Raw genomic sequence first — 1,130,405 nt, 5'->3', positions numbered from 1 at the left:
TGGCCAATTCCTCTGCTTGATCAGTTAGGCTCCTCGTGCCAGGACCCCAATTGCCCCCAAAAAGGTGTAACTTCTCAGGAAGCGTAATTGATTCTGATCACCATGTAGGGCTGCTCCTACATAATGGGGTACAGAGCATATTTCTGGGACTCAGGTGATCCCCTGGGGTATCAATTATTATCCCTACATATAGTTTTAACAGTAAATGGGTAAGTACAGCAACCAAGGTCTGATAAGGGCATAGGAACCAGGAGCATGCATCCCTCAGTGATGAGAGTCCGCGTCACCCCACCAGGGAAGCCACCTAGACCAGCAGAGGTGCCAGCCACCAGGAGGGAAATCTATAATAAATCAGAGGGGGGAGAGGATGTGCATCAGTTATGACCTCTAAAACAACTGCAGCAGGACAGCCTATAGTAGCCCCCAACTCTTCTCTTGTAAAATTACCCAGAAATCAAAACCAGCTAGAATTGGAGAAGCAATCGCTGGATGGAATGAATCTGATGTGAGAAGCAAATAGATCTGAGTGGGCATAAGGTGTGGACTGCAGTAGGCACTGTGATGCCCACCCTCATCCCTGTTACCTGATCCACGTGCCCTTCTCCAGCTTCTGTCAATGTTGGCCACTAATAGGGCACGACTGCACCCTTCTCCTAAGAGCAGCCCCTGATCCAATGGAGCTCCCAGCCCGGAAATGCCTAAAAGGCTCTGCCTCTCCCTGGGGGTGGCCTATAGACAGTGACAAATGGTGCAGGGATACACAAGGTGGGCCTCTTTGCCTCCAGGTGGGGTAACTCCATTCAGGCTGCAGAGTTCCCTGTGGGATGAGAACAAAGCTAGACTGAAGCTGAGCTCCTGTCTCCGATGAGCTTTTTCCCCGTCCATGCCGTCACCCCCATGTCCTCCCAGGTTTCCCCTGAGAGCACTCCCTGATAAACCATATCACTTGCAGGGGAATCCCCACCTTAGTCTCCACTTCTAGGAAATATTACTGTGAACTTACCCCAAATAAGTTCTCCTGGTAAAATAGAAAGGGTGATGTCAGCCAATTATCAAGAGTGAGGAGAATGCAAGAATCCGATAAGAAAGGAGGATAAGCCAGGCAAGGTCGCGCGCCCTGTGGTCCCAGTTACTCGGGAGGATGAGGCCAGAGGATTGAGTCCACAGTGAGCTATGATCACACCACTGCATTCCAGTCTGGGTGACAGAGAAAGACCTCATCTACTTAAAAAAAAATTTTTAATGGAGGGGGCCAGGCATGGTGGTTCAGGTCTGTAATCCCAGCACTTTGGGAGGCTGAGGCAGGATTGCTTAAAGCCAGGAGTTTGAGACCAGCCTGGGCAACCTAGCAAGACCCATCTCTATAAAAATGAAACATTTTAAAAGAGCCAGATATAGTGTCCTGCACCTTTAGTCCTAGCTATTAGGAAGGCTGAGGCAAAAGGATCTCTTGAGCTCAGGAAGTCGAGGCTGCAATGATCTATGATGGCACCACTGCATTCTATCCTGGGAGACAGAGCAAGACCCTGTCTCAAATAAATAAATAAATAAAAATAAAAAAGGAGGATAGGCCGGGCGCAGTGGCTCATGCCTGCAATCCCAGTACTTTGGGAGGTCGAGGTGGGTAGATCACTTGAGGCCAGGAGTTCAAGACCAGCCTGGCCAACATGGTGAAACCCCGCCTCTACTCAAAATACAAAAATTAGCCAGACGTGGTGGCTCACACCTGTAATCCCAACTACTTGGGAGGCTGAGGCATGAGAATCGCTTGAACCAGGGAGATGGAAGTTTCAGCAAGCTAAGGTTGAGCCACTGCACTCCAGCCTGGGTGACAGAGGGAGACTCCAAAAAAAAAAAAAAGGAGGATAATCCTATGACATGAGGCTCAAAGATGCAAAGATGGAGGAATTTACAGAGCTGTAAGGAATAATAGGGAAATTGGGGAAATGGTCTGAACATGGCCCTGGTGATTAAAATGAATGCTGATCCTACTGCCTGGCCTGAAGGGTTTGAAGGGCTTAAAACTGGGAAGAATTAGCAACACCCAGTGGAGAGGCCACAAGAAGATGGGCATCTTGTGGGGAGGAACAGCCATTGCATTATTTTTATTTCTGCATCTTCATTGTCTGGCAGAGTACAAGGCTCAGAGATAAGCATCACTGTCTCCTCCCTGCCCTTCATCTGATGCTCCTTATCCAAAAATGACCACCCCAAAAGCATGGACCTGAATCAGCTGGACGTGTAGCCAGTTTCACGTGTTTTGGAAGGATTCCCCCACTGGCCCAAAACTGACTGTCTTGCCTTTGCATCCCCAGTGCCCAGCTGGATGCTGGCATTCAGCAAATCACATTTTGTAGAAAGACAACAATATCCACTCACACTGATCCCAACAAGCAGACACAGGAGCAGGGCCAGAGCTGCAGGGGCCAGGCCAGACAACAGGGGTCTAGTGCTCACGCCACTGCTGCTCCTTTCTACTCATGAGAGTGGTGCAGAGGGCAAATGCCCATCTGGCCTCTGGCAAGGCCCCAGGCAAGAGTTCCAGTTTACACCCTGATCTAGGCTCACCAAGCTAGGTAGGTAGGATGTGTGCTCCCAGGTGTGTGAGCACAGGTGACTCTCAAAGCCCAACAACCAAAAAAGAAGAGTGACCCAATCAGGACTCAGGGCACTGTGGGGAGCACTCTGGAAGCAGACATTTGCTAGGGAGCACTTCTGCACCTAGTGGAGCATCTACAAAGCAGTTAACCAACAACTTCCTGTTCTGTCTAAGATACACACGGCCAAGGAAAAGGAGGAAGTATCTTGTGGGAGTAGATGCTTTATTGTTCATGGGGGTCTCCAGAAGCCCCTGGGTGGGGTGGGATCACTGGCTTCCCCCGGAACAGGGCGCCACTCCATGCATTATCTTGTGGTAGTCTATGGCTATGTCCCCCAGCAAGGAAAGAAACTCAGAATAATTAACCTTCTTATCCTTATTATCATCTTTTTTCTCAAGGGCATTGGACAAGTAATCCGTGTCACTTTTTTCCTGCATGGAGAGAAACATGCAAGAAAGAAAAATGAGATTTGAATTGGAAAAAGAGGAAAGAGGCATCCTGGGACAGGAGTGGGTGGAAGAGAGAGTGCAGCAATGCTGGGTTGTTCCTGAGGAGTTCTCCGTTGAGTGACTCCACGAGGAAAACACAGAGATTGGTGTCAGGCTCCACCAGGAACCACACCGGTAAGGAGTGAGGGGCCTTCATCGGCCACAGACCCACAGACCCACCCACCTACCCACCTGTACAGGCGCTGTCTCCTTTCTCCCCAGGGGCCCAGCACAGGCAGACCGCCTTCCTTCTCTTGCATGTCGACTCTTCTCCTGTTCCATTTCTTTCCCATTCAAACTGTTAAGTGCCAGGTTCCCTTTCTTTAGGACCCAGTGCTCTATTCTCTCTAGTTATAGTTTGCTAATAAGAGTGATGCATTCTAACAGCAAAATAAAACCCAGTATATGAATGAGCTCTGCCAAATGTAAAGGGTGGTGCTCATGTTATCAATATTCTGATTTCCATTGAGTTCCATCTTGACAAGCCTCCACTTGAACCTAGAGGAGTGACTCTCACAGAGGGACAAGGTTACGTTGGGCAGAAGAAATAAATGGCCAGAGCATGTGTGTAACCTCTCCAGGTCGCGTGGCAGGGGGCCCAGTGGCAGGACAGGAGCCCAGCAGCAGGACAGGAGCCCAGCATGTCTGATTCTCAGCTCCAGTCTCCATCTCCTTAATGGTTAGTCTCTCCACAGGGCTGGTCCTGCCTAGGGCTAGGACAGATGGATCAGTGAGGCATACCAGGCTCAGAATTACCCAATAAAAATAGTGAATTCAGCTCCCAGACATGAGTCCTCAGACATGTCACAACACACGGGACCTGTCCAAGAATCACTACTCCATTGCCCTGCACAAATATAAACGCTCTCCCAGCCAAGGGCGGGCAGAGTCCCCACTCACACAGCCACTGAGGAAGTTGGGGAAGTTCTCCATCATCAAGTTCACCGGACCTGGCATGTCAATCGTACCATCATCTCCACTGTATTGGTGGAAAAACGTGACTATGTCCAACGTGACTTTCTCACCTAGAGGGATATTCATCTTTGCTTTCAAAAAGCCTTCAGGAAATAAAAACAATGATTGTTTTCCTTCTCTAGTGAATGACTGATATTAAAAAGATGAGAAGGGATTGAGGAGCAAATGAGGGCGAGGCTAAGGTGGACCAGAGAAACCTGTGTTTCTCTGTGTGGTGGGATAAATTGCTTCCAAAGAGGAGGGTAGGGCCATACCTGGGATCTGGGCTCACACAGGCTGGGGAGCAATAGGAGAAGAGGAGACAAGCAGAAGCCCAGCTGTGGGCAGTGCTTGTGAGAGGGAGAAGCAGGGAGAGATGGGGGCCAACAACACATGGAACCCTGAGCAGGGACCCCAAACCACAGTCAGCACATAGCAGACTCCACTCCTCAAACAGCACCAAATCCATCTCCTCCAGCTTGACAGCCAGGGTGAGAGTCATGGGGGCAGTACAATGGCCTTGGTGATCTGGTGTCTGACCCTCCTGGGCTGCTTCACAAACCAGACACCGTGGGCCCCACCTTGACTCAAGTGCAAGCCCAGCATGACACGGTGCATGCAGGCTCCAGGTGCACATGTGAGTGTGGACGTGAGTGTGAGCAGGAAACATAGCCCTGTCCCGAGCACAGGGGGCCCTTCCTAGACCCTCACAGGAATGTGAAATAGGCACGGGTGACCACAGCTAGCCTCTGTTAAAAAGAACAGAAATAACTCTCTGGTTCTTAAGCTGCCAGATGGGGTGGGATTGAGGTGGGGGTCCCTTCATGTCTGCTCTTGGGAATTATCTGCACCCTCTGAATCACCAAGGCTGGACATTATTTAAATAAAAAGTTCTGGCTTCCCAAAGCATATCCTCCAGCCAATACTCAGTCTGGGCTGGCCTGCACCTCAAGCCAGAAAAATAGGACAGTGCAGTTCCCACTTCCCACACTTTCCAAAGAACCAGAAAATGACATTTGCTCATGCCTGTGGGCATCTGACAATAAACCCCTATCACTTCCCGATGCAGGAGAAAGCTCTGTGCTGGCAACTCACTAAAAGGAGCCATCTAAAGCCTTTTTGAATCTGAGGCCAAAGCCAGGGGCTGAGCCCTGTGCCCAGAGGGTGACTGAGAATTTGCAGGTTGTAGTAGGGAGTGAGGGAGCTTTGGTTGCTCAATACCTTACCCAGGTAGGGGCAGATCATCTCACCAGGGCTATGCTGTGTGGAGGTCCCAGGCCTGGGGGTTCAGCGAGCCTCCAAAGTATTCTTAGGGGACTCTTAGCCGTCTGTGGGGGCAGACTTGGGGAGGGGATTCAGTACCCCAGACCCCAACAGGAGGATGAATCCAGGAAGAAGAGAGGGAGGGTCCTGTGCTCAGGTCCCACTGGGGACATTTCCACAGGAGTTGTCTCAGGAAATTCCAAAGGAGCAATGGACAGATCTGGTTCAGCCACCTGGTTGTACAGATGTGGGTTCTCGGGCTCGAGTGAAGGTCACTCAGCCCGGCTGGTGGCAGAGCCGGGCCTAGACCCAAGCTCCTGAGTCATCATCCACAGCCCTCTTTCCTCCTATAGGAGAAAGTGAATGGCAGGCCAGACACTGGGCACTGCTAGAAAAGGCAAAGAGGTAGGTGAGACTTACCGGAGCTGGGAAGCGTCACGAGGAGAAGGATGAGTGAGATGTGTGTGTTTGGACAAAGAGCAGTCCCTTTATAAGGCTCGTCCTGGCTCTTCCCAGGGGCTGGGAGGCCTAGAGCCACCTCTCCCATCTGTTTTTTGGAGCTTTGTCCCACATCAGATGGGTGGGACACACCCAGGAGGCTGTGCTCAGGATTTCTGGCCAGAATCCCAGGTCACCTGGTCCTACACCACCACCAGAGATCTCACCTGGAGCCTTCTCTGTTCCAATCTAATCCAGGTCTGGGGCAGCCAGTGGATGTGTCAGATTAGGACAGGGAATAGGGGAGAGAACACTGGGACTCTGGATCAAAAGAGGATGGAATTTCAGACTCTAGAAGGAAGCGTGGTCTCTGTTCATACATTCAGGTCTTTTATCTTTGAGTTACCTAGAACTCTCACCACCACTTACCCAGCATTTTGATCTCCCCAGCCTCGAGATCCCTGCTGTACATGAGTTTCTCTTTAGTCCTCACAACCCTCTGAGGTAGGTGCTGCTATCCCCAATTAAGGAAAGAGGGAATTGAGATGTTAAGATCAAAGAAACATCCCAAGTTTACTCAGCTAGATTCCCTCAGCCATTCTGAGCTGAGACATGGACCCATTCACAATGAAGAGTAAAGCACTCACTTTGCTTTATGTTGAAGATATAATAGTACATTTTTTAAAAAAGGGGTGGGGGACTCAGCTCACCTCAGGATGCTCACATTTAGAAGAAAAGAAGAAACAGAGGCTGAGCAGGGTGATTCATGACTGTGGTCCCAGCTACTTGTGAGGCTGAGGCAGGAGGATCACTTGAGCCAGGATTTTAAGGCTACTGTGAGCTATGATCATGCCACTGCACTCCAGCCCTAAGCAAAGAATGAAAACCTGTCTCAAAAAAAAAAAGAAAGAAAGAAAGAAAAGAAAAAAGAAAGAAAAGAAAAGGAAAGAAAGAAAGAAAGAAAGAAAACATAGAAAAAGAATAAAATAGAATCTGTAGCTGCTAAAAGATGTACAGTGAGGCTGTGTTGACCCCAAGAAGAGAGCAGCAACTTCGGGGAGGAGAGGTGGACAGAGGAAAATCCAGCTGGAGGTGGTGCCTGAGTGTAGGCTGACACCTCCTGATCATCAGCCAAAGGAAGTGAAAACCAACCCAGATCCCAGCCATGAACAAACGCTCAAGGGCAGAAAAACACATAATGTCAGGACTGAGACAACTGTAACTAAAAAAGAAAAGAAAATCATAAAAATTTAAAACCCATAGTTCATGCCTGGGTATGAGGAGAAGGATGCATGGGGCTGGCACTAATAATGTGACCAACTCAGTACCCAGACCCTTTTCAGAGCTCAATGCTCCCCAGTTTTGCTTCAGTGTTTATACTGCCCAGGGCCAGGAGGTGAGTCCCGCATGGTCGGAGCCACTCCTGACAGTCCTGTTCCTGCTCTGCCTGCCTCCCTGGCAAATAAGACTGATCGTGTGTCCCACTCAGTTCCAGCCAAGGAAACTAAGTTCTGCTGGGTAGGGCACCTGGGAACTCTGTTTTCCTGGCTGAAGGGGACTGGGGCCGTTGCAGACAGGGGCAGCTGGCCTAGCCCTGTGCTCCTCCCCTGCCCCCATGGCAGGGACCCCGGTGCTGGGCACAGAGCAGTCTATCAGATATTATTAGCTCTGATCAAGTCCCTGTGCACGCCCTGCATGTCACACGAGCCCTCCTCTGGCTCCTAGCCAAGAACAATAGCATTCATCTGGCCTTCACCCTGTCCTCTGCTCTGTCAGCTGCTCCACACAAGGGTTCTTATGGTCCCCCAGCCTGATGGCTCCTACCTCAGCTTTGGTGTGGAGCATCATTCTCCTGTCCCAGAACTGAGCAGGAGGCCAGGCACTAAGAGGTGCTAAGGCCATGAGAGAAGAGAACGAAGCCAAGGGAGAGGAACCCAATTGCGATGGAGGGCCTGATCTGCCCTCCACCCCATCAGGACACCTCCAGGGACTGCCCCATAGTAGGGAGGGGTGGTTCTCTCTTAACCTCTCACTTTCTAGGAGGACAAACAGCACAGGTGACCCTCAAATCCGGGGCACATGTCTGACACCCTCTGGGTGGCCCCACCTCGGTATAAAGAACCATCCTATGGTAGAAGAGTCCTAGATCACTTCTCCCATGGCCTATGGAGACACTTGAGTGGGTCAAGTACAGCAGGAAGCTGCTGGGTCTCTGGTCCTCACTTCTCTTCGGTAATAAGCACTTTCCTGGAGATGGGAGAAGAAAGCACCTGTAGGTTACCCTCCCTCTCCAGGGGAAGGAGGATGGTGCAGCGACCCATCCTCTGTTCAAGCCCAGGTTGGCTGCATGTGGGCTGAAGAGTAGCAGTGGATCCCAAGTGTCAGCAGGATGCCTGGGTCATAGAAGCTCAGGACCTCAAGGAAGCCTCGATAGGAGGGAACACAGACGGGCTAACCCCACGCAGAGCAAATTGGCAAGGGAGCAAACCAAGAACTGGCTCTTCTCTTAAAACTCACCTAACACCTAAAAGGAGAGAGATTCCTGCAGTGAGCAGTGCTCTGACGTCCCAGAGCCCTGTGGCTCTGTCTGTGGTTCCCCCCAGAGACATTGTCACCTGTACGTCCCCAGTCTGCAGACTCAGAGAGTCTTCAAAATTCAGAGCTAAGTGTGATGGGAGATCATCCAATCCTGACCCTCATTGTACACGTGGAGATGCTGAGGCCCAGAGAGGGGTGTGTCTCATCCAAGGTGAAACAGCTTAGGGTGGCACAGCTTGGTCTAGACCTGATTCCCAGCCCGTAACTGTTCCTCCTGCATGAGTGGGCAGCACAGCAGGCTGGAACAGTGAGTACTACCCAGGAGGAAGTGAAGGCATGGACCCCAAATCGCTAGCCTGACTCAGAGCCGTGGAGGAGGAAGAGGAAGACCTGTGTAAAGAGTAGATCTGGACAAAGGAACAGGACCTCCAGTGAGTCTCAGACCTGGCCAGGAGCCTCAGGCTGTGAAGCCTGGCCGTGTTCCACCACCCTCCCAGAGCATGGTGACCCTGCCCAGCAATTCCCACCAGATCCCCAGGGCCTGAAGGATCTGCCCCACCCAGACAACTCATCCTGAACCTTCTGTCCCATTGCCAGCCACATGGGGCTGTGCGGTAAAAGTGATAGGACCATGGGTTACAATTTCCCTTACAATTTCCACGACTTCCCCTCCCTCTCCTCAAACATTTATTCCCTCCTCTGGATTTCACCTGGACTGAAGGATTATCAGATTCCTTCTGCTCCATCTCAGGGCTGCCTCTCACCTTCCCTGAAGCCCCGGCCCTCACTCCATTCCCTTCCTATCCTGTCTCCTCTCATCCTTGTTCCCCATAGTCTCAGACGTTAGAAAGCAAGCCAGGTGACCAGCGCCCTTTCCTGCAGCTTACTGGACACAGGAGCTGAGGAGCTGCTGAAGGGCTTGCTCAACCTATGTCACAAATACACCTGAGATTCAGATGCCATGGGCAGATCTGGCTGTCCAACGTCATGCATTTCCCCCATCTTCCTATCGGCCTGTGTGAGCAGGGACCCAGCGGCTGGGTGGGAGTGGGGCAGGAGTGCACGGCACCCATGGCCCTGACTGGCCTGAGAACCAGCTCATGGAGAGGCACCGATGTGGCAGGCTGGCGAGCATCTCACACCTCCCCCCAGCCACCTGCAACTCTACTCCTGAATGGAAGGTGTGTAGTAGACAGAGTCTAGGATGGAGTGAGAAGACCCAATTTCCTGCACAGCCCCTGCTGTTTACCTATTTCTTTGTTACAAATATGTAAACACCAACTCAGGGAGCCTTAGTTACCTTAGATGTAAAAATGGGGACAATGTCACTTATTTCCTGGGGTTGTTAGGAACATTTAAATGAGGTAAAACATGTGCGATGTTTTGTAAGATGGGAAGAGGGATAGTGGTGTTAACAATTGTTATTAGACAGTCAGCAGGCTATGTGACTTGTGTGTCGGGAGAAGGTCTCCTGGCTTAAAGTGTGTCTCCTCTGTCTGCAAAAAAATTTCCCCCTTTAGATTCAACTCTTTGGGTTCGTCTGCTCCTTCTGGAAGCTTCTTTTCATGTACCCCTGGGAGCAGTAGCGACACCACAGAATCATAATGCCAAGTGAAATGAGGCAGCCCTAAAGCCCTAAAACTCTGGAGAGTTTTTGATTCCCACTCACTATAACATCTAACTTCACCATTAAACCATTAGCACCCACTGACCTCGCTGGCACAAATAATGCAACAGATTGAGTCACAGAGAGTGAGCTCCGACAAGGAGGGGATTCAGAATTGGTGTATTTTGATGGAACGATGAGGAGAGGAGTGGAGGTAGTTTTTCTTTCTTTCTTTCTTTTTTTTTTTAGATGGAGTCTCGCTCTGTCTCCCAGGCTGGAGTGCAAGGGTACAATCTCAGCTCACTGCAACCTCTGCCTCCCAGGCTCAAGCAATTCTCCTGCCTCAGCCTCCCGAGTAGCTGGGATTAGAGGCATGTGCCACCATACCTAGCTAATTTTTGTTTTTTTAGTAGAGATGGGGTTTCACCATGTTGGCCAGGCTGGTCTTGAACTCCTGACCTCAGGTGATCCACCCACCTCGGCTTCCTAAAGTGCTGGGATTATAGGCGTGAGCCACCACACCCAGCCAAGTGGAGGTAGTTTTGAGACTGGGGTCCAAAGGGTGCTGGCCCATGTAGAATGAATATTGGGCATTTCAAGGGGCACAGGCAGACCCGGCCTCAGAATTTTGAGATCTCCTATGCATGCTCTCATTTGAGCCAAGAGTCACCAGTTAAAATGCCGGGGTCAGGGCTCCCCATCCCATCCATTACGGCTGTCCCAACCCCACCCTCCTGCAACCCCCACTTCACCCCCTACATATTTCCCCTTAGCCTCTGCCATCCCCTTCTCATCTTTCTAGTCCAGCCTCAGGTTGTAACCTTCCTTTTGTTTGATATCTTCTACTCAGAGGAAAAAAAAAAAAAAAGAGCCCAGATTTCTTAGAATAGTTGTTTAAGAAGGACAGGAATCATGATGAGGAGATCAATTTTTTTTAAATAACAATAGGTGTCTTTATTACAGAGATTGTCATATTCTTTTTTCTTTTTATTATTATTATTATTATTATTATACTTTAAGTTTTAGGGTACATGTGCACAATGTGCAGGTTAGTTACATATGTATACATGTGCCATGCTGGTGTGCTGCACCCATTAACTCGTCATTTAGCATTAGGTATGTCTCCTGATACTATCCCTCCCCGCTCCCCCCACCCCACAACAGTCCCCAGAGTGTGATGTTCCCCTTTGTGTGTCCATGTGTTCTCATTGTTCAATTCCCATCTATGAGTGAGAACATGCGGTGTTTGGTTTTTTGTCCTTGTGATAGTTTACTGAGAATGATGAGATCAATTTTTTTGAGTTTCTCTCCAGTGTTGCTGCAGTTGCTAAGGAGTTACACTATTAGTTCCATGGCCAGAAGCCTTGTTCTGAGGGTTACAGATGACCAAGCTCAAGCCCAGCCCAGCCCAGCCCATGGGCTCTCCACCCAGACCCCAGCATAGCAGACACCAAAAGCCAGTAAACTGGTCCCTTGCTCTGGTTGCTGTGTTATTTTCCTCTTTCTCTTTGGTCATGCATGTTGGCACTACAGTAGATTCTTGATCAGCTACTTTGTTTTATCTTTTTTTTTTTTTTTTTAAGACAGTCTTACTCTGTCGCCCAGGCTGGAGTGCAGTGGCGTGATCTCAGCTCACTGTAACCTCTCCTTCCCGGGTTCAAGCGATTCTCCAGCCTCAGCCTCCTGAGTAGCTGAAATTACAGGTGCCTGCCACCATACCCAGCTAATTTTTGTATTTTTAGTAGAGGCAAGATTTCACCATGTTGGCCAGGCTGGTCTCGAACTTCTGACCTCAAGTGATCCACTCACCTCAGCCTCCCAAAGTGCTGGGATTACAGGGGTGAGCCATACTTATTGTTTTATGTGGTTTTTCCCCTCTTTTATAGGTTTGGACACACACGCACAAACACACACACATAAGCACTCAATTTTTGTGGTTACCTTTGAAATTTTAACTTGCTAGCAATGTAAACTAGACTAGAGTTAATCAATATCTCTTCTCTCCACCTGAACAATCTAAATAATTCACTTTAAATTTAGAGACTTCCCTTCTGGCTTATATGCTATTTTTTTTTCAGCCTTTAACGCGTCTTAAAAATTACAACCATGTGGTGTCAATTAACAGATTCCTCAGCCTCTATCTTCCATTTGTAACTCAGTAGATCTAGAGCCTTAAGCATATTCAGGGTTCAGGTTTTTTAAAGCAGATTACTTCAAATGCGGGGTTGTCTACTATCAAGAGTACATGTCTGGGTGTCTTTTTCTTATGTATCAGCTATGAATGGTCATTGTCCCTTCTTTAGGAATGATTATTATTTGAGACAGTGTCTTACTCTGTTGCTCAGGCTGGAGTGCTGTGGCAGGATCATGGCTCACTGCAGCCTTGACCTTCCTAGCTCAAGTAATCCTTCTGACTCGCCCTCTTAAGTAGCTGGGATTGCTGGTGTGTGCTAGCATGCCTTGCTAATTTTTTATTTTTTGTAGAGATGGGCATCTCACTATGTTGCCCTGGTTAGTCTGGAAGTCCTGGGTTCAAGGGATCCTTCCACCTTCGCCTCCCAAAGTGCTAGGATTAGAGATGTGAGCCACTGTGCAGGGCCAGGAATTATTATTTTTGATTTACACAAATATTTAACTATGATTACTCACTTGTTTGCTATTTCCATTATTTATCATTCTTTGTGCATTAGGGTAGTTTTCCTTTTACTTGCGGTACCGTACTTGCTTTTGAGGTTTCTTTAGTAAGAGTGTGGTGGGGGGTAAGTCATCTTAGTTTTTGTATATCTGAAAATGTCTTTATTTCATCCTTTTAAATTTTTTTAAATTATGAAGTAATTTTTCAGACACATTAAGAATAAAGAAAATAGTGTGATAACTCCATATGTATTCATTGCCCACTTTGATGATGGTCAATACATGACCATCTTGTTCCACTTACAGTACCATCCACTCCTATCCTTCGTTTTTGTTGGGCAAATTCCAAACTTCATATAATTTCATCTCTAACCATTTCAATTTGTATTTCTAAAAGATAAGGACAACCTAAGAAGCCCATAATCACAATGTTACTATCATATCTAAAAATAATTAATAATATTTCTTTAATATAATCAAATATCCAGTCAATATTCACATTTTTCCAGTTGTGATGGATTTTTTTTTAAGTTTACTTAACCAGAGATCAAATAAGTTACATACAGTATATCTGATTGATATGGCTCTAAAGGCTTTTCGTTGTTGTTTTCTTTCTTTTTTTTTTTTTTTTTTTTTTGCTTTTTGTTTTTTGTTTTTTCTGGGGCTTTTTTTGTTTGTTTGTTTTTGTTGTTTTTCTTGTTTTTGTCGTTGTTGTCGTTGCAATACAGAGTTTTGCTTTGTTGCCCAGGCTGGAATGCAGTGGTGCAATCTTGGTTCACTACAACCTCCACCTCCCAGGTTCAAGTGATTCTCTTGCCTCAGCTTCTTGAGTAGCTGAGATTACAGGCATGTACCACCACACCCGGCTAATTTTTGTATTTTTAATAGAAATGGTTTTTCATCATATTGCTCAGGCTGGTATCAAACTCCTGGCCTCAAGTGATCTGCCCGCCCCGGTCTCCAAAAGTGTTGGGATTACAGGCATGAGCCACAGCACTCGGCCAAGGCTTTTTAAATGTGCAGCTTCACTCTCCATTTCTTCTTTTTCTCCTTTCATTTTGTTGTTGTTGTAGAAAGTGGGTCATTTTTCCTGCAGAATTTCCTACAGACTGGCATTCCTGATTGCATCCATGTGGTGTCAATCAACAGATTACTCAGCCTCTCTCTTCCCTTTGTAACTCGGTAGATCTAGAGCCTTAAGTATATTCAGGGTTCAGGTTTTTTAAAGCATATTGCTTCAAATGTGGGGTTGTCTACTATCAAGAGTACATGTCTGGGTGTCTTTTTCTTATGTATCAGCTATGAATGATCATTGCCAACACTGGGTAAATCCAACTCTGCCTACACTTCTGCAGATAAACAAGTCTGAAGAAAAAATGTGCTTACCTTGTTGACTGGTCACACTTCAGATTCATGACCACTAATCCAACTGCACATTCAATACAAATAAGAGAGTATTTGCATATTTCGATGACTCCATCTACCTTCTTATCAGAATCAAGGGCCGTACACTCTGCCTTCCCCCCAACTACCATGAACTTTTTATGTTCCCAGCAGAGGTCCATCCGTCCTCTTTCACTACATCCCAATCCCCTTGCTTTTTTCACTCACTACAGAAATTCTCCTCTTTTTCTTATGCACCATCATTTTTTCTGTATTCTGGTCTTTTCATTCTGTACAAGTATACTGTTATTTTTCTGACCTTAAAGAATTATTTTGACTTCATTCTCCTCTGCGATCTTCTCAATTCTCTGCTTCCATTTACAGCAAATTGTTTTAAGAAAAGAATTTTTATGGATATATAATATTTGTACGTATTTATGAGGTACATGTGTGACATTTCTATCACCTCAAGTATTTATCATTTTTATGTGGTGGGAATATTTGAAGTCCTCTCTTCTAGCTATTTTTAAATATACAATACACTGTTGTTAACTATAGTTGCCCTACTCTGCTATCAAACATTAGATCTTATTTCTTCTATACAGCTGTATGTTTCTACCCATTTAGATAAAAGAGAAGCAACAAATGGTGAGTCAATCACTCTAATTTTCTCCTTTGAGGCATGCGTCTTTTCACAAGTTGTACAGGACAAGAGGTACAGCCCATCAGAATATTTTTGTTCAAAATCTAAATAGCTAATCAGAGCCTTTAGGAGATAAAAATCAGAGCTCAGAGTATTTCCAAGGTAGAGGTACCTTCTAAACATTCCAGGATTTCAGTTAGAACCCCTAAAGTGCTACTCCTAGGAATAAGTATATGGGTCCCTTCACTCCACCCACCTTTCCCAGCCTGTAGTAACCCTCGTTATACTCTCTACCTTCATGAGATCAAATTTTTTAGATCCCACAGATAAGTGAGAACATGTGATATTTATCTTTCTGTGCCTGGCTTATCATCTCTGGGTTTGTTATATCTTCTATTTTTCTCTTCTCTTTTTACCATTTTCTTTCTTTTTTTTTTTTTTTTTTGTGCAGTGGTGAGATCTTGGCTCACTGCAACCTCTGCCACCCGGGTTCAAGCGATTCTCCCACCTCAACCTCCCAAATAACTGAGATTACAGGCTCATGCCACCACGACCGGCTAATATTTGTATTTTTTTTTTTTTTTTTTTTTTTTTTTTTTGTAGAGACAGGGTTTCACCATGTTGGCCAGGCTGGTCTTGAACTCCTAGCCTCAAGTGATCCACCTGCCTGGGCCTCCCAAATTGCTGGGATTACAGGAGGGAGCCACTGCACCCAGCCGATTTTCTATTTTTATCTTCTCTCATGGTGTACTTGAATATTTTGAATGCTAAACATTGAAAATGAAAATTTTTCATTTCAGGGTATGAATGATTTTCTCTCCCTCCAGAGAATTTTCTTTAGCTTCTGGAAAGCAATTAGAGTAGCAGATTATTTAAATCCAATCTGGGATAGAGTTAATTCAAAACTGAATTTTAGGATTTATATTTCTGACCCATATACTTATTCCTAGGAGTAGCACTTTAGGGGTTCTAAATGAAATCCTGGAATATTTAGAAGGTACCTCTACCTTGGAAATACTCTGAGCTCTGATTTTTATCTCCTAAAGGCTCTGATTAACTATTTAGGTTTTGAACAAAAATATTCTGATGGGCTGTACCTCTTGTCCTGTACAACTGGTGAAAAGATGCATGCCTCAAAAGGAGAAAATTAGAGTGATTGACTCACCATTTGTTGCTTCTCTTTTATCTAAATTCTTGGCTTTTCAAGTTCTGGCTGTGTTGGAAGTCCTCAACACTAATTTTAATCTCACCAGCCCTGAATGACTATTAAAGTTGCAAATAATCTTCCTTGTCTCTTAGAAGTTACTTTCTGCTTGGTTTTTAACTTCTTTGTTTAAACTACTTGACAACTGATAAATTTCTCAGGAAGAGAAGCAGCTTTAATGTTCAGTGCATTGATTGAGTCTTCTTTCTCTTGGATAACCAGAGCCTTCAAGTCCTGGTTACTTTTGTAGCTTTCTGTTGCTTCGAAGCAGATAATTTTCTGATTTTTATTCATATTTTGTATGGTTTATTGAGATAATTAATTAGTCTGCTACAAAAATATTCCATAGCCAGAAGCAGACATATTGGCAGTAATGTTGAGCTATAGGAACTCTTGGTACTGTTGGTAAGAAAACAATAGTCAAGCCAAGAGCACATAGAAGCTGTGTCCCAGGTAGTCTATTTTTTGGAATATATGTATACTCCAAAAAATATTCACACAGATACATAAGGAAATATATATAATGATGTTCCTCATAGTATTGTGTGAATGTATGTTCCTCATAGTTTGTGGTGGTAAGGAGTGGGAGGCAATATGAGGGTCGGGAAGGTGTCCGTGGAGGAGTGGATAGGCAAAATATCGTGGCAGCACATTATAGAGTAAATGCAGCTCAGATGTTATAATTCTAACTGTGCATAGAGCAATGTGGATACGAGTTAGAGTTCCACTGCAAATTTCTTTAAAGTTACATTGTTGGATTGCATGAAATAAAGGCTCTCATGCTCTTCTATGTAATTCCCAAAGAAGCTGGTTGGTTCACATAAACTGCTTTAATTTAGTTTGAAACATGGTGAAGAATAATAAAAGATTAAAAAAGTACTTAAATAGAAAAATTAACCTAAGAAACCAAAGACTCTACTAGAAATTGAGTTTTAATATAAAATTGAAAATAATGGTAAAAAATTATGCTCCTAGTGAAAAAGCAGTAATTATTTAATCCAGTAATATTGAGGCCAAAGAAAGGAGAGCACTGAAGCTTATCTGGTGCTGGTCAGAACTCTTGTAAAATACAAGTTACAAAAACAATAAAATATTACCTCACACTTGGTTAAATATATACACATAAGTATTCTCCATGATGCATCAACTCCTTTCCTGGGCATGAATACCAAAGAAACTACCTCACAGATCCATAAGGGGACATATATGAGTCTGCTGTCATGATGTGGTTATAGCGACAATGTGGAAACCATCTGGTTGTTTATCAAATACATGGTCTTCTATGATTTTCTGCTGCTCTTCACATTGTTCCCTTTGCCCTCTTTTCTTCCTGGAAAGTTAAGATCACTCTTCAGGAGCCTACTGAAAAACCACCTGCATGTGGGGGAACATAAGAGATTCCTGTAGAGAAGGTTGAATAAATGTCAGTCAGAAGAAAGCAACGAGAGGCAGGAGTGACGTCACAGTGAACTCAGCACCACGGACAGCTCACAACCCTCTTGGTATATTTATGCAATATACACAAGTTACTGGACCAGCCTGGCCAACATGGTGAAACTCTGACTCTACTAAAAATACAAAAAAATTAGCCTGGGGTGGTGGCAGGCGCCTGTAGTCCCAGCTACTCAGGAGGCTAAGGCAGGAGAATGGCGTGAACCCGGGAGGTGGAGGTTGCAGTGAGCCAAGATCACGCCACTGCACTCCAGCCTGGGCGACAGAGCAAGAGTCTGTCTCCAAAAATAAATAAATAAATAACAAAAAAATTCAAAAATTAGTCGGATGTGGTGGCGCACATCTGTAATCCCAAATACTCAGGAGGCTGAGACAAGAGAATTGCTTGAACCCGGGAGGCAGAAGTTGCAGTGAGCCAAAATTGCACCACTGCACTCTAGCCTGGGTGACACAGTGAGACTTCGTCTGGAAAAAAAAAAAAAATTATTGGAATGTTTTAATATCAGAATTTCTTGGGACCAATTGGAATTCCAGAATCTCTTTCACATCAGCTGTCACGTGAGTGTGGGCATACAGCAGTCAATTATTCTTTCTCTGGTAAGGAGTGGGAGGCAATATGAGGGTCGGGAATGTGTCCGTGGTGGAGTGGATAGGCAAAATACCGTGGCAGCACATTATAGAGTAAATGCAGCTCAGATGTTATAATTCTAACTGTGCATAGAGCAATGTGGATACGAGTTGGAGTTCCACTGTAAATTTCTTTAAAGTTACGTTGTTGGATTGCATGAAATAAAGGCTCCCATGCTCTTCTATGTATTGTATATAGAATAACATAATGTACTGTAGCTACTAATCACTCTAAATCAAGTAAATTCTTGCTCTAGTATGTGTTAGAACAAAGGTTGAATTTTTTTTTTATGCTTTAAGTTTTAGGGTACATGTATAATGTACAGTAGCTACTAATCACTCTAAATCAAGTAAATTCTTGCTCTAGTATGTGTTAGAACAAAGGTTGAATTCTTTTTTTTTATGCTTTAAGTTTTAGGGTGCATGTGCACAACGTGCAGTTTTGTTACATATGTATACATGTGCCATGTTGGTGTGCTGCACCCATTAACTCGTCATTTAACATTAGGTATATCACCTAATACTATTCCTCCCACCTCCCCCCACCCCACAACAGGCCCCAGTGTGTGATGTTCCCCTTCCTGTGTCCATATGTTCTCATTGTTCAATTCCCACCTATGAGTGAGAACATAGGTGTTCAATTCCCACCTATGAGTGAGAACATGAGTGAGAACACCTTGTCCTTGCGATAGTTTGCTGAGAATGATGGTTTCCAGCTTCATCCATGTCCCTACAAAGGACATGAACTTATCCCTTTTTATGGCTGCATAGTATTCCATGGTGTATATGTGCCACATTTTCTTAATCCAGTCTATCATTGTTGGACAGTTGAGTTGGTTCCAAGTCTTTGCTATTGTGAATAGTGCTGCAATAAACATACGTGTGCATGTGTCTTTATAGTATCATGTTTTATAATCCTTTGGGTATATACCCAGTAATGGGATGGTTGGGTCAAATGGTATTTCTAGTTCTAGATCCCTGAGGAATTGCCACACTGACTTCTACAATGGTTGAACTAGTTTACAGTCCCACCAACAGTGTAAAAGTGTTGCTATTTCTCCACATCCTTTCCAGCATCTGTTGTTTCCTGACTTTTTAATGATTGCCATTCTAACTGGTGTGAGATGGTATCTCATTGTGGTTTTGATTTGCATTTCTCTGATGGCCAGTGATGATGAGCATTTTTTCATGTGTCTGTTGGCTGCATAAATGTCTTCTTTTGAGAAATGTCTGTTCATAGCCTTTGCCCACTTTTTGATGGGGTTGTTTGTTTTTTTCTTGTAAATTTGTTTGAGTTCATTGTAGATTCTGGATATTAGCCCTTTGTCAGATGAGTAGATTGCAAAAATTTTCTACCATTCTGTAGAATGCCTGTTCAGTCTGATGGTAGTTTCTTTTGCTGTGCAGAAGCTCTTTAATTTAATTAGATCCCATTTGTCAATTTTGGCTTTTGTTGCCATTGCTTTTGGTGTTTTAGACATGAAGTCCTTGCCCACGCCTATGTCCTGAATGGTAATGCCTAGGTTTTCTTCTAGGGTTTTTATGGTTTTACGTCTAACATTTAAGTCTTTAATCCACCTTGAATTAATTTTTGTATAAGGTGTAAGGAAGGGATCCAGTTTCAGCTTTCTACATATGGCTAGCCAGTTTTCCCAGCACCATTTATTAAATAGGGATTCCTTTCCCCATTTCTTGTTTTTGTCAGGTTTGTCAAAGATCAGATAGTTGTAGATACGTGGCATTATTTCTGAGGGCTCTGTTCTGTTCCATTGGTCTATATCTCTGTTTTGGTACCAGTACCATGCTGTTTTGGTTACTGTAGCCTTGTAGTATAGTTTGAGGTCAGGTAGCATGATGCCTCCAGCTTTGTTCTTTTGGCTTAGGAACAAAGGTTGAATTCTGATCAATATGACACTAATACCTGTGCCCTTAGGCCTTGCTCTAAAATGTCCTCGTTCCAATGCAGAATGACACATTGCCCCCACCCTATTCTTTGACATTCTTTTGAAAAAATATTGGATGAAATCAAACCAGTTTTCTATCTGGTGCCTGTTTCGAGCTGTGGGCTGTGGTTGTGGAGATGGTCTGGCCCCCTCTCCTCTTTATATCCATCTGCTTCTGTTCTATAAGCCACATTGGTGAGTTTGCAATAACACAGCTCTCTTGACAGCCTGCCATAGCAAATCAGCAATATCTCAGGATTTGGGATCTTAACTAGGAACTGTATGCCACACATGTGTCCCTGCCCTGTGATCACCTCTCTGGGATGACATGGGTGTGTAAACAGAATATCCGAATAGATGTGATGAGTCCTGCATTGACATAAGCATGGAGAGTGTGAAATAGTCTTAGGAACATTAGACAAGCTCCCTTGAGAAGGTGGTTTCTAATCCTAGACAAGAAGATGAAGAAGTATTTGTCCACACACTCCATCCTAATTTTTATGTGCCATTGCCAATTGGACGGAATATTATCAGATGAAATAAAAACTGGAAAAATAAAGGGAAGGCAGGCCCACATTAAAGGTGGCCAGTTGCCTTCTGGACTGTAGCGATGGATTGAAGGTCCAGCAACCCACCCCAGGGAGACCCTCTCTTCTTTTGGGAGATCAGGACTTGAGTCAAGCTCTTCAGTCATTTGCATTATTCTTTTTGGCCTAGTTCCAGATTCTGGTTTCCAGATTCTGGGGTCCTCTCCTAAGCTTCACGACCTGCCTCCCAAACTGAAGTTTTTAGATTTTACACTGCTGTTTGTATGAGGTGATATTGACCAGAATTTGCACAAGTGCATTTTATAATAAAAAATAATATAGAGTACTTATTATGAGCTGGGATCCAGTACTGCTATGTGCTGGGTAACCAGGAGATCTGAGATAACAGTGTTTTCCTTCCATGATTCCAAGTCTGGATGGAAAGACATCAAAGAAAGTTGAGGTAATGTAGCCACTATGGTAGGAGTGGGGTCAGGGTGAGGGAGGTGCAAATGAGGCAGAGATCATTTCTTTGGGCTGAAGGGAGAGTGGTTCACCATCTAAATGTCTAAGAGAAGTTAACATTAAAGCTCAGTCTTGAAATGTAAGTTAATGAGACAGATGAATTATTAAATGACATCTGGCAGAGGCAGCATTTGAAAGACTGGTATTGAGGCATGAAATACTGAGATATATTGATGGGGGGGTGTGTTGCGCATTCTTGGAATAACAGCAGCTGGGTGAACAGGAGGGATTCAGAGAGTGCTGGGGAGAGAGAAAGCCAGGCACCCACCCTTGGGACCCTGGCATGACAGTTCTGAGCAGTGACTAGCAGTCCTGGTGGAGGAGAGAGGAGGACAATGGGGGAAGATGGTTCTGGTTTGGAGATCTGCAGGGAAGTTGTGGCAAAGGAAAGTGGGCAACAGAGATAAGAGAGGAAAGAGAGCAATTCTGGGGTGGATGATGGAGACAGGCTGCATAGAGAAGGGAGCAGGGGGCTGGGAAGAGAAAATGAAAGCCTAGGGACTGCAGGTCTCTGTGAGTTCCAAGAACAGGTGGAATGAGAATAAGAAAGGGAGAGAAGAAGAGAGAAGAAAACTAATGGTCTGACATTGGGATTTGGAGGTGAAAACTGCAGATCAGTCCTGAAGGCTGACGAGGTGCAGAATATGTTCAGGAAGGAAGATTCCTGATGAGGATAGGAGATGCTGGTCTGTGAATAGAGGTGTGAGTGTGGAGTGGAACAGTCATTCACAAGAACAAATAACTCATCCTACACACTTCTGCTGGTGGAATGGAATGAGAATTTTTGAGATGGTTGCCTGATTCCTCCAAGAAGAATGTTTGCCTGATTGAGAGGTTAGCTGGAGATTGACCAGGGTGGTAAGAATGATAGGGACAGATGATGTGAGACTTAATGAGGAATACTAAGAGCAGCTGCACAGAACATGGCCTGGAAGTGACACCAGGTGAACATTGACCCTGTGTTGTGGCCTGCATGGAGAGACCCGCCAGTGTTCTGCTAGGACAGCACTGTGTCCTGCTTGTTTCTGCATCCTCAGCCCATAGCACACTGCCTGGCCTGGAGTAGACTACCAATAACAAACTACTCCATTACCTGCCAGACAGAGATGCTGCAATTTCTCATCACAGTCAGCATGAGCTCTCTGCGTCAGTCCTTAGGGCATTTCCATGGTGCTGCCTTATTCCGGCCAGACTCCTTATTTGGACTCCTGGACTACTTTGAGCTCCTCAAAATCTGGAATATTCATTCATCACCAGAAACCCAGTCCTGGCATTGAGCAAACCATCGAGAACAGCTCAGCTTCAAGGTGACTCCCTCTCACTTCCACAGGGTCACCCACATAGGCACATGCACACAAGCACACAGCACAGAGAGAGGACACAGCCCCTGGAGCCCAGGCCACAGGACAAGGGAGTTCATCCTCAGGGCACTGCTGAGCATCCCATTCATAGCCACAAGGGCCCTGAGCCTGATGCCATCCAGGAGTCCCTATGTGAGTGGTTTCTGTTTCCCCAAGCCCTGGAGAACAGCTGGGGCAGGAGCGGGAGGGCAGGAGCACACTGAGTGATGCCAGCTCCTTCTCAGTGCAGTATCTGAATGTGTCTGAATGACCGTGGTCCATGCCTTGACAAGGAGGAGCATTGCTGTGATCTGGCAGGGGCTTTCCACTGACTTCCACCTGGAACCTGCCATGGTGGCTGCATTTAGGGAGCGGGGCAGAGGCGGACACCAGGACCTGTGTGAGAGGGAGCTCAGCTCTGCAGGAGGCCACAGGGGGAACGTTGCTGGAGGGACATTACTCCTGGGTGACCCACTGGATGGGGGTGGGGGAAATTCTCCAACAAAGTTAACCTGGAATTGGTAGTTTTGACAATGTAGGTCACCAAAGAGAAGGAAATAAGGCAAGTGTCTGACGGGAAGAGACACTTTATTGTTCCTGGGGTCTCTGGAGGCCCCTTGGTGGGGCTAGGTCACTGTCTTCCCCCGGAACAGGGCGCCGCTCCATGGCTCTGCTTGTGGTAGTCTGTGGCTATGTCTCCCAGCAAGGACAGAAACTCAGAAAAATCAATCTTCTTATCCTCATTCTTGTCCTTTTTCTCAAAGACAGTGGCCAGGTAATGTATGCCCTTTTTGTCCTGTGAAGAGAAAAACGTACAAACAAGAAAAATTCAATCACAAACAAGTTTTGGACTGGGAGGGGAGAGGAGGAGGCAGAGAGACCAGTGCCTAGATCTGCACAGGTGTGGTGGTAGGGCTGAGAGTACAGGGTGAGTGGGTGAAGTTAGGGTGAGGACGTGAGTGTTATCACTGGAGTTCTCTAGAGAGACTTTTTGTCTCACACCTCAGGATGGGAGGCAGGTCCTGTCCCGAGGCGCTCTGTTAAGTGACCTTGGGGTGAGAAGTCCCCTGCCCCAGCCTCACTCTTGCCTGTTCCCAGCCTTTAAGGGCACTGCCTACCTTAGTTCTACCCCAGGGCCTCAAAATTGGCTCTCGCGCTTTGTTCTCTTCTTTCTCTGGCCTCGTCTCATTTCTTCTCCTTTTCCACCAAACTCATCTTCTGGGTTCCCTGCTGTTGGTCATCTAGACCCTTTGGTACCTAGTAGCCCACAATATTTTTCAGATTTGCTAATGAGTCTTGTTTATTGCAAAGAAGGCTATTGATTTCTACTAGCAATGGAACTTCTAGTGTTTTCCCAGTAATCTCAGGGATGTTGATGTGGGGTCTTTGGGAAGCAGGACCTGAGCATGTGAGTTTCAGTCTCACAGAGAGAGGGAGAATGAGCGCTGGGAGGGGACTGTGCACTGTCCTCAAGCTACACACTTTGCTGACCATCTAATAACCTCCTTTATATCTGTATAACTCTTTCCCATTTTCATACTTTTTCGCCTACCATCCTCAGATTCACATATGATCCAAGCAATAAAGCCCTATTTGCAAAAGAGAACAGAGGGTGAGGGTGATCTGTCCAAGGCCACATAGCAAAATGTGTCCTCCAACATTGAGAAGCTAGACTCCGACTCACACAGGCACTAAGGAAGTTGGGGAAGTTCTCCTTCATCATCGTCAGCAGGCTTGGCTTGTCAATCTTGTCATCACGTCTGGTGTATTTGTGAAACATGTCGATCATGCCTATTATGGATGTCTCAGCTTGAGTGCTGCTCATCTTTGCTTTCAAAAAGCCTTCAGGAAATAAAGACAATCATTTTTTTCCCTTCATTTAAGTTAGGGTCTCTATTTGGGAATGTTGGAAGGAGGGCTGAGGACAGAGTAAAAACACGGATAAGGTTTTTTTTTTAATGGAGGTTTGAATTGAGGTTTTTAAAAAAACTCAATTTTTTTTTAATGTGATGGAATAAGTTGCTCAAAAATGAGAGGGTAGCACCAAGTCTGAGACCTGGCTCATCCTGGCCAGGGCCAAGAGGAGATGCAGGTGAATGGCTGAAGTCCAGCTCTGGGCAGTGCTTCAGAGAACAAGAAGCAGGGAGAATCAGGGGCCAGCAACACATGGAAGAACTAAGCTGGGACCACCCAGCCTCAGCCAGCACATGGCAGACCCCACTCTTAAAACAGCACCAAATCCATCTCCTCCAGCTTCACAGTCAGGGTGAGAGTCATGAGGGCAGGACAATGGCCTTGGTGATCTGGTGTCTGACCCTCCTGGGCTGCTTCAGGAACCAGACACCGTGGGCCCCACCTTGACTCAAGTACAAGCCCTGCATGAAACGGTGCGTGCAGGCTCCAGGTGAACATGTGAGCATGGACGTGAGTGTGAGCAGGAAACACAGCCCTCTCCCGAGTACAAGGGGACCTTCCTACATTCCCTTGGGAATGAGAAACAGGAATGGCCTCTGTTACAAGGAACAGAAATAACTCCCTGGTTCTTAAGCTGCTGGATGGGGTGGGAGTGAGGTGGGAGTCGCTTCATGTCTGCTCTTGGGAATTATCTGCACCCTCTGAATCACCAAGGCTTGACTGTTTAAATAAAAATGTCTGACTTCCCAAAGCAGATCTTCCAGCCAGTAGTAAGTCTGAGCTGGCCTGCACCCCAAGCCTGAAAAATAGGACAGTGCAGCTCTCACTTCCCACACTTTCCAAAGAACCAGAAAAGGACCTTGGCTAACTCATATGGGCGTCTGACAATAAACCCCCAACACCTCTCAATGCAGGAGAAAGCTCCATGCCGGCAACTGACTAAGAGGAGCCACCCAAAGATTTTTTGATTCTGAAGCCAAGGCCAGAGGCCAAGCCCTGTGCCCAGAGGGTTACTGAAAATTTGCAGGTTGTGATAGGGAGTGAGAGAGCTTTCGTTTCTCAATACCTTACCCAGGTAAGGGCAAGCCATCTGGCCAGGGCTATGCTGTGTCAGGGTCCCAGGCCAGGGGGTTTGGAGAGCCTCCAAAGCATTCACATGGGACTGTTAGCCCTCCACCCTCTGTGGAGCCAGAGCTGGGGAGGGAATTTAGCAACCGGGACCCCAACAGGAGGATGAATCCAGGGAGGAAGAAGACAGGAAGGGTCCTGTACTCAGGTCCCATTGGGGACATTTCCACAGTTGTTGTCTCAGGAGATCCCAAAGGAGCAATGGACAGGTCTGGTTCAGCCACCTGGTTGTATAGATGTGGGCTTTTGGGGTCAAGTGAAGGTCACACAGCCCAGCTAGTGGCAGAGCTGGCCTAGACCCAGGCTCCTGAGTCTTTGTCCACAGCCCTTTCCCTTCCTACAGGCAGCATGGCAGGCCAGGCACTGGGCACTTCTAGAAAACGTAAAGAGGTAGGTGAGACTTACCAGAGCTGGGAAGCGTCACGAAGAGAAGGATGAGCAAGATGTGTGTGCTTGGACAAAGAGCAGTCCTTTATAAGGCTCAGCCTGGCTCTTTCCAGAGGCTGGGAGGCCTGGGGCCACCTCTGTCATCTGTTTCTTGGAGCCTTGCCCCACATCAGGTGGGTGGGACACACCCAGGAGGCTGTGCTCAGGATTTCTGGCCAGGGTCCCAGGTCACCAGGTCCCACCCCACCCCAGAGACCTCACCTGGAGTCTTCTCTGGTTCAACCTTGATTTGAGGGTAAGGCAGCGGTACATGTGTAGTAGCAGGTCAGGAAATGGGACAAAAGAGCACTGGGCCTCAGGACCCAAAGAGGATGGAGTTTCAGACTCCCGAAGGCAGCATGGTCTTGTTTGTTCCCTCTCCCAGTCCTTCCACACATTTGTTGTGACAGCCTGTTCTATGACCCCCACTGCTTAGTGAGCATTTTAATGTCTAGATATCAAGATACCTGCTGCTCCTGCATCCTCCTCAACCCTCCCCTCATAGTCCTAAGAGGCAGGTGCTGCAATTTCTATTTTAGGAAAGGAGAAGTTGAGACGTTCCCAAGTTTACTCAGCTAGTAAACACAACAAATCATCATACGGACACAGAAAAGCCTGAATCAAATCCTTACTCTTATTGCCTGTGCTATAGGTCTTGGGTCGCATCAGGGTCTGCCCTGTGGGAACTCAAAGTCCAGGGAGGGAAGCAGGGTTACTTCATTGCTAACCATTGGTCAGCCCCTCACAGAAGCCCTGGATTTAGATGGGGGGATTGGGGTCAGGTGCCTCACTATCTAGGTTGAGTGGTGGAGTGACCCCCCCAAGGAATGAGCCTGGAGGCAGGGAGTGGGAAAAGTTCTTTCCTGCCCCATGGCACTAACTTCCCAGAAAGTCTTCAGTGTTTTTCCTTCTCCTATGCAAAACAGCCTGTGTAGGAGTTGGGAGCTGTGCCCTTGGCTATAATGTGCCCTAACCTGCTATGGAAAGGCTGACCCAGGTAGGGGCAAGAGGGTTGGGAAGGCATGGGAATCCCCGGGGCATGGTGATGAAAGGGAGATGATGAATCCCTGAAATGGGCTTTTTCTGCTACCCCCTTACAATGTTCCTTTTAGAGTGCAAGAGAGTTCCGGGTTCATTTAGTGCCAGCCCCTTAAGCACTCTGAGGCTCCATAGAGCTGATGTGATGTCTCCCTAGGTGGGACGTATTTTCTCCACCCATCATCTTTCTTCAACTTCCTTCTCATCAGTACCTGTGTAACCAGGGGGACCTGTTTCTCCCTCTCCCAGTTCCCCATATGATGGCAATATTACTTTTAATGGCAAAAGATACACACACACACACACACACACACACACACAGAGTGGAATACTACTCAGCTATAAAAAAAGAATGAAATCATGCTTTTTGCGGCAACATGGATGGAACTGGAGGCTATTGTCTTAAGTGAAATTACTCGGAAAGTCAAATACTGTACACCCTCATGTATAAGTGGGAGGTACATCATGCATACAGATAGAGGTAGAGAGTAGAATCATAGACACTGGAGACTGTGAAGGGCGAGAGGTCAGGCGGTGGGTGAAGGGTGAGACATTTCTTAGTGGGTACAATGCATGCTATTTAGGATGGCTACATTAAAAGCCCGAACTTCACCACTGTGCAATATATTCATATACATGTGTATGCAGGTTTTTGTGTGGACATAAGTTTTCAATTATTTTGGGTAAATCCCAAAGAGTGTGATTTCTGGATCCTATGGTAAGAGTATGTTTAGTTTTTTAAGAAAGCACCAAACTGTCTTCCAAAGTGGCTGTACTATTTTGTGTTCCTGCCATAAATGAATGAGAGTTCCTGTTGCTCCACGTCCTTCTTCAGAATTTGGTGCTGTCCAGTGTTCCACATTTTGGGCATTCTCATAAGTGTGTACTGGTATCTCATTGTTGTTTTAATTTGCATTTCCCTGAGGACATATGATGTGGAGCATCTTCTGATATGCTTATTTGTCACCTGCCATATCTTTTTTGATTAGATGTCTGTTAAGGTCTTTGGCCCATTTTCTAATTGTTTGGTTTGTGTTCTTATCGTTGAGTTTTAAGAGTTCTTTGTATGTTTTGGATAACACTCCTTTGTCTGATATGTCTTTTGTAAATATTTTCTCCCAGTCTGTGGCTTATCTTTTCATTCTCTTGACAATATCTTTCACAAAGCAGAAATGTTTAATTTTAAAGAAGTCCAGCTTATGAACTCTTTCTTTCATGGATTGTGCCTTGGTGTTGCATCTAAAAAGTCATCACCAAAACCAAGATGATCAAATTTCCTCTTATGCTACCATCTAGGAGTTTTGTAACATTATGTTTTGCATTTAGGTCTATGATTCATTTTGAGTTATGTATCATCACTGTTTAGAAACAGAGGAAAAGCAATACAAAAGGAATCAGGGACAACAATATTAATACAAGACAACAAAGAATTCTAAGAAAATGGATTAAATGAAAAAGAAGAATATTTCTTATTGATTAGTGTGCAAGTCACCAAGATGGATTAGTCTTATTCATTTTTTTTCTTTTTCTTTTTTTTGAGACAGAATTTCACTCTTGTTACCCAGGTTAGAGTACAGTGGTGTCATCTTGGCTCACTGCAACCTCCTCCTCCTGGGTTCAAGCGATTCTCCTGCCTCAGCCTCCAGAGTAGCTGGGATTACAGGTGCACGCCACCACATCCAGCTAATTTTTGTATTTTTAGTAAAGATGAGGTTTCATCATGTTGGCCAGGCTGGTCTCAAACTCCTGACCTCAGGTAATCCACCCGCCTCAGCCTCCCAAATTGCTGGGATTACAGGTGTGAGCCACCAGGCCCAGCAATAATAGTCCTATCCTTATATACATAAGAACATAATTTTGAATTATATAAAGCAAATACTGAAAGAAATTAATGGAAACTGACAAACTTATATCACTTGGCAGGTTTTGGCAGAGTCTGCCCAGGAACTTAACGGAGTCATCAGATAACAAAACACCAGTAATGGCACAGAGCAGGGTGGACAGATGCTGCCACAGCCCAGAAGCAGCCCCAGACACAAGGCCCCGTGAATGATGACGGCTGTGTCCAATAAACACGAACCTCCAGAAACAGGTGGCCAGCTGGATTTGGCTTAAAGACCATAATTTGCTGATTCCTGATATAAACTATTTGAAGGACACACTTAAATTTATTTATACACACATACATTCATAAATTCATGCCCAACCATACAGAATACACATAAATTTCAAACATATTTGAGACATCCAAAAAACTGATCATTTGTTTTTGCTAAAATGAAAATCTCAGCAAATTAGCTTTAATAGGGGCCTTATCTTTTGCACTTGCTGATCAGGTTGAACCCTGTGAGCCCTTCCCTTGTGTCATGTCTGGAACAAACACTCTCCATAAACCCATCCCACTCCATCACACATCCAACCTCCCAGCCACTGCTGATCCCCCAGGAGAGCTCACAACAGGCTGGTCTTGAACAGGAATTTGGCTGGTTGATATCTTCATCTCCTCCATCTTTTTGGGGAGCTCCCCTCTCCCCAGTCTGAGGTAGACGCAACATACTCCTGGGTCTCTAGAAGATCTCAAGTTGCTGGGGGAAGAGGACAGAAAGCAATTTGTTCTTTTTGCTGTATTTTATCCATTCATTTATGCTGTGAGTGCTGACTCTGTTCTGGGTGTGTGGGTGTCAGGGTGGCAGGGAGATGGAGTGGATGTGGACCATGCTTTGAGCAATGCTCTGGCCCCAGGAGAGAACTCCAATATAAGGCACTGGGTGGTGACAGAGTGGAGTGGGACAGAGCCTGGAAGCCCCCAGGTCCCCAAGCAGTTTAGTGGTCACTTTCTCTGTGAAACCTTCTCCAGGGAGAGCCATCATTCCCATGTCCCTGCGTGTCTCAGTGACAGCCCTGGCCGCACATATGCTATGTTTGCTGCCGCCTAGCCATGTCTTATATTGTGCCCCCAGCCTCCAGTGCAGAGAACTCCATAAACATTGGCCGAACTAGTGAGTGTGGCAGGTGTCTTCAGAAAGGTTCAGGTAAAGTGTGTGGGAATTCGGAAGATGAGAAATCACTTTTCAGGTGGGGGAACCAGGGGAAGCTTTGTCAGGGCATCCTTTCAATAGGCCATAGAGCACTTCCAGGAGCCACGGTGAGAGGGACAGGGCAGAGGGAGCCACGGGAATGTTCCGACACAGCCAGCTGTTCTGTTTGGGGTCCTTCTGGGTGGTGTTGGCTGGCTGCATCTCTGGACTCGAGCAGCAGTTGGGGGAGTGGGACAGAGAGACAGAGAGTGAGTTCCGCAGCATTCACAAGAGATTATTAGGACTCAGTTCTGCTGTGAGCCATCCACACTGGAGGATGAGAACACCCAGCTGCAGCCCAGAGCCTGTGGTCCCACTGTTAGGTTTTGAAGGGAAGGCAGGCTTAAAGAAAGACACAGAGAGAGTCGGTGGCTCTATGGCAACGCAGATTTTATGTCCAGCACAACACCTGAGGAGGTGGGGGGCCAGCTTAATGCCAGAGCCCCCTGCCGCTTACAGGCTGGGGTAATTTATAGGTCTAGGTGGGGGTCTGGGCAGTATGGCTAGCTCACCGGGAGGATATTGATAAGATGTTCCTATGATCAGGTGGTTTGGACCTTTTTCCAGTGGGATGTGATAGGCTCTTTCTTGGACCTTTGCCCCGCAGGATACAACAGGGATGTTCCTTCAGTTGGGCATTTGCCTGGCAGGGTACGATAAGGATGCTCTTGTGCCTTGTGGTCAGGTGGTTAGGCAGGATGTTTCTCATGGCCTGAATCCACATGGAATGTATCACTCTGACCAGGGTCTGCAAAATGGCAGGGGGCTTACAAAATGGTGCGGCTTGGACTAACGCCCACCATCCGGTCGAATGGGTTTGCTGGGAGGATTTACTGTCAATTCTGTTAGCCTGATAGGGGAGGTTGCTTTCTCGGAGGCCACATACACAGACAGTGCTGGGAAGTGACCCATGCATACCCTGAGAAATTTATCTGTTCAACCAAATTTCAAGTTGGCAATGATCATTCTTCATCTGGCCCAATTTCAAGAGGAGGCTGGGCCCTATAGGTTAAAACTGGAAAGCTGGAGAAAGCAGTGGAGGCCACTCCAGGAAGGCTCCCTGGCCAAGGAGGACTGTAGGATTCTGACTTACAGTCAGGGCTGTTCCTGTTACAGTTGGCCCCAGTCAGAGACCCAGGATGAAACTCTGGCCCTGAGAGCGGAGAATAGGTTTTCTGTTTCCCAAGCTTCCACACGGTGGCGCCACCGAGCATCCACCTCGCCGGAGTTGCCAGGCGGTTCCACCTGGCTGCGCCGTCCTTGCCGGTTCTCGCCCTTATTTCGGTTGTGTGTCCCACTTCGGGCAGCAGTCTGAAAGCTTTTTAAAAAAGACATCTTCACCAAAAGCTCCTGAAGGGCAGAGGGCTTTTCTTATTTAATTTGCATTCTTCCCTCTCTGCAATGCCTACCAGAGGGCGCTGCACAAAATCATATATTGGGGATGCAGTTGTTAACCGAGTTGGTAGAAACAGGAACAAATTAAAATAATTAAATTTTTAGTAATGATGGGTTAAGTAAATCTTGATGCCTATACACATGGAATCCCTGTGATGATACGAAATGGACATTTGGTCTTTGTCCCTGTTCCTGACACTGAGCGTCTGAAATCCTTGGAATCTCCTGAACGACAGGGGTGAGGGAGCATCTTTCGTTATTCATAACAATCCCCTTCCAGCCATACTGAGTGTGTGCTAATGAGGTGGCTCTTGGTGGACCCCTAGATAGCTTCAGGATGGGGCTGGTTGCCAGAGGAAGCAACCATGTGATTAGAGGGCTGGAGCTTTCAGCCCGACGCTGGGCCTCCAGAGAGCTGGGGAAGGACTTCAATCACCAGTGGCCAATTATTTAATCAACCATGACTAAATAAATTGACTGCCATAGAAACTCCAAACGATGGGGCTCAGAGAGCTGTCAGGCTGCTGAGCGGGTGGGGTGCCGGAAGGGTGGGCGCCTGGGGTTGGCCTGGAAGCTCCCTGCTGCCCCTCATACATGGCCCTGTGTGTCTCTTCCACGTGGCTTTTCCTGAGTTGTATTCTTTGTAATAAACCAGTAATCATGAGTAAAGTGCCTCCCAGAGTCCCGTGAACTCTTGTAGCAGATTATCTAACCTGAGGAGAGGGTTTGTAGGAACCTCCAGTATTAGCCAGTCAGTCAGAAGTATGGGCGGTCAGGTGCTGCGACTGGCATCTGAAGTGGGGGCAGTGTTGTGGGGCTGAGCCTTCACCTTGTGGGGTCTGTGCTAACTCTGGGTAGTTAGAATCAGAACGGAATTGCACGATACCCCGATGGTGTTCAGACAGTTGGAGAATTGGTTGGTGTGAGGATTTTTAAAAAAGGAAATATAACCCCCACACATTTGGCGTCAGAAGTGTTGTGAGTCAGAATGGCTCAGGAATTCCATATAATGTAGCTATCTAGAATCAAGCACTCAGAAAATATTTAAGAACTGGGGAAATGTTTTTAAAATAGTCCTAATTGAAAAAGCAGATGATAAAGCAGCCGGGAAAGGGCAAGGCCGTGCCACAGGGTGGACATGGAGTGGGGGTGGGGAGGGGGTTAATGGGACATGATTGCTCCACATGAGACAAGGCCACGGAACTCAGGAAACAAAGCTTGTTTTGAGCAAGAGTCATGTCAGATTTTGACAGGAGGTAGAGCAGAGAGAAGATATCTTTACATAAGTGAAGCTAACAGTTCATGATAAAGCATTCTCAGCCTTCACATTCACAGTCAATTGATTTTCAACAAGCCCACCAAGCCAATTCAATGGAGAAAGAATAGTCTTTCCAACAAATGATGCTAGGACAAGTGGACAGCCGCATGCAAAATAATGAAGCTGGACCCCTTACTTCCTTCATAGACACAAATTAACTCAAAATAGGTCACAGCCCTACACATAAGAGCTAAAACAAACTCTTAGAAGAAGATATAGAAGTAAATCTTCAAGACTGAGGTCTTGAATATCTTTGCATATGGTACTGAAGCTTTATGACTTTACTTTCCACAGTTAGACCTACAATCCACTTGGAATTGTCATTTTGTCTACTTGTGAGGTCTAGTTTCATTTTCATTTTATGAGAATGAACTTCCAGTTGATCCAGTAAAAGGTACTGAAAAGCTTGTGCTCAGCAGTGCCACTTCTGTCACAGAATAAATATACCACACGTGTGTCTTTTTCTCAGGCCTCTATTTAGTTCTGTTGATCTACGTGACTGTCCTTGAACCAGCCCAACAGTATCTGTTACCAGAGTGATTGTGATAAATCTTAACGTCTAGTACTGTAGATCCTTCCATCTTTTTCATGATTGTCTTGGGTATTATTGGCCTTTCCATATATTTTTTAGAGTTAACTTGTCAATTTCTACAAAAATTCCAGCAAGGACTTTGGGATTGGGATTGCACTGAATCTATAGGTTGTGTTTGGAAGAACTGACAGCTTTACAATAGCAGAGCATTCCAGTCCATGGACATGGTATGTCCCTTACTAAAAACCTTCCAGTGGTTTCCCATCCTGCTTAAAGTTCAAATTTTGCGAAGTCCTCATTGGCTTGTCCTCTGCCTGCCCCTCAGACCTCATTTCCCGTCTCCCTGAACTCCATTTACACCACTCCAGCCCTTCTTTCTGCCCCTCCATCAGCCCAGGCTGGCTCCTACCTGAGCACCTCTGTTCCAGCTCTTTCCTCTAACCATCGAGCCTTTCTACTGCTCTCCCTAAGGTTGGATCCCCTGTTATTTATTCTGAGCCAAATATGAGTGATCATGGCCCATGACACAGGCTGAGGGGAGTGGATTACCTGAGGTCAGGAGTTCAAGACCAGCCTGGCCAACATGGCAAAATCCCGTCTCTTCTAAAATTACAAAAATTAGCCGGGTGTGGTGGCGGATGCCTGTATTCCCAGCTATTCAGGAGGCTGAAGCAGGAGAATCACTTGAACCCAGGAGGGAGAGGTTACAGTGAGCTGAGATCGCGCCTCTGCACTCCAGCCAGGGAGACAGAGAGAGACTCGGTCTCAAAAAAAAAAAAAAAAAGAAAGAAAGATTTAAAAGGTCTGTAAAGAAGAAAGTATAAATAGGCTAGTGAGAAGTGGCAAAAATCCCAAAAGGAGCGTCAATATTTAATCAGTATAACCTGATTCATTGTCTTGAGTACCATACTACATTTCTTTAATTTTTAAGATAATTGCTTGATCCTCTCCACCCCAACCCCACTGCCCTCTTAGCTAGCAATTGAATATTATCCCTCATGAGGTCTTTCCAATCCTTGAGTTGTCTAAAACCCTGGGTGGGAGTGGACTTGGGGTCAGGGGTGCTTAAGGGTCAATTGTGGGTGAACTTCTAAAGACTAAATTATGATTTTTTTTTATCTTGCCCAAATTCCTATCTAAGGAATCTAAGGAGTCAAGCCCTACAAACCATAAATTCTCGTCAGATGGGTTTTATTTAACCCTATATATCATGACTTACTTTCCATCCTGACTCCGGTGTAACATTACAAGGCAAGGAAGAAAATCAAAATATTTTACCCCAAAAACATGTTTCTTTGTCACGTGTTGAAATGGCCCTGCAAGATTTGTCCTTTGTAGGGGAAAATTCACATCTGTAAAAAATCTCTATTAACATAGCTAGACCTTTTTCTTCCAGGCCCCTCCAATTCTGAATAGATTAACTGAGAGTCTAGCACCTTTTAGAGGGTCTGAATACTAAATATTTTGTCAACTATTGTTTCTAAGAGTAACCACTATGAGACTTCAAAAGAACACTAGTCTCCACAATCTTTTATCTTAACCTGAACATTTTCTTTCTATTTATCCCAGGTCCTTCCTCTCCATTAGCCTGCCCAGCATACCTGGAGCCCCTGCAGATGGCAAGCTGTGGGAAGTAGAAGCTAGAAAGCACATCCTCTTCCCTAAAGGCAAGCACTTGCTAATCACAGGTCTTACCTGAGGGAAGGGAATGAGAAGTCTTGTCTTTGAATGAAGATTGAAGTGTCTTGAAAAGCACAAAGGATACAACTGGAATGGCTGTGAGAGGCCATTCTTGAGAGGCAAAGCAGGTGGGAGTTGGAATTGGTGAGCCAGGACTTTGGGCAATTTATCTTAGCAATCACTTGACTCCGATGACACCAGGCATGGAAAAGCCAATGCTGAATAGAATAACACTGGAAAATGAGAGTGAGTGGTTCACTGTGGCCCCAATCCAAAAGACATAGTCTAATAGGGGAATTTCAGTAACAAGCTGGAGGTGAGATACTTAGAGGTATAGGTCCTTTTTCTTGTCCCTCAAATCCCCATTTTTGACCAAATAATGGCAAATATATATATATATGCCACTTTGGATTAGTTTGGATCCTCCAAGAAGAGGCCAAGACAAGATTAGGCATGAAAAAATGTTATTAGAGGAAACACCTGTTAAGGATGACTGGGGAGGAAGAAGATAGCAAGAGAAGGCAGGGAAAGCCTTCAGACTTCAATGCAAGCCTGACACCTGAGAAGGGACCCAGGAGGAAGGAGAATTGGGTAGGAAGAGTCTCAGACTGCAGCATAGTTCCAAGAAAGGGTTGGCCACGAGTGTGGGGAGTCCCCAAGCCAGTCATCCTTGGAGGACCCCCACATCTTTCAGTAACAGGCCCGCCTTGGTATTCCTGCCATGCTCAGTCATTGCCTGAGAGAAGCCCCACAGGAAGTGTGGCCCAAGTGCAAAAGTTTTGGTGGACTTAGAGGGACAGCTGCTGGGATTGTCAATCCACTATGCTACCTCTAGCAGGAGAGCCCTGTAACAGGCATATTTTTATAACCTCTGTAGTCCACTTCTTGTCCATCACAGATCTGCTTTTCCACATTGGCTAGGGAAGAGCTCCTCCATGGTTACCATGGGCCTCTTTCCCCGAAGCATAACTCAGAAGACAGAGACTAGTGAGTGAATTACTGCCCATCATTGTAGCTGGTCTCAGGGATGCAGCTGGTACTCCTCTCCCTCCTCTTCTATGCACTCTAAATTCCCCTCACCCTTCACTATCACCTTGGCAGATCTTAATGATTTTCCTAATGGTATAACCCAAACCTTCACTTCTGAGGAGGCTGAGTCCTTGACCATCATCTCGTTCTCAGACCAGAGTTCCTGCACTTATCTGTTCACAGTTACAATGGGGCAAGGGAGTACCAGGAAGTGGCCAAGTGGGTCACTTGGGTTCTGCACATATTTCTCCCCGCCTACATTGTGTAAAAGCAGCCCTATCTCCTGTGGATCAACACCAATTATTCCTGTCCCAAGATTGACTCATCTTCTTCCCTGTTGGTCCCCTCTCCCCAGTTGGTCCCCTGTTGACCTCCTCCACCCTGTTGGTGCCCTGGTAGCAGCTGTAGCTTGTAGTTCAATGTGGCCTTGTTGTGTCCCCTGGCAAGAATGTGCCTCCTTTGGGGACAAAGACCTTCAACATTTCAGAACCAACAGTTGTGGGGATAAAAAGTACAAACTCCCCAGGTGGGTCCCTGAAGTGATTGTAAGTGGGGCCAATCATGAGTCTTCAGGAAGGAAAGGAAATAGTTAATGTATCTACTGCTTCCTGAAGGATAGAACCTCAGTCTTGCAAAGTGTTGCCTCTGAGCAGGTGCTTCAGCTGTGCCTTTTGAGGCTGTTCCAGGGCTCTGTGAGGCCAGCTGCTTCTGGGGGATGTGGTGTGTGATACCACCGTGATCTGGATCCATTCCACACCCACTTCCCTATAAAACTGAGTCCCCTGGGTGCATTCCATGCCTGTGGATAGGCATTCTGTAAGCCCCTAGATAGTGGTGCTGGCCAAGGCTATGCAGACAGGAAGGGAAAATCCACACCTGTGAGAACAAACCATTGGCCCTTTCTGTATAAAAGGTGCCCGGTGTAGTACATTTGGCTCCAAGTGGCTGGTTGGTCTCAGTGAGAAATAGTTCCATATCTGGAGCTCAGCATTGATCTCTGCTGCTGACAGGTTGGATATTCAGAGGCGACAGCTGTTGCAGGAAGTCAGGGACCCCGAATGGAGGGACCAGCTGGAGCCATGGCAGACGAACATAAATTGTGAAGATTTCATGGACATTTACCAGTTCCCAAATAATACTGTCATAATTTCTTACACCTGTCTTACTTTAATCTCTTAATCCTGTTAGCTTCATAAGCTGAGGATGTATGTCACCTCAGGGCCACTATAATAATTGTGCTAACTGTACAAATTGATTGTAAAACCTGTGTTTGAATGATATGAAATCAGTGCACCTTGAAAAAGAATAGAATAACAGCGATTTTAGGGAACAAGGGAAGATAAACATAAGGTCTGACTGCCTGTGGGGTCAGACAAAAAGAGCCATATTTTTCTTCTTGCAGAGAGCCTATAAACGGATGTGCAAGTAGGGAAGATATCACTAAATTCTGTTCCCAGCAAGGAATATTAATAATTAATACCCTGGGGAAGGAATGCATTCCTGGGGGGAGGTCTATAAACGGCCGCTCTGGGAGTGTCTGTCTTATGCGGTTGAGATAAGGACTGAAATATGCCCTGGTCTCCTGCAGTACCCTCAGGCTTACTAGGATTGGGAAACTCCACCCTGGTAAATTTGAGGTCAGACCGGTTCTCTGCTCTCGAACCCTGTTTTCTGTTGTTTGAGATGTTTATCAAGAAAATATGTGCACTGCTGAACATAGAACCTTATCAGTAATTTTGCTTTTGCCCTTTGCCTTGTGATCTTTGCTTTTGCCCTTTGCATTGTGATCTTTGTTGGACCCTTATCAGTAGTTTTCTTTTGCCTTTTGTCCTGTTTCCTCAGAAGCATGTGATCTTTGTTCTCCTTTTTGCCCTTTGAAGCATATGATCTTGTGACTTACCCCCTGTTCTCGCACCCCCTCCCCTTTTGAAATCCTTAAAAAAACTCGCTGGTTTTGCAGCTCAGGTGGGCATCACAGTCCTACCGATATATGATGTCACCCCCGGAGGCCAAGCTGTAAAATTCCTCTCTTTGTACTCTTTCTCTTTATTTCTTAGCTGGCTGACACTCATGCAAAATAGAAAGAACCTACATTGAAATATTGAGGGGGGTTCCCCTGATAAACAGCAGCTAGGTCAGCCTTGGTAAAGGGAAGTCCATGTTCTTGGGTTCACTTGTAAATTCCATGTCTGCCATTATGGCACTCCATTAGAGCACTCCAGTCATGCGCCCATTGAGCCAGTGCTGGGGTGGCCAATGACAAAGCTATCTAATATCAACTGGCCAAATTGTCTACTTGATTGTTCAGTGCCTCTCCCTTATGCTTTACAGTGGGTGATAAAGTGTAATAAAAAAGATCTTCATGCTCTGTCCCCACCCCCATATGTTCAACCACATGCCTCTACCCCAACCTCCCTGTCTCTTATCTTTGATCCTTTTCCATTCAGCCCTCTGACTACATGGCCAGGCCATTGGCTGCTGCAAAGAATCTGTATATATTCTCACCTCAGGCCAGTTCTTCTTCCAAAGTGGATGACAAGGTCCCTTGCTCGCATATGTTCCCATTCCCATGTGCCTACATGTGAGCAAGGTACCTCTGACTGTCTTCAAAGTCACATTTAAACGTGGCTATAATCCAGCTGCTGTCCACTTCTGGCTTTCACTCATGTACCAAGCTGACCATTCACAGACCAAGCTCAGGCCTTCTTCTGTTCCTTCAGCCTATCATATGAGAAATCACACATAGCTATAGGCTTGAGTTGGGGAAGAGACATGATGGAACCCTGGCAGATGACATGGTGTTCTAGGCTGCATCCCCATGCAGCTTACTCATGCCCTCCAGCTGTGCTCAGGCTCAACTCCAAAGATGCCATTTCTATTTTATGACGGCCTGCTGTTGGGCCTATTTTATAACTCAGTAGGTCCAACAGAGCCCAGCTCACAGTGGACAGTTTCAGATGCATGATCACTTGATGCCCCAGGATCAAACCAGGGTCCAATAATATGCCAGGGCCTGTTTCCTAAAAAATCATATACTTCCCTGCTGTGGATGGCATGGCCTTGCTCCAGAATCCCAGGGACGTGCATTGTAATTCTCCCACTGGGGCTTTCCATAAACTCCTTAGTATATTTTTACCACCATCGACCCCTCCAACATCATAGGGTGTACCAAATCATATGACCCAACTGGATGGCTCTGTGTGCTATGATCTGGATCTGCTGCAGAGCCCTTTCCCACTCCTGGCCCCACCAGACCTGGCATCCTTCCATGCTACCCAGTTCATGCACCGAGCAGTATTCCTAGGTGTGGAACACGTTGCCTCCAGAATGCTGTGAGACCTGTGTGCTTCCTTCTTCGTGATAGGGCATGCAAGATGCAGCAATTTGTCTTTTATTCTGGGTGGGCTATTCCAGGCCACCTCTGACCAGAAACCTCACTGATATAGTAGATTCCCTGAATTTTCAAGGTGTACATGTCTTACCAAGATCTCTAGAGTAGCAATCACCCCTTGCTCATTCTATCTGATCAACATGATATCACTCTGAGGGAGGTTAATGATAGAGGGAGGACCAAGTCCAGGATCAGCCCACTAGAGCCCTTCTGGCAGAACCTCTCATCTTACCTGGATTTTCAGCCACACCGGGGCCCAAAGATTCTTCCTTTCCTGACACCTCTCCCAGCCTCAGACCCAACAAGACCTCCACTCACAAAACCCACACGGATTTTAGGGAATTCGCCTTCATCACCTTTGACAGACCTGACTTATCTAGTGTATCATCTTCTCGGGTGTTATTGTGAAATAGATCAATCATGGCATCACAGACTTCTCGGCATGGGTATTACTCATCTTCGTTTTCAAAGGGCTGCTGGAAAAAAATAATAAGTGGTGTGTTTTGTCAGAAGGTCTGTGACAAAACAGACCTTGTGTATGGGTCTGTCTGGGAAGAAGGAGGCTGATGGATGATAAGATGTGTTGGAAAGGCTCTAAGGGAAGGAGGGTGTAATATGTGTGAGGGCTGTGCTAAAATAGAACTGGATTGTGATGATGCACAGTGAAGGGAGAGAACTGAGCTTCCTTGTGTGGTACAGGAGCCTGCCTGGCCCTGGGGGTGTGCTGGTTATCGGAAGATCCTGTGATGAACAACAAAGGATCACCACATTTGTTGCAAGACTCCCCAGCCAAACACTGCATGTCTTCTCTGCCTCAACTCCAAGACTTAGCAGCAAATTCTTCCCAACAGCCTGGAGGGTCAGGGCTGGAGTCTGGTGTCTTTGGCAGGACAACCATCCTAAAGAATATAACTGATTCACTCTGGACAGGCCCCCTCAGAGTACTGGACCTTCTCTCCTACACACATATGCATATGCACACACACACACACACACGTGCACACAAAACAGCATGATGGCTCATGCTGTCCATAGATCGCACTCTGGTGCAGCCTCCACTTTAACAAAACCAGCACTTAGTGACCACCTCTTGCTGATAAGTGTAAGTGTAAACAGGAATAAATATGCCAGCAACACTAAAAAAAAAAAAAAATGTTGTAAGCAGTAAGCAAGTAAGCAGGGGTTGTAGCCCCCAGTTACTTCCAGGCTATAAATCAGAAGAAATGCATGCCAAACTTGATCTGATGGAGGGGTCAGAAGGTCCTCAGATTAGCCACTGTTGTGAGTTGTCTACTCCTGCTCCCTCTCAATCAACCAAATCAAAGACCTTAACTTTAAAAAAAAAAAAAAGATTGGGTCTAGGATGTACAACTGACCAGAGAAGGAAGGACACTGGGGCACAGAGAATGACTCATCCCAAGGTCACATAGTCTAGTTAGTGGCAGAGCTGGTGAACTGGATCAGGCTGATAACCAGTTAAAGGCAGTTTCTCCTGCTCTTCAGGAATAGCACATGGGCTGTATACTTGTGTGCACCACCACGCTCAGCTATTTTTAAAATACTTTGTAGAGATGGGGTCTTGCTATGTTACCCAGGCTGGCCTCAAACTCCTGGCCTCAAGTGATCCTTTCGCATTGGCCTCCCAAGCCCTGGGATTACAGGTGTGAGCCACCACACCTAGAATCACAGAGGCTGACCTGAACCCTGTAATGATTCATTGAAGAGAAGGACATGTTGGTAAGGAAGAGGTGCTTCTCTGGGACCAAGAACTGGCCCAGCACCAGTGTTCCACCAACCTCCAGGCCCGGTGCTCATGCTCAGCTACTTCCAGCATGGCCCCAGAGCTCATTAGTGCACCAGAACCCTGTGCCTTCCGAGCTTTCTGATTCACCCCAATCCCCAAGGCTGAGGCAGGGTAACAGGATATATTGGGTTGGAACAATGAAGAGAAGTTTGCTGAGCCCCACAAAAACTCCACTGTGCATCCGGGGATGGAAATATGGTCTCCCCGGTTCCCTTTCCAGTAATTCAAAAATAATAGCTATTAACAACTACCAATTGTTCAACACTCTGTGCCAGGCAAATACAATGTGTGATTTACACATATCCCTTTATTTAATCTGCAGGAAAATCGTGTTAGGTAAATACATCGTTCCATTATACAGGTGAAGAAACTGAGACTTAAAATGTTTACCTTGCCGAGCGCGGTGGCTTAGGCCTGTAATCCCAGCACTTTGGGAGGCCAAGGCGGGCGGATCATGAGGTCAGGAGATGGAGACCATCCTGGCTAACACAGTGAGACCCCGTCTCTACTAAAAATATAAAAAATCAGCCAGGCGTGGTGGCGGGCGCCTGTAGTCCCAGCTACTCGGGAGGCTGAGGCAGGAAAATGGCGTGAACCTGGGAGGAAGAGGTTGCAGTGAGCCGAGATCAAGCCACTGCACTCCAGCCTGGGCAACAGAGCAAGACTCCGTCTCAAAAGAAAAAAAAAATGTTTACATAACATGGACAGGTCACCCAGTGGGTAGATGCACAACCAAAATTCAAACCCAGGCCAGCCTGACTACTAAACCTGGCTCTTAACCCCTCTGCTATCCTAAGGAGTCCCTGGTTTGTCACACCAGGGCCTGCTGGGCAGGATCCCACTGTCCAGAGAGCAGACAGGCATGTACTTTCAGAGCAGAGTCTGCTGGAGTCTGACAGGGACAAGCCCAGAGACCTCAACCCAGGCAGTTGTGTGGACTTCAGGGCCCAGGGCAGCAGTGAGTGGAATCTCGGCAGGCTGCAGATCCCTGAACTTCATATTCTTTCAGTCCACAGGCCACTCTGGAAAGAATTTGCTCTCCTAGAGTTTAACATCAAGATATAGCATCTTGGCCAGGTGTGGTGGCTCACAGGTGGAATCCCAGGGCTTTGGGAGGCCAAGGTGAAAGAATAACTTGAGGCCACGAGTTTGAGAACAGCCTGGGTAACATAGCAAGGCCCCATCTCTACAAAGTATTTTAAAATTAGCTGAGCGTGGTGGTGCACACCTGTAGTCCCAGCTGCTTGAGAGGCAGAGACAGGAGGATCAGTTGAGCCTAGGCGTTTCAAGTTGCAGTGAGCTGTGATCTCACCACTGCACTCCAGCCTGGGTGACAGAGCGACACCACGTCTCCAAATAAACTTCTAAAAGGAAAAAGAGGTAAATTTCAAACAGAAATAATAATGATTCTCTTGGATTATGGAGGAAGCCACTGCCAGAGGCCCATTCACAGTAAACCAATATAGAGCATCTTCAATTTTAAATTATTTAAGATTAAGTTTTGGCCAGGTGCAGTGGCACAAGCCTGTAATCCTAGCACTGTGGGAGGCCAAGGTGGACAGATCTCTTCAGCCCAGGAGTTTAAGACCAACCTGGGCAACATGGTGAAACCCCATGTCTACTAAAAATACAAAAAAAAATAGCCAAGTGCGGTGGCACACGCCTGAGGTCCCAGCTACTCAGGAGGCTGAGGTGAGAGGATCCCTGGAGCCCAGTGAGTCGAGGCTGCAGTGAGCCATGATCACACCCCTGCCTGGGCAACAGAGTGAGACCCTATCTCAAAAAAGCAAAGAAGATTAAGTTTTATAAAAACTTGAGATGCCCTGAAATCTTATGGCTCATATGTGGGGGGAAAAAAAAAAAAAAAAAACCTTGATAGAGGTTTTCCCAAGTTGGCCAATAATCCTAAAAATTTACATAGCATTATGTATAAAGATGTGAAGCTAAAAACAAAAACCTCTCTAAATTATCAGTAAGAATTCAATCAATAATATGAAAGACTGAATTGTCTTTCTAGTCTCATGTAGAAAATGATTTTACAAAATGGTCGTCACATGAAGCAAAATCACAGAGCCAGGAAAACATAGAAAAATAAAAACTGTAGTTGTATCACCCAATTAATAAAAATATTATCATTTTCTTAGCTTTGGCAATGTTTGTGGTATTTGTCAACTTACTGAAATTTATAATTTGCTATAACTCTTTTCTCATTCTAAATGAATATTCACTTTCATGTTTAGTGTTGCACTGCTGATTTTTAATTATTTTTCTGAAAGGAAGTCCCCCCAAAAATTGTCAGGGTCCACAAACCCTTTATCCAGTCCTCAAACTCTTGCTGATTTTGTACATGGTTTTGACTACATCACACCCTTGGTCTGGCACCCCCTTTCATATCTTCTCTGCCTAGAAAATTCCTAACCCTTCTTCAAGGCCCTACTCAAAAGTCACCTCCTCTGTGAAGCCTTCCTTGACTAGCTCAAGAAAGTAGAATCTCCCTCCACTCCAGAACACCACAGCACTTTGTTAGCTCTCTCTCCTTGGCATCTCATGGCCCTGGAATCATGCTCTGCAGAAGCCTCCCCCATCAGCTAGGCAGCAGACTCCCAGGGCAGCCACAGCAGGAGCTCATGGAGAACATGTTTGCAAGGTGCAGTAAAGGCCCTGGGCATGGAGGGGTGGGACTGGGGCTAACACAAGGCCCCCAAGCCAAGAGTGCAAGGTTCTAACTCCCTTTGTGACCCTGGGCAAAACCTGTATTTCCTTTGTCTGAGAAGTCTGTGTCTTCTCATCTGTCAGAGGAGAAAGGAATTACTACTTCACAGAGATAATAGATGTGAAAGCCCGGGGAGAGGTAGAAAGTGCTATATCAACGTAGAGGGATTTGTATTATGATTGTTGGCAGATTCAGGTTTGCTGGCAGGAGACACTGAGCTAAATCCTGCAACTTAGAAGCCCAAATCTCTCACCAGCCACACCTCAGTTTATAGAAGTGGGTGGTGGCGCTGCAGTTTCAGCTTCACAAGGTGTGACAGCCACCAGATTAAAAGATGAATGTCAACTGCACAGTGGGAAGGAGGCACCCTGGCTCCCAAATGTCCTTGAGGCGAGAGCTCAGCCTTCAGGTGAACTCGACTTTCCCGATGGTTCTCAGCAGAGGGGATACGGAGTCCCTGGCTCAAGTCTGAGCCCCTTCCTCTTCCCTAGTCTCCAGCCCACTCATCAGCATGAGCTCCAGGCATTCAGCTCAAACCTTAAAGCAGCTGGGGGCAAAAACAATAAAAATAATAAGTTATGCTTGTCTCCACACCAAACTCCACCCTGGAAATACTGCTGACATCAACATCTGCCATTGACTTCTTGCCCTCATCCAAAAAGACAAACTTTTATCAATACAAATCTTGCCTAAGATTGGCTTTTTTTGTTTTAAATGCATGTGCTCATTTCCCCCAGCACTGTGGAGAAGCAGGGCCAAAGGTCAGTGTTTGATTTGCAGCAAGAGGTGTGTGCACCTCTGTGTCTCCCTGCTATGGATCCAGGCCCCCAGAGACTCTAGAATGACCAGCTGACGGGCCCAGCAATTCCCTCTCCCTGCCCAGCCATTCTCACTTTGCTTCCACCAGTTGGTGGACAGGCCCTCTCCCTGATGCAAGCCATGGCAGGGCAGAGTCTGTGGCTGGTTTGTCTTTAGAAACTCCTCCCGTTCTCCCTTTTGGGAAGGAGAGTGAGCTTGCAAAAGCAGCATAGCATGGTGGTCAAGAGAGCCTTCGCCCTGGAGCCCAAATGTCCCAGTTCAGCTCCAGCCATGTGTTTATTAGCTGTGTGATCTTGAGAAAGTTACTTACCCGCTCTGTGACTCTGTTTCATCATCTGTAAATCAGGAAAAGTAATAGTATCTTCCCATCATGTTGTGCAGATTAAGCGAGTTAATATCATAATGTGTTTTGGAACAATGTCAAATGTGTGTATGTGCCTAGTTAATTGTCAGCTTCTTCCTTGAAAACATAACGCCACGTGGGCAGGGATTTCTACCTGTTTTGTTCATTGCTCTATCCTCAATCTCTGGAATGGTTCTTGGAACATAGTAAGTTTTAAATAAAATACTACTTAATGAATAGATCTCCTCTCTAAGCAAATCTTTATTCAGACAGAGAAGACAAGGGTATCCCAATCTAACTGGAGAGGACTTCTCTGTGAAGAAGTCCTCTCATCCACAGCATCTGTGAGGATGCAATCATTTGTTCATTTACCCAACAAATATTTACTAAGCACCTATTATGTGGCAAGCACAGTTCTAGACCCCTCCTGATACATTTATGTGAGTGATTTTTAGGTTGGCTAGTGTGATCCGAAGCTCCCCACTCCCCACTCCCTCCTCCTGCACTTCTTGTATATCCTCTAGCTCTAGCCCAGTTCCCAGCCCCAGCCCTGACTCTCCAAACCTAGTCCCACCCCACTCCTCTCCTGTCTCCTAAGTTTTTCCCAGACCCATGGGTCCCTCCAGAATTGATTTTAATCAAGTCATATATGTACATAATTTTAAAGTCAAACAGTTCTCCAAGGTTAATCAGTGCTCCCCACCTAAGTCCTCCCCACCCTCAAGTCCCCACCCCTGAGGCAACCACTTTCCTCCCCTTATGCGTTTCTTCCTGTATTTACCTCTGTATTTCTAAATAATCGGTTTCTATTGCTATTTGATGATTTTTTCTGTTTTTTATACTAGCTAATGACATCCTACAATGGAAAATAAAAATTTGGTTCTTTGGCAATACATATACACACAAATATGCACATACTTCCCCTCGCTGCAAAATTCCTCCAGTATAGTTACATGATTGTTTTTGGTTAGAACAGAATTAGGGTAGAGTATTATGATCATGTAAGTACTATTCACAGATTAACAATGCAGTCTGCTTTGAGTATATTTTCTTTCTTGTACAACTTTTAAATTTTCTAAGAAGTTAATAATTGATCTTTTTTCATTTGTTTAGTTTTCTCTTTTCCTGTCATTAACCCTCCCCAAACTCTCCACCACATAGTAAATTTCCTTCCAATTCAGTTAAACACGTTAGATGATCTATAACCTTTTTGTTACTTGGAGATGTCTCTCCTGGAGTTCCCCATGATTCTACTCCAATTTGGACTGATTTATCTCTAGATTGGCCACAGGACCATCTTCTTGGCTCTTAGCTGCTCCCTCATCCTAGGATTTCCTTTTGCCTTTCTCCCATGTGGCATCACCTATTGCCTGGACCTTATGCCTTCCTCTTTCTTGGCTTAATCCCCTGTTTTGGAAGAGCACATTCTCCAATAACTTGCTGAGAAAGAGTTCTTAGGAAGTAACGTTAAGACCTTGTGTGTCTGGAAATATTTTTGCTACTCTTATAATTGACAGTTTTTCTGGGTATAAAAACCTAGACTGTAAATGGACATAGAAATCTGGATTACAAATTACCTTCCTTCAGAAGTTTAGAGACATCACATGATTTTCTTCTAGTTTCTGGAACTGTATTCTGTTTCATCCAGCTGGAAAGAATCTGTTTTTTGTCACGGTATTCTAAAATTTCATAATTACATGCCGTGCTAAGAATCTTTTTTTAATCCATTGTGCTAGGCAATAAAGGGATTCTTTTACATGAAAACATAGTTTTCTTTTATCATGCCTTTGACAATTTCTTTGTCTCCATTGTCTTGTTTCACTCTTCACTCCTGGACTTGATTCTCTAATATTCATTTCTTTTCTGTCCTATTTTCCATATTATTTTTTTGAGGCGGAGTCTCCGTCTGTCACTGAGGCTGGAGAGCAGCGACACGATCTCGGCTCACTGCAAACTCTGCCTCCAGGTTCAAATGATTCTCCTGCCTCAGCCTCCCAAGTAGCTGGGATTACAGGTATGTGCCACCACACCCAGCTAATTTTTATATTTTTAGTAGAGATGGGGTTTCACCATGCTGGTCAGGCTGGTCTCAAACTTCTGATTTCAAGTGATTCGCCCTCCTCAGCCTCCCAAAGTGCTGGGATTACAGGCGTGAGCCACTATGCCCAGCTCCATATTTTTTAATTCTGCTTTCTGTTCAACTTTATCTTTTAACACTTATATTGAATGTTTATTTCTGCCAACAATTGGGGGAAACCCAGAAGCAAATCTATTTTATAATTTCCAAGATCTTTTTCTTTTCTGAAAATTCCTTTTAAAATTTCTTCCTGGCCAGGCGCAGTGGCTCACACCTATAATCCCAGCACATTGGGAGGCCAAGGCTGGCAGATCACCTGAGGTCAGGAGTGCGAGACCAGCCTGGCCAACATGGTGAAACCCTGTCTCAACTAAAAACACAAAAATTAGCTGGGCATGGTGGTGGGTGTCTGTAATCCCAGCTACTCAGGAGGCTGAGGCAGGAGAATCGCTTAAACCCAGGAGGCAGAGGTTGCAGTGAGCCGAGATCGCACCATTGCACTCCAGCTGGGCAACAAGAGTGAAACTCCTTCTCAAAAAAAAAAAAAAAAAAAAAAAAATTTCTTCCTGTTTCATAGATTCAATATATTCTCTTAGTTCTCTGAAGATATTGATCTTTTACATTTTTTTCTATTACCTGCATTGACTCTATTTTTTCCAAGTTCCTTTTATCTATTTATGGTGGGGGAAGTTCTTAGTCTCGCCTGTATAAGGCCTTCCTTAAATATCTGGTGATTCTTGGCTTATCTGCTCCATTTTTTAAATGTTTCTTTTTTTAATTATAGAGATGGGGTCTCACTACGTTGCCCAGGCTGGAATGCAATGGCTATTCCTCCCACCTCAGACTCCTGAGTAGCTGAGTGGCGCATGCCACTGCACACAGCCTATCTGCTCTTTTTAAGAATGAGGCATTAAAAATTATCAAGAAGCTCTGTCTAAAAGGACAAGATTTGTCTACCCGTGCTCTTCATTCCAGTGTAACCTGACTGAGTTGTTTCATGGAGGCCTTATTGAGATGGTCAGTTTTCCCAGAAAGGAATCTTCCAATCTCCTATTGGAGATGTAATAAACCTGGCTGGTAATGTTCTTGAAGGTGAGTGGAGGAAGGGCTGAGATCCTTTCACAATTGTGTGCAGACTTTTACCTAATTCCCTTGTTTAAGTGTAGCATCTCTGCCCCTGGCTCCTTTTGGGGACCCCATTTAGAGTCAGCTCGGGTCACAGAATAAGAGTCACCCGTCTGCAGAGGTGGGAAAGGAGACATGGAGTCAACCTGCTTTTTATACAGACTTTCCAACAGTCTTCTCTTCATCCACACAGACGCAACAAACTCCCATGGCAGTTCAGTGTGGAGTCCAGCACCAAAGTCAGATTTCCAGGTTCAAATCCTGCTTTACCATTCATGAGATGTTTGACCCTTAAACAAATTATGTCACCTCTCTAAGCCTTTCCCCATTTGAAAAAAATGAAAATTAAAACAGTATGTAGGCCAGGCGTGGTGGCTCATGCCTGTAATCCCAGCACTCTGGGAGGCCAAGGCGCGTGAATCACTTGAGGCCAGGAGTTCAAGACCAGCCTGGCCAACATGGTTAAACCCTATCTCTACAAAAAAAATACAAAAATTAGCCGGGTGTGGTGGCGGGTGCCTGTAATCCCAGCTACTCGGGAGGCTGAGGTGGGAGGATCACTTGAACCTGAGAGGCAGAGGCTGCAGTGAGCCAAGCTCGTGCCACTGCACTCCAGCCTGGGTGACAGAGCAAGACTCCATCTCAAAAAAAAAAAAAAAATAGTATCTAGTGTAGCATTGTTTTGGAGATTAAATAGCTTAATGAATGTGAAGTGTCTAGAATAGTGGCTGGTACATAGTAAACTTTCAATAAATATTAGATCATATTATTATTTGTACTACACCTCTTTCCCAGCCTCCTAAATGTACTCCCTTATCCTCTCTTCCCCTTTCCAATCCCAGTATACATTCTTCCCTCAGAATGACCTTTTTAAAACATTAATCTAATCAATCAAGTCCATCTTTTTGCCTGGGACTAAGGGGTTTCCCGGACACAGGACTTTCAGTGCTAAAACCTTCAGGTCGAACATTCCAAGCAAACCGGGACTAGCTGGTCATCCTGCCACTCCCCTACATAAAAAAGCACGTGAGGCTTCCCCTTTCTGTCTGAGTAAAGTACAAATCCCCTGCCACTCAAAGCCCGGGGCATTTGGCCCCCGCCTGCCAGGCTCCAGCCTCTCCTCCCTGCCCACTGCTCCATCTGCTCTAGCTGCTTCCAGCTCCGCCCTCACAGCCCCATGCTGTTCCACACGCCCATTTGCCTTCCATTCTACCCAGCTAACTTGTGCTTTAGGTATCTGGCAGGAAGACCTTTTCTGAACCCCCAGATAGGGCCATGTGCCCTGCAATAAGGACTCCTTGGGAGAACCAAATGGAAGGGGTGTCTGTAGAAGAGTCTCTCCTGTTTCTTCACAGCTGCATCCCTGGCAGCCAGCACAAGGCCTGCCCCACAGGAAGATCCAAGTGGCTTTCTGCTGAATGAATTAAGTCATTAAAATGTGAACAGCCCTTTATTATCTGGTGACACTTGGTGGTAATCAGTTGGCACCCTGCTGGGAGCAAGGCGCTAGGAAAGATACACCAGATTTGGAAAGAATTTTCAAAGGGGCTGCCTTGCCTCTTCCTCAGCTCTGCTATACCTATACGGAAGGAAGACTCCAGGGGAACCACCACCAGGCCTAGGCATTTCTTAAAACCCTCCTCACTCTGGGAATTAGGAACCTTGCCCTCCACGCCCCTGCTGTCAGCCCAGGGACTTGGCTACACCTGCCTTGCCATAGGCACAGCCCTAATTGGGATGGGTTCCAGTGAAGGGTTAGCACATGGACGCTGGCACCAACGCAAAGCAAATTTTGTGATCTTACTACTTAAATTCACCTTGGAGCAATCTGGCACTGTGCAGCTCCATCTCAGCCTGTCTCCCCTCTGCATTCCATCTCCCACTCAGGCCTTGCTCAAGCCATCTCCATCTTGTTGATCCCCCTTTCCCCATCCCAAACTCTGCCCCCTTGGGGAGCTCTTCGCCTGACTCAACTCCCACACCACTCCCATCTCAGAGAGCTGCTGCCTCGAGCAACACCCTAGATCTGCTGGCCAGGTTGTTTCCATGGGATTCCATTCAAAGAGATTCTATTCAAAGAGGTTGCATCTTGCCCTGCATGGAGTGTCTGGTGAAAGAGAGATTTAAACGGCTATATCTGAATTTCTAAAGGGCTGAATCAGAAGTGGGGAGCAGGAGGTAAGGAAAAGAAAATAAATTTTAAAAGGAATTAAACCATCTCTTAGAAAATGGGGGTACTCGGTGACAATCTCTTAACTTGTGACTCCCCAGCCGGTAACCACATCACTCTGACCTTTGCTTGTGCCATCACACTCCCGTCTCTGACTCTCCCTGCTCCCTCTTTCCCTGGCGGGGACCTCTGTAGCTATCTTAGGTCCATCCCAATAATCCAGGGTGATCTTTCCATCTCAAAATCCTTAACTTCCTTCTCAGCAGAGGCTGTGTTTTCCTCATTGAGACTAGATCCCCTCTGAGGGCCAGAGCTTTCTCCCCTCACCTGGGTGGTCTTAGAAGAAGGACTGTGTCCCTGCTCAGCTGGCAGGTTATTCAAGGCTGAGCCTCAGTCTCCTTGTGAAGGCTGGGGGCCCCATGAGGGCCTCCTCACCTCTTTCCAGCCCAGGGGGTCTTGAGCATGCAGAGGGAAGGAGACCATGGTGTACCTCCATCCTAGGCCCTCAGGGATTGAGGGTTGGAAAGCAGGGCACAGCTTTAAAATGCTGCCAAGCTGGAAATTAAAAGGGGTTCCACTTGGCTTCTGATGTGGGGTTGGACCTGAGTTCTAAATCCCAAGGCTCTGGTGGAACCAACAGCAGCCATGGCCTCAGTGAGATCTGCTGTGGGTCCAGAGCTATCATGCCTGACACAGAAAGCCTCCTCCAAAGCCATCCTTCTGGTTTCCTCTGCAGTGGCTCTCAAGGAAGCACAAGGGAGAAAATAGGAATTATTATGTGTTTAGGGCTTCCTGTGTGCTGGCCTTGCATACACTGCCTCACGTTACCCAAATATTTACAGGCTACTTCTGGATATTCTGAAATGGTCTGGAAAGGAAGAGGTAAGCCAGCTCCCCATTTTCCAAGCCGAGGTCTAACAAACCCTGTCCACTAAGTGCAGCTCCCTCCAGGACTGTCTCTGGCAACCACCCAAGAGCTAATGTGGATGTGATCATTCAATCAACAATTACTGGTGAGCTACTCAGTGCCAGGTCTAATCCCATTAACATACTGGGACTCTTCCCTCCACCACCCTGCCACCTCACCTCATCAACTTGGCTTAGATTTGTGTGTAGTCACAGTCAAAGGATTCACAAATCTGACTACAGAGATAGCTACAGGTTTTTTTAAAGGACTCAACCACAGGATTTAACCAAAGCACTGTACAGAAATATTCCCAGAAATTTTCACCAGAGACATTTCCTCTCCCTAAACCCTCCACCTCAACCCAAAAATCTCTCCAGCTCTCTCATCCAGTTCCCTTTCCAGTTCCCTCACTGCTACATCATTCTCCCTGTCCTCTTTGTCCTTCCTCACATTGCCATTCCTAGCCAAAAGTAGCCACTCAGACATCTGTTCCTCCAGCCATTGCCTTGCCACCTCAAAGAGCAGAGGCACTTAGCAGCTCCATGATCTGCCTCCCTCAAACTCGGCAGATGCAAGCGCAGTGCCTGCAATGTTTAGGTCTACACAAGTCAGTTGTATATATACTATATATATAACTATATATATAACTAGCAACAGTTAGTAAAAAAGTTAACAGTGCCATTTGTTATAGAACAAACCATTGAAATATCTAGAAATCAACCCAGCAAGATACACCAGTTTTGAAATGTATCTGGAAGAGCCTAGATAATTTTGAAGTTGAACGAGATGGTAGATGTGGCCTACCAGAGAGAAGACTTATAGTAAAGCAGCGATTGCCAAGACATGAAAGTGAAGGCATAGAGATAGAAAAGAAGAACAAAGCAGACATCCTAGAATTAGGCCCATACATAAACGGAAACGTGATCTGTGAGACAGGTGGGCTTTGTGTGAGGCACTGAGGCACGGGGTGGGGAGATTGCAAATCAGTGGGAAATGACAGCCGAGTCAGTAAGTGATACTGGGATAATTAAGTATCCATATACATAAAAAACAGATTTAGATTTCATTCTACATCACATAATATGCAAAAAAAAAAAGAGTTAAAAACTTAATTTAAAAAAAAAAACTTTAGGCCGGGCACGGTAGCTCATGCCTGTAATCCCAGCACTTTGGGAGGCCAAGGCAGGCAGACCACCTGAGGTCAGGAGTTCAAGACCAGCCTGGCCAACATGATGAAACCCCCTCTCTACTAAAAATACAAAAATTAGCCTGGCGTAGTGGCGCATCCCTGTTATCCCAGCTACTCAGGAGGCTGAGATGGGAGAACAGCTTGAAACCCGGGAGGCGGATGTTGCAGTGAACCGACAGCATGCCATTGCACACCAGCATGGGTGACAAGAGCGAAACTCCATCTCAAAAAAAAAAAAAAAAATTTAAAGTGGGCCAGGCATCCTAGCATTTTGAGACGCTGAGCCAGGAGGATCGCTTAAGCCCAGAAGTTTAAAACCAGCCTGGGCAACATAGTGAGACTCCATCTCTACAAAAAAAAATAATAAATACATTTAGCCAGGTGTGGTGGTGTGTACCTGTGGTCCCAGTTACTTGGGAAGCTGAGGTGGGAGGATCACCTGAGCCCAGGAGTTTGAAACTATGGTGAGCCATGATCCTGCCACTGCACTCCAGCCTGGGCAGCAGAGTGGGACCCCGTTTCTGTTTCTTTTTCTCTTTGTCTTTTTTTTTTTTTTTTTTTTTTTTTTTTTGCAGTGGTGGGATCTCCGCTCACTGCAACTTCTGCCTACCAGGCTCAAGCAATCCTCCCACCATTATCCAAGAACTCATCTCCAAATCTAACATTGTTAAGCTTTTCCCCTGGTTTTAAAGAGTTTTATAGTTTTCGCTCTTACATTTATGTCTTTGGTGATGGTTTCTATCTTAAGCTGGTGGGTAATCAAGCATTCCTTGTGTTATTTGTTATATTGCAGGGGATGTGGGCGAGTGTGGGTTCTCTTTTGCTGTGCCTGCTTCTCTTGCATTGCATAAAACACAAGTCCAGTCAAGTTCTCTCTGCCATGGTCACTAGCATTACTGCCTAGAAGATCATCTTGTGTATGTCTTATTGAGGCCATTGTCTTCTTGTCTGTCTCTGAAATGGAGCAAGAAGCAAGTAAACCTCATCTAAAGAATGGGGGTCTTACCAGAGGCTAGGAAAGGGAGAGGGAGAGGGGAATAAAAAGAAATTGAATGGGAATTTAATTGCTGGGAAGGGGAGAAGGAGAGGGGAATGAGAAGAAATATATAAAGGGTTATATAGAAGGAATACAGAATACAGTTATATAGAAGGAATAAGTTCTAGTATTTGATAAGTTCCAGATACTAAGTTCTAGTATTTGATAGTACTAGATAATACAATAGGGAAATTACATTAACAATAATTTATTGTAAATGTGAAAATAGCTAAAAAAGAAGAATTGCACTGTTTCTAACACAAAAGATAAGTATTTGAGGTTATGAATATTCCAATTACCCTGATTGAATCATTACACACTATATGCATGTATCAAAATATTACATGTACCCCAAAAATATGTACAACTAGGATATATCAATATTTTTTAATTCTTTGGTGAGCTGGTAGTGTTAGACAGCAATCTTTAATGACCAGTACTGCTCCTTGAGGAGCAGGACTAACTCATAGGCAGCATGCCCAGAGTCAGCCATGATATATCAATTTTTTTAATACAAAAAAAAAAAAATAACGGTCTTTGCCCTTATCCAACTGCTAACCACCCAGAACACCAAGAGCTCTGAGCTAATGACTGGGAATGAGGGACCAAGCTGACATCTGTCTGGGTAGATGGCACTCCCCTCCAGCACCCTCTTCCCTGAGTCTCCTGCACTACTGCTTGCCCTGGAGTCACTAGGAAGGAAATCCAGATAAGGCTGGCTTCCTCATACAAGGGCATGAACACAGTATGAAAAACACAAATTAGAAAGCTCTGGAAAGTGGGCACACCCTGGAAGGAAGCCCAGACACACCAGAGCCTTTATCATATTAAAATCACATGTGCCAAGTGCCAGGCTCATGAGGCAAGGCCTGTGTGTGCTGGAAAGGTGGGTGAGACACTGCCCTTGTGCTAAAAAAAACAACACAGTTGTGGAGGCTGCAGTGTATAAACCAGTAGTGAAGAGCACTAGCCTTGGGGGCCAAAAATCACAGGTTTGAACCTGGTTCCTCTACTTTCTAGCTATGTGGATATGACAAGTTACATCTCTGAACCTCAGTTTCTCTGCCTGTAAAATGGAATAAAAAATATTCAGGTCAGGCACGATGGCTCATGCCTGTAATCCCAGCACTTTGGGAGGCTGAGGTGAGCGGATCACCTGAGATCAGGAGTTCGAGACCAGCATGGCCAACATGGTGAAACCCCATCTCTACTAAAAATACAAAAATTAGCCAGGCACAGTGGCAGGCGCCTGTAATCCCAGCTACTCGGAAGCCTGAGGCAGGAGAATCGCTTGAACCTGGGAGGCGGAGGTTGCAGTGAGCCATGATCGCGCCACTGCACTCCAGCCTGGGCAATAGAGTGAGACTCCAACTCAAAAAAAAAAAAAAAAAAAAAAAAGGCTTTACATCTATTAATGTATTTAATCATTACAACACATTTAAGAGATAGGAACTATTTTTATCACCCCCACTTTACAGATGTGAAAGCTGAGGTACTATAGGATTACGTAATTTGCCCAAAATCACACAGGCAGTAAATGGTCACACCTGGATTTGAATTCAGGCAGTCTGGCTCTAGAATCCTTGCCCTTAATTGCTAGACTCTGACACCTAGTTTAAACCTGTTTATTTTTAGATCTCGTGCTACCCACCTTGTGAGCTGTGACTCTACAATAGCAGAAGTGACGGTGGTAATGGCAGTGGAGTGGCGGTGGTAGTGGCAGTGGAGTGGTGGGGACAACAGTGCGAATCACAATCAGAGAATTCAAGGGCACAAATGGGAACATTCAACCACTGCCATGAAACTGCAAAACTTGAAGGCTCTAACACTGAACCTTCAAATTTATTAAAGTTCTATCTCAATCCTAAAATTAAAGCCATATAGTGGCCTTTTCCTCCTGAGCCCCGAGGCGGGGAGGTGCAGAACACCCCTGGACAAGTGGGATTGGGCCGAGCTCACTGCAAAAGGAGGGATGAAAGCGGCTTTCCCAAATTCCTCACCCACCATCACTCCTCCCATCTCAAACAGTAGGACGAGAGAGTCAAATACTGAGCAGGGTAAATGGAATCACCACTTTGGGAACTCTGGATGCATGCCACTTCCTCTCCCCGGGAGGAAAGGCCCCTCCAGGCCTACCTGGTCCTGGAGCTGGACAGGGCCCATCCAAGAGTCCCACCCTGAGGGCAGGAGCCGCCACCTGTTGTCAAGTCTAAAAAGCCACCATCTGGGCTTCCTTCCCATGGACTGATTCATCCTTACGTCTGTCCTGGCAGCCTTCGCAGATTACAAAACCCTCTTTATCCCATTTAGTTTTTATGACAGCAGTCAGAATGGTGACTTCATCTGAGCCCCAGCCAACCTCACGGTGTAATGTGAATCCCTCCTAATGACGAAACAAGACATTGTCCCTTTTGCTTTGATTTTTCACTGTTGCTGCTGCTGCTGTTAGGCCCTGCACCTGGCAAAAGTAAGTGCAATACTCATCTGGAAGTGAGTGATTGAAAACTCTAGACAAAAACTCTGCAAGCAAACCAAAGAGGTTAATTTGTCTGAAGACACAGAGCTAACAGAGGCTAACAGAGGCTGAGCTGTGATTCACACAGCAGTCAATCTGTCCCCACAGTGCTGCTGTTTCATAGATGATGAAAACAAGACTGGGAGAGGTGAAGTGGCTTGCCCAAGCCGCAGGGCTGGTGAAGAACTGAAGGAGACTTAACTCAGAGCTCCAGATCCCTAAGACAGGCACTTATGCTTTCTTTGAAGAAATGGGGGACTCCACTGACTTCTGAGAGAGGAAACACCTATGCAATCCGCTGACAGTCTTGGTTGGCAAGCCACAGAGTGTGACACACAAGATAGAAGAGGGAGGCACTGAAGCCTCCTCAGTTTTCTTGGGGTGGGAGGTCCAGGAAGCCCCACCATCACCCCTCAGCATGTTTGAAGAACCCCATCTCCAGCCCAGGACCCCATAAGCCTTTCACTGAATCCCTTCCCAGCCCCTCCCCGCCCCCCACTCAGCACTCGTGATCCCTCCCCTCTGCTAAGTGTCCCCACCCACAAAGCCCCTCACAGTCAGCCCCTGACTTCCAGCCTAGCCTGGTCAGAGCACTGCCCCTCACAAAGACAGGAACTCCCCAAGCTGGGGCTGCTTCTTCCCCATCAGGCGGACATCTGCCATTGCCCTTCTGCACCCCTCTCCTCCCACTGCTAGGGGCAGGGAGTTCAGACCTGGAAGTTCAAGAGAAAGAAATGAGTTCTTGTCTCTACCCCTCCCCAGGTCTTCATTTCTACCCACTCCCAGGAGTGTCTGGCCTCTGGGGAGTTTTTCCTCATAGAGGAAGGAGGAATATGTTGCCCAGGAGACAATGCCAGCCTCCACTCTGTGAATTCAAGGTGAATCCTCGTGGTTGAAACTGCAGGAGGAAAAACAGAGACTGAGGTAGCTTTGGTCTCGCCGTCTAGGTAAACTCTAGCACAGGTGCCGTGGGGTGTCCCTCACACAAAGCCAAAGCACTCAATCTACAGTGCACCTTGAACCCACCACACAGGTATTCTTAAACACAAAAGCTTGCCTTCTCTTTCCCCTGCAAACCCCAAGGACTTGGTCTTCTTGCCTCCCCTCTGCAGTAATTCTGCCACTCCTCTGTTCCTTAGGTTTGCAGTAGTCGCTGCTGGTCACCAACCATCCACCAGTCCCCTCTCCTTCCTTCTTGCTGGCAGACCACACCTTCCACAACAAAGGCCAACAGTGCCAAAGACTTGGTCTCCAAGCCTCCTGTGCCTCTAGAAGTGGCCTAGATGGGACCTAGTTCTGGCTGGTGATATGAAGGAGGTGTCTTCTGGAGAGTTTATGAGAAAGATTTTCTGCCTTTCTCAAAAAAAACAAAAAAAAAGTTTCGGGAGAAAAAAAAAGTTCCCTGCACTCCCTATTTACTTTGTTTTTGTTTTGGTTTTGGTTTGGTTTGGTTTGGTTTTTTTGAGACAGAGTCTTGCTCTGTTGCCCAGGCTGGAGTGCAGTGGCACCATCTTGGCTCACTGCAACCTCCTCCTCCAGAGTTCAAGCAATTCTCCTGCCTCAGCCCCCTGAGTAGCTAGGACTACAGGCATGCACCACCATGCCCAGCTAATTTTTTGTATTTTTAGTAGAGACAGGGTCTCACCATGTTAGTCAGGCTGGTCTCGAACTCCTGATCTCAAGCAATCCACCCACCTTGGCCTCCCAAAGTACTGGGATTACAGGCATGAGCCACTGTGCCCACCCCTATTTACTTTGGACGTTGTCATGGAAGGAGCTGTGCTTATGTCTTCTCAAGAAGAGAGAAAAGAATTACAGAGAAACTGGAATGGTTGAGCTGCAGGGATCTCTTATCTCTAGATTTCACATTATATGAGATAATAAACCTATATTTATAATCCACTTTAAACCAGTTATTTTATTTGTTTACAGCTGGAAGGATCTCAAATGGTACAAATTTCCTTTTCCAAGACTATTCCTATTCCAAGAATAATATTCTTGGAATTCCTATTCCAATATTCTTGGAATTTCCTATTCCAAGAATAATGAAGGGACACTCAACCTCCAGCCACCCTCTTTGTTGCCACCCAGAAATTGGGCATAATCCATAAGTCCCAACCAGACACTCTCTGGCCAAGGGGTCCACTTGGGCTGAACTCCTGCCTCCTGCCTGTATCACTAGGAAAAGAAGGGATTGAGCAAATATATGGAAAATGGAAGATGGAATCAGATAATGAAACCCCCATGAGAAGTTCGGGGGTGAGAAGGTGGAGAAAAATGATGCTTGAGTTATTCCATTTGGCTTTTTCCACTGATGCAGCTTGGTGTGACACCTCTACTATTTTCGCTCTTTTTTTTTTTTTCTTTTGAAATGGAGTTTCGCTCTGTCGCCCAGGCTGGAGTGCAGTAGTGCAATCTCAGCTCACTGCAACTTCTGCTTCCCAGGTTCAAGCAATTCTCCTGCCTCAGCCTCCCCAGCAGCTGGGACTACAGGCTCAGGCCACCACGCCCAGCTAATTTTTGTATTTTTAGTAGAGACAGGGTTTCATCATGTTGGTCAGGCTTCTCTGGAACTCCTGACCTCAGGTGATCTGCCCATCTTGGCCTAAAGTGCCGGGATTACAGGCGGGAGGCACCACGCCCAGCCCGCTCTACTATTTTCTAAATATCCAGGTATGTGACCTCTTCCTTCTGTGACTTCGTCCTCTTTATTAAATCAGCATACCAATTCCAACCCCTGCAGCCCTTGCGTGTGAGGCCCTCCACAGCCCACCCCAGGCATGTTCCTTCCCAGGAGCTGTAGCACAGTCTGCTCCAGTCTGACAGGTCTCACGGTGGCCACCTTCCGAGCCCAGATCAAGTCCTGTCAAGTCCTGCTTGCTCTGTGAAGCCTCCCTAACCGCAACAACCCTTCTGCCCTCTTCCTTCCACAAATGCTTGAGATTGTATTTCCTCCATCACTTTATCCAGTCTTGTAATTACACAATCATCATCATTTGGCTACCATAAATGTTTGTTTCGTGTAACGAAAACCAGGACCCTACTCTTGAGGTCATGGCCCCAGAGCAAATAGCTGATAAAGGCTACCCTGGCTTGCAAATTCTCAGCCCATGGGAACAGGCTCTGCCTGCCTCAATTCTGAATCAAAGAAGGACATGTTCACAAAGACTTTATTTGTGAACAACATGTTTTCCATTACCATGCCAACACAGGCCTAATCTTCCATCATCCAAAGCAGCACATCTCATAAACCACAGCTAACATCTTTAACAAACAAAGCGCAGCTTTTTGTGACCGCTTTCACAAGTCTTAGGGTATCATCTCTGCTATCTGCACCACAAACACTATCTCTGGCCACTTCAAGCTTTTCTACATCTACCTCCAAAATATAAATCTTTATATAGTCTTCTCTACTAGAATCTATAAATTAAAAATTCTGAACTGCATTTGATACCTACATGGCAGCAGGGGCCTCTCTGTTCACAACTACCACCACCCTGCCCTGATTCCACCCTGCACCCCCCACATATGTCCAAAGCCCTCACCAAGATTCCCATAAATTACAGGAGTCTGTATATTCTGGTGCTCATTTCTGCCTATGGAACCTGTATTCATGCATGAAATATCTGGCCTATACCTTGAGCCACATGCAAAATTCAACCCTTACCTCAATTTTCACCCAACACTAAACAATACAGATAAGAAACATCAACACATTCATGAATGTAGATGATGTTGTTAAATATCAGGAAGGGAGATTCTCACTGAAGCATCATTTCCATCTAAAAAGGAAAGCCACTAGATTCTCCTGAGGTTAGAGAAAATTCAGAATGCACCAGAGAAGGAGAGTCTTCCTCAAAACCATGTGCCACTAAGGGGCATGGAGGCAAAGGAAAAGTCAACCCCCCCACCCTTAGGCGGGTAAGGTGAGGCTGAGCTTCTGGTGAGCAGAACCTTGGCATGGATGATGTCTGATTTCAGCAACGAAGAGGGGAGCTGGAGATTGAGTGTCCCTCCCTAATTAGTCTTGGAAGAGGAAATTTGCAACAGTTGGGAGCCTTTTGATTGCAAAAAAAAAAAATACATTAATTGATTTAAAGTGGATTATAAATAGAGGATTATTATTTCATATAATGAGGACTTAGACATAAGAGGTCCATGGTTTGGTAAATTCTGCAGCTCAACCATTCCAGTATCTCTGTAATTATTTTCTCTCTCCTCAGGAAGACCACGCAGACCTCCCCTGCCAAAGCCAAGGTATGAAGCAGGATGGCACCTTCCCAGCTCCCACAAAACCCCTCCCTACCTTCCTTCTGAGAGCCCTTTCCATCAAACCATCTCCTCCCTTTTCCCTCCTTCCTCTGCCTGCCCTCTCCCGCTAAGGTCTACTCCGCCCCCTGCTGGCCAATCTTGGCAATGGCCTAGGTCTACTACGAGACCCTTCCCCTGGACCCACCCACTTTCTAAATTAAGAGTACTGATGTCACCACTCACCCAACCACTGCTCCCAGGAGGCCAGGGGGCACATCGTTGACTTCTTGCCATCAGACTGGAGGCGAAAGAGGGGGGATCAGTTTTGGGGTCACTCTGACCCACGCAGGGAGAAGCTACGTGATGCCCTATCCTTACCGTGAGACCAGCAGCTCCTGTGGTCATGAGTGGTCTTCCCCCGAAATGGGAGCTCCCTAGAGGTCACTCTGTGGTTAGGGCCACAGGCTCTCTTTCTGAGTCCCTCCGGCCAGCTGAGGGAAAGCTACTGGAGCAAAGCAACAACAAGCAAGGGCGAGCATGGTAGGTGAACACCCAAGCTGGGGAGGACAGGCTGGCCCCAGGGGACATTTGCTTGGGGTCACACCTGCTCTGAACTGCCCTGAGACAAAGAGGATCCACTCCCAAAGTATGTTGGATTTTTCCTAGAGATTAATCCCATCCTTAAAATGCAGAACACATAAGGTTCTCTTTGCCTGCTGGCATGGCTTCCCCACCCACCTCCCAGAACAGCAGGCTGTGACCTCATCCCTCCCCAGGACCCATGGCAGGTATTACCCCAGTGGCCCGTGCCTCACCCCACGCCCACCCCATCACCTCATCCTACAACCTCTGGGCTCCCCAGACAACAGCAGGGGCGACAGCACAGGCCAAGGCAGATGTGAACACTAGGAATCTTCAGCAAGAACTAAGGCCCCAAACCCAGCTCAGAGGATCCAAGCCTCGGAGCACTCTGGAACGGGGAAGCTCTGAGAGACCACCAGGGAAGGGGCAACACTCCAGCCAACTTGGATGAGGTGAAGCCCACCTCTGCCTCCCTTGCCCCCAAATGCTTCTCTCCCAGGGTCTATCTTCCTGCATTCAATCCACTTAGCACCTGCTGGGGCCAGGCTGCCCTGGGCACTGGAAAAACAAAGATAAGACAGACAGGATTCTTGCCCTGTTAGAGCTGATGGTCTGAGAATTAAGAAATCATTGTTAATTTTTCTTTCTCTTATTTTCATTTATTAATGATAAAAAGTAATCCATCCTCATTACAGAAAATGTGAACTATACAAAAGCATGTAAATTAGAAAATAAGAACTATCCATTATGTTCCAAATTATTTTGTTTTTTATGTTATAATGCATCTTCCATTATTTTTATATTTTTATCTAATTAATGCATGTACATAGCTTTTTTAAAGTCAAATAGTTCAAAAAAAGTTTATAATAAAAAATTGGTATTCCCACTATGCAGCCATAAAAAATAATGAGTTCATGTCCTTTGCAGGGACGTGGATGAAGCTGGAAGCCATCAATCTCAGCAAACTAACACAGGAATGGAAAACCAAACACCGCATGTTTTCACTCATAAATGGGAGTCGAACAATGAGAACACATGGACACATGGAGGGGAACATCACACACCTGGGCCAGTCGGAGGGTAGGGGACAAGGGGAGGGAGAGCATTAGGACAAATACCTAATAGCATGTGGGGCTTAAAACCTAGATGACAGGTTGATAGGTGCAGCAAACCACCATGGCACATGTACACCTATGTAACAAACCTGCACGCTCTGCACAGGTATCCCAGAACTTAAAGTAAAATAAAAAATAAAAATAATAAATAATAATCATAACAATTAAAAAATAAAAATAGTAGAATTAGTATTCCCTGCCCTACCTGCAGTCCCTCTCCTCAAAAGGAATCAATCATTTTAACAATTTCTCCTTCACTTATTGGGTGTACTCCCATCATTCTAGTAACGTGGCTTACGTTTCTATTACTTAATGCATTGCCTTTAGACATTATCTGCGGAATGCCTACAACGAAAGAGAGGGATGTAACTCTCTTTTGTTCTACTTCCCAACTCTTCTCTATTCTCCTCCCCAGTTTTGATAGTTATATTATAATTTTACTTATTCTCTTGACTACCTTTGTAATTTTTAATAATAAGCCTAAGCCTCCCTTTGTTTTCAGACGGTGCCTCTGAACTCCCCACACTAGAAGAGGATATGTGTGTCTCCCCGCTTCCCTCCAACCTCCCTCCTCACCTTCTTCCTCCCACCTTCTGTCAGTTACAACTTTACTTGTCATGTAAACACTGTCATGTAAAACACTGACATTCTGCTCTGGAATCATAATTAAGTCTTTGGGCTTTGTTTATAGATCTGTTAAAAATAATCAAAAACCAGAAAATAGTGTTTACATTATTATGGCAATATTATTATTGTTTATTACAAAGCTAAGATGACACTTGTTTCTGTAATGATCCAGAGTTACAACCTCTTGTCTCTTACAGAATAATATTCCTAGCATGTCAATAAAATTCTTTTTTTCTTTTTGCTATAGACTGAATGTTTTTGCCCCCAATATTCATATATGGAAACCTAATCCCCAATATGATAGTATTTGTAGGTGCGGTCTCCGGGAGGTGATTAGGTCATGAAGGTGAAGCCCTCACGAATGGGATTGGTGTCCATAAAAAGACATTGCAGAGAGCCCCTTTACTCCTTCCACATTGAGGACACAGTGAAAAGACTGCCATCTATGAACCAGGAAGCTGACTCTCACCAGACACTGAATCTGCTGGCACCTTGATCTTGGAGTTGGAGCATCAGGAGCTGTGAGAAGTACATTTCTGTTGTTAAGCTACCTAGCTTATGGTATTTTGTTATAGCAGCCCGAACGGACTAAAAGTGCCTTGACTCTTTAACTGTCAATTGTTCAGTATCATGCCACTTTTTTTTGTTTGTTTGTTTGTTTGAGATGAGGTCTTGCTCTGTTGCCCAGGCTGGAGTGCAGTGGTGCAATCACAGCTCACTGCAGCCTCGACCTCCCAGGCTCAAGTGATTCTCCCACCTCAGCCTCCCGAGTAGCTGGGACTACAGGCACCTGCCACCACACCTGGCTAATATTTTTTATTTGTAGAGATGAGGTCTTGCTACATTGCCCAGGCTGCATGCCATATTTTAGAGCGCTTTCTTCCTGGACCATTTTTTCTTTTATCTGAGGTCTCTAATTGCTTTGGGGTTTTTTTTTTTCTTTTGTTAAAAAAGAAATCTATACTTTTGCATTATATTACTAATGTCTTCTAGTTTCTTATTCTATTACATGAATTATATTACAAACTCATTTTTCTGGAAACCCCCTTATTGAATCTCTTTGAAGATGCAGTTTTCCAGTCCTGCATTTCTCCTTTTCTTCCAGGGCTATTGCTTATTCTGAATGTTATTTTGTCTTTTCTCTTTTGTGCTGGAGTATTCTTCATATTCTGGTGATTCTACATCCTTAAGAATAAAAGGTTAAGTTAGTTTTTCTAAATAGCTCTTACACTGATGCAGGGTTTACTGTGCTATTATGAATGTATATCTATTTTCCCAACTGGTTTCTCCTCTGCATAAGAAGGTTGCTTAGAAGTATCATTTATGGGACAGTCACGGTGGCTCAAATCTGTAATTCCAGCATTTTGGGAGGCCAAGGCAGCAGGATTGCTTGAGGCTCGGAGTTCAAGACCAGCCTGGGCAACATAGCAAGACCCCATCTCTACAAAATATTTTTTTTAATTGGCCAGGTGTGCTAGCACATGTCTGTAGTCCCAACTACTTGGGAAACTAAGACAGGAGGATTGCTTGAACCCAGGAGCTGGAGGCTACAGTGGGCTATGATCATACCACTGCACTCTAGCCTGGGTGACAGTGAGATTCCGTCTCAAAAAAAAAAAGACACCATTTATGGCCTGGCAAGCTTCACTTGAGGGTGAATTGACAGGAACCAGCTGTTTATGCTGGAATTGAGGAGGCTTTATTCTGGGGGGCCGAGGCAAACGAGCCAGAGTATGTGTTCATTTTTTTAAAGAAGAGCAGGACCTAGGCAGCTATTGCTCTGCAAGCAGATAAGAAAGAGAGGAAAAGGGTTTGACTGCCCTAGCTGGTGCCTGGACAGACTTTCAGTTAAATCTAGCATTGCCTGTCCCTTCTCATCTCCACCCTACATGGTCAACTCATCCCTAAGTCTCTCTGGAGCTCCAAAGTGTAGGTCAGCCCCACCTCCTCCCCAGTCCTTTGCAGGCATCATATTCTGTTCTGAGGCTTCCTCCACTCTGTTTTATCCACCAGCACACCTCCTTTGCCTTTCCAGCTTGGGGAAATGTTTAAATCTCCTACCCACTGTCTGATCCACCTTATATCATCTCTGCTGTGATGGGTTTATAGTCGCCCTTTAATGGGATCTCTGAAGGGGGACACAAACACAAGTCCTCAACCCATTATTTGGAATAAAATATCCTTTATGCTTTATTTGTTGTATTTCCTCCCAGACTTTTTTATAGCCGTAAGTTTATGTTTCACACCATACTAATTTCACAGGAGATTCATAAGTTTTCAGAAAAGAAAAGGGAAAAAGTACAGACAAATAACTTTGGAAAATTTCTCCCTTTTAGAAATTCACAGTACACATTAGCATAATAATGTATCAGTCAACATTCAGAAATGCAAGCAGCAGAAACTGCCTCAAACTGATTTGAGCAGAACAAAATTTTACTTAAATAACACTAAATTCTAGTATTCTAAAAAAACTTAAATAATTCTAGATTCAAGAAGACTAGAGAACTAGGGTTTAGAAGGTGGGCAAGAACAAAGGAAAGTTACACAAAGAGAAATGCCAAAATCACACCACCGAAACAGCCTGATGAGGACCTTGGCATAGTCACTCTGAACACTGAATGGCATGGGCACTGAGGAATGTGCTGGCCCCTGCCAGGAAGGGTTCCCCACCATCCCTGCTTCCGGGGGTAACCAGCCCAGCTCCAACTCCCAGACAGGTGTATCTATCCGACTGGTGAAGCCACCAGGGAAGAAAAAAGGTAAGGAACTGGGATCGTCTGCTTCTGCTGTAGGAGGTGGACACTGCCTGATGAGACGAGAAAGCCCACACATGAAGGATGAGGGTCCAGGAGTTGGGTGGCCAAAAAGAAAAAAATCCAGTAACGCACTGAGAAGACTTGCCAAAATGAAATGGTTTTACATGGTTTTGCTTAGATTTTCCTAGCCTTGTTTTGCCAGATCCCTTTTTCTGGAACAATTATTCACAAACATCTCATAGAAAGTAGTGTTCTACAGAAAGCAATATGAGAAATGCTGTCACATAAGTTTAGAGAAATAGTTACCATTTCCAAATTGGAATTGGAAATTCCAATAGGCAGATAGGAAGGCAAACACTAACATTAAATTAAATTAAATTAAATTAAATTCCAAGTTTCCAAATTGGAATTGCACTGTACATATAATTTTACATCATTTAATGTGTACCAGCATATAACTTACCCGTATATAAGTTAACAGAGCATAGTTAATTTTCTTTTCTCTTTTTTTCCTTTTTTTTAAGAGACCAGGTCTTGCTCTATTGCCCAGGCTTGAGTGCAGTGGCTATTCACAGGAGTGATCCCAGTACTGATCAGCACAAGAGTTTTGACCTGCTGCACTTCCAACCTGGGCCAGTTCACCCTCCTTAGGCAACCTGGTTGTCACCTGCTCCCAGGAGGTCACCATATTGATGTCAAACTTAGCGTGGACACCCAATTAATTGGCATAGTGCACTGCAGCCCAGGACTCATGGGCTCAAGAGATCCTCCCGCTTCAGCCTCCTGAGTAGCTGGAACTATAGGCATGCACCAGCACACCCAGCTAATTTTTTATTTTTTGTGCAGACGGGGTCTCCCTATGTTGGCCAGGCTGGTCTTGAACTCCTGGCCTCAAGCGACCCTCCCGCCTTGGCCTCCCAAAGTGCTGGGATTACAAGTGTGAGCCACTACACCCAGCCTGTTTTTCTTTTTAATACTTCCTCACCCTTTCCTTTGCTTTCTGCTTTCATTTTATGTGTCCTGTTTTGTTTTATCAGATGCTCTGGTTATTTGGAAAACATATTTTGCTCTTCATTTTCCTTGCATGTACTTTAAAGATTTTCAAAAACATTTTTACAAATATTATTCTAATCTTGAAAATTAAGAATAAATGTATATCCTTTTATTCTCCTCATGTAAAATGAGGAAATTAATACACTTTTACTCTTTCTCAATCTACTTGCTACTTACTGGTGTCCAGCAATATGACTTGTGACTTAAACTCTGATTCTTGCTAATTTTTTTTTCTTTTTTGAGAGGAAGTCTCGGTCTGTCGCCCAGGCTAAAATGCAGTGGCACAATATCGGCTCACTGCAACCTCCACCTCCCAGGTTCAAGCGATTTTCCTGCCTCCGCCTCCCGAGTAGCTGGAATTACAGGTGCCCACCACCACACCCAGCTGATTTTTGTATTTTAGTCGAGACACGGTTTCACCATGTTGGCCAGACTGGTCTCGAACTCCTGACCTCAGGTGATCCTACCACCCCGGCCTCCCAAAATTCTGGGATTACAGGTGTGAGCCACAGGGCCCAGCCTGATTGTTGCTAATTAATTGTTGTATTTTCATTTTATTTTTTCTTGAAATAATTATTTTTTAAGCTTACAGTAAATTTTATTATTATATTTCAATTATTTAGATCTAACAGTAGGTTTAACTGGTTTTATTGGTTTACCATCAAGAATTCTAAGTCATCATTCCAGAATTCTTAAAATTTTTATTCATCTTTTAGTCAGTCTTGAAGTAATTTACTTCAAGAAAAGAACATGATTCTTTACTTCAAGAAGAGAATATTAGGGACCTTTGTATATCTAGGGATATTTTTCTGGTGTCCTCACAGATGGCTAGCTGCTTAATTATATTTATGCAATTCTGAGGCACAACCTTTTCTTTCCTCAAAAACTGAAGATTTTGCTCATTTGTAACTTCCAAGAAATATGAGATTCACTTGAATTGCTCTTTTATAGGCAATCTTTTTATTTTCCTTTGATTCAATACTTTTGCCTGAGAGTGTCTAGGCATATCTGTGTTTTTATACATTTTGCCTGGGTTGCAGAGAGCCCTTTTGGTCTACACAAAATCTACGTGGTAGATGCTATAGCTCTAGAGAAAGTTAGGATTTGTTGTGGCTGTTTACCTGTTGTCCATGCCTGTTGTGACTGACATCCAGCAATGTTGATGGACACTGTTAGGAGCTACTCTTATTGTAACAATGAGGGTGCCATGCACCACTCCCGGTATTCTCTTTCTTCTCTCTTACGTCTACTTTCTGCCCAATGATCCTTTATTCTCTTGTTAGATACAGAAATATTGGGAAGACCAAGGAAGAGCTCAGGGCTCTGGCTGCCTTATAGTGATAGGCAGATAGGAAGGCAAACACTAACATTAAATTAAATTAAATTAAATTAAATTAAATTAAATTAAATTAAATTGAAATATAAAATAAAATAAGCCCTACAAGGAGTTGTCTGTTTGGTAATAACCCTGTGTAGCCAGGACGCTCCATCTTGCCCATGTTGGGGCAGGGGATGGAAGATTACCCCTTCCATACACCACCACCTCCCTCGGTTTCCAGGCCCCACCACCCGTGTGGGCCTTTGGTGGGTGGGATGGGAGGCTCAGTGAAGTGTCCAGGCCCTATGTTCCTCCTGCTGGCACTGATTCAGTTGGGAGGGGCCATCTCAGGGCTAGAACTGTTCTGCGAGCTCAGTGCTCTCAGCTCCTGCCCCCACCGGTCGTCCCATATGGACTGGCTGGGGCCACGGTAGGAAGCTTAGGGAATGCTTACATATGCTTCCAAATCTTTATTATCTTGCATCTCTACCCTGGTTTTTTAAAATGCAAGCACCAGGACAGGCGCAGTGGCTCACATCTGTAATCCCAGCACTTTGGGAGGCCGAGGCAGGTGGATCATGATGTCAGGAGTTCGAGACCAGCCTGGCCAACATGGTGAAACCCCGTCTCTACTAAAAATACAAAAATTAGCTGGGCGTGGTGGTGCGCACCTGCAATCCCAGCTACTCGGGAGGTTGAGGCAGAAGAATTGCTTGAACCTGGGAGGCAGAGGTTGCAGTGAGCCGAGGCCATGCCACTTGAACACCAGCCTGGATGACAGAGTGAGACTCCATCTCAAAAATTAAAAAAAAAAAAAAATTTAAGCACCAAAAATGTGACACCTGTTTTTTCTGGTTCTTCACTAACCGCATTCACTAAAGCTGCCAGTGACGCTGGTCCAGCTGCCTGGATACAGGACGGGCTCCAGAAACCATTCAGTGAAGCCTGGTTGGGAGAGAAAACACAAAGGGATCCCCACACCCTGTCTCTGGGCCCTCCCAGGAGCAGACCCTGTAGGACAGCAGTTCTCAAAATGTGATCCCCAGAACGGCAGCAACAACGGCACCTGGGATCTTACTAGAAATACGGAGTCTCAGGCCACCACAGACCTGCCTGTGTTAGGACCTCTGGGATAGAGGCCCAGAGATCTGTGTTCTAACAAGCCCTCCGGTGATCCCAGTGCCCACTCAAGTGTGGAAATTACTGCTCAGTTACCAGGTGTCCTCCCACACTTTCACAGGCTGTAGAAACTAGTCTAAGAGAGAACGGAGTGCAGAGCACTGACCCAGGGTCTTTGTATTTCCTTGTGTTTGCTGTTTATTGGGCTGGGTAGTGTAGACATTTTGCCTTACTCCCTACCTTCAGGAGCCATTTCACAAGAATATGATGGTGTCACGGTCTTTGGGCCAGGTGCCTTTTAAATTGGAAGCTCTCTTTTAAGACTCAAGGCAGCTTTATAGGATAGATAATTGTATCCCATTGCTATGGCTTGAATATTTGGCCTCTCTAAAACTCATGTTGAAATTTAATCTTCAGTGTGGCAGTATTGGGAGATGAGGCCTGTAAAAGGTGATTGGGTCATGAGGTCCCTAGCCCCACGAATCCACTAATCCATTCATTCATGGATAAATGGATTAACGGATTAATGGGTGATCATGGGAGTGGGATTGGTGGCTTTATAAGAGGAGGAAGAGAGACCTGAGCCAGCGCACTCAGCCCCAGCACCACATGATGCTCTGTGCTGCCTCAGAACTCTGCAGGGAGTCCCCACCAGCAAGAAGGCCCCCATCAGATGCAGCCCCTTGACCCTGGACTTCTCAGTCTCCAAAACTGTAAGAAATAAATTCCTTTTATTTATAAATTACCCAGTTTCAGGTTTTCTGAAGCAACAAAAAACATTAAAACACTAGTTTTTCAGCTGATGAAACTAAGTCTCACAGAAGTTAGCTGCTCTTTCTAAGTCAAAGTCTAACTCCCTGCTGCCTTCTGCAATGCCATACTGCCTCACAGTGGCACTGCCATCTCAGCCTGGCACCAGATCTCCTGGGTTTGCATCTCAGCCCTGGCACCAGCCCTGAGGCATTGGCACAGCTCTTCACTTCCCTGAGCCTCTGTTTCCTTACCTGCAAAATAGGGGTAAACCCAACCTGCCCAACCCACCTACCTCCCAGAGTCATTTGCAGGGCCAAGTGGGAAAGATGACCTTAATACAGTATTAATCTTTCCATTTCCCCAGTTGTGTGTGTGATGGTGGAAAGCGGTGGTACAAGTGTGGGCAGAGGACAGTGACTCGAACAGTAAGGCAGAGGAGAGTCACCAAGGGTACATGTTGCTATGACATAGTGTCAACGTGGGGGCTTCTGAAGGGATGTCTTAGTATTTTAGATATTTTGAGGGGAAAAACTCCTCTACTAAGACTCACTTCAGAGAAAAAGAGAAGCTGACCAGGTGTGGTGGCTCACACCTATAATCCCAGCACTTTGGGAGGCCGAGGTGGGTGGACATCACCTGAGGTCACGACTTCAAGACCAGCCTGGCCAACATGGTGAAAACCCATCTCTACTAAAAATACAAAAATTAGCCAGGCATGGTGGTGTGAGCCTGTAATCCCAGCTATTCAGGAGGCTGAGACAGGAGAATCATTTGAACCCAGGAGGCAGAGGTTGCAGTGAGCCAAGATTGCACCACTACACTCCAGCCTGGGCGACAGTGAGACTCCATCAAAAAAAAAAAAAAAGAGAGAGGGAGGGAGAGACAGAGAGGGAGAGAGAGAGAGGGAAGGAAGGAAGGAGAAAGAAGGGAAGAAAGAAAGAGAGAGAAAGAAAGAGAGAGAGAGAAAGAAAGAAAGAAAGAAAGAAAGAAAGAAAGAAAGAAAGAAAGAAAGAAAGAAAGAAAGAAAGAAAGAAAGAAAGAGAGAAAGAAAGAAAGAAAGAAAGAAAGAAAGAAAGAAAGAAAGAAAGAAAGAAAGAAAGAAAGAAAGAAAGAAAGAAAGAAAGAAAAAGAAAGAAAGAAAGAAAGAAAGAGAGAAGCTTGGTGCAATGATGCACACCTATAGTCCCAGCTTCTCAGGAGGCTGAGCTGGGAGGATCACCTGAGCACAAGAGTTCAAGACTGTAGTGTGCTATGATCTCACCTATGGATAGGCACGTACTTCAGCCTAGGCAATACAGCAAGACCCTGTCCCTAAAAAAGAAAAATAAAATAAGAGAAAAGAGTTCACAGCACTGGATCATACAGGGGTAAATGCCAAGACTCATATAATATCCCCTGGCTTCTAGATGCCATTGATGCTCCATCTCTTTCTTGGGAGATCTTGCACTCTCTTGCATGCTAGGAGGGCTTCTGTGTGAGACAGACAACTTTGATCATTCACTGATAGCAATCCAAAGGAGAGAGGACATTCTTTCCCTCACATCCTTACCCCAGGAAGGGGCCCTGATTGGCCCAATTTAGTGTAGTGCCCACCTCTTCAATAATCATTGTGGCCAGAGTGATATCATCACAAGAGCTAGATTTGAGGCTTGGAAAAAAGAGCCCTCTGATGTGTCATTTGTGTAAAGTTGGTACTTGTTGCAAAAGACCCAGAGAATGCCATTTCCTCAGAACATTCCAGAGGATGTCAGCCTGAGGGATGTTCGCTGAACAGGCCCCCCAGTTTCCCCTCACGTTCTCAACTTTGTCTTATTGAAACTCCAGCGCAGCTACCTGACATGGTGTATTAGTCCGTTTTCATGCTGCTGACAAAGACATACCCAAGACTGAGAAGAAAAAGAGGTTTAATTGGACTTACAGTTCCACACGGCTGGGGAGGCCTCAGAATCATGGTAGGAGGCCTAAGGCACTTCTTACATGGCAGCAGCAAGAGAAAAATGAGGAAGAAACAAAAGCGGAAACCCCTAATAAACCTATCAGATCTAGTGAGACTTATTCACTATCATGAGAATAGCACAGGAAAGACTGGCCCCCATGATTCAATTACCTCCCCCTGGGTCCCTCCCACAACACACGGGAATTCTGGGAGATACAATTCAAGTTGAGATTTGCGTGGGTGCACAGTCAAACCATATCACATGGTCTCTAAACTGTCTTTAGGAAACTACATTACCTGGATCCAACCTGTGGGTTCCAAATTCAATTTCTTCTCAGCTACAAAACCCTTCTTGCTACATCACCCCTGTATGCACAGCCACATGGCACCCAGGTCCACATGGGCAGTGAGGCACCACCTCTCATCTGCTTCCTCTGTCACAGGACTACAAGGGGCTGAGCAGGGTAGGCACGGTCAGGGTGCCAGGCATCAGGGGACAGGGCTGGCGGATCAGCCAGGCCTGTGTTGTGACAGGTAAGAGTGAGGCAGTATGATTGGGAGCACCATCAGAACCACTAAAAATGGGGAGAGAAAGTTCCGCTAGGAATGAGGTTATCAGAAATGGGAAGAGACAGTGGTCAGACCTGTGTGGGTGAAAATGAATGCAGGAATGACACCAAAGACCAGCTAGTTTCCACAGCCCTTTGCAGGATGCTCTGAACTTGCTGAGCCCTTTCACACCCGCCACCTGGTCTCAGTTGACCCACCAGCTGTATGCAGCTGACTATCTTCACCAGCTCCTTGAACAAGAGTTTCCATTTCCAAGGCCAGGGTGGGGGAGGCTGCAACATTTTTTGCCAGAGAATCCAAACAGCACATGAGTCAGCTGCCTGGGTCAAGGCCCAGATCCCTGTGGCGTGTCAGCCAGAGAACAGGAGCTGGCCCTGAAGAGGGGAAGGGGGAAGAAAGAAACCCAGAGGGCTCAGACAGCACAGGACCCTGCCCACGAGGGCCACTCTGCAGAGGCCAGGCCCAAGGCTGAGTTGGGCCTCTCACACAGACATGGAATGAGAAGGTTGTCGGTGCAGGACAGGGTGACACAGTGGGCACGGCTTTCTCCCCTAACAGCCACTCCACCCAGGGGCCAGAAACTGACTTCACCTCTGCACTGAATTCCTCCCCCCATGTCTGCCTCCTCCCACCCATCCTCCTCCTGGTGCTTCCAGCAGAGCCAAGAAGGCTTCGCCCCACCTACTCCCCTCCTGCTGACACAGACCCCCACACACACACACCCAAGGAACAGGAATACCAAAAATGATATTACCAGAGTGAAGCGTGTCCTGCAGACATTATCTCTTTAATCCTAGCTATAATAGTCCCTATTTTAGAGATGAGGCAAATGTGAGAGAACAAGTAACTTTCCCAAGAACACACAACCAAGAAAAAAGAAAGCCAAGATTCAAGCACAAGTCTGCCCGGGGGTCTGGAGCCGGCTCCCCTGCTGCCCCCTGCCATCCCTCCCTTCCACTCCCACAGCCCCATTTCCCACCCAGAAGCCCTCCTGGAAGCAGACCTCACCCCCAGGACCCGTTATTCTAAGTCCAGTTGTTCACAATTCATTCTACAAGCCCTTATGTAATGCAATGCTAAAATAGAACTTTGTCACTGGCTCCTTTTTCATAGTGGTCTCAAAGCTGAGGACAAAGGGCGTTAAGTTTCTATATATTCTTAAGAGAGGCTTTTGACCATCTATAGAGAAATTTCTAGGTGGGAGGTGAACCAAAAACACAATTCAGTGACTTTATCTACCCCTCACCTCAAGGAAAGGAAAGGCTGGGGACTGCTCAGAGAGGGCGGGGTGAGGGTGCCACGCACTGCCCACTCCCACCTCTATGGAGGAGGGGAAGTTTCCTCCTTCCCCCTTCAACCAAGTGAGAGGAGCTGTGACAGAACCCCTCAGAGAGCGTGAGTTGTGTCCTGTAGAATTGGGGGATACAGGAAATGCTTCCTGATTCACACCTATACAAGTCCAAAGGCAAGAGGCTGCCTGCCCCAAAGCAGATGAGGAGCGGCGCCTGTAAGAGGCATGAGGCTGAAGCCGATTGATGTTGGAGCAATGCTGGGGTCCTGTGGCCAGACAAGGATCCCCACAAAGGGAGCCTGCCTACAGAACAGGGCCACCCCGCAAGGAGTCTGTGTGGAGACTTCTCCTGGAAGCCAGGGGCAGGGGCCAGGAGGCCACCTGAAGAAGGCAGCACCTACATCAGGAGATCATGAGTTGGGGAGCCCACCCCAGGGGTCAGCATTCAAGCATCCAACACCCAAGGAGGCCACCAAGGCCAGATTGCAAACACGCCAGTGAGAAGACCTTTGTGACTGCTGCCTCTCCTTCTGCTTCCTACGCTTAGAAGAGCCAGAGGACACACAGTGTGGGGAAGGAGAGCTGAAAGGACAGAGGGGAGACAGTGAAGAAGCTACCCACATGTCCTTCCCTGCTGCAGGGCAAGAGCCAGTCCAGGCAAGAGAGGGCCTTTGAGAACAAGAGATTGAACTTCAGGCTGGACTTTTCACAGCCTGAAAATTGAGGCCTGGCCTGGCGCGGTGGCTCACGCCTGTAATCCCAGCACTTTGGGAGGCAGAGGGGGTTGAATCACGAAGTCAGAAGATCAAGACCATCCTGGCTAACACAGTAAAACCCCGTCTCTACTAAAAATACAAAAAAGAAAAAATGAGCCAGGCATGGTGGCACGCGCCTGTAGTCCCAGCTACTCGGGAGGCTAAGGCACGAGAATCACTTGAACTCGGGAGGCAGAGGTTGCAGTGAGCCGAGATCGTGCCAGTGCACTCCAGCCTGGGCGACAGAGTAAAACTCTGTCTCAAAAAAAAAAAAAAAGAAAAGAAAAGAAAAGGAAAGAAAAGAAAATTGAGGCCTAAGATTGACTAGAAAGGCTGTGGGACCTGTCAAGATTGCATCCAGGAATAAAAAAAAATTAGAATGTGAGTTTATTGGCATGCACTTGAAGAGAATTGAGTTTTGTTTCCAATTGCACATCACCATGTCCTGAGCACTCAACAAGCTGGTAGTGATTAGTAAGTACCTGCTGTCCTCTAGGCATGGAGCTAGGTGTGAGGGACACAGCAGTGAACCAGCACCCTGGCTTCCTCAGCAGGACTGAGCCCTCACTGCCTTCCTGAGATCATGACTGGTGGACATCCTCTGCCCAGCACCTGCAGTCTGAGACCTGTGTGTTGGGCCTGATCTCAAGTATTCAATCCACCTCCTTGCCTCAGAGCTGAACTCATCTTCCAAGATTTGTGTGGGTCAGAATACAACGTAAAAACACCTTGCACAGGAACTCTCTCCCCTGCCCTTATTCCACAACCCTCCACAATGTGAAAGTATGTTCATCCATCCCGCAAAGATTTACTGAGTACCCACCATGTGGCAGGTCCTGTGCTAAATGAAGACGAGGATGACGTGGTCCCTCACTCTGAATAGCCTTTGGTCTGGATAACAGGAGTGGGGGGAGTAGAAGAAAGGCAAAGTGGAGGGGGACAGGCTTGTACACTGATCCTTTCACTAGGGTGTGCTAAGGGCAACTGTAGAGGACTATATTGGGTACAATAGGAGAGAAGCACAGGGACCTGAGATGTCACCAAGGAGGTCCCATTTGAGCTAGGTATGGAAGGCTGGGGGTGGAGGAGGATGCAAAGAGACAGAAGAAATTGCATGAACAGATCATGGAGGTGCAAAAGGGCATGGCAAGATCAGGAGACCAGGCAAGTGCCTGGCATGTGTGCCATGCTCCCTCTTTCTGCCAGCAGGGGGTGTCCTTAGCAAACTGCAGGGAGGCCAGTGCACTTGGCACCATAGAAATGGGGCTAGTGGATGTTTTATCCCCACTTTGGTGCTTGGCAAACACCACTCACCACAATAATCAGTATTTCTACACAAAGGAAGCACATCCCCCTATTAATACAACTTCAACATCCTCTTTGTAAAATATTAATACTGGCTTTGTTATGCTATGGTGCATTTTGTTTGTTTCCACTTTAGTCTTTCAAACGTCATAATCTGTTATTCCTCTGCCTGAGCCATCAGGCCAAATAACACCTTGCGCTCACATGTTGTTATAACCCCAAACTTCTCTACACATAACTGGAGCAAAGGTTTCTTTTTTCTCTAAAAATATCTCTGCCCAAGGCACAGATCCAGGCCTAGGGAAGGGGGTAAATTGATGAAAAAATAAACAGAAGAAAAGACTGAGGCAAAATTGAGAAGGGCCTTGGGTGCAAGCCTGAGGAGTTAGAACTTGTTCTATGGGCATTATAGGAAGTCAATATAGGATTTTAAGCTACAGACCAGTTTTATTAGCAAAAAAGGCAAATGTTTTCTTTTTGTTGTTTTTGTTGTTTGGTTGATTGGTGCTATTTGAGAGTGAGTCTCACTCTGTCGCCCAGGCTGGAGTGCAATGGTGCAATCTTGGCTCACTGCAACCTCCACCTCCCAGGTTCAAGCAATTCTCCTGCCTCAGCCTCCAGAGTAGCTGGGATTACAGGCATGCATCACTACACCCGGCTAATTTTTGTATTTTTAGAAGAGACAGGGTTTTGCCATGTTGGCCAGGCTGGTCTCGAACTCCTGACCTCAAGTGATCCACCCTCTTCGGCCTCCCAAAGTGCTGGGATTACACGTGTGAACCACCGCACTCAGCCCAAAGAGCCAAATGCAACAGCAATGTGGAAGACAAATTGGGACTGAGAAGTCTAGCTCAGTCTTTTCCTTACAGGGCAGGGCTGCCCATCACTGGGGCAATGTGACTTGAGATTTGACCCTAAAGAAGAGCAGAGGGGTCTGGCTTCTGCTCCAGCCAGCTGTTGTTCAAACATCTGGCCATCAGTTTCTCCCTTGGCAATCCCAGCACTCTGCTAGACCCCTCAGGCCTCTCCGCAGGCAAGACCACACCTATTGGAGACTGGATGGTCGGCAGGGGGAGCCAAAGGACCGGTAGTGGCAGCCCAAGGCTGGCCCGGTCTCCTGCCACGTGGAGGAAAAGGTAGATGCCAGCGTCCAGGGCCCGGGGCAGCCTGACCCTGTGGGCTCCCTCATTCCCAAGCCCAGGCCCTGACCTCAAATGGGAGAATCAAAAAAAAAGGTGGGGGGAAAGTCTCATTTTTATTCCCAAATTTGAGGCAGGAGGCTGGGGAGATTGACACACAACCACACCCACAGATTTTTTTTTTTAAGGTTCTTCTCAGTTTCTTGGAAAGTTTTTTTGTCTGTTTGTTGTTGTTTGAGGCAGAGTCTAGCTCTGTATTTTTTTAATGGTGCTTTTTGATTAACACAAATTTTTCATTTAAATGCAGTAAAGCGTTTTCTGGGCTATGTTCTTTTTCTTCTTGCTTAAGGAAACCTTCACCACCCCCAAGGTCATAACGATCTTTTTCTATATTTTTTTCTAAACATTTTAAAGTTGTTTCTTGTTTGTTTTGTTTGTTTTGCCTTGTTTTGTTTTGTTTTTTAGAAACAGAGTATCACTCTGTCACCCAGGCTGGAGTGCAGTCTCATGAACACAGCTCACCGCAACCTCGACCTCTGGGACTCAAGTGATCCTCTCACCTCAGCCCCCTGAGTTGCTGGGACCACAGGAGCAACCTCACCAGGCTAATTTTTTTTATTTTTTGTAGAGACAAAGTCTCACTATATTGCCCAAGCTGGTCTCAAACTCCTGGGCCCAAGTGATCCTCCCGCCTAAGCCTCCCAAAGTACTAGGATTCCAGGCGTGAGCCACAGTGCCTGGCCTCTGAGAGAGTTGTTACTCACCAAATTCAACAGTTTCCTGATCATTCATTGCATATGGTAGATTTGTATGTTCCTAAACTAACACTGTGGCTCTGAGCTGCACACAAAGGGCACCAGTCAAAACATAAAACATAGTCCAGCGCTGAGCTCCAGCCACAGAACCATCTGTAATAACTCACACTCTTAATAATTTCACAGCTAAAAGCAGTATTTATTAACGTATTTGCACAAGCAATCTGTAACTAGGGGGAGGAAAGGACACCCAGAATGTCAAGAAGTAAGGGACATTAGCAAAAGTTGAACATTAGCAGGAAGGATCTGTGTGTTGTCATCAAAATGGTAATTATGCCTTCATAGGAAAATTTGGTAGGAAAATAGTAATGCCTGTTTTGGGGGAAAAGGGAGGTGTGCACTAAGAGGAGTTTGGACCCATTCCTGGGAGTGGTTTCCTCAGGGCAGACTATTAGTAAGTCTCTTCCCTCACCTAAGAGACTAAGAGCAGGCACATGGGGCTTTTTGCTTGGCTGGAGATTTGAAATTTTTGTGTTTTATTTGATGTTTTGCAGTGTTTTTCTAATTTTTTTCAAAATATATTAAATACATAGTTCTAGTGTTTTTAATGCAATAAATTCTGAAAACGTTTACCTATAAATAGGTATTCACCCCAGTATTTTATTAATGCAGGAAACAAATACCAAAATACAGGTATTGACATTTTGCTCCCATAAAACAACCACTAGGAATGAGCCCTCCCAATCTCAACCAGTTTTTCTGTTGCTACGAGATTTTTTGTGTGTTTACTTTCCACTTTTATTTGAGATTCAGAGGGTACATGTGCAGGTTTGTTACAAGGGTATATTGTGTGATGCTGATATTTGGAGTATGCTAATTGTCCTATCACCCAGGTAGTGAGCAACCACTAAAGTTAACCAACTTTAACCAAAACAGCATGGTGCTTGCGCAAAAACAGACACATAACCAATGTTGCTACTAATCGAAGCTGCAGTTAGGACAGGGCTTCTGGAGTGGAGGGATGAAGGCAGCAGGGTCGGCAGGGGGTGTATCCTGGGGGAGCCAGGAAAGTACAGAAGGAAAGAGGAGTCTACAGTGGAGGACATGGGACAAGCCAGACTTGGAGAATTGCCAGAGCATGGTATTTGTTGTCAGGGGTGCTGGCAACAGGGCAAGAGCAAGAGAAGGAACCAAGGCCTTGGTGGGTTCCCAGGAGACAGGGTAGAACTAGCCCGCATGGCTGACCCCTCAGCCTTCTTACCATCAGGACCTGAGGTCCCAGCTGGTCCCTGCTCAGGGCTTCCTGTGAATAGAAACTTCCTTCTCTGCTCCAAGCACCCACCAGCTGCCAGCCCGGTGAGCAGTGCCGTCCAGTGGCAGTCAACACCCTAATACAGACAACACGTGCACACTAGGAGAAGTTTTCCATTGCATCCCTAGGATAACTATACAACCAAAGGGCTCCCCAGACACCTAGTAGGGTGATGGAGAGGAGCTGCCTCTGATGCATATGGTGGAAGGGGCAGATTCATGCCATTGGGTAAAACAAAAGCAGTAGAATGACAAACGGTACGCTCTCCATGAGTATGACAATGCAAAAGCCAGACACAAGGGAAGATAACATGAAAACCCAACTGGAAATCACTGTTAGGATCGCAGAATTTTGAATTTTTTGTGTTTTTATTTTTGTATCAGTCATGGCATCTTTTCAAATTCTCTAAGTTTACTGCCCCACGCAATAGACTTCCCTTCTCTCAAGGAAGGTCAAGCTGACTGCCCACCACAGAGGGCAAATCTGCTTGCACCCCAACCACCAGCCCCTTGTTCAGGAACACTCACGTCCTCCTCCAGGCGGCAGGCTTCACCGGGTGCCTTTCACTCCATGCCGGCCCTCCCAGACCCCACCCCAGCTCCATCACTTCTCCCTCTACCCAGATCCTCCTAGACCTGTCCCAGGCAGCCTCCCTCCCTGACTGCTCCCTCATCCCCAGGTGTTCAAGATGAACAGATGGTCCAAGGAGCAATGGATTCATTTCTCCACTATGCTTGGCTCAGCCAGCTCAACTCTATTGTTTTTCTTACTGTTTTCTTCAAAATAATAACCATACATGGTGACAAACTGAATTTTACATTCTCTTGTTCCACCCCTCCCTACCCACAGTCCTTGTGGCAAATTTTTTTCTTTTTTTTCCGTTGTTGAGGTCAGGTTTTAGGATACCACAGTGACAAGACTGAGGGGGCCCTGCCCTTGCAAAGTCCAGTCTAGATGGAATCTTTGTTGTTTTGTTGGTTTTTGGGTTTTGGGGATTTTTTTGTTTGTTTTTTTGTTTGTTTTTGTTTTTGTTTTTGTTTTTGTTTTGAGACAGGGTCTCTCTGTCACCCCGGCTGGAGTGCAGTGGTGCAATCACAACTCACTGCAGTCCCTAACTTGTGGGCCAAGCAATCTTCCCACCTCAGCCTCTGGAGTAGCTGGGACCACAGTTGCGTGCCACCACACCCAGCTAATATTTTTTATTTTTTGTAGAGGTGGGATCTTACTATGTTCCCTAGGCTGATCTTGAACTCCTGGGTTCAAGCAATCCTCCCAACTCAGCCTCCCAAAGTGCTGAGATTTACAGGTATGAGTCACCAAGCCCAGCCAGTGTATCTTCACTTAAAGATGACAAAATTAAGGATCAGAGTGGTTAAGTAGCTTGCCCATGCTCATGCCTCTAGCAATGGCACAGGGAGGATTTGAACCTGATTCAACAGATAAGTGAGATCTCCTCTACCCTTCTTTGCTCCGGGAGAGAGATGTGGGGATTGGAAAAAAGCTATTTGGAGCTTGAGTCAAATAATTCAATACTTCAGACAGAACTGCAAAGAGCTAATGGAGTGACCCTTGTAAAGAAGCTCAGAGGCAGTTAAGAGCCACAGTAATGCCAGGATTGCTGGCATTGAGACAGGGTCTCTCTCTGTCACCTCCCTCCCAGGAGGAGGGAGGAATGAGAAGTGGGCGATAATGAGTAATAGGTTTCTCTGGAGGTGATAAAAATATGCTGACAGTAGACAGTGATGATGGTTATACAATTCTGGATACACTTAAAAACACTAAACTGTACGCTTCTAAAGGGCTAATTTTATGGTATGTGAATTATATCTCAATAAAACATTTTTTAAAAAGAAAGAAAGTCTAGGCTATTTTTCCTTAAGAAGAAACACCTCAGGCCAGGCGCGGTGGCTCACACCTGTAATCCCAGCACTTTGGGAGGCCGAGGCGGGCAGATCACAAGGTCAAGAGATGGAGACCATCCTGGCTAACAAGGTGAAAGCCCGTCTCATTAAAAATACAAAAATTAGCTGGGCGTGGTAGTGCGCGCCTGTAGTCCCAGCTACTCAGGAGGCTGAGGCAGGAGAATCGCTTGAACCCGGGAGGCGGAAGTTGCAGGGAGGCAGAAGTTGCAGTGAGCCCAGATTGTGCAACTGCACCCCAGCCTGGTGACAGAGCAAGACTCCGTCTTAAAAAAAAAAGAACCACTTCCACCTCCTTCCCTCTGCACCCACCTACACTGTGAGGTGTGCCAGCCTCCAGGCAGTGTGGGCACCCATTGGGCACTGGAGGCATAGCCCTGAGGGCCCAACAAAATGATTAATTTTTGTTTCTTTTACAAGCAGAGAAATTTGAACATAATCATAATGAATCTATCATAGTGAATTCATCTTGGCTTGTATTTGTCTCTATACCAATGCAGTCATGAAATGTTATTTTTAATATTTTTCTATAAAGGAAAGCGCCCACAGAGCCAAAAGTGCTGGGGCCTGTGGAAATCATAAGGCCCCAGGTAACCCATGAGGAACTCAGTCTCAGGCTTCGCATGCTGCAGAAGGCCCTGCTAATTTTTGTATTTTTGGTAGAGACGGAGTTTCACCACGTTGGCCAGGCTGGTCTCCAACTCCTGGCCTCAGACAATCAGCCCGCCTCAGCCTTCCAAAATGCTGGGATTACAGGCGAGAGCCATCCACCTGGCCCTTTTGAAGTGTAAATCCCTAGGGAGATAGTACTCTTATCTAGTCTTCTAGGCACTGACTTAACCTAGGGACTTACAGGTCATGAGCATTTAATCTCTCTTCTGGAGATAAGAGAAGTTTTACCATCCTTTTGGATCATGCAGTTAACTACACAAATGGCTATAAATCTTAATTCTCAAGCTATGTGAAGAATTTTGGGAGGTCAGGTAGGGCTTTTACTGGAGCATTGAGAAGTTCACTGAAATGGACTGTTTTATTTCCCTACACTCAAATAACCAACATTAATAGATTATAATACATTCTTTCATAGTTTTCTTTCTGATCATGTCACTATACATAAATGTAGTTTCACATATAAGAGTTTTTTTGTTTGTTTGTTTGTTTGTTTGTTTTAGACAAGCTCTCTCTGTCGCCCAGGCTGGAGTGCAGTGGTGCGATCTCAGCTCACTGCAGCCTCCGCCTCCCGGGTTCAAATGATTTCTCCTGCCTCAGCCCCCCGAGTAGCTGGAATTACAGGCACCCACCACCACACCCGGCTAGTTTTAGTGTTTTTTGTAGAGACGGGGTTTTGCCATGTTGGCCAGGCTGGTCTTGAACTCCTGATCTCAGGTGATCTGCCCACCTCGGCCTTCCCAAAGTGCTGGGATTACAGGTGTGAGCCACAGCACCCGGCCTAAGAGGTATTTTTGTATAACGTAGTCGCATTATAAAAATGAGATCATGGTGTATACCTTCTGCATTTTATTTCTTTTTTGTTTATCATGAACATTTCTTTAACTTAACTGATAGAGATAGATCTAAATCATTCTTTTTAATGGCTATATATTATTATTCCAAAGTATGGAAGCACCACAATTGATCTGATCATTTCCTATTTCCCTAGTCATGGGCCTTTCCTACTCTAATTTTTTTTTCACTACAACTAATAATACTATTGCTGAGTAAACATCTTTATAACACATCCTTAAGGACTGATGCTTTTATTTCTTTTCTTTTCTTTCCTTTCTTTTTTTTTAGATGGAGTCTCGCTCTGTATCCCAGGCTGGAGTGCAGTGGCACGATCTCGGTTCACTGCAAACTCCACCTCCTGGTCCCGGTTCAAGCAATTCTCCTGCCTCAGCCTCCTGAGTAGCTGGGATTACAGACATGCGCCACCATGCCCAGCTATTTTTTGTCTTTTTAGTAGAGGTGGGGGTCTCACCATGTTGGCCAGGCTGGTCTTGAACTCCTGACCTCGTGATCCACCCGCCTCAGCCTCCCAAAGTGCTGGGATTACAGGCGTGAGCCACTGCGCCTGGCCTGATGCTTTTATTTCTATGGCACAGATTCCCAGGAGTGAAACTGCTGGGTTGCAGGGCATATGTATATTTAATTTAAATAGCTATTGCTACATTGTTTTCCAAAACAGCAATAGCAATTCACACTTCACATTAGTAGTAAATGAGAGCAGCCTTTCCTGGCATCCCTAACAGCCTCAGGCACTATCACTTTAGTTTTGGCCCCACTAATAATAGGATACTAATAGGAACTTCAAGAGCTCCAGTGGATCTTCAAAGGCAACTTAAGGGCTTCCTCATGAGGGGGTGGTGGCTCACGTGGGTGAGACTCCTGGTCCCTTACCCCATTTCAGCCAGAGCCCTGTATTTTTCATATATCAGGTTTCCTCATAAGGTTTTATTTTAAAGAAAGCTTCTAGGAATAAACAGATGTTTGAAAGCCTCATCTCTAAGCCGTAAAGTGGGTGAAGGTTGAACAGAGTGGTGATGTGTTGAAAACCTGGACTTCAAGGAGAACTGGAGCCTGGAGAAGGGGTCCTGGGGTGGAGGCAGAGCACCCCGCCAGGAGGCTGGTGCCCTGGGTCGGTGAGAGAATGAGGATGTGACCTGGGGTGGAGCGGGGTAGCAGGAAGAGGGCAGAAGTGTGCCCAAGGATGAACATGCAGGGTTTGTTGGCTATAGGGTAACAGGGTGGGAGGAGGTAGGATGGAGCCTAGAGAGGGGGTCTAGGATGCCTAGGTATGGCTCCTGGGTGGCCAGGATGCCAGGGATGATGACACACCTGGAGACAGCTCCAGCTGTCCTGACACCTAGGGACCTAGTCCAGGTGGTGAGCAGGGACAGACCCAGTGGAGCCTGAAGAGGAAGCTGGGAGAGGGGAGCTGTTTTGCCCCACCCTATTATAGGCAGTGCCTAGGGGGAGGGAGTCAGGGAGGGGCTCACTGCCGGAGCTTGTCTTGCTTCATACCAGGAAGGGTGTGGCAAGAGAGCAGGGAGCAGAGAAGGAGAAACCTGGCGAGCCACTGGCCATTGCTCAGTGGGCTGTCCGAGGAGATCCTTTCTCTGTCCTCTGAGCACCCAGCTTCCCTGCCTGTGTCCTCCCCAAGTCCAGGGGACAGCAGCCTAGCCCTCTGTGCAGAAGAATGAGGGAGGCTGGGGAGGGCCCCAAGGGACCCCTTTCCAGTCCTCCTCCACAGGAAGGAAGAGCCACAGCATCAGAAAGCCCCTCTCCTGCCTCCAGGCTCAGTTTAGGGTTTTCAGCTAGGAAGAATCCTACACAGATGCCCCCTCTCAATGAACCCCTCTTTCCCCACCTCCTCTCATGGTCTGTGTGCCTGCTCCTCCTCTGGGAGCTCTGCACCTGGCATAGGAAGCCCGAGCCTTTAGTCCTCTGGCACTGAAGAGTGCAGATGCAGCTTTCCTGAGCCAGGCTGCGTGGCTCTGAAGGCTTCAGGTGGCAGTGCAGTCCTACACCCAGGAGAAGGGAGGGATGGGCCCTCCAATTCTGATCATTCTCTGCAGCATGCAAAGCCTGAGACTGAGTTCCTCATGGGTTACCTAGGGCCTTATGACTTCCATAGGCCCCAGCACTTTTGGCTCTGTGGGCGCTTTCCTTCATAGAAAAATATTAAAAATAACATTTCATGACTGCATTGGTATAAAGACAAATACAAGCCAAGATGAATTCACTATGATAGATTCATTATGATTATGTTCAAATTTCTCTGCTTGTAAAAGAAACAAAAATTAATCATTTTGTTGGGCCCTCAGGGCTATGCCTCCAGTGCCCAATGGGTGCCCACCCTGCCTGGAGGCCGGCACATCTCACAGTGCAGGTGGGTGCAGAGGGAAGGAGGTGGAGGTGGTTCTTTTTTTAGACAGAGTCTCACTCTGTCACCAGGCTGGGGTGCAGTTGCACAATCTGGGCTCACTGCAACTTCCGCCTCCCTGCAACTTCCGCCTCCCGGGTTCAAGCGATTCTCCTGCCTCAGCCTCCTGAGTAGCTGGGACTACAGGCGCGCACTGCCACGCCCAGCTAATTTTTGTATTTTTAGTGAGACGGGCTTTCACCTTGTTAGCCAGGATGGTCTCCATCTCTTGACCTCGTGATCTGCCCGCCTCGGCCTCCCAAAGTGCTGGGATTACAGGTGTGAGCCACCGCGCCTGGCCTGAGGTGTTTCTTCTTAAGGAAAAATAGCCTAGATTTTCTTTCTTTTTAAAAAATGTTTTATTGAGATATAATTCACATACCATAAAACTGGCCCTTTAGAAGTGTACAGTTTAGTGTTTTTAAATGTATCCAGAATTGTATAACCATCATCACTGTCTACTGTCAGCATATTTTTATCACCCCCAAAGAAACCTATTACGCATTATCACCCACTTCTCATTCCTCCCTCCTCCTGGGAGGGAGGTGACAGAGAGAGACCCTGTCTCAATGCCAGCAATCCTGGCATTACTGTGGCTCTTAACTGCCTCTGAGCTTCTTTACAAGGGTCACTCCCATAGCTATGTGCAGTTCTGTCTGAGGTATTGAATTATTTGACTCAAGCTCCAAATAGCTTCTTTCCAATCCCCACACCTCTCTCTCCCTGAGAAAAGAAGGGTAGAGGAGATCTCACTTATCTGTTGCTGTCCTGGAAAATCCAGCTGTCCAGTCAACTGGGCCGGGATCTAGAACATAGCTCACTGTGCATGTGGCATGTTGTCATACTTCTACAACAGCACCTGATCATAACCACCTGTTTACCTGTCTGTCTGCACCTGAACCTGTCTGTCTGCTTGGGAACCTCCCCTGGCACAGTGATCCACACAGGCTCAGTATTAGGGGTGCAGTAGAGCATAATGGTTAGAGCTCAGATTTTGGAATAAGGTGGAATCAGGTTCAAATCCTTCCTGTGCCATTGCTAGAGGCATGAGCATGGGCAAGCTACTTAACCACTCTGATCCTTAATTTTGTCATCTTTAAGTGAAGATACACTGGCTGGGCTTGGTGACTCATACCTGTAAATCTCAGCACTTTGGGAGGCTGAGTTGGGAGGATTGCTTGAACCCAGGAGTTCAAGATCAGCCTAGGGAACATAGTAAGATCCCACCTCTACAAAAAATAAAAAATATTAGCTGGATGTGGTGGCACGCAACTGTGGTCCCAGCTACTCCAGAGGCTGAGGTGGGAAGATTGCTTGGCCCACAAGTTAGGGACTGCAGTGAGTCGTGATTGCACCACTGCACTCCAGCTGGGGTGACAGAGAGACCCTGTCTCAAAAAACAAAAACAAACAAAAACAAAAACAATAACAAAAAAACGAAAAAAAAAACCCACCAAAATGCAAAAAGCAACAAAACAACAAAGATTCCATCTAGACTGGACTTTGCAAGGGCAGGGCCCCCTCAGTCTTGTCACGGTGGTATCCTAAAACCTGACCTCAACAATGGAAAAAAAAAAGAAAAAAAATTTGCCACAGGGACTGTGGGTAAGGAGGGGTGGAACAAGAGAATGTAAAATTCAGTTTGTCACCATGTGTGGTTATTATTTTGAAGAAAACAATAAGAAAAATAATAGAGTTGAGCTGGCTGAGCCAAGCATAGTGGAGAAATGAATCCATTGCTCCTTGGACCATCTGTTCATCTTGAACACCTGGGGATGAGGGAGCAGTCAGGGAGGGAGGCTGCCTGGGACAGGTCTAGGAGGATCTGGGTAGAGGGAGAAGTGATGGAGCTGGGGTGAGGTTTGGGAGGGCTGGCATGGAGTGAAAGGCACCCGGTGAAGCCTGCCGCCTGGAGGAGGACGTGAGTGTTCCTGAACAAGGGGCTGGTGGTTGGGGTGCGAGCAGAAGGCTAAAGGCTCGGGGCTTCCTATGCAAGGCGCAGAGCTCCCAGAGGAGGAGCAGGCACACAGACCATGAGAGGAGGCGGGGAAAGAGGGGTTCATTGAGAGGGGGCATCTGTGTAGGATTCTTCCTAGCTGAAAACCCTAAACTGAGCCTGGAGGCAGGAGAGGGGCTTTCTGATGCTGTGGCTCTTCCTTCCTGTGGAGGAGGACTGGAAAGGGGTCCCTTGGGGCCCTCCCCAGCCTCCCTCATTCTTCTGCACAGAGGGCTAGGCTGCTGTCCCCTGGACTTGGGGAGGACACAGGCAGGGAAGCTGGGTGCTCAGAGGACAGAGAAAGGATCTCCTCGGACAGCCCACTGAGCAATGGCCAGTGGCTCGCCAGGTTTCTCCTTCTCTGCTCCCTGCTCTCTTGCCACACCCTTCCTGGTATGAAGCAAGACAAGCTCCGGCAGTGAGCCCCTCCCTGACTCCCTCCCCCTAGGCACTGCCTATAATGGGGTGGGGCAAAACAGCTCCCCTCTCCCAGCTTCCTCTTCAGGCTCCACTGGGTCTGTCCCTGCTCACCACCTGGACTAGGTCCCTAGGTGTCAGGACAGCTGGAGCTGTCTCCAGGTGTGTCATCATCCCTGGCATCCTGGCCACCCAGGAGCCATACCTAGGCATCCTAGACCCCCTCTCTAGGCTCCATCCTACCTCCTCCCACCCTGTTACCCTATAGCCAACAAACCCTGCATGTTCATCCTTGGGCACACTTCTGCCCTCTTCCTGCTACCCCGCTCCACCCCAGGTCACATCCTCATTCTCTCACCGACCCAGGGCACCAGCCTCCTGGCGGGGTGCTCTGCCTCCACCCCAGGACCCCTTCTCCAGGCTCCAGTTCTCCTTGAAGTCCAGGTTTTCAACACATCACCACTCTGTTCAACCTTCACCCACTTTACGGCTTAGAGATGAGGCTTTCAAACATCTGTTTATTCCTAGAAGCTTTCTTTAAAATAAAACCTTATGAGGAAACCTGATATATGAAAAATACAGGGCTCTGGCTGAAATGGGGTAAGGGACCAGGAGTCTCACCCACGTGAGCCACCACCCCCTCATGAAGAAGCCCTTAAGTTGCCTCTGAAGATCCACTGGAGCTCTTGAAGTTCCTATTAGTATCCTATTATTAGTGGGGCCAAAACTAAAGTGATAGTGCCTGAGGCTGTTAGGGATGCCAGGAAAGGCTGCTCTCATTTACTACTAATGTGAAGTGTGAATTGCTATTGCTGTTTTGGAAAACAATGTAGCAATAGCTATTTAAATTAAATATACATATGCCCTGCAACCCAGCAGTTTCACTCCTGGGAATCTGTGCCATAGAAATAAAAGCATCAGGCCAGGCGCAGTGGCTCACGCCTGTAATCCCAGCACTTTGGGAGGCTGAGGCGGGTGGATCACGAGGTCAGGAGTTCAAGACCAGCCTGGCCAACATGGTGAGACCCCACCTCTACTAAAAAGACAAAAAATAGCTGGGCATGGTGGCGCATGTCTGTAATCCCAGCTACTCAGGAGGCTGAGGCAGGAGAATTGCTTGAACCGGGACCAGGAGGTGGAGTTTGCAGTGAACCGAGATCGTGCCACTGCACTCCAGCCTGGGATACAGAGCGAGACTCCATCTAAAAAAAAAGAAAGGAAAGAAAAGAAAAGAAATAAAAGCATCAGTCCTTAAGGATGTGTTATAAAGATGTTTACTCAGCAACAGTATTATTAGTTGTAGTGAAAAAAAAATTAGAGTAGGAAAGGCCCATGACTAGGGAAATAGGAAATGATCAGATCAATTGTGGTGCTTCCATACTTTGGAATAATAATATATAGCCATTAGAAGAATGATTTAGATCTATCTCTATCAGTTAACTTAAAGAAATGTTCATGATAAACAAAAAAGAAATAAAATGCAGAAAGTATACACCATGATCCCATTTTTATAATGCGACTACGTTATACAAAAATACCTCTTAGGCCGGGTGCTGTGGCTCACACCTATAATCCCAGCACTTTGGGAAGGCCGAGGTGGGCAGATCACCTGAGATTAGGAGCTCTAGACCAGCCTGGCCAACATGGCAAAACCCCGTCTCTACAAAAAACACTAAAACTAGCCGGGTGTGGTGGTGGGTGCCTGTAATTCCAGCTACTCGGGGGGCTGAGGCAGGAGAAATCATTTGAACCCGGGAGGCGGAGGCTGCAGTGAGCTGAGATCGCACCACTGCACTCCAGCCTGGGCGACAGAGAGAGACCTTGTCTCAAAAAAACAAAAAACAAAAAACAAAAAAAAAAACTCTTATATGTGAAACTACATTTATGTATAGTGACATGATCATAAAAAAAGCTATGAAAGAATGTATTATAATCTATTAATGTTGGTTATTTGAGTGTAGGGAAATAAAACAGTCCATTTCAGTGAACTTCTCAATGCTCCAGTAAAAGCCTTACCTGACCTCCCAAAATTCTTCACATAGCTTGAGAATTAAGATTTATAGCCATTTGTGTAGTTAACTGCATGATCCAAAAGGATGGTAAAACTTCTCTTATCTCCAGAAGAGAGATTAAATGCTCATGACCTGTAAGTCCCTAGGTTAAGTCAGTGCCTAGAAGACTAGATAGAGTACTATCTCCCTAGGGATTTACACTTCAAAAGGGCCAGGTGGATGGCTCACGCCTGTAATCTCAGCATTTTGGAAGGCTGAGGCGGGCTGATTGTCTGAGGCCAGGAGTTGGAGACCAGCCTGGCCAACGTGGTGAAACTCCGTCTCTACCAAAAATACAAAAATTAGCCGGGCCTGGTGGCAGGCGCCTATAATCTCAGCTATTCGGAAGGCTGAGGCAGGAGAATCACTTGAACCCAGGAGGCAGAGTTTGCAGTGAGCCGAGATCATGCCACTGCACTCCAGCCTGGATGACAGAGCAAGACTCCGTCTCAAAAAAAAAAGAAAAGAAAAGATAAAAAGAAAAGATAAAAAGAAACAGTGCCTCTAAAAATATCACTGCCTTCAAAAGGAAGGAAACCCTGTCACATGCTACAATATGGATGAGCCTTGAGGAGAAAAAGACAAATACTGTATGATTCCACTTATATGCGGTATCTAATGCAGCCAAATTCATAGAGACAGGAAGTGGAATGCTGGTGGCCGGGGCTGGAGAGAGGGGGAATGAGGTGCTATTGTTTCATGGGGGTAGAGTTTCAGTTCCATAACATGAAAAGAGTTCTGGAGATTGTATTGCACAACACTGTGAATGTACTTAACATCACTGAACTGTATACACTTAGAGATGGTTAAGATGGTACATTTTATGTGACGAGTCTTTTACCACAATAAAAAATAAAAATAAAAAAATTTTAAATATCACCAATAAATCACCATGTATTATATGATCCCATACATGAAAAATCATATATCTAAAAACAGATGCATAAAAGGATATAATCAAACCAATGGTTATTTCACGGAGATAGGACTTCAGATGACTTCTTTTTCTTTACATCTTAAAATATTTTTCAAATTCTTTACCATCACTAAGTTTATTGATATAATAAGGGAGGAAAGTATTTTCACTGAGAAAAATAAATAGACAAAAATAAGCATCGGGCCGGGCACGGTGGCTCATACCTGCAATCCCAACACTTTGGGAGGCAGAAGCAGGCAGATTGTTTGAGACCAGGAGTTTGAGACCAGCCCAGGCAACATAGTGAAACTTTGTCTCAACAAAAAATTTTAAAAATTAACCGGGTGTGGCAGCATGCACTTGTAGTCCCAGGTACTTGGGGAGCTGAGGCAGGAGGATCGTTTGACCCAGGAGCTTGAAGTTGCAGTGACACATGATAGCATCACTGCACTCCAGCCTGGGCAACAGAGCAACACCCCATCTGAAAGAAAAAAAATAAACTATCGATAGGCAAGTTGGAAGGAAGCCACTGGCTTACAGGATGATGTCTGGAGCCCCCCTTTCACCTCCTCCTCCACTTTACCCTGAGCTGCATCTCCAGCCAGAATACCTATGCCTCCCCATCTCCCTGCCAGGCTGGACCGCTCTCCTCATCATCCCTGCAACCCAGAGCTAGACTCCTCTGACTGGCTGTGATCCTCACTGAATTAAGCCACCAAATTACTTTCCCTCTTTGGGATTCCAGCACTGATGCTAGATGGAGGAAGGAGAAGCCATATTATTATTGATTTTTTTTAAGCATCAAAAACCTTGTATTAGTTTTTAAAATAAATTTGTGGAAGTGTGAACCTCCAAAATTTGAGACAGGTCTCAATTAATTTAGAAAGTTTATTTTGCCAGTGCCAGGTATGGTGGCTCATGCCTGTAATCCCAGCATTTTGGGAGGCTCAGGGGCGCAGAACACGAGGTCAGCAGTTTGAGACCAGCCTGACCAACATGGTGAAACCCCGTCTCTACTAAAAATACAAAAATTAGCTGGGCGTGGTGGCACGCACCTGTAATCCCAGCTACTCGGGAAGCTGAGACAGGAGAATTGCTTGAACCCGGGAGGCAGAGGTTGCAGTGAGCCGAGATCGCGCCACAGCACTCCAGCCTGAAAAAAAAAAAAAAGAAAGAAAGTTTATTTTGCCAAGAATGAAGACACAGCCTCAGGAGGCACCCGTGACACAGCCTCATGATAGGTCCTGATGACATGTGCCCAAGGTGGTCAGGGCACAGCTTGGTTTTATACATTTTAGGGAGATATGCAACATCAATCAATATATTTAAAATGAACATTGGTTAGGTCCGGAAAGGTGGGACAGCTTGAAGCAAGAAGGGGCTTCCAGGTCACAGGTAGATGAGAGACAAAGGTTGCATTCTTTTGAGTTTCTGATTAGCCTCTCCAAAGGAGGCAATCAGATATGCATTTATCTCAGTGAGCAGAGGAGTGACTTTGAGTAGAATGGGAGGCAGGTTTGCCCTGAGCAGTTCCTAGCTTGATTTTTCCTTTTAGCTTAGTGATCTGGGTCCAAGATATATTCCTCTCACTGAAGAAACCACACATATAATAGGTAAAAGTGAGTGTCCAAGCCAAAAGAGTCTAGGAAGAGGCCCCAGAGCCCTGGCCACAGGCATCCCCCTTACTCTCTTAGCTAAATAACATCCCTGGGCTTGTTAATCTACATGTTGCCCTTGTACAAATGAGAAAAAGGTGTCTCATCCTCCAGGCAGAGGTAGCCAGGCACCGAGGTGGTGGCTTAGAAAGCTCAGCACAGGCTGAATTTCAACCCCCACTGATTCCCCTAACAGGAGCTTTTTGTGCAGGACACAGATTGGAGGGCTGTTCTCAGCAGCTTTGCCTAGAGTAACTCCAGGGAGCACAGCCTTAACACTATGAACTAGACCGTCTCTGACACCCTACCCAGCTCTGGTTTATCAGACTTCTTCAATTCCACAGCCTCACTCCTGAACAAAGCAGTTGGGCTATGTATTTTTGTGAGATACCTTATCGCAGCTATTAAATCCATTAAAACCAAGTATTTTAAGTGAACTGAAATGACTTCTGAATTGCTGTGGTCAGGCAGTTCCCTCAGGGCTGAGCATGGATCTCAACCATCACGGCAGCCCCAGCAATAAGGATAGCTCCTGCCACACAGAAGGCACTCTCTGAGTACACATGATTGAATAAAACAATAAATAATGACAGGATAGGTATCTTGGCCAACCAGAAACATCTCAAAATGCTACATAAAATATGAAAACCTTTTTAAAGTGCATCAGGGAAACAATTTGGTAAGAAATATTCAGAGGCCAAATATAAATAAAAACAGAAATCCAGGAAAATTAGAATAGCTTTGAAGCTGGGTTTTGCCTTGAGGGCATTTGCCAATCTTGGTAAATTGACTTTCTATTGTCATAGTGAGAGGTGACAGCGTGCTGGCAGTCCTCACGGCCCTGGCTCGCTCTCGGTGTCTCCTCTGCCTGGGCTCCCACTTTGGCGGCACTTGAGGAGCCCTTCAGCCCACCGCTGCACTGTGGGAGCCCCTTTCTGGGCTGGCCAAGGCCGGAGCGGGCTCCCTCAGCTTGCAGGGCGGTGTGGAGGGAGAGGCGCGAGGGGGAACTGGGGCTGCGAGCGGCGCTTGCGGGTCAGCTGGAGTTCCCGGTGGGCGTAGGCTTGGCGGGCCCTGCACTGGGAGCAGCCGGCAGGCCCTGCCGGCCCCGGGCAATGAGGGGCTTAGCACCAGGGCCAGCGGCTGCGGAAGGTGTACTGGGTCCCCCAGCAGTGCCGGCCCATCGGCGCTGCGCTCGATTTCTCGCCGGGCCTTAGCTGCCTTCCCGCGAGGCAGGGCTCAGGACCTGCAGCCCGCCATGCCTGAGCCTCCCACCCCCTCCATGGGCTCCTGTGCGGCCGGAGCCTCCCCGACGAGCGCCGCCCCCTGCTCCACGGCGCCCAGTCCCATCGACCACCCAGGGGCTGAGGAGTGCGGGCGCAAGGCGCGGGACTGGCAGGCAGCTCCACCTGCAGCCCTGGTGAAGGATCCACTGGGTGAAGCCAGCTGGGCTCCTGAGTCTGGTGGGGAGGTGGAGAACCTTTATGTCTAGCTCAGGGATTGTAAATACACCAATCAGCACCCTGTGTCTAGCTCAGGGTTTGTGAATGCACCAATCGACACTCTGTATCTAGCTACTCTGGTGGGGCCTTGGAGAACCTTTGTGTGGACACTCTGTATCTAGCTAATCTGGTGGGGAGGTGGAGAACCTTTGTGTCTAGCTCAGGGATTCTAAACGCACCAATCAGTGCCCTGTCAAAACAGACCACTCGGCTCTACCAATCAGCAGGATGTGGGTGGGGCCAGATAAGAGAATAAAAGCAGGCTGCCTGAGCCAGCAGTGGCAACCCGCTGTGGGCCCCTTCCACACTGTGGAAGCTTTGTTCTTTCGCTCTTTACAATAAATCTTGCTGCTGCTCACTCTTTGGGTCAACACTGCCTTTATGAGCTGTAACACTCATCGTGAAGGTCTGCAGCTTCACTCCTGAAGCCAACTAGACCAGGAACCCACCGGGGAGGAGGAGCGAACAACTCCAGAGGCGCCGCCTTAAGAGCTGTAGCACTCACCGTGAAGGTCTGCAGCCTCACTCCTGAGCCAGCGAGACCACGAACCCCACCAGACGGAAGAAACTCTGAACACATCCAAACATCAGAAGGAACAAACTCTGGACACACTGCCTTTAAACTGTAACACTCACCGCGAGGGTCTGCGGCTTCATTCTTGAAGTCAGTGAGACCAAGACTCCACCAATTCCAGACACAATAGCCTCCCAGGCTGGGTGCAGTGGCTCACAGTCTATAATCCCAGCACTTTGGGAGGCCAAGGCAGGTGGATCAGCTGAGGTCTGGCACTCAAGATCAGCCTGGCCAACATGATGAAACCCCATCTCTACTAAAAATACAAAAATTAGCTAGGCATGGTTGTGGGAGCCTGTACTCCCAGGTACTGGGGAGGCTGAGGCAGGAGAATCACTTGAATCTGGGAGGTGGAGGTTGCGGTGAGCTGAGATCACACCACTGCACTCCAGCTTGGGCAACAGAGTGAAACTCTGTTTCAAAAAATATATATATAATATATACAGAGCATTATTAGAGAAAAATAATCACTATGTATCACTACAAACATTTCAGAAGACATAACAATTCCAAACTTGTTTGTATCTATTAGTATAGCCTCAAAAAATATAAAGAAAATGACTGAATTACTAAAATAAATTTATAAAATCACAGTCTTAGTGGGATATTTCAACATGCTTCTTTCAGTAATTGAGAGATCAAGCAGACAAAAAAAGAACCTCAATAAGAAAAAAAAATGACTACAGAATATGCATTCTTCTGAAGCACCCACACAACTTTTATGAAAATTGACTACATGCTAGAGCAAAACAGAAGTTTGAACATATTTCGTAAAATTATACAATAAATCCCCTGCTATCAAAACACAATGTAATTAAAAATCAGTAACAAAAGGATAACTAGAAAAAAGGTACATGTATGAAAGTTTAAAAATATACTTCTAAGAAATATTCATGGGAAGATAAGAAATCATAATGAAAATTTGAAAAACTACACTTTGACCAATCAATAAAGATAAGACAAGGAAACCTTAAAAATGTGGAAAAATCAGCCAGGTGATGTGGCTCACACCTGTAATCCCAGCACTTTGGGAGGCCCAGGCGGGCCGATCACTTGAGGTCAGGAATTCAAGACCAGTCTGGCCAACATAGTGAAACCCCGTCTCTACTAAAAGTACAAAAATTAGCAGGGTGTGGTGGCAGGTACCTGTAATCCCAGCTACTGGGGAGGCTGAGGTGGGAGAATCACTTGAACCCGGAAGGCAGAGGTTGCAGTGAGCTGAGATCGCACCACTGCACTCCAGCCTGGGCAACAGAGCAAGACCCTGTCTCAAAAAAAAAAAAATAAATAAAACCAAGAACACAAAATAGATGGTAGGAATAAGAACAAATATATCAGTAACATCAATACATATGAATGAATTAATTGTTCCAGTTAAAAAAGAGAAATCAACTGGTCAGATTTTTTAAATCCATATGTGCTATTTACATAAAAACAAATCTAAAGCAAAAGAATACGAAAGATTAACAGAAGAATGAAAAAATATATAACATGTAAATATAACCAAACAAAAGCTGGTTAATATAACATGTGTAGAACTAACCAATATATATATAGTTTAGGCTGGGCGTGGTGGCTCACACCTGTAATGCCAGCACTTTGGGATGCCAAGGCAGGTGGATCACCTGAGGTCAGGAGTTCAAGACCAGCCTGACCAACGTGGCAAAACCCCGTCTCTACTAAAAATACAAAAATTATTTGGGTGTAGTGGCACATGCCTGTAGTCCCAGCTACTCAGGAGGCTGAGACCAAATAATAGCTTGAACCCAGGAGAAGGAGGTTGCAGTGAGCCAAGATCATGCCACTGCACTCTAGCCTGGGTGACAAAGCGAGACTCTGTCTCAAAAAAAGAAAAAAATATATATATATATAGAGAGAGAGAGAGAGAGAGTTTAGTAACTCCAGCTGGTTACATATTATGTACATTTATAAGACAATATAAAACTTATTGGGTAGCTAAAATAGTACTTAGATGAAGTGTATAGCCTTAAAGTTATATATTAGAAAAGACAAAAGTCTAAAAATAAATGAATCGGGCCAGGCGTGGTGGCTCACACCTGTAATTCCAGCACTTTGGGAGGCTGAGGCGGGAGGATAACTTGAGGTCAGGAGTTCTAGACCAGTGTGACCAACATAACGAAACCCGGTCTCTACTAAAAATACAAAAAGTAGCCAGGTGTGGTGGCACATGCCTGTATTCTCAGCTACTCAGGAGGCTGAAGTAGGAGAAGCTCAAACCTGGGAGGTGGAGGCTGCAGTGAGCAGAGATCGTGCCACTGCACTACAGCCTGGGGACAGAGTAAGACTGTCTCAAAAAAAAAAAAAAAGAGAGAGAGACAGAGAGAGAGGGAGATCAGCCTGGGCAACATGACAAAACCTTGTCTCTATTTAAAGAAAAAGAAAGAAGGAAAGAGAGAGAAAGAGAGAGAGAGAAAGAAAGACAAGAAAAGAAAACAAAAAAAAGAAGGAAAGGAAGGAAGGAAAGAAAGAAAGAAAGTAAGTTAGTTCTCCCTATTCTTGGTTTTCTGAGATTTTTTTTTCCCCCAGCACAACACAGCAGTTCTACAGAGAGGCCACCAGACTGCTTATTCATGTAGACCTCTAGTCACCCCCGGCAGTGTTTTCCAGTCAGCAGAGGTTTCAAACCTCCCTGGATGGAGCTCGGAGAGGAAGGGATGAGCCACCATCTATGCTGTTTGGCTGCTTTAGCCACTCTTGCCTTTGGGCTTTGAGGAGTCTGAGGCAACTGGGGGCTGGAGCAGACCCGCAGCATACCACAGCTGCTCTACAAAAACATAGCCAGACTGCTTTTTTAAGCAGGTCCCTGACCCTTTTCCTCCTTGCTGGGCAGGAGGTTAATAAGCTGGTCTGCAGCTACCTCTGCCATTGTTTTCCAGCAGGAAGCAGTTTCAAACCTCCTTCAACCTGCCCAGGTCATTGTGCACAAGGGGTCGAAGGGTGGAGCTGTCAGAGGTGTGGAGTCCTAATAGGAAAAAGGAGTCAGGCTGGTGGGACCAGGGGAAAGCAAAAAGAGAAAACAGATCAGCTATAAGTGGGCCTTTCTTCATGATCCAAGACTCTTAGCACTCATGTACAAATAACTCACAATCTTCCTGTGCCCAACTGATAGAGGATTTTGCTCCTTAACTCAGCTAAATCCAGGTTCTTGTGTTACAACCAGGAAACATTAGCCATATGGATACATTGAAGGATGAGGAGGGTGAAATTTATTGAGCAAAAGGAAAGCTCTCAGCAAATAGAGGGGTCCTGCAAACAGGTTTCCACCTCACAATTGAATAGCAGGGCTCCCACATACGCACTGAAGAGTCAGGCTCCTTCCCTTGCATAAGGTATGACTTCCTGGTGGCTCCGCCCCGACCTTTCAGTGTGCATGGGGGCCCTTAGTCTGAGCCACTCCACATTGATTTATTTCCCTTACTGTGCATGTGTTAAGGGACGGAATTTTTCACCGTGCACATGTTTAGGCAAGCCCCTGTGCACAATGACCTGGGTAGGTTGGAAGTTCTCCAAGGACACTTCCCTATCTGCCTAGGCATTTGGCTGTCTGCTGCCTCTATCACAGCTATCACCAGACCCTCAGCTGATAGAAATTGGAAGTTAGCTCACTGCAACCTTGGCATTATCGGTACTGCTGTGCCAATGTAACCATCAGTACACAGCAAAGAGCTATCCTATAAAATCCCCAGCAAGCCTTTGTTTCCTTGCAGTCAGCTCCTCTCTTGCTGACTCTGCCGGTTGCTCTTTTGCAACATATTCATACTTTCTCTAATAAATCTGCCTATCTTTACCTACAACTATCTTGGTAAATTATTTTACCGTCCACACAATACCAGCCCCAGAGAGTTGCTGCTCACCTGTGACATTTTAGTTGCCCGTAGGGAGACTCTCTCTCTCCTTATAGGGAACTCTCTCCCCTCTCTCTTTCTCTTTCCCAACTGGGGACCCTTGGTGGACAGCATCTAAGCATGAAAACAACTATAGGTCTCTGGCTGGAGCTACACTTTGGTGGAACTAAACGGTGTCCATGTGGAACTGTCTTACGGCTACCACCCATTTGGGTGAGAGGCCTAAGTTTATGTTATCTTTTCAGTCTCCCAGCAGCCGGCTTCTAGTATCCCTCTGGCAATTGACAGCAACTAGCCCAGGCCACTCTCCAGTGTTGCCTGAAGGCCAGAGGGTGAATGGGGCTGGCCATCTTGCCCAGAAAGGAAGAAGGCTCTCTCCTGTATTTTCTGGTTGGAAGTCCCTAATCCCTATGCATGCAACTGGCCATGGAAGCTCATTCAGAGCAAATTCACGCACGTTTTGGGTGACTCAGACCCTCTCTTTCTTACTCTAAATTCTCCTGTGGAGTCAGCCAGGCATCCTGTCCCAGATGTTGCTAAATCAGGTGATCTCAGACAGCCTGGCAACAATGAGTCTTCCCCACCCGCCCCCTCCCCTGGGCTAGCACAGGCAGAGCTCTCCCTTCACCTGTTTTCCTTGTACCTGGATTGGCCTTATGCGGGATGGCCAATGCAGGTACAAGGAAGCAGCCAAGTGGTCTTTTCTAATAGGTGGGACACCCCTTTAGAAAGTGCACCCCCAAGTCCCTCAGCAGACACAGTGGAACCCTTTTTCATCTCGGAGGGACACCCCGAGAGAAAGTGTGGTTCACGCTCCCCAAAGAGTCCCGCCCCCAACCACATGGTTCCCAGGCCCACCATTGGACAAACCCCATCTGTTCCTTCAGACTCACTCTAGGCTGCATCCTAAAGTACTGGGGCAAATTCAACCCCCAATCTCTCAAAAAAGAAACATCTGGGTTTTCTTGTGTAATACAGCATGGCCGCTATGCAGGAAATCCTCAAATTAACTTCCTCAGTCTTTTATAATTGAGAGCAGAATAAGGATAACAGGACTAAAAAGAGAAAGAAAAATGCAGAGACAAGAGGCAGACTCAACTGTTGGCTGCTTCACAAGCCCTCAGTTCCCTCCAGGTTTCCCTAAAAGCACTCGTCCAAGTAATTGCCATCAGTTCAGAAGGCCAGGCCGATAAAAGACAAAGTGCCCCAATAAAATAAATGGGAAAAACCCTGTATGGCTTAGTGCCTCTGTCACAAGCTCAGCCAGTGGAAACAGGACTGCCCTGGAAACCAAAGGGCCCCTGGGAAGGAATCCTAACCCCTGATGGCCGTGAGCTAAAGGAGCTCTTTTCTCCAGCTGAAAAGATCTCACCTTAACTGGTGAGTTGTGAAGGGGGGTGAATTTGTCCCAAACCGTGTAGGTCCGGGGTGCTAAGGCTCTCCCTAATGGGAAATAAACAAGGGTGGTAGGGTGCTGCCATCACTCCGTGCAGTGGCTAGAAGGCTCACGCCTGTAATCCCAACACTTTGGGAGTCCAAGGCGGTCAGATCACTTCAGGTCAGGAATTTAAGACCAGCCTGGCCAACATGGTGAAACTCTGTCTCTACTAAAAATACAAAAATTAGCCAGGCATGGTGACAGGCGCCTGTAATCCCAGCTACTTGGGAGCCTGAGGCAGGAGAATCACTTGAACCCAGGAGGTTGGAGGTTGCGGTGAGCTGAGATCAGGCCACTGTACTCCAGCCTGGGTGACGAAGTGATAATCCATCTAAAAAATATATATAGATATATAGATATTGATATAGATATATACCTCAATAAAATTCTTTTAAATTTTTTTAAAGACATACAAATGGCCAAGAAGTATATGAAAAAATGTTCAGCATCACTAATCATCAGGAAAATGCAAATCAAAACCATAATGAGATATCTCATCTCAGTTAAAATAGGGTATCAATAAAATATCTATTATCAAAAAGACAGAAAATAACAGATGCTGGCAAGGATGTGCAGAAGGGAGAACACTAGTCTATTCTTGGTGGGAATGTAAATTAGTACAGTCACAATGGAGAACAGTATGGCGGTTCCTCAATAAAGTGAAAATAGATCTGTCATATGATTCAGCAATCCCACTGCTGGTAATATATCAAAAGGAAAGAAAATCAGTATATCAAAGGGGTATCTACATCCTCAGGTTTATTACAGCACTATTTACAATAGTCAAGATATGGAATCAGCCTAAGTGTCCATTAATGGATGAATGAATAAAGGAAAGGCAGTATATATACACAATGAGATACTAGTCATTCACAAAAAAAGAATGAAATCCTTTCACTTGCAGCACGATACAGAAATATAAACATCAAATGTTCTCACTCATATATGGGAGCTAAAAAAGTAAATCTCATAAAGGCAGAGAGTAGGATGGTGATTCCCACAGGCTGGGAAGGGTAGAGGAGAGGGAGGATGAAGAGAAGTTGGTTAATAGGTACAAAAATACAGTTAAACAGAAGGAACAAGTTTCAGTGTTCCATAACACAGCAAGGGAACTTTAGCTAACAAGAATGTATAGCAAATTTCAGAACAGCTAGAAAAAAAGATATGGAATGTTCCCAACACAAAGAAATGGTAAATGTTTGAGGTGATGGATACCCAATTACCCTGATTTGATCATTACATATGGGATGCTTGTATCAAAATATCACACGTAACCCATAAATATGTACAGCTATTATGCAACAATAAAAAATCATGTTGCACATGAAAAAAATAGAAGAGATTAGCTGAGAGTCTAGCACCTTTTAAACTCTGAATAGGAAATATTTGCCATCTATTGCCTCTAAGGTCTTCATCTACATAATAAGAACTTTAGTCTCCACAATCCTTTATCTTAACCCAGACCCTCCTTTCTATTGGTTCCGGGTCTTCAGGTAATAATTTAACTCTTTCAACCAATTGCCAATCAGAAATTATTTTAATTCACCTATGACGTGTAAGTCTTCACTTTGAGATATCCCATCTTTCCAGACCAAATCAATGTATACCTTAATGTGTTGATGTTTGCCTGTAATTTCTGTCACCCTAAAATGTATAAAGTCAAGCTATAACCCAACCACCTTGGTCACATGGTCTCAGGACCTCCTGAGGCTATGTCATGGGTCATGGTCTTCACATATGGCTCAGAATAAATCTCTTTAAATATTTTATAAGCCAGCCATGGTGGCTTATGCCTGTAATCCCAGCACTTTGGGAGGCTGAGGTGGAAGGATTGCTTGAGCCCAGGAGTTCAAGACTAGCCTGGACAACACAGTGAGACCTCACCTCTTTTTAAAAATAATAATAATTAAAAATAAAATACAAAAACTATATACATATATGTTACAGAGCTTGGCTTTTTCATAAACAAAAATATGACATTTGCAACAATGTCAATAAATTGTACAATTAAGTATATACATGGTGAAAATGATAACATGTTATTCAAAGACATTTAAAAAATCCAGGTGGGGCAGGGTGGTTCACACCTGCAAGCTCAAAACTTTGGGAGGTTGAGGTGTGAGGATCATTTGAGCCCAGGATTTTGAGACCAGCCTGGGCAACATAGTGAGACCTCATCTCTACAAAAAAATCAAAAAAATTACGCAGGCATGGTGACATACACCTATAGTCCCAGCAACTTAGGAGGCTGAGGTGGGAGGATTGCTTGACCTTGGGAGGTGGAGGTTGCAGTGAGCCAAGATTGCACCACTGCACTCCAGCCTGGGCAACAGAGCAAGACCCTGTCTCAAAAAAAAAAAAGAAAAAGAAAAAAAGTAAATTAATACCTTCTTAATTTTCAATCCTTAAAAGAGTGCAAAAACAAGCCACAAACTAGATGACATTTGCAACATATATAAGGACAAGAGCAAAAATATTGACCAGAAACTTCACAGAAAGAGAAACTTATGGCCAATAAACATATGAAAAGGTGCTTGGCCGGGCACAGTGGCTCATGCCTGTAATCCCGGCACTTTGGGAGCCCAAGGAGGGCGGATCATGAGGTCAGGAGATTGGGACCATGCTAGCTAAGATGGTGAAACCCCGTCTTTACTAAAAAAAAAAAAAAAAAAAAAAAAGAAAGGAAAAGATGCTCAGAATCATCAGTAATCCTGGAAATACAAATTTTAAAAATCAGTTAACATTTCATACTGGGCACCAAAAAAACTTAGCCCAACAAAAAATAAGGATGTGGAATAAATAGAACATGCAAAGCTGGTATGAGTGCAAATTAGTACAAAAACCTTGAAAAACAAGGTGGCATTTTCTAGTAGAAATGAAAGTGAGTACTCTACACACCAGCAATTCCACTCATAGTTACAAACCTCCAGCAACTCTGGCGCGTATCCTAGGAGATATCTACAGGAATGGTCACAGAAGCACTGTTTGTAATGGGGAAAATAGAAATAACCCAAAATGATAATTAGCAATAGCCAGGATAAATAATGTTATAGTCACATGATGAACTCTTACATAGCAGTGAAAACTAGCAAACTAGAGCAACTTGGATAAATCTCAAACATAACGTTGAGTGAAAAACAGCCAATAACAGAAGAATGCACATGGTATTATTCCATTTACATAAAACTCACAATAATGTAAACCCATATATCATTTGGAGATGAAAATACTTGTAGTAAAAATTATTAAGAAAGGAAATGACCAATAATATTACCAGATAGCGGTTCCACTGAGAGGGATGAAAATGGGATGGGGAAGACAAGTTAGGGAATTAGAAGGTGATGGTAATGTTCACTTGTTATACTGGGTGGATTTTGTGTCATTGTTCTTGTATCTTAGATTTAGTCTATAAACAGTTTTATATATTCCCAATATCTAATTAAAACATTTAAGAGAAAAAGATAAGGAAGAAATGGTCAAAGAATGTCATGAGACAGGCACTAATGAGCTGGCCTGGAATCAGGAGAAAGCTCTGCTCACAGCTCCCTCTTAACTTACAGTTTGACCTGGGTAGAGGCAATGGCTTCCCTGTAGCTCACTCTTCTCACTTGTCCAGTGGGGTTAATCATATATACTACACAGGCTGAGCACAGCGGCTCATATGGCTCACACCTTAATCCCAGCACTTTGGGAGGCCAAGTGGGGAGGATCACTTGAGGTCAGGAATTCAAGCCCAGCTTGAGCAAAACAGCAAGACCTCATCTCTACAAAAAATAAATTAGCTAGACATGTTGGTGTACACCTATAGTCCTAGCTACTCGGGAGGCTGAGGTGAGAGGATGACTTGAGCCCAGGAGTTGGAGGCTGCAGTGAGCTATGATAGTGTCACTGCACTCTATCCTGGGCAACAGAGAGAGACAGTCTCTAAAAAATTTTTAAAAAAAATACATACTACACACAAATCTTCTAAGATGACAAGAGGCAATGGCTATGATAGGTGCCTCACAAAAATGAAGTTGCTATACAAATGTGGTCCTATACAAAGGTGGTGGCATTATTCTTGACAATTTCCTATTTGCTTGGCAAAAAACAGAGAGCTACTTTCTGTGACTCAGTCCTAAACCTCCTTACCTGGGGCCCGCCCCAGTTTACAGAGATGGTTTGTGGTGCTGCTGTTGCAGCTTCACCAGTGTTAGGATGATTAGATTGTAGGATTAATGTCAGTAATGGGAGGACCTCAACTGAAGGAAGTGGAGAGACTAGAGCCACTCCCACTGCTCAACCTTCAGAGAAGCAAAGTGACCTCTCATGAAGCCCTCAGCTCACATCCTAACTTTTCCCCATCCTGTAAGCCCACACCATACTCAACAGTGAGCTGAAAGGATTCAATCCCAACTTTAAATTGGTTGGAGCAATAAAATGTCCAGTCTGTGCACCTCTCCACACCCAATTCCACCATTTGACTGCTGCATCTACCATATTCCATTGTAAATGCTGCTTCCCTCCCCTACCCTGTGAGAAACACACACACACACACACACACACACACACACACCCCTTAAAAATTATACCCCTAAAGATTTGCTGTTTGTTTCATTTTTTGTTTTATTCTTGAAATTCATGTTCCCTTTCCCCTCCACCACTGTGGAGAAGCAGAAACGAAAGGACACGCCTGTTTACTTAGCAGGTGGACAGTGCACCTGTGTTGCTTCTCCTGCATCGGTGGGCTCCCCAGGAACGCCTGGCAGACGGCCTTGCCTGAGCATCCCCTCCCCGCAGCAGCGGGCTTCCTGTCACTGAAACTCCTCTTCCTTCTCCTCAGGCAGCATTGATTTGTACGAAGGTCTTCTAGCCCTGCAGGTTGGGGAGGGTAGGCGCAGGGTTCAGATTCCATTTGTCTTTACAAAGGGACCGCCTTTCCCTCATGGACTTGCTTATGGTAGGTGTGTCGATTGTGAAGCTGAGTTGCCTAATTCTAGGGCTGATTGCCGGGAGCTAAAGGATCCCCCTACCCTGACATTCCCGGGGCGCCCTATTCTGTCTTCCTCTTCCTAAGGACTCCCTGACTGCCAGGCCACAGCCCCACGGAGGGCCCCTGCCAGAGGCTCAAGAAAACCAACCCGACTCTCCCCGCAGTGCCCTGCTCTCTGCCCACAGGAGGGCGCTCGCTGCGAACCAGCCACTGGAAGGCGGGCGGCGAGGGACTGGAAGAAAGGGGGAGGAAAGGGACGTAGGGCGGGAACCTAGAGGGGCGCGGGAGGGGTTGGGGAGCGCGTACTTTTCCAGAGGGAGCTGAACAGAGCCAAGGCTTGGGCACGGCTGTGCAGAGAGGGAATTCGGCCCCTGGTCTCTTGCAACCAACAGCGCGACTTCTCCCTGCAGGGCAGGGGAGGCAATAGAGAAGGAGGGGCTCCAAGAAGGTGCGTCTCCCAGCTGTTTACCAATCCCCACCCAGTGGAGACAGAAGACAACTTAATTCCACAAAGTTGGACCCCCAAGGGAAGTGGGGAGGTGAGAGGGAAAGAAGGATGTGGTCTCCATCTAAAGTCAAGATCTCTTCCCCAGAAGCTAGAGGTGAACTTGCCCAGCTCGGACTAGGCCTAGAGAGGCTGAATGATGTGGCGTCACCCGGAAACAGCGTTTACCCTCCTTATCCTCTTCCCTCCTGCCTGAAAACACTAATCCAGATGATGGACAATAATTCAGTTAGTCATCTTCTCTGATGGGGGCTGAGATCCAGGCTGGGATCCCGTGGAAGTGCCGGGTGAGTCATTATGCTGAGGCTGCAGGGACACCCCGCCCCATTACTGAGCACCCCGTGGTTCACGTGTTGGTGCAGCTGCCAGCTCCTCAGACCACCATTCCAACAAAAAGCCCTCATCCCTGAATGCAGGGACACACTCCTAGAGTGTGCCTCCCCCACTCCACCTGGGACCTGGGCAGCCGCAGTGGACTCAGTCACACAGCGTCCTCACTGGTCTGGAAAACTCCCTGAGCCAAGCCTCAGGCATCTCAGATGTGCCCTATCTGCCCCCTGCGCTGTGGTGAGAAGGAGGACTTGCCCCACCCCAGGGCCCCTCTTGCCACACCCAGAGCAAAACACATCTGGGAGCCTCTGGGACTCTCTCTGCCCCACTTCCAGACCCCCAGACCCCATCACATCCCAGCCCCGGGACCATTTCCATCTCCAAGCTCATCCCAGGACTCTCTCTACTGGAAACCACTTGAGCCTTTCCTTAGGATGGCGTTGCCAAGAGGGGCATCTCTCCTCATTCTCATAAAGGCACCTTATGTGCTAGAGGCAGCCTTGTCAGGGTGGGTCCTCTGGCCTGGCGAGTCAATGAGTCATTTTCAGAGGTTGACCGTGAGCAAATCTTCCGATGGCTGGTGCCCCACTAAGCCAAGGAGGAACAGAAATCATTCGGAAGCCAGGACGCAAGGGTAAATTTGACCCAAAAAAATTTATTGTACAATTACCCACCACTAGATTTGACTCAGAGAGGACCCCCAGAGGGTGTCTCCATCTTCCCTATTTATTTTCAGCCCTTGAGGGCTTCATTGTAGATCAAAGCCAAGGCCCCCAGGAAGGTGACATACTCCTGGAAGTTCACCTCCTGGTCCTTGTTCCGGTCCAAGTCTTCCATCAGCCTTGCAATTTCAGCATCCTGCAGCTTCTAATGTGTTAGAATGTGAAATCCAGACTCAGTGGTGATGACAACCCTGGATTCTTCCCCTTCCCCCTCCCAGGCAACCCTCTCTGCAAGTGGCTCTGTGCTCCCTCATCACCAAGAACCCACGTCCACCTTGGGTTTCACTTTGGCATTGCTTCTCCTCAGCTACTCCTGTTACTGGTCCTCATTTGGAGAGCTAGATATCCAGCTGGGAGCATCCCCTACCCGCTGGAAGAGTGGGTCTATAGCTCAGTAAGACATGGGAACCAGGGCCTCAGAATGTGGGTAAATGTGAGTCAGATGCACCTGGCACCTCTCTCTCCCCTAATCCTGCTTCCAAAGGACAAGGGTGGGAAAAGAGGTCCTGGGGAGGAGGCCACTCACCGAGCCAATGGTGAGCTCCTTCTGGATCAGCTCCTTCAGCTCCTTCTTGCTCAGGGTGTGCTTGTCACCCTCCCTGCCAGAGTACTTGTGGAAGATGGCCACGAGGAGGCCAATGGCCTGATCCAGGGGGCATGCCATGGCTGAGGGCTGGGCTTGGAGCTGGCAGCAGAGGGCCTGGTCAGTGCCATGGGAGCAAGGACTTCTCACCCACACACCCCAATAATGCTGCCTGCACTAGCCCCGACTCCTTTGGAACCACCCAGTCTCAGGCCACACACAATGGCATCAGGAGACAGCCCAGGGCTTGAAGGGGAAGGAGAGAGCAGACTAGGGCCAAGGCAAGAGAGGTGGCTTAAGGATTCTAAGAAGCATATAGGAACAGTAGCTTTGGGCACAGCTGAGAACTGTCCTTCAGGGGATCCAGAAGTTGGGGAGTATGGCTGGGCAGGGGAGGGGAATGGAGGCTGCAAAGGCAGCTTAAACACAGCCTCACAGGGCCACACATGGTGGCAATGACACACCCAGGGCACTCCCTTCCGCACCCCAAAAGAGCACACCCCATTGGGATCCCTTAGCCCAAGGCCTGCCTGGCACAGCACTGCTGCTCCTGACTATCCCTCCAGCGGGGGAGCGCCACAGACGGCCCCAGTCTGGATCCAGCGGCTGGACTGGGCAGGGGATAGCTGGACCCGCAGCGTGAGGGCGGCTGGCCCTGGAAAGTACCAGCGCTCCTGCAGAGAACTCACCGGTAGGGAGGCGGCCAAGTGCGACGCGAGCGGTCGAGGGGATGGACTGTGTCGCAGTCCGGCTGGCCTTATAGCGGTCGGTGCCCCGGAGGCCGGCTCGGCCAGGCCCACCCCACCCGCCCAAGTCCCGCCCGCGCCCCACCCTGCGCCGTGGCTTACACAACGCACATTCGCGGTTTACCCCCTCGACTTTCCACGCCTCCTGCCCGGGGCTGTTCCGGGTTAGGACGGGATGGGGGAGTCCAGCAGAGCCCACTGCACGCCTGGTGACAACGAGTCTCCCCTCATCTGCGCAGCTCAGTTTGCTCAGTTTGCTCTTCGTGACACGTGACTCGGCAAGGGGAGCAGGAGGAGGACGGCGGCAGTCACCCCTGCTTCCTCTGCCAGACCGTGAATGTGACCTTCGAGCCAGCGCAGCGTCAATGTGGGCAAGGAGGGCGCCTCACAGGATGCCGGTGTCCCACAGAGGATACTCAGGGTCACCCCAGAGGAGATAGGGGGAGTAGCCAGTGGTCTAAAGGATATCTACAGCACCCATCCCCCACCAGCAACAAGTTCCTACCAACACCTTCACGCCTTCCCCTCAGTGCCCCAAATTCCATTCACTACAGCACCTTTCGTGTTAATGTGCATACACGTGGGAGTCCAGCCCTGTAAGCACCATTCGTTATTTACGGGGGAGTGAAGGCCTTTTCAGACCCTCCCCTGAGAAAATATTTTGTTGGAGGAGGCAGGGAGAGAAGAAAGCACTGTCCCCCATAGATGATGAGAGGGGTGCTATTGAAGGGGAAATGGAGAAGAGGGAGGGGGCTGGTGTGGAGGCCAGACATGCCCTTCCTACAGGTGCTGCCAAGGTGGCCTCTGGTGATCTGTGGACAAGTCAGGCCTGCCTGCCTATCACCACCCTCTGGAGCCACTCCCAACCCCTCCCAGCGTCCTCCTCTCAAAGCAACTTTCCCTCTTAGCTTCCTCTGCATCCTTGCAGAGTTCCCGCCTGGCCTGACTTCCCCATTTTCCAGGCAGGCAAAACTAAGCCGTGACAAAACCAATGACATCCACACCAAAGAAGGAGAGGAATGCAGTGGGAGCCCAGGACCCTAACCCGCAGAGGCAGAGGCTGTCTCAATCCACTCAAGGAGAGACCTCTCCTGTGCTCCCCTTTCCCCAGGCCAAGGTAGACAAGACAGCTTCAAAACCAGACTCCCAGCACCTGCGATGGAAACTTTATTTCCTCCCATGGAAAGGTCCATCTGGGAGGGAGAGGAGGGCAGGGGGCCAAAGAGGGTCCGTGAGAGGAGCAGCTGAAGTCAGCAGCAAGGGGTGGAGGGTGAGGGTGGAGGGCAGCCCTGGTCACTTGTTGTCCTCTAGAAAGAAGTCGTTGTAGGCCATGCACAGCGTGGTTAGGAACACCGAGTACTCCTTGAAGTCGATCTCCTGGTCGCTGTTCTTGTCCAGGCTCTTCATCAAGTCATCGATGCTGCTCTCCTTCATCTTCTTTGTGGACCCAGGTGGAGGGACAGCTCAGACCCCGCTCCCAGCCCTGCCCTCGCACCACTGCATGGTGTCATCCCCACCCCGAAACTTCAGGGTGAGCCCCAGCTGAGTCAGCGACACTGTCAGCATCTTGACCCCCAGAGTCTGCCCACTGCCCACACCTAGGGAAGGGCCTGGCAAGAGGTAGGGGGTCAGGGACCTGACTCCTGAATGGAAATAAATGACAGCAGGAATGCTAGCCTAGCCTGCCTTCCCTGAAATACTCTCCTCCAGCCAAAGAAACAATCATCTAGGTTTTATACCAACACCTGATAAAAACAGCTTGCTGTGTCAGGCGTGGTGGCTCACACCTGTAATCCTAGCACTTTGGGAGGCCGAGGCAGGTGGATCACCTGACATCAGGAGTTCGAGACCAGCCTGACCAACTTGGTGAAACCCTGTTTCTACTGAAAATACAAAATTAGCCAGGCATGGTGGTGCATCCCTGTAATCCCAGCTATTTGGAAGGCTGAGGCAGGAGAATCGCTTGAACTTGAGAGGCAGAGGTTGCAGTGAGCAAGATCATGCCATTGCACTCCAGCCTGGGCAACAAGAATGAAACCCCTTCTCAAAAAAAAAAAAAAAAAAAAAAAAAACACCTTGCTGATTATGTGGCATTGAGCATTATCCAAATCTCTGAGTGACTCTCTGCCCATTCTAAGGACTAGGTGAGAATGAGCCCGGACAAAATGTCTCTCAATGACAGCAGTGCACTGGGGCTGTGAAGCCACTGCATCTCTCCCCTGCTAGGAGAGCTGTGCAAGAGGCCTGCCTGGAGCCTGGTCGTACACTCTTGTTTGGTCCCCTGATGTCCCAGCCTGGCTCCACTAGGACGATGGAGTCAGGGTCCTTTGGGTGGAACAGGAAGAAAATACAGACAAGCAGATCCTGATGTCTCCTCATCATTGCCGTCAGCTACAGGTTTTCACAGGAGACATTGGGACTTACAAAGGCGGAAACTGCTCGTCTGTCACGTGATCCTAGTCCCCAGCCTGGGCTCCTGTTATTGCCAGGCCCTCTGTTGGGCGTCTCTCCTTCTGTAATTAATCGCTGCTGGACCTGTGGCCCCTCCCTCTGCCCTCATTAACTCCAGGATGCAGGCAGCCTGGCAGAAGGCCAGAGATCAGGCCTGGGGACGCCCATACCTGCTTCTGTCCCCTGCCCATGTGGCACACTATGGACCTTCTTTCTGGGAGGGCCTACCAGGGCTCAAGGTGTGATAGATGGAGGGGCACCCAGGCTAAATTTTAAAGGAAACAGGGAGGATGATTCACAGGCCTGGCCCAGAACTCCAGCTCAGCCTCCCATTAGCAGGATGTCCTTAGGCAAGTTATTTGATGTATTTGAGCATTGATTTTTTTTAACTGTAAAAATAATAAGACTAGGCACAGTGGCTCATGCCTATAATTTCAGCACTTTGGGAGGCCGAGGCGATAGGATCATTTGAGGCCAGGAGTTCAAGAACAGCCTGGGTAAAATAGTGAGACCCCATCTCTATAAAAAAATTTTAAAAATTATCTAAGCGTGGTGGCACTCGCTTGCAGTCCTAGCTTCTCAGGAGGCTGAGGTAAGAGGATCACTTGAGCCTGAAAGTTCAAGGCTACAGTGAGCCATGATCGCACCACTGCACTCTAACCTGGGTAACAGAGTGAGACTCTGTCTCAAAAATATTTATCCTTGGCCAGGCGCAGTAGCTCAAGCCTGTAATCCCAAAACTTTGGGAGTCTGAGGCAGATGGATCACGAGGTCAGGTGTTCGAGACCAGCCTGACCAACATGGTGAAACCCCATCTCTACTAAAAATACAAAAATTAGCTGGACGTGATGGCGCGTGCCTGTAATCCCAGCTACTCAAGAGGCTGAGGCAGGAGAATCGCTTGAACCTGAGAAGCGGAGGTTGCAGTGAGCCAAGATCATGCCACTGCACTCCAGCCTGGGTGACAGAGCGAGACTCTCTCTCAAAAAAAAAAAAAAAAAAAAAAAAAAAAATATATATATATATATATATATTTATCCTCGGGGATATTGTATTATAATAACCTCATGGGCCTTCCCCTCTGTCAGTCACCTCCCTCCCACCACCTCCATCTGGTAAGACCCAGTTCTGTCTCCTCGCTACCCTATGTTTACAAGTTAACCTTTCAGTTTGAGTGTCAGCACCATTGGAGAGCCCTGGCCATGCTGTGCACACAGAGAAGAATCAGGCAGGGTCCCTACCCTTGAGTTGTACACAGCTGGACCTGGACACCCTGCATCCCTTCACCACCCACCACCCCTAGCGCAGGTTCTGCCACTGCTGCGAGAGCCTGGCCCCACCATCGAAGGCTCCTCAATGTCCTTCTCTAAACCCTCCGGACTCAGCCCTTCCTCCTTCTCAGTGAGACCCTGACCCATCCTCCTTCACAGAGGGCTAGAGTTTTGCTGGCCCAAAATCCCCACCATCTTCCTTTGTCTCTGTCCGTAGCCCTTGGCCACCCTGCCCCTGGCTTAGGCTGGAGGATCCTGAGGGTAGGTATGTGTCCCCCAGAGGGAGTACTCAGACTTTGGGGTGGAGGATGAGGGAACAATCACCTACCTCCCCAAGACACAGCTCTTTCTTGATCAGCTCCTTGAGTTCCTTCCTACTCAAGGTCAGTTTGCTACCCTCTCTCCCCGAATATTTGTGAAACGTGGTCACCATAGTGGTCAGGGCCTTCTCCAGAGGGGTCTCCATCACAGTGTGCAGCTCTGTAGATGGAGAGGGGAAGATCCCATTCCTCAGGAAGTCACCACCAGCAGCACTAGCCTAACTCTGAGGCCCCTCCCTCAAAGAACAAGAGACCGGAACCCAGGATGAGACTGAAATCCACTAACAAGAGCACCCATCTATATCGGTACAGGTTACAATGAGACCCACAGCAAACTCTGGAGCAGCTGGTACAAAGAGAACAGCAAGCCCCCAAAGGAGACCGCAGACTCTCCTGCTTGGGAGTTGTTGAAAAGGAGGCCTGAGGCAGAAAGATGACAAGACGACCTCCTCAAGAGGCCTGGTGGCAGATGGTGGAGCAGATCAAGGGTCATGATTTTCTCTCTGCCCCTTCCAGCTTAGGAACTGGTTTTCCACAGGCAGTTCCCACCTTAGTCACCAGCCTTTCCCCCAGTGCCTGAATCACCTGATATCGAGGAGTATCCCATTATTAAAGTGGGGGACAGGGCAAAGAGAGAGTCCAGGGCTGAGAGGGGGCTGGGCTGGAACTGGGCAATGAGGTCTCAACAAGGAGCAGCAGGGAGGTGGCTGAGCTGGCCCAGCTGGTCTCCAGACTCTGGCCCAGAGCAGTGCACACACAGACAGGCCAGCGGGCAGGGAGGGCAGGGGGCCTGTTGAAATCTCCATGATCATTCCATGATCATTCCAAAACCTGGATCCAGAGGCTACGCTTGAATAAGGGCCTGGACTCCAATAGCACAGCCACCCCCAGCCAAGGGAAGAGACAGATGGAGCTCAAGTGACTCAGATTCAAAAACCACTTCCCCCTCAGGGAGGAAGAAGGCAACACCCATGGAACTTGAGGGCTGCAGGTTAAATCTGTGGAGAGTCCTCACCTCCAGCCCAAAGCCCTCCCTGCCATTCTTGAACCAGACCCATCATTCCTCTTCCACCACCCAAAACCTCAGCCTCTCCCACCTCAAGGAGACTCAGCTGGGACCACAGTTGAAGGCAAGGGTCTCTGTGCACCTGCAGGAGCATCCTGGCTAGTCCGGACCCCCACCTCCACCCCAGAGCCATTTCTCAAGAAATTCCAAAGGCTTTGCCCTCTCCTCCGTGAGTGCATTCCCACTTGTGGGGCCAGGCCTCCTTGGTGGAGGGCACCACCATTTGTCACCCTCATCATCCAGCGTGACCCACCAGATATCAGATGAACAGAGACATAGGAAGGAAGGACTTACCACCGTGGGAGTGAGCCCAGAGAATCCAAGCAGCAGACACAGCCTCCTTTTCACTGCCTTCTGCCTTTATTTCCCTGCTCTCTGTCCCTAGGAAACCAGGGGAGAGAAGGGGCCCATGGGAAGTGGTTGGGGACTTGAGGATGCCCACGTCAGAGCCTCCCAGGTTGGAGCTGGGGAGAAACCCCTTCTGCCAATCTCACTTTCCTTGTTTACAAACAAGGGCTGGGGACACACTGAGTTCCCATAGCACACACATCCCCAATCCCAGAAACTTTATTCTTCTGACCAAAAATCAGAACTCAAAATCTGAAATCTGATGGAACAATAAGCCAAAGAAGGGAAACCAGGCTTTCCTGGAAAGAAAACCTCAGAAGTGTGGGCCAAACACAGGGCACCATCTCCCTGTGTCCTAGGAAGCTTTCCACATCGGGCCCCTCCCACCCATCCTGCCACCCACTCCAGGAGCAGAGAAGACAGCCCTTGAGATGGGGATCAGTGGAGGAAGATATTTTCTGTGAAGGATATGGTCAAGGTCATGAGCTCATATGGACCCAGAGGTTTTTAAAGGGCTTTTAAATGAACGATTTCTTCTAGGCCTCACTGCTCTTCACAGGAAAGGCTCATCAGAGACTCTTGGCATGGAGGACTGAGAATCAGGAATAGGGAAGGTGTCCAGCAAAGGGCTAAGGCCCAGCACTGGGGTAGAGGTTGTGGATTGGGGAGGGGGTTCAGGCTCAGGCTGCAGTCAAGGAGGGAGTAGGGGGCAGGGAGAGTTGCCTGTATCCCAGGAGACACTCAGACATTGTTCTACCACAGTAGAAAAATGTACTTCTTCCACCAGTCCAAGAACAGACCTGGGCTCAGGGTGTAGTACCTATCACTGCTGCAGTCCCACCCCAGCCTGGGGGGCCTCCCCACTGCTCCCCACTCCACCCCACCCCCAGCTGGCAAGGTTGGAGAGGCAGCAGGGATTGGTTGCTATGCAGCAGGCATCTCTGAAGGAGAACATGGCATAGGTGGAGGCCCCAGGGAGGGCGCTCCCAGGGAGGGTGGATGGAGAGGGCAGCGGAAGGCAGCAGACTTTCTCCTGAACTGAAATTCCTCCCAAGTCTCTGTAGTCAAACCCTGCAGGAACATCTGAGTCACCTGCCCCACTCCTCTGAAACCTGAGAGAAAAGCCCCATGTGATGAGAGGAAAGAGGACCCTCAAGAGGAGGTCAGTGGGACAAAGCCCTCCAGCCTCTGCACCTGACCTCCACGCACCTCTTCCTTAAAGATCCCTGTGTCACCCAGACATGGCCTTGAAGTCTAACCTCAGCCCACCACTTCACCCTGGAGCCACTGGCCTTGAACCTACCTAAGGGGAAGCAATATCATGCCTCATATTTTCTGGGGGGAAAATAATCTCAATTTCATTTGTCAGATCATATATGTGGAATTTTGTCTCCAAAACTATGGTCACCTTCCCACCATTAGCCTCACTACCACCCCAGCCACTGACTCCCACTCATCTCTTCTGAGGTCCCCTGTCCTTCTCTGAAGGAGCTTGATTCCTGACTGATAACGGATCTCATCCAGGGACCTTTGTGGCAGAGACGGTGGATTCGAGAATGCCTATATTCTCATGCTGCTGAAAACAGCCGGGTCTCCCTCCGCATTGCCCTCCCTGATCCTACCACGGACAGGAAGGGATTAATCCATCCCTGTGGTTTGAAGCCAATGATCTGGAAGGGGGTGGCAGGACAGGGCCTGGACTGTCAATGTCAGCACTGAGTGCCAGCCCTCCTCCCCATCCCACTCTCGCCTAAACACTTCCTCCCTGCAACTCAGCCTTATTCTTTTCCCTCCGACTTACTCCCAGGACACCCAAATTCCATTCCAGACCGCAACCAGGAACAGATGTGACCTTCAATTCCAGCCTCGGTTCAAGATCCTGCCAGAGGCAAGGTTGGAGAGAGGTGGGAGGGGTAAGTGGGCTGGCTGAGATCCCACAGCTGGGACCTTCCAAACTTTGGCAGGGGGGTGGTGAGGGGTCCCCTTCTCGGCTTTGACCACGCTGAGTGAACTCTATTGCCTGTGCACACACACTCTTAGTCACCCTGCATCCTTCCCCTAACTTCACTGGTCTGCTGTCCATAAAACTTCAGCTCAACTCCCAGCTCTCCCCACCACCACCCCATAACATATCCCTCAGTCCCCAACCCACGCCCCCAGAGTCTCTCAAACCATCAGCCTCAAAACTTCCAAGAATCTTTATTGAACTTGCTCTGCATCAAGCACGTGTCTGAAGGAGCCAGGGTGGAAAAAAAATGTGCCCACTGGCAACAGGGAAGGCCCCAGCTGGCAGACCCCCCAACCACATCAGAGGAGCTTTCATTTCTTCCTGGGCTGCTTATCTGGGAAACCTTCAAAGAATTCGTTACACATCATGGCGATGCAGGACAGGAAGACACAGTACTCTTGGAAGTCCACCTCGTTATCCCTGTTGCTGTCCAAGTTGCTCATCAGCTTCTGGAAAGCAGCTTCATCCGTCCTTTTCTGGAGGGAGAAGAGGCTACAGATAGAAAACAGAAGCCCAGTGGCGGAGCCAGGACCAGACCCAGTTTCTACTCCCAGACCAGAGTTCAGGGAGGCTCCTTTAGGAGGTCCAGTTTGGAACTCCAACCCTCAAGGCTAAGCTAGGGTGGAGAAAGGTGCTCCTTGGATAAGGAAGTCTGAGTACCTGGTGCAATGGAAACATGATGGGACCACTACATTTTCACCCAAGGTTGTTCTAATAATCCCATGAGGTAGTAACAGTCATGAAAGCAGTATATAAACTGTGTTATGTTTGATACAAATATACATTGTTATTGTTTGAAGGGAACGTCTGCAGGCCTGTGATCATCTCCACATCTGTGTCTTCACATCTACGAGCCAAATAGAAACTCAAACAGTGTTTGAGTGATGTCCACTGTTGGAGTGATGGCAAGAGTCAGACAGTCCTGGTCCGGATGGCAGTTGTGTACACTGACCACCTTGGGAAGATACTTAGCACTCTGAGCTTAGTCTTCCCTTCAGTTAAGTTGTGCAAAGCACCTGGCAGTGTCTGACCCATTCATTCTCAGCCCTCTTTCAGCATGGGGCCAGGCAGTGAGTGGTGGTGTTCAATGTGTTTCCACCCCAGGCAGCCACCCCACCGATAGATGCCCTCTGTAGCTAATGCTCTAGAGAAAGACTGCTGCCCTCCTCTGTGAGAAATGCCCCATGTGGGGACACACTCAGGCACTACCCACTCACCCCCAAGAAGCTGGGCAGCTCCCGGGTCAGCAGCTCCTTTAGCTCTGACTTGTTGAGCTTGAACTTGTCACCCTCTTTGCCCGAGTACTTGTGGAAGGTGGACACCATCACATCCAGGGCCTTCTCCAGAGGGCACGCCATGACAGCAGTCAGGATCTGGGAGCAGGAGGCACAGAGACCCTCTTATTTATCCCATCCCTCAGAGATGTGTTCAGAATGCCAGGCTCCACTCCCATCTCTCCAGGAGCACTTGGCGAGACTCTGCTCCCTCCCTGGGGGAGCCCAGAGCTGTGGGCCCCCCGCAACTGGCGGGGAGGGTGTGCACAGTGGGGAACACATGCTCTGGGCAGTGAACATTTGCAGGATCCACTGCGCAGGCTCTGGAGATTCAGGCAGCAAGCTCCCAGGGACTCCCAGGCCTCGCCTCAACAACAGCATTTTTTCCACCCCTCACTCAGTCTATCCACTCCCACAGCTCAGCCACAAAGGCCCCGCCCTGACCATTCTTCTCCCTCCCAGAACTGGGTGCGGCTGCTGGAGGCCTGCCCAGGGGCCTGCAGCGGAAAAAACCAGCCGCTTAGCGCTCAGCATGGGGAGGGGCAAATTGAGGTGGCAGAGGCAAGGGTTGGAAGAGAAGGTGCGGAGGCCACACACCTTCTGCGTGCATCTGCTGCGTGCAGGGCAGAGGCTCATGGGGCACACCACCAGACGAAGGCTCACAGTTGCCTTCTGCCTTTCCTTTGCTTCCTGCTCCCGAGTGCGCAACCCAGCAAACATGAGCCAGTGCAGATACCCACGGGCACATACATACCAACACATACTATAGCAACAGCATGTTCAAGCCCACATCTCAGAAGCACCTGGAGAGCTCAAATCCAGCCACTTGCTCCTTTTTCCTCCCTCTTACGTGCACGTGTGTGTGTGCCATGCACACCCACGCACATGCACACCCACGCACACACTCTACCCAGAGTTCCACATCTCACATCTGGATCTCTTTAGCACATCTGGCCCCCACCAGCCTCTCCTTCTCCTGCCCCAGCCCTGGCCTCTGACACCCCTTGCATGCCAGTCAGGCCAACACAACTCACCAGACCGAGAAAGAAGAAGCGCTGAGGAGAGAGGGTTGTAGAGAGGGGAAGAATGGGGACGGCCCAGAGGTCTGACCTATTTATACCCCAGCCAGGCCCTGCCCATAGCAGGGGACAGGGGAGAGCGGATACTGCCTTCCTGCTGTGGGCTGATGTAAGTAAGTGCCACAGCACCCTCCACCAGCCCAGCTGTGGAACCAAGCCTCCTGTTCCCAGGTGGGCACCCGTGGGTAATGGGTAAGCCCTAGCAGTTACCAGCAGGGGACTGGATGAGATGGGCACCACCCAGTGTACATAGCTCAGCCTGAGTTTTAGAGAGGTGGAGGAAGGGGCAGCCTGTGCCTGGAGCATGGGGGACAGGGAGGGAGTAGTCCCATGGGGAGCTAGGAAAGGAGATGCAGGGGGTGGTGGGTGACAGGTGGGAGATTGCCCTGGAAATGTGGTGACACAAAAGCTAGGGGGGAGATGGGAGGTTCGCCTGAGGCCAGGAGTTCAAGACCAGCCTAGGCAACATAGAGAGACCTCTGTCTCTATAAAAAGGAAAAACAAATTTTTTTTTAATTAGCTGGACAGCATGGCTGTAGCCTGTAGTCCCAGCTAGTCAGGAAGCTGAAACAGGAGGATCATTTGAGCCCAGGAGTTCCAGACTGCAGTTGGCTATGCTCAAGCCACTGCTCTCCAGCCTGGGCAACACAGAGGACCTTGTCTCTTAAAAAAATAAAGATTCAAAAACAAAAACTGGGGCGGGGATCCCCATGCCCAGTACTGTCTGCCATGCCAAGTAAGGCTCAGGGTCGGGGCGGGGGTATCTGGAGGGGAGCAGGCTCACATCCAAAGGAGGCTCTGGGACCACCTCAGGAACGTCAGTGGGAAAGGTCCTGGGTGAGGTAGTGATAGAGTGGAGTGGCAGTGAGGCGTGGGGGCTCACAGATAGATCTCAGGTTCCGAGAGGGTATCAGGAGGGGCCATTTAAAGTTGGGAGGAGTGTCAGGAATGAAGAATCCAGGTTGGGGTGGAGAATTAGAGGTGAAATGGCATGAAATAGGGGAGTTATAATTCGGGTCAACCTCTCAGGGTGGGCTACAACCTCAGTGAGAGTTAGAAGTAGGGGATTAAGGCCCTCAGGGGGCTGCAGCTTCAGGGATAGGGGCTACCTCAAGTTATTCCCTTCCCCCTCCACACAGGGCACCCCTTCCTGGCTGGGAGTAAACACCTCAGACACCCTAATCCCATTAGTGCTGCTCTCTGGGCTCCCACAGCCCGGGGCAGGGAACAAACACCCCCACTGCACCCACAGCCCCACCCTCCTCCAACCATGAGCACTGAGTCCCAGGGGAAACTCAGGCAGTCCTCTCTCAAAGATCCCAAAGAAAGAGACAGAGGAAGGGAGGACAGGGGTCCTTGTATTGTCCCCACACCCTCCTGCTGGACCCTGGAGGCCACTGCATTTCTGCAGTGTCTGCAACTTCCCTCAGGGAGCACCCTGCCCCTGCCCTCAGCTGCCCTTCCCGCAGTGGAAAAGGCCAGAGAGGAGCAAAGAGCTCAGGAGACGCGTCCTCAGAGAAGAACCAAACAAAACCAAGCTGACGCCAGTTTTTTATTAGGAGTTAAATAGGCCCTTTCCCATTGTGGTCTCATTGGTGAACGCTCTGCTGAGCCTCGAGGGCCTCAGAGCAGATCCCCCCTCCTCCCATCCAACAAGGGAGGCCGCAGGGGTGCAGCAGGCAGGCTGGGGCCCAGAGTGGCTCTACCCCTCATTCGCTGGGCATCCTGAGGAAGGAGTCCTCACATCTCTGGGCCTCCTAAGTAAAATGGGTTAACTGATCACAGAAGACCTGGGCAAGTCCAGATTGAAAGGGGTACAGGAGAGAGGGTAGGAGGGGGTGCGGGAGACATGCCCAGCCCCCGACAGCCAGTGCACCCCCTGGAGCAGAGGCTACTGGGAGCAGGGGGGCTCTGAGGGGCAGTCCCTGAAGTACTCATGGCAGTAGAGACAGAGGCAGGCAAGTGAGCGCACATACTCCACAAAGTCCACCTCGCAGTCCTTGTTGGTGTCCAGAACACTCATGAATTTGTTGTAGTCACATTCCCGAAACTCGGTCTGTGCAAGGGAAGGGTGGGGAGAGGTAGGGGAGTAGGATGAGGAGGGCTGAACAGCCTCACACACCACCTCCCTCCCTCCTCTCCCAAGTGGACCCACCCCACCCCAAACTACACCCTTCTGAGGGCCGACTTCAACCTCCCTGCTCTGATAATGCACCCGTTGCAATCCCCTCCCAAATCTGCCCTCTCAGATTATTAATCGAGCACCTACTATTTGCTACTGAGTGCCTACCAAGTGTTAGGCATTCTTCATGGTGCTCTCGCTCAGTCCTTTCAACAGCTCTGCAAGGCAGCAGGGATGATTATCATCCCATTTTACAGATGAGGAAGCTGAGGTTTCTGCTGTGTCAGTTCTCCCCCTCCCACTCCCTCCTCACAATCCAGCCCCCTCCCCTTGCTGTCCTGTGCTCATGCTTGTCCCCAGGTCTCTCTTTGCAGAGTCTAGGCAGTGCCTCCCACTGGACGAGGAGGGGACAGACACTCCAACTGCTCACCGGGGTCCAGGTGGCCAGCTCCTTCTGCAGCAGCTCCTTGAGCTCCTCCTGGCAGAGCTTGTATTTGTCCCCACAGCGCCCTGCATATTCCTGGAAGGTGCACACGATGGCAGCTACCGCCTGCTCCAGAGGCCTGGCCATCCTTACTGTCACAGAACAAGGGTGTGACTCACAGCAAAGTTCCAGGCCAGCTCCCCCTGCTCACCTCTGCCCTCTGTGTTTCTCAGAGACTGTTCCCAGACCCATCTTAAGCTCCATCAGGCTTCAGGCCCCGCAGTCTCCCCCTCCTCTGAGCAGCCCTCCCAGACCACACCAGCCCCTCCTAATTTATCCCCCTGCTGTCCGGTTGTTATTTCCCCTTGTAGAGGTCTCATTGCCCCAACATCACTGTAAACTCCTCAGAGAGGCAGCATCCCACCCCACCACCCACACACCCCACTGTGGGACTCCTTAAGCACTCTCAGATTATCTGCCACCTCTTCTTATCCCCAACACCCAGGAGTGGCTCAGTCCCAGTCTGCCCCAGCCCATGAGATGCCCTAGAAGCCTCTCTCCCTGCAGGAACTTGCACAAGGAGAGCCTGGCCCTGTGCTTCTCTGCCCTCAGCGCTTGGAGAAGCTAGACCTTAGCAGGGAGGGGAGGTCTGAGAGGCGCCCCCACCGCCTCACCACCACTCCCCTCACCCTGCCTCCTGCCCTGAACTCAAGGAAGCTGCATCCAGAAGAAAAACTTGTGGGATCCTCTCTGCCTCTCGCCAGCTGTGCAATCCTGGTGAGATATTTGTCTCTCTGGGTCTCAGGGGCGGGGTCTGATCTGTAAGGTGGGGTTCATCCCACCTCGCTGGCCTAGTCAGGAACCTGAACCAGATGGTCTCTTGAGAGTTGACCAGTTCTGGTGTTTACCAATCTGAGACTGGCCTCCCCTGAGGTTACCCTCCTGACCCCTGGGGGTTTTGAGCAGGGAGGTTCTGTATAGGGATACCCTGTTCTATTGGAGGGGAAGACCTTCCTGGAATTGCTCACCTCCCCCAACTTCCACTGTCCCCTTCCACCGCCCTTCTGGGATGATGCCTCCAGCCTGGGAAAACCCGAAGTGGCCAGGAAGGCAAGAGTTGTTTCCATGCTAGCCCAGTGACTCACTCCTGATTCCCCCACGGGATGAGAGTCCTGCAGCACAGGGCAGCCAGGGCCAAGACTCTCCCTGAAGATTTGCCCACTGCTGGGCCCCCTGCTGGGAGCAAATGGCTGGCATGGTTGTGGCTGGCAGGAAAGTAGGGGAAGGGGAGTGGGGAGTGCCAAGCACTTGCCAGGATTTAATTCATTGTAAACACCCCAGGATTACAGCAAGGTGTCCAGGTTCCCAGGAGAGGAAAGAGCCGTGATCCTCGGAAATGAGGAGACTCAGAGGTGAAGCAAGGAGGCAAGGAGCAGGTGAGGGGCCTGACCAAGGGGAACACCAGAACCTTGAGCCCAGTGTTCCCACCCCAAGGCAGACCTTAGCTCTACACACCTCCCAGCCCAAACTTCCCCGACAGCCCCTCACTGTGCAAGGAAACCTCTGCGTCCACTATATCTGACTTCCCTCCCCCTGTCAGGCCCGCCTGTGGTCTTCTCTCTGCTTCCAATGCCAGACCCTGGGTCAGGAGTCAGGCTGGCTATTGGGGGTCCCCCAAACTGCCCTGACACTCAACCCAGGGCAGGACCCAAGCAGCTGGCACTCACCACTGGTGCTGGCTTTTCAGCTGTAGGAGCTTAGAGACAGGGCGTCACTATTTGTAGCCTCCCAAGAAAGGAAGGAAGCAATTATGGGGAACTCAAGTAGGTCAACACTGAGGATGCCCTCAGGGATCCCTCAGCAGCCCCATTACAGGCCCCACCTGCCCACCTATCCACGCACACATCAAAGGCCAGTCTGGGCTCAGACACCACTCCCCTTTCATTCCCCGTCTGCCCTCCCCCAGAGTTGGGAACTGGGGACAGTCTCCTGCCGAGTCCTTCCAGCTCAGTTGGAGGAGACAGGCTGGCTTATCCATCACATTACAGCCCCATCTCTTCACTCTGCAGAGGCCCCCAGAATACCAAGTGGGGACACACTTCTGCCTCGCTCAGGTTGCACCCCTACAAATCTCTATTCCTGGGAGAACTTGGAGAGCACGTGGCTAAGCCTCCCCTTTACAGACGAGAAGTCTGAACTTGCCTGACCAGATCCCAGGTTTTGGCTGTGAACTCCTTGCTTCCCAGGGGGAAAATCATCAGGTGGGATGTCTTTGAGGCACAGGAAGGAGGTGTGTTCCTCCCAGGGGCACTTCTAGCAGTCTAAGCTTGAGTTTTCTGGCCCTTCCACCCCAGGTGATGGGAATGAATTTGGGCTAGAGTCACATGAAGGCTGGCCCGTGGCTGGAGCTCCTTAAGGGCTGTTTTCCTTCTTCCCCTGCTCTGCTCAGCACCAAAACAACTTTCCTTGAAGTCTTGTGGGTGGCAGGATGGGATTTCCTCTGGTTTTTAGCTTGAGTGTGTAACCTTTTGGGGTCTCAGCATCATGGGAGGGTCATCCATTTGTGTCCCCTCTTGGGGTGAGCACTGGACTTCCACTTCTGTCTTCCTCACTCCGCAAACCATCAAGATCAAAGCTCAGGTTTGGCTTGGCCTGGCCAATGACCTCAGGGCACCGGGGGCCCCAGTACAGATTCTGCTTTGACTTAGATTTTGACCTACTCATTTCTTACTGCCTTGTGGGCTCTTCAATGCTTTGAAAATATTTAATTCTATGCAGAATTTTTTGTTGTTTTTAGCTGAAGTGGGGACAGACCACCATATTACCAGAAACAGACATACTTTCATGTAATTTCTCTATTCTCTCCCTCACACCAGAGCCTGAGAAACTCCTCCCTGTTTTATAGGAAAAGAACCCAAAACCTAGAAGAGTGTGAGAGGGAAAAGAGGAAGGAGATTGACTCCCAGTCTGGCAAAGAAGCCTTCCTGCCCATGCAGGCAGCCAGAGCTCCAGTGACACCTTTGACCTCGCGCTTGGCCCCCAGCACCCAAGCCTTGCCTGTGCCATCCTCTCCTTGGAGACTCAGCCCTGTTGGGGAGGGAAGTGAGCAATAGAGGAGGGAAGGAAAAGAGGAGCTGTGATTAGCCCTGTTTTATAATAGGCTATATAGCCGTGTTTTATATGGGCTTTATAATAGAAGTATGGGGAGCAGGGGGCAGAGAACAAGAGACAGTCACGCAGCAGAAGTGGGGGCCAGAGTGCACCAGCAATTAATTCAGCTCTAGGTGGAGCTTTATTATTCCCACCTATGATATCTCAGCTCTGCCCCCAGCCACCTCCCTTAAGCAGCCTACCTCTGCTCTCGGGGCTTCATTTTACTCATCTGTCAGTGATGGAAGGTGATAATAGTAACTACCTCATAGGTTTGTGCGGGGTTTAAATAAGCTAATACATATAAAGTTCATAGAATAAATAGTGCCCAGCACATGGCAAGGGCTTGATAAATGTTAATCAAGAGATGGGTGAGGCTGGGTGCGGTGGCTCATGCCTACAATACCAGCAATTTGGGAGGCCAAGGCGAGCAGATCACCTGAGGTCAGGAGTTCGAGACCAGCCTGGCCAACATGGTGAAACCCCGTCTCTACTAAAAATACAAAAATTAGCTGGGCATGTTGGCACGCACCTGTAATCCTAGCTACTCAGGAGGCTGAGGCAGGAGAATTGCTTGAACCCGGGAGACGGAGGTTGCAGTGAGCTGAGATCGTGCCACTGCACTCCAGCCTGGGCAACAGAGCAAGACACCAGCTCAAAAAAAAAAAGAGAGAGAGAGAGAGAGATGGGTAACTTGCCCAGGGTCACGTAACTAGTGAGTGGCAGGCCTAGCAGGCATTCATTTTTCGTATAAATATTTAGAGGCTTTGGGGGTATAGCCATAAACAAAACAAAAGTCCCTGCTCCGTGGAGATGACAGTCTCTTGGGGAAAACAGACAATAACAAAATAGGTGCTTAATAGATTGCTGATATAAATGCTATGAAGAAAAATAGGACGGGCATGGTGGCTCAAGCCTGTAATCCCAGCAATTTGGGAGGCCAAGGCGGGCGGATCACGAGGTCAGGCGGTCGAGACCATCTTGGCTAACACGGTGAAACCCTGTCTCTACTAAAAATACAAAAAAAAATTAGCCGGGCACGGTGGCAGGCGCCTGTAATCCCAGCTACTCGGGAGGCTGAGGCAGGAGAATGGCATGAACCCGGGAGGCGGAGCTTGCAGTGAGCCGAGAGCACCACTACAGTCCGGCCTGGGCGAAAGAGCAAGACACCATCTCTTAAAAAAAAAAAAAAAGAAAAGAAAAGAAAAATAAAGCAGAGCTGGGAGAAAGAAGATGGTAGGGAGCGATGCACTTTATTAATATATGGGTGGTCAGGGAAGAGCCCAGCAGCCTGGCTCCTTGCCCTTGTCCTCATCCACCATCCCCTGGCATTTCTCAGCTTGGCAGACCTCTCTGGGATGCAGCACCTTGGTTTGTCCACTGGGAGAGAACTGGGAGAGACTCAGACTGAGACTGCGGGGAGGGCAGGAGCTCATTCTGAGAGGTGAGGCCTGAGGGGTGGGATGGGGGGACAGAGTGGTCAAGGTACAGGACTTTGAGGTTGGCGGACTGTCATGGAAAGAACCTCTAGGCTCTACCTTCCTCTTGCCACCTGCCCTCAAGCATGTTACATTCTTTACCTTGTTAGAGCCTTAATTTCCTTACCTCCAAAATGGGTTTGGAAGATTCCTACCTTAAGAATCCGACATGAAAGCGCTTTCTATCACTCACTGTCACTGTGGACAATGTCAGGGCAGAGGCCTCTGAGTCCAATTCAACAAACATGCAGTGAGTCACCTCAAGGGGGGCTGCAGGGAGGGCGGGAGGGGAGGGAGAGAACCAGCCTCTCCCCCTAACAGGTCACTTGGTCCTGCATCCTCCATGCAGGTAGAGGGGAGAGCTGTAACTTCCCTTCCCTTGCTTTCACAAACTCTTCTTGGGGTGATTGGACTCTCTGCCCTGCTGGAAGTTCTTCCCCAGCATCTCCCCTGAATCTCCCTTTCTGCAGTGGTTCCAAAAGCATCCCATATGAATCACCCCTCCAAGGCCTGGAGAGGGACCGTCCTCCTCCCACAACCCGTCCAGTGTCCACACACTCAATTCTTCATGCTCGGGCTGAGCCCAGGACCCTTGCTGCTCATCTTCCAGAGCTCCCCCGCTGCAGATGTGGAGCTGACTGCTGAGAAATGCACCATATTTGGAGGGCAAGGAGCTCTCTCCCCGTAGGGGCAGCGTGTGTGGATGCATGAAGGGTGAGAGCCGATGCTATCCAATCTGGCAGGACTTATTACAGCACTGACTCTCTCTCCCCTGCACCCATTCTCCCTGGCTCTGTCTCCCCAATATCACCACTATCACCATATGCCCTTGGAAACTGCACCGCCTCCCTGAAGGTCAGTGTCTGGTTCTGAACCTCGGGGAAGAACAAGATATATTGTCCTGAGCATCTGGATATTCCATATCCTTGTGCCAAAAGGGCCTGGGCCCCAGGGACAGGGTGAACCCACCCCAATCCCATAGCTCCATGGGACCAATGAATCTTGTCAAAATGATTAGCTTCCTTTCTCATCATCTGAGCCAAATATAGGGAAGTGTAGGAGGGGGTATTTGATGACTGGGACTGGTGTGGAGCCAGGAAGGCCTTTGCTACAGAATTGGGGACTGGGCCTGGGGAGATGGGAAGAGGATCTGAACTGAGATCAAAGAGGCCTGTGGACCTACTACTTAGACCTACTACTTCTTTTGACGGCCAAGTCAGTGACTGATTGTGACCAATTCCTAAATGAGAGCAGTGAGTCAGTGGAGAGATCAAGTGACCTAAAGACAAGGGCATGGGGGCCCTATTTCAGCCGGTCCCTTGTCTCAGAGCCCAGCTTTGCCTTCATTCTGTCCTTTCTTGGAGGGTTAATAGGCTGCCAGGGATTAATGCGAAAAAGCAAACACCAAAGTGGCAGTAGGGCAGGACGCAGGGTGAGGTATGTGTTCCTGAGGCTCTCCTCCGGCAGCAGCTCTAGGAGGAAGTGGGAGAGAACTGGCCCAACAAACTTTTGAACAGAGCTATTTCTAGACTCTCCTCCTCTGTGCCTCTGCACAGAGATTTGGGGAGAGGAAAGGGGATAAGGGAAGATTGCCGGAACCATCTGGGAAAGTTGTGTTTGTTAGTTTGTCAAACGCCCAGAAGGAAAGGAAATCAGCCTCTTTCAGAACGTGCCCAGCTCCAAGGGCAGCCAGCTGAGGCTAGTCTCCATCAGCCAAAACAGCCCCAGAACCTGAGCCAAGAGAAGCCAGGAATTGTTGTGAGCCTAAGGCCCAAAAGAAACCAGACTGCACTAATCCACCAGGAGCAAGTGGGCCTGCTTCCCCCAGTGACTCAGGATAGGGACACTGAGAGTCTGGATGCTGCTCATCCAGGTCCCCTTCACGTTCCACAAAGCCCCAGGCTTTGGAGATGGACATGGGAAGGGGAGGAAGGCCCGGACTGCCACCCTGGTGTCCACAGGGATGAGGACCTTTCTTAAGACATGGGTCAAGTCCTGACGCTACTCCTTATTTAACCTCTCCCAGCCTCTGTTTCCTCGTCTATGATGTGCAGAAACCAATAGCATAATTCTGCTCTCGCCCAGTTGCCCCGAGGATTAAATGAGATGACGCTTGAATAGGCCTAGCAGAGTGCCTAGCCAGAGGGAGAGCTCCACGAATGACAGATGCTGCTCCCTCTCAGTTTGCTCATCTGTAAAAATGGCCTAATGATAGCTCCTCTAGGGGTTACCATGAGGCTGAAATGACAGAGTGCATGAAAGGAACTCTGAGAACTGCTACAGAAATGTTAATTACCATCATCATGATTCCCTGACCTATCGTTTACTGGCTCCCTTTCCTACAGGATATTAGGAAGGTGGGCTTCTCTCTTTTTATTGCTATGAAAAGAGACCATGTATCATTGAGGGCCTGCCCCGCCTTGCCTCGCCAGCCCCAGATGTGCAGTTAAGGCAGAATCATAAGTGAGAACAAGCAATTGTCCCAGCGCCTTCTCACTTGGCCTTTTCTGTCTCTGGGGACCCTATCTGAGCTACTCTGTAAGTGGTTCTCAAAGATCAGTTTCCCAAGTAAGTAAAAAAACAATTCAGGCCAGGCGTGGGGGCTCACGCCTGTAATCCCAGCACTTTGGGAGGCCGTGGCGGGTGGATCACGAGGTCAGGAGATCGAGACCATCCTGGCTAACACGGTGAAGCCCCGTCTCTACTAAAAATACAAAAAATTAGCCGGGCATGGTGGCGGGCGCCTGTAGTCCCAGCTACCTGGGAGGCTGAGGCAGGAGAATGGCGTGAACCCTGGAGGCGGAGCTTGCAGTGAGCTGAGATGGCGCCACTGCACTACAGCCTGGGTGACAGAATAAGACTCCATCTCAAAAAAAAAATAAATTCAGGAAAACACTGTGCATTACTCATCCACTATCCATCCCCTCTTTCTTCATTATTAAGACCCATTTTTTTTCTTCTAAGATGTCAACGTGGTCAGCTAAAAACACTTGGTTACAGCTAAGACTAGTCAAATTATACAGTTAAAGCCAAAGATGTAAGTGGAAGTTTCTGGGGGAGGGCACTTCTATCATAATAAAAAGGCAAAGGCTCCTGTGGAAAAGGTATTTTGCACCTCACCCTTATTCTGTCTTCCAGCCTGGAACATGGACAATGAGGCCTGGAGGTATAGCAGCCATAGTGTGATCACAAAACAACAAGCCATGAGGAAAATAGTAGATGTCCTATATATTAAAGGGCCAAAAAATGAAAAGACACTGGATCTCAGATGGCATCTCCGGAACCCTGAATCAAAACTGACCATCCTACTCCAGACTTCTTGTATAAGACAACTGAAGCCACTAGCATTAGTCAGGTTTTCTGTAACTTATGGTTGAAAAAAAACCCTAACTAGTAGAGAATTTGATATCTTAAAGTGGAATCCTCAAGTAAAAGAATCTAAAATGTGGAGGCCAGGCGCAGTGGCTCACACCTGTCATCCCAGCACTTTGGGAGGCCGAGGTGGGTGGATCACAAGGTCAGGAGTTTGAGACCAGCCTGACCAACATGGTGAAACCCCATCTCTACTAAAAATACAAAAATTAGCCGGGCATGGTGGCGTGTGCCTGTAATCCCAGCTACTCAGGAGGCTGAGGCAGGAGAATCGCTTGAACCCAGGAGGTAGAGGTTGCAGTGAGCCAAGATCACGCCCCTGCACTCCAGCCTGGGCGACACAGTGAGACACTGTCTCAAAAAACAAAAAAAAAAAAAAGAATCTAAAATGTGAACTTGGCTAAGTAGAGGGAGGAAGGTAATGAAATATGATGACCCAATATGTCAGTCTGGAAAGTCAGGACCTTTGTTGTGAAATGACAAAATATTTGGTCAGACCCTGGCATATCTTGGAATATGGACCAAATAGAAACCTAGGTGTAGTAATAGAGGAAGTGGTAGAAAAAGTTTAGAAAGTTAGTGTGAACTTGTTCCTTGCATCTTTCATCAAAGACCTACAAGAGTAGGATGCCGCTATTACAAAAAAACTGAAACAGGTGTCATTGTCTTTGGGAGCAGGCAATGGGTGAAAGCCCGAAGGGTCTCTAGAAGATTATTTGTAATGATTTGAAGGACAGTGAGGAAATTGTTACCGGAGTCTAGAAAAGAGAGATCCTATTAGGTAATAGCAGAATGTCTGGCAACACTGTTGTCTGTGGTTACATGGAAAACAGAAAGGTACCTAATCAGTTTATGGATATGAGTAAGGAGATTTTTATGCAGAATACGAAAGTACCAATTGGCTTCTTCTGCCTGCCTATGATAAAATATGAGACTAGAAAGTTGAACTAGGCCGGGCACAGTGGCTCATGTCTGTAATTCCAGCACTTTGGGAGGCCAAGGTGTGCAGACCACGAGGTCAGGAGAGCGAGACCATCCTGGCCAACATGGTGAAACTCCGTCTGTACTGAAAATACAAAAAATTAGCTGAGCATTGTGGTGCATGCCTGTAGTCCTAGCTACTAGGGAGCCTGAGGCAGGAGAACCACCTGAACCCCAGAGGCAGAGGTTGCAGTGAGCCAAGATCGTGCCACTGCACTCCAGCCTGGCAACAGAGCAAGACTCCATCTCAAAAAGAAAAAATGTTGAACTAAAGAAGGAACTACTCACCCGGGAGGCAGAGGTTGCAGTGGGCCAAGATTGTACCACTGCACAGCCTGGGCAACAGAGTGAGACTCCACTAAAAAAAAAAAAAAAAAAACAGAAGTAACAAACTATTCAGCTTCTTAAAGAATTATAGAGGGCCCAGCACAGTCTTTCCAACCAGCAAATGACTCTCAAACTAATAAATGGCCTTGGGGCAAACATCAAATCCAGATCCCTAACAGTAAAAAGGATCTCAGGATAAAGATGAAGTAAGTCAAAGGTAAGACCTTGTAATGAGACCTCAAAAAGATTTAAAGGCAAGCTTCCTAGATCTTCTCAAATAAATAATACAATGTCTAATAATTCTAGAAGTGTGCCTCTTAGGCTCTTTCAGACTAGAAGGCTTTTAGGAATCTCAAGGGCATTTACTCCCAGCACCCTGACTCTCAGTCCAAGCTGGAGAGAGACCAATCTTAAAAAGATTTGTAGGTATGGCTTTGTCTATTAAGTGAATTATAAAGTGATGCACAGTGAGGCCACATTTTTACAGGAATTATATCATTTTGGACTAAAAGGGACCGAGATGGCTTAAAACCAGAAGAAGTTTTGAGTCTTCAACTTCAAATGGGCAAGAACTAGGCTGAGAAAGCTACTTAGCTATCAACACAGTTACTTCTTTTGGAAAATAGAGAGTTAACTCAGAAAATGAAGTCAAGAACCTAGAGGCCAAGAGCCAAGAAGAACCACTTACAGAGAGCAGAACTGGGCCCTAGTCAAGAATCTGGTGATATATGTCTGACTCAATTTTGGAATTGCTATGGACCAATGCACCAATTTGTGCCTCCAGTACACCACTACACCCTTAAGAATAGGAGTGTTTGTGGCAGTTATTAAAAAAAAAAAAAAAAAAACAGAGTCTCACTCTGTCACCCAGGCTGGAGCACAGTGGTATGATCTCAGCTCAGTGCAATCTCCACCTCCCAGGTTCAAGCGATGTTCCTGCCTCAGCCTCCTGAGTAGCTGGGATTACAGGCGCATGCCACCATACCAAGCTAATTTTTGTATTTTTAGTAGAGACGGGGTTTTGCCACTTTGGCCAGGCTGGTCTCAAACTCCTGAGCTCAAGTGATCTACCCACCTCAGCCTCCCAAAGTGCTGAGATTACAGGTGTGAGCCAATAAGCCTGGATGGCAGTTATCTATCTTTATCTCACCTGTGAACATCGACTATGTTCTTCACAGGACTTCAGGCCAAGAGGAACCACTTTTGAGGAGCCGTCCTGGAGGAACTGCACATGAGAAGCCTTGTTCATATCTCTGAGCCTGTCTCAGATAATAAGATCAGAGACATCAAATTTATGCCTTAATGAGATGAGACTTTGTGGGTCTTGGGAAGGAGATTAGTGTATTTTGCATATGGGAGGGATGTGAATTGAAGTTGCTAGAAGACAGACTGTGGTATTTAGTCTCCAAAGATGGTCACCGTCAATTTTATGCATGCTGCTCGTTACATTGAAAGATGTCTAGCCAGGCGCGGTGGCTCACGCCTGTCATCCCAGCACTTTGGGAGGCCGAGGCAGGCAGATCACGAGGTCAGGAGTTCAAGACCAGCCTGACCAACATGGTGAAACCCCATCTCTACTGAAAATACCAAAATTACCCAGGCATGGTGGTGCACGCCTGTAATCCCAGCTACTCAGGAGGCTGAGGCAGGAGAATCACTTGAACCCAGGAAGTGGAGGTTGCAGTGAGCCAAGATCACACCTCTGCACTCCAGCCTGGGCGACAGAGCAAGACTCCATCTCAAAAAAAAAAAAAGAGAGAGATGTCTAATTCTCCTCCTCCCCTTAATCTGAGCCAGACTTAATAATTTTTTTTTATCATTAGAATATAGCAGAAATTATGTCCTGGGATTTCTGAAATAAATCTTAAGAAATGCCAGGCACAGTGTCTCATATCTGTATTCCCAGCACTTTGGGAGACCAAGGCAGGTGGGACCCTTGAGTCCAGGAATTTGTGACCAGCCTGGGCAATATGGTGAAACACTGTCTCTACAAAAAATGCAAAAATTAACCAGGTATGGTGGCGTGTACCTGTAGTCCCAGCCACTTGGGAGGCTGAGGCAGGAGGATTGCTTGACCCTGGGAGGTGGAGGCTGCAGTGAGCCATTATTGCACCGCTGCACCCGGGCCTGAGTGACAGAATGAAACCCTGTCTCAAAAATAAATTAATTAATTTAATTAAAATTAAAATTAATAAATCTTAAGCCTACCAGCTTCCACGTAGGCCTCATGCAATGCTCACTTTGGGATTTGTCCTCTCAGGACCGTACTGCCATGCTCTAAGAAGCCCAAGCCACATAGAGAGGCCATGGTAAGCACTCCAGCTGGCAGTTCTAGCTGAGGTCCCAGCTCACATTCGGTATCAATTGCCATGCATGTTAAGCAAGCTACCGTAGATGTTGAGTTTGTTCAAACATTCAGATTACTCTAGCTCCGATTTCCACCTACATGGAAGACCCCACGTGAGAACCACCAACTAAGCCCAGTCTACCCGCAGAACCATAAAAGATAATAAATTTGTGCTCTCGCCCGGGCGCGATGGCTCACATCTGTAATCCCAGCACTTTAGAAGGCCGAGGCGGGCAGATCACCTGAGGTTAGGAATTCAAGACCAGCCTGACCAACATGGAGAAACCCGTCTCTACTAAAAATACAAAATTATCTGGGCATGGTGGTGCCTGCCTGTAATCCCAGCTACTCGGGAGGCTGAGGCAGGAGAATCACTTGAACCCGGGAGGTGGAGGTTGCAGTGAGCAGAGATCATGCCACTTCACTCCAGCCTGGGCAACAGAGCAAGACCTTGTCTCAAAAAAAAAAAAGAAAAAAAAAAAGAATGTACAATATAATATAGAATGTGTTGTATAGAATACAATACACTTGTTTTCTGAAAACAGGTGTACTGCCTGTCTTGGTCCATTTTGTATTGCTACAACAGAATACCACAGACTGGTATTCAAAACAAAACAGATATTTATTGGCTCACAATTCTGGAGGCCAGGAAGTCTAAGCTGGAGGGGGTAACACCTGGAGAAGGCCTTCTTGCTGCATCATCTACTGGTGGAAGGGCAAAGAGAGGTGGAAGGGCAAATAAAAGGTGGGGGGACAAATTCATCCTTCTATAAGGAACCTGCTCCTGTGATAACAGCATGAATCCATTCATTACAGCAGAGCCCTCATGGCCTAATCACCTGTTAATTACTGTTGCTTTGGAGATAAAGTTTCCAACACATGAACTTTGGGGAACACATTCAAACCATAGCACTGCCTATGGCCTGTATTCTTTTTTTTTTTTTTTGAGACACAGTCTTGCTCTGTTGCCCAGGCTGGAGTCCAGTGGCCCAATCTCAGCTCACTGCAACCTCCATCTCCCAGGTTCAAGCGATTCTCTTGCATCAGCCTCCCAAGTAGCTGGGAATACAGGCATGCACCACCACACCCAGCTAAATTTTTTGTATTTTTTGGCAGAGACAGGGTTTCACCATGTTGACCAGGCTGGTCTCGAACTCCTGGCCTCAAGGTATCTGCCTGCCTTGGCCTCCCAAAGTGCTGGGATTACAGGCGTGAGCCACCGTGCTCTGTCTGACAAGGAATCCTTTAAATAAAGCGTTGCGGGGTCGATTAGACTACTTCATATCTCTTGAGCAGATCCTGGTACAACTCATTACTTGCAGTATTGAATGTTAAGGTCTGTCCTTTATTCTGAAATTATACCTTTCCTCCTTTATTGGAATTGAAAATTTATCTTTTTATGAAATGATAGTGATGGTAGATGGTATTTGCCTTTTTTAATATCTTTATTTGACGAAATAAAAGTCAGCAACCTATCACGGTTTCCAATTTTTTGCTGGTGTTTGAAATTCCAAAATTGAGACCTAAAGCACAGCTCTGGCCTTGGAGAGATTTCCAGGAGAGTCAGAGCCCAGAAGGGAGCAGGATCCAGGAGGCCCTCATCTCCCAGCACTCCAGCTGAGCCAGCTGGGTTATGGAACATCACTGAGCAATTAAAATATTATCAACAGACAAAAAAAGTTTATTGAATACAAAACTCAAAGGCATCGAGAGTCCTGGGCCCAAGAGATCCATGGCAGGGAGTCAAGAGTTCTGCTTCAGGGTCGGTCTGGGCAGCCCTGGAAGAAGTCATTGCACATGACCGTGATGAGGGCCAGGAAAACAGCATACTCCTGGAAGTCCACCTGCTGGTCACTGTTCTCATCCAGGTTGCCCATCAGCTTCTTCAGCCCCTCCTCATCCACTTTCTCCTAAAAGTGACAGGAAATACACTCATCACCAAGCCAGCCCAAACCCCAGCTCCACCAAACTCCCAGACCCTCACACATTCAGGTTGGTTCCCAGCTCTCCCTCCCCACTGGGCAGCTGGGTATATGGTGGGCAGGAGGCCCTGGGAGCTACCAAGAGGGCCCAGTGAGTAAGGAGAGAGACGGATACTCATTGGTGAGCATCTCCAGTGTGCCCTCCTCCTGGACACAGGGAGGACACTGGATGCTCCTCTGAGCACGCATCAGCTCGAATCCCACAGGAGCCCAGCGAGGTAGGTATCATCACCCCATTCTGCTGATAAGGAAACCAGAGGTTGCTGCTCCCCAACACCAGCCAGGTGGATTCAGAAAAGAACACTTTTTATTTTTTAAGACAAGTTCTTGCTCTGTTGCCCAGGCTGGAGTGCAGTGGCACAATCACAACTCACTGCAGCCTCAACCTCCTGGGCTCGAGCAACCCTCCCACCTCAGCCTCCCAAGTAGCTGGGACCACAGGCTCATGCCACCACACCCAGCTAATTGTTTATTTTTAGTAGAGACAAGGCCTCGCTATGTTGCCTAGGCTGGTCTTGGCAACCAGAGTGATCTCACTTTGTCACCCAGGCTGTATTATAGCTCACTGTAACCTTGAACTCCTGGGCTCAAGCAATCCACCCAAGTAGCTGGGACTACAAGCGTATGCCACCATGCCTGGCCAATTTTTATTTTTATTTTTGTAGAGGTGGAGTCTTGCTATGTTGCGCAGGCTGGTCGAACTCCTGGGCTTAAGAGATCCTCCTGCCTTAGCCTCCCACACTGTGGGGATTACAGGCATGGGCCACTGCACCCAGCTGAAAAACACTTTTTTAATACTAGCCAAAATAATTAGAAAAATTTAACCAGCCACAAAAACAAAATTAAAAAAAGGAAAGAAGGACCTGCCTCATGTGTTCAAAGCCTGACACCTAACTTTGGGAATCACCAATGAGTCAGTATAGGGAGGGTGAGGGACAAATTGAAGGTTGATGCATTTCTCCACAAAATGTCCCAGACTATATATCTTAGCTGGGCTTTTCTATCCCTACATACTTTCTTAGTTTGGCATATAAAAATGGAAAGAGGTCAAGCACAGTGCCTCACATCTGTAATTCCAATACTTTGAGAGGCCGAGGTGGGAGGATTGCTTGAACCCAGGAGTTCAAGCCCAGCCTGGACAACATAGCAAGACTCCATCTCTACAAAAATAAAAATTGGCCAGGCATGGTGGCAATACTCCTGTAGTTCCAACTACTTGGGAGGATTGCTTGAGCCCAGGAGTTTGAGATTACAGTGAGCTATGATCTAGCCTGGGTGATAGAGTGAGATCTTGTCCCCCAACCACAAAAAAAAAAAAAAAAGGAGTCCAGGCACGGTGGCTCACGCCTGTAAGCCCAGCACTTTAGGAGGCCGAGGAGGGCAGATCACCTGACGTCAGGAGTTCGAGACCAGCCTGACCAATATGATGAAACCCCGTCTCTACTAAAAATACAAAAATCGCTTTGGGAAGCCGAGACAGGTAGATCACGAGGTCAGGAGTTCGAGACCAGCCTGGCCAATATGGTGAAACCCTGTCTCTACTAAAAATACAAAAATTAGCTGGGCATAGTGGGATGCACCTGTAGTCCCAGCTACTCAGGAGGCTGAGACAGGAGAATTGCTTGACCCCTGGAGGCAGAGGTTGCAGTGAGCCGAGATCGTGCCATTGCACTCCAGCCTGGGCTACAAGAGGAAAACTCCATCTCAAAAAAAAAAGAAAAGAGAGAGAGAGAACGTGCCAGTGCTGTGTGATCTTGGGACAATCACTTTTCCCTTCTGGGCTCTGGTTTCTCAAGTCTCCAATGACAGGATTAAACAGATGGACTCTGAAGGCCCTCACAGCACATGATTCTCTGGAATGCTGCAGGAAACAGCCATTAATAAAGCACTCCCACTCAGGCCTCATTTTCACTCCAGTGGAGCCATGAAGAGAAAGTGGGGAGAGGGCTGGGCCCCACCCTGGCACCTGCATCGATAGGCACCCAGAACTGGGGGAGAGATTTAACCTGCACCCCCACACTCACACCAGGACCTCCCCCACAGGCCTGTGCCACTCACCCCCACAAAGCTGGGCAGCTCCTTGTGCAGAAGTTCCTTCATCTCCCCCTTACTCAGCTTGAACTTGTCGCCCTCTTGGCAGGAGTACTTGTGGAAGGTAGTAACCAGCACAGCCAGCGCCTGCTCCAGGGAACTGCACATCGTGGATCTGTGGCTGCAGAGGTGCCAGGTGACGGGTACACTGCTGAGGCTCTTGGGGCCTTAGGTCAGCCCGTAGGATCCACTTCTGCCCTATGCCCCCAAGCCACCTCACAAAACCCCTCTCTGAATGGGAAGGCAGGGGTTGCATCTCCCCCTCAGACTGGTACCCTGAGGCTGGAGGCCATACCTCCGCCTCACCCTGAGGGCAGACGCTAAAGCTTCCCTTATGTCTAGGAGTCACCAAGCCTCCTCTGATGGCACTTGGGACACCCCCCTGAGGGCAGGGCTCCCCACTTGAGTGTCTGCCAGAAGGGAAATGACAGGGTGACCAGAGTCCCATTTTGATGGCATCTGCCCAGTGCTAGGGAGCAGGGCCACATGCACCGGCTGGCAGATGGGGGCTCCTATGCAGTCTGGCAGGAGCCATGGCTACAGCCTAGGAGCAGGAAGCTCCCTGAAGAAGTCATTTCCCTCCTTAGACTCGGGACTCCTGAAGCCAGAGGCGTTTCTCTCTGCCATCTAACTGGAAGCTCCCTTGGGCAGGGGTGTTTCCTCTCTCAGACTAGGAGCTCCCAGAGGGTGGGGAATGTGTCTCCCCTCACCCTGAAGGCCCCTGAGCCTCTAGGCAGACAGGGGCATGGGTAGGGTGGGGGCAACTTAACATCTTCTCCACCAGGAAGGATCCTGTTGGAATTAGAATTAAAGATATGAAATGTTGCCTGGGGATCAGGATGGGACAGACCTCAGTGGCAAGGCCTCTGAGAATACTCAGACCAGCCTGGAAAGGTTAGGCAGGTTTCAGGGTGAGGCCAGAAGAGCTATGCCAGAGGCAGGGCATGCCCTGGGCCCATCCTGCCAGCCCTGCCTTCACCGAGGCAGGGGCAGAGCTTTGCTGCTTGGGGCCATGACCCAGGCAGAGTGTTGAGACCCCTGCCTCTTGCACCTTAGTCCTGCTGGAATCCAGGACTTTGCAAAACAAAAAATCTCAGGATTCTTATTGCAGCACCGCCCACATGCACACCTCCTGCTCCTAGGCCTAGACCCCCAAAGAAGGGTCCCTAGACTGAGATATCCAGGGGAGGGCCTCAGAGCAACCCCTGCACTGAGACCTCACAGAGGAACCTGGAGAAAAACCCTTCAGTCGGCCGGGCACGGTGGCTTACTCCTGTAATCCCAGCACTTTGGGAGGCCGAGACAGGTGGATCACGAGATCAGGAGATCGAGACCATCCTGGCTAACATGGTGAAACCCCGTCTCTACTAAAAATACAAAAAAATTAGCCGGGTGTGGTGGCGGGCGCCTGTAGTCCCAGCTACTCAGGAGGCTGAGGCAGGAGAATGGCGTGAACCTGGGAGGCGGAGTTTGCGGTAAGCTGAGATCGCACCACTGTATTCCAGGCTGGGCGACAGAGCGAGACTCCATCTCAAAAAAAAAAAAAAAAAAAAAAAAAACCCTTCCGTCAACACTTCAGCACTTCACAGAGAGTTCTTCCAAGGCGGAAGACCCAGAGAGGCCCAGGTTGATCCCACCAGGGAAGCCAGAATGAGAGAACTGTGGAGACAAAGACAGAGACCCACAGGGATCCTCCCCACCCTGCCCTCAGCAAGACAGAGGTAACTCACCAGACCAGGTGGCAGAGACAGACCCAGGAAGGAGAGCAAGGCAGCCAGGCTCCCAGGGTGAGGATTTATATGCAGGCCCCACTGGCCCCCAACTTGGCATTTTAAGGAAACCAAACCTGCCTCAACCTGATCCCACCAAACCCTGGCTTCTTGCCATTCCCACTCATTCCCTCCCGGCCCCCTCCCTCCCAGAGAGTGCCAGCTCCACCACCAGCTGGGGGAGGGCCCTAGGCCAGGTCAAGGGCAACCCCAGAGCCCACCCAGGCCACAGTGGGAAGTGGGAGGTGTCGTGGGGCCTGGGCATCCTGGGCCGGGGTGAGGGGAGGCAACCCCTGCTCTGGGGCCTGGAGACTGGTGCCAGGCCTCATTCTCATGACATGCCTGTGAGTCACAGCCCACTCCTGTGTGAGAGGCTGTGAGCACACGCTGAGACTTCATAGCCCAGTGCTCGTGTACATACATGCGCCTGTGTGTGTGAGAGAGAAGCAACCTGGGGCCACCCTTAGGAAGCTGGGAGCCAGAGGAGGCAGCGGGGGGACATCAGGAGGAGAAGGACAGGACTGACTTCAGGGCATGGATGAAGTGAAGTGACTTTTAATGGCCAGCACCAAATACCTCTTAATGAGGTAATGAAGTAACTAAGTGTGCTTAGAAATACCTCGGAAGGTCCCTCTGTGTAGGAAGCGGTCTGGAAGGACAGGGAAGCAGTGAGAAATGGGGTTGCTCTGCACACAGCCGCAGCTGGGCTGGGCAACAGTCTGTGGGGAGCGTAAGGAAGTCCCGAGTTGTTAAAGCGTGAACAGGAACACTTTGGCCTCCTCTTCTCCAGCTTGAGGGCTGGGTGGGTGGGTAGGGGTACATCCCTACCCAGGGCTGAAAACACCAGATGGACAGCTTCCCAAGCCAGAGTCCAGGCCTAAAGCAGAGCCCTCAGCCACAGCCCTCTCTCACTGCCCCCCACACACATGTCCTTCCCAGACCCAGAGAAAGGCAAACACTGTGGCCATTCAGAGCCCAACCCAAGGGAGGGCTGCCCTCTCCCAGGGCCCCTTCCTCCTTGGCCCTTTGTCTATCCCAGCCCGCCTGGGCATCAGGGCACCGCCCTTCCTGTGGCCCAGCTCCCCTCCCTGCTCCAGATGTCGAGCAGCTTCTTCCCCTCCCCCAGCCCCTCTACCTCAGCCCTAAGTGACTCACCCGAGGTTCCAGGCCTAGATGCCCAGGCAGTGACTCAGCGGCACACCCTCCTCCCCCAGGGCCAGGGCAGCAGCAGTCCCAGAGCAGTAGGTGGAAGCCCCAGCCCCGCAGGGAAAGCACTGGCACGGAGACCCCAAACAGGCCCTGCCAGGAGGAGCTTTGGATAATGACACGGCAGGAGGATCAGACTGAGAACAGGCTGGTCCCTTCCTGGCGGTCACCGTGTGACTTGGGGGCCAGCCTGAGCAGTGTACATGAAGTCAGGCCTTGGGGCCCCCAGTGTCCTCTTCTACACCTTGGCACAGCCACCAAGTGTCCCTTGCTCCCCTCAGTACTTGAACCCCTCATGCTACTTGTCTTCCCATCAAAGCCTACTTCAAGTAGAACTCGGAATAAAAACCCTTCACACTGAGGGTGAGGGACAAGGGAGCGCAATGCATCGCTTTTCACAGCCATTCTTTCCTTTTAACTAAGGGCCTCCGCAGGGCCCTCCCTGCTCAGAAACTGCAGTGCATCCCCATGGCTGTCCCTTAAAGCCAGGCGGTATGTTCTCACTCATAAGTGGGAGTTGAACAATGAGAACACATGGACACAGGGAAGGGAACACCACATACCAGGGCCTGTGGGCAGTTGGGGGGAGAGGGATGGGGGCAAGGGGAGGGAGAGCATTAGGACTAATACCTAATGCATGCGGGGCTTAAAACCTAGATGATGTGTTGATAGGTGCAGCAAACCACCATGGCACATGTATACCTATGTAACAAGCCACATTCTGCACATGTATTCCAGAACTTAGAGTAAAAATAAAATTAAATTAAATTAAAATTAAAAAATTTTTAAAAGCCTGGCAGTGAGGCGCTCCAGACTTGGCCTGCTGCTGCGTGTCCCTTAAACAACCGGCACATGCAACTAGTGTGGCCAAGACCCTCGGCTTGCACTGACCCCTCTGTTCAGAATGTGCCCACATATGCCCACACCCTCTATCCTGCGGAAATCCAACCCACCCTTCAAAGACCAGTGAAATGCCACCCACTGCAGGGAGCCTTCCCAGGGCCCAACCGGATTCAGTCTCTACCTGTTCTGTCCTGTACAAAGCACCCCTTTTGCCCTTTTCGTGTGTACTTAGAGCATTCTGATTTTGACTGAATCATTTGTGTACTTGTTTTCTCTCAGCCTCACCCCCACATGGTGAGCTCACCAGTCTTACTCATTTCTGCATGAGGTAAGGGTCTCGCCCACACCAGGTGCCAACCAGTGCTTACGGCTACCACATGGCAACAGGGGTCACTGGAGGAGACCTTAGGAGCAAGGGAGTCCTTCTCACCCCGTGAAATCACACCACTGACTATGCTACGAAATAATCACCTCTCCTCTGGATCCCAAGAGTGGAACCGAGACAACGGGTCGGAAAAGAGCTTCAGAGAGCTACAAATCCCTGAGGAGTGACAGCAGGAAACGCGGCTCCCAGGACCCAGTGAGGGAGTTGAGCAAACCCCGCAGCGGGCAGAGACGGAGACAGGCAGGCAGACAAAGAAGACAAAGAGTCAGTCAGATGGAAAAGCCAGGGAGAAAAACAGAGACAGCAGCAGAGCCGCGGGTCACTAGGGTCAGCTCCTGAAGGCCTGTCCTTAATCAGGTGTCTCTGTCTCAGGAACTGAGGCTGCGACTGTGCTCATCAAATGGCCATATACCTGAGACTGGTGATAATCGTATTCATTTGCCACTAACTTGCTGCGTAACCTTGGGCAACTCCCTCCCCCACGGCAGGGCAGGAGAGTTGTACGGAATGGCCCCTACAGTCCGATCCCAATCCCACTCTCACATTCTCCAGCTGTCTACAAAGGCAGAGTAGTTAAGACACAAGCAGGCCCTGCGGACATCCAAGGCAGTGACTCTGCCCCGGCCCAGCCTCAGGAAGCTGGGTCCTCACATTCCGTCCACCCCATCTCCGGGCTCCAGGTGCCAGAAATTTTCCACCAGCGGCCCCGCGGGATTTTGCCCAGCTGCTTCGTGTCCTCTGGTGGCTAAGGCGTGTCATTGCAGTGCCGGCCTCCTGTCACCCTCCCTCTTTCTTGCCCACCAGACCCTCTGGCGCCCTGCTTACGACTCAAACAGGAGACAGTGCTGATTCATTTCCAAGCGGCCTTCCTACACCCACACCTGCTTCACATAGATGAGGTTTCCTGGACAGTCCCTGCCCAGAAGCCCAGGTGGATGTCTGAGACGGCAGCCAGATACCTGGAAGCCGTTTTAAAAGCCTAGAGATATCGGTACTCGGGAGACAGGAGGCGGAAGGACCGTTTGAGCCTAGGAATTTGAGGCTGCAGTGAGCCATGATCGCGCCACTGCACTCCAGCCTGGACGACAGAGCAAGACCCTGTCTCAATCAATCAATCAATGCAAGCCTAGAGATAAGGGCAGGAGAAAACCAGGGGTCAGAAGTGAGGGACTGGCCACTGCCAAGTTCTGCCCACCCACCCCCTTTCCCCAGGCCGTTCAGGGGAAAGAGAAATGGCCTCACTGTGGGGGCCACAGGTTTAGTTTAAGTCCTGACATTGCCTCTGGCTCACTGCGTCTGGCTCACTGCCTCTGGCCTCACTCACCACTTGGTTGAGTGGTGCCACGAACCTGAGCTTAAACGTTTTCAGCAGAAGGACCCCCTTTATTATGCTCCGCCCCACAAAATAAGTTCTGAGGTATTCTGTCTTAGCAAAATGCATTAAATAATTTATTTCCCCTGTTTTACTAATTGGATCCATAAGTGTCTCCCGACAGCATGACGAGCATGCGAGGACCCACGATATCACATTGGGTTCAGGTCGTCCTGGATTTGTCACTCACAATGGGCGTGTGAATATCCTTTGCTGGAGGGGTGCAGACTGAAATTTCGAAGCACCCGCTGTGTGTCAGGTGCTCTCCGTACATTACCCCATTTAATTCACACAACAATCCCAGGAGTTGGAATAAGATGACCCCACTTCACAGAGGAGAACACTGAGACTCAAAGTCTGCCCAAATTCACACAATTAGTAAGGGGTGGGGAGGCATGATGAACACAGGTGGTCACAACGTTAAACCTTTTCTAGAAGCTCCAATTATCCCCCGATAACCCTGAGAGCCCTAACATTTCATTTCCATTCAGACCAGCCTCAGTCTCTCTGCCCATCCTCTCTCCACCCCCACACTCAGCCTATCTGTCTCATTTCTCAACCTCAGCAGGCACCAGAAGCCCATCTTCTCCCCATCTCTGATTCTGGCATCTTTTCCTCTTGCCTTCAAATGCCCTGTGGACTGGATTCTTTTTAATTTTTGTTTACTTACTTACTTATTTGAGACATAGTCTCACTGTCGCCAAGGCTGGAGTACAGTGGCACCATCACAGCTCACTGCAGCCTCATGTGATCCTCCCACATTAACCTCCTCAGTAGCTGGGGCTATAGGTGTGCGCCGCTGTGCCCAGCTATTTTTTGCATCTTTTGTGGTGATGGAGTTTTGCCATCTTGCCCAGACTGGTCTTGAACTCCTGAGCTCAAGCAATCCTCCTGCCTTAGCCTCCCAAAGTGCTGGGATACCAACATGAGCCACCATGCCCAGCCTAGCCTGGATTAAATATAAATATAAAAGAGACTGGGCATGGTGGCTCACACTTGTAATCCCAGCACTTTGGGAGGCGAGGCAGGCAGATCACCTGAAGCCAAGAGTTCCAGACCAGCCTGCCCAACATGGCAAAACCCCATCTGTACTAAAAATACAAAAATTAGCTGCGTGTGGTGGCACACACCTGTAATCCCACCTACTCAGGAGGCTGAAGCACAAGAATTGCTTGAACCCGGGAGGTAGAGGTTGCAGTGAGCTGAGATTATGTCACTGCACTCTAGCCTGGGCAACAGAGTGAGACCCTGTCTCAAAAAAATAATAATACAATCAAATAAGCTTAAAAGAACCATTTCTCATTGTCCCACCTCCTCTTGGCTTCCCCTTTGCCGCAAATAACAACACCATCTACTCAATCACCCAAACCAGAAATGTGGCTGTCCTCCTATCCTCTAGCCTCCTGCTTCCCCTGCTCTGCCCTCCAGATGTTAGTCAGTCAACCTATTGTTTCCACCTTCTAAATACCCCCCAGCTTTGTCCACACTGCCTTAGGTCCCTCAGCATCATCTTGCTCCTGGACTACTGCAAACACATCCCAACTCCCCTCCCACCTCCATCCTCGCCCCCCAACTCTAACCCCTTCTCAGCTCTCCCACCAGAGTAACCTTTCTAAAATTCAAATATGAGCATGTCGGCCCAGATTCAAATGCTTAGTGAACCCCCATAACTTTCAGAAGATATGGCATGCCTTTGCTGGCACAGCAACTACACTGATGTGCATGCCGTGCCCTTCTGTGCTTCCAAGCACCTGCCTATGCCTCACATTCTCTTGAAAATCCTTTCCTCAGGGGGTCCACCTGTCAATCCTAATCACCCTTTAGACTCAGCTCAAAAGTCATTGTCTCCACGCAGCATCCCGGAATCTAATTCCCAGCCTCGCACATGCTAGAGCAGAAGACTGTGCACACACACATGCACACACACAGCTAGTGGTGTTCCTCCTGCAGCCCCTTGCCCATCGCTCTGTCCCTTTTTTTCTTTCTTTTTTTTTTTTTTTTTTTTTTTTGAGACGGAGTCTTGCTCTGTCACCCAGGCTGGCGTACAGTGGTGTGATCTCAGCTCACTGCAACCTCTGCCTCCCGGGTTCAAGTGATTCTCCTGCCTCAGCCTCCCGAGTAGCTGGGATTACAGGCAGGCACCACCACGCCCAGCTAATTTTGTATTTTTAGTAGAGATGGGGTTTCTCCATGTTGGTCAAGCTGGTCTCAAATTCCCGAACCTCAGGTGATCCACCCGCCTCGGCCTCCCAAAGTCCTGGGATTACAGGCGTGAGCCACCACACCCAGCCCCCATTATTTCTTATGTTTAATTGTGACTATATATGTGTCTGTCCCACTAGACTGGGCTCCTAAGAAACAGGCACTGAGTATTGTCAATGCTCCATATCCCCAGTGCCTGACACAGAGGCACAAGTGCTGTCCGTCATAACCACCATCCTCTCTCCTCCCTTCAACACCACTTTTCCAGATATGCTCTAAATCCTCCACCTCCACCCTCAGAACCTCCTGAAGACTGACTTGCTACCATTCTACGGAACCAGCTTTCTCCTATGTCACCAGAAACTCTTCTTGCCAATGCCAGTGTTTTGGGGAGGGAGCAATCTAACACCCTACTCTCAAAAGAGTTCTTCAGCAGAGAGGAGACACCCACTTCTCTCTCCACCACTCTCTCCCTCTCCCAAAGGAAGAGGTGCGACTGAGGGATAGGCTCTGAGCAGGCTCAGCTCTGCCCCTTCTCACTGCAGCTTCCTCTTCCCAGTCAGTCTGCCCCCTGCCCCCGGGAAGACATGCCCTGCATCCTGTGCTCCCCACCTGCACTGATGACCCCACCACCACAAGGGTCGGCAGCTGGGCAGTTGCTGTCTAGAATGAGCTACAAGGAAGGTCCGTTCAAGAAGCAGCGGGAGAGGAATAGAAAGATCTTTCCGGCCTCAGCTCCAAATTACATTCTCTGGTCCGCAGCTGAGGCTTGGAGACCTGCTTGAGTACTTTTTCCCAGAACTCAAAAGAAAGAAGGATGTGACCGGGCATTGTGGCTCACACCTGTAATCCCAGCATTTTGGGAGGCCAAGGCGGGTGGATCACCTGAGGTTGGGAGTTCGAGACCAGCCTGACCAACATGGAGAAACCTCATCTCTATTAAAAATACAAAATTAGCCGGGTGTGGTGGCGCATGCCTGCAATCCCAGCACTAGAAAGCTGAAGCAGGAGAATTGCTTGAGGCCGAGTGTGAGACCAGCCTGGTCAACAGAATGAGCTATACAAAATAATAATGATAATAATGTCAGTGTATCATAGTTCCTGAGTTCTGACGCCTGACACCTGGCTCGAGAACACGGGATATTTCCACCCTGGCCTGCCAGCTCCTCATGGTTTCCCACAGCTAGAGGCCGCTGCTGTCCTGGCAAAGGCATAGGCCTGGGTATAAAACAGGCTTGAGTCTGAAGCCAAGCTCCACTATTTGCCAGCATAGAGGACCAAAAAGGAACAATGTCACTTGGTAAAACCGAAACTGGTGCTAACAGGGATCAACATAAATCAGGGTGATTCACAATCTTCCCAGAAACACCCAACTTGAGAGATGCATTCTGTGTTCTAATAAATCCAAGTTACTTTCTAAATCTTAGAAAGGGACTAAGGGCAGCTTCAGAAAAAGAAAAGTGACTCAGGAGAGGGGGTGGTGATTTTTAATATTATAGTGTGTTGCTCATGAGGAAGTGGTTTAAAGAAAGACATTTTTGGAGATCAATGTGTAATACTAGGAAATGGTTATTGCAAAGGAATTAAGACTTTGGATTCTGGATTTGAATCTTGACTCCACCATATTCTAATTTTGTCAATCAAGATCTTTCAGCTAAAAGAGACAGAAGTTTAATTCAAGCTCACCAAAGTAAAAAGCTGGTATATTGTGTTACATCGCATTAAGGTCACTGTGATAATTCACAGGATCAATAAACCACAGCCATGGGGACCAGAATGAGGAACTCAACACCATCCATCCATCCATTCTTCTGTCATGCTGTTTGTGTCTTTTTGCATGTGGGCATCACCCTTAGTGTAGCATAGCAGAGCCTCTCCAAATAATGAGGAATGTGGCCACAGACTGCTCCAGCTTTGTAAACCCATTATCTATATATTAATCCAGAGAAGAGCGCTGATTGGCCCTGCTTGGCTCATATACTTAGCCATGGGCCAATTTCTGTTGCCAGGGAGACGGAGTGCTATGATTAGCCAGTGTGATCAAGGGTCTCTTACTAAAAATAGGAAGCAAGTTACCACAGTTACTACACTCACCATGTAACCTTATAAACGTTACTTAACCTGTTCCTGAGCATCAGTTTCCTCTTCTGTAACATGGGAATACTATTGCCCACTTCACCTATCAAATGAGATAACACGTTTGTATGTATGTAAAGTGTACGGAGGACTCAGTGAGTGTTATTACATGTAGCAATAGAAGAAGAAACTGTGGGCAGGACGTGGTGGCTCACGCCTGTAATCCCAGCACTTTGGGAGGCCGAGGCGGGTGGATCACAAGGTCAGGAGTTTGAGACTAGTCTGGCCAACACGGTGAAATCCCAACTCTACTAAAAATACAAAAATTAGCTGGCAAGGTGGCACACGCCTGTAATCCCAGCTACTCAGGAGGCTGAGGCAGAAGAATCACTTGAACCCGGGAGACGGAGGTTGCAGTGAGCAGAGATCATGCCACTGCACTCCAGCCTGGGTGACAGAGCAAGACTCTGTCTCGGAAAAAAAGAAGAAGAAGAAGAAACTGACATATGCTTAGAGCCAGTGTCATGGCCAAGATGGGGCCGTCTGATGTATCAGCAACATAGAACCATGATCAAACCCCACATCCACTAAAATACAGGGATCATGATCTACTCCTGGTTTCCCTATCAATATTTATTTATCCTTTGAGCCCACTTTTTGTCATCTGCAAGTATCAGGTGTTAGTTTAAGAAAAATAGTAAAGAAAACCTTAAAATTGAGAATAATCTGTTAATTTGCTACATTATTTCTCCTAGTTTGGAAATGCCCATATTTTTCTCATTATATTTGGTAAAACATCTAAGTCTAGCTTCAAAAGTAATGGACTTTGATGACAGCTTGCTTGATCCCATTCAATGCTTCCCCCCATTTCAAAATAAGAAACTGGCTCCCTACAGGGGGATAGACACACACATCATCAACCAGGCTTACTCAAGCAATCCTTTAAGCTCATCCGCCTCCAGGCTCTCCATTCACCAACCAGCCTCTGGTTTGCATTCGGATTCTCAAAGGGACTTTACTTCTGGGAAGAAATTGAGCTAATTCCTGGAATGTTTGTGTTTATGTTGCGGTCATAAAGATGCACAATAATTAGTCTCTCAGAACAAAAGCATCCCTCAGTGAAGTGATAAAGAATGACCTTCTGAACTTGCCCAGCTTCTGGCTAGATAAACATCTGTTCCTAAGAAGGAAAGAAGAGGCCAGGAGCAGAGGTGCACACCTGTAATCTTAGCACTTTGGGAGGTCGAAGCAGGAGGATTGCTTGAAGCTAGGAATTCCAGACCAGCCTGGACAACATAGTGAGAGCCCATCTCTATGTATAAAAATGAAAATTAAAATTTTGTAAACTATATCTACATATAAAAATTAGCTGGGCATGGTGGCTTATGTCCATAGTCCCAGCTACTCAGGAGACTGAATCAGGAGGATCACTTGAGCCCAAGAAATCAAGGCTGCAGTGAGCCATAATTGCACCAATGCTCCCCAGCCTAGGCAACAGAAAAAGACCCTGTCAAAAAAAGAAAGAAAAGAAGAGAGGAAAGAGGGAGGGAGGGAGGGAGAAAGAGAAAGAAGGAAAGAAGGAAAGGAAGGGAGGAAGGAAGGAAGGAAAGAAAGAAGGGCAGGCGGGCAGGTACGGTGGCTCATGCCTGTAATCCAAACACTTTGGGAGGCTAATGCAGGCAGATTGCTTGAGCCCAGGAGTTCAATACCATCCTGGGCAACAAGGTGAAACCCTATCTCCATAAAAAACACAAAGATTACCCAGGCATGGTAGTATGCACCTGTGGTTCCAGCTACTCAGGAGGCTGAGGTGGAGGATCACTTGAGCCCAGGGAGCAGAGTTTGCAGTGAGCCAAGATCACACCACTGCACTCCAGCCTGGGTGACACAGGGAGACCCTACCTCAGAAAAAAAATAAAAAAGAAAAGAAGAAGGGAAAAAGAGAAGGCAAACAGGCAGGTAGGCAGGAAGAAACTAAAATTTGCTGAGTGCTTATACTGTGTAGGCATTACACTAAGTACTGTACATTTATTATCTAATTTACTCCTCTCAACCATTCTATAATGTGGGCAATGTCTGTGATTAATAGACCAGGAAACAGAAGCTCAAGGGATTAACTGTAGAGCTGGGATTTGAAGTCGGATTGGCATGGCTGCAGAGTACCACTCCGCAATCACCCTGGCTCTGCCACTCCTTCACCCAGAGTTTCTTCTCCAGCCCCTTCTGCAGGTCCTCTTCCTCCCTCTACCCCAGCTGGTGGAGCTAACGTTGGTCCTCTAAGCTTTTCTCTCTTGCTTGCTTCCCTCTGTCTCCTTTCTCTTTCTTCCTCTTTCTCACAGCATCACCACCCCTCAGTTTATTTATTTATTTTAATAGAGATGGTTCTTGCTATGTTGCGCAGGCTGGCCTTGAATTCCTGGGCTCAAGTGATCCTCCCACCCCAACTCCCCCCAGTCCTCCGCCCACCCACAATAGCTAAGACTATAGGCACTCACCACCACACCTGGCCACACCCCTCAGTTTACACAGCTCCTAAAAAGCGTTTGAATCTCCACTCTACCAGCTCCGCCCTTCCAACCCCAGGCTCTACCAGTGAGCTCACTGCTCCCCCGTACCTCCGCTCCATCCCATCATCCAAGCCCCAATGTGTATCATCTCTGCCTTGCTGTATAGAAACCCAGATCCAGCTAAGCAGCCACTGAGCACATACCAAGTGCTGCTGGGTTTTCCTTGGAAGCTCGCCTGGCTGACCCGTTCTGTCTGTCCCCAGAGCTACTGCCTCACGCCAGCCTGTCCTGGGACAGCAACCTCCTGGCAACCTCCTGGCTAGCTTCTCCTTGGACTCCAGTCTCTCTCTTCTTCATCCATTGTGATTATAGCTCTTTGTTCTGTCACTCACTTGCTCAAAAACCTTTTGGGTCTCTCCACAGACCACCACAACATTTAAACTCTTCAACACGGCTCTCAAGGATAAAACTCTCTAATTCATTCTCTATTCATGTACTTGACAAATGGTTATTAAGAACTGATATTGGACTAGATAGAGCCTGCAGAGAGATTGGTGAATAAAACAGACATATTTCCTGCTCTGGTGGAGCATAAAATCAACTGGGGGAAGAAAGGAGGAAAATATATAATTACAAGTAGTAGTAAGTGCTATGAATACAAATAGGTGTGATGATGGAGAACCATGGGGGGCCCCACGCACCCACCTGTGTACAGTCAGGAAAGTGGCTTGCTAAGGAGGAGGGCTTTTATCTGAGACTGAAGGATGAGGAGTTACTCACTCAGGGAGCGGAGCCCATGAGCATTCCAGGCAGTGGCCCCGGGATGGTAAAGAGTTTGGTACATAAAGAAAGTAAAAGAAGGCCAGTGTGGCTGGAGCATGGATGGAAAGAGATAGAGAATGGCACAGGGTGGAATTGGGGAGATAAGCAGGGGTCAAATCATGCAGAGCCTTGTAGGCTGATGTAAGGAATTTAGGTTTTTTCCTAACTCCAACAAGAGGCCAGTGGAATGTCATTCCATTCAAATGATAGAATGACATTATCTGATTTAGGACTTAAAAATGACTCTAGGGAACTCCCAACAAAGGATAGAAGATTAGATTCTTTCTTCAACCTTGGGACATCACTAAGAATAATCAAACAAAACAAATAGAGAAAGGGTAAAAAGCCATGTTTAATGAAACTGATACAACCCCAAGCTACAAATCACAAAAGGTATCTGCCAAATGTATCTCTGCAGGGAGCTAAGCAAGGACATTCAATGAGAGCAGAACATGCCACCCAAGCCCTTGGTGGAGCGCCCCGTGAAAGGAACCTAACTATTTGAGGTTGAGAAGAAGCTAAGGGAGAGGTTTCCCTGAGGAGACCGACTTTGACACCCCAAGACAGCAGGGAAGGGGAAGCTTAAGAAGAAACCATGCTGGCATGACATTCCTATTGCCTTGTCAGGGACACCACCAGAGATGAACTGGGATAAAGCAGGAGAGGAGAAAGAGAGTGTCAGACCACATTCCACCCAGCTTTGCTGTGATTCAACCTGGGGAAGCTGATTGGAAAAAAAAGAAAGAAAAGTTTTGCTGTGAAGCAACCCTGTCTGCCGAAAACCGAAAATGAAGAAAAGATGTGTTCCCCACCCTCTACCACCAAGTACCATGAAAGCCCACTACACTTCACTCCACTCTACCATACCACCCTTCAGCAGATAACTAGCCCCACTCCAAGTAAATAATAATCAGAAAGGAATTAACTTGGGAACTTTGCTTTTAAATGCTCCTTTAAAAATGAGAGAAATGGGGCAGGTGCGGTGGCTCACGCCTGTAATCCCAGCACTTTGGGAGGCCAAGGCAGGAGGATGGCTGGAGCCCAAGAGGTCGAGGATGCAGGGAGCCATGACTGTACCACCGCATTCCAGCCTGGGCCACAGAGCAAGACCCTGTCTTAAAAAAAATAAGAGACAGATAAATGGAGGAAAGAAACATAAGCAGCAAAAAATGAAGTATAATTATCAATATATCCAAATAAACTCAGGAAGAATTCTGACAAATACTTCTAAAGGAAAAAAAAACTCATATAACATGACCTCTTCTTTAAAAAATAATTTTTTAAATAAACTCCTAGCCTTGAGCAATCCTCTCTTCTCAGCCACCAAAAGTGCTGCAATTACAGGCATGAGCCACCACACCCAGCCTTAAAAATAATTTTTAAAATGAGATACAAAGTTTCAGAGAAAAGATTATATAGCAAAAGAAGGTGAAGAAGAGAAAATCAGCAGATTTTAGAAAATAAATAAAAGGGAAAAAGTAAAACATTTCAAAGTTGAAGGCCATATTTTTTTTTCTTTTTTCTATTTTCTGGCTTCTATAACTAAGAAGGCCATTTTTTTATTTTTTTGAGATGGAGTCTTGCTCTGTCACCCAGGCTGGAGTGCAGGGGCATGATCTTGGCTCACGGCAACGCCCACCTGCCCAGTTCAAGCAATTCTCCTGCCTCAGCCTCCCGCGGAGCTGGGACTACAGGCATACACCACCACACCCACCTAATTTTTGTATTTTTAGTAGAGTCGGGGTTTCACCATGTTGGCCAGGCTGGTCTCGAACTCCTGACATCAGGTGATCTACCCGCGTCAGCCTCCCAAAGTGCTAGGATTACAGGCGTGAGCCACCGCGCCTGTCCAAGAAGGCCATATTTTAAAATAGAATAAATGCAATGGAAAAAAAAATCAAGATTATAATGGATAGGTTTCTGAAAATCATAAAAATGAAATGGAAGAACACAACAATGAAAACAGCATTATAGAAAGAATGAGAAATGTGGAAAACAGAAAAATCCAAATGATTTATAATTGATATTTTTGAAGAAGAGAACAAAGCATAAGATAATGAATAAAATAATCCAAAATAAATACTTTCAAACATAAAATAAATAAAATAAAATAAATAGTTGACTCCAGATCTAATGGACACACCCACCTTTTTTTTTTTTTTTTTTTTTTTTTTTTTTTTTTTTTGAGATGGCCTCACTCTGTTGCCCAGGCTGGAGTGCAGTGGCACAATCATGGTTCACTGCAGCCTCGACCTCCCTGGGCTCAGGTGATCCTCTCACCTCAGCCTCCAAGTAGCTGGGACTACAGGCGTGCACTACCATGCCTGGCTAATTTTTATTTATTTATTTTTTTTTTTTTAAGACCGAGTCTCACTCTGTTGCCCTAGTTGGAGTGCAGTGGCGCCATCTCGGTTCACTGCAACCTCCGCCTGCTGGGTTCAAGCCATTCTCCTGCCTCAGCTTCCCGAGTAGCTGGGATTATAGACGCAAACCACCACGCCCAGCTACTTTTTTATTTTTGGTAGAGATGGGGTTTCACCATGTTGGCCAGGCTGGTCTCAAACTCCTGACCTCAGGTAATCTGCCTGCCTCGGCCTCCCAAAGTGCTGGGATTACAGGATTGAGCCACCATGCCCTGCTAATATTTTTTTGTAGAGACAGGGTTTCATCATGTTGCCCAGACTGGTCTCGAACTCCAGGCTCAAGGGCACCACTGACCTCGGCCTCTCAAGGTGCTGGGATTACAGGTGTGAGCCACTGTTCCCAGCCAGGCACATCATGTTCTAAGAAAAGAAAATGATCCAGACTTATCAAAGCCAAGACATACTCTGATAAAGTTATTGTGTTAAGGAAAAATAGCTAGACTTCCATTTCTATCGGTTATTTTTCTTTTCTTTCTTTTTTCTTTTGTTTGTTTTTGTTTTTGTTTGTTTTTTTTTTAATTTTCAACAGGGGTTTCTGCGATAGAATCTATCTGGTTAAAACATGACAGTGATACTTTTTTTATTTCATAGCTAAGTTCACATTAAAGTAAAGAAAACCCTTCTAGGCCCAAAGCGAAGGGGAAACTAAAGACCAATTAGGCTTGAGTTAATGCTACAGCTGTTCTTGGGAAGGGACGGTTTCTAATCTCAGAAAACAAGGGGCTTCAGTTTTCAAGGACCAATCGTGAAGAGATGGGTCCTTATATCTGCAAGTACCTGGGAATCTGAAAGCCACCTTACGTGAAGCAAGGTGCCCCAAGTACTACTTCCTTGGTGAAAGAATGGGCTGAAAGAAAAAACCTCTCATGAGCAAAATGAGATTTCGAGGAAGCTTGTACGTCTTCGCCTGGGCTCTGGATGGAGAAAGTTTTCTTAGAGAAATTTTAACCTTGGGCCTGTCTTCATGCAGATTTGGGATTTTAGTTTGCATGGCTGGCATGGTTCAGAAAACCCCCAAGCCAAGAAATCAACATAAAAAGTAATGCTAAACTGGTTTTGGCCTTGGGGCACTTGGGAAAAGCAAAAGCAAAAGCAAAATTACTTTGAAGATTTCTTCTCTTAAACCAGATTAACCAGGATTCCCCCAGCTAAAGCTGAGGTTGACATTTTTTAAATTAGATAAAATAGGCAGCTTTGTAGGAAAAAAAAATTATATATATGTAAATTTTATGTATATGTAAATTATTTATATGTAAAACTGACCAACATTGACTAAGAAGGAGAAAATCTGAAGACCTATAATCATTAAAGAAATTGATTAGTAGTATAAATCTACCTAACAAAGATAAAATTGATGGTTTTCATAGACAAGTTTACCAAATAAGAAAAAAAAAAATCATACAAACTTAAATTTCCAGAAAATAGAAAAAGGAAATACTGCCCAACTGACTTTATGTGGCAGGTATAAAATAACATTTATGGTAGAGACTGCTAATTGTCCTATTACCTATTCTCCCCTTGTCTTTCACAGCAAAAGAATCTTTGCTTTTAAGTTCAAATAAAGGCCACGCTTCCCAGCCTTCCTTGCAGCTGGGTGTAGCCATATGACTAAGTTCTGGCCAAGAGAAGTAGAAATGGTGTATGCAACTTTTGATTCATGCTCAAAAGTCAGAGACATGCCCTTTCTTCACCCTGCCACTTAGAAAGTAGATGAGCTATTTGGACCACACGAACTAGGGGTGGTTAAGCAGAACCACCAAACCAGCCCTGGACCACCAACCTCCAGATAATACAGGACAGAAAAAAAAAAAACTTCCCTCTCATTCACGTCACCACTATTTTTGGTATCCGTTACATACAGCCAAATCCATGTACCAAGCAGATCATCCTACATACCAACACCAGAAATGTATCGTATGAGAAAGGAAAATTGAGACCCAATCTCAGTTATGATTATAGATGCAAAATCCTAAATAAACTGCTAGCAAATGGAATCAAGTATTATACTTAAGAAAAATTATGACTAAGTTGGGTTTATGCCATGATTGCAGGGATGACTTTAACATTAGAAAATACATTAATGTAAGTCACCACATTAAGACATTAAAAATTAAAACCATATGATGATGCCAGAATAAATTCAATACCCATTTATAATAATAATGCTTAATAATCTAGGAATAGAAAGGAACATCTTGACCAACAAAAGACATCCAGCAAAAACCTACTGCAATCTTATTCTTTTTTTTTTTTTTAGTGGGGTTTCACCATGTTGCCCTCACTGGTCTCGAACTCCTGAGCTCAAAGGATCCACCTACCTCGGCCTCCCAAAGTGCTGGAATTACAGGCATGAGCCACCACACCCAGCCTGCAATCTTATTCTTAACAGTAAATGAATGAACAGTAAATGCTTTAAAAGTGTTCCTGTTAAAGTCAAACACAAGGAAAGGATTCTTGCTATTATCACTTTATTCAACATTAATTTGAAGGTTCTGACCATTACACTAAGGAAAACATTTTTTTAAGGTCTAAGGATTGGAAAAAAACAAAGATATGATACAATTGACTCCATAGAAGAAACAAGCAGGGCAAAACACAAGGCCTATCAGGATAAAAAGCTGATGCAAGTAAGTCAGGGGCTGATCTGAGGCAACAAGCTTCCTCCCACTGCAAATCCACAGAGCTGGAGGTTTAAATCCAGGGAGACTGCCTTTTCCCAGAGCTGCTTTTTATTTTTTTTTCCCGCATGTATGAGTGAATATTTTATTTTTTTATTTTATATATATAGAGATAGATTTTTATTATACTTTAAGTTCTAGGGTACATGTGCACAACACAAAGCTTAAAGGCAAATTCCCATCCAGGATGTTGCCCGGCGGAATGACTGCAAACAAAATGGTGACGCTAGTTCTCCGGTGCCTTTGGCTGTCCACACTGAGGATTTCCCCCAATACCTCCAGATGCAGTAGCTGAGAACAACCCCCACTCCAGCCCAGGAAACACAGGCTCACTAGCCAAAATCACCAGGACCTGAGATGTACAGAAATTGTAACAAAATACCCCCCAAACAGACCAACATGAACCATTTGAAGAATAGTTATTGAAATTGGTGGACCAAAAAGTTAAATTAAGTTAATAAATATCCTCAAAAAGATAAAGGAGAGACTAGTGATAGAAATAAAAACAAGAAGTCATAAAAAAAAAACTGTCCAGGTGCAGTGGCTCACGCCTGTAATCCCCGCACTTTGGGAGGCCGAGGCAGGCAGATCACAAGGTCAAGAGATCAAGACCATCCTAGCCAACATGGTGAAACCCCATCTCTACTAAAAATGCAAAAATTAGCCGGGTGTGGTGGTGTGCGCCTGTAGTCCCAGCTACTCAGGAGGCTGAGGCAGGAGAATTGCTTGAACCCGGGACGCAGAGGTTGCAATGCACCAAGATCATGCCACTGCACTCCAGCCTGGGTGACGGCGTGTCAAAAAAAATAATAATGGGGGGAGGGATAGCATTAGGAGATATACCTAATACTAAATGGCGAGTTAATGGGTGCAGCACTCCAGCATGGCACATGTATACATATGTAACTAACCTGCACATTGTGCACATGTACCCTAAAACTTAAAGTATAATAATAATAAAAAAGTAAAAGCAAAATAATAATAATAATAATAATAATAAAATAAAGAGCATAATAATTGGGAAAAATAAAAGATGGCTACAACTGGAGAATAAAGGGATGAGCTAAATGATCAGACTAAGAAACTCTCCCAGAAGGCAGAAGTAGAGAATACAGAGAATATTTTTAAAGGAGCTAAGTGCTATGGAGACTAGAAGTAGAGTGTTCATATCAGGATAACAGGATTCCCCAGAGAGGGAATTAAAAAAAGAAAAACAGAGAGGAGGAAATAATGAAGTACTAACATGGAAACACTTCTGAGAATTAGAGAAAAAGATCTCAGATAGAAAGGGCTCGTAGAATGCTAAATAGGGTAACTGAAGAAAAAACACATTTAGACTCATATTGAAGTGGAAGAAAATCAAATTCAATTAAAACTCTGAACATTTCCAAAAGCAATAGATTGCTTACAAAGGAATTGATAAGTAGGTCCGTTGTGCACTGGTTTCAACCTGTCTGAGTCAAGTTAAACAGACACACACATACACACCCAAGTTACATGAAGCAGGTTTATTACTTACAGATTGAAAGCAGGGGACAACAGAAGCCTCAGATTCATGGCAGGCTGGTACCCCAAGGCTCAGAAAAGCTGCCCAGGAACTACCAGTCATACTGGATTAGAAAAGGAAGAAAAAAAGAAAAAAGAAAAGCTGCCCAGGGCAGATGGAGTCTCAGTTACATGTGCCCCACTTGCATCTCAGCTAAGGGACTCCAAAAAGCAGCCTAAGGCTGGGCACAGTGGCTCATGCCTGTAATCCCGGCACTTTAAGAAGCTGAGGCAGGAGGATTGCTTGAGGCCAGCAGTTTGAGACCAGCCTGGGGAATATAATGAGACTCCATCTCTAGAAAATAAAAAACAGGCCAGGCGTGGTGGCTCATGCCTGTAATCCAACACTTTGGGAGGCCAAGGCAGGCAGATCACCTGAGGTCAGGAGTTTGAGACCAGCCTGGCCAACATGGTGATACTCCCATTTCTACTAAAAATACAAAAAAATTAGCTCGATGTGGTGATGGGCACCTGTAATCCCAGCTACTTGGGAGGCTGAGGCACAAGAATCACTTGAACACGGGAGACAGAGGTTTTAGTGAGCAGAGATCGGGCCACTGCACTCCAGCCTGGGCAACAGAGTGAGACTCTGTCTCAAAAAAAAAAAGAAAAGAAAAAAGAAAAAAAACCAGCTGGGCATGGTGGCACACACCTGTACCCCCAGCTACCTGGGGGGCTGAGGAGAGCAGATTTCTTGAGCCCAGGAGTTCAAGGCTGCATGAGCCATGATTATGCCACTGCACTCCAGCCTGGACCACAGAGCGAGACCTTGTCTCAAAAAACAAAACAAAAAAAGCAGCCTGCCCTGGATTTACACCCCTGGGGCAATGTGACATGCTCGGCTAATGAGTTGAAGGACATCCTGTTTCTAGGGGTTACTGGAACGGGGTCCAGGCTGTTCACCAGTCGCTCTTTATCTCAGGATGTTGTATCTCAGCACATTCTACAGTTATTCCTGAGAGCTCCAAGTGATAAAGGGGAGATAACTGGATAAGGCCAAGGCCACCGGGAGAACTGTCCTGCAGGAACATGAATCAAATTGACATCAGACTTCTCAATAGAAACACTGAATACAAGAAAGTGGCAAGGTTTGTAAGTATTGAAAGAAATTAGGCTAGGTGCAGTGGCTCACCCCATTAATCCTAGCACTTTGGGAGGCTGAGGTGGGAGGATCACCTGAGGTCCAGACCAGCCTAGCCAACATGTTGAAACCCCATCTGTACTAAAAATACAAAAACTAGCCGGGCGTGGTGACATGCCCCTGTAATCCCTAACTACTCAGGAGGCTGAGGCACAAGAATTGCTTGAGCCTAGGAGACTAAGGTTGCAGTGAGCCAAAATTGCACCATTGCGCTCCAGCCTGGGAGACAGAGCAAGACTCTATCTCAAAAAAAAAAAAAAAAAAGAGAGAGAGAGAAAGAAAGAAAAAAAATTCTGTGTAGCCAAATAGTCATTCAAATTTGAAAATATAATAAAAATATTCTCAGCCGGGCGTGGTGGCTCATGCCTGTAATCTCAGCACTTTGAGAAGCCAAGGCGGGTGGATCACCTGAGGTCAGGAGTTACAGACTAGCCAGACTAGCCTGGCCAACATGATGAAACCCTGTCTCTACTAAAAATACAAAAATTAATCGGGCATGGTGGCATGTGCCTGTAGTCCCAGCTACTCAGAAGGCTGAGGCAGGAGAATTGCTTGAACCCGGGGAGGCAGAGGCTGCAGTGAGCTGAGATCGCGCCACTGCACTCCAGCACTCCAGCCTGGGCGACAGAGCAAGACTCTGTCTCAAAAAAAAAAAAATTATCACATTACAAAAGCCTCAGAATGTTTGTCACACAAAGACCTACATTTAAAATTCTCAAAGTATCCAAATAAGCAGAGAAATAAGTTCAAGAGGATAGGATGATGCCTGCAATATAGGAAATAAACATAATTAAATGACATGATAAAATTGAATATCAACAAAAGCTAAAAGGGGGAGAGAGTCTGAGAAAGAAGAGGTGGAGGAGAGTGAGAGATAATCAGAATGGAATGATTGGTTGGAGAGTAGAGTCTCTAGTTACTGTGTCATATATTTGCAGCTGGACTCCGTCCCATAGATGAGCTGAAGCAAAAGGACCTTCACACAGAACTTTATCATCAGCCTGAGGAAAAGTACTCGAAGGACAAGGTCGTTGGTTGAGAACTTACACCAAAAAAAAAAAAAAACCTGAATTCTAGATACTATGAATATGATGAAAATAAGCAGAAGGGACCGGGTGCAGTGGCTCATGCCTGTAATCCTAGCACTTTGGGAGGCTGAGGCAGACAGATCACCCAAGGTCAGGAGTTCGAGACCAGCCTGGCCAACCATGGCCAACATGGTGAAACCCCATCTCTACTAAAAATACAAAAATTAGCCAAGCACAGTGGCGCACACCTGTAATCCCAGCTACTCGGGAAGCTGAGGCAGAATTGCTTGAACCCAGGAGGCAGAGGTTGCAATAAGCCAAGATTGCACCACTGCACTTCAGCCTGGGAGACAGTGCAAGACCCCATCTCAAAAAAAAAAAAAAAAGGAAAGAAAAGACAAGACTGACGGGATAGGAGGGTGTGAAAGGTACTTTCACACTTATATTAGGGAGAATATAAATAATTAAAAATTATTCAATGAAGTAGCATAAAGTCAAATTAAAGCAACTATATTAACAAGAAAATAGAATGTATAGTTTTCAAAACATGAGAAGAATGTTGGCTCTATCTAATGGAAAGTAACAAAGGTGGGGAAAGAAACAACAAAGAAGGCACGGTACATGAAAAATATAAAATTAAATGGCAGAATAAGTCCTAATATTATAGTAATTGTAATAAAGATGGGTAAAGTAAACACACTTCTTAAAAGACAAGCATTCCTGGGTTGAGTTTCTTTCTTAAGGTTCAGCAATATGTTGCATACAAGAGAAACACTGAAAATAAAAAACTTTATCACGGGCTGGGCACAGTGGCTCACACCTATAATCCTAGCACTTTGAGAAGCCAAGGCAGGCGATTCACCTGAGGTCAAGAGTTCGAAACCAGCCTGACCAACATGGAGAAACCCCATCTGTACTAAAAATACAAAAAAATTAGCCAGGCGTGGTAGCACATGCCTATAATCCCAGCCGCTGGGGAGGCTGAGGCAGGAGAATCGCTTGAATCCGGGAGGCAGAGGTTGCAGTGAGCCAAGATCATGCCATTGCACTCCAGCCTGGGCAACAAGAGCGAAACTCCATCTGAAAAAAAATAAAAATAAAAAAACTATTTCAAATATTTAAACAAGAGAATAGAAGGAATAAACAAAAGGAAGAAAATATATGAAGCAAATATGAACCAAAAAAAATCAGGGAAGTAATTTTAATATTTGACAAAAGAGGATACAAGAGGAAAAATATAAAAGACAAAGAATGATGTAATACAAGAAAATACAAACACCAGGAACATAAAAGCACCTACTCATATAGCCTCAAAATATATAAAACAACAACTGATAAAATTTCTGAGGCTGGGTGTGGTGGCTCATGCCTATAATCCCAGCATTTAGAAAGGCCAAGGTGGGAGGACTGCTTGAGCCCAGGAGTTCCAAGACCAGCCTGGGCAGAATAGTGGGACCTCATCTCTATTAAAAAATAATAATAATAAATTGAAAATTAAAAAGAGAAAACGTTTTTTGGAAGAAATAGATTAATTATGGTTAGAGACTTTTTACACACCTTTCTCTTAAACTGGTTGATCAAGGAGACAAAAATAAGCAGAGGTATAAAATAGCTGTATAATATCATTGGTAAATTCAAGCTATTGGGCTGGCCATGGTGGCTCATGCCTGTAATCCCAGAACTTTGGAAGGCCAAGATGGGTGGATCACCTGAGGTCAGGAGTTCGAGACCATCCTGGCCAACATGGCAAAACCCCATCTCAACTAAAAATACAAAAATTAGTTGGGCATGGTGGTGGGCACCTGTAGTCCCAGCTACTAGGGAGGCTGAGACAGGAGGATCACTTGAACCCAGGAGGCAGAGGTTGCAGTGAGCCGAGATCACGCCACTGTACTCCAGCCTGGGCGACAGAGCGAGACTCCACCTCAACAACAACAACAAAACATTTAAGCTATTGGTGTATATAGAATTTCACACTCAACAAAGAGAAAATACATAACCTTTTCTAGCATGTATGTATCAGGTAATATTGAATATGTTGGATGCTACAAAGAAAGCCTTGAAAAATTTCAGAGACTCACTATTATCGGATTAAGGCCAGATGTGTTGGCTCACACCTATAATCCCAGCACTTTGGGAAGCTGAAGCAGGAGGATCGCTTGAGCCCAGGAGTTCGAGGCTGCAGTGAGTTATGATTGTGCCATTGCACTCCAGCCTGGGCAACAGAGCAAAACGCTGTCTCCAAAAAAAAAAAAAAGGGACACGCGGTGTCTCACGCCTATAATCCCAGCACTTTGGGAGCCCGAGGCAGGCAGATCACAAGGTCAGGAGATCGAGACCATCCTGGCTAACATGGTGAAACCCCGTCTCTACTAAAAATATAAAAAATCAGCCGGGCATGGTGGCAGGCGCCTGTAGTCCCAGCTACTCAGGAGGCTGAGGCAGGAGAATGGCATGAACCTGGGAGGTGGAGCTTGCAGTGAGCTGAGATCATGCCACTGCATTCCAGCCTAGACGACAGAGCGATACTCTGTCTCAAAAAAAAAAAAAAAGTTTGCAATATTATACAGATCATGTTTTTCTGACTGCAATGCAACAAAATTTTTAAATTAATAGACAATAACGGCCAGGTGCGGTGGTTCACGCCTGTAATCTCAGCACTTTGAGAGGCCGAGGCTGGCAGATCACCTGAGGTCAGAAGTTCAAGACCAGCCTGGCCAACATGGTGAAACCCTGTCTCTACTAAATATACAAAAAATTAGCCAGGCATGGTGGTGAGCGCCAGTAATCCCAGCTACTCAGGAGGCTGAGGCAAGAGAATCGCTTGAACCTGGGAGGCAGAAGTAGCAGTGAGCCGAGACCAAGCCATTGCACTCCAGCCTGGGCAACAGGGCAAGAGTCCGTCTCAAACAAACAAAAATAGATAATAAAATAGTTTTAAAATAAATCGCCCAAAAAAACTGAAAACAGCCCAATGTCCATCAATAGGACTATAGATAAATAGGGTATTTTCATACAATGAAATATGATAGAGTAGTAAAAATGAATGAACTCCATCAATATAAATCTTAAAATAAATCTCTTATTTTAGCCAGGCACGGTGACTGACGCCTGTAATCCCAGCACTTTGGGAGGCCAAGGTGGGTGGATCACCTGAGGTCAGGAGTTCAAGACCAGCCTAACCAACATGGAGAAACCCCGTCTCTATTAAAAATACAAAATTAGCCGGGCGTGGTGGTGCATGCCTGTAATCCCAGCTACTCAGGAGGCTTAGGCAGGAGAATCACTTGAACCTAGGAGGCGGAGGTTGCAGTGAGCCAAGATCGAGCCATTGCACTCCAGCCTAGGCAACAAGAGTGAAACTCCATCTCAAATAAATAAATAAATAAATAAAATCTTATTTTAAACAAGAGAGGAAGTTGCAGAAGAATTTATACGTTATGACACCATTTATGTAAAGTGCAAAAACGTGCAATACTAAATAATATGTTGTTTAAAAATTAGCTGGGTGTGGTGGCGGGCGCCTGTAATCCCAGCTACTTGGGAGGCTAAGGCAGGAGAATCACTTCAACCTGGGAGGCAGAGGTTGCAGTGAGCCGAGATTGTGCCACTGCACTCTAGCCTGGGCAACAGAACAAGACTCCATCTCAAAAATAATAATAATAGTAATATATTGTTTAGAAATTTGTACACATGTGATCAAAAAACTTTTCAATCAAGGGGATCATAAATACACAGTTCAGGATAGTGACTACAGCTGTGGAAAGTGCAAGTACAATACAGAAGTGTACACAGAGGCCTTTAACTGGATCTGTAAGTTTTAGTTATTTATTTAAAGCAATCTAACACAAACATAGAAAAATGTCCAAATTCAACAAAGCTTATGATTAGATATTGTGTTATTTTCTGTACTTTTCTGTACCTTTGAAATACTTCATCATTAGAACAATAGGAAAAGAAAAAGAATCTTTAAAAAGGAAGAGCATCCATGAACAGAAAGCAAGCTGTGTATCAGGGAGGAGAGTCCAGTTCCCCTGAGATTTTCCCATGAAACACACAATGTCAGCAAACAATAGAGCGATGGTTACAGGGCTCAGAGAGAAAGAGTGACCCAGGAATTGTATTCCCTGCCAAGCAGCAACAGACTCGAGTTGAAAGAAACAACTCAGGGAATACATAAAACAAGGGCCCTTTGAAATTCAACCAACCAAATAATAAATCACATTAAGGATGCAGGAATTAAGAAACCAAGCTAAACGCTTTGTCTGTGCATGGCATTCAGAGAACTGAAGCTAAACTTACATGGAAATCATGGTTACAAGACAGAATGTAAATACTGTGTACATAATATAACTATCAGATAGTGCTACACTGGGGTACGGGAAATGGAAGTGTAAATGTATTATTTTCCTCATCCCCCTGGAATAATTCGTAAGTCACTGTCTAAAATGAAAACCTGTAGTAAGGGCCAGGCACAGTGGTTCATGCCTGTAATCCCAGCACTTTGGGAGGCTGAGGTGAGCAGATCACCTGAGCTCATGAGTTTGAGATCAGCCTGGCCAACATGGTGAAATCCTGTCTCTACTAAAAGTATTTTGAAAAATTAGCTGGGCATGATGGCAGACACCTGTAATCCCAGCTACTCAGGAGGCTGAGGCAAGAGGATTGCTTGAACCCGGGAGGCAGAGGTTGCAGTGAGCCGAGATCGGGCCACTGCACTCCAGCCTGAGCGACAGACTCCATCTCAAAAAAAAAAAATTACCTGAAGTTCAATATTTTGTTCATTTTCCCTTTGGCTAACTACAACTAAAATAATTTAAATTGTACTTTTTTGATAAATAACATTTATTATGATCTACTTTCGTAACTTTTTTTTTTCCAAGATGTAGTCTTGCTCTGTCACCCAGGCTGGAGTACAGTGGCACGATCTCGGCTCACTGCAACCTCCGCCTCCCAGGTTCAAGCAATTCTCCTGCCTCAGCCTCCAGAGTAGCTGGAATTACAGGCACGCCCACCACACCCAGCTAATTTTTGTTTTAGTAGAGACAGGATTTCACCATGTTGGCCAAGCTGGTCTTGAACTCCTGACCTCAAGTGATCCATCCACCTCGGCCTCCCGAAGTGCTGGGATTACAGTTGTAAGCCACTGCACCCAGCCTGAAGCACATTTTTAAAGAACGATTCTGGCTGCTATATGAGTATATAAGGTGAGTATGTTCCTGTAAAGGAACAAGGGGAGATGCTTGGAATGTGTAAGTAAGAGACAACCATGATTCTGATCAATATGGTAGCAGTAGAAGTGGAAAGAGGGATTAATTCTGGATATGTTTTGAAGATGGAACTAGCAGGATTTCAAAACAGACAAGATGTGGGATGCGAAATATAGAAAGGAACAATGAATGGCTCCATGCTGAGAACAGAGCTGCCAGTGAACCAGAGCAGGAAGAGCAGGTTGAGGACAAAAGGGGCATATGGAGTCTGCATTTGGACATGCCTTTTGGACAGACCCTCTTCTCACTCCATGCTTGCCATGGGCAAGCTCATCCATGCCCAATACTTAGGTTACCATCTAAATGTTTTTGGCTCCCAAATTGCCAATCCAGCCCTCCCCCATGAACTCTAGATGTGGATGTCCAACTATCCTTTTTTTTTTTTTTTTTTTGAGATGGAGTCTCACTCTGTCATCCAGGATAGAGTGCAGTGGCATGATCTCAGCTCACTGCAACCTCTGCCTCCTGGGTTCAAGCAATTTTCCCACCTCAACCTCCCGAGTAGCTGGGATTACTGGTGTATGCTTAGTAGAGATGTGGTTTCACCATGTTGCCAAGGCTGGTTTTGAACTCCTGGCCTCAAGTGATCCACCTGCCTCAGCCTCTCAAAGTGCTGGGATTACAGGCATGAGCCACCGCACCTGCCGTGCACCCCCCAACTACCATTTTGTCATCACCACATCGCTATCCCAAAGGGATGTTTGAAACTAAACTTGCAGTGTCCACATGTCCTCCTTTGCCACTCACTCTGAAAAAGGGTTCTGGGCCTCTTCCAGTATTGCCTGTATCAATGAATGGCACTACCATTCTGGCTGCACAAGCCAGATACATGGGAGTTGCCTGGACACCTTCCTCTCTCTGGTCCATCAGATTCAGTTCATAATCAAGGCCTGACTTTTTTACCCCTTACATTTCTCCCAAATCCATCCCATTGTTACATCTCTCCACCAGCCCCATTCCTCAGGACTCACTGTCCTCTTTCCTGCTTTGTTTTTCTCCATATGCCATATGATTTCCTTGTGTGCTTACTGATCGTATATCTCCACCTGAGTGGACTATGAGTTCTGTGACGGCAGAGACAGAACAGTGCCTGAGGCTGGGAGTGGTGGCCCGTGCCTGTAGTCCCAGCACTTTGGGAGGCCGAGATGGGCAGATCACTTGAGCCCAGGAGTTCAAGACCAGCCTGAGAAACATGGCAAAACCCTGTCTCTACAAAAAAATAAAAAATTAAAATTAGCCGGGTGTGGTGGCGGCACACCTGTAGTCCCAGCTACTCAGGAGGCTGAGGTGGGAGGATCACCTGAATCTGAGAAGTTGAGACCTCAGTGAGCTGCAATTGGGCCACTGTACTCCAGCCTGGGTTACAAAGAAAGACTCTGTCTTAAAAAAAAAAAGAAAAAGAAAAAAAAAAGCTGGGCACGGTGGCTCACAACTGTAATCCCAGCACTTTGGGAGGCCAAGGTGGGTGGATCATCTGAGGTCAGGTGTTCAAGACCAGCCTGGTCAACATGGCGAAACACCGTCTCTACTAAAAATGTAAAAATTCGCCGAGCATGGTGGCAGGTGCCTGTAATCTCAGCTACTCGGGAGGCTGAGGCAGGAGAATCGCTTGAACCCAGGAGGCAGAGGTTGCAGTGAGCCAAGATCACGCCACTGCACTCCAGCCTGGGCAACAGAGTGAGACTCTGCCTCAAAAAACAAAAAATAAAAAATAGAACAGTGCCTGGCACATAGTGACCACTGCATAAGTACGTGTTGATTGAATGCATGGTGCATGAGTCCTCACTGTCACCACCCTAGTGCTCAGGAGACAATCAGTTAAGAGCAGAAGCTCTGAAATCAGAGCGTCTGGGTTCTACCACTTATCAGTTCTATGATCTCCAGCAACTTATGTAATTTTCTGCACCTGGGTTTCCTCATCTGTAAAATGAAAATAATGGAAGTCCTTACTTCATAAGGTTGTAAGGATTAGGGAGTTAATACATGCAAAATACTCAGAATAGCACTTGGAATAAAGTAAGTACTCAACAAATATTAGGTGTTATTTTTTGCCTCCTAGCTGGTCCTCCTGCATCTATTCTGCCCCTCTTGATCTTTTCCGTATTGCAGACTGAGTGAAATTTTCCAAAAGGCAAATCTATGTCACATGCACAAGCACACACACACACACACACATTCTCACATCACTAGAAAAACCATTCCTTGGTTTTTGTGTCCCCCAAGGCCTTGCCTACTTCTCCAGCCTTGCCTGGTACCTCTCTCCTCCTTGCTCTTGAGCTTCAGCCATGCCTGCTCTCTCTCAGTTACAAACTCATCATGCTCCCTCCTGCCATAGGGCTTTTGCCCATGATGGACCTTCTATCTGGAAAGTCCTTTTGCTCCTCAACTCCACTCTCACCTGCTCCCTTTGCATGGATAACTTACGCTCATCTTTCAGATCTCAGCTCAAGTGTCCCTTCCACAAGGATCTTCCCACACCAACGCTAAGTCAAGTTTCTTTGTTAAAAATTCCTACAAACGTGATCCTTCAGAAGTTATCTCAATTTGTAATTATCCACTTGTTTATGTGACCATGTGGCTGTCTGCTGACTCTTCCTCCAAATTGCAAGCTCCATAAAATCAGAAAGCATGTCTGTTTCTACTCTTTTTGCTACAGCATCTACTGTGTCTGGCATGTACAAGGTATGTTATTCTTTTTGGTTTTTTTTTTTGTTTTTTTGAGATGTTTTTCCTCTGTTGCCCAGGCTGGAGTGCGGTGGGGCGATCTTGGCTCACTGCAGCCTCCACCTCCTGGGTTCAAATGATTCTCCCACCTCAGCCTCCCGAGTAGCTGGGATTATAGGCGTGTGCCACCACGCCCGGCTAATTTTTGGGGTTTTTTTTTGTTTTTTGTTTTTTTTTTAGTAGAGACGGCATTTCTCCATGTTGGCCAGGCTGGTCTCAAACTCCTGTCCTCGTGATTTGTCCACCTCTGCCTCCCAAAGTGCTGGCATTACAGGTGTGAGCCACCACGCCTGGCCTCAAGGTACTTTATTCTTATTGAATGAATAAATGAGTCTGCAGCAGAAACAACACAGCCACTATACAGGGCCTCTGAGGGACACTCTTAGTCCTCCATAATTATTGGGGCCAAAACCAGGCAAGAACCTCTGCCGTTTGGGCAGTCCACACAGAGTTAGTGAAAGATGGGGTCTCAGTCACAAGTCTCCTGATCACCAACGGTGAGTCCTTGGCTGAGTCACATCACCTCTCTGAACCTTGACATCTTCATGTGTAAAATGTGGGTCATGATTCTTATCTCACTGCAGTTGTCAAGAGAAACAAAAAAACCTTGAATGTGAAAGTGCTCATTAAAACTTTTCCCAGGCAGGGCGTGGTGGCTCACATCTGTAATCCCAGCACTTCGGGAGGCCGAGGCGGGTGGATCACAAGGTCAGGAGTTTGAGACCAGCCTGGCCAATAATGGTAAAACCCCATCTCTACTAAAAATACAAAAAAATCAGCCAGGCATGGTGGTGGGTGCCTGTAATCCCAGCTACTCTGGAGGCTGAGGCAGGAGAATTGCTTGAACCCGGGAGGCGCAGGTTGCAATGAGCCAAGATTGCACCACTGCACTCCAGCCTGAACCATAGAGTGAGACTCTGTCTCAAAAAAAACTTTTGCCAGGTGCAGTGGCTCACACCTGTAATCCCAGCACTTTGGGAGGCTGAAGCAGGAGGATCATTTGAGCCAGGGAGTTTGAAGCTGCGGTGAGCTAGGATCATGCCACCGCACTGCAGCCTGGGTGACAGAGTGAAACCTTGTCTCTAAAAAAAAAGAAAAGAAAGAAATCCACTTGTGTGTGTGTGTGTGTGTGTGTGTGTGTGTGTAGTCTCACTGTGTTTTTCAGGCTGGTCTGGAACTCCTGGGCTCAAACAATCCTCCCTCCTCAGCCTCCCAAAGTGCTGGGATGGGAGCTCACAAGTGTGAGCCACCATGCCGAGCCAAAAACAACACTTTTAACACTGGACAAAGAAAGTATTGTTTAGTATTTCAAAAGGGACTTTACTAGGAATCTAAATGTAAAATAAAACCAAATTTACAGAAAATACAAAAGTTGACACAGATAGTTTCATGTTTCTTACCCTATGTGACAAAATGAGCTAGGCTCTCACCCTAAAGAGTGATAGATCTGAGGCCAGGCGCGGTAGCCCACACCTATAATCCCAGCACTTCGGGAGGCCAAGGTGGGAAGATCACTTGAGCCCAGGAGTTCAAGACCAGCCTGGCCAACATAAAGAGACATCATCTCTACAGAAAACTTTTGAAAATTAGCCAGGCATGGTGACCCTGCACCTGTAGTCCTAGCCATTCAGGAGGCTGAGGTAGGAGGATTGCTTGAACTGGGGAGGTCGAGGCTGCAGTGAGCCGTAATCACACCCCTACTCCAGCCTGGGCAACAGAGCAAGACCCTGTCTCAAAAATAAAAAACAATGACAGGTCTGCTACAGATGGGTTTGACAGGCGCACCTTATGGGGCACCCACCACTTCAGTCCCAAGAGGGTTGGACACTGGGCCAGGCCAGCGCTGGACCCCAGACAGAGGAAAGGCCTTCTCAGCTCCACTGTGAGGCCCCACAGAGACCTGCTTCTGGCCCTTCTCTCTCCTGATATGCTCAGGGAGGCACCTGGTTCACAGCTCCTGGGTAAGGGAGGCATGCCCTTCTCTTGCCCCAGCAGTCCCGAGGGAGGCCACAGGCTGAGCCCACTGACCCTCCAGTGGCTGCTTTTTCTCCTTTGGGATCTCTCTGGCTCCAGGCTCTGAAGCCAAAGCTCTGCCTGCTGTTAAAGTCCTCTGACCTCCTCTGAAGTTCGGCTTCCTCCCCAGAGCCCTTAAACCCCCTAGCAACAGGCTTCTAATTAGCATCACACACATACTCATTTCCTGCCAGCGGTCCTACAGTTTTGGTAGGGTGGAAGGGCTGGTTTCATCCAAGTACTGCAGGCAGTGAGGGGAGCAAAGCCCATCTTCTCTCAAGGAAGCAGAAGTGGTCCTGGGTACAGAGATGGGGCTGGCCCAAACAGCCTGCAGCTGTTCCCTCACCCCTCCTAAGAGAGTCTCTGTCTTGTCTTTGATACAGAGATAATATTGCCCTCTCTCCCCAGTTTCCAACTCCTTTTATTTATTTATTTTTTATTTACGTATTTATTTTGAGACGGAGTCTCGCTCTGTCACCCAGGCTGGAGTGCAGTGGTGCAATCTTGGCTCGCTGCAACCTCCAACTCCCAGGTTCAAGCGATTCTCCTGTCTTGGCCTTCTGAGTAGCTAGGACTACAGGTGTGCACCACCACACCCAGCTAATTTTTTGTATTTTTAGTGGAGACGGGGTTTCAACATCTTGGCCAGACTGATCTTGAACTCCTGACAATCTGCCTGCAATCTGCCTGCCTCGTCCTCCCAAAGTGCTGGGATTATAGGCGTGAGCAACCACATCGGGCCCCTTCTCCCTTTGGAAGGAAAGATGGGAATGCTGAAGTGGGGAGAGAGGGAGCAGGCATAGTATTGAGGACTGGAAAATGAGAGAGGAGGCAGGAAGGGCAGCTCTATCCTGAATTGCCTCCAGGATTTTCCAGGAGATCCCCGATCCCCTGGGCTCTGAGGATCCACCTCCTTCGCCACCACAAGGCCTTGGCACCATCATCCTTGCTCTGTCTTCTAGAAGGCTCTTTGCCTTTTTTCCTCCTCACCCCCTCCAGGCCTGCCCCCTCCTGCCTTCTGTTCCAGCCCAGCTCTTGCCTCCTCTAGGAAGCCTTCCTAGGTAGCACCTACTCTGCATTGCTGGTGACCCTGCTGTTCCCTAAAGCAGCAGTCTGTCTTCACAAGGTTTGTTTCTGTGCTCCCTAAAGGAATTGTTCTTTTCTTGAGCCCTAAAGGAATTTCTTAAACTATGTACTGGCTTGCACATTTTTCAGGTTGACAGCTAAGATTTTTCATCATGCTTAAATCATTGTCAAGTGTGCAGTTTCAGAAGTGTTTTACATATTGCAATGTTTTAAAATAAAACTGCTAAGATTCTGTTCTAAATATGTGTTCAATTAAATCTAAATATTACAATGACTTGATACCCTCCACCATCCATTTATTTATTTAATTATTCATTTATTTTTTAAGACACAGTCTCACTCTTTTGCCCAGGCTGGAGTGCAGTGGCGCGATCTCGGCTCACCACAACCTCTGCCTTCCAGGTTCAAGTGATTCTCATGTCTCAGCCTCCTGAGTAGCTGGAATTACAGGCATGTGCCACCACACCCAGCTAATATTTGTATTTTTTAGCAGAGATGGGGTTTCAACATGCTGGCCAGTCTGGTCTCGAACTCCTGACCTCAGGTGATCTGCCCACCTCAACTTCCCAAAGTGCTGGGATTACAAGCATGAGCCACTGCACCCGGCCTCCATCATCCATTTAAAATATGTATGTATGATAGAACAACCAGACAGGAGATCAATAAGGAAACAGAGAACCTAAACAACATTATAGACCAATTGTCCCTAAGAGTATACATAGAATACTCCACCTGATGGCCGGGCGTGGTGGTTCATGCCTGTAATCCCAGCACTCTGGGAGGCCGAGGCGGGTGGATCACGAGGTCAGGAAATCAAGACCATCCTGGCTAACACGGTGAAACCCTATCTCTACTAAGAAAAATACAAAAAAATTAGCCAGGCGTGGTGGCGGGTGCTACTCAGGAGGCTGAGGCAGGAGAATGGCGTGAACTCGGGAGGCGGAGGTTGCAGTGAGCCGAGATCGCACCACTGCACTCCAAGCCTGGGCAACAGAGCGAGTCTCCATCTCAAAAAAAAGAAAAAAATAAAAAAAAAAGAATACTCCACCTGATAGCATCCGAATACACATTCTTCCTAAACACACACTGAATATGTTCCAGGAGAGAGCACAAGTTAGGTCACACAGTAAACCTTAACAAATTTAAGAAGATTGAAATCATGCCGAGCATTTTTTATGATCACAATGAAATCAAACTAGAAATCAATAGCAGTAGGAAAACTGGAAAACTCACAAATATGTGGAAATTGCACAACACACTCTTGAACAACCAGTGGGTCAAAGAAGAAACCACAAGGGAAATTATAAAGTATCTTGAGAAAGGCCAGGCGCGGTGGCTCATGCCTGTAATCCCAGCTCTTTGGGAGGCCGAGGCAGGTGGATCACGAGGTCAGGAGATCGAGACCATCCTGGCTAACATGGTAAAACCCCGTCTCTACTAAAAAAAAAATACAAAAAAAATTAGCCAGGTGTGGTGGCGGGCACCTGTAGTCCCAGCTACTCGGGAGGCTGAGGCAGGAGAATGGTGTGAACCCGGCAGGCAGAGCTCGCTGTGAGCCGAGATCGCGCCACTGCACTCCAGCCTGGGAGACAGAGCAAGACTCCATCTCAAAAAAAAAAAATTGAGAAAATAAAAACAAAAACACAACATACCAACACTTATGAGATGCAGCAAAAGTAGTATAAAGAGGGAAGTTTACAGTGGTAAATGCTAAATTTAAATAAAAGAAAGATGGCCGGGTACGGTGGCTCACACCTATAATTCCAGCACTCTGGGAGGCTGAGTGGGCGATCACCTGAGGTCAGGAGACCAGACTGGCAACATGGTAAAACCTTGTCTCTACTAAAAATACAAAAACTTAGCTGGGCCTTGTGGCATGTGCCTGTAATCCCAGCTACTCGGGAGGCTGAGGCACGAGAATTGCTTGAACCTGGGAGGCAGAGGTTGCAGTGAGCTGAGATCTTGCCACTGTTGTCCAACCTAGGCGACAGAGCAAGACTCCATCTTAAAAAACAAAACAAAAAAAAAGAAAAAGAAAAAGAAGAAAGATCTCAAATTGACAACCTAACTTTACACTTTGAGGAACTAGAAAAAGAAGAATAAACTAATCTCAAAGTTAGCAGAAGAAAGGAAATAATAAAGTTTAGAGCAGAAATAAGTAAAAGAGAATAGCCGGGCACGGTGGCTCACACCTGTAATCCCAACACTTTGGGAGGCCAAGACAGATGGATCACTTGAGATCAGGAGTTCCAGACCAGGCTGGCCAACATGGTAAAACCCTATCCCTACTAAAAATGCAAAAATTAGCTGGGCGTGGTGGCATACACCTATAGTCCCAGCCACTCGGGAGGCTGAGGCAGGAGAATCACCTGAACAAGGGAGGTCGAGATTGCAGTGAGCCAAGATTGTGCCACTGCACTCCAGCCTGGGTGACAGAGCAAGATCTGTCTCAAAAAAAAAAAAGAAAAAAGAAAGAAAAGAAAAGAAACAAAGTAAAATTGTATTCACTGTGGGGAGGGAGAAACAGTTGTTGTTCAAAGGGTACAGGGTTACAGTCGTGCAAGATGAAGAAGTTCTAGAGATCTGTTTTACAATGTATATACAGTTAACAATACTGTAATGCACACTAAAAAAAGAGAGTAAATTTATGTCTTTTTTACCAGTTGACAGATAGTGATAGATAGATAGATAGATAGATAGATAGATAGCAGATAGGTAGATAGGTAGGTAGAGAAATAGATGATAGATTGATAGATACATAGATGGATGGATGGATAGATAGATAGATAGGTAGATAGATAGATAGATAGAACCACCCCCCACCCCCCCCCAACAAGACATGCTAACTCATTCTTTATCATTCAGTCAAGGTAGCATAGTAGGCGGGGCACGGTAGCTCACGCCTGTAATCCCAGCACTTTGGGAGGCTGAGGTAGGTGGATCTCTTGAGGCCAGGAGTTCGAGACCAGCCTGGCCAACATAATGAAACCCCTTCTCTACTAAAAATACAAAAATTAGCTGAGTGTGGTGGCGCCAGCCTGTAATCCCAGCTACTGGGAGTGGGAAAGGAGGAACAGTACAACACCTTGAGGCCACCCTGTTCAAGGGCAGATCAATTTTAGAAGGCTGAGGATCTGTAAGTGGATACCAATAAAACTATTGTGCCTGTGAATCTTTTGGAAAGTCTTAAGCTGTTCCCATTTAAAAACTGCTGATGCCCAGTTCTGCAGGGTGGGTTTCCTACTGGGATCTCCCTCAGTGCAAGAGCAGGGAAGAAACCAAGGAACTGGCAATGTCCCCTCCAGCAGCTGCAAGTCATGGCTTCCATTCCACCTGGCCTCCCACACTCCTTCTTCCTTGCACCTCTACTTCTCCATCCTACAACTTCTGTCTGTATCGGGTTAGTCTACTAATGAGAATTCAGAGCCTCAGTGCCACTCATGGCTCAAGACTAAGGGTCATGGGGGTTCCCTCTCTTGGCTTTGGAGCCCCCCTCCCTCTGTCTCTGTATAGGGGAGCTTCTTCCTTCTCCCTTCCTTCTTGTCCCTCTTGCCTATTAAACTCTCCGCTCCTTAAAGCCACTCCACGTGTGTCCATGTCGTTTTATCCAAACCGGCATGAGGACCAAGAACCCTGGTGTCCCTCCACTCATCAGAGCCGTATCATTTTAGTACGTTGGCCAGGAAAGGAAATTCATTCATCAGACCGAGTCAAGGAAACTTATTTTAAGGTATTTATGGCCTTTAATAATTGAGTAAGGTGTACTCCTATGAACAAAATTTGGAGCATGTTTATTTCTCTGCCTGGTTCCTCTAGAATTTGGAAACTATCTGAATCAAGCTTGACATGCAGAGTCAATAAAAGCCCCTTCGGGAGAACTGGCCTCATACCTTGTCTACACAGTCTCTGGACAGGGTTCCTAATCTGTGGTCAGTAAAGAACGTCATTTTTTAACAGGTCTGAGAGCTCTGAGTTTATCTTGGGACCTCAAGAGGAGAGGATCACCCAACTAACAGGTATTTGAGGTTTGTATCCTCTAATACAAACTTTAGGCTTTAATAGTCTTATCTGAAATTCCTTGTGAAACAGAGTTTCATCAAAGCCAATCAAAAGGCCTGTGTAGAAATAACCATTCTTGCTGCACTTTATGCAAATAATCAGGGCAAGTATAAGACTACAGTTTATTCATAATTTGTTTTTACCAAAAATGAGGACTAGAGAGAAAAATTGTGCTCCAAAGATTATCATACATTTGTCATTAAGTCCTAGTCTCATTGTTTTCAAGCTTTTCGCCTACATTTTAGACTAACCCTGCTTATTCCTGTGAATCAAGCAGTGATCTCCTGCAGCTTGGAAGAAAAAGTAAGGGATGGGTAACATAAAATCTGAATCAATATATTAGTTCTGGGCAATTATTCTGCAAATTCTACCAGGTAATAAAAGTGAGTAGGGTACCCATAACCCAGAGGTTTCTTCGTTTAGGAAAATAAAACCAAGGAACTTCATAGATCCCCTAAAGGGGAATTCTACATCTTGACAGGTAAAAGTTTAGATGAAAATTATCTACCATGCCACACTTATGGAAATAGCTATAGTCACTCTATTATTTGCAATAGGATTATACATGGTAGCACCTTCTAACTGAAATATTAAACAGAGTTTCCATTGCTGTCATATTTTGCTTAATCATTATCCTTATAAAAGGGATAATAGTTACTAATGAAAAGGAAGCATAAAAGTTTTACTACCACTGAATCTGCTAGGACTTTTTATTGGGTTTAGTGATGCAGTTTTAAATGAAACATGCTGCTTTTGGATTAACGCCTCTAGTTAAAGTAAAGGAAAATCTACAAGAACTTAAAAATCAAATCAAAATTATTGATCTCCGAGTGGCTACAATGCCTCTTTAATAAATTCCAGTCTTCTTTATGGAATTGGTTAACCCCTTTATTAAGCCCTCTCTTGCTTATGTGTCTTGTATTGATATTTGGACCCTGTATACACAATGCTATAACTCAAATTGTTTCTTCTCATCTAGAAGCAATCAAACTCCAAATGGTGCTGTAAACAGAACCACACATGGACACACCATTCTTCTGAGGACCCTTAGATTGACCCTAGGAGGAGCCCTAGCTGCTGTTCCCCATTCAACGCCCTTTTGCAACAAGAAGTAGCCAGAAGGAGTTGTCGCCCAAAACTCCCTAACAGCAGTTAGTGTGGCATCTCCACAGGGGGGAATGTTGTAGGAGTTATTAAGAAATTATTTTAGGCAGATAGAGAGGAAAAGGGGTCCTTGGGTCCTTGGGAAGTTTTTTGTTTTTTGTTTTTTGTTTTGAGACGGAGTTTCGCTCTTGTTGCCCAGGCTGGAGTGCAATGGTGCAATCTTGGCTCACCACAACCTCCGCCTCCTGGGTTCAAGCGATTCTCTGGTCTCAGCCTCCCGAGTAGCTGGGATTACAGGCATGTGCCACCACGCCCGGCTAATTTGTATTTTTAGTAGAGACGGGGTTTCTCCATGTTGGTCAGGCTGGAGTTTTCATTTTTTTGAAGCATCTCCAGAAAAGTTTCTTGTAAAGCCCCGGCTCTTAGAGCCAGGTTGGCAACCTTTGATATGCAAATGCAAGCCCTTAGAAACTTGGTCCACCCAAACATGGTGATTCCCCCCGGCCTTCTTGCCCTTTCCCCACATGTTCCTGGCAATGTGGCCGCCCTCACGTATCCCCAGGTGTGTAGACCTGCATTTGCATATTAAAAGGCTAGGGTGGGGCAAGGTGCAGTGGCTCACGCCTGTAATCCCAACACTTTGGGAGGCCGAGGCGGGCAGATCACCTGAGGTCAGGAGTTCGAGACCAGCCTGACCAACGTGGAGAAATCTCGTCTCTACTAAAAATACAAAAAAAAATTAGCCGGGTGTTGTGGCACATGCCTGTATTCTCAACTACTCAGGAGGCTGAGGCAGGAGAATTGCTTGTACCCGGGAGGCGGAGCTTGCGGTGAGCCGAGATTGCAGCCATTGCACTCCAGCCTGGGCAACAAGAGTGAAACTCCGTCTCAAAAAAAAAAAAAAAAAAAAAAATGCTAGGGTGGGAGGGCCAGCTTTTTCCGAGGGCTACGTGAGTGACATGCATAGTCAAACCAATCCCCTGAGCCCTATGGAAATCAGACTCCTCCTCCTCCAGCCTCTGTATATATACCTAGACGGTATCTGTGGCAGGTGGGGTTCCCTCTCTCAGCTTTGGGGCCTCCCTCCCTCTGTCTCTGTACAGGGGAGCTTCTTCCTTCTCCCTTCCTTCTTACCCCTTCTTGCCTATTAAACTCTCTGCTCCAAAAAAAATTTTAAAATACTAAGGGTCATGGTCCCTCTCTCGTGGAATTGCAGTGAGGACTAAATGGGACTTATTGTGTGCCTGGAAGTTGAATTTGAGTCTGAGTCTGGGCTAAAAGGGCCCAGAGATGATGACCTAAGGCCTTTGGCCCTTCATGGAGGAGGATGGAGGGAGCTGCTGGCCCACAGCTGACAGTGCTTGTTGGAATTCAGGAGTTCTGGCTCCTTTCTTGCTCTGTCTTTGAGGTTCTTCTGTGAGATTGTCTTGTCACAGGGCCCAAGGGCTAAGACCACCGAAGCATAAAACGTTTCCAAGGGGTGGGAAGGTTTTAATGAGCATCCCAGAGGGACCAGGGGATACAAACTCCAAATCCAGCCTTTATATCACCATTATTTCAAGCAACAGGAGGAGGCTCAGCCTTGCTTAGCTCATTCCCAGATGAAGAGGCAGCTGGAGGGAAATCCCTGAAAGTGCCTCTCTACTCAGCAGAGGGGCTAAGGGAAAGTGAAGAGGTCTCTGCTGCTGCTGCTGCTGCTGTTGCTGCTGCCGCTGCCACCAAGAGCAGGGAGACCTCAAGCACCAAGCTGACCTCTGGAGGTCAGGACGGACCCAGAATCAGGCAGGAATTGGGCAAGAACATCAGATATTGGAAGGTTAGATGAGACTGAACAGGTGAGAAAACTCTTAGGGTCCCCAGACAGCATTGAGATCTCACAGAGGGGCCCCAAGGGCCTGCTGACTCCAGGGGCTGAGACCCCTCAGGGAGGGAGGTACCCCTAGACTGAGACACTCACAAAGGGACCCCAGTTCAGCAAGGGTCAGAGGAAAGTCTGGAGGGAGAAGAGAGTAAAGGGCCCTGGGTGGGCAGGAGGCTGAGGAGGGAGCCTGGGGAGAGCACCAGGGCGGGGCATCAGGCCAGTGCCTGGAAGGTGTGGCCAAAGGGGTCTCTAGCTGCTGCTCTGCTGCTCCTGCTCACGGATGAGTTTGGCGATGGGGCCGGTGATGCCGCCTATCAAGGTCCAGTACTCGTCGAAGCTGATGCGCCCATCATGATTGGCATCCAGGTTCTGGATGAGCTTATCTGCAGCCTTCCGGTTCCCTGTGTCCTGGGGAGGAAGAAGGGGTCAGCAATGCTGACAGTGGAAGCCCCCGCGAGACTCCAGGCAGGACCCTAGGCAGAGACCCAGGATCTGGCCTGGATAGCTGCTTCCCTTGGGAAATGCAAATATAGCCCTCACTGGCTAGGGCTGAGCATCCTGAGAAGACAGAGGCCTGGGGGTGTAGGAGACCCTGGAGTTAGGGGGGCACTGGAAGGATAGAGGCCTCATCAGGGAAAGAAACCCTCAGAGGCCAGAGGCTTGCAGGGGAGGGAAGGGGAAAGGGAGGCAAGGCCCTTGGGTGAGAGGCCTTACCGACAGCATGTGGTTCAGCTCTTTCTGGAGCATCTCGCGGAAGCTGCTCTTGCTGATCTTGTTCTTGACCAGGCTGTACTTAGACACATATTTGTAGAAGTTTTCCACCAGGACAATGACTGCCTTCTCCAGCTCCGTGTAGCAGTCTGACATCTCCCTGCTTCGCCTGCTGGCGGGGCCTGGACACCAGGAGGAGGGCAGATGAGAAGAGACCCCCACAGGCCATACCTCCTCCTCCACGCCCACCCTAGGCCCTGGGTCCCTCCTCCTCCCTTGCTTCTGGTCCCTGGAGAAGAAAGTGGCAGGAAAAGGGGAACAGAGTGGGTGGGGAGAGTGAGCCCTGGAATGAGAACTATGCGGCTCCTCTAATCCAGGTGCTCCCCAGCTCAACCGCCTCAACAGGTTCTCCAGGCCCTGCCCCAGCCCCAGGCACCAGGTTCCAGCCCTAGGGAGCAAGATCCCTAGTGTCAGAGCCCTACGGGGCAAGAGGCTGTCATGGGAAGAGAAGAGTCCACCTGTTCTCCCACCCTGCTCCACAGCTGGCCCACCTCGCCTGGGGCCAAGCATGGCTGGGACAGCTGAGATGAGCCATGGAGGTTAGGGGCAGAGGCTACTGCCTCCCACTCCCAGGACTGGCTGAGACCCCAGCCCCAGGCAACAAAGCAGAAAGGAAGACTTAGGCCTTCCCCAATCCCTTGCCGGGCTCCAGGACAGTGAGTACCGGGTCTCAGAACCCAGCTGCCCCTTTTGGGAAAGGACAAGGTCCAGATCAATTGGATCAGATTTTGTGCAGCTCTCCCAACACACCTTGCCACACCCTGCTAGCCTCTCCTCCCTTATGCCCATCCCTAAATACACAGCAGGACCCAAGAACACCCCCACCCACACCTCGTTACCTAAGGCAGGGCCAAGCCCAGTTACAGCCCAGCTGGAGTTGGACTCTGGACACAGCAGCAGACTGCCAGAGGGCACATGCGTCACCCTCTCACCCCAGGACAAAAGACACTTTCTAAGCGGATACAGCCTTCTGAATAACAGGATATGAGGGGAGCAGGCGGATCTGGATCTACCCTGTGAGTCACAGCCCATGCCCAGAGCCCCCCCACATCAACCCCAGGCAAATCAGACTCCCTTCCCACCCCCAAGCCCAGGAATGTGCTCCAGCCACCCTCACCCGGCGGGTCCTGGTGAAAGGAGATGGACAAAACAGGGTCACAGCCACCATAGGGGCCTGAGCAAGCCACAGTCAGATTTGGAAGGAAAGGCTGCTGGGTCAGGCCCCACCACAGCCTCCTGTCCTGCCACCTGCTTTCCCTTGGCCTCTTGTAGCCATTCCTACTCCCATGCCGGCTGCCCTGCCCTCTCCAGCCAGCCTGCCAATCACTCTGGCCCCGCCCAAGCCACGCCTCCGAAGGAAGCCCGCCTTGACCCCTGCCCTGGGTGCCATCCTCCCTGACTCCCACAGACACGTCTGTCATCACCACTCAGCTAGCACTGGCTGGGGCCCACTAACTGGTGAGGCCACAGTGTCTTTCTGGGTCCTGTCTTGTTCCTTGAGACAAGCATAGTTTTTCTTACACATGGCCAATGTATTTTCTGAACCAAACGGCGGGACACAGACTTTAGGACAGTTTTTTTAATCCTGGATATACACCACCCCCTGCTTTTAATCTCTGCATCTCTCCAGCCACATTGCCTGGTCCAGTGCCTTGCTCAAGGTACACGTTCTATAAATATTCCATCTCCTTCCAGCCCTGATAACAGGTATTGCAGGTCCCTGACCACCTTTTAAGCTTTTTCTTTCATGAAGCCTCTTCTGAAGGAAGGGTGGGACCAGGAGAGAACAGGCCAGGAAGCAAGAAGGAAGGAGAGTTGAGAGAAAGAGTCAGGCTGCGACTTCTCTGAAGGGAAATCCTGCCCTTGTCTCCCCTCCTCCGCCTGCCCAAACCCTCTGGTCCTTGGCTGGGAGGATGGAACACAGTACCAGGATGGCAGGAAGCCACACACTTTTCCATATTCTTTTATTTAAGTGTGTAACTGCGTGGTTCCATGTCTATACCGCTGTAAGACTTTCATAGAAACACTTTAACATTCACAGTTGAAGAGGAAGACCATTGTTCAACCTATGGTCTGTCTGCTGTGCTGCCCTTGGGTTGGAGGTGGCTCAGGTTCATGACCAGTGTTCCAGGTGATTCTGAAAACCGTGCCCATTTCTGGAAGGACTGTGTCAAGTCCACTCCCAACCAAGCCTTGGAAGTGGGAAGATAATTCAGAGAAACGCCCCACACTTAACCATCCCAATCCTTGTTCCCTAAATGAGGGATCTTGTGGGAAACGGTCAGGGAGAGGAAGAGGGAAGGAAATGGGTGGTGCACCTCCCTCTGCCACTCTCCTCACAAGCCAGCCCACCTCTCCCACCACCTGCCTTCTTGGAGTCATTTCTCTGAGCTGTCTCCTCCTGGCCTTCCTCAATACCATGACTCAACCCCTGCTTGGCCTCTGGCAGCAGCCAAGTGGACAAGACACAGATAAGCCCCAGAGATGACTCTGCCACCTGCTCCCAGGAGTACTGGGAGACCCAGAGCGGGAGCTCCAGCGCCTCAGGGCTTCAGCTCCCAGTCCCTCCTCCCAGGAATCCGCCCGCTCCCCACCTTCGGTAAAATGGACAGTGCTGGAGATAACCATCTGACAAGTGCTTTTCTGGAGCTTTTTCTGAAGGAAGGATAGGGTAGCAGGCAGGCAGGGATCATTACCCTCCTCTGCCTCCCCCCCTGGAGGCCAGGAGACAGGATCTGCCACCCCACCCACCCCACAGGCCACCTGCTCCTCCCACCTGCCCCATTCCCCTGGGTCTCGTGGTTCAGGGGTGGGGCAGATGTTCTATCCCATCAGCCGCTTCCTAGAAAGGTCAAGCAGGAGGTCATTCCTGCATTGGCCCTGCCACAGGTAGATCCTGGCCTGAGTGGACAGTGTACATAAGAGCCTTCCAGAAATGTGGGAATGGGAGGACCACGTGTCCTCCAATGGGCCGTCTCACCTCAGGCCTCCAGCCCTGCCCCAGTGCTCTCATTGTCTTCCCCTTGGCTGATTCATCATTGAGCAACAAGAAGTCTCCCACCCCCACCCCGCCCACTTCAGCCCAGCTTGCTGACTTCTCCAAAAGCACAAATTGCCCTGACACCATGCCCCTGGATCCCAACCACTCCAGCCCCACCCTCCCACCCTGAGGTTCTGGGCTCCACACCCTCCAAATGCCTCCTAACCACCCCCAGCATCCCTAGGCTCCTTCTATCTGGAGCTCCAAACATCCACCACACCCTCCTAAGTCCACCTTCTCCTCTCACCCCACACACACCCCTGGAGTCTTAAGTTTTTTCCAAGTGTTGGGATGTGTCCCTAGACTCCTGTCCCTCCTGGTCACTGTTCTCTCCAGAGCCTAGCCCACTGTCAAGCCTAAGTATGGATTCTCTGTGTCCCTTCCATCTACCTGGAATTCATTTGCTCACTTAGGCACCATGAGTTTGCTTACTCATACATTTATTGGCTCATTTATTCACTCTCATTCATTCACTTGCTCATTCAATAATGCATTCACTCTCTTGCACATTCATTCATTCATTCCCTTTTTCGTTTACTCATTTGTCCTCTCTGCCGTCAATATATAGGGAAGGTACCATCCGAACTGGGCTGACAATGCCACCTCTATCAGCAAGGCTGTTTCAAATGAAATTTCTCCAGCCTCAGCTGTTCCATTCTCTGCTCCTTCCCGTGTTCTTTCTCCAATTCCACAAGGCCCTCTCCAGGAACAGCTCCTGGAGCATAGTGGGGCCTGCTTGGGTTGTGAGGTAACCCCCCTGCCTCACCCCTCACCATCCTCACAGGACTCTGCATCTAACTCTCTCTCTCACACACACACACGCACACACATACACACGGAGCAAGGACCTCGGCCATTCCTGATCCCCTCTGCTTGGGTAACCCATCACCCTTCCACTCACTTCAGCTCTTGGAGCAAGAAGCCAGCCTCTGAAATTTTTCCAAGCAAGTGAAGTTGGAGGAGTTCGGTATGGATCTTGCCCCCACCTCACCCAACACACACACAGCTGCCCCAGCCTCACCAACACTTACTAGAATGTGGGGAAAGGCAAAGCTGGCTCCTCAGCACCCCTGCCCTCACCACCATCCCCACTGGGCTGGGCAGGTGAAGGCTCCCATAGTGCAGGTGGCTCTGCCAAGAAAAGCAACTCAAGCCAGGGCCTGCCTGGGTCCTGAGGTGGAGAAGCTGCCGAGGTTCAGCCCCTCTCCCTCTATCTTTCCCTCTCCCAGGGAGCTCGCAGCCTCCCCACAACCTCACTCGGGTTCCTCCCAGATCTCATCATCCCTCTCAAGGAACAGCTCCTGGAACACAGTGGGGCCTGCTTGGGTCATGAGGTAGAGGAGACGCCACCTCAGTCCCTGCCTCCTCTTCTGGGAATCTCAGGCTCCCTGGAAACTGCCTGGTTCCTTCTGGACCCATCGCCTCTCCCAGGACACAGTTCCCAGAGCCCAGCAAGGCCTGTGTCCAAGCTCTGACCACCCCCAACCCAGACCAATACGCATTTGTCCTCTCCTTTTGGGGAGGATCGAGTAGCTGTGGTCAAAGCTTCCAAATGCTCTGCCCCTATAGAGGAGCTCTGTCAGCTGCTGCGGCAGGGAGGGGGTCTCACCACCCCATCCATCCCTCTAAAGGCCTCACCCAGCCCCCAACCCCCCAGGACTCCCCATTCCCAAACTGGCCTGTGGGGGAAAGTTAATAATTACCAAAATCTTCCTGCCTGGTCTCTGGCAGGCCCCTCTCCCCAGGCCCCCTTCACTGCCCCTTCTCCTGGCCTCCCAATACTGTGGGGCCCTCCGGCAGCCGCAGACCTCCCAGGCCCGGCCTAGGGTGCTCACCTGCTGCCTCGGTCTGCCTCCTCTCCAGCAGGGCTCTGGGGCCTGGGCTCTGGCACTGCCAAGCAGCTCCCTGCGCTCAGCCCAGCCGGGACTCCTCCCCGCTGCACTCCCAGAATCTGTCCCACTCCCTCCCAGCCCTGCCCGCTGAGCTGGCTCGGTGGGGAGATAGTGGCTGAGCTCCCTCTTGACTTGGCCCTGGGGTTGGGCCCTTGTTAAAGGGATACACACCTTTTTTCACACCCCTCTACCCCCATCCCAGAGGGAGTGGTGAAAGCTGGCACTCCCCCAACCCCACCCTCCCAGCCCCGCAGGGGCTGAGCAGAACCTGACAGGGTAGAGAAAGGAAGGGAAGGACTGTCACCTGCCTTTCTCACCTGGGTCACTGGGATCCCAGTTTCAGGGGCTCCCAACAGACAAGTTCAGTTAACATTCCAGGCCAGCCTAACTGGCCACAGAAACCTCCTTGCCATTGGGGTTTCAGGAGTAACGCCTGACTTCTGTGTTCAAATCAGAAAGCAGATGCCAGGGACCTGTCTGGCTCCCTGGTCTTCTGTCTCTAGTCCGACCCATCAGCTCTTCTGAGACCCAGTCCTAAGATCCCTCATGTACACCAGAAGACTCCTCTGGAAACTCCCCACACCCCACCATTTCCCTAAGATACTCAAGGAAACTGGCCAGCTCGACCTCCCTATACTAGGGCAGCAGCTGAAACCAAAGAGGGGCCCACTTGCCCACTCCAGCAGGAATGACATTGGCTCACTGGGCACTCGCCATGTGTCATGCTCTCTGATAAGTGCTTTACATGATGTGTGACATTGTCCTCCTGGCAATCCTATGGAAGTAATATTCATATCCCCCATTTTACACATGAGGAGACTGATACTAAGAGCATGCCCAAAATTCCAATGATAAGTGGCAGATCTGAGATTCAAACTCAGGCCAGTCAGCCTGTTTCTAACCGCCCCCCACCCCCACCCACCCCATTTCCCTTGTTATGTCAGCCAGGGCTCAGAACACCTGGACTAATATCCTTTTCCTCAAGTGTGCACACATACCCTCCTCTCCTATAAGAGGGCCCGCCCATTGGCAAAGAGGAGCCTGTCCCTCAGAGAGGACCATGTTGCCCTTTTGGGCCTGATACCACCCTCAACCCAAACCCATAGGGAAAAGTGAGTCCCCATTCACTTCCACAGCCAACCACTCCAGCCCCACATGCCCCACCCTACCAATGACTTTGCCATTCACCCCCAAGCTCCCCTCACCCATGGACCCTCAGGGAGGGGGTGTCCAGTCAAGACAACATGTTTCACTTTTTTCATTTTTTTTAATTAATCAAATGATACAAAACAACCATCATTCTGTCAATGCCCAAGCACCCAGCTGGTCCTCTCCCCGCATGTCATACCCTCCTCAGCCTCTCCCCCAACCCTGCTGTCCCTCCTCCCCTGCCCTAGCCCAGGGACAGAGTCTAGGAGGAGCCTGGGGCAGAGCTGGAGGCAGGAAGAGAGTACTGGACAGATAGCTATGGTTTGGGTTGGGGAAGAGATTAGGAAGTAGGTTCTTAAAGACCCTTTTTTAGTACCAGATATCCAGCCATATTCCCAGCTCCATCATTCAAATCATTTCCCATAGCCCAGCTCCTCTCTGTTCTCCCCCTACTACCAATTCTTTGGCTCTTACACAATTTTTATCCCTCAAATATCCATCCCTGGCCCAAGCAGTCCCCTGAGCCTCCCTCTGGTGGAGACTCCTGCACCCATGAGCTCCACAGAGCATCCAAGACAGAGTGCACAGAGACCCTGGGGAAGGAAGCTGAACTTTGCAGAGATGAGGAGAGGTGCAGGCTAGGGTATAGGGTGGTGGTAGAGGAGAGGAGTTTTATTTCCAGGCCCACAGTCTCTCCCCAACACCCCCCAAGAATTCCAGAGGGAGTTCTCAGCGCCCCCGGACAGGCTTCTCCAGCTTCACACTCTTGGCCGCTTCTCCAATCAGCTCCCAGAAACTCCTGAACTCCAGTTTAGAGTCATTGCAGCTGCCCAGGTTGGCAATTTTCTCTTCCAGGCCACAGTTGCTCTGAGGGGAGTGAAGACACCATGGCTCAGGGAGGCAGCACCTTCCAATCTTCCCACTCCACCCTGCCCAGGGGCAGACTGCAGGAGCAGAGCCTACCTAGCACTGGCAAGGGGGAAGAGCTGGGGGTTGCAAGTGCCAGTGTGGGTGGGGTCCTGGAGCACTTGCTTGGGAAGTCAGGGTACTGGCTGGGGTGGGGTGTGGTCCCTCCATACCGGCATGAGGTGGGGCAGCTGCTGGGTGACCAGGTCCTGTAGCTCAGAGGGGGTCAGTGTGTCCTTCCCACCCTCCACAGAGTACTGGTGGAAGTTCTTGATGAGGGTCTCAATGGCCCTCTCCACATCACTGAATTCCTGAGCATCCTGAGAGCAGGGGATATCACAAACATCAGTGAAGCTCCATGCACCCCAAAACCCTGCTTCTCCAGGAGCCTAGCAAAGCCCCCAGGGCAGAAGGCGCTGGAAGGCACACAGCTCCCATCCACTCCAGAGCCCAGAATCTAGCCCCTCTCCCCCACCCCCTGCTCGGCCTCCAGGCCACAGCAGCTACAGGTTGGGGAAGGCTTCCCTCCCCACACCCCCCAGCTGCAGGCAGAGCAGGTCCCAGCATGCACCCAGGCATCCTCTTCCCAGGAGGACTCCATCTGCATCACCCTGTGTGGGCCTCAGAAGAGGGTTCACATCTCACTCACAGGGTCTGGGGTGCAGGGTGAGGCCAAGGTGAAGGGCAGAAGTCAGTGGGGGGACATAGACCCTCAGGGTGAAGGAGAGGAGTGTGGGAGCAGAAAGGCCAGGAGTGAATGAGCCCACCTCTGCGTTGGCTGACCGACACTGTCCCATGGTGCCCACTGTGTCTGGTCCTTTGGTGAGAGTTCTGTTGTCCTATAGCTGGCCCCAGAGGAGCTGATGGCTCATGATCTGCTTAGAGGAGGGGGCAGGCTTGAGCTGAGGGGAGAGTCTAGCATTTCTTTCTCAGCTGCCCCCTTTGGCTCCATCTCAGATATTCTGTGCCTCACCAGGGGTTCAAAACCAACACTACACAGGCCCAGGCCCCGCCTGGGCTTCAGGAGCCAAGGTCATATCCCCCAGGCCAACGCATCTGGGGGAATCCCTTGGGACTCACCTTAGCTTCATTCTTTCCACCTCCTCCAACCACCCACCTCTGCTTGAAACACACACACCAACCTCCAGGATCTGATCCCCCAGCCCTTACCCTAAGTGTGCCCTCTGCACAGCAGGCAGTATATTTGGGTGAAAAGCCCTGGGTTTCCTTACCTGCTAGCAGCCGCTGAGACAAGACAGGAGGAGCCAGCTCACCTGAGCTCAGCTCTTATACCTGGGGGAAGGGAGGGGAGGCAGGGGGCTGGGCCTAAGCCACCCCTGCTATTGCAGCAGCCTGGGCTATGAGCCAGCTTTATGGGCCCCACCCTCCACTGGCCAGAGTTCCAGAGCCTACCCTGACCCTGCCACGAGGAGGGAGCTACAGAGGGCTGGGGCTGGGAAACCCCTGGCCTCAGATCAGCATGCAGAGTCACAGAGAAAGACAGGCAAGAAGGCTGGGACAGGGAGGACTTGGAGACCTCATGGGGTCACCCTAGGAAGTAGAAGGGCCCTGGGGAACTGTAGGGCAGGGAAGGAGAGGGGGTCTGAATCTGCGACCAGGAAAGGAGAAGCAGGAGCCTCTGTACCCTCCATGTGTGTCTGTCTGTCTGTCTCTCTCTCTCTCTCTCACACACACACACATACACACACGCTTCTCCCAGCCAGGCCCAGCTTGGATACTGACACTCAAGCCTGCCTGGATCCCAGAGCCCAGCCTTTACCAGTCCTGGAGGCAGAGAGATGAATGTAGAGAACTTGGATCAGGAGGAAGAAGCCAGAGAAGGGCAGCCTGGTGGAGGGAGGCAGATTGAGTGAGTGTTTGCCTGACCTCCCTTCAGCTCCCCTCAGCGGCCCAGAGTGCACAAATGCAAGGCCCACTTGAGCTGCTTGGCAGCTAACACCCACTCCAAACTGGTCGGGCCACGTGTTTCTCTCTCCCTCAGAGCCCCATGCCTTCCCTAACCCAGCTGCAGAGCAACACCCCCCAATCCAGGACCCAGAATGACATCCCAGAGAACCCAACCCCAGCGGCCCTCCTCACCTGCCCAGGCCCAGACACCTAGGACCTGAAGTCACAGGAGGGGGTAGGAAGAAGGACACAGCAGTAGGCATGAGTCAGGGCAAGGATGGGGTGTGGCCCAGAGCCAAAGTTCCCAGGATCCTTTCCTAAACACTGAGATCAGAGCACACCCCACTACGTCCCTCCTCATGTCACCTTCTCAACCCGGGGCCCTCTGTGTCTCAATGGAGAGGACCTTCCAACAGTGTCTCATTCTGAGAGTTCCTCTGAAGGGCTTCAACCTGCAGGTCCCTCTGAGGGTCTCTCAGCCTGTGGGTTCCTCTGAGAGTGACTTAGCCTGGGTTCCTCAGGAGGAAGCTCAGGCTAGGGGGTTCCTCACAGGGCTTCTCATGGTAAGGAAGCCCTTCAGTGCAGGAGCCCCTCTTGAATGTCTCCACCAATGGCCCTTTGGATTCCCAGTCTGGGGGTCCCTCTGAGGTCTCACTCTGGGACCCTCTCATGGAGGGTCAGGGAGCTCCCTCAGCCTAAAGTTTCCTCTGGACTCATAGCTGCCCCGCGTGGATGCCTGCCAGTGAGGCAGTGACAGCCCTGGGAGGCTGGTCACCGAGATGCCCGCCCCTGCTCCCTCTGGTGGTGGCCGTGTACACCATATGCCCCTCAAGTCAGGAAGGCAAGGCAAGTTCTGCCTCCGGTGGCACCACCACACCCTCACCCCACGGTCCTTGAGCAGAACATCGGGCCCCTCCTTCTGGCTTCCCCACTGCTCCAGAGGGTAAGGGGAGGAGGGCCTAGTGTTCCTGAGCACCCAGCCAGAGAGGATCCTGGTTAATCAGAGCTCTGAAATCCACCTATTCTTGTCTTTATGACTTTACCTAAGATCTGTGTCCTGATCTTTAATACAGGAGTTAAAAATAGTGCCTTCCTCAAAGGACTGTGAGAGTTAACTAAGACAATACAGGCAAAATGTTTAGCACTGCACCTGGTACTTAGTAAGCCCTCCATACCTGTTCACCACTATCATTGTCATCCAACGGACAAACTCCAAGAAAAAAGAAGCAGAGCAGGACCATGCAGCTGAGCCCCTGAGTCACCTCTCCTGCCCCATATCTCTGCCTCTACTTTTTTTTTTCTTTTTATTTTTTCTTTTTTTTGTTTTGTTTTGTTTTTGTTTTTGAGATGGAGTTTCGCTCCTATCGCCCAGGCTGGAGTGCAATGGTGCGATCTCAGCTCACTGCAAACTCCTCCTCCTGGGTTCAAGTGATTCTCCTGCCTCAGCCTCCTGAGTAGCTGGGATTACAGGCGCCAGCCCAGCTAATTTTTGTATTTTTAGTAGAGGCAGGGTTTCGCCATGTTGGCCAGGCTGGTCTCGAACTCCTGACCTCAAGTGATCCACCCGCCTCAGCCTCCCCAAGTGCTAGGATTACAGGCGTGAGCCACTGTGCCCAGCCCTCTGCCTCTACTTTTCATATATTCATTCAACCATTTATTGGGCACCTGCTCTGTACAAGACCTGGTGCTAGATGCTGCGGAATTCAAAGATGAATAACATTCCCTGTCCTCAAGTGGCTCATAATTTTCAGATCCATCCTCAGGTCAAGAGAGAGCTTTCCCACTCTCTGGTCTCAAGAAAAGAAATCAGGATGGGGTGTAAGTAAGAAACATTTGTGTTTCAAGGAGGAAGTTTTATTTGGGAAGAGTGCGGTTCTGCTCGGCCCTGACCAGCCCTGCCCTGCCCACCCCCATCTCAGCCAGGCAGCTTTACTTCTTCCTGATCTTCAGGTCCTTCTTCTTCCTGATTTCCTTGGCCAGCTCCCCAATCAATCTCCAGTACTCATTGAACTTGAGCTCAGAGTCCTGATTCACATCCAAGCTCTTCATCTTCTCATCAAGAGAGTCCACATCCTGAGGAGACACCAAAGGGAAGAGTAGAATTAGAAACTGGGGTTCTTGAGAAAGTAGGGAGGGAAGAACGGTCAGCTGCCATTCTCTCAAGGCCCTTCCCTCAGAGAGCAGTGGTACCTGCCCCTTCTCTAAAGAATGAGGCTGCAGCCCCAAAACTGCACTGCCACGGGGTGCCTCTCCAAGGAGCACCAGCAGAGAGAGGTGGGGGGTCCTGAGTCCTAGTGCTCGCCATTGTGTAAATACTTCCACGATGGCCGCTTACAAACCACAAACAGGTTGTCACTGAATACAAAGCTGGAAAAAAATGCACACAATCTTCTCTCACCAGCACACCGCTGCAGCTGCTGTGGGATCGGCCCAGGGATTTGCCAGCATCTCAGGGAGATGCTGCAGGGTTGGACCCAATCTGAGCCTTCTGGGGCCACCCTCCTCTTTCTCAGAAAGCAGGAGAAGCTCCCAGTATTTAGCTGCTCATTTGCACAACCCTTGTGTCTTTTCATTTATCCAACTGGGTCACTAGATCAGGGGAATGGCAAGGACATGGAGTATCTGGGTTTTTAGGGGCCCTTGACAGGGTCTCTCTCATAGGCCTGTGAACTCAATGGCAACAGTAAACTGGATGTCCTGATCAAAGGACCTGTTGCCAGCTAAACAAGCACAACCAAAAAGTTGACTGTTGAACAATAGTTCAACATCAAACCAGAGAAGGGTGCCTCAGGCAGGGTGTGATGCTCAAAGTTTGAACCAACATTTGGATGCAGACAGAGAAGACTCACCGAATCTCTAAAAGGAACAAAGCTGATTCATAGAAGAACTAAAAAAGACTTTTTTTTTTTTTAAGTTACAACCACGTTTAATTATAAAATACTATAAGCACTGCCAGTGGAAGGCAAGGATGGCTACTGTAACATTATATTGGGGGTGCATTCAATTAGTAAAGAGAAATAAATAAGTATTAAGAAGGAAGAAGCAGGAAGGGCGTGGTGGCTTACACCTGTAATCCCAACGCATTGGGAGGCTGAGGCAGGCAGATCACTTGAGGTCAGGAGTTTGAGACCAGTCTGGCCAACAAAGGGAAAACCTGTCTCTACTAAAAATATAAAAATTAGGCAGGCCGGGCGTGGTGGCTCATGCCTGTAAACCCAGCACTTTGAGAGGCCGAGGCGGGCAGATCACCTGAGGTCAGGAGTTCAAGACCAGCCTGGCCAACATGGCGAAACCCTGCCTCTACTAAAAATACAAAAATTAGCTAGGCATGGTGGTGGGAGCCTGTAATCCCAGCTACTCGGGAGGCTGAGACAGGAGAATTGCTTGAACCTGGGAGGCAGAGGTTGTGGTGAGCAGAGATCGCGCCATTGCACTCCAGCCTGGGCTACAGAGACTCTGTCTCAAAAAAAGAAAAAAAAATACAAAAATTAGCTGGGTGTGATAGTGCACACCTGTAGTCCCAACTACTTGGGAGGCTGAATCAGAAGAATCGCTTGAGTGTGGGAGGCAGAGGCTGTAGTGAGCCGAGATCAAGCCACTGCCCTCCAGCCTGGGTGACAGAGTGAGACTATCTAAAAAAACAAAGAGCTGTGGCAGAAATAAAACAAAGGCCAAATACCAAATACCATATCAGTATCAGTGGGTTCCACAGCCCTGGATTCAACCAACCTAGGACCAAAAATATTTGAAGAAAAAAATCCACAAAGTTCCAAAAAGCAAAACTTAAATTTTGCCCCATGCTAAGTACTAAGTTGAATCCATGTGAATGAAGTGATGAGTAGGCGTTGCATTATGTATTACAAGTAACCTAGAGTTACTTGTAATTTAAAGTATACAGGAGGATGTGCATAGGTTATATGCAAGTACTATCTGATTTTATATAAGGGATTTGAGGTCGGGCATGATGGCTCACACCTGTAATCTCAGCACTTTGGGAGCCCAAGGTGAGAGGATCGCTTGAGCCCAGGAGTTCAAGACCAGCCAGGGCAACCTAGTGAGATCCCCATCTCTACAAGAGAAGGATAAAAAAAGGTAATTGAGCATCCAAGGATTTTGGCATCCAAGGGGGTCCTGGGAACAATTCCCATGGATACGAAATGACAACTATATATTTCATATTATACCACAGGGATATTAAAAAAAAATTTTGAATAAACAGACAATTGAATAAATATATATTTTTCTTAAAGAGAAAGGCTCAATTAACCAAAAAATGTCGATTTTCCCTAAAATATATCTTTTATATGATCCCAATTAAACTATCTACAGGATTTTTTTTTTTTTTTTTTTTGAGACGGAGTCTCACTCTGTCGCCCAGGCTGGCGTGCAGTGGTATGATCTCAGCTCACTGCAACCTCCGCCTTCTGGGTTCAAGCAATTCTCCTGCCTCAGCCTCCCGAGGAGCTGGGATTATAGGCACCCACCACCAAGCCTAGCTAATTTTTGTATTTTCAGTAGAGATGGGGTTTCACCATGTTTGCCAGGCTGGTCTCAAACTCCTGACCTCAGGTGATCCACCCACCTCAGCCTCCAAAATGTCTGGGATTACAGGCATGAGCCACCACGCCAGGCCTACAGGATTCTTTTTAACATTATAAAATGTTACTGGCTGGGCATGGTGGCTCATGCCTGTAATCCCAGAACTTCGGGAGGCCAAGGCAGGTGGATAACTCAAGGTCAGGCGTTCAAGACTAGCCTGGCCAACATGATGAAACCCCATCTCGGGCAACCCGCTCGGGTCTCTCACACTGTGGAAGCTTTGTTCTTTCACTCTTTGCAATAAATCTTGCTGCTGCTCAAAAAAAAAAAAAAAAAGAAAAGAAAAGAAAGAAAGAAAGAAACCCCATCTCTACTAAAAATGCAAAACTTAGCCAGGCGTGGTGATGCATAGCCATAGTCCCAGGTACTTCGGAGGCTGAGGCAGGAGAATCGCTCGAACCCAAGAGGTGGAGGTTGCAGTGAGCCGAAATCACACCACTGCACTCCAGCCCAGCCTGGGTGACAGAGTGAGACCTCGTCTCAAAAAAAAAAAAAAAAAAAAAAAAAAAAATTTAAGTTCCATTTCACTCAGAATTATATAAGCGTAAATCAGAAAAATATACCATTTTCACATCGTAGATTAGCAAAAAGTAAAAGCTCAATAATACCCAGTTTGGACAAGTACACAGGCATCGCATGAAGTGTGGGTAGCCATATAAACTGGTACAATTTTTTTAGGAGGCAAATTGGTAATATTCACAAAAATTAAAAATGAAAGCCAGTCTCGGTGGCTCACCCCTGTAATCCCAGCACTTTGGGAGGCCGAGGCAGGCAGATCATCTGAAGTCAGGAGTTCGAGACCAGCCTGGCCAACATGGTGAAACCTCGTCTCTACTAAAAATACAAAAATTAGCCAGGCATGGTGGCACGAGCCTGTAGTCCCAGCTATTCAGGGAGGCTGAGCCAGGAAAATTGCTTGAACCTGGGAGGCGGAGGTTGCAGTCACCCGAGATCGTGCCACTGCACTCCAGCCTGGGTGAAAGAGCAAGATTCTTTCTAAAAAAAAAAATTAAAAATGAACATGCCACTTAACCTAATATTTCTACCGCCAAACATTTACCTTATGTTGTTATTTTTCCACCAGTATGTAGGTATACAAACACGGATATTTGCAAGAAGGAAGAAATGGACATAAGAAAAATTTCCATCAATAAAGGATTGGGCTGGGCACAGTGGCTCATGCCTGTAATCCCAACACTTTGGGAGGCCAGGGCAGGAGGATCACTTAAGCCTAGGAGTTCAAGACCAGCATGGGCAATATAATGAGGCCTTGTCTCTACAAAAAAATTTAAAAATTAGGCCTCAGTTTCCATATATGTGAAGTGGGGAATGCGGACTGTGTTTTCTCTTGGCCTCCTTCCAGCTGTGATGGTCTGTGAATCTCCTGGAAGCCAGCTCTGGGTCCAGTCCTGTCTTGGGGAAATTAGACCAGAAAGGCACAGAGCATACACAAGAACCCAACAGCATCATCTGATACAAGCCCATACTTCCACTGGCACACAGTATCTTTGCTTACCTAACTACATGCACACACACATACAGAGGCTCTGTCTCTACAAAAAAATTTAAAAATTAGCCGGACATGGTGGCACATGCCTGTATTCCCAGCTACTCAGAAGGCTGAGGTGGAAGGATCACTTGAGCCTGGGAGGTAGAGGCTGCAGTGAACTGTGATCACGCCATTGCACTCTAGCCTGGGCAACAAAGTGAGACTCTGTCTCAAAAAAAAAAAAAAAGAGGTATCAGTTGTAAGCTGGTAAGAATGACACAGTGGAGAAGGAAAATTTGAGGACACAAGAAAGAGAGGAGTAATTTCAAGAGGAAAGTCTTTTTTTTTTTTTTTTTTTGAGACGGAGTCTCGCTCTGTCGGTCGCCTAGGCTGGAGTGCAGTGGGTGAGAGGGGATGGGATCCAGGGCACCAGTGAAGGGTTGGCCTTAGGGGCAGTGACATATCATTTGCGTAACAGAAGACTACTGATTTCGGGGAGGGAGCACGTACAAGTTTCCTGATTGCTCCTATTTTCTTTTCCTTTTTTTTTTTCCTTTGAGACAGTCTCCCTCTGTTGCCCAGGCTGGAGTGCAGTGGTGAAATCTCAGCTCCCTGCAACCTCTGCCTCCCGGGTTCAAGCAATTTTCCTGCTTCAGCCTCCCAAGTCACTGGGATTACAGATGCACACAACCATGCCCAGCTGATTTTTTAAATATATTTTTTAGTACAGATGGGGTTTCACTATGTTGGCCAGGCTGGTCTCAAACTCCTGAACTTCTCAGTGAGTAAACTACTCAGGAAAAGGGAGAACGTGGAAAGACGTACTGAGCTTTGAGGAGAGAAGACAAATTGTGAAATAATCATCTGAAAGAACTGGTAAATGAATCAACCAGGGAAACACAGAACTGCCAGGCATTGTCAAGGGTCCCTTTTGGGGTCTGTGGTTATAGATTTAAAGTGAGACAAGTCAACAAAGCTGTGCATTTTTCTCCAGCCAGATTCAGCTATCCAAATGGAGGGGCAGAACAGTGGATTTAACTGGCAAGTTACTATAGGTGAAATGGTGGATTAACTGGGTTGAGAACAGACAGAGACAGAATCAATGGGGTTAAGGCAGTGATTACAATGAGAAGCCTTAGAACCTGAGGTGAGGAAGAAGGGCAATGAGGACACGAGGGATGTTGATGGAAGATGCAAAAGTGAGAGGGTCGAGAGACTGAAGGTACCTGAGGAGTCAGGGAAGTGCTGAAGTGGAGAAGCTAGAGAGGGGAACAGAACTGGAATGACAGGAGGAGGTCAGCAGATAAAGGGAAACTTGAAATCAAGATTTTGGAAGTGGTGCGTTATTTTGTTAATGACACAGTCTAAAGCATGAACAGAGGAGTGGAATGCTGAGCTGTAAGAAGACAAATCTTTTTGGAAATGAGGAGTTGAGAAAATTGAAAGGCCCAGGTGTTGGATGAATTGTCTGTGTGGATGCTGAAGCCACTGAGAATAACAACAGAAGCAGTGATGACAGGAAAACAGTGAGCCAGGAGCTGAAGAGCCGTAAGGAGTGCAATAAGAAGAATGGCAGGTGGCAGACGAGCTTCCAAGGAGCTGGGAAGTCTCAGAAAGAAGAAGAAACTAAAATCAAGAGATAATGAAAAGCAGAGAGGTCACTTCCTACATTTCCAGGCCCAGAGGAAGTTGAATTTAGGAAAAAAAAAAAAAAACACACAATCACTGCTTGACAAGGATATAAGGAATGCTGTCCCTTCAGGAGAGAACCTGAAGTTTCCAGTAAAAAGATGAAAAGAAACATCTGGCTGGGCACAGTGGCTCACGCCTATAATCCCAACACTTTGGAAGGCCAATGCAGGAGGATCACTTGAGGCCTGGAGTTTGAGACCAGCTTGGGAAACATAGAGAGACCGCATCTCTACAAGTAACAAAAATTAGGCCAGGCACGGTGGCTCACGCCTGTAATTCCAGCACTTTGAGAGGCCGAGGCAGGCGGATCACCTGAGGTCAGGAGTTCAAAACCAGCCTCGCCAACATAGTGAAACCCCGTCTCTACTAAAAATACAAAAATTATCCGGGCATGGTGGCGGTTGCCTGTAATCCCAGCTACTCATGAGGCTGAGGCAAGAGAACCACTTGAACCCAGGAGGCAGAGGTTGCAGTGAGCCAAGATCGCACCATTGCACTCCAGCCTCGGTGACAGAGTGAGACTCTGTCACAAAAAAAGAAAGAATTAGCCAGACAGTGTGGCATGCACCTGTGGTCCCAGCTACTTGTGAGGCTGGGGCAGGAGGATTGCCTGAGCCCGGAAGGTCAAGGATGCAGTGAGCTGTGATCACAGAGTGGCCTGGGCAACAGAGTGAGACACCCTGTCTCAAAAAAAAAGTCTGAGAAGTTGGAAGTTGTAGGGGATTTTGCAGATGAAAGACCATGAGTTTCAGAGACTCATTGTGTTCAGGGAGTCCATATTCACACACTTCAATGTGCCTGTGGATTTTCAGAAAGGATGTAAAACAAACTGTCAACAGCCAGAATGACCAGGCCTCTTCGAGCCCAGAGTTGATTAAATTTAAGACCTGACCCCAGCCTGTGAGTGGGAGAGAAGGAATGACTCTTACACCCTAGTGAGAGGATGCCCATAGCAGGTAGGGAGTCTTCACAGATGCATCTCACAGACCCCCTACACTGAGGTCTATGACTCCATGAATTTGGCTGTGTTTTCATTTATGATAAGCCCCTTTCCACTGCTAGGCCTCAGTTTCCATATACGTGAAGTGAGGAATGCGGACTGTGTTTTCTCTTGGCCTCCTTCCAGCTGTGATGGTCTGTGAATCTCCTGGAAGCCAGCTCTGGGTCCAGCCCTGTCTTGGGGAAGTTAGACCAGAAAGGCACAGAGCATACACAAGAACCCAACAGCATCTTCTGACACAAGCCCACACTCCCACTGGCACATAGTATCTTTGCTTACCTAATTATATGCATGGACACACACACACACACACACTCACACACACACACACACCAGGCAAGAAAACCCACAACCAGGTCAGGCGCAGTGGCTTGCGCTTGTAACCCCAGCACTCTGGGAGGCCGAGGCGGGTGGATCACCTGAGGTCAGGAGTTTGAGATCAGCCTGGCCAACCTGGTGAAACCCTGTCTCTAATAAAAATACAGAAATAGGCTCGGCGTGGTGGCGCACCCCTGTAATCCCAGCTCCTCAGGAGGCTGAGGCAGGAGAATCACTTGAACCCCGGAGATGGAGGTTGCAGGGAGCCAAGATCACACCACTGCACTCCAGCCTGGGCAACAGAGTGAGACTTTGTCTCAAAAAAACAAAAGAAAACCTGCAACCATTTACACATGCAGTCACCCACACCCTTTCTTGTGGTCACATCATCGTACTCGGCACCATCATGTCCTAAACACAGTGTCCCACAATCACCATCTTACAAAATCTCAGTCCCAGATCTCTGCCTACCTTGAGCAGATGGGGCAACTGCTGGGTAACCAGCTCTTTGAACTCGTTGACACTGAGGCTATCCTTCCGGCCCTCCTTCCTTGCAAAGGTGAAGAAGGTGGTGACCACGGTCTCGATGGACTCCTCTAGCTCTGTCAGTGGTTCTGCTGCCATTAGGACCTTGAGGCCAAAGCTGATGTCCTCAAGGGGCTAGCTGACCTTTGTCAGGGCTGACCTGTGGAACAGAGAAGGAGCAGAGAGGGAGAGTCAGGGAGCCCCAAGATGCAGGAATGGTTCAGAAGGTCCCTGCCTTGGTGTTACCACATCAGTCTCAGCCTGGAGGGGGCATTATGGGGAAAGAGGGAGAGGACAGGGGTTGAGCTTGGGGCATCAGACCAGGCAACAGCATCTCAGTTTTGGTGGGGGCAGGAGACTCAGCTCCAGAAACCCCCTCTTCTGTAGGTCTCACAATCTGGGGTCCTTTTTAAATGTCTGTGGCTTAGGGACCCCTCTGTGGTGATCCCTCGATCTGGAGACCCCTCTACTTGAGAGGAGGTCTTCAGTTGACGGTCCTTCTTGGAGTCCTTCGAGTCTGGTGGCCCCTCTGTGGCGTGTCTGTCTCAAGAATCCCTTCTTGTCTCACCCAGCCTCACAGGTCATAAGGTTGTTTGTCTCCAAAGCTTGTTTATGTTGGGCCCTGGTCTCCGGCCACTCGCATCCGCCCACACACACTCTAACCGCTCCTCCCAGCAGAGAAGCACAGGGTCTGGCAAATGTCCCTGTGGTCAGAGCTGGCTCCGTCTGAACAGACCCATTTTCTCTGCCCCGCTCCACCCTTACCTCTCCTCAGGGGCAGCAGGGCAGAGTGCTGAACCCAGGACCCCACAGATCCTCCCCGCTCCTGTCTCCCAGTGACAAGGGTCCTCGAACGGGGCGTCTCTGACTCCCTGCCCCAGGACGGGTTTAGTACAGGCACTCACAGCCCCCTGGGGTGCGGTGTGTGGGGCTGGAAGAGGCATTCTCTTTTCTGTCCACCCCGTCACGCACTCCTGCACGCACTGTTGCTCGATCATCCAAAGCTGCTTCCTGAATTCCTGTCTGAGCTGGCTCTGGGGGAGGGACCTGGGAGCCCAGGAAGAAAAAATGATCTCCAGCCTCCCTCCAGGGTCGGCCATGAGACTCACCCGGCAAGGAGATGGGGTAGAGTGAGCTGGAGCCTCAGGGCTGAGGTTTATAAGCAGCGGGGAAGGAGGAGAGAGCTGCTTCCAAGCCCGGAGGTGTCAAATTTCCGTGGTCGATTCTGAAGACCAGAGACAGCCCAATCACACCGCTCGCCCTGAGCCCTCAGGCCTGGACCCGGGCTCCCTGCCAGCCACACGAGCGCCCCCACTTGGTCAGGAAGAGGAGCTGCCTGGACAGATCTCATTCAGCAGGGGTCCCAGGGTCCTAGTCCTCTCAATACTGGGGGCTGCTGCCACCACACCCCACGTCTAATCAGGAGTGTGTATGCTGAGGGGGGAAGAGGGAGGCAACCAATTGAGGGAGCTCAACACTGAGAGGCCCAATCTGAGACACACACAGAGGCCCCTTAGAATGAGATCCCACAAAGGATGCTACAGACCAAGATCCCTCAGAGAACCCCAGGCTGAGGCCCCACACACAGAGGGGGATCCAGGTTGAGACCCCCAGAGAAGAGTCCTGGATTGAAATCCCTCTGTGGGTTCTCAGACTCCGAAGACTAAGTTTCTCACTGAGGGTCCTCTCAGCGAGGCCCCATAGAGGAGCCACAGACTAAGACCCCCTCAGCAGAATTCCCCACTTACCCAGCTCAACCAGCACAGCCAGCCACAGGTACTGCAAGGCCCAGCTTGGGGTAAGACATCCAGCGTCCCTCCCAGGACCTCCTTCCCATCTCTTTCCCTTGCACCATCTACTGCTGCCTGGAGAGAAAGGAACGGGGCAAGCAAGGCTGGGAAAGAGACAAGGGCCGCCTGTTCCAGCCCAGGAGACAGAGGGCGCCTCTGTCTGCTCCTGGCCCCGTGCCCCACAGGGTGTTCGTCTGTGAAGGGGTGGAGTCGATGGGGGGGTCAGCGGGGGAGGGACTGTTGAAGACAGGTCTCCACACACAGCTCCAGCAGCCACATTTGCAGCCTTGGCCGTCTGTCCAGAACCTGCTCCCACCTCAGGCCCAGGCCACCCGTGAGTACCCTGCCCCACTGGGCTAGTCCCTGGCCTGCCAGCTTCAGGGAGAGGGGTCTTCAGAAGGGCTCCAAGAGGCTGGGGACCATAGCACTGTGGAGCACTGAGGATCTGGGAGGAGTCAGTCAGGGTGAGGGAAGTTTGGGATTTGGGGGAGACAGGGTTTGGAAGGTGGTGATGAGAGACAAATGAACTGAAGGTCGGAGAGAGAGCTGGCAGCTCAGCAAAGGAGGAAGCCAGTGGGGAACCCACCACGAGCTTCCTGGCCACCTGGCCCTCCCACAGGGAGCCCTCAAGTCCCTGCCAAGGCCCCCTCTGTCTCCCAGGTGTTGAGAAGGGCCCCAGCCCTCCCCTGCCTCGCTTCCTGTGGGGTAAGAAGAAGAGAGCAGATACAACAGCTGTTTCTGCCCCCACCTCTCCTGCCAGCCTTAGTCTCTGCCACCCCCACCCTGCCTTGCCAAGAGCTCAGGTCCCCGGGGAGTCTGGGGGTGGCAGGGCGAAGCTCCCATGATATGGGGAAGCAGAGATGTAGGGTGCTGTGCCCCTTCCCAAAGCGACCTCCACAGGACCTCCCCTTTCTCCTCCTCCCCTTTTTGGCCCAGACCTTTTGACTCCTCTTTCCCCCCATTCTTACCTCTTTGTTTTCCCATCTGCCCTGCCCCCAAGTCCTCTCAGAACTGCCACCACATAAAATCCCAGGCTGCTTTAGGGCTCCAGGTGACCTCCAGCTGCCCCTCTGGCATGGAGCAGGTAATCAAGCTACCAGCATCCCTCCCTCAAGCACCCCTTATCCCCTCATCAGCCACGGCTTGGGTTCCATCTCCCCCACGTCTCTGTGACAACTGCTTCTCAGGTCTGGAGTTCAGATGACACTCACAAGGGCCCCATTGAAGAACTGGGATGTCATTCGATCAGGGGCCATTGTCCAGCCCCCTAGGCCTGGGGAAGGATGGGGACATCTGATCCGAGACACCTGAGCTGTCCCCCCTGGGGTTGTGGAAGGCCAGACTGTCCCAGGGCCAAGGGAAAGACGCCCCCTGGCTTGGCAGTGTTCTCTCTCAACAGACCACTCCTTTCTCCTCTCTTCTCCTACTCTCTCCCAGCTCCATGAACTCAAAGGACCGCATGCTTTCAGCCCTTTATCTCCCCCAACACACAGCAGCCCCATTCCCCTTGCTCCCACTATCCCCAAATCAAACAGGAGTGAGTAGTCGCAGGGACAACGCCTGCAGGTCTCCTCTCCCACTCCCTGGGAACTCTGGCTCCAAGGAAAAGGCTCAGACATTCCTCTCTCCCCTTCTGCCACCCACCAGATGGAAGGGATAATTTTGCAGAGGCAATGGGAGCATACCCTAAAGAAGCCAAAATGACATGTTCAGGAGAGAACAGAGTTGAAGGACCAAAAGGGGCCCCCAGCTGCTGACAGGAAACTCAGAGTCAGTGAGACCTCCCTCCCCTAGAAGGCTTAGGCCACCCACTGGGGCTGCCATCCCCTCTACCAGGCTGACCGAGGGTACCAGACTGACTCCTTGCTAGGGGTGGGCAGCAGAAGGAAGGCTGTAGTGGACACCCCAGCCCACCACCCTCAACAGCAGAGCCTGGCTATGCTAGACAGGCAAGGTCCAGGGTAAAAATAGAGCCAGAGGAAGCATGGCCCAGTCCTGTGACCACCCCTGCCTGCCCCACCCTCCTCAATCCCTGCCTGGGCAGCCACTGCAGACATCTACCACAGGCCTCTGGAGCCAGCCCAGCTCCAACTGCTCTCTCTCCATGCCCCAACCCTGATTCCCTCTGGCTGGGGTACAGACTGAGGGACACGGAGAACAGGTCTGCACTGAGGTCTGCTGGGGTTTCCCTCACATTGTAAAATCTCAGGGAAAGATCAATTGCAGTAAGGCTCTAATCCCACAGCTATTTGAGCTGTCAGCCAGGGCCAGGGCCAGGCCTGAGGGTTCCCGTCACCTAGACCCCAGGTACCCCGGGCCTGGTCCTCAGCTCACTTCCATGATGGGGGTGGGTAGGTGCACTGCTGCAATGGGCTCTGAGCTGGAGACGGCGATGGAGACCCTCATCAACGTGTTCCACGCCCACTCGGGCAAAGAGGGGGACAAGTACAAGCTGAGCAAGAAGGAGCTGAAAGAGCTGCTGCAGACGGAGCTCTCTGGCTTCCTGGATGTGAGCATAGAGTGGTGGAGTGGGAGTGGAGTGGGTGAAGGTTGGGGGAATGGGGTGGGCACCCTCTTGCTATTTCCCCACCCCACCTCCAGCTCAGCCTAGCCTCCTTCTTTCCTTTCCCAGGCTTCTCTCCTGGGTTTTTCCAGGCTCCCCTACTCCTCCTGGGTCAAGTCAAAACGCCCTGGTTTACTGATCACCTGTTAAGTGTTAGGCCCTGTGTAGATTCATCAATAATAAGACTCACAGACTTAGAAGGGAAAGATTGACACTTAGAAGTAAACCATGCACTCCAGGAAGTACACAGAGCCTTAACAGATGTGCCAGAAAGGGTTATGAGAGATTATTAACCTGATTGAAGCCAGATGGCTTTCCTGAAGAGGTGGCACTTGAACCATGGATTTCCATTGGAAGATTATCTGGGTAAATGCAGACATTTTAGGAGGAGGCAACTGAATGAACAAAAGCACGGGAGAAAGAAAAATGTGGAGCATGCCAGTAGTTTCATTCAACTGGCATGAAGGATGTAGAAAAGTAGGCTGCAAAGGCTAACCAGGGCCCCAAAGTAAAGAAGCCTCAGGATACGGTAGAAAGTGCACCAGTTTTGAGGTTTTATTGGACTGGGTTCAAATTCCGGCCCTGCTACTTTCTAGCTGTGGGACTTTGGGCATATTTATTTAACCACCGATTACCAATTTGTTTCTTCTCTAGAATGGAAATAGTGAAACATACCTCACATTATTTGTATTAGAATTAAATTAGACAGTGCTTGTAAAGCTCCTAGTATAGTGCTTGCTTTATTGTAGGCACTCAACATACGGTAACTGGTGTCATTATTATTCATTCTGCCAGGTGAAAGAGTTTATGCTGTAGGCAACAGGAGCCCTCAAGAGTTTTGAGGAAGCCCAGAAGAGTCCCATAATTCAGTGCAGTTCCTCTCGCTCATCTTTGCCTCCTGCTCCTCAACCACCCCCTTGCCTCTGACTCTGTACTGTACCCCTTCCTATACACCTCCCTCTTCCTCTTCTCCCACCACAGGCCCAGAAGGATGTGGATGCTGTGGACAAGGTGATGAAGGAGCTAGACGAGAATGGAGACGGGGAGGTGGACTTCCAGGAGTATGTGGTGCTTGTGGCTGCTCTCACAGTGGCCTGTAACAATTTCTTCTGGGAGAACAGTTGAGCAGACAGCCACATTGGGCAGCGCCCTTCCTCTCCACCCTCCCAGACCTGCCTCTTCCCCCTGCTTCCACCTCACCCCACTTATCCCTCTCCATAACCCCACCCCTGGCCACCCCACCCACACACACATCAAGGGCGCAAGAGTAGTGGTCCAAGCCTGCAACTCATCTTTCATTAAAGGCTTCTCTCTCACCAGCCATCCGATGTCTGTCTCCTCTGGAATCTGGAAGTGGGTGGAGACGTGAAGACTGTTCACTCTCAACTCCCCTTATTTGGGGAAGTGTCTTATTTAGAAAGAGGTCAAGGTGCATTACATCTTCCTACTTGAGGAATGCTCAAGGTCCAGGAATGTGGGGGTTCAAGGTTCCAGTTGGAAGTCGAGGAGACATCAGCTTCTCAGCTATAAAACCAGAGGAAGAAATAATCTCCTTTTTTTTTTTGGAGACACAGTCTGGCTCTGTCACCCAGGCTGGAGGGCAGTGGCATGATCTCGGCTCACTGCAACCTCTGCCTCCCAGGTTCAAGCGATTCTCCTGCCTCAGCCTCCCGAGCAGCTGGGACTACAGGCGCCTGCCACCACGCCCGGCTAATTTTTTGTATTTTTAATACAGACGGGGTTTCACCATGTTGGCCAGGATGGTCTCGATCTCCTGACCTCGTGATACCCCCGCCTCGGCCTCCCAAAGTGCTGAGATTACAGGCGTGAGCCCCTGCGCTCGGCCGAAAGAATCTTCTTTCAATCAACAAACATTTACTTAAGTGGTACTATGTGTAAACTGCGTAGGAACTGAGGCTCCAGCATTAAGCAAAATAACCACGATCCTTACCCTCACGTGGGTGAGGATGCTGGGCCATTACTTACACACAGACACACACGAACACATACAAACACACGCACACGCCCAAGTGCCAGGAAGGAAAATGAAAGGGTCTTGACGTGCCAGTGGGGCAGAGGAAGGGTTGCAGATGTGTCATTCTCTCATTCCTCAAACATATGTACACTGTATTGTGCACAGTCATTAGAAAAATCCCTTATTGAGGCCGGGCACAGTGGCTCACGACTGTAGTCCCAGCACTTTGGGAGACAGAGGCGGGCAGATCACTTGAGGTCAGGAGTTGGAGACCAGCCTGGTGAAACCCCATCTCTACTAAAAATACTAAAATTAGCGGGGCATGGTGGCACGCGCCTGTAATTCCAGCTACTCAGGAGGCTGAGGCAGGAGAATGGCTTGAACCTGGGAGGCAGAGGTTGCAGTGAACCGAGATGGTACCACTGCACTCCAGCCTGGGTGACACAGCGAGACTCCATCTGCAAAAAGAAAAAAAAAGAAAGAGAGAAAAATCCCTTATTGAACAGGGAACATAGCTCATGCCTATAATCCTAGGAGTCGGGAGGCTGAGGTGAGAGGATCACCTGAGCCCAGGAGGTCAAGGCTGCAGTGATCCGTGTTTGATTGCGCCACTGACTCCAGCCTGGACAACAGAGCCAGACCCCGTCTCAAAACAACAACAAATCAGAGAGAGAGAAAAGAGAAATCCCTATGTAGGTCTGCAACAAAATAAACACGGATGGCAGGTGTGGAGGGAGGACATGGAAGCGCAATCGAGGACGCAAAGGTGCCCCACCCCAAGAAGGAGTAAACAGTATTTAGGCCAAGTTGGGGAGGGGAGGAAGTGAGGAGGAAAACATGGACGGGCGGTGGTGTTGGCCGGTGCAGGATGGGAGAGGAATGTGCTCCCAATACTGGCCTCCTGGGCCTTGGCTGGAGCATTTACGGCACTTCACAACTCTCAGACTGGGCGAGTGGCCATGAGAGGAAAACCAGTGCAAATTCCCCAGGCCCAGTTGTCCGGAAGAAGACGAGGCAAGTCCGCGTAAAGATTTTTGGACGGTGTACCTTGGCTAGGGAACGGAGGGGCGAGGGAATTCGGGACCCAAATCCCCTCTAAGGCCCACATTAATAACTACCCCAGGAGGTTGCAGCGCAACCACTACTGGAACATGAAGTCCCTGCACGCCCCAACAACTGGGCCATTGGCCACGCCCCTAGCGGCGGGGCACTGCTTGGAAGCCCCGCCCTCGCCCTAAGGCTCCGCCTCTGATCTCTGCGCAGGCGTAGCTCAAATCTTTCCCGCCCTCTAGTCGTGCGCGGATCTGACACCTGACGTAATGGCGTAGACGCCATTTTAGCCGGTCCCACAAGCACTGGACGTGGCGGCCATTTTGTTTTGGACACCGAGCCGGAGCTGGCGGCCGCTGCAGACGAAAGGCAGGAAAGGGCAGGCCGGGTGAGCAGACGGATCGGCCGACTAGACAGCCAACCAGCAACAACGAACTGAACTCGCATACTACCGCTTACGCATCTAACCAACCGCCCATCTAGCTAACCCGAGCCCCTCCACCGTCAACTCAGGTTCGGCCGGTCCCCGGCCCGCCTGCCGGAGCCGTGGTGGCAGCCGCGGGAGGAACACTGGCGTCTGTTTCCTTCGGTGAGTTTCTGTGGTGAGAAGGGGGGGGGGTCTTGGGGAGCGGAAGGGGCCGGCGGACGCGGAAAGGGGGTGGTGGCATGTGCACATAGCTACGGTGTTGGAGCGTGGAGGCCCGGGGGAGGAGGCGGAGCCCCTGCGAAGGGACGGGGGAGGGGCTGAACTGGAACCTGGTGGCGGGATTGATGGAGGTTGGGGTTTGATAGGATAAAAAGGAAACTTGGCGGGTTGAGCAAAAGTGGAAGTCTTGACAGGGCTTTGAGGATGGTAGGGAGATTAAGAAGTACAAGACTTTGAGGAATGTTGGAAATTAATGGCGGCTTTAGGGTTAAGTTTTATGGAGGGCTCTTTGCAAGTTAATTCCCAGGTGAATTTAGAAAACCTTTCCTACTCCCCCAGGTCGTCAGTTTCTTGTTAAAGTCCCTGCTTGATTTTGGAGTTGAAAGCCACTTTTGAAACTAGGCATGCCTATATATATGGGGTTTTTTTTGTTGTTTTTTTTTTTTCTGAGACGGAGTTTCGCTCTTGTTGCCCAGGCTGGAGTGCAATGGCACGATCTCAGCTCACTACAACTTCCGCCTCCCGGGTTCAAGCGATTCTCCTGCCTCAGCTTCCCGAGTAGCTGGGATTACAGCCATGCGCCACCACGCCCGGCTAATTTTGTATTTTTAGTAGAGACATTTCTCCATGATGGTCAAGCTGGTCTCGAACTCCCAACCTCAGGTGATCCGCCCGCCTCGGCCTCCCAAAGTGCTGGGAAAACAGGCGTGAGCCACCGCGCCCGGCCCTGCCTATATTTTCACTCTAGATCAGTGGTTCTCAACTTTAGCTGCACATTAGAAGCACCTAGGTAGCTTTCCCCCGACCCCACGATTGGTTCATTTCCAAACCTCATTACCAGAGATTGTGGTTTAATTGATCTAGGCCCGGATATCTGTATTTTCTATTTTATAGGAACGGGGTCTTACCATGTTATCCAGGCTGGTCTCGAGCTCCAGGGCTCAAGCATTCCGCCCGCCTTGGCCTCCCAAAGTGCTGAGATCACAGGCGTGAACCACCGCGCCCGGCCTGTCCAGCCCTATGTTTTAAAAGCTCCTTGGATAAGTCATATGTAGTCAAGGTTGAAAACGACTGCTCTAGAGTAAAAGCCAAACTCGGCCCGGCGCGGTGGCTCACGCCTGTAATCCCAGCACTTTGGGAGGCCCAGGTGGGTGGATCAGGTGAGGTCAGGAGTTCAAGACCACCCTGGCCAACGTGGAGAAACCCCGTCTCTACTAAAAATACAAAAAAATTAGCCGGGCATGGTGGCACGTGCCTGTAGTCCCAGCTACTCAGGAGGCTGAAGCAGGAGAATCGCTTGAACGGGGAGGCAGAGGTTGCAGTGAACCGAGATCGTGCCTCTGCACTTCAGCCTGGGCGACAGAGCCAGACTCCGTCTCAAAAAAAAAAAAAAAGCCAGACTCCATACTTTGGTTGCTAGATTGGGTGCTACCGTTTTTTAGAAATTCCTGGGTATTTTGTGGGCCTTGAAGTTTGTTTGTTTGGGATTGTTTGTTTTAAAGAGATGGGGTCTCAGGCCGGAGTGCAGTGGCGTGATCACAGCTCTTTGCAGCCTCCAACCCTTGGGCTCTAGCCATTCGCCCACCTCAGCTCCCCTGAGTAGCTAGGACAACAGGTGCTGGCCACCATGCACCGCTAATTTTTTATTTTTTTTTTTCTTAGTAGAGACTGGGTCTCGCTTTGTTGCCCAGGCTGGTCTCTAACTCCTGGCTTCAAACCATCCTGTGCCCTTGCCCTCCTAAAGTGTTAGGGTTACAGGCAGTGAACCACCACACCCAGCCACCTTGAAGTTATAATAATCTGAGGTAATTGCCATAGAAACTTAAGAATTTTTGCTGGGCGTGGCCAAGGTGGTAAAATCCTTTGAGGCCAGGAGATTACGGCTGCAGTGGCCACTGCGTTCCAGCCTGAGTGACAGAGCGAGACCCTGTCTCAAAAAAAAAAAAGAAATTTAAGCACTTGAAATGTGCCCTCATGTGCTCTTTAGTCGTCAGTGATAAGGCATTTTTATTTATTGTTGGCTTGGGCCTTGCCACTTATAGAAATGATGTCACTATTGTGATTTGCTCATTTTACGTATTGTCCTTTGTAGATTCTCGGGATTTGAAGATGGCTGCACAGTCAGCGCCGAAAGTTGTGCTAAAAAGCACCACCAAGATGTCTCTAAATGAGCGGTGAGGCAGCCAACAGCAACTTCAACTCCTTCCTAAGAAAACATTACTTAACTTGGCCCTGGGGTCCAATGCACAAAGCCAATTTTAAGCTAAATACCAACAGAAGGCTACAGACCTCTGTTCTTAGTTGCATCTCATGTGGTACACAAAACAAATTGGGCGGTTGTTTGAAAACCCCTTATCAGTAGACTTTTATGTTAAGCTGTCTGAAGTATTTATTTGGTGGGATGTATTTTAAAAGACTCCTAACACTTTCCCTTTTCACATTTTTTTACATTGATACAGGGGTCGTGCAGCACGGTAGCATGGTACCCTGGCTACAGTAGGCTTGCTGCCCAGTCCAAGGCCAGCAGTGTTGTGTCTGGCCTGTAAGAGGCAGGTAGCAAGCCATGAATATGTCCAAAGGCCCTTGAATGTCATTCTTGGGCCTTGTAAGAGGCACTCGCTTTGCTCCATTTCACTTTCCATTCTGCTTTTAGTTTGGTTTGGTTTTGGATTCTTTTACAGTTAAGTGTTCTTCTCTTCCATTCCATTATACTTCCTTGACAGAAATAATGAGTCTCTTCACAGGCTCATAAATGATCAAACTAATCTAACTTTGAAAAGTAACTACTTGGAGTTAGAAAAAGTGATGATTTGAGACTAAGAAAAGTAAAGATATTTAAAGGCAGTTTCTATCTCTGACAACTTTGTTCATTAAGAGTGCCTTTGGTTGGGCACGGTGGCTCATGCCTGTAATCCCAGCACTTTGGGAGGCCGAGGCGGGCGGATTACAAGGTCAGGGGTTCGAGACCAGCCTGACCAACATGGTGAAACCCCGTCTCTACTAAAAATGGAAAAATTAGCTGGGTGTAGTGGCGTGTGCCTGTAATCCCAGCTACTCAGGAGGCTGAGATAGGAGAATCACTTGAACCCATGAGGCGGAGGTTGCATTGAGCCAAGATCCCGCCACTGCACTCCAGCCAGGGCAACAGAGGACAGAGTGAGGCTCTGTTTCAAAAAAAAGAATGCCTTTGATCAGTGATTTCATTAAGTTGACTTTTGACCACTGAAATTTACTTAATGCCTATTTTTGCCTCTTCTGAGGCTTATGTGCTTCTCTCCTTATCTCTTTGGCTATGATAAGCTAATTATTTATGTTTGCATAATGTTTGTGTTTGCATGTTAGTGACATATATTTTAAAATGTGATACAGTCCTGTAATTTACAAGAGTATGTTAATTGCTGTGAGCTTTGAAGGTGCTCTCATCCTTCCTCATATTTGGCCTTAGAATGCACCTCGGATCCCCCAAGGTTTAGGCTTTCTTTGTTTGTCTTTGAAACTATATCTTCTGTCTCTTGTCATATCTGCTTATTGCGTGTTTTTCATACCTTCCACCTCTCTAAAAGCCGTTACCTGAGCCCTTGTTATCACTTTTGGTTGAATGTGCTGCACTTAGCTGCATTTCTAAGTTTCTGATTCTTGCAAGTTTGTGGAAACAGAGGAGTCTTTAACCCACATCAACCTTGATCTAAGCGTACCACTTTACTTAAAAGTTCGTGGGATCTGGAGCTCCTGGTCTAGCAAGCCATGAAAATGCCAATAAATGTTTGTAATAAAGCTTTTATTTAAACATCCATTTTGTTCGACCTTGAAGCTTTACTAATATGCTGAAGAACAAACAGCCGACGCCAGTGAATATTCGGGCTTCGATGCAGCAACAACAGCAGCTAGCCAGTGCCAGAAACAGAAGACTGGCCCAGCAGATGGAGAATAGACCCTCTGTCCAGGCAGCATTAAAACTTAAGCAGGTGAGAGAATGGGTCTTAATGCTCCAGAAGCAGCTGGTGATCTCTGTCAGGGAGTCCACTGAGGCTGTCAGGACGTGATGGATGATTGCAAAGTGGCTCAGGGCAAAAAGCTGAAACTTCTCTGGAAGAAAGAGAAGTTCAGAGAATTCCATTTTTGGCAGGTACCAATAAGTAACTTTTTACTGTCTTTCTCTTTTAGGGAGTTTGCCATCTATGTGGCCTGTTTCTGTTACCAATGAGTATTAATCTTTCGTTTTCTGATCCTTAACCCTTAACATAGATTAATGGCTTATTCCACAAAGAAACTTTATTTCAGCTTTAGATAATCTCACAGCATCCTTTACTCTCTGTTAAATGATTTACCCAACAGGGAAATAGTTTTATTCTTTTTCCCCTAGTGCAGGGAGTTTGCATGGCCTTAGTCAAAAGTTTTCAATGCTAAAATATACAGAGTAGAGTGACCCTCATTTCCACAGCACCTAAAGTTTTACCAGTAAAGTGGAGCAAGAGTACTGAGTAATTTGAGTTAGGGGTTCTCTTTTTCAAATTTACAGTGAGAGATAATCCTATTCAGACCTGAAATAAAACCTGCTCTTTATTATTCATAGAATTTATATGCAAGTCCGGACAGTGGCTGTGGAAGGATATGTCCAAGCTGTGGCTGGGCGTCTGGAGGGCGGTGCCATGCAACTGTAAGGGCTTTGGTAGCATTGCATGGCTGTGCATAAATTCAGCAGTTAAATATAACACCCTTACACCCCCACCCTGAACCACTGGGCTCACTGACCAAAAATAAACAAGGCTGTCTGCTTCGGCTACCTTAAGCCTTGGAGTGACTGGATTCCTCCCTGACTCAGGAAAGCAGCAAAAGGCACCACCATTTTCCAAGAGTAAATGGAAATTGCTGAAGATGAATCTCGGACAGATCATTCCAAAGGACCTTTCAACAAGAAGCTTTAAGTATAGGCTCTGCAGGAAGTAGTCCCTATCCAGAGTAGTACTATTAAATAGAATTTTTTTGTGTTTTTGTTTTGTTTTGTTTTGTTTTGTTTTGAGACGGAGCCTCGCTCTGTCATCCAGGCTGTAGTGCAGTGGCGCAGTCTTAGCTCACCGCAGCCTCCGCCTCCCGGGTTCAAGCGATTCTCCTGTCTCAGCTACAGGCGCCTGCCACCACGCGCGGCTAATTTTTGTATTTTTAGTAGAGACGGGGTTTTGTCATGTTGGCCAGACTGGTCTTGAACTCCTGACCTCAAGTGATCTGCCTGCCTCAGCCTCCCAAAGTGTTCAAATTACAAGCATGAGCTATCGTGCCCAGCCAGAACTTTCTGCAATGATGGAAATGTTCTGTATTTGCTATCCAGTACAGTAGCCACTAGCCACATGTGGCTATTGAAAACTTTAAATGTGACTCGTGCAATTAAGGAGCTTAATTTTTTTTTAATTTAATTTTAGGCCAGGCCTGTAATCCCAGCACTCTGGGAGGCCAAGGCAGGCGGATCACTCGAGGTCAGGAGTTCGAGACTAGCCTGGCCAACGTGGCAAAACCCCATCTCTACAAAAAAAAAAAAAAAAGCCGGGCAGGGTGGCGCGCACCTATAATCCCAGCTACTCGAGAGGCTGAGGAGAATCTCTTGAACCCAGGAAGTGGAGGTTGCAGTAAGTGGAGTTGGCACCACTGCATTCCAGCTTGGGTGACAGTGAGACTCCGTCTCAAGAAAATAATAAAATTTGCTTTTAATTTAGGCTGGGTGTGGTGGCTCACACCTGTAATCCCAGCACTTTGGGAGGCCTGGGCAGGTGGATCACCTGAGGTCAGGAGTTCAAGACCAGCCTGGCCAACATGACAAGACCCCATCTCTACCAAAAGTAAGCCAGGCATGATGACAGCTCCTGTAATCCCAGCTACTCGGGAGGCTGAGGCAGGAGAATTGCTTGAACCTGGGAGATGAAGGTTGCAGTGAGCCAAGATCGTGTCACTGCACTCCAGCCTGGGCAACAGAGCGAGACTGTATCTCGAAATAAAAATAATTTAAATAGCCACGTGTAGCTATAGAGGCTGCCTTACACAGCACAACTCTAGAGTGGAAACTAAGTGGTATAGTTGACATCCTTAACTTTCCTGTTAATATTAAAGGCCGGTATTGGTGGCACTTAAGGATTGGAATGGGTAAAGAACTTCCCAGCACTGTACAGTTCTCCCTTTAAAGCACAAAGCTTGGGAGAATTAGTACATGCAGGATAACTGAACGCAAGAGACTTGTGGAATGCAGTTCTAATCTCATAATTGTGTGTTAATCAGGGGAGTAACAGGACAGGCTGTTACGGTTGGTTACACCTACTTATGCTAGATGCATAATGTTTGGAGCCTTCTCCACTGATTAGAAGCAATTTATGATCTTATGCTAGAAAGTTAATAATAATGCTTCACAGCATCTTTTTGAGAGGTATGATTAGAAAACACACACATACACATTGGTAGTCACTTGTGGGTGAAGCGTGAAGGGGCTGTAGAATTTATTTTCTTTCATATTGACTGATGGCTTTATGGACAGCCAGGCTTGCTAGGACCTTGGTTGTGTTCAGGGCTATTGCTGTCCCATTTTCCTTTGAAGGAATTTAATTCTCTGACATGTAGTCTTAATGGTTTTCTTTTGAGAACAGATTCTTAAAAATACTCTATCTCTGTAGTGTGTCCTTGTATTTGTATGTGGCCCTGAGTTTTGTGATCACCTGAATAATTCTAACATAGGTTTGGCTGGCTGGCTGTGGAGATACATTTGAGTTACATGTTTATTTTTAATTTAAGGTCATCATATTGTTTTAAAGGAGCTGTTTGCAAGTGCAGGCATGGAATTAGGGATTTTTAAGAAACGTAAGGAAAGGAGATTTGACTTTCTTGTGTTTATTTACATCTTAAGGTAAAAAGTGGACCGTCTGGAAATAGATTCTCAGAGGAAAAATGGAGCACACGGGCCTCTTTGAGAAATCAATCTTGTTCTTAAGTCACAAGAACTCAAGTGAACTTGTAATTTAAGTTTTGCCCAGAGTGTGATGAACTTCCTATGGTGTTTGAGTAAGCCTTTGAAGACAGTGGTAGTCCATGGGCAGGTATGAATCAAGTCATATAATTGTCAACCTGTAGTTCAAAAGCAGTACAATCCAGGATTGAACTATAGAATGTTGTTACTAAAACTTAAGTTTCAACTGGCAGTGTATGACCTCTGTAGCCAAACTAGTGAGGTACTTTGTGGAGATGCCCATTTCATGGGACCACACTTGAGCTTCTTGGAGTTTCTGCTCTGGATCAAAATTCTGCTGCTTGTATAACATGTTCTGAGGCAAAGGCTTGCTTCTGGTTTGGGATCCTTATAAACCCACAACAGGTTTATCTCCCTTCACACCAACATCTCACTTGCTTCTTTTTCTCTGCACTTTAAGTTGCCAAATCCTGTTGGATTGCGTTTTTGATCTCAATCCCCTAACACCTTTTCTTCCAGAAGAGCTTAAAGCAGCGCCTGGGTAAGAGTAACATCCAGGCACGGTTAGGCCGACCCATAGGGGCCCTGGCCAGGGGAGCAATCGGAGGACGAGGCCTACCCATAATCCAGAGAGGCTTGCCCAGAGGAGGACTACGTGGGGGACGTGCCACCAGAACCCTACTTAGGGGCGGGATGTCGCTCCGAGGTCAGTGCTGTGTACCCTGATAATTGTCGGGCCCTACTCCCTTCCCTTTTCTCTTGGGCTGCTTATGGACACGTTCGTTTAACATCTTCAAGCCTGAATTTGTATTAATATAATAACTTCTGAAATCACATTTTTAATAGTGCTGCATGTCTTTTATCGATACCATTCCTTTTCTGATAATGTGCAATGGTGAGAGGCTATGACCTGCGTAACAACAGGTAATTCACGTCATCTCCATTCCATTTTAAAACACCCTGCTGCTGCTTGAATCAAAGCACATTCAAGTTCTAGAAATAAGTCAAACATAAGAAATTTATAGGTCTTTTGGCCTATATCTCTTTGTTCCTGGTGCTAGTAAAACACTGATACAGCTGGAAAAACAGGACAAGTTGACCCACAGCACTTACCTATATATGTTCATTTGGGGCACTCTTACTCTGTTCCCTGTATAGTTCTTGTTCCCTAGAAGAATCTGTTGAGATCAGGAACCATAGCATTTATTTTTAAATTTACCATAATGCTAGGCATCTATCTGATTATTCAGTAGATATTTATTAAATGTATGTACTTACTAATTGAATTAACTCCCAACTTCCAAAAATGGATTTGTGGTCAGACTTGTTGAATTGATTGAATAAAGAGTAGCTTAATCTATTCACAGTATGCAGCTTGCCCCAACCAACCTAAAAACTAACTGAATTACCCTCATTTAACCCTCACCACCTTCCTTTGGTTGGAATCTACTTTGTGTCTCTTGGATTTACCTGCATATACATTGTATGCCTCCTCTCTAAGGTCAAAACCTGCTCCGAGGTGGACGAGCCGTAGCTCCCCGAATGGGCTTAAGAAGAGGTGGTGTTCGAGGTCGTGGAGGTCCTGGGAGAGGGGGCCTAGGGCGTGGAGCTATGGGTCGTGGCGGAATCGGTGGTAGAGGTTAGTCAGCTACCAACTTCAGAGAGTAGCTCCCCCTTACTTTCCTCCCTTAAAAACTCAGAGCCACCTTTCTGCACAGCTTGAAGTCATAGGCAGGCTTCTTTGTTTGTCTTGTTTTGTTATTTGAAACTGGCTTATTTTTCAAATTACCATGCTGGTAGTGCAAAAGTCTCATGATTTTTCCAAGAATCAATCAAGTGCATATTATAGAGCCAGATTATATGCCATCTTCCTCCAAGCTCTTGAAAATTTAAATTATATAGTTGAAAATACCCCCCAAAATGGTCAGTTTAGGGTTTTACCTTTCTCTGCCCCTGCCCCACCACCATCACCACCACATACCACCCTGTAGCTCCAAATCCTGGTTTGAGTCACATGAGAATATAGAAGAGAGAGAGAGATATAAAGATGAAGTAGAGTTAAGAGGGTGGTGAGACTTGGAGCTGGGCATTGGCTCTGAAACCAGATAAATTCAGTGTCACATTTGTGCCTGTGGAGAATCAAAGATGACTTTTTTTGCTCAAGGTAGAGAGCAAGATGGAATTATTATCAGTTAACTAACTGGCTCTTATTGATAATCTTGCCTTTGAAATTTATTGATGTTTGTCTTGTGACCTCATGACCCAGACTGGGAAAGAGTTTAATGATGTTGCTGCTGTTAATACTAAATCTCATGGGAGCCTTCTGGCTTAGAGCTTAGTGGAAAACTCCCAACACCACCTGTCCAGAAAAAAACACTATTGTAGCCCCTGTGTATATTTGCTTTGGTTCTCTTAAAAGGTGTCTTGGGTCTTCCAAGACTTAATGACCTTGAAGTTGCCAAGGAATAATAACTGTTAGGAAAGAAAAGTTGATAACCAAGGGCTTGTTTTCTTCTCTCCCATTATATGATACTTGACTTACTGAGTGAAGTGCAAGCTAGTTTGGGTTTCAGGCTGAAATAACATGTTTCCAAATTATCTTGACTTGGATCCTGAGAGAGAGACATCAGGAGGGTGGGAGAGACTAAAATAGCTTTTCAAAAAGCTGATTTTGTTTTGTTAACTGAATTCAAACTGCTTCTCAGATAACCACAATTGTCAGTTGTCATAAGGTAACTAGAATTAAAGGTAGAAATAGCTAGGACAACTCAAAATATTTTTTCAAATCTCCCCTACATTGTTCCTGTGTCAGAAAAACTCAGTCTCCTGACACATGAGGTCAGCTAGCTCATTAGACTTGATAAGTTTAAGGAAAGATGAGATGACTTTCCAGAAGGGTCTCCAATAAACTTAATTTGAAAACTGTCTTATCTTCACACCCCTGATTCTCTGTGCCCTTGTTACCACCTCCCTATCTTACTAAATGGGATTATCTATCATGTATTTTAATTATGAACTTACTGAATCTCAAATGTTAGGTAATTTTATCTTAGGATCGATTAAGGTTTTTTAAAATTATAGTTGCCAGTTAATTATTTTCCTTTATTGATAGAATAAAATTTGTTAAAATAGCATTTAGAGATGATCATGTGATAGAGGATTCATTATGTGTGCTTTCCATGTGTTGCTTTCTACCCAGTGTGTTTCCTTTTTTTCCAGATTTCTCCTCTTTGCCCTGCCCTTCAGCTTTTCTCAGCTAGGCCCCACTGCTCTAAGGGGCATTTACTACAGCACCTGTTAAACTTACTTGTAACTGTCTCTTTTTTTTTTTTTTTTTTTTTTTTCCTCCTTTGGGCCAGGTCGGGGTATGATAGGTCGGGGAAGAGGGGGCTTTGGAGGCCGAGGCCGAGGCCGTGGACGAGGGAGAGGTGCCCTTGCTCGCCCTGTATTGACCAAGGAGCAGCTGGACAACCAATTGGATGCATATATGTCGAAAACAAAAGGACACCTGGATGCTGAGTTGGATGCCTACATGGCGCAGACAGATCCCGAAACCAATGATTGAAGCCTGCCCACCCTCCCATGAGAGACTCTTGTTAGTCAGCACATCTGTAAATAACCTTGAGATAACAGATGAGAAGAAATCTGATTGATGCTGGATGGACCTATCACAATAGGCTGTGGACTTACTTGCCACCAGCTTGTGCATTTAGTGTGTTCCTTTTACTTTTTGATACTGTGTTGTATGAAACCCTTTTGTCCTTTGATTTGGTTTTTTGTTTTTGTTTATTTAGGGGGGAGGGGGGGTTTCCCCTCCTTTGCCCAGACTTTTCTTTGAACACAAATGCATTAGCCTTGTGGCTAGAATACCCTTTTCCTACCTCTGTCTCCCCTCACTTGTCATATTCTCTGACATGCTAACGTTTCTTTTGTTCATCTCTGTTGCCCCCACAGAAAGATCGCAGAAAAACCGGTCAGTGTTCCCTCCTCCCTGATGCTTAGGTTTCTGAAATAGGGTTCTGTTACAGCCTCTTCGATAGCCTGTTTAAAATGTTTAGAAAGTCTGGAGCTCAAAAATGCATTCTTCCACATTGATAATTTAGTAAACTGAGAACATTGACATCACTACAGGGCAGCATAAGAGGTTGCTTACATGTGGTAGCAGCTCTGGTTTGATTCAAGTTGCTACCATGTGCATTGACACCACGTATACCATAACCAGCGTGCTGGGTTGAATTGCACTTTCTACCCTTGTATGAGATTTACAGACTTTCCTCCTGGGTTTGTATCATGACCAGAGGGGTACTATAGGGTTGGTTTATACTGCAGTATAGAGGAAGAAGCCATTTGATTTAGTAGGTGTGTCAGAAGGGAGAATGATGGCAGACGAACTGCTGGAAGAGGTCAGAAGATACCCATGCTAAAATGTAATTATATCCTCATGTTTATCCCAAACTAATCTTGGACTTTTCCACTCATTAGCTTTGTTTTGCCCTTATTTCCCTTGAAGTTTTAATTAAGTTCAACCATATTCTGTCAACTGTTCAGTTTCAGTGGAATCTTGTATTTCTGGTTCATTATAACAAATTGTTCGCTCAAATCCACCCAAGACTCTCTTTATTTGGGGTGCCTCAAAACGCCATGGCTACTTTAATGATGTCTTTTTTTTTTTTTTTTTTTTTCCCTCGTGACCGAGTCTCGCTCCTGTCACCAGGCTGGAGTGCAGTGGCGCGATCTTGGCTCTGCAACCTCCAACTCTCTGGTTCAAGCGATTCTCCTGCCTCAGCCTCCCAAGTGGCTGTGACTACAGACACGCGCCACCACACCCAGCTAATTTTTGTATTTTTAGTAGAGATGGGGTTTCACCATGTTGGCCAGGATGTTCTTGATCTCTTGATTTGGTGATCCACCTGCTTCAGCCTCCCAAAGTGCAGGGATTACAGGCGTGAGCCACTGCACCCAGCCCCTTTCATGATGTCTTGATATACCCCTTGTATGGTTGAGAGTCTCTTTCTTCCTACTTGTGTTAAAATTCTGGAGAGCCTGTGGCTTTGAGCAGAAAGTGAAGAATTTGACTTCCTCTGAGCTCTGCAGAAATAATACCATGCCCACAAAAACTCAAGGAAGATTGTCTTGGGCAACATTCTGGGCCCTTGGGCCCTGGTACGTATTTCCCTTTTTCCCTATGTTGAGAGCTTAAGAGAAAAGAACCTGGTAGCACCCAGCCAAGCCAGTTTTCACTGGGCTGCTTTTCACCCTAAACAGCTAGGAGGTTGTACTTACTGGGGGCTGGGAAGGAAATTTTGGTCAGGACAACCCAAACTTGAATCCTGTGATGTGTGGGGTGTCTGTAGGTCCCAAGGGAGATGGGCAGTGGGGGTCTAGCAGAAGGCTACAGGTTGGACGGTGACTGCAGAACTGAACCCCCAGTTCAGTTCCCTCTGCCTTTTCCAGTGCTAAAGCTTGAGGACTTCCCCTCCCAGCCAACCTCCCCGACAACCCCAACAAGTGCAAAATGCCAGGCTCCCTCCCACCCCAGAGGAGACTGATGCTTAAGAGTTCTCTATAAAGGAGGTGACTGCCGTATCCTAGGCTTCCTTCTCTCTACCTCCATGTCCTTCCTACCTCAAATAATTTATCCCCAAATCCCTTCTGTGGGGCACAGGGAACTCTCCTATCAGCCAAGTGTCCTCCAGCCCCACCTACTGCTCACTACAGTTCCCAGGGTCTCCTGAGGCGTGTGTCCTTGTCATCCTCAGTCACAGGTCGTGTGGGACAAGGTGAGTAAACCTGACCTCTGGGTCAGCCTTTCATTGAGCTGCCATGTGCTGAGGGCTTGCCATACCAACACAAGGCATCCTTTGTAAGGGTGACATTAGGAGTATAGGGAAGAGGTTGATGAGCTGGATCTTGTAAGACAAGGGAAAGTGTAGAGGAAATACACCAAGCAGAGGGAACCAAGTGTAAAGGTACACTGCTAAAAGAACACCTGAGGCTGGGCGCGGTGGCTCACGCGTGTAATCCCAGCACTTTGGGAGGCGAGGTGGGCAGATCACCTGAGGTCGGCAGTTTGAGACCAGCCTCACCAACGTGGAGAAACCCCGTATCTACTAAAAATACGAAATAAGCTGGGTGTGGTCGCACATGCCTGTAATCCCAGCTACTCGGGAGGCTGAGAGAAGATCACTTGAACCTGGGAGGCGGAGGTTGCAGTGAGCCGAGATGGCACCTTTGCACTCCAGCCTGGGCAACAAGAGTGAACTCCATCTCAAAAAAAAAAAAAAAGTGGTCCTGCTGCTATGAATAGATAGCTCCATGGACCCAGCAGGAGTTAGGGTAGAGGCTCCCACTTATGCCTCGGTGGGCTCTCCCACCTGCATCACACCCTGGCTAGTGACCCAGTCAGATGTGCTGGGGACCCTTGCTGACCACCTGTACCAGGGGCAAGGAAGGAAGGAGAGGGGAGCATTGCGAAGCAGGGCAGGATGACTCCTGAAGGTGGAGACTGAGGCCCTGGACAGCTCTGGGACCCTTAATGGTGGCAGCAGCCCCCAGTTATAGGCCTCATTGTGTGGGCAACATGGGGCAGCTAAGATCCCCATGAGGTCTCTTTAAAGGATTCACTAAATGCTCCATTTAGTCTTGGTTTGTTTTTTTGTTTTGTTTTGCTTTTTGAGATGGAGTCTCGCTCTGTCGCCCGGCTGGAATGCAGTGGTGCAATCTTGGCTCACTGCAAACTCCAACTCCCTGGTTCAAGCAATTCTGCCTCAGCCTCCTGAGTCGCTGGGATTACAGGCATGCGCCACCACACCAAGCTAATTTTTGTATTTTTAGTAGAGACGAGGTTTCACCATGTTGGCCAGGATGGTATCGATCTCCTGACCTCGTGATCCATCTGCCTCGGTCTCCCAAAGTGCTGGGATTACAGGCGTGAGCCACCACGCCTGGCAATTTGGTTTCTTACCCTTTAGTGTAAGGTGATTATCAGCTGAAGATTTAAACACATCCATGAGGAGATGGGGGAAGGGGTTCCTTCAGAAAGTCCTAAAGCTTTCCTCTGGAATTTTTTTTTTTTTTGAACAAAGTTCCACTCTTGTTCCCCAGGCTGGAGTGCAATAGCACGATCTGGGCTTACCACAACCTCCGCCTCCCAGGTTCAAGCAATTCTTCTGCCTCAGCCTCCCCAGTAGCTGGGATTATAGGCATGCACCACCACGCCCGGCTAATTTTGTATTTTTAATAGTGATAGGGTTTCTCCATGTTGGTCAGGCTCGTCTCGAACTCCTGACCTCAGGTGATCTACCCGCCTCGGCCTCCCAAAGTGCTGGGATTACAGGCATGAGCCACCGCACCCAGCCTCCACTTTGGATTTTAATTCAAAGCACATACTCTCAGGAGTTTAATTTCAAGAGGAAAGCCAGTTCAGACAACAGAGAAGAGAAAGGAGGTGGGGGAAAGGTAGACGGGAAAGATAAAAGAAGAAAGGCCCCTAATGTTTTCCTCAGCACTGCCAAGGCAGGACCTCACCCTCAACCTCTGACCCCTTTGTGATAAGCAGGAGTCCTGGGGTCTGGCCAGATAATTCACCCATGGGGGATGTGGGCAGATGGCAGCTCTCCAGAAGCACCAGTTAAGATAGCTTGAACCACAGACCTGACTACCTGCCCTAACCCCTCCCAGCTCCCACCTCTACTGCTGCCCCTCCAGTTCCCCCACTGAAGCATCGTAAGGCTCCCCAAACAGAGGTTTGACCTCCCAGAAAGCAGGATGAACCAGGAATATCCTCATCCCTATCCTTTGGAGCTCACAGAGGCCCAAAGAAGTCTGACTCTCAGGTCTTCCTCCCCAGTTAAAGGCATTGCCAGACACCATTCTGTGAACCCTCTCTCCCACAAGAAAGGCCTTCTTCTAAGCCCCACCCAGGCTCTACAGAGGGTGCAGGTTGCAGGTGGCCTCCAGGCAGAGGGCGCTATGTGTGCTGCCTGAGAGAGTATAGCGTGTTCCGCTGAGCTTCCACATGGGCGTACCCCAGAACCCACCTTGAGGTAGTCAGCAAGGAAAAGGCAGTTCAACCTAAGCATGGGGAGAACAGAGTCAGAAGGGTCTGAGAGGTAGGGAAGAGCCAGTGCTTCCAGGAGATGAGAAGAGACCTAAAGTCTAGAACAGAAAGGCTTGCAGGCACTGAAATCCTAAAAGCACCCAACTCATCACCCCAAGAAAACAAGCTGCTCCAGGATTCTGGCAGGGATGAGGATTGGCAGTGTGGATACAGCTGGGTTGGCAGGGTATCCTGACCACCAGCTTCCTGCCAAGTGTGTGTCTGTGCCAGTCAGCCTGTGGCAGACACAGCAGCAGGTGGCCCCAGCTCATGCGCAGTGGCCATGGGGAGTGAGATCCCTAGGTCTGACTCTTTGGGGGACATTAGCCCTGCCATGGGTGAATGGGGAGGAAGTCAATAGACTAAGATTATTTGGGGAACGTAGGGGCACCTGGTCCCATGCAGCCGATAAAACTAGAGGGGTACAGGATGTGAGTATTATGAAGTTTTTCCTAGTGGAGATATGGGAGGGAGCAGGGAGACAGACTGGAAGTGGCCTAGGTAGAAAGTCTGACCTAGGTGATTCTTGAGTTGAAGACAGGGAGAAAGTGAGTTGTTATTTCCTAGCCATTACTAACCAGTAGTGGCCGGGCACAGTGGCTCACACCTGTAATCCTACCACTTTGGGAGGCCAAGGAGGGAGGATCACTTGAGCCCAGGAGTTTGAGACCAGCCTGGTCAACATGGTGAAACCCCATCTCTACAAAAAATACACACACACACACACACACAAAAAAAATAGGTCAGTTGCTGTGGCTCACACCTATAATCCCAGCACTTTGGGAGGCCAAGGCAGGAGGAGCATCACCTGCAGTCAGGAGTTCAAGACCAGCCTGGTCAACATGGCAAAACCCCATCTCTATTTAAAAAATACAAAAATTAGCCGGGAGCAGTGGAAGGCGCCTATAATCCCAGCTACTGGGGAGGCTGAGGCACAGGAGAACTGCTTGAACCCGGGAGGTGGAGGTTGCAGTGAGCGAAGATTGCGCCATTGCACTCCAGCAGGGCAACAGAGCGAGACTCCATCTCAAAAAAAAAAAAGATTTTGGCCAGGCGCGGTGGCTCATGCTTGTAATTCCAGCATTTTGGGAGGCCAAGGTGGGTGGATCACTTGAGGCCGGGAATTCGAGACCAGCCTGGCCAACATGGTGAAACCCTGTCTCTACTAAAAATACAAAAAGTAGCCAGGCATGGGGGCAGGGGGCCTGTAATCCCAGCTACTCGGGAGGCTGAGGCAGGAGAATTGCTTGAACCCGGGAGGCGGAGGTTGCAGTGAGCCGAGATCACACCATTGCACTCCAGCCTGGGCAACAAGGGCAAAACTCCATCTCAAAACAAACAGACACATATACATACATACATATATATATATATATAGAAGCTGGGTGTGGTAGCATGTGCCTGTAGTCCCAGCTACTTGAGAGGCTAAAGTGGGAGGGTCACTGGAGCCCAAGAGGTCAAGGCTACAAGGCTATAGTGAGCTGTGATCACACCTCTGCAGTCCGACCTGGGTAACAGAGTGAGACTCTGTCTCAAAAAAAAAAAAAAAAAAAAAAAAAAAAAAAAAAAAACAAGCTGGGTGCAGTGGCTCATTCTTGTAATCCCAGCACTTTGGGAGGCCAAGGCAGGTGGATCACTTGAGGCCAGGAGTTTGAGACCAGCCTGGCCAACATGGTGAAACCCTGTCTCTGCTAAAAATACAAAAATTAGCCGGGCATGGGGGCAGGGGGCCTGTAATCCCAGCTACTCAGTAGGCTGAGGCAGGAGAATTGCTTGAACCAGGGAGGCAGAGGTTGCAGTGAGCTGAGATTGCACCACTGCACTCCAGCCTGGGCGACAGAGCAAGACTCTGTCTCAAAAAAAAAAAAAAAAAAAAAAAAAAGGAAACAAAAACACCCCAAAACAAACTAACCAGTAGAAAGTGAGATGTTTAGAGAGATGGTGGAAAGCTGTATAATACATCAAACTCAACCTGAGCTCCATTTTCTCTGCCCACCCAGGGCTGGCAGAGGCTGCAGTCATTGTGATGGATGCCAGGCAGTAAATATCTATACATCTGCTGCCTAAGTTGTAATGGCTGGCAGCCAGATTAACTGCACCAGATCATCATCCACACCTCCTGCTGAATGGAGATGCAGCTGCACCAGTCACCACAGCTGCTGAACCCAGGTGCTATACACCATGCCCAAGCTCAGCTGGGTCCCCAGCCCTAGCTGACCAGGCTGTGTGGCTGCAGGTCAGGGTGCCCCACCAAGCATCAGTCTGCTCATCTGTAAGCATCAAGTGAGAGTTCAGATGTAAAAATGATTGTAAAATATAAGTCCACTATCAGCTGGGCATGGTGGCTCATGCCCATAATCCCAGCATTTTGGGAGGCCAAGGCAGATGGATCACTTGAGGTCAGGAGTTCGAAACCAGCCTAGCTGACATGGTGAAACCCCATCTCTACTAAAAATACAAAAATTAGCCAGGTGTGGTGGCATGCGCCTGCAGTCCCAGCTACCTGGGAGGCTGAGGCAGGAGAATCACTTGAACCTGGGAGGCAGAGGTTGCAGTGAGCCGAGATCATGCAACTTCACACTGCACTCCAGCCTGGGTAACAGGAGAAATTCTGTCTCAAAAAAATTTTATATATATATATATATATATACACACACCCACACATATATATGTATATAAGTCCCATATAAATAGCTGTAAATCCCCATGCTGGACTATTGTGGGGAAGATAGAAACCCAACAGGCTCTCTGAGGCAGTCTGCAGAAAGTGGGCGTTGCTTGTGGAGAACCATAGGAGGCTGCTGCAGGAGGATCATGGTCTCTGAATTTTCCTGCACAACGTCTCACTAATTCTGCCCCTCCCTGTCCTCTCCTCCTCCCTTTCTCCTCATATCTCAGTAGGTACCCTCTGCCCTTTTATTGCTCATACTTTTCCTTTATGATGCAATTCCTCCTAAGAAAACCAAATACTTGGAACAGAAATGGGGAGGTTGGAAAACAAGACTCATTAGAGAAGCCGTCTGGGTGGTGGTCAGGCCTTGGAGGTGGGAACACCAACATTTCCCTGTGACTTGTGCCCAAGTGAATAAAATCGTACTTTAGATCTAGAGCTTCCTGTAGAGCAGACAAGTGAATTTTCCAGCTGTTGGACAACCAGGAAGAACCTTGAAGCTCTAAATTAATCCTTTTTGCCAGCTCTGTGAAAATGATTCTGAATCCTTTAAATATTTTTCCTTTGCCAGCTGGCACAATGTTTGTCAATAGAGGACGCTGGAGGAACATTTCAGGAGGAACCATTACTTCCTTGTTCTGAGGGTCCCGGAACATGACTTCAGGACTCATCTCCGGCAGTGCATAGCAGCCAGTAGTACCCAGTGGGCAGTAGCTTCAGGCTGTTTCATAAGGGAATGCTTCCTGTGAGCCACCTCCCATACACAGCTTTCCCAGGCACTCTAGAGGGTAGAAGTCCTGTAAGTTCTGGAAGGCAGATTTCTGGCACATTCCACCAACATGCCATCACAGCAACTTCTGAGTCATTCAGTGAGCCACAGCCATGCCCTTTTCTTTTTTTCTTTTTTTTTTGAGATGGGGTCTCACTCTGTTACCTAGACTGGAGCGCCATGGCTTGATCTCAGCTCACTGCAACCTCCACCTCCCAGGTTCAAGTGATTCTCCTGCCTCAGTCTCCCGAGTAGCTGGGCTTACAGGTGCTCACCACCACACTTGGCTAATTTTTGTATTTTTAATAGAGACAGGGTTTCACCACGTTGGCTAGGATGGTCTCGAACTCCTCACCTCAAGTGATCCACCCGCTTTAGCCTCCTAAAGTGCTGGGATTACAGGCATGAGCCACCACACCTGGCCTTTTTTTTTTTTTTTTTTTTTGGTGAAGCAGAGTCTCGCTCTGTCACTCAGGCTGAAGTGCAGTGGTGCCATCTTGGCTCAGTGCAACTTCTGCCTCCTGGGTTCAAGCGATTCTCCTGCCTTAGCCTCCCAAGTAGCTGGGATTACAGGCGTGTGCCACCACACCCGTATTTTTAGTAGAGACGGGGTTTTGCCATGTTGGCCAGGCTGGTCTCGAACTCCTGACCTCAAGTGATCCACCTGCCTCAGCCTCCCAAAGTGCTGGGATTACAAGCATGAGCCACTGCACCCGGCCAAGCCATGCCCTTTTCAACAATGTCTGGATCTCAGACCTGGTGGCTAGAGCTCTTCCCTATGTGCTCTAACTCTAGGAGTAACAGCTGCTCCTAACATCTGCTCTTCCTATGTGCTTTAGAGTTCTCTCTGCTTATTAGCCAATTCCTCATTACTCCAATCCCCCGTCATCAAATAGAGTTGATAATTCTTTACAGTAAGCTATCCCTGTTGATATTGTGTCATTTGTCTCTCTTCATTGGACCCTGATATACCAACAGCATGGTGGTTGTATGTGCAGTAGTTGGATGGGAAGGGGCGTTCTTAGGACCTACATCTTCAGTCTCTCTGGAAAAGCCAAGGCCAGGAGGAGGGCCACAGCTATATGATACAGGTGAAGGCAGGGAGGAAGGGGGTTGTGTGCTGAATACCTTGGGCCTAGAGTGTGATAAATGTTTAGAGAATGAAAAATTACACTAGCACTGGCCTTCAACCTATTATCAAACTTCAGGGATTCTTCAAGACCCTTGTCCAGTTTTCCTCACAAGTGTCCCAGGAACAAAGGACAGAGTCTAAAATTCCTTTCAGCACTACTTTTCTCTAAGCAGGGGTATTATGAAATCTGACTGGTATTTTAGAATGCAGACTGACCTGGAATATAGAGACTACAGGCAAGAAGATCAGTCAGGAGGCCTTTGCAATAGACCCCAGGAGAAATAAAGTTCAAGAAAAAGGAAAGCATAAAAACAAAACACATGCTTTTCCTCAGAGAACCAGCCTTTGACGTCAGATTACTAGATAACCATACTAAAAAAATTGTTGCTGCTGGGCAAGGTGGCTTATGCCTGTAATCCCAGCACTTTGGGAGGCCAAGGCAGGTGAATCACCTGAGGTCAGGAGTTTGAGACCAACCTGGCCAACATGGCGAAACCCCGTCTCTACTAAAAATACAAAAATTAGCCAGGCGTGGTGGCAGGCACCTGTAAGCCCAGCTACTCAGGAGGCTGAGGCAGGAGAATTGCTTGAACTCGGGAGGCAGAGGTTGCAATGAGCCGAGATCGCGCAACTGCACTCCAGCCTGGGCAACAAGAGTGAAACTCCATCTGCAAAAAAAAAAAAAAAAAAACAGGCATGGTGGCGGGCGCATGTAATCCCACCTACTCGGGAAGTTGAGGCTGGAGAATTGCTTGAACCCGGAGGTGGAGGTTGCAGTGAGACGAAATCGTACCCCTGCACTTCAGCCCAGGCAACAAAGCAAGACTCTATCTCAAAAAAAAAAAAAAAAAAAAAAAATTGTTGTTTATCTGAAATTCAAATTTACCTGGTGTCCCAAGTGTTTTGTTTATTCTGTTTGCTAAATCTGGCAATAGGGAGTATTTAAAGAATTGAAGAGGCACCTGAAAGGACAGTGGCCTAACACAAGGGCTTCTTGTGCAAACAGTGGGCCATCAACCTCCAAGGCCTTTTCCCAGCCCAGGTCAACACCTGTTCTCTCTTTCCAGTACAAGCCTCAGAGATTTCAACACTTTTCCATTCCTCTTCAACACTGTCACTACTCTCTCCCCTGGGCTTCCTTTTCCCAAGGCCCGACTGTGAAGCAGGTTGCAGTTGCCTTGCCACTTACTCCCAAAATAAGCTCCTAGCCTCTCGCAAGAGCTTTACCTCTAATCACCAGAGAGGAAGATGCAGGGACACAAACGTAATCAACGACAAAAAGTGTATAGGTGGTTTTTGGGGGGTGTGTGTGTGTGTGTGTGTGTGTGTGTGTGTGTGTGTGTGTGTTTGAGACAGAGTCTTGCTCTTTCACCCAGGCTGGAGTGCAGTGGCATGATCACAGCTCACTGCAATCTCTACCTCCCAGGCTCAAGCGATCATCCCACCTCTTGAGTAGCTGGAACTACAGGTGTGTGCCACCATGCCCAGTTATTTTTTTTTATTAATTTTTTTGTAGAGATGGGAGTCTCCCTATATTGCACAGGCTGGTCTTGAACTCCTGGCTTCAAGCAATCCTCCCGCCTCAGCCTCCCAAAGTGCTGGGATTACAGGCATGAGCCACCCCACCCAGTGTAAGTGTATAAGGTTTTAAAAGTTATCACAGTTGGGGCTGGGCTTGGTGGCTCACACCTGTAATCCCAACACTTTGGGAGGCCGAGGTGGGAGGACTGCTTGATCCAGGAGTTAAAGACCAGCCTGAGCAACATAGGGAGGCCTCGTCTCTACAAAAAATAAAAAATAAAAAAAGTTATCACAGTTGGGGTCTTAGGTTTAGAGCTGCTGACCACCAAATCTCACAGTGATTCAAATGCCTTATCTTCCTTTATTACTGAAGATGAAGCTCAAGGCTGAACGTTCTGGTGCCCATTTATCACTATGGATGCCTTTGCCTGTCCTCCAGGAGCATTTCTGCTCATACATCCTTCCCCATGGCCTAGGGAATTGGGAGCCACTGGAACACATTAGAGCCTAGGAGACAGATGTAAATTGTCTGGAAAACCATGAAAAACCAAACTGAACTAAACTAAGGAATCATTGTCTTCATAATTCTCAGGGAAAAAGAAAACCATGGAAAAAGAAAATCATTGAGGCCAGGAGTTCGAGAACAGCCTGGGCAACATAGGGAGACCCTGTCTCTACCAAAAAAAATTTACAAAATTAGCCAGGCATGGGGGCAGGTGACTGTAGTTCCAGTTACTTAGGAGGCTGAGGCAGGAGGATGGCTCGAGCCCAGAAGTTTGAGGTTACAGTGAGCTACGATAACATCACTGCACTCCAGCCTCAGCCAACAGAGTGAGACCTTGTCTCTAAAAATGAAAGGAAAAAGAAGTGAACTAAGGAAACTTTAAAATTTATTTTTATGGCCGGGCGCGGTGGCTCACGCCTGTAATCCTAGCACTTTGGGAGGCCGAGGAGGGTGGATCACGAGGTCAGGAGATCCAGACCATCCCAGCTAACATGGTGAAACCCTGTCTCTACTAAAAATACAAAAAATTAGCCGGGCGTGGTAGCGGGCGCCTGTAGTCCCAGTTACTCGGGAGGCTGAGGCAGGAGAATGGCATGAACCCGGGAGGCGGAGCTTGCAGTGAGCGAGATTGCGCCACTGCTCTCCAGCCTGGGTGACAGGGCGAGACTCGGTCTCAAAAAAAAAAAAATTTATTTTTATTTTTTGAGACAGGGTCTCGCCCTGTCACCCAGGCTGAAGTGCATGCAGTGCCACGATCTTGGCTCACTGTAGCCTCAACTTCCTAGGCTCAAGGTCCTCCTACTTCAGCCCCCCAAGTAGTGGGGACCACAGCTGTGAGCCACCATGCCTAGCTAATTTTTTTTTTTTTTTTTTGAGATGGAGTCTCGCTCTGTTGCCCAGGCTGGAGTGCAGTGGCGTGATCTCGGCTCACTGCAAGCTCTGCCTCCTGGGTTCACGCCATTCTCCTGCCTCAGCCTCCCGAGTAGCTGGGACTACAGGCGTCCGCCACCGCACCCAGCTAATTTTTTGTATTTTTAGTAGAGACGGGGTTTCACCATGGTCTCGATCTCCTGACCTCGTGATCCACCCGCCTCGGCCTCCCAAAGTGCTGGGATTACAGGCGGGAGCCACCGCGCCCGGCCGCCTGGCTAATTTTTTATTTCCTGTAGAGACAGAGTCTCACTCGGTTTGTTGCCCAGACTGATCTCGAACTCCTGGGCTCAGGTGATCCTCCCGCCTCAGCCTCCCAAAGTGCTGGGATTACAGGAGTGAGCCACCATGCCCCGCCTGCATGTTTATATTATTCAGCCTTAACAAGGAATGAAATTCGGATACATGCAGTTTTGTACATATTTAATGCCATTAAAAATATACTCTTTAGAAACAGACCAGGCGTGGTGGCTCACGTCTGTAATCCCAGCAATTTAGGAGGCTGAGGTGGGAGGATCACCTGAGCCCAGGAGTTCGAGACCAGTCTGGGCAACAAACATAGTGAGACCTCTTCTCTACAGAAAATAAAAAATTAGTCAGGCATGGTGGCTAACACCTGTGGTCCCTGCTACTTGGGAGGCTGAAGCAGGAGGACCTCTTGACCCCAGGAGGTGAAGGCTACAGTAAGCCAAGATCGCGGCACTGCACTCCAGCCTAGGCAACAGAGAGAAACCTTGTCTTAAAAACAACCAACCACAATAAACTCTTTAGAAATAGAAAACGATACTATGAATATAATGTGGCTTTCTCATAAACTGTTTTTGTTTTTGGTTTGTTTTCGTTTGGTTTGGGTTGCTTCTTTTTTTTTTTTTTTGAGGCGGAGTCTCTCTGTTGCCCAGACTGGAGTGCAGTGGCGCAATCTCGGCTCACAGCAACCTCCGCCTCCCGGGTTTAAGCGGTTCTCCTGCCTCAGCCTCCCGAGTAGCTGGGTGCCCGCCACCATGCCCGGCTATCTCATAAAGTTAACATGGGAAGGCTATGGACAACTTAAGTTATTCGCGTTTATTTTCAGCTTTAGAGAAAACAAAAAGTATCCACTCCAAAAACTGGTTCCTTTCTACAACCTGACCTTTGGAGATTTTCAAGACCAGCCACAAGGCCTCTACTCCTATGGCCTCGCCCTCCTCCCCGCCCGGCTCGCTCCAAACTCCATTTCCCAGAAACCCCAGCGTCTTGGTGGAGACAGCATTTCCCGGGCGCCCCCTCGCGGGGCAGTGCGGCGCGGCTCCGGTTCCCGGCGGCCCTCGCGGCAGGTTCCGGGCGTCAGGATAGTTCGTGATGGCGGGGGCTGGTTCCGCCGCTGTGTCGGGGGCAGGGACCCCGGTGGCGGGGCCCACAGGCCGCGACCTCTTCGCCGAAGGATTGCTGGAGTTCCTGCGACCCGCTGTGCAGCAGCTCGACTCTCACGTGCACGCCGTCAGGTGTCCGAGAGGGAAGTTGGGGGCGGGGCCTGTCTCTCTGGCTTTGTAGGGGCGGGGCCAAGAAAGTGTTCTGGCTGGGAGTGGGCATAAATTTAGGAAACTGATTCGAGGCGGGGAGGACAGGCGGAAGGCCGCAGGTGGAGGGTTCGGCGGAGGCCGGCTTCTCTCAGTACTTGGTAAATACGTAGGGGAGTTCGTTTCCTGAGCTCCAGTAACTGCCTGACCTTGTAGGCCTTGTACCTCTTTGCAGAGAGAGCCAGGTAGAGCTCCGGGAACAAATTGACAACCTAGCCACAGGTGAGTGAGCATCCCTGTGTACCCGGAATCCTTCAGCCCACTTTCAGGACCTTAGGTTTTTGCCAACCCCTGGGCTGAATTTCTGTCACTTGTTTCCAGGGCATCAGGGCTGCCAAAGGACTCCTCCTTTCAGGGATGTCTTAAATCTCTAATGGCTGTGGCCCGTTTGGGTGCAAGTGTTTTCCATCCCATTACCAGCCTGCTTTCCCTCAGAACAACAGATGAACCGTTAGCTCTTAGCTGCACCTTACTTCCATCCCCAGAACTGTGCCGCATAAATGAGGATCAGAAGGTGGCCCTGGATCTTGACCCCTATGTTAAGAAACTACTTAATGCCCGGCGACGCGTTGTCTTGGTTAACAACATTCTACAAAATGCTCAGGTAAAAGAATATCATACCAACAGTGATTCTTTGCCCTTTTTTGTAAGTCCTCAACACAGTGAAAGCCACTGTAATTTTAAAACTCTTTGGGGAAAGGGAAATTCACTTCTCCCAGTACTTGAAAAATTCGTCTTATTCTCAGTATTCAGTTGCTGCCATTTACATTCTTGTGTGTGTGTGTGACCGTCTCCCTCTGTCACCCAGGCTGGAGTGCGGTGGCTCAATCTCAGCTCACTGCAACCTCCGCCTCCTGGTCTCCAGCCATTCTGCCTCCGCCTCCCGAGTAGCTAGGACTACAAGCGTGCACAACGCCCAGCTAATTTTTGTATTTTTTTCTAGAAGTAGGGTTTTGCCATGTTGCCCAGGCTGGTCTGGAACTCCTGGGCTCAAGTGAGCTTCCCACTTCCCACCTTGGCCACCCGAAGTGCTGGGACTACAGGAGTGAGCCACCACACCTGGCTGTTTATTTTTATGAGACAAGATCTGTCACCCAGGATGGAGTGCAGTGGCATGATAACGGCTCACTGCAGCCTCTACCTCCCAGGCTCAAGCGATCCATCCACCTCAGTCTCCCGAGTAGCTGGGACTACAGGCATGCACCACCATGTCCAGCTAATTTTTGTATTTTTTCTAGAGACAGGATTTCGCCATATTACCCAGGCTGGTCCCAAACTCCTGCATGCAAGTGATCCACCTGCCTGGGCCTCCCAAAACGCTGGGATTACAGGCGTGAGCCACTGCACCCGGCCTGCCTGGCCATTTTTTTTTTTTTTTTTTTTTTTTAAATAAAAAGACAGGATCGGCTGGGCAAGGTGGCTCTTGCCTGTAATCCCAGCAGTTTGGGAGGCCAAGGCGGGTGGGTCACCTGAGGTTGGGAGTTGGAGACCAGCCTGACCAACATAGAGAAACCCCATCTCTACTAAAAATACAAAATTAGCTGGGCATGGTAGCGCATGCCTGTAATCCCACCTACTTGGGAGGCTGAGACAGAAGAATCACTTGAGCCCGGGGGACGGAGGTTGCAGTGAGCTGAGATCGCACCATTGCACTTCAGCCTGGGCAACAAGAGCAAAACTCCGTCTCAGAAAAAAAAGACAGGATATCACTATGGTGCCCAGGCTGGTCTCAAACTGGGCTCAAGTGATCTTCCTGCCACTTCCTCCTAAAGTGCTGGGATAGGCATGAGCACCATGCCTGGCCTACATTCTTTTTTTTTTTTTTTGAGACGGAGTTCTCCCTCTGTCACCCAGGCTGGAGTGCAGTGGTGCAATCTCATTTCCCTGCAACCTCCACCTCCCGGTTTCAAGCGATTCTCTTGCCTCAGATTACAACCGCCTGCCACCATGTCCAGCTAATTTTTTTGTAGTTTTTAGTAGAGACGGGTTTTACCATGTTGGTCAGGCTGGTCTTGAACTCCTGACCTCAGGTAATCCACCCACCTCAGCCTCCCAAAGTGCTGGGATTACAGGTGTGAGCCACCACGCCCAGCCTACATTCTTATATATACTTTAGAAGACTGACTTTGAGGTAGACCAAGCCCGGTATTTTTCAGCACCTAGTTCACTTACACTCTAGTCTTTCACAGCGGTTATTAAGATTCCAAACCTTCCTTGTCTTGTAGGAACGACTGAGGCGGCTAAACCACAGTGTTGCCAAGGAAACAGCCCGCAGGAGAGCAATGCTGGATTCGGGAATTTACCCCCCTGGCTCCCCAAGCAAATAACAGATGAGCCTATGGACTCAATAGCACAAGTACTGTTTCCCAGCTGCCTTGTTTCAACAGACATGCAAAGATCCTAGGAGATAGTCCCCGTAGACCTTCAGACACTAAAAAGGGAGCCGTACAGTTTGTTTGAAGCACTTCGTCTTACCCATTTATGTAGGGGCCCCAGGAAACCTACACACAGCCTGAATGAGGTTCCCAAGGACTTACATTAATTATGGCTCTTGCTTCCTTCCACAAATGAGCTGAGGCCTCTACTTTTTTTTTTTTAAGCTGCATACTTGAGGCTTACCTTCTTCAGGCCTAGTTAACCAGAGGGGCTTCCTTTGTATGTTACATGCCTGGTTACATGGGCCTGGGCAGCACGTCCTCTACCTGTGACTTCTCATTTTCCTGTTTACACTGGGGATTTGGAGAGGGCAGGCAAAGTCAAAGTGAATGACCTCTGTCCACTCACTTTTTTATTGCACTGGCTTGAATACAATAGCAGTGTTGATAGAATCATTTTATTCAATAAATACTTAAAACGATATTCTAGTTTACTCTGGTATATGGAAAGGTTCCAGGAGTCTGTACTTTAATTCAAAGACAGCTTCAAATTGTGATCTGAGCATTTATAATTAAAAGACTCAAGTATCATTTTCAACAAAAGAGTATACAAAGCAAAAAGCAAAAAAGGTTGCCACATGCAAAAAAACAAAAAACACCAACCAAAAAGACCAAGAGCCCTACTAGGAAGTACTTTAATAGTTTTTCTTAGAAAAAAAAATTTCCAGACACTTAACATTTCACAACATTTCAACAGCAAAGTATTAGTTGACAGAGGAGTTTTCAGGAGTTGGGGATTCTAGAATACTAGGAAGAAATGTTGGTATCCTCCATTATAGATGGATGGCATAGGTCACAAATGGGAGACTGGCAGCTAAACCAATATCAAAACCCAGTGGAATGACACTTCTATGGAGTTTATGGAGTTTACTTTTCTTCCTGCTATCTTCCCTATCCCACGGAAATGTCTGTCACCATGTAAAGCCCAGTAGCAGGCAGCTTAGGCTCCAGTCTTCCCCCTTGGGTAGGAAAAGGAGTGAAGGGAATGTCACTCCTGAGTTTCCATGCTTTCTTCTTCCTCTCCTTGAGGTGGTTCTTCTGTATTCTCCTCTTCTTCCTCTCCTTCCTTCTTCTCTGGAGGCTTCTCATAAGCCTTTTCTGAAGGGGTTACTATCACTCCATCCCAGGTAGATATTTCAGAAGCAAGATCTAGGAAAGAGAAAAAGGTGATTTAGACAAGTAGCCCAGCATAAAAGTCATTATCCACAGCGTGGAAATATTAAAGACATTTAAGTAGTGTACAGCTTCTTTGCACCAGATTACAATACGAAACCCCTGACCCACAGTGGCCACTCACAGCTGGCATCACCCTCCTGGCCAAGGATCTTCCTAAAGCCACCATGTGAGAGGATTCGGACGAGAGTCTGAGCTGTATAGCAGACCATGTCCTGAAGGAAAGCAAAGTGAGAGTAAGCAAGGAAAATCGAAGAACCTTACTTGAGTAATACCCTTGTGAAAACAGAGATTAAGACAGTTTTTTATATCTCAGGACCAAAGTCTTTCAGAATCCCCAAATTCCTGACCCGTAAAGACCATATTCCACTTCACCTGCTGACCAGCAGTATTCAAAAGAGTGGGGCAAAACAACTCAGTTCATATCTGTCCCAATACCTGCTGTTCTAGAGTCATGACTGTGTGTACTCTGAAGTTGCCACTCTCACAGGGGTCAGTGATACCCACTGAACCTGGCAGGAACAGTCCTGCAGCCAGAATCTGCAAGCAGCGCCTAGAACACAGGGAGGTATGAGGTATTAAAGGAATGCACAAAATAGCTTACAACCAACCCTAAACCCAAAGAAGCATGCTGTACCTGTATGCAACGTTTAGGGCCAAAGGCTGTCTGGTGGGGTTGTTCATCACAGCATAATGGCCCTGAAAAATAATAAATCCAGTAGGTGTGCCATCAAAATGGCACTTCTGATAAACAGAACTTTATTTTTTAGAGACAGGGCCTCACTTTGTCACCCAGGCTGGAGTGCAGTGGCGCAATCATAGTTCACTGTAACCACGAACTCCTGGGCTCAAGCAACCCTCCTGCCTCAGCCTCCTGAGAAGCTAGGACTGTAAGTGCAAGCCACTACAACTGGCTAATTTTTTTTTTTCTCTTGTAGAGACAGAGTCTCGCTATTTTGCCCAGGCTGGTCTCAAACTCCTGGCTTCAAGTGATCCTCTGGCCTCAGCCTCCCAAAGTGCTGGAATTACAGGCATCAAACTAAAACCTTAAATCATCACAAGGAAAACTGGTCATTAAGGTCTAAATCTAGCCAAAATTTTCATGTTCAGAAGCAATTCTGAAATGGCTGCTCACTCATTTCTCTCTACTACCATGATTAAATGGTAGCAATCATGAGAAGAAAATGGGACACTATAACTCAGTAACTACTCATTTAATTGAATATACAAAAAAAAAACCTGAATTTTTTTCTTTTTTAAACAAATGTCTCTGAGTCATGTAAATGTTGAATTTTTATTGGATTACTTGTCTACCAATAAAATTTCTTTTAAGCTTCACCAAATTTCAGACTCTGGTCAATTTCAGAGTTACTACTACTACTACTACTACTACTACTACTAGTAAATAAGGATGATGAGGAACTCCAGTTGCCCATCTTTACTTACTAGTAGGTCAAGGATCCAAGGTGTGAGGGGCTCAAAGCCAGGAAAACGAATCCTCAAGTCCTTCAGTAGTCTGATGAGAACTTTAACTCTGAAAGTAACAGTGACCCAAACATTAAAATCAATATGATCATGTATTTCCACGCCTAAGGCAGAATTGAAGCTGACTATGCTGTTTCCAGAACTATACATTCTCTGCTTTCTCTAAATCTTAATTTGCTTACTTAAGGTAAAAATAAAAATCCAGACAAAAGGTCACAGGCAAAATAGTTCTGTCAGAGAAGTATGGGGGTATCCTGCTATTCACTGCAGTTAAAAAGTTTATCTTAATCCAAATGGTCAGGGAGGGACTCACGTGGACTGAGAAGCATTTTCCTCGAACCAGCGGGCATGTCGGATGGCTGCTAAGGCACTCTGCAATACTTTGATATCCACTAAGAAGACAAGCATGATAGGCCAGGATGAAACATTTTCATTAAACAAGCTACTAATTACCACTGCTACAGTCTAAAAACTTGGAAGGAGGGCAGAATAGACGGAGTCTCGCTCTGTCATCCAGGCTGGAGTACAGTGGTGCGATCTCAGCTCACTGCAACCTCCGCCTCCCGAGTTTCAGTGATTCTCCTGCCTCAGCCTCCTGAGTAGCTGGGATTACAGGTAACTGCCATCATGCCCCACTAATTTTTGTATTTTAGTAGAGACGGGGTTTCACCATGTTGACCAGGATAGTCTCCAACTCCTGACCTCAGGTGATCTGCCTGCCTCGGCCTCCCAAAGTGCCGGGATTACAGGCATGAGCCACCGCACCCGACCAACTCTGCAATTCTTTAAGCCACCCCATGTTTCTCATATCAGCAAATCACTTGTCTAAAAATCACTAGAAGCATGCAAGATGTTTTCTCCAAAAGCCTATTCCCCTCCCTAAATATTTTCTCAGTCCTTTTTAAGCCCTCCAAATGCTTTCTAGGTCACCCCATCTGAAAATTCCACTAGCAAGCTGATAAAAAACTATTTCCAAATTACAGAGGGAGAGAGCAGAGTTCAGAATAAACCTAAGTTCTTCAATTCCCAGAAAGCTGCATGTGGAATAGCAACAAGCTAAGTAAACTAAACAGCAACAATACCATGTTTTGAATATCCCCTAAATTTTCCAGCAATGGAAAAAAAGAACTAACAATGGAGTTCTGGATCCAGTTTTCGAAGATTGGGTGGCACTGTTGTAATGAGAATCTTCACTGTAGCATCAGAAGAACTGATTTCAAAGCCAGTTTCGTTGGTCAGCATGGTTAAAACTGAAAAAACAGAATAAACAAAAACTATAACTCACATTTCCATTAGATGACCAAAGTTAAATCCAGGGTAGGGGGGAACAGGTGGATTTTTTAAAACAGCACAAAGTCCAGAATGAGAATTTAGAATACAGAGCTTTAGAAGGGAGATGAGACAGATCTCCCTTGAACACCTTGAACACCTGAAGCCCCTGCTAAAAACTCCCACAACATAAAACTCTGCATTTACTCTTCCATCTGGTCTGACCTGATTTTGTTGAAAGTGTACTTACAATTACAAGACCTGGTTCCTATGGCTACTAAATACAGAATCAGCAACAAATGCAAACCTTCAGAAGGATCCTGTGCTCTTAGGCTTTCCACGACTTTGTTCCCCAGGGCAGCAACAGCTTCCACTAATTGACAGAAAATGACATAATGTTATAATAACTTATTTACCTAGACTTTCTATATATCTCTAAGCTACTTTGCACTCTCATTTCTGTCCCATATCCAAGGCTGAAGCAAGGGTAAGTAATAGAATAAATACTTTTATAAGAGGAAGCCAAGGCCTGGGCAGAAAAATTGGAAGACTCAGGGAACAGGACCCCTCCTGTACTCATATCCTCTTTCTACAGCAGGGTTTTCCAGGTCAGTGGCAGTTAATAACATTTTGGGCTAGACAAATCTTTGGGGTGATGGGGATGTAGGATGTTTAACAGCATCCACGGCCTCTATCCTTTTTCTTTTTTTGAGAAAGGGTCTCACTCTTGTCACCCACGCTGCAGTGCAGTGGCACAATCACAGCTCACTGCAGCCTCAGCCTCCTGGGCTCAAGCCATCCTCTCACCTCAGGCTGCTGCTTTTTTTTTCTTTTTTTCATGACAGGGCCTCACTCTGTCACCCAAGCTGAAGTGCACTGGCACGATCTCTGCTAACTCCAACCTCTGCCTCCCAGGTTCAAGCAACTCTCCTGCCTCAGCCTCCCAAGTAGCGGAGATTACAGACGCCCACCACCACGCCTGGCTAATTTTTATATTTTTGGTAGAGACTGAGTTTTGCCATGTTGGCCAGGCTGGTCTTGAACTCCAGGCCTCGGCCTCCCAAAGTGTTGGGATTACAGGCATGAGCCACTGCACCCGGCCCCACCTCAGGCTTCTGAGTAGCTGGGACCAAAGCATGCACCACCATGCCCAGCTAATTTTTTTCTTTTTGTAGGTACAGGGTCTCTCTATGTTACACAGGCTGGTCAAACTCCTGATCCTCTTGCCTCAGCCCCAAAGTGCTGGGAATACAGCCACCACACCTGGCTTCTACCCTTTTTTGATGCCAGTAGCACTCCCTTGTTTTAACAATCAAAAGTACCGCCAGATACTGCCAGATATCCCCTGGGTGGCAAATTACCTCCAGTTGAGAAACATGGCCATACAGTAACCTGCTATACATTCTTTCAGACACACACACTCCAGCGTTTGTCCCTTATCACTCATTAAAAAACATTTGTCAGGCAGGGTGCAGTGGCTCACGCCGGTAATCCCAACACTTTGGGAGGCCAAGGCAGGCGGATCACCTGAGGTCAGGAGTTTGAGCCCAGACTGGCCAACATGGTGAAACCCCGTCTCTACTAAAAATAGAAAAATTAGCCGGGCGTGGTGGCACTTGCCTGTAATCCCAGCTACTTGGGAGGCCAAGGCAGGAGAACAGCTAGAACCCAGGAGGTGGAGGTTGCAGTGAACCGAGATCACGCCATTGCACTCCAGCCAAGGCAACAGAGCGAGATCCGTCTCAAAAACAAAAACTAAAAACATTTGTCTTACAAACATCCTTTCTCACAAGAAATTTGAGCTTTCAAGATCCCTAAGGGCTGGGCACAGTGGCTCACGCCTGTAATCCCAGCACTTTGGGAGGCTGAGGTGGACAGATTGCTTGAGCTCAGGAGTTTGAGACCAGCCCGAGCAACACGGTGAAACCCTGTATCTACAAAAAATACAAAAATTAGCTGGGTGTGGTGGCACACATCTGTAGTCCCAGCTACTCGGGAGGCTAAGGTGGAAAGATCACTTGTTGTAGTGGAGAGGTCAAGGCTGCAGTGAGCCACAATGGCACCACTGCACTCCAGCCTGGCCAACAGAGGGAGAATTTGTCTCAAAACAAAAAAAGATACCTAAACCCCTAATCCAAGTGCTATGTTCTGTTCCCATGACCAGAAACAGGCACACTCACACGTTGGCAGAATCTTGAGTATCACCACCAGGTCAGCCACATTGTGTCCTGTAGTCATTGTCCCCTTTTTATAGGATCCCACCTGTCGAACTTCTTCTATTTGCTGTTGGAAAAAGGATTTCAGGGAAAAACAATTTAGAAGAAAAAAAAGTGCCTAGGTCCTCCCAGAACTGTTACAACACAGCTACCTGTTACCCAAATTAAGAAGTAGCAGAGGTGAAATCACCCCTAAAACCACCACATGAAAGCCTGATACATCACAGCTAGCATAACAATGATACAAGTCTTGTCCCCAAGATCAGTACTACAAAGAAATTCCACTGTACTTTCTCATTTTAGGCTTGGCTTTGGATAACAGACAACTGAAAATTAGAAGTCAAGAGCCAAGGCAATTTCCACACTACCAAAGATGCCCTTTCCTAAAACTAAATCATCAAAAACTCACCACTTCAAACGTCCCTGGAGCCACAATCAGATTATCAATCACATTGTTTATTTTTGTCACCAGAGAAAGGATAGACGCCTGAAAAACAGCATGAAACAATACTTGAAGATGAAAAATTATAAGCAGCTTCTCAGAGTTTGAATATTTTCTCCTAATCCCTTCCATACAAGCTGACTCAATACTGACATAAGGCTTTAAAAACACTTCATTCTGGCCTTGAATATATGGGAAGAGAACAACTCTTTGTCCCCAGTAAAAATAAGAATGCATATGTAATTTGTTTATATATCCACCTGGCTATCTCCACCCACAATGAGAAATAAGGAGAACAATTAAACCCTCTGTGGATTTCAGGCTCTGTTAACACCATTCTTAACATTACCAACAGTTACTCTTTACCGATACTTTTAACTGCTTTAGAGACATTTCTGGAAGACAGCCAAAAGAACGTACCTGTTCAGCAGAATTGGGAGCCAGGTCCTGATTCCTCTTCAGCAAGGCCTCACTGAAGGAAGTTTCATCAGGTGCTGGCTTGACCCGGGGAAAGGCCATTTCACACTAAACCAGAAGTAAACAACTACATTCTATTTGCCGAAAGTAATATACAGGAGAGATTGTTTTTTCTATTACTACGACAGAAAAAGGTTAAAAATAGAAAATTCTACACTTGTTTTTACTCCTTAATTTGTTCAATTAGCTGGGCTTGGTGGCTCACGCCTGTAATCCCAGCTACTCAGGAGGCTGAGGTGGGAGAATCCCTTGAACACAGGAAGCGAGGTTTCAGTAAGCCAAGATTGCGCCACTGCACTCCAGCCTGGGCAACAGAGTGAGACCCTGCCTCAAAAAAAACCATTTGTTCAAAGGCCAGGCACGGTGGGTCACGCACGCCTGTAATCCCAGCACCTTGGGAGGCTGAGATGGGCAGATCACTTGAGGTCAGGAGTTCAAGATCAGCCTGGGCAACATGGTGAAACCCTGTCTCTACTAAACAGATATACGAAAATTAGCTGGGCATGGTGGCAGGCGCCTGTAATCCCAACTACTCAGGAGGCTGAGGCAGTAGAATCGTTTGAACCCCGGAGGCAGATGTCCTGATTCCTCTGCCTCCCGGGTTCAGTGCAGTGAGCCAAGATTGCACCACTGCACTCCAGCCTGGGTGACGGAGTGAGACTCTGTCTCAAAAAAAAAAAAAAAAAAAAAAAAAGTTCAAACAAGGATACAAGCTGGAATAGCCATAATTTAAGCTATCACTATCTTTATAGTAACAGATATACCATAAATACAATTACTTGTTCAGAACAAAGATTATAATCATGTTTAATGCCAACAGTAGCCAAGAAATTATTCTCCCCACCATGCTTACACTGTTTCTGTATGTAAAGCAACACACAGTTGACTCAAAACCTCAAGTCTTTTCACAAATCACCTTCCCTCCCTATTTCAACCAACTTTTTTTTTGTACTGGTGCCATCTCGGTTCACTGCAACCTCCGCCTCCCGGGTTCAAGCAATTCTCCTGCTTCAGCCTCCCAAGTAGCTGGGATTAGACACACGCCCAGCCAACTTTTTTATTTTTAGTAGAGACGGGGTTTCACCATATTGGCCAGGCTGTCTCAAACTCCTGACCCTCAGGTAATCCGTCTGCCTCGGCCTCCCAAAGTGCTGAGATTACAGGCGTGAGGCACTGTGCCTGCCCTCTTCAACCACCATCTAACTTCATTAACTGGGAGATACTGGGCTCCATTTCAACAGTGACCAGAAAATGTGTATCATTAACCCAAGGTACTCACCAAATAGAAGTCAAATGGGATATGTGGTACAAAGGGCCTGAACCTAAAACATGAAAAACAGCCAAATTATTCCCCAGGTAGGAATCAAGTGAGATGTAAATAACACGCCAACAATTTTGAAAACATGTCAGTCCTCAGAATGAATGACAAAGTCTCCGAGGAGGGAGAGAATCATTCTTAGCATAGTGGGGCCAAATTCATTTAGCAGGAGCGTAGGAAAAGACCACAGCTGGCTCTCGCAAAACCAAGTGACATTAGTCTACTTCAAAACTCCCATTTAGATGACAAGCAGAAACTAACAACCAAGTGCAGAGATGCTAAAAGCTGGTACTCACCCTCCTCCTGGGCCTCCTCTGGAACCAAAGCGCCCACCACGACCACGGCCTCTGTCACCCCTAGAAATGCAGAGTTTATTTTGACCTCATTGAAGGAATACCCACCGGCCATATCATCTTAGGTTGGCTACTTTCATCCCTCGGAATCTCCCAACGGTAGGCAAGAGACCCCACTCACACTTACACTTCTCCCCATTCCAAATGGTGCCCAGTTACACCCCCATAACCTCCTCTAAGTTAATCACAACCTCCATCAAGTAATGATGGGGCTCAGACAGTGAGCCCTACACGAAATAACCCATAATCCTGGGCCACACGAATCCTAATACTTCGGAGGCTAAAGATTGCTCATTTCTTCATTAACGTACACATTTATCGGGCATGTCCTATATGTCAAGGCCTTCGCACTGAGGATGAATGCGGCTCGCTCCAGCATTCTCAGCCCGGATGACGGGGGCGGGGGAAAAGTGGGGAGCTCCTCCGGGGGCTTAAGGACACACCCTCATGCAACCCTTCAGAGACAGAGGTGTCGAACCCGCCTCCCCACTCCTGGGCCCCAACCCCATCCCGGGCCCAAGTTTCCCCGCCTCTACCGGCCTCCATCTCTCCCACTATCCTAGACCAGGAGTTCTCAGGTTTTTGGCCAGCCCCCGGATACATGGCCCTTTTAGATACTCCGACTTCTTTCGGCCCACGTTCACAAAGTTTTCCGTCGAATACCTGAAACCTTTCAACCACTTCGACCCCCTTACCTCATGGCGCCTTAAAACACGAACAATGGAGGCCGCACCAACCGCCCCTTCCTCTGAGGAGCAGACAACTGAAGAGGCGTCTTGCCGGCGTGTCCCAATAAAACCCAGCGCGATTGGCTCCCGCCTTACCCCATCGCTTATGCCTATTGGCTTACTTTGTCAAACCGGGCTTATGAACCAATAAAAAATGCCTACTGTGTCAGGAACTAGCCAATAATAACTGGTTCTATAGTACTGACGAATTTTTGATCAGACATTAGGTGGCACTAAAGAAGTCAGGACAACGACTACGTAGTGTCCTATAATAATCATGAGAAAGCATACCTTTAGATAGCAGAGTGGCGCAGCGGAAGCGTGCTGGGCCCATAACCCAGAGGTCGATGGATCGAAACCATCCTCTGCTATCAGAGTTTTTTCTCATTGCCCTGTACGGCACACGTAATTTACGTTTCTTCACTGAAGGAAAATATCTTGCCAATTTTCCTACCTCAAAAATGCAACCAATATCAGCCATTTTTGCCACTAGCAGTTGAAGTTGATGGGGAAAACGGAGTTTGGGCAACTATGAACACTACACGTCTACAAACTCGAAGCAGGAGAAACAGGTTTTAGATAGGAGAGGAGTATATTGATTGAATTAGTGTGGAAAACATGGCTTTCCATGTCCATGGAAACAGGTGATACACCCGCCTCAGCCTCCGAAAGTGCTGGGATTACCGGCCTGAGCCACCGCGCCCAGCTTGGTTACATAAATTCTTTAGTGGTGATTTGTGAGATTTTGGTGTACTCATCACCCAAGCAGTATACACTGAACCCAACTTGTAGACTTTTATCCCTCACCTACCTCCCTTCCATAAGTACTTTTTCGATATTTAATTTACTACAGCAGAACGTAAACATCTTAAGTCTAAACGTATTCTGTCCACGTAACCACCATCCAGATTAAAATAAATATTATTAATTTAAAAAAAAACAAACAAAAAGCGGGCCGAGTGCGGTGGCTTGTGGCCACCCAGCACTGTGGGAGGCCGAGACGAGGTCAGGAGTTCGAGATCAGCCTGGCCAACATGGTGAAACCCCCGTCTCTACTAAAAATACAAAAATTAGCCGGCGTGCTGGCGGGCGCCTGTAATTCCAGTTACTCAGGAGGCTGAGGCAGGAGAATCTCTTGAACCCGGGAGGCGGAGGTTGCAGTGAGCTGAGATGGCGCCACTGCACCCCAGCCTGGGCGATAGAGAGAGACTCCGTTTAAAAAAAAAAAAAAAAAAAAAATCTTGCTTGAGGTTTGTTGAGCTTCTTGAATCAATGGCTTGAGGTTTGTCGTCCATTTATTAATCAGCTATTATCTCTTCAAGTATTAGTTTTACCTATTATTTCCCTCCTTCCTGAACTCCAAATAAAGACGTGTTAGACTTTTCCCCCAGTAATCTCTTTGTCTCTTACCCTCTCTTCTATTATTTCATTTTATTTAGACACAGGGTCTCACTCTGTTGCCCAGGCTGGAGTGCAGTGGCACACCATCATAGCTCACTGCAGCCTCGACCTCCTGGCCTCAAGAGACTCTCCCATTTCGGCTTCCCTAGTAGTTAGGACTACTCATAGGCACAGGCCACACCACTCCGAGCTAATTTTTTTTTTTTTTGAGATGGAGTCTCCCAGGCTGGAGTGCCGTGGCGCTATCTCAGCTCACTGCAACCTCCACCTCCCCAGTTCAAGCAATTCTCCCGCCTCAGCCTCCCGAGTAGCTGGGACTACAGGCGCCCACCACCACGCCCGGCTAATTTTTTTGTGTGTTTTTAATAGAGACGGGGTTTTGCGGTGTTAGCGAGGATGGTCTCGGATCTCCTGATCTCGTGATCTGCCTGCCTCGGCCTCCCAAAGTGCTGGGATTACAGGCGTGAGCCACCACGCCCGGCCCTGCCCAGCTAATTTTTGTATTTTTAGTAGACATGGGGTTTCACCATGTTGGCCAGACTGGTCTCGAACTCCTGACCTCAGGTGATCCTCCTGCCTCTGTCTCCCAAAGTGCTGGGATTACAGGCGTGAGCCACCTCCGTTGGCCCCGGGCTTATTTATTTATTTATTTTTGTAGAGATGGGGTACTTTATATGTTGTCAAGGCTAGTCTTTGTTTTCTTTTTTGTTTTGTTTTTTTTTTTTTTTTGAGATGGAGTTTTGCTCTTGTTGCCCAGGCTGGAGAGCAATGCGCGATCTCGGCTCACAAACTCTGCCTCCCAGGTTCAAGTGATTCTCCTGCCTCAGCCTCCCGAGTAGCTGGGATTACAGGCATGCACCACCATGCCTGGATAATTTTGTATTTTTAGTAAAGAGAAGGTTTCTCCATGTTGGTCAGGCTAGTTTCGAACCCCCAACCTCAGGTGATCCGCCCACCTCGGCCTCCCAAAGTGCTGGGATTACAGGCATGAGCCACTGCAAAGGCCTTTTACCCTCTCTTTTTATGTTTTTCATTCCTTTTTATCCATTCTTCATTTTAGGTAGCTTCTGCTGTCCTTTCTTCCAATTTATTACTTGCTCCTCAGTTTAGTCTAACATAGTATTAAATCTATCATTTGGTTCTTAATTTTGGTCTTTTAATATTTTGGGTCTGTATTATTATTATTTTTGAGACAGGGTCTCACTCCTGTTGCCCAGGCTGGAGTTCAGTGGCATAAACACAGCTCACTGAAGCCTCAACCTCTTGGGCTCAAGCGATCCTCCTGTATCAACCTCCAGAGTAGCTCAGACTACAGGCATATGTCACCACACCCAACTAATTTTTTAATTTTTGGTAGAGATAAGGTCTCACTATGTTGCCTAAGCTGGTCTCCAACTCCTGGGCTCTGGTGATCCTCACCTCAGCCTCCCAAAGTGCTGGGATTACAGATGTGAGGCATCAAGCGGGACCTTAGATTTTCTATTTATTCTACTCCCAGGTTGCCCCTAGGAGTGCAACCTTTTGAGATCCTAGCCCAAAACATGAAGGTGGTTTACCAAGGTTATCACCTTTGGGGACATTTGGACTCCTTTTTTTTTTTTTTTTTTGAGAATGAGTTTCCCTCTATTGCCCAGGCCGGAGTGCAGTGGTGCAATCTCGGCTCACTGCAACCTCTGCCTCCTGGGTTCAAGTGATTCTCCTGCCTCAGCCTCCCGAGTAGCTGGGCTTACAGGCATGCACCACCACGCCTGGCTAATATTTGTATTTTTAGTAGAGATGGGGTCTCACCATCTTGTGCAGGCTGGACTTGAACTCCTGACCTCATGATCCATCCATCTCGGCCTCCCAAAGTGCTGGGGTTACAGGCATGAGCGACCGTGCCTGGCCCTTTTTTTTTTTTTTAATTTTAAAAAATTGAAATGGGGTCTCGCCCTGTTGCCCAGGCTGGTCTGAAACTCCTAAGCTCAAGCCATCCTCCTGCCTTGGCCTCCTAAAGTGCTGGGATTACAAGTGTGAGCCACCACACCCGGCGTGGACTTCACCAGCCCCACACAGCCTGTTTTCTGCCACTAAGTCCAAATCAGCAAATGACCCCAGGGTAAAATCAGCCCTACTGCTGGGCTTACTTCTCTACTTTCCTGTACTTTCGTGCTGTCACACCAATAATTTCTCACTATCTTATTTTTTTAATTATTATTATTTTTTGAGATGAAGTTTTGCTGGAAATGGAGTGAAATGGTACGATCTCAGCTCACTGCAACCTCCGCCCCTGGGTTCAAGCAATTCTGCCTCAGCCTCCCAAGTAGCTGGGATTACAGGCACCCGCCACCACGCCCGGCTAATTTTTGTATTTTTAGTAGAGACGGGGTTTTGCCACGTTGGCCAGGCTGGTCTTGAACTCCTGACCTTAGCTGATCCATCTGCCTCGGCCTCCCAATGTGCTAGGACTATAGGTGTGAGCCACTGTGCCTGGCCTCACTATCTTATTAGTTCTTTTATTTTTATTATTATTTATTTATTTATTTATTTATTGTTTTTTGAGACAGGGTCTTGCTCTGTTGCCCAGGCTGGAGTGCAGTGGCGTGATCTCGGCACACTGAAACCTCTGTCTCTGGGTTCAAGTGATTCTTGTGCCTCAGCCTCCCGAGTAGCTGGGATTACAGGTGTGCACCACCAAGCCCGGCTAATTTTTTTTTTTTTTTTTGAGACAGAGTTTCACTCTTGTTGCCCAGGCTGGAGTGCAGTGGCGCGATCTCGGCTCACTGCAACCTCCACCCCCTGGGTTCAAGCAATTCTGCATCAGCCTCCCGAGTAGCTGGGATTACAGGCACCTGCCACCACGCTCGGCTAATTTTTTTTTTTTTTTTTTTTAGAGACGGAGTCTCGCTCTGTCACCCAGGCTGGAGTGCAGTGGCGCGATCTCGGCTCACTGCAAGCTCCGCCTCCCAGGTTCACGCCATTCTCCTGCCTCAGTCTCCCGAGTAGCTGGGACTACAGGCACCCGCCACCACGCCCAGCTAATTTTTGTATTTTTAGTAGAGACGGGATTTCACTGTGTTAGCCAGGATGGTCTCCATCTCCTGACCTCATGATCCGCCAACCTCGGCCTCCCAAAGTGCTGGGATTACAGGCGTGAACCACCGCGCCTGGCCTAACTTTTGTATTTTTAGTAGAGACGAGGTTTCACCATGTTGGCCAGGCTGATCTCGAACTTCTGACTTCAGGTGATCCACCTGCCTCGGCCTCCCAACGTGTTAGGATTACAGGCGTGAGCCACTGTGCCTGGCCTCATTATCTTATAGGTTCTTTTTTTCTTTTTTTTTTTTTGAGACGGAGTCTCGCTCTCTCGCCCAGGCTGGAGTGCAGTGGCGCGATCTCAGCTCACTGCAAGCTCCACCTCCTGGGTTCACGCCATTCTCCTGCCTCAGCCTCCTGAGTAGCTGGGACTACAGGCACCAGCCACTGTGCCCAGCTAATTTTTTTGTATTTTTAGTAGAGACAGGGTTTCACCATGTTAGCCAGGATGGTCTCGATCTCCTGACCTTGTGATCTGCCCGTCTTGGCCTCCCAAAGTGCAGGGGTTACAGGCGTAAGCCACCGCGCCCGGCCTGGTTCTTTTATTTTTATTTTTATTTTTATTTTTATTTTTATTTATTTATTGTTTTTTCAAACAGGGTCTTGCTCTGCTGCCCAGGCTGGCATGCAGGGGCGCAATCTTGGCTCACTGAAACCTTTGCCTCCTGGGTTCAAGTGATTCTTGTGCCTCAGCCTCCCGAGTAGCTGGGATTACAGGCATGCACCACCAAGCCCAGCTAATTTTTTTTTTTTCTTTGAGACAGAGTTTCACTCTTGTTGCCCAGGCTGGAGTGCAATGGCACGATCTCGGCTCACCGCAACCTCTGCCTCCCAGGTTCAAGCAATTCTCCTGCCTCAGCCTCCTGAGTAGCTGGGATTACAGGCATGCGCCACCATGCCCAGCTAATTTTTGTATTTTTAGTAGAGACAGGATTTCTCCGTGTTGGTCAGGCTAGTCTCGAACTCCCAACCCAAGGTGATCCACCCGCCTTGGCCTCCCAAAGTGCTGGGATTACAGGCGTGAGCCACCGCACCTGGCCTATGCCCAGCTAATTTTTGTATTTTTGGTAGAGACGGGGTTTGATCATGAAGGCCAGACTGGTCTTGAACCCCTGGCCTCAAGTGATCAGCCCACTTTCGCCTCCCAAAGTGCTGGGACTACAGCTATGAGCCACCATGCCCAGCCAGTTATTTGATTTTTAAAAAAGTATTTCATCCAACACTTTTAGTTGTCTGTAGCTTGAGGGCTAGTTCACCATTATTGAAAGGAGCTCAATTACTAAACTATATTTCTAGTCCAGTCATTTCTTCTGAGCTCCAGCTCCACTAGTCCGAGGCCTATCAGACACTTCCACTTGAGTATCTATAGGCACCTCACATCCAATAAACTAAAAGTATCATCTTTCCAAAACCTCCTTCTTCAGCTTCTCAACTAATGGGGTCAACATCACCTAGATCTGTTATTTGTATAATGTCCTCACTTCCCAAAGTTCAACTGATTCTACTCACAAAACATCTCCCCATCTCCATTTGCTGTCTAGCTCTACAATCTCTGGAATCCGCCATCTCCATTACAGGACAAGAACATTATGCCTGTCACACAAAAGCTTTCATAATCTTCCCTCCACTGCCCTCTTCCCTGCCTCTCTTCCTCAGTCATCCTACATGCACACACCTTACATCCTAGATCAGGGCTGAAAACACAAACTCCTACTACAGCCAGGCAGTTAATGCACCTGAGTGAAGCAGGGTGCCTAGGAACCATGATGAACTAGACTCATTTCAAGGAGATAATGGATACTTGCTCTGGTTGATTGCTCATGGAGGGATGCAGGACAATATATTGCCAGCTCTTCCAATATTTTAAGGAAAGTCAGAAATCCAGGTTGGGCCTCGCAGCTCACACATGTTATCCAGGAATTTTGGGAGGCTGATGCAGGAGGATCGCTTGAGCCTAGGAGTTCAAGACCAGCCTGGGCAACATAGGGAGACTTCCATCTTTGAAAAAAAAAAAAAAGTCAGAAATCCAAATATTCGTGTACCATCTTATGTGTGTGTGTGTGTTTTTGTTTTGTTTTGTTTTGTTTTTGGAGACGGAGTCTTGCTCTGTTGCCCAGGATGGAGTGCAGTGGCATAATCTTGGCTCATTGCAACCTCTGTCTCCTGGGTTCAAGCAATTCTCTACCTCAGCCTCCCAAGTAGCTGGGATTACAGGCGGCCGCCACCATGTCCGGCTAATTTTTGTATTTTTAGTAGAGACGGGGTTTCGCCATCTTGGCCAGGCTGGTCTTGAACTCCTGACCTCATGATCCACCCACCCTGACCTCCCAAAGTGCTGGGATTAGAGGCTTGAGCCACCTTGCCCGGCCCCATCTTATGATATTTAAGTGTGGGGAATTAAATACAATATATGTAGAGAGAATGCAAGCCAAAGCATGCCTACCATCTCAAGTTGGCCAATTGACCACAATTTGCTCTAGATAATAAGAATATTCAAGTCTCCTAAAATTCCATATATAGGAAATATACTTCAACATTCTGCTCTGTCTACACTGAATACCTTTCTCATCGTTCTATCCTCTTGAATTATTTCTTTTTTGGAGATTTTCTGGCCCCAATCCAAGCAGAATGAATAGCCCTCATCTGAGTCCTTTAGCAGTTTATCCATATCTCCCCCGTAGTGCTTAATGCATGTTGCATTAAGGTTATTTGTCCCAAATGGAGCTCCTCAAAGGCACGGACTATATATATTCATCTTTATGCCCTCGGCACCTAGTGGGTGCTTAACGTACCGAAGGTTCTCTGGAAATGTTTGCTGACCTGAAGTTTGGTGATCTCCTGTCCTGCTTAGGCGCAGCGTTGGAGAGGTTGGCGCGGCAATGCCGTCAATGACCCCTGATGACCATTAGAGGGCACACTGATTCCACAGCAGTCTGTACCGGGGGGCCCAGCTGTCAAGTGCTCCAAAACCCACTCCCCAATTTACGCCTCCAATGGTCATCTCCCACAGCCTTCATTTTAACAACCCTCAACACAAAACAGTCATTTTCTTGGGGCGTCCTTGAGGTGTGAACCTCCTCCCTCCCAGAAACCCACCCACTCTCCCCATCTTCCTACAATTTGGGCGCTGAAGATTTAATTCCGCCCTGACACCAGATCATTTTTCACAGCTAATCTGCACAGTCTGGAAGGTGGCAGGGAGGGAAAGAGAGGGAGATCATAGAAGGACTGGGTAACAAGCACTCTGGGCTCGCCTTCAGCTTTAACGGACTTTCCAGAAACCCGTCACCTTCCACCCCACTCCCAAACACACACATCCACGCACTCACACAGTTTCCTGCCAGGATCCCAAACCAGCACATCTTTCCCTCTTCCCCCGAGGAGACCAGGTAGGAGGCGAGGGAAAAGGTGGGGCGCAAGCGGGTCCCGATTGCTTCCACACACACCCTCCGTTCAGCCGTCCTTTCCATCCCGGCGAGGGCGCACCTTCAGAGGGTCCTGTCCTCCAAAGACGTAGGCGTGGGGCGGCCGAGACCGGGGAAGATGGTCCACCGGGAAGTGAGCGGGCTGGGCGGCGGGGAGGAAGGAGTTAAAGATCCAGGATTGGCTCTTCTGTCACTGAGTCTGGGAGGGGAAGCGGCTTGGGAGGGAGGGTTCGGAGCTTGGCTCGGGTCCTCCACGGTTCCCTCCGGATAGCCGGAGACTTGGGCCGGCCGGACGCCCCTTCTGGCACACTCCCTGGGGCAGGCACTCACGCACGCTACAAACACACACTCCTCTTTCCTCCCTCGCGCGCCCTCTCCCATCCTTCTTCACGAAGCGCTCACTCGCACCCTTTCTCTCTCTCTCTCTCTCTCTCTCTCTCTCTCTAACACGCACGCACACTCCCAGTTGTTCACACTCGGGTCCTCTCCGGCCGACGTTCTCCTGGCACCCACCTGCTCCGCGGCGCCCTGCGCGCCCCCCTCGGTCGCGCCCCTTGCGCTCTCGGCCCAGACCGTCGCAGCTACAGGGGGCCTCGAGCCCCGGGGTGAGCGTCCTCGTCCAGCTCCTGCTCCTTCCCATAGGGACGCGCCTGATGCCTGGGACCGGCCGCTGAGCCGAAGGGGACCGAGAAGGCCATGGTAGGAGCGGTCGCCTGCTGCGGTGCCCGCTGAAGCCATGCCGGGGCCCCGGCGCCCCGCCTGCTCCCGCCTGCGCCTGCTCCTGCTCCTGCTGCTGCCGCCGCTGCTGCTGCTGCTCCGGGGCAGCCACGCGGGCAACCTCACGGTAGCCGTGGTACTGCCGCTGGCCAACACCTCGTACCCGTGGTCATGGGCGCGCGTGGGACCCGCCGTGGAGCTGGCCCTGGCCCAGGTGAAGGCGCGCCCCGACTTGCTGCCAGGCTGGACGGTCCGCACCGTGCTGGGCAGCAGCGAGAACGCGCTGGGCGTCTGCTCCGACACCGCAGCGCCCCTGGCCGCGGTGGACCTCAAGTGGGAGCACAACCCCGCTGTGTTCCTGGGCCCCGGCTGCGTGTACGCCGCCGCCCCGGTGGGGCGCTTCACCGCGCACTGGCGGGTCCCGCTGCTGACCGCCGGCGCCCCGGCGCTGGGCTTCGGTGTCAAGGACGAGTATGCGCTGACCACCCGCGCGGGGCCCAGCTACGCCAAGCTGGGGGACTTCGTGGCGGCGCTGCACCGACGGCTGGGCTGGGAGCGCCAAGCGCTCATGCTCTACGCCTACCGGCCGGGTGACGAAGAGCACTGCTTCTTCCTCGTGGAGGGGCTGTTCATGCGGGTCCGCGACCGCCTCAATATTACGGTGGACCACCTGGAGTTCGCCGAGGACGACCTCAGCCACTACACCAGGCTGCTGCGGACCATGCCGCGCAAAGGCCGAGGTAAGACGCTGGCACACCCCGTCCCGCCGCTTAGCCGCAGGGCCTCCCCTCTGACCCGCCGGCGGCATCGGGACTTCCTCTCTCGTCTGGGGGCACTCTTCTTTCTCCTCGCCGTTCTTCATTCTACTTTCAGCTCCCCGGCCCTTTCTACAGCTGAGTTTCTATTTCCCTCTTCTTCCGCCACCCTCACCACGTCTCTATCCTCTCACCTCCCCGACCCCCACTCATTCCCTCCCACCCTAGCACAGCTCGGTTCCGGTCCCTTTTTCCCTCCCACATTTTCTCTCTTCCCTATAGCCTTCTCCCCTCTTTCATCCTCTCCTCTCATTGCGCCTCATCCGCTCTCTTCTCCCCCTCCCTCTCGCTCCTCTCTCTCTCCTGGCCCCATCCTTCTCCACCTTCAGCTCCACTATCCCCCTCTCCCTACCTGTTCCTTCCTCCCTTCCACCTCCCCCTTCCTCCTCCCCCCACCCCCCGCCCCCGCCCCCGCCCCTTCCACCCTTCGTCCTTCTCCTGCTGTGGCCTAGGCTGAGCTGGGAGTTACCACTTAACTCTCACTGGGTCTCTCCTGCCCCCTATCTCTAAACTTCCTCCCCTGGGTGCCCCCGTTTTCCTGCTCCTGTCTCTCCCGCAGTACCTAGGCTTCTCTCTCTGACTCCCCGTCTTTCTCCAGTTATCTACATCTGCAGCTCCCCTGACGCCTTCAGAACCCTCATGCTCCTGGCCCTGGAAGCTGGCTTGTGTGGGGAGGACTACGTTTTCTTCCACCTGGATATCTTTGGGCAAAGCCTGCAAGGTGGACAGGGCCCTGCTCCCCGCAGGCCCTGGGAGAGAGGGGATGAGCAGGATGTCAGTGCCCGCCAGGCCTTTCAGGTGAGTACCTAGGTTTGAAGCCCAGGCTGTCTCAGCTTGTGGCACATCATTTCTGGGCACTGTGTCCCTCAGCATCTGAAAGAATTCCAGAAAAGAGTTTTTGGTCTGTTTGTTTCTTTATGCACTCCTGGTAACTCACAGAACAGAAAAGAGGTTGGTGATGCTCACTGGGAATTAGGCAATGAAGGGCAGGGGACCGCCCAGGGCGCTTAGGTGCCAGCAGGCTAAAAAGATAAGAAAATGGGCTTGAGGTGGGAGGAGGATAAAGTCCCACAGCCTGGACAGGACTTGGAGAAGCCATCCCATTGGATCCGCTGCTTTGGAGTGGGCATCACTTCCTGCAGGGCATAGGGTCCAGTTTGACCTTGAGCTAAGCAGAGATGCAGCTCTGGGAGGTGGGCTCCCAACTGTTGGGGCCCCACAGTACTAGGGAATAGTCAGCTCCCAACTCTCCGCTCTCCACTGACCCCTTTCTCAGGCTGCCAAAATCATTACATATAAAGACCCAGATAATCCCGAGTACTTGGAATTCCTGAAGCAGTTAAAACACCTGGCCCATGAGCAGTTCAACTTCACCATGGAGGATGGCCTGGTAAGAAGGGGTCCCGGGACCCTCCATCATGGATCTCCAGCCCCCACTCCATGACCCTCTGCCAGCCTCCATCTTTCCCTATTCCCAGTTCTCCCCTTCCTTCCCTCCCTTCCCATTGTTCCATGTTTCTCGTGATGATGGAGGAGGACGCTGGCAAGTTCAGCCTCTGAAACTCAGGTCATCATCAGTAATATGGAGACGATACATCCTGCCCTGTCTACCTAGTGGGATTCAGGAAGTGATGCTAATCCAAAGGCATCGTTTAAATAGTAAAATCTCCCTGTGATGTAGGGGTGTTATTTTCTCCCATCCTCTTCCAAAATCCCAGTGCCTCTTGTTCCCTTCCCCACAGCTCCCACCTCCATGCCCTTCATATGCCCACCCCAACCGACCTCTGTTTGCCCCTACAGGTGAACACCATCCCAGCATCCTTCCACGACGGGCTCCTGCTCTATATCCAGGCAGTGACGGAGACTCTGGCACATGGGGGAACTGTCACCGATGGGGAGAACATCACTCAGCGGATGTGGAACCGAAGCTTTCAAGGTCAGGGCCTGGAGGCGGCTGGAATGGGCTGCCTTGGGGGATGAATCCCAGGTGCCCAGTGTCAAGCCATGAGAAGCCTATTGTCCTGCAGCAGTTACCTATGCACACCAGCCTTTTCCTCCACAGCTTTTTTCAGGCCCATCCCTCAGAAGTCCTACTAAGTGTCCAATCTCAATCATCCCTGCTGGGCACTGAGTTCTTTTACCTTTCTTTTTCTTTTTTTTTTTTTTTTTTTTTGAGATGGAGTCTCGCTCTGTCCCCAAGATTGGAGTGCAGTGGCGCAATCTCGGCTCACTTCAACCTCCGCCTCCCAGGTTCAAGCGATTCTCCTGCCTCAGCCTCCTGAGTAGCTGGGATTTCAGGTGCCCTCCACCAACACCTGGCTAATTTTTTGTATTTTTTTTTTTTTTTTTTTTTAGTAGAGACGGGGTTTCACCACATTGGTCAGGCTGGTCTTGAACTCCTGACATCAGGTGATCTGCCCGCCTCAGCCTCCCAAAGTGCTGGGATTACAAGCATGAGCCACAGTGCCCAGCCGTTTTACCATTTACTATCATTCTGTACACATGTATGTTTGGAAGGCAAGGCAAAAAAGATTAGAGGATGAAAAGATGAAGCGGGGCACCCCTGAACTTCCATTCTCTCAAACACAGTCATCTTCCCGCACGTCCTCAGGTGTGACAGGATACCTGAAAATTGATAGCAGTGGCGATCGGGAAACAGACTTCTCCCTCTGGGATATGGATCCCGAGACTGGTGCCTTCAGGGTAAGTTTGTGCACCCAGAAGACAGTGCCAATTCCAAATGACATCTCACCCTCCTACTTCCCCCCACAGCCCTGCCAGGACACCTGTTTATCCTGTAGCCATTCCACCATGCCTGGACACTTACAAGAGCCCTGGATAAAACAGACCCAGCTCCAGTCTGGGGAAGCCACCAGAATGATAGGGACTCACAGGCATCACACTTGGGGAGCCCCATGCCTGAGGAGGGAGCACAACCCTGCCCTCAGGGAGCTCCAAAGGGAGGCAGGCAGGACCGCCTCCCAGCAGAGACAGGGCCGTGAAAGACGCACATTACACAGCTCTGCAAGCGACCAGGGACAGGAAGACGCTGAGGCCAATGGCGGCAAGGGACAGGTCATCCAGAGAAGGCTTCCTGGAAGAGGGGCACATGGACTGGGCCTGGGAATGTAGGCTAAGGTGAACATTACCTTCTCCTGTTTTCTACCAAGAAAATAAGTAGAGAAAAATCAATGCTTGGTTGGTGCTTCAACCAAGATTATAAACTACCTGAGTGTAGAGATCGGGTTCTAAATGGAGTTTTCTTTATAAAACCCTTGATAGTTTTCAGGTGTTTCCACTTGAATAATATGTGTGTGGTATGAGGTCCTGTATCCAGTTGCAGTGGGGGCTTGGTAAGCAGGTGACAACCCAGATATATATGTAGGCTCTGGAAGCAGAGCTGGGGTAGGTGGGAGGTGAGACTGCTGCACTGCACAGCAGGCCTCCCCCTGCAGGCCCTGGCCTAGCCACCACTCCTGCTCTCCCTTAGGTTGTACTGAACTACAATGGGACTTCCCAAGAGCTGGTGGCTGTGTCAGGGCGCAAACTGAACTGGCCCCTGGGGTACCCTCCTCCTGACATCCCCAAATGTGGCTTTGACAATGAAGACCCAGCATGCAACCAAGGTGACTGCCCCTTGCCTTCCAGGACTCCATCCCGGAGATGCTGCATCCTTCCCCTAAGCACAGTCGAGTAGGTGCTCCTGTCCCATGCTGAGGGCTTTCTGGAGAATGAGTCCTGCCTTTTTCTTCCCTTCATCCATTATCCCAGTTCACTAATGGACTAAGAAAGTTCTTCCTCCTGCTGTCTAACCCAAATCTCTCTTGCTGCAATATGGACTGTCTCCTGCAGATCACCTTTCCACCCTGGAGGTGCTGGCTTTGGTGGGCAGCCTCTCCTTGCTTGGCATTCTGATTGTCTCCTTCTTCATATACAGGTGAGCTGTGATGTGGGGGGGTGAGTGAGGCTGGGGGACCCGGAGAACCAATAGCAGAGGAGGCGGTGGGGACCCAAAGGGAAGAAGGCAGGGGTGAAGGGACAGCAGGGGAAAACCAAGGGAGATGAGGAAGAAAGGAGGCTTAAAAGCCAGAGGAGAAAGAAAGAGAAGGGAATGGCAGGGTGAGGGGAGGAGACAAGGATAGGAATGGCCAAGGAGAGTCAGAGAGATCCAAGAAGCAGAGAAGTTGATGGGTGACATCATAGGGGCGTGGACTGGTTTTCCTTGCTACTCTTGCAGGCCAGATGGGAAGCAACGTTCTGAACCTTTGCAATCATGCCCATGTTAGTTGAGGAGGGTGGTGAGCCCTGGTGTGTGCCAGGTGCCCAACCTAGAATGGAGAAGGGAGCTGAATGAGCCTTGTTCCTGCCGTCCAGTGGAGGCTAAAATGAAGTACAAGAGGAGTTAATGATATACGAAAGCAAGGAGGGAGGGGAGAAAATCACTGCTGGTTGAGCGTATAATATGTGCCAGGCACTTCCACATACACTACTTATTTATTTATTTATTTATTTTTATTTTTTTATTTTTTGAGACGGAATCTCGCTCTGTTGCCAGACTGGAGTGCAGTGGCATGATCTCGGCTCACTGCAGCCTCCACCTCCCAGTTTCAAGCGATTCTCCTGCCTCAGCCTCCCATGTAGCTGGGACTACAGGCACATGCCACCACACTCAGCTAATTTTTGTATTTTTAGTAGAGACAGGGTTTCACCATGTTGGCCAGGATGATCTCGATCTCTTGACCTCATGATACGCCCACCTCGGCCTCCCAAAGTGCTGGGATTACAGGCATGAGCCACCGTGCCTGGCCTCATGTACACTATTCCTTTTCATTCTTATAATAGTTAAGAATGAAATAGATATTGAGGCCTCATTCCCAAATAAGGACATTGAGGTGATTCCCCCGAGGTCCCCAGTGAGGCAGAATTTCCCCCAGCCATCCTGATTCTCAGTCCGGAGGATAGAATTCCCCCTCCATATCTGAGTGCATGGTGTGGTCCCACGGCTCGAGGAGGGGCGGCTGAGCACCCTGCCCTGGGTCAGGGGCTCAGCCACAGGCTCAGATGCAGCCTTTGTACCCCAGGAAAATGCAGCTGGAGAAGGAACTGGCCTCGGAGCTGTGGCGGGTGCGCTGGGAGGACGTTGAGCCCAGTAGCCTTGAGAGGCACCTGCGGAGTGCAGGCAGCCGGCTGACCCTGAGCGGGGTAAGAACACTGGTGTTTGTGTTGGGGGGCAATAAAGGAGAGGTGGGTACAAGGGGCAGTGCCTGAGGGGTAGGGAAGGGAGCAGGATTCTAGTCCCAGCTCTGCTTTCACTTGCTGTGTGACCTTGAGCGACTCATAGTCCCTCTCCGAGACTGTCTCAGATGATGATTACAGCAGCAGAGCCTCCCTCACAGGGCTCTTTTAAAGGTCAGAGGAGATAGTCCTGTGAAAACACTTTAAAAAAAAAAGTAAATGAGGAGGAGATTTTATGATGTGGAACATAAAGCAGGGTGGGCCAGGCACAGTGGCTCACATCTGCAATCCCAGCACTTTGGGAGACTGAGGCAGGAGGATTGCTTGTGCCTGGGAGTTCAAGACCATCCTGGGCAACATAGCAAGACATCGTCTCTACAAAGAATACAAAGATTAGCATGGTGGCGCATGCCTGTAGTCCCAGCTACTCTGGAGGCTGAGGTGAAAGGATCATCTGAGCCCAGGAGTCTGAGGCGGCAGTGAGCTAGGATAGCACTGCTGCACTCCAGCCTGGACGACACCATGATACTACATGTCAAAAAAAACCCAACAACAAAAAGGAAGGGCGACACAAAGATAAGGCAGAATAAGGCAGGGTAATAAAGACCAGAGCACAAGCAATCAAGATGCAGACTGGGCCCACCAGCTGACCATTCCTCCTGCTCTCCCTCCTTTCAGAGAGGCTCCAATTATGGCTCCCTGCTAACCACAGAGGGCCAGTTCCAAGTCTTTGCCAAGACAGCATATTATAAGGTGGGCCTGGGGAAAGATCACTGGGCCTTGGGACTGGGGCAGGAGTGTACCCTGATGGAGGACTGGTGGGAGGTTCTGAGGGAAGGAGCAAGCTGGTGGGGAGCAGCAGATGGGGGCCCTGGGGGTGGGCTATTGGGAACAAGTGAGGGTCCTGAGGGCAGGGATGGGCTGTCGGGAGCAGCTGGAATTCCCAGGACATGGGACCATGCTCTTCACAGTGACAGTCTCCATTCCATGCCCAGGGCAACCTCGTGGCTGTGAAACGTGTGAACCGTAAACGCATTGAGCTGACACGAAAAGTCCTGTTTGAACTGAAGCATGTAATGTGGGGAGTGAGGCAGTGGCATGGAGAAAGGGCCCTCGGGGACGCAAGGGAGACTGGCCAATAGAACTAGTTATGGAGGGACCTCAGGGTACCCCAAGAAAGGGGCAGGGACTGGAGCCCTGGGATGGACCTTCATCTTGTGGGTGGGAGTGGGGGGATCCTAAGCTAGGAGAAGAGACCACTGGAGATAACCTGGAGGAATCTTGAGGGGCCCTATGTGATGTCCCTGGGGGAGACAGGGTTTAGGAGGCACAGGAAGTAGGAGCAGATTCTGGGGAGGGTGGGCTAAAGGACATGGGTGGGAATCACCAGGGAAGATCCTAGTGATGGTTGCAGAAAATGAATAAGGAGTTAAGAAGAGTGAGGGTCCCTGAGGCTAGTGAGCAGCTTGGTGAGGAGCGAGGTCTCTGTCAAGCTCCTGATGCCGGTCCCACTTGCAGATGCGGGATGTGCAGAATGAACACCTGACCAGGTTTGTGGGAGCCTGCACCGACCCCCCCAATATCTGCATCCTCACAGAGTACTGTCCCCGTGGGAGCCTGCAGGTGAGGGGGACAAGGGGTGTCAAGAAACCTGGGTTCTAGCCCTGGCTCTGCCCCTGACTGGCCATAAGACCCCAGGCATGCCTCGCCCTCTTTCTGACCTTTCTGGCCCCATCTGTAAAAATGGGAGTTGGGGAAGGGCAGTGGCACTAGAGTCAATCCAAAGTTTTGTCCTGTTCTACCAGTTCACATCAGTAGGACCCTGCACCCTCCTCCAACTCCCAGGGGGGTCTGCAGGGGATTGGTCTGACTCTTATTGCCCCAGCAGGACATTCTGGAGAATGAGAGCATCACCCTGGACTGGATGTTCCGGTACTCGCTCACCAATGACATCGTCAAGGTATGCCCCTAAGCACCTATTGGATGTGTAGGGGAGGGGCCAGGCATGCTTCTCCTGGCCATGGGTGTAGGTCCCACTCATGGCCAATACCTCTGCCCACTCACGTTTCCAGGGCATGCTGTTTCTACACAATGGGGCTATCTGCTCCCATGGGAACCTCAAGTCATCCAACTGCGTGGTAGATGGGCGCTTTGTGCTCAAGATCACCGACTATGGGCTGGAGAGCTTCAGGGACCTGGACCCAGAGCAAGGACACACCCTTTATGCCAGTGAGCCTTGACCCTTGAACCTAACACCTGCCCTCAGCACCACCCAGTAGGGAGACTGATGCAAGGCCTCTGATGGGCTTGGGCATGCTTGTCCTGACTCCAGCCTCAATTCATTCACCCGTGAAAAAGGGAAGGCCAGACGAAGTGGTCTCTAAGGCCTCCTCTAGCTCTAACACTCTGTGATGCATCCAGATCAGTTTCGGCCACATCCTTGTTTCCCCCTCACCCCTTAGCTCTGGGCTCCCTCACTCGGTGACTACCGACCTCTGACCCACAGAAAAGCTGTGGACGGCCCCTGAGCTCCTGCGAATGGCTTCACCCCCTGTGCGGGGCTCCCAGGCTGGTGACGTATACAGCTTTGGGATCATCCTTCAGGAGATTGCCCTGAGGAGTGGGGTCTTCCATGTGGAAGGTTTGGACCTCAGCCCCAAAGGTGAGAGGAGCACGCCTTCCGTAAACCCGGCCACAGTCTCAACGAACCCCAGCCCCAGGGAGAGGGTCCCCTGGCAGCACCACCACACCTTCCTTCTGGAATGGGGCTCAGTCACCACCCTTTGACCCATTGCTGCCAGTGACCAGTCCTCCGCCCCCACGCCTTGGTCTTGGACTTCCCTTGCCATCCCAGCTGGTTGCCCCAGTCTCTCACTACGCCCTTGGCCAGCCCCACCCCTCAGCTCCTCTACCTCCCAATACAGAGATCATCGAGCGGGTGACTCGGGGTGAGCAGCCCCCCTTCCGGCCCTCCCTGGCCCTGCAGAGTCACCTGGAGGAGTTGGGGCTGCTGATGCAGCGGTGCTGGGCTGAGGACCCACAGGAGAGGCCACCATTCCAGCAGATCCGCCTGACGTTGCGCAAGTTTAACAGGTCCCTGGTGTTTGTCATGGATCCCCCAGGCCCCTCCTCCATAGCCACCATTTACCTAACGCTTCTGGCTCCGGCTTATCTCAGCAGTGGCAGAGGGAGACCACTCACTTCTTCCCTGTACATAGTCAGCTCCAGCCCAGCACAGCCTCACGACCCTCTTCGAAAATACAGCATGACTCAGCTGTCCCCACAGTCCCCTGCCATTCATATCCCTTCCCTCCACCATCGACACCCCACACCCTTCCTGCCCACTCCCCTTGCTGGCCTCTAGACTTCTCAGCAGTGTGTAGAGTAGATGGGCCTCCTGCCTCCTGCCCTGTAGGCTCTTGGCCCTCCACAGGAGCTCCTGCCCCACCCCTTGATTTCCCTTCCCCAGCGTGCCCACCAGGCCCAGTTCCTCCAGACACACCCTTCTGTGGCTATCACTTTGTCCGCAATTGACCCTTGTCATTCTCCATCTCCTTTACCTCCTTCTAACTCACTGGGTTCAACAAAGATGAACAAAATGTCCATATGTCTGAAGCTTCATACTTGACCTTGGGATCTCAGAGGGGAATTGAACTTTCTTCCTTCTGTTTTCCCCTGCTCCCCGCTATCCTGCTATGCCCTCAACCCTGAGCGTCTCTAGAGACCTCACTGCAGCCTGGGCAGGGGAAGTGCCTAGGGGTGGGCGCTCATGGGTAGGCTGTGCTGCTCCTCTCTCACCATCCCCACCGCCACCTCCTGCCCCCAGGGAGAACAGCAGCAACATCCTGGACAACCTGCTGTCCCGCATGGAGCAGTACGCGAACAATCTGGAGGAACTGGTGGAGGAGCGGACCCAGGCGTACCTGGAGGAGAAGCGCAAGGCCGAGGCCCTGCTCTACCAGATCCTGCCTCAGTGAGTGCCTGAGTCTGGGAACCCCCCCAACACAAAGCCCCTGTCCCAACCCCCCACTCTGATCCTGCACCTGCCCTGACCCCTTAGCTCAGTGGCTGAGCAGCTGAAGCGTGGGGAGACGGTGCAGGCCGAAGCCTTTGACAGCGTTACCATCTACTTCAGTGACATTGTGGGTTTCACAGCGCTGTCGGCGGAGAGCACGCCCATGCAGGTAGGCCAGGGTTTAGCCGCAGGTGCCAGGCAAGCAGGCTGGCCTGGCTCAGCATCTGGATCCCACCAGACCTGCCTTCTGGTTCTGCTTTACCCACCTGACCCCAGGTGGGGTCCCCTACTTCCTGTCTCTCTTAGCTTCTCTTCCCTTCCAGGTGGTGACCCTGCTCAATGACCTGTACACTTGCTTTGATGCTGTCATAGACAACTTTGATGTGTACAAGGTGAGGGTGGGAGTGGGGATGGGAAGGGACAGACAGACATGGACAAGGTCAGAAAAAGATGAGGGGTAGGCAGAATGATGTGGAGTCTTAAGAGAGGAGATCAGGGGACACGGGCAGAGACAGTGACACAGGGAGACCCGGGAACAGGCAGAGAACCCATGTGGGATGGGGGATGAGCAAAGACAGATGAGGGTACAGAATGACAGATGCTGCACCCGGTGTGACGGTGTGGCTGGCCACACAGTTGCAGCCCTCAAGTCCTGCACCCCCTCGCCACTCTCACAGGTGGAGACAATTGGCGATGCCTACATGGTGGTGTCGGGGCTCCCTGTGCGGAATGGGCGGCTGCACGCCTGCGAGGTAGCCCGCATGGCCCTGGCGCTGCTGGATGCTGTGCACTCCTTCCGAATCCGCCACCGGCCTCAGGAGCAGCTGCGCTTGCGCATTGGCATCCACACAGGTAAAGCCACTGAAGGTGCAGGCGGGCATCCAGAGGCCAAGGCTTCGCAAGAGAAACTTGTCCCCTGGCCCAGCCCCCCTCGCCCTTTCATCTCTCTCTCTGTCTCTCTCTCTCTCTCTCTCTCTGTCTCTCTCTCTCTCTCTCTCACACACACACACACACACACACACACACACACACACACAGCTGGGACTTCAGATCCTGCCTCCTGCCTCTCTTGGACTGTCCACCTACCTCCCTTAACACCCCTCCCTCCCTCACTCTCTGATGGGCTCTGCTCCTTCCCTTGCTCCTCCCAGGACCTGTGTGTGCTGGAGTGGTGGGACTGAAGATGCCCCGTTACTGTCTCTTTGGGGATACAGTCAACACAGCCTCAAGAATGGAATCTAATGGGGAAGGTACAGCGCCCCCTCCTAGATGGAATGGGGAGGGCAGGGTGGCTGAGGGAAATGCCACTCTGGGGCAGCCTGTGCCTGCACAGCCCGTTTCAGCTCCTAGCCCTTTCGCCTCCCAAGTTCCCCTTCTCATAATATTAATAGTTCAACCTGGGCTTATCACCTTGACTGTAATCAGAGACTCAGGTTCCTGCTGTCCCTCTTGTCAAACGATGTAAAAGTGTTTCCAGGCCAGTGTTGGAGAGTTCCCAGCAGGAATCCTATTTTAAGACCCTCTGTGGGCCGGGCGTGGTGACTCACACCTGTAATCCCAGCACTTTGGGAAGCCAAGGCAGGCGGATCACCTTAGGTCGGGGGTTCGAGACCAGCCTGACCAATATGATGAAATCCCGTCTCTACTAAAAATACAAAAAACTAGCCAGGCGCGGTGGCGGGCGCCTGTAATCCCAGCTACTCAGGAGGCTGAGGCAGGAGAATTGCTTGAACCTGGGAGGCAGAGTTCGCGGTGAGCCAAGATTACGCCATGTACCCCAGCGTGGGCAATAAGAGTTAAACTCCGTCTCAAAAAAAAAAAAAAAAGACCCTCTGCTCCACCTTTGATGTGGTAAAGATGGCTTCAGAGCCAGCATACTTGGCTGTGAATCTCAGCTCCACAGCTGGCTGTGTATCAGTTTGCTATACCTCTCTGAGCCATGGTTTTCCTCGTCTGTAAAAAGAGGGAAAAAATCTACCTCACAGGGATTATGTGAGAAACCCATAAAAAATGTCTACCACATAATTGTCATTTAACTTTTCTGAGCCTTAGCTGATTATCTGTAAAATGATGTGTATCTCAGGATTGCAAGAAGCCTAGTCCCTGGTACCCAGCAGGCACCTAATAAATTCTTGCTCCCACCCACCCCTTGCTCTTGCCTCCTGTTTATATTCTATCCTTCTGCTGTATTCGACACAATTCAATGCAGTAAACATTTATTGAGTGACTACTGAGTGCCAGGCCCTGGGATAGTAACATGGCCCAGATCCAGAGTTAGCTGAGAAATTCATGTGGACCCCATCTAAACCTTATGGTAAAAGAAAGGCTGCTTGGGAGCCAGTCCTGGGAGCCCAGAGGGATCTAGTTCGGCAAATACTCCCTGGGCACTATTTTGGGGGCTGTCAGAGTAGAGCCCCTTGCTGAGGGTCCAGTCCTCAAGGAGCACATTCCCAGAAATTGTTCAACATTCTGGGTGCTGGGGATGCTTGTAATCCCAGCACTTTGGGAGGCCGAGGCGGGCAGATCACTTGAGGCCAGGAGTTGGAGACTAGCCTGGCCAACATGGTGAACCTCCTGTCTCTACTAAAAATACAAAAAATTAGCCGGGCGTGGTGGCTCATGCCTGTAATCCCAGCTACTCAGGAGGCTGAGACATGAAAATCACTTGAACCCGGGAGGTGGATGTTGCAGTGAGCCGAGATTGCACCCCTGGGCAACAGAGCGAGACTCTGTCTCAAAAAAAAAAGAGAGAAAGAAAGAAAAGAAAAGAAAGAAACTGTTAAACATAGTAAGGCCACTGTGATTGATGCAAACCCCAGAAGTAGGGACATGAGTTCAGACAGTGGTCAAAGAGGGGGTGTGGCAATATTGGGCCCCACTCCATCACTGACCTCGTCAGCCACTTGGGCAGATCACCTTGGGCCTCAGTTCCTCGGCCACAAAATGAGGGTATAGCATTAAATCATGGAAGCGACAATTTACATAGTGCTTCCTAGGTAGCACATTCCGTTTGAATACTTTATGGATGTTAAATTTAATCCTCACAACAAGATCTTGAGATGGGTACTAACACTATCAGCATTTTACAGATCAGGGAAATGAAGCAGAGAGAATTTCTATTACATACCCAAGCAAGTATCCAAGCTGAGGTGCATACTGAGGTAGTGCAGGATCCAAAGTGCCAGCTCCTAACCACTATGCTGTACAGAGCCCTGTGACACTCCAGAGACTGCTGTCCAACAGGATGTTCTGCAGTCATGAAAATGTTCTGTATTCTGTGCTGTCCAATACAGTAGCCTCTAGGCACATGTGGCTACTTATCACTGAAAATGTGACGGGTGCAACTGAGGCCCTGATTTTTTTTTTTTTTTTTTTTTTTTTTTGGAGACAGAGTCTCGCTCTGTCGCCCAGGCTGGATGGAGTGCAGTGGTGCGATCTCGGCTCACCACAACCTCCGCCTCCCAGGTTCAAGCGATTCTCCTGCCTCAGCCTCCCAAGTAGCTGGAATTACAGGTGTGTGCCACCACACCCAGCTAATTTTTGTATTTTTAGTAGAGACGGGGTTTCGCCATATTGGCCAGGATGGTCTCGAACTCCTGGCCTCAAGTGATCCTCCTGCCTCAGCCTCCCAAAGTGCTGGGATTACAGGTGTGAGCCACAGCACCCAGCCTGAATTTTTAACTGTATTTAGTTTAAATTAATTTAAGTTGAAACAGGCACATGTGATTAGTGGCTACTGTATTGGATTACACAGCGCCAGAGTTCTAAATGAGAGGCTAATGTGGTCACGCACTACATTCAGGGGGTGGGGCCTCTCCGAGCTAGAGGGCTTCCTGGCCCAAAAGAGGGAGAGAGGGTACCTGTCCACCTGTCCACCCCCACAGTCCCTGGTCTCTTTTGCCTCTACTTTCCTGCTCTCCTCTCTCACATTGCTCACCTTCCCTTCTCCCCTGTCCTACCCAGCCCTGAAGATCCACTTGTCTTCTGAGACAAAGGCTGTCCTGGAGGAGTTTGGTGGTTTCGAGCTGGAGCTTCGAGGGGATGTGGAAATGAAGGTAGAGGGAGAAGCCTCTGCCCTCCCCACCTTTTGGGGTCCTAGAGGGAGTTACCCTTCTCAAGCAGCCAATGCCACTCCCATCCCTAAGGCTCTCATCTGACTGGGGAAAGGGCATGTGCCACTCCCCAGCCCATCCTCTTTTTTCCCTCCAGGGCAAAGGCAAAGTTCGGACCTACTGGCTCCTGGGGGAGCGGGGGAGTAGCACCCGAGGCTGACCTGCCTCCTCTCCTATCCCTCCACACCTCTCTACCCTGTGCCAGAAGCAACAGAGGTGCCAGGCCTCAGCCTCGCCCACAGCAGCCCCATCGCCAAAGGATGGAAGTAGTTTGAATAGCTCAGGTGTGCTGACCCCAGTGAAGACACCAGATAGGACCTCTGAGAGGGGACTGGCGTGGGGGGATCTCAGAGCTTACAGGGAGCCAAGCCCACGGCCATGCACAGGGACACTCACACAGGCACACGCACTTGCTCTCCACCTGGACTCAGGCCGGGCTGGGCTGTGGATTCCTGATTCCCTCCCCTCCCCATGCTCTCCTCCCTCAGCCTTGCTACCCTGTGACTTACTGGGAGGAGAAAGAGTCACCTGAAGGGGAACATGAAAAGAGTCTAGGTGAAGAGAGGGCAGGGGAGCCCACATCTGGGCCTGGCCCACAATACCTGTTCCCCCGACCCCCTCCACCCAGCGGTAGACACAGTGCACAGGGGAGAAGAGGGGTGGCGCAGAAGGGTTGGGGGCCTGTATGCCTTGCTTCTACTGTGAGCAGAGACTATTAAAATCTTTATTCCAGTGACAGTGTCTCTTCTTGAGGGAGAGAGGGTTGCCAGAAAACAGTCAGTTCTCCACTCTCTACTTCAAATAAGACTCTCGCTTCTTGTTCTACAAGGTCCTAGAAGGAGAAGTAAAAAAAAGACTCTCGATTCTTAGGCTGGGAATGCAGGCTCTGAGAGTAGTAACAGCCTATGAATTGCCCAGCAGTGCTGAAACTGGTTTAAGGCCCCATTTACATCCTTAAGAATTATTATTATTGGCCGGGCACAGGGGCTCATCCCTGTAATCCCAGCACTTTGGGAGGCTGAGGTGGATGGATCACCTGAGGTCAAGAGTTCGAAACCAGCCCGGTCAACATGGTGAAACCCAGTCTCTACTAAAAATACAAAAATTAGCTGGGTATGGTGGCATGCGCCTGTAATCCCAGCTACTCAGGAGACTGAAGCAGGAGACTCTCTTTTTTTTTTTGAGACAGGGTCTCGCTCCTTCGCCCAGGCTGGAGTGCAGTGGTGCGATCTCGGCTCACTGCAAGCTCTGCCTCCCAGGTTCACCCCATTCTCCTGCCTCAGCCTCCCAAGTAGCTGGGACTACAGGCGCCTGCCACCTCGCCCGGCTAATTTTTTGTATTTTTAGTAGAGACGGGGTTTCAAGGTGTTAGCCAGGATGGTCTCAATCTCCCGACCTCGTGATCTGCCCGCCTCGGCCTCCCAAAGTGCTGGAATTACAGGTGTGAGCCACCACACCCGGCTGAGAATCTCTTGAACCCAGGAGGCAGAGGTTGCAGTGAGCCGAGGTGGCACCACTGCACTCCAGCCTGGGCAACAGAGGGAGACCCTGTCTCAGAAAACAAAAAACAAAAAACAAAAAACAGGCACAGTGGCTCACTCCTGTAATCTCAGTACTTTGGGAGGCTGAGGTGGGCGAATCACATGAGATGAGGAGTTCGAGACCAGCCTGACCAACATGGAGAAACCCAGTCTCTACTAAAAATACAAAATTAGTTGCCAGACGTGGTGGCTCACACCTGTAATCCCAGCACTTTGAGAGGCCGAGGCAGGTGGATCATGAGGTCAGGAGTTCGAGACCATCCTGGCCAATACAGGGAAACCCCGTCTTTACTAAAAATAGAAAAATTAGCCAGATATGGTGGCGCATGCCTGTAGTCCCAGCTACTCAGGAGGATGAGGCAGGAGAATCGCTTGAACCTAGGAGGCGGAGGTTGTGGTGGGCTGAGATTGCACCATTGTACTCCAGCCTGGGCAACAGAGCAAGACACTCTCTCAAAAAAAAAAACACATACAAAATTAGCCGGGCATAGCGATGCATGCCTGTAATCCCAGCTACTCAGGTGACTGAGGCAGGAGAATTGCTTGAACCCAGGAGGTGGAGGCTTCAGTGAGCCAAGGTCTCACCACTGCATTCCAGCCTGGGCCACAGAGTGAGACTATCTTAAAAAAAAAAAAAAAGGCTAGGTATAGTGGCTCAACCCTGTAATCCCAGCAGCTTGGGAGGCCGAGGTGGATGGATCACAAGGTCAGGAGTTTGAGATCAGCGTGGCCTACATGGTGAAACCCCATCTCTACTAAAAATACAATAATTAGTCAGGCACGGTGGCTCATGTCTGTAATCCCAGCACTTTTGGGAGGCTGAGGCGGGTGGATCACCTGAGGCGGGAGTTCGAGACCAGCCTGACCAACATGGAGAAACCCCGTCTCTACTAAAAATACAAAATTAGCCAGGCGTGGTGGCACATGCTTGTAATCCTGGCTACTAGGGAGGCTGAGGCAGGAGAATCACTTGAACCTGGGAGGCGGAGGTTGCAGTGAGCCGAGATCGCGCCATTGCACTCCAGCCTGGGCAACAAGAGTGAAACTCCGTCTCAAAAAAAAAAAAAAAGTACAATAATTAGCTGGGCGTGGTGGTGTAATCCCAGCTGGGTTGGGTGTAATCCCAGCTACTCAGGAGGCTGAGGCAGGAAAATTGCTTGAACCCAAGAGGCAGAAGTTGCAGTGAGCCGAGATCGTGCCATTGCACTCCAGTCTGGGCAACAAGAGCGAAACTCAATCACACAAAAAAAGTATTAGGGACCTAAAGAACTTTTGTTTATGTGGATATCTATTGATATTTGCCATAGTAGATATTAAAACAAATCCTTATTTATTTATTTTTTAATTTTTTTTTTTTTTTTGAGACAGAGTCTTGCTCTGTCACCCAGGCTGGAGAGCAGTGGCACGATCTCAGCTCACTGCAAGCTCCACCTCCCGGGTTCACCCCACTCTCCTGCCTCAGCCTCCCGAGTACCTGGGACTACAGGCGCCCGCCACCACGCCCGGCTAATTTTTTTGTATTTTTAGTAGAGACGGGGTTTCACCGTGTTAGCTAGGATGGTCTCGATCTCCTGACCTCGTGATCCGCCCATCTCGGCCTCCCAAAGTGCTGGGATTACAGGCGTGAGCCACCGCGCCCAGCCACAAATCCTTATTTATTAACTCATGTAAGATAACAATAATAAGCCTATTACATGTTAATAATTTTTGACTGCTTTATCAAGAACATTCTTATGTGAAACCAGCCTTTTCAATGTGCAGTGGTGAAGAATGCATGCAATACTAATTGGGTGCCACTGCCTTGATTTATGTAAAGCCACAGCAGTTTTGCCCCATTGCTTTTGCACTTCGATGCAATGTGTCAACTCTGTCAAAAGGGCAAATAACGTATTAGAATTATTATGAAAATCATTTGACCTCATCTGTGCCCTGAAAAAACATTTGGGACTCCCAGGAGTTGCGGACCACACCTTGAGAACTGTTATGTTACTCAATGGCTGGCATACAGTAGGAATCAGATAATTAGTATGGACTGAATGGAGAGGCCTGGGAGCTGGGGAGGAAGTGGGGGTCGGGTGGGAACATACGGGTGCCTTTCAGCCCAGATGAAATTTGGGGATTGTCCACCTGCTCCTTCATTCCCCATGTCAGTGTAGACAAATGTTGAGTCATAGTTTGCAAAATGCCTCTCAGCTGGGCCAGGAGCCCTGGTTTCCCTGCTGGACCCACCCCTCACCCCTCCTTCCCAGGCAGGCAGGCAGGAATGCGGGGGAGAGGTGGCTGCAGCTCCACCGCCCTCATGGGGGAGGAAAGTGCCAGACATTTCTTCAGGACCATCCATCAAGTGCAGGCAGGCCTCTCCCCTGACCTCCCAGGCCTCTTCCTGGAGTCCACCCTGTAGGACCTGGACGTAGGATGGCCACTGGGAGCTTGGAGGTCTGGCGTGGCACAGCTCACTGGGACACAGCTGGCAGTTTGGGATGAAGAAAGGATAAATTGCTCCCGTCCTGTCCAGTGACTCTTCTTGTTTTGTGCTTCCTGCCCACCCTTTTTGGCCCCAGTCAGGCTCAATTTATTGGGAGAGGGAGCAGACATGGTCCAGTCCTCTCACCAGCCAAGCCGGGAATGAACAGCACTGGGAAGGCCTAACCAAGAATGGTTGTCCTGTCAACCACAGCTACTGAACTTCCTGATGGGCCCTAGTGGCCCTGTAGCCTCTCATACCCTAGTTCCTCCCCACAAGGGTAGTAGACAGCCCCTGAAGAGACTGGCTATGATAAAGAGAGCTGTGAGGCCTAGGAAGTTAGATCAGGGTGGAGCTGGGACAGCTACGGGGACTTGGGCTCTGGGGAGAGGAGCCTTAAATGAGGTGGGGAAGAGGGGCAGGGAGTGGACGACTGAGGAGCTCCAGAAGCACAATTCTAGGAAATTGCCGGTCAGATCCTTCCGAGGCAGCCTGGCTCCACTGCGGGCACCGGGAGGGGAAGGGGCTGTGCGGCGGAGGTGAGGAGGGGCCAAAGGGGTCGATGATTTCAGCGGCCCGAGAACTTTCACTGGAACTAAGGAGATTTCCTTCCGGAGGAAGGCCCCTGAAGCCAGGAAGAACTGGGAAAGCCATTCCTGAGGGGGCAGGAGGGTAGCTAGCAATAAAGCCCTCCCCACAGGCCGGGGAGACCGTCTTGTGCCAGGAACCTCCGCCCACATGGGAGGGGCAGTCTAGCCTCTCAGTTTCCCGGGCTGTCCCGCCTAGTACGTTTGGGAGGGGTGGGGGCCACAGGGTTTCCCCAGAGTATGGTAAGAATAACAATAATAATTGGCATTCAGTTGTGCCTTGCAGTTGACAAAGGCTTTCACATACATTATCTCATCAGCCCACGTGACGCCCCTGGAAGAGTGGGGCGGGCTGAGAAGGCAGCTCAGCAGGCGGGTGGAAGGGCCAGCTGGAGGCTGTGCAGAGGGAACCCCCGCCCAGCCAGCCCCGAACAAGGCCATGGCCTGGAACAAAAATGGAGCTGACAGAAACAGACAAATAACCTCCTCCCTCACCCGCTCTTTTCTCTACGTCAAAGGGTTTGAGTAATGTATTTATCATAGCAGTATATTTAGTAATAATTATTTTTAAAAAAGATTTATACCTTTCAGGACAGATCCGTGGAATCTAATTAAGCAGAGGCCAGTTTTGCAGACTGAAAGTCAATTTTTTAATTAAATTGCAGGAGCTATAAAAATAAATAAATTAACCATTAAAAAAAAAGAAGAAGAAGAATGCTGTCCAGGGAGATTTAATCTCTTTGGGTTGGAACGCAAGTGAGATTCCAGGCGAGGTGTTTACCGCCAAGATGAAGGGTCGGGATGCGGATGAATTTGGTGTTGCACAAAGACAGGAGAGGACACTCTGGAGGAAGATGAAACCACATCCCGTGCGTGCTCCGAGACTGCATTCTACCAGGAACAGGGGAGGTGGTGGCAAAAACCTGCTTGACTGTACCTCAGACCAAGGTTAGAGAAGCAGTGAGAGAGTCCAGACAGGAAAAGACCCCAGCCATCCACTTCCATACCACATACACTGGCACCAGTGAGTCAGAGGATAGGCTGGTTGCCCTTTAAGAACCTTTCCAAAGGGAAGATTCCATAATCAGGCACATCTGCTCATGACAGTGGCACCCTGTCTGAACTTGATGCAATCATCCCAGTATGACTGACTGTCTTTGGCTTCCAAATGTGGACTACATATGGTATGCCTTGGCTATTGCATGTCCGATGATCTGGTCAGCCCACTAAACTTCAGGCAGGGAAAAACTAGGCCAAAATACCATGCAGATCTCAGTGTTCAAAACTGGCACAATTACACTCCTCTATCAAATGAGAGGCAGTGCAAAGTTGGGTAAGAGGCTGGACTCTGGAGATAGCCTGCCTGGATTTAGATCCCAGCTCTGTCACTCATAATCAATGTAACCTTGTGCAGACTACTCAGCTTCTCTCTGCCCTGAGTTTTCTATTCTGTAACTCAGGAGTGATCATAAAACCTACTTCATAGGTTTGTTTTGAGAATTACATGACTTAATAATTCCTGTTACGTGCTCAGAACACTGGCAGGTAATAACAATTAGGTAAGTGTTTGTTGGTATGATTAAGAGTCAACATTATACAAACCATAGCGCTAGACTTTTTTTTTTTCTTTTTCTTTTTTTTTTTTTTTTTTTTTTTGAGACAGAGTTTCACTTTGTCTCCTAGGCTGGGCAAGAGTGCAGTGGAGCAATTATAGCTCACTGCAACCTGGAACTCCTGGGGTGAAGTGATCCACCTACCTCAGCCTCTGGAGCAGCCAGGCCTACAGGAGCACACCACCCCCACCAGCTAATTCTTCTTTTTCTTTTTTGGAGATGAAATCTCACTCCGTCGCCCAGGCTGGAGTGCAATGGCATTATCTCAGCTCACTGCAGCCTCCACCTTCCAGGTTCAAGCGATTCTCCTGCCTCAGCCTCGGTGGGATTACAGGTGCCTGCCACCAAGCCTGGCTAATTTTTGTATTTTTAATTAATTAGTTGTTTATTATTATTATTATTGAGACGGAGTCTCACTCTGTTGCCCAGGCTGGAGTGCAGTGGCATGATCTCTGCTCACTGCAACCTCCGCCTCCCGGGTTCAAGCGATTCTCCTGCCTCAGCCTCCTGAATAGCTAGGATTACAGGTGCCTGATACCATGACTGGCTAATTTTTGTATTTTTAGTAGAGACAGGGATTCACCATGTTGGTCAGGCTAGTCTCGAGCTCCTGACCTCGTGATCTGCCCGCCTCGGCCTCCCAGAGTGCTGGGATTACAGGCGTGAGCTGCCACGCCTGGCCTAATTTTTGTATTTTTAGTAGAGATGGGGTTTCGCCATGTTGGCCAGGCTGGTCTGACCTCAGGTGATCCACCTGCCTTGGCCTCCCAAAGTGCTAGAATTACAGGCGTGAGCCACCATGACTGGCCCCCAGCTAATTTTTAAAAAATTTTAGTAGGGACAAAGTTTCACTATGATGCCAAGGGTGGACTCAAACTCCTGGCCTCAAGTGATCTTCTTGCCTTGGCCTCCCAAAGTGCTGGGATTATAGGTGTGAGCCAACGCACCTGGCCCATAATGCTAGATTTAAGGAGTTGCTTATATCTGGAGAATAGTTGGAAGTAAAATGCAGCACCTGATTGAACCCCTTAATGAGAGATACTAGTAAGATCTAAAAATCTTTGTATTAGAAAAAGTACAGATTAGGCCGGGCGCGATGGCTCATGCCTGTAATCCCAGCACTTTAGGAGGCTGAGGTAGGCAGATCACCTGAGGTCGGGAATTCGAGACCAGCCTGACCAACATGGAGAAACCCCATCTCTACTAAAAATACAAAAAAAAAAAAAAAAAATAGCCAGGCGTGGTGGCACATGCCTGTAATCCCAGCTACTGGGGAGGCTGAGGCAGGAGAACCGTTTAAACCCAGGAGGCGGAGGTTCCGGTGAGCCGAGATGGCGCCATTGCACTCCAGCCTGGGCGACAAGAGGGCAACTCCGTCTCAAAAAAAAAAGAAAGAAAAAGAAAAAGTACAGATTATGCAATCTAACTGCTTATCCAGGTCTGAAATCCTTTTAAAAATATCTGTGATCTTCAGCCAGGCTCGGGGTGGCTCACACCTGTAATCCCAGCACTTTGGGAGGCTGAGGCGGGTGGATCTCTTGAGGTTAGGAGTTCGAGACCAGCCTGACCAACATGGTGAAACCCCGTCTCTACTAAAAATACAAAAATTAGCGGGGCATGGTGGCGCATGCCTGTAATCCCAGCAACTCAGGAGGCTGAGGCAGGAGAATCACTTAAACTTGGGAGGCAGAGGTTGCGGTGAGCCAAGATTGCACCATTGCACTCCAGCCCAGGCAACAAGAGTGAAACTCCTCAAAAAAAAAAAAAAAACATGCCGGGTGCGGTGGCTCACGCCTGTAATCTCAGCACTTTGGGAGGCCGAGGCGGGCAGATCACAAGGTCAGGAGTTCAAGACCAGCCTGACCAACATGGTGAAACCCTGTCTCTACTAAAAATACAGGAAGATTAGCCAGGCGTGATGGCGGGCGCCTGTAATCGCAGCTACTGGGGAGGCTGAGGCACAAGGATCACTTGAAACCGGGAGGCAGAGGTTGCAGTGAGCTGAGATCGCACCACTGCACTCTGGCCTGGGCAACAGAGTGAGACTCCATCTCAAAAAAAAGAAAAAAAGAAAAAAAAAGCAGAAGAAGATGGAAATGTTTCAATCATCACAATTCCTTTTGAGGGAACAGAAACTCATTTTATTTATGGAAAAGGGGGCTTGACCCTGAAACTGCCATCTAAGGAAGGTGCATCTTTTTTTGCTTTTCGTTAGTTTCTTTGGGTTTTGTTTGTTTGTTTGCTTGAGACAGGGTTTTGCTCTGTCACCCAGGCTGGAGTGCAGTGGTAAGATCTTGGCTCACTGTGACCTCCGCCTCCCAAGTTCAAGCAATTCTCCTGCCTCAGCCCCCTGAGTAGCTGGGACTACAGGCACCCGCCAACACACCCAGCTAATTTTGTATTTTTAGTAGAGATGGGGTTTCACTATGTTGGTCAGGCTGACCTTGAACTTCTGACCTCAGGTGATCCACCCACCTCGGCCTCCCAAAGTGCTGGGATTACAGGCATAAGCCACCGAGCCCGGCCTGTTTCTTTATTTTTTTGAGACAAGAGTCTCACTCTGTCACCCAGGCTGGAGTGCAGTGTTGCAATCTCGGCTCACTGCAACCTCCACCTTCTGGGTTCAAGTGACTCTCCTGCCTCAGCCTCCCCAATAGCTGTGATTACAGCACCAGCCCCCATGCCTGGCTAATTTTTGTATTTTTAGCAGAGACAGGGTTTCAGGCTGGTCTCGAACTCCTGACCTCAGGTGATCTGCCCACCTCTGCCTCCCAAAGTGCTGGTATTACAGGTATGAGCCACCAGGCCCAGCCAGGAAGGCACATCTTGTTGGATGGGAGATCCTTTGTTTTGCTGAGCTTGGAGATGAGTTTTTATATACATCATGAAAATCAGGATGAACTTAATCCACTTCTGTGATAATTGAGAGAAGAAGGAACAGTAGAGGTATTTCGGTAGCTGAATTAGAACTTCAGAGACCACACGTATCTAAAAGAGGTTTTTGTTTTTTTATTTTTGTTTTTTTTTTTTCCGAGACGGAGTCCCACTCTGTCACCCAGGCTGGAGTGCAGTGGCATGATCTCAGCTCACTGCAACCTCCGACTCCTGAGTTCAAGCGATTCTCTTGTCTCAGGCTCCCGAGCAGCTGGAATTACAGGCACACCACCGCACCTGGCTAATTTTTTTGTGTTTTTAGTAGAGACAGGGTTTTGCCATGTTGGTCAGGCTGGTATTGAACTCCTGACCTCAGGTGATCTGCCCACCTCAGCCTCCCAAAGTGCTGGGATTACAGGTGTGAGCCACGCGCCTGGTCGAGTTTTTTTTTGTTTTTTTGTTTGTTTGTTTTTTTGATATGGAGTCTCACTCTATTGCCCAGGCTAGAGTGCAGTGGCACAGTCTCGGCTTACTGCAACCTCCGCCTCCCGGTAAGCAATTCTCCTGCCTCAGCCTCCCGAGCAGCTGGGACTACAGGCTCGTGTCACCACACCCGGCTAATTTTTATATTCTTAGTAGAGACAGGGTTTCATCATGATGGCCAGGCTGGTCTCGAACTCTTGACCTCATGATCTGCCCACCTTGGCCTCCCAAAGTGCTGGGATTATAGGTGTGAGCCACTGGGCCCAGCCTCTTTTTTTTTTTCTTTTTTTTTTTTTTTAAGATTAATGACCTTGGGCAGGGTGAGGTGGCTCTCACCTGTAATCCCAGCACTTTGGGAGGCCAAGGTGGGTGGATCACAAGATCAAGAGCTTGAGACCAGCCTGGCCAACATGGCAAAACCCCCTCTCTACTAAGAATACAAAAATTAGCCAGGCTTGGTGGCGTGAGCCTGTAGTCCCAGCTACTCGGGAGGCTGAGGCAGGAGAATTGCTTGAACCCTGGAGGCAGAGGTTCCAGTGAGCCTAGATGTGCCAATGCACTCCAGCCTATGCAACAGAGCAAGACCCCGTCTCAAAAAAAAAAAAAAAAAAAAAAGATTAATGACCTTATTATTTCTAGAAATAACATACACTTAGAAAAAGAATTACAGAGAAGAAATAAAAAATCACCTAAGAGGCCAGGCATGGTGGCTCACACCCATAATCTCAACACTTTGAAGGCCCAGGCAAGAGGATCAATTGAGGACAGGAGTTCAAGACCAACCTGGGCAATATAACAAGACCTCATCCCTACAAAAGAAAAAAAAAAAATTAGCCAGGTGTGGTGGCACATGCCTGTAGTCCTAGCTATTCAATAGGCTGAGGCAGGAGGATCCCTTGAACTCAGGAGTTCAAGGTTACAGTGAGCTATGATCGTGCCACTGCACTCCAGCCTGGGTGCAAAGTGAGACGCAGACTTACAAAAAGAAAAAAGTCACCTAAGATTCTGACATCAGAATAGTCATTATTGGCAGTGCATGGTGGCTTACATCTGTAATCCCAGCTTGTTGGGAGGCCAAGGCAGGAGGATCACTTGAAGCCCAGGAGTTTGAGACGAGCCTAAGCAACATAGCAAAACCCTATCTCTACAATTATAAATATAGTATTTGTTAATATTTGGCCAGGCATGATAGTACATGCCTGTAGGCCCAGCTACTTGGGGGGAGTGGAGGCGGGAGGATCACTTGAGGGCCGAAGTTCTGGGCTGTATTGCACTATGCAATCAGGTGTCCCCACCACATTGGGCATAAATCTGGTGATTTCCTGGGAGCAGGAGACCACCAGGTTGCCTTACAAGGGGTAAACTGGCCCACATCGAAAACAGAGTAGGTCAACATTTCCATGCTAATCAGTAATGGGATCCAGCCTATGAATAGCCACTGCACTCCAGCTTGGGCAATACAGCAAGACCCTGAATTTTTTTTTTTTTTTTTGAGACAGTCTTGCTCTGTGGCCCAGGATGGAGTGCAATGGTGTGATCTCAGATCACTACAACCTCTGCCTCCGGGATTGAAGCGATTCTCCTGCTTCAGCCTCTCAAGTAGCTGGGATTACAGGTGGGCACCACCACACCTGGCTGAACCCACATTTTTTAAAAATTAAAAAAATAAAAATAAGGCCAGGCACAGTGGCTCACCCTTGTAATCCCAGCACTTTGGGAGGCAGAGGTGGGCAGATCACCTGAGGTCAAAAGTTCGAGACCAGCCTGGCCAACATGGCGAAACCGTGTCTCTACTAAAAATACAAAAATTAGCCAGGCGTGGTGGTGGGCACCTGTAATCCCAGCTACTCGGGAGGCTGAGACAGGAGAATTGCTTGAACCCAGGAGCTGGAGGTTTCAGTGAGCCAAGATTGTGCCATTGCACTCCAGCCTGGGCAACAAGAGTGAAGCTCCATCTCAAAAAAAAAAAAAAATTTAGCCCGGTGTGGTGGCGCGTGCCTGTAGTCCCAGCTACCAGGGAGTTTGGGGTTGGAGGATTGCTTGAGCCTGGGAAGCAGAGTTTGCAGTGAGCTGAGATCCTGCCACCACACTCTAGCCTGGGCTACAGAGTGAGACTCTGTCTCAAAAAAAATAATAAAATAAAATAAAATGTAAAAAAATCTGATGAACATCATTCCAATGTGAATTATAAATTGTTTGATGTTAGGTATTTATTTATTTATTTTATTTATTTTTTATTTATTATTATTATTTTTTTTTTGAGATGGAGTTTTGCTCGTTGCCCAGGCTAGAGTGCAATGGCGGGATGTCGGCTCACCGCAACCTCTACCTCCCGGATTCAAGTGATTCTCCTGCCTCGGCCTCCTGAGTAGCTGGGATTACAGGCATGCGCCACCACGCCCGGCTAATTTTGAACTTCTAGTAGAGACGTGGTTTCTCCATGTTGGTCAGGCTGGTCTCAAACTCCCGACCTCAAGCGATCCACCTGCCTTGGCCTCCTAAAGTGCTGGGATTACAGGTGTGAGCCACTGCGCCCAGCCTATGTTAGGTATTTAATATAAATGCCTTCCACATTTATAGAAAAGCCATTCTGGCTCCCCACCTCTTCCAATGGTCCTAGAGAGGTAGGGGGCAGGACTCAACTCAAGAGGTGGGGCTCAGAAATAGGACCAAGCTGACAACTAGCTAAAACAGGGACTGAAGAGAAGCAGCTTTCCATGACATGCCCAACACTGTGCCCTGTCAGTTCACCATTGCCATGGCAACACTGGGACGTTTCCGCCCCTTTCCATTGCAACAACCTGATGGCCTGGAAATTATCAACTTTTTCCTAGAAATTTCTGCATAGCCCGCTTCTTAATTTGCATGTAATTAAAAGTGAGTTATAGGCTGGGTGAGGTGGCTCACGCCTGTAATCCTGGCACTTTGGGAGGCCGAGGCAGGCGGATCACTTGAGGTCAGGAGTTCCAGACCAGCCTGGCCAACATGGTAAAACCCCATCTCTACTAAAAATATAAAAATTACCCAGGAGTGGTGGTGCACGCCTGTAATCCCAGCTACTCCGGAGGCTGAGTCAGGAGAATCGCTTGAACCCACGAGGCAGTGAGCTGAGATCTCATCACTGCACTCCAGCCTAGGTGACAGAGCAAGACTCCATCTCAAAAAACAAAAACAACAACAACAACAACAAAAGTGAGTTATAAATATGACTGCAGGCTGAGCACGGTGGCTGACGCCCGTAATCTCAGCACTTTGGGAGGCCAAGGTGGGTGGATCATGAGGTCAGGAGATCAAGACCATCCTGGCTAACACGGTGAAGCCCTGTCTCTACTAAAAATACAAAAAATTAGCCAGGCGTGGTGGCGGGTGCCTGTAGTCCCAGCTACTCCGGAGGCTGAGGCAGGAGAATGGCGTGAACCCAGGAGGCGGAGCTTGCAGTGAGCCGAGATCGCGCCACTGCACTCGACTGGAGAGAGAGCGAGACTCTGTCTCGAAAAAATAAAATAAAATAAAATAAAAATGACTGCAAACTGCCTTTGAGCTGCTACTCTGGGTACACTGCCGATGGGGTAGCTGTGCTCCCCAGGGAGCAGCACCTGTGCTGCTGCTGTACCCTGCCGCTTCAATTAAAAGTTGCAGTTTAACACCACTGGCTCACCATTGAATTCTTTCCTGGGGGACCAAGAACCCTCCCAGGCTAAGCCCCAGTTTTGGGGCCCACCTGCCCTGCATAGCACTGGCTTTTTTTTTTTTTTTTTTTTTTTTTTTTTTGAGACAGGGTTTCCTTCTGTCACCCAGGTGGGAGTGCAGTGGCTGAGTGCAGGGATGCCTTCTCGGCTCACTGCAACCTCCACTTCCTGGGCTCAAGTGATCCTCCCACCTCAGCCTCCCAAGTAGTTGAAACTACAGGCCCACACCACCATACCTGGCTAATTTTTGTGTTTTTTGTAGAGATAGGGTTTTGCCATGTTGACCAGGCTGGTCTCCAACTACTGGGCTCAAGCGATTTGCTCACCTTGACCACCCAAAGTGCTGGGATTACAGGCATGAGCCACTGCGCCAGGCCCAGCATTGTCTTTTCTAAGTAGGCAGAGGTCCGTTGCCTCTTCTAACAACAGTGCCCACCCCCTCCTACCCCTCCATTTGGAGTCTCAGCAGTACAACATCACTACAGATGCTGTTTGACTTATGGGGGATGGAGTTACATCCCAGTATGTCCATCCTAAATTGAAAGTATTATAAATTGAAAATACATTTAACTAGCAAGTATCCATAATAATTAAAAATTAAACATTAGCCAGGCACGGTTGCTTACACCTGTAATCACAGCACTTTGGGAGGCTGAGGTGGGCGGATCACGTGAGGTCGGGAATTCAAGACCAGCCTGACCAACATGGAGAAACCCCATCTCTACTAAAAATACAAAATTAGCTAGGCGTGGTGGTGCATGCCTATAATCCCAGCTACTCAGGAGGCTGAGGCAGGAGAATCGCTTGAACCGGGGAGGCAGAGGTTGCGGTGAGCTGAGATCGTGCCATTGCACTCCAGCCTGGGCAACAAGAGTGAAACTCCATCTCAAAAAAAAAAAAAAAAAAAAAAAGAAAAGAGAAATAGTAAGTCAAAGACCATCTGTAGTTTCTTGAGACATTTCTCCAAGATCTTGGCTAGGCATGTGGTTCAAACCTGTAATCTCAGCACTTTGGGAAGCCAAGGCAGGAGGATTCCTTGAAGCCAGTACTTCAAGATCAGCCTGGGAAATATAGAGACTCTATCAAAAAAAAAAAAAGAGAGAAAGAGGAAGGAAAGAAGAGAGGAAGAGAGGAAGGAAGGAAAGAAGGGAAGAAGGGAGGAAGGAAAGAAGGGAGGAAGGGAGGAGGGGGCAGGAAGGGAGGAGGGGGGAGGGAGGGAGGAGGGGGAGGGAGGGAGGAGGGGGGAGGGAGGGAGGAGGGGGGAGGGAAGGAGGGAAAAGAAAAGAGAAAGAAAGAAAAAGAAAGAAAGAAGAATGAGAAAGAGAGGGAGGGAGGGAGGGAAAGAAAAGAAAAGGAAGGAAGGAAGAGAGAGAAAGAAAGAAAGAAAAGAAAAAGAGAGAGAAAGAAAGAAATCTCCGGGCTCTGACTCCAAACTCTTTATCACTCTGGATGAGTGCCTGTGGGTTTGCCCTAGTTTGTCCATGTCCCTTTGACAACCTGCCTCCTTATCTGGGGCAGAATCTTCCAGGTGCAGCCTGAAGAGTGCAGAGAGCAGGCAATTGTCACCTCCCTACCTATTATGGAACTTGTGGCCACACATACACTCCTCCCTCTACCCCCACAGAATTTCTCACATTGCTGCTGTTAATCTAAGTCTCTTCCACCTGGTTCTCTGTTAAATTTTAAAGTTAAAAAATAGCTATTTTGCTAAAGATTTCATACAGGATTTGGGGGAAAGGAGGGATTTGTCACATAGAGACCAGTTTTTGTTTTTGTTTTGTTTTATTTAAAAACTCCAGTGGACAGTTTTACTGTCCCTCAAAGTCCCTCTGCAGCTGGCCCAAGCCAGGGTGGATCCAGGTTTTGTGGGACTTGGAGTTTACACAGTTTTGTGGGTGTCCTTTAAAAAAAAAGAGTACAGGCCAGGTGCGGTGGCTCATGCCTGCAATCCCAGCACTTTGGGAGGCCAAGGCAGGCGGATCACGAGGTCAGGAGATTGAGACCATCCTGACCAACATGGTGAAACCCCCTCTCTACTAAAAATACAAAAATTATCTGGGTATGGTGATGTTTGCCTGTAACCTCAGCTACTTGGGAGGCTGAGACACAAGAATCGGTTGAACACAGGAGATCGCGTCACTGCATTCCAGCCTGGTGACAGAGCAAGAGTCTATCTCAAAAAAAAAAAAAATGGTTACAAAATAAATATTTAATTAGAAAGTGAAAAGAAATTACAAATTTCAAAAAGCTGACAAAAATCCAAACATCTCACAATCTAGAAGGATATCTTTATTAGTAACTACCCATCTCACTTCTATAATATTAACTACTACTTTTCTCTTTTTTCCTTTTTAAAAAATTTTTTAAAAGTTTTTTTCTTTTTTTGAGACGGAGTCTCGCTCTGTCGCCCAGGCTGGAGTGCAGTGGCGCAATCTCAGCTCACTGCAAGCTCTGCCTCCCGGGTTCATGCCATTCTCCTGACTCCACCTCCCGAGTAGCTGGGACTACAGGCGCCCGCCACCACGCCCGGCTAATTTTTTTGTATTTTTAGTAGAGACGGGGTTTCACCGTGTTAGCCAGGATGGTCTCGATCTCCTGACCTCGTGATCCGCCTGTCTCGGCCTCCCAAAGTGCTGGGATTACAGGCGTGAGCCACTGCGCGCGGCCTAAAGTTTTTTTATTTTCTGTCAGACACTCTACAGCTCAAACTCCTACTTTTCTCACTGCATACTCTGATTGTTATTTCATATAACAATGATTTTGTAATACTTCTTTCTTTTTCAGACACGATCTTGCTGTGTCACCCAGGCTGGAGTCCAGTGGCATAATCAAAACTCGCTGCAGCCTCAATCACTCAGGCTCAAGCAATCCTCCCACCTCAGCCTCCTGAGTAGCTAGCTGGGACTGCAGGCACACACCCTGTCTAATTTTTAGAAAATTTTTTCTTTTTTTGAGACGGAGTCTCACTCTGTCACCCAGGTTGGAGTGCAGTGGTGCGCTCTCAGCTCACTGCAACCTCTATCTCCCGGATTCAAGCGATTCTTCTGCCTCAGCCTCCAGAGTAGCTGGGATTACAGGCACCCACGACCAAGCCCAGCTAATTTTTTTGTATTTTTAGTAGAGATGGGGTTTTTTCATGTTGCCCAGGCTGGTCTGAAACTCCTGGGCTCAAGTGATCTGCCCGCCTCAGCCTCCCAAAGTTCTGGGATTGCAGGCATAAGCCACTGTGCCCAGCCCATAATATCATTTTTTTTATGGAGGAAAAAGACAGATAGTTCAATCTTTTCTCTAGCAAAATCAAATGAAGTTTATTGATTGATTGATTGATTGATCGATTGATTTTTATTTATTTACTTATTTTGAGACGGAGTCTTGCTCTATCACCCAGGCTGGAGTGCAGTGGCGCGATCTCGGCTCACTGCAAGCTCAGCCTCCTGGGTTCATGCCATTCTCCTGTCTCAGCCTCCCTAGTAGCCGGGACTACAGGCGCCCGCCACCACGCTCAGCTAATTTTTTTGTATTTTTAGTAGAGACGGGGTTTCACTGTGTTAGCCAGGATGGTCTCCATCTCCTGATCGTGATCCGCCTACTTCAGCCTCCCAAAGTGCTGGGATTACAGGTGTGAGCCACCGTGCCCAGCCCTAATGAAGTTTATTTTTATGTATTTTATTTCTTTTTCTTTTGAGACAGGTCTCACTCTGTCACCCAGGCTGAAGTGCAGTGGCATGATTACAGCACACTACAGCCTTGAACTTCTGGGCTCAAGAGGTCCTCCTGCCTCAGACTCCCAAGTAGCTGGGACTACAGGCATGCACCACCACACCTGGCTAATTTTTTAATTTTTTTGTAGAGGCACTGTCTCATTATTTTGCCCAGGCTGGTCTTGAACTTCTGGCCTCAATGAATCCTCCTGTCTTGGCTTCCCAAAGTGCTGGGATTAGAGGCGTGAGCCACTGTGCCTAGCCCATTTATATATTTTTAATCTTTCACTATTATAAATGCTATGTCTAATCCCATACCTATACCTAATGTGTTATCTCATATCTATGTTTCATTCAATATATCTGTAAGATAAACTCCTAGAAATGGGATTAGTGAGTCAAAAGATATAATATGCATTTGCAACTTTTATATCTATTCCAAATTGACCCTATATAGGGTTTAACAACTTGCACACCCGCCAGCAATGCATGATAGTGACTAATTCCCCAAAACTTTGATGACAGTAACTAACTAAAGTGGCTTCGTTGCCTGGGGTATTTACCCCAGACGAATCCGAGGTTCGTCGTCTTGTACCAAGAAAATGTAGGACACATACGTATACACAGGAGGAGTTTCGTGGTACCTCAGTTTAGCTTTATTTGGGCTTGCAACCCGGGAGGCGGAGGTTGCAGAAAGAAAGAGAAAGGAGAACAGCTTTCTCTCTGGCGAGAAAGAGGGGCTTCCCAAAGGAAAAGACTGGCCGGCAGCAGAGTTCGCCGGATTTTATAGGCAGGCTTGAGAAGGTGATGTCTGATTTACGTAGGTAAGTCAAATTGGTTCAATCAGATGTGACGTTTATATAGCTTGAGGGGAAGGCTGGCCACCCCACCCTAATCTTACTATGCAAATGAACTCTCCCCTTGCCAGGCGCCATATTATCTGCTCCTTACTGTACACTGCTGCTGACAACGAGAAGGAAAGATGGAACCGCCATTTTGAACATGATTGGCACAACTGCTGGCATCTATGTCTGCAGCTCTATTTCACAGGCTGCTCTTTGTTAGAAAGGAAAATGATCTGGGGTTACTTTTCATTAAAAGGAGAACCTCCTGGTGGCTCATGCCGGTAATCCCAGCACTTTGGGAGGCCGAGGCAGGTGGATCACGAGGTCAAGAGTTCGAGACCAGCCTGGCCAACATGGTGAAACCCCTTCTCTACTAAGAATACAAAAATTAGCTGGGTGTGATGGCGCCTGCCTGTAACCCCAGCTACTCTGGAGGCTGAGGCAGGAGAATCACTTGAACCCGGGAGGCGGAGGTTGCAGTAAGCTGAGATCCTGCCACTGCACTCCAGCCTGGGTGACAGAGCAAGACTCCATCTCGAAAATAAATAAATAAATAGGCCAGGTGCGGTGGCTCACGCCTGTAATCCCAGAACTTTGGGAGGCCGAGGCAGGTGGATCACTTGCGGTCAGGAGTTCAAGACCAGCCTGACCAAAATGGTGAAACCCCGTCTCTACTAAAAATACAAAAATTAGTTGGGCATGGTGGGGCACGCCTGTAACCTCAGCTACTCGGGAGGCTGAGGCAGGAGAATCACTTGAACCCGGAGGCAGAGGTTGCAGTGAGCCCAGATCGTCCACTGCACTCCAGCCTGGGTGACAGAGAGAGATTCCGTCTCAATAATAATAATAATGGCCAGGTGCAGTGACTCACGCCTGTAATCTCAGCACTTTGGGAGGCCAAGGAGGGCAGATCACCTGAGGTCAGGAGTTTGAGACCAGCCTGACCAATATGATGAAACCCTGTCTGTATTAAAAATATACAAAAATTAGCTGAGTGTGGTGGCATTCACCTGTAATCCCAGCTACTCAGGAGGCTGAGACAGGAGAATTGCTTGAACCCAGGAGGCGGAGGTTGCAGTGAGCTGAGATCGCACCATTGCACTCCAGCCTGGGCAACAAGAGTGAAACTCCATCTGAAAATAATAATAAATAAATAAAAATAAAAGGAGAACCTTACCAAGGACTCCCATATCCTATCTGCCTAAGTAGACTCTTTTTTTGTTTGTTTGTTTAATTTTAAGACAGAATCTTGCTCTGTTGCCGAGGCTGGAGTGCAGTAGCACAATCTCAGCTCACTGCAGCCTCTGCCTCCCAGGTTCCAGAGATTCTCCTGCCTCAGCCTCCCGGGCAGCTGGGATTACAGGCACGTGCCACCAGGCCCGGCTAATTTTTGTATTTTTAATAGAGATGGGGTTTCACCATGTTGGCCAGGCTAGTCTCGAACTCCTGACCTCAGATGATCCACCCACCTTGGTCTCCCAAAGTGCTGGGATTACAGCCGTGAGTCACTGTGCCCCACCATCTTCTTAACTCCTATATCAAAACTGGGATTTTTGTCAACCTGACAGATAAAAAGTGGTAGCTCAGTTTAGCTTTATTTGCTCCATTTTAAAAAACTGAGGTAAGTCTAGTGCAGTGGCTCACGCCTGTAATCCCAGCACTTTGGGAGGCTGAGGCGGGTGGATCATCTGAGGTCAGGAGTTCGAGACTAGCCTGGCCAACATGGTGAAACCCCATCTCTACTAAAAATACAAAAATTAGCTGGGTGTGATGGCACATACCTGTAATCCGAGCTACTTGGGAGGCTGAGACAGGAGAATCACTTGTACCTGGGAGGCGGAGGTTACAGTGAGCCGAAATCACACCATTGCACTCCAGCCTGGGCAACAAGAGCAAAACTCCATCTCAAAAAAAAACAAAGCAAAAACAAAAAAAAACAACAAGCTGGGCACGGTGGCTCACGCCTGTAATCTCAGCACTTTGGGAGGCTGAGGCAGGCGAATCACAAGGTCAGGAGTTCGAGACCAACCTGGCCAACATGGTGAACCCCGTCTCTACTAAAAATACAAAAAATTAGCCGGGCATAGTGGCGGGCACCTGTAATCTCAGCTACTCGGGAGGCTGAGGCAGGAGAATAGCTTGAACCTGGGATGCAGAGGTTGCAGTGAGCCGAGATCATGCCACTGCACTCTAGTCTGGGCAACAGAGCGAGACTCCGTCTCAAAACACACACACACACACACACACACACACACACACAATACATACAGTAAAGTATACAGCTTAATAAAGTTTTACATGTGTATACATTCATATAACCATCACCCAGAAAAAGATAGGATTGTTCCCAACACCTCAGAGGTTCTTTCTTGTCCCTCCTAATCAATACCTCCCCGACCCTCAACCCCTTAGATATAATCATTATTCTTACTCTTTTTTCTTAGATGGAGTCTCGCTCTGCCACCGGGCTGGAGTGCAGTGGCATGATCTCGGCTCACTGCAACCTCCGCCTCCCAGGTTCAAGTGATTCTCCTGCCTCTGCCTCCTGAATAGCTGGGACTACAGGTGTATGCCACCACTCCCAGCTAATTTTTGTATTTTTAGTAGAGACGGGGTTTTACCATGTTGGCCAGGATTGTCTCGATCTCTTGACCTCGTGATCTGCCTGCCTTGGCCTCCCAAAGTGCTGGGATTACGGGGTGAGCCACTGCGCCTGGCTTATTCTTACTTTTATTGACATAGATAACTTGTTTGCTTGTTTGTTTGTTTGTTTTTTAGAGAGATGATGTCTGCCTATTGTCATTCCCCAACTGATTCTTCTGGCCACTGAACACACGAAACCAATCCACTGAGACCCTCTTATTGCAATAAAGAGTTTAATCAATGCAAGGCCAGCTGTGTAGTACAACTAGAGTTATCACTCAAATCAGCCTCTCTGAAGGCTAGAAGGTTAGGGCCTTTCTTTCTTTTTTTGCTTTTTTTCTTCTCTTTTTTTTTGGGGGGGGTGGGGGGAGTTTCACTCTTGTCACCCAGGCTGGAGTGCAATAGCGCAATCTCAACTCAGCGCAACCTCCGCCTCCAGGGTTCAACTGATTCTCCTGCCTAAGCCTCCTGAGTAGCTGGGATTACAGGCGTTAGCCACCACACCTGGCTAATTTTTGTACTTTTAGTAGAGATGGGGTTTCACCATGTTTGTCAGGCTGGTCTTGAACTCCTGCCTTCAGGTGATCCGCCTGCCTCGGCCTCCCAAAGTGCTGGGATTACAGGCGTGAGCCACCATGCCCGGCTCCCTCCCTCCCTCCTTTCCTTCGTTTCTCTTTCTCTCTTCCTTTCTTTCTCCCTTCCCTTCCTTTTTTCTTTCTATCTCTCTTTTTCTCTTTCTTTTCTTTTCTCTTTCTTTCTTTCTTTTCTTTCTCTTTCTCTCTTTCTTTTTTTCTTTTTGAGACTCTTTCTGTCACTCAGGCTGGAGTGCAGCGAAGCAATCTCAGCTCACTGCAACCTCCACCTCCCCGGTTTAAGCAATTCTCATGCCTCAGCATCCTGAGTAACTGGGACTAGAAGCTCATGCCACCACACCCGATTAATTTTTTGTATTTTTAGTAAAGATGGGTTTTTGCCATGTTGGTTAGGCTGGTCTCGAACTCCTGGCCTCAAGTGATCATCGAAGTTACGGTTTTTCAAAGACAGTTTGATGGGCAGGGAACTAGGGAATGCGTGCTGCTGTTTTGTTGGGGTTATAATCATAGGGGTGTGGAAAAATGTCCTTGTGTGCTGAGTCAGCCTCTGGGTGGTGGGGGGTGGGCACAAGACCATTTGGTTATATCATGAGTCACAAGTCTGGGTAAGGTCAGTAAGTTGCCAGAATGTATTAGGTTGGTGCAAGAGTAATTGCAGTTTTGACCATTTCTTTTGCACCACCCTAACAGAAGTCTGACTTTTTTTTTTTTTTTTTTTTTTTGAGACAGAGCCTTGCTCTGTGGCCCAGGCTGAAGTACAGTGGTGTGATCTCAGCTCACTGCAACCTCCGCCTCACGGATTCAAACGATTCTTCTGTTTCAGCCTCCCGAGGAGCTAGGATTACAGGCATGCACCACCACACTCAGCTAATTTTTGTATTTTTAGTAGAGATGGGGTTTCACCATGTGGGCCAGGCTGGTCTCAAACTCCCGACCTCAGGTGATCTGCCCACCTAAGCCTCCTAAAGTGTTGGAATTACAGGTGTGAGCCACCTCACCCACCCTGTAAAACATTTTAAAAGACCAATCTTAGGTTCTACAATACTGATGCTATCATAGGAGCAATTGGGGAAGTCACAAATCTTGAGACCACTGGCCAAATGACTCCTGAGCAGTAAGGGATTATAGAAACTATGCCTACATTTTAGTAGAATTCAAGTCCCTCCCATAATCCTAATCCTATGGCCTTTCATTAGTCTTATAAAGGCATTTTTCACTCCCTGAGCAAGAAGGGGGTTAGTTTTAGGAAGGCACTATTATCATCCTTGCTTTTAAATTAAGCTATGCACTAAATTCCTCCTATGGGTAGCTTGGCCTATGCCTAGGAATAAGAGAAGATAGCTAGTCTGTGAGGCTAGAAGCAAGATAGAGTCAGCCATGCTAGATTTCTCTAAACAGGCATAATCTTTGCAAAGGCAGTTAAACTATGTTGTCCAGACTGGCCTCAAACTCCTGGCCTCAAGCAATCCCCCCGCCTCAGCCTCCCAAAGTGCTGGGATTACAGGTAGGAGCCATCACGCCCAGCCATTCTTATACATGCTTTTTAGTAGCCACACGTACTCATTTCTCTCGGCTATATACTCATAAATGCTGTATCATGGGATAGGCAATTGTTTGGCTTTGGTAGATACTGCTCAACAATTTACCAACGTACTGTTGGGGTTCAAAAAGTAATACCCCAAAGACTGGTGTTTTGACATGCTGTGGCCTTAAACATGCTTTGATCCTCTGCAGGTGGATCACGAGGTCAGGAGTTAGAGGCCAGCCTGGTCAACATGGTCAAACCCCATCTCTACTAAAAATACAAAATTAGCCTGGTGTGGTGGCACACACCTGTAGTCCCAGCTACTCGGGAGGCTGTGGTAGGAGTCACTTTTACCTGGGAGGCGGGGGTTGCCATGAGCTGAGATCATGCCACTGCACTCCAGCCTGGATGACAGAGGGAGACTCTATCTCAAAAAAAAAAAAAAAAAAAAAGGCCAGGCTCGATGACTCACACACATACTCGCCAACACTTAGTACTGTCAGTCTTTTCAACTGTAGCTCTTCTAGAAAGTGTTTAGTGATATCTCATAGGTTGCTTTTTGAAATTTTAAAAGTGTGGGCCAGGCATGGTGGCTCATGCCTGTAATCCCACCAATTTGAGAGGCCAAGGAGGGCACATCACCTGAGGCCAGGAGTTCGAGATCAGCCTGGCCAAATTTTTTTTTGTTTAAGAGTTGGGGTGGCCAGGTGCAGTGGCTCACACCTATAATCCCAACACTTCGGGAGGCCAAGGTGGGCAGATCACAAGGTCAGGAGTTTGAGACCAGCCTGGCCCACATGGTGAAACTCCGTCTCTACTAAAAGTACAAAAATTAGCTGGGTGTGGTGGCGAGTGACTGTAATCCCAGCTACTGGGAAGCTGAGGCAGGAGAATCACTTGAACCCGGGAGGTGGAGGTTGCAGTGAGCCGAGATCACACCACTGCACTCCAGCTGGGTAACAGAGAGAGACTCCGTCTCAAAAAAAAAAAAAAAAAAAAAAGAGGTGGGGTGGCCGGGCATGGTGGCTCACTCCTGTAATCCCAGCACTTTGGGAGGCCGAGGTGGGTGGATCACCTGAGGTCAGGAGTTTGAGACCAGCCTGGTCAACATGGTGAAACCCCATCTCTATTAAAAATTCAAAAATTAACCAGGGGTGGTGGTGCTTGCCTGTAATCCCAGCTACTCGGGAGGCTGAGGCAGGAGAATCGCTTGAACCCAGGAAGCAGAGGTTGCGGTGTGCCAAGATTGCGCCATTGCACTCCAGCCTGGGCAACAAGAGCGAAACTCCATCTCAAAAAAATAATAATAATAAAAGAAATAAATAAATACATACATATATACATAAATTCAAAGCAGGAACTCTCTCATCATCTTTGCTATCTACTAAGAGCCTCACACTTCAGAGCACCTTCTTGCAAGCTGCTGAATCAGTGAATGAACCTCATGTAATAAAGGTTTTTCAAGGCAAGCCAATAAGACATAAAGCCATCTTCTCAAATCCAAAGTAAAGTCTCTTTCTCCAAACCAATTACTCAGATATTCCAAGACAGTAGCTACTGTTGTCTGATTCATTCTGCTAGCAATACTAACCAAGGGAGGAAAACCAATTTGTACATAATCAGTTCTAGGACTTTCATTTGTAGCTGTCAGTGACCACACCAGCATATAAACTTTCACTCAGACAAAATTTCTTCCAGCCTTCTTCATCTTTAGATTTTGGCATAGTCACATTACTATCCAACTGTCGTGATTTCCAGTGACTTCTATGTTTGTGCACATTCTGTCTTACATTGAAAACGGTGCCACTTGCTATTGCCACTGAAGTATTGGGGAATAACCTTCAGGGGCAGGTTGGCATCCTAAAAGAGAAACATTCACACCTTGCTTCCTTTTCAACTTCATTTTTTTTTTTTTTTTTTTTTTGAGATGGAGTTTTGCTCTTGTCACCCAGGCTGGAGTGCAGTGGTGCAATCTCAGCTCACTGCAACCTCCGCCTCCTGGGTTCAAGTGATTCTCCTGCCTCAGCCTCCCGAGTAGCTGGGATTACAGGCGCCTGCCACCACGCCCAGCTAATTATTGTATTCTTAGTAGAGATGGGGTTTCACCATGTTGCCTAGGCTGGTTTTGAACTCCTCACCTCAGGTGATCCCCCTGCTTCAGCCTCCCAAAGTGTTGGGATTACAGGCATAAGCCACCATGCCTGTCCTTCCTTTTCAACTTCTTTGGGTCAATTTGAGGTACCACAGCATCTGGACATTGAGCTGCTTTGGTATGGACCTCCCTCAGGTATTCCTGAGGCATCCTCCGGGATAACGAGGAATCGAAACCTTCTGTCTGGTGGCAGAGGGCCAGGCATCAACTCTTCCACTGCAGACTCTGCTGGTACCCATGCCATGATTTTCAACCCAGCCAGTTCCCCACAGAAGCTTTTTCTATTCCCTTTCTCTTCCCAACTTCTGTATCCATTTAGTTTTATCTATATTTTTATTCCTTCCAATTGAAACAAACTTTAAGTAACTTGTAAAATAGACAAAATTATTTTTTTCTCAATGCTTTTACATGCTTTTACAACTTCCCTTGCCAAAAATATATCTTGCCTTTATTTATACACTTTGTATACAGAATTGTTTCTTTTATATCTAGTAGGTTTTTTGTTTGTTTGTTTGTCTGTTTTGAGATGGAGTCTCTGTCACCCAGGGTGGAGTGCAGTGGCGCCATCTCGGCTCACTGCAACCTTGGCCTGCCAAAGTGCTGGGATTACAGGCATGAGCCACCACACCTGGCCATATCTAGTAGTTTTAATTACATATACTAACTATAATTTTTTTTTGAGATGGAGTCTAGCTCTGTCACCAGGCTGAAGTTCAGTGGAGCAGTCTTGGCTCACTGCAAACTCCGCCTTCCAGGTTCAAGCGGTTCTCCTGCCTCAGCCTCCCGAGTAGCTGGGATTGCAGGCATGCACTGCCACGCCCAGCTAATTTTTGTATTTTTAGTAGAGATGAGGTTTCACCTTTGTTGGCCAGGATGGTCTCGATCTCCTGACCTCGTGATCTGCCCACCTCGGCCTCTCAAAGTGCTGGGATTACAGGCATGAGCTATCGTGCCCAGCCTATACTAAATATAATTTTAATTCTTAGTAATCCTAATTTCTAGTGAAAACCTAGGAAGTAAGTAATTTTTTTTTTAAGAGATAGGGTCTCGCTCTGTCACCCAAGCTGGAGTGCAGTGGCACAATCATAGCTCACTGCAGCCTCGACCTCCCAGGCTCAAATGACTCTCCCACCTCAGCTTCCAGAGTAGCTGGGACTAGAGACACGCACCACCACGCCTGGCTAATTTTTTTTAGTTTTGTCATAGTGATAAGGTTGCACCATGTTGCGCAGGCTGGTTGAACTCCTGGGCTCCAGTTATTCACTTGCGTTAGCCTCGCAAAATTACAGGCGTGAGTCACCATCACCACAATCAGCCCAATTTTTGTTTATTAAGAGATCTATCTAAATATATTTAGGTTTTCTATATTGTATATAAATAAGATGCCAGAGTATAAAACTTATGTTTAATAATTAATGTTTCGGTATTTTAACTTACTTAGAAATGACTCAGACATTTTGTGATTATCTGTCACTTAATTTAACATAATATGACATAAGAATTTATTTTATTTTATTTTATTTTATTTTATTTTGGCAGGGCGCGGTGGCTCACGCCTATAATCCCACCACTTTGGGAGGCTGAGGCAGGCGGATCACTTGAGGTCGGGAGTTCAAGACCAGCCTGAACAACATGGAGAAACCCTGTCTCTACTAAAAATACAAAATTAGCCGAGCGTGATGGTGCATGCCTGTAATCCCAGCTACTTGGGAGGCTGAGGCAGGAGAATTGCTTGAACCCATGAGGCGGAGGTTGCAGTGAGCCAAGATCACACCATTGCACTCCAGCCTGGGTAACAAGAGCGAAACTCCGTCTCAAAAATAAAAAAATAAAATAAAAAATAAAAAAAAATCTCACTATGTTGCCCAGGCTGGTCTTAAACACCCGGGCTCAAGTGATCCTCCTGCCTCAGCTTCCAAAAGTACTGGGATTACAGGATTACAGGCATGAGACACCACACACAGCCTTTATTTTACTAACAAATTTAAAGCTAGTTTTATTTATCAAAAATTGTCATATACACATAGCACATATAGATATATAGACACACAAACAGAAGTACATCTTATAGCTTTCATAAAAAATTGTAATTCACTGGCTTTCAAATAGTTTTTTTTGCCATGTGTGATGATGCATGCCTGTAATCCCAGCTACACAGGAGACTGAGGTGACAGCATTTAAGCCCAGGACTTTGAGACCATTCTGGACAACATAGTGAGGCACTGCCTCAACAACAAAATACATAAAACAAAAAACAAAAATAGACTGGGTGCAGTGGCTCACGCCTGTAATCCCAGCACTTTGGGAGGCTGAGGCAGGTGGATCATTTGAGGTCAGGAGTTCAAGACCAGCCTGGCCACCACAGTGAAACCCCATCTCTACTAAAAATACAAAAATTAGCCGGGCATGATGGTGCAAGCCTATAGTCCTAGCTACTCAGGAGGCTGAGGCAGGAGAATCGCCTGAACCCAGGAGGCAGAGATTGCAGTGAGCCAAGATTACGCCATTGCACTCCAGCCTGGGCGACAGAGCAAGACTCCATCTCAAAAAATAACAAAAATAAAATAAATAAATAAATAGTTTTTCTTTTTGCCATTCAGACTATCAATCTTCTAATTACCTGTTTTATTACCCTAAGCAATTGTTAGCTAGGCAGTCCTAAATTTGCATGTCTAAAAGGATGAATCTTAGGTAAAACAAGGTAGAAAATTTATATCTCAAAGACACAGAGCTTAAACCAGGCCCACATATTATACCATCATTTGCCCAAACCGAGGAAGAATGGGTAAAAGCCCAGTTAAGACAAGATGCCAACCTTGGCAACAGAATGAAACTCTGTCTCAAAAGAAAAAAAAAGACATGATGCCAAGGAAAAGCACCTTAAACAAAGTTATAACTTGTTATGTAATTTTTTTCTTTCTTTTTTTTTTTTTTGCCTATAGTTCCAGCTACTTAGGAGGCTGAGGCAGGATCACTTCAGCCCAAGAGCTCAAGGCTGCAGTGAGCTATGATTGCAGCACTAAACACCAGCCTGGGCAACAGAGTGAGACTCCAGCTCTTTATTTTTCCATAAAATCCAGATCCTGCACAACACCAATGGTTTTTTTTTTTTTTTTTTTTTTCTGAGACACAGTCTTGTTCTGTCACCCAGGCTGGAGTGCAGTGGTATGATCATGGCTCACTGTAGCCTTGACATCACTGCAGCCTCGACATCACATTCTCCCACCTCAGCCTCCCAAGTAGCTGGGACTAAAGGCATGTACCACCATGCCAGGCTAATTTTTCTATTTTTTGTAGAGATGGGGTTTCACAATGGTGCCGAGGCTGCTCTCCAACTCCTGGGCTCAAGTGATCTGCGCAGCTTGGCCTCCCGAAGTGCTGGGATTACAGGTGTGACCCACCACACCTGGCCAACCCCAACCCCCCCCCTTTTTTTTGAGACAGAATTTCGCTCTTTGATCCAGGCTGGTGGGAAGTGGCACGATCTTGGTTTACTGCAACCTCTGCCCCCTGAATTCAAATGATTCTCCTGTCTCAGACTCCAGAGTAGCTGGGAGTAGCTAGGATTATAGGTGCCTGCCACCAGGCCTGGCTAATTTTCGTGTTTTTAGTAGAGACGGGATTTTGTCATGTTGCCAGGCTGGTCTTGAACTCCTGACCTCAAGGGATCCACCCACCTCGGCCTCTCAAAGTGCTAGGATTATGATGTGAGCCACTGCGCCCAGCCAAATCCCAACTTTTTTTTTTTTTTGAGACCGAGTTTCACTCTTGTTGCCCAGGCTACAGTACAGTGGCACGATCTCTGCTCACTACAACCTCTGCCTCCTGGGTTCAAGCGATTCTCCTGCCTCAGCCTCCCAAGTAGCTGTGATTATAGGCAAGCACCACCACCCCTGGTTAATTTTTGAATTTTTAAAAGAGATGGGTTTTCACAATGTTGACCAGGCTGGTCTCAAACTCCTGACCTCAGGTGATCCACCCACCTCGGCCTCCCAAAGTGCTGGGATTACAGGAGTGAGCCACGATGCCCGGCCACCCCACCTCTCTGTTACCCAGGCTGGAGTGCAGTGGTGTGATCTCGGCTCACTGCAACCTCCACCTCCCGGGTTCAAGCAATTCTCCTGCCTCAGCTTCCCGGTAGCTGGGATTACAATCACTCGCCACCACGCCCAGCTAATTTTTGTACCTTTAGTAGAGATGGAGTTTCACCATGTGGGCCAGGCTGGTCTCAAACTCCTGACCTTGTGATCTGCCCATCTCAGCCTCCCGAAGTGTTGGGATTATAGGCGTGAGCCACTGCGCCTGGCCACCCCAACTCTTAAACAAAAAAAATTTGGCCAGGCTGATCTCGAACTCCTGGTCTCAGGTGACGTGCCCTCCTTGGCCTCTCAAATTGGTGGGATTACAGGCATGAGCCACCATGCCTGGCCCACACGTTTAAAATTTTAAAAAGCGGCCAAGTCAGGCGGACACCTGAGGTCCAGAGTTCAAGACCAGCCTGACCAACACGGAGAAACCCCGTCTCTACTAAAAATACAAAATTAGCCGGGCGTGGTGGCACATGCCTGTTAATCTCAGCTACTCCGGAGGCTGAGGCAGGAGAATGGCTTGAACCCGGGAGGCGGAGGTTGCTGTGAGCCGAGATCATGCCATTGCACTCCAGCCTGGGCAACAAGAGCAAAACTCCATTTCAAACAAACAAACAAAAAATTTCAAAAAGCAACCTATGAGATATCAGTAAACACTTTCCAGAATAGCTACAATTCAAAAGACTGACAGTACTAAGTGTTGGCAAGTATGTGTAGTGACTGGAACACTCAGGTTTTGCTGGACCTGGTGAAAATTTGGCTAAGTACTGTAGAGGTCAAGGGAATACTTTCCCTTCCCCCTCTGAAGGCACACTGAAAATCAACTGACAATAGGACAGATTATTATTATTATTACTATTTTGAGACAAAGTCTCACTCTCTCACTCAGGCTGAAGTGCATTGGCATGATCTCAGCTCACTGCAACCTCCACCTCCCGGGTTCAAGTGATTCTCCCACCTCAGCCTCCCAAGTAGCTAGGACTACAGGTGCCCACCACCACGCCCAGCTAATTTTTGTATTTTTAGTAGAGACAGGGTTTCTCCATGTTGGTCAGGCTGGTCTTGAACTCCCGACCTCAGGTGATCCACCTGCCTCGGCCTCCCAAAGTGTTGGGATTACAGGTGTGAGCCACCGTGCCTGGCCTGAATTTATTTATCTGCTTGGTTAGCAGGTATTTTGACCAACATGATTTAGCTGATGAGCTATCTTGATGTAGCTGATCTCTCAGGGATGGAAGATATTTCTCAAAAAGGCAGCCTAACTATGAGGAAACACCATGTCAATTCAGGTACAGATTGCATCACATCCTCAATACTATGTGAAGGGTTCTCATCTTAACCTGTGCAACTCAAATTGATACTCAGAATATAGATTGTATTGATTTGATGTTTGAAATATCAATGGAAAATCCCACCCACTTTTTGATGAACAGTATGAACAGTTTTTTATAATCACATGCATTCAAAACAAATTAAGTGTCATTTACCGGTGAAGCAGCCTGCGTAGAAACTGCAAGATGAATAGCTGGGCATGGTGGGTCACACCTGTAATCTCTGCACTTTGAGAGGCTGAGGTCAACAGATCACTTTAGGCCAGGAGTTTGAGACCAGCTTGGTCAACATGGCAAAACCCCATCTTTACAAAAAATACAAAAATTAGCTGGGTGTGGTGGTGCACACCTGTGGTCCCAGGTACTCGGGAGGCTGAAGTATGAGAATCACTTGAACCCAGGAGGCCGAGGTTGCAGTGAGTGGAGATCATGTCACTGCATTCCAGACTGGGCAACACAGCAAGACCCTGTTTCTACTGCAAAATAGAAAAATCAGCCAGGTGTGGTGGTATGTACCTGTAGTTCCAGCTGTTCTGTAGGCTGAGGTGGGAGGATCAACTGAGCCCAGGAGGTGGAGGCTGCAATGAGCTGAGATCATGCCACCACACTCCAGCCTGGGTGAAAGAGTGAGACCCTGTCTCAAAAAACAAACAAACAAAACAACTTACTTTGGGATGTTATAGAGGGCCCCTGTGGCATCCAAAAGAGAGATAATACACAAGTTTTCTGACATGTTAAATTACATATCAGGTATTGTCAAAAAAGAAATTACTGAGTAAGAAATGATGTTTAGGCCAGGTGCGGTGGCTCATGCCTGTAATCCCAGCACTTTAGGAGACCGAGGCGGGCAGATCTTGAGGTCTGGAAATCGAGACCATCCTGCCTAACACAGTGAAACCCCGTCTCTACTACAAATAGAAAAATATAGCTGGGCGCAGTGGCGGGCGCCTGTAGTCCCAGCTACTTGGGAGGCTGAGGCAGGAGAATGGCATGAACCCGGGAGGCAGAGCTTGCAGTGAGCCGAGATCACACCACTGCACTCCAGCCTGGGCGACAGAGCGAGAGTTCATCTCAAAAAAAAAAAGAAGAAATGTTGTTTAACCAAGTTATATTTTTATGGATATGTTATTAATATGTATTCCAAAACTGTATGAGATTCCTAAAATTCTGATATATCTTGGTATGTTATTAGTTACATTTCTGGTTATTATGTTAAATTATTGTAGAACACAGAAATAACCAAATTTTCTTGTCAATTTTGACTTTTGATTTTAACTTTTGACTTTATGATTTTAAGTGATTTTTTTTTGAGATAGGGTTTTGCTCTGTTGCCCAGGCTGGAGAGCAGTGATGCAGTCTTGGCTCACTGCAGCCTCCACTTCCTGGGTTCAAGTAATTCTGGTGCTCAGCCTCCTGAGTAGCTGGGATGACAGGCATGCGCCACCACCCCCAGCTAATTTTGTATTTTTAGTAGAGACGGAGTTTCTCCATGTTGCTCAGGCTGTTCTCTAACTCCTGACCACAACTGATCTGCCTGCCTCGGCCGCCCAATGTGCTGGGATTACAGGCGTGAGCCACTGCACCTGGCCCAACTGTCATTTTATTAATATGTATATAAGAAGAACTATAGCTTATGCCCTGACAAATGTATCTTCTACTAAAGAAGGGGAATTAAGCTTCTCTCTCTCTCTCTCTCTCTATATATATATATATGTATGTATATAGATGTATGTGTATATATATATATGTATATGTGTGTATCAGAGACAGGGCCTCACTCTGTCACCTAGGCTGGTGTGCAGTGGTGTGATCATAGCTCACTACAGCTTTGAACTCCTAAGCTGAAGTGATGATCCTCCTGACTCAGCCTCCTGAGTAGCTGGGACTACAGGTACATGACACCTCACCCTGCCAATGTTTTTATTTTTTGTAGAGACAAGGTCTCACTTTGTTACCCAGGCTAGTCTGAAACTTCTGGCTTCAAGTTATCTTCCTGCCTCTGCCTCTCACAGTGTGGGATTACAGTCTTGAGCCACTGCACCAGGCTCCCAGCTCCTACTTTAAAAAACCCACAAACAAATGGAAGCATAAAGTACAGTGTTCTACCCTTTACTCTTCTTTTTTCACCTATGTATTTCCAATTACATATATATGTATTTCCAATGATACACAGTAATGTTATTGTAATAACTTGAGTTTGTATTCTTTTAAAAAAATTTTTTTATTGTAGAGACAGGGTCTTGCTATGTTGCCCAAGCTGGTCTCCAACTCCTGGGCTCAAGTGATCCCCCTGCCTTGTCCTCCCAAAGTGCTGGGATTACAGGCGGGAGCCACTGCACCCAAAGAGTTTGCATTCTTCAGCGGCTATGCAGTGTTTTGCACCTAGAAGAAATCCAAGGAATTCTCAATAGAACTATAGACTTTCAGTGCTAGAAAAGTATTTAAAGATCAGCAAGTCCACCTCTTATTTTACAGATAATTAATGTACAGAAAGTCAAAATGACTTCCCTAAGGTCTTACATCTACTAATAAAGGAATGAGAGAGCCAACTTAAAGGAACATTCACATGTGGAGTTAAAATGTTAAGCCACTACAAGTGTAAAAGTAAATAGGATTGCCTGTAGTGGTAACTAGTATCTGTGCAGTGTATTCCAGTTTAAAATGTGATCTCACATCCATTAGGTCACATAATGTTCTCAAAGCTCACAGGCAACCTTTGTCTCCATTTTACTGGAAGTAAAACAAGCAGGAATGTGGATTTTTTTTTAAAGGCTACCCAAGTGAAGCAGTGGGAGTGGAGAAGGAACAAAGAAATCTGTAACTGGTTGTGATCAATGAGTTGTAAACACTACTGCACTAGGACAAGTCTGTGGATTTTCTTTTTTTTTTTTTTAAAGCAGCCTTTAAAAATAGCGACATTTGGCCCGGCATGGTGGCTTACGCCTGTAATCTCAGCACTTTGGGAATCCCCGGACGGGCGGATCATGAGGTCAAGAGATCGAGACCATCCTGGCTAACACGGTGAAACCTCGTCTCTACTAAAAATAGAAAAAAATTAGCCAGGCGCGGTGGCGGGAGCCTGTAGTCCCAGATATTCGGGAGGCTGAGGCAGGAGAATGGCATGATCCCAGGCGGTGGAGCTTGCAGTGAGCTGAGATCGTGCCACTGCACTCCAGCATGGTCAACAGAGCGAGACTCCGTCTCAAAAGGAAAAACAAAACAAAACAAAACAAAATTAACCGGGCGTGGTGGTGGGCGTCTGTAGTCCCAGCTACATGGGAGGCTGAGGCAGGAGAATCGCTTGAACCCGGGAGGTGGAGGTTGCAGTGAGCCGAGATCACGCCATTGCACTCCAGCCTGGGCGAAAACAGCGAGACTTCGTCTCAAAAAAAAAAAAGCGAAATTTGATCTGTCTTTGGGCCTGTGAAAGATAATCCTAAAGTGCTCTTGAAAAAAAAATGCCACTGAGACACACAGATGGAGAACCAAGAGATACAAATGGACTTACAAAACAATCAAGGCCACATTGCATTCGCAACACATCACAACACTGCATTGGGTGAAAGTACAGTGACTTCAGTGACATGGGTCAGTCCCAGATACTCAAAACAAAAATGAAGTTGGTTCTATCATTTGGAACATTTTTGCTGGAGGTAATGCTGGCACGATTCGAACGACTTGTTTCGCACAAGTGGGTCAATGCACATTTTTTTTTTTTTTTTTGAGACGGAGTTTTTGCTCTTGTCGCCCAGGCTGGAGTGCAGTGGCGCGATCTCGACTCACTGCAACCTCCGCCTCCCGGGTTCAAGCGATTCTCCTGCCTCAGCCTCCCATGTAGCTGGGACTACAGGCGCCCGCCACCACGCCTGGCTACCGTTCCCTCCCCCGCCCTGCCACTTCGTGGCAGGCTTCGTGTCTCTCAAAGCCACGCAGGTACATTGCCTAGGTTCCTGCACCCACCCAAATTCTAGGAGGAAGAAGGCGGAGGCTGACACCGCGCATGCGCATCAGCGCACGCAGGCGCAGCCTCTCTCCTTCCTGATCGCCTCGCGCTCCCACCCCCCCCGAGAGCAAAGGAGGGAAGCGATTGGGCACGCTAGTTGCCCATCAGACCAGGCTCTCTTCTCCCTCAACACAATTGGCAGACGGAGAAAAGGCCAGTCCGCCGAGGTCTTCCTACCCCTTGGAGACTCAGCGCCACCGCGGAAACAGCTATCGACGGAGGCCAGGGGCCGTGACTGCTCACTTCCGGCGCGGGCCTAGACGATTTCTCCCCTTCCCCCGCCCTTCGCCTTCCCACCCCCCGCCCTTCCACTATGGCCGCCTCTGTGTGGTGTAGGGAGACGCTGGTCTTCCCTGTCCTCCCATAGCGCTTATTGCCTCACCCTCACCCCCTAGGGGCCGGATCCAAAGGCGCTTCACTCCCCAAGCCTTGGGGCATCAGCCAGGAAGGTTTCCTACCTCCTACTTCAGGGGCAGGACTCCTCTTTCCCCCCCACGGGGAAAAGAGGCAGAAACTTAGGGGTTTCCCTCCTTTTCTTAGGGTCAGACGCTCTTAGGGTCCACTTCTTCAGGGGCGGAAGCCTCTCCTACCCTTCCCATAGAGGCACAGGCCTTTACCCCACTGTACCTCGGAGCCAACGGCTTTCCCTCAGCACTGCCACCCCAGAGTCAGGACCCAGAGGACTGTGCCTTCGCCCCCAACGCAGGCGCGGCCTTTTGGAGAGGAGGGAGGAGTGGAGAGGACAGGGGCCTTGCTCTCCCCTCCCCAACTTGTTCCTCTTGCCCCCAGTCCCTGGCAATCCAGAGTTCCCGATATCTAGGACTGTCCATCCATCCACTCCCTGACCTTTTCCCGTCTCCTGGCTGCAGCCATGGAGTTGCAGAAGGGAAAAGGGGCAGCAGCAGCAGCAGCAGCTGCTTCGGGAGCAGCGGGAGGTGGAGGAGGAGGAGCGGGAGCAGGAGCCCCAGGAGGGGGGAGGCTGCTACTTTCAACCAGTTTGGATGCCAAGGATGAGTTAGAGGAGGTAGGTGTGGGGGGAGGGAAGGGAGTTAAGAAATTGGGTTTTGGAGGGATACTGGAGCGGATACCGGGTGGGAGGATGGGGTGGGGGGCGGGGGAGGAGGCTTTCAAGTTTTTTCTGAAGTAACACAAACACTGCTCCAGCTTCCTGCTCCTGAGGGAAGAAGTGTGGGCCAACTTCCTGGACAGGTTGTCATAGTAACAGCAGCCACTAGTATGAAAATGGGTCGGGGGTGTTGGTGAAGGAAGGGATACAGCATCCAGGTTTACCGAATTTATTTTTGACATTCCTTTCCACATACACACCACAGCTATTTTTACTATCAACCCTGTTTCAGACTTAGGTCAATATATTGAGTTGAGATGTAATGTATGTGTGTGTAGATGTTTGGGGGCTGGTAAGAGCTGGCAGTAGACCTTGGACCCTCCTGTTAGATGCTATCATTGACTTCGTGTAGACACAACCAATTGTCAGTGATGTTAACTGGGCATCTAGAATGAGTGAAGACTTAATAAAAGTGAGTAGTGTTTAGTTTGGTGGCATCAGCCACAGTAGTGGGGTGAATGGTACTAGGGATTCTCCTTCAGAACCAGATAGCACACACAGAGGAGAGAACACATCGCTTCTGAAAAAGAAGGTGGAGCGAAGAAATGGAATGGACCTGAATGAGGACTTCAGGGGACCTGATAGTTGCCCCTCGTGTCCTTTTACCCAGCTTCTTCATTCTGCCATCCCAGAGTTGATCACGTATACCTTTCCACTGCTACAAACGAGAATACGTACTTAACAATATGAGATCTAGGCCGGGCGCGGTGGCTCACGCCTGTAATCCCAGCACTTTGAGAGACCGAGGCGGGCGGATCACAAGGTCAAGAGATCGAGACCATCCTGGCCAACATGGTGAAACCCCGTCTCTACTAAAAATACAAAAATTAGCCGGGCATGGTGGCTTGTGCCTGTAATCCCAGCTACTTGGGAGGCTGAGGCAGGAGAATTTCTTGAACCCGTGGGCAGAAGTTGCAGTGAGCCAAGATTGCGGCACTGCACTCCAGCCTGACGACAGAGCGAGAGACCCCGTCTCAAAAAAAAAAGAATATGAGATCCAGAACTGAGACGTGATTGCTTAACTGTTTGTAAGGCCTAATATTCAACTCGGTGGTTATCCAGGGACAGGATGAGTACATTAACAGGCCTTGGCTCTTCACTGGCTGTTTCCCTGCTTTTAACTTTATCAGCTATTAAAGGGTGGGCAGGCAGACAGGTGAAATTCAGAATTTAGATTTGAAAAAATGGGTCAGATACAAGACGGTAGAACATACATGCAAAAATGAACTTTGTCAATCAAGAAGTGGCTGGATAGTAACTTTGTGGATTATCCACCGGCAAATGTCTACTTGTAGTCTGCCTTCCCATCATGCTTTTCCCTCATAATTCTGTGGGCATTCAGGTAAATCACAGTTTGTTTTCTGCTGTCTGTAGTTATCAGCTAAGGTAGATATAATTATGAATGTAAACACTGTATTCCCAAAACAGGTGAGAATGACTTTAAGACTGCCTGGCAATTGGAATTATCTACTTTTTAAGAAATGGCCACTGTCATTGTCAAAACATTTCTTGATCCCTGTGTACTAACAGTGGAGCTCTAGAAGTATAGAAAGTCAATAATGGACTGCCTTTGATCCGATCCCTCCATCAGTTTGAGTGGAGGGCAAAAGACCCAGGGGTTGGAATCCCCACCCTGATTCTTAGAGGCGTCATTGTGGCTCTGCTCTAATTCAATTCACTGAATAGTACAGCATCCTGTTCTTCTGAGCAGTAACGTGTTTTCTACTAAATGAAATGATGTGGCAGGAGGGGACCATCGAAGAGGGGAAGCGTGCATTTTCTGGCTTTTTTTTTATACTGAGAGTGAACTTCCAACTGTTTCCAGGGAAAAGGGGGAGAGAGGGTCTTTCTTTTTTTCTGATCTCCATAATGTGGATGTTTCCCAGTATGTCTCAAGCTCCCTCTTCTTTGCCCTTTGTCCTTTGCATTTGAATTTTCTAGCAAGACTTGCCACACTATTTTTTTTCCCAATGTGTATGGTGTGGTTATCCCCACTAGACCAGAGGGTCTCTAAGGGTGAGACTTACTGGCTTCTTCCTCTGGGTCTCCCCACAGATCTCTGCACACAGAAGTTATGAAAACTTGGTATTGATCGACTGACCTCTGCTTGTTCTGGCTTGGTTATTTTCCTATCACAGACCTACCTATTGCCCAGGAACACAGAGGTAGTTTCCTGACCATATATGCTTACTGTGTGCTGGGTCTGATAGGAAAACAGGATGGAGGACATCCAGGGTTTGCCTTTCAAAGCTTATCATCTAATGGCTTGAGTTAACACACCCACAAGAAGGTAAAAAAAACAAAAACAATAAACAAAACTGGTTAGAGTAGTGAAGAGATGGGTCATTATAATTGGGTGTGATTAGGAAAGACCTTCAGAAATTTGGAGTAGGAAGCACTGGTCAAGAGCATCCCAGGCAGGAACTCTTAACTCTTCTACCCTAGGGAACATTTGGTGTATCCTTTCTTCTCTTTGGCCCTGTTTTTCCCTTTGAAGGCGGAAGTCTTCTTGCCCATTCCCATCCCAATTTGGGGAGGGAATAGATAAAAATAGTGCCAGAGATTGAAGGAGTTTAGAACATGTAGTTCCTAATCTCATGAGCCTTGGTAGCTCCTGGTTTTTCTTCTGCCAAAGAGGAACCAATCACTTTTAAATCAGGCTGAAAGCGGGAGGCCCAAGAGCGTCCTTTTTTTTTTTTTTTTTTTTTTTGAGACAGAGTCTCTGTCACCCAGGCTGGAGTACAGTGGCGCGATCTCAGCTCACTGCAAGCTCTGCCTCCTGGGTTCATGCCATTCTCCTGCCTCAGCCTCCCGAGTAGCTGGGACTACAGGCGCCCACCACCATGCTCGGCTAATTTTTTGCATTTTTAGTAGAGACGGGGTTTCACCATGTTAGCCAGGATGGTCTCGATCTCCTGACCTCATGATCCGCCCACCTCGGCCTCCCAAAGTGCTGGGATTACAGACGAGCCACCGCGCCTGGCCCCGCGTCCTCTTTTTTTTAACTTTTTTTTTTTTTTTTTGAGGCAGAGTCTCCCTCTGTCGCCCAGGCTGGAGTGCAGTGGCGCAATCTTGGCTCACTGCAACCTCTGCCTCCCGGGTTCAAGCGATTCTCCTGCCTCAGCCTTCAGAGTAGCTGGGATTACAGGCACTACCACTCCTGGCTAATTTTTGTATTTTTGATAGAGATGGGGTTTCACCATGTTGGCCAGGCTGGTCTCAAACTCCTGACCTCAGGTGACCCACCTGCCTCGGCCTTCCAAATTCCTGAGATTACAGGCATGAGCCACCGCGCCTGGCCAGAGCTTCCTCTTAAGCCCTGGTTAGGTCTCAGGGTTGCATTTGGTTAGAGGTATGTCCCTACCTGGTTTTCCCCAAGGAATAATTCATATACATATGTGAGGAATCTCCAGGGAATGAGCATTGAGTCACTTCTAGTTTTTGTCCCCTTAAATCATAATTTCATATACAAGTGACTCATGGTTGTGGAATACTTTGAACCCAGCTTGTTCAGTAACTCTTCACCTAAGTGAGTCCTTGGGGATTTTTTTTTTATTTTTATTTTTTAAAAAGACGGAGTTTCCCTCTTGTTGCCCAGGCTGGAGTGCAATGGCGCGATCTCAGCTAACTGAAACCTCCGCCTCCTGTGTTCAAGCGATTCTCCTGCGTCAGCCTCCCAAGTAGCTGGGAGTATGGATGCTCACCACCACACCCAGCTAATTTTTTTGTATTTTTAGTAGAGACGGGGTTTCACCACGTTGGCTAGGCTGGTCTCAAACTCCTGACCTCAGGTGATCCGCCTGCCTCGGCCTCCCAAAGTGCTGGGATTACAGGTGTGAGTCACTGTGCCCGGCCATCCTTGGGGATTTTATGAGTTAGATTGTATATTCCTTTTCTGAAAATGAGGAATTCAGTCTTTTTTTTTTTTTTTTTGAGATGGAGTCTCACTCTGTTGCCCGGACTGGAGTGCAGTGGCATGATCTCGGCTCACTGCAACCTGCACTTCCCAGATTCAAGCGATTTTCCTGCCTCAGCCTCCTGAGTAGCTGGGAGTACAGGCACGCACCACCATGCCCGGCTAATTTTTTTGTATTTTTAGTAGAGACGGGGTTTCACCATGTTGGTCAGGCTGGTCTTGAACTCCTGACCTTGTACACCATGTTGGTCAGGCTGGTCTCGAACTCCTGACCTCGTGATCCGCCCACCTCAGCCTCCTAAAGTGCTGGGATTACAGGAATGAGCCACCGCGCCGGGCCAGAATTTAGTCTTTTAAGGCCACTGACTTCCCATAGGGAGCAGTATTTACCGAATGCTTTTTTTTTTTTTTTTTGCAGACGGAGTCTCGCTCTGTCTGCCAGGCTGGAGTGTAGTGGTGCGATCTCGGCTCACTGCAACCTCTGCCTCCTGGGTTCAAGCGATTCTCCTGCCTCAGCCTCCCAAGTAGCTAGGACTGGAGGCGTGCACCACCACGCCCAGCTAATTTTTGTATTTTTAGTAGAGATGGGGTTTCACCATATTGTCCAGGCTGCTCCCGAAGTCCTGACCTCGTGATCTTCCCGCCTTGGATTCCCAAAGTGCTGGGATTACAGGCATGAGCCACTGCACCCAGTTGTCCTTGGGGATTTTATGAGTTAGATTGTATCTTCCTTTTCTGAAGATGGGGAATTTGGTGTTTAAGGCCACTTCCCATAGGGAGCAGTATTACTGTATGCTTTTTTTTTTTTGGGAGATGGAATCTCGCTCCATCACCCAGGCTGGAGTGCAGTGGCGCGACAGCTCCCTGCAATCTTCGCCTCCCGGGTTCAAGCGATTCTCCTGCCTCAGCCTCCCGAGTAGCTGGGAGTACAGGTGTGTGCCACCACACCCGGCTGATTCTTGTATTTTTAGTAGAGATGGGGTTTCACCATGTTGGCCAGGCTGCTCTCGATCTCCTAACCTCAGCCTCCCAGAGTGTTGGGACTACAGGCGTCAGCCACTGCACCCAGCCACTGTATGCTTTTTACCAGACTCCATATCCACCTGGCTGAGGGAGGGGAAATGGAAAGGTTAGGGGGGTTCCTCCAGCTTGAGTCTCCAGCTTTGGGTATATACTGGCAAAGAGAAAGGCCTTCCCCCTCCCTTCTCCCCCATTTCATCTGCTGCTGCTCTCATGGAAACCATGGTCAGGTAGTCTTAGTATTAGAAAAATTAGTTCAGGAGCTCCTAGAGATTGTAAATATTTACTCAGCTCTCTAAGGTACTGTCATGGAGGGCTTACTCTGAACAGAGCCATTCTGCCAGCAATTGTTGGCATCTGAACCTATGATTCGATCTTTACTAAGAGCCTCTGGAGACTAGGGGAAAAGGGTTGCTATTACTTGATAGTAGGGATCTGGCTTCCTGTGGCTTTCTTTGAAGGGACATGGTCCTTTGTCACCCTGAATGATTTGTAATCAGTTTTCCCATCCCTGTTTGGAAAAGTAATTTCTGTAGTTCAGGAAGAGTAAAGTATCCTTTATACTTCTTGTCAGAGGCCTGAGTCAATTCTGTGGGTCACTGCTCAGTGAAGGAGCAAAGTGGCCTCTTGGAACAGAGAGGCTCAGCTAAGGTTGTAGAAAGTGAGAGTCCAGAATTTGGATGGGTGGATAACTGCAACGAGGAAAAAATGTGAGGCTCAGTCCTTGTTGCCTGTGAACAGAAAGGACTGGGCCTTACATTTTTTCCTCGTTGCAGTTATCCACCCATCCAAATTCTGGACTCTCACTTTCTACAACCTTAGCTGAGCCTCTCTGTTCCAAGAGGCCACTTTGCTCCTTCACTGAGCAGTGACCCACAGAATTGACTCAGGCCTCTGAGCAGAGCTCACGGGAGCTAGGGAAGGGGCCTAGAGAAACTGTTCAACCCAAGGTCTCAGCAATAGATCATTGCTGGAGGCTCAGCTAGCCCTTTGTATAGCCAGCTTTGCAGGATCTGGTACAGGGTACATCATTCAGGCCCCTCCCTCTCCCCTACCTTTTCCTCTTGTCTCCTAGAAGGCAGAAGTTTACAGAGAGTAGATAGGAGAGAAAGCTTTTTAGCCTGGTCAGGAATTTATTATGTCCTGTGGTAGGAGTTTTCAGGAATCTTTAAGGCCATCCCATTAGAATAGAAGTAGTGGCTGGGAGTGGAGAGGTTTTAGTTCTCTAAATTTAGTTGTGCAATTGCTGAGCTTCCCGCAAATTGAATAGTTTTTGTTTTGTTTTGTTCGAGACAAGGTCTTGCTCTGTCACTCAGGCTGGAGTGCAGTGGCGTGATCATGGCTCACTGCATCCGCAACCTCCTGGGCTCAAATGATCCACCCAATTCAGCCTCCCAAGTAGCTAGGACTATAGGCACGCCACCGCACCCAGCTAATTTTTAACATTTTTTTTTGTAGAGACAATGTCTTCACTATGTTGCCAAGACTGGTTTTGAACTCCTGTCCTCAAGTGATTCCTCCCCACCTTGGCCTCCCAAAGCGCTGAGATTACAGGCATGAGCCACCATGCCTGGCCGCAGATTGAATAGATTCTAATTTAAGTGAGGCTGTATGCTAGGTGCTTTCACATATGTCATTTTGTTTAATCCTTACAGCAACCTTGTGATAGAGGCATTCTCTGTTTTGAGGGGTTTTGAGTGGCTAAATTACCCAAGATTAGCCTAAGGCTGGCAAGTGGTGGAGGGTTCTTTCTATGTTATGCTTCCTGTCAGTTTGCTTATTAGCCAGCTGCTGTTTGATTTTGCTTGCCTTTCCTCTCCATTGATTCAGCAGAGATTTTTCCCTTTGGTAGGAAGGAATATCTAGAATTTTAGAATGCTATGCCACTCCTTGTTCACCATCTCCTTCTCCTCTGAAACCGTTAACCTAGGCTGTGTACAGGGCTTCCCCCAGATCTCCTTGTAAGAGCAATCTGAACCTAGCAGCTGGATGTAATTGATTCCCCAGTCTGTGATAACTATCTTGGGTAGAGAGGGATGATTTTTGAGACAGGGCCTTGCTTTGTCACCCAGGCTGGAGTACAGTAGTGCAATCACAGTTTATTGCAGCCTACAGCTCTTGGGCCCAAGTGATCCTCCTGCCTCAGCCTCACAAGTAGCTGGGACTACAGGTGCACACGACCATGCCTGGCTGATTTATTTAGTTTTTGTAGAGATGGAGGGGGTTCTCATTCTGTTCCCCAGGCTAGTCTTGAACTCCTGGCCTCAAGTGATCTACCTGCTTCGACCTCCCAAAGTACTGGGATTACAGGTGTGAGCCACTGTGCCCGACAAGTGGGATAAGATTTAAAAACAGAGGAAGCCCAGCCGGAGGGTTTTCCTTCCCTCCCCTTATCATATATGAGGTGGACTAGGTAATACTGGATCTCAGAGCTTGTGGGAGAGGTGGGCTGTGAGAGTCATAGCTTAGCTTTCATGTGACCTCACAGCTCCTTTGCACAAGTACACAGGTGCTTTTTATTCAGGCTGAGCTGCCAATCTGACCTAATTTGGAGCATAGTCAGACCTGATATTAAGTTATAATAAGGGGCTTGGGGCTTATTTTAGCTTGAAGTTTTATAGCTGTGGGAGCTACAAACACTTGCCTTGCCTTAACACTCAGTTCTGCTCTGTGCCACCTTATGCTCTTACACAGGATAGACATAGGCAACCTGAGGATAATGGTAAAGGAGAAGCATGATTGTCTTTCTTTTTTATTTTTTTTATTTTTTTTATTTTTTTTTAGATGGAATCTTGCTCTGTCACCCAGGCTGGAGTGCAGTGGCGCAATCTTGGCTCACTGCAACCTCTGCCTCCCAGATTCAAGCAATTCTCCTGCCTCAGCCTCCCGAGTAGCTGGGATTACAGGCGCATGCCACCACACCCAGCTAATTTTTGTATTTTTAGTAGAGACGGGGTTTCACCATGTTGGTCAGGCTGGTCTCGAACTCCTAACCTCATAATCCACCCACCCTCTGCCTCCCAAAGTGCTGAGATTACAGGCGTGAGCCACCACGCCCAGTCCAATTGTCTTTCATTCTTTTTTTTTTTGAGACGGGGTCTCCCTCTGTCACCCAGGCTGGAGTGCAGTGGCACAATCTCGGCTCACTGCAAGCTCCTACCGGGTTCATGCCATTCTCCTGGCTCAGCTTCCTGAGTAGGTGGGACTACAGGCGCCTGCCACCACACCCAGCTAATTTTTTGTATTTTTTTAAGTAGAGACGGGGTTAGACCGTGTTAGCCAGGATGGTCTCGATCTCCTGACCTTGTGATCCACCTACCTCGGCCTCCCAAAGTGCTGGGATTACAGGCGTGAGCCACTGCGCCCGGCCATCTTTCATTCTTAAACCTCTATCCTATTATCCATATTTGTCAGTTCTTCAAAATGCTGCGAAAGAACCACTTCTCAATAAGATGTGTGGTGATGACCTCTAAAATCAGGTAGAAGTAAACCAGCCTTCCTTTGTCCTTCTTTTGCCAGAATCATTATCACTGGAAATTGGTTTTTCTTAAACAGTTTTTGGGTTAATCCTCAAGATAAAGTTTTAAAAGGACTCAGGAAATAGTTTAAATGGTGATAATGGAGAGGTTCATTGACTTACGAGACACATTTTGTCAGTATCTTACCAATATTGCTTCTTCTGAACAGGGACCAGTGACTAAGGTTCCCTTAGAATGTTGAACACATGACATGGTGGAGTTGAAACCAGAATGACTGTTGGGTAGGCTTTAATGCAGCTATTTTCATCCTTGTTTAACTAGAGACCCTGGTACTTTTTTTTTTGGACAGTCTCATTCTATAGCCCAGGCTGGAGTGCAGAGGCGCAGTCTCGGCTCACTGCAACCTCTGACTCCCAGGTTCAAGTGATTCTTCTGCCTCAGCCTTCCAAGAAGCTAGGACTACAGGTGCACACCACCACACCTGGCTAGTTTTTGTATTTTTAGTAGAGACGGGGTTTTGCCATGTTGGCCAGGCTGGTCTCAAACTCCTGACCTCAAGTGATCCTCCCGCCTTAGCCTCCCAAAGTGCTGGGATTACAGACATGAGCCACTGTACCCGGCCCCTGGTAGGTTTTCATTTGACCTTTGGTGCTCTATTTTTCTTTCCTCACGCTCTCATTGTTTTTAAAGTTTGTTTTTAACATTTTGGGGGGACATTTCAAATATAAAAAAGTAGAATAGTAAAATCTTCATGTAGCCATCACTCTGCTTCAGTACTTAACAGTAGATAGCAATCTTGTTTTATCTTCTTTCAGCTACCTCTGTATTACTTTGAAGCAAATCCAAGATATACAGTTTTATCTGTAAACATTTTATATAAAGTCTATAAGAAAAGGACTTTTTAAAAACATAATCATAATATTTATATCATAACTAAAAGCATTAACAATAATGTTCTGTTGCCCAGGCTGGAGTGTAGTGGTACCATCATTGCTCACTACAGCCTTGCCCTCCTGGGCTCAAGCGATCCTCCCACCTCAGCCTCCTGAGTAACTGGGACCACAGGCATGCACAACCATGCTCAGCTAATTTTTTTCTTATTTATAGAGATGGGGTCTCCCTATATTGCCCAGACTGGTCTTGAGCTCCTGGGCTCAAGCAGTCCTCCTGCCTCCCAAAGTGCTGGGATTATAGGTGTGAGCTACCGTGCCCAGCCCTTAAGCATTTTTGACAGGCCATTTGTTTTGTAGAATGTCCTTCAGTTTGGGTTGTCTGAAATTTCTTCATGATTGGACTGAGTTTATGCATTTTTGGCAAGAAAACCATAAAAGTGATGTTATATCCTTTCAGTGCATCCTGTTAGAGGCACATAGTGTTAACTTGTCTCATTATTTAGTGATATTAACTTTGATCACTTGGTTAAGGTAGTGTCGTCCAGGCTCTCCTACAGTGATTATTATATTCTTTTTGTGATTAATAAGTATTTTGAATCTGTGTAAATATCTTCTTTCTCTGAAAAGTTTCACCTACTAGTTTTACCATCCATTGATGATGATATTTGCCTGAATCAGTTATTACTTTCACCATTTCATCTACATTTATTAGTGGGCATTGTACTGTAACGAAGAGCCTTCCTTTCCTGTTTATCATGTATGTATCTATCAAAATGGACTGATGGATTCTTATTTTATTCGATAGATGATAATATTAAGTCTCTTTTTTTTTTGAGACAGTGTTTCGCTCTTGTCATCCAGACTGGAGTGCAATGATGCCAACTCGGCTCACTGCAACCTCTGCCTCCCAGGTTCAAGCGATTCTCCTGCCTCAGCCTCCTGAAAAGCTGGGATTATAGGCGCCTGCCACCACGCCTGGCTAATTTTTTTTTCTTTTTTTTTTTTGAGACGGAGTCTCACTCTGTCGCCCAGGCTGGAGTGAAGTGGCGTGATCTCGGTTCACGGCAACCTCCACCTCCCGGGTTCAAGTGATTCTCCTGCCTCAGCCTGTCGAGTAGCTGGGACTACAGGCGTGTGCCACAATGCCCAGCTAATTTTTGTATTTTTAGTAGAGACAGGGTTTTTTCACCATGTTGGCTAGGATAGTCTCTATCTCTTGACCTCGTGATCTGCCCTCCTCGGCCTTCCAAAGTGCTGGCATTACAGGCGAGAGCCACCACGCCCGGTCAGAGTTTCGCTCTTGTTGCCCTGGCTGGAGTGCAATGATGCAATCTTGGCTCACCTCGACTTCCGCCTCCCAGGTTTAAGCAATTCTCGTGCCTCAGCCTCCCAAGTAGCTGGAATTACAGGCATGTGCCACCATGCCAGTCTAATTTTTGTAGAGACGGGGTTTCTCCATGTTGGTCAGGCTGGTCTCGAACTCCCCACCTCTGGTGATCCAACCCCCTTGGCCTCCCAAAGTGCTGGGATTACAGGTGCGAACCACCGCACCTGGCTAATTTTTGTATTTTTAGTAGAGACAGGGTTTCACCATGTTGGCTAGGCTGGTCTCGAACTCCTGACCTTGGGTGATCCGCCCACCTCAGCCTCCCAAAGTGCTGGGATTACAGGCGTGAGCCACTGCATCTGGCCTAAGTCCCTTTTATTTTATTTTCTTTATTAAAATATATTTTTTTGAGACAGAGTCTTGCTCTGTCGCCCAGGCTGGAGTGCAGTGGCATGATGTCTGCTCACTGCAACCTCCGCCTTCCGGGTTCAAGCAATTCTCCTGCCTCAGCCTCCTCCTCCTGAGTAGCTGGGATTACAGGTGCACACCACCACGCCCGGCTAATTTTTTGTATTTTTAGTAGAGACGGAGTTTCACATGTTGGTCAGGCTGGTCTCGAACTCCTGACCTTGTGATCCGCCTGCCTCGGCCTCTCAAAGTGCTGGGATTACAGGTGTGAGCCACCGTGCCCGCCCTATTTTATTTTATTTTTTTGAGCCAGGGTCTCGCTCTGTCACCCAGGCTGGAGTGCAGTGGTGCGATCTCTGCTCACTGCTGCCTCTCTGCCTCCCAGGTTCCAGAGATTCTCCTGCCTCAGCCTCCCAGGTAGCTGGGATTACAGGCATGTGCCACTGCGCCTGGCTAATTTTTGTGTTTTCAGTAGAGACGGGGTTTCACCATGTTGGCCAGGCTGGTCTTGAACTCCTGACCTCAGGTGATCTGCCCACCTCGGCCTCCTAAAGTACTAGGATTACAGGCATGAGCCACCACGCCTGGCCCTAAGTCTCTTAATATATGGGTTTCCCTCACTTTTTTTCTTGCGATTTATGTGTTAAAGAAATCAGGTCACCTATTATGGTTTCCACATTTTAGATTTTGCTGGTTATATCTTCATGGTGACTTTATAAGTAAACTGGCAGTTAGATCAATGGGCATGATCAGGTTTGAATTGTTAAACTTTTAGGGGCCCAGAAGTACTTCCTAAGTGGTGTTATGACACACTGTTCATTTTTTCTCACCCGTTCCCAGAGATTGGAAAGGTGTATGAGCATTGTGACATCGATGACTGCTGGTGTCTCCGAGAGAGAAGCCAACGATGCCCTCAATGCCTATGTAAGTAGAATGCTGTCCCTGCAGCCATTGCTGCTGCTGTGAAAGTCTTGAAACATGGTCAAAAAGATGGAAAGACTAAGTGGTTGGGGGTAGGGGACTGAAATTCGTCAAATCTTGGATCCCTGAATCAAATTTCTCAATTCTTCTCTCTTACTGTGGGAGCCTGTCTCTTGGAGACTTGGGCATCTTTCAGTACAGCTTTTTATTTTTATAGCAATGTGGTCTCGCTATGTTGCCCAGGCTGGAATGCAGTGATTGTTCACAGGCATGATTATAGTGCACTATAGCCTTGAACTTCTGGGCTCAAGCGATCCTTCTGCTTCAGCCTCTGGAGTAGTTGGGACTACAGGTGTGCACCACCACACCTGTCGTCCTTATCTCTCTTCTTTTTTTAAAAATCTCTTTTAAGAGAAAGAAATCATCAGATTTAAAAGTTGATTATTCTCCTTTGCATCTTCCTTAGGAGTCCCATGTTTTCTGGGAGAAACTGAGTTTGAGAACTTACTGCCTGTGAGTGACAACTAGTTTGTTTTCCTTTCTCACATTCCAGGTGTGCAAAGGCCTCCCCCAGCATGAAGAAATCTGCCTGGGCCTGTTTACTCTCATCCTCACTGAACCTGCCCAAGCCCAGAAGGTAAGGCACCCTGCTCTGGACCCATAAACCCTCATATATGATCTGGGATATGGTGGAACTTACAGTTTAACTGGGATAATATGAGTCTCTTCGACCAGAGCTCGATCACCTTGTTCTCCAAATATAGTTACAAGTCCCTTTTTACTCAGTGAATTGGTCATCCTCTGACTAAAGTCCTTTCTCTATCTCCAGATTCTGAAGCTAAATGGCAGTCATGAAAGTGAAAAAACAGATAGAGTTTTAAATTTTAAATTTATGAGGCAAGGCTAAAAGGGTTGGGATTAAATCCAGGGAACAGAAGAGAACAACTGTAACCAAGTCCATGAGAGTTCTTATCCAGAAGAGCATGGCCTGTAGTTTGCAGATTCTGCCATTGGCAGGTGAATAGAAAGCAGGCTTAAAATTTTAGTAGGTAGGATTTAGATGAGACAGCTTAATGTTACATGATTGATGCAGTAAATAATGTAGTGATTAGGAGAACACTGGAGTATACTGGAGTCAGACTTCCTGAGGAATATTGTATGAAAACTAGTCTGGGGTTCTTCACAAACTGAAGAGTCCCCTTTATGTGGAATGGTTCAAGTAGGTTCCCTCCTTGAGGTGAGGGACTAGGCAGGGTGATCTCTTTGAATTCTGTTCTTTATTTATTTATTTAGAGATGGAGTCTTGCTCTGTTGCTCAGGCTGGAATGCAGTGGCGTGATCTCGGCCCACTGCAACCTCTGCCTCCCAGGTTCAAGCGATTCTCCTGCTTCAGCCTCCCAAGTAGCTAGGATTACAGGCACGTGCCACCATGCCCAGCTAATTTTTGTATTTTTAGTAGAGATGGGGTTTCGCCATGTTGGCCAGGCTAATCTCAAACTCCTGACTTAAGGTGATCCACCCACCTTGCCCTCTTAAAGTGCTAGGATTACAGGCATGAGCCACCACACCCGGCCTGTTGTTTTTAAAATAAAGTAGCAAAATTCTGTCTTCTGCCTCTCCAAATTTCCCCTTTCCAGCAACTCTATGTCCTTTGAGTCTTGGTATAATGAGTTAAGGTATGTGTCTGGTATCTGGCATTAACTATATGACACTAATAAGAGAAGAGGTTGGAATGGGGGAATTAACATTTCATTGGTTCTTCCCTGAATAAAGGTGATGTGGAGGGAAACAAACATGCCCTGTGCCCAGCATTCTGTTAGACTCTATCCAGACAAGATCTCATTTGATCCTCTCACAAAACCGCATGAAGTTGGTGGCTCTATCTCCTCCTCCTAACCACTCCCAGTTTACCTGTGAGGTAACTTGGAGGTCAGAGATGATGTCATTTGTTCAAGGGGAACCAAAGGAAAATCATTTCCGGGGATAGGAACAGGATGCTCATGGTTCCTTGGCATAGCTGCTTGAATTAACCTCAAGGGAAGGATTTATGGGCATGGGAAACTGATCTGTTTGTACTTCTGATGCCAGCTGGAATAGGGTCTGGGGTGAGGGTGGGCAGTGAGGTGGCAAGTATTCACAAATCCTTGGTTTCCCAGGAGAGTCAAGGCCATTCTGGGCTGGGACCTTGTCGAGTTAAACTGCTGTTTCATTTTTATACTGAATTTATCATCAAGATCCTTGAAGACAAATGAATGTTTCCAGTTGGGTTTTTTTAAAGAGTGATATGATCCAGTCCAGCACATCCATTTTAAAGAAATTGTTGGCAAAGATGAGAGTGGATGGGTTGGAGTTAAAGTTTAACTTCCTCTTGTGTGGGTTTTTGTGTGTGTGTGTGTGTGTGTGCATGCGTGCGTGCGTGCGTGCGCGCGCGCGCCCATCATTGGCTATGTGTGGGTTTTTATAAATACCATTCAAATTCCATTTAGTCATCTCAGTGCAAATTAGTCTTGCCTGCTGGAAAGTTTTGTTTGTTTGTTTCAGGTGATCTGAACCAACCTGGGTAAATCAGTAAACCTAAGTGAAGGGGGCAGAGTATGTGTGGTATTTCTAGCTCTTTACCTGGCCTATCAGTAAGAGGCCACTGGGTTCTGCAATGTAGATGCTTATTATGTCATGAATTTGGCCATCCAGACACAGCAAGAGACTAGAGTATCTCCTCTTCTTTTTGCCCTATAACAGCCCCATGTGGGAGGCCCAGGCCCTCTGGGGAAGTGAAGCATTTGCCTCGGGTCTCATAGCTGGTTGACACCTTTGCTAGCATTCATGTTCACATGCTAAAAGTTTCCAAGTAAATCCCCTACCTGTGAGCCTTCCTGGGCCAAGCCTCCAGGTCAGGCCTCTTCAGACAAAGGCAGTAAAGACAGAATTAGGAGGACACAGTTTTAGGCGGGTGAGGAACTATCAAGTAGTGACTCATTCAGAGACCTTGAGCCAGGTCAGAGCATGATGGAAGAATTAGTGACGTATCTCCCTAGAGCTTTGCTCCTTCTCCCTAAAAGGGTGATTATTTTGTAAAAATACTTCTGTCCTACAGAAGTTTTAGGTGGGAGTTACTGATGAGGACTGATTGTAATGCATCATTTTAGGCTTCAGCTTAAAGCAATGGGACTGTTTTCTAAGGATTTGTATTTGGGGTTAATTCTGCCTTTGGAACAGAAACCTCAGGATGTATTTGAGATTTAGTTGTTCTTGAATCTCCATGGGCTGAGATGGGAAGTGGATATGGTGGAGAAGTAGTGGAAACTGAGTCTTGAACAAATAGAATCCTGCTATAGGGAAGCATGAGCTGAGGAGCCTCTGTTAGTACTGGCAGGCAGGTTCAAGGAGTTAGGGCCAACTCTCTGGGACTTAGTGGGTGGGATTAGGAAGGATTGAACAGGTGAACAAGAGAATTCAGTTAAGGAGAAAGCAGGTCAGTATTGGGAAAGAGTAGAGGATGCATGGGGTGGATTTTGTCTCACTTGTACCTTCTTAATTTGCATCAGCCCTTTTGGCAGCTCTTAGGAATGTTTATATCCTTTGAGTTTATTTATTTTCTATTTGGTGTCTGAACTAAACAGCTGGGAGCAGGCCTGACTGAGGAACTGTGGCAAGGAGGGAGGCTAAGGTAGAGTCCTAAGCTGTGCAGGTGCTGGCAGTCAATAGATAAAGGTAATGGGTAAGGGTCTAATGTCAAGGTCTGTCTTTATCAAAGGGTCAAGGACTCAGGCCCAGGCAGGTCTTGGTCTAGGTATTTCTCCCAGCAGGCAGCTCTAGAAAGAAGCTTGGGGGCTCTGGGGCCTAGGCTGACACATCACTGCTCTTGACACATTCAGGATAAATGCCATCCAGTCACCAGTCACTTTTACTTTCCTTTGAGACTCTCCACTCCTCTTTTCCTCACTGAGGGTGTGCATGTGCATGTGTGTGTGTGTGTGTGTGTATGCGTGTGTGTGTGTTTCATCTGCTGCTTTTCCAAGCTGGTCAGCAAACCGACACAGAGGTCAGTAACACAACTGGCAGCCTTAGGTGTATGAAACTCTCGGTACTCAGCTGCCATTTGTTACCAGCAGTTGTGGTTAGTAAAGGTCCCAGATGGAGGATGGAACTAGGCAGACAGTATCTGCTGTCTTCATCTGACCCTGTATCTTCTGAGAGAACTTGTCCTGCTTCCTGTCCTGAGTCTGTTCTGCATTCATTTGAACAACAAGGTTCTTCTCTAGTTAGTAGTGTCTGTCTTTGGCCTGACACAGATTTTCCCTCTGCCTCTACTTCCTTTGTCCTCTGCCCATTCTGTGACTTACCTCCAGGGGAGGGGTCCAGGACTTAACTATCAATATTTGACAGTAATTCACTGGGCCCCTTCATCTCTTTCTTGTTTCCTTATTTGTTTTTTTGGTCTCCCAACCATCAACCATCCCCCAGAGGGAGTCATTCTCTTTTGGGCATGAAGTTTATGGCACATGGAGGATCTCTAACTGTGGGTATTTTCATCATCAGTTGGTTTGACTTAATGACAGTAGAGGCAGAAGGAAGTGACAAGAGCTAATCTGTTAGGAGTCTCTCAAGGCCAGAGAGCAGATGGTACTGAGGGGTACATCTCTTTTGAATGCATAGGATGAAAGAGTTTAGAAATGTTGCTGCATGGAGTGGCTCATGCCTGTAATCTCAGTGCTTTGGGAGGCCAAGACAGGAGAAAGGTAGAGTCTCAAAACTATTACAAACTCTTACCGCTGTTCCCAGCAGCCTCTTCTGATTATTTCTAACGTTGATACAAGAGGTGGTTAAGCATGTTATTATAGAATTGGAGTGCCTGGATTTGAATCCTGGTTCTTCCTCTAATCTCTTATGTGATCTGGGGCAAATAACTTTTAAGCTCTCCATGCCTATTTCCTCATCTGTAAAAATAATAATAAGTAGTAACTATTTTAAAAGGTTGTTACGTATATCAAATGCAGTTATATATATATATATATATTATTGTTGTTGATGCCATCCTTGCTGTATTATTGCTCGCTATAGTATAACAACATCCTTGCTGTACTTTTTTTTTTTTTTTTTTTTTTTGAGACAGGGTCTCTCTGTCACCCAGGCTGGAGTGCAATGGTACGCTCTTGGCTAACTGCAACCTCCACCTCCTGGGTTCAAGTGATCCTCCCGCCTCAGCCTCCCTTGTAGTTGGGACTACAGGCATGTGCCACCGCACCTAGCTAATTTTTGTATTTTTAGTAGAGATGGAGTTTCACCATGTTGGCCAGGGTGGTCTCGAACTCCTGACCTCAGGTGATCCACCCGCCTCGGCCTCCCAAATAGTGCTGGGATTACAAGCATGAGCCACCGTACCCGGCCTTTGCTATACTATATTGATTATTATTGCTGATGCCATCCTTGCTACTGGTCTTCAGAGGTTGTGGGAAGCTACCTGCCTAGTTTCTACTCTTTCTGATGGACCCTGACAGGATAGAACTCAGCAGGCTAAGGAAGTTGCTAATGAGGCCCCCTAAGGTATTCCTCCGGGAGTCTGGTCTCACAATAGAGACAGAGTGAAAAAAAAAAAAAAACTAAGGGGGGAAGGGAAGCAATAATCTCACAGAAGAAATTAGCATGCCCTCCCTTACCTCCCCCAGGATTTGGTATGCTGAAGCACCTCTCCTTTTTCAATAAGTGGCAGAAGGAAAGGGCATCACAGAGAAAAGAATAAAGATATTTAGTTCAACTGGGTATGGTGGCTTGTGCCTGTAATTCCAGCTACTCAGGAGGCCGAGGCGGGAGAATCACTTGAGGCCAAGAGTTTCAGCCTGGGGAACATAGTGAGACCTTGTCTCTAGGAAAAACTGTTTTAAAAATTATCTGGGTGTGGTGGTGCATGCCTGTAGTACCAGCTACTCAGAAGTTCGAAGCTGCAGTGAGCTATGATCATGCCACTGCACTCCAGCCCAGGCAACAGAGTAAGACCCCAAGTATAAAAAAACTAAAAATTCAAAAAAATTTCAGTTTTGGTTCTGTCCTTAACTGTCTAGGGCCCTGCCCTGGATCTTCTTCCCTTACTACTCCCTTTGCTGTATCTGACTGGGTCAGTACTGGTCTAAAAACCTCTTTGGGATCCTTTTTGGCTTGTTGAACGAAACCCATTTTGCAGTGACCTTTTACTGACTGGCAGATGAAAAGCAGATGGCCTCCACCTGGTTTTGCTCAGCCTGTGGCATCAAACAGTATGATACATCCTAAGAGGGGAAATTGGGGGGACAGGGATAGTACTAGGAGCCTTGCCCAGCAGGCTTTTCTCTCCCCCGCCCCCGAGACAGAGTTTCGCTCTGTCGCCCAGGCTAGACCCAGGCTAGAATGCAGTGGCGCAATCTCCACTCACTGCAAACTCCGCCTCCCGGGCTCACGCCATTCTCCTGCCTCAGCCTCCCGAGCAGCGGGGACTACAGGTGCCTGCCACCGCGCCAGGCTAATTTTTTGTATTTTTAGTAGAGACGGGGTTTCACCATGTTAGCCAGGATGGTCTCAATCTCCTGACCTCGTGATCCACCTGCCTTGGCCTCCCAAAGTGCTGGGATTACAGGCGTGAGCCACTGCACCTGGCTGCTCAGCAGGCTTTTCTGCCTCATTAAAGGATAACCAGTACCTTTTCCCCACTCTGTGTGACAGAACAAGGGATAGGTTGGGAATGCAGAACCCCTGTGGAAAGAAAGTGTCCAGAATGGAAAGTATTTCATTGCTACTCGGTGTCTTATTGGTGTTATTTAAGTTTAAGGGATTAGAGGGCAAGGGGTCCACTGTGGGTGGGGTGAGGACCTTATCCTCAGCTTGCTGGCTGATCACAAACTTTACTTCTCACAGTGTTACCGGGACTTAGCTCTGGTGAGTCGTGATGGCATGAATATTGTCCTGAATAAAATCAACCAGATACTTATGGAGAAGTACCTGAAGCTGCAGGATACCTGCCGTACTCAGGTAAGGCCAGAAAGAAAAGACAAGATCCAGCTCAAAGAGAGAGGATGGATCTTCTCTCTGTCAGGAACGGGAAAGAGGAATCAGGGCTAACACACCCCTATCATTGTGTGTCTAAATTGTAATGTGTTCCTTTCAGTTGTAATTGAATTAGCTCCCTTCTCAAACTCACAGTTCCTGCTCTTCATCTGTTTTTCCCTCTTTCCTTTAGTTGGTGTGGTTGGTACGGGAACTGGTGAAGAGTGGGGTTCTGGGAGCCGATGGTGTTTGTATGACGTTTATGAAGCAAATTGCAGGTGAGTTTGATGGCAGGAGCATAAAGAAGAAAGGAGGAGAGCCCAGAGACTAAACAGAGACAATGGAGAATGATTAAGTGCCAAAGGGACGGAATTCCTGGATTGCTTAGACTGTTTCCTTCTGATACAGACATCTTCTGGCCACATATGTTGTAGAAATAAATTAATTGAAAAATCATGGGGGGCCTTTTAAAGCAGTAAGTCTTGCCTCATTTTCTTTCCTGCTAAACCCAGGGCTTGACAGAATATTTGGCCTATTTTAGCCAGTCTTCTCTCTGAGATTTTATAGTATTTCAGAGCAGGAAGAAATGGGGAGAGAAGTGAGGGCAAATAATTTGTTCCCAAGTCCCTGTGCTTTCAGAAACCTAGACATCTTCCCTGGTTCCACCCCCATTATCTGAACGCTTGCTCCCTAATAATTAAGCCCTTTACTGGGGCCAGAATGAGGGACAAACTATGTCACAAAACAGACCCTGACATTTAGGTTTTATTCTCATCTTGGCATCGATGACATCTGTCTGAGCCATCGCATATTCAAGCGGCTACTCCCAAGATTGCATGTGTTTGTTTAAAAGTGACCTGCTACTACCTCACCATTAGCCCACTGGGGCTTGCTTCCTCTTTAAAATTTTATGTAACACTGATGCTCCTGTTTTGATGTGTATGAACCTTAATCTATGTGATATGTGACTTTGTGAACATTGAATTTTTTAATTGAGACCCGGGGCAAGGCATAGCTGTGGCTATCTTTATCCTCTTTCCTGACACTTTCTTCCCTGTTTGGCACTCCCAGCCCCCGCTTCTTATCCCAAGACTGGTCTGGCATTACTGTGTGTTAATTCTGCCCCACAAAGTTTCATAGCAAGCACTGAAGACTGTTACCTGGAAATAAGAAACTCTTGGCCTGTTGGGGGCCTCAGTGCAGGACTCAGGACATCCAGTTGCTAGACTGCAGCCGTTGTCAGCCACCTGTACTTCTCAGGCTCTATCTGAGATATCATCCTTTCTTTCCAACTGTGGGCTTCTTATATCTACTTCTCAGACGTTCATTTTCAAGGGCCAAAATGTTCCCACTCCAACTCACAATCTGTGGGAAAGTAGCAGCTCTGGTTTCTAGAAAAATTCAGAACCTTCCCTTTCCTTCTTTCTAGAGGCAAAGGGTGAAACTTTAAAGCCTGACAGAACAGAAGGCAGTTTATCTCAGCAGTGAAGGGATGGCAGTGATGGGATGGCAGTCAGGGTGGACCAGCAGAATGGGTGAAGAGATGTATTGGATTGGCTGACTTGCTAATCGGAGCTATTCTTTTTTTCTCCTTTTGAAATCAGGTGGAGATGTTACAGCCAAAAATATCTGGTTGGCAGAAAGTGTTCTGGATATCCTGACAGAGCAAAGGTAGCGTCCACCACGAAGGGTGGGGTACAGCCCAGATAATGGCCATTTGGAGTGTGAGTGTGGGAAATGGGGATGAAAGGATTGTGTGGCCCAAGAACACCTTCAGTTAGAGAGGGGGAGGCGAGGAGAGGGAGAGACAAGTGTATTGTTGGCAAGTGAAGAAATTAATGCCCAAGGAATGAAGGAATGGGAAAGAGGTCTTTGCCAAAATATCGCATAGCCCAGAAAAACTGGCTTCATCTGATAAGGGTTTATTTTTGATCCAGACCTCCTTGGAATGTTTATCTTAGGGGGAAGTTAGGGAGGAATGAGCTCAGTAGAATTGGGCCAGCCAAACACCCACGCCTGGCAGGTATCCTTTTCTCCCCTCCAAGCTTCTCCATTCAACCCATGCTCTTTTTGAAGTGGCACAGGGGGCAGTTGGGGTGGAGCAGGTAATAGAGATTAGTGAATCCTGCTGGAGTTTGCATATAGAGTTTGGAGGTTCCAGTGGTAGAGAGTGCATGAAGGGGTACATATTGGGCTTTCTGGCTGATTTTTCCCTTATCCATCAAAATAAAGGGCCAGAAATTTTATGAGGGCTATTCCACATCTGAACTTGTTTGGAGGTGAAGCTTTCTCCTTGGTTTCAGTCTTCCTCTTGCTTGACTTCTCAGTCTCTTTTCTGATTGAGGACACCATAGTAGTCAAATGATTGAGAGGGCTAATAGTGTCCATACTATCTGTAGTTCAGAAGAATGGACCTCCTCCCAACGTTCACACTTGTGAAAGAGATGGCTGTGTGCTGTGCTCTGCCCAGGTCTGAGAGCCCTGCCCTGTCTGCTGTGCAGTGCCACCTAGTGCTCTGGGCACGGATGTGCAGCCACATCTGGGCCTGGAGCCACTTCTGTTATTGGTGCCATTGCACTAGCACGTGAGATCCTAACAGTCTCTTCTTACCAGCTCTCTGCTTTTCCTAGGTCTTTGTTCCTTTTTACTGTCCTGGGTCAGGGGGCCTTTCAACTCTTTCTTTCTCTTTATTATGCCATTCCAGGATTCAGGTAATTTCGTTACCTTTGCTAGCAATCTTTCTAAAAAGTGATTTTTCTTATTTGGTCCTGGTGCCAAATACGTCCTGTCCCCATACCTTAAAGCTGAATTTCCTGTACAGGCATCAGATAACAGCCAGATAACTGCCCTGTTTTCTACCCTCCAAAAAACTTACATCTTTTGGTGAAAGTCAATACCTAGAAATGTAAAACTGTGTCCTCTCCTACACCCTCCTTCTCACTCCCTTCCAAATGTTTCTAGGGCTGTGGAGTTAAAAGGTAGCAGGTAGGGGAGGAAATGTTCCCCAGTAACCTTGGCTAGTGCATGCATTCTGTGAAAAGAAAAGGCCACAGAGTCTTTTAATTAGGTGGCTTGAGTAGTTTTCCGGAATCAGGATGTGGCCTGCTTGGACTAATTAAACACCATGTCATCTTCCTGCAGTTCCCTGCCTTCCAACAGGGGTGCCAAAGCCATTACACATTGTTTGCTGGGAGGAGACAGTGTCTCAGTTTTGTCACTTAGAGACAGGATTAGAGTTTTAGGAATATCCCCACTGTGTCTTTCTCTCTACTCTTTTTAAAGCAACTGGGAACAAATCTTTCATTACCCCCTTTTTCCTCAGGGATATTCTGAAACTCATGGGAAAAGGAGTTTGCCACCCAAAATGGGGTTCTTTTTTTCAGGTTGTGATTTAGGACAGGTGACTCATTGTGTGGGAGTGGGGACTCGTTGTGTATCAGTGACTAGATAGAGCCAGGGAAAGGTTTGTGGCATGGTGAGCTGCTAATGATAAGCAGACTGAACTAGCACAGTATGTTCTCAAAACTCCAGGTCCTGAAAGGGTCTTGGCAGTCCCCACATGTTCTTGCACCACACTTAAGAACCGCTGACTTAGGGACACTTACCCAGCTTTTCCCCATAGTCTGACCTGGGTAGATACTGTGGCTTAATTCTGTCCCTAGTACCTCACATGTTGCTTGGCACATGATAGGCACTCAGTAAATGTTTGAATGAATGAGTCAACAAAGAGAGTTATTTTCTTGGAAGCTAAGTAGTTAGGTGGTAAAAAGAGATTGCTTTCATTTGGCACTTATCTTTATAGGCACTTGGAAGAGAAAATTAGGAAGTTGTCCATAGCTTAGCCAGTTGATAGTCCAAGTAGATACTAGCATGAGTGAGCAAGCAAAAAATCAAAGCATGTACTCCCAGTGTCAAATCATCAATTATTTCTGAGGCACTGTAGCCAAGCCCAAGAAGGGTAAATTGGGAGGGCAAATAGTTCTAGACAGAGCATAGGAACCAGTGTGTTTCCTCCCTGCAGGGAGTGGGTCCTGAAGAGCAGCATCCTCATTGCCATGGCTGTTTACACGTACCTCCGCCTCATCGTGGACCACCATGGGACTGCCCAGCTCCAGGCCCTGCGACAGAAGGAAGTAGACTTCTGCATCTCACTGCTTCGGGAACGGGTGAGGGAACAGGAAAAAAATAATGTGGGGAAGTGAGACTCAGGCTAAGATACCTCTGGAGGTTTATGCAGTGGAGTCAGAAATACCTTGTTAGAGATGAAGGTGCGTCAAGATCTGGTGTTTTCCATCATTCGTCAACAGATGAGGGTAGAAAGGAGGGGGAGTTAGTGTAAAATAGCCCTAATTCCTAGAAATGCTACCTGTTAAGCTGGCATCTTTGGGATTTCCCTGGTCAGCTTCAAGGATAACTGTTGTACACCACAGACATAAGCTGTCCTTGTGTGCCTACCATGACACAGTCCCCCACCTACTCTCCTGGGTAATTCCCGTGGTCTAGTGGGATTATGAATTGTCCTCTATCAGACCTCCCATGTGGCAATTAAAATTTTTTTTTACTTTTTATTTTTGTAGATACTGGGCCTTGCTTTGTTGCCCAGGCTGATCTCAAACTCCTGGCCTCAAGTGATCCTCCCACCTCAGTCTCCCAAAGTGTTGGGATTATAGGCGTGAGCCACTGTGCCCAGCCTAAAATTAATGTTAGATAAAAAGTTAAAATTCACTTCTTTAGTTGCATTAGCTACATGTTGCTAATGGGTTTCATTTAGACTACACAGATATAGACATTTCTACCACAGAATTGGACCCACAGAATTAGATACTGCAGAATTTTGTTAGACAAAATGAGTTTGAGGTTAGGGTTTCTGGGGCTCAACTTGCCAGTCCCATCCTTCTGAAACTTTAATCTTCCTTGAACTGGATTGAAACAGTTCTGGGTGGAGAGGGAGGTAGATTAATGTGAAAGCCAGCAGGGCTTCAGCACTTCCCACTAACCTCTCATCCTTGATATCAGTCCCCAGCTTCCAGCTCTCTTCCCCTGAACAGCTAGGAGCCAATCCTTTGGTTCCAGAAGAAATCATATAGTTTCTTCAACCCTCTTTCCTTCCCTCCCTAGAACATGTTGTTCCTTTGTCCTCCCTCCAGCAGGTAAACAATCCATGTTTTTATTCTCTTTCCTGTCCCCCACTTCCTCTTCCCTATCAAGTTCATGGAATGTCTGATGATTGGTCGGGATCTCGTAAGACTACTTCAGAATGTTGCTAGGATACCAGAATTTGAACTGCTTTGGAAAGATATTATCCATAATCCTCAGGCCTTGAGTCCTCAGTTCACAGGTAAGTAGGGTCTTAGGCATCCTGTCCTTGAGAGCTGGGAGTTCAATGTGTATGTCTTCCTTGAATCAAGAAGGTAGAGGTTGGTGGGTAGGAGAGTCTTTGGTGGTCAGACTTAGGAAGCTTGGGACAGGGCAAGCTTTGCCAAGTACAACTGCGAATGGCAGAGGTACAGAACAATTCATGTAGTTCCTAGACAGCCCCTACTTGGCAGACTCCAGCTGCCACATTACTGCTAAGAAAAAAGTGAGACAGGGAACTGTAGTCCTCCTCCCCTCTTCCCGGCAGCTCCTTGGCTCAGGAGGTGAGCCAGTGGCCAGTGTTCAGCTTCACGGAGTCTAGCAGGGGAGTCAGAGGTCAACTCATGAGACTGAGTCAGTAGAGGGCTGGAATTAGTCCTGTAAGAGAAGGCCCCTCCCTGGGAACAGTCTTGCCTTGAATTCCAAGGATCCAGCTTGGGCAAAATCCACTTTGGAGGAGGGAGTCTCCATGTGCCTCCCCCCTGACAAGGTCCTTTTTATATCCCTTTCCCTTTCCCAGGGTCCTGCTATGGTCTGAACAATAACTGTACAGCTTTGCTCCCCACCCCACCTCAACACACATGTGCTTGTGATCGTGCACGCACCCCCTCCCGTCCTACACACACACACACACTCTGAAGGCAGTTGTCCAGGACCTGGGAAGTCAGGAAAGAAGAAAGTGCTGGAAATTGTAGTACTCTTATATTGAACATCTATTTCATTGCTCTAAGTGCCTCCACTGTGTTAGACAAACATGTATTACCTCATTTAATCTTCTGGACAGCCCTGTGAGTATTTTAGTTTCTACATTTATACATAAAGAAACTGAGGTTTGAGGCTGGGCGCAGTGGCTCACACCTGTAATCCCAGCACTTTGGGAGGCCGAGGTGGGCGGATCACAGGGTCAAGAGTTCAAGACCATCCTGGGCAACATGGTGAAACCCTGTCTCTACTAAAAATACAAAAATTAGCTGGGCATGGTGGCACATGCCTGTATTCCCAGCTATTCGGGAGGCTGAGGCAAGAGAATCGCTTGAACCCAGGAGGTGGAGGTTGCAGTGAGCCGAGATCGCGCCACTGCACTCCAGCCTGGTGACAGAGTGAGACTCCGTCCCAAAAAAAAAAAAAAGAAAAGAAACTGAGGTTTAAGGAGATTAAGTAATTTGCCCAAGGCTGTACAGCTGGTAGGTTAGGTGACAGAGGCAGGATTTTGATCCAGGTCTTTTTTTTTTTTTTTTTTTTTTTTTTTTTGAGACGGAGTCTTACTCTGTCCCTCAGGCTGGAGTGCAATGGCGTGACCTCAGCTCACTGCAACCTCCACCTCCTGGGTTCAAGCAATTCTCCCGCCTCAGCCTCCCAGGTAGCTGGGATTACAGGCACCCGCCATCATGCCCAGGTAAATGTTGTATTTTTGTAGAGATGGAGTTTCACCATGTTGGCCAGGCTGGTCTTGAACTGCTGACCTCAAGCAATCCACCCGCCTTGGCCTCCCAAAGTGCTGAGATTACAGGCGTGAGCCACCACACCCAGCCTCTTTTTTTTTTTTCTTTTTTTTAAGATGGGGTGTCACCATGTTGCCAAGGCTGGTCTTGAACTCGTAGGCTCAAGGGATCCACCTGCCTCAGCCCCCCAAGGTGCTAGGATTACAGGTGTGAGCCACCATGCCTGGCCTTTTAAATTGTTTTTGTTCTCTCATGTCAGGCAGGTAATGTGGGGACATGGTAACAAGGTTTGAGGGAGGCACATCTCACGCATGAGTGTGAAAAACCAATAATCATGCTTATGAGCTACAATAGGATCTGGATCCACATGTTTCTGACTCCAGGGCTCATGCTCATGCCACAAATAACGTTGATTCCAGGACCCAAGGATGGGATCATCAGGAGCAGGAAGAGCAGCCAGGGTTTCCCCTATTTTTCCCTTAACTTTCTCATCTGTTACCAGTGGGAATCATGTGGGTAGGAGGCTCTGGAAGACCAGCAGAAGACAGGAAGTAATATAGCTGGGTCCTGGGGATAGTGGTTGTTTGGAGTAGAACACATAAGTGCTGGTTGGAATCCCCACCTGTGCTTGACCTCCCTTGGTCTTGTCTTGGAATTTCTCTGTGAGCAAGACTACTGGCCATCAGTACCTGGCCCAGGTTCCCAACGTGCCTTTCATTCTTTCTGGTCCTCAGGCTTCCTCTTTTCTCTTCCCTTCCACATTTGATTCAGGTATCCTACAGCTTCTTCAGTCAAGAACATCCCGAAAATTCCTAGCATGTCGTCTAACCCCAGACATGGAGACTAAACTCCTCTTCATGACATCCCGGGTAAGCTAAGGTGTTGCAGCAAGAGAAGAGGTCACACGCTGGCTGGGCTTCTTGCTTCGGTCTGTGGAGCTGTTACCATTGTTTACTAACCAGTAGAATGGTGGCTAAATGATCGTACCTGATCTACCTGGCTACTGGCTTCTTTGTCCTTTATTCATTCTATGCCTACACATTGAGCATGGTGCTAAGGATTGGGGGTACACTGTCGAATAAGAGAGATACAGTTCCAGCTGTTGTGAAGCTTTTAGTTTATCTAAAGTAGTCACTAAACCAATAATTATATAGAAATACTAGTATCATTTACAAGTGTGAAATGTTCTATAAAGGGGAGAGTGAAAGTGTTCACGCTAAGAAACCCATGATTGCTCCAGGAGAACCATGAGGTCTCAGGAAGAAAGCTATGTATGTTTCCAGACTTGACTGAATAATGGCAGAATTACTTGAGCATGTTAAAGATGCAGCTTCCTGGATCCCACTCTCCCAGATAATTTGATTGAGGAATTTGTGGGGGTTTTTTTGGTTTTGTTTGTTTGTATTTTGAGATGGAGTTTCATTCTTGTTGCCCAGGCTAGAGTGCAGTGGCGCAATCTCGGCTCACCGCAGCCTCCGCCTCTTGGGTTCAAGTGATTCTCCTGCCTCAACCTCCTGAGTAGCTAGGATTACAGGCATGCACCACACCTGGCAAATATTGTATTTTTAATAGAGACGGGATTTTTCCATGTTGGTCAGGCTGGTCTCAAACTTCCGATCTCAGGTGATCCACTTGCCTCAGCCTCCCAAAGTTCTGGGATTACAGGCGTGAGCCACTGCACCCAGCCAGAATCTGTTTTTAGCAGACGTCCCAGGCCATTCCTCTGCGGCCAATCTGGCTGTCGAGAACTGCTTTCCTAATCAGCTTTCCCAAGTCACCCAGAATAATTGTCCAGGTCTGTGTTGTACTGCGTGGTAGCCACCAGCCATGTGTTGCCATTTAAATTTAAGTTAGTCTGCAGGACTAGGTATGATAAAAATTCTTGGCCGGGCGCAGTGGCTTATGCCTGTAATCCCAGCACTTTGGGAGGCCAAGGTGGGCAGATCACTTGAGATCAGGAGTTTGGGACCAGCCTGGCCAACGTGGTGAAACCCCGTCTCTACTAAAAATACAAACATTTCACTGGGCGTGGTGGCACATGCCTGTAATCCCAGCTACTTGGGAGGCTGAGGCCGGAGAATCACTTGAACCCAGGAGGCAGAGGTTGTGGTAAGCCAAGATCGCGCCACTGCACTCCAGCCTGGGCGACAGAGTGAAATGCTGTCTCAAAAAATATATATATATTAAGTTAGTTAAAATGAGTTAAAATTAAAAATTCACAGCTGGGCGCTGTGGCTCACATCTACAATCCCAGCACTTTGGGAGGCTGAAGCTGGTGGGAACACTTGAGGTCAGGAGTTCAAGACTAGCCAGGCAACATGATGAAACCGTGTCTCTACAAAAAATACAAAAATTAGCTGGGTGTGGTGGTAGCTACTCAGGAGGCTGAGGCAGGAGAATCACTTGAACCCAGACCCAGGAGGCAGAGGTTACAGTGAGCTGAGATCGTGCCACTGCACTCCAGCCTGGGCAACAGAATGAGATTCCATCTCAAACAACAAAAAAATTCAGAGCCCGGTGCAGTGGCATGTGCGGTGGCTCACGCCTGTAATCTCAGTACTTTGGGAGGCCAAGGTGGGTGGATCACTTGAGATTAGGAGTTCGAGACCAGCCTGACCAACATGGTGAAACCCCGTCTCTACTAAAAATACAAAAATCAGCCAGGCCTGGTGGCATGTGCCTGTAATCCCAACTACTTGGGAGGCTGAGGCAGGAGAATCGCTTGAACCTGGGAGGCAGAGGTCATAGTGAACTGAGATCGCACCATTGCACTCCAGCCTGGGCAACAAGAGTGAAACTCTGTCTCAAAAAAAAATAAAATAAATAATAATTCGATATCTCAGTTACAATAGGTGCATTTCACATGCACAATAGCAACCATCATTGTTGAAAGTTCTGTTGTATGATGTTGGTCTGGAAGTATCTTTTTGTTTGTTTTTTTACCTTTTTGCTCTATCTTGGTTGATTTCTTCTGACGGGGGGAATATAAGAAGAGGGAAACCAGATCCTTTTCCTTATTTAGTGTTACTATTTGTGATCACTTAGGGTCTGTTTGAGGAAAAACTTTCTATAAGAAGGTTTGGAGAGTCTAGGCTTTGGATAATGGTCCTGTTAGGTCAGCACCAGGAAATTCTCAGTTGATGTTGGGTGGTGAACAGACCCAGCTGTTACTCTTGAAGAACATTTCTTGCTGTTCACCAGTGGCTCAAGAAAATGAGAAAAGGTTATACTTCTGACTGGAGAGTCAGTGACCAGTACAAGGAGTAAAGAGCCAAAAAATGGACTGAAGTTGCAGTTGGGGGTAAATGTAGCCTGAGGTCAGTGGCAAGAATGACTGTAACATTAGAATGCAGGGCAAGCTAGAAATTTTCAGCATTTTTTTTTTAATCAAGAAGTTCTCCTAAAGGAGGGGAGACTTATGAGACAGTATGAGCTAATGAATGAATTGTGGAGAAATGGAGGTCTAGGGCAAACCTAGAGTTGAGTGGGCTCGTTTTCCTCTGGCCAAGGACCCCACACTGTCTTCTAAGTTCTTTTTCTTGCTTCCCCTTTCCCCAGGTGCGATTTGGTCAACAAAAGCGATACCAAGATTGGTTCCAGCGCCAGTACCTGTCAACTCCAGATAGTCAGTCTCTGCGCTGTGACCTCATTCGCTACATCTGTGGGGTAGTCCACCCTTCTAATGAAGTACTGAGTTCAGATATCTTGCCCCGGTGGGCCATCATTGGTTGGCTCCTGACAACGTGCACGGTGAGGGCAAAAGATACTGGGTGGTGAAGGGTGCCTCTTCTGTGGTGTTCCCATATTTCCATTCTTCTTCCTGACTCCAGGGCCACTTGACCCCTAAGGGCCCTTCTTTCACTCTGGTCTTCCAGAGTGTCTCAGCCTTCACTTCCCTTTGTGTCTCTAGAAATTTACTTACACTCATTATTTTCCATCTGGGTTTGAGATTGAACAGGTTCATCTTCCCCATTACTGCCAACTCCCAAAAGCCTGGGTTTCTGGAGCATCCCTGTCTTTTTCATTTTTGCTTCCAGATACCATATTCAGCTATTCCTCTTAACTGTTTCTTTCTCAGATTCAGAGCTTGCATTCTTTAGACCCTCACCACCATGCCTTTTTGGCATCAGCTTTGTCTACTTCCCTTCTGTAAATGCAGCGAATCTGCAGTGGAGGCATTTCCTTTCAAGTGTTTTCCTCTCTGTGCCTAGGGTGGGAAACTATTCATTCTCTGGCATCTGGCTGCCCCCTGACCTCTTCCAACAGGGTTCCTCCTCCCCCATTTGACTGGGTCCTTGGAATGTGCTGATTCAGATATGACAACAGGCTATTCCTGGAGGGGTGGGGGTCTCTTCTTCAGGAATGTGCCTGGAGAGCCCAGAAAGGGCGGCCAAGGGGTGCTAGTCTGACTGTTGCCTCAGCTCAGGGGTGATAAGTGGACTTCTGAGTCCAAGCATTGTCCCCTATGGGAATCAGAGATATGAACTGCTGGATGTATCAAGAACCCAGGCCTGCCGAGCATGGTGGCTCACGCCTGTAATCCCAGCACTTTGGGAGGTTGAGGTGGGCAGATTGCTTGAGCTCAGGAGTTTGAGACCAGCCTGGGCAACATGGCAAGACCCCCATCTCTACAAAAAAATACAAAAATTAGCCAAGTGTGTTGGTGTGCGGCTGCAGTCCCAGGCTGAGGTGAGAGGACCACTTGAGCCTGGGAGGTAGAGGTTGTAGTGAGCTGAGGTCCTGCCACTGCAGCCTGGGTGACAGAGTTAGACCCTGTCTCAACAACAAAAAGAAAAGAACCCAGGCCTGGCCAGGCATGGTGGCTCACGCCTATAATCCCAACACTTTGGGAGGCTGAGGCGGGAGGATCACTTGAGCCCAGGAGTTCAAGACCAGCCTGGGCAACATGGCAAAACCCATCTCTACCAAAACAAAACAAAACATAAAACCAGGCAAGGTGGTGTGCTTCTGTAGTCCCAGCTACCCAGGAGGCTGAGGTTGGGAGGATCACCCAAGCCTAGGAGGTCAAGGCTGCAGTAAGCTGTGATCATGCTACTGCGCTGCAGCCTGGGTGACATGGCAAGACCCTCATCTCTACAAAAAAATAGAAAAATGAGCCAGGTGAGGTGGTGCATGCCTGTAGTCCCAGGCTGAGGTGAGAGGATCTCTTGAGCCTGGGCGGTGGAGGTTGCAGTGAGCTGAGATCATGCCACTGCACTACAGCCTGGGCAACAGAGCAAGACCCTGTCTGGGGGAAAAAAAAAAAAGGTTGTGGGGGTACCTGGCCCAATCCCTGTCCTCTGTGCTCTTGGTTAAGATCACAGAGTATTCACTCATACACAACACAAGGGGGGTGAGCATTTCACCGTGTTTCACTAGAACTGAATTTCATAGATGAAACAGCCAAGTGGGCCCTGGAATCTGTCTTGGGACTCTGAAATAGAGGGAGGTGATTGATGAAACTAGCCCTCTCTTTCTCTCCTCTCTTTTCCAGTCAAATGTCGCTGCCTCCAATGCCAAGCTGGCTTTGTTTTACGACTGGCTGTTCTTTAGTCCAGACAAGGATAGCATTATGAACATAGGTATGTGACCAGGACCAGGCGGCTCCACTTCCCCACCCCCCTAAGCCCCCACTGCCTTTCTTAGTGATAGCACTCATAAATCTCAGGGCACCGTGGAGTGGAGGCAGTTTATCTGGGAGCAGCTCTGTTGTTCCTCATCAGTTTTCCCTTGACCTAAGAAAGAAAATTGCTTTGATAAGGCTAAGCCATCACTGTACCTCCTCCCCACAGTCTGATGCATGGTCTTCAGGAGGGGAGGGCATGGGCAAAGGAAAAGGCTGTACCATGTCCTGCTTCTCCTCACCTATTACTTCCCTTCTCCGAGCTGAATGCTGGGAACAAGAAGGGAAATGAGGGCTACAAGCTGTTTCGGGGCCTGTCTGCTCAGTGGAAATGGGGGGAATAGACATAGCACTTCCCAGAGCCATTCATGTATATTGACATCCCATTTTATGGAGATAGAAACAGACTGACTTCAGCCTGGCGTGGTGGCGCGCACCTATAATTCCAGCTGCTGGGGAGGTTGAGGCACGAGATTCACTTGAATCTGGGAGGCGGAGGCTTCAGTGAGCTGAGATCGTACCACTTGCACTCCAGCCTGGGTGACAGAGCAAGACTCTTGTCTCAAAAAAAAAAAAAAAAAAAAAAGAAAAAAAAGACTGACTGATGTGAGGGGTTCTTTAATTTCACATCCTCCAGAACCAGCCATCCTGGTCATGCACCACTCCATGAAGCCCCACCCAGCCATCACTGCCACACTCCTGGATTTCATGTGCCGCGTAAGTGTTAGCGCTCTCTTTTCTCCCTATGCCTGGATGAGCAGAATTCAGTGTATCTCCCCTAATCTCCGACTGAATGGGTCTTCTCGGTATGCCTTGACTGAGAGCAGAAATGGTCGTGGGTCCTATCCCCCAAGTTAATAAATGCTTCCTTTCCATATTCCACTATCTGCAGTTGGATCTTTCCATTTTCTGTGGGGTTTCTCAATCACAGGGATGGTGACTCAAGGTAGAATCTGGTTTCCTTGGGGAGCAGCCAGGTCCAGTAAGAATTTCTCATTTGAGTGGCCTGGAATGGTCAGGAAGTCCAGTTCTCTCTGCAGCCATACTCCCCAGTGTCCCCTGATCAAAACCAAAGCAGCTTTTCAGATCTAATTCAGCGGAAGCCTCTGGATGGAGTCCTGTGCTCATTTTTCCCCTCCTTCTTCCCTTCCAGATCATTCCCAACTTCTATCCACCATTGGAGGGCCATGTGCGGCAGGGTGTCTTTTCCTCCCTCAACCACATTGTGGAGAAACGGGTCTTGGCGTAAGGAATTTGGTGGGGGAAGGAGGTTGTTTTCCCATTTTTCATTAGGTCCAGGTATATCCAAATGTTGCCATAGCACTGCTGGCCCTTTTCTCTGACAGGTGTAAAAAGTATTGGCTCTACCTCAGACTGCTGGGCATATGTCTTCTTGGCTCTTAGAGGAATTTCTCTCCTGCCATCGTATTACAAAGGTCTTCAAATGCCTTCATGTTCCCTGTTGACCCCCTTCAGGGATCTGAGTATGGTCCAGTTATACTGATTGGGCTTAGACCTATCTCAACTGCATGTTGAGTTAGAAATGAGAAGCTCTGGCCAGACACGGTGGCTCATGCCTGTAATCCCAGCACTTTGGGAGGCCAAGGTGGGCAGATCACCTAAGGTTAGGAATTTGAGACCTGCCTGGCCAACATGGTGAAACCCCGTGTCTACAAAAAATACAAAAATTAGCCAGGTGTGATGGTGCACACCTGTAATCCCAGCTACTTGAGAGGCTGAGGCACAAGAATCGCTTGAATCCGGGAGGTGGAGGTTGCAGTGAGCCGAGATTGTGCCACTGCACTCCAGCCTAGGTGATGAGAGTGACACTCTATCTCAAAAAAAATAAAAATAAGAGAAGCTCTGATATTGACCTTCATCATGTTCCCCATTTAGACACCTAGCTCCCCTGTTTGACAACCCTAAGTTGGATAAGGAGCTGCGGGCAATGCTGAGGGAGAAGTTTCCTGAGTTCTGCAGCTCACCCTCCCCACCTGTGGAAGGTATGAGGCCCTCCCATTCCATCACCTGTGTCAAAAGAGGGGCAAGACAACCAGGCCTTCAGGCCAGAGCCCCTTTCAGGATGTCCCACACAGTTCTCCACTTCCGTGACACTGTCCATCATAGTTTTTCCTTCCTCAGTTTATCTTTTTTATTCATTTTTGTGTTGTCTGTCTTGATTCTCTTGCTTTATCTAATCTTATTTGACTTGCTCATCTTTCTTGTTCTCTTAACTCTTTTCTCCTAGTAACTCCTGCTCAGTAGTTAGAAGGCTTTCATGTAATATTTACAATATTTATTTCACTTTAACTTGCCCATCTCTTCTCTCTTCCCAGCTCTAGGCCCTGGCCTCTGATGACAGTTTGTCATGTTGGGCCTCAAACCTTGCTCCCAATTCAACTGCCATCTCCTTACCACACATACACACCTTGTTTTGGGATAAGGGTCTAAGTCAAGTAGTATTTTCCAACTTGGTTTTAAATTAAAGAGCACTTGGAGGCTGGGCATGGTGGCTCATGCCTGTAATCCCAGTACTTTGGGAGGCTGAGGTGGGCGGATCACTTGAGGTCAGGAGTTCAAGACCAGCCTGGTCAACATCATGAAACTCCGTCTCTACTAAAATACAAAAAAATTTGTATTTGGTGGGCACCTATAGTCCCATCTACTCAGAAGGCTGAGACATGAGAATTACGTGAACCTGGGAGCGGGAGGTTGCAGTGAGCCGAGATGGCGCCACTGCACTCCAGCCCAGGCGACAAGAGTGAGACTAGCACTTGGGACTGTCCCTGATGTTACTGTAGTTACCAATCCTAATGAGCTGAGCATAGAGGAGTCATGTCCTGTGTTGCTCTTATTCCTGGCAACATCCCTCTGCAGGTCATGGAGGGTTGTGAGGACAAGAGGTTTGTCAAGAGGTTTGTCCTCCCAGGGTCAGTATTCCATTTAGATGATAAACTCCTTATTCTCTCACTTGCCCTCCACTCTCCCTTCCTAGAAGCATGGGGCATGTTAGAGGACCCAGGAGGCCATTAAATGCCTCATCTTTTTTTACTCCCAAGTCAAAATTGAGGAGCCAGTTTCCATGGAGATGGACAACCATATGTCGGATAAGGATGAGAGTTGCTATGACAATGCAGAGGCAGCCTTCAGTGACGATGAAGAGGATCTCAACAGCAAAGGTGAGGCCATCAGCAAGGGCTAGTTCAGGGTTGTGTCAGCCCTGAGAGGACCAGTTCCCAGAAGCAGCCTCTCTGCACTCTTCCTGTCACCCTTATTCCTGTGAGTTAAAGTTTTGTTCACAGGGTGTCTGGATGAGACTCCAGAGTGCACAGCCCTGCACTTAACACTCAAGGCAGGAAGGAAAAAAGAAGTGGTTCCTGCCCTTGTTTGCTTGTAAGAGCTAGTACATGTGCACATTCAGGGAGATGCTTCAGGCACTCACACAGCATTGAGGAAACAGGTGCACACTTAGGGCATGTAAAGAAGGGGATAAGTGGTTGAGGGGACTGTCTCTGTTGCTGGCATCTGGGCAAACTGACTTCTTTCCCAAATCACTCCCTTTAGGAAAGAAGAGGGAGTTTCGCTTCCACCCTATCAAGGAGACAGTTGTGGAGGAGCCAGTTGATATCACCCCTTACCTTGACCAGTTGGATGAGTCCCTGAGGGACAAAGTACTCCAGCTACAGAAGGGGAGGTGGGTACAGACCCTGTTCTCAACTTCAGGAGGTTCAGCCCCAGGCTCTCTACCTGGTGCTTAATGGGTATAGCAGGAGATGGGGGTTGGAGGCAAACATGATAGGAGTGTGTGGAGAGGTAGCTGAAGCTTCATGAGGGAGTTCTTCTGCAATTTATGTTAGGGAGTATGAGCTGGGAGTGGGGCAGCCTCATTCCGTAACACCTTGAGTTCCCACTCTGCAGATTCATGGGCGAAGAACTGAGAACCAAAGCAGGATTGGTGGGGATTTTCCTTTTCTTTGGGCCTCTGCCCAGAGAGCAGCCAATTCTGCCCTAAAGCCTCCCCATCCAAGCTGGGATTTTACACAGAGCTCCTTTGTTTTGTCTCTGTGCATGTGAGTATGCTTGTGCACTGTTCTGGGTGTGTGTCCTGCCCTCTGCTATCATTTATGTCCCTGGGATTTCCTCTCATTTCTGTCCTGCAGTGATACGGAGGCCCAGTGTGAGGTCATGCAGGAAATTGTGGACCAGGTCCTGGAGGTGAGGAGGAACCCAACCCCTTAGGGAGGAAGCAGCCTAGCCTGCTTAGCTTACACGTCTCCCAGGGAAGACAACTCACTTTTTCCCACCCCTAGATGTGTCCCTCTTATAGTGGGGAGGAGAGCTTGCTGATCCTGGAGGTGGAAGCAGATGAGTTTCAAGACTGGGATCGTGGGGACAGGAGGGCTTGGGTGTAGGTAGTGATTCTCCCTCCCTTGTCTCATCACCCAGGAAGACTTTGACTCGGAGCAGCTGTCTGTCCTTGCTTCCTGCCTACAGGAGCTCTTCAAGGCCCACTTTCGAGGGGAGGTCCTGCCCGAGGAGATTACTGAGGAGTAAGGCTCATCTTCCCTCACTCCAGAGCCTCAGGAGCCAGAGGGTGCTCTTAACAGCCTGAGTCCAAGAGACCCCTTACTGTAGACTTGAGAAAAATCTGTTCACTTGGTGTTTTTATTCTCACATGTACCAACTCATTTAAACAAGAGCTTATTTTTACCTGCTGAACACCATGCGTACTGGGGAGGTGGACTAACATCCCCTCCTCATGCTTCCAGCCCTTGCTGCTGGGCCCAGTAACTCTAATCTGCTGAATTAGGTGTGATTGGACCCTGGCCTGGAGCCTGTCTCCAAAGGGCAAGAGCGTGGTCCCATGTTAGGAACCTGTTTTCTCTGTTACCTCTGCTCCTGCGGAGCAGCAGGAAGTTTGCCTTTTGAGTAGGGAAGGAGCGGGCTAGCATCTAGCCTCCAGCTGGTCCTCCATATGTGCCAGCAGCCCCCCCTCACATGGATTCTCAAATATAACCCTCTTCTTGTAGGTCCCTGGAGGAGTCTGTAGGAAAGCCTCTGTACCTAATATTTAGGTAAGCACACAGCTATAGGAGATACTGTTCTACCCTCCATCCTCCCTGACAGCACACACATGTGCTCCTGTCCTGGGGTAATGGGACTCCCTTTCCAGGGAGGAGGACATGTGCTGTGGGCACAGACAGCCCATGCCACCTGAGAAACTCCATGGAGAGTCTTCCCTGGGTAAAGCTCTGTTCCTCTCCTCCCCTGCCCCACCTCCAGGAACCTATGTCAGATGCAGGAAGACAACAGCAGCTTCTCTCTGCTTCTAGACCTTCTCTCCGAGCTATATCAGAAGCAGCCCAAGATTGGCTACCACCTGCTCTACTACCTGAGGGCCAGGTGGGTATGGTCCCCATGTTTCAAATGGTGTCAGAACATATCCTGGAGAGCCTCTCTTCCACACACTGACTCCCCCACACCAGGGCCTTCTTTGTGGGTTTGTTTGGTTGAATTCGTTTGTTTTTAAGAGACAGCATCTCACTCTGTCACCTGATGACACTGCAGCTCAGTGCATGTCACTCACTGCAGCTTCAAACTCCTGGGCTCAAGCCATCCTCCCACCTCAGCATCCTGAGTAGCTGGGACTACACAGGCATGCACTACCATGCCCAGCTAATTTTTAAAAATTTTTTTGTAGAGACAAGGTCTTACTTTGTTGCCCAGGATGGTCTCAAACTCCTGGGCTCAAGTGATGGTCCTGCTTCAGCCTCTTGAGTAGCTAGGATTACATACAGGCATGCGCCACCATGCCGTTATTGGTTTTGGGTTTTTTTTCCCCCTACTCTCAATAAGCCTTGTGTACTCCTAAGGCTTTTTCTTAATTTAAATTTTTATTTATTTATTTTTTGAGACAGGGTCTCACTCAGTCACCCAGGCTGGAGTGTAGTGGTACAATCTCAGCTCACTGCAACTTCCACCTCCCGGGTGCAAGCAATTCTCCCACCTCAGCCTCCCAAGTAGCTAGGACTACAGGTGCCCACCACCACGCCCAGCTAAGTTTTGTATTTTTGGTAGAGACAGGGTTTCTCTATGTTGGTCAGGCTAGTCTCGAACTCCCGACCTCAGGTGATCTACCTGCCTTGGCCTCCCAAAGTGCTGGGATTATAGGTGTGAGCCACTGTGCCCGGCCTCAATAATCTTTTAGTATATTCACAAAGTTATACAACTATCACTACTATCTGATTTAGAAAGAACATTTTTATCACCCCAGAAAGAAATCTCATACCTATTAGCAATCACTTTGCCATTTTCTCCCCTTCACCCAGCTGCTGACAACCACTGATCTGCTTTCTGCCTCTATAGATTATTTTGGACATTTTCAGATAAATGGAATCAAACCGTATGTGATCTTTTGTGACTTGCTTTTTTTTTTTTTTTTGTTGGAGACAGAGTCTCGCTGTGTCGCCCAGGCTGGAGTACAGTGGTGCGATCTTGGCTCACTGCAACCTCCGTTTCCCAGGTTCAAGCGATTCTCCTGCCTCAGCCTCCCAAGTAGCTGGGATTACAGGCACAGATCTTCACGCCCAGCTAATTTTTGTTTTGTTTATGTGTTTGTTTTGAGACGGATTCTTGCTCTGTCACCCAGGCTGGAATACAGCGGTATGATCGCAGCTCATTGCAACCTCCGCCTCCTGGGTTCAAGCAATTCTCCTGCCTTAGCCTCCCGAGTAGCTGGGACTACAGGTGCACGCCACCACATCCAGTTAATTTTTGTAGTTTTTGTAGAGATGGGGTTTCACTGTGTTGGCCAGGCTGGTCTCGAACTCCTGACCTCAGGTGATCTGCCCACCTTGGCCTCTCAAAGTGCTGGGATTATAGACGTGAGCCACCGGGCCCAGCCATTTGTATATTTTCTTTGGAGAAATATCTATTCAAAAATTTTCCTATTTTTAATTGAGTTATTTGTCTTTTTATTATTGACTTTTAAGATTTTTTTTTTTTTTTTGAGGCAGAGTCTCGCTCTGCAGCCCAGACTGGAGTGCAGTGGCACGAGCTCCACTCACTGCAACCTCCACATACTAAGTTCCAGCGATTCTCCTGCCTTGGCCTGCTGAGTAGCTGAGATTACAGGCGCACACCACCATGCCCGGCTAATTTTTTTTTTTTTGTATTTTTAGTAGAGACAGGGTTTCACCATGTTGGCCAGGCTGGTTGGCCAGGCTGGTCTTGAACTTCTCACCTCAGGTGATCCGCCCTTCTCTGCCTCCCAAAGCACTGGGATTACAGGCATGAGCCACCATACCCAGCCAACTTTTAAGAATCTTTTTAAGATTTTGTAGCATACCAAAAGAGTTCTTTATATATTCTGGATACAAGTCTCAGACATAATGATTTGCAAATATTTTTTCTTCCATTCTGCGAGTTTTAACTTTTTTGATAGCATCTTTTGAACAAAAAGTGCTAACTTTTTATGAAGCTAAATTTGTCTATTTTTTTCTTTTACCACTTATGTTTTTGTTGTCATGAAGATTTATTCCTGTTTTCTCTTCTACAAGTTGTGTGGCTTTAATTCTTACATTTAGGCCTACAAGCCATTTTGAGCTAAGTTTGTATATGCTATGAGGTGTCATTGCCCTCATGGTTAGAGCCCAGAAAGCAAGAGAGAAAGCCTTCTCCAGCCTGACCTGAGCCCTCCCTCTTCTGTTCCTGACTCTCATCCGGCAGTAGCTTCGCTCACTGATCATGGTTGGAGCCCTTCTGAGCTCTGGGGAAGGATGGACAGAAAGAAGAGTATCCCCTGGTTCCCCTGAGTTATCAAGCCCCTGCGGGAGGCCGTTGGGAGGGACATGAGGCAGATTAGCACAGGGCATCTGGAGCCAGCAAAGCAGTTTTAGAGCAGGAGCCTGCTTTGGGGATGCTTGAAGGTGGGCACTCGGGTCAGGCTGCTGGCTCAGGCCCAGCTGGTCTTGCAGCAAAGCCGCCGCAGGGAAGATGAACCTGTACGAGTCATTTGCCCAGGCTACCCAGCTGGGCGATCTGCATACCTGCCTGATGATGGACATGAAGGCCTGCCAGGAGGACGATGTGCGGCTCCTGTGCCACCTCACACCCTCCATCTACACAGAGGTCAGTGCCTGCATCCGTATCTGTGCCGGGGGGGCTCACAGGAACACACCTCAGTGAACACTGTGAGCACACACAACCCTGAACCCTCTTTTGTTCATCCCCACTAACCTAGGTGGGCCATTGCTTCCCACACTCACAGCTGTCCCCTTCTTCCACTTCTCTTTATTAGTGGTTAAGACATTTCTAAAACTCCCTGAATTCCTATACTTCGGTGTAACTGATGTGCATTGGGGTCTGAGCCTATATACTTGGCTTCTCAGATTGGGCCCCATCATCTGGACCCAGGACAGATCCCACAAACCAGATCCATGTTCATATGTCCCAGACCCTCTTGTCCTCTGATGGCTCACCCTTGCTTGGATTCTCTCTGATAGTTCCTGATGACCAGGGCTTCTGTAGTGGAGACTCACTTTCATTTCCCCTGATTCACTCACACTCTAGGAACTGGGACATAACAGGTATCGGCCCTTTCTCCTCTTGGTAGAAGTTCCCAGGAAGAGGGAAATGAGGACCCAGGGCATGACAGGAGGAACTGTGATTTCAGCCGAGTACTGGAGGGAGGAGGGGTGCAGATGCTGGACACAGGGTACTTCCCTCCCCCTTCTCTAGATGAGGCCCTGCCTACCCCACACACCTCCAGACATAAACTCTCTACACCACCTCTTTGGCCAAAGGTCAGCACAGGTTGGACTTCTTTGCTGCCAGGGATGCAAATATTTCTTCTACCACTGCTCCCACACAGAATCAGCAACCATGGCCAGTCCTCTCAGCTCTGGCTTTATCTCTAGTAGTTCCCCATTCCTTTCTGTGCACACACGCTTTGGGAACTATCAGAGGAAACCCACACCCGTGATGATGTGCACACATAAATAACAAAACTTGGGGTCTTCAAGTTCTTGAAGTCTTCCAGCATCATAGCTGTTGGATCTCTGTTTAGGGGTTTATTTTAGGGCCTATGTCTGGCTGACCCAGTCAAATCTTGAGATGTAATAAGGAAGGGGAGTGGGCTATGGGATGAAAGCTGAGGAGCCCACCCCGGACTCTTCCCCTCTCTTTTTCCATTTAGTTTCCAGATGAAACCTTGAGGAGCGGAGAGCTGCTGAACATGATCGTGGCTGTTATTGACTCTGCACAGGTGAACATTGAGCTCTGACCTCCCCAGAAAGATCTGGGAGGCAGCATTAGGGAAATAGGGCCTCTGCTCTCCCTCTAGGCCTGCAGACAGGGAGCCCATGCCTCCCAGGCACCCTCCCTCCTGGCTACAGTGGCGTGCACTTTCAGCCATGGGGCCTGGGAAGGAAAAGTGGAACCCAAGCAAGGCAGGCTGAGGTTAGGCCAGTCCTGCCTGGAGTTCCCCTTATTCTCCATATTCTTTGGGCACTCCTGTTCCACAGCAAAAGCTGAGGGCGTTGTGATTTTAGCTCTCAACTGGCCTTTCCTTTGGCTCGGAATGAAAATGGTCAGACCATTTCTACTTGACCTTTTTACCACACGTAGGTCCCCAAGAGGCTGTAGCTTTGCTTGGGTCCTTCTGAGGCCTGCACTGGGATCCCATTTCTCCTCCTCTCCACTTAGTTCCCATTCATAAAAGAGGAGGCTTAGCACCCAAGAATCCTCCTTCCTCCGTCTTTACCCTGCCCAACCTGCATCCAGAGCCCAGCCTCTCAGGGTCCTTTCCTCCTCAGGCTTAGACCAAGGCTGTAACTATTTTTGCCCAAAATAGTCCTAAGGTTCCCACTCAGGCCTGTGGCTACTTTATCAGCCCCTTTATCCTTCAGAGATGGCAGCATTCATTGTGTGCCATCTCCTTCCCATTCCTTTAAACTGGGCCTTCACTTCCTCTAATTTTTTTTTCCCTTATGAGCCCTCCTGCGTCCCCCTCCATACTAGCTTTCTGGCCCCTTTCAGAGCTGATGGGTTCTGCCTCCTTCCTCCACCTCTTTAGCTCCAGGAGCTGGTCTGCCACGTGATGATGGGTAACCTGGTTATGTTTCGAAAAGACTCAGTTCTCAACATACTCAGTAAGTGATCAAATCTTTAGGTGCCTGGGAGAGGAGAGGAGGGCAGGGTGTCAGTCCTGTGTATTTTACACTATCAGGAAAGCTGGTTCTGGGGCTGGGAAGTTAAGGGGACAGAACTGTACTCCACCCTGGTGCGGTCTGGGGCAGTGTCTTTCTGGATCTGTCCTACCTCTGTAACATCCCTGCTTGGGGTGCTGGTAGTCAGTGGATTAGGGGGGTATGTGTGTGTATGTGTGCTTGAGAGAGATGTTTCTTTTGTCTCTTCCAGTTCAGAGCCTAGACTGGGAGACCTTTGAGCAGTATTGTGCCTGGCAGCTCTTTCTGGCCCACAATATTCCCCTGGAGACCATAATCCCCATCCTGCAGCACCTCAAATACAAGGGTGAGTAGGCTTTTGGGTAGGGAGCACATCAGATATGACACTTCCTATACAGTTAGGGCAAGGCTGAGGCCTCTAGGCTTCTAGGATGAGCCCAGATCCATTGTCCTCCTTCCCACCAAAGTGCACAAGGGCAGGCTCTCTGTCAGCCACTTTTGTTCTTTAGGCGAGTCCTGTGGGCCCACCATGAGCCATGCTCTGGGCTGGGGCTCAGGTGGCTCAGGGACTGATAGGAGTGGGGTAGGGGATTCTTCCTGGGTAGGGGATTCTTCCTGGCTCCTCATCAAAGACTGTCCTTATTCCCTCCAGTGGCTATTGGGGAATGAGAGAGGTCCCCAGATTCCATCCTGGAATCATACCTTCCCCCTGAACAGCCTCTGCCCTTCCCTCACAGAGCACCCAGAGGCCCTGTCCTGCCTACTGCTTCAACTCCGAAGAGAAAAGTGAGTTCCACCTCTGGGGCTCTTTAGCCCTCAGTTTTAACATCCCAAGAGCTGCTGTGGTCTAAAGGGCTTCTGTCCTGCTCCTTATTGCCATATTTTTTCCTGTCGTTAACATCTGCTTATTCTGCCCTTCCCCCAACGTGACTTACAAATGAGCAGCTCCCTTGGGATCTGGGCTTCCTCTCGACTTTACCCCCCTGCCCACCAGGAGCTGCCCTCGGAGGTGGGGAGGTGGGGACCGGACATCCCTGTTTCCTGCTGCCACAGCAGTTCTAATCCCTGGTGGCTCCTGCTCCCCGCCGCCCTCCCGCCCCCACCACCCCATGCTCCTGCTGGCCACCGCACAGCTAATCCAAGAGGAGGGAGGGTCAGGGTAGAGGGGTCACGCACCATCCTCTCCCTCACCCTGTGCAGAGCAGAGCCAGCTGGACCTACTGTGCCTTGACGGGGTGGGGCAGAGAGGGAGAGGGTGGCAGCCCCCTCTTCCCGCAAAGCCCTTTAGCAACATCCCCCGATAAATGGGGCAGCAGCTGTGTATCTTATCCTTCCTACCTTTCTGCCTTCCTTCCACCCTTTCTGCTCTCTTGCCTGAGAGACTAGAAAAGGTACAGAGTGTCTTAGAGGAAGTGGGAAGCTTGGAGGCTGTGTGGGGCTGTGACTTCACAACCCTCTCCTGCCCCCTTCCTCCAGCTGGAAGCCAGGTTGGCCCACAGCTTTAGCAGGGTAGGGGTAGGGGAGCATCCGCATGCCACATGCTTGTGCTTCTGCCTCCCAGGCCCACTCCCTGACTGTTCTAGGGGAGGAGGAGGAGAACTGAGGGTCCTCCTTCCCAACACACACACGCACACGCCTTCTACCACAGCAAGTGAAGAATCTCACTTCTTCTCTCCTGGCTTCCACAGAGGATGAAACCAGGCATTCCTTGGCCTAAAGAGAAGAGGGAGAGGGATGTGAGAGTAGTGGGTGGGTGGGGAGGCCAGGGCTTGGGAAATAAGTGGGAGAGACCCAGCATGCCCTGTGGCCACTGTGCAAGCAGCACCCAGTGCCCCCTTCCTCCCCCAGGCCCAGCGAGGAGATGGTGAAGATGGTGCTGAGCCGGCCCTGCCATCCTGATGACCAGTTCACCACCAGCATCCTGCGGCACTGGTGCATGAAACATGACGAGCTGCTGGCCGAGCACATCAAGTCCCTGCTCATCAAGAACAACAGCCTGCCTCGCAAGAGACAGAGGTGGGACACGGTCCCTGTCTACCCTCCAGGCCATGGCAGTCTGCAGTGATTGCTGTCCGGTGGTGGTGGTGGTGGTAGTGATGGGGGCCAGTGCTGTCCCAGCCTGGTTTGTGGGCGACATCTAGTGGTCCGAAGCCACATGGCATGCGAGACCGCTGTGGCCCTTTCTCCCCATCTTCCAGTGCCCCTGTGGCCAGGATCCCCTGTTCTAGGCACACCTTTCTCACCCAACCCCAGCCCTCCCAGGCTGCCTATCCTGTTCCCCATGTAGGCTGCCTCTGTCTTAAGGGGGCCCCGGCGGGTGGAGGGTGTCTCGCACTCTGGAACCCTCCCACACTCAGACTCTGGCTCTGGTGATTCCTGCACAGCCTGAGGAGCTCTAGCAGCAAGCTGGCCCAGCTGACTCTGGAGCAGATCCTGGAGCACTTGGACAACCTGCGGCTCAACCTGACCAACACCAAGCAGAACTGTATGCCTTCCACCCTCAGCGTCCAGTGTAGACGATGCTGCCCTGGCCCAGACTACGCCTGGAGCCAGGCTGGGGGCAGGGGCAGGACACCCGGGGCCACAACCCATGCTCAGGATAAAACAACCTGTGGGTGCTGTTTAATAAGCTCCCAAACATCTGATTGTTTTTCCTTCCCTGCTCTCCCTTTTCTTCCTCTAGTTTTTAGCCAGACCCCAATTCTCCAGGCGCTGCAGCATGTCCAGGCGAGCTGTGACGAAGCCCACAAGATGAAGTGAGGCTCCTGCCACTTTGGGCCTTCGAAAGTAGTAGGGGAAAAGCCTAAGGGAGAGGAAGCCTGCTAGGGACATAAACGTAATGGCCAACAAGACCTTAGGGTCCAGGGTTGAAGAAAAAGAGGCCTAGGCCTGGGGGCAGAGAAGAGGATGGGAGGTGCCGTAGGAGCAGCAGGCTCCCACTCAGAGCTGCCGCTCCTCTTCCTTAGATTCAGTGATCTCTTCTCCCTGGCGGAGGAATATGAGGACTCTTCCACCAAGCCACCCAAGAGCCGGCGAAAAGCAGCTCTGTCCAGCCCTCGAAGTCGAAAGAATGCCACACAGCCTCCCAATGCCGAAGAAGAGTCGGGCTCCAGCAGTGCTTCAGTGAGAGCCCAGCCAGCACACGGGGAAAAGGAGCACTGGGTGCAGGTGGAGTCGGCGCCAGCAGCTGCCCAGGCTGGTAACTTCCCATTTCCCCTCCCATCTCTTCCAGGAAGAGGAAGACACGAAACCGAAGCCTACCAAGCGGAAACGAAAAGGGTCCTCTGCAGTGGGCTCTGACAGTGACTGAGGCCCTGCATTCCCCATCCCACCCCCAGCTGGACTGCCCTCTCCTTCTTGGTGATTCAAAGGTTAATAGAGGCTGAGGAGATTGCAGGGGAAACACCCTTGCTGCATCCCCAAGCTCCCCCGGTGGAAGGAGGAGCTTTCTCCTGTGGCTGAGTTTGAGAAGCTGCCATGCAGCCCTAGCCCCTTCCCTCCTCCTGGGGCCTCCAGCCCCTCACACTGCTGTTCCCAGTGATATTTGGGATCTGACTGAAGCCAGAGGCTCTGTAAAATCAGACCATAGTGGAAGTCCTCAGCCCCCTGGCCTCTTCCCCAGTCTCTTCCCCCAGTCTCCCAAAGAGCCATTTCAACAGAGAAGGGAAATGACAAAGGGGCAGCTGGCCAGATAAGCTAGGATGAGAGCAGAGACTCAGTGTGTGGGTGTCCCTTCCCGCTTCCCCTTCGGGTCTTGGTTTGTTCTGAAGGGGCGTTTTATAATCACTATCCACATGCCAGTGTGAAATGGGCATCTATGACGTGGTCAGGGTGTCCATTCCTAATCATGGGGCAGATGCCACAAGTATTCAGAAAGGAGTCTGAAAGGGTGGCCACAGCCCCACGTGGTGTGCCCTGGAGGCTTAGGTTGGCCTGAGGTTGGCACCTCAACCTACACCAGAGCCCAGGGAGTCCCAGAGGCAAGTTTCACAGAATTGTCATATGATCCCATTTCCTTGAGTCTTTTTTTTTTTTTTTTTTGGCAGAGATAATCGTGTCTTAAAAGTTGTTTTTAAATGACAATAAAACAAGCCACAATGTCTTTTGTGCTGGAGTGTCTGCTGGCATTTGCCCCGTGCATGTATAGCTTGGTCTTGATTTGATTGGCACCCCTACTTGTAACCGCAGAACATCCCCCCTTTCCCTTCCTGTTCTGCCCCCACTTTTGTCTAGAGCAGAAGGGACTTGGCTTTGGCCCCTACCCATCCTTCTGCTGCCACTGGAGGTGGGAGCCAGGCACTGACCTATCTGTGCAGAACCATCCCCTGTAAGATGAGGCCTGTCCTTACTCATTTCTCAAGAAACAAGAGGCTTCCAAAAGGTCTGTCATCCTCCAGTTGAAGTCTGTCTGCCTACCAAGAACAGCCGGAGGACTCGCTGCTTGACAGGGGAGGGATGCTCTGCTTGGTCTCCAGGGACAACTGTACCTGGAGATAAAGTTTGGATACCAGGGAGGGACAGAGATGCTCTTCCTTCCACAGTGTGGCCACTTGCTGGGCCATGTGAACCAGCAGAGGAGAGTTCCTTGGCTATGCTATTGTTCCCCTGCTGTCCGGGGAGAATGGAGGTGGACTGAGGAGTAAAGTTTGGGCGAACTGCACAGAGCTGCTCCTCTTCACCCCGAAAATTTGTCTTTTTACAGAATCCAGGTTCTCCCCTCCCTCATCACTGCTGTTGCTTCCTTTGAAAGTCTAAACCACTGGAGGCCTCTTTCCTTCCTCTCTCCTTCCCCAGTTTCCTCTGTCCCAATTAAAACCAGGATGGAGAGCATTTGCTGGCTGGCCCCAATTATTGTACCCTTGCCCAAAGGGAGGGGCCTCTGTCGTGACCCCTCAGAAATCTGGCAGTCTGGGTTTCCACCTTTCCCCTATTTAACTCTCAGCCCCCACCCATCCCCTGGGGTTGCGGCTGGCAGGAGGGGATGGGTCTGCCTATCGTGCTAGAACTTGCAGAACCAAATGGGCCAGGGGCCAAGTTCATTCTTCTGGGAGAGAGCAGTGGTACTTTCCTTTCACGGGAAAAAGAAATATTGAGGGGAAGATGGACTGCGATCCAAACGCCCTGGCTCTCAGGCCTGGACTCTAGGGCTTAGCCAGATGCCTAACCGCCCAAGCCGAGAAAGAACTTAGAAGAGACATAACCCTGGGATTGAGGGAAGGAGCGAGCACCGCCCAGGACCTGGTAGGGTGCGAGCCGCGAGCAGTCCGGGAGGGAGCGCGCCTAGGGCGGAGCGTAGGCTGTGGGGGGAGGGCTGGGAGTTCGGGGCCGCCCCACACCCGCACTCTTCCCGGGTTTCAGCTCTCCGCCCGTGGGGAGTGGTGGGGGCCTGGGTGGGAAGGGGCGTGTGCCAGCGCACGCGCGCTCCCTGAAGGAGAGGTCTCAGCTAGAACCAGCGGCCCTAGGTTTTCGGGAGGGAGGATCAGGGATGTTTGCGAGCGGCTGGAACCAGACGGTGCCGATGGAGGAAGCGGGCTCCATGGCTGCCCTCCTGCTGCTGCCCCTGCTGCTGTTGCTACCGCTGCTGCTGCTGAAGCTACACCTCTGGCCGCAGTTGCGCTGGCTCCCGGCGGACTTGGCCTTTGCGGTGCGAGCCCTGTGCTGCAAAAGGGCTCTTCGAGCTCGCGCCCTGGCCGCGGCTGCCGCCGACCCGGAAGGTCCCGAGGGGGGCTGCAGCCTGGCCTGGCGCCTCGCGGAACTGGCCCAGCAGCGCCCCGCGCACACCTTTCTCATTCACGGCTCGCGGCGCTTTAGCTACTCGGAGGCGGAGCGCGAGAGTAACAGGGCTGCACGCGCCTTCCTACGTGCGCTAGGCTGGGACGGGGGACCCGACGGCGGCGACAGCGGCGAGGGGAGCGCTGGAGAAGGCGAGCGGGCAGCGCCGGGACCCGGAGATGCAGCGGCCGGAAGCGGCGCGGAGTTTGCCGGAGGGGACGGTGCGGCCAGAGGTGGAGGAGCCGCCGCCCCTCTGGCACCTGGAGCAACTGTGGCGCTGCTCCTCCCCGCTGGCCCAGAGTTTCTGTGGCTCTGGTTCGGGCTGGCCAAGGCCGGCCTGCGCACGGCCTTTGTGCCCACCGCCCTGCGCCGGGGCCCCCTGCTGCATTGCCTCCGCAGCTGCGGCGCGCGCGCGCTGGTGCTGGCGCCAGGTAAGGCTGGAGCTCCGAACTGACCAAGGCGCGGCCAGCCACAGAAGGGGGCGTGTCGGGGACCGCAGAAAGGCTCGGTCTCATCCCTGGGCCTGGGAAGAAGCCGACTATCCCTTGGGGTTCGAAAGTGAGTGGAGATAGGAGTCTCCAGGTTTGAGAAGGGATGAGGCTGAATCTTTGATGCCCCAAGGATTCCCCAAGGAGTCGAGTTCCAGGCCTCAGACCCAAGATGGAATGTCCATACCCTTCACCCTCACCCAAGAGCAGTGTGGGCTGGGATGGGGAGGGGACATGGGTCATAGGCTCTTCTAGGTAGAGCCAGGGCCCCGGCGTTGTGCTTTCCCACCCTTCTAGAGTTTCTGGAGTCCCTGGAGCCGGACCTGCCCGCCCTGAGAGCCATGGGGCTCCACCTGTGGTCTGCAGGCCCAGGAACCCACCCTGCTGGAATTAGCGATTTGCTGGCTGAAGTGTCCGCTGAAGTGGATGGGCCAGTGCCAGGATACCTCTCTTCCCCCCAGAGCGTAACAGACACGTGCCTGTACATCTTCACCTCTGGCACCACGGGTGAGGGCGGGGCACCATACTTAGCTCCCCGAAACTAAGGCAGAGGAAGGCAGGGGTCTGGGAACAGAGACTGGGACCTCCTCAGCTCCCAGACCACTCCTTCAAAGCCCGCAGAGAGGATGCTGATTTCATTGGCACATCCTTTTTCTGCCCATCATTTCACTCCCCAGTCTCCTCACCTCCTACTCATTTTTCCACCTCCCCCAGACCACCCATATTTCCAGGACAGCCTGGTCTCAGTCCTCAGCTTCTGTCCTGCCTCCGCCTCTTTCTGTGGGAAACCCAGCGGGGGTGCAAACAGATAGGTAGAGCTTGGAGTCTGCCCTTCCCCTGATCGCCCCATAACTGCCACCCCACAGGCCTCCCCAAGGCTGCTCGGATTAGTCATCTGAAGATCCTGCAATGCCAGGGCTTCTACCAGCTGTGTGGTGTCCACCAGAAAGATGTGATCTACCTCGCCCTCCCACTCTACCACATGTCCGGCTCCCTGCTGGGCGTTGTGGGCTGCATGGGCATTGGTCAGTCTCCCCAACCCCACCTTCATTAATTCATCCAGCAGACATTTATTAAGCACATACTATGGTGTGAGTCCTCCAGGGTAGATAATCTAGAGGACGGATGGGGCAGAGCCCTACTCACCAGGAGCTCTGTACAATAGGGCAATGTCACCTGCCTAGACCTACAGACTGAGGAACAGTGAGGGGGGGCCATACAGCCACATAACTCCAGGCTGCAGGGTCAAAGGCAGGGAAGGACTGTGTCAGTCCAGGAACAGGCAAATAGAGAAGAGGGAGAGAGAGACAAGGAGGTGAGAGTGTGGAGGATGGGATATTTGGGGCTGGGAAGTAGGGAAAGGGCATTCACCTCTTCCAAGGCTGGGGACAGGGCCCGGGGGAGGGGAAAGAGGGCCAGCACAGCCTCCTGACGGTGTGACCCCCACAGTGGGCCCTTCCCAGGGAAAGACTACAGTGATGGCTGGGGTCTGGAAAGAGGGGCTCGGGCTCCCCACTCTGCTCCTAATCTTACCTCCTTCCTTCTTCCCCCTGCCCACTTCTGGCAGGGGCCACAGTGGTGCTGAAGTCCAAGTTCTCGGCTGGTCAGTTCTGGGAAGATTGCCAGCAGCACAGGGTGACGGTGTTCCAGTACATTGGGGAGTTGTGCCGATACCTTGTCAACCAGCCCCCGGTGCGTGGGCACAGATCCTGGGCAGAGCTGCTGACACAGGGCTAGCTTACGGGGAGCAGGACAGTTGACAGGAGACAGGGAGTTGGAGGGAGAAGCAGCAAGAAGAAAATGGCAGTGTAAGATAAGGAGCCAGAGATGGCCTAGGCCATCTGATGATTACAGCCTCTGAAGGAGGTCACAGTAGGAGGGGGTTCTGGGGAATGGGGAACAGGAATTCACTTCGGGGAGCGGGCATCTTGGTGCTGAAGCTCTGGCCCCTCTCCCACTCATCTCAGAGCAAGGCAGAACATGGCCATAAGGTCCGGCTGGCAGTGGGCAGCGGGCTGCGCCCAGATACCTGGGAGCGTTTTGTGCGGCGCTTTGGGCCCCTGCAGGTGCTGGAGACATATGGACTGACAGAGGGCAACGTGGCCACCATCAACTACACAGGACAGCGGGGCGCTGTGGGGCGTGCTTCCTGGCTTTACAAGGTGAGGGGCAGAGAGGAAACTGAAAACCCGTGGAACAGCAGAGGGCTGGCAGGAGAGGGGGCTCATGTGACTGCAATGATCCAGTACCCAGGTCTCCCTTTCCCCAGCATATCTTCCCCTTCTCCTTGATTCGCTATGATGTCACCACAGGAGAGCCGATTCGGGACCCCCGGGGGCACTGTATGGCCACATCTCCAGGTTGGTGGTGTTCTGGTGGGGTGGGCGGGGTGCTGAAGCTAGCACAGGAGGACTGGAATTGGAGACTGGGGTGGATGGGGGCAGGAGGCTCTGGGAAAGGTGACAGCACTCCTGACCCTGGTGACTCTGCCAGGTGAGCCAGGGCTGCTGGTGGCCCCGGTAAGCCAGCAGTCCCCATTCCTGGGCTATGCTGGCAGGCCAGAGCTGGCCCAGGGGAAGTTGCTAAAGGATGTCTTCCGGCCTGGGGATGTTTTCTTCAACACTGGGGACCTGCTGGTCTGCGATGACCAAGGTTTTCTCCGCTTCCATGATCGTACTGGAGACACCTTCAGGTATCTGTCCATAACTGGTTCTTCATCCTGGACATCTGATCTCTGTGATCCAAAGCTTCTGAACCTCAACTCTCTAATCTGCCACCTCAACCTGGGTCCTCAGCTAATCTCTCACTCTCAGATCTCACCATTTCATTCCTGTAACACTGACCTCTGACCTCATCTCCCCACCAAGCCCATAAGGCCCTGACCCCTGACTCCCATTTGCAGATCTCTGCTCTCTGACAGGTGGAAGGGGGAGAATGTGGCCACAACCGAGGTGGCAGAGGTCTTCGAGGCCCTGGATTTTCTTCAGGAGGTGAACATCTATGGAGTCACTGTGCCAGGTGCCTAGGCATGGAAGGTGGGGGAGGCACCCAGCCACCACCCCGAATTGGTAATACTTGGGCGCAGGGAGCACGAGGCCTTCGTGGTGGTCAGCCATGGAGGGGCTTACTCTGTCTCCCATACCCACCAGGGCATGAAGGCAGGGCTGGAATGGCAGCCCTAGTTCTGCGTCCCCCCCACTCTTTGGACCTTATGCAGCTCTACACCCACGTGTCTGAGAACTTGCCACCTTATGCCCGGCCCCGATTCCTCAGGCTCCAGGTAACCAGCCACTTCCCCCGCTGGCCGCTCACCCCATATATCCTCACCCCACATATCCACCCCATGTATCAACTTGGGAGTTTGATGGCTCCCAAACTCCACAAAGGGACCCCCAACGTAATACACTCCGTGAAGAGAAAAAACACGGAGATGCGCGCTCTTCACCCCACTTCTTTCCTTATCCCTGCCTTCTTCTGGCCTGGCTCTTTCTCCTCTCTGTCACCTCTTCCCCTAAACCTTGACCTCACACTCCCTTTCCCAAGACTTGCTCCTTAACAAAATTCAGGCAACTCCCCTGAACCACCTGGGGAGAGTCCCCTTCCCTGCAAATCCCCCTGACCCTTCCTCCTGTCCCCAGGAGTCTTTGGCCACCACAGAGACCTTCAAACAGCAGAAAGTTCGGATGGCAAATGACGGCTTCAACCCCAGCACCCTGTCTGACCCACTGTACGTTCTGGACCAGGCTGTAGGTGCCTACCTGCCCCTCACACCTGCCCGGTACAGCGCCCTCCTGGCAGGGAACCTTCGAATCTGAGACCTTCCACACCTGAGGCACCTGAGGGAGGGACTCTGTGGGGTGGGGGCCGTTGCAGATGTACTGGGCTGTCAGGGATCTTTTCTATACCAGAACTGCGGTCACTATTTTGTAATAAATGTGACTGGAGCTGATCCAGCTGTCTTTCTGACCTACAGTATCTGTCATTATCTCTCTGTGGAACTGCTTTTTCCTCGAGAGTTTTCTCCTGGCGTGGAGCCACAGGCCCCACATTCCTGCCCTGACTGGCTGTGGGCCAGAGCCCCGTATCTGGACCTTGGTGTTTTCCTCTCAGGAGACCCTGTGTGACCTTTGTCCTTGGAGAACCTCTGGTGACTGATGTTTGTGCTCCTGTGTAGCTCGCCCCAGTTTTACTCTCCAAGTGCCAGGCTCCCCACTGCTCTGTCTTGGGAACTGGAGGACCCGAGGGGTCAGCTCAAAGGGCAGAGGTGGACAGAAGCACACAGAAATGCCATGCCCCGCAGCCAGCCCAAACTGCTACCCCAGAATCAGGTGTGGCCGGGCCTGGGGAAGAGTCTTAACCAGCCCAAACAAGTGTTTGACTGTGGGGGAAAGGATGCTCAAGATACCCCTCTGCCTCGCAGCTATCTCTGAGAAGGCAATCTTTGAGGGGGAAGAGTGGGGTGCCCCTGCCTCCAGATGTTCCTACTGCTACCTGGTGACTGTCAGACATTCCCAGAAGGAGCAGTCCCCAGGGGGGACCCTCCGGTACTGCAGGAGAGTTTGACGGAAGCCCCTCCATGGAGTGAGGCTCAGAGTGCATGTGGTGGCAGGAGGGATGGTGGGAATCAAAAGGAAAAAGGCCTCTCGACCCCCAAATGAGGTGTCCAGAAAGTTCATTATCTAAAAGCTTGAAATGATGAAGCTCCTGCTTCTCCTAGGAACTATAGTCCCCCTCTGTTTTGAGCTGTGGGTCCTTGAAATTTTATGCTACTTTGCCTTTCCCCTTCTAGCCCCTCTCCCCAACATGAGAGGTCAGGGGACATGCCCTACTGGCACACTTGGGTCTCTATTGCTGGCCCTCCTGTTCCAAAACTTTACAACTTGCCCCCTTCCACCAGCAAGCCCAGTGCAGCCTCACTGACAGACTAGGTAAGGTACACGCTAAGGTGCAGGGGAAAACTTCATGCGTAGACCAATAAATGTGGAATTTAGCTCATTCTGTGCACCTCTCCAATCTGCCCCAGGAGGAGTACAATAGTTTGGGTGTGCCTGGGGGTAGGGCGGGTAGGCAGCCTGTGTTGGCTGGCAGTGGAGCACCTCCTGCAGCTGCTCTCCCACAGCTTAACTCAGCCCAGATTTCCCAGACCTGTGAGCTGAGTGGCCATCTCCCCCATCGCAGAACCTCACACCAAGCTTTTTTTTTTTTTTTTTTTTGAGACGGAGTCTCGCCTGTAGCCCAGGCTGGAGTGCAATGGTGCAATCTCTCGGCTCACTGCAACCTCCACCTCCCAGGTTCAAGCAATTCTCCTGCCTCAGCCTCCCGAATAGCTGGGATTACAGGCACACGCCACCACATCCGGCTTATTTTTTTTTTCTATCTTTAGTAGAGACCGGGTTTCACCATGTTGACCAGGCTGGTCTCGAACTCCTGACCTCGTGATCTACCCGCCTCAGCCTCTCAAAGTACTGGGATTACAGGTTCCCGGCCTATTTTTGCTTTTTAAAGTGTAGCTACTAGAAAATTTAGAATTACACATGTGGCTCAGGTTATATTTCTTTTTTTTTTTTTTTTTTTTTTGGAGATGGAGTCTCGCTCTGTTGCCCACGCTTGAGTGCAGTGGTGCGATCTCTGCTCACTGCAAGCTCCACTTTCCAGGTTCACACCATTCTCCTGCCTCAGCCTCCCGAGTAGCTGGGACTACAGGCGCCCGCCACCACGCCCAGCTAATTTTTTGTATTTTTAGTAGAGACAGGGTTTCATCGTGTTAGCCAGAATGGTCTCAATCTCCTGACCTCGTGATCCGCCTGCCTCGGCTTCCCAAAGTGCTGGGATTACAGGCATGAGCCACCGCGCCCGGCCGGCTCAGGTTATATTTCTACTGAATAGTGCTGGCGTAAATCCTGACCCCACACTTCACTCTGCAAACCCACAAATGCCAAGTGTAACATGTCAGTTGCACCTGTGCCACCCCTGCTCTTGAGTATCTGCACTTTAGCAAGGTAAGCTGGGAGGAGGGGAATTCTGGTAAAGTGGGCTGAGCCAGTCGCTGGGACGCTGGGACAGCATTCTGTCTTCTACTCCTATGTTGAGCTCACGGCTCGGCTCTTTGAACCAGCTTTGTCACAGAGGCTGTAACTAGTGATAGAAATGGAAAGCTGCAAGAAGGCCGACTTTTGATTCAAAAGCATCAGGTTTTCTGTTTGCTATAATAAAAATAAAATACATTTTAAAAGAATTAGGTTTGAGACCAGCCTGGGCAACATGGCCAGGCCTGGTAGTGCGCATCTGCAATCCCAGCTACCAGGGCAGAGGGGTGATGCTGAGGTGGGAAGATCCCTTGAGTCTGGGAGTTCGGGGCTGCAGTAAGCAGTGATGGTGCTATCTGCACTACAGCCTAGGCGACAGAGTGAGACCCTGTCTCAAAAGAAAAAAAAAATTAGGTTGCCCCATAAAAAGTTAATTGAAATAAAATTAAATGAGATTATGAGATAGATGAACCAGGGGCAAGGCGCAGTGGCTCACGTCTGTAATTCCAGCACTTTGGGAGGCTGAGGTGGGAGGATCACTTGAGCCCAGGAGTTCAAGACCAGCCTGGGCAACATGGCGAAACCCCATCTCTATAAGAAACACAAATTAGCCGGGCGTGGTGGTGCACACCTGTAGTCCCAGCTACTCAGGAGGCTGAGGTGGAAGGATCGCTTGTGCCCAGGAGGCCGAGATTGCACCACTGCAATCCAGCCTAGGCAACAGAGTGAGACCCTGTCTCAAAACAAAACAAAAAACAGATGAACTAGGGTGGTCCTCAGGTGGTGAGTGCCCTTTCTCAGCAGGTTGGATAGAGGAGGATGGTGGATGCAGAGAACCTAGTCCTCAAAACGTAGCAATACTCTCAGCCTCATTGTGCCTGCGGAACCTTCCCTGGGGGTAAAGGGGCCCCCTTCCCAAACCTGCCTCAAAGGCAGGAAGTCAGCAAACTATGCTGCCTGTTTTTGTTACATACAGCATACTAAAAAAATGGTTTTTATATTTTTAGGTGGTTGAAAAAGACTATTTCATAACATGTAAAAATTACACGGGTTCAAATTTCAGTGTCCATAAATAGTTCTGCTGGCACACAGCCACGCTCGTTCGTTATGATTGTCTTAAGTCCGCTCTCCTGCCACAACAGCAGGGCCGAGTGTTTATGAGACCCGATGGCCTGCAAAGCAGAAAATACTTCTCTTGCGGCCCTGGACGGAAAGAGTTTGCCGGCGCCTCTGTCTGCCCCATCCCTCCTGCGCCGCTGGGCTGCGGCTGCTTCCGTGAGCCCCGGGAAGGGAAGGGGAATTGGAAGGAAGCCCGCGAGCTGGGAGACACCCGGGGCGGCCGCGCACGACCCCACAAGCGGGGAGATGGCTTGGCAGGGAGAGTTGGAAGGCACCCCTCGCCCGGAGACCCCCGTGGGGCTCGGCAAAAAAAAAAAACCCATCTCAGGCGCTGCTGGGGGCGGAAAGGCGTCAGGCGCATGGAGCCGGCCCACTCTCTGGCGACCTCCGCCCGGCGGGCCCCTGCAGGGCGGTGCTTTGCGCCTACGTAAACCCGGCCTCGCTGCGCAAGCGCAAATCGGCGCCCGCCCCGCGCGCGAGAGGGGCAGGGCAGGCTGGGGAGGAGGGCGGAGTCATTCTTATGGCGGTACAGAAGCTCCTCACCTCCAGCTAAAAAGACAAACGGAGGGGTGAGGCCGGAGTACCTGGAGTTTTCCTCCTGGAGCCTCTTTAAAACTCACCCGTTTAAAGTGTAAAATTTAGTGTTTTTGGTATATTCGCAAAGTTGTGCATCCATGGCCACCACCTAATTTAGAACATTTTTGTCACTTCACAAGGAAATCCCTACTCATTAGCAGTCACTGTCCATTCAGCCCTCACCCTAGGCCCTGGCAACCACTAATCCTAGACGTTTCATGTAAGTGGAAGTATTTACTATGTTCTTTTTTTTTTTTTTTTTTTGAGACGGAATCTCACTCTGTCGCCCAGGCTGGAGTGCAGTGGCCTGATGTCGGTTTACTACAACCTCTGCCTCCTGGGTTCAAGCGATTCTCCTGCCTCAGCCTCCCGATTAGCTGGGACTACAGGCACGTGCCACCATGCCTGGCTAGTTTTTTGTATTTTTAGTAGAGACAGGGTTTCACTTGTTAGCCAGGATGGTCTCAACCGCCTGACCTCGTCATCCGCCCGCCTCGGCCTCCCAAAGTGCTGGGATTACAGGCGTGAGCCACTGCGCCCGGCCATATGTCCCCTTTTTGTAACCGGGCACCTTAACTTTAAAATGCATTTAAAATTTCTTCTCGACCTCCTGGGTTCAAGTGATCCTCCCACCTCAGCCTCCCCAGTAGCAGGGACCAAAGGTGGGCACCACCACATCCGGCTAATTTTTGTATTTTTTGTACAGACAGGGTTTCACCATGTTGCCCAGGCTGGTCTCAAACTCCTGGACTTGAGTGATCCGCCAACTTCTCAGCCTTCCAAAGTGCTGGGATTAAGGTGTGAGCAACCGTGCCTGGCCTTAAACTTTTTTTTTTTTTTTTGAGACGGAGTCTCGCTCTTGTCACCCAGGATGGAGTGCAATGGCGCAATCTCGGCTCACTGCAACATCTGCCCCCTGGGTTCAAACAGTTATCCTCCCTCAGCCTCCCAAGTAGCTGGGATTACAGGCGCCCGCTAGCACGCCCGGCTAATTTTTGTATTTTTAGTAAAGATGGGGTTTCACCATATTGGCCAGGCTGGTCTTGAACTCCTGACCTCAGGTGATCTACCTGCCTTGGTCTCCCAAAGTGTTGGGATTACAGGCGTGAGCCACCGCACCCAGCCTTTTTTTTAAAGTTAATTTATTATTATTATTATTATTTATTTATTTATTTTTTTTTTGAGACAGAGTTTCACTCTTGTTGCCCAGACTGGAGTGCAATGGCGTGATCTCAGCTCACAGCAACCTCTGCCTCACGCGTTCAAGCGATTCTTCTGCCGCAGCCTCCTGTAAACTTTTTTTTTTCTGTTGGGTTTTAAGGTATAATCTTGAGGAGAACTGCAGAAGCCTTCTGTCTTAGCCTTAAAATAGACTCCACATCCTTCCCTTTCCTATGGTATATATTCCCTTCACATTTATCTAACTATATGCTAGTGTCTAATTATGTGCCTTCTTAAAGGTTCCAGGGGCTAATCTTGAGATAGATGAACCAAGTCCGGAGACCCAGCTGCAAAATTCCAGAGATTACTTCAAGGTTGCTAGTTAACAACCCAGCCATTGTTGAGATGACGCCCGCCTGAGATCCAGGTGGACTGGGACTCGAGCTAGCCACCAGAACAAGACACAGCTCAATTCTTGCATGCCTTCCTTATCAATTTTTTTTCTTTTTTCTTTCTTTTTTTTTTTTTTTAATCCCTGCCTTCCCCGCAAAAATCAAAGTGGTTGCTTTGGATGGGAATCTGGTCACTTCCCCTTTACTAGTTTTGGTTAATAAAATCATTTTCTTTAAAAAAATTTTTTTTTTTGAGACTAGTCAAATGAAGCAGTGGGAGTGGAGAAGGAACAAAGAAATTTGTAACTGGTTGTGATCAATGAGTTGTAAACACCACTGCACTCGGACCAGCCTAAAATCACTTTCTTTCTACCAGACCTTGCTCTTGTTTACTGGACTCTGCAAGCAGCAAGCATCCAGAGCCATATTCAGTTGCATTTTGTGTCTGTCTTCTTTCACTTAGCAGAATTTTTCTTTTTTTTTTTTTTTTTTTTAAGACAGGGTCTCACTCTGTCACCCAGGCTGGAATGTAGTGACACAATATCAGCTCACTGCAACCTGCGCCTCCCAGGTTCAAGCAATCCTTCCACCTCAGCCTCCCCAGTAGCTGGTACTACAGGCGTGTGCCACCACGCCCAGCTAATTTTCTTTTTAATTTTTTGTAGAGATGGAGGTTCGCCATGTTGTTCAGGCTGATCAGAAACTCCTGAGCTCAAGTGATTCACCAGCCTTAGCCTCCCAAAGTGCTAGGATTACAGGTGTGAGCTACCGCACCTGGCTTCATTCCTTTTTATGGCTGTATAATATTCCAATGTATGGATCTATCACATTTTGTTAATCCATTCATCTGTTGATGGACACTGGGCGGGGGGCTATTTATGCCTTCTGGTTATTTGAATAATATGGCTATCAACATTCATGTACAAATTTTTGTGTGGACATATACATTCGATATTCTTGGATAGATATCTAGGAATGGAATTACTAGGTCAAACGGTAACTCTATGTTTAACTTTTTGAAGGAACTGCCAAACTGTTTTCCACAGTAGCTGCATCATTCTACATTCCCACCAGCAGTCTATAAAGGGTTCCAGTTTTTCCACATCCCCACCACTTGTTATTATCTGTCTTTTTTTACTATAGCCATCCTACTGGGTATGATGTGGTATCTCATTGTGGCTTTGATTTGCATTTTCCCATGGCCAATGAGGTTGAGTTTCTTTTCATGTGTTTACTGGCCATTTGCATATCTTCTTTGGAGAGATGTTTATTCATATTTTTTGCTCACTTTGTAACTGGGTTATTTGCCTTTTAATTATTGAGTTGTACAAGTTTTTCTTTTAATCTGGACATAAGTTTCCTATCAGATATATAGTTTGCAAATATTTGATTCTGTTGTCTTTTCACTTTCTTGTCAAAAGCATCCTTTGAAGCACAAAGGTTTTAATTTTTTTTTTCTTTTTTTGAGACAGGGTCTCACTCTGTCACCCAGGCTGAAGTGCAGTAGCACAATCTTGGCTCACTGCAACCACCACCTCCAGGGTTCAAGCGATCCTCCTGTCTCAGCCTCCTAAGTAGCTGGGATTATAGGTGTGTACAACCATGCCCAGCTAAATTTTTTTTTTTTTTTTTTTTTTTTTTGAGACGGAGCCTCCCTCTGTCACCGAGGCTGGAGTGCAGTGGAGCGATCTCAGCTCACTGCAACCTCCACCTCCCGGGCTCTACCAATTCTTCTGCCTCAGCCTCCCGAGTATCTGGGACTATAGGTGCATGCTGCCATGCCCGGATAATTTTGTTGTTGTTGTTGTTACCCAGGCTGGTCTCGAACTCCCGAGCTCAGGCAATCCACCTGCCTCAGCCACCTAAAGTGCTAGGATTACAAGCGTGAGCCACTGCGCCTGGCCGATTTTGTATATTTAGTAGAGACAGGGCTTTACCATGTTGACTAGGCTGGTCTCGAACTCTGGAGCTCAGATGATCTGCCCGCCTTGGCCACCCAAAGTGCTGGGATTATAGGCATGAGCCATCACGCCTGGCCCAGGCTTTACATTTTGATGAAGAACAGTTTATCTTTGTATTTTTTTTTTTTTTTGTACAGTGAGAATTTTGTAATACTTAGTTTTTCCCCAAGGAAGAATAAAGATATCTTATACTTCATTTGGCAATGTTTTGTTAAAGGTAATATGGGTGTTATTACTTGAAACTATTTAATGGCATATTGTATAACAGTGCATATATTAGGGGTCAATATTTCCAGATAAAAAGAAAAAGTATTTTAGTATAAATAAAACTAATTGAATAAAAATCCTGGCACCCTTGGAGGAATGGTTGATCTCAGGTCTGGGGGAGAAAATACTCTGAATGAGACTGGGGCAGATGGTTCCAGAAAGCAAAGATAACAAAGAACGGGGGAATAGCAAACGGACACTGAACTCCCACTGGCCTAAGAGAGACAAATTGAACCTCAGAGAGATTGCAGCAGAAACACTGAATTAAAAAAAAAAGTATCAGTGCAAACTCCCACTAAAGAGACTTGTACTAAAGGGAAGATGGATAAAGGGAGAGAGAAAAAGAAACACATTGGACAGAGTACCAACTCCTTACTCTGAAAATTGGCAAACAAAGGAAAAAACTAAGCACTCTCCCTTCTTTCCCATGTGAACTGAATTTCAGGGTTACCAAATTGTCCTAGTTGATGAGGGAACATTCTTTACAGAAGAATTTCAGTTAATAAATGAGAAAGGAATGACAGAACTGGAAAATCAGCATTTTGCAACCCCTAATGAAATAACTGTCAGGCAATTATTACCAATAGATATGACTATTGGATAAAAGGTTGATGAGGCTGAGTGTGGTGGCACATGCCTGTAGTCCCAACCACCTGGGAGGCTGCAGAGGGAGAACATTTGAGCCCAGGGGTTTGAAGCTGCAGAGAACTATGATTGTGCCTGTGAATAGCCACTGCACTCCAGCCTGGGCAACACAGGGAGACCTCGTCTCTTAAAAAAAAAAAAAAAGAAAGAAAGAAAGAAAAGGTTGACGAAGGGCCAGACATGGTGGCTCACGCCTGTGATCCCAGCACTTTGGAAGGCCAAGGCAGGTGGATCACCTGAGGTCAGGAGTTTGAGACCAGCCTGGCCAACATGGTGAAACCCCGTCTCTACTAAAAATACAAAATTAGCTGGGTGTGGTGGTATGCCCCTGTAATCCCAGCTACTCAGGAGGCTGAGGCAGGAGAATCACTTGAACCCAGGAGGCGGGGGTTGCAGTGAGTTGAGATTGCACCATTGCACTCCAGCCTCGGCAAGAAGAGTGAAAGTCCATCTCAAAGAAAAAAATTAAAAAAAGAAAAGATTGACAAGGAATCTTGGAGGGATCAGGTTATCAGCACCTGTAGCCCCTAATCAATTTTAGAATCACTGACAGTAAGACAACCAGATATTGTGCATCTCCTGAATGCAGTGTGCAGCATAAAATACCACCAATAAAGTCTTCTTGCCTAAAAGTGGAACCTGAATAAACCAAGCCTCTGAGCCAACATCCATTTATAGAGGAACGTATTCAATAGCACACACACACACACACAAATCAGACAGATCCAGAACATGCAAAATTTTACTGGAAAATTTACCCAGTCTGTTCAACAATTCAATGACATATAAGGGTGAGGGTTGGGGGTGTTTACCTTTGATAAGATCATTAAGAGACACAATAATCAAATGCAGTGTATAAACCTTGTGTTTGATTCAAAACAGAAAAACAGTAGAAAGACATTTTTCAGACAATCAGGGATATTTGGTTAAGGACTAGGTATTAGATGATATTAAGGAATTATTAAGAAATTTTGTCATATATGATAATGGCATTGTGGTTATGAAGAAAACGTTTGTAATTTTTTTTTCTTTATTGAGACAGGGTCCTCACTCTGTCACCCAGGCAGGAGTGCAGGGCGCTTTCTTGGCTCATGGCAACCTCTGCCTCCCAGGCTCAAATGAACCTCCTGTCTCAGCCTCCCGAGTAGCTGGAACTACAGGTGCCCGGCTAATTTTTTGTAGAGATGGGGTTTTGCCCTGTTGCCCAGGCTGACCTCAAGTGATCAGGTGCTGGGATTACAGGCGCGAGCCACCACGCCCGGCACCTCTTCCCCTTAACAAACATTAACTGAGAGCCCATCCTGTGCCAGACTCTGCTCTGGGCACATAGCTGGGAGCACCACAAAGTCCCCGCCCTCCTGGAGCTCGCTCCGGGGGAGACACGCATGAAAGCCGGTGTGAAATGCCCCGCCCTGGATTGAACATCAGAGACGGAGCCCACAGGAGTCGTGCGTTTCCTGCGGGGGCTGTAACAGATTACCATAGACATAAGGGCTTCAAACATGAATGTCTGATCTGATAGCTTTGCAGTCAGACGCCTGACAGGGCTTTCTGGCCTAAAATTGGCGTTGGCAGGGCTACGTTTCCTTCTGGAGGCTCTAGGGGAGCATGCGCTTCCTCACCTTTTCCGGTTTCTAGAGGCCCGGCATCCTTGGCTGTGACCCCTTCCTCCTGCACATCGCGTCTCTGGCTCTCCTCTGCGGCCACATCTCCCTCTCCTCTCCTCCACCTTCCTCTTCCGCTTTTAAGGACCCTCATGATGGCATTGGGCCCACCTGTATAATCCCGGAGCACCTCTTTAGGATCAGCTGTACCAACCTTAATTCCTCCCCGCCAGGTAATTTAGCGCATTCATAGGTTCCGGGGATGAGGACTTGGATCTCTCCAGGGCCCTATTCTGCCGACCACAGATGGGAAGGTCGATGGAGATGGACAGAGAAGGGAAGAGGCAGAAAAAAGGCTCGGAGAGAGGCAGAGGACCAGGCTGAGAGGAGAGAGGAGGTGGCTGAGAAAAGAGACAGTGTCCTGGGCGTGCTTGGGGACTCTTCGGGGGATTCTATCTGCCAGCTGAGACTTTCCAGGGACGTTATTCCAGGAAAGCCTGGGCAGCTGTGAAACCTCAGATGACGCCAGAGGACTGTTCGGGGTTGAGCCAATAGGCAATTGTTGGAGAGGGAGGGAAGGAGGGCAGTTCTCAGCAAGTCCATGTTGGCAGCGTTTCCTGAGCTCCAAGGCTATTCCGGGCTCCATCCCTGGGATGGAGCTTCCTAGCCTGCGTCAGGACGGCGTTTGCCAGCGTTCCAGGGAGTGTGGGTCTATCCCCTTGGTGGCAGGAGGGAGGCTTTAATCAAATTCTCAAAGGGGCCTGGGACCAATAAAAGTTAACTCCTATCCTGAGTGTTATAAAAAGAAGTGCTTGGAACGTAAAATGCTGCAGTCACTGTGGAAGGCAGTTTGGCGGTTCCTCAAAATACAGTTACCATGTGACCCAGCAACTCTATTCCTAGGCGCATGCCCAGGAGAATAGAAGACATCCGTCCACACAAAAACATTTCCACGGATGTTTGTAGCAGCATTGCTCATAATAGCCAAAAAGTGGAAACAACCCAAATGTCAGTCTCCTGATGAGCAGATAAACAAAATGCAGTCTATCCATGCAATGGAATCTGATTCAGGGATTAGAAAGAATGAAGTTCCGAGACAGGCTACAAGATGGATGAAACTTGAAGACATTACGCTAAGTGAAATAAGCCAGACACGAAAGGACAAATATCATATGATTCCACTGTATATGAGGTACCCAGAGTAGCCATATTCATAGAAACAGAAAGAAGAATGGTGATTGGCAGGGGCTGAGAGAGGGCAGATGGGGAGTGAATGTTAGTGGGTACTAAGTTTCTTTTTGGGGTGATGAAATGTTTTAAAATAGATTGTGGTAATGGTCGTGCAACTCTGAAAATATACAGAAAGACACTGAATTCCTTAAATGGGTGATGGGTGAAATTTCTGCTATGTAAATTATATCTCAGTAAAGCTGTTCCTAGAAAAAAAGAGGAAGTGGGCCAGGCACAGTGGCTTATGCCTATAATCCCAGCACTTTGGGAGGCTGAAGTGGGGAGATCGCTTGAGTCCGGGAGTTCAAGACCAGCCTGGGCAATATAGTGAGACCCTCTCTCTACATACCTATGAAAAAATTTTTAAAATAGCCTGGCGTGGTAACACACACCTGCAGTCCCAGCTACTCGGGAGGCTGAGGTGGGAGAATCACTTGAGCCCAGGAGGTGGAGATTGCAGTGAGCTGTGATCTTGCCACTGCACTCCAGCTTGGTCAGCAGAGTAAGACCCTGTCTCAAAAAATAAATTTATCTCTTCTAAAAAAAGAGGAAGTGCTTGGCCCTTAGCACCGCATTTCACTTTGTCCTTGCAACTGTGAAAGGCAGGTCTTGACCTTCTCCCCTCTTACAGGTGAACAGATGGCAGAGAGGCGAGGATCACTAGGCTAAGATGGGATGGCTGTTTAGTCCTGTGAGCCATGCTGGAGTGTGGATTCGGAGGTGACAGGCAAGTGGCGCAGTCAGTGATGCATCTTCTCAGTAGCTGTTGGAGAGTGGGCAGTTCTGACAGCAGCAGGGGAAGCTGGCCGGGAGATGGGGTGTCTGAGTCAGCTCGGGCTGCCACAACACCAGACACTACATGGCTTAAACAACAGGACTTTATTTCTCACAGTACTGGAGGCTGGAAAGTCCAAGCCTGAAGGTGCCGGCCAATCCCGTTCCCGGCGAGGGCCCCTCCCTGGCTTGCAGAGGCCTGAGTTTCCTTGGAGTCACCACGCACCTTTCCTTAGTATGTGCACGTGGAGAGATCTCTCCTCCTCTTTTAAGGTCACTAATCCAGCCGGGAGTGGTGGCTCACGCCTGTAATTCCAGCACTTTGGGAGGCCGAGGTGGGCAGATCACCTGAAGTCAGGAGTTTAAGGCCAGCCTGGCCAACATGGAGAAACCCTGCCTCTAATAAAAATACAAAACATTAGCCGGGCGTGGTGGCGGGCACCTGTAATCCCAGCTACTCGGGGAACTGAGACAGGAGAATCACTTGAACCCAGAGGCGGAGGTTGCAGTGAGCTGAGATCGCGCCACTGCACTCCATCCCGGGCGACAGTGTGAGACTCTGTCTCAAAAAAAAAAGAAAAGAAAAAGAAAAAAAGAAAGGCAAATTTGCCTACGCAAGGACACGCAGCTAGTGATTTGTTCCACGTCTGACCCCAGGGCCTATGCGCCTTTCCCTACCCAGGCCACCGCCGTGACTCAGGGGTCCCCTCTGGGGAAGCAGCGGGAACCCTCATAGGAGGCTCCGGGACAGAGAGATGCAGGGCTGGGACGAGGAGGCCCCAGGGGGAGGCTGCTCGCTCTCCTGTCCCACGGAGGTCTCCGCTAGGGGTAGCCTCGTCCTGGGACACAGACACCAAGGACTGCTGTCTGGGAGGAGGAGGCTGAGTTGGGAGGGACAATGGCTTGAGTTGATTCTGAAGCCTGTGAGCAAGGTGGGACAAGCCGGAGAGGCAGCTGAGCAAGCAGGGGCGAAGACTGAGGGTGAGAGTTTGTGCTGAAGAGGCAAGGGGCAGCCTCAAGTGGGCAGGGCAAGGCCAGATGCAGAGGCTGACGGGAGCGGGCAAGGGGACTGGGATTCAGGGGGAGACTGAGTCAGGGGCCAGACAGGCTGGAGCTCCTAGGGTTGGAAGCTGGGTGATGGGGCCTCATTCTCTGCCACACGAGACTCCCCCAGCCCAGCCTTCCCCCTTATTGCCTCTCACAGATACTCCCATACATCCCTGGTACCCCTGTCATCTTTCCTAAGCTATGCTCTTTTTCAGTAGGGTAGAGTTTAGGGGAGGGTATCCTCCAGAAATAGCAAGTCTCAAAGTCAGCTCTTGCCTGAGTCCCAGGCTCCTTTGGCGGAAGGGTAGTCCCTCTTTTTGCATGTTTTAAGTGGCCAGCCTGGCAAGGGGCGGGAGGCCTGGGTTTTTTTCTTCTCTTTAGGATGGGGCTGGTCCTCCACCTCCCACTGGCTGGCAGCCTCCCGGCCCCTGGCGGCCCCAATCCATTGTCCCAATAAGAATAGAGAGAACAGCTTTGGAAAGTGACACTATGAATGGTGCTGGGGCTGCGGGGCTGGGACTGAACTAATGGGATGAGGTCCCCCACTTCAGGCCCAGGCTCAGCACCTGGGACAGCGACTCTACTAGGAGAGTGAGGGCTCTGTACCCCTCCCCAGGACCCCCAAATCAGACTCCAAGCCACCCCTGTCCAGGACGTGGATCCCCAGGGATGGGCTTGGGGGACTGGATGCCCCAACTCCTCCTAGAACTTCACTCTCATTCAGTCAAAGTTTGAGAGGGAGTAAGGGGTGGGTGATGGGCTGGGAGAGATTTCTGGAAGCTGAGAAAGGGGCGGGTCTGACCCCCCAACTTTGCCCTGCTCTCATTGGCCCTCACCCCCTTTCCCCGCCCCAATTGTCTCAGTGTCTGGGTCCTGGCCCTGGGAGGAGGGGACAGTGGGGATAGGAGTGGGGAGGGGGCTCAGGCTGAAAGCAGAGAGAGACCCAGCTCCAGGAACACGAAGGCAAGGACATTAGCCTTCAGCCTTGACCCCAGAGCTTGGCGCGCCAGAACCTGGGCTCCCCAAAGCAAGACCAGGGCCTCCACATTGTGCGCCAAAGTGCGGGGTGGGGAATGCCCACAGCCCAAGGGCCCCCAGGCTGAAGGCAGGAGACTGGGGCTGCTGGGGAAGTTGCCCAGGCTGAGGGGCTGGGCCTGGCAGGGACATGGGGCTGCTGCTGCTGCTGCTGCTGCTCCCAGGCTGGGGTAAGAGGATGGGCTATGGGGGCCATAGGGAAAGCCAGGGCAGAGGGACGGGGAAGAAAAAGAGGCAGGCATAGGGGTGGGAGAGTTGGGGGGCAAGGTTGGGGGAACAGAGGGATGGAGGTGGCCGGAGTGGAGGTGGAGAAACCCTGAGGACAGCAGAGGAGAGGGGTGAGCAGGAGCGGCAGGCAGGGCTGCGGGAGAGCCATGGGGGGTGCTCTAGGAGCCCAGGCTTTGGGGCGCAGTGGCTAGAAGGGGACCTGGGGGCCACGTGAGGCAAGTGGCTGAGCAGACTGCGGGGCATGCAGAGGCGGGGCCCCAGAGGCTTCCCCACAGATGTCCCTGAGCCAAACAAGGCTGGCTGAGCCCCCTGCCCATGTGCCCCTTGGAGGCTCTGTCTGCCCGCCCATCCACCCCATCTGCTGGGGGTCCTGGCTCAGCCTTACAGGCTGAGTTATTGTATTTATGGGGGTGTGTGGGAAGGGAGGCTGTGGGTTCACAGCTCTGCTCATGCATTTCTGGGCCTGTGCTGTTAGTGTCTGTGGCCCTGTGCTTATGTATTTGTGACTTTGAGTCTGTAGGGACATCTATGGGTGACCTGTGTTTGGGGCCTCCTTGAGTGTGTGTCTGGGATGGAATCTGTCTGTGTCTAGAAGACCTGGTGGCCAGTGAGGTTGTGATTTTTAATCCAAGTGTGTGTGTGTCCATGAATGAGTGTGTGTGAGTGTAAGTGTGTTCCTTCCCTATTCAGAGGCCAGGGTCCTGGTGGTGGGAGGGGGAAGGGGGAGAGCCAGGAGTCCTGGGAAGCTGACCCTGCGGGCAGACAGGCAGATGGGCCAGTGGGGGAGGAGGGGGCGATCCCATTGTTCCCTGAGGAGCACAATGCCCACACCTCAGCCCCTGACCTCACCATTGTGACCGCCCCACCCCCTCCCCGTTGCCAAGGCCCAGCTGAAAGAGGCCATCAATCACAGCCGGCCCGCCAGGCCCACACCGCACCCGCCAGCCGGACAGTGGCCCGCCCTGCTCCTCACATGGCCAGGCCCTGCCCTCTCTTCCTTGTTCTGCCTTTGCTGACCCAAAGTCTCCCTAAGGTCAAGTCCTGTTCCTTGCCCCTTGCCAAGGCTGGGAGGGAGTCAAAGCCGTGGGGGAGGTGGTGGACAGAGGGTGGGCCTCAGGGGGCCGCCGTGTCCAGGCTGTGCTGGCTGTCCCTACAGGCCGTGCTGCAGGCTCCGAGCTGGCCTTCGTGCAGGAGCCGGGGGACACAGGGGCTGTGCGGGAGCACCCACTGGTGCTGCCCTGCCAGGTGGAGGGTGAGCCGCCTGTGTCCATTTCCTGGTAGCGGGATGGGCTGGCCTTAGCCAATGACAGTGGTGCCACCGTGATGCCAGATGGCTCCCTGCATCTGGCCACCCTGCCTTCCCGCCGGAGCCTCCCTTCCCGTGCCCACGAGTACCACTGTGTGGCCCAGAACCGCTACGGGCGGCTGGTGAGCCGACGGGCCCGGGTACAGCTGGCAAGTAAGTGACAGGGCTGCTCCTGGGATTGGGGGATGAGAGTTCGTGGGGCACCCACAGAAGGAACCCATGGGTCCTAGAGTCGCTGAGAGTGGGCCTGAGCAGGGGCAGCCCCGCCATTAGACACAGTGTACACACTGGTAGAGCCTCTGATTCTTTTAGGGGCCCACAAAAATGTTTTAACTTCTTCAAAACCAGAAGAAAAAAATGAATATAATAATAAATACGTAAAAATGAGTCCAGACTGGATTATATTTGTCTATATTCCAATGCCATTGTAAACTATGATTTAAAATTTTTGTAATGGAGGAAGGCAAAGTGCTCATGGCCCACAGAAGTCCTAGATATGAGGCTGCAGGGCTCCATACTGAAGAGGATGTGGCAGATGTGGGCATAGAGGTGCGGCCCAGCCCTGGGACTTGGTTGTGGGGGGATAGCCCAGGGCCAGCTCTGCAGGTGCCCAAGCGGCGCCCCCATCCTCTAGGTCTGTCCCGCTTCCACCAACATCCAGAATCCGTTGAGGTGGAGCGGGGTGGAGTTGCTCGCTTCCAGTGCCTGATCCAGGGGGTGCCTGAGCCATCCATTTCCTGGGAGCACAATGGCACAGCCCTGAATACTGCCAACCACCGGTGAGCACCTGCCAGGAGTGCAATGGGACGGTGGGCTGTGGGCCAGGGCACAGGCCATGGAGCCCTGACCTCTGCATCCTCAGGGTCACACTGCTGCCTAGTGGCATCCTCCACATCACCAGTGTGAGCCAGGCTGACGTGGGAACCTACCGCTGCGTGGCACGGAATGTGGCCAGTACCCACCACAGCCAGGATGCCCAGCTGACCCTGAGTGGTAAGCCAGGCCCAGTGTGGGCACTGGGCAGAGAGGAGGGTATGGTTGCTGTGGTTGTACATGGGACAGGCAGGCATTTTGAGCACCTATGACATGTTAAGCACTGTGCCAGGTGTGGGAGGGCAGCAGGCTTGAGCCATCCCTGGCTTCCTGGAGCTCACAACCTGAGAGAGAAGGTGGTGCTGTGGGAACCCAGGGTTGGGCTGTGGGCAAGGATTGTCAGGGGCTTCTGGAGTAAGCTACCCCAAGCTGGGTGTTGAAGGGTGAGTGGAGAGAGGCAAGCCAAGGTCAGGAGGGCAGGGCGGGGGCATTTCCTTGGACAAATGCACAAGGGTGAGGACAACAAAGTTCACACAGGCAGTTCTGTGTTGCTGGACCACAGAATGGGCAGAATTCAGGGTAGCAAAGTTAATGTTGGCGAGTAGGCAAGGCATACTGTGAAAGGAGTTTGGACTTGATCCAGAGGGTAGTGGGAGCTCTGGAGGGTCTAGCGTTGGGGCTGAGCCAGCCTGTGTCTTGAACATGCGGCCCCCATACACATGGCGTGTAGATGTGCATGTGTTCGTGTATGTGTCTGTGCTTGCATGTACATGTGCATGTGTGCATGGACACTTGCACATCTCCTTCTTGGGGTGAGGATGAAAATAGCTTTGTACCTGAGATGAAACACCCAGGATGACCCCACTTGCAGGCCAAATGGGGTGGGAGAGTTTTGTGCCCAAAGTGAAGGCCACAGCAGAGCCTATGAGGGGCTGGTGCCTAGCAGGAGAGGCAGGTTAGACCCTGCCTAAACCGGAGATGCCACAGGTGTCTGTGAGGGAAAGTCATGCCTGAATCAGCCACTAGGAGGCTCCAGGGTATAAATAAGCAAGGGTACCACGGCACACCACCGCCGCACCTGGGCGAACTTTCAAAACATCTCTGACAAAATTTCACCGAAGGCTATATCTTTTTTTTTTTTTTTAGACGGGGTCTCGCTCTGTCGCCAGGCTAGAGTGCAGTGGCGCCATCTCGGCTTACTGCAACCTCCGCCTCCCGGGTTCAAGCGATTCTCCTGCCTCAGCCTCCCACGTAGCTGGGACTACAGGCGCCCGCCGCCGCACCTGGCTAATTTTTGTATTTTCAGTAGAGATGGGGTTTCACCATGTTGGCTAGGATGGTCTCAATCTTTCGACCTCGTGATCTGCCCGCCTCAGCCTCCCAAAGTGCTGGGATTACAGGCATGAGCCACCGCGCCCGGCCGGTATATAATTTTTAAACTGAAGACTGGCAGGGGAAGGGGGAACGGTTGTGTTTCTGATCTGTAACTGACTTAGAAACTCAAAGCGAGGGTGGGGGTCAGCGGCTCCTCTGCAAGAGCAGAGAGGAGCCCGGTGGGGTCCCTCTGGCCTGTGGCGTCCCGTTCCTATTCACAGTCTGGGGCAGGAGGGCAGGGCAGGAGGCTATGTCTCTCAAGGCTATCGAGCAGACATAGGATTCTGCTGCCCGCGGAGCAGGGAGACGAATGGCCAGAGAGCGACAGGAGGTTAGCAGGAGGAGCAGGCGCCTGTTGAGGGCAGAGGACCAACCAGAAACCGAAGGCTCAAGGGTTGCCTAAAGGAGCTGGTGTCAGAGTAGTCTTCCCCAGGGGCAGGAGCTGGGGACCAAGGCTCCAAGCCATTCACCCCTAATGCACTCAACCGCACACACCTGGGCAGGCACTTACCCTGGGCGTGCACCAGGGTGAGAATTTCCCAGACTTCAAGGAGCTCACAGCGGCTAAAGAGGGGATCCTCTTTGTCAGCTGTTCAGTGCTACCAAGATCCAGGGAGTCCCCCAGTTCTGCCAGTGCCTCTGTCATTGGGCAAGTTACTTAACCTCTCTGATCCTTGATCTTCTCATGTAAATGGGGGAAATAACAGTACTCCGCACACAGGCTGTGGTGAGGGCAAAATGGGACAATGTGTGGGGCTCGCAGCCAATGCCTGGCATGGGGAAGGGGTCGGCCCGGGTGGCCCAGCCTCCCCTCACTGAACTGTCTGGCCAGGCAGGACACAGTCTCTTTAAATGAGGCCAGGAGATTCCAAGGCAGCCCACAGCCTGTACTGCAGCTTGCAAGAGGCAAATAGAGAAGGGCTGGGCCCAAAGTAGGCCTTCAATCTATAGTTGCTGAATAAATGAATGAACAAAACACAATCTTACATCTTGAGGGATAAAGATGTGTAAGACTTTAGAGCAGCCCTTGAGAAACTTTCATTTTAGAAACACATTTTATCTGAGACATTCTTAATAAAGGGCATTTATGAAAGGTTAAAGACACGTTAAGTTCTCACATGATACAAGGTAGTGAAGAAAATGGGGATGATGGCCTACGGAAAGCACAGCTCTGTTTCACACGATGTTGTTCACAACTGTGCTCCCAGTGTGAGGGCGCTGCCTGGCACATGGGAGCCCCCAGTTTTGACCTGTTGAATAAACTAATGGAACAGGGGAGCATGGCATAAAATGAAGATGTGATTTAGACCCAAAACAAGAGTTACTTTGGGAAAACACTTACATCCCTCCTAAGCAGCTAAGCAGGCTGAGGTCTTAGGAGGCTGGTCATGCTTTCTGAGGGAGCGCCTCCTACTAACTTTGTGGGTGCCTCTAACTGCCCCTCAGGGTGAGGCGCCCAGGGAAGGTGGGGCCACCCACAGGGTTTGCAGGAGGAGAATGCTCACTCTCCTCTCTCTCCCCACCCCCAGTCTACCAGACCTTCAGCCTGATAGCTACTCCCATGGGACTTTGGGCAGGTCATTTTTAAAATCTGTAAATTGGGGATGGAATAGCAGCTGCAAAGCACACCTCTGAGGTCTGGTGACATTTGTGGGCTGGATGAGTGTGCTTGGAGTAGAAGTTGAGTATTGGAAGGAGGTTCTCCTTTCCTGATCCAATTTGCTTGTTTCCACCACACAGTGGGACCCCCGAGGCTGCTGCAGGAGCCAGAGATCCTGTCCGGGCCTCAGAACCTGACCCTCACAGTGCACCAGACGGCAGTGCTGGAGTGCATTGCCACCGGTCACCCTTGGCCGCTTGTCTCCTGGAGCCGCCTGGGTGCACAGCCTCCCCCCCGCCCCTGTCTCTCAGAGCCCTGTGCCCTTGTCCTATCCCAGCCTGACCCCCCAACGCCTTCTTGCAGATGGCCGCTCCATCGGCGTGGAGGGCATCCAAGTTCTGGGCACCGAGAATCTCATGATCTCCGACATGTCAGTCCAGCACTCAGGTGTCTATGTCTGCGCCACCAATCGGCCAGGCACCCGTGTCTGGCGCACAGCGCAGGGCGTCCTGCTCGTGCAGGGTGAGCCCCAAGGGCCCAACTGGGTGGGGAGAGTGCTGGAGCACCCCAGCTCCCTGACAGGAGCCTGGATCTGGAGAAGGTCCAGGGCAGGAGGCAAGAGGCTGGGTCTCACGGCGCCTTCCTCCATGCTATTGCCTGTCCAGCTCCCCCTGAGTTTGTCCAGTGGCCACAGTCCTTATCCAAGCCTCGGGGCAGCAGTGCCATCTTCACCTGCATGGCCCAGGGCGTTCCTGAGCCCCGTCTGGTCTGGCTGGAGAATGGGAAGGTGTTGAGTCCTGGGGATAACATCAGGCTGACTCACAACAATAGGTACTCATGTCTCACCACTCCCCACTGCCCACTGGCAATGGTAGCTCCCCCTACCCACCCTGGGCGTCCACCTACATGCAACACTCACTACCTAAATCTCAAAAATCCACACCCATCCACAAACCCCCAGCAAGTTACCTTCTACTTCAAGCAATTCCCCCCTCCCCCAGGAGGCTCTGCCCTGACTGCTCCATTACAGGTAACGTCCCCACACAGCCTCCTCCTCTAGGGCCACTCCACTAAGGCTTGGTGGGAAAGGGCTCCCAGCAGCTGAGTTTGTCTTTCTCTAGTACGCGGATGCTGGCAGGGGTTTCAGTTGAGGATGAGGCCATCTATCAATGCGTGGCAGAGAACAGCGCGGGCTCCAACCAGGCCAGTGCCCGCCTGGCTGTGATGCAGGCCCAGAGCCACCCCCTGTCCCCAGGGGCCTGCGTGCCATGGCTCTCTCTACTTCTGCCATTCGAGTGTCCTGGGAGCCAACCCCCTCCAGTGGGGACATCACTGGCTATGTGCTGCACCTCCGGCCTGTGGGAGATGGGTGTGGGTGGGTGGAGAGGGCTTTGAGCTCAGAGCAGGGCCAGGGGCCAGGAGTCCCTGGCACCAGCCCACCTCTGCTCCTGACTGCTGATGTCCTGGGCGAGTCCCTCTCACTCTCTGGGCCCCAGTCTCCTCCATGACCCCAGACCCTTCTGGATTCTTCCCAGGCCTCTGGGCCTGTGGTTCTCTGGGCTGGCTGCCTCTGTACATGGTCTTTTGGTGCTTCCTTACTGCTTTTCAGCTTGACTCTAGGCCCTTTCCTCATCCTCATCCTCATCCTTTCTCAGCTTAGCTCCAACTTCTGTAGCTCCCTTCCCTGCTCTCCTTGGAGACTTGGCTGGCCCAGCCAGGCACCAAGAGGGGCTTCGTCCCCAGTTTGTGAGGGTGCGGGGACATGGCTAGTGAGAAGATGCTGCTCTGCTCCTCAGAGCCATCTGGCCCGGAGCTCCAAGAGGCCGTAAGCAAAGGCACCTCTGAGCACATCTTCTCCAACCTGGAGCCTGCCACAGCCTATACCATCCATTTGCGGGCCTACTCAGCAGAGGGTGCCAGTCAGGACTCTGCTCCCATCTTTGCCTCCACCACGGGCAGCAGTGAGTGACAGCCTCTCCAGCCTTGGAAAGTCCCTGGCCTCAGGTGGGCAGGGACTGCCAACCAGTTTGCTTGTTTTCCTCTGCAGCCCCTGCTGCCCTGGGCTTCTCCACCAAAGTGTTCAATGCCACCTCTGTGCAGGCGTCCTGGGAGCTGCCACCCCAGCTGGGGCCCATCCAAGGCTTCAAACTCTTTCACCGCAAGCTGCCTGCTGCCCATTTTGAGGGGCCTCTACTCCTGGCCAGCAGTGTCAGCTCCTTCCTCTACACAGACCTGGGTGAGGCTCTGAACCTTCTTGTGCCACTCAAGGCCCGCCTTTCTCAGTGTGATCTTGCCCCAGGTACTGAGCTTCCTGGCCCAGAAATGCCCGTTCCCTTCACATTCCCCTGCTCCCTGCAGAACCAGCTGCCCTCTATGAGATCAAGCTGCAGGCGTTCAATGGCAATGGGGATGGAAATAGCAGTGCCTGCTTTGTCTCATTGCGTGATGTGTCCCCGGCCACTCCTGGTAAGTGGGGTCTGGTAGGAGGGTAGTAGGGCTGGGGCCAGAGCAGGCCCCTCTGATAGGACTCATGGCTGCCAGTCTTCAGGGAGGAAGAGGGCTGGGGCTTCACCTCCAACCCTGGTCCTCTCTCTGACAGATGGCACAGTGTCCACAGAGTCCAAGACTGGGTGCTCTTGCAGCCAGGGTGAGAGCAGCCCACTGCCTGGGGTTGTGGTGGGCATCCATGTGGGCCTGGCTGCCCTCATCGTTTGCCTCCTCTGCCTCTTCCTGGGCTGGAGACATAGGTAAGGGCCAGGTAAGGGCTAATGTGGGAAATCTGCCAGGGAGACAGTCTGCATCACTGTGGTACAGGGCCAAAGAGAGCAAAAGAGCCCCAATCTACAACCAATCAATTTTACCAATGAGGAGACTCAGGCAGAGAAGGGAAGCCAATTCTTTTCAGAGCTATGTGGTACCAGGGGCAGAAGAAGGCCTGCCATGAGCCAGGAAGAGCGAACTGGGGCTCCCAAAGCAAAGAACAAGGGCAGCAGAAATGAGCTAGAGCCAGTTCCCTGCCATCCAGCAGCATGAAGAGGGGTCCACCCTCTCCATCTCTGGGGAGCATGGAGCAGGAGGAGGGGTTGGGAGCCATGCGAGGCAGAGGGAGGCACCAGACAGACCACGCTGCTGACCCTTCCTACCCGGGCAGCCTCCTCTGCAAACAGGAGTCCCAGGAATGCTGGGCAGTGCCTCGGACTGCCTCGGACAGAGCTGGGCGCCGTCAAGGCCAGACTCAGAGTGGAGGGAAGCCAGGGGAGAAGACTGAACTCACCACCCAGGTGAGGCGGATTCAGTGATGGGGAATGAGTGGGGGAAACTGGAGTGTTTGAGGCCTTGGTCCAGGGGCCTGACCTCCTTCACCCTCAGGTGACTGTGGAACAGCTGGCCTTGGCCTAGGGCCCTCCAAGTTGGCTCCCTCCGAGACGCCACTAATTCCAGATACACCAAAGAATCTACCTCACCTGTCCCTGTCACCCCGGAGTCAGGAAAGAACCAGAAGTCCCTCAGCTCCTCTCCGGGGAGGGGCAGGACTGGCCATAGCGGGAGAGAAGAGGGTGTGGTTTCTCTGTTCCTCCCAGACCTCAAGAAATGGGAGAATCTGCATCCCCTCCCCCAACACACCAAGTAACCTCAAAGTAAACCAAGCCCAGCTGGGAGTTACCCCCAACCCAGTTACTCCTGCCTCATAAGCCCATCCAATATATTCACCTCTTCTTGATACAAATATGAACCTGCCCAAAGACACATAGCTTTAAGGGTTCCCCACAAAGTGGGGGTAGGGAAAGAGGCTCTGTCATCACCTCCATCTCACAACCTGAAGCCCTCCAGTCTAAAATCTGTCTCTGTCTCCTCGTGCCCAAGCTGAGCTCTGCCCAGAGACAGGCGACCTGCATTCTTTGTGGTCCAAATGGGCAGGTGGGCAAAGGGGGTGCTGAGTTTCTTGCCCCCCCTTCTCCCTACAACATGAGTCTTAAATATCTGAGCTCATATGAGCTTCTCTTGAGAAACCAAATACCCATTTCCCCCTTCCCAGATCCAAAGCAGTGGCTCCTCCTCAGGGGGGCCTCCTTACCCATTTTATTTTTGAAAGAGATTAGTTTGAGTCAGGGTTTTGGCAGTCTTGAATCGCCTGCAGAATGAGCACAGAGGCTGGGGAGCACTCCCCATCTCCCCTCCCTCAACTCTTGGGGTCCAAAGAGCACCTCTTTCCCACTTCTCCCTCTACCAGCCTATGGCATCCAGGGCACCATAGTCCCTCCTCATCCAGCTCTGCCATGCTCCAAAGCCAAAGCCCCAGCCACTCCCTCAATCACTCTCTCTCCAAGGCTGCCCAGTATTATGCCAAAAAGGGAAGGGTCTTGGGGGAAGGAAAGCCCATGGCTTAGAGGACCCCAAAACTGTCTCCTGTGCTCTTATAGAGTAATGCTAGTACCAATGACAAGACTCCAGAAAGGCTGGGCTCTGGTCCTCCACAATAGTACCCTCTGCACAAGGCACAGCAGCAGCTGTAACTAAAAAACATGGCTGAGGAGCAAGAGGGCTAAGAATAGCCCCAAACATCAAGTCCTTGAGGAAATGACATCCTCTTCTCTGGTTGGGCCTGGTCTAACTGCTTTGTTGGAAATAAATAACCAAAACGGAAAAAATAAATTAGGATCTGGTTAATGCTTTGGGCTGAAAGGAAAACTTGGGGGAGGGGAGTGATGAGATGGTGAGAAAGTGCAGTTCCAGATCTTTCAGGGGATGCTGCATTCAGATTGTTAAAGAACTATATTCGATAGTTTACTAGAAAAGAGCAATGTGAACCCCTGCTGGTAAATAAGGCAACCGTCTAGAGGAACAAGCACGTTACAAAAGATTATTTATTTTCTTTTATAGAGATGGGGTCTCACTACATTGCCCAGGCTTATCTCCCGGCTCAAGTGATCCTCCTGCCTTAGCCTCCTAAGTAGCTATAGGCATGCAGCACTGTGCCTGGCTAAAGGATTCTGTCACTAGAGACCAGAGCAGTGTGGTGGGAAGGGCCAAGGTCTGCTAGGGGACACCTTTCCCTAGGAGAGAATGGAGACCCAGCCCCCTCCCCATGATACCATTAGACCTAAAGTCATCAGATAACTAAAGTGGGGTTGGTGGCTTCCAGAACACTGGCTCCAGCTAGAGTTGGAGGGGAACAAGAACACAGAAGTAGGTCAGGGCTTTAAATAATCATCACCATCAAAGAGAAGGATACAAACAAAAGGTACTCAGTCCATGGCTGGACTGACTAGGGAAGACAGCCATAGCTCATCTCCCAATTACCCCGAAAATTCTCCTGCCAAACTGCCACCCCCAGCCCCATAACTAAAGCACAAGCCACAGGAAAGTTTAGAAACCATTCCTTTCTTTATTAAACATAGCTTGCAAGTGATAAATATTACAAAGTTTTTTTTTCTTTTAATCCTTTCTCCAAAAATTAGCTTATTATTTGAATCTGTCACTGCTGAAATGCTCAGCAGCATCTGAAACAGATGGGAGTGTATTTGCCTTTTTGAAAACCAGTTTCTATCGGTCTTAGTTTTTTTCATTTTATTTCCCAAACACAATGCAGAAAATCAGAATGAGTTAAAAAAGAAATAAAGGAAACTTAAAGAGAGTTGTGCAAAAGGGTCTTGTTCCCCTCCCACCCACCCTATTCAGGGAAGGCCATTCCCCATCCCACCTCCCTGCTCCCCACCCCCCAACCCCAATCTATCCTTCCACCTTCACCAGGGCTTCACCCATCACCCTGTACCCTCTCCAGGCTTTATCAGCCCAGAACCTAAAGAAGAGAGTAGGCGTACTCAGCCCAGGCTGTGGGGAAATTGGGCCCCTGAAGGAGACAGACTGTGAAACAGCTGCCTTTAGGGGGGTTCAGATGAAATCTGAGGAAAGGAGACAAAATGTGGGCTGTGTCTGCGCTCTCCTATTTTATCACCAAGATGGGGGAAAAGTTACACATCCTGTAGCTCACAAAGGGAGTGAACAACTAGAGCACCAACCTGGGGCATTCAATTGTCAACCACCCTTAAGGGTGCTGTGGTGGGCTGTGAGATGGGGCTTGAGGCCTAGTCCCTGCCCTCAGATGACTAGAGGCATAAAGGCAAAGATGTCACTGGTCTGACGCCCTGGACGTGACTCTGCTGCCTCTCCCAAATCAAGGGTAACCATAGAGGACTGGCAGTTCTCCAAGAGCATTGTCATACACATAACTACTTCAACACGAGTCACTTTCAGTTCCTCCCTGGTTTCTGGGCCCAACACTTTCCTCACCTCAAGTTGTGTTTTGGTTTTGGCAGGTGAGAAGTATAGAATTTTAAACTTGGTGGCCAGATGATCTCCCTCTTCACTTCACAGATAAGAAAATTGAGACCCAGAAAATTAACTCTACCAAAGATCATATAGCAAGTTAGTAGGAGACCCCAGGTCTCCAGATTGTAGCCCCCTCAACCCCTTTTGTGTTGGTTCTTTTTACTCTACACAGTCCTGGACCAGGAGGTCATGGCTTTCACAGGAGCTCAGCCTCACCTCGGCTCACGCAGCCTAAGGCTGTGCAGATGGATGTGGCTCTCACTAGGTGAAATTTCCTCAGGATGACTTATTAAAATCCTTTCTATCATCCCCTGACAATCCACCCTCAAAGGCCCATAAGACTAGGTTCTTTCTTTTTTGAGGAGGTGGGTTGGGGGAAATCCCTTGCATAAGAAAGCTTGACACTGAATTTTGTTATATAGGTATATTGTATATATGCTGATGCAATCAGAGGAAAAAAACAGTGCAAATACAATTACAATTCATAATAATACTTGGTTTCGATGCCCCCGGGAACTGCCCCATTCCTCGGCTACCTCCCAACCCCCAGCACTTCCCCACAGTATCAACCTGATGCTGGGGGACAGGGAGGATGGGCAGGTTAGGGTAGGGAGTGGGCTCTGCCAAGGCAGTGCTGGTGACCCGGAGGGACTACTCCAGGGTGGGGAGGCAAGGCACAAATTAGGGGTGGGTGGTGGGGGAGGTGGCATCTCTAAGGAGGGATGGGGTTGGAGCAGCTGCCAGTCTCAGTGTGCTGGGCCCGGCCCACTCCCCTACCCACCCTCCACAGCCCTGCCTCCCTACCCCCTCCCCTTCCCCAGAAACCCTTTTGCACGGATCATACACAAACGGGCACATTACAAAATGACATAACACAGTTTCACAATATCCATGGCTAGGGCTTTTTTTTCTCTTTTTCAGGTTTTTTTTTTTTTTCTACACAATGTACAATTCCTTTTAAATGGATCAAGAAATAGCTTATATACATGAACGAGTCCTTGTTATAACATCTCGGCAGCAAATATCGTAAGCTAATGAAGGTCTTGATGGAAAGGATGGGAGCCTAGGACTGGGGTGGGGGTAGGGGGTGTGGAGAGAAGGGTTATGCCTTCTGGAGGAGTGGGGAGAAAAGGGAATGATTAGGGAAAAGGAACAAAAGTAAAATATCAAGAAGCATCTTTACAAAGCAGTTCTATAGCTAATTCCTTTTAAAGGGGAAAGGAAAGGTAACCAAAGCAGGAAAACATTTATCTCTGTGTCTTAAAAAAAAATTGTCTACCATACATATATCCAAAAATGTGGGAAAAATACTTATTCCAGGAATAGAGGGAGTCCAGATGCTGTGGTCAAATTATAAAATAAAATCGACAAATAAGAACCTCTGTCCCCCAGTTTTACCCAAGCCTTACTGCTATTCCACCCATTTCAGGCTTCTAGGGAGTAAGACACCAACCTTAAAATACTGCTTTTAGTGCCTCTGGGGATGGAGGAAGCCAGGCAGAACTGGTGGGATCCTCACTCTACTAATAATGCTCCAAACAGAGGGTCTTGCCTCGTGTCCTTAGGGCATGAGGTTTAGTGTCTACACGGCCCAGAGCCTGGAGATGGATAGTAACAAGTAGACTTGGAGGGACACAAGGCAATCAGTGACGAAAAAGAGAAAGAATTGAGGAAGACAGAAGGATGAGGAAGGAGGAGGGAAGGGAGGAGGTGGAAGGTTAATACTTTACCATGATTAGGGAGACCTCACCTCCATCACTAATCCCTGGGAAGAGTATGAAAATGGGGAGAAGAAAGGGTAAGAAATCAAACCTCAGCGGTTGAACAAAGGGTCACCGAGCTATACTAGTCAAGAAGCAGCTTCTATGTAACTGACCCTGAGGGGATAAAAACAGGGAAGATTCCACCATCTCCCCTATGGCCTCAGCACCTAAGCAGGCACTCGACTATAGGCTTTCCTTCTCCATGATTCCCCAACTCTACACATCTTACTTCCAAACCCCATTCTAAGGTGGCCTGGCTCCCAGGGAAAGGACTCAGCTCAGGGCAGGGCAGGGATGGCCCCCAGCCAGACGGTATTGCACATTCTCTGTTCCTTACTTTTAATCTCAACTGACAAACTTGGGCATCTCGTACCTCTGAGCACCTCTGAGCTTGGGGAGAGGGAGACGTAACAGAAATGGCACTTTATCATGAGGGAGGGAGGAAGAGGCTAGACAGACATGCCACAAGGCAAGATGACTTGTGGGGAAAATATTTTTTAAAAAAGCTTCCAATTTTGTGGAAGAGAGAAAAGCAAAATCAAACAATTTATCCAGTGCTTTCAAAGCACAGAGGGCAAAGAAAAGATGTAAGAATATATCTTTATATATATATATATAATTTTAAAATAATCCCAGACCCAGTTCCATTAACCCCCCTCCCTCTCCCACCACTTACAGTCAGGGGTACCACATTCCCCAGAAAAATACTCAAAAAGACCCAATCACTACCTGTTACTAGCATCTAGCTTCCAGATCATTTCACCACTGGGGGAGCCCAGACACTGGCTGCATCTCTGCTCCTTTAAGTGCTCAATGAATTTGGGGGAAGGGAGGAAAGAAAAAAGCCAGGAAGGCCCGTAGGGCCAGTATAGTCACCCACAGTGGCACTGGGGTGTGGGGAGTAGAGGCGAGAGTAGGGGAACTGAGCCTGATTTTAGCTCTTTCTCCCACCCCACCTCCAAATCTTATGGGGAAGATGTGCAGTTCATGTGTGTGTTAATTTTAAAAGTGCCTTCTTTAAAAAAATTACTTAATTTTAAAAAATAAAAGTGGGGAAACTTCCTCAGGTGACTTTCAAGGGCAAAATATTAAACTTCTCCTCATTCTCCTCTGCTGAGAACATTCCCCCCAGTGCACTCTGGCAGCTTCTGGAGCCAGAGAGGCAGGTGGGTGTACACTATAGGAAGAGCAGAAACCCGTACCTTTAAGGGGCTTCCCTTACTTCAAAAAACAGCCTGGTCCACTCCATCTTCCCACAGTGTGGGCAAATGGGATGCTAATCTCCCCAGTCCCCAGAACAGCAACATTGCACAATTCAATTCATTCTCTACATTAGTAGCGCTTAAAAAAAAATAAAATAAAATAAGGCAAAATTAATATCATTCTGGGGGCGGGGGGAGGGGGGAAACAACTATTTGTACAGCAGAGGTCCTAAGCTGGTTTTGCCATGAGCTGTTTGGCTTTGAGCAGTTGGTTCTGCAGCTGGTGCAGCAGAGTTAAGGACAGGACTCCAGCCTGATTGTGTACCCCCAGCCTCTCATCTCCTGGCACTCAGAGGGTGAAAGAATAGGCAAATATGAGAATCTCAACTGTTGGAAGAGAAATCCTTTCTTTCCTCTAAGTCTATTTCCTCCTGTTGTCAGTTGACTCATTTATGTCCATCCAACTTGTGGGACACCCAGCAAACAGCCTTGGAACAGCCGTTCCTCTGTATTATAGATGGGGTTATGGTTAGAGGGGATAGATTAGAATTTTTAAAAGCAGGGTGGGGTGAGGGAGAATTTTACAAAGAATACAAGATGAAATAATTTTGGGCTGGTTGGCCTGGAATAGACTTCCATGTTCCCACTGAGGTCAGGAGATCGGTCTTATTTCCCCAAGATACAAAAAGGCAGGACCTAGTTTCAATCCTCCCTGGCTCATAATTGAGCCCATCTTCATACCTCTTTCTCCCCGTCTTCTATGGGTAAATTCCAGAGTGGCTGAGTTTTAAAGCTCCTCCCTCCAGGCTCTTTCCCCTCATTCTTAGAGCCCAACTTTAGTACTAAACACTGCCACCCAAATTGTCCAGCCCCCAAACACCCACAGGTGGGGTGCTATTCATCCTTCTTTGATACCCCCCATCCCGCGCCCTCCTCTGGTTAAGTGCATTCAAAACTTCTGCCCCTAACACTCCTAGTCATGTCCTACTTGGCAGCTGGAACCCCTACTGCAATCTGCAATGCTCGTATCATTGAACTGAATGTCATTTGTGTTTACAAAAAAAAAAAAAAAAAAAGGGAAGAAAAGGAAAAAGAAAAAGATTGGTTGAGTGGGGGAAGGTTTAACCGTCCAATGAACAAAGGGAGGACACACAACATCATTAAAAATGGTAATAATTATAGCATAAAACAACTTTAGAAACACACTTCGGAGGGCTTAGATTCTCCCCAGGACCTCATTCTGACCTCTATCAGAGGTAAAGATCCACCTCACTGTTAAAGAAAATTGGAGAGAGAAGACAGAGCGGCAGAAGAACAGATCGCAGCAGTGTGAACTAAAGGGGAGGTGGCAGGGCAGGGCGTGTGTTTTCTTGCTGATTTCTATTTTTTGTCTTCTGTTTTTCTGTTTTGCTTTCCGTGTATGGTAGGCACCAGTACAGGCACTGCATGCGACAGAAGTTGGGGGAATGAAAGAGGAAAGGGATAAAGAATTCAAGGATGGGGCAGTACAAGTGGAACAGGCGTTATTTCTGTCCACTGATGGACTGCGATATAGACCGGGGAGGGATCATGTCTAAAAGGTATTCACGCTGTCGGTCTGCCAAACTGGGGCCTTTGTGTCCTCCGATGCCAGTATTCAAGTATGCAATGTTGACACCTGGACCCAGGAGACAAAAGTGGAGGGCAGGTATTAAAAGAGGAAATAACATTCCCTTCCACTCTACCCTCGCGCTGCAGAGTTGAAGATGGAAAGGAAGCAGAATTTACCAGTATCTGGCCACACTTGGTTAGCTTTATTTCAACAGCAACTTTTTCTTTTTTGAGATGCAGTCTCGTTCTGTCACCCAGGCTGGAGTGCAGTGGTGTGATCTTGGCTCACCTCTGCCTCCCAGACTCAAGCAATTCTCCTGCCTCAGCCTCCAGAGTAGCTGGAATTATAGGCGTGTGCCACTACTGCCTGGCTATTTTTTGTATTTTTAGTAGAGATGGGGTTTCACCATGTTGGCCAGGCTAGTCTTGAACTCCTGACCTCAAATGATCCAACGGCCTCAGCCTCCCAAAGTGCTGGGATTACAGGCATGACCCACTGCACCCAGCCAATTAATTTTGTTTGGTTTTTTATTTATTTGAGACAGAATTTCGCTCTTGTTGCCCAGGCTGGAGTGCAGTGGCGCAATCTCAGCTCACTGCAACCCCCACCTCCCCAGTTCAAGCGATTCTCCTGCCTCAGCCTCCTGAGTAGCTGGGATTACAGGCACCCGCCACCACAGCGGGCTAATTTTTTGTATTTTCAGTAGAGATGGGGTTTCATCATGTTGGCCAGGGTGGTCTCGAACTCCTGACCTCAGGTGATCCACTCACTTTGGCCTCCCAAAGTGCTGGGATTATAGGCATGAGCCACCACGCCCAGCCAATTTTTTGTATTTTTAGTAGAGACAGGGTTTCACCATGTTGGCCAGTCTGGTCTTGAACTCCTGATCTCAAGTGATCCGCCTGCCTCGGCCTGTCAAAGTGCTGGGATCACAGGTGTGAGCCACCGTGCCCTGCACAGCAACTTTATTTCAATCCCCACTCATATTCCTAAGCTTTAGAAAAAGGGGACTTCCTGAAATTTCGGTCCCACCAAGAATAATGAACATGCTTCTGATGGTATAGGAGAGACAAGTGAAACAGTGGTGAGACGAAGACGAATAAGACAGAGAGATAGAATCATTAAATCAGCTTTGATTTTGAGGCTGCAGATGTGGAGAAGCATCCCTGGATCATTCAAACAGAACAGTTAACCCTGCTGTCCCGGCCAAAAGAGATAAATAACCACATGTCTACTGAAGGGATATTAAAAGTTGAATTTATAATGGTAGGATCTGGGTCATTTTCACCACCAAAACCCTAGTGCACTGTGGGTGGCACTTAATATGAATTTAGCAAACATTTGCTGAATAACAGAAGAGTGAGGGTGTATGTCCTAAAGAAAGAACAGAAAGTAAAGGAAGGAACAATTCCCCTAAAGAGGCTGCTACAGAACTGTATACTAACAGTTGACCCATGAGAAACATTTTCAGATTAATCCTTCTTACCTGGCATACCAAGGAGGCCACCTGGCACAGACAACTGGGGTGCCTGTGCAAAGTTTGAAAGCATGGAGCGGGCAGATGTGGGTATGCCACGCTGGAGGCTGCTCTGGGGCTGTGGAGCCTGTAATGATGAGGAGACAGTGGATACAACTTTGCTATGATAGAATGTTAAGCGAGGGCAAAGATAAGGGAGTACAGAAGAAGACTATGATTTCCCACAATAGAAAGGACAAATTGTGATAAATGGCTGATAAATCTTCTAAAGGAATCAGGATCAGGCAAAAAGTTCCTTACCTGCCGAAGCGTATGATGTCTCATGATGGTCTCTTGTTTACTGACACTGGACACAGCTGGAGCCGTAGTCGGGGAGAGGGCTGCCTGCTGCTGTAATCGCTGTTCAATTTCCTGTTGGGAGTCATCAGATCAGGTGGTTGAGCAGGACAGCACCCAATTTCCTTTTTTTTTTTTTTTTTTTTTTTTTTTTTTTAAACAGAGACACAATCTGACTTTGTTGCCCAGGCTGGTCTTGCACTCCTGGGCTCAAGCAATCCTCTCACCTTAGCCTCCCCAAAGTGCTGGAATTATAGGCATGAATCACTGCACCTGGCCCACCCAATTTCCTAACCAGAAAACCTAGAGGTGTTCTTATCTCTAATGTTGTTGGCTAGTTGGTGGAATATGGAAAAGGCAAAAGAGTTTGGTGGGGGTGGTACACTGAGATTTCTGGGTATAAGCAGCTAACTTGCTTCATTGATCAAGGGATCCTCCTGTCTTTCTCCAGGAAAGCTGGCTCTAAGAAGTTGGCTGGAGGTGATGAACCAACTGATAAAATTAAGGCTGATGAATTACTGGGGTTTTATTTTATCACTTTTTCTTTTCTCTTTTTAAAAATTTTTATTTATTTATTTTTTACTACCAGTCCTAGAGCATAAATGGGGTTTTATTTTTGACTCCTGCCTACCCGATCTTCCAAAAAGTCCATGATGCTACTCAAACAAGGGAGTCTGATGGGTGGAGTGGAAAATAGGAAGAAAAGGATCTGAGTTCCCCAATACATTTTTCCCTCTCTAAGATATTCTCATACTATAACTGCTACATGAAATGTTCGCATACTCTAGAACCACTACTCTTCACTGGGCTACTTCATAATTTACTCTTTCCTTTGTCATTTCTTGTCAAACACGCACTGCAAGTAACTGTTTCAAAGAGATTTATAGCACAAATATAAATTCCTCCCACCAAAATCTATTATTCATTTTAGGAGAAAATGAAGATGAGAATAGAGTGCTATGGAAAAGCCAAGAGTCCCAAGCTTTCTGTCCCTTTCTGTTAACCTCAGCCATTATATTTTACCATGTTCTTAATCAGAATACTTGCTCAAATGGAAATAGGACAGAATGATAAGGAGACAAAAAGGGAACCTCTGGACCTGTAGGGATCACATGAACCACTCCTGCAAACTAGAAGGCACGACCCTTTGGAAAAAACAAACTGGGACAGATGGCCAGTAGCAGTCAGAATTCTTACCTGTTCCTGCTGTAGGGCTTTCACAAATGCATTTTTCAGCCGGTTGGTGTGTTCAGCTTTTAGAGCCTTCTTCTGGTTGGAGGTCATACACTGCTCACATAAAATCTTACCATTCTTTTCTTGCTTCCAATGAGGGGTGAAATCTGTGCGGCACTGGGCACATACAAAGGGTTCAACCCGCAGAAGTGAGGCACAGCTTTTGCCTAGATACCAACAAAAATAGTCAGTGGCTTTACATTTCCTATCTCCTCTGTTTCTCTTAATCAAATAGATCTTTTCCAGGAGTTTATTCTGTTGAATTAAAGAAAGAGACTTTACAAAAAGGATATTCTATAATTTACAAAATACTTTTATTTCATCTTATTATAACAGTATCACTTTAGGGAATTCAGACAGTACCATCCTCATTTACAAATGAGGAAAGAAGTCGAAGAAATGTAGCTTCTGGCTGGGTGCGGTGGCTCACCCCTATAATCTCAGCACTTTGAGAGGCTGAGGTGGACGGCTAACGAGGTCAGGAGTTCAAGACCAGCCTGACCAACATGATGAAAACCCGTCTCTACTAAAAAATACAAAAAAATTAGGCGGGCGTGGTGGCACGCGCCTGTAATCCCAGCTACTCAGGAGGCTGAGGCAGGAGAATCTCTTGAACCTGGGAGGTAGAGGTTGCAGTGAGCCGAAACTGCACCAGTGCACTCCAGCCTGGGCAACAGAACAAGACTCAGTCTCAAACAACAACAACAACAACAAAGGTAGCTTCTAACTGATAAAGCTGGGATGTTTCCTGATTTTCTGCTGTATCACACTGAGAAGAAAATACTGTGTCAATTCAAAGTCAAAGGACTCTAACTCAACCAATACTTTTGCTTCTTAATATCTCCTTACCAAAGACTGTACTTATCCCTGTCATATACATTTACAGTTTTAAATAGTTATCAGTGTCTGAATTATTCACTTTGTGATCTATTTATAGCTAATACTGATTCCTCTGGGCACTTTCCTTTACTGACAGGCTTTCCCAGAAGTCTACGTGTTTAGAAATTCAAGTTTAATAACTTCAGTTAGTCTAGACTGTATGTTAATACTCTATAGTATGGTTTAGTATTGCTTTACAGCTTTTTATATGGTCTTTCTTAGTTATCTATGTAAGTGTGTTTAGTTTCTCAACTGTAAGCATTCACAGAAGACTAAATACAGTAATTCAGTACAATGTTGCAAAAACACTGACATTAAAAATAGAAGTTCCAAGCCAGGCATGGTGGCTCACACCTGTAATCCCAACACTTTGGGAGGCTGAGGCAGGCAGATCACTTGAGGCCAGGAGTTTGAGACCAGCCTCGCCCACACAGCAAAACCCTATCTCTACTAAAAACAGAAAAAATTAGCTAGGTGTGATGGCACACATCTGTAATTCCAGCTACTTTGGAAGCTGAGGCAAAAGAATTGCTTGCGCCAGGCACAGTGGCTCATGCCTGTAACCACAGCACTTTGGGAAGCCGAGGCAGGTGGATCACCTGAGGTCAGGAGTTCGAGACCAGCCTGACCAACACTGTGAAACCCCGTCTCTACTAAAAACACAAAAATTAGCCAGGCGTGGTGGCAGGCACCTGTAATCCCAGCTACTCGGGAGGCTGAGGCAGGAATATCTCTTGAACCCAGGAGGTGGAGGTTGCAGTGAGCTGAGATCATGCCATTGCACTCTCTAGCCTGGGCAACAGAGCAAGATTACATCTCAAAAAAAAAAAAAAAAAAAAAAGAATTGCCTGAAACCGAGAGGCAGAGGTAGTGAGTCAGCTAAGATCATGCCACTGCACTCCAGCCTGGGTGACAGAGTAAGACTCTGTCTCAAAAAAAAAAAAAAAAAAAAAACCAACAAAGAAAAAAACTGGCATGGTGGTGCATACCAGTGGTCCCAGTTACTCAGGAGGCTGAAATGGGAGGATGGCTTGAGCCTGGGACGTCAAGGCTGCAGAGAGCTGAGATCACACCACTGCACTCAAGCCTGGATGACAGGGTCAGACCCTGTCTCAAAAAAACAAAAAAACAAACAAAAAAAAAAAAGAAAAAAAGAGAAAGAAGTTCTATTTATCAAATTATGCAAGCATCATGCTAGCCACCATTTAAAAGAACTAAACAAAATATAGTCAGTCCTCAATGTTGTTGACAGGTTCTCAGAGACTATGATTTAAGTGAAACAACATACAACAAAAACAATCTTTTTTTCTTACCAATGTTATAATAAAATGATGTTATTTGAGGACCCCCTTCACCACAGTTGTTTCACTTTAAGTCACAGTTTCTAAGAAACTATTGATGATGTTAAGTGAGAAGTTACTGTCCTACAAAAAACATACAAGATAGATAAAATACAAATAAAAATATCAAGCTCAATGATAGCTGACCTGCCGAAGGGAAAAAAAAAACAAGCTGAAAGATAGATAAATAGATAGATAGGCAGGCCGGCCCCGGCCAGCTGACCGGGTGCAGTGGCTCATGCCTGTAATCCTAACACTTTAGGAAGCCGAGGTGGGCAGATCACCTGATGTCAGGAGTTCGAGACCAGCCTGGCCAACATGATGAAACCCCGTCTCTACTAAAAATACAAAAATTAACTGGGTGTGGTGGCACGTGCCTGTAGTCCCAGCTACGTGGGAGGCTGAGGCAGGAGAATTGCTTGAACTCAGGAGGCAGAGGTTGCAGTGAGCTGAGATTGTGCCACTGCACTCCAGCCTGGGCAACAGAGCAAGACTGCATCTCAAACAAAAAACACACACACACACACACAACACACACACACACCACACACACACACACACAGAGCAAGACTGCATCTCAAACAAAAAACACACACACACACAACACACACACACACCACACACACACACACACACACACACACTCTCTCTCTCTCTCTCTGTCTCTCCGCTTCTAACATGTTGCTCCCAAATAGCTGTAAAGAAGGGAGGGAGGTGGTTTGGTAACAGGAAGGAGAAGTTATTTAATATTGTACAGTACCCTCTGATACTCTGCCTATGTCAATCAGGCTTGGCAACCACTTGCTTAAATAGATTGATTAGAAGAAATAGCCTTACCTTGGCTGTCAATGACACTCTGTACGACTTCTTCCAAGCCTACCATGTAGATGAACTCGCTATTGGCTGCACTAGGCAAGAAGTGAAGTAAGGGAGCAGGAGGTTTAGGGGGTGGGATCTCCAGGAGTGTCTTTTCCAGCTGTTTGCGAAGAGCCAATTTGGCTGCAGCCTGTGAGTTGGCAGCATCAGTCATGGCGCTGGGGCTAGGAAGTGGCGAGGACACTCTGTTCACCGTCCCTGGCTGGATATGAGAAGCAAGGTTCATATAGATGGCAGAGGATGTTGTACGCTGACATGGAACAGAAGAACTTGACTGCTGAAATAGATTGAGAATGGGGTCAATCATGGTATGTAGGAGAAAGGACCAATTCTTACGTTCTTGGCAGAGGACACTGTCTGATCCTGGTTTGGACTACTTAGCGTCTCCAAAAATAGGAGGTGGTCAATTTATTTATTGAAAAAGAACTCTGACACATAGGAAAGGAGAATGATGATGACCATAAACTAAAATTGCTAAGAGAGAAATAAAGGCCAGGCGTGGTGGCTCACGCCTGTAATCTCAGCACTTTGGGAGGCCAAGGCAGGCAGATCACTTGAGGTCAGGAGTTTGAGACCAGCCTGGCCAACATGGTGAAACCTCGTCTCTACAAAAAATACAAAAAATTAGCTGGAAATTCCTTGAACCCAGGAGGCAGAGGTTGCAGTGAGCCAAGATCATGCCATTGCACTCTAGCCTGGGCAACAGAGTGAGACTCCATCTCAAAACAAACAAACAAACAAACAAAAAACAAAAAAGAGAGAGAAATAAAGATTTTGCTTTCTGTCACATATCCTTGTGCTTCTTATTCCCTAGATTACTCTCTTCTAGGCAGATTTTTAGCTTACTGCTGCTCTGCTGTATAACCTCTCTCCTCCACTACTATTTTAATATAATTCCTCAAAGCTTCTACTTTTGGGACTGCTCTCAATTAAATCCCTACCAAAATAACCATTTTTGTCCTAGAGTTTATTTATGTATAAAAACTTAAAACCTATGGCCCTTTCGACAAGCAAAGCAAATAAAGGGATTTCTCTGTTTCCACATTAGGGCTCAGCTCTCTCTTACCGGTTGGTAATTGATGGCGGGATTCATGTTGGGTGTTGTAGTGCGTACAAGGCCAGGCTTGGGCGGGCCCCGCTGACCCTGTAACTGGGCTGGGTTTGGTGCAATAACACGTTGAGACATCAACATGTGTGGAAGGGTGGTATTGGTAGCTGAACGGATGACACTGTGACCCTGGAGGGGAAGAAGAGGAAAAGAACTAATCACAGGTTGTACGCTGTGTATAATACAGCACAAAATGCAAAAGGGAAAACACTGTCTATAATACATAGCTAAGTAGAAACACATAGGAACACAGCCAGACTTGGTAATTTCATTTAATGGTGTACGGGATAAATCTACCATCATTGTAAACCCTGATTAGTGGCTGGGAAGTCCTTGGCTTTTTTTGATATAAACTATCTAATCCTATAGGGTTAGACAGAAAACTATCTACCCCTTCTCTAGAGAAGCTGGAAGCATTCTCTAGACAAGAAAAACTACAGCGGAAAGATGAAAGTTACTCATCCTTCTACTGAAGACGAAATCAAGCCATAATGGACCAACAGAACAATCAGTAGTAATAACACCTCTATCATGGCCAGGTTCTTCTATAATCTTCACAAAAGCCCAAAAACAGAGACAGGATTAGACAGGGCCCTCCAACACTAAGATGCCACTATGGGTCACATACCTGTAATGTTCTCAAATTTTGAGGTTCAACCCCTTGGGCCCCAGGCCGGGAGGGAAGCTTAGATAGGCCCTGCTGTCCCACATGGGCAGGAGATGGCTGAACAATAGATGCTGCATTCTGTACAACTGGAGTCTGGGAGAAGGAAGAGAAAATAAGACTGTGGAAAAGGCCAATAATCACAGGTGGAAATCTGATACATTTCTAGACTTTTAAAATTCCTGGTCAGTGTGAGGTTCTTATCAATCAGGAGGAAAAACCAGAAAAAGGGAGTCAAGGTTTTCTCTTTTTTTTTTTTTTGAGATGGAGTCTTGCTCTGTTGCCCAGGATGGAGTGCAGAGGCCCGATCTCGGCTCACTGCAAGCTCCACCTCTCGGGTTCACGCCATTCTCCTGCCTCAGCCTCCCGAGTAGCTGGGACTACAGGCGCCCGCCACCATGCCCGGCTAATTTTTTGTATTTTTAGTAGAGACAGGGTTTCACCATGTTAGCCAGGATGCTCTCTATCTCCTGACCTCGTGATCCACCCACCTCGGCCTCCCAAAGTGCTGGGATTACAGGCGTGAGCCACCGCACCTGGCCGGGAGTCAAGGTTTTCTTAAGGCCTAAGATTAAAAAAAAAAAAAAATCACTACTACTACAGACTAAAAAACTATGGACCCAGAGAATAAATGAGCCACCCAACTGAACCTACTTGGGGTAACCTACTCTCAAACCAATTTTTTTTCCTTTCCCTTAGTCCCTTATTTCTAGGGCACATTACCTTCTGGACCACATTCTCTTTCTGTAGCTGACTTTGTCTCAGTTTCTTTAACAGGACCAGTCGGGCTTCTTCCAATCGTAGCTCATCCCTCAACTGCTTGATAAGCTGCTGCCGTTCCTCAATGCCTTTCCCCTAAGGAAATAAAAAGACTTTCAGCTACGGCAGCAAGGTACCCAGAATTCCTTCCTGCAAGAGACAATCTTTACTTCTTAGCTCTGAAACCTTCATCTTCCACAAGAAGCAGAAGTGGCAATAGGATTATCTTTGTATCACTGGGGTCTGGCACAGTGCCTGGCATTCAGTAGGTACTCAAAGAAATGCTTACAGAATTAAAGGAGAGACCACGTATAAATGCTAATCAGCCAGATTCCTGGCAAAAAGAAGAATGACTAAAGAGAAACATTGTCTTCTTTTAAAATAATGTTCCTAAATCCCTTAAAGCCACATTTCCTCTAGATATACATAAAAACTTAAGAATCCCTTCATATTCAGTTACTTAGGTTAGAGTGCAGAAAGTATCCTTCCAGCCAAAAGTTTACTTTATATGACTTAATTATGAACTTTTGTTTTCATTTTCCAAAGATAAATAACATTGAGTATAATGGCCTACATATACGCTTTTCAAACTATCGTCTCCACTTGCTTCTAATAGTTCCTTTTAAAAGCCCTTGAAGTCAAGAGTTACTATAAAGTTTTCATTAATGGGTATTTATATCCAAAGAGTAAACAGTCAAAAAACAGAACTAAGACTCTTGAGGAATTAAATAAAATAGAAGGAGCATAACAAGAAGAAAGAAATTTTTCTTTCTTTTTACCTTAAACATCTCTAGGTTGGCTGCTTTGAGTCTTTCTTCCATTCTGGAACTGGAACGGGGACTGGAAGCCTCATTGTCAGACAAAACAATGATGTCTGGTGAGGGAGTTAGCCTTCCTCGCTCTGGCTCACTAGACAAGAAAAGGAAAAAATAAGCTATTTCCAACAAAAGTTAAGAAAACTTCTTTCTATGCCGAATTTAAAAATCCAAGGGGGGCCGGGTGCGGTGGCTCACACCTATAATCCTAGCACTTTGGGAGGCCGAGGCAGGTGGATCACCTGGGGTCAGGAGTTCGAGACCAGCCTGATCAACATGGTGAAACCCCGTCTCTACTAAAAATAAAAAATTAGCTGCACATGGTGGCGTGCACCTGTAGTCCCAGCTACTTGGGAAGCTGAGGCAGGAGAATCTCTTGAACTCGGGAGGCAGAGGTTGCAGTGAGCCGAGATTGCACCACTGCACTCCAGCCTGGGCAACAGAGCGAGACTCCCGTCTCAAAAAAAAAAAAAGAATAGTCTATCCTGTCAAGAGTAGGTACTGAAGAGTACACAAAAGAAGGAAGTAGTAATAATTTGAGAGAATAGTGCCAAGAATATTGTCTATAGCCTTACAGAAAAGGGTTAAACCTCCAGAACCAAATATATTGAACTTGCATCTGCTTACCACAGTTTCATCCAGCATCTTACCTCAAAAAGAGTCTAGAATTTACTTTGAAATCTAAATCTCCCGCACTGGTTCCTCTTACTCCTAAACCCTATTTATTAGATAACTCTCATTTAGGTCATTCTGGGGTTAGCCTTAAAAGCATCATGCTTATTTGTGTAAGATGATAAAAAATGGCATATACTGTTTAAGATCTAGGTAACAAGAATTCCGGAAACTCTAACTGCCTCAGGTTCCCAAATCCATGACTGTATCTTCTAATTCTCCTCTGATTTCAAAGATACATTCCCAGATCCTACTTTCCTTGAGATTGTCAGCATAGTTGGTAGTATATAGGTCGAGGGCAATTGTTCTTTGGTCCTTTTTTTTTCCCTCTTGAGACAGGGTCTCACTCTGTCACCCAGGCTGGAGTCCAGTGGCCCGATCACAGCTCACTGCAGCCTTGACCTCCTGGGCTCAAGTGATCCTCCCACCTCAGCCTCCTGAGTAACTGGGACTATAGGTATGTGCCGTCATGCCCGGCTAATTTTTGTACTTTTTGTAGAGACAGAGTCTTACTATGTTGCCCAAGCTGGTCTTAAGCGACCCTCCCGCCTTGGTCTCCCCTTTGGCCTTAAACAATCAACTTAAACCCTTAATGATTACAGATCACTAACTGTCCACTTCTCAGGGTTTCTTGTCCTAGTTGCTGTTGGCACATGGATTTTCTTTTTTTTTTTTTTTTTTTTGAGACAGGGTCTCACTCTATTGCCCAGGATGGAGTGTAGTGGTGCTTGCTACATTCCCAAACTCCTGGCCCCAAGAGATTCCCCCCGCCTCAGCCTCCTGAGTAGCTGGGACTACAGGTGCATACCACTGTGCCTGGCTAATTTTTGAATTTTTTGTAAGGGGTGGGGGTCTTGCTATGCTGCCCAGGCTAGTCTTGAATTCCTGGGTTCAAGTGATCCTGCTGCCTCAGCCACCCAAAGTGTTGGAATTATAGGTGTGAGCCACCATGCCCAGCCAGGACATGGATACTTTTGAACAGGGAACCCCGATCACTGGAATAAGCATTCAATTTCTCAACAGGGTAAATTCTGAGTTGTTAAAATCAACCAAACTTAGGCAAGGAAACAGAATAGGGGGATAGAAAGATAAGAATGAGTATCTTGTCAACTATTAAATTTGTCTAGATTGCTGGCCACAGACACAGCAAGCTGAGAAGGTAGAAATACAGAAAAAGAAGCCACTAGAGGGAGAAAAGAGCCTTTCATTCTCTAACCCCAAATATGAGGAGTAACAGGCCTGAATAAAGTGTCTGCATTCTTTTTTTTGAGATGCAGTCTGGCTCTGTCGCCCAGCTGGAGTGCAATGGCACGATCTCAGCTCACTGGAACCTCCGTCTCCTGGGTTCAAGTGATTGTCCTGCCTCAGCCTCCCGAGTCGCTGGGAATACAGGTAACCGGCACCGTGCCTGCTAATTTTTTTTTGTATTTTTAGTAGAGACGGGGTGTCACCGTTTTGGCCAGGCTGGTCTCAAACTCCTGACCTCGTGATCCGCCTGCCTTGGCCTCCCAAAGTGTTGGGATTATAGGCGTGAGCAACTGCGTCCGGCCTGAATTCATTTTTAAAGTGTGATTTACTTCTCATTTCTATATTCCTTTATACTCCCCCTCTATGATTAACATGGGTCATTTTGGGTGGGCAGATCACTTGAGGCCAAAAGTTTGAGACCAACCTGGCCAACATGGAGAAACCCTGTCTACTAAAAATACAAAAATTAGCCGGGCGTGGTAGTACACGCCTGTAATCCCAGCTACTCAGGAGGCTGAAGCACAAGAATCACATGAACCTGGGAGGCGGAGGTTGAAATGAGCCGAGATTGCAACTCTACATTCCAGCCTGGGTGACAGAGCAAGACTCTGTCCCAAAAAAATTAAAAATACATAAAAAATAAAACACAGGTAATTTTGGAATCTGGAAGATTTTTCATTCAGAAGCTCTTTCTATTCTGGTCCTGGCTGGATATATACATTACAGATTATTTCTAAGGTAAGGAATTCTTCCTTGCTCAAATGAGTGCCACTTACTGCTTAGGAACTGCCCAGTACCAAGACAGAGACATTACTGGATGGAGACTTGGGAACTGTATGCCATTTATCAGGAAGTTATATCTGAGAACAACTTTAAATGATTATTTTATTCCCAGATATAAACACATCGGTATTAGGTAGATAGCACAGATAAGGCAAAGCCAAAGTCTCCTTTTTTCTTTTGAGTCGGAATCTTGCACTGTCACTGGGGCTGGAGGGCAATGGTGCAATCTTGGCTCACTGCAACCTCCTCTCAGGTTTAAGTGATTCTCCTGCCTCCCGAGTTGCTGGGATTACATGTGCCCGCCACCACGCCCGGCTAATTTTTTGTATTTATAGTAGAGATGGGGTTTTACTATGTTGGCCAGACTGGTCTCAAACTCCTGACCTCGTGATCCACCCGCCTCAGCCTCCCAAAGAGCTGGGATTACAGGCATAAGCCACCGCGTCCAGCCTCTTTTCTTGTATTTATTTATTTTTTCTTTTGTTTTTTAGACAGGGTCTCACTCTGTCACCCAGGCAGGAGTGCAGTGGTGCAATCATTCGTGGCTCACTGCAGTCTCAATCTCCTAGGCCCAAGCGATCCTCCCACCTCAGCCTCCTGAGTAGCTAATTTTTAAATTTTTTGTAGAGAAGCGGTCTCCCTATGTTACTAAGGCTGGTCTTAAACTTCTAGGCTCAAGTGATTCTCCTGCCTTGGCCTCGCAAAGTGCTGAGATTACAGGTGTGAGCCACCATGCCCTGCCTCATTTCTTAATTTTCAAAAACTAATGAGCTAGGATTCTGGCCTCATTTGTTAAACATTCCAAGAGAGAAATTATTTTGCTCTTTTCCTAAACATATATATAATTTACAATATTTGGGGTAGTTAAGTATGAACTCCTACCTATTAGAGAGATACTATTAAAAGCCCCACTTGCTGTGACATCACTTGTGACTTAGTCTGGCATATTCTCAGAAGCTATAAAGCTCCTAATCCTTATCCCAGTAGCAAAAACAACTAAGCAGAGAACTGCTGTGTCTCTCTAGAATCCTAAAACATTAGTAGTGTTGGTTTCATACATACCTTATTTCACAGGTATCGTAACTTGCCCAACTGATGGTAAAATAAGATATTTAGGCTATGATGACATGGCTATTATGTTAAGAACTTCTCTTGCCTTCTGCTTGCAAATTCTTTCATTTTTTCTTGGTAGAGATGAGGTGCCACTATGTTGCCCAGACAGATCTCAAATTCTTGCCTCAAGCAATCCTCCCACTTTGGCCTCCCAAAGTGCTGGGAATACAGGCATGCACCACTGCACCCAGCCCTTTCCTCTTTTTATCACTATCAAATAAACTACGGTTCTCCTTGTTGGGAATCTATCGGTTTTGTTTTTTTTATTTTTTGTTTTTTTTTTTTTTGAGACAGGGTCTTGGTCTGTCACCCAGGCTGGAGTGCAGTGGTGCAATCTCTGCTCACTACAACTCCGCCTCCTGGGTTCAAGCGATTCTCCTGCCTTAGCCTTCCAAGTAGCTAGGATTACAGGCACCTGCCACCACACCTGGCTAATTTTTGTATTTTTAGTAGAGACAGGGTTTCACCATGTTGGCCAAGCTGGTCTCAAACTCCTGACCTCAGATGATCCTCCCACCTTGGCCTCCCAAAGTGCTGGGATTACAGGCGTTAGCCACTGTGACTGGCAGTTTTGTTCATTCTTATACATCTCGGGGCTAAGTGGAAATAGCTGTCAGTATATCTGGAGTCCCAAGCTTCCAGAGAATTGTGTTTCAAAAGATCACCCCATGTTGGGTACAGCAGCCCATGCCTAATAGTCCCAGCTACTCAGGAAGCCAAGTGGGGAGGACTGCTTGAGCCCAGGAATTTGAGGAAATAGTGCACTATGACAGTGCTTGTGAACAGCCAATGCACGTCAGCCTGGGCAACACAGCAACATCCCATCTCTTTAAATGATTTTAAAAAATCACCCCAAAACAACATTTTTTTAAAAATTGTTGGGTTTGGCTGGGTGTGGTGGCTCACGCCCATAATCCTGGCACTTTGGGAGGCCAAGGCTGGTGAATCACAAGGTCAGGAGATCAAGACCATCTGGCCAACATGGCGAAACCCCATCTCTACTAAAAATACAAAAATTAGCCAGCATGTAGTCCCAGCTACTCAGGAGGCTGAGGCAGGAGAATCGCTTGAACCCAGGAGATGGAGGTTGTAGCGAGCCGAGATTGCGCCACTGCACTCCAGCCTGGGCAACAGAGCGAGACTCCGTCTAAAAAAAAAAAGAAAAAGTTGGGTTTTCAGGAAGTCTGACTTTTTAACATATACTGTATCTGTCTGCAATATAATACAATTCCAATATCACTAACAAGATCTTACCAAAATGTCTACAGGAGCAGGACTGAAAACAGGAAAAAAAAAAGTGTTAACAAAGTTTATGAAAAATGTTGGGCCCGGCATGGTGGCTCATGCCTGTATTCCCAGCACTTTAGGAGGCAAAGGCAGGCAAATCACTTGAGTCCAGGAGTTAGAGACCAGCCTGGATGACACAGCGAAACCTCATCTCTACTAAAAATACAAAACAATTAGCTGGGTACAGGGGCACATGCCTGTAGTCCCAGCTACTTGGGAGACTGAGGAGGGAGGATTGCTTGAGCCTGGGAGGTGGAGGTTGCAGTGAGCGGAGATCATGCCAAACTGCACTCCAGCCAGGGTGACAGAGTGAGACCTTGTCAGGAAAGGGAAAGAGAAGGAAAGGAAAGAAAAATGCATTTAAGAGTTCCAATTTGGGATGTGAAGAATCCACCTAACATTTCTTTAACTCCTTCTCCCCAATGAAGTAGGATAAGTTACTTGCTCCAGAAGGGTAAGGGAGATTATAAAAGCAAGTAGGTTGCTCAGGTCCATGATCTCATTCACCCATATCCTTTTCTTTCAAACAATCTAAAAATGAACCTACTTATATAATATTCTGCTGGCACTACCTATAATTTATAAGTATTTTTCTTCTCTTCCAGGACCTCTAGGGAATCTGCCTGAGGTTTCTTAAGAGGTTTTTTTGTGGTTGTTTTTGCTTTTTTTAAAAACGGAGACAAAGTCTCACTCTGTTGCCCAGGTTGGAGTGCAGTGGCACGATCTCAGCTCACTGCAACCTCTACCACCCGGGTTCAAGCAATTCTCATGCTTCAGCCTCTCAAGTAGCTAGGAACACAGGTGTGTGCCACCACACCTGGCTCATTTTTTCATATTTTTAGTAGAGACAAGGTTTCACCATGTTGGCCAGGCTGGTCTCAAACTCCTGACCTCAGGTGATCCACCCGCCTAGGCCTCAAAGTGCTGGGATTACAGGTGTGAGCCATCGCTTACTAAGAGTTTTTAATGTTACTACCAAGAATAATGTTTGCTTGTGGAGCGTGGTTTTAAAAAATAATCCTGGGACAAGACCAGTAAGTAGACATCAAAAGGTAGAGAAAGTAACATGTGTAAGGTTATAACCATTCCTTTCTTCTTCATTCTCCACCAGTCCAGCTTCTTAGAGATTCTGCTTCGGATGAGTCCTACAGCAAACTCAGCAAGGTCATTTGGAGGGCAACTGAACACTGAAGACTAATTCTCACAGCTATCAGCTGTTTCTGAACTATTTATAAACTGATTTTTTTTTTCAGATGGAGTCTCGCTCTGTCACCCAGGCTGGAGTGCAGCGGAGCAATCTCGGCTCACTGCAACCTCCACCTCCCGGGTTCACACCATTCTCCTGCCTCGGCCTCCCGAGTAGCGGGGACTACAGGCACCTGCCACCACGCCTGGCAAATTTTTTGTATTTTTAGTAGAGATGGGGTTTCACGGTGTTAGCCAGGATGGTCTCGATCTCCTGACCTCATGATCCACCCGCCTCGGCCTCCCAAAGTGCTGGGATTACAGGCATGAGCCACCGCACCTGGCCTAAACTGAATGTTTTAAAAGCTAGGGTTGGCTGGGTGTGGTGGCTCATGCCTATAATCCCAGCACTTTGGGAGGCAGAGGTGGGCAGATCACCTAAGGTCAGGAGTTCGAGACCAGCCAGGCTACCATGGTGAAACCCCATCTCTACTAAAAATACAAAATTAGCTGGGTGTGCTGGCACGTGCCTGTAATCCCAGCTACTTAGTGGAGTAGAGAGGCAAGAGAATCACTTGAACCCAGGAGGTGGAGGGTGCAGTGAGCCGAGATCGTACCATTGCACTCAGCCTGAGCAAAAAGAGTGAAACTCCATCTCTCTCTCTCTCTCTCTCTCTCTCACACACACACACACACACACACACAAACTTGGGTTATAAACTGGGTGTGGTGGCTCACAATAGTAGTCCCAGCACTTTGGGAGGCCAATGTGGGAAGATCACTTGAGGCTGAGAGTTTGAGACCAGCCTGGGCAACATAGTGAGACTCTGTCTCTACAAAAGTATTCAAAAATTAGCTGGGTGTGATGATGCACACCTGTAGTCCCAGCTACTTGGGAGGCTAGGGCGGGAAGGTAATTTGAGCCCAGGAGTTGGTGGTTACAATGAGCTATGATCATGCTACTGCACTCAAGACTGTGTGACAAAGTGAGACCCTATCTTAAAAAAAAAAAACAAAAACAAAAACAAAAACTGGCTGGATGCTGTGGTGCACGCCCATAATCCAGCATTTTGGGAGGCCGAGGAGGGAGGATCACTTGAGCTCAGGAATTCGAGACCAGCCTGGGAAATATGGCAAAAACCTGTTTCTATAAAAATACAAAAATTAGACGGGCATGGTGGGATGTGCCTGTAGTCCCAGCTACTCAGGGGGGTGGGGTGTGGGTTGGGGTTGAGATGGGAAGATCGCTTGAATCCAGGGAGTCACACCACTCACTACACGCCAGCCTAGGCAACAGAGCGAGACCTTGCCTCAAACAAACAAACAAACAAACAAACAAAACCAAGCACAAAAAAAACTCATAAAGAACAAAAAGAAGAAACCCCAAACTAGGGTTATCTATACTATGATTCACTGCACAGGCAGACTCAACCACTGGCCAGTTCCACGTACCTCTCCTTACTGTGTGCTCTATAGTTTCAAGTACTCAACCCTGAAAGACACCAGAAAAAAAGGCCTGGGAAAACATGTTGCATGTGTGAGTGAGTGAGAGAGAGAGAGTAACATACATGTACAAATGAATGTATATGTATATGGGGGAGCTGGGGGAAGTGGTACAGATACAGCAAGAATGCAGAGACTTACCACATGAAGATAATTTGCTTTCTGACACAAGAAAAGCTAGGCCCACGTTTTTGGATGTAATAAAAGCCAGGACTCCACAACAAATACATCCTAAAACTCCTGGAATTATCTGACAAAAAGACTATTTTTCTCCTCCTAAGACGGCCATGAAGATTAGAGTGAAGGTATATATTAACTCACTTCCCTTTGGCCTATCAGCTCTCTAGTGCCCCCTTTATCTAGAAATGACCATTTTTTCTCTTAAGAGTAAGAACTACGATTTCTCTGTAGGCTAAGCAGTTTTTGAGGCACCTGGTTTCATTTGGAAATAAAATGAATTTATGGTCAAACTCGATGATATATCTTCTTTTAAGAATCTTTAGGATGAAAAACACCCTCCTCTCATTGGAATTCATTCCATTTTCACAGGCTTTATGAGACGACCCTATCCCTGGAGGCAGCTGAACTGAGCCATACCTCCGTCTAGCACTCATATCCACAGGCTCATCATTGATGTTTTCTTTGCCTGGCCTTCCAGCAGTCCTGTTGTCTCCATGAGGCCTGAGATTCCCATTAAGTTTTTCTTCATAGCCCTTGACACCACTGCCATCCTGTTTGGTGGGTAACTCATGTGGCACCTCAAGATTTGCCAAATCCTTCCTTTTGAGCAATGCCAACATTTTCAGACGTTCCATGGCCTCATGCCCCTCCATTTTGAGTCGCTTTGCCAGGACATCATCTCGCTCATCTGCTGGGTCCAAGCTCCGCTTCAACAGATTCAAGCGAAGAGCATCTTCTGTCATTCTATCCATCCTATGAAAAGAAAAATACAAGATCAGAATAAAGTGCCTTAAATAGTCCATTTAAAAAAAGGTGGAATGGTAAAGTTATTAACAAGAATCTCTCTCACACATACACACACACACACACACACACAAGGTTCAAAGTTAACCAAGCTAATGTCCTACCTGATATCGTCCTAGCACATTTATATTAAAGGAGATTTCTCCATTCAACCTCAGCAATTTAAGTAAACTTAAATCTACATAAGCAAGGCCTGTTGACATCTGCCCTTAATTCTACATCGATATAGATTGAAAATCTTTTTTTTTTTTTTTTTTTTTTTTTTAGCTTTTATTTTATGTTCAAGGGTACATGTGCAGGTTTGTTATATAGGTAAACTGCATGTTACCAGGGTTAGCAGATTCAAAATCTGAAGATGCTTTTTAAAATGAAGAACTTGGGTGCTTAGCCTGATAAGAAGCACTATTTTTTTCTTTACTCATGAAGAAAAAGTGTTAACGGCAAGCTAATTAATCATTATCTTCCCTTTTCACTTTGATTTTTTTTACACTAACAGAATCTAAATGTAGGCCGGACATGGTGGCTCAACTTGTATTCCCAGCTCCTCCAGAGACTGAGGTGGGAGGACGGCTTGAGCCCAGGAGTTCAAGACCAGCCTGGGCAAAATGGTGAGACCCCATCTCTACAAAAAAATTAAAAATTTGTCAGGCATAGTGGCACATGCCTGTAGTCCCAGCTACTTGGGAGGCTAAGGTGGGAGGATTGCTTGAGCCCAGAAGGTTGAGGCTGCACTGAGCCTGATTATACCACTGAACTCCAGATGGGGTGATACAGCGAGGCTCTGTCTCCAAGAAACAACAAAAAAAAATCTAAATGCAAATTCAGATTTAGATTTTCTCCAACACTTTCAAATCCAGAGTTGTTGTCCTGGTAGGAAACAGCAAAGATAAAGTAGTAAGAAAATCTTTTAAGTCAAAGAAACACAGGTTAAAATTGCTACTTATGTTAACCAAGTCAAATATTTAGTAAGTTATTTTACCTTCCCAAGTTTCAATTTCATTTGTAAAAATGGAGTACTTAAAATTTTTTTCTATTCCAGGGCTGGGCGTGGTGGCTCACACCTATAATCCCAGCATTTTGGGAGGTCGAGGAGGGTGGATCACGAGGTCAGGAGTTCAAGATCAGCCTGGCCAAGACGGTGAAACCCCAACTCTACTAAAAATATAAAAACTTAGCCGGGCGTGGTGGCGGGCACTTGTAATTCCTGCTACTTGGGAAACTGAGGCAAAGAATTGCTTGAACCCAGGAGGCAGAGGCTGCAGTGAGCTGAGATCTCGCCACTGCACTCCAGCCTGGGCGACAGAGCGAGACTCTGTCTCAAAGAATGAATGAATGAATTAATTAATTAAATTAAAAAGATTCTTTTCCAGTTGCAATGAAAAATAAACAAAACAAAACAGGGGCCGGGTGCAGTGGCTCACGCTTGTAATCCCAGCACTTTGGGAGGCTGAGGTGGGTAGATCACTTGAGGTCAGGAGTTCGAGACCAGCCTGGCCAACATGGTGAAACCCTGTCTCTATTAAAAATACCAAAATTAGGCATGGTGGCGCTTTCATGTAGTCCCAGCTACCTGAGAGTCTGAGGCATGAGAATCACTTGAACCTGCAAGGTAGAGGTTGCAGTGTGCCAAGATCGCACCACTGCATTCCAGCCTGGGTGACAGAAACTGTCTTGAAACAAAAACAAAACAAGACCAAAAAATGAAACACACACCCTTTATTATATTTGTATTTATGTATTTATTTATTTATTTGAGAGGGCCTCTTGCACTGTTGCCAGGCTGGAGTGCAGTGGTGCGATCTCAGCTCACTGCAACCTCCACCTCCCAGGTTCAAAGCAATTCTCCTGCCTCAGCCTCCCAAGTAGCTGGGACTATGGGTGTGTGCCACCACGTCCAGCTAATTTTTGTATTTTTTAGTACAGACGGGGTTTCACCATGTTGGCCAGGATGGTCTCAATCTCTTGACCTTGTGATCTGTCTGCCTCGGCCTCCTAAAGTGCTGGGATTACAGACATTAGCCACTGTGCCCGGCCTGTTTTTATTTTTATTTTTGAGAGATAGGGTCTCGCTCTATCACCCAGGCTAGGGTGCAAGTGGCACAATCATAGCTTATTGCAGCTTCAAACTCTAGGGCTCCAACAATCCTCCATGCCTCAGCCTCCTGAGTAGCTAGAGATACATGCCACCACACTGGGCTAATTTTTTAGTTTTTTGTAGGACAAGGTCTCACTATGTTGCCCAGGCTGGTCTGGTACTCCTGGGCTCAAATGATCCTCCTGCCTCAGCCTCTCAAAGCGCTTGGGATTATAGGCAGAAATACACCTTTTAGAGATTAGAGAAAAGTCAGAACCCAAACTTCTGAATTTTGGGGTAATGCTTCTTAATTCCCTCTCTTTTTAAAGAATAGCTTTAGCAGCCATAAAAAAAGAACGAGTTCATGTCCTTTGCAGTTTAAATGGATGAAGCTGGAAGCCATCAATCTCAGCAAACTAACAAAGGAACAGAAAACCAAACACTGCATGTTTTCACTCGTAAGTGGGAGTTGAACAATGAGAACACATGGACACAGAGAGGGGGAACATCACACACCTGGGTCTGTTGAGGGGTAGGAGGCAAAAGGAAGGAGAGCATTAGGACAAATATCTAATGCATGTGGGGCTTAAAACCTAGATGACGGGTTGATAGCTGCTGCAAACCACCATGGCACATGTATACCTATGTAATAAACCTTCAGGTTCTGTGCATGTATCCCAGAACTTAAAGTAAAATAAAATAAAAAAAGAATAGCTTTACTGAGATATAATTCACATATCATACAATTCACCTATGTAAAGTGTACAATTCAATGATGTTTAGTATATTCAGAGCTGTGCAACTATCATTATAATCAACTTTAGAACATTTTTATCACACTTCACCTCCCAATTTACCTCTGAAAAATATCTTCAGATGGAGGGACTAGAAAGTGGAGTGCTACAGAACACCACCCTAACTCTATAGTTAACAATGTCTTTAGTAGTTCAATCAATACTATATAACTGACAGTAGTAACTGGGCATACCATGGTGAGTTGGGCAGAGTAGGAAAAGTCTGCCACTCAACTGATTATACACCTAGATGCAAAAAGTACAGCCATGCCTCATTTTATTGCATTTCACTTTATTGTGCTTTGCAGCTACTTTGTTAAAGGAAAACAAGGCCAGGCACAGTGGCTCACGCCTGTAATCCCAGCACTTTGGGAAGCCAAGGCGGGCAGATCACTTGAGGTCAGGAGTTCAAGACCTGCCTGGCCAACATGGTGAAACCCCATCTCTACTAAAAATACAAAAATTAGTCGGGTGTTGTGGCACATGCCAGTAATCCCAGCTATTTGGGAGGCTGAGGCAGGAGGATCGCTTGAACCCGGGAGGCATAGGTTTCAGTGAGCCAAGATCGCACCACTGCACTCCAGCCTAGGCGACAAGAGCAAGACTCCATCTCAAAAAAAAAGTTAGCCAAGTTGTGAATGCAAAGGAAAAGTTCCTGAAGGAAATTAAAAGTGCTACTCCAGTGAACACACAAATAATGGCAAAGTGCAAAGGCCTTACTGGCAATATGGAGAAAGTTTTAGTGCACTGGCAAGATCAAACCACCACAATATTCCTTTAAGCCAAAGCCTAATTCAGAATCAGGCCCTAACTCTCTTCAATTCTGTGAAGGCTGGGAGAGATGAGGAAGCTGCAGAAGAAAAGCTGGAAACTAGCAGAAGCTGGTCCATGAGGTTTAAGAAGTCATGCCATAACACAAAAGTACAAGGTACAGCAGTAGCCAAGTCCTGATGTAGAAGCTAATGCAAGTTATCCATAAGATCTAGCTGAGATAACCCACAAAGGTGACATATTAACAGTACATTTTTTTCCCTTTTTAAAATTTTCTAATTTTTATTTTAGATTTAAGGGATACATGTGTAGATTTATTAAATGGATGTACTGCATAATGCTGGGGTTTGGGCTTCTATTGAACTCATCACCCAAATAGCTAACATAGTACCCAATGGATAGTTTTTCAACCCTTATCTCCCACTCCATTCCTCCCCTTTTTGGAGTACTCAGTGTCTGCTGTTTTCATCTATAAGATCATGTGAACAGTACATTTTCAATGTAGATAAAATAGCCTTCTACTAGAAGACTTTCATAGAGAGATGTCAATACCAGGCTCCAAAGCTTCAAAAGACAGGCTGACTCTCTTGTTAGAGGCTAATATGGCTGGTGACTTTAAATTGAAGTCAGTGATCATTTACCATTCCAACAATTCTAGGGCCCTTAAGAATTACGTTAAATAAACTGGGCATAGTAGTGCACACCAGTAGTCTCAGCTATGTGGGAGGCTGAGGCAGCAGAGTTGCTTGAGCTCAGGATTTTGAGGCTGTAGAGCACTATGATTGCACCTGTGAATAGCCACTGCATTCCAGCCTGGACAACATAGCAAGACTCCATCTCTTAGAAAAAAGGTAAGAATTACGCTAAATCTACTCTGCCTGCACTCTCTCAATGAAAGAATGACGTCTGGATGACAGCACATCTGTTTATAGTATGGTTTACTGAATATTTTAAATTCATGGCTGAGATCTACTGCTCAGAAAAAAGATCCCTTTCAAAATATTACTGCTCATTGACAATGCATCCAGTCACCAAGAGCTTTGATGGAGATGAACAAGGAGACTAATGTTGTTTTCATGGGCTAACACATCCACTCTACAGACCATGAATCAAGGAGTAATTTTAACTTTCAAGTCTTACTATGTAAGAAATATTGCTGGGCATGGGGGCTCATGCCTGTAATCCCAGCACTTTGGGAAGCCGAGGCAGGTGGATCACCTAAGGTCAGGAGTTCGAGACCAGTCTGACCAACATGGTGAAACCCCGTCTCTACTAAAAATACAAAATTAGGCTTGGCAGCACATGCCTGTAATCCCAGCTACGTGGGAGGGTGAGGCAGGAGAATCACCTGAACCTGGGAGGGGGACATGGCAGTGAGCCAAGATCATGCCACTGTACTCCAGCCTGGGCAACAAGAGCAAAACTCAGTCTCAAAAAAAAAAAAAAAAGAAAAAAGAAATATTAATATATTTCAGGCCAAGCATGGTGGCTCACACAAGTAATTCCAGTGCTTTCGAGGCCAATGTGGGAGGATCACTTAAGCCCAGGAGTTTGAGACTGGCCTGGGCAACACAGTAAGACCCTGTCTCTTTTTTTTTTATGTTTTTTTTGGCTTGCTTTCTGCTTGTTTGTTTTTGAGACAGAGTCTCGCTCTGTCGCCCAGGCTGGAGTGCAGTGGCGCACCCTCAGCTCACTGCAACCTCCACCTCCTGGGTTCATGCCATTCTCCTGCCTCAGCCTCCCGAGCAGCTGGGATTACAAGCGCCCACCACCATGCCCAGATAATTTTTTGTATTTTTGCTAGAGATGGGGTTTCACCGTGTCAGCCAGGATGGTCTCGAGCTCCTGACCTCGTGATCAGCCCGCCTCAGCCTCCCAAACTGCTGGGATTACAGGCATGACCACCGTGCCCAGCCAAGACCCTGTGTCTTTAAAAATAAAAATTTAAAAAACCTCCTGGAAATTATTTACCATTGCAGGAGGAAGTAAAACTATTAACATTTTTCTTTTCTTTTTCTTTTTTTTTTTAGATGGAGTTTTGCTCTTGTTGCCCAGGCTGGAGTGCAATGGTGAGATCTCGGCTCACCTCCACTTCCTAGGTTCAAGCAATTCTCCTGCCTCAGCCTCCCGAGTAGCTGGGATTACAGGCATGTGCCACCCCAGGCCTAGCTAATTTTGTATTTTTAGTAGAGAAAGGGTTTCTCCATGTTGGTCAGGCTGGTCTCGCACTCCCGACCTCAGGTGATCTGCCTGCCTCGGCTCCCCAAATTGCTGGGATTACAGGCATGAGCCACCACGCCCGGCCTAAAACTATCAACATTAACAGGAATTTGAAAGAAGTTGATTATAACTTTCATGCATGACCTTTGACAGGTTCAAGGTTTCAATGGAGGAAATGACTGCAAAAGTGGTAGAAACAGCAAGAAAACTACAATTAGAAGGGAGCCTGGGCAAGGCACAGCTGGGATCCCAGCACTGTAATCCCAGCACTTTGGGAGGCTGAGACAGGAGGATCACTTGAGCCCAGGAGTTCGAGACCAACCTGGACAACAAAGTGAGACCCTATCTCTACAAAAAATAAAATTAGTTGGGCATGGTGGCATGCACCTCACTCAGGAGGGTGAGGTGAGAAGATTGCATTAGCCCAGGAGTTTGAGGCTACAATGAGCTACAATCATGCCACTGCACTCCAGCTTGGGTGACAGACTACAACTGAGTCTCTTTAAAAAACAAACAAAAAACAAAAATTTGAATGGATAAGGAGTTGCTTCTTATGGATGAGCAAAGAAAGTGGTTTCTTGAGATGGAATCTACTCCTGGTAAGATGCTGTGAACACTGTTGAAATGACACCAGAAGATTTAGAATATTCCTTAAACTTAAGTTGACAAAGCAGCAGCAGGGTTTGAGAGAAATGACACCAATGTTGAAAGTAGTTCTACTGTGGATAAAATGGTATTAAACAGTACCGCATGCTATATGAAAATCTTTCATGAAAGGAGAGTCAATCCATGTGGCAAACTTCATCATCTTATTTTAAGAAACTGCCAGATTAGGCAGGCGCAGTGGCTCACGCCTGTAATCTCAAAAAAAAAAAAAAAAAAAAAAAAAAAAAATTTGCCAGGTTACCCCAACCTTCAGCAACCACCACACTAATGGGTGAGCAGTCATCCACATGGAGGCAAGACACTCTACTAGCTAAAAGATAATGACTTGCTGAAGGCTCAGATGATTGTTAGCACTTTTTAGCAAGAAAGTGTTTTTTAAGATGTATTCATTGTTTTTTTAGACATAATCCTATTGCACTTAATAGACTACAGCATAATGTAAACATAACTTTTATTTTATTATTATTATTATTTTTTGAGACAGAGTCTTGCTCTGTCGTCCAAGCTGGAGTGGAGTGGCATGATCTCGGTTCATTACAACTTCTGCCTCCTGAGTTCAAGCGATTCTACTGCCTCAGCCTCCTGAGTAGCTGGGATTATAGGCACGTACCACCATGCCCAGCTAATTTTTGTATTTTTAGTAGAGAGGAGGTTTCACCATGTTGACCAGGCTGGTCTCAAACTCCTGACTTCAAGCAATCCTCCCGCCTCAGCCTCCCAGAGTGCTGGGATTACAGGCGTGAGCCACCGCGTCTGGCCTAAACATAACTTTTATATATACTGGGAAACCAAAAAATTTGTGTGACTTGCTTTATTGCAATATTTGCTTTATTGTGGTGGTCTGGAATGGAACATACAAAATCTCTGAGGTATGTCTGTACTTTAGAAAAGTACACAGTAAGGCAGTGGCTTGTGTGTATAATCCCAGTGACGCAAGAGGATCATTGGAGGCTGAGAGTTTGAGACCATCCTGGGAGACTCATCTCTAAAAAAAAAATATTTTTTTTTTTTTTTTTTTGAGACAGTCTGTCACCCAGGCTGGAGTGCAATGGCACAACCTTGGCTCACTGCAAGCCTCCCAGGTTCAAGTGATTCTCATGCCTCAGCCTTCCGAGTAGCTGAGATTACAGGTGTTCACCACCATACTCAGCTAATTTTTGTATTTTTAGTAGAGACGAGGTTTCACCATGTTGGCCAGGCTAGTCTTGAACTCCTGATCTCAAGTGATCTGCCCACCTTCGCCTCCCAAAGTGCTGGGATTACAGGCGTGAGCCACTGCACCCAGCCTAAAAAAATTAAAAAAAAAAAAAAAATTAGCCAGGCATGGTGACTGAAGTGGGAAGATCAATTTAGCCCAGGAGTTTGAGGCTGCAGTGAGCTATGATTGCACCACTCTACTCCAGCCTGGGTGACACAGCAAGACCCTGTCTCTTAAGTACACATAGCAAGATATACACATTTAAGTTGATATACTACAGTATTCGAAGTTTTGAGATATATTCACGAGCACTGATAGTATATGACAAAACAACAAAATTCAAAAACCTAGAGCTGGAGTTTGGGGTGCTATCATTACCTTGGCTCCTTGAACTGACCATTATACAAACAGCTGAAAGTCAAATAATTTCCCCTCACTATACATTAATGATTCAAGAAACTGACCCATCAGAGGTTGCAAGAAACCAGAACCCAAAGAAACTGACCCATCAGAGGTTGCGAGAAACCAGAACCCAGATACCTGAATGTCTGAGGTAAGTCTTTCCTAATAGATAGCTTGAGAATTCTGACCAATCTGTCCACGGCTACTCTTGTCTTTACTAATCTATAAACCTCAACTTTATGAACTCACAACCATGCCTGCCTCAAAATGCAATGTAAAATGGACAAACTTTGAAAACATTATGCGAGTAAAATAAACCAGACACAAAAGGATAAATATTGTATGGTTCCACATATATGAGGTACCTAGAGATAGCATAATAGAGGGCTGAGCATGGTGGCAAGTGCCTATAATTCTAGCTACTTGGGAGGCTGGTGTGGGAGGAATGCTTGAGTGTCAGGAGTTGAAGACCAGCCTAGGCAACAGAGTAAGATGCTCTTATCTCAAAAACAACAACAACAACAACAAAAACAACAAACAAAAAACCCAAAAACAAAACAAACAAACAAAAAAACACACAGTAGAATAGAGGTTTCCAGCTAAGGTAGGGGTGGGGAGTGAGGGGTGATTGTTTAATGGGAACAGATTATCTGGGATGAAGAAAAAGTTCTGCAAGTAGATAGTGGTGATGGTTGCAAAACAATGTGAATGTACTTAAATCCACTGAATTATATACTTACAAATGGTTAAGATGGTAAATTTTATGTTACATATATTTTACCACAATAAAATTGCAAAAACAAAATCCAACATAACTGATTACGGAAGGGCACACATGATCTTTTTAGGGTGATTGGAAATGTTCTTCTAAAATAGACTGTTGTGATGGTTGCACAACTTTGTAAATATACTAAAAAAAAATTCTACAGTTAAATTATGTCCCCTATTATAAAATTGTAAAAATAATATTCACTGAAAACTTATCACATAAATATTCCTCTGCAAAAAAAAAAAGAAAATTTTGTAAAATGAATGTTGCATATTGCCTTTTAATGCCTAACCAATCTTTTTTTGTTTCTTCTGTGATCCTAATAATAACAGATACTATTTCTTAACCACCCACTTAAATCCAAACATGCTATTGGGCACTTTATCATGTATTCTTACTTAAAATTTTTTTTTCTCCATTCCAGTTGGAGAAGAAACTTACTTAAATCTTTTCAACAAGCTACTAAGTAGGTAGTATTGTTTCTACTTCACAGGTGGGAAGAGGTGTATCCCAATTCCAAAGCTTTAGAGAGTAAATCTGGAATTACAACAGAGGTCTAGCTCATTTCCAAAATTTATTACACAGTACAACACCCTTCTCAGAGCCAGACATCTTAAGAAGCAAGTACTGTGTATTCATGTATCTGCACATCTATCCATCCATCCACCCCACAAATTTTAATCATATACTATGTGTCAAAGTCAGGCATTAGGAGTTAAGATTTTTGGAAAAATACTAGGTTACTGCTTTCCAGAATTTCATTCCAATAGAAAGATGTGCATATAACAAAAATACATAATTGGATGTTTACATGAACTCATTTTCTCTGCCTTTTTTTTTGTTTTGAGATGGAGTTTTTGCTCTGTTGCCCAGGCTGGAGCGCAATGGCACAATCTCAGCTCACTGCAAAGAGACACACCCTGCCTCTTTTTTTTTCCCCCTTTTTTTGAGTCTCACTCTGTCATCCAGTCTGGAGTACAGTGGTGTGATCATGGCTCACTGAAGCCTGGGCCGCCGGGTTCAAGCGACTCTCATGCCTCAGCCTCCTGAGTAGCTGGAACTACAGATGCGAGCCACCATGTGCATATTTTCTCTTTTACATTCAGAGGAAGAAAATAGAATTGATAGGAGTTGGTGACTTAGATTTGGGGTCAGAGAAAAGGATCATTCCCTGGCTTCAGCTTTTGCCTTGGGGTGAATTTTCTATTTACTGAAATGTGAGGATGAAAAGTAGTATATAAGAAGGCAGAGGCTGGGCACAGTGGCTCACGCCTGTAATCCTAACACTTTGGGAGGCCGAGGATGGCAGATCTCTTGAGGCTGGGAGTTCGAGACTAGCCTGGCCAGCATGGCAAAAGCTGCTTGTCTCTACTAAAAATACAAAAATTGCTGGGTGTGGTGGTGCATGCCTGTAATCCCAGCTACTTGGGTGGCTGAGGCATGAGAATCACTTGAACCTGGGAGGCAGAGGTTGCAGTGAACTGAGATCAGGTCACTTCACTCCAGCCTGGGTGACAGAACGAGACCCTGTCTCAAAAAAAAGGAAGTTTAAGGAAGAGAGCAGTTGTGTCAAACAACTGTAGCAGAAAAAGAAAAATGTCCAACTTTAAACTTGCTGTTGGACTCCTGTAAGAAACAAGAATGCCAAATGAAATAGCTCTACATTCATGCTTGTAAAGTTTCTGACAACATCAAACCAAAACCTGGATTTGCAGCAAAGACTTAAGAGGATCCTGAGAGGCAGAGAGAGGATAGGAAAATGAAGAGGGTGAACAAAATAAATTAACATATACAGGAGTACCTGCTCTGCACAAGGCAATGTACAAGGCCCTTTATATTTGTTCTTTGTTCTTCCATCACATCAGAGAACAGAAAAATCTAAATTGTTAGCTAGCTTGGAAGACCTCTAATTCTCAAAAATGATGAAAGTGAAGCCTATAGTTATATAATGTAACTTAAAAGTTTAAAGTAGCAATAGTCTAAAAGATCGTAAGATGGTTATGTTACTTATGAAAAGTTATCAGTATTTATAATGAAGGAGACAACAGTCCTTACAAAACAATAGTATTTAACACATAAAAAGTAAGTTTAAAAAACTGTTTTGAAGGCTGGGTGCAGTGGCTCACACCTGTAATCCCAGCATTTTGGGAGGCCAAAGCAGGCAGATCACTTGAGGTTAGGAGTTTGAAACCAGCCTGACTAACATGGTGAGACCCCTTGTCTACTAAAAACACAAAAAATTAGCTGGGCTGGTGGCAGGTGCGTGCCTATAATCCCAGCTGCTTGGGAGGCTGAAGCAGGAGAATCACGTGAGCCTGGGAGGCAGAGGTTGCAGTGAGCTGAGATCGCGCCATTGCACTCTAGACCTGGTGACAAAGCGAGATTCTGTCTCAAACAAAAAGCTGTTTTGGTTTAAAAATCCTAAGTAGAAATGAAAATACTTTCTTTCTTTTTTTTTTTTTTTTGAGACAGAGTCTCACTCTTGTTGCCCAGGCTGGAGTGCAATGGCACGATCTTGTCTCACTGCTACCTCCGCCTTCCGGGTTCAAGCGATTCTCCTGCCTCAGCCTCCCAAGTAGCTGGGATTACAGGCACCCGCCATCATGCCCGGCTAATTTTTGTATTTTTAGTAGAGACGGGGGTTTCACCATGTTGTCCAGGCTGGTCTTGAACTCCTGACCTCAGGTGATCCACCTGCCTCGGCCTCCCAAAGTGCTGGGGTTACAGGCATGAGCCACTGCGCCCTGCTGAAAATACTTATTATTATTTTTTTAGGTGGAGTTTTGCTCTTGTCCAGGCTGGAGTGCAATGGCGCGATCTCAGCTCACTGCAACCTCTGCCTCCTGGGTTCAAGCGATTCTCCTGCCTCAGCCTCCCAAGTAGCTAGGATTACAGGCATGTGCCACCACGCCTGGCTAATTTTGTATTTTTAGTAGAGACAGGGTTTCTCTGTGTTGGTGAAGCTGGTCTCGAACTCCCGACCTCAGGTGATCCACCCACCTCGGCCTCCCAAAGTGCTGGGACTACAGGTGTGAGCCACTGTGCCCAGCCAAAAATACATTCTTAAAAAAATACTTTCATAAGTTCTAATTTATCTTTTTAAAATCTAAAAACTTTGAAGTAAATATTAATAAGCAAAAAATTTTCATTTTTATGTTCCACTATTTTTTCTGATTTGTCTCAAATGGTCACAGAGAATTTTACTGTGCACACTGAAGAGACTGTTCTTATTATAAAATATTTCAAAGATGGAGATAGGCTGGGCACGGTGGCTCACGCCTGTAATCCCAGCACTTTGGGAGGCCTAGGCAGGCGGATCACGAGGTCAGGCGATCGAGACCATCCTGACTAACACGGTGAAACCCCGTCTCTACTAAAAATACAAAAAGTTAGCTGGGCGTGGTGGCATGCGCCTGTAGTCCGAGCTACTCGGGAAGCTGAGGCAGGAGAATGGCGTGAACCCAGGAGGCGGAGGTTGCAGTGAACCGAGATCAGGCCACTGCACTCCAGCCTGGGTGACAGAGCAAGACTCCATCTTAAAAAAAAAAAAAAAAAGAAAAAGAAAAAGATGGAGATAAAGAAGATCCCATGTACCCTTTATCTAGTTTCCCCCAATGGTAACATCTTGCAAAACTATAGAACCATATCACCAGCAGGATATCAACATTGATACAATAAGCAGATCTTCAGATTCCCCATTTTATTACTATTCATTTGTATGTACTTAGTTCTACACAATTTTGTCACATTTGTAAGTTCATGTATCCATCATCACAGTTAAGAAACAGCACCGTTCCATCATCTCGAGGATCCCTCGTGTTACCGTTTTATAACATCTACCCTATCCCCTCCCATCTCCTGCCACATTCATTCCTAACTCCTAGAAGCCACTAATCTATTCTCCATTTCTAAAATGTTGGCTTTTCAAACTATTATAAAGTTGGAATCATACAGTATGTAACTTTTAGGACTGGCCTTTTTCACTTAGGATAATTTCCTTGAGATTCATCGAAGTGGCTGCAAGTACCAAGAGTTTATTCCTTTTTATTGCTGAGTAGTATTCCATGGTATGGATGTACCATGGTTTATTTACTCACTGAAGGACATCTGAGTTTTTTTCAGTTTTTGGCTATTAGGAATAAAGCTGCTATGAACATTCATGGGAAAGTTTTTGTAGAAAATTTTTCATTTATCTGGGATAAATGCCCAAGTGTGCAACTGCTGAGTCATATGGTAAGTGAATGTTTGGTTTTATAAGAAACTGCCAATCTGTTTTCCAAAGTAGCTATACCATCATATATTCCCAGATGCAATGTATGAGAAATCCAGGTTTTTCACACCCTCACCAGCATTTGGTGGTGTCATTTTTATTACTGTTATTTAATAGATGGGGTTTCACTATGTTACCCAGGCTGGAGTGCAGTGGCTATTCATAGGCATCATCTTAATCTCCAGCCTCAAATTCCTGGCCTCATTCCATCCTCCTACCTCAGCCACTAGAGAAGAAGCGACTTGAAGTGTGTGCCACTGCACCTGGCTGGTGTCATTATTTCTTACTTAAGCCATTTGGATAGGTGTGTGGTAATATTTCATTGTGGTTTCAATTTTCATTTCCCTAATGGCTAATGATGCTCTTTTTACATGTTTATTTGCCATCTGTAATTCTCTTCTATGAAACTTCTGTTCATGTCTTTTGCTCATTTCCTAACCAAGTTCTTTGCTGTTCCTTTTTACTGTTGAGTTTTGAGTTCTTTATGTATTTTAGATACTAGTCGTTAGTCATCTATGTGGTCTCCTATTTTTAGTGAGACAAAACATTAGATAAATCTGAGGCACTGTGTAACTTCACTCTCAACCCTTTCTCGCCCTCCCTTCTCCTTCAGATGTTGTTTCCATTCTCATAAATATTAAATAAGTTTATTGCATATACATGTAATCATTAATAATATATAGCATAGTTTGTATATTTTTAGAAATTATCACTTCTGTACTATCCTTCATTTTTCTTTCCAATATTGTTTTTGCTTTTGTTTTTTAAAATTTTATGTATGTATGTATGTATGAGATGGAGTTTCACTCGTTGCCCAGGCTGGAGTGCAATGGCACGATCTCGGCTCACTGCAGCCTCTGCCTCCCAGGTTCAAGCAATTCTCCTACCTCAACCTCCGGAGTAGCTGGGATTACAGGCACCTGCCACCACTCCTGGCTAATTTTTTTGTATTTTTAGTAAAGACAGGGTTTCACCATGTTGGTCAGTGTGGTCTTAAACTCCTGACCTCAGGTGATCCGCCCGCCTCGGCCTCCCAAAGTGCTGGGATTACAGGTGTGAGCCACCTCGCCCACCTTATTTTTTTTTTTTTGAGACAGAGTCTCGCTGTTGCCCAGGCTGGAGTGCAGTGGACCATGTCGGCTCACTGCAACCTCCGCTTCCTGGGCTCAAGTGATCCTCCTGCCTCAGCCTCCCAAGTAGCTAGGATTACAGGCTCACACTGCCATGCCAGGCTAATTTTTGCCACTGTGCCTGGCATTTTTTTTTTTTTAAGAGACAGTATCTCACTCTGTTGCCCAGGCTGGAATGCAGTGGTGTGATCATGTCTCACTGTAACCTTGACCTCCTGGGCTCAAGCAATCCTCCCACCACAGCCTCCCAAGCACCTAGGACTACAGGTGCACACCACCACACCTGGCTAATATATGGGGTCTCACTATGTTACCCAGGCTGGAGTGCAGTGGCTATTCACAGGCACCATCTTAGCAATCTGCAGCTCAAATTCCTGGCCTCATTCCATCCTCCTACCTCAGCCACTAGAGCAGAAGCGACATTTACAAAAAAAAAAGTTGTTTGTAAAGATGGGGTTTTGTTACGTTGCCCAAGTTAGTCTTGAACTCCTGGCCTCACACGATCCTCCTGCCTTGGCTTCCCAAAGCATCAGGATTACAGGTGTGAGGCACCATGCCCAGCCTTCAATTTTTTATATTTAAAATTTGTCCAAGTAACTGCATAAAGCTCTACTTCATTTGCTTTAACTGCTGTGTAGAATCCCACAGCAGGAATATACAATTAGTTATCCATTCTCCACCTCAATATTTAGGGATCAATTTGTTGATGTTAAAACCAACGCTGCAATTTCCACTTCTGGTCAGGATGATTCAACAGAGACCAGAGATTTACCCTCTCACCTAAAAGAACCACCACCACCAAAAGAAAAAAAAAAAAAAAACCCAAACAAAAACCATAAAAACAAGGGTTTTGAAAACAATGGACATCAGGCAACAATGGACAGTGACCCCAGAGTGACAAGAAGCAAATGAAGTGAGCTCTACAACTGGCCTGGCTTATTGCCTTAAGAGAGTTTCCAGGACATGATGCAGGAGGGGAGGGAGATTGAGGCAAAGCCTGAGAAACTCCTGAGTTGAAGAGATGGAGCAGAGAATATAATGAGATAATGGCAGCCAGATTTCAAAGGACAGAGTATCACAGCAGAGAAAGCTGCAGAGAAAGTCTCAGAAGCCCAGAGATCTGAAAAATGATCCCCTCAAATACTGAGGAGATCAGACTGCTGATCAGCACATGTAACTGAGGAAACTATCCAAGACTGGGGGAAAAACAAACATATGAAAGGAATGGAGCAAGCAGTACCCAGAACTTACATGGGGCCAGGAATAGTGCCTGTTCTTAGTAGCCAGATTAGAAAAACTCAATTTATGGGGTATCGGGTAGAGTGCACAGGAAAGTCCTACCTTAGCACTAGGGAATTTTTAGCCCTAAACTAAGTAGTGCTTAGTTTAAGTACTGGCCTAACAAATTATAAAAAAAAAAAAAAGGCAAAGAACTACACAGTTGACAAATACAATAACTGAATTGCAAATCAACCCTCAAGATTTATAGGAATAAAAATAATCCAGCACCCAAAAATATAAAATTCACAATATCTGGAATTTGATTAAAGATTAACAGGCTTACAAAGAGGCAAGAAAACATGACCCTTAATGAGAAGAATAATCAGTCAGAAGAAATCTATTTACCCAGAACTAATTCTGTTAGAATTAAAATGCCTTTAAAACAGATATTAATATCGTAACTGCATTCCATATGTTCAAAAAGTTACGCAGAGAAATGGAAGATGTACAGAAAGACTCAAGTCAAACTTCTAGAGATGAAAACCACTGTCTGAGATGAAAACTACAATGGATATAACAATAGTGTGGTACTGGCATAAAGACAGATATGTGATCAATGGAAAAAAACTCAGAAATACACCCTAATATTTATGGTCAATTTATTTTTCAACAAGGGTGCCAAGACAGTTCAATGAGGATTGCTTAAGCACAGGAGGCTGAGGCTGCAGTGAGCCTGATCAAACCACTGAACTCCTGCCTGGACGACAGAGCCAGACCCTGTATCAGTAAAAAAACCAAACCAAAACAAAAAAAGTTCCAGTCTATGCAAAATAGCGATAGCCTGTCTCTACCATTAATTTAAAACATTAGGCTGGGCATGGTGGTGGCTCACACCTGTAATCCCAGCACTTTGGGGGGCTGAGACGGGTGGATCCCATGAGCTCAGGAGTTCAAGACCAGCCTGGGCAACATGACAAAACCCCACGTTTATAAAATATAAAAAGTTAGCCAGGTGTGGTAGTTGCACGCCTACAGTTCCAGTTACTTTGGTGGGGGTGCTACAAGGTGGGGGTGAGGTGGGAGGATTGCTTGAGCCCGGGAAGTTGAGGCTGCAGTGAGCAATTGCACCACTGCACTCAAGCCTGGGTGACAGAGCAAGACTTTATCTCAAAAAAATAAATAAATGAATAAATAAATAAAAATTACCAGGCATGGTGGCATGCGTCCACAGTTCCAGCTACTCAGGAAGCTGAGGTGGAAGGATTGTTTAAGCTCAGGTGTTTGAGACTGCAGTTTACCATGATTACACCATTGTACTCCACTGGATGACAGAGCAAGACACTATCTCTATAAAAAAAAAAAAAAAAAAAAAAAACCCCAAAAACCGTTCCCATAATAATTTTTTTTTGCCTTAAAGTTTGTCTTATATTAGTATGGTGACATTAACTTTCTGGTTAATATTTACCTACAACATTTTTTTTTTTGTTAATTTCAATTTCTACACCTTTATGTTTTCGACAGTATTTATCTGAATTTGTTTTTCCATTAAATCGTTTCTAAAAAACTGACTAGTTTACACTTATCATGATCACTAATATATTTAGTTCTATTTCTACCACCTTCTGTTCTATTTACTTTGCTTGTTCTGTGCTTCCTTCTTGCTATGTTTGTTTTGAGACAGTCTCACTCTGTCACCCAGGCTGGGGTCCAGTGGTGTGAACCTGGCTCACTGCAACCTCTGCCTCCCAGGTTCAAGTGATTCTTCTGCCTTAGCCTCCAAAGTAGCTGGGATTACAGGTGTGTGCCACCAATGCCCAGCTAATTTTTTTGTATTTTTTTTTTGTAGAGATGGGGTTTCACCATATTGGCCACACTGGACTCGAACTCCTGGCCTCAAGTGATCCGCCCATCTCAGCCTCCTAAAGTGCTAGGATTACAGGCATGAGCCACCGTGTCCAGCCCCTTCTTGTTCTTTGCGTTCTTTTTTTTTTTTTTTTTTTTTGAGACGGAGTCTCACTCTGTTGCCCAGGCTGGGATGCAGTGGCGGGATCTTGGCTCACTGCAATCTCCGCCTCCTGGGTTCAAGCAATTCTCTGCCTCAGCCTCCCGAGTAGCTGGGATTACAGGCCTCCACCACCACTCCTGGCTAATTTTTGTATTTTTAGTAGAGACGGGGTTTCACCATGTTGGCCAGGCAGGTCTCAAACTTCTGACCTTGTGATCCACCTGCCACGGCCTCCCCAAGTGCTGGGATTACAGGCGTGAGCCACTGCACCTGGCCCTTCTTGCTCTTTTATGCCTTCTATTAAATTCTTATTTTTTATTTCAGTCCTATCTCGTTTTTAGTTCCAACGAATTAGTCATTAGTGTGTTACATACAGTCAAAGCTATTTTATTTGGACGGAGTATTGCTTTGTCACCCAGGCTGGAGTGCAATGGCACAATCTCCTGGCTCACTGCAACCTCTGCTTCCTGGTTTTAAGTGATTCTTGTGCCTCAGCCTCCCAAGTAACTGAGCCTACAAACGTGTACCACCACGCCTGGCTAGTTTTTGTATTTTTAGTGGAGACAGGGTTTCGCCAAGTTGGCCAGGCTGGTCTCGAACTCCTGGCCTCAAGTGATCCGCCTGCCTCAGCCTCCCAAAGTGCTGGGGTTACAAGTCTGACCTACTGTGCCTGGCCTGGAACTTCTATTTTTAATGTCAGTATTTTTGCAACATTGTACTTAATTATTGTATTTAGTCCCTGACCTCTGAATGCTTACAGCTGAGAAACTAGACACACTTCTGTAGATAAGTAAGAAAGACCACATCTTTTTGAGATGGAGTCTCTCTGTCACCCGGCCTGAAGCGCACTGGTAAAATCATAGCTTACTGCAGCCTCACTCCTGAACTCAAGTGATCCTCCTCTTTAGGCCTCCCAAAGCACGGAAATTACAGGCATGAATCACTGAGCCCGGCCTAATTTTCATTCCTTCACAGTAATCTATTTGGCTGCTTTCATAAGATCTTTGTCTTTAGTGTTATTCTTTCAGGATTCACTATTTTTTTTTTCCTTGAAGATTCATATACTTAGAAATTCTGTGAAATTTTCTGCTATTATCTCTTTGAATGTTGCTACTCTCCATTTTCTCTACCCTACCCTAGAACTCCTATGAGATATATCTTGGACCATCTCATTCTACTCTCCATGTCTCATCTCTTTTTTCATATTTTCCATTTTTAATATATCTATGCTGCATTCTGTGTAATTTCTATTGTTCCTAATTTTCAACTGTGTTGGATATACTGTTTAACTTATGTAACAAGTTAATTTGACTGATCTGCTCCAAAGCAGATCAACTTTGGATGCATATTGGAATCATCTGAGTAACTGTAAAACAAACATACTGATACCACGGTCCAATTCCCAAAGATTTGATTTAATCAGTCTGCCACTGAACTCATGCAGCTATCCTTTAATAAATTCCCCAGTTAGTTCTATTATTTAGCCAGTGTTGAGAATCATCCCATCACCATACCAACTTGGTATAGTATTTCTTACACCTTAGAAAATTCTTCCCATGACTTCCTGTCGTATTCCAGTCACTGCCCCATGTCCCTGAACCCTTCTACAGCAAAATTCCTCAAGAGTTACCTATACTTTATTGTCTCTTTCTTCTGGCTTAAAACCACTTCAGTTCAGGTTTTATTCCCTCAATATAAAGAGATTATTTTTTCCAGGTCACTAATTACCTTCATGTTGCCAAGTCCAATAATTATTTATCAATCCTTATCTTATTTGAACTTTCAGCAGCATTTTATCAACTCAATCTTCCTACCTTCTTGACCTGCTTTCTTCACTTGGCTTTCGGGACTTCACATCTCTGGGTCTTATTCTACACTCGTGATCCTTTATTCTTAGTCTTCATTAGTTTCTATTCATCTTTCTACCTTGTAACTGTAAAAATGAAGTGTTCCCATGGCTTTAAATAGCATTTATATACTAATTCTCAAATTGATATTCCTAGCTGTCACTCTCCTCCAAAACTCTCTTTATATAGTCAATTGCCTAACTAACATCTCCATTTGGGTGTTGTCTTCGTCCATTCTGCATGGTGGCTAACGCCTGTAATTCAAGCACTTTGGGAGGCCGAGGCAGGTGGATCATGAGGTCAGGAGTTCAAGAACAGCCTGGCCAAGATGGTGAAACCCTGTCCCTACTAAAACTACAAAAAAATTAGCCAGGTGTAGTGGTGGGTGCCTGTAATCCCAGCTACTCAGAAGGCTGAGGCAGAGAACTGCTTGAACCCGGGAGGCAGAGGTTGCAGCGAGCCAAGATCGCGCCACTGCACTCTGGCCTCGGCAACAGCCAGACTCATCTCAAAACAAAACAAAAAACAAACAAAAACCTCCCACAGACTGGGTAATTTATATAGGGGTGTGTGGGTGTGTGTGTTCTGTTTTGTTTTGTTTAGAGATGGAGTCTCTCCATGTTGCCAAACTCCTTGAGCTCAAATGATCCTCCCACCTCAGCATCCCAGGTAGCTGAGGCTATGGGTGTATGTCACCGTACCCAGCTTTGGGCACTTTATAATGACCAGAAATTTATTGGCTATTTATTGGCATACAGTTCCGGAAGTTGGGAAGCCTAACATCAAGGTACTGGCATGTGGTGAAGACCTTCTTGCTGTCTAATAACATAGCAGATGGCAAAGAGAGGGTGCCCTTTTATAACAATATTAATCCCACCCATGAGGGTAAAGCCCTAATAACTTAATCACTTCTTAAAGGTCCCACTTCTTAATATTATTACAATGTCAATTAAATTTCAACATGAATTTTGAAGGGACAAACATTCAAAAGATAGCAGATCTCTAACAGGCATTTTATAATCTTATGTCCAAAACTGTTTCTTCCCCTACTGTTACACATCTTAGCAAATGACACCACTATTCAAACCAAACACTTGCAGTCATTCTTAGTTCCTCTTTCTCATACCCACATGCATTCTATCTGTAAACTCTATCAGCATTACCTTCCAAATATATTTTTAATTTGACCTTTTTTTTTTTTTTTGAGACAGTTTCACTCTTTCACCCAGGCTGCAGTACAGTGGTGTGATCTTGGCTCACTGCAATCTCCGCCTTCCGGTTTCAAGCGATTCTCCTGCCTCAGCCTCCTGAGTAGCTGGGATTACAGACATGTGCCACCTCACCCAGCTAATGTTTTGTATTTTTAGCAGAGGCAAGGTCTCACCATGTTGGCCACGCTGGTCTTGAACTCCTGACCTCAGGTGATCCGCCTGGCTTGGCCTCTCAAAGTGCTGGGATTACAGGAATGAGCCACCACGCCTGGCTGTATTTAATCCTTTTAAATGCACTTATTCTATGGTCTATAGTCAATAAACTGGAGATCTAGTCCTGAGAGGTAGTGTATCTGTGACTCTTATTCATGGTAAATGAGCTGTTTTCTTATTTTTTGTCACTTTTGATTATGAGCCTTGTCACAATCAAGTGGGTTATTCAGTGAGATTTTATCTGTTAGAATCCTGTGTTGCTTAAATTGTGGATCTGTTCCTCCAGAGTAGCTTTACATAGGCTTCTGCTAGTTACCCCAAGGGTATTATACAGGGTCCTGAATAATTTTTTTATATTCATTTCCCAGTTTGGGGATCTCAGACCAAGCTGGTGATAATAATTTAAACCCACGCAAGTAAGCCCATACTTAATTATTTTTCCTTTTTAGGACAGAGTCTCACTCTGATGCCCAGGCTGTAGTGCAGTGGCACAAACTTGGCTCACTGCAACCTTCGCCTCCCAGGTTCAAGTGATCCTCCTGCCTCAGCCTCCTGAGTAGCTAGGATTACAGGCATCCACCACCATACCCAGCTAATTTTTGTATTTTCAGTAGAGACCAGGTTTCACTATGTTGGCGAGGCTGGTCTTGAACTCCTGACCTCAAGTGATCCGCCCACATCAGCCTCCCAAAATGCCGGGATTATAGGTGTGAGCCACTGTGCTCAGCCTAATAAGCCCATATTTAATTTTTAAAAAATTGTTTGTTGGCCGGGTGTGGTGACTCACACCTGTAATCCCAGCACTTTGGGAGACCTAGGCAGGCGGATCACTTGAGGTCAAGGAGTTTGAGACCAGCCTGGCCAACATGGTGAAACTTCATCTCTACTAAATAAAACAAAAATTAGCCAAGCATGGTGGTGTGCACCTATAATCCCAGCTACTCAGGAGGCTGCAGCAGGAGAATCGCTTGAACCTGGGAGGCAGAGGTTGCAGTGAGCCGAGAACACGCCACTACGCTACAGCCTGGGTGACAGAGCAAGACTCTGCCTCAAAAAAAAAAATTTTTGTTGTTTTATTGTGGTAAAAACACTTAAGATTTACCCTCTTAACAAATTTTCAAGTGTACATTAGTGTTGACTATAGGTACAGTGTTGTATGGCAGATCTCTAGAGCTTTTTCCTCCTGTTTGACATTAATTTTACATACATTGTTTAGCAACCCCCAATTTCTCCTCCCCCTCAGCCTTTGGCAACCACCATTTGACTCTGTCAACCTATGAATCTGACTAGATACCTCACATAAGTAGACTCACAGTTATTTGTCTTTCTGTGACTATCTTATTTCCCTTAGCATAATGTCCTCAAGCTTCATCCATTTTGTCACATGTGGGAGTGCTAATGTCTCTTTGGGATCCTGATTTTATTTTGGATAAATATCTAGAAGCATGATTGCTAGACCATCTGGTAGTTCTATATTTAATATGTCAATGAACCTCCATACTGTTTTCCATAGTGGCCGCTTGTACCATTTTGCATTCCCACCAACAGTGTGCAAGGGTTCCAATTTCTTCACTCCCTTGCCAATTGTTTGTTGGAAAAAAATAGCCACCTTGACATTGACAGGTGTGAGGTGATATTTCACTGTGGTTTTCATGTGTACTTCTCTGATGATTAGCAATACTGAGCAATTTTTCATATACTTGGCCACTTTTATGTCTTCTTTGGAGAATGTCTATTCAGGTCCTTTGTCCATTTTTTTTTTAATCTTATAGTGAATTATATTGAATTCAAAGGTAGTATTCCTATTTGAGAAATAAAAAACTAAAATCAAGTGGTACAAGCAATCATCATGAGATAAATCAGTAAAGAGGCCTGCTCAGATCATACCAGACACCAGTTTCTACCCCAGCCCGCATGAAGATGTTTTTATTCAACACAAACAGTAACAGAGGGTAACACAATGGCCACAGAATGAGAACATAAGTGCACTGGAATTTTTTGTGAGTTCTGGCTAGGATCTAACAAGCCTAGCATTCTTTTCTTACCAGGTGAACAGAAATCATCTGCTAAAACCAGAAACTTTAAATCTCTTAATCCAGCTGGAAATAACTATAATTGAGGACCTTTTTCTAGCTACTTGCTTCCCAATTTAGGGTTGCCTAGCCGGGTTAATTTCAACATAACAAAAGGTGTTAACTGGCTGGCCGCATCATGCACTGGTGACAGGTGCAGGTTTAATGAGTTTTGTGCTCAGATTGCTGGGCCTCCTGGCTGCTCTTGTCCATCTCTGCACTTTGGTCCTAAGCATTCTGAGACTCAGTCAGCTGAGGGTAAAAGGGACCTACTAGCCAGTTGAGGGGCATGTAGTTAACAAGACAATCCACCAAGCCATCTAAAGATTCCTTCATTTTCTGCAGCTGCCCCTTGCTAGAAGTGAGGAGGCTGTCAGACACTTCCTTAAAGGAGGCAGCATTGCGGAACACTGAGTAGATGTCGCCTGCCATCACCCTCATATGCTTGGCCTGACCTTGGATGTTCTGTGGTAATCGTGGATGTTGGACAGAAGGCTGTGGCATGTGGTCTGGAGCTGCTAAGTCAGGTTGCGGGCAATAGCAAGAGTACGTGACTCGATGTGCTCTGCACAGTGGGACTCATCAGTATCATCGTATCCAATACTCCTTTTCCACTCCACCCATGAGAGGTAGAGCTTATCCTGAGCATCCTGAATTTTCTGATTGGCACTATGCACACTCTTCCTGGCAAATTCAATCAAGTGAACAGTAGAATGGAGCTGAGAAATGGTCTCTTGGCTTTTTTGCTTAGCTTCTTTGCTTAGCTTCTTTAACCCTGCTGAGAGCCTGCTGATAGGAAGCGAAGCTTGGTAGACAGGGAGTGAAGCTTGGTAGACAGGGATCCCAGTCTAACGTAACAACTTGGCTTCTGAACCATATCATATCCTTCAACTTTTTTTGCTTATTTTTCTAGTTCTTCCCCAGTGAGAGGGAGGTACTGTCCTACTAAGAGCTCTGATTTGGTGAGCGCATTTTCTAAGCCACTGCTCACGAGTTGCATTATCCGACTTCCCAAGCCTGTGTTAATGCTGCCACTGACACAGACTTGGGTCTTCTCCACAGTGCCAGTCACTACCCCTTCGGTCTTGTCCATCAACCCTGTGATGAATCCTTGGCCCCAGTCACAGTAGTCGTTACAGCATCTTTTGCCCCAGTCACAGCACCTTTGGCACTGGCAACAACCTGAGTTGATGGTTGATTCAGAATAGGCAGTCTCCCCTCAATCCTGTCTAGCCCCTTACAGGCACAGATATTGGCAACTGCAATTTGCAGCTCTAGCTTCTGGATGATGGGCAGAGCACACTGGTCATGGCCACCGAGGTGATGGTCTTCACACCCTTCTCTGCCATCTCACACACAGACTTCAAGTAGGACACTGGTCCTTTGTACTGACATGGGCTGAGGACATGGGGTCATATGTGGAGCTCATCAAGGACAGGTTGACCACCCAAGTCACCACACTTGGTTGTGGATCAACTGCAACAGATGCCATTTTTCTTCCTGGAGAAATAAATCGACGGACGGCAGCGAAGGGCCTATTTTTTAATATACATATATTTTTTGCTACTGAGTTGTATGAGTTCCTTATGTATGTTGGAGATTAACCCCTTATCAAATAAATGGTTCACAAACATTTCCTCACATTTTGTAGATTGCCTTTCCATTCTGCTGTTTCCTTTGCTGTGCAGCAGCTTTTTAGGTTGATGCAGTTCCACTTGCTTTTGTTGCCTGTGTTTTTGATGTCATATCCATGAAATCATTGCCAAGACCAATGTCATAATGCTTTTTCCCTGTTTTCTTCTTATGAGTTTTATAATTTCAGGTCTTATGTTTAACTCTTTAATCCATTTTGGGTTGATTTTTGTGTACAGTACAAGATAATTTCATTATTTTGCTGTGGATATCCAGTTTTCCCAACACCATTTGTTGGAGGGACTATCCTTGCCCTATTGATCCTTTCCTTATTGTATATTCTTGAGTCCAAACATAAATTTTCAGAAGACATTCCCATCTACCCCCAGCCAGAGCCCAGGCTGAGACACAAAAGTTTCCTTGTTTTCTTAAACTAGTAGATGGAATTTTCTGTGGTCCCTTCCTTTCTCTTGAGTATGAACCTTTAAGGTTCCCTGCTTTATATAGAGATTTGCATTTCTAACTCTGTTCCATACAGGTCTAAGGCTCATGGACATTAAAACCAAGCCTTTAGGCCAAGCACGGTGGCTCACGCCTGTAATCCCAGCACTTTGGGAGGCCGAAACAGGCGGATCACGAGGTCAGGAGATCGAGACCGTCCTGGCTAACACGGTGAAACCCCGTCTCTACTAAAAATACAAAAAAATTAGCCGGGCTTGGTGGCGGGCGCCTGTAGTTCCAGCTACTCGGGAGACTGAGGGAGGAGAATGGTGTGAACCCGGGAGGCGGAGCTTGCAGTGAGCCGAGATCTTGCCACAGCACTCCAGCCTGGGCGACAAAACAAGACTCCGTCTCAAAAAAAAACAAAAAACAAAAAACAAGCCTTTCGGTAACTGAGACTAGGCAAAGCACCCAGAAATACCACAGCATTAAGTCACATGCATACTGTTCATTTTCAGTTCCTCTTTCATTTGCAGTCCCTGAGAATTTTCCTTAATTCTTTCAGGCTCAACTAGCTATGCATTTTTAAAAGTTTGTTTAAAAATTAAAAAATAGTTGTTACATTTCATCCAGCACTACTAGGTGTTTTGTAATGAAATAGCCCAAGGGTTTTAGGTTATATAGTCTGTTATACTGCCATTATAAAATATGCTGGTCTGGAAATTTAACATTTATTTTCATAAGAACTAGTTCAGTTCATATAAACAAAATAACTCCACAGACGACTAATTGCAAAAGGAAAAACACATCTTAACAATGGAACAATCTTGCTGTTACCTTACCCTAGGGATCAAACTTTTCACTGCAGGCATTGAGACAATTAACATGGAAACAATCTGACAAATCTACAATGTGGAACATATTTCAAATCAATGAGCGTGGTCTCTTCAAAAAAGTTGATATAAAAAAAAAGAGGTGGTGATACAGACTGTCCTAGGTTAAGAGAGACTCACAGACATAACCAAATATAATGTATAATCTTTGATTGAATCTTGGTTTAAACACAGCTACAAAAGATACTATGGGGAACTGGGTAAATTTTCAAATGGACTAAGTATTAAATAATATTAGGGAATTATTATTAATCTTGTTGGTTATAATGGTATTGTGGTTGAATAGGAGATTGTCCGTATTTTTTTGAGACGTAACTGTAGCATTAGCTTTCTTTTTTGTTTGTTTTTTTTTTGAGACAGACTCTTGCTCTGTTGCCCAGACTGGAGTGCATTGGCAAGATCTCGGCTCACTGTAACTTCTGCCTCCCGGGTTCAAGAGATTCTCTCACCTCAGCCTCCTGAGTAGCTGGGATTACAGACATGTGTCCCCACGCCCAGCTAATTTTTGTATTTTTAGTAGAGACAGGGTTTTCCCATGTTGGCCAGGCAGGTCTCAAATTCCTGACTTCTAGAGATTCACCCACCTTCCACCTCCCAAAGTGCTGGGATTACAGGCGTAAGCCCAGCCTACTATTAGTTTTCTATGGCTGCTATAATAAATTACCACAAATTTAGTGGCTTAAACACAATACAAATTGTATTACCTTTCACCCAGAAAGTCATTAAGTCTAAAATGGGTCTCATTAGGCTAAATTCAAGGTATGGGTATGGCTCCTACTTATTTTTATTTTTTTTTTACATAGGGTCTGGCTCTGTCACCTGGGCTAGAGTACAGTGGCATGATCTTGGCTCACTGCAACCTCTGCCTCCTGCAGCTCAAGCGACTCTCCCACCTCAGCCTCTGGGACTGGGAGTAGCTGGGACTACAGGTGCGCATCACCACGCCCAGCTAATTTTTGTATTTTTTGTAGAGATGGGTTTTTGCCATGTTGCCCAGGCTGGTCTCGAACTCTTGGCCTCAAGTGATTCACCCGCCTTGGCCTCCCAAAGTGCTGGGATTACAGGCATGAGTCACCGTGCCCAGTTGGCTCCTACATTTCATCTGGAGTCTCTAGAGGAAAATCCATTGTCCTGCTGTTCCCTGCTACAGACAATCTACTTTGCTGGGTTCATGGCCACTTCCCTCATCTTCAAGTATCAGGCCTACTCCTCTGACTGCCAACTCTGACACTCTTCTGCCTCCTTTAGGACCCTTATGATTATATTGGCCCACCTGGATAATCTAGAATAATTTCCACATTTTAAGGTCAACTGATTAGCAACCTTAATTCCATCTGCCATCTTAATTCTCTGTTGCCATGAAACGGAACATATTCACAGGTTATGGGGGCTGGGGCGTAGACATCTTGGGAGAAGGGGCATTATTTTGCCTACCACAGCAATCTTAAGTATTTAGAGGTGAAAGTCTAAAACTTACTTTGCAGTGGTTTAGAAAAAATGTTTATGCTATATATCAACAGCATATTGATATGTGCCAAGCAAATATGGCAAAATATTCACTGCTGACAAGATGGTAGTTACGTAGCTGTTGCTTGTACTACTCTATTTTTCTGTATGCTTAAATATTTTCAATTCAAAATTTAAAAACTAAAAACATTTAAAACTTTAAGATTAAAAAAATTAAAACAAACTGAACACAAAGGATTCTTTTTTCTAAAAATGTCTACTGAGCACGGTAGCGCACACCTGTAATCCCAGCACTTTGGGAAGCTGAGGTGGAAGGATCACTTGAGGCCAAGAGTTCAAGATCAGCCTGGGCAACATAGCGAGACCCCCATCTCTAATAAATAAACCAACTAACCAAAAAAAAGCAAGAAAGAAAAAAGAATGCCTTTAACTTGACCACTCAGAACTGGAAAGTAATGTGGCAGAATATGGACAGTCCATGACATTTAATTGAGCAGTATGAAATGCAAGTAGCCTAGCCCTCCAGATACTATGGATATGGTTACTTGTTGGCTTGAAGGGATTAAATTCCTTTTTGCATGCAGATGATAGGGTTTCATCTGAAGACTGAAATGATTCTTTATGTTAATCATCACAGCCCTATTTGCCTTGGGGAAAAAACATATCAGATAAGAAACCTGGACTACTATGTCTTCCTTTTGTTATGTGAAAAGGAATAAACAGTATGCTTTGTAATTCCTTATAAAGCATAACTTAAATATACATATATATATATATATATATATATATATATAATTGGCCGGGCGCAGTGGCTCACACCCGCAATCCCCAGCACTTTAGGAGGCCAAGGTGGGCGGATCACCTGAGGTCAGGAGTTTGAGACCAGCCTGGCCAACATGGTGAAACCCTGTCTCCACTAAAAATACAAAATTTAGCTGGGTGTGGTGGTACACACCTGTAGTCCCAGCTACTCGGGAGGCTGAGGCAGGAAAATCGCTTGAACCCGGGAGGCGGAGGTTGCAGTGAGCCAAGATCATGCCACTGCACTCCAGCCTGGGCAACAGAGGGAGACTCTCGTGTGTGTGTGTGTGTGTGTGTGTGTGTGTGTGTGTGTGTGTGTGTGTGTGTGTGTGTGTGTGTGTGTGTGTGTGTGTGTGTGTAATTATGACTTGCCTTTGATATTGTGTGTGTGTGTGTGTGTGTGTGTGTAATTATGACTTGCCTTTGATATAGTGTCCCTTCATAGAAAACGGATGCCCTTTTCTACTGTAGGCACTAATTAAATTAGTGGAACCTGATAAACTTTTCACGTTGATAAAATATGTAAAAGTTAGTCACTATATTCACTATAGTCCCCTTATCAAGTCACAAAGTGGGAGGTAAAAAAGGAGAGAGAGATGTCTCTGGAATGGTCCTGGAACATGAGTCCTTAAGATATTTATAATCAGGAAGTGCTGAAATCATCATCCATTCTTACATGTGAAGAGCTCCTTTGTAGTTTGCCTTCTGCTACAGGAGACATCAATCAGCCAGAGGTCCAAGACCTGTTCACCCCTATGTAATGTTTTTTAAAACTGTGAATTAGATAATCCAACAAGACAGAAAGAAGGCTGGAGGCAATAAGAACTTCCATCTTATTGAAGAGGTCAAGGGAAGACTCTCTTGAAATCCTTCAGTTTTGAAGCACCTACCTACTATTGTAAGAAATACAAATAATTTGACAGTGAATTCAAGGATAATATAGTCACTGGAGAAATCTGGAGATGCAATTGCTCTCAAATAGAGAAGAGGCCCGGTAACAAGAATGTTAAAATGTGGCTGACTTCAAGAATAGGATCAAGGTCTCAAACTAGATAGTTCTGAATTCTTCCCCCTTCTTATAAGGTTGTTCTTTCTTCTGCCTGGTGGGTTATGGGAGAGTGACGGGATATCCTTCCTTCCAATCTAACTTATTTCTCTTCTTATAGTGCATATTTATAATAAAGACATCATCATTCCCTTTATTGAGTTAAAAATCCAGAAATCAGGCTGGGGGCATGGTGGCTCACACCTGTAATCCCAGCACTTTGGGAGGCCAAGGTGGGCAAGAATTCAAGATCAGCCTGGGCAACATGGCAAAACCCCATGTCTACAAAAAACACGAGTTCAAGACCAGCCTAGGCAACATGGCAAAGCCCCATCTCTACAAAAAATACAAAAATTAGCCCAGGATGGTGGCGTGCACCTGTGGTCTCAGCTACCCAGGAGGCTGAGGTGGGAGGATCGCTTGAGCTCAGGAGGTCAAGGCTGCAGTGAGCCGAGATCATGCCACCGCATTCCAGCCTGGGGAACAGAGCGAGACCATGTCTCAAAAACAAACAAAGCCCTGGCTACTCGGGAGGCTGAGGTGTGAGCATCATTTGGGTCTATGTAAAGGCTAAAGTGAGCCATGACTGTATCACTGCACTCCAGCCTAGGTGACAAGGCAAGACCCTATCTCCAAAATAGAGAGAAACAATAAAATTGCACAGTATGTGGGTATATATGTATGTTATGTATTTGTAAGTATCATTAAAAAAATTAGACCTGAAAAGGGGTCAGAGAGTGGTGTTAGGGTAGGGGAAGAGACTATTCTTAAAAGTATGGTCAGGAAAGTCCTGTCAGAAAAAATAACATTTGAGCAAGTCCTGAACTAAGGGCAGAAGTGAACTGTGCAAATATCTGGGAGAGGAGGTAACAAGTAGAGGACACAGCAAGGATGTTGCTTGAGACAGGATAGCATTTAGCCTGTGCAAGCAACAGTAAAAAGGTACAGATGAAGTGCTAAATCCAAGATGGAGGGTGGTACTTTAAGACTATACAGGGTGCAGTGGCTCCCAGCACTTTGGGAGGCCGAGGTATGTAGGATGATTGAGCTCAGGAGTCCAAGACCAGCCTGGGCAACATAGCAAGTTTCCATTTCCACTAAGAATACAAATAGAAATCAGGCAGGTATGGTGGGGTGTGCCTGTAGTTCCAGCTACTCAGGAGGCTGGGGTGGGAGGATTGCTTGAGCCTGGGGGATCTAGTCTGTAGTGAACCATGATTCCACCACTGCACTCCAGCCTGGGTGGCAGCAAGACTTTGTCTCAAAAAAAAAAAAAAAAAAAAGACTATGCAAGGACAAGCGAGGTGGCTCATGCCTATAACCCCGGCACTTTGGGAGACCAAGGTGGGTGGATCACCTGAGGTCAGGAGTTCGAGACCAGCCTGGCCAACATGGTGAAACCTTGTCTCTACTAAAAATACAAAAATTAGCCAGGTGTAGTGGCACGGGCCTGTAATCCCAGCTGCTTGGGAGACTGAGACAGGAGAATCACTTGAACCCAGGAGGTAGAGGCTGCAGTGAGCTGAGACTGCACCACTCCACTCCAACCTGGGTAACAGAGTGAGACTCCATCTCAAAAAAAAAAAAAAAAAAAAAAAAGACCATAGACATTACTTTTATGAATAGAGTAATAATATGTCCTAGTTTGTATAGAACATGTCCCAGTTTATCCTCTCATGATGATTAACAATGTTCCTTTCACCTTTAATAGTGTCCTAGTTTGGGAGTAAATTATATGGTCATCCCTATCTCCATTCCTCCAGGCAATTTTTCCTTTCTTTGTGCTGTCAAGGAATTTTCTTCTTTTTTTTTTTTTTGAGACAGAGTCTTGCTCTGCTGCCCAGACTGGAGTGCAGTGGCGCAATCTCAGCTCACTGGAACCTCCGCCCCAGGTTCAAGCGATTCTCCTGCCTCAGCCTCCCAAGTAGCTGGGATTACAGGTGTGGCCACCATGCCCAGCTAATTTTTGTATTTTCAGTAGAGACAAGGTTCCACCATGTTGGCCAGGCTGGTCTCGAACTCCTGACCTCAAGTAATCCACCTGCCTTGGCCTCCCAAAGTGCTGGGATTACAGGTGTGAGCCACTGCACTCGGCCTGTCAAGGAATTTTGGAAACATGTCATTTTCTGTGTTTTATTACTGAATTACTTGTCCATTTCCCTTAGAAAACTGAGCACCCAGAAGTCAGAAATGGTATATAGTTAAACTATTTTCTTTCCTTTCTCTTCCAAAAGACAGGGCCTCCTCTGCCACCTAGGCTGGAGTGCAGTGGTGCAATCAAAACTTCCTGTAACCTTGAACTCCTAGGCTTAGGCAATCCTCCCACCTTAGCTTCCCGAAGAGCTAGGACTACAGGTGTGTGCCACCTCAACCAGCTAACTTTAAAATTTTTTGCAGATGTTGGGTCTTGCTATGTTGCCCAGGCTGGTCTCAAACTCCCAGCCTCAGGCGATCCTCCCACCTTGGCCTCCCAAAACATTAAGATTCCAGGCATGACTCACTGCCTCTGGTAGTTAAAATTCATTTTCTTATCTACTTAAAAAAAAATTTTTTTAAGAGACAGGGTCTCTTTCTGTCACCCAGGCTGGAGTGCAGTGGCACAATCATAGTTCACTGCAATCTCCAACTCCTGGACTCAAGTGATCCTCTGGCCTCAGCCTCCCAAGTAGCTGGTACTACAGGTGCATGCCACCACACATGGCTAATTTTTGGTAGTGACAGGTCTTGCTATGCTGCTCAGGCTGCTCTTGAACTCCTGACCTCAAGTGATCCTCCCATCGTGGCTTCCCAAAGTGCTGGGATTACAGTCATAAACCACGGGGCCCAGCCATTTTCTTAACTTTTTCACCTAACCAGTATATAACAGGCACTCAAAACATTTCTTGTTGAATGAACTCCTTGCTTTAAAGGTCTCTGTCTCCTGCAAACATACTCTAAAAAGAGGAGCTAGGCAGAGGAGAGAAAGTGTGTGGAGTTACTTCAGGCAGCAAGCTTCAAGCTGAGAGTAAGTTGGAAGAAAGGGTAATCTAAGATTAACAGAAAAGGATCCATATACAAGGAGTCTCAGAACTTTAACTGAAAAGGACGCCTACCTCCAAACTGCTTCTAATCCATTAAAAATATATATATTATAACCTTCAAAAAGTTATCAGAAAAGTAAAAATAGGCCCAGGTTGGTGGCTCATGCCTGTAATCCTAGCACTCTGGAAGGCCAATGCAGGAGGATCACTTAAGGTTAGGAGTTCAAGACCAGCCTGGGCAACATAATGAGCCACTGCGCCTCCCACCCCGGGCCATCTCTATTTATTTTAAAAATTAGAAATACATACATAAAAAAAGAGGAAAAAAAGGTTCTCAGACATTTCAAAGAAACATCATTAAGTTATATATTCAAAAAATACGGCTGGACATGGTGGCTCATGCCTGTAATCACAACACTTTGGGAGGCCCAGATGGGAGGATCACGAGGTTAGGAGTTTGAGACCAGCCTGGCCAATATGGTGAAACTCCATCTCTACTAAAAAAAAAAAAAAAAAAAAAAAATTAGCCAGGCGTGGTGGTGCACGCCTGTAGTCCCAGCTACTCGGAGGTCGAGGCAGAAGAATTGCTTGAACCCAGGAGGCAGAGGTTTCAGTGAGCTGAGATCACGCCACTGCACTCCAGCCTGGGCAACAGAGCGAGACTCCCTTTAAAAAAAAAAAAAAAAAAAAAAAAAAAAATATATATATATGCACATCACTAAAGTTTAGAGAAGGACTTCACAAGACTAGGAAAATTTTTAGGCAACAGAAACTTAATTCTGCATACTGCCAACCTTGTAGCTAATATATATGTAAATAATAAGCTCCCTGCCATGTATCTCTATATACCTAGTTGCTAAAAGAGTTCCTGCTCAAGAAATGTGAATATTAATATAACTTACACTAGTTTTTCAGTTTACAATGTATTTTTACATACATTATATCCTTGTTTTTTTTTTTTTTAGACTGAGTCTTGCTCTGTCACCCAGGATGGAGTGCAGCGGCGTGATCTCAGCTCACTGCAACCTCTACCTCCCAGTTTCAAGCAATTCTCCTGCCTCAGCCTCCGGAGTACCTGACATTACAGGCTCATGCCATCACACCCAGCTAATTTTTTTTATTTTTAGTAGAGACGGGGTTTCACCATGTTGGCCAGACTGGTCTCGAACTTCTGACCTCAGGTGATCCGCCTGCCTCAACCTCCCAAAGTGCCGGGATTACAGGCATGAGCCACCGCTCCTAGCCTTTACATACATTATATCTTATGTGATCCTCATAACATCCCTATAAAGATGAGCAAAGTAGTAAAACTGTCTCAATTTTATAGATGAAAAAATCAGTCTTCTTGGGGCTCGTAGAAGAAACTAGCTTCCAGCTTGCCAGTTTCCACACACAATCATTTTCATTTTCTGAAGAGCAATGTTACTCAAAGTGTGGGCCACTGACCACTGCAGTTCCATGAACTGCAACAAGATAAGCACAGAAATTGAGAGTATTTGGAAAAAGCGTTAATTTGCCACTGTGCCTGGCCAATCTCTACTTTTCTTTCTTTTTTTTTTTTTTTTTTTTTTTTGCTCTTGTTGCCCAGGCTGGAGTGCAATAGTGTGCAATCTCGGCTCACTGCCGCAACCTCCACCTCCCGGGTTCAAGCAATTCTCTTGCCTCAGCCTCCCAAGTAGCTGGGATTACAGTCATGCGCCACCACACCCGGCTAATTTTGTATTTTTAGTAGAGACAGGGTTTCTTCATCTTGGTCAGGCTGATCTCAAACTCCCGACCTCAGGTGATCTGCCCACCTCGGCCTCCCAAAGTGCTGGGACTATAGGCATGAGGCACCGCGCCTGGCATACTTTTTTTTTAAGAGAAAAAAATAAATTAAAATGCAGCTTCCCAGGCCCTATTTCATGGCATTAAATTTATTTGGGTGGGGCTAAGGAATCTGCATTTTTACTACTCTCTCCTGGTTATTACTAGGCACTGTAAGAATGACTGCTCCAAACTTTCACAAAGAAACAGGAAAGTGGCCGAGCACGGTGGCTCACGCCTGTGACCCCAACACTTTGGGAGGCTGAGGTGGGTGGCTCACCTGAGGTCAGGAGTTCAAGACCAGCCTGGCAAAATAGTGAAACCCTGTCTCTACTAAAAATACAAAATTCTAAAAATACAAAAATTAGCTGGGCGTGGTGGTGCATGCCTGTAATCCAAGCTAATCAGGAGGCTGAGGCAGGAGAATCACTTGAACCCGGGAGGTGGAGGTTGCAGTGAGCCAAGATCGCACCAATGTACTCCAGCCTGGGTGACGACAGTGAACCTCCATCTCAAAAGAAAGAAAGAAAGAAGAAAAAAAAAACAGGAAAGTAAGCAATCTAAGTACATAATTAAATAAAGGAATAGGAGTTAGCTACATTTTTCCAACCTTCTCCAGTACTCATCTATAAAAATTGTTTTTCTTTTTTTTTTCCAAGACAGAGTCTCGCTCTGTCTTCAGGCTGGAGTGCAGTTGCGCGATCTTGGCTCAGTGCAACCTCCGCCTCCCAAGTTCAAGCAATTCTCCTGCCTCAGCCTCCTGAGTAGCTGGGACTACAGGCACGTGCCACAATACCTGGGTAATTTTTTTGTATTTTTAGTAGAGACAAGGTTTCACCATGTTGGCCAGGATGGTCTCGATCTCTTGACCTTGTGATCCACCTGCCTCGATCTCCCAAAGTGCTGGGATGACAGGTTATGAGCCACCGCGCCCGGCCTAAAAATCCTGTTTTTCTTCATGCGAAGTAGAACGGATGTAGGCTTTCCTTAGGAATATTTTTTATATGAAAGAAAAACAAAAAATTCTTTTTATCCTTTATACCATGGAAGTAATAATAATAGGCACTAGGCGAGCAGAGTTTTGAACAGAAATCCTTCACAATGCTCTGAAAAGCATGATCTCCTAGGTACAATTTGTACACACACACACACTTGAGAGAGCCTCCTCTTCCCAGATAAAACATGTTGTAAGCGATACATTCATCACACAAGTCTGGGGACAGTTGGGGGAAAGTGCACTCCAAAAGGAAGACAAGTAACAAGGTATGTACTGGGGGCTTGGTGAGAGGGGATACAGGAGAAAGATTAACATCTAAATGAATACTGATTATCAGAATGGTGAGAGCTAAGAACCAAAAAAACAGTATTTAGGTTCACATGTGTAATTTCAGCACTTTGGGAGGTGGAGGCGGGAGGAGAGCCTAAGCTCAGGAATGCTAGACCAACCTGGGCAATACAGGGAGACCTTGTCTCTACAAAAAATTTAAAAATTAGCTGAGTACAATGGCGCATGCCTATAGTCCCAGATACTTGGAATGCTGAGACAGGAGGATCAATTAAACCTAAGAGGTCGAGGCTTCAGTGAGCTATGATTGTGCCACTGCACTCTAGCTTGGGTGACAGAGCAAAACGCTGTGAAAGAAAGAAAGAAAAGAAGAAAGAGATGAAAGAGAGGGAGGGGAAGGAAGGAAAGAAAGAAAGAAAGCAACAACAAAAAACCAAGTATCTAATTCTCAGAACATTCCTATGAAGTCCATATTATACCCATTCTATGAATGAAAAAACTGAGACTCAGAAATACTAAATACAGCCAGGCACAGTGGCTCACGCCTGTAATCCCAACACTTTGGGTGACTGAGGCGGGCGGATCACTTGAGGTCAGGAGTTCGAGACCAGCCAGGCCAACATAGTGAAACCCTGTCTCCACTAAAAACACAAAAAATCAGCTGGGCACAGTGGCGTGTGCCTGTAGTCCCAGCTATTTGGGAGGCTGAGACAGGAGAACTGCTTGAACCTGGGAGGCGGAGGTTGCGGTAAGCCGAGATCCCGCCACTGCACTCCAGCCTGGGTGACACAGAGAGACTCCATTTCAAAAAAAATAGTATTATTTAGTATACTACATAATTTCTTATTGAGTATAAACCTGTCCAAGAAACACAACAAATAGGAAAGTCATGATTAAAATCTATGTCTAATTCTGGCCGGGCACAGTGGCTCACGCCTGTAATCCCAGCACTATGGGAGGCCGAGGCGGGTGGATCACCTCAAGTCAGGAGTTCGAGATCAGCCTGGCCAACATGGTGAAACCTCATCTCTACTAAAAAATACAAAAATTTGCTGGACGTGGTAGCACGCGCCTGTAGTCCCACCTACTTAGGAGGCTGAGGCAGGAGAATTGCTTGAACCCAGGAGGCAGAGGTTGCAGTGAGCTGAGATCGTGCCACTGCACTCCAGCCTAGGTGACAGAGTGAGACTCCATCTCAAAAAAATAATAATTAAAAAAAAAAAACTACATCTAATTCTAATGACCAGGACACTCCCCTTCTACCACACCAAGGATGATAAGTGGGTTTCAATTCTAATGCCAACTACATTTTACCGATGGTGATGACGTGTAACATTCTGTTACATAAGTAAAGACTTTTAATCAATTATTGTCTGCCATAAGAATAACACATAAAAACACTAGCACATATATAAACCAAATATTTACCAGATTATTCTCATAATCAGACTAAAAATACCAGAGGCAATTTGAATTCAGCAGCCTATAAGGGTAACCACATTTTGCACTTTAGAGAAACAAGAGCTGAGAGGTGGACATGACAGGGAAAGAGCAATGATTTAAACCTTAGAACAGTCTCAATGGGGTGCAGTGGCTCACACTTGTGACCCCAGCATTTAGGGAAGCTGAGGTGGGTAGATCGCTTGAGCCCAGGAGTTTGAGGCCGGGTGCAGTGGCTCATGCCTGTAGTCCCAGCACTTTGGGAGGCTGAGGCGGGCGGATCACCTGAAGTCAGGAGTTCGAGACCAGCCTGGCCAACATGGTCAAACCCTGTCTATACAAAAATACAAAAATTAGCCAGGTGTGGTGGCACACAGCTGTAATCCCAGCTACTCAGGAGGCAGAGGCAGAACAATCGCTTGAACTTGGGAGGCGGAGGTTGCAGTGAGCCGAGATGGTGCCACTGCACTCCAGCCTGGCAACAGAGTGACACTAGGTCTCAAAAAAAAAAAAAAAAAAATTCATAGCTCTGTACACTAAATTAGTCATAATAGAGGTAAGAATGTTGTAAGTATAGCTAATCCAGTAGCAGCCTAGCTATATTCTCTAATGACAATTCATGTATTTTAAAAGAGCAAATAATGATCCAAATAAATTATTTCTCAACCAAGCTTCTGAGATTAGTGGGCCTGTGTCTTCTACTTACAACTATACAGGTGAATGAAAGACAATTTGTCTTCTAAACTGTAAACAAAATGCACTTTCAGTTTCTGGCAAAAATCACACAGCAATGGTCTTGTACCATCTCCAACCTGCCCTAATGCAAACCAGATGGCTGAGCTCGTTCCAAGCTATCTAATGCTTCCTATTATCAATCAATCCCAGTAATTATTCTGCACTTCCCAAGGATATAACCTCTCCATTTCAGTTTCCTAATGGAATTTATACACACAAACCAAACTGCAAATTCCTCAAATGGGGGTAAAAGGCCCTAAAGAAAAGCAGAATGGGTACAGAAGTTTCATTTTTGATGCTACAAAGAAGTGAAATTATTTCCAATGTACCTATTTTTGTTTTGTTTTGTTTTGAGACAGAGTCTTGCTCTGTCGCCAGGCTAGAGTGCAGTGGCACAATCTCAGCCACTGCAATCTCCGCCTCCCGGGTTCAATAGATTCTCCTGCCTCAGTCTCCTAAGTAGCTGGGATTATAGGCGCACACCACCACACCAGCTGATTTTTGTATTTTTAGTAGAAACGGGGTTTCACCATGTTGACCAGGATGGTCTTGATCTCCTGATCTAGTGATCTGCCTGCCTCGGTCTCCCAAAGTGCCGGGATTACAGAAGCGAGCCACCGCCACCTGGCCTCCAATATACCATTTTATAGGATTACCTTAGAGGTTGGAATTAACTGTCAGAATGGAAAAGGGTATGGACAAGGGCTTGAGAAGAGCATACCTTGGCGTGGTATGGGAACACTACTATTTCCAAGAGGAGACTTAGATAACATAGAACCAAAAGAAACTACACTGATCTCCTTACATGATAGAAACAAACAGGACATATCAGACCCCAAACTGCTTATTATACTACAATATACCTGGCAAGGTTAGCAACCAGGAGGTTAGAAATAAATTTGGCACATCAGAGAAAATAATCTGACATGAATGACTATGGAAGACACCCGCTTGGGAGGCTGAGGCAAGAGGATTGTCTGGACTCAGGAGTTTGAGGTCACAGTGAGCTATGATTGCACCACTGTACTCCAGCCTGGGCAGAGCAAGACCCTGTCTCTAAATAAATAAATAAAATCAAGGACCCCAAAGAGAGCAATAACTAAAAGAGTCACATAAGAGGCCAGGCGCGGTGGCTCACATGAGCCTGTAATCCCAGCACTTTGGGAGGCTGAGGCGGGTGGATCACCTGAGGTCAGGAGTTCAAGACCAGCATGGCCAACATGGTGAAACCCCGTCTCTACCAAAAATATAAATACAAGACAGGCATGGTGGTGAGCACCTGTAATCTCAGCTACTCAGGAGGCTGAGGCAGGAGAATTGCTTGAACCCAGGAGACAGAGGTTGCAGTGAGCCGACATGGTGCCACTGCACTACATCCTCGGTGATAGAGTGAGACTCCATCTCAAAAAAAAAAAAAAAAAAGAGTCACCATACAAGAAACAGAATTAAAATAAAATTTTAGGCCAGACACAGTGGCTCACGCCTATAATCCCAGCACTCTGGGAGGCCGAGGTGGGCAGATCACCTGAGGTCAGGAGTTCAAGACCAGCCTGGCCAATATGGTGAAACCCCGTCTTTACTTAAAGTACAAAAATTAGCCAGGCATGGTGGTGCACACCTGTAGTCCCAGCTACTCAGGAGGCTGAGGCAGAAGAACTGCTCGAACCCGGGAGGGAGGAGGTTGCATTGAGCTGAGATCGTGCCACTGCACTCTAGACTGGGTGGACAGAGGCAGACTCTATCTCAAAAAATAAATAAATAAAAGAAAATAAAAATTTTAAAATTATTAATGCATTTAAAAATAACAGACCCATTCCATGTTAACATAACTTCTTCATGAAAAATATTTTCCAAAATAACAGAACAATTTAACGAGACAAGTGGCTTTGTTTTATATTTTTACAAATCTCTTTAATGTCTGGCTTAATAGCAGACAGCTGGATTCTCATAGCTGCCTCTGCATTCAATGTGCAGTGATGTTGTTCTAGTTAAAAGTATGGGGGACAGGCGTGGTGGGGGATGTGGTCTCACACAGATACACAGGAAGGCAGGAGTTCTTTTCTAAAAAATTTAAAGTCTTTAATAACCTTATGTTTTAAAACTAAGTTTTGAAATAATTTTAGACTTACAGGAGTTTCAAATATTCTTCACCCTGCTCCCCTAAATGTTAACATATAAACACAGTACAATTATTGAAACCAGGAAACAATAGTGTTTATTAACTGCTCTACAGATCTTATTCACATGTCACCAGTTTTCCTACTAATATATATACTATATACTTTTTTTGTTTGTTTTTTGAGAGATTCTTGCTCTGTCACCCAGGGTCGAGTGCAGTGACACCATCTTGGCTCACTGCAATCTTCACCTCCTGGGTTCAAGCCATTCTCCTGCCTCAGCCTCCCGAGTAGCTAGGACTACAGGCACACACCACCACACCTGGCTAGTTTTGTATTTTTAGTAGAGACGGGGTTGCACCACACTGGCCAGGCTAGTCTCGAACTCCTGATCTCAGATGATCCACCTGCCTCGGCCTCCCAATGTGCTAGGATTGCAGGCGTAAGCAACCATGCCCAGCCCCTGCTAATATTCTTTTCAGATCCAGGACACAATCCACAACCTCACATTTAGTTGTCATGTGTCCTTCCTTGGTCTCCTCCCAATCTGTGAGTTTCTTAGTCTGTCTTCACCTTGATACTTTTGAAGACTAGTGACCAGTTCTTTTGAAAACTGCCCCTTAATTTGGGTCTGTCTGATGTTTTCTCATAATCAGACTGAGGCTATGTGTTTTTTGGTGAGAATATCACAGAAGTAATATGCCTTTTTCAGTGTATCGTATCAGGAAGTACATGATGTCAGTATGTTGTATTACGAGAAATGTTAACTCAATCGCTTGATTAAGGTGGTATCTGATAGATTTCTCCACTGATATGTTATGACGGAGAGATACTTAGAAGCCACTATGTAAATATCCCATCTCCAATCAAAATTCCACATATTAATTTTAGCATACAAAGACAATTCTTGCTGGGCACAGTGGCTCACGCCTGTAATTCCAGCACTTTGGGAGGTCAAGGCAGGCAGATCACCTGAGGTCAAGAGATCAAGACCAGCCTGACCAACATGGTGAAACCCCCTCTCTACAAAAATACAAAAGTTAGCCAGGCATGATGGCGGGTGCCTGTAGTCCCACCTACTTGAGAGGCTGAGCCAGAAGAATCACTTGAACCCCAGAGGCGGAGGTTGCAGTGAGCCGAGATAGTGCCATTGCACTACAGCCCGGGTGACAGAGCGAGACTCCGTCTCAAAAAAAAAAAAAAAGACAATTCTTGCCTGCAACAAATACTGTAGTATTTGCCTAATGTTTCCATCATTCCTTTTCTATTTATCAACTTGATTTTCACTGCAGAAAACAATTGTTTTCTTTCCCATATTTATTTATAGCAGCATAAACTTATGGATATTTATTTTACCCCATGGGTTATAATCTATTGTCATTATTTGTTTTTCAAACTGTCCCAGATCTGGCCATTGAAAGCTCCTTCAAGCTGGCTCCCTATCACTTTTTTGGCAACTTATTAGCTTCTGGTATCCACATGATGTTCCAGGTTCATCATCTTTTTTTATCTGCCCTAGCCATTTCTCCAAGCAGCTCTGGTTCCTCTTATTGGAGAATGGTGTTGCGAAACCAAGATCTGGTGTCAGGTGTGCTCACTGCTAGGTGGTGTCACTACTTCCAGGCCCTTTCAGAAAAGGAAATAAAATGCATGCATACACACATAACATCCATATCTTTTTCTATATCTATATTTGCATATGTGTGTACCGCTTGAAGATCCCTCATCAGAAAATCCAAATTGGGTCACGTGTGGTGGCTCACACCTATAATCCCAGCACTTTGGGAGGCGGAGGCGGCAGATGCCTTGAGCCCAGGAGTTCAAGACCAGCTGGGGCAACATGGCAAAACCCTGTCTCTACTTTTTTTTTTTTTTTTTTTTTTTGAGATAGAGTCTGGTTCTGTCATCCAGGCACGATCCTGGCTCACTGCAACCTCCGCCTCCCAGATTCCAGCAGCAATTCTCCTGCCTCAGCCTTCTGAGTAGCTGGGATAACACACGCCTGCCACTATGCCCAGCGCTAAGGTTTTATATTTTTAGTAGAGATAGGGTTTCATCATGTTGGCCAGGCTGGTCTCGAACTCCTGGCCTCAAAAGATCCACCTGCCTCGGCCTCCCAAAGTGCTGGGATTACAAGCATGAGCCACTGTTCCTGGTCACCCTGTCTCTACTTTTTACTAAAAAAAGGAAAAAATCCGGCCAGGCACAGTGGCTCACGCCTGTAATTCCAGCATTATGGGAGGCCAAGGCGGGCAGATCACGAGGTCAGATCGAAACCATCCTGGCTAACACAGTGAAACCCCGTCTCTACTAAAAAAATTAAAAAAAAGTAGCCGGACGTGGTGGCGGGCACCTATAGTCTCAGCTACTCGGGAGGCTGAGGCAGGAGAATGGCGTGAACCCAGGAGGCGGAGCTTGCAGTGAGCACAGATCGCGTCACTGCACTCCAGCCTGGGCAACAGAGTGAGACTCAGTCTAAAAAAAAAAAAAAAAGGAAAAAATCCAAAGTACTTCAAAATGTGAAAAAAATTCCACATCAAAATGCAGTCAAATGCAGTCAAAACTTTGCTTTATGCACAAAATGTTGTTATAAAATGACCTTCAAGCTATATGTTTAAGGTATATATGAAACAAATCAATTTTGTGTTTAGGCTTGAGTCTCACCCCCATGATACCTCACTATGTATATGGAAATATCCCAAAATCCGAAAAAATCCAAAATTGGAAACACTTCTGGTTTCAGGCATTTTAGATAAGGGATACTCAAACCTGTGTATATATGAGAACCCATTATTTCATACTGATACTAGAGAGAGGTTTTTTTTGTTTTTCCCCAAGATGGAGTCTTGTTCTGTCGCCCAGGCTGGAGTGCAGTGGCACGAACTTGGCTCACTGCAACCTCTGCCTACCCTCTTGCCTCAGCCTCTGGAGTAGCTGGGATTACAGATGGGTGCTACCACGCCTGGTGTTTTTTTTGTTTGTTTTTTTTTTTGAGACAGTCTCGCTCTGTTGCCCAGGCTGGAGTGCAGTGGTGCGATCTCGGCTCACCACAACCTCTGCCTCCTGGGTTCAAGTGATTCTCTTGCCTCAGCCTCCCATGTAGCTGGGACTACAGGTTAGCACCACCATGCCCAGCTAATTTTTGTATTTTTAATAGAGACGCGGTTTCACTATGTCAGGCAGGCTGGTCTTGAACTCCTGACCTTGTGATCTGCCCGCCTCAGTCTCCCAAAGTGCTGGGATTACAGGCGTGAGCGACCACACCCGGAGACTTGTTTTTTTGTATTTTTAGCAGAGATGGGGTTTTGCCATGTTGGCCAGGCTGATCTCGAACTCCTGACCTAGTGATCCATCCGCCTTGGCCTCCCAAAGTGCTGAGATTACAGGCTAAGCCACCGTACCCAGCCAGAGAGAGAGGTATTTTTAACAGCTTCTTAAATTTATTAGAATCGTGGGTATTTTCCTTGATATTACTCAAGCAATTCTCCTGCCTCAGCTTCCCAAGCAGCTGGGACTATAGGTATGCACTGCTAAGTGTGGCTAATTTTTGTATTTTTAGTAGACACGGGTTTTGCCATGTTGGGCAGGCTTGTCTCGACCTCCTGGCCTCAAGTGACCCACCCACTTCAGCCTCCCAAGGTGCTGGGATTATAGGCATGAGCCACTGCGCCCAGCCTGAATTGTACACTTTTAAATGGTTAATTCTTTAGCAGGGCATGGTGGCCCGTGCCTGTAGTCCCAACTACTTGGGGGGCTGAGGCAGAAGGATCACTTGAACCCAGTAGGTCAAGGCTGCAGTGAGCTGAGATCGTGTCACTGCACTCCAGCCTGGGTGAGAAAGTGAGACCCTGTCTCAAAAAATAAAATTAATTAGTAAATTAATAAATAAAAGTTAATTTGATGTTTATGTGAAATTTAAATTAATTTTTAAAAAAGCAACCTAGGCTAGGCGCGGTGGCTCATGCCTGTAATCCCAGCACTTTGAGAGGCTGCAGTTGGCGGATCACTTGAGGCCAAGAGTTCGAGACCAGCCTGGACAACATGGTGAAACCCCATCTCTACTAAACATATGAAAAAGCAGCTGGGTGTGGTAGTGTGCGCCTGTAATCCCAGCTACTTGGGAAGCTGAGGCAGGAGAATCACTTGAACCCAGGAGGCAGAGGCTGCAGTGAGCTGAGATCCCGCCTCTGCACTCCAACCTGGGTGACAGAGGACTCTGCCTCCAAAAAAAAAAAAAAAAAAAAAAAAGCAACCCAGTAATTTCTAAAGGTTAGCAGCAAATGTGAACTCTGAAACCCTATCAATGAACTTTTGTATTATTACATTAAAATATATCGGTCTACTTTATACTTTGAGTGGATCTCTTACCCAAATATGATTTTGTCACATCATATATTGGTCATTTGAAAACTTCTAGTTCACTAAGTCATGCAGTTCTTTCGAAGGTTGACATATTACATAATATTAAAAAAAAAAAAATCACAAAACTAACTGGGAAGTGGACAGTCTCATGGTGGAGTATATAAACTTTCCAAAATTCCCATTTTTGCTTTAATTTTATCACTGGGCAAAAATAGTCAGTTGTTTTCCTTGAAAATTTTCAAGAAAGCATCTGCCAAATACCCAAGTCTAAATAACGTACTTTGTTGGTTATTCTTTCATCAAGTAAAAATGCTGTTCTATGAAGAATGCAACTAGTTAGCTGGAAACCCAAATAACTGTACAAGTACTTTTCCTTAGACAACCACAGTACTTCAATATATAACAGAAGTGTTTTTTGAGTACTTCCCATTTTATCACACAAAATATTCAAAAGCCAAGTACTAAGAGGTCAGGATTAAATAAAATTAATTTTTACTGCTTCATCAAGAACATTCTTAAATGAAACTTTTTTTTTTTTTAACTGCAAATTTAAACTGCATGACAAAGAATACAATGCCTGCTACTAGTTTGGTGCTATTGCTCAGGGTTATGCTAACGTTTTAATCAGCATTGCTTTTGGATATCACTGCAAATGTTAACACAGTGAAGAAGGCAAATAACGACTTAGTATTATTATGAAACTATTCTGATCTCACAGACTCCATGAAAGGGGTCTATTCTTTAGGATTCCACAGACTACACTTTGAAAACTGCTAGGCTACTCTAACACACTTGTTTAATAGGTAACCTACCAATTCATATTTATTTCCAAGTTTAATGCAAACTACTTGACAGCAAATCTCTCTTCTTTGTACTTCCCTTTAATACCCCGCAACGATTTGAATGTGTCCCCCAAAAGTTCATCTGTTGGATACTTGGTACCCAATGCAGGAGTGTTGAGAGGCGAGACCTTTAGGAAGTGCTTGAGCCATTCTCAGATTAATGGGTTACTCAGAGAATGGGCTAGTTAGCACAAGAGTGGGTCTGTAATAAAAGCCAATGTGGCTGTCTCTCGTGAGTCCCCTCACCATGTGATGCCCTGTGCCACTTTGGGACTCTGCAGAGTCCCCACCAGCAAGAAGGCCCTCAGCAGGTATGGCCCCTTGACCCTGGACTTTCCAGCCTCCAGAACTGTGAGAAATAAATTTCTTGGGGCTGGTCATGGTGGCTCAATGCCTGTTATCCCAGCACTTTTGAGAGGCCAAGGTGAGTATATTGCTTGAGTCCAGGAGCTCCAGTCCAGCCTAGGCAACATAGTGAGACCCCATCTCTACAAAACATTTTTAAAGCAATTTAGCTGGGTGCAGAGGCGCATGCCTGTAGTCCTAGCTACTTGAGAGGCTGAGGCAGGAAGACTGCTTGAGCCTAGGAGTTCAAGGCTACAATAAGGTATGACTGCACAACTGCACTCCAGCCTGGGTGACAGAGAATAAATAAAAAGGAAAGAGGAAAGGAAGAAAGGTAGGGAGGGGACCGGGTGCAGTGGCTCATGCCTATAATCCCAGCACTTTGGGAGGCCGAGGCGGGTGGATCGTGAGGTCAAGAGATGGTCTCAGACCATCCTGGCCAGCATGGTGAAATCCCATCTCTACTAAAAATACAAAAATTAGCTGGGTGTGGTAGCGCGTGCCTGTAGTCCCAGCTACTCGGGAGGCTGAGGCAGGAGAATCACTTGAACCCAGGAGGCAGAGGTTGCAGTGAGCCGAGATAGTGCCACTGCACTCCAGCCTGGGAGACAGAGCAACACTCCATCTCAAAAGAAAAAAAAAAAAAGAGAGGGAAAGAAAAGAAATTTATTTTCTTCATAAATTACCCAGTCTCAGGTTATAGCAGCAGAAAATGGACTGAGACAACACACTACTATGAAGTGCCCCTAAGAGATTAAAAATAAGTGCTGATACTGCCTAACCAACTTCAAATGGTACTTTCCTTCACCTAATGCTTATTAGCCATGTCAATGAAGCCTCCCTTCTTCAAAATCCTATTCCTAAAAATCTGAAATGATTAATTCCTTCTAGTCCATGTAAGTCTAGTCTATTTTTAAATTTTTATTTATTTATTTTTTGGTTTTTTTTGTTGTTTTTGTTTTTGAGACGGAGTTTCCCTCTGTCACCCAGGCTGGAGTGCAGTGGCGTGATCTTGGCTTACTGCAACCTCCACCTCCCAGGTTCAAGCAATTCTCCTGTCTCACTCTCCCAAGTAGCTGGGACTATAGGTGCACGCCACCATGCCCAGCTAATTTTTGTATTTTTAGTAGAGACAGGGTTTCATCATATTGCTCAGACTGGTCTTGAACTCCAGACATCAGGTGATCCACCCGCCTCGGCCCCCCAAAGTGCTGAGATTACAGGTGTGAGCCACCACATCCAGCCTATTTATTTATTTTTGAAACAGGGTCATTTATTTATTTTTGAAACAGGGTCTTGTTCTGTCACCCAGGCTGGAACACAGTGGCTCCATCACAGCTCATGGTTCACTGCAGCCTCAAACTCCCAGGCTCAATCAATCTTCCCACCTCAGCCTCCCAACTAACTGGGACTACAGGGACATGCCACCATGCCCAGCATTTTTTCTTGTAAGCAAAAATGGGGTCTTGCTGTGTTGCCCAGGCTGGTCTCAAGCTCCTGGGCTCAAGTGATCCTCTTGCCTAGGCCTCCCAAAGTGCTGGAATTACAGGTGTGAGCCACCACGCCCAGCCAAATTTAGTCTCATTATTTCTCTTCTGATTTCTAGAACTTGCTTCATAGGCCACTTTTCTTGGAAAAAAAGACTCTTGATTAGACCGGGGCATCCAATCTTTTGGCTTCTCTGGGCCACAATGGAAGAAGAACTGTCTTGGGCCACACATAAAATACACTAACACTAAAGATAGCTGATGAGCTGGAAGAAAAAAAAAATCTCATGTTTTAAGAAAGTTTTTGAATTTGTGTTGAGCTGCATTCAAAGCTGTCCTGGGCTGCATGCAGCCCACGAGTTGTAGGTTGGAAAAGCTTGATCTAGACCATGAGGTTCTTACAAACTTCTTCTGTAAAGGACCAGATAATAACATTTTAGACTTTGTGAGGCAAGTACTAAACTCTGCTTTTGTAAGCAAGTGGGTGTGGCTGTGTTTCAACAAAATTTTATTTAACAAAACAAGCAGCAGCTATAGTTTGCTGACTCCTGATCTTGATACAGGTCAATCGACCCAGTCTAACTCAAAGACCTACCACGAGTTTGGAGGGAAAAAAAAAAAAAAGGTAGCCACAAGCTGGCTAAAATAAACTAGTAAGAACAATGAAAATAGTATAAACTAACCCAACAGATAGGAATATCTATCTTGCTAACATTCACTGGGCTCTTACTATGTGCTAGGCATTGTGCTAAAGTGCTTCACAATGCATTATCTCATTTAGAACCTCCGGAGATATAATTATCCTCCTGTTACAGAGAAAAGAAAAACAGATAAACTGAGTAACTTTATACGATTTCACAGTCCAGGCCAGGCGCAGTGGCTCATGCCTGTAATCCCAGCACTTTGAGAGGCGGGTGGATCATGAGGTCAGGAGTTCGAGATCAGCCTGGCCAATATGGCGAAACCCTGCCTCTCCTAAAAAAATACAAAAATTAGCTGGGTGTGGTGGCGCATGCCTGTAGTCCCAGCTGCTCAGTAGGCTGAGGCAGGAGAATCGCTTGAACCCAGGAGGCGGAGACTGCAGTGAGCTGAGATCGCGCCACTACACTCCAGCCCGGGCAATAGAGTGAGACTTCATCTCAAAAAAAAAAAAAAGAAGATTTCACAGTCCTTAAATGGCTGGGCCTGGTTAAAACATAGGACTGTCGTACCTGAGTCAATGTCCTTAACCATCGTACTATACTATCTATATTGTCATTTTTGGTTTCTGATCCAACCAGACTGGTAAGAGAGTAATTCTTATGAAAGACTATTATTGTTTACATGCTCTTACAGTGTCTTTTCTGTATCACTGAGTTTACTACACAAACCTTTGGCTCACATTCTTGAAAGAAAGAGCCTAGATGACCTTGCAGTGGGTAACATACTGTTCAGTAATATGCACCAAGGATTGTAAAGGTCTCTATGCTTAAATGTGACAAGTTAGAGTGTGCTGCCTAGAGGTAATGAACAGGAGGTAAACAGCTTTCTCCTACTGTCACCTTATAAATCAGCACAGAAGTTCTGACATACACAAAAGCAAATGTGCCAGACAATCATTTAGAAAAGGTGATATTAGAGGTCAGGGCGGTGGCTCATGCCTATAATCCCAATACTTTGGGAGGCCAAGGCGGGCAGATCACCTGAGGTCAGGAGTTCGAGACCAGCCTAGCCAACATGATGAAACCCCGTCTCTACTAAAAATACAAAAATTAGCTGGGCATGGTGGCAGGCGACTGTAATTCCAGCTACTCGGGAGGCTGAGGCAGGAGAATCACTCGAACCTGGTGAGCCGACGGCAGCGGGTGGAGGTTACAGTGAGCCAAGATCGTGCCACTTCACTCCAGCCTGGGTGAAAGGCGAGACTCCGCCTCAAAAAAGAAAAAAAGAACAGGTAGTATTAGAATGAAAGGTTCTTTGCATTGTCCCATGCCTATAATCCCAGCACTTCGGGGGGCTAAGGCAGAAGGACTGCTTAAGGCCAGGAGATTGAGACCAGCCTGGGCAAAACAGTGAGCCTCTGTCTCTACCAAAAATAATAATAACAAAATTAGCCAGGCATGGTGACATGCCTATAGTCAGTCCTAGCTACTTGGGAGGCTGGGGCAAGAGGATCACTTGAGCCCAGGAGTTCAAGGCTGCAGTGTGCTATGATCACACTACTGCACTCCAGCCTGGGCAACAGAGTGAGACCCTGTCTCTAATAAATAAACAGAATTAAAGGGACAGACGTGGCCAAAGGGCAGATTTCACATACACTTCAAAACTACTCTTCAGCCACTCCAAAACAGCAATTAAGGCCTATGAGAGTTAAGAAAAAAAAAAAATTCTAATCTATCCATTAAGAGAAGGTACTGGTTTATGCCTTGCTGATTATGACTACATAAGATTATCCTCACTAATCTGGCTCCTAACATCAAGAGAAAAGGTAAAAATAAAGGATATAGCTAGGCATGGTGGCTCATGCCTGTAATCCCAGCACTTTGGGAGGCTGAGGTGGGGCAATCTCTTGAGCTCAAGAGTTCCAGACCAGCCTGACCAACATGGTGAAACCTCGCCTCTACTAAAAATACAAAAATTAGCCAGGTGTGGTGGCACATGCTTATAATCCCAGCTACTTGGGCGGCTGAGGTGGAAGGATCACTTGAATCCAGGAGGCAGAGGCTGCAGTGAGCTGAGATCATGCCACTGCACTCCAGCCTGGGCAACAGAGTGAGAATCTATCTCAAAAAAAAACTTAAAAAAAAAAAAAAAAAGGTAATTATTACTTCTAAGAACTAGGGAATCCCACAACAACAATGAATGAATCTTTACCTAGCCTCTACGTTGTAGCAAGTTTGGTCTGTTGCTATTTTGTCTTTCAGTATTCAACAGACTAGGAAATAATACTCCTTAGTTTACTCATAAAGGGACTTAGAAAAGTGGGCTCCAGCTCCGTGGGGTGGGGATATAATTGCAGGCAGCCTGGGGAATAAGCAGAACAACCATTGTGGTAGGTGCCATCCTGCAATCTTTTTTTTTTTTTTTTCTTTTTTTTTTTGAGACAGGGTCTCACTTTGTTTTCCAGGCTAGAGTGCAGTGGTGCAATCATGGCTCACTGCAGCCTCCCATCCCAGCCTCCCGAGTAGCTAGGACCACAGGCACACGCCACGACTAATTTTTTGTAAAGATGGAATCTCCCTATGTTACCCAGGCTGGTTTCAAACTCCTGAGCTCAAGCAATTCTGCATTGGTCTCCCAAGGTGCTGGGATTACGGGTGTGAGCCACTGTGCCCAGCTCATCCTACAATCCTTAAAGAAGGTAATAACCTCATATTCACTTCCTAATGAAAGCAAAAAAAGCACAGATATTTACACCAAAAAATACAGACATTCAAAGACTATTGCTTGTAAAGATGTGGCAAGAAGAGAAATTTACAGGCTTTAATAAAAATACCAAGTTCCCAATCAAATTAAGGAATTTCCTCTAGACTGCAACCTGATAAAAACTCTTACTATAGGATTAACGAGTTTGAAAGTTCCCTCATTCCAAACTCTCCCCATCAGTGCTGTTATTCTGAATGGTCAGAAGCAAAAATAAACTCACATAAAACCAACTGTAACAGTGTGACCCATACTTTATTCCTTTTTTTTTTTTTTTTGAGACAGAGTATTGCTGTGTCACCCAGGCTGGAGTGCAGTGGTACAATCTCGGCTCACTGCAACCTCCACCTCCTGGGTTCAAGAAATTCTTCTGCCTCAGGCTCCCGAGTAGTTGGGATTACAGGTGCCCACCACCATGCCTGGCTAATTTTTTTTTTTTCTTAAGACAAAGTCTTGCTCTGTCGCCCAGGCTGAAGTGCAGTGGTGCGATCTTGGCTCACTGCAACCTCCACCTCCCGGGTTCAAGCGATTCTCCTGCCTCAGCCTCCCGAGTAGCTGGGACTACAGGCACAAGCCACCACGCCCGGCTAATTTTTTATATTTTCAGTAAAGACAGGGTTTCACTGTGTTAGCCAGGATGGTCTCTTATCTCCTGACCTCGTGATCCACCTGCCTCGGCCTCCCAAAGTGCTGGGATTACAGGCATGAGCCACCACACCTGGCCAATTTTTGTATTTTTAGTAGAGATGGGGTTTCGCCTTGTTGGCCAGGCTGATCTCAAACTCCTGACCTCATGTGATCCACCCACCTCGGCCTCCCAAAGTGCTGGGATTACAGGCGTGAGCCACCGCTCTCGGCCCCATACTTTATTCTTTAATATACTTTCTCATTTTCACCTAACACAAAAGCTACTTCATAAATATCACACCTAGGAGGCACATAAAGAGAATTTAAGAAAAGACATCAGGCCGGGTGCGGTGGCTCACGCCTGTAATCCCAAACTATGGGAAGTCAAGACGGGCGGATTATGAGGTCAACAGATTGAGACCATCCTGGCCAACATGGTAAAAATCCCATCTCTACTAAAAATACAAAAATTAGCTGGGCATGGTGGCGCAGGCCTGTAGTCCCAACTACTCAGGAGGCTGAGGCAGGAGAATCACTTGAACCCAGGAGTCTGAAGTTGCAGCGAGCCAACATTGCGCCACTGCACTCCAGCCTGGCAACAGAGCGAGACACTGTCTCCAAAAAAAAAAAAAAAAAAAAAGACATCATACTAAACTGAGCAGAATTATAATTTCTAAATGAATGCTGATCCCCTAATTGCCAATGAAAGACACAATCACTACAACTGAACCCCAAAATTGTAACACTTGCAATGCATGGACACTTAGAACAATTTCTAATTTTTCCTTCCTTCCATGTGCTGTTTGACTGTCCTTTTGTACAATTCTAACTCTGGCAGATGGCAGGGAAAGAATACTGCATTTTGATAATATCATACTAAACAGAAAAGAAGAAATAAAGAAAAAAGAAGGGGAGTCTCAAATGAGTAGTTAATAGATATTACTTGTTCTATTATCTGGCTTTTTTGCTTCTCCTTAAGAACAACCCCTCTTCCCCCACCCACCCTTGTACCCTTGGCAATTCTGAATGATTAGAAACAGTCGGCCGAGCGCAGTGGCTCACGCCTGTAATTCCAGCACCGTGGGAGGCCGAGGCGGGCGGATGACTTGAGGTCAGGAGTTCGAGACCAGCCTGACCAACATGGTGAAACCCTGTCTCTACTAAAAAAAAAAATTATAAAAATTAGCTAGGTGTGGTGGTGGGCACCTGTAATCTCAGCTTCTTGGGAGGCAGAGGCACTAAAATCACTTGAACCTGGGAGGCGGGGGTTGCAGTGAGCAAAGATCACACCACTGCACTCCAGCCTGGGCTACCAAGTGAGACTGTCAAAAACAAAAACAAAAACAAAAAACAAAAAAACCACACAGTGTGGCCTGTCCCCTGCCTCCTTGCTCCTCACCCCTTAGTATCTTAACAAACTACAGCTGTAAAATCCAGGAGGCACTTCTCTTTTAATCATTCTTTTCTCAAGCACATACACCTTTGAATGGGAACAGAAAGAAGAGACCCACCAGCCTGGACAACACAAGACCAAATTTCAATAAAAAATACAAAAATTAGCCAAGTGTGGTGGTACATGCCTGCAGTCCCAGCTACTCAAGAGGCTGAGTTGGGAGGATAGCTTGAACCCAGGAGTTCGAGGCTGCAGTGAGCTGTGATCACATCACTGCACTCCAGCTTGGGTGACAAGAGACCCTGTCTCAAAAAAATAAAAAAGGAGATCCAGGACAGTTACTACTTCCACTAGGAACATGGTCAATACCACTTGCACACAGAAGCTCTCTCATTTTGCCACAACACAAATACCTTTTTCTTTCTAAGACAGCAAGGAAAAAAGTGTATGTGTGGGTGTGTCAAAAGGGTATTTTTCTTGCTCTAAGCCTCCCCCCTCCCTCTCCTTGTCCATCAGCCCAAGCGAGCAGAGATGACGCAGACTTCCTTATATAATGGCCTGTGATTTCCTAGACTGCAGGCCTTTCCCTTTGTGTTCTGTATACACTTACACACACGAGCGCGCGCACATTCTCATTGCTTTGCAGCCCCTGGCATGATGCCAACACTCAGTCAGCTGGTTGACTCCATTCACAGAGCAGGGTTGGAGCTGACATGGAAAAGGGGAGGGGTAGAGAGGGTAAGGGGGAGCTAGAACCATCACTGCTACAGACAAAAGAAATTTTTAAAAAGGGGAGGAAGCAGAAAGAGACAACCTTAATATAACACTCTCCTTATTGCTTCAGCTTGAAGACAACTAGAAGCCAGAGACCCTTACCATTATAGTAAATGGATGAAGCAGAGGGAAAGAAGATCCAAACCGAAAGGAGCTTTGTATGAGAAACAATAATTCTGCAACAAAATTTTTTAAAGCAACAGTGTTTATTACTTCAATCCCATTAGAAACCTCAGCATATTACCTTCTACACATAGCCAAAAACTACTAGAAAGAACTCAAAGAGATTTCGAGTTTCTGCTTTTAGCAAAGAAAAATAAGGATTGGGGAGGGCAAGAGAGTTAAAAGTACTTAGAGGTATACATTTTTCCGTTCCTTCCTCTAGCTTCCAGAAAAGTGTGAGAGATAAGAAATAGAGAAAGAGAACAGAAAAAGGAGGAAAATAAGGAGATGGGTTTAGGTTTTGTGTGTGTGTGTGTGTGTGTGTGTGTGTGTGTGTGTGTGTGGAGGGTCCTGTGTGTGTGGAGGGTCCCCTTTCTTTCTCTTTTCTATCGTCTCTTTTCTACCGTAAGAGAAGCTCTTTCTGTAGCAGAGGTGGCCCCCATGCGTGCCAGCCCCCTTGAGAGCTCTGCACAAACCCGGTCTCCAAGTGGGCACTGCCCTGCCAATCACATGGCGTACTGTTATATTAAACAAAAGAAACAGGGGGATGCTTACTTTTACCCATGATGCCTAGCGGGGGCAGGAGGGAGGGAGAGAAAAACCAGTTGTAGCCGGTTTATAACCTTAGGACATGGAATTATCTCTTAATTTTTAAAAGTCATTTGTGGTACAAAAAAGTCTGTTAGTCTCCCCACCCTAACTATCCCCCCATCATTGTGGCCTAGTGCCAAACTTTGTCTTCATGAATGAGAGCTAGTTTCCTCTCAAATCATGATGCTTTAACTGTTTAGTTTCCAAAGCCAACATCCAAGATAGGAAATCGCAGCATCAATACCAAAGCACACCCCAAGTTACAATAAAATGAAGACATACTGCCCACCAAACTTCTTTTCTTTATCCCTATTGCTAGTGCTAGGGAACAGGTACTAATAAGACAGCAGGTGTATTCACTAATTTTTCTTTTTTCCTGAAGCTGTCCTACAGGTAAGACATCTGATTTAACCCAATCCATTGACACCGTTCAGGGCAGCTGAATCTGCACCTAACACAAAGCATAGCACGGTTTCACAGCAAAGTAGTCAAGACAGTACCCATGCATTCTTTAAACACAGCTTAGGCCTTTGTTATGTATATTTTACTGCAATTAAAAAATTTTTTAATGCTTTAAGCCCCGCCATAGTATGATTGCAATATTATTCCACTTTCCTGTGTCATAGCTAGAACACTTTACTCTTTGCATTCTAGCACCTCCTCACCTACCATATTGCACTTACCACACACACATCCGTATGTCATTCTATAGACAAATCCAGATGCTAGACATATCTAAGCCTGGTCTCTGATTAACTTTCCCTTTTCTGTTTTAGAGCAACTTGTTCCAATCATTTTATAAGGACTTTTCACTTCCCCAAAGTGCTGATATGGGGTCAGAAAATAGTGAGGAAGAAATCTAAGCAAACCAAAGACGAAGAAGGGCAATGGTAATTGTTTTCTTGGAGATCTATTGGCTGAGGACCTTTGCTCTAGGATCTTCATCTATCTGATCAACTAGTTATAAATTATAACAAGAGGGGAGGGATTTTCTTACTTTTCAACTGATATCTCCCATGAATATGTCATTCCAAATGCTTGCCTCATTTGGACATCTGAAACTCACATCATAATTATTGCCTCCATCAGAGTCTCTCACAAAGCCCTTGTTCTTCTCAAATATTAAAGTTTCTAGCAAATATGGAGAAAAATAATCTTCACCCTACGCAAAAATATTATTTCTAAATAAAAGTTTTCCTGAGCCATATAATATTAACTTCAATTTTCAGAAAACTAACACTGAGCTAAATCGAAACTAAGTAGTATTGGCCACTGGCATAAGAAATTCAACAATTTACAAACTACAAAGGAAAACCCTTTATCTACAACACAAGCTGAGCTTCAAGTGGTTGATACTGTACTATCTCAGTCACAATAAGGTGCTCTTAATAGGAGACCATCAGAGGTATCCAGATCTAGACACTGCTATCATTTTACAACATAAAGGAAAACATGATAAATGTGGCAAGCAAAATAGATTATTTCTTCTCATTCATCACATTTCCACAGGAAACCAATTATGAATTTTAAACTGAAGCTCACTAGTTCCATGTTGATGATGGTAAGTATGATTGTCTATTTTTTAACAACCCATTCAAAGATAATTCCCACGTAAGTCTGCTGAATACATCTGACTGCACTGGTCTTTTTTTTTTCTTTTTATCAGTTTTTAATCTAAAAAGCTTAGATACAATTAAGCTGTCTGTAGCAATTACCATTGATTGCCATGAGTTAAATCTTCAACATTGTAGAGGCTGAGGCAGTACTCTACGTTTACTGTATCTCCCTCTATATATTGGATTGATTAGCAGTCCAGAGGTACTACAGATGCTCTCAAGCCAAGAGGTATCTTCAGAGCCTTGGAAAATTAAGAACTATATAGTAGACAGAGACCCAACTCTTTTCAGCTAAATCATATTCACCAAAAACTGAAGTACTTAATTGTGTAAGGTGAAAACTAAATTTAAAAATACTTCCTCTTTGCCGGGCGTGGTGGCTCATGCCTATAATCCCAGCACTTTGGGAGGCTGAGGTGGGCAGACCACCTGAGGTCCGGAGTTTGACATCAGCCTGGCCAACATGGTGAAACCCCATCTCTACTAAAAATACAAAAATTAGCCGGGCGTGGTGGTGAAATAGCTCACGCCTATAATCCCAGCACTTTGGGAGGCTGAGGCGGGCAGATCACGAGGTCAGGAGATCGAGACCATTCTGGCTAACACGGTGAAACCCCGTCTCTACTAAAAATACAAAAAAAATTAGCCAGGCGTGGTGGTGGTGGGTGCCTGTAGTCCCAGCTACTCGGGAGGCTGAGGCGGGAGAATGGCATGAACCCAGGAGATGGAGCTTGCAGTGAGCCGAGATCGCTCCACTGCACTCCAGCCTGGGTGACAGAGCGAGACTCCACCTCAAAAAAAAATTAGCCGGGCGTGGTGGCAGGCGCCTCTAATCCCAGCTAGAGGCAGGAGAATCGTTTGAACCTGGGAGGATGACACTGCAGTGAGCCAAGATCGCGCCACTGCACTCCAGCCTGGGGGACAAGAGCGAGACTTCATCTCAAAAAAAAAACAAAAAAACTTCCTCTTGGTAAATATTACTCAAGTTGTGAAACCCTAAAGAACATCAAATTATCTAAAGTTAGGAAAAAGATCTACATTCACTGAGCATTTAATGCACTAAGCCAGGAAGGTAGGATCTTTTCTCCATTTTCTTTCTATTTATTTCTTTTTTTCGAGACGGTCTCGCTCCGTTGCCCAGGCTGGAGTGCAATGGTGCGATCTCAGCTCACTGCAACCTCTGCCTCCCGGGTTGAAGCAATTCTCCTGCCTCAGCCTCCCAAGCAGCTGGGATTACATGGGCCTGCCACCACGCCCAGTTAATTTTTGTATTTTTAGTAGAGACAGGGTTTCACCATGTTGGCCAGGCTGGTCTCAAACTCCTGGCCTGAAGTGATCCTCCTGCCTCGGCCTCCCAAAGTGCTGAGATTACAGGTGTGAGTCAATGTGACCGGCCCTGTTCTCCATCTTCTGGATATGGAAATTAATTCAGTGAAATTTTAGAAAGCTTAAATGAAGTCACTCATACAGCTCACAATTAGAGGCTGGCTCCAAAGCCCATATTCTTTCCACTATACCATGATGCCTTGAGCATTTCTCAGCACTCAAGAGCCCAGTTCTCCAGGGTAACCATGCTTGCCTTGCCAATCTCCACTTTACCCACTGGATTAAAGAAAATATTAGCCAAATATGATGGAAGTGAAAACATATAAACTCTCTGACAGACATGTATGATCTCCACTCATGGATAATTTCACCCAGGACTACTTCTGAAAAGCTAAGGACATGAGCTTCAAGTCAGTGACAAGTAAAGGAAAAATATTTATATTTTAAAAAAGGGGCTGGGCATGGTGGCTCACGCTTGCAATCCTAGCACTTTGGGAGGCAGAGGCAGGTGGATCACCTGAGGTTAGGAGTTTGAGACCAGCCTGGCCAACATGGTGAAACCCCGTCTCTACTAAAAATACAAAAATTAGCTGAGTGTGGGCTGGGCACGGTGGCTCACGCCTGTAATCCCAGCACTTTGGGAGGCCAAGGTCGGTGGATCACGAGGAGATCAAGACCATCCTGGCTAACATGGTGAAACCTCATCTCTACTAAAAAGACAAAAAAATTAGCCAGGCGTGGTGGCGGGCACCTGTAGTCCCAGCTACTTGGGAGGCTGAGGCAGGAGAATGGTGTGAACCCCGGAGGCGGAGCTTGCAGTGAGCCAAGACGGCACCACTGCTCTCCAGCCTGGGCGACAGAGCAAGACTCCGTCTCCAAAAAAAAAAAAGGAAGACTAAAGATCTAAAGATGTACAACCTAGATACAAAAAGAACTTGATAAATGATGTCTGGGAGGATCAAATCACAAAGAATAGCATAAGAAAAGAGGTGATATCCAGGCTTAGGCAACAGAGTTCAAATTGATTGCAACCGAATGCTTAAAGGTACTCCTACAGAAGAAATATAAACTTCATAGAACCACTGAACAAAAACTCAGTAATATCATAAACTGGCAAAAACAGTCTTTATCTTTGCCCTTTACAAATTTTATAAATAACTTGCTAAATCTTTGTCCCCATTTTAACATACAGTTATGTGTTGCTTAACAACAGGGATACATTCTGAAAAATACATGATTAGGCAATTTCACTGTTGTGTGAACATCGTAAAGTGTATTTAAACAAACCTAGATGGTATAGCCTATTGCTCCTAGGCTATAAACCTATATAGTCTATTACTATATTGGCAATTATAACACAATGGTAAGTATTTTTTTAAACATATCTAAACATAGAAAATGTATGGCAAACATATGATGTTACAACCTTATGGGACTACCATTATGTGGGGCATGACTGTATATCCTAGGACTCAGCAATCAGATCAGTATTAGAACCATTACAAAGGCTGAAAAATAGCTTTTTTTCCTTTTTTTTTTCTTGAGACGGAGTCTCGCTCTGTCGCCCAGGCTGGAGTGCAGTGGCGCTATCTCGGCTTAGTGCAAGCTCCGCCTCCCAGATTCACGCCATTCTCCTGTCTGAGCCTCTCGACTAGCTGGGACCTCAGCCTCCCGACTAGCTGGGACTACAGGCGCAGCATGCCCGGCTAATTTTTTTCATATTTTTAGTAGAGACAGGGTTTCACCGTGTTAGCCAGGACGGTCTCAATCTTCTGACCTCATGATCCGCCCACCTCAGCCTCCCAAAGCGCTGGGATTACAGGCATGAGCCACTGAGCCTGGCCGAAAAATAGCTGTTTTTTAAAAAAGCCAACATTATACTGAAACATGGCTAAATGGTTAACTTACACTTATTCACTGGTGTCCAATAAAACAAGCCAAAATTTGTTTATCTAGCTGTTAGTCCTCTCCTACCTCCTTATAGTCCTGTCTGCTTTGAGTGGGTCTAGTCTATTTGGAGAAATCAGATCATGATGCTTCAAAATTACTATTACAACAACAAATCAGATCACAGAACAGCCAAACCCCATTCATATAGTCAAAAAGTTACATTTTTTCTTCATTAAGCGGAAAATAGCTCAACTAGTCAAAAGAAAACATCAATTCTTTGGAGATGAGGATTCCTCTCCACATGTTTAGAAATAGCACACCAGGCAATCACGCACTAATACAAAGAAAACCATTTGCTTTCCCAATCCCTGATACACAAATTGGGAATTACACCCAAGCTAATGTGCAACGGTGAGTTCTCTGGAAAAAGGCAGTTTAGTCTAACAAGGGAAGTCAGTTTTCAATCACTTGGGAGTTACAAATCAATGACTGATTGATTGACAAGTGAAGTAAGTGTCTACCACTATTTGGGAAGATGTATTTATCAAAATTTTGGCTAAAGGAAAAACTAGGTACACTACCTTATAATGCAGAATATGGACTGGGTCTTAAGACAGACACAAGAAATGAGAACAAGACTTCGAGTCCTGAGACAGCATTTAAATTAGGGAGTACTGTTCTTCTCAAAGTAGTACTCCTATTTTACTTTTTTTAAAGAGACAAGGTTTCGCTATGTTGTCCCAGTGGCTGGGGCTAAGGTGTGTGCCACTGTATACAGTCAAAGCATATTCCTTAATGTGTTAACTCATTATGGGTTTACAGGAAGTAAGATAACTGTAGAGGCCATAAAGACTTCTATTAACTCAAGTATTGCAAATAAGCATAAAAAATTACTGCAGGCTGGGTGTGGTGGTTCATGCCTGTAATCCCAGTACTCTGTCTGGGAGGCCAAGGCGGCTGGATCACTTGAGGACAGGAGTTGGAAACCACCGTGGCCAACATGGTGAAACCCTGTCTCTACTAAAAATACAAAAATTAGCCAGGCATGGTGGCAGGCACCTAATCCCAGCTATTCAGGAGGTTAAGGCAGGAGAATCACTTTAACCTGGGAGGCGGAGGTTGCAGTGAGCCGAGATCGCGCCACTGCACTCCAGCCTGGGCAACACAGTGAGGCTCTGTCTCAAAAAAAAAAAAAAAAAATTACTGCCATACACTACTCAATCACTTAATCATCATACAGGAATAGAGAAAGTAAACAGATCAACTTTTTCATTTATCATATAGCACAAGATGTGTCTAGGCCAATCTCTTCTGCAAGGGTGGTATATATTTTCCTAAGGCAACTGGAGGATTCCACTGCCTATCCTTGGAAAAAGAAACATGAAAATCATATAGACCACTATATTAGTATTTAATACCTACAGAATAATTTCTGTCTTCCAAAAGACAAAGTATCTCTAGTAGTGTCTACAAGATAGTACCTAACTAGAATAGTCCTAAATCCCTAACTTATTCTCATCCTGTATCAGCAGCATGCTATTGATTCCCAGTGATGAGGTGTGCAAATACTTCATTTCTTAATACTTGATTGCTGATTATTTTCATTCACTCCGATCTGTACCTTCTCTCTATCTTTGCAGGGGGACCAAGTTCTTTTTAGGCAAGTCACAAATGTTCATACTTATCTGACAATAAAAATTAAACTTGAACATCTAAATGTGCTAACAACTGTTATCAACTAAGTGCCACAGACGAAAGAGAAAGTAGTTTTAGTAGTCACATTTATCTCTTTTGCCACAGATTTTCTAAGCACTTGAGTTCTACTTTTTGGCCTGGCTTTTTGCTGTTACTAAGTATCTAAGTGTCTCTTCCTCTCTAGTGTTCCAAGAGTAGAAATCCCAGCCTATCAACAGTTTCACTTAGAGCTTCAGACATTTTACTCTACATTAAGCTTCTCACCTTTCACTTCTGTTGTGAAGGTTGCTCTTATCTTTATCCTCTGAAATCATAAACAGTGCAGAAAAGAAAAAAAAATACAGCTACCCTCTATATAGTGACATTCTACTCAATCTCTGACTTAAGAGCCCCAAACCATGAGGAGTAATAATAGAAAACCTAAGATTAAAAAGTTACCACAGCCATACAGTCAGTGACTTCCATAAATCTTTTAATTTGCCCTCCACTTTAATAATCACCTCACTGAATCGCTATGTTCGACAGGCTATGCTAGAACTAGATCTAATTATTGAATAAAAATAGAATGTATCAGGCTGGGTGTGGTGGCTCACCTGAGGTCGGGAGTTCGAGACAAGCCTGACCAACATGGAGAAAACCTATCTCTACTAAAAATACAAAATAAGCAGGGCGTGGTGGCACATCCCTGTAATCCCAGCTACTCGGCGGGCTGAGGCAGGAGAATTGCTTGAACCCAGGCGGACATTCTGGTGAACCAAGTTCGTGCCACTGCACTCTAGCCTGGGCAACAAGAGCGAAACCCCGTCTCCAAAAAAAAAAAAAAACAAAGAATGTACCATGTATAATTATAAATCACTCTGGGCGGGCAAGTTCAGAATTTACTTCACTCAAACTTGGTAGACTTGTAAGCCATCCAGTTATCAGAATTTCAAGACAATTACACAATTAACCCCCCTCATAATTACACTAATGAGAAAGATGGAGACAACATAAAAGGAAACAGCTGGCAAGAGGAAAGTTGTAGATGTGTGAACGTCAAATTTAAAATACACTCACATGTTACTTATTTTCATATGTCCTCTGTATTTTCAACATTAAAATTAACTGTAAAGAATAGCAAAATGTTAGTAATTTTTGAAGCCTGTGGTGGGCACATGAAAGTTAATTACTTTGTACTCCGTTTGGGTATGTAAGTTCTTCAGAATAAAAAATTAAAAAAAAAAAGTCACAGTAAATTTACAAACATCTAGATTATCAATAGAAAGATAAGAGGCCAGCGGGGCGCGGTGGCTCACACCTGTAATCCCAGCACTTTGGGAGGCCAAGGTGGGCGGATCACCTGAGGTCGGGAGTTCAAGACCAGCCTGACTAACATGGAGAAACTCATCTTTACTAAAAATACAAAAAATTAGTCAGGCATGGGGGCATGCCTGTAATCCCAGCCACTCGGGAGGCTGAGGCAGGAGAATCACTTGAACCCAAGAGGCAGAGGTTACAGTGAGCCAAGATCACGCCATTGCACTCCAGCCTGGGCAACAAGAGCGAAACTCTGTCTCAAAAAAAAAAAAAAGAAAGAAAGATAAGAGGCCGGGTGTGGTGGCTCACGCCTGTAATCCCAACACTATGGGAGGCCGAAGCGAGCGATCACAAAGTCAAGCGATCAAGACCATCCTGGCTAACAGGGTGAGACCCCCTCTCTCCTAAAAATACAAAAAATTAGCCGGGCGTGGTAGCACGTGCCTGTAGTCCCAGCTACTCAGGAGGCTGAGGCAGGAGATTCGCATAAACCCAGGAGGCAGAGGTTGCAGTGAGCCAAGATCACACCACTGCACTCCAGCCTAGGCGACAGAACAAGACTCCGTCTCAAAAAAAAAAAAAGACAGAACAAGAAACAGGATTTCTTGCTTCCCAGCCAGCCTGGCAGCTGCTCTTGGTTGGGGGCCATCCTGACCCTGAGACAGAAAGCTGGTGGCCGCAGAGGATGAAAAAGCGGCTGGAGTTGATCAACTCTAGGCTCCAACTTATTTAAAGTGAAATTGGTCATCCTCATCAACAACTGCCCATCTTTAAGGAAATCCAAAATAGAGTACTAAACACTATGTTGGCCAAAACTGGCATCCATCATTACAGTGGCAATAACTGTAAGGCATGTAGGAAATACTACAGAGTTTGTACACTGGCTATCGTTAAGCCAGGTGATTCTGGTATCATTAAAAGCATGCCAGAACAGACCAGCGAAAAGTAAACCATGCAAAATTTTTCTTTAATAAAATGTGCCGACAGGTGGAGTGGCTCACGCCCATAATCCCAGCACTTTGGGAGGCCGAGGTGGGAGGATCACCTGAGGTCAGGAGTTCAAGACCAGCCTGACCAACATGGCAAAACCCCGTCTCTACTAAAAATACAAAAATTAGCCAGGTCTGGTGGTGGGCACCTGTAATCCCAACTACTCAGGAGGCTGAGGCAGGAGAACTGCTTGAACCTGGCAGGCGGAGGTTGCAGTGAGCTGAGATCGCACCATTGCACTCCAGCCTGGGCGACAGCGAGACTCCACCTCAAAGAAACAAACAAATAAAAAAGGAAAAGAAAGGAAAGGAAAAAGGGAAGGGAAAGGAAAGAAAGGGGTGAAAAAAAAAGGAAAGAGAAGAAAAAAGGGAAGGCAGCTGGGAGTGGTGGTTCATGCCAGTAATCCCAGCATTTTGGGAGGCCAAGGCGGGTGGGTCACCTGAGGTCAGCAGTTGAAGACCAGCCTGGCCAGCACGGTGAAACCCCATCTCTACTCAAAATATACAAAATTAGCTAGGTGTGGTGGCAGGCACCTGTAATCCCAGCTACTTTGGGAGGTTGCGGCAGGAGAATTGCTTGAACCCAGGAGGCAGAGTTTGTAGTGAGCTGAGATAGTGCCACTGCACTCCAGCCTGGGCAACAAGAGTGAAACTCTCTGTCTCATTTAAAAGAAAAAAAAAAAAAAAGAGGTGAGGGGGGGAGGCAAAGGGAAGGAAAAAGGGGAGGGGAAAGGTAAGAGGAGGGAAGTATGGCGGGGAGAGGGGAGGGAAAAGAAGTAGATTAAGTTCTGTCTCCAAAGAAAGAGATGTCCTTTTTTACTGTAAACTTTTTCCAATTGTGAATTCCGTACCATGTGCATATATCACCTATCCAAAAACCGACTAAAATTTAAAAATAAAAGTAATGGCTAGATTTAACATAATTACTAAAAGACATAAGCACAATGAAAATTAGGGACAGAGTTTATGGCTGGGTGCAGTAGCTCACGCCTGTAATCCAAGCACTCTGGGAGGCTGAGGTGGGCGGATCATGAGGTCAAGAGATCGAGACCATCCTGGCCAACATGGTGAAACCCCGTATCTACTAAAAATACAAAAATTAGCCAGGCATGGCAGTGGCAGATGCCTGTAGTCCCAGCTACTCAGGAGGCTGAGGCAGGAGCATTGCTTAAACCCAGGAGGTGGAGGTTGCAGTGAGCCAAGATCATGTCACTGCACTCTAGCCTGGCAACAGAGTGAGACTCCGTCTCAAAAAAAAAAGAAAAGAAAAGAAAAGACAATTAGGGACAGAGTTCCCAGGCCTAGCTAGCAGCAGCATAAGTCACTCAAAAAACTCAAGAGTAAAATAGGTAACAAGACTATTATAGTATATAGAACACTACCACTAGTTAAGGTAAGACACACTAAAGGCTAAAGATCAGATATCTAGGAAAAAAGATCTAGCTGACCAAATATTAAATATACTAATAAGTATTCCCTCCTATTGAATCCAAGGGAAAAATAAATAAACTGGTAAGTAAAGGGGTCTTTCAGGGTCAAAGCAGCATCACTCACCTAGAACTCTCTAGACTGTAGAGGGATACATGAATACATAGCTGCTCCTAACAATTGACTAGTAAATGGTCAAGGAGTTTAAAATCAGAATTGATGGATAAGATATGCCAATGTGAAATTCTGGACATTCATCGCTTCTGTCCAACAATATTATAAAATAATTTTGTCATCAAAATGGGCCCAACATTAGACAGTATCCAGTAGACTTGTTAGAAACCTTTTTTTAATTTTTTTGAGACAGTCTCCCTCTGTCACCCAGGCTGGAGTGCAGCTGGAGTGCAGTTGTGCCATCTTGGCTTACTGCAACCTCTGCCTCCCGGGTTCAGGCAATTATCCTACCTCCGCCTCCCAAGTAGCTGGGACTACAGGCATGTGCCACCACACCTGGCTAATTTTTGTATTTTTAGTAGAGACGGGGTTTCACAATGTTGGCCAAGCTGGTCTTGAACTCCTGACCTCATGATCCACCCGCCCTGGCCTCCCAAAGTGCTGGGATTACAGGCGTGAGCCACTGAGCCCAGCCAAGAAATCTTCTTTATTGAAATGAGGGAAGAAAATATTCATGCAGAGGAGTGGATCAAGTTCTGTGAAGCTGTATCTAAACACAGTCCAAGAGGAAAAACCTATCTGGTCTGGATTTTACCTAGAGGAAACTTCTAGCAGTCTATTAGCTGAGATTTGCCCATTAGCACTGATGAGCACATGGAACCTACAGGAAAAACAGTGACACTTTTCTTCAATTCAGTGACATAAAGATTTGTCAAAATTCTGACAGTTGTTACTAGGATTTGGTATAGTAGGCAGGTTTATCATTTTACAGGGCAGTAAATATTCACCTTAAAAAGTTTATCCCAGCTGGACACGGGCCGGCTCACATCTGTAATCCCAGCACTTTGGGAGACTGAGGCAGGCAGATCACTTGAGCCCAGAAGTTTCACACCAGCCTGGGTGACATGCCGAAACCCAGTCTCTACAAAAAAAAAAGACAAAAAGTTAGCTGGGCAGGGTGGCGCACGCCTGTAGTCCCAGCTACTCAAGAGGCTGAAGTGGGAGGATCGCTTGAGCTGCCGGAGGCAGAGGTTGCAGTGAGCTGAGATCACAACACTGCACTCCAGCCTGGGCAACAGAGCAAGACTCTGTCTCAAAAAAAAAATAAAATACATTTACCCCTTCCCCCTAAGTAAATCTGAACTTTTAGAAAAGTTTATTCTTGGTCGGGCACACTGGCTCATGCCTGTAATCCCAGCACTTCGGAGGCCAAGGTGGGTGGCTCACAGGGTCAGGAGTTCGAGACCAGCCTGGTCAACATGGTGAAACCCCATCTCTACTGAAAATATAAAAATCAGCCAGGCATGGTGGCAGGTGCCTGTAATCCCAGCTACTCAGGAGGCTGAGACAGGAAAATCACTTGAACCCGGGAGGCGGAGGCTGCAGTGAGCCGAGATCGCACCACTGCACTTGGCCTGGGCGACAAAACAAGACTCCATCTCAAAAAAAAAAAAAAAAAAAAAAAACCCAAAAATGTCCCCATACTAACTGGAACCACTATATTAAACACCATCAACATGACTTTATCTTCAAGGAGGTTTGTGGCAATTATAACCAAGTCTCAAGCTTGTAGTTGAACACAAATACTACCAGAAGAAGTCAGAATAGTGGCTACCTGTTGGAGTGGAGGAGGGTAATGACTAGGAGAGAACATAAAAAAGACTTCTGGGACTGGGCACGTGGCTTACGCCTGTAATCCCAGCACTTTGGGAGGTTGAGGCGGGCAGATCACTTGAGGTCAGGAGTTCAAAACCAGCCTGGCCAACATGGTGAAACCCGTCTCTACTAAAAATACAAAAATTAGCCAGGTGTGGTGGCACACGCCTGCAGTTCCAGCTACTCGGGAGGCTGAGGCAAGAAAATCGCTTCAACCTGGGAAGCAGACGTTGCAGTGAGCTGAATTCATGCCACTGAACTCCAGCATGGGCGACAGAGCAAGACTGTCTCAAAAAACAAAAAAAGACTTCTGGGTCTTCTATATCTCTATCTGGGTGGTCACCTTATAATTAAACTACTTTTCTGTATGTATATTATACCTCAGTTAAAAAAAAAGTTTACGGGCCAGGCACAGTGGCTCACGCCTGTAATCCTAGCACTTTGGGAGGCCGAGACGGGCAGATCACGAGGTCAGAAGATCGAGACCATCCTGGCTAACACGGTGAAACCCCGTCTCTACTAAAAATACAAAAAATTAGCCAGGCATGGTGGCACGCGCCTGCAGTCCCAGTTACTTGGGAGGCTGAGGCAGGAGAATCGCTTGAACCCGAGAGGCAGAGGTCGCAGTAAGTGGAGATTGCTCCACTGCACTCCAGCCTGGGTGACAGGTTGAGACTCCATCTCAAAAAAACAAAGGCTGGGCGAGGTAGCTTACGCCTGTAATCCCAGCACTTTGGGGGGCCGAGGCAGGTGGATCAACTGAGGTCAGGAGCTCGAGACCAGCCTGACCAACATGGAGAAACCCCATCTCTACTAAAAATACAAAATTAGTCAGGCGTGGTGGCACATGCCTGTAATCCCAGCTACTCAGGAGGCTGAGGCAGGAGAATCCCCTGAACCCGGGAGGCAGATGTTGCGGTGAACCAAGATTGCATCACTGCACTGCAGCCTGGGCAACAAGAGCGAAGCTCCATCTCAAAAACTAACAAACAAAAAAATTAGCTGGGTGTGGTGGAATGTGCCTGTAGTCCCAGCTACTCGGGAGGCTGAGGCATGAGAGAATCAGGTGAACCCGGGAGGCAGAGAGCGCAGTGAGCCAAGATTGCGCCACTGCACTGCAGCCTGGGTGACAGAGCGAGACTCCGTCTCAAAAAAAAAAAAAAAAGTTTACAAAAACTGATAAACGAGATTGGCAGTATTTCCTTGGCTTAATGCTGATGACAGTCAGGTACACGAGGTACAGAACCAACCAGTCGTGGTGGCACATGCATGTAGTCCCAGTTACTTGAGAGGCTGACGTGGGAGGATCACTTAAGCCCAAGAGATTGGGGCTGCAGTGAGCCACGATCGTGCCACTGCACTATAGCCTGGGCAACAGAGTGAGACCCCGTCTCCCAAAAAAATAAAAATAAAAAAAAAGAAGAAAAAATGAAAAGAACAGAGATATCTGAGGGGCAAAGGAGACATGTTACTAAAAATTTATTGACAATACAATGATGTACTCTTGAATCTAAGATATGCAGTATTTGGGTCCTTCCTTTATCCATATACCTTCAGTTACCTGTTTCTCTTTATCTACAAAGATGTCTAAGTCTGATGATCACAGCTAAGGTTAGGGCTGAGTACGCTGTTCATTGAGACTTTTATACCTCTGACTTTAGAGATAAGAAAGGCTCTTCAAAAATCCATCTGGGCCGGGTGTAGTGGCTCATGCCTATAATCCCAGCACTTTGGGAGGCTGAGGTGGGAGGATCACTTGAACCCAGGAGTTCAAGACCAGCCTGGGCAACATAGCAAGACTCTTGTCTTTACCAAAAAAAAAAAAAAAAATTAGCTAGGTGCTGTGGCATGCGCCTGTAGTCCCAGCTCCTCAGGAGGAAGTGGGAGGATCACTTGAGCCCAGTAGTTCTAGGCTGTAGTAAGCTATGATACAGCTACTGCACTCCAGCCTAGGCAACAGAATGAGACTGTCTCTTAAAAATATATTTAAAAAAAAAATCCATCTAACAAGGAAGTCTCTAAATAGCATTAAAGAAAGCTGCATGAGATGAGGCATAAAACAGATCCTGGCTCCTAATATTAAGACAGTTGCCTATCCTGAATCAAAAGCACCACTCAAAAAAGAACTGGACTCTCCACTCCAACAAGTAGGTCAGATAAAGGGGATAATCTGAAACAAAAGGGAAAGTAAGAGGGACCATAAAAACAGAATGGCTTGAGGGCCTGTAAGAGTGAACAGTAAAATTTTCTTTTCTTTTTTTTTGGAAATGGAGTTTCGCTCTTGTCGCCCAGGCTGGAGTGCAATGGCACGATCTCCGCTCACCACAACCTCCGCCTCCCGGATTCAAGCAATTCTCCTGCCTCAGCCTCCTGAGTAGCTGGGATTACAAGCATGCACCACCACACCCAGCTAATTTTGTATTTTTAGTAGACATGGGGTTTCTCCATGTTGGTCAGGCTGGTCTCGAATTCCCAACCTCAGGTGATCCGCCTGCCTTGGCCTCCCAAAGTGCTGGGATTACAGGCGTGAGTCACTGTGCCCAGCCATGAACAGAAAAATGTTCAAGGCCAATGAAGCAACTCCTAATACTGACTGAAATATTAACTACAGAGAGTTCAGGAGATCATGCTATATTCTGCTAACACATCCATAAATTTCTTAAGGGAGAAAACGTCATCAAACTACAGATTTTATACTCATTGCTTTTTATATCCAAGGCAACATTAGTAAGATCCATTTTTGAAGGATCTTTTCAAAAAGAGAAACTGGTTAAACAAATACTTCCAGTTAATTAAAAAAATACTGTGGTTATGGCTTTGGGAACTAAAATAGCTCTTAAAACACTTTTTTTTTGTTTTTGTTTTTGTTTCTGAGACGGAGTCTTGCTGTCACCTAGGCTGAAGTGCAGTGGTGCAATCTCGGCTCACTGCAGGCTCCGCCCCCCAGGGTTCACGCCATTCTCCTGCCTCAGCCTCCTGAGTAGCTGGAACTACAGGTGCCCACCACCTCGCCCAGCTAATTTTTTCTATTTTTAGTAGAGACGGGGTTTCACTGTGTTAGCCAGGATGGTCTCAATCTCCTGACCTCGTGATCCACCCGCCTCAGCCTCCCAAAGTGCTGGGATTACAGGCGTGAGCCACCACGCCCGGCCAAAACACCTGTTTTTTAAAAATAAGAAGAAAAGATGAAAAGTACTCAAATCATCTGATTTTGGCTTTTCTGTTTCTTCTAATACGATGAGAACAAAATGATCTTATGCAAGATGGGGAGAATGTGAACAAAAGACAGTTACTTCAAATAGGATTACTTGACTTTTGGTGCTAAGTATCTCAGACCACCCAATGTGGGTGCAAGAGAAAGATTAGTGCTTCTCAGGAAAATAACTGATGAGAGACTAAGTAAATATTTTCCACAAAAAGTCAAAACTACATTATATTGCTCTCTAAAGTGTAAGTTTCTGCTTAAGAAAAATTTCTTCTATAGGGACCCAGAATTTATGTCTTCTAAAAATATCAACTATATTGTAATGGATTCAAATCACCACTCCTGCTATACAGGTTAAGGTCTCAAAGCTAGACAGTTGGCCAATATACTAAAAAAAAATTTTTTTAAAGAACTGCTGAAAACGATGCACTTCCTCAGTAACTATATATGTTTCTATATTCAAATATTTCATTCCTTGAGCCTGGCACAGTGGCTCACGCCTGTAATCCCGATGCTTTGGAAGACCTAGACGAAAGGATGGCTTGAAGCTAGGAGTTCTAGACTGGCTCAAGCAACATAATGAGACCCTGTCTCGAAAAACAAACAGAAAAAAAAAAAAACCCCAGGCCAGGCATGGTGGCTAAAGCCTATAATTCTAGCACTCTGGGAGGCTGAGGCAGGCCAATCACTTGAGTCCAGGAGTCTGAGACCAGCCTATGCAACATGGTAAAACCCCATCTCTACAAAAAGTACAAAAAATTAGCCAGGTGTAGCAGCACATGCCTGTGGTCCCAGCTACTAGAGAGGCTAAGGAGAGAGAGGATTGCGAGAACCCAAAGTTCAAGCCTGTAGTGAGCTATGACTGCACCACTGCATTCCGGCCTGGGCAACAGAGTAACAGCCTGTCTCAAAAAAAAAAAAAAAAAAAAAAAGAAAAAGAAAAGAAAAAAGAAATTATAATAAACTACAAAAATACCAATCCCAAATCACATAGCTCTGGTAGGTATTTAAAAGATTCAAATCTCGACTGGGCACAGTGGCTCACGCCTGTAATCCCAGCACTTCGGGAGGCCAAGGTGGGAGGATTGCTTGAGGCAAGAAGTTGGAGACCAGCCTGGCCAATACGGTGAAACCCCATCTCTACTAAACATACAAAAAAAAATTAGCCAGGTGTGCTGGTGCACGCCTGTAGTCCCAGCTACTCAGGAGGCTGAGGCACCAAAAAAGATAACCTTCCTACTCTGACCCTACTCTGAGCAAGTGAAAGCCTCCTAGTAAGTTCTAAATTCACTGAACAAAACCTAAATCTACTGAATAAAATAATCACCTTCACTGTAAAAGCAGAGAAATGAGATGAGGAGAAAGACAAGTGACCTATTAGAGCAAGAAAATCAGTCAGCAAAGAAATCTAACTTTTATTAGGAATTTGCCCTTACCTGCCTTAACATCTCCATTCCCTGAAAACAGTATGACCCTGCTGATGTAGCTGTGTTTGGCTCTCTGCCTCTGCCAATTAGAAGCTCAACTAGGAACCGTACATGCTCCTTACTCCTGAAGTTGCCCCTGATTTTTAAAAATTGTGAGGACAAGAAATCAGATTATCAAAACTTTTACACTTAGACTAAAAGTTGAGACATTTGAGGAACATTTCAAAGAAGACAGTTTTTATCTTAAAATGTATACTCCAGCTGGGTGTGATGGTGCACACACCTGCAATTCCAGCTACTTGGGAAACTGAGGCTAGCGGATTGCTTGACCCAGGAGTTCGAAACTGCAGTGATCATGCCTGTGAATAGCCACTGCATTCCAGCCTGGGCAACATGGCAAGATCCTGTCTCTTAAAATAAAAATTTTAAAAAGCCTCCTTTGCCAGGCACAGTGTGGTTCACACCTGTAATCCCAGCACTTTGAGAGGCCAAGGTGGGCGGATCACCTGAGGTCAGGAGCTCGAGACCAGCGTGGCCAACATGGTGAAACCCCATTTCTACTAAAAATATAAAATAGCCGGGTGTGGTTGTACATGCCTGTAATCCCAGCAACTTGGGAGGCTGAGGCAGGAAAATTGCTTGAACCCGGGAGGTGGAGGTTGCAGTGGGCCCAAGATCACGCCATTGCACTCCAGCCTGGGTAACGACGACGAAACTCCATCTCAAAAAGGAAAAAAAAAAGCCCCCTTCTTCTCTTTCCAATAATTGGGCTGTAGTCACATGCCTGACAATCAAAATCCAAAGACAACTGTTTTTTTGAAAGGAAATGCTAATAAGGTATATAAGTGTTCCCAAAGGCACTTGAAGACAGACAGTTCTCACTGGTGGCCAGCCACACTACTTCTCTCAAGTTTAGATTTCAATTGAGTTGTTTTAGAAATTCTTATAGCCTGTTGGTGTGGTTGTAAACTGGTACAAATTTATGGAGAATAACTTAAAGTCTAACAAAATTGTAAACGTGCATACATTTGGTTCATTAATTACACTTCTAGAACTTTTACCTACAAATATACTTAAATGTGTAAAGATATACGTAGGATGTTTCACTGGAATACTGGTTATCATAGCACACGTATACACAAATTGCAAACACCCTAACTGTTCCTCAGAAGTGGACAGATTAGGTAAATTAAGGTATATCCATACAATGAAATATTATACAGTCACTAAAACAATGAGCTACAAATGTCATATATATATTCTTTTAAATTTTTTTCTTTTTTTACTGGGCGCAGTGGCTCATGCCTGTAATTCCAGCACTTTGGGAGGCCGAGGCAGGCGGATCACGAGGTCAGGAATTCTAGACAAATCTGGCCAACATGGTAAAACCCCATCTCTACTTAAAAAAATACAAAGATTAGCCGGACATGGTGGCACGCACCTGTAATCCCAGCTACTCAGGAGGCTTGAGGCAGGAGAACCGCTTGAACCAGGGAGGCGGAGGTTACAGTGAGCCGAGATCATGCCATTGCACTCCAGCCTGGGCAACAGAGACTCCGTCTCAAAAAAAAAAGAAAAGAAAAGAATAGCTTGAGTATCCAGTAATATGACCATTAATCTGGGACCAGAATTCATCTACATCACAGACTGGCAAGCTTATTTTCTTTTTCTTTATTTTTTTGAGACAGGGTCTTGCTCTGTCACCCAGGCTAGAGTACAGTGGTGTGATCACAGCTCACTGCAGCATCAACCTCTTGGGTTCAATCAACGCTTCCACCTTAGCCTCTCCCAAGTAGTTGCAACTACAGATGTGTGCCATCAAACCAGGCCCAGCAAGCCTTTTCTTTAGCCAGATAGTAAATATTTTAGGTTTTGGAGGCCTTAACATCTTTGTTGTGACTAGTAACTCTGACATTGTAGCAGCATGAAAACAACTACAGACAATATGGGAAAAAAATGAGCATAGTTATTTCCAATAAAACTTTACTTATAAACACTGAAATCTGAATTTCATGTAATTTTCACGTCACAAAATAATCTCTTGATTTTTTTTCAATCATTCAAAAATCATAAAAATCGGCCAGGCGTGGTGGTTTACACCTGTAATCCCAGAACTTTCGGAGGCCAAGGTGGGCGGATCACTTGAGGTCAGGAGTTTGAGACCAGCCTGGCCAACTTGGCAAAACCCCATCTCTACTAAAAATACAAAAATTAGCCAGGTGTGGTGGCCTGTGCCTGTAATTCAAGCTACTCAGGAGGCTGAGGCAGAAGAATCCCTTGAACCTGGAAGGCAGAGGTTGCAGTAAGCCGCGATAGTGCCACTGAACTCCAGCCTGGGCAACAGAGCAAAATTCTACCTCAAAAAAAAAAAAAAGAAAAAATTTATATGTTTGTAATGTTATGGCTGAGGCACAAGAATCGTTGGAACCCAGGTGGAGACGTTGCAGTGAGCCAAGATCATGCCACTGCACTTCAGCCTGGGTGACAAAGCAAGGCTCTGTCTCTAAATAAATAAATAAAACTATCACATCTCCAAGGCAAAATGAGAATCAGGAACTTTAATAACAAGAGTGATGCGTAGAGTGGAAATGCATTAGAGTTAAATTTATTCAACATGAGACTTCATTGGACAACACCATTTTGATACTTCCATGAAAGTTAACTAGCTGATTGATTTTTCTTTGGTTAAAATGTCCAACTGCGCGCGGTGGCTCACACCTGCAATCCCAGCACTTTGAGAGGCCGAGGCAGGTGGATCACCTGAGGTCAGGAATTTGAGACCAGCCTGGCCAACATGGTGAAACCCATCTCTACTAAAAACACAAAAATTAGCTGGGCATGGTGGCAGGCACCTGTAATCCCAGCTACTTGAGAGACTGAGGCAGGAGAATCACTTGAACCCAGGAGGTAGAGGCTGCAGTGAGCCGAGATCACGCCACTGCACTCCAGCCTGGAAGACAGAGCAAAAATCTTGCTAAAAATAAATAAATAAATAAATAAATAAAAATAAATAAATAAATAAAATGGCCCTGGGGTCTATAGCCATACCACCCTGAACATGCCCGGTCCTGTCTAAAACGGCCTTGGGGCAACAGGGACAATCAGGAGGAGAGCAGGGGCCAACCAGACTCTGTCTCAAAAATAAATAAATAAATAAATAAATAAATATAAAATAAAATGGCCCTGGGGTCTACAGCCATACCACCCTGAACATGCCCAGTCCTGTCTAAAATGGCCTTGGGGCAACAGGGACAATCAGGAGGAGAGCAGGGGCCAATCAGACTCCGTCTAAAAAAAAAAAAAAAAAGGCTGGGCACGGTGGCTCACACCTGTAATCCCAGCACTTTGGGAGGCTGAGGCAGGCAGATCACCTGAGGTCAGAAGTTCAAGACCAGCCTGACCAACATGGAGAAACCCTATCTCTACTAAACATACAAAATTAGCTGGGCATGGTGGCACATGCCTGTAATCTCAGCTACTCAGGAAGGCTGAGGCAGGAGAATCACTTGAACCCGGGAGGCGGAGGTTGCGGTGAGTCAAGATTGCGCCACTGCGCTCCAGCCTGGGCAACAAGAGCAAAACTCTGTCTCAAAAAAAAAAAAAAGAATTTTCAATATTTGGTAAGCCTATCATACTTACAGCCAAGGTGTAAAAAGTGCTGAATGAGGGTATAATTCCTACTTAAGGGGCACTTGTTCCTAATACGCAAGTTACTTAATTTATAAACATATTATAGCTAGTATTATAATTATTTTATTCCATTTTTTTGAGACAGGGTCTCACTCTGTCACCCAGGCTGGAGTGAAGTGGCTCAAACATGCCTCAGTGCAGCCTCGACCTCCCGGGCTCAAGGGATTCTCTTACGTCAGCCTCCTGTGTAGCTGGGACCACAGGCACATACCACCATACCCTGCTAATTTTTCTTATATTTTTTGTAATGGGGTCTCACTTTGTTGCCCACTCTGGTCTCGAACTCCTGGGCTCAAGCAGTCCTCCCACCTCAGCCTCCCAAAGTCTTAGGATTACATGTGTGAGCCACCAAGCCCAGCTGCAGTCTTTTAATACATGTAGTCTTTAGTCTACTGACTGCACCTTCTTGTAATTTATCTTCATATCCTCTAACATACCTATGTTTATATCTTTTACATACCACTTTACATAGTAGGCATACAAGAAATGTTATGTGGAGGCCTTTGCAGTTTCCCACAACCAGCAGATTTAAGTGGTTACAGCCGGGTGCGGTGGCGCACGCCTATAATCCCAGCACTTTGGGAGGCCGAGGCGGGCGGATCACGAGGTCAGGAGATAGAGACCATCCTGGCTAACACGGTGAAACCCAGTCTCTACTAAAAATACAAAAAAATTAGCCGGGCATGGTGGCGGGCGCCTGTAGTCCCAGCTACTCGGGAGGCTGAGGCAGGAGAATGGAGTGAAACCGGGAGGTGGCACTTGCAGTGAACCGAGATCGCGCCACTGCACTCCAGCCTGGGCGACAGAGCGAGACTCCGTCTCAAAAAAAAAAAAAGTGGATACAAAGTAAGCAGCTCTGACAGGCAGGACAAGAGACCAGACCCAAGTTTTCTCTCTATCAGAATAATTAACTATCATTTTTCAAGACAATAGGCCTAAGACAGAGAAAAGCATCTGGGATCTTTACTCCAGAAAAATAAACTCATATTGCTCAGAGCCCTGGATTTTCTGCCATAGTTTGAGATTCAGGATTACAGAGGAAATTATAAAATAAGACTTCATGAACTAGGCAATCAGCATTCCTAAACTAAGTTTAAATACTTTAAAGTACTTTTAAGCTCGAGTACTAGTAGTACTCAAATTGTTCAATGTTAACAAAATAATAGCGATGAAAATCATTAAATAGCAGAATTGTAAGCAATAGGAAAAGTACAGAATTTCCGTTAACAGGACATATTACAATATACCTAAATATTCTTTACCATATGCCTAAATATTCTTTCCCAATAAAGTTCTAACATTGGCCAAGTGTGGGGCTCACACCTGTAATCCCTGCACTTCGAGAGGCTGAGGCGGGCAGACAGCTTGAGCCCAGGAGTTGAAAATCAGCATGGGCAATATGGCAAAATCCTCTCTCTACAAAAAATACAAAAAATTAGCTAGGCATGGTGGCACGCACATGTGGTCCCAGCTACTTCAGAGGTTAAAGTGGAACAATCACCTGAGTTCAGGAAGTGAAGGCTGCCGTGAGTTGTGACTGCACCACTGCACTCCAGCCTGGGCAACAGCATGAAACCTTGTCTTAAAAATAAATAGATATGCCAGGCCCGGTGGCTCACGCCTGTAATCCCAGCACTTTGGGAAGCTAAGGCGGGCGGATCACGAGGTCAGGAGTTCAAGACCAGTCTGGCCAACATGAAGAAACCTCAGTCTACTAAAAATACAAAAATTAGCCGGGCGTGGTGGCAGGCATCTGTAATTCCAGCTACTTGGAAGGCTGAGGCAGGAAAATCACTTGAAACTGGAAGGCAGAGGGTTCAGTGAGCCAAGACTACGCCACTACACTCCAGCCTGGGTGAAAGAGTGAAACTCCATCTCAAAAAAATAAATAAATAAATAAACATTTGCTTGTATATGTATAAAGAAACTCTAATACGATAGAAATGGAAAAACAGTGATGGCGTTTAAAACTAGGCAGTTAAAAGACAATGACAAGAAACTTTTCACTCTATATCTTAATTTTTTAAAATGTGAAAACAAACTTTAAAACAAGAAGAAAGTGCTCCAACCATAACATAATGATTCATTTATAAGAGCAAAGATGTATGGAGCAACATAATTTCTTTTTTTTTTTTTTTTCCTTTGAGAGACAGAGTCTCGCTCTGTCACTCAGGCTGGAGTAGAGTGGCATGACCTCGTCTCACTGCAACCTCCACCTCCCGGGTTCAAGCAATTCTCCTGTCTCAGTTTCCCAAGAAGCTGGGACTATAGGCGTGTGCCACCAGGCCCAGCTAATTTTTTTTTTTTTCTCAGAGCCTCTTGCCCTGTCACCCAGGCTGGAGTGCAGTGGCACATCTCGGCTCACTGCAATCTCCGCCTCCCTGCTTCAAGCAATTCTCCTGCCTCACCCTCCCGAGCAGGTGGGATTACAGGCGCCTGCCACCACACCTGGCTAATTTTTCTATTTTTAGTAGAGACAGGGTTTCACTGTATTGGTCAGGCTGGTCTCGAACTCCTGACCTCAGGTATCTGCCTGGCTTGGCCTCCCAAAGCGCTGGGATTACATGCATGAGCCACCGCCCTGGCCCTAATTTTTGTCTTCTTTAGTAGACACGGGGTTTCACTATATGTTGGCCAGGCTGGTCTCGAACTCCTGACCTCAGGTGATCTGCCTGCCACAGCTTCCCAAAGTGCTGGGGTTACAGGCATGAGCCACTGCACCCGGCCAAGAGCAACACAATTTCTAACACATAAAGAAAAATACCCAGCCTGGCCAATATGGTGAAACTCTGTCTCTAATAAAAATACAAACAATTAGCCAGGCGTGGTGGCAGGCGCCTTGTAGTCTCAGCTGCTTGGGAGGCTGAGACAGGGAGAATTTCTTGAACCCGGGAGGCGGAGGTTGCAGTCAGCAGAGATCACGCCACTGCACTCCAGCCTGGGTGACAGAGCCCGACTCCGTCTCAAAAAATAAGAAAAATACAGTGATCCAAGGGCCTAGGTGAAATAAAAACTATCTATAACTGAGCAGAATCCCATTCAGATTTGTAGCCCAAAGTAAAAAACTATGTGAAAAGAAAAACCCATCCTAAAATTCATATGGCATCTCAAGGAAGCCCAAACAGCCAAAACAATTTTGGAAAAAAAAAAAAAAAAAAAAAAAAAACAAAGTCAGACAACTCATTCTTCCTGATTCCAAAACTTACTATGTAACTACAGTAATCAAAACAGTGTGGTAGCCTGGCATAGTGGCACCTGCCTGTAATCCCAGCTACTCAGGAGGCTGAGCCCAGGAGTTTGAAACCATGCCTGGGCAACATAGCAAGAACCAGTCTCTCAAAAAAAAAAACAAAAAAACAAAAAAAAAAACAAACAAGCCAGGTGCAGTAGCTCACACCTGTAATCCCAGCACTTTGGGAGGCCGAGGTAGGCAGATCACCTGAGGTCAAGAGTTCGAGACCAGCCTGGCCAACACGGTGAAACCCTATCTCTACTAAAAATACAAAAATTAGCTGGGCGTGGTGGCATACATCTGTAATCCCAGCTACCAGGGAGGCTGAGACAGGAGAGTCGGAGGTTGCACTGGGCCGAGATCGCGCCACTGCACTCCAGCCTGGTAAAAGACGGAGGCTCCCTCTCAAAAACAAACAAACAAACAAACAAACAAAAAGCTCCCCCCCACCCCCCACACACATACACAAAACAGTGTGGGGTCGGGCGTGGTGGCTCATACCTGTAGTCTCAGCACTTGGAGAGCCAGAGGCTCTCTTGACCTCACTTGATTTGAGGTCAGGAGTTCGAGACCAGCCTGGCCAATATGGTGAAACCCTGTCTCTACTAAAAAATACAAAAATTAGCCAGGTGTGGTGGTGTGTGACTGTAGTCCCAGCTACTCCGGAGGCTGAAGCAGGAGAATCGCTTGAATCTGGGTGGCAGAGTTTGCAGTGAACCAAGATTGTGCCACTGCACTCCAGCCTGGGCGACAGAACCAGACTCTGTCTTAACAACAAAAAATTAACACAAAATATTGTTCTTTTACGAGTTGCTGTTAACACATTTACAGCAATACAAAAATGATACAATACAAAAAGTAAATTTAAAAAAATGAGAAAAAACACAATAAATGAAAGACTAAATAGAAGAGCTAAAACTCTTAGATGCTTCATGATGTTGGACTTGACAGTGATTTATTAGACACCAAAAGCACAGGCAAAAAAGGAAAAAAAAAAACAGATGAACTGGACTTCATCAAAATTAAATTTTTTGTGCATCAAAGGACACTACAGAGTGAAAGGGCAACCCACTGAATGAGAATCATATATGTGGATAATGGATTAAAATCCAGAATATACAAAGAACTCCTACAACTTAGAAACAAAAACAACAACAAAAACCCAATTAAAAACTAAGCAAAGGATCTGAATAGACATGTCTCCAAAGGAAATATACAAATAGCCAATAAGCACCTGAAAAGATGATCAACATCACTAATCTTAGGGAATTACAAATCAAAACCACAATGAGATACCACCTCACATCCACCAGAATTCCTATTCAAAAACAAACAAACAAAAAATAATAACAAGTGTTGGCAGGGATGTGGAGGGACTGGAACCTTTGTGCATTGCTGACAGAAATGTAAATGATACAGTTACTGTGGAAAACTGTAAAAATTACTCAAAAACAGAATTATCATGATCTAACAATTCCAATTCTGGATATATATCCTATACGCAAAACAATCGAAAGCAGGGACTCAAGCAGGTATCTGCCCAGTCATGTTCACAGCAGCCTTGTTTGCAACAGCCAAAGGCGGAAACAATCCAGATATCCACCAACTGACGAATGGATAAACAAAATGAGGTATTTACATACAAAGGAATATTATTCAGCCTTAAAAAATGAAATTCTGATACATGCTACAACATGGATAAATCCTGAAGATATTTTCAGTGTAATAAGCCAGACACAAAAGGACAAATGCGGTATGATTTCATTTATATGAAGTACCTGAAGTAGTCAAATTCATAGAAACAAAGTAGAATGGCGACTGCCAGGAACTGGAGAGAGGGGAGAATGGGAGTTATAGTTCAATATGTACAAAGTTTCAGTTTGGGAAGATGAAAAAGTTCTGGAGATTCATGTTGGTGTTGCTTACACAACATCAATGTATTTAATGCCACTAAACTGTATACTTTAAAATGGTAATTTTTTTTTTTTTTTTTTTTGAGATGGAGTCTCCCTCTGTCACCCAGGTTGGGATGCAGTGGCGCGAGCTCAGCTCACTGCAACCTCTGCCACCCAGGTTCAAGCAATTCTCCTGTCTCAGTCTCCTGAGTAGCTGGGACTACAAACGCCTGCCACCACACCCAGCTAATTTTTTTTGTTGTTTGAGATGAGTTTCGCTCTGTCGCCCAGGCTGCAGTGCAGTGGCGTGATCTCGGCTCATTGCAACCTCCGCCTCCTGGGTTCAAGCGATTCTTCTGCCTCAGCCTCCCGAGTAGCTGGGATTACAGGCATGCGCCACCACGTCCAGCTAATTTTTGTATTTTTAGTAGAGACCGGGTTTCACCATGTTGCTAGGGCTGATCTCGTACTCCTGACCTCATGATCTGCCTGCCTCGGCCCCACAAAGTTCTGGGATTACAGGCGTGAGCCACCACGCCCAGCCTAAGATGGTAAATTTTATGTTATGTACATTTTAACACAAACACACACGCACACATGCACACATCTATGTGCCAGGTTTACCATTATCTTTTTTACAAGAATGACTAACAGGCTGGGTGCCATGGCTCATGCCTGTAATCTCACCACTTTGGGAGGCTGAGGTGGGAGGACTGCTTGAGCCTAGGAGTTTGAGACTAGCCTGGGCAACACAAGACCCCATCGCTATAAAATTTTAAAAAATGAAAAGTAAAACATGACTAATATTTACTGGATATTTACTATGTGCCAGGCACAGAGAAGTAAAGTAAAAGATCTTACAACTAACTAAACGGTGGAGCAGAAATTTGAACCCAGGACTTTTTGACTCTAGAAACATACTTTTTTTTTTTTTTTTTTGAGACGGAGTTTCGCTCTTGTTGCCCAGGCTGGAATCCAATGTCGCAATCTCGCAACCTCCACCTCCCGGGTTCCAGCGATTCTCCTGCCTCAGCCTTCCCAGTAGCTGGGATTACAAGCATGTGCCACCATGCCCAGCTAATTTTATGCTTTTAGTAGAGACAGGGATTCTCCATATTGATCAGGCTGGTCTTGAACTCCTGACCTCAGGTGATCTGCCCACCTGGCCCTCCCAAAATGCTGGGATTACAGGTGTGAGCCACTGCACCCGGCCTAGAAACATACTTAAAAAAAAAAAAAAAAAAGAAAGAAAGAAATAAGGTTGTGTTTTATCCCCAAGGCTGGAATGCAGTGGTGCAATCCTAGGTCACTGCAGCCTCTAACTCCTAAGCTCAAGCAATTCTCCTGCCTTGGTCTCCCAAAGTGCTCTGGAACACGGATTACATCTCAGCACTTTAGGAGGCCGAGGTAGGAGGACTGCTTGAGCCCAAGAGTTCAAGACCTGCCTGGACAACACAGCAAGATTACCATCCCCACAAAATTTATTTTAAAAATTAGCTGGGTATGGTGGCATGTGCCTGTGGTCTCAGCTACTTGGGAGACTAAGGTGCAAGGATCACTTGAGCCCAGGAAGTGAGGGCTGTAGTGAGCCATGATCACACAACTGCATTCCAGCCTGGGCAAGAGAGCAAAATCTTGTCTCATTAAAAATAATTTTTTTTTTTGAGATGGAGTCTTGCTCTGTCGCCCAGGCTGGAGTGCAGTGGCGCAATCTGGGCTCACTGCAACCTCCGTCTCCTGGGTTCACACCATTCTCCTGCCTCAGCCTCCAGAGTAGCCGGGACTACAGGCACCCACCACCATGCCAACTAATTTTTTGTATTTTTAGTAGAGATGGGGTTTCACTGTGGTCTCGATCTCCTGACCTCGTGATCCACCCGCCTTGGCCTCCTAAAGTGCTGGGATTACAGGCGTGAGCCACCGTGCCTGGCCACATTAAAAATAATTTTTAAGGCCAGGCACGATGGCTCATGCCTGTAATCCCAGCACTTTGGGAAGCCACGGCAGGCAGATCACAAGTCAAAAGATGAAGACCATCCTGGCCAACATGGTGAAACCTGTCTCTATTAATAATACAAAATTTGGCCAGGCGTGGTAGCTCACACCTATAATCCTAGCACTTTGGGAGACTGAGGTGGGCAGATCACAAGGTCAGGAGTTGGAGATCAGCCTGGCCAACATGGTGAAACCCTACCTTTACTAAAAATACAAAAAAAAAAAAAAATTAGCTGGGTGTGGTGGCACGCGCCTGTAATCCCAGTTACTTGGGAGGCTGAGGCAGGAGAATCGCTTGAACCTGGGAGGCAGAGGTTGCAGTCAGCCGAGATCATGCCACTGCACTCCAGCCTGGGCAACAGAGCAAGACTCCATCTCAAAAAAAAAAAAAAAAAAATTAGCTGGGCATGGTGGCGCATGCCTGTAGCTCCAGCTACTCGGGAGGCTGAGGCAGGCAAAATGCTTGAACCCAAGAGGCGGAGGTTGCAGTGAGCCAAGACTGTGCCACTATACTCCAGCCTGGCAACAGAGCGAGACTCCGTCTCAAAATAATAATAATAATAATTTTTTAAAAAGTAATGTTATATGTATAGATATGTAAGCTTTCTAAAATACTGCCTAAAAATAAACAAGGAATTCATGGTGAATTGGTAAGCTGCTAGTGATTTTCACACACAGATTAGACGACCACTTGCCAAGTATGTATGTTCCCCAACTTACAATGGCTCAACTTAAAATTTTTCGACTTTACGATGGTGTGAAGGTGATACACATTCAGTAGAAACTGTACTTCAAGTACACATACAACCATTCTGGTTTACACCTTCGGTATAATATTCAATAAATTACATAAGATACCCAATACTTTATTACAAAATAGGCTTTGGGCTGGGTGCAGTGGCTCATCCCTGTAATCCCAGCACTTTGGGAGGCCAAGGTCGGTGGATCACCTGAGGTCAGGAGTTCAAGACCAGCCTGGCCAACATGGTGAATCCCCATTTCTACTAAAAATACAAAAATTAGCCGGACGTGGTGGCGAGCACCTGTAATTCCAGCTACTCAGGAGACTGAGGCAGAAGAATCACTTGAACCCAGGAGGCAGAGGTTGCAGTGAGCCGAGACTGCGCTACTGTGCTCTAGCCTGGGTGACAGAGCAAGACTCTGTGTCAAAATAAATAAATAAATACAATAAATAGATAAATAAATAAAATAGGCTTTACATTAGATAATTTTGTCCAACTGTAAGCTAACGTAAGCATTTCGAACACATTTAAGGTAAGCTAGGCTAAGCTGTGATGTTGAGTAGGTTAGCTGTATTAAATGCATTTCTGACTTAGGCTATTTTCAACTTACAATAAGTTTACAGGGACATAACCTCATCGTAAATCAAGGAGCATCTGTATATAGTACAAGAAAAGGTGTTCCCTACAGGTGAGAAGGTAGAGAAATATATCTCTAAAATATTTCGATTCATAGAAGCTTTAAGAGTATCAGTGAGAAATTCAAGCATATTCTCTGGAACACAGCTGTTCCAGGGAATAAAGTGAAAAAAGAGCAAAAGCTATTCTAGTTTAACCAGAGGAGGAAAGCTTTCAAGAAATTAAATGAAAAATATCCACTAAAAGTACCACCAATACTATTTTCTCATATCCAGCCACAAAAATTCAATTTATACACAACACTGAGAATGGCTGGTTTTTTTAAAGAAAGAGAGCAAGAGGAGAGAATGAAAGAGATACACATACACACAAATCAACAAAGTCTTCACAATAACTAACAAAAGAAAGAGCTAATGTGACACAGTTTAGGCAGCTCATTAAAGATTTACTAAGCAGTGCATCAACAAAATTAACAACAAATTAAAAATGCACAACTTCCGGGCCAAGTGTGGTGGCTCACGCCTGTAATCCCAGCACTTTGGGAGACTGAGGCGGGTGGATCGCCTGAGGTCAGGAGTTCGAGACCAGCCTGACCAACATGGTGAAACCCTGTCTCTACCAAAAATACAAAAAATTAGCCGGGCATGGTGGTAGGCGCCTGTAATCCCAGCTACTCGGGAGGCTGAGGCAGGAGAATCACTTGAACCCAGGAGGCGGAGGTTGCAGTGAGCAGAGATCGCGCCACTGCACTCCAGCCTGGGCAACAAGAGTGAAACTCCATCTCAAAAAAAAAAAAAAAAGAAAAAAGCCAACTTCCAAAGCCGCCTTCACTTAATTTATACACCTATAAAATAATGGGTAAAAATCTCACTGTCCTCCTCTAATAGCTCCCTGCACCATAACAGTATCCTTTATTCATCAGTCCTTTTATACCCTCAACACAACTGAATCTAAAACACAACACAAAAGTCACACATAAACTACAGACATTTTAATTTTTGTATTTTGATAAAACTTTATCATATTCTATTTTACTCTCCCTGTAATTATCAAGTATTCACGGAGCCAGAATAGAAGGTTTAATTTGGAAATTAAAAATGCCCAGATTCTAACCTTAGTTATACTCTCTGGTGATATCTACCCAATATATTTGACAAAGTTAGGAACTTACAGTATAATATTAGGTAGATTTAAAGGCTTTCATAGTACAAAGTCATGCAACAATCAAAATATTCATAAAGGGTGGTACCTATATATGTAAATTCATGAGTTCTCAAAAGAAATTGAAGAAATTTTTTTTCTTCACCAGCTCAGTTACAACTATCCTCCTGGGAATGCACTGAAGGTGAAGGCTAAGTTGGTTGAAGGCTAAGTTGGTTGACACAGCAAAAATCCGTCTCAAAATAAATAAGCAAAACTTTCAAATTCTCTATAACACTCAGGTGAGAAACTGAGAATTAATTACTATCTGAATTATAAAATAAGAGAATGACACAGTAACACATAAATTTATGCATGGACACTTATTAAAGGCCAAACTGTAGTGCACAGAAAGAATGTCATGCTATTCACATCAAATTTCACAGAACCTAATGGCACAATACTTCAAAGGTCTTCTGGCCAACCTGTCCACGGCAGTAGCAACACATGTGACCAACTGTTTCAATCCTTCTGATGGCAACACATCAATCTAGCCATGTAAATGTTAAAGAGTGATGGGAAAACCACCCCTCCTTACAAAATGTTACCCTATTAAGCAAATTTTTTCAATTTCTTTACTGGTAGATTAAAATTTCAAACTGCTAGATAAAAAGTTTGGAATCTAGGAGTGAACATCATTCAGATAAACCTTTACGCCTTTGTAAGACAGGACAGGCTGGGCACAGTGGCTCACACCTGTAATCCCAGCACTTTGGGAGGTCGAGGCAGGTGGATCACCTGAGGTCAGGAGTTCGAGACCAGCCTGGCCAACATGGTGAAACCCTGTCTCTACTAAAAATACAAAAATTAGCCAGGCGTGGTGGAGGGCACCTCCCAGCTATACGGGAGACTGAGGCAGGAGAATCGCTTGAATCCGGGAGGTAGAGGTTGCAGTGAGCCAAGATCGCGATACCGCACTCCAGCCTGGGCGAAAAGAGTGAGACTCCGTCTCCAAAAAAAAAAAAAATTGTGTTTTTAGTAGAGACAGGGTTTCACCACGCTGGCCAGGCTGGTCTGGAACTGCTGACCTCAGGTGATCCTCCCGCCTCAGCCTCCCAAAGTGCTGGGATTGCAGGTGTGAGCCACCACACCCAGCCAGGACAAATTTCTTAAAGTTTTGTTTTAATTTCAGGACCTACATATAAACTTTTAAAGGACTGGAAAAAAAATAATCAAAGGTATTGTTCCTTTTCTCCTCTGATCCCCAGGCCTGTCTGCATGCCTCACAGAAGAGAAATAATGGTGAGTTTTACAGCTTTCTTAGTGTGATACTGCCATCTTTACAGAAAGCAAGGGTTTCCGCTCATTAACAAAATTGAAACCTTACTCTCCTGTTTCTAGCCTGTTAGATGAAAGGCAGGGGCACCAGCTCAGTTACAACTATCCTCCTGGGAATGCACTGAAGGTGAAGGCTAAGCTGGTTGAACTGCAACATTTGCCTTTGAATTCATGGAGGAAAAATGGCAGCCTTCATACCACTGATGTTTCTAAAAAATATCTAGCCTAAGCCGGGTGCCGTGGCTCATACCTGTAATCCCACCACTTTGGGAGGCCAAGGCAGGGAGATCACGAGGTCAGGAAATCGAGACCATCCTGGCTAACACAGTGAAACCCCGTCTCTATTAAAAATACCAAAAAAATTAGCCAGGCATGGTGGTGGGCACCTGTAGTCTCAGCTACTCAGGAGGCTGAGGCAGGAGAATGGCGTGAACCCAGGAGGCGGAGCTTGCAGTAAGCCAAGATCGTGCCACTGCACTCCAGCCTGGACGACAGAGCAAGACTCCGTCAAAAAAAAAAAAAAAAAAAAAAAAGAAGAAGAAGAAAAAAATTAGTCGAGTTACAAGGGGCTGGGCACAGTGGCTCACGCCTGTAATCCCATCACTCTGGGAGGCCAAGGCAGGGGGATCACAAGGTCAGGAGTTCGAGACCAGCCTGGCCAACACGGTGAAACCCCGGGTCCACTAAAAATACAAAAATTAGCTGGGCATGGTGGCAGGTGCCTGTAATCCCAGCTACTCGGGAGGCTGAGGCAGGAGAATCGTTTGAACCCGGGAGGCGGAGGCTGCAGTGAGCCGAGATCGTGCCATTGCACTCCAGCCCCCAGACTCTCTCTCTCAAAAAAAAAAAAGAGTTGTGAGGAAAGCTCAACTTGTGTAAACACATAATGATTAAAAATAATACAGTGCTTTACAGTTTATAAAGTACTTTTACATGCATTATCTTATTTGACTGACAAAGAAACCTAGCGAAATAGATAAAGCAGTTACTGATCCTCATTTCTAAGCTGAGAAAACTAAGGCTCAGAGACTTCAAGTGACTCAACCAAGGTCACACAGATGGTAAATGGCAGAACCAAGGCTCCAACCCTTGTTCTGTTCCCAGAACATAACAGAAGGGGCATTTCTAAATTTATGCTGCATTTTCTAAACCCATAGGAGTATTTATTCAGCAAATATTTTAAAATATTTTTTAGGTGACAGGCACCATGCTAGGCAATGGAAATACAATAGTAAAAAGACATGGCAAGGATGGGTGCAGTGGTTCACACCTGTAATCCCAACACCTTAGGAGACCAAGGCAGGAGGACTACTTGAGGCCAGGAGTTCAAGACCTGCCTGGGCAAAACAGGGAGACCCCATCTCTACAAAAAATTAAAAAATTAGGCTTGGTGGTGCGTACCTGTGGTCTCAACTACTCAGGAGGCTGAAGCAGGACTGCTTGAGCTCAGGAGTTCAAGGTTACACTAAACTATGACTGTGCCATTGCATTCCAATCTGGGCAACAGAGCAAGGCTGTGTCTCAAAAGAAAAAAAAAAAAGGCCAGGAGCAGTGGCTCACGCCTGTAATCCCAACACTTTGGGAGGCCGAAGCAGATGGATCGCTGAGGCCACGAGTCTGAGACCAGCCTGGCCAACATGGCAAAACCCTGACTCTACTAAAAATACAAAAACTAGCCAGGTGTGGTGGCATGTGCCTATAATCCCAGCTACTCAGGAAGCTGAGGCGGGAGGATCACTTGAACCCGGGAGGCGGACATTGCAGTGAGCTGAGACCACGCCGCCGCACTCCAGCCTGGGCAAAAGAGCAAGACTCCATTTCAAGAAAAAGGCCAGGTGTGGTGGCTCACACCTGTAATCTCAGCACTTTGGGAAGTCGAGGTGGGTGGATCATTTGAGGTCAGGAGTTCAAGACCAGCCTGGCCAACATGGTGAAACCATGTCTCTACCAAAAAAAAAAAAAAAAATTAGCCCAGTGTGGTGGCAGGTGCCTGCAGTCCCAGCTACTTGGGAGGCTGAGGCAGGAGAATCGCTTGAACCCGGGAGGTGAAGGTCGCAGTGAGCCGAGATCACACCACTGCACTCCAGCCTGGGCAACAGAGTGAGACTCTTGTCGCAAAAAAAAAAAAAAAAAAAAAGGCACAGCATCATTTTGTTTTCAGGTTGCTTATAAACTACTAGGCATTTTGGGGAGAGGACAAATGATATTTAAAAATTATCACCCAAGTGTGGTGGCTCCCAAGTGCATGTAATCCCAGCACTTTGGGAGGCCAAGGTGGGAAGATCTCCTAAAGTCAGGAGTTCGAGACCAGCCTGGACAACACGAACAATGTGGTAAAACTCCATCGTCTCTACTAAAAACTACAAAAATTAGCCGGGCATGGCAGCAGGCACCTGTAATCCCAGCTACTTGGGAGGCTGAGGCAGGAGAATCGCATGAACTGGGAAGGCAGAGATTGCAGTGAGCTGAGATCGCGCCTTTGCACTCCAGGCTGGGTAACAGAGCAAAACTCCGTCTCCAAAAAAATAAAATAAAATAAATAGGCCAGGCACAGTGGCTCACGCCTGTAATCCTAGCACTTTGGGAGGCCAAGTTGGGCGGATCACAAGGTGAAGAGATCAAGACCAGACTGGCCAACGCGGTGAAACCCCGTCTCTACTAAAAATACAAACATTAGCTGGGCACGGTGGCATGCTTGCAGTCCCAGCTACTCGGGAGGCTGCGGCAGGAGAATCACTTGAACCTGGGAGGCGGAGGTTGCAGTGAGCCAAGATCGCACCACTGCACTCTAGCCTAGGTGACAGAGTGAAACTCTATCTCAAAAAATAAATAAATAAATAAAAATAAAATTAATAAAAATTATGAGGGCAAAAAAGAAAATGTATCTAACTCTCTTTGGGCAAGTCAGGGAAGATTTCCCAGAAGAAGTGGCATTCTTTATGAGATTTAGAAGCTACCTGTAATTAAAAAGAACTGTATTTCAAAAATTAGCTGGGCAAAGTGGCACAGGCCTATAGACCCAGCTACTGAGGAGGCTGAGGTAGGAGGATCACTTGAACTCAGGAGGTGGAGGTTGCAGTGAGCCGAGATCGTGCCACTGTGCTCCATGGAGCCTGGGCAACAGAGCCAGACCTTGTCTATTAAAAAAACAAAACAAACAAACAAACCCACTGTATTTGCTCACACATCAACTATAAGGTACAGAAGTAGGGCTGGATAGGAAGGCAAACACCAACAACATAAAGGACCTTGAATACCACTCAAAGTTTACATTTTAATCTTTTAATAATTGGAAACTACTAAATACTTTTAAGATGAGGAAAGTAGAATAATCAGTAAGTGTTAGACTATTTTGAAGACACAATGATAGAGAGTTTACAAGAGAATAAGACATCCGGGTGCGCTGGCTCACGCCTGTAATCCCAGTACTTTGGGAAGCCCAGGTGGGCGGATCACTTGAGGTCAGGAGTTTGAGACCAGCCTGGGCAACATGGTGAAACCTCATCTCCACTAAAAATACAAAAATTATCTGGGTGTAGTGGCAGACACCTGTAATCCCAGCTACTCGGGAGGCTGAAGCAGAAGAATCCCTTGAACCCAGGAGGTGGAGGATGCAGTGAGCTAAGATTGCACCACTGCACTCCAATGACAGAGTGAGACTCCACCTCAAGAAAAAAAAAAAAAAAGAAAAAGAAAAAGAGAGTAAGACTATAAACAGATCTGTAAGCGATCAAGGCAATATCCCAAAATAAGAGCTGCTGAATGAGAACAGCAATGGAGACACAGAAAAAGCTAGATTCAGAAATATTTAGAAAGTAATAGGTAAGACAGAAGTGACAATGATGCTCACATTTCTGGTTTAGATGACTCAATGAATCACAGGGAAGAGATGATGTTGGAAATGTTGAGTTTGAGTACCAACTTGATACAAAGGTAGATACGTCTAGCACACAGTAGACAACTGGAAACAAAGGGCTGGAGTTTAGAAGAGAAATGATAATATATTGAATAGATATAAAGTTTTTTTCAATAATCAAGTGTATTTTACCATTTTAATGGGAAGGCAATAATTTCATCATTATTTGAATTATGCTTTAAAGTTCACAAAACATTTTATGCTTATATTTCATACTTTTGTTACATACAAACATGAGATTAGTATGACAGGTTATTTTTATTCCTATTGGATCAACAAACTTTTATTTATTTATTTATTTTTGAGACAGAGTCTCACTCTGTTGACCAGGCTAGAGTGCAGTGGTGCAATCTCAGCTCACTGCAACCTCTGCCTCCCGGGTTCAAGCTATTCTCTGCCTCAGCGTCCCAAGTAGCTGGGATTACAGGCACCCACCACCGTGTCTGGCTAATTTTTGTATTATTAGTAGAGATGGGGTTTCACCATTTTGGCCAGGCTGGTCTTGAACTCCTGACCTCGTGATCTATCTGCCTCAGCCTCCCAAAGTGCTAGGATTATAGGTGTGAGCCACCGCACCCGGCTTTTTTTTTTGGAAACTGAGTCACACGCTGTCACCCAGGCTGGAGTGCAATGGCGTGATCTCGGCTCACTGCAACCTCCACCTCCTGGGTTCAAGCAATTCTCTGCCTCAGCCTCCCAAGCAGCTGGGATTACAGGCACCCGCCACCATGTCTGGCTAATTTTTGTATTTTTAGTAGAGATGGGGTTTCACCATCTCGGCCAGGCTGGTCTTGAACTCCTGACCTCGTGATACACCCGCCACGGCCTCCCAAAGTGCTGGGATTTCAGGTGTAAGCCACCATGCCCCGCATATCTTTTTTTTTTTTTTTGAAACTGAGTCTCACGCTATCACCCAGGCTGGAGTGCAATGGTGCAATCTCGGCTCACTGCAACCTCCACCTCCCAGGTTCAAGCTATTCGCCTGCCTCGGCCTCCCAAGTAGCTGGGATTACAGGTGCCCACCACCACGCCCAGCTAATTTTTGTATTTTTAGTAGACATGGGGTTTCACCATGTTGGCTAGGCTGGTCTCGAACTCCTGACCTCATGTGATCCGCCCGCCTCAGCCTCCCAAAGTGCTAGGATTACAGGCGTGAGCCACCAACCCCGGTCAACAAACATTTATTATTAACTACATACCAGGCACTGTACTAGGCACTAAACAAATTACCAAAACAAATCCATGCCTTCTAAGACCTACATTATAGAAACAGAACCAACAGGCAATAAATGTAACAAATAAATATACTATAAAGGTGTAAGTCCTGTGAAAAAGAAAATAGAGCAGGGAAGGGTAATTAAGCATGAGGGATGGGAACTGAATACAATTTTAAAGAGAGAAAGGATAAGACTTCATTAAAAAGGTGACATTTAAGCAAAGACGTTAAGGAGGTGAGGCAATCAGCCATTCTCTGTGGGGAAACCTAGCTGTTTTCCCACTAGAAGGAATCACTTGGTCTTAGGAACCTGCCAAGGTTCTAAGATAAAGAGTGTGACTGATCAGCATTCAAGGAGCAAGTCAATGTGGCTGGAATGGAGAGAGCAAGAGGGAAGATGACAGCTGATCAAAAATGGAAGAGGTTGGGAAGGGCAAACCATGTAAAGCCTCAAAGGCTATTGCAAGGACTGGCATTACTCTGTCTGCAAGAAATGAGAATTCAAGTAGCCTTACCCAAAATCAGTTGGCTAATAAATCGCAAAGCTAGAATTCAACCCAGGACTTCGAGGCTCTCCACAATCTGTGTTCCACTAGTCCAATCTGCCACATATTAGTTTATCCCCTCTCTTTCAGCAAGTTTGAGTTTAAATACTCTCAAAATGCTAACATTATAAAAATCCTCTGGGTAAGAGATGCACAAGCCTTCCAGTTAACATTTGCAATCCTCCACAATTATAATGAGAATTTATTAATCCTGGTGTCTAATCTAAATCCTACTAACATTCCAGCATATATTTTTAAAGATTATAAATTCCACTTTCCCTTGAAATGAGACAAGCCGAAGAAAACTTTGATCAAGAGACTTAAAGTATGACTCTCAGCTTTAGGTAACAGTAACCTGAATTTCTTTTTAAATGGATACTAAGGCCGGGCACAATGGCTCCATGCCTGTAATCCCAGCACTTTGGGAGTCTGAGGTGCGCAGATCACCTGAGGTCAGGAGTTCAAGACCAGCCTGGCCAACATGGTGAAACCCTGTCTCTACTAAAAATACAAAAATTAGCCAGGCATGGTGATAGGTGACCGTAATCCCAGCTACTTGGGAGGTTGAGGCAGGAGAATCGCTTGAACCCGAGAGGCAGAGGTTGCACTGAGCTGAGATCACACCACTGCACTCCAGCCTGGGCAACAAGAGCAAAATTTCATCTCAAAAAATATAAAATAAAATAAAACAAAATGGAACTAGCCAGGTGTGAAAAACAGTAAGAGAATGGCTCAGGAATATGGAATTGCTATAATTTCCCTTAATTTCTTTAGCAGTTTACTAGTTAATATTAATAACAATTAAGTTCACACATTGTCAAAGATGCTTCTGCAGTTACTATGATTCTTTGAGGTCTGGATTTGACCACTTCATATCTCAAAAGTAAGAAATGATGTGTTCCTAGTAATCTGCTGCTTTTGGTACTATAACCCAAAACTGTTGATAGTTTCTTGCCAGCTGATGGCAACTTAGGTAAATGGCAAAGGTAAGGGGGGTTTTGTGAGAGACAGCAAACATTACCAAGCCACCATCTAAATACCTCAGACAGGTTAAGCCCTAATGACCCTGGGACACTCCCTTCTTACTGGATGAATTCAAGCTATATAGGAATATTTCATACATCCACAAGGGAGAAGGTAAAAGATGGAACATGAGGAGGGGTCTGTTTCAAATCAGACCTATTCTTCAGAGGCTTTCATCACTGCTACACAAAGAAAGGAGGTTCCTGCTTCAAGGATTCTGGAGCCACCAAAATCCCCAACCAGGACCTACAGAAAAAGCTTCACAGAGATTACTGAGGATAAACCAAACAATATGGCTAATAGAAGATACACCACAAAATCCAGTCATTGTAACATAAACTGAACTTCCTTATATATCTTTTCCTAGGCTTAGCCAACAGCCGGAGAACTGCAACTCTGTGTGGTATTGTCTGATAGGTTGGATTTTTTCCCCAAGCAAGAGGTGGACAGCTTTATGACAGGACTAGATTTATAGTCAATCTGGGTGTGTGTCTTTACTTTTTCTTTCCCTCCAAACTACCTCAGAAAATGTCTGGCTACTGTGCCTTGATATGTAATAATGCAGGGCTTTAAGTACTGCAAAGGTCTGGAAAAGAATGTCCCTCAGTCCCAGTTATGGCTCAAATCTTACGATTTCTCTAGCAGTTGTTTTAATCGACCAAAGCTGGTTGGCTTTTCTCAATGAGTCAAGCAACGTGAGCCTTCTTAGTTAAGTGCAGAGGGGCTGCTTGTCAGCATGACTCCCAATGGGGTGGCTAACATGGAATATGCTCCAGAGTCTAGAAATCAGGACAGCACAGCTGCTGTTTTCCTCCACATGCACCTCCAGCTTGGTGGGTGAGGGAGGAAAGGAAGAAGAATCAGTAAATCGAAATAAGAGGAATGCTTTACATGCAACACACAAGACTCACTGCTTAAAGGTGAGATGAATTCAGAGGTCTCAACACAGGATAAGGATACCTTCACTGACACAACGGTCCCCAAAATTCAACCTGGAGGTCCAGCCTTGCCCGTCTGGCAAAAAAAGAGGAGAGGGGGGCGAAACCCCAAAATGGGAGACAGCATACAAGCTTTTGAAAGTACTTTAAGGTTGTGAGGCTCAGAACAAATTCCTCACACTTCCCTCTGCCACCATCCTGTGGCCCTATGCTAAGCACAGCAGTAAAAGTTACTGCCAGAATTTAGATTTGAAGGGCTGATCAGGGAACCTGGTTAACACTGTTCCTAGAAAAGTATTTGAATGCAGCCTATATTCAGACCCTACTAGGACTGCCTCTAAACAGGAAGTTAACAGACATCACATACGGTCAGGGAAGGCAAACCACAGTGTCATAAAGATGGATGCTGCTGTCAACTACAAATCACTCTCACCTCATGGAGAGTGTTCTCAAGCAAGGAATAATAGGCAGGACAAAAGTCTGTAAGCCTCACCTCTACTCAAACTGGGTCACTCAGCCTATAGATTCAGCCTTCTGATTCCTGCTGATTAGTATTTTTCTACCTTGTTCCATGATGACTATCACTGCCACTGGACTAAAAACTCTATTCCCTTAAAAAGTGAAGACAGCCCTACAATCAACTAGTTATTCATATAAGCTATCTGCTTATATGAATCCGATCCTTGACCCAGTCCATTCCCAAATAGCCAGGGACTAGATATCAGTCACAAAAAAAGCAGCACGATCCAACAAGTGTGGGCCTTCCCTCAAAATATACTGAACCCCTCCATAGCACCTCCAGAAGTGGCCTTCTTCCCAACTAAGTACTGACAGAAATACTACTCTAGGACAACACTTGAAAGACTGCTCCAGCACCAAAATAAGAATTCAAGTTGTTATCAGACTGCAAGGAAGAGTTCAGGTCAGCATACCAAATAAAGAGCAATAAAGTTAGCACTAAACTCCCAAACAGGATATTCACCAACAACATATAGGCACCATGCTGCTGCCAGAAAACATCAAAGTCATCTGTGCTAGGAGGGGAAGGAGACTAGATGGCTGGAGGACAGAGATGGGAGAGAAGCTTGCTTTTCACTTTGTACAACCACATGCATGCTTTTCTACTCAAAATATAAATTTTTAGAAAAAATGTCCTAAAAACTACAAAAGCATCAGCTCTTCTCCAACAGAGATCTGTTAAGCCTGTTTCAATTCCATCAGCTACAAGTCCAAATCCCTCTTTTGCAGTCTGGCCTGAAAACACTGCTGTTGCCCTTTGCTGAAATATATTAAGTATCCTTCGCCTCTGCTGAAATATATTAAGTATCCCTCCATCTCTCTCTCTCTTACACACACACACACACACGCCACCCAAATAAGCATTTATCAGAAATGAGAAAACTGGTTCTCAGGAGGCTACCTGATTCTCCAAGGGACAACAGAGAAAAGGTTGCTAGCTAGCTCAGTTAGCATCCACATGCCACCCACCACCAAGCCTCCATCTCCACCTCACTGCCAGCCCTATGAGCTAACATCTTGTGTTTGGAAGTTGATGCTGGGGAAGAATCCAAAGAGGCTACCATACCTTTATGAAAGGGGAAAGCTGTACCGGGCGCGCGAATGGCACCTAAACCTCTGCACTCGCAGGAGTGGCTCGCTCCTCAAGTGTAATTGAGAGCAGGGAGGCCAAAAGTACTCTAAGTCCCGGTTTGGTTAGGGAAGGGTAAGTTCCACCGACCCTCAGGAACTGAACTGGAAGACAGATCCAGTGTGTCCCACAAGCCCAGTCGCTGTAGAAGCTAAGTGCCCACATAGGCTGAGACAATTCTCTTCCCCTACGGGAGGGCGAGGGAACGGTGGACGACGAAATAAAGGGGTAAGGTTCTGCGCTCCTGATCCCTTTCCCTAAATAAAGATAATTATCTGGTGCTTTCTTCACCCTTAGATTCCCCATTCGTCCTATCCGCCCGCAAACACAAGACTGAGCAGGGAGCGGCCCCCGCACCCTGAGGGCACCACTGGGGGTGGAGAGAGTTAAAAAAAAAAGGGGGGGCGCGCTAGAGAGGAAAGGAGGGGAGCATGGCGGGCATGAGGCAGGGAGTGAAAGCGGGGATGGCGGGGGAAACGGGGCGTGAGGAAGGGGAGAAAGAGTACAAGGAGACGAAATGAAGGGACACGAGCTGGGGGCGCGCGAGGCCGAAGTGAAAGACCGGGTCGCGCGCGCGGAGGGGGGAGAGGATGAGGTGAAGAAGGAGCGCGAGGCGGGGGCGCGCCGTGCCGGGGTGGGGGGAGGGGGACGCAAGGCGGGGGCGCGCGGGCGGGCGTCGGCTCGCGGGCGCTTCCCCTCCCCCCGCCCCTCCACCTTTCCCTTCCCCCACCTCCGCCACCACTGCCTCCTCCCAGCCTCCTTCCCTTCCTCGCTCCTCACCGCCCCCGGGCGGGCGGGCGGCCAGGCTGGCCTAGGCCAAAGCTCCTCACCTGGCGGTGGCGGTGTAACTCCCGGCTAGCTCGCCTCCTCAGGCGGCGGCGGAGGCGTCGAAAAAGGAAGAGGCGACGGCACAGGGGATCCAGACCCCGCTGACGGGACTAGGGACGGGGGTGGGGGAGGGGGGCGGGCCGGACCGGGGCGGGCGGGCGGAGCAGACACTGCGGTACAGACGGGGGCAGCGGCGGCGGCGGCGGCTGCACCGGCGGCGGCGGCACCACACAAACAAGGACGCTGATTGGGCAGCTGCCAAGCCCCTCGGCTCCGCCTTACCCACACGCCACGACGCCCATTGGGCGACCTAAGCCGGCCACCCCGCCCTCATGTTCTCGACCATGCCAGTAGACGACTAGCTGCCGGGACTTCACCCCACCCTTGAAGAATGAGTGGCCGGAGAAGTGATGATTGGCGTGCTTAAAACCCAATCATAAACGGAGGAGGGGGGGATGGTCTAGCGGGGGCGCGTTAATGGGTACCTCGGCCAGTCCCAGACACATCCGGGTCTTCGACAGCCCATTAAGTGTCGGGGGTCAAAAAATCGCTTCAGGCTGCAACTTTACCTTAGAGACGTTTTGGTCCCCAGGCAGCCGCCGTACCCCAGTCTCTCCAAACCGGGATTCCCCTTTGGCCGTCTCTCATTCTTTCAATTCTAAAGATGGAGACTGGCGAACGGCGATGGGGTCTGCGGTGGGCGGTGTTTCGTCGCGACAGAATCTAGGAAATTTCACGATAGAACTAGCTTTAGGCGCTTGAGCCTTGCTGTCTTTTTGGGGTGTGGCCTGTCTCCGTCTGCCAAAGGCTTTGAGCTTCCTGGTGTTCATCGTACCTCCGCTTGGTCCTGTCGTGACTAAACCACGACAGCAGAAAAAAAAAAGGCAGCTAGCCAAGTTGCTGAGGAATTACGGTGTGCAGAGCCCTCGCAGCTCCTTCTCTTGGGAACTCCTGGTCTGGTTAGGGTTCTCAGCGAGGAAACAGCCTCCCATCCCTCCCGATTCCACCTAATCAACTCAAGGGCCAGCTCCTCTTGCTGGCCTCCCTGCTTCCACGCAGCAGTTAGGCCCGCCTAAACTCAGCGAGCGTTTCTGGAGCACCTTGAGGATAGGGACCAAGTAACAGAGTCCGGGTGTTGAGGTTATGATACTAGTTAACGTTTTCGGAAAGAGACTGTGTCAGGCTCTGTGCTATGAACTTTACATGAAGTATTTATTCCTCATGACTGTGAGGTAGGTACTGTTATCCCTACTTTACAAATGAGGAAAATTAGGATCAAAAAATTTATCCAAAGTTACACGTTAAGTGGTAGAGCTGAAATTTGAACCCAGGTAGATGAGGAAACTAAGGCTCAAGAGAGGTTAATTAACTTGCCAAAGGTCAGACCGCTAGTTGGTGACTAAGCAGTGGTTTAAACCCAGAAACAACTGGTTCCACAGGCATTTTGTTGTTGTTGTTTTCTCACTGTGTCTCCCAGGCTGGAGTGCAGTGGTACAATCTCAGTTCCTGCAACCTCCGCCTCCCAGGTTTGAACGATCCTCCTGCCTCAACAGCCTCCCGAGTAGCTGGGATTACAGGCGCGCGGCTAATTTTTGTGTTTTTAGTAGAAACGGGGTTTCGCCATGTTGGCCAGGCTGGTCTCGAACTCCTGACCTCAGGTGATCCTCCTGCCTCAGCCTCCCAAACTGCTGGGATTACAGGTGTGTGAGCCACCACGCCAGCCTCCACAGGCATTTGAACATGTTTTTCAAATTATTTAAAAGTCATGCTGTGCAATGGAAATTATAATGGAGGACATGGCAACTTAAACCCGTAGGTAGATCCTACACAAACACACATGTCCCCATTTTTTTTTTTTTTTTTTCTTTGAGACAGTCTCGCTCTGTCGCCCAGGCTGGAGTGCAGTGGTGCGATCTCAGCTGCCTGCAATCTCCACCACCCAGGCTCAAGCCATCTTTCTACCTCAGCCTCCCAAGTAGCTAGCATTACAGGTGCACGTGACCACGCCCGGCTGATTTTTGTATTTTTAGTAAAGACAGGGTTTCACTATGTTCCCCAGGCTGGTCTCATAAACTGGCCTCAAGTGATCCACCCGCCTTGGCCTCCCAAAGTGGTGGGATTACAGGCGTGAACAACCGCGCCCACCGCAGCCCCCACTTTATTTGTTTTTTAAACTAGCTATGAGGTCTTGCTGTGTTACCCAGGCTGCTCTTATTTGTTTTTTAAACTAGCTATGAGGTCTTGCTATGTTACCCAGGCTGCTCTGAAACTCCTGGGCTCAAGAGATCCTCCCTGCCGGGCACGGTGGCTCAGGCCTGTAATCCCAGCACTTTGGGAGGCCGAGGCGGGCAGATCACGAGGTCAGGAGATTGAGACCATCCTGGCTAACACAGTGAAACCCCGTCTCTACTAAAAATATAAAAAAGTAGCCGGTTGTGGTGGTGGGCTCCTGTAGTCCCAGCTACTCGGGAGGCTGAGGCAGGAGAATGGCGTGAACCCGGGAGGTGGAGTTTGCAGTGAGCCAAGATCTTGCCACTGCACTCTAGCCTGGGCGACAGAGCGAGACTCCGTCTCAAAAAAAAAAAAAAAAGATCCTCCCACTTCAGCCTCCCAAATAGCTGGGACTACAGGTATACATCACTGCAAGCAGCATGCAACTTTTTTTTTTAAATTTTGAGACAGAGTCTGCCTCTATTGCCCAGGCTAAAGTGCAGTGGTGCAATCTCGGCTCACTACAACCTCTGCCTCCTGGATTCAAGCAATTCTCCTGCCTCAGCCTCCTGAGTAGCCGGGATTACAGGTGCCCGCCACCACACCCAGCTAAATTTTGTATTTTTAGTAGAGATGTTGGCCAGGCTGGTCTCAAACTCCTGACCTCAAGTGATCTACCCGCCTTGGCCTCCCAAAGTGCTGGGATTTACAGGTGTGAGCCACCATGCCTGGCCTAATTCTTATTTTAAATAGGTTAAAACTTGTTTTTATGCTAGTATGGTGTCCAGGTAAAGAATATGGTCTCAAGAGTCAGACTGCCTGAGTTTGGATCTTGGCTCTCCCTCTCACCAGTTGTGTGATTTGGCTGAAAGTTACTTATCTCTATTCTCTATCCCCTAGTTTCCCCATCTATAAAATGGGAATAAGAGTACCCAGCTCACCAGGTAATTATGAGAATTACAAAATAATACCTTCAAAATACTCAGGGCACTGTCAAGAATGTAGTTAAAGCATTCAACATAATATATAGTAACTATTTTGAGAACTTTCCTTGCTTTTTCAACAATTTCATTCTCTTACCTCTAAATTCAGCTTCTGTTGGTGTTCTACCCATGGTACTGGTCTTATACTGTACTGAAAATTATTTCTCTACTAACTGCAATATTTTAATGCTTTCAGACTCCTTTCAGTCATTGAACACACATGATAGAGCACCTATTAGGTTATCAGGCACTCATCCATGTGCTTGGGATATAGCAGTGAATTAGACAAAGTCATTGCCCTCTTTGAGGGTACATTCATCTTTCCCTAACCTACTTCTTTGTCCATTATCAGTCCAGTGCATTATTTGCTGTCTGAAATGCCATCCTTCAAGGGCTTTGAGGAGATATGAAAAACATGGTGGTATATACCAGCCCAAGGAAGATAAAAGTAAGGCCTGAGAAAATACTTTTCAACAAGACCAAAATTAGGCCATGGAGGGGGACTTTCAATATGGAATGATCGAGCTTTAAGGAAGACAAGTACATGAGGTCAGTACTGTAGTGGACATGACCTGTGCCCAATGCAGGCTCTACCTGTTTGTTCCCTTTCTGAAGCTATGGATTACATAGTTAATCTTTAAATGACCCCCAATTTGCAGATGAGGAAGAACTGAGGCACAGCAGTAAAGTAACTTGTATGACATCATAAAATTATTAAGTGGCAGGCACAATATTTTCCTCAATTTTAAAAAAAATTTATGGAGACAGATGGGGTTTTATCATCATTTAGCCCAGGCTGATCTCGACTTCCTAAAGTCAAGCAATCTGCCTGCCTCAGCCTCCCCAAGTGCTGGATTACAAGTGTTGGGATTACAGGCGTGAGCCCTCACACCCAGCCGAATTTTTATTTATTTATTTTTTTTGAGACAGTCTCCCTCTGTCACCCAGGCTGGAGTTGAGTGGAGTGATCTCAGCTCATTGCAAACTCCACCTTCCAAGTTCAAGCGATTCTCATGCCTCAGCCTCCTGAGTAGCTGGGATTATAGGCCCCTGCCACCACACCCAGCTAATTTTTTGTATATTTTTTTATTTTTTTGAGGCAGAGTATCACTCTGTCACCCAGGCTGGAGTGCAGTGGTGTAGTCTCAGCATAGTCTTGGCTCACTGCAACCTCTGCCTCCTGGGTTCAAGCGATTCTCCTGCCTCAGCACCCCAAGTAGCTGGGATTACAGGCGCGTGCCACCACACTTGGCTAATCTTTGTATTTTTAGTAGAATTGGGGTTTCACTATGTTGGCCAGGCTGGTCTTGAACTCCTGACCTCATGATCCGCCTCCCTTGGCCTCCCCTGGGATTACAGGCGTGAGCCACTGTGCCCAGCCGTAATTTTTTGTATTTTGAATAGAGATGGGGTTTCACCATGTTGGCCAGGCTGGTCTCGAACTCCTGGCCTTGAGTAATCCACCCTCCTCGGCCTCCCAAAGTGCTGATATTACAGGAATGAGCCACTGCACCTGGCCCCCTTTTTTTTTTTTCTTTTTTTGAGGCAGAGTCTCACTCTGTCACCCAAGTTGGAGTGCAATGGTGCAATCTCGGCTCACTGCAACCTCTGCCTCTGGGGTTCAAGTGATTCTCCTGCCTCAGCCTCCCAATTAGCTGGGACTACAGGCGGGTGCCACCACGCCCAGCTAATTTGTGTGTGTGTGTGTGTGTGTGTGTTTAGGAGAGACGAGGTTTCACTGTGTCAGCCAGGTTGGTCTTGATCTCCTGACCTCGTGATCTGCCCACCTCGGCCTCCCAAAGTGCTGGGATTACAGGCGTGAGCCACCGCGCCTGGCCCGAATTTTTTATACTTGAGCTTATACACTCCAAAGCCTGGGAAGAGAAATTGGGCCAAGTAACTTGGGCATATCCTTCCTCTCATACAGCTCCCTAGGCCTTAGGACACACAGATGTGTCAGATATCATGCTGAATACTTTGCTATTAAAATTCCCAGATTTTTTTTTTTTTTTTCTGAGACAGGGTCTCACTCTGTCACCCAGGCTAGAGTGCAGTGGCATGATCTTGGCTCATGGCAACATCCACCTCCTGGGTTCAAGCAAGCCTCAGCCTCCCGAGTAGCTGGGATTACAGGCATGAGCCACCACACCCGGCTAATTTTTGTATTTTTAGTAGAGACAGGGTTTCGCCATGTTGGCCAGGTTGATCTCAAATTCCTGGCCTGAAGTGATCTGCCCGCCTTGGCCCCCAAAGTGTTGGGATTACAGGTGTTAACCACTGTGCCCAGCCTAGATATTCTTACGGTTAAAGAATTCTGTAGTTCTCCCATCTGACTGCAAGTCTCTAGAAGGAGGCCCAAAAGTGAGAAGCATAAGCTGGGAGAGAGAGTTCATTATTGTTATTGTTTGTGAACAAAGGGGCCCTCCAGACCAGTAAGGTAAGGGGCCCTACAGACCATACAGTAAGTAAGACTGTATGTTCCATTAGGGTAGGGACTGAGCCCTGAAATTCTCTCTATAGTTCAATGCAGTGCTGAGCTTACTACACTCAACAGAAACTTCATTTTAAAAGGCCACATCCTCCCTTGAAAAGGTCTTTGGGGGATGAAACAGGGAGAGGTTTATTCTGGGGACTGTGGTCTGATGAGAAACTGGGGTGGCGTGAGAATTTCCCTCTGAAGAAAGCATCTCCTAGTAAGACAAATAAATGGCATTTCCTAAGCCCCTTGGTTCTCTTCTGTGCAGCTCTTCTAGGACACTGAAAAAGCATCCTAACATGCTAAAGACAGGATAGGAAATGGTCCTCTGGCTTGAAAGACTCAGCATCCAGAAGTAGTACCTCACTCTCCATCCAGTGATCACCCCCCAGAAATGTGCTCTCGTAAGTTATTTCCTCCATTGATACGCCTGCTCTCCTTCCCCAAGGCATTTGTTTTGTTGGCTAATTCCCTTTGGTAATTGGTTTGCCGCTCTGTTAGGAGTCATTTCCTGTGTTTATTTCATTATACAAGAAAAAAAGAGCTCTTAAGTGGACCAAAGGGATAAGGAAAATGATGCATGTTTTCCTGATGTCCACATGCAGCAAGTCCCTTAATCTTTGCCCCTGCCTTCCTGGTGCTGTTGCCAGGCTGAGACCCTGGTTGGAGGAATAGTGCCTGCAGCTAGAGCAACTAAGGCAGCCTAGGATGACTGCCAGGATGCATGAGGGCTGCCAATACCAACTACTGGGGAGATGATTGTCATCCCTGTGGAGGTGCTGGAGAAGGTTGGTGGGGGAAGGTGGAAGAGGGGAAATAAGGCAGAGATGAGCTCAGGGCCCCCAGAGAATGGAGCCTTTGTGTGGGGTACAGATGAGGGACAAGGGGGTGATTGTGTGGGAGGGCCGGAAGTGCCACACAGACTGGCACCACCATAGCCAGCACCAGATTCACCCTTCTCCTGCTCTGAGAACTCCCTGTGCCTCAAGGAGCCGCCAGTACCAGACATGGTCAGGGGAAGCAGGGTATGCCTGAACACTATAAAGGATGGGAAGGTAGAAAAGCAGATGTATAGCCTGGGGAAAATGAAAGGTATCCCTGCATTACCCCAGACCCAGGGAACAGGAGGCCGAAGGAAAAAGACAGAAGCAGCTTTTACTATATTTACATCCAACAAAACTTCGCAGGGAACAATCCTTATTGCACAGGTCAGGACCTGGGTGGGTGAGGCATTCGCCAAGGTGGGGCGGGCAAGAAAAATTAGGACTGGAGGGGGCACCAATTCTTCCTAAGGGAAGCTTGAGACTCCTCTAGCTCCCAGTGCCTGACTTTGAAGGAACTACAAACCACCGGACCATGGTGCCCTATTTCCCTTCCCTTTCTCACTCTCCATAAGAACCTCATAAGCAAGGGGGCTGTGGCTCCAGAATAAATAACTTAAAATAAAATACAAACACTTAGGTAGAAAGGCATGGAGAGCCTTGGGCTCCTTCAGCAACGTCAGGGAAGAGGGACCATTATTGGTGGAGAATGACATCCCTACCTCCCATTCAGGGCAAAGGCTCAGTAGCTCTGCATCTTTCCAGTTGTTTTTTAAAACAAAAACTTCTAAAATGACCAGGGCAATGCAGATCTGTGGGTACCCTGGAGGGGAGTTCCTGGTATAGGACAAGGGAAAAACAGAGCTGTATCAACTCCCCCCAGATCTCCCCCAATATCAGCACGAACAAACTGGGTAGGTTGGTGATGGGGGAATCAGGACTTTTGGTAACAGTGGATCCCTCTTCCTGCTGTCCTCGCTTGGAGCCGTTGACTGGGCATCCTTCCCAGCCTGTTCCCAACTCCATGAAGGGAAGAGGGAAGCAGGTTAACTCTAGAATCCCTTCTTCCTCACTTCCCCACCCCAGGCTGGAGAGGGAAGCTTAAGGTCTCTAGCATTCGGCTGGAGAGGGAAGCTTAAGGGTCTCTAGCATTCTGGAGGTGCTCCAAAACATTTTCGGCAGTCAATGGCCTTGGGAGTGGGCATCTGTGCCCGCCGCTGCCTCAGCTCCTCCTTGCCCATGCTGCTGGCCAGCTTGTTAAAGGCAGACTTGTACTTCTTATCGAAGGCCACTAGGGAAGAAGGTGGAAGTTAATGCATTAGGACCCCAGCTTCCCACACCTGGCCCCAGATCCCTAAACTCCTCAGCCCCTTGCCTGCAATCTCACCTATGTCCACGTGGTCCTTGCCCAGAGCAGCCATTGTCAGGAATAATATCTCACGGTAGATTCCCCTTTAGTGGAGGCAGAAGTGTATGAGCGAGAGAAAAGGGGTGTGGAGCCCCGGACAGGCCAGGGATCACCCAGATGGTAGCACCATACCTCTGCAGGTGCAGGCCAGTGGGTGGGGGCCCTAGAGTTTCCAGCAGGAGCCCCACAGCCTTGTGCACTTCATTGAGTCCAACATGGCGCAGCACTGACTCCAACAGTGCCAAACTAAGGGATGCAGGTACTGGGCCTGGCCATACCACCCGCTGGGGGATCTGGCCTGGATGAAAGGAAAGAAGGCCACCAGGATCACTGAGCCCTCTGGGTATGGGACCCACCCTCCCCACCCAGGCCAAATACCAGACTCACTGTGGACCCTCCAGAGCACATAGAGAGGTGGGCAGCTATTGGGGTCAGGGGTCAGTACATCCCACAGCAGCCGTACCTGAACAGAGGCTGGATCAGGGGTTAGCCAAGGAGATGGGGCCTGGGGGAGCCGAGATAGTGGAGACAGTTAGGCTCAAAGAATGGGAGGCAGAGGACAAGAAACGGACAGGTGATGCCAAAAAGACAGAGGGCCATTACAGGACACAGCCAAAGAGAAGAGGGAAAGGAATTCTCATCCCCCACAAGAATGTAAGCTCTTGAGAGCAGGGACTGTCTTGTAATCTGCTACATACCTAGTGCCTAAAACCATGCCTGGAACATAAAAAGCACTCAATACTGGTGGAACGAATAGACAAATATGAATGAATCATTTGTTTCGGTACCAGGCTCAACACAAGGTTGTCCACACACCAGCCCAGTGAGATAGGTGCTTATGCCATTTTACAGGTGACCAAATTGAGGCTCAGAGTGGTAAAGTGAAAGGGCAAGGATGCAAACCAGGTGCAGCAGACTCCAAAGTCTATGCTCTTTTTTTTTTTTTTTTTTTATTTGAGACAGAATCTCGTTCTGTCACCCAGGCTGGAGTGCAGTGGTGCAATCTCAGCTCACTGCAAGCTTCGCCTCCTGGGTTCATGCCATTCTTCTGCCTCAGCCTCCCAAGTAGCTGGGACTACAGGTGCCCGCCACCACGCCCGGCTAATTTTTTGTATTTTTAGTAACACGGGGTTTCACCGTGTTAGCCACGATGGTCTCGATCTCCCGACCTCATGATCCGCCCACCTAGGCCTCCCAAAATGCTGGGATTACAGGCGTGAGCCACCACACCCGACCAGTCTATGCTCTTTCTTTTTTTTTTTTTTTTTGGGGACGGAGGTTTGCTCTTGTTGCCTAGGCTGGAGGGCAATGGCACGATCTCGGCTCACCACAACCTCCGCCTCCCAGGTTCAAGCAATTCTCCCGCCTCAGCCTCCCGAGTAGCTGGGATTACAGGCATGCACCACCAAGCCTGGCTAATTTTTTTTGTATTTTTAGTAGAGACGGGGTTTCTCCATGTCGGTCAGGCTGGTCTCGAACTCCTGACCTCAGGTGATCCGCCTACCTCGGCCTCCCAAAGTGCTGGGATTACAGGCATGAGCCACCGCGCCCGGCCAGTCTATGCTCTTTCTACAGTGCCAAGGACACAGCGGACAAACAGCTGAGAGATGAGGGAGGCACTTAGGAAACAGGGGCCACATGGGGGCACTGACCTGGGGGTGCGAAGGCCCATCACAGGAGGCCAGCACCAGGCCTGGTAGAATACTGGGCAGGCGTAGCCGTTGGAAATACCACAAAAGGTTCCAGAAGATGATGGGGTGGGCAGAGGGCAGTTCAGGCAACGCCAGCACCTCACTGCCCTCATTCTCTACCAGCGACTCCAGCTCCTTACGCAGCACCAGGGGGCTCAGGTATGCCCATGCCCCACTCTCAACCCGTCGGGAGGCTCCCTATCAGGCACAAAGCAGGAGGGCAGTAGAGGGCATGTACATCCCCAGAGCCTTGCCTCCCACTGAGCCACCACATCCAACAGCTTCTGGGATGCCCCTTGCCCTCAAGGGCAAGAGATGTGCCCATCTCTCCCTGGCACTCCATAGGCCCCACACAGCAACATTCCCATTCCTCATGCCCCTTTGGCCCAGCCCTTACCCCCATGTGCCCGTTGCAGAGCTGGGGCTCATCCAGAGCAAGGCAGAGCCTGCGGTCGCTGAGCACAGGGCCAGGACCTCCAGGGACAGGAGCATCTTTGCTGCCACTGGCACCAGCAGACTTGGGGCTGGGGACACTGCAGGGGGATAGCAGCAGGGGTCAGCTCTTAGACCTTCACCTCCCTTTTCCCACCCACAGCACTTGCCCTGCCTTGGGCACCTGGGCCGGGAATCAAGGGTCTGGACACTGAGCAGGGGCACAAAGGGGCAGGCGCAGAAGGGGCAGGTTGTGTTGAGGTTAGAGTCATCAGGTGCCCAGCCAGCCATGATTTCCTCATCGTACACCAGTGAATCACAGGCACGGCACAGGGAGCAGCTGGACAGCAGAATCTGTGGGCAGGGAGAGTCGGGAAGTAGGTCCTGTCTGGCCGCCAGCACTCTGGAGCCCATACCCCTTCCCCAGCCCCTCCCACCTCCTCCCCATCTCCTGCCTTGGACAGAGTGAGTGTGTGCTATGTGTGTTCAAGCACATCTGTGTGGGAGGGGTTATCCTCACTTCCAGGGAAGGTGACTGGAAGGATCCAGGGGTGTCACTGAGGCGCTCCGAGGAACGGCGAAGACTTAGGTTGCTGAGAGAAGATTCTGAGAGGTCCCACTCACTGCCCAGAGAGGCTGAGCTCTACCATGACATGAGAAACCATGGTCAGCCAACCCCATGCTCTTCCATCCAGGATATGTGTTTCAAGCACCCCTCAGAGCCCCCTTTTTGGGCATTCTTCCAGTCGTAGCCCCTCCCCAAGCCTACTAATGCTAAGGCATCTGGACCCTCCTTCGCTGGCTACCTCGGATGCAGTGGATCCAGGGCGCTCCCGGGGGTGCAGAAGACTGTCCATGGGGTTGCGGCGGGCTGGGGGAGGCAGGTCAGGAGGCAGCTCAGGTGGGGGAATGCGGGAGGCGGGGGAGTGGCGGGAAGGAGTGAGCAGCTGTTGGAGGCGGGCACCCAGCCCTCGTCGGGGGGTGCCTGCCTCATCCTGTCGCCCACCAGCCTTGGGTCCCCGCCCACTTAGCCCTTCCAGGGCCTCAGTGGACTGGGCACTCAGGGCTGAGCCTGAGCCCCCTGGGCTGCCTCCAGGGACCGGCTCCTCCCCCGTCAGGCTCAGGTCTGAGAGACTTCCATCGTGCCAGGGCACAGGTGATCCCCGGGGTTCCAGGACCCCCAAGGCCTCTATCACTGCAGCACAGAAAAGAATGAGGGAAGATGGACCCCAGCCTCTGCACCAGCTTTCCCTTTCCTGAGTAAACAAAATTCCTGGCTGCATAAACTCTGGTGCCACAACCCCCACCATGATGATATTTTGGGCAGGATTCCCTCAGAATCTACAGCACCCACCAAAGAGGGCCGCCCTCCACTCTGTTTCTGGTCTTCCCCACCTCACTAGCAAGTGGTTAGGAAAGCTGACTGGGGGAGTGAGGGAGCCAGACAAGGGCACTCACTGTGGGCCACACCGGCCTCCACAGTGGGCTGTGCCCCTCGGGCACTGCCCAGGCTACCACTCTTCACCAGGCGTCCAGGGGGTGAGGCTGGGTCTCTCAGACTTCGCCCAGCCCAAGTAGTCTGGCGCTGAAGAGGGCGAGTAGGGGAAGGGCGCTCCAAATAGGGCTCTGTAAAAGACGAGAAGGGGTTTAGAGGTGGCCAGCTAGGAACACAGTCCCCTGTTCCAAAATAGAGCTCCTTAGATGGACCTGGGTTTGCAGGGTTCCTCCCAGGCAAAACTTCATCCCTTTTGTGTTTGTTTGTTTTGTTTTGTTTTTTTAGATGGAGTCTTGCTCTGTAGCCAGGCGGAGTGCAGTGGCGCCATCTCAGCTCACTGCAACCTCTGCCTCCTGGGTTCAAGTGATTCTCCTGCCTCAGCCTCCCAAGTAGCTGGGACTACACACCCAGCTAATTTTTTTTATCCCTTTTGTTACCAGTCAAGTGTAATTTATCAATCCCCAGAAACCCAATGCCAACCATTAGACCAGCCCCAACTCTCTATGCCTTTCCCTGCCTGAGCCCAGCTACTCCATCCCCAAGCCTGTCTCACCAGGCCCTACCCACCTGCCTGGGAGCTGCCTGCCTCTTGATGTGCTGACACCTGCTCCTGCTGCTGCTGCTGCTGTTGCCGTTCTCTCAAGGGCTGACGGAACTGAGCAGCCCCCAGGACAACATTCCGGAGCTTGGCCCAGCGCAGACGCCCACCTGGTGTGCCAGACGGCCACTTGCTTTCCAACACAGCCTACCAAGCACAGTGCCCATCAGGATGGCCTACCTCGACACCCTAACCCTGCCTCATACCCACTCCCTGTCCTGGAGCCCCAGGGATCGCCCTTCCCCTGCAGACATCCTGCCTAGGACTGTCTAGCCAATGGCTCAGCCAGGAACAAGAGCCCAGAAGAGACAGTAGGCAGCAGCTGCCTCCCAAGGGACCTAGAAGAAGCCAGAGGCAATGGAGAAAATTTGTACCCAGACCTTGCTGCTTAGAAATATAAAATATATGGCTCTGAAAAAATCATTTTATTTATTTGGTCATTAGTTTCCTCATCTAAAAAACAGGAGGCAGTTTAGTATCATGGCTAAGGGCCTGAATTCAGGAGATATGGATATACCTCTGCCCATATTCTTTTTTGTTTTTTTTCGAGACGGAGTCTTGCTGTGTCACCCAGGCTGGAGTGCAGTGGCGCAATCTCGGCTCACTGCAACCTCCGCCTCCTGGGTTCAAGTGATTCTCCTGCTTCAGCCTCCCAAGTAGCTGGGACTACAGGCACCCACCACCACACCCAGCTAATTTCTGTATTTTTAATAGAGACGGGGTTTCACCATGTTGGCCAGGCTGGTCTCGAACTCTTGATCTCAGGTGATCTGCCTGCCTCAGCCTCCCAAAGTGCTGAGATTACAGGCATGAGCCACTGCACCCAGCCCTGTGCCCATATTCTAACTCCTTAACTTCTTTGCTGCGGGACCTTGTACAAGTTACTAACTCTCTACAACCTCATCTCCTCTTCTATAAGATGGTGATAACGATCATCCCACCTCATAGGGCTGTCGTGAAGTTAAAATGATGTAAAATGTGTGATGCGTATGGACCCGTCCCTGGCTTAGCGGCTAACACTATTAGTTGTAGGCAGGGCTGTCATGAGTGGGAATCAAAGCAGCCTCGTCTGAGAAACTGTAGGTGCTAAGGCATAGGAGTGCAATTGGATGACAGTGGTTCCAGGACCTAGGCAAACGGTACCAGCCCAATCTCCAAGGAGTGAGGGGAGCAGCAGCAGCCTCCCCTCACACACCCCGGCACAGCTGCCATCCCACCCCTCACCCCAAAGTAGGTACCTTATTGTAGTAGCCATAGGTGATGGTGTTGGGCACAATGCCTGCCTGCCGCATCTCCAGCATGACCCGCACAGACAGCACAGGCTGCCCATAGTGTGAGCAGAGCTGCATCAGTACCCGGTAACACACCTGGGCCAGGAGAGGCAGAGGACAATGGGAGACTCACTCTCAACCAAAACCAAAGTCTCAGCAAGCACCCTCTTCCAGCCTCCCCAATTCTCACAGACATCACTGGCCCCTGGCAGGTCCTGGGGCCACCTCAGAGCCACCCACCCTTTCTGCTGACCCTGCCACCCTACAGTCTCCACTGCTAAACCCTGAACATGCTTATTCACTCGACGAATGTTTATAGATAATCTGCCCAGCTCTGGGGCTCTGCAACTTCTTTCCTTAGTCTCCACCAAGTTTCCCTCTCACAGCCCTCTCCGGCTGCACAAGGCTCACTGGGCCTGGGTGTGAGCATGGTCACATAGATTGCCTACCTCATCAGGGAGCACCACCTTGCCGCTCTCCATCTGGCGCAACACATGGTAGGCTGTGTGCAGTGCCTGCACTCGGGAGGGTGCTGACCGCACATAGGCAGGCAGACACAGGAACCACAGCCCATAGCAGTGCCCCAGCAGGCACCGGGCCCACAGCTCAGGCACAGCTGCTGACTTCTGTGCCATCCGCTGTGCAACCTTCATCTCCTAGGTAGGACAGGGGACACATCAGGGTGAGTACAATGCCAGGTCTTATTTATTTATTTATTTATTTATTTATTTATTTATTTATGACGGTCTCGCTCTGTCTCCCAGGCTGGAGTGCAGTGGTGCAATCTTGGCTCACTGCAGACTCGGCCTCCTGGGCTCAAGCGATTCTCCCACCTCAGCCTCCCAAGTAGCTGGGACGCACCACCAAGCTCGACTGTTTTGTACTTTTTGTAAAGACAAGGTTTTGCCATGTTGCCCAGGCTAGTCACAAACTCCTGGGCGCAAGTGATCTGCCCGCCTCAGCCTCCCAAAATGCTAGGATTAAAGGCATGAGCCACCAGGACAGACCCTAAAGTGGTGTGGGAAGAAGTAGCACCTTCTCTGAGGAAGGGTCTGTGCTCTAAGGAGGAGGAGGGATGCTGTACTTCACAGGCTGCAGCCCTGCCTGGAGCCCCATGCAGAGAGGCTGGCCCTTGAGCATGGGCAGGTGCCCTAGAAGACATGGCCAGCCCCTGGATTCCCAGAGTGCTCAGAAGACGGAGGTGATGATGATGATGATAATGACAGTGATAATAGCAACTAATGTTTATACAGGGTTGCTTATGTGCCAAGCACATTTAAACTCCTAACAACCTCATGGGTTAAGTATTATTGTTATCCCCATTTTGTAGATGAGGAAACTGAAGCAGCAGCAGCCTTCAGCCTGAGCCAGGTCCCTCAGTGCGGTCCACCCACTGCTTACCTGTTTGGTACGGCGAGGAGCAGGACTGCTGGGGGCGCTACGGGAAGGGCCTGGCACAGGCAGGGCCCCAGGTTGCTCTTGAAGAGACTCAAACAACTCAGCCCGTAGTTCTGGGAATCCATCGTAGCTGGAGGGGCAGAGAGAAGCAACATCGGGGCAGTCAGCACAGGGTGAAGCAAATTGGACTGGACCAGTCTATGGGGCCCTGGAACACGTGAAGGCCAAGAGACTCTCACCAGTACTGGGGAGTGGATTCACTGCCCTCTGGTATGGGAGGCTCCTCGGGAGGTGTGATAAAGACAGTGAGCTCACTTCCTGACAGCTCCTCTAGCTCTACTAAGGGTGTCGGCTCAGGCTTCTCCTGCTCTGGGTGGACCTGGAGAAGGATTTTAAGAGAGCAAGTGTTGAGATGGTGGGCATGGAGCAGAGCCAGGGTGTCTAGACGATGGCATCTCCCAGGAAAGCTCATCCACGGGGAAAGAGACACAGCCTGGGAAGATGGCGTCAGGAACGGGAGGACAGTACATTACATGTACAGGGCCAGCTGTGTGTGGCTGCACAGGTTGTGCACTGTATAACTCCAGGAGTGCCATCCCAGTCACGGTTAAGATATAGAGTTGTGTTTACAATGGCCCTGGGGGCCAGACACAGTGGCTCACGCCTGTAATCCCAGCACTTTGGGAGGCCGAGGTGGGCAGATTACTTGAGGCCAGGAGTTCGAGACCAGCCTGGCCAACATGGTGAAACCCTGTCTCTACTAAAAATACAAAAATTAGCCGGGCATAGTGGCGCACACCTGTAATCCCAGCTACTTGGGAGACTGAGGCAGGAGAATCACCTGAACCTGGGAGGTGGAGGTTGCAGTGAGCCAAGATCGCGCCAGTGCACTCCAGCCTGGGAGACAGAACAAAACTATCTCAAAAAAAAAAAAAAGCCGGGCACGGTGGCTCACGCCTGTAATCCCAGTACATTGGGAGGCCGAGGCAGGTGGATCACAAGGTCAGGAGATCAAGACCATCCTGGCTAACACAGTGAAACCTCGTCTCTACTAAAAATACAAAAAATTAGCCAGGCGTGGTGGCGGGCACCTGTAGTCCCAGGTACTTGGGAGGCTGAGGCAGGAGAATGGCGTGAACCCGGGAGGCAGAGCTTGCAGTGAGCCGAGATCACACCCCTGCACTCCAGCCTAGGCAACAGAGCAAGACTCCGTCTCAAAAAAAAAAAAAAGAAAAAAGAAAACTTAAAAAAACATTAAAAATTAAAATAAATAAATAAATAAAATAAAATGGCCCTGGGGTCTACAGCCATACCACCCTGAACATGCCTGATTCCATTAAAATGGCCTTGGGGCAACAGAGACAATGAGGGAGACAGCAGAGGCCAATGAGCACACAGAGAAGGGATGATACCTTGTCAACACAAGAGTCAAAGAATTCAAGGGCAGCATGGCGAGCAGAGCCAAAAGAGCACTCCTCAATGAACTGTGAGAACATCTGTGTGTGCAGCAGCTGAGAGTAAAGTTTGTGGCTGGAGCGTTCCCGGGATTTGAGGAAGCCTGAGGGGGATGAGAATGGGGCAGAGGAGGGGTGTGACCAGGGCTCTCCACCACAGCCATAGCTTTTTTGAATCTCTTCTTGGCTCCCTGCCCACTCAGGCCCAAAGCCATAATCTCTTGGACCCTCTGGCACAACTACCCTAATACCAAGCTGACCAGCTCAGCACCCCCAGCACAATGGCCCTAGAGAATCCCTCCATTTGTCTGCCTGTACCCACTGCCTCAGACTGGGGGGTCTCCAAGGGCAGGGTCCCTGCACAGAGCTTTGCCCCTGGGGGCTGCTCACTGCAGGGATTACTGTGTCTACCCCAAGCCTGGGGCTCCAGAGGGCAGGACCACAGCTGGTTTCATCTTTGTACCCTGATTCCCCCCAAGACCAGAAGAGTTAATGGCTCAAAGCAGGTGCCCATAAAAACATTTGCCTAGTGAAGGAATAAACAACGGAGTGGCTCCCAGTCCCCTCTGCCTTTCTGACACAGCCCAGCCCCTCGCCACCTCCTCCCATGATACCATCTCCAAGCAGAGACAGGCCCTCTATACCCTGCAGGAAGAAAAGGTTGTCAACATCACGAGCTCCCTCGGAGGGGGCCTGGGTGAGTGGGCGCAGGAAGACCCGGTAGCCCTTGAGCAGACAGGCCATAAAGCGGAGGAACGCTCCTTGGACTTCGCGCTCCAGCCGGGCCCTGCGGCCACACACTGCCTCGTAGTCTGTCAGTAGGAACTCCAGGGATGCCTCCTCCTCAGGTCCTGTGTATGCTGTGGGCCAGGGCAGCCTGAGAGTCAGGGCTGGCTCCCATAGTGTTACCCTCAACTCTGCTCTCATGCCTCCATCTCCACCTCCAGCCTCTGGCAGACCTTGCACCAGTAGCAACTGAAGTATTACCTTCAACTAACAGGTTCAAGCTCGATATTTCCCACATGTTCAGGAATACTGTCTGCCCTTCCTTCTAGCTTCAGTTGGAATTGGAATCTCCCTCAGTTCCACCAAATGCAATCCTAACTTCGCTCACCTCCTCAAGAAATGTCTAGCTCCCCACAGACCTCTGCAAACTGGAGGTTTGAGGCCAATGACAGTTCCCAGCCTCCCTCCCCACCCAGGCTTCTCACTCTGGTCCAGCTGCTGGTACAGGTTTGTCAGTGTGGCCAGCAGAACCTTGTAGGGTCTGCGGGGCAGGGTCCGAGGGGAGAGGAGCTTCTTTTCCTCAGTCCTGTGAGAAAAGCATAAGGGGAAGGAGTGGCGAGGCTCTGGGATAGGGTGACGGGGCTCCTTGCCAGCCTCCCTTACTTTGTGCCTGAAGCTCTTTTTGAGCCCGTAGCACTCCACACACTAGCCCATTCCTGCCCACCACCCTGCAGCCCCCAAATGAGACCCAGCCTCTTACTGGAAGAGCGTGTTGGTATCAAGGTCGACACAGATGACATCAGCAGGCGGGTCATGCAGATCAAAGTAGCTGGAGTGGATACCCACAATGAAGGGCACTGGGGCACTCAGCACATCTGCCAGCACCAGCGGGCACAGAGGAATGTAGGGGCACTGCCAGTGCAGTGGGAAGATCATCTGAAGCACCAGGCAGTGAGAACCAGTGAGCAGGGGGTTGAGGCAGCAGTGGGGGGCACAGGAGAGAGAGAGAGAGGGCATTGGCCTTGGGGAGTTGGTGCTTGTTGAGAGGCTGTTGGAAGTAGGCTCTAGAGAAGAGCTCCTGATGGAAGCTATGTGTTCCTGCAGGCTGGGCCCAGGGAAAGGGGCTGAGGATCCTCCACAAGGAAGGAAAAGGGAAGAGTCCAGGCAGGGATAGGGGCACCAGAAAGAACCATGGTTCTGGGGAAGATGGGCCAGGCGGGGCGGCACTCACCGAGACGAGGGCCTCGCAGACGCTGGTGAGCAGGTCTGGCCGCAGAGAGTGGACCAGCAGCTTGTGCTCTGTGAGCACAGCCAGCAGCAGTGTGATAGCCAGCTCAGGGCCCAGGCTCTGCAGCAGCTGCAGGAAGCTGGCACCACTGCAGGCAATGCCGAGGTGGGGAAAGTGTCACCAGGATACCCTGGGGACCCTTCCCCAGATGCCAGGTACAGCCACCACCTGGACCCAGCCTGCACAAACCTCAACAGCTGCACCCACCTGCCCAGCACCTACCATGTCCTTGGTCATTAAAGCTCCCCTCTCCACAATCTGAGCACATACCTGAGGGGCAGGGGTGAGGATACAGGCTGACAGAGGAGCAAGTTGTCATAGGGAGACATCTGGGAGGGAAGAAGAGCCACGGCTCAGGGTAATGATGCCAACTCCCCTCCTTCCATCAGCCCGGCCCCAGCCTCAGCTCTCACCTGCACTAGGATGCGGGGTCTCTGTGGGGAAGGGAAGGGGACGTTGTGAATGAAGTGGGAGATGTGCCTGGGGGACAGAGAAACAGGTCAGAGCACACTCCCCGGTCCATCCCTGTCCTCCCTCCACATTTTCTCAGCTCTTTCACTTGTTCTCAAGAACCTTATTCCTTCCTGAACCCTACTTTGAGGCCTGTTATCAGCCAACAGAGCCTCCGTTATGCATATAATTTGTGCAGATCAGAAAAGAAATCCTCCCTGGGCGTATACAGCCCCTTGCCAGGACCTAACTAGCAAGTTTAGACTGGATTTCAGGACCTGCTCCCCTCCTCAGCCCGTGGCATTTTTACAATGGATAAACTGTATAACCACACACTGCAGCCCTGTCCCTTACCCTGTGCCCAGCCCTCCCCACACCCATATCTGAATCTCTCCCATCTCTCCTGGCCCCCTTATCCCTTCCTAACCCCTTCCCAATGGCAGAGGAGCCATGCTCACGCTTCCAAGGGTAGGCGGTGGGGGCCTGAGACGGAGTAGCGGTAAAGGAAGGTGAGGAAAGCGCGGAAGGCAGGGAAGGCAGGCCAGCGGGACAGCACAGCGATGGCGCGCCGGCTGCGCACAGCTCTGCCCCCCAGTGCCCGACCCCGCTCCACGGCGCTCAGCAGGCCCAGTGCCCGTGCCTGTCGCTCTGACAGCCTGGCCCTTGAGAACGCCTCGTAGAATTGCAGGGCGGCACCATACACCTGGCAGAGGGCAGAAGGGTAGTCAGGCAGGCCCTGCATAGCCCGGACCCCTTGCCATACTCCACACACCCACCTTATCACCAGCAGCACCCGTGAGCACAAAGGTGGAGAAGACGGGCACGGGGTACTTGGTCTGGGCAGGCCAGCACTCGATAGTGGCCCCCATGGGCAGGCAGAAGACGGGCACTGACTCGGGCAGCGGGAACGCCTCATTGTCCTCCTCCGGGTAGCGGCCCAGCAGCTCTGCACCCCCAGCAGAGTTGGGGGTACCCAAAAGGAGCAGGGTCCATCAGACTCCAAGGGAAAGGAACCAAGGAATCCCAGAGAAGGCCCAAGTAGCAAAGAGAAAGTAAACTCCGGGGACACTTAAGGTGCCTGCCAAGAGGCACCAGGGCAAAGGGATGTAGGGTCACAGGATTGGAGGGATAAAGGGGCCACTCACCTGCCTCGTACACCAGCGTGTTGGCCTTCGCCAGGCCCACCTTATAGCACAGGTACACTGCTGGGCCCCACTACCCCAGAAATGGCAAGAGACAAGCAGATACATAGCTAACAAAGGTCTGGGGTCCACATTCTCTCTACCACCCCTAAATGTTCTTTTGTCTTTAAAGCTCCCATTAATCCCAGTGCCCCAAGACCAGAGTTACCCCTCTGGACTCACCCCTGTGGTCAGAGCCTTGGTCCTGGGATGCCCTTTGTTCCCAGTGTCCACACCCACTCTTAAACCAAGAGGACCAGGTGTCAGCTCTTGGCCCCACTCACCATGCCAGGGTTGAGGTTGCGGGGCAGCCGGCAGTAAGTATGAGGAGTGCCCTCGCCCTTACTGGGCAGCACCAGGCAGAGGTCAGTGACGCCCAGGGCATGCAGCCCTGCCCCCTCTGCTGCCCGCCGGTAAGTGAGGTAGGTGCGGGGGTGCCCGGGGCCTGGAGGGGACAGGTTTGCTGAGTGGCTGTAGGGTGTCGTGTCAAGCACTTGGAAGCCAGGCTTGGGACGTTCCTTCCCCTCATACAACACCCTTAGCACAGAGAGCAAAACAGATGTTGAGAGGTCAGGGTAGAGGACAAAGACCCAATCCTGCCAGATCTGCCTATCTAATCCCCTGAACCTGCCTTGCACCCGCAGCCTTGTCAAACTCTAACATTAGGGCCTACCTCTTCTTGCTGAACTCTGCCCTCCAGAATCCTGTGCCCTTTCTTTGGCCTTTGGCCTTATTTCGTGGTCAGCAACAATCTTGCATGCCTTCTATGGCTCTCATACTCATTAATAAACACTAAGAGTCAGCTGGGCACGGTGGCTCATGCCTATAATCCCAGCACTTTGGGAGGCTGAGGCAGGTGGATCACCTGAGGTCAGGGGTTCAGGACCAGCCTGGCCAACATGGTCAAACCCGATCTCTACTAAAAATACAAAAATTAGCTGGACATGGTGGCACATGCCTATAGTCCCAGCTACTCAGGAAGCTGAGGCAGGAGAATTGCCTGAACCCAGGAGGCGAAGGTTGCAGTGAGCCAAGATCATACCACTACACTCCAGCCTGGATGACAGAGAAAGACTCTAAAAAAAAAAAAAAATAGTAATACAAGCTACCACTGACTGACTCTGTTAAGTCTGTCACATGGGTTATCTCATTTAATCTCGACCATCCTATGAGGATGAATTATTTTCCCCATTTGACAGATGAGGAAAACAGGCCCAGAGGGGCTCAAAAACCTGCCTAAGCTCTCAGAGCTAGCAAGGAGCGGCACTAGCACATGAATTCGCATCTGTAAGGACTAAGTACATACAACTTCAGTGCTTCCTCTCTGGCCCCTGGCCCACCCGGCTCCCATCCCCATTGCCCTTCCCTTGTTCCATAGTCCTACCTCTCCCTATCTCACTGGAGTCCCTCCCAGCCTCCCCTGGTGCCAGCATGGGTAGGGGCACACACCCCAGCTCAACGAGGGGGGGCTTGTCACGGCCCCTGCGGTAGCAGATGACGGGCTGAGTTCCACCAAGAAGCCCAGCACTGAGTTCCAAGGGGTGGCCCCCAGCAGAAGCCTGGATGCATGTGTAGCCCTGGGGCACTTCCTCGCCCAGTGCCCTAGCGATGACTGCCACATCTGTGATGGGCTCAGCTGGCCGGGGAGGGCGCAGGGGCCCACTGGGTTCAGGAACCCACGTTTCCTCAGGGATGGGTGCTCCGTTCCCTGCAAGCCCAGCTACCACGAAGTAATCCACCAGCCGGGGGGGCCGCTCCTCCGCCATGGCCCCCCCCTCACTCACTGCATCTGGAATGGTCAAGTGGGAGACAGATGAAGCAAGGAAGGCTGGGGATGCCATGGCAACCAGGGTACCCTCTTGCTCCCCTCCTCTTCCTAGTCCTTCCAAAGAAAGGCAGGGTAAGGGGTCGGCCAATCCTGAACTCTTCCCCCTGTGACATCACTGCCCACCACAGCTTCTTAAAGAGACCAGATCCCTCCCACTTAATGGTCCTGGCACTCCCCTCAAAGAACCTAAACTCCACCACACACAGCTAACCTGAGCTATGACATTCACATTGTCCATGTGTCCCTTTTAAAGTCTCACCAGTTATAACATCACAGAGATCACAATTTTTTTTGTAATAGCCTTCCATGACATCATTCATGCTGGCCATGACATCATACCAACCTTACAGTCTTTTTAAGGGTTTCTGACCTTCCTACTCTAGTTATGACACCATAAGAACCTTGTGATCCTGCCAATGTTCTTAAAGAGCCCACTCCTAGGTTTTTAAGAGGATCCCACAGGTTTCTGAGAAAGCCCACAAAACCCAAGCTTTAAGAGTCTTTTCAACAAACCCAAGTGTCCTTTCTCCTAGCTTAACTCCACCAATCTGGCCCAAAAACCAGTGTTCTCACACCTCCAGGATCCTTAGGTAGCTCGTTAGATCCAAAGCGGTTGTGGGAGACAAGTCCCGGCCATCCCACACCCTCCACCATGGAGCCCAGAGACAGAAACAGGCCCACAACAGCCTAGTTCTCACCTGCCTCCATGGCCCAACCCCGGGAAGTAGGAGCCCCAAGGGTCCTGAGGCACCCCAGGGTGCAGAAGCTAGGAAAAAGCCTGGTGGGTAGCTTGCAGCAGGGGCCCGGAAGCGTGGGGGGTGCTTCAGAGGGGAAGGGAGGTTACTTCCTGAAACAGTGGAGGGGAAGCTGCAACTCAGAGGAAGTCAGCCTATGGGTGTGTGTGGTGGCGGTGGCGGTGGCAGTGGTGGTGGTGGGGTTACCATTGAAGGTGCCAGCACAGCATTACGCCAAGTTGGAACCTCAGACTATAGGATCCTGAGCAAGGCAGAGGAGGCTCAAAATGGTTCCAGGATGTGCAGTCCTACTAACCTCCCACTGTTCCCCAGAGAACAGGGAATAAGGAATCTCATAGAGCCAGGCTGGCTCTCTTCATCACCTGGCCTCTGGACACACACACACACACGCACACACATACACACACCAACCCCAGCTAAATTTAGACTCCACTTCTGGGAGGTAAAGCCAGGAGTCAGCGTCAGCCTCTTGATTTAACTCTGGGGCACAGACCTGTCCCTCATCCACTGAGGGCGAATGGGAGCCCTATGCCCAAGGCAGCAGGCAGAGGCCATTAGGTGGGACCTTCTGAGGGGCAAGTGGGTGACACCCATCCGCAGGACCTGCGCACCGGGGCCTCCCCTCACCAAGCCAGGGAAGAGTCCTGCAGAAAGCAGCCCTTTCTCCCTGGGGAAGACAACGGGCACAGGGCCCACTCCGAGTCCCCACGCCCGCGTGCCGGGTGACGGGAAGTTCGGGTTGGGGCAGAGGGCGCGCCGAGGGGGAGGAGGCTGAGGAAGGAGCAGGAGGGCAAAGAAGCAGGCGCGCCAGCGGTCAAGGACGTGACGGCAGCAGCGCCGGCCGCCGCGTGACCCAAGCGGGAGGGAGGGCGGCTCCGACTCCGGCACCCACGGGAGCAGAAGGGGTGCAGGAGGCCGGGCACGGCGAGCTAACTGCGGGCAGTGCCCTCCCCTCCACTTTCACTTCCCCAGGAGAGAGGAACCGGAACCAGATGTGCAGCGAGGGACAGCAGCTGGGGGCCATCCCCCACCCCGCCTGCCGCCCGCGCTCCCTCCGGCCCGTCCCCGCCTGCCGCCCCACCCGGTCCAGCCCCTACCTGCCTGTCCCGCGCTTCCCGGCCGGCCGGCCCGCTGGCGGGTGGCTCGGAGGGCGAGCTGGCGGGCCGGCGGGCGGCGGGGCTACCCGGCCCCTGACATGGCACACCCGACTTGGGCGCCGCTCCCGCCCGGGCAGTGAGTGAAGGAAGAAGAGGCGGCCGAGGACAGCAGAGCTTGGGGCGCAGTGGAAGGAGATCCGGGCGGTCCCCGCGTCCCCGCCGCGCTGCGCCACGCGGGGACTGTGCTGCCACGCTGCTCGCTCGGGCGGCTCGGTCCTCCCAGCTCCCGCGGCGCCGGGGACCCAGCGTTCCTCCGCGCGCCCCTCTTTCTCTACTCCCCCAACCTCCGCTCCGGGCCGCGGGCGCCGCCGCTACCCCCACCCCTCCTCCTCGGCCGGCGGCCGTGACCCTGGCAAGCGTCTGCCCAGAGCCCAGCCGCCTGCAGCCCGACCCCTGGCGGCTGGGAGGGCCCCCTGCAACCAGGTAGCTTCCCACCATCCAGCCGGTGCCGCAGGACACTGACCCCAGGCGACCCTGAGGTCCGCGGCGAGCTCCCTTCCCGCCTGGGTCCTGCAGTCAGATGTGGCAAGCATGATGTGGGCGCAGGTGAAGCTCCGAAGGTCTAGTCTACGGGGAGCCAGGTGGCTCCCCCTACTTCCAGGTTTAGGGCACAGGGCATTCCCTTCGGACCAGAACCAGAAGCTCTCAGTTCTCTTTTCTGAAAATGACAAGAGCTTTGGAAAGAGGAAGAGAGGCCAGGACTGCAGGGTGTGGAATAGAGCAGTGGAGGTGGGGGTAAGGTAACTGCGGGGCGCTACTCTTCTCACTATGCTAGTTGGAGGAGTGAGGGGTACGGAGGCCCACACGGCTGGTCCAAGGGCTAGCAACCCAATCCAGAAAGAGAAAACCTTCAGAACATGCATGGCACTGAAGGATCTGTTTAATTAAAACTAAAATGAATGAGTGGTGAAGAGTGGAGAGGGTGAAGTGAATTCATGCATAGTGAGGGAGTGAGGATGAAGGCTTCCCTGAGACCTAGGAGCACTCCAGACCTGTGGGCTCAGCCAGCAATCACCTCCTCACCCCCTGACTCACTGTCAGACCTGGGGTTGAGGAAGAGGAATAACTTGTCTGACCAGTCAAAGTCCCCATCTGATGCTGCAGCAGGGCCCTGGACAGACAGGAGGGCACACGAAGTGATTTCCTGCTGCTGTGGAAGCCTACATCCGTGCTGGGTACAAATTCCGAAGCTGTGGGGCTCTTCCACAAAGCATAGTGGTGCTAAGAAGATGCAAAAAGCCTAATAGATAAAAAGACCCATGGCCCTATAACTCCCTAGATCCCCAGCCATGCCCCAAATAATAACCAACCACACCAAGGGTTTGATATGATTTTTTTATTAACATATAATAATATATTTAATAAAAAATAGTATCCACTCTGGCTCTCTCCTCCACTGCAAGGGGAAGAGTGGTGAGGAGGGGCTGGCACTGCCCACCCCTAGGCATCCGGACAAACCCTGCCTCCAGGGCTCCCCTCTACCCCTGCTTTCCAACAGGCTCTGACCTCCAGACAGACGGTTCAAAGTTACAAGTGCTTTAGGCCCTCCCTTGAGTTCCCCCAGGCCCATCCCTTGCGCAGAATTCAGGGGCCACCTGGACAAACCCCTTGCTTTTTCTCATTCTTGGCATCCTTCATTCATGCTAGAAAGAGGATCTAGGGACAGAGAGTAGAGTCTCTACCTGCCAGGGGGAAGGGAGGAAAGGAACGGTGGTGGGGGATGGGGCCAAGAAGAGGGATGGTGATGAGGTCCCCTCATTGGAGCCGGTCACTGCGGAATGAATCCTCCACAGCAGGATCAGGCAGCAGGGCACAGGGGTCACTCAGCATGTTTAGCCCTTCCAGGCCCAGTGGCTCCATGCGCAGCTCATCTTCTAGCCCAAGCCCTAGCTCCAATCCAGCTGCTGACACCTCAAAGCCAGGCACTCCGGCCAGGGCTGCTGCAATCTCCTTAGAGAAACCTGGAGAGGAGTCCCCTGTGGGTAGAAGAGATAGGTGAGGACCCTATGTCCTGTAAACTTTTCCAAGACCCCTCAATCTCCTACTCATTAGCGAATGTGCCACTTCCTCCTTCCATTTCCCATCACCACCCACCCCCACTCACCTGTGAGGATGATGTTAGGCCCTGAGCCATGGCGGGAACAGTGGGTCAAGTTCTGGTGGTTGAGGGTGTGGGGATCTTGGGGGCCACCCATTGGCCCCTCACCCCCTAAAAATCCAGGCCCTTCAGAAAAGCCAGGGGGATCCAGCACCAGGCCGGTTGATGGGCTCTCCATGCTGAACTGCTCCAGCTATAGACATACAGACAAATCTTGAGGAAGTAGGATTTAGAACTGGTGTCCTGCCTAGCCCTGCTAACATATCCCCTTCACCCAGCAACCTTCATCCACCCCAGGAACAGAGGCAATGACAGAGGGAGGTGGCAGCAAGCAGAGCGACAGAAGCGAGCACGGGGCCCGAAGTAAGTATGGGCACCGTACCTGCTGGCCAGAGCATGTGCATGCCAGGAAGAGAACGGGTCAAGGCAGAAGTCATCAAAGAGCAAGCTGAGCAGAAATAGAGGGGCAGGAGTAGGGTCAAACGCAGGAAGAGAGGAGCCCCAAGCTGGCAGTGCTATGTTACCCCCGGGGAGAGGAGATCTCCCTGCCACCCACCCCACCTAGATCTCCCCATTCACAGTGTACCAGCCATGCCATTCAGGCCCCATTGACCCACCCTCACCCCCTCCCCTGTTTTTGAGCAAGGAGCCTGAATACTCACATTCCCCAGGTTGAAGTCACTCATTGGCCGGTGGTAAGACTGTTGCCCGTGCCCACTGGGCCCAGATGGGTACAGTGTCCCATAATGAGACTGCCTGCCTGGGGGCTGCCCAACTGAGGACTGCACTGAACAAGACTGAGAGGGCAGCCCTGGCTGCTGTAGAGACTTTGGGGTGTGTGGCTGGGTAGGCAGAACCAGACTTGGGGAGCTGTATGGGTATGGGGGCAACCGCTGGTCAATGGACAGTTTACTGGTATCCAGGGGGACGCCCTGAAAAGAAGTAAAAAGAGGGAAGCTTACCACTCAGTGTATACCCCAAGAACTCTCAGTCAGGGCTTCCCACCTTCTTTAGCTACAACCATTAACAAAACAAACATGACAACATTCCACATTCTCACGGGCATCCCTGGGGTTGAGTGCAGTTACTCAAAAATGCGTATGAGTTGGCAGGGTGTGGTGGCTCATGCCTGTAATCCCAGCACTTTGGGAGGCCTGAGGCGGGTGGATCACCTGAGGTCAGGAGTTCGAGACCAGCCTGGCCAACGTGGTGAAACCCCGTCTCTACTAAAAATACAAAAATTAGCTGGGCATGGTAGCAGGCGTCTGTAGTCCCAGCTATTCGGGAGGCTGACACAGAAGAATTGCTTGAACCCAGGAAGTGGGAGGTTACAGTGAGCCGAGATCACACCACTGCACTTCAGCCTGGGCAACAGAGCGAGACTCCGTCTCAAAAAAAAAAAAAGTGCCTATCAGAATGAAAGTGATATAGTGAGGCTAACACAGGGGTAATTTTAAATCTATTCCAGAAGTAAACTATTCTCTTTTTTTGAGACAGGGCCTCACTCTGTTGCCCAGGCTGGAGTACAGGGGTGCAATCATAGTTGGAACTGGGGGTGCAATCATAGTTGGAACTGTAGCGTCAACCTTCCTGGCTCAAGTGATCCTCCCATCTCAGCCTCCCCAGTAGCCAGGACTACAAGTGTGCACAACTGCACCTGGGTAATTTTTTATTTGTTGTAGAGATTGGGTCTCACCATATTGCCCAGGCTAGTTTTGAACTCCTGGGCTTTGAACTCCTGCCTTGGCCTCCCAAAGTGCTGGGATTACAGGCATGAGCCACCGTGCCTAGCCTTAGAAGTAAACCATTCTTAAACCTTGATACTTGAACTATTTATTGTTAGTAAATAAGGAACTAAGGTTGAGAACTGCTGTTCTACAGCCCTGAAGAGGCCAGAGGGAGTGGGAAACGAAGGAAAGAAAAGGAGAAAGAAAGGAAGGGAAGTCAAGCTCACTCCACACTCTGGGAACAGAGCCCTTGCTAATCTGGCCTCAGTCTTTCCTACAAAAGAGGGGACCTGAGTAAAGATGGAACACAGAACACACATTCCAGGGATAGCAATGGAGGAGGAAAAGTTGGGCAGAGGAGAGGGAAAAGAGCATTTGGATGAAAGAAAAGAGGAGTAGAGATAGCAAACAGGAAGAAAAGGACAAGAAGGGAGACAAGGGCTAAGAATTTCATCTCTGTGGAAAAAGCCCTAAACTAAGAGTTTCAAGTTCTAGTCTCAACTCTTCCTAACTTGCTGGGTAAACTTGGAAAAGTCACTTTCCCTCTAGGTCCCACTTTCCTCACCTATTAAGTGAAGGGATTGGGCTCCATAGTAGGAAATTCACTGATTCTACGAATTCTATGAAATTAGGAGGGGATACAGGGGAGTAGATGGGACAGGATAGAGGCATGAGATAAAAGACAGACACAAAACGGATAGGAACAGAGGAGGCAAATAAAAGGAAAGGGTAAGCTAATATTTGTCAAGCATATACCTGGGCTATGTGTAGTGCTAAGTATTTTATGTATGTTATTTCATTTGATCCTTATGAACCATCCTTGTTTTAGAAATGAAAATACTGAGGTTTATAGAAGTTAAATAACTTGTCCAAGGTGACTGCTAGTAAGAGGTGGAGCCAGGGTTTGAAACTAAAAAAGCTTAACCACAGCGTTTGGGTTTGCACTGTGAAGCAAGAGGAGACAAGATGGATAAAAGATGGAGCAGGTGGAGGACAGAGGAATGGAAGGGGATGAGTATAGAGTAGGTATTTCAGGAAAGGAGGGTTGGGGGGAAACAACATGGCAGGAGAAAAGGGAAGGGAGACAGACGTGCAGGGAAGGCAGCCACGCATACCTGAGTGATGGAAGACAAGGTGGGTGACATTGTTGGCGAAAACTGTTTGGGCAGCTGCTGTTGGGACCTTCTGGCGTCGGCTGGGCCCGCGAGCAAACTCAGGGGGCTGAGGGGCACACGGCGGTGGTGGGGGGAGGCCCCAGGGGTAGAAGCAGGGTAAGGGGGGGCACCCAAAACAGGAGATGAAGTGGAGGAGGAGGAAGAGGAGGAGGAGAGAGCCGGAGCACTGAGTGAGGGGTGGCCCAGGGAGGTGGTGGGCAGTGCATGGCGGGCCAAGGAGGAGGCAGGCAGAGAGGGGTGGCTGTGGGAGCCCTGAAGCTGGGGCTGAGGACTGCTCAGGGAAGCCTGGAGGTTGGGATTGCTTAGGGAGGACTGCAGGGATGGGTGGCTGAGAGGTGAATGAAGTCCTGCAGGCACAGACAAAAAACCAGAGATGCCAACGGTTACTGATGGGAACTGAGCCCCTTTCCACCCAGAATGGGTGGCAGTGACCAGACTATGAAAGCGGCAACACAACATCCTCCCTACTCTATCCCTGATAGCACTGCCCATCTGGGGGCTGCCCTTCCTCTTCTTTCTAGGAAACACCACACCTACCAGTTATCACTGGCTGAGAACTGCCGTGAGGGAATCCTGGGGTGCAGAGGTAACAAGCAGTGTAGGTGATCACAGCAGGATCTCAGGTGCTCAAACCTCCCTTCCCTTCATCCCTCCAGCCAGGCAGCACCCAGTGGGCACATGGCCAGGACAGCCACTCACCTGGTGCATCACAGCCTGGGCCCAGACCCATGCCCCTGCTGATGCCCAGGTGAGTCATGGTGTGGGTCAAATTGGAGGTACTGTTGCCCCCACTCAGGCTAGGGTAGCTTGTCTCTTCAGGGTCCAGGGGGGTGGGCAGTGGTGGGGGAAAGTGCAGGTTGGTGAGGTCAGGTAGGGAGCCCCCCGTGTTCATGGCAGGTGGGAGGACAGGCACATTGGCAGGCTGGTCAGGAGATGGAAAGATGCTAGAGGAAGGAGAGAAAAAGAAAGATGTAAATAGGAGGGGGATGCAGTGGTCAGGGAAGAGCAGAGATCAGTCTCCTACATCTCCCTGTACTTCCTTCCGCCACCTCTCAGCCAAACTCAGGGAGTACTTACTTAATTCCAGGGACTTCACAGGACCGAGGTCGGGAAGAGGATGAGGATAGCTGAGGAGAGAAGGGAGAATATGGAAAATGAGGACAGTGCTCAGTGGAGAACCCTGGAAGGCCTGCCCATGGCAAGGGGATAGCAGAGAGACTAGTGGGTGACACCCGGTGGCCTCCTCCTACCTTCTTAGCATCCCAGGGCTTCAGCAAATGCTTGTCATCTAGCAAGTTCTCCTCAATAGCAGGTACTTGAAAGAGAAAGACTGGTGATGGGAGAGTTGGAGAAAGAGCCAGTAAGGCAGGACAGGAAGCAGAAGCAGGCGGGAAGGAGTCCTGCTCCCTGAACCTGCACACAACCCCAACACCAGCCCAGAAATTCTTTGGCATTCAGTACCCACAGCAGTGAGGAACACATACCTTTGGGGTCCATTTCACCATCCAGAATACCTGCAAGGGATACAGTGGCGTTGGCTGCAGTGCTCACTTGCCTACCTGCTTTAAATAGCTCCATGGAGGCCGGGCATGGTGGCTCATGCCTGTAATCCCAGCACTTTGGGAGGCCAAGGCAGGTGGATCACGAGGTCAGGAGTTCAAGACCAGCCTGGCCAAGATGGTGAAACCTCATCTCTACTAAAAACACAAAAAATTAGCCAGGCGCAGTGGCAGATGCCTGTAATCCCAGCTACTTGGGGAGGCTGAGGCAGGAGAATCACTTGAACTCGGAGGGCGGAGGTTGCAGTGAGCCGAGATCGCACCACTGCACTCTAGCCTGGGCGACAGAGTGAGACTCCGTCTCAAAAAAAAAAAGAAATAATAATAAATAAATAAATAAATAGCTCCATGGTTACTCCCAAACCTGGGACAGGGCCACTTACCCCCACGTCGGCTGGGCAGGATGCTGGGAGGTGTGGGGCCTGGGTAGGTATCCTGGGGACTGGGGTTCATCACACTTGTATGAAGGGCAGAGTCAGAGCTTGTCCTATGGGGGGAGCAGGAATGAGCTGACACCAGTGACAGCTCTAAGCCCTGCCCAGCAAGGGAAAACACTAGCTGGTCTGGAACAGGGTGGGGGTGAGGGAGCAGGGCCCCAGAAACTACAGATAAGAGATCTGGCCTAAAGAAGGCAAAGGCCATCACCTGTTAAGTGCAGATGGTAGTCGAAACAACTGTCCCTTCTCTGCAGGGAAATTGCCCCAGGGCATCATCCTGGGGTAGAAAAACAAAGTCATGAGGAGGAAGGCTGACAGTGGACAAGAAGGTGGGCTTAGGGGTTGGAAAATGTGGGGCAGCTAAGGTGGAAGTGAAGATGGCTGAGCACCCAGATCATCCCCTTTTCTTTCTGGTTCTTCTGCCTATAATTGACCCCTCCCCCAGTCAATCTAAGAGAGCTGGAAACTTCTGCCAGGACCAGCTGAATGGGAATCTTGGAGCCCAGCAGCATTCCTGGGTATGAGCATTGAAAGTGAGGTGGACAAGGGGAGAGTTTAAGAAATCTAAAAGTGCCAGAGCACTACATCTTGCACCCACCCTTGTCAGAAGGTTGCCATTTTCACCTGCCCCTCTGCTATTCTCCCCTCCCCCTTACACACACACCCCAGTCTGGCTACAGTTCCCATTGGTTCTGCTCTGGCTGGACTGGGAGGCTTGACCACTCGTGTCAACATGGCCAAGGGTGGACTCTGACCCACCTACTCCAACTGCCTCCACCTCTCTCAGCCCTGGCGTTATAGGAAGAGGTACTGTTGAAACCTTAGCCCAGTAATCCCAGCCCCAACCCAGAAAGGGCAACTCCCTCCAGAAACACGTCAGAGAGTAGGCAGGAGTGTCTGCCCGCCCTGGACACTTACCTTCGCCAGCTAGACTCTGGGGGAGGAGATAAGTAGGCAGGACTATAGGGAGAGCTGTCAATGTGAACAGCACCAGTTAAGGAAAAAAGTAGAGAGGACAGATGAGATAGAGGCCAAATGAGGAAAGAACAATGGAGGCAGCAGGTAAGTTGTTTCAAGAAACACATACCTTTCTTCTTTTCTATAAGGGACAACAATAGGATCAAAGAATGGAAGAGAAAAAGGGAATCAGGTCTAAAGGGGCTGAAAAAATCCAGGAGAATGTTCAGGCAGGGCTTGGAGGAGACAGGTATGCAGGTCTCTGAGACTGCAAACTTAGAAATGTGAGGAGAAGAGACCCAATCTCCTTTAGCAGGAGACAAGGAAGGCTTGCCTCTGGCAGCAAGCTGATGTGAAGACAGCCAGAGCCAGCCAGAGCCAGCCAGAGACAGGGGGCACAGCCTCAGGAGCAAAACTCCTTATCACAGGAGCAGGTGCTGACGCAGGGGCTATGGTCGCTTTTCAGGGAAGCTAGGTAAAGAAGAGCTCCACGAGAAGGATGGGACTGCACAACACTTAAGTGCTTCCTATGAGTCCCTGAGGAACCCCCATCCCCACTACCTTTCAGACACTCCCAAGTCCCCTGTGAAGGATATGTGGCGGGGGTATCGGCGAAGTGGGGACACCATTCTTCGAGGATCTCGCTGCACCCGTTCCACCAGCCCATGGTGCCGAGTGCTCCGAGATGAATCCAAAGGTGAGTGGAGGGGGCTCTGCCAAAAAGGACAGAAGTCAGCAGAGGAAGCAGCCTAAGAAACTCCACTCCTCCCTGGCTGGGGTCTACTCACCTGGAACTCGGCCAGGCCAGAGCCAATCTGGTTAACATTGGGCAGAGACCCACCATAATGAGAGCTCCTTGTGTATGCCAGTCGCAGTTTTTGGGCCTGTAACTGAGACATGAGGAACAAGTGGGAATGTCAGGAGGGTCCTGAGCACTATTTCCTTCAGCCATCCTTGCCATCTCTGTCACCAGGATATGTTGCTGCTGCCACTGCTTTTAAAATATCTAGGCCAGGCACAGTAGCTCACACCTGTAATCCCAGCACTTTGGGAGGCCGAGGCGGGTGGATCACGAGGTCAGGAGATCAAGACCATCCTGGCCAACATGGTGAAACCCCATCTCTACTAAAAATACAAAAAATTAGCTGGGCGTGGTGGCGGGCGCCTGTAGTCTCAGCTACTCGGGAGGGTGAGGCAGGAGAATGGCGTGAATGTGGGAGGCGGAGCTTGCAGTAAGCCAAGATCGTGCTACTGCACTCCAGCCTGGGTGACAGAGCGAGACTCCGTCTCAAAAAAAAAAAAAGAAAATCTAGGCCAGGCACAGTAGCTCACACCTGTAACCCCAGCACTTTGGGAGGCCGAGGCAGGTGGATCACGAGGTCAGGAGATTGAGACCATCCTAGCTAACACCGTGAAACCCTGTCTCTACTAAAAATACAAAAAATTAGCCGGGCGTGGAGGCGGGCACCTGTAGTCTCAGCTACTCGGGAGGCTGAGGCAGGAGAATGGCGTGAACCTGGGAGGTAGAGGTTGCAGTGAGCCAAGACTGTGCCACTGCACTCCAGCCTGGGCGACAGAGAGAGACTCTGTCTCAAAAAAAAAAAAAAAAAAAAAAAAGGATCACTTCAGCCCAGGAGGTAGAGGCTGCAGTGAGACATGTTTATGTCACTCCGCTATAGCCGCCTGGGTGATAGAGTGAGATCCTGTCTCCAAAAAAAAAAGTAAAAAAAAATAAAGAAATAATCTGCCAGAAAAAAGGCCAGTGTTGGGGTTTGAAAGGTCCACCGAGATTTGGTGCAAATAACTCGCCAGAGCCCATCTGCAGACTACCCTCATCAATGATATCACTACTGCTTGACATCATCCTGCCAGGCAGAGACAGATACTCTGCTGAAGGCCTGTCTCATTTGGCATCACTCTAAGCAGAGTCCCTGAGGGGCTGCCAGGAGCCCCCGGGCTACTCACAAGGGGGAGTGCCTATTAGGAACCTCTGCTTTCTTTCCAGATGCGTCCAGGACTAATTGAGAGAGTAAGAGGAAGGCCACAGGTGGATGTCACAGAGTCATTACTGCCAGCCTCTTTCCTTCCCACTCTGGAGAGCACAGGCTTCTGGGCTCTGCCACTTGCCCAGCATCAGGAAGGCTACACAAAGCCTGCACCTCCCAAACTAGAACATCCAAGGAATGGCAGCTCTCCTAGCTGGAAAAACAGCACCAAAACCAAGGGACATTCTTCCACTGAATCCTAAGGCTCTTGAATTGGCAGGGAAGCCTGGAGAAGGAAGGTGGAGAGAGAGCAGTAGCCCACTCTAGCATGGGCCAGGGCCATCTTCCTGGTCTCATCCTCACTTTGGGGAGATATGTCTGGCATAGGCGTAAGACAGCCTGGCATGGGTTTAGCCTGTGTACAGATATCCTATCTCTGTGAGAGGTGAGCATCTATTTCCAAGGCTCAGCCTCTGCCACCAGCCAAATAAACAGGCCCAGGGCAAGGCCATGGGGAGGAGGGCAGCTGAGGAGGGGCAAGTTCTAAGAGCTTCCAGGGTCACACTCTTGTACAGAAGCCAACATCAGAAATGACATTCTGTTCCAGGAGGTCAGCATAGTGAGCACTGTGCTGACCTCTGGACCGCTTCAAGACCACTATCAACATATATGGCAACCCCGGTATCTCAGTGGTATAGCCTCCCATGGCCATCTCTGTTTCAAATGAACCCTCCCACCTGGCCAGATAACAGGCTGAGTCCCAGATATCTTGTCCCTAGCTCTAGATTTTTGGGTCCCCTGGCCATGTATGCCCACTAGATTTTTCTGTGTAGCTGAGAAATTAACCAATATGAGCAAGGTGGGTAGAAGGGGCCTTTTAAGAGATCGAGGCACAGTAAAGAGAAGCCCCAGCTTTTGAGTTTTGCACAGGCTTTCTTTGCACATACGAGCCCTAAGATCCCACCATGCCTCTGCCAGAATCACAGTCCCGAGGGCAGGGCCTCACGCTATCAAGATCAGCCTCCCATCTTCCCGTCTCTGTCCCCAACATGATGAAAAAACTCCTAAAGGGGAGCAGTCTACAGTTAGATCATAATCCTCACAGTGGTTACAGTAGGTTATGCACACACATGCATGTAAGTGTGTACATGCGTGCACAGACACCCTCCCAGATTTGCCTCCCCACCTAACTTCTGACTCCCACAAACTAGGGCACATAGTCCCTAGAGACTCAAAGGGGAAAGGACGAGAAAATAAAAAAAAGACTAAGAGAGTCAAGGGGGATACACATAAAAATACAACCAGAGTCACAGTCATAGATGCAACCACAGTCAGACCAGCAGAAAAAGGCTAGAGATGTTGTAGTAATGTTCCACCATCAACCTTTAATTCCTTCTAGCTCTCTGCCGTGAGCAATCATTGCAGTATCCTTACCTACTGTTGTTTTAGAAGAATGTGTCCCTAAATTAAGACTGCATACCACCTAGGCGGACTCCCACCCCTTGGTCCCTCTGACATTCAGCCTTGGAAAGCAAGAAACCAAGGCCAGGGGGGCTTCAGAGGCAGACTGGCAGAGGCCTGAAAGTTCTTTCAAGAACTTTCTAGGAATGAATATTCCCTACACATAGAAGACCCTCCAAGGCACCCTACACACTAACCCACAAAGCAGCCATCTCCCTAGAAAGCTCAGCAAACCATAGAGTTCCACACAACTTATAGTCGGACGGTTACCCAGTTTTAGGATTCAAAACCCTACCTCTCCTCCAAGGAGGCCAGGACAAAACACCAAGCAATGGACCTCACCTTCATTCACGTCAGGAAACCACAAGAAGTATTTGAAAAAGGAAGCAAAAGGACGGGACGCAGGAGGGGACTTCCTGCCCCACTATACAGAGCACCGCTCGTTCAAACCACGCAAGGGGCCCTTTCCCGGGGGCACCAAAGCGCAGAAGGCAGAGAGACCAGTTTGGAGGAGATCACAAACTCAGAAGAGCCAGGTTACAGACAAGCAGCCCTCCTCCCAGGCCATACCCCAATACCAGGCATGCTTCAGTAGCGTCCTCGAGGGGACTCCGTCAGGGATGCACAAGGACCACTCACCTCCTACCTCCGCCGGACTTCATCTCCCCTCTCCGCCCACTCCCACCTCACATACTCGACCCCCAGTCGCCTCTACACCCCGAACCTCTCCGGTGTTTCGCTCTCCCCTGCGCAAAATCCTTCTTCCTGCCCCTCGGCCCTCAACCGGCGCCTCCCAAACGGCGGCGCCCGCGTCCCCTGCTCTGTTCCGCCTCCTTCGCTGCGGCGCCCGCCACCCCCCGCCTCTCCGGTCTCCGCTCCGTAACTGCTCAGCTCTGCTCCGGCTCCCCGGCGCGGCCCCTCACCCGGGTGGAGCCGATGTCCATCATCACCTCCTCGAAGGCCGCCGTCTCCTCGGCCTGACGCTGCTTCTGCAACGCGATCTTCTCACTAAATTTGCGCGGATTGGAAGCCGAGGCCGTGGCCGAGCCAGGCCCGTTCGCCCCCGACGTCGCCATCTTCCTTCCCCGTCCCTCCCTGCCACCCTCCCAGTACCAGCCGCGGCCTCCGCCGCGGCCCCGGCCCGGCTCCTCCAGCCGTAGCCACCGCCGCCTCAGCGAGCACCGCGAACCCGGCCCCAGCCTAGCCCTGACCTGTTACGCGCGGGGACCGCCGGGAATTGTAGTTTGTTTACGAGACTCCTTCACATCCCCAGTCACGCAGCACCGGGAGGAAACGGACTCCACTTCCCAGCAGCCGTGGTGACTCCGGAAACTGGGGACTTCGCTCCACCCTCTCGGCTACTCCCTCAGAGGGGCAAGCTGGGAAGAGTAGTTCTAAATTAGTCCTGAGACTACGAACGGAAAGGGGAGAGGGATTAAAGAGAGAGGAAAGGAAGAGGGAGGGGAGGGAAGAGAAGGGAAGCGGAGGGGTGGAGACCGGGAAAGAAGTACCAAGACACAAAGGAGGAAAAATTAGGTCATCTTCAGGAAGAGGACTATCGGGGCCTGAGTGAAAACAGTGAGACCAAGAATCTTAAAACAGCTGTAAACATCTGGGACACAGGCCCTCTCAGGCTGGCCACATGCCCACCCCTTTCCCAAAACAAATGAATCAGATACTGTACAGATGTCTAGAAACATCTTTTATTTGGGTAACAGGTCCCAAAACAGGTCAGTTAATAAAATAGATTCTAAAGAATATGTCCCTATGCACAGCCCTCCCTCCCCAAAAATAACGCTGGGGGTAGGCATTGCCCTTCCCCCTTGGGCTCCTCGGGTGTATTTAAAAAAATGTTTTGGCAGCTCAGTGTTTATCATCTGGGCATGGGACACCATGTCCATGTTCCCATATTCCTAGGGTACAGCAGCAGTAGGTGGCTGCAGCAACCTTCCTCCTACCCCAGCCCAGAAAATATTTCTGCCCCACCCCAGGATCCGGGACCAAAATAAAGAGCAAGCAGGCCCCCTTCACTGAGGTGCTGGGTAGGGCTCAGTGCCACATTACTGTGCTTTGAGAAAGAGGAAGGGGATTTGTTTGGCACTTTAAAAATAGAGGAGTAAGCAGGACTGGAGAGGCCAGAGAAGACACCAAAATTGGCAGGGAGAGACCATTTGGCACTAGTTCCCTGGGAGATGGGAAGAGGGAGACAGATATGAGGGTAGGCGCTAAGAAAAGTAGGAGGGATCCACTCCAAGTGGCAGGGTGCTGAAATGGGCTAGGACCAACAGGACACTGACTCTAGGTTTATGACCTCTCCATACCCGTTCCACAGCAGCTGGGTGCCCACCTCCAGCCTCCCATGTAAGCCTGTCCTTATGTATAGTGTCCAACCTCTGATTCTAGCAGTAAAGTATCTTCCCCAATCCTAATGTCCCCTGATCTTGTCTCTAGCGACTTGACCATCTCTTGTTCCTTGGGACTGGGGCCAGCCTCTTGTCTGCCCACTTCCCTCTCATTAGTCAGATAGCCCCAAAGGCTCTATCTTTAGCTCCCAGAGAACTTTTTGGTCCTCAGTATTTCCCTTCCCCATTCCTTCCTATTCCCCACAACTGGGGGAGGGAAGGGAGAACAGGGGCACCTGATCATCAATCTCCCCTGCCCCTCTCTTGAAGCCCCCTAGACTTGGATGAAGAGCAGGCCAGTGAGCAGGGCAAAGCCTGCTAGGAGCAGAATGACCTTGAGGATCCTTTGCTCAGAACTGGCCAGCTCCTGGGGCAGGATTTCCAGAAAGGTGATATAGAGAAAGGTGCCAGCTGCCATGCCCTCTAGCACAGACTGGGCCAGCTGGTGCAGAGGTCCTGCCGACTCTGCCAGAGCTGCACCCAGCCCGATTCCTAGAGGTGTCATGCATGAGAAGAGGATCCCACAGCCAGCCACCACCTGTGCCCTAAGGTGGCTCTGCAACAGCCGCAGGGACAGGCTGACAGCCAGGATGCCCTTGTGGAGCAGCAAAGCCAGGCACAGCTCCATGGCCCGAGCCCGGTCTCGCTGCAGCCCTACAGCCAGCCCCTCGAACACGGAGTGGAGGGCCAGGGAGAAGACCAGTACACAGGCACGCAAGGCTGAGGGGGTTGCTGGGACTCCACTCGCCTGTGGGACCCCTGGCCCATCATGCCAATGCTGCGGCCCACCATTCACTGTTCCCAGCAGAGCCCTTGTTTCCTCCAGAGGTGACGGCCCTGACTGCTCCTTGTAAGCCAGTGTGATCTGCTCCATCACCAGGACCAGGAAGAAGCCCATGGCCAGGATGAACTCTTGCAGCGGGAACTGGAGCTGTGGGAAGAAGCAGCAGCAAAATGTTCAGGGAAGGAAGAGTGAGATGCAAAATCTGGTGAAAGCCCAGTTACACAGACCTAGGGTCTGCATAGACACAGGGCTACTCTCAGTCACACAAAGAGTGAATTGGTAACACTGACACAGAATGATATATACACGCAGATTATGGTGTCACTCACAGTGTTACATGCAGACCAAAGTTTCTCAGCTTTGGAACTATTAACATTTTGGGGCCAGGGGCGGTGGCTCATGCCTATAATCCCAGCACTTTGGGAGACCAAAGCGGGAAGATCACTTGAGGTCAGGAGTTTGAGACCAGCCTGGCCAACATGGTGAAACCCTGTCTCTACTAAAAATACAAAAATTAGCAGGGTGTGGTGGTGGATGCCTGTAATCCCAGCTACTCGGGAGTCTGAGCCCGGAGAATCACTTGAACCCAGGAGGCAGAGGTTGCAGTGAGTCGAGATTGTGCCACTGCACTCCAGCCTGGGCAACAAAGCAAGACTCTTTCTCAAAAACAAAACAAAACAAAACAAAAACAAATAAACAAAAACATTTTGGGCCAGATAATTCTTTGTCATGGGAGCTGTCTTATGCACTGTAGATTGTTTAACAGCATTTCTGATCTCTACCTACCAGATGCCAATAGCAGGCACAATGTTCCCTCCATCCCCCTCCCCATTGTGACAACTAAAAATATCCCCAGACATTACCAAATGTTTCCTGAGGGGCAAAGCCACACTCCTAGTTGAGAGTCACTGATGTAGACATACATGAAAAGGTCACACATTGCCCACCTCCCCAAATACTTATACATAGAGCCACATATCACAGGACATTCAGGCTTATATGCAGTCACACGGAAACACAGGTCACTCAGTCACAGACACACAGAGGGATACATCCAGCGTTACTTCCTCAGTTTTAGAGGAAAAAAGGAAAGAGCCCAGGATGACTTTCCAGCCCCACTATCCAACGGCCTCAGTTTTCCCTATAATAAACCAAGTCCTATGCCATGGACTTGATCATTCCTCACAGCCCACTTCCTTGGGCCAAAGCCTAAAAAGGTCAGCAACACCAAGACCCAGGGAATTGCCTCCTATCCTTCTCAGGCCTACAGAGACCTCTATCTCCAGCCCTTTAGGAAAGTGGTGAGAGAGTGAAGATGATTCTTGGAGCACTTGCGGGTAGCTAGAACTGAGAACCCACGGAGCAAGTCACACACCTGAGAAAAAGTGTCTTACTGTCTCAACGGGCATGTAGGGGTCACACAGGGAATGGGGAAGGGGGAGGGAACACATAGAAAAAATTATGCCCCATAACCAAAAATCACAATTCATACCACATGCCAAAAGCCTTCCACACAGTAATGGAGTGGCACATGAATCAGTCTCCACAAACCAACACTCCTAGAGGTGTGTGATTCCCCTCCCGCATGTCACATGCCCAGGCCAGTGCTCACCGTCACATGCAAGGCTGCCAGGGCCTCGTCTATGGCAGCCAGGTAGTCAGGCAGCAGGTCCAGGAGACAGGTGGCCAAAAAGACGCCCCCCGCAAAACAGCTTACTAGGCTCAGGGCTTTCTGGCGGGAAGCTGGGTAGGGGTGAAGCACAGAGGGGAATAAGCAAACAAACCCCCTCCAGGGCCCACCACCCCAACCCAAACAATGGCTACCCTTGCCTTTCCCTTCTCCTTTGGTCACTCCCCCCCAGCCCCAGAGCCCTCCCTAAGCCAAGCATTCATAGCAGTGTGGGGAAAAGGAGAGGCTTACCTGAGCCTTCATGGTTAGCTCCTGGCCGGCGCAGCACACAGACGGGCACCAGGCTGCAGAGGAGGGTGAGCACCAGCAGCAGCACCAGGGCCCCCAACTTCACCTCCAGCCCCACAGGCACTGGAGGCTCTGAAGCTACCGCCTCGGGGCGCCACACCAGGAGCTCTGGCTCTCCCCAGGGCCCCATGGTGCTTCTGGTAGCTCCAGTGACTCTCAGACCTAGGAAGACAGACCAGAGTGGTTGGGAAAAATCACGCAAGGGAACATGGGGCAAGGAATGGGGAAGCTTGGTCAGCAGAGTGCAGCTCCCTGGCCCCAGCCACTTTGTGACCTTCCCCAACCCAGCGTGACTCATCTACTCCTGTACCAGGAACATTCCTCTCTTCTCACACTTTCTTTCCCAAGTGACTTATTCAGGGAGACTGCAAGGGGGAAACCGAGGCATGAGAAAGGCTGTATGGATATCTCATCACCCTTTCACCTGGTGCCCCCAGAAAACTAGGAAGCTAGGAGCCGCCTCCAAATAGGACCTGGAGCTGGAGTTCCCCTAAGGAATGTAAAGGCCAGGTCCCCAACTCCCGAACGGAGTGGGTGAAGCCAAAAAGGCTGGGGCTGTGCAGAGATGTCATGGGTAGCTTCATGGGCCACCTGGACAGGGTAAGTTTGGGTGCTGGATCGCTCCATCGTTCCCCTTTTCCCAGCGCAGAGAACAAGCGCTTCAGATCCCAGTATGAGACCTAGAGGCAGATGGCCAAGGAGAGGGGCCCTAAGAGTCTGCGGTCCCGGGACGGACTGAGGCGACACTGAGGGCGGTGCCTGAAAGTCCGGGCTCCGGGAGGCGGGGTGCGAGGCCGCCAAGCGTCGCGGGAAGCAGATGAAGAATGCGTGAGCTGGGACTCCTGCTCCCGGGCCCGGGGAGGCCTGGGCAGCCGACCTGGACCCCGCAGCCAGACAGCCCGCACTCACCTCGCGAGGGTCTCACTACATGTCTCCGCGCGCTTCCGGCCTAGAGTCGGGAATTCCCGCCCCCTCCCATAGCTCCCCCCTTCCCCACAGGAGCCGCGTACCCACGCCCGACTGCCAATGGCAGCACCGAGTGGGCGGGGACAGACCGGGAGTGACGTGAGTTAGGAGCAATCAGAGACCGGGAGCGGGAGCGGGCGGAGCAGGCGACCTGAGGAGAGTGAGCGAGAGCAAGGGCGGATATTAGGAAAAGGACCTCGGGGCTGGGGCCCTGGGGCGCATCCGTGGAGGACTGAGGGGCCGGAGCGGGCCAGTCAACAAAGGCTTTGATTATATGGATATTTTTAAAAGAGGGAGACCCCGCATTGTCAAGTCTTCCGGCCCACATCTGAGGACATCTTCCTGGCCTTGGGCCAAAGTCTCATCGGTCTCTCAGAAGGCTCTGACACCCCGTCAGTGCCTCTTGGCGCCCAAGGTGAAAGCATTCCCTTCTTGGGACCAACTTCCTTGCCTGCTTTCCCTCGCCAGCACCCACAACAAGGAAAAAGACAAAGCAGAATTGGAAAGGGGGGAAGCAAAGGGAGGGTATGTCTTGAAAATCATCCTTTCTCGACTACTTATGGCACTCAGTGCAGCCTCCGCCTTCTCCAGGTGGGTGGGGACGTGGTGGGACCGGAATGCGGGGTGCTGAAGCCGCGCCCAGGGAAGAGCCCCCAGCGCATTCCAGGCTATCTGCGTACCGCGCCTGCGGGCGTCTGGCCAGTTCTCCCACCTGATTTCCAGCCCAGCTCCCGCCACCCCCGCCGGTCGGCTTGCTGTTTGCTGTTCCTTGAATGCCCCAAGGTAGTTGTTTCAGCTCAGGACTTTCACCGTTTCCTCAACCAGGATTCTTGTGGCCCACAACTCTGTGCCTTGAAAATCCTCTTCTAGCCTCAAGGGACGGTAAGGACAAAAGAAAATTTAAAAAGGGGGCTCAGCTATTCTTTTATGCAAAGGTGAAAAAAGCTTCATTGCCTAAAGAAGGGACAGATGGGATCTTGCTTCCTACAGGAAAATTAATTTTAAAAAAGAAAAAAAAAGGGGACAGTGTAATGCTTCTCACAAGGCTCCAGAAACGAAGCCCAGTAATTCCTTAAGTAAAAGAGGAATGTGAAGACTTCTTAAGGGGCCGGGCGCGGTGGTTCACGCCTGTAATCCCAGCACTTTGGAAGGCCGAGGATGAATCACCTGAGGACAGAAGTTCAAGACCAGCCTGGTCAACATGGTGAAACCCCGTCTCTACTAAATATACAAAAATTAGCCGGGCGTGGTGGCGGGGGCCTGTAATCCCAGCTACTCGGGAGGCTGAGGCAGGAGAATCGCTTGAACCCGGGAGCCGGAAGTTGCAGTGAGCCGAGATCGCGCCATTGCGCTCCAGCCTGGGCAACAACAGCGAAACTTCGTCTCAAAAAAAAAAATTATTCGTAATTGGTAACATTAACAAGGAATTATGACTGGGGGGTCAGGAAACCTGGATTCTGGTCCAAGTTCTACCTTTATAGTTGTCAAATATATATATTTATTTATTTATTTATTTATACATATACATACATATATGTCATATATGACTAATAATTGTATATATTTATGGCATACAACATGATGTTTTGAAATATATGTACATTGGGCCAGGCGGGGTGGCTCACGCCTGTAATCCCAGCACTTTGGGAAGCCGAGGTGGGCAGATGACGAGGTCAGGAGTTCGAGACCAGCCTGACCAACATGGTGAAACCCTGTCTCTACTAAAAATACAAAAATTAGCCAGGCGTGATGGCACATGCCTATGATCCCAGCTACTCAGGAGGCTGAGGCAGGAGAATCACTCAAACCGGGGAGGCGGAGGTTGCAGTGAGCCGAGATCACACCACTGCACTCCAGCCTGGACGACACAGCAAGACTCCGTCTCAAAAAAAATAAAAGAAAAAAGAAATGAAATATATGTACATTGCAGAATGGCTAAATCAAGCTAATTAACATATGCATTACTTCACATATTTATTTGTGATGAGAACATTTAAAATCTCTTGGCAATTTTATTTTTTCTTTTTCCTTCCTTCCTTCCTTTCTTCTTTCCTCCTTTCTTCCTTTCTTTCTTGACAGAGTCTTGCTCTGTTGCCCAGGCTGGAATGCAGTGGCATGCTCTTGGCTCACTACAACCTCTGCCTCCCAGATTTCAAGCAATTCTCCCGCCTCAGCCTCCCGAGTAGCTGGGATTACAGGCGCTCACCACCATGCCCGGCTAATTTTTGTATTTTTAGTAGAGACGGGGTTTCACCATGTTGACCAGGCTGGTCTTGAACTCCTGACCTCAGGTGATCCACCCCCTCAGCCTCCCAAAGTGCTGGGACTGCAGGTGTGAGCCACCACACCCGGCCCAATAGATCTCTTCAATTTTACCTTACCTTGATGTATGATTTTAGGCAAGTGATTTTTCCTCACCAGAGTTTGATAAATCAGGGGCAAGGAGGAAGTTAAACAAGCAGATGACTGCAGAGGGTCCTTCTAGTTCTAACATCAACAGAAGCTAACTACATTCCCCACTCAAATCATCTCTGCACATACAGCCTGCAGGAAGCCCTTTGAAATGTATTTAACCACCTTTCTCGCTCTCAGAATGATCTCAACAAGAACAGCTTTGCTTTCCTTGGAGCTCTGCATTAATCTAGGAAGGCTGCTTTGTCTCTTCACTACTTGAGCAGGATGGAGAGACATGAGCGGGAAAGACAGATAAGAAATCTGAGAAAGCCCCACAAGGTAGGTTGATAGTGTGAAGAACATGGGCTGAAGCATCCAAATCTTGGTTCAGCTACTTACAGGGTAACCTTGAGAAAGTTACTTAAACTTGTCAGCTCGGACGGGCGTGGTGGCTCACGCCTGTAATCCCAGCACATTGGGAGGCCGAGGCGGACAGATCACGAGGTCAGATCGAGACCATCCTGGCTAACACGGTGAAACCCTGTCTCTATTAAAAATACAAAAAATTAGCTGGGCTCCTGTAGTCCCCGCTACTCGGAAGGCTGAGGCAGGAGAATGGCGTGAACCGGAAGGCGGAGCTTGCAGTGAGCCGAGATCGCGCCACTGCACTCCAGCCTGGGCCACAGAGCGAGACTCCGTCTCAAAAGAAAAACAAACAAACAAACTTGTCAGCTCTATTTGCTGTAAGAATTATATGAGTAACATGAAAATGCCTGACTAGACCCTGTTCCTGTTTTTACTCTTAGCCCGTTCAAATCTTCATAAGGATAATTAATAGCAGTTTGAGTTCTGGGATTCACACTCCAAACTACTGTTTTACTCACCCAGCTACCCTTTTCTGAAATACTACTGAAAACCATACCTGTATCAGTTTAGCTCCATTATTTTACTTGAAGTGAATTCCTGGACCATCAGACATTAGACCAAGGCAAAAAAATAAAAATAAAAATCAATCAACCCTGAGTTTTGGTATTACTACTTTCTAGTCATGGATCTGCCTCCTCATAGGTAAAATTTGCAAAATATTACCCGCCGTGTGTGCCTCAGAACTGTTATGGATTAAGGAAGAGAACAATGTTTATCAAAACGTTTTGTAAATTATACAAGTGTGGGACATAATGTTCCTGATAACTGTATGCAAACAATAAGACAACAAACCAAACGCAAAAGGCTTTTTAACTTGTTGCAGTTTTCCTGCCCCGTGTCCCTCCGTGAATGAGCAGCGTGCAGCGAGCGTGTGCGCGCAGCTGCGGTTCTCCATTAACGCCACACTGCTCGGCTTGCGGAGGGGGAAACCCGCCATCGCGCGCCTGCAGCCTGCCGAGCGAGGCTCACCGCTCCACTGGGGTCAGCGGGCTGTTGACTCCGCTCCTGGGTGAAACCTGAGCTTCCGAGTCACGTGGCGCGCGAAGACAAACCTGGCTGCTCAGGGTTTCCCGGAGCTTTCTCCCAGTTTCCCGGCAATTCATATTCTGGCGCTTACCCCTCCCTTTAGTCTGGCGGAACCCAATCCCCGCCTGACAAATAAGTCCCGCCGGCCAGACGCGGTGGCTCGCGCCTGTGGTCCTAGCTGCTCGCGGTGCTGAGGCGGGAGAATCACCTGAACCCGGGAGGTCGGGTGCTGCGTGGAACCGTGATTGCACCACCGCACTCCAGCCTGGGCAACAGAGCGAGACCCTGTCTCCAAAAATAAGAATAAAGAAAAAAAAAAGAAAGAACTGCGGCCCCATTGGCCTGACTCTCCTGAACAGCCTAGCTGTCTCGGACCAGTTACGGAAGAGGCGGCCTTGAGAGGGTGGTGTGCCATTGGCTCGATGTCCTGCCCCTCCGAAACCTAAGTCTTCAGCTTCCAATCAGGACTCAGCTTTGGGAAGAGCGCCACGCGGTGGGCGAGGCGATGCCCTAGTAAATCCGCAGGTCTCTTGACTCTTTCCGCCTTTGTTTACAACCCTGCCATGATCTTCCTGTTGCAAAAGCGAGGGCTACAGAACAGGCATTCAAGTGCCCTGTGCTCCAGTCACACACAGCCTTTTCTGTTCTTTCGCTAGGAGACACCAAACCCTCAGGAAGATTTACTATAGCTAAGAGAAAACTGAAGTAGAATGGGCGCGGCTACCTACTTCTTAAATTCCGTTTGTGGACCCTCAGACTCTTAGTCCCCTACTCCCAGATACAGCGGCCCTACCGTGGCTCCTGGCAAGGTGGCACCCACTTTTGTAGTGTAAGGCTGGGGGCGGGGTTTGGCTGGCAGGTCCAGGATACGAGATCCTGGAAGAAAGAAAAGGTGTAGTGTTTGGGGCGGTCAACGGGCTACGCTGGCTTGACAGGGCTGGGCTCTTCAGAACAGGTAATGTTTGGGGGGGCCTGTTTGTCTGAACCTGAGGGATAGGGCTGAAGGTGAAATATCGAGGGGACAGGTGAGGGGGCTTGCTAGTGAGGAAGGAGTGGGGGGGCGGGGATAATAGGAAAAGGGAGCAGAGGAGCCCAGAAACTGTAGGGGGTAGGAAGAAGCCATCATTCCCTTTCTGCAACCCTCCGTCCCACACGCCTTCCTGCAGAAGCATGGATCTCGGAATCCCTGACCTGCTGGACGCGTGGCTGGAGCCCCCAGAGGATATCTTCTCGACAGGATCCGTCCTGGAGCTGGGACTCCACTGCCCCCCTCCAGAGGTTCCGGTAATTAGGCTACAGGAACAGGGACTGCAAGGCTGGAAGTCCGGTGGGGACCGTGGCTGTGTGAGTGTGACGAGTGGGAGTGGGGGTGGGGTTGAGACACAACTCTGTGATAAGAGGCTTCAGCTCCCACTTGGAGACAGGTCTGAAAACAGACCACCCCCAAAATAGACGTAAGTTGTATAATGACTGTCTCCATGCCCAGGAAGTGAAAGGACTGAAAATGAAGCATAAGGCTGATGTCAGGTAGGACTTCCAAAATTCTTCCCTGCGCATATATATAACCTTTTCCTACTGTAGGGCCTTCAAGAGAGTGAGCCTGAAGATTTCTTGAAGCTTTTCATTGATCCCAATGAGGTGTACTGCTCAGAAGCATCTCCTGGCAGTGACAGTGGCATCTCTGAGGACCCCTGCCGTCCAGACAGTCCCCCTGCCCCCAGGACAACCAGTTCTCCTACGCTCTATGAGGTTGTCTATGAGGCAGGGGCCCTGGAGAGGATGCAGGGGGAAACTGGGCCAAATGTAGGCCTCATCTCCATCCAGCTAGGTCAGTGTTCTTTGTGGGAAGGGGGAAATGGCCCTTCGTGACTGGCCCTAACCATGGGGTTAAGGGGGTTTACCCAACCTGTGCCACTACCCCGGCCGTCCTACTGTCAGGGTGTTCCTAAGTCTCCTTTCTCCCAGCTACCTGTTTTCTACTCCAGATCAGTGGAGCCCAGCATTTATGGTGCCTGATTCCTGCATGGTCAGTGAGCTGCCCTTTGATGCTCATGCCCACATCCTGCCCAGAGCAGGCACTGTAGCCCCAGTGCCCTGTGCAACCCTGGTGAGTCTTGGTGTCAGCCAGAACCACTATTCCTTGATACATATATAATCACACAGGGCAAAGGGATGAGGGAATGGAAACTGATGATGAACTGCCTTTGCCCCAGTTTTTGTGGCATTGGGCCTGAAGACCAAGGAGACATGAACAGTTGAACAATTTTTTATTTTTTGAGCCAGGGTCTTACTCTGTCGTCCAGGCTGGAGTGCAGTGGTGCAATCACGGCTCACTGCATCCTCAACATCTTGGGCTCAAGCAATCCTCCTGCCTCAGCCTCCTGAGTAGCTGGGACTACAGGTGTGTGTCACCACATCTGGCTAATTTTTGTAGAGATGGGGTTTTGGGGTTTCGCCATGTTGCCCAGGCTCAGGCTGGTCTTAATCTCCTGAGTTCAAGCAATCTGCCTGCCTCAGCCTCCCAAGGTCGTGGGATTACAGGCATGAGCCACTGTGCCTGACCAACATAAACAATTTTTTTTTTTTTTTTTTGAGACGGAGTCTCACTGTGTCAACCAGGCTGGAGTGCAGTGGCACGATCTCAGCTCACTGCAACCTCTGCCTCTCGGGTTCAAGCGATTCTCCTGCCTCAGCCTCCCAAGTAGCTGGGACTACAGGTGCCTGCCACCACGCCTGGCTAATTTTTTTATTTTTAGTAGAGACGGGGTTTCACCATATTGGCCAGGCTGGTCTTGAACTCCTGACCTTGTGATCCGCCTGCCTCTGCCTCCCAAAGTGCTGGGATTACAGGTGTGAGCCACCGCGCCTGGCCCAACATGAACAATTTTAAAAGCAGGAAAGGACAAGGAAGAGAGAACCCTTGGGGGTAAGGTAGCAAAAACTCAGTTAAGGTGGGGTGAGGGAATCTGGGGACAGGGCTCAGGAGAAAGCCCAGACTTTGTGTGCATAGTATTCTTAGCCAGAGCCATTATCTCAGCCTTGGGTCAGGACACAGAAATGGGACAGGCCACCTGGGAATCCCAACTGGTTATAGGTACAGGAAGGAAGAAAAGCAATAGCAGCAATGTTTCCACTGGAACAGTTGCCCAGGAGGCACCCACTGGCTAGTGCTACAGTGTAGCAGAGGTATCACATTAGATGCCTTCTCAAGGCCGGCTGGGCAGCGTCCAAGGCTGGGTAAAGAGGGGGCTGTGCTCAGATCACTGTTCCTCCCTTTCCTCTGAAAATTACTCCTTGTACCCAAAAGGCAGGGACCAGGTCCTAGCCTCTCTTCAAATCTGCAGTTGAAGCTGGGACCAGAAGCCAAGCTAAGCATCTTAGAATTTTTTTTTTTTTAGACAGAATCTCGCTCTGTCACCAGACTGGAGTGCAGTGGCACCATCTTAGCTCACTGCAATCTCTGCCTCCCAGGTTCAAGCGAGTCTCCTGCCTCAGCCTCCTGAGTAGTTGGGACAACAAGTGTGCACCTCCACGCCCGGCTAATTTTTGTATTTTTAGTAGAGATGGGGTTTCACCATGTTGGCCAGGATGGTCTCGATCTATTGACCTTGTGATCCGCCCGCCTCGGCCTCCCAAAGTGCTGGGATTACAGGCATAAGCCACCACGCCCAGCCAACATTTTAGAATCTTGAGCTGAGGAATCATTAAAAGTCTGATGCCGGCTGGGCGCCGTGGCTCACGCCTGTAATCCCAGCACTTTGGGAGGCCAAGGTGGGCGGATCACGAGGTCAGGAGTTCGAGACCAGCCTGGCCAACATGGTGAAACCCCATCTCTACTAAAAATACAAAAATTAGCTGGGCATGGTGGCGGGTGCCTTTAATCCCAGCTACTCGAGAGGCTGAGGCAGGAGAATCACTTGAACCCAGGAGGCAGAGGTTGCAGTGAGTGGAGATTGCGTCATTGCACTCCAGCCTGGGCGACAGGGCAAGACTCCGTCTCAAAAAAAAAAAAAAAAAGTCTGATGCCCCTAAGTTTGGGTGTACATTAGAAGCATCATGGTGTTTGTAAATGCTTTGTTATTTCTTTATTGTATAGACAGTCTCGCTATGTTGCCCAGGTTGGTCTCGAACTCCTGGCCTCAAGCAATCCTCCGGTCTTGACCTCCCAAAGTGCTGGAATTACAGGCGTGAGCCACCTTGGCCACTCTGTTTTCTTTCTCTTTTCTTTTTTTTTTTTTGTTGTTTGTCTGTTTTAAATGAAACCCTCTAGGCCTCATTCTCAGCGATTTTGATTAGGCAGAGTGGAAGAGACACTCCTCTAATAGTTCCACCAAACAGTCACAGGAACAAGAAGGGCACATCAGGAAAAGCCACACAGGAAATGGTTTTGCCAAAAGCCAAAAACCATGAGCAGGCAAAAACCAAAGTAAATTCTCTGTAAGTCACAAAATGAAGCATACATCTTTTTTTTCTTTTTTTTTTTTGAGATGGAGTTTCGCTCTGGTTGCCCAGGCCGGAGTGCAGTGGTGCAATCTCGGCTCACTGCAACCTCCATCTCTCGGGTTCAAGTGATTCTCCTGCCTCAGCCTCCCAAGTAGCTGGGATTACAAGCACCCACCACCACGCCCAGCTAATTTTTGTATTTTTAATAGACATTGGGTTTTACCATGTTGGCCAGGCTGGTCTCGAACTTCTGACCTCAGGTGATGTGCCCACCTTGGCCTCCTAAAGTGCTGGGATTACAGGCGTGAGCCACCGTGCCCGGCCACATACATCTTTCAAAAAGAAATACTAGTGAGAAGGGCCATCCACTCTCCGTACATCCTCTCCTGTGATTTGCTGTGAGACGTATGGCTGCCTTTGGGAAGCTCTTTGTATGAGTGGGGACAGAACCTGAGTCTGAGAAGCGGAGCTCAGACCCTAAGGGAGAATGGGCCACTGCCCCAGGGAGCTCCCTGTGGTTGATGGGCAACTGGATAACACACTGCTAAATGGAAGTTAATGACTGAAAGTGAATCATGTGCTTGCTGTAAGGAAATTATGCAAACTTTACTGTAGTGAGTTCTTTCAGGTTCTCTTGGGTATGGGGAGACATGGACCAAAATAAGCCTTCCCTAGCTTGCTCAGAGTGCCAAGGTCCTCAGTCTCTGGGTGAAGGATATGACAATACCCTCCTCTCTCCCTTCTTGGCCTCAGGAAGTCCCTTTGGCTTGATCTAGAGCCTGTCTGAATTAAGGTCTCTGCCCCTCACCTCACCTCTAGATTAAAGTTGTCTCCCAGTAGAAATAGGAAACACTCTCCAGAAGGCATGTAGGGGGAGCAGCCTGGGTGCTGCAAATGGGATGACCCCCTCCTCACTCCTATTGCATCTTCTCCTGCCCCTACCCCAGCTGCCCTGTCAAACCCTGTTCCTGACCGATGAGGAGAAGCGTCTGCTGGGGCAGGAAGGGGTTTCTCTGCCCTCTCACCTGCCTCTCACCAAGGTAACATGCTTCCCCTAAGGGTATCCCAACCCAGGGGCCTCACCATGACCTCTGAGGGACCAATATCCCAGGAGAAGCACTGGGGAGTTGGGGGCAGGTGAAGGACCCAGGACTCACACATCCTGGGCCTCCAGGCAGAGGAGAGGGTCCTCAAGAAGGTCAGGAGGAAAATCCGTAACAAGCAGTCAGCTCAGGACAGTCGGCGGCGGAAGAAGGAGTACATTGATGGGCTGGAGAGCAGGTATGCCTGGGTTATTTCTGGCTTCCTGTGGGGCATGTCTGGGCCCCTTCCTCACCGTGGCAGGCAAGGTAAGGGACTCAGGTTGCTGAGCCTTGTCCTACCTCCGCACACTCTAGGGTGGCAGCCTGTTCTGCACAGAACCAAGAATTACAGAAAAAAGTCCAGGAGCTGGAGAGGCACAACATGTGAGTGAAAGCATTGTGTGTGTATGTGTGTTTTGAAGGCAGGTACAGCACACAGGGGCGCCATTCTTGGCCCCTGGTACCCAGATGATACTAACTCTTCATTCCTCCTTTCCCAGCTCCTTGGTAGCTCAGCTCCGCCAGCTGCAGACGCTAATTGCTCAAACTTCCAACAAAGCTGCCCAGACCAGCACTTGTGTTTTGGTACCATTAGTCTATCTACTCCCATCTCCCCCCACACTTCTATCCTTATACCCCGACTACCCGGCCAGATCTACTTCCCACATCCGATAACCCCAGCTGGCCTCCGTTCACTCTGCCCCCTACTCCCTTCATCTGTTCCTCTTGCTTCCTCCCAGATTCTTCTTTTTTCCCTGGCTCTCATCATCCTGCCCAGCTTCAATCCATTCCAGAGTCGACCAGAAGCTGGGCCTGAGGATTACCAGCCTCACGGAGGTGAGAGGCAAGGGCAGGGAGCAACCCCTGCTGAGCAAGGGAGGGGGACTCTGTTCTCCAAGGTCGTCAAGAAGCAAGAGGGAGGTCCTGTCCTGTCTAGGGTCTCCCACCCAGGGGAGCACTCTACTACTGCCCTCTTTCCTTCACCTCACAGTGACTTCCAGAAATATCCTGACCCACAAGGACATAACAGAAAATCTGGAGACCCAAGTGGTAGAGTCCAGACTGAAGGAGCCACCTGGAGCCAAGGATGCAAATGGCTCAACAAGGACACGGCTTGAGAAGATGGGAGGGAAGTCAAGACCCAGTGGGCGCATCCGGACCGTGCTGCATGCGGATGAGATGTGAGCTGGAACAGACCTTCCTGGCCCACTTCCGGATCACAAGGAATCCTAGGCTTCCTTATGGCTTTGCTTCCCACTGGGATTCCTACTTAGGTGTCTGCCTTCAGGGGTCCAGATCACTTCAGGACACCCCAAGAGATGTCCTTTAGTCTCCCTCTGCCTGAGGCCGAGTCTGCATTTGTTTGCATATATGAGAGGGTACCTCAAATACTTTTGTTATGTATCTGTGATTTTCTGTGATTTTATTTCTTCTTTGGGGATAGAGTTGAGGGGAAATAAGTTTTGAGTGAGAAATAAACGTTTTAGCTGAAATTGTATCCCAGAAGTTTGAAATAAGTAGCAGAAGAGGGGGAAAACAAGGGAGAAGTGGTGGGGAAGACTTGGTAGATTGGGGCCTTAAGTAGCCACCTCCTTTCCCTCTCTGCCCCCATGACTTCCTGCTCCAAGTTACAGAAGGGAAGGAAACCATTTTACTCTTTTTATTCTGCTCATTAATGATCTGAAAGAAGATGGGGAAAACGGGATTCCACCACAAGGCTCCAAAGAACCAAGAGTGCAAATCAGTCCATTTCACTTTCACTGTCTGAGACAGGGTCTCTAAGACCCAGGATAAAAGGGTGGAATGTAGCTATATGGACTCGATTTGCTTCCGGACCTTTTCCAGAGCCTTTCTGTCCAATTGTCGCTGACGAATGATGACAAGACAAGCGAAGATCAGGGCCACACACACAACAGCCCCTTCGAACTTCCAAAATAAGCGTTGTTCCATCAAAGCTGAGCGGCAGCTGAGGGCAGGAAGGAATAGTTATTCCCAGGGAAGGCCAGACAGCTTCTCCCTCTAATCTCCCTTCTACTTCAGCCTAGCCAGGATATATTCAAGAGGAAATCAGAGCCAGGCTTCTATGGTGTGTATAGTACATAAATCCCTCTCAAATAGATTATTTAATTTATTCTCTGGATAAGCAGAGCTAGTATTAACCAATTTTACTGATGAGAAAATATGGCCAATAACATAGTGCTGAGGAGTAGAGCTGGGACTTGGGTTCAAGTAATTTGGCTCCAAATCCCGTCTTCTTTCTTATTTATTTATTTTTGAGATGGTGTCTCGCTCTGTCACCCAGACTGGAGTGCAGTGGCGTGACCTTGGCTCACTGCAACCTCCACCTCCCGGGTTTAAGCAGTTTTCTGCCTCAGCCTCCCAAGCAGCTAGGATTACAGGTGCCCGCCATCATGCCCGGCTAATTTTTGTATTTTTAAGAGAGATGGGGTTTCACCATCTTGGCCAGGCTGGTCTTGAACTCCTAATCTCGTGATCCACCTGCCTCGGCCTCCCAAAGTGCTAGGATTACAGGCGTGAACCACCCCTACCAGCGTTTTTTTTTTTTTTTTTTTTTGAGACACAGTCTTGCTCCATCGCCCAGGCTGGAGTGCAGTGGCGTGATCTTGGCTCACTCTAACCTCTGCCTCCTGGGTTCAAGCGATTCTCCCTGCCTCAGCCTCCCAAGTAGCTGGGATTAGGGGCACCCACCACCACACCAGCTAATTTTTGTATTTTTAGTAGAGATGGGGTTTCACCACGTTGGCCAGGCTGATCTCGAACTCCTGACCTCAGGTGATCTGTTAGCCTCAGCCTTCCAAAGTGCTGGGATTATAGGCGTGAGCCCAGCCCCCTCTTCTTTCAGATATTCCATGCTACCCCCAGACCAGGAGAAAAGGTGGGATCATCCATCTAAAGTCACAGAAGCAAAGGATGTGATCTCAGAGAAGAGAAACAGCACTCACCTTTTGAACTCATTTCTCTTAGATGAGCTGCATGTGATTTTCTCTACATATCCTGTGGAACCACACTCAGGGGTAGTTTTCTGCCAGGAGAAAAGGAGCAAAGTACATGTTAGGAAGGGGCAACAGGATAAACAAAAAGGCTGCCATTCAGAAGGTGCAGGTGCCCAACTGCTATGGTTTGGAGTGGTAGGCAACAGACAGCTAATGAAAGAGTTCTGATGCGGATGGTGGAGGTGGTGGTTGCATGATTACGAATGTATGTTAGAACACTTCAGAGGCAACGGTCTAGAAGTGGCAAGGATACATTCCATTCCAGAGCCTACTATACTAAAAGTGAATAAAACATAGTTATTTGAGGCCGGGTGCGGCGGCTCACGCCTATAATCCCAGCACTTTGGGAGGCCGAGGCGGGCAGATCACGAGGTGAGGAGTTAGAGACTAGCCTGGCCAACATAGTGAAACCCAAGTCTACTAAAAATACAAAAATTAGCCAGGCATGGTGCAACGCGCCTTTAGTCCCAGCTACTCAGGAGGCTGAGGCAGGAGAATCGCTTGAACCCGGGAGGCGGAGGTTGTGGTGAGCCGAGATCTCGCCACTGCACTCCAGCCTGGGCAACAGAGTGAGACTCCGTCTCAAAAACAAACAAAAAAACCATAGTTATCAGTTGAATACTGCCATTAGCTTGGAAAGAAAGGGGCACATTTTCAGGGGAAAGACAAGTACAGATTTGGACATACACTGAGACTGCAAGAAGAAAGAAAAAAAGATGATGCAAAGGCAGTTTAATAAGACTTGCATGTTAAGATGTTGCTTAAGTGTTTGCTTAGATGTTTAAAAAAAAAGGGCAGAGAAATAGATACTCACAGCCCGGAAATTAGAGCATGGAGAGCACTCTTCTGCTACCACAAACTCTTCCACCAGCCAGCATGGCAAATTTGAGGTGCTCGCTAAAGGAAAGATAAATGCCAGCCCCAGGCCATTCAGAAAACATTTCTCCCAGGCTCTGCCCATCCAACTTCCCGGAACAGCGCTTGCCCTCATTCCATGTGGTGCCGCCCTTTTCCACCTGTGCGCTTGATACATGAGGAAGATACTAAAACCGAAAACAAACGACGGGAAGTTTCGGGTTCCCAGACAATCACCCACCTGACAGCTTCTCTTCCTGCACGGGAGCCTCTGCTTGGCTGTAGCGGAGTTGGGGGAAGGGACAAAAGTCAAAATCCAGAAAATAGGGCACCCCCTCCTGCGCTGTCCATAGATAAGGTCTCCCCCAACCCCGGGGCCGGGAACGATCCTGTCCTCCAGTGACCTCCTTTTCCCTCCCCTTACCTCCTCCTTACCAGAGCTTTAAGGTGAAAGCACAAAGCAACCAGCAGAGGTGGCGGCCCTGGGGGAGGCCAGGCCTCCCCGCGCCCGCAGGCATGGAGCGCCAAGTGTCGCACCTGTCGGAACAGAGGGACCTACTCCACAGGCCTCGTGCCTCCGTCGGAGCGCAGAGGCGGCACTTACTCTGCAGCCCTCCCAGAGGTTCCAGGTTAGGGCAGGGAAGGCCGGAGTTGCCTATTGGAGCAGAGGATCTACCGGGACGTCCCCGTTGCCACAGCGAGAAAAATCGATACGCGTTTGCTAGGGAGGCGGGCGCCCTCTGCGGCGTTCGCAGGGCGCTGGAGGAAGAGCCGGCGGGGGCTCGCGGCCCTAGCGCCCGCTCACCTCCGCTCCCGCCCCCGACGCAACCATCTAGCTCCGTGGAGGATCCTCCGGCGCGGGCCCGAGCTCGGGGCCCAGTGTTCCCGGGCGCGTTCGGTCGTCGCCCGCTGGGGCTTGTAGTCTTCCGCGTCGGTGGCGCCTCGCCTGCTGCTCACTGGGAATTAGCTCGGCATCCCGTTGCATTGTGGTCTTGGTAGTCTTTGCGGGAACGGCAAATGGCGGTTGCAGAGGTTCGTCCGGATTCTCGGCTCGCTGCTCCCTGGCTGGCGCGTGTTTGTTCATTCTGGGTTAGGTGAGCAGGGACAATACGTCGCCCTCTCAGGACTTTGCTCTCTCCTTAAAACCCGAGGATTCACCGTCAAGCTTCAGGTTTCTCTGACATCCTTCCCCAGCCGCCCCTTTATCGCCACCGATGGTCCAGTGGAGAAGCTGTGTTGGAGGTCAAGGGATGAAGGCGAAACTGCGCGTTCTCGTCCCTGCAGAAGCCAGAATATCCGAGACACGTGGCGAACATGAAACGTTCTCCTTGTCTCTTGGCTCCCACTTCGCTACACAGATGAACGGTGTTACCTTCCCTCATGTTACTTGCTAATGCTAAGCCTACTCCGCAGAGCTGGTCCTTTGCATAACCTCTTCAAATGTTCTCAACTCTCCCTTGCTCCTACGTAATGGAGTAACATAAGTGCAATGAGAAAAGCATGAGATTTGAAGTTCCATAAGTATTGAGTCTAGGTTCTGGTGGTTATTAACTCCATGATCTTAGGACAGTATTTGTCAGTGTTCTGTGTAAAACGGAAACGATCATGTGCATTTACCAGGACTTTTTCTTGCGAGAGACAGATGAAATTATCTCCGTTTCATGAGTAAGTTCAGAGAATATAAGTGACTTGTCCAAGGTCAGCAAGCTAGTGAGTGGGAAAGCTGAAGCTTGAGCCTAGACTGTCAACACCCAGGCCAAAGATTCATTGCCTGCTTTTCATCTTATGGAGTTAAACCTTGATATACACTCAGACCTGCAGTGACTTGACCAGCACTCTGGGTTCATGCTTTACTGTCTGATAACGAATTTTCATTTAATTTTATTTTTTTTCTTAGACAGGGTCTCGCTCTGTCACCCAAACCTGATGAGGGCTGAGCTTTCATTTTGCCGTTTTTTGTTTGTTTATTTTTGTTTTTGAACAAGATGGACTCTGGCTATGTTGCCAGACTGGAGTGCAGTGGCAAGTCACAGGAGCCATCATAGTGCATTACAGCCTGGAACTTCTCGTCTTCAGGGATCCTCCCAAGTAGCTGGGATTTCAGGCATGTGCCACCATACCTGGCTCTAACTTTGAATTTGTTTCTTTAAATTATTATTTGTGTTTGCCGAAATTGTGTGTGTGTGTATTTTTGTATGTGTGTGAGCAGTTATATGTTACATAAAGTAGGTTGTGGGTTTTTTTTCAGTAATGTTTAGCTATAATAGAAGTTTGGGCCGAAATCTGCTAGTATTTGTTACTCCTCACCAAATCCTACCTTATCTCACAACGAACTGTAAGATCTTGTGAGATTTCACTTCCAATAACCTTACCAGGCATCAGAGTGGGGTCTCTACTCTGAAATTAAATACCTGCCATAAGGTATGTTGAAAACGTTAGTCTCCTTCCCAGGAGGCACAAAGTGCAAGTCTTTTCCTCATCTCTTGAGCAAATTAAACCAACTGGACAGTTTACTACAGAACTCAAACACAGCTGGGCGCAGTGGCTCACGCCTGTAATCCCAGCAATTTGGGAGGCCGAGGTGGGTGGATCACCTGAGGTCGGGAGTTTGAGACCAGCCTGACCAACATGGAGAAACTCCGTCTCTACTAAAAATACAAAATTAGCTGGGCATGGTGCCGTATGCCTGTAATCCCAGCTACTCGTGAGGCTGAGGCAGGAGAATCACTTGAACCCGGGAGGTAGAGGTTGCGGTGAGCCGAGATCACACCATTGTACTCCAGCCTGGGCAACAAGAGCGAGACTTCATCTCAAAAGAAAAAAAAAACTTAAACATAAGCCACAAATAAGGCTAATCATTACCCCATCAATGCTTGGATACTTACATTTATCAAGTTATTACATTTTGCTGTGTAAAAAATATTATGTATGGTGAAAGGGGGATATATATTATATATTAAAATATGTATTATATATTATATATTAAACATAAATTATAATATATAATTATATATTATACATATTATATCATATATATAAAATATATATTTAATACATTATATATAAAATATATAATATATTTAATACATTATATATAAAATATATAATATATTTAATACATTATATATAAAATATATAATATATTTAATACATTATATATAAAATGTATATTTAATATATTATATCTAAAATATATAATATATATAAGTATAATATATAATTATGTTTATATATGAGTATATATAATATATAATTATATATGTTTATATATGAGTATATATAATATATAATTATATATGTTTATATATGAGTATATATAATATATAATTATATATGTTTATATATGAGTATATATATTATATATGTTTAAGAGTATATATAATATATAATTATATATGTTTATGTATGAGTATATATAATATATAATTATATATGTTTATGTATGAGTATATATAATATATAATTATATATGTTTATGTATGAGTATATATAATATATAATTATATATGTTTATGTATGAGTATATATAATATATAACTATATATGTTTATGTATGAGTATATATAATATATAACTATATATGTTTATGTATGAGTATATATAATATATAACTATATATGTTTATGTATGAGTATATATAATATATAATTATGTTTATGTATCAGTATATATAATATATAATTATATGTTTATATATACGTATATATAATATATAATTATATATGTTTATATATACGTATATATGTTTATATATACGTATATATAATATATAATTATGTTTATATATAAGTATATATAATATATAATTATATATTATATATAAGTATATATAATATATAATTATATATTATATATAAGCATATATAATATATAATTATATATTTTATGTACAAGTATATATAATATATAATTATATATGTTTATGTACGAGTATATATAATATATAATTATATATTTTATATACGAGTATATATAATATATAATTATGTTTATATACGAGTATATATAATATATAATTATATATGTTTATATACGAGTATATATAATATATAATTATATATGTTTATATACGAGTATATATAATATATAATTATATATGTTTATATACGAGTATATATAATATATAATTATATATGTTTATATACGAGTATATATAATATATAATTATATATGTTTATATACGAGTATATATATATAATTATATATGTTTATATACGAGTATATATAATATATAATTATATATGTTTATATACGAGTATATATAATATATAATTATATATGTTTATATACGAGTATATATAATATATAATTATATATGTTTATATACGAGTATATATAATATATAATTATATGTTTATATACGAGTATATATAATATATAATTATATATGTTTATATATGAGTATATATAATATATAATTATATGTTATATATAAGTATATATAACATATAATTATGTTTATATATAAGTATATATAATATATAATTATATGTTTATATATAAGTATATATTAAATATATAATTACATATATAATTATATGTTTATATATAATTATATGTTTATCAACATATAACATAAACAAACATGTTTATATCTTTATATATTTCTTCATATATTATATATTTAATATATTATATATAATTATATATAATATATAATTATACATTGTAATATATAATATATAATACAATATATATATACTTAAGGATGCTGTGCATCAAGCCTGAATTTTCTTTTTTTTTTTTTTGAGTTGGAGTTTCGCTCTGTCTCCAGGCTGGATGGTAATGGCTCGAACTCTGCTCACAGCAACCTCTGCCTCCTAGATTCAAGCGAATCTCCTGCCTCAGCCTCCCGAGTAGCTGGGATTACAGGCACCCGCCACCACGCCCAGCTAATTTTTTTTGTATTTTTAGTAGAGACGGGGTTTCGCCATGTTGGCCAGGCTGGTCTCGAACTCCCAACCTGAAGTGATCCACCCACCTTGGCCTCCCAAAGTGCTGGGACTACAGGCATGAGACAACGTGCTCGGCCCAAGACTGAATTTTCTTTTGCATTTCCAGTAGTTTTGCCATCTTTGTTATTCAGTAAAGAGCTGTTTTTGTTTTTGTTTTTTTGAGACAGAGTCTGGCTGTGTTGCCCAGGCTGGAGTGCAGTGGCGTGATCTCGACTCACTGCAACCTCCGCCTCCCAGGTTCAAGCGAGTCTCCTGCCTCAGCCTCCCAAGTAGCTGGGACTACAGGCACCCTCCGCCACTCCTGGCTAATTTTTTTAAAAATATTTTTAGTAGAGACAGGGTTTCACTATGCTGGCCAGGCTGGTCTTGAACTCCTGTTGGGATCCACCACGCCCAGCCAAAGAACTGTTTTTGTTAAAATTTGCTTGTCCCAGGCTGGGCACAGTGGCTCACACCTGTAACCCCAGCACTTTGGGAGACCGAGGCAGACTGATCACTCGAGCCCAGGCGTTCAAGACCAGCCTGGCCAACATGACAAAACCCTGTCTCTACTAAAAACACAAAAATTAGCCAGGTGTGGTGGCACGTGCCTGTAATCCCAGCTACTCGGGAGGCTGAGGCAGGAGAATCACTTGAACCCGGGAGGCAGAGGTTGCAGTGAGCTGGGATCATGCCACTGCACTCCAGCCTGGGCGACAGAGTCAGACTCGGTCTTAAAAAAAAAAAAAGTCCTTGTCCCTCTGCTTGTAAGTACCACCCAAGGGCTATATGAACTGACTATTGTGGCCAGGCATGGTGGCTTATACCTGTAATCCCAGCTAGTTGAGAGGCTGAGGCAGGAGGCAGAGGTTGCAGTGAGCTGAGATCGCACTATTGCACTCCAGCCTGGGAGACAGAGCAAGACTCTGTCTCTAAAAATAAATGAATAAATAAATAAAATAACTGACCATTGTGCCTGGCACTTAGTAGATGCTCAATATATATTTAAATTGCTCAATATACATCTATGAATAAATGAACTTGTCATTTTCCTCACTAATAAAAGCAGATATTAATGCCTATCAAATACCTAAATGGATTGCTGGCAGAATCAAAGACGCTTGCACAAATCACTGGATAAAACACTAGGTGCAGTTATTTCCCTGAGGCTAGGACTGTTAGAGTCCTTCTTGCTTGGAATTTCCTGTGCTCAGGACAAGGCTCTGCCCACAAGGGCATCCGGACCCCATGGCGGAAAGAGGATATCCAGACCTTCAGATCACTCTACCTCCTGCTCTTTGCTATTTTCCTTACCAACTGAACAGCTAGGGAAGAGACAGCAGTAGTATTAGTCCTGGTTCCACAGAAACCCAGCCTGATTCAGGTAAATCAATCACTTTGAAGACACAATAATTGGATTTGAGTGAAGAACAATTCTGACAATAATCCAAGTTACCCAAAACAGGAACATTTGTGCAAATGGTGGCCTTTAATACCAAGAAAGACCAGGACAAGTGACAGAACAGGAGCAAATTCGCTAGTGTGGTGCCGAGCTAGCCCTTTGCAGGACCCTAAAACCTGATCTAGTAACAGAATAAATCAGTGTATTTACATTTATGTTTGCCCTGAAAACCCAGGTAAGGTCTGAAGCCTGAGGCATCTCTCCTTCCTTTCCTCCTCCCTCTCTTCCTACCTCCTTGCCTTCTTTCACTTCCTCAATTCATTCCTCTCCCTTTTCCCTTCCTCTCTCTTCCTTCTTTTCCTTTCTGCTTTTCCCTTTTCTCCTTTTTCTCCTCATTCTCTTTACCATCTACCTATGTGTCCCTCCAAGCCCCTCTGCTATTTCTCCCCTGCTCACTCCCTCTGCCGTTGTCTCCCTCAGGTTCAGCTTCCAGGGTGGGGAGGCAAGAAAGGGTCCTCAGCCCAGGGAGCACTTATTGGTGTTCTTCTTGTCGCAAGTTTTCAGGTCAGTACTGGGAGGCTTGTTGCCATTTCCCTAGAGGGAGAAGGGCACAGGGGTCATGGTGTGAATGGATGGTTAGGGTAGGAGGGTATAAACTGTTTAAAGTAAATCCACCCTCATGAGAAATCTTAGCATTGCTCCCCGTTTTTATCAACACCAACACACACACACACACACACCCCCCAGAGTTGTACCTAGTCCAGCAAAACCAACTTACTGATCTCCGGCCTCCTGACTTGAGCAAGATGTCCCGGGCCAGGGAACTAAAAGCCTAAAGTGGGGAACAGAGTCAGTTTGGAGGGAGGAGAATCTACCTTCTAATACTTCCTTTCTTGGTCGGGGATGGGGGTGTGAATCTCACCTCATCCACGTTCATACTGGATTTAGCACTAGTTTCGAAAAATCGGATTCCATGCTCTCGAGCCAACTATAAGGGGTGAAGTGGGAAGAAGAGAATTGAATTAAGGACGGCAGCCAAGTCCTCCGCAATGCAACCTATCTTGGCCCTCCCAGCCCAGTTCTAGAACATTGCTCAGCCTGGCCCTCACCTTATCGGCCTGCTCCTTCTGCACCTTCCTCTTGGCCTCCATGTCACATTTGTTCCCTAGCAAGAGGCGCTCCACCCCAGCTGAGGCATTCTGGGGGCAAAAGACAAGTAAAAGTTAGGTCCTGCCAGCCGGGCGCGGTGGCTCACGCCTGTAATCCCAGCACTTTGGGAGGCCAAGGCGGGTGAATCACCTGATGCAGGAGTTCAAGATCAGCCTGACCAACATGGAGAAACCCCGTCTCTACTAAAAATACAAAATTAGCCGAGCATGGTGGTGCATGCCTGTAATCCCAGCTACTTGGGAGGCTGAGGCAGGAGAATCGTTTGAACCTGGGAGGCAGAGGTTGCAGTGGGCCAAGATTGTGCCATTGCACTCCAGCCCGGGCAACAAGAGCAAAACTTCATCTCAAAAAAAAAAAAAAGTTAGGTCCTGCCTATCCTGATGGACTCCTTCATTCTCCAGGTTCTAACCAGTTCCCCCATCTCTTTTGGAGGGTCCTCACCTCCTTGATGCTTTTCATCCAGTTCTGAATATTCTCGAAAGATTTCTCATCCGTGATGTCGTATACTAGGATAATGCCCTGGGAGATGACAAAATTCACCTTGGACCATATTCCCATTGAGGCTTCCCACTGCCCTGTAAGTGACCCCGCATCCATGGGTCTGAACACTAGGCCATGTTGGGCCCTCTGCAACCCACACTGCACCCCTCCCATTTTTACCTCCCCCAACCCCTGACCCTTTGTATTCATAATATATTGTGTGGCCTCATCCTTCATCCTTTGTTCAGACCCACACTTCATACCATGGCTCCACGGTAGTAGGCAGTAGTTATTGTCTTGAACCGCTCTTGGCCAGCCGTGTCCCTAAAGAAGGAGAAGGTTTCATGGGATGGAATAGAGGAAATAATTCTCCAATGGAATAATTCTTCCTCTCTCACAAGAATTTAGCTTTTGTAACATGGTGGGGCAACAGAATAAGGAAACAGTAAAGGGGAACAGGATTAAAGACGGTTGAGCTGATTTCCAGAGATGATAGTGGCCCAAGAAACAAGATGTCTTTGCTTATTCATCAAATGCTTGCTATGTGTCAAGCACTGTGTATGTACCATTTTACCTAATCCTTACTCTTTCCTTATAAGACATGTATTATTGTCTCTATTTTACAAATGAGGAAACACGCCAGGTGCCGTGGCTTGCGTCTATAATCCCAAGACTTTGGGAAGCTGAGGCGGGTGGATCACCTGAAGTCAGGAGTTCGAGACCAGCCTGGCCAGCGTGGTGAAACCTCGTCTCTACTAAAAATACAAAAATTAGCCCGGCGTGGTGACGGGCGCCTGTAATCCCAGCTACTTGGGAGGCTGAGGTGGGAGAATCACTTGAACCCAGGAGGCGGAGGTTGCAGTGAGCCTAGATTGTGCCATTGCACTCCAGCCTGGGCGACAAGAGCAAAACTCTGTCTCAAAAAAAAAAAAAAGGAAACAGATTTGGATAGGCTGAATAATTAATGAAGGTCAGGCAGGAAATAAGTAAAAGAACCAGATTTGCACACCAGTCTACTCTTATATGTCATAGCATAATGCCTCCACTAAGCTTCATACCACTTAAACACCTTCAGGGTCTATATTTGGCTCTCTGGGCTCACCATATTTTGGAGAAAACACTAGATTTAGAGTCAAGTCTTAATTCTGCCTTTGCCATTTAACTGCTCACAGCCTGTTTCCATGTTATGACTGAACAGTTGTTTGTTGTCAAATTAAGAGGATGCTCCGCGCCAGAGGAGGCAAGAGTTACAAAAGAGTTGGAACTAGTTGGGAGAGCAGGAAGAGAGATGGAAGGACAGCTGAGTGCATCCAGAGAAATAGATTAGAAGTGCTACAAGGAGCAATGGGGAAAGGGAGAGAAATGAAACAAAATAGAAGGAAAAACGTGTAGGAGGTAAATGGGGAAGTCTGGCGAGGTGTCCCACAGGACTGACTTACCAGACTTGTAGTTTGATCTTCTTCCCCTCTATATCCACAGTGCGGATCTTGAAATCAATTCCTAGGGGTGGAAGGTATGCACTGAAGTTGAGACATGCATGCACACATGTAAAACTGTGTAATGGGAGGGATAGGAACGGAGCAGTGTCGGCACCAGAAATTCCGCAGGGGAGGCACTTGGGGAGCAATCTTGTTGGAAATGCCAAGCTAGGAGAATTTTCCCAAAGCTGTATTTGTATAGCAAGAATACTATTTTTACGTACATTTTATGGATTTTGGGAGGGAAAAGGTGATGAAAATTCTGCATGGAGGCTTAAAATCCTTAGGCCGCCTCTTGGGTCCATTCAGTTATACCAGCTGACAACTCTCTGAATTCAGTCTCTGTCTCCCCCACAGATATTACTTTCACATTCCTCTTCTCTGTTTTCTTAGAGCCCTCTACTCTTGGTATTCCACCCACCCTCCTAGTAGAGAGTAAGGAAAAAAGTAGCTGAAGCTAGTCTATGTGAATTAACTAGTGGGCCAAACTTGGCACTAGGAAAGTCTGAGGCTAAGCAGGATTACTTTTGAGACAATCAGGAAAGAGGGGCATTTTTCCTTTTCCTTTGTAACCAGAACTGTCGTGAGACTCTTCCTGTCTATTTCCCAAGCCAGAGGAGATGAAGAAAGAAGAGAAGGGAGGAGGGGAGACAATGTTCTTCTTAGTAGAAACTTGGGCACCTCCCCCAAGCCTGCTGGGGGCCCCTGGGAGGAGGATGAGTCACCAGGCTGACTCAGAGACCCCAAAAGTCCCCTCATTTCCACGTTCCTCACCAAGCTGGCTGCATATTCGTGATCACAGTCCTTGGGCCACCCTCCAGCACACCCAGCCACCTTGTTCCACCCTTCCCAAACCCCTGTTCAGCTGAGGTGCAGGGAGACTGGGGCAGGGAACCTGGGAAGTAGATGGTGTGGTGGGGACGCAGTGGGAGAGTTTGAAGCTCAGCAAGACAGAAAGAGGCTAGCGGATCGGATCGGGAGAAAAAGATGTGGCGGACAGGGATACAGGAAACAAGGAGAGTGGATCGAGAGAGTTCTAGGTGGTGGCGGTAGGGGAATAGGGGCACAGAGAAAAATAGAGAAGAGTTCTTGTGGATTTGGGGAGACTAAGGTGATGGTACCAAGAAAATGAGGGCTGGCAGCAGTTGAAGAGTTACCTGAAGGCCTCAGAGAGGTGAGAGGTTTGGTTACTATACAGAGACATGCATGGGGGAAGGGTCAGAGCCAGGGGTTGAGGGACTAGAATTTAGGAGCCTTACTCTAAGGGGACTGAAAAGTGGGGTCACTAGTAATCCGGGAGCCTGAGAAGGAGGTCACAGGAGAGTCGGGGTCTGGGACATGGCCAGCGGGCTCACCGATGGTGGAGATGTAAGTGTTGTTGAAGTTGTCCTCTGCAAAGCGAATGATCAGACAAGTCTTGCCCACCCCCGAGTCCCCGATCAGCAGCAACTTGAAGAGGTGGTCGTAGGCTTTGGCCATGGCGGACACCGGGGGAGCCGGGGGAGGGGTGGGGAGCGCCCGGCACTGGTAGGCGGGACTGGACGGTTGGCAAACAGAGCGGCACGGAGCCCAGGCCAGGAAGAAGTTTTCCTCCCTCTCCGCCCAGGCTCCGGGAAAGAGGAGAGGCGGCACCCCTCCGGGCTCCACCCCCTGCCCGCCCACCCTTTTGGGCAGGCCAAGGCGGCCAGCCCGGCCTCTATTCTCTAGGTTTTCCCTTCCTAGCTTAGGCCGGCCTGTCTCTCTCGCTATTTTCCATAGCCTTTCGGTAACTGTAACTCCCCTCTTACGACCTTACTCTTCCATTCTGAGGCCAGAGAGGCTGGGGTGAAGGGAAGTAGAGGTTTAACCACGACAACCAGGGGAAGAGAAATTTTAGAGGGATTAGGGGAAGAGAACCAAGAGTTTTGGGAATAAGGGTGAAGGTAGGGAGAGCACTAGAAATTGAAAAAAAAAAATGGGGCTGAGTTTTGGAGATGCTATTCAACGAAGCTAGAAGATGAGTTATCATCGGATTCTGGGGCTGGGTAAAAGGCAGTCCTAGAATTTTAGTGTTAGTTGTCCAAGCCCTTAGTTCTGTGGGTCCCAATCACTTTGAAAAAAGCGGGATGCGCAGAAGTAGGTTATTTGTTGAGTCAGTCTGCCCCCTGGTGGAACAGGGTGAAAACGTAAATTAGTTATACAGAATCGGCCCCACCACCCAACACACACAGCCTACCTAGACACATCCCGGGGCTTCAGTTGGAACGATCTCTCTTATGGGGCCCCATGTGTGATTTCTCTGACCAAATAGCTTAGGAAAACAGAGATTTGAACTAAAAATGTCATTCTTCACGTGGATCTTTTAATATGGCCCACTTAAGGTGCAGTACTCCTGAAATCTCACTCAATAGGCCATGAATGTATAGCCTTGGTAACCAGGAAGCTGAAATATGAACAGCACGGCTATAAAGAAACAAGTTTGCCGGGCGCGGTGGCTCACGCCTGTAATCCCAACACTTTGGTAAGCCGAGGCGGGCGGATCACGAGGTCAGGAGATCGAGACCATCCTGGCTAACACGGTGAAACCTCATCTCTACAAAAAATACAAAAAAAAAAAATAATAATAATTAGCCCGGCGTGGTGGCGGGCGCCTGTAGTCCTAGCTACTTGGGAGGCTGAGGCAGGAGAATGGCGTGAACCCGGGAGGCAGAGCTTGCAGTGAGCCGAGATTGCGCCACTGCACTCCAGCCTGGGCGACAGAGCCAGACTCCGTCTCAAAAAAAAAAAAAAAAAAAAAAAAAGAAAGAAAGAAACAAGTTTATCTCTGCCTTTAGAAAAAAATTATTCTTGCTATATGTGTGCTGGGGGTGGAAAAAAATACGAAAAACGAAAGAAAGAAAATATTATCTAAGACCCGGTGCAGTGGCTCACACTTGTAATCCTGGCACTTTGGGAGGTCAACGTGAGAGGATCCCTTGAGCCCAGGAGTTCAAGACCAGCCTGGGCAACATAGTGAGACTGCTTCGACAAAAAAAAAAAAAAAAAAAAAAAAATTAGCCGTACATGGTGGTGTGGGCTGTAGTCCCAGCCCCAGCTACTTGGGGGGCAGAAGTGGGCAGATCACTTGAGCCCAAGGTCCAAGGCTATAGTGAGCCATGATTATGCCACTGCACTCCAGCCTCGGTGATAGAGTAAGATCCTGTCTCAAAAAAATTTTTATTTATTTCTTTTTTAATTAATTAATTAACTTTTTTGAGACAAAGTCTTGCTCTGTCGCCAGGCTGGAGTGCAGTGGCGCAATCTCGGCTCACTGCAACCTCCGCCTCCCGAATTCAAGCGATTCTTGTGCCTCAGCCTCCGGAGTAGCCGGGATTACAGGTGCCCGACACCACGCCCAGCTGATTTTTGTATTTTTAGTAGAGATGGGGTTTCACCATGTTGGCCAGATGGTCTCAATCTCTTGACCTTCTGATCCGCCCGCCTCGGCCTCCCAAAGTGCTGGGATTACAGTCGTGAGCCACCGCGACGGCCCTATTTTATTTATTTTTTTTTGAGATGGAGTCTTGGTCTGTCGGCCCAGGCTGGGGTGCAGTGGCGCGATCTCGGTTCACTGCAAGCTCCGCCTCCCGGGTTCACGCCATTCTCCTGCCTCAGTCTCCTGAGTAGCTGGGACTACAGGCGCCCGCCACCACCTGGCTAATTTTTTTGTATTTTAGGTAGAGACGGGGTTTCACCGTCTTAGCCAGGATGGTCTTGATCTGACCTCGTGATTCGCCTGCCTTGGCCTCCCAAAGTGCTGGGTTTACAGGCGTGAGCCACCGCGCCCGACCTATTTTTATTTTTTTTAATTTTTATTATTTATTTTGAGGTGGAGTTTTGCTCTTGTTGCGTAGGCTGGAGTGCAATGGTGTGATCTGGGATAACCGCAGCTTCTGCCTCCCTGGTTTAAGCGATTCTCTTGCCTCAGCCTCGCGAGTAGCTGAAATTACAGGCAACCGCACTACCCCCTGCTAATTTTGTATTTTTAGTAGAGACGAGGTTTCTCCATGTTGGTCAGGCTGGTCTCGAACTCCCGACCTCAGGTGATCCACTCGCCTCTGCCTCCCAAAGGCCTGGGATTACAGGCGTGAGCCACTGCGCCCAGCCTTTATTTTTATTTTTATTTTATTTTTTGAGACAAAGTTTTGCTCGTCACCCAGGCTGAAGTGCAATGGCCCAATCTCCGGTCATTGCAACCTCCTCCTCTTGGGTTCAAGCGATTCTCCAGCCTCAGCTTCCCAAGTAGCTGGGATTACAGGCGCCTGCCACGACGCCCAGCTAAATTTTTTTTTTTGTATTTTTAGTAGAGACGGGGTTTCACCATGTTGGCCAGGCTGGTCTCGAAATCCCGACCTCACGTGATCCGCCCGCCTCAGCCTCCCAAAGTGCTGGGATTACAGGCGTGAGCCACCGCCACCGGCAAAGAAAAAATTATTCAAGGGAGTCTCTCTCGAGCCCATTCTGGCTGCCTATAAAAAATTAAAGGCCCGACGCGGTGTCTCACGCCTGTAATCTCAGCACTTTGGGAGACCAAGGCGGGCGGATCACGTGAGGTCGGGAGTTCAATACCAGCTTGGCCAACATGGTGAAATCCCGTCTCTACTAAAAATACAAAATTTAGCCGGGCGTGGTGCCGCATGCCTGTAATCCCAGCTACTCGGGAGGCTGAGGCAGGAGAATCGCTTGAACGCGGGAGGCGGAGGTTGTGGTGAGCCGAGATGGCGCCATCGCACTACAGCCAAGGCCACAAGAGCAAAACTGCGTCTAAAAAAAAAAAAAAAAAGCATCTTTCACTTATCCCCATCACCTTCCGTGTCCATGCTTGTCCCTTCTCAAGCTAAACTGTTCCATCTCCTTTTGTCCATTCTCTCACCTCTCATTATCTCCTTGAGTCTTCCCTATTTCTTTTCACTGACCAAACCATGTCTCCCGTTTATTTATTTATTTATTTATTTATTTATTTAAGACGGAGTCTTGTTCTGTCACCCAGGGTGGAGTGGATCTCGGCTCACTGTAACTTCCCCCTCCCAGGTTCATGCGATTCTCCTGCCTCAGCCTCCAGAGTAGCTGGGATTACAGGTGCCCGCCACCACGCCTGGCTAAACCCCGTAGAGACGGGGTTTCACCATGTTGGCCAGGCTGGTCTTGAACTGCTGACCTCAGGTGATCCACCCGCCTTGGCCTCCCTAAGTGCTAGGATTACAGGCATGAGCCACCGCGCCCGGCCTAAACTGTTAAATTAAACCAATAGAAAAAGAGTTAAGAATATAGGTATTTAAAAAATAGGACGGAAGTCCTGGATATGGCTCCTTCTCCCTGGTGTTTTCCTCAAACTTTCCTATTTATTAGGCTCCACCTGTCAAGGTATGGCACAAAATTTTAAAAGTGTCCATTTATCACTGGATAGTGATCAAACGCTGACCTCAAATTAGCAAGGTAACTCTCCCAACATGGTGACGCATATGTGTCACAACTAACAGTTAAAGACCTTCTGAAAATGGCAGCTCCCTTGTCTCCCCACTGCGGCGGACCAAAGTAGGACCTTCCAAACATGGTGGCGCAAGAGCCTTGCGTCATTTCCTGTGGTGTGCTCAATATAAGGGGCAGGATTTCCGCTTTCGCTCCTTTCCGGCGGTGACGACCTACCCACACGAGAACATGCCTGTGAGTGCTTTGGTCCAGGTTTCCGCGGAGATCTCGCTGTTCTGTCCGCACTCTCCCCTCACGCTGATTTCGGATCGCAGAGGGTCCTCATTTGCTCTCTGCACTTCTTAGGACATTAACTCCAGGGACCGCAGCGGCCCACGGGCCACCCGCATAGACGGGAGCGGAGAGGAGATAAGATGGCGGCCCAGCTGCGCAGACACCAGGGGCGGCGCGGGGCGAGCTCTCCCCGGTGTGTGACAGTGGGGGCTGTTTTCGACCATCCCGTTTTCGCCGTTGGATTCTAAATCTCTGCATTTCTGTCCCTCTTAGCTCGCAAAGGATCTCCTTCATCCCTCTCCAGAAGAGGAGAAGAGGAAACACAAGAAGAAACGCCTGGTGCAGAGCCCCAATTCCTACTTCATGGATGTGAAATGCCCAGGTGAGGAGACGGCTTGCTGTAGTGGGGAAAGCACTGGACCTCAACAGTTGGAAAATGTAGTGTGAGCTGTCTCGCATCCTTGAAGCTGTGCAGCAGCTTCAGTTTCTTCGTCTGTGGAAAATATTTTCCCTGATACTCTTAAAATTTGAATGTATGAAACTGGCAAAGTTTTGCATCTTAGGAGGAGTGATTCATTTCACCGTGATCTCCCATCAGATTTCACATACAACCCCTCCGTTTTTTTGTGTTGGGAAACAATGTAATGGATGATGAGTTGGGCATAAGTGCAGGAAAGATACGGGCGTAATAGAGGAAAAAAATGTTATCTGCTTTTCTTTCAGGATGCTATAAAATCACCACGGTCTTTAGCCATGCACAAACGGTAGTTTTGTGTGTTGGCTGCTCCACTGTCCTCTGCCAGCCTACAGGAGGAAAAGCAAGGCTTACAGAAGGTAAATGGTTTACTAATGTTGTGATTTGGGGCTTTGAGTTCGCTTTTTAGAAATGGAAACACTTCTCAGGATCTTTCAGTCTTACAGTGACAGCGATTATCTATAAATTTTTAGACAAGAAGTGTTGGATTTGGTTGTTTAAGTACATACTACCAAAAGCTGTGTATTAATCTCAAAGCACTACTGTCTAAAGCGGGGATCAATGGGTGATAAAAGGGCTCAAGTTGATAGGAAGTAACCAAAGTGATAGAAATGCGCAGGTAGCTAAGAGTTGAGAAAAATAAAAGATACAGCTTTCTGTGGGTGGATCATCATGCATCTGCTTTTGTGGGAGAGGGGCAGAATACCTGGACTGATGTCAGCTAATCTCTGAATCTTTTTCCTCCAGGATGTTCCTTCAGGAGGAAGCAGCACTAAAAGCACTCTGAATCAAGATGAGTGGGAAACCATCTCAATAAACACATTTTGGATAAATCCTGTTTATTGTCTTGTTTAAGTGTTAGGAAGTTCCTGTCTCAAGTATTCAGGGGCAACCAGGAAGAGGAGAATATTAAGAGTCATTTGGGGCACGTAAGTGGCCAAGTACTTTAAAAGTCCCTTTGGGGGCATTTTTAACCACTTAGGCTCATTGGGTAAATTTTTTTTTTTTTTTTTTAAACCGTGATACTATCTCAAGTGTTGTGTTTGGTGTGTGTGTTTTTTTTTTTTTTTTGAAAAAGAGATGGAGCCTTGCTCTGTCGCCCAGGCTGGAGTGCAGTGGTGCGATTTCAGCTCACTGCAATCTCCGCCTCCTGGGTTCAAGCAATTCTCTGTCTCAGCCTCTCAAGTAGCTGGGATTACAGGTATCTGCCACCATACCCGGCTAATTTTTGTATTTTTAGTAGAGATGGCGTTTCACCATGTTGGTCAGGCTGGTCTCAAACTCCTGACCTGGTGATCCGCCTGCCTAAGTGCAGGGATTACAGGCATGAGCCACCGTGCCTGGCCGACAGTTAACTCTTTACAACACAGTCTGACATACCAGTTTTAAGAAACAGCTTAGCATGCTTTATTTATAGTTCTCAGAAGCGTTATCTGGAAACTTAATGTAGAAGTTGCTGTTAGGCTTCTTGTCGAAGACTAGAAATCTTCATTCCCCTGCAGTTAAAAGGAACTGGTCCAAGCAGAGGTTAGTGCCTTATACTCCATAACCAATGCTGCAGCCGACTTTGGGCCAATGGAGGTTGTAGACTCATGAAGTGAGGGGGAGACCTTGTGGAGTTAAAAAAACCTAGAAGAAGAGGGAAAAATTGAGTGAATTAAACGTGTGTATCTGAGCTTTTCAAAGATGAGGACAGAGGGTTTTTTACCTGGCTGTGGTGTTCCTAGAGTTGGTACATACACAACTGGAACTGTTTGTATCTTGTTTAGAAAGGCGTTGTATGCTGGAAAAAGGACAAAGGAAATGTCACAAGGCATATCTGAGGAAGGCCTTAAAGGGCAAAGTCAACTCTAGAATGAGAATATTGCAAAAAATAATTCTAAAAAATAAGTAATAGTAATGGCACTATTACAGGAAGTTTTTTTCCCAATTTAACCCATTTTAGAGTTACTTTCAGCTTTTGGCTGAAAGGGGGAAATGGCCGGGCGTGGTGGCTCACACCTGTAATCGCAGCACTTTGGGAGGCTGAGGTGGGTGGATCACAAGGTCAGGAGATCGAGACCATCCTGGCTAACACGGTGAAACCCCGTCTTTACTAAAAATACAAAAAATTAGTGGGGCGTGGTGGTGGGCGCCTGTAGTCCCAGCTACTCAGGAGGCTGAGGCAGGAGAATGGCGTGAACCTGGGAGGCGGAGCTTGTAGTGAGCTGAGATAGTGCTACTGCACTCCAGCCCGGGCGGCAGAGCCAGACTCTGTCTCAAAAAAAAAAAAGGTGGGGAAATGGAGTAGACAATAGTGTTGTGTTAATTTTTTTTTTTTTTTAGGCTGCGTGTGGTGGCTCACGCCTGTAATCCCAACACTTTGGGAGGCCTAGGTGGGCGGACTACCTGAGGTCAGGCATTCAAGACCAGCCTGGCCAACATGCCACTAAAAATACAAAAATTAGGCAGGTGTGGTGGCAGGTGTCTGTAATCCCAGCTACTCGAGAGGCTGAGGCAGGAGAACCGCTTGAAACTGGGCGGTGGAGGTTGCAGTGAGCCAAGATTGCACCACTTCACACCAGGCTGGGTGACAATAGGACTCAAAAAAATTTTTTTTTAGACACACGGTATCACTGGAGTAAGTGGCACAATCATGGCTTACTGCCACCTTGAATTCCCTGGCTCAAGCAATCCTCCTGCCTCAGCTTCCCTAGTAGCTGGGACTAGATGTGTGCCACCACCACACCCAGCTAATTTTAAAGTTTTTTTGTAGAGATGGAGTCTCACTGTGTTGCCCAGTCTGGTCTTAAATTCCTAGACTCAAGCCATCCTCCCACCTTGGCCTCCCAAAGTGCTAGGATTACAGGCGTGAGCCATTCCACCCAGTCTGTTGTATTACTTGAATTATCCCTAACTGAATTTCAGCAAAAGTAGCTGCTATACCTCAAGATTAGTAGTGGTTTCCACTTGTGAGTGGTGTGTGTTTGCCAAATCCAGTTGCTTCTTGGTAGTAAGTTGACCTTTTTTTTTGAAACGGAGTCTTGCTCTGTCGCCCGGGCTGAAGTGCAGTGGCACCCTCTTGGCTAACTGCAACCTCCATCTCCCAGGTTCAAGCACTTCTGCCTCAGCCTCCCAAGTAGCTGGGATTACAGGCATGTGCCACCACACTGGCTAATTTTTGTTATTTTTAGTAGAGATGGATTTTCACCATGTTGGCCAGGCTGGTCTCGAACTCCTGAACTCAGGTGACCCACCCGCCTTGGCCTCCCAAAGTGCTGGGATTACAGGCATAAGCCACCATGCCCGGCTGAGGGAGACCTTTAATCCACTACGTTACTAGGACTAGCAAGGCTAATTTAGTTTACACTGCTTGTTAAAATTATATGTGATAAGTGGCTAATTTTCATCCTTATTTGTGAAATAAAATGAAGGCAGTTTCATCTGGGCACGGTGGCTCACGCCTGTAATCCCAGCACTCTGGGAGGCCGAGGCGGGTGGATCACAAGGTCAGGAGTTAAAGACCAGCCTGGCCAAGATGGTGAAACCCCGTCTCTACTAAAAATACAAAAATTAGTCGGGTGCGGTGGCCGGTGCCTGTAATCCCAGCTACTCGGGAGACTGAAGCAGGAGAACTGCTTGAACTCGGGCGGCAGAGGTTGCAGTGAGCCAAGATTGCGCCACTGCACTCCAGCGTGGGCGACAGACTTAGACTCCATCTCAAAAAAAAAAAAAAAGCAGTTTTCATGTCAAAGTCTATGGTATTGAATATAAGGACACTTTACCTAGGAAGATGAAAGCTGTTGATGCCAGCACTGCAAAGAGGGTCAAGAGCACGATCTGGTAAGAGCCAGTGAACCGCTTTAGGATGGCGGAATCTTCACAGTGATCTATACATTGGCCATAACAAAACAAGATAATAGTTATTTAATAGCAACCATGGGCAGATGCTGCATTTTTTAAATTTAATTTTTTTTGAGACAGAGTTTTGCTCTCACTCTGTCCCCGAGGCTGGAGGACAGTGGTGCGATCTCAGCTCACTGCAACCTCCAGCAGATGCTGCATTTTAAAACTTATGACTAAAAATAGTAATAAGAGTATCTGCCAGAAGTATTCAAAATCCAGCCCTCTTAGTAAGAGAGAAGAGAGCTTCAGGTGTGAACTATACTTGGCTCAACCACCTCTTTTTGACATCTTCCTATCTCCAGAGTAATAAAACTCTCTAATTCTTGAGCTTGTTATTGCTTCCTCTTAGACTTCAAAGGATGCTTTAAATCCTCTGCTACTTTAAAATGCTGGTTACCACTTCGTCCTCTTCCAGGGACGTTGTCTGCAGGCACTCAGAATGGTCCAGCGTTTGACATACCAACGTAGGCTTTCCTACAATACAGCCTCTAACAAAGCTAGGCTGTCCCAAACCCTTGGTAATAGAATTGTTTACCTTTATACCAAGAAGGATGGGAAAGCACCAAAATCTGCATGTGGCATGTGCCCAGGCAGACTTCAAGGGATTCATGCCGTAAAACCTGAAGTTCTTACGAGATTGTCCAAAACAAAAAACATGTCGGGTTCCATGTGTGCTAAATGTGTGTTTGTGACTGGATCAAGCGTGCTTTCCTTATCGAGGAGCAGAAAATTGTTGTGAAAGTGTTGAAGGCACAAGCAGAGTCAGCTAAATAAAAAATGAAACTTTTGAGTAATAAAAATGAGAAGACTTAAAAAAAAAATGCGGCCTGGAATGGTGGCTCACACCTGTAATCCCAGCATTTTGGGAGGCCAAGGCGGGTGGATCACAAGGTCAGGAGATCGAGACCATCCTGGCTAACACGGTGAAACCCCGTCTCTACTAAAAATACAAAAAATTAGCTGGGCACGGTGGCATGCACCTGTAGTCCCAGCTACTTGGGAGGCTGAGGCAGGAGAATGGCGTGAACCCGGGAGGTGGAGCTTGCAGTGAACCGAGATCGCTCCACTGCACTCCCGCCTGGGCAACAGAGCGAGACTCTATTTCAAACAAAACAAAACAAACAAAAACATGCTGTTTACCTTTCCCATGCACTTTAACCCCAGGTAACATGCTTCCCTTCACTAAACTTGTGATAGTATGCTGATTCCATTTATAATTGTAATCTATCTTGAAACATTTTCTTTTCTTTCTTTTTTTTGAGAGGGAGTCTCTGTTGCCCAGGCTGGAGTGCAGTGGCACCATCTCAGCTCCCTGCAACCTCCGCCTCCTGGGTTCAAGCAATTCTTTTGTCTCAGCCTCCCTAGTAGCTGGCATTACAGGTGCCCACCACCATGCCTGGCTAATTTTTGTATTTTTAGTAGGATGAGTGTCACCATTTTGGCCAGGCTGGTCTCAAACTCCTGACCTCAGGTGATCCACCCGCCTTGGCCTCCCAAAGTGCTGGAATTACAGACGTGAGCTGCTAAGCCCAGCCAAAACATTTTCTTAGATTATCAGTGACTACTTAAATCCACAGTACCTTTGTCCTACTCAGGATGTCATTTTTTGGGAGCACTCTGATTTGTATCTAACCTTATCCTCAATAAAACTTTAGACTTGCCTTTTTTTTTTTTTTTTTTTTGAGACAAGGTCTCAGGCTGGAGTGCAGTGGTGCAGTCATGGCTTACTGCAGCCTCCTAAGTAACTAGGACTACAAGTGCACACCATCACATCCGACTCTTTTTTTTTTTTTTTTTTTTTTTGAGACAGAGTTTTATTCTTGTTGCCCAGGCTGGAGTGCAGTGGCATGATCTCGGCTCACTGCAACCTCTGCCTTCCAGATTCAAGCAATTCTCCTGCCTCAGCGTCCTGCGTAGCTAGGATTACAGGTGCCCGCCACCACGCCCAGCTAATTTTTATATTTTTAGTAGAGATGGAGTTTCACCATGTTGGCCAGGATGGTCTCGAACTCCTGACCTCAGGTGATCCAACCACTTCGGCCTCCCAAAGTGGTGGGATTACAGGCATGAGCCATTGCGCTGGCCTTTTTTTTTTTTTTTTTAACACCTGGATAATTTAAATTTTTTTCTTTAACTTTTAATTTTTGGTAGAGATGAGGTCTCTCTATGTTGCGCAGGCTTGTCTTGAACACCTGACCTCAGGTGATCTGCCCGCCTCAGCTTCCCAAAGTGTTGGGATTACAAGCATGAACTACCGTGCCTGGCCTTTTGGCTGTTTTTCTTTTCTTTTTTTTTTTTTTCCTGAAACAGCCTTTCTTTCTCACCCAGGCTGCAATGCAGTGGTGAGATCTCAGCTCACTCCATTTCTGCCTCCCAGGCTCAAGCGATCCTCCCACTTCAGCTTCCAGAGTAGCTAGGACTGCAGGCCATCACACCTGGCTAATTATTTTGTATTTTTTTGTAGAGATGGGGTTTTGCCATGTTGCCCAGGCTGGTGATTACTGTATTTGTTTTTTGTTTTTTGTTTTTTGTTTTTGAGGCAGAGTCTTGCTCTGTCCCAGGCTGGAGTGCAGTGGTACAATCTCGACTCACTGCAACCTCTGCCTCCCCATTCAAGCTATTCTCCTGCCTCAGCCTCCCGAGTAGCTGGGATTACAGGTGCATGACACTACACCTGGCTATTTTTTTTTTTTTTTTTTTGTATTTTTAGTAGAGACGGGGTTTCACCATGTTGGCCAGGCTGGTCTCGAACTCCTGACCTTGTGATCCACCCACCTTGGCCGTCCAAAGTGCTGGGATTACAGGCATGAGCCACCGCCCCTGGCCGATTACTATAATTTTTAAGTGAGAAATATTTTTTAAATCTGGCAGTAGGAACATGAATATATCTGTGGATTCTTTTTTTTCTCTCTCTATACATTCTGAGAAACTTCTCTAGTAATGAACTATAGAAATGATCCCTGAAAGTATAGTCAATGAATTCTGTTGGTGACAAAAGCACACAATACTGCTATTATGATGGTTTGCTGCCTATATTAATAATCAGTGAAAGTGCTAACTTTAAGTTAGTGGTCATTTGAAAATAAAGATGCATGGCCGGGCGCGGTAACTCATGCCTGTAATCCCATCATTTTGGGAGGCCAAGGTGGGTGGATCATTTGAGATCAGGAGTTCGAGACCAGCCTGGCCAACATGGTGAAGCCTTGCCTCTACTGAAAATACAAAAATTAGCCGGGCGTGGTGGCGGGCACCTGCAATCCCAGCTACTTGGGAGGCTGAAAGAGGAGAATTGCTTGAACCTGGGAGTGGAGGCTGCAGTGAGCTGAGATGGCGCCACTGCACTCCAGACTGGGCGACAGAGTGAGACTCTGTCTCAAAAAAAAGAAAAAAAGAAAAGAAAAAGAAAAAGATGCAATTTTTCTCCACTTGGGTAATGGACACCTTGAATTCTATCTATGGACCTTTGCGGGGATCCATGGTCTCTAGATTTAAAAACTCTGTTCCAATACATTCTGTGATAGTATCTAGAGATACTTTTTTTTTTTTTTTTTTTAAATTCCTGAGACAGGGTCTCGTTCTGTCACCCAGGCTGGAGTGCAGTGGTGTGATCATGCCTCACTGCAACTTCAACCTCCTGGGCTTAGGCAATCCTCCCACCTCAACCTCCTGCTAGGACTTCAGGTGCATGCCACCATGCCTGGCTAATTCTTTTGATTTTTAGTAGAGATAAGGTATTGCTATGTTGCTTAGCCTGGTCTTGAACTCCTGAGCTCAAGTGATCCTCCAGTCTTAGCCTCCCAAAGTGCTAGGATTACAGGTGTGAGCCACTGCTCCAGGATCTCAGTTTCCTCAGCTCTTGGGGAAAAATACCAACCTCCTAGAGTTATGAGAATTAAACCAAAAGCATATAAATGTGCTTAGGATAATGATCAATACAAACCAGATGCTCACGTAAACATCAGCAAAAACCTATTTCCCACTAGGAGATATACTATAATTTAGCTTAGATCGTTCCCAGTAATTAAGTAGCTTCCCTTGAGGGGTGGGGAAGCGGGCGTGACAAATACAATATAAGGAGACTGATGGTTCTCTAGCTTTTCTAACACCTTTTCATAACTATTCCCATCCTATCCAAATGTGGCATTATTCCTAAACTACATAATGCCTGGAATCAGGATTTGGGAAAGCTAAATCTTGGTTCTAGGGTTAACATTGGCCCATTGCCTGATGCAAAAAGATTTAAATACTTTTGAAGACAACAAAACATTTATCAATAAGATTGGCCGGGTGCGGTGGCTCATGCCTGTAATCCCAGCACTTTGGGAGGCTGAAGTGGGTGGATCTCCTGAGGTCAGGAATTCAAGACCAGCCTGGCCAACATGGTGAAACCCCATTTCTACAAAAAAACAAAAATTAGCAGGGTATGGTGGTGTGTGCCTGTAATCCCAGCTACTCAGGAGTCTGAGGCGGGAGAATCGCTTGAACCTGGGAGGTGGAGGTTGCAGTGAGCCAAGATCACGACATTGCACTCCAGCCTGGGCAACAGAGCAAGACTCTCTCTCAAAAAAAAAAAAAAAAAAGTTTAAAATAGAGCAAATAGTATACTCACAAAGCTGGCAAACTCGTGTTAAACTGACTATTCTTTTACCTTTCTTTTTTTTTTTTTGAGACAGGGTCTTGCTCTGTCACCAGGCTGGAGTGCAGTGGCACAATCACAGTTCACTGCAGCCTTGAACTCCTGGTCTCAAGCAATCCTCCTGCCTCAGCCTCCCGAGTAGCTGGGACCACAGGTCCATGCCACCATGCCCAGGTAATTTTTTTTTGTACTTTTTTGTTGATACAGAGTTTTGCCTTATTCCCCAGGCTGGTCTCGAACTCCTGAGCTCAAGGGATCTGCCCACCTCGGCCTCCCAAAATGCTGGAATTACAAGGTGTGGGCCATCACGCCTGGCTGACAACTATTCTTAAATATATAAGTTAAATATAAAATTTAGGTAGTGTTAAGAAAGCTACCTAAAGGTTCTATTTTGGGTAGGTTTGGAAGATTCATGCCTCAACTAGTTTGAGTAATCTTGGTCAAGTGGCTGAATGTTTCCCATTAACTAAACTGTGATAACATCTGTCCCCCCTTATCTGTGGGGAATATGTTCCAAGACCCTCAGTGGATGCCACAGATAATATTGAACCCTCTGTGTACTATATGACTTCTTACTGAGTTGAGAACTTCCACTTTTTCACTTAAAGGCAGCACTTTCCAGCTTCTTTTTGGCATACCCGAATTGCAGGCATCACCACTCTTGTGCTTTGGAGCCATTATTAAGTAAAATAAGGGTTACTTGAAACAAGCACTGCACTGGGATACCTTGATACCAGTTGATTTGATAGCAGAGACTGCTACTAAGTGACTAAAGGGCTGATAGTGTATACGGTGTGAACATGCTGGACAAAGAGATGATTCATGGTTGGGGACCAGAGCAGGACAGTGTGAGATTTCCTCATGCTATTTGGAACAGTGCACAATTTAAACCGTTTATTTCAGGAGTTTTTCATTTATTTTTGGACCGTGGTTGACTGTCAGTTAAGTGAAACTCGGAAAGCAAAACTGCAGATGGGGGTACTAATGTAATACATTCTTTCTTCTTTTCTTCTCTAGATTATAAATAGGAATCTCTGATGCTTACCTGCACCCAACTTATCTTTCACAGCCCTCACTACCACTGCCTCACTTTGACTGGTGAGTACACAGGAAATATTGATGAAAACAGGTGATGCCATCTGCTGGAAGGAAGTGAAGTTGACCACTCTTACAGAGTAGATGGCCAGGCCAGGAGTGAGGGGAGAGTGGCTATGGCCAGTGACCACTAGAACTGGGGAGCTGGAGACGACCTTGGAGAAAAGATAAAACCTTTTATTTAAAAGAAGAAAAATCAATTTTGTATCAGTATGTTCCAATCTCAAACATATACAGTACAATAATTGTCAAGATCTGGATTTCTAGCTAGCTAGCCGACAATCAATAAATCATTTACTTTTTTGTTGTTGTTTTGAGAGGGAGTCTCGCTCTGTCACCCAGGCTGGAGTGCAGTGGCGTGATCTCGGCTCCCTGCAACCTCTGCCTCCCGGGTTCAAGCGATTTTCCTGCCTCAGCCTCCCGAGTAGCTGGGACTACAGGTGCCCGCCACCACATCCAGCTAATTTTTGTACTTTTAGTAGAGAGAAGGTTTCACCATGTTGGCCAGGATGGTCTTGATCTGTTGACCTTGTGATCTACCCACTTTGGCATCCCAAAGTGCTGGGATTACAAGCATGAGCCACTGCGCTCGGCCAATCATTTACTTTTTTTACTCCTTTAGCTATGTTGACAAAGCTCATGACCTAGATTTTGGACTCTGGGAGCCTGCCTGGCATTATGAAGGAGATGGGTTTTCTTCATTTGATTTTTTCATTTCCTATGGTAATTTTTATTAGGTCACTCAGTAACTTCTTTTGCCCTTGAAGTGAGAATGAAAACTATTTCAAATTCCTGATCTCTTGTTCTGTTTTGGTTCAGTTCTTAACATACCTCTAGCTTCCTAAGAACTCTGTCCACTCCCAGTACTCTTATCTCCCCGATATCTTGTTTGTGGCTAAGAACCAATTCTGACTGGTTAATATGAAAGGCTGGGATGAAAGGAATGAGGATTCGTTGCATTCCATTCTTGCTACGTTCACTGACCAGTGTAGCCCACCCATAGACTGAGGTGTCAGCCACACTGAGGGCCTGTAGCAGCTCCTCTGACTGCGGTCGAACCTTGATTATGCAGACATAAACCCCTGGAAAAAAAAAGAGGAAAAACTGAGCAGAAAGGTTCAAAGGCTCTATTGAGCCAACTGAATTAGGATAGGAAGGAAAAATTGTGACATGCAAATTCAGCAAAAGAGAAAATGTGAATTTAGTTTTGAGTATTCAATATCAGCACAATATTGGCCACTATGAGGAGGATACCAAATAAAAAGAAAAACAGTCCTGGAGAAACCACAACTGAACTTGTTTACTGAGAATACCATTCTTTCTTTTTTTTGGAGACAGGGTCTCGCTCTGTCGTGTAGGCTAGAACACAGTGGCGCGATCATGGCATTCTGCAGCCCTGACCTCCAGCGATCCTCCCACCTCAGCCTCCCGAGTAGCTGGGACTACAGGCATGAGCCACTGTGCCTGGCTAATTTTTGTATTTTTAGCTGAGGTGGGCGGATCACAAGGTCAAGAGATCGAGACCAGCCTGGCTAACATGGCGAAACCCCCATCTCTACTAAAAATACAAGGATTAGCCAGGTGTGATGGTGGGTACCTGTAATCCCAGCTACTTGGGAGACTGAGGCAGGGAAATTGCTTGAGATGGAGGTTGCAGTGAGCTGAGATCACACCACTGCATTCCAGCTTGGGGACAGAGCAAGACTCCGTCTCAAAAATATATATATATATATTTTTTATAGAGATGGGGCTTCACTATGTTGCCCAGGCTGGTCTCAAACTCCTGGGCTCAAGCGATCCTCCTGCCTTGGCCTCCCAAAGTACTGGGTTTACAAGCGTGAGAAACCACTCCCTGGCTAAGAATACCATTCTTATTCAACATGTCAGGAAGTATTAAATGATATAACACAAGCAGGGCAGTTAAGAGCTGGGGATATAGAATGAAGTAGTCAGTGCTGGTGAACTCAGGAAAGGGTTTGTGAAAGAAAGACAAGCTTTGAGCATCATTAATAACTTATGTATCAGACCACATCTTGGTGTCATTATTTTTATCAATGGTAGGAACTATTTTTCCAGTTACCCATGCTTAATCCTTAGCTGTCTTTTTTTTTTTTTTTCAAAGAGACAGAATTTCACACTGTTGCCCAGGCTGGAGTGCAGTGGTGCAATTCTACCTCACCGCAGCCTTAAACTCCCGGGCTCAAGTAATCCTCCCACCTCAGCCTCCCAAGCAGCTAGGACTGCAGGCATGTGCCACCTTGCCTGGCTAATTTCTAATTTTTATTTATTGCTATTATTATTATTTTATATATATTTTTGAGACGGAGTCTCGCCCTGTTGCCCAGGCTAGAGTGCAGTGACGCAATCTCAGCTCACTGCAAGCTCTGCCTCCTGGGTTCACGCCATTCTCCTGCTTCAGCCTCCCAAGTAGCTGGGACTACAGGCGCCCGCCACCACATCCGGCTAATTTTTGTATTTTTAGTAGAGACAAGGTGTTACCTTGTTAGCCAGGATGGTCTCGATCTCCTGACCTCGTGATCCTCCCACCTCGGCCTCCCAAAGTGCTGGGATTACAGGTGTGAGCCATCATGCCTGGACTGTTTATTATTTTTATAGAGACAGAGTCTTGCTCTTGCCCAGGCTGGAGTGCAGTGGCATGATCACACCTCACTGAAACCTTGAATTCTTGGGCTCAAGCAATCTTCCTGCCTCAGAGCTAGGGCTACAGGTGCACGCCACCATGCCTGGCTATTTTATTTTTTGAGAGACAAGGTCTTGCTTGCTATGTTGCCCAGGCTGGTTTCAAACTCCTGGGCTCAAGTGATCCTCCCGCTTCAGCCTCCTAAAACATTGGGATTATAGGCATGAGCCACTGCACCTGGCCTTAGTTGTCTTTACATCCTTTCCTTCATCCCTATATCCAGTCGTTTCCAAATCTTGCTAACTCCTCCTCTGAAATGTCTCTAACATCTGCCCCTTCTTAGTATTTCTCTATTAGTCTGGTCTAGACCCTTATCAATGCATGCTTGGATTATTGCAATTGGATAATTATGGATAATTAGTCTGGTCTAGACCCTTATTAGTCTGGTCCAGACCCATTAGTCTGGTCTAGCCCTTTATCAATTCATGCTTGCATTATTGCCCCTTCACAGGTATCCTTGCCTGTTTTTTTTCTTTTTTTTTTGAGACGGAGTCTCACTCTGTCGCCCAGGCTGGAGTGCAGTGGCGCGATCTTGGCTCACTGCAAGCTCCGCCTCCTGGGTTCACGCCATTCTTCTGCCTCAGCCTCCCGAGTAGCTGGGACTACAGGCGCCCACCACCACGCCCGGCTAATTTTTTTGTATTTTTAGTAGAGATTTTTTTGTATTTTGTTAGCCAAGATGGTCTCGATCTCCTGACCTCGTGATCTGCCCGCCTCAGCCTGCCAAAATGCTGGGATTACAGGCGTGAGCTATTACACCCGGCCTTTTTTTTTCTTTTGAGACGAAGTCTCGCTCTGTTGCCCAGGCTGGAGTGCAGTGGTGCGATCTCAGCTCACTTCAAGCTCTGCCTCCCTGGTTCAAGTGATTCTCCTGTCTCAGCCTCCGACATAGCTGAGATTACAGGCGCCCGACTAATTTTTGTATTTTTAGTAGAGGCAGAGTTTCAGCATGTTGGCCAGGCTGGTCTTGAACTCCTGACCTCAAATGATCTGCCCACCTCAGCCTCCCAAAGTGCTGGGATTATAGGCGTGAGCCACCATGCCCTGCCGTTATTCCTCTTTCTTTCTTTGAAACAGGTTCTCCATCTGTTGCCCAGGCTGTAGTGCAGTGGAGTGATCACGGCTCACTGCAGCCTTGAACTCTTGGGCTCAAGGGATTCCCCCACCTTGGCCTCCTGAGTAGCTGGGATTACAGGCATGAGCCACTGTGGCCAGGCTATTCCTCTTTTCTTTCTTTCTTTCTTTCTTTCTTTTTTTTTTTTTTTTTTTTTGAGATGGAGTCTCACTCTATCGCCCAGGCTGGAGTGCAGTGGTGTAATTTTGGCTCACTGCAACCTCCACCTCCTGGGTTCAAGCAGTTCTCCTACCTTAGCCTCCTGAGTAGCTGGGATTACAGGCGTGTGCCACCACACCCAGTTAATTTTTGTATTTTTAGTAGAGACGGGGTTTCACCATGTTGGTCAGGCTGGTCTCAACTCCCGACCTCGTGATCCACCCTCCTCGGCCTCCCAAAGTGCTGGGATTGCAGGCATGAGCCACTGTGCCCAGCCTCCTCTTTTCTTTTTCTTATCCATTCTATATACTGCCACTAAGTCCTTAAAAACTGCCTTCATTCTTTTTTTTTTTTTTTTTTTTTTGAGATAGAGTCTTGTCTGTCACCCAGGCAAGATGAAGTGCAGTGGTGTGATCTCAGCTCACTGCAACCTCTGCCTCCCAGGTTCAAGCAATTCTCCTGCCTCAGCCTCCTGAGTAGCTGGGACTACAGGCGTGAGCCACCAGGCCTGGCTAATTTTTGTATTTTTTGTAGAGTCGTGGTTTCACCACGTTGGCCAGGTTGGTCTTGAACTCCTGACCTCAGGTGATCCACTGCCTTGGCCTCCCAAAGTGCTTGGATTACAGGCGTGAGCCACCGCGCCTAGTGTTTGTTTGTTTGTTTTTTGAGACGGAGTTTTGCTCCTGTTGCCTAGGCTGGAGTGCAATGGTGCGATTTCAGCTCACCGCAACCTCTGCCTCCCGGGTTCAAGTGATTCTCCTGCCTCAGCCTCCAGAGTAGCTGGGATTACAGGCATGCACCACCACGTCTGGCTAATTTTGTATTTTTGTATTTTTTTTTTCTTTTTTTTTTGAGACAGTTTTGCTCTTGTTGCCCAGGCTGGAGTGCAATGGTGTGATCTCGGCTCACTGCAATCTCCGCCTCCCGGGTTCAAGCGATTCTCCTGCCTGAGCCTCCTGAGTGGCTGGGATTACAGGCATGCGCCACCACACCTGGCTAATTTTGTATTTTTAGTAGAGACGGGTTTCTCCACGTTGGTAAGGCTGGTCTCGAACTCCCGACCTCAGGTAATCTGCCCACCTCAGTCTCCCAAAGTGCTGGGATTACAGGCATGAGCCACTGTGCCCCGCCCTAATTTTGTATTTTTAGTAGAGATGGGGTTTCGCCATGTTGATTATGCTGGTCTTGAACTCCCAACCTCAGGTGATCCGCCTGCCTCAGCCTCCCAAAGTGTTGGGATTACAGGCGTGAGCCACCGCACCTGGCCAAAAACTGCCTTCATTTTTATTTTATTTTATTTATTTATTTAGACAGAGTCTTGCTCTGTCACCAAGGCTAGGGTGTAGTGGCATTATCATGGCTCACTGCAACCTCAACCTCCTGGGTCCAAGTGATTTCATCTTATTTTTGGAAAAAAAAAAAAAACTAAACCAAAACTAAAACAAACTTCTCTAGGGCCCTATATTGCCTGGAATGTCCTGTTCTCTTCACATCTAGTTCACTCTTAGTCATACTTCTAAAGGTCATTCCCTCTGTAAAACCTTACTTATTTTTGCCTCTAGGTTTCATGTAGATACTCCTCCTTTCTGCTTTATTTTTATTTATTTATTTATTTTTCTGAGATGGAATCTGACTCTTACCGCCCAGGCTGGAGTGAAGTGGTGCAATCTTGGCTCATTGCAACCTCCGCCTCCTGGGTTCAAGCAATTCTCCTGCCTCAGCCCTCCCGAGTAGCTGGGACTACAGGCATGTGCCACCACGCCCGGCTAATTTTTGTATTTTTTAGTAGAGATGGGGTTTCACCATGTTGGCCAGGCTGGTCTCGAACTCCTGACCTTGGGTGATCTGCCTGCCTCGGCCTCCCAAACTACCGGGATTACAGGCGTAAGCCACTGTGCCTGGCCTCTTTCTGCTTTCTTACCATGCCATATATTTTTTATATATATATATATATATACACACACATACATACACACACGAATACATACACACACATATATACACATACATACACACACACACATATATACACATATACATATATACACATATACGTGTGTGTGTATACATATATGTGTATATGTATATATATGTATATATGTATATATATATATATATTTTTTTTTTTTTTTTTTTTTGAGATGGAGTTTCGCTCTTTCGCCCAGGCTGGAGTGCAGTGGCGCGATCTTGGCTCACTATAACCTCCTATTTCAAGTGATTCTCCTGCAGCAATAGCTGGGATTACAGGTGCCCGCCACCATGCCCGGCTAATTTTTGTATTTTTAGTAGAGACAGAGTTTCACCATGTTAGCCAGGCTTGTCTCAAAACTCCCGACCTCAAGTGATCTGCCTGCCTCGGCCTCCCAAAATGCTGGATTACAGGCATTAGCTACTGTGCCAGGCCTATATATATATATTTTTTGAGACAGATTTTCGCTCTTGTTGCCCAGGTTGGAGTGCAATGGTGCCATCTTGGCTCACCGCAACCTCCACTTCCTGGGTTCAAGTGATTCTCCTGCCTCAGCCTCTGTAGTAGCTGGGATTACAGGCATGTGCCACCACGCCTGGCTAATTTTGTATTTTTAGTAGAGGCCAGGTTTCTCCATGTTGGTGAGGCTGGTCGTGAACTCTCGACCTCAGGTGATCCACCCGCCTCAGCCTCCCAAAGTGCTGGGATTACAGGCGTGAGTCATCGCGCCCGGCCTATATATTTTTTCAATTTATTTATTTATTTATTGAAACAGAGTCTCACTCTGTTGCCCAGGCTGGAGTGCAGTGGCGCGATTTCGGCTCACTGCAAGCTTCACCTCCTGGGTTCACACCATTCTCCTGCCTGAGCCTCCTGAGTAGCTGGGACTACAGGCGCCTGCCAACACGCTAGGCTAATTTTTTGTATTTTTTTAGTGGAGACGGGGTTTCGCTGTGTTAGCCAGGATGGTCTCGGTCTCCTGACCTCATGATCCGCCTGCCTCGGCCTCCCAAAGTGCTGGGACTACAGGCATGAGCCACCGCGCCCGGCCTTATTTATTTATTTTTGAGACGGAGTCTTGCTCTGTTGCCTAGGCTGGAGTGCAGTGGCACGATCTCGGCTCACTGTAACCTCTGCCTCCTGGATTCAAGTGATTCTCCTGCCTTAGCCTCCCGAGTAGCTGGGGATACAGGTGCCTGCCACCATGCCTGGCTAATTTTTGTGTTTTTAGCAGAGATGGGGTTTCACCATGTTGGCCAGGCTGGTCTCAAACTCCTGACCTCAAGTGATTTGTCCGCCACAGCCTCCCAAAGTGCTGGGATTACGAGTGTGAGCCACTGCACCCGGCCTGATTTATTTTTTCATCAATAAATTGAAGTCACAAACATATATGTGTCTACCCTGTAACTCATCACCTAGTAGGGTAACACTAAAAGTTAAAAGCTTTAGGCTGGACATGGTGGTTCATGCCTATAATCCCAGCACTTTGGGAGGCCGAGGTGGATCACTTGAGGCTAAGAGTTTGAGACCAGCCTGAGCAACATAGGGAAACCCTGTCCCTACACAAACAAACAAACAAGCAAACAAAATAAAGAAACAAAAATGGCTGGGCATGGTGGCTCACGCCTGTAATCCCAACACTTTGGGATGCTGAGGCGGGTGGATCACGAGGTCAGGAGTTCGAGACCAGCCTGACCAACATTGTGAAACCCCCATCTCTATTAAAAATACAAAAATTATCTGGGCGTGGTGACACACGCCTGTAATCCCAGCTACTCAGGAGGCTGAGGCAGGAGAATAGCTTGTAACCGGGAGGCAGAGGTGTAGTGAGCTGAGATCGTGCCACTGCACTCCAGTCTGGGAGACAGAGTAAGGCTCTGTCTCAAAAACAAAACAAAACAAAAAAACAAACAAACCAAAAATTACTTTACTTTTCTTTGTAACGCCACATCTTCTCCTGCTATCAGGTATTATAAACAGTTTGCTGAATGAACCTTCCTTCAGTGGTTGCTCATGACCCAAACCATTCAGACTGTCTGATCTAGCATTAGAGGTTGTTTCATGATGAAGCACTACCTTATTTATACCTTACATTTTTTTTTTTTTTTTTTTTTTTGAGATGAAGTCTTGCTCTGTCGCCCAGTCTGGAGCGCAGTGGTGTGATTTTGGCTCATTGCAACTTCCATCTCCTGGTTCAGGCAATTCTCCCTGCCTCAGTCTCCCCAATAGTTGGGATTACAGGTGCCTCCCACCACGCCTGGCTAATTTTTGTATTTTTAGTAGAGATGGGGTTTCATCATGTTGGCCAGTCTGGTCTCCGAAGCCCTGACCTCAGGTGATCCGCCTGCCTCGGCCTCCCAAAGTACTGGGATTACAGGTGTGAGCCACTGCGCCTGGCCCCTATACCTTACATTTGATATGAATCCTTTCATTTTTAGATTAGCTGATTTACATAAAGTCGTCCTAACATCATGCCTATTTCCACTTTCCACTTGTTAATCCTATTCTTTTATTTGGAATATCTTTCAATTCAACAAAACATCCAAACAGTGTGCTACATGCTGGGAATGAAAGATAAATGAGACAATGCAGAGCCTCACAGAGTTAATGGGGACTAACAAGAAAATAGTAAATTATAATAGAAAAGCACAGGGTATTCTAGGAGGCATGTGTTAAAACTTATTTGAATAGGGCTGGGGGCAGTGGCTTAACACCTGTAATTCCAGCACTTTGGGAGGCTGAGGCAGGAGGATTGCTTGAGGCCAGGAGTTTGAGACCAGCCTGGGCAATATAGGAAGATCCTGTCGCTCTTAAAAAAAAAAAAAAAAAGGCCTGATGGCATGTGCCTGTAGTCCTAGCTACTCAGGAGGCTGAGGCAGGGGGATTGCTTGAGTCTAGGAGTTTAAGGTTACAGTGAGCTATGATCACACCATTTCACTCCAGCCTTAGGCAACACAGCAAGACCCTGTCTAAAAAAAAAAAAAAAAAAAAAAAAAAAAAGAGAGAGTTGAATGGGTTGAACAAAAATGTTGCCTGACAAAGATTCCACAGTTATATATCAGATGAAACTACAGATATAAATGCAATCCAATAAGAATGGGACAATTATACAAATAGATAAACAGAATGGGGAAACCAGATTCAACTGGTGTAACCTACCTTTCTCCATACTGAAATCTGAATGGACGTGAAAGACTTTACTTGCTGGAATGTCTAGCAAAGTATTACTGAACTGTACATGGCACAGCATGAGGGTCGCTGGAAGAAGTACTTTTGTAATGGCCAAGGCCTGGTTTGGAGTACAGAATCCTGAAAAGCAGAAAAGAGGTAAATAGCTTTGTCACTAACAAGAATTTGTAAAAAGACAGACCATTATATGGAGGCAATTTTGGAGCATAAAAAAACATAAGCAAGAAAGAGGGTCAGTTATGGCTGGTTTGCCCACCTCTGCTTCAATCAAGGTGAAAGAATAGTGTGAGACCCTCGCATTCTAATTTGTGAATGACTACAGTGGGGCTTCCATTATCAATGTCATACATAGGTGGTGTCTTTTTTCAAAGATTTTTTTTGAAAAATCTTTGAGATGAAGTCTTGCTCTGTCGCCCAGTCTGGAATGCAGTGGTGTGATTTTGGCTCATTGCAACTTCCATCTGCCGGTTCAGGCAATTCTCCCTGCCTCAGTCTCCCCAGTAGTTGGGATTACAGGTGCCTCCCACCACTCCTGGCATCAGTGGGAGTAAGATAGATTACAGGGAAGTTAGAAATCTATTAAAAATAGGCCAGGCGCGGTGGCTCACAGCTGTAATCCCAGCACTTTGGGAGGCCAAGGCAGGAGGATCACCTGAGGTCGGGAGTTCAAGACCAGCTTGACCAACATGGAGAAACCCCATCTCTACTAAAAATACAAAATTAGCTGGGGGGTAGTGGCGCATGCCTGTGATCCCAGCTACTCGGGAGGCCGAGGCAGGAGAATTGCTTGAACTCAGGAGGCAGAAGTTGCAGTGAGCCGAGATTGCACCATTGCACTCCAGCCTTGGCAACAAGAGTGAAACTCTGTCTCAAATAAATAAATAAATAAATAAAAATAAAGCAGTACAGTTGGGAGGTAGCTTTTAGGTCTAGGAGAATTTGTTTTTCATATACAATGTTGTAATACAATTACAATATAATTCAAGCCCCAAATCCCTAGAACTTCATCACAAGTGGTGCCTTAAGAGGAATCATATAGACAGCAAGAAGTGGACTGTTGTTATCATTGGGTCAGCTGCAATGAGTGGCATTCTTCTTGAAAAATCTTCAGCAAAATCAAAGGGACTGATGCATGAGGTTTCTCAGTAAAATAAGTAGTGATTTTAGAAAGATTCTGGGGAATAAAACGTCAGTCTGTTGGCCAGGCACGGTGGCTGGATTTTTTTTTTTTTGAGATGGAGTCTTGCTCTGTCGCCCAGGCTAGAGTGCAGTGGCACAATCTCAGCTCACTGCAAACTCTGTCTCCCGGGTTCAAGCAATTCTCCTGCCTCAGCCTCCCGAGTAGCTGGGATTACAGGCTCCCGCCACTGTACCCGGCTAATTTTTGTATTTTTAGTAGAGACGGGGTTTCATCATCTTAGCCAGGCTGGTCTCGAACTCCTGACCTCATGATCCACCCGCCTAGGCTTCCCAAAGTGCTGGGATTACAGGTGTGAGCCACCGCGCCCAGCCGTCTCTATTTTTTTTTTTTTTTTTGAGAGATGGGGTCTTGCTTTGTTGCCCAGGCTGGTCTCAAACTCTTTGCCTCAAGCGATCCTCCCACCACAGCCTCCTAAATAATTGGGATTACAGGCATGAGCCACCACTCCAGAGTCCTAAAATTATATTAAGTTTTTTTTTTTTTTTTTTTTTTTTTTTTTTTGAGATGGAGTCTCACTCTGTCGCCCAGGCTGGAGTCCAGTGGTGCAATCTCGGCTCACTCTAACCTCCGCTTCCCGGGTTCAAGCAATTATCTTGCCTCAGCCTCCAAGTAGCTGGGATTACAGGCACACGCCACCATACCCAGCTAGTTTTTGTATTTTTAGTAGAGACGGGGTTTCACCATGTTGGTCAGGCTGGTCTTGAACTCCCGACCTCAGGTGATCTGCCTGCCTTGGCCTCCCAAAGTGCTGGGATTACAGGTGTGAGCCACTGCGCCTGGCCTAAAATTTGTATTTTTAAAACTAGAAAGACAATAGTGACTAGGATGAGCCTATTTTAAAACCTTAGTCTAGTCATAATTTCTGAGGTCTCATAGAGCTCTGTGATTTATTTGTCAAGATGGAGTCAGTTTTGAAATAAAAAGAAAATCTGGATTACTAATCCAAAGGGATAAATGAATTGAGGAAAAATGAGAAAGATAGGAACAATCACTGAAACCATGAAGAGATTCCTGACCTTTAAGATTGACACCATTTCTGCCAGTGGTGATGAAGAGCTTGAATACAGTTGAATTGAGGGTATTGGTGAGATAAGTCTTGAGGTCATAACTGAGCATTAATCTTGATGATGCATTGACCACCACCTGTCAGCAAATCAAAGGAAAATCTGCACCTAAGTTCCTAGAGAATCCGATTCCTTCCAGATCCACCCCTCATAACTTATTTAACCAAGAGTATCTGTTTCACACAAGTACAAATTCCATCTCATGACCACATATTTGAGAACAACAAAATCTGTTTACCTTTGAAGACAAAATAACTTTTTTTTTTTTTGAATCAGGGTCTTGCTCTGTCACCCAGGCTGGAGTACAGTGGCATGATCATGGCCGACTGAAGCCTCAAATTCCTAGGCTCAAGCAATCCTCCTGCCTCAGCCTCTAGAGAAGCTGGGACTACACGTATGTGTCACCATGCCTAACCAACAAAAGATGGGGTCGGCCGGGCGCGGTGGCTCACGTCTGTTATCCCAGCACTGGGAGGCCGAGGTGGGTGGATCACCTGAGGTCAGGAGTTCCAGACTGGCCTGACCAACATGGAGAAACCCCGCCTCTACTAAAAAAAACACAAAATTAGCCGGGCTTGGTGGTGCATGCCTGTAATCCCAGCTACTTGGGAGGCTGAGGCAGGAGAATTGTTTGAACCTGGGAGGCAGAGGTTGCAGTGAGCCAAGACTGCGCCATTACACTCCAGCCTGGGCAACAAGAGTGAAACTCTGAATCAAAAAAAAAAAAAAGACAGGGTCTCGGCCAGGCGCAGTGGCTCAGAGCAAGACTCTGAAAAAAAAAAAAAAGACGGGGTCTCACTATGTTGCGCCAGGTGGTCTCGAACTCCTGGCCACAAGCCATCCTTCCACCTTGGCCTCCCAAAGTGCTGAGATTACAGGCATAAACTACCCTGCCCAGCCCAAACTAACATTTTTTCTAGAAGGAAGTCCTGGGTCCAATTATTCCTTCAGACATATCTTCCCTTTGTATGACTCCCTATTAAAATGCCTTTGAGGCCAGGTGCGGTGGCTCACGCCTGTAATCCCAGCACTCTGGGAGGCTGAGGCGGGTGGATCACTTGAGGTCAGGAGTTTGAGACCAGCCTGGCCAGCATGGCGAAACCCCACCTCTACTAAAAATACAAAAATTAGCCAGGCATGTTGGAGCGTGCCTGTAATCCCAGCTACCAGGGAGGCTGAGGCAGGAGAATCGCTTGAACTCAGGAGGTGGAGTCTGCAGTGAGCTGAGATTGTGCCATTGCACTCCAGCCTGGGCGACAGAGTGAGACTCCATCTCAAAAAAACAAAACAAAACAAACAAACAAAGAAAAGCAAAAAAACACACACAAAAAAACCTAAAACAACTGCAACTTTCTTTAGGACATTTTCTCTTTGTCTCCAGTTGCATATAATCTCAATCTTTTCTGAAACTTCAAAGTACATTGTTTTTTCTCAAGAATACTTGTACTATTCTGCCTTATATTGTAAGTTTTTTTTGTTTGTTTGTTTTGAGATGGAGTCTTGCTCTGTCACCCAGGCTACAGTGCACTGGTGCAATTTCGGCTCACTGCAGCCTCTGCCTCCCGGGTTCCAGCAGTTCTCCTGCTTCAGCCTCCCAAGTAGCTGGGATTACAGGCACGTGCCACCACACCTGGCTAATTTTTGTATCTTTAGTAGAGACGGGATTTCACCATGTTGGCCAGGCTGGTCTCGAACTCCTGACCTCAAGTGATCCACTGACCTCGGCCTCTAAAAGTGCTGGGATTACAGGTGTGAGCCACCATGCCCAGCCCTTAATATTTTAAATTTAAATGCAATATACTCTACATTCTCCTTAGTATTACCACACGTTTTTTAAATTCAAGAACCTTAAAACCAAGTTAGTTACATTAATAGCTTAATAAAGAAAGGAGTTTTGTCTTTTTCATATTTGTATTTCTGGAGGCCAGCACAATGCCTGACACTTAATAGGCTTTAATGAGTATCTGCTAATTAGTGAATAATTAAATGAGGATTCTATGAAGTACCCAAATTAGAATAGGAGTGACCTTTTGACTTCCCTGTAGCATCTAACACCACAACTATTTCCTCCTTTGCCTTCTATGACACTGTTTCTCTTTGTTTTTCTGGTTCTTAATCCCTTCTCAGTCTCTTTTTCTAGTACTCTTTTCATGCTACCTCTGTCCTTGAACCTCTTATCTGCTTATGATACAAGTTCTTTTTGGATGTTATCTAAATTTTCCCTCTCTACCCTTATTAATTTTGTATTGAAGTTACCCTGATTTATTCATTAGTCTTCAAACACAACATGTACTTTTATTTGCCTATTGTAATTATTTGTGCCATGTATGTAATTGTTTATGTCACCACTAGACTATGAGCTCCTTAAAAGAAGGCACCAGATACCATGTGCACACATATTGAGTAACTTACTCATCTATAAAGTTGGGGCCGGGTGCAGTGACTCACATCTGTAATCCCAGCACTTTGGGAGACTGAGGCAGGCAGATCATTTGAGGCCAGGAGTTTGACACCAGCTGGCCAACATGGCAAAACCCTGTCTCTACTAAAAATACAAAAATTAGCTGGGTGTGATGGCACACACCTGTAGTCCTAGCTACTTGGGAGGCTGAGGCACGAGAATTGCTTGAACCTGGAAGGTGGAGGTTGCAGTTACCAGAGATTGTGCCACTGCATCCAGCCTGGGCAACAGAGTGAGATTCTGTTATAAAAATAAATAAATAAATAAATAAATAAAACAAAGTTGGGAAAATACTTTTTTTCTTTAACTTTTATTTTAAGTTCCAGGGTACATGTGCAGGATGTGCAGGTTTGTTACATAGGTTAATGTGTGCCATGGTGGTTTGCTGCATAGATCAACCTGTCACCCAGGTATTAAGCCCAGCATCCATTAGTTATTCTTCCTGATGCTTTCCCTCCCTCCATGCCCCACATATTTATTTTGCAGAGTTAAAAGTGATACAATTAAAAGTGATAGGTGTACTGGATGTTAAAAAAAAAAAAGACTGGGTTAGATGTGGTGGCACACACCTGTAATCCCAGCACTTCAGGAGGCTGAGGCAGGTAAAACACTTGAGCCCAGGAGTTCGAGATCAGCCTGGGCAACAGGGTGAAACCCCATCTATCCAAAAATGCAAAAAATTGGCTGGGCACAGTGTCTCATGCCTGTAATCTCAGCACTTTGGGAGGCTGAGGTGGGCAGCTCATTTGAGGTCAGGAGTTTGAGACAAGCCTGGCCAACATGGTGAAACCCTGTCACTACTAAAATACAAAAATTAGCTGGGTGTGGTGGCAGGTGCCTGTAATCCCAGCTACTTGGGAGGCTGAGGTAGGAGAATTGCTTGAATCCAGGAGGCAAAGGTTGCAGTGAGCTGAGATTCAGCCACTACATTCCAGCTTGGGTGACAGAGTGAGACTCTGTCTCAAAACACACACACACACACACCCCCCCCCCCCACAAAATTAGCCGAGTGTGGTGGTGTGCACCTGTGGTCCCAGCTACTCGGGAGACTGAGGTGGGAGGATCACTTGAGCCTAGGAGGTGGAGGCTGCAGTGATCTGAGATCGCACCACTGCACTCCAGCCTGGGTGACACAGCAAGACCCTGTCTCAAAAAATAAATAAATAAATAAATAAAAATAAATTAAAAAAAATAGATGGCCAGGCACAGTGGCTTATGCCTATAATCCCAGCACTTTGGGAAGCTGAGGCAGAAAGATCACCTGAATCCAGGAGTTTGAGACCAGCCTGGACAACATAGCGAGACCCTGTGTCTGCAAAAAAATAAAAATAATTAGCCAGGTATGCTGGCACACACTTGTGGTCCTGCTACTTTGGAGGCTGAGGCAGGAGGATGGCTTGAACCCAGGAGTCTGAGGCTGCAGTGAGCCATGATTGCGTCATTGTATTCCAGCCTGGGCAACAGTGAGACACTGCCTCTTAAAAAAAAAAAAAAAAAGATGAGAAGTGCCAAGCCCATAGTAGATACACAAAAAGTTATAGCTACCATGTTTGAGGAATGAAAAAAGAGGAACAAAGAAGTGCTTTGGGCAAAGAGGAAGGAGACATTACATATATTTAAGAAGGGAATAGAAAATATTTCATTAAAAAAAATCCCTTTACTTGTTTACCTATCTCACCTACTCAAGAATATTACTCCCTCCAGCAATCCTCTGACTTACATCAAATTTTGTTTCCACTGAATCATTCCCAATCCACTATTTCTCTCATTAAAAAAAAAAAAATCCACAAAACAAACTCTTAACCCCAACTCCTTAAAAGAGCTTTCTATATTCACTGTCTCCAAGTCCTTTTCTCCAATTCTCCAATCAAACATTCATTCAAGTCACTCTGTCTGGGTGCAGTGGCTCACGCCTGTAATCCTAGCACTTTGGGAGGCCGAGGCAGGCCTGTCAATTGAGCTCAGGAGTTCGAGACCAGCCTGGGCAACATGGTGAAATGCCATCTCTATCAAAAATACAAAACAAAACAAAAAAATTAGCTGGGCATGGCGGCATGCACCTGTAGTCCCAGCTACTAGGGAGGCTGCAGTGGGAGGATAGCTTGAGCCCAGGAAGCAGAGGTTGCAGTGAGCTGAGATCACACCACTGCATTTCAGCCTGGGCAACAGGGCGATACTCCATCTCAAAAAAAAATAAAATAAAAAAATAAAGCCTGGGTGCAGTGGCAGCTCATGCCTATAATCCCAGCAATTTGGGAGGCCGAGGCGAGCAGATCATACGAGGCCAGTACGAGACCATCCTGGCCAACATGGTGAAACCCTGTCTCTACTAAAAATACAAAAATTAGCCGGGGGTAGTGGCACGTACCTGTAATCCCAGCTACTCAGGAGGCTGAGGCATGAGAATTGCTTGAACTCGGGAGGCAGATGTTGCAGTGAGCCAAAATTAAACCATTGCTCTCCAGCCTGGGCGACAGAGCAAGATTCTATCTCCAACAACAACCACAACAACAACAACAACAACAAAAGGGGGCTCAGGTCACTTTGCTGAAGCTACTCAACAAAGTCACTTGCACCAGTCTCCATACTGCAAAAACCATCAGTCATTTCTCAATTTTCAGCTTAACCCATTAATAGTAATGATGGTTGATCACTCCCTCTTTCCTTGAAATACTTTCTTCATTTGCCTTCCAGGATACCCATATCTCTAGATTTTCCTCCCATTTCACTGGTTGTTTCTTTTTTTTTGAGACAGAGTCTCACTCTGTTGCCCCGGCTGGAGTGCAGTGGCATGATCTCGGCTCACTGCAACCTCCGCCTCCTGGGTTCAAGCGATTCTCCTACCTCAGCCTCCCGAGTAGCTGGGATTACAGGTTTGTGCCACCATGCCCAGCTAATTTTTGTATTTTTAGTAGAGATGGGGTTTCACCATGTTGGTCAGGCTGGGTCTCGAACTTCTGACCTTGTGATCCGCCTGCCTTGGCTTCCCAAGGTGCTGGGATTAGAGGCGTGAGCCACGGCGCTAAGCCCGGTTGTTTCTTATAAGTCTTTCTTATTGGTTCTTCTCTCAGAGCTCCCTTTTTCCCTTTTGTTTCTTTCTTTTTCCATTTGCCACTAATCAAAAGGCAATCAGAACTCTTAAGATTGAAGTGCTCCCAGAACTTAGTACTTAGATCTTTTTTCTTTTTCTTTTTTTTTTTTTTTTTTGAGAGCGACTCTCACTCTGTTGCCCAGGCTGGAGTACAGTGGCTTGATGTCAGCTCACTGCAACCTCCACCTCCCAGGTTCAAGAGATTCTCGTGCTTCAGCCTCCCGAGTAGCTGGGACTACAGATGTGAGCCACCAGGCCCGGCTAATTTTTGTATTTTTAGTAGTGGTGGGGTTTCACCATGTTGGCCAGGCTGGTCTCGAACTCCTGACCTCAGGTGATCCTCCCACTTTGGCTTCCCAAAGTGCTGGAATTACAGATGTGAGCCACTGCGCCTGGCCTTTTTTCTATTTTACATTCATTCTTTTGGTATCTAATGGCCTTAAATATCTCTATTCCAATGACTCCCAGACTTTTATATCCAGCAACATCAACATATCCAGTTGACATTTAATAGACATATCCAATTTTACATATCCAAAGCTGACTGTTTTTCCCTCCAAAACTGTTCCACCTACAGTCTTCCCCATTTCAGTTGACGGTAGTGCTGTCCTTTCAGCTGTTCAACCAAAAACCTGAATCATTCTGGATTTTCTTATGTTCTAGATATAATCTGTGAGGAAATTCTATTGGCTCTACCTATAAAATATACCTAGAATCTGATCAACTTCTTATCACCTCCTCTGTCACCACCCTGATCTGCCAACATATGTCACCTGGATTACCACAGTAGACTCCCAAATGATCTTTCACCTTCTACCCTGGTGTCTACTCTCTAGTGCCAACCAGTACCCACAGTGATCTCTTAAAACACAGGTAATCATTCTGCTGGTTAAGAATCCTAAGCACTGTTTAGCTTTGTGTTCCAATAAAGTTCGCTGGCTGGCTTTATATCTGTTTTATGAGTGTATTTCCTTTCCTAGGATGTATTTTCTCTATGCATATCCTCATATGTGGCAATAGTCACCCTAGTCTCTTAAACTCTGGTACAGTTATGTTTACCTCTCGATATGTTTTCACTACTCCTGGGATGTCATGAAAAATCATTGCAGTCCCCGGACTCCTGGCCACTCCTACTCCAGTGACAATGTCTGTCTGTAGAATATTGTCGGCAGAAATCATCCACATCCCAGGTTCACCTAGGAAAAGACAAGAGAAAACACTTGGCTGAAGCCTTTGATATAAATCACTGTAGACTTATTCATACTCCAAATCAGTAAATTTTTCAAGCATGCAGATATCTCTTCCCAGGAGAAACAGCCAGCTTTGAAGATAACTGTTTTCTCAGTGTCAGGTTCCTCTTCATATATCATGCCAGCAAAATAAAGAATCATAAGAAGGGCTATGTAGTTGGAGAATGTAACTGTTCTCCTTAGGAAAAAGAAAAGCTCTTTTTACATACAGGGATAACTTTCTGAATAAATTCTGTTTAGAAGCTGCTAAGGACAAATTTACTTTGAGCTACTGATTGATGACAGCAAGAAGACTGCAAAAAAGTGACTACTGGCAAGAGAAAGGATTTGTTTATTTTGGCTTAAGTCTAAAGATGGCCGAGGAATGCCAAAAACTGGGTTAGAGTTTGTACTTAGCCTGCAGGATTACTGATCCTGGCATATGGCTCTTTCCTTCATTATGTGATGAAGCCTCCCAAAATTCCAGATTGGAAGACTATGGGACAATCCTGTCAAAAATCTAGCTAAAAAGAGTTAAAAATAGGCCGGGCATGGTGGCTCATGTCTGTAATCCCAGCACTTTGGGAGGCCGAGGCTGGAGGATCACCTGAGGTCAGGAGTTCGAGACGAGCCTGACCAACATGGTGAAATCCCATCCTACTAAAAATACAAAAATTAGCCAGGCGTGGTGGCGCATGCCTCTAGTTCCAGCTACTTGAGAGGGTGAGGCAGTAGAACCACTTGAACCCAGAAGGCAGAGGTTGAAGTGAGCCGAGATCACACCATTGCACTCCAGCCTGGGTGATAAGAGTGAAACTCTGTCTCAAACAAACAAACAAACAAAGAGAGGGTAAAAAATACTCTGCTTCATTGACAAGGGATTTATTGACAAATCAGGGGATTGTAACTCTCATTGCCAACCTTAGGTTTAGCTCATTGGTCCTGGATTGCATGTTGGTAGTGGTTGTTTGCAAGTCAGCTGTTATAGCATTGGGGGATTCAGCTGTATAGAGCCCCTTTGTATCAAGGTCCAAAAAATACGTATTCATGTTAAAGCCAGGTCCAACATTTACATCACTTTACCTAAACATATATATCTATAGTTACCAGAAGAGGCTGCAAAGCCAAAGCCATACATTACTACAAGCAGGTCTTACTTGGATGTATACATCCAGGCAGTGTACACTACTTTGGGATATGATATTTGGAAACCCAAAGAATTCACACTCATTTTCTAACCAAAGACTGATTTCCTTTTGTTTTTTTTTGAGACACAGCCTGTCATCCAGGCTGGAGTGCAGTAGCGCAATCATAGCTTACTGCAGCCTTGATCTCCTGGGCTCATGCAATCTTCCCACCTCAGCCTCCCAATAGTTGGGACCAAAGGGATATGCCACCACACCGGGATAATTTAATTATTAATTATTATTATTATTATTTTTGAGACAGAGTCTCGCTCCATCACCCAGGCTGGAGTGCAGTGGCATGATCTTGGCTCACTGCAACCTCTGCCTCCTGGGTTCAAGCAATTCTCCTGCCTCAGCCTCCCAAGTAGCTGGGACTACAGGCACGTGCCACCATGCCCGGCTAATTTTTGTATTTTTAGTAGAGACGGGGTTTCACCATGCTGGCCAGGATGGTCTTGAACTCCTGACCTTGTGATCCACCTGCTTCGGCCTCCCAAAGTGCTGGGGTTACAGGTGTGAGCCACTACACCCGGCCTTAATTTTTGTATTTTTAATAGAAACAGGATTTCACCATGTTAGCCAGGCTGGTCTTGAACTCCTGACTTCAGGTGGTCTGCCTGCCTCGGCCTCCCAAATGTTTTCTATGATTTTATTTTATTTATTTATTTATTTTGAAATGGAGTCTCACTCTGTTGCCAGGCTGGAGTGCAGTGGCACGATCTCGGCTCACTGCAACCTCCAACTCCCAGGTTCAAGCGATTCTCCTGCCTCAGCCTCCCGAGTAGCTGGGACTAGAGGCGTGTGCCACCATGCCCAGCTAATTTCTGTATTTTTAGTAGAGATGGGGTTTCACCATGTTGGCCAGGATGGTCTCGATCTCTTGACCTCGTGATCCCGCCACCTCAGCCTCCCAAAGTGCTGGGATTACAGGCATGGGCCACCGCACCTGGCTTATGATTTTATTTTTAACTCAGTACTTAGGACAGAAATGCTTTGTTTTCAAGAGTATAGTTGGCCAGGGGCCAACCCCTTGTATAAAAAATACAAAAATTAGCCAGGCGTGGTGTTGTGTGCCTGTAGTCCCAGCTACTCGGGAGGCTAAGGCAGGAGACTCACTTGAACCCAGGAGTCAGAGATTGCAGTGAGCCGAGATCACGCCACTGCACTCCAGCCTGAATGACAGAGTGAGACTGTCTCTAAAAAAAAAAAAAAGTATAGTTTATCCAGGTAAAAGAAAAAACCTTATTACAATGATGATATGTTAGGACTTAGGCCTTCAAATGTGCCTCACAAAATAGCATACACATAACTAGTTCTTAGAACTAAAGACTTATTGCCCTTTCCTTCCTTTTATCCTTTACTGTCCTTCAATATAGTAATTACCCTCCTTCAAGAGCTGGGAATGGAGCAGAAGACACAGTACCCTGCACTATCTGCATAATATAAAATAGAGCTATGTATCCAATAGACTCTTGATAAATATTACTGGCTGGCTTCTAATTGGCTGGCTATTGAGTGAAACAGGCATTAAGCTAAAAATTATCAGTAACATTACAAATAATAAAATACTCAAAATTATTTTCTTTCTCAGAGAGTCCCTCAGATTTTAGATAATTTGGAAAAAAATATTCTAGGGGATTAATTGCTTTCTTGAACTTCTGGCCTTAAGTGACCTCTCCAGCTTAGCCTCCCAAAGGGCTGAGATTATGGGTATAAACCACTACACCAGTCCAAGGGATTAATAACTGCTTTTTTTTTTTTTTTTAAATAACTGCTTTTTAATCCCCACAACTATCAGTTGTAAGGTTGAGAAAGGGGATGTATACATACCATGCTGGCTGACAAGCTGAGTACTGAAGCAGATGATGTCTCCAACAAAGGTAAGCTTGGTGTCTGGCTCAATGGCGTGCTCTACAGCAACAGGAATATAATCTGCCATGCCTGGATGTCTCCGGTCCCAAAGCCCCACAAGTGTCAGCCCTCTGTTCACAGCCTGGGCCATGTAAGTATAATTCTTATTCCCTGGTCCAATAAGCAGCAAGTCATCTCTGCAAGTAGACATTAAAGGTAGAAATCTTTAAAAAGAGACAATAGTTAGAAAATAGTTCTGGGGAACACCCTACCACATTTTATATTCAACAGCTCAGAAGTTCAGAAGGAATTCCACAATAAAGAGTAAGTAAGTATGGGCCAAGGATCAGTCTATTACCTTCATATGTATAGTTCCCAGGAAGGCTTTTTTTTTTTCCAGTAAAGCCTTTTGATAATAATACTCTAGTTAGCTCCCTATGGATCTTTTAGTGAATTATAACTTGACAGATTTAAGATATCCTGAAATTTTTCTTAAGTGACAACTAATACCATTGCCTAAGTCTGGTCTTTTTTTTTTTTAAGACAGTCTTAATTGGTCACCCAGGCTGGGGTGCAGTGGCGCAATCTCTGCTCACTGCAACCTCTGCCTCCTGGGCTCAAGCAATCCTCCCACCTCAGCCTCCCTAGTAGCTGGGACTACAGGCACACACTACCATACCCAGCTAGTTTTTGTATTTTTGTAGAGATGGGGTTTCACCATGTTGTCCAGGCTGGTCTCGAACTCCTGGGCCCAAGTGATCCTCCCTCCTCAGCCTCCCAAAGTGCTGGGATTACAGGTGTGAGCCACCCACCTGGCCTCACTTAAAAAAAATTTTTTTAACAAAAGAAAGATCAAATTCCAAATTCAGAATGTGAGAGGAATTTACTGGAGCTGCTATATAATACTAGCCTAATATGCAAGATTTCTACCATAGTGTCAATACCATTCCTTTGACTTCCATACCTGTTCAGAGCCAGATAAAGCTGAGTATTGTGTGTGTGGAATTTCTCTCCGATACTATTATAAAACTGAACAGTGAAGGTAAGAGACATGCCCAAGGGAAATGCTGACAGGGTCCTTCCTTGGGCTGTGTATAGCTTGGGTTGGCTGCTCACTCGCAGGTATGTCACTGGTGCTACCTGTGGGAGACAAAACCTACTGGTACAGAGAAAGATGCACTGGAGAAGTGCTGCAACCATATTCTGAGACTTATAATCAATGATAAAGAGTGATGTTTCTTTTCCATAGGAAATAGCTTTTGATGTGAGATGACTTAAGTCAGAATGAAAAGAAATATGACAGCATAGCAGCATAGGAAATTCTTTTCTTTTTTTTTTTTGAGACAGAATCTCACTCTGTCACCCAGGCTGGAGTGCAGCGGCGTGATTTTGACTCACTGCAACCTCTGCCTCCCGCGTTCAAGCAATTCTCCTGCCTCAGCCTCCCAGGTAGCTGTGATTACAGGCATCTGCCACCACGCCTGGTTAATTTTTGTATTTTTTGTAGAGACAGGGTTTCACCATGTTGGCCAGGCTGGTCTCAAACTTCTGACCTCAAGTGATCTGCCTGCCTTGGCCTCCCAAAGTGCTGGGATTACAGGCGTGAGCCACTGTGCCCGGCTTGAAATGGGTTTTTAATTTTTTTTTTCTTTTTGAGATGGAATTTCACCCTGTCACCCAGGCTGAAGTGCAGTGGTGCGATCTCAGCTTACTGCAACCTCCGCCTCTTGGGTTCAAGCAATTCTCTGCCTCAGCCTCCTGAGTAGCTGAGATTACAGGTGCCTGCCACAATGCCCAGCTAATTTTTTGTATTTTTAGTAGAGACAGGGGTTTCACCATCTTGGCCAGGTTGGTCTTGAACTCCTGACCTCATGATCCACCCGGCTCGGCCTCCCGAAGTGCTGGGATTGGTGTGAGCCACTGTGCCCAGCCGGGTTTTTAATTTTTAAAGCTGTGGGAATGTGAAGAGAAGCTGGAGCTTTATGAGGAAAGGACTACAATTCATCCATTTCATGCAGAGTGCTCAATATTTATGGTTAAATAATCAATTACTTATCAGGAACACAATCTATATTGTGTTTTCACACTGTAAGAGAGCTGCGATACAGTAAGTGAAGCCCGGGTTTGAATCATAGCTTTATCATTTCATAGCCTCATGTAACTTTTCTGGGTCTCAGGTTTCTTATCAGTTAACAGTTAGATGGGGATAATAATGCCTACCTCATAGGGCTTTTGTGGTAGTTAAAGGTGATAATATACATACAATGACCAACATAGTATATAGTAGATGTTTAATGTCTAAAATTTTTTTTCGTGTTAAGACTAACTTATCTCTGAGATCTTTTCTCAATTTTTTAATTCTTGTAGCAAACCTTAATTTTTTAAAAAGAAACAGATTGTTGCTTTGTTTTCCAGGCTGCAGTGCAGCAGTTCAATCGCAGCACACTGCAGCCTCAAACTCCTAGGTTCGTGTGATCCTCCACCTCAGCGTCCCAAGCAGCTAGGACTGCAGGCATGTGCCACCAAGTCTGGGTATTTTTTTTTTTTTTCATTTTTTGTAGAGATGGGGGTCTCATTATGTTGCTCAGGCTGATCTCAAACTCCTGGCCCCAAGTGATTCTCCTGCCTCAGCCTTCCAAAGTGCTGGGCTTACAGGCGTGAGTCACCCAGCCCAGCCCATTTTGATAGCAATCATTCTACACTCCTCTGATACCAACCCTTTTGTTGCCAAAGCTGCTAGGAAGACAATCATATAAATTTAGGCTGATCTGTTTTGGGGTTTTTTTTTTTTTTGAGATGGAGTCTCACTGTCGCCCAGGTTGGAGTGCAATGGCGTGATCTTGGCTCACTGCAGGCTCCACCCCCCGGGGTTCACGCCATTCTCCTGCCTCAGCCTCCTGAGTAGCTGGGACTACAGACGCCGGCCACCTCGCCCGGCTAATTTTTTGTATTTTTAGTAGAGACGGGGTTTCACCGTGTTAGCCAGGTTGGTCTCGATCTCCTGACCTCGTGATCCTCCCGCCTCGGCCTCCCAAAGTGCTGGGATTACAGGCGTAAGCCACCGTGCCCGGCCAGGCTGATCTGTTTTATAACAAGGGCTCTAAAGTTCATTTTAATTTTATGGCTTATAACCATGTCAAGATTGGCCTCTTACAGGTTCATTTCTGACTCCCAGAGAGTTTCTTCTTCTTCTTCTCTTTTTTTTTTTCCTCTGGTTCATGTTTTCTCATGATACAGAAGTTTCTAGTTCGTTTCTTTTTCTTTTTTTCTTTAATGGCATGATAAGAAAATTTCTAGTTTTTTAAAAAAGGAACTCTGCTTCTTAAGGCCAGGGTATGACTTTTGTTTATTTGGTTTTTTTAGTAAGTCCATGAACTCACCTGGACCCCAGTTATGGTTGTTTGGTTGACTCCAAAAGGTTCTATAGAAGTGACTTCCAATACAGCAGTACCTGCAATGGAACCAGCTTTCAGGAGCCCTTCACCATCCTCCTCAATGACGGATGAATTAGGGAAACACTTGAGAACACGAGAACTCACGAAGGCAGCTCCTTCCCTAGGGAACAAGGAAAGGAAGTGGCATCTTTTGGGGGTCCTGTCTGACCAGAGAGAAAAGAGTAAAAATTTCCAGGATTACTGTTAGGGGATGTACTCGAGAAAACTGCTGGCCATTCTCCACGTGTGTAATTATTTGTTCCTCAGGTAAAAGTCTGCCTTTGGATTATGCTTATTTCTTTAAAATCAAATCTTATTACATATTTATCATTAAAAAATTATTTAGGCCGGGTGTGGTGGCTCACGTCTGTAATCCCAGCACTTTGGGAGGCCAAGGCGGGAGGATCACCTGAGGTCAGGAGTTCAAGACCAGCTTGGCCAACATGGTGAAACCCCGTCTTTACTAAAAATACAAAAAAAAAAAAAATTTAGCTGGGCATGATGGCGGGCGCCTGTAATCCCAGCTTCTCGGGAGGCTGAGGCAGGAGAATGGCTTGAACTCGGGAGGCGGAGGTTGCAGTGAGCCGAGATGGCACCATATGCACTCCAGCCTGGGGGACAAGAGCAAAACTCCATTTCAAAAAAAAAAATTACTCAGCCAAAACAATTGAAAGCAGGTATTCAGGTAAATACTTGCAAATGAATATTCATAGCAGCACTATTCACAATAGCCAAAAGGTGAAAACAATCCAAATTTCTTTTCTTTTTTGAGACGGAGTTTCGCTCTTGTTGCCCAGGCTGGAGTTCAATGGCGTGATCTCGGCTCACTGCAGCCTCCGCCTCCCGGGTTCAAGTGATTCTCCTGCCTCAGCCTCCTGAGTAGCTGGGATTACAGGCATGCGCAACCACGCCTGGCTAATTTAGTATTTTTAGTAGAGTCGGGGTTTCTCCATGTTGATCAGGCTGGTCTCTAACTCCCAACCTCAGGTGATCCACCCACGTTGGCCTCCCAGAGGCCTGGGATTACAGGCATGAGCCACTGTGCCCAGCCGTGAATTTCTATTAGGAGATGAAATTATAAACTAAATGTGGTATTTCCATATAATGGAATACTATTCAGTCATAAAGAGGAAGAAGTACTGATACATGCTGCAACATGGATGAACCTCAAAAACATTATGCTAACTTAAAGAAGCCAACACAAGGCTGGGTGTGGTGGCTCACACCTGTAATCCCAGCACTTTGGGAGGCCGAGGCGGGTGGATCGCCCGAGGTCAGGAGTTGAAGACCAGCCTGGCCAATGTGGTGAAACCCCATCTCTACTAAAAATACAAAAATTAGCCAGGTGTGGTGGCAGGCACCTGTAATCCCAGCTACTCGGGAGGCTGAGTCAGGAGAATTGCCTGAACCTGGGAGGTGGAGGTTGCAGTGAGCTGAGGTTGCGCCACTGTGGGCTTGTCTGGGCAACAGAGCAAGACTGTCTCAAAAAAAAAAAAAAAAAAAGAAGCCAACACAAAACGTTGCATACTGTATGATTCCATTTATATGAAATACATTCAGGAGAGCTAATACCGTACACAGAAAGCAGATGAGTGATTGCCAGGGGCTGCAAGGAGGAAAGAAAGAAGAGTGACTGCTTCACAGGTATGGGATCTCCTTTGGTGGTGATAAAAATATTTGGAACTAGATAGAGATGCTGAATACACAATATTGTGAATGTACTAAATGCCACTGAATTTTACACTTTACAATAGTTTTACATTATGGGAATTTCACCTCACACAAAAAATTATTTGGGGGTTAGAAAAACCTCCTAGAAGGCAAAGGTGTTCTTTCTATGTCAATGTTTTACTGAAAGTACTTAAGCTTAGATCCTGGCACTTCCTTATTCTCCCTTTTCCTTACCTGTTGGTGCGGAGTTTGAGCTGAGAATTTATAGGCATCAGAATCTGCTCTGGTTGGCACTCTGGATAGAAGAGTTGGAGTTTTTCAAACACCTATAATGAGAAAATGTTTTCCTCATTTTTGGCAAAGACAAATTATGACTTTTACTTACATATAGACTTCAGTATGATCCCCAAGAGATTACATGCAAATAAATGACAACTACAAATCAACAGTCTGCCTAACTTCTAACTAGTCTAAAATCGTCCACAATACTCCTCTCCAGAATGAACCAGGCACTCAAAACATAACTAGATATTCTAGAAGGTATAACCTAATGTTAGCCCTGTTTCTGACTCTGAGGGACTGAGCATATAGCAAAGTTTACACTTACCACGTCTTCCATATTACTTAGATATTAGGTATAAAATTACTTTGAAATTTCTAATTTTGGCTCTGGTAAAATGCCATGAAGTTTGGGAAAAAGAACCTATAATATTAAATTAGCATGAAACACCATCTAGGTCTTCCACCTTCTAGTAAAGTGCTCTTTCCTCTACTTCACATGGAATCAGAGAACCAAAGCCAAAATAAAGGAAAAAATAAAAAAGGAAAAGAAAAAGTCTCAAAATCAGAGGCAGTGAAACTTACTTGACCCATATAAGTGATAACTTGTTTTTCGAATTCTAAAAACAACAGAGCCATTTAGCTTTTAGCCCAAGAATATCTGTAGAAACTATTCATACTCTTACACCTTATCAAAAGTTAGAATTATGTTTTATCCTAACTGTGAATATATTTAAATGGACTTATATCGGCTGGACGCGGTGGCTCATGCCTGTAATCCCAGCACTTTGGGAGGCCGAGGCGGGCAGATTACCTGAGGTCAGGAGTTTGAGACTAGCCTGGTCAACATAATGAAACTCCGTCTCTACTAAAAATACAAAAATTAGCCGGGCATGGTGGCGCGTGCCTGTAATCTCAGGTACTCAGGAGGCTGAGGCAGGAGAATCACTTGTACCTGGGAGGTGGAGGTTGCAGTGAGTCGAGATCATGCTACTGCACTCCAGCCTAAGCAACAGAGTGAAACTCTGTCTCAAAATAAATAAATAATTAAATAAAAATTGTTAATGGACTTATAATATCTATGTCAGGTGGAGTGGGTCAGAAATGAATCCCTCTCTAGTTACTATGGTGTTCATATCCTGTGTTCCTGATATGGGGAGTTGAAGGGAGTGTGTGTGCTACAGTTTCTTTTCTTTTTTTTCCAGACTACTCACCTGCAAGTACTAATAGTTTCTAATGTCAATAGTATATAAAAGTGGCCAGGCGTGGTGGCTCATGTCTGTAATCCTAGCACTTTGGGAGGCCAAGGCAGGTGGATCAGTTGAGGTTAGGAGTTTGAGACCAGCCTGGACAACGTGGCGAAACCCCGTCTCTACTAAAAATACAAAAATTAGCCGGGCATGGTGGTGCACGCCTGTAATCCCAGCTACTCGGGAGGCTGAGGCAGGGAGAATTACCTGAACCCTGCAGTGAGTGGAGATTATGCCACTGCACTCCAGCCTGGGCAACAGAGTGAGACTCTGTCTCAAAAACAAAAAACAAGCCAGGCATGGCGGCTCACACCTGTAATCCCAGCACTTTGGGAGGCTGAGGCGGGCGGATCACGAGGTCAGGAGACCGAGACCATCCTGGCTAACACAGTGAAACCCCATCTCTACTAAAAATACAAAAAATTAGCCGGGCATGGTGGTGGGTGCCTGTAGTCCCAGCTACTTGGGAGAGTGAGGCAGAAGAATGGTGTGAACCTGGGAGGAGGAGCTCGCAGTGAGCCGAGATCACACCACTGCACTCCAGCCTGGGCAACAGAGCAAGACTCTGTCTCAAAAAAAAAAAAAAAAAAAAAAAACCAAAAAGCAGGCCAGGCGCAGTGGGTCACACCTATAATCCCAGCACTTTGAGAGGCCAAGGCAGGCGGATCACTTGAGGTCAGGAGTTTGAGACCAGCCTGACCAACATGGAGAAACCCCGTCTCTACTAAAATTACAAAATTAGCTGGGCTTGGTGGCACATGCTACTCGGGAGGCTGAGGCAGGAGAATTGCTTGAACCCGGGAGATGTAGGTTGCTGTGAGCCGAGATTGTGCCATTGCACTCCAGCCTGGGCAACAAGAGTGAAACTCCATCTCAAAACAAAATAAAACAAAACAAAAACAAAAAACAAAACTATATACAAGCAATTAGCAGGAATGATAAAGATCTAGGAAGTACAAACCTGTTCCAGGAATCGCTCTAACAATTATCTGTCTCTATCCAGACTAAGCTCTTTGTTGATGGTAAGAGAAAATAACTTTCTTATCCTTAATATATGAAAATAAGATTTAGATTTGGAAGCTTACCAGGATCTGTACTTCATCAGAGAGTTCCAACAAATTCTCCTCAAACTGCCCAGAGGAACTGTTCATGCAGTGAACAGTGACCTTGATACTGGTCCGGCCTGCTGCTTTTGTATGGACAACCATGGCAAAGTTATGCTCTACTGGGAGCTGTAGAAAAACCTAGACAGTGAAGGGATAGATTAAGAAATATTCATCAATAACATGGTGTCCTTCCTTTTTTTTTTTTTTTTTTACTTTTTTAGTATTAAAAATTTTTTTTAATTAAAAATAAAAAGTCAGGAAAGGGTGGGAGGGGTCGAGGGATAGAAGACTACAAATAGGGAGCAGTGTATACTGCTCAGGTGATGGGTGCACCAAAATCTCACAAATCACCACTAAAGGGCTTACTCATGTAACTAAATACGACCTGTACCCCAATCACTTATGGAAAAATTTAAATTAAAATTAAAAAGTCACTCAGGCTGGAGTACAGTGGAACAATCTCAGCCTACTGCAGCCTCGACCTCCCGGGCTCCAGTGATCCTCCCACTTCAGCCTCCCTGGTAGCTGGGACTACAGGGGCACACCACCACACTCAGCTAATTTTTGTATTTTTTGTAGACATGGGGTTTCGCCATGTTGCTCAGGCTGGTCTTGAACTCCTGGCCTCAAGCGATCCACCCACCTCAGCCTCCCAAAGTGCTGGGATTACAGTTAATTTTTTGTTTTTATTTTTAATCTTTGTGGCTACATTGTAGGTATACATATTTATGGGGTACATGAGATACTTTGATACAGGCATAGAACCTGTGATAATCACATCAGGGTAAGTGGGGTATCCATCACCTCGAGCATACTTTAAGTTGAAACCTTTTTTGGTTTTTTTTTGAGACAGGGTCTTGTTCTGTCGCCAAAGCTGGAGTGCAGTGGTGAAATCATGGCTTCCTGTGGCCTTGACCTCCTGGGCTCAAGCAATCCTCCCACCTCAGCCTCTCAAGTAGCCGCGACCACAAGCATGTGCCACCATGTGCCAATTAGCCCAGCTAATTAAAATTTTTTTTTTTTTCTAAAAACAGGGTCTCCCTACGTTGCCCAGGCTGGTCTCAAACTCCTGGGCTCAAGTGATCCTCCTGCCTCAGCCTCCTAAAGTGCTGCAATTACAGGCATGAGCCACTGTGCCCAGCTGCATTTATCCTTTCTGTGTTACAGACACAATTATACTCTTAGTTATTTTAGTTTATTTTGAGATGGAGTTTTGCTCTGTTGACCAGTTTGGAGTGCAATGGCATGATTTCAGCTCACTGCAACCTCTGCCTCCCTGGTTCAAGCAATTCTCCCTGTCTCAGCCTCCCAAATAGCTGGGATTACAGGCACCCACCACTATGCCCGAATAATTTTTGTATTTTTAGTAGAGACAGGGTTTCACAATGTTGGCTAGGCTGGTCTCGAACTCCTGACCTCAGATGATCCACCCGCCTTGGCCTCCCAAAGTGCTGGAATTACAGGTGTGAGCCATTGCACCTGGCCTAGTTATTTTAAAATATACAATAAGTTATTGTTGACTGTATTCACCCTGTTGTGCTATCAAATACTAGATCTTATTCATTTAATCATTTAATCTAACTATATTTTTGTACTAATTAAGCATCCCCACTTCCCTCTCACCCACCCACTATGCTTTCCAGCCTCCAGTAACCATCATTCTACTCTGTGTCTCCATGAGTTCAATTGTTTTCATTTTTAGCTCCCACAAATAAGTGAGAACATGCAAAGTTTGTCTAGCTATACTTGGCTTATTTCACTTAACATAGTGTCTCCAATTCCATCATCCATGTTGTTGCACATGACAGGATCTCATTCCCTTTTTTTTTTTTTTAGACAGGGTCTCATTCTGTTGCCCAGGTTGAGTGAGTACGGTGGCACAATCATGGCTCATTGCCGCCTCAGTCTCCAGGGCTCAAGTGATTCTCCTGCCTCAGCCTCTTAAGTAGCGGGGACTACAGGCATACACCACTGCACCTGGCTAAATTTTTTAAAATTTATTTTTTTGTAGAGACCGAGTCTCACTATGTTGCCTAGGTCGGCCGCAAACTCCTGGGCCAAGCCCTCCTCCCACCTTGGCCTTCCAAAGTGTTGGGATTACAGGTGTGAGTTACGGTGCCCAGCCATCTCATTCCTTTTTTATGGCTAAATTGTACTCCATTGTTTATATACGCCTCATTTTCTTTATCCATTCATCTGTTGATGGACACTTAGGTTGCTTCCAAATCTTGGCCGTTGTGAATAGTGCTGCAATAAATATGAGAGAGCAGATATCTCCTTGATATAATGATTTCCTTTCTTTTGGGTATATGTCTAGCAGTGGGATTGTTGCGATCATATGGTAGTTTTATATTTAGTTTTTTGAAAACCTCCGAACTATGCCCCATAGTGATTGTACTAATTTACATTCCCATCAACAGTATATGAGGGTTCCCTTTTCTCTACATCCTTGCCAGGATTCATTGTTGCCTGTCTTTCGGATATAAGCAATTTTAACTGGGGTGAGATATCTCACTGTAGTTTTGATTTGCATTTCTCTGATTATCAATGATGTTGAGCACCTTTTCATATACCTGTTTGCCATTTGTATGTCTTTTTTTTTTTTGGTGGAGGTGGGGAACACAGTCTCCCTCTGTCACCCAGGCTGGAGTGCAGTGGTGTGATCTTGGCTCACTGCAACCTCTGCCTCCCAGGTTCAAATGACTCTCCTGCCTCAGCCTCCTGAGACATACAGGCCAGGTGTGGTGGCTCATGCCTGTAATCCCAGCACTTTGGGAGGCCGAGACAGGTGGATCACCTGAGGTTAGGAGTTCGAGACCAGCCTGGCCAACATGGCAAAATCCCATCTCTACAAAAAATACAAAAATTAGCCAAGTGTGGTGGCATGTGCCTGTAGTCCCAGCTACTCCAGAGGCTGGGACAGGAGAATGGTGTGAACCTGGGAGGTGGAGCTTGCAGTGAGCCGAGATCACGCCACTGCACTCCAGATTGCGCCACTGCACTCCAGCCTAGGCGACAGAGCAAGACTACGTCTCCAAAGAAAGAAAGAAGAGAGAAAGAGAGAGAGAGAGAGAGAGAGAGAGAGAGAGAGAGAGAGAAAAAGAAAGAAAGAAAGAAAGAAAGAAAGAAAGAAAGAAAGAAAGAAAGAAAGAAAGAAAGAAAGAAAGAAAAGAAAGAAGGAAGGAAGGAAGGAAAGAAAGAAAGAGAAAAAGAAAGAAAGAAAGAAAAGGAAGGAAGGAAGGGAAGGAAGGAAGGAAATATCTATTCAGATCTTTTGCCCATTTTAAAATCTGATTGTTATATATTTTTTCCTGTTGAGTTGTTTGAGCTGCTTATATAATAGATATTAATCCTTTGTTAGATGGATAGTTTGCAAGTATTTTCTCCCATTCTGTGGGTTGTCTCTTCACTTGGCTGATTGTTTCTTTTGCTGTGCAGAAGCTTTTTAATTTTATGTGATCCCATTTGTCAATTTTTGTTTTGGTTGCCCATGTTTGTGGGGTATTACTCAAGAAATCTTTGCCCAGTCCAGTGTTCTGGAGAGTTTCCTCAATGTTTTCTTGTAATATTTTCATACTTTGAGGTCTCAGATTTAAGTCTTTAATACATTTTGATTTGATTTTTGCATATGGCGAGAGATGGGGTGTAGTTTCATTCTTCTGCATATGGATATCCAGTTTTCCCAGCACCACTGACTGAAGAGACTGTTTTTTCCCCAATGTATATTCTTGGCACCTTTGTTAAAAGTGAGTTTCCTGCAGGTGTATGAATTTGTTTCTGGGTTCTCTCTTCTGTTCCATTGGTCTATATGTTTGTTTTTATGCAAGTGCCATGCTGTTTTGGTTACTATAGCTCTGTTGTATAATTTGAAGTCAGGTAATATGAGTCTTCCAGTTTTATTCTTTTTGCTGAGGAAGGCTTTGACTATTCTGTGTCTTTCGTGGTTCCATATAAATTTTAGAATTATTTTTTCTATTTCTGTGAAGAATGTCGCTGGTATTTTGATAGGGACTGCATGAATCTGTAGATTACTCTGGGTAGTATGGGTATTTTAACAATATTGATACTTCCAATCCATGAACATGGGATATCTTTCCATTTTTTGTGTGTCTTCTTCATTTATTTTATTTATTTATTTTTTTGAGATGGTGTCTAGCTCTGTCCCCCATGCTGGAGTTCAATGGCATGATCTCAGCTCACTGCAACCTCCGCCTCCTGGGTTCAAGCAATTCTCATGCCTGGCCATGAATAATCTTTTTAATGTGTTGTTAAATTCAGTTTGCTAGTATTTGGATGAGGGTTTTTGCATCAATATTCATCAGAGATCTTAGCCTTTAGTTTTCTTTTTTTGATAGGTCTTTGCCTGTTTTTGTTATCAGGGTAATACTGCCTCATAGAATGAGTTTAGTTGTATTCTCTCCTCCTCTATTTTTCAGAATAGTTTGAGTAGGATTGGTATTAGTTCTTCTTTAAATGTTTGGTAAAATACAGCAGTGAGACCATTAGGTCCTGGGCTTTGCTTTGATGGGAGACTTTTTTCTTTTTTTGAGATGGAGTCTCACTCTGTCGCCTAGGCTGGAGTGCAGTGGCATGATCTCGGCTCACTGCAACCTCTGCCTCCTGGTTCAAGTGATTCTCCTGCTTCAGCCTCCCAAGTAGCTGGAATTAGAGGTGCCCACCACCATGCCCAGCTAATTTTTGTATTTTTAGTAGAGATGGGGTTTCTTCATGTTGGCCAGGCTGGTCTGGAACTCCTGACCTCAAGTGATCCACCTGCCTTGGCCTCCCAAAGTGCTGGGATTACAGGAGTGAGCCACTGTGCCCAGCCTGCTTTGCTGGGAGACTTTTCATCATGGCATTGATCTCATTACTTGTTATTGGTCTGTTCAGGTTTCGGATTTCTTCATGGTTAAATCTTGGTAGATTGTATGTATCTAGGAATTTATCCATTTCTTCTAGGTTTTCCAATTTATTGGCTCATAGTAACCTTAATGATCCTTTGAACTTCTGTGGTATTGGCTGTAATCTCTCTCTCTCTCTCTTTTTTTTTTTTTTTGAGATGGAATCTTGCTCTGTTGCCCAGGCTGGAGTGCAGTGGCATGATCTTGACTCACTGCAACCTCCGCCTCCCAGGTTCAAGCGATTCTCCTGCCTAAGCCTCCTGAGTAGCTAGGATTACAGGTGTGTACCACCATGCCTGGCTAATTTTTGGATTTTTAGTAGAGACGGGGTTTCACCATGTTGGTCAGGCTGGTCTCAAACTCCTGACCTTGTAATCTACCCGCCTTGGCCTCCCAAAGTGCTGGGATTACAGAGGTGAGCCACCATGCCCGGCCAATATCTCTTTTTCCACCTCTGATTTTATTTATTTTGGTCTTCTCTTTTTCTCAGTCTGTCTAAAGGTTTGTCAATTTTGTTTACCTTTTAAAAAAATGACTTTTTGTTTTGTTGATCTTTTGTATTCTTTTTCATTTCAATTTCATTTATTTGTTCTGATCTTTATTATTTCTTTTCCTCTACTAATTCTGGGTATGGTTTGCTCTTGCTTTTCTCGTTCTTTAAGATGCTTCATTAGGCTTTTTATTTTAATTTTTTCTACTTTTTTTTTTTTTTTGAGATGGAGTTTCACTCTTGCTGCCCAGGCTGGAGTGCAATGGCGCGATCTTGGCTCACTGCAACCTCCACCTCCTGGGTTCAAGTGATTCTCCTGCCTCAGCCTCCCGAGTGTCTGGGATTACGGGCACTTGCCACCACACCCAGCTTAATTTTTGTATTTTTAGTGGAGATGGGGTTTCACCATGTTGGCCACACTGGTCTTGAACTCCTGACTTCAAGTGATCTGCCCACCTGGGCCTCCTAAACTGCTGGGATTACAGGCGACCGGCCTATACTTTTTTTTGATGTAGGCACTCATTGCTATCAACTTTTTTCTTTTTTTTGAGATGGAGTCTTGCTTTGTCACCCAGGCTGGAGTGCAGTGGCATGACCTTGGCTCATTGCAACCTCCGCCTTTCTAGTTCAAGCAATTCTCCTGCCTCAGCCTCCCAAGTAGCTGGGATTATAGGTACATGCCACCGCACCTGGCTAATTTTTTGTATTTTTAGTAGAGACAGGGTTTCACCATCTTGGCCAGGCTGGTCTTGAACTCCTGACCTCGTGAGCCACTGGCCTCGGCCTCCGAAAGTGCTGGGATTACAGGCGTGAGCCACTGCACCTGGCCTATAAACTTTTTTCTTAGTACTGCTTTCACTGTATCTCATAGGTTTTGTTGTGTTTCCATTTTCATTTGTTTCAAGAAATTTAAATTCTCAATTTATTCATTGACCCACTGGTCATTCAGGAGCATATTGTTTAATTACCCTGTGTTTGTATAGTTTCCAAAATTCCTCGTTACTAATTTCTAGTTTTATTCCATTGTGGTCAGAAAAAATACTTGATATAATTTCAGTGTTTTTAATTAATTAAAAAATTTATTTATTTAATGTATAGGACAGTTGGAACATAGATATATGTGTGTGTGTGTGTGTGTGTGTGTGTGTATTTTTTTTTTTTTTTTGGAGTTTCACTCTTGTTGCCCAGGCTGGAGTGCAATGGCGCGATCTTGGCTCACTGCAACCTCTGCTTCCTGGATTCAAGCAAGTCTCCTACCTCAGCCTCCTGAGTAGCTGGGATTACAGGTGCCCACCACCGTGCCCAGCTAATTTTTGTATTTTTAGTAGAGATGGGGTTTCACCATGTTGGCCAGGCTGGTCTCAAACTCCTGACCTCAAGTGATCCACCCACCTTGGCCTCCCAAAGTGCTGGGATTACAGGCATGAGCCACCATGCCCAGCCACTCTATGTCTTTTAAATTGTGTTTAGTTCATTTACATGCAATGTTATTATTGATAAATAAGAACTTTTCCTGCCATTTTGTTATTCGTTTTCTGGTTGTTTTGTGGTCTTCTCTTCCTTCTTTCCTTCCTTCCTGTTTTACTTTTTGTGAAGGTGATTTTCTCCAGTGGTATGTTTTAATTTCTTGCATTTTATTTTTGTTTATCTGTTTTGGTTTATTTTATCTTTTGAGACAGGGTCTTGCTATGTTGTCCAGGTTGGATTATAGTGGTGCAATCTGGGCTCACTGTGACTTCTGCCTCCCAGGCTCAAGAGATCCTCCCACCTCAGCCTCCTGAGTAGCTGGGACTAGAAGTGCACACCACCATGCCCAGTCAATTTTGGTATTTTTGTAGAGACAGAGTTTTTTCTTTTTTCTTTTCTTTTTTCTTTTTGAGATGGAGTTTCGCTTTTGTTGCCCCGGCTGGAATGCAATGGCACAATTTCAGCTCACTGCAACCTCCGCCTCCCAGGTTCAAGCGATTCTCCTGCCTCAGCCTCCTAAGTAGCTGGGATTACAGGAATGCACCACCATGCCTCGCTAATTTTTGTATTTTTTTAGTAGAGATGGGGTTTCACCATGTTGGTCAGGCTGGTCTCAAACTCCTGACCTCAGGTGACCTGCCTGCCTTGGCCTCCCAAAGTAGTAGGATTACAGGCATAAGCCACCATGCCCAGCAGAGACAGGGTTTTTTCATGTTGCCTAGCCTGGTCTTGAACTCCTGAGCTCAAGCAATCCACCTGCCTCAACCTCCCAAAGTGCTGGGATTATAGGTGTGAGCCATCGTGCCTGGCTTGTAGGTTTTTTTATTTGAGGTTACCATAATGCTTGCAAATAACATCTTATAACCTGTTGCTTTAAACTGATGACACTTAACGCTGGTTGCATAAACACACAAACTAACAAACAGGAAAGAGAAAACTAATAAAAACTCCGCGCTTTATCTCTCCTGTTTTTTAACTTTTTGTCATTTCTATTATATCTTATTATATTGTCTTTGTCTTGAAAAGTTGTAGTTATTTTTAATAGGTTCATCTTTTAGTCTTTCTACTCAAGATACGAGTAGTTTATACACCACAATTACAGCGTTATAATATTCTGTGGTTTTCTGTGTGCTTACTATTACCAGTGAGTTTTGTACCTTCAGATGATTTCTTACTGCCCATTATGTCCTTTTCTTTCAGATTGTAGTATTCCCACTAGCATTTATTGTAGGACAGGTCTGGTATTGATGAAATCCCTCAGCTTTTGTTTTTCTGGGAAACTTTTTTTTTTTTTTTTTTAGATGGAGTCTCACCCTGTCGCCTAGGCTGGAGTGCAATAGCGTGATCTCGGCTCACTACAACCTGCGCCTCCCAGGTTCAAGCGATTCTCCTGCCTCAGCCTCCTGACTAGCTGGGATTACAGGTGCCTGCCACCACACACAGCTAATTTTTGTAGTTTTAGTAGAGACGGGGGTTTCACCATGTTGGCTAGGCTGGTCTCGAACTCCTGACCTCAGACGATCCATCTGCCTCGGCCTCCCAAAGTGCTGGGATTACAGGCGTGAGCCACTGCACCTGGCCTGTAAACTCTTTATTTCTACTTTGAAGGATAAATTCACTGGATATACTATTCTAGGATAAAAGTTTTTTCTTTCAGCACTTTAAATATGTCATGCCACTCTCTCCTGGCCTATCAGATTCCCACTGAGAAGTCCTCTGCCAGACATATTTGAGCTCCTTTGTATATTGTTTCTTTTCCCTTCTGCTTTAGGATCCTTTCTTTATACTTGACCTTTGGGAGTTTGATTATTAAATGTCTTGAGGTAGCCTTACTTGGGTTAAATCTGCTTGGTGTTCTATAACCTTCTTGCACTGGAATATTGATATCTTTCTCTAGGTTTGGGAAGTTCTCTGTTATTATCCCTTTAAATAAACTTTCTACCCTGATTTCTCTATCTCTACCTCTTAAAAATATAGAACACTTCACGAATTTGCAGGTCATCCTTACGCAAGGGACATGCTAATCTTCTCTGTATCATTCCAATTTTAGTAGGTATGCTGCCAAAGTGAGCACTACTATTTTTTTTAGAAACGGGATCTCGCTCTATCTATCACTCAGCCTGAAGTGCAGTGGTACAGTCATAGGTCACTGCAGCCTGGAACTCCGAGTCTCAAATGATCCTCCTGCCTTAGCTTCCCAAGTAGCTGGAACAACAGGAACGCACCATGATGCCTGGCTAATCTTTCCTTGTTTGTTGTAACAATAAGGAAAATGTATGTTGGAAATTGCTTTCTAGAAGAACTAGAGGAGCTGGGTGTAGTGGTACACCCTGTAATCCCAGCTGCTTGTGATGCTGAGGCAGGAGGATCGCTTGAGCCTAGAAGTTTGAGATCATCCTGGGCAATATAATAAGACCTTGTATCAAAAAAAAAGAAGAAAAGAAGACGAAAGAATAAAGGAGAAAGAAGGAAGAAGAAGGAGGAGGAGCAGAAGAGGAGGAGGAGGAGAAATAGTGTACAAGAGATTGTTTTCGTAGTGATTTCTTTTCATATTCCCAGCAGCATAATTACCCCTAAAGTAACCTCTGTTTGTAGTGTTCAATTAATTCTGGCAAGCCTCCCTAAGATTCTTTCTTTCTTTCTTTCTTTCTTTTTTCAGATGGAGCCTCACTCTGTCGCCCAGGCTGGAGTGCAGTGGTGTGATCTCGGCTCACTGCAAGCTCCGCCTCCCAGGTTCACGCCATTCTCCCGCCTCAGCCTCCGGAGTAACTGGGACTACAGGCGCCTGCCACCACACCCGGCTAAATTTTTTTTTAATTATTTTTACTAGAGACGGGGTTTCACCATGTTAGCCAGGATGGTCTCGATCTCCTGACCTCGTGATCCACCTGCCTCGGCCTCCCAAAGTGCTGGGATTACAGGCATGAGCCACCGCGCCCAGCCAGATTCTTTCTTATGTTACCTCAAAGTCAAATTTTTTTATGAAAGAAGAATGGAAATGGTGGAAGCAGTTTCTTTTTTGTGCGTTTTTTTTTGAGAGACAGGGTCTCACTTTGTCTTCCAGGCTGGAGTGCCGTGGTGCAAACGCAGCTTACTGCAAACTCAACCTCCTGGGCTCAAGTGATCTTCCTGCCTCAGCGTCCCAAGTAGCTGAGACTACAGGTGTGTGCCACCACACCTACCTAATTTTAAAACTTTTTTAACAGATGGGGTCTCATTATGTTATCCAGGCTGGTCTCAAACTCATGGGCTCAAGTGATCCTCTCACCTCAGCCTCCCAAAGTGCTGGGGTAATAGGCATGAGCCACCGAGCCTGGCCTTTGCCCTACTTCTCTCCTATCCCAGTTTCTACTGTCTGAACCAATTTTATTTATTTATTTATTTTATTTATTTTTGTGTGACAGAGTCTCTGTCACTCAGGCTGGAGTACGGTGGTGCAATCTCAGCCCACTACCTCTGTCTACCAAGTTCAAGTGATTCTCATGCCTCAGCCACCTGAGTAACTGGAATTACAAGCACCTGGTTAGTTTTTTTATTTGTAGTAGAGACGGGGTTTCACCATGTTGGCCAGGCTGGTCTAGAATTCCTGACCTCAAGCGATCCACCTGCCTCGGCCTCCAGGTGTGAACCACTGCGCCCAGCCCACACAGAAATATATTAAATGAAAACTAAAAAAAAGAAAAGAAAATAAAAAAAACTGGCTGACCATCTTCCCACTTGCCTCTCTTATCATTACAGTCTAGACTGGATAGGGAGGATTAGAACTTGATAGACTTCTGATAATAGGGAAGGCAGGACCACCACTAAGGCAAATATTGAAGTAGGCATTTCAGGTCCTGTATTCCCTGCGTTCTTGCTGTTCACAACCCTCAAAACTTTCCTTCTAGTGCTCTAGAATTATGACAAAGTCCCATGTTCCAAAATCACCTTTCCCCTGTCCCCTACACACACAAAAAAATCCCATTTCCTTTGTGCAGATTTCAATCAGTTATCTGGAAGAGTCTCATGCTAAAAAATGAGTGGTTTATAATTGTTTAATCCAAGTGAACCTCTCAATGTTGGCATTTCCGCAGTGTAGGAAATCTACCTATTGGAGCAAGAAGGCCTTTCCCTGTCTCTCTCTCTTTTTTTTTTTTTTGAGACAGGGTCTCACTCTGTTACCCAGGCTGGAGTGCAGTGGTGAGATCACAGCTCACTGCAGCCTTCACCTCCCGGGCTCAGGTGATTCTCCCACCTCAACCTCCCTAGTAGCTGGGACTACAGGTGCATGCCACTAGGCCTGGCTAATCTCGTGTGTGTTTTTTGTAGAGACAGGGTTTCACTATGTTGCCCAGGCTGGTCTTGAACTCCTGAGCTCATGCGATCCACTCACCTCGGCCTCCCAAAGTACTGGGATTACAGCTGTGAGCCACCGCACCCAGCCCATGAAGGCCTTTTTTTTTTTTTTTTTTTTTTGAGACGGAGTCTTGCTCTGTCGCCCAGGCTGGAGTGCAGTGGCGCAATCTCGGCTCCCTGCAACCTCCGCCTCCCGGGTTCATGCCATTCTCTTGCCTCAGCCTCCTCAGTAGCTGGGATTACAGGTGCCCGCCACCACGCCCGGCTAATTTTTTTGTATTTTTTAGTAGAGACGGGGTTTCACCATGTTAGCCAGGATGGTCTTGATCTCCTGACCTCGTGATCAGCCCGCCTCGGCCTCCCAAAGTGCTGGGATTACAGGCGTGAGCCACCACGCCCGGCCTTTTTTTTCTTGAGACAGGGTCTCGCTCTGTTGCCCAGGCTGGAGTCCGGTGGTGCAATCTCGGCTCACTGCCTCCTGGGTTCAAGGAATCCTCTTGCCTCAGCCTCCTGAGTAGCTGGGATTACAGGTGCATGCCACTATGCCCAGCTAATTTTTGTATTTTTGGTAGAGACGGGGTTTCACCATGTTGCTCAGGCTGGTCTTGAACTCCTGGGCTCAAGTGATCCACCCACCTTGGCCTCCCAAATTGCTGGAATTACAGCTGTGAGCCACCACACCCTGCCCATGAAGGCCTTTTTTTTTTTTTTTGAGACAGGGTCTTGCTCTGTTGCTCAGGCAGGAGTCAAGTGGCGCAATCTTAGTTCACTGCAACTTCTGCCTCCCGGGTTCAAGGAATCCTCCTGCCTCAGCCTCCTGAGTAGCTGGGATTACAGGTGTGCACCACTATGCCAAGCTAATTTTTGTATTTTTGGTAAAGACAGGGTTTCGCCATGTTGCTCAGGCTGGTCTTGAACTCCTGAGCTCAAGTGATCCACGTGCCTCGGCCTCCCAAAGTGGGGGATTACAGGCGTGAGCCACTGCACCCCACCTTTTTTTTTTTTTTTGAGATGGAGTTTCACTCTTGTTGCCCAGGCTGGAGTGCAATGGCGTGATCTCAGTTCACTGCAACCTCCACCTCCTGGGTTCAAGCGATTCTCCTGCCTCAGCCACCCGCATAGCTGGGATCACAGGCATGCGCAACCACACCCGGCTAATTTTGTATTTTTAGTAGAGATGGGGTTTCTTCATGTTGGTCAGGCTGGTCTCGAACTCCCAACCTCAGGTGATCCACCTGCCTTGGCCTCCCGAAGTGAGCCACTGTGTAATTACAGGCATGAACCACTGCAACTGGCTTTTTTTTTTTTTTTTTTTTTGAGATAGAATTTCACTTTGTCGCCCAGGCTGGAGTGCAGTGGCATGATCTCGGCTCACTGCAACCTGCACCTCCTGAGTTCAAGCCATTCTTCTGCTTCCGCCTCTCAAGTAGCTGGGATTACAGGTGTGTGCCACCACACCCAGCTAAATTTTGTATTTTTAGTAGAGACGGGGTTACACCATGTTGGCCAGGCTGGTCTCAAACTCCTGATCCCAAGTCTGCCTCGGCCTCCCAAAGTGCTGGGATTACAGGCCTCATGAAGGCCTTTCTATTGCCCATGTCATTACCCAATTTGCCTATGCTAGATCTGAGGCAGGAAAGGAAAACATCTGTGTGGCTCTCAATTATTTTTTCTGCTAGAGAAAAGAGTGATGCTTTAGGTGAAAAAAATTAAAGAAAGGGAGAAGTAGAATAGAGGCCAAGGCCTAGGCCATTCCCTCCTTTCACACACTCCTGTCTGTTATTCAAGAAAAAAGCCCGCTGGGCGTGGTGGCTCATGCCTGTAATCCCAGCACTTTGGGAGGCCGAGGTGGGTGGATCACCTGAGGTCAGGAGTTTGAGACCAGCCTTGCCAACATGGTGAAACCCTGTCTCTACTAAAAATACAAAAAATTAGCCGGGCCTCGTGGCAGGTGCCAGCTACTCAGGAGGCTGAGGCACAAGAATCGCTTGAACCCAGGAGGCAGAGGTTGCAGTGAGCCGAGATCGTACCATTGCACTCCAGCCTGGGCAAAAGAGAGAAACTCTGTCTCAAAAAAAAAAAAAAAAAAAAAAAAAAGAAAAAGAAAAAAGCCAAATCCTTACACTAAATTGCATCAAACTAAGTACAGTTCCATTCTTCCACAATTCCAGTATAACTAGACTCTAGGAAGTCACAGACAGAAGATCTAACTACTAGAGTTTCCCTAAATTATAGGTTAAGGATATTTTTAGAAAGATTACAAATATTTTTTTTTACTTTTTCTAAAGTTCTCCTTTCTTTTTAGCTGGCTACCAAAATATCCTCCTAATTCTAGCTCCTGTAACCCCTCTATTATCTCCCAAGATATAACTCTCATTCTTTGTTCTCGTGAGCACTGAATTGTGACCTACTGGGTATCACGGCCCCATGTCCTTTTTCCTAAGGTAAAACCCAGACCTAGCTGGTTGCCACTGTACTCAGACCACCTTGGGTGAGTTTCATTTACGTAAAATTTGTCGGCAGCAAACTTTACATAGTTTCTGCCAAACTTGCTTTTTTTTTTTTCTTTTTCAGGTTTCAGTGTGAGGTTTAATACTATATGCATCAAAACATCAAAGATTTTTTTCAGAGAAATATACTCTCAAGTTGAACTGTGGATATCCTAGATGTCTATCCTGAGGTCTTCTATGGTTCCAGACACAGCAGGTAGTGAATTGGGAGGAGCCAATACCACCAGATACCAAAGGGAACCATGGAGGGGCAGTTTAATTAATCACTGTTCTTAAATTTGTCATTGATATAAGACACCCAGTCCAGAATCAGCTGCCCAGTTGATAGGTGACTACAGCTCCATGGTACCCATGGAGTATCCAGTTCTTCCCCAATTCCAAGTAGGGTGGGCTGGGAGCATGCTAAACAAAGCAGTGCCACCTACAGCCCTCCACATTTGCTTTTCTTACTGTTAATGTAATCACCCAGCATGTAGCACAACCATGATTATGAATATAATCAAATGTGTGTCTGAACATGATAAAAAATAAAAATTGTATATTTAAACTCTATGCATATACTTTATATTCATAGTGTTACTCATCTAACATAGTCATCTGCTCACAAATACAACATTACAACAACATTAATAAATACAATATTAAAAGAAAGATCACTTTTGAGAGCTCTTTCCAGCAAAAAAATAAAAATAAATAATCATACAGTATTATCTGCATACTCAAATTTGGATTCTTTATTGCTTTGCAGGTTTCCAGAGTTCAGAGTTCAGAGAACAGTAGAAAAAGTAAATAAGTAATAATATTGTGTAGTTTAGGGAGTGAGTAATCAGTCTAAAACTTACGATAGGCTGAGCATGGTGGCTCACGCCTGTAATCCCAGCACTTTAGGAGGTCATGATGGGTGGATCACCTAAGCTCAGGAGCTCAAGAAAAGCCTGGGCAACAAGGCAAAACCCCATCTCAACAAAAAAATACAAAAAAATTAGCCGGGCATGGTGGCATGTGCCTGTGGTCCCAGCTACTCAGGAGGCTGAGGTGGGAGGATCACTTTCGCCTAGGAGGTGGAGGTTGCAGTGAACTGAGATCGCACCACTGCACTCCAGCCTGGGGGACAGAGTGAGACCTCATCTCAAAACAAAAAGAAACTTATGAAAAAATAAAATAAATTTAATATCAAGATCCCTAAGACAGCACAATAAACAGGTAAATTCTTACCTCTGAATGCCTGGGCACTAGATCCAATACATCCCTTTTGCTCATAGACCAGTGGAATGTGAGCCCAGGATTAGCATTGCTGAAGGAGAAAGGGGTCTGGGTACTGGTTACTCCCATTACATAAACTGGCATCTGAAAATAAATAGTGGCATTGTGCTATACATTCTGCCCAGTTGCAATTATCAGAATAATGAGCCCTGAACAGAGCCATCATACTGACCTTGGTAGCTGTGATGAGCCGAGTTGCAGGTGCAACGATCCTAACAGCCCTTAGCTGAACAACTTCAATCTGTACTTCATCCTGCTCAACAGGGTGGAGAGCAAGCTTAGGCTAAGAGGGAGTTTCTCTGGGGTGGACAGAGATGCTTATGATAACTAGTTTGATATTGTTTTTAACATTCAGTAAAAAATCTTACCCATGCTTACTGCAGCACTATTCACAATAGCCAATATTTGGAGCCAACCTAAGTGTCCATCAACAAACAAATGGATAAAGAAAATGTGGTACATATATACAACAGAGTACTATTCAGCCATAAAAAGAATGAGATCCTGTCATTTGCAACAACATGGATGGAACTAGAGATCATTATGTCAAGTGAAATAAGCCAGGCATACAAAGACAAAGACAAACTTCACATGTTCTCACTTATATATTTATGGGAGCTAAAAATTAAAACAGTTGAACTCATGGAGATAAAGAATAGAATGATGGGCTGTGCATGGTGGCTCACGCCTGTAATCCCAGCACTTTGGGAGACCGGGTGGATCACTTGAGGTTAGGAGTTCAAGACCAGCCTGACCAACATGGTGAAACCCATTTCTACTGAAAATAAAAAATTAGCCGGGCGTGGTGGCACGTGCCTGTAGTCTTAGCTACTTGGGAGGCTGAGGCAGAAGAGTCGTTTGAATCCAGGAGGTGGAGGTTGCAGTGAGCCTAGGTCACACCATTGCACTCCAGCCTGGGCAACAAGAGCAAAACTCCGACTCAAAACAAACAAAAAAGTAGAACAATGGTTACCAGAGGCTGGGAAGGGTAGTGGGTGGGTAGGGGGGCTATGGGGATGATTAATGGGCACAAAAATATAGTTAGATAGAATGAAAAAGGGCTAGTATTTGATAGCACAGCACGGTGACTACAGTCAACAATAACTTATTGTTTATTTAAAAATAACTAAAAGAGTATAATTGGATTGTCTGCAACACAGAAAGGATAAATGCTTGAGGTGGTGGATACCCCATTTACCCTGATGTAGTTAATATGCATTGTATGCCTATATCAAAATAACTCATGTACTGTTGGGAATAGGCCCCCAAATCTGGGCACTAACTGGCCCCAAAAATGGTCATAAACAAAATCTCTGCAGCACTGTGATATGTTTGTGATGGCCATGATGCCCACGCTGAAGGTTGTGGGTTTACCAGAATGAGGACAAGGAACACCTGGCCTACTCAGGGCGGAAAACTGCTTAAGGTGTTCCTAAGCCACAAACAATAGCATGAGCAATCTGTGCCTTAAGGACATGTTCCTGCTGCAGATAACTAGCCAAAGCCCATCCCTTTGTTTCCCATAAGGAATGCTTTTAGTTAATCTATAATCTATAGAACCAATGCTTATCACTGGCTTGCTGTCAATAAATATGTGGGTAAATCTCTGCTCATGGCTCTCAGCTCTGAAGGCTGCCAGCCCCCTGATTTCCCACTCCACACTCTATATTTCTGTGTGTGTGTCTTTAATTCCTCTAGTGCCACTGGGTTAGGGTCTCCACGACCAAGCTGATCTCGGCAAGTGGTGCCCATACGTGGGGCTCCAACCCAGGTCAAAGGGTCACCGGAGCGACGGTTGGAGAACGTGGAACTAAGCTGGAGGACACCTGAGTACTCTTAAGCAATCCCCGTGGTGAGTAAGAAGGGGAGCTTGGAAGCATCAGGGTAACAATGGAACAAGTGTGGGCTCTTGTTTGTTCCACCTTGGAATCTTTTCACACTGATGATGAGGAGGAAGGAAAGTATATTGAAATAACAGAAGAGGTGACAGAGCAGGTTTGTTTGCCAGCTAAAGCTAAAGTGGCAAAGGAGGAAGAGGTTCATCCCTATCCTTCTGCACCCCCTCCTTATTTTGAAGAAAAAGAGTGGCCTGACCCTCCAGATCTTTCTTTTCCGGAGGACACTGGACAAAAAGTAGTTGCCCCAGTGACTGTTCAAGCAGCGCCTCAAGCAACCGCTCTCAGTTCTATTCAGGCAGGAATCCAGCAAGCTAGAAGAGAGGGTGATATAGCGGCTTGGCAGTTCCCTGTTAGGATACACCCCCCAGATCCACAAGGAAATACTATAGCTATGTTTGAGCTTTTTCCTTTTAAATACTTAAGAGTTTAAACAGGCTAACAATCAGTATGAGCCAGGTGTATGCCTGAAGTGTAAAAAAGGAAAACACTGGGCTAATCAGTGTCACTCTAAGTTTGATAAAGATGGGAAACCGATTTTGGGAAATGCCATGAGGGGCCTGCCCCAGGCCCCATTCCAAACCAGGGCATTTCCGGCTCAGGCCACTCCCTCACCACTGTACAATGTCTGTCCCCCACCACAGCTGGTAATGCCGCAGTAGATTTATGCTGCACAAAAGCTGTGAGTCTTCTGCCTGGGGAGCCCCCACAAAAAGTACCTACAGGAGTCTGTGGACCCTTGCCAGCGGGGACGATAGGATTACTTCTAGGTAGATCTAGTTTAAATTTAAAAAGAGTGCAAGTACATACAGGAGTCCTTGATTCAGATTACAGTGGGGAAATTCAAATTGTTATATCTACTTCTGTTCCCTGGAAAGCAGAGCCAGGAGAGCGTATAGCACAGCTCCTGATTGTGCTGTATGTGGAAATGGGGAAAAGTGAAAAACAAGAGGATTTGGAAGCACAAATAAACAAAGCAAAGCAGCTTACTGGGTGAATCAAACTACTGATAAACATCCACCCTGTGAAATAACTATTCAGGGAAAGAAATTTAAAGGTTTGGTAGATACAGGAGTGGACATTTCAATCATTTCTCTAGAGCACTGGCCGTCTGTGTGGCCAATTCAACCCACTCAATTTAACATATTTGGAGTTGGTAAAGCCCCTGAAGTGTATCAAAGTAGTGATATTTTGCATTGTGAAGGGCCCAATGGACAACCTGGGACTATTCAACCAATTATAACTTCTGTACCTATAAATTTATGGAGAAGAGATTTATTACAACAATGGGGTGCACAAGTTCTAATTCCAGAGCAATTATATAGCCCTCAAAGTCAACATATGATGCATGAAATAGGGTATGTCCCTAGTATGGGACTAGAAAAATATTTGCAAGGTTTGAAGGAACCGCTTCAAACGGAAAGAAAAAGTTCCTGCCAAGGGTTAGGGTATCATTTTTGATGGCAGCCATTGTTAAGCCTCCAGAATCTATACCTTTAAAATGGTTAACAGATAAGCCAATTTGGATAGAACAATGGCTGCTAAGTAAAGAGAAACTGGAGGCTTTAGAGGACTTAGTTATTGAACAATTAGAAAAAGGACACATAGCTCCAACATTTTCCCCTTGGAATTCTCCAGTCTTTGTTATTAAGAAAAAATCAGGTAAATGGAGAATGCTGACAGATCTTAGAGTCATTAATTCAGTTATACAACCTATGGGGGCATTACAGCCAGGACTGCCTTCTCCTGCTATGATTCCAAAAAACTGGCCTTTAATGTCATAGATTTAAAAGACTGTTTCTTTACTATCCCCTTAGCTTAGCAAGACTGTGAATGGTTTGCATTTACAATTCCTGCAGTAAACAACCTGCAGCCTGCTAAGCATTTTCATTGGAAAGTGTTGCCGGAAGGCATGTTAAACAGTCCAGCAATTTGCCAGACGTATGTAGGGCAAGCAATTGAACCTACTCATAAAAAATTTTCACAGTATTACATTATTCATTATATGGATGATATACTTTGTGCTGCCCCCACTCGAGAAATATTACCCCAATGTTATGATCATTTACAAAATTTGATTTCTTGTGCTGGTTTAATTATAGCTCCTGACAAAATTCAGACTACTACTCCTTACTCCTACTTAGGGACCTTAGTAAATGACACTATAATGGTGCCACAGAAAGTAACCATACGTAGGGATCAATTGAAAACATTAAATGACTTTCAAAAATTACCAGGGGACATTAATTGGATACAACCTGCTCCAGGCATTCCTACCTTGCCATGAGTAATCTATTTTCTATCCTTAGAGGAGATCCTAGTCTCACTAGCCCTCGACAATTAACAAAAGAGGCTGAGGCAGAGTTACAGCTGATTGAAAAGCAAGTCCATAAAGCTCAAATAAATAGAATAGATCCAGAGAAGACTCTACTAGATTTGCTAATTTTTTCAACTCAGCATTCACCTACTGGTGTTATTGTCCAAGAGCAGGACTTAGTAGAATGGCTTTTTCTTCCACATGCTAATTCACAGACTCTAACTCCTTATTTGGATCAAATTGCTACCTATGATAGGAAATGGGAGAACTCAGATTGTCAAATTACATGGATATGATCCCAGAAAAATTGTTATTATAATTATTTTTTTTTTCAGCTAACAGAACAAAAAGTTTTACAGTACTTTCTCATACAATGTCTGGAATTTACAGATAACACCAGTAGTTTTGGTCAGGGGTTAATATTATTATTATTATTTTAGCCACCAGGGCCAGGTGGTGGTGCCAAGGTCATCTAGCTATTTATCTTACTTCTGTTTCTTTCCAACTTTTTGCTTTCTCCCTTTTCTCCTGTCTTTTTTTTTTTTTTTTAAGTATTTATTGATCATTCTTGGGTGTTTCCCGGAGAGGGGGATATGGCAGGGTCATAGGATAATAGTGGAGAGAAGGTCAGGAGATAAACACATGAACAAAGGTCTCTGGTTTTCCTAGGCAGAGGTCCCTGCGGCCTTCTGCAGTGTTTGTGCCCCTGGGTACTTGAGATTAGGGAGTGGTGATGACTCTTAAAGAGCATGCTGCCTTCAAGCATCTGTTTAACAAAGCACATCTTGCACCGCCCTTAATCCATTTAACCCTGAGCTGACACAGCACATGTTTCAGAGAGCAGGGGGCTGGGGGAAAGGCCATAGATCAACAGCATCCCAAGACAGGAGAATTTCTCCCAGTCAGAACAAAATGGAGTCTCCTATGCCCACCTCTTTCTACACAGACACAGCAACAATCAGATCTCTCCTTCCTTTCCCCACACTTCCTCCCTTTCTTTTCAACAAAACCGCCATCATCCTCATGGCCCGCTCCCGATGGTCGCTGTCTCTTCGGAGCTGTTGGGTACACCTCCCAGACAGGGCGGCCGGGCAGAGGCGCTCCTCACCTCCCAGACGGGGCGGCCGGGCAGAGGCGCTCCTCACCTCCCAGACGGGGCGGCCGGGCAGAGGCGCTCCTCACCTTCCAGACGGGGCGGCCGGGCAGAGGCGCTCCTCACCTCCCAGACGGGGCGGCCGGGCAGAGGCGCTCCTCACTTCCTCCCAGATGGGGTGGCAGCCAGGCAGAAGCGCTCCTCACCTCTCAGATGGGCAGCCGGGCAGAGGCGCTCCTCACCTCCCAGACAGGGCGGCCGGGCAGAGGCGCTCCTGACTTCCCAGAGAGGGTGGCCGGGCAGAGGCGCTCCTCACTTCCCAGACGGGGTGGCCGGGCAGAGGCGCTCCTCACTTCCTCCCAGACGGGGTGGCGGCCGGGCAGAGGCGCTCCTCACCTCCCAGATGGGGTGGCCGGGCAGAGGCGCTCCTCATCTCCCAGACGGGGCAGCCGGGCAGAGGCGCTCCTCACTCCCAGACGGGGTGGCCGGGCAGAGGCGCTCCTCACTTCCTCACAGACGGGGTGGCAGCCAGACAGAGGCGCTCCTCACCTCTCAGACGGGCGGCCAGGCAGAGGCGCTCCTCACCTCCCAGACAGGGCGGCCAGGCAGAGGTGCTCCTCACTTCCTAGAGAGGGTGGCCAGGCAAAGGCGCTCCTCACCTCCCAGATGGGGCGGCCGGGTAGAGGCGCTCCTCACTTCCCAGACGGGGCGGCCGGGCAGAGGCGCTCCTCACTTCCCAGATGGGGCGGCCAGGCAGAGGCACTCCTCACTTCCCAGACGGGGTGGCGGCCGGGCAGAGGCGCTCCTCACCTCCCAGACGGGGCGGCGGGGCAGAGGCGCTCCTCACTTCCCAGATGGGGCGGCCAGGCAGAGGCGCTCCTCACTTCCCAGACGGGGCGGCGGGGCAGAGGCGCTCCTCACTTCCCAGATGGGGCGGCCAGGCAGAGGCACGCCTCACTTCCTCCCAGACAGGGTGGCGGTCAGGCAGAGGCGCTCCTCACCTCCCAGACGGGGCGGCCGGGCAGAGGTGCTCCTCATCTCCCAGACGGGGCGGCTGGGCAGAGGTGCTCCTCACTTCCTCCCAGACGGGGTGGCGGCCGGGAAGAGGCGCTCCTCACCTCCCAGACGGGGCGGCGGGGCAGAGGCCCTCCTCACTTCCCAGATGTTGGGCGGCCGGGCAGAGGCGCTCCTCATCTCCCAGACGGGGCGGCCAGGCAGAAGCGCTCCTCACTTCCCAGACAGGGCAGCCAGGCAGAGGCGCTCCTCACTGTCCAGACGGGGTGGCCGGGTAGAGGCGCTCCTCACTTCCCAGACGGGGCGGCTGGGCAGAGGCGCTCCTCACTTCCTCCCAGATGGGGTGGCGGCTGGGCAGAGGCGCTCCTCACCTCCCAGACGGGGCGACCAGACAGAGGCGCTCCTCACTTCCCAGAAGGGGCGACCGGGCGGAGGCGCTCCTCACATCCCAGACGATGGGCGGCCGGGCAGAGACGCTCCTCACTTCCTATATGGGATGGCGGCCGGGCAGAGACGCTCCTCACTTCCTATATGGGATGGCGGCCAGGCAGAGGCGCTCCTCACATCCCAGATGATGGGTGGCCAGGCAGAGACGCTCCTCACTTCCTAGATGGGGTGGTGGCGGGGCAGAGGCTGTAATCTTAGCACTTTAGGAGGCCAAGGCAGGCGGCTGGGAGGTGGAGGTTGCAGCCAGCTGAGATCATGCCACTGCACTCCAGCCTGAGCAACATTGAGCATTGAGTGAGCGAGACTCCATCTGCAATTCCAGCACCTCGGGAGGCCGAGGCGGGCAGATCACTCGAGGCCAGGAGCTGGAGACCAGCCCGGTCAACAAGGCGAAACCCCGTCTCCACCAAAAATACAAAAACCAGTCAGGCGTGGCGGCGCGTGCCTGCAATCCCAGGCACTGGGCAGGCCGAGGCGGGAGAATCACAGGAGCCCGAGGCAGGGAGGTTGCAGCAAGCCGAGATCACGGCAGTAGAGTCCAGTCTTGGCAACAGAGGGAGACCGAAAAAAGAAGGAGAGGGAGACCGAAGAAAGGGGGGAGAGGGAGAGGGAGAGGGAGAGGGATCCCAGAAAAATTATTGTCCCTCTCATGAAGGCATAAATACAGCAAGCTTTTATAAATAGTCTTACTTGGCAAACCCATTTAGCTGATTTTGTGGGTATTCTCAATAATCATTTTCCTGAAACAAAATTATTTCAATTTTTGAAATTAACTAATTGGATTCTCCCTAAAATAACTAAATTTAAACCAATTGGAGGTGCTGAAAATGTCTTCACAGATGGGTCTAATAATGGTAAAGCTTCTTATTCTGGCTCAAAAGGTAAAGTTTTTCAGATGCCCTATACTTCAGCTCAAAAAGCAGAGCTTGTAGCTGTAATTGAGGTATTGACTGCTTTTGATATGCCTACTAATGTGAGTTCCAATTCTTCATATGTGGTTCATTCTACACAGTTAGTTGAAAATGCTCAGCTACAATTCCACACTGATGAGCAACTGATGACTTTGTTTACCCAATTGCAAATAGCAGTTAGGAGTAGACTGCACCCTTTTTACATCACTCACATTAGGGCTCATATACCTCTTCCAGGACCTTTAACTGAAGGGAATCAAATGGCTGATCGCCTAGTTGCTACTACAATATATAATGCTAGATATTTTCACAATTTTTTTTTTTTTTGAGATGGAGTCTTGCTCTGTTGCCTAGGCTGGAGTGCAGTGGCGTGATCTTGGCTCACTGCAAGCTCCACCTCCTGGGTTCACGCCATTCTCCTGCCTCAGCCTCCCAAGTAACTGGGACTACAGGCACCCACTACCACACCTGGCTAATTTTTTTTTTATTTTTAGTAGAGACGGGGTTTCACTGTGTTAGCCAGGATGGCCTCGATCTCCTGACATCATTATCCACCCGCCTCAGCCTCCCAAAGTGCTGGGATTACAGGTGTGAGCCACCGTGCCTGGCCGACACTTTCACAATTTAACCCATGTTAATGTCTCTGGTTGCAAAGCGCAGATACAGCATTACCTGGAAAGAAGCTAAAACTATTATCCAGCGATGCCTAACTTGCCAAATGGTACATTTCTCATCTTTTACAGGAGGAGTTAATCCTCGAGGATTGAAAACTAATTCTCTTTGGAAAATGGATGTCACACATGTTCCCTCGTTTGGGAGACTAGCTTATGTACATGTATGTGTGGACACCTTTTCTCACTTTGTCTGGGCTACATGCCAATCAAGAGAGTCTTCTGCCTCTGTTAAACGCCACCTTTTGCAGTGTTTCGTGGTGATGGGCATTCCAGCTTCTATTAAAACAGATAATGCCCCAGGCTATAGTAGCCAAGCTCTAGCTACATTTTTCTCTATATGGAATATTAAAGACATTACTGGTATCCCATATAATTCTCAAGGACAAGCCATAGTGGAAAGAATGAACCTCTCCCTAAAATAGCAGTTGCAAAAGCAAAAGGGGAGAAACAGGGACTACGGGACACCCGTATGCAACTGAATCTAGCATTATTGACTTTACATTTTTTGAGCCTGCCTAAAGGCCAGATGCTATCAGCAGCTGAACAGCATCTACAGAAACCAGCTGCAAAGACAGAAGCAGAACAATTGGTTTGGTAGAGAGATCCGTTAACAAAAAGTTGGGAAATAGGTAAAATAATAACTTGGGGTAGAGGTTATGCTTGTGTTTCTCCTGGACTAAATCAACAGCCGATTTGGATACCATCAGGACACCTGAAACCTTGTCATGAGCCAGATGCTGAAGAAGAGATTCTCGGAGAAACCCGAAGATCCCCTGGTTGCAGCCATGTCGAGACTGATGCTCAGGAGGACCCCAACTGTCATGAGCAACAACCGTCGAACACAGCCACCTACCCGGGGACAGATCAAGAAGCTGTCAAAGATGGAGGAAGAAAACCTGAGGAAAGTGGGACAACCAGTCACAATGAGTAATTTAACAATAGCTATGATAGTGGTGATCACCATTGCTGTGAGTATTCCTAACAAGGGCTGACACAGAGAACAATTATACTTATTGGGCATATTTATCAATCTTGGCTGGCAATAATGCCTGGATGTAATCACTCTATGATGCAGTTACACATGCTTTCTGATCTCAGTATTTACCATAATAAATCTGCTCCTCTAATTGAGGCATACCGCCCTCAAAAACCTATTTGTAAACAGAACTGAACCTGGCCAGAAATAATGAATGTACTTGTTTGGGAAGATTGCACTGCAGAACAGGCAGAGATGCTGCACAATGATTCCTATGGAATCATTATTGTTTGGTCCCCAAAGGGGATGTTTAGCATGAATTGCACCTCCCAGTCTGTGTGCCACAGCCACACTATGTTCAGCTGGTTTGAACAAAATGGTCAGATGGTAGAAATGATAAGAAGTATGGCAAGAGTTCCTGTTATCTGGAAACGTGGCAGTATAGTGGCACTTCAACCTCAAATGATATGGCCCGCTCTAGGGGCTAAACATAAGGACTTGTGGAAACTATTAATGGCTCTTAATAAGATCCAAATTCGGGAAAGAATAAAAAAGCATCTAGAAGGACACTCTGCAAACTTGTCTTTGGATATTGCAAAATTAAAAGAACAAATATTTAAAGCATCCCAGGCACACCTGACCTTAATGCCAGGAACTGGAGTACTTGAAGGAGCTGCAGACAGATTAGCAGCTAGTAACCTGTTAACATGGATAAAAACACTTGGAGGCTCTGTGATTTCAATGATGATTGTGCTTTTAATCTGTGTTGTTTGTCTTTGTATAGTCTGCAGATGCAGATCCTGACTTCTGCGAGAAGTAGCTCACCATGATAAAGCCGCCTTTGCTTTTATTGTCTTGCAAAAATAAAAAGGGGGAACATGTTGGGAACAGGCCCCCAAATCTGGCCACTAACTGGCCCCAAAAATGGCCATAAACAAAATCTCTGCAGCACTGTGATATGTTCGTGATGGCCATGACGCCCACGCTGAAGGTTGTGGGTTTACCAGAATGAGGGCAAGGAACACCTGGCCCACCCAGGGCGGAAAACCACTTAAGGCATTCCTAAGCCACAAACAGTAGCATGAGCGATCTGTGCCCTAAGGACATGTTCCTGCTGCAGATAATTAGCCAAAGCCCATCCCTTTGTTTCCCATTAGGAATGCTTTTAGTTAATCTATAATCTATAGAACCAATGCTTATCACTGGCTTGCTGTCAATAAATATGTGGGTAAATCTCTGTTCATGGCTCTCAGCTCTGAAGGCTGTCAGCCCCCTGATTTCCCACTCCACACTCTATATTTCTGTGTGTGTGTTTTTAATTCCTCTAGCGCCGTTGGGTTAGGGTCTCCACAACCGAGCTGGTCTTGGCAATGTACCCCATAAGTACATACATTGTTATGTATTACAAACATTTGGAAAAAACTTATTAGATAGACATATTTGTTTTTCTCTTCTTCAAAGCATTCTTTAAGGATGGGGACCATATCTTATAACAGTGCCAAGTACTCTGTGGGGTTTTCACCAAAGATGACATTTTCCATGCCTGGTTGACAGAATGCCAGGTGGGGGCACTAAAAGGCTTTTCCCGGGCTGCTGACACCCTCCTCATTACCACTGCCTCCCCATCTCCCCCAGTATGGTTCCTCAATAGAAGAGTAGAAGCAGAGCAGAGCAAATAACCAATACCTGAGAAAACACAATGACTTTGCCAGTATCTTCATTTACTGTCTGGATGGTGCCATGAACCACAGCTGTGCCAACCATCTTCCCTGTAACTTGCCCCCTCCTATTAACAACAGCCACGGTCTGATTACTGATGGAGAAGTGAATGATGGATTGGGGCTGGGGGCCACCTTCAGACATTACCTGGAATTTAAATATACCATTGAATGCCTAGAACATGAGGGAGAAATCATGTCTCTTTTCCCAACATTTTGTCCAAGCAACTTGACTTCTTCATCTTCCCCCATTTCTTGAACAACATATCCCATATTAACTCAAATGCAGAAGAAATGGAAGTACTGCAAATGATCCATGGGATTCCAAGAGAATTTTTATATGATGTACATCATAGGTCAGGGAAAATACTAATCTTGTTCTTTATCAGATCCAGTAGTACTTGGGTGACAGTAAATAAGAGTTCAATAGGAAGAGGGGTGTGTGTGTGTGTGTGTGAGAGAGAGAGAGAGAGAGAGGTAAGGAGAAAAGGTAAATCTTATTTTTCTGCCTGTAAGTTCACCTGCATCATGTTCATTGGAATCAGTGTCATTTTCTCTGGAAGAAGTCTGAATGGAGGAAACACCTTGAAGGAGAAAACCAAAAGGACAACAGTAACTAACTAGAGTCAATTTTATAACATATCATGGTCATTTAAATTTCTTTTTTTTTTTTTTGTTTAGACAGAGTCTTGCTCTGTTGCCCATGCTGAAGTGCAGTGGCATGATCACAGCTCACTGCAGCCTTGAACTCCTGGGTTCAAGCAATCCTCTTGCTTTGGCCTCCTGAGTGGCTGGGACCAGAAGTGTGCACCACCATGCCTGACTAATTTCTTTCTTTCCTTTCCTTCTCTTTCTTTTCTTTTCTTTTCTTTTCTCTTCTCCTCTCTCTCTCTCTCTCTCTCTCTCTCTCCCCCTCTCCCTCTCCCTCTCTCTCTCTCTCTCTCTCTCTCTCTTTTTTGAGACGGAGTTTTGCTCTGTCACCCAGGCTGGAGTGCAGTGGCGAGACCTCGGCTCACTGCAACCTTCACCTCCCAGGTTCAAGCGATTCTCCTGCCTCAGCCTCCCAAGTAGCTGGGATTACAGGCACCTGCCACCATGCCCAGCTAATATTTTGTATTTTAGTAGAGATGAGGTTTCACCATGTTGGCCAGGCTGGTCTCAAACTCCTAACCTCAGGTGATCCACCTGCCTCAGCCTCCCAAAGTGCTGGGATTACAGGCGTGAGCTACCACGCCTGGCCATGCCTGACTAATTTCTTAATTTTTTGCAGAGATGGGGTCTCCCTATGTTACCCAGGGTGGTCTCAAACTCCTAGGCTCACGTCATGCTCCTGCATCAACCTCTCAAAGTGCTGGGATTACAGGCATGAGCCACCAAACCCAGCCCATCATGATCTTATTCTCAGGAAAACTCTTAATTACATACAAAAAAGTTACACACAAAGATATGTAATTTTATTTGTAATAGCAAAAAATTTAAAAGTATTTAAGTGGGAATACTTAAGTTATATATCCACTCACTAGAGTAAAAGTGACCATTAAAATTATGTTTACAGTTAACTTTCTTTTTTTTGAACACATATAAAAGTAGAACAGCTGAGCTGGCACAGTGTCTCACACCTGTAATTCCAGCTACTCAGGAGGCTGAGGCAGGAGAATCGCTTGAACCCGGAAGGCAGAGGTTGCACTGAGCCGAGATTGCGCCATTGCACTCCAGCCTGGGCAACAGAGCGAGACTCTGTTTCAAACAAAAAAAAAACAAAAAAACAATGGTTGCCTCTAAGTAGTGAAATTACAGGTGATTTTTCATTTAACATCTTTAAAATTTGTGCTTTCCAAATTTTCTTTTCTTTTCTTTTTTTAAGAGACAGGGTATCATTCTGTCACCCAGACTGAAGTGCAGTGGCACGATCATGGCTCATTGCAGCCTGGAACTCCTCCTGGGCTCAAGTGACACTCCTGTTTCAGTCTCCCAAGTAGCTGGGACCACAGCATGCACCACTACACATGTTTTTCCAAATTTTCTATAAGAACTGTTTTATACAGAGAAACAAAACCCCAAAATACTGCATGTTGTGCAAGAGTTAGACGCTATTCTTTTTTTCAGTCAAATGATTTTTTTTTCTTGAGACGGGGTCTCTCTCTGTCACTCAGGCTGGAGTGCAATGGCACAATCACAGCTCACTGCAGCCTCAACCTCCAGGGCTCAAGTGATCCTCCTACTCTAGCCTCTTGAGTAGCTGGAACTACAGGCACACCACCGTGTCTGGCTAATTTATTTATTTTATTTTTATTTTTGTAGAGACAGAGTCTCTCTATGTTGCCCAGGGTGGTTTCATACTCCTGGGTTTAAGTGATGTTCCCACCTCAGCCTCCCAAAGTGCTCACACGGTGGTGTGAGCCACTGTGCCCAGCCAGTCAAATGATTTTTAACTTGTATAAACTAACAGAAAAAGACAAATGATGTTAAGCAAGAAAAAGTACAAATTTTGGATGAGATAATTTCCTTACTTCAATGTGCCGAGGAGTTGACGTGTATTTTCTTCCCATCTTGTCCCTGGCAATAGCCACAAGTGTGGTTTGCCCAATAGTGGTAGCTCGAAGAATATAATTTTCAGAGTATTCATCCTGTTCCTCCATTGGCCTGCAAAAACCCATGTATTTTCAAGTGAGAAAGATTTTTGTTTTGTTTCAAGACAGGGTCTTACTCTGTCGCCCAGGCTGGAGTGCAGTGGCATGATCTCAGCTCATCGCAGCCTCAACCTTCCAGACTCAAGGTATCCTCCCACCTCAGCTTCCTGAGTAATGGACTACAGGCACATACCACCATGCCTGGCTAATTTTCTTATTTTTTGTAGAGCCAGGGTCTCACTGTGTTGCCCAGGCTGGTCTTGAATTTTGGATTCAAGCAATCCTCCTGCCACAGCCTCCCATCATGCTGGGATTGCAGCATGAGTCACCACGCGTGGCCAAGATTAGGTTCTGAAAGTGGCCAGTGGTGCATCTTTCCAAGGTGCTTAACATTTTCTGCTCATTTTAACTCTGGTTAGGAGGAATTGCCAGAAAATAAATTTCCAGAGTGAAGACAAATTTCAAGCGAATGGTGGAAGGCTCCTGAGAGGCAAAAATTTGTTCTAAGGCTCCAGAGGAATAAGGGCAATATAAAAATAGACTGGTAAAATTGCAAATACTAAATTGCCTGAAATTCCTGAATTTCTCCTTTCTCAGAGGGGAATACCAGTATCTCTGCCTCTAAATATATTTTTGAAGGGTCCTCTAGCCTGAAGCACCCTCAAAAGATATCATCCAAGGAGAGGTTTCAGAAAATGGAAATATTAATGGCATATGACCTTAGCCCCCAAACAAGGCATCTGAGGACCTCGAATGTGTGTGTGTGTGTGTGTGTGTGTGTGTGTGTGTGTGTGTGTGTGTGTGTATTTTAAGAGATGTAGGCCTTGCTATGTTGCCCAGGCTGGAGTGCAGTGGCTATTCACAGGCAATATTATATTATAGTGCGCTAGAGCCTCCAACTCCTAGGCTCAAGTGAGTCTCCTGCCCTAGCCTCCTGAGTAGCTGGGACTACAGGCATGTACCCTCACGCCAGGCTCAAATGGGTATTTTGTAGAGAGTTGAATATGGGAAGAGAGTATGGGCTGAAATGTATTCTAACAAAAAAGGAATGGAGAAAATCTGAAATAATCTAAGGGAAAGCTGACCAGGTTACTAGGAGGGAGAGTCTTATGATATGCGTAGTGGGAAGGAAGTATTGAAATGGTACTTACGTCAGGGTGACAATGGCAGAAGCCAACTGCAGTTTGAGTTCCATGTTTCTGAAGTATTTATTTTGGAATGGGCGTTTGGAAGAGCCAAGAACCCTCACAGTCACTAACACAGTTTTGTCTATTTCAACCTAGTAGTTAAAAAGAAAAAGATTTTAGTAAAGGTGTCTCATTCACCAATGGCAGTCTAACTCTTAGAGGGCAGTGTACTTTTTTTTTTCTTTCATGCTAAATGATCCTGGTCAGCCTTCAATCAAATAAGCTTAATCTATGTGTATTGTTTTAAGTTGTTTTTTAACAGTCTATTTATCTTCATCTGTTTAATGTTGAAATGTTGTTCTTTAAGGGCAGGTATTTCCATTAACATTACCAGATGTCCTGGTATACACACACAGTAGCTGAGCAGAGACTATATTAAGGAATGCTGGGGAGTGAGAATAAGGCTTACTTAATTTCTGAGATAAAGCAAACATGTCTCACCTTCTCAATCAGATCAAGCTCCAGCTCTTGTATGTCTGACACCCTGAGGTGGGCTGTTGCTGGACCCAAGAAAGCCAAACAAAGATCATAGACCTCCAAGGTAAGAAATCCAGGATGTAATGGAACTAACTAGAAGTAAGAAGATGGTAGATGGATAAAGAAGCAAACATGCTCCAAGCATACTCAAAGCAACTATTTTCACCCAAAGCAGAATAGACAACATCTTGCTTTCTTTGAACTGGGGACTCTCAGACGTCACGTAACATTATTCAGGCATAGCATAATATGTACACTTAATGTGATGTTTCCGATCATGGTAAAATCTGTACTTTAACAAATATAGGTTGGGCGCAGTGGCCCACGCCTATAATCCCAGCACTTTGGGAGGCCGAGGCAGGAGGATCACTTGAGCCCAGGAGTTCAAGAACAGCCTGGGGAACAAAGCAAAATCCTGGTCTCTATAAAAACTTTTTTAAAAAAATTAGCAAGGCTGGGTGTGGTGGCACATGCCTGTAATCCCAGCACTTTGAGAGGCTGAGGCAAGAGGATTGCTTGAGCCCTGGAGTTTGAGACAAGCCTGGGCAACATGGTGAAACCCTGTCTTTACTCAAAACAAAACAAAAATTAGCTGGGCACGGTGGTCCATCCTGTAGTCCCAGTTACTCAGGAGGCTGAGGGAGGATCACTTGAACTTGGGAGGTTGAGGATGCAGTGAGTTGAGATTGTGCCACTGCACTTCAGCCTGGGAAACAGAGTGAGACCTCGTCTCAAAAAAAAAAAAAAAAAAAAAATTAGCTGGGCATGGTGGCACACACCTATAATCCCAGCTACTCAGGAGGCTGAGGTGGGAGGATCACTTGAATCTAAGAGTTCAAGGCTACAGTGAGCTATGATCATGCCACACACTCCATCCTGAGCAACAGAGTGAGACCCTATTTCTACCAAACAAAATGAAACAAAAACAAATAGTAAAGAGCAGAATTTATGTTGATTGAATTCAAGCAGAATCCAACATACGTATTCAGCTTCTCAATTATGAATAGGGCGAGGATGTCATGAAGAAAAATTGCGTGCATTTATGCCACAATCACTAGTAGGGGGAGAAAGCATTAGGCCAACTAACACTGTTTTTTCTTTCTTTGTGCTACAGTTCCTGCACAATAGCATGTTCTTTTCACATCATTTGTACCTCAGTCTTCCCTTTTTAAAACATATATTATGACTAGGGTAAGTTAAATTACTTTAAGCTCTTAGAAAGGAACTATATACATATATTAATATATGGTATTATTTTTATTACTATAAATCAACTAAAAACAAATCCTTTGGCATACTGACTATGGAGTTAGGTTAATGTTTTGAGTTGTCATGTCCTGGCTGAAAAGATCATATATTCATGTTATAAAGTCAATAGTGGCCTGGCACAGTGGCTCACACCTGCAATCCTAGCACTTTGGGCAGATCACTTGAGGTCAAGAGTTCAAGATCAGCCTGGCCAACATGGTAAAACGCTATCTCTACTAAAAATACAAAAATTAGCCAGACATGGTGGTGGGCTCCTGTAATCCCAGCTACTCAGGAGGCTGAGGCAGAAGAATTGCTTGAACCTGGGAGGTGGAGGTTGCAGTGAGCTGAGATCGCACCACTGCACTCCAGCCCAGGCAACAGAGCGAGACTCTATCTCAATAAATAAATAAATAAATAAATAAATAAATAAATAAAGTCAATAGTATATTTAAATATTTAAGTATCTACACAGATGTGTGCTTTGAAACTTATAAAAATGAAACTTCTTTTAACGGGAATCTTCTGAGATCTCTTATACTGTCTCTGTTCAACTAGAAGCAAAAAAAGCGCTCCCTTTTGGTTGAAGAATCTATACAGGTTAAAGAAAGAAAGAAAGGAAAATGTTACTTCTGTAACAAGTTTTAGACACAAAATGGAATTTTTCCAATCTCCTCAGAATGAGCTTTGGCCTGAGACCATCAATCTGGGACTGTCTCTAGAGCTCACCTCAACAGAGCTTTCTGCTTCCATGTAAGTGATGGTGACAACACCCTGCTCACTGCTGTTGACTAAAAAATAACCAGATCCTTCCACAAGGTTAAACATTTCCTATGGAAAAATCAGACAAACAATATTCTGTTTGCTTCAGTTTATAAATAGCTCAAAGGAAATAATTTCTACCTACCTAAGAAAGAATATGGGCTAAAAAGATTAAAGTGAATAGACAAAAGACAAAATACAATTATTAAAGTACAATTTTTAAGGACAGTGCAACTATTATATATGTGTTTTACATATATGTATCAATTATTTTCAACACATAAGTGAGCTTTTTAATTGTTATGCTATTAATTTTAATAACTTCCCCTCCAATATAATTCCATTTAACTAGACTCATACAGCTTCTACCTTTACATCAGGGTGGTTATAAACGGTGGCATTCTCAGGCACTACAGTTACATCATCTACCAGGAGCAGTTCCACATCTATAGATCTGGCCAAGTTGGAAATTTCCTAGAAATATAATAAGAACCACAAAAGTGAATATAAACATCTAATTCTTGGCCGGGCACGGTGGCTCACGCTTGTAATCCCAGCACTTTGGGAGGGTGAGGCAGGCGGATCACCTGAGGTCAGGAGTTTGAGACCAGCTTGGCTAACATGGTGAAACCCTATCTCTACTAAAAATACAAAAATTAGCCAGGCATGGTGGTGGGTGCCTGTAATCCCAGCTAGTTGGGAGGATGAGGCAGGACAATCGCTTGAACCTGGGAGGCAGAGGTTGCAGTGAGCCAAGATCATGTCACTGCACTCCATCCTGGGTGACAGAGCGAGACTTCATCTCAAATAATAATAATAATAACAATAATAATAAAATCAATGTCTAATTCTTCAGCTCTACGGGAGAAGTTTCCAGGACTCTCTCAAGTGCCAAAAATAACAGAATTACAGAGGTATATAGTCTCAGCTTTATGTACACTGTACAACTTTTAAAGAAGAGCTTTACATTCCAATTATTTAATTTATATTTATTATATTATAATCTCCACTCACTTTTGGGCTTTTCTTCTCTGAATAGCCCACAAAATTGACTCCAATCAGTACAGTCCCTTTTATCTGATGTACTTTAAGGATCTGATGACCTGGAAACATGCAGAAAAATACCCTGTGAGAAACAATAACTTGTAGAATACGCAAGTGTTTCTAGAAAACCACATTCTGCCACAGTTTTTTCAAATGGTGCTTTATTGCAGGGGAGGAAAAACTCTCAATGGGGAAATACACAAGAAAAAACTGTTTTTTGTTTTTGTTTTTGTTTTTGTTTTGAGACGGAGTGTCGCTGTGTTGCCCAGGCTGAAGTGCAGTGACGTGATCTCGGCTTACCACAATCTCCCGGGTTCAAGCGATTCTCCTGCCTCAGCCTCCCAAGTAGCTGGGACTACAGACACGTGCCACCATGCCTGGCTAATTTTTGTATTTTTAGTAGAGATGGGGTTTCACTGTGTTGGCCAGGCTGGTCTCGAATTCCTGACCTCGTGATTTGCCCGCCTCGGCCTCTCAAAGTGCTGGATTACAGACACGAGCCACCACGCCCGGCCTGAAAACTGGGTTTTTGTGCTGACCATGCCCATATGTACCCATATGACCCCGAGCAAACACTTTATTTCTTAGTTCCTTTATTAAATGAGGGACTGGGCCAGGCAAAATCTAAAATTCTTTCTAGCTTTGATAGTCTATGAGTCCAAAAATAGGCTGACAAGTGTAATTTTTTGTCCAATTTACAAATGGAAGTGAGAAAGGGATAGTCCTTTGGGATCTTTCATCTTTCATTCTCCTAAACTGTTCTCTACATTTACATGTCATGTAAGTCACTTAACAAAGTTTTTAAATGGCTAACTGTTCTTAATTATATCAATCCAAACTCCTTAAACTTGTATTTGAAGGCTTCCATATTCTGACTCTGCTTTAATCATTCATTTTTCTTTCTGTTTCTTTTCTTTCCTCTTTCTCTCTTCACCTTTTTCTTTTTCCTTTGTGTGTGTGTGTGTGTGTGACAGGGTCTCACTCTTCACCCAGGCTGAAGTGCAGTGGTGCAATCACAGTTTACTGCAACCTCTACCTACCCGGCTCAAGCAGTCCTCCCACCTCAGCCTCCCAAGTAGCTGGGACCACAGGTGCACGTCAACATGCCTGGCTAATGTTTTGTAGAGATGGGGTCTTGCTATGTTAACCAGGCTGGTCTTGAACTCCTCAGCTCAAGTGATCCTCCTGCCTCAGCCTCCTAAAGTGCTGGGATTACAGGTGTGAGCTACTGCACCTGGCCTTTTTTTCTTTTTTTAATTTAACAAACATGAATCTGCCACTTCACTTAGGTCAGTTTTAATTTTGTCCTCAATATATAATCATGCCTACATCTGTGAGGCAGTTTCTCATGATGCCACATTCATTCAACAAATATTTATTGAGGACCTACTACATGCCAGCTGCTATGTTAGGTAATCAGAATACAGAAATTAAGAAGAAAATACAATTCTTGCCTTCGAAGAAACCCATAGTTTAGTGAGGGGAGACTGAGTAGTAAACCAATCACTGCAATACAGTGTGATAAGTGCTATTATAGAAGTATGTACAGAGCACATGTAGTATATAAGAGCACAAAGAAGGAATATTTATTCTAGATTGGGAATATAGAGGGACAGAAAACTCCTAGGTTCCCTAGAGGAAGATTTCAGCCCAGTGAAGATGCGAGAAAAGCATGTTTTAAGAAAATAGAACATATACAATATATGCAAAGGAAAGAAGAATGACAAGCCTTGTCATAGTTAGGGATCTAAAGTTGTTGAGGGTGAGAAAAATATAGGATATGTGTGCATAGTAATAAGAGGTGAAACCAAAGAAGTAAACAGGGTCAGTCTGTTAAGCTACAACATACAAATTTTACCCTGAAAGAATGGGGAGTCTCTGAAGACAATATGGTGACAGTATAGTCAGCGGTCAGGACTATGGGCTTTGAGGTCAGAGAGCTTGCTGCTTCATCTATTTACCTTTGTAATCTTAAGTCCTAAAACTGAGCCAGTTATAGTAAGAACTAAATAAATATTTGATAAATCAATAAATTCACAAAATGGGGATAATAATACCAATCTCTCATGGTGGTTAGAAGATTATGTGAAAAAGTGTATAAAGTAGTTAGTGCAGTGCCTGGCATGTCACGAGAAATCAGTAAATAGCAACCAAAAAAGGATTTTAAGAGAGATATTCAGACTTGTATTGTGAAGAAGAATCATCTTCCGGTGTAGAAGAAAGTGGTACAAAAGCTAACTTTTAGATTTCCGGTATGAGCATTTGGGTAGATGTAGAACCATTCAATGGAATAAGGAGCACTAAAATACATATATTATATATATGTATGATATGGTATATTATACATAACATGTATATATTATATATAAATTATATAACATGTCTACATATTTTATATGCATAAAATATATTAAATAATATTTTATTATTTTTTAATAGAGGTGGTGGGGGGGTCTCACTACGTTGCCCAGTCTGGTCTTGCACTCTTGGGCTTAAGTGATTCTCTTGCCTCAGTTTCCCAAAGTGCTGGGATTACAGGCATGAGCCACTGCACCTGGCCTAAACAGTTATATTAATGGTCCACAGTGAATCATGCCTGCTGGTATCCATGCCTTTGTGTAGTCCCACCCACCTTGACTCTGGTTTTTGTCAGGTGACTTACATTAGCGAATGGAACATCAGTGAATGGGACATCAGCAAATATGACACAAGCAGAAGCTTAATAAGCACTTGGGCATGAGGGCTTGTTGCCCTTTTAGAACCTCAACTATGCCTTGTGCCTCTCTGACTTAGTCTCACTCGCCTTCTTAAGCTCATTCTTGCTATTTCCTCTTCCTGTCACCACTCCAGGTCTCAGCATAAATGTCACTTTCTCAGGGTAGCCTTCCCTGTTCAAGACGAGGTTAGGTCCCCCTGAAGCTCTCAAGTCTTCCTGTATTTGCACTTAATACAGTTGTAATGTTTAAAGTCTGGCTTCTCCAGCTATAGTCTGCCTTAGACTATAAGTATATGAGGGCAGAAGCCATGTCTGTCTCATTCATCATCTCCAGTGCCTAGCAGAGGACCTTAGATGTAGCCTTTCAATAAATATTTACTAACAAATAAATGATATTAGGAAAATAGTAGGCAGTCAATACATTTTAAAATTGAGTAAGGCACTGGGCGCGGTGGCTCATGCCTGTAATCCCAGCACTTTGGAAGGCCAAGGCAGGCAGATCACTTGAGGTCAAGAGTTCGAGACCAGCCTGGCCAACATGGTGAAACCCTGTCTCTACTAAAAATAAAAAAATTAGCCGGGCGAGGTGGTGCAGGCCTGTAAGCCCAGCTACTCGGGAGGCTGAGGCAGAAGAATCGCTTGAAACCGGGAGGTAGAGGTTGCAATGAGCCGAGATCGCGCCACTGCACTCCAGCCTAGGAGACAGAGCGAGATTCCATCTCAGTAAATAAATAAATTAAAAAAAAAAACCAAAATCAGGTGCAATGGCTCATGCCTGTAATCCTAGCACTTTGAGAGGCTGAGGTGGGAGGATCACTTCAGGCCAGGAGTTTGAGACCAGCTTGGGCAACATAGTGAGAACCTGTCTCTACAAAAAATTAAAAAATTAGCTGGTCTTGGTGGCATGCACCTACAGTCCTAGCTACTAGGGCAGCTGAGGCAGGAGGATCACTTCAGTCCAAGAGTTTGAGGTTATAGTAAGTTATGATCTGCTCTACTGCTCTCCAGCCTGGGAGACAGAATAATATCCTGTCTCTAAAGAAAAAGAAATATATTTTAAAATTAATTTAATTTTATGTTCTTGTAAGAAATGTTGGCCCCTCAGCCCTAGCTTTGTAAACAAGTAAAACTACCTTCATGTTTTCTAAAAAATACAAGAGTCAAAGATAAAAGGTGATATGTGATAAAATCTAAAATAAAACTCTTGCCCATAAGAAAATATTTAGGGCTGGGTGTGGCAGCTCATGCCTGTAATCCTAGCACTTTGGGAGGCCGAGGCAGGTGGATTGCCTGAGCTCAGGAGCTCGAGACCATCTTGGGCAACATGGTGAAACCCGGTCTCTACTAAAATACAAAATATTAGCCGGGCATGGTGGCACGTGCCTATAGTGCCAGCTACTCAGGAGGCTGAGGCACAAGAATTGCTTGAATCCCAGAGGCAGAGGTTGCAGTAAGCCGAGATAGCACCATTGCACCCCAGCCTGGGCAACACAGTGAGACTCTGTCTCAAAAAAAAAAAAAAAAAAGAAGGAAAGAAAATAAGTGTAGAAACACTCAGATATACGATTAAGAAACTCACTCAAAATCGCACAACTACATGGAAACTGAACAACCTGCTCCTGAATGACTACTGGGTAAACAACGAAATGAAGGCAGAAATAAAGATGTTCTTTGAAATCAATGAGAACAAAGACACAACATACCAGAATCTCTGGGACACATTTAAAGTAGTGTGTAGAGGGAAATTTATAGCACTAAATGCCCACAAGAGAAAGCAGAAAAGATCTAAAATCGACACCCTAACATCACAAATGAAAGAACTAGAGAAGCAAGAGCAAACAAACTCAAAAGCTAGCAGAAGGCAAGAAATATCTAAGATCAGAGCAGAATTGAAGGAGATAGAGACACAAAAAACTCTTCAAGAAATCAATGAATCACTGGGCGCGGTGGCTCATGCATGTAATCCCAGCACTTTGGAGGCCGAGGCAGGCGGATCACCAGGTCAGGAGATTGAGAACATCCTGGCTAACACGGTGAAACCCCATCTCTACTAAAAATACAAAAAATTAGCCGGGCGCAGTGGCGGGCACCTGTAGTCCCAGCTACTCAGGAGGCTGAGGCAGGAGAATGGTTTGAACCCAGGAGGCGAAGCTTGCAGTGAGCTGAGATAGCGCCGCTGCACTCCGGCTTGGGCGAAAGAGCGAGACTCCGTCTCAAAAAAAAAAAAAAAAAAAAAATCAATGAATCCAGGTGCTGGTTTTTTCGAAAAGATCAACAAAATTGATAGACCGCTAGAAAAACTAATAAAGAAGAAAAGAGGGAGGAATCAAATAGATGCAATAAAAAATGATAAAGGGGATATCACCACCAATCCCACAGAAATACAAGCTACCATCAGAGAATACTATAAACACCTCTACGCAAATAAACTAGAAAATCTAGAAGAAATGGATAAATTCCTGGACACATACACCCTCCCAAGACTAAACCAGGAAGAAGCTGAATCACTGAATAGAACAATAACAGGCTCTGAAATTGAGGCAATAATTAATAGTCTACCAACCAAAAAAAGTCCAGGACCAGACGGATTCACAGCTGAATTCTACCAGAGATACAAAGAGGAGCTGGTACCATTCCTTCTGAAACTTTTCCAGTCAATAGAAAAAGAGGGAATCCTCCTTAACTCATTTTATGAGGCCAGCATCATCCTGATACCAAAGCCTGGCAGAGACACAACAAAAAAAGAGAATTTTAGACCAATATCCCTGATGGACATTAATGCGAAAATCCTCAATAAAATACTGGCAAACCGAATCCAGCAGCACATCAAAAAGCTTATCCACCAAGATCAAGTTGGCTTCATCCCTGGGATGCAAGGCTGGTTCAACACATGCAAATCAATAAACGTAATCCATCACATAAACAGAACCAAAGACAAAAACCACATGATTATCTCAATAGTTGCAGAAAAGGCCTTCAACAAAATTCAACAGTCCTTCACGCTAAAAACTCTTATTAAACTAGGTATTGATGGGACGCATCTCAAAATAATAAGAGCTATTTATGACAAACCCACAGCCAATATCATACTGAAATGGGCAAAAACTGGAAGCATTCCCTTTGAAAACTGGCACAAGACAGGGATGCCCTTTCTCACCACTCCTATTCAACATAGTGTTGGAAGTTCTGGCCAGGACAATCAGGCAAGAGAAAGAAATAAAGGGTATTCAATTAGGAAAAGAGGAAGTCAAATTGTCCCTGTTTACAGATGACATGATTGTATATTTAGAAAACCCCATCGTCTCAGCCCAAAATCTCCTTAAGCTGATAAGCAACTTCAGCAAAGTCTCAGGATATAAAATCAATGTGCAAAAATCACAGGCATTCTTATACACCAATAACAGACAAACAGAGAGCCAAATCATGAGTGAACTCCCATTCACAATTGCTACAAAGACAATAAAATGCCTAGGAATCCAACTTACAAGGGATGTGAAGGACCTCTTCAAGGAGAACTACAAACCACTGCTCGATGAAATAAAAGAGGACACAAACAAATGGAAGAACATTCCATGCTCAAGGATAGGAAGAATCAATATCATGAAAATGGCCATACTGCCCAAGGTCATTTATAGATTCAATGCCATCCCCATCAAGCTACCAATGACTTTCTTCACAGAATTGGAAAAGTTCATATAGAACCAAAAAAGAGCTCACATTGCCAAGACAATCCTAAGCAAAAAGAAGAAAGCTGGAGGCATCACACTACCTGACTTCCAACTATACTACAAGGCTACAGTAACCAAAACAGCATGGTACTGGTACCAAAACAGAGATATAGACCAATGGAACACAAGAGGCCTCAGAAATAACACCACACATCTACAACCGTCTAATCTTTGACAAACCTGACAAAAACAAGAAATGGGGAAAGGATTCCCTATTTAATACACGGTGCTGGGAAAACTGGCTAGCCATATGTAGAAAGCTGAAACTGGGTGGGGTGCAGTGGCTCATGCCTGTAATCCCAGCACTTTGGGAGGCCGAGGTGGGTGGATCATGAGGTCAGGAGATTGAGACCATCCTGGCTAACATGGTGAAACCCTGTCTCTACTAAAAATACAAAAATTAGCTGGATGTGGTGGCGGGCGCCTGTAGTCCCAGCTACTCGGGAGGCTGAGGCAGGAGAATGGCGTGAACTCAGGAGGTGGAGCTTGCAGTGAGCCAAGATCATGCCACTGCACTCCAGCCTGGGTAACAGAGCAAGACTCCATCTCAAAAAAAAAAAAAAAAGAAAGAAAGCTGAAACTGGATCCCTTCCTTATGCCTTATACAAAAATTAATTTAAGATGAATTAAAGACTTAAATGTTAGACCTAAAACCATAAAAACCCTAGAAGAAAACCTAGGCAATACCATTCAGGACATAGGCATGGGCAAGGACTTCATGACTAAAACACCAAAAGCAATGGCAACAAAAGCCAAAATTGACAAATGGGATATAATTAAACTAAAGAGCTTTTGCACAGCCAAACAAACTACCATCAGAGTGAACAGGCAACCTACAGAACGGGAGAGAATTTTTGCAATTTACCCATCTGACAAAGGGCTAATATCCAGAATCCACAAAGAACTTAAACAAATTTACAAGAAAAAAATCAAACAACCCCATCAAAAAGTGGGCAAATGATATGAACAGACACTTCTCAAAAGAAGACATTTATGCAGCCAACAGACACATGAAAAAATGCTCATCATCCCTGGTCATCAGAGAAATGCAAATCAAAGCCACAATGAGATACCATTTCATACCAGTTAGAATGGCGATCACTAAAAAGTCAGGAAACAACAGATGCTGGAGAGGATGTGGAGAAATAGGAACGCTTTTACACTGTTGGTGGGACTGTAAACTAGTTCAACCATTGTGGAAGACAGTGTGGCGATTCCTCAAGGATCTAGAACTGGAAATACCATTTGACCCAGCCATCCCATTACTGGGTATATACCCAAAGGATTATAAATCATGCTACTATAAAGACACATGCACACATATGTATTGCAGCACTATTCACAATAGCAAAGACCTGGAACCAACCCAAATGTCCATCAATGATAGACTGGATTAAGAAAATTTGGCACATATACACCATGGAATACTATGCAGCCATAAAAAAGGATGAGTTTGTGTCCTTTCAGGGACATGGATGAAGCTGGAAACCATCATTCTGAGCAAACTATCACAAGGACAGAAAACCAAACACTGCATGTTCTCTCTCAGAGGTGGGAATTGAACAATGAGAACACTTGGATACAGGGCGGGGAACATCACACACCAGGGCCTATCATGGGGTGGGGGGTTGGGGGAGGGATAGCATCAGGAGAAATACCTAATGTAAATGACAAGTTAATGGGTGCAGCAAACCAACATGGCACATGTATACATATGTAACAAACCTGCACGTTTTGCACATGTACCCTAGAACTTAAAGCAAAAAACAAAACAAAACAAAACAAACAAACAAACAAACAAAAAAACACTCAGGTATGAGAAAAGACTTGTATATTTTCACAATACCATGTAACCGGGTCTGCCCACTGCCATCATCTTTTGCTACCATTTCCACTGATTTATAATCTTCGAAATGGGCTAGTGTTTCATTGGAGGATTTCCATTCTAGCATTAGTGAACTGAAATTATCAAACTTTCTCCTATGTTGATCAAACACTGCTAGTTCCAGGACTGTGTCCCTCAGTCTTGATACAGGAATCTGCATTAAAATAAAAAGTAATCAAACAACAATTTAAAAATCAATAGCCTAAGGGGTAGTAAGATACCTCCAAAGCTAGGAATCGAGTTTTCTCTCAATATTTTTACCTTAAAAATTTGCAAACTTATAGCTATTGAAAGAACAATATAATAAATACCTATATACATACACTTCACCTGGATTCACCAGTTTTTAATATTTAGTTACATTGCCTTTTCTCTCTCTCCCTCTCCTTCCTCACCTTCCATTTATGGCTGTTATTTTGTTTTGTTGATGTAGGCATCATTGCAGTTCACCCCTAACTATTTCAGCATGTATCCTAAGAATACGAGAACATTCCGCTATGTAAGAAACAGGATATCACACATAATAATATTAACACTAATTCAATGTCAGTAAATGTATAGTCAATATTTTCATTCCCCAAAATATTGCCCCAAAATATTTTTATATGTTTTTTAGTTTAGATCTAGAAGTTAATCAAGGTGTATGTATGCATTGTAATTGATTGTTTACCTCTTTGGTATATTTTAATCTAGAAAAGGCACATTTGCCCTTTTTTGTTATTGTTTTTCATGTTATTGAATTTTTTGTAAAGTCCAGGCCAGTTTTGTTTTTTTTTTTTTTTTTTTTTTGAGACAGGGTCTCTCTCAGTTGCATGGGCTGGAGCATAGCAGTGTGACCATGGCTCATTACAGCCTCAACCTTCCAGGTTCAAGCCATCCTCCCAATTCAGTTGCCTGAGTAGCTAGGACTACAGGTGTGTGCCACCACACCTGGATAATTTTTTTTAATTTTTATTAATTTTAATTTTTATTTATTTTTTAATTTTTTTATTTCCATAAGTTTTTGGGGAACAGGTGGTATTTTGTTACAAGAGTAAGTTCTTTAGTGATGATTTGTGAGATTCTAGTGCACCCATCACCCAAGAAGTATACAGTGGACCCGACTGGTAGTCTTTTATCTCTTACCCCCCTCCACCTTTCCCCCTGAGTTCCCAAAGTCTATTGTGCCATTCTTTTGCCTTTGCATCCTCAGTTTAGCTCCTATTTATGAGTAAGAGCACATGATGTTTGGTTTTCCATTCCTGAGCTACTTCACTTAGAATAATAGTCTCCAATCCCATCCAGGTTGCTGCAAATACCATCAATTCATTCCTTTGTTTTTGTTTTTTTTTTGAGATAGAGTCTTGCTCTGTCACCCAGACTGGAGTGCAGTGGCACAATCCTGGCTCACTGCAAACTCCGCCTCCTGGGTTCAAGTGATTCTCCTGCCTCAGCCTCCCAAGTAGCTGGGATTACAGGTGCATGCCACTATGCCCAGCTAATTTTTTTTTTTTTATTATTATACTTTAAGTTTTAGGGTACATGGAGATGGGATTTCACCGTGTTAGCCAGGATGGTCTCAGTCTCCTGACCTCGTGATCTGCCCACCTCGGCCTCCCAAAGTGCTGAGATTACAGGCATGAGCCACCAGGCCCAGCCCTAATTCATTCCTTTTTATGGCTGAGTAGTATTCCATCGTGTGTGTGTTTGTGTGTGTATCACAGTTTCTTTACCCACTTGTTAATTGATGGGCATCTCAGTTGGTTCCACATTTTTGCAATTGCAAATTGTGCTGCTATAAACATGTGTGTGCAAGTGTCTTTTTCATATAATGACTTCTTTTCCTCTGGGTAGCTACCCAGTAGTGGGATTGCTGGATCAAATGGTAGTTTTACTTTTAGTTCTTTAAGGAATCTCCACACTGTTTTCCATAGTGGTTGTACTAGTTTACATTCTCACCAGAAGTTTCCCTGTTCACCATATCTACACCAACATCTATTATTTTTTGTATTTTTTATTTTAATTACGGCCATTCCTTTTTTTTTTTTTTTTTTTTGAGACGGAGTCTCGCTCTGTTGCCCAGGCTGGAGCGCAGTGTTGAGATCTCGGCTCACTGCAAGCTCCACCTCCCGGGTTCATGCCATTCTCCTGCTTCAGCCTCCCGAGTAGCTGGGACTACAGGCGCCCGCCACCACGACCAGCTAATTTTTTGTAGTTTTAGTAGAGACGGGGTTTCACCGTGTTAGCCAGGATGGTCTTGATCTCCTGACCTCATGATCCGCCCGCCTTGACCTCCCAAAGTGTTGGGATTACAGGCGTGACCCACCGCGCCTGGCAATTATGGCTATTCTTGCAAACAAAAGCATAATGTGGAGAAATGACACCCTATTTAACAAATGGTACTGGGATAACTGGCAAGACACATGTAGGAGAATGAAACTGGGTCCTCATCCCTCACCTTATACAAAAATCAATTCGAGATGGATCAAGGACTTAAATCTAAGACTTGAAACTATAAAAATTCTAGAAGATAACATTGGAAAAACCCTTCTAGACCTTGGCTTAGGCAATAATTTCATGACCAAGAACCCAAAAGCAAATGCAATTAAAACAAAGATAAATAGCTGGAACTTAATTAAACTAAAGAGCTTTTGCGCAGCAAAAGGAAGAGTCAGTAGAGTAAACAGACAACCCACAGAGTGGGAGAAAATCTTCACGATCTATACATCTGACAAAGGACTAATATCCGGAATCTACGGTGAACGCCAACAAATTAGCAAGAAAAAAACAACCTCATCAAAAAGTGGGCTAAGGACATGAACAGACAATTCTCAGAAGAAAATATACAAATGGACAACAAACATATGAAAAAATGCTCAGCATCACTAATGATCAGGGAAATGCAAACCAAAACCACAATGTGATATCACCTTACTGCTGCAAGAATTTTTTTATTTTTTGTAGAGAGGGGGTCTCACTGTGTTGCCAGGGCTGGTCTTGAACTCCTGGGCTCAAGCAAGCCTCCCACCTCGGCCTCCCAAAGTATGAAACCCGCATCCCTACAAAAAATAAAAAAGATTAGTCATGTATGATGGTGTGCACCTGTAGTCGCAGCTACTTGAGAAACTGAGGTGGAAGAATCGCTTGAGCCCAAGTTCAAGGTTACAGTGAGCTATGATTGCACCACTGCCCTCTACCCTAGGTGACAGAGTGACCATCTCAAATAAATAAATAAATAAGGGCCAGGTGTGGTGGTTTACATCTGTAATCTCAGCACTTTGGGATGCCAAGGCGAGCGGATCACTTGAGGTCAGGAGTTCGAGACCAGCCTGGCTAACATGGCGAAACCCTGTCTCTACTAAAAATACAAAAATTAGCGGGGCATGGTGGTGCATGCCTGTAATCCCAGCTACTCGGGAGGCTGAGGCACGAGAATCGCTTGAACCTGGGAGGTGGAGGTTGCAGTGAGCCGAGAATGCACCACTGCACTCCAGCCTGGGCGACAGAGTGAGACTCTGTCTCAGTAAATAAATAAATAATTCAATGTTATGCTGAGCAGGCTCATAGGTAAGCTGATTGTTAGCATCTCTTGACAACTCTGAATAGTGATATCATATTGGTAACCTGAAATCGGCCATGACGGGAGTATTAACACCATAGAATTTGGCACATGTTACAAATTGGGTCCCCTCAGTTTTTTTAATCGTTGTTTTCTGTTTTGGAGAGTCTGTTAAAAATTTACTTGCACATAGTATCAGGTGGTACCACTATTAGTGATGCCAAATTTGATTATCTGTTGAAGGTGGTGACTGCCACTGGAGATCTCTCCAGTATAAAGGTATGGTTTCCCCTCTGTGGGTGATAATTTGAAATCTTGAGACTATCCCATTTCCCAACAAGCTTTCACCTACTAGTCTTAATATCCACTGATGATCTTTGCCAGGATCAATTATTACAAGGAGGATTACGAAATCATAAATTTCTAATTCTATGATTCATTTTATATAAGCTGGTATTTTCTGGAAAAGAGCATCCATTTTTCTCTTCCATCCCTCCTTCTCTTCCTTCCTCAATTCATTTTTCTTCTCTTTCTCCCTCCTTCTGTCTCTTTCTTCCTTCATTTTTCTCTTATAATCTTGAGCATCACTATGGGATCATGATTTTTTTTTTTTTTTGAGACGGAGTCTCACTCTGTCACCCAGGCTGGAGTGCAGTGGCACGATCTCGGCTCACTGCAACCTCTGCCTCCCCAGTTCAAGTGATTCTCCTGCCTCAGCCTCCCTAGTAGCTGGGACTACAGGCGCCCACCACTATGCCTGGCTAATTTTTTGTGTATTTTTAGTAAAGACGGGGTTTCACTATGTTGGCCAGGCTGGTCTCGAACTCCTGACCTTGTGATCCACCTGCTTCAGCCTCCCAAAGTGCTGGGATTACAGGCGTGAGCCACCGCACCCCGCTGGGATCATGAATTTTAAGTTGATATTTCTGTCATTATTTTTTAAAAGATATATTTAAGGGGTATAAGTGCAGATTTCTTACATGCATGTATGACACAGTGGTGAAGTCTGGGCTTTTACTGTAGTAAACATTGTACTCAATAGGTAATTTTTCAACCCTCTGCCATTATTTTTTGGATGCTCAAATTATCTACAATTTGGACAGTAGGGGTCCCTTCAAGCCAGCTTCTTTTTGAGAAGTCACCATTACTCTTTGAGCACTTCTTTGCTTTCTAACACAAGTTGTTTGAGACTCATTGTGCACTTTCCCTATTGAGCTGGAATCAACTAGTTCTCCAAGATGCTCTGATTCCTTTAAATGGGGACTAGTATTTAGAAACCCAGATGTTTGTACATCACTATTGGGTTATAGGCCCTTTCAGTGAACAGAGCTTGCAAATAAAATTTGTTTTTAAAAAGTGTGAGTTGTACAGCAATTTTAAAACATGTCTTTAAGCTCCCATATATATGTGAGACATACACACATATACATATATATACACACACATATACACATTCTTTAACAAGATGACTCAATGACCCAACATCATAAATATTCCACTTATTCCAAGTTAATAAATAAATTTAACATAATCTCAATAAAAATACCAGGAACACAAATAAATATTTGCCAATAATTAGCTGACCATGAAGCTAACTAAGCAGAGACTTTTAGTGGCCACACAGGTCAAAGAGTACAGATGTTACAGAACTAGTTCAGAAAAGACACTAAATAAATGCTCTCAGCAAAAACAAAAAACACAAGCAGCCACAAAACCAGGGGAGGGGAAGAATCTGATTTCAGAGTTGCTACATTATATTATACAAAATGTTGAGTTTTTAACAAAAGATTATTAGAAATGTGAAGAAATAAGTATGGTCCATACATGAGAATAAAGGCAGTTTCCATAGAAATCATCTTTGAGAATGCCCAGACATTGAGCTTACAAGACAAATACTTCTTTTTTTTTTTTCTTTTTCGAGATGGAGTCTTACTTCATTGCCCAGGCTGGAGTGCAGTGATGCGATCATAGCTCACTGCATCCTCTGCCTCCTGGACTCAAGCAATCCTCCTACCTCAGCCTCCCAAGTAGCTGGGACTACAGGCATGCACTACCGTGCATGGCTAATTTTTGTATTTTTGTAGAGATGGGGTTTTGCCATGTCACTCAGGCTGGTCTCGAATTCCTGGACTCAAAGGATCCGTCCATCTCAGCCTCCCAAAGTGCTGGAATTACAGGTATGAGCCACCATGCCTGGGCCAGACAAAGACTTATTTTTTTTTTTTTTTGAAACAGAGTCTCACTCTGTTGCCAGGCTGGAGTACTGTGGCATGATCTCAGCTCACTGCAACCTCCACCTCCCAGGTTCAAGTGATTCTCCTGCCTCGGCCTCCCTAGTAGCTGGGACTACAGGCGTGTGCCACCATGCCCAGCTAATTTTTGTATTTTTAGTAGAGACAGGGTTTCATCAGATTGGCCAGGATGGTCTTGAAATCCTGACCTCGTGATCCACCCACCTCAGCCTCCCAAAGCACTGGGATTACTGCGCCCGGCCAGACTTCTAATTAACTTTATTGTCCAAAGAACTAAAGGTATTCATGTTTGAATAACTAAAGGAAAACACAAAAGTGTTATCACATTACATAGAGAATACCAATAAAGAGATAGAAGTTATAACAAAAAAGAACCAAAAAGCAATTGTGAAGTTGGAAAGTACAATAATTGAAATGAAAAATTAACTAGAGGAATTCAACAGCAGATTTGAACAGGCTGAAGAAAGAATTGGAGAACTTGAAGCTAGGTCAACTGAGATTATCCAGTCTGTTGAATAAAAAGAAAAAAGAATGAAAAAAAAGAACAAACATCAGAGACCTGTGGGACACCATCATACATACCAGTATATGCAAAAAGGGAGTGCTAGAAGGAGAGGAGATAGAAGAATAGAGGAAGAAAGAATATTTGAAGAAATAATGGCCAAAACTTACCAAATTGATGAAAAACATTAAACATTCAAGAAGCTCGAACAACATCAATCCATCAACATCAAGCAGAATAAATTCAAAAAGATCTACATCTAGACACATTATAATCAATCTGTCCAGAGTCAAAGACAGAATCATAAAAACAGAAAGGGGAGGGATTCACCCCTCATAAGGGATCTTCCATGGGATTAATAGCTGATCTTTCACCAGAAACCATGAGGACCAGAAGGCAGTGAGATGACACATTCAAAATAAAAGAAAAAGGGCCAGGTGCGGTGGCTCGCGCTTGTAATCCTAGCACTTTGGGGGGCTGAGGCAGGTGGATTGCCTAAGCTCAGGAGTTTGAGACCAGCCTGGGCAGCATGGTGAAACCCCGTCTCTACTAAAAATCCAAAAAATTAGCCAGGCATGGTGGTGTGGGCCTGTAGTCTCAGCTACTCAGGAGGCTGAGGCACGAGAATTGCTTGAATCCAGGAGGCGGAGGTTGCAATGAGCCGAGATCGTTCCAGCATGGGTTCCAGCAATACTCTGTCTCAAAAAAAAAATAAAAAATAAAATAAAATAAAATAAAATAAAAAGAGTGCCAGCCAACAATTCTATATTGGGCAGAACAATCCTTCAAAAATGGAGAAATTAAGACATTCTAAGATCCAACAAAAATGGAGAGAATTTATTGCTAGCAGACATGTCTTACAAGAAATACTAAAGGGAGTCCTTCAGGCTGCAATGAAAGGTCACTAGACAATAGCTTGAATCACCATGAAGAAATAATCTGGAAAAGATAATTACATAGGTAAATATAAAAGACAGTATAAATGTATTTTCGGTTGTAATTATTCTTTTTTTCTATCTGATTTAAAAGAAAAATATATGGCCGGATGCGGTGGTCCATGCCTATAATCTCAGCAGTTAGGGAGGCTGAGGTGGGTGGATCACCTGAGGTCAGAAGTTTGAGACCAGCCTGATCAATATGGTAAAACCCCGTCTCTACTAAAAATACAAAAATTAGCCAGGCATGGTGGCATGCGTCTGCAGTCCCAGCTACTTGGGAGGCTGAGACAGGAGAATTGCTTGAACCCAGGAGGTGGAGGTTGCAGTGAGCCAAGATCACGCCACTGCACTCTAAACTGGGCGACAGAGCGAGACTCAGTCTCAAAAAAAAAGAAAAAAAATATATATGTAAAGTAATAATTACAGGCTGTGTGGTGGCTCAACTCTGTAATCCCAGTACTTTAAGAGGTCAAGGTGGGCGGATCGCTTGAGCCCAGGAGTTCAAGACCAGCCTGGGCAACACAGTGAGACCTCATCTTTACAAAAAAAAAAATTACAAAAATTAGCTAGGCACAGCGGCGTGCGTGTACCTGTAGTCCCAGCTACTAGGGAGGTTGGGGTGGTAGGATCCTTTGAGCCAGGGAGGTGGAGGTTGCGGTGAATCATGAATCAGCCAGGAAAACAGAGGAAGATCCTATCTCCAAAAAAAAAAAAAGGCCAGGTACAGTGGCTCATGCCTGTAATCTCAACACTTTGGAAGGCCGAAGTGGGTGGATCATTTGAGGTCAGGAGATCAAGACCAGCCTGGCCAACATGGTGAAACCCTGTCTCTACTAAAAATACAAAAATTAGCTGGATGTGGTGGCACACACCTGTAATCCCAGCTACTCAGGAGGCTGAAGCAGGAGAATCACTTGAGCCTGGGAGGCAGAGAATGCAGTGAACTATGATCACATCACTGCACTCCAGCCTGGGCAATGAAGTGAGAATCTGTTTCAAAAAAAAAAAAAAAAGAAAACAATATATATATTTACTGGTTTGATGGGCATAGTATATAAAAATGTAATTTATATGACAAAAACAGCAGAAACAAGGGACAGGAAATGGGTCTATATTGGAGCAAAGGTTTTATACACTACTGAAATTAAGTTGGTATGATGCCAAACTAGGTTACTAAAGATTAAGATGTTAATTGTAATCCTTAGGGTAATAATTAATAAAATCACTCAAAATAACACAACTCCCTAAGCCAACACTAAACAAGAAGGCCATGCAGTTCATCATGAAGCCCAGTGATGAAAAGCTGAGTAAGTTTGAGGCCGGCATTGCTCAGGCTTTTCTTATTTATTTATTTTGTAAGGAAAGAACTTTAGAGTTCTTCCTTTCTTTCCTTTAAACAAAAATTTTAGCTGAGCATGGTGGCTCACGTCTGTAATCCCAGAACTTTGGGAGGCCAAGGTGGGAGGATTGCTTGAGGCCAGGAGCTCAAGACCAGCCTGAGCAAAAAATAAAAATTAGTCAGGCATGGTGCCTCATGCCTATAGTCCCAGCTACTCAGGAGGCTGAGATGGGAGGATCACTTGAGCCGAAGAGTTCAAGGCTGCAGTGAGCTATGACTGCACCACTGCACTACAGTCTGGGTGATAGAGTGAAAACCTATCTCAAAAAAAAAAAAATTTAAATTAAATAATAAAAATTTTACATTAAAATTTTTTTTGAGATGGGGTCTTGCTATATTGCCCAGGCTAGGAGCAAACTCCTGGGCTCAAGCAAGCTCCCACCTCAGCTTCCAACTAGCTGGGACTACAGGTGTCCGACACCACACCTGGCTTCTCAGGCTCTTCTTTAACCTGGAAATAAACTGGGACCTTAAGGCTCAGCTAAGGGAGTTGAATAGAACAGCAGCCAAAGAAATTGAAGTTGGTGGTAGTCACGAACTATCATAATGTTTGTCCCCATATCTCAACTGAAATCTTTCCAGAAAATCTAAGTTCTAGCTAGTATGTGAATGGGAGAAAACGTTCAATGGGAAGCACATTATCTTTATTTGTTAGAGGAGAATTCTGCCTAAGCCAATTCAAAAAAGCCGTACCAAAAAAAAGCAAAAATGTCCCAGGAGCTGCATTCTAATAGCTGTACACAATGAAACCATTGATCTTGGTCAAGGTCAAGATCTCTTGGTCAAGGTCAAGATCACTTGGTCTTCCCATGTGAAATTAGGGGCAACAGAATACGAGCAGCAGGCTCATAAAGGTTCATCTGGACAAAGCATAGCAGGACAATGTGGAACACAAGGCTGAAACATTTTTGGTATTTATAAGGAAAGCTCACAGGCAAGGATGCTAATTTTGAATTCCTAGAGTTTCAGTTGTAAACAAAAGTGGCTAAGTAAAATATCATTCACATATACACAAAAATATAGTAAAAGAAAAAATAAAACAATTAAAATGGTACACTAGAAAATGTCTAACACAGAAGGAGGAAGAGGCCGGGCATGGTGGCTCACACCTGTAATCCCAGCACTTTGGGAGGCTGAGATGGGTGGATTACCCGAGGTCAGGAGTTTGAGACCAGCCTGGCCAACATGGCGAAACCCCATCTCTACTAAAAATACAAAAATGAGCCAGGCATTGTGGCGCATGCCTGTAATCCCAGCTACTTGGGAGGCTGAGGCAGGAGAATCGTTTCAACCTGGAAGGCGGAGGTTGCAGTGAACCAAGATCATGCCATTGCACTCCAGCCTGGGTGAAAGAAATGACTGGGCGCAGTGGCTCACACCTGTAATCCCAGCACTTTGGGAGGCCAAGGTGGGCGGGTCACTCGAGGTCAGGAATTCAGGAATTTGAGACCAGCCTGACCAATATGGTGAAACCCTGTCTCTACTAAAAATACCAAAAAATTTCCCAAGCACGGTGGCGTGCACCTGTAGTCCCAACTACTTGGGAGGAGATTCTGAGGAGAATTGCTTGAACCCCGGAGGCAGAGGTTGCAGGGAGCAGAGATGGCACCACTGCACTCCAGCCTAGGCGACAGAGCGAGACAATCTCAAATAAATAAATAAATAAATAAATAACAACAACAACAACAACAAAAACACCCAGCACTTTGGGAGGCCAAGGCAGGTAAATCAGTCAAAGTCAGGAGTTTGAGACCAGCCTGACCAATATGATGAAACCTCGTCTCTACTAAAAATACAAAAATTAGCTGGGCACGGTGGCATGTGCTCTTGGATTCCCAGCTACTTGGGAGGGTGAGACAGGAGAATTGCTTGAACCTGGGAGGTATAAGTTGCAGTGAGTCGAGATAGTGCCACCATACTCCAACCTGGGCAACAGAGCAAGACTGCGCTTCTGAAAAAAAAAAAAAAAAAAAAAGAAAAGAAAAAGAAGGAAGAAATGGAAGAAGAGGAACAGAAAAGACTTATGACACATAGAAAACAAATAGCAAAATGGCAGACATAATGCCTACCTTATCAGTAATTACATTAAATGTAAGTAAATTTTATGTTCCATGAAAAGTCTAGCATAATGAAATTTTTAAATGGCCCAGCTATATGCTGTCTGCAAGAGACACTCATTGGTCACAAGTATAAGGATGGAAAAAAAAAGATGTATCATGCAAACAGTAGCCAAAAGAGAGCTGAAGTAGTTACACTAACATCAGACAAAACAGAGTTTAATACAAAAATTGTTACTAAAGAAAAGGTCATTTTATAATGATAAAATAATAATCTATAATAAAGAGGTTGTCCTCAGTTCCTGGGAGGTAACCCCTAAACCTTTGGAATTTCTTGAGTAATAGGATTGTGTCTGTTATTTATGGTGGCCCCCTTGGATAACACTTGAGTTTATGCTAATGAGATGACTCAGGATGGAGTTGGATAAGGACAGAAAGACCAATCATGTGATTAGAAGGATGAGGTTTTGGGTCAGGTGATAGCAGCCCCACCTCCAGGGAAAGAGGAGGGCTGGTGATGGAGTTTAACCACGTGGCCAGTTATTCAATTAATCAGGTTTACATAATGATATCCCAATAAAATGCTGAAGCTGGGCATGGTGGTTCACACCTACAATCCCAGCACATTGGGAGGCTGAGACAGGAAGACCGCCTGAGCCCAGGAGTTCAAGACCAGCCTGGGCAACCCAGTGAGACCGTGACTCTACAGAAAAATTTTAAAATTAGCTGAGTGTAATGGCACAGACCTGTGGTCCCAGCTCCTCTAGATGCTGAGGTGGGAGGATCACTTAAGCCCAGGAAGTGAGGCTGAAGCAAGCCATAATCATGCCATTGCACTCAGCCTGGGCAACAGAGTGAGATCCTGTCTCAAAAACTCAGTGGAATTTCCTGTTTGGTAAACACATTGATGTGTTCCACCTGATATGTTTTCACCAGATCCTAATCCCATGGAGAGGGCATGGAAGCTGCATGTCTGGGACTCTCTGAAGATTTTTCTCAAAGGATACAAAATGATTTGTATCCTTTATAACGAAACTGTGAGTCATTCTAACAAATTACCAAACTTATTGGTCATAAGTGTGGGTCCCTCAATTTGCAGCTATCATCTGAAGTGAGGGCAGTCTTGTTGGGAACCGTGCCTTTAAAACCGTGGAGTCTGAGCTAACTGCATATTGGTGTCAGAATTGCATTGTGCTATTGCCAAAGGTCAATCTATTAAAAAGATATAACAATTGTCAATGCATATGTACCTAATAACAGAGCCTCAAAATACATGAAGCAAAACCTGACAGAATTGAGAAAGAAACAGACAATTCAATAATAGTTGGAGAGAGCTTGTAGACAGTTGAACAGGTGGAGATTCCCAGAGGATGGCATGCTCAGGGAGGGCATGGAAGCTCCACGCCCCATGCCTGTATCTCACCCTATGTATCTCTTCATCTGTATCCTTTACAATATCCTTTATAATAAACTGGTAAACATAAGTAAATATTTCCCTGAGTTCTGAGTCACTTTGCTTCCGTAATTGGTTCCTTCTGGTGGGTTCTTGGTCTTGCTGACTTCAAGAATGATGCCACGGACCCTCCTGGTCGGTGTTACAGTTCTTAAAGATGTTGTGCTGGGAGTTTGTTCCTTCAGATGTTCAGATGTGTCCAGAGTGTCTTCCTTTTGGTGGGTTCATGGTCTCGCTGACTTCAGGAGTGAAGTTGCAGACCTTTGCCTTGAGTGTTACAGCTCTTTAAGGTGGCACGTCTGGACGTGTTCATTCCTCCCAGTGGGTTCATCATCTCGCTGGCTTCAGGAGTAAAGCTGCAGACTTTCACAGTGAGTGTCATAGCTCTTAAAGGTGGCGCATCGGAGTTCTTCATTCCTCCTGGTGGGTTCCTGGTCTCACTGGCTTCAGGAGTTAAGCTGCAGACCTTCCTGGTGAGTGTTACAGCTCATGAGGGTAGTGTGGACCCAAAGAGTGAGCAGCAGCAAGATTTAATCTGAAGAGCAAAAGAACAAATATTCCACAGCACGGAAAAGGAACCGACCGGGTTGCCACTGTCGGCTCAGGTGGCCAGCTTTTATTCCCTTATTTGGCCCCGCCCACATCCTGCTGATTGGTCTATTTTACAGAGCGCTGATTGTTCCATTTTACAGAGCGCTGATTGGTCCATTTTACAGAGTGCTGATTGGTCCGTTTTTACAGTGTGCTGACTGGTGCATTTACAAACCTTTAGCTAGGCACAGAGCGCTGATTGGTGTGTTTTTACAGAGTGCTGATTGGTGTGTTTACAATCCTTTAGCTAGACAGAAAAGTTCTCCAAGTCCCCACTGGACCCAGAAGCCCAGCTGGCTTCACCTCTCAACTTCAGCAAATTAATTGAACCCAAAGAGGTCAGGGGAACCCCACCTTGAGGCCAGTTGGTCAGAAGTTCTGGAGGCCTGGATTTGCAACTTGTGTCTTAGGTGGGGGCAGTCTTGGGGACTGAGCCCTCAACCTGTGAGATCTGACAGTAACTCCAGGTAGATAGTGTCAGAATTGAATTGGAGAACACCCAGCTGGTGTCTGCTGCTTGATGTGTGGGGAAAAAACCCATACATTTGGTTACAGAAGTCATCTTTTTTCTTCTTCCCTCTCTCATATTTTTCATGAAACAGAAATCTTCTGTGTTAATGACTGTTGTGGTGGTGTGAGGGCAGAGGAAAAGCACAGTTTGAGAGTTTTTCCTGAACAATTGGTGTGATTGAGGTGGGATTTGATAGAATGGCACTGTGGCACAGAAATGGTGGTTTGGGACGAGAAAGGATGAAAGGGTGGGGGATGAGGAACCTTTAATTCCTGGGTGGCTACCTTGTCATGCATGGTATGAAACTGCAGCTGTGCTGTGTTCAGTTACTAACGGTGAAAGTTAACCAGTGCAATTTAGAGACGGTGGTAGACTCAACAAGGTGGTAAACCCTGTTGTTTTTTCTTTCCTTTTCCTTTTTTTTTTGAGACAGAGTCTCCCTCTGTCACCCAGGCTGGAGTGCAGTGGTGCAATCTTGGCTCACTGGAGCTTCCACTTACCTGGCTCAAGCAATCCTCCCACCTCAGCCTCCCCAGGAGCTGGGACTACAGGAGCACATTACCATGCTTGGCTAATTTTTAATTTTTTTTTTTTTTTGAGACAGAGTCTTGCTTTGTTGCCCAAACTGGAGTGCAGTGGTGTGATCTCGGTTCACTGTAACCTCCATCTCCTGGGTTCAAGCGATTCTCATACTCAGCCCCCTGAGTAGCTGGACTCACAGGCATATGAGTAGCTGGACTCACAGGCATATGCCACCACATCTGACTAATTTTTGTATTTTTAGTAGAGATGGGGTTTCACCATGTTGGCCAGGCTGGTCTTGAACTTCTGACCTCAAGTGATCCTCCCACGTCAGCCTCCCAAAGTGATGGAATTAGAGGCATGAGCCACTGCGCCTGGCCTTAAATTTTTTGTAGAGACAAGGTCTCACTATATTGCCCAGGCTGGTTGAGACCCTGCTTTATTTTTTAAAAATTTTTGTCTATTTATTTATTTATTTTGAGACCAGGTTATGAGACTGGCTAATTTTTGTATTTTTGGTAGAGATGGGGTTTTGCCATGTTGCCCAGGCTGGTCTCCAACTCCTGGACTCAAGGGATCCACCTGCTTTGGCCTTCCAAAGTGCTGGGATTACAGGCATGAGCCACTGCATCCAGCCAGGACCCACATTTCTTTAAAAAGTATGTTCTCTAATCACAATGGAGTGAAATTAGAAATCAGTAACAGGAAATCTGGAATATTCACAAATGTGTGGAAATTAAACAAAAACACTCCTAAATAACCAACGAGTTACCAGCCACAGTGGCCAGGCTGGTCTTGAACTCCTGACCTTAGATGATCCACCCAATTCGGCCTCCCAAAGTGCTGGGATTACAGGCGTGAGCCACAGTGCCCGGCCTAAAAATAAAACTAAAGGCCAGGTGCAGTGGCTCACTCCTGTAATCCCAGCACTTTGGGAGGCTGAGGCAGGTGAATCATGAGGTCAGAAGATTGAGACCATCCTGGCTAACAAGGTGAAACCCTGTCTCTACTAAAAATACAAAAAAAATTAGCCAGGCTTGGTGGTGGGTGCCTGTGGTCCCAGCTACTCGGGAGGCTGAGGCAGGAGAATGGTGTGAACTCAGAAGGCAGAGCTTGCAGTGAGCCAAGATCGCACCACTGCACTCCAGCCTGGGTGACAGAGCAAGACTCCATCTCAAAAAAAAAAAAAAAAAAAAAAAAAAAAAAATTAAAGAAAAAATTCCAATTATGATAGCATCAAAAAAGCAAAATATTTAGGAATAAATCTAATGAGTGTAAAACTTGTATACTCTAAACAGGAAACATTGTTGAAAGAAATTAAAGATACAAATAAACAGAAAGACATCCATGTTCATAAATCAAAAGACAATATTATCAAAATGGCAATACTCCTCAAACTGATCTACAGATTCAATGCAATTCCTATCAAAATCTCTGCTGGCTTCTTTGCAGAAATTGACAAGCTGACCCTAAAAATTTATGTGGAAATGCAAGGGACCCAGAATAGCCAAAATAATATTGAAAAAGAACAAAGTTGCAAAATTCATACTTCCCAACCTCAAAACTTACTACAAAACTACAGTGATCAGGACAGTGTGGTACTGACATAAAGATGTATAGATTAATAGAATAGATTTCAGAGTCCAGAAATAAACTCTCATGTTTATGGTTAATAGATTTGCAACAAGAGTGCCAAGACAACTCAAGGTATAAGAAATAATCTTTTTAACAAATGGTGCTGGGTCAAGTGGATACCAACACATAAAAAAAATGAAGTGAGGCTGGGCAAAGTGGCTCATGCCTGTAATCCCAGCACTTTGGGAGGCTAAGGTGGGCAGATCATTTGAGATCAGGAGTTTGAGACCAGCCTGGCCAACATGGTGAAACCCCGTCTCTACTAAAAAGACAAAAATTAGCCAGGCATGGTGGCGGGCACCTGTAATTCCAGCTACTGAGGAGGCTGAGGCATGAGAATAACTTGAACCCAGGAGGCAGAGATTGCAGTGAGCCGAGATCACACCACTGCACTCCAGCCTGGGCAATAGAGTGAGACTCAGTCTCAAAAAAAAAAAAAAAAAAAAAAAAGAAGAGAAAAAAACAAAACCAAAAACACAAAAATGAAGTTAGATCCCTACCTCACACCATAAAAATGAACTCAAAGTGGATCAGAGAGCTAAATGTAAGAGTTAAAACTATAAAACTCATAGAATAAATCAAAGGTATAAATCTTCATGCCCTTGGATTAGGCAATGGTTTCTTAGATTAGACATGACACCAAAAGTACAAACAACAACCATAGTAACAAAACTGAAAAATTGGAATTCATCAAAGTTAAAAACTTTTGTGCTTCAAAAGATGTCATTAGAAAAGTGAGGCCAAGCATGGTGGCTCATGCCTGTAATCCCAGCACTTTGGGAGGCCAAGGCCAGAGGATCATTTGAGGCCAGGAGTTTGAGACCAGCCTGGGCAATATAGTGAGACCTCATCTCTACAGGAAAAAAACAAAATTAGCTGGGTATGGTGGTATGTGACTGTAGTCCCAGCCACTTAGGAGGCTGAGGTGAGAGGATAGTTAGCTTGAGCCCAGGAGTTGGAGGTTACAGTGACCTATGATCATGTCACTGCACTGCAGCTTGAGTGACAAAGTGAGACTCTGTGTCTTAAAAAAAAAAGTAAAAGATAACCCACGTGATGAGAGAACATTTTTGCAAATCGTATATCTGAAAAGAGACTTGTATGTAGAATATATGAAATGAAGAACTCTTGCAACTCAATAAAAAGACTATAGTTCAATTAAAAATTGGCAAAGGATCTGAATATACATTTGTCAAAGGAAGATATACAAATGGCCAATAAGCACATAAAAAGATACACAACATAGGCCAGGCACGGTGGCTCACGCCTGTAATCCCAGCACTTTGGGAGGCCGAGGTGGGTGGATCAGCTGAGGTCAGGAGTTTGAGACCAGCCTGGCCAACATGGTGAAACCCTGTTTCTACTAAAAGTACAAAAATTAGCCGGGCGTGGTGGTGCATACCTATAAGCCCAACTACTCAGGAGGATGAGGCAAGAGAATCACTTGAACCCAGGGGCTGGAGGTTGCAGTGAGCCGAGATCGCACCACTTCACTCCAGCCTGGGCGAAAACAGTGAAGCTCCATTTAAAAAAAAAAAAAAAAAAAAGATACATAACATAATTAGACAATGGAAAATACAAATCAAAACCACAATGAGATACCACTTTACACCCACTAGGAAGGCTATAATCAAAATGACAAATAATAGTAATTGTTGGCAAGGATATGGAGAAGCTGGAAGCCTCACACACTGCTAGTGGAAATGTAAAATGGTGCAGCCACTTTGGAAACAGCTGGAAGTTCTTCAAAAGGCTAAGCATGGAATTAACATACAAACCACCAGTTCCACTCTTAGCTATATACTCAAGAGAAATGAAGACATATACTCACACAAAAACTTGTACATGAATGTTCATGGCAGCATTATTCATAATAGCCAAAGGTGGAAACAACACATATATCCATCAACTGATGGCTGGATAAACAAAATGTAGTATATCTACACAATGGAATATTACTTAGCCATAAAAAATGCACTACTGTTACAGGCTACCATATGAATGAACCTTGAAAACATGCTAAATGAAAGAAGCTAAGCACAAAGGACACATAATTGTATTATTCCATTCATATGAAATGTCAGAATAGGCAAATCCATAGAGACAGAAAGTCTATCAGTGGGGCTGCCAGGGGCTAGGAAATGGAGGAAATAAGGAGTGACTGCTAATGGGTATGGAGTTTCTTCCGGAGAAAATGAAAATGACCTGAAGTTAGATAGCACCGATGGTTGCACAACTTTGATTTGAACACTTTAAAAGGGTGATCTGCTGGGCGCGATAGCTCACACCTCTAATCCCAGCACTTTGTGAGACTGAGGTGGGTAGATCCCTTGAGCCCAGGAGTTCGAGACCAGCATGGGCAACATGGCAAAGCCCCATCTCTACTAAAAATACAAAAAATTAGCCAGCATGGTGGCACACACCTATAATCCCAGCTAACTGGGAGGTTGAGTTGGGAAAATCACCTGACCGGGGAAAGTTGAGGCTGCAGATAGTGCCATGTGCTCCAGCCTGGATGACTGGAGTGAGACCCTGTCTCAAAAAAAAAAAAAAAATGGTGAATATATGCTAGTGTATGTCAATAGGGTGATGGAGAATCATGTCTCTAACTCACTCTCAAATAGTTCAGGGAAAAAAGTTCTTTTCTTGCAACTTGTCTGTAAATTCGAATTATTTCAAATGAAAAGAAAAATGCCATTGAATGACAATGATGTTATAGAGGTAACTTTTATTCTACTCCACTCAGAGTGCTTTAAAAAAAAGTAACTCCTTCATAAACTTCAAATAATATTTAATGTGAAGTCTGACTCAAAAAAATGGGTTCATAACCTGTAACATCCCATACTGTTGTTCTTCATAATAAAAGGCAGTATGGCATAAATAACATGTACTTTGGAGTCAGACAGAATGTGTTCCTTTCTAGCTTTATGACTGGGAAAATTAATCGACTTTTAGGAGGCTCAGTTTTCTCATCCAGAAAATGGGAGTAACTAATTGATTGCTCTGTTCTGTATGGGCTAAGTAATGACTTCTATGCTCCCAAGCTTGGACCTGTACTCAACATTGTTTATTATATAATATGATGTTCTACTTTCTAGGATAGATAACTCATTTATTTTTCATACCCTGTTGCCTACTTAGTAGCTACATTATTGTTTATCACTATTCTTCATGATTGGTTTGGAGAAGAGGTAAATTTTATTACTTATTAATATTGTTAATAAAAGATTTGGTAGCGAAGGATATCAGCAAAATTTGGAAGTTATGTAGTCAGATCTCAAGTGTCTATTGCCATTATCACAAGCTGATTATGTACTTAAGTATAGTAAACAAGTGTAGCCAATTCTAATCAGTTTAATCACCTCTCCTCAGACACTATCAGAAAATGAGTAATGAGTAAAATAGTTCATTCAATGTTGATAAGTGGAGAAATGGGAACCCTTGTGCACTGTTGGTAAGAATGTAAAATGGTACAGCTGCTGTGGAAAACTGTATGGCAGTTCCTCAAAAAATTAAAAATAGAATTACCATATGATCTGGCAATTCTACTTCTGGATATATACCGCAAAGAATTCCAGACTCTATCTCTAAAGCATGGAAGATAAAAGTGCCAACTTAGTTGGAAACATACTCTGTACTTACCAGCTGTTTGTTGTGCTGTGGCAGAGGACATGGCTGGGTACCAGCTGGCACCTTGTATACTGGAGTTACTGACATACTGGCAGGGTGGGCACAAATGAAGCGAACCTGCAAAACCTCTACAGCTGGACTAGGGTTCAGGACACCTGGATGATTTCCAATTCGGAATGTGAGAACCTTTAAGGAAGTAACAGAGCAAGAGATAATTGTGGGTAGATACTTGATGTCAGTCATGCCAATATAAATGTGTTAGAATTATTCAAATTCCAGTATAGAGAGTCCCTTTCACATTATAATCCAGCAAATCCCTTAAAGACATTATAGTTCTTAATTATCTATGCTAAAGGGCATTAATAATATCATGAAAATTTGAAAACAAGTGGAACATTAAAAAAATCTAGGTCAGGCACAGTGGCTCATGCCTATAATCCCAGCACTTTGGGAGGATCACTTGAGCCTAGGAGTTCAAGACCATCACATAGTAAGACCCCATCTCTACAAAAAATCTAAAAATTAGCCAGGCATGGTGGTGCACACCTGTAGTCCCAGTTACTTGGGAGACTGAAGCAGGAGGATCGCTTGAACCCAGGAGGTCAAGGCTACAGTGAGCCATGTTCATGCCACTGCACTCCAGCCTGGGCAACAGAGTGAGACCCTGTCTAAAAAAAAAAAAATCTAACTTTGACTGGGTGTGGTGGTGTGTACCTGTAATCTCAGCTGCTTGGAAGTCTGAGGCAGGAGGATTGCTTGTGCCTAGGAGTTCAAGACCAGCCTGAGCAACATAGTGAGACTCTGTCTCAGGGAAAAAAAAAAAAATCTAACTTTGACCGATTATTTCAGTCTTTTCCTCTACCAAATATTTTGTTACAAGTTGATAAAAAGTGAAAAAACTAATTCGTGTTTCCACTCATCTCTAGTAGAAGTAGTAATGAATAACGGAATGTGGAAACAAAAAGAAGTTAGGAAACTTCAAATGAGGGTTAATTAGACCTGAAATTACCAATAGCTCACTCAACAAACTAGGAAATGAAGGAAACTATCTCAACATGATAAAAGCCTTATCACAGTTAACATCATACTCAATAGTAAAAGACTGATTCAAAAAATGGCAAAGGCCCAGCGCAGTGGCTCACACCTGTAATCCCAGCACTTTGGGAGGCTGAGGTGGGCAGATCACCTGAGGTCAGGAGTTCAAGACCAGCCTGGCCGATATGGTGAAACCCCATCTCTACTAAAGACACAAAAATTAGCCAGGCATGGTGCCACACGCCTGTAGTCCCAGCTACTTGGGAGACTGAGGAAAGAGAATCACTTGAACCCGGGAGGCGGAGGTTGCAGTGAGCCAAGATCATACCATTGCACTCCAGCCTGGGTGACAAGAGTCAAACTCCATCTAAAAAAAAAAAGAAAGAAAGCAACTGAAAATAACAAGTGTTGGTGAGGTTCTGGAGAAATGGGAACCCTTGTGCACTGTTGGTAGGAAAGTAAAATGGTACAGCTGCTGTGGAAAATAGTATGATGGTTCCTGAAGAAATTAAAAATAGAATTACCATATGATCAAGCAATTCCACTTCTGGGTATATATACCCCAAACAATTAAAAAGCAGATCTTGAAAGATAGCTGTATTTGTTAACAGCATTATTATTATTATTGTTATTGTTATTATTATTATTATTTGAGACAAAGTCTCACTCTGTTGCCCAGGCTGGAGTGCAGTGGCATGATCTTGGTTCACTGTAACCTCCGCCTCATGAGTTCAAGAGATTCTTGTGACTCATCCTCCTGAGTAGCTAAGACTACAGGCACGTGCAACCACACCCGGCTAATTTTTGTATTTTCAGTAGAGACAGGGCTTTGCCATGTTGGCCAGGCTTATCTCGAACTCCTGGCCTCAATTGATCCACCTGCCTCAACCTCCCAAGGTACTGGGATTACAGGTGTGAGGCACTGTGCCTGGTCAACAGCAGCATTATTCATGATCACTAAAACCTTACTCTAAGCCACCCAAGTGTCCATCAATGGATGAGTGGATAAGCAAAATTTCTTTTTCTTTTCTTTTCTTTTTTTTTTTTTTTGAGAGTGACTCTTGCTCTGTTGCCCAGGCTGGAGTGCAATGGCATAGTCTTGGCTCACTGCAATCTCCACCTCCCAGGTTCAAGCAATTCTCCTGCCTCAGCCTCCCAAGTAGCTGAGATTACAGGTGCCCACCACCACGCCCAGCTAATTTTTGTATTTTTAGTAGAGATGGGGTTTCACCATATTGGCCAGGCTGATCTCGAACTCCTGACCTCAAATGATCTGCCCGCTTTGGTCTCCCAAAGTGCTGGAATCATAGGCATGAGCCACTGCGCCCGGCCACAGAATTTCATATATACATATATATGTATATAATTTTATATGTACATATTTTATATATACATATATATAAAGGAATATTATGCAGCCTTAAAAGGAAGGAAATTCTGACATACATTACAGTGTGAATAAACCTTGAGAACATTATGTTAAATGAAATAGGCCAGTCATAAAAAGAAAAATACTATATGATTCCATTTATGTGACGTACTTAGAGATGCCAAAATTACAGAGACAGAAAGTAGATTGGTGGTTGCCAGGCACTGGAGTGAAGCAGAAATGGGGAGCTATTCTTTTTTTTTTTTTGAGACGGAGTCTCGCTCTGTCGCCCAGGCTGGAGTGCAGTGGCGTGATCTCGGCTCACTGTAAGCTCCGCCTTCCGGGTTCATGCCATTCTCCTGCCTCAGCTTCCTGAGTAGCTGGGACTACAGGCGCGCGCCACCACGCCTGGCTAATTTTTTTTTTTTTTAGTAGAGATGGGGTTTCACCGTGTTAGCCAGGATGGTCTCGATCTCCTGACCTTGTGATCCGCCCGCCTCGGCCTCCCAAAGTGCTGGGATTACAGGCGTGAGCCACCGTGCCCGGTCTTCTTTTTTTTTTTTAATGTGAAGTCTTGCTCTGTCGCCCAGGCTGGAGTGCAGTGGCGCGATCTCAGCTCACCGCAACCTCTGCCTCCCGGGTTCAAGCAGTTCTTCTGCCTGAGCCTCCTGAGTAGCTGAGATCACAGGTGCATGCCACCATACCTGGCTAGTTTTTTTTTTTTTTTTTTAGCAGAGATGGGGTTTCATCATGTTGGCTAGGCTGGTTTCATACTCCTGACCTCAAGTGATCCACCTGCCTCAGCCTCTCAACGTGCTAGAATTACAGACATAAGCCACCACACCCAGCCAAGAGTTATTCTTTAATGGGTATAGAGTTTCTATATGTTTTGTTTGTTTGTTTTTTGAGACGGGATCTTGCACTGTCACCCAGGCTGGAGTGCAGTGACTAGATCATAGCCCACTGTAACCTCAAACTACTGGGCTCAAGTGATCCTCCTGCCTCAGCCTCCCAAATAGCTAGGACTATAGGTGTCTGCCATGACACCCAGCTAATTTTTTATTTTTTAGTAGGGACAGGGTCTCACTATGTTGTCCAGGCTGGCCTTGAATTCCTGGCCTCAAGTGATCCTCCTGCCTTGATTCCCCAAAGTGCTGGGATTATAGGTGTGAGCCACTGTGCCCAGCCTTAGAGTTTCAGTTGTATAAGATGAAAAGAGATGGATGGTAGTGATGGCTGCACAAGATTATGAATGTACATAATACTATTGAACTGTACATTTAAAAACATGATTAAGATGGTAATTTTAGGCTGGGTGTGGTGCCTCATGCCTGTAATCCCAGCACTTTGGGAGGCCGAGGTGGGCAGATCACCTGAGGTCGGGAGTTTGAGATCAGCCTGGCCAACATGAAGAAACCCCATCTCTACTAAAAATACAAAATTAGCTAGGTGTGGTGGCGCATGCCTGTAATCCCAGTTACTCAGGAGGCTGAGGCAGGAGAATCACTTGAACCCAGGAGGCGGAGGTTATGGTGAGCCAAGATCGTGCCATTGCACTCCCACCTGGCAACAAGAGCAAAACTCCATCTCAAAAAAAAAAGATGGTAATTTTACCACAATAAAAAATTGAGGACCAAAATAAGTAATTAGCCCTGAAATTACTAATAGCTAGTTATGTATAGAGTAAAGTTCACTACAAATATTAGAAAGAAACCTATGTAGTGAGCTATGATCGTTCCACTACACTCTAGCCTGGGCAGCAGTGTGAGACCCTGTCTCTAAAAAATAAAAATAAATAAATAAAATAAAATAGAATGAAGTTCAATGGATTACAGCACAGTTCTTATCAAGTTAAAATCTTACATTGATTCCCTTATGTGCTGGTTAGCTGTGCTGTTTCACAGTCATACCTTGAATTCTCAAGCCCAGTAAAACTGAGAATCTTTGTTACTGATTTTGATAGAAGTACAGCACAGCTGTGAATGAAAACTATGCAAATCCATCAGTACCTCTATAAATAATTAAAACTCAGCTGGGTGTAGTGCCTCATGCCTATAATCCCAGCACTTTGGGAGGCCAAGGTGGGTGGATCACTTGATCCCAGCAGCTTGAGACCAGCCTGGCCAACATAGTGAAACCCTGCCTATATAAAAAAACAAAAATGGCTGGGCACGGTTGCTCACGCCTGTAATCCTAGCACTTTGGGAGGCCGAGGCAGGCAGATCACAAGGTCAGGAGTTTGAGACCGGCCTGACCAACATGGTAAAACCCCGTCTCTACTAAAAATACAAAAAATTAGCGAGGCGTGGTGGCACGCACCTGTCATCCCAGCTACTCAGGAGGCCAAAACAGGAGAATCTCTTGAACCTGGAAGGCGGAGGTTGCAGTGAGCCGAAATTGCACCACTGCACTCCAGCCTGGGCAACAGAGCAAGACTCCGTCTCAAAAACAACAACAACAACAACAAAAATTAGCTGGGCATGGTAGTGTGTGCCTGTGGTCACAGCTACTCAAGAGGCTGAGGCATGAGAATTGCTTGAACCCAGGAAGCAGAGGGTGCAGTGAGCCGAGATCATGCCACTGCACTTCAGCTTGGGCAACAGAGCGAGACCCTGTCTCTAAATAAATAAACAAAAATAATTAAAAATAATTCAACTGATAGAGATAAAATATATTTATTATTCGTATCAGTGTAGATCTAATTAGTTCCTCAAAATTGCTAACCATAGATGATACTTCAAAGTTTCCCTTCCTTGAATTCTTAAAGTTGGGAAACCAAATATTCTAAAGTCTACAACACAAGGAAGTGAATTATAATGATAATGTGATTGCAAATAATGTGAAATAAGCTCATCACTACAAAAAGATCTTGTTTAGTTCGTGAACTGCTGGAATTCTTGGATGAGCAAATTGAAACCTCTGGGTATATTTTAAGGATAATAAGGTTTTAGAAAAAACAATCCTTTGATCAATAATTAGAATTTTCCTATTTAGTCCATAAACTAAATTCAGCGGAATCTGAAAAGGAATGGCTGGAAGTACAAAGGACTTGGAGTATTACACTAAAGAAAATGTTACAAAAAACTGTTTTCCTACTTGTTCCCCTAAATCCAGGCATTGGATCCGGTAGATGTACTGGTTCTGTTTTCTCTTAGATGGCAGCCACACTTGTGCTATTCCAATCTTCTCTGTCTTCTCCGCATTCAATTCCAAAAAAAATCGGGAGGGCTCCAAGATCCATGGACGAGGACCCCCTTCAAATACCATTTCCTTCACAGACTGCCATGTCACCAATGCCACTTCCACAGGATTTAGAGCCTGATGATATTTAAAGAAATTAATTCCTGATAGGTTAGGGAATTCAATAATTTTCTAAAGTGAAACACTAGTTATCTGAATATGCTGCAAATGACGTTAAACTTAATTCCCAAATTAAGAGATATGTATGCCATGCCTCTCACTTGGAATGCTTCTCAACCTAATTTGGATCCTACCTATCTTTTGAACCTAACTATTATGTTACTTTATCCATTAATTTGTGTCCAGTCATTCTAGACCACACCACTTCTGCATCCTCTAAGCTCTTACAGTATTTATCTGTACCACTCATTTGTACACTGTTCATTTCCTAATGTTATTATGTGTGTGTCAAGTGCTATGTATAAATCTAATAATTTTTGTTGTTTTCTCTAGTTATATAACTCCTTAAAAGGAGTCAGTATCTTATACCTAATTTGTTTTAGTATTTCTCTTCTTCACTGGGATTTAGTACAATGTTGTGCACAGAAAAGGTACTGTATAAATAACTACATAAGCATTTTTTTCAGGCTAGAGAATGGAAGATAAGATGCATAAGCATTTTAAACTGATATTTTACTAAAGTATCAAAGAACTTCTGCCCTAAAAATATAAAAATAATACATCTATACACTTCACCATATTTCTCCAAGAACTTTATAAGCTAAGAAGTAGACAATATAGGTATTACTCAATTCAGTATGGAGGAGTTGTATTCCATTTATAGATGAGGAAACTGGCATTAGGGGAATGAAGTATTCTCAAAATGTAGGTTATTTTTGTATGGCACACAATGTCCACAACAGTGACTAATTTTTTTTTATTTTACTTTAAGTTCTGGGATACATGTGCAGAATGTGCAGGTTTGTTACATAGGTATACATGTGCCATGGTGGTTTGCTGCACCCATCAACCCATCATCTACATTAGGTATTTCTCCTAATGCTATCCATTCCCGAGGCCCCCACCCCCTGACAGTCCACAGTGTGTGATGTTCCCCTCCCTGTCTCCATGTGTTCTCATTGTTCAACTCCCACTACAGTGACTAAGTTTTAAAACGAAGTAGAGAGTTGAAGCAATTATTCTAAAAATGTAAGCAAACTATGCTTTCTTTCCAGAACTGTTCAGTCATATTTATTATTGAGTACCATTAAAACTGAAAATTTCTATCCCTGATGGTAGTATTCTCTTAAATAATGTATATATAATTCAATAAATATTCACTTATGAGGATACAGTAATAGAAATCCAAATAAAGTCTTGTCTCACAGGGGAGCCCACAATCTGAGAGAGACAGACTTAGAGTAGGTAAAGAGTACAATAAGTGTTACAAAAAGACATGTGGCCAGGTGCGGTAGCTCATGCCTGTAATCCCAGCACTTTGGGAGGCTGAGGTGGGTGGATCACTTAAGGTCAGGAGTTTGAGACCAGCCTGGCCAACATGGTGAAATCCCATCTCTACTAAAAATACAAAATTATCCGAGCATGGTGGTGCACGCCTGTAATCCCTGCTACTTGGGAGGCTGAGGCAGGAGAATCAGTTGGAGGCAGAGGTTGCAGTGAGCCAAGATTGCACCATTGCACTCCAGCCTGGGCAACAAGATCAAAACTTGGTCTCAGAAGAAGAAAAAAAAAAAAAAAAAAAGACATGTTACAGAGTGCCATACAAGTTTTTGGCCAGGTGTGGTGGCTCATGCCTGTAATGCAAGCACTTTGGGAGGCCAAGGCAGGCGGATCCCTTGAGCCCAGGAATTCGAGAGCAGCCTGGCCATCATGGCAAAACCCCATATCTACTAAAAATACAAAAATTAGCTGGGCATCATGGTGCGCACCTGTAATCCCACCCACTTGGGAGGCTGAGGCACAAGAATCGCTTGAACCTAGCGGGTGGAGGTTGCTGAGATTGCGCCACTGCATTCTAGCCGGGGCAACAGAGTGAGACTCTGTCTCAAAAAAATAAAAAAGTTTTTGACACAAGAAATGAATGGAAAAAATAAACACAGAGGTCTCGTAGATGGCCTTTCTGAAAAAGCAAAACAAATGATTCCTTTTTCTTAGATGTATAGTCAAAAACTAACCAGATGAACTGAATTAAGCTGATAATATAAAAGGACAAATTGAGAACTGTACCATGTACTGAAACACAGTAATGATAACAAGGGTAGAACACACATATTTTTAAACAATTTGTTTTTCATCAGGCAAGGGGAAAGACATGTGACTAACATACTAGGTAGAAAAAGAAAATCATCATCTCACTTCCTTTCCTTTAAGGACGACTTTCATTCAGGGGAGATCTGATTTGTGGACACTCAATATATATAAAATAAGCCTAAGGACAATGATAAAAGTAAGAAAAAACCTAATGGAACTTTGCAATGAGCCACAGCCAAGCACTTGCATTTAGTTAGGCAAGAAGGAGGACTCACCCACCAAGGGAACTAGTGAAATATACTTGAACCATATATTTAATATATATGCTACACAATGTACAATGAGGCCAACTTAAAATGCAAATTTGAATGAATAATTTATCTTTTTTCTTTTACCTTACTTTACTTCTTTCACTAGTGTTAACATTTTTCCCTGTGGGTGCTCCTTATTCCAAGAGGCATTGAGTCACGATTTGTCAGCATCTATCAGCAAGAACTTGTAGATACCAATTTTAGCTACTGCTGGAATCAAATAGGATGTAGAAACCATGCCAGTCTCTATCTACTTTTATTTTGAACTGTTGCAGGATCCTTGGGGTGTCGCTTTTCTGGCTGGAAACCTCTGTGGCTGGTGGCACCTTTGCCCAAGTTTTGTTTGGGCCCACTGGGCTCGTTCCATCCACTCGGCCTGGCAGGCTGTGCTTGGCTCATGCTACCAGCCTGGATCTCACACCTGCCAAGGGTGAGCCAGGCATGGAGTGGCAACAGGTATGTGAGTGAGTGAGCATGGGGTCCAGCCACTGCAGTCAGGCACACCAGTTGCTGCAGTGGGACAGGCAGCTACAGGTGCCGGCATGGGCACTGGCTCTCTGCAAACCTGTGGCTGGATCAGGTGCACTGCAAGCAGCTTCCACGCTGCCACTGGGGAACACAGTGGTACCTGGAAGCTTAGAGACTCCAGGAACCACAGGGCCCCAAAGTGGGAGTCACAGCCCTGGCTTGGGGAGCTCCCAGGTCTTGGCTCCCTGAAGAGTCACAGTTCTTCTCTCCTTCTCTTCACCCACAACGTGGTGAGCAAGGGGCATGTTTCAGCCCTGTTTGTGTTATAGCTCTTTCAGCCCTGCCATTGGGCAAGTCCCAAGTTCTTGTCCTGCGTCCAAGAAGAATAAGATACGCAGAACAAGTGGAGGGTGAGCAAGGTGAAGAAGAGCTTTATTGAGTAACAGAATAGCTCAGAGGAGGCCCTGGAGTGGGTAGTACCTCTCTGCTGCTGGTCATCCCGGTGTCTGCAGCTCTCAGCAGAGAGGAGGCCCTGGAGTTGGTAGCTCCTCTCTGCAGCTGGTTGCCCAATGTCTTCTGCCCAGCTCTGGCTGAGCCTGGAGCTTTTATGGGCATCAGAGGGGAGGAAGTCCACACTGATTGGTACATGGGCAGCCATGGGTGGGCCTGGAAAAGGCATCACAAGTTCCCGCTCTGGTCTGCAGGACTGGCAGCCTGGACCCCAGCCTTCAGGCCCTACCTGGCCTGAAGGTAGGGCCTCACCAGGGACTGCACCTTCTGCCCAGGAACTTGTCTGCCTCCTGCTGCTGTTCATGGCACCCAGGCTGTAGGTGCCAAGGGGCACCTACAGGCCAGTGCCGAGCTGCCCTCAGCTCCCCTTTGGCTTCCCTCCTATGCTCGTTGGTGCCCAAACTCTGGAGGGGGCCAAGGCAGCAGGGGCCTGGCATGTCAAAATTGCCCCAAGCATGTGCTCATCTGGCCAGATTGTGACAGTGTCCAGGATTGGCCCAACTTTGCTCTGAGATTGGAGTTAGTGCTGACAGCAGGAAGAAGCCAGGCAGCGGGAGCATGCAAAAGGGGCCTTCCTTGGTCCCCAAGAGTACAAGGATGCCTGGGTCCACAGCTGCCATTTGGGTAGCTGCAGTTGCATGGCAAGGGGGTAGTGGGACTGGGGCAGGGGTGCATCTCCTGCCTGCTCGGTGAAGCAGGAGGCCTGGGTCCGCAGTCATGACTTGGGCAGCCAAAGCTGCACCCAGGGAGCTCCCACCCCACCAACTCAGAAGGAGTGGGGCTCCTGGGGCTCCCACTTGGCGTCGGCTCCAAACAGCTCCACGGAGTGTGCAGCCCCAGCTGCATCTCCCTGCTGCAGTTGGCGTGATGGCAGCAGCTGCTCCAGACAGGCTGCCGCTGCCATCAGAACCACTTATCATACTATCTCCATTATAATGAACCAGTCCTTAGGGCTCAATATAATGGCTTCTGTGCTTAAAATCCATAAGTATATAGGGTAAAAGATGATTGACTTCCTTCCATAGGACAGAAATTATCTTTCAGGGTTCTTCAAAAGGGAGTACACTAACATACTAATTTTTGTATTTACAGAGATATATGCACATGTAAAAATTCAGATAGCACCTTAAGATTAGTGTACTTTATGAACTTTTCTGTACATATTTTATACCTCAGTAAAAAAGAAGAAAGGAGAACATCTAAAACTTTCTGATACAACTTAAAGATATTCCTGTGACAGAAGCATGAGGGAGTAAACTCCCTGGAGACTTAGGTTTGAGGAGAGAGCTGTAGATCTAAAAACAAAAAAGTGGCAAGTAAAGAGAACATAAATGTCATTGATCCTTAGTAGAGACCACAGATAGCTAGCAAGCCCATAAGCGGACATAGTTGAGTCCATTAAAAGAAATGCCAGTTCCTTACCGTGAAATATCTTACCTTTAGGGGTTCATAAGCAGCAAATGTAGCACTGCTCTCCAAGTACTTGTCACATTCATTCACACTTACTGTTACCAGAGCATGGCCGAGAGATTTAGCTGCGATATGTGTACTGGAACAATGCATTGGTCCAGGTCTTTGAATACCTGTGAATCAAAAACCATGATTTTGGCAGGGCGTGGTGGCTCAGGCTTGTAATCTCAGCACTTTGGGAGGCCAAGGCAGGCAGATTGCTTGAGCTCCGAAGTTTAAGACCCGCCTGAAAAACATGGTGAAACCCCGTTTCTACAAAATATCAAAAAAATTAGCCAGGCATGGTGGCGTGCACCTGTAGTCCCAGTTACTCAGGAGGCTAAGGAAGGAGGATCACTTGAGCCCAGGAGGTCGAGGCTGCAGTGAGTCGTGATTGCACCACTACACTCCAGCCTGGGCAACAGAGTTAAGACCTTACCTAAAAAAAAAAATAAAAAACCCAAAACAAATATGATTTCAGTGGGGTAACAAGCAGTTAGTTTTTTTTGTTTTGTTTTGTTTCTTTGACATGGAGTCTTGCTCTTGTTGCCCAGGCTGGAGTGCAATGGTGCAATCTCGGCTCACTGCAACCTCCGCCTCCTGGGTTCAAGTGATTCTCCTGCCTCAGCCTCCTGAGTAGCTGGGATTACAGGCACCTGCCACCATGTCTGGCTAATTTTTTGTATTTTTAGTAGAGACAGGGTTTCACTGTGTTGGCCACACTGGGCTCAAACTGGGCAATGGAGTGAGATTCCATCTCAAAAAAAAAAAACAAAATTTAAATAAAAATGAATAAATAAAGTAGTTAATTTAGCTAGAACCACATATGAAGCAAAAGTATGAAATCATGAAAAGTAGGTTGGGTTATATTGCAGAGGGGTCTTGAATGCCAAACTAAAAGGATTTTGGCTCCATTCCACTGACAATGAGAAGTCTCTCAAAATTTTTGAGCAGAAATAAATCATGCTGCTATAAAGACACATGCACACGTATGTTTATTGCGGCATTATTCACAATAGCAAAGACTTGGAACCAACCCAAATGTCCAACAATGATAGACTGGATTAAGAAAATGTGGCACATATACACCATGGAATACTATGCAGCCATAAAAATGATGAGTTTATGTCCTTTGTAGGGACATGGATGAAATTGGAAATCATCATTCTCAGTAAACTATCGCAAGAACAAAAAACCAAACACCGCATATTCTCACTCATAGGTAGGAATTGAACAATGAGAACACATGGACACAGGAAGGGGAACATCACACTCTGGGGATTGTTGTGGGGTGGGGGGAGGGGGGAAGGATAGCATTGGGAGATATACCTAATGCTAGATGATGAGTTAGTGGGTGCAGCACACCAGCATGGCGCATGTATACATATGTAACTAACCTGCACATTGTGCACATGTACCCTAAAACTTAAAGTATAATAATAATAAATAAATAAATAAATAAAAGAAACCTAGTAGCTCTTGCAGGCAACTGTCTACCCTTCTCATTTTCAATCCTGTTCTCCAGAAAGTTCTTAATAAATTTATTCAGACAACAAAAAAAAATACCAAAGTTGAGTTCATGAAGCTCCATCTGATAGCCATGATGATCAGAGGTAAGAATAGTCAGGAGGATTTTGTTGTCCTACGTGGGAAATAAGGGGCTAAATATTAAAATACTCTGAGAGGAGGGGAAAGACCACTTGAACCCGGGAGTGAGGGTGTGTATATATGTATGTATGTATGTAGTATAATGAGCAAGGGCAAAGCAAAAGTCCAATTTGAGACCAAGCTTATAGATGTAAGAATTAAATAGTTAATGTATAAAAAGTATTCAGAACAGAGCTTGGCAAAGAGTAAATGCTAAGCAAATCTTAGATGCTACTACTGTCATTATATTGATGAAAAAACAATGGGGATCAGGATCAAATAAGAAGTTCAATAGCAGGAAAGGATGTTGGCCGTTATTCATATTTTCTGTTTTATTAGAAAGAGACATTTTATCCTTTTTCAATAAATTGAATGTATGCATATATTAAATGGCTCTACATTCCTCTTAAAAAGACATATGGTATATATATTAGGGGAAGAAAGAAGAGCTTGAGGCTAGAAATGGAAAACCTTACTGTGAACTAAAATCTGATATTGACCTTGCACTTGTAATCCCAGCTACTTGGGAGGCTGAGATAGCAGGATAGCTTGGGCCCAGGAGTTCAAGGTTACAATGTTCTATGATTGCACCACTGCACTCCAGCCTGGGTGACACGGTGAGACCCGGTCTCTAATAATAATAATAATAATAAAAAATAAAAACTGGCTGGGCACAGTGGCTCATGCCTGTAATCCCAGCACTTTGGGAGGCCGAGGCGGGCAGATCACCTGAGGTCAGGAGTTCAAGACCAGCCTGGCCAACATGGCGAAACCATGTTACTAAAAATAAAAAATTTTTAGTATTTTTGTTAGATGTTTCGTGGCATCTAACCCACTAAACCATGTTACTAAACCATGTTAGTAACCATGTTACTAAAAATACAAAAATTAGCCGGGCATGGTGGTGGGCATCTGTAATCCCAGGTACTTAGGAGGCTGAGGCAGGAAAATCGCTTGAACCTGGGAGGTGGAGTTTGCAGTGAGCCGAGATCGTGCCACTGCACTCCAGCCTGGGCGACAAAAGCGAGATGCTGTCTCAAAAAACAAAAACAAACAAACAAAAAACTGATATTGGCCAGCTGCAATGTTGTTCAGCTTCTGTGCCTGTGTTTCTATATCTGTAAAATGAGGAGTATAACACTTACTACAAGGCATTTGACAAAATAAAGTATTATAAAGAAAAGTAATATGTGAATTTAGACTATAATTGGTAGTTTCTGAATTGTTGATTGCTTCCTTAAAGACAAAGAAAGTAATCTGTCACAGTGGTAGAGTTAAAGATAAATAAATAAAGACAAAGGAAGGAGAAGATAAAAAGGCTACTTTTACCTTCTTTGAGAAGAGTAAAGACTCCTTGTTTATCCAAGTTCAGATCCAAGGATAAATGAGAGCAGTCTGTGAATGCCATGGCTTCTTTGGTCTCTTTATTTACGTGATACATTGCAATGGGGATTTCTATAATCTGGCCAATCTCCACATCAGCATGAAATGGTAACAGTTCCATTTTGTTCAGTTTCAGGACATGTATCTGGAGGGGAAAAATTCATCTTTCAAGAAAGTTATGTTAAAAAAAGTCTTAGGAGGAGGAGAAGCAAGATGGCCAAATAGAACCCTCCAGTGATTGTCCTCCCTGCAGGAACACCAAATTGAATGACTATCCACACAAGAAATCACCTTCATAAGAATAAAAAATCAGATGAGCAATCACAGTACCTGGTTTTTAACATCATATCAAGGAAGGAGCCACTGAAGGGGGAAGAAAAGAGTCTAGAATTGCCGACATCACCTCTCTTCCCTTCCCAAGCAGTGGCAGCGGCCACATGGTGCAGAGAGAGAATCTGTGCACCTGGGGAGTGCAGTGATTGTGGGACTTTGTATTCCACAATCACTGCACTCCCCCAGGTGCACAGATTTGGAACTCAGTGCTGCCTACTACAGTGGAAAGCAACACAGGGCAGAATTCAGTCAGTGCCTGTGGAAGGAGCATTTAGACCAGCGCTAGCCAAAGGGGAATTACCCATCCCAGTGGTCTGAACCTGAGTTCCAGCTAGCCCCGACACTGTGGGCTAAAGCACTCTGAGGTCCTAAATAAACTCGAAAGGCTGTCTAGGCCACAAAGACTGCAATTCCTGGGCAAGTTCTGGTGCTGTACTGGGCTTGAAGCCAGTGGATCTGGGATGCATGTGACCTAGTGAGACACCTGCTGGGGTGGCCAAGAGAGTGCTTGTACCACTCCTCCCCACACCCCAGGCAGCAGAGCTCATAACTCTGGGAGAGTTACTCCTTCTTCCGACTTGAGGAGAGGAGAGGGGAGAGTAAAAAGGACTTTGTTTTGCAACTCGGATAATAGCTCAGCCACAATAGAGCATCAGGCAGAGTCACAAGGCCCGCATTGCAGACACTAACTCCCTGAAAACATTTCTATACACACCCTGGGGCAGAAGGGAACCTGCTGTCTTGAAAGGAAGGACACTGTCCTGGCAGGATTCATCACTTGCTGATTAAAGAGCCCTTGGGCCTTGGCCAGGTGCAGTTGCTCACGCACGTAATCCCAGCACTTTGGGAGGCTGAGGTGGATGAATCATCTGAGGTCAGGAGTTCAAAACCAGCCTGGCCAACATGGCGAAACCCTGTCTCTACTAAAAATACAAAAATTAGCTGGGCGTGGTGGCGGGTGCCTGTAATCCCAGCTATCAGGAGGCTGAGGCATGAGAATCGCTTGAACCCGGGAGGTTGCAGTGAGCCGAGATCACGCCACTGCACTCCAGCCTAGGCGACAGAGCAAAAATCCGTTAAAAAAAGAAAAAAAGAGCTCCTGGGCCTTGAATAAACATTTGGTGGCTGCCAGTATTTGATGCAGGCCTTAAGTGACACTCAGTGCCATGCTGGCTTCAGGTGTGACCCAGTACATTCCCAGCTGTGATGACCATGAGCAGAGATTTCTTCTGCTTAAGAAAAGGAAATGAAAAAGTTAAGGGGACTTTGTCTTACAGCTTGGGTACCAGCTCAGCTCTACTACTTGGTAGAGCACCAAGTGGGCTTCAGGGGTCCCCAATTTCAGGTCTTGGCTCCTGGATGGCATTTTTGGACCTGCCCTAGGCCAGAGGGGAGCCCACTTCACTGAAGGGAGAGACCCAGGCCTGGTAGCATTCACAAGCTGACTGAAGAGCCTTTGGACCTTTAATGAACATTGGTAGTAGCTAGTCAGTATTTGCCATGGGTCTGGGGCAGTGGTGGCCACAAGGAGAGACTCCTTCAGTTTGAACAAAGGGAAGTCAAGAATGAGAAGGGGGCCGGCTGTGGTGGCTTACGCCTGTAATCCCAACACTTTGGGAGGCCGAGATGGGTGGATCACTTGAGGCCAGGTGTTTGAGACAAGCCTGGCCAATATGGTGAAACCCCATCTCTACTAAAAATACAAAAATTACCCGGGCGTGGTGGTGCATGCCTGTACTCCCAGCTACTCGGAAGGCTGAGGCAGGGGAATCTCTCGAACCCAGGAGGCGGAGGTTGCAGTGAGCTGAGATCATGCCACTGCACTCCAGCCTGGGTGACAGAGTGAGACTCCATTCCAGAAAAATAAATAAAGAAATAAATAAAAAGATTGAGAAGGGCTTTGTCTTGCAGCTTGGGTGCCAGCTTAGTCGCAGTAGAATAGAGCATCAGGTAGATTTCTAAGGTTCCTGACTCCAGGCCTTGGTTCCTGGATAGAATTTCTGAACCTGCCCTGGGCTGGTGAGGAACTTCCCATCCTGAAACAAAGGCCACAAGCCTGGCTGAATTTGCTACCCACTAACTGTACAGTCCTTGGGCCTTGAGTGAACACTGGCAGTAACCAGGCAGTGGTCACTGAAGGACTTGGGCAGGACCCAGTGCTATGCTAGCTTTGGGTCTGACCCAGTGCAGTCCTAGTGGTGGTGGCCACAGAGGGGATACACAGAGGGGTGTGTATCCCCACCCCCAGCTCCAGACAGCTTAGCATGGAGAGAGAGAGACTCTGTTTGTTTGGGCAAAAGAAAGAGAAGGAACAAGAGTCTGCCTGGTAATCCAGGGAATTCTCCCGGATCTCACCTAAGACCACCAAAGCAGTACCTCTACAAGTCTGCAAGAGTCACAGCTTTACTGGGCTTGGGGTGCCACCCAATGCAGATATGTACTGCAGTGACCAAAGACTTAGATCACAACACTCAATTCTCTTTGAATACTTGGAAAGCCTTCCCAAGAAGGATGGGTACAAACAAGCACATTGTTCAAAGACTACAATTAATACCTAACTTTTCAATGCCCAGACATCAATGAACATCCACAAAGATCAAGACCGTACAGGAAAACATGGCCTAAATAAGGCACCAGTGACCAATCCTGGAGTGACAGAGCTATATGACCTTACAGACAAAGAGTTCAAAACAGCTGTTTTGCAGAAGTTCAACGAAATTTAAGAGAAGGATTTCAGAATCCTATCAGACAAATATAACAAAGATATTGAAATAATTTTAAAAAGCAGAAATCCTGGAGCTGAAAAATTCAATTAACATATTAAAGAAATCCCAGCACTTTGGGAGGCCAAGGCAGGCAGATCACGAGATCAGGAGATCGAGACCATCCTGGCTAACACGGTGAAACCCCGTCTCTACTAAAAATACAAAAATTAGCCGGGCATGTTGGTGGGCGCCTGTAGCCCCAGCTACTTGGGAGGCTGAGGCAGGAGAATGGCGTGAACCCGGGAGGTGGAGCTTGCAGTGAGCTGAGATTGCACCACTGCACTCCAGCCTGGGCAACAGAGTGAGACTCCGTCTCAAAAAAAAAAAAAAAATGCTAAAGAATGCATCAGTCTCTCAACAGCAGAACTGATGAAGCAAAAGAAAGAATTAGTGAGCTTGAGGACAGGTTATTTGAAAATACAGTCATGGGCCAAGTGCAGTGGCTCACACCTGTAATCCCAGCACTTTGGGAGGCCAAGGTGGGTGGATTACCCGAGGCCAGGAGTTTGAGACCAGCCTGGCCAACACAGTGAAAGCCTGTCTCTACTAAAAACAGAAAGAATAAGCTGGGCATGGTGGCGCATGCTATAATCCCAGCTACTTGGGAGGCTGAGGCATGAAAATCACTTGAACCTAGGAGGTGGAGGTTGCAGTGAGCAGAGATCATGCCACTGCACTTCAGCCTGGGTGACAGAGTGAGATGTGGCCTCAAAAAAATAGAAAAGAAAGAAAATACAGTTAGCGGAGACTAAAGAAAAAAATAATAGAAAAGAATGAAGATCTAGAAAATGGCCACAAAATGGCAAATCTAAGAGCTACTGGCCTTAAAGAGGAGGTAAAGAAAGAGGTTTAAACTACTGATACCTTGAGTAGAAAGACTAAAAGAAGAACCTATAAAAAGGAATAACTACAACAACTATTCAAGACATAGACAGTATAAGATATAAATAGAAACAACACAAAGTTAAAAGGCAGGGGAATGAAATTAAAGTGTAGAAGTTTTTGTTTTTGTTTTTGTTTTGAGATGGAGTCTTGCTCTGTCACTCAGGCTGGAGTGCAGTGGTGTAATCTCAGCTCACTGCAACCTCCACCTCCTAGGTTCAAGCAATTCTCCTGCCTCAGCCTCATGAGTAGCTGGGATCACAGGCATGCACCACCACACCCGGCTAATTTTTGTATTTTTAGTAGAGACAGGGTTTCATCATGTTGGCCAGGCTGGTCTCGAACTCCTTATCTTAGGTGATCTAAGGTCATCCACCCACCTCGGCATCTCAAAGTGCTGGGATTACAGGCGTGAGCCACTGCAACCAGCCTAGAGTTTTGATTAGTTTTCTCTTTGCTAATTTGTTAGTTTGTTTATGCAATCAGTGTTAAGATGTCATCAGTTTAAAATAATGAGTTATAAGATCTTATTTGCAAACGTCATGTCATGGTAACCTGACAAAAATAAAACACAAGAAATTAAAACATACCACCAGAGAAAATCACCTTCACAAAAAGAAAGGCAGGAAGGAAGGACAGAAGGAAGAGAAGACCACAAAACAACCAGAAAACAAATTAAAAATGGCAGGAGTAAGTTCTTATTTATCAATAACAACATTGAATGTAAATGGACTAAACTCTCCAATCAAAAAAGATAGAGTGACTGAATAGATTTTTTTAAAAATGGCTGAGCACAGTGGCTCAAGCCTATAATCCCAGCACTTTGGGAGGCCAAGGCGGGCAGATCACCTGAGATTGGCAGTTCAAGACCAGCCTGACCAACATGGAGAAACCCCGTCTCTACTAAAAATACAAAATTAGCTGGGCATGGTAGCACATGCCTGTAATCCCAGCTACTCGGGAGGCTGAGGCAGGAGAATTCCTTGAACCTGGGAGGCAGAGGTTGCGGTGAGCTGAGATCACACCATTGCACTCCAGCCTGGGCAACAAGAGTGAAACTCCATCTCAAAAACAAAAACAAAAACAAAAACAAAAACCCAACAATCTGTTGCCTACAAGAAACATGCTTCACCTATAAAGACACACGTAGACTGAAAATAAAGAGATGGAAAAAGATTCCATGCCAATGGAAACCAAAAAAGAGCAAGAATAGCTATGCTTATATCAGACAAAATAGATTTCAGGACAAACTATAAAAAGAGAAAAAGAAGGCCATTATGTAATGATAAAGGGGTCAATTCAGCAAGAGGATATAACAATTATAAATATATATACACCCAATACTGGAGGACCCAGATGTATAAGGCAAATATTATTAGAGCTTAATAGAGCTATAGACCTCACTACCTTAATAGCTGGAGACTTCAACACCCTATTTTCAGCAATGAACAGATTATCCAGACAGATAATCAACAAAGAAACATCAAACTTAGTCTACGATGTAGACCAAAAGGATCTAATAGATATTTACAGGACTTTTCATTCAATGGCTGCAGAATACACATTCATCTCCTCAGCAAGAATGAGTGTTCTTGATCATATTCAGGAATAGACTACGTTAGGCCCAAAACAATTCTTCAAAAATTCAAAAAAATTGAAACTGTCAAATATCCTCTCTGACTACAGTGGACTAACACTAGAAATCAGTTAACAAGATGAATTTTGGAAACTATACAAACACATTGAAATTAAACAATTTGCTCCTGAATGACCAGCATATCAATGAAGAAATTAAGAAGATTTTAAAATTTATTGAAAAAAATGAAAACGAAAACACAACATAACAAAACCTATGAGATACAGTGAAAGCAGTACTAAGAGGAAAGTTTATAGTAATGAATACCTACATCAAAAAAGTAGAGGCCGGGCACAGTGGCTCACACCTGTAATCCCTGCATTTTGGGAGGCTGAGGCAGGTGGATCACCTGAGGTCAGGAGTTTCAGACCAGCCTGGCCAACATGATGAAACCCCATCTCTAACAAAAATACAAAAAATTAGCAGGGCATGGAAGCGTGCACCTGTAATCCCAGCTACTCAGGAGGCTGAGGCAGGAGAATCACTTGAACCCGGGAGGCACAGGTTGCAGTGAGCTGAGATCACGCCACTGCACTCCAGCCTGGGAAACAAGAGCAAAACTCTGTCTCAAAAAAAAAGTAGAGAAACTTGAAAAAAACAACCCAATGTTGTATTTTTTTTTTTTTTTTTGACAGTCTTGCTCTGTTGCCAGGCCAGAGTGCTGTGGTGCGATCTCAGCTCACTGCAACCTCCGCCTCCTGGGTTCAAGGGATTCTCCTGCCTCAGCCTCCTGAGTAGCTGGGATTACAGGGGCACGCCACCATGCCTGGCTAATTTTTGTATTTTTAGTAGAGACAGGGTTTCACCATGTTGGTCAGGATGGTCTCAATCTCTTGACCTTGTGATCCACCTACCTTGGCCTCCCAAAGTGCTGGGATTACAGGTGTGAGCCACCGCGCCCGGCCGAAGTATCTTAAAGAACTGGAAAAGTTGGCTGGACACGGTGGTTCATGTCTGTAATCCCAATACTTTTGGAGGCTGAGGCAGGTGGATTGCTTGAGCCCAGGAGTTCAAGACCAGCCTGAACAACATGGTGAAACTTGTCTCTACAAAAAACATAAAAATTAGCTGGTTTGGTGGTGTTCACCTGTATTCCCAGCTACTTGGGAGGCTGAGGAGGGAAGATAACTTGGGCCTGGGAGGTAGTGGCTACAGTGAGCTGTGATCTCACCACTGTACTCCAGCCTGGGCAACAGAGCAAGACCTTGCCTGATAAAAAAGAAAAACAAATCTACAAAAGCAAGAGCAAACCAAAGCCAAAATTAGTAGAAGAAATAATAAAGATCAGAGCAGAAATAAATGAAATGACAAAAAATACAAAAGATCAACAAAAGGAAGAGTTGGTTTTCTGAAAATAAAAAAATAAAAAAATAAAAAGAGAGAGAGAGAGATGACCCAAATAAGTAAAATCTGGCTGGGCGCGGTGGCTCATGCCTGTAATCCCACCACTTTGGGAGGCCGAGGCTGGGAAATCACCTCAGGTCAGGAGTTTGAGACCAGCCTGGCCAACATGGTGAAACCCATCTCTACTAAATAATACAAAAACTAGCCAGGTGTGGTGGCAGGTGCCTATAATCCCAGCTACTCGAGAGGCTGAGGCATGAGAATCACTTGAACCCAGGAGGCAGAGGTTGCAGTGAGCCCAGATCGCACCACTGCACTCCAGCCTGGGCGATACAGTGAGACTCAGTCTCAAAAACTAGATAAATAAATAAAATAAATAAATAATAAATAATAAAAGTAAAATCTGAGATGGAAAAGAAGATATTACAACCAATACCACAGAAATTCAAAGGATCATTAGGGGCTACTATGAGCAATTATATGCCAATAAATTGGAAAACCTAGAAGAAATGGATAAATTCCTAGACATATACAACCTACCAAGATTGAACTATGTCTGAAAAGACTAATAACAAGTAATGAGATCGAAGCTGCAATAAAAGTCTCCCAGCAAAACAAAGCCCAGGACTTGACAGATTCATGGCTAAATTTTACCAAACATTTAAAAAAGAACTAATTCTAATCCTACTCAAAGTATTTTGAAAAATAGAGAAGAGAATACGTCCAAATTCATTCTATGTGGCCAGTATTACCCTGATACAAAAACCAGACAAAGACATATCAAAAAAAAACAAAAAAAACAAAACTACAGGCCAATCAATATCCCTGATGAACATGATGGAAAAACTCTTGACAAAATATTAGCAAACCAAATTCAACAACACTTTTTTTTGTTTTGTTTTGTTTTTTCAGGTGGAGTCTCACTCTGTTGCCCAGGCTGGAGTGCAATGGTGCGATCTTGGCTCACTGCAACCTCTGCCTCCCAGGTTTAAGCAATTCTCCTGCCTCAACCTCCCAAGTAGCTGGGATTACAGATGCGCACCACCACACCGACTAATTTTTTGTATTTTTAGTAGAGAAGGGGTTTCACCATGTTGGCCAGGATGGTCTCAATCTCTTGACCTTGTGATCTGCCTGCCTCGGCATCTCAAAGTGCTGGGATTACAGGCTTGAGCCACTGCGCCTGGCCTCAACAACACATTTTTTTAAAAAATCATTAATGGCCAGACACAGTTGCTCACTCCTGTAATCCTAACACTTCGGGAGGCTGAGGTGTGAGGATTGCTTGAGCCCCGGAGGCCAAGTCTGCAGTGAGCCATGTTCCTGCCACTGCATTCAAGCCTGGGTGACAGAGCAAGAACTTGTCTCTAAAAAAACATTGCTAAAATAACTAAAATAGTATAACTGGAATGTTTGCAACACAAAGAAAGGATAAATTCTTGAGGTGATGTGATGGATACTCTGTTTACCCTGATGTGACTATTATGCATTGTATGGCCATATCAAAATATCTCATGTATCCCATAAATATATACACCTACCATGTACACCTAAAGATTAAAAATTACAGCACTTTGGGAGGCCAAGGCAGGAAGATCGCTTGAGCCCAGGAGTTCAAGCCCAGCCTGGGCAATATAGGGAGACCCTGTCTCTAAAAAAAGTTTAAAAATTAGCTGAGTATGGTGGTATACATCTGTAGTCCCAGCTACTTGAAAAGCTCAGGTGGGAGGATCGGATGCAACCGGGAGGCGGAGGTTGCAGTGAGCTGAGGTTGCATCACTGCACTCCAGCACGGGCAACAGAGTGAGATCCTGTCTGGAAAAAAAAAAAAGGCCAGGCGCAGTGGCTCATGGCTATAATCCCAACACTTTGGGAGGACAAAGCAGGTGGATCACCTGAGGTCAGGAGTTTGAGGCAAGCCTGGCCAACATGGTGAAACCCTGTCTCTATTAAAAATACAAAAATTAGCTGGGCATGGTGGTGCATGCCTGTAGTCTCAGCTACTTCGGAGGCTGAGGCAGGAGGGTTGCTTGAGCCCAGGAGATGGAGGTTGTAATGAGCTGAGAGTGTACCACTGATTTAAAACTGTTAAGAAAAAGAAGAAATCATTCCTTAAATATTTACATACACACGAACATATATAAACACATTATATATATGTTATTTACTATTATACACAATGTAATGGTCCAGGTCTCTTCTATATACGCACACACACACATACACACACCCACAAGGTACTAAACATGTCACTCTACATTTTTAAATTTATTGATCTCTTTAAAGCATCTAACTCCATATAGGAGGGGTCTGGCAAACTACGGCCTGTATACAACCTGTTTTTGTATAATGAGCTAAGAACAGTTTTTACATTTTTAAAAGGTTGTAAAATAAAACAATAAAAACCACAAAAAGGAATATGAGATAGTGACTATATGTGGCCTGTAAAGACTAATGTATTAGGCCAGGCGTGGTGGCTCACGCCTGTAATCCCAGCATTTTGGGAGGCCGAGGCAGGCAGATCACAAGGTCAGGAGTTCGAGACCAGCCTGGCCAATATGGTGAAACCCCGTCTCTACTAAAAATACAAAAATTAGCCGGGTGTGGTGGCACGTGCCTGTAATCCCAGCTACTCAGGAGGCTGAAGCAGGAGGATCGCTTGAACCTGGGAGGTGGAGGTTGCAGTGAGCTGAGATCTCACCACCGCACTCCAGCCTGGACAACAGAGCAAGACTCCGTCTCAAAAAAAAAAAAAAAAAAAAAAAAGCTGGGTGTGGTGGCTCACACCTGTAATCCCAGCACTTTGGGAGGCCGAGGTGGGCAGATCACGAGGTCAGGAGATCGAGACCATCCTGGCTAACATGGTGAAACCCCATCTCTACTAAAAATACAAAAAAATTAGCTGGGCGTGGTGGCGGACGCCTGCAGTCTCAGCTACTCAGGAGGCTGAGGCAGGAGAATGGCGTGAACCCGGGAGGTGGAGCTTGCAGTGAGCCAAGATGGCACCACTGCACTCCAGCCTGGCTGATAGAGACTCTATCTCAAAAAAAAAAAAAAAAAAAAAAAAAAAGACTAATGTATTTACTATTTGGCTCTTTACAGAAAAAGTTTGCCAACCTTTGACTTAGAGCACTTCCTCTTTCTTGGTATCTTTTAAAAATATCTTTTGGCCGGGTGTGGTGGCTCATGCCTATAATCCCAGCACTTTGGGAGGCCAAGGCAGGAGGATCCCTTGAGTCCAGGAATTTGAGACCAGCCTGGGCAACATGGCGAGACCTCATCGCTACAAAAACAAAAATAAAACATTAGACCAGGTGTGGTGGCTCATACCTGTAATCCCAGAACCTTGGAAGACCGAGGCGGGCAGATCACCTGAGTTCAGAAGTTCAAGACCAGCCTGGCCAACATGGTGAAACCCCATCTCTACTAAAAATACAAAAATTAGCTGGGCGCGGTGGCGGGCGCCTGTAATCCCAGCTACTCGGGAGGCTGAGGCAGGAGAATTGCTTGAACTGCAGAGGTGGAGGTTGCAATGAGCCAAGATCGCACCACTGCACTCCAGCCTGGGCAACAGAGCAAGATTCCGTCTCAAAAAAAAAAAAAAATTTGCCAGGCGTAGTGGTACACGCCTGTAGTCCCAGCTACTTGGAAGGCTGAGATGGGAGGATTGCTTGAGGTCAAGGCTGGAGTAGGCCATGATCATGCCACTGCATTGAGCCTGGGCAACAGAAACCCCATCTCAAAAATTAATAAATAAAATAAAATAAAATATCTTTTATTTTGTCATTTTTGCCACTTTCTGTGTTTCTTCTGCTAGTTCTTCTTCCTCTGCTTATGTTTCTTAAAGTGACATTTACATTACACAGGATCCATATGTTCTTCCTGGGAAACCTTATGCAGTCCCAAAGCTTCAGTGATTAACCATATGCAAACTCTCCAGCACTAATCTTTCAGTTGAACTTCAGACCCCTATTTCCAATTAAAAACATCCACTTAGATGCTCCAAAGGTGAATTACGCTAAATGTATCCAAAACTAAATTCATCATCTTTTCCATTTTTTTGTATTTTCTTTTCTTTTTTTAAAGACGGGGTCTCACTCTTGCCTAAGCTAGAGTGCAGAGGCGTGATCATAGTTCACCGCAACCTCAAACTCCTGGCCTCAAGCGATCCTCCTGCCTCAGTAGCTAGGTCTACAGGCATGTGCCACTACGCCTGGTTAATTTTTTTTTTTTAAGAGATGGGGGTCTTGCTTTGTTGTCCAGGCTGGTCTCGAACTCCTGGCCTCAAGCCATTCTCCTGCCTTGGCCACCCAAAGGTGTTGGGATTACAGGTGTGAGCCACCACTCCCCGCCTCTTGTATTTTCTATCCACGCCGCTGGCAAAGTGAGAAACCTCCACATCATCTCTGTGATTTTAAATGTTTAACTCTTCCCTGCTCAATCAAATCTAATCGAGTTTACCTGTTTAAAAAGATTCTCATTTGGTCCATTTCCTGCTATTCCCAATACCATCTCACTAGTTCAAGCTTAACTGAAGTTTTTACCTTCACTTTCTCCCTTCAATCCATTCTAATCTATTAGTCTATGGCACCAGCAAGTATCTTTTGTTTTTTAGTATGATGGCAGTTATTGTCTGATTATAAAAATAATTAGATATCTTTCAGAACAGAGACTTTACCATACCATTGACCTGTTAAAAGCCTGTATTGGTTCCCCATTGTCTACAGCAAGGATTGGCAAAGCTTTCTGTAAAGAGCTAGACAGTAAACATTTTAGACTTATTGAGGCTACACAGTCTCTGTGGTAACTACTAACTCAGCAGTTGTGGCTTGAAAGCAGCCACAGACAATATGTAAATGAATGGGAGTAGCTGTGTTCTGATAAAAGTTTATTTACCAAATAAGGAAGCACTCTAAATTTGACCCTTAGGCCTTACTTTTTTTTATTCCATCCTCCAAAAGTCTTATTCAAGTTCCCACCTCTTTCATAATAGTCTCTGATAGTCCCATACACAAGGATTTCTCTTTTACAAACTAACGGCACTTACTGTACAATTCAAGTAGTTCTCAGTCATACAGGGCTTTAAATATCTCACATATCATTTTCTTAAAATGTTATTTGACTTTTTTCATGTCAATATATCTTCCTAGTTATACTTTAAATACTTTAAGATAGGGATCATGTGTTATGTATCTCTGGATGTCCAAAAATACCTACGAGATAATAAATGTTCACTGAGGGATGGCAAACTATTAAGTCCTACAGAGAACAGCAACATATATTAAAAATGGGGCTGGGGCTGGGCTCATGCCTGTAATCCCACCACTTTGGAAGGCCGGGGTGGATGGATCACTTGAGGCCAGGAGTTCGAGATCAGCCTGGCCATAATGGTGAAACCCCTTCTCTATTGAAAATACAAAAAATTAGGCTGGGCGCGGTGGCTCATGCCTGTAATCCCAGCACTTTGGGAGGCTGAGGTGGGTGGATCACGAGATCAGGAGATAGAGACCAGCCTGGCTAGCACAGTGAAATCCCATCTCTACTAAAAATACAAAAAATTGGCCGGGCATGGTGGCACATGCCTGTAGTCCCAGCTACTCAGGAGGCTGAGGCAGGAGAATGGGATGAACCTGGGAGGCGGAGCTTGCAGTGAGCCAAGATCGCACCACTGTACTCCAGCCTTGGCGACAGAGCGAGACTCCATCTCAAAAAAAAAAAGTTAGTTGGGTGTGTTGGCGGGTGCCTGTAGTCCCAGCTACTCAGCAGGCTGAGGCAGGAGAATTGCTTGAACCTGAAAGGCAGAGGTTGCAGTGAGCTGAGATCACGCCACTGCACTCCAGCCTGGGCAACAGAGTGAGACTCCATCTCAGGGAAAAAAAAAAATGGGGCTGGGTACAGTGGTTTACAGCTGTAATCCTTGCACTTTGGAAGGCCAAGACAGGAGGATCACTTGAGGCCAGGAGTTTGGGACCAGCCTGGGCAACACAGTGAGACCCTGTCTCTACAAAAATAATAAATTAACTGTGTGGGGTGGTGCATATCTGTAGTCCTAGCTACTTGGGAGGCCAAGGTGGGAGGACTGCTTGAGTCTAGGAGTTTGAGGCTGCAGTGAGCTATGATCATGCCATTGCCCTCCAGTCTGGGCAACAGAGCAAGATTCAGTCTCAAAAACAGAAAAAAATAAAGGAGAAAAATAGGAAAATGGTTACATAATATACTAGAAAAGAGTTTTCAATCTTTTAGTAACAGACTGACAAACTAAAATATGACACTAGAGATAAAGTTACTATAAAGGCCATTTAAAAATCATATGTGTAACTATAACAAAAAAGTTAGCATTAATTAAATATTAAATATATGCCAAGCACTGGAGTAAACACTATCTCATTTAATCCTGACAACAAAGACTATACTTTCAGTGATCATTTGTATAGTTCATTACAAGGGAAGTTTCTCTGAACTTGTAGAGCACTGTAACAAATGCTCAAAATGTTACCTATTACTGTTTTCAGTTTTACATGTGTTTTTATAATTAGTATAATAAATACAGAATGCATTTCATCATTTTTTTCCTCAAATTTTCAAGTTAAAAACATTTTTCAATAATTCTGATAATAACCTTTGAGGTGGATACTAACATCATCCTATGAGGAAACAAACATAGATGTTAAATAAGTGACTATTAAGTGAAGCAAGATTCAACCTTGTTATAGAAATATTTTAAAAATATATATTTCTGGCTGGGTGCAGTGGCTTATGCCTGTAATCCCAGCACTTTGGGAGGCCGAAGCAGGCGGATCACCTGAGGTCAGGAGTTTGACACCAGCCTGGCCAACATGGAGAAACCCCACCTCTACTAAAAATACAAAAATTAGCCAGGTGTGGTGGTGGGCACCTGTAATCCCAGCTATTCAGGAGGCTGAGGCAGGAGAATTACTTGAACCCGGGAGGCAGAGGTTGCAGTGAGTGAGCTGAGATCTTGCCACTGCACTGCAGCCTGGGAAACAGAGCGACATTCTGTCTCCAAAAAAAAAAAAAAAAAAAAGTATTTCTAGACTGAATGTGAGTAATATTTTTAAATAGCCATGTTGGGCTCTTTTTTTAAAGTGTGTTAATTACTTAAGTTTAGACAGTAGTGTTGTAGGGGTAATAAGAAGACTATCTGGAGAGTCGTTTACCTTAATTTCTCCGTATCGAAAGGGATTTTGTACATCTCGGGCCAAAACAGTACTATTCCCCCTGACCTGACCTGCAGTCACCACTCCTTTCGTGGTTACTATGACCACTGTTTCATTAGAAGAAGTCCAGGTAAAGTTGCCACTGCCACCCTCCACCTGTGAAAACGCACATTACATTAAATTACAATCGGAAGAAAATAAAATTTAAGTGAAAATGTAAAACTTGACTGGTGAAATAAAGTCTACAAAATAATAACATAATATAATAAATTATTTTTGGACACATTAGAAACTGTGACACTAGGCTGGGTGTGGTACCTCACACCTGTAATCCCAGCACTTTGGAAGGCCAAGGTGGGTGGATCACCTGACGTCAGGAGTTCGAGACTAGCCTGGCCAACATGGTGAAACCCTGTCTCTACTAAAAATACAAATTAGCCAGGAGTGGTGGCACACGTCTGTAATCCCAGCTACTCCAGAGGCTGAGGCAGGAGAATCGCTTGAACCTGGGAGACAGAGGTTGCAGTGAGCCGAGATTGCACCATTACACTCCAGCCTGGGCAACAAGAGCAAAACTCCGTCTCAGAAAAAAAAAAAAAAGAAAGAAAGAAAGAAAAGAAACTGTGACACTATAGTAAAGTACCTTAACAGGCAAGAGAAACACTAAAGGGAGGCAAAGTAATGGTAGTGTCACAAAATGTCAAAAAAAGACACAACAGAACTTTATAAAACTCACAAGGAAAGGATATTGGGAAGAGAGACAGAAAGCATCTATAACCAAGTCTTGTTATAGATGACATTTTTCAAGAGTATAATTTTGGTTGTCACCAAAACCCAAGTTATACTTTTAGGATTGGGAGGAAATAAATGTAACATTAATCAAATTTCAATAAATTAAGCTATTAGAGAAACCGGCTTATCTCCTTGTGAAGCCTTATAGGACACCATACCTGTACTTTATAACGATATACCATTCCCATAGGATGATGAGGAAATGCCAGAAATTTGGGTGTAAGCATGATGGGAAAATAAATCTTCACTTCTTCTTGGTGTTTGATTAGAAATTTTATAGGCTGAATATCTTTATTCTATAAGAGCAGGAAAAAAGGAGCAAGATATATTTTATAAGGACTATTCTTATAATACACATTCATATACTCAAAACATCAGCAAAATGGTATGCTCATAAATTACTCAACCAGTTCTATCTATAAAAGAAATAAAGAAATAAATATTTCTCTTCACTAAATAAGCATAGCTACTATGGTTCAATAATAATGAAAATGAAATAATAATGAAAAGGGTTTTGCTAGACCTAAACTAATTAGCAGAATCAGGGAAAATAGCTTAAAATTCCCTGAAATAAAAGAGGTTTTTTAAAAAATCAACATAGGAAGGGAAACCATACTTTCAGAAGAAAGACCCCTGGACATCCATAAACTGTAAAGGCAAAGGGATACTATAAGCTATTCAGAAGAAAATGAGAATATTTAAAGGTGCTAAGGTAAGAAATTCACCTCATACTTAAAAACAAGCAAAACCCACCCATATATAGAGGGCCAACTTTTTGTGAAAGTTTCTACAGGGCTGGCCGGGAGAGGTGGCTCATGTCTATAATCCCAGCACTTTGGGAGGATGAGGTGGGTGATCACCTGAGGTCAGGAGTTCAAAAACAGCCTGGCCAACATGGTGAAACCCCATCTCTTCTAAAAATACAAAAAATTAGCCAAGCGTGTGGTGCATGCCTGTAACTCCAGCTACTTGGGAGGCTGAGATAGGAGAATTGCTTGAACTTGGGAGGCGGAGGTTGCAGTAAGCTGAGATCGTGCCATTGCACTCCAGCCTGGGCAACAATAGGGAAACTTGGTCTCAAAAAACAAACAAACAAACAAACAAAAAACCAAATAAATAAATAAATAATAAGGTTCTACAGGGCTGAATGTAGGACTTGGGTATGTGTGGATTTTGGTATATTGGGGTCCTGAAACCAGTTCCCCACATATACTGAGGGACAACTGTATTTAGAAGTGCATTATCCATGGTGTATATGTGCCACATTTTCTTAATCCAGTCTATCACTAATGGACATTTGGGTTGGTTCCAAGTCTTTGCTATTGTGAATAGTGCTGCAATAAACATACGTGTGCATGTGTCTTTATAGCAGCATGACTTATAATCCTTTGGGTATATATCCAGTAACGGGATGGATGGCTGGGTCAAATGGTATTTCTAGTTCTAGATCCTTGAGGAATCGCCACACTGTCTTCCAAAATGGTTGAACTAGTTTACAGTCCCACCAACAGTGTAAAAGCGTTCCTATTTCTCCACATCCTCTCCAGCACCTGTTGTTTCCTGACTTTTTAATGATCGCCATTCTAACTGGTGTGAGATGGTATCTCATTGTGGTTTTGATTTGCATTTCTCTGATGGCCAGTGATGGGGAGCATTTTTTCATGTGTTTTTTGGCTGCATAAATGTCTTCTTTTGAGAAGTGTCTGTTCATATCCTTTGCCCACTTTTTGATGGGGTTGTTTTTTTCTTGTAAATTTGAGTTCTTTGTAGATTCTGGATACTATGCAGCCATAAAAAAGGATGAGTTCATGTCCTTTGTAGGGACATGGATGAAGCTGCAAACCATCATTCTCAGCAAACTATCGCAAGGACAAAAAACCAAACACCGTATGTTCTCACTCATAGGTAGGAATTGAACAATGAGAACACTTGGACACAGAAAGGGGAATATCACACACCGGGCCTGTCATGGGGTGGGGGGAGAGGGGAAGGATAGCATTAGGAGATATACCTAATGTAAATGACGAGTTAATGGGTGCAGCACACCAACATGGCACATGTATACATATGTAACAAACCTGCACATTGTGCACATGTACCCTAGAACTTAAAGTATAATAATTTAAAAAAAAAATGCATTATCCGAGGCGGGCAGATCATGAAGTCAGGGGTTCCAGACAAGCCTGGCCAACGTGGTGAAACCCCGTCTCTACCTAAAGATACAAAAAATTAGCCAGGCATGGTGGCACGCACCTGTCATCCCAGCTACTCAGGAGGCTGAGGCAGGAGAATCACTTGAACCCATGAGGCGAAGGTTGCAGTGAGCTGACATCACACCATTGCACACCAGCATGGGAGACAGGGTGAGACTCTGTCTCAAAAAAAAAAAAAAAAAAAAAAAGGTAGTGCATTATTAAATTTATAAATATGTACTTTAAAAATCCTTTTATTGTTGATTTTAATCACATGATTGCAGACAAGGTATAATAATCTGGTAGTAAGATCTTCAAGGACAGTCAGAGAAACTTTTAGATCTCTTATGGGGATCTTGTGCTGGGAATTTAAAGCCCTGATCTAACCATTTTCTTTCCCCACACTATCCAGCACATTTAGCAACAATGATCAATCATATTAAATCCCTTACTTTCACTGTAATGTTTTATAGGAGCAACCAGTTGGTTACCTAAAGCTTTGCCTTCTCTATGCACTTGACTGGAGTGTGTCTACAGGTAATAATTTAAACAACTGTTTTGCTATTGTATGCCATGGAATACCAGTGCTCACTTTATTACTGGAAATAGGTTCATTAAATCATTTAAGTCTAATATCAGGGAACCCAGAACGAATTTGGAGCACCTATCTATGATAACTAGACTAAAAGATGGCCCTCAAAGATTTCTGACTCCTGGTATTCATCCCCTTGTGTAGTCCCCATTATGTAGTAAACATTGTCTTAAGATTGGTCTGAATAACCAATAGAATATGGCAGAAGTGCTTATATTAAAAAAGAAGAAAGATATAACCCAATGATCCATCATAAAGTTCTTTCACCGTAAGAAACTTTAAAGGCCGAAAGCAGTGGCTCACGCCTGTAATCCTAGCACTTTGGGAGGCCAAGGCGGGCGGATCACCTGAGGTCAGGAGTTTGACACCAGTCTGGCCAACACAGTGAAACCCTGTCTCTCCTAAAAATACAAAAATTAGCTGGGCATGGTGGCGGGCACCTGTAATCCCAGCTACTCGGGAGGCTGAGGCAGAAGAATCGCTTGAACCCGGGAGGCGGAGGTTGCAGTGGGCCAAGATCGTTTCACTGCTCTCCAGCCTGGGCAACAGTAAGACTCAATCTCAAAAAAAAGAAAAAAGAAAAAGAAAAAGAAACTTTAAAAAGAAAAGCAAATTAAATCCAAACTAAGCAAAAGAAAGAGAATAATACAAAAGCATAAATGAATGAAATAGAAAACAGACAAATAGAGAAAAGTCAATGAAACCAACAGTTGTTCTTTGAAAAACTCAATAACATTTATAAACCCCTAGCCAGACTCAGAAAACAAGAGAGACATAAATGACCAATATCAGGAATTAATAAGGGGACATCACTACAGATTTTATAGACAACAAAAGACTAGTAAAGCAATATTTTGAACAACTTTATGTGATAAATTCAACCACTTAGATAAAATGGACAAATTCCTTCAAAGATACAAACTACCAAATAACATGAATGGCTGTATATATATTTTTAAAATTGAATTCATAGTTTAAAAACTTCCCATACACTGATTATTAGGAAAAGGAAAATGAAAACCACAATTAGATACTACTTATTACCCATTAGGATGGCTATTATTTAAAAACAAAACAGGCCCGGCGCGGTGGCTCATGCCTGTAATCTCAGCACTTTGGGAGGCCAAGGCAGGCAGATCATGAGGTCAGGAGATCAAGACCATCCTGGCTAACATGGTGAAACCCCATCTCTACTAAAAATACAAAAAATTAGCCGGGCATGGTGGCAGGCGCCTGTAGTCCCAGCTACTCAGAGGCTGAGGCAGGAGAATGGTGTGAACTCGGGAGGTGGAGGTTGCAGTGAGCCGAGATTGAGCCACTGCACTCTAGTCTGGGCAACAGAGCAAAACTCCGTCTCAAACAAAACAAAACAGAAAATAACAAGTGTTGGAAAGGATGTGGAGAAATAGGAACACTTATACATTGCTGGTGGAATGTAAAATAGTGCAGCCACTGTAGAAAACAGTATGGCAGTTCCAGGGCCAGGTGCAGTGGCTCACACCTCTAATCCCAGCACCTTGGGAGGCTAAGGTGGGTGGATCACCTGAGTTCAGGAGTTTGAGACCAGCCAGGGCAACATGGTGAAACTCATCTCTACAAAAAAATTAGCTGGGAGTGGTGGAATGCACCTGTAGTCCCAGCTACTCAGGAGGCTGAGGTAGGAGGATCACTTGGGCCCAGGAGGTCAAGGCTGCAGTAAACCGTGATGGTGCCACTGCAATCCAGCCTGGGTGACAGAGTGAGACCCTGTCTCAAAAAAAAAAAAAAAAAATCCACAAAAAACTACTAGAGCTAATAAACTAATTCTGCGAAGTTGCCATATACAACATCAACACACCAATGTCAGTTGTATTTCTTTTTTTTTTTTGAGACGGAGTTTTGCTCTTGTTGCCCAGGCTGGAGTGCAATGGCACGACCTTGGCTCACTGCAACCTCCGCCTCCCAGGTTCAAGCTATTCTCCTGCATCAGCCTCCCAAGTATCCGGGATTATAGGCACGCGCAACAACGCCCAGCTAATTTTTGTATTTTTAGTAGAGATGGAGTTTCACCATGTTGGCCAGGCTGGTCTCAAGCTCCTGACCTCAAGTGATCCACCTGCCTGGGCCTTCCAAATGCTAGGATTATAGGCGTGAGCCACCTCGCCCATCTGGATTTGCATTTTCTTAATGACTAATCATGCTGAACATCTTTTAATGTGCTATTGGCCATATGTACATTTTCTTTGTCCTATATACTATTTTTGCAACTTCTGGTAAATCTATAATAATTTCAAAATTAAAAGTTTAAAAAGTTATTAATGGACCAGGTGCCATGGCTCACTCCTATAATTCCAGCACTTTGGGAGGCCAAGGCGAGTGGATCACTTGAGGTCAGGAGTTTGAGACCACCCTGGCCAACATAGTAAAACCTTGTCTCTACTAAAAATACAAAAATTAGCCAGCCATTGTGGCATGATCCTGTAATCCCAGCTACTCGGGAGGCTGAGGCAGGAGAATCGCTTGAACCCAGGAGGCAGAGGTTGCAGTGAGCCGAGATCGTGCCACTGCACTCCAGCCTAGGTGACAGAGTGAGACTCTGTCTCAATTAAAAAAAAAAGAGAGAGAGAGGCTGGGCGCGGTGGCTCACGCCTGTAATCCTAGCACTTTGGGAGTCCAAGGTGGGCGGATCACAAGGTCAGGAGTTCGAGACCAGCCTGGCCAATATGGTGAAACCCCATCTCTACCAAAAAAAATACAAAAATTAGCCGGGCGTGGTGGCACATGCCTGTAGTCCTAGCTACTTGGGAGGCTGAGGCAGGAGAATCACTTGAACCCAGGAGGCAGAGGTTGCAGTGAGCTGAGATCACACCACTGTGCTCCAGCCTGGGCAACAGAGTGAGACTCCATCTCAAAAAGAAAAAAAAAAAAAAGAGAGAGAGAGCAGAACAGGGATGGTAAAAAAAAAAACAAAACAGATTTGACAGGTATTTAGAAGAATTGACATGACAATAATGTATTGAATACAGAAGCTGAGGGAGAAGGCAGAGTCAAGGGTGACTTCGGAGAAAAAGTAGGTTTGGGAGAGGAAAGCAGGTTTGGCAGGCTAGTAAAAATGAGGATACTTATGTATTTTGGAGGCATTAGAAACAGATTCATTCCTTATCTCTTTACTCAATAACTCCATTTCTGTTGTTACACAGTATGGAAATAATCCAAAAGGAAAAAAAAATGTACAAAGATACTCAGTTATGCCATTTACAATAGTAAAAAAAAAATGGAAATAATGCAAACATTCGATGTTTGGGGCATGAGTAAATAAATTGGCATATTAAACCTCTGGATTTTTAGAATTAATAGTACTCTATGCACCTGGTAGTGGTGGCTCACACCTGTAATCCCAACACTTTGGGAGGCCAAGGCAGGAGGAACACTTGAGCCTAGGAGTTTGAGAACATTGTGGGCAACATAGCAAGAACCTGTCTCTACAAAAAATATAAAAATTAGCTGGGTGTGGTGGCACATGCCTGTAGTCCCAGCTACTTGGAAGGCTAAGGCAGGAGGATCACTTGAGCCCAGGAGGTTGAGGCTGCAGGTGAGTTATGATGATGCCATTGCACTCCAGCCTGGGTGATAGAGTGAGACTTGTCTCCAAAAAAAGAAAAATAAAGTACGCTATGTGGACCTGATGACACATGGAAATGTGCATATGAAATACATTATGGCTGGGTGTAGTGGCTCACACCTATAATCCCAGCACTTTGGGAGGCTGACATGGGAGGATCACTTGAGCCTAGGAGTTCAAGACCAGCCTGCGCCACACAGTGAAACGTCTTCTTTACAAAAAATTTAAAAATTAGCCAGGTGTGGCCAGTTGTGGTGGCTCACGCCTGTAATCCCAGCACTTTGGGAGGCTGAGGCGGGTGAATCACTTGAGGTCAGGAGTTCAAGGCCAGCCTGTCCACCATGGTGAAACCCTGTCTCTACTAAAAATACCAAAATTTGCCAGGCATGGTGGTGGATGCCTATAAACCCAGCTACACAGGAGGCTGAGGCAGGAGAATCACTTGAACCCAGGAAGCAGAGGTTGCAGTGAGCCAAGACCACGCCACTACACTCCAGCCTGGGCAACAGAGTGAGACTCTGCCTCAAAAAACTAAACAAAAACGAAAATTAGCCAGGTGTGGTGGCATGTGCCTGTAGTCCCAGCTACTTGGGGGGCTAAGGTGGGAGGATTGCTTGAGCCTGGGAGGTCCAGGCTGCAGTGAGCCATGAGTGCACCACTGCACTCCATCCTGGCTGATGAAATGAGGCCCTCTCTGAAAGAAAGGAAGGAAGGAAGGAAGGAAGGAAGAAAGAAAGGAAGGGAGAGAAATGTTTTTAATGAAAGCTGAAACCCCAAATGATATATACACAATGACCACAAATGCAGATATTTTAACGTACAATAACATAGATTAGAACAGAAAATTTGTAGAGGTATAAACTTACGAGTGTGCTGTATATCTGTTTCTTTATTTTTCTGAAAGATAAAGGTGGTATATGCTATATATCTGCTTGCAAATCAATAAGTCAGCCAAGCCTCTTCAGTGTTCTTAGAATACAAACACTGTCTGTTTAATTCCTACCTGGTAAATGATGGAGGTCAGGGATGCATTTATTACCACAACACCATCTTTCAGGGCTTTTACTATATGGTAAGATCCATTCACAGTAGTTAGTTGCTCTTCAAAGTACTCCTTAGGAAAGTCGTGTGTAATCCTGAGATTCTGAAAATCAGCCCCACAGTAACACAAACCTGAAGATATGTTCTTTCCCTGAGGTCATCTTAATCCCAAAGCATCTATAAAAACTGTAGCTATGCATTCATGGAATAAAGAGATAAAAACAAAACTTTTGCTCTCTCTCATGGAAATTATAAGTTGGGGAGATATAATTTTAAAATGGCACTAGTTTTTGAAAGATCTATCAATGGCAAACATCAGGAATAGCAAGAGTCAAAGCTTATACAAATTTTAGAGTAATTTTTACCATTTTATAAATTGACTGTTCTCAGGATGAAATAAGGACCCTAGAGAGTGAGTACAATACTTCACATCTGATATTCATATTACTACTCTCCCCACTACAAAACTCTGGTAACCATCTCGGATGTGAAGTTGTAGAATGAGGACACCCTCCAAAGTGTTATCACTGGTACTCATTTCACCTCTTTTCTATAATTCTGACCAAATTATATCTTTTACTTCTGATTTAGCATTCCTCAAGAACAGAACTAGCTGGGCATGGTTGCTTATGCCTTTAATCCCAGCTGAGGCGGGAGGATTGCTTGAGCCCAGAAGTTGGAGGCTGCAGTGAGCTATGATCACACCATTGTACTCCAGTCTGGGTGACAGAGCGAGACTGTGTCTCTTTAAAAAAAAAAAAAGAAAAAGAAGAAGAAGAAGAAGAGAATTAATGATAATAATAAATTAGCAACTTGCTTTTCCAGAGGTAAAAATCTAGAATCAAAGAAAGAAAGAGGGCTTTCTAGCCAGGAAGATGGTCCACTTCATATCTTATGTATCTTATCCCTACAAGGAGCTCAGAAAAATAAAAAAGACTGACTCACATCTGAAATATAGACCTTTGTGCTGCTTTTATCGAAGATGTCTACTGTAATGACATATACCTGTCCCACCTCTAGACTCCATCGGTTTCCAGGTTGGACAGTGAAACCTATACACAAATCAAGAAACAAAAATATTAGAAGAGGCTAACATTTTTCTACAATGAATTTAAAAATACAATCTTTATAAAGCTGTTCAAACAGCAAAATTTATTAATAGATGGAGATGGTTTCCAAAGTAGGTTTTTTTTTTTTTTTTTTTTGAGAGTCTTGCTTTGTCACCCAGGCTGGAGCGCAGTGATGATTTCGGCTCACTGCAACCTCTGCCTCCTGGGTTCAACTGATTCTTGTGCCTCAGCCTCCCAAGTAACTGGGATTATAGGTGTGCGTCACCATGCATGCTCTGCTAATTTTTGTATTTTTAGTAGAGATGAGGTTTTGCCATGTTGGCCAGGCTGTTCTCAAACTCCTGGTCTCAAGTGATCTGCCTGCCTCAGCCTCCCAAAGTGCTGGAATTACAGGCCTGAGCCACTGTGCCTGGTCTAAAGTAGATTTTTTTGTTGTTGTTTTTTGAAACAGGGTCTCACTGTCACAGATGCTGGAGTGCAGTGGTGTCATCATGACTCACTGCAGCCTCGACCTCCTGGGCTCAGGTGATCCTTCCATCTTAGTCTTCTGAGTAGCTGGGACTACTGGCTTAGAACACTGCGTCTGGCTAATTCTTCCATTTATAGTAGAGACAGGGTTTCACCATGTTGCCCACACTGGTCTCGAACTCCTTGGCTCAAGCGATGTGCCAGCCTCAGCCTCCCAAACTGCTGGAATTAGACATGAACCACTGCACCCAGCTCTCCAAAGTATATCTTTTAGTTCCTTCTCTCAAATTGTATAAGGCTTGGCCTGGTGGCTCACACCTATAATCCTAGCACTTTGGGAGGCCAAGGAGGGAGAATTGCTTGAGCCCAGGAGTTTGAGACCAGCCTGGGCAACACGGCAAGATCCCATCTCTACAAAAAAATTAAAAATTAGCTGAATGTGGTGGCTTGTAGCTATAGTTCCATTACTCAGGAGACTGAGGTAGAAGGATCATTTGACCCCAGGAATTGGAGGCTACAGTGGGCTGTGATTATACCCATTGCATTCTAGCCTGGGCAACAGAGCCAGACACTGACTCAGACAAAAAACAAAAAATTGTATAATAATTTAGGTTTCCAAAAATCCTGGTTTAATTTAGCTCATCTCAGGTATAAAGAAACACTTTAGGCTGGGCATGGTGGTTCACACCTTTAATTCTGGCACTTTGGGAGGCTGAGGAGAGCAGATCGCTTGAGTTCAGGAGTTTCAGACCAGCCTGGGCAATGTGGCAAAATCCCATCTTTACAGAGAACAAAAATTAGCCAGGCATGGTGGTGCACCTGTAGTCACAGCTACTTGGGAGGCTAAGGTGTGAAGATTGCTTGAGCCCGAGAGGCAGAGGTTGCAGTCAGCCAAGATCATGCCACTGCATTCCAGCCTGGGTGACAGAGCAAGACCCTGTCTTAAACAAAAACAAAAACAAACACAAACAAAAAAAAGAAACACTTTCACTTATATCTGTAGACAAGAAGAAACCACACTTTCAGCTCATTCCTAATGTGTCAGGCAATATTTCAGCTTCTTTCAGTCAGATTCATCGTTTCATATGGCCTATGAGCATTAAGATTCTTTTTTCCTTGTATAAAGTTTCTTTTCCTAACCTCAAAATTGTATTATATGGATTTTCATATTTTTTTCACAATCTGTTTCAACATGCTTCTCTTGTGATAGCATTTAATCAGAACAATTTGATAAAACATGTCAAAGTAAGGTTGAATTTGAAATTAAGTCCCAGAATGAAAGTTGAAGTTGAAGAAATGCTGTATAATGCACTCATTTTAGTGAAATCATTTAAGCTATCCACCTTTCTGAAAAGTATGATCTAAAATACCTAAAAATCCAGGCTCTACAACATATATGGTGCAATTTGGGAGTCCAGACACAGATCGCATATGAACATCTTAATTTTTGCTTAAGGAAATCATGTGAGCCAGAGTTGGGTGAAAAGATGAGGTACCAAAGGAGAAAAACAAACAAACAAACAAATGCACAAATGAAAACAAACAAAAATCCTATCTTTTATTATCCTTTGGAAAGCCAAAACTTAAATGTGTATACTTCTGCAAAAAGTCTGAGGGACTCTTAGTCATCTTATGAGTCAGGTATTCTTGAATTTCAAATTTGAGGAAGATAGAAAGGGAGAAAAAAGATCATGCTTTGTGCTTTTAATATTAATGTAGCTGCAGAACCCTTTCTCCAAATAAACACCTACATAGGAGCCCAGTATGGAAGCAGGACGAAGTGGCTCCATTCTGGAGGAAGAGACCTTCTGGCTGAAGGGATGAACTGTTGATGGAGGCAGAGGGAGAGGCATGACTTGCCATCCAGCAACATGCCTAGAACTCCACAGATAGTTTCAAAATTACTAGTTGATTTTCTGTTATTTGCAGTAAATGTTTAATACCAAAATGTTCTCTACTTGCCATCAAAGATACTTCTGGGTCACTTATACCTCATTCTACCACTACCGTTTCAGATAATCCTGGCAGAAATATAAATTTATTCCAGTATCAGTCTATATAGAATCTAATTAAGAATATGCTTTGTTCTCAAAAATATACTACATCCAAAAGCTAAGAATAAATTACTTCTGCTCTGAGAAACACATAACTGGCCAGGCACGGTGGCTCATGCCTGTAATCCCAGCACTTTGGGAGGCCGAGGCAGGTGGATCACTTGAGGTCAGGAGTTCAAGACCAGCCTGGCCAACATGGTGAAACCCCGTCTCTACTAAAAACACAAAAATAAGCAGGTGTGGTGGTGCACTCCTGTAATCTCAGCTACTCGGGAGGCTGAGGCAGAAGAATCACTTGAACCTGGGAGGCAGAGGTTGCAGTGAGCTGAGATGGCACCACTGCACACCAGCCTAGGCAACAGCAAGACTCCATCTCAAGAAAAAAAAAAAAAAAAAGGCTGGGCATGGTGGCTCACACCTGTAATGCTAGCACTTTGGGAGGCCGAGGGGGGTGGATCACAAGGTCAGGAGTTTGAGACCAGCCTGGCCAACATGGTGAAACCCCATCTACTAAAAATACAAAAATTAGCTGAGCGTGGTGGCAGACACCTGTAATCCCAGCTACACAGGAGGCTGAGACAGGAGAATCACTTGAACCCAGGAGGCAGAGGTTGCAGTGAGCCGAGATCGTACCATTGCACTCCAGCCTGGGCAACAGAGCGAGACTCCATCTCAAAAGAAAGAAAAGAAAAGAAAAGAAAGAAAAGAAAGAAAGAAAGGAAGGAAGGAAGGAAGGAAGAAAGAAAGAAAGAAAGAAAAAGAAAGAAAGAAAGAAAGAAAGAAAGAAAGAAAGAAAAAGAAAGAGAAGAAAGAAAGAAAAAGAAAGAGAAGAAAGAAATACATAACTGACATGGCTGAGCAGAAAACACTCAATCTGACATACACTAATTTAGACTGGGCACAGTAGCTCATGCCTGTAATCCCAACATTTTGGGAGGCTGAGATGAGAGGATCACTTGAGCCCAGGAATTCAAGACCTGCCTGGCCAACATAGTGAGACCCCATCTCTAAAAAAAATTTAAAAATTGGCTGGGCACGGTGGCTTGCGCCTGTAATCCCAGCACTTTGGGAGGCCGAGGTGGGTGGATTGCCTGAGGTCAGGAGTTAAAGACCAGCCTGACCAACGTGGTGAAACCCTGTCTTTACTAAAAATACAAAAATTAGCCAGGTGTGGTGGCAGGCACCTGTAATCTCAGCTACTCAGGAGGCTGGGGCAGAAGAATTGCTTGAACCCAGGAGGCAAAGGTTGCAGCGAGCTGAGATTGTGCCATTGCACTCTGTCACCCAGGCTAGAGTGCAACAGCATGATCTTGGCTTACTGCAACCACAGCCTCCCATGTTCAAGCGATTCTTCTGCCTCAGCCTCCCAAGTAGCTGGGACTATAGGTGAGCGCCACCTCGCCCAGCTAATTATTGTATTTTTAGTAGAGACAGGGTTTGCCATGTTGGCCAGGCTGGTCTCGAACTCCTGACCTCAGGTGATCCACCCGCCTCAGCTTCCCAAAGTGTTGGGATTACAGGCGTGAGCCACTGCGCCTGGCCCCTTTTTTTTTTTTTTTTTGAGACAGGGTCTCACTCTGTCAGGCTGAGTACAGCGGTACAATCACAGCTCACTGCAGCCTCTCTAACTCCTGGACTCAAGCGATTCTCCTACCCTCGGGCCTCTGAGTAACTGGGACTATAGGCCTGCACCACCACATCTGGCTAACCTTTTACTTTTTGTAGAGACAGGGGTCTCACTATGTTGCCTAGACTGGTCTTAAATTCCTGGACTCAAGCAATCCTCCTGCCTCAGCCTCTCAAAGTGCTGGGGTTACATGCATGAGCCACTGTGCCCGGCCTAAAGCAAATCTTCTAAATACTTTATGGTAACTCTGTGCCAAACTTAGGTTTAGTTCTGATATGTACTTTACTATAATATTCATAAAATATAAGAGCTAGGGCCGGGCGCGGTGGCTCACGCCTGTAATCCCAGCACTTTGGGAGGCCGAGACGGGTGAATCACGAGGTCAGGAGATTGAGACCATCCTGGCTAACACGGTGAAACCCCGTCTCTACTAAAAACAAATACAAAAAATTAGCCGGGCGTGGTGGCAGGCGCCTGTAGCCCCAGCTACTTGGGAGGCTGAGGCAGGAGAATGGCGTGAACCCGGGAGGCAGAGTTTGCAGTGAGCCAAGATGGCACCACTGCACTCCAAGCCCAGGCAACGGCGAGACTCCATCTCAAAAAAAAAAAAAAAAAAAAAGAGCTAGAAGGAAAGTCAAAAATAACAACATTCACTTCATTTTACAAATGAGGAAACATCTCAATAGATCTCTAAAACAATTCATTCTTCTGATATTGGAATAAGATATCAGAATAAGATCTAAGCCTTCTATCTGCATTCCAAATCTCATTTTCTGTTGCCTCTTAGAAAACATGCTCCATCAACTGGCTCTCCTTTCTCCCTTATCTCTGCCATCTTTTTCTGTCTAATTAAGAGAAATGTTCAAGTTTTTCCAATCTTAAAAAAAAAAAGTATTCCTTGTGTCTTTTTCAAACTTCTACTTTGTTTTTGTCCTTGTGAAAGCCAAGCTGTTTTTACTGACAAAGTGACCCAAGACCTCCTAGTTACTACAACCTTTCAGTCTTTATCTTGACATCACTACCAGATTTGACCTGTTGAACAGTCTTCTCCTCTTTGTAAATTCCTAATTTGGTTATCAGGAAACTCCTCTCTCCGGTTTTTCTTTCTTTTTTTTTTTTTTTTTTTTTTAGTTGAGACTCAGCTTCACTCTGTTGCCCAGGCTGGAGTGCAGTGGTGCCATCTCGGCTCACTGCAACTTCTGCCTCCTAGGTTCATGCGATTCTCCTGCCTCAGGAGTTCCTCCCGAGTAGCTGGGATTACAGGCGTGCACCACCACGCCCTGCTAATTTTTATATTATTAGTAGAGATGGGGTTTCTCCATGTTGACCAGGCTGGTCTCAAACTCCTGACCAGTGATCCACCTGCCTCAGCCTCCCAAAGTGCTGGGATTACAGGCATGAGCCACTGTGCCCATCCTTGGTTTTTCTATAATACTGCATTTTAAGCATTCCTTTAGATCCTCCTCACACGTCCTCTTTTCCCATACGAACCTTAAAAGCTAGCATTACACAATTTTGTCTTTGGCCAAATTCTCTCACTGTATATAATTTCCCTAGGTGATTTTGTCTACAATAACTCCAACTATCACCTATCTATAAACTAACTTTCAAATATCTATCTTGATCCTCAATCTTTCTTGATCCTTGAGATCTATCTTGATCCTCAATCTTTCTCCTCCAGAGGCATAATGAAAATTTCTGCTTGGATGTCTATCCCACAGTTTCGATGTTTTAATTTAACATGTGAAAAACTGAACTCGCTACCTTTTTCCTTAAAACTGCTCTTTCTCTTATATTCTCCATCTCCATGAACAGTTCCACCAGCTACTCTATGCCAGGTGCTGGGACACATTATGAATAGTCACCATCCATGTCCTCAAAAAAGATATATAAATAGACAAATACAATGTATTTTAATATTTGATACTTTGGAAAAAAATAACAATATGAACTGAAAATATGGGGGAAAAAAAGAACATTTAAGTTCACCTGGGGAATTCAGGGAAGTGCCTGACACAGAGTTGGGGCTCAATAAATATTGAGTAACTTAATTTATTTTGTAAGTATGATTGTATTTGTTGAAAAATGTCCTGGGTACCTTAAAATGACTAAAAAGCAAACAACATTGGATCAATAACTCTCCTTAATGTGTGTTAGACAAATAATATAGGCTGCTAACTAACAATATTATACAAGAAATACTGTACCTTTCAAGCCTGATAGAATTTTTTTGGTGTTAGCAACTTATCTTGAAGTGGAGTAGCAGAACTACTGCTCCTTTCGGAGCAGGGCTACCCACGTGTGCCCAGAGTAGAGACATTCTTATTCAGAGTAAGCCTACTAGGCCCTACCTAATCTGCCCCTCCCCTACTCTATTACTTCTACTATTTCCTGATTCACTGCACTTTAGCTTCACTGTCTTCCTTACTCTTCTTTAATCATGCCAAATATGTTCCTACTTCAGAACCTTTGCCATTGATCTTTCCTTTCCCTAGAAGTCTTTCACCAATTATCCACATGGCTTATTGTGCCAGTGTCGCCTCATCAGAGAGGACTTCTCTAACTATGCTAGGTAAAGACTGGGTGTGGTGGATCCAAGCACTTTGAGAGGCCTGGGCAGGAGGTTCATTAAAGGCCAGTAGTTCATCCAGCCTACTCAGCCTAGCAAGATCTCATCTCTACAAAAAAAGACACAATTAGTATGGCACGGTGGTGTATGCCTATAGTCCCAGCTACTCAGAAGGCTGAGGTGGGAGGATTGCTCAAGGCTACTGTGAGTTATGATCATGCCTCTGTACTCTAACCTGGGCATCAGAGTGAGACTCTATCTCTAAAAAAAAAAAAAATCTGGCTGGGTGTGTGGCTCATGCCTGGAATCCTGCACTTTGGGAGGCCAAGGCAGGTGAATCGCTTGAGTCCAGGAGTTCAAGAGCAGTGTGGGCAACATGGCGAGATCTCGTGTCTACAAAAAAATACAAAAATTAGCTGGGCATGGTGGCACGTGCCTGTGGTCCCAGCTACTTGGGAGGCTGAGCTGGGAGGATCACTTGAGCCTGGGAGTTTACAGGTTGCAGTGAGCCAAGATTGCACCACTGCACTCCAGCCTGGGCAACAGAGTGAGACTCTGTCTCTACAAAAATAATAATTTTTGGCCAGGCACAGTGGCTCATGCCTGTAATCCCAGCACTGTGGAAGGCCAAAGTGGGTGGATCATCTGAGGTCAGGAGTTCGAGACCAGCCTGGCCAACATGGTGAAACCCTGTCTCTACTAAAAATACAAAAATTAGCCGGGCATGGTGGCGCACACCTGTAATCCCAGCTGCTCAGGAGGCCGAGGCAAGAGAATAACTCGAACCCGGGAGGCGGAGGCGGGAGTGAGCAGAAATCGCGCCACTGCACTCCAGCTTGGGCAACAAGAGCAAAACTCCGTCTCAAAAAATAATAATAATAATATTTGAAGAATCTAACTATACTGGACAAAATGGCAGTTTGCATACCCAGAGCTTAGAACAATGTTGAGCATATAGTAGAAATATAATAGATATTTGCTGAATGAATTTCTTTCAGATTAAAATATTCAAAAAAATTTCCAAATAAAACATAGAGAGATGGAGTCCAAATCATGTTTCAATTTTCTGAGAATTTAAATCTTCATTCTCTTCTGTTTTCATTGACTATTACAGATCTCTGTGTACTTTTCTTTTTTTTTTTTTTTTTTTTTGAGATGGAGTTTCGCTCTTGTTGCCCAGGTTGGAGTGCAGTGGCAAGATCTTGGCTCACCGCAACCTCCACTTTCCGGGGGTTCAAGCGATTCTCCTGCCTCAGCCTCCCGAGTAGCTGGGATTACAGGCATGCGCCACCACACCCGGCTAATTTTTGTATTTTTAGTAGAGACAGGGTTTCTTCATGTTGGTCAAGCTGTTCTGGAACTCCCAACCTCAGGTGATCAGCCCGCCTCGGCTTCCCAAAGTGCTGGGATCACAGGCGTGAGCCACCATGCCCGGCCTCTGTGTACCTTTCTTTGTTCAATCCTTGCATAGCAGGTTTAGTGAATTTTTAAAAATTGCTCTCAACACAATAAAAATATTAGTTAAACAGCTACTGGAGACAATAGCATATTTTCTCAATTATCATGTACAAATAGAAAAGAACAAATTAAATAAAATTCTCACATGTTCTTCCAAACTCCGTTTTCCCCATTCCCCTAATTCCGATTTTTTATTTCCCTAATTACAATTTGATTGAGGTTGCAAATAAGCATTGAAGTTAGTAGATCCCAAGTTCCAACTATACTCCTTTTCTCTACTTACTCTGCTAGAAATTATGACAGTAATAACTTATAATTCTTTATTAAAAATAAAACCTATAGAAAACACTGTAGTAGTATTATAATCATTCCTTTTTTTTTTTTTTTTTGAGACAGAGTCTCGCTCTGCCCCCCAGGCTGGAGTGCAGTGGCACGATTTTGGCTCACTGCAACCGGGTTCACGCCATTCTCCTGCCTCAGCCTCCCGAGTAGCTGGGACTACAGGCGCCCGCCACCACGCCTGGCTAATTTTTGGTATTTTTAGTAGAGTCAGGGTTTCACCGTGTTAGCCAGGATGGTCTCGATCTCCTGACCTCGTGATCCGCCCACCTCGGCCTCCCAAAGTGCTGGGATTACAGGCGTGAGCCACCTCGCCCGGCCATAATCATTCTTAATAAATTATTTTACCAAAGAACATGTCTAGAATGCTCAAGGAAGTGTAGACTGGCAGCTAAAACTTGAACAAAAGGATACTTTTATGGACAAAGACAAGATTAGTCTGGCCCAGTTGTGAGGCAGTCACCATGGCTGTTTTGTCATCCAGTATAGCCACTTTCTCAGAATGAGACCCATTAAGTGCAACTCTATGGTCTTGCAATTCCAGTATATAATGTTCCAGGGGAAATTTCACCTCTGTAAGACATGAAAGATACATAAATGTAATGACAGCAGCCATTCCAGTAGATAATGATGTATTCTTGATCAAAAAGGAATGATCAGGAAGCAGACATAAAATAAGAGTATGATCTGCTTCTAATGTTTTTCCTGCTATGACGAATTTCTACATGTAACCATTTGGGGGGGAGTATATGAGTTAAAATATATTGTTGGAGGCTGGGTGTGGTGGCTCCGCCTATAATCCCAGCACTTTGGGAGGCCAAGGCGGGCGGATCACCTGAGGTTAGGAGTTCGAGACCAGCCTGGCCAACATGGTGAAACCCCGTCTCTACTAAAAATACCAAAATTAGCCAGGCGTGATGGCGTGTGCCTGTAATCCCAGCTACTCGGGAGGCTGATGCAGGAGAATGGCTTGAACCTGGGAGGTGGAGGTTGCAGTGAGCTGAGATCAAACCATTGCACTCTAGCCTGGGCGACAAAGCATAACTCCGTCTCAAAAAAAAAAAAAATATATATATATATATATATAGAGAGAGAGAGAGAGAGAGAGAGAGAATTGGTTTTGCTTGTATTCTCAAAAACTAGTGAAATGAGTAGCAGGAGGGGTCATCATTAGTAAGAAAAAGATTACTGTTAATGGAGCCAATACATACTTTAAAAGCTCAATGTAACTTTTAGGCCAGGTGCGGTGGTTCACGCCTGTAATCTCAGCACTTTGGGAAGCTGAGGTGGGTGAATCACGAGGTCAGGAGTTAGAGACCAGCCTGGCCAATATGGTGAAACCCCATCTCTACTAAAAATACAAAAAATTAGCTAGGCGTAGTGGTGGGCTCCTGTAATCCCAGCTACTCGGGAGGCTGTGGCAGGAGAATCGCTTGAACCTAGGAGGCAGAGTTTGCAGTGAGCCGAGATCGTGCCACTGCACTCCAGCCCGGGCGACAGAGTGAGACTCCATCTTAAAAAAAAAAAAAAAAAAAAAGCTCAATGTAACTTTTAGTATCAATAGAATATTAAGCTTTCAGTCAATTAATTGAGTTTCTGAAGAAACAACTTTTGCAAAGATCATTGCAATGATCATTCAAGTCCCTTCGGTAAAGTGTTTTAACTTGCCCTTCAAAAGCTAGTAAAGCTTTTGTTGTTTTATTTATTTAGTTATTTTTAGAGATGAGGTCTCAGCTTGGCACAGTAGCTGACACCTATAATCTCAGCCCTTTGGGAGGGAGGCCAAGGTGGGAGAATCACTTGGGGCAAGGAGTTCAAGACCAGCCTGGGTAACATAATGAGATCCCATCTCTCACAAAAAAAAAAAAAAAAAAAAAAAAAAAAGAGGCCAGGCGTGATGGCTTACGCCTGTAATCCCAGCACTTTGGGAGGCTGAGGCGGATGGATCATGAGGCCAGGAGTTTGAGACCAGCCCAGCCAGCATGGTGAAACCCCGTCTCTACTAAAAATACAAAAAATTAGCTGGGCATGGTGGTGCACACCTGTAATCCCAGCTACTCAGGAGGCTGAGGCAGGATAATTGCTTGAACCCAGAGGTGGAGGTTGCAGTGAGCCAAGATCATGCCACTGCACTCCAGCCTGGGCGACAGAGAGAGACTACATCTAGAAAAAAAAAAAAAAGAGCTTGATATGGTGGCAGGAACCTGTAGCTCCAGCCATTCAGGAGGCTGAGGTGGGAGGATCACTTGAGCACAGGAGTTCAAGGTTGCAAGGAGCCATGATCATGCCACTGTACTACAACCTGGGCAACAGAGTGAGACCCCCATCTCAAAAAAATAAAAATAAAAAAATAAAAAAGATATGGGGCTCTTGCTCTGTTGCCTAGATTGGTCTCCAACTTCTGGCCTCAAGCAATCTTCCTGCCTCAGCTTCCAGAGTAGCTGGAATTACAAGTGAGAGCCACCATGCCTGGCTAGTTGTTGTTTTAATAGAGAGTTCAGATGCCTATTGGCACTGAAGCTAAGCAGCCTAACTATGCCATTAATATGTTCAAGATATGGGGCTATTTCTGTCTAATATTAGTTAAGTACAGCAATTAATACTTTACCACAAAATCTGAAAACACAAGTATTTTTCATATGTAATGTGGAGTTGCTGATCTTGTCAGCAGAAAAGATTTGGGAAATGTGAGTCATAGGAGAAAAAATAAATCACCTTACCTGTCATTCTCCCTTGAACCATTTTTGCAACTTGGTATTTAATATATGTTCCTACTAAGAGATAAATATCATGGGATGGTATAAGAAATATATTCTCCAAAACAAGCAGACGTATTAAGGCTGCTGCCACTTTCTAAAAGAGGGAGGGAAAGAAAAAAAAAAACAGTTTCCATGGACGGAATCCTCACAGTCATCTTTCTTGTTAAAAGCTTACTTCTTTTAAACTTCTTTTAAAATTTTTTATAAAGATTTTTTTAAAAGCTTTCCTAATCACAAGTCATAATTTCAGCTAGCCTTAAAAAGTGATTATGAATCTTAATACCTTATTAACTTTCTAAGGTACTCAGACTTAGAACAAAAAAGTCTTCTAAAAGAAAAAAAGTAGGTAAATAAAAAGTCAAGTATGCTGAAATGAGAAAAGGTAAGACTCAATTGTAGAACACAGAAATTCTTTTAGCCAACCTCCAATTAACTGACTTGCCAGATTAAGTTACTTTCCACTCTCTGTTGAACACACTGATTTTTATGAAGATTTACCCAATGCAAGGTTGGTAGGCTTCTCTCTAGGAGGTCCACACACTCATGTTCTTGCCATTGAATTAAATGCTTACCAAAAAAATTTGTTTTTCCCAAACCTATTTATGCAAGTTGTGCTTGTAATTATAATCACATTAAAACAAAAACTATAGATGTGAAAAGAGAACTGTTATTTCTATTAAAAATTTAAATGTTTCAAAAAAAGTTAAAGGCAAGCTGCTAATATGTACTATCAATTAGGTATAAGTGAGAAATGTAAAATATTAGGGAAAATCCTTTAAAATATAAATGTCTGCACTCAAATTCTTCCTGCATCTAAATTTTTACTTGACTAGAAATTAGGGCTGTGCGCGGTGGCTCACACCTGCAATCCTAGCACTTTGGGAGGCTGAGACAAGTGGATCACTTGAGGCCAGAAGTTTGAAACCAGCCTGGCGCATCATGGTGAAACTCTGTTTCTACTAAAAATACAAAAATTAGTTGGGCATGGTGACACACACCTGTAATCCCAGATATTCGGGAGGCTGAGGCACAAGAATCACTTGAAACCCCCCCACCCCAAAAAAAGGAAGAAATTAGAAACTGTAGTTTATCGGAGAAAGTGTATGTAGATTTCAAATCAGTGAACTCATGGTCAAAGAAAGGCCTTGCACCTACATCAAGGATTGGTGAATAAAATGTAGTTATATATTTTAAGTGAAAATACCAGTCACATTTGTAATTGTAATCAGGCAATAAAATGTTTAAGATAATTTTTTAATGCTTACCTACTTCAAATAACTTTTTCAATTAAATGAGCAACTATTGCCCCAAATCACATCAGACTAGAGGGCTTCTACTATAGATAAACATAAAAAACTATATTTTCCATAGGCAAGACTATTAGATGAAAAATTTATAGCACTGGCCAGTTGTGTTGGCTCACGCCTGTAATCCCAGCACTTTAGGAGACTGGGGCAGGCAGACTGCTTGAGCTCAGAAGTTTGAGACCAGCCTGGGCAACCTGGTGAAACCCTGTCTGTCTCTACAAAAAGAAAAAAAAAAAAAAACAGGACGGGTAGTGCATTCCTGTAGTACCTGGGCAATAGAGTAAGACCATATCTTGAAAAAAAAAGTAAGGCAAATTTATAGCACAAAGTTTTTACCTTATAGAATGGTTCATGAATTCGAACTTTTACAACAGCAACACCAGTTCTAATCCCAGACACTAAAATCACATCTCCTTGTTTCTCCTCTTTTTCCATCTCAGCTATATATATTGGGGGAGCATATTCAGCTTCAGAGTATTTAAGAATCCTAAAGACATAAAATAAAATGTGTTTCTAGCAGAATTAAACGAAGTGTTCTTCCAAAAGTCCCTAAGAGACTTTAAACATAGTTCCTTCAATGTCCATAGAATGTAAAACACTTTTGGCTGGGCATGGTAGCTCACGCCTATAATCCCAGCACTTTGGGAGGCCAAGGCGGGCACATCACTTGAGGTCAGGAATTTAAGACCAGCCAGGCCAACATGGCAAAACTCCGTCTCTACTAAAAATACAAAAATTAGCCGGGGGTGGTGGCACGTGCCTGTAATTCCAGCTACTTGGGAGGCTGAGAGAGGAGAATCACTTGAACCCAGGAGATGGAGGTTGCAGTGAGCCAAGATTGTGCCACTGCACTCCAGCCTGGGTGACAGAGCAAGACTCTGTCTCAAAAAAAAATTAAAAAAAAAAAAAAATAAGAAAAAGATAAAGGCAAGGCGCAGTGGCTCACGCCTATAATCCCAGCACTTTGGGAGGCCGAGGTGGGTGGATCACTTGAGGTCAGGAGTTTGAGACCACCCTGGCCAATACGCGGAAACCCCGTCTCCACTAAAAATACAAAAATTAGCCGGGCATGGTGGCGGGCGCCTGTAGTCCCAGCTACTCCGGAGACTGAGGCAGGAGAATCACTTGAACCCAGGAGGTGGAGGCTGCGGTGAGCCAAGTTCGTGTCACTGCACTCCAGCCTGAGTGACAGAGCAAGACTCCATCTCAAAAAAAAAAAAGAAAGAAAAGGCCAGACACGGTGGCTCATGCCTGTAATCCCAGCACTTTGGGAGGCCGAAGTGGGCAGATCAGGAGGTCAGGAGATTGAGACCATCCTGGCTAACACGGTGAAACCCCGTTCTCTACTAAAAAAAAAAAAAAAAAAAAATTAGCCGGGCGTGGTGGAGGGCTCCTGTAGTCCTAGCTACTCGGGAGTCTGAGGCAGGAGAAAGGTGTGAACCCAGGAGGCAGAGGTTGCAGTGAGCTGAGATCACACCACTGCACTCCAGCCTGGGAGACAGAGCAAGACTCCATCTCGAAAAAAAAAAAAAGAAAAGAAAGGGATTTATGAGCCTCTGGCTAAAATTGTGGTGGGAGTAAAACTTGGATCTGAGATCTACTTGGTACTGAAGACAAAATTTCATACTATCATCCTTCTCCCTCTACTTCAGAATGTGCAGGTAGCTTGAACAAAAAGAACTTCCAGAAGATATACCTGGCTCAAATAATTGTGTAGTACTTAGCCCATGAACTCCTCCATAATAACTCAGATTAAGCGATCATAAAGGTACCTACATCTATGTCATATTTCCTTCTATCAAAGACATTTCCCTCAGTAATTTATCAGTTTCAAAAAAGTACAGAGAGCAGGATCATTAAAGCCCACACAAATGGTTGCTTGTTCAGCATGCCGCTTAATGGCAGATGTCTTCTTCACAGTCAGATGATTTATGTTTGGTTTCAAGTTTACCTAATTTTGCTAGACAGTTCTTCTCTTGCTGACTCGTTGTCCTGGGCAATGCTCCACTCAAACATCATCCCTGCCAAACTACTAAAAGTATTTCCTGTAGAGCAAACCAAAAGCAGACAAGATAGGATCACATATTTAAAAATATTCAGGTATTTACAACAAGAAAGGGAAACCTAACTAGAAAATTACTTTGAAGCCTCTTTCATTAAGAAATAGAAAGCACTATCATTAATGAATTAAAACATATATATGAGAAAGTTCCCTACACAAACAATAAATGATGTTGCTGCACAAGCTGTCTGAAAGTAAAAAGGGCTCAAGCTGATTAACTTCTGGTTGACAATAATTATGCCATGCTCCTTCTGTTCCTTTCTACATAAAGGCCACCTCATGGTTGACAAGGCATCCTTAATCCTGGTCCCCTCCACACAAATTTTTGTAAAAACTTTCCAGGCCAGGTGCAATAGCTTGTACCTGTAATCCCAGCACTTTGGGAGGCCAAGGCAGGATGCTCACTGGAACCCAGGAGTTTGAGACCAACCTGGGCAACATAGTGACACCTGGCCTGTAAAATAAAAACTTAGCCAGGCATGGTGGCCTGCACCTGTAGTCCTAGCTACTCAGGAGGTTGAGGTAGGAGGATTGCTTGAGCCTGGGAGGTCAAGGTTGCAGTGAGCCATGCTTGTGTCACCGCACTCCAGCCTGAGTGACAGACTCTGTATCCAAAAAAAACAAAAAACAAAAAGGCTTCCAGAATAGTTCATTTTTCAGATTTAAAAAAAAACAAATCACTCAAGTAATTTACAAAGAAAGTGGCAATACATTATAATTTTTTTTTTAATTAATCATGGGAAACTTGGCCTCACAGGATACTTCAACCTCGGCCTCCCAAAGTGCTAGAATTATAAGCGTGAGCCACCACGTCCCAACTAAATTTTTTTTTTTTACCCCCTAAGTGTTTTTTAATACCTCATTATAGCATTAATAGAGTATACAGTATTAAAAGCATTAAAGATTAGATCAAGTTTGTAACTTTTTTACAGATTTGCATTTAATTCTCCTGGTCTATAGAAAGTGGATTGATCAAACAGAGCTAGCAATAAATTCCAAAAAGTGTTCTTAATTGTTGATCTAGGGCCCATCAACAGAAGCTCAGTGGTAGATTTGGGTATCTAAGAAAATTTCGGAGGCTGGTGCGGTGGCTCATGCCTGTAATCCCAACACTTGGGAGGCCGAGGAAGGCAGATCACTTGAGGCCAGGAGTTCGAGACCAGCCTGATCAACATGATGAAACCCGTCTCCATTAAAAATACAAACATTAACGGGCGTGGTAGCACGCGCCTGTATTCCCAGCCACTTGGGAGGCTGAGGCACAAGAATTGCCTGAACCAGGAGGGCAGAGGTTGCAGTGAGCCAAGATCACACCACTGCACTTGAGCCTAGGCAACAGAGCGAGACTCCATCTCAAAAAAAAAAGAAAGTGGCCAGGCGCGGTGGCTCACGCCTGTAATCCCAGCACTTTGGGAGGCCAAGGCAGGTGGATCACCTGAGGTCAGGAGTTCAAGACCAGCTTGACCAACATGGTGAAACCCCATCTCTACTAAAAATACAAAATTAGCCGGGAGTGGTGGCACAGGCCTGTAATCCCAGCTACCCAGGAGGCTGAAGCAGGAGAACTGCTTGAACTCAGGAGGCAGAGGTTGCAGTGAGCCAAGATCATGCCATTGTACTCCAGCCTGGGCAACAAAAGCAAAACTCTGTCCCCCTCCCCACGCCCCCAAAAAAAAAAAAAAAAAAAACAGAAAAGAAAGGAAAAGTTCTGAGATAACTAACAACAGCAGGAATATTTTATGAAAACGTGTAGCTAATACATTAAATTATACTCAGAACTATTATTCATCTATGAGCTCCAAATGAGAAAATGGATATTTTTTCTAATCTACTTTTGTCACTCAAGTTTTTGTTTCCAAGTGCTAAACATAAACAGGTATTACTTTATTTTAGGTAATTTTGTTGAATCCTCTGAAGTTCTTTACCTTCAGCATCCAATGCCCTCACCATCAGTTCCAGTGGCGAATCATCTACATAAAGTTCCCGGGCCCGAGATACAATTTCAATGCTGTTTATCACATCAACCTTAACATCACAGCGTAGCTCATGGTCAGTCACTACAATGAACCCAAAAACTGAGTATTTAATTCAATAGGTCATGAATCTATTAAATGTCTCAAATACTCAAAACTGTATTCTAAAGATTACGAAAAAGAAAGACTATGACTGCTGCTTTTACCTATGGAAGAAAATAGCATAATAACAAGATATAAGAGCCTTTGTTTATAACAAGAGGCACTAGACCAGAGATTCCAAAACACTGATCTATGATGATGTTTTTACTCATCCATGGAAAAATAAGAAAAATAAAAATTTTAATCTTTTTCTCCAAATTCTTCAAGATCCTGATAACAAATAAAAATTTTAAAATAGCGAATAATAGGCCATGCACGGTGGCTGATGCCTGTAATCCCAGCACTTTGGGAGGCCGAGGTGGGCAGATCACAAGGTCAGGAGATCAAGACCATCCTGGCTAACACGGTGAAACCCCGTCTCTACTAAAAATACAAAAAAATTATCCTGGAGTGGTGGCAGGCACCTGTAGTCCCAGGTGCTTGGAAGGCTGAGGCAGGAGAAAGGTGTGAACCCAGGAGACAGAGGTTGTAGTGAGTTGAGATCACGCCACTGCACTCAAACCTGTGTGACAGAGTGAGACTCTGTCTCAAAAATAAATAAATAAATAAAAAAGAAAAAGTGAATAATAAAATTAAGTTGTAGTCATATTAAAGGATTATACTTTATTCATATGTCTTACTTTTAAAATGGTAAAAAATTTTCTTTTATGAAATAATGGTATTAGTAGATTTTTAAAAATGTATTTATTTAGGAAAGTAAAACGGTGGCAACTGTAAGTCAGCCCTATCTAAACTTCTCTGTCTCTTTCTCTCTTCCTTTCTTTCAGTTATTTTTTCTTCTGGGCCATGAGATTTAAAAGCCTGGGAACCACTGTATTAGATCTAGCTAGAGTCCCAGTCCAACCAGAGTTCTAGTCAATATACCCATAATGAAATTCAGAAACACTAATTGAAACAGTACAGAATAAAATGAGAATGAAATAAAAACTGTTTCGTACCACTACATTTTAACAGCACTCTTTCCTACCACATTTGCCATGTAATTGAGAACTGTCTATATAGCTGTTCCATTCTACTCTTGTAACATTTTTAGTTTTAGCTTCATCCAAAAAAACCAAAAAGCAAAGTTACTACCACTTTCCAATGACCCCAAATTACCAGTAAACATCGGGGATAAACTCTGTCCCTAGCCATAGATCTGCTTTTAAGGAATTTTAAAATCAAAGGAGAGGCCAGGCGCAGTGGCTCACGCCTCTAATCCCAGCACTTTGGGAGGCTGAGGCAGGGTAGGTGGATCACCTGAGGTCAGGAGTTTGAGACCAGCCTGGCCAACATGGTGAAACTCCGTCTCTATTAAAATACAAAAATTAGCCGGGCATGGTGGTGCACGCCTGTAGTCCCAGCTACTGAGGCGAAAGAATTGCTTGAACCCGGGAGGCAGAGGTTACAGCGAGCTGAGATCACGCCACTGCACTCCAGCCTGGGTGACAGAGTGAGACTCTGTCTCAAAAAAACAAAAAATTAAAAATTAAACATTGGCTGGGCGTGATGGCTCACGCCTGTAATCCCAGCACTTTGGGAGGCCAAGGCGGTCGGACTGCCTGAGGTCAGGAGTTCAAGACCAGTCTGGCCAACATGATGAAACACCATCTCTACTAAAAATACAAAAATTAGCCAGGCATGGTGGTGCACGCCTGTAGTCCCAGCTACTCGGGAGGCTGGGGCAGGAGAATTGCTTGAACCTGGGAGGCAGAGGTTGCAGTGAGCCAAGATTGTGCCATTGCACTCCAGCCTGGGCAACAGAGCTAGATTCCATCTACAAAAAAAAAAATTAAACATTGAAAAAAAAATCAAAGGAGAATGTTAATAGGATAATACAGGTAAATGGCCCTCAACAAGGGCTAAGGTGCAATAAAATATGCTTATTTCAGGAAATGGTATGCTTCCTTTCACAAGAAACATTAAAAATTGAATTACTCATCCTGAAATTACTTTATATAGACAATAGAATTGGACAAATAAGTAAATACATCATAGATAATGAAAGTCACTTTTTTCCCTGTCAGAGAAAGAAGTTACAATAAGCAAGGTGGGAAGGCTAGAATAAACCCTAAGGTACAAGATTAGAATTGAAGATATCAGTATGAGCTCATGTTTATTTTAATATCTATGCAGATAGATATAGAAATAAGTGTAGATATATGTGCATACATGAGTTAGCATATATACATATATTTCCTAGTTATGTTTGCTGAGAGGGCCTAGAAGCAGTGGATACACCAGTAACAACAAGCACACTGGCACCCAGATCTTGGTTTCTAAATATAATTCTTATTGTTGAGATGGAGTCTTGCTACGTTACCCAGGCTAGTCTAGAACACCTGGCCTCAAGCGATCCTCCTACCTCAGCCTCCTAAACCGCTGAGATTACAGGCACTAAATATAATTATTTAATATAAAGAACCAGGACTCCTTGAAGAAATGGCTAAGATGACCCTGGCCCATCTCATAGAACTAAAAAGTAAGAAAGTACAATCAATTCATCAGTCACAAAAATTAAAGAAAAGATAAGGGCAAGCCCAAAGGACATAGGAGCCAACCTGAAAGAGCCCCCAATGGCCAAAGCTGGAAAAACCGGAATAACAGAATAAATTATAATATTGAAATATAGCCTCCAAATTAAATAAATACTCATGAACCCATACTGACATAAATAATTGAATAAATCAACTGGGAAGAAGTTGTTTGTAAGATGTAAGACATCTTTCTTTCAGAAGAATACTAGTTAATAAGTATAGAATATATGAAGGAAATCCCTTGAGCCCAGGAGTTCAAGATCAGCCTGGGCAACATAGTGAGACCTCATATCTACAAATAATAAAAAGAATCTAGCCAGGTATGGTGGCACACATCTATGGTCCCAGCTACATCGGAGGCTGAGGTGGAAGAATCGCTTGAGCCTGAGTGGTCAAGGCTGCAATGAGCTGAGTCCATGCCACTGCAAAAGCAAGATCCCATCCCCCCTGCCCCCAAAAAAAAAAGAGCATCACAGTACTAAGATTCATGGATAAACACTAAAATCAGTGGGTAAAGCTTCAAGGAGAAACAGGATACATGAAAATATCTCCCTCAAATATTTATTAGTTATTGCAGTGGTTAATACATGTGCACAAATCCTTTGGCACTCCTCCTTCCAAGAGGCAAAGGTCAGTTCTCCTTCCTTTTTTTTTGTTTTGCTTTTTTAAAAACAGGGTCTCACTCTGTCACCCAGGCTGGAGAGCAGTGGCACAATCATAGCTCACTGCAGCCTCGAACTCCTGGGCTCAAGTGATCCTTCCACCTCAGCCTCCTGAGTGGTTGGGATTATAGGCGCATGCCACCGCACCTGACTAATTTTTAATTTTTTAGTTTTTTGTAGAGACAGGGTCTCACTTTGTTGTCCAGGCCAATTCCCCTTCCTTTAAATTGTAGGCTAGGCTTCATGACCACTTTTAATGAACAGCATATACAAAGGGGAAAATGGTAGCTTTACAGTGGAGAAACCTGACAGATACCACCTTAACCAAGTGATCAAGGTTACCACCAACAGTGATAAATCATGCTGATATCATGAACCCCATGAAATAATGCAATGGGAAGGGTCCTTCAATTCTATGTGGGTTTTTTCCCTCAAAATCATAACCCCAGGCTAATCATGAGAAAATATTAGACAAACCCAAATTGAGAAACATTCTATATACAACATCTGACCAGTACTCTTTTTTTTTTTTTTTTCCTTTAAACAAGGTCTCTGGAGTGCAGCAGTTCGATCATGGCTCACTGCAGCCTCAAACTCCTGGACTCAAGCAATCCTCCAGCCTTGGCCTCCTGAGTAGCTGGGTTTACAGGCACGTACCACCATGCCTGGCTAATTTTTTCTTTTTTTTTTTTTAGTAGAGACTTGGTCTTGCTAATGTTGCCCAGGCTGGTCTTGAACTCCTGGGCTCAAGTGTTCCTCCTGCCTCAGCCTCTCAGAGTGCTGGGATTACAGGCCTCCTGAGCTAGTGCCCTTGGCCCAACACTGTTTGTTTGTTTTTTTGAGACAAAGTCTCTCTCTGTCGCAATGCAGTGGTGCAATCCAGCTCACTGCAACCTCTGCCTCTGGGGTTCTGGGGTTCAAGCAATCCTCGTGTCTCAGCCTCCAGAGTAGCTGGGATTACAGGCACACACCACCACGCCTGGCTAATTTTTTGTATTTTTAGTAGAGATGGGGTTTCACCATGTTGGCAAGCCTGGTCTCAAACTCCTGACCTCGTGATCCGCCCGCCTCGGCCTCCCAAAGTGCTGGGATTACAGAGGTGAGCCACTGTGCCTGGCTACCCAACACTCTTTAAGTGTCAAGGCCAGGCACGGTGGCTCATGCCTGTAATCCCAGCACTCTGGGGGGCCGAGGTGGGTGGATCACTAGGTCAGGAGTTCAAGACCAGCCCAGCCAACATGGCCAACATGGCGAAACCCCGTCTCTACTAAAAATACAAAAAATTAGCCAGGCATGGTGGTGCGCACCTGTAATCCCAGCTACTCAGGAGGCTGAGGCAGAAGAATCGCTTGAACCCGGGAGACGGAGGTTGCAGTCAGCTGAGATTGCACCACTGCACTCCAGCCTGGGAGACAGAGCAAGACTCAGTCTCAGAAAAAAAAAAAAAAAAAAAGCATCAAAAGTGACTAAAAGGCTGAACATGGTGACACCCCATCTTTACAAAACTTAGCTGGGCATGGTGGCGTGTGCCTGCAGTCCCAGCTACTGGGGAGGTTGGGGTGGGCAGATCACTTGATACCGGGAAGCAAAGATTGCAGTGAGCCCAGATAGTGCCAGTGCACTCCAGCCTTGGTGACAGAGAGACTCTGTCTCAAGAGAAAAAAGTGACTGAGAAACTCACAGATTGGAGGAGACAAAGGAAACATGACAACTTAGTTTAGCAATGTGTATCTTTAATTGAATCCTAGAGAAGATTAGTGAAACATTAGAGCAAACTAGGTAAAGGGTATATGGGAACTTTCTGTATTATCTTTACATCTCTTTTGTAAATCTAAAATCATTTTTAAATTAAAAAGTTTTAAAATTAAGTTAGCCTTCTACTTGATTAACATTTAACTGACAAACAGAACCCCAAGTTAAAATAATTAAAGACAAAGACATGGGGGTCTATGAACAAAAAACAACAACGTAAGTTGAAATCTCACAGGATCTGCTGGTAGAATTACCACTAAGGAAGTGTTCCAGGATGGTGAAGGAAGGAAGGAAGGGAGGGAAGGTAATCTTAAGTAATCTGTAACTTGATAATCAGGCACTGAGTAATCTAGCACTTGTCAAATGAGAAATTAAAGCCCCCTTTTCAGTAGAGAAATGTGTAGCACAATGGCAAACAGAAGCAGCTGTGACCTTACATAAAAAAGGAAAAGCCTTGTGCACACAATGCTTACTCATCTGACTACTTCAACAGCAGAAAACTTTTTTTTTTTTTTCCTGAGAAGGAGTTTTGCTCTTGTCGCCCAGGCTGGAGTGCAATGATGCCATTTATGCTCACTGCAACCTCCACCTCCCGGGTTCAAGCGATTCACCTACCTCAGCCTCCCAAGTAGCTGGAATTACAGGTGCCCATAACCACGCCCAGCTAATTTTTGTATTTTTAGTAGAGACGGGGTTTCACCATGTTGGCCAGGCTGGTCTCGACCTCCTGACCTCAGGTGATCCACCTGCCTTGGCCTCCCAAAGTGCTGGGATTACAGGCGTGAGCCACCGTGCCCAGCCTAGAAAAATTTTCAATACAAGGCCATTGACCATAAAGAAAAAAAGCTGCCCAGTACAATGGCCCAAGCCTATAAGCTCAACATTTTGGGAAGCTAAGGCAGGATTGCTTGAGCCCAGGAGTTCAAGACTAGCCTGAGTAATCCCACTACCACAGTCTTACAAAAAATAAAAAAACTAGCCAGTCCTGGTGGTGCCCCCCTGTAGTCCCAGCTACTCAGGAGGCTGAAGTAGGGGGATCACTTGAGCCCAGGAGGTCATAGCTGCAATGAGCCATGTTTGTGCCACTGAACTCCAGCCTGGGCAACAGAGTGAAACCCTGTCCCAAAAAATAAAAATAAATAATAAATAAATGAAATTACTTTGAATGATTTACAAGTAAATTTAGAATGATTAGGAGAAATATCAAACATTTAACTTTTAAAGTGAAGAGAATACAACTTTATTAAATAATATAACATATTTTTATTTACAGGTCCACATTATTTCAGGTATACTTCAGTTGTCCAGACTGGTTCTTCATCTGCCCTGTGAACTTTTTCACCTAAAATTATGCTCTCAGCCGGGTGTGGTAGCTCATGGCTATAATCCCAGCATTTTGAGAGGCCAAGGTGGGTGGACTGCTTGAGTCCAAGAGTTTGAGACCAGCCTAGGCAACATGGTGAAACCCTCACCTCTACAAAAATTACAAAAGTTTAGCGGGGCACAGCCAGGTGCGGTGGCTCACGCCTGTAATCCCAGCAATTTGGGAGGCTGAGGCGGGTGGATCACCTGAGGTTGGGAACTCGAGATGAGCCTGACCAACATGGAGAAACCACGTCTCTACTAAAAATACAAAATTAGCCAGGAATGGTGGCACATGTCTGTAATCCCAGCTACTCGGGAGGCTGAGGCAGGAGAATCGCTTGAACCTGGGAGGCAGAGGTTGCCGTGAGCGGAGATCGCGCCATTGCACTTAAGTCTCTCACCTCAAGTCTATCCATCATCTTTGTCATAACCACTTTCTTTACTACACTATCACCAAAACCATCATAAACAAAATTTTATAATAAGCACTTAAGGCTGGGTGCAGTGGCTCATGCCTGTAATCCCAACACTTTGGGGGGCCGAGGCGGGTGGATCACTTAAGGTCAGGAGTTCAAGACCAGCCTGGCCAACATGGTGAAACACCATCTCTACTAAAAATACAAAAATTAGCCAGGCGTGATGGCGCATGCCTGTAGTCCCAGCTACTCAGGAGGCTGAGGCAGGAGAATCTATTGAACCCAGGAGGTGGAGGCTGCAACAAGCCAAGATCGCGCCATTGCACTCCAGCCTGGATGACACAGCAAGACTCCATCTCAAAAAAAAGGACTTAAATGCCAATGGCAAGCTTACATCTTTTTACCTTTATATATGCCTTATAAAGTAGGCAACTCAATAAATATCTGTCCAATAAATCAATGAACAATTTCTCTTAGGCATGCACTTCTCTTTCAAAATGCCCAGTCCCACCCCTTTCCTACTACTTGCTCACATTCAGATGCTCCTAGTAGGACACCAAGACTGGCCCTTACCACCGGGAATCTCATCTATGTACACAATTGTATTAATAGTAAAATTGGGAAAGTTTATTTAAAGATACTTAACTTTGGGAAATTGGTCACAAGTCAGACGAAGTTAAGCTGAGAGCCAGATTTGACATTTTTCCTAGTACTTCTGTGAATTTTTTTATATCAGAATGAATTTGTGTAGTTAAAAATGATTACATTTTAAAAATCGCATATGTGACCAAATCAATGTTTTTTGTTTTTTGTTTTTTCTGACTTTCGTATCCTTCTCTATCCTTTTTAGCTACCCTGCATGACATGGTCTTCAAAGATTCTTATGTTTGAGAATATCATACCATATTTCATTGATTCTTAGACACTCGTTTTTTATCTTTTAACATCTCTGCAATTGGGATTTATCTTATAATTGATGACATCTTACAAGTCCTCTCAGCCAGGCAGCAGTCAAGATATAGTTGTCACTGACTGCACATGTGAGAACATTAAGAGGGCTAGTAACAAAATTTGTAGAATAGGTGTTAGTAGTTGGAAAAAAATCTGGTGAACAATAGTAGAGGACTCTTATTCCCTAGGAACCAAAAGGTTAAGGGGAGTGGGGGAAAAGTGATGACTCAGATGTACTAGGAAATTTTCCAAAGCTGGAAACAAAAACAGATTAGTTCTATCTAATTGCAAAGTCCACTTAAGAATAGGTTTTAGGTGGTTTTTAAAAATTCTTTAATTTATTTATTATTATTGTTTTGTAGAGATGGAGTCTCACTGTGTTGCGCAGGCCAGGCAGGATGCAGTGAGCTACTGTTGTGCCATTGCACTACAACCTGTGCAACAAAGCAAGACCCTGTCTCTAAAAAAAAGAAAATGCTGTCCGGGCACGGTGGCTCACACCTGTAATCTCAGCACTTTGGGAGGCTGAGGCAGGTAGATCACCTGAGGTTGGGAGTTCAAGACCAGCCTGACCAACATGGAGAAACCCCGTCTCTACTAAAAATACAAAAATTAGCCAGGCGTGGTGGCAGTGCACCTGTAATCCCAGCTACTCAGGAGGCTGAGCCAGGAGAATCGCTTGAACCTGGGAGGCAGAGGTTACAGTGAGCCAAGATCGCGCCACTGCACTCCAGCCTGGGCAACAAAAGCAAAACTCCGTCTCAAAAAAAAAAAAAAAAAGAAGGAAAGAAAGGAAAAATGAAAATCCTGCCTAATACTCTTTATTTTTATTTTATTTTATTTTATTGAGATGGAGACTCCCTCTGTCGCCCACGCTGGAGTGCAGTGGCACAATCTTTGCTCACTTCAACCTCTGTCTCCCAGGTTCAAGCAATTCTCCTGCCTCAGCCTCCCTGAGTAGCTGGGACTACAGGTGTGCGCCACCACGCCCAGCTAATTTTTTTTTATTTTTAGTAGAGACGAGGTTTCACCATGTTGGCCAGGCTGGTCTCAAACTCCTCACCTCAGGTGATCCACCCACCTCGGCCTCCCAAAGTGGGGGGATTACAGGCGCGAGCCACCGCCCCCGGCCATAATTTTTTTTTTTTTTTGTAGAGACAGGTCTCACTATGTTACCCAGACTGTTCTTAAACTCCTGAGCTCAAGCAATCTTTCCGCCTCAGCCTCCCAAAGTGCTGGGATTAAAGGTGTGAGCCACTACAGCCAGCTAGGAATCATTTTATTCTCCCTTTAATCACTTGAAGCCAACACCGTTCATGTTAACCATCTATACAAAATACCAGATTATTCTACCCCAGAAGAAGTGATACATAGTGTTTTTGCTCTCAACATACCTATTTCTCGAGCAAGAATAATACTGCTGAGGCGTATCGGTTGCGTAGATTCAGCAATGAGTACAGCTTTTTGGGAACACAAGGTGCCATTTTCATATAAAGGCTCAACAGTAACTGCATCATGATGGGTGGAATGCCTGCCAGAACAAAATTCTTAAGAGTATGAAATAGGTGGGTTAAAATTAACTTTTAGTGGAACATAGATTCTCACACTTCTTCCTTGTTGCATACTACCAGGTATATGTAAATGACACTTTTTAAAGCAGGAACATTGCTTAGGGATGCGATAATTAAAGTGAGAGATTGATGAGAACTTTCCCAATGATCCCTTGAGCAAAGTCACAGAAATATCCCTCCCTCAATTTTTTTTTAAAAAGATTTTTATATTCTTCCCTCAGTATGCAGAAATAGGACTGATGTGTTTCTAGTAATGAGACGGGATTTTCTCATACTCTGAGGAAAGTTTCCTTCAATCCTAGAAACCAGGCTGCTGATATCTCGGATGGAAAAGTTGCCTAAATTATGAGGTGTGAGTCCAACTCAAAATACCAAAAACATTCATTAGTGTTTTTATTCTTATTTATTATTATGTTTTTGAGACCGAGTCACTTTGTCGCCCAAGCTGGAGTGCAGCAGGGCGATCTCAGCTCACTGCAACATTCGCCTCCAGGGTTCAAGCGATTCTCCTGCCTCAGCCTCTCGAGTAGCTGAGATTACAGGTATCTGCCACTATGCCCGGCTAATTTTTGTATTTTTAGTAGGGATGGGCTTTCATCACGTTGGCCAGGCTGGTCTTGAACTCCTGACTTCAAGTTATCTGCCTGCCCCGGCCTCCCAAAGTGCTGGGATTACAGGCGTGAGCCACTGCGCCCAGCCGAATGTTTTTATTTTAAATAGAGATGGGGTCTCACTATGTTGATCCGGCTGGTCTCAAACTCCTGGCCTCAAGTAATCCTCCTGCCTTGGCCTCCCAAAGTGCTGGGATTACAGGCGTGAGCCACCATGGCTGGCCTCATTAATATTTTTGGAGTGATAGAAGAAATAGCTCTTTCAATGCTGGAAAGATGCCTTGCATCACCCTCACAGTCAGGAAACACACATGTCACACTGGATCATTTTACAAGCTCACTTTCCTTATACTTCCTCATAAAATGAGAGGTGAATTTATACTCGGAACAAACCTCATTGCTTCTCCTAGGAGATGGCAAAGGGGTATCTACTCCATCTAGGATGAATGCACTGGCATCCTGAAGCTCACTTCAGTTAGGTTCTCTCACACCTTAGGCAACCACATAACCCATCATTGGGTCCTCTCACACCAGGAAATTATGTCTCTTCATCTTCAGTCAGGAAGTCATTATCCCGGAGTTGTGTGTACCCCCTGTCCTCACACTTCAAGCGGGTACCCTTTTATAAACGGGGCAATTTTGATAATACAGACAGATCTCATCTCCACCCAAGATGAATCTTCTCATATTCCCAGAAGTTTACACTTCATAGTCTCTGGGCCTCACTTTCCTCATCTGGGAAATGGGAGTAATAGTACTTACTTCACAAGACTGTAAAAAGCGAATGAGTTAACACATGCGAAGTGCTTAGTTAACCCCCAATACTTGGCTGTTGTAAGTCCTTCTCACATTGAATAGCTCATCTATAGTTAGTGGGGACCCTCGCACCCCAAGTTTTCCTGTTCCTACAGAAATTTCCTCAGATATGGGGAACTTCCTCTTACTCCAGTTGTTTACATTGGAAGTCATCAGTACCTGTGGCCTCCAACACAGGGCTTCCCTTTACCCTGACGGCTGCTCATAGTGACCACCCCTTCCCAACACACACAGAGAAAAGGCCAGTCCCACATCCCGAGAATTCCTCACACGTCTGGAAGATCATCACACAGCTGGAGAATATACCACATGAGTAGGACACGCCGCGCCCAAGGGTCTGCTCCTCGCCACCCTCACTGACACCACACTCTCCTCCCCTACCGGCTAGGCCCCTTCACGCGGCCCCACACGGTATTCCTGTGGGATCTTACAGAGAGAACCCCCCTCACCCTTACTGGATGGTAGTGAGGGTGCATATCCTTGTCACCCACCACCTCTCACCAAGTGTAGCAGCCCCGCTGCGCCTCCAGCAGGAAAGGCACCCGGCCTGGCTCTCGGCCGAAGGGTAGCAACACCTGTGGCACGTTAAGTTTGTTGGCCAGGGTCCCAAGCAAAACCAGAAACAACAACAGGAGGCGGTGTAGACGCAAGAAGAAAAAGAGCCCGAAGCCTCGGCGTCTTGATGACGCCGGACAGCCAGTCATGGCGACTGTCAGGTCTCGGGTTCCCGCTCAACTACAGCCGGCTCACAGCTCCATCAGCCAATCCACAGGCGTGACGTTAGCAGAGGGGGATGGGCCCTGCTTCTTGCTCGGATGTGTGGGCATTTTTAAATGCAGTCCTTCAGCAAGCCAATATAACGGAAACTTTTGGCACAAACCCAGCTAAAACACCTCAAACTGTCTTAAAGGGCTTTCCTAAATACTGGATGGCAGACCTTTTTAACAGTAAGGAACAAGCAGAAAAGTCTAAAAAAAAACCTTTAATTTCTTCCAGTTTAATTTCTTCTGTTGCACACCGTTTATCTTAACACCACACCCTCCGCCCGACAAAAAAAAACTTTTTGCAATGATTTCCAGTTAGCATTGGTCCATGCCTATAAACGGAAAATTGTGCAGTCTCTGGGATAAACAGCTCGACTTTGTCAAGGGAACCGTGTATTTTTACTAGAAGTCAGATTCATGTCCGGCCTCCAGGCCAGAATGCAGGAAATGCCAGACACTGGCGTCTCAAAAGCAGCTTTGAAAGTTACCCACTCACACAGCCGGCCTCTAAGCAAATACTCTGAGAGCACTTCTTGTTGTTTTCTCCAAATATCCAAACAATATTAACTCAAAGCTGTTTCAGTACAGTTGGTTAAAACCACACATTTATAGTAGTGATCAGCATTATATATTGTTTTAAGGAGCATAAATCCATAGTTTATAAGGATTGATATGGTTGTGAAGGAAAATGTATATAGTTCAGCCTGAGATGTCAGTGTTAACCTATAAAAGGCCCAGCACATTAAGTGTTCTTTTTTTTTCTTTTTTTGAGACGGAGTCTCGCTCTGTCACCCAGGCCGGAGTGCAGTGGCACTATCTTGGCTCACTGCAACCTCCGCCTCCCGGGTTCACGCCATTCTCCTGCCTCAGCCTCCCGAGCAGCTGGGACTACAGGCGCCCGTTACTACGCCCGGCTAATTTTTTGTATTTTTAATAGAGACGGTGTTTCACCGCGTTAGCCAGGATGGTCTCGATCTCCTGACCTCGTGATCCGCCCACCTCGGCCTCCCAAAGTGCTGGGATTACAGGCGTGAGCCACCGTGCCCGGCCATTAAGTGTTCTATCTAATCTTCATGTTTACTCTGACAATACTTATCTCCATTTTACAGATGATAAAACTAAACATTTGCTCTATATGAAATCCTGTTGCTCCGGCTGGGCGCGGTGGTTCACGCCTGTAATCCCAGCATTTTGGGAGGCTGAGGCAGATGGATCACCTGAAGGTCAGGAGTTCGAGACCAGCCTGGCCAACATGGTGAAACCCTGTCTCTACTTAAAATATAAAAAATTACCCGGGCATGGTGGCAGGTGCCTGTAATCCCAGCTACTCAGGAGGCTGAGGCAGGAGAATCTCTTGAACCCAGGAGGCAGAGGTTGCTCGATCTCAAAAATAATAATAATAAAGAATAAATCCTGTTGCTACCACCCACAAAGATGCTATTTTTTAACCCAAACCTCATAGCTTCTGTGGAGAAAGCACATTTAGTTTTAATAAATAAAAGTCAAATAGGTCTGAGGGTTGGAGGGACTGGTTCTTTATTTCAAAAAGACACTTGTCAATATTCAGTATCAAAACAGTTGCACTATTGATTTCTCTTTCTCCCAATCGGCCTGAAAGAGACCACATAAAAGGAGAGTACATTTTAAGCCAATAAGCTGCAGGATGTACACCTAACAGACCTCCTAGAAACCTTACCAGAAAATGGGGACTGGGTAGGGAAAGAAACTTTAAAAGATCAACAAACTGCCAGCCCACGGACTGCAGAGGCTGTCACAGTCAGATGGGGTGGCCAGGGTGCCACAAACCCAAAGAAGCAAAGTTTCAAAATAATATAAAATTTAAAAAGTTTTGTACATAAGCTATTCAAGATTTCTCCAGCACTGACTGATACAAAGCACAATGAGATGGCACTTCTAGAGACAGCAGCTTCAAACCCAGAAAAGGGTAATGAGATGAGTTTCACATGGCTAAATCAGTGGCAAAAACACAATCTTCTTTGTTTCTTTCAAGGAGGCAGGAAAGCAATTAAGTGGTCACCTCAACATAAGGGGGACATGATCCATTCTGTAAGCAGTTGGGAGGGGGTAGAGATGGGACAAAATTTTGGTCTCAGAGGTCTTACCATCTTAATTTGGTCACTTCTAATGAAAAAAAATAAAAAGTAGAAATAACATTATCCAAAGATATCTTAAAGCTGAAAACTTGAACAGCACATTTTTTGTTTTTGTTGTTGTTTGGCTAACTCCTCCTGGAATCACCTTTCTGGTTTACCTAGTACTTTGTACAGAGCAATGAGGTTTCCCATAATGGAGTCTCTCTGGGCTCTGTTTGGCTCTCAGTAAGGCAGGCCTATACCTTTTCCTCTCCTCTATGGAGAGGGGAATATGCATTAAGGTGAAAAGTCACCTTCCAAAAGCGAGAAAGGGATTCGATTGCTGCTTCAGGGCCGTGGAATTATTTGGAATGTTTTACAAATGGTTGCTACAAAACAACAAAAAAGGTAATTACAAAATGTGTACATCACAACATGCTTTTTAAAGACATTATGCATTGTGCTCACATTCCCTTAAATGTTGTTTCCAAAGGTGCTCAGCCTCTAGCCCAGCTGGATTCTCCAGGAAGAGGCAGAGACAGTTTGGCGAAAAAGACACAGGGAAGGAGGGGGTGGCGAAAGGAGAAAGCAGCCTTCCAGTTAAAGATCGGCCCTCAGTTAAAGGTCAGCTTCCGGCAGGCTGGCCTCAGGCGGAGTCTGGGTCAGAGGGAGGAGCAGCAGCAGGGTGGGACTGGGGCGTTCTACATCTCATTCAGGTCAAGCAGGGTCTGGTCCAGCATCCTTTGTGTACAGAGGTGCTCCTCTTTGGTGCATTTCAGTTTATCTAATGGGGGTAAAGGAGAGAAGTCACAAAAACTAGAAGTAAATTTCAAGGTCTACCGGCTCTTTGAGACTTGCTCCTGTTGCAGAGAAGCTGCAGACTAATAAGGCAGCTGCTTTCTCAGCCACAGAAGTGAGCTATTACATCACCCGGTTTCGTAGGGCCTTTGGCTTGCCTACTGAAGTTGTAGGTGTTGCTGCACTTCCTGGGTGAGGGAGTTAGGGCCCTTATCAGCCATTTCCTCTCCCTCCCACACCCAACCAACACTTTCAGCTTTCAGTCAATGAAAGAGCAAGCCTTAAGCATCAGCCATCCACTTTTCTAGGTTTTGCCCACATAACAATACCCTCTTGAAATGGCTCACTGGAGTTTGAACATTGCAAACAATAGAAACATCAGAATCTCAGATTATAAAGAGCACAGGAAGATCCTCATGCACTACATGTGTTTTCGAAAAAGTAGAGGCCAAAGTAATAACTGATGGGATAAATAAAAGGACGCTCACAGTTAAGTCAAATAATCTCTAAAGAAAACAAAGCCAAGAATACTACTGAAACAAGTAGTTGTAAGCAAACCTTGAGATTGCTGCAGAGCTATTGAACAGAACTAGCTTGTGACAGTTACTTGAAATTAAACATAAAACCAGAAAAAGGAAGCAAAAGGGAAAAAGTCAGAAAGAAAATCAGTAGCGGAACATTAAGGAGAATCTAATCTGTCTAGCAAGCAAACCACTCTGACTGCTCTAAAGAGGTGAGGAAAATATTCAAATCTTCAACTCAGAGAAGGTGATGGCAACACAGACCCGTATTCATATCCCACAACTTTTCTTTCACTTCCCTTTTTTCCACCCAGTCAGAAGGACCCATCCCTGAGCCTGCAGATGAAGCAGTTACAACAACTTGTCAAGTCAGTCCTTTTATTGTTAAAAACATCCATGCAAGGGAACATATCCTACAGTCAGTGCACAAGTGAAAGAGCAGCAAATAAGGGTGGAAAACAAAATTCTCGCAAGTTTTCTCACTATAATCTCTCAGGCCCCTCCCTTCTTCACCCATAATCTCTTCTAAAGGGACAGAAACTTCACAATGGTCAACTTCACAATGCTGTTAGGAAATCAACATTCTAACTGCCCCAATTAAAATGCAATTTGCTCAGGGCAAAATAATAACTTTTAAAAAGACAATCAGCTTTTTGTTGGGGTCCAGGTCAGTGGTGTGAGCAGTAAGCTCAGTTTAATGGGCATCATTGAGCCCTGCCCATCAGTCACACAGATCATGCAGCGTTAGCTTCAGCTCATTAGAAAGCAGGCGGTTTCGCTCAAGTTGGCTGTAGAGACGCTCTGCAGCAGCAACGGAGAGGAGGGGAACACAAGAGAAGGAGAGGAAAAAGAGGAGGAGAAAGAGAAAAAGGGAAAGTTAGTAGAGTACCAGAAGTAAATTATGAGTCTTTCAACTAGCTGGTATATATAACATGCATCTGTAAGGCAGGGTGGATGCAAGGAGGATTCAGATAGAGGGCAATAAGAGTCAGTCAGTTGGTGGAAAGACCAACAGAGGAAATTCAGACTGACGAGTTGGTAGGACATTTTGAGGGAGAAAAAATACTTCCTTCACAGTATTTATTCCTTGGGTTGAGAAACTGAAACAAGGGAAATGGCAAAAGGAAGGAATATAGTTGGCTTCGAAGAAATGTGTTCACAATAATCAGGGTTTGAAAGGAATGGAAGTGAACAGCTGAACACTTTTCTGTGAAAGCATTCAAAACAGCATTATAAACAGTAGACTGGGATAACTATCCCCACACTCATTCACTCCTATACTTTCTAATGCTTCTTGTTATAGATATTGTGTGATAGACCCATTTCAGTGGCCTAGCCAATAAATATTCAATTTCTTCTTCTTCTTTAAAAGAACCCCAAACCTGTTAGAGTCAACAAATAGTGTGCCTAGTCCCAGGGAAGGCAAATTACTGGTATAAGCTAATCAAGACTATCCTGTTGTTTTTCAGCCTCCCTTGCAGCTAGGGGTGATCATATGATCCAGTTTTAACCAATGAGATGGAGACAGATAGTCTGCTGGGGGCTTCTGGGAAAACTTTAGCTTTCCCTCTTGCCTTCAACATGGATGTGATGACTAGAGTTGCATATTTCAATCTTAAGAGAAAAGACCAAGAGAATCACAGAAAGCCCAGCTACAACAGGCCACAGTTGCTCATGGCTAGATACATATGATTAAAAAATAAATCCCATATTTATTTAAGCTACTAGTAAGTTATTTCCTTTTTTTTTTTTACAAATCAGGCTAAAGGACAATTTAGCAAGTATTCCTGATACAAGCAGCTAAGTGCTCAAATCTAATAGGTTTATCTGGATTTTCTATTTGAAGCACACTTTAAAGAGATAGTGGGATATGGAAGATTCAAATCCATCTGACTAGCACAGGGATAATACAAGTTTGGGGACAGGAAAACCAAACTCTTCCTGGTATACTCCTAGTATCAACCTCTGAAATTCACAAATAAGTTTCTCCCTATATTTCACAGCCTGTTTCAAAATGGTCTCAGGATCTCAATATGAAAAAGATACTCTTCTGTCCTAAAATCATCTGCATATGTGAGCATTGCTCAGGCACCCTGCCTTCTGGGCTGAGGCTCTCCCCAGATTGACTGGGAAGCTAGAGACCAGTATGGTCCCAGTAATACTTGCCACTTTATGTACACTATCAAAACAGAAAGCATATATGTATAAAAAGCCTGGGAGGGAATGACTAAAAATAATAGCTGTATTAAACAGCAGAATCAGGGTGAACCTTTAACTTGCACTTCCCATTAAACCAATGGTTCTCAATAGGGGTGGTATTGTGCACTCTTCTCTCTGAGGGGAGATTTTGAGTATGTATGGGAGGTTTTGATATCACAATGACTAGAAGGCCCATACAGGTATCTGTTGGGCAGGGGACAGCAATACACAGGATTGTTCTGTACATCAACAGAACTGTCCTACTCTAAATGACAAACGTTCACCATTGACGAACACTATACAGGCTGAGAACCCAAATCTGAAAGTCCAAAATCCAAAATGCTCCAAAATCTGAAACTTTTTGAATGCCAACATGATGCTCAAAGAAAATGCTCATTGGAGGATTTTGGATTTTACATACACATACGAGTGTGTGTGTGTGTGTGTGTGTGTGTGTGTGTGTATTACAGACAGGGTCTTACTATGTTGTCCAGGCTACAGTGTGGTGACTATTTATAGGCCTAATCATAGTGCACAATAGCCCTGAACTCCTAGGGCTCAAGCAAACCTCTTGCTTCAGCCTCCTAAGTAGCAGGAACTATAGGTATGCATCACCATGCCTGGTATAAATTTCTGATTTTCGAATTTGGGATGCTCAACTGGTAAGTATAATGCAAATATTAAAAAAAAAAAAAAAAAGCAAAAATCTGAAACACTTCTGGTCCCAAGCATTTTGAATAAGGAATACTCAAAACTGTACTAACGGTATATGAGCTTCATGAGGCCTGAGATTGGACCTGTCTTAATCACTGGGGCATCCTTGTCAAAATAACACGTGTTGAAATTTGTGAACTAATCTCTCAAACTTCCTGTGATGTTACATTACATACAAATCTCGTGAACAGCCTGAACTTAGATAATACCTATAACCAAGTTAGTTTGTGTGATTCTCACTTGGGAAAGAAGGATGTTATCAGGATCCTTTTTTTTTTTTTTTTTTTTTGAGTTTCACTCTTGTTGCCCAGGCTGGAGTGCAATGGTACGATTTTGGCTCACTGCAACCTCCACCTCCCAGGTTCAAGCGATTCTCCTGCCTCAGCCTCCTGAGTAGCTGGGATTACAGGTGCCCACCACAACGCCCAGGTAATTTTTGCATTTTTTTTTTTAAGTAGAAATGGGGTTTCACCATGTTGGCCAGGCTGGTCTTGAACTCCTGACCTCAGGTGATCTGCCCACCTCCCAAAGTGCTGGGATTACAGGCATGAGCCACCACACCCAGCCGTGTTATCAGGATCTTTATCCCTCAAAGCAGCCTGGTCAATGAGAGTTCTTTTCCATTTAGGGAAGAAATAAAGAGACAGAGAAGGAGTGGGAGCATTTTATTGCCTGACTAAATCACAGAACACAGAGTTTCCTAGGAATTGCATGAGGTCAGAAAGACAAATGCAGCTGTTCTCTCACTTTGAACTTAGTTTCTAACTCTGCTATCTCTAGTTATTAAAAATTAAGACCAGTACTAGCTCCTTAAAGTTCTCGGTTCCCCAATAATAGCTAAAACAAAACAAACGAAAAGGCAAGCAGAGAACCTATTTGGTCCAGTGTTCTTTTCAGCTATACCTAGTTAAGAAACAACCCCATGGCCAGGTGCAGTGGCTCAAGTCTATAACCCCAGCACTTTGGAAGGCCGAGGCAGGCAGATCATGAGGTCAGGAGTTTGAGATCAGCCTGACTAACATGTTGAAACCTAGTTTCTACTAAAAACACAAAAATTAGCCGGGCTTGGTGGCATGCGCCTGTAATCCCAGCTATTCAGGAGGCTGAGGCAGGAGGATCACTTAAACCCGGGAGGCGGAGCTTGCAGTGAGCCAAGATCACGCCACCCCACTCTAGCCTGGGCAACAGAGCAAGACTCCATCTCAAACAAACAAACAAAAAAACAAAACACAAACCAACCCCATAGAGTTGGATAGTATTCAACCAATACCATGTGAAAGGAAGAGATTTGGTTGGGGCTAAGATAAAGCTGCCAAACAGAATAGGTCAGTTGCACCTATCAGATAACATGGGGTTACTACATCTTATTCCTCATCTCAATGATGGTAACAAGGAAGGGCAAAATGGGCCTGTGGTTCTTAGAAATTAAGAGGAGGGGGTAACATTAAGGGGACCAATGTTTTACTCTGATGCTTGACTTCACCCCAATACTAGTCCAGGCTCAAGTAACACAGGATGGCTTCTGCAAGGATATTAAGCCTTAAACAAAGGAATGAATTTAGCATTAGCACTAATTACGTAGTACTTCATTGTTCACTTTGCTACCCCAGTTTGTTGGTCTCTATCCTTGCTCACACTAGTCATACCACAGGGAAAACAGGAGATACTACAGATCAGAGATATAACACCTTACTTTTCTCCCAATCTCTCTATTTCCTTTTTTTTTCTTCTGCCTCAGCCTCTCGAGTAGTTGGGACTACAGGCATGTGCCACCACACCCAGCTAATTTTTGTATTTTTAGTAGAGACAGGTTTTCAACACGTTGGCCAGGATGGTCTTGATCTCTTGACCTTGTGATCCACCCGCCTCGGCTTCCCAAAGTGTTGGGATTACAGGTGTGAGCCACCATGCCCAGTCTACTTCCTTCCTTTCTAAGAAGGCTTTCTTCATGTCAAAGCCAACTTCTGCCCAGAATCTAAATATTTAGAAATGCGTTGTCCAATATAATAGCCACTAGCCACATGTAGCTAAATTTAAATGAACTACAATGAAATACAATTAAATTTTAGCCCCTCAGCCACACTAGCCATGTTTTGAGTGCTTGACTGCCACATGTGGCTAATGTACTAGACATCATTACCAAAAGTTCTGTTGGAAAGCACTGCTCTAAACTATATTGCCTATATAATCTTCCTACCAATACACTCTTTTGCCCCTGAAAATGACTCCTCCTCTTGACTTAACACTCAAAATGTACCCTCAAATTACTAAAGTATCAATGCATGTCCCATTTTCAGTTATCTTCCTTCTTAGCCTCTCTGTTGAAAAACCACTAGAAAGCATCCAACCCGGAACTTTTTAAAGAACTACTCAACCGTCTTCTTTCCTTCCAATCAGTCCCATTTGGCTCCTCCTCTTACATAACGTTTTCCTCATTGTTTAATTTTTTTTTTTTTTTTTTTTTTTTGAGACAGAGTCTTGCCCTGTCACCCAGGCTGGAGTGCAGTGGCACAATCTCGGCTCACTACAAGCTCCGCCTCCTGGGTTCACGCCATTCTCCTGCCTCAGCCTCCCGAGTAGCTGGGACTACAGGTGCCCGCCACCACGCCCAGCTAATTTTTCGTATTTTTAGTAGAGACGGGGTTTCACCGTGTTAGCCAGGATGGTCTCAATCTCCCGACCTCGTGATCTGCCCACCTCGGCCTCCCAAAGTGCTGGGATTACAGGCGTGAGCCACAGTGCCCAGCCTCTTTTTTTAATATTTGCAATTGCCCTTTATGGTTCTAATTTACCTCCATGGCATAAACTACCTGTACCCCATGTGGATTCCCAACTCTTATGTCAACCTCTCTGCCTCAAGCCCTAGAATTTTGTTTTCACCCAGATACCTGCCAGATTGTCAGCCGTATCTTCTTTCCCTTCCCCCCGCTCCCCAAACCAGGACAACATGATCTCCTTACATCTTTAACCCCACCATTTTCCTACTCTTTTTTTTTGGGGGGGCGGGTCTCATTCTGTCACCCAGGATGGAGTGCAGCAGTGTGATCACAGCTCGCTGCAGCCTCAGACTCCTGGGCTCAAAGGATCCTCTGGCTTTGGCCCTCCAAGTAGATAGGACTGCACGCGCGCACCACCATGTTTGGCTAAGTTTTTATAATATTTTGTAGAGGCAGGGTCTCACTTTGTTGCCAGGCTGGTCTCGAACTCCTGGATTCAAGAAATCCTCTCACCTCAGCCTCCCAAAGTGCTGGGATTACAGGCATGAGCCACTGCACCCGGCTCATTTTCCTACGCTAAAAACCAGTCATCCTTCTCTTTCCTCCTCACATCAAGTGGCCAGGCCTTTCACAATGCCTGTCTTTATTTAGCGCCATCTCTCCTGCCACTACTCTAGCTCAGACCCTGATTATTCTCTCCTAGAAAACTAAATTAACCTAACCCAATTTTTTCCAAAGTGTGGTGTATTCACTGCTATAGTTACTTTAATGTGATTAGGAAAAAACACTAACACATCAAACCTTTGATTTCAAAATAGAATTGTGTCAAGTAAGAACAAAATAAATCTGGAAACGAGTAGATCTGAAGAAAACAATGTAGGCAGCAATGAATATGCAAAAAGCCATCAAAAATGGTAATGTAAATGGCTGAAATGTGAGAAACACCATGTTAGTGAATCACTTTGCTAATCTGCAAATTAGTTACCAAATTAACTCTTCTTATATGCTATTCAGATCACAACATAACCTGTTCAAAATCTCCAGTGGCATTCCCTTTACCTCCCTAGTAAAATTATAACTCCTCAGCCTCATTTTAAGACACAACCTGTTCCCTACTCTGTCTAAATCTACCTGTATAGCTATTGTGGCCTTCTCATCTCTATCAACGCCTTTATTATTTTGTTTCTCTTTAAATGGAATGCTCAGGCCAGGTGCAGTGGCTCACGCCTGTAATCCCAACACTTTGGGAGGCCGAGGCGGGTGGATCACTTGAGGTCAGGAGTTCGCGACCAGCCTGGCCAACATGCTGAAACCCCGTCCGTACTAAAAATACAAAAATCAGCTGGGCATGGTGGTGGGTATCTGTAATCACAGCTCCTCAGGAAGCTGAAACAGGAGAATCGCTTGAACTCAGGAGGTGGAGGTTGCAGTGAGCCATGATCTCACCACTGCACTCCATCCAGCCTGGGTAACAGAGCGAGACTCCGTCTCAAAAAGAGAAAAATAAATAATTAATGGAATGCTCAATATTCACTATCCCACAACCCAACTCTGCTTGTCAAAAATCCACTTTTGGAACCCAATAAAAGTGAATATGCAAGTTTAACATGTTGGCCGGGCACAGTGGCTCACGCCTGTAATCCCATCACTTTGGGAGGCTGAGGTGGGTGGATCACTTGAGGTCAGGAGTTCCAGACCAGCCTGGCCAACATGGTGAAACCTCACCTCCACTAATAATGCAAAAATTAGCTGGGTGTGGTGGCAGCCGCCTGTAATCTCAGCTACTCGGGAGGCTGAGGTGGGAGAACTGCTTGAACCCAGGAGGCAGAGGTTGCAGTGAGCTGAGATAATGCCACTGAACTCCAGCCTAGGTGACAAGAGTCAAACTCCATCTCAAAAAAAAAAAAAAAGAAAAAAGTTTTAACATGTTTATGAAGTACCTATTACATGCCTTCTTCCATGAGTTTTTCCAATTCATCCCCACTAGGATCAATCTCGTCCCCTCTACTCAATTCCCATAACACTATTATTTGTGGCATTCATCACACAGTATCTGTAGCTTTATGTATGTTTTCTCTCCTAGTAGATTCTAACCAACTTGAGAGTAGGAATGGAGCCTCCATCTTTATTTCTGTCTCCATCTTAATATCCTATACCTAGAAGATACCAGGAAGTGTCAGCTGAATAAATGAATCTGAACCTTAATCTCAAAGGCTATGGGGCAGTAAGAAATGGAATGGACAAAAAGAAACCTGAATTTGATATGACTTAAAGTTTTAGATTAAGGAAAACTTCCCTACCTGATTATATCTGTTTAAAAGAAGAGCAAAAGTGTTTTTAACAGATGGAATCTTGCTGTGCTGCCCAGGCTGGAGTACTACAGTGGCTATTTACAGGTGCAATCCCACTACCGATCAGCACAGGAATTTTGACCTGCTCCATTTCTGACCTGGGCCAGTTCACCCTTTCTTAGGCAACCTTGTTGTTCTCCACTCCCAGGAGGTCACCATACTGATGCCAAATTTACTGAGGACATCTGACCTGCATAGCACACTACAGTGCAGAACTCCTGGGCTCAAGCTATCCTCCTGCCTCAGCCTCCCAAGGAGCTACAGGCACTACAGGCAAGTGCCATTGCACCCAGCTAAAAGAAAAGCAAATTTTAAATACATACCCTGCTGGGAAACTAAACTACTAAGTGAACAACACTTACGTGCTTGGATTAGTATAATTCACAGCTATACTATTAAGAAATCTCTGCTGTGTAAATTGGAATGTGAATTCCTTTTTTTTTTTTTTTTTTTTTGAGATGGAATCTCACTCTGTTGCCCAGGCTGGAATGCAGTGGCGCGATCTCCACTCACTGCAACCTCTGCCTCCCAGGTGCAAGTGATTCTCCTGCCTCAGCCTCCCGAGTAGCTGGGATTACAGGCACCTACCACCATGCCCAGCTAATTTTTGTATTTTTAGTAGAGACGGAGTTTCACCATGTTGGCCGAGCTGGTCTCAAACTCATGACCTCAGGTGATCCACCTGCTCCGGCCTCCCAAAGTGCTGGGATTACAGGCGTGAGCCACGGCGCCTGGCCTATAATGGGAATTTCTAAAATGTTGATATTTAATTCCACAATATGAACCAAGGAAATTTTTACTAGCAGAAATTTACGTATGTAATAAATCATTAGCCTCATATGCACATTATTTGAAATATGCATGATTGGTCATTTTTTTCCCAATAATAATTTATCATTTGTCTTATATCCCACTAGTCACACACTAGCAGACAAATGGTAGCAAGTCTCAAATATGTAAGAAAGGTTTAAAGAAGAAAAAGTAAAAAAACTGTCGAGAATTCTATCCATTGTGTATTTTTCTGTGACTGGGGTTGACATAATTAGTCGATCTTAGCAATAATATATTGGGTTCACTGGGTGTTCTGAGGATGCACCATTTGAACCACGGGTAAAAGGGTACAGAATGTGTATTGAGAGTCACTTCAATGGCTTCTCAATGACACCACACCAAAGGAGGAATACCTGAAGAGAGAATGGAAACACTGCAGGCAGGATGATTTAAGAACCTGGAAATAAGGAATTTAATCTTGTTCAGCTTGAGGAGTATAACTAAAATTACTATCCTGAGTAACCTGTACTAAATCCATCACTCTGGTAGAATCAGATCAGCTGAGTTTAAATGTCAAGAAAAAATAGACACACACAAAAGTGGCTTTGATTATATAAGTCAGAGGAGGGGGAGCCTACAATAGCTCTTCCCCACATCACACCCCCAAGGCTCCTTCTTAGGGACAGCAGCAGCTTTGTCAATGACACAAATGCAGGGTGGCATGAGGTTTCCAGCAGCTTAACATTTTAATTTGGGGTGGGGGTGGAAGAAAATACATAAGTTGCTTTTTGCCCCCCCATCCTAATGCCTTGGGGACCAGCCAGGCTGACCCAAATGGAATCCAGAGCGAGAGTGGGGCGTTGGGTTCCCCGAGGAGTAAAGGGGGCAGATCCAGAACAGAGCAGAAACGGTGATAATTATCTGTATGAAAAAGTAAGGATACTCTAGGTGAGAAGGACTAGCATCAATCTAGATAGCAAACTGGGAGAAAGGAAGAGGAAAAAAAGGAAGAGGTGGCAGCAGGAATAATAAAAGAGAGCCAGACACTTCAGCCTGAGAAATGTGGCTTCTTTTCAGGGTTAGTGGGAAAGATACAAAGAGGCAGATTAGCATCAAGGATCAGGGATCCACAGCAAACAGATGAAGCCCCAACAACTCTTTTTGGTGCTGTTTATCACTTGGCTTGCTTCTGGGACTCAACTCAATTCTTGGGTGAATTTGGTATTTCCCATCTTGGGTAGTTCCCTGAACTTTAATATCAGGGAACCAATTAAACACACCCAGGAGGCCTGAATTTTGTTTTAATGTGTCAGGGCCCAAGTCACTGGCTCTGTGGGCCCTATTTCCTTAGTTGTATGGATTCTACCTCTAGCAGTATCCCTTCTGAGAAGACTAAATTTGAGAAGCAAATAGAAAAATCACAGTGTAATGAAGAAACTATGAATACAAAATATAAAAATTACAAGTCAGTCAGGGTTCTCCTTCTGATCCAAGATTAATTGCCTCCAGAGCTTTTTTTTCCTTAGACAGTCTCGCTCTTTAACCCAGACTGGAGTGCAGTGGCATTATCTCGGCTCACTGTGACCTCCATCTCCTGGTTTCAAGCGATTCTCCTGCCTTAGCCTCCCAAGTAGTTGGGATTATAGACGTGCGCCAACAAGCCAGACTAATTTTTAAAATATTTTTTAGTAGAGACAGGGTTTTGCCATGTTGGCCAGGCTGGTCTTGAATTCCTGGCCTCGAGTCATCCGCCCACCTAGGCCTCCCAAAGTGCTGAGATTACAGATGTGAGCCACTATGCCCGGCCTTTAATGTTTTTTTTTTTTTTTTTTTGAGATGGGGTCTCACTCTGTTGCCCAGGCTGGAGTGCAGGGGCGCGATCTTGGCTCACTGTAACCTCTGCCTCCCAGATTCAAGCGATTCTCCTGGCTCAGCCTCCTGAGTAGCTGGGATTACAAGCGCACTGCTACCATGCCTGGCTACTTTTTGTATTTTTAGTAGAGACGGGGTTTCACCATGTTGGCCAGGCTGGTCTCCAACTCCTGACCTCATGTGATCCAACTGCCTCGGCCTCCCAAAGTGCTGGGATTACAGGCGTGAGCCACCGCGCCCGGCCATGCCTCCAAAGCTTTTGCCAAACAAATAACCAGCACCAATGTTTCAAAGATAAGGGTGGAGATTCCAGTTTCCAAAGGATAAAACCAAAGCACACCACTATGCATAGCTTGTACCCCCATCCACCCACAAGCCAAGATCCCAGCCCCACTCTACTGTCAGATAGTTACATAGAGGTCATGTCATTGAGGGCGTGGTCCAGCTCCTCGCTAATGGCCTTGTACTTCAGTTTCTGGGCATAGAGCTCATCTGGACAGGCACAGGAACCACAGGGAGGAATGAAGGGACAGAGTGAAAGGTTTCAGAAGCAGATGAAGAGAGGGAATCATTAGAAATTAGGAAAGTGTGACTGTGGGTCTAATACCACAGTTAGGAAAATATCTATTCTGGCAACCATGACTGGACATTTTCAGATCTACTCTCTCCTATGACCAACTTCCTTTCTTGATACTCCAAATCGACTGCAGCAAGGGCTGAGAACCTGGGCACAGTCATAACTAGAAATTCCTATTACCAAAAGCACTCAAGAGGATACCACTCTCATCCAGGTACCCAATTCCTAGCAGTGATAACACTTAATTGAACGAAAATAGCAAAGGGAGAGAGTATACATCCATATTCAGACACTTCTCTGCCTACAAAATGTGAACCCTATTAGTGGCCCCTCTGCTCCACAGGCTGCCCCTGCAACTCTGCCAAGAGAGTGTACCAAAGGAGCATACATCAGAGTTCTCAAAGCAAAGAGTACGTTCCCTTGTCAGGGTGGATGGCAGTTACCAACTTGCAGGGACAGAAAGTATTCAGAAAGCTCCTGACACTGGTCAGTGTTCAGATATGGTTATTCCACAACTTCATTTATTGGATAAATACCCCACAACTTGAGTGGCGAAAAGAACTGTGGAAAGCAGCCATGAAATGACATACATCTTGCCCTTCTGAAATCATGGCTTCCATTTAAACCCACAGACTAAAGGTTTAAGACTAATAAATTGGAGGTAAATGCAGCCATTATCATTCTCCTCAAAGGGAAGGGTACAAATTGCAGACTATTTGGTAAAGTCTTCTTAAAGGAAAAGATTAAATTTAAAAAACCAATTCTAGGGTTGGACCCACTTTGCCTAGCTGTGATATAGGACAGCGCACATGATATTAATACATGCCAAGTCACTACCAACTTCCTTTGGTGTATAGAAAAAGAGATTAATCATTAATGGGCAAGGTCTTCCTCTATATTTCTCTATTTCAATCCCTACTCCAGGTTCCATACCTTCCAAGTCATCAATTGTCTTTTCCAGCTTGGCTACCGATCTCTCAGCAAACTCAGCACGGGTCTCTGCCTGGGAGAAATATGAAATTAGTCAGAACCAGAGATGAAGACAAAGAAGAACAATCTCTATTTCTTCCACCTTCTACTTCTGGACCTTTCAGAACCCAAACCAGCCAGTCTAAGTCCACATTAATGCCTTATATACCTCTAAATGTTTTGGGTCCCGCCCTATAAATCCCCTCAGCTCACCTCCTTGAGTTTATCAGTAAGAATCTTGATTTCTTCCTCATATTTGTCTTCTTTTTGAGAGTACTGTAAGGTAAGTAGATCAAAAATTTCAGAGTAGAAATTAGTCACACGGGCAATACCCCTCTCCCTACACGTAACTCTTACATTGAATATCCTCTTGGACTAAATGTGCTGAATGGTCCAAGAGTAAGAGCAAGGCCTGGCTCTGGACAATAGGTCCTTGAAATCCAGAAATCTATGTCTTTAGAGCCATGAGATCCTCAGGTTAAAATTCTCCATGACTTTTTAAGATGGATCTAAGCTTTGATATTATTCAGATCAACCCAAGGAGGTGTTTTTCCTTTCCCCTGCTTAATGAGCAAGAGTAGTGGCACCCCAAGGTCACATGACTGAAACACACCCACATGATGGCAAAGTGAAGTCATCTGTCTTGATTGCTCATTAGGTCTCAGAGCTGATGCTGTCTGTTGCCCCCATCTGTCTGCTAGAAAGCCTGTTAGAGCCCCTGATTATTGCTTTTCAGCACAGCAGTATCAGCCTAAGCAGCACATGACTCCAGTAACCTGAGACCATGAAGTTATTTTAATTAAAGCAATCAAAGTGCACAGAAAGTAGCATTAAACCCAGAACCTGAATACATGGTAAGGAGGTAGGAAGAGGACACGCCTCACGGATTATATATGGAATGCGTGTCTCCAGTCTCTCATCAAGGGCAGGGCTGGGCCCAGGCCCCAAAGCCTGTCACTTTCACAAACCAGCCCCTACCTTCTCCGCCTGAGCCTCAAGAGACTTGAGGTTGTTGGTGACATTCTTCAGCTCCTCCTCCAGCTCAGAACACTTACTGTGAATATTTTAAATACCACAGGAGAGGAAAGGGAAAAGGAAGAGAATAAAAAAAGGGAGAGAGACACATAGACGTGAATTGAACCTATATGTAGAGAGAGTTGGAAGGCATACTGGGGAAGAGATGTTCCCAAGTAACCTGAGCAAGCATCAACCCTCCTCCCTCTACCATAGAACGTGTCAGGAGCTAGACCTTCCTGGGGTCAAAATGTTTGAATACTAATAAAGCACTTGAGAGAAATCCACTACCAGGAACAAGTCATAACTGCTACCTGGGGTGGAGGTGGGAACAAATGCCCAACCCAAACAGTCCCCCAAATCACCCAAAGGAAGGAGACCCTGTGGAGAGGCAGCGAAGCAACTAGGAAAGAAGAGATGAAAGATGCCAAGTAAGTGGAAAAGAATGGAGCATTCCATGAAGAGATGAGACAGCACTCAACAAAATCAAGTGGAGGGGAGGCAGCTGCAAAACAAAAACAAAACAAAACAAAACCACACCACATATATAACCTTGCTGTGGGCTTAATGGTTAGTACCTTTTCTTCAGCAGCACTCAGACACTTCAGGTTCTGGTCCATCAGTCTAATCTGCTCATCCATCTCTCGGCAACGGCTGTTAGTGATAGTCACGGGGATGGCACAAGCCAGGTTGTGGGGAGGGAGAAAGGTCAAAAAGGAACACAGCAAGAAAACAAGCAGCAAAACGAAAAAAAAAATTCAAAAAATGGGAAGAGAACACCACCATGGTCATGATATGTTATGTCTGGCAGACGGGAATGTAAGAGGGAAGCACAAATACATATGCATTCAACACTGACTTTGTTAATCAAGGCCCAGAAGGTACCGACAGGAAAGCAGTTAATATCTACCCTTGCCCTAAGGTTCCCCAGCAGATTGGCAAAGTGGCAAAAAACAGACACCAGATTTTTTTTTAAGATTTATTTGTTTTAGGGACAGGGTCTCCCTATGACGCCCAGGCTGGCCTCCAACTCCTGGGTTCAAGCAACCCTCCGGCCTTGGCATACTAAGTAGCTGGGACTACAGGTGTGAGCCACCACACCCAGCCAGACACTAGATCTTAAATCAGGATAGCCACTTTGATGTCTTCCACACCAGGTGGAACGACCCAGTAGGATCTTCCAGTTAACTATTTACCATGTATTAGTCCTTATTTGCTCTCAATTTGTAAACCCTACCAACAAAAAATAAGAAAGCCTCTTTTGTCACTTGTCACTAGTCAGGAGAATAAGGAAGCCTAAAACCATTCTTGGGCCTAAAAAAGCACTATAGATGACTCCCATTCCCTAGGCCCTGTTTAACAAGGTTGAAGGAATGCTAATTTATTCATATTAGTGCCCAAGCCAAAGGGGAAGGGACAAATTGGTAATGAGAAGATTTGGGGAGCTAGATACTCACGACTCTGCCAGCTCAGCTCGTTCCTCTGTGCGTTCCAAGTCTCCTTCAATGATCACCAACTTACGAGCCACCTACACGAAAAGATCCCAGTATAGCTTAGTGAAGCAAAGGAGCCATTTACCGCATTATTCTTTGTAAAAGGCTGATACGAGAGGGACTAACAGAAGGTCACTTACCTCTTCATACTTCCTATCTGCCTCTTCTGCAATGTGCTTAGCTTCTTTGAGCTGGATTTCCTGGAGTTCCATCTTTTCTTCATCTTTTAAGGCCCGGTTTTCAATAACCTTCATACCTCTGCCAGAAATAGGACAAAAGCAATACTGACACCCTAAGGAGTGTGTGGTCAGCTCCACTCCAAGGGTCTCAGAACTCTACTTTTAAAAGCCCATTCCTCTCTGTTTGCCCCTCAAATGGAAATTCCATGTTACTACTCCCACACGTTAGTTTATTTCATGTAAATTTTTTTTGTTATGGCTGGGCGCAGTGGCTCACGCCTATAATCCCAGCACTTTGGGAGGCTGAGGTGGGCAGATCACCTGAGGTCGGGAGTTCAAGACCAGCCTGACCAACATGGAGAAACCCCGTCTCTATTAAAAATACAAAATTAGCTGGGCGTGGTGGTGCATGCCTGTAATCCCAGCTACTTGGGAGGCTCAGGCAGGAGAATCACTTGAACTCAGGAGGTGGAGGTTGCGGTGAGCTGAGATCGAGCCATTGCACTCCAGCCTGGGCAATAAGAGCGAAACTCTGTCTCAAAAAAAAAAAAAAAACTTTTTGTTATAAAGATAATACATCCTGGCCAAGCACAGTGGCTCACACCTGTAATCCCATTACTTTGAGAGGTCAAGTCAGGTGGATCACTTGAGGTCAGGAGTTTGAGACCAGCCTGGCCAATGTGGTGAAACCCTGTCCCTACTAAAAATACAAAAATTAGCTGGGCGTGGTGGCAAGCACCTGTAATCCCATCTACTCAGGCAAGATAATCACTTGAACCCGGGAGGCAGAGGTTGCAGTGAGCCAAGATCGCACTGCTGCACTCCAGCCTGGGCGACAGAGTGAGACACCGTCTCCCCCACCACCCCCAAAAAAACTTTAAGAAATTAAATACTAAAATATTAAATAAAAATATGGATATATGCGGCTGGGCGCGGTGGCTCACACCTGTAATCCCAGCACTTTGGGAGGCTGAAGCCGGCAGATCACCTGAGGTCAGGAGTTTGAGACCAGCCTGGTCAACATGGCAAAACCCTGTCTCTACTAGAAATACAAAAATTAGTCAGGCGTGGTGGCAGGCGCCTGTAATCCCAGCTACTTGGGGGAAGCTGAAGCATGAGAATCGCTTGAACCCGGGAGGTGGAGGTTGCAGTGAGCCGAGATTGCGCCACTGCACTCCAGCCTGGGGGACAGAGTGAGACTCTGTCTCAAAAAAATAAATAAATATTATTTAAATATATATATATGTGTATATATATATACATACACATATATACACATATACATATACATATATACACATATACATATACATACATATATACATATATATACATATACATACACACACACATATATATATATACACACACACATATACACAAAAAAAATCCCATCCCAGCTTCCCCAAAGTAATAATATACTAGACGGTTCTGCAACTTGTTTTCCACACTTTTTTTTTTTTTCCTCTGGTATTTAGCATGCAGCTATCCTGACTTTCTTTCTTTTTTTTTGAGACCAAAAAAAAAAAAAGGGAGGTTCACTGCAACCTCCGCCTCTTGGGTTCCAGTGATTCTCGTGCCTTAGCCTCCTGAGCTGGGATTACAGGCGCGCCCCACCATGCCTGGCTAATTTTTGTACTTTTAGCAGAGACTGGATTTTGCTGTGTTGGCTGCGGTGGTCTTGAACTCCTGGCCTCGAGTGATCGTCCACCTCAGGCTCCCAAAGTGTTGGGATTACAGGTGTGAGCCACTGCGCCCGGCCCTCACTTTCTATAATTTGCATGCTACTCTAATAATATACACATAGCTGCCTCTTTCATTTTCACAGCTGCACAGTAGTAACGTACCCTTAGAAGGGCACTATTTATTCTGAAAACCCTTAGTTGTCAAGCACCTCTGTTCTAGTTTAACTCACATGTGGCAAGGAGACAACTGGCTATTTTCAAAAACATGAGTTATGATTTGGTTCAAGGGCCATGGTTCTCAACCCTAGGAACACATTAAAATTAGCTGGGGAAGGCCGGGCGCGGTGGCTCACGCCTGTAATCCCAGCACATTGTGAGGCCGAGGCAGGAGGATCACAAAGGCAGGAGATCGAGACCATCCTGGCTAACACGGTGAAACCCTGTCTCTACTAAAAATACAAAAAATTAGCCGGGCGTGGTGGTGGGCACCTGTAGTCCCAGCTACTTGGGAGGCTGAGGCAGGAGAATGGCGTGAACCCAGGAGGCGGAGCTTGCAGTGAGCCCAGACTGTGCCACTGCACTCCAGCCTGGGCTACAGAGCGAGACTCTGTCTCAAAAAAAAAAAAAAAAAAAAATTAGCTGGAGAACTTTAAAAACATCAATGCCCAGACCCCTCTTGCAACTGATTCTAATGGAACTGGGATGAGATCTAAGCATCCACAGTTTTAAATTCCCCAGTGATTTCCCCCCTCACCCCTACCTATGATTCTAATAATGCAACCAGCATTGAGAAGACTTACTAAAAACAGATTGCCAGGCCCCACATCCAAAGTTTCTGATTCAGCAGATCAGCATAGGAGCTGAGAATGTGAATTTTTACCAAGTTCCCAAGTATTGCTGATGCTGCTGGTCTGAGACCTTACTTAGAGAACCTCTGTTTTAGAGAAATTAATCTCACAAATAGAAGCTTATGATCCAGAAAGTAGAAGTCACACTGGTGATCCCATTTTAAGGATCATTAGGCCAATTTGTAAGGAAATACCAATTACAAAAAGGTCACAACATCTAAGTTACCCTCACTGTCTTCAAGGGGACAGAATATGCAGAATAGAAAGGAGATCCTGTGTGATGGAGTTAGTATTTTATTTTTATTGACTGATTGACACAGGGTCTTGCTCTGTCACCCAGGAGTGCAGTGGCACAATCACAGCTCACTGTAGCCCCAACTTCTTGGGCTTGAGCCACCCTCCTGCCTCAGTGTCCCAAAGTGCTGGGATTACAGGCGTGAGCCATCACACACTGCAAGAATTGCTATTTAGAAAACAGGTCTATAAGGAAATCTTGATCAGAACTATTATGAACTTCTTTTAAAATCCACACTCCATCAGGCTTCCCTACACACCTCTCACTCTCATCAGCAGCTTTTTCCGCTTCTTCCAGCTTTTGCAGGGCAGTGGCCAGGCGTTCCTGAGCACGGTCCAGCTCTTCTTCAACCAGCTGGATCCTACGGTTCAAGGAGGCCACCTCAGCCTCAGCCTGCATTTGAAGGAAAGAATGGACAAGGGAAGCAGAGGCATGGTGAAAAGAAGAAATAAGTATGACATTAAGATCAGGGTTGACTACCATGAAAAAGCCAGAGTCTCGCAGGGTAGAACTTGTCTTAGCTCAGCTGTTAAAAGATCTAGCAGACATAACTTTATATATATATATTTCCTCCCTTTCCCGTCAGCGAACTCCCATATGTTCCACAGGAAGAGTGTTTTAAAACTCAGTTCCTTGCCCAGCCCAGTGAGTTAGTACCACCCACTTCCTGGACTCAGTTCAAATTCCTCAACACACTGGAGTCAGAAAAGAAAGTCAATGAAGGGTTCCTTCTGCCTGAGCTCTGGCTTGGAGGCATGTCTCATCCTCAGTAACCTTTCAAGTGTCTCATAAAGCAGAAAAAAAAAATAAGCAAGGTTTCTTAAAGAGGGTATCCTGACTGGGTGTGGTGGCTCACGCCTGTAATCCCACTGGGGCGGGCGGATCATGAGGTCAGGAATTTGAGACCAGCCTGGACAATATTGTGAAACCCCGTCTCTAATAAAAAATACAAAAATTAGCCAGGTGTGGTGGTGTGTGCCTCTAGTCCCAGCTACTTGGGAGGCTGAGGCACAAGAATCCCTTGAACCCAGGAGGCGGAGGTTGTAGTGAGCTGAGATCGCGCCACTACACTCCAGCCTGGGCAACACGGTGAAACTCCATTTCAAAAAAAAAAAAAAAGAGGGAATCCTGGATTACCTATTAATTGCTGCTTAACTCAAACTGTTATTCCTATGATCACTTTACCCTAACACATCAGAAGAATAACTAGCCAAGGGAATGTCTTCCAGAATAGCCTTCCAGACTGGAAAGCAAAAGAATGGAACATTGTTGGGATGCCTACTCACCAGCCCTTCAACTTGTGCCCCCGTACTCCTTTTTTAAGTTGGCTACAAGGAGCTGCTTCTGGCTAAAATTATCTGCTTTGATAGCTTTACAAAAAAGAAAGAACATTTCCACCACACCCACTACCATTCCTCCAAATTTCTGAATTGTCTCCTTTCTATTCTTCAGCCATCCCCTTAGCTTCACCCTCTAATACAGCTTATGAGAATCTTCCCCCTGGCCTCCATCTCACAATGAAGTATGGGCTAGAGTCCCAGTAAACCCATCCTGGATGGGTTTTCCCTAAGAAACAAGGAAAGAAGGAGGCAGCCTGCAGGTGGATGGATAAATTCTAATGGTAGGAAAATCTCTTTCCATGATTGCCTCCCCGCTACCTTTACTGGTGGGAGGTACCCTGACTGCAACAATATACAAGAATTCAATATGCCCCGCACACCACCCAGTTCAGATGCTTATCCAAGTGCCTGGTAAACATGATCTCTCTTCTATAGCCCAGATTGTGCCTGAATTCTATTACCCTGATTTCTTCCTGGCAGGCAGGAGTTGGTGCAGCTATAGAAACAGCCTGGGCCACTAGCTCCGAGGAGGAAGAATATAGACCAAAAGACTCCTTTTTAACCATCAGGACTGGCACAAAAACTTCCACATACAAACATGAGAAGTTGAAGAGACTAGGAAGGGAAGCAGAGGGCTGGGGCTACAATCTAGCCACCAGGCAAAGAAAATCGAGAAGTCAACATAAGCTGAAATTATAAAGAAACCATCTGTGCCTCTAACTACGCTATTCAAAACACCACAAAGACAAGTATTCTCTGCTTCTGCCTCTTCCAGAAAAATAGATGTCCTCTGTAACAACACACATTTCTCCTCACAAACCCAACAAGGCCACGGGTCAAGAGCAAGTCAGGCTATCAGGCAAGACCTAGGAGACACTGCTAGTAAAATGACTTACCCCCCTCAGACGAAAAATACAACTAGATTCAGAGGAAGCTCATGAAATGTAAGACATTATCCAGCTCACCAGTAGTTACCCAAACTAGAGTAGAAGATAACAGGCTATGGGGCGGGGGTGTACAGTTGCCATGACAGCAAGCTGGCTCAGGCAGTTTCTCCCACAAATCAGCATTTACAACAGAATTCTTAGCAAGGCTGAAAAGGGAGAGGGGGAAAACACATCTTGGTGCCCTCCTAAGACCATGCACACATGAACAAGCCTGTATCAAAAGCAGAACCCGAGATGGGAGTCCTAGAAAAAGCTTCAGAGACCCCCTTGGGGGTGGAGTGGTAGGGAATGGGACCTTGCCTTTCTCTTTTCTCCTAGCACAGAGGATCAGTTCTCTTTACAATGAAACAAAAGCCTGCAGAATCAAGATCTGATACTTTGTTTAAAGGAACAAGGAAGACAAGCTGACTTTTCCCTCATGAGTCTATGCACAGTGCCTGTCCCTTTCAGGTCAAATAATACCAACGGGTACCAAGAGATTGAACAGGCCTACTTTTTGCAGACCAGGCTACCTGTGGCCCTGGGAAACGTTAAGCTCTGCACTTTCCTAATCATCTTAGGTTTTAGCATGCCCATCCAGATGTGGTTTTGGTGTTTCAGCTGACCTATCTCTGCCCAGTGTGGAGGATATACAGTACTCTGTAGTTCTTCCCTTCAAGTAACAATAGGATTCTCCACTGCCCAGGAAGCAAAGATCCTGGGTGAGGGATTGGGGAAAGAGTAGAATGCAGCAGCAACTCAGTCACATTACAAGATGGCTGACAACAGCTTCGGCTATCCTCCACTCCAAAGAGATTTCCCAAATGTCAACCCCTCCAGGCAAGAAACTGACAGCGTGATGGTACTCTCAGGCAGAACAGGGCCAAGGACAGACGGGGATTAGCCTAAATCTGGCTTTCTGCCACACTGGGGGGTTTCCCTTATTAGCTAAAAGCCACAGATGAAATTCAAATGAAAGAGTATTAGAACGTTAGGCTTGAGCCCTGTGAGTAAAGGACTATTTGAGTTCACTGTGCTCACAAATGCATTACCCAGGGAGATACCGTGTCCTTGGGGAATTTAAACTTCACCAAAGGAGAGGTAAGTTGGAAGGGAGTAGAGCTATCTGCCCCACAGTAAACAAAGGCGGAGCCTAAGCAAGGGTAAAGGGCTATCTGCCTCTCCCCTGTGAGTGTGTGTTCTAGTACTGGGGAAAGAGAAAGGAAAGCAAAGCAACCAAAGAAAGGTGATAAAGCCTGTTGCTTAGTCCACCAGGCCCATGAATAGAAGAGAACCACACAACAGTCAAGCATTCTAACCTCTCCAGAGACTACGAATTTAGGATTAAGGCCAGAATCAAAGCCCACTCCCTCGGTAGTACTCTTAAGGTTTTTATTATTAATTTTTTTTCTTTTTGAGGCAGAGGTAGTGTGCTGACCTTACACTCCTGCAGTTGACCCCTCACTCCCCCAGTGCCGACACTCGCCCAGGCTGGAGTACAGTGGCGTGATCCAATCCCGGTTCACTGCCACCTCTGACTCCAGGGTTGAAGCGATTCTTGTGCCTCAGCCTCCCAAGTAGCTGGGATTACAGGCATGCGCCACCATGCCCAGCTAATTTTTTGTATTTTTAGTAGAGATGGGGTTTCATCAGATCCACAGGTGGACCTCAGATCCACCCGCCTTGGCCTCCCAAAGGGCTGGGATTACAGGTGTGAGCTATCGCACCCAGCCTCTTAAGTTTTTTAGACTAGAAAAAAATTAAAAAGAGAAAAATATCAGGGACAATTAGGAGAGAGGTATTAAAAACAGATAAGGTGAACTGTACATTTATAAATGGTTACAATGGTAAATTTTATATGTATTTTTGCCACCACTACCACAAAAAAAAAGAGATAAGGAAAAAGACTGCATTTAAAATTATGTTGCCATCCGTTTCCATTTAGACAGAAGTACAAAGGAAATGCAGAACTGAAAGTAAATTTGACAAGGTGCTACATTATAAAAGACCAATTTCCAGGCCAAGAGCAGAAAAGAAAGATGGATGGTAGAACACCAGTGTCTCAGTTTTAGACTCATCTAGCTTCCTAACAAGGGTAGCTTGGATGTTCACACAAAGTAACCAGGAAAATAATTAAGTGATAATCCCATTAACAGCATCAGAGAGTGCAGAGTTTCCCGCTCCAGAGGAGAGAGAAGTCTGCAAAACCCACATTCTAGAATGCCTTAAGAGGATAACAGGTAGCCCAAGCAACCCCCCTCCCTTCCCACAGGTGTCTCCTCCTCAGTAGGGGTTCAAAGTTCAGCAGAGCAGAAAGTCAAAAGATTAAGCTTCTTCAGGCTGGGGAGTAGAAGAAATGATTTCATCAATATTTAACTATTACCCTACTTCCCCATTCTGAGGACTTCCTCACTAGACCTCAGCCCAATAAGCAAATTTGGCAGGCTCCGAGTGAGAGTAGCTTAAGAAACATCACCCCAGGACGGGCGCAGTGGCTCATGCCTGTAATCTCAGCACTTTGGGAGGCTGAGGCAGGCAGATCACTTGAGGTCAGGAGTTTGAAACCAGCCTGGCCAACATGGTGAAACCCCATCTCTACTAAAAATACAAAAAAAAAAAAAAAAAAAATTAGCTGGGTGTGGTGGTGGATGCCTGTAATCCCAGCTACTCGGGAGGCTAAGGCAGGAGAATCACTTGAGCCTGGGAGGTGGAGGTTGCAGTGAGCAGAGATCATGCAACTGCATTCCAGGCTGGGCTACAGAGCAAGTCTCCATCTTAAAAAAAAAAAAAAAAAAAAAAAAAAAGAGGGGTGATGGGGGGCAGGAATCACCCACCTTAGAACTGCTCCTAGAATGTCCATACTTAAATACTGAGCCTAAGATTCTGCAGCTCAACACATGGCCAGTTCCTCTGTCTTCCCCTTTAAAGCTATCTGGTCTCCAGAACAAAGGAGATGAGAAAGTGCCACTGGCCATAAAGAGTCACCCAGCCAGTCCATCTCACTTGCACAGATAATGAGAAGTTGTTGGCAAACTGAACAGAGGAAAAAAATCTACCTAGAAAAAGGTGACTGAGGAAGACAAGCTCCCATCCCAACATCTCCATGCCCACTTATAAAAATAAGTGAGTATTCCAACAATCTTTAAGTATTTAACCTGGAGGGCAGCTGTCCCCCAATTATCATCCTTTTCTGAAATCCACCCCTCTCCCTCCCAAAAACATTCTCAGTTATTTCCCAGAGGAGCAGCCAAAAAGAAAAACAAAAACAAAAACTTACCAAGGGAAAGAACAAAGAACAAAGAATAAACCACATGAGTACTTTCACTGGATCTTAAATTTTAGCAAGTTACTTTACTCTCTCAAGATCCTCCAAAACAAAGCCTCAACTCATATCAGCTCCATCTATTAGACTGCACCCTAGACCTTGGAAAATCTTATGGCTTACACTAAAACTAATCAGCCACTTTTAAACAGAAAGACGTTTAAAGAAATCACTATAATAGGCTGGGCACGGTGGATCACACCTGTAATCCGAGCACTTCGGGAGGCAGAGGTGGGTGGATCACCTGAGGTCAGGAGTTCGAGACCAGCCTGGCCAATATGGCGAAACCCCGTCTCTACTAAAAATACAAAAAATTAACCGGACGTGGTGACGGGCACCTGTAATCCCAGCTACTAAGGAGGCTGAGGCAGGAAAATCACTTGAACCCGGGAGGCGGAGGTTGCAATGAGCCGAGATCATGCCATTGCACTCCAGCCTGAGAGACAGAGTGAGACTCTGTCTCAAAAAAAAAGAAAGAAAGAAAGAAATCACTAGAATCACCGTTCATTCCACCAACATTTTATGTTCCCACTTTCAGTTGAACAAATATTCCACTAGAGTCACCTGGAATTCATTATTGTCTCCACCAAATTGCCCAAGTCAATCAGAAACCTTGAGACTGGTACGCCATCTGATTCTCTGCCATACACTCGCTTATCAGCTCTGCTCGGAAGAAATGTTCTTAACCAGTTCGGCTTGCACTGATCACGCTTCAGCAATAAAGGCCTGAATCTTCCAGGTCATTGTGGGTAGGGCCAGGCAAGTTTGGTTGGCTCCTACATTTGCACTAACGTTGAGAGAAGTATTATCCCCTCCCCTGCCGTTTCACGTAGATTCAGAGAGTGGGTGTAGCAGCTGCAAGAGCACCCCGTAAGAGGAAAGGGCCCCTGGCCAGAGGATGAGAGGCGGTCCTGTGGCCTCGAGCTCCTCCAGGGAGGGAGGGCATCGCGCTTCCTCTCAGCCAACTGCTGCCTCATTTCCTGAGCAGGAGGAGGGAGCGGAAAAGCTGCCAGCAGGCAGGCCGGGGTCTTTCCGGCGGTTCCCACCCCATAACCCTCACCATTTCACAGAACGTTCGGTACTGCCCCTCCCCGAACAGAGAAGCACCCACCCACTCTTACCCCTTGGGCAGGAAACCTCAAGCCAGAGCAAAGTTCTCCCACCCTCCATGGGGAAGTGGGGGAGGGAGAAGCCGCTGAGCCCCTCCCACGGCCGCGCCCGGATCGGAGGCACTGAATGAATGAGGTGGAGAAAAAAAAGAGGAGGAAAGCCACACCCCAAACCCCGTAAGGCTCAATTTCTTCAAAGGTCAAGCCTGCTCGCCCCAGCACTGTTTCCCCCTCGTCCGCTTGCTGTCCTACTGGTGCTGAGCCCCACCCATCCTCCGCGATCCCAACTTCATCTCCGAGCCCGCCGGCCTTCAGAGGACCGTGCTCCACGGCAAAAGGGACCTTATTGCGCTTGCCGGATACTCCAGTGCCTGCCCCTCCCTCAGGAGCCTCACCATCTCCGTACCTGTTCCCGGGCCCGCCTTTCTCCCTCAACTTCTCGCTGGAGGCGCTCAGCTCGCTCCTCTGCATCATCTGCCTGCTGCTGCAGAACCTGGATCTTGCGCTTCACCGCCTCGATGGTGGTGATCCCAGCCATGGTGCCCACCCAGCTACTGCTCGCGCTCCGGTTCCTGCCTCCTCCGCTCGGCGTTGCAGCCTCCTCTCACCCTTACTTCCGCCTGCTACGCCCTGAAATACCGGAACTCACCAACCCGCCCGGATGTGACGTCCCTCTGCCGCGCCCTCCCACCGCCAGGCAGGCGGGAAGGCAGTCCACTTGAGGGAGAGTCGCGGCAGGGAGTAGATCCTCCCAGTCGCCCTGGGCTACCCTTCCCGGCCTTACCTTGGGCCAGTAAACTGGGACGGGGTTGGGACGAGGGAGTGTTACCATGGTAACTGGGCGGCGCTTCGTGCCCTAGCCTCTCCCGCCAGGCTGGCTGCCCACAATGGTTGGCCCCTTTGCAGGTAGTGGGCTGACCTTACACTCCTGCAATTGACCCCTCATTCCCCCAATGCCGATACCCGTCACCGCTCACTGTATTTGCTCCACAATGTAAACATCCTACAAGTCTCTGCTTCCACTCACCCCACGACAAACTCCAAAACCAAGTTCTAAGAAAAGTTTAAAAGACTTTCTGGGCCTCAGGTTCAAAAGAGCCCCACTCAGTCTCCTTTCAAAGTCGGCTCAGGTAGGTAGGTTCTCTCCCGTCTCCTGGAAGTCAATGAATGGAACTGTCGGAGTGGAAGGCATAGGCAAGATGGCACAAATTCTCATTCTATTTGGCATGGTATGAACTTAAGTGTTCTATTTAGAACAACAGACTTTTCTCCTCTTTTTTTTTTTTTTTTTTTTTTTTTAAGAGACAAGATCTCGCTCTTGCTGGAGTGCAGGCAGTGGCGAGATCACAACTCACTACAGCTTCGAACTCCTGGGCTCAAGCGAGCCTGCTACCTCAGCCTCTGGTGTAGCTGGGACTACAGGTGCACGCCACTCCGTCGGGCTCCCTTTTATTTATTTTTGTTTTGTTTTTTATTTTTTGGGACGGAGTCTCCTCTGTCGCCCAGGTTGGAGTGCAGTGGCGCGAGCTCGGCTCACCGTAAGCTCCGCCTCCCGAGTTCAAGAGATTCTCCTGCCTCAGCCTCCGGAGTAGCGCGCTCCACCACGCCCGTCTAATTTTTTTTTTTTTTTTTTGAGACGGAGTCTCGCTCTTTCACCCAGGTGGGACTGCAGTGGCGCGATCTCGGCTCACTGCAAGCTCCGCCTTCCGGGTTTACGCCATTCTCCTGCCTCAGCCTCCCGAGTAGCTGGGACTACAGGCGCCCGCCACTGCGCCCAGCTAATGTTTTGTATTTTTAGTAGAGGCGGGGTTTCACCGTGGTCTCGATCTCCTGACCTCGTGATCCGCCCGCCTCGGCCTCCCAAAGTGCTGGGATTACAGGCGTGAGCCACCGCGCCCAGCCTAATTTTTTTTTTTTTTTTTTTGTAGTTTTAGTAGAGACGGGGTTTCACCGTGTTAGCCAGGATGGTCTAGATCTCCTGACCTCGTGATCCGCCGGCCTCGGCCTCCCAAAGTGCTGGGATTACAGGTCCCTGTTACTTTTGAGAGTCATCATGCACCAAATTAACCAACCTTCCAGCCCCTCCAAACCTTGGAATGATTCAGGACTTGGCAATTTAATCATCAGCTGGGCGTGGTAGCTCATGTCTGTAAGTCTAGGATTTTGGGAGGCTGAGGTGGGAGGATGGCTTGAGCCCAGGAGTTCAAAACCAGCCTGGGCAATATAGCAAGACCTCATCTGTAAAAATAAATAAATAATTTAATAATCACTTACAATTCCTTTTGTAGATAAGAAAGATATGCCCCCATTTTATCAGGAAGAAATCCTCTATTACAGACCACTGTCAGCCGGGCGGGGTGACTCATGCCTGTAATCCCAACATTTTGGGAGGCCAAGGCGAGAAGATCACTTCAGCCCAGAGTTTGAGACCAGCCTGAACAGTACTGTGAGACCTCGTCTCTACGAACAATGAAAAAATTAGCCAGGCCTGGTGGCAGCACGTCTGTAGTCCCAGCTACTTGGGAGGCTGAGGTGGGAAGATTTCTTGAGCCGGGAAGGCAGAGGTTGCAGTGAGCTGAGAATGTACCACTGCCTCCAGTCTGGGTGACAAATTGAGAGCCTGTCTCAAAAAAATAAAAAACAGACGACTGTTACTAGATCCTTCATGCAACAGCCAGACATGAGTGCCTGTAAACTGTACTGTGGAATTGAGCTTCCATTCTGTTACAACTTTCACCAATTTCAGTGCCACTGTACTTCCAAGTACCCCCCAAGGAACTGTTTATGAGTTAGAAACTTCCCCTTGGCCAGATGTGGTGGCTCATGCCTGTAATCCCAGCACTTTGGGAGGCCACGGCAGGCAGATCACCTGAGGTCAGGAGTTTGAGACCAGCCTGGCCAACATGGCAAAACTCCGTCTCTACTAAAAGTGCAAAAATTAGCCGGGCATGGTGGTGCACACCTGTAGTTCCAGCTACTCAGGGAGGCTGAGGCAAGAGAATTGCTTAAACCCGGGAGGCAGAGGTTGCAGTGAGCTGAGATGGTGCCACTGTACTCCAGCCCGGGTGACAGAGTGAGACTCTGTATCAAAAAAAAAAAAAAAAAAAAAAAAGGCTAAACAGACCAGGTGCAGTGGCTCACGCCTGTAATCCCAGCACTTTGGGAGGCCGAGGCAGGTGGATCACGAGGTCAGGAGTTCAAGACCAGCCTGGCCAAGATGGTGAAACCCTGTCTCTACTAAAAACCACAAAGTCAAACAAGCAAAAAACTAGCCAGGTGCAGTGGCAGGCACCTGTAATCCCAGCCACTCGGGAGGCTGAGGCAAGAGAATTGCTTGAACCCGGGTGGCAGAGGTTGCATTGAGCCGAGATCGCACCACTGCACTCCAGCTTGAGTGACAGAGTGAGACATAGTCTCAAGAAAAAAGAAGAAGAAAAGAAAAACAACAAAAAATGAAACTTTCCCTTTAGGGACTGCCGTGCAGGATTTCTGGAAGCACAATAGTAAAAAGACTTGAGAATGTTATCTTCCCTCTTATTTCTCTGTATTCCTCCCACCTTCCCAGTAGGTAATCATGATAAATTTTTCTTCTTGGGCAGCTCTCTTTTCTCCTAGAAAATTAGGACATGGAACAGGACTTATAATGAAGAATCCTAATCCCTGAAAGGAATAGTAGGCAAGACAGTTGCTGCCCTCAATGTCTAGTTCTGAGAATGCTCCCTGCAGAGCCTCTGTTTTCCTATCACCTTTTGAAAATACCGAGCAATGAGACTATTCAGAAGAAACAACTTGGATAGATAATAATTTTCTCAATAGAGTAACCTGCACACTGATTTTCCCCCCAGAAATTAGGAAGGAAGATCAGGGTTCTGACTCTTAATAGACTGTATCCTGATGGCCTAAGACTTTTTCTAACTTGCTTTGTAGAAGTCTGACCAAGATGTGGCAGAAGTGACACTTTGTCATCTAGGTGCTGCTCAGCAGGGGGCACTATTGTACCTCCCTGTGCCCTGGTAAAGCAGCAGAAGACCTCATCCTAGCCAAACCAAAAGGCTGTTGAGAGCACCACTGCATTCCTGAGACTGGTAGATTTGAGCAGATAATCTCCTCTTGATCCAGGGAAACAGATGGGCTGACTCATGATAGCCTTTAGAAGCACAACGGATAGACAGCAAGGGGCCCAGGGCTATTGTGTTCCTAGTAACCAGCAATACAATATATCAACAGGTGTATATGTCCATCGTTGTCCCTTCTCTCCCCATTCTTCCTGCCACCTGTCCCTAGGTGTTATGACTCTATGTCCTAACAATGCACTCCTCTTTCCCTTTGTTTCTCCCTAAACAGCATCCGATTTCATCTTGGATTAAAATGATCTTAGATGTGGTTGCACAACAATGTGAATATGCTACTACGAATTAGACATTTAAAAATGGTTAAAATGGTAAGTTTTATGTATGTGTATTTTACCACAACTTAGAAAACAAAGTTAGACAAACTTAGGGAGGAAAAAAACAAAAGTTTGGACTCGCCTTGCCAGACCCTTGGCCTTTCTTTATTCAAGCAGTCCTAGTAAATCCTGCACTTTTCACAAAGGCTTCTCAGATAACCAGAACTGCTTGTGTAAACACGTAGTTATTGACTCCCTCCTCCTTCTCTACCCCTTATATCTACTTCAAGATAATATGCTCTGTTTACTTATTTATTAACCTCAAGGACAGAAGCTGAGCTGTTAACTTCCTTTGTATTGGACAGAGTATACTCCCTCCAAAGATGCATATATTATGCTGCTGATGACTCTTACCTTTGCTTTCTGCTTTTAACCTTGTTGCTCCTTATGCAGCACCTCTCCCAATTCCTATAAACACTGTCCTTCTTTGACCCTTTGAGGCAGGGGTCATCGAACTTTTAGGGTCTTGTGGCCAGAGAGAAAAGAAAGCCAGTAGACAGTATGTACATGAATGAGCATGACTTGTGTTCCGATAAAACTTTATTTACAAAACCAGGCTGTTGCAAGATTTAACCCACAGGTGGTAGTTTGCTGACTCTAGCTTTGAGGAAAGAAACCTTTCTTCTTGCTTGCTCCTGGCCACAACCTTCCTCTCCTGTTTCTTGTTCTTATACATATCTCTGAGGGTACTTTCTGACTTGAGAAAGCTATCAAAGGGGAGAGGGGTTGAATGAGTATTTTTAATCCTCACTTTACATATTTAAATGGGTTTTGGTGGATTCCTATGTAAATATGAAGAAACTTCTTTCAAATGAATATACTGAGTAGACCGTATCTAGGTGAGGGGTGCTATGTGTGTGTATGTGTATGTCTGTACATGTGTAAAACAGATTAAGATAGACAGAATTCATCCCCAGGAAATCCTTTTATATTCCTAATGATTTTGATGTATTGCATAGAGCCTCTATGTTATTCTCCTTCTCATGATCTCAGGTTAGACTTGTTCTTTTTCTTACTCCTGGAAACACCTCCTCAAGCCCACATACTAGCTGTTGCAGCCTAAGAACAGACCCAGACTGATGTTACCCAATTTCCCACAAAACTGTTATTAACCTGACATTGTGCTAGTTTGTGAAAACTTCTATCTTCATGCCCATATGTTAGAAACAGAGAGATCCATCCAAATATACCAGGAACCTAGGCTATACAACTCCAGCCAGCCATCCACTTGCCCAAAGCCCAGGGGTAACCTGTAGATTTGGTAGGGTTGTTTTTTTGTTTGTTTGTTTGTTTTGTTTTGTTTTGTTGAGTTTTCTGAGAAGGGAGAATTTTTATTATTTTAAATAGAGACAGGGTCTTGCTCTGTCACCTAGGCTGGAGTGCAGTAGCATTATCATACCTCACTGCAAGCTTGAACTCCTGGCTTCAAGCAATCCTCCCATCTCAGCCTCCCAAGTACCCGGGACTACAGGCACGTGCCACCACACCTGGCTAATTTTTAAATTTTTTGTAAAGATAGGGCCTCACTATGTTCCCCAGGCTGGTCTTGAACTCCTAGCCTCAGGCGATTCTCCCACCCTGGCCTCTCAAAGCAAAGTGCTGGAATTACAGGTCTGAACCACCACACTGGGCACAAGAAGGGAGAATTAATAGTTTGTGGTGGCCTGGCCGGGTGCGGTGGCTCACACCTGTAATCCCAGCACTTTGGGAGGCCGAGGCAGGTGGATCACAAGGTCAGGAGATCGAGACCATCCTGGCTAACATGGTGAAACCCCATCTCTACTAAAAATACAAAAAATTAGCTGGGCGCGGTGGCGGGCACCTGTAGTCCCAGCTACTGGGGAGGCTGAGGCAGGAGAATGGTATGAACTTGGGAGGTGGAGGTTGCGGTGAGCCAAGATCATACCAGTGCACTCCAGCCTGGGTGACAGAGCAAGACCCTGTCTCAAAAAAAAAAAAAAAAAAAATATATATATATATATAGCTTGTGCTGGCCTTAACTTTTGGAAAAATGAGTTTAAATGATGTATATTATCCAGTTTGTGTTTCTAATCTCTGGCATAATATATTCAATTCTCACCACTTTCCTTGGCCACTGAAAGTGGTAGAAAACAAAACAGATCAGAAACCTAATGGCAGAGGCCAGGCATGGTGGCTCACACCTGTAATTCCAGCATTTTGAGAGGCCAAGGTGGGTGGATCACTTGAGGTCAGGAGTTGGAGACCAGCCTGGCCAACATGGTGAAACACTATCTCTACTAAAACTACAAAAAATTACCCGGGCATGGTGGCGGGTGCTTGTAATCCCAGCTACTCAGGAGACTGAGGCAGGAGAATCACCTGAACCCGGGAGGTGGAGGTTGCAGTGAGTCAAGATCTTGCCACTGCACTCCAGCCTTGGTGATAGAGCAAGACTCTGTCTCAAAAAAAAAAAAAAAAAAGCCCAGGCCCAGTGGCTTAGGCTGGGCGCAGTGGCTCACGCCTGTAATCCCAGCACTTTGGGACACTGAGGCAGGCGGATCACTTGAGGTTAGGAGTTCGAGACCAGCATGGCCAACATGGCGAAACCCCATCTTTATTAAAAAAAATACAAAAATTATTTGGGTATGGTGGCACGCACCTGCAATCCCAGCTACTTGGAAGGCTGAGGCAGGAGAATGGCTTGAATCCAGGAGGCAGAGCTTGCAGTGTGCCTAGATTGTGCCACTGCACTCCAGCCTGGGCAACAGAGCGAGACTCCATCTCAACAACAACAATAAAAAGAAACCTGGCTGGGTGGGGTGGCTCACGCCTGTAATCCCAGCACTTTGGGAGGCCGAGGCAGGCGGATCACCTGAGGTCAGGAGTTCAAGACAAGCCTGACCAATATGATGAAACCCCGTCTCTAGTAAAAATATGAAAATTAGCCAGCTGGGCGTGGTGGCACGTGCCTGTAATCCCAGTTACTCAGGAGGCTGAGATAGGAGAATCGCTTCAACCTGGGAGGTGGAGGTGGCAGTGAGCCGAGATAGTATCATTTCATTACAGCCTGGGCAACAAGAGTGAAACCCCGTCTCAAAAAAAAAAAAAAGAAAAGAAAAGAAAAGGAAAGAAACCTGATGGCAGAGAGACCAAATATGAGGATCCGAAAGCATTTATGAATGGTTCACTCTGACTGTCCCTCTAGCTATTTTCCAAAACCAAATGTGATTTTATTTTATTGATTTATTTTTTGAGACGGAGTCTCTCTCTGTTGCCCAGGTTAGAGTGCAGTGGTACAATCTCAGCTCTGTGCAACCTCCGCCTCCTGGGTTCAAGCGATTCTCCTGCCTCAGCCTCCTGAGTAGCTGGGATTACAGGCACCCGCCACCACACCTGGCTAATTTTTGTATTTTTAGTAGAGACAGGGTTTCACCATGTTGGCCAGGCTGGTCTCAAACTCTAGACCTCAGGTGATCCACCCGCCTCGGCCTCCCAAAGTGCTGGGATTACAGGCGTGAGCCACCGCGCCCAGCCCAAATATGGTTTTAAATATTACATGCTCCTTTTTTCCTATTAACTCAGTTCGCTGAGAAACTTGTTTCCACCAATACTGGGACATTTTTGTTGTTGTTGGTAAGATTCCTATGGTACTTTTCTTCTAAAACACTTTTCAATCTACTCTGTCATTTATCTTTGCAGCAAACTTCAAGGTTGAAGATGAAGGAAAGTAGGTGATGATGGGATAATACGAGATGGAAAAGAGAATTTATTTTATTTTAGAATGGGAAAATTCAGCCCTAGACAAGCTGAGTAATTACTCACGGTCATAGAGTGAAGTCTAGTGGTGATACTTTTACCCCCTAAGATTCCTTCTTAGTTTCTATTATAGTCTGTCACTGTAGGGATCTTTCTGCTGCCCTAGGAGCAATGCTTCATATGGCATCTCCATGGCATAAAGGCAAATGCCCGCATTGGCCAAGATAAATAAACCCATATATGGCCAGGGTCAGTGTGACCTCCATTTCCCATTGTGAAATCCGAGCTGGTTTTGTTGGGCAGTTGAGAGATGAGAGGTTCCCTATTAATACACATATCCACATGCCAAGATTTGGACATAAAAGCTAAGAATGTGGCATGGGGGAGGAGGTTAAGTGACAGCATTCTGAACTTAGAGTCCCCTCTCTTTGTCCAGGTTCTGGGAAAGATAATTAAATTCCTGGGTTGGTGATAGAAGATAAATGAGACTTTCACATGTATTTAAAAAAAAAACTTGTAACATGTTGGAGATGTCTTTAAGAAAGAAAATACATGCCATTATGAGAATATACCAGCATGTGCTTATATGCAAAAATGTATGTGAGTATATATGTCTGTGTTCCATGAACCCACAAGTGTGTTTGGAATTTCATCATATATTAACATAAAGATCTATATGTGTAGCTTAAACCCATCCTCCATCTCTCTAATAACTCACATCAGCAGCCTTCTTCTCTGCCAGTTCCAGCTTCTCCTGGGCATCCTTCAAAGCTTCAGAATACTTGTCCAGCTCATCCTCTGTCCCTTTCAGCTTCTTCTGCATGGCTGCCAGCTCATCCTCCAGCTATAGGAGCCCGGAGAGTCACACACAAAAACACACAAACACAACAATGCAGGGTTGGACCCTGGGCTCTTGGAGCCCTGAGTGTAACCTCCATGTTACCATCCCTAGTGAGACACACTTTCTCCCCAGCCACTTCCAGCCCACTGCCTCAGGAGTTATGCTGTAGCTTGGCCTATGACCCTATAATCTCTGATCCTAAGATGACCAAGCCATCCTGGGTTTTCATCCAAGACCCTTGGATGATAAATATCTAAAGTGTAGATGCCCGTGATGCTATTTGAGTGAAAAGAGATGCTCTTTCCCTCTAGAACTTTTACCTTTTCCTCTAGAAGTCAAGGGTTCTTCCAAAACATGGTCCATTTCTACTTAAATTCAGCAGACATACTGTGGCTCAGAAGAGGCCACTGACTTTCCCAAGGTCACAAAGGCAGTCTGAGACAGATATGTTAGATGTCCTCTGCTCCTCCAGTGAGGCTGGGGAGTCCATCCCACCCCCAAAAAGGAGGTGACACCAGTAGTCACTGTCTTTCCTATGAAAACTCCCTTCCATTTCACAGTCTTGTTCACTAGCAGATGAGAGAGACCAATGCCAGTGCCTACCTGTTTACTTCTTTCTTCTGCCTGCTTCTGCTCAGCTTCAGCTTGCTCTGCCCGATCCAGAGCATTCTCCTTGTCTAACTTCAGCATCTGCATCTTTTTCTTGATGGCCTCCATCATGAGCAGTGGCTGTTGGTAGGCTCACCTGTGAACACTGGAGAACTGAAGACTGGGGCAAGAAAGAAGGGGCTGCGGCCTGAGTGACCAGGAGGTCCCCAGACTTGAGTCTTTATCTGTGCTCATAGCTCCACCTTTTGTTCCTAATATGGTCTTTCCAGCTCCCTCCACCCCATCATTGTTCTCCTGGGGGAACACAGGGTGAGACGCTTTGATGAACTGACATCACCAGCAAAAAAAATCTAGCAGCAGCTGAGGCTGATTTTAGACAATGGAAAGTGGGGGAGGGAAGAGGTTCTCCCTGACCCTAAAACTTTCCACTCATTCTGGGCAGCTCTATGGATGTTTTAAAAGAGGAGGAAGAGGGGAGGGAAGAACATTGAAATAGAGAAGGGTACTTTGGCAATTCTAGGTTGGCAGTTTGCATCCAGAGGGTCCTGGTTGCCTTTCAGCTTCCCGTTTCACTCTCCCCCAGACTGTGTTGAATGCTGGTCAAACTCCATTAGTTGAGTTTTAGCTTTTGATTCCTGGTATTCAAGGAGCTTGGGCAACAGGGAAGAGGGGAGGTCACTCATGATCCTTAACAAATCTCCCAGATCCCAAGATCAAATTGCTGTGCTATTTTGGGAGTCTCCGATTGGCAGGGAGACGTTTTTCCTCCCCACCAAGAGCCACAAGAGTAGAGTAAGAGGGTAGGGTTGGAATCTCCAACCCTATCCTTGAAGGCTATCCCAGAGCTTCAAGTGGGGTGGGGAGAGAAACAGGGGAGGGTCAGAACAATCCAGACAGGATCATGCCCTTTGTTTTCCCACAGTAATCTTAAAATAGAACTGTTATACCCACACGGACCTCGGTCTGTGTGGCTCTCTCCTCTTCCCTTTATCTTCTCCCTTCTTAATTCTCCCCAATGCTGCCGCTCACCACATCATCATAATCATCATTATCAGCTCTATTCTTTCCAGTTTAGTTCCAGACCATGTTTATTCTTCCATTGGGAGCCTTGTTACTAACAGGTGGCAAGGATACCAGTCCACTGGCACCATACACCTGCAAATATGCCAGGGGAGAGGTGGGCACTGTTCAAGGTGACTAGATATATTGGACAAATATAAATGGCTCTAGTTAGTCATTTATGTCAAGGATAGTGAGAGTTAATGCTAAGCCCCAGCAATGGGGGAACTGAGACACCCACCAGGCCAGTGGGTAGAGCAGAGCTGGAGTCCACTATCGAGAGCTTCCAGTCACTAGAGGTAGATAGGCAGATAGACCATCAGCTGACTCTCGACAGAGAGAGGAGAAACCAAGTCTCCTTTCCCTGGAGATTAGCCAGGGAAAGGGGTTAGGGAACAGGGAGAGGAAGGAGTGGAAAATGGGGGATGGGGTGGGCAAGTGAATAAGGGGGAGAAAAATACGAGGACAAGAAGAGATAAAGAAAAGAGATATGTCCCTTCTAGTATAAGGGGACAAGAAATAGATTCTATCCTCAAATTCCAACTCTGTCCCACTCCCACACCAGCCCTCTTAGGTTAAGATTGAAATCCACATAGGTTGCAGCTACTGGACTTTTGGGGGGGGTCCTGGAGAGAAGAGGTTCAGTAAAAGAGACAGGAGCCCCAGAGATTGAAGTATGAAAGAGTGTGGTGCTGAATCACCTGCTGCTGTAAGAATATGTTTGACATTTAGTTGGTTCCTAATTAAACAACCCAATATCAAACATATCACACAGAAGCAGGCAGGAGAGCTTTGGGGGTCATCTCCCTTCCTTCCAAGTGCAAAGAAAGAATAGAGCAGACACCAGGCACCAATCATGTCTAGGTGGAGAGCCATCTCCTTGAGGAAGGGTACTGGCCCCTGCTCTTCACCTCCCAAGACAGCCAGCTCTTGCTTATTGCCCTACGTGTCATCCCTGCCTCAGCTCCTCCTCTACCAGCTCCTGGCCTTTGCTGGATCACGTTGGCCTAAACTAGGAAGAATACCTGGCAACGCTCCACATCCGGGCAACTATCGTTCCCTAGGGCTCCCACACAGAGCTTCTCACCCTGATGTCACGGCCCCAGCGCCCAGAGGATCAGCCGTGTCAGCAGCTCCTCATCAAAATTGCCACCTGCTCTCTTCAATGCCATTCCAGCTGCCCTGAGGCTTTCCGGGGTGGGGGCAGAGGACTTGTACATCCTGCTTTACCTTTCCAACAGAACTCCTAACCTTCCCAGATCACCCCCACAAGACTACTGAGGTCCGTTCAGAAGGCACCATCCTGGCATCGTCCTGCTCTTGAGTGCTGCAGATGCTTGGCTTCCCCTTTCTGCCAGCTTAACCCTTCTCACCTTCTCCCCATGTCCTCCAGGCATCCTCCTTAAAGTCACCCTTGGATGTCCAGAACAGAAGAATAACTTATCTCCCTGGCAAGCTCCATCGTGGGCTCCAGAAGAGAAGACTTACAGTTCCCCACCTTGCCTGGCAGAATTGAAACTAAGGCTTTAGATTGAGGGTAAGAGAGGAAACTTCTGCCAGGAAGCAGCCTGCAGTCCACAGGAGTCCTCTCCTCTTCTAGTGCTTTTTACCAGAACTCCAGGCTGCGTTCTCCAAGGGTCTTCCCTCACAGGAATCCAGCTGGATTCCCATATGGGGGATTTCTCTTTTGGAGAGAATCAGGTCTGTTGAATGTCATGTGGCAGGCAGATGCTTCTCTCCACTGTGGCAGAAAAGAGCCCAAGTTATAGCTGCATTGGGGGCTGGGGGGCTTGAGTGGAAGTGTGGGGGTGGGAGAAGGACACTCTGCTTCAGCCCCTAGGCCTGTTCCATGTGTCCTTGTTCCCATTCCAGACACCCACCCCAACCCCCAGCATATACCAACTCCACAGTGTCCTTGATCTAGATCGATAGCTTGTCCCAAGCCCCAGTCAATTCCTGTTGTGTGGCTCTTGCCTTTCAGGGGAAGACTAACATCGGCATATACAGGCCCCAAGGTAGGCATCAGTGATGTTGTCTTATGTCTTTGTTCCTTTTTGGCTCCTAAAGGGGATGTGTATGTAATTTGTACTTTCTTGCTCTCCCTTCTTACCCTTAACCCCTCAAGTTCTAGTTCCCTTCTCTGAGAAGCTTACCCACATTCAAGAATCAGAAGCTGGAGGAAGAGAGGCTGGGAAAGAGATTAGCAGGAATGAAAGGACTTTAATGTTTGGGGCACTAGAGGAACAGAGAGGCAGACTGGGAATATGGATGCAGAGGAGAAGCAGCTGTCTTGGAAGGAGAGTTTGTATGGCATACCTAGGCAGAAACATCAGATGGCCTTTGATGAAAGCCGTTTAGCTCTCCTGGAAATATCTACTATGCAGCCATTTCAAACAGGATTGAGTTCCTCTGAGCCAGAGGAGCTGGTTATAGCATTCGCCACAGAGGGAAGAGGGGCTGAATGGGTATGATGGGGTGATGTTATGAGAGCAGACAGAATAGACAGAGAGGATCAGAAGAGATGGGCTCTGTAGGGGGCCAACCTGCCAATACTGGAGCCAGCCTGGCACTGACAAGCCCTGGGGGAAGAGGCCAAGGTCAGGGATCAAGGCAGAGGGGATGGGGCATTCTGTGGGATCAGATGAACAGAGGAAAGAAGAATAGAAAAATAGAAGGAGTTGGTGAGGGAGTCTGGTTGGAGGTAAGGGAAGCCCAGGTAATGGAAAGGAATGAAGGAAAAAAACTATCATAGGAGCAAGAAAACATCATTATGGGTTACCATTTATTGGACATTTTGTGCTACTTGCTGCTAAGTGCTTTATTTAATCCCCAGAGCAACCCAATGAATTAGGCATTATCTCCCTTTTTACATACAGCATAAGGAACTGTAACCCAGAAAATTAAAATAATTTGCACAAGGCCATGCAGTCAGTGACAGAGCCAGCACTGAAACCCAGATCTGTCCAATGTTAAAGCCTGTTCTCCTAATGCCAAAATATACTGCCTGTGTAAAAGAAGCAATAAGCGGCCTGGGAGATAAATATGGGGGAAGATTTAAAAAGTGAAGGTGCAGGCCGGGTGCGGTGGCTCACACCTGTAATCCCAGTACTTTGGGAGGCCGAGGCAGGCGGATCATGAGGTCAGGAGTTTGAGACCAGCCTGGCCAACGTAGTGAAACCCTGCCTCTACTAAAAATACAAAAAAATTAGCCAGGTGTGGTGGTGGGCGCCTGTAGTCCCAGCTACTTGGGAGGCTGAGGCAGGAGAATCGCTTGAACCCGGGAGGCAGAGGTCGCAGTGAGTCAAGATCGCGCCACTGCACTGCACTGCACCTGGGTGACAAGAGAGATTCCGTCTAAAAAAAAAAAAAAGTGAAGGAGCAGCTGGCTATTTGGCTCATGCCTATAATCCTAGCACTTTGGGAGGCCAAGGAAGAGGATTGCTTAAGCCCAAGGGTTCGAGACCAGCCTGAGCAACATAGTGAGACCCCCCCCCCATCTCTACAAAAAAAAAAACAAAAAAAAGCCAGATATGGTGGCATGTGCCTGTGGTCCCAGCTACTCAGGAGGCTGAGGAGGGGGTATTGCTTGAGCCCAGGAGGTCGAAGCTGCAGTGAGCCATGATTGTACCACTGCACTCCAGCCTGGGCAACAGAGCGAGAATGTCTCAAAAAATAATAATAATAAAAAAAAAGGCTGGGTGCGGTGGCTCATGCCTGTAATCCCAGCACTCTAGGAGACTGAGGTGAGTGGATCACAATGTCAGGAATTCAAGACCAGCCTGGCCAATATGGTGAAACCCCATCTCTACTAAAAATACAAAAATTAGCCAAGCGTGGTGGTGGGCGCCTATAGTCCCAGCTACCCAGGAGGCTGAGACAGGAGAATCGCTTGAACCCGGGAGGGGGAGGTTGCAGTGAGCCGAGATTGCACCACTGCACTCCAGCCTGGGTGACAGAGCGAGACTCTGTCTCAAAAAAAAAAAAAAAAAAAAAAGCGAAGGTGAGATGAAGCTTCAGAAAATAGAGGGTAGGGGAGGACACAGGCAGACAGAAGGAATGGGCGACTCAGTCTCAGGTTTCTGGGTCAGATCCAGGTCACATGTTTTGTCTCCTATAAAACTTACACCATATTTGTCGTTACTTGTTCAGTGCCTGCCTCTCCAACTAGGCTGTGAATTCCATGTCATCTGGTGTGTAAGCACTCATGAGTAGTTACTGACTAAAGATAAGAGGGTTTGGGAAGCAGAGGTGGTGGGAGTTGGGGGTTGAGTATCGGATATGTAGCACAGACAGAGGAATGGGCATGGGTGGAGAATGATATTTGATTGGATAAGAGGGCTGGCCTAGAGGTCAGCAAGCAACCTCTTGAGGACCTGGGTCACAGAGAAATCTCCTGAGGGAGAATATGGAGGATACCTACTGTGTGCCAAGCACTGGGCTTATACATTATCTTATTTAATTCTTCAAATGAGCCTATGAGATGGGTATTGTCCTAATTTTGAAAAGAGGAAATTTTTTTTTTTTTTTTTGAGATGGAGTCTTGCTCTGTCACCCAGGCTGGAGCGCAATGGCACAATCTTGGCTCACTGCAACCTCTGCCTTCTGGGTTTAAGCAATTCCCCTGCCTCAGCCTCCCAAGTAGCTGGGATTACAGGGGCCTGCCACCACACCTGGCTAATTTTTGTATTTTTAGTAGAGCCAGGGTTTCAGCACATTGGGCAGGGTGGTCTTGAACACCTGACCTCAGGTGATCCACCTGCCTCGGCCTCCCAAAGTGCTGGGATTATAGGCATGAGCCACCACGCCCGGCCCGGAAGAGGAAATTGAGGCCAGTTAAGCTAAATCACTTCCATATGATGACACAAGAATTAAAGAGGTGAAGCCAGAATTTGAACCCACACCTGACTTCAAAGCCTGTGCTCTTATTTTTATACTCTACTGCCTCTTGATCAGTGGGATGTGTAGGGGCAGAGGAAGAAGCTCTGACAGCTAGAAGAAAAATGGGGGATTCAGTAGGAGACTGAAGGATGGAGACAGACTTGGGTTGGAGGGAAGGGTATGAGTTTTGCAGTGGAGACAAAGGCACAAAGTTAAGGTCAGGAAAATATCATGTGGACAGCATAAGTGACCAGTGAGGATGCCAACAGCAAGGTGAGAGCACAGGGCAAAGTAATGTATAATGGCATTTACATCAGGGAGCGATGGTGTGTTCAGGGAGTATATTCAGGGACTCATGGTGTATTCCTACAGCTGTCACTGGCTGTGAAATGGGGGTCTCTCTGGCTTGGGATGTCATTCACATGTAAAGTGGACCCTTTTTATTTTTGAGATGGAGTCTTGCTGTCACCCAGGCTAGAGTTCAATGACATGATCTCAGCTCACTGCAATCTCTGCCTCCTGGGTTCAAGCAATTCTCCTGCCTCAGCCTCCTGAGTAGCTGGGATTACAAGTGACTGCCACCATGCTGGGTTAATTTTTTGTATTTTTAGTAGGGATGGGGTTTCACCATTTTGGCCATGGTTGGCCAGGCTGGTCTTGAACTCCTGACCTCAGGTGATCCACCTGTCTCAGCCTCCCAAAGTGCTGGGATTACAGGTGTGAGCCACCTCGCCCAGCCTGTAAAGTGGACCCTTGTAAGTAAAGTTGTCTATGGCCTTCATACGATGCACATGGTCAATCAGTACTTTTCAGAATTTTTCAGAATTTTGAGTGCCTTTATTTTGACTGCTCTTTCCAGCCCCCTACAAATCCCACCACTCCTTATTTCCTTACAACTGTAACATTACCTGCCTGACCCCTGGAGACATTTAAGTTTGGAATCCTCTTTCTTGGCATAGGTGGGAATCCAGGCCCAGTGGAAAGAAACTTGTCCAAAGTTTCACAATAACTAGCTGACTCAAAACCCAAAATGCAGGCCTCCTCACTCAAGCACTGCGGTGTCTGTAGATTAATAGCCACATTCAGAGCAATTTGTCCAAATATAAATAAAAGATAAGTGAAAGTGATATCTGAGAGGTGGCGAGTGAAATCCAGGAAGTTAAGATTACAGTAGCTGAAAAACAAGCACTTTTGAAACAAATCAAGATTTAGACCTGAAAGAATGAGCCCAGTGGTCTAAGTTTGAGCCTTTAAGAAGTAACTTTATTTGTTATACCAAGTCAGGGTTCTCAACTCGCATTGTCCACGCCTCCCCACCCCTGCCCCCTTGCATCAACACAGTAAATCCCACTATGACCACAAGGCGTCACTCTTGTTGTTACTGTTGTTTCATGTTTCCCAAATAGCGGCAAAGGATTAACAAGAGAGTGGAGAAGTGAGAGTGGGAGCACTGTCTTAAGTCCCTGGCAGATAGCAAGATCCAGGTATGTTTTGGGAAGGAGGTTCAAGGTGGTAGGTGTTCTAGAAGGCTAGGTTAGCAGGCATGTTGAGAATGGAAGAACAGTGTTTTGGATGCCATCAGAATCTCTCTACATAAAAAGCTTTGCCCATCTGATTTAGTTCCTGCTGGTACTGCTGATGCTCCTTTTCAAACAGCTGGTGCAGGGCAGCTTGACGGACCTGGTGGAGAGGGCAGAATAGAGTGTTGTTTGCCTCTGTTTACCACCCTTTCTTATTCTTTCTTCCTAGTTGCTTTCCCATTATTTGTGTTCTCTTGGAGCTGGACTTAGCTGTGACATAAAGCTGGGTGGTAGCAGAGAGGCTGAACCAGCGGAGGGAAGCCTATCCAGTTTTTTTCTCCACAGGCAAAGCCCTATGTTCAGTAAATACTTGCTGAGAACAGACCATGAAACAGGAACTCTACTAAGTAACTGGGATACAAAGATGGTTACATGACACCAAGTGGGGACCCCGGGAGAGAGACAGGTACCGAGAGGCAAGTGCTACACACTAAGAGGCAGTTTTTTTTTTTTTTTTTTGAGACTAAGTCTTAATCTGTAGCCCAGGCTGGAGTGCAGTGGCACAATCTCAGCTCACTGCAACCTCTGCCTCGGTTCAAGCGATTCTCATGCCTCGGCCTCCCAAGTAGCTGGGATTATAGGCAAGTGCCACCATGCCCGGCCAATTTTTGTGTTTTTAGTAGAGACATGGTTTTGGCATGTTGGTCAAGCTGGTCTTGAACTCCTGGGCTCAAGCGATCTGCCCATCTTGGCCCCCCAAAGTGCTGGGATTACAGGCCTGAGCCACCACACCCAATCTAAGAGGCAGTTTTGAGTCTCACCAAGATGAAAGGAGCAGGAACTAGAGTATACTCTGGGACTTTAACATGTGCCTGCCACCTGTAAGGTGGATGCAAAGAATCACTTAATGAAAAAGAGTTTTGGCAATGGAGTTAGAGTTGTGTTGCTCTGGTGTAATGCTGAAAACCTAGAGGCAAACAAGATAAATGTGCAATGACACACACTAAGAGCTTGGAAAACTCAGTGGGCAAAGGCACAGAGCAGTAGTGAATGAGACTTCAGGTTGCCCTGCTAGAACTCACCATTAGTAGTTGCTTTTTGGCCAGTGCCAATTCCTGTACCATGGTGTCCTGCATCCTTAGGGTGGCATATGGGTTTCTTCTCTGGCCTAATGTCATTTGCCACAGACAGTGAGTATGTGAATTTCGCCACCTGCTCCAGGTACAGAGGTGGGGATTGAATGGGTGGGTTAGAGTTAGGAGTAGAGACAAAAACCCCATAGAGTGAGGCTGTTTCTTTTTTCTTTTCTTTTCTTTTTTTTTTTTTGAGACAGAGTTTCACTCTTTTTGCCCAGGCTGGTGTACAGTGGCGCAATCTCGGCTCACTGCAACCTCTGCCTCCCAGGTTCAAGCAATTCCCCTGCGTTAGCTTCCCAAGTAGCTGGGATTACAGGCGCCTGGCACCATGCCCAGCTAATTTTTTGTATCTTTAGTAGAGATAGGGTTTCCATGTTGGTCAAGCTGATCTTGAACTCCTGACCTCAGGTGATCCACCTGCCTCGGCTTCCCAGAGTGCTGGGATTACAGGTGTGAGCCACCACGCCTGGCCCAAGACTGTTTCTTCACCTGGAACCTCTGCCCCACTGTTAGAAGACTGTAAAATCCTTAAAAGGGTAATTTAGAACCTAGTATGTATTAAGTACATAATATCATTTAATCATTACAATAACTATGTGGCATAGGTGTTATTTTATTTATTTATTTATTTTGAGACAGAGTTTTGCTCTTGTTGCCCAGGCTGGAGTGCAATGGCGTGATCTTGGCTCACTGCAACCTCCACCTCCCAGGTTCAAGCGATTCTCCTGCCTCAGCCTCTCGAGTAGCATGCGCCACTGCACCCGGCCCATAGGCATTAATTTTTACATAATACAGATAAGGAAACTAAAAGTTGTGAGATGCTCAAGGTCACTTAATGGCAGACCTGGGACTCAAATCCAACTTCTTTTTTTTTTAGACAGTCTCACTCTGTCACCCAGGCTGGAGTACAGTGAGACAATCTTGGCTCACTGCAATCTCCGCCTCCAGGGTTCAAGTGATCCTCCTGCCTCAGCCTCCTGAGTTGCTGGGACTATAGGCATGTGCCACCACACCTGGCTAATTTTTGTATTTTTAGTAGAGACGAGGTTTCACCATGTTGGCCACGCTGGTGTCGAACTCCTGACCTCAGGTGATCCGCCTGACTCAGCATCCCAAAGTGCTGGGATTACAGGTATGAGCCACCTCGCCTGGCCCCAAATCCAATTTCTCTAAAGCTAATATCCCTTCCATCATACTACTGATTCTCAGCCCTGGCTAGACTGGAATCTTCATTGAAGTTTTAATTTTTTTTTTTTTTTTTTTGAGAAATAGTCTCACTCAGTCGCCCAGGCCAGAGCAAAATGGCCCAATCTTGGCTCACTGCAACCTCTGCCTCCCAGGTTCAAGCAATTCTCATGCCTCATCCTCCTGAGTAGCTGGGATTACAGGCGCCAGCCACCACGCCCAGGTAATTTTTTTTTTTTGGAGACAGAGTCTCGCTCTGTCAGCCAGGCTGGAGTACAGTGGCGCAATCTCGGTTCATTACAGCCTCTGTCTCCCGGGCTCAAGCAATTCTCCTGCCTCAGACTCCCGAGTAGCTGAGATTATGGGTGCGTGCCACCACGCCCAGCTAATTTTTGTATTTTTAGTAGAGACAGAGTTTCACCATGTTGGCCAGGCTGGTCTTGAACTCCTGACCTCATGTAATCCACCTGTCTCAGTCTCCCAAAGTGCTGGGATTACAGGTGTAAGCCACAGCGCCTGGCTGCTAATTTTTAAATTTTTAGTAGAGATCGGGTTTTGCCATGTTGGCCAGGCTGGTCTCAAACTCCTGACCTCAAGTGATCAGCCTGCCTCAGCCTCCCAAAGTGCTGGGATTACAGGAGTGGGCCACCATGCCAGGCCAGTTTTAAGTTTTTTAATATATAGAAAGAATATAAATATACATCATGCATGTACATATATCTACTGTTGGCATTTTTAAAAAATCAAAAGTACATTTTCCACATGTTGAAAAAATTGAATCCACACAGAAATACATTAAGTGAGGCCAGCTGCGGTGACTCACGCCTGTAATCCCAGCACTTTGGGAGGCCGAGGTGGGCGGATCACGAGGTCAGGAGATGGAGACCATCCTCACTAACACCGTGAAACCCCGTCTCTACTAAAAATATAAAAAAATTAGCTGGGCGCAGTGGCGGGTGCCTGTAGTCCCAGCTACTCGGGAGGCTGAGGCAGGAGAATGGCATGAACCCAGGAGGCGGAGCTTGCAGTGAACCGAGATGGCGCCACTGCACTCCAGCCTGGGCGACAGAGCAAGACTCCATCTCAAAAAAAAAAAAAAAAGAAAGAAAGAAAACAAATACATTAAGTGAAAACTAAAAACTTTCTGGGTGCAATGGCTTATGCCTGTAATCCCAGCACTTTGGGAGGCTGAGGTGGGTGGATCACTTGAGGCCAGGAGTTCAAGAACAGTCTGGCCAACGTGGTGAAACCCCATCTCTACTAAAAATACAAAAATTAGCCGAGCGTGGTGCCACACACCTGTAATCCCAGCTCCCCAGGAGGCTGAGGCACGAGAGTCACTTGAACCCAGGAGATGGAGGTTGCAGTGAGCCGACATCGCACCACTGCACTCTAGCCTGGGTGGTGGAGTAAGACTCTGTCTTAGGGAGACTCTGCCTCAAAAAAAAAAAAAAAAAGTTGTTATCTCTGGGCAAATATATATATATATATATATATACACACTTTGTTGGGAATGACTGTAGTTTTTACTTTTTTTTTTTTCCGAGTCAGAGTCTTGCTCTGTCGCCCAGGCTGGAGTGCAGTGGTGCGATCTCTGGTTACTGCAACCTCTGCCTCCCAGGTTCAAGCAATTCTTCTGCCTCAGCCTCCTGGGTAGCTGGGATTACAGGCGTGTGCCACCACGCCCAGCTAACTTATGCATATATATTTTTTTGAGACAGGGTCTCATTCTGTTGCCTAGGCTGGAGTGCAGTGTGTGATTATGGCTCACTACAATGTCAACCTCTTAGGCTCAAGCAATCCTTCTACCTCAGCCGTCTAAATAGCTGGGACAACAGGTGTGTGTGCCTGGCTAATTTTTGTTTTTTTTTGTAGAGACAGAGTCTCACCATGTTACCCAGGCTGGTCTCAAACTCCTGTGCTCAGGTGATCCTCTGCCTTGGTCTCTCAAAGTGCTGGGATTACAAGTATGAGCCACCACACCCAGCTACTTGTGAATGTTTTCAGAAAATGTTTCTATCATAAACTGGGAAGTACATCTTCTTTTTTAAAAAACATGTAATCAGGCCGGGCGTGGTGGCTCACGCCTATAATTCCAGCACTTTGGGAGGCCAAGACAGGAGGATTACTTGAGGTCAGGGGTTCAAGAACAGCCTGGCCAACATGGCGAAACCCCAACGTGGTGAAACTCTGACTCTACTGAAAATACAAAAATTAGCCAGGTGTGGTGGCGGGCGCCTGTAATCCCAACTATTCGGGAGGCTGGGGCAGGAGAATTGCTTAGACCCGGGAGGCGGAGGTTACAGTGAGCTGAGATCGTGCTACTGCACTCCAGCATGGGCAACAAGAGCGAAACTCCGTCTCAATAAATAAATAAATAAATAAATATAAGCAATAGTCATGAACATTCTTGTGTATGTACCTTCTAGTGCTTTTCCAAGTATGTATATTTAAGATAAATTCCTATTTTTGCCAGTTCAACGGATATGTAAATTTAAATTGATATATTTTATCAAACTGCCTTTGTAAACATGGCTGTATCAACCTAGACTCCTATTAAAATCATATGTGTTCTTGTTTCTTCACATCCTTGCTAGCTCTGGATATAACCCATGAAACCTTAAAAAAAAGGCTTCTCCTATCCCATTTCAGACCACTTTAACCAGAAACTCCTAGGGTTAAGAACTAGGCATCAGTGCTTATTTATTTATTTAAATTAAGTTTTTTGGTAGAGATGGGGGTCTTGCCATGTTGCCCAGGCTGGTCTCGAACTCCTGAGCTCAAGCAATCCACCCGCCTTGGCTTCCCAAAGTGCTGGGATTACAGGCATGAGCCAATGTGCCCAGCCCATTTTGTTTTGTTTTGAGACAGGGTTTTCCTCTCTCACCCAGGCTGGAATGCAGTGGTGGCATCACTTGACCTGAGCTCAACTGATCCTCCTGCTTCAGTCTCCTGAGTGGCTGAGACTACAGGCATGCACCACCACACCTGGCTAATTTTAATTTTTTTGGTAGAGACAGGGTTTTCCTATGTTGCCTAGGCTGGTCTCGAGCTCCTGGGCTCAAGCAATCCCCCTGCCTCGGCCTCCCAAAGTGCTGGGATTATAGGTGTGAACCACCATGCCAGGCTTGCATCAGTGTTTTTTTTTTTTTTTTTTGTAGAGACAGAGTCTTGCTCTGTCACCCAGGCTGGAGTGCTGGAGTGCAGTGGTGTGATCTTGGCTCACTGCACCCTCCGCCTCCTAAGTTCAAGCAATTCTCCTGCCTCAGCCTCCCAAGTAGCTGAGACTACAGGCGCACACTGCCATGCCTGGCTAATTTCTTTTGTATTTTAGTAGAGACAGGATTTCACCATGTTGCCCAGGCTGGTCTTGAACTCCTGAGCTCAGGGAATCCTCCCGCCTCGGCCTCCCAAAGTGCTAGGATTACAGGCGTGAGCCACCGCACCCGGCTGCATTAGTTTTTTCAAAAGCTCATCAGGGTGAAAAGGATACGTAGCCCAGTCTTGTGAATCTTCTCATTCACTGGTTCAACAAATACTGCACTACCAACCACATAATTAATACAAAGCCAGGCAACAAATACTTGAATTCTTGATAAAAAAAGAAAACAAAAACATGCTTCAATTTTTCTCCAGAGAATGAGAGGCAGGGGAAAATAAAAACCAATCTGTATCACCTAACCTAGTGGTCACTAAGAGGCTGATCTCATTTGCTTTGAGGACAAGGCTGCTTCTCACCCCTTCTGCATCTGTTTTCCTTCTTGATGAGCCCCTAAAGAGATGCAGCAGAGTTGGGAAGTGGCTCAGGGAGGACAGCAGAGTGGAAAGGTCAAGCTGAAAGGTAAAGGGAGGGGATAGAAGCAGATTACCTGTTGACCGTCTTCTTAAGTCCCATGGCCCTTTGAAAACTCTGCAAGAAAAGGTAGTTCTGTTGATCTGCCTCAGTCTCCAGAACCTCTATTCTAATGAGAGACAGACCTTTTTTTTTTTTTTTTTTTTTGAAACAGAGTTTTGCTCTTGTTGCCCAGGCCAGAGTGCAGTGGCGCGATCTCAGCTCACTGCAATCTCCGCCTCCCGAGTTCAAGCGATTCTCCTGCCTCTGCCTCCGAGTAGCTGAAATTACAGGAATGCACCACCACGCCGGGCTAATTTTCTATTTTTTAGTAGAGACGGGGTTTCTCCATGTTGGTCAGGCTGGTCTCGAACTCTTGACCTCAGGTGATCCACCCGCCTCAGCCTCCCAAAGTGATGGGATTACAGGCGTGAGTCACCGCGCCCAGCCACATAGACCTTTTTGAGAAAGCAATTTCCTAGGGGGAAATAGGGAGAGGAAAGCTCTACTTTCAGAATGGATCAAAGAAAACATGCAGGGGTTGGATGGAACACATATTTGAATACCTACTATGTACTACACATAGCCTCCCACTCCTGTTACTAACTACATTATACCCTTGTTACATCAAAAGCCTTTCCCAGTAAAAGGTGCACTTATAGTAAATTGATCTGGAAACCTCATCAAACTTCAACCCAGCCCCTCCTTCCAACTCTGCATACCTCTTCTACTTTTGTCATCTTTTCCACAGACATGTCTATAGATTTGCTTGATACAGTCTGAGGAGACTGACAGACTCTTCTTTCTGTTTAGTTCAGTAACCAAGGTTTCAGTAGTCATAGTAACATTTACACCTCCAACAATAACCCTGGGCCTAGGAGTTGATTGGCCACCTGGCCTGTTGCCCCAGAAACCTTGAGAGAATCCTTGTTCTGCAGCATTCTGTTGGTGACACAGGCATCTATGAGCAAGGGCCACAGTCCTGATTTTAGGATTTCTTGTGCTAGGGTCCCAAGGAGTATCCGTATGGTCGTAGGTCCAGGGTATGCACACAGTCCCACCAATTCTCTGGAGGCAAATCCTCATGCCCTATACCCTCTTAGAAATGTGCAGATAACATTATCAAATGCCTGTTTTATTAAAAGACAACTATAAAGGACTGATTCATATGTTTTATTTAATAATAGTTCATTTTATTAAATAATTTATAAAGTCAGACCAGTGCATTGGCTTGTTAGGGGAAACCATTCCTTCCTACTGTCACATAGCCTGGCAGATTATATCAGGTGCCAAAACATTCCCTTTTATTCAATTTATTCATGACAGTGTGGAATTAAAGTAGATCCTTGCATGTCAGGAAAGCTGCAACACATCTGGTTTAAGTGGAGCGCAAGGGTAAGTTATTCCACATTCACCAACTTCCCCACTTGACCTCCCACCAGTTCCTGTCTGCTTTTTCCATCAATCAACTCTAAGATGCCCTAAACCCAAACAGTTCCCATTCAACTGTGCACAAAGGTATAGATATGGAAGACATCTCACTCCAACTCTCACCTTTGGAATTAAATAAACCTGGAACAGGGAAGGTGAACTATGGCTGAAACCAAGTGAAGATTTTTAAGAAGCTTTGACAGAAACATCAAGAATAACACCTGAATGCAAATCCAGAAAAAAGCGCTACTGGGGGAAAATAGTCTTAGCTAACGTTCTACAAATGCCCATAAGGAAGGGTTGGGGAATTACCCTTTAGACACAAGCTCTAAGAACTCTGGATACAACGGGAACTTGGATGGATACAGTCTGGGCCTGCTGAGCCAGATGTTGCAAGGGCGGCCCGGCAAGCAGCCCGTGTTGCACATTGCAACTGACTGGCTTAATCTACGGCAAGAGTCCTTCAGCTCCATCACAGAGTACTCTCCAATGTGTTATAGTTATCCTTAAAGCTCTTCAATTCAAGGAAGTGCTTGGCACGTTTACTCTTCTGACTGGAGGGGAGGTATGTCACCTGAATGGTTGTTGGGGAGACCTCAGGGGACTGAGTTAGGTCTTTGGCTGCTGACTGGTGGTGTCGCTGAGAGCTCCCAATTCGTGCTTTAACCCTGAAGAACAGAGAGGGGAGGTCATTGACAGAATGAGGACTAATCAAAGAAATCAGGGCTTATCCCGGGCCATAAATGCAACAATAGTCACAACTAGTTATTTGTGTCCTATCTGTCCTATTTTGTAAACTAGTTACTAAAACCCCATCTAGTAGCTTAAAAATAGCAGAGAGGCTGAGCGCGGTGGCTCACACCTGTAATCCCAGCACTTTGGGAGGCCCAGGCAGGTGGACTGCTTGAGGTCAGGAGTTCGAGACCAGCCTAGCCAACATGGTGAAACCCCGTCTCTACTAAAAATACAAAAATTAGCTGGGCGTGGTGGGGGGTGCCTGTAATCCCAGCTACTCAGGAGGCTGAGGCAAGAGAATCACTTGAACCCAGGAGGCAGAGGTTCCAAGCCAAGATTGCGCCACTGCACTTTAGCCTGGGTGACAGAGCAAGACTCCATCTCAAAAAAAAAAAAAAAAAAAAGTAGCAGAGAGGCTGGGCATGGTCACTTATACCTGTAATCCCAGCACTTCAGGAGGCAGAGGCCAGAGGCCAGAGATCGCTTGAGCCCAGGAGTTTGAGACCAGTCTGGGAAACAAAGAGAGACTCTATCTCTGCAAAAAATTAGCCAGGTATGGTAGCAAGCACCTGTAGTCCTGGTTCCTCAGGAGGCTGAGGCAGGAGGATCGCTTGAACCCAGAATTCGAGGCTGCAGTGAGCCATGACTGTGCCACTCCAGTCTGGGTGACAGAGCGAGACCCTGTCTCTCTCTCTCTCACACACACCCTAAAAAAGTAGCAGCACTCCAGCCTGGGTGACAGAATAAAGGCCCTGTTTGGGTGCCCTGACACACACCTACTCATACAACTAGCAGCAGGGAAACCAATTTCTCAGAGTTCTTGCCTCTGACTCAAGCTCTTTTTTGAGAGACAGGTAACCCCTATATAGGTTATCACCTTGTTTTGCAGATTGGGAAACTAAGGGTCCAATAATTAGCTTGTATGAGGTCACAAATCACAAAGCTAGTAAGTGACAGACCTGGGATTCAAACCTAAGTTTGTCAGATTTCAAAGCCTATACTTTTCACTATACCCATTAAACATTCCTAAAAACTACAAATCAAACATAACTTTTTGTTTTTGAGAAAGAGTCTTTCTCTGTTGCCCATGCTGCAGTGCAGTGGCACAATCTTGGCTCACTGCAACCTCTGCCTCCTAGGTTGAAGCGACCTGTCTCAGCCTCCCAAGTAGCTGGGGATTGCAGGTGCATACCACAATGCCCAACTAATTTTTCTATTTTTAGTAGAGACGGGGTTTCACCATGTTGGCCAGGCTGGTCTTGAACTTCTGACCTCAGGTGATCCACCCGCCTCAGCCTCCCAAAGTGCTGGGATTACAGCCATGAGCCACCATGCCTGGCCTTCAGAAATAATTTTAAAAAGATTGTGGTAAAATACATGTAACATAAAATTTACCATCTTAAGCATTTTTAAATGTATGGTTCAGTAAAGTACATTCAGTGTTGTGCAACCAACCTCCAGAACATTTTCATCTTGCAAAACTGAAACTATACCCACTGAACAACTCCCTATTTTCCCCACTCTCCAGCCCCTGCAACCATCATTCTACTTTCTGTCTGTGAGTTTGACTACCTAGGTATCTCATATAACTGGAATCATCTAGTATTTATCTTTCAAAGGAAGTGAATTTTCAACAGGCTTCTGCTGACTTCTAGAACAAATGCCCTTTTCCAGCCTTTCTACATGTTCATTTTCATTAGTGCTCCAAGCAGTTTTTTTTTTTTTTTTTTTTTTTTTTGAGACAGTATCTCACTCTGTTGCCCAGGTCAGAGTGCAGTGGCATGATCTTGGCTCACTGCAACCTCTGCCTCCCAGGCACAAGTGATACACGCACCTCAGCTCCTCAGTAGCTGGGACTACAGGTGGTCGCCACCACTCCCAGCTAATTTTTTTTTGAGATGGAGTCTCGCTCTGTTGCCCAGGATGGAGTGCAGTGGCTCGATCTTGGCTCACTGCAAGCTCCGCCTCCTGGGTTCATGCCATTCTCCTGCCCCAGCCTCCCACGTAGCTGGGACTACAGGCACCCGCCACCACGCCCGGCTAATTTTTTTTTTTGTATTTTTAGTAGAGACTGGTTTTCACCGTGTTAGCCAGGATGGTCTCGCTCTCCTGATTTCATGAACCGCCCGCCTCGGCCTCTCCAAGTGTTGGGATTACAGGCGTGAGCCACCACACCCAGCCTAATTTTTGTATTTTTAGTAGAGACAGGGTTACGCTATGATGCCCAGGTCAGTCTCAATCTCCTGGGCTCAAGTAATCCACCCATCTCAGCCTCTCGAAGTGTTGGGATTACAAGTTCGCCATTGCAGCTGGCTTTCTAAGCAGTTTTTACTAGGACTTTTCATCTTTTTTTTTTTTGAGACAGACTCTTGCTCTGTCACCCACGCTGGAGTGGCACAATCTCAGCTCACTGCAACCTCTGCTTCCTGGGTTCAAGCAATTCTCCTGCCTCAGCCTCTGGAGTAGCTGGGATTACAGGCACGTGCCACCACACCAGGCTAATTTTTGTATTTTTAGTAGAGATGAGGTTTTGTCATGTTGGCCAGGCTGGTCTCCAACTCCTGGCCTCAAGTGATCCACCCACCTTGACCTCCCAAAGTGCTAGGATTATAGACGTGAGCCACTGCTCCAGGCCTTGGACCTTTCATCTTTTAAGACAAAGTAGCTCATTTTTAGGGACAGAGAGCAGACAGGAGAGACATACCCCCTAAGCTCTTGAGAAAGAGCAATATTCAACATAGCAGAAAACAGATTATTTTTATGGCTGGTAACCAACTTTTTATTATTAGTTTGAGATGGAGTCTCACTCTGTCACCCAGGCTGGAGTGTAATGGCGCGATCTTGGCTCACTGCAACCTCCACGTCCCAGGTTCAAGCGATTCTCCTGCCTCACCTTCCTGAGTGGCTGGCATTACAGGTGCGCGCGCCATCATGCCCGGCTAATTTTTGTATTTTTGTAGAGATGGGGTTTCACCATGTTGGTTAAGCTGGTCTTGAACTCCTGACCTCAGATGATCCACTGCCTCGGCCTCCCAGTGTTGGGATTACAGGTGTGAGCCACTGTGCCCGGCCTAAGTTTTTATTCTAGATTGGCTTTCCTTTCTCGCCAAGAACTTTGATTTTAACATTTGCATGAAAATACGAGACTATGTTTAGTGTGTATTAAAAACATTCCCAAACAAAAGCCATGAATCCTCTCCTGTGACACAAATGCTCAACAGCTGACTCTATAGTGATAGCCTTTGTTTCAGACACGGTTACTAATGCTTTAAGTGGTATTAAAAATAGATTTTTATTTTTTATTTTTATTTTTTTTTTGAGACAGTCTTGCTCTTGTCGCCCCAGCTGGAGGGCAATGGCATGATATCGGCTCATTGCAACCTCCACCTCCCGGGTTCAAGTGATTCCTGCCTCAGCCTCCCGAGTAGCTGGTATTACAGGCACCCGCCAGCATGCCCAGCTAATTTTTGTATTTTCAGTAAAGACGATGTTTCACCATGTTGGCCAGGCTGGTCTTGAACTCCTGACCTTGTGATCCACCCTCCTCGGCCTCCCAAAGTGCTGGGATTACAGGCGTGAGCCACTGCGCCTGGCCAAAAATAGATGTTATTTAATTCTTACTTTTATTGGGCCAAGACACAAAAAGGACACTGAGACTCTGAAGAGAAGGAATCCCTGTGTGTGCTGAAAAACTATTCCCTTTGCTAGGCTACACCAATTTTGACATCTTATTGGGCTAAACAAAAGACAAGAAAAATGCACACAAAAGTAAAAACTTCTTTTACTAGCTTGTATAGTTGCATCTGCTTTCTTTTCTTCTTCTTTTTTTTTTTTTGAGACGGAGTTTCACTTTTGTTGCCCAGGCTGGAGTATAATGGCACGATCTCGGCTCACTGCAACCTCTGCCTCCTGGGTTCAAGAGATTCTCCTGCCTCAGCCTCCCAAGTAGTTAGGATTACAGGCATGCGCCACCACGCCCGGCTAATTTTGTATTTTTAGTAGAGACGGGGTTTCTCCATGTTGGTCAGGCTGGTCTCGGATTCCCGACCTCAGATGATCCACCCGCCTCGGCCTCCCAAAGTGCTGGGATTATAGGCGTGAACCACCGCGCCCGGCCGCATCTGCTTTCTAATGTAAGAGACTGATCTAATAGTCTAGAACCTGACAACTCTTATGGTATCATGAATTTTGTTTATATTGCTTTATGAAGGTCACTGCACTGTGGGAACAGTCCAACACTACTATACCAGCTCCCTCTGACACGTTCCCCTCCAAACTCACGCAGTGGCCAGCTCACTCAGGGCCTCCTGATAGCGTAGGTACTCATTCTGGCCAAAGACCTTAGGAAAGAGAAAGGAAGAGTGAGGATCTCTCAGTCTGAAGGATCTCTTTAGTGCCCTGAAGAAAAAACTGGCTTACCCCTGTCCCATAGCGGGCTGTCTCATAGCCATCCAAAAGGGTATCAATGAGGGCTTTGCGTACACCCTTGAAAGGCGTACTAGTGTTTCGCAGATCCAGCAGGTAGGAGCGGAAATTCTTGCCCATTAAGGAACGGGGATGCCGGCCTTCAGAATGAAATGGGATCTCTGTGGAGAAAACAGCACAATGATATCCCTTCTCTCATTCTTTAGTCTTTTTTTTGAGATGGAGTCTTGCTCTGTCACCCAGGCTGGACTGCAATGGCGGTGATCTTGGCTCACTGCAACCTCCACCTCCTAGGTTCGAGCAATTCTCTAGTCTCAGCCTCCTGATTAGCTGGGATTACAGATGTGCACCACCATGCCAGGCTTATTTTTGTATTTTTAGTAGAGACAAAAATACAAAAGGGTTTCACCTTGTTGGCTAGGTTGGTCTTGAACTCCTGGCTTCATGTGATCTGTCTGCCTCGCCCTCCCAAAGTGTTGGGATTACAGGCATGAGCCACTGCGCCTGGCCCATTCTTTAGTCTTTCTAGTTAATTCCCCAAACTTAGAAATAGGTCTAATGAAGCTGGGCGCAATGGCTCACGCCTGTAATTCCAGCAATTTGGGAGGCCGGGGCAGGCAGATCACCTGAGGTCAGGAGTTTGAGACCAGCCTGGCCAACGTGGTGAGACCCTGTTCCTATTAAAAATACAAAAATTAACCGGGCATGGTGGTAGGTACCTGTAATCCCAGCTACTCGGGAGGCTGAGGCAGGAGAACCGCTTGAACCCAGGAGGTGGAGGTTGTGGTGAGCCAAGATCGTGCTACTGCACTCCAGCCTGGGCAACAGAGCAAGACTCCGTCTCAAAAATAAAAAGAAATAGGTCTAATGAAATGAGCGAGTTGAGTTAGAGGGAGATTCTGATTGAGACCAAAGGTATAAAGCTGTGCCTGAGTGGTCATTTGGTGGTAACACCACAATTTTAAGCTACATCAATGACACATGATAGTGTCATCACACATTTTACCATTCTGCTTACCCATCCATCCTAGGTTTAAGATATAAACTGTTTTCATAGAGATAGAGCATATACGACAAGTGTTGACAGAATGGAAAAAATTCAAGAACAATCTATCTTGGGCTTAGTGAAAAAGCAGGTGCCACCTGTCCTTTGTGGAAAAACAAGCAAATTACCACCATCTACGTCATGAAACTAAAGGTCTCAAGAGAAGAACTTTAAAAAACAAAACACCCAGACTCTTTGGAAAATAACCTGCTTATATCATTTCCTTCAGCAAAATCTCTAATCCAGTACTTTCAAAACTCTAGAATTTCCTACTAGCCAGGGATGTGCAGAAAGGACAAATCCTAACATACAAAGTGGGTTCATTACTCTGTTTCCTAGGTGGGCTTTCAGGATCCTAGAATGGACCCTGTCAGGTAGCCCTTACCAGAGGTACGAATGGCATCCAGAGCTTTCATCCTATACAGATAGTTGTAGCAACCTGTTGAGGAAAAGACTGGTATTAGGCATAAACCTAAAAAGATTCCCCAGGCTGGGCGTGGTGGCTCACGCCTGTAATCCCAGCACTTTCAGAGGCTGAGGTGGGCGGATCACCTGAGGTCAGGAGTTTGAGACCAGCCTGACCAACATGGAGAAACCCTGTCTCTAGTAAAAACACAAAATTAGCCAGGCATGGTGGCGCATGCCTGTAATCCCAGCTACTCAGGAGGCTGAGGCAGAAGAATTGCTTGAACCAGGGGGTGGAGGTTGCAGTGAGCGGAGATTGCACCATTGCACTCCAGCCTGGGCAACAAGAGCAAAACTCCATCTCAAAAAAGAAAAAAAAAAATTCCCCAAACTCCAGCAAGCTAATAAATGGGCTCTGCATCTAACATATATCCAATAACAGGAATAACTAAGGCTTTGCCAGCAGCTTTTGACAACTCTGAGAGAAAAGGAATTCTGGACTTGTAGGACTCCTCACTGAAGCATTCCAACAGCTTGCCACATACTTTGATTTCCCTGGGTTTCCAGTTGTAGTAGTCTAGCATCATCATCTGCAAGGAGCTGGGGCTCATACTTGATATCCTGAACCCTGGAGAGTCGAATATCAATCTCCTCTTTCAAGTCCTGTTCACATAAAGAAAGAATACACAATCATTTACCCTGTACTCTGCTTTCCACCAATGTGAAAATGGGGTAGAGTTAATGAACAACTAAGACAACGGAAATAGAGTAGATGCTCACATAGTTAATAAAATTACCAGATAAGAGGTAAGAATTTAGGAAAGAATGTGATTGGGTTTTCCAATAACCTCTCCAAGCTGCACATCTCTAAGCTAGAACTTTTAACTTGTGCCAGAAATCCTTCAAGCTATACAGCATCAACATTATTTCCAATTTGTTTTTTTTTTTTTGAGACACAGTCTCGCTCTATCACCCAGGCTGGAGTGCAGTGGCGCAATCTCAGTTCACTGCAACCTCCGCCTCCCAGGTTCAAGCAATTCTCCTGCCTCAGCCTCCATAGTAGCTGGGATTACAGGCGCGTTCCACCATGTCTGGCTAATTTTTGTATTCTTAGTAGAGAAGGGGTTTCACCATGTTGGCCAGGCTGGTCTCAAACTCCTGACCTCAAGTGATCCGCCTGCCTTGGCCTCCCAAAGTGCTGGGATTATAGGTGTGAGCAATTGCGCCCAGCCTCTCTTGCCTCAGCCTTCTCAGCAGCTAGGATTACAGGTACGCACCTAGCTAGAAGCTACTTTAAAAAAAAATTAACACATATTTTTTAAAATAGCCAAGTGAAATTCATGGTATACAAATTTTAAAGATAGTAAAGGGGCCAGGCGCTGTGGCTCATGCCTGTAATCCCAACACTTGGGGAGGCCGAGGCGGGTGGATCACGAGGTCAGGAGATCGAGACCATCCTGGCTAGCATGGTGAAACCCCGTCTCTACTAAAAATACAAAAAATTAGCCGGGCGTTGTGGCGGGGGCCTGTAGTCCCAGCTACTCAGGAGGCCGAGGCAGGAGAATGGCGTGAACCCGGGAGGCGGAGCTTGCAGTGAGCCGAGATTGCGCCACTGCACTCCAGCCTGCGGACAGAGCGAGACGTCTCCTAAAAAAAAAAAAGATACTAAAGGTAGCACCTCTCAGTTACCCCACAGCAACTACTATTTTCAGTTTCATATTAATCTCTCTTACCTAAGAGGGTTACCAGAGCCCCAGGAAATAAATTTTTTGTTGTAACTTTTTACAAACTCCCATTGTGAAACATAAGATACACAAAATACAGGTAACAGATGTACATTTTAAATAATTATAAAAATCATAATAATGAACACCTATAACCAATATCCAGTTTATGCAATGGAACATTACCACTAACTTTGAAGTCTTGTGTGCCCATCCCTCATTGAATGCTCCCCACCCCAAACCTTGTCAACAATCCTCATACACTTCTTCACTGTTTTATCGTGTCACCCTAAAAAAGATGCTTTGCTTTGCCTGGTTTTCAACTTGATACAAATGGAAAAATACTTTAAGAATCCCTCTGCAACTTGTTTTAAAAAAAAAATTTTTTTTTTGAGACAGGGTCACACTCTGTCACCCAGGCTGGACTGCAATGGCACAATCTCAGCTCACTGTAACTTCCACCTCCTGAGCTCAGGTGATCCTTCTGCCTTAGCCTCCTGAGCAGCTGGGGTTACAGGCACACACCACCATGCATGGCTAATTATTAAATTTTCTTTTTTGAGATGGAGTCTTGCTCTGTCACCCCGACTGGAGTGCAGTGGCATGATCTTGGCTCATTGCAACCTCTGCCTGCTGGGTTCAAGCAATTCTCCTGCCCTCCTGCCTCAGCCTCCCAAGTAGCTGGGACTACAGGCGCATGCCACCATGCCAGGCTAACTTTTGTATTTTTCGTAGAGATGGGATCTCACCATGCTCACCAGGCTGGTCTCGAACTCCTGACCTTGTGATCTTCTCGCCTCGGCCTCCCAAAGCGCTGGGATTACAGGCGTGAGCCACTGCGCCTGGCCCGTTTTTAAACTTTTTATAGAGACAGGGTTTCCCCATATTGCCTAGGCTGGTCTCGAACTCCTGAGCTGACATGATCAGCCTGCCTTGGCCTCCCAAAGTGCCAGGATTACAGGCGTAAACCACCTCGCCTGGCCTTAAATTTTTTTTTTTTTTTTTGGGACAGAGACTCACTGTTACCCAGGCTGGAGTGCAATGGTGTGATCTCTGCTCACTGCAACCTCCGCCTGGGCTCAAGTGATTCTCCTGCCTCAGCCTCCCGAGTAGCTGGGATTACAGGCACACACCACTACGCCCAGCTAATTTTTTTGCATTTTTAGTAGAGTCGGGGTTTCACCGTGTTGGCCAGGCTGGTCTTGAACTCCTGACCTCAGGTGATCCACCTGCCTCAGCCTCCCAAAGTGCTGGGATTACAGGCGTGAGCCACCGCACCCGGCAAAATTTTTCAAATATATTTTATTGAAGTTGAATTTACGTATAATAAATGCATTCATTTTATGTATATAAATTGATGAGTTTGACAAATGAACATACCCCCTTCACCACCATGTCAATCAAAATAAAGAATATTTTCATCACCTGGAAATCTCCCCTCTCCCAGCCCAGGCAACATGATGTACTCTCTTTTACAGTTCTGCCTGTTCTAGAATTTCATATAAATGGGGTGGAAGCACATGGTACATATTCTTTTGTGAACGGCATTTTGGCTTTTTTCACTCAGCATGGTTTTTTTGTTTGTTTTTGGTGACACAGAGTCTCGCTCTGTCACCCAGGCTGGAGTGCAGTGGTTTGATCTCAGCTCACTACAACCTCTGCCACCTGGGTTCAAGGGATTCTCCTGCGTCAGCGGCCCGAGTAGTTGGGATTTTTTTCTTGTATTTTTAGTAGAGATGGGGTTTCACCATGCTGGCTGGTCTGGTCTCGAACTCCTGACCTCAAGTGTTATCTGCCCAACTCGGCCTCCCTAAGTGCTGGGATTACCGGCATGAGCTACCACGCCCAGCCCACTCAGCATGTTTTCGAGATTCATTCATGTTTGCAATTTTTTTCATTCAAAAGTATTTTGAGGATTTGTCTCCATATATTTATCTTCAGTTTTTCATTTTTTACACTATTCCAGAATATGAATATACCACTACCTATTTTTTAGAAACAAGGTCTTGCTCTTGCCCATGCTGGAGTGCATCAGTGCAATCATAGCTCACTGCAGTCTGTAACACCTGGGCTCACATGATCTTCCGGCCTCAGCCTCCCAAAGTGCTAGGACTACAGGTGTGAGCCACTGCACTCAGCCTATATAATCATTGAAAAGTGGACATTTGAATTGTTTCTTCTTCAAGTATTATGAACAATGCCACTATAAATAATCTTGTACATGTTTCTTGGTACACATGAGCAAAACTTAATTTCTCTGTGGTAGGAGAGAAACTGCTGGACCATGGATTAGGTACATGTGCAATCTTACCAGACAATGACCAGTTATTTTCCAAAGTGGTTTTACTAATTTATACTTTCACTAGCAACGGTTGAGAATTTAGAAAAAAATTTTTAAGCAAAAGGAATATTGCTTTCAACTAGATCAAGGGACCCCTGAATAGCCAAAGTATTGATTGGTTCATGATGTGCTAGAAACTAACCCTATGTCTCTCTCATGAGGCAGGCAGGACTGTTAAGGTTTCAAGCCAGGACATCCTCCTAGAGCCTTTCCATGTACTATGTCAGCAAAGAACAAAGAAGGTAAGGTTAATAGCACTGGTTAATGAAAGTACAGCGCTCTAGGAGTTGAGGGAGTCATGAGCTCTAGCTCTACAACTAACCTGTTTTTCATTCAGCAACAAATTACAGAGTACCTGCTATGTGTAGGCCCTGGCACTAACCTGTTTTTCATTCAACAAGAAATTACTGAGTACCTACTATGTGTAGGTCCTGGCTTTACAGTCATGAAGAAAACTGGCATGGTGCCTGCATTCTTGAAGCTTACGGTCTAGCGGAAGAGAGAGGCATGTTTTAAACAAATGGACAAACATAACAGAAAAATTATGGTAAATGCTATGAAGAAAAAATCAGGGTACCATGTGAAAATAAACAGAGGGGGAACCTACTTTAAAATAGGTAATAAACATTCCTTTTTTGGAAGTAACATTTAAGCTAAGATCAAAAGAATAAATGAGCTAGCCAAGTGAAGACCATTCCAGATCACGGGAGCAAAAAGGGTGGAAAATTCAGCCAGTGGAGCTGGGTCCCAGTGATCTGGGGAGAGCCACACAAAAGGGGGTTGGTAAGAGAAGCAGGTGTCTTTTACTTAGAAGCGAAAGACTAAGGAAGCAGAATGAGGGTGGCAGTAGGATATCAATAATTCTGATTCACATATGTTGGGTTTGAGATGTCTACTAGAAATCTAAGTGGAAATATCAGGTAGTCAGTTGGCAATACATGTAAGGAACTCAGGAAAGAGTTTTAGGATAGAGATAAAATTTCATCTGTAGCTAAAGCCAAGGAAAGGAAGACAATCACCTAAGGAGAAAGTACAAAGATAAAAGACCACTGGGTTATTCACTTCCTATATGTCTTCTAGTAAACTGCTTCCTTTTCTTGGGCTTGTTGGTAACATGAATGGTGGAATTAGATGATTTATGGAGCTCCTCTTAAATCTAAAGTTATGTAAAGGTAAGCCTTCTCATTGTTCTTGGGTTAACTTTAATGATATCAACCCCATCCTAATCAAACTTTTTATAGAGTTTAAACTACACTGGGTAGTTTAAGATGAGCTGGGAAATATTTTACTACAAACAGTTGGGAACTTCGACTCAAGCTCTTCATTCTGCAGATACAAAAAAAGAAGTTTCAGGGTGAGCCACATGCTTGTCACAGCACTGAGCAGGTCAAGTCCCAAAGCGCACAGTGCCTGCTCAACTTAGTAAGTACAAGGACAAGTGCACGCAAAGAAACATGAGAATTAAAGTCATCACTAAAGGCAGAGAAAATCTCATTCTTGACCCTAAAAGATCTGGAGAAGTATGTTTAACTTGTGCCCTAAGGACCTACCTTGGGGGCATTGTGTCCCACAGGGACATGAGGTCCCCTTCGAGATTTCATTGCAAAGCGCATGATTTGCCTCTTCACAAAAATAAATAGCAGTACAAACACCTGTCCAAAAAGATGTAAAAATCCTTTAATAAAAAGACAGTTTCTTTCTTTTTTTTTTTTTTTAAAGCATGCCTTCATTCCACATCCCCAGATTCCGGCTCTCAGGAATGTTTCAGGGTAAAACTTGGGGCAAAGCAAGGCCATTATGATGGGGGTGGATCTAAGAAGCCAGTAGCAGGGAGGCGTGGGGTCTGTGCTCTAGCGTTAGAGGGAGGGTTCTAGGCAAACGAGGGCGGGTCGGCCCGAGTAGATGACTTAAACTCCCACCTACTCTTGGAATAAGGAGTCAAAGCCCAGATAGGCGCAGGTGAGTGGGTGGAGAATGCAGACGGGGTACAGCTCAAAAGGAGCGTCTCTACTGGGTAAGATGCGACAGCAGGAATGGGGTGGGGGAATCTCCTCACCAGGCTCCCGTAGGCCATCACCAGCACGACATTCACCCCGGATAGCCAGTTACTGCCGGACGCCATGGCCTCCCTATCTCGCGCAGAATTGTTCGGGCTTACCCCGCTGTCCTGGCTGGTCAGCCCAGGCTCCGCCGAAGCGACGGCGCCTGGCTCCCCTGGAGCTCCCCGGCCATTTCCTTATGGGGGAAGACCAAGCCAGACCCGGCCTGAAAACATGGCGGACGGGCAGGGGGGCTGGGAAAGGAGAACGACGCCTTCCAGCTTCCCCCTGACACGTGACTCAGGCAGGCAATGGCACCTAAGAGCGTCGAGCGCTGAGACGCGGAACTACGACAGTAAGAGGAAGCGGCGGCCATCCGTGCGTCACGTGGTGGAGGCAGAGCCGCCGTGAAGGAGGCGGGGCGGACTCGCGGAGCCGGAAAGAGGTGTCTCGTGGCGAGACGGCACGCGCACGCTTGCGTGCGCGCCCCTTTTAGCGTCACGCGCTGGGGGACGCAGGAAGGCAAGTGGGCGGGGGAAGGCGCGAGAGCGAGCGCGAGAGGGAAAAGGAGGGAGGGGGTGGGGAAGAGGGAATCTTATATCACGTGACAGGGGCGGCGCGGCCCGGGGTGTCAGTGTGGAGGAGACTGAGGTAAAGTTGGGAGCGCAGCGGCGTTGGCGGCGGCGGCGGCGGCAGCGGCAGCGCGGCGGGGCCGGGTATTGTCCGCGGCCCCTTTAAATCCGCGATCCCCCTTTTACCCTCCCTCTTTTCTCCCCTGCCCCCGCCGTATCCCCCCTCCCTCGGTAGGCCCCCCCTCACCGTGTGTTCCCCCACTGTACACCCCCCCCCCCGAGTCATGCGAGCCCTGGCGCCCCCGCCTCAAGTCGGCCGCCGGAGGTTTTGTTTATGGTTGGGTTCGCGGCCTAGTGGGCCGCGCCAGAGCCGGGGCCTCGATTTGGGAGCGTGGCCGGGGCGGGGCTTGGAGCAGCCGTAGGAAGGGGGGCCATGCGGCTAGAGCCTGAGAGGGGAGAGTGAGAAAGAGCGCGAGCGAGCGAGGCCTGGGCCTTGCCTGAGGTAGGGCCCGCTCTTCACCCCGGCCGGTGCCTGCGGAGGAGAGGGCCTCCTCCCTTTCCACCCACTGCGGGCCTCTGATCCGGATCCGGCCTGGTTTGGGGGTGGCGTGGGGGAGGGAGGGCGATGGGGTGGAGCTCCCCCAAACTCCCCCATGTGGCCCTCAGTTTGGTGTGCGAAGGATTAATTTGTTCCGGCTGGGAGGTAGGGAGGAGATTGGCCCCGTGGGCTCTCGATGTGGCGCTGAGGGGGGTGAGCCTCCCATCCTCCACGCGTGGGCTTGCGTCCCCTCTCCGTTTCCAGGCTCTTTGTCAGCTCCTCTTATTACCCTCCCTTCTTTCTCACCAGCCCAGTTCTTGGAATATGTTTTTGCTGCTGTCTTTAGCTTCCTGTTTATACTGTAGTTTGGGTACCCCAAACAATTATGTTATTTGGGAAGCTGGACATGGAGGCCCCCATACGGTGTATTTACGCTTAAGGGACGTCACTAGAGCACTGGGGTATTTGTTCACTCTTCTCATAATGGGACAGAAATGCCCAATTTCTTCAAACCCTTAACCTTGTGGACAGCCCTTAAATTGCTTTGCAAACTGATGTCACAAACTGGAGACTGCTCCTTTCCACCATTCTTGAAATGTAGCCACCTCTGGTGTAGGATGTTGTGGAAAGAAAAACACCACAGTAACAGGCGTTTTTGTTATTATTGTTAACGTTTTTGCCTTTGACTCTCCCTGATTATTAAATGGAGAAATCCTTTTTTTTGTCTTCTCTCCCATCCTACCTTCCTCCGCCGCATATCCTGTTTTGGGGATACCTGATGTGACTTGCTGGGAGGTGATGGGCATTACTAGTAACCAGCATTTCTAGAGAATTAAAACGTTTTGGCTGTGTATCAGTTGATAAAACTGCTTTGAGATCTGTCTCCATTGTACTTAAAGATTAGACTATCCCAATGATTATAGAGTATTAAAACATTTTGGCTGTGTATCAGTTGATAAAACTGCTTTGAGATCTGACACCATTGTCCTTAAAGATTAGACTATCTCAATGATTGTTTCCTTTGTGAATGGGAAATATTGCTGGCACATAAACTAGTGATGAAAGGCCTAAAAATGTCCTGTTTTGTTTTTCATCTTTAAAGCTCCTCCTTGCTATGTCCTAACTGGGAAGTACTCTTACTAACTAGATTTCAAGGTGGTGGGGAAGGGGATGCAGGGGCCATTTCAACAAAGCATCTACAGAAATTAGTTGTTCTGTTAGAGGTAGCAAATTTTACCCAACCCAGTCTAGCTTCAGTTTCTGAATTGTTTCTTAAATTAGATTGTAAGCTCCCTGAGGGCAGCTTCTAAGTCATACTGCTTTTGTATTTTCCTGAAGTATTGGACACATAGTAGATTCTCAATAAATATTTGTTATTTAGTTTTTTCAGTGAAATTTCTCTGGCTATTTTTTTAAGTAGCTGGTTTTCCAAAAAGAGTCAAGGGCACTCCTGTGTTGAAACCTGTGTGTACTCTCGCACGATTTCCTTGGTCTCCAATACTTCTCACCCTACTTCCTTTAAATCTTTTTATTTTCTAAGAAAGAGCAAGTAAGTAACAAGATTCTTCACCTCCAGTGTGATAGCTGGGAATGGGTCTGCTTGCTACTAATTCTGTGCCCTCAAGTGATCCATTCCAGATCACTTACTTTTGACCTGTTGCTCAGTGTTGTCACTACTAGGTGGTAAAATTTTCTTAGTCACATGTCGAAGCACTTGTAAGAGGGAAGTGTTACTAGCAAGAGTGATGAGGAGGATTTTTTTCTTTCTTGGTTAATTATATCTTTCAAGATGACTTTTTAATATGTTTACATCTGAGTGGTACAGTATATGCAGTAGTATATAGCTAGTCATGCAGTTTATACCTGCAATATAACTTATCCTCACAAATTGATATCACATGTGGTGTAGAAAACAGTCAATATTTGTAAGTTACAGTAGTGGGTTGGAAATGACTATGCCATATTAGAAACTTCATCTTAGAGCCAATTTTAAAACAAAAGAGTTTTCCTCTCGTCTTGATATATATGCGTATATATGTGTATATGTAGTCTTGTTGATTTGGATTCGGGGTACTTGGTTAAACTTTTTTTTTTTTTTGTAAAGTTGAAACTTGACTATAATGCTAACCTGGGAAAATGGGCTACTGTGTAGCAAATAATCCTTTCTAGCTTGAAATATTTATGGGCTTTTGTCTGCCAATATGTGTAGGGAGAAGAGGTAATGGGTTAAAAATTACCTGAGAAGCTACCTTAAAAAAATCTTTCTTGATACAAAGACCTATGCAACCTATTGACGCAACTTGGTGAAGAATTTATGCACAGAAAAAGTCAACTTTCTCTGTGACATCCAAGAAAGTCAGATGAAATTCACTTCCCTAATAGTTAATCCTTGCATATTTCTTTAGAAGTCCTTCCTCCCACTCAAATCCAGTAATATCTTTGGGCAGTCTAGAAATTACGCTGTATAAGGTTTCATTAACAAGAAAAATTAAATATAGAGCAGAAAAGTATAAACTTATTCTCTTTGGAAGGGAACAAATGCAGAGTAACCTATTATTTTGAGCACTCTATCATATGATTAATGTTTTCTTTTTTACTAAATGCAGCAGCTGAGATTGTATTATAAAACAAAGTATGAACTAAAGGAACTTGAATTCAGTAGAATCCTTCCTTGTTAGAAGTCTTGTAACAAAAACTATATTCTGGTTTGAGGAAGGTGCTGTGTGTTCTGTGTCTCTTTAAAGACTCAACTAAGTCATCTTGCCAGCATTAAGGTCTCAAGTTTAAAATGATTTCCTAGAAGCACTTTCTTCCAAATAAAACTTTGTGCTAGATGCTTTTGGTTTGAGACAAATTTGAGATTCCCTGTATATTAAGGTGAGTGGTGGAGGATGATTGCCATTCTGGTTTCTTGAAAATGTGGACTAGGAGACCAAGAGAAGCACCTGTAAAAGCAGTGTGTTGGAATTATTTTCCAGAGAACAGAGATTCTGGACAAAGTCATTGGGGCTAATACGTACCCTGTTGAAGGCTGTGGTTTAAAAAAACAAAAAAACCCCACAAACACAAAACAAACCCATAGCATACTGAGAGAGATGAAACTTGAGGGAGAAAGAAGAGTCTAGACTTGAACTTGTCCTTTCCCAAGCAATGGAGGTCACATGCAGCTTACATAAAAAAGGTTGTAAGGCAGGTAAGGCTGTTTTCTTAGGTGATTGAATACAGTATTTAAAATTATTTCTCTGGAGTGTAGACTAATCTCCTTCCTGGAAGGTTTTTGTTTCCAGACTTTACTGATTATCTTTCCTTCTGTCAAAGGTACTTCAGATACTTGCATCTATGTAAAAGGCTTTTGATTATTAGCTAAATGTAAAGTCTGCTTATGGGGGACTAGTAACCAAACTGCTGTAACTTCTTAAAAAAATCCATCACTTACACATGCTTTATACATTTCTTATTACATAAAAATGGATTAACAGCCATAGCTCCTTAAGGAATTTATCAAGCTAATTATGTTGTAAGAATAAATGAATCTTCTTGATTTGTTCCTTTGAAGAAGTGAAAGTGTTTGGTGGTGAAGGTGCTGATGAGAGAGTTAAAAACATATTTTGCCCACATTTAATACCTAATTTTCTTTTAAATCTTTCAGTATTCTACCTTGTAAATACTGTTATTTGTATATACTGTAAATGATGACATCGGTGGGCACTAACCGAGCCCGGGGAAACTGGGAACAACCTCAAAACCAAAACCAGACACAGCACAAGCAGCGGCCACAGGTAAATAACCCAAGGCATACGGATTCATGGATAGCATTGCCTGCTGATACTGATTTCCATGCAGTACAGCATCATTCTGTGCTTTGAACTGTTGGTTTAGGTTCCTTATTTTTGTTTTCTAGTCCTTGGCTCTTTTTTTTACTTAGGTCCTGGTAACTGTTCATGACATGCTGTAAGGCAAGATGCTTACTTTTTTGTTGTTTAATACTGTATTATGAGGCTTAGCACTTTATTATGGGTCCTGTGCTTTTTATCTTTTTTTTTTTTTTTAAAGATAGGATCTCCCTTTGCCTAGGTCAAAGTGCAGTGGCACAGTCACCATTCATTTGTAGCCTCAACCTCTGGGGCTTAAGTGATCCTCCCGCCTCAGCCTCCTGAGTAGCTGGGACTACCAGTGCACACTACCATGCCAGGCTAATTTTAAAATTTTTGTAGAGATGGTAGTCTTGCTTCGTTGCCCTGGCTGGTCTTGAACTCCTGGGATTATAGGTGTGAGTCACTGCCTGGCTCTATAACTCTTAAGATAGCATTTCCCTTCTCTTACCTGGGCCATTTTAGCAATACCTTTCTATTTCTTAGACCTTCCACCTTCATATCTCTCTCTTTTGTTTTTTTTTGTTTTTTTTGAGACGGAGTCTCGCTCTGTTGCCCAGGCTTGAGTGCAATGGTGCCACCTCGGCTCACTGCAACCTCTGCCTCCTAGGTTCAAGCAATTCTCCTGCCTTAGCTTCCTGAGTAGCTGGGATTACAGGAGTGTGCCACCACGCCCAGCTAAATTTTGTATTTTTTAGTAGAGACAGGGTTTCACCGTGTTGGTCAGGCTGGTCTCGAACTCCTGCCCTCAGGTGATCCACCTGCCTCCGCCTCCCAGAGTACTGGGATTACAGGCATGAGCCGCTGTGCCCTGCTCCACCTTGATATCTCTCTAGCCAGCCTTTTCCATTCCAGATTTTATCCTTTGCTCCTCTTTTCCCCAAGATGTCTTTTATTTTTCTCTCTGGTCCCATTGAGACCTTACCTGATTGTTCCTTTCCCATGAGGAGCTGGCAACTTCTCTATGTTTCTTCAAAATCAAATGAAACACCTTAGAGCGTTGCTCAATTTTAAGTTTTAAAGAGTAAATTCACCTCTTGGATATTAACTTTGATGTAGATATATTCTGTTTCTCATACCAGGTTGATGTTAGTTGGTATGTAATGTGAATGAATTACTTATATTTGATTATGGTCAGATAAATTGAATATGTAAGATTAGGACTTCCCCCTTATGCATTTTTCTTTCATCTGTGTTTTCAAGTGGATTTCTAGTAGAATTATAATACTTAGTTGGGGCAGTAAAATTCCTAGTATCTGAACATATACTGGATATACAGAAGATACGTTGTCTATTGTCAGACTTGTAGTATTCTAAGCTCTAGGAATAAGAGGATGGTGTTGGTTATTACAGAAATAAGAATAGAGTTTACACATGGCTTTGTGACTTATCTTAATATGAATTAAGGGGCAGATGTTTCAGAGTGGTTCTGTGATTCTAAGACGGAAGTCCCTGTAACTGTGAAGATTGGTGAATGAATTCCTTACTCTTTCTGTAACAGTTTCACTCAATTTTTTGTCATTTTACTGATTTAAGCATCTTTTTTTTTTGAGGTGGAGTCTTGCTCTATTGCTTAGGCTGGAGTGCAGTGCCACTATCTCAGTTCACTGCAACTTCCTCCTCCCAGGTTCAAGCAATTCTCCTGCCTCAGCCTCCCGAGTAGCTGGACCTACAGGTGTGCACCACCACACCCGGCTAATTTTTGTATTTTTAGTAGAGACGGGGTTTTCCCATGTTGGCCAGGCTGGTCTCGGACTACTGACCTCAGGTGATCTGCCTGCCTTGGGCTCCCAAAGTGTGGAATTACAGGCGTGAGCCACCACCCGCGCCTATCCCTGATTTAAGCGTCCTAAATGGTGCTTTATTACTTGCTCATTTGTTACAAGGAAAAGAAAATTGGGGCAGTGGAGGCTGACGAAGTAGGTTCCTGCTCTCTAAACTGTTGCCTCATGATTATGCTTTCTTGATCTCATCTCAATTCCTAGGCCACTGCAGAACAAATTAGACTTGCACAGATGATTTCGGACCATAATGATGCTGACTTTGAGGAGAAGGTGAAACAAGTGAGTGTGTCACTAATTTACGGTACACTATGAGAAAAGATACCAGGATTAAGGCATAATCAAATACCATAGATGGGTGCCAGGATACTTTCTACTATAGGTATTGAAAGAATTTTGAACTGAAATATAATAGGTCAGGCCAATAAATAAGTGCTTTCATTCTCTAATTTATTGTAGCCCTTTGTTTTTTTTTTTTTTTTTTTTTTTTTTTTTTTTTAGGTGAAGTCTCACTTTGTCACCCAGGCTGGAGTGCAGTGGCATGATCTTGGCTCATTGCAGCTTCTGCCTCCCGAGTTCAAGCGATTCTCGTGCTTCAGCCTCCCGAGTAGTTGGGATTACAGGTGCTTGCCACCACACCTGGCTAATTTTTTGTATTTTTAGTAGAGATGGGGTTTCACCATGTTGGCCAGGCTGGTCTTGAACTCCTGACCTCAAGTGATCTGCCTGCCTCAGCCTCCCAAAGTGCTGGGATTACAGATGTGAGCCACTGCGCCCAGCCTATTGTAGCCCTTTGGATAGATACTTTGTTTGGAAATTTTATGTTAATTTTAACCTCTTGCCTGTTGCTGATGCCATTTTGTAGAAACTGAGCAGTTGTGGATATAGGAAATGTGGAAATTCATGCTGAAGCCTGTGTGTTTCAGAGTTTGATTCTGTGTTTGATGCTTAATTGCTTTGTAAATACTTTAGACCTCATCCCTGAACCACAGATGTTAATATTTGGCTTTTGGAAATAGAATACCAAAATTCTACATGTTTACCTTTTTGGTGGGGGTTGGGGGGGTGGTTCTGGAAAACCTGCTAGGCAGATTCTACATCCTTTTTCTTTCTTTCTTTTTTTTTTTTTTTATTTTTTTTATTTTGAGACGGAGTCTTGCTCTGTGGCCCAGGCTAGAGTGCAGTGGTGCAATCTCAGCTCACTGCAACCTCCGCCTCCTGGGTTCAAGCGATTCTCCTGCCCCAGCCTCCCAAGTAGCTAGGATTACAGGTGCCCGCCACCACGCCCAGCTAATTTTTGTATTTTTAGTAGAGACAGGGTTTCACCATGTTGGTCAGGCTGGTCTCAAACTCCTGACCTCAGGTGATCTGCCCACCTCAGCCTCGCAAAGTGCTGGGATTATAGGCATGAGCCACCGTGCCCAGCCCTCATCTTTTGCTTTTTAAACTTGTTTTTTTCAAACTCAACTGATAGCGTTTCCCTTCACCTAGTTTCCTTTCATTGGGAGTGTGAGCATAAGCCTGTTCATGATGGTTGCTGTTTTTTCTCTTTCAGTTGATTGATATTACAGGCAAGAACCAGGATGAATGTGTGATTGCTTTGCATGACTGCAATGGAGATGTCAACAGAGCTATCAATGTTCTTCTGGAAGGAAACCCAGACACGGTAGAGTGCTTATAGAGTGTTCTAGGGCATGGATCCTCAATTGGGAGGCTAGTAATATTCTAAAAGTAGCAAGTGGCAACACACCTTAAAGCAGAGCACCTTTTTCTCAAAGTAAAGTTGGGAACTTTCTTGGAGATTGTTCACCACAGGTTATAAATACTTAAAATTTATGTGTACTACATCCTTTTTATGAGGATAATGCTCATAGGAGAAAACAGTGAAATCAGTCTCTGCTAACTGGCCTGGAATAAATTATTTATTCCAGGCTAGTGACTGTTTTCAGGCTGTGGGGTTAGGCTGAATTAGAGGTACGATTTGATAGCCTTGGATATTGCTGTTGAACAAAGTCACACACTATACTTAATTCTGTTTTTTTTTTCTTTTTATTTTATTTTATTTATTTTGCATATTTGATTCTGAATTCAGGACATTCCCCTCAATATCAGCTTCGCATTGCACGCTACTGTTCATTGCCTGAACTTATTCCTGTTGAGGTAGCAGAGAAACAAGCTTTGTAGCCTGCTGACCATCCCTGGAGATGATAGGGGATATCTTGGAGGATCTCTTGCCCTGGAATTTAGACAAGTCACTTTCACTTCTCCTTCCCACTTCATGAGAATTCTGTTTTTGTGCTTGTCTTATGTTTGTACCAAATTGTAATCCTCTGACTGCCTTATTAATCTTTAGAATGTTCCTGCAATGCTTACTAGAGAAATTTTGTTTTTTTAATGAGCAGTGTATTATTGTTATTATTATTTTGAGCCAGGTCTTACTCTGTGGCCCTGGCTGGAGTGCACTGACATGCTGCAACCTCCTCGTCCTGGGCTTAGGTGATCCTCCCACTTCAGCCTCCTGAGTAGCTGGGACCACAGGCATGGGCCACCATGTCCAGCTGATTTTCCTATTTTTATTAGAGCCAGGGTTTCTCCATGTTGCTCAGGCTAATTTCGAACTCCTGGGCTCAAGCGAGCTGCCCGCCTCGTCCTCCCAAAGTGCTGGGATTATGGGCATGAGCCACCGCACCTGGCCTAGTGTATTATTTTGAAATCATTTTCATTTATTGGGTCTTATACCAGGGCTCTTTGGTTGGAATAGATACCAAAATTCATCCTTAGAGATAACTTTTTTTTTTTCTTAAGTCAGAGTCTTGCTCTTGTTGCCCAGGGTGGAGTGCACTGGTGCGAACCTGCTCTCTGCAACCTCCACCTCCCAGGTTCAAGTGATCCTGTGCCTCAGCCTCCAGAGTAGCTGGGATTACAGGCATTCACCACCATACCCGGCTAATTTTTTTTTTTGAGACGGAGTCTCTCTCTGTCTCCCAGGCCGGAGTACATCTCGGCTCACTGCAAACTCCGCCTCCTGGGTTCAAGCAATTCTCAAGCCTCAGCTTCCCTAGTAGCTGGGACTACAGGCATGCACCACCATGCCTGGCTAATTTTTTGTATTTTAGTGGAGACAGTGTTTCACTATGTTGCCCAGGGTGGTCTTGAACTCCTGAGCTCAGTCAATCCTCCTGCCTTGGCCTTCCAAAGTGTTAGGATTACAGGTGTGAGCCATGGAACCTGGCCTCAGATACAACAACTTTCTGATACTACAGAGTCACTCCAGCTAACTGCAGGAGGTTTGTCAATTTCTTTGAGACAATGGGAAATAATAATGGAAAACTTTTAAAAACAGTTGAATTTAAATTGGTGGGTTTTTTCTTCAAAAGTGTTATCCTGGATTAAATTTTACACTGTTGACCTTATTTGAATATTTACTGTCTGGCCAGTCAAGATATGCTTTTGATTTGTTTTGGGTTTACTCTAGAATAATTGTCTCCAGATTTTATGGGAGGAATCAGGTGGGGCTATTTATGTTTTTTTAAAAGTCTGAATGTTTTTTCGCAAATCACATTTTATCTTACCTTCCAGCATCTTCTGTCTAGTGCTATAAGGCTGATGTTACACAGTATCAAAAAAGAAAATAAGCTGGAGAATATAGGTTTATGTTACGAATAAACTAGCTACTAGTGAAACCAATGGGAAGCAAAGTCAGCTGCCAGGGATGTTGGATGTATTTGGGTGGGTGAGATCATTTCAGAAAACTGAAGTCACCTTTGGGAAGATAATAGTAATTCTTTCTCCTGACCCATCTTGTGCCAGCAGCAGATGTGCATACAGAGGAGGGAGAAAGGTTACGGTTTCCTGAAACTTGCCAGGTTTTGAGACAGTAGCATAAATTCTAAAAGCTGTTTTGAGTCTAGCTTCCAGAGTGTTCCTGGTGTATATTTAGCTACAGGGTTGTTCTAACTTACTGTGAGCATAAAATGACCCACTAACTGTAATGTGTAATAGGCTTGGGTTGGAAGAGTAGGCAGCAACAAACTGCCAAGTCTTGGGTAGGTAATCTTTTTAAAACAAATGAATTAAGAGATGGGGTCTTGCCTAGTCACCCAGGCTGGAGTGCAGTAGCATGATCACTGCAGCCATGAACACCTGGGCTCAAGCAATCCTCCCACCTCAGCCTCTTTAGTAGCTGGGACAACAGGTGTGCGCCACCACACCTGGCTTTTTTTTTTTTTTTTTTTTTTTTTTTGAGATGGAGTCTTGCTCTGTTGCCCAGGCTGGAGTGCAATGGTGAGATCTCGGCTCACTGCAGCCTCTGCCTCCTGGGCTCAAGCAATTTTCTCACCTCAGCCTCCCAAGCAGCTAGGGCCACAGGTGTGTGCCGCTGCACCTGGCTAATTTTGGTATGTTTAGTAGAGACAGGGTTTTGCCATGTTGCCTAGGATGGTCTCAAACTCCTGGCCTCAAGTGATCCACCCTCCTGGGCCTCGGAAAGTGCTGGGATTATAGGTGTGAGCCACCATCCCCGGCCTTGTTTTCTATTTCTATGAATTTGGCTGTTTTAGATATCTCATGTAAGTGAAATCATGTAATATTTGACCTTGTGTGTCTAACTTACTTCACTTAGCATAATGTTTCAAGGTTCATCCATATTGTGGCATGGGTCAGAATTTCATTCCTTTTTAAGGCTAATATTCCGTTGTACATATATGTGGCGTTTTCTTTACTCATCAGTGGACACTTGGAATTATCTGGAAGTTGTAGACATAATACTTGATACCCTTAAGTTCTTCAACATGCTTCCCTTAAAGGAGGATACTCTTTTACATTACCGTAATATTATCAATCCTGATAAGGTTAATAATTTTATATTATTTAGTATTCAGCGCATATTCTGAAAGTGATTAGATATTAGGTAGCTGTTACTGAGCACTAGAGCCATGATTGAGTTTGATGGTAAGATAATAAAGATCTGAGGCTGTGCACGGTGGCTCACGCCTGTAATCCCAGCACTTTGGGAGGCCATGGTGGGTGGATCACAAGGTCAAGAGATTGAGGCCATCCTGGCCAACATGGTGAAACCCCATCTCAACTAAAAATGCAAAAATTAGCTGGGCCTGGTGGCGCCCTATAGTCCCAGTTGCTTGGGAGGCTGAGGCAGGAGAATCACTTCAACCCAGGAGGCGGAGGTTGCAGTGAGCCGAGATCGCACCACTGCACTCCAGCCTGGTGACAAAGCGAGACTAAGTTTCCAAAAAAAAAAAAAAGAAATCTGATAGTGTTGGTGTTTGTCCTGGAAGTTCCATTTGTACAGGTTTTTTGCAAAAATATGTGTAAATCAAGGTATGCATTTTTTTAAAAAACTTTTAAGTTTACAATGCTCATTTTCCTGAGGAAGAGTGTTTTGTAAGGGTGTTAAGCTTATTTTCCTTACCACAGACTTTCCCTCTTGCAATTAGGAATGTATCATAGATACATATTTTTCACTGGGGAAAGTTAAATTGGCTGATACCAATTTAGGAAATATAAGGAGAACACTGCAAGTAAAACCTGGATGGAAGGCTTTCTATAATCAGTATCTCTTGGGGTCAGGGCTGCGACTGTTGTTTGGTCTTCTTTTATTTTTATTTTTATATACTTTTTGAGACAGGGTCTTGCTCTGTCACCTAGACTGAGTATAGTCGCATAACCACGACTCACTGCAGCCTCAACCTCCTGGGCTCAAGTGATCATTCTGCCTCAGCCTTCAAGTAGTTTGGGTGACAGGAGTGTACCACCACACTTGGCTAATTTTTAAATTTTTAGTAGAGACCAGAGTCTCATTTGGTTGCCTAGGCTGGTCTCGGACTCCTGGCCTGAAACGATCCTCCTGCCTTGACCTCCCGACCTCCCAAAGTGCTGAGGTTATAGGTGTGAGCCACCACACCCAGCCTTACTTTTTTTTCTTTTTTCTTTTTCTTTTTTTTTTTTTTTTTTGAGACGGAGACTCCTCTGTCACCCAGGCTGGAGTGCAATGGCAGGATCTCAGCTTACTGCAACCTCCGCCTCCTGGGTTCAAGGGATTCTCCTGCCCCAGTCTCCCGAGTAGCGGGGATTACAGGCGCCTGCCACCACGCCCAGCTAATCTTTTGTATTTTTGGTAGAGATAGGGTTTCACTGTGTTGGCCAGGCTGTTCTCAAACTCTTGACCTCAGGCAATCCACCCGTGAGTCACCGCGCCCGGCCCTTTTTTTTCTTTGAGACGGAATCTTGCTCTGTGGCCCAGGCTAGAGTGCAGTGGTGTGGTGAGATCTTGCGTCATTGCAACCTCCACCTCCCAGGTTCAAGCAGTTCTCCTGGTTCAGCCTCCTGAGTAGCTGGGATTACAGGTGCGCACCACCACATCTGGCTAATTTTTGTATTTTTAGTAGAGACGGGGTTTCACCGTGTTGGCCAGGCTGGTCTCGAACTCCTGACCTCGTGATCTGCCCGCCTTGGCCTCCCAAAGTGCTGGGATTACAGGTGTGAGCCACTGCGCCTGGCCACCCAGCCTGATCTTTTAAATGAAATTGCTGTGTGTGTGTGTTTGTGTGTGTGTCTGTAGGTAGGTAGCTATAGTTGTTTTCCTCCTAAATTTATGGGTGAGATTAGAGAATGTGCCCAAGAGTAGGGGCTGCTCATTCATTCTGAATTCATAGGTAACTTTTAGAAACATTTTGGTTTTTGCTTTATTTGGTATGAATGATGCTATAAAAAGTTGTGGGTCACTGACTCCGAAGGAAATTAGTTTTTTTTTTTTTAGCCCAGGAAATAACACTTGAAAGATAGGGACCAATAACTTGGTCCTTTGACTAATATGCTAAGTGACTGAATTAGATAGAGGTCTTTGTAAACCTCTTGGAAGTGATCCCTGCAATCTGTTTCCTATAAGTACCTTCCCTACAAAAAAGGCTTTATGGCTGGGCTTGGTGGCTCACGTCTGTAATCCCAGCACTTTGGGCACAGTGGCTCACATCTGTCATCCCAGCCCTTTAAGAAGCCGAGGTGGGTGGACCACCTGCGGTCAGGAGTTTGAGAGACCAGCCTGGCCAATGTGGTGAAACCCTGTCTTTACTAAAAATACAAAAATTAGCTGGGCATGGTGTCGTGTGCCTGTAATCCCAGCTACTCGAGAGACTGAGGCACGAGAACAGCTTGAACCTGGGAGGCAGAGGTTGCGGTGAGCCAAGATCACACCACTGCACTCCAGCCTGGGCAACAGAGCGAGACTCTGTCTCAAAAAAAATAAATAAATAAATAAAAATAAATAAAAAAGAAAGGACTTTACTTTTGGTAGTGATATGTATAAAATATTTAAACAGAAGTAAAAGCAAACTAATGGAAGTGTTTTAGACATGGATGCTGAGTGGAGAATGGTTAAGTCAATCAGTCGTCCCAGCTTTCACCTCTAGTGTCCTGATAGCACTCCATATTGATTAGATATGAATGCTCTACCCTTCTATAGCATTCCTGGGAGATGGTCGGGAAGAAGAAGGGAGTCTCAGGCCAGAAGGATGGTGGCCAGACGGAATCCAATGAGGAAGGCAAAGAAAATCGAGACCGGGACAGAGACTATAGTCGGCGACGTGGTGGGCCACCAAGACGGGGGAGAGGTGCCAGCCGTGGACGAGAGTGTATGCATGGGGCTTTATCAAAACCAGCTGTGGGTCAGTAATGTCTAGACTCTAGGGATGTGCCAGGGCCCTGCTAGTCAGGACCCAGGAACCATAATATTATCCTTTTGCTTTTCTTGCCATCATCTGTTCTGAGACCTTGACATCTCTTGCATGTGGCCTTTTCTACCAACTGCCACCAGTCTGGCATGAGATTACCCTGTAGTCATTTATAAAGTTAAATTTGACTTGCAGCTCTCCATTAAGGCACATTACCATTCCCTGAGTAACATGTTCCCATCCTTCCAGCTCATTTTCTCTTCGTTGTTTTTTAAATTCCCAATACCATATTACATACCATTTATATATTTGTATATATCCTGTTGACTGTGCTCTGGCCATCTGTGGCTTTTTTGTTGTTGTTTTAATTTTTATTTTTATTTCAGTTCGAGGTCAGGAAAATGGATTGGATGGCACCAAGAGTGGAGGGCCTTCTGGAAGAGGAACAGAAAGAGGCAGAAGGGGCCGTGGCCGAGGCAGAGGTGATCAGTTTGTTGGGGGATGATATTGGGGGCAGGTTACTGTTTATTCATTAATGGTCTGCTTTATTTTTTTTTTGTTAGAGGTAGTCTCACTCTCACCCAGGCCAGAGTGCAGTGGCACAGTCATAGCTCACTGCAGCCTCAGACTCCTGGGCTCAAGTGATCCTCCTGCCTCAGCCTGCCTAGTAGCTAAGACTACAGGTGGCCGCCAGTATGCCTGGCTAATTTTTTTTGAGATGGAGTCTTGCACTGTCACCCAGGCTGGAGTGCAGTGGCGCGAACTTGGCTCACTGCAACCTCTGCCTCCCGGGTTCAAGCGATTCTTCTGCCTCAGTCTCCCAAATAGCTGGGATTACAAGCGTGCGCCACTACGCCCAGCTAATTTTTGTATTTTTAGTAGAGACGGGCTTTCACCACATTGGCCAGGCTGGTCTCGAACTCCTGACCTCAAGTGATGCGCCTGCCTCGCTAATTTTTAAATGCTTTTGTAGAGATGGAGTCTCAATGTGTTGCCCAGGGTGGTCTCAAACTCCTGGCTTCAAGAGATCTTCCTGCTTGGCCTCTCAAAGTGCTGAAGTTATAGGTGTGAGACACAGCACTTGGCTCCAGAGTCTACTTTGTTTAAAAGCAAATTAACATGAAGTCTAGTTAATTAATTCCTGAGGTGTCATGCATGTACTAGAAATTGCAGAAGGGGAGAGTGAGAAAGAAGGTAGATGTCATTTCCTCTAGTCTTTATTGCTAGTATTGTATTTGCTTGAGGACATGGTAGTCTGAGCAGCAAAAGAAAAATCCCTCAACAGTAATGATTGTCCTACTCTATTACTGATGTGTAACATGGAACAGAGAGAAAGAACATCTGATAGTATCAACCACTTTTTATTCCAGAGCTGCCTCAGCTGGCAGGGTAGTTTTTTGTATTTTTGAGGCAAGGTTTCACTGTCACCCAGGCTGGAGTGCAGTAGTGTGGTCTCAGCTCACTGCAGCCTCTGCCTCCTGGGCTCAAGTGATCCTCCTGCCTCAGCCTCCCAAGGAGCTGGGACTATAGGTGTGTGCCACCACACTCAGTAAATTATTGTACTTTTTATAGAGATAGGGTTTTGCTCTATTGCCTAGGCTTGGCTCGAACTTCTGGATGCAACCAATCCGCCCGCCCTCAGCCTTTCAAAGTGCTGGGATTACCACTGGGAGCCACTGTGCCTGCCTGGCAAGGAAGTTTTATATCAACTTCTAAAATACATCTCTCTTTTTTTCTCGTTCGTTCTTTAGGTGGCTCTGGTAGGCGAGGAGGAAGGTTTTCTGCTCAAGGAATGGGGTAAGTTTCATTGATCTAGTGTCTTAATTTTTTTTCCCTTAAAAATTACTGTAGGCAGCCTTAACCAAAATGATCAGAATGATTTCTAGACTGTATGGTCAGAAAGATGTGGGGACTTAGGGCTCATTTCTTAGGGATAAACCTTTACCACCTGGATCATTACCTATATTTTATATATCTTTATTTGAATCAGTATACCTGTTCTTTTCTCAGAATATCTTAGATATATGTTGAGATTATACCATGAAATTTTGGGTAGAGTGATAAGTGAGAAAAAGTAGATGACACACAGGATTATAGAATGGGGCCATGATAGATTTGTACTAGGAAGGATGCAGTCAAGATTTTGATTCTTTGAGTTAATATTTGCCAAAGCTGCTTAGAGGTCAGAGACTCTTTTAAGTTTTATTTTTTCCAGAACCTTTAACCCAGCTGATTATGCAGAGCCAGCCAATACTGATGATAACTATGGCAATAGTAGCGGCAATACGTGGAACAACACTGGCCACTTTGAACCAGATGATGGGACAAGTGAGTGACCATTTATCATTCATTTCTTGTCTCTGGGAATCTAAGGAAATAGTTTTTTCTGGTTATAGTTACATTAAAACATGGAGGAATAGTGTTTGGTTATGGAGATAGGGTGAGAAAGGGCTGGCAGTTGTATTACTGTGTGTACTGTTTATGTAACATGCATATGGGCACACTGCGCATGCTATTTCGCTTAATGCTGCTTGATATTGTATGAAATAATCATTATTTATCATTACTTTCCAGATGACAAAACTAAGGCCTAAAGAGAGGTTATAAATTTGCTAGTATTTGAACTCAGCATTGTTTGACCCTGAAAGTCCATGCCCTTTCAATTATACTATGTCACTGCTATTAGGTCCATGTGTATTTTCTAGTGTTTATGTTAGGGTAGCTTTGCCTTTTGAAAAGATAGCCAGAATTAATCAAGCCACTGCTTGTAAAGATGAACAAGGCCTAGAATCAAAGTCCACACTATCCATTTATTTGTTTTATGTTACCGAGATAAGAATATCCTTTTTTTCCCTTTATTTTTGGGACACATCAGTATCTGAACAAGAAGATTTCGAAATCTCTCTAGCCTTTCTGGTGCCCCGTTGAACACCCTTCTTGGTGTGATGGAGTATTCAGGGTTTGAATATGATTACTTTTTTGTTAACTGACTTTGGTGCCTGCGTCTGGGCTGGATATAAATGTTTAAGGATATGTTAAGCTGTGTTATACACCTAAGATGTGTTTGGGGGCGGTTACGTGTGCCACTTTTAATAAGAGCAGTTCATTTTAGTAAGAAAACTCTGGAGTGCTTTCTTGAACAGCTGCCTCATTCTGGCTGAGCTAACACATGAGAGCCTAAGGCTTTTTTTCCTCTTACAAAGGGGGATGAGTAGGGCCTGAAATGTTTGACTCCTTACCTGTTTAAATTTGCCTTGTCACCTTTCACAGATACGTAATCTTTGGGCCTTTAGGAGAGCCTTTGGCACAAATAGCTTCTCACCTTTTTCCTACAGTATATTATTCCTGAGACTCTGAATGTCGTCTGCTTTTTGTTCGCCAAGTTGCTGTCTTATAAATTCATTTTTAACACATTTCATGGGTGGAGGCTGAAGTTGAGTTACAAGATAGGTATCTTTGAATTTCTGCATCGTTTAGTTACGAAATGTCCTGTTATATTTTAACTGACTATACTTTGGAGGCATTAGAACTGTTCTTCATTCATCTCTTGATGGCTTTGTAGAGGCAGTGGTAGCAGTCTCAATAACAAATAAGTTACTGTTTTTGAGCTGTAGCTTAGCTTATTCCTGGGTATTTGGCTTTTTATCTTTGGCAGGTAAGATGGCGGAAGTTGAAAAGTTTGTTTTTAGTTGTGAATAGAAATTCAGGCATGGGGTCCCAGTCCTTAGCCTTAGCTGTCTTCAGTAAGGATCTGGTTGGGAAAACAGTGAAAGGTAGTGTGTGTGTTAATTTCTACTGAGTAGAAAAGGGAGCAGATGTGGAAGGCTGGAATTGGAAATCTGATTTGTGGCTGAATGTGATGCCACTATCATCTCGTTAGTGTGAAAGTGTTAGTTATAGCTTCATGAATTCCCATTGTCGTTAATTTTTTTTCTTTTCTTTTTTTCTTTTTTGAGACAGAGTCTTGCCCTGTCACTCAGGCTGGAGTGCAGTGGTGCGATCTTGGCTCACTACAGCTTCTGCCTCCTGAGTTCAAGCTATTCTCATGTCTCAGCCTCCTGAGTAGCTGGGACTACAGGTGCACGCCACCATGCCTGGCTAATTTTTGTATTTTTAGTGGAGATGGGGTTTTACCATGTTGGCTAGGCTGGTCTCAAACTCCTGACCTCAAGTGATCCACCTGTCTTGGCCTCCCAAAGTGCTGGGATTACAGGTGTGAGCCACCACGCCTGGCCGTTGTTAATTTCATGATATGAACATACCTTCATGCATGGTCTCTTTTTGTGTTTTCCTGATAGCAAACTTCAGCTTCCCCTTTAAATTAAAAAAATAAATCCAAACCTACCTTTAAAATATCCACAGGTACAATGGGGATTATGTATTGGGGCAGACTTTCTCATTTACAAGCAAAATTTCACTGGTTGTTTTTTCTTTTCTTTTTTTTTTTTTGTTTCAGGACTTGATTTCATTGGGATTGAGGGGTCAAATTATCCCCCAAAATTTGAGACTGCTCCTGGTATGATACATCCAGGTGCCTAACTGCCCCGGATATTTTTGTAGATTTTTCTATGTTTCTGCTTTTTCTCTTTCTGCCTTTTTCTCTCATTTTTCTGTGTCCACTTTTCTTTCTGGTCATTTAATGAATATTTGACAGTTACACTGATTGCTTTCTGCTAGTGGAATAGAAACCCTAGTCTGCTGTTTAGAGCATTTCCATCTATTCTGTTCCTTAATGCTTCCTCAGATCTCTCTCTTCCTCAGCCATGACTGTATATCCTGAATAGGAACATATCAGTTAGGTGATTGTGTATAAGTGCTAATGCAACTTGGGTTCCATCGAGCCAGGTTAAGATGGATGTCAATGAGAAGAAAGTGTGGTGTCAATGAGAAGAAAGTGTGGTATCAATGAAGAAGGAGAAAAGAATGTGGTTTGTAACTTGTCTGTACTGAGATTGGACTTTGGTTTCGAGAATATTGTCATCATTAAGTGGTTTGGGATTTCCCTGGTGCAATTTTAGTATTTTTCTGGGAAAGTCTTTACAATGAATATATTTTCCTCTAAGAAAGAAGATTTTTGCATTATTAAATGTTTAGAAGAATTTTAGACGGGCTTTGTATTAGAATACTTCTAATGTGGTGTTAGAATACTTCTCTTCAGTGGGGCAGCATCTGAATGTCAGACTTTTCATTTCATTCTTATAAGCTTTTTCCAGTAGGAAGGAACGATTGAAGAGTTATTTAATATATATTATTCTAGCAAGAAAATAAGGGTGCTCTTGTCCCTTCTTCAGACAGATTCTTGTTTTTACTGTGCCTTTGGCTGAAAGGAAGAATCCTGGTTCTCATTAGAAATTCTCACCCTTATTTTTTAAGAAAGGGCATTTTTTTTTTCTGAAAATATATGTATACATGAAGCACAAAAAAGGAATGTGGAAGGTGGTTTGATTGCTTTTGGATTTCTCCAGTAGAAACTGTATCCCATCTTCGGTATTACCAACAAATACAAGGAGAGTGTATACTCCTATTGTCTGTGCCATGACCATAGCAGGTCAGATTTCAAGTTCTATATGAGTAAGGTTAGGACAGTAACTATGATTCATACTTGATTTTTCAGTCTTGTTCATTGTCTTTTGAAGAGAACAGCTCTATAGGGGCTTTTCTTATATAGTTAAACCAATAAGATCTATAAACTTGACTTCTGCTGAGTATGCATTTTTAATCTAATTCTCATAGCAGATAGTTTTCAGTGCCCTCAGTTCGGGTTTAAAACCCACCCTTCTTCACTGCTCTTTCACTAACCATTATGTGGTAACCATTTGTGTTTCTCTATCAGTGCTGCTATCCTTCTTCAGACTGCCTGCAGTATTTTTTGTCTTATACTAGATAAATAGGTGTAGTTTGCATGTTATGGTTTAAATTGGCTGCTGCCATTTCACTGAATTGACCACTAAATCAACCTGAGGGCCTTAAAGATATTGCTTCGAGCATTGGGTGGTTGTCTGTCTGCCCCCCCAACCCCCATCCCTGCCTTGTAACAAAAACTGAAAGTAGCTATGAAATCATAATCTTATTAAAACCCTGGTACTCTGAGGTATCCCTTTCTAAAGAGTCTTTCCTTACCTTTGAAGCCCAAGAATTTTTTTTGTTTTGTTTTGTTTTGTTTTTTGTTTTTGTTTGTTTTGAGATGGAGTTTCACTCTTGTTGCTCAGGCTGGAGTGCAATGGCGCGATCTCAGCTCACCGCAACCTCCACCTCCCAGGTTTAAGCCATTCTTTTGCCTCAGCCTCCCGAGTAGCTGGGATTACAGGCATGCGCCACCACGCCCAGCTAATTTTGTATTTTTAGTTAGAGACAGGGTTTCTCCATGGTGGTCAGGGTGGTCTCGAACTCCCTACCTCAAGTGATCCACCCACCTTGGCCTCTCAAAGTATTAGGATTATAGGTGTGAGCCACCGCGCCTGGCCTTATGATTACTAAATTTTAGTCATACTTTTGGCTGCCAAAAAAATTAATACATTGATGTTTTCTACACATGCTTTGTACTGGCATTTAATAGTGAAGTTACTTCACTATTTTTCTTTATTCTCAGGTGCTTGGAGGACTGCAACAGAGGAGTGGGGGACTGAAGATTGGAATGAAGATGTAGGTATTCCCAGGTCATTCCTCACTAATGCCTTCTATCCCTAAGTGTTGTTTAGGGATAGAAAATGGGTATGTTTCTACCCCTCAAAATTCACCCTTAAGATTCTGACCCAAAACTTTTACATCCAAAATAGTGTTCTGAGCCAGAACATTTCACATATGTTATATGAAGGAGACTGGGCATGAACAGGACTCTGTGGAACCACACTATGGAAAGGGCAAGTGCACTTGTGTAAGTCCAATATCTGATTGTCGGATTTATCCCAGGAAGAGATTGGTGGTTGGGTAGGGCACCAGAAGTGGAGTTAGGCAGGTAGTGCATTGAGTAACAGCTGCTGGTGGTACATGACTACTTGGTGCATTTAAGTATTTGCTATAAGGTCCTGTAATGGATTGGCAGTGGATCCAAAGCGAGTGTTGTGGTACCAAATCCTCAAACTTGTTATCTGGTTGACTCTGGAACCCTTGTATTTATTTGAAGCCCAACTGTATAATTGTGATTGAGATGAATATCTGTAGAATTGGCTATCTGCCAGCTTGACTTAACTTGGAAACCTCATAGATGGGCGGCACGTAAAGAAGCTCTGTGAATTCATTTGAGTACTACCTGAGTAAGAATTTTGCTGATTCCTGGTCACAGTCAAGCTTTTGCTGTGAATTATGGTTTTCAGTTATCATGGATAAACTCTTGTTTTAACATTTTTAATCTATGTACTTTTCTATACTTTCATGTAGTTAGGCAAGACAGCTTTTGTGATAAGAGGAAATGACATGTGAAGACTGTTTTGGTTGCCAGTTCTGGGTTTTTTAAATTTCAGAGGCATCAGCATCACAGGGTGATTATTTTCTATTGTATAATCAATGAACTAGACTGCTTTGTGAAAATGGACAAATTATGTTCCTTTCTGAGATTTGGCTTGTCTGCTTAAGCAACTTTCAGAGAATGATACATGGTGTTGGGCATTGAGGGGAGAGTGGATTTTCTGTGCTTTAGCGATTTTAATCAAGAAATAAAACTGAAACCCAAATCAACTTTTGAATAGTAGGAAAAGTTAATCCCTGCATTTGCTTACGTAAGTTTGATGCCTTAATAGTGGAAGGACTAGATGTCACAAAGTCAAATATTAAGGCAAAAATAACATCTAGTTAAAACGATCTCCGAAAAAAGCCTTAATTCACCAGCACTTGGGCCCTTACTGCTCAAAAGCTAAAAATGAACTTCTTTTATTTATTTCTTCATCTTGGTTATGATCTTTCTTTGGGAGGGGGGTGGGGCTGTGAAGGGAGTAGTAGAAGACAAATGTGGTTTGGGTAGAGGTGGGAGTTGGGAACTGTAATGGGAAAATATAGAGGGATTTTCTTTTTTCTTTTTTTTTTTTTTTATGTCTAGCATGCCTGTAAGTTCAGTATGCATATGATCAGGTGACTCCACTATATTTTATTGGGTTCCTTGGTTCTACTCTTTCTTTGGCTAAAACTATTGAGCATATATTGAAGGGCTTGAAAGTCAATCCATTCAGGATTCCTCAGGGTAGATAGTTTTCTCTTTATAGGGCTTTCACTTTTTCTTGATGTTGAATTCCCCTTACCTATGCCAAGTTTCTGACTGTAGCATCCCTGACACCAAGAGTGACTAATCCCTCTGTTTTCCAGCTTTCTGAGACCAAGATCTTCACTGCCTCTAACGTGTCTTCAGTGCCTCTGCCTGCGGAGAATGTGACAATCACTGCTGGTCAGAGGCAAGTGTGCAGTAAAATTTAGTACCATTTCTTAAACACATCTGCTGAGATTACTGTAAAGAGGAGTGGCACTGGCCTTTGTAAACTCCCATGGTGTCAATAATAATAATAACCAAATTACGTTACAACATCATTACATTCCTCTTAAGTTGATGGAAAGACTTCTTTTTTTTATTTTTTATTTTTTTTTGGAGACCGAGTCTCACTGTGTTGGCCAGGCTGGAGTGCAGTGGCACGATTTTGGCTCACTGCAACCTTCGCCTCCTGGGCTCAAGCAGTTCTCCTGCCTCAGTCTCCCGAGTAGCTGGGATTACAGGCGTGTGCCACCACGCCTGGCTAATTTTTGTATTTTTAGTAGAGACGGTGTTTCACCATGTTGGCCAGGCTGGTCTCGAACTCCTGACCTCAGGTAATCCGCCCACCTCTGTCTCCCAAAGTGCTGGGATTACAGGCATGAACCACGGCGCCTGGCCAGTTGATGGAGAGACTTCTAAGAGTTAGTACTAGTTAATCTACTGAATTGGAAGTTTATATGTTACAATTTTAAGGTTGATTCTCCCCACAAATAGCACTTCAATTACAAAGATCAGCCTTTCATATCACCAGCATTGAGTATATAACTTGTCTTGAAGTAAGTCAGGGAGAGAAGAGCCAAAAGTGGAAATGTTTTCATTTATTTCTGAATTTTTTAGAGCTGTTCAGTAGTTTCTTCTCCTGTTCTCTGAGCCCACTGAGTATGAGTCGTTTTTTTCCTTTGGATCAGCAGGATCCAGCTAATAAACGTTTTAGAATTTAAGTCTCTAGGGATCAGTGGTAGGAGATACACTCTTCAGGGAATATTTTTAATTCCCTGGAAACCTCTTGGATTTTTTCTAGACCTGGCCCTGATAGCTCAAAAATTCAGTTCTGACATTAACTACCCAGAGTTAATGCAGACCCCACATGTTGAAGACTCAGTTCTACAAGAGTGCCCCAACTTCAGAGGTTCTGCCAGCTAGCTACAAATTTGGGGGTTCCCGTGACCCCATTATCAAGTTTGATAACTCACTAGAATGACTCTGAACTCAGGAGTTTTACTTGCATTACTGTTTTTTTTTTTTTTTTTTTTTTTGAGACGGAGTCTTGCTCTGTCACCCAGGCTGGAGTGCAGTGGCGTGATCTTGGCTCACTGCAACCTTCATCTCTTGAGTTCAAGCCATTTTTCTGCCTCAGCCTCCCTAATATCTGGGATTACAGGCATGCACCACTGTACCCAGCTAATTTTTTATTTTTAGTAGAGGCGGCGTTTCACCATGTTGGCCAGCCTGACCTCAGGTAATCCACCCACCTCAGCCTCCCAAAGTGCTGGGATTACAGGTGTGAGCCACTGCACCTGGCCCATTACTGGTTTATTATAAAGGTACAACTCAGGAACAGCTAAATGGAAGAAATGAGGAGGGCAAGGTATGAATGGGTATGTGGGTGGGGTACACACAACTTCCTTGTCTTCTGCAGGTATCCTGAAGCTCTCCAAATCTTATTGTTATGAGTTTTATTACCTAGGCATGACTGATTAAATCATTGGCCATTGGTGATTGGACTTAATAGCCACCTCCCCTACACCCCTGGAATTTGGTGGGATTGGGAGGGGCTTCTGAAAGTTCCAACACTCTTACTCTGTTGCCCAGGCTGGAGGGCAGTGGCACAATCTTGGCTCACTGCAACCTTCGCCTCCCAGGTTCAAGCGATTCTCCTGCCTCACCCTCCCGAGTAGTTGGGATAGTAGGCACCCGCCACCACGCCAGGCTAATTTTTGTATTTTTAGTAGGGTTTTACCATGTTGGCCAGGCTGGTCTCAAACTCCAGACTTCAAGTATCCACCTGCTTTGGCCTCCCAAAGTGCTGAGTTACAGGTGTGAGCCACTGCGCCCAGCCTTATCTGGTCTTTCTACTGACCAACCCTCATCCTGAAACTATCTGGGGCCCCACCCTGGGCTACCTCATTAGCATAAATTCAGGTATGGTTGAAAGAAGTGTGTTATGAGTAACAAAGGACACTCTCACTTAGGAAATTCTAAATGTTTTAGGAGCTCTGTGCCAGGAACAAGGCAAAGCTCAAGTATATATTATACCACAGGTAACTTTTGAAATTTTACGAAAATTGTGAGAAAAAATACCTCCCAAACTGCCCCTGTTCTAAAGCCATTTGAAGATTCCAGTGTTCTGGTATATGATTTTCTGTTTTAGGAATTGGTAATGACAGATATTCAGTATTAAAATCATGGATAAGTACTTGTAAGTTTTGGCTGAGTTATTGAGCTGCCATGTTAAAACTAGCATTTGAGGCTGGGTGCGGTAGCTCACGCCTGTAATCCCAGCACTTTGGGAGGCCAAGGCAGGTGGATCATGAGGTCAGGAGATGGAGACCATCCTGGCTAACACATGAAACCCTGTCTCTATTAAAAATACAAAACAAAAAAATTAGCCGGGCGTGGTGGCAGGCACCTGTAGTCCCAGCTACAGGCTGAGGCAGGAGAATGGCGTGAACCCAGGAGGCGGAGCTTGCAGTGAGCCGAGATCGCGCCACTGCACTCCAGCCTGGGTGACAGAGCGAGACTTTCTCAAAACAAACAAAAAAAGACTAGCATTTGATATTTCATTAAATTAATAACTTCACTTAAAAAATTAACCATTATTATTGGCAACATCAGTGGAATTCAGCTATATACTGTAGTGACTCTTATGCATCAATTATTTTGGGAAATTTAAGCATTTCAAGGCTTTGTGTTTTAACCCTTTTAGAAGAAGCCCCAGCAAGTGGCTTCATTTGATCTAATTTGATTTGAGTGTTGGGGAATGTTAGCATGTTCAGTCATTATTCATGAAGATCCCTTCCCTTCCCCATTAGAATTGACCTTGCTGTTCTGCTGGGGAAGACACCATCTACAATGGAGAATGATTCATCTAATCTGGATCCGTCTCAGGCTCCTTCTCTGGCCCAGCCTCTGGTGTTCAGTAATTCGAAGCAGACTGCCATATCACAGCCTGCTTCAGGGAACACATTTTCTCATCACAGTATGGTGAGTAGGAAACGTGGTTTATCCTAATCAAACCTTCCTGCTAATCCTAGGACACATACGCAGTTCCTTCCAAAGACAGTCAGGTTCTTGGCAGATGAAGCATCCTGTTGTCTTCTTAAGCAGACTTGGTTGTAGAGATGTTTGAGTTGGGTAATAGGGGGTAGCTCTAAGAGAGGACTTAGTTCTGGACAGACTGAATATTCTTATAAGAATAAGTTAACATCATTTATTGACTAATTGTGCTGAATGAACACCATTTGCCATTACTCTTGAGAGAAAATCAATGACATAAACTTGTCAATACATTTTAATCCTTTTGCAGCCCTCATTAAACTGTGATGGGAGATTGTAGCAGTTCCCCATTTCTTGATGGATCAGAATTGTCTTATATATTTACTTAAACCAGGTATTTGTAGACAAGGCCTCCAGAAACCTATGGTCTTCCCATTTCTGCAACTTACTAGCTGTGTCTCCATTTCTACGTAAATAGGGATAAAAGTGCTAGTCCTTCCCATCTTCCCAAAGGTGGCTATACAAGTGTGGTTTCAGTAGTGGTATTATAAATAACTTAGAACTTATGACACATTACTCGTTGGCTCAGAGCATTTAAAACATCCTAGGTCATTAACTACATCAAAGGAATCATTTAAACTAAACAAAGATGCTGCAAGTACAAGTTTTCTCATAGTCAGTAAATCCTAAAAAGTACTGCTTTTTCTTTTTTTCTCTTTTTCTCTCCTATTTTTTGATGGAGGGATACTAAAGTTGTGAGAGGTAAGCAGACCATGTGTGTGCATATAATTTTATTTTTCCAGTTAGAGTAATTAGTTTAACTAGAAAACTGCCAAGCTAGCTACTAATTCAGAACTCGGTCAGTTTTTAATTGTTGTCTTAAAATGTTTTTTGTGTGTGTTAAGTTAGTAATTTGGTGGTCGATGTCCTGCCACATAGGAAAGGTAACAGGTGAGAAAAGGTGGGAGGAGAAGGGAAATGGAGAGAAGTGTTGGGCTTAAATAGAAAAAGAAGAAAGAAAGTAGGACAAAGGTTGTAAGAAGGTGTGATGAAGATCAAGAAGTAACTACCAACCCTTAAGATAAATGACTGGAAAATGTGATTATGTGATCTATGTCTCTTAATTGCCCTCTTAATGTCTGGAATTGTCAAAATTTACAACAAAATCAGACTTTTGATATCAAAAAGATGTTTTCAGCTGCGGACAGTGACAAGTTCCTGTAGTCTCAGCTACTCTGGAGGCTGAAGTGGGAGGATTGCTTGAGACTAGGAGTTCAAGACTATAGTGAGCTATGAGCTCACCACTGTACTCCAGTCTGGGTGACAATGAAACCCTTTCTCTAAAAAAAAATTTTTTTTAATAAAAATGTCAAAACTAAATATAAATACTATTCTGTTTTTTTGTTGCCTGTACTAATCAATATGTTAGATAATGTAATTTCCTTTCTATTGAGAATAAATGTTAGAGGATTAATTTCACTTAAAATTTAATAGAGCTAAATAACATGGGAGTTTCTTTATATTTTTATGTATAATACAATGAACACTAGGTAATTTTCATTGTTTTTATTTTTTATTTTTTTTTGAGACAGAGTTTCACTCTTGTTGCCTAGGCTGGAATGCAATGGTGCGATCTCGGCTCACCGCAGCCTCTACCTCCTGGGTTCAAGCAATTCTCCTGCCTCAGCCTCCTGAGTAGCTGGGGTTACAGGCGCCTGCCACCACGCTTGCCTAATTTTGTATTTTTAGTAGAGACAGGGTTTCACCATGTTGGTCAGGCTGGTTTAGGACTCCTGACCTAAGGTGATCTGCCCGCCTCAGCCTCCCAAAGTGCTGGGATTACAGGCGTGAGCCACCGCATTCGGCCCAGTGATTACCCTGTAGAACTTGTATGTACATGGAGAAAACAATCAAATCATACTGACTTGCTACTTGATTGTCTAGTGCAGAAGTTGAGATGCCCTTTAACTTTTCCTTTTTGCCTCTGTGCTAGTTATTAGCAGCATCGAGATGAGGCTCCAGTTAATTGTTGTTTCTTTTGAGTTTTTTTAATGAGAAGGGCAAGGACCTTAATGGCCAAAGTAAAATCTTATATTACATTTATGTTAATTGTATTGGTTGATTTAAAAATTCTCGGCCAGGTGTGGTGGCTCACGCCTGTAATCCCAGCACTTTGGGAGGCTGAGGCGGGCAGATCACGAGGTCAGGAGATCGAGACCATCCTGGCTAACACTGTGAAACCCCATCTCTACTAAAAATACAAAAAATTAGCTGGGTGTGGTGGCGGGTGCCTGTAGTCCCAGCTACTCGGGAGGCTGAGGCAGGAGAATGGTGTGAACCTGGGAGGCGGAGCTTGCAGTGAGCTGAGAGAGCACCACTGCACTCCAGCCTGGGCGACAGAGCGAGACTCTGTCTCAAAAAAAAAAAAAAATTATCCAGTCAGCCGAATTTTATCCCTGAGAAGCAGGGAGAAGGAAGTAATGATGATATAAAACTTAAAGTTTTAATGGCTCTCTTTTTTGAGTGATTACTATGTACCATGTGTGTATTAAGTGCTTTAATTTATTTAATCCTCGTACAGCTTTACTTTTATTCCTATTTCCAGATGAGAAAAGTGAGACAAAGAGAGATTAAAAAATAGTTTTTCCAAGCTTACATAGCCAGGATTTCAATCTAAGACAGTCTGACTCTAGGTCCTATACTCTAGTGGACTGTGCTGTATACTCAGCGTGACAGTATTCTTTACTTGCCTGATCTATACTGGCTCTCGGTCTGGATAAGTGTCTTTATAAGAGTAGCTGAATAAGGTTACTGGCTATAGGTTTCTCTCATCTCTTTGTTGATCTACAGGTGAGCATGTTAGGGAAAGGATTTGGTGATGTTGGTGAAGCTAAAGGCGGCAGTACTACGGGCTCCCAGTTCTTGGAGCAATTCAAGACTGCCCAAGCCCTGGCTCAGTTGGCAGCTCAGCATTCTCAGTCTGGAAGCACCACCACCTCCTCTTGGGACATGGGCTCGACGACACAATCCCCATCACTGGTGCAGTATGGTGAGAAGATGGAAAGTGACTTGAATCTTTAAAGCATTGGAGCATTACTGTCAAGAGGCTAGCAGGGGGAGGGGGTGGAGAATGTGTCCTGAAGTAAAGAAAAGGGACAGCTAGTTGGTTACCTTCCCACATGTATTTCCCCTAATCAGATAAACTGAATTCAGGAAGTTGGGGAATAATAAAATTTGAGGCTATATATTTCTCATCACATTTAGAGGCTGGGCATGGTAGCTTACACCTGTAATCTTAGCACTTTGGGAGGCTGAAGTGGGAGGACAGCCTGAGCCTAGGAGTTCAAGAACAGCCTGAGCAACATATCAAGACTCCATTTCTAAAAAAATTGTTTTCAATTAGCTGAGTGCGGTGGTGTGCACCTGTGGTCACAGCTCCTAGGGAGGCTGAGGCAGTAGGATTGCCTGAGCCCAGGAGGTTGAGGTTGCAGTGAGCTGTGTTCGCACCACTGTACATTAGCATGGGCTACAGAGCTAGTGTGAAGCTAGCTTTCCTCAAAAAAAAAAAAAAAAAAAAAAATTTTTTTTTTTAACCATATACATAGTTGTAGTCTTCTGTTGATTGGGGTTTTAATTATTATTATTATTCTCCTTAGATTTATCTTCAGTGCTTGAAAATAACATATTGCCTTCAGGTTCTTAGGCTTAGCCATCTGAAGACCTTATACAGTAAGTCTTCGCTTAATGTCATTGATAGGTTCTTGCGACTTTATGCGAAACCTAAGACAAGGTCTAGTTCTGTCATCCAGACCGGAGTACAGTGGCACTATCTTGGCTCACTCATCTTCCTGGGCTCAAGCAATCCTCCCACCTGAGCCTCCTGAGTAGCTGGGACCACAGGCTTGTACCACTATGCCTGGCTAATTTTTAATTTTTTGTAGAGATGGATTTTCACCATATTGCCTAGGTGTGTCTCTTGGGCTCAAGCAATCTGCTGGTCTTGGCCTCCCAAAGTGATGGGACTGCAGGCATGAGCCACTGCACCTGGCCGTTTTTTTTCCCTCATCAACATTATAATGAAATCATGTTGAAGGAAACAACGTTATGCAAAGATGTGCCATGCCTTGTTTTTGCTTAAAGCCAGTTTCCAAGCATCTATGGATGATGTTAAATGAGAACTTGTGGTACTTTAAACTTGGACAATTTGTGCATTTGTGTCTTACACAGGCAAGGTAACGGTGTTGATTTAATTAGGCTTTATTTAAGTATGGATGTAGGCCAGGTGCGGCAGCTCATGCCTGTAATCCCAGCACTTTGAGAAGCTGAGGCGGACGTATCACTTGAGGTCAGGAGTTCGAGACCAGCCTGGCCAACATGATGAAACCCCGTGTCTACTAAAAACACAAAAATTAGCCAGGCGTGGTGGCGCGCGCCTGTAGTCCGAGCTACTCTGAGGCAAGAGAATCGCTTGAACCCAGGAGTCGGATGTTGAAGTGAGCTGAGATTGCGCCATTACATTCCAGCCTGGGTGACAACGAGACTCGCATCTCAAAAAAAAAAAAAAGATGTAATCCAGTGATTGTCACCTATAGAAATGAGATGAAGCCCCAAAAGAGGGCCTGCTTATATGAGTTTCTGATTTTTACAGTCCTCATTCATGGTGCTAGTGCAGGACAATAGCATTTCCTTGAGATTCATCAGCATCTCTGGCTTCATATACTGGGTTTCCTCTTGCAGATTTGAAGAACCCAAGTGATTCAACAGTGCACAGCCCCTTTACAAAGCGCCAGGCTTTTACCCCATCTTCAACCATGATGGAGGTGTTCCTTCAGGAGAAGTCACCTGCAGTGGCTACCTCCACAGCTGCACCTCCACCTCCGTCTTCTCCTCTGCCAAGCAAATCCACGTCGGCTCCACAGATGTCACCTGGATCTTCAGACAACCAGTCCTCTAGCCCTCAGCCGGCTCAGCAGAAACTGAAACAGCAGAAGAAAAAAGCCTCCTTGACTTCTAAGGTACTTAAACTTTTAGGTAGATACCATCTTATGGCAAGGGGTGTGGGGCTTGAGAATTGAGATTAAAAGGGTAAGTTTGGAAATTTAAAGGGAAGGGTTTTTTTTAGTCTTTAGTAAGGTTGTATTAAAGCCATTACTTTCTCTTCTCCTTCAACTTTATAGATTCCTGCTCTGGCTGTGGAGATGCCTGGTTCAGCAGATATCTCAGGGCTAAACCTGCAGTTTGGGGCATTGCAGTTTGGGTCAGAGCCTGTCCTTTCTGATTATGAGTCCACCCCCACCACGAGCGCCTCTTCAAGCCAGGCTCCAAGTAGCCTGTATACCAGCACGGCCAGGTAGAGGAAACATTAGCCATAAGACCTCTCTTAACCTTTTACTACTTTTTTAATCTGCGGGAAATTTCTAGAACTCTGGAGAAGCCAAGCCCCTCTGCATGGCTGAGGGGGAAAGTAGTCAATCATAGCATTTTTAGTGCTTTAGAATATTGTTATTAGGGTTATCTGTAACTAAACAGGTAGAAATATGCCCCTTAGGGGCTGGGTGTGATGGCTGACACTTATAATCCCAGCACTTTGGGTGGCCAAGGCAGGAGGATTGCTTGAGGCCAGGAGTTCAAGACCAGCCTGGGCAACATAATGAGTCCCTGTCTCTACAAAATTTTTTTTTTTAACACAGAGTTTCACTCTGTTGCCTAGGCTGGAATGCAGTGGTGCGATCTCGGCTCACTGCAACCTCTGCCGCCCGGGTTCAAGCGATTCTCCTGCCTCAGCCTCCCGAATAGCTGGGATTACAGGTGCCCGCCACCATAACCAGCAAATTTTTGTATTTTTTAGTAGAGATGGTGTTTTACCGTGTTGGCCAGGCTGGTCTAGAACTCATGACCTCAAGCGATCCACCCACCTCGGCCCCCCAAAGTGCTGGGATTACAGGGGTGAGCAACCATGTCCGGCCCAATTTTTTTTTTTTTTGAGATGGAGTTTCGCTCTGTTGCCAGGCTGGAGTGCAGTGGCATGATCTCGGCTCACTGTAACCTCTGCTTCCCAGGTTCAAGCAATTCTCCTGCCTCAGCTTCCTGAATAGCTGAGATTACTGTCATGTGCCACCACATCTGGCTAATTTTTGTATTTTTAGTAGAGACAGGGTTTCACCATGTTGGCCAGACTGGTCTTGAACTCCTGACCTTGGGTGATCTGCCCTCTTCGGCCTCCCAAAGCGCTGAGATTACGGTCATGAGCCACCGCGCCTGGCTCAGAGTTTTGCTCTTGTTGCCCAGGCTGAAGTGCAATGGCGCAATCTCCGCTCACTGCAACCCCTGCCTCCCAGGTTTAAGCAATTCTCCTGCCTCAGCCTCCCTAGTAGCTGGAATTACAGGCATGCACCACCATGCCCAGCTAATTTTGTATTTTTAGTAGAGATGGGGTTTCACCATGTTGTTCAGGCCAGTCTTGAACTCCTGAACAGAGGTGATCTGCCCACCTTGGCCTCCAAAAGTGCTGGGATTACAGGTGTGAGCCACCACACCCAGCCCAAATCTTATATGGTTCTTAAGGGAGCCTAGAATTCAGAATTCTCTAAAATGAGTGTGAACAAAAGATGGCTTTTCCTGTGTTTAGGGTCCATGTTATAATGTATAGAAGGGGTCAAGAGTAATGTATCCTGTATACTGACATTTAGCCACTTTTTTTTATTTTGAGACAGAGTCTTGCTCTTGTCACCTAGGCTGGAGTGCAATGGCACGATCTCAGCTCACTGCAACCTCTGCCTCCCAGGTTCAAGTGATTCTCCTGCCTCAGCCTCCTGAGTAGCTGGGATTACAGGCTCCCACCACCATGCCTGGCTGTTATTTGTACTTTTAGTAGAAACAAGGTTTCGCCATGTTGGCCAGGCTGGTCTCGATCTCCTGACCTTGTGATCTGCCCGCCTTGGCTTCCCAAAGTGCTGGGATTACAGGCATGAGCCACAGCTTCCGGGGCCACTTTTTCTTATAACGGCAGAATGTAGGGGGGAACCAAGGGACTTTTCTCTTCCTTGAAGACTTGAAGATGTTTTTAAGATTTTTTTTTTTTTTTTTTTTTTTTGAGATGGAGTCTTGCTCTGTCACGCAGGCTGGAGTGCAGCGGCTTGATCTCGGCTCACTGCAAGCTGCGCCTCCCGGGTTCATGCCAGTCTCCTGCCTCAGACTCCCAAGTAGCTGGGACTACAGGCACCCGCCACCATACCCGGCTAATTTTTTTGTATTTTTAGTAGAGACGGGGTTTCACCATGTTAGCCAGGATGGTCTCGATTTCCTGACCTCATGATCCGCCCGCCTCGGCCTTCCAAAGTACTGGGATTACAGGCGTGAGCCACTGCGCCCGGCCTAGGTTTTTAAGATTAATTCTTAATTCAGATCTCTGGTGCTATAGAAAGTGGGGATTCCTAGTGTTATCAGGAGGAAATTTTGATAGATTCTTCTATTTGTTTCTGAAAAATTTCTTCTTGATTCAAATCAAGTTATTCCACTAGTAGATCTCCACGATTTCCTTAGTATGAGTAGATATGCTCTATTTTGTTTCTCTGAGATTTTTCTCTTCATTACTCACAGTGAATCATCCTCTACAATTTCATCTAACCAGAGTCAGGAGTCTGGTTATCAGAGCGGCCCAATTCAGTCGACAACCTATACCTCCCAAAATAATGCTCAGGGCCCTCTTTATGAACAGAGATCCACACAGACTCGGCGGTACCCCAGCTCCATCTCTTCATCACCCCAAAAGGACCTGACTCAGGCAAAGGTAGTGGCTTCATGAACCCTTGGGAATTGGTTAGGAGAATAATGGGCAAAAATTCCTTAAATATTAGTGTTTTACTTTTCAGCAAATGGTGCTAAGAAACTTTGGAAGTAGTGATTGAGAATTTGAAAAAGGCACACATCTGTGGCTAGTGGATTAAAAGTTCTTATCAGCAAACCTGGAGACTGAAGAGCCAGGAAACCATTCTCTTTGTACTAAAAATTCATTGTCTCTAGTAGAATCAGTCTCAAGTGCCTGTCCTGTCTTCTGAGAAGATGTGATTGCCAGATTTCTGGGTGCATGTCAGTAGACCTCACCTTTCTAAGTCCTGGCATGGTGAGGGAGACAGCATGTGCCAGAGGTGATGCGGAGTGACTGTCAGATGCAGCCAGCAGAATAGGTGGTTGTGGCTGAACTGTTGTACTTATCCTTCCCCAAAAATCACTGGATGTGGACTTTGGGCCTTTCCTCTATCTGTTTTAGGTTTGGGGTGTCTTCAACAATTTGTGGGGTTTCCTTCTTTTGCGTTTGGTCACGCAGTGTTGGTTTATCTCAGTTTTGTTGTTTAATTTTTGTTTCTATTTTGGTTTTTTGGATAGTCTGTATTGTATTAATATTAATCCTTTTGGTTAATTTACAGAGTTTCTCCTAAAGATTTGTTGACCAAAATAAAGCTGAATCAGTGCTAACTTTCCTCATTCACATGAGTTTGTCTGTTTCTTGCTCTTCTGTTTTTTTTTTTTTTGTTTTTTTTTTTTTTACCAGAACGGCTTCAGTTCTGTGCAGGCCACGCAGTTACAGACCACACAATCTGTTGAAGGTGAGTGTTCTTCAGGCTTTTCCCCTCCTAAGTTTCCGGTTTTCTATCTTAAAATGGTGATAATCCATTAGTTCCCTTCACTGGACAAATGAGACCCATGCTATGTGATTCTCAGCATTAAAGAAAAAAGATTCTACCTAATATAGTCCATTGTTAAATAACTCATCCTTTTGTCTTTGGAGCTGCCTTGGACTGTAGTCACCTCTCTATAGACATTCCCTTTTTTCTGATGAGAGGAATTCCTTTCTTCTAAATTTCTAGGTGCTACAGGCTCTGCAGTGAAATCTGATTCACCTTCCACTTCTAGCATCCCCCCTCTCAATGAAACGGTATCTGCAGCTTCCTTACTGACAACAACCAATCAGCATTCATCCTCCTTGGGTGGCTTGAGCCACAGTGAGGAGATTCCAAATACTACCACCACACAACACAGCAGGTGATTTGGGGTGAGGATGGAGGTTGGGGTTGTTGAATAGCAATAACAGAGCTCTCTGGTTCTTATTATTCCCTTGACCTGGCAGAGACCACATTAGCCCTGCTTTTGTGGTAAGTGGGTGACCTAAGAACTGTTGGGAAGTGAAGACAGAGGAGGCTTGTTTTAATTTTCCCCTTTCAACATCCACTTTTGCTTTAACTGCTCTCTACCCCTGGCTGGCCATTGTGCTTAGCATACGATCTCAGACCTCCTTGGTGTCCCATATTATGTCTTATTTCCTTGTTATGTTCTTGACTGAAGCTCCAGGTCACGTAACTATAGCACTATGGCTGATGGCAGCCTCTTTTTTTCTGACAGCACGTTATCTACGCAGCAGAATACCCTTTCATCATCAACATCTTCTGGTCGCACTTCAACATCCACTCTTTTGGTAAGTGTGATGCTGAGAGGGATGTGTGGTTTTCTTACACTTAGAACTGTCCAATCCTAAGATTGTCCCAAGAGAGAATTATTGAAAATTTCTTCATGAGGTGGCAAAATAATTGATTTGAGGTTGCAGGAAAAGGAGTAAAGGGATGTTAGGAAGCCAAGAGAGGCAGAAGAATCCCTAAACATTGAGCTCTGGGTCATTCCTAAAAGCCCTGAAAGTGACTTTCTGACTTTTTTCCCCTACTGAATATATAGTTGGGCTTTGTATGCTTTAATAAATTCTGGAAGAACATACCTTTCCAACTGGTAGAGCTGTTCTCTTTCCTTGTTCTTGGGTATGCCCAGGTTCTGAAAAGAATCAGTGCAAGGCTGGACATTTTTGTGAAAGTAGATGCCAGGTGAGAGCTTTTGGTCCAAGAGTCAATTTTATTGTTTTGATTTGTAACAACTATTAATAGAATTAAGCTGAGCCTGTAAAGGGAAGGACCCATTTTGGACAAAGTGTCAGATTTGCCAGAAGCCTGGGGAGATATGAGGGCTAAGGCTCCTTTAGGAGTCGCTATTCAAATACACAGTTTCAGGTTGAAAGTCAGAATTGTGGTCAGGTGCAGTGGCTCACCTCTGTGATTCCAACACTTTGGGAGGCCAAGGCAGGAGGATTGCTTGAGCCCAGGAGTTTGAGACCAACCTGAGCAATGTAGTGACACCTCATCTCCACAAAAATTTTTTGAAGATTGGCCAAGCATGGTGGTACATTCGTAGAGTCCTAGCTACTCCGGAGGCTGAAGTGAGAGGATTGTTTGAGCCCAGGAGGCCAAGGTTGCAGTGAGCCAAGATTGCACCACTGCACCTCAACGTGGGCAACAGGATGGGACCCTGTCTCAAAAAAAATGTAAAATAAGAATTTTTGCTCTTTCCTAGTCCACAAACTGGGCTCAACTAGTAAAGAAAAGTTGGGGAGAGAAAGCTGTGATACATTTTTTACGTTTCAACTCTCTCTGTTCCTTTATCAACCAGTGTTAGTCTCTGGGGAATCTGTCTCCATTTGCTTTACTGTCTTTCTGAATAGGATGATGATGTGCAGTGAGTCTGTTACCATTCTTGCCAGATGAGTCTTGAGGAGTATTTAGCTGGAGATTATTTCTAACTACTTTAGCAGAATGTACTTTGGTACCTTGCCTACTTGGCCTCTTTAATTAGGAAGTTGACATAATAATATATTCAGCAGGAGGGATTGTCTTATTTTTCCTGACCTATGATGCTGATCTCTTTTCTTCTTCTCTCTTCCACTGCTCCCCGTTTTGAAGCACACAAGTGTGGAGAGTGAGGCGAATCTCCATTCTTCCTCCAGCACTTTTTCCACCACATCCAGCACAGTCTCTGCACCTCCCCCAGTGGTCAGTGTCTCCTCCAGTCTCAATAGTGGCAGTAGCCTGGGCCTCAGCCTAGGCAGCAACTCCACTGTCACAGCCTCGACTCGAAGCTCAGTTGCTACGACTTCAGGTAGCCTTGCATAAGCAGATGGCATTCCTCTGGGATGGAAGAGGTAAGTAATTGTGTGATGGGATAAAAATGTAATTTCTCTTTTAGGAAAAGCTCCTCCCAACCTCCCTCCTGGGGTCCCGCCGTTGTTGCCTAATCCGTATATTATGGCTCCAGGGCTGTTACATGCCTACCCGGTAAGTGGGACTAAAGGATCTTCTTCAAAAGGTGAGGATGTTGTGGCTACTCTTTTTATAGCTCTGGCTTCAGATGGACCCCTGTGAATACCAAAACTTGCACATACTCAAGCCCTGCAGTTGGCTCTGTGGAATCCATGTATATGGGTTTTGCATTCTGTAAATGTGACCGTATTTTTGATCTGTGTGTCTGGTTGGAAAAAATTCACATATAAACAGCGTGCAGTTCAAACCTGTGTTAAGGGTCAACTGTAATTAAAATATAAAATAAATGAGGGATTGCCACATGTAATCAAACTGGTTTTTAATCTTTGCAGTTTTGGAAAAAATACTAAACTGAGGCCAACCCATCTATTGTATATCTGCTTTGGTTTATGGTGCACACATGTATGCATGTGTGTGTGTGTACAATGTGTATGTATATGTGTGATGAGACTATCTGCCCTGTTTGAAACACAACTTCTGGGCCTCAGAAGCCAAAGGCCAGAATGTTCATCTGGAATCCTTTTTAGTTTCTTAGATAATTATGACTATTATTTTATTTTTTGAGGCAGATCTTGCTCTTTTACCCAGGCTGGAGTACAGTGGAACGATTATAGCTAGCTCACTGAAGCCTTGAACTCCTGGGCTCAAGCAATCCTCTCACCTCAGACTCCCCAAATAGCTAGGACTACAGGTGTGCATCCCCATGCCTGGCTAAGTTTTAAAAATTTTTTTAAAGACAGGGTCTTCCTATGTTGCCTAGGCTGGTCTCAAAATCCCAGGTTCAGACAGTCCTCCTGCCTCAGCCTCTCAAATAACTGGGGTTATATATAGGCCTGAGCCACTACTCCTGGCCCCAAGAATTATTTTCTCTGATTTGATTAAATCTCTAACTCTGAGTGTGTTTGCTGGTCTGGCCTGGTTGGAGGAAAGTTTCCTGACTCAATCTGGGACTTTGAGAATAAGTGGCTGACATTAGCAGCTTTTTGCCCTAGTGTATCTTCTGTGACCTTCAAGTATTTGGTACCTATTAAGATGAAGGGTATATGAAAACGTTTTAGAAGATACCTGTTCCTGCCCTCATAGACAAAGTCTAGATAAATTTCATACCGATGACACATCCAAATAACACAGTTACACATGTTTAATTTGTGGTCACTACCTTAAAACCCTGAAATTGGAGGAAAGTAAAATATTCTTTCTGGAGGAGATTATTTTTAAGCCAGATTTTGAAGAGTATAAGAGACAGTAGAATAGAGAGTAAAACTGGTTGTTCGTGTATATTTTGTGTCTGCTCTATTGGTATCAAGAAGCCAGCCTACTAGAATCAGTAGTATTTAGCTCAAGGAAAGCTTCAAGACCTTTCATGAATCATTTAATCTCTTTGTACTTTACTGCTTTTTCCTTAAATAAAATTGAAGGAAATAATCCGTGTCCTGTTCTAACCCAAAATGAGGATGAATGTTCTGTTGAATTAGCTTGTCTCTTGGCTCCTTGTTTTGCTAACATCATGACCAGTTCCTTTTATTGCTATATGTCTGTATCTTTCAGCCACAAGTATATGGTTACGATGACTTGCAGATGCTTCAGACAAGATTTCCATTGGTGAGTATGTGGGATAGAGCTTTGGAAAAGAAAGTAGTCTTAAAATTAGTGTTGGGAGAATTATCTCAGTCACAGACATAGTTCTTTCCCATCCCAGCCCTCCATACACTCTGATTTAAGGCATATTAGAATATAGTGATTTAGGGGAGGGTTTCCAACAGAAGATAACTTTTTTTTTTGAGACAAAGTCTCACTCTGTCGCTCAAGCTGGAGTGCAGTGGCGTGATCTTGGCTCATTGCAACCTCTGCCACCTGGGTTAAAGCAATTGTCTGCCTCAGCCTCCCGAGTAGCTGGGATTAAAGGTGCCCACCACCACCCCCGGCTAATTTTTTTTTTTTTTTTTTTTTTTTTTTTGGTATTTTTAGTAGAGATGGGGTTTCTCCATCTTGGCCAGGCTGGTCTTGAACTCCTGACCTCATGATCCACCCGCCTCTGCCTCCCTAAGTGCTGAGCTTACAGGCGTGAGCCGCCGCACCCAGCCTTTTTTTTTTCTTTTTTTAAATCAGAGTTGTGGCATCTTAGTAAATACATTTTAACCTAATCTATAGCCCAGTAAAGTACTCTGGAGCGCTCAGGGTGCTTTTTGTTTGTCCCAGACACTTTAAATTATCGAATGATCTGTTTTCTCAGTAGAATAAGCTTGGTATAAACTGATAGGGATGACACCTAGAGGGTTGAAAATATTGGTCCTTATGGACTTTGATATATTCTCAAGTGGGCATACCCGTAGACCTTGCCTGACTGTGCTTATGGCCAGGCAGAGGGGACAGTGTATGCAAGAGTAATGTGGAGTTTGTGCTAACTCTAGCCAGCTTAATTAGTGACTGGATAAATTACACAACTCTCACATTCTTCTGTTTTTTCCTCTGTGGAAATAATACTTATGCTGGGGAATGAGTGACATTGAATCTCTGCTCTTTTTTTTCCCTCTTTTCTAGGATTACTACAGCATCCCATTTCCCACACCCACTACTCCGCTGACTGGGAGGGATGGTAGCCTGGCCAGCAACCCTTATTCTGGTAGGATTGGGATGGGACTAAATAAATAAAAAGGGAGATAGTGTTGGGATTAATGGCAGAAACCTGATTGGTAGCAAGAAGGGATGTAATAAATCAGGATTGGTAGATTCAAAATCCTGCTAAAGTTGGGCATGTCATGGCTTTTCCTATTCATCCCACTTTCTGTTGTCTCCCTGTGATTTCTAGATGATATCTTAGCCAGGCATGGTAACACACCTGTAGTCTCAGCTACTTGGGAGGCCAAGGTGGGAGAATTGCTTGAGCCCAGGAGTTCAAGACCAGCCTGGGCAACATAGCAAGACCCCATCTCCAAAAAAGTGATATCTTGACTTAGTTTCAAGCCATTTGCTAGCTTTTTCCAGGAAATACAGTGGTCGATGTGGTCTTCTCTGCTCATCTCTGCCCCTTTATGCTACTACTCACAGTGGCAATCTCACTGCCTTGCTAGGCCTGGGGCCGCCTTCTTTTACCTGACCTATCATTGTCCTCATTGACTTATACCATTTTCCCTGATCGATCATTGTCCTTCAAGTCCAGCATGGGGTATTCCCCATGGAGGAGAAGAGGGGAGGGAAGAAGGGGGAAGATGACAGAGAACACGAGTGGGCAGAGAAATTGTGCAGGTGCCTTATTCCAAGAGCCTGTCCCTGCCATAGCATTGCACAGTTATTCAACATTAGTCCTTGACTTGCAGCAACTGTGCTAAGTGTATGCTGAGCAACAATAATTGGAGCCACTAAGAAATGTAATTCAAGGAATTGAACTTTAATAGTCTTTGAACAGGATCTCCTGGAATCATGTGAAACCAGAAGAGGTAATTCTGTATTGGTATTGGGGTGAAAGAGGCAGGTACATTTAGCTTCTCCTGTCACAGGTGACCTCACAAAGTTCGGCCGTGGGGATGCCTCCTCCCCAGCCCCGGCCACAACCTTGGCCCAACCCCAACAGAACCAGACGCAGACTCACCATACCACGCAGCAGACATTCCTGAACCCGGCGCTGCCTCCTGGCTACAGTTACACCAGCCTGCCATACTATACAGGGGTCCCGGGCCTCCCCAGCACCTTCCAGTATGGGCCTGCTGTGTTCCCTGTGAGTACCTGGCTTTGGTCACTCCTTGTGGTGAAGGATCCTAGCCCTGGACGCTATCCTAGCTGCTTTTAAGGGTCAATGACTTTAATAATGGATGAGGAGGAACAGTTTCCACCTCTGGCCTGTTTTTGGCCTGGTGCAGGATGGTGGGGGAATGGGGCTGGAATTGGTGGAATTAGGATAGGGATTGCCTAGTCTTAGAATCTTGCCAAAGGGAGAATATACCATACAGCTTTGCTTCACTCAGATTCATTCATTCCCTGCTGCCATTGTCCCTTTTTCTTCCTCCAAACTACCATTTCTTGACTTCATTAGTAGATTCTAGAACAGTTAGTAAGGAGCTAATTTCACTAAGCAAACTGTAGTCAACTTGCATCAGGATAGGTAGCCATCTGAATGGCCAGTACCTGGGGCAGGACAAGTGGGACAGATGGTATTCTGCTGCCAAGTCACTGCAAATCTGGCCTTTTTGCTCTTTAGGTGGCTCCTACCTCTTCCAAGCAGCATGGTGTGAATGTCAGTGTGAATGCATCGGCCACCCCTTTCCAACAGCCGAGTGGATATGGGTCTCATGGATACAACACTGGTAAGCTGACCTTGTCCCTGGCTTGGTGGTATCTGTGGGGTGTTATTGGATAAATTTCAGGGAGGAAGACTTGGTGCCTGAGAAAATGGGGTTGGTGAGGGTGTGCCGCTGCCCCAGGTATGATTGTTAATGCTTGGCTGACTTGGGTATCTGTGGGAGCAGCACCAACAGAGGAGCTTGATACTAGGACATGTGTCCACTATTTGTGACGGGAATGCCCAAGAGTATGTGTTGGTTTTTAGAATATGTTGGTTGGCCAAAAGTGTGGGTGGAAGTAGGGCAAGGAGCCCCAAGATTTTGCTGAAATGTCAGTGGAGGCAAGTGTTAATAGTATGTATGGCACTGCTAGTACAAAAGGGGGTATATTCACTGAGTAGAAGGATTAAATGGGTTCATAGCTAGCAGCCTACGATAGGTTTGGCTTAAATCACTTTGTAGAACTACTTTTCTTATGTGTCCTTTTTTATTCCCTAGCTAGAAGACCTAAACTGTGGAGAAAAAGGAGTAGGTGTGACCATACTCAATAGAGTGGGAATTGGACTGGGAGAGTTGGGCCTTTAGGTTCCTTCATTTGTATGGCTGGTCTCTTTGCAAGTCTGTTTGCATATGTGATGGCAGGGCGGGAATTGTAGGAATCCTCTGGATGGGTACTTATCTAAAAGATACTCAACCTCTCCCTTGCTTCCATACCTGACATCTGTGCTCTACTTTTGGAGGACAGAGAGCGAGAAGGAATCTTTGAATAATATAATTGTACTTTTTCAGCGAGTTGTAGATGAATAGGGGAGGAGCAAGTTTCTGTGATTGCTTAGGGTTGGGGATGGGGGTTGTCCTTCAAAGCTGTCAGCTCAGTTACAGTTTCATAGTGATTTGGATAGAGCAGCATGTGTTCTTCACCCTTATGTGGGCTCTGGGTGGGTCAATTGCCCACAGTTTTCAATAATTGGGAAGAGCACAGAAGGCAGTAAAGGCTAGGAACTGATAGCCAGGTGGAGCTTTGAACTGTGCTGTATGAGTTAGAGCGGGTCATGAGTTAAATTAAACAAATCCTGAGAAGCCCCATTGAGATTTAATACAGAGACTCCTTGTGGCCACCCCTATCATCGAACAAGGTTCACCCTAAATCTTGGTGGGGAGGATTATAAGCTTTTTGACTTGGAGTGGTGGCCCCATTCTGAGGACATTAGGTTGAAGTATTAGTTGGACTAGGTTCACGAATTTTAAGAGGTAGGTGATGGATAATATAAGAGAATTGGCATACCTGATTCTAGAAATCCCAGCTTCTTGCCTCCCTTCAGAATTCAGAAACGTATATCAGCCCTTGAGAACCCCCAGTTCCCAACCCCACAAAGGGCTTTTGTCATTCCATTCATTTATTTTTATGTATTTGATTCCTTTTAGGAAGAAAATATCCACCCCCTTACAAGCATTTCTGGACGGCTGAGAGCTAATTTGGCCCAAGGCTGGGGGCTATGTTTTGTGTGTGTGTATAAATTTGCACTGAAGTCTTGTTTCAGAAACCAGACCACTGAGGAGAGCCTGCTGAGCTGAGGCCATGGCCTGCGTGGCTTGGGGAAATGAGTTGGTGGATACCTTCTGGGCTTTTGAACTTGCCCCTCCCCCATTTCCCTCTCCCCCATGTGTCTGACCCTGTCTTACCCATTTCAAGTTCAAGCGGTGCAGCACCTTCGAAGCATCAATGCACACACCTGCTGTTGCTTTTGATTTCTGGAAGGCATGTAGTTTCAACTTGTAACAAAAATATTTGTAGTCTTCAATAAACTGTGGTATTTCTTTAGCTAACTCTGGCGTTCTTTCCGTGCATGTCTTTCTGGACACTAGGAACCAATGCTGTGCTGTGGATGAAGGGTGGAGGGTGGCCTTTTTAATCAAACCCCAGCATAGCCAAAGAACTATTAATTTTTCAGTATGGTGGTTTTATGAAGGTGGGGGGAGGGGAAACAGCCTCAGTTTCCTGCCTGTTGTTTAGTTGGTAAAGGAAACTATTTGTAGAAATACCTGATTCTCCATGCTTATGTTGCTTCATTTTTCCATTTGGATCTTTCCTTTGCCTCTTACATAAGCAGTGGGGGAAAGGACAAAAAAGTTTGGAGTGTCATGTTATGGTGAAAGGCAAAAGAGAGAGTGTTCAGAGCTTGTTAGAGAAGTATCTTTCAAGGCTCAATTCCCACATCTATCTGGTTCCTCAAGGCCAAGTGGCTAAGATCTGATAAAGTCATTAGTGATAAGCTAGTTGATGACTCAGGCTCTGTGGAGACTGTGCTATCCTGGAACATTGTTCTTAGTCCCTTGATGGCTTTTCAGAGATCGTGGATTATCAGTTTTGCATTTGTGGGTATAAGCTAAGGATGTGTGGGAGCGGTTTGGTCAGACATCTCCTTGACTATGGAAATTCTAATTCCCTCCTAGTCCAGCTAGCATACAACATTAGCCCTTTGTTTATAAAGTTAACGTGGACAGTGAGATCACCACCCGGGGTTAACTAGAAACCAAAGTATTCAGCTTTCCTTGTATTTGTTCCCAGCCCTTTGGAGTAATTTTGCTCTGTGGAGTGTGACCACCTTTCCCAGGGGCTGCCATGGTGGGAGAGATAGATTCATGTGTCTCTGCGCTGCTGCCCACGTGATACTGGTATTGTCACTGTTTGGGGATAAATAGGGGGTGTTGATGTTGGAAGGAAAGCAAGAGAACTCTGTAGTCTGAAGATCTTCCTGATAACTGGTGAGGGGTAGTGAAATCAGTACCCATTATTTTCTAGGTCTCTAATACTGTAATTGAGATTATTATGGCTACTACAGAGTATTATGGTTCCTGCATTCCCGGTCCCTTCAACCTCATATCCAAGATAAGGCCTCTGGACTAGAAGCTGTTTTTAGCCTAAACTCTGGAAAGAATGAGATCAGGTAGGGGCACACTGGAGCTGAATTCCTCCCTACCACTCGGCTTGAGAATCCAGTTAGTCATTTCTTCCATCCAATATAGGCAGCCTAGCCTCACTGCAGAAGGTGACCAAGCATGCTATTTTTTATTTTTTTATTTTTTTTGCCTTTGCAGTAAAGATAAATTGTCTCTTTTGGTTTGACTTAAAAATGTTCTACTTATATCCTGTTTATTCTACCTTTACTCTCAACCCTTCCACACGAACTTACTAGCTTAAGCCTTTTCCATAACTGAACTTCCTGTTCTTAAAAGTTATGCCTGTTACCCAGTGATTTGCCAGATGGGCACCTCGAGTTTGAGAAGGGAATGGAAAAAATACCCCATTAGCCCCTTAAGATACTCCTGTATCGTTCCCTTCTTTTACTTCAGTGTCTTTAGACAGTTGATGCTTTGGAGATGAGGAAGTATTTTCTCTTGCTTGGTTTTCTGTAGTTCCGTTATTTTTCCTAGTTAGTGTTTGCCCCTTCCAGGAACTATCTGGACTTAAGATGTTGGGAAGGTTTTCCAGATTAAGATACCACTTCAAAAGTGACTGTTCAAGGTGGGCTTAACTTTGGAAGGCTGCCTTTGTCTGAGGCATTGGGAGGATTTGGGTTCTAGAGTTTGAATTGTGGGTGAATGGAGGATTCCTTATTTGTGATTTGGCCACTCTAGTACAGTGCTTCTAAAACACTTTTCCATCAGTGTTCCTGACAGCAGAGGAGAAGGAGATGTGTACCTCTGATGGGAAGGATCCAAGGGCATAGACAGAAAGGCAAAGTTTTTCTGAAGCTTCATTTTATTTTTATAAAAACTAATATATCTTTTTAAAATCATGCTTTATATTCCTAGTTAAATTACTTACTTTTCTTCAAATCTTTGTTTAAAAATGGAAAGTATAAAAGATGTTAGGTTATTTATTTCATGGCTTTTCCTATCTTCTTGACACAATGCCTTATACCCCAGGTGATGGAATATGGTATGAGTATTTATTTGTTTGAGGAGTACAAATTAAAATGACAAGTTGTACTACTCTGGTTTCTTTAAAGTTGTAGTGGTTAGTAGGGAGTTTTTTTCAACAGGAAATACGAGAGTTGGGGTATGAGAGCTTTTATCTTACGGAGAAGCTGAAGTTGTATACTGAAAATGACATGTGGTTTTTGTGTTCCACCTAGGCTATAGGAGATGGCCTACTCCTGTCTACCTATCCCTCCCCACCCCACTACACTTAGGCTTAAATTGTGTACATGGAAATTGATCTTGATGCCAGGACTTTACATCTTAAGTTTAAAGATTTAGCCTAGATGCTCCAAGACTAAAGAAGCTGGACTAATTGAGCTGAGGCTCTGAGAATGAGAGTGCCCTTGGGGATTAAAGTGGACTGCTCCTCTAGCACTTACGCAGTGGAGGCATGGATTTTGAGCCCAGAAATGTCACTTCAGGAAGAGAGAGGGCCAGACTGCCCCAGTCTCCAGAAATAAAACTGAGTGGCGTTTGGGTGGATTGATTTGAAATGGACATTAAAATTAAAAGTTTATTATATTCCTGCTAGACTTTGGCACAGAAGTGTTTTGAAAACAGTATATGCTAGTGAGGTTTGGTCATATCCCCTTGCCCACCAAAAAACAACTTACCTCACTCTCTCTCACGTATACTCAACACACACCTGGGAAGGGCCAAAGAACCCTTAGGGAGCTTTTGTTTCATGAACTCTTACCTCTCAGGACTAACTTGAAGCTGGAAAACCGACCAAAATTCCCTTGCATTGGTACGGCTAGAAAGGCTACAGATATCACCTCGTCTCAGGAATAAGGGCCAGGTAGCTAGCTGAGCTAATCCTCCTGTCTGTTTCCTCCTCCCCCAGGTGTTTCAGTCACCTCCAGTAACACGGGCGTGCCAGATATCTCGGGTTCTGTGTACTCCAAAACCCAGGTAGGTGCCTGGCTCTGGACAGAAGTGGAAAAGAGATAGACATAGAGGAGGTGGAGTTGCAATAGTAGAAATACAGTGGACAAGAAGAACCCTAGGAGAGGTGGCAGGAAACCCATCCTACTTTTTCTAAATGAAAGGTCTTCTGTAGACTTCACTTCCTCTAAGAAGTTAAAATTTAGCCCTTTGAGAAAAAAAGAGAAACGTAATAGGAAGGTAAAGCGTGGCAAATTGTTTAATGTGTCATGTGATTTACTGTGCAACTCTCCTGGCCCCCTTTCCTACCTACTCCCAACCTTTTTCATAACTTTTCAAGAGAATAAGTATGAGAGTGACAGGAAACTAGTTCATTCCATTCTTTGAGTAAATCTATAACAGTGGGAGTGGGAAAGGAGACTGCCTAGTAACTAATGAAGCATTTGAGTGATCCACAGGTTTGTTATGTTGCTTTTATCCCCCATCACTATAAATACTTAAAGTTTGGTATAAAGCACTGGGGGCCGGGGGGGGCACTTCATGCACAAGACCTTCAACACTTCAAATATCTCAATATGTGTTTATTTCTTTTGAAATATCCAACCAGTTTTTTTTGTTGTTGTTGTTGAGATGGACTCTTGCCTTGTCGCCCAGGCTAGAGTGCGGTGGTGCATCTCGGCTCACTGCACACTCTGCCTCCTGGGTTCAAGTGATTCTCCTGCCTCAGCCTCCTGAGTAGCTGGGATTACAGGTGCCCACCACCGCGCCTGCTAATTTTTGTATTTTTTAGTAGAGACGGGGTTTTGCCATCTTTCTTGGCTAGGCTGGTCTCGAACTCCTGACATCATGATCCGCCCACCTCGGCCTCCTAAAGTGCTGGGATTACAAGTGTGAGCCACTGCATCTGGCGGAGTTATTATTATTATTTTTGTAAGGAATATTGGAAGGGGTGGGGGACACTATTGGTTTGCTTTTTTTTTTGCTTTTTTTGCTTTTTTTTTTTTTTTTTTTTTTTTTTTTGGGGAGACAGTCTCAAGAAGTCACCCAGGCTGGAGTGCAGTGGTGGAATCTCAGCCTTCTGAGTAGCTGGGGCTATAGATGTGTGCACCACCAGGCCTGGCTAATTTTTGTATTTTTGTTTTTTGTTTGTTTTGTGTTTTGTATTTTTATTTTTTGGTAGATACAGGGTTTTGCCATGTTGCCCAGGCTCGTCTCGAACTTCTGGGCTCAAGCAATCCACCCGCCTTAGCCTCCCAAAAGTGCTGGGATTACAGATGTGAGCCACCATGCCCAGCCTGGAGTTCTAAGTTCAGATTTCATGATGTTCAAATATGACATTCAGTTTTACAAAGTGCTTCCACATTTCATCCTCTTATTTGGTCTTTTTTTTTTTTTTTTTTTTTTTGAGACGGAGTTTCATTCTTGTTGCCCAGGCTGGAGTGCAATGGTGCGATCTGGGCTCACCATAACCTCCGCGTCTTGGGTTCAAGCGATTCTCCTGCCTCAGCCTCCCGAGTAGCTGGGATTACAGGCATGTGCCACCATGCCTGGGTAATTTTGTGTTTTTAGTAGAGACGGGGTTTCTTCATGTTTGTCAGGCTGGTCTCAAACTCCTGACCTCAGGTGATCTGCCTGCCTTGGCCTCCTAAAATGCTGGGATTACAGGCGTGGGCCACTGCGCCCAGCCTTTTTTTTTTTTTTTTTTTTTTTCTTGAGATGGAGTCTCCCTCTGTCTCCCGGGCTGGAGTGCAGTGGCACAGTCTTGACTCACTGCAACCTCCACCTCCCAGGTTCAAGTGATTCTCCTGTCTCAGACTCCCAAGTAGCTGGGATTACAGGCGCCTACCACCATGCCCGGCTAATTTTTGTATTTTTAGTAGAGATGGGGTTTCACCATATTGGCCAGGCTGGTATTGAACTCCTGACCTTGTGTGATCCGCCCATCTTGTCCTCCCAAAGTGCTGGGATTACAGATGTGAGCCACCATGCCCAGCCTATTTGGTCTTTACAACAGGTTTGTAGCATCCCTGTTTTATATCTGAGGAAACTGAGGCTAAGAGATTGAGTAGTATGCCCAGGTTCACACAGTTCTTAAATAAGAGCAGAGCTGAGACTGAGACCTGAATATGTGCCTTCTGTGACACCATGCTGCTTTCTGAGGGTCGGGGAGCTTGAGCTCAGGAAAAATCCCAAGATTAGTTTGCTGATCCCTTTTACTCTGTCTCCTCCTGGCCTCCTGGATAGCAGTCCTTTGAGAAACAAGGTTTTCATTCCGGTACTCCTGCTGCTTCCTTCAACTTGCCTTCAGCCCTAGGAAGTGGGGGCCCCATCAATCCGGCCACAGCTGCTGCCTACCCACCTGCCCCCTTTATGCACATTCTGACCCCCCATCAGCAGCCGCATTCTCAGATCCTTCACCATCACCTGCAGCAGGATGGCCAGGTAATAGCCCTTCCCCTTCTCTCCTTTCCCTTCCTCTTCCTTCCTATCCCTTAAAACTGCCTTCCCTTTCCTTTTCTTACCCTTCCTCACCACTACCTTCACCCAATCCCTCCCCAGCGCCAGTCATGGGCACACAGCACATACAGACACAAGCGCACATAACACGAGCGGCCGGCAAAGGAAATCTCAGAGAAGGGGCCAGGTTGAAACCTTTTTTGCCCAATTCCTTTGGTGCCCTTCTCCTCCTGTGCCACAGTTGTCCTTATCCCATCAGACCTGGGTCACACCTTCCCTCTTTCCTCTCCCAGCCTTCCCTCTTCCCTGACATTTTAGCTTTCCCTTCTAATTATGGAGTTCTATTGTCAAAGTTTGTCCCTTTATTTTCCATATATCCTGGTTCTGCCTCAGCTACCATATTTGCAGATGATTCTCTGTTGCCAGCGCCAGCAGGAGGAGCAGGTAATTAAATTGAATGATCATATGCTTGAACCCACTCCTTTTCAGTCCCCATTTCACCTTCACAGCCTCAGGGAACTTGAAAAGACTGCGCGGTCACAAATCGGGATACACAAACACAAACACCTTGCTGAGCTCTCTGGCCTCCCCTTCCTCTCTCCTCCTCCCCTCCCCAACACCCTCTTTATCTTTGTACCCTTCCCCAACTGTGGAAAACATTCGGTTACCAGAATGGAAAAGATTCTTGGGGCAGCATCTGGAGCCTGAGGCCTCAGACTGCCTCTCATACTTGCCTGAAATGGGCTCACAGATGTGATGTGTGGTGGGGGTGGGGATCTGTGGGGCGATGCAAGTGGCCTCTTGAGAGCTCCATTATAGGTGGCTGGAGCTAGAATAAGGGCTTCCTTCCTCAAAGACATCTTTCCAAATTGAGGCATTAATGGGGATCAAGGGAAATGAAATTGCCTTGTGATCACCCATCTCCAAGAGCAGGGGAGATAGGGGGTAGTGCGAGAATGTAGAATTGAAAATGAGTAGAACTGACTCACTACCTTGTCTCTAAAGGTATCTTGCCCTCTTCATCTTTTCCCTATTTAAAAGTCAAAAATGCCTTCCTGCTTGTAAGAAAGGGGCTTTAGCAGCTATGCAGACCAAATTTTCTATGGTTATAGTAGTGAGGGGAATGGGAGAGCAAGACAGTTTGCACATCTCCACCTGAAGATGTTACAAATTTGTACCACTAACTAGACACCTTTTTCCTCCTCATGATCCTCCCATTCCCCTGCAGACGGGCAGCGGGCAACGTAGCCAGACCAGCTCCATCCCGCAGAAGCCCCAGACCAACAAGTCTGCCTACAACAGCTACAGCTGGGGGGCCAACTGAGGCCCTGACCCTCTTCTCCCGGTCCCATCTTCTGAGAGGGCTTCTCAGCCTGGAAACTATGGAAACAGCATCAAAGAGAAAGGAATGTGGGGGGTTTCCGCTGCCCCCCACCCCCAGCGGCCCACCCCATGCCTCAGCTTCATGTCTGTCCCATTCCTATACCATCCCCACCCTGTTGTATGTATTATAGGATTTGTATTTTCTCCTTTTTTTTCCCCCTTCCATTCCTTCTCCCCTCTTGCATTCAAGATTATGAAACTTTGCTATGGGCCCTGCACTTCTTTTGCTTCCTCCTGTTCACCCTGGTGGTGTACGGATGAGGTGGGGAGGTGGGACCCCCAAATATATATCAGCCCAACAGCCCTAAGTCTCCTTCTTTATTATTAGGAAAACAACAACAACACAACAAACAAAAAAATGGCGTCATGAATATGAACAGCATTGTCAGATGAATTAGTTGAAGTGGTTTTTTTTTTTTTTTTTTTTTTTTGTACTGTGTCCTCAAATTTAATGGATTAATGTGTCTTGTATATATAAAAAGAAAACCTCTACCTTCAGCCTCTGCCTATTCTTGCTCCGTCTAGGACATCCTCAATTTCGTCGATGACCAGCTTGGTGAATAAGTATTACTGTACCAACTGGGCCTCCTCTAGCAGGCCCCTGAAGGCAGTGGAATAAAATGAAATCTTCGCCCTTTAAGAACTCCTGACCTTAATGTGGTAGTAGTATCTTGTCCTTGAGGGGATTTCCTTCCCCTCACCCCTAAGACTTTCACAACCTGGTGACTGGAAAGAACCACCACAAATCTTCATTTCCTCCAGAAACTGCTACATCTACAGCCGATTTCAGGCAGTAAAGGGAAAGGGATAGAGGAGATTGGGTGGAAAATGGAGAGGATCAAGAAGGAGCTGAGAGCATTTCAAAGAAAAAAAAATTGCTTTATAGAGTTCTAAGCATGACTTAGATGGGTCCAGGCAAATAAACTAAAAAGAAGTGTGAAGGCAACATGTATCGTCTGGCAGAACTAAATCTTGGAGTGGGGTGAGGGATGAAAGACTACATATTGGGTACAGTGTACACTGCTCGGGTGATGGGTGCACTAAAGTCGCAGAAATCACTAAAGAACTCATCCATGTAACCAAACACCACCTGTACCCCAAAAACGAAATAAAAAAAAAAAACCTTGGGGCCCATTCCCCCTAGGAATGGACTACTGTAGTAGTTGCTTCTTGGATGCTTCTCTGTGACATAGCTATACACAATTCTTTGACAAAGAATCTAGAGCAAGGTCTGGCTTGGGGATGGGGTACAGAGAGAGACAGGTCTTGGAGAGGTTTTGAACAAAACACTTAAAAAAAGGAATGAAGACAGGCGCTTTGGGAGGCCGAGGTGGGCGGATCACCTGAGGTCAGGAGTTCGAGACCAGCCTGGTCAACATGGTGAAACCCCGTCTCTACAAAAAATACAAAAGTAGCCAGGCGTGGAGGCACATGACTGTAATCCCAGCTACTCGGGAGGCTGAGACAGGAGAGAACCTGCGAAGGTTGCAGAGAGCCGACATGGTGCCACTACACTCCAGCCTGGGAAACATGAGAGAAAACTTTGTCTCAAAAAAAAAAAGATACCAAAGGGATACTTCTTTATAGCCCCCAATCTGTTCCTTCTCAGGACTCAACTAGCTTCCCTTCCCTTGCTTTCTTAAAAATCCTTTGTCTTGCTGGTTGCAGAGCCTGCTTAGAAAAAAGAATCCTATATGGTTATAACAAACTCCCTAGTAGCTAGAGATGTGGAGGAAGTTAAGTCCATGCGTCTCTTATGTCTTGATCTCTTCTCTGGGGAATTCAATACTAGAAGGAGCTTGGAAAAGCATTTTGTTCATCCCTCTAACAACAGACATCGCCCAGGTCAGTCAAAAAGAACGCCCGAGTAAGGGGCGAGGTGGCTTCTGCTGTGAGGCTGGCCAGCCCCGCGGGTGGGGAGGTTGAGGGACGCCCTCAAGCCGGCCCATTTGTGCGGCTGGGCTGCCCTCTGGCGGCTTTATCCGGGTGCCATCCAGAGTCAAACCCTCGAAATCGCTTTTCGGACTGAGCTGGTCTGCAGAAAGAACAGATTTAGGAGGAAGGCGGTCATAGGAAACTGAAAGCGCGTCACGCCCACTCCCGTCATGGAAACTGGTCTCTGAAAGGTGGGGTAAAGATAAAGCCTTTCAAATTTGAGGAAGACCTTCGGTCCCGCCTCCATTTCACGTCCGGCTTACCGTCGTTTACGACAGTGTCAGGATCGCGGGCTTGCTTTCCGGTAGCGTGGGCTGACGCCTCGCTCAATTTCCCACAGGGCTGCGCAGGTTTCCCCCTTCTGCGAATGGACCACTGGAGGAGTTCAAAGGTTCGCGTCCCAGTACGGGAATGAGCCTCTTTGATCTCTTCCGGGGCTTCTTCGGCTTTCCTGGACCTCGGAGGTGAGAGTAGGTCCGGCTCGGACAAGGGTGGGGGTCGTCTGAGGGGAGCTTGACCCCTACGTCTTATTTTTGGAAAAACATCCTCTGTCCCACTCCTTCAGCTCCTGCAGAGAGGACAGAAGTCGCAACATTGAACACTCACCCCGCCACAGTAACCAAGGCGGTCATTAAGAGGAGAAACAGCAAACTAAGCTTTTCTCCAACCTGGGGTGATGCAACAGGGACCCGGGCGGGGAAGACAATGGGGGTCTGGGGAATAGGACAGTGAGCAAGTGAGCAGGACCTTGGGAGAGAGAGGAGGGACTGGGGCACACTGAAGAAAAACTGGGGGAAGGTGTATGAAGGGAGCTGCGAGCTGAGGTCTGACTTTGAAAAAATAAAAATTAAAAAAAAACCTGTCAGCCATTGTATTAATGTTTTGATGTGGCAGCCAGTCCTTCGACTCTCTCCCTAGCTTCCCAGACCCCTTGCTCTTGTCCCACTTTGCCACCCATGAGTTGATTTAATAGCTTAAATCGTGCTGAAATATTGGTGGCCAATCTGCCTCCACTCTCAGCCACAGAGATCCCTTTTTTGGAGGGATGACTCGAGATGAAGATGATGATGAGGAAGAAGAGGAAGAAGGGGGCTCATGGGGCCGTGGGAACCCAAGGTTCCATAGTCCTCAGCACCCCCCTGAGGAATTTGGCTTCGGCTTCAGCTTCAGCCCGGGAGGAGGGATACGTTTCCACGATAACTTCGGCTTTGATGACCTAGTACGAGATTTCAATAGCATCTTCAGCGATATGGGGGCCTGGACCTTGCCTTCCCATCCTCCTGGTGTGTGGCTTTCCCTGAGGGGCAACCTGTGGTTTCTGGCGGGTTGGTGGGTGAAATAAAGAGCCTGCAGGGAGTAGCTGGGGGATGGGAAGTGTGAGAATACTGAGGATTTCAGGGAGATTAATAGAGCCCAAGTCCTTTCCCATCCCAGCAAACACCTGCCACCTTTCTGCAGAACTTCCAGGTCCTGAGTCAAAGACACCTGGTGAGAGACTACGGGAGGGACAGACACTTCGGGACTCAATGCTTAAGTATCCAGATAGTCACCAGCCCAGGATCTTTGGGGGGGTCTTGGAGAGTGATGCAAGAAGTGAATCCCCCCCACCAGCACCAGACTGGGGCTCCCAGAGGCCATTTCATAGGGTGAGTATCCCATCTGGTCCTGAAGTGAGAGCTTGTGAGAGACCACTAATAAAGTGCAAAGACTGGCTAGATGCGGTGGCTCACTCCTGTAATCCCAGCACTTTGGGAGGCTGAGGTGGGCGGATCACCTGAGGTCAGGAGTTGGAGACCAGCCTGGTCAACATGGTGAAACCCCGTCTCTACTAAAAATACAAAAAATTAGCCAGGCATGGTGGCAGGTGCCTGTAATGCCAGGTACTCAGGAGGCTGAGGCAGGAGAATTGGTTGAACCCAGGAGGTGGAGACTCCATCTCAAAAATTGTTTGAGACTCAGCCTTGCTCTGTTGCCCAGGCTGTGGTGCAGTGGCACAATCTCAGCTCACTGCAACCTCCAATTCCCAGGTTCAAGTGATTCTCCTGCCTCAGCCTCCTGAGCAGCTGGGATTACAGTCGCCTGCCCAAACAGCCAGTTAATTTTTGTGTTTTTAGTAGAGATGGCGTTTCACCATGTTGGCCAGGTTGCTTTCGAGCTCCTGACCTCAGGTGATCCACCCACCTCGGCCTCCCAAAGCGCTGGAATTACAAGTGTGAGCCATCATGCCTGGCCAAAGATTGCAATTCTTGTTCGAATCTGATAGCCTTGGGTTGGAATCCTAAGCCCTCCATTTAGTGTTTTGTGTTTTCTATATTAAGCTTGTGGGATTTTCTCTGGGGGTAGATGGGTGTTCTGTTTCTTAAAAAAAAAACAAAAACAAAAAAAACACCACTGGTCTAGATAATTCTTGGATAAGGCAGGATTGTGCACAGAGGATAGGAATATATCAGTTCAGGAAGTCTTTCTGGTAGAAGGATACATAAAACAGCCAGGAAGGAGTGTGTAAATAAGGCTATTCTGAATGGAATTATCTCTTCTGCGGAAGGGGGTTTTGGAGGTCGGGAGTAGTTTGAGGTCTATGACCTTTCAAGTTTCAGATTGGAAGGTGTCTTTTCACTTACTATAGTTTCTTCTGCAGTTTGATGATGTATGGCCTATGGACGCCCATCCTAGAACCAGAGAGGACAATGGTAAGTCTGGAGGAAGGGGAAGTTTACCAGCCTTTTGTTACTCTTCTGAAGTTCTGTGTGTTCTCCCTCCCTGAAGTTTCTTCCTGTACACTTGTCTCCTTTTTTCCTTTGGACTCTTTCTCTCCTGCTTCTTCATCTCTCTGCTCTTCCAGATCTTGATTCCCAGGTTTCTCAGGAGGGTCTTGGCCCGGTTCTACAACCCCAGCCCAAATCCTATTTCAAGAGCATCTCTGTGACCAAGATCACTAAACCAGATGGGGTGAGTTGAAAGAAAGAGGTAAAGGAAATTATGGCCAGGGAACGAATGCCCTGAAACAGGGAACTGTGTAAAGAAACTGCTGGGCGTAACCCTTAGTGACGTTAGGAATATGGTGGGGACTTCTCTTTGTAGATAGTGGAGGAGCGCCGGACTGTGGTGGACAGTGAGGGCCGGACAGAGACTACAGTAACCCGACACGAAGCAGATAGCAGTCCTAGGGGTGGTAAGTTAAAAGACAAAGGGGTTCATCTCAAGATTCCTTGGGGAAGGGAAATCTTACTCTTCTACCCTTGTCCTTTGCTTCTGCCTAGTCTCTTTCATTTAGCCCTATTTACGTGTATGACTTTCTTCCTTAGATCCAGAATCACCAAGACCTCCAGCCCTGGATGATGCCTTTTCCATCCTGGACTTATTCCTAGGACGTTGGTTCCGGTCCCGGTAGCCTTGTTAACCCTCAGAGGCCTTCAAGTCCTTTCCACCTCTCACCCATTGCCCACCATTAATAAGCTTAGCTTCTCCTCTTGCCACCTCAGGGGCTTGGATATGTGGAATAGTGAATTGGGGGCATGTCAGTTTGTCACTCACCCAAACTGACCAATAAAACCTTTATTTATGCTAATTATTTGTCTTGGTTTTGTCAAGGCTATTTCAGTTTCTAGAACCATCCAACACTTCCGAAATTATCTTGGTCCTCTACCTTCTCCTTATTCCTTAATTTTTTATTCTACATCTAAAACTTGATTTCATAAGTAAGGGTCAGGCACAAGTAGAAAATGATTTTTCTTTCTCAAGCAAGAAGGAAAAAAAAGAGGCTGGGCTGATTGGCTCACGCCTGTGATCCCAGCACTTTGGGAGGCTGAGACAGGCAGATAACCTGAGGTCAGGAGTTCAAGACCAGCCTGGCCAATGTGGTGAAACTCCGTCTCTACTAAAAATACAAAAATTAGCTGGGCATGGTGGCGGGTGCCTGTAATCCCAGGCTAGGGCAGGAGAATCGCTTGAACCTGGTAGGCGGAGGTTGCAGTGAGCTGAGATCACGCCATTGCACTCCAGCGTGGGCGACAAGAGTGAAACTTCATCTCCAAAAAAGAAAAGAAAAAGAAAAATGATTTTTCTTACTGAGGAGATAACTAGGAATAATTTCAGGGAAATTTCTAGAGAGGGATACATCAGATTCCCAAAAAGGTGTGGGTGTGGAAGTAGGGGTTAACTGCTTCCCTGAGTGTGAGATCACTGACTGGAGAGTTCATGAGGTAACCGAGGAAGTACATGGGTAAATTTTCCTTACTTTACTGGCCTTAAAAAGTTATGTGGCTGGGCATGGTGGCTCACGCCTGTAATCCCAGCACTTTAGGAGGCCGAGGTAGATGGATCACATGAAGTCAGGAGTTCGAGATTAGCCTGACCAATATGGTGAAACCCCGTCCCTACTAAAAATACAAAAATTAGCCAGGTGTGGTGGCACATGTTTGTAATCCCAGCTACTTGGGAGGCTGAGGTAGGAGAATTGCTGGAACTCAGGAGGTGGAGGTTGCAGTGAGCCATGATCATGCCATTGCACTCCAACTTGAGCAACAAGAACAAAATTCCATCTCAAAAAAAAAAATTGTTATGTATGTTAGAGAAAATACACCTGGCACAAACGTTACTAGGTCCTTTTTTCTTTTTGAGGCAGGGTCTCATTCTGTCACACAGGCTGGAGTGTAGGGGGCTATGTTGGCTCACTGTAGCCTCGACCTGGGCTCAGTCCTCCCACCTCAGCCTCCTGAGTAGCTGGGACTACAGGCATACACCACCATGCCTAGCTAATTTTTTTTCTTGTTTTTTTTCCTTTTATTATCATGATTATTTTGTATTTTTTGTAGAGATGGAGTTTTGCCATGTTGCCCAGGCTTCCTTTTCTCATTATAAAAGTTTTTAACCAGGTGTGTTAGACTGCACCTATCATCCTAGCTACTTGGGAGGCTGAGATAGGAGGATTACTTGAGCCCAGGAGGCGGAGGCAACATAGCAAGATCCTATTTCTAAAAAAAAAAATATATATATATATATATTGAGATGGACTCTCACTTTGTCACCCAGGCTGGAGTGCAGTGGCGCGATCTTGGCTCACTGCAACCTCTGCCTCCCGGGTTCAAGCGATTCTCCTGCCTCAGCCTCCCGAGTAGCTGGGACTACAGGCACGTGCTACCACGCCCAGCTAATTTTTGTATTTGTAGTAGAGACAGGGTTTCACCATGTTGGCCAGGCTGGTCCTGATCTCTTGACCTCGTGATCTGCCTGCCTCAGCCTCCCAAAGTGCTGGGATTACAGGTGTGAGCCACCACGCCCTGCAGAATATTTTTAAAAAATTAGCTGAGCAGGCTGGGCATCGTTGCTCACACCTATAATCCCAGCACTTTGGGAGGCTGAGGCGGGCGGATCACTTGAGGTCAGGAGTTCAAGCAGGCTGGGCACTGTGGTTCACACTTGTAATCCCAACACTTTGGGAGGCCAAGGTGGGCAGATCACTTGACGTCAGGACTTCGAGACCAGCCTGGCCAACATGGTGAAACCCCAACTCTACTAAAAATACAAAAATTAGCTGGGTGGGGTGGTGCACACTTGTAATCCCAGCTACTTAGGAGGCTGAGGCAGGGGGATCACTTGAACCCAGGAGGCGGAAGTTGCAGTGAGCTGAGATTGTGCTGCTGCACTCCAGCCTGGGTGACAAAGCGAGACTCCATCTCAAAAAACATAAATAAATAAATTAGCTGAGCATGGTGGCCCACATCTGTAGTCTCAGCTATTCAGGAGGCTAAAACAGGAGGATCCCTGGAGGCTGGAGTTCGAGGCTGCAGTGATCTATGATCACACCACTGCATTCCAGCCTGGGCGACAGAGTGAGACCCGATCACAACAACAAAAGCTTTTAGTACTATGGTTAAGAGGGGCAAATCTGGGGCCAGTGACAGTGGCTCACACCTGTAATCTCAACACTTTGGGAAGCTGAGTGGAGAGGATCTATTGAGACCAGCCTGGGCAACATAGGGAAACCCTGTCTCTACAAAAAAATTTTAAAATTAGCTGGGCATGGTGGTGCATGCCTGTAGTCCCAGCTACTCAGGAGTCTGAGGTGGGACGATGTCGAGCCCATGAGGTCACAGATGCACTGAGCCATGACCATGCTGCTGCACTCCAGCCTGGGCAACAAAGTGAGACTCTCTCAAAAAAAAAGGCCAAGAGTGGTGGCTCGCACCTGTAATCCCAGTACTTTGGGAGGCCAAGATGGGCGGATAACTTGCTGTCTCTGCTAAAAATACAAAAATTAGCCAGGCATGGTAGTACAGGCCTGTAATCTCAGCTACTCGGGAGGCTGTGGCATGAGAATCGCTTGAACCCAGGAGGCAGAGGTTACAGTGAGCCGAGATTGCACCATACACTCCAGCCTGGGTAACAGAGCAAGACTCCGTCTCAAAATATAAAATAAAAAATAAATATTAAAAAAAAAAAAGAGTGGTGGTCGGGCGTGGTGGCTTACGCCTGTAATCCCAGCACTTTGGGAGGCTGAGGCAGGTGGATCGCCTGAGGTGAGGAGTTCGAGGCCAGCCTGGCCAATACAGTGAAATCCCGTCTCTACTAAAAATACAAAAAATTAGCTGGGTGTGGGGGCGGGCGCCTGTAATCCCAGCTACTCGGGAGGCTAAGGCAGGAGACCCTCCTGAACCCAGGAGGTGGAGGTTGCAGTGAGCAGAGATTGTGCCACTGCACTTCAGCCTGGGCAACAAGAGTGAAATTCTGTCTCAAAAAAAAAAAAAAGAGAGTGGCAAATCTTACATATTTATTTACTTCTGTTTCCTCTGGAAATCCCACTAAATTATGACAAAGGGATTTCTCTAAAGAGGTATATCACAAGAACAAAGGACAGGAGATGATAGTAATGAAACTCTGTCTTTTAATTCTCTATTATATCTTTTGGTGAACAGAAGTTGATTTATTGTAGCCTAATTTATCTTTATAGGTTTGTGTTTTACGTTTAGGTTTTTAGACCTACTTGGAATTTTTGTTTGTATATGGTATTAATTGGGTCCAATTTGGAAAAGATACGCACAAATATATAAATATTTGTTTTTAAAAACCAAGGTTGGGCACTGTGTCTCCCGCTGGTAATTCCAGCACTTTGGGAGGGATAGGTGGGAGGATTGCTTGAGCACGGGAGTTCAAGACCAGCCTGGGCAACAAAGTGAGACCCCCTCATCTGTACAAAATAAAAATTTAAAAATTAGTGGGGCACGGTGGCATGTGCCTGTAATCCCAGCCACTGGGGAGGTTAGGGCAGGAGAATCACTTGAGCCCAGGAGTTTGAGGCTGCAGTGAGCCATGATCATGCCACTGCACTCCAGGGTGTCAGAGCAAGACCCTATCTCAAAAAATAAATAGGCTGGGCACGGTGGCTCATGCCTGTAATCCCAGCACTTTCGGAGGCTAAGGCAGGTGGATCACGAGGTTAGGAGTTCGAGACCAGCCTGACCAACATGGCGAAACCTCGTCTCTACTAAAAATACAAAAATTAGCCGGGTGTGGTGGTGCACACCTGTAATCCCAGCTACTCAGGAGGCTGAGGCAGGAGAATCGCCTGAACCCAGGAGGCAGAGGTTGCAGTAAGCAGAGATCATGCCACTGCACTCCAGCCTGGGCGAGAGAGTGAGACTCTGCCTCAAAAATAAATAAATAAATAAATAAATAAATAGGCCGGGCACGGTGGGTCACGCCTGTAATCTCAGCACTTTGGGAGGCTGAGGCAGGTGGATTACCTGAGGTCAGGAGTTCAAAACCAGCCTGGCCAGCACGGTGAACCCCCGTCTCTACTAAAAATACAAAATTAGCCAGGCGTGGTGGTGGGCACCTGTAATCCCAGGTAAAAATAAATAAATAAATAAATAAATAAAACAAAAAAAGCCCCAAAACAATAGCAACAACAACACACACAGATGCACACGCACAACTGCAACTGTGCTGGGTCTTTCTATTCTATTAATCTATTTGTCTATATTTGTGCCCATATCATACCTTAAAACACTATAGTTTTATTTAGTAAAACCAGTCTTCCTGCCTTTTTATTATTTTTTAACCCATCTAGTGTATAAAAATACAATTGGTTTTTCTAATCAGCTTTTTAGAGTTCCATCACAAATATAAATGGAGCTAAAAATCACCAGATATATGAAGAAAGCATTTAACATGAGTGGTAGAGACAAACGAAACAACTTGAAAGAAACAGAGACTATGCAGAGAGATTAAAAACTTTACACAATTTTTTTTTTTAGATGGAGTCTTGCTCTGTTTCCCAGGCTGGAGTGCAGTGGTACAATCTCATCTCACTGCAACCTCCACCTCTAGGTGGAGGCTCAGGCGATTCTCCTGCCTGAGCCTCCCGAGTAGCTGGGACTACAGGCTCAAGCCACCGCACCCGGCAATTTTTTTTTTTTTTTGAGACAGTCTCACTCTGTTGCCCAAGCTGGAGTGTAATAGCACGATCTTGGCTCACTGCAACCTCCACCTCCCGAGTTCAAGTCATTCTCCTGCCTCAGCTTCCCAAGTAGCTGGGATTACAGGTGCATGCCACCACGCCCGGCTAATTTTTGTATTTTTAGTAGAGACGGGGTTTCACCATGTTGGCCAGGCTGGTCTTGAAGTAATCCTGACCTCAAGTAATACACTCACCTCGGCCTCCCAAAGTGCTGGGATTACAGGCATGAGCCACTGCACCTGGCCTATTGCTTCATATTTCTAAGCAGTATAAAGATTTACGTACTTGGCCGGGCGCAGTGGCTCACGCCTGTAATCCCAACAGTTTGGAAGGCTGAAGGGAGAGAATGGCTTTAGCCCAGGAGCTGGAGACAGTCTGGGCAACATAGTGAGACCCGTCTCTACAAAAAATTAAAGATTAGCCAGGCAGGGTGGTGCACACTGTAGTCCCTGCTACTGCGAAGGCTGAGGTGGGAGGATCGCTTGAGTCCAGGAGTTCAAAACTGCAATGAGCTATGATTGTGCCACTGCACTCCAGCCTGGGTGACAGAGTGAGACTCTGTCTCTAAAAACAGAAAAAAAACCCACAAATGTGATAGAGTTCAACTCTCCAAAGTTGAACTCTCCAAAAAGTAAACAAAATAACTGATCAAAAAATAAGAGAAAAAAGGCTGGGCTCAGTGGCTCACGCCTGTAATCCCAGCACTTTGGGAGGCCGAGGTGGGCGGTTCACGAGGTCAGGAGATCGAGACCATCCTGGATAACACGGCGAAACCCCATCTCTACTAAATATACAAAAAATTAGCCGGGCGTGGTGGCGAGTGCCTGTAGTCCCAACTACTTGGGAGGCTGAGGCAGGAGAATGGCGTGAACCCGGGAGGCAGAGTTTGCAGTAAGCCAAGATCACGCCACTGCACTCCAGCCTGGGAGACAGAGCGAGACTCCATCTCAAAAAAAAAAAGAAAAGAAAGAAAAATAAAACTAGAACGGCATAAATTATCAATGAAATAAGTCATGAAAATATTCCAAAATTGAAGAATATTACTTAATTTTTTTTGAGACAGAATCTCACTCTGTCACCCAGATTGGAGTGCAGTGGCACAATCATAGCTCATTGCAGCCTCGAATTCCTGGGCTCAAGCAATCCTCCTGCCTCAGCCTGAGTTGCTGGGACCATAGGTATGCACCACCACACCCGACTAATTTTTGTTTTTTGTTTTTTTGTTTTGTTTTGTTTTGTTTTTGGTAGAGACTGTGGTCTTGCCATGTTGCCCTGGCTGGTCTCCAACTCCTGGGCTCAAGTGATCCTCCCACCTCGACCTCCCGAAGTGCTGGAATTACAGGAATGAGCCACTGCGCCCGGCCTGAAGGATATTACTTTCTAACCTGAAAGGACTTGCCACATGCCAGACACCAAGGGTGAAAATAAACCCACTCTAAGACATGCCATATGAAATTTTAGAACACTGGAGACAACAGAGTTTAAAAGACTCTAGAGGGAGAGAGAAAAAAAAATGGGGCACATGTTCTCAGGATCTCCTGAGGGCTGTGTCAGTGGATAACAAAAAAACCTAAAGGATCAAGAATCATGATGTTCTCAAACTTTATCAGCAACACGAAGTATAAGACAATGGAGATCCAGCAATCCAACTACTAGGTATATATTCAAGGCAACTGAAATCAGTATGTTGAAGAGATACCTGCACTGCCATGTTCATTGCAGTACTGTTCACAATAGCCAAGAGTAGGAATCAACCCAAGTCTCCTTCAGTGGATTAATGGATAAAGAAAATGTGGCATATATACACAATGCAGTACTATTCAGCCTTACAAAGGAATGAAGCCTGGCTCGGTGGCATGCTCATGTTGTCTCAGCTACTCAGGAGGCTGAGGCAGGAAGATTGCTTGAGCCAGGGAGTTCAAGGTCAGCCTGGGCAACATAGCGAGACGTCGTCTCTAAAACAAAGACGTTCTTTACAGGGAAAACAGAAAACAAAGAATGAGATCCTGTCATTTACAACATCGATGAACCTAGAGCACATTACGTTAAGTGAAGTAAGCCAGGCACAGAAAGACAAACACCACATGATCTCACTTATATATGGAATCTTAAAAAAACCTCATGCATGTAGAGAGTAGAATGGTGGCTACCAGAGACTAGGGGGTGGTGAATGTTGGGGAGACATTGGTCAATGGATACCAAATTTCAGTTGGACAGGAGAATAAGTTCAAGAGATCTATTGTACATCATGGTGACTACAGTTAATAACAATGTAGTTGGTCGGGCACGGTGGCTCATGCCTGTAATTCTAACACTTTGGGAGGCCAAGGCAGGAGGATCATCTGAGGTCAGGAGTTTGAAACCAGCCTGGCCAACAAAGTGAAACCCCATCTCGGCCGGGCGCGGTGGCTCACGCCTGTAATCCCAGCACTTTGGGAGGCCGAGGCAGGCGGATCACGAGGTCAGGAGATCTAGACCATCCTGGGTAACACGGTGAAACCCCATCTCTACTAAAAATACAAAAAATTAGCCAGGTGTGGTGGCAGGCGCCTGTAGTCCCAGCTACTCGGGAGGCTGAGGCAGGAGAATGGCGTGAACCTGGGAGGCGGAGCTTGCAGTGAGCCGAGATCGCGCCACTGCACTCCAGCCTGGGCGACAGAGCAAGACTCCATCTCAAAAAAAAAAAAAAGAAAACCCATCTCTACAAAAAAATTAGCCAGGCTTGGTGGCACGTGCCTGTAATCCCAGCTACTCGGGAGGTTGAGGCAGGAGAATCACTTGAACCCGGGAGTTGGAGGTTGTAGTGAGCCGAGATTGCAACACTGCACTCCAGCCTGGGCGACAGAGTGAGACTCCATCTCAAAAAAAATAAATAAATAAAATAAAATAAAATAAAAATAAAAAGTACATGTCTACACTGGGAAGATGGAGGAACAAATGCATATATTTGTTGTGGGCAGTGCAATATGTAACTAAATTCTTGTCTTCCATACTGTAAACACAATAATTAGTTTCTTTTTTTTCTTTTTTTTTGAGACGGAGCCTCATGCTCTGTCCCCCAGGCTGGAGTGCAGTGGCACGATCTTGGCTCACTACAAGCTCTGCCTCCCAGGTTCACGCCATTCTCCTGCCTCAGCCTCCCGGGTAGCTGGGACTACAGGCACCCGCCACCACGCCCAGCTAATTTTTTGTATTTTTAGTAGAGACGGGGTTTCACCATGTTAGCCAGGATGGTCTAGATCTCCTGACATCGTGATCCGCCCGCCTCAGCCTCCCAAAGTTCTGGGATTACAGGCGTAAGCCACCGTGCCTGGCCAATAGTTAGTTTCTAAAACAAAAAATAAGTATCACTGTAAGCATATTTAGGTATACAATGGTAAATATTAAAGAAAACATTTTAAAAGTTGGTAATGGTTGGCTGGGCCTAGTGGCTCACACCTGTAATCCCAGCACTTTGGGAGGCCAAGGCAGATGGATCACCTGAGGCCAGGCGTTCAAGATCAGTCTAGCCAACATGAAGAAACCCCATCTCTACTAAAAATACAAAAATTAGCCGGGTGTGGTGGTGCACACCTGGAGTTCCAGTTATTCAGGAGGCTGAGGCACGAGAATCAATTGAACCCAGGAAATGGAGGTTGCAGTGAGCCGAGATCACACCACTGCACTTCAGCCCAGGCCACCGAAGGAGACTCTGTCTCAAAAAAAAAAAAAAAAAAGGTTCGTAATGGTTGCCTCTGGGGATTGGAAAAGGATGGACCATATTGACACTGAAGTCAGGAAGCTGCTATTTTTCACGTGTTGTAGAATTATTTGACTTTGTCCTGGTACAGTGGCTCATGCTTATAATCCCAGCCCTTTTAGAGCCCTGTCTAAACAAAAAATATTAGCTGGGCGTGGTGGCATATGCCTGTAGTTCCAGCTACTGGGGAGGCTGAAGCAAGAGGATCACTTGATCCCAGGAGACTGAGGCTGCTATTATTAGACCACTGTACTGCAGCCTGGATGACAGAGCAAGATCCTGTCCCAAAAAAAGAAAGAAAGAAAGAAAGAAACAGAAAAGAAAAATGTTTAATTATTTCACTCTTGATATATCCATGTAGCCGGGCACAGTGGCTCACACCTGTAATCCCAGCACTTTGGGAGGCCATGGCAGGTGGATCACCTGAGGTCAGGAGTTTGAGACCAGCTTGGCCAACATGGTGAAACCCTGTCTCTACTAAAAATACAAAAATCAGCCAGGCACAGTGGCGCAAGCCTGTAGTCCCAGCTACTTGGGAGGCTGAGGCTGGGGAACTGTTGAACCTGGGAGGCGGAGGTTGCAGTGAGCAGAGATGTGCCATTGTACTACAGCCTGGGTGAGAGAGCGAGACTCCATCTCAAAAAAAAAAAAAAAAAATCCATGTATTAGCAATAAATTAAAATTTTAAATTTATAAATGTAATGCAAAAAAAGTGAGTTAATGTAAAGAAAATACATTTATAGCAGTCTTGACATTTGACAGGGTTGATACAACAGACCAGTGGAGGAAGAATGGATTGTTTTTTTTTCTTTTCGAGACAGAGTCTTGCTCTGTCACCCAGGCTGGAGTGCAGTGGCGTGATCTTGGCTCACTGCAACCTCTGCCTCCCGAATTCAAGCAATTCTCCTGCCTCAGCCTCTCAAGTAGCTGGGATTGCAGGTGTGCACCACCATGCCCGGTTAATTTTTTTTTTTTTTTTTTTTTGGTATTTTTAGTAGAGATGAAGTTTCACCATGTTGGCCAGGCTAGTCTCAAACTCCTGCCCTTGTGATCCACCCATCTCGGCCTCCCAAAGTGCTGAGATTACAGGCGTGAGCCACCGTGCCCAGCCTGGATGGATTGTTTTAAGAGATGATTTTGGAAAAACTGGAAGAAAAGAAAAGTACCTGCATGCCAGTTCAGATGGATTGGAAATACAAAAGTTATAGGTGAAACTGTTAATGGTGGAGGGTGTCCAGGTTCTTGGCGTCTTGAACGAAGAATTGGACTAAATGCACAAACAAAGCAAGGAAGGAATATAGGGGCTTATTGAAAATGAAAGTACACTCCACAGTGTGGGAGCAGGCCCGAACATAGGGGCTCAAAGGCCCTGTTACAGAATATTTGGGAGCTTAAATACCATTCTAGAGGATTCCATTGGTTATGTGGTGTACACCCTATGTAAATGGAGAGGATGAAGTAAAGTTACAAAGTCATTTACTTGGCCTAGGCCTTATGGAGAGGTTATTTCTTGTTATAGCTGAAGTGTGAATTGGCCTTATGTTCCCTGCCTCCAGACCCTATTTTCCTCCCTCAAATCTATAGTGGTAATAGAAGAACCTGTGTTCTTTCTGACTTTGAGGCAAAGGAGGGCTTCTTAAATAAGACCCCAAAATACAAACCATAAGTCAGACAATGGGTTAATTTTTTATATCAAAATTAAGGGGCCAGGTGCGGTGGCTCACACCTGTAATCCCAGCCCTTTGGGAGGCCTAGACAGGAAGATGACCTGAGGTCAGGAGTTCGAGACCAGCCTGACCAACATGCAGAAACCCCGTCTCTACTAAAAATACAAAATTAACCAGGCATGGTGGCACATGCCTGTAATCCCAGCTACTCGGGAGGCTGAGGCAAGAGAATCGCTTGAACCTGGGAGGTGGAGGTTGTGGTGAACCGAGATCGCGCCATTGCACTCTAGCCTGGAAAACAAGAGCGGAACTCTTGACTCAAAAAAAAACAAAAAAATTAAGGGCTGAGTGTGGTGGCTTACATCTGTAATCTCAGCATTTTGGGAGGCTGAGGTGGGCAGATTGCTTAAGCTCAGGAGTTTGAGACCAGCCTGGGCAACATGGTGAAACCCCATCTCTACCAAAAATACAAAAAATTAGCTGGGCATGGTGGCACGTGCCTGTGGTCCCAGCTACTTGGGAGGCTGAGGCAGGAGGATCACTTGAGCCAGGGAGGTGGAGGTTGCAGTGAGCCAAGAACGTGCCATTGCACTCCAGCCTGGGTGATGAAACCCTGTATATATAATATAAAATTAAATAATCCTGCTCAATAATGGAAACTATAATCAAAGGTAATAGTGAATAGACCTAGGGGGGAATTTGCAAAATTTAAAGCAAGCAATTGGTTAATATCTAGACCACACAACCCACTCCTCAAATCAATAAGGCAATAAACTAAAAGCAAGAAAATAGGTAAAAAACATGATTAAGCACTCACTGATGAGTAGCTTCTGACTTTCATTCTTCTGAGTTTGCTGAACCCAGATGCCATTCCTGGGAAGGAAAAAAAAAAGGAAAAAAAAAACATGGTAAGCAATCACAGAAGGGGAAATCTGAATACCAACAGTATAAATTAATCCTCTACCTTGAACACAATCAGAAAAATGCACATTAAAATAATAATAAGATACCACTTTACACCCATCAGGTAGGCAAAAATTAGTCTGGTAATACCAAATATTAGCAAGATCCAAGATGTGAGGAAACAAATCCCTGCTGTACTCCTGGAGTGTGAGACATGCAGCCGTTTCCATTTTTGTAGTAAAGAATCTGGCAGCTCTTTGTGAAATTAAATAAGCACATACTCTATGACCCAGCAATTCTACTCTGTCGACCAAAAGAGTGGAACTCTGTAAAATATTTGAGGAGATTTATTCTAACTCTAAGATGACTGACCATGGCCTGTGACACAACCCTCAGGAAGTCCTGAGAACCTGTGTGCAGGGTGGTGGGAGTGCAGCTTGGTTTTACACACTTTAGAGAGGAATGACACGCCAATCAAATACACTTAAGACATACATTGGTTTGGTCTAGAAAGATGGAACAACTCAAAGTGGGGGCTTCGAGGCTATAGGTGAATTTAAATGTTTTCTGGTTGACAATTGGTTAAGTTTGTCTAAAAACCTGGGATAGATAGAAAGGGAATGTTCAGGTTAAGATAAAGATTGTGGAGACCAAAGTTCTTTTGAAGTCTCATAATGGCTGCCTTGGAGACAATAGGTGACAAGTGTTTCCTATTCAGATCTTAGTTAGTCTCTTTAGGATTGGGAGTGTCTGGAAGAAAAAGATGTATATATATATATATATATAAAATAAATTTTTTATTTTTTGAGATGGAGCCTCACTCTGTCTCCCAAGCTGGAGTGCAATGGCATGATCTCCACTCACTGCAGCCTCCAACTCTTGGGTTCAAGTGATTTTCCTGCCTCGGCCTCCCGAAGTGCTGGGATTACAAGCGTGAGCCACCGTGCCCAGCCCTGGCTATGTTAATAGAAATTCTTTATGGATGTAGATTTTCCCCACAAAGAACAGCTTTGCAGGGGCATTTTAAAATATGACAAAAGAAACATGTTTTGGGGTAAAATATTTTGATTTTCTTCTTTGTCTCGTAATGTTATACCAGAGTCAGGTTGGAAAGGAAATCATGATATATAGGGTTAAATAAAACCTATCTGATGAGAATTTGTGATTTGTAGGGCATGACTCCCCAGATCCCTTAGATAGGAATTTGGACAAGATAAAAAAAATCAGAGTTTAGTCCTCAACTCCTTCATATATGTTACAGAGAAACTTGTGTTTCGATTCATAAGGGGTCACATGCAAGAATATTTATCACAGCATTATTTGTGGAAGCTCAGTGTTAGAACTCAGTTTTAGGTGACTTTCATTAGCAAAGTAGAAAGGTTAAATATAGGCCCGGTGCGGTGGCTCACGTCTGTAATCCCAGCACTTTGGGAGGCTAAGGAGAGCAGATCACCTGAGGTCTGGAGTTCGAGACCAGCCTGGCCAACACGGTGAAACCCTGTCCCTACTAAAAATACAAAAATTAGCTGGGCATGGTGGCAGGCGCCTGTAGTCCCAGCTGCTTGGGAGGCTGAGGCAGGAGAATCGCTAGAACCTGGGAGATGGAGGTTGCAGTGAGCTGAGATCGCACCATTGCACTCCAGCCTGGGCAACAGAGCGAGACTCCATCTCAAAAAAAAAAAGAAAGAAAGAAAAAGAAAGGTTAAATATGGGAGTTGCATAGTATAGAATGCTACTCAGCAGATACACAAAATATTCAAAAGACAACATGGAGAGATCTTAAAAATAGTAATGAGTGAAAAAACAAAACCATATTGTTGGCACAGTAACACTCATGTTAATTTAAAACTACACCAAGGACCATGCGCAGTGGCTCATGCCTGTAATCCCAGCACTTTGGGAGGCCGAGGCAGCAGATCACCTGAGGTCCGGAGTTTGAGACCAGCCGGGCCAACATGGTGAAACCCCATCTCTACTAAAAATACAAAATTACCTGGGCATGGTGGCAGGCGCCTGTAATCCTAGCCACTTGGGAGGCTGAGGCAGGAGAATCGCTTGAACCTTGAAGGAAGAGGTTGTGGTGAGCCAAGATCACACCATTGCACTCCAGCCTGGGCAACACAGCGAGACTCCGTCTCAAAAAAAATAAAAATAAAAATAAATAAGATACATTAAAATAAATAAATAAATAAAAACTACACCAAGGAACTTCTGGCTATAGCAGTGTAAAGGGGTCTGTGAATCTTCACAAAAAAAAACCTATGAAATTAAATAAAATTGCCCCAAACAATGATTTCAAGTCTCTGGAAACTGAGCAAGGCAGAAAACAAATTAAGGAGCTTTTATTCTTGAAAAACTGCTACAGCTTCAAGCAAAAGCAATGTGAGTTTGCAGCCTTCTTGCCTGAGGCTGCTCCCATCCAACTTCCTTGGTGGCTGGGAACTGCAGTTTTACCAGTGTGGAACTGGCTGTGAAAACCAGCAGTATTTGCTGTCACAGTGGGTAGACTGAAATTGCAGGAGTTAGTTAGGTGGAGGCGGACAAAAGCCTGCAATATTCTCAGCTGAATGATATGAAGTTGGTAGGAAATAAACAGGCAAAAAACCCTCTAGCTGTGCTAGCTCAAAGTAGCACTCCTAGTTGTGTTCAGTGGTGGAAAAGCCAGAAATTTAGCTGGAAAATAGGGAACTACAAAAGGGCTGAGATAAGCTCTCCCACATCCCTGGCTCACTGGGAAACTATCATATGCGTGGAGGATAGCTCAGAGAGCTCCCTGAAAAATAAAAGACAGGGAAGACTTGAACACTGCTGCACATTTTAATACACTTCTCATCCTTCAAACAGATATACTGGCAGAAGTGGATGCTATATGGGCTTGAGGTATTGGAACACAATGCTTATTCTAATCATTGGCTGAACACTGTGCTATGTAATCATAGGGGTGATACTGCTGCGGGATAATTAAGGAATCAGAGACCGAGGGATTGAGGAGGAATTATTTAATTATTTAGGTTCACTGACCCATTTGGATTAACATCCAAAGGACTGAGCCCGGAGCAAAGAGTCAAGCTACCTTTTAAGCATTTTGTGGGGCGGGGGGAGATCTGTGCAGGGGGAAGCGTATTATAGAAGCGAGAGACAAAGACAGTTATTCAATTAAGACATGCATTACATTATTTCTTACTTTTCAAGGAACAACATGTTTTATGACTTGAGATTATCTGTCTAGTGACCTTGCAGCTGCACAGCTAGAGAAACAGAGTCTTCACAATGCCTGGTAAATGAAGAGATAAGGCTCACTAGCCACAGAGAGAAAAACAGGCAGTTAATTTTAAAGGACTCCAGCTCTTTCTCTTCCTCAAGGGGAATTGGGTTTTCTTACATACAACTGAGTTTTGCTTACACAGTCTTTAATTTTTTTTCTTTTTTTTTTTTTTTTTTTTTTTGAGACGGAGTCTCAGTCTGTTGCCCAGGCTGGAGTGCAGTGGTGCCATCTTGGCTCACTGCAAGCTCTGCTTCCCGGGTTCATGCCGTTCTCCTGCCTCAGCCTCCCAAGTAGCTGGGACTACAGGTGCCCGCCACCATGCCTGGCTAATTTTTTTGTATTTTTAGTAGAGATGGAGTTTCACCGTGTTAGCCAGGCTGGTCTCGAACTCCTGACCTTGTGATCCACCCACCTCAGCCTCCCAAAGTGCTGAGATTACAGGCGTGAGCCACTGCACCCAGCCTACAGTCTTTAATTTCTTTTAATTCCTGTTCTAATACCTGAGGGAACTTTTTTTTTTTTTTTTTTTTTGAGACAGAGTCTAACTCTGTCGCCCAGGCTGGAGTGCAATGGCTCTATCTTGGCTCACTGCAACCTCCACTTCCCAGGTTCAAGCGATTCTCCTACCTCAGCTTCCCGAGTAGCTGAGAGTATAGCTGGGTGCCACCATGCCCGGCTAAATTTTGTATTCTTAGTAGAGATGGGGTATCGCCATGTTAGCCAGGATGGCCTCAAACTCCTGACCTCAGGTGATCCATCCACCTCAGCCTCCCAAAGTGCTGGGATTATAGGCATGAGCCGCTGCACCTGGCTGGAAAAATTTATTATTATTATTATTATTTGAGATAAGGTCTCACTCTGTCACCCAGGCTGAAGTATAGTGGCATGATCTCAGTTCACTGCAACCTCTGCCTCCTGGTCGCAAGAAATCTTCCTACTTCAGCTCATGAGTAGCTGGGACCACAGGTACATGCCACCACTACCTGCTAAGTTTTTGTATTTTTAGTAGAGATCGGGTCTTGGTATGTTGTCCAGGCTGGTTTCAAACTCCTGAGCTCAAGCCACTTTGGCCTCCCAAAAGTGCTGGGATTAAAGGTGAGCCACCATGCCTGACCCCTGTGGGAAAATTTTAAAAACAAGAATAAATGGCCGGGCATGGTGGCTCATGCCTGTAATCCCAGCACTTTCGGAGGCCGAGGTGGGAAGATCACCTGAGGTCGGGAGTTGAAGACCAGCCTGACCAACACGGAGAAACCCCGTCTCTACTAAAAATACAGAATTAGCCGGGCATGGTAGCGCATGCCTGTAATCCCAGCTACTCACTACTCAGGAGGCTGAGGCAGGAGAATCACTTGACCCCAGGAGGCGGAGGTTGCAGTGAGCAAAGATCATGCCATTGCACTCCAGCCTGGGCAACAAGAGCAAAACTCCATCTCAAAAAACAAAACAAAACAAAACAAACAAACAAACAAAAACAAGAATAAAAAACTGAGCAGACACAGTAGCAGCTGCACACTGTGGAATGATAGACTCTACAGTTTAACTCCAGACAAATGACACACACACACACATCAGCATCACCAGCATCACCACCATTCAGAAAAATATAATAGAATCCAGACTCTATAGTTGAATTCCAAACTACACACACACACACACACACACACCCCATCAGCATCACCAGCATCACCACCATTCAGAAAAATACAACAGAATCCAGAGTTATTACAGTCTATTATCTAAAATGACCAGTTTTTTAGAGGAGGAAGAGGAGGATAAAATGATCAGTTTTCAAGAAAAAATTATGACACATTCAAAGAAACCTAAAAAACAGTAACTCATATCCTGATTTTAAAAGTCAATGAAAACTAGCAGGCGCAGTGGCTCACGCCTGTAATCCCAGCACTTTGAGAGGCCGAGGTGGGTGGATCACCTGAGGTCAGGTGTTTGAGACCAGCCTGGCCAACATGATGAAACCCTGTCACTACTAAAAATACAAAAATTAGCCGGGCATGGTGGTGGGCGCCTATAATCCTAGCTACTGGGGAGGCTGAGGCAGGAGAACTGCTTGAACCTGGGAGGCAGAGGTTGCAGTGAGCTGAGATCATTCCACTGTACTCCAGCCTGGGTGACAGAGCAACACTCTGTCTCCAAAAAAAAAAAAAAACAATAAAAAACAAAATAAAAACTGAGTCCAGGCGCAGTAGCTCACGCCTGTAATCCCAGCACTTTGGGAGGCTGAGGCCGGCAGATCACGAGCTCAGGAGATCAAGACCATCCTGGCTAACATGTTGAAACCCTGTCTCTACTAAAAATACAAAAAAATTAGCCGGGCGTTGTGGCGGGTGCCTGTAGTCCCAGCTACTTGGGAGGCTGAGGCAGGAGAATGGTGTGAACCCGGGAAGCAGGGCTTACAGTGAGCCGAGATGGCACCACTGCACTCCAGCCTGGGTGATAGAGCGAGACTCCGTCTCAAAAAAAAAAAAATAAAAATAAAAATAAAAACTGACTCTGAGTAGTCCCAGAAGTTGAATTTGGCAGACAAAGACTTTAAAGCACATATTATAAATATGTTCAAGGAATTAAATAAAAATGTTTAACAATGACTCAATAAATATGGAATCTCAATAGAGAAATAGAAGCTATAAAAAAAGAATCAAACAGAAATTCTAGAATTATAAAGTATAATAACTGAAATGAAAATTTTACTAAATGAACCCAATAGCAGATTTAAGACAGCAGAGGAAAAATTTAATAAACTTGAAGATAGATCAATAATAATAATCTAATCTGAATGATAGAGACAAAAATGATTGCAGGAAAGTGAACAGCTGGGTACAGTGGCTCACACCTGTAATCCTAGCACTTTGGGAGGCTGAGGCAGATGGATTGCTTGAGCCCAGGAGTTCAAGACCAGCCTGGGTAACATGATGAAACCCTATCTCTACAAAACATACAAAAGTAAGCTGGATATGGTGGTGTGCCCCTGTAGTCCCAACTACTTGGGAGGCTGAGGCAGAAGAATCGCTTGAGCCTGGGCGGTCAAGGCTGCAGTGACCATGTTCATGTCACTGCACTCCAGCCTGGGTAACAAAGCAAGACTGTCTCAAAAAAAGAAACAAAAAAAACAAAAAACAAAAACAAAAAAGCACCGAAAACAAAAAGCCTTAGAGGCCAGTGGTACATCAAGCATGCCGATATATACATGTAATACATGTCCAAAGGAGAGGAGACAAAGGGTCAGAAAAAAGTAGTTGAAAAAATAATAGCCAAAGGCCAGGTGCGTGGCTCATGCCTGTAATCCCAGTACTTTGGGAGGCCGAGGCAGGCAGATCACGAGGTCAAGAGATTGAGACCATCCTGGCCAACACGGTGAAACCCCATCTCTACTAAAAATACAAAAATTAGCCGGGTGTAGTGGTGCGTGCCCGTAGTCCCAGCTACTCAGGAGGCTGAGGCAGGAGAATCGCTTGAACCTGGGAGGCAGAGATTGCAGTGAACCGAGATTTTGCCACTGAACTCGAGCCTGGCGACAGAGTGAGACTCCATCTCAAAAAACAAAAAATAATAATAGTAGCCAAAAACTTTTCAAATTTGATGAAAAACATTACACATCTAAGAATCTAAATAAACCTCAAATACCTAGACACATCACGGTCAACTTGTTTAAAGACAATTGGCTACCACATATACTAAAATTTGAACAATTCAGAGATTAGCCAGTCTCCTGTACAAGAATGGCATGCAAATTTGTGAAGCATTCCATATTTTTACACGTAAATAAAAGAAAAAATAAAAGCAAATGTACTATATATATAGAGTAATACTACTGTGTTAAATACACAGATGAATATAAAAAAGTCTGAGCATGGAAGAATGAATTTAAAAATAAGTGATTACAATAAAAAGACAAAAAAGATCTTTAAAGCAGCAAGAAAAAAAGACTCATCAAATATGGGGGAAGAAGTACACAATTAACGGCAGACTTCTCATCAGAAACAAGGGAGACCAGGAGGCAATGGAATGAGGTATTTTAAGAGCTGAAAGAAAATTACGGCCATGTGTGGTGGCTCATGCCTGTAATCTTGGCACTTTGGGAAGCCAAGGCAGGTGGATCACTTGAGCCCAGGAGTTTGAGACTAGCCTGGACAACATGGCAAGGCACCACCACTACGTAAAAATTTTTAAAAATTATCCAGTTCCAGCCTGGCCAACATGGCAAAACCCTGACTGTAATAAAAATACAAAAAAAAAAAAAAAATTAGCTGGGCGTGGTGGCTAACACCAGTAATCCCAGAAATTTGGGAGGCCGAGGCGAGTGGATCACTTGAAGTCAGGAGTTTGAGACCAGCCTGGCCAACATGGCAAAACCCCGTCTCTACTAAAACTACAAAAAAATCAGCTGGGTGTGGTGGCGGGTGCCTGTAATGCCAGCTACTCAGGAGGCTGAGGTGGGAGAATCACTTGAAGCTGGGAGGCGGAGGTTGCAGTGAGCCAAGATCATGCCACTGCACTCCAGCCTGGATGACAGAGCAAGACTCCATGTCAAAATAAATAACAAGGCTAGGCACGGTGGCTCACGCCTGTAATCCCAGCACTTTGGGAGGCCAAGGCAGGCAGATCACGAGGTCAGGAGATCGAGACCATCCTGGCTAACATGGTGAAAAACCGTTTCTACTAAAAATACAAAAAATTAGCCAGGTGTGGTGGTGGGCGCCTGTAGTCCCAGCTACTTGGGAGGCTGAGGCAGGAGAATGGCGTGAACCCAGGAGGCGGAGCTTGCAGTGAGCCAAGATCTTGCCACTGCGCTCCAGCCTGGGCGACAGAGCGAGACTCCCATCTCTAAATAAATAAATAAATAACAAAATACAAAAAATTAGCTGGGCATGATGGTGCATACCTGTAGTCCCAGCTACTCAGGAGCCTGAGGTATGAGAATTACTTGAACCCGGGAGGCAGAGGTTGCAGTGAGCCAAATTGGCACCACTGCACTCCATCCTCCAGCCTGGGCAACACACTGAGACTCTGTCTCAAAAAAAAGAAAAAAAAAAAAAAAGAGGTAAGGGATAATAAAGCTAAAGCAATGCTTAGAAGAAGATTTGTAGCTTAAATGCCTTTAGTAGAAAGAAAGAAAGGTCTACAATCAATAATCTAGGCTGGGCATGGTGGCTCACGCCTGTAATCCCAGCACTTTGGGAGGCCAAGGCAGGTGGATCACCTGAGGTCAGGGGTTTGAGACCAGCCAGGCCAACATGATGAAACCCCGTCTCTACTAAAAATACAAAAACTAGCTGGGTGTGGTGGCACATGCCTGTAATCCCAGCTACTTGGGAGGCTGAGACAGAGAATTGCTTGAACCTGGGAGGTGGAGGTTGCAGCTGGCCGACATTGTACCACTGCACTCCAGCCTGAGTGACAGAGCAAGACTCTATCTCAAAAAAATAAAAAACAAAATAAAATAAAATAAATAATCCAATCTTTCACTTCAAGAAGCTGGAAAAATAAGAGTAAACCAAACATAAAGTAAATAAAAGAAAGAACATGATAAATGCCAGACTGAAAAATCAATGAAATAGAAAACAAAAACTTTAGAGGCAGGAGAATCGCTTGAACCTGGGAGGCAGAGATTGCAGTGAACCGAGATTTTGCCACTGAACTCCAGCCTGGCGACAGAGTGAGACTCCATCTCAAAAAACAAAAAATAATAATAGTAGCCAACAACTTTTCAAATTTGATGAAAAACATTACACATCTAAGAATCTAAATAAACCTCAAATACCTAGACACATCACGGTCAACTTGTTTAAAGACAATTGGCTACCACATATACTAAAATTTGAACAATTCAGAGATTAGCCAGTCTCCTGTACAAGAATGGCATGCAAATTTGTGAAGCACTCCATATTTTTACATGTAAATAAAAGAAAAAATAAGGCCGGGCACGGTGGCTCACGCTTGTAATCCCAGCACTTTGGGAGGCCGAGGCGGGCAGATCACGAGGTCAGGAGATCGAGACCACGGTGAAACCCTGTCTCTACTAAAAATACAAAAAATTAGCCGGGCGTGGTGGCGGGCGCCTGTAGTCCCAGCTACTCGGAGAGGCTGAGGCAGGAGAATGGCCTGAACCCGGGAGGCGGAGCTTGCAGTGAGCTGAGATTGCGCCATTGCACTCCAGCCTGGGTGACAGAGTGAGACTCCGTCTCAAAAAATAAAAAAAAAAAAAAGAACTTGGCTGGGTACAGTGGCTTATGCCTGTAATCCCAGCATTTTGGGGGCAGGCAGGTCACCTGAGGTCAAGAGTTCAAGACTAGCCTCGCCAACATTGTGAAACCCTGTCTCTACTAAAAATACAAAAATTAGCCAGGCATGGTGGCGGGTGCCTGTAATCCCAGCTACTTGAGAGGCTGAGGCAGGAGAATTGTTTGAACCTGGGAGGTGGAGGTAGCAGGTCAGTTGAGATTGTGCCACTGCACTCCAGCCTGGGCAACAGAGTGAGACTCCATCTCAAAAAAAAGAAAGATCAGTAGATCCTTTTGTCACATGCCCACTGCCATAACCCCACTGCTGTAATGTTGATCTTTTAGAGTAAAGTAATGTAATTCAGATATCATGGGGTTTTTTTTTGTTGTTGTTATTGTTGTTGGAGTCTCACTGTGTGGCCTCGGCTGGAGTGCATTGGCATGATCTTGGCTCACTGCAACCTCTGCCTCTCAAGTTCGAGCAAATCTCCTGCCTCAGCCTCCCAAGTAACTGGGATTACAAGTGCGCACCACCATGCCCTGCTAATTTTTGTATTTTTAGTAGGGACGGGGTTTCACCACATTGGCCAGGCTGATCTCAAACTCTTAGCCTCAAGTGATCCAACTGTCTCAGCCTCCCAAAGTGCTGGGATTACAGGTGTGAGCCATCGTGCCCGGCCAGACTTCATGTTGATGGATCAAACACTCTGTAAGTCCTTGGAGAGTGGTACTTGTTACAGGCAGAACCTATGGGCAGGAAAGGCAAGCCTATACTCAGAATACGTGTCAATTTCAGTCAAAGGTGGTGGGGTGTAATGTCATCAACTTGTCCCCGAACGGCTGCTTGTTCTTCTCGTGGGATAGAGCCATATGGGGGCTTAGCCCTGGCATTTATTAATGGCAGATTGAACACTGGCAGCAGCCATAGCTATTTCAGCCTTGGTGAGTAGGAGTTTGTATTAGTCAGGGTTCTCCAGAGAGACAGAACCAATAGGATATGCTGGAGGGAGAGAGAGAGAGAGAGAAGAGGGGATTTTAAAGCTCAGTCTACTGACTCATATGTCAGTCTCCCCTGGAAACACCCTCATAGACATATCCAGAAACAATGCTTCACCAGCCATGGAGGCGTCCCTCAATCCAGTCAAGTTGACACCTAAAATTAGTCATCACAGAGCTCATGCTGGTGGGCCCATGCATCACCTCCATCTCTACGACCAGTTACTCCATTCATTGTACCCATTGTTCAGAGCTGGGGTGGCTGATAACAATGGCTGAGTCATTCTGTCTACTTGTCTGTTGAATGCCTCCTTTGTAATGGATGCTCTCTGGTGGGCATAACATGTTACACAAAGATCGTACACTTCAAGACCACTCTGTTGTCCAGACTGGAGTGCAGGGATGCAATCATAGCTCACTGCAGCCTTGAATTCCTGGGCTCAAGCAATCCTCTTACCTCAGCCTCCCAAGCTGGACCACAGGTGTGCACCACCATGCCCTGGCTCTCAGACCTTTTTGTCCTTGATCTTTCACTCTTTCTTCTCAAGCCCCTGATGAACCAACCGGGGCATTTGCCACTGACTATGTGACTGTGTGAATATTCCGCCCATGTGAATATTCTCATGTAGGGCTACTTCTCTTTCCACACAAAGGGGATGACCAGATATACTGTCCAAATCTTTGTCCCTGGAAGGATTTCCCCTCACCACTATCTTCCAGAGCTGCTTCTGAGTGAGGCTGCAATGCAGCAGGATTCTCTTTTTTGGCTTTTCCCCATTTACCATGCCAATCCATCTGTGAGTGAAGCTTGGGCTTTTGCCTTCCCTGTCAGCAAGTCACAGGGATCCCTGACAGGGCCATAGGTGAGAGCTGAAGAGAGATGTCAGTGCAACACTGCTGAGTGACCTGGGAGTCTGGGCCACTTGCTTTGAAGCTTGCTTTGCCCTCTGATCCTGCTTATGCCTGATATCAAAGATGCCACCTCTATCTTACAATGTTTTTGTTGTTGTTGTTGCTTTGTTTTGTTTTTTGAGACAGGGTCTCACTCTGTCGCCACAATATGTTCTTGCTGGGCCCACTCTTCCTAATGACGTGGAGGATCTGACAGAGCCCAGCTTCTGATGGTTAGTTCTGGCCACTTGGTTACTTGATGTCCTGTAGTCAGGTTCTGTGTCTCTACCGGAGCCCAGGAGCATTTCAAGAGCTGCTTTTCAAGTGGTGGGTATTTTCCTGCTGCAGATGGCATGGATTTGCTCCAGAGCTTCAGGGGCCTACATTATGATTCTCCTCTGAGAGCTTGCCAAACCAAAACCAACATCTTCTCCAACCACAGACATTCCAGTCTCTTAGGTTCTGCTAGGTCACAAGGCTGCAGAGGCCTTTTCTGCTTTTGGCCCCACTCAAAGTTGATGTCTTTCAGTGTCATCTAGTAAATTGGTCAGGGTTGTATTCCTAACTGTGAAATATTGCTCCAGAGTCCTAAGAAGATTGGTATTGCACTTCTTTTTTTTCTTAGTGGTGGGAGGCATGAGATGCAATATCTGATCTTGACTTTGGATAGATATCCCAGCATGTCTCAGACCACTGGACCTCTAAAAACTTAACCAATGTAGAAATTTCCTGAATCTTTGCGGGGTTTTATTTCCCACTCTCTGAATACATGTATCTTTCCAAGGCCTCCAATATACTTCTTGCTCTTCCCGTATGATTAGCATGATGTTATACATATATAGTAGACTGGGCCACTTGCTTTGAAGCTTGCTTTGGAGCTAATATGATGTTCTTCAGAATGTTCATATAGTCAAGATGCCTTCAGAGTATATTATGACAGAGGGCCAGAGAGTTAACATAATCCTGGAGTCAGGCATGGTGGCTCACGCCTGTAATCCCAGCACTTTGGGAGGCCGAGGCAGGCAGATCATTTGAGGTCAGGAGTTCAAGACCAGCCTGACTAACATGGTGAAACCTTGTCTCTACTAAAAATACAAAATTAGCTGGGCATGGTGATATACACCTGTAATCCCAGCTACTTGGGAGGCTGAGGCAGGAGAATTGCTTGAACCTGGGAGGCGGAGGTTGCAATGAGCTGAGATTGCGCCATTGCACTCCAGCCTGGGCAACAAGAGCGAAACTCCATCTTAAAAACAAAAAACAAAAAACGTTAAGAAGGCAGAACTGGCCAGACATGGTGGCTCATGCCTGTAATCCCTACACTTTGGGAGGCCAAGGTGGGCAGATCACTTGAGGTTAGGAGTTCAAGACCAGCCTGACCAACATGACTAAATCCCATCTCTACTAAAATTACAAAAATTAGCCGGGCATGGTGGCGTGCACCTGTTATCCCCCTACTCAAGAGGCTGAGGCAGGAGAATTGCTTGAACCCAGGAAGCGGAGGTTGCAGTGAGCTGAGATCGTGCCACTGCACCCCAGGCTGGGCGACAGAGTGAGACTATCTCAAGAACAAAACAAAACAAAAAAACATAATCTTGGGACAAGCCCATAAATAAACATTGTTGTCCTTCCCATGTGGAAGCAAATGATCCTGCTTCTGATTCTCCTTCTGATCTATTTGGGATGGAAAATAACATTCACCAACCAAATTAATTGCGTACACCAACACCCGGAGGCTATATTAAACTGTTTTACAAAGTTACCATGTGGGACACAGCAACTGCAATGGGGGTTGTTGTTTGGTTAAGTTTGGGGTACACTGCTGCCATCTGCCATGATCTAACCAATTTTTACAGGTGAGGCAGGAGAATCACTTGAACCCAGGAGGTGGATGTTGCATTAAGCTGAGATTGCCCCACTACACTCCAGCCTGGGTGACAGAGCAAGACTCAAAAAAAGAAAAAAAGATTAGCAATTATGGTTCAGGAGTCATGCAGCTGGAGCCTACAAGATTCTGACCCTCTCTAAACTGCTCCTAAGATCAGTGCTTGAGATATTTTTCAGACTCTGCACTTGATGGATCAGCTAGCACCACCCAGATCGATTAACTGGCTCATCTGATCTTGTGGCCCCCACCCAGGAACTGACTCAGCACAAGAAGACAGCTTCGACTCCCTGTGATTTCATCTCTGACCTGACCTATCAGCACTCCTGGCTCACTGACTTCCCCCACTCACTAAGATGCCCTTAAAAACTCTGATCCCCTCATGTTTGGGGAGACGGATTTGAGTAATAATAAAACTCCGGTCTCCTGCACAGCCAGCTCTGTGTGAATTATGCTTTCTTTTTTGGAATTCCCCTGCCTTGATAAATCTTCTCTGTCTAGGCAGTGGGCAAGGCAAACCCACTGGGTGGTTACACCAGAGTGTTAAATCCTATGTCACAGGCGAGTGCTCCCATATCAATAAATTCTTCCATATCTATCCCTTTCATATCTAACTTTATGTTCCACCTCCCTTGATCCAACATTCTCAGTATCCAGTTCCATGTGTCTCTCCCAAATTCTGCAGGTACATATTAGCCAGATCCTGAAGTTCCTTTACCATATATTTTCTCCCTTCTCTTAGTAGGCCAGAACATTCTCTTTGGGTCTTTGCTAGAATTCAATCCTTGTTATTTGTCTTGTTGCCAGAAGAGGAGGTGGCAATAGATCCTGGAGAGGATGAGTATCATCTTGTAAATCACCTGCTTCCTTTGAAGCCTTTGTATGATCATTTTGCAAGTGAAGAGTGAGCCAACTGGGAGTGGTGGCACATGCCTGTAGTCCCAGCTACTCTGGAGGTTGAGGCACAAGAATTGCTTTAGCCCAGGAAATGGAGGTTGCAGTGAGCTAAGATTGCACTACTGCACTCCGGCCTGGGCAACAGAGTGAGACCCCGATATGGTTTGGCTCTTTCCCCACCCAAATCTCATCTTGAATTCCCTCGTGTTGTGGGAGTGACCTGGCAGGAGGTAATTAAATCATGGAGGTAGGCCTTTTCCATGCTGTTCTTGTGATAGTGAGTAAGTCTCACGAGATCTGATAGTTTTGTTGTTGTTGTTGTTTTTTGAGACAGAGTTTTGGTCTTGTTGCCCAGGCTGGAGTGCAATGGTGCCATCTAGGCTCTCTGCAGCCTCTGCCTCCCGGGTTCAAGAGATCCTCCTACCTCAGCCTCCCAAGTAGCTGGGACTACAGGTGCCTGTCACCATGCCTGGCTAATTTTTTGTATTTTTAGTAGAGACAAGTTTTCACCATGTTCGTCAGGTTGGTCTTGAACTCCAGGCCTCGGGTGATCTGCCCGCCTACGCCTCCCAAAATGCCGCAATTACAGGCATGAGCCACTGTGCCTGGCCTGAGATCTGATGGTTTTATAAGAAGGAGTTTCCTGCACAAGCTCTCTTTGCCTGCTGCCATCCATGTAAGATGTGACTTGCTCCTCCTTGCCTTCTGCCATGATTGTGAGGCATCCCCAGCCATGTGGAACTGTGAGTCCATTAAACCTTTTTGCTGTAATAAATTACACAGTCTCGGTATGTTTTTACTAGCAGCATGAAAATGGACTAATATAGATGCTGTCTCAAAAAATATATATATATATATAGTGAGCTAACTCTGCAGGCTTGGACAGAGGTTTCAGAGGAATCTGGGGACTCAAGATTCTGTTGTATCTACTTAGATGTCTCTATCCCAAGTCTCAAGATCCTACAGTTTTTCTTTTTTGACCCTAACCTTGGCATAGGAGATCTACAGGGGCTGAGAATTCAACCTTCTGTAGAGATCTACTACTTATATAATTAACACTTGAGCTGCTCCTTCACTCTAATGCCCAATGGATACAAGGGATTAGGTTTTCCTTAAATGCTGTCAAAAAGGCCAGATGGCTTTTATAGTCTGCCTTGATGTGGTGATTAGTTTTTTTGTTTGTTTGTTTTTGTTTTTTTTTGAGGGAGTCTTGCTCTTGTCACCTAGGCTGGAGTGTAGTGGCGCGATCTCTGCTCACTTCAACCTCTGCCTCCTGGATTTGAGTGATTCTCCTGCCTCAGCCTCCAGAGTAGCCAGGCTGACTAAAAATGATCCGCCTGCCTCAGCCTCCCAAAGTGCTAGATTTATAAGCTTGTGCCACCGCACCTGGCCTGTATATGGTATTTTTTAAAACTGCATATTGGCTGGGTGCAGTGGCTCACACCTGTAATCCCAGCACTTTGGGAGGCCGAGGCTGGCGGATCACCTGAGGTTGGGAGTTTGAGACCAGCCTGACCAACATGGAGAAACCCCGTCTCTAATAAATACAAAATTAGCCAAGCTTGGTGGCGCATGTCTATAATCCCAGCTACTTGGGAGGCTGAGGCAGGAGAATCACTTGAACCTGGGTGGCAGAGGTTGCGGTGAGACGAGATTGCATCACTGCACTCCAGCCTGGGCAACAAGAGCGAAACTCCATCTCAAGAGAAAAAAAACCTGCATATTGTCTGTTTCCACCTACTAGAACGTAAGTGCTAGGAGGGCAGAGACTATGTTTTGTTCACCACTGTTTCTCCAGTGTCTAGAAGTAGATTCTTTGAATGCATTTAATTGGAGGCTTGAGATATGAAGAAGTAGGATGCGGTTACTTCATTCAGAGCAAGAGTGGCATGCACCCAGAGAAGTCCAGGTGGAGCTCAGCATGAGTGTGAAGGCCTCATGTCAAGCCATGTCAGGGGACACAAAGATGGAGTATTGTCTTTTTTTTTTTTTTTTTTTTTTTTTTTTTGTGAGATGGAGTCTCGTTCCGTTGCCCAGGCTGGAGTGCAGTGGTGCGATCTCAGCTCACCACAACCTCTGCCTCCTGGGTTCAAGCGATTCTCCTGCCTCAGCCTCCCAAGTAGCTGGGACTACAGGCACCCGCCACCATGCTCAGGTAATTTTTGTATTTTTAGTAGAGACGGGGTTTCACCATGTTAGCCAGGATGGTCTCGATTTCCTGACCACGTGATCCGCCCGCCTCGGCCTCCCAAAGTGTTGGGATTACAGGCTGAGCCACCGTGCCCCACCAAAGATGGAGTATTCTCTAACCTATGTGACACTTGGCATAAGGGAAGTACAAGCACTCAATGTGTGAGTTTCAATCCCACAGTCTATGGTCTTTAGCCCAGTCTCTCCAGATGCCTATTGAGTTCTTCAAGCACCCAAATGGTTTGGGGAAAGGCTTCAGGTTCTAAATGAGAGGCTTTGTGGGTTACCAGATGGAGAGTCAGAAGATCTGGATTTGAATTCACTCAGCCATGAAATAATTGTGTGATCTTGGGCCAGACATGGTGGCTCAAGCTTGTAATCCCAGCACTTTGGGAGGCCAAGGAAGGTGGATCACTAGAGGTCAGGAGTTTGAGACCAGCCTGGCCAACATGGTGAAACCCCGTTTTTACTAAAAAGTATAAAAATTAGCTGGGCATGCTGGTGCACACCAGTAGTCCCAGCTACTTGGGAGGCTGAGGCAGGAGAATCGCTTGAACCTGGGAAGTGGAGGTTGTAGTGAGCTGAGATGCTGCCACTGCACTCTTGCCTGGGGGACAGAGCAAGACTGTCTGAAAAAAAAAAAAAAAAAAAAACCAGAAACAAAAAAATTGTATGATCTTGGGGAGTTCTAAGGCCCACTAGCCTCATCTGTAGAATGGAAGCAATAGTACTATTTTGCAGAGCTGACTTCAGGACCAAGAGATCTAATGTATAGGAAGCAGGGTACTTCCTTTGATTTGTCAGGATGGGGGAGGCTAGTCCTGTGATGAATGGGAATGAAGGATAGAAGAGACAGAGGTTGGGCAAACTTCAGGCTCTGTGCTCATAGCCTGCTCCCAGACATTCTCCTGTTATCTCTCTGTTTCCTAGCCTACACACGTGCACAGACAGTAGCTGCTGTTCAGGAATTGAGCTAATGGGTTTTTGTTTGTTTTGAGATGGAGTCTCGCTCTGTCACCCAGGCTGGAGTGCAATGGCGCTATCTCAGCTCACTGCAACCTCCGCCTCCTGGGTTCAAGAGATTCTCCTGCCTCAGCCTCCTGAGTAGCTGGGATTACAGGTGCACACCACCATGCCCAGCTAATTTTTGTATTTTTAGTAGAGACAGGGTTTCAGCATGTTAGTCAGGCTGGTCTCGAACTCCTGACCTCAAGTGATCCGCCCACCTCGGCCTCCCAAAGTGCTGGGATTATAGGTGTGAACCAACGTGCAAAATCTTCACAATTTATATTTAAATATTACAGTAAAGACAGGCATAACAAATTATAAAAGTATTAATTTAGGGAACTAATAAATGTCCATAAAATCTTCACAATCCATGTTCTTCTGCCATGGCTTCAGCCGGTCCCTCTTGTTTGGGGTCCCTAACTTCCTGCAACAGTCTGTTCCTTATCTTTGCTGGGGGCAGGCAGTAGCTGTGCAGTGGCAGTGTGCCTATGCAGACAGAGGGAGCAGTGAACAGCGATAGGGCGTTTCCACCATGGTCTTCACTCAGGCCCCGGCTGAAATCATGGGCCACCTCCGGATACGCAGCCTCCTGGCCCGGCAGTGCCTGGCAGAGTTTCTGGGTGTGTTTGTACTCATGGTAGGTAGGGTCAATGGGGGAAGGAAAAAAGGGGGGTGGGCAAAAGTTCCTGGCTCCTTCTGGTGTCCTTATTTCTTTCTCTTGGTGTCCCCCTTCCTCTCAACTCCCTATCAGTTTTCATTTTCATCCTCTCGTCTCTCCTAATCTCCTTTCCTCTCCTACTTCATCATTTTTATTCTTGTCACTTTTCTTCCTTTTTTTCCCACATTCTTTCCCTTTCTTCTTCCTCCACTTTCCCCATTTCTTTTCCCTTCCCTCCTTCTGCTTTTCTCCTTCCCTTGCTTGTCTTCCGTGCCGATTCATCTCCTTGGCTGCTCCCCTGGCCTTCCCAACCTTTCTCTCTGTTGGTCTCCTGGGCTCCCTGTTCCTCATCTCTCCTCTTCTCAGCAGCTCCTCACCCAAGGAGCTGTGGCCCAGGCTGTCACCAGTGGAGAAACCAAAGGCAACTTCTTTACCATGTTTTTGGCTGGCTCTCTGGCCATTACGATAGCCATCTACGTGGGTGGTAATGTCTCAGGTGAGGAGGGTGGGGTCTGGTCATCAGAGCAGATGGGACGTGCATGTGAGTGTGTCTGTCTGGCGATGGTGGAAACACAAATCCTTCTGTGACTCATGGACATTATCTCCTTGAGCTTGACCAGTGCCCCGGACTGAGATAAGCCTTTGGCCCCACCAGCCCGTCCCCTTTCTGTATCTTTCCATCCCGCTTCCTCCACTAATACTTGGCTCACCTAGACAGAAATCGATGGCAGGGCACGAAGGGCAGGTGCTATCCTCTTGTATCCCCCACCCGAAGTCCTCTGGGAGCTTATCTCCACTCAGGACCTCTCCTGCTTTTCCCCCAGACATCGGTGTGCCTGGCTGGAGCCTTGAGACATAGTGTGTTGCTGTGGAAAAAGCAGACAGACTTAGGGTGTTTGCTTGTTCGTTTGTTTTTTGAGACGGAGTCTTGCTCTGTTTCCCAGGCTGGAATGCAGTGGCACTATCTCGACTCACTGCAACCTCTGCCTCCCGGATTCAAGCCGATTCTCCTGCCTCAGCCTCCTGAGTAGCTGGAATTACAGACGCATGTCACCACACCCGGCTGACTTTTTGTATTTTTAGTGGAGACGGAGTTTCACCATGTTGGCCAGGCTGGTCTCGAACTCCTGACCTCAGGTGATCCACCTGCCTCGGCCTCCCAAAGTGTTGGGGTTACAGGCGTGAGCCACTGCGCCCGGCCCAGACCTAGGTCCTAACCTTGGATTCACGGTGTGACTTTGACAAGTTGCCTAACATCCTGGAGCCTCAATTTCCTAAGCTGTGTGTTGGGAACAATACTATTTGCCTTAAGAGCTGTAGGAAGAACAGCTGGGTGCGGTGGCTCACCCCTGTAACCCCAGCACTTTGGGAGGCTGAGGCAGATGGATCACCTGAGGTCAGGAGTTAGAGACCAGCCTGGCCAACATGGCGAAACCCCGTCTCTACTAAAAATACAAAAACTAGCTGGGCATGGTGACACGTGCCTATAGTCTCAGCTACTCGGTAGTCTCAGACAGGAGAATTGCTTGGACCCAGGAGACGGAGGTTGCAGTAAGCCAAGATTGCACCACTGCATTCCCACCTGGGTGAGAGAGTGAGACTCCGTCTCAAAAAAAGAGAAAGTCATAGGATTAAGTAGGAGGTTGTCACAAGATACAGGTCATAAAGACCTTGCTGATAAAAAAGGTTGCAGTAAAGAAGCCGGCTAAAACTCACCAAGACCAAGATGACCACACTGACCCCTGGTCTTCCTCACTGCTACACTCCCACCAGTGCCATGACAGTTTACAAATGCCATGGCAACAACAGGAAGTTATGCTATATGGTCTAAAAGGGGAGGCATGAATAATCCACCCCTTGTTTAACATGTAATCAAGATACAACCATAAAAATAGGCAACCAGTGGCCCTCAGGGCTGCTCTATCTGTGGAATAGCCATTCTTTCATTCCTTTACTTTCCTAATAAACTTGCTTTCACTTTACTGTATGGACTCGCCCTGAATTCTTTCTTGCATGAGCTCCAAATGCTTTCACATTTCATCCTATTTGTTTTTGTTGTTGTTATTGTTGTTGTTGTTTGTGTGTTTTTTTTTTTTTTTTTTTTGAGACACAGTTTCGCTCTTGTTGCCCAGGCTAGAGTGCAATGGCGCAATCTCAGCTCACTGCAACCTCCGCCTCCCAGTTCAAGCAATTCTCCTGCCTTAGCCTCCTGAGTAGCTGGGACTACAGGCATGCGCCACCGCACCCAGCTAATTTTGTATTTTTAGCAGAGATGAGGTTTCTCCATGTTGGTCAGACTGGTCTCGAACTCCCGACCTCAGGTGATCCGCCCACCTTGGCCTCCCAAAGTGCTGGGATTACAGGCGTGAGCCACCATGCCCGGCCTCCTTCTTGTCTTGTATGTCCTTAGCAGCTTGACCTTGTAACCATGTGGCCATGCTTTCTCTTTTCACAATGGCAGCCCTGGTTTAAAGTCCAGTTCCCAGTTTAGGGGATGATCCTTATCTTCTGTCTGTCTGTGTATTTATATGTATTATGTGTGTAATGTTTATATATGAAAAAGCTTTAGTTAATTGGTTTAACAGTAAGAATTGCTTAAATCAAACATTTTATCAGAAAAGTAAAAAGTGGAATGCCCTTTATTTAGTTCATGTGACTTAAGTAATCTTTGGGAAATAAATACAGTTTTAAAGATTATTGGTAAAATAAAAAATCTACAAAAATGTAAACATTTTGTCCAGGTGTGGTGGCTCATGCTTGTAACCCCAGCACTTTGGGAGGCCAAGGCGGGCAGATCACTTGAGGTCAGGATTTCGAGACCAGCCTGGCCAATATGGTGAAACCCCATCTCTACTAAAAATACAAAAATTAGGTGTAGTGGTGCAAGCCTGTAGTCCCAGCTACTTGGGAGGCTGAGGGAGGAGAATCGCTTGAACCCGGGAGGCAGAGGTTGCAGTGAGCCAAGATTGAGCAACTGTGCTCCAGCCTGGGTGACAGAGCAAGACTCTGACTAAAAAGAAACAAATAAACAAAAAAAAAACAAATAAAAAATGTAAACATTGGGTCTAAATTATACAGGTCAGATATTAAGTTTGCTAAATTCTTTAAGGTCATAAGCTGCTTCTTTGACTGTTAAAAATTGTTCAATTTTAGGCTGGGTGCAGTAGCTCACACCTGTAATCCCAGCACTTTGGGAGGCTGAGGCAGGCAGATCACGAGGTCAGGAGTTCAAGACTAGCCTGGCCAACATGGTGAAACCCCGTCTCTACTTAAAATACCAAAAAATTAGCCAGGCATGGTGGTGTGTGCCTGTAATTTCAGCTACTCAGGAGGCTGAGGCAGTAGAATCACTTGAACCCAGGAGGCAGAGGTTGCAGTGAGCCGAGATCATGCCATTGCACTCCAGCCTGGGCAACAGAGGGAGACTCTGTCTTAAAAAAAACAAAAAACAAAAAACAAAAAAAACCCCAAAGCAAAAAACAACAACAACAAAAAAAATTGTTCAGTTTACCTACTCTGGAGCGTTAGATTAAATGTGTTATTGGTACATGTTCCAAAATTATGAGAAATTCCCATAATTCTAATATGACTTAGCGTATGTTATTAATAATTGTTACATAAAATTTTGTATGCCACAGAAGTAACCAAAATTTCCTAGTCAAATGTGGCTTTACTAGTGGCTCTCCTAAGACTTTTTTATTTTTTTGAGACGAAGTCTTGCTCTGTCACCCAGGCTGGAGTGCAGTGGCACGATCTCAGCTCACTGCAACCTCTGCCTCCCGGGAAGCACTTCCTCTGCTTCAGCCTCCTGAGTAGCTGGGATTATGGGCATCTGCCCTATGCCTGGCTAATATTTGGATTTTTGATGGTGATGGGGTTTCACCATGTTGGCCAGGCTGGTCTCAAACTCCTGACCTCAAATGTTCCACCCACCTTGGCCTCCCAAAGTGCTGGGATTACAGATGTGAACCACTGCGCCCGGCCTTAAGACTTTTTATCATCCACAGACAATTGTTGTCTTGTTTTGATCTTCTTTAGAAGGTAGTTTATAATCAGCCATAGGACTTTAACAGGTGCACTTAAATGCAGGTTTCTGATAACTGTGGAGATTGTGACATTAGAATAGAGGAAACAACTTTCAGAACTCTCATGGAGAGCTGATATCAAACAAAAGTTAACTGCATAAACTAAAGAAGACTAAAGCAATCTTTTTGCCTTTGCTTAAAACATTGCTGATCCTTTGTTTTATTTTTTAGAGTCAAGGCAACTTTTCTTTTCAGATGTTTACAGCTTTTAACAATTGAGTAAAGTATACTCCTGTGAACAAAATTTGGAGTATATTCCTCTCTCTACCTGATTTCTCCAGAATTTGGAAATTATTTGTGTGTATTCTTAATTTATGGCAATGCAGTTATTTGCATAAGGGTAATAAGAATCTGTTTTCTTTTGCAACAGGATACAATTGGAGAAATTGGTTATTTTATGAAGGGTTTGACTGGAATGGTGTGCTTTCCATTAAGGAATCAAACTTGACTTGTAAAGCCTACAAAAGCCACTTAGCAACCTGGGCTCATAACGTTGCCTACAAAGTCCCTGTACAGGGTTTCTGACCTGCGGTAAGTAAAGAATGTCACCTTCTAAAAGGTCCAGGAGCCCCAAGTTATCTGGGGACCTCAAAAGGAGAGGAAGAATTTACATGGCAGGGCTCAGCTTTAAAAAAGTCTTATCTAAGATTCTTTCTATGGAACAGAGTTCCATCAAAGCCAATTTTAAAAGCCTATGTGAAAAATAATTATTCTTGCTGCTCTTTATACAATCATCAGGCCAAGTATAATAAAGCACATTGGTCTTACCATAAAAATGGTCTTTCATAAAAATGGGAAACCGGAGAGAGAAAAATTATGTTTCAAGAACTATGATACACTTGTTATTAAATTCCAGTCTCATCAGTTGTCTTTAAGTTTGTTTCTGCAATTTAGGCTAACCCTGCTTAGTCCTGTGAACCAACCAGTGGCCTCTGACTGCTGCTCAGAAGAAACAAGAGGGATGGGTAATGTAAAAATCTGCATCAATAGTCTAATTCTAGGCATTCTAATTCTGCATCAATATTCTAATTCTGGGCAATATTCTAATTCTGGGCATGTACTGGAACCTCATATCAGCATGGTTCCAACAGTTCCTCAGTTCCTCAGTTCATGGAAAGCCTTCTAGTTTAGTTTACTTGGGATAATTTTACTCATTTTGCTTTACGGTTGTGGAATGTATAGCTGTTGTAATCTTTGTATAGGAATGGAGGACAAGCTTACTGAATGTTTCCTTAAACTGAACACTTATGAATCTTCCAGAATATCACCTTTTGTCAGAACTCATGAGTTATGAAGGGCCCTCACCATACCAATGCTTTTTCTTCCCTTCCCTTCCCTTCTTTTCTTTTCTTTCAGATGGAGTTTTATTCTTGTTGCCCAGGCTGGAGTGCAATGGCACGGTCTTGGCTCACTGCAACCTCTGCCTCCCAGGTTCAAGAGATTTTCCTGCCTCAGCCTCCTGAGTAGCTAGGGTTACAGGCACCCGCCACCACATCTGGCTAATTTTTCTGTATTTTTTAGTAGAGACAGGGTTGCACCATGTTGGCCAGGCTGGTCTGAACTCCTGACCTCAGGTGATCTGCCTGCCTCAGCCTCCCAAAGTGTTGGGATTACAGGTGTGAGCCACCCCGCCTGGCCCATACCAACACTTTCCAACTGAGCTCCTCTCTACCACGAATATGAGAGATTCTAAGAGTTAGGCAAAAATATCTTTGCCCCTATTCACCCTGAAGAACTTACAGAAGATGGATCTTCGTCCCTCTGCAACCCTTAGGATTAGTGGTTCTCTTATAAAAGGAAGGGGGAAAATGTCAGAGGCACGTGAACCAGAGCAAGTCTATTTTGAACAAGAGCTGAGTAAAATGAGAATGAGACTTACTGGGCTGCATTCCCAGATGGTTAAGGCATTCTAAGTTACAGAATGAGATAGGAGATTGCCATAAGATACAGGTCATGGCTGGGCATGGTGGCTTATGCCATGACAGTTTATAAATGCCATGACAATGACAGGAAGTTACCCTATATGGTCTAAAAAAGGGAGGCATGAATAATCCACCTCTTGTTTAGCATATCATCAAGAAACAACCATAAAAATGGGCAATTAGCAGCCCTCGGAACTGCTCTGTCTATGGAGTAGCCATTCTTTTATTCCTTTACTTTCCTAATAAACCTGCTTTCACTTTACTCTATGGACTCGCCCTGAATTCTTTTTTTTTTTTGAGGCAGAGTCTTGCTCTGTCGCCCAGGCTGGAGTGTAGTGGCGTGATCTCGGCTCACTGCAACCTCCACCTCCCGGGTTCATGCCATTCTCCTGCCTCAGCCTCCCAAGTAGCTGGGACTACAGGCGCCCACCATCATGCCCAGCTAATTTTTTTGTATTTTTAATGGAGACGGGGTTTCACCATGTTAGCCAGGATGGTCTCGATCTCCTGACCTTGTCATCCGCCTGCCTCGGCCTCCCAAAGTGCTAGGATTACAGGCATGAGCCACCGCACTCAGCCTGAATTATTTCTGGTGTGAGATCCAAGAGCCCTCTCTTGGGATCTGGATTCAGACCCCTTTCCTGTAACAAGATTAGGCATCAGGAGAAATTGACACACATGGATGATATAACAGATGCCTAAACGGATCCTATGAGGGAAATGGGGCTGGAACAGCCCTTTAGAGTTGTCGCAAAGTGAGGCAAAGCGGCTAGACTTTTATATCCCTGCATCGATCAGTGTTTGACATGGGCCCCATAGGAGGGCATGTAACCTTCGGTAAGGCATCTTTCTGACTTGAAGGGCATTGCCCAATGAGGGAGGTAGCTATGTGGTATCAGCAGCTGGTATTTCCTACAGCTAGCAAATGGGCATATTGGCTCCCAAGGGGGAATCTGGGTGGAGCACTATAATGTCCATTAAACCTAGTAAAGAAATATTATTTCTTTACTAGTCACACAGATGTGCCCAGGACAGTGGTAGAGCCCACAGGGTTACATAAATCATAATGGTAGCCCTCAAGAACCTCATAAACTGTATATAGTATTTTTAAAAATTTGCATATTGTTTGTTTCCACCTACTAGACCATAAGCTCTAGGAGGGCAGAGACTATGTTTTGTTCACCACTGTTTCTCCAGTGTCTAGAAGTAGATTCTTTGAATGCATTTAATTGGAGGCTTGAGATATGAAGAAGTAGGATGCGGTTACTTCATGCAGAGCAAGAGTGGCATGCACCCAGAGAAGTCCAGGTGGAGCTCAGCATGAGTGTGAAGGCCTCATGTCAAGCCATGTCAGGGGACACAAAGATAGAGTATTCTCTAACCTATGTGACATTTGGCATAAGGGAAGTACAAGCACTCAATGTGTGAGTTTCATTCCCACAGTCTGTGGTCTTTAGCCCAGTCTCTCCAGATGCCTATTGAGTTCTTCAAGCATCCAAATGGTTTGGGGAAAGGCTTCAGGTTCTAAATGAGAGGCTTTGTGGGTTACCAATTGGAGAATCAGAAGATCTGGATTTGAATTCACTCAGCCATGAAATAATTGTGTGATCTTGGGCCGGGCACGGTGGCTCAAGCTTGTAACCCCAGCACTTTGGGAGGCCAAGGAAGGTGGATCACTAGAGGTCAGGAGTTTGAAACCAACCTGGCCAACACGGTGAAACCCCGTCTTTTTTTTTTTTTTTTTTTTTGAAACAAAGTCTCGCTCTGTCGCCAGGCTGGAGTGCAGTGGCACAATCTAGGCTTACTGCAACCTCTGCCTCCCTGGTTCAAGTGATTCCCCTGCCTCAGCCTCCCGAGTAGCTGGGACTAGAGGCGCGCACCACCACGGTAATTTTTTTGTATTTTAGTAGAGATGGAGTTTCACCATGTTGGCCAGGATAGTCTCGATCTCCTGACCTCGTGATCTGCCTGCCTTGGCCTCTGGAGAAACCAAGTCTTTACTAAAAAATATCAAAATTAGCCAGGTGTGGTGGACCTGTAGTCCCATCTACTCGGGAGGCTGAGGCAGGAGAATTGCTTGAACCTGGGAGGCGGAGGTTGCAGTGAGCTGAGATGGTGCCACTGCACTCCAGCCTGGGGGACAGAGCAAGACTCTCTCTCAAAAAAAAAAAAAAAAAAAAAAAAAGTGTGATCTTGGGGAGTTCTAAGGCCCACCAGCCTCATCTGTAGAATGGAAGCAATAGTACTACTTTGCAGAGCTGACTTCAGGACCAGGAGATCTAATGTATATGAAGCGGGATACTTCCTTCTATTTGTCAGGATGGGGGAGGCTAGTCCTGTGATGACTGAGAATGAAGGGTAGAAGAGACAGAGGTTGGGTAAACTCCAGGCTCTGCGCTCATAGCCTGCTCCCAGACATTCTCCTGTTATCTCTCTGTTTCCTAGCCTACACACGTGCACAGACACGTAGCTGCTGTTTAGGAATTGAGCTAATGGTTTTAAAGTCTGTTCCTTATCTTTGCTGGGGGCGGGCAGTAGCTGTGCAGTGGCAGTGTGCCTATGCAGACAGAAGGAGCAGTGAACAGCGATAGGGCGTTTCCACCATGGTCTTCACTCAGGCCCCGGCTGAAATCATGGGCCACCTCCGGATACGCAGCCTCCTGGCCCGGCAGTGCCTGGCAGAGTTTCTGGGTGTGTTTGTACTCATGGTAGGTAGGGTCAATGGGGGAAGGAAAAAAGGGGGGTGGGCAAAAGTTCCTGGCTTCTTCTGGTGTCCTTATCTCTTTCTCTTGGTGTCCCCCTTCCTCTCAATTCCCTATCACTTTTCGTTTTTATCCTCTTGTCTCTCCTAATCTCCTTTCCTTTCCTACTTCATCATTTTTATTCTTGTCATTTTTATTATTTCTTTAATAACAAGTGTATCATAGTTCTTGAAACATAATTTTTCTCTCTCCAGTTTCCCATTTTTATGAAAGACCATTTTCATGATAAGACCAATGTACTTTATTATACTTGGCCTGATGATTGTATAAAGAGCAGCAAGAATAAATATTTTTCACATAGGCTTTTAAAATTGGCTTTGATGGAACTCTGTTCCATAGAAAGAATCTTAGATAAGACTTTTTTAAAGCTGAGCCCTGCCATGGGTTTGTACCCTCAAATACCTATGAGTTCGGTAAATTCTTTTCTTTTTTCCCACATTCTTTCCCTTCTTCTTCCTCCACTTTCCCCATTTCTTTTCCCTTCCCTCCTTCTGCTTTTCTCCTTCCCTTGCTTCTCTTCCGTGCCCATTCATTTCCTTGGCTGCTCCCCTGGCCTTCCCAACCTTTCTCTCTGTTGGTCTCCTGGGCTCCCTGTTCCTCATCTCTCCTCTTCTCAGCAGCTCCTCACCCAAGGAGCTGTGGCCCAGGCTGTCACCAGTGGAGAAACCAAAGGCAACTTCTTCACCATGTTTCTGGCTGGCTCTCTGGCCGTTACGATAGCCATCTACGTGGGTGGTAATGTCTCAGGTGAGGAGGGTGGGGTCTGGTCATCAGAGCAGGTGGGATGTGCATGCCAGTTTGTCTGTCTGGTGATGGTGGAAACGCAAATCCTTCTGTGACTCGTGGACATTATCCCCTTGAACAGTGCCCCAGACTGAAATAAGCCTTTGGCCCCACCAGCCCGTCCCCTTTCTGTATCTCTCCATCCCGCTTCCTCACACTAATGCTTGGCTCACCTAGACAGAAATCAATGGCAGGGCACGAAGGGCAGGTGCTATCCTCTTGTATCCCCCACCCGAAGTCCTCTGGGGGCTCATCTCCACTCAGGACCTCTCCTGTTTGTCCCCCAGATACACACTGCATCGGTGTGCCTGGCTGGAGCCTTGAGACATAGTGTGTTGCTGTGGAAAAAGCAGACAGACCTAGGTTCCAACTTTGGATTCACAGTGTCTTCTTCTTCTTCTTTTTTTTTTTTTTTTTGAGATGCAGTTTCACTCTGTTGCCCAGGCTGGAGAGCAGTGGTGTCATGTCTGTTCACTGCAACCTCTGCCCCCTGGGTTCACGCGATTCTCCTGCCTCAGCCTCCCGAATAGCTGATTTTACAGGCACCTGCCACCATGCCTGGCTAATATTTGTGTTTTTAGTGGAAACAGGGTTTCACCATGTTGGCCAGGCTGCTCTGGAATTCCTGACCTCAAGTGATCCACTGCCTCGGCCTCCCAAAGTGCTGGGATTACAGGCGTGAGCCACTGTGCCCAGCCTACAGTGTGACTTTGCTAAGTCGCTTAACATCTGTAACATCTGGAGCCTCAATTTCCTAAGCTGTGTGATGGGAATTACACTATCTGCCTTAAGAGCTGTAGGAAGGAGCAGTAGTGTTGTCTGGTGACAATGCCTGGCAGTGACACTTAATAGATGCTGTTTTTCTTTCCTTGATCCTTGAAGGGGCCCACCTGAATCCAGCCTTCTCCCTGGCCATGTGCATCGTTGGACGCCTCCCCTGGGTCAAGCTCCCCATTTACATCTTGGTGCAGTTGCTGTCTGCTTTCTGTGCTTCAGGAGCCACCTATGTTCTCTACTATGGTGACAGAGGGAACAGAGGGAGCCGTGCCTTGAGAGCACCTGTGGGTGGGCAGGGGTGCCTCAGAATGGTTTTGGATGAATGAGCAAAGAGGGAAATCCTGGGTGTTCCCTTCCTCCACAGATGCCCTACAGAACTATACAGGTGGGAACCTGACAGTGACTGGCCCCAAGGAGACAGCCTCCATTTTTGCTACCTATCCTGCCCCCTATCTGTCCCTGAACAATGGCTTCCTGGATCAGGTGGGTGTGAAGGGGAGACCTGGGGACACAACTTTTGCCCTGTTCCTCGGCACCCCAGCCTATTGTTCAGTCTCTGGGTGGAGTGTGGGTTGAGTCTATCTTGGCACCCCCCACCATCCCCAACTGCCTGTGTTGCACAAAGCCAGATGACATGGAATATTTGGATGAGAGAGGGCAGACAGAGCACCTGGCAGCTGACAGGGAACCCTCTGCCTCTGTTGACTCCAAGGTTCTGGGCACCGGGATGCTGATTGTGGGGCTCTTGGCCATCCTGGACAGACGGAACAAGGGAGTCCCTGCGGGTCTGGAGCCTGTGGTGGTGGGGATGCTGATCCTGGCCCTTGGGTTATCCATGGGTGCCAACTGTGGGATTCCACTCAACCCTGCCCGGGACCTGGGCCCACGTCTCTTCACCTACGTGGCTGGCTGGGGTCCTGAAGTCTTCAGGTGGGAGACAGACTCCCCTGGTGCTGGCCTCCACTCACCTTCCTCTGCTAAGGGCTCTGTCCCTGGGTCCACAGCACTCTGCCTTTAAAATAGCTCTCTTGGCCTCTTAGGACAGTGTTCTTTCCCCAAGTCAAATTCTCCCCCTTTCTCCCTTGCTTCCCTCCCAACTTTTCACCGAAACACTAAGATTTAGACGTTGCATTCTTAGGCATGCCACATTACCTCCATGCACATTAGTGACTTCATCAGCAAAATTAATATATTCAGATAATTCCCTAAGGCAAGAGGCTGGACCAAGCTCTCCTGAGGTCCCCTCTTCTAAATACTATGCTTTGGTGACAAGGCAGTCCTCTTCCTAGTGTCTACCACCCTGGGAACAACTTTAGGGCACTCTTGTTACTGCCTCCCGTCCTTGGAGAGGGGAAAGCTAAGGGAGTCACTCCTGATACCTTCCCATTGTCCTTCTTTTGCAGTGCTGGTAATGGCTGGTGGTGGGTGCCTGTGGTGGCCCCTCTGGTGGGGGCCACCGTTGGCACAGCCACTTACCAGCTGTTGGTGGCTCTGCACCACCCTGAGGACCCAGAGCCAGCTCAGGATCTGGTGTCTGCTCAACACAAAGCCTCAGAGTTGGAAACTCCTGCCTCAGCTCAGATGCTGGAGTGTAAGCTATGATTAGGACAACCCTCACTTCACTCATGGACCCTGGAGCCAGCCACTGACCCCGCCTGGGAACAACAGTCATTCTTCCTCTTTGTTAATGTGCCAGAACCTGGGAGGCTTCTCTGTTTACCCGTTTGGCATCCCTTCCTCCTAAACTAAGAAGGATCCTGGACAGGGAGAAGTGGAGGAGGATAAGGTACCAGGACTCAGGCTTCTCATCCCCTCCTCCCGCAAAGCGGTTTTCTGACCCTCAGGGCCTCTCGGAATGTAGTTGCTCCAGGTAACCGCTAGAGGGTGCGCACCTGGACGCTGTATGGGGACGGCTGCGGGCATCTGCAGGGTGGAGGGGGCCACCATCCAGTATAGGGCACAACACCGGGGGCCGCCCTCCATAGCCTGTCCCGACTGCCGACTCCTAGCTCTCATCGCCTCGGCGCCTCCCACCTTCACCCTCTCGGGGATGCCTCCCCAAGAGCGTAGTTAGGGGTGGGGAAGCCGTCTCCACCCAGGGGGCGTGGTGGGGGCGGAGGGACGGAGGGCGGCGGGGCACGGAGACAGAGAGCAAGGCTGGGAAACTGAGGCACCGTTCCTAGACATCTCGGTGCTGTGTCGTTCATTCAAGGAGAGTTGAGATACAGTGAAATGAGCCAGGGCGAGGAGGGAGGATGAAGGAACGGAGGGCGGATGGCTCCGAGGAGCGAGAGTCGGGCTGAGGGCAACCTGGCGCCAGGGAAAATTCTGGTTATTCACCACTTCTACAGCTCTCCTGCCGCTCCCTGCAGAGGATGCTCGTTTTGCAGAGAAGGCAGTGTTCCTCTATTCCCTTCTTCCGAATTAAAAATACCCCTCAGAGCGATCTAGCCTCCCGAATTGTTTTTTCTTTTAAGATGCAGATGGACGTACGTGTAGGGTGATCCCAGCCCAGCCACGCCGAGCCTCGGAAGGGCTAAGACCCTCCCAGTGCCCCGCACAAAGATGGCTGCTCCCTCCTCCCCGCTCCTTCTCCCCTCCCCAAAACCCCCTCCCGCCCCCCGGCCCCCGCCGCCGGCTCCGTCACTTCCGCCCTGCCGTGGCCGAAACTGACACAAAGTAGCGGGCCGAGGCCCCGGGGGAGCGGGGCCGCAGCTGGGGGGGGCGGGAGCCCGCGGGGAGCCGAGCCGAGCGCCCCCCGCCCCAGCCCCCGGCATGGGCAGTACGGGGCCGCCGGGGCGGGCGCCGAGCGCTGAGCGCTGAGGTGAGGCGAGGAGAGGCGGGGGCGCCCGGGAGCGCGGGGCCGGGAGGGCAGAGGGAGATGCGGCCGCAGCCGCGGGGCTGGAGGGGCCGGGGAGCGGGTGTAGACTGGGGAGCACCGGGGGCCGAGATTTGGGAGCTGCGGCCAGACGGGGCGGGGATGGCGGCCGACTGGAGAGGAGGGGCTGTCGGGTGCCCGGGGACGGGGCAGAACGGGGGGGCTGTGTGCAGGATGGGAGGATGGGGTGCTGAAGGGGCGCGTGGAGAGCAGGAGAGCGGCGCGAGTGCCAAGGAGAAGCTCGTGCAGCCTTGGCCAGAGGAGACCCGCCCAGAGAGTTGTTGGGCGAGAGGAGTAACCGGGACCCGAGGGTTTGGTGCCTGGAGAAGGGAGTTTGGGCTGGTAGGCTTTGTCTCAGTAAGGTGGAGGTCTATGCCTGAAGAAAACTGAGGGTGTCAGGAAGGGGCAGTAGCTCTGGGAGATGATAGCTGTGCCGGGAGCCCTGAGTTCTGTCCTTGGTGAGGGAAGGTGGCTCGAGCTCGTGTTGGTGGCCAGTGAGCTGGAGGTCTCGAGTTCCATTTTCTCCTGTTTCCCTGACCTGCCAGCCTCCTCTGAAAGAAGTGGCCAGCCTTTGGGTCTCTTGCTTGTAAGGGAGCAGGGACCGGACCTATAGGAGGAGCTGTTTTCCTCCTTGGAGCATTGCCTGCTTGCCGGGGCTGGCTATTTTTATCCCAAATGTGGCCGAGAGGGGGCTGGGGCTGGGTGACGGGGCAGGGCAACGTGGCTGATGGGCCTGACCTGCTCAGAAAACCCAGGCTGTGTGAGACTAAGAAGGAAAAGTGAGAGGGGATCCCTGTTCCCAGGTCTCTCCTCCCTTCCCCTTGGAATGATGGCCCCCTCAGAGGGGATGAGGTCTGGGGCCAAGCCTGCTTCCAGTCTCCCCAGGGTCTCAGAGGTAAAACAACTTTCCTGGTCCATATCCAGACTCCTGACTCCTGATGGTGTGTGCAGCTCCTACATTAACTCTTTCATGGGACTCAAACTCAGATCTTTAGGCTGATAGTGTTTCTTGATCCCTTCCTCCCCAAGGGCGGGGCTGCCTGTAGAACTTGTGATGCCCACTCTTGCATCCTTTAACTTCTCCCTGTGCTCCCCACCCTCCCGTGACTCATACTCAGACTGGGTGGAAACCCTGGCTGGGGGCCCTGGAGGAGGGCTTGGCATCTCTAAAATATGGATGAGGTTTTTCTTCCTGAGCCAGGCACCCTGGACTGCCATAGTTGGAGAAGGTCAGGGATGAAAAGGACTTCTGGCTTTCAGGATTGCCTGACTTGGCGTAAGGGCGGGATCTGAGCTAGCGAAGGGAGAACTGGTGTCGGTGACTGGGTCGTGGCCAGAGTCTGTAATTATAGAGGTTGGCCAGACAGGCAATTAGTATCTCTTGGGGCTGACAGGTTGGTGGGGTGTGCCTGGTAGGCTAAAGGCAGAGGGAACCAAAGAGGATGAGGAGGTGAAAGGCCTTCCACCCAGACAAGGAAAGAGGAGGTGACTGACTGGCAGTTTCCTTTGGGCCAGGCTGGGGAGTAAGGATGAGGCTCTGCCTTGTAAGGCCAGGCCTTGAACCTTTTAGGAGAAAGAAAGGACGTGGGAAGGCGGAAGCAGACAGGTGTCTCACTGGTGCTCCCTGAGCCTGCACCCTGTGCCATACTGACTGGACTAGGCTCGGGGTGGGAGGGAAGGAGGGGCAAACTCCCCACCAGGGTTGGGAAGACCCCTCTGCCAGCCCAGAAGGGTGGCTGACCCAGGCTGAGGGGAAGCTGTTTAGGGACTGTCTGTGCAGAAAGTGAGGGCCATGCCTCTAATGTGAGCTCCCCTGGAGGAGGTGATAATGGAAGCCCTAGTAATGGGGGGTGGGGATGGCAGGGAACTTATAAGCCTTTCGAGAAGGGTGGAGCCTGCCCACCCTGTTTCCTGATGCCCTGCCAGGTGTTTCCTGGCTTATGTTCCCTCCACCCCACCCTCTGGGGAAACTGCTTTCTAGTAAGCACAAGTACTACTCATCGCCGCCAGAACACATGAGAGCTTCCATTGTCCCTGGGATGGATACCTTGAGAGCTGTTCCCCTTTTTTCAATATCTGGCCTCTGAGAAGAGAGCTTTCCCTACAGGCATGGGCTTCTGTAAAGTCTCAGCCCCCCCATGTCACCCAAGGCAGGGGCATGATGGGAGGTGGTGGGGAAGTGCCCTCTTTCCCAGGGACCCATCATGGCAGTAAGAGGAGAGACTGGGAGGAGGAGGCTGGCGGAGGGGCAGGGTCAGAGCTGGAGAAGAGGGTCTTCAAAAGAGGTCTCATGAGGGGAGGGAAGGGTTATCTTCAGCTTCCTGACCTCATTCGTCTGTCACTTCTTGCAGGGTCTCCCATGGGATTGCTGGGACCTTGCTGGGTGAGATGGCACTGTGTGCAAAAAAGCGCCCCCCAGGTAAGACAGGCAAGGAGGGGAGATCCCGGGAACCATCAAGAGTGGGTGTTGTTATGGCTCAGGGAGCAAAAGGAAAAGGGACAACTGGTATGGGTCTGAGGGAGGGTAGCTTACAGCAGCCCCTATCCAGCTTGGGGGAGCCTAGGAAACCGAATTCTTCCGCTTGATCCCGAAGCTGGGTTATCTGCCAGGACAGCGCTGAGCACCAGCCCCACGCCCCGAAACACCTGCAGTCTTATCTTGGGGCACCTGCAGCTCCTGCTCTCTGGCCTAGGGAGCTGTGTTCTTATCTCTGCTTGGTCCTCTCACCCCCTCCCTGCTCCCCTCGTTTTTCCATCTACCGGTCCTCCTGGTTTTTCCGCGGGAGGGGGTGTGTGTGCGTGAAAGCCGTTGCCCCCGACAACGCCGGCAGTCCGCTCACCCGCATTGGCCGGGCCCGGGGGTGGGAGGGGAGGCGGGGCTCGCGCGCGAGCTTTCGCCTACGCGGCGCGCTGGGAGGCTGCTGCTCCTGCAGTCAGGGAGCGGGCGGGGGCGGAGCCCTGGGCGTGCTCGGCGTGTCCGGGGCCACTCAGCGCACGCTGGCATCCGCCGGGGGGAATGGGGGGCGGCGGCGGCGGCGGCGCAGCTGAGCTCGCGGTGTCCCCGAGCGCCGGCGGCTGGGAGGATGGCCTGGGCTGCGGGTGGGGCGCGCGCCCGACGGCCGGGGCTCCCCTCTGAGCGGCCGCGGCTCCTGCACCTCCCCGGGGGGCCGCCCCGTCGATGCCGCTAAGGCCAAGGACATATAGACGGTCTGCCCTCCCCCACTCAAACCGGGATCATGACGGTCCCCAAGGAGATGCCCGAGAAGTGGGCCCGGGCCCAGGCGCCTCCCTCTTGGAGCCGAAAGAAGCCCTCTTGGGGGACAGGTAACAGGAGGCAGCGCCTGGCAGCTCTCCCGCACCCATTATTTCCCCCCTCCAATCCCTACATTCACTTGTCCCCAGCCTCCCCCTACCTCCCCTGATCCTCTTTCCAGACCCAGAGATCCTGTCTCCGAAGGATCCAGTCCCTACCTTCTTCCTTTGCATGGTCTTTGGTGATTGCGCAGGGGACTCGGCCCAAGGGAGCCCCTCTAGGGAAGTTTATGGGAATGAAGTGGCTTGGTAGGCAGGGGGCACTGTGGCCTGGGGTTTTGTTACTGCAGTCTGCTCTGCAGGGGTCCTGGGGTGTGTAGAAAGGGTTCTGGAATGCTGTCTTTGGCTCCTGGACAGGCTTAAGGCTTTAGGTTTGCTGCCTAACCAAGTTACCCCTTTTTGCAGCATGAGGTCATGGTGACCCCCGGGGAGATGGGCTGGGGAATCTATTATAGGACAGCTCCTTGTTCTGGGACATGAATTTGGTGCCTGCAGTCCCAGACCTGCAGAGGTTTCGGATAGGTTTAGCTAGATAGGTGTCACTAACTGAGTGACAAAATGAGCCCTTTAAAGCTAAATATGTGCAGATGGTACAAGGAAGGTCCAGTTAGAGAGCAACTGTTACAATTACATTTCATTCCTCCCTCCTCTATCTCAGTCTGCATGACCCATATCCCTGAAACGCCCCCCCCCCCCCACACCTTTTTCTACTTGAAGATGAGCTTTGAAATAAGGTGATGTCATTGTGGGCCAGTCAGAAGCAGTTGCTGGTGACATGTGACAAGCAGAGGCTCCTGTAGGGGGGACTGCACGTGGGGCTGGGATGCTGCCGCAGAGCAGCTCCAGGGCACAGTGAGCCTCCTTCTTGCCACCTACCCCACCCTCCAAATAAGGGAGAGAGCAGTACCGCAACTAGATCTGCAGTGGTCCCCAGGGGAAGGAAGCTTTGCGTTTTCAGCGCTTCTCCTTGAATATGATGATGTATGCATTAATAATAGCAGCAAAAGGGGCTGGGGAATCCCAGGACTGTCAGTGGCTCAGATTCCTCTGGAGTGGGGGTGGGAGAGACAAACTGGGTGCTTCCAGTGGAAGACCTTGAAGGTTGGTGGTGAGGAAAAGAGAACATGTCCTGTCCTGTGAATGTAACCTGGAGAGCTGTGTGGTCAGGCTGCTGGTGAGAGGTGGACTGGAGAGAAGAATCTGATGACCCCCTCAGTTGTGGAGCTAACTCCTTAAAATGATATTCTGTGGAAAAAAACAGGGAACCCCCCAACAAAGTGTTGGTCCAGACCTCAGTTTGCTCCTCCTGACTGCAGCATCATTTTGTTGCAGAAGAAGAAAGGAGGGCGCGGGCTAATGACCGAGAATACAATGAGAAATTCCAGTATGCGGTAAGTGACTCTAGACCACCTGTTCCCTCTCTCTGTTTGGACAGGGGAAAGGGGCAAGGGCAACCTACCGTTGGGACTGAGGGCTGCCTGGGAAGAGTGCTTGGGGGAGGGGAGGCAACCTCCTCAGCCACTCTCCATCTGCTATCGTGCTGAATTTTTCATGCCTTCACCTGTCAGTGAAGCAGAATACATTGAACCCCTTGAGACTCCCTTCTCTCCTCCTCTTTCCCCCTCCCACACCTGTGTTTGCTGGCTTTTGGGGTAGAGGTCTGGGGAAGTATAAAGATGGGGGAGGCAGCCTCAGTCTGGTTCTGGGTTGAGACTGGAGGCTGCTCATTATCTTCTCTCTTACTGCCATAGAGTAACTGCATCAAGACCTCCAAGTACAATATTCTCACCTTCCTGCCTGTCAACCTCTTTGAGCAGTTCCAGGAAGTTGCCAACACTTACTTCCTGTTCCTCCTCATTCTGCAGGTAGGTGACCCATAGTAGATTTTTTGCAGCTTCCCAAACTGAATAAAGCCAAGGAAGAGGAAAGGGAATGAAGGCATCAGATGGGGCCTCAGAGGCATACTTCTCTTTCTTTTTTTCAGTTGATCCCACAGATCTCTTCCCTGTCCTGGTTCACCACCATTGTGCCTTTGGTTCTTGTCCTCACCATCACAGCTGTTAAAGATGCCACTGATGACTATGTGAGTTGTTTTCATTCCTCTATTTTGTCCCAGTCACCCACCCCTACTCCCAGCCCCACCCCCAACTCACGGCCACCTTCATCCAGCACAATTTCTTGATGACCTTGATATCCCTTACCTGGTCCAGCCAGATCCATGATGTCTTTTTGCTGAGTGTGGGGAGAGGGAATCAGGGAGTGAATTGGTTTGTGATGGGGTGTGTATGAGGCGTTAACCAGCATGCTCTGAGTTCTACTGAGCAATGAATTCCTTCAAGGCAGGGGAAGGTGTCTTACCTTTCAGTTTTCTTCTTTTCAGTTCCGCCACAAGAGTGATAACCAGGTGAATAACCGCCAGTCTCAGGTGCTGATCAATGGAATGTGAGTGCCTGTTGGAGACAAGAGCTCTGGGGAGGAAGGGGGTCCCTTAGGAACCTCTTTAGCTCCTGACAGCCTCTTCACTGTCTTCTCGTTGCCTCAGCCTCCAGCAGGAGCAGTGGATGAATGTCTGTGTTGGTGATATTATCAAGCTAGAAAATAACCAGTTTGTGGCGGTAAGGGACAGAGTACCCCTCTAGGCCTGTAGGGTTCTTCCTCTTCTTTGTGAGAAAAGGATGACTCTTTCCTGATTTACTGTTGCTTCTTAAACACCCATGGCAGGAAACTTTCTCACACCAGGGGCTTCTGTGTCATGCTGATATGCCTGGGACTAGCCATTTATGCACCTGGAACTAAGCAAACCAGGAATGCTTAGTGGAAGGAGCCATCATTACAGCCCACTGGGGGTGGAGGTTTGCATATTCAGATTTCTCATTAGTTTTTCTCTCTAGGCGGATCTCCTCCTCCTTTCCAGCAGTGAGCCCCATGGGCTGTGTTACATAGAGACAGCAGAACTTGATGGGTAAGTGGCATGCTCAGTGTCAGCCCTCTCCTTCTGTCTCTTTGGAGGTAAAAAGATTGTCTTTGAATGAGGTTCTGAGGCCTGGGCTCTGTCTGAATTTGGAAAAATTAGGGGTAAGAAAGGCTTTGGATGGGATGTGTGAAGTGTTATTCAACCAGTATTTGCTGGGCTGAGCAGTTATGTACCATGCTTAGGTGTCACCAGGTAGAATTTAGAGGATGGGGAAAGGTGTGCATGGTGACTCACTCCTGTAAATCCCAGCACTTTGGGAGGCCAATGTGGGAGGATTGCTTGAGGCCGGGAGTTTAAGACCAGCCTGGGCAAGATGGTGAGACCTTGTCTCTACAAAACAAACAAACAAACAAACAAAAAATTTAAAAAGTTTAAAAATTAGCTGGGTATGGTGGTTTTAACGCCTATAATCCCAGCCACTTGGGAGGCTGAGGCAGGAGGATTGTTTGAGCCCAGGAGTTCGGCTTTAGTGAGCTATGATTGTGCAACTGCACTTCAGCCTGGGCAGTAGAGCGAGACCCCATCTGTGAAAAAAAACATTTAGAGGATGAGGAGGGAGCGGGGACTCAGGGACACTGTCCTTCCAGAGAGACCAACATGAAAGTACGTCAGGCGATTCCAGTCACCTCAGAATTAGGAGACATCAGTAAGCTTGCCAAGTTTGATGGTGAGTAATTTTGGAGGAGCAGCCTGAAGGTAGAGGAAGGGGGTTGGGTTTTGTTTGGGGGCGTTAAATTATACATTTTCCTTTGGGCTTTTTGTTGTTATTATGCAACTCCCTGGACTGTTTTGGGGAGGGGAGTGTTCCTAATGTCATGTGGCTCCCTGTTGGTTTTGAGTTGATAATTATTTCAAGGGAACTTTGTGGCTGATAGCTCCCCACTTGCTATGCATGTTGAGAGAAATTCAGCTTATTCTTTTAGCTTATTAGCTCAGAATAATAATATATGTTCCTTATAAGGCAAACCATACAGAGTGTATAAGAAAAAGTGAATAGAGGTCGGTACCATGGCTCACGCCTGTAATCCCAGCACTTTGGGAGGCCGAGGTGGGCTGATTGCTTGAGGCCAGGAGTTCGAGACCAGTCTTGTCAACATGGTGAAACCCTGTCTCTATTAAAAATAGAAAAATTATTAGCTGGGCGTGGTGCTGTGTGCCTGTAATCCCAGCTATTCAGGAAACTGAGGCAGGTGAATCGCTTGAACCTGGGAGGTAGAGGTTTCAGGGAGGCAGAGGTTGCAGTGAGCTAAGATCGTGCCACTGCACTCCAGCCTGGGTGACGAGCGAAACTCCGTCTCAAAAAGAAAAAAAAAATACAAAAATTAGCCGGGCATCGTGGCGTGCATCTGTGGTCCCAGCTTCTTGAGAGGCTGAGGCATGAGAGTTGCTTGAACCTGGGAGGTGGAGGTTGAAGTGAGCCGAGATCGCACCACTGCAGTCCAGCCTGGGCAACACAGTGAGACTCTGTCTCAAAAAAAAGCAAACAAAAAAAAAAAAAAAGAAAGAAAATAGCTCTTCCTTCCTCTTCTACCCTGCTGAGGTAGCCACATTAATTGACAGTCAGTGTGTGCTCATCCACACTTTTCATATATGTTTGTACAAACAAATATTAGGTCATGCTGTTGCTTTTTTTTTTTTTTTGTAAATACTCTTGCCCAGGTTGGAGTGTAGCGGTACGATCTCGGCTCACTGCAACCTCTACCTCCCAGGTTCAAGTGACCCTCATGCCTCAGCCTCCCGATTAGCTAGAATTACAGGTGCCCGCCACCACGCCCGGCTAATTTTTGTATTTTTAGTAGAGACAGGGTTTTGCCATGTTGGCCAGGCTAGTCTCAAACTCCCGACCTCAGGTGATCCACCCGCCTCAGCCTCCCAAAGTGCTGGGATTACAGTCGTGAGCTACCATGCCCGGCCTGCTTCATTATTTTCCTGAAGAGTTGCATCAGCTCACACTCCTCCCAGCAGCATATGGATGGGCCCTTGCCCTTGCATCCTCTTGCCTCAGCTCATTTTCTCTTTGTTTTGATTGTCTTGTGGTCAGGCTGTAGACTGGACCTTGAGCAGTGGAATTCTTGTCTCCCGTTCAGGTGAAGTGATCTGTGAACCTCCCAACAACAAACTGGACAAATTCAGCGGAACCCTCTACTGGAAGGAAAACAAGTTCCCTCTGAGCAACCAGAACATGCTGCTGCGGGGCTGTGTGCTGCGAAACACCGAGTGGTGCTTCGGGCTGGTCATCTTTGCAGGTGAGCCTCCTAGCATCCAAAGAAAGAAGGGTAAGAGTGACTCAGCCAGCCCTCCCTCAGGAGTATGGGATGAGGTGGGAGAATACCTAAGGTAAAAAACCTCCAGCTGTGTATACAGGCCTCTTATCCAGCCAGTATCTCTATTCCACCCTGGTGTCCTGCTGTCTGGGGATCAGGGCAGAAGCCCAGAGGCAGATGTGTTATTTGGCTTTCCCAGCCCTTCCCATTCTTTTCCAGGTCCCGACACTAAGCTGATGCAAAACAGCGGCAGAACAAAGTTCAAAAGAACGAGTATCGATCGCCTAATGAATACCCTGGTGCTCTGGGTGAGGTGCCCACATCTGGCTCCCTGCCCCTGCCCTCTCTTCTCCCTGGGTGCTCCTTTTCCTTTCCTCTCTCTTCTTTGGTCAGTAGGCTTCAGGTTTGGCTTTAAAGCCGCTAGCAGGTCAGTTACACAAAGGCAGTGTTTATTTTAGGCCCCTTTTAGTTGGAAGATGTTATTTAAAAAAACTTTAGGAACATTCATGAATTAACAACTTAAAGCTAAAACAAATCATCCCTTCTCTGATTCCAGTTACGATGATGACTTTGTGAAGCATGTGACCTTCTGTTTGCTTTTGCCAGGGACAAGGAGGCCTTCATGGGGATGGAGAGGGAATTAAAAGAAAAATTTCCATTTGGAAGAGGTTGGCAGGGTCTTTTCCCCCCAGCTTCTAAGAACGAAGGATCCCCAAAGGAAAAGTTTCTGTTTTAGGTTTTGGCAATTCCTGAATCCTTCTCTTGTTTAGCTAGAAATCTGAACTCCTTGTTGGGCTCTCCTCCCCTTTCTGTGCCCCGACTGTCTGCTGTCTGCCCCCCACATGCCAGCTTGTGAAGGCTGGGGCTAGCCTCTGGTGAGCTTGTTTCCCCGCTGGCTTTAAAGGGTGTGCGGAAACCCAGCCTGGTGGGCGAGGTTGTCTATCACATCAGGGCTCCAGTCGCCCCCTGGTGGTCATTGGGCACCAATCTCTCATTTTGTTTCAAAGCCTAAACAGTGGAGGCAGCTTTGGAAATAGATGTAGGAAATTGGACAATGGTCTGGTTTTTTACCAGTCTCTCCAGAGACTCCAAAATTTATAAGATTTTTGACTAATCAAGAAATCTAGACCAGGAGTGGTGGCTCACACCTGTAATCCCAGCACTTTGGGAGGCCAAGGTGGGAGGATCATTTGAGCCTAGGAGTTCGAAAACAGCCTGGACACCATAGTGAGACCCTGTCTTTACAAAAAATTGAAAAATTAGCCAGGTTTGGTGGCATGCACCTGTGGTCCCAGTTACTCTGGAGGCTGAGGCAGGGGGATTGCTTGGCCTGGGAGACTGAGGCTGCATTGAGCTAGGATCATGCCACTGCACTCCAGCCTGGGCAACAAAGCAAGACCCTGTTTCAAAAAAGAAATCTACGTTTATGAAGATACAGTTTGTTTCCCAAGTTTAAAAAAAAAAGGCAATCTCGGCCAGGTGCAGTGGCTCACGCCTGTAATCCCAGCACTTTGGGAGGCCGAGGTGGGTGGATCACGAGGTTAAGAGATCAAGACCATCCTGGCCAACATGGTGAAACCCTATCTCTACTAAAAATACAAAAAAATAGCCGGGCGTGGTGGCGGGCACCTGTAGTCCCAGCTACTCAGGAGGCTGAGGCAGGAGAATGGCGTGAACCCAGGAGGTGGAGCTTGCAGTGAGCTGAGATCACGCCACTGCATTCCAGCCTGGGCGACAGAGCAAGACTCCGTCTCAAAAAAAAAAAAAAAGGGCTATCTATGTGAGATAGTGAACATTACCGTGGCTTGGCATTTTTGTTGGCTTGTGGAGGCCTAGCCCAGGTGAATAGATTATTTACAGTAAGTTTTCTGGTATGTTAAAAGTAGCTCATCCCCACTCTTACCAACTTGGAGGACTCTGGAAGGTTTCAAGGTGCCAGATTGAGAGCTAATCAACTATTTCAGTTTCTTCATCATATAGATGAAATAATGGTCAGACAGAAGGCCACATGATAATTGGTGACAGACTAGAACCTGTCACCAGTTCTGAGCTTTTTCCACTAGAATAGTGGTGTCCAATATTTTGGCATCCTTGGGCCACATTGGAAGAAGAATTGTCTTGGGCCACACATAAAATACACTAACATTAACAATAGCTGATGAGCTTAGAAAAAAAAAATTGCAAAAAAAACCTCAAAATTTTTTTTTTCTTTTTTGAGACGGAGTCTCACTCTGTCACTAGGCTGGAGTGTAGTGCAATGGCATGATCTCGGCTCACTGTAACCTTCGCCTCTCGGGTTCACGTGATTCTCCTGCCTCAGCCTCCCTAGTAGCTGGGATTACAGGTGCCCACCACCACACCCAGCTAATTTTTTTGTATTTTTAGTAGAGATGAGAGACGGGGGGTTTCACCATGTTGGCCAGACTGGTCTCGAACTCCTGACCTCATGATCTGCCTGCCTTGGCCTCCCAAAGTGCTAGGATTATAGGTGTGAGTCACTGCACCTGGCCTTTTTTTTTTTTTTTTTTTTTTTGAGACAGGTTCTCGCTCTGTTGCCCAGGCTGGGATGCAGTGGCACGATCTTGGCTCACTGCAACATCCACCTCCTAGGTTCAAGCAATTCTCATGCCTTGGACTCTTGAGTAGCTGAGACTACAGGCAAGTGCCACCAGGCCTGGCTAATTTTTTAATGTTTTTAGTAGAGATGGGGTTTCACCATGTTGGCCAGGCTGGTCTCAAACTCCTGACCTCAGGTGATCCATCTGCCTCAACCTCCCAAAATGCTGGGATTACAGGCGTGAGCCACTGCGCCCAGCCCATAATAGCTGTTTTTTTTAAAATTATTTTTCATTTAACATTCAGCTGTTACCAAAATCTCATAGTGTTTTAAGAAAGTTTATGAATCTGTGTTGGGCCACATGTGGCCCAGAGACCACGGGTTGGACAAGCTTGCACTAGAGCATCTGAGCTTTTGAGGGCTCAAGGGATGAATACATCACAGATGCACTTGGTTTTGAGGGCTTCCTACATGTCAGCCTCGCCTGTGCTTCTCATTCCTCCCCAGATTTTTGGATTCCTGGTTTGTATGGGGGTGATCCTGGCCATTGGCAATGCCATCTGGGAGCACGAGGTGGGGACGCGCTTCCAGGTCTACCTGCCGTGGGATGAGGCAGTGGACAGTGCCTTCTTCTCTGGCTTCCTCTCCTTCTGGTCCTACATCATCATCCTCAACACCGTTGTGCCCATTTCACTGTATGTCAGGTATGTGCCTTCTCTTACCTGGGGTCTCTCCAGGGAGTCAGGTGGTCCCATAGAACTTTTCTTTTCTATGAAGATGAAGTCCTTGAGAAGTAACTTGAAGTCCTCTTCTTCCTGTACTGTAAACATTTGATGTTATCTGTTTATCTTTGTGGGCAGAGCAAACTTTTTACCACAGTTTCCTGGTACTTGGGACTGTATTAGAGAAAAAAAATATATTGATTTATTCAGCACCTATTTATTACATGCCTACTGTGTACAAAGAATTGTGCTAGGTGCCATCACAAATAAAAGAAGAATTAGGAATGGATCTCCTTCCTTCTAGGAGCTTACGTCTAGTAAAGGAAGGAAAATCTAAACACATTATAAAACAAAATAGGAACCAGTGCTGTAGAATTCGACCTAGAGTCTTCTGTGTGAAGCATGGGAATACAGAGATGTATAAGGTGGCCTCTGCCTTTAGCAGCAGCAGATGGATGGGTCGAGGAGGTGAGATCTGGACAGTGTCAGACTGAGATACCATGTGGGAGGCACAGGGTGCCCGGGGACTGGGAGAGTGTTGCTGCCTAAGCAGGTAGGCAGGGAGGGAGAGATGGCATTTGCTCTGGGCTTTGAGTGGTGACTGGGCTGGGTGAAGGTGGAGCCACAATGGCGAGGAGGATGAGAGGGCTGGAAGCAAAGGTGTGGAGATGGGAGCCTGGGAATGGCCTATGGAAATAGTTGGCCAGGGTCTTGGGCCAAGAGCAAGAGCTGGAAACATAGCTTGCTCCTGATTGTGGAGGCTTTTGAATGTTTGCCTGTGGACTTTGTACTTACTAACCATTAAAAGTTATTGAAGAGACTGGGCATGGTGGCTCACACCTGTAATCCCAGCACTTTGGGAGGCAAAGGTGGGTGGATCACGAGGTCAGGAATTCGAGACCAGCCTGGCCAACATGTTGAAACCCCGTCTCTACTAAAAATACAAAAATTAGCCAGGTGTGGTGGCGGGTGCCTGTAATCCCAGCTACTCGGGAGGCTGAGGTAAGGAGAATCGCTTGAAACCAGAAGGTGGAGGTAGCAGTGAGCCAAGATCACGCCACTGCACTCTAGCCTGGGCAACAAGAGCAAAACTCTGTCTCAAAAAACAAAACAAAACAAACAAATAAAAAAGTTTTTGAAGAAAGTCAAAAGAATGTATTCTGTATTCTAAAAATGCATTCTAAGTGTTACAGCTCTTTTAGAATTTGTCTAGCAGGTTTTCCGGTTTTCACCGGAACCCCTCTGCCACAAAAAGAAAAAAATGCATTCTAAAAAAAATCTAAAGAATGCTTTAGGAAGTATTGACTGGCAGTAGTGTACAGCATGAACAGGATCAAGGCAACATGTAGGATGTTTGAGGTAAAGAGAATGTTAGCAGGGACAGGCCAGTGAGAATGAAGGGGAGGAGGAGGAAGAGGAGGCGGGAAGAATAGCCAGGGGAAAGGAACTTTCTTGCTTAGTGCCTTGCACTTGAGATAAGGGAACCTGTGAGATTTTTAAGGAAATGTTTTATGGAGGTGCTGAAAACTTGTCCTATCTCCCACCTTTTGTTCATACAGATTCCCCAAATAGCCCTCAACTCTCTCCCAGCCCCCAATCTTACTGCTGGTGATAATAAATAGAAGATACAGCATTTCTGTGCTGAGGGAATACAGTTTAGGCTTTTCCAGGGTGTGACGAGGAGAGTCGGAAGGTTCTGGGTTTAGTCCTGCCTCCTCACTGGCCATGTGACCTCAGGAAAATCCATGGTCATTCAGGGCCTCACTTGATCTTAGTTTTCCCATGTGAAACAGGAACAGGAATACTTGTCTCACGTTTTAATAGAATGTCTTGATATAAGATATTGGCTTAGAAGATACATTTTAAACTTAAATGACTACAGTTACTGGGTGGTAGCCTGCTCATCGTGACTGTTGCCACTCCCTTCTGCATTACTATTTAAATGCCTTTGTGCTTACAACCTAATTTTGTTTTCCCACCTATGGGCTTTCCTATCTGTGTTTTGTATCTCAGTTCACTTGAAGCCCTTGGGAGCAGCTAAAGCAGTTTTCTTTCTGAGTCTCATCAGGTCACAGTGTGTATGTTTGGGGGGAGGCTGAGAGGGAGTTGAAGAGCTGTGTGAGGAAAAGGCCCTTTGGAATGTGAAGACATTCCCATTTGCCTGGTAATGGTATCCTGATAGGAGCCTTAGTCAGGTGGGAAGCAGGGCTTCGGATATGGCCCCATTGCTTGGCTGCACTGGACCTAAACATGGCCCTTTCTGGAAATGCTAACAGTGCATATGATTAGCAAAGAAGAGGATACGAACAGACCTGGAGATGTTAAAGGCACTATAGTGGCCGGGCACGGTGGCTGTCGCCTGTAATCCCAGCACTTTGGGCGGTGGAGGCGGGAGGATCTCTTGAGTTCAGGAATTCAAGACCAGTGTGGGCAACACAGCGAGATCCCATCTCTACAAAAAATGAAAATTAGCCAGGTGTGGTGGCGTGCACCAGCTACTAGGGAGGCTGAGGTGGGAGGATTGCTTGAGCCCAGGAGTTTGAGACTATAGTGAGCTATGATTACACTACTGCACTCCAGCTTGGGTGACAGAGACACTAGCTCAAAAAACAAACGAGCAAACAACAACCACCACAAAGCGCTGTGCCATTGTGAAGTGGTGGTGTTCTGCAGATGCCCAGGGCCCTCTCCCTCTGGAGTCAGCACCTCAGCCCTGCCCTGCGTTCAGAATCAGGGATGTAGCGCCCCAAGCCCAGGGTGGAAGGAGCGCACCCCGCCTGTGCTGGGACAGTGACGAGTGGGCTTCAAGCCTTCTCCATTTCCCCTCCCCGGGGCCGCCCCTCTTTGAGGTGGCATCTGTGTTGCTGTGGCATGCACAGCACCCTCATTATTTCTCTCTCTCTTTTCTCTCCCCTCCCTCTGGCACTTTCTCTTGTTTTTCTCTGCATGGTTTCTGTATTATTAGTCCTGAGGTAAGAACTGGCCGAGTGCCTTGTCTACAGCCCCATTTCCTCCTTTGCTGTCTGTCCTGCCCACCCAGGCCCTTTGCACCTTCTTGTCTGGAGAGCGTCAGGAGGGTCGGGTCGGGGCGTTCCTCTGCTGGCTGTGTGCGGCCGGCTCCACCTTCAGGCTCTCCTTGCCCTTTCCCACCTAGGTTTCTGTGCCCAGGTGTCTTCTCCGTTCTCGTCTCTCCCCAGGCGGAGGGCCTGCAGCGAAGGCCCATGTGGGTGGGGCAACTCCTCCCCTTCCCAACCCAAGCCTCACCTCTTGTCCCCTGTGCAGTGTGGAGGTCATCCGTCTGGGCCACAGCTACTTCATCAACTGGGATAAGAAGATGTTCTGCATGAAGAAGCGGACGCCTGCAGAAGCCCGCACCACCACCCTAAACGAGGAGCTGGGCCAGGTGGAGTACATCTTCTCTGACAAGACGGGCACCCTCACCCAGAACATCATGGTTTTCAACAAGTGCTCCATCAATGGCCACAGCTATGGTATGGTGGCACCACTGGGGACTGGGGGCTTGCACCTCACCTGGAAGGACAGTGGAACTGGGGCCCCACAGTTTCCTTAACATTGGTTTTTTCTTCCTTCCTAGTTGGGTCTGAGGGGCCTAGAAAGGGTCCATCCTGGCCAGGCACGGTGGCTCATGCCTATAGTCATAGCACTTTGGGAGGCTGAGGTGGGAGGATTGCTTGAGCTCAGGAGTGCAAGACCAGCCTGGGCAACATAGTGAGACCACATCCCTACAAAAAATTTAAAAATTAGCCAGGTGTGGTGGCATGTGCCTCTGGTCTCAGCTGGCCAGTGACTCAGGAGGCTGAGATGGGAGGATCACTTGAGCCTGGGAGGTCAAGGCTGCAGTGAGCCATGATCTTCCACTGCACTCCAGCCTGGGCGACAGAATGAGGCCCTGTCTCTCGAGAAAAATCCACACACAAAGAAGAGGTCCATTCTGTGTCCCATGTCAAGAAGCAGATCCTGCCTGGGCACAGTGGCTCACGCCTGTAATCTCAGCACTTTGGGAGGCTGAGGCAGGTGGACCACCTGAGGTCAAGTGTTTGAGACCAGCCTGGCCAACATGGTGAAACCCCGTCTCTACTGAAAATACAAAAATTAGCTGGGTGTGGTGGCCGGCGCCTGTAATCCCAGCTACTCGGGGGGCTGAGACAGGAGAATTGCTTGAACCCAGGAGGTGGAGGTTATAGTGAGCCGAGTTTGCACCATTGTACTCCAGCCTGGGCGACAAGAGTGAAATTCTATCAAAAAAAAAAAAAAATTAGATTCTGAGAGTCCTCCCCTTGTCCTCTCCTGATGCCCTGACCCTGGTCTCAGCTCCAGGAATTAGGGGAGCTCCTTGGCTGTTTGAACTGAGACACTGGCCTCTGGGCATCCTGGCCAGGCGGAACCCTGCTAGACTCTCCCCTGTTGCTGCTCAGGGTCCTTGTGAGTCTGTAGAATGTGGCTGTGGTTGGACTTCCCGGTGTGGCCCGTGGCTGTGCTGCTGGGATGGCCTGGGGCAGCATGTGGGGCTGACTTTTATGCAGAGTGTGGACCCCTCTTGTAACTGCTTTCTGTACTGACTGATGCCTTTCGGTCAGTGTCTGAGCCTTGTCTGCTGCTCAGGTCTGATGGGTGCAAGGAGGCCTGGGAGGTGTGGAATTGGAGCTGCCCTGAGGGGGGTGCCGCCTAAGGTGGAGACAGGGATGGTGAACAGTGGGTGCCGGGGCTCTTTCATGGCCAGGCCTTGGGGTTCTGGGATCTAGGGTGCCTGCTGCCTCCTATCCCACGAGTCAGCAATGTGACTGAGTGACTCACACTGTGACAGCTGCTCAGCGATTAGGGTTGAGGGGCTCAGTGCCTGCGGGGATTCTGCATTGGAGGTGTTTTTCCATGCTCTGGAGCTCTCTGGCTCTGACATTGCTTCTTTTTCTGCCCTGGCTGTATGTAGGTGATGTGTTTGATGTCCTGGGACACAAAGCTGAATTGGGAGAGGTAAGATTCAGTCTCCCTAATTCTATGTGCCAGTGACACAGGGTGCCTGGCCAGTAACAGTTAGTGTAGTCAGGAGTGATGTGTTATCTGGATAGGAAATGGAAGCTGGAGAAATGGGTGTTTTAAGGCAGAACTGGTGATGACGGAAGTGGAAATTTTGAGGTGCACCGTGGACAGGAGCCTACTGAGAGTTGGGAGGGCAGGGATGAACCCTTCCCCGGGATGCAGCCTGGCACTCGAACCTTTCCTAAGAGCCTTCTTATGTGTTTCAGAGGCCCGAACCTGTCGACTTCTCCTTCAATCCTCTGGCTGACAAGAAGTTCTTATTTTGGGACCCCAGCCTGCTGGAGGCTGTCAAGATCGGGGACCCCCACACGCATGAGTTCTTCCGCCTCCTTTCCCTGTGTCATACTGTCATGTCAGAAGAAAAGAACGAAGGTGGGCCGAGGAGCCAGCTCGCACTCTCCTGACCTGACTCTGCCCTTGGGCTCTGCTCTGCTCTGCAATGCGGCTGGGCTGGGGCTTCCTGGGTGGGGCACGTGGCTGAGAGAGGCCACTTAAATCACGTGTATTCTTCCTCCCCACCCAGGAGAGCTGTACTACAAAGCTCAGTCCCCAGATGAGGGGGCCCTGGTCACCGCAGCCAGGAACTTTGGTTTTGTTTTCCGTTCTCGCACCCCCAAAACGATCACCGTCCATGAGATGGGCACAGCCATCACCTACCAGCTGCTGGCCATCCTGGACTTCAACAACATCCGCAAGCGGATGTCGGTCATAGGTGAGGCCAGGCCTGGGGTGCTGGGGCGTTTGAGGGCAGCATTCAGGCCTAGAGTGGGTGAAGTGTGCTGGGTGACTCTTGATGTGTTTAGGTTGGGGGTCTTTGCCTGTCTGAATTTTTCTGGCACTTTCTTCACCTGCCCCATTCATAGTGCGGAATCCAGAGGGGAAGATCCGACTCTACTGCAAAGGGGCTGACACTATCCTACTCGACAGACTGCACCACTCCACTCAAGAGCTGCTCAACACCACCATGGACCACCTTAATGTGGGTGTGAGGAGAGGAGGGGCCAGCCTGGGGGGTTCTACTCTTAGTGTGGGGGAGGCGACTTGTTTGTTTTATTGTGTAAATTTAAGGTCTACAACGTGATGTTTTGACGTGTATATATAGTGAAGTGATTACTACAGTCAGACAAGTTAACACATCAGCCAGCTCCCATAGTTACCTCTTTTTGTGTGTGTGGTGACAGCCCCTAACTGTGGAATGTGGCACATGCCCAGCCTACAGTGCAGGATTATTCATTGTCGCCCTCACGCTGTCCATTAGCTCTCCAGACTTATCCAGGTGTGCCTTTCCACTCTGCCTCCAGGAGTACGCAGGGGAAGGGCTGAGGACCCTGGTGCTGGCCTATAAGGATCTGGATGAAGAGTACTACGAGGAGTGGGCTGAGCGACGCCTCCAGGCCAGCCTGGCTCAGGACTGCCGGGAGGACAGGCTGGCTAGCATCTACGAGGAGGTTGAGAACAACATGATGGTACGGGCTGTGGGACGGGCCAAGGGTGGGCATGGAGGGCTCATGCCTGCGATTCTTGTGCCAGGAATCCTTGTGGTATTTTCAGCTGCTGGGTGCAACAGCCATTGAGGACAAGCTTCAGCAAGGGGTTCCAGAGACCATTGCCCTCCTGACACTGGCCAACATCAAGATTTGGGTGCTAACTGGAGACAAGCAAGGTGAGAGCCCAGCAGGGCAGAGGCAGTTGCAACTGACAGTAGCCCTGTTGGACCCTTGCATGGAGCCGAGGACATCAGGCAGGCGAGTGTGCTGACCTTGTTGGGTGCCTGTCCGTAGCTCCTGCGTTCTCTCTTGGTAGAGACGGCTGTGAACATCGGCTATTCCTGCAAGATGCTGACGGATGACATGACCGAGGTTTTCATAGTCACTGGCCATACTGTCCTGGAGGTGCGGGAGGAGCTCAGGTAAACAAGAAGCCCAGGGGAGGCGGTGCTGTGCATTGTGCCCAGGGCTCAGGCGGAGGTTTCTGGACCCTGTTTAGGCTTGAATCCCTGCTCCCCACTGCTGTTCTGGAAGACCACAACCGTATCATTTCCACCTCGACAGGAAAGCCCGGGAGAAGATGATGGACTCATCCCGCTCCGTAGGCAATGGCTTCACCTACCAGGAGAAGCTTTCTTCTTCCAAGCTAACTTCTGTCCTGGAGGCTGTTGCTGGGGAGTATGCCCTGGTCATCAATGGTCACAGCCTGGTAGGCATCGCTATCCTTAGCTTGGGCAGTATCTTTCCAGTGAGCACTTCTGTCCAGGGCTTTTATATCTTGTTCTAATTTCCCCTGATTTCAGAGAAGACTCTGGTCTCAAAGGGGACTGGGAGGAGCTGAGACTCCCAGGTGTCTCCTGGAAAGACTGGCTCTCTCAGGTTTCTCTGTGCTCCAGGCCCACGCACTGGAGGCAGACATGGAGCTGGAGTTTCTGGAGACAGCGTGTGCCTGCAAAGCTGTCATCTGCTGCCGGGTGACCCCCTTGCAGAAGGCACAGGTGGTAGAACTGGTCAAGAAGTACAAGAAGGCTGTGACGCTTGCCATTGGAGATGGAGCCAATGATGTCAGCATGATCAAAAGTGAGTGTGGGCTGTGCAGGTGTGTAGGCTGGGCTTGAGGCTGGGGAGGGGCCCACTGAGGTCTCTGGACTGCAGAAGAATGACGGGAAGGGGGTTGTAACTTGGTAGGCTCTAAAGTGTGTGGCCGGTGGCCATCTTCACCCTCTTGTCATCTCTTGTCTCTGCAGCGGCTCACATTGGCGTGGGGATCAGTGGGCAGGAAGGGATCCAGGCTGTCTTGGCCTCCGATTACTCCTTCTCCCAGTTCAAGTTCCTGCAGCGCCTCCTGCTGGTGCATGGGCGCTGGTCCTACCTGCGAATGTGCAAGTTTCTTTGCTATTTCTTCTACAAAAACTTTGCTTTCACCATGGTCCACTTCTGGTTTGGCTTCTTCTGCGGCTTCTCAGCCCAGGTAATAAATGTTCCCAGTCCACTGTAGTGCGAATCTGTAAACCTGAGGGCAGAGGTTCTATCTGTCTTGTTTATCACTCAGTCCCCCAGGGCCTAGCTATTTTCTGGTACATACTCTTAAAAAATGCTTATTAAAGGAAGAGAGAAGGAGGCTGAGAAAATTTCTTAGGGTTCTCTGTATGTGACATCAGCTGTCTTCCTGTGCCTGATGTGTAGCAAAGAAAGGTTGCATGCTCCCTTGCTCCCTGTTCTCTTCCAGACCGTCTATGACCAGTATTTCATCACCCTGTATAACATCGTGTACACCTCCCTGCCAGTCCTGGCTATGGGGGTCTTTGATCAGGTATGGGGGAGTTTGATGATCAGATGGGATGCGGGGAAGGTCACTGCTTGAAGGAGTCACATAGACGTGGTGTGTGACACTTGTGCCCATTGCCTGTGGCCACTGGGAAGGCAGTTCTTTCAGCTGGGGAAGGTGTGGCTGGTTCTCCCTCCTGAATGCAGCTGATCTAGAGCTCTCTTGGGTTGCTGAACTAAGTTAGTCTGGGGGTAGCTGGCTTGAGGTTGGTTCTAGCTGCCAAAGACTTTGGAAAGGAGGAGGCAGGGACATAGTCTGCCCTTGGTCATCCAGGCAACCTCTGAGGCCCCCTATGCTACATGGTCCTCCCACACAGGATGTCCCCGAGCAGCGGAGCATGGAGTACCCTAAGCTGTATGAGCCGGGCCAGCTGAACCTTCTCTTCAACAAGCGGGAGTTCTTCATCTGCATCGCCCAGGGCATCTACACCTCCGTGCTCATGTTCTTCATTCCCTACGGGGTGTTTGCCGATGCCACCCGGGATGATGGCACTCAGCTGGCTGACTACCAGTCCTTTGCAGTCACTGTGGCCACATCCTTGGTCATTGTGGTTAGCATGCAGGTATGAGGCAATCCAGGAACTCCCCTCTTCTCTGGAAGGAGTGAGCCTTCTGTCCCTGGGGCTGCCCTGGGCACCACAGTTCTGTTTCTGGGGGAAGGAGCTTTTAGGGGGTGCGCCTGCCTGACTATGCCTACTTTCTGCAGATTGGGCTGGACACAGGCTACTGGACGGCCATCAACCACTTCTTCATCTGGGGCAGCCTTGCTGTTTACTTTGCCATCCTCTTTGCCATGCACAGCAATGGGCTCTTTGACATGTTTCCCAACCAGTTCCGGTTTGTGGGTAAGTCCCCGTGGCCTCCTTGAATCAGTGAGGAATCACAGCTGTTCTGGGACTAACAGGATCGTCAGCCAATCTGCACATTCAGCATTTCTTATGTGCCAAGTATTCTCTTTATTTTATTTATTTTATTTATTTATTTATTTATTTATTTTGGAGAAGGAGTCTCACCCAGGCTGGAGTGCAGTGGTGCGATCTCAGCTCACTGCAGCCTTCGACTCACTGCAGCCTCTGCCTCCCGGGTTCAAGCGATTCTCATGCCTCAGCCTCCTGAGTAGCTGGGATTGCAGGCACACGCCACCAAGCCTGGCTAATTTTTGTATTTTTAGTAGAGATAGGGTTTCACCGTGTTGGCCAGGCTGGTCTTGAACTCCTGACCTCAGGTGATCCACTCACCTCGGCCTCCCAAAGTGCTGGGATTACAGGTGTGAGCCACTGCGCCCAGCCGGCACAGAGAAATCTGAATAAAGGGAAAAGGAGCCTGCCATGTGGCTCTCTGGGAACTGTCAATCCAGGAAGAGGAAACAGCAATATAAAGGCCTTCAGCCCGGGCCTGGGAGGAGGTCTTCTGCACGTGGAGCTGGGGAGGAGTGGAGGAAATGAGTTGGAGGGTGGGAGTGTGGAATCAGTCAGGATTATTTAAGCTCTTATGGGTCAGAGGAAGAACTTTGAGTTTTTGAATTTTAATCTAAATGTTAGAGGAAGCAATTGGAGGGCTTTGAGCAGAGAAATACCATAAGCTTACTTATGTTTTTAAAGGGCTGCTCTTACAGTTTTGTGGATAATAAAGTGTAGGGGGCAAGGGTGGAAATGGGAGACTAGTTAGGAGGTGAGAGCAGTCACCAGGTGAGCCTAATGAGGGCTTGGAATAGAGTAAAAGGCCGTGGGATTCCAGAGATGTTTTGAAAATGGAACCAACAGGCCGGGCGCGGTGGCTCACGCCTGTAATCCCAGCACTTTGGGAGGCCGAGGTAGGCGGATCACCTGAGGTCGGGAGTTCGAGACCAGTCTGACCCACATGGAGAAACCCCATCTCTACTAAAAATACAAAATTAGCCGGACTTGGTGGTGCATGCCTGTAATCCCAGCTACTTGGGAAGGCTGAGGCAGGAGAATTGCTTGAACCTGGGAGGTGGAGGTTGTGGTGAGCCGAGGTCGTGCCATTGCACTCCAGCCTGGGCAAGAGCAAAACTCCTGTCTCAAAAAAAAAAAAAAAAAAAAAAAAAGAAAATGGAACCAACAACCAACAGATTGAATGTGGGGTCCAAAGAAGAGAGAGAAATGAATCAAGATAAAAAACAACAACAACAAAAAAAGAAATTAAGAAAAATTTGTAAAGAAATGAATCAAGATCCATTGCAGGGTTTTTAGTTGGAGCAACTGAGTGGGTTGTGGCATTTCCTGAGTTGAGAAAGACCAGGATCAGATTTGGGGAAAGGAAACAATAGTTGAGTTTGGGCCATGGGAAATTCAAGATGCCTGGTAGATGTTCAACAGAGATGTCAAGTCTGGCAATGGAAGCAGCAGGTCTGGAGCTTTGGGGGAGTTTGGAGCTAAATTTGGAGATCTACATTTGGAGGGTGAGCCTGGAGAACGGGAAGCCAGAGGTGACTTAGGCTTTGAGAGTGGGGAAGTGGAGCTGCCAGAAATAGGAACGGGGAATGTCTGCCTCGTGACTCCCAAGGCCACTGACTCCTCTCCATCCCCAGGGAATGCCCAGAACACCTTGGCCCAGCCCACGGTGTGGCTGACCATTGTGCTCACCACGGTCGTCTGCATCATGCCCGTGGTTGCCTTTCGATTCCTCAGGCTCAACCTGAAGCCGGATCTCTCCGACACGGTGAGAAGCCGGGCTACCTGCTGTGGGAGGCAGAGATGGGGTGGCTGGAAAGGCCTTGTGTGAACACTGGGGGGCTCTGTGAGGCCGTGTGGCTGTTCAGTGTGTTGGTGCTTATCTGTTCTTCCTGGGGACAGCCACCCTGTGCAGCTGGCCACGGAGGCCTCTGCGTCAGCCTGGTCCCAGGTGCTGTGGGTCCCTTCTCCTTGGCGATGTCTGACACCTCCATACTGACAGAAGGCTCTTCCCTGTGCCCCTCTGCAGGTCCGCTACACGCAGCTCGTGAGGAAGAAGCAGAAGGCCCAGCACCGCTGCATGCGGCGGGTTGGCCGCACGGGCTCCCGGCGCTCCGGCTATGCCTTCTCCCATCAGGAGGGCTTCGGGGAGCTCATCATGTCTGGCAAGAACATGCGGCTGAGCTCTCTCGCGCTCTCCAGCTTCACCACCCGCTCCAGCTCCAGCTGGATTGAGAGCCTGCGCAGGAAGAAGAGTGACAGTGCCAGTAGCCCCAGTGGTGGTGCCGACAAGCCCCTCAAGGGCTGAAGGCCGAGGATGGATGCCCTGTGCCAGTGACCAGAGCACCCAGGGCTGGCCAGTCACTGAGGGAACAGCGTCTCGGAACTGCTGGTCCTCATTCCTTGCCTCCCATCCCCCCGGTAGACTCTGTCCTGCTGGTCCCACCACACATGGCTGGGACATCTGTTCCCAGCTGTAGGCCCTTCCACCAGCTGGGGAGCTAGAGGGAGCAGGCCCAAGGGCAGAGCAGAGGCTGAGGCATGGGGAGCCAGCCCCACTTGGGGACCAGAAGTGGAACCAAAAACAAGAAAAAACTGTGAGAGATTGCGTCTGCCTGCCCCTGCCCTGCCTGGGACCCACAGGGAGACTATAATCTCCTTATTTTTTTACTCCTACTCCCCATAGGGGCCCTAGTGCCTCTGTTCCTGAATTACATAAGAATGTACCATGCCGGGAAGCCAGAGACCTGTGGGGGCATCGGCCCCTCACATCGTGTATGTCTCTCCTTGATTTGTGTTGTGTCCAGTTTGGTTTTGTCTTTTTTTATTTGGCAAGTGGAGGAGGCTTTTATGTGACTTTTATGTTGTGGTTGGTGTCTTAACTCTCCTGGGAAAAGGAGGCTGGCACACACTGGGATGCCGCAGCCTGGCCGGCTGTGGGGTGGTTTGGGAGGATCCATGTCGGCTCTCCCTGCAGTGACCAGTGCTCTGTAGGACAGAGGAGCTGACCAGGGAGGGAGGTACCCATGAGCAGAGGATAGTGGGAGAGTGTAAAGGAGGGTTTGGTCCTGTCTGCTTCCTCACCTTGAGAGTAAAGTGCTGCCCTCTGCCCCCAACACACACACATATCAATTCCTGGATTCCTTAGTCCTGCTGGCCTTGGGCTGGAGCCTAGTAAAGTGGCCCCCAAATCCTTAGTGAGCTAAAGCTGGGTCTGAAATTTGGTCAGTGGGGAGAGGTAGTTTTCTTTTCTTTTTTCTTTTTCTTTTTTTTTTTTTTTTTTGAGATGGAGTCTCACTCTTGTCACCTAGGCAAGAGTGCAATGGCACGATCTCAGCTCACTGCAACCTCTGCCTCCTGGGTTCAAGCGATTCTCCTGCCTCAGCCTCCTGAGTAGCTGGGATTACAGGCACGCATCACCACGCTTGGTTAATTTTTGTATTTTTTAGTAGAGATGTGGTTTCACCATGTTGGCCAGGCTAGTCTCGAACTCCTGACCTTGTGATCTGCCCACCTCAGCCTCCCAAAGTGCTGAGATTACAGGCGTGAACCACGACACCCAGCTCGGGGACGGGTAGTTTTCTTTAATTTTAAATTTAAACCCAAGTTTATTGGCGGACTCCCTTTTGACCTCCCTTTGCCTCCCCATCTGGTGCTTTCTTGCACCTACACCCCAGGGCCCTGTGGTGGGGCTGCAGGGGGAAGCTGTGCACCTGAGATGAGGCTGGAACGGGAATCGGCCTCTCTGCTCCCTTCTTCAGTAAGTAAGGAGCCCCGCCCCTCAGGCCCAGCCTCTGGCAAGAGGTGGTGGAGTCCTTGTTCCGGGTAGTAGAGGAGGAGAAGGGCAAAACCAGGCCCAGGCCAGTGCCTGGCTTGGTCTGGATGGGACACTTTCAGAGTTTGGCCACAGCCTGTCGTTTACTTCATCCACACCTATGAAGCTATTCCCTAAATAAGGCATTTCCCAAGTTATTCGCTACCTAATCAGCCTTGAGAAGAATCCTTTCCTCTTCTTTGGTAGTGGGTCGGGGGATACTTCAGGAATGGTGTGGAGCTGGGAGTGGGTAGGGGGATTTTAAATGTTCCATGTGGGAGCCCCAAAGGAACTGGATGGGCTGCAGTGAGGTGGGGGCAGGCGGGCAGGGAATGGGAGAGGGGAAGTCTTGGCAGGGAAATCCCTTTTGGCCACACAGTTTACAAACCCAGTATCATGTCTGTCTGTGTGTCTCTCAAGGTGAGAGTCTGATTTTTATACCAAAGAGGAAATGATTTTTTTCATATTTTGTTTGTCTATATTATATAAATATATATATACAGTTATATATATATTATTTTTTGGTTCTCTCTCGTTTTTTAGGGAGGGAAGAAAGTACCAAGTTGCATTGACCTGTAATTAAGGAACATTATAATTTATGACACATTTCTATACTTGCAAAAATTATATCATTTTATGGATATAAGAGGAAAATGCCTTTTTATAAAATTTCAATTTCTGAGAAGTGTGTAATTTGTCTCTTTTCTGATGTTTAACCAAGACTGGTGATGAAAGTAAAGACAGAAACTGTCTCTTAAATGTAATTGAGTGGGTAGATCTGGGGTATCTTGGACAAATTGGAATCTCACTGGTGGGGGATAGCACCTCATCCATTTGCAGACCTCCTGGGATCTGAGTTTCAGATGAAGATGGGGCAGTGGGTGGTACTGAGCGGCATATCATATGGACTTTGGCTGGGTGCCTAGGACCTTGAACTGTTTACCTTCTCCAAACGCAGGCCAACCTCTCATCCCTGACACACACCAAATGGATGTGTGTGTAGGGAAAGTACTTGGTAAATATTGTAAGGTTTTGTTTTTTAACTCTGTGCTTTTCCGCATGCCTCACATCTTCCTGGCTTCTCAAGTGAGTATCAAGGAAGCTAAAGTCATATTAAAGGGAGCTTTCCTCCAGGGAAGGGAGGGCGGATGAGGATGGGGTCCTAGGAGTCAGGGCCAGGGCCAGGGTTAGTGCAGGCCCAAGGGGAAAGAAGTATAGCTTCCTCCGCTGATGGCCAATATCAGCATGATCCAGCCCCACCCGCAGGCTGATTTCCCCCTGACCCAGCCAGTCTTCTGTTATGGAACAATCCTTACTTCTCAAAAATGTAGACTGGGTGTGGTGGCTCAAAGCCTGTAATCCCAGCACTTTGGGAGGCTGAGGCAGGAGGATCACTTGAGCCCAGCCCAGGAGTTCAAGACCAGCCTGGGCAACATGGGGAGACCCCACCTGTATTTCAAAAAAAAAAAAAAAAGGGTGGGGGAGCAGAGGGTGTATGGGGGGAAGATGTGAAGATAAGATCTGTTTACCTCTTCAGGAGAAACGGGCCCCGGCAGGAATCCTGCCACAGACCGCCAGGAACACCATCTGACACCCACCTCCACCCAGGGAGAGGCTGTCCAGTCCACACCAGCCTTTCTTTGGGGTGTGTCTGGAACCCTGAGCTTTGGGCAGCAAGTGGCATCTGGCTTCAGTGCCCCCACCCCCAAAACAGAAAAAAGCCTTAATCCCTTGAGGCTGGTGAGGCCCCCAAGTCCACCCCTCCCACAAGACAGGTCTTCAGCACTGCGCTGGCCTCCCGTTGGGGGTCTGTTCAGCCACTGGGAATGTCTTCCCTGGCTCCTCTCGCTGACGCTGGCTCTCCTGCACCCAGGATCCTCTTAGGTTTCATGCGCATCCGTGTGAAGAGACCACCAAACAGGCTTTGTGTGAGCAATAAAGCTGTTTATTTCACCTGGGTGCAGGTGGGCTGAATCCAAAAAGAGAGTCAGTGAAGGGAGATAGGGGTGGGGCCGTTTTATAGGATTTGGGAAGGTAATGGAAAATTACAGTCAAAGGGGTTTGTTCACTGGTGGGCAGCCGTGGATCTCACAAAGTACATTCTCAAGGGTGGGGAGAATTACAAAGAACCTTCTTAAGGGTGGGGGAGACTACAAAGTACATTGATCAGTTAGGGTGGGGCAGGAACAAATCACAATGGTGGAATGTCATCAGTTAAGGCTGTTTTTACTTCTTTTGTGGATCTTCAGTTACTTTAGGCCATCTGGATGTATACGTGCAAGTCACAGGGGATGCGATGGCCTGGCCTGGGCTCAGAGGCCTGACATTAGGTGTGTCTGAGGGGCAGGGCCAATGTCATTTTAACTTTCATTGCCTCTTGGAGACGCGTTTTCTCCGTCGCGATATAGACACATGCCTCCACGGAGGCTCCGGTCACTCGGGCTCCCCGTTTTCTCCCCTCTGCAGCAGGCATCCCTGGTCTTCCTTCCCTGCGCTGACTGAGCACCTGGGCTCCTGTGGGAGTGGCTTCCAGCCCCTAGGTCTCCATCATCCTAGTGCCTTTTCTGAGTGCGTGGAGGTGAAGTCTGTCCGATACCGCAGCTTTGTTCCACTGAGCCTCCTTATCTCCAAGGGCGTTCCTCTCCACTCCGCTGAAGCAGCACACACCCATGGGCGCCCACTGCCGTCGGGAGGAGCTCCACCTCTGAACTCTCCCAATTCATTCAGCATTTGGCCATCCATATTCTTCAGTTCTTCCCCCTTCCATCTGTGCTCCCAGCGAAAACTACGGCCCCTCCCTTTCCTCCTGGTCGCTTGCTTCCATATGTGAACCCTTACTTGCTTCCCAATCCAGCCCGGAGCCCGTGGTCTGGTACTCGACGCTTTGCCCCGGAACATTCCAGCCTTGGGTCAGCCCAGCGTCTCCCAGGGTGAGCTGTGGAATGCTGAAGGGCAGCACACAACCACGGAACAAGAGGAGCGGCAGCTGCCCGGGCTCCCTCCGCAGGCGCCTCTGCACGGCGAGGAGACGCTGGGAACCTCATTCTCCTGCCCCTCCCTCAACTCCTGCCACCACCTCCCACCCTGCCCTCAGCAGATGGTGCCGCCTCCCACTTCACGGAGCAAAATAACTTCGGCGGCTTTGCTCTCACCTACAAATCTCACTGCGCACAGGCACGCCGGCCTTCCCCTTTCCTTTCCCTTGCCTAGGGAGGCTGGGCCCTCCTGTCCTGCTCCCTCTGGCCCCGCCCCTCCCCTCCTCCCACCACTGCACCTTCCATTGTTCTTCACCGGGTCCTTCTCTTGACCCTGCCTTCATTTCCCTCTCCGTTGATTCTTTCCTTCCCCAAATTAGCCTGCTCAGTTTTCTTCCCCCTCACCCAACCCCTAATCCCTATCAACTCTGTTGTGGTCTGTGTCCCTCCCATTAGCCTCTCTCTTATCTCTTCCACTGCCTGTAATCTGGCATCTCCTTCACCAGTCCCTGAAATGCTTTCACTAAAATCACCTTTGACCTTCATGTTGGCCAAGTCCAGAAGGCATTTCCAGGTCTGATCTGACTTGCAATCTCTTAGTCATTTGACTGTGTTGGCTGCCTTCTCCTTGAAACTCTGCCCTCTGCTGACTTTGTTCCACTTTCTCTTGGTTTAACTGCTGCCTCTCTGGTTGATCCTTCTGTCTCCTTCCTTGGAGCTCCTTCCTCTGTTCTTCTTCCCACTATGCCCCAGGACTCCATACTTGGCTCTAAGCTTTTCTCGTCTGTGCAGGGTTCTTGAAGGTCCCCATGCAAACCCATGGTTTAAATAAGATTTGTTTAAACAAATAAGATTTAACAATTAAATGGAAAGTCACCATTGTTCACCTCTAGATTGGACTTCTTCCTCCCACTCCACGCTCCAGACCCTTGTATTCAATTATCCATTGGACCTCTCCACTAGGACGACCCACCACCACCTCTTATTCAACATATCCCACATTGAACGTTGTTTTTCCCAACACCTGTTGCTCCTCCTGCATCCTCTATTTCAGTGAGCAGCACGCGATCTCACCAGTCACCAAAGCCAGACACACATGTCCTGGAGAAAACCCTACAATCTCTGCTGTGGGGCCACCACACTGTAAATCATATATTTCATCTTCTTTGATGTGGAGCATGAAATGATTAAGCTGCAATGTCTTGAGCCACTGTTTCCCAGTGATTGTGACCCAGGCAGGGTCATGACAGCCGTATTTCTGTCCCCAAAGCAGGGCCATTTAGGTTGGGACTCAAAACACAAATTCTCCCACGAAGGTTGAATATCACTTTCCTTGGCCCCACAAGAGAAACTGGAGAGACCAGAGTGCTCACATTAGGTAGGCAGCTGCAGCGTCCCACTGTAGCCACCCTGAAGAGCATGAGGGAGGGACTCACTGATAAAGCACCAGGACTACCCACTGCAGTCTCTATTTCAGAGGGAGCAAGCCATTGACGGAGATGCACGAAACACTGGGCTCTGCAGCTGAAGGAAGGAGCTGAGTTCTCCCGCTTATCTCTGCTCCAGTGTCCTATCTTGAAGGACTGTGTCCTGACCCCAGTGAGAAACATGACCTGTCTGACCCTCCCAACCCTTCCTGGAAACTTTCCAGTTCTCAATGAGTTGCTGGGAGCTGCCCTGCCAGACACCCGCCTGGGGAGGGTGTAGACTTATCTTGCTGGGCTGAGAGAGGGAAGTCTTTCCCAATACTAGTCTATTAAAACACACACTGGGCTGGGCGCAGTGGCTCACGCCTGTAATCCCAGCACTTTGGGAGGCCAAGGCAGGTGGATCATCTGAAGTCAGGAGTTTGAGACCAGCCTGACTAAAATGGCTTCACCCTGTCTATACGAAAAATACAACAAATTAGCTGAGCATGGTGGCAGATGCCTGTAATCTCAGCTACTCAGGAGGCTGAGGCAGGAGAATTACTTGAACCTGGGAGGCGGAGGTTACATTGAGCTGAGATCATGCCGTTGCACGCTAGCCTGAGCAACAAGAGCGAAACTCCATCTAAAAAAAAAACAAAAAAAACAAAACAAACACACACACACAGTGGCCCAGCACGGTGGCTCATGCCTGTAACCCCAGCACTTTGGGAGGCCAAGGCGGGCAGATCGCTTGAGGCCAGGAGTTCGAGACCAGTCTGGCCAACATGGTGAAACCCTGTCTCTACTAAAAATACAAAAATTAGCCGGGTGTCCTGGCGCGCCCCTGTAATCCCAGCTACTCAGGAGGCTGAGGCAGGAAAGTGGCTTGAACCCAGGAGGCAGAGGTTGCAGTGAGCAGAGATCGCGCCACTATACTCCAGCCTGGGCGACAGAGTGAGACTCCTTCTTAAAAAATAAAATAACAAAACAAAACAACACACACACACTCTGTCTCTCTGTCTCTCTCCAAAACGTGATGGAGTGTCTCCTCTTAAGAAAGGAGTGTTTTTGGACACAGAAAGAGGAAGTTCCTCCAGCCTAGCACAGCCTGAGTTTGGCCTGGGCTGGAAATTCTGCAGAAATCTTCCATCCTGCCACTGGGAATAGGACAGAGAGGCCTAAGCCGTGTTTTCTGTCTCCCGGGGCCCAGCAGGGACTTGTGTGGGCTCCAGGACTGGGGCAAGGAGGAGAGGATGCCCAAGTTTACTCAAGGGCAAGCAGGAGGTGAGGAGGGGGTGACAGGTGGAAGGAAAGGACCATGCCCCACTCTCTATTCCTTCCTCACGGGCCACTCTTCATTTCATTCACCGCCCCGCAGTGCACAGCTACAAGCTGGGGGTGCACCTCTTCCTGGTCCCCCACTACCTTGGGTGCAGCACTTCTGCCAGAACCTTCTGGGCGCCTGCTGCTGTGCCTGGGCTCCCCACGCAGGGAGGAACACCCCCAGGGCGGAAGGCGGGTGGCTGCACAGCTGAATGGCTGCTTCTACAACACCTGGAGAACCGCTGGGGCTGGAAACGAACATGCAGGAGTTTGGGCCTGGGGGTTGATTCTCCTCTGCGGGGAAGGGAAGATTTCTAGAAACGCAGAAAGTCTATTCTGTGGAGGTACAAAGGATACCAGAAGACTATAGGAGACTTCCTTAGTACTCCCAGATGCTGGCTGTTCTCTAGGTCTACCCTCACACAAAGAAGTGGGTGAGATAACCTTGGACCCCGGCTTTGGATCCAGCATAGTAGAACCGGCCAACTTGCCCTGTTAGGTTTTCTGCAATGTCTCAGATTGCGGTTCTTCATACTTTTGGCTCAGGTTCACCTCTGAAAATCCAGTGAAGCCATGTGATGAAATGCTCATGTGCTTTTACAAAGTACATACAGTTTAATAGGCTCCTCAGCTGTTCACCTAGGGATGCTTCAGGCAGCCCTGCCCTGAATGTTCATGGGACTCAGGGCCAATAGCAAATGGAGGCCCACATACCATGTGTTCGAGTACAGAGGAGTTATGAGATCAAAGTATGCTGTGTCCTCCTACCTTGACAGATATGTCTTCCTAACAACTTGGAATGTCAGGTTTAAATTTAGAACCTGCCCCTTTGGCCTCCCAGCTCCCAGTCTGCCCCTCCTCTTCCCACTTCCCTCCCTGTCCCATTCTGCACTGTGAGGGTCCTTGCTTCTGCAGCATACCCCAGCACACAAGTCCAGGCTCCATCTGCACCCCTACAAACAGCTGTTCCTGGCCATTTACTCGAGCCAGGTGTGCACACTGGCAGACGGGTCTGCTTGCCAGAGAATACCTGAGGCAGAAGGCTGCAGAGACCTTGGAAATGAACTCAACACCATTTGGATAGAAAAATGCCAGAGTCTAGAACAGTGCTTCAGGTGTGAATAACCAGCTTTTAAAGTTTCCAATCTGTTAATTTTCTTTCCTTTTTTTTTTTTTTTTTTTTGAGATGGAGTCTCACTCTATCACCCAGGCTGGAATGTAGTGGCGCTATCTTGGCTCACTGCAACCTCCGCCTCCCGGGTTCAAGCAATTCTCCTGCCTCAGCCTCCTAGGTAGCTGGAATTACAGGTGTGCGCCACTGCACCAGGCTAATTTTTGTATTTTTAGTAGAGATGGGGTTTCACCATGTTTGCCAGGCTGGTTTCGAACTCCTGACCTCAAGTGATCCGCCCACCTCAGCCTCCCAAAGTGCTGGGATTACAGGTGTGAGCCACCATGCCCAGTCTTTCTTTCCCTTCTTGAAAAATAAATAAATAAATAAAATTTCCAATCTGTGATAGGCTGGCTGATACTTTTATAAAATACAATGAAAACAAATTCCTGGAAAATGGAAAATGATCAGGAGCTTGGATGTTGCAGCAAAGTAAAATTGTGATAAAAGTTTCTAAATGCTTGTGGTTTTTCATTTCATTTCATTTCTTTTTTTTTTGAGATGGAGTCTCCCTCTTGCTCAGCTCATCTCGGCTCCCTCAATCTCGGCTCACTGCAACCTCCACCTCCCGGGTTCAAGCGATTCTCCTGCCTCAGCCTCCCGAGTAGCTGGGACTACAGGCGCCCGCCACCATGCCCGGCTAATTTTTTGTATTTTTAGTAGAGATGGGGTTTCACTGTGTTAGTCAGGATGGTCTCGATCTCCTGATTTTGTGATCCGCTCGCCTCAGCCTCCCAAAGTGCTGTGATTACAGGTGTGAGCCACCGCACCTGGCCTAATTTTTGTATTTTTAATAGAGACAGGGTTTTGCCATGTTGGCCAGGCTGGTCTCGAACTCCTGATCTCATGTGATCCACCTGCCTCAGCCTCCCAAAGTGCTGGGATTACAGGCGTGAGCCACTGCGCCCTGCTGCTTTTCTTTTTTCTTTTTTTTTGAGATGGAGTTTCACTCTTGTTGCCCAGACTGGAGTGCAATGGTGCGATCTCCGCTCACTGCAACCTCCGCCTCCCGGGTTCAAATGATTCTCCTGCCTCAGTGTCCTGAGTAGGTGGGATTACAAGCATGGGCCACCGTGGCTGGCTAAGTTTTTTGTATTTTTAGTAGAGACGGGATTTCTCCATGTTGGTCAGGCTGGTCTTGAACTCCCAACCTCGGGTGATCTGCACGCCTCGGCCTCCCAAAGTGCTGGGATTACAGGAGTGAGCCACTGCGCCCAGTGCCCTGCTGCTTTTCATTTCTTTCTTTTTTTTTTTTTTTTTTGAGACGGAGTTTTGCTCTTGTTGCCCAGGCTGGAGTGCAACGGCATTATCTCAGCTCACTGCAACCTCCGCCTCCTGGGTTCAAGAAATTCTCCAGCCTCAGCCTCCCGAGTAGCTGCGATTACAGGCATGTACCACCATGCCTGGCTAATTTTGCATTTTTAGTAGAGACAGGGTTTCTACTGGTCAGTCTGGTCTCAAACTCCCGACCTCAGGCGATCCGCCGGCCTCGGCCTCCTAAAGTGCTGGGATTACAGGCGTGAGCCACCGTGCCTAGCCTCTGCTGCTTTTCATTTCTATGCTTGGCTCATTGTGGTCCAGTAACAAGCCATCTATTGAATGGCAGTAGTTCAAGGGCCACAATTTGAGTGTGCTGGTCTAGAAGGAGGCAGTGGGGGCTCCAGCTGGGCAAGTCCAGTCGGCCCCTTTGACTCATCATTTTATGGGAGGGGCATGGCCAGAGGAGGGCTCATGGTGGTGGTGGTGAGGGGAGCTCCCTAGATCAGCCTGTATCAGTAGCCTTTCTTGTCTGAGTTTGGGTGGTATTATCAGAGGCATTTGAACCAGAGCAACTCCATCTTGAAAAGGGTCTGGGTAAAATAAGGCTGAGACCTACTGGGCTGCATTTCCAGGAGGTCAGACATTCTTAGTTATAGGATGAGCTAGGAGGTCAGCACAAAATACAGGTCACAAAGATCTTGCTGATAAAATAGGATGCAGTAAAGAAACCAGCCAAAACCCATCAAAACCAAGATGGTGACACAAGTGATCTCCGGTTGTCCTCACTGCTCATTATATGCTAATTATTAGCATGCTAAAAGACATTCTCACCTGCGCCATGACAGTTTACAAATGCCATGGCAATGTCTGGAAGTTACCCTATAAGGTAAAAAAAAAGGGGAAGAACACTCCCCTCAGTTCCAGGAATTGCCCACCCCTTTCCTGGAAAACTCATGAATAATCCACCCCCTGTTTAGCACATAACCAAGAAGTAACTATAAGTATAATCAATTGTTACTTGATTAGTCTGTTCTCATGCTGCTAATAAAGATATACCTAAGACTGGGTAATTTATAAAGGAAAGAGATTTAATTGACCCACAGTTCAGCATGGCTGGGGAGGCCTCAGGAAACTTACAATCATTGCAGACGGGGAAGCAAACATGTCCTTCTTCAGATGGTGGCAGCCAGGGCAAGAATGAGAGCTGAGCGAAGGGGCAAGCCCCTTATAAAACCATCAGATCTTGTGAGTACTTACTGTCATGAGACTAGAATAGGGGAAACTGCCTCCATGATCAATTAATTACCTCCCACCAGCTCCCTCCCATAACAAGTGGGGATTATGGGAACTACAAGATGAGATTTGGGTGGGGACACAGTCAAACCATATTATCAGTTGAGCAGCCCATGCCACTGCTCTGCCTATGCAATAGCCATTCTCATTCTTTTATTCTTTTACTTTCTTTTTTTTTTTTTTTTTTGAAACAGAGTCTCACTCTGTCACCCAGGCTGGAGTGCGGTGGTGCCATCTCACTGCAACCCCTCACTGCAACTTCTGCCTTCTGGGTTCAAGCCATTCTCGTGCCTCAGCCTCCCAAGTAAATGGGATTACAGGTATGAACCATTATACCTGGGTAATTTTTGTATTTTTACTAGAGTCAGGGTTTCGCCATGTTGCCCAGGCTGGTCTCAAGCTCCTGAGCTCAAATGATCCGCCCACCTCGGCCTCCCAAAGTGCTGGGATTACAGGCATGAGCCATGGTGCCTGGCCTATTCCTTTACTTTCTTAATAAACTTGCTTTCACTTTACTCTATTGATTCGCCTCAAAATCTTTCTTTCTCGAGATCTAAGAAAACCCTCTCTTGGGGTCCGGATTGGGACCCCTTTCTGGTAATAGCATAAGGGAGGGATGTAGTGGGATGTAGACCCTTGAACTGCGTGGGAATTCTAGCATGATTTATCAAGAAGTCTGAAGTATCATCTCATATCATGGTGCTAAGTCTCCACTGGGCCAGTGGCCAATGACAGGCAAGGGAATCAAAGGCAGGGTATGTATTCATAAATGAGGAAACCTGTTATATGACAGAATGTTATACGACAGAAGAGCTTAATTCTTATTCTTGTAATTTAAAAAGTTGTTTTTTTCAGGATGGGGTCTTGTTATGTTGCCCAGTCTGTTCTCCAACTCCTGGCCTCAAGCAATCCTCCCACCTCATCCTCCTAAGTAGCTGGGATTACAGGTTTGTACTACCATGCTGGGCTGAAAACTTTTGGATATCAAAATTTTGATTTGGTTTTTAATATTTGATGTATAGATACAGAAGAATGCTACAAGCATCAAAGTTCAAGTAAGCTAGGTGTGTCAAAATAAATCTTTATTTTTTATTTATTTTATTTTATTTTTTTTGAGATAGAGTCTCACTCTGTTGCCCAGGCTGGAGTGCAGTGGCGGGATCTCGGCTCACTGCACGCTCCGCCTCCTGGGTTCACACCATTCTCCTGCCTCGGCTTCCCGAGTAGCTGGTACTACAGGCACCCGCAACCACGCCTGGCTAATTTTTTTTGTATTTTTAGTAGAGACGAGGTTTCATCGTGTTAGCCAGGATGGTCTTGATCTCCTGACCTTGTGATCTGCCCATCTCAGCCTCCCAAAGTGCTGGGATTACAGGCGTGAGCCACTGCGCCCGGCCCAAAATAAATCTTTAGATAAATAAGGCTGTGCTATGAAATAAATTGTATCCCCCCCTCAATTCATATGTTGAAGTCATAACCCCTATGCGACTGTATTTGTTTTTGTTTGTTTATTTTGTTTTGATTTTGAGACAGTATCACTCTATCACCCAGGCTGGAGTATAGTGGCACAGTCTCGGCTGACTGCAATCTCTACCTCCGGGGCTCAAACCATCCTCCTGCATCCGCCTCCTGAGTAGCTGGAACTACAGGCACGCGCCACCATGCCCAGATAATTTTTGTAGGGACAGGGTCTTGCCATGTTGCCCAGTCTTGTCTCAAATTCCTGAACTCAGGTGATCTGCCTGTCTTGGCCTCCCAAAGTGTTGGGATTACAGGTATGAGCCACTGTGCCTGGCCAGTATTTTGTTACAGCAGCTGGAGTTGACTAATACAGACTGATTGGATAGCTTTAGTTCATCCTAGAGGACAGCTCTTGAGCTGGGCATGGTGGTGCACATCTGTGGTCCCAGCTACTTGAGAGGTTGAGGCAGGAGAATTGCTTGAGCCTGGGAGGCAGAGGTTGCAGTGAGCTGAGGTTGCACCACTGTACACCAGCCTGGGCGACATGAGCAAAACAACTCCATCTCAAAAAAAGAAAGAAAAAAAGAAAAAAAAGAGAAGAAGAAGAAGAAAAAAGACAGCTTTGCTTTTTACCTTCTTCTAATTTTATTACCGTGTGGAAAGTATTGTTTGCATAATATTAGTTTATCCAAGACTTTATTTTTGCAAAGTTTAATTAATCTGAGCTTTCTAAATTTCCTTTGCTGGCTTTACTGGTCAGATAAGCTACTTTACTTCCACTAAATATTTCAGAGAAGGAGAGTATAAATAACTGTACTCACCTAAATGGAATGATAACTACTAATAAATGTTTTTATAAAAAGACATTCTGGCCAGTCATGGTGGCTCACGCCTGTAATCCCAGCATTTTGGGAACCTGAGGCGGGAGGATCACTTGAGCCCAGGAGTTCAAGACCAGCCTGGACAACATGGTGAGACCCCATCTCTAGAAAAAATACAAAGATTAGCCAGGTATGGTGGCACTCGCCGGTAGTCCCAGCTACTGGAAGGCGCAGGGCTGGGGGTGGGGGCTGAGTTGGGAGGATCGCTTGAACCCAGGAGGTCAAGGTTGCAGTGATTGTGCCGCTGCACTTCAGCCTGGTGACAGAGCAAGACCCTGTCTCAAAAAATAAAAAATAAAAAGACCTTCTGATGTTTTCAGACACTGTGACCCATCAATCTGTGAAAGGAAGATAAATCTCAGGACCCCAAAATCACTAAGCCGAGGGAGAACTCAAGCTGGGAATTGCATCAGGCAGACCTGCCTCCCATTTTATTGCTAAATAAGATAGCTACAAAGATAAAAGAGCTACATACCTCCCTCACAATTTGTCCACAAGGAAATTCCTTGCGGGCCTCAAAATCTTTATCCTAAAATAGTTCTGTTGAATTTCACCCTGGCAATGTAAACCGTTAGCTTATTTTCACAGGTACAGGACAGAAAGTCATCCCTCTGCTGACTTGAGACAAATGCTTATCTTATTGCTTCCTCTGCCCTATTGTTAATGTAAAAATGCAGATTCACTGAGCCAGAATAAATTGTGTATTCAGTGAAAGGCTGATCAAGGACTGAAAAGAATACAACCTTTTTTGTCTTATCTACCTATGACCTGGAAGCGCTCCCCAACTTCGATTTGTCCCTCCTTACCAGACAGAACCAAGGTACATCTTGCACATATTGATTGATGTCTCATGGCTCCCAAAATGTATAAAAGCCGGCTATACCCCGACCACCTTGGGCACATGTCCTCAGGACCTCCGGAGGCTGTGTCATGGGTGTGTCCTTAACCTTGGCAAAATAAACTTTCTTTTTTTTTTGAGACAGAGTCTCGCTCTGTCGCCCAGGCTGGAGTGCAGCAATCTTGGCTCACTGCAACCTCCACCTCCTGGGTTCATGCCATTCTCCTGCTTCAGCCTCCCGAGTAGCTGGGATTACAGGCACCCGCCACCACACCTGGCTAATTTTTTGTATTTTTAGTAGAGACAGGGTTTCACCATGTTAGCCAAGATGGTCTCGATCTCATGACCTCATGATCCACCCGCCTTGGCCTCCCAAAGTGCTGGGATTACAGGCGTGAGCCACCGCACCCGGCCAGCAAAATAAACGTCCTAAATTGGTTGAGGCCTGTCTCAGATATTTTGGGTTTACAAATCTAAATCATTCCGGATGTCATCAGCTGATAGTTTTCACTGTCCTCTCACACAAGCCTCAGGGCCCTTGCTGTATGCTACAGACCCCAATAGTGTCTTCTGGAAGAAACATCCAAGAAAGATAACCTTAGGAACGTAGAGGAAAGAATGAAACAAAGGACCCGAGAATCAGAATTCCAAGGATCGTTTCAGTTCCGCAGTAGGTGACCTCATGACATCAGGCTACTGATGCAAAACCACTAGAATGAAAAGTAATTCCACGAGACTCAGACTGCTGAGCACATTTACTTGAACTGTATTCACCACTATTACTTGGCTACCAGTATGTAAGAGACTTTTGATGAGAACGGTGGTATTAACAAATGGGATTTTGTTGACATTGTATGATGAATTATGTCAACAGTCTTTATAACTTAGTGACCCAGTATTTTCCAAATAACCAATGCATGATGTTACAAAATTTTGTATAGTTAAAAATAAAAACAAAAAACACTAAACTTGCAAGATAGAATAATGGATTTTAATGAACAAAAAAATATGAAAACTTAGCTGGGTGCGGTGGCTCACACCTGTAATCCCAGCACTTTGGGAGGCCGAGGTGGGTGGATCACGAGGTCAGGAGTTCGAGACCAGCCTGGCCAATATGGTGAAACTCTGTCTCTACTAAAAAAAATTTAAAAATTAGCCGGACGTGGTGGCATGCACCTGTAATCCCAGCTACTCGGGAGGCTGAGGCAGGAGAATCGCTTGAACCCGGGAGGAGGAGGTTGCAGTGAGCCAAGATCACGCCACTGGACTCCAGCCTGGGTGACAGAGGAGACTCCGTCTCAAAAAAACAAAAAGAAAAGAAAACTTTATGAATTTGAAATTTGGTTTCAGATTCCATATTGCAACTAGTCCTTAAGGAAATACCACTTGTTGACCAGGTGCAGGAGCTCATGCCTGTAATCCTAGCACTTTGGGAGTCTGAGGTGGGTGGATTGCTTGAGGCCAAGAGTTCGAGACCAGAGTGTGCAACAAAGTGAGAGCACTGTCACTACAAAAAATAAAACAATTAGGCCGGGGAGGTGGCTTATGCCTGTAATCCTAGTACTATGAAAGGCCAAGGCAGGCAGATCTCTTGAGCCTAGGAGTTTGAGGCCAGCCTGGGCAACGTGACAAAAGCCAGTCTCATACAAAAATTAGCTGGGTGTAGTGGTGCACACCTGTAGTCCCAGTTATTAATACTTGGGGGGTGCTGAGGCAGGAGGATTGCTTGAGCCTGGGAGGCAGAGTTTGCAGTGAGCCAAGATCAGCCATTGCACTCCAGCCTGGGCAAAAGAGACCCTGTCTCAAAAAAAAAAATTAGTTGGGTGTGGTGGTGCATACCTGGAGCCTTTGCTACTTGGAGGCTAAGGCAGGCAGAACATGTGAGTCCAGGTGATGGAGGCTACAGCGAACCACGATCATACAACTACACTCCAGCCTGGAAGATAGAGTGAGACCTTTGTTAAAAATAAATAAAATGAAATAAAATAAACTACCACTTGTTGAGTTTTACATCAAAAAAGAAAATCCACAATTATCTGAAAAGGCTATTAAAATTCTCCATTTTCCAACTACATATCTATGGAGGGCCAAATTTTCTTCGTATACTTCACCTAAAACATCATATAGGAACAGATTGAATATAGAAGCCAAAATTAGATTCATATTGTCTTTTATAAGCCAGACATTAAAGTAAAAGCAAAAATCGTAAAACAATGTCTCTCTTATTTCTCTTTATTTTAAACAAACAAAAATTTGGCGGGGCCTGTCTCTACTAAAAATTACATGCCTTTAATCCCAGCATTTTGGGAAGCTGAGGTGGGCAGATCATCTGAGGCTGGGAGTTCAAGAGCAGCCTGGCCAACATGGCAAAACCCTGTCTCTACTAAAAAACTAGCCAGGCATGGTGGCATGCACCTGTAATTCCAGCTACTTGGGAGGCTGAGGCAGCTGAGGCAGGAGAATCATTTGAACCCAGGAGTCAGAGGTTGCAGTGAGCCGAGATCACACCACCGCACTCCAGCCTGGGTGACAGAGTGAGACTCTGTCTCAAAAAAAAAAACACCAAAAACAACAAAATTTAAAAATATACATTTATAGTGGTTTAATTGTTATTATTTCAGAATTCATAAAAATATTAATGAATTAATATTTTAAATTCTCAATTTTAATATCTTTTTGTTTTGTTTTGATTTTTGAGACAGAATCTCACTCTGTCACCCAGGTTGGAGTGCAGTGGTGCAATTTCGGCTCATTGCAACCTCCGTTTCCCAGATTCAAGTGATTCTCATGACTCAGCCCCCCAAGTAGTTGTGACTACAGGTGTGTACCACCACACCCAGCCAATTTTTGTATTTTTAGTAGAGATAGGGTTTCACCATGTTGGCCAGGCTAGTCTTGAACTCCCGGCCTCAAGTGATCTGCCCTCCTCAGCCACCCAAAGTGCTGGGATTATAGGCATGTGCCACTGCGCCCACACAATTTTTTTTTTTTTTTTTTTGAGACAGAGCCTCTGTCACCCAGGCTGGAGTGCAGTGGTGAGATCTTGGCTCACTGCAACCTCCGCCTCCCAGGCTGGAGTGCAGTGGTGAGATCTTGGCTCACTGCAACCTCCGCCTCCCAGGCTCAAGTGATTCTTCCACTTTAGCCTCCTGAGTAGCTGGTTCTACAGGCGCACGCTACCATGTCAGGCTAATTTTTGCATTTTTCTTAGAGACAGGGTTTCACCATGTTGGCCAGGCTGGTCTCGAACTCCCGATCACCTTGACCACCCAAAGTGCCGGGATTACAGATGTGAGCCACCACTCCTGGCCTGTGCCTGGACACTTTTAATTTCTAATATGGTAAATATTCTTAGACATAACTCACATAAACAAAGGCTCTTCGGAGTCCTCAATATTTTTAAAATTGTGGTAAAATAGATAACATAAAATTTACCACTGTAACCATTTCAAAGTGTACAACGCAGTGGCTTTGTTCAACCATTACCATTTTTTTTTTTTTTTTTTTTTTTTTTTTTGATATGGAGTCTTGCTCTGTCACCCAGGCTGGAGTGCAGTGGTGTGATCTCAGCTTACTGCAACCTCTGCCTCCTGGATTCAAGCAATTATTCTGCCTCAATCTCCCGAGTAGCTGGTACTACAGGCGCCCACCACCATGCCCGGCTAATTTTTGTATTTTGAGTAGAGACAGGGTTTCACCATGTTGGCTAGGCTGGTCTCAAACTCCTGAACTTGTGATTCACCCGCCCCAGCCTCCCAAAGTGCTGGGATTACAGGCGTGAGCCACTGCATCTGGCCTCAACCGTTACCATTATCTAAGTCCCAGGTCTCTCATTGCCCCAAGTAGGAACTTCATACCTAGAAAATAGCCACTCCCACATCCCTCTGCCCCCCAGATCTCAGCAACCACTCATCTGCTTTCTGTTTCTATGGGTTATTTCTATTATGGAAATTTCATACAAATGGAAATATAATATGTGACCTTTTGTGTCTCTGGCTTCTTTCACTTAGCATAATGTTTTCAAAGTTCATCCATGTACTATTACTTAATCCTTTCTATGGCCAAATAATATTCCATTGCATGAATATGCCACATTTTGATTATCCATTCCTCTGATGGACATCTTACGTTGTTTCTACCTTTAAAAAATATTTTTTTTTAGGCTGAGGATGGTGGCTCAAGTTTGTATTCCTAGAATTTGGGAGGCTAAGACAGGAGGATCTATGGAGCCCCAGAGTCTGAGACCACCCTGGACAACATGGCAACACCTTGTCTCTACAAAAATTTTTAAAAGACAGGGCGTGGTGGCTCATGCCTCTAATCGCAGCATTTTGGGAGGCCAAGGCAGGTGGATCACCTGAGGTTGGGAGACCAGCCTGGCCAACATGGCGAAACCCTGTCTCTACTAAAAATACAAAAATTAGCTGGGTGTGGTGGCGGGCACCTGTAATCCCAGCTACTCAGGAGGCTGAGGCAGGAGAACTATATTTCCATTTGTATGAAATTTCCATAACAGGCATAACCCAGAGAAACAGAAAGCAGATTAGCAGTTGCCCAGATCTGGGGCGGGAGAGGGACATGGGAGTGGCTACTTACTAGGTATGAAGTTTCTACTTGGGGTAATGAAAGAGCCCTGGGACTTAGATAACGGTAATGGTTGAGGCCGGGCGCGGTGGCTCATGCCTGTAATCCCAGCACTTTGGGAGGCTGGGGCGAGCGAATCGTGAGGTCAGGAGTTCGAGACCAGCCTGGCCAATATGGTGAAACCCTATCTCCGTCTGTACCAAAAATACAATTCTCCTGCCTCAGACTCCTGAGTAGGCGGAGGCAGGGTTGCAGTGAGCCGAGATTGCGCCATTGCACTCCAGCCTGGGAAACAACGGTAAAACTCCATCTCAAAAAAAAAAAAAAAAAAGAAAGAAATTGAAAAATTAGCCGTGCATGGTGATGCACGCTTGTAGTCCCAGCTACTCAGGACGCTATTAAGCAGGAGGATCACTTGAACCCAGGAGTTCCAGGCTGCTGTGAGTGTGTTCACACCACTGCACTCCAGCCTGGGTGACAGAGACAGATCCTATGCCAAAAAACCCCCTTTTTTCTTTCTTTTCTTTTTTTTTTTTTTTTTTGAGACAAAGTATTGCTCTATCGCCCAGGCTGGGGTACAGTGGCGCAATCTCAGCTCACTGCAACCTCTCCTTCCTGGGTTCAAGTGATTCTCCTGACTCAGCCTCCCGAATAGCTGGGATTACAGGCGCATACCACCACGCCCTGCTAATTTTTTGTAATTTTAGTAAAGACGGGGTTTCACCATGCTGGCCAGGCTGGTCTCAAACTCCTGACCTCGTGATCCGCCCACCTCAGCCTCCCAAAGTGCTGGGATTACAGGTGTAAACCACTGTGCCTGGCCAAAAAACCATTTTGTTTAGAGACAGAGTCTTGCTATGTTGCCCAGGCTGAGTGCAGTGGCTGTTCACAGGCATGATCATACCATACCACACAGCCCGAAACTACTGGGCTCAAGCGATCCTCCCTCCTCAAACTCCTGAGTAGCTGGGACTACAGGCACACCACTGCTCTTAGTTTTGTTTCCACCTTTGGCTAGTGTGAATAGGGCTGCTATAGACATTTTTGTGCGGCCGGGTGCGGTGGCTCACGCCTATAATCCCAGCACTTTGGGAGGCCAAGGCAGGTGGATCACCTGAGGTCTGGAGTTCGAGACCAGCCTGGCCAACATGGTGAAACCCTATCTCTACTAAAAGTACAAAACTTAGCTGGGCATGGTGGTGGGTGCCTGTAATCCCAGCTACTTGGGAGGCTGAGACAGGAGAATCTCTTGAACCTGGGGGGCGGAGATTGCAGTGAGCTGAGATCATGCCATTGTACTCTAGCCTGGGCAACAAGTGCAAAATACCGTCTCAAAAAAAAAATTTTTTTTTGTGCAAGTTTTGATTTGAACACCTGTTTTCAATTATTTTGGTTATATACTAGGAGTAAAATTGCTGGTCATAAGGCAATCCTATGTTTAACTTATTGAGAAACTGCCAAATTGTTTTCCACAGCAGCTGTACCATTTCATAGTCATTTTCCATTCCCCGGCCTACTTTCCTTTTTAAAATAATTATTGCCGGACGTGGTGGCTCACACCCATAATCCTAGCACTTTTGGAGGCCGAGGTGGGTGGATCACCTGAGGTCAGGAATTCAAGACCAACCTGACCAATGTGGCGAAACCCCGTCTCTACTAAAAATACAAAAATTGGGCCAGGCGCGGTGGCTCACACCTGTAATCCCAATACTTTGGGAGACTGAGGCGGATGGATCACCTGAGGTTGGGAGTTTGGGACCAGTCTGACCAACATGGAGAAACCCCATCTCTACTAAAAAATACAAAAAAATTAGTCAGGTGTGGTGGTGCATGTATGTAATCCAGGCTATTCAGGAGGCTGAGGCAGGAGAATCGCTTGAACCCAGGAGACAGGGGTTGCAGAGAGCCGAGATCACCCACTGCACTCCAGCCTGGGCAACAAGAGCGAAACTCCATCTCAAAACAAAAACAAAAACAAAAATTAGCCGGGCGCAATGGCGGGTGCCTGTAATCCCAGCTACTAGGGAGGCTGAGGCATGAGAATCACTTGAACTCGGGAGGCAGAGGTTGCAGTGAGCTGAGATCATGCCACTGCACTCCAGCCTGGGCAATAGAGCAAAACTCCATCTCAAAATAAATAAAATAAAATAAAATAATTATTATGGGCTGGGTATGGTAGCTCACACTTGTAGTCCCAGCACTTTGGGAGGCCAAGGCTGGTGGATCACTTGAGATCAGGGTTTGAGACCAGCCTGGCTAACATGGTGAAATCCTGTCTCTACTAAAAATACAAAAATTAGCCGGGCGTGGTGGCAAATGCCTGTAGTCCCAGCTACTTGGGAGGTTGAGGCAGGAGAATCATTTGAACGCAGAAGGCAGAAGTTGCAGTGAGCGGGGATCATGCCACTGCACTCTAGCCTGGGCGACAGAGTGAGGTTCTGTCTCTAAATAAATAAATAAATAAATAAATAAATAATTAGCCAGGCGTTGTGGTGCCTGCTTGTGGTCCCAGTTACTCAGGAGGCTGAGGTGGGAGAATCGCTTGAACCTGGGAGGTGAAGATTACAGTGAACTATGACTTTGCCCCTGAACTCCAGCTTGAGTGACAGAAAGATACTGTCTCAAAAAATATATATATATTTTTTAATTCTAGCTCACTATGGTCTCAAACTCCTAGGCTCAAGTAATCATCTTACCTCAGCCTCCCGAGTAGCTGGGATTACAGGCGTGGATTACTCCACGCCCTGATAATTTTTGTATTTTTCATAGAAATACAAAAATTCACTGTTTTGGCCAGGCTGGTCTTGAACTCCTGACCTCAAGTGATCGCCTGTCTTGGCCTCCCAAAGTGCTGGGATTACAGGCGTGAGCCACCGTGCCCAGCCCCAACTTCATTCTTTTACATGTAGATATCCAATTGTGTTCTCAACAATCTTTGTTTTTAGTATAATTATGTTGTCTTTTTATTTATTTATTTATTTTTGAGACGGAGTCTCACTGTCGCCCAGGCTGGAGTGCAGTGGTGTGATCTCGGCTCACTGCAAGCTCCGCCTCCTGGGTTCACGCCATTCTCCTGCCTCAGCCTCCTGAGTAGCTGGGACTATAGGCGCCCGCCAACACGCCCGGTTAATTTTTTGTATCTTTAGTAGAGACGGGGTTTCATCGTGTTAGCCAGGATGGTCTCGATCTCCTGACCTCGTGATCTGCCTGCCTCAGCCTCCCAAAGTGCTGGGATTACAGGTGTGAGCCACTGTGCCCAGCCTTAATTTTTCTTTTTTTTTGGAGACAGGGTCTTTCTCTGTCTTATGATGCACTGGCATCATCATGGCTCACTACAGCCTAGAACTCCTGGGCTCAAGTGATCCTCCCACCTCAGCCTCCCAAAGTGCTGGGATTACAGGCATGAGCCACTGCCTATGACTCAAAATTTCAGTTAGACTGTAGTTAACAATGTATGTTGGCTGGCGCGTTTGCTCATGCCTGTATTCCTAGCACTTTGGGAGACCAGGGAGGGCAGATTCCTTGAGCCTAGGAGTGCAAGACCAGCCTGGATAACATAGCAAAATCCAGTCTGTATAAAAAAAAATTTAATGTATATTATGTATATGAAAATCAATAAGTAGATTTTAAATGCTCCCATCACAAAAAAATGAAAAGTATGTGAGGTAATGCAGTTGTTAGATTGATTTAGCCATTCCACAGGGCATACGTATTTCAAAACATCATGTTGTACAACATAAATATTTATTTTCTTTATTATTTATTTATTTTCCTGAGACGGAGTCTTTCTCTGTCACCAGGCTGGAGTGCAGTGGCACAATCTGGGCTCACTGCAACCTCCGCCTCCCGCGTTCAAGCGATTCTCCTGCCTCAGCCTCCCGACTAGCTGGGACTACAGATGCCCACCACCACACACGGCTAATTTTTGTATCTTTAGTAGAGACGGGATTTCACCATGTTGGCCAGGATGGTCTCAATCTCTTGACCTCGTGATCCACCCGCCTCAGCCTCCCAAAGTGCTGGGATTACAGGCGTCAGCCACCGCGCCTGTCCAGTGAGCTATTATTATACCACTGTACTGCGTCCTGGATGACAGAGCAAGACCCTGTATCAAAAAACAGAAAAAACAAACAAACAAACAAAAAACAGAAAAGAATTTTTTTTTTTTTTTTTGAGACAGTCTTGCTCTGTTGCCCAGGCTGGAGTACAGTGTTGCGATCTTGGCTCACTGCAAGCTCCACCTCCCAGGTTCACGCCATTCTCCTGCCTCAGCCTCCTGAGCAGCGGGGACTATAGGCGCCCGCCACCATGCCCGGCTAATTTTTTTGTATTTTTTTAGTAGAGACGGGGTTTCACCCTGTTAGCCAGGATGGTCTCTATCTCCTGACCTTGTGATCCACCCACCTCAGCCTCCCAAAGTGCTGGGATTACAGGCATGAACCACCGCGCCCGGCCAGAAAAGTTTTTAATTATTTCATTCCCAGCCTACACCCTAAATATATACAATTTTTATTTGTCAATTTAAAAAATAATTAAGGCACAGGGCGCAGTGGCTCATGCCTGTAATCTCAGCACTTTGGGAGGACAAGGTGGGTGGATCACCTGAGGTCAGGAGTTTGAGACCAGCCTGACCAACATGGCGAAACCCCGTCTCTACTAAAAATACAAAAATTAGCCGGGCATGGTGGTGCATGCATGTAATCCCAGCTACTTGGGAAGCTGAGGCAGGAGAATGGCTTGAACCCAGGAGGTGGAGGTTGCAGTGAGCTGAGATAGCGCCATTGTACTCCAGCCTGGGAGACAAGAGTGAAAATATGTCTCAAACAAAACAAAACAAAAATAATAATTAAGGCTGGCTGGCGTAGTGGCTCATGCCTGTACCCCAGCATGTTGGGAGGCTGAGGCAGACGGATCACCTGAGGTCAGGAGTTTAAGACCAGTCTGGGTATCATGGGAAAACTGCATCTCTACAAAAAAATACAAAAATTAGTTGGATGTAGTGGCGTGCACCTGTAGTCCCAGCTACTTGGGAGGCTAGGGTGGGAGGATCGCTTGAACCGGGGAGGTTGAGGCTATGGTGAGCCAAGATTGCACCATTGCACTGCAGCCTGGGTGACAGAGCAAGACCTTGTCTCAAAAAATAGTAATAATAATAATAATAAAATTGCTGCTCTAGGATAATCAATAAAAATAGTAAAAGAACGTATAATTGGGCTGGGTGCAATGGCTCACGCCTGTAATCCCAGCACTTTGGGAGGTCAAGGTGGGCAGATCACAAGGAGGAGTTCGAGACCAGCCTGGCCAATATGGTGAAATCCCATCTCTAATTAAAAAAAAAAAAAAAAAAAAAATTAGTCAGGTGTGTTGGCATGCGCCTGTAATCCCAGTTACTTGGGAGGCTGAGGCAGGAGAATCGATTGAACCTGGGAGGTGGAGGTTGTAGAGAGCCAAGATCGTGCCACTGCACTCCAGCCTGGAGACAGAGCAAGACTCTGTCTCAAAAAAAAAAAAAAAGACTTTAGTTTGCATGGGAAGTGAATACATTGCCAACATGGTACCTACTGACTGTAATTTCAGTAGCTCTCTCTTATTTCCCTAGCTGGGTGTTTGCATTACACCATGGTACCCAAAGGCAAAGTGGGCCCAGGAAAGAAGAAGCAGACATTTGAAGAGAACACAGAGACCCTGAAGTTCTACCTGTAGATTTTACTGGGGGCCAAGGCCATTTTTCTCCTTTATTTCTAAGGGAGGAGACCACCCCTTATATTGTCTTATGCCCAATTTCTGCCTCCACAGAAAGAAAAAGTGAAAACTAAAAGGCAGAAATGGAATCCACAGGCAGATAGCCGAGCACCATGCCCTGGGCCTGGTACTTAAAAATCAACCCCTGACCTAACTGCTTGTGTTATCTATAGATTTCAGACATTGCATGGAAAAGCATCGTGAAAGTCCCTGTCCTGTTTGTTCAGTTCTGATTACCAGTGCATGCAGCCCCCAGTCATGTACCCACTGCTTGCTCAATAAATCACGACCCTCTCATGTGGACCCCCTTAGAGTTGTAAGCCCTTAAAAGGGACAGGAATTGCTCAGTCGGGGAGCTCGGTTTTTGGAGACGTGGGTCCATCGATGCTCCCAGCTGAATAAAGCCCTTTCCTTCTACAACTTGGTCTCTGAGGGGTTCTTGTCTGTGGCTCGTCCTGGTACATTTCTACTAATACTGCTTGTCTTAATACTCTCTTGTGACCTTAATACTCTCTTGTGACCTTGATACTCTCTTATGACCTTGGTCTTCTCAACTGCTTCATTTTGGGCCTGGTTGGCCCTGGGCTTTAGTCTTTAGTGGGCGGATCATGAGGTCAGGAGTTCGAGACCAACTTGGCCAACATAGTGAAATCCTGTCTCTACTAAAAATACAAAAAAAAATTAGCCAGGCGTGGTGGCGGGTGCCTGTAAATCCAGCTACTTGGGAGGCTGAGGCAGGAGAATCGCTTGATTGCAACCAGGAGGCGGAGGTTGCAGCGAACCAAGATCTTTCCACTGCACTCCAGCCTGGTGACAGTGCGAGACTCCGTCTCAAAAAGAAAAAAATATACAAAATAAAATAAAATAACACATATGGGGCAGGTGTGGTGACTCATGCCACCTCAGTCTCCCAGCATGCTGGGATATAGGCATGAGCCACCATGCCTGGCCAGCCTTAATTATTATTTTTGTTTTGTTTTGTTTGAGACGGAGTTTCACTCTTGTATTCCCAGCACTTTGGGAGGCTGAGGCGGTGGGTGGATTACTTGAGGCCAGGAGTTCAAGACCAGCCTGGCCAACATAGCAACATCCCGTCTCTACTAAAAATATAAAAATGAGCCGGGCTTGGTGGCACACGCCTGAAATCCAAGCTACTAGGGAGGCTGAGGCAGGAGAATGGCTTGAACCTGAGAGGTGGAGGTTGCAGTGAGCTAAGATCATGGCACTGCATTCCAGCCTGGGCCACAGAGCGAGACCTCGTCTCAAAAACTAACTAACTAAATAAAATAAAATAAAAAACACATAGGGCCAGGCGCGGTGGCTCACTCCTGTAATCCCAGCACTTTGGGAGATGGATCCCCTGAGGTCAGAAGTTCGAGAACAGCCTGGCTAACATGGCAAAACATGTTAAAACCATGCCTGGTTAATACGGCAAAACCCCGTCTCTACTAAAAATACAAAAACAAAAATTAGCGGGGGTTGGTGGTGCATGCCTGTAGTCCCAGCTACCCAGGAGGCTGAGGCTGGAGAATTGCTTGAACCCAGAAGGCAGAGGTTTCAGTGAGCTGAGATGGCGCCACTGCACTCCAGCCTGGGAGACAGAGACTCTGTTTAAAAAAAAAAAAAAAAAGGAAGAAGGAAATAATAAATCTAAGAACAGAAACTAGTGAAACAAAAACCAAACATAGCTTAGTATAAATTAACAAAGCAAAAAGTTGGTTTGTTTGAAAGAACTAAGATTAATAAACTTTTTTTTTTTTTTTGAGACGGAGTCTCACTCTGTCGCCCAGGCTGGAGTGCAGTGGCACAATCTCAGCTCACTGCAAGCTCCGCCTCCCGGGTTCACGCCATTCTTGTGCCTCAGCCTCCCGAGTAGCTGGGACTACAGGCGCCCGTCACCACGCCCAGCTAATTTTTTGTATTTTTAGTAGAGACAGGGTTTTACCGTATTAGCCAGGAAGGTCTCGATCTCCTGACCTCGTGGTCCGCCCACCTTGGCCTCCCAAAGTGCTAGGATTACAGGTGTGAGCCACCACGCCCAGCCATAAAATTTTTTTTTTTTTGAGACAGAATCTCACTCTGTAGCTCTGGCTGGAGTGCAATGGCGCGATCTCGGCTCACTGCAAGCTCCACTTTCTGGGTTCACGCCATTCTCCTGCCTCAGCCTCCCCAGCAGCTGAGACTACAGGTGCCCGCCAACATGTCTGGCTAATTTTTTTGTATTTTTAGTAGACATGGGGTTTCATCGTGTTAGCCAGGATGATCTCGATCTCCTGACCTTGTGATCCGCCTGCCTCGGCCTCCCAAAGTGCTGGAATTACAGGCATGAGCCACCGCGCCCGGCCTCATAAACATTTTTCAAAGGCACAAAGTGCCAATATCAGGAATGAAAAGGGGCTGGGCATGGTGGCTCATACCTCTAATCTAACACTTTGTGGGGTTGAGGCAGGAGGATCGTTTCAGGACAGGAGATTGAGACCAGCCTGGGCAACATAGCAAGACCCTCATCTATAAAAAAGCAACAAAAAAATTAGGCCAGTGTGGTGATATGTACCTATAGTCCTAACTACTTGAGCCCAGGAGTTCAAGGCTATAGTGAGCTATGATTGTGCCACTGCACTCTAGCCTGGGGGACAGAGTGAGACTCTGTCTCAACCACCACCACCACCACCACCACCACCACCACCACCACCGGAAACAAGAAGTAGGAAATATGGGCAGGGTGTGGTGGCTCACGCCTGTAATCCCAGCACTATGGGAGGCTGAGGTGGGTGGATCATCTGAGGTCAGGAGTTTGAGACCAGCCAGGCCAACAAAGTGAAACCCATCTCTACTAAAAATACAAAAATTAGCTGGGGTTAGTGGCAGGTGCTTGTAATCCCAGCTACTCGGGAGGCTGATGCAGGAGAATCACTTGAACCCAGAAGGCAGAGGTTGCAGTGAGCCGAGATCACGCCACTGCACTCCAGCCAGGGTGACAAGAGCGAAACTCCATCCCCAGCCCCGCAAAAAAGAAGTAGAAAATATGAATCTGAAGAGTCCTATATCTGTTAAAGAAATTGGATCTAAAATTTAAAATCTTTCAGTAAAGAAAACTCCAAGCACTAATGACTTCACCAGAGAATCTTCAAACATCGAAAGGAGTCACATTAATCTTAATCAAATTCTTCCAATTCATTTTGGGAGATCAGCAGAACCTTCATAACAGCAACAGAAAAAAATTACAGGCTAATCTCTCTTAGGAACATAAATATAAAAATTCTGAGCAAAGTAGTAGTAACTACACATTAGATTCTAACCATATACTATATTATAATATTAATCTAATTGTAATAATATTAGATTCCAACTGCATATAAAGAGCTTACTCATTACAATAAACTTGAATTTATTCTAGGAAAGCAAGATTTGTGTAAGAGTTAAAAATTTATGATTTTTGGCTGGGTGCGGTGGCTTACAACTGTAATCCCAGTACTTTGGGAGGCCAAGGCGGGTGGATCACGAGGTCAGGAGTTCAATTGAGAGCAGCCTGGCCAACATGATGAAACCCTGTCTCTACTATAAATACAAAAATTCGCCGGGCGTGGTGGTGAGTGCCTGTAATCCCAGCTACTTGGGAGGTTGAGGCAGGAGAATTGCTTGAACCGAGGAGATGGAGGTTGCAGTGAGCCGAGATTGTGCCATTGCACTCCAGCTCTGGGCGACAGAGCAAGACTCCATCTCAGAAAAAAATATATATATATATAAGTTTTGATTCTGACACTGATGATTCATCATGATAACAGAATAAATGAGAAAAACACATGGCTCTCTCACTGTCTCAATAGAGACAGGAAAAGTGTTTGATAAAATGCTATGCCACCTTTAAAAAAAAAAAAAAAGCTCCCATCTGATGCTGTGGCTCACGCCTGTAATGCCAGCACTTTGGGAGGCCAAGTGGGGGCAGACCACTTGAGGTCAGGAGTTTGAGACCAGCCTGGCCAGCATGGTGAAACCCCATCTCTACTAAAAATACAAAAATTAGCGGTTGTGGTGGTGGGCACCTGTAATCCCAGCTACTTGAAAGGCTGGGGCAGGAGAATGGCTTGAACCCTGGAGATGGAGTTTGCAGTGAGCCAAGATTGCTCCACTGCCCTCCAGCCTGGGCGACAGAGTGAGACTCCATCTCAAAAACAAAACAAAACAAAACAAAACTACAGAGTCTATAGATAAACTATTAACATTAATAAATGCATTTGTAAGATTATGGATACAAGGGTGAATAAAAATTCATTATAATTATCTATTTATTTGAGATGAAGTCTCGCTCTGTCACCCAGGCTGGAGTTCAATGGCATGATCTTGGCTCACTGCAACCTCCCCCTCCCGGGTTCAAGCCATTCTGCTTCCCTAGCCTCCTGAGTAGCTGGGACTACAGGCAAGTGCCAGCACGCCTGGCTAATTTTTTGTATTTTTAGTAGAGACAGGGTTTCATCGTGTTAGCCAGGATGGTCTCGATCTCCTGACCTCGTGATCCGCCCACCTCGGCCTCCCAAATTGCTGGGATTACAGGCGTGAGCCACCGCACCCGGCCTATATTTCTTCTTTTTTTTTTTTTAAGTTTACTCATTTCATTAGAAAATTGGGTAAACCTCGGATCAGAAAGCCAAAGCAAAATAATTTTGCACGGTTAGAATGTGGTCAAGAAACCAGCTACAATTTAACTGGATTAGACTTCAACATGGTGTTCCTCTAAATAACCTTCATTTAGAAATATTACATTCCTCCAGTATCTGGACAGACAATAAATACACTTCCTTTTTTATTTTATGATTGTGATTATTATTTATTTTTGAGACAGAGTCTCACTGTGTCCCCCAGGCTGGAGTGCAATGGTGCCATCTCAGCTCACTGCAACTTGTCTCCTGGGTTCAAGTAATTCTTGTGTCTCAGGCTCCTGAGTAATTGGAATTATAGGAGTGTGCCACCATGCCTGGCTAATTTTTGTATTTTTAGTAGAGACAGGGTTTTCACCATGTTGGCCAAGCTGGTTTCAAACTCCTGATCTCAGGTGATCCATCTGTCTCGGCCTCCCAAAGTGCTGGGATTACAGGCATAAGCCACTATGCCTGGCTAATAAATACAGTTTTTTCTGTCACTGAGGAGGAAATTTTCCCTCTTGATGGGCCGACACTATTTCGTTTTTGCTGCTCTTTTTTTTTTTTTTTTTTTTTTTGAGAGGGAGTCTAGCTCTGTCGCCCAGGCTGGAGTGCAGTGGCACGATCTCGGCTCACTGCAAGCTCCGCCTCCCAGGTTCACGCCATTCTCCCGCCTCAGCCTCCCAAGTAGCTGGGACTACAGGCGCCTGCCACCATGCCCGGCTAATTTTTTTTTATTTTTAGTAGAGATGGGGTTTCACTGTGTTAGCAAGGATGGTCTCGATCTCCTGATCTTGAGATTCGCCCTCCTCGGCCTCCCAAAGTGCTGGGATTACAGGCGTGAGCCACCACGCCTGGCCCACTGCTCTTTTCCCTTTTCCTTTACTTGGTTTCCCCCTTCCATGGAGCTTCTTTTATTTATCTATTTTCTTTTTTCTTTACAGAGGCAATCAAGTTACACAGAGCTTCTTTAATTTCCCATTTAGAAAAAAAGTGCAGCTCACTGCCAGCACTCATTTAATTTTACATAAACATCCTCTTTGAGGCTGAAGCAAATCTGACTGATTTTCAATATGAAAATAAAATATCGAAACTGTTCTTGGAGTTATTTCTGAACAGAGCTAACATCAGAAGTGCCTGAATCATCAGAATTATCTATTTTGGAAAAATCCGATTCATCAAATGAATCTTCAGCCAGCAACTGTTCCAGAATGATGTTAACATCACATGTAGGAATGCTACATTTTCTAGGATTTGACATTTTCAGTGATCGAGAATTACTATATTTTGTAAATGGAACTACCACTACTAGAAACAGAATGCTATAAATAGAATGATGCCTTTTGTTTCCAAAGATGTGATATACTAGAGCGATGTGAAATAATAATAAAAATGAGATATCGGCCGGGTGCGGTGGCTCACGCCTGTAATCCCAGCACTTTGGGAGGCCGAGGCAGGCGGATCACCTGAGGTCAGGAGTTCAAGACCAGCCTGACCAACATGGAGAAACCCCGTCTCTACTAAAAATACAAAAAATTAGCCGGTCATGGTGGCGCATGCCTGTAATCCCAGCTACTCAGGAGGCTGAGTCAGGAGAATTGCTTGAACCCGGGAGGTGGATTGCAGTGAGCTGAGATCGGGCCATTGCACTCCAGCCTGGGCAACAAGAGTGAAACTCCATCTCAAAAAAAAAAAAAAAAAAGAGATCTCTCCTGGCAAAGTTATCTCGAGGTAAACACTGCAACCACAAGCACTGCTGGCAAATATTCCTGGGGCAGACAGGAAAAGTGTTAAACACATTTGTTTATCCTTAATTTTTTTTTTTTTTTTTTGAGAGATGTGGTCTCTTTGTTGGCCAGGTTGGTCTCTCTCTCTCTCTTTTTTTTTGAGACAGAGTTTTGCTCTTGACGCCCAGGCTGGAGTGCTGTGGCGCTATCTTGACTCACTGCCACCTCTGCCTCCCGGGTTCAAGCAATTCTCCTGCCTTAGACTCCCAAGTAGCTGGGATTACAGATTCTTGCCACCACGCCCGGCTAATTTTTATATTTTGAGTAGAGACGGGGATTCACCATGTTGGCCAGGCTGGTCTTGAACTCCTGACTTCAGGTGATCTACCCACTTCGGCCTTCAAAAGTGCTGGGATTACATGCATGAGCCACCGTACCTGGCTCATCCTTAAAATCTTGATGCTCATCTCTGTAGAGGCCAAGGCATAAGAATGTCCCCATGAGTACAAAATAAGTATTGTAATCTGGATACCAGTCATAAGTCTTCTTCTTGGCCAAAGGCTGTTCACTAAACAGTTTCACCACTTTCTTTCTTTCTTTTTTTTTTTTTAGAAACTGATGTTTATTTATTTTCCATCAACCATTTTTCCATGTTGCTTAAGAGCCCGTGCAAGAACAGCTTAAGATCATTCAGTGGTTGCTCCTACCCATTCAGTGGCCTGAGCAGTGGGAGCTGCAGACCAGTCTTCCGTGGCAGGCTGAGCGCTCCAGTCTTCAGTAGGGAACTGCTGAATAGGCACAGAGGGCACCTGCACACCTTCAGACCAGTCTGCAACCTCAGGCTGAGTAGCAGTGAACTCAGGAGCTGGAGCAGTCCATTCACCCTGAAATTCCTCCTTGGTCACTGTCCACATAGCGCAGAGGAGAATCTGTGTTACGCAGAGCAATGGTAGGTAAGTTAACATAAGATGCCTCCGTGAGAGGCCAGCCCTGGGGTCAGTAACCACAAGAAGCCGTGGTTCCCTGAAGGCTGCCTGGATCTGGTTAGTGAAGGTTCCAGGAGTGAAGTGGCCAGCAATTGGAGTGGCTCCAGTGGCAGCAGCAAACTTCAGCATGGCCCTCTGGCCGGTATTCCTGGAGGATGTAACACTGACATCAGCAGGGTTTTCAATGGCGACGATGGCACGAGCTGCCAGCAGAAGCTTCTCGCAGGTCCTCTTCAGATTTATGATGTAGATGCCATCACTTTTCCTTTTATAGATGTACTGTTCCATCTGGAAGTCAAGATTGGTGCCACCTAAGTGGGTTCCTGCTGCAAGGAACTTCAGGACATCCTCCTCCTTCATTTGCAGGACATCAAGGGCTCCGGACATTGTGAAAGTTTCCCTTTAAGTTACGACGGGGATCCAGAACAATGCCGTATGGACCCCTCTGCAGGTAGCGCTGAAAAAGCAGTTTCACCACTTTCATAGACTAGGAATCAGTAGGCCAGGCAACTTCACCAAATAGCCGGGCATTCAGAAGAGCACGTGTGCAAGGCACATTCTGAAAGGGCAGACTTTTCTTTTTTTTTTTTTAATTTCTTTTTTTAATTAAAAAGTGAACTTTAATGTCAAAAATGCAAACTTGGGGAAGACAGAAAAGATCACACACAAGGCTATCACTTCACATTTGGAAGGTTGCACAGAGGCCCGGCAGAGGCGCTCCTCACTTCCCAGAGGGTGGGGCGGCAGGGCAGTGGTGCTCTTCACTCGCCAGACGGGGTGGAAGCCCGGCAGAGGGCTCCTTACTTCCCAGACGGTTGGCGGCCAAGCAGAGGCCCTCCTCAGTTCCAGATGGGGCAGCAGCCAGGCAAAGGCAATCCTCACTTCCCAGACGGTTGGCAGCTGGGCAGAGACGCTCCTTACTTCCCGGACTGTGGGCAGCTGGGCAGAGGCGCTCCTCACTTCCCAGATGGTTGCTGGCCAAGCAGAGGCGCTCCTCACTTCCCCGGATGGGGCGGCAGCCAGGCAGAGGCCCTCCTCACTTCCCAGACGGTTGGCGGCCAAGCAGAGGCGCTCCTCACTTCCCAGATGCGGCAGCAGCCAGGCAAAGGCGATCCTCACTTCCCAGGCGGTTGGCAGCTGGGCAGAGGCGCCCCCTCACTTCCCAGACTGTGGGGAGCTGGGCAGAGGCGCTCCTTACTTCCCAGATGGGGCGGCAGCCAGGCAGAGGCGCTCCTCACATCCCAGACAGTGCGGCGGCTGGGCAGAGGCCCTCATCACTTCCCAGATAGTTGGCCGCCAGGCAGAGGCGCTCCTCACTAAGGGAAGACATTTCTTAAGCAGCAAGGTGCCAGAGTCCCTGGACCTGACCTTGTTCACCCATGCCAATTGTATTCCTTTTTTTTTTTTTTTTTTTTGGACACAGAGTTTTGCTCTATCACCCAGGCTAAAGTGCACTGGCACAATCTTGGCTCACTGCAACCTCAGCCTCCTGAGCTCAAGGTATCCTCCCCACCTCAGCCTCCCGAGCAACTGGGACTATAGGCAGGTGCCACCACTCCCGGCTAATTTTTGTATTTTTTGTAGAGATGGGGTTTCCCCATGTTGCTCAGGCTGATCTGAAACTCCTGGACTCAAGTAATCTACCCACCTTGGCCTCCCAAAGAGCTAGGATTACAGATGTGAACCACTGAGACTAGCCAATTAATTCTGTTTCTATATACTATAAACAATTAGATGTTCTTTTGAATAAATAGTGCTGGAGTAGTTGGATATATATGGAAAAAATAAATATTGACCCCTACCTCACATCATGTACCAAGAAAAATTACTTCAAAATGAATCATAGGCCAAAACGGTCAAGGTAAAACAATATATCTTCTAGAAGAAAACAAGACTATTTTTATGACCTTGAAGTAGAGAAAGATTTAAAGAAGACACAAAAGTATTAACCATAAAATTAAAATATCAACAGAAAGAAATTTTATTAAAATGAAGAACTGTTTCCTTTTTTAAAAATGTATTTTTATGTATCTATTTTTTACTGCTCCTTGTAGAGTAGGGCTAACTCATAGGCAGTGCACCCAGTCAGCCAAGAACTGATGTTTCTTTCTTTTTTTTTTTTTTGAGATGCAATCTCACTCTGTCACCCAGGCTGGAGTGCAGTGGCGCAATCTCGGCTCACTGCAACCTCTGCCTCCCGGGTTCAAGCGATTCTCCTGCCTCAGCCTCCCAAGTCACTGGGACTACTGCTGTGTGCCACCATGCCTGGCTACATTTTTGTATTTTTAGTAGAGACGTTAGCCAGGCTGGTCTTTTTTGTATTTTCACCACGTTAGCCAGGCTGGTCTTGATCTCCTGACCTCATGATCCGCCTGCCTTGGCCTCCCAAAGTGCTGGGATTACAGGTGTGAGCCACCGTGCCAGGCCCAGAACTGCTGTTTCTTGTTTTCCCTTTTTTTTTTTGAGACGAGTCTCGCTCTGTCGCCCAGGCTGGAGTGCAGTGGCACGATCTCAGCTCACTGCAAGCTCCGCCTCCCAGGTTCACGCCATTCTCCTGCCTCAGCCTCCTGAGCAGCTGGGAATACAGGCACCCTCCACCATGCCTGGCTAGATTTTTTTGTATTTTTAGTAGAGACGGGGTTTCACTGTGTTAGCCAGGATGGTCTTGATCTCCTGAACTTGTGATCCGCCCGCCTTGGCCTCCCAAAGTGCTGAGATTATAGGCATGAGCCACCGTGCCCAGCCACTGCTGTTTCTTAAAAGTCATCAATGGCCAAGCACGGTGGCTCATGCCTGTAAACCCAGCACTTTGGGAGGCCAAGGCGGGCGGATCTCCTGAGGTCAGGAGTTCAAGATCAGTCTGACCAACATGGAGAAACCTCGTCGCTACTAAAAATACAAAATTAGCAGGCCGTGGTGGTGCATTCCTGTAATCCCAGCTATTCAGGAGGCTGAGGCAGAAGAATCGCCTGAACCTGGGAGGCGGAGGTTGCAGTGAGCCGAGATCGCGCCACTGCACTCCAGCCTGGGCAACAAGAGCTAAACTCTGTTTCAAAAAGAAAAAAAATAAAGTCATCACTGGGTGAAGATGCAGCTTCACTGGCAGAAGATATTTGAATTACACATACCCAAACAATTTACATTGGAATATATAAATAACTACAAATAAATAAATACAAGACAATCCATCTAAAAAATGGGCATAATATTTTAATGGGCATTTCAAAAAAAGATGATATCCAAAGGGCCAATAAATATGAAATGTATTTAACCACTGGGAAATGTACATTAAAACCACAAGTAGACACTGCTACATACTTACTAGAAGAACTAAAATAGAATGGCAATACCAAGTGTTGACAAGAATGTGAAGCAACTATGACTTTTATATTTTGCTGGTGGGATTGTAAATTGGTTCATGCACTTTTTAAAAACTTGTTTTAAATATTTTTTTAAAGCCGGTCAAATCTAGCAGTGTTTTTGTTTTTTTAAGAGACAGGGTCTCATTATGTTGTCCAGGCTGGTCTTGAACTCCTGGGCTCAAGCCATCCTCCCCCCTCGTATTCCCAAAGTGCTAGGATTACAGGCGTGATCACTGACCATGCCTGGTGGGTTCATACACTTTGGAAAACAGTTTGGCAGCATCTACCACTGTATTAGCTAACTACTAAATCTAAAAGTATGCCCACCCTATGACCAGAAAATTCACTTCTTAGGTGAGAGAAGGACGTGCATATGTCCATCAAAAGACATGTTCAAGATTGTTTACAGCAACATTACTCACAGCAGCCAAAATGTCAAAATAGCTCAAGAGTATCAACTGGAGAATAAACACATTTTGTATTCATATAATGAGGTAATATATGGCAATAGAAAGAATGAGCAATAGATAACCCAACAGCATGAATTAATCTCACATTCATTCTGCTGAACAAAATAAGCCAGACACAAAAGGTTACAGTGTGTGTGACTTCATTTATGCTAGAATCAAGACAGGCAAAACAAATCCATGGTTAACCTTTCAGGGGGTGGAGGGTTGGGGGTAGGGAGGAACAATCTGTGATGTCTTTATTAGATACAGAAATGTTCTATATCTTGCCAGCCTCAGTGGCTCACACCTGTAATCCCAGAACTTTGGGAAGCCAAGGCGGGCGGATCACCTGAGGTCAGGAGTTAAAGACCAGTCTGACCAACATGGAGAAACCCTGTCTCTACTAAAAATACAAAAATTAGCTGTGCGTGGTGGCACATGCCTGTAATCCCAGCTACTCCGGAGGCTGAGGCAAGAGACTCGCTTGAACCCAGGAGGTGGAAGTTGCGGTGAGCTGAGATTGTGCCGTTGCACTCCAGCCTGGGCAACAATAGTGAAACTCCGCCTGAAAAAAAAAAAAAGAAATGTTCTATATCTTAATCTGGGTGGTGCTTTCCTGGATGTATTCCTATGCAAAGCTTTATTGAACTATGCACTTCACATTAATGCACTTCACAGCTACGTATAATATATTTTAATAAAAAGGTATATAAAAATACTATTTGGCCGGGCGCCGTGACTCATGCCTGTAATCCCAGCTCTTTGGGAGGGCAAGGCAGGTGGATGACCTGAGGTCAGGAGTTCAAGACCAGCCTGATAAACATGGTGAAACCCCGTCTCTACTAAAATACAAAAATTAGTCAGGTGTGGTGGTGCACACCTGTAATCCCAGCTACTCGGGAGTCTGAGGCAGTAGAATCGCTTGAATTTGGGAGATGGAGATTGCAGTGAGTCAAGATGGCACCACTGCACTCCAGCCTGGGTTACAAAGCAAGACTCCATCTCAAAAACAAACAAACAAACAAACAAACATCCCTTTGTGTCCTGTCTCAGACACTATTCCCCATCTCCCCAAAGGTAGCCTGTATCCTGATCCCCAACACTATAGATCATTTTTGCACCTTATATAAATGGAATCATGTAGTATGTACTATTTTGTAACATGTGCCTGTGCGTCTTTTATGTTCATGAGATTTACCATCACATGCTGTATAAAAATAGGTAGTGGGCCAGATGTGACCCGAGGGCAATGGTTTTCTTTTCCTTTTTCTTTCTTTTTTTTTTTTTTTTTTGGAGACAGAGTCTTGCTCTGTCATCCAGGCTGGAGTACAATGGCGTGATCTTGGCTCACTGCATTCTCCACCTCCCAGGTTCAAGCGATTCTCATGACTCAGCCTCCCGAGTTGCTAGGAATACAAGTGTAAGCTACTACACCTGGCTAATTTTTGTATTTTTAGTAGAGATGGGGTTTCACAATGTTGGCCAGGTTCGTCTCGAACTCCTGACCTCAGATGATCTGCCCGCCTGGGCCTCCCAAAGTGCTGGGATTACAGAAGTGAACCACCGCACCTGGCCCTTTTTTAAGACAAAGTCTCCCTCTATCGCCCAGACTGGAGTGCAGTGGCGCTGTGGCTCATTCCTGTAATTCCAGCACTTTTGGAGGCCAAGGTTCGCAGATCACTTGAGGTCAGGAGTTCAAGACCAGCCTGGGCAACATGGTGAAACTCCATCTCTACTAAAAATACAAAAATTAGCTGGGCATGGTGGTGCACGCCTGTAATCCCAGCTACTGGGGAGGCTGAGGCAGGAGAATCGTTTGAAACCGAGAGGCAGAGGTTGCAGCAAGCCGAGATCATGCCACTGCATTCCAGCCCGGGTGACAGAGACCCTGTCTCAAAACAAACAAGCAAACAAACAAACGATCCAACCAACCTCCAAATGGCAGGTGTTTGAGCTTTAGCTCAGCTATCTCCAGTTGTCTTTGGGTAATGGGGGCGTCAAGTGGCAATGTTCCAAGTCTGGCTTATCTTGGGGGAACTAAATGGCTATTATCATTCCCAGGCCTCACGTCTACACTCTGCCCGATTCAGATCAAGGGAGGGGGGTGTCTCCTGTGCCATTCACTGCTCTGTCCTCAATTGAACCAAGCCCTTTGACCAGGGAAGTGCTGTGCCCTGTTTGTGCATGCTTGTGGGTACAGGGAAGAGACAGGTGGAGGGAGATCCCCTGACTAGCTTATATCAACCTGGCTCATTCCTGGAACTTGGGATGGAGTCAAACCCAACAACCCCTGGGCCTGCTCCAATGAAGACAGGGAGTGTTTATCAAAGAGCAGTAACAATTACTACCACTCCTGAGAGCAGATGAGTAGGTTTCAGGCATGGGGTTTCTCTAGGTCAGCAAAAAGCACCCGATCCCAAATGACAGAGGAGCAGTGTGTATTAAATATGTGTGTGCACATGTGTGAATAATTCAGGGCCCTCTAACCATGAGGCCCAGGAAAAGAGCCACACTTGCCCACATCAAGTCAATGCTCTTGTCTGCAAGAACATTGTTTATTGTGGCTGGAGCCCAGATAACAAGGAGAAAGTGGCAAGAGATGAGGCAGGAGAGAAAAGCAGGGTGACTTCTGGAGAACCCTTTTCTCGGTGAAGGACTTTCAGCCTTATTCTGGGAATAAGCCAGAGCCCTGAGGGGTTTTAAGTGGAGGAGAGCCAGCCCCACCCCAGCTCAATGGCTTTAGGGGTCATTCTTCCCGTGCTACCATTTCCCATGGTTCAAAGATTAACAATGGGGCTAACTTCCAATTTATTCAATTCACAGGTTATTTATTCAATAATCTAGTGTTCTTCCTCTCTACTTCCCTTACCTCCTTTCAGTACCTTGTTGTGGGTGGAGCTCCAGGAAGAGGATGGGGTGTGGTGCCTGGAGGCGGAAGTGTGTATCTTGATTGTTTAACCTGGGAACCCTGAGGGCAGAGGGCGTAGGGGTTGGGAGAGGAAAGGAAGGCGCTAGGAAGACACTGGAAAGACCCCATAAGACTAGCAGCTCCTAAACCACAGCTAAGCATGTCTGGAGAAGCCCGAATCCGAAAGCGATGAGCAAATGATTAGTGGTTTCATAGTAAGTTATCTGTTGCTGCAGACACACAGGCATTTTTGTACACAGGTAAATACAGGCCTGTTCTGTTATTGACCACACGTTTGTATGAAGCTCCAAACTCATGTGTCCTTCTGTTCTGTTTTTTTGTTTTTTGTTTTTTTTTTTTTGAGATGGAGTTTCGCTCTTGTTGCCCAGGCTAGAGTGCAATGGCACAATCTCGGCTTACGGCAACCTCCACCTCCTGGGTTCAAGCGATTCTCCTGCCTCAGCCTCCCGAGTAGCTGGGATTACAGGCACGCGCCACCATGCCCAGCTAATTTTTGTATTTTTAGTAGAGATGAGCCTTCACTGTGTTGACCAGGCTGGTCTCGAACTCCTGACCTTAGGTGATCCACCTGCCTCAGCCTCCCAAAGTGCTGGAATTACAGGTGTGAGCAACTGTGCCCGGCCTCTCTGAAGTATTATTTGATATTTTTCTTTTGAAGTTTTCTTCTTCCTGCGTAGAATCTATTTCTGCAAATTGCTTTTCAGTCTGCTTTTTGCTCATTTGTTTTTATCTTCCATGTCTGAGGTTTTTTTCAGCTGTCTGGTGATCTTTGACTGATTATTTATAAGACAGGCAAATATCAGTTAAGTCCTTACAGTAAATATATGGTTTACTCAAGTTAGGATTATTTTAGGAGGATTTCTTTACAAAATGGCCATTTACAAAGACAGAGTGTAGGAGAGCTATAACCTTTGGTTGAGAGACACAGGCAGCCTAAGAGAGGAACCCTCTAAGAGAAGAACCAGAGGAACAGATACCTTGATCTCACGCCCCTCCTCCCTCTGGTCTTCTGGGTTCTGTGTTGTCTAGACCAACTGCAAGTCACAGGGTGTGGGGTATTGCTCATGTGGTCTCTTCCTGGAATACCCCCAGTGCAGAGGGCCAGGCAGCGTGGGTGGGGAGTAGCAAAGAGAAAGCTCTGACATGGGAACGAAGGCGCTGATTGGAAGCTCACGTGATGGGCATCTGGACGGGACTGTTTGCTGGGGGAATCCCCACGTCTGGATCTTTAGGTCCTTCCTCTGGGGCCAGTCAGGTTACCCAGAGAAGAATCTCCTTCTAGGAGGGAACAGGCCAGGCTGCCAGTGTTCTGGCCCCTGAAAGGAGGCAGAGGGCTGTGGGTCTCAGCCTGGGGCATTCGGCATACGCAGTCCCTTAGTTCCCTACTTTACAAGCCATAGCCATGCTGTCAAATGTGCCTGGTATCACCCAGTTCAGAGACCCTCTGTTTTATCCTGTACAGAGAACAAGCTTGCAGATTTCTGTGGGAGGGAGGGAGGGGTAGTTACTCAGTAATGAAGGGTGCTTCTCAAACAGCTTTCAACCAGTCCTCCTTGTTTACACACTCACACACTCAGAGACATACAAACTCAGTTCCAGAGGTACTTGGAGCTGCCAGTTCATGAGCGTTTTGAGGATTTTATGAATAGATGGGTTGCTTCTCAGTTTTCACTGCTGGACGTTTAGGATTTGGCCTTTTTTGTTTTTTTTTGAGACAATAGTCTTGCTCTGTCGTCCAGGCTGGAGTGCAGTGGCACGATCTCGGCTCACTGCAACCTCCACCTCCCGGGTTCAAGAGATTTTCCTGCCTCAGCCTCCTGAGTAGCTGGGGCTACAGGCGTGCACCACCACACCCAGCTAATTTTTGTATTTTTAGTAGCGAGGGAGTTTCACCATGTTGGCCAGGCTGGTCTTGAGCTCCTGACTTCAAATGACTCGCCGCTTCAGCCTCCTAGAGTGCTGGGATTATAGGCGTGAGCCACTGTGCCTCGCCAGGATTTGGATATTTCAAGTTGGCTACATCAGTTGTCACCTAAACCCAGAGGGTTTTCTGGTTCCTGGACTACATCTGGAATTTTCAAATCTTCTTTGGCTGAAACACAGTATATTTGAGAGAGGGCTCACAAGAAAGAGGAAGAAAAGGCATCCTGGGGCCAGACAGGTAAGTGTTTGAGTAGATTGTACTTTTTTCTTTTTTTGAAACGGAGTTTTGCTCTTGTTGCCCAGGATAGAGTGCAATGGCGTAATCTTGGCTCACCGTAACCTCCGCCTCCCAGGTTCAAGCGATACTCCTGCCTCAGCCTCCTGAGTAGCTGGGATTACAGGTATGCACCACCACGCCAGGCTAATTTTGTATTTTTAGTAGAGACGGGGTTTCACCATGTTGGTCAGGCTGGTCTTGAACTCCGACCTCAGGTGATCTGCCCACCTCGGCCTCCCAAAGTGCTGGGATTACAGGCGTGAGCCACTGCACCCGGCTGAGTAGATTGTGCTTAACTCTAGAGACCATGGGTTTAGGGGTGGGAGATAGCAACTGAGGTCTAGGTACATGGGTCCTTTGAGAAGTTTATTATCTATTAGGTCCCAATTTTCTCTGTTTTTTTGAGACAGAGCCTCGCTCTGTCGCCCAAGCTGGAGTGCAGCGGCACAATCTTGGCCACATCCGTCCAAGTCCCAATTTTTTATTGCTTCCTATATGATGCCTTAATAGAGTATGTGGAAACAGTAAACTATAAAGTGCTGTACTAATGTGATGCTTTATTTTTTGAATGCAGCCAGAATTTTCCTGTCTTTGTCTTTGCTCATACTGTTGCTTCTGCTTGGCGTTTTCTCTATCTTCTCCCTCACCTCTCCAATCCATCCATCTATACTTAAAGAAATGATATCTTTGGCTGGGTGCGGTGGCTCATGCTGTAATGCCAGCACTTTGGGAGGCTGAGGCGGGTGGATCACAAGGTCAGGAGTTCAAGACCAGCCTGGCCAAGATGGTGAAACCCCGTCTCTACTAAAAATACAAAAACTTAGCTGGGCGTGGTGGCGCCTGTAATCCCAGCTACTTGGGAGGCTGAGGCAGAGAATTGCTTGAACCCAGGAGGTGGAGGTTGCAGTGAGCCGAGATCACGCCATTGGATTCCAGCCTGGGCGACAGAGTGAGACTCCATCTAAACAACAAAAAAAGAAATGATACCTTTAAGGCCCAGCTGAAGGTCAACTCTACTATGAGTCTGCTGCCCTCAAACTAAATGAGAACTTTCAAACTTTAATGATGGCCATTTTTTTCTCACCTCCATTCCTGCCTACCTGTATTAGTAAAGGTTCTCCAGAGAAATAGAATATATATTTATCTTCTATATATACGTATATATATACAGAATATATCTTCTGTATATATAGAATATATATCTTATATATAAATACATATCTATATATGTTATACATATCTTTTGTATATATAGAGTATATATCTTCTCTGTATATACTATATAAAACATATTATTAGTATGTATATATTACATATTAATATATTAATATAATAATATATTACATAATATATATTAATATTTTATATATATATAAAGGAATTGGTTTGTGCAATTACGGAGGCTTGGAGGCTGGTAAATCCCAAGATCTGTAGGGTGAGTCAGCAAGCTGGAAACCTAGGAGAGCTGATGGTGGAGTTCCAGCCTGAAGGGCGAAAGTCTTGACACTCAGGAAGAGCCGATGTTCTGTTCAAAGGTAGGAAAAAGCCAATGTTCTCTATTTCAAAGGCAGTCAGGCAGGAAGAATTCTTACTAGGGGAAGAGTCAGACTTTATGCTCTATTCAGGCCTTCAACTGAGTGGATGAGAACCATCCACATTAGGGAGGACAATCTGCTTTACTCAGTTTAATTATTTAAAAAAAATTTAAATTATTAATTAATTTATTTATTTGGGACAGGGTCTCACTCTGTCACCCAGGCTAGAGTGCAATGGCATGATCTCAGCTCACTGTAACCTCCACCTCCTGGGTTCAAGTGATTCTCCTGCCTCAGCCTCCCAAGTAGCTGGGATTACAGGCGCCCACCACCACTCCCAGCTAATTTTGTATTTTTAGTAGAAATGTGGTTTCACTGGCCAGGCGTGGTGGCTCACAGCTGTAATCCTAGCACTTTGGGGGGCCGAGGCAGGCAGATCATGAGGTCAGGAGTTCGAGACCAGCCTGACCAACATGGTGAAACCCCATCTCTACTAAAAATACAAAAATTAGCTGGGCATGGTGGTACGCACCTGTAATCCCAGCTACTCGGGAGGCTGAGGCAGGAGAATCGCTTGAACCCAGGAGGTGGAGGTTGCAGTGAGCCAGGATCTTGCCATTGCACTCCAGCCTGGGCAACAGAGCGAGACTCCATCTCAAAAAAAAAAAAAAAAAAAAGAAAGAAATGTTTCACCATGTTGGCCAGGCTGGTATGGAACTCCTGACTTCAGGTGATCCGCCTGCCTTGGCCTCCCAAAGTGCTGGGATTGCAGGCATGAGCCACTGCGCCCAGCCTTTTTTTCTTATTTTTTTTTTTTGAGATAGGGACTCTGTCACCCAGGCTGGAGTACAGTGGCATGATCTCAGCTCACTGCAACCTCCACCTCCCAGGCTCAGGTGATCCTCCCACCTCAGCCTCCTGGGTAGCTGAAACCACAGGCGCATACCACCATGCCTGGCTAATTGTTGTATTTTTTTGTAGAGATGTGGTTTTGCCATTTTGCCCAGGCTGGTCTCAAGATCTTGCACTCCTGGGCTCAAGGGATCCACCTACCTCAGCTTCCCAAACTGCTGGGATTACAGGTGTAAACCACCACACCTGGCCTAAATGTTAACCTCATCCAAAAACACCCTTACAGGCTGGGTGCGGTGATTTATGCCTGTAATCCCAGCAGTTTGGGAAGCTGAGGTAGGTGGATTATTTGAGGTCAGGAGTTTGAGACCAGCCTGGCCAACATGGTGAAACCCCGTCTCTACTAATGATACAAAAATTAGCCAGGCATGGTGGCAAACGCTTGTAATCCCAGCTACTTGGGAGGCTGAGACAGGAGAATGGCTTGAACCCAGGAGGCGGCAGTTGCAGTGAGCCAAGATGGTGCCACTGCACTCCAGCCTGGGTGATGAAGCGAGACCCTGTCTCAAAAAAAAAAAAAAGCTACCCTTAAAACATCCTTACAGAAACTCTCACAATAATGTTTGAGGTATGCCATGGCCCAGTGAAATTCACACTTTTTTTTTTTTTTTTTGAGACAAGATCTCACTCTGTCACCCAGGCTGGGGTGCAATGAATTGATCATAGCCTCGAACTCCTGGGCTCAAGCGATTCTCCCACCTCAGCCTTTTGAGTAGGTATGCCACCACGCCTGGCTAATTTTTTTTTTTTTTTTTAGACAGAGTCTGGTTCCGTTGCCCAGGCTGGAATGCAGTGACAACACTCCACCTCCTGGGTTCAAGAGATTCTTGTGCCTCAGCCTCCAGAGTAGCTGAGATTACAGGCACGTACCACCATGCCTGGCTAATTGTTTAGTAGAGACAGGTCTCGCTATCTTGCCCAGGCTTGTCATGAACTCTTGGGCTTAAACAACCTTCCCACATGGGTCTCCCAAAGTGCTGGGATTACAGGTGTGAGACATCACACCCAGCAATTTAAAATTTTTTGTAGAAATGGGGTCTTGCCACATTGCCCAGCCTTTTCTCAAACTCCTAGCTTCAAGCAATCATCTTGCCTCTGTCTCCGAGTGCTAGGATTACAAGCATGAATCACCATGCCAGCAACACATAAAATTAACCATCACACTGCACTTGCTTGCTTTGGTTGTATTGTAAGGAACTGGGAACCTACAAGCTACTTTCCTCTGACTCTCTTTCCAGCTGACTTCTGGCTAGGTTCTGCAATGGGTGTCCCTGGTGAAAGATTAGAAGGGAAGCTAAAGGAAGAGGTCTTCTTGTTCTCTTCTTTTGGCAGTTCCTGTGACAGCGGCAGCAGCAGGTGGATGTAGGCTCCTAGATTCCTTGCTTCACCAGCACAGTGATTGTGGCCACAGCAGCACAGTGATTGTGGACTCTGGGGCTGGAGGAGGCAGCAACAGTGGTGTGACTTTGGGCTCCTGTAACAACAGCAGGAATGCACTCCTTCCCTGCAAGGTGATATCTGCAGTGATTCCAGTGAGAATCATTGCAGCAGCAGAGGCTCCAGCAGCCTTGATGGCGCAGTCATCATGGGCTTTAACACTTTCTGGCCAGGTGCGGTGGCTCACGCCTATAATCCCAGCACTTTGGGAGGCCAAGGAGGGCAGATCACCTGAGGCCAGGAGTTTGAGACCAGCCTGGCCAACATGGTGAAACCCCATCTCTACAAAAATTACAAAAATTAGCCACGCATGGTGGCAGGCGCCTGTGGTCCCAGCTGCTCGGGAGTCTGAGGCAGAAGAATTGCGTGAACCCAGGAGGCGGAGTCTGCAGTGAGCCGAGATCGTGCCACTGTACTCCAGCCTGGGCGACAGAGCGAGACTCTGTCTCAAAAAAAAAATAAAAAATAAAAAATAAAAAAATTAAAAAAATAAAAATACAGAAAAATTAGCTGGGCATGGTGGCACGCGCCTGTAATCCCAGCTATTCGGGAAACTGAGGCAGGAGAATTGCTTGAACCTGGGAGGCGGAGGTTGCAGTGAGTTGAGATCGCACCACCGCACTCCAGCCTGGGCAACAGAGCAAGACCCCATCTCAAAAAAAAAAAAGAAAGAAAGAGAGAAAATTAGACTTGTCTGGGTTCTTTAAATTTTTATTTTTATTTTTATTTTTATTATTTATTTATTTATGTTGAGACAGAGTTTCGCTTTTGTTGCCCAGGCTGGCGTGCAATGGCGCGATCTCAGCTCACCACAACGTCTGCCTCCTGGGTTCAAGCGATTCTCCTGCCTCAGCCTCCCCAGTAGCTGGGATTACAGGCATGCGCCACCATGCCCAGCTAATTTTTGTATTTTTAGTAGAGACGAGGTTTCTCCATGTTGGTCAGGCTGGTCTTGAACTCCTCAGCCTTGGCCTCCCAAGGTGCTGGGATTACAGGTGTGAGCCTGTACAGGTGTGGGCTTTTTTTATTTTTTAGAGACAGGATCTTGTTATGTTGCCCAGGATGGACTGGAACTCCTTGGCTCAAGCAAGGCTCACTGTAGCCTCCTGAGTAGCTAGGACTATAGGTGCACACTATTGTCCTGGGCCATATGGTAATTCTACTTTTAATTTTTAAGGAACCACCAAACATTTCCCCAGATGCTGCACCACTTTACACTCCCACCAGCAATGCACAAGGATTCCAGTTTCTCCACGTCCTCACCAAGAGTTGTTATTTTCCTGTTTCTTTGAATAGCAGCCATCATCCTAATGGCTATGGTCTCATTATAGTTTTGATTTGCATTTCCTTGATGGCTAATGATGTTGATTGAACATATTTTTATGTGCTTGTTGGTCATTTGTGTATCTTCTTTGGGGAAATGTCTATTTTAGTCTTTTGCCCCCCACCCCAACCTTTTTTTTTTTAAGGTCTTGCTCTATCACCCAGGCTGGAGTGCAGTAGTGCCATCTTGGCTCACTGCAACCTTCGCCTCTAGGGTTCAAGTGATCCTCTTACCTCAGCCTCCCAAGTAGCTGGGACTATAGGTGTGCGTCACCATACCTAGCTAATTTTTGTATTTTTACTAGAGATAGGGTTTTGCCATGTTGGCCAGACTGGTTTTGCCCATTTTTTAATTGGGTTGTTTCTTTCTTTCTTTTTTTTTTTTTTTGAGGCGGAGTCTCGCTCTATTGCCCAGGCTGAAGTGCAGTGGCAGGTTCTTGGCTCACTGCAACCTCTGCCTCTGGGGTTCAAGCAATTTCTGGCTAATTTTTGTATTTTTAGTAGAGATAGGGTTTCACCATGTTGGCCAGGCTGCTCTCTAACTCCTGACCTCAGGTGATCCACCTGCCTTGGCCTCCCAAAGTGCTAGGATTACAGGCATGAGCCACTGCACCCAGCCAAATTGGGTTGTTTCTTCTTGTTGTTGAGTTGTGGGAGTTCTCTATATATTCTGGATATTAATCCCCTTACCAGATATATGATTTGCAAATATTTTGTCCCAATCTGTAGGTTGTCTTTTGTTTTGTTTTGTTTTTTTGAGATGGAGTCTTGCTCTGTCGCCCAGGCTGGAGTGCAGTGGTGTGATCTTGGTTCACTGCAACCTCCGCTTCCTGGGTTCAAGCAATTCTCCTGCCTCAGCCTCCTAAGTAACTGGGATTACAGGTGCCCACCACCATGCCTGGCTAATTTTTGTATTTTGAGTAGAGACAAGGTTTCACCATGTTGGCCAGGCTGGTCTTGAACTCCCAGCCTCAAGTGACCTGCCTGCCTTGGCCTCCCAAAGTGGTGGGATTACAAGCATGATCCACCTTGCCCAGCCTCCCATATTGTTTTGAGTACTGTAGCTTTATAGTGAGTTTTAACATTAGAAAATGTTAAGCTCTTCAACTTTGCTCCTTTTTCCCAGGATTGTTTTGGCTATTTAGGATTTTTTGAGATTTTAGGATTTTTCCTATTTCTGCAAAAATTGCTGTTGAGATTTTTTTTTTCTTTTACATAGTCTCTCTCTGTTGCCTCGACTGGAATGCAGTGGCACAATCAGAGTTCACTGTAGCTTTGAACTCCTGGGCTCAAGTGATCCACCTTAGTCTCCTGAGGTGGTGGACTACAGGTGTGCATCACCATGCCTGGCTAATTGCTGTTGGGATTTTGATAGGAATTACATTGAGTCTGTAGGTTATTTGGGGTAGTATTGTTGTCTTAACCATATTAAGTCTTCCAATCCAGGAACTGAGATGTCTTTCTATTTATTTGGGTCTTCTTATTTATTTCAGCAATGTTTTGCAGTATTCTATGTACAAGTCTTTTACCTCCTTGGTAAAATATATTCTCAAGTATTTTACTTTTTTTGATGCTATTGTAAATGAAAAAATTTTTTAACTTCTTTTTCTGATTGTTCATTGCTAGTGTATGGAAATGCAACTAACTTTTATGAGTCAATCTTGTTTTCTTCTAATTTTTAAAATTTAATTAAAAAAAAATTACCATCAGGAAGTCATATGTGTTGATTTTGTGTCCTGTAACTTTACCGAATTCATTAGCTGTTTATTTGTATTTGTGTGTGTGTGTGTGTGTGTGTGTGTAATCTTTAGCAATTTCTTTTTCTTTTGGAGTCTCGCTCTTTTGCCAGGCTGGAGTACAGTGGTGCAATCTTGGCTCTCTGCAACCTCCGCCTCCTGGGTTCAAGTGATTCTTGTGCCTCAGCCTCCTGAGTAGCTGGGACTGCAAGCGCCTGCCATCACGCCCAGTTAATTTTTGTATTTTTAGTAGAGACGGGGTTTCACCATGTTGGCCAAGATGGTCTCGATCTCCTGACCTCGTGATCCGCCTGCCTCAGCCCTCCCAAAGTGCTGGGATTACAGGCGTGAGCCACTGCACCCGGCCTAGAGTTTTCTACGTATCAGATCATGTCATCTGTGAGCAGAGATAATTTTACTTCTTTCTGGCCCGGTGCAGTGGCTCATGCCTGTAATCCTAGCACTTTGGGAGGCCGAGGCAGGCGGATCATGAGGTCAGGAGATCAAGATCACAGTGAAACCCCATCTCTACTAACAATACAGAAAATTAGCCGGGCACGGTGGCGGGCGCCTGTAGTCCCAGCTGCTCGGGAGGCTGAGGCAGGAGAATGGCATGAACCCGGGAGGCAGAGCTTGCAGTGAGCTGAGATCGCAACACTGTACTCCAGCCTGGGTGACAGAGCGAGACTCTTGAGACTCTGTCTCAAAAAAAGAAAAATTTTTTTTTTACTTCTTTCTTTCCAATTTTGATGCGGTTAATTTCTTTTTCTTGCCTTATTACTCTGGCTACAAATTGTTATATTATGTTGAACAGAAGTGGCAAAAGTGGGCATACTTGTCTTGTTTCAGATCTTAGAGAGAAAAGCTTTTATTCCTTCACCATGAAATATGATGTTAGCTGTGGGTTTTTAAAAATACGGCCTTCATTCTTACTTCCACATTTATTAAATAGAGACCTTGAATAAAGTCATGAATATAACTTTTTATTCATAAAACAATTATTTATTGAGTGCCAACTCTGTGCCTAGTATTGTTTTATGCACTGAAGATAAAGCAATGGCTAGACAGACACAGTGCCCATGGGAATGTGTAGAAGGATTTTAAGCAGAAAAATAACATGATCTAATTTACATATTTTTAAAGCATCCTGGCTGAAATGTGGAGAATAGATTGAAGCGCAAATACTTAATGGAAGAAATCAGTGGTTAATACTTTAGAAGTCTGAGAGAGATGGTAGTAACTTGGACATGTATGGTAGCAGTGAATGTGGAGAGAGGCAGATGGATTTGAAATCTCTTCTCGAGGTTGAAGCAACATTGTAAGAACTGGATGACAGAGGAGAGGAAGAAGGAGTTAAGAATGATTCTTAGGTTTCTGACATGAGCAAATGGTGGGGCAAGTCCCTTAGATAGAAAACATAAGGGGAGAGCAAGTAGTGACAGGAAGATGGGGGTCGGGTTTGGATATGTTGAGTTTGAGATGTGTATGAGATCTCCAATTGCAGATGTCAGGCAGGTAGTGGTAGCACAGGGAAAGTTGCTTCTTAAGATGGGAGAGACTAGAGCATGTTAAATGCTGATCGGTAGGATTCACTGGAGAGGGAGAGGTTTAATACAGGAGAAGAGAGGGATAACTCATGGCTTACGGTTCTAGAGAAGGGGGGTAGGAGTAATCCTTGGAGATAATAGCATTAGATGAGAAGGGCAAAATCTGTGCCTTATTTATCTTTCAATTTGTTGTAGTGGGGAGAGGGGCAAAAAAAGGCTGGCACATGGCTGTCATCTAAGGAATAATTATCAGGCTGGATGCAGTGGCTCACGTCTGTAATCCCAGCACTTTGGGAGGCCGAGGAGGGTGGAACACCTGAGGTCAGGAGTTTGAGGCCAGCCTGGCCAACATGGTGAAACCCCATCTCTACTAAACATACAAAAATTAAATTAGCTTGCCCACCAACACTTGTTATTATATGACTTTTTGATTATAGCAAGTTCAAATACTTTATTTATTTGAGATGGAGTCTTGCTCTGTCACCCAGGCTGGAGTGCAGTGGCATGATCTTGGCTCACTGCAACCTTGGCCTCCTGGGTTCAAGTGATTCTCATGCCTCAGCCTCCAGAGTAGCTGGGATTACAGGATTACAGACATGCAGCACCACGTCCAGCTAATTTTTGTGTTTGCATTTTTTTTTTTTTTGAGATGGAGTCTCGCTCTGTGGCTCAGATTGGAGTGTAGTGGCGGTGGGGGATCTCAGCTCACTGCAACCCCCGCCTCCCAAGTTCAAGTCATTCTCCTGCCTCAGCTTCCCAAGTAGCTGGGATTACAGGTGTGCGCCACCACATCCGGCCAATTTTTGTATTTTGTATTCACCATGTTGGCCAGGCTGGTCTTGAACTCCTGACCTCAAGTGACCTGCCCACCTCAGCCTCCCAAAGTGCTAGGATTACAGGCGTTAGACAGCGTGCCTGACCTAATTTTTGTAATTTTAGTAGCAACGAGGTTTTTCCGTGTTGGCCAGGCTGCTCTCAAACTCCTGCCCTCAGGTGATCCGCTTGCCTTGGCCTCTCAAAGTTTTGGGATTACAGGCGTGAGCCACCGCACCCAGCCTTATTTTTATTTTGTTTTTTACCTTTCCTATGGTGCTGAAAAAACTTTTAATCTTTATACTGTATTGCTCCAAATTTATTAAAATTATGGTCAGCCTAATCCATTTTATGGGCCAGAAAATTGTACAGCATGTTTAGAAAAAAAGATTTATGTAATGGTTAATATAAATAAGGTTTTTTCCTTGGAGGGAAATTTCACTTAACAGAAAAATATCGATTCTAACTAATATCCACCTTCTTCCTCTTCTCCCTGGAATGGATGAGGTTATCATATGTACAGATTATTGTCATTATCAGGCTGAGCATTTACTGGGTGCCAGGACTGTATTAAGTACTGTAGGTAGTTTTCTCAGTTAATCCTCACAATAACCCTGTGCAGTAGACACTCTTAATATTCCCATTTTATAGAAAAGGACAGCGAAGTTTAGATAAAATTACAGCATCCAAGGTCCCAGCTGGTCAATGGCAGAGCTAGATTTGAACTCAGGCAGTTTGGCTCAGGAATCTGCTTACATGTCTGTGTCTACATAAATAGCTCGGCATAGACAAATGATTGCTAAAGAGCATGCTAATAATGAATGCAAATGGAACACATGATTGGCAAATGAAGGGTAATTATTACTCAACCCTCATTCTGCACAAATCCACAGCGTAATGCAGCCTCTGCTGGGAAGTGTAAGAGCAAATAGCTCACACTTGTGAAGTCCAAGTTTAGACTATCTTCCAGGAAAGGTAAAATGGCAGGCAGAGGTAGTAACTGCAGGGCCCTAGCTCTGACAAGAGATTACTGTTAACAGCAGAAGCAAACCTGACTGAAACTGTTAAGTCAGCTAGTACAGTAAGTCCTCACTTAACCTTGTTAACAGGTTCTCGAAAACTGCGACTTTAAGCAAAACAACGTATAACGAAACCAATTTTACCATAGGCCAATTGATACGAACTGGAGTTAAGTTTCTACGACATTTCTGGTCACAAAGATGTAACCAAACTTCTAAATAAAGACCCCAAACACTTCTAATATCAAACATTGAAATAAATGTGAGCTATATATACATTTAAGAAAGATTAATAAAAGCAACGAAGAAAATTATGTACCCAGTTATTTCAGTTTACTGTCTCTGTTGTGGGTGGCGGAGCCTGGAGCTTATCACAGCAACTCGGTGCAAGGCAAGAAACAGCCCCAGACAGGACGCTATCCCATCACAGGGTACACACACACACACACACACACTCTCTCTCTCTCTCAGACTGGGACAGTTTAGACATGCTAATTAACATAACGGGCACATCCCAGAGTACCAGAAGAAAACCCACACAGACATGAGGGGAGCATGCAAACTCCACACAGACAGCGTCCCAGGCTGGGAATCTATTTTTTTTCCTTGTTAAAATTATCACTTAGCCTGGTGTGGTGGTGTGCACCTCTAGTCGCAGCTACTCGGGAGGCTAAGGCAGGAGAATCGCTTGAATCCAGAAGACAGAGGTTGCAGTGAGCCAAGATGGCGCCACTGCACCAGCCTGGGCGGCAATGGAGCAAGACGTCGTCTCAAAAAAATATTATTTCGGCCGGGCACAGTGGCTCACGCCTGTAATCCCAGCACTTTGGGAGGCCCAGGCTGCTAGATTACCTGAGGTCAGGAGTTGGAGACCAGCCTGACCAACGTGGTGAAACCCCTTCTCTACTAAAAATACAAAAATTAGCCAGGCATGGTGGCACATTCCTGTAATCCCAGCTACTTGGGAGGCTGAGGCAGGAGAATCGCTTGAACTCAGGAGGCGGCGGTTACAGTGAGCCGAGATGGCACCACTGCACTCCAGCCTGGGCAAGAAGAGTGAAACTCTGTCTCAAAAAAAAAATATATATATATATTATTTCAAAACATTGACCTAAACGATGTCATCGGAGGACCCGCTACCAATGGCCTTCCATGTTAAATCCGTGCAGCTTCTGAGAAGGGGCCTCACAGAGCAGCTAATGACCAAATTCTACTTCAACATCTTCATTTTATGGGTGATATAATGAATTATATTTTAAAAAACATTTGGATGAGCTTCTGTGTCTAGAAATAATATGTTTTGGGAAAGTTTACTTATTTATATTTATTTAACAAACCCTCATATAGAGTTTATCATGTATTGTCACTGTTATAAATGTTTTACATATGTTAACTAATTTAATTCCCATTAGAATTCTATGAGGGTACTTCCCCCCTATTTTTTAGATGACGACATTGAGACACAGAGAAGTTAAGTGACTTGTTCAGAGACAAACAGCTGATAAGTGGCGGAACTAAGATTTGAACCCAGGCACTTTGGCTCCAGAGTTTGTGTTCATAGAATTATATTGTATAGTGCACCAAAAAAAGTCCACTATCTTAAAGGAATCTCATTATATACCCTTTAAAAATATGAGTTATCTTCCCTTCCCCGCCAACTCAATAATGCAATCTGTTTTCTGGATTTCCAAGCATCTAGCTTGTTTAATTTTATAATTGCGATGCTTTATTAAAAATGTGGTAAAATATACAAAACATGAATTTCCCATTTTAACTTTTTATTCATTTATTTAAGATAAGGAAGGTCTTTTTCTGTCCCCCAGGCTGGAGTACAGTGGCGCCGTCATAGCTTGCTGCATCCTTGAACTCCTTGCCTCAAGCTATCTTTCCAAGTAGCTGGGACTACAGATGTGGGTCACCGTGTCCGGCTAATTTTTAAATTTTTTGTAGAGATAGGGTCTTGCTATGTTGACCACACTAGCCTTGATCTCCTGGCCTCAAGCAATCCCCCTCACTTGGGCATTTTAACCATTTTTTAAATGGTTCAGTGGCATTAAGCACATTCACGTTATTGTGAAACTATAACCACTATCCATCTCCAGAACTCTTTTCATCTTGCAAAAACGGAAGCTCTGTACCCATTAAACAATAACTTCCCACTCTCCTCCTACTAACCCCTGGCAGCTACCACTCTGCTTCCTATCTCTATTAATTTGACTACTCTAGGTACCTCATATAAATGAAATCATATAATATTTGTCCTTTTGTGTCTGGTTTATTTCACTTAGCATAATGTCTTCAAGGTTTATCATGTTGTAGCATATGTCAGAATTTCCTTCCTTTTTAAGACTGAGTAATATTCCATTATATGTACATACCACATTTTGTTTATCCATTTATCTTTTTTTTTTTTTTTTTTTTACCATTTATCTCTTGATGGACTTTTGAATTGTTTCTACTTTTTGGCTATTGTAAATAATGCTGCTAAAACTATGGGTGTACAAATATCTGTTTGAGTCCCTGTTTTCAATTTTTTTGTGAATATATCCAGAAGTGGAACTGCTAGATTATATGACAATTCTACAGTTAATTTTAATTGTGATGCTATTTATTTATTTATTTGTTTGTTGAGGCAGAGTCTCACTCTGTTGCCCAGGTTGGAATGCAGTGGCGCGATCTCGGCTCACTGTAACCTCCGCCTCCTGGGTTCAAGAGATTCTTGTGCCTCAGCCTCCCAAGTAGCTGGGATTACAGGAATGCACCACCAGGCCCGGCTAATTTTTGTATTTTTAGTAAAGATGGGGTTTCACCATGTTGGCCAGGCTGATCTCAAACTCCTGGCCTCAGATGATCTGCCCGCCTTGGCCTCCCAAAGTGTTGGGATTACAGGCGTGAGCCATTGTGCCTGGCCTTATTTTTATTTTTTTTTTAAAGACAGGGTCTTGCTCGGTGGCCCAGGCTGGAGTGCCAAAGGTGTGAGCATAGGTCACGGCAGCCTTGACCTCCTGGGCTCATGCAGTTCTCCTGCCTCAATCTCCCAAGCAGCTAGGACTACAGGCATGTGCCACCATGCCCAGCTATAACTGTGATGCTTTTTAGCAGTTAAAAATCATAACATTCTCTAAATATTACAAGAAGGGGATAAACTTTTATGAACTCTTTCTGAGAATGGTGCTAAACAAATCCCTTTTCTGGGTGTTAACTCACCTGGTGATGCAATGGGGAGCCAGACTGTCATGCTGCCAGAGCCGGGGATGCTGCATTCCTCTACTGTGAAAGTGAGGGTCTCCACAGGCAGGCTGAGGCCCTCAATGGGCCCTGGCTGGGGCCTGACTCTGAGGGATGCCACTGGCCAGACACTGAGTTCTGTTATTAGACCTCTGTCTGTCCACGTAACCTCCTCCCAGGCTGATGAGAAAGCAGGAGGGGAAGGTTTCAGAGAATAAGGAGCACCTTCCTGTAATTATTGATTAACCAGGGGCTGGCTCCAGGGCCAGAGGCCAGGGAGGGGTCTGCAGGTCAGTTCAGCCCTACCCCACTGCACTTCTCAGAATAATCGTTGTCCCTAAAGATGGATTCACATGGTGAATAGAGAATAAAGTGCATAGTTTTAAACTCTCACAGTTGAGAATGGCCCCAACACATCAGCCCAGACCTGGAGGTTGGGGGCAGCGTGGGAATTTAAAAAGACTACTTTGAGTCAGGGTATCTGGGATCTTGACCAGCTCTGTCACCAACTGCCTGTGCCATCTTTACCAAACAACTTCTCTTCTTGAGGCCTAGCTCCTTATCTGAAAAGTGAGGGAGGAGAAGCAGCGATGATGACCAAGTCCCTTTTGGTTTCAAAATAACCTTACATATTTATTCTGTGGGTCTCCTATAGACTTGTGCTTTTGACAAACTTTAAGATGCTTCATCGCTTCAGGTGAAAGGTGAGAGAGGACTTGCTTGCTGGGAGTCAGCCTAGGGCTTCCTCCTTTACAGGAGACGGAGGGTCCCTGCAGGAACACCGGTGAAGGAGAGGGTGTCCCACACACCAGGTTCTGCTCTCTGCTCTCCCCTCACAGACTACAGAACACCAAGTGCCTGCTGCCATGGTCTGTAGTGTCTTTGGTCCTGGGTGCCCACCGAGCCCTTGCTCAGTGAGAGTCCTGGGCCAGGAGCCAGACCTCACCCTAGAGCTGCCAGTTACTAGTAGTGCAGTTTTGAACAAGCCACTTTACCTCTCTTAGCCTCAGTCTACTCATCTGAAAATTGGGGGCAATGCCTCCCAGCATTCAGGATTGAGAATTTCAGAGGAGATTGTGTATGTGAAGCAATTTGTAAGCAGCACAGTTATCTGAGAAGTGTTCTGGCTCAGACAACTAAAGTCTTCATTGTTCCTTCTGTTGTCTGGGTGAGGGCAGGTCAGGCTGAATTGTGCAGGTATGCTTTCTTCTCTTTCTTTTTTTCTTTTTCTTGAGATGGAGTTTCGTTCTTCTTGCCCAGGCTGGAGTGCAGTGGTGCCATCTCGGCTCACTGCAACCTCCGCCTCCTGGGTTCAAGTGATTCTCCTGCCTCAGCCTCCTGAGTAGCTGGGACTACCGGCACGCACCACCATGCCCGGCTAATTTTTGTATTTTTAGTAGAGATGTGGTTTTATCATGTTGGTCAGGCTGGTCTCGAACTCCTGACCTCGTGATCTGCCCACCTTGGCCTCCCAAAGTGCTGGGATTACAGGTGTGAGGCACTGCATCCGGCCTGGCCAGGATTAAATTTTTTCATGTGAACCACAACACTAAAAATTTGTTTATTGCTGCTCTTATCTTACAAATCAGGAAATAGGGGCTCAGAGAGGTTAAATAACTTGCTTAAGTCACACAGCCAGCAAGTGGTAAAGCTGGGATGTGCATGACTACAGAGCACACAGGCTTCCCACCAGTAGATTAGAGAGGGGGAGGTCTGCTTTGGTGCAGAGACAGGTGGGATCTGTGATGCCCGTTCTTGGTTTCAACATTCTTTTAAACTCTCCTATCTGAGCCTAGGACTTTCTGCAGCCTTCCTGTTTTAGGCTGGCAGCTCGCAGTCCCTCTCTGGTTATTTTCAGGTCTGTGTGTGCTACAGAGAGGAAGGGGGCAACCACAGTGGGAACCGCTTTCCAGCCCTGCTGCAACCCCTTTTGAAATAGCAGGCAAGAGGGCTGGTGGCCTCCACCGTGCTCTTCTGTTCCTGTCTGTGGGCATGGCTAAAGCAAACAAGCCCACCCACACCAGCTCCCATCATGCGGTGGGTCAGTGCATGTGCTTGGTTCTGTCTGGCACCGCTGATGGGTGGCTCCTACAGAAAGATCCAGATGCACGGGGTCTGAGGACTGTTTCAGAAGCTCTGTCCCTCCATGCCTGGCCCTGTCCACTTGGGAGTTCCATTAGGCCATGCCTGTTCCAGCTGTCCCAGGATCTTTGATCTGGGTTAGGATCGGCCTGAAACCAAAGGTAGAAAAACACATTCTAATGAGCAGTTGCTGGTCTAGAAGCTTCTCAGCCTAAACTTTATTTCAGCATTTTTCTTTCCCTCCAGATTTAGCTATGAGGCCATCCTATCAGCTTTAGGCTCTGGGGGGATCCTTGAGAGAGTTCCCCTCCAAGGGACGGACAGATGGTCCCCTTCAAAGTCCTCGTGGTTGCTCAAAAGCCAAGTGCTTGTTTCTTTCTTTTTTTCTCTCCTTCCTTTCCTTCCTTCCCCTCCCTCCCTCCCTCCTCCCTTCCTTTTCTTTCTTTCTTTTCTTTTTTTTTTTTTTTTTCCAGACAGGGTCTCACTGTCATCCAGGCTGGAGTAGCAGCCCCTAATCACGGCTCACTGTACACTGGATCTCCCGGACTCAAGCAATTCTCCCACCTCAGCTTCCCTAGTAGCTGGGACTATAGGTGTGCACCACCACACCCAGCTAATTTTTAAGTTTTTTATAGAAATGGGGGTCTCACTTTGTTACCCAGGCTGGTCTAGAATTCCTGGACTGAAGCAATCCACCCACCCGGGTCTCCCAAAGTGTTGGGGTTACAGGCGTGAGCCACTGTCCCTGGTGTTAGTGTCTGTCTGTCAAGTCAGGAGGGCAGCCATGCACGTTCTGATGTCTACTGAGCACCTGGGGCCCAGACCGTGTGTCGGGTGTTTAGGTGCCATCCACAGAACCTTCCTAATAACCCTGGGCAGCATAGGCTTTCTTATCTCTGACAGATGAGGAAATGGAGACTCAGATTCTGAACCGAAGTCACAGACACAGTAGATGGTAGGTCTAAATGGGGACCCAGGTCTATCTGACTGCAAAGTCCAAACTGTTTCCTTGCCTCTGCTGCAGCCTGCGAGGAGCAGCTGGGCAGAAAGACTGTGCCTTTACGGTGAGTCTTCCGATGCCCAAGCCTCACCCCAGACCGATGAAATCAGAATCTCTGGAGACCCGACCCAGACGTTGGTGGGTTTTAGGGCTCCTGGCTGATTCCAGTGGGCAACCGGGCTACCAAGGACTGCTTTACCCTAAGGGTAAGAGGCACATCGCCTCCTCGAGGGCTCTCCAGGTGTGCCTTTCACAGGGTAATCCTGTTCACGAAACCAAAAATCAAAACTAGGCCACTGCCCACTGGTGGCTGATACGCCCTTTTCCCATCAACAGAACCGGGAGGAAGGGCTCTGGTGGGGCTGGCGGTCCCCTGTTCTCCCCGCTCAGGTGCGGCGCTGTGGCAGGAAGCCACCCCCTCGGTCGGCCGGTGCGCGGGGCTGTTGCGCCATCCGCTCCCGGCTTTCGTAACCGCACCCTGGGACGGCCCAGAGACGCTCCAGCGCAAGTTCCTCAAATGTTTTCCTGCGTTGCCAGGACCGTCCGCCGCTCTGAGTCATGTGCGAGTGGGAAGTCGCACTGACACTGAGCCGGGCCAGAGGGAGAGGAGCCGAGCGCGGCGCGGGGCCGAGGGACTCGCGGTGTGTGTAGAGAGCCGGGCTCCTGCGGATGGAGGCTGCCCCCGGGGCCTGAGCCCGCCTGCCCGCCCACCGCCCCGCCCCGCCCCTGCCGCCCCTGCCGCCCCGTTCCCATTAGCCTGTCCGCCTCTGCGGGACCATGGAGCGGTAGCCGAGGAGGAAGCATGCTGGCCGTCGGCTGCGCGCTGCTGGCTGCCCTGCTCGCCGCGCCGGGAGAGGCGCTGGCCCCAGGGCGCTGCCCTGCGCAGGGTAAGGGCTTCGGGCGCACCTGGAGGGCTGGGGCAACTGGCGGCTGGGGGAAACTGCCTTGGCCACCGCAGTCTGGGGGAGGCTGGAGGGAGGAAAGGAGGTGCGACGGATCCCCTTTTCTGTGGCTGCCTTGAGGCCCCGCGGGCACCTTAGCTGTGTGGTCGCGGGTAGTGGCTCTTGCGCCCCCTGCTGCGCTTGCTCCCTTGGCCCGGAGCTCTCCCCGGAATGCCCGGTGAAGCTGTGCGGGAACCCTGCGGTCTGTGTACAGGACTGTGTCCTTGCAAACCTGACTCTCGAGTCTCCTTCCCAGTGCCCCCATGAGCCTTTACACAACCGCGTCCCAGGTGACTCTAAGGGGAGACGGCCCGAGAGGGCGCGCCCCAGCGGGGTGATGTACCCGCCTGGGGAGTCCTTTGTACCAGCGCCCCTCTTCTCCCTCTGCGTTGGGGTCCACCTCGCCTGGTCCTCCCTCCGCCCCCGCGGGTGCATGTGTGGATGACAGTGCCCTGACTATGAAGGGACTGACATCATGGGCGCTGAGTCACGGATCTTCCCGCGGCACGAAGTCACTTTGGCAGCCACCAACTCTGGGAAGCCAAGTGCCCCAGTCCTGGGAATTGAGTCGGGAGACTGACAAGGGAGTGAGACCTCCTGGGGCTGGCACGTGCTGGACTGCCCTCTAGAAAAAAGAAGGAGCCGTGAGGGAGAGGGCAGAGGCACTTATTGCTCCTGTTGACTGTAATCTGCCCCTGGCAAACCAGGCTTTTCTTGGGCTCTGGCCGCATGCCCAGCTGCGTGTCTAGTCTCTCTTCTGGAAGAGCTGGGCAACTGGCTCTCCAGAGGTTTATTTTAGGGTCCAAGTGCTTCTTTGAGGACACAGCAGAAAACTAAAGGGCAGCTGACAGACTTCTGGAACAGCTGACGAGGCTGGGGAGGCTGAAGAGGCTGAAGGCTAAGATTTTCAACCACTAGATCACACTGAGTTCCAGTCCTAGGTGAACATTGATCTTTCCCTTTGAGGAGGTGACTTTCCGCAACTAGAGGCTGAGCTGGAGTGTCTCTCTTTGCTTTGTGGATGGTTGTGGTCCTATGATTGGAAGAAAAAAAGTAGGGATTCCTTTTTCAATACACATTTATAACTCCTGCCAGTAACAGCCACTGTTGATTGGGGCACCCATTCAATGTTTTCTAATCCTCCACTGTATCTACATACAACTTTGTTTGAAAGAGGAGACTGAGGTTCGGGGAGGTTGGGATGGCAGGTTGTCAGGCCCCGGTGATGGAGGCCAACCCCTCCCGTGGCTCTGTGCTCCGGTGTGGTAGATGTCTAAGTCTCTCAAATATAGAACTAGATCAGCAGGCAGAGCTGGGGGCATTGGGGCAAGCTGAGAGTCACTCTTGTCTGGCTAAGTGCTGGGACAGAAAAGGCTGAGGGAGGGAAGTGGAGGCCCAGGCTTGCCCATGGTGGTGTTAGAGGGATGCAAGACAGGTTCCAGGACTCGGATGGCCTCAGGAGCAAGCAGGGCTCCCTTGGCTGCCTCTGTTGCTGTCACGCCAGCCCAAGGCTCCTGCCCCAGGGAGGTTACTGTTACTGCTGTAGTTGCCACCACCTATTGCTCCTGAGTGGATGCTAGGCCCTTCCAGGGCAGCCAGTTACAGTCAGTTTTCCATTTCCCTGGTGCTCAGGAAGGATAGGAGAGGTGGTCTCATGGCCTGGACAGCCCATGAAAGGCAGAACTGAGAGATTGGGGAGGAAGTGAAAGTCCTCCCAGCTCAGAAGGAAAACGCAGAGAAGCAGAAATACGCAGCCCCTCTCCCACACCCACACAGACTCAGCCCACAAACTGGAGAGTAAAAATAAAGAAATCGTACAGGAAGCATGGAGCAAATGACTGTGAGATGTTTCGCTTTAGAGAAGTGAGGAGCAGAGGGGGAGCAGAGGTTGGAGTTGGCTGAGAGGGGAAATCCGCAGGTACAGCCTGCGGGGCTCTTAGAGCCCAGAGGTTTGTTTTCCTCGGGATCAGCTGCCTCCCACACACCCTGGAGCTGCCAGGACTTCTCAGGTGTACTCCTTGTCTAAGGGCCTGGACTAGCTGGGACTTAGGCTTCTGCCAGTTCCAACACTCTGGTGTTGGAAGGCTGGACTTGGGTGACTCAAGTTCCCTATTCCTACTGCAATGCAAGAAAATACACAAAAGAAGTATGTATACCTTTAAGTATCTCAAAGACCTATCTCAGCTTCTGAATTTCCTTCTAGGGCAACCTCTTCCTGCCCCCAATACCCACATACATGCCTAGCCTCACCCTAAATCAGTATTTCTCAAAAGCTTAGTTCTGAGCCTAGCATCAGATTTGGTGTGTGTGTTGGGTGAGAGGGTTTTGGTAAACATGATGATTTTTGAACCCTAACCCAGATTTATTAAATAAGAACACCTGGGAATGAGGCCTGGGGCATGTCCTTTTAAACAAACTGCCCCTTGTGATTCTTAGGCACTGTCAGGTTTGAGGACGGCTGCCTAAATGGTGTTATTGAGGAACTGAATGAAGGCCCTCCCCCCTCGGGCTGTCTGTTGCCAGAAATCTCTCCTTGCTTTGGCTTGCTGCTTGTTTATTCATTGCAGCAAACATTTCTTGAGTCCGTGTAAAGCCTATGAGGCCTGTGTAGGATCAGCTATGCAGACTCCACCCTAAAAGGAGCCTGAAAATGGTCATGGGTAAATCCTGAGAAGGACTGAGGAACCCCAGACTCTGACCGGGCCACTGGGTACCAACTACCCGTGAACAGATTGTCTGGCTTGGGGTGGGGGGTTGTTAGAGAGAGGAAGTTCCTCTGACTGAGGACCAAGATTCCAAGGCAGCAGGCACACTGATCCTGACCCTGACCCAGCCCTCAGCAGCCGGGGTAAACAAATACTCCCCTCACTGGGTATTTGTAGATTACACAAAGTAACCTAGGTGCTCACTGCTGAAAATATACACTCCCTTCCCCCCTGTCCTGAATCCCGGTCCCACCTGGCCTGGAAGCCACAGACCCAGCAAGCAAAAGAGTTTCCAGTCAATGAATCTAGTCTGGATTGAAGCTGTGCTCTGTAATACGGTAGCCACTAGCCACGTGTACCTATTTAAATTTAAATTATGCCAGCGCAGTGACTCACGCCTGTAATCCCAGCACTTTGGGAGGCTGAGGCAGGAGGATCTCTAGAGCTCAGGAGTTGGAGACCAGCCTGGGCAACAGGGTGAGATGCCGTCTCTACAAAAAGATTTAAAAAATTAGCTGGGCACAGTGACATGAGCCTATAGTCCCTGCTACTCAGAAGGCTGAGGTGGGAGAATCACTTGAGTCCAGTCTGCATGGGGCCATGTTTGCACTACTGAATTGCAGTCTGGGCGACAGGAGACCCTGTCTCCAAAAAAATTAATTTAAATGAAATCAAATAAAAAACGTAGTTTCTTAGTTGTACTAGTCACATTTCAAGTGCTCAACAGTCACGTTGCTAGTGGCTGCTGTACTGAACAGTGCAGATACAGATCTCTTCCATCATCGTGGAAAGTCCTACTGGACAGTGCTGGGCTAGAGTGCTAACCAGTTTCTTCCAGAGGTTTTCTGTTCTCTTTTCCTTTATCCCCCTCTGCCTTCTGCTCTCCTCCACCTGAACACAGCTCATTTTGTATAGGTGATAGCTAAGGTCTTCAAGCCAGACACATCTCTGCCCTGCACTGCCAAGTAAAAATGATAACACCTTGGGCAAATGATTTAACTTCTCTGACAGCCAGTGTTCTAGAAAATAGAAATAATTGTATTACCTCGAAGGGTGGTTATGAAGATGAGATGAGCTAAGTAAGGTATTAAATAGAGTGTTTACAGAAGTCCCTAGCACACAGCAAGTGCTTAAATAAGTGTAGGTGATCATTCATTCACTCCAAAAATATATTTTGAGCTCCTACTCTGTTCCAGGCACTATTCTAGGAGCTGGAGATACACCGTGAATAAAAGAGACAAAAACCCCAGGCTTAGTTGAGTTTCCTTCTAGTGTGGGAGACTATTAACAGGATGTAAATTAAGTATGTGGCATGCTAGCGCGTAGTGCTAAGGAGAAAAACTAAAGCCGAGAGGGAGACAGACCCCATGTGTCTGTCTTGGATGGGAGGCCAGGGAACGCCTTGCTGAGAACGTAATATTTGAGTGAAGGAAATATACAAATCTTTAGAGAGTCCCTATATGTCCATCTTGGGCAGGAAAATTCTTGCCTCCTCTTTAACAATGTGTACTACCTGAGGGTGTGTTATGTTCTGGTGCAGAGGGCTCTGTGGGGACACATGGATGTTCCCTGCCCTGGAGAAGTATCTCTGGGGTAACAAGTCCTCGGCCCTTTAGCTCCTTGAAGTCTAGCAGAGGGAAGTGCTAAATGCCAGGTCATAACTGCAAGTCTGCAGGTGGGATCCTTGAGGGCTGCATTGGCAAGGGGGAAGGTGGCAAAGAAAAGCCTTTTTTTTTGAATACAGGATCTTACTCCTGTAGCCCAGGTTGGAGTGCAGTGGCACAATCACTGCTCACTGCAGCCTCGACTTCCTGGTCTCAGGTGATCCTCCCACCTCAGCTTCCTGAGTAGCTGGGACTACAGGCGTGCACCACCACGTCTGGCTAATTTTTTGTATTTCTTATAGAGACAGGGTTTCGCCATGTTGCAGGCTGCTCTGGAACACCTAGGCTCAAGCAGTTCACCCGCCTTGGCCTCCCAAAGTGCTGGGATTACAGGCGTGAGCCTTCGTGTCCAGCTGGGAGGTTTTTTTGTGTAGTTAATCTGTGTTCTTTACTCTCTCCTCTTGCCTGGGATCTGAAGAGGTCAAAAGTCCCTGGCAAAGGCAGAGGCTTTTCTGCCACTGGGTTCAGGCTTGACGTTAGCTGGACCTCAGCAGCCTCCCCCACTCCTGCTCATCCCTTGCCAGCTCTGTCGGGTGCTTTCTACTCTTAGGAGTGTGTCCCTGAGGCCCTGCATCCAGCCTATTCTCCCCAGCACCTGTTCTCTGAATCAGTTCCCACTCCACTTCCCAACCGCTTTCCCGAAAAGCATCCTTTGGTCTTCCCTCTCTATATGATGGTTACAATAACTGTTACCATTTATGGTGTGTCAACTGTATGCAAGCAGCTGTGCTAGGCCCTTGGCATCTGTGATCTCATGTAATCTTCAAAACAGCCTCAGGTGAGAGAAGTGCTGGCCCCATTGCATAGATGGTGGGCTGCAGGACAAGATGAGAGGCCAGTTTTGCATATATAGAAACAAATGTCTTTTGTTTTCATTTTTGTTTTGAGGCAGAGTCTCTGTCTCCCAGGCTGGAGGGCAGTGGTGCAATCTTGGCTCACTGCAACCTCCGCCTCCCGGGTTCAAGCGATTCTCCTGCCTCTGCCTCCAGAGTAGCTGGTATTACAGGTGCACACCACCACACCTGGCTAATTTTTGTATTTTTAGTAGAGATGGGGTTTCACCAAGTTGCCAGTCTGGTCTCGAACTCCTGACCTCAAGTGATCTGCCTGCCTCGGCCTCCCAAAGTGCTATAGGATTGCAGGCGTGAGCCACCGCGCCTGGCCGCAACGGAAATGTCTACTAGACAATCAAGAGAGGATGCTGATAAGGAGTTGGATATGGGAGTCAGAAATTTGGGAATGAGGACTGAGCTTGAGATGTAAATGTGGGAGTCATGTGCTGGCAGATATTATTTCAAGCCCTGAGAGTGGCTGAGGTCCCCCACATCTATTCATATGCCTTTTGGTCAGTGGAATGTTTTGCAATCCACATCACTATAAATGAATTTCCTCTGTCTCTGAGAGAGGCAGCTGAGGTAGCAGAGAGAAAACAGCTTTGGGGGCAGGCAGTCCAGGCCTGTCTCCCCTTTAACTGCTTCACCAGCTAGGGGACCTTTGGGCAAGTCACTACAAGCTTTAAAGGATAAAATACTTTTTGAGGCCGGGTGTGGTGTATCATGTCTGTCATCCTAGTGCTTTAGGAGGCCAAGGCAGGAGGATCACTTGAGCCCAGGAGTTCGAGGCTGCAGTGAACCGTGACAGCAACACTGCATTCCAACCTGGGTGACAAAGCAAGACCCTGTCTCAAAAAAAGAAAAAAAAGTATGAAATACTGTAACAGACAAAAATGCATGCTTGATAAATGTTATTGATCCTAAGAGCCTTTTTTTTTTTTTTTGAGATGGAGTCTTGCTCTGTTGCCCAGGCTGGAGTGCAGTGGCGTGATCTCAGCTCACTGCAACCTCCGCCTCCCAGGTTCACGCAGTTCTCCTGCCTCAGCCTCCCGAGTAGCTGGGACTACAGGCACCCACCATGACGCCCGGCTAATTTTTTGTATTTTTAGTAGAGACGGGGTTTCACCATGTTAGCCAGGATACTCTCGCTCTTCTGACCCCATGATCTGCCCACCTCGGCCTCCCAAAGTGCTGGGATTACAGGTGTGAGCCACCATGCCTGGTGAGCCTTTTTTTTTTTTTTTTTTTTTTTTTGAGACAGAGTCTCACTCTGTTGCCCAGGCTGGAGTGCAGTGGCACAGTCTCAGCTCACTGCAACCTCTGCCTCCCAGGTTCAAGCAATTCTCCTGCCTCAGCCTCCTGGCCTCAGCTGGGATTACAGGCGCCTGCCACCACACCCGGCTAATTTTTTTGTATTTTTAGTAGAGATGAGGTTTCGCCATGTTGGCCAGGCTGTTCTCGAACTCCTGACCTCAGGTGATCCACCCACCTTGGCCTCCCAAAGTGCTGGGATTACAGACGCGAGCTACCGCGCCCGGGCTTTAAGAGCCTGTTTTGATGGGAGGAAGGGGATGCTAAAATGTGAGGACTTTCTCCCAGAAAAGGAGAGAGAGGCACTAATGCAGTGGGGATAATAATTACAATCGCTCACATTTTTTTTGAAAGATTAGGTATGTTCTGAAAATAGTGCTGAGGTTTTTGCATTAATTATCTAATGTAATCCAGACAACATTTGAAGTGCCTATGGTTATTATTTCTATTTTATGGTTGAGAAAAGTGAGGCCTAGAGAGGTTGAGAAACAAGCCCAAAGTCACACAGCTAGTGAGTGACTGAGATAGGGTTGGAACTTGGGTATATCTGAATCCTGGGCTTGACCTGTAGACCCCTGCTCCTGTGGACTAGGAAAGAGTTTACTTATTTTTATTAAACAAAGAACTTCCTCTTTTTTTTTTTTTTTTTTGTATTTCATTATATGGATGTACTGAGTTTATGTACCTGGTTCCCCTTTTTTTTTTTTTTTTTTTTGAGACAGTCTTGCTCTGTTGCCCAGGCTTGAGTGCAGTGGCACGATGTTGGCTCACTGCAACTTCTGCCTCCCGGGTTCAAGCAATTCTCCTGCCTCAGCCTCCTGAGTAGCTGGGATTACAGGCATGCGCCACCAAGCCAGGCTAATTTTTGTATTTTTAGTAGAGATGGGGTTTCACCATGTTGGCCAGGCTGGTCTCAAACTCCTGACCTCGTGATCCACCCGCCTCAGCCTCCCAAAGTGCTGGGATTACAGGCGTGGGCCACTGTGTCCGGCCACCCGGTTGCCTTTTGATGGATGTTTAGTTGTTCCCTTCTTGCTCTTGCGGCCCCTGCTGTGGGGAATAACTTTGCATATGCCTCTTGTCGTGTGAGTGCAAGTACACCTGCAGGATATATTCCCCGAAGGGGAACTGATGGGCAAAGGCCATGAGATTTGTCCTTGTGAGACAGAATAGAAGTTGCACCATTTTATACTTCCAGCAACATTGTGAGAATGCCTGTGTCCCTACGCCCTTGCCAAAAGTGTGCTATTAACCTGGTATCTACACAGACAATGGCTTCTGTGTGGAATTAATTTGCATTTATCTTATCTGAATAAGATTGTATGGGTTTTTTAATGTATAACTGACATTTGCATAATCTACTATGACCTGCCTGTTCATATTCAATGCCAATTTTATTTTGATTGGGTCATTAATCTTATTGTGTACAGGAGTTCTTGACATATTAACATGTCATACATGAGTTGTATATTTTTCCAATTTTGTCTTTGACTTTTTTTTTTTTTTTGGTGGTGGGGGTGGTTTTTGCCAAGAAATTTCTTTCTTTCCCTCTCTCTCTCTCTCTCTCTCTTTCTCAGGGTCTCACGGTGTCACCCAGGCAGGAGTGCAGTGGCATGCTCATGGCTCACTGCAGCCTCAATTTCCTGGGACTCAAGCGATCCTTCTGCCTCAGCCTTCTGAGTAGCTGGGACTACAGGCGCACACCATCACACTTGACTAGTCTTTGTATTTTTTGTAGAGACGGGATTTTGCCACGTTGCTCAGACTGGTCTCAAACTCTGGGTTCAAGCGATCCTCCCTCCTTGGCCTCCCAAAGTGCTGGGATTACAGGTGTGAGCCACTGCGCCTGGTTGCAATTTTTTTTTTCCAACTAGTTGAATTTACCAGTCTCTTTTATAGCTTCTAGGTTTTGTGTCATACTTAATAACATCCTTCCCATTCCAATATTTTATTTTATTTATTTTTTGAGAGAATGTCAATCCACCTTTATTGGAGGAAACCTTGCACTGTAACTGTTTTAAATAATGTGTGCCCTGCCCCAACCTGTGCCTGGTGGGCTCAGAGGATCGTCTCCAGCTGCTGGGCATACTCGGTGACCTGTTTGGCCAGTTCTGTGGAGGGAATGGTAGTGTCTTCTGGCTCCTGCTGCTGGCTGGCAAAACTATATTAGTTGTTGGGGCCCGGGACCCACCCTCACTTCTTGGTGTAGTCGGTCATCTTTTTGGGTGTGTTGAAGAAGAGGATCTGGTGGCCTCGGTAAAAGGGATTTTCTCATAGGCTTTCTTGATGCACCCGGCGATCTCATCCCTGATAGTGTCAAGCAGGATGTCGATGAAGACAGTGTAGCTCCTGGCGAGGATGTTACCCTTGGCCAGGAACACTTTGTTGTAGCTCCCCTCCATCAGGTATTGCTCCAGGGACACAGGGTTTTTGGTGTAGACATTGGTCTGGATGTCCTTGGCAGGCAGCCACTCCAGCTCCATGTGGAACTCAGCCACCCGCTTTTGGGACAGCAGGAAGAGGAGGTTGAGGCCCAAGAGCTGGTGCATGTAGGCGACTGGGGAAGCTGTTCCTTGTAATCAAAGTAGCAGCATTTGAGCTGGGTCATGTGGCGCTGGAAGGAGGGGATGACCTTGCATAGGATGCTCCACTGGCCCCGATCTTCAGTATGTCACGGGCCGGAATGAGCTACTGTTTGGTCAGCTTGGTCCCTGTGGTTGGCAAGAAGTTGAGCTCCAGAAGAACTAGCTTGAGGCGGCCCAGCTCTTCCCTGCGCTTGCTAAGATTGGGGCTTTTACGGTTCCACTCGCCCTTGAGTTGCTTGTACTTCCCGTCCGCAGCCTGCAGGACAGGGCCCTAGGTCGCCTTGGGCCCGGAGCTCAAGGCACCGGCTGCACTGTTCACCTCCACCCCATTCCAATATTTTAAAAGATTCTCCTTTTCTGGTATTGTTAAAAGTTTTAAAAGTTTAAATATTTGATCCATTTTGAATTTATTAATATTATGGATGAGGTATAAAGTCTGACTCCAGCTTTTTCTTTCCAATTGTCACCTGACATCCCTAAACAGTTTATTGAATCCATCTTTCCCCCACCAATTTTCAAAGTTACATTTTAAATCTACCAAATTCCTGTATACTTGGGTTTATACTGCCTCTTGGCATAGTGAGTAGTTAAAAGCACAAATTCCGAGGCCCAATTGTCTGGACTTGAATCCAGGTCACCCCTAATTAGCTATATAACCTCAGTTTCTTCTTCTGTCAAATAGACTATTGAGAAGATCAAGTTAGTTAATCTATGTAGCACACTTAGAAACTGCCTGTATGTGTAGCAAGCACTTAGAGTAAGTTATTTTTTTAATGTGGTAAAATACACATAATATAAAATGTATCAGCTGGGTGCAGTGGCTCACACCTGTAATCCCAGCACTTTGGGAGGCCGAGGCAGGGGGATCATTTGAGGTCAGGAGTTTGAAACCAGCGTGACCAACATGGTGAAACCCCATCTCTACTAAAAATACAAAAATTAGCCAGGTGTGGTGGCGGGCACCTGTAATCCCAGCTACTCCGGAGGCTGAGGCAAGAGGGGAGGCAGAGGTTGCAGTGAGCCACGATTGTGCCACTGCACTCCAGCCTGGGTGACAAGAGTAAGACTCCATCTCAAAAAAAAAAAAAATAATAATAACCATTTTAAAGTATACAGATCAGTAGTGCAGACTAAACTATTTTTTATTTTTATTAGTTCCAAACTTTCTAGTCTCTTCCATAATTTGGTCTCCCTATCCATGTGCCAGTATCGCACTGTTTTAATTATGTAGTTTTAGTTTTTCCTTCTTATTTTTTTAGAGACAGGGTCTCACTCTATTGCCAAGGCTGGAGTGCAGTGTCTCGATCATAGCTCACTGCAACCTTGAACTTCTGGACTCACGCAATCCTCTTGCCTTAGCTTTCTGAGTAGCCAGGACCACAGGTGCGTGACACCATGACTGGCTAATTAAAAAAAAAATTTTTTTTTTTTGGTAGAGATGGAGTTTTGCTATGTTGCCTAGGCTGGTCTTGAGCTCCTCGTCTCAAGAGATTCTCCCACCTCAGCCTCCCAAAGTGTTGGCATTACAGGCATGAGCCACTGCACCTGGCCAAGTAAACTTTAGAGATTAATTAGGGAACATTGATGTATTTATAATGCCGAGTCTTCCTATCTCCTGGTAGGCCTGATGGGGCTTATGATGAGGGAGGAGGAGCTGGGGCAGGAGAGCCCGACATTCAGGTCTCACTGAGGGGAGACGTGCCCATGACACTTCCATTGGAACTGCCTCCTTGACGGTGATGTGGAGTGAGCTGGACCAGTGTGTGCGTGCATGTGTGTACCCAAGCTCGTGGCACATGGGGGTGCGGAGGGGGTGGGGATGGCTCAGCAGTGATTGGAATGCAAGAGTGGGGACTTTGGGGCCTGTATGAAGAAGTGTTATGGCAGAGTGACACACCTACAAAAGAGTGTGGTCAGCATAGGTCTCACACTGGGTGAGTTTTTACAAACTGAACACATGCATGGAACCACCACTCAGAATAAGAACTGAACAGAAGCATCCTCAGGGGAGCCCTGAAATCCCCCTATGCACACCCCTCAAACCTCCCCTTATCCCTCCCAGCTGCTCCATCCACACCTCCACGTGACTTCTTAAATCTTCAGCTTTGCTGCCTCATAGCTAAGGGGGTCAGGGAGGGGAAGCTGGGGGGTCTGTAGATATGGAATGCGGGTGCGTACATCAGGTCCCTACCTCTCCCTGCCCTCCTGCCACCTTCCAGAAGCACATAAAAAAAATCTGACTGAGGGCCAGCCTCCTTGTTATGCTCTGAGACTGTGCTCAGAGATAGAAGACAAGACCCCCTGGGCCATGCTTCTGGGAAGGCAGAGGGCTGCGTGTTAAGCCTGGACCGAGAGTCCCAGAGCCCAGCTCCAGTCCTGGCTACACCATGCACTGTTGTGTGACTTCTGGGCCCTGGTTGTCCTCATCCACCAAAATGAATAGGTTGGCCTGAGTCGTCCTTAAGAGTCTTGTATAGCCTTAAAACAGTGCTCCTTATCTCAGCACCCTACTCCCTGGCTGTAGCTTCTCCTCATTGTCCCTTTCAGGACCAAAATACTGGGTGTATCCATCTGCGGGTACCAATGGCTTTCTTCTAAGGCCCTGCTGCGTCCTGCCTTTAATCTCTTTATTTCTCTATCTGCTCCTGGGGTTAGGTTTGGGCCAGGGAGTGGATTGTTTGCCCTCCTTAGATATCCTTTCTTTTTTTGAGACAGGGTCGCCCAGGATGGAGTACAGTGGTGCGATCTCGGCTCACTGCAAACTCCATCTCCAGGGTTCAAGTGATTCTCCTACCTCAACCTCCCAAGTAGCTGGGATTACAGGCATGCACCACTATGCCCAGCTAATTTTTGTTTGTTTGTTTGTTTGAGATGGAGTATCACTCTTGTTGCCCAGGCTGGAGTGCAGTGGCATGATCTCAGCTCACTGCAACCTTCTGGTTTCAAGCGATTCTCCTGCCTCAGCCTCCCAAGTAGCTGGGATTACAGGCACCCGCCACCATACCCGGCTAATTTTTGTATTTTTAGTAGAGACAGGGTTTCACCATGTTGGCCAGGCTGATCTCAAAGTCCTGACCTTGTGATCCGCCCTTCTCTGTCTCCCAAAGTGCTGGGATTACAGGTGTGAGCCACTTCGCCCGGCCTAATTTTTGTATTTTTTGCTATGGATGGGGTTTCACCATGTTGGCTAGGCTGGTCTTGAACTCCTGATCTCAGGTGATCCGCCAGCCTTAGCCTCCCAAAGTGCTGAGATGACAGGCGTGAGCTGCCGCACACGGCCTTAGATATCTTTTCCTCTAATTAGTTTATAATCTCTGAGAGTTGACCCAGGTTGGACCTTCTTGGACTGGAGCCAGGTGGTTATCTCTGATGCTGCCAGGGGAGGATTAAATGTTTTATCTCTTGAGTTGGTCACACGCGCACATGGGTCTCTGAGTCAGCATTGAGCATTACCTGTTTATGGGTCCAAAGGAGCCTCCCTCCCAGACCCTCTCTCCAGCAGTATACAGTCCATCGTGTGGATGGGAGGAAGGCAAGGCCAAGGTAAATACTGACTCAGACAAATACAAGCAGGTACAAGAAGTACAAATACATATGTGGGGGAGGAGGGAGCAGGGGCTGCCAGCCAAAGCTAATCATCTGAGAAGAGGGGGTTGCGGACAGGTGGGGCTGGGAGCTGAGTCAGAGAAGGTCGCTGGGCCTCCGGTTAGAGCCTGGGAGCCTTGACTTGCTGCAGCCTGCGGCCTTGCCTCTTCCTGGACAGTGGCCGAGGGTGCCCTCTGAAATGTTAAGGAGAAATGAATGGGCCCAGATGGTGGGGTGACCTGGGGAGGATGCGAGATTTGGAGTCCAAGGGGAGGCAGTTTTAGGCTCTAACTCATCCTATACATGCTACGGCTGTGGGGGAAGGGAGAGAAAGGCCAAGGGCACGACTCCTGGCTCCTGAGCATCCCCAGTGCCCCATTAGGTTGGCAGCTGCAGTGATGGCGCTGACCCCCCATTGTGCACACCCCTCAAGCCTCAGCATTCCCTTCCCTGGGCCTCTGAAGGGTGGAAAGATGTGAGAAGAGCGGAGAAGAGGAGAGGAAATTGGGAGAGGGGGAGAGAGAGGGTTGTGGGGAGCCCAGAGAAGGGAGCTGGGGGTGGAGCATGGAGAGGTACCTGGGCCAAGGAGAGAGAGCCTTTGGCCAGGCTCACCTGGGTCCAGCATGGATTCCCTCACGCATGAGCTGTGTGAATTTGGGCAAGTTCCCTAACTTCTCTGATCTCTTGTTGCCTCAACAATGAAATGGGGACAAGACTTCCTCCCTGGCAGACTTTTTGTGAGTAGTGTGCTCTTAGGGAAAGCCCAGGGCACAGGGTAAGTGTCCCAGTTGCTAATGATTGTTATGGTTATTATCACATCAAAGCCAGGAGTCAGTCTCGGTCCAAAGATGGAGAATGCAAGAACAGGTGACCAAGAGCACTGGGACTTGTCCTAGCCTTCGTGGGACCAAATTCTATACTTGTTTCCATGTGGACACAAGGTGTCCACAGGCTTCTCCTGGAGGCTTCTCAGCACCCACCTACTTTTAGATCAAGACCATTATTGCTGACAGGGGACCTTTGTTTCCTCTGTGGCCCCTTCTGAAATCCTATGCCTTTGCAGCCCAAGAAGCTGGGTTAGGCTGGGGGCCTCCTGTGCTGCCAGCTGGACTGGGCAGCGGGGACCTGCGTCGCGGCTCAGAAACCGGGGTGGTGGGATGGGATTAGCAGGCACGAGCCAAGCCTGTGTCCTCGGTGGCAGGCCAGGCAGCTGGTTCACCGCTTACATAAACGGGGCCAGGAAGCTGAACTTGTTTTTGCTGGCAAGAGCTGCGGCAAGCTGCAAGAGAGTTGAGAAATATGTGTCTCCGTGTGCGTGTTTTTCTCTGGTTATTGACATTTGCAAGTTTACTTGAAGAGGGGGAAAAAGTAGAAAAACAACAAAGCTGTTTGGATTCCTGGCACCCAAACTTAGGTCCCAACTGGGGAGGAACCCCACTTTCCCAGAGCTGTGCTGCAGGGTCCCCAGACCAAAGGGTGTCTGGGCCATGGTGGGGGTCCCAGTGTCCCTGGGAGGGGGATTCCTAGGCCACCGGGGCAGGGAGATATGGGCTTGCTTGTTGGGAGTCACTAGGACCTAAACTCTCTTTCCCTTGAGGAATGGGAGGCAAGGGAGGTTGTGGGAATTTTCCCTCCCCTAGAGCTCTCCAGGGAGAAAGAAGCATTTTTCTGAGGGCACTGGGATGATCTGGTCATCATCCTTCTCCCAAAGCCATCAACTATTAAAATAATAAATCCACTGATTAATTATGTGTTTTCAAGCTGAGTATTGTTTGCTTCCTGCCCTCTGAGAGCTAATGATTGGGCGCGATGGGATGCTAGACCGCAGGAGTGGGGGCCTGTGGGGGACCTACAGGTCACAGTCTGAACCCTTATTTCACAGAGAAGGCCAGTGGGCTCTGCCAGGGGCGGTGACATGCCCATGGCTGCCTGTGAGTCATCACAAGACCAGGAATAGAACTCAGGTCACCTGACAGCACAGAGCTGTTTCCTCTACACCAAGGGGCCTCCTGCTTGTGGAGATGTACTTTATTTTATTTATTTATTTATTTATTTATTTTCGAGAAGGAGTCTCGCCCAGGCTGGAGTGCAGTGGTGCGATCTCAGCTCACTGCAGCCTTCGACTCACTGCAGCCCCTGCCTCCTGGGTTCAAGCGATTCTCATGCCTCAGCCTTCTGAGTAGCTGGGATTACAGGCACACGCCACCAAGCCTGGATAAGTTTTGTATTTTTAGTAGAGATAGGGTTTCATCATGTTGGCCAGGCTGGTCTCGAACTCCTGACCTCAAGTGATCCACTCGCCTTGGCCTCCCAAAGTGCTGAGATTACAGGCGTGAGCCACTGCACCCTGCTGAGATGTACTTTATATTAAAGAACAAATCAAGGCAGACTGTACGTTTGTGTCAGCCCAACCCCACACAATTAATAGTCAGTGATTAAACTGACCAGACCAGACCAGGCACCAACACTGACTGTTGAGGAGGAGCTTGGGGGTTTGTTTTTGGGAGGCAATACTGCCTTCTTTTGTGATCTTAGTCCCAGGTGAGGTGCTTCCTTGTCCTCTCTGCAGAATCCCATTCCTTCTTAGCCTGGGCTGAAGGTGCTCCCTCCCTGTATGTGACCCCGGCCTTGGCTCAGTCATTGGGTGCTCTTCCTCCCTCCTGCCTCTGTGCTGCTTCATGATGCACAGGAGCCAAGGAGGGGCAGGGGACAGTCGGTTTTTTCTCAGGGAGATTGGAAGAGAACAGAAACAAGAAGCAATGGAATGCTCCTGTCCTGGAGGCTGGTGGGGCAGCGGGGAGAGGTGGGGAAGCCATTGAGCTTGCACATACTTTTGACAGGCTTGGCTCGTGCCTGCCAATCCCATCCCACCGCCTGGGTTTCTGAGCAGGGGCATGGGTCCTCACTGCCCAGGCCAGCTGGCAGCACAGGACGGCCTCCAACCTAACCCAGGCTCTTGGGTTGCAAAGGCAGCATTTCAGAAGGGGCCACAGAGGAACCAAAGGTCCCCCTGCCTGTGGAGTCAGGCCTGATCTCCTTGAGGGTGCTCACACCCTCCATGTTGCCCTGTAGGTCCTCCTTCCCTCCTTACTGCGTTTCAGATACTCCAGACACCAGCCCTCCCCAGAACTCTCACTGTTTTTTGTTTATTTGAGACACAGTCTTGCTCTGGGTCCCAGGCTGGAGTGCAGTGACATGATCACAGCTCACTTCAGCCTTGACCTCCTGGGCTCAAGTGATCCTTCTGCCGCAGCCTCCCAGATAGCTGGGACCACAGACATGTGTCACCATGCCCAGCTAATTTTAGAGTTTTTTGGTAGAGATGGAGTTTTGCCATGTTGCCCAGGCTGGTCTCAGCCTCCTGGGCGCAAATGATCCTCCCATCTCAGCCTCCCAAAGTGCTGGGATGACAGGCATAAGCCACGATGCCTGGTGACTCTCAATTCTTTTTTTTAATTATTATTATTATTATTATTATTTTGGAGATAGAGTTTCACTTTTGTGGCCCAGGCTGGAGTGCAATGGCACAATCTCAGCTCACTGCAATCTCCGCCTCCTGGGTTCAAGTGATTCTCCTGCCTCAGCCTCCCGCGTAGCTGGGATTACAGGTGTGCGCCACCACGTCTGGCTAATTTTGTATTTTTAGTATGGGGTTTCTCCATGTTGGTCAGGCTGCTCTCAAACTCCTGACCTCAGGTGATCTGCCTGCCTCAGCCTCCCACAGTGCTGCGATTACAGGCATGAGCCACGGCGCCTGGTGACTCAGTTCTTAATGCCTTGCACATACTGTTCTCTCTTTATGGAATATAACTCCCTGTGGCTCCACTTATCAAACCCCCACTCATTTATCAAGGCCCCAATAAAATCTCTCTTCCCCCTTTAGAATAATTCATCCCACTTCTTAGTTCCCTCAGTATATTGGAGACATTTATATCAGGTTGGCCTGTATTATAGATAGTTTTAAGTTCTAGGGCTTTGTGAGGTTTAAAGAAGATTACGACATGGAAACGATAGGAAGAAGTGCCAGTGCATTGTAGATGCTCGGTAACTTCAATATGGAGTTTTTTTTCCTGGGTTAGGAACTTCTGAACTTGCACATCATGGGTGCACAAAAATTATTGAATTCTTGAAGAAGGGACAGGCATAGGCTTGCAATCCTGGCTCTAAATGCTGAGTAATTGCTCACGGACAAATGCTCAGTTGATTGTGTGCTCTTTGCTAAATTTCAGTGTGTGTACCAGCCACGCCTTCACCCCCGCCTGCCCCGTCTCCTAGGGCCTACTATGCAAGGCCTGTGTCAGGCTGGGGCGGGAGCATGAGAATGACTGGGCATATCTCCCAGGAGCAGGAAGGACTGCTCTCAGGAGCCCCCTCCTCACCTGGTTCCTCATCGTGTCTCTTCCTTTTGGCCCTTCTCTTTGGTAGGGCCTACTTAGGGAGGGCCCCAGCAGATTCCCAGGGAACAGAAAAACAGTGACAGATGGGAGGAATCAAGGCGAGCCCAGGGATGGTGTCTTGTGTCCACCAGGGAATCAGGCCTACAGGGGAAGGCTGGGCTATGGGTGCAGAATTCAGTGACAGTGACAGTGAGAGAACTCAGCAGTGCAAGGGCAAAGTGGCACTGTCTGGCCTGAAGGTGCTCGGAAGCTGCTTGTATTGAAAAATCCGCCCTCATCCCCCCACATCCCTCAGTGCCCACTGCGCTCTGCCATGCCCTCTCCCTCTTTCCTAGAAATCCTAACTCAGGCAGACCCAGGCTATGTAGCTTGTTTAATTAAATATATATATTCATTATAAGAGCAATACAGGCAACTTATAGAAAAATTCAAAAACTACAGAAAGACACAGGGAAGAGAAAGAAATCACCTCTAGCACCATCATTTGGAGAGGAGGGCAGAGGTAGTGAGAGGACACTTCTATGAATGTTACTTGTTCTGAGAGTCACGCATGAGGCTTCCCCACTGCCACCCGGCTGTCAGGGGTACTGAGTCAGAGATTTGGGTCAGGAGGCAGAGGGCTGAGTGGGTGGGAGGGGAGGGGCGGTGCTGCCCACTCTGACTTTAGCAAGTATATTTTCTTATGGTCTTTATGAGTATTTCTTTGATCATTCTGCATACAGTGCTTTTAAAAGCATAGTTAACACAGTGTTGTTCACAGGTTCTAGAGGAAATATATTTTGAAGCAGGGCTGTGACAGGCAATACTTGCCAATGGGTGGTTTATAATTAATCATTCCCTGTTTTAAAAAATAGTGACTCAGTTTTAAAGATTCAGAAAGCCATTACTCAAGTTCCTTGGCAGAGGAAGTGGCCATTATGTTGCTCCCTGCAGCTCTGCTTTTGTGGAAGAAGGAAAAAAAAAGTATTTTTATTTGGTATTTCTCTGAGCTGCTCAGATACTTTGGCCATTGTTAGTGAGTGCAGGAGCAGAACAGCCCCTGCTATTGTTCAGGCTGGCCGCTAAACATGGCAAGAGCTTCCCGCTGAACTGGGGTAGGGGAAATGACCAGAAAGACATTTACTGGATTTGGCAAAGGCAGAAGCAGAAAAGAGAGCTTCCTCTGGCTCCAGGAGTCTATTTCTTGCCTCAGCGGGCTCCTCTGCCCCCCAGCTTGGGGCCTGCCCATCACACAACACGAGAGGGCACCACTTAGACTCCTTCACCTGCAAACCGTGCTCCTGGGAGTTTTTGGTGCCCAGACCCTGTCCCTGTGGGCACCCCTAACATGCCCTATATTCAACAAACGTTCATTAAGCACCTACTGAGTTCTCTGACGAGTGATGATCAGGATCTTCCAGTGTTGTCACCATGCTTCAGGAAGGGACTTTATATAGTTGAGGACTGTGCCATGTGAAAAGTGCCAGTGATTGGATGAGCCGCAGTGGTCCTTGACCCTTACCTTAGACCTTCGTGCATCCTGCACTTGTGTCTGTTGCGTGCCCTGTGAATTCTGATTTCTGCTAATCAGCTAATCAGCTGAGGAAGGGATATTGCAAGCATTGCACTGGGAGCAGTTCTCTTTGGGCACTGTTTCCATCTTTGTTCCTACAAGTTTGTCATTTGTGCAGGAACTTGAAATCCGTGTTAGGTTTTATCCTGACAGTTGCTTTATCAAGTGGAAAATGGAAAAGTGGAAATATTGATGCATTGATTAGAAATGTCGTTGCATCTTCCATATGTAATCGCATTCAGGCACTGATGGACTTCAAGATGTGGACTGGATGTGGTAAACTGCTGCCTCCATCAGGTGCTCATTGGAGTTCAACGCACTGGAGCGTGTGTTCAGTTGTGATGTAGCAGCACAAGCCACAGACAAAACCCCTCAGACACCAAGTTAAAGAAGGAAGAGCTTCATTCGGCCAGGAGCTTCGGCAAGACTCACATCTCCAACAACCAAGCTCCCAGAGTGAGCAATTCCTATCCCTTTTAAGGGCTCACAACTCCAAAGGGGTCCGCGTGAGAGGGCTGTGATTGATTGAGCAAGCAGGGGGTACCTGACTGGGGGCTGCATGCGCCGGTAATTAGAATGGAACAGAACAGGACAGGGATTTTCACAGTGCTTTTCTATACAATGTCTGTAATCTATAGATAACATAACCGATTAGGTCAGGGGTCGATCTTTAACTACCAGGCCCAGGGTGTGGCGCCGGGCTGTCTGCTTGTGGATTTCATTTCTGCCTTTTAATTTTTACTACTTCTTTCTTTGGAGGCAGAAATTGGGCATAAGACAATATGAGGGATGATCTCCTCCCTTAGTGAAGGAAAAGCACACATGTCAAACACGCCAACACCAGCAGTTTCACTCTTAGGGAAGTTCTTGGGCAAGTGCACTGAGTGATGAGAAAGTTGATAGCCACCCTCTTTGATATGGCAAAACACTGGGAATGACCGCAAACCTCCCTCAGTGAGAGAATGATAGGGTCACACAACGAAATATTACATAGCAGTGAGACTGAATGAACTACATGTCAGTGAATCAGAGAAACATATAAATGAGGCCGGGCCAGGTGGTCATCCCTCTAATCCCAACATTTTGGAGGCCCAGGTAGGAGGATTGTTTGAGGCCAATAGTTTGAGACCAGCCCGGGCATGGTGAGTGAAACCTCATCTCTCCAAAAAAAAAAATAGCCAGGCATGGTAGCATGTACCTGTAGTCTCAGCTACTTGGGAAGCTGAGGTGGGAGGATGAGTTGAGCCCAGGAATTAGAAGTTGCAGTGAACCATGATTGTGCCACTGTACTTCAGCCTGAGTGACAGAGTGAGACCCTGTTCCAAGAAAAAGAAAAAAAAAGCAGCCAGGCACAGAGCCTCATGCCTGTAATCCCAGCACTTTGGGACGCTAAGGCAGGAGGATGGCTTGAGGCCAGGAGTTGAAGACCAGCCTGGGCAGTATATTGAGAACTTGTCTCTAGTAAAAATTAAAAAATTAGCTGGGCATGGTGATGTGCACCTCCCAGTTACTCAGGAGGCTAAGGTGGGAGGATTGCTTGAGCCCAGGAGTTTGAGGTTGCAAAAAGCTATGATTGTGCCACTGCACTCCAGCCTGGGCAGCAGACTGAGACCCTGTATCACACACACACACACACACACACACACACACACACACACACAAACAAAGGAAGTTCACGAAAAGCACCAGCTGGGCGTGGTGGCTCACGCCTGTAATCCCAGCACTTTGGGAGGCCGAGGCGGGTGGATCACCTGAGGTCAGGAGTTCAAGACCAGCCTGACTAACATGGTGAAACCCCATCTCTACTAAAAATACAAAAAAAGAAAAAGACTAGCTGGGCATGGTGGTGTGTGCCTGTAGTCCCAACTACTCGGGAGGCTGAGACGGGAGAATTGCTTGAACCCGGGAGGTTGAGGATGCAGTGAGCCAAGATCGTGCCATTGCACTCCAGCCTGGGTGATAGAGCAAGATTCTGTCTCAAAAAAAAAAAAAAAAAGAAAAGAAAAGAGAAAAGCACATCACAGCAGAAGACTATATTCAAACCATTTATATGAAGCTCAAAAATGAAGCAAAGTTAAGAAAAATGTAGGGATCCATGGGTGGTGAAAGTTAGGTTGGTGGGCTTTCCTGGGTATTTTATGCTTCATAAATTAACTTTTATGTATGTAGCTTTTACATACACTACATATATGAATTTGCATGTATTCAGTATTATGTAATACATTAAAAACAATGTTTGCAATGCTAAAAATATATTGTTGAAGATTCTGTGTGAAAGCTATACTGTAGTTGCGGCTTTTTATAACCCTTTCAAGCCCTCTGGGCAGTAGCAGTCCACCCCTTATTGTCCTCAGTGGGCTTCACCTTCTAGGGGACTCAGAATTTTTTTTTTTTTTTGAGACGGAGTTTCGCTCTTTTTGCCCAGGCTGGAGTGCAGTGGCGTGATCTCGGCTCACTGCAAGCTCCGCCTCCCGAGTTCAAGCGATTCTCCTGCCTCAGCCTCCCAAGTAGGTGGGATTACAGGAGCCTGCCACCACGCCTGGCTAATTTTTTGTATTTTTAGTAGAGACAGGGTTTCACCATGTTGGCCAGGATGGTCTCGATCTCTTGACTTGTGATCCGCCTCGCCTCGGCCTCCCAAAGTGCTGGGATTTACAGGTGTGAGGCCCAGCTGGGACTCAGATTTCGCTGAGGACCAGGAGAGTACTGTGTGCTGTGTCCTGGCCTTGCAGCAGTGAATGTGTCTCCCGTTTCTCAAGGGCAGGTCTCTGGGATGCCTGATTGTGTCTTCCTCGCCAGTGCCTGGCTGCTGCAGCCTCCTCAAATGTTTATCAAACACAGGACTTGCCCACCGTGGGAGAAAGTAAGGCCATAGGTGTCTCAGGAACCTGCCCAAACTCGCCTGGCTGCACGGTGACAATTCAACCAGCTTTCTTACCCAAGGTCTGTTGGTGACCAGAGAAAACCTTAGATGACCGGCTGCCATGATGGCCTTATATCTGTCCCTTTTCTGCCAGCCTCGAGGTAGAGGGTGCCAGGGAGGAGGGCTCTGGCTCCAGGTGTTAAAGTGAGAGGGAAATGTGAAGGGTATCTGTATAGCTAGACAGGGCCCAATGCCAGGCAGAGCTGTCTCTGCCCCTTTGATGTCTATGTCTCTGTCCCTGGACTGTGGCCAGTAGCCAGTGTGGACTCCAACCTCACCAGCTTTAGGGGTGTTATCTGCCTGGGAGTCACTGATCCTTACTCCCTCCTCTGACAGCCACCTTGGATGGGGTGAAAAGAAGGACAACCTCCAAGTATGAGATAAAAATTCCTCATAAACAAGAAGGGATTTGAAGGCCAGGCAGAGAGCCTTGTGCTGCTTCTGAGTCCCAGGAGCATGGGCGAGGAGGTGAGGTTAGGCACTCAGCAGCTGCTGGTCCTCTCTGAAATCTTTGGCCAGATTTATTGCTACTGCTTGCTAATAAATGGTTATGCATTTGGTTCGAAGAACCAAGTGTGCTTACATGAAAACTGGCTGTGTTCCCTGGCCTGTTTCCTTAGCTGGTTGGACTAATTTGATTGATTGGTTAATAAATGAGTCCAAGGTGGTTGGGCTAATTTTTATCTTAGATTCTATGACTCTATAACTGCTACTCAAAAAAAGTGTACTTGTTCCTTTAATCTTTAATCTCATTTTTCTTGAGTAGTAGAATACACCCAATTTTTTTCAAGGGGTAGAGAATGCATTTTTTTTTTTTAACCTTCCAGTTTGATCCCTAGAGTAAACACAGCATTGCTGTAGTAGATGTAGGGTACTGGAGGGAGCATGGAGCAGGGAACCAGAAGCCCTGGTTCCTACCCCAGCTGTGCATCTGGGCCAGTCTCCTGATTCCTCTGTGCCTCGGTTACCAACTGTATAACGGGCATTCTGCCATGAATACCCTACGATTTGGAAACCTGTGTACGTGTGCACTTGGGTGCCCGGCATTCATTCCTAACGGCATCCATTCATTCACACATTCATCCAGTACTCAGCAGACTCCTGCCATGGGCCAGGCAACGTCCCGGGCACTGGAATATAACGGAGAACAAAGCAGGGTGCCTATTCCTGTGGTGCTTGGAGTCTTGAGGGGAAGAGAGACAAAGAATTCGTAATTACCTGGCAGTGTGTGGGTGACGTGGCGCAGAATGAGGGCCTAGTGGAGCTGGGGGACCGGAAACGATCTTTAGGCCGAGACCTGGAATAGGAGGAATTGTCGTGGGGATGATGTAGGAAGAACGAGTGTGAGGAGGAGAGCGAGGGGAGCTGAGAGGAGGGCTCCACACCTTCTAAGGAGTGGGGAGAGATGAGGCCTCCAAGGACAGAAGGGCCCTGCAGGCCACGCTGAGGAGCTCGGGCTTCATCCTGTGGATGGTGGCAGGCCCTTGAAGGGTTTTCTAATCCAGGGAGTGGGGCGGCTGGATCGTGGCTTCAGAAGGCTCTCCCAGGCAGCTGGATGGTGAAGACCAGGTTGGTGAGGCCACCAGGAGAAAGCTGCCCTAATCCAGGCAGAGGTGACGGTAGCCTGGGCCACTTCATGATTATCACTGAGGCCTCTCGTGGCTTCCTCAGACTAGAACGAAGCCCCCTTCTTCAGTGGCTATGGGCTCACCGAGTGTCTTCTCCCTCCTCCAGAGGTGGCGAGAGGTGTGCTGACCAGTCTGCCAGGAGACAGCGTGACTCTGACCTGCCCAGGGGTAGAGCCGGAAGACAATGCCACTGTTCACTGGGTGCTCAGGAAGCCGGCTGCAGGCTCCCATTCTAGCAGATGGGCTGGCATGGGAAGGAGGCTGCTGCTGAGGTCGGTGCAGCTCCATGACTCTGGAAACTATTCATGCTACCAGGCCGGCCGCCCAGCTGGGACTGTGCACTTGCTGGTGGATGGTGAGTTGTGCCTCAGAGCTCCCGGAGACAGTTCCCGTAAGAAATGAGGCTCTGTGCATTCCAGACAGTCCCTGTCTGAGCCTTCAAACTCCTGCCATTTCCTTGGCACAAGAATTTGGGGGAAGGCCCACCAATGTCTGCCATCCAGATGCTGTCAAAGACTGCTGCTGGGTGGGAGTGGGAGCGTCTGACTGGTGGGGAACATTGGCTTTGGGAGTTAGGACTTCTGGTGAACTGGTGAATAGCCTGGGGCCCGGAGTCAGGCAGCCTGGGTTTGAATCCTGCTCCTTCACATACAGCTTAACTTCTCCGCCCTTCAGTTTCATCTTTGGCAAAATAAGGTTAATTTTATTACCTTAACTTAGAGTTGTTGCAAAGGGGGTGTATGTGAATTTGCGTGTGTGTGTGTGTGTGTGTATCACACACATATGCTGCTAAAAAGTCTGCATAGCACATCCTAAGCTCTCAAATTAGCTATTCTTATTTTTTTAGAATTAGCAAGTTCTTAGCTCCCTCATACCTAGATAAAGACTTCCTGGAACCAGTGTCCTGTGTGCCGAGCCCTATGCAAAGGCACTTTCTTCCTTGTATCTCTTGTAATCCTTCAGCAGCCTTGTCAGGGAAAGCAGGCTTATCATCATTTCCATCATCATTATATTATCATCAGTTTAATTTATTCATGAGGAAACTGAAGAGTGGCTAGGACTTGCCGAAGGCCGCACAGCCAGGTCTGTGTGACTCCAAAGCCCTTTTTTTCGATCATCCTCTCTCCTCTTCAGACAAGTTGGCCCTGAGGTTCTTCCCTTCCCCTGTCCCGGATCCGTGTCCCAGACTGACAGGAGGACTTTGGTGTCCTTTAATTTCCCAGCTGCGATTTCATTCATGTGTGCCTGAGTGTGGCCAGGGTCCTGACTGGCTCCAGGGCTGGGGCCGAGGGGCCTAGCCACGTGCTCCCCTCAAGGGAGGCTGCCCTGCCTGCGAGGTCAGGTGCGCCCCAGGATCCCCACCCGCCTGCTCACACCTGCAATGCTTTCCTTTCAGTTCCCCCCGAGGAGCCCCAGCTCTCCTGCTTCCGGAAGAGCCCCCTCAGCAACGTTGTTTGTGAGTGGGGTCCTCGGAGCACCCCATCCCTGACGACCAAGGCTGTGCTGTTGGTGAGGAAGTTGTAAGTATCTTGGGCTGAGCTGTGTGCATGTTGGCTCCCTCCTTCCCAAGGCCCCCCAGAGAGGGGCTGGTTCAGGTGATTTCAAAACGTTATCATTAGGAATTCCTTCAGGCTGAGGAAGAGGAGATGAGAGGGGACTGAGATTTACATCTGACTGCCCCCCTGAGCTAGGCACTGTGCTTGTGCTTGGAACCTTGTCCTATTCACTTGACCTTGGTTATCACAACAGCTATGGGAAGTGGGTGTTATTTTTCTCACTTAACAGATGGAGAGACTGAGGCCCAGAGACTGATTAACAGATTTGGGTCACTTAGCTAGTAAGTGGCTCTGCTGGGAATTCAATCCCAGTCTGTCTGATTTCATTCAAAGTCCAAAGATTATGGGCGTTGCTCTGAAAAACACGCAAATGTCCCTGGATGGGGGTAGCACAGCCAGACCATTATCAGTATCTGGGCCCTTGTGGGCGTATCAGGCTATTTCCATGATAAAGGCACGAGAGAGAAAGCGGTGATGGGCGGGGGAGAGGGAGCTTGGGGCCATGGGGCCTGCCTGGGGGCTCTGCATCATCACCGGAAGACGGCTTAACGTGGGAAGACCTGGGATGGGTACAGGCATGGATGTAGAGGAGGTGGAAGATGCTGAAAACAAATCTCCCTCTGCAGTTTTGCCGGTCTCCATCGCAGAGCCACAGTCTCCCTAGTCCAGAGGTTTACAATTGAGTTTGAGCTGTCAGTCATCAGAATACAGGGCAAGGAGGACGCATTCCAAGACCCCTAGTGGATGCCTGAAATCGCAAATGGTGCTGAACCCTATATATACTATGTTTTTCTATAGATATGTACTTATGATAGTTTACTTTATAAATTAGGTGCAGTAAGAGGTTAACAATAACTAAAAATAGCATAGAACAATGATAACAATATACTGTAATAACAGTTATGTGAATGTGGTCTCTCTGTTTCTCAAAACGTCTTATTACTGTACTCACCCTTCTTGTGATGATATGAGGTTGTGAAATGCCTGCATGATGGGATGGAGTGAGGTGAATGATGTAGGCATTGTGACTCAGTGTTAGGCTACTAGGACTTTCTGACCATGTGTTAGAAGGAGGATCACCTGTTTTGGGTGACTCTGGGTCACCAAGCCATGATGATGGCGGTGGATGTCAGGACGAGTGATGGGTAGCATGCACAGTGCAGGAATGCTGAACAAAGTGATGATTCACGTCCTGGGCAGGACGGCGTGAAATCTCGTCACACTTCTCAGAACAGTGGGCAGTTTAAAATTTCTGAAGTGCTTATTTCTGGAATTTTCCATTTAATATTTTTGGACCGCAGTTGACCACAGGTAGCCGAAATCTTGGAAGGCAAAACCTCGGATAAGGCAGGACTACTGTATCAGAAAGCCAGAGCAGTGACTTCAACAGGGTGGTTCGGCTCCCACTTGCGTCTGTTTCCATAGAGTTACTGGGCCGCCTGGCAGTCATATTTTTGTTCTGTCCTCTATGATGAAAAGTGCGGATTACCATCTGTGAATGATGCAGCTGCCATTAGCACTGTCAGCTCATGCCCCAAGCCTGGATAGCTTCACAGCCCAGCGAAGGATACACCTTGTTTGTACCTCAAAGGCTTGTACCATAGATAGGATTAGGCAGGATAGAGACGGTGGCTGGCAGCTTCCCAGGCCAGCCTGTGGAAAGCTCTGTCATTTCTGACGCTTCAACAGAAATACTTTTTTTTTTTTTTTTTGAGATGGAGTTTCACTCTGTCGCCCAGGCTGGAGTGCAGTGGTGGGATCTCGGCCCACTGCAATCTCCGCCTCCCGGGCTCAAGCGGTTCTCCTGCCTCAGCCTCCTGAGTAGCTGGGATTACAGGCGCATGCCACCACGCCTGGCTAATCTTTGTATTTTTAGTAGACATGAGGTTTCACCATGTTAGCGGGGCTGGTCTCAAACTTCTGACCTAGGGTGATCCACCTGTCTCGGCCTCCCAAAGTGCTGGGATTACAGGCGTGAGCCACCGTGCCCGGCTTGACTGCAATACTTTCCATGTTGACAGCGGGAGTGGGAGAGAGTACAGTGCTTGTCTTCCTGAGCAGCCTCGTGCCTTTGCTTCCATCTGCTTTGAAGAGTCAGCATGGCCACTGGGCGCCTTTGAAGTGAGGAAAGAGCAGAGGAAGTGGCTTCGAGAGCCTCAGGGGCCCCAGCCCCCACTGAGGCCCCACCCAGACCTCAGGCCACTGCAGGCCCTGGAAGAGACAGTCCCCTGGAAAGGGATTACTGGGAGCTCTGCTTTTTCTCTTGTGTGTCTGCTTTCACACCCTTGCCCAACTGCAGCACTGCTCCCTCCTTCTTCCACAGGCATGGGTGAGCTCAGCCTCTGCCTTGGACCAGGCGCGGTGCTGGGGCAGTGGGAGGAAGCAGGCCAACAAGACTGAGCCCCAGCCCTCTGACCCCACCTGGGCACACACGTAAAGCAGTCGGTGACCCTGCCTTCGTGGCTGGGTGGAAGCCTGGGTGGTGTTGGGGGAAGGAGGAAAGGGGCTTTAACTTAGCCTGGAAAGGTTGGGTTTGTCCCATGTGCTGGATTCAGCAGGAGCCCAGGGTTCGAGCCCAAGTCACAGGTGGCAGACTCGTCACCCCAGCCGGAGGGTGAGTGCTTGACATGGCCTCACATGCCCACATGTGTCATAAGAGGGTGAAGCCTCAGGTTTCCAGGCCAGGTGGGATGGTGGCTGACTCACCTCGAATGTCTTCAGTCACCCAGAATTCTTTTCTGGACTCACCTGCCAGAACCCCTCTAGCAGTTTTTGTGTCTCTGGAGTGGCATTTCTGCTGGGTGTCTAGTCATCTGAGGACAGATCTTTTTTGTTAGTGCCTTGAAGGCAGGGTGGGGCCGCTCTTGATTCATTTCTATATCCCCTACAGTGCCAAGAGCACAGGCCCAGCGGGAGACCAGAGCTGGCCAGCCAACCAATGCCTGAGTGACTAGCTGAGCCCTCCAGCCTAGTTCCCCTCACCCCTCGTGCCAGGCGCTAGGCTACATGTTTATATATATTTGTAAATCCGGCTAGTTTCCTCATCTCTAGATTTTACATTTATTGCTCAATTTTTTTTTTTTTTTTTTTTTTTTTGAGATGGAGGCTCTGTCGCCCAGGCTGGAGTGCAGTCTCTGTCACTGCAATGTCTGCCTCCTGGGTTCAAGTGATTCTTCTGTTTCAGCCTCCTGAGTAACTGGGACTACAGGCATGCGCAACCACGCCAGGCTAATTTTTTTTTTTTTTTTTTTTTTGGTATTTTTAGTAGAGACAGGGTTTCACCAATTGGCTAGGCTGGTCTCGAACTCCTGACCTCATGATCTGCCCGCGTTGCCCTCCCAAAGTGCTAGAATTACAGGCGTGAGCCACCGCACCCGGCCTTATTTCTCAGTTTTAACAGAACCAGCCAGGTGTGATGGCTCACGCCTGTAATCCCAGCATTTTGGGAGGCTGAGGCGGGCAGATCACCTGAGGTCGCAGTTTGAGACCAGCCTGGGCAACGGTGAAACCCCATCTCTATTAAAAATACAAAAATTTGCTGGGCACGCTCAGGAGGCTGAGGCAGGAGAATCTCTTGAACCTGGGAGGGAGGCAGAGGTTGCAGTGAGCCGAGATTGCGCCACTGCACTCCAGCCTGGGTGACACAGTGAGACTCTATCATAAAAACAAAACAAAACAAAACAAAAACTTAACCCCTACTAGGTAAGTAGTATTAATATTCCTATTTTCAAATGAGAAAAGGAGACTTAGAGGTACAGGGCTCATAAGTCTGGAGCTGGGATTCAAACCCCGGGATTCCACTTCCCCCTTCTCCCCTTCTCCCCTTCTCCCCTTCTCCCCTTCTCTCCCCTCTCGAGTCTGTGCGAAACTGACAGGCGAGCCCTGCCCTTGTTTTGTATCTAACAGTCAGAACAGTCCGGCCGAAGACTTCCAGGAGCCGTGCCAGTATTCCTGGGAGTCCCAGAAGTTCTCCTGCCAGTTGGCAGTCCCGGAGGGAGACAGCTCTTTCTACATAGTGTCCATGTGCGTTGCCAGTAGTGTCGGGAGCAAGTTCAGCAAAACTCAAACCTTTCAGGGTTGTGGAATCTGTACGTAAGCTATTCCCCATCTCCAGCAGTTTCCTTCTCTTTTGATTTAATACTCCTTATCGACTTCTCAGAGTGGCAGGGAAGGGGTGGTTGAGGGGTTTGGTGAGTTGGTGCCTTTTGGGCGTTGCTTGCCGGGAGGTGTGGCAATGATAAAGCAGGCCCTTGTGGAGCTGTGCATGGGGAGTGAACGGGGCTGGGTGGGGCCCTGCCTGCTGGGATCTCAGCCCACATGGGCTTCTCTACACTATATTTGGTGCTGCAAAGGAGCCATGCTCCCTTTTTCCACAGTGCAGCCTGATCCGCCTGCCAACATCACAGTCACTGCCGTGGCCAGAAACCCCCGCTGGCTCAGTGTCACCTGGCAAGACCCCCACTCCTGGAACTCATCTTTCTACAGACTACGGTTTGAGCTCAGATATCGGGCTGAACGGTCAAAGACATTCACAACATGGATGGTAAATTTATGTTTTACTTCTGGTCAGAGAGGTGCCCCTAGATGCTCAGGCGTAGTAGAAAGGGTACTAGAGGCCAGGCGTGGTGGCTCATGCCTGTAATCCCAGCCCTTTGGGAGGCCAAGATGGGCGGATCACTTGAGGTCAGGAGTTCGAGACCATCCTGGCCAACATGGTGAAATACCGTCTCTACTAAAATTACAAAATATTAGCTGAGTGTGGTGGCGCATGCCTATATCCCAGCTACTCGGGGGCTGAGACAGGAGAATCCCTTGAACTCGGGAGGTGGAGGTTGCAGTGAGCAGAGATCACACCACTGCACTCCAGCCTGGGCGACAGAGTTAGACTCCATGTCAAAAAAAAAAAAAAAAAATAGAAAGTGTACTAAAAAGAAAACCATAGGCTCTACTTCCTGCTTCACAATTGGCTACCTTTGTTGCTTTGGATAAATGTTTTAAGCTTTCTGAGCCTTGGTGGTATATCATTTATTAAATGAAAAGGATAATGCCAGGCCAGTCTCCTCTTCCCAGGCTTGTCTGTGAGGAGAGCAATGTGGGAAGAGATTTGGGCTGTAGACATGTCAAGGGTTGTGGCTTGCAGGATTCTATAGTGCATTCGTGGGGCAGGGACTTTCTGCTTCAGCTTCCATGGGCCCTGAGGGCAACCCCCTCTCTAGCAGAGCCTCTGGGGTTGTGGGAGCCTCTAGATGCCTCTGCCAGCTGAAGCACAGGGCTGGCCAAGGCACCAACCTACTGGGGTGCTACCTGCCCAGCACCATCCTGGATCCCTCCCCAGAGTCACTGTGCCCCCGTCCTCAGGTCAAGGACCTCCAGCATCACTGTGTCATCCACGACGCCTGGAGCGGCCTGAGGCACGTGGTGCAGCTTCGTGCCCAGGAGGAGTTCGGGCAAGGCGAGTGGAGCGAGTGGAGCCCGGAGGCCATGGGCACACCTTGGACAGGTACTGTGGTGGGCACTGAGGAAAGAAGGGATGTTTCAACTGTCATTGCATCAGGTATCCATTGCTATGTGACAAGTTGCCTCAAAACTAGTGGCTTAGGCCAGGTGTGGTGGCTCACACCTGTAATCCCAGCACTTTGGGAGGCCGAGGCGGGTGGATTGCCTGAGGTCAGCCTGGCCAACATGGTGAAACCCCGTCTCTACGAAAAATAGAAAAAATTAGCTGGACATGGTGGCAGGTGCCTGTAATTCCAGCTACTCAGAAGGCTGAGGCAGGAGAATCTCTTGAACTCAGGAGGCGGAGGTTGCAGTGAGCCAAAATCGCGCCATTGCACTCCAGCCTGGGCGACAAGAACGAAACTCCGTCTCAAAACAAACAACTAGTGGCTCAAAAACGACAATCATTTATCGGCTTGAAATTTCAAAAATACAGTCAGTTAGGCAGCTCTTCTGCTGGTCTTGCCCGAATCAGGAATGCAGCTGCCATCAGATTGGGATGGTCTGAGGTGGCCTCGGTCACATGTCTGACGATGGTGCTGGCTGGTGGCGGAGGCTCTGGGTTCTCCCTGTGGCTTCTCATCCTCAGCTGCCAGCCCAGACTCAGGGCAGGCAGGTAGGGATCCTACCACAGATGGAGGGATGCACTGCAGAGAAGTTAGCTGTATTTAATCTAGGGCTTTTTATTTTTTTCAAATGTTAAAGGTAGTAATAATTGCCATTTGGGGATTGTTGAAATTAGAGCATGAAAAATTCCAGAAAAATATGAAGAATAATTATTACCAGTATTTTTACTCCCTAGAGAAAACCAGTGAGAACATGTTAGTATGCTGCTTTCCTTTTTCTAGGTACATGTATGTGTGTGTGTATTTATATATATAAATGTAATATTCCCCATGTTGTCAATTACGTTTGGAAACTTATTATTTGGGAACTGCCTGATTAATATATATATTTTAAAACTCCATGGAAATTTGTTGTTGTTGTTGTTGTTGTTTTGTTTGTTTGTTTTGAGACGGAGTCTCGCTCTGTCGCCCAGGCTAGAGTGGAGTGGCATGATCTTAGCTCACTGCAAGCTCCGCCTTCCAGGTTCATGCCATTCTCCTGCCTCAGCCTGCCAAGCAGCCAGTACTACAGGCACCCGCCACCACGCTCAGCTAATTTTTTCTATTTTTTAGTAGAGACGGAGTTTCAGTGTGTTAGCCAGGATGGTCTCAATCTCCTGACCTTGTGATCTGCCCACCTCAGCCTCCCAAAGTGCTGGGATTATAGGCATGAGCCACTGTGCCCGGTCGGAAATTTTTTTAAACTTAAATTTTTTTTTTTTTGGAGACAGGGTTTCTCCTCGTTGCCCAGGATGGAATACAGCAGTGCAATCACAGCTCACTGCAACTTCTGCCTCCTGGGTTCAAGCAATCCTCCCGCCTCAGCCTCCTAAGTAGCTGGGACCACAGGCATGTGCCACAATGCTAATTTTTTAAAAATGTTTTGTAGAGACATGGTTTCACCATGTTGCCCAGGCTGGTCTCGAACTCCTGGCCTCAGGCAATCCACCAGCCTCAGACTCCCAAAGTGCTGGGATTACTGTAAGTGTGAGCCACTGCACCTGACTAAACTTTAAATTTTTTTTTTTTTTTTAGACAGAGTCTTGCTCTGTCGCCCAGGCTGGAGTGCAGTGGCATGATCTTGGCTCACTGCAAGTTCTGCCTCTTGGGTTCATGCCATTCTCCTGCCTCAGCCTCCTGAGTAGCTGGGACTACAGGTGCACACCACCACACCCAGCTAATTTTTTTTTTTTTAGTAGAGACGGGGTTTCACTGTGTTGGCCAGGCTGGTCTTGAACTCCTGACCTCGTGATCCACCCGCCTCGCCCTCCCAAAATGCTGGGATTACAGGCGTGAGCCACCGCGCCTGTCCTAAACTTCAAAATTTTAATCAAATTAATACATGCACGTGGCAAAAAAGTAATAAACAGCTTATAATACTGAGCAGTGGTCCCTTGTCCCATGCCTTCCGTTTCTAGTCCTGCTTTCTAAGGAAGCTGCTTGACTCTTTCTGTTTCTAGTTCCTCTGTTGGTGCCCTCCTTACCGCTAAACAACAAGCTTATATGGCTTTTTTTTTTCCTGATAAAACCACTTGAGACATTATCTATCAACGCCCTGCTATGAAAGGTTAGGATTTAGCAGACCTAGAATGCAGGAATCTCCCTGACCACAACCCAGAGAGTGGTCAGCCAGCCTCTGCTTAAATGCTTCCAGAGATGGAGAGCTTACTACCCCTTGTAGCAATCTGTTTCATTGTTCCCAGCGTTTTTGTTGTAGAATGGCTTCATGGCTCACTTTGGGGTCAAATGTTTCTAGCCCTGTGGAGTAGTTGAACCAAATTAATCATTCTTAAATACTTGGCAGTTAGGAAAAAAAAAGAATAAGATACCCATTTATTTGAGTAAGTACGGATAAAAAGGAAAAGGTAGAATTGACATCAGTCCCATCCCTACCCCTGCCACTTTCTCCCAGCCCTGGCCCCAGGGAGAGAAGGCTTTTATCTATGGGCTGCACATTCTTCCCCCAGATTGGATGGTGTGGGGTGATGGCTCTTCCTCCTGCCTGGCTTTGTACTGTGGGGTCCTTGTCCCTTGTCTTTCCTGTCCTGGGGAGAGCCAGAGGAGTATGCTGGTGCTTAGGGTGTAATCCTAGTTAGATGCAATAATATGAAGTGCAGGCTTCCATCTTTGTTGGCACTTTCCCCGTTCATCAAGTATAGGAGGCAGCTTTCTATTGGGCCCTCTCCTCAAAAGCTTTTTTCCTGCTCAGACCTGGACAAGGAGTGGGGCCTAACTACTATATCTTACTTAGGGAGACCATTTTAATAAATCAGTGCATCCTTCAGGGTAGATCGTATTGACCTGTCCATGGTTTTCTTTGATTTGTGTATACTTTGAGCCATACACATTCATTTATCTGAATGCTGAGCATCAGTATGGCTTTGGGGGTCTTTTTAAGGGGGGAAAAATCAGCTCTAACATCGTGCAGAGGACTAGGAATTCCAAATATAGGCTGACCCCTATTTTACCTTTTATTCCAACCACTTAGTTCAGACAGCTTAAAGCTTGTGACAAGCAGCTTAAAAGCAATCTTGTTTTTTTTTTATAAAGTCTCTTCTTCTAAAAATTTTCAAATTGTAAAATGTACATAAGATTTACCATTTATATTATTATTATTATTTTTTGAGACAGAGTCTCGCTCTGTCGCCTAGGCTAGAGTGCAGTGGCGTGATCTCAGCTCAATGCAACCTCTGCCTCCCGGGTTCAAGCAATTCTCCTATCTCAGCCTCTCAAGTAGCTGGGACTACAGGTGCCCGCCACCATGCCTGGCTAATTTTGTATTTTTAGTGGAGATGGGGTTTCACCATATTGGTCAGGCTGGTCTTGAACCCCTGACCTCAGGTGATTCATCCACCTCAGCCACCCAAAGTGCTGGGATTACAGGCATGAGCCACCGCGCCCTGCCCATTTATATTATTTTTAAGTGCACAGCTCTGTGGCATTAAGTATTGTTGTGCAACCATCACCACTTTACTTCTCCAGGACTTTTTTCATCTTGTAAAACTGAAACTCAGAATCTGTTAAACAGTAACTCTCCTTTCACCCACTCCTTCCCCCAGCTCGTGGCAACCACCAGTCTACTTGCTTTTTTTGTGAGTTTGACTACTCTAGTACTTCATTTGCTTGCTTGCTTGCTTGCATGCCTGCCTACCTGCCTGCCTGCCTTCCTTTGTCTCTTTCTTTCTCTCCCTCTTTCTCTCTCTCTCTTTTTTTTTTTTTTTTTTTTTTGGTGAGACGGAGTCTTACTCTGTCACCCACCCAGGGCTGGAGTGCACTGTTATGACCTTGGCTCACTGCAACCTCCGCCTCCCGGGTTCAAGCAATTCTCCAGCCTCAGCCTCCTGAGTAGCTGGGATTACAGGCACCTGCCACCATGCCTGGCTAATTTTTGTATTTTTAGTAGAGACAGGGTTTCACCATGTTGGCCAGGCCAGTCTTGAACTCCTGACCTCAGGTGATCTGTCCACCTTGGCCTCCCAAAATGCTGAGATTACAGGCATGAGCCACTGCACCTGGCCCTCTGTCTTTCTTTCTTTCTTTTCTTTTTTTTTTTGAGATAGGTTCTCCCTCTATCACCCAGGCTGGGGTGCAGTGGCATGTGATCATGCTCACTGCAGCCTTGACCTCCCAGGCTCAAGCAGTCCTCCCACCTCAGCCTCCCAAGTAGCTGGGACTACAGGTATGCACCACCATGCCTGACTAATTTTTGTATTTTTTGTAGAGACAAGGTTTCACCATGTTGCCCAGGCTGCACTCTAGGTACTTCAAATAAGTGGAATCAGAGAGTATTTGTCCTTTGGTGACTGACTTATTTCACTTAGCATAATGTCCTCAAGGTATAACATGTGTCAGACTTTCCTCACTTTTTAAGGCTGAATAATATTCCATTGTGTAGAGATACCACATTGTGTTGATTCATTCATTTGTCAGGGGACACTGGGTTTGCTTCCCCATTTTGGTTGTTGTGCATAATGCTGCTATGAACATGGGTGTAAAATATCTGTTTAGATTCCTGCTTTCAGTTCTTTTGTGTATATACTCAGAATTATAATTGTGGCATCATATGGTAATTCTATTTTTAAATTTTCATGGAAATGCCGTACCGTTTTCCACAGTGGCTGCACCATTTTACACTTATACCAGAATGTATAAGGGTTCCAGTTTTTCCACATCCTTGCCAACACCTGTTATTTTTCATTTTGCTGCAATAGTCCACCTTATGGATGTGAAGTGTTATCTCACTGTGGTTTTGATTTGCATTTCTCTAATGATTAATGTCTTTTTTTTTTTTTTTTTTTGAGACAGAGTCTCACCCTGTCACCCAGTCTGGAGTGCAGTGGGGCGATCTTGGCTCACTGCAACCTCCGTCTCCTGGGGTTCAAGTGATTCTCGTGCCTCAGCCTCCCGAGTAGTTGAGATTGGCATGCACCACCACACCCAGCTAATTTTTGTATTTTTAGCAGAGATGGGGTTTTGCCATGTTGGCGAGGCTGCTTTCGAACTCCTGACCTCAAGGGATCTGCCCATCTATGCCTCCCAAAGTAGTGGGATTACAGGCGTGAGCCACCACGCCCAGGCTGAGCATCTTTTCATGTGCTTCTTGGCCATTCATATATCTTTGGAGAAATATCTATTCAAATAGAAAGTTCTTTCTTATGTGAACCTAACTCTGGCCTCACTGGCCCTTGCTCTGTTCTCAGGGATAACCGGTGACAAATTTCCTTGTCTGCTCTCTCTGAATTCTTTTGGAGTTCCCAGACCTGCATCTGCTTGGGCTCCTCTTCCCAGGCTGTTACATGAGATGGTCTGTGAATTCTTCACCTTTCTGGCCCCCTTCCCCTGAATCTGGTCCCATTTGTGGATGTCCCTCTTTAAGTTGCTGACACTCTCCTTCTATTGGAAGATGGTGTGGTGGGGGCTGTCTGCCCAGCACTGGGTACGGTCTCCACTTTCCAGCCTCAGGTGGATGTGCTTCTTTGGCATAGACACAGCTTCTGTGGGAGCTCAGAAAGAACAGTCGGTTTCTTCTCACATAAGGAGCGGAAGACTTTGAGCCCTCCACCCTATACATGTGTGGTTTGAGGCAGGGGAAGTCTTCAAAACCCAGTGGTGAATATATCCAAGAAAGAAACCTGCTGCTCCCTCTCTGCTGAGGGCAGAGCAAGAGGAACTTGGATGATTCTGACGCAAGAGGGGGATTCAGGTTGGAAATTGGTGGGCAGTTCTGAAAAATAAGAGGAAGGTTAGAACACTAGATGAGGTGTGTGTTATGGACCACGGTTATTTGGCTGTTAGGGACGCATCAGTGTACTAAACACTGTATCACCCTGTGGGGTGAACTTACCCACCCCAAGGACCTTCAGCTCTCAAGGCCCAGACAGACGGATGCACCTGCCTCCCAGCCTAGGTGTGGGAGTCGTGGCCTTTGGGAGACACAGAGGTCCTGGGAAGCACCTGGGAGTCAGGTTGTATGACATTGGTAAAGTTAGTTCAGCTCTCAGAGCCTCAGTCTTGTCATCTGTAAAGTAGGGATGATAGCACCAATCTTATTCCTTTCAGAGAGTTTTTGCGAGTCTGATGAAAAAATATTCTTTAGAAATGCTAAAGCATACTGCACTTGTAAGGGGATCAGCAATTACAGGACAGTGCTGGTTCTTGGGAGGAGAGTGGGACCAGGGGCATCCCAGAATCACTATCCTGGATGCCATCGTGAACACACTGCACTGGAATATGGAGGAGGAAGTAGAGTGGGTGGTTTGAGAAAGCTTTCCTGGTGGTTTTAGTATGTGCTTGAGGGGGCTGGAGGAGGGTGCGTGCCCCACCGTAGTATACCTAATACATAATAGATGGTGTTCACAGTGCGATAAGGCCGTAAGCAGACTGTTCTGTTGGGGCAGTTTAGAGATAGCAGGAAAAGCTTCACGGAGGAGGTGACAACTGAATTGTGTCTTGAAGGATGTGCAGGAGGGTCCCAGACAGAAAATGGGGATTGTAGGCAGAGTACAAGGGCATGGAGCTGTGAGCAAGGGGAGGGTGGCAGGGAGCTGCTTGGTGAGGCTGACACGTGTGTGGGTGGGTGGTCTGAGTGGGACAGGTGGAGGCCGGCCTTGGTGGGCCCCTGTAGGAGTGGAAGTGGAATGCCATAGAGGGGGGCTCTGGAGCCTGGACTTCAGCAGGTGCTGCCCCCTTGAGGCTGGGGCCTGGCCCCCGCACAGACTGTAGCCCAGGATAGCCTTTTGTATGAAGTTGGGGGTCCCAGGGTCACTCTGTCTTAGCCCTGCTTTGGCCAGCAAGGCCAGGTCACATCTGTCAGCACCTGCAGCAGCGGCTCATGGAAATTGTGCAGGGCAGGAAAAGCAGGCTGGTAACTGTGGACAGGGCGCGTGGTCGGCGGCTTTCTCTCAAGCAGGAGTTCTGAATTTATCCTCTCCTGATGGGAGTTCTCCCTGTCACATCAACATTGAGTCTGGGGGAATCTCAAAATCATTTTCTTCTTTTTTTTTTTTTTTTTTTTCGGAGACGGGATCTCATTCTGTTGCCCAAGCCAGAGTGCAGTGGCATAATCATAGCTAACTCCAGCCTTGAACTCCTGCCTCAGCCTCTGAGTAGCTAGGACTATAGGCATGCATCACGATGCCCGGCTAATTTTTTAAAAAATGTTTTACAGAGATGAGGTCACCCTATGTTGCACAGGCCTTGAGTGATCCTCCTGCCTCAGCCTCCCAAAGCTCTGGGATTTATAGCCATGAGCCACTGTGCCAGGCTGGAGCCCCTTTTCAAAGAGGGCGTAGGGCAAAATGCCTGGGAAAAGCCCATTAGGCATAAGGGGGTTATTCCTTGCTCCTCACAAATAATCCCTTTAACTCCCTCTCCTATTCCCCAAGAATGGGAATCACACCTGTTGGAGGAGGTGATACCAAAGGTTTGCATTTGCACATGAGGGGGTGCCCTGAAGCCAGGACTGGGCGGTCAGTGCCTCCAGCTACATATTATCTTCTCAAACTCTTTGGCCTCCATTCTGGAGGAGTTTGTTTTGTTCCTCTCTGCAGCACTCCCAAGTGGGACATTCTGGGGTTAAAGAGCCTTGGTTACACATTTCCGGAGAGATTTTGCCCTGTTCACTTATCCATGTGGCATCCCCGAATTCCCTCTCTGCCCTGTTTTCTGCAGCTTTCTGGAACATTCCACTGGGGGCCCCGCCCACTTCCACTGCATCACCTGCCACTTTGTGCAGAGCACTGGCTCTGGAGTCAGGCAGCATTGGGTCTAGTTGCTGCCCTTGCCCTTGACTAGCACGACCCTGGGGAAGTACCTCACTGGGACTCAGTTTGCTTATTTGTCAAGTGGGAATAATAATGCCTGCCTCGAAAAACCCAAACCCCAGCCTTGCTGGGTTGTGAGGCTTCAATGAGGTGAGAAGCAATTAGCACAGAGCCTGGCACATGACAAGGGTGCAATAAATGCCAGCATGACTGCCTTTCACCGATGTCTCCTGCCAAGCCTGTCTCTCAAGCTTTGGATTCATGTCTTCAACTCGGCCCAGACTTCTGGCCAGATCCTCCCTCCTGTGCCAGGTGCTCAGCATGACCCAAAGCAAACATATCACACCCCTCACAGATCTCCCTGCCCTGCTTGTCCAGGGGACACCCCACCCACCCAGCTACCCAGCCAGGAGCTTGCACATCGCGCCAAATGTCTCTGCCTTGGTTTGGGTTCTTGCCACATCTCAGTAGCATCTAGCAGTCAGCCATTCTGTTGCACTCCACTCTTCGTGCCCCTCTCCACGACCCTCCTCCCGCATCTTCCCCTTGCCTACTCGCCTGACATCCCTGTACACAACTGGGCGATTCCTAAATGTTGGGATTTCACGGGTCTGTAAAATTTCAAAAACAATTCTGGGGACCAATTAAAGTTGCTCGCTTTTTTTTTTTTGAAATGGAGTTTTGCTCTTGTTGCCCAGGCTGGAGTGCAATGGTGTGATCTTGGCTCACCGCAACCTCCACCTCCTGGGTTCAAGCGATTCCCCTGCATCAGCCTCCCGAGTAGCTGGGATTACAGGCATGCACCATCATGCCTGGCTAATTTTGTGTTTTTAGTAGAGATGGGGTTTCTCCATGTTGGTCAGGCTAGTCTTAACTCTTGACCTCAGGTGATCCACCCACCTCGGCCTCCCAAAGTGCTGGGATTACAGGCGTGAGCCACCATGCCCGGCTGGTTGCCGGCTTTTAATTTTGCTAAGTAAGGACATAAAATGTAACAAGTAAGTAATAAATAGCTATTAGCATTTAACATCACCATAATTTCATAAAAGAAAGGATGCTTGGTCAGGCGTGTTGGCTCAGGCCTATAATCCCAGCACTTTACGAGGCTGAGAGGGGAGGATTGCCTGAGCCCAGGAGATAGAGACCACCCAGGCACCATAAGGAGACCCTGTCTTTACAAAAAAAAGTTAAAAAATAATTAGTTGGGCATAGCAGTGCACACCTGTAATCCTAGCTAAGTGAGAGGCTGAGGTGGAAGGATCACCTGAGCCCAGCAGTTGGAGGCTGCAATGAGCTATGATTGCACTACTGCACTCCAGCCTGGGCAACAGAGTGAGACCCTGTCTTAACAACAAAAAGACTCCCTAATTGCCCCCCATGCCCGCCCCCCCAAATGAGGAAGGGTGAAACCTCAAAATGAGGGGTGCTTTTGGCACCCAGACAGTGTGGAGATGTACACACAGCCTTTTCTGTACTTGTCTCCACTAGGCTTCTCTCCACAGACCATCCCGGGTGGCATTTGGGACCCAGCTGGAGGTGAGTCATTTCTCCTCAGGAGGCTCCTCAGTGAGGTTTATTTATTTGTTTCTTCTATAGGAATAGAGGAGCAGTGATGAGCTGTCTGTTGGGTGGTTTAAAGGCTGCGAGGAAAGGTGTGAAGTAGGGTCCCCTTGCTCAGCATGGAGGAGCTGCCTGGCGCTGCTGAGCCTGTGGGTCCCACGGTCTCTCCTCTCCTCTTCCTGTGGCTTTGTGGTTCATTCCCCCTTTAACCCCAGAAACCTGAGCCGCCAGAGGTTACTGGGCATTCTGTGGGCCACAGGCTGTGCTGGGGGTCAGGACTGAGGGTAGAAATTTTCTTCCTGAAGCATCTGTCTTTAGTATAGTATGCGGAGCCTTTAAAAACCCCTAATGACAGCTGGGCGCGGTGGCTCACGCCTGCAATCCCAGCACTTTGGGAGGCTGAGGCGGGTGGATCACCAGGTCAGAAGATCGAGACCATCCTGGCTAACATGGTGAAACCCCATCTCTACTAAAAATACAAAAAATTAGCCGGGTGCGGTGGTGGGCGCCTGTAGTCCCAGCTACTCGGGAGGCTGAGGCAGGAGAATGGCGTGAACCCAGGAGGTGGAGCTTGCAGTGAGCTGAGATCGCGCCACTGCACTCCAGCCCGGGTGACAGAGCGAGACTCGGTCTCAAAAAAAAAAAGCCCTAATGACTGGGTCTCATTTCCATGGTTCTGAGGCAACAAACAAGGTGGAGCCTTCAAGGCTCCAGATGAAGCTGACTCTGGCTGGGTTTGGAAAACTGCTGAACTGCATGAGCATCCATGGGCAGCCATATTTTCTATTTAGGGCTTCCGCATCTTCTTCTTGTTTTCTTCTTTTTTTCAGAGATGAGGTCTCGCTATGTTACCCAGGCTGGTCTCAAACTCCTGGCCTCATGGGATTCTCCAGCCTCAGTCTCCCAAAGTGCTGGGATTACAGGTGTGAGTCTGGCCTGCCCGTGTCTTCTTTGTCTTCTGATTTTAGCTTCCATTCTAGCACCTCCATGCCCTCAAGTCATCCTTTAGATACCCTGGGCTATGAGTGTGTAACTGTTCTCTGCTGGGCTGGGAAGAACGCAAAGGAATAAGAAACTGGGTCCCTCCCATGAATTCTAGGTTCAATTCAGGTCGCACTTGCTGTGCAGCCTTGAACAAATCGCTTTCCCTCTCTGGGCCTCTGTTTCCCCTCCGTACAATGGGAAGAGTGGATGCATTCTTATACCTCCTCTGGTGCTGCTCGTATGTGGTTTCCCCCTTACTGGTGACGGCATACTCCAGGAATTCTGGAAACCCTCCCTGACGCCGAAGCAGGGTCACCCTCTCCCCGCCTCCTTGCTAGTCCTTCTTACTCCTGGCCCAGCGAGGCTCGTGATTTTTGTGTAAACCATTCTGTGGAATTTTAGAATTCTTGATGGAAAAATGGTGAGCTGACAAGAAAATATTTTGAAATCCAGAGCATTCCACTCACTGCCTGTCACGGTTAAGGACCAGGCTTTCGCTTGGATACTTAGCCTCCTCTTGCCTTGGGGTTTCCGCAGAAACACTGTTCCCGTGGAGGGGGAGGGAGCCGTGAGGGTGCCTGGTCCACATCCCTGCTGCTGCAGTGCGTACTAAACCCATACAGGGAGATGAATATTTGTTTGTTATGTATTTTTTATTGCAAAAAGGTGCATAGAAGGAAATTGAAATAGTGCTTATCTCTGGTGATGTGTATCTTTCCATTTTCTTCTTCCTGTGTGCAAATATATAGTATTGTGATATATACTGTATTACACAATAAATAATCGTAAAAATATATTTCTTTAGAAAGTTTGAATCAAAATACATAGAATTTTTCTTGTCTTACATTCTTCATACAGCATTATGTCATGTCTTCAATGTTTTTCTAAAATATTTTTGGACAGACGTGGTGGCACACGCCTGTAGTCCCAGATACTTGGGAAGCTGAGGTGGGAGGATCACTGAAGCCCAGAATTTAAAGCTACAGTGAGCCATCATCATGCCACTGCACTCCAGCCTGGTGACAGAGCGAGACCCTGTCTCAAAAAATATATAATAATTGGCCAGGCACGGTAGCTCATGCCTGTAATCCTAGCACTTTGGGAGGCCAAAGCGGATAGATCACCTGAGGTCAGGAGTTCAAGACCAGCCTGGCCAATATGGTGAAACCCTGTCTCTACTAAAAATACAAAAATTAGCTGGGTGTGGTGGCGGGCGCCTATAATCCCAACTACTTGGGAGGCTGAGGAAGAAGAATCGCTTGAACCCAGTGAGTGGAGGTTGCAGTGAGCCGAGATTGTGCCACTTCTCAAAAAAAAAAAAAAAATATATATATATATATATATAAAATAAATTTTAAAAGTTTCTGCATTATGTAGTTATGTCATAATTTCTATAGCTAGTCCCTTATGGTTGGATATTTGGTTATTTCCAGCATGCTGTTTTTTGTTTTGTTTTGTTTTGTTTTTGAGACGGAGTTTTGCTCTTGTTGCCCATGCTGGAGTGCAATGGCATGATCTCGGCTCACTGCAACCTCCATCTCCCAGGTTCAAACGATTTTCCTGCCTCAGCCTCCTGAGTAGCTGGGATTACAGGCATGTGCGAGCACACCCGGCTAATTTTGTATTTTTAGTAGAGACGGGGTTTCTCCATGTTGGTCAGGCTGGTCTCGAACTCCCAACCTCAGGTGATCTACCCAGCCTCCCAAAGTGCTGGGATGACAGGCGTGAGCCACCGCGCCAAGCCCATGCTGTTCTTTTAAATAACATTGAGATGAACTTTTTTTTTTCTGATGCTGAAGCCCCTGAGACAGGACTCCAGGGCCCATGAATCACTAATAACGAGCCTTTCTTCTGTCCGCAGAATCCAGGAGTCCTCCAGCTGAGAACGAGGTGTCCACCCCCATGCAGGTGAGCTCCTGTTCTTGTAAAAGGGTCAGGGCTGCAGCACCTCGTGGTTAGGAGTGTGGGCTGATGCCAGACCGAATTTGGTTTAAATCCCAGCTCTGTCACGTAGTAGAAATGTGGTCGTGGTGAGTTACCTGTGCTTTTCAAGCCTCTGTGAAAGGGAATCATAGAAATTATCTTGTCCCAGGACTGTAAGGAGTGGAGCATCACTAGCCTGGCATGCAGAACTGCTCTGCGTCTAGCGGCTGCTATTTCATCTCTGAGCTTTTTGGACAACCCTAACGGCTTAGCTTGAGATTGGATTCTGTTTATCTGTGTCCTTCCCCTGTGGACTCCTGGTGTCATAATTTGCTGGAAAGAGGATTACCTCTGAAGCTGCTTTACAAATTCCTTGAGTAATCCAATTTCCTATCCAACTATATCTCCTCCTGTGGCCCTTAATTCCCTAAATGCTAAGCTGGGAGGCATAGCCACTTCTGGAGCTGTGCAGCACAGGGAAGGAGCCTGGGGCTCTTGAACCTTATCCGTGTTCCATGTAGGAACAGCCGCAGGTGAAGCCCATACCCATGGGGCTAGAGTGCTCCCAACATGGGTTCTCGGGAAACTGACACCGACTGAGGACTGGCCACATCCTGCTAAACTGGAGCCTTGCATTTGCTGTTTCATTGGCTCCTTATGTTAACATTACAAGGGAGTGCTTGTAAGGGCTTCTTAACATGGGTTAAGAAGTCTGAGGCCAGGGCTGGGCACAGGGGCTCACACCTGTAATCCCAGCACTTTGGGAGGCCAAGGCGGGCAGATCACCTGAGGTGGGGAGTTCAAGACCAGCCTGACCAGCATGGAGAAACCCTGTCTCTACTGAAATACAAAATTAGCCAGGTGTGGTGGCGCATGCCTGTAATCCTAGCTATTTGATAGGCTGAGGCAGGAGAATCGCTTGAACCTGGGAGGCGGAGGTTGCAGTGAGCCGAGATCAAGCCATTGTACTCCAGCTTGGGCGACAAAAGTGAAACTCCATTTCACAAAAAAAACAAACAAATAAAAAGAAGTCTGTCCAAGGTGACATAGCTCGTAAGTGTTGGAACCAGTGTTCCAGTCATGGTAGTACCTGCATCCTTGCATCGGACCTGTAAGGACAACAGCTGCTTCAGTGTATCCACTGAGCATCTTCTCTGTGCAGGGTGCCATGCCCTTAAGCTTTTGGTGGAGAGGCAGGTGGAAAGAAAGCCCCACCTTTAGCAGGCATGGTGTGGATAGAAAAAATGCAAATAATAGTATTATTGATTTTTCCACTGTTATGGGTGAAATAGAGAAAGGAATGCTTTGGGTGGATCAGGGAGGGCTCTGAGGAGGAGGTAACTCCTGAAATGGTTCTGAATGATGGTGCAATCTGCAGAAACAGGCTGATGGTGAGGAATGTCTCTTTTAGGCACTTACTACTAATAAAGACGATGATAATATTCTCGTCAGAGATTCTGCAAATGCGACAAGCCTCCCAGGTAAGGACTGGGTATTTTCATATTCCCAGGGTCTGAGGGACAGAAGATTTGTCTCTGCAGAAAGTCCTTTCTTATTTGGACATGTCGTCAGAGGATCAATCACAGATCAATCGCAGAAATGTTCTTTTTTTGTTGTTGTTGTTGTTGTTGTTGGAGACAGAGTCTTGCTTGGTTGCCCAGGCTGGAGTGCTGTGGCACGATCTCGGCTGACCACAACCTCTGTCTCCCAAGTTCAAGCAATTCTCCTGCCTCAGCCTCCCAAGTAGCTGGGATTACAGGCGCATGCCACCATGCCCAGCTAATTTTTGTATTTTTAGTAGAGACAGGGTTTCACTATGTTGGCCAGGCTGGTCTTGAACTCCTGACGTTGTGATCCACCCACCTCGGCCTCCCAAAGTGCTGAGATTACAGGCATGAGCCACCGTGCCTGGCCAGAAATGTTCTTTTATTACTTTATATGTTGAACTTTGATATTGTTAGCTAAGATATAATGAGGAGACCATAAGAAAAGTGGGACAAATCACTTTGAGATATTTGAAAAGTGAGATATTTCACAGTTGGCCCACAATACAAATGAATGTGCTGCAAACAAGATTATCGGAGTCTGAAATGGAATACCTGTTGAGGGAAATCTTTATTTTGGGAGCGCTTGATTTCAATGCTTTTGATTCCCTATCCCTGCAAGACCAGGAAAGCTTACCAGTATTTGAATCAAGAAAGATCACAAGATAGATCCTATATACCTGTGTTTGACTAGGTATATAGGACTTATGGAATCCAGACTCCAGAGGTTCAGTAGTTGAGCGGCTCCCCGATGACTCTTGGGCTTCGTGAGGCAGTCCTTGCCCTCGTTCCCCATCCCTGGGTGGATTCCTGCCTGCACCTGATGCTGGCTGCCTCTGCTACAACAGCCCAGGTGCAAAGCCCTACCATGGTGCAGTGTACCTGTGGAGGACCTGCTAAATACCTGGGGCTGAGCTCTGCACAGCTGGGGACTCGGAGAGGATTAGAGCCATTCCTGTTCTCAAGGAGGCTACAGTCCAGGCTCTGACAAAGAGTAGACTGGTAACTGTGACAAAGACCAGAATGTGAGATGGGCCAAAAGGGAGGCACAGATAAAGCAAAGTGGAATTTAGAGATTTGAGAGAGTGTATCAAGCTGAGCAGTCGCAGAAAGCTCATGGAGGAGGTGCCATTTGAAATGGGCTTTGAATGGTATGGGTGGGATGCAAGAGGTTGGGTGTTCAAAGGTTGCTATGGGCCGGGCACGGTGGCTTACGCCTGTAATCCCAGCACTTTGGGAGGCCAAGGCAGGAGAATCACCTGAGGTCAGGAGTTCAAGACTAGCCTGGCCAACATGGTGAAACTTCATCTCTACTAAAAATACAAAAATTAGCCAGGCGTGATGGCAGGTGCCTATAATCCCAGCTACTTGGGAGGCTGAGGCAAGAGAATCGCTTGAACCTGGGAGGCGGAGGTTGCAGTGAGCTGAGATAGAGCCACTGCACTCCAGCCTGGGCCACAGAGTGAGACTCCATGTCAAAAAAACAAAACAACAACAACAACAAAAACAAAAGCTGCTATGGAGGAGGGGACCCTCGAGTCCTCTTTGTCCACCCTCACTGATGATGTTTTTTGTTTTTTGTTTTTTTTTTTGAGACGGAGTCTCGTCAAGTGATTCTCCTGCCTCAGCCTCCCGAGTAGCTGAGATTACAGGCATGTGCCACCACGCCTGGCTAATTTTGTATTTTTAGTAGAAACAGGGTTTCTCCATGTTAGTCAGGCTGGATTCGAACTCCCGACCTCAGGTGATCTGCCTGCCTCGGTCTCCCAAAGTGCTGGGATTACAGGTGTGAGCCACTGCGCCTGGCCAGCATTCTCAAATTTAACATGTCTAAAAGAGAACACCTGACGCCTCCCCACCTCTTCAACCCAGATCTATTCTTCTCCATCTTCCCTATCTCAGTAACTGGTACCGCATTTGCTCAGGTGAGGGGGATCGGGCATCCTTCTTCCCTACTCCTCATCCTGTGTCCAGTCCCTCAGCAAGCGTTGTCCTTGTGCTTTGAGACGTATCTAGGAGTTGACCACTCCTCACCATCTCCAGTGCCAACACCCAGTCCAGCCCCTGCCACCTCTCATCCAGCAGGGCTTCCTGGGCTGCCAACTGGTCTACCAACTTCTAGTCTTAACCCCCAACCAACTCTTTTCCAACCAGCACTTAGAGTATCCCTTAAAACACAAATCCAAGCTCTCTCTGGCTCAGTACCATCTCCCCCAGAGTAAAAGTCAAAGTCTTGACAAAGTCCCCAGTTTCTATGGGGAGTCCCAGTGAAGCCATGTGGTCTCCTATCTTTAGACATTGCCTCTCCGTTCTCCCTTTCCTTGCTCTGCCCCAGACACACTGCCCTCCTTGCTCCTCCATACATCCTCTACCTTATGGCCTTTGCACTTGCTGTGTGCTCTGCCTGGACAGGCTTCCTCTGACATCCACTTGGCCAGCTCCTTCCTATCACTCAAGTCTCTGCTCAGATGCACCCTTCTCCGGGAGGCTTTTCCTGATAATATTTTTAAAAAACATTTGTTTGGCCGGCGCGGTGGCTCACGCCTGTAATCCCAGCACTTTGGGAGCCAAGGCAGGTGGATCACGAGGTCAGGAGATCAAGACCATCCTGGCTAACACGGTGAAACCCCATCTCTACTAAAAATACAAAAAATTAGCCGGGTGTGGTGGCGGGCGCCTGTAGTCCCAGCTCCTCGGGAGGCTGAGGCAGGAGAATAGTGTGAACCCGGGAGGCGGAGGTTGCAGTGAGCCGAGACAGTGCCACTGAGCAAGACTCCGTCTCAAAAAAAAAAAAAAATTCGTTTGTCTGTCTCCCTTGATTGGATGTAAGATCCATTTAGACACGTGATAGGCACTCAAAGAATATTTGTTGGATGAAAGAAGGAACAAGTATATGGCCAGGCACCGTGGCTCATGCCTGTAATCCCAGCACTTTGGGAGGCCAAGGTGGGCGGATCACCTAAGGTCAGGAGTTGGAGACCAGCTTGGGCAACATGGCAAAACCTCATCTCTACAAAAAATACAAAAATTAGCCAGGCGTGGTGGCATGTGCCTGTTGTCCCAGGTACTTGGGAGGCTGAGGTAGGAGAATTGCTTGAACCCGGGAGGCGGAGGCTGCAGTGAGTGGAGATCAAACCACTGCACTCCAGCCTGGGTGACAAGAGCGAGACTCCATTTCAAAAAAAAAGAAGGAACAAATATAAAAGATGATGAAATATTAATAAATGAGCAAGCCAAGCATACTGCTTTCATTACACAGCTGCATCTCTCAAGAGACTTGGGACATGCTCGGAGAAACTTTGCAGCCAGTGCCCACTCACCAGTCTGGGCTCGCTGCACTGCCTGACTCCAGTGGGCATCTGAAGTGATGGCTGGCAGGCAGCCTCTTCATCAGCAGTGGATTGCATTTTGGGTAAAAGAGCCTGAATGCTGGGTCCATACAACTGTGACTGCATTCCTAGCAGAAGGAGATGGTTTTGTTTAGATGTGCCCTCTGTCTAGTCCAGGGACTCTGGCAGTGGTAGGAAGAGCCTTTCTGTGGGAAGACATGGCTGCTTGCAAAGCTAGTTTGTTCTTTCCTTCATTCAAAGAAATATTTTGGAGATCCTACTTTGTATTCAGCACTGTGTAAGCAGCTGGCAGTGTTACAGTGAAAAAGACACATGTGGTCCCTGCCTTCAGGGAACTCAGTCTAGAGGTGGAAATGGAGAAATACTGGGAGGGGCACTTGCTCAGCTTGGAGTGGGGTCAGTTCTCAAGGGAAGTGACATCACCTCATCTGAGATCCAAAGGCCAAGTAGGGACTAGACCGCAAAAAGGTGCAGCAAAGGTAGAGAAAGCAGACAGGAGAGAAGAGGGAACGTGTGTGGAGAGCCCTGGAGGAGAAAGATCATGGCTTGTTTTAGAACTGAATGAAGTTCCTATGGCTGGGGCTTGAGTACCAAATGCAGGGACAGGCAAGAGATGACACCCCCATGGAGAAAACTGCTTCCAAATACTTGATTTAAAGCATCCAATTCTCTCTGACATTGTCCTCAAAGGAACTGCCATCAAGGAGGTCCCCAAAGCCTTCCGTTTGTTATACCCTCTTTGTGCCTTGTGGGAGCAGGTGGAATGCCACCAGAAAAGCCACTCTGAAAGTGAGTAGGAGTCCGTGGCTAGCCACAGGCGCTCAGAAACCCTGAGCTTGAGGTGTCTCTCTTGCCAAGTGGTGGAATCCTGGAATCTAGAGTGGGCTTTGTTAAGAAACAAACAAACAAACAAAAAACAGTTAAGCTTGTCAAATGGCCTGTTGGTTGGCAGAGCTGTTTCATTTTCTGGGAGGGGGTTTGGAGGGGAAGGTTCCTTTGAGGCTTTTGACAGCACCAGCTAAGTGGTTTTCTTCTCCTCCTCCTGTTCCTTTTTCTCCATATTCTCCTCTTCCTCCTCTATCTTCATTTTTTTTTTAACCTAGTGCAAGATTCTTCTTCGGTACCACTGCCCACATTCCTGGTTGCTGGAGGGAGCCTGGCCTTCGGAACGCTCCTCTGCGTTGCCATTGTTCTGAGGTGAGATGGGTCCCAGGGGATGGCCCTATGGTGTTCTCATATTTCTTGTCTAGCTTTCCTTTGCCCATTCTGAAATTTACAGTGCATTTATTCATTCATTTATCCATTCATCAAATGAATGCACACACCACAACACACACAGCACCTACTATTATGCCAAGCCATGTTTTAGGTGCTGCAGGAGACAATGCTGGGCAGGACAGAAACAGTCTCAGGAAGAAGCCAGACATGAAGAGGTAATCACTGCTGTGGTAAGAGCTACAAAAAGCTTGCCATGGTAAGGAGAACTGACCTGGCATTAAGGAGGAGGAGGAATTGGTCTAAGAAAGAAGGGGGTTCTTTTTTTTTTTTTTTTTTTTTTGAGTCAGCATCTCACTCTGTCGCCCAGGCTGGAGTGCTGTGGTGCAATCTCACCTCACAGGACAACCTCTGCCTCCTAGGTTCAAGTGATCCTCCCACCTCAGCCTCTGGAATAGCTGGGACTGCAGGTGCACACCACCCTGCCTAGCTAATTTTTCTATTTTTTGTTGAGATGAGGTTTCATGTTGCCCAGGCTGGTCTCAAACTCCCAGGTTCAAGTGATCCGCCTGCCTTGGCCTCCCAACGTGTTGGGATTACAGGTGTGAGCTACCACGCCTGGCCCAAAGAGGGTTCTTAGGAGAGAAGCCCAGGATGTAATATGGTTGACAGTGTGTGCATGCACGTGTCTGTGGCGGGGGCACAGCACGGTTGGGGCAATATGGGGTGGGAAGAGTGGAGAGGTAGGCTGGCACCAGGTCATAAAAGGCCTTGAAAGAGGTGGGAGGATTTTAGGCCTTCTCTTGAGGCTAATGAATGTCTGTTGGAGTTTTTTCTCTTTTTCTTTTTTTTTTTTTTTTTTTTTTTGAGACGGAGTCTCACTCTGTCGCCCAGGCTGGAGTGCAGTGGCACTATCTCAGCTCACTGCAACCTCCACCTCCTGGGTTCACACCATTCTCCTGCCTCAGCCTCCCGAGTAGCTGGGACCACAGGCACCCGCCACCACGCCCAGCTAATATTTTGTATTTTTAGTAGAGACAGAGTTTCACCGTGTCAGCCAGGATGGTCTCGATCTCCTGACCTCGTGATCCGCCCGCCTCGGCCTCCCAAAGTGCTGGGATTACAGGTGTGAGCCACCACGCCCAGCCTGTTGGAGTTTTAAGAAGAACCTGGGCCAGGCCCTGTGGCTCACGCCTGTAATTCCATCACTTTGGGAGGCCGAGGCAGGAGGATCACCTGAGGTCAGGAGTTCGAGACCAGCCTGGCCAAAATGATAAAACCCTGTCTCTACTAAAAATACAAAAATTTGCTGGGCATGGTAGTGCGTGCCTGTAATCCCAGCTACTCGGGAGACTGAGGCAGGAGAATCACTTGAACCCGGGAAGTGGAGGTTACAGTGAGCCAAGATTGCACCACTGCAATCCAGCCTGGGTGACAGAATGAGACTCATCTCAAACAAAGAAAACCAAAAAGTCACTCTTAATGCAGTTTGGAGACTGGATGGGGTGAGTGAAAATGGATGCAGTAGCCCAGGGTCTGGGCAAGAGATAATAATAAACTGTTTTAGGATGGTGGCAATGGGTTGGAGAGCCATGAATAGATTTTTTTTTTTCTTTTTGAGATGGAGTTTTGCTTTTGTTGCCCAGGCTGGAGTGCAGTGGTGCAATCTCAGCTCACTGCAACCTCCGCCTCCTGGGTTCAAGCGATTCTTGTGCCTCAGCCTCCTGAGTAGCTGGGATTACAGGTGAATGTCACTACACCCGGCTAATTTTTTGTATTTTCAGTAGAAATGGGATTTCATCATGTTGGCCAGGCTGGTCTTGATCTCCTGACCTCAGGTGATCTGCCCACCTCTGCCTCCCAAAGTGCTGGGATTGCAGGCGTGAGCCACTGCACCCGGCCTCAAGATATATTTTAGAGGTAGAATTGACCAGGCTTGACAACAGATTAGATGAGAAGGATGAAGGAGAGGGAGGAGTCCAGGATGATCCTCCCATTTCTGGCTTCAGCAGTTGGGCAGATGGTACTGTCATTCACTAAGACTGGAAACACCTGAGGATAGACAAGTCTCAGTGAAAAGTGGTGATTCCACTTTGGGACCCACTGAGTTTGAGATGCCCCGAGAACCTCAAGCAGACACGCTTGGCAGACAACACAGATCGTCACCAGCATGTAGATGGCAATAAGAGTCATTGGGTGGGGGTTGGGGATAGGGCTGAACCCTGTGGGGATCCAAGGTGAAAAGTTCTGTAGAGAAGGAAGTGCTGGGAAAGGGGCTGAGAGGAACCATGAGATTCTGGTGTTGTAAGAACCAGAGGGAGGGAGTGTGCATTAGACACTGAAGAGACACAGTAGGTGATGGAATTACAATGTGAATATGACCTTTCCTCCCTTCCGAGAACCACATACTCAAATGATGAAAATACCATGTGAAGGTATTTTCATGGTAGCTCACGCCTGTAATCCCAACACTTTGGGAGGCTGAGGCGGGTGGATCACCTCATGTCAGGAGTTCAAGACCAGCCTGACCAACATGGTGAAACTCCGTCTCTACTAAAAACACAAAAATTATCTGGGCATAGTGGCACATGCCTGTAATCTCAGCTACTCAGGAGGCTGAGGCAGGAGAATCACTTGAACCCAGGAGGCAGAGGTTGCAGTGAGCCAAGATTGCGCCACTGCACTCCAGCCTGGGCGACAGAGCAAGACTCCGTCTCAAAAAAAAAAAAGAAAAGAAAGAAAAAAGAAAATAACATTTGAGAAGCACTACACAGTTAAATCCAAGGCGCCTAAGCAGGACCTCCTTAGGAATATTCCATGTATCAATCCAAGAACTTAAAGGTCACCTTTAAATGCTCTGCTCTAGTGTTGTTTTCCAGCCACGGTTAGGAAATACTCATTCAGGCTGAGTTGCACCCTGCCTGCTGTCTCATCATGCCCATTTCATCCCAATCATCTTCGTTCCATTTGGTCATTGGTTTTGTCATTCATTTCCAAGTTTGCAGAAAAGTCAGCCAATAGTGCCTTCAATGAACAAGCAATAATGAAATTTTTCGGTGTTCACAATTTTACTGCAGGAACCGGCTGCTTTTCATAAGCTGAAACCCTAAAAGAAGTCAGGCTGGGTCTTCTGGGCAGTGGTTAATCGTGATGATCTACAAGTGGAGGAGACATTGCACTCTGTCCTTCTTTCTGCATGTAGAGAGCTTTCTACACGTTAGCTCATCAGACCCTGCCAGTAGCCCTGACCTAGCTTGACTACCAAGTGTGGTGTGGGTTGAAAGATTAGCAAGATGACTACTCAAATTGGGTTCAGGGTTGTTTTCACTTTTCTTTTTCTGTTTTTTTTTTTTTTTTTTTTGAGACGGAGTCTCGCTTTGTCACCCAGGCTGGAGTGCAGTGGCGCGATCTCGGCTCACTGCAACCTCCGCCTCCTGGGTTCACGCCATTCTCCTGCCTCAGCCTCCCGAGTAGCTGGGACTACAGGCGCCCGCCACCACGCCCAGCTAATTTTTGGTATTTTTAGTAGAGACGGGGGTTCACCGTGTTAGCCAGTATGGTCTCGATCTCCTGACCTCGAGATCCGCCCGCCTCGGCCTCCCAAAGTGCTGGGATTACAGGTGTGAGCCACAGCGCCCAGCCTTCACTTTGCTTTTTCAATGAAGTAGAGAACAAGCCGTCTAAAGGGTGTGTGGAAGATAAGATTCTTAATGAGTGGAGGTAGCTCCTTGGAGGATGCAAAGCCTGTTACATTTTTTGGCCAGTGAGGGGCCATGTCAGCATCCACGGGTCCACCTCCTGCCTACCAAAGGATTCCTTGCCTCACCCTAGGTATACCCTCCTGTGTTCTGGCTCTGTGTCTACATTAGGGCTTCAACAGACTTTTCTCATAACCCACCACAGGCCCTATAGAGTAGAGTAGATATGATATCCATTTGACAGGGGAGGAAACTGAAGCTAAAAGAGATGGTGCGATAACAGCTAGTAAGAATAGGTCAGGCACGGTGGCTCATGCCTGTAATCCCAGCACTTTGGGAGGCCAAGGCGAGTGGATCATCTGAGGTCAGGAGTTCGAGACCAGCCTGGCCAACGTGGAGAAACCCTGTCTCTACTAAAAATACAAAAATTAGCTGGGCAAGGTGGTGCACACCTGTAATCCCAGCTACTTGGGAGGCTGAGGTAGGAGAATCGCTTGAACCCAGGAGGCAGAGGTTGCAGTGAGCCGAGATCGCGCCACTGCACTCCAGCCTGGGCAACAGAAGGAGACTCCATCTCAAAAAAAAGATGAAGAAGAAGAAGAAGAAGGCCAAGAATCAAACCAAAAACTCCCGCTATTTCTATAGGGCCTTAGGGGTCATCTAGTCAAACTCTTTCATTTTATAAATGAGGAAACAGCCTCCAAAGGTAAAATGACTTGCCCAAGGACAAGCAAGAGCCAGGAGTGGAACACACGCCCTGAGAGTCCCTGCCCATGGTCCCCGCCTGCTATTGGCTAAGAGCTGGGCCCAGCTGGTCCTATTGGCCCACCACTGGCCCTTAACATGCTGCACCATCTTGGTGTGTTGTAATGGCTAATAGAGGAGCATTAGGTTGAGAACAGACCTGGTTTGCTATTCTGCTGATGATGCTTGGACACTGGCTGGTTGCTAAACAACCAGAGTCCCTGCAGACACAGACAGGGCCAGTGCCCTGTGCTGAGAACATGCCAGGAATTTATTTTCTAGCCTAGTGAGTTTCCATTTTCTTCTGTATAAGGCAAATTTGTTTGGAAAGAGGCCAGTTATTTCAAGTGATGAAGAAGCCTTCTATTCTCCAAATCCCCTCTGTCTAGCAAAGAGTATAAACTTAGAAATACTGTGGGGCTCTGGGCTGCCAAAATGGCTGAACCATGGTTACCATGGGATGGCCACATTTACAGTAGGTGAAGTGTGAGAGGTTGACTTCATCCTGCCAGTCTATACTATATTTTTTTGTATAGCCCTAAATATTTTTCCAGCAATATCAGTGATTTTTTCTTTGTTCTTTATTACTCATTCTTTTTTTCTGAATCATAGATGATTTTTTAAAATTTAAATATGCTATTGAAAAGGCTTGCCATCTTACAGGGGCCAATTCCTCCCACCCTATTCTCTGTCCCCCACTGATTCTCTGTATTTTAGGTTATCAGGCACTGGGAAAATAGAATTCTCCCATAGAGAATTATTTTTCTGCATATTTATCTAAAATGAACTTACATCATTAAGTGAGGACTTCTTATGTGTATGCCTATGACTTAAACATCATTTCGTTTTGAATGTAGTGTATCATTCCGGTATTCTAAAATCAGAGCTTCTGCTACCTCCACAGCTGGGGGACGGGCAGAGGGACTTCCATGGTGTTCTGGGCCATGGAGATGGCTGGGTGCAGTGGGCACTGTCTGTGGCCTTTGGGGTAAAAGGGGTGGCACCTTGGTTTCTACATATCTTTCTAAAAAAGAGTGAGAGTTTTGACCATTTTAAAAAAACTTCTTTTAGCTACAGAATCTTTTCTTTAAACAAAACTTTTTGAAGCCCAAATATGTAAAACAGATAAAAGGTGGAGGTCAAGGTGCAAAAGAAGGCAGCAGAGAGCGCATCTGTTTCTTCTTTCTGCCCGCCCCGTGTCCCCTCCAGCCCCCAGGCCCTGCTCACACCCATCCAGGCCAGCTCTGGACACTCTCAGGTTGGCTGGTTTCAAAGTCCTCTTTGAGTTTAGTGATTTTCAGAAAAGAATTCATACTCTCCTTAGAATATTTCAAAAGGAAAGCTCACCTTTCTTTGTTACCCATTCAGTTACTTTGAAAAAAAACTGAGGACAGAGATTGCGTCCATATTAGGTCAATAGGGACTTAAAAAATCTATACACACATATGTGTGTGACATGTGGTTATTACCGGTGATTTGCTAAATAATGACAAATAAAAAAATATATACATACATACATATGTATGTGACATGTGATTATTACTGGTGATTTGCTAAATAATGACAAATGGAAAAAAATATATACATACATACATATGTATGTGACGTGATTATTACTGGTGATTTGCTAAATAATGACAAATGGAAAAAAATATATATACACACACATACATACGTATGTGACGTGTGATTATTACTGGTGATTTGCTAAATAATGACAAATGGAAAAAAATATATGTCATCCAAAGAGAGCCATTGTTAATTTTCAAAATGTAAATGTGATTGAAGTCTAACAAACATACAGAAAACTTCCCACATCATGTGTACAGCACTATGAAGTGTACACACCCATGTCATTATAATTATAATGAGATGCACGTGGCAAGTCAAGATGCCAAGACACCAGGTTACAGCAGAGAAAGAGGTTTAATCAGAGGAGATGAGAGGAAAGCTCTGTAGGGTCCAGCCGTACGGAGCTTAGCGGGTGTTCTCCCCGTGTGCGGAGACGAGAGATTGTAATAAATAAAGACACAAGACAGAGAGATAAAGAGAAAGCACCTGGGCCTGGGGGACCACTACTATCAAGATGCGGAGACTGGTAGTGGCCCCGAACGTCTGGGCTCGCTGATATTTATTGCATACAAGACAAGGGGGCAGGGTAAGGAGGGTAAATCTTCTAAGTGATTGACAAGGTGAAGGAAGTCATGTGATTATAGGATAGGGGGCCCTTCCCTTTTAGGTAGCTGAAGCAGAGAGAAGGCAGCATATGTCAGCGTTTTCTTCTCTGCACTTATAAGAAAGATCAAAGACTTTTAAGACTTTCACTATTTCTTCTACCGCTATCTACTATGAACTTCAAAGAGGAACCAGGAGTGCGGGAAGAGCATGAAAGTGGACAAGGAGCATGACCATTGAAGCGCAGCACCACAGGGAGGGGTTTAGGCCTCCGGATGACTGCGGGCAGGCCTGGATAATACCCAGCCTTCCACAAGAAGCTGGTGGAGGACAGTGTTCCCTGACTCCTCCAAGGAAAGGAGACTCCCTTTTGCGGTCTGCTAAGTAACAGGTGCCTTCCCAGACACTGGCGTTACCGCTTGACCAAGGAGCCCTCAAGCGGCCCTTATGCGGGCATGACAGAGGGCTCACCTCTTACCTTCTAGGTCACTTCTCACAATGTCCCTTCAGCACCTGACCCTATACTTGCCAGTTATTTGTAGGTTATATTAGTAATGCAACAAAGAGTAATATTAAAAGCTAATGATTGATAATGTTTATGATAATGATTGATAATTTTTCATGATCATCTCTATATCTAATTTGTATTATGACTATTCTTATTCTAACTATTTTATTATACTGAAACAGTTTGTGCCTTCAGTCTCTTGCCTTGGCACCTAGGTAATCCTCCGCCCACACCTCAAATCCATCTCCCCAAGGAATTTGGGGCTAGGGTTGCAAAAATGTTGGACTGGGCCAAAGTGTGGAGATGGTTGACTGGTTGCAGGGTGTAGGGTGAGGTCCTGGGACAAGGAGATGAAGAAGCTGTCTTCTCATGCCAATCCTGTTCTTCTGTGAGGGTCTTCAAACTGATTGCCGGAATTTGGGGTCTGTAAAACATCTTAAGTGATCCTTAAACAAAAGTCTTAGGATCCTAATGTCAGAAATCCTATCTACAGAAACAACGGGGATGCAGATGGTCAGTGTCTAGGGCTACGTGACTTTTTCCAATAAGGCAATGGGCCAAAGTGCAGCCTGATTACTGCTTCATTATAACTATTAATATGTTTCTGTCCAGAACCCAGCATGCAATTTTTGTCAACCCTGTGGAGATGGTTTCACAATCAACACCCAGATCAAGAACACTTAATATTTAGATAAATCTCCTGAGTCTTTTTCCTCTGCCTAGTTTCTTGTTTGTTTTTACACAGCCATGATTATTCTGTATCCTCAGCTCTGCATCCTGCCTTTCACACTTAGCACTATAACATAGGCGTGTTCTTTCACATTAGTACAAATTCTTTGTAAATCTCACTTTTTTTTTGTTTTGAGACGGAGTTTCACTCTTATTGCCCAGGCTGGAATGCAATGGTGCGATCTCAGCTCACTGCAGCCTCCGCCTCCTGGGTTCAAGCAGTTCTCCTGCCTCAGTGTCCTGAGTAGCTGGGATTACAGGCACCTGCTACCATGCCCGGCTAATTTTTGTATTTTTTAATAGAGACGGAGTTTCACAATGTTGGTCAGGCGGGTCTTGAACTCCTGACCTCATTATCTGCCCGCTTCGGCCTCCCAAAGTGCTGGGATTACAGGCATGAGCCACCGTGCCTGGCCATAAATCTCACTTTCATTAGCTGTAGTATTAGGTGGATATACCAATTTCTCTTAATCAACCTCCTATTACTCCTAATTGGTGGCACCCAAACATTACCAATTATTTGGGTGTTATTTTGCTTTTATTTTATTTATTTATTTATTTATTTATTTATTTATTGAGACATATCACTCTGTTGCCCAGGCTGGAGTGCAGTGGCATGATCTCAGCACACTGCAACCTCTGCTTCCTGGGTTCAAGCAATTCTCCTGCCTCAGCCTCCCAAGTAGCTGGGATTACAGGCATGCGCCACGACACCCAGCTAATTCTTTTTAAGTAGAGATGGAGTTTTGCCACATTGGCCAGGCTGGTCTTGAACTCCTGACCTCAAGTGATCCACCCACCTCGGCCTCCCAAAGTGCTGGGATTACAGGCATGAGCCACCACACCCGGCCTTATTTTGCTTTTATAAAAAACACTGTGTTGAACATCTTTGTGCATAAAGGTTTTTTTTTTTTTTTATAGCTATGTTCTTTCTTTTCCCAGAAGTAGAATTCCTGGGTCAGAGAGTCTGAATTCTTTGAAATCCAGAGTGTAATGACTCTCTCCTCAGTCCTTTCCTACAGGAGAACTCCATTCAATGACTCAGCATAGCTCTAGTCAGCAGCCCTGCTGGGCTCTCTTCCTGTGTGGTGTCCACATAGTGAAGCCCTAAATAACATTCTGCAGATTGTTTATTCCATTTGGATACCAAGCTAAAAGCCAGTGGCAGATTTGGAGCCAACTATTAATTATTTATCATAACAAGGACAGGAATAACCTGTCGATATAAAAAGAAACCCAAGGAAAATCCCCAAATCTTGTTTTTGACATTGGTTTCCCCTCCTCTTTCCTAGCCCTTCCTGGAGTAACTGATCTTCCATGGAATTGAGGGAGGCCACCTTGTTCCCACTTTGGGGTTAGTAGGCATGTCAGTCACAAAGTGGGAAGCAAGAGGGAGGGGCTGAGGCTTGGGGCACTGGCCACTCTGGCACAGTTGAAGGGCCCCTTCAGGAAGGGGACATGACTGTGCTTTTGAAGATCCATGTTACCATTTCATCTTTCTTTGAGCTGTCAAGTGACTTTTCTCGGTTACTGAGCCCTGGCTTTAGGCCCAGAGTGGAGCACTGTGAACCAAGCTGTGATCAGAGAGATGTCTATCTCCTTCCTGTGTAGCACTGACTTTCCTGTCAGATGAGTCAAATTGTGCCCAGTGGTGCCCACAGATGAGTCTGTGGGAACTCACCAGCATGGTGGGAGTGGACCCAGAGGCGTAGGGAGAACTGGGGAGGTCGGCAACATTAGGAGCAAGAGGAACAGGAGGGCAGTTGAGGGAGCACTGGGACCCTTTTCCTGCTATTACATGGCAGTTGCAAATTATCTGCCTCCTGCCAGCCTTACTTTGACTGAGAGGCCCATTTTCTTTCCCTGCTGAAAGAATACCTTTTTTCTTTTCTTTTCTTTTCTTTTTTTTGAGACAGAGTTTCGCTCTTGTTGCCCAGGCTGAAGTGCAATGGCATGATCGCGGCTCACTGCGACCTCCGCCTCTCGGGTTCAAGCAATTCTCCTGCCTCAGCCTCCCAAGTAGCTGGGATTACAGGTGCCTGCCACTACGCCTGGCTAATTTTTGTATTTTTAGTAGAGACGGGGTTTCACCACGTGGGCCAGGCTGGTCTTGAACTCCTGACCTCAGGTGATCTGCCCACCTCGGCCTCCCAATGTGTGGGGATTACAGGCATGAGCCACTGCGCCCCTCCTGTTTTTCTCTTTTTTAAGTAAATGGATTTGGGACTGATGATGTGTACCTAATGAACAGCCTCTGGAATGGGACAATTAAGGTACTGTTAAGTGACTTTTTGGTGCCTCACTTGTAAAACAAGTGGTTGCCTCACTTGTAAATTGGACCAATAATACACATCTATTTCCTTGGGAGTGTTTTGGAAACTCACCAACTCTTCAGAGTATGGTGAACTCCCTGGTGATAAAAACAGTCGGGTCGGGTTGGGTCGGGTGTGCCGGCTCATACCTGTAATCCCAGCATTTTGGGAGGCCGAGGCGGGCGGATCGCTTGAGCCCAGGAATTCAAGACCAGCCTGAGCAACATGGCAAAACCCTGTCTCTATGAGAAATACAAAAATCAGCCGGAGTAGTGGCACACACCTGTAGCCCCAGCTACTCAGCAGGCTGAGGTGGAAGAATCACCTGAGCCCAAGGAGGTTGAGGCTGCCATGAGCTGAGATCGCGCCACTGCACTCCAGCCTGGGTAACAGAGCAAGACCCTGTCTCAAAACAAACAAATGAACAAAAAACAAAAAGACAGCTGATAGTTATTGCTCCTTTGAGCTGAAACCTGGGAGCGCCAGGCCACCAGGGCAGCCAGCTATTGGTGTTTCCCACTGTGGGCTTGTCACAGGGGGAGCTAAACATCTGTGTGGTTTGTCTTTGTGTGTTTGTGTGAAGGTTCAAGAAGACGTGGAAGCTGCGGGCTCTGAAGGAAGGCAAGACGAGCATACACCCGCCGTACTCTTTAGGGCAGCTGGTCCCGGAGAGGCCTCGACCCACCCCAGTGCTTGTTCCTCTCATCTCCCCACCGGTGTCCCCCAGCAGCCTGGGGTCTGACAATACCTCGAGCCACAACCGACCAGATGCCAGGGACCCACGGAGCCCTTATGACATCAGCAATACAGACTACTTCTTCCCCAGATAGCTGGCTGGGTGGCACCAGCAGCCTGGACCCTGTGGATGACAGAACACAAACGGGGTCAGCAAAAGATGCTTCTCACTGCCATGCCAGCTTATCTCAGGGGTGTGCGGCCTTTGGCTTCACGGAAGAGCCTTGCAGAAGGTTCTACGCCAGGGGAAAATCAGCCTGCTCCAGCTGTTCAGCTGGTTGAGGTTTCAAACCTCCCTTTCCAAATGCCCAGCTTAAAGGGGTTAGAGTGAACTTGGGCCACTGTGAAGAGAACCGTATCAAGACTCTTTGGACACTCACACAGACACTCAAAAGCTGGGCAGGTTGGTGGGGGCCTCGGTGTGGAGAAGTGGCTGGCAGCCCACCCCCCAACACCTCTGCACAAGCTGCACCCTCAGGCAGGTGGGATGGATTTCCAGCCAAAGCCTCCTCCAGCCGCCATGCTCCTGGCCCACTGCATCGTTTCATCTTCCAGCTCAAACTCTTAAAACCCAAGTGCCTTCGCAAATTGTGTTTTTCTAGGCCTGGGGACGGCTTTTACTTAAACCGCCAAGGCTGGGGGAAGAAGCTCTCTCCTCCCTTTCTTCCCCACAGTTGAAAAACAGCTGAGGGTGAGTGGGTGAATAATACAGTATCTCAGGGCCTGGTCGTTTTCAACAGAATTATAATTAGTTCCTCATTAGCATTTTGCTAAATGTGAATGATGATCCTAGGCATTTGCTGAATACAGAGGCAACTGCATTGGCTTTGGGTTGCAGGACCTCAGGTGAGAAGGAGAGGAGAGGGGCACATAGTCTCTACCATCCCCTGTAGAGTGGGAGCTGAGCGGGGGATCACAGCCTCTGAAAACCAATGTTCTCTTTTCTCCACCTCCCACAAAGGCGAGCTAGCAGCAGGGAGGGCTTCTGCCATTGCTGAGATCAAAACTGTTTTACTGCAGCTTTGTTTGTTGTCAGCCGAACCTGGGTAACTAGGGAAGATAATATTAAGGAAGACAATGTGAAAAGAAAAATGAGCCTGGCAAGAATGCATTTAAACTTGGTTTTTAAAAAACTGCTGACTGTTTTCTCTTGAGAGGGTGGAATATCCAATATTCGCTGTGTCAGCATAGAAGTAACTTACTTAGGTGTTGGGGAAGCACCATAACTTTGTTTAGCCCAAAACCAAGTCAAGTGAAAAAGGAAGAAGAGAAAAAATATTTTCCTGCCAGGCATGGTGGCTCACGCACTTCGGGAGGTCGAGGCGGGAGGATCACTTGAGTCCAGGAGTTCGAGATCAGCCTGGGCAATGTGGTAAAACCCCATCTCTACAAAAAGTATAAAAATTAGCCAAGTGTGGTAGAGTGCACCTGAAGTCCCAGACACTTGGGGGGCTGAGGTGGGAGGATCTCTTGAGCCTGGGAGGTCAAGGCTGCAGTGAGCTGAGATTGCACCACTGCACTCCAGCCTGGGTGACAGAGCAAGTGAGACCCTGTCTCAAAAAAAAAAAAGAAAAAGAAAAAATATTTTCCCTATTAGAGAAGAGATTGTGGTTTCATTCTGTATTTTGTTTTTGTCTCAAAAAGTGGAAAAATAGCCTCCCTCTTCTCTACTCTAGGGAAAAACCAGCGTGTGACTACTCCCCCAGGTGGTTATGGAGAGGGTGTCCGGTCCCTGTCCCAGTGCTGAGAAGGAAGCCTCCCACGACTACCCGGCAGGGTCCTAGAAATTCCCCACCCTGAAAGCCCTGAGCTTTCTGCTATCAAAGAGGAGGTTTTAAAAAAATCCCTTGCCTCGGTGCCTTCCTCTTTTTATTTAGTCAAGAATTGAAGCAGGACTAAATGTCGAGTTGTAACAACGTGATTAACCACTTCAGCTGACTTTTCTGTCCGAGCTTTGAAAATTCAGTGGTGTTAGTGGTTACCCAGTTAGCTCTCAAGTTATCAGGGTATTCCAGGGTGGGGATATGATTTAAATCAGCCGTGTAACCATGGACCCAAAATTTACCAGACCACAAAACTTTTCTAATACTCTACCCTCTTAGAAAAACCACCACCATCACCAGACAGGTGCGAGAGGATGAAAGTGACCATGTTTTGTTTACGGTTTTCCAGATTTAAGCTGTTACTGTCTTCAGTAAGCCGTGATTTTCATTGCTGGGCTTGTCTGTAGATTTTAGACCCTATTGCTGCTTGAGGCAACTCATCTTAGGTTGGCAAAAAGGCAGGATGGCCGGGCGCGGTGGCTCACGCCTGTAATCCTAGCACTTTGGGAGGCCGAGGTGGGAGGATTGCTTGAGCTCAGGAGTTTGAGACCAACCTGGGTAACATAGTGAGACACAATCTCTATTATAAACAATAACATTTAAGAAAAAAAAAGGCAGGCAGGCGGTTATGGTGGTTCCCTCCCATCCCGCCACATAAAGTTTCTGAGACTTGAGAACAGCAAAAATGCTGTTAAAGGGAAATATTAAGAATGAGAATCTGCAGCAAGGGTGATTCTGTGCCCACAATTCTTCAATTCTTTATACCATTTTACCCACATGTGGTGTTACCAAAGCCGGGCAGAACCATGCTAGCGGAAGATGTGAAATCCAAATAGCTCATTATTGCCAAGAGCTAGGCAGCTTTAATCTCCAAATTGTTATTGCTTTCATTTTTATTGTAATGGAATTGCTTTGTTTTGTTTTTTTGTTTTTGTATTGAAGAGGGTTATTTTCCCTTTATTTTTCATAAGCTAATGTAAATGAAGAAAAAATGTCTTCTCCGGGCTGTAGGCCTGGCTCAGTGTACACAGGTATACATCCTAAGCTCTCTCTGTTCTCTAATCTGTGGTGACTGAACATGTGTCTCAATCCATGGGGCATTTCTACCTGTGTTTCTGCAGCCCCCCCACTGCCTTGAGTCCCCAGCAGTGCTGTTATTTGCCTAACACCTGTAGCCATCTGCCACGCAGCCAGACATGAAACGCTGAGACAGAAACCATTTAGGTTAAATACAACAGCTTATCCTGCTGGGTGGGGAAAGTAAAAAATATGCTGGTTCAAGGCCTAAAGTAAAATGATCAATAATGTTTGTAGCATTAATGAAATATTTTCAAGAAATGTGTCCAGGGGTAGCGCTGGCTATGTTGACGAGGCCTTTGGTAACTCAGAGAGCTCTTGGCCCTGATGGGGACTTGCCCTTGCACTTTCTTTATCAGGCTCTGAGCTCACACCGAGCCTCTGGCATTTCCCTGCTGTCTTGGGAGAAAGGAAACTGGTTGCCGCAGCAAGTTGTGGAATCTGCTTCTGGAACCAGGCTGGAAGCCCACCTGGTAGTGAACAGGGCCCAGCGGGGCAGGCTGGGCATGTTGTGGTCTATGGGTTTGTTTCCTGGAGAATGTTCAGGAATGTCTTCCTGGCTGCTTTGGTGCTGAGTTCTATTATCTCACAGCACGGCCTGAAGGCTAACCCAGGTGGGGAGGATGCTGACACCAGCTCCAGGTGGAGTTGGTGGTCTTAATTTGAAGATGCAGGGGCAACCCGTGACCCTTTGAGGCAAGAGCCCTGCACCTGGCTGTCCCGTGCAGCCGTGGGCAGAGGCTGCACAGGGAGGGGCAGGCGGGCCAGTTCAGGGTCTGTGCCAGGCCCTCCTCGGTGCCCTGTGAAGGCCTCCTTCCTCTGTGTGGCTGGGTGCCAGCACCAGGGAGTTTCTATGGCAACCTTAGTGATTATTAAGGAACATTGTCAGTTTTATGAACATATGCTCAAATGAAATTCTACTTTAGGAGGAAAGGATTGGAACAGCATGTCGCAAGGCTGTTAATTAACAGAGAGACCTTATTGGATGGAGATCACATCTGTTAAATAGAATACCTCAACTCTACGTTGTTTTCTTGGAGATAAATAATAGTTTCAAGTTTTTGTTTGTTTGTTTTACCTAATTACCTGAAAGCAAATACCAAAGGCTGATGTCTGTGTATGGGGCAAAGGGTCAGTACATTTTTCGTGTTTTTTTTTCTTTTTACCAGCTATTTTGCATTTAAAGTGAACATTGTAAATGTTTGGAATAAATACTTTTAAAAAATACCCTTGAAATATAATTATTGCTTTGGGCACCTGGGTCATCTAAAAAAAAAGGCTTGCATGATTCATGAAGAGAAAGGAGTGAGGAAGGTTGGGTAATTAAGTAGAACCATTTTTGGGGGGTATCCCCTTAATGCAGGATTAAAGGACCGCTCAAAAGTAGGTAAGTTCAAGGAAGAAGCAGCAATTTCTCAGAAGGCTTTAATTATGAAAGTATTTCCCACACAAGTCCTGGGATTTCTGGAAGGGGTGTGTGGGATTTTGCCACGCTTACATCACATTACCAGGTGGTGGACAGGTGGGGAAGGAAAAGGAAGGGCCATTATTTGTCAGAAGACTGTTTATTGGACCTGGGAGGGGGTGTAGCACTATCACAAAGGCCACCCTGAACTCTTGATCATCAGATAGACTGAATCCATCCCCTACTGAAAAGGATCTTAGGTAGGAGAAACTTGGGACACAGCCATCCACATCTTCCAAACAGAGGAAAAGCCATCATGCGGACTCTTTGTGGGTGAGAGCTGCTGTGTAAACAGCTCAGGGATGGGGAGGAGAGAACCGCAGGGAAGCCTGGAAATTATGTAACTCCACTCAAAGCTGGAGTGAGAGGCGCCGCCTCTGGGCCCCCACCTGGGCAGTCAGAGGAAAGCCACAGGACAGGTGACGGCAGCCGCCATCTCCTTCAGGACACCATGCTCTCCTCTTTGAGGCTGGTCCTTGTCTTGCAGAAAGTGACACAGGGACCAGATGTCACCCAGGTGGCCAGGCTGCGTGGGCCGTGGAGGGGCACAGAAGTGGGCACTGGAGCCAGGATATGGAGGGAGCTGCCTCCCTTTCTTCATGGCATCGCTGTTAGGATGACATGGTTACGGTGCTCTTTGCAGAAGAACTTAGGAGAGCAGATGGTGATTTCTGTAGAGGATGGCAAGGAACATGCAGTTACCGGAACAGCCTCCTAAGAAAGCATTTTTCTTATTTACAGAGGCACAGGGCAACCAAACGTTTCTGCATATCTGTGAGAATTACAGGGCAGGAGCAGGAAACAGTGTTTGCCATCCTCCAGTAGCAGAGGTGTGCTGGCGAGGTGAAAGGACTTTAAGGCCAGGTGCGGTGGCTGACTCCTGTAATCCTAGCACTTTGGGAAGCCGAGGTGGGTGGATCACTTGGGGTCAGGAGTTCGAGACCAGCCTGGCCAACATGGCGAAACCCCGTCTCTACTAAAAATACAAAAATTAGCTGGATGTGGTGGCGGGCACCTGTAATCCCAGCTATTCTGGAGGCTGAGGCAGGAGAATCGCTTGAACCTGGGAGACAGAGGTTGCAGTGAGATGAGATCGTGCCATTGCACTCCAGCCTGGGCAACAAAGCCAGACTCTGTCTCAAAAAAAAAAAAAAAAAAAAATTTTGCCTGGCATGGTAGTGGGCACCTGTGATTCCAGCTACTAGGGAGGCTGAGGCAGGAGGACTGCTTGAACCCAGGAGGCGGAGGTTTCAGTGAGCTGAGATCACACCACTGCACTCCAGCCTGGGTGACAGAGTGAGTGAGACTCCATCTCAAAAAAAAAAACAAAAAAAAAACAAAAAAAAGAAAGGTTCAAATGCAGCACTGCTGTGTACAAGGGCTGGGGCGAGAGCTCAGAGCAACTCCTTAGGCAGAGTGGTGAGCCCGCGGGCCACAGGGTGAGGGGCCCGTTGCACCATCTTTCAAACACTACCCAATCTCTAATGTCTTTATGGAAGTTCCCATCTTCTGCAGGTGTATGTCACTTAAAAAACAAAACAGGCCAGACGCAGTGGCTCATTCCTGTAATCCTAGCACTTTGAGATGCTGAGGAGGGAGGATTGCTCGAGGCCATAAGTTCAAGACCAGCCTGCTGCACATAGCATGACCCTATCTCTAAATAAGAAAAAATAAAAATGAGAAAAGAGGAAGAAGTACATTTCCTTATATCTACAAAAAAGAAAAAAAAGTAGCCAGGTGTGGTGGCACCTGTCTGTAGTCCCAGCTACTCAAGAGGCTGAGGCGGGAGGATTGCTTGAGCCCAGAGTTCAAGGTTATAGTGAGCCATAATTGTGCTACTGCACTCCACTCTGGGTGACAGCAAGACCTTGTCTCCAAAAAGAAAGAAACAAGCAAACAAAACAACACCAGTTCAGCCATGTCCTACTTCATACCCAGTTTTTGATGACAATCCACAACCTGAATAAAGTTTTTCAGTACTCTGTGTGTGTGTGTGTGTGTAAGCATTCACACTATAGGTGTATGCATTATTCAATTAAGGGTGTTCTTTCTTCTAACTTCAAATTGCTTAATAAAGCTGCCCAATGTCCTGAAAAAAAATAGCTCACTGCATCATGGGAAGCTGCATTTTGATATGTCAGTATGATTTTTTAAAGAATGAAATGTATCAGGAAGCCAGGTACAGTGGCTCACGCCTGTAATCCCGGCACTTTGGGAGGCCAAGGCGGGTGGATCACTTGAGGTCAGGAGTTCAAGACCAGCCTGGCCAACATGGTGAAACCCCATCTGTATTCAAAATATAAAAATTAGCTGGGCATGGTGGCGGGCGCCTGTAGTCCCAGCTACTCAGGAGGCTGAGGCATGAGAATCGCTTGAACCTGGGAGGTAGAGGTTGCAGTGAGCACTCTGTCTCAAAAAAAAAAATATATCAGAAGGGCAACTTTATTCTATTTTGGTTTTTAAATTTGTGTGCTGCTCTATAAGAGTTTTTGAATGATGGAGACAGGTATGGTGTGGTAGAGTCTGTTACCAGAGATAGATGAAGAGAGAAGTAAAAAGCAGAGGAAGCCAGCACCCGCATGCACCACTCACGCAGGCAGCGCGTTTTCCTGCAGAACATAAATGCACCTCGGCGTGCGATGTGGCCAGCTTGTTAGAACCCCATTCCTGGCTTCACCCTCAGGGATTCCAGTTCAATAGTTCTGAGTTGGGCCCCCAGAAAGCTATATAAGCTGCCCAGATGGTTCTGATGAAGGTGGTGATCCATCCTGAGAGTGCCTGGACCATGAGTTCCACAATGAGGTGGATGCTGGGGGTTCCTCATACTTCCGGACCTGGTGGGCTTCAGTGGATCCCTTCTGTGGGTGGGCCTGTGCATCAGAAGGAGGCCAGGTGGCAACCTTCGACCCGGGCAATCACAGTAGCATGAGTGTAAGTTCCACAGGTGATGCTGCTGTACAGCCAGCTTTGAAGATCTCTGTGCTGGGGACCGCAGGGCTAGAGGTAAGATTCACAGCAACATGTTTCAGTGGGTATTAACTAGGAAACAAAAATCTATGGCAGAAAAGCAGTACACCACTGGCCTTACTGGTTACCTAGAAGTTCACAGGCCCTTTGTGGTAGAGATATCTACTAAAATTACCTAATAATAATGGCTGGGCGCAGTGGCTCACACCTGTAATTCCAGCATTTTGGGAGGCCAAGGCAGGGGGATGGCTTGAGGCCAGGAGTTCAAGACAAGCCTGGGCAACATAGTGAGACCCATCTCTACAAAATATTTTTTTTTTTTTTGAGATTGAGTTTTGCTGTTGTTGCCAAGGCTGGAGTGCAATGGCACAATCTTGGCTCACTGCAACCTCTGCCTCCCGGGTTCAAGCGATTCTCCTGCCTCAGCCTCCCGAGTAGCTGGGATTACAGGCATGTGCCACCATGCTCGGCTAATTTTTTGTATTTTTAGTAGAGACGGTGTTTCCCCATGTTGGTCAGGCTGGTCTCAAACTCCCGAGCTTAGGTGATCCGCCCGTCTCAGCCTCCCAAAGTGCTGGGATTACAGGTGTGAGCCACTGCGCCCGGCTCTACAAAATAATTTTTAAAAAACCAATTAACCGAGCATGGTGGTGCATGCCTGTAGTCCCAGCTACTTGGGAGGCTGAAGCAGGAGAATCCCTCTAGCCCAGGAGTTGGAGGCTGCAGTGAGCCGTGATAGTACCACTGTACTCCAGCCTGGGCAACAGGTTGAGACACTGTGTGTCGGGGGGGCAGGGGTGGAAGGGGAAGAAAGAAAAAAAATAATGGCAGCTGGGCACTGTGGCTCATGCTTGTAATCCCAGCACTTTGGGAGGCTGAAGTGGTTGGATTGATTGAGCCCAGGAGTTTGAGACCAGCCTGGCCAACATGGCAAAACCCTGTCTCTACTAAAAATACAAAAAGCTAGCTGGGCATGCTGGCACGTGCCTGTAGTCGTAGCTCCTCGGAAGGCTGAGGTGGGAGGATCACCTGAGCCTGAGAGTGTGAGGCTGCAGTGGGCTGTGATCACACCACTGCCCTCCAGCCTGGGTGACGAGTGAGACCCTGCCTCAAAAAATAAAAAAATAAAAAAGTAAATAATGGCTACCATTTACTGCCTCTCCACCATGTGCTTTATAAACAGGATATTATTCCTTAATGTGGCTGCAATGTAAGTATTCTCACCTGTTTACAGATGAGGCAACTGAGGCTTATATTGAAGATGGTGGTCCAAGATGCCCACGCTAGTTAAGAGGCTGAACTAGACTCCAAACCTGGGCCTGCTGGACTGGAAGGCTGGTGCTCTTTGCTTTTGCCATAGGGCTCCGGCCCCCTGCCACTGGTGACCACCTCATGGGCTTCTCTTACCAAGCCCTTTCTCAGGCCAGGTGTCCTCACCCTGTGTGGGGTGTGGTCTGACCCACTCACCCCGGGAGGAGATGGACCTGGTATCCTCATGTGGTTTGTCACATTTATCAGTGTGAGCTGGGGCTGGAGGCTGACCCATGGGAGTCTGAGCGCACATACAAAGGCATGGCTTGGGGGCTCCCATAGGTGACCCTAAGGCAGCGGCAGCCAGAGATGGGTCTCAAAGGAGAGGGGCAAAACTAGTTCCTGACATAGTTAACTCTCTCTGATCAGGGACCAAATCAAGCCACTTTCGCTCCATCTATACCTAGCCACACCTCTGCACTGCGTGAATGGTTTGGTTTTCTCCTGTTGGTTCCTTGGTACAAACTTTGATGAACTTCCTGAAAATCCTCAAATTGTGCTTTATTTATTTATTATTTTTTAGACAGAGTCTCGCTCTGTTGCCCAGGCTGGAGTGCAGTGGTGCGATCTTGGCTCACCGCAACTGCCTCCCAGGTTCAAGCGATTCTCATGCCTCAGCCTCCTGAGTAGCTGGGATTACAGGCACACACCACCATGCCTGGATAATTTTTGTATTGTTAGTAGAGATGGGGTTTTGCTATGTTGGCCAGGCTGGTCTTGAACTCCTGACCTCAAGTGATCTGCCCACCTCGGCCTCCCAAAGTGCTATTACAGGCATGAGCCACCATGCCCAGCCAAATTGTGCTTTATTGATGGTATGGAAGCCTTATTACATCCACTCCCTCTGAAAGGATGAATGGTCACCACTCTGTGAGTGGAGCTGCTTTCTGGGTGCAAGAATTCATTCAAGGAATGTTTACTAGGCCACTGTGCTGGGTGTGGGGTACAAGAGGAACTGATGTCCTCCTCCAGGAGTTGGCAGTATGCCTGATCAGCCACACAATTAACAAGCAAATGCTATGTCTGGGAGCAAATGACTAATCTGGTCTAGGGAGTGAGGGAGCAGAGTAGGAGGGTCTGGGGAGGGGGAGGCCTGCCCGGGGGTACAGGGGAGGGCTCAGGGCAGGCGCCAGGTGGGAGGGAGGCTGCCTTGGATGTCTACTATGTTGAGCACCTCTGCAATGTTCTTTTTCCTTTTTCTTTTTTTGACAGAGTTTCACTCTTTTTGCCCAGGCTGGAGTGCAATGGCGCGATCTTGGCTCACCGCAACCTCCACCTCCCAGGTTCAAGCAATTCTGCCTCAGCCTCCCGAGTAGCTGGGATTACAGGCGTGTGCCACCATGCCTGGCTAATTTTTTATTTTTTAGTAGAGATGGGGTTTCTCCATGTTGGCCAGGCTGGTCCTGAACTCCCGACCTCAGGTGATCCACCCGCCTCCGCCTCCCAAAGTGCTGGGATTACAGGCGTGAGCCACCGTGCCCGGCCAAACCTCTGCAGTGTTCTAAGTGCATTTAGGAAGTCACTGAAGACCAGATTCGCTCTTTCTTCTTGTGTACATATTTTTTTAAATGAGCATTGTTTTTAGAATTAAAGATAGCTTTATTAAACAATTATAACCCCTCTATTTTGGAATAGTCCAATCATATTATACTGCCTACGAAAAATTGTTTATTAAAATGTACAAGAAGTAGGTGGCGATCACAGACAAAACAAAATTGGCTGTAAGACAATAATTGTTGATGCTGGGTGATGGGACAGGATGGTTCATTGTATTCGTTTCTTTTTTTGAGACAGAGTCTCACTCTGTTGCCCAGGCTGGAGTGTAGTGGCACAATCTCAGTTAACTGCAACCTCCACCTCCCGGTTGGAGGTGGATCACTCCTGACCTCAAGTGATCTGCCTGCCTTGGCCTCTGAAAGTGCTGGGATTACAGGCGTGAGCCACTGTGCCCGGCCCATTGTATTAGTTTCTAAAAAAGCTTGAGATTCTCCATTTTAAAACGTGCAAGGGTTTTAGAAAGAATGTTTCACTTGCAAGCACACCATCTGAAGCAGTCCAGGACGGCGCAGTGGCTCATACCTATAATCCCTGTACTTTGGAAGGCTGAGTCAGGATGATTGCTTCAGCCCAGGAGTTCGAGATCAGCCTAAGCAATATAGTGAGACCTTGTTGCTACAAAAATTCAAAAAATCAGCCAGGTATGGTGGCGCACACCTGTGGTCCCAGACACTTGGGAAGTTGAGGTGTGAGAATTGCTTGAGCCCAGGAGGTCAACATTGTGGTGAGCCATGATAACACCATTGCACTCCTGCCTGGGAAACAGAGAAGACCCTGTCTCAAAAATAAAGTAAAATAAGGCCGAGCACGGTGGTTCATGCCTGTAATCCCAGCACTTTGGGAGGTCGAGGCAGGCAGATCACAAGGTCAGGAGTTTGAGATCAGCCTGGCCAACATAGCGAAACCCCGTCTCTACTAAAAATACAAAAATTAGCCAGGTGTGGTGGTGGGCACCTATAATCCCAGCTACTCAGGAGGCTGAGGCTTGGACCCGGGAAGCAGAGGTTGCAGTGAGCCAAGATTGCATCACTGTACTCCAGCCTAGGCGACGGAGTAAGACTCTGTCTCAAAAAAAAAGTAAAGCAATCCAAAATAATCCACACCATCTCAGGGAAAAAAAAAAAAAAGTAAAATAAAGCAATCTGAAATAATCCATACCTTTTTTATCTTTTAAGTAAAATATGTTTCTTGACAACAACATGCTGGTTGATAGTTTGATCAACAAATTGGCTTTTATGTGCTCATCAAGTAATAATTTATCTTTCCCTCAATCCAAGTTAGTAAACCTGTTTATTTATGCACATAAATTAGAAGGCAATCATTTAAAAATGTCATGTAGGAAGTATTTTAAATTTGAATCAAAATATTACAGTGATTCATGCTACATGATTCACAAAGGGGAAGTAATTCTGGTGCTACCTGTGGATTCTGGAAATGATAACCTCATGCCTCACACTGAATCTCCTCAAGGTATGTTTATCAGAACTTAAATGACCTTCAGGACTTCACACTACCCAGTTCTACAGGCAGAGCCTCTCCCAAGCAGAGGAAAGGCTGCCTAGGCCCATGGACACAACTTGCCAGACCCAGCAGAGGATTGTCCTGGAGGTGGAGGTGGATACTGAAAACCCAATTCCTATTTCCCTTGCTCTGAGTCCATGTGCCCCTCTATGGGTAGAGAGCACATTGATCACACAGGTGACCTGAATGTCCAGTCGCTAGATGCATTTCCATTGTAAGATGATAGACTGGCATTTTTGTGTGTGTGGCAAGAAATGCATTAACATAAAATTTACCATCTTAACCACCTATTTTAATTTTTTTTATAAGAGATGGGGTTTCACCACATTGCCCGGGCTGGTCTCGAACTCCTTTGCTCAAGTGATCCGCCTACTTTGGCCTCCCAAAGCCCTGGGATTACAGGCATGAGCCACTACGCTTGGCCTATGTTAACCATTTCTAAGTGTGCAGTTCAGCAGTGTTAACTACATTCATATTGTTGTGCAACCAATCTCCAGGACTTTTCATTATCTCATGCAGAAACTCTGGGCTGGGCATGGTGGGTCATGCCTATAATCTCAGCACTTTGGGAGGCCAAGGCTGGTGGATCACATGAGGTCAGGAGTTTGAGACCAGCCTGGCCAACATGGTGAAACCCCATTTCTAACAATACAAAAATTAGCTGGGCGTTGTGGCACATGCCTGTAGCCCCAGCTACTTGGGAGGCTGAGGCAGGAGAATTGCTTGAACCTGGGAGGTGGAGGTTGCAGTGAGTTGAGATTGCACCACTGCACTCCAGCCTGGGCGACAGAGCAAGACATTGTCTCAAAAAAAAAAAAAAAAAAAAAAGAAAAGAGAAGAAAAGAAACTCTGCACTCATTAAACAACAACTCCCCATTTCCTCTTTCCCCAGCCCCTGGCAACTACCATTCTACTTTCTATGAATTTGACTACTCTGGGAACCTCATATAAGTGGAATCATACAGTATTTGTCTTTTTGTGACTGACGGGTTTCACTCAGCATAATGGTCTGTGTCAGGATTCCCTTCCTTGTTGAGGCTGAATGATACTCCCCTGTATTGCCAGCGTCAGTTATGGGAGTAGCAAGATAATGAAGCACACCCTGCCCAGTGGCTTCCAGAAGTTCCTGGTCTACAAGGTCAAGGAGCTGGAAGTGAAGTGCTGCTAATGTGCAACAAATTATACTGAGCTGAGATTGCTCACAATGTTTCCTCCAGAACCACAAGGTCATTGTGGAGCCAGCAGCCCTGTGGGCCATCAGTCACCACTCCCAAGGCCAGGCTGTGCAGCGAAGAAAATGAACAGACAACTCAGTCTATGTTTTGTTTTTAAATGAAATCATAAAAAGTGCAAAAAAATAAAAATAAATAAATAAATAAAAAGCCACTCTAGAGTGAGACCTGGGCTGCAATCTGGGCTCTACCACTTACTATGACTGACCCAAGACAAGTTATTTCATCATTCTAAGCGCCCGTGTCTTTATCTGAAAAACGAGGTTCCCACCTGGCTGAGTTGTGGCAGATTAAAATGAGACGCTGTATGAGGACAAGCATTTGTTCAGCAGCACACCTGGTGCAGAGAAAGAGTCTATTCTCACTACTTACATCTTGGCCTTTCACAGGGTCAGAATCTAACATTCAACACCCAGGCCCTGGGTGCTTGTAAACATGTGTTCAATCTGAATTCTGAAAACCATTACTCTAATTGCTCGGGTGGTGGGTGGCGGGAGCATTTCTTAACGCAAACTTCCTCTTCTCTTAAACACAGATGGGGAAAAACAATAGGCACTTGTTCCACCTGGTGGCAACTTACATAAATGTTTAATGGAAGTTAAAAACTTGAGATCATGTTAAACAGGAATTTTCAAGAGGAAAACTTTTTGATAGCAGACTCAACAGTATGCCCTTCTAGGACCTCACGTGAATTTATTTGTGCATTTCCAAATAGGAGCTTCCAACGGGGCTTCTCCACCATTGGCTGTGTATCCAAATCACCTGGTACAATTTTTTTTTTTAAATAGGTTTTTGAACTTTGCAACAGACTTAGGGCATCCCACAGATGGTATGGGACATTTGTATTAATAACAAACTGATAAAAACAGAAGCAGAGCCCAAATCTTCTATCTAGTGAGGGATGAGAACCAGTGCACTAACTTCCGACTCAGGGAGAGATGGACCAGGAAATGGAGTAAAACGTCACTGTATTACCATTTTACTTGGGAAGAAAAACATAATAGAAGGACTCTAAATGTGAACAGAGGAAATAAAAGATAGAATCTGCTGGTTATGTTCCATCATGGTGTTTCTATATTTCATTAATGGTGACTGCAAATGAAACTCTGCTGTAGCTCTTACCATGGGAAGTATTTTTCTGAAGGAAGATGATTCTCAGAGCTAACTGAATTAAGCAAAACCACTGTAGTTTTCTTGGAATAATGTTTATTTAAAGTTACATTTCAGAGGAAACCATCTTCAGGAGGGCATGAAGCCTATATCGGCTACTGCAAAACAACCAGAAATTTTATAAAATATTTCTGATATAAATTACTAAGGCACTATAGATAGGCACCTATATTACATACAATCTTCAAATATTTTTAAAAGTTGAAACTATGTATTAGTTGATATCTAAAATATTAAAGCCCCTGACAAACTGAACGGCTAAGAACTTGACAAAATGAGATGCCTGTCTCAATGATTCTGTTGCCAGCATATTAATTAAAATACAATTTGAGATTCTAAATTACACGATCCAGCCTCAGTCCAGGGACCTTGTGATGATAGTTGTATTAGGCTTCAAAGCACCCTTTCCGCAGGAAAGGGCATTTTTCAAGATGGCAACTGCTGTGTCATCATTTTCCCTTTTCTGGACTGTATCAGAAATCCTTCAGAAAGCCCTACCCTTAAATGCACAGCGGCTTTTCCCAACTGCAGTTTTCTCTTTTTCCATTAGATGGCAGTAACGCACCATCTTTCTTCACACAGGGTCAGCGATGGAGGGTAAGTTGAACAGAAGGCCCACGGCACAGCAGGCCAAGTTTCTCTAAGCCCAAGTTAGTGGGGTACAAAAATTGGAAATGAGAATACAGAAGAGTGATTCTAACCAGGTCATAAGGCCAAACTCGTGCTGGTTATGGAAAAATAGGAGACAACTAATGAACGAGAGATCTGAGAAGGGTTTCGGTGCAATCCTGCTGAGTGTCAAGGGTGTGCAGGGAAGGGAAATGAAATCGACATCACTGCACTCCCTAGACCCTGGAAGGAGGGAGAAACAAGGGGCTATAACCTTTGACTGAAAAAGGGCATCTGACAGAACAGAAACTAACCCCACTTAACCAGCAACTGAAGAATGCCTCACAGTTATTCTTCTGAATTAATATCAAGATGCATCCAATAACAATAGCCAATAACAGACTAGTAACAGAGTTGCATAATCCAATTAACAAATTAGGACAATTTCCCACCACCTGCCTCAAAAACTCCTGGCTGCCCCTATCAACTACCTGCCCACCTCCCCATCCTGTGGCAGAGGCTAGTACACAAATACCAATTCTGCAAAGTACAGAGACTTCCAACAGCAAAGAATAAAGGCTTTCTAAAATGCTTAAGAAAGTGCTTTGAATAACTTAAAATGACACTTCTGCCCCCAACAGAGAGTAGGTATATCAATATTTACCTTTTTGTATACATATTAACATTTCTCCATTATTTTATTCCTAGCTTAAATACACACAAAGCCAGTGGTTTGCAGGCCATCGTGAGAGATACAACTATGGTATCAAAGTAAATAGCAAGGTCCTTTACTCTCTCTTCTTATAGGCCTGAAACTAACCAACTGAACTTGTCCAGTCATCGCAAGCAGAGTATTTTTTTAAAGAAGGTGTGATCAAGAACACTGACACAGCTCTATGGATGCTAAATTCAAGGCAAATTCACTAAAAGACATTCTTCTTACCAGAGAATATCCTGGGAGATGGAATAACTCAAAGTAATGAGGACTACAGGAAAATACTTGTCTCAAGACAAAATGACAAAAAGCCAGAGCATTCAGAGCTCAGAGAACAAGTCACAGAGCTTCAGATCAGCCGGCCAGGGAGGTTTAACAAGGAAGCCATTAGGGACACCCTGCTGGGCCTAATTGTTTTTACAACATATGGAATTTTGTGCCACCACACAGCTGTGAACTCCCTGGCTCTTGTCAGCTTGTGTCACAATCTCAAGAAGAAAATAGTAGCTCACTAACCCCCCTACCTCCGACTTCCCACTAATTTACTATATTTCTTCTTATAACCTCCTGTACAACTGTAAAGCAACTGGACAATATATAAACTCTGCCTCTCCTCTACTTTTAATTCTATAAAGAATATAGTATGACTTGTCATAGAGAAACAGTATAGAAGAAGCACAATACTGGGCATATGACAGAAACTCAATAAATACTTAATGTATCTGGCCTGTTTTCAAGATGTTATTTCATTATACATTCATCACAGTTGCTGGGTGTGGGCCAAAAATCATTTAGTGCAAGAAGAAAAATTGTATAAAGCTTTTAGCATTTATTAAAATTAGAATAACTGCTGTATTCCCTTTGTAGAATAAGGTTAAGTAAAAAGGTTTCATTTCTAGAATGTTAAACTAAAAATAAGTTTAACACAATGAATAACTTGTATAAAGATAATAAATATTTGTTGAATGGATGCTGAAAAAAACCTTTTAAAATCTTACACTAAAGATAGAGTAAATGAACCAATACACACTGAAAACATTCTATCAGTATCTGAAAAAAAACATTCCTTTTGGTTTTTTGTTTGTTTGCTTGTTGAGACAGGATCTCACTCTGTCACTCAGGCTGGAGTGCAGTGGTGCGATCACGGCTTGCTGCAGCCTTGACCTGAGCAGAGGTGATCCACCTACCTCAGCCTCCCGAATAGCTGGAACCACAGGCATCCATCACCAGGCCAGGCTTTTTTTTTTTTTTTTTTTTTTTGAGATGGAGTTTCACTCTTGTCACCCAGGATGGAGTGCAGTGGCATAATCTTGGCTCACTGCAACCTCCACCTCCTGGGCTCAAGTGATTCTCGTGCCTCAGCCTCCCAAGTAGCTGGAACTACAGGTGCCCGCCACCGTACCCAGCTAATTTTTGTATTTTTACTAGAGACGGGGGTTTCACCATGTTGGCCAGGCTGGTCTCAAACTCCTGACCTCCAATGATCTGCCCGCCTGGGCCTCCCAAAGTGCTGGGATTACAGGCGTGAGCCACTGCGCCTGGCCTAATTTTTGTACTTTTTGTATAGAGTTGGGGTTTCGCCATGTTGGCCAGACTGGTGTCAGCACTCCCGACCTCAGGTGATCTGCCTGCCTCAGCCTCCCAAATTGTTGGGATTACGTGCACGAGCCACCGCACCCAGCCTACATTCTTTATTAATAAAATCACTGTGTTCCAGTGAGGAAAAGTTCCTCTTAAATTTTTAAAATCAAAGATCACACAACCTTTTGGCTGAGATCTCATCTGAATAAAGCAGCAAAAATTTACTAACCTCTAAATCTTATAGTCAAATATAACTAGTAACTAGAAAGGTATACTTTCCTAAAAAATTAACCAAATCAACATTTTGTGTGTATTTATAAGCTACAAAGGTTAACTTTTCATTGATGACAGTAAGTACGTTTGCATATGGGGCAGTTTTGAGACCCAAATGACCAACCCCAGAATACAGACACATCTGCTGAATTTTAATTCTGGAGCCACTGACCACAGTACTCTTCTCACAGTATGCCATTCCCATGGTTTTTTTCACAGTAAATAAACTGGTGATATAAGCTCATGATAAATCATAAAGATCCTAATACTATGAATCTTAAGTAATGGTATTTAAGAGAAAACCTCTAGGTCTTTTCAAACACTTCTGTATAGTACAAGGTACAGAACGAGAAAATCTTTGTGGGATTTAGAGACCCAGTTCATACAATCAGATCTCAGGGTTGCATTTTTAAAAAATTTACTACAAACACAAAGCAAATCTAATTTTAAAGACAAAAATTAAAAATTATTCCATAGCAACTAAAATGCCCAATGATGATGAAACAAAAGACATCGAAGTTCTATGTAAGTAATTCAGTAAAAAAAGTTGTGGAGCTTTGCAAATTTCCAGAATTTTAAAATTCAGAAATGAAATCTTTGTTGTACCTTTTATTCTATAATTCAGAATTCTAATAATGATGCCAATGCCTAATGATATTGGTGATTCTTAAACCTGGGGTATCTTCCTTCCTATTTATGCTTATCTCACTGATTTGCTAAAAAATGAGATAATCCACAGAGATTGGGAGAACACACATTTTCTTGGAAAGGCTGACCAACAAAATAATCCGTAGGCCACACTCTGAAGTTGTGGATTTCCATAACTCCAGAGCTGAATTAGGACTTCTGAGGGAGAAAGACAACCTTCTTGCCCATCATTCACATTTTCTCCCGCTCATTCATTTCCCCAATAACGAGTCCAATATAACATCCTCTTCCAGTCTGCACCATCATGAAAAGCCACGTGGATTTTTTGTTGGTTTGTTTAGAGACCAGGTATTCCAGGTAACAAGTAGGCACATTTCTGGAGAACTCTGATGCTCCTGAACTCCTAACTTAACTTTCCTGAGGGTCACACCATAAAAAGAACACCCTACCCCAGAGCTGGAGGCAACAGCTAAATCATGATTTCTTATTGTAGAACTACTTAGCAAGGAAACAAGGGACAGGTCACGAACAAAGTGTCATGGAATCACTTTAAGACCAAAGACTCGGCCAGGTGCGGTGGCTCATGCCTGTAATCCAGGCACTCTGGGAGACTGAGGTGGGTGGATCATTTGAGGTCAGGAGTTTGACACCAGCCTGACCAACATGGTGAAACCCCGTCTCTACTAAAAATACAAAAAAAAAAAAATTAGCCAGGAGTGGTGGCGCGCACCTATAGTCCCAGCTACTTGGGAGGCTGAGGGAGGAAAACTGCTTGAACCCAGGAGTCAGATGTTGCAGTGAGCCAAGATCGCGCCATTGCACTCCAGCCTGGGCAACACAGTGAGACTTCGTCTCAAACAAAACAAAACACAACAAAACAAATCACTCTCTGACTTTTCAAGGAAGACTCCCATTTTCTAGCAGTTGCCAGTCCAGCCTTGTCCTGTGAGATGCTGGTTGTGCGCTGATGATGCCCTTGCAGGTGCCAGAGGCCCAGGGCTTGCAGTGGCTGAATCTTAGTGAAGCTTGCTGTGCACTGGGTAGAGTAAAGTCATGTGTTCTGCCCCTTTGAAAGGCAACTTTTCATTGGAATAATAGTGTACCACTTCAGGGATGCTGTCAAACACAGCGCTTGTCTGATTCAGTGTGTATTTGTTGTCTTTGGTCTGAGCCACTATGATGTGGACACATCCTTGACTAGTCCTGGAATGAAAATCAAGGAGGAGACATGAATGAGTGGGCTCCCTCCCCACTGAAAACAATTGCAGCCAGATTCACACTAGGTTGATAGGTTCTCATCCATCCCGTAATGGTTCTACACACACAGAAATGCATTCCACACTCTAGTGGTGCTCTCAGAAATTTCACAGTCTAAATGCATGTAATCCTTGAGTGGTTTATCCTTATTACATATGAGTCATCAGGTACTGGAACAAAGAAAACAATTAAAAAGAATGCCAAGTCCCTTCTAGCCCTCAAATTGCAAAACCAGTGCTTACGCCCAAGCACGAGGCTACTAAGGTGAGGTAGAAACTCATCCTCGGCTGGGCACGGTGGCTCATGCCTGTAATCCCAGCACTGTGGGAGGCCGAAGTGGGTGGATCACTTGAGGTCAGGAGTTCAAGACCAGCCTGACCAACATGGTAAAACCCCATCTCTACTAAAAAATACAAAAAAATTAGCCGGGCATGGTGGCAGGCACCTGTAATTCCAGCTACTTGGGAGGCTGAGGCAGGAGAATCACTTGAACCCAGGAGGCGAAGGTTGTAGTGAGCCGAGATTATGCCACTGTACTCTAGCCTAGGCAACAGAGTGAGACTCCATCTCAAAAAAAAAAAAAGAAACCCCCAAAAAACTCATCCTCCTCACCACAGCTAAAAGGACGTAAGTAAGGGTTCTTCTCTTTTTTTCCAAAAAGAACACATAAATAATAATAATAAAAACCATTTCCTCCCCTCGCATCTGGAAAGACCATTACTGGTTGTATAAAATGAAAGCTGGCACCAAAAGCTCAAAGATTTAATCCACAAGCACCAATTTCAGGAACACAGTCGAGCTATTCCTGGTATTGTGTATCTGGTGGCCTATCCCATTTTCTAAGCCATATTGCTCAACTCCCCCGCCCAACTCTGTTCTCCTCCAGCCTGATTGTTTCAGCTGCAGGGGCTCAGCTTCCTCAGGAAGGAAATGCTGTTAGGGCTCTTGACAATGATCCTCCAATATAGGGCCACTGAACTCACAGAGTAGTGAGAATTTCCATGATACACACTCCACCAGGCCTACCAGGCAAAAGTGAATTTTCTGTGTATGATCAGACAGAGGGAGCAACAGGCAAGTCAGCATTTCCTTCTTCACCAGAAGAAACTGGTGTCAAAATTGCAGTTGGCATCTTGACAATCAGGGGGATCTTGATTTATTAAAGTCCCCAATACTAGGGAATAAAAGAAGAATGACTGTACTACCCTGTTGGAAATAATTCTTTTCATCAGGAATTATTTCTCTACTGAGAGGGCCTACTCCAGATTAGGTAATGTAAGGTAGAAATTGACTAATGCACAAAGATAATGCAATAAGACCTTCATTATCATAATAGATAATGGAGGCATTTACCCAATACCAATTTTGCATTCTCATCCAAGTGTCTCATGTTCCATTGTCCAAACAAATGCCTCTTATTTTCTGCAATGCACACCCCTGTGACCACCTTCGCAGTATGTTTTTTTGACTAGAAGACTGTCACACAGTGTTCCTTCCCCTTGGAGATGAGGAAAGCCATGGGGCTTACTTACTTTAGGGCAATGGAGTACCTGCTGTTCCCTGACTCACTATTTCGAACCAGGTAACCAGCTTCTTTGCAGGGCTGTAGTCGACTCTCAGCCTCAGCACGGCTGATGGCACCATGATACCAGCTGAAAAATGGGGGTGGAAGAGGGGAAGGCACCGTGAGTGTCAAAATACAAATCCAGACTGGGCATCGTTCCATAAAGCGTGTTTGAAATGAACTTCTGGCAGAGACGCAACAGCCTGAACTAGATCCTGCTTCACATTCAGAACAGACAAAATGCAGATCTGGGTGATCCCGGATCACAAAGCCTATCAATCATACAAGAGTGAGTTAACGGCGCTAGTGTCATTTGAACAGTTTTCACTCTCTACAGAAGAATAAGACTTACAATGAGCTTGTTGAGATGCAGTGCACTTTCCATTTTGCACAATGCACTGGGCTTTGAACATGGGTTTTCATTAAAAGCCCCATCCAGGCAAGTATTCATTAACAAAAATAATCATGTGAAATGGGCCAATGTGCTCCCTGATACAAAGCTGTCAGTAAGCTCCCAGCTGTTGTCTGTTACAAGGATCTGAGGAGGAGACTCACGGCTGCTTCTCCAGGGGCAGGCCCGGGTCCACTTTCCCTCCCTCACTGTGGTCCGAGAGGGCTGGCTTCAGGATCTTCTGGGTCCAGCTCTTCTGCCGGTGGTGCTGCCTCACTGTCTCCTCCCTGACGGAAGGTCGCTCAGCTCCTTCAAACTGGACTGGAAGGAAGACTCCATTTAACATCACAGGCCACTGGGGTGATCCATGTAAACTTCAAAGGGAAAAAACCTCCTTGCCTGCCTTGGCTCAGGAAAGCAGCATTTTCCCCCTTTAATATTAACTATAATATACTGCAAAATACCCTGGCTAGCTGAGCTCCTGCTGTCTTTGACATCTGATCACACTGCTAGCATCCCACAGACACTTTTTCTGTAAAATATTCATCAGTAAAAAACAGTTTTAGATTATGAGAGGAAACCACTTTAATATATTTCAACATGGACTTTTTAAAAACTTGTGGTTTTGTGGCCAGGCATGGTGGCTCATGCCTGTAATCCCAGCACTTTGGGAGGCCAAGGCAGGCAGATCACAAGGTCAAGAGATCAGGACCATCCTGGCTAACCTGGTGAAACCCCGTCTCTACTAAAAATACAAAAAGTAGCTGGGCGTGGTGGCTCGTGCCTGTAGTCCCAGCTACCTGGGAGGCTGAGGCAGGAGAATCACTTGAACCTGGGAGGCAGAGGTTGCAGTGAGCCAAGATTGCACCACTGCACTCCAGCCTGGCGACTGGGTGAGACTCCATCTCAAAAAAAAAAAAAAAGCCAAACTACTTGTAGTTCTGCTATTTTTAGGATAAAAGATTAAACATAGCTACAGATAATGAATCCTTGCAAGAATGTGTATCACCCTATAAAACCAAACCAACAGTTTTTAATATGAAATAATAAAACAAAAAGAAAAGACAACTCAGAAACAGAAAGACTACCAAATAATACATCTGAGATGCCATGACACCTAGGCTGGAGAGAAGGAGATGAAACGGCAGCACCTGGCACAGGACTGGGATGAGCAGTTACCTGAGATGACAACTCAAATCAAACGAAACTGGCTCCAGGCTGGGCATGGTAGCTCTTGCCTGTAATCCCAGCACTTTGGGAGGCTGAGGTGAGAGGATCACTTGAGCTCAGGAGTTCAAGACCTACCTGGGCAGCACAGTGAGACCCCATCTCTAAAAAATTAAAGAATAATCCAGGAGTGGTGGTGCACGCCTGTAGTCCCAGCTCTTTGGGGGGCTGAGGTGTGAGGCCTGCCTGAGCTCAGGAGGCTGAGGATGCAGTGAGCCATGATTCACACCAACGCACTCCAGCCTGGGTGACAGAGTGAGACCCTGTCTCAAAAAACAAAAAAAAAAAGAAAAAACTGACTCAAATGCTTGCTATCAAATATATTACCTTCTCCCTTCACCCTTTACATTGGTTATACCTTTTTTTTTTTTTTTTTTTTTTGAGACGGAGTCTCCCTTTGTCACCCAGGCTGGAGATCAGTGGGGAGATCTCGGCTCACTGCAACCTCCACCTCCTGGGTTCAAGCAATTCTCCTGTCTCAGCCTCTCGAGCTGTAGCTGGGACTACAGGTGCATGTCACAACACCCAGGTATTTTTTGTATTTTTAGTAGAGACGGCGTTTCACCATGTTGGCCAGGATGGTCTCCAGCTCTTGACCTCATGATCTGCCCGCCTTGGCCTCCCAAAGTGCTAGGATTACAGGCATGAGCCACCACACCCGGCGTGGTTATACTTTTGTTTTATTATTATTATTATTTTTGAGCCAGAGTCTTGCTCTGTCGCCCAGGCTGGAGTGCAGTGGCATGATCTCGGCTCACTGCAGCCTCCACCTCCCAGGTTCAAGCTATTCTTCTGCCTCAGCCTCTTGAGTAGCTGGGACTACAGGTGTACGCCACCACGTCCAGCTAATTTTTGTATTTTTAGTAGAGACAGGGTTTCACCACGTTGGCCAGGCCGGTCTTGAACTCCTGACCTCAAGTGATCCGCCTGCCTCGGCTCCCAAAGTGCAGGGATTACAGGTGTGAGCCACTGTGCCCAGCTTGGTTATACTTTTATTTATTTATGTATTTAGTTACTTATTATTTTTTGAGACAGAGTCTTGCTCTGTCGCCCAGGCTGAAGTGCAGTGGCACGATCTCGACTCACTGCAACCTCCACCTCTTGGGTTCAAGCAATTCTCCTGTCTCAGGCTGCCCAGTAGCTGGGATTACACGCACCCACCACCAGACCCAGCTCATTTTTATATTTTTAGTAGAGATGGAGTTTCACCATGTTGACCAGGCTGGTCTTGAACTCCTGGGGTCAAGTGATCCGCCTGCCTTGCCCTCCCAAAGTGACTTGGATTACAGGCACAAGCCACCATGCCCAGCCAGGTGTGTTCTTTCAACGGTCATTTCAGGCATTTCCAAAACAGTTGCACATTGAGAAGAGAAAGGAATATAAAGGTACCCACAAGGAAAAAAACAAATGTGGGGCCGATGCGGTGGCCAGAAGACTGAAGTCACACTGGGGCGGGCCTGGCCTGGCGCCCTCACCTGACAGAGCCCGCACGATCTGCTCCTTCTTCCACTCCCATGGCTGCTCGTACTCTGCCGCGGGCCGCTCGTCGTTCTCGGGCAGCCGGCTGTCTGGGGGCCGTGCCTTCCCCTCTGCCCTGGGCCCCCCTTCTGCAGGCTCGTAGGGAGTGTCATACAGCTGTGGCGGCTTCCCCAGGAGGTCCTTGGAACTCCGTCTTTTGGCCAAGGTCTCTGACTTCAGGCCACCGTCTGCGGGTTCACAGGGACTGTCAAGCAGCTGGAGAGCCTTCACCAGGGGATCTTTGGAACCCCGTCGTCTAATTTCTGAAAAACACACACCATACACAATGTCTTGAAAGCAAAGATGCCATAAAAGCCTGGTCATTAACCCAATTGCCTCAGCACCTCTGTCTGTCTGGCTGAAGGTAGCAGATAACTCAAGATTGCTCCCTGATAGGTTGATTACTTCTCAGCTGTGTTACAAAAGCAAAATGAAGGTGCCTACAACTTCTTCCCTCCAGTTGCCTGAGTCAGATAATGGGATCCACATTTAAGGTGGGAGATTACATCTGAAGACAAGCACACCTCTGGGGTGCCACTTGCAGTTTGTAAACAGTGGCCTCAGGGTAACCTGCTTCATTTCCAGGTTCTGGTGTCTGCTCTGAGTATAGCTCACCTTCAAAGTTTTTACATCTTGGCAGGAAGCACAGATAAAAGAATTGTTATAAATCGACTGCAAGTCAAAGATGCATTTAATACATCTAACTTACTCAGTATTATGGTTTAGCCTAGCCCACCTTAAACGAACACATTAGCCCACAGCTGGACACGATCATCTGACACAAAGCCCATTTTGTAATAAAGTTTTGAACATCTCATGTAATCTAATGAATGCTGAAAGTAAAAACCAGAATGGTTGTATGTGACTCGAAGTACAATTTCTACTGAATGCATATCACTTTTGCACCACTGTAAAGGTTGAAAATTGTAGTCAAACCACAGTAAGTCAGGGACTGTCTGGATATTCAAAGCATTGCTGCATATACACTGAGGGAAAGCATTTATGTGCATTAGTCAGAGTTCTTGACTCCTATGCAGTTTCAATAAACTGGGGGAAGCCAGACACATTCACAAATAATATGTATTGGGCTAATAACTCCAGGATAAATCAAAGTAAAAGAAGTGTTATAGGGAAAACCAGTAGTAACAACTCAGCAGCTAACATTTATCGATGGCTTACCATGTGTGAAGCACTATTCTAAGTGTCTAGTAACTTTCACAATCACTCTAAGATTATGGGATATCATTATTTCCCCATTATTACAGAAGAGAAAACTGAAGCACAGAGTTTAAGGAAATTGTCTAAACCAGTAAGTGCCAAAGCCTGGATTCAGAAGCAGGAAGTTGGGCTCTAGAAGCTATACTCTTAGCCACTACACTTGGATTGACTCCAAGTGGAAGAGAAATGGAAGATGAGTTGACTTTGATAGAGAAGGTCATTTCCAGTGGAGGAAGCTGCATGAGTGAAGATACGGAGGTGGGAACGATAGAGGGCTTGTTCCATAATGGGGAGCTGAGAGATGAGTCTAAAGGCCAGAAGGCCACAAAGGAGAGAGGCAATGGGTAATGGGAGAAGCAGCTGGAAGCATAGGTAAGCCAGGTGCCAAGGTGTAGACGTTTTAAAAGTAAGGACACAAAGTTTAGATGGTTGTGTATGTAAAACAAAACCATTATAAGGTTTTTTGTTTTTTTTTTTAGTAGGGAATAACAATTATATTTGTGTTTCACTGGAAGGTAACTCTAACCATGGTGTACAGGATAGAGTAAATCAGAAAGGTATAGTCTGAAATGGGGCATAAAAATAGATGGAAAAAACCATATGCAAACCAACAAACCACTAGCTAGCTAACCAGCCAACCAAACAGCCACAGTGAGAAGGAACTAGCAGTACAGGGTGGTGAGCAGCCTGGGGTCAAGGAGCCTTGCCAGGTAGAGTTAGAGATGGCTGGAGTCTGGACAACCAGAGCTGGTGATATAGAGTCTATATTATAGACCAACAGAAACGTCATTTTTGTGGCTCTTCTAAACGCCCATCAGGAAGCCTTTAAACCATCCTCCACCTGGTCATAGTCAAGGAGGAACTTTCTATATGCAGATATCTCATCTCTTAACACCTCATAAGCTCCCGACTGTCTACTTAAGAAGTGAAGAACACTCAGAACGGCATGGGAGGCTTACATGAGTAGGTCACTGTCTTTCTCCCCAATTTCTCAACACTACCCTGCCCCATCTCCCCATAATCCAACTCTTTGCTCTGACCAAGTGGAACTTCTGCAGTTCCCTGCATACTACACTGTCTTGAGCCCACCGGTGTCCTGGCCATCTTGCAATCCTTTACAATCTAACTCAGCATCTTCTCCTCTCCGGAGAAGGCTTTCCTGCCCACCTTCTTCTCTGATGCCCCACAGAGTTAATCAGGTGCTACGGCTGGACCAACCCACTCTCACCCTGCTCTTCTCCCACTGCATCCATTTATATGTTGATGTGTCTGTATTTTCAATTTGGTGGAGTCTGCCAGGGCAGAGACCACCATTATCTTGTTTAATACTGTAGGACATATCATTGTGCTAAATAATAATTGGATGGATGGATGGGAGGAGAGAGGGAGGGGAGGGAACTCGAGAATGTCTCCAGGCAGGTGATAGTGTGGATCTGGAGGAATATGTCAAGGGGTTAACAAACGGATCGTTGTGAATACTGTGAGAATGAAAGCAATCACAAGAGAAAAGGACGGCAGATTGAAAACGAGAGAGGATCAAAGGCAGAATCTGGGACTCCTTCAGTTAAGGGTGGCTGGAAGGAGGTGCCAGCAAAGAAGGCTGAGGGGTCAGGTGAGGAGGAAGAGGCTCAGGAGACTGCAGGGCTGCAGACACAAAGGGTGGAAAGACTTTCTATCTGTAACTTCAAAACAGGTGTGGGGATGGTCCGTGGAGAAATGCCACTGACTCATTAAGATCTCTATAACAAAAAGAGGGCAACAAATGAGGGAAACGTTATTAAAATCAGGACACCAAATTCAAAAGTGCAAAACTTAGGTATAGGTTGAGGTTATAGTTCTCTGCTGACTAGGGGCTGTCAGCAGCTGTCTCAAATTCTGTGCAGGGACAGCTCATTGAAATCACCCGCGGGCTTTAACACACACTGCTTTAACTACCAGAGGTTCGGATTGGATTAGTCTGGGGTGCAGTGTGGGAGTCAGTGTAAAAATCCCCCAGGTGATTCTAAAGAGCACCTAACCTGAGAACCACTTCCACACCTCCTGGGTGCCCACAGTCCCCATCTTGGTTCCTCGTGCTCCGGAGCCTATCTGTCATTGCTAGCCCCATCCTGAGGAGAAAGGTACTGCCTGTGTCTACCACTTCCACATCAGAATGTAGGAATCGAAAGAACTGTCCCTGGCCCCCACCCCCAGGCCAGGCCAGGTATCTGGGGTTGTCTGAGGTCAGAGCTGCATCCCCTGAGTCCCTGGACTCTCAATCCTACAGCTTTTCTTCTTCATTGCTTACTCCAAATAGAGCTATGGAAAACAAGAAACAAAAACATACTCTGTTCTTAGTTCAATTAAGACAAGGCTGTAATTTTTTTAAAAGGAACTTTTCTAAATAAGAAAAGGGAAGCAGAAAACACAAAGGAGTTCAAAGGATGAATATAGAATACAATTTTTAGGTTTCTAATCATAGTTTACACTCAGTTGAGACCATCTGGCATAGGCTGGGGAAACCCTTTCCCAAGGTCCTCGCTGCAATTCTGCCCCAGCTAAACTAAAAGGAAGAAGAGGTGATTCCAACCTTAAGACAGAAGGAGCCCTGCTCACAAGGACATTTCAATACATTTGGATTAAAATGTACAGGGTGGATGGGCAGTGTTCCCAGCGGGCCTTCCAGCCTAGCTCCCCTAAAATAAAATAAAATGATGTATAGTGATTAGAATCTTGAGTTCTTATTACACATGCGTTTTGAGTTTTTACTTTTGCAATGAGGTCCTTCTATTTAGACAGTCTCCCCACACTTAGAGTTCTGGGAGATACACAAAGCATGGAGTTGAGAATGCTTTCTTGCAGGGTCCTGGGATTAGGCAAAATCTGTAAACTGCTATCATCTTTTGAAACAATGTTTAATTAGGGGAAGAAAGGGCTTGAGCACAGGCCTCCCCTCCCCACACCACCCCCCCTTCAAGGGGAGTAACCTTCCAGTCCATTCCAACACCTGGCTGCCCCCAAACCTGAGGCGCCATAGAAACAGAAACAATCGTGGGGCTGCAAGCCGACCCTTCCTGCAGGGAGAATAGCCCCTGACGTGCAGAGCTGGCTCCAAGAGGAAACGAGCCTGAGAAGGAGGAAATGGCAAGAGGAAGCTACACCCTGGCTGCCGATAGAGGCCATTTACCACAGCAGACAACAGAATGCAGGGGACAGGCAGCAGATAAACACTCATTTGCAGCCCGGGGCTGAAGCTCAGGGCTGACCTGCACCTACTAAAAACACACAGTTGGTTCGTGTGAAACATTATAGGGGCCCAAAACTTTCCCTTCTCAATCCCCAACTCGCTGCAGGTAATTATGTCATTCACATGAAAACACAAAAACAAGAAAGTCTTAGCAGAAGACTAAGATTTTCTTTTACTAAATTAATTGTAGTTAGCAATAAGTATTGCCCTATATGGTCCAGAATGCTCTTTGGAAATAGAATTGTCTCTGGAGTGTCTAACTCATGGCTGTATTGACTAGGTATACACCTGCTAGGTGTATTATGCCCAGAATCTCACTGATGCCTCACTAAGGCAGTGACAGATGTGTTACCCTATTTTCACAGGTGAATACACAGAAGCCACAGTCCATGCAGCAGTTATGGTGAGGCCAATTATTACCAACTCCAGAGACCATGCTTTATGCTCAAATGATTTCACGTAAAATGTTAATTCCAATTTCCAAATAATGTGCCTTTTCCCCTAATCCATTTTAACCCATTTCATGTTTCCAAAACATTAAACTTGGAGCCTCTTAAGACTCTATTTTCCTCTTGGAATCAGAAACAGGGCTGTTCGGCAATTTTTTACTCCTATCTTTGATCAGTGCTCAAGCTTTTAAAATTAATATTTTCTTATTGAATAAATCTAAACATCTGAACAAAAGCAGGTACAATTCAGAAACCCTGAAATTTAGCGAGGAGAATAAAGACAAATCAAAACCAGTTTTCATTTGCACTTTTTTCCATAATAGGTTTCTTCTGTTTAAATCATAGGCAACGATGGACATAATAGTTTTTCTTTTTTTTAGAGATGGGGTCTCACTATGTTGGCATGGTTGGCCTTGAACTCTTGGCCTCAACTGATCCTCCCACCTTGGCCTCCCAGAGTGCTAGGATTACAGGCATGAGCCACTGGGCCCGGCCAGATGGAGATAATAGTTTTTTTTTTTTAATGGAGACTCGAACAGTGAGGTTCTCTTAGATTTGACTATTTAAACAAACCAACGAAATCATTTGGAAGTAAAAATAAAATTTTAAAAATAATCTTTGACTGGAGCTCAAAAGCTAAAATCACAGCTTGCTGAATGACATGGTATTTTCAGTTGTGTAATTTGGACAAATTATTTAATCTTTCCGAACCTAGGTTTCCTCAACTGTATAAAGAAACCCGCTGGCACAGTGGCTCACTTTGTGGCTGGCAATCCCAGCACTTTGGGAGGCCGAGGCAAGAGGATCACTTGAGGCCAGGAGTTCGAGACCAGTCTGACCAACACGGTGAAACCCCGTCTCTACTAAAAATATAAAAATTAGCCAGGTGTGGTGGCAGGTGCCTGTAATCCCAGCTACTTGGGAGGCTGAGGCAGGAGAATCACTTGAACCCGGGAGGTAGAGATTGCAGTGAGCTGAGATTGCACCACTGCACTCCAGCCTGGGCGACACAGCGAGACTCCGTCTCAAAAAAAAAAACAAAACACAAACAAACAAACAAACAAAACACTTTACAGGGTTGTTGCAAGATTTAGTGAGGTAATTTGGCCAGGCTGGTACCTAGTAAGCTCTCAATTTACAGCTGTATGACATCAACTGCAGAAAGAATCCTCATGCTAACTAGCCAATGGGAACTTTTAAAGACCTGTCCGATGCTAACGTTTCAAAGCGGTGGCTGAAACTCCTAATGCTAGATTATGTAGAATATTTCTGCCAAATATTTAGCTAAATATTTTAGCTAGAATATTTAGTTAAATGTTCCTGTGAATTTAGCAGAAAAACAACAGAGGTTTATATTAATATTGCCTTGTATTCAGTCATATCTTTTTATGAACAATCCTTTGGATAAATCTCAGTGATAATTTACTCATAAATTCATAAATTCTTAACTTTTAAAAGTTAAGAGCAAAGTTTTGGGGGGACCCAGGGTTCCTGGGTCCCATAGTGATTTGGCCACAGGAAAGCCATGGGCTTCTCTCAGTTTCCTCTGCCCCTGAGGTAGATGCTGGCTCCTATTCTCAACTTCATGGCACTTATCACGCTTTTCAATGACTTATCTTCTTTGCTGGTGTTAGGTCAGCTTCCCCCTTAGGCTGTGAGGTCCAAGGGCAGAAATCATGTGGGTCTTGTTTCCTGTATGCCCAGAGCTCAGGACAGGGCCTAGTACATAATAAAAAAAAAAACCCCAAGAAATATTTGTTGGGTATTCTAAAACAACATATGGGCAGTATTCTACACGCCCAAGATATTGTTAAAACCAGGCCTGTAATTCCCATTTCACCGGTAGAAAAAAGGCAATGCAGAGAATGGCAACACAGATTTAACCACTCCACAGTTCAATTGTGTTCATTAAAATCCTTTCCATCTTCAGAAATGCTGAAACAAGTAAAAAAAACTCTCTATCATTTCTCAAGACAGACGGGAAATTTCCGAACTTGGACTTGACAATCAGGTACACAAGCAGCAAACTGAATAAAAAAGTAAAAGGTTTAAAAAACAAAAAACAAAAGCCCAGCAACAAATCTTTTATTTCTAGCTTCCGATAAACTCACTTCCTGTTATTTTGTCCAGCTTGTAACCTACGGGTAGAATAAGAGGTAGAGTCTCTACACTGATTGAGAAGGTGCTTTGTGATATATATTCTAAATGAAGAAACTTTAAAATCCACGAATACAACTTTTTTAAAGTTAAGAGCAAAGTATACTTAGATCACTAGTTTAGAAAGTTAGTAATTTGGATTTTTAATAAATTTGAATTTATTTGCCAACTGAATATATTAATTTTGTGTTCCTAAATGAATTTATTTTCAGAAATTGTTTAAAACAGAGCATGGAACTTAATACACACTCAAATATTAAATGCTAGCGATTATTATTACATTTATTCCATGTTGGACGATTTTGACTTCTAAAGACAACATTCTTGGTTGAGTGGAAAGGTGCCTCACTTCAGGTGAAGTTTACAGTGGTTTTGCATACGGCATTTCAAGTGTGTCCTGAACGCCATGTGGTGTCAGGGGCAGACCACTCAATGTGGAGTGGGAGATCCGGGTGCTAATTCCTGCTCTGTCTCTTAAAACGTCTCCTTAACACAGGCAAGACCAAATCCCTTTGATCTTGCTTTTTGTCACCCTGTCACAAGGGGAACAGCATTGTAGTCCCCTAGCTTACAGAGCTCTTGTGGGAATTACATGAAAAAAACAAACAAAAAAACCCCCCAAAATTATATTCATTTTTATAAAATCACAGCACATTCCCTCTTATCAGTGCAGCTATCCAAATAAACAGATGTACCGTATAAACTGCCTACTTTAGTTAAAGAGAAAGATAAGAATAAAAACCCAAGGACAAAGAAAGGTGAATCACAATTAAGCATAAAACTTATTTTTTTTTTTTAAGAAAATCCTTTTCCTCAATTTTATGTAAAAGTAAATCCTTTTCCCTATTCCTTTCAAGGCTCTGATGTTTTTTAAAATTCTGACAGTTCATTTTCACTTCCTTTCATTCACAGATTTCATTAGGGGTCACAGTCCAGTGACCTTCAGGGTCACAGCCTGGCCAGGGTACACCCTCCCCACACGGAGGGCCTTATCTCTGTAAGCAGAGAAGCAGGAAGCGGAGCCAGGCTTTCCTGTTCCAGCTCGTTTTCATTCTGAAGACTGTCTTGGCCCTTCCAATGTGCTGCTGCTACTCTCTGCTCAACTCTTCTGAGACTATACTTACAGAACCTGAGCTTGACAGCTCTTCAATCTGTTCTAAACAGAAGAGACAAAGTCTTTCATGTGGGACCAGTTACTCTTCCCAGGCATGAAACCCACAAGAGTCAAATAAGGCTCCCTTGAGTCAGCATTCAGCAATTACATTTCTTATTATGGATGGAAGACTGTTTAAGGAAAACTAGGTGAATACATAAAGTTCACAAATAAATCTATATTATTTTTATTTAAGTATCATTTACATCAACTTAAGAGAATTATGACTAAAAGGGAAAAGTTTGACACTAAGAATGACAGAGTGACTGCTTAGCTCACAAACTGGAATTGTTCTGACTTTAAAAGTTACAAGATTACTCTTTGGTTTTAGGTGGTTTGCCTTGAATGGCCTGGTTTACGGCAATGATTTTTTTTTCTTTTTCTTTTTCTTTTTTTTTTTTGAGACAGAGCTTCCCTCTTGTTGGCCAGGCTGGAGTGCAATGGCACGATTTTGGCTCACTGCAACCTCTGCCTCCCAAGTTCAAGAGATTCTCCTGCCTCAGCCTCCTGAGCAGCTGGAATTACAGGCATGCACCACCATGCCCGGCTAATTTTTTATATTTTTAGTAGAGACAGGGGTTTCTCCATGTTGGTCAGGCTGATCTCGAACTCCTGACCTCAGGTGATCTGCCCACCTCGGCCTCTCAAAGTGCTGGGACTACAGGTGTGAGCCACCGCACCCGACCAGCAGTAATTTATAATTACTGCTTGGTAATTAAATTTTTGGCTCCAATACTGTAGAACTTGTTGAGAAAGTCTTCTACTACAAAATACAGAATCACATCATGTTTGCAGTTTTTGTTTTTTGTTTTTTTTTTTTTTTGAGACAGAGTTCCACTCTTGTTGCCCAGGCTGGAGTGCAATGGCGCAATCTTGGCTCACTGCAACCTCCGCCTCCCAGGTTCAAGCAATTCTCCTACCTCAGCCTCCCGAGTAGCTGGGATTACAGGCATGCGCCACCATGACTGGCTAATTTTGTATTTTTTTTTTAGTAGAGACAGGGTTTCTCCATGTTGGTCAGGCTGGTCTTGAACTCCTGACCTCAGGTGATCCGCCCACCTCGACCTCCCAAAGTGCTGGGATTATAGGCATGAGCCACCGCACATGGCCTTTTTTTTTTTCTTTTTGAGACAGGGTCTTGCTTTGTTGCCCAGGCTGGAGTGCAGTGGCGCAATCATGGCTTGTTGCAACCTTCTCCTCCCTAGTTCAAGTGATTCTCGTGCCTCAGCTTCCCAAATAGCTGGGATTACAGGTGTGCACCACCACACCCGGCTAATTTTTGTATTTTTAGTAGAGATGGGGTTTCACTATGTTGGCCAGGCTGGTCTCAAACTCCTGGCCTCATGTGATCTGCCCGCCTCTCTCCCAAAGTGCTGGAATTATAGGCACGAGCCACTGCGCCTGGCCATGCTTGCATTTTTTAATAGATTAAAATCCCTTAAGTATGTATTTGCTTCTTGGTAAGATGTATGACTCCCATTATGAATGTTAAAGCTTCTGAAAGTGGCCCCAAAATGTATATAATCATGTTAAATCTGAACATCATATTCTGAGCAGATCTGCACTCATAAATGTCATCTTGCATAGAACTAGAAAAACTTTGAAGACTCCTGTAAATTCTAAAACTCTGAAGGATACTAAATCATACAGGAAGTTACCTAGATAGTCCGACATTAGTTTGGGGTCTAATTTCTGTTTCTTCAAGTCAGCAGGATCTGGTTAAATTGCTTTATCCCTCTTCCCCAATAGACACCGGTTACTATATTACAACACTCACTGAGTGTGAGATTTCAATCTCTATTCTGTAGAGCCTGCTTACAAACCTGTTATCATTTGCTGTGCATCATATGGTTCCATGTAACCGTCGTTCTCTCCAACTCTCTCTGCATCCCTTTGACCCTTTGTCCGTTTGGCATCATAAGGGTCAGCATAGTCTTCTAAAATGATGACCTGTAAAACAAGAGAGGACAGTTGCTAAGGGCCACCATATACCAAAATGGCAATGGTATCAAAATGGCTACTGACATCTCCTGCATATCCAAGGAGGTCAAAATCTCTATAACCAGTTCCAGATAGCTTTTGCACTTGATCATGTGTCCCAGTTAGACAAACACCTGTTTTTTTTGGTTGTATAGTTGATTTGCAACAATTCATCTAAACTCTTTCACTTATCCGCAAGGCTCTTTGTACCTCCCTTTATTTCTCCAAGTAATAAAACATTTTCTGGGTTAGAGGGTGGCAGGGGTGGATATGGGGAGTGAAGGGCACCTGTGGCTTTACAGCATAAAGGGTATGTGGCTTTACCACATACCCTTTATGAATTGAGTTTTTTAAACTCCAATCAGCTGAGCAGTACAGTCATAATGAGTCAGTCAGTCATCCACCAGCACTGGCTAGGCACTGTGAGGGAGTCAAAATAAACTCAAGACATGCTTCCTGTCCTCAAGGAGTGGATCACAGCTCCAAAGACACAGGCTTCATAGATGAGAAGTAGGTCAGTACTAAACAGTATTGTAGGTGTTCTACGTTCAATAATTCACAGGCAAACTGACTGTCACAGGCTACAGACCAGATAGGGTTTTGATCCCTATCTGGGATCCCCTATTTTGTGTCAGAAAGCATCTGTCTTTCCAAAAACAGAAGGCATGTGTGACAACATGGGTGACACCACCAGAGGTTAGGGGACCCTTCTCAGGAAGGAAGCTCCAGGCCTTGCTCCACAACCTCCGTTACATTCTCCAAAGAGTTTAGAAGTAACACTGGAGTTGGTGAGAATTCAGATACATGAGGAGAAGCGAAGAGGAGGAAACAGCCTGGAAATAGCCTCAGAAACCTCAGACATCCAGAAGTGACAATCATAAAAATAACCAGACAACCACTGCAAGGAACTGTGACTGCGACTACCATTCACTTAATCCATTTTTCTTGACTACCCACCATGTGTACCGCATTTGCAAGATACAGTGGCTTCAAGGTGCTTGTGATCTAGTCACACATTCAGGTGGACCACTGAATAACATATGAGCTGGGTCCCCGTCCATCTTTACACAGCTCTCCACTCAGTGCCTGGCTCAGGGTGGGCATGCTGTATTTACAGCATGAAAAAATGAATGGAAGAATGAACAGAAGTGCCCAATGCAGACATACACAGCATGTGTTATGGGTTCTTGACTTCAATCAGGGAGGTAGCATGTTTGAAGCCTGGGCAAGAGAAAATTAAAGCTCCCATGTTAGGAAGTGATTGCCTGGACCGGAGTCTGAAATCTCGATTTGAGCTCTTCTCTCTCCCCCTTTCACATCGGAGAGAAGATAAAAACAACCAGATCAGACCAACTCATCTCAGCAAGAATGGAGGGAGTCCCTTCCTATGTTCACACTCCTTTTCTTAACTTCTCCACATTGGACAGCATCCAGAAAACCTCCAGTGTGTCCGTCGCAGGAAACACCCTCTCTTCTCATCTGTAATTTCCTTGAGAGCATTTCCTTGTCATATTCTGTATCCTCCACAGCCCTTAATGCCCTGTGCTCCTTTTCTCATATGGCTGCTGCACAACAAATGCCCATGGAATGAATGAAAAGGCAGCAGTCTTGGAGATTTGCTGAAGCTCCGAGGAGCCCTTTACTCAGTGGAACTGCAGAAAATGATGGAACTTCCAAATCAATGGAGACTGTTGGTCAACCCATTTCCTGAAGCTTTGAAATGCATCCTACACACTTGAGAGGTTACCATTCCTTATGCTCAAGAAGCATAAAAGTCATACACAAGCCTAGCTTTGCAATTCCCCTGAATATCAAAATTAAAATGAACCACATCTATAAAGGGGTCAAATGTAACCAAACAGGAATATCTCATTCAACGACTCTTCTAAACTGCTAACAAAATTCAATGGCTAGTACATTTCTGCAAAGCTCCCCACCTCTAGAATAAGAATTTTTCAAGAATTAAAAAACAGTCTAAGAATTTTAAATGCTCACTTAGGAGTTCCCAAATGGTGGAGGGAGAAAGGACCTTAGGAAACCTATCCTCACTGCCTCTTAGGTCTAAATAAGCCTAGGGCTTAGCAGGTGCCCAGGGCTCCCCTCTGACTGAGAGGTGGTCCAAGGGAGGATGTATTCTTACCGTGTCTTGCTGCTTAATAATCTTGCCCTTGTCCAGCTCGGGCCCCAGGGAGGAAGGGGAAGAGGACGCGGAGGAAGAGGAGCTGGAGTTGGAGCTACTGCTGCTGGGGTAGTTGCTCTTCCCGTTCTTCTCCTGAGTGTCCACCTTGATGAGCCTGTTGATGTAGGTGCTGCATCCCGAGCTCTTGGTCGCACCCCGGTGTGGCTCCTCCTCCGTGGCCCGGGAGTTTTTGCGGCCCTTGCCCGCGGCGGCCTGAATCAGACCCTGCAGGCTGTCGCGGGACAGCCGGCTGTCCTTGGGGCCGACGCCAGCCCTGCCGCTCCCCAGCTCGGCCGCTGAGTTCTTGCGGCCCTTGCCAGGACCCGGCCCAGCGCCACCTGCCTCCGAGTTCTTGCGCAGTTTGCCGCCGCCGCCGCCCCCGGGCTTGGCCCGCTCCGACACGGTCTTCAGGTTCAGGGGGAACTCCTTGAACCACTTGGCCGCCATGAGGGGGCCCCGGCCGGCTCGGCCCAGGAGCGTCGCGGCCGTGGAGCAGGCGAGCGATGAGGCCCAGCCCAGACACGCGGAGGCGCCAGGGGTCGGGGGCCACTGCATTCCCCGTGACTGGGGCGCTGGAGGCCGCGGCGAGGCCCCGCGACGGCTGCTCCGCGCGCCCCCGGCCGGCCGTCGCCCACGCCCGGCAGGGTGGGGTTCTCACGAATCGGGGCGCCGAGCGGGCGGGCGCTAGCCTCTGCTCCGGACACGGCAGGCGACAGGCACGACGCGCGGGGGCCCCGCCCGGGCTCGTCTTCAACGCCTGCCCGGCCCGAGGACACCGTGGCTCTCGGAGGCGGCAGGCGGCGGGGGCTTCCCCCTGCTCTTTCCTCCCGCGGTGGGAGAGGCCAGGCCCACGGAAGCCCCCTGCGGCCCAGCCCACGCTCCCAGGGACCAAAGAGGACCGAGCGGAGGCGGCGGGAGTGTCCCCGGCGCCGCGACGGACGGCGGGCGGCCCATCAACTCCGCGCGCCCCTCCCCTCCGCGGCTGGCGCCTCCCAGCCCCGCCACCTCCTGCCCAGAGCTGGGGGCGGCGGGATGAGCGCCATGGCAGAGGCGGGTCCGGGGCTGCGAGCTCGGGAGAAAGGGGCGGCGGCCGCACGTGCGGATCGGCCGCGCCCCACTGAGCAGAGAGCCCCCTTCTGCCGCAGACAGCCCGCGTCTGCACGGAGCGACTCTCGGCCGGGCACTGCCTTCACACGCGCCCAGAAGTGTCACGTGCGCCGCTCACCCCCGGGAAGGAAGCCCCTCGGCCCGCACAGCGCCAGGCGCCCCTCGCCCACCCACTCCGCTCTACTCCACTCTTTCTGCAAACGTTATTTTTGGCGGTAGAGAAGAGATTGCGGGCCGAGGTCTGGGCGCACGGACAACGGTCGACAGCTCCTGCGCTAGTTCCGTTACTCTTCGGTGGCACACGGTCCTGGGCTCCGCGAGGCTCTTCCCGACGTGGCCGCCGGGGATTGGCTGCCGGCAAGCCCCGCCCCGTGCCCCCGGGCTCTGAGGGGGCGGAGCGCGGAGGGAGAAGGCGCGAAGGCTGGGCGTCGCGATCGCAGGTGCTCGCGTGTGGCCCGCGAGACGAGGTATGGCTTGTCGGCCCCAGGTCCCGGGCTGCCAGGCGAGGGTTGGGAGGGAGGGGCGTCGGCAGGTAGCCATGGGAAACGCCCTCGTCCCGATGGAAGGGGGAAAGGGGTCGCTGTTCTCGCGGGGCCGTCGCTCGCTCCCGCCGGGTGGGAGCGGCCCTCCCAGTCCGGATTTGTGCAGGCGGGGAGTGCCGTGTGCAGAACTGTGGCCACTTTATGGGAAAAGACGCCTCTGTCATTCCTCCCTCCCTTCGAAGCCCTTTAAAAACTTTCCGAGGCCGGGCGCGGTGGCTCACGACTGTAATCCCAGCACTTTGGGAGGCCGAGGCGGGCAGATCACCTGAGGTCAAGAGTTCGAGACCAGCCTGGCCAACATGGTGAAACCTGGTCTCTACTAAAAATACAAAAATTAGCCGGGCGTGGTGGTGCGCGCCTATGGTTGCAGCTACTCAGGAGGCCGAGGCAGGAGAATCGCTTGAACCCGGGAGGGGAAGGTTGCAGTGAGCTGAGATCAAGTCATTGCACTCCAGCCTGGGCGACAGAGCGAGACTCCGTCTCAAAAAGACAAAAAAAAAAAAAAAAGAAAAACACCTTTCTGGTTTAAAAAAAGAAATTTAAACTTAGTTTACTGAACGGAAATCTTTTAGTTTAGCAAACTAAATGTGCTGCAGGGGCTGACCAACACTTAGTCCTCGTATACAATGGAAACAGAATGATCGCGACTGTGGACAGCCTCATTTGTGTGGGTGGTGGTTTGTGAGGTGGGAAAGCTAAAATGAAGAAATGCGTGCTCATACTGACGTTCTTGAAAATGCGTATTGACATTTTTTTTAAAGCTTTATTGAGAGATAATTCACATACCATAAAATTCACCTGTTTTAAGTGTGCACCTCAAGTGTTTTCAGTATATTTGGTGTGTTTACAGTACAACCATCGCAACAATCTAATTTTAGAACATCTCCATCACCCCCAAAAGAAATCTCCCATCAATTAGCAGTCACTCCTCATTTCCCTCTCCGCCTCCCCAGACCTAGACAGCCACTAATCTACTTTCTGTCTATACAGATTTGTCTAGTCAGGACTTTTCAGAGAAGTGGAATCATGCAATATGTGGCCTTCTTTCCCTTAGCATCATTTTTCAGATTTATCCAGGTTGTATAGCATGTATTACTACTTCATTCGTTTTATATTGCCAAATAATATTCTGTTGTATTGCTATACTGCACTTTATTCATTCATCAGCTGATGGATATTTGGATTGTTTTCACTTTTTGGCTATTATAAGCAACACTACTATGAATATTTGTGGAAAAGTCTTTGTGTGGACGCATATTTGAATTTCTCTTGAATAGTTACCAAGGAGTGGACTTGCTGGGTCATATGGTAATTCCCTGTCTAACTTTTTGAGAGCCTGCCAAACTTTTCCAAAGTGGCTGCACCATTTTACATTCCTACCAGCAATATGAGGGCTCCTGTTTCTTCATGTCCTCAATACTTGTTAGAGATAGAGGATGTTATCTGTATCTCTTGCTTTTAGCCACCCTGATTGATATGAAGTGTTATCATTGTGGTTTTGATTTGCATTCTCCTAATGGCCAAAGATGCAGAGCATCTTTTCATGTGCTTATTGGCCATTTGTATATCTCCAGAGAAATGTCTAGCAGATCCTTTGCTCACTTTTTAATCGGTTTATTTGTTGTCTTTGTTGGTGAGTTGTAAGAGCTCCTTATGTATTCTTTAGGTCTTTTTAAAAACACAAATAAAGCCTGGCTAACATGGTGAAACCCCATCTCTACTAAAAACACAAAAATTAGCCATCGTGGTAGCGCGTGCCGGTAGTCCCAGCTATCTGGGAGGCTGAGGTGGGAGAATCGCTTGAATCTGGGAGGCAGAGGTTACAGTGAGCCGAGATCGTACCATTGCACTCCAGCCTGGGCAACAGAGTGAGACCCTGTCTCAAAAACAAAAAACAACAACAAAAAAAACTACACAAATAGGTTACTTCTCCAGACCGAACAATAGACTGGAAGGAAACTCAGGACTTTGGAATCATATGGTCATATGGTTTGGATTCACAACAAAAACAGGCTTCTCCCATTTGTGAGCATAGATGCTAAGTGATCTTGGCCAAATACTAGGTTATCATCTCTACATCTCCGAGACTTCATCTGTAAGGTGGGTTAACAATGTCTCCCTCTTAGAGTTTGAGTGAGGATTAAATGAGAATGTGTGTTAGCTGCTTAGCATAGTACCTGGCAGGCCTTAAAGGCATCTTGGACAGATTTATGCTGGGCCTTGGCTTGGGAGGTCTCAGTGCCTGTTCTGTTTCAGAAGCCCATAGGCTTTTCCAGAGACTACCAGGAACTGGGGCTAACATCCTGTATCTCTGATTTTGCCCATAAATCTCTCTCTCCATTTTTATCCATCCATACCTGTCTTTTAATTATCTGAACTACTTTTAGTTCTATTTAGAATTGGTTGCAGCTAAAATGGTTGTTCCCTCCTACAGCTGGGAATAATGTAGAGAAAAGAGTTACTGTTTTATTTTAAAATTTAATGTTTTAATTTATGTTTTCTCTAAAGTACGGGAAAAAAAAATCCCTTTAAAATGACTTTGACAGCCTTGTTATCTGTAGAAAGAGAACCAATGCTCTGGAATCACAGGACTGAGTTACCTCAGTGTCTTTTACAATTTTATAAAATCACCTGATATCCTTGAGCTTTGGTTTTCTCATCTGTAAAATGGGAAGATAATACTCACGGAATTGTAGGAAAGTGCCCATAAAAACCATAAAAATAAACACAATAGCTACCATTTATTGAGTTCTTGACACATGGCAAATACTTTAAGTGCAGTATCTCACTTCACTGCCATGATCTATGACATGGGTGTTTTGATTCTGATTTGACAGATGAAATTTGCCCAAGGTCTCTGGGCTGGACTCACAGATGCATCTAACTCCAAAAGTTCTGTTCTTTCCATAGGCCAGCCACTGTGCGGAGCGGTGTGTGGTTTTAAAGTTGCCCATGCTATCTGTATTAGTTTTCGATTTGCTTTCATAACAAAATACTACAACCTTAGTGGGTTAAACAAGACAAATATTATCCCATAGCTCTGTAAGTCACAAGTCTGACATATGTCTCAGTGGGCTAAAATCAAGGTTTCAACAAGGCTGTGTTCCTTCTGGAGGCTTAGTTGGAGAATCCATTTCCCTGCCTTTTCCAGCTTCCAGAGGGTGCCAGCATTCCTTGGCTTGTGGCCCCTTCCTCCATCTTCAAAGCCAACAACAGTAGTAGAGTCCTTCTCATATCACATCACTTTAACTTTGTTTCTGTTGTCACATCTCTCTCTCTCTTTTTTTTTTTTTTTTTGAGATGTTGTCTCACTCTGTCACCCAGGCTGGAGTGCAGTGGCCCAATCTCAGCTCACTGCAACCTCTGACTCCCGAGTTCAAGCAATTCTCCTGCCTCAGCCTCCTGCGTAGCTGGGATTACAGGTGCCTGTCACCACACCCAGCTAATTTTTGTATTTTTGGTAGAGACAGGGTTTTGCCATGTTGGCCAGGCTGGTCTCGAACTCCTGACCTCAGGTGATCCACCTGCCTCGGCCTCCCAAAGTGTTGGGGTTACAGGTGTGAGCCACTGTGCCAGGCCTGTTTTGTCAGTTGATGGGCAACCTTAACTCCATCTGCAACCTTGCCATGAAATCTAATATATTCATAGGTTCTAGGGATTAGGATGTGGACCACTTTTGGTTGGGGGGGCATTATTCTGCTTACCACAGTACCTATTCAGTGGTTATATGATGGTGAACTATCCTGGCATTCCTCTAACTGTGGCTGGTTGGCTTTGCAGGAGATCCTGTTGGAAAGCAACTGCAGCATGTAAGTCGCTTCTTTTTGCTGATGAGCAAGCCTCGCTCCATCCACCAGCCTTCTCTTTCTCCCATTCCTGTCTCACCATGCCCCGGTCTTAAGAGTCACCCCTGGCATCTCTTGCCAGTCGATCTTAACCCTGAGTATACTTTAACTGTTAGTGATTTAAAAGGTCCAGTGGAGGGCTTCCTGGCTTGGAACCAGATTCTGGGAGGAGGAAGGGAAGCCCTTGGTCAGGAAGGGGAATGGAGGTTTATGCAAGGCCCCTCTGCTTATGCCTGGCACATGTTTCCTTTTGTCGGAGTCTGAGCTTGGGAGGTTCGATGCTGACACCTGTGATTGACAGGTCCTGGAACAGTAGTCACCCCCAACTCTCTGCTAAACTGTTTGGGAAGAATGGCGTGTTGGAGGAGCAGAAGTTTCCAGGTAAGTTAGGCTGGGGGATTCGCTGGTGCTGGGACTCTCATCCTACAACTTGGATTCCAGTTAATGGTTCCCAGTCTGCCCAGTTTCTGTTCAATGTGAAACTTGGTATCTGCCTAGATTCTGCTCTTCCTCCAGTCAGCCACCATGTTTCCTGTCTCATAGTGGATGTGGCGCCTGCCACTGCTGCAATGCAGACCCTTACTCCCTGGTGCACCTGCTGCTCCTAACCCCGTGCTTCTGTTTCATTTGTGCCTTCTTCCAACTTTCCCTCTACCATCTCCAAAGTGATCTTTCTGAAACCTAGGTCTATTGACACCCTGCAACCGGTTACAGCCCTCACCCATATCACCCAGCCAGTGGAATAAACTGTGACTGCTGTGGTACAGCCTTTCATTATTTCATAGTTTGGCCTCATCTGCCTTTCTAGCCTCCTCTCTCACCACTCACTGCATGCAGTGTGCAATCCATCTGGCACCTAGTCCTGGCTATGAGCAATTTCCCAAATATGCTGAGCTTTTTCATATCTCCGTGTCCTGGCATGGGCTGTTCCCTCTGCCTGGATTCCCTTCGGCCTCCCTCCTGCATTCCCCTGGGCCCCTGCATGCTCCCCACTCTCAGCTTAGTGTTAACTCCGGAAGCACAACCCCATGGGTCCCGAAACACTTCATAATACCTCTCTCGTTGAAAGTGCTGGATTCTTGGTGTGCCCATGGCTCTAGGTTCCTGCAGAGTGATCCCCTGCTGGGAAGGCAGGGATATGCACGGCCAGCACTTACCATGGACCACTCCTTAATATTGATAAGTATTGCTGAATGATTGGGGACAGTATAGCCATTCAGTGTTCACGGGGGTGGGGGTATGTTTGTAGGGGTGTATGTGCATGGGAATATTTTAACATTGAAGAAAAAGTGAAGCCAGGTACAGTGGCTCACGCCTGTCATCCCAGGACTTTGGGAGACTGAGGTAGGAGGATTGCTTGAGCCCAGGAATTTGAGACCAGCCTGGGCAACATAGAGAGACCCTGTCTCTACCCTGTGTTCTGACTCCTCTGAATCCTCTAACCGTATGTATGCCTGCCATTTAATGCTGTTTTTCTTCTTAGGATTCAAGAAAAGAGAGACAGAGGTGTATGTTGGCAATCTTCCACTGGATATTTCTAAGGTATTTATTCTTCACGATAGGCTGCTTATCTTCCTTGGCCTTCCCATATGACTTAGTAACCTGCTAGTAACTTAATTTCCCCTGTTTTTAAAGATGTTTGAGAGCTATGATAGTGCAGACAGTCACTCGTTGGTGACTAGGGTAACCAATGCATCACAGTTTGCCTTGGACTTTCTCAGTTTTAGCACTGAAATTCTAATCTGGCATCCTGGACAGTTAGTCCCACTCTTTATCCCTGTATACCTGGATGGTTGGTCAGCCTTCTTGTTATTTTGGGTTGAGGTAGCTTCTTTTTAGGAAGCTTAGCCCTTGTTAGGGCTCAGCTGCTGATCCTTTGGTAATGGGGAGCAGTTGGTTTCAGCCAAAAAAAATGACACCTATTTGATTGTGAAATGAGCTGGTTCGGTCAGTGCTGTGTTAGTGGGACTTAGAGAGTAGAATGTAAGCAATCGTATTTTTGACCCCAGGCACCTTACTGTCGATTTGGAGAGGCCAGACCAACAAACCTGAAATAATTATAAAACAATATAAGTGCTTAAATTTTGTAGTAAGTGTATTTGAAATACAGATGAAAGGAGAATGAAAGTGTGGTCTATTGAATTGAAGCACCACCTGACTTTTTTTTTTTTTTGGCATCTACTACATGCAAAATATTGTGCCTGCAGTTTGGCATGTTTAAAGATAAACAACCTAGTCCTTGCCCTCAAGGCTCTCAATCCTGGAAGAAGGATAAGAGAAACTAACCTTTGTGGAACCCCTGCAGCATGCCAGACATTTTTCAAAATTTTCTTAGTCTCCATTTTCCCTTGCTAACCAGTTCCACTCAATCATCTCTGCCCAGTTGTACCTTATTCCTTTACACTATTTACTATATTTTAACTGTCAGGCATGCTCTAGGAAATAAGCTAAATGCTTTATTCATGTGGTTTTATTAAATTGTGATTGTAACTCTGGGTGGTGGTAATGCCCCCATCTTGGAGATGAGGCAGCCAAGGCTCTGAGAGGTCATGTCCCTCAGCTAAGTACACAGACCTAGTGAGTGGTCAGCCAGGAGTGGAATCCAGGCTCAGTTGCTCCCAAGTCCCATGTTCTTTGCTTTGTGCCAAATCATGTAACCAATAAGATATGGAAATAACTCACCAAATAAAAGATGGACCATTATGTTTTGTCTGACAGAGAGAAGAAAATGGTATTGGAGCATAGTAAGTCATTGTGATCCAATAAATGAAATAATATTCAATCAAAGGGGCAGGTTGGGGGATTCCTGGCACCTGATAGACGAGCCTACTGGGGCTGGTTCTCCTCCCCCATTTTGGCAGGCTGGTCCAACCTGTTACTTGACAGTGAAGTGGGCAGAGGAGCCCTACATGTGGTTCCTGCAATGGTCTGGGGAGGTAAGATACTGAGCAGTTCTGCCACCTCTCTCTTCCCCCCTCCCCAGTAGACCCCATTCCAGAGCCTAGCACCTGGGGCTTGCTTGGCCATACTGTCCCACACCATGGTAAGGGAATGTTTCATCCTTGTCCCCTTCACAGAAAGCAGCAGCCCTCCCCATAGTGCCTTCTTTCAACTCAAACTCGGACCAGCCTCATAGGAAAGATTTGAGCTGTGCTTTAGAGAAGGAGTAGGGTTTTAAAAAGAAATTTCTAGACCAGGCATGGTAGTTTACAGCTATAATCCCAGTACTTTGAGAGGCTGAGGCAGAAGGATCACTTAAGCCCAAGGAGTTGAAGACCAGCCTAGGCAACATAGTGAGACCACATCTCTTAAAAAAAAAAAGAAAAGAGAAAAAGAAATTTTGAATGGTAACATTAATGCCCTGTCAAGAACTGTGAAATGGGCTGGGTGCGGTGTCTCACGCCTGTAATCCCAGCACTTTGGGAGGCCGAGGCGGGCAAATCACAAGGTCAGGAGATTGAGACCATCCTGGCTAACACGGTGAAACCCCGTCTCTACTAAAAATACAAAAAATTAACCGGGTGTGGTGGTGGGCACCTGTAGTCCCAGCTACTCGGGAGGCTGAGGCAGGAGAATGGCGTGAACCTGGGAGGTGGAGCTTGCAGTGAGCCAAGATGGTGCCACTGCACTCCAGCCTGGGCTACAGAGCGAGACTCCGTCTCAAAAAAACAAAAACAAAAACAAAAAAACTGAAACGTCTGAGATTTTACCCTGATTACAAACTAACAAATTGGCCTGCAGCAGTTTCCAGGTTTCTGGTAGAAGACACAAGAATCTTGGGTCAGAGTTGAAAGATCGTCTACTACAGTAGCCAGTATTTTTAAAAAACTTTTCAGGCCAGGCGCGGTGGCTCACGCCTGTAATCCCAGCGCTTTTGGAGGCTGAGACTGGTGGATCACAAGGTCAGGAGATCGAGATCATCCTGGCTAACACGGTGAAACCCTGTCTCTACTAAAAATACAAAAAATTAGCAGGGTGGTGCCTGTAGTCCCAGCTACTTGGGAGGCTGAGGCAGGAGAATGGGGTGAACCCGGGAGGCGGGGCTTGCAGTGAGGCGAGATTGCACCACTGCACTCCAGCCTGGGAGACAGAGCGAGACCCTGTTTCAAAAAAAAAAAAATTTAAAATATATATAATATTTACATATCTTAAAATTTACCATTAACTTTTTTGTTTGTTTGTTTGTTTGAGACAGGATCTCATGTTGTCACCCAGGCTGGAATGCAGTGATGCGATCTCAGCTCATTGCAGCCTCTGCCCTCAAGGCTCAAGCAATCCTCCCACCTCAGCCTCCTACGTAGCTGGGACCACAGGTGTGCACCACCACGCCTGGCTATTTTTTTGTGTTTTTAGTAGAGATGGGGTCTCACCATGTTGCCCAGTCTGGAGAATTTATTATTTAAAAATGTACAATTCAGGCCGGGCATGGTGGCTCATGCCTGTAATCCCAGCACTTTGGGAGGCCGAGGTGGGCGGATCACTTGATATCAGGAGTTTGAGACCAGCCTGGTCAACATGGTGAAACTAATAATACTAATAATACAAATTATTACTAATAATACTAAATAATACTAAAAATTACTAATAATACAAATAATACTAATAATACAAAAATTAGCTGGGTGCAGTGGCTCACACCTGTAATCCCAGCACTTTGGGAGGCTGAGGTGGGCAGATCACAAGGTCAGGAGTTCGAGACCAGCCTGGCCAATGTGGTGAAACCCCATCTCTACTAAAATATAAAAAATTAGCTGGGCGTGGTGGCACGTGCCTGTAGTCCCAGCTACTCGAGAGGCTGAGGCAGGGGAATCACTTCAACCCGGGAGTTGGAGGTTGCAATGAGCCGAGATTGCGTCATTGGACTGCAGCCTGGCAACAGAGCAAGACTCCTTCTCAAACAACAGCAATGACAACAAAAAACAAAAAACAAAAATTAGCCAGGTGTGGTGGCACACACCTGTAATCCCAGCTACTCAGGAGGCTGAGGCACAAGAATCGCTTGAACCCAGGAGACAGGATGCAAGTGAGACAAGATCGTGCCACTGCACTCTAGCCTGGGTGACAGAGTGAAACTGTGTCTCAAAAAAAAAAAAAGTACAATTCAATTATTAATATATTCACAAGATTGTGCAGCTATCAATCCTAATTCCTGAATATTTTCATCACCCCCAAAATAAACCTCATACTCATTAGCAGTCCTTTGCCTTCCCCCTTCCTCCCAGCCCCTGGTAACCACGAATCTACTTTCTGTCTCTTAAGGATTTCCTATTCTGGACATTTTATGTCAATAGAATCATACAATGTGGAATTTTGTGTTTTCTTTCACTAAGCATGTTTTCAGGGTTCATTTGTGTTAGAGTGTGTCTTAGTACTTTGTTCCTTTTTTGTTGCTGTTGTTGTTTGTTTTTGTTTTTAAGACGGAGTTTCGCTCTTGTTGCCCAGGCTGGAGTGCAATGGCTCGATCTCGGCTCACTGCAACCTCCGTCTCCCAGGTTCAAGAAATTCTGCTGCTTCAGTCTCCCGAGTAGCTGGGATTACAGGCATGCGCCACCTCTCCTGGCTAAATTTGTATTTTTAGTAGAGACAGGGTTTCTCCATGATGGTCAGGCTGGTCTCGAACCCCTGACCTCAGATGTTCCGCCCGCCTCAGCCTCCCAAAGTGCTGAGATTACAGGCGTGAGGTACTGTGCCCGGTGACTTTTTCCTATTTTAAGGTGCATATCTTCTAGCTGTGTCTACTGAGAGACATTGGAGCTCTGATTACCCAGTAGCAGTAACACTCCCGGCCCATAGATTGTGTTCTTTCCCACTAAAGAGAACCAGGCCTTCTTAGAGAAATGGCTGATTGCACATCTGGAGCTGTTATGCCAGAAAGCCATCAAAGACTATTGAAGTTTGAATGAAAAGACAGAGGTTTTATTCAGAGGTGATTTATTTAGAGGTGGTGTTCTTAATTCTTGGAGTTTGTGCTGAAGTGTTTGCATGTGAAGCAATGTGGTGTTTGAGATTTGTTTCAGAATAGCCTAGTGGCCGGGAGAGATGTTATGGATGAAATGGGAATGGCCATGAATTGAGAATTGCTGAGGCTGCTGAGTGATAGGCGTATAAGGATTTGTAATACTATTTTATCTATTTTTATTCCGATTTGAAAGTTTCCAAATAAAAAGATACAAGGGCAAGCAAAGAGGGCATCCCATGCGCCAAAGACAGACCAATTTGAGCATCAAGTACTACATTTGATTAAAATTCACCAATGATTTTAAAAAGCATTAATTTGTAGTGGTATCTAAAGAAAGAAATAACACTGGACACAACTGAAAATGGAAAGGTAATGGTTCGTTAACATAAAACTTGATAATTAAAGAGAAGGAAGAAGTATTTATCTTGCTTTTCCAACACCAATGTAATAGCATTTTCAGAGCAAACAACCCTAGTGAATGAGAGAAGGTTCTTTACAGAAGAACTCTAGCTCATAAATGCAGAAGAAATGATAGAATTAGAAAATGACCATTGTGCAAATCCCAGTGAGATACCTATTTCAGACAGTGGTTATCTGAGCTTGCTTAATTCATTAGGTAAAGTATTGTTGGGCAGTTTTACAATGGATGGATTAGGATGTTACCATTTGAACTTGCTGACTAATTTTAGCCTCACTAAAAATGAGATAACCAGATATGAGCCCCCTAAAAAGTGATGCAAGATAAAGGCAACCACAGCATTTTAAAGTATTCTGTCCCAAAAACACCTATACTAGTCAAGCTCTATAGCAGATTTGTAGTCAAAAGGAAATATAGGGAATAGAAGACCAAAATAATGCTGCCATAAAGCAGCAGCACTCTTGTCTGTGGAACAGCTGACCTGATTTCTAGAACAAGTCAGTCACGGAAAAATTAAAGTAGATCTGATAGAGGTTTAAGGAGATTTGGAAGAGACTTAGGGGCTGGCTTTGGTGGCTCACGCCTGTAATCCCAGCAGTTTGGGAGGCCAAGGCGGGTGGATCACCTGAGGTCAGGAGTTTGAGACCACCCTGGCCAGTGTGGTGAAACCTCGTCTCTACTAGAAATACAAAAATTAGCCAGACATGGTGGTGGGTGCCTGTAATTCCAGCTACTCAGGAGGCTGAGACAGGTTATTTGAACCGGGGAGGCGGAGGTTGCAGCGAGCCGAGGTCACACCACTGCATTCCAGCCTGGGTGACAGAGCAAGACTCTGTCTGAAAAATAAAATAGAAGAGACTTAGAAATGATAACGAAATACAATGGTAGCCTTTGTCTTGATCCCGTTTTGGACAAAACAACCACAAAAAGACATTTCTGAGACAATTGGTTAGGTTTACCTGTTGATAGTAAGACATTATTGTTTTTCTTAGTTTGATAATGATGTGTCTAGTGAGAAAATGCCTCTTTGAGGAGTAGGCTAAAGTATTTAAGGGTGAGATGACAGAATGCCCAGGATTCTCTAAGACACTGGTGAACAAGGGGTGGAGAGACAGGGGAAACACACGGAATGGGGGTGCTGGTTAAAGCATGGTGATGGGCTTGTGGGAGTTCATTGTACTCTCTACTTCTGTGTATGTTTGGAATTATTTTATAACAAAAAGTTACCTACATCCAGAACCTGGCACCTGTTGTCACGCCACTGCTCGCACCCCGGCCAACCCACTGCTGTCCCACCTGTATTACTGCCAGGGATCTTAGTTCATTTGTTTGTTTGTTTGTTTGTTTGTTTTTTGAGACAGGGTCTTGCTCTGTCACCCAGGCTGGATTGCAGTGGTGCAGTTATGGCTCACTGCAGCCTCGACCTCCCGGGCCCAAGCAAGCCCCCTATCTTGGCCTCCCATGTAGCTGGGACCACAGGAACACATCACCATACCCAGCTTATTTATTTATTTATTTATTTTTATTTTGTTTTGAGATGGAGCCTTACTCTGTTGTCCAGGCTAGAGTGCAGTAGCGTGATCTTGGCACACTGCAGCCTCCGCCTCTTGGGTTCAAGCGATTCTCCTGCCTCAGCCTCCTGTGTAGCTGAGGTTACAGGCATGCACTACCACACCTGGCTAATTTTTGTATTTTTAGTAGAGACGGGGCTTCACCATATTCGCCATGCTGGTCTCGAACAGCTGACCTCAAATGATCCACCCACCTCGGCTTCCCAGAGTGCTGGGATTATAGGAGTGAGCCACCACGTTCAGCTAATTATAATAAAAATCACCTCTGGCTAATTTTTATGACGGGATTTAGCCATGTTGCTCAGGCTGGTCTCAAACTCCTGGGCTTGGCCTCCCAAAGTGCTGGGATTACAGGTATGAGCCACCGCGCCCAGCCAGCTCCTCTTCTTGCTTCTTCCCAGCTCCCCTGCAGTCTAATCTTAACATAGCAGCCAGAGTGACCCCATAAAGTGGCAAGCAGGTCTTGGCCCCCCTCCACTCAGAAGCCTCCAGTGGCTTCCCTTCTTATTTAGGAAGAGCAGAGTCCCTTGCGGCCCTGCGTGAACCGCTCCCTGTGCCTGCCTCACTCCTGCCTTCTTCCTTGTTTGCTCTACAGCAGGCTCTCTGGCCTCCTTGCTCAGCCCAGAACCTGCCATAGGGCCTTGCACCTGCAGTTTCCTCTGCTCACTGCTCTGCTTCAGAGGTGGCCTTCTCAGACGCCCTCCCTGGCTCTTCTCCCTCAGTTGCAGCCCCCATTCTTCCTGTCCTTCCTGCTCTGTGTCTCCTTAATACTTTCCACCATCGAACTCACCACACCTGCTGCTTACTCCTCTTTTTTATTTTTTGAGATGGAATTTCGCTCTCGTCACCCTGGCTGGAGTGCAATGGCGTGATCTTGGCTCACTGCCACCTCTGCCTCCTGGGTTCAAGCGATTCTCCTGCCTCAGCCTCCTGAGTAGCTGGGATTACAGGCACCCATCACCACACCCAGTTAATTTTTGTATTTTTTTAGTAGAGGCGGGGTTTCACCATGTTGGCCAGGCTGATCTCAAACTCCTGACCTCAGGTGATCTGCCTGCCTTGGCCTCCAGAAGTGCTGGGATTACAGGCGTGAGCCACCGTGCCTGGCCACCTGCTACTTACTCCTCTTAGTGATGATCTCTTCCCCGTAAAAGATGAGCCCAGCAGGGCTCTGCTTTCTGCACCTAACACATTTCTAGCACAGAGTGGGCACCTAATAAGTATCTATTGAATGAAAGAGTGAGAGGAAGTGAAGATAGCATAGATGACTTTTTCAAGGATTTTAGTCAAAAAGAAGAGTAGGAAGATGGAGTGGTAGCAGGAGGGGTGTATGGGGTCTGAGGCATTATGTGTAATAAGTATTAACATGGCGAATTTGTATGCTCATCCAGTGGAGAGGGAAACTGGTGCTGGAAAGAGAGGAGCTGATTTAGCGGCAGAGGCTTCGAGAAGGTGGGAAGGAAGGGATTGGGGCAGGGACAGGTCTTCCACATAGAGGGATGAGTACAGATACGGGGGTGGTGGGAGAATGGAAGTTCCCCTTTGGTTGCTTCTCTTTTCTCAGTGAAGTAAAAATCAGGGTTCTCTGCTGAATAGAAAGGATGTGCAAAGTGTGTGCGGTAGTTTTTTCTGGGAGAGTGGGGGGCTGATGATGAGGAATAGGTAGTAGGAATGCCATGAAGTACTGGACACCAGGTAGTGATTGCAGTGATAGACCCTGGCACCTAAGCTGGTTAACGAGCACAGCAGGGGCCAGGAACATTGCACGGTAGCTCACGCCTGTCATCCCAGCCCTTTGGGAGGCCCAGGTGGGTGGATTGCTTGAGTTTAGGAGTTTCAGATTAGCCTGGGCAACATGACAAAACCCCATCTCTACAAAAAATACAGAAGTGAGCCAGGCATAGTGGTGCATGCTGTAATCTCAGCTATTTGGGAGGCTGAGGTGGGAGGTTGGCTTGAGCCTGGGAGGCAGTGGCTGTAGTGAGCCAAGATCATGCCACTGCACTCCAGCCTGAGCAACAGAGCCAGACCCTGACTCAGAAAAAAAAAAAAAAAAAAAAAAAAAAAGGCACAGCAAGGACATTGTAGGTTTGGGTGGGGCAGAACGGTTAGGAGAAAAGGGTCAGAGTCAGGCGTTTGCAGGAGGGTGGAAAGCGGTGGAGTCTGAAGGGTCACAGTACTGGGGAGTGTAGTTGGAGAACCAGAGGTGTGAGCGGGAAAGATAGGAGGGGGTCAGAGAGCGCGGGGTTCAAAGCTGTCATTTGGGGGTGCGCATTGGGAATGACCATGTCTGGGCTGTGCCCTGGAAAGCAGGGAGCTGAGGTGCTGGGCAGGTGGTTGTTGATCCCTCACCTTCTGTCTGCATATTTGTCTGTGGCTTGCTTTGATCATGTCCGTGTTGGCATGTGCAGCTCTAAGCAGTAATTTTGGCTGTTACAATATTCTTTTGTATGAACCTACCACAGTGTGTTTACCTGCAAATAGACATTCCAGTTCTTAGGTTGTACCATATGAAATAGCTGGTATTGGACCTTTTTTTTTTTTTTGAGACGGATCTCGTTCTTGTTGCCCAGGCTGGAATGCAATGGTGCGATCTCGGCTCACTGCAACCTCCACCCCCTGGGGTTTAAGGGATTCTCCTGCCTCAGCCTCCCAAGTAGCTGGGATTACAGGCATCCGCCACCACACCTGGCTAATTTTGTATTTTTAGTAGAGACGGGGTTTCACCATGTTGGTCAGGCTAGTCTCAAACTCCTGATCTCAGGTGATCTGCCCACCTTGGCCTCCCAAAGTGCTGGGATTACAGGTGTGAGCCACCGCGCCCGGCTTGGACCATTTTTTTAATCTGCAAAATCATCAGTTTCACATGGCTCACACTAATATTTTCCTAGTTTTTGCTTCCTCAAGCAGAGCTTCAGTGAACCGGCTTGTACGCATATTGGTGTGTGAGGTGCGAGTGCCTCTGGGACCTGTACCTAGGTGTGGGGCATCAGGGCCACACGGGCCTCACAGCTAGACCAGGAAGGGGACTGACTTGCACTCCCACCAGCAGCACAGGGTTCCTCTATCATGAATGTTTGGTGTTGTCCAACTGTTAAATTGCTGCCAGTTGGATGGGCATGAAATTACTTAGCACATAGGTGAGTGCAGTAACCTCCTGCCTGTCTGGCACAAAGTCAGTGGTCCATAAATGCTGGTGCCGTAACTAATAGCAGGTTATCAATCTCTTAAACCATGTGGTTGGAGGTGATTGACTGGAAGGGATGTGTCTTTAAGTGAAATAGGTTACAAAGCAGAAGGTACAGTATGATTTCATGATATTTATAGTAGATGTGCAGTGTTCATATTTTGGTAGCAGAATTATGGACAATACTTCTAGTTTGCTTATCTGTGTTTTTAAAAATATTCTACAACAAACATTTAATGTCTTTGTAATTTAAAAAATCCAGTAAGTTACTTTTATGATTTAAAATGAGATATGCATGAGGCAATTTTAGCTTAATGTACCAAGCCTCCTTTCAAATCTATAATTGATCAAAACTTTTTTTTTTTTTTGAGATGGAGTCTTGCTCTGTCGCCCAGGCTGGAGTGCAGTGGTGCGATCTTGGTTCACTGCAAGCTCCACCTCCCGGGTTCACGCCATTCTCCTGCCTCAGCCTTCTGAGTAGCTGGGACTACAGGTGCCCGCCACCATGCCCGGCTAATTTTTTTTGTATTTTTAGTAGAGACGGGGTTTCACTGCGTTAGCCAGGATGGTCTTGATCTCCTGACCTCGTGATCTGCTTGCCTCAGCCTCCCAGGGTGCTGGGATTACAGGCATGTGAGCCACTGTGCCCAGCCACATAGTAAATACTTTATGCGTTGAAGGCCATTGTAGCCTGAAAGCAGCTGTAGACAATGAGTGAATGGATGTGCATGGCTGTGTTCCAGTAAAACTATTTACAAAAAAAGGTGGTGGACTGGATTTGGCGCAAGGTCATGGTTTCCTGATAACTGCCAAAATACTAGTTTTCTGTTTTATTTTAGTAATGGTAAAACCTGAGAAGAAAACTATGGTTTTGCACAATATAATGGAAGAAAAATGTAGGATTTGAAGTTAAGAGTCTGGAGTTCAAGTCCTAATTCTAAATTGGCTATATAGCCATAGAGACGTCATTTAACCTCTCTGATCCTTATTTTATGCCTCTGTGCAATGAGTATAGTAATAATGTGTACTTTATAGGGTGGTTGTGAAAACCAAATGGAATAAAGGATATGAAAGTGCTTGGTAAACTGAAAATGCTAAGCACACATTGCTCGTTCTCACAAATTGCTTGTTGTTCAGCATCTTTTAGATTCATGTGTAATAAACATTAAATATTTGAGTAAAGCAAATTAGAAAATTTGAATGTAAATGTAATATAAACATGAAGACTGAGAAAAATGAGTTATACAGAATGCATTTCTATTTTCCTAAGCCAACAAAGTGACTTTGGAAGATGGTATAAATATAAATTTTTTTCCAAAATAGGGTTTTCCAGAGAAAAATTGGTTTTCATCATGGTTGTGAAATTTTATAATCATTAACACTCTTGTGGGGAAGCCGAGAAAGGAGGAAGTATTGAGGGGTGCAGGCAGGAGGTGAAAGAGCTGAACCTGAAGTGAGGCCGTCACAGTGGGCAGCGAGCGCATGTCTGTGACCTGCAAGAAAGCATTTCAGTAGGGCTGGAACCAGCCTGGCGCAGGCAGTCAGGAGGGAGTGGGCAGGGAAGAAACGGAGGCATTAAGTGGAGACGGCTCTTTCTACAAGTTTGGCAGAAAAGAGGAAAAATAGGGTGTAATTCAAAAAGGCCTCAGGGTGGCATAGATGTTATCATAAAGCAGGGGAGGTTGGTGCCTTTGTGGAGACAGCAACCCAAGCCTGCGGAGCAGGACGGGGAGGAGGGGATGGGGTGAGGAAGACGGCCTGAGGGCAGACTAGGAGAGGAGATAAGAAGGGTGTGGGGAAATGTCGGGGGAAGAGGAAGGGAACCATATCCCTGGGCAGAGGCCGGGCAGGGTTGAGAAGCAGTGAGGAGGAGGTACTCGCAAAGCTGCGGAAGTCACTTCTTCCTGGGAGCATACCCTGACCACCTCCTTTCCCTCCAAATCTGGATTAAACGACAGGCCGTGTGCGCCCATAGCCAGCTGTATGTGCAGTGATGAAACGGTGTGTTTACTTAATTCTCTTGTCTGCATCCCTGCTTGACTGGTGAGCTTCACTGAAGACAGGGCTGCGGTCTTTCTTGTCTATCCTACAAAACATGGCACATACAGCACATAATAGATCCTCATTAAGTATGAGTTAAATCGGGTCCAGACTAGCTGGCTGGAGATCTGAAACCTTGAGAAGTGTTGTAAGTTATGTCTCTGGGTCTCTCTCTTTTAAACCCTGCTGTTGTAGGAGGAAATTCTGTACCTTCTAAAGGACTTCAACCCTCTTGATGTCCACAAAATCCAGAATGGCTGCAAATGGTAATGACTGTTTTTTCTTTGTTTTCTTTGGGAAGCAGCTCCTTTCCTCCCTGTCCATTTTGCTAATGTACTCATGTTGCAGACTAGCCCAGCAACCGCCACATCCACACCCACTGTGACTTGGCAAAGGAACATTTGGGAAACCCCCTTTCCATATTTAACCCTGTGACCCAGCAGTGAATACTGTCTTATCAACACAACCCTGGCTTAGAAGTCCAGAGACCTGGGTATATTTTTGGTCATGTCCTTGCTGTGTTTTCTGACTTGAGATAAGTTACTATACCACCCTAAGCCTTAGTTGTTCCTGAAAACCAAACCTACTTATATTTTCCCTTTCTTATTTTCAAGGCAGTAAAAAGTGCTTTGAACGTTTGTTTGTTTGACACAGGGTCTCACTGTCTCTCAGGCTGGAGTGCTGTGGTGCAGTCTCGACTCACTGCAACTTCCACCTCCCAGGCTCAAGCAATCCTCCCACCTCAGCCTCCGAAGTAGCTGGGACTACAGGTGTACACCACCACATCCGGCTAATTTTTGTATTTTTTTTGTAGAGATGGGGCTTTGCTATGTTGCCCAGACTGGTCTGGAACTCCTGGGTTCAAGCGATCCGCCTGTCTTGGCCTCCCAAAGTGCTGGGATTGCAGATATGAGCCACCACACCTGGCTTGCTTTGAACTTTTGGGGCAGTAGTATTAAAGAAACTCAAAGTCATAGACATACGATGCATAGTGAAAGTCAGCTCATTTCTTCTGCTCCTTAGAGACCCATGACAGTATCTCACACTGGCCCAGCCCCAAGTCTGGACATACTTGTAGCTTGCTTGTGAACAGTTCATCTTCTGTCACTGCAGAGAGAAAGGACACTGCCCTTCCAGCTCGGGCTTGGTGCCTCCCTGCAGCTCTGGGCTTCTCTGGAGATGGGCTCAAAGCCGTCCTCTCTCTCTTCCCTTTTCAGCTTTGCATTTGTAGATCTGGGCTCCATGCAGAAAGTAACACTTGCAATCCAGGAGCTGAATGGCAAACTCTTCCACAAGCGAAAACTGTTCGTGAATACAAGCAAAAGGCCCCCCAAGAGGACCCCTGATGTGATCCAGCAGCCCCGGGCGCCGTTGGTATGTCTTCTGGCCTTTCTGCTCTGGGGCGTTCCATTTTCACCCTTTAGAGCGTGGCTGACTTTGCTTTCAGTGCTTTCATCCTCCTCCAGTCCAGTCTGACTGTGGAGAAGAAGACAGGGTCTCGGGTGAAATCAGGGAACTTTTATGTGACCTTTAACAGTCAGAGGTAAGGTCAGATGCAGAAAACTTGGAATTTGTAAATTAAGGAGACTATATTTTTGGCAAGGATAAAAAGGGTCATTAGGCAATTCAGTCAGGGCTTTTTCAACCTGGAATATTGAAACTTAGGTTTTCCTTGTTAATGTAGCAAACATTGAGTGTCTACTGTTTGTACAGCCTTGTTCTGGCTGCTGGTGTGAAGTGTAAGACAAAAGTCAATAAAATCCAGCTCTTCCTGGCAGGGAGATAAACATTGCCAAATATGAGGTATGGGGGGCAGTTAATGGTGGAGGCTGCCTCTGCAGGCAGAGAAGATAAGGTCCATAACTAACCCCTGGGAGCTTCCCTCAAAAGGAGGAGGGCCCATTCTCCGTACGCAGAGGTGAACCAGGAGAAAAAGATCCCATTCCAGAGCCTGAAGTGTTAGTGCTAGAAGCCGACTTGGCTGCACATACGAGGAAATCTGAACAATAGTAGCTTAAACAAGTTAGCAATTTGTTTTTCTTTCCTACAGAAGTCAGGAGGTAGGGAGTCCGGGGTTGCTATGGGGCCTCCATGGTGGTATCAGGGTTCTAGGCAGGAAGAAGGGGAGAAGCAGAGGGCAAAAGGGGCCTGTGTCCTCTTAAAAGATGCATTTTCCAGAAGCCTTGACCACAGTTCTTCTTGTGTTTCACTGGATGTCCCAGTAACTCATGGTCTTAAGTGCACAGATGCTGAGAGATGTAGTTTTAAAAGATAGACACATTGTTGCTAAACTTGGGGTTCTGTCAGCAAGGAAGCAGAGCATGCATATGGCTGGCAGTTAACAAGGTCAGCCACAAAGCTGGAGAAGTTGGAGGTGGAAGCCGAGAGATGGGTTGGAATTATTGACTACAGTCAGATTTTCAGAGGTGGGCCAGGCGCAATGGCTCATACCTGTAATCCCAATGCTTTGGGAGACCGAGGCAGGAGGATGGCTTAAAGCTAGGACTTTGAGACCAACCTAGCCAACATAGCAAGACCCCATCTCTATAAACAGGAAAAAAAAAAAAAAGATTGTCAGAGGTGACTCCCTTTGCTAATTTCAAACTCTTTCTCTTCCTTTCTCTATTAAGCCCTCTTTGAAAGGGCAGACTGTCAGACTATACTGCTTAGCAACCTTCCTGGCAGCAGTTGTCTGCTCTTCTCTGTGTTATGCCCTTCACTGAAAACTTCAGCTTCTGGCTCATTATCTTTCTGTCCTATTATCATGCAAATTTAGCATCCATGTGGATGATTTGACTAAGAGTCCAGTCGCTTACTTCCTGGACCATTGTATCTTTTTTTTTTTTGAGACAGGGTCTCATTCTGTTGCCCAGGCTGGAGTGCAGTGGAGTGATCTCAGCTCACTGCAACCTCTGCCTCCTGGGTTCAAGGGATTCTCCCACCTCAGCTGGGACTACAGGTGTGAACCACCATGCCTGGCTAATTTTTATATTTTTTTGATAGAGACAGGGTTTCACCACGTTGACCAGGCTGATCTCGAACTCCTGACCTCAAATGATCTGTCCACCTCAGCCTCCCAAAGTGCTGGGATTACAGGCATGAGCCACTGCACCCCACCTGGATTGTTGTGTCTTTAATGATCTTTTCTTCCACTTGGTCACAGTTTCTCATTCCCCTAGCTGTATTTCAGACCTTGTCATTGCTGTAACCATTTCAAGCATCCCACTCTGCGCTGTCCCCCAGTCTTTGCAGCTCTCTTACTCTGGAAGAATGGTTCTCAAGCTTTAACAAGCATCAGAATCAACAAAAGGGTTTGTGAACACAGCTTTCTGAGCCCTAGCCCCAGCGATTCTGACTCAGTACATGTAGGGTAGGGCCTGGGAATTAGCACAAGCTTCAGGTGGTGCTGATGCTCCTGGCCCTGGGACCACATTTTAGTAGCAAGGCTCTACAGCCTCAGTCCAACAGTTGATGCACTGGCACACATAGGCACCCAAAGTCTGCTGACCCCACCATTTCTTCATTATTCAATATTCTGTTTGTTCTCTCATTTCCCTCTTAGCCTAGATTCTATAGTCAATAACTACCTTAGTTCAAACATCTTTAACTCCATTGCCCTTTTCTCACTAGGTTATAGCTTGCAGAACACTAATCCTAGTTGAACCCAGCCCTCTGCCTGTTCTGAACCCACCCTCTGAGCCCCTGAAGACATTCACACAACCTTGCTAACTGGTCTCAGTATATGTGTATGGTCACAGGCTTTCCCACTCTTCCAAACTGACCTGTTTTGGAATTCTCTGATCTTTTCTCCTCCTATGTCCAATCTGCTCTTAAGCCCATCTAATGAATTTTCTATTTTAGATATTTTTCAACTTCCATTTTATTCTTTTTTCCCATTTCTCTGCTGGCCTTTTTCATCTTTTCACCTATTTTGTCTCTTTTTTAAGATTAACATTTTTATAATAGTTATTATAAAATCATTTTCTGCTAATTCCAACATTTGTGTCATTTGTGGATCTGCTTCTGTTGACATTTATCCCTTGATTATGGGTAAAATTTTCAGGCCCCTTTACAAATAGTTTTGTTTTTTCCTGAGACAGGGTGTTGCTTTGTTACCCGGGCTGGAGGGCAGTGGCTCAGTCATAGCTCACTGCAACCTTCACCTCTTGGGCTCAAGCCATCCTCCCACCTTAGCCTCCCTAGTAGCTAGGACTACAGGCATGCACCACTATGCCTGGCTAATTTTTGTATTTTTTGTAGAAATGGGGTTTCACCATGTTGCCCAGGCTGGTCTCGAACTCCTGGGCTTAAGTGATCTGCCCACCTTGGCCTCTCAGAGTGCTGGGATTATAGCCATGAGCTGAGCCACTGCACCCAGCCTATAGTAATTTTTTATTGTATGTTGGATATTATGGATGCTATATCGTGGAGACTTCTGTTATTGTCCTCTAAATGGTGTTGAAATTTTTCTAGCAAGGATTAAATTACTAGCAGATCTTTTATCCTATTAAGGGTTTTTGTGTGTGTGTCACAGTTAGGATTGGAATGTTTCATTGTGAGCCTTTTTCTTGGATAACATCATTTTTCCTAAGGCTTGGCTTTTGTAGGGTCTCAGATGAGTGCTCTGGGTGCTTGCTAAGGTCTGTCCCCCTTGCTGGGTTGGAACTCCATTGTCTCCAGCACTGTGAGACCTCTGGCATCTGTGTCCTCTCTCAGAGCGCTCTCCCCCACCTTCACAGCAACTGTTCTCTTTAAGGCCTCCCAGTACTTGTCCTGCACCACGGACAGCTTAGGCCTCAACCAAGGACCTGAGGCAGACACCTAGATTCCTTGGACTTCTGTGTGGCTCCTTCCTCTCTGGTCCTCTGTCCCCAAATTCTTGTCACCTAAACTCTGTTGCTGCCCAGTGAGACTGCCACTTTCTGCTTGGGCTCTATTTCCTTTTGCTGTGGTTTGGGAAAATGCCCCCAGGCAGAAGGTCAGGGTGAATGTGGCACTCACGCGCTTTCCTTTGCTCAGGAAACAGCCCTCTGCCATTCACTCTCATTAGTCCTGTGCTGGAAATGGTGAGTTCCTGTATTTTGTCCAGTTTTAGAGTTGTTTAGGGTGAGAGTTAAGTTGTGTCATGCCAGAACCAGATACTGGGAAAGAGAATCATGGCTCTCACCTTTTTTTCTCTTGGGATAAAGATGATTTCCCAGTATTCCCACTGCTTTTAAATTAGAAATAAGTACACAAAAGCCGAACACAAAATCCCCATAAATGTGGACATTTAAAAGCATTCCTATGTAAACAACACATGGGTCAAAGAAGAATTTATAAAGAAACTTAAAAACACTTAGAACTGAATAATGAGGAAAATACTAAAAAACTGAAAAGTTTTGGGATATAGTGAAGGCAATATTTAGAGGTTCGTCCAATCTTAGATGAGCAAAGAAGAAAGGTTGAATATTAATGAGCTAAGAGTTGATTGAAGAAGTAGGTAAAAACATTTTAAAATCCAAATAGGAAGTAGACATTAATGGCCAGGCACGGTGGCTAACACCTGTAATTCCAGCTCTTTGGGAGGCCAAGGTGGGCAGATAATCTGAAGTCAGGAGTTCAAGACCAGCCTGGCCAACATGGCGAAACCCCATCACTACTAAAAAATACAAAAATTAGCCGGGCATGGTGGCGGGTGCCTGTAATCCCAGCTACTTGGGAGGCTGAGGCAGGGAGAATTGCTTGAACCCCAGAGGCAGAGGTTACAGTGAGCCGAAATTGCGCCACTGCACTCCAGCCTGGGCAACAGAGCAAGATTCCGTCTCAAAAAAAAAAAAAAAGAGGCTGGGCGTGGTGGCTTACGCCTGTAATCCTAGCACTTTGGGAGGCTGAGGCAGGTGGATCACAAGGTCAGGAGTTTGAGACCACCCTGGCCAATATGGTAAAACCCCATCTCTAATAAAAAAAAATACAAAAATTAGCCAGGCGTGGTGGCGTGTGCCTGTAGTCCCAGCTACTCGGGAGGCTGAGGCAGGAAAGTTGCTTGAACCTGGGAGGTGGAGGTTGCAGTGAGCCAAGATTGCGCCACTGCACTCCAGCCTGGTGACAGAGTGAGACTCCATCTCAAAAAAAAAAAAAAAAAAAAAAAATCTAGCCAGGCCTACAGGCACTTTGGCAGGCTGAGGTAGTAGGATCACTTGAGCCTGGGAGTTGTAGTGAGTTATGGTAATGCCACTTCACTCCAGCCTGGGCAATGGAGTGAGACCCGTTCTCTAAAAAACAAACAAACAACAACAAAAAAAACCCAAAACAACTTTCACAGATTTTCTTTTTTTTTTTTTTTTTTTTGAGACAAAGTCTTGCTCTGTCACTTGGCTGGAGTGCAGTGGTGCGATCTCAGCTTACTGCAACCTCTGCCTCCTGGGTTCAAGCGATTCTCCTGCCTCAGTCTCTCAAGCAGCTGGGATTACAGCCACACGCCAGCACGCCCAGCTAATTTTTGTATTTTTGTAGAAATGGGGTTTCACCATGTTGGCCAGGCTGATCTCAAACTCCTGACCTTGTGATCCGCCCTTCTTGGTCTCCCAAAGTGCTGGGATTACAGGCATGAGCCACGGTGCCCGGCCTAATTTTTGTATTTTTTGGTATGGACGGGGTTTCAGCATGTTGGCCAGGCTGGTCTGCAACTCCTGACCTCAAGTAATCGCCCGCCTCAGCCTCCCAAAGTGCTGGGATTACAGGCGTGAGCCACCGCACCTGGCCTGAATTTTTTTTTTTTTTAGACAGAGTCTCGCTCTTGTCACGAGGCTGGAGTGCAGTGGCACAGTCTTGGCTCACTGCAACCTCCGCCTTCTGGGTTCAAGCAATTCTTCCAGCCTCAGCCTCCCGAGTAGCTGGGATTACAGGCGCCCACCACCACACCCGCCTAGTTTTTGTATTTTTTTGGTATGGATGGGGTTTCAACATGTTGGCCAGGCTGGTCTTCAACTCCTGACCTCAAGTAATCGCCCGCCTCGGCCTCCCAAAGTGCTGGGATTACAGGCGTGAGCCACCGCACCCGGCCTGAATTTTTTTTTTTTTTTTTTTTTTTTTAGACAGAGTCTCACTCTTGTCACCCAGGCTAGAGTACAGTGGCACAGTCTTGGCTCACTGCAACCTCTGCCTTCTGGGTTCAAGCAATTCTCCCTGCCTCAGCCTCCCAAATAGCTGGGATTACAGGTGCCTGCCACCACGCCCGCCTAATTTTTGTATTTTTAATACAGACAGGATTTCGCCATGTTGGCCAGGCTGGTCTCAAACTCCTGACCTTAGGTGATCCGCCTGCCTCTGCCTCCCAAAGTGCTGGGATTACAGGCATGAACCACTGCGCCTGGCCCTGAATTTTTTAAAATATTTGTTGAGTCTATGGATGCAGAAACCACAGATATGGAAGACCAATTGTATTGGCTTAAGGCCAGACAGTTTGACCAATAAAATATAATCGAGAACTCAAAAAGAGGCTCATTCGTACGCAGAAACTGTTATTCAGGTAGAGTGGTAGATCTCTGGGGAAAGGATACACACTTCAGTAAATTGAACTGGGACAATTGCTTATTCATGTAGAAAACTATGAAATTATATCCCTACCTTATCCCACGCACAAAAATACTAGGTGGATTATAAACTTGGCAGTGAAAGGCAAAACTTAAAAACTTTTAGAAGAAACATAGTAGAATATCTTTACGATCTCAGTGAAGATGATCTTATCAGATGTCCTACCGGATATGATCTCAGATAGGATGAGATTTGTCAAGGCATAAAGCATCAGGTGAAAAAAAAAGATGGATAAGTTAAAATAAAGACCACCTCTTTGAAAGTTGATATATAAAGCCTCTTTGAAAGTTGATATATAAAGAAAGATAAATTCAAGCCAAGAACTGGGAGAAGATATTTGCAATAATATATATAACTAATAAAGGATCAGGAAAGGTGTCATAAGACTTTGGCCAGTGATTCAAATATGGCCTACTGCCCATTTTTATACTGCTGGCAAGCTAAAAATGTTTTTTTTAATTACACTTTTTATTTTGAGATTAATAGCAGATTCACATACAATTGTAACAACAATACAGAAAGATCCGGTGTACTCTTTATCCAGTTTCTCCCCAGTGGTAACATCTTACAAAAACTATCACAACTAGGATAGTAACATTGACCCAGTCCAGATACAGAACATTTTACTTTTTGTCTTTTGTTTGTTCTATAGTTTTTGTTTCTCTGTTTTCCTGAGGCTTACTTGAACATTTTTTAGAATTCCATTTCTTGGCTGAGTGCAGTGGCTTCATGCCTGTAATCCCAGCACTTTGGGAGGCCAAGGTGAGGCCAGAAGTTTGAGAACAACCTGGTCAACATAGGGAAACCTCGTCTCTCAAAAAAAAAAAAAAAAAATTTTTTTTGAGATGGAGTCTTGCTCTGTTGCCCAGGCTGGAGTGCAGTGGCGCGATCTTCACTCACTGGACAACCTTTGCCTCCTGGGTTCGAGATTCTTCTTTCTCAGCCTCCCTAGTAGCTCGGACTACAGGCGTGCACCACCACGCCCAGCTAATTTTTTTGTATTTTTAGTAGAGACGGGGTCTCGCCATGTTGATCAGGCTGGTCTAGAACTCCCGACCTCAGGTGATCCGCCCACCTCAGCCTCCCAAAGTGCTGGGATTACAGGTGTGAGATGCTGCACCCTGCCAAAAAAATTTTTTTAAACATAAAAATAATAAATAGACCAGGTACAATGGCTCACGCCTGTAATCCTAGCACTTTAGGAGGCTGAGGCAGGTGGAGACCAGCCTGGCCAACATGGTGAAACCCTGTCTCTACTAAAAATATAAAAATTAGCCTGCTGTGGTGGTGCATGCCTGTAATCCCAGCTACTTGGGAAGCTGAGGCAGGAGAATCACTTGAACCCAGGAGGCAGAGGTTGCAGTGAGCTGAGATTGCACCACTGCACGTCAGCTTGGGCTACAGAGTGCAACTCTGTCTCAAAAAAAAGTAATAATAAAGATAAATAGAATTCCATTTTTATTTACGGTGTTAAGTGCATCTCTTTGTATACCTTTTTAAATAGTTGTGCTAGATGTTACATTATTACATTATATACACATAACTTATAGCCTACTCGTTGGTTTTACCAGTTTGAGTACATCTGTTTACTTCCCTTTACCTTTCCCTGTTAATAATGCAGTTGTATTTGAAATTAAGTATTTATATACATTTAGATCCAAGTCGGAAAGAATTATAATGTTGTTTTTTTTTTGAGATGGAGTTTTGCTCTTGTTACCCAGGCTGGAGTGCAGTGGCACAATCTCAGCTCGCTGCAACCTCCACCTCCCAGGTTCAAGCAATTCTCCTGCCTCAGCCTCCCAAGTAGCTGGGATTACAGGCATGTGCCACCACACCCAGCTAATTTTGTATTTTTAGTAGAGACCTCGCCATGTTGACCAGGCAGGTCTCGAACTCCTGACCTCAGGTGATCCACCCATCTCAGCCTCCCAAAGTGCTGGGATTAGTGAGCCACCATGCCTGGCTGGAAAACATTATAATTTTTGCTTCAACTCTCAAATATAACATCGAAAACTCAAGAGGTGAAGGAAGATATATTGGTTGGTGCAAAAGTGTAGTTTTTGCCATTAAAAGTAATAGCAGAAACCACAATAACTTTTGCACCAACCTAATATTTACCCATATTTTTTCTGTGTTCATTTTTTTTTTTTTTTTTTTTTTTGAGACGGAGTTTTGCTCCTGTTGACCAGGCTGAAGTGCACTGGCGTGGTCTCGGCTCACTGCAACCTCCGCCTCCCAGGTTCAAGTGATTCTCCTGCCTCAGCCTCCCAAGTAGCTGAGATTATAGGTGCCCGCCACCACACCGGCTAATTTTTGTATTTTTAGTAGAGACAGGGTTTCACTATGTTGGCCAGGCTGGTCTTGAACTCCTGACCTCAGGTGATCTGCCTGTCTTGGCCTCCCAAAGTGCCGGGATTACAGGTGTGAGCTACCACGCCCGGCTTCTTTCTTTCTTTGTAATGTCCCAAAGTTCTACCTTTTATCATTTCTTTCCTGTTTAGAGAACTTCCTTTGGCTGTTCTCCTAGGGTAGGTGTGCTAGTAACAAATTCTTTTCCTTCATCTGAGAATGTCTTAATTTCCCCTTCATTCCTAAAGAATATTTTCTTTTTCTTTTTTTTTCTGAGACAGAGTCTTTGCTCTTGTTGCCTAGGCTAGTTGGAGTGCAATGACACGATCTTGGCTCACTGCAACCTGCGCCTCCCGGGTTCAAGTGATTCTCCTGCCTCAGCCTCCCGAGGAGCTGGAATTACAGGCACCTGCCACCATGCCCAGCTAATTTTTGTATATTTAGTAGAGACAGGGTTTCACCATGTTGGCCAGGCTGGTCTTGAACTCCTGACCTCGGGTGATCTGCCCGCCTCGGTCTCCCAGAGTGCTGGGATTAGAGGCATGAAGTGTCTGGCCTAAAAACATTTTCATTAGATAAATAGTTTTTTCTTTCAACACTGGAAACATAATTGTACCACTTTCTTCTGGCTTCCATGGTTTCCTTTTTTTTTTTTTAAGTTTTTTTCATTTAAATGTTTTTTTCTTTTGAAACAGAGGTGGGGTTTCACCATGTTGCTCAGGCTGGTCTTGAACCCCTGGACTTAAGTGATTCACCTGCCTCAGCCTCCCACAGTGCTGAGATTACCCAGCAGAGCCTCCATGGTTTCTGATGAAAAATCTGTTGTCATTCAAATGGTTTTTCTCTGCATTCAAGATTTTTGCTTGGTTTTTAGTTTTCAGAGTTTAATTGTGATATGTCTTGGCATTTCTTTGTATCTTTACTGTTCTGGGTTCACTTGCCTTTTTGAATCTAGGTTTTCTCGGTCTACCATCTTTCGGTTGTTCAGACTGCATAATTTTTATTGCTGTGCCTTCCAGTCACCAGTTCTTTCTTCTGGCCCTCCATTCTGTTGTAGTTTACCCACTGAGCTTTTTATTTTGGTTATGGTATTTTTCAGTTTAATTTTTTTTTTTTTTGAGAGGAGTCTCACTCTGTCACCCAGGCTGGAGTGCATTGGCATGATCTTGGCTCAAGCGGTTCTCCTGCCTCTGCCTCCCAATTAGCTGGGATTACAGGGACCCACCACCACGCCCAACTAATTTTTTTGTATTTTTAGTAGAGATGGGGTTTCACCATGTTGGCCAGGCTGGTTTTGAACTCCTGACCTCAAGTGATCCGCCTGCCTCAGCCTCCCAAAGTGCTAGGATTACAGGTGTGAGCCACCACGCCTGGCCTAAAATTTCCATTTTTAAATACTGTTTTTTGCTGAGACTTGGTTCATTTGTTTTAAGGGTGCTTGTCATTGCTCCCTGAAGCATTTTGTCGTGGCTGCTTTAAAATGTTTGTCAGGTAGTGCCAGCACCAGTGTCGTCTCGGCATTGGCAGGTATTATCTTTTTGTGTCCGGAATTGGTGGGTTCTTGGTCTCACTGACTTCAAGAATGAAGCCGCGGACCCTTGTGGTAAGTGTTACAGTTCTTAAAGGCGGCGTGTCCGGAGTTTGTTCCTTCTGATGTTCGGATGTGTTCGGAGTTTCCTCCTTCTGGTGGGTTCGTGGTCTCGCTGGCTCAGGAGTGAAGCTGCAGACCTTCACAGTGAGTGTTACAGCTTTTAAGGCGGTGCGTCTGGAGTTGTTCGTTCCTCCCGGTGGGTTTGCAGTCTCGCTGGCTTCAGAAGTGAAGCTGCAGACCTTTGGGGTGACTGTTACAGCTCATAAAGGCAGTGTGGACCCAGAGAGTGAGCAGCACCAAGATTTATTGCAAAGAGTGAAAGAACAAAGCTTCCACAGTGTGGAAGGGGACCTGAGTGGGTTGCCACTGCTGGCTTGGGCAGCCTGCTTTTATTCCCTTATCTGGCCCCACCCACATCCTGCTGATTGGTCCATTTTACAGAGAGTTGATTGGTCTGTTTTGACAGGGTGCTGATTGGTGCATTTACAATCCCTGAGCTAGACACAAAAGTTCTCCACCTCACCACTAGATTAGCTAGATACAGTGTCGACTGGTGTATTTACAAACCCTGAGCTAGACACAGAGCGCTGATTGGTGTATTTACAATCCCTTAGCTAGTCATAAAGGTTCTCCAAGTCCCCACTAGACTCAGGAACCCAGCTGGCTTCACCCAGTGGATCTCGCACTGGGCTGCAGGTGGAGCTGCCTGCCAGTCCCCTGCAGTGTGCCCGCCCTCCTCAGCCCTTGGGCGGTTGATAGGACCAGGTGCTGTGGAGCAGGGGGCGTCGCTCGTTGGGGAGGCTCAGGCCGTGCAGGAGCTAACAGCGGGGTGGTGGGGAGACTCAGGCATGGCGGGCTGCAGGTCCCAAGCCCCGCCATGCGGGAGGCAGCTAAGGCCCGGTGAGAAATAAAGCACAGCACTGGTGGGCCAGCACTGCTGGGGGACCCGGCACACCCTCCGCAGCTGCTGGCCCAGGTGCTAAGCCCCTCACTGCCCCGGGCTGGCAGGGCCGGTCGCTCCGAGTGCAGGGCCTGCCAAGCCAACGCCCACCTGGAACTCTAGCTGGCCTGCAAGCACCGTGTGCAGCCCTGGTTCCCACCCGTGCCTCTCCCTCCACACCTCCATGCAAGCCGAGGGAGCCGGCTTCGGCCTCGACCAGCCCAGAGAAGGGCTCCTATGGTGCAGCAGCGGGCTGAAGGGCTCCTCAAGCGCAGCCAGAATGGGCGCCGAGGCCGAGGAGGCACCTAGAGCGAGCGAGGGCTGTGAGGGCTGCCAGCATGCTGTCACCTCTCATTTTTTTCATTCCATGTGAAATTTTCCTGGTTCTTGGTGTGATGAGTGAGTTTCACTGGAAACTTGGACATTTTCTTGTTACGTTGCTAGACTAGATTTTGTGTACACCTTGTGTTTTAACTGGCTTCCTCTGACGCTGCTCCCACAGGGGAACACGGTACTGCCTCGCTGCTGCCAGCTGAGGATGGAAGTCAGGCTCCCTACTCAGCCTCTAAGGCAGCAGCGAGCCCCTTGTTACTGCCAGTTCTGGTTTGTGGTTTCCACTGACATCTTGGCGTGGATGGCTTCATTACCACTGGGGAAAGTCTTGACTCTCCACTACACCTCTTCTGACACCACCCCAATAGGGAGAGAGACGGGGCTTTCTCTCTGTGAGGTGGGTATGGAAGTCCAGGATTCCCAAGTGGTTTCTATTGACACCCAGGCAGGGTGGCGGTAGGGAGAGACTGGTTTCGTTATTGGGTGGTGGATGAATTTCCTGGCTGCCTGCTTGGCCCTTTGTGACACCATCAGGATCGGGGTGTTGGGCGACTCATCCCAGCCCCATGAGGGCAGAAGTCTGGGCCCTGCATGCTGTCTTTGCTGGCGTGCGTGGAGGTGGGCTCACCTTGTTGGTGGCGTTTAGCTGGAGTAGAGGAGTTATTATCTACAAGGTTTCTGTCTTCCTAGCCTGTCTCTTTTCTGGTGCTTCGGCTAGAAAGAGCAGGCTGTTGTTGGGGCTTTTTTTTTTTTCTGGGCGTATTGGTGTTTCTGGGTTGCTGGCCTCTTCAGTGCTAAGTTTGGAATATATAAAGCAAAAGGAAAACCCAGAGAAGTCATCACCACGTTGTACCCTGGGTTCCAAGGTCTCTGGTCAGCCTGTTCCCTTCTCTCCACCTTTCAGAGTCGTCTTATGTTTGTTTTACATGTAATGTCCTGGGCTCTTAGTTGTGTTTAACAGAACTAAGATGAAGTATGTATATTTCATCTTCTCAGAGTGGAGGTTCTAAAAATGGTTTTTATTTATTTATATTTTTAGAGCAGGGTCTTGCTCTGTTGTCCAGACTGGAGTGCAGTGCTGTGATCTGAACTTACTGCAGCCTCGAACTCCTGGGCTCAAGCAATCCTGCCTCAGCCTCGTGAGTAGCTGGAACTACAGGCGTGTACCACCATGCCCAGCTGATTTGGCCTCAAGCAATCCTCCTGCTTTAGCCTCCCAAAGTGCTGGGATTGCAGGGGAGCCGCTGTGCCCAGCCATATATATATATATTTTTAAATTTTCTATTGTTTGTAGAGATGGGGTCCCACTATGTTGCCCAAGCTGGTCTTGAACTCCTGGCAAGCAATCCTCCTCTCCTGTCTCCACTTCCCAAACTGCTGGGATTATAGGCGTGAAACCCCCAGCCGTATTTTTAAATGGGAAAAAAAATGAAGAATATTTCATGACACATGAAAATTGTATGAAATTCAGTTTGTGTCCATGAATCATTCCTGGCATGCAGCCTCAGCCATTTGTTTACAGATTGCCTGTGGCTGCTTCCTCACTGCAGCAGCAGAGTGGACTCATGACAGACAGTAAGGCCCCCAAAATCTAAAATATTTACTATCTGGCCCTTTGCAGAAAAACTTTGCCAGTTCCTGGGTTAAAATCTAGGCTATTTTTTAAAAAACGAAAATAAAAAAATAGGGTGAAAATGCCTGGAAATCAATACAAGAAAGAAACAACCTAATAGAAAAATGAGCAAGAGCTAGGAGTAGGCACCTTTTGAAGGTGAAGATGCATAAAAGCCAGGCTGCAACTTTCCCGTTGCTTACCACAAGGTGGCAGTTTCTGACAACACACAGGTACCTGGTGGTTTTCCATAGCCTGCTCCGATCAAGTCAGCCACCTGTGATGCTCCTGGTTTCCATGGCTTTGCCCATCCTGGTAGAACTATCCGCTGAAGGAGCGGGGAGTGGGGAAGCCCCAGATGCTCACTGTTTTCGTACAAGGGTCAGTCGTTGTTGTTACTGTTTTCTTTTTAATAGATGTTTTCAATTTCTTGTATGCTTCAGTCAATTTCCAGAGTCTTGAAGTGGTTGTTTTTGACAATTTGTCAAGATTTGTTATTGCTTTTTGGGGAGACGATTTGTTGATTGAAATATTTTGTAGTAAAATTGTTTTAAAGAAAAGGTAAAATTAGAAGATAAGCTTACATGGCACAACACACATCCAGGCAGAGTTCAGGTCAGCGTGGGGGAGAGATTATCAAATGATATAAGATAATTTCCCATGGGGGAAGGATGTGAGTTTTCAGATACAAAGCAGCCAATGAGTGCCCAGGATAATGAATGAGAAAATAAAAACCTACATGAAGGCACTTTACAGAAGTATTTTAGAATACTAGGGATAAAGCTTTAGGAAGAGAATCCACATTGAAGGATATGGAATCAGGTGTTGTGATTGAATTCTTCAGGAAAATAATATCCAAGTCCAAACAAGTCAGTCAAGAATAAGGGTAGCACATTGGGAGGCTGAGATAGGCGGATCACTTGAAGTCAGGAGTTTGAGACCAGCCTGGCTAACATGGTGAAACCCCATCTCTATTAAAAATACAAAAATTAGCCAAGTGTGGTGGTGCACACCTGTAATTCCAGCTACTCGGGAGGCTGAGGCAGGAGAATCCCTTGAACCGAGGAGGCAGAGGTTGCAGTGAGCTGAGATCATGCCACTGCACTCCAGCCTGGGCATCAGAGTGAGACTCCATCTCAAGAAAAAAAAAAAAAAAAAGAATATAAGGGTAAGCCGTCTGCAGTGGTGTGCACCTGTAATCCCAGTGCTTTGGGATTTGGGATTTGGGAAGCTGAGGCGGGAGGATTGCTTCAGGCCAGGAGTTTGAGAACATCCTGGGCAACCCTGTCGACAAAAAATGTGCTGGGTGTGGTGGCACACACATGTAGTCCCAGCTACTGGTGAGGCTGAGATGGGAGGATCACTTGAGCCGAAGGAGTTTGAGGTTGCAGTGAGCTATGATTGTGCCAGCACTCCAGCCTGGGTAACAAAATAAGACACTGTCACTTTAAAAAAAAAGGTAGAAAAAGACTTGCTCAGAAAGATAGGGTCTCAAAAAATGTGTGCCCCATGTACCTGTTCTCAGAAAGCTACAAAGGAGTGTGTTCCAACAAAAATGAATCAGTAAGCCAAAACAAGACGGGATCTGATATCCAACCCAGATCCAAGAGGAGAGAGATGAGAGGCTTCCCAGATTGGCCAAAGGCAGTCCTGGAACAGTCGCTGTGCAGCAGGCAGTCCAGGGCAGAGCAGGACGGGGTGAGACTCCAGGGGTGACATTGGCAGGAAGAAAAATGTAAAGTTGAGAGGAGCGGTATTATGAAGAGCCACTGGAGGTTATAGGAAAACTTAGCCAAAGATTCAAGGAAATCCAAGTAAATGGACTGGGGAAAAAGCAGCAGTTAATTCCTAAGAAAAGGTTGCAGGCCGGGCGCAGTGGCTCACGCCTGTAATCCCAGCACTTTGGGAGGCTGAGGTGGGTGGATCATGAGGTCAGGTGTTCGAGACCAGCCTGGCCAACATGATGAAACCCTGTCTCTACTAAAAATACAAAAATTAGCTGGGTGTGGTGGCACATGCCTGTAATCCTAGCTACTCAGGAGGGTGAGGCAGGAGAATTGCTTGAACTTGGGAGGCAGAGGTTGCGGTGAGCTGAGATTGTGCCGTTGCACTCCAGCCTGGACAACAAGAGTGAAACTCCGTCTTAAAAAAAAAAGTTGCTTAAGAATAAAAATAACACATAACTTGATTCAATAGGATTTGCAGTCACATAATAATGAGAACACTGGAGGCTTTGAGCAGGGGGTGACATAGCCAGATAGAACCCATTCACATGTTTTAGAAAATCAACTTTGTTGAAGTATTCAATATACTTACTGAAGTATAATTTACTTAAAGTGAACTCATTTAAGTGTACAGCTTGACGAATTTTGACCAGTATGTGCAGCATGTAACCACTGTCACAATCAAGATAGAGAACATTTCAGTCGCCCAAAAGATTCCCCCTTCAGGGCCCCCAGCAGCCCTCAGCTGTTGTCCATCCTTTCGATGAGATGGAGCTTTTCCAGCATGTCCTGTAAATGGCATCAGGCTGTGCGTGCTTCTTTGTGTCTGGCTTCTTTCATTCAGTGGAATGTTATTGAGATGCATCCATGTGGTTGCACCATCAGCAGTTCTTTTTTTATTGCTAAGTGATATTCTGTTGTATCATGTGCCACCATTTATTCGTCCTTGCACCTAGATTTAACTTTTAAAGGGACCCTCTAGAACCCACTGGAGGAGGCCAGAATGGAGGCAGGAAGACCTGTTTCTGGCAGTCCAGGGAAGAGATGAAAGTATCTTGTCACACCAGCCCTGGGGCCGCCCCCCAAACAAGCCAAGTACATCCCCACCTTAGGGCCTCTGGACCTGCTATTGTCAGCCCAGAAGGCTCTTCTCCCAGGTGTCTATAGGGTTTGCTGTCTCCCTTCATTCCGGGCTCTGCTCAGCAGTCACCACCTCAGGAGGACTTTCCATGAGACAGCACCCACCCCTGGCTCCCTTCATCCCCTCTCTCTGACTTGTGTCTCTTCATCCCTCTTACTGCCAGCCAAAGACATTATTCCTCTTTGTATACTTATTTAGTGTCTGCTGCCCCCACCAGAACGTGGGCTTTGTGGTGGCGTTTTATATTTGTGGGTGACTAAAGGGGGGCTCCCTGAGGAGCCCACACAGAGGTCTTTGTCTTTCATCTTTGTCTTTTTGTGTCTGGCACATAGAAGTGCAAGTGATTAAAGAATGAGAGGGAAGCAGTTGAGGTTGAAGCGGCACATGCGAAATTTCCACCAGGATGGGCCCCTCAGTTGTTCCCAGGTGCAGTTCCCCAGGTTGGTGGAGGTGATGGTGGGGGTAGACAGCGCTTAAAGAGAGATGGCCCAGGGTTGTGGCAGTGAGCAGACTTGGAGGCTGCAGGTTGGGAAGCTGCCTGTGTTCTGGGTGTCATGAGGCTGTACCCTGCTGAGTGTATGCAAGAACTCCTCCCTGGTGTGTGGAGGGGACTGGATGGATGGTCCCACCTCCAAGCCTTCTGGCCACCAACCTTTGTATTTTTGTTTCTCCTCTCCCACTGCACAGACTCCCCAGCATCACTCTGGAGCAGGCGCACCTCTTAGAACACTTGACCACCTGGTAGAAATGTCCCAGAACAAAGTAAAGGGTTAATTAACAGCTGTTGATTGATCTGGGCATGAGGGTGACCGTGCTTGTAGCAACAATGGAACTTAATTAAAATTAGCTGTTCTTGCAGCTGTTGAGGTGCTGCCTTGATCTCTGTGGCTTCCGTGTGGCCACCTTTGTATTACAGACACATCAGAAATTGGAGGTCTGCGTTTAGGTGACGTGCCTGCTGTGGCTGTTGGATGATAATTATGTAGATTTTCCTCTGGAACTTAATTTTACAAACTGTCAAAACGGGTTTGTTATATTTATCACTTAAATCATTAGGGAATAATAATTAGACCAAAAATGATGTGAAATGCTTCCGTATTAATAATCATTTTTAGCTTGAAACCATTAGTGATAACTGGTTTGTGGGGTTGGTATTTAGAACTGCCTTAGGAGAGGCCAGGCACGGTGGCTCACGCCTGTAATCCCAGCACTTTGGGAGGCCGAGGCGGGCGGATCACAAGGTTAGGAGATCGAGACCATCCTGGCTAACAGGGTGAAACCCCATCTCTACTAAAAATACAAAAAATTAGCCAGGTATGGTGGTGGGCACCTGTAGTCCCAGCTACTTGGGAGGCTAAGGCAGGAGAATGGTATGAACCTGGGAGGCAGAGCTTGCCGTGAGCCGAGATCGTGCCACTGCACTCCAGCCTGGGTGACAGAGCAAGACTCCGTCTCAGAAAAAAAAAAAACTGCCTTAGGAGATTCTGAATAAAAAGGCACCTTATGTGCTTGCCTGCAGGGGACCAATTTTTAGCTTGGCTTGTTATGGGTAAAGAAGAGAGGCAGAACGTGGTTGGTTTAGCGAGGAAAGGTTCAATTTGGGTCTCATTGATTGACAGCAGTAGTTAACTTGCACTGAGGACTCACTCTCTAATTGTTTTACTGTATGAACTCATTTAATTACAGCAGTAGGTGCTGTTAACTATCCCGTTCTGCAGATGTGAACACCAAGCAACTCACCCAGACTTAAGCAGCCAATCTCCCAACCAGGATTGGGGTCCAGACAGCCTGACTCTTAAATCCGCACTTGTAACTGCTGTGTTGTGCTGCTTCTGTTTCTTAGTACCAACTGCGTGTCATTGTCCTGAGCCCAACTAAATCCTCACATCAAGACAGGTGGGATTCCTGGTGTGGAAGAGGAAACCAAGATTTAGAGAGTGAAGAATTTGCCCTAGGTCGTTTCTTTCTTTCTTGTCTCTCTTTTCTTTTTTCTTTTTTTTAAACGGAGTCTCACTTTGTCACCCAGGCTGGAGTGCAATGGCACAATCTCGGCTCACTGCAACCTCCGCCTCCCGGGTTCAAGCAATCTCCTGTCTCAGCCCCGAATAGCTGGGATTACAGGCATCCGCCACCACGGCCAGCTAATTTTTTGTATTTTTAGTAGAGACAGAGTTTTGCCGTGTTAGCCAGGCTGGTCAGGCTGGTCTTGAACTCCTGGCCTCATGTGATCTGCCCACCTAGGCCTCCCAAAGTGCTGGGATTACAGGCGTGAGCCACAGTACCCAGCCCCTAGGTCATTTCTTATTTGATTCTTTCATTCAGCACATATTTACTGAGAGCTTAATATGCACCAGGCATTTCCTAGGCCCTTGGTGTTACCTCCATGATCAAAGTAATTGTTGGAAGACACTTGTCATTCTTGTTCTTGTGATGTTTACATTCCAGTGGTAAAAGAGACAAACAAGAAAATACCAGATAATGAGTAGCAGCTGGAGAACTAAAATATGATGATGTGATGAAGAGTGAGAGGTCACTTCTTTAGATGGTTCTTAGGGGGGCCCCTTTTGTTGGGTAGTGACATCTCTACTGAGATCTGAATGCCAGCTCAGAGCCAGCCACTTGGAAGACCAGACTAAGAACATTCCAGGCAGAGGGAGGCCTGCAAGTAGCCCAAGGTATGAGTCTGGTGGGTGAAGGGGAGGGGAGTAGGCAGAGAGGTCATTGGGAAGAGGCATCCATTGGTACAGCCTTGAGAGCCAAGGTCAAGACTTTGGGTTTTATTTGTAAACATGATGGGGAGATGTTGGAAGATTTTAACCAGTGATGTCATGTGATCTACTTTTTGTTTGAAAAAGATCACAGTCCTCAGGTGATTGGATTGTGGGGGAAGGTGCTGCAGCAGAGCTCCCTGTTTGCTGTGGCTGTTATTCTGGTAAGAGATGGCGAGTACTGGGGTGGTGGGTGTATGGACCCAGAGAAAAATGTTCATGGCCTCGGGTATGTCTTGGAGGAGGAGGTAGCTTGGCTTGCTGATGAATTTGACATAGGGAGCTTGGGAGAGAGAACTTGGGTGAACTGCTCTGTAGATAGTGATGCGGTAGGCTGAGCACAGTGGCTCATGCCTGGAATCCCAGCACTATGGAAGGCTGAGGCAGGCGGATCGCTTGAGCACAGGAGTTCAAGACCAGCCTGGGCAACATGGTGAAACCCCGTCTCTACAAAAAAAAAAAAAAAAAAAAAAAAAAAAAGATGCCATTCACTCAAATGGAGAAGGCTAGGCTGGGGAGGGTCTGCTTTATTTGTTCGTGATTGCAGGCTCCTTGGGTGGGTCTGTTGCAGAAATGCTAAGTCTGTGTACCTCTTCACTGTCCTGTCAAGTGGACATCACATGTGAGTGGAATTCCAGAGAATGATGAGGGCTGGGGCTGCAGCTTTGAGAGTCTGTGGTACATTGTTGATACCTAAAACCGTTTCACTGGAGATGGCCTTGGAGAGAAGGTGGATGGGGAGAGGACAAGTCCTGGGATGTGCCAGTGTTGAGCAGTGGAACTGAGAGGGCCAGCCAGGGAAAGAGAAGGAGAACCAGATACATGTGATGCCAAGAGATGCGTTTCTGCAAAGAGGCAGCAGAGAGAATACTGCAGGTGGATTCAGAACAGGGAAGTGACCATTGGATTTGGCAGCGTGACAGTTCGTGCTGAAATGGCAGGGCCATTTCAGGGCCATTTCAGGGAAGCCTGAGAGGAGACGTGAGTGTGGAGGTAAACAGCACAGAGACCATGAAACTGTGGAGTTGCAGTGAGAGGAGCACAGAAAGCAGGAATTGGGGGAGCTGTGAGGTCAGTCAGGGTCTTTCCAAATGGGTGTCAGAGCCTACTTGTTTCCTGTGGAAAAGGCTCACATGGGAGGGAGACAGTGCTGGAGGAGCAGCAGGGTGGGTCTTCAGGGTGAGGGCTTGAGCCAGAGCGGGAGGGAGCAGGTCCACGTAGGGGAGGGATGGCGGGGAGGACAGGAGCAGGAGACGGGTTGGTGGTGGGGGTGGGGAGAAGAGGGCGTCCTGTCTCATTGCTTCCCGTTTGCCCTCTGATGAAGAGGCAAGTTAATGGGCAGGGGTTGTAGGCGTTTTGAAGAAAGGAGAGGACGTGAGGTCCTTTGGAGAGAAGGAAAGTCAAGGCGCATGGGTGGTGGTGGTAGTAGGATAGAAAGGCCTGGATGCAGGGCAGTGGGAAGGGGGATAGATACTTGGGTTTCCCCAGGGTTGGGGGTTTTTCAGGTGAGAACAGTGGAGAGAGGGAGACCAGCATGGGTTGGGGGCTGCAGGGCTGTGGGGAGTGGCAGGGCACCCAGCCCTTTCTGTCCCCACCCAGCCCTGCATCAGTGTGACTGCTACCTCTTCTTTTCCTCCCTGCAGGTAGTGCCAGCAGGGCACCAGGCTAAGCATCCTGGTGGTGCTTTCTGCCCCTGTCTGGGGAAGGCTGCTGGGCAGCTCATTCTGTGACTGTAGCTCCGGATGAGTGCTCCCTGGCAGCAGCCCTGCTCCCTGCCTTCCCTGCTTCTGATCGTCTTTTCTTTGGGTTGGCTCAGGATGCCGTGAGGATGGAGAAAGTGGATGGATGTCTCAAAAGTCAGCTCTAAAGTCGGAGTCAGAACAGGGGCTGCCGATGCTCTGTCTCCCAGTCTACCTGGAGTGATTCAACATAGAAATCAATGAAACAAATGCCACCATGGCTGAGTGAGACCTTTCATTTTTCTTCCCAGGTGTTGGAGAAGGCTTCTGGTGAAGGATTTGGCAAAACCGCCGGTGAGATTCTGCGCTGCCATCCTTTCCCAGGATGTGGCTTTGCAGCTCCTAATGGACCTCTTCCAGCCCCTTCTGCAGCCTGCCTTCCAGCTCAGTCCCCTGATGACCCTTAGTGTAGAAATATCCCTTTTCCCTTTCTTCCTCTAGGATGCTTGCTTGCTTTCATCTTTTCTTTGAGACAAGATCTCCCTCTGTCACCCAGGTTATAGTGCAGTGGCATGGTCATAGCTCACTGCAGCCTCAAACTCCTGGGCTCAAGCCATCCTCCCTCCTCAGCCTCCACAGTAGCTAGGACTATAGGTGTGCATCACCATGCCTGGCTAATTGTTAAAATTTTTTGTGAGATGGAGTCTTGCTATGTTGCCTAGGCTGGTCTTAAACTCCTTGCCTTAAGTGATCCTTCCACCTCAGCCTCCCAAAGTGCTGGGATTACAGGTGCAAGCCACCATACCCAGGCCTAGGATGCTTTCTTAATTAAAGAATATCATCCGACTGACCCTTCCCACCCAGATGAGAATCTAGAGACTGAGAAGTGGGAGGGTGCAGCTTCTTGGCCATTTTATGCTTCCTTGGAGGGCAGGGCCAAGGCCTCTTGTGGGTTTGGGGAGTAGTTCCTCTCTGGGTAGTTCTGGTGCCTCCGGAACTTAGTCTTCTGCTTTCTAGCTATTATACAGCTCGCTCCTGACGCTCCTGTTGACCTGTGTGAGACAGAGAAACTGAGGGCAGCCTTCTTTGCAGTCCCCTTGGAAATGAGGTGAGCAAGGTGTAGAAAGACTGCCAGGGCAAATGGCGATTACAGACATCCTCTGTCCCCCAGAGAGTGGGGACAAGGATAGTACTGGGGTGGGGGATAGTTTTCGGGAACTCCTGTGTCAGACCCAGGCTGTAAGGCAGTGACCCACACTGACTTATAAAATCAGCTTCCCAGCCGGGCACAGTGGCTCATGCCTGTAATCCCAGCACTTTGGGAGGCCAAAGTGGGTGGATCACTTGAGGTCAGGAGTTCAAGACCAGCCTGGCCAACATGGCGAAACCCCATCTCTACTAAAAATACAAAAATTAGCCGGGCATGGTGGTGGGCATCTGTAGTCCCAGCTACTCGGGAGGCTGAGGCAGGAGAATCACTTGAACCCAGGAGGCAGAGGTTGCAGTGAGCCGAGATTGTGCCACTGCAGTCCAGCCTGAGCGACAGAGCGAGACTGTATCTCAAAATAAATAAATAAAATAATAAAATCAGCTTCCACTTATGTACAGCAAAGGTCTGTGACCGTCCCCTGCCCTGGATGCCATGAGATCATCATGCCTACCATGTCCCCTGCTTTGCTTTAACAGCAGATACTGTTCTTAATGTCAGGAGTGCCAGAATACTCAGTTTGACTTGAAATGCTGTAGGGTGTCACTAGCCATGTGTGGTTTAGGCAGGTGATTGAGTTAGTGGAGCAGCAGGGTGACATTTGGAATGTGCGTAGACGCAGGGGAGGAGCAGCTTTGGGATGGAAGGCATATCCTGCATGGTGGACAGTCCACACCTGCATCATTTAGAGGCTCGTGAATCACTTAGGAGGCCCCAAATCTACCCATTGAGGACTTTTGTCCACCTCTCTCGGAGTTTCTCAATGTGTTTTTGTTTCCCTCTGCTGCTTCCTTTTCCTGAACTCTTCAACCCCTACGCCCCCAGAATGGCCCTTCCTTTCCTCTGTCGTGGACTGGGATTACTTGGGAACTGGCTTTAGCTCCCACCCTAGAGGGGGTGGGCACAGCCCTTCTGCTTAGGGGACTCATCCCCCAGGCAGTTCAGCCTCCTGCAGGACAGGCGTTGGTCCAGTTGTTCCTTTCCTTGCTCCGCTTGCTCTTCCTGCAGAGGTTCCTTCCTGGTGCTGCTCCTGAGGGAATGCTTCCGAGACCTGAGCTGGCTGGCACTCATCCATAGTGTCCGTGGGGAGGCGGGGCTGCTGGTGACCAGTATCGTCCCAAAGACCCCGTTTTTCTGGGCCATGCACATCACTGAGGTATGGACTGGTTGTTGGCCCCCTCAGGTTTCTGTGCCTTCCTGCATGGCCTCCCTATGGTGGGCATGGTGACGGGGCCAGTCAGTGGTGGAGATGCAGGGTAACTACAGTCTGAACCCCAGGTTCAGTCTCGTTCTGTCTCCCACCTCATACCTGATGGCCTTGGGACAGATTAGTGGTGCTAATGTAACAGGTGACATCCACAGAGGCAGATTTGTAATGCAGTGCAGGCAGTGGGGCCGTTGCATTTTGCACCCCACAGGCTCTGCACCAGAACATGCAGGTGCTGTTTAGCACCCTGGCTCAGGCGGAGGAGCAGCAGCCCTACCTGGAGGGCTCCGCCGTTACGCGCGGGACTCGCTGTCTGGCAGAGTACCACCTGGGGGATTATGGACACGCCTGGAACAGGTGTGTGTCTGGGCAAGGGTAGAGCCTATGGGAGAGGTGTGCAGGGAAAATGCTCCCTTCTTGCGTTCTCTTCCTTTGGGCTCTGGTTTTTTTTCCTGTGGCTTCTTCTCTCAAAATCATCTTTCTCATTATTTCCTCACTCAAGGATTGGGGAGAAACAGCAAACTCGCTCTTCCTCCCTCCTACCTCCACTTTCACATCTGCTTTGTGGAGGACTGCTGTGCATGGCACTAGGTGGAATGATTGTCCTCTTTCTCCCTCTGCCAGGTGTTGGGTACTGGACAGGGTGGACACCTGGGCTGTGGTCATGTTCATTGATTTTGGACAGTTGGCCACCATCCCTGTGCAGTCTCTGCGTAGCCTGGACAGCGACAACTTCTGGACCATCCCACCCCTGACTCAGCCATTCATGCTGGAGAAACGTGAGACATCTTCTACCTTCCTTCCGAGGGTTTCAGGGACAGGAGAAGCCATGGTTGCTTCTGGGACCTCAGCAGGAAACAGCATAGTGGGCGGCCAAGGTGCTTCAGTCTCTCTTTCCACCCAACCCCGGTTTTCAGCATCTGACCCTGGCAAAGCTGCCTCTCAAGTGTTGGTTTTCATGCCTGGGATCTGGAGCCCAAGATCCCAGGAGGGACCTCAGATGCTGCCCAAAGGCTGAGTTCTCTGGAAGGGGAGAGAAGAGGTCAGATTTCCCACCCCTGCTTCCACCAGAGCTGCTCAGCTTTCATCTGTTTTACATACTTTGCGTGTTGCTTCAGATTTCACTGGAAAAGGATTCTGCCGTGGAAGAAAACTAGCACTCGAATGCCAGTGCTAGAGGCCAGAGCACTGCACTCTCCTAATGTGGTTCATTTAGCCTCAGACGCCTGTGGGTTTCTCCATAGGTGGAAATGAAGAGGCCCCTTCTCAAGATCAAAGTTAGGTGAAATGTAAAATGATGAAAGAATGTTTTAGGGGGCAGTCAGGAGAAGTGGAAGTGAAGAAGCATACATACACATACACAGGAAGTAAGATGGAAAAGTTTTATTAAAAAAAATTTTTTTTTTCAGAGGCAGGGTCTCACTCTGCTGCCCATGCTGGAGTGCAGTGGCATAATCATAACTCATTGCAGCCTCAAACTCCTGGGCTCAAACATCCTTCCACCTTGGCCTCTCAGAGTGCTGGGATGACAGGCATGAGCTGCCGCACTTAGCTGAGATGGAAACGTTTTACAAACAAACTAAGTCTTTTTTTTTTTTTTTTTGAGATGGAGTCTCATTCTGCAGCCCAGGCTGGAGTGCAGAGGCGCAATCTCGGCTCACTGCAACCTCTGCCTCCCGGGTTCACACAATTCTCCCGCCTCAGCCTCCCAATTACAGGCACACACCACCACACCCGGCTAATTTTTTTTAGTAGAGATGGGGTTTCACTATGTTGGCCAGACTGGTCTCGAACTCCTGACCTCGTGATCCGCCCGCCTTGGCCTCCCAAAGTGCTGGGATTACAGCTGTGAGCCACCGTGCCCGGCCCTCAGACAAACTAAGTCTTGAGATGGAGTCTCACTCTTGTCGCCCAGGCTGGAGTGCAGTGGCGCGATCTCAGCTCACTGCAACCTCTGCCTCCCGGGATCAAGCGATTCTCCTGCCTCGGCCTCCTGAGTAGCTGGGATTACAGGCATGCGCCACTATGCCTGGCTAATTTTTCTTTTTTTCTTTTTTTTTTTTTTTAAGTATTTATTGATCATTTTTGGGTGTTTCTCGGAGAGGGGGATGTGGCAGGGTCATAGGATAATAGTGGAGAGAAGGTCAGCAGATAAACACATGAACAAAGGTCTCTGGTTTTCCTAGGCAGTGTTTGTGTCCCTGGGTACTTGAGATTAGGGAGTGGTGATGACTGTTAACGAGCATGCTGCCTTCAAGTATCTGTTTAACAAAGCACATCTTGCACCGCCCTTAATCCATTTAACCCTGAGTTGACAGCACATGTTTCAGAGAGCAGGGGGCTGGGGGCAAGGCCATAGATCAACAGCATCCCAAGGCAGAAGAATTTCTCCTCCCAGACGGGGCGGCCGGGCAGAGGCGCTCCTCACTTCCCAGACGGGGCGGCCGGGTAGAGGCGCTCCTCACTTCCCAGACAGGGCGGCCGGGCAGAGGCGCTCCTCACTTCCCAGATGGGGCGGCTGGGCAGAGGCGCTCCTCACATCCCAGACGGGGTGGCCGGGTAGAGGCGTTCCTCACTTCCCAGACGGGGCAGCCGGGCAGAGGCACTCCTCACTTCCTCTCAGACGGGGTGGCGGCCGGGCAGAGGCGCTCCTCACTTCCCAGACGGGGCGGCCGGGCAGAGGCGCTCCTCACTTCCCAGACGGGGCGGCCGGGCAGAGGCGCTCCTCACTTCCTCCCAGACGGGGCGGCCAGGCAGAGGCCTGCTCCTCACTTCCTCCCAGATGGGGTGGCGGCCGGGCAGAGGCGCTCCTCACCTCCCAGACGGGGTGGCTGGGCCTAGGCGCTCCTCACATCCCAGACGGGGCGGCCGGGCACAGGTGCTGCTCACATCCCAGACGATGGGCGGCGAGGCAGAGATGCTCCTTACTTCCTGTACGGGATGGCGGCCGGGCAGAGGCGCTCCTCACTCCCAGACGCGGCGGCCGGGCAGAGGGGCTCCTCACATCCCAGACGATGGGCGGCCAGGCAGAGATGCTCCTCACTTCCTAGACGGGGTGGCAGCCGGGCAGAGGCTGTAATCTTAGCACTTTGGGAGGCCATGGCAGGCGGCTGGGAGGTGGAGGTTGTAGCGAGCCAAGATCACGCCACTGCACCCCAGCCTGGGCAACATTGAGCATTAAGTGAGCGAGACTCCGTCTGCAATCCCAGCACCTCGGGAGGCTGAGGCGGGTAGATCACTCGAGGTCAGGAACTGGAGACCAGCCTGGTCAACACAGCAAAACACCGTCTCCGCCAAAAATACAAAAACCAGTCAGGCGTGGCGGCGCGCGCCTGCAGTCCCAGGCACTCGGCAGGCCGAGGCAGGAGAATCACAGGAGCCGAGGCAGGGAGGTTGCAGCGAGCTGAGATCACGGCAGTAGAGTCCAGCTTCGGCAACAGAGGGAGACCGAAGCAAGAGGGGAGAAGGGAGAGGGGAGAGGGGAGAGGGAGAGGGACTAATTTTTCTATTTTTAATAGTGACAGGGTTTCACTGTGTTGGTCAGGCTGGTCTCGAACTCCTGACCTCGTGATCTGCCCGCCTCGGTCTCCCAAAGTCTTGGGATTACAGGTGCACACCTGGCCAAAATATATATATTTATATAATATATAATATATATTTTATATAATATATATTATATATTATATATTATTTTTATATATTAAATATATTATTACATATATTAAATATATATAATTATAATTATATATTATTAAATAATATATTATTTAATATATATTACATTATTATTTAATATATATTATTTAATATATATTATTTAATATATATTATATGTAATATATATTACGTAATATGTTATATATATAATATAACGTAATATAATATATATGTAATATATAATATATATTACGTATAATATATAATATATATTATGTAATATATATAATGTATATATATTTAAAGATGGAAAGGCATCTCCCAATTGTGCAGGGCCAAGGCTTCCTGGGAAGCTGGTGGGGCTTGTGCCCAGTGGGCAAGGAGCACCACCCAGAGGTTGTCTTGGGTCGTTGCATGAAGAGGGTCCCTGCTGCCCAGGCTGGGAACAGCCAGGCATCAGGAGCTTCTTCAGGTGACCCAGGGAAGAGGAGCTTCCTGTTTCAAAGTGCAGCTCCCAGCCCGTCAGAAGGACCAGAGTCCCAACCCAGAGATAAGTCAGACAAGCGTCAGTTTTCCTCCCTTTATGGATGAGGAAAATACGGCTCAGAAAAGTGAAATGAACTCATACTTAATAGCAAGAAAATGGCATAGCTGGGGATGAAACCTAGATCTGACTCTTACTGATTCAGTGTCATACATAAAAACAGTCCCAGAGTTTGGGGACTCTGGTTGGATGGTGGGAGTTGCGTGAGGGACGACATCCTGGGGAAAGGTGGGTTTTTGATGAGCTCCCTGCCTGGTTCCGGCATGTAAGAGTGCTTGCGTCTCATGGTGCAAACCTCTCTGGTTTTAACCTTCTATCCAGCCAGAACTCTCAGAGCAGAGTTCAGTGAACATAATTTTCTGTCCCCAGTAGAATTTCTCATTAAAAATCCCAGATCCCTGTAATTATTTTAACAAGTGCCTCCTCCCTTTATCTGCTGTTATTTTGCCCTCCCCCTATGCTACCTTTTCAGCATTTATCATCTCATTTGATCCTGGCAGCAGGGATTTAGCAGGAACTAGCAGAGACTTGCTGGTTGGAGCTGGTTGGCGGCCAGAGCACTTTCCCTGCAGCCCCCGCCTTTTGCTTCCCTCCTTTGCTCCTCCTGCCCAACCCTGTACCACTGAGGTTTTGTTGTTGTGTCTTGTTTTGCAGACATTTTGAGTTCGTATGAGGTTGTCCATCGAATCCTCAAAGGGAAAATCACTGGTGCTTTGAACTCGGAGGTAACTGCCCCTGCATCTAACTTGGCTGTTGTCCCTCCACTCCTGCCCTTGGGGTGTCTGCAGCAGGCTGCTGCCTAGGCCTGGACACAGTATTCACCTGGCATTCTTTTAGATCAAACAAACTGGTTATCTGAGGGGTTGGGTGAACTGGCTGGGGTGGGCCTTCCTTCCCACCAAGGCTTTGTCTTTCTCTTCCAGTTGCACATCCTAAAGTTTGAAGAGTCTAAATAATGGGGTTTCCCTCAGCATGTTCCCTCTCCTGTTTGCCACGGATCCAGAGGCCACCTGCCCTGTCTTCTCGTACCCCTTTCACTCTTGAGGCCTGGGAGGTGAAAAAGGCCAGACTGTGCCCAGGATTGATTTCCATTTTGCTTTTACTCCCAGCTTCCCTCTCAAGAGAGAGTGAAGTCTCATTTGTCATGTGTCTTCAGTTCCCCAACTTGGCATGAACATTTGAACCAAACATAGGAAACTACCATTAGGTTGAAAGCCTGAGGCAGCTGGGATGGTCTTTCTTGTGTCTCTTCTTTGCACCCCAGAGCATGATGTAAGTGGTCCTAACAGATTCTGGATAATGGAGAAGCCCTCTGGCTAGTTTTCCTGGCATTCCATGTAGAATAGGTAAAGCATATTTAACCAATGAGCAAATAAATGTTGGCATGTTTCATGAGTTTGGAGTGATTGATACTTCTTCCCAGCCACCCTTCCACTGCCCTGCCGTGCCCTCTAAAACTGCTGCAGTGAGATTAGAGCCTGCCAGTGTGGGCTCTGGGCCATGCAAACCCTGCCTGGGATATAGATACATGTTTGAAGTGTAGGGGAACGACCTAAGAGTTAGTTTCATTTCTCCTTGCCTTCTAAGTGGAGAGAAGAAAATTGTTTCATGCATGATATAGCCTTGATTCTTTTTTATACTTTGTACTTTATTAGAACCCTAAACTTAAGGTCATAAAAGGGAGTGCTGGGTTTGGCAAGAAAAATGGAGGATTCTCTTAGAGTTGGTGTTATGCAACTCACAGGGGCAGGCATTTCCCTCTATGTCAAGTGAACATGAACCCCACTGTTTCTTCAAATAATTTTATTAGAGCCAAACTATTTAAATAATTTTATTTGTTTCATCCTTTGGTAGATGAGAAAAATACATTACAAAATACATTATACAGAAGACAGCTCACAGTACACATTACTAAAAACACAATCTACATTCCAGCCAGGGCTGGTGGTAAGTTCAGAAGAAAGCCACAGAGGCCTTGAAAACCAGATTTCAGCTCTATGGAATGAATTTTCCCCTTATGTCCCGTCTTTATCTCAACCTCAGTATATGTTTTATTAGCACCCCTAATTAGGTGGGTGTGGGTAGAGTTAGAGCAGCATTGAGTGGGACTGGTGGACTCTCCATCCACCTAAAGCAGCAAACATTAAAAGTCCCTCAGAAGAAAAGGGGTGGGGGAGGGGCAAGAATGGCCAATGTGAAAATTGCTGTGTCTCAAAGCATTACAGAACTGCTCTAGCATCCTACAGTTCCCAGGCAGTTGTCCCAAGTCTGGGTTTTCTGAGACTTGGGTCTTCACTTGGCCATCCTTGGCCTGTCATTTCACTCTTAATGAGAGCTGCTGGCATCGTAGGTCCTAAGAGGCTGTCTTAAGAGGCTGTCTGAGTCCCAGAGCAAGCTTACAGACAAAGAGATGCAGGCAGCACCTGCTAGATGCAAAGTCATGCCCAAACTTTTACAACAGCAAGTACATACAACACAGCACTGACAGTTCCATCTCAGTACAGACTCCCCACCTCATCTTCCCTCCCTGGCAGTTCCTGAGCCTGGGGTAAGGACACAGGTGTATAGAACAACCCCCCTTAAAATGCTAACCCTTTCTAGTAGGACCCACCTTGTGGGCGTGGCTTGAAGGAATCCATAATTTCCCAAGCCAAACAACTTCAGAGCTAGGTCTGTTCTTTTTGATAAAGCCAAATGAAGCAAGAGCGACGGAGGTGAGCAGAGCTTACCAATGATCACCATCAGGTGCTGGTTAGAAGCCACTTTCCAGGAGAGGAACCAATGAACAGCGAAGAGTTGCAGCCACACAGCTGAGATCAGAAAAGACCACATACACACTTGGAGACTGTGTCCCCATCCCCACTCAATTCATTCAAAAGGAATTCTACGAAGCAGCCTCTTGAGCCTCATTTTCTTTTTCTTAGAAATTTGAAAACATCTGTGACTAGAAAAGTAGTCCTAAGAATTAACACCATCGTTTCAGCCTACCACATTGTAGTTTGGCAGGCCAGGCTCTGCATTCCAAGGGGGCAAGTGCTGGTTGCTCCAGAGGCCTTGAGGAGAAATCTAGGGGTGGACCAGGTGTGTGCTTCAGCTCCATGTTTCTCTTGCTTTAGCAGCAAAATGCAGCCTCTCATCTCTACCAAACCAACAGTGGACTCATACCCCTCCCCACCTCCCAAGTAGTTCAGGGGATGGGGTGGGATGTGCGAATAAAAATAAAGATGAGTCAAGACCAGCATCTTCAAATTAACAAACTGTAATTGTTTTCCCAAAGATACATTTTTTTCATACACATCCATCATACACTGTAACCAAAAAAAGCAGTGTACATGAAATAAGAGAAAATAAATTAAAAATCCATAGCATAGGTAAGGAGGCTCTAGTCTGGAGCACAGCTGAGTTTCCAGCAATATAAGGAGGCTCGAAAGTTTCTTTTATAAGAATGCCTGCTAGCAAGGGTTCCAGCAAGGTGGTTGGTTGGTCTGTAAGTCAGTCTTGAGTACTTGAAACAGTTCTGTGTGTTTTTTTTTTTTCCTTAGCGTTTAGAATAGCCATCATTGTCCTGCAATAGGCAGAGCTATCACGTCCAGGAAAAATGAGGGAGGGAACCACAGAGGCAGCGTGAGATCCAAATACAGCATTCAAAGGTAATTGGTCCAGTGGTGCCTGGGGAGGGAGGAAGGGTGATACTCCAGGGTTAGCCATCTTCCTTTGGGGGTGTGTACCAGCCTGCAAAGAAATGGAATGGTCAGTGAGGTGAAGGTTCAGGCCCACCCTCCCTGTCCTGCCCCAATCCCTGAAGACGTCTCCAGTGGCAGAGGTAAGAGGATATTGGGGAGGGCTATGCTGTGTGGGGAGAGGTGTATGGGAAGCTGAGAGCCTGCATACCTGGAAATGAGAAAGAAAGGGGAATGATGTGCCCAACCTGAGATGATGGGAGTTAGATGAGCTTTTTCAAAAGGTGGTCGAGAAGGGGATAGCACCAAGTTTATCAGTGATATGATCATTTTGGTGTGTTTCTGGAAGAGGTTGTGAATGTTAGCCACCGCCAGTCCCTCCTGGGAGAACTGGGGCAGGTGCTGTGTTAATGGGTGGTTGAGTATCAGAAACCAAAAAGAAGGGGTTCTTGCTCTGTGGCTGGAAGTGAAAACCTGGGTGTGGCAAGTGTCCGAATCTCCTGAGTCCTGGCTCCAGCCTCACCGTTTTTTTCGTGGATCTGCACCAAGGACTTGTAGGACTGCTGTGCTCTTGTCAGACTGTATTGAGACTGGGGAGAGGAAGCCACCAGATCAGGCCATGGCTAGCTGTGGCCTTACTGCCCCTCACCTTCTGCAGGCTGTCACCCAGAGACCCCGGAGTCCCAGCTCCTAGCACTGTGGTCTAGTAAAACACTAAGTACCCTCCACCTTCAAGGTCCCTTGGGGGCATAATCCCATAGTCATCCTTTTCCAGACCCGCAACCTCCCAAAAGTCCTAGGGATGCCCCTAGGGGCCAAGGCACAGTTGTTCCATTGTGGGCACCCTAGGCCCTCTCATCCAATGCCACCAGCCCAGAGGCCTTATGCTCATTCCTCTAAAGAAGGCAGCCTTGGCCTGCTAGTGGCCCCAAGTGTACTTGGCTCCACCCAGCCCCACCGGCCCCAGGGCCAGGATCCTTACTTTGTTGGCTCCAAACTGCACTCGTGCTTTCCCCTTCACCAGTGTGGCACTGATCTGCATGATCACTGACTCTATGGAGTAGGCACTGCTCCAGCCCTGGGTGAAGGGAGGGACAAGGCAAGCAGGTCCGGATGGAGCTTCCAGAGAACCCTCATGCTTGTCCTCTGGGAAATCAGCTGTGTCTATAGGAGGGCTCTTGCCCTTTGCCCCCAGCACTGCCACCACCTGTCTGTCTAGGTCAGTGGGTGCAGACCCAGCCCAGCAGAATGAAAGGGCCACATCATGCCTATCACCCAGCCCGCAGGGGTGTGTGCTGTAAAGCTCAGACAATCCCCGCCCAGGCCAGCCTGGCCAAGGAGGAGAGACAGGCTCACCTGTTTGGTGAGAAGTTCCATGCAGATGGCCCCTCCGCCCAGAACATACCTGCATGAGAAAGGTTAGTCAGCTGTGCCTGACAAAAGCTCCAAGTCTCTTCCCCGCCCTCTGCCAGAGGAGATGCCCTCTTCCGCATGCCAGCCACTCACCCTCCAGAGAGGACTGGAGACACAACCCTGACAAATGGTGGGTCAAAGGGAAAGTTATCCTGAGAGAGAGAGAGACGACAATCAGGGGAAGGAGGCCAGCATCCTCCACAGGACTGTTAGGCAGACTGGGCAGCCTAGGCCAGAGGGAGAGACTGGAAAAGAAAAGCCTTACTTTAAAGGAAAAGTTAAGTAGAATGAAGTCAGCTCCTTCTTTCTCTTTGAGGATCTGGAGATCATTGTGCAAAGCGCTGTCCTGGTCAACTCTAAGAAGCAACAAGTTTGGGCTCAGATGCCTGGTTCCACCTCAGGAGCTTCATAAGGCCTCCCCTACCCTGGGTGGCAGCAGACCACCAAACCACTGCCCACACCCGCTCCGGGACCCTGAATGAAAATGCTGGATGGGGCTGCCCTGGAGATCCCACCACAGTAGCCCCACTCACACTCCTCCTCAACTTCCTCTCCAATCCCAGAGTCCCCACTCACTTGAGGAGTTTGACATTCCAATCATACAGACTATCATTCACGAGTTCGACTGCATAGTTTCCTGGAAGGAGGGAAAAAACAGGTTAGTAGGATGGTCCAGGTGGTGAGTGGTCTCTAATGCAGACCCCTTTCCCAGACTGAGAGAAAAAGATCAACAGCTCTAGGTTCACCACAGATGGACATGCAACAAAGCCACTGGCTTGAGGAGCTCCATTCTTGGCGTGAAAAGTTCATAAGCACTCCTGGACCCCAGAACCTCTTGGGCCCCTTGCCACCATACTCTTCTTTATGGGTGACTCTTGTGCAGGCCCCTCTCTTGGGCAAACTCACCGCCTTTGAAACTCTGTGATCGGTATATATCCCTGAGCTCCTTCATCAGCCGGTCAGTGGCCTGCACCGAGCCAGACACTGCACCCTGTAAGGGATGGATGACAGGAACATTCCTTGGTCGTGTGGTTTGTAAACACACATTAGACCTTAGGGGCAATCTGGCAGCTTGCCCAGGATTTAAGGAAGGATTAGGCACAAAAAAGGAGTCTGCTCTCCATACTGAGATGCGATGGCCTACTACTTCCCAGCCATTTCCCACCAACCCCTTCACCAGCCTCTCTCTAGAAGGCACGTACATTTAAGTAATCTTGCCTCTGGTTCTTTTTAATTTTCTCTAGGATGGCCAAGTTTTCTTTTCCAATGCCATCATCTTCAGATTTCTTGCCCTCAGCCGGCTCTTCCTCTTTCATTTCATAGTGATCTAAGTCTTCTGTGTCCTGGGGGAGGTGTGGGGTGGGAGTGAAAAGAAAAGGAAAAAAACCAACACAGGTTAGAGAATGACCATCAACTTCCCAGTCCCATTTGGCGAAGAGCCAAAAGTTAAAGTGAGGCAGTCCATCTAGCAGTCTTATAAACGCAACGTGCTTTCCATTTTTAGAACAATTTCCAGCCCCATTCCCTCCACAGTTTAAAGGATGAGGCAAATTTCTTCAGCTCTCAAGCTACAGCAAGGACTTCGGAAATGAGCAGAGCTGCAGCTGAGACCAAGGCAGGGACTTAGCCCTCTTGTTTCCGGGACTGACCCTGCTTCAACTGTTCCTAAAACTCCCTTGGCAGCAGAAACTCTTCCCTAATTCCTAGCAGAAATGACTTGGGCCTGACCCTGTGACTCAAAGCTCATGTTTCACCAGGTGACTATTGCACCCGGGAGTTCTCAGGGCCCCAAGCCTAAAGGAGAAACCTGCATCATTAAATTTCCTCTCCTCGCTACAAATGCAGGGCATGAATCAGGTATGCAGAGGCACCCACTGCCAGATGGAAATGAGAAAGGATGTCCAGAGAGATATATGGAAGAGGTCAAGAACAGAATTAGCCCCTTATTCATCCTGCTCTAAGTGAGCAAGCAGCTAGCTCACTGAGCATAGGGAAGGAGGAGAACCTATCTAGGGTTCAGCCCCTCAGCCAGATGTTGGGGGTGTGGCCCAGAGGGCTGTCCACTATCTGGGAGGAGTAAATTTCATGTCGTCAGCCCTTTGCCAGTCTCAAGAACCTTACAGGGTTATAGAACCTGGGATATTAATCTAATGCTAGGAAATAAAAGTAATCAGAGTGATCTCCCCATTTCTGGCAGGACATACCTAATTACCACACCAGCAGGTAATGTCTACTGAGTGTTTATTACATGCCAGGTTCTGTCCTAGGTGCCGCACATACTAACTCATTTCATTCTTACCATCACTACTCATTATTCTATCATTATCCATTTTATAGATGCAGAAGCTGAGTCTAGTGAGGTCAATTATCATGCCCAAAGTCATAGAGCTCTTAGCAGAGCTAAGATTCAGTCAAGTTCTGTCTAGTTCTAAAGCTCAAATTCCTAACCATGATTTTATATTCTGTACAAGTATGTTTCTAGAGAATATATCAGATAGATTGTTTAGCACTTATCATGTATCGTCTGAAGCATTTTATATATAACGCCTCATTTAATCTCAAGACAACCATATGTAGTAGGTATTATAATCCTACTTTATAGATAAGAAAACTGTAGCTTAGTGAGATTACATAAAATTCCTCAATTAGTATAGCTAGGATGCAAACACAGGTTTGTTGGACTCCAAAGCCATTTGAAATTAACTTACCCAGTATTCGGTTTGAACCGTGTTGCACCTGTCTTCAGTGGTTGGATATGGGTGCCCTGTCTCCTCTACTACACTGGCTATTCCTCCAGGTCAGTAAATCTGTCTTTATTCCTTTGACATTTTTCTCTCTCCAGTTCTAGACTGGAGTTCTGGATGTGGGTACCAATGCTGCTGACTGCAAGAGCTTCCAGCCAATGCCACCTCAGGGGGCAAGCCTACCTCAGGCATCTCCTCATCTTCATCTTCTGAAGACACGTCTTCCTGTGTGCACTGCACCGGGGAGGGGAAAGATGGAGATCAGAGCCCCAGTGGCTTGCTAGAATGCAGCCTCCAACCTACTCCCCTGAGCCCCCAGGTCTGGAAGTTGTGCGCCTGCCTGTAATGCTGCCAGTCTCTCCACCAGCCAGATCTGAGTGGAAGCAACAGCCCAGGGAATGGCTTTGCTACCAGCCCATTATTTTTCACCTATCACTGCCACAGAATAAAAGAAAAGCAAAATGGCTGTCTCCGTCACCCACCTCATAAATCCTAGTTTAATTTTCCTAAGAACCCCTCCTTTACTTGATCTTCTTTAGACTGATATTACATTCTTGGTTCTCACCAAGGGGCCTGAGTCCCCAGTGGCCACCAACTGTTATTGCTAGATAATGGTAAAAATACCCCCGCTCCCTTTCAACATTTGGGATGCTGCCCATGAGAGTGAATTTTGATATCAGAGATGAAGCTACCAGTGCCCCATTTAGCAAGAGAAGATTCCCATCTGGAGAAGAACGAGGGTGAGAGTCATAAGACGTGTATGTTTTTGAGAGCCAGTGGGGATGGAGAGAAACTACTGATTTGTCTCAATTATTTACTGAGTACTCTGTGGGGCAACTCTGCACAACAGGGCCCGAGGCTCCTCAGCTGCTCACCTGCTCTGCTGGCAAGGGTTGATCCAGCATCTCCACATCTGGATGCTGAGGGAGGTTATAGAGTTTACACAGGTCGGAGATGATCCTCTTCAGATGCTGCAATAGCTACAGGTAGGGGAGCACAGAGACATCAAATCCTTCCCCACTCCAATCTGGATAAGTGCATGGATGAGCTCTTAGTTCGGGCCCCACACCAATAACCAGTTCTCTAACCCTTATGGGCCATGTGGCTGTGGGAATGAGTCTCCTGATGGACCAATCCCAGAGCCGATGCAGGGTCTCCCTCTGGCTTCAGTAAGCAACTCCCCTGAGAGGTCGTCCCCTAAATGTTTAGCTGTGTACCGTCCACTTCTCAGGATCCCTTTCATAGGATGCCTTTGTGGCATGGGCCTCATAGGAACAAAAAGTACCCCTACCCTGTGGCCCCCTCACCAGAGTATTCCCTTTCTTTATGTCCACCAGCCTCTCCAAGACAGCAGCCAAGTTAGGGTCATCAGACTCCACCGACCAAATGGGGGGCACAGCAGGGTATGACTCCTGAAGGGAAAAGAGCAACAAGAGCAATCAAAATGGGTGACTCTGGGAAAAGCCAGTTTTGCCTGTCCTCTTCCCCCAAAGACTTCTAGCCCCTTTGCTTCCCACCCCCACCCCCTACACACACATAAAATCCCAACTCAGGTCAGCATCTAACCAAGCAGCTTCACAACAAATTCTAAACTGGAAGAAAACTAGCCCCTGGGAAGACCCTTTCCAAGAAGCAGACTGGAACCTTTTTCTTTCTTTCCTCGAGAGTACAAACCAGGAAACCTAGGACAGCCACACTTGGCTAACAGCGAAGGGGGACTCCTCATCTCCTGCACTGCATATACAAGTTCTAGACTTCAAGTTCTCCCTGGACCCATAACAGTCCTCCAAGCTTGCTTTTCAAACTCCAGAATCGGCTGAGGAAGGGATCACCTCATCACAATGACACTGAAGTGAAAAAAGCAGAGTTCAGTAGGGAAGAAGTATAAAAACTAGACTGTATCTCCAGAACCCAAGAGTAAAAGGGTACTGGCAAGAATCTACCCACACCACTCCCAGAAGAGCCCCTCAAAGAGCAATTCTCCCTACCTCTCCCTTGGGAACCTGCCACCTTCTCAGTCCAGGCGTGGGTTGTAGGGCTCCACATGGCAGGCTGGGAGAAAGAAGCCTACGCTACTGACATTCCCAGCATTCCTGAGCCATGGTGCCAAATGCAGCCTGACCAGATTCCCTCTCTGCCCAAACCAAGGGGGCTAGTTTAGGCCAAGTCTCCTTTATAGCCATGGGGAGTCTGGCTGAGGACCCCCTAAATTTAACTTCCTGCCAGGGACAAAAGCAGTAAATGGCCTCTGGCAACAGAAAGAGCAGCTGGATGGGGGCAAACCTACCCTTAAGGAATTAGAAGCTTAATTCAGGAACAAAATTAACTCCTGAGGTTCCCACACAAACCAAGGAAACCTTATCCACCTCTACTAGGTATCTTAGCATTGCCATGACTCTAATTCTCAATGCTGGAGGAAAAATAATTATCAAAGATGCCCAGGTCTTCACTTAACTAAGCCACTCCTAGTCCTTCAATTTTAACTTTCTAGCAGGAAAAAAGAAAGGAAATGAAAGAGAAATAGGATATACGAGTTTTGGTGGGGCACCAATCAATCCAAACTGAGGCTTTACCTCACCAAACCTTAACTTGGTTTGATTGAGAAAACGGACAGAAAACACCAGTAAGTTGAATTCAGGCCCCCAAGTAGCAGAGAATTCACAACTCTGCCTTTCCCCAGGCTACTCCGATTAGGTCTGTCTGCCTGGATAAAGTACTGTCTGCTAGCATTTCAGCTACTGCTCCGGTAGAGAGAATACCATCACAGCAGGTAACATCAACCAATATAAGTGCTATAGCATGCAGTACCAGACATTCCCAAATTAGCAGAAGCCAATTCTCTGTTCAAGGGATATCTGAGGGTAAACCAGGCAGGAGACATGTAAGGTGTATGCCTAGGATGGAATGACGCTCACAGGGGAGAAATGCAACCGTTACTGCTTAGAATAAATGGGGTAGCCCTCGCACATCACATCACTATCATTACCAGGAAAAGCAACAACCCAGGGCAAATGGACGTATCCACAGGGAACAGGGAGGGGAGTGGCAAAACTGCTACCAGCTGAGGCAAAAAGAGGAGAGTTAGAGGTTACACCAGAAAAAGAATCCAAAGGAGAGAAGAAAGAGTCAATGAATTGCAAACTATCACTTGGTGAAGTTGAGAGAGCAAGAGGGGTCTGCATGAGGGATGCCTAGGCGGGGATCCCACAGGTGGCAACCTCCTAAGTCAGAGGTACTACTGAGGGGGGCATCACTGAAATGTGCAATGAGTTTCAGGCCAGGTCTTTGCAGTTAGGGTCAGTGCCGAGGCCTAAAACCTTGAAATAAGAGTAAGGGGAAGAAAGACGCATTCCTAGTTGGCAAGGTAAAGTTGTGCAAGAGTAGCCAAAAAGAGCCAAAATCATGAACCTTGGGATGTGGGTGGGTTCGTGGAAACGGGTAGTCTAGGCGCCATATGTCGGGGTGTCCCTCGCTATCGGGGTCAATGGTAGAGATTCTGGGTGCACTGCATAACCTCAAGCAGCAGAAACAAATGTAACCTGGAGAGAAAGAGCTGAGCCCTGAGAGGAGCTTCGGCCTCCCAGGTCCTTGGAGAGCAAAAAGCTGGATGGAGTGATCCCGGGTCCCTGACAAGGGGCCCCCACAGAGGCGCACGCGAGGGGGTCCTTACCGTGATGTTGCAGTGGATGCGGACAGGATCCCCAGGCACCGACCCCCGTGGGGGGAGATGCGGTCCGGGCGCGGCCCCCGCCCCGGCCCCTCCGGCCCCAGCCAGCAGGAACTCGCAGCTCAGCTCGTCCAGGCAGGCGCTGGCAATGCGGAAGCGCTCGTGGCCGCGGTGGAAGATGGACTCGAGCAGCTTCAGCTCTCGCCTCAGGCAGGGCCCCGGCCCCGGGCCCCCCCCTGGGCCGCCCCCGGCCCCCGGCGCCGCCCCCTGGCCCCCCAGCTGCTGCCCCGGCCCCGGCTGCTGCTGCCCCTGCGGCTGCGGCTGCTGCATCCTCCGCTCCGCTCCGCTCCGGGGCCGGCGGGCCGGGAGCCTCCGGCCTCCGCTCCGGGCTCCGCCGCCGCCGCCGCCGCGGTCCGCACTTCCTGATCCCCCCTTCGCCAAGATGGCGCCGCCGCCACCTCCGGGACAGGCCCCCCCTCCGCTCGCTGGCCCCCCCAGCCGCCGGAAGCCGCGCGCCCCTCCTCCTCCTCCTCCTCCTCCTCCTCCTCCTGGGCGGCCCCGCCTCCGTCCCCCTCACGTGACTTCCCTGTTCTGGCCTCCTCCACGTGATCTCTCAGTCTTTCCCGCCCCCCTGTTCTTGCCTGCCACCCTCCACATGTGACCCGGGGCCTGGGGCTTGCCTCTGTGGGCGCCTCAGTGCGTGTTTGCGTACGTCGTGCGTGCTTGCGCGCGGCGCCCCTTCGCCTGCGCTCCCCCTTCACGTGACTCGGTGCCGCGTGCTCCCAGGGGCTACCCGCGCAGGACGCTGTTTCCTGCCCCGGGCGCCGCTTCCCCCGCCCCTGAGCCAGGGCGAGCGTGCCCGGCACTCCATGGACAGAAGAAAGAAGTGCTGTCTTCCCCGTGCAGTCTTTATCCTGCTCCCACATGCTGGTCTTCGGCGCAGGATACCGGAGCCTCTGCTCCCCGTGGGGGTGGGCATGCGGTGTCTTCACACTGGGGTGTGTGGTCGCGGTAGGAGCCGGGGACCGGAATGGAAGAGGCGTGGATTGTCGTCCCAGCCCTGGCTCTGATGGCGTTTTGTGACCTTGGGTTAACCACTTTCCCGCCGAGTCTCAGTTTTCTCATCTGTACAATGGCTCTCATAAGGATGATGCCTGTTTTTCCTATTCCCAGGGAGGTATTCGATGCGAGGACACCATAAAATGAGGAATGATAATAGATCACTGCTGTGTTATGTACAAGTATTAGTCAATATCAGGCCTTTCGCGCTCTTCAGACCCCATGGGTCTGGACGAGGTTGGGGGAAGGACAGCATGGGCTTCCTCTACGGAGTCATGGAAGGAGTGCTGACTCGGGTGGACCCCATTCCCCTTCCTAGGCCTAAATGGCTAACACCTTGTCGCAGTCGTCCTGGCAGCTGCCAGGAGTAGGTAGTGCCTCCAGACCCTCGCTAGGTGGCACTATCACAAAGGACAAAGCTGGCTGAAGCTACAGAAATCCCGAGCTGGCGTTCGTTTTGCCAAGGGCAGGTGTTATTAGCTTGTGGTAAGGCCTAGTCAATTCTGCTGGGCCAACTCAGCCCTTAAACCACTGGTCAGATTGCCCCCTTTCTCTCCCACTTGTACTAAAATGAGCTAGCCTTTGCTGGAAGACTATTCAGTTGCCTCTGCAGAGGCCGCCTTTGGTCACGTTGGGGTATGGATATTTAAAGATGATTACAGTCTGTTCCTGGTCTTCCTGGGGCCATTTATCTGGTTTGGGTAGCCTGAACAGTTTGCTACATGTTGACTTTGTGTCTGTGTGTGCAAGCTGATAGCATAAAAGTCTGTTGTGGGAATTCCTGTTAATTATTTCCTGAGCGAAGGTGTTTTGCAAATATATATGTGTGTGTATATATATATTTATTTATTTATTTATTTAAGACAAGGTCTTGCTCTCTCGCCCAGGCTGGAGTGCAGGGGCACAATCTCAGCTCACTCAAGCCTCGGGAGGCCTCCCACCTCAACCTCCCAAGTAGCTGGGATTACAGGTGCATGCTACCACAGCCGGGTAATTTTCGTATTTTTTGTAGAAAGGGGTCTTGGTATGTTGCCCAGACTGGTCTCAAACTCCTGGGCTCAAGTGATCTGCCCATCTCTGCCTCCCAAAGTGCTGGGATTACAGGTGTGAGCCACTGTGCCCAGGTGCAAATATTTTTAAATCTCCCAACAACATTGCAAGGTAAGTATTTTTACCCCTGTTTACAACTGGGGAAAAGGAGTGACTCTGCAAGGATATACAGTCTGTAAACAGAGTTCTTAGGCCTGTCTCCAAAGTCCATGCCCTTGTACCCCACTCTGCCTTTTTTAGTGTGTTGAACCCCAGCTCTGCCAACTACTAATGATGTGACTGTGGGGAAATTACTTAGCTTGTTTGTGCCTCAGTTTTCACACCTGTAAAATGGAGATCTTAAAAGTATCTACTTGTTAGGAGGATTATGTAAGAACACACATAAAGTGCATAAAATAGTGCCTATGGTAAGAACTCAAACATTTTTTTAAAAATCGGGGCTCAGCATGGCTTGTGTCTAGTGAAAGGAGAGAAGGGTAGGAGATGAGTCCAGTGAAGAAAGCAGGGGCTAGATTATGGAGACCACAGTACATTGTTTGAGTTTTATTCAAAGCACAGTGGGAAACTCCTGGAGGATTTTAAGCAGGGAGTGGCATGAGCTGATTTAAAAATTTAAAAGATCGGCCGGGCGTGGTGACTCACGCTTGTAATTCCAGCACTTTGGGAGGCCAAGGCAGGTGGATCACAAGGTCAGGAGATTGAGACCATCCTCACTAACGGTGAAACCCCGTCTCTACTAAACAAAATACAAAAAATTAGCCGGGCGTGGTGGCAGGCGCCTGGAGTCCCAGCTACTGGAGAGGCTGAGGCAGGAGAATGGCATGAACCCGGGAGGCGGAGCTTGCAGTGAGCAGAGATCGCACCACTGCACTCCAGCCTGGGTGACAGAGTGAGACTCTGTCTCAAAAACAAAAACAAATTTGAAAGATCACTCTGGCTGTTCTGTGGAAAATGGCTGTAGGGATTTTTTTTTCCTCCAAAAAAATCATTCATTACAGGTGCCCATATTCGGAGTAGAGTGAGCAACCTTCTCCTTTGACTTGCTCCCTGAGCATAGAATTCTGTCATTGACTCGACAAATAATGTTCTGAGCAGTTAGTCTTTGCAGGAATTGTAGAGGGCACTGGGGATGCAGAGATAAAGAAGATAATGGCCCCTGTGAGAACATTATTTGTGGTACAGAGAAGAGGCTTCTTACGGGACAGTTCCTACTCATTAGTTTTGTTGTATTCTTGCTCCAGCCCTTAGGAGCACACAGTGATGGATGAAGTGGAGCCAGATCTCACCGACAGTAATACAATATGATGAACACAATAATAGGGATCAAGAAGGGGAAGGGCCTTGAAGGGTGATATTATTAATAGGATTAACTCCCAAAAAAGAATGTGAAAGTAAGGGTTTCTTAGGTGGAATGGGAGAACATTCTGAAAGAACTGGGCCCTAAAGTAGAAGGAGGTTGGGAAGAAAGGTCTAAAACAAAGAAAGAATGACTTAAGAAGGGGGCTGGTGCGGTGGCTCACGCCTGTAATCCCAGCACTGTGGGAGGCAGCCAAGGCAGGCAGATAACATGAGGTCAGGAGTTTGAGACCAGGCTGGCCAACATGGTGAAACCCCGTCTCTACTAAAAATACAAAAATTGGCCGGGCGTGGTGGGCGGGCGGGCCTCTAGTCTCAGCTACTTGGGAGCCTGAGGCTCGAAAAATGCTTGAACCCAGGAGGTGGAAGTTGCAGTGAGCCAAGATGGTGCCGTTGCAGTGAGCCAAGATGGTGCCATTGCACTCCAGCCTGGGTGACAGTGAGACTCTGACTCAAATAAAAGGAAGGGAAAGAGACAAGGAGGGAGCTCAGCATAGGCAAGAGTTGTAGAGGTGTTGGTCATTGGTGCTATCGTCTGAGATCCCAGGGTAACCCTGATAGCCTGGTAGTATCAATGCTTCTGAAAGTCAGTTTAGCAATTAATATTCAAAACACGTTAAAACTTTAACCCAGCAATTACACTTGGAAAGAAAAGGTACGTGCACAAATTTGCCTAAAAGGGAAAACTATGTAGCTGTGAAAAATAGTTATCAAAAATACTTATTGGTATGGAGAGTTGTTTGAGAAATAGTAAATGAAAAAAGATTAGACTGAAGTGAGCTGAAGATTTAAAAAATTTAAAAAAGAAAGGTGGTTACAAAGCTATATTAGTGTGCTCCATTAAAAAAAAATACGCGATTTAGTTATGTACCCAACAGAAATGCATATACAGTCATGTGTCAGTTAATGATGGGATACATTCTGAGAAATGTGTCTCGGTGGTTTTTTCGTTGTGTGAACATCATAGTGTACTTACACAAACCTAGATGGTGTAGCCTACTACACATCTAGCCTATAGGGTCTAGACTATGACTCCTAGGCTACAAACCTGTACTGCATGTTATACTGTACTGAATGCAGTCGCTGCATCCCCCTTGCCCACTAGAATTCCTGCAATTACTGTAGGCAGTTGAAACACAATAATATGTATTCATGTATCTATCTAAACACAGGAAAGGTACAGCAAAAATACAGTGTTATAATTTTATGGGGGCCACCTTTGTATATCGCAATCTGTTGTTGACTGAGAAGTCATTACATGGTACATGACTGTATTTGTATACCAAAAGTATGAACAAGAGTGTTCACAGCAGTATTATTTTTTAATAGTCCACATAGGAAACAACCAAAATATCCATCAATGGTGAAATTGATAAATGATAGTGTATTAATACAATGGAATAGTCCACAGCAATGAAGGTGAATGAACTACAACTATATTCAGCAGTGTTCACGATTCTCACTAACATGTTTTTTTAAAAAAACAGACACAGGCCGGGCACGGTAGCTCACGTGTGTAATCCCAGCACTTTGGAAGGCCGAGGCAGGTGGATCACCTGAGGTCAGGAGTTTGAAACCAGCCTGACCAACATGGTGAAATCCCATCTCTACTAAAAATACAAAAAAATTAGCTGGGTGTGGTGGCACATGCCTGTAATCCCAGCTACTCAGGAGGCTGAGGCAGGAGAATTGCTTGAACCCGGGAGGTGGAGGTTGCAGTGAGCCAAGATCACGCCATTGCACTCCAGCCTGGGCAACAAGAGCAAAACTCCCATCTCAAAAAAAAAAAAAAAAACCAAAACCACAAAAGATTATGATTCCATTTTTCCATTTATAAAAAGTTCCACAGGCAAAGT

The 1,130,405-nt window shown here is 46.8% G+C and overlaps 37 protein-coding genes, 2 long non-coding RNA genes, 8 other non-coding genes and 8 pseudogenes across 201 annotated transcripts; 25 read left to right on the top strand and 30 right to left on the bottom strand.

The window, feature by feature from the left end:
- Nucleotides 1-2,866: 2,866 nt before the first annotated feature.
- LOC112132729 (protein S100-A7-like 2) lies at nt 2,867-4,544 on the bottom strand (annotated as a pseudogene).
- An 18,209-nt stretch (nt 4,545-22,753) lies between these two features.
- LOC100450161 (protein S100-A7) lies at nt 22,754-23,990 on the bottom strand. Its single transcript, XM_024231675.2, has 2 exons — nt 23,850-23,990; nt 22,754-22,961 (listed from the first exon to the last, which is right to left on the bottom strand). Exons 1-2 carry the CDS (start codon nt 23,988-23,990, stop codon nt 22,797-22,799), a joined length of 306 nt encoding a protein of 101 aa, XP_024087443.1. The 3' UTR covers nt 22,754-22,796.
- Nucleotides 23,991-103,953: 79,963 nt separating this feature from the next.
- On the top strand, nt 103,954-114,301 carry LOC129049223 (uncharacterized). The gene is made up of 2 exons (XR_008512139.2): nt 103,954-104,444; nt 110,893-114,301. It is a non-coding gene; the product is annotated as an uncharacterized LOC129049223 (long non-coding RNA).
- S100A6 (S100 calcium binding protein A6) lies at nt 105,123-106,775 on the bottom strand. 3 transcript variants are annotated; one of them, XM_024248094.3, is made up of 3 exons: nt 106,663-106,775; nt 105,736-105,894; nt 105,123-105,354 (listed from the first exon to the last, which is right to left on the bottom strand). In XM_024248094.3, exons 2-3 carry the CDS (start codon nt 105,871-105,873, stop codon nt 105,220-105,222), a joined length of 273 nt encoding a protein of 90 aa, XP_024103862.1. In that variant the 5' UTR covers nt 105,874-105,894; nt 106,663-106,775; the 3' UTR covers nt 105,123-105,219. The 3 variants fall into 3 exon arrangements, with proteins under 3 accessions (XP_024103862.1, XP_002810202.1, XP_063583601.1); XM_002810156.6 differs by lacking the exon at nt 106,663-106,775 and adding an exon at nt 106,482-106,621; XM_063727531.1 differs by lacking the exon at nt 106,663-106,775 and adding an exon at nt 106,482-106,573 and having other exon boundaries at nt 105,736-105,909.
- Nucleotides 107,676-113,897, bottom strand: S100A5 (S100 calcium binding protein A5). 2 transcript variants are annotated; one of them, XM_024254352.3, is made up of 4 exons: nt 113,796-113,897; nt 111,941-112,027; nt 110,589-110,740; nt 107,676-107,972 (listed from the first exon to the last, which is right to left on the bottom strand). In XM_024254352.3, exons 1-4 carry the CDS (start codon nt 113,815-113,817, stop codon nt 107,832-107,834), a joined length of 402 nt encoding a protein of 133 aa, XP_024110120.1. In that variant the 5' UTR covers nt 113,818-113,897; the 3' UTR covers nt 107,676-107,831. The 2 variants fall into 2 exon arrangements, with proteins under 2 accessions (XP_024110120.1, XP_024110119.1); XM_024254351.3 differs by having other exon boundaries at nt 107,677-107,975; nt 113,796-113,896.
- On the bottom strand, nt 114,177-115,360 carry S100A4 (S100 calcium binding protein A4). The gene is made up of 2 exons (XM_002810152.5): nt 115,220-115,360; nt 114,177-114,478 (listed from the first exon to the last, which is right to left on the bottom strand). Exons 1-2 carry the CDS (start codon nt 115,358-115,360, stop codon nt 114,314-114,316), a joined length of 306 nt encoding a protein of 101 aa, XP_002810198.1. The 3' UTR covers nt 114,177-114,313.
- On the bottom strand, nt 114,177-119,995 carry S100A3 (S100 calcium binding protein A3). 3 transcript variants are annotated; one of them, XM_063727521.1, is made up of 4 exons: nt 119,930-119,995; nt 118,908-119,053; nt 116,311-118,411; nt 114,177-115,375 (listed from the first exon to the last, which is right to left on the bottom strand). In XM_063727521.1, exons 2-3 carry the CDS (start codon nt 119,046-119,048, stop codon nt 118,247-118,249), a joined length of 306 nt encoding a protein of 101 aa, XP_063583591.1. In that variant the 5' UTR covers nt 119,049-119,053; nt 119,930-119,995; the 3' UTR covers nt 114,177-115,375; nt 116,311-118,246. The 3 variants fall into 3 exon arrangements, with proteins under 3 accessions (XP_063583591.1, XP_024110117.1, XP_024110118.1); XM_024254349.3 differs by lacking the exon at nt 119,930-119,995 and adding an exon at nt 119,591-119,664; XM_024254350.3 differs by lacking the exon at nt 114,177-115,375 and having other exon boundaries at nt 117,905-118,112; nt 118,332-118,411.
- An 11,987-nt stretch (nt 119,996-131,982) lies between these two features.
- On the bottom strand, nt 131,983-147,354 carry S100A2 (S100 calcium binding protein A2). Of its 4 annotated transcripts, none has more exons than XM_054527606.1 (3): nt 147,193-147,354; nt 134,597-134,750; nt 131,983-132,466 (listed from the first exon to the last, which is right to left on the bottom strand). In XM_054527606.1, exons 2-3 carry the CDS (start codon nt 134,735-134,737, stop codon nt 132,314-132,316), a joined length of 294 nt encoding a protein of 97 aa, XP_054383581.1. In that variant the 5' UTR covers nt 134,738-134,750; nt 147,193-147,354; the 3' UTR covers nt 131,983-132,313. The 4 variants fall into 4 exon arrangements, with proteins under 4 accessions (XP_054383581.1, XP_002810199.1, XP_009242182.1 ...); XM_002810153.6 differs by lacking the exon at nt 147,193-147,354 and adding an exon at nt 136,360-138,080; XM_009243907.4 differs by lacking the exon at nt 147,193-147,354 and adding an exon at nt 137,554-137,932.
- Nucleotides 147,355-174,352: 26,998 nt separating this feature from the next.
- On the bottom strand, nt 174,353-180,553 carry S100A16 (S100 calcium binding protein A16). 4 transcript variants are annotated; one of them, XM_063727512.1, is made up of 3 exons: nt 180,390-180,553; nt 175,458-175,636; nt 174,353-175,151 (listed from the first exon to the last, which is right to left on the bottom strand). In XM_063727512.1, the coding sequence occupies exons 2-3, from the start codon at nt 175,608-175,610 to the stop codon at nt 174,993-174,995; spliced, it is 312 nt and encodes a 103-aa protein (XP_063583582.1). In that variant the 5' UTR covers nt 175,611-175,636; nt 180,390-180,553; the 3' UTR covers nt 174,353-174,992. The 4 variants fall into 4 exon arrangements, with proteins under 4 accessions (XP_063583582.1, XP_024101732.3, XP_024101741.1 ...); XM_024245964.3 differs by having other exon boundaries at nt 179,586-180,407; XM_024245973.3 differs by lacking the exon at nt 180,390-180,553 and adding an exon at nt 180,258-180,277.
- Nucleotides 180,554-181,693: 1,140 nt separating this feature from the next.
- Nucleotides 181,694-186,158, bottom strand: S100A14 (S100 calcium binding protein A14). Its single transcript, XM_024245948.3, has 5 exons — nt 184,282-186,158; nt 183,734-183,794; nt 183,269-183,376; nt 182,675-182,821; nt 181,694-182,462 (listed from the first exon to the last, which is right to left on the bottom strand). The coding sequence occupies exons 3-5, from the start codon at nt 183,296-183,298 to the stop codon at nt 182,325-182,327; spliced, it is 315 nt and encodes a 104-aa protein (XP_024101716.1). The 5' UTR covers nt 183,299-183,376; nt 183,734-183,794; nt 184,282-186,158; the 3' UTR covers nt 181,694-182,324.
- Nucleotides 186,159-186,241: 83 nt separating this feature from the next.
- S100A13 (S100 calcium binding protein A13) lies at nt 186,242-201,989 on the bottom strand. 11 transcript variants are annotated; one of them, XM_054527556.1, is made up of 6 exons: nt 201,672-201,989; nt 199,703-199,909; nt 198,680-198,747; nt 195,142-195,257; nt 193,979-194,192; nt 186,242-186,482 (listed from the first exon to the last, which is right to left on the bottom strand). In XM_054527556.1, the coding sequence occupies exons 5-6, from the start codon at nt 194,129-194,131 to the stop codon at nt 186,339-186,341; spliced, it is 297 nt and encodes a 98-aa protein (XP_054383531.1). In that variant the 5' UTR covers nt 194,132-194,192; nt 195,142-195,257; nt 198,680-198,747; nt 199,703-199,909; nt 201,672-201,989; the 3' UTR covers nt 186,242-186,338. The 11 variants fall into 11 exon arrangements, with proteins under 11 accessions (XP_054383531.1, XP_054383543.1, XP_009242166.1 ...); XM_054527568.1 differs by lacking the exon at nt 198,680-198,747 and adding an exon at nt 195,781-195,897; XM_009243891.2 differs by lacking the exon at nt 201,672-201,989 and adding an exon at nt 195,781-195,897 and having other exon boundaries at nt 198,680-198,780; nt 199,703-199,904.
- S100A1 (S100 calcium binding protein A1) lies at nt 196,098-199,706 on the top strand. The gene is given in 3 exon segments (NM_001133847.2): nt 196,098-196,156; nt 198,178-198,331; nt 199,367-199,706. Coding segments are annotated over 2 exon segments (285 nt in total). The 5' UTR covers nt 196,098-196,156; nt 198,178-198,190; the 3' UTR covers nt 199,511-199,706.
- Nucleotides 201,722-213,603, top strand: CHTOP (chromatin target of PRMT1). Of its 4 annotated transcripts, none has more exons than XM_024245921.3 (6): nt 201,722-201,999; nt 204,149-204,230; nt 205,868-206,021; nt 209,519-209,705; nt 210,501-210,638; nt 212,359-213,603. In XM_024245921.3, the coding sequence occupies exons 2-6, from the start codon at nt 204,166-204,168 to the stop codon at nt 212,562-212,564; spliced, it is 750 nt and encodes a 249-aa protein (XP_024101689.1). In that variant the 5' UTR covers nt 201,722-201,999; nt 204,149-204,165; the 3' UTR covers nt 212,565-213,603. The 4 variants fall into 4 exon arrangements, with proteins under 4 accessions (XP_024101689.1, XP_024101694.1, XP_063583563.1 ...); XM_024245926.2 differs by having other exon boundaries at nt 201,759-201,999; nt 209,522-209,705; XM_063727493.1 differs by lacking the exon at nt 210,501-210,638 and having other exon boundaries at nt 201,759-201,999; nt 209,522-209,705.
- Nucleotides 213,604-225,352: 11,749 nt separating this feature from the next.
- On the top strand, nt 225,353-229,040 carry SNAPIN (SNAP associated protein). 2 transcript variants are annotated; one of them, XM_002810135.5, is made up of 4 exons: nt 225,353-226,106; nt 226,357-226,403; nt 226,667-226,785; nt 228,407-229,040. In XM_002810135.5, exons 1-4 carry the CDS (start codon nt 225,964-225,966, stop codon nt 228,506-228,508), a joined length of 411 nt encoding a protein of 136 aa, XP_002810181.1. In that variant the 5' UTR covers nt 225,353-225,963; the 3' UTR covers nt 228,509-229,040. The 2 variants fall into 2 exon arrangements, with proteins under 2 accessions (XP_002810181.1, XP_063583560.1); XM_063727490.1 differs by lacking the exon at nt 226,357-226,403 and having other exon boundaries at nt 226,617-226,785.
- A 69-nt stretch (nt 229,041-229,109) lies between these two features.
- On the bottom strand, nt 229,110-238,182 carry ILF2 (interleukin enhancer binding factor 2). Of its 2 annotated transcripts, XM_009243848.4 has the most exons (14): nt 238,045-238,182; nt 237,293-237,352; nt 236,958-237,000; nt 235,622-235,726; nt 235,169-235,246; nt 234,724-234,826; nt 232,851-232,916; nt 232,408-232,524; nt 231,588-231,666; nt 231,236-231,323; nt 230,427-230,488; nt 230,228-230,342; nt 229,914-230,004; nt 229,236-229,765 (listed from the first exon to the last, which is right to left on the bottom strand). In XM_009243848.4, exons 1-14 carry the CDS (start codon nt 238,047-238,049, stop codon nt 229,605-229,607), a joined length of 1,173 nt encoding a protein of 390 aa, XP_009242123.1. In that variant the 5' UTR covers nt 238,050-238,182; the 3' UTR covers nt 229,236-229,604.
- Nucleotides 238,183-238,376: 194 nt separating this feature from the next.
- Nucleotides 238,377-238,448, top strand: TRNAM-CAU (transfer RNA methionine (anticodon CAU)). The gene has a single exon. It is a non-coding gene; the product is annotated as a tRNA-Met (tRNA).
- A 7,191-nt stretch (nt 238,449-245,639) lies between these two features.
- On the top strand, nt 245,640-261,608 carry NPR1 (natriuretic peptide receptor 1). 3 transcript variants are annotated; one of them, XM_054527514.2, is made up of 23 exons: nt 245,640-245,942; nt 246,621-247,435; nt 248,109-248,308; nt 248,787-248,900; nt 249,311-249,446; nt 250,122-250,213; nt 251,001-251,136; nt 251,363-251,447; nt 252,592-252,712; nt 253,424-253,498; nt 253,741-253,818; nt 254,264-254,368; nt 254,634-254,705; nt 254,818-254,974; nt 255,252-255,407; nt 255,670-255,838; nt 256,572-256,718; nt 256,806-256,929; nt 257,084-257,152; nt 257,438-257,612; nt 257,912-258,010; nt 260,724-260,815; nt 260,970-261,608. In XM_054527514.2, exons 2-23 carry the CDS (start codon nt 246,715-246,717, stop codon nt 261,030-261,032), a joined length of 3,186 nt encoding a protein of 1,061 aa, XP_054383489.1. In that variant the 5' UTR covers nt 245,640-245,942; nt 246,621-246,714; the 3' UTR covers nt 261,033-261,608. The 3 variants fall into 3 exon arrangements, with proteins under 3 accessions (XP_054383489.1, XP_024101673.1, XP_024101681.1); XM_024245905.3 differs by lacking the exon at nt 245,640-245,942 and having other exon boundaries at nt 246,072-247,435; XM_024245913.3 differs by lacking the exons at nt 245,640-245,942; nt 253,741-253,818 and having other exon boundaries at nt 246,170-247,435.
- A 23,181-nt stretch (nt 261,609-284,789) lies between these two features.
- On the bottom strand, nt 284,790-285,333 carry LOC100440624 (gem-associated protein 2-like; annotated as a pseudogene).
- Nucleotides 285,334-295,084: 9,751 nt separating this feature from the next.
- INTS3 (integrator complex subunit 3) lies at nt 295,085-341,817 on the top strand. 2 transcript variants are annotated; one of them, NM_001131437.1, is given in 30 exon segments: nt 295,308-296,028; nt 308,014-308,097; nt 308,648-308,731; nt 314,980-315,093; nt 315,302-315,386; nt 316,713-316,779; nt 319,130-319,274; nt 320,317-320,446; nt 322,677-322,774; nt 325,464-325,655; nt 327,400-327,487; nt 328,166-328,245; nt 328,682-328,773; nt 329,425-329,531; nt 330,588-330,707; nt 331,093-331,222; nt 331,689-331,743; nt 331,975-332,078; nt 332,559-332,603; nt 332,812-332,931; nt 335,505-335,658; nt 336,725-336,793; nt 337,604-337,679; nt 337,948-338,061; nt 338,453-338,501; nt 339,564-339,731; nt 340,100-340,200; nt 340,399-340,471; nt 340,682-340,838; nt 340,948-341,817. In NM_001131437.1, coding segments are annotated over 30 exon segments (3,132 nt in total). In that variant the 5' UTR covers nt 295,308-295,875; the 3' UTR covers nt 341,026-341,817.
- On the bottom strand, nt 322,159-322,262 carry LOC112131498 (small nucleolar RNA U13). Its single transcript, XR_002913556.1, has one exon. It is a non-coding gene; the product is annotated as a small nucleolar RNA U13 (small nucleolar RNA).
- A 1,205-nt stretch (nt 341,818-343,022) lies between the features above and the next one.
- On the top strand, nt 343,023-347,941 carry SLC27A3 (solute carrier family 27 member 3). Of its 3 annotated transcripts, none has more exons than XM_009243836.4 (10): nt 343,023-343,918; nt 344,273-344,482; nt 344,842-345,000; nt 345,543-345,667; nt 345,943-346,137; nt 346,245-346,335; nt 346,469-346,667; nt 346,896-346,993; nt 347,125-347,255; nt 347,614-347,941. In XM_009243836.4, exons 1-10 carry the CDS (start codon nt 343,201-343,203, stop codon nt 347,788-347,790), a joined length of 2,103 nt encoding a protein of 700 aa, XP_009242111.2. In that variant the 5' UTR covers nt 343,023-343,200; the 3' UTR covers nt 347,791-347,941. The 3 variants fall into 3 exon arrangements, with proteins under 3 accessions (XP_009242111.2, XP_009242109.2, XP_024103640.1); XM_009243834.4 differs by having other exon boundaries at nt 343,035-343,918; nt 346,878-346,993; XM_024247872.3 differs by lacking the exon at nt 347,614-347,941 and having other exon boundaries at nt 343,060-343,918; nt 346,878-347,043; nt 347,125-347,256.
- Nucleotides 347,942-361,092: 13,151 nt separating this feature from the next.
- On the top strand, nt 361,093-376,441 carry LOC129058720 (immunoglobulin superfamily DCC subclass member 3-like). 10 transcript variants are annotated; one of them, XM_054552976.2, is made up of 10 exons: nt 361,093-361,982; nt 362,925-364,125; nt 364,209-364,339; nt 367,274-367,411; nt 367,497-367,655; nt 368,930-369,094; nt 369,181-369,599; nt 369,733-369,880; nt 370,285-370,414; nt 371,555-376,441. In XM_054552976.2, the coding sequence occupies exons 2-10, from the start codon at nt 363,800-363,802 to the stop codon at nt 371,649-371,651; spliced, it is 1,713 nt and encodes a 570-aa protein (XP_054408951.1). In that variant the 5' UTR covers nt 361,093-361,982; nt 362,925-363,799; the 3' UTR covers nt 371,652-376,441. The 10 variants fall into 10 exon arrangements, with proteins under 10 accessions (XP_054408951.1, XP_054408956.1, XP_054408963.1 ...); XM_054552981.2 differs by lacking the exon at nt 361,093-361,982 and having other exon boundaries at nt 362,075-363,499; nt 363,981-364,125; XM_054552988.2 differs by lacking the exon at nt 361,093-361,982 and having other exon boundaries at nt 362,075-364,125; nt 369,181-369,369; nt 369,492-369,599.
- On the bottom strand, nt 374,342-491,510 carry GATAD2B (GATA zinc finger domain containing 2B). Of its 5 annotated transcripts, none has more exons than XM_024249808.3 (13): nt 491,299-491,510; nt 461,014-461,147; nt 457,395-457,442; nt 395,895-396,230; nt 387,471-387,600; nt 386,656-386,787; nt 385,897-386,028; nt 385,227-385,397; nt 384,122-384,437; nt 381,030-381,232; nt 379,797-379,907; nt 379,506-379,623; nt 374,342-378,085 (listed from the first exon to the last, which is right to left on the bottom strand). In XM_024249808.3, exons 3-13 carry the CDS (start codon nt 457,409-457,411, stop codon nt 377,952-377,954), a joined length of 1,800 nt encoding a protein of 599 aa, XP_024105576.1. In that variant the 5' UTR covers nt 457,412-457,442; nt 461,014-461,147; nt 491,299-491,510; the 3' UTR covers nt 374,342-377,951. The 5 variants fall into 5 exon arrangements, with proteins under 5 accessions (XP_024105576.1, XP_054408930.1, XP_054408933.1 ...); XM_054552955.2 differs by lacking the exon at nt 491,299-491,510 and adding an exon at nt 467,955-468,075; XM_054552958.2 differs by lacking the exon at nt 457,395-457,442.
- On the bottom strand, nt 413,775-424,309 carry LOC129058736 (perilipin-2-like; annotated as a pseudogene).
- LOC129058749 (uncharacterized) lies at nt 491,474-503,834 on the top strand. Its single transcript, XR_008524095.2, has 4 exons — nt 491,474-492,528; nt 494,843-495,039; nt 497,235-497,370; nt 503,099-503,834. It is a non-coding gene; the product is annotated as an uncharacterized LOC129058749 (long non-coding RNA).
- On the bottom strand, nt 498,102-514,993 carry DENND4B (DENN domain containing 4B). Of its 9 annotated transcripts, XM_063717508.1 has the most exons (28): nt 514,860-514,993; nt 512,629-512,968; nt 511,464-511,716; nt 511,144-511,213; nt 510,775-510,944; nt 510,457-510,701; nt 509,962-510,028; nt 509,819-509,877; nt 509,492-509,636; nt 509,021-509,196; nt 508,746-508,846; nt 508,179-508,394; nt 507,493-507,638; nt 506,320-506,459; nt 506,084-506,210; nt 505,132-505,338; nt 504,650-504,778; nt 503,381-503,558; nt 502,777-502,944; nt 502,125-502,513; nt 501,839-501,961; nt 501,503-501,672; nt 501,284-501,419; nt 500,848-501,084; nt 499,583-499,700; nt 499,328-499,493; nt 499,175-499,239; nt 498,102-499,078 (listed from the first exon to the last, which is right to left on the bottom strand). In XM_063717508.1, exons 2-28 carry the CDS (start codon nt 512,943-512,945, stop codon nt 498,933-498,935), a joined length of 4,464 nt encoding a protein of 1,487 aa, XP_063573578.1. In that variant the 5' UTR covers nt 512,946-512,968; nt 514,860-514,993; the 3' UTR covers nt 498,102-498,932. The 9 variants fall into 9 exon arrangements, with proteins under 9 accessions (XP_063573578.1, XP_024105563.2, XP_024105570.1 ...); XM_024249795.2 differs by lacking the exon at nt 514,860-514,993 and having other exon boundaries at nt 512,629-514,769; XM_024249802.3 differs by lacking the exons at nt 510,457-510,701; nt 510,775-510,944 and having other exon boundaries at nt 509,962-509,982.
- Nucleotides 514,994-516,240: 1,247 nt separating this feature from the next.
- Nucleotides 516,241-527,551, bottom strand: CRTC2 (CREB regulated transcription coactivator 2). Of its 4 annotated transcripts, none has more exons than XM_054552928.2 (14): nt 527,242-527,551; nt 523,661-523,762; nt 523,472-523,585; nt 522,834-522,898; nt 522,124-522,192; nt 521,862-521,965; nt 521,404-521,433; nt 521,170-521,249; nt 520,997-521,046; nt 520,619-520,863; nt 519,860-520,266; nt 517,680-517,949; nt 517,024-517,210; nt 516,241-516,895 (listed from the first exon to the last, which is right to left on the bottom strand). In XM_054552928.2, exons 1-14 carry the CDS (start codon nt 527,392-527,394, stop codon nt 516,675-516,677), a joined length of 2,097 nt encoding a protein of 698 aa, XP_054408903.1. In that variant the 5' UTR covers nt 527,395-527,551; the 3' UTR covers nt 516,241-516,674. The 4 variants fall into 4 exon arrangements, 3 of the variants coding, with proteins under 3 accessions (XP_054408903.1, XP_054408911.1, XP_063573600.1); XM_054552936.2 differs by having other exon boundaries at nt 521,170-521,234; XM_063717530.1 differs by having other exon boundaries at nt 527,269-527,551.
- Nucleotides 527,552-528,003: 452 nt separating this feature from the next.
- On the bottom strand, nt 528,004-536,676 carry SLC39A1 (solute carrier family 39 member 1). 6 transcript variants are annotated; one of them, XM_054553056.2, is made up of 4 exons: nt 536,386-536,676; nt 531,426-531,644; nt 531,117-531,247; nt 528,004-529,651 (listed from the first exon to the last, which is right to left on the bottom strand). In XM_054553056.2, the coding sequence occupies exons 1-4, from the start codon at nt 536,630-536,632 to the stop codon at nt 528,995-528,997; spliced, it is 1,254 nt and encodes a 417-aa protein (XP_054409031.2). In that variant the 5' UTR covers nt 536,633-536,676; the 3' UTR covers nt 528,004-528,994. The 6 variants fall into 6 exon arrangements, with proteins under 6 accessions (XP_054409031.2, XP_009242067.2, XP_009242070.2 ...); XM_009243792.4 differs by lacking the exon at nt 536,386-536,676 and adding an exon at nt 532,392-532,539; XM_009243795.3 differs by lacking the exon at nt 536,386-536,676 and adding an exon at nt 532,074-532,434.
- A 128-nt stretch (nt 536,677-536,804) lies between these two features.
- On the top strand, nt 536,805-543,312 carry CREB3L4 (cAMP responsive element binding protein 3 like 4). 6 transcript variants are annotated; one of them, XM_002810127.6, is made up of 10 exons: nt 536,805-537,103; nt 537,461-537,578; nt 537,876-538,122; nt 538,280-538,401; nt 541,685-541,777; nt 541,912-542,018; nt 542,135-542,203; nt 542,320-542,404; nt 542,560-542,656; nt 542,811-543,312. In XM_002810127.6, the coding sequence occupies exons 2-10, from the start codon at nt 537,465-537,467 to the stop codon at nt 543,002-543,004; spliced, it is 1,128 nt and encodes a 375-aa protein (XP_002810173.1). In that variant the 5' UTR covers nt 536,805-537,103; nt 537,461-537,464; the 3' UTR covers nt 543,005-543,312. The 6 variants fall into 6 exon arrangements, with proteins under 6 accessions (XP_002810173.1, XP_002810170.1, XP_009242054.1 ...); XM_002810124.5 differs by having other exon boundaries at nt 536,826-537,103; nt 537,461-537,638; XM_009243779.3 differs by having other exon boundaries at nt 536,826-537,123.
- Nucleotides 543,313-543,464: 152 nt separating this feature from the next.
- JTB (jumping translocation breakpoint) lies at nt 543,465-548,127 on the bottom strand. Of its 2 annotated transcripts, XM_009243758.4 has the most exons (5): nt 546,124-547,853; nt 545,930-545,967; nt 545,648-545,730; nt 544,783-544,862; nt 543,465-543,785 (listed from the first exon to the last, which is right to left on the bottom strand). In XM_009243758.4, the coding sequence occupies exons 1-5, from the start codon at nt 546,204-546,206 to the stop codon at nt 543,629-543,631; spliced, it is 441 nt and encodes a 146-aa protein (XP_009242033.1). In that variant the 5' UTR covers nt 546,207-547,853; the 3' UTR covers nt 543,465-543,628. The 2 variants fall into 2 exon arrangements, with proteins under 2 accessions (XP_009242033.1, XP_054409044.1); XM_054553069.2 differs by lacking the exon at nt 545,930-545,967 and having other exon boundaries at nt 545,648-545,876; nt 546,124-548,127.
- Nucleotides 548,128-552,092: 3,965 nt separating this feature from the next.
- RAB13 (RAB13, member RAS oncogene family) lies at nt 552,093-557,291 on the bottom strand. The gene is made up of 8 exons (XM_002810118.5): nt 556,508-557,291; nt 555,114-555,174; nt 553,938-553,998; nt 553,636-553,713; nt 553,134-553,223; nt 552,947-553,012; nt 552,803-552,856; nt 552,093-552,618 (listed from the first exon to the last, which is right to left on the bottom strand). The coding sequence occupies exons 1-8, from the start codon at nt 556,629-556,631 to the stop codon at nt 552,541-552,543; spliced, it is 612 nt and encodes a 203-aa protein (XP_002810164.1). The 5' UTR covers nt 556,632-557,291; the 3' UTR covers nt 552,093-552,540.
- Nucleotides 557,292-560,793: 3,502 nt separating this feature from the next.
- On the top strand, nt 560,794-562,181 carry RPS27 (ribosomal protein S27). The gene is given in 4 exon segments (NM_001132019.1): nt 560,794-560,834; nt 561,147-561,255; nt 561,597-561,707; nt 562,096-562,181. Coding segments are annotated over 4 exon segments (255 nt in total). The 5' UTR covers nt 560,794-560,828; the 3' UTR covers nt 562,125-562,181.
- Nucleotides 562,182-562,731: 550 nt separating this feature from the next.
- Nucleotides 562,732-727,220, bottom strand: NUP210L (nucleoporin 210 like). Its single transcript, XM_063717482.1, has 40 exons — nt 725,625-727,220; nt 723,520-723,656; nt 714,254-714,385; nt 712,218-712,311; nt 710,603-710,753; nt 708,921-709,053; nt 706,615-706,773; nt 699,524-699,592; nt 697,561-697,667; nt 696,578-696,718; nt 689,348-689,485; nt 688,398-688,553; nt 674,206-674,404; nt 671,218-671,363; nt 666,137-666,358; nt 660,649-660,822; nt 641,570-641,762; nt 633,250-633,338; nt 632,605-632,709; nt 632,203-632,304; nt 630,190-630,318; nt 629,713-629,840; nt 628,442-628,574; nt 626,453-626,515; nt 625,900-626,079; nt 615,059-615,139; nt 614,839-614,970; nt 599,900-600,058; nt 597,520-597,611; nt 595,561-595,735; nt 593,145-593,320; nt 592,160-592,377; nt 588,973-589,109; nt 582,314-582,440; nt 580,067-580,216; nt 571,796-572,046; nt 570,915-571,119; nt 565,113-565,217; nt 563,057-563,131; nt 562,732-562,977 (listed from the first exon to the last, which is right to left on the bottom strand). Exons 1-40 carry the CDS (start codon nt 725,825-725,827, stop codon nt 562,877-562,879), a joined length of 5,667 nt encoding a protein of 1,888 aa, XP_063573552.1. The 5' UTR covers nt 725,828-727,220; the 3' UTR covers nt 562,732-562,876.
- On the top strand, nt 564,878-566,044 carry LOC129058688 (large ribosomal subunit protein eL34-like; annotated as a pseudogene).
- On the bottom strand, nt 568,128-568,209 carry LOC112130870 (small nucleolar RNA U3; annotated as a pseudogene).
- Nucleotides 608,746-608,852, bottom strand: LOC129056701 (U6 spliceosomal RNA). The gene has a single exon (XR_008521320.1). It is a non-coding gene; the product is annotated as a U6 spliceosomal RNA (small nuclear RNA).
- Nucleotides 650,109-651,324, top strand: LOC129056697 (small ribosomal subunit protein eS7-like; annotated as a pseudogene).
- A 186-nt stretch (nt 727,221-727,406) lies between the features above and the next one.
- Nucleotides 727,407-764,212, bottom strand: TPM3 (tropomyosin 3). 16 transcript variants are annotated; one of them, XM_055078570.2, is made up of 9 exons: nt 763,289-764,212; nt 762,563-762,688; nt 747,243-747,376; nt 744,117-744,234; nt 743,941-744,011; nt 743,062-743,137; nt 741,683-741,745; nt 741,434-741,503; nt 727,407-728,764 (listed from the first exon to the last, which is right to left on the bottom strand). In XM_055078570.2, the coding sequence occupies exons 1-9, from the start codon at nt 763,403-763,405 to the stop codon at nt 728,682-728,684; spliced, it is 858 nt and encodes a 285-aa protein (XP_054934545.1). In that variant the 5' UTR covers nt 763,406-764,212; the 3' UTR covers nt 727,407-728,681.
- Nucleotides 764,213-770,472: 6,260 nt separating this feature from the next.
- CFAP141 (cilia and flagella associated protein 141) lies at nt 770,473-777,974 on the bottom strand. Its single transcript, XM_002810108.3, has 4 exons — nt 777,627-777,974; nt 776,942-776,982; nt 771,834-771,963; nt 770,473-770,911 (listed from the first exon to the last, which is right to left on the bottom strand). The coding sequence occupies exons 1-4, from the start codon at nt 777,657-777,659 to the stop codon at nt 770,810-770,812; spliced, it is 306 nt and encodes a 101-aa protein (XP_002810154.1). The 5' UTR covers nt 777,660-777,974; the 3' UTR covers nt 770,473-770,809.
- Nucleotides 777,975-778,056: 82 nt separating this feature from the next.
- Nucleotides 778,057-791,351, bottom strand: C1H1orf43 (chromosome 1 C1orf43 homolog). Of its 5 annotated transcripts, none has more exon segments than NM_001131268.2 (7): nt 778,057-779,003; nt 783,318-783,410; nt 783,490-783,656; nt 784,926-784,979; nt 785,491-785,608; nt 790,561-790,662; nt 791,067-791,351. In NM_001131268.2, coding segments are annotated over 6 exon segments (570 nt in total). In that variant the 5' UTR covers nt 791,133-791,351; the 3' UTR covers nt 778,057-779,003; nt 783,318-783,347.
- Nucleotides 790,804-842,221, top strand: UBAP2L (ubiquitin associated protein 2 like). Of its 50 annotated transcripts, none has more exons than XM_063717374.1 (28): nt 790,861-790,969; nt 795,809-795,938; nt 798,017-798,094; nt 799,368-799,478; nt 805,290-805,458; nt 805,884-805,979; nt 807,249-807,294; nt 807,713-807,825; nt 812,087-812,139; nt 813,793-813,878; nt 816,766-816,937; nt 819,800-819,998; nt 821,687-821,964; nt 822,127-822,299; nt 824,549-824,738; nt 825,501-825,555; nt 825,817-825,991; nt 826,349-826,421; nt 827,728-827,923; nt 828,011-828,099; nt 829,633-829,686; nt 830,626-830,707; nt 831,582-831,799; nt 832,280-832,385; nt 837,190-837,257; nt 839,478-839,672; nt 840,081-840,131; nt 840,916-841,562. In XM_063717374.1, the coding sequence occupies exons 2-28, from the start codon at nt 795,849-795,851 to the stop codon at nt 841,009-841,011; spliced, it is 3,312 nt and encodes a 1,103-aa protein (XP_063573444.1). In that variant the 5' UTR covers nt 790,861-790,969; nt 795,809-795,848; the 3' UTR covers nt 841,012-841,562. The 50 variants fall into 50 exon arrangements, with proteins under 50 accessions (XP_024088755.1, XP_063573444.1, XP_063573512.1 ...); XM_063717364.1 differs by having other exon boundaries at nt 790,892-790,969; nt 805,290-805,491; XM_054552665.2 differs by lacking the exon at nt 790,861-790,969 and adding an exon at nt 791,583-791,700.
- On the top strand, nt 830,404-830,539 carry LOC112131390 (small nucleolar RNA SNORA58). The gene has a single exon (XR_002913473.1). It is a non-coding gene; the product is annotated as a small nucleolar RNA SNORA58 (small nucleolar RNA).
- A 1,115-nt stretch (nt 842,222-843,336) lies between the features above and the next one.
- On the top strand, nt 843,337-846,573 carry HAX1 (HCLS1 associated protein X-1). 4 transcript variants are annotated; one of them, XM_009243683.4, is made up of 7 exons: nt 843,337-843,469; nt 844,026-844,288; nt 844,464-844,651; nt 845,644-845,695; nt 845,848-845,954; nt 846,087-846,177; nt 846,311-846,573. In XM_009243683.4, exons 1-7 carry the CDS (start codon nt 843,417-843,419, stop codon nt 846,394-846,396), a joined length of 840 nt encoding a protein of 279 aa, XP_009241958.2. In that variant the 5' UTR covers nt 843,337-843,416; the 3' UTR covers nt 846,397-846,573. The 4 variants fall into 4 exon arrangements, with proteins under 4 accessions (XP_009241958.2, XP_024087810.1, XP_024087825.1 ...); XM_024232042.3 differs by having other exon boundaries at nt 845,632-845,695; XM_024232057.3 differs by having other exon boundaries at nt 843,347-843,469; nt 844,170-844,288.
- Nucleotides 846,574-857,680: 11,107 nt separating this feature from the next.
- On the top strand, nt 857,681-857,751 carry LOC112131346 (small nucleolar RNA SNORD59). The gene has a single exon (XR_002913439.1). It is a non-coding gene; the product is annotated as a small nucleolar RNA SNORD59 (small nucleolar RNA).
- A 6,950-nt stretch (nt 857,752-864,701) lies between these two features.
- Nucleotides 864,702-864,809, top strand: LOC112131087 (U6 spliceosomal RNA). The gene has a single exon (XR_002913239.1). It is a non-coding gene; the product is annotated as a U6 spliceosomal RNA (small nuclear RNA).
- Nucleotides 864,810-866,838: 2,029 nt separating this feature from the next.
- LOC112131098 (U6 spliceosomal RNA) lies at nt 866,839-866,946 on the top strand. The gene has a single exon (XR_002913250.1). It is a non-coding gene; the product is annotated as a U6 spliceosomal RNA (small nuclear RNA).
- Nucleotides 866,947-884,373: 17,427 nt separating this feature from the next.
- On the top strand, nt 884,374-888,708 carry AQP10 (aquaporin 10). Its single transcript, XM_024233072.3, has 6 exons — nt 884,374-884,516; nt 885,191-885,317; nt 886,236-886,373; nt 886,495-886,613; nt 886,843-887,060; nt 887,534-888,708. The coding sequence occupies exons 1-6, from the start codon at nt 884,412-884,414 to the stop codon at nt 887,730-887,732; spliced, it is 906 nt and encodes a 301-aa protein (XP_024088840.1). The 5' UTR covers nt 884,374-884,411; the 3' UTR covers nt 887,733-888,708.
- A 67-nt stretch (nt 888,709-888,775) lies between these two features.
- ATP8B2 (ATPase phospholipid transporting 8B2) lies at nt 888,776-914,622 on the top strand. Of its 4 annotated transcripts, none has more exons than XM_024234857.2 (28): nt 888,776-888,954; nt 891,360-891,427; nt 893,653-893,711; nt 894,072-894,185; nt 894,305-894,403; nt 894,701-894,762; nt 894,863-894,935; nt 895,212-895,282; nt 895,882-895,961; nt 897,382-897,540; nt 897,778-897,866; nt 900,623-900,819; nt 904,120-904,328; nt 905,786-905,829; nt 906,102-906,267; nt 906,419-906,607; nt 906,759-906,874; nt 907,197-907,361; nt 907,447-907,558; nt 907,699-907,804; nt 907,947-908,091; nt 908,279-908,462; nt 908,630-908,853; nt 909,112-909,195; nt 909,527-909,772; nt 909,916-910,054; nt 911,761-911,891; nt 912,153-914,622. In XM_024234857.2, exons 2-28 carry the CDS (start codon nt 891,397-891,399, stop codon nt 912,429-912,431), a joined length of 3,573 nt encoding a protein of 1,190 aa, XP_024090625.1. In that variant the 5' UTR covers nt 888,776-888,954; nt 891,360-891,396; the 3' UTR covers nt 912,432-914,622. The 4 variants fall into 4 exon arrangements, with proteins under 4 accessions (XP_024090625.1, XP_054408596.1, XP_054408600.1 ...); XM_054552621.2 differs by lacking the exon at nt 888,776-888,954 and adding an exon at nt 889,174-889,350; XM_054552625.1 differs by lacking the exon at nt 888,776-888,954 and adding an exon at nt 891,098-891,115.
- On the top strand, nt 902,020-902,079 carry LOC112131241 (U7 small nuclear RNA). The gene has a single exon (XR_002913353.1). It is a non-coding gene; the product is annotated as a U7 small nuclear RNA (small nuclear RNA).
- A 29,285-nt stretch (nt 914,623-943,907) lies between the features above and the next one.
- On the bottom strand, nt 943,908-944,672 carry LOC100434521 (small ribosomal subunit protein uS2-like; annotated as a pseudogene).
- Nucleotides 944,673-970,294: 25,622 nt separating this feature from the next.
- IL6R (interleukin 6 receptor) lies at nt 970,295-1,034,443 on the top strand. 8 transcript variants are annotated; one of them, XM_054552581.2, is made up of 12 exons: nt 970,295-970,683; nt 994,027-994,275; nt 995,317-995,440; nt 999,383-999,564; nt 999,853-1,000,019; nt 1,000,835-1,000,976; nt 1,011,230-1,011,322; nt 1,013,245-1,013,291; nt 1,014,718-1,014,787; nt 1,019,304-1,019,397; nt 1,028,562-1,028,623; nt 1,030,165-1,030,278. In XM_054552581.2, exons 1-11 carry the CDS (start codon nt 970,599-970,601, stop codon nt 1,028,578-1,028,580), a joined length of 1,272 nt encoding a protein of 423 aa, XP_054408556.1. In that variant the 5' UTR covers nt 970,295-970,598; the 3' UTR covers nt 1,028,581-1,028,623; nt 1,030,165-1,030,278. The 8 variants fall into 8 exon arrangements, with proteins under 8 accessions (XP_054408556.1, XP_063583539.1, XP_054408564.1 ...); XM_063727469.1 differs by lacking the exons at nt 1,028,562-1,028,623; nt 1,030,165-1,030,278 and adding exons at nt 1,010,328-1,010,375; nt 1,026,097-1,026,622; XM_054552589.1 differs by lacking the exons at nt 1,011,230-1,011,322; nt 1,028,562-1,028,623 and adding an exon at nt 1,018,891-1,018,989 and having other exon boundaries at nt 1,030,165-1,034,443.
- On the bottom strand, nt 977,406-993,339 carry LOC112135804 (26S proteasome non-ATPase regulatory subunit 8-like; annotated as a pseudogene).
- A 187-nt stretch (nt 1,034,444-1,034,630) lies between the features above and the next one.
- SHE (Src homology 2 domain containing E) lies at nt 1,034,631-1,067,201 on the bottom strand. 3 transcript variants are annotated; one of them, XR_010137786.1, is made up of 7 exons: nt 1,066,546-1,067,194; nt 1,064,249-1,064,375; nt 1,054,180-1,054,485; nt 1,051,642-1,051,798; nt 1,051,055-1,051,174; nt 1,037,310-1,037,678; nt 1,034,631-1,035,352 (listed from the first exon to the last, which is right to left on the bottom strand). XR_010137786.1 is itself a non-coding variant. In XM_054552518.2 (6 exons), the coding sequence occupies exons 1-6, from the start codon at nt 1,067,137-1,067,139 to the stop codon at nt 1,037,597-1,037,599; spliced, it is 1,386 nt and encodes a 461-aa protein (XP_054408493.1). In that variant the 5' UTR covers nt 1,067,140-1,067,194; the 3' UTR covers nt 1,037,154-1,037,596. The 3 variants fall into 3 exon arrangements, 2 of the variants coding, with proteins under 2 accessions (XP_054408493.1, XP_003775606.1); XM_054552518.2 differs by lacking the exon at nt 1,034,631-1,035,352 and having other exon boundaries at nt 1,037,154-1,037,678; XM_003775558.4 differs by lacking the exons at nt 1,034,631-1,035,352; nt 1,037,310-1,037,678 and adding an exon at nt 1,044,459-1,049,468 and having other exon boundaries at nt 1,066,546-1,067,201.
- A 496-nt stretch (nt 1,067,202-1,067,697) lies between these two features.
- TDRD10 (tudor domain containing 10) lies at nt 1,067,698-1,114,976 on the top strand. 6 transcript variants are annotated; one of them, XM_054552551.2, is made up of 13 exons: nt 1,067,719-1,068,158; nt 1,072,014-1,072,042; nt 1,072,338-1,072,459; nt 1,073,562-1,073,620; nt 1,085,449-1,085,519; nt 1,086,471-1,086,627; nt 1,107,277-1,107,319; nt 1,107,983-1,108,073; nt 1,109,181-1,109,328; nt 1,109,591-1,109,736; nt 1,110,004-1,110,158; nt 1,114,235-1,114,305; nt 1,114,504-1,114,976. In XM_054552551.2, the coding sequence occupies exons 3-13, from the start codon at nt 1,072,357-1,072,359 to the stop codon at nt 1,114,534-1,114,536; spliced, it is 1,077 nt and encodes a 358-aa protein (XP_054408526.1). In that variant the 5' UTR covers nt 1,067,719-1,068,158; nt 1,072,014-1,072,042; nt 1,072,338-1,072,356; the 3' UTR covers nt 1,114,537-1,114,976. The 6 variants fall into 6 exon arrangements, with proteins under 6 accessions (XP_024112931.1, XP_054408526.1, XP_054408529.1 ...); XM_054552554.2 differs by having other exon boundaries at nt 1,067,722-1,068,158; nt 1,072,380-1,072,459; XM_024257163.3 differs by lacking the exon at nt 1,114,504-1,114,976 and having other exon boundaries at nt 1,067,698-1,068,158; nt 1,072,380-1,072,459; nt 1,114,235-1,114,465.
- A 1,847-nt stretch (nt 1,114,977-1,116,823) lies between these two features.
- UBE2Q1 (ubiquitin conjugating enzyme E2 Q1) lies at nt 1,116,824-1,125,518 on the bottom strand. The gene is made up of 13 exons (XM_002810101.6): nt 1,125,088-1,125,518; nt 1,122,725-1,122,829; nt 1,122,293-1,122,397; nt 1,121,601-1,121,651; nt 1,119,876-1,120,016; nt 1,119,580-1,119,664; nt 1,119,250-1,119,310; nt 1,118,939-1,119,029; nt 1,118,767-1,118,825; nt 1,118,617-1,118,665; nt 1,118,243-1,118,338; nt 1,117,784-1,117,850; nt 1,116,824-1,117,312 (listed from the first exon to the last, which is right to left on the bottom strand). Exons 1-13 carry the CDS (start codon nt 1,125,412-1,125,414, stop codon nt 1,117,281-1,117,283), a joined length of 1,269 nt encoding a protein of 422 aa, XP_002810147.1. The 5' UTR covers nt 1,125,415-1,125,518; the 3' UTR covers nt 1,116,824-1,117,280.
- Nucleotides 1,125,519-1,130,405: the final 4,887 nt, after the last annotated feature.

The sequence above is a fragment of the Pongo abelii genome, chromosome 1 (assembly GCF_028885655.2).
Source record: "Pongo abelii isolate AG06213 chromosome 1, NHGRI_mPonAbe1-v2.0_pri, whole genome shotgun sequence".
In the NCBI taxonomy this organism is placed as follows: Eukaryota; Metazoa; Chordata; class Mammalia; order Primates; family Hominidae; genus Pongo; species Pongo abelii.
The sequence above is the reverse complement of the archived record's forward strand: the minus strand, read 5'-3'. Positions and strand labels throughout refer to the sequence as shown.

What these genes read in the sequence shown, in the direction of transcription:
- LOC100450161 (XM_024231675.2), bottom strand. Translation starts at nt 23,990, where the DNA reads ATGAGCAGCACTCAAGCTGAGACATCCATAATAGGCATGATCGACATG. An exon ending in CCAACTTCCTTAGTGCCTGT is followed by an intron (nt 22,962 to 23,849) that starts GTGAGTCGGAGT and finishes TTCTCTTCACAG; the next exon opens with GACAAAAAGGGCATACATTA.
- S100A6 (XM_024248094.3), bottom strand. Translation starts at nt 105,873, where the DNA reads ATGGCATGCCCCCTGGATCAGGCCATTGGCCTCCTCGTGGCCATCTTC. An exon ending in AGGAGCTCACCATTGGCTCG is followed by an intron (nt 105,355 to 105,735) that starts GTGAGTGGCCTC and finishes CTAACACATTAG; the next exon opens with AAGCTGCAGGATGCTGAAAT.
- S100A5 (XM_024254351.3), bottom strand. Translation starts at nt 113,817, where the DNA reads ATGGAATTTGGGTGTCCTGGGA. An exon ending in CTGGGCTCACTCCCACGGTG is followed by an intron (nt 110,741 to 111,940) that starts GTAAGTCCTTCC and finishes CTCCATCTACAG; the next exon opens with AGCTGCACACTGTGATGGAG. An exon ending in AAGAGCTGTGTCTTGGGGAG is followed by an intron (nt 107,976 to 110,588) that starts GTAGGTGATTGT and finishes GGGTCCACAAAG; the next exon opens with AAGATGAAGGAGAGCAGCAT.
- S100A4 (XM_002810152.5), bottom strand. Translation starts at nt 115,360, where the DNA reads ATGGCGTGCCCTCTGGAGAAGGCCCTGGATGTGATGGTGTCCACCTTC. An exon ending in AGCTGCCCAGCTTCTTGGGG is followed by an intron (nt 114,479 to 115,219) that starts GTGAGTGGGTAG and finishes TTCTCCCTCCAG; the next exon opens with AAAAGGACGGATGAAGCTGC.
- S100A3 (XM_063727521.1), bottom strand. Translation starts at nt 119,048, where the DNA reads ATGGCCAGGCCTCTGGAGCAGGCGGTAGCTGCCATCGTGTGCACCTTC. An exon ending in AGCTGGCCACCTGGACCCCG is followed by an intron (nt 118,412 to 118,907) that starts GTGAGCAGTTGG and finishes TCCCTTGCACAG; the next exon opens with ACCGAGTTTCGGGAATGTGA.
- S100A2 (XM_054527606.1), bottom strand. Translation starts at nt 134,737, where the DNA reads ATGTGCAGTTCCCTGGAGCAGGCGCTGGCTGTGCTGGTTACTACCTTC. An exon ending in AGCTGCCCAGCTTTGTGGGG is followed by an intron (nt 132,467 to 134,596) that starts GTGAGTGGCACA and finishes TGTCACTTTTAG; the next exon opens with GAGAAAGTGGATGAGGAGGG.
- S100A16 (XM_002810148.5), bottom strand. Translation starts at nt 176,546, where the DNA reads ATGGGCTGTGACTCACAGGGTAGATCCAGATCCGCCTGCTCCCCTCAT. An exon ending in TGGGCTTGGCCCTGCCTTAG is followed by an intron (nt 175,637 to 176,353) that starts GTAACGAGGTGT and finishes CCTGGTGTCCAG; the next exon opens with GCCCCGCCAGCAGGCGAAGC. An exon ending in AGCTGAACCACATGCTGTCG is followed by an intron (nt 175,152 to 175,457) that starts GTAAGGCCTCTC and finishes CTTCCTCCCCAG; the next exon opens with GACACAGGGAACCGGAAGGC.
- S100A14 (XM_024245948.3), bottom strand. Translation starts at nt 183,298, where the DNA reads ATGGGACAGTGTCGGTCAGCCAACGCAGAG. An exon ending in GTCGGTCAGCCAACGCAGAG is followed by an intron (nt 182,822 to 183,268) that starts GTGGGCTCATTC and finishes CCCTGCTCTCAG; the next exon opens with GATGCTCAGGAATTCAGTGA. An exon ending in AGCTGCCCCACCTCATGCCG is followed by an intron (nt 182,463 to 182,674) that starts GTATGGAGGGAC and finishes CACTCCCCTCAG; the next exon opens with AGCAACTGTGGCCTGGAAGA.
- S100A13 (XM_054527532.1), bottom strand. Translation starts at nt 199,820, where the DNA reads ATGCACCTTGACCTCTTTCTAAATAAGACACTTCCCCAAATAAGGGGA. An exon ending in AGACAGACATCGGATGGCTG is followed by an intron (nt 198,748 to 199,702) that starts GTGAGAGAGAAG and finishes GCATTTACCCAG; the next exon opens with ATAATCTTCCAATGGAAATC. An exon ending in GGCTGTGCTGGTTGAGCTGG is followed by an intron (nt 195,258 to 195,780) that starts GTAAGTGGGGAA and finishes TCTGGTCTTCAG; the next exon opens with AATCGACCACGGAAATTTGA.
- CHTOP (XM_024245921.3), top strand. Translation starts at nt 204,166, where the DNA reads ATGGCTGCACAGTCAGCGCCGAAAGTTGTGCTAAAAAGCACCACCAAG. An exon ending in GGGCGGGATGTCGCTCCGAG is followed by an intron (nt 209,706 to 210,500) that starts GTCAGTGCTGTG and finishes CTCCTCTCTAAG; the next exon opens with GTCAAAACCTGCTCCGAGGT. An exon ending in TGGCGGAATCGGTGGTAGAG is followed by an intron (nt 210,639 to 212,358) that starts GTTAGTCAGCTA and finishes CCTTTGGGCCAG; the next exon opens with GTCGGGGTATGATAGGTCGG.
- SNAPIN (XM_063727490.1), top strand. Translation starts at nt 225,964, where the DNA reads ATGGCGGGGGCTGGTTCCGCCGCTGTGTCGGGGGCAGGGACCCCGGTG. An exon ending in TCTCACGTGCACGCCGTCAG is followed by an intron (nt 226,107 to 226,616) that starts GTGTCCGAGAGG and finishes GCTTTCCCTCAG; the next exon opens with AACAACAGATGAACCGTTAG. An exon ending in ACATTCTACAAAATGCTCAG is followed by an intron (nt 226,786 to 228,406) that starts GTAAAAGAATAT and finishes CTTGTCTTGTAG; the next exon opens with GAACGACTGAGGCGGCTAAA.
- ILF2 (XM_009243848.4), bottom strand. An exon ending in ACTCAAGATTCTGCCAACGT is followed by an intron (nt 232,917 to 234,723) that starts GTGAGTGTGCCT and finishes TCTGTCAATTAG; the next exon opens with TGGAAGCTGTTGCTGCCCTG. An exon ending in CCAGGAGGGTGATGCCAGCT is followed by an intron (nt 229,766 to 229,913) that starts GTGAGTGGCCAC and finishes TCTCTTTCCTAG; the next exon opens with ATCTTGCTTCTGAAATATCT.
- NPR1 (XM_054527514.2), top strand. Translation starts at nt 246,715, where the DNA reads ATGCCGGGGCCCCGGCGCCCCGCCTGCTCCCGCCTGCGCCTGCTCCTG. An exon ending in AGGACACACCCTTTATGCCA is followed by an intron (nt 254,975 to 255,251) that starts GTGAGCCTTGAC and finishes TCTGACCCACAG; the next exon opens with AAAAGCTGTGGACGGCCCCT. An exon ending in TTTGGACCTCAGCCCCAAAG is followed by an intron (nt 255,408 to 255,669) that starts GTGAGAGGAGCA and finishes CTCCCAATACAG; the next exon opens with AGATCATCGAGCGGGTGACT.
- INTS3 (XM_009243822.4), top strand. Translation starts at nt 295,876, where the DNA reads ATGGAGTTGCAGAAGGGAAAAGGGGCAGCAGCAGCAGCAGCAGCTGCT. An exon ending in CCAAGGATGAGTTAGAGGAG is followed by an intron (nt 296,029 to 308,013) that starts GTAGGTGTGGGG and finishes ACCCGTTCCCAG; the next exon opens with AGATTGGAAAGGTGTATGAG. An exon ending in CTTCAACTCCGAAGAGAAAA is followed by an intron (nt 338,502 to 339,563) that starts GTGAGTTCCACC and finishes TTCCTCCCCCAG; the next exon opens with GCCCAGCGAGGAGATGGTGA.
- SLC27A3 (XM_009243834.4), top strand. Translation starts at nt 343,201, where the DNA reads ATGTTTGCGAGCGGCTGGAACCAGACGGTGCCGATGGAGGAAGCGGGC. An exon ending in TGTGGGCTGCATGGGCATTG is followed by an intron (nt 345,001 to 345,542) that starts GTCAGTCTCCCC and finishes CACTTCTGGCAG; the next exon opens with GGGCCACAGTGGTGCTGAAG. An exon ending in CGTACTGGAGACACCTTCAG is followed by an intron (nt 346,668 to 346,877) that starts GTATCTGTCCAT and finishes TCCCATTTGCAG; the next exon opens with ATCTCTGCTCTCTGACAGGT.
- LOC129058720 (XM_054552976.2), top strand. Translation starts at nt 363,800, where the DNA reads ATGGAGGAAGGCAAAGTGCTCATGGCCCACAGAAGTCCTAGATATGAG. An exon ending in TGCCCAGCTGACCCTGAGTG is followed by an intron (nt 364,340 to 367,273) that starts GTAAGCCAGGCC and finishes TCCACCACACAG; the next exon opens with TGGGACCCCCGAGGCTGCTG. An exon ending in TGTGTCCCCGGCCACTCCTG is followed by an intron (nt 369,600 to 369,732) that starts GTAAGTGGGGTC and finishes TCTCTCTGACAG; the next exon opens with ATGGCACAGTGTCCACAGAG.
- GATAD2B (XM_054552943.2), bottom strand. Translation starts at nt 468,037, where the DNA reads ATGATCTCGGCTCACTGTAACCTCCGCCTCCCTGGTTCAAGCGGTTCT. An exon ending in CCAACCTAGAGATGTTTAAG is followed by an intron (nt 386,788 to 387,470) that starts GTAAAAAGAAAG and finishes TTATTTCCTTAG; the next exon opens with GGGAAAGGCATTGAGGAACG. An exon ending in GACATCATACGCTTCGGCAG is followed by an intron (nt 379,624 to 379,796) that starts GTAAGGAACTTT and finishes TCATCATTACAG; the next exon opens with GCTCCACAGCCCCAGAGCAG.
- DENND4B (XM_054552887.1), bottom strand. Translation starts at nt 513,020, where the DNA reads ATGGCATCCCCAGCCTTCCTTGCTTCATCTGTCTCCCACTTGACCATT. An exon ending in CTCCTCGCCGTACCAAACAG is followed by an intron (nt 505,339 to 506,083) that starts GTAAGCAGTGGG and finishes TGTCCTACCTAG; the next exon opens with GAGATGAAGGTTGCACAGCG. An exon ending in GGAGGCCGGTGTGGCCCACA is followed by an intron (nt 502,514 to 502,776) that starts GTGAGTGCCCTT and finishes TCTGTGCTGCAG; the next exon opens with TGATAGAGGCCTTGGGGGTC.
- CRTC2 (XM_054552928.2), bottom strand. Translation starts at nt 527,394, where the DNA reads ATGGCGACGTCGGGGGCGAACGGGCCTGGCTCGGCCACGGCCTCGGCT. An exon ending in TGTGAAGTCCCTGGAATTAA is followed by an intron (nt 520,864 to 520,996) that starts GTAAGTACTCCC and finishes TCCTTCCTCTAG; the next exon opens with CATCTTTCCATCTCCTGACC. An exon ending in CCCAGGCTGTGATGCACCAG is followed by an intron (nt 520,267 to 520,618) that starts GTGAGTGGCTGT and finishes CTGTGCCTGCAG; the next exon opens with GACTTCATTCACCTCTCAGC.
- SLC39A1 (XM_054553056.2), bottom strand. Translation starts at nt 536,632, where the DNA reads ATGGGGCCGCAGTTCTTTCTTTTTTTTTTCTTTATTCTTATTTTTGGA. An exon ending in CCGCCAGACTAAAGGGAGGG is followed by an intron (nt 531,645 to 536,385) that starts GTAAGCGCCAGA and finishes CTGTCTTCCTAG; the next exon opens with GTCTGAGAGTCACTGGAGCT. An exon ending in AGCTAACCATGAAGGCTCAG is followed by an intron (nt 531,248 to 531,425) that starts GTAAGCCTCTCC and finishes ACCCCTACCCAG; the next exon opens with CTTCCCGCCAGAAAGCCCTG.
- CREB3L4 (XM_002810124.5), top strand. Translation starts at nt 537,465, where the DNA reads ATGGATCTCGGAATCCCTGACCTGCTGGACGCGTGGCTGGAGCCCCCA. An exon ending in CCTCATCTCCATCCAGCTAG is followed by an intron (nt 538,123 to 538,279) that starts GTCAGTGTTCTT and finishes TTTCTACTCCAG; the next exon opens with ATCAGTGGAGCCCAGCATTT. An exon ending in CTCACCTGCCTCTCACCAAG is followed by an intron (nt 541,778 to 541,911) that starts GTAACATGCTTC and finishes CTGGGCCTCCAG; the next exon opens with GCAGAGGAGAGGGTCCTCAA.
- JTB (XM_054553069.2), bottom strand. Translation starts at nt 546,206, where the DNA reads ATGCCTGCGGGCGCGGGGAGGCCTGGCCTCCCCCAGGGCCGCCACCTC. An exon ending in CATGCTCTAATTTCCGGGCT is followed by an intron (nt 544,863 to 545,647) that starts GTGAGTATCTAT and finishes TTCTCCTGGCAG; the next exon opens with AAAACTACCCCTGAGTGTGG. An exon ending in AAGAGAAATGAGTTCAAAAG is followed by an intron (nt 543,786 to 544,782) that starts GTGAGTGCTGTT and finishes TCCTGCCCTCAG; the next exon opens with CTGCCGCTCAGCTTTGATGG.
- RAB13 (XM_002810118.5), bottom strand. Translation starts at nt 556,631, where the DNA reads ATGGCCAAAGCCTACGACCACCTCTTCAAGTTGCTGCTGATCGGGGAC. An exon ending in CCTACTACCGTGGAGCCATG is followed by an intron (nt 553,714 to 553,937) that starts GTATGAAGTGTG and finishes GTCATCTCCCAG; the next exon opens with GGCATTATCCTAGTATACGA. An exon ending in AGAAGGAGCAGGCCGATAAG is followed by an intron (nt 553,013 to 553,133) that starts GTGAGGGCCAGG and finishes CACCCCTTATAG; the next exon opens with TTGGCTCGAGAGCATGGAAT.
- NUP210L (XM_063717482.1), bottom strand. Translation starts at nt 725,827, where the DNA reads ATGACTGGCTGTCCGGCGTCATCAAGACGCCGAGGCTTCGGGCTCTTT. An exon ending in GCCTGGATTTAGGGGAACAA is followed by an intron (nt 660,823 to 666,136) that starts GTAGGAAAACAG and finishes ACTTCCTTAAAG; the next exon opens with GTTCTCACATTCCGAATTGG. An exon ending in TTCCAATGAACATGATGCAG is followed by an intron (nt 626,080 to 626,452) that starts GTGAACTTACAG and finishes TTTAAATTCCAG; the next exon opens with GTAATGTCTGAAGGTGGCCC.
- TPM3 (XM_055078570.2), bottom strand. Translation starts at nt 763,405, where the DNA reads ATGATGGAGGCCATCAAGAAAAAGATGCAGATGCTGAAGTTAGACAAG. An exon ending in CAGAGAAGAAGGCTGCTGAT is followed by an intron (nt 747,377 to 762,562) that starts GTGAGTTATTAG and finishes CTTCAAATGCAG; the next exon opens with GCTGAGGCTGAGGTGGCCTC. An exon ending in TGAGTGCTGCTGAAGAAAAG is followed by an intron (nt 741,746 to 743,061) that starts GTACTAACCATT and finishes CTTACCTTACAG; the next exon opens with TACTCTCAAAAAGAAGACAA.
- CFAP141 (XM_002810108.3), bottom strand. Translation starts at nt 777,659, where the DNA reads ATGTCTGTGGAAAAGATGACAAAAGTAGAAGAG. An exon ending in AGATGACAAAAGTAGAAGAG is followed by an intron (nt 776,983 to 777,626) that starts GTATGCAGAGTT and finishes CTTTTCTTGCAG; the next exon opens with AGTTTTCAAAGGGCCATGGG. An exon ending in CTTAAGAAGACGGTCAACAG is followed by an intron (nt 771,964 to 776,941) that starts GTAATCTGCTTC and finishes TACCTGGAGCAG; the next exon opens with GTGGCGAAATTCACATACTC.
- C1H1orf43 (XM_009243586.4), bottom strand. Translation starts at nt 791,132, where the DNA reads ATGGCGTCCGGCAGTAACTGGCTATCCGGGGTGAATGTCGTGCTGGTG. An exon ending in CAGCCCGCTATGGGACAGGG is followed by an intron (nt 783,411 to 783,489) that starts GTAAGCCAGTTT and finishes CTCTTTCCTAAG; the next exon opens with GTCTTTGGCCAGAATGAGTA. An exon ending in CTGAGTGAGCTGGCCACTGC is followed by an intron (nt 779,004 to 783,351) that starts GTGAGTTTGGAG and finishes TCTGTTCTTCAG; the next exon opens with GGTTAAAGCACGAATTGGGA.
- UBAP2L (XM_024232955.3), top strand. Translation starts at nt 795,849, where the DNA reads ATGATGACATCGGTGGGCACTAACCGAGCCCGGGGAAACTGGGAACAA. An exon ending in GGGCCGTGGCCGAGGCAGAG is followed by an intron (nt 805,980 to 807,248) that starts GTGATCAGTTTG and finishes TTCGTTCTTTAG; the next exon opens with GTGGCTCTGGTAGGCGAGGA. An exon ending in ATGGGCCTGCTGTGTTCCCT is followed by an intron (nt 831,800 to 832,279) that starts GTGAGTACCTGG and finishes TTTGCTCTTTAG; the next exon opens with GTGGCTCCTACCTCTTCCAA.
- HAX1 (XM_024232042.3), top strand. Translation starts at nt 843,417, where the DNA reads ATGAGCCTCTTTGATCTCTTCCGGGGCTTCTTCGGCTTTCCTGGACCT. An exon ending in CCCAGAGGCCATTTCATAGG is followed by an intron (nt 844,652 to 845,631) that starts GTGAGTATCCCA and finishes CACTTACTATAG; the next exon opens with TTTCTTCTGCAGTTTGATGA. An exon ending in TAGAACCAGAGAGGACAATG is followed by an intron (nt 845,696 to 845,847) that starts GTAAGTCTGGAG and finishes CTGCTCTTCCAG; the next exon opens with ATCTTGATTCCCAGGTTTCT.
- AQP10 (XM_024233072.3), top strand. Translation starts at nt 884,412, where the DNA reads ATGGTCTTCACTCAGGCCCCGGCTGAAATCATGGGCCACCTCCGGATA. An exon ending in CGTGGGTGGTAATGTCTCAG is followed by an intron (nt 885,318 to 886,235) that starts GTGAGGAGGGTG and finishes TGATCCTTGAAG; the next exon opens with GGGCCCACCTGAATCCAGCC. An exon ending in TGGGGTCCTGAAGTCTTCAG is followed by an intron (nt 887,061 to 887,533) that starts GTGGGAGACAGA and finishes CTTCTTTTGCAG; the next exon opens with TGCTGGTAATGGCTGGTGGT.
- ATP8B2 (XM_054552615.2), top strand. Translation starts at nt 892,245, where the DNA reads ATGACGGTCCCCAAGGAGATGCCCGAGAAGTGGGCCCGGGCCCAGGCG. An exon ending in GAAGCCCTCTTGGGGGACAG is followed by an intron (nt 892,333 to 893,652) that starts GTAACAGGAGGC and finishes ATTTTGTTGCAG; the next exon opens with AAGAAGAAAGGAGGGCGCGG. An exon ending in AAGATGCCACTGATGACTAT is followed by an intron (nt 894,404 to 894,700) that starts GTGAGTTGTTTT and finishes TCTTCTTTTCAG; the next exon opens with TTCCGCCACAAGAGTGATAA.
- IL6R (XM_054552589.1), top strand. Translation starts at nt 970,599, where the DNA reads ATGCTGGCCGTCGGCTGCGCGCTGCTGGCTGCCCTGCTCGCCGCGCCG. An exon ending in CTTTCAGGGTTGTGGAATCT is followed by an intron (nt 999,565 to 999,852) that starts GTACGTAAGCTA and finishes CTTTTTCCACAG; the next exon opens with TGCAGCCTGATCCGCCTGCC. An exon ending in CCAGAAAAGCCACTCTGAAA is followed by an intron (nt 1,018,990 to 1,019,303) that starts GTGAGTAGGAGT and finishes TTTTTAACCTAG; the next exon opens with TGCAAGATTCTTCTTCGGTA.
- SHE (XM_003775558.4), bottom strand. Translation starts at nt 1,067,139, where the DNA reads ATGCAGTGGCCCCCGACCCCTGGCGCCTCCGCGTGTCTGGGCTGGGCC. An exon ending in TTATTAAGCAGCAAGACACG is followed by an intron (nt 1,064,376 to 1,066,545) that starts GTAAGAATACAT and finishes CTTGTTTTACAG; the next exon opens with GTCATCATTTTAGAAGACTA. An exon ending in CTGCCCCTGGAGAAGCAGCC is followed by an intron (nt 1,051,175 to 1,051,641) that starts GTGAGTCTCCTC and finishes CCCATTTTTCAG; the next exon opens with CTGGTATCATGGTGCCATCA.
- TDRD10 (XM_024257163.3), top strand. An exon ending in GGAGGAGCAGAAGTTTCCAG is followed by an intron (nt 1,072,460 to 1,073,561) that starts GTAAGTTAGGCT and finishes TTTTCTTCTTAG; the next exon opens with GATTCAAGAAAAGAGAGACA. An exon ending in TATGGACACGCCTGGAACAG is followed by an intron (nt 1,109,737 to 1,110,003) that starts GTGTGTGTCTGG and finishes TCCCTCTGCCAG; the next exon opens with GTGTTGGGTACTGGACAGGG.
- UBE2Q1 (XM_002810101.6), bottom strand. Translation starts at nt 1,125,414, where the DNA reads ATGCAGCAGCCGCAGCCGCAGGGGCAGCAGCAGCCGGGGCCGGGGCAG. An exon ending in AACCCTTGCCAGCAGAGCAG is followed by an intron (nt 1,121,652 to 1,122,292) that starts GTGAGCAGCTGA and finishes TCCCCGGTGCAG; the next exon opens with TGCACACAGGAAGACGTGTC. An exon ending in ATCACAGAGTTTCAAAGGCG is followed by an intron (nt 1,119,311 to 1,119,579) that starts GTGAGTTTGCCC and finishes CCCTCCTTCCAG; the next exon opens with GAAACTATGCAGTCGAACTC.